Source organism: Acomys russatus, chromosome 8, assembly GCF_903995435.1.
Source record: "Acomys russatus chromosome 8, mAcoRus1.1, whole genome shotgun sequence".
Classification (NCBI taxonomy): Eukaryota; Metazoa; Chordata; class Mammalia; order Rodentia; family Muridae; genus Acomys; species Acomys russatus.
Window position 1 is genome coordinate 47,198,703 of NC_067144.1, and position 1,060,266 is coordinate 48,258,968.

General features: G+C 35.0%; 2 protein-coding genes and 2 pseudogenes across 4 annotated transcripts; 2 read left to right on the top strand and 2 right to left on the bottom strand.

The window, feature by feature from the left end:
• Positions 1–34,937: 34,937 nt before the first annotated feature.
• Positions 34,938–954,054, bottom strand: Cadm2 (cell adhesion molecule 2). Of its 3 annotated transcripts, XM_051150130.1 has the most exons (11): positions 953,467–954,054; positions 321,441–321,467; positions 240,440–240,589; positions 172,200–172,352; positions 169,207–169,344; positions 144,450–144,620; positions 128,795–128,885; positions 112,623–112,801; positions 97,984–98,103; positions 39,064–39,189; positions 34,938–37,596 (listed from the first exon to the last, which is right to left on the bottom strand). In XM_051150130.1, the coding sequence occupies exons 1-11, from the start codon at positions 953,525–953,527 to the stop codon at positions 37,478–37,480; spliced, it is 1,335 nt and encodes a 444-aa protein (XP_051006087.1). In that variant the 5' UTR covers positions 953,528–954,054; the 3' UTR covers positions 34,938–37,477. The 3 variants fall into 3 exon arrangements, with proteins under 3 accessions (XP_051006087.1, XP_051006088.1, XP_051006089.1); XM_051150131.1 differs by lacking the exon at positions 321,441–321,467; XM_051150132.1 differs by lacking the exon at positions 97,984–98,103.
• LOC127193207 (10 kDa heat shock protein, mitochondrial-like) lies at positions 44,929–70,358 on the top strand. The gene is given in 3 exon segments (XM_051150515.1): positions 44,929–45,054; positions 70,024–70,206; positions 70,209–70,358. Coding segments are annotated over 3 exon segments (459 nt in total).
• On the bottom strand, positions 601,185–605,697 carry LOC127193208 (actin-2-like; annotated as a pseudogene).
• A 56,733-nt stretch (positions 954,055–1,010,787) lies between the features above and the next one.
• On the top strand, positions 1,010,788–1,022,392 carry LOC127193002 (meiosis initiator protein-like; annotated as a pseudogene).
• The last annotated feature ends 37,874 nt before the right edge of the window (positions 1,022,393–1,060,266 follow it).

The window sequence follows — 1,060,266 nt, forward strand, 5'->3', positions numbered from 1 at the left end:
TTATATCAAATAATGGAATACAATATACATTTTTTTTAATTTCTTAAGATTATAATTCAAACTCTGCCATGTATCTTCTACTTTCTCTTTCAATCTCTTGTTCTTTGTTTTTTTAATTGTATTTTACACACACACACACACACAGACACACGCACACACACCCCTACTTAAATATATAAATACAGCCTTGTTCAGTCCATATGATGTTTCTTTCTCTCTTATTCCAGCTCCTACATTTATTTATTTATTTAAATTTATTTATTTATTCATTCACTCACTTTACATCCAAATTGCAGACCCCTCCCTTCTTTCCTCAAAGTCTCACCCACCCTCCCTCTCCCCCATACCTACCTCCCCTATCCCTTAGAAAAGGGAATACCCCCCACCTACCTATGCCAGGATGTCAGGTCACATGAGGATGGAGCACATCCTTTTCCACTGTGGCTTCAAAAGGCAGCCCTGCCAGGGAGAAGTGATCGAAAAGCACACAAGAGAGTCCTTATCAGAGACATCCCCTTCTCCCCTTACTAGGGGACCCACATGAAGACCAAGCTGCCCATTGAGTACATATTTGTAGGGGGCCTAGGCCCAGTCCATACATATAGTCCTTGATTTTCATTTCAATCTCCAAAACCCTCCTGGGCCAAGTAGTTGATTCTGTTGGTCTTCTTGTGGAGGTCCTAGTCCTTCCAGGTCCTTCTGTCTCTTGTATGCATGTTTTCAGAACTAACATTCACTGTCGTCCTCATCAAAATTTCCAGGACAGAAAGAGAATCTGATGAACAATTTTGTGCCTACAAATAGGTGAATGAATAAATTTCTAAAAGGAAGCAAATTACTGATATTGACTCAGGAATACATAGAAAATTGAAATAGACTTACAATTGAAGTGTTTTTATTAATATTAACCTTTCTATAACTAAAAGGTTAACCTGAATAGCCTCTTGGGGGTTTCTTTCTAATGTTTTAAGAAGAGCTTTAAGACTGAGGTTTTGGGAGCACTTCCTAAGGCATCGTATGCTATTATTAGTACTTTGGTGCTAAACTAAAAGAAAACAAGTTTACAAACAAATCAACAAACAAGGAAAAATGGTAAGTTCAGAAATTCACATTTCTTGTGAGTTTTATAAAGACAATCTCTCAACAAAGTACTTGGAAATAAATTTAACAACAATCAAAAAGGTTAATGAAAGTAAATCTGATTTCCCCCAAAGTACACTAGTTTGGCTTAATGTATGAAAATTCACAATTACACTACTCCATAGTAAGAGAACAAAGATAAGCATCATATGAATACGTGAATAGTAGAAAAGTTATTGGAGAAAAATCCGGCACATTTTAATAATGAAATCCCTTAACATACTAGAAATGAAAGGAAATATCCTCAGACTTTAAAAGAGCAGCAGTGAAAACCCGTAAGTGCCACTACAATCAATAGTAGACACTGGATGTTCACAATAAGACTATGACCACCAAGGGCAAATTATCATATGCAACATTGTGCTAGAAATTTTAGTCACAGATATTTGACAAGAAAAAAATTAGTACTTCCAGCTTGGAAATATAGAAAGAACATCCGCTTTCTTCACACCATCATTTCCCCAGCACATCTGGTAGGCAGGACAGATTGCAGGCCTATTGCTTTATGGCTAGGTTGGTGTCCATATTTCTTTTTCCATAGCCTGCATTCTTCAACAGCAAAAATACATTAAATTTATTCTAATAGTGTTTTATTTACCTATTAGGTTCTTCTTACTACTAGAATAAATTTAATGTATTTTTCCTGTTGAAGAATGCAGGCTATGGAAAAAGAAATATGGACACCAACCTAGCCATAAAACAATAGACATACAATCTGTCCTGCCTACAAGATGTGCTGGGGAAATGATGGTGCAGGATTTGTGGGAGTTGCCAACCAATGTCTGATTTAGCCTTAGGACCACACTAAGAGAGAGTGTCTAATCTTCACATTTGCCTAGACTGTCAGGAACTGAAGATTGGATAGCCTAGAAACCTTGGTTAGAACCAGATACATTGTCAAAAGAAATAATAATCAATGAAATGATTCTTAATGATATTCTTCTGTACTCATAGATTGGTGCCTTGTCCAATCATCATCAGAGAGGCTTTCGCTAGCAGCAGATTGGAGTGGGTACAGTGACCCACAGCCAGACATTATGTGGCAAACGAGTCTAATTTGGAGGCCTTCCGCAGGTCCCTCCCCTCTGCAGAAGTCAGAGTCAGAGGGGAAAAAGGATACCAGGAGAAAGTAGCCCACTGAATCAACAAAGAAAGGCTCACCTGAGCTCATAGAGTCTGAATCTGCAAGCCCTGGGCTAGTATCTCCTCTGTATATACTGTGGCTATTAGCTTGGTGTTTCTGTGGGACTCCTAACAGTGGGAGCTAATGTATCTTGACTCTTTTGCCTGCTATTGAAATATTTTTATCCTATTAGATTGCCTGATCTTTTTGTATCCTGTTGTGTTGTGTTTGGTTGTTGTCTCTTTTCTGAATGAAAATCGATGGAGGGAGAATGGATCTGAGTGAGAGGGGAGGTGGTGAAAATCTGAGAGGAGTGGCGGGAGGGGAAACTGTAGTTAATATGTATTGTATGAGACAAGAATCAATTAAAAAGAGAGAAATTATATTCAAATGCCATTTTTGTTCTGTTTTGGTTTTAGTATTTTTTGCTTATTAGAAAGGATAGCTACAAAAATTTGAAAACATCACACAAAACATTTTAATTTAAGTAATATGTTAACAAGCATAGTGTAGTACCTAAATATTAAAAAATATAATTTAAACAGTTAAACAATGCCTAATGGAAGGTAAGACAGTGTTTAGAGGTAAATTAACAATGCCACCAGGACTTTGAGAGCAATACAAATTAACTAGACATTTTTATATTGTAAAATTCTTTCTTTTTTTGTACCTAATTTATTTTAATTTCTACTATAATACAAACAGATACAATCATAAGTTTTTCTTTTTTAAAATATGTGTGTGTCAGTATGTAGGATGTTTGTGTGTGTGTGTGTGTGTGTGTGCATTTATGGTGTGAGTATGTGAGTCACTATGCTCATGTGTAAGACAGAGGACAACTTGTAAGATCTGGGGCTTTTCTTCCACCATGTTAATTTCAGATAACAAACTAGGCAGCATTCACCTTTACCTGATGAACCATCTTTCCAGCCTAATTACACATTTTTTCCAGACATGCTGTATGTTTCTACATGAACTATTTAGTTTGTATTACAATTACAGATAAGAAAATATTTCTCAGCTTGATATTTATCACTCTCTATTCCATGTCCGAGACAAAATAACTAAATATGGTCTAAACTTCAAACAAGACTTAGTAAAATAGATAAATCTAATCAATGCATACGTGGTCGAAAAACTTCTTTCTGAGATCTTTGGAAATTCTATATGATATAGAGATTTTTGTATTAATAATAGAGCTTGTGTTAGTCCCTATAAATATACTTATGAACTCATGACACTAATATACATAAAGCTGGAAGTGGCTTTATAGACTATCCTTATTCTTTAAGTAAAGAATAAGCTCTGTTATATAAATAATTATTTGATATTAGTCATTTAAATAAAAACTGCAATGACTGCTTTCTATTTTAATTAAATTGTATATACTAAAAACAAAAGGAATTCCTGAGATATCAGACATACAGGAATGCTGTGATGTTGATAGTATTTCCAGAGATCTCCCCTCCATTAACTAAGGACATTATCAGGCCAGTGGGTTTAGTCAATACAGAGACAAAATTAATGGTTAAGAGTAAAACTCACACACACGGTAAATGATCCTCCTACTTTTTACCCTTTCTTCTTTGCTTCATTCAACATTAATTTTACATAATTAGCTCTTCTCAGTTTTTGACAGTAATTCAAAACTCTAAACTCAGCTAATGTTCAAAATACATCATATATTATTTAAGAAAAGAAGTGTGTAGGATGCATTCCTGTAGACATTAGTCACCAGGGAGAACTCTTTGAAAATTGCATTTAGTGTTTAAGTCTAGACAACATTTGCTTGGACACAACTAAAATTCTTATTGCATCCTCCAGATGCAGTTAACTGCCATTACATGCTTTGTTTTCTAGTATCATTATCTTATTTGAGAATCCACACTGAATCAAACTTTATATCTTATAATGTTTTAAGCATTTCAATGAAATTACACAAAAATATCTAACAGACTGAGCTGGTGGCATTTCTCTTCCCAACAAAATTAATCATTGCCTCCAGGACTAAGCCAGACTTCTCTGAATTCAATTTGACCATGCAGATTTTACAACTCACTTGAACTATTTTGCTGTTGGCAAAGAATCTCTGTGTCTGCCACTGCTGTAAACTTGTGTTTAGAATCTTTTGAACTATGAATATGGACATGATAACAAAAAGATCTTCCTAAGGAGCTAATGGATTTTTCATTAGTGTTTCTCTCACCAGTAATAGGTTATCAGATTTTGTGTAATTTTTACCTGGGGATAGCTATGTTAGGAATATGATTTTTGAAGTTGAAAATAAAAGATCATCATTTTCTCTACAGGAATAGATGAGAGGACAAATTACAAGATACCAGGACTGCTGAGAGTAGCCTAGAGCTACTCTAGAGCCTAGGACAAATATTTTTAAACATTAAACACATCATTATTTTACATATTCTTCTAAAACTTCATACCTGCTTAGGAAAATATTTTCCAACTGGCAATATATACTTTTTAGAAATCTACCTGTCTATCAATCTATCTGTCTATCTATCTATCTATCTATCTATCTATCTATCTATCTATCTATGATCTATCCACTTTGTGAAATTTATAGGATTGGTTCTACAGTCTTGTGTATGCCAGGTATGTATGTTATTACTGAATTAACAGTTTTTCTTTAATTCAGTTATATAAAGGTATCTGGCCTGTGGTAATAAGGTTAGGATATAACAGAGAAGGGTTAAATTTTTATTCTGCTGGACATTCCCTCAATCTTTGATCTATATTTATCCTTGTACATCTTGTAGACAGGGTAAATTTTGGGTCAAACTTTTTGCTGGTGTGTTGGTGCTCCCCTCTCTCCACTAGGAGTACTATCTAGTTAGAGGGCGTTCTCTTCGGTCTCCATGACTCCTGCTACTAGGCGTCTCAGCTAGAATTGTCTCCATTACCTCCAAGAAGCCTACCATGTTTTAGGCATCCAGTTTGTCACAGGGATGCCCCCACTCATGGTTTATCTTTTCTCTGCATGGCCTAACCTGAGATCCATCCTAAGGGACAGTGCCAACCCTGGACACTCTTAAAAATAGTCCTACACTTCCAGACAGAAGCCTAGCATAGCTGTCTTCTGAGAGGCTTTATCCAGCAGAGAACTAAAACTGGTGCTGAGACTCAGCCAAACATTGGGTGAAACATGAAGAGTATAGTGAAAAAGTGGCATGGGGGGCAGTCTGGCATAGAAGGACCTGAAGGTGACAAGATTTCCACAGAGGAACCAACAGGGCCAACTAACCAAGGCCCAGAGGGGCCTGAGGATGCTGAAGCACCAACCAAAGACCATGCATGGACTGGAACTAGGCCTCCAACATAGATTTACCCAATAGGAAGTTCAGGCTTCATGTGGGTCCCTGGTAAGGGGAGCTGGGGATTTCTCTGACATGGACTTTGTTGCCCGCTCTTTGATCCCTTCCCCCTGGCAGGGTTGACTCATCAGATTACAGGGGAAGAGGCTGTGCTCAGTCCTGATGCAACTTGATGAGCTGAGGTGGTTTGGGGAGGAGCTCCCCTTTTCTGAGGAATAGGGGATGAGGGAGGCGTAAAGAGGGAGGAAGAGTAGGGCAGAGAGAAGAAGAAGGAGGGGGCTACAATTGGAATGTAAAGTGTATTAATTATTAATTAATTAAAAAGAAATTTGATTATCTTTCTGTTTGTAGAAAGATATGTTATGAAAATGTATCACAATGTTATGGAAGCTGAGCAGTACCAAAGTCAGTTTGCAAGAACCCACCAGGTAGAGAAGGAGAGATGAGAATGCCAAGGCTGGCTGACTCCAAACCCAAGGAAAGCCAATGTGCATCCAACTCTGAATATCAGGCTTCTAAGTTATTCTTATTAGCAGTCTGAACAGACTTTTTTTCTTAAATATTTGTTCTGGTTAGGTTTTTGCAATATTGTATAAGGATATTACAAATATATTCAATATACCAATTTAAGTGTTGGCTCCATTCAGAAACTGACAGATACACACAGAATGTTGCCTTGGAAACTTTTTGGGAATACTCTTTGTTAAAAAAAAAACCAAAAACAGGTAAACAAATTTGGATGCTACCTAATGAACCACTAATTTATATTATACAGTGATTAGTTTTTAAAATGAATACTTCAGTCTACTGCAATTTCTCACCACTTTCAATTACTGTATTTCATTGTTGAGGATCTAGCCGAAGTCCTGAATGCAGTTAGTGTTCATAAGAGCTTTGTGAATGAGCAATTGGGTTATAAATATTATTTTGTCTTTGACCTAATCATATCTTGCATTGTACATCACTTTAGAGTTACTCAAATTTCTTTAATGCTTTATTTAATCTAAACACACTGGCCCCAATTCTATAAAATCAAAATGAAAACTTAGATATGGTATTTATATATAGCTGGAGTTAGAAAATCAACAACCTGAACATTCCAAAAATTCTTACCACAAATGATTGAGAAATAATGAAAAGAAAAATAAATGATACAAATACATCCTCTCTTAAAGGTTTATATAATTATTGATACTTTTTAGTCTACACATCTTCTTTGTGTCCAACACAATTATCTTGTTCAATAGTTTCAATACAATTGTATCATATAGTTTATGAGTATTCTCAACTTACAAGGAAACTGAACAGTTCAGAAGATCAGTAACATTCACAAGAGTCTATAGCTAAACACTTAGATTCAAGAATTTCACAAAAGGCTCGGTGATCTGCAAAGTGTCCTGCTACTAACCACTGTAAAATGCAGTCAATTATTTGAAACAACCCTAGTAATGTATATACACAATTAAGTATATCATTATGTAGAAACATCTAAAATATTGATCCTGAGTGCAGATATAATTAGCAAAACAAAGATTTTAAGTCAAGCCCAAACTATATTCAGTTATTCTCCTTTGATTCCTACAAGCCTTACCACATTTCACAACCTTTGGTGCATAAAGCAGGCAAATAACCTGTACTCATGGCATACACTTTAATACATAGAGATGCTTACAGAAGCAAGTGTTGAATATTCTGACTTTCCTTCCATATGAAAATATTCCTAAATTACAATAATCCAAAGCTTCCTGTGCTGTGCATTAACTTACATGAAAGAAATGATGTGTATGAAAAGATAGGCAATATTTAAAAGCACCACTTAGCAAGACTAATAAACAAGTAATAGACCTATTACAGTGTTATACATCATAGCATTAAAAGTGGTTGATTTCTGTATATAACCCAGACTTACTGAGACACAATCAGTTAATATGAAAATCACATGCACATTAAAGTTTGGAAAACATTACCAATATCCAATTCTAATTAAGCATTTTTTCTGTTATTATTAACTTGGCTTATGGTTTTCTACATCATTGGCGTTGCTCAAATGAACATGTTTCAAATCTTTGCTCTTTTGTCAGAATCCACCTTTATTAGCTGGAGAACTGTCACATACAATCTCACCTCCAGAGAATTGGCATGCCTTCTGCCTTCTCTCCATGTGTGTGGCTCTTCATGCCCTGTAAATAACAGGAATACTAATTTGGAAAACTGCTAATTCTCAATGCCAAACAGTGGTTATTGTTTTCAACATCTGCACCTACCATACCCTTCCCTCCCTTTTTCACAAGGTCACAATCTTTTTTCCCTCCCTACAATTCTAAAGTCTACGGGAAGGCAACCATGAATTTGATCCTGCTATTTTCCATCTGGCTCCATCTGTATGTCATCTAACTGACTAATACGTATTCCTAGCCAGTATATGTTACTGTTTTATAGACTGTGGTTCCGATACACATGTGCTTCTTCCAAGATTTGATGAATAAATTGCTGTCTTACCAAAAGCTCATTTAGGAAATATATTAAGAAAATCAACACTTATAAATATTTGTCTTGCCAAATTCATGTGGATTTTCCAGTATAAAAGGAAAAAATGTCATGCATTCTTCAAATGGTCTATTTAGTTATTGTGTGCTTAAAAATAAGTTGAAGGAAAATATACAAATGCTATTATGTTTGAAACTTTTTGTGCTATCCATTTAACTGTACCTTGTGTTGACTAAAATTGTGTGTGTTTGTCAGAATTACAAAAGAACGTCCTTCTGTTGGAGATGTTTCTGTAGTTTCCAGTTGTTGGAGGAGTACTATACCAAATAAAATACAATGTCTAACAGAGTTCCAGGTGCAATCTGCCCTGGAAAATATGTGATTTAGTGAGGAATAAAAGTACTGAGACCTCACTTTGAATGCGAATAGTAGAAAGGAAACAAATAAATCACTTCTAAAAGTCTGTTTATATTTCTCTCTCTCTCTCTCTCTCTCTCTCTCTCTCTCTCTCTCTCTCTCTCTCTCTCTGTGTATATATATATATATATATATATATATATATATATATATACATATACATATATATGTATATACTTTTTTTGACAACCCAAGACATCTAGCCTCAGACTCAGATTTTTGTCAAAGCCCACCATCCATCTTTATGAGGATGAATAAAACAAAATCTATGTTACTAACTAATGTAATACAGTTAACCATATTTTTCTTAAATTGTGCTTGTAAAAATATATGAATGAATAGTTTTTCTACATGAAATCATTTGTAGTTTTTGTTAAATGACTGAAAGATTAAGAACAACATACTTTATCATTATCAGTGAATAATAATACTGGTGTTCTCAAAAAAGGCATTGGTAAAATAATAATAGTAGTGAATTCCAGAGCTATGACCTACCATTGAAGGATCCATGGGAGTGTTTCAAAGGAATATAGGGTAAAGACCCAGATCAATTTTTAGGAACAAAATAGTGTGCTTATGCTTTTATACTGTTTATAAAAGAATACTAAAGCTGACTTTGTAGTTAAATTTGTAGAAGAAGAGGTCTTAATAATGAGGAAAACAAATTATTCCCCCCCCTTTTTTAGCTTCCAAACACTTATGAAAGAATAAAAGTGGAATTTTAGTTTACCTTTCAGAAGCATTGAATATTGGAATCGATACGTCAGTATAAAGACAGAACTCCCAATTTAAAAAAAAAGCTAATTTTCTGGTTCCTAATATGTATATGCAGAGCTTGGATCGATCTATCAGTGCATACTCTTTTACCCTGACATTCTTGGTGATCAAATTCAGTGGTAGGACTTCATCGGGTAGCCAGAGGGAGGCATTATGGTCCATGGTGAGAGAACTAACATGACACAACGCCAGGATTTTACACAGGAGATTGGTACCCACCTCTGTTCTTAAGTGCTGTGCTCAAAACTATCACATTGTTTTGTATTATCATATTCCAGGGCCCATCTTCTTCTTTACATATGAAAATGATTTATTTTGAATTTTGAATTTAACATCATTAACTCCAATTCCCCTTTTCCCTCCATCTCCATATACCCTCTTCCTCCCACCCAAATAATGGACCTGCTCAGTTTGCATAATATTACTTTTATGTATGATATTTGAGGGCTGACTCTTTGACTGTAGCCCAGATACTTGTTCACCCATGTTCATTGTTGCTCCATTCACAATAGCCAGGAAACAAAAACAGGCTAAATATCTTTTAACAGATAAATGGATAATAAAAAATGTTATACACATGCAACAGTACTCCACTGAAAAGAATAATTAAATAATAAAATATTCAGAAGAAATCACGGAACTAGAGAAAATCATATCGAATGATGTTAAACAGACCTAGAAAGACATATGTCACATTGTCTCTTCTCTGCAGCCTCTAACTCCAAATCTTCAGACATAAGTGTACAATCTGGAGTAATTTCTGAAAACAGTATATAAAAAAAGAATCATTGGAGCAGGAGAAGAGCAATAGAGAGGGAAATAGCTGGATATAAGTGATTTGAGAATGAAAAGAGAAAATTAGGACCTTTAACTAGGGTCTGCATTAATACAGAAGAAAAGGAAAAGTGGAGGATGTTTGAAAAAGTCATGAATAATATTACTGCTTATCTAAAATTACATATAATACACATAAGTATACGCAAATACACATATACTTATATAGAGTTTTAATACAAATTTTCTCAACCCAAAAAACTAGTCTTTGGGTTTTGTTTTTATAATTTTCACATCATCAAGTTGTATAACAATGTTTTAGTTCTACACTCTCCAATATTAATTGGAGAGTTCTTGTGTCTAATTGGAGCTTACAAAGATTGTAGAAATTAATAGATTTTCCAAGTTACTCCATTCATTACTTTGATTGAGTCTAACCTTTAAGCTGGTTCATTCAATTATGCATCCAGAGTTTAAATTCTTTCTTTGTTTCTTTCATAGCTGAAGAAGACTTTGGCTTCATTAAAATTCTTAAGTTACTCTTACATGCAGATGATTTTGTAACAATATTCAGTATTCTCTGGCTTTGATGCAATAGCCAGATTCTGAACTAAGACTTATTTATTGTACATTAGAGAGTTTAGAATAATTAATTTTCAAATTATACTTGTGTTAGTTAGCCTACACATTTTTTCCTAACAACTGCTATCAAAAATCTGACCTGCTTACTTCTACTTCTACTCTCATTTATATCAGTCTGCTCCTTGTGTTTGACTTCATTGTGAAATGAGATAATTTACATATGAGTTAATTTTTTTCCATCATAGGTAGTACTAATTACCTCCAAAGGGTGATCTGTTTAGTTTCTTTTAGCTTTTGCTTAGCTGAGCTTTCTTGATTTTCCTTTATAAATTTTCTCTGTAACCATTAATTTTATGATACTATTTTCTATTTTAGTAGAAATTTACTTAATTCTGAAAGTTTAAAATAGATTTTCACTATCTTCACTTTGTTTGAGTCCTCATATACTACTATCCTATCTTGTTATGTTAATAAAAACATAAATGCTTATTTAAACTTATTCAATATAGTAAAGTGTATAGACAAGGGTCTCCTATTTTTGCTAGGCCTTTTCTGGGTTATTTCTAGGATGTTCAAAAAATTATTTTCAAATGTCAAGCCAATTTTCACATTTCATTTTCAGTATGTTTGACTGGATATCTCATATATTAATTTAAAGACTTTCTTAACCAATATTTGGTGAAATTTTAGTGTTTAATATACAGAAGATAATAGAATAGAGAGTTAGCATAATGGCCAGATTTAGATCCAGTACATTACATTTTACTCTGTTGTTATTCTCTCAGGAACATCTTCCTATGGCACTAGATAACTAAGTGTGAAATGCCAGAAATTATACAGTGGCTGCAGGTGTGGGCCTGTTCAATTGAAATTCACACACACACACACACACACACACACACACACACACACGCACAGAGAGAGAGAGAGAGACAGAGAGAGAGACAGAGAGAGAGACAGAGACAGAGAGACAGACAGAGAGAGACAGACAGAGAGAGAGTGAGACAGAAAGAGAGACACACACACAGAGACAGAGAGAGACACAGAGACAGAGAGAGATAGAAAGACAGAAAGAGACAGAGAGAGACAGAGATGGGGAGAAAATAGAGACAAATAAGAGATGAAACAGAGACTGAGAGAAACAGAACAATGAAGAGAGAGACAGAAAGATGGAAATAAAGGATCTGTATTGTAAGTATAATGATTTCTCTTCCCCAAATTTGAAAAATTCAGATAGTACTCATAGTTAATAGGAGACAGAACTTCAAACATGATCACAGAGCTTTATTGCAGTTAGAAGATATCTGATCCATTTTTTTTCTGTTTTTGTTTTTTGTTTGTGTGTTTGTTTTTAATGTCCAGTGTTCTAGACTTTAATATTTCTCCCAGAAAACCTGAGAAAAAAATATTAGCTAATTCTCCAATATCTAGTTTCTTTTCATCTTTCCTAACAGAGTTAAATTTGCTATAAAACTACAATATGCTCACTTATAGAATATTCATGTTTCCAGAATGTGTCAGGAAATATGTGAAAACCTGAGCCAGATCTTCAAATGAAATGGAACATATCTAATGGATGTGGCCTAGGATTGAGGCCATTATCTGAAAGTGACCCTTGAGATCGAGATGCCCCTGGTCCCTACTCCTTACTCTTTGCCTCTTCTGCTTCAGAAAGGTAGCCATGTTGCACAAGAGATAGAAAAGAGGAAGGACAGGATGGTGCCTGCTGTGGTGAGGGTTTCCCATGGCTGCTTCTGGCCTTGCTTTCTCTTTGGCTCTGATTTAAAAAAGAAAATTAAAACTTCTTTGCTAAGACCCAGAAGTTGAATATATAAAATGTTAAATGAAACACATAAAATTTAAGAAAGGAAGGAAGATGGAAGGGAGAGAGGAAAAGGAGGGGAGGAGGGAAGGAGAGAGGGAAGGGAAAGACAGAAACAGGAAAATCGTTTTACTTTCTAGAGATCATATTAAAAGTTCCTGAAATTCAGTTTTATTCATTTCGACATTTTACAGTCACATACCTAAACTAAAACATCAGTGAGAGTGGTAGGTCATTTCAACCTTTCGTTCTCAGCTATAAAAACCAAAACTAAAACGAGCTCTCCATGAACCACTAGACTACAATTGAAATAAAAAGATGAAATTTGATGTATTCAAAAGAAGACACTTTCAGGGTGAAAATAAGCATATTTCAGTAAATATGATTAAGTGTAAAAACCAGTCCTTTGGGTAACTGTGTGCGTGTGTGTGTGTGTGTGTGTGTGTGTGTGTGTGTGTGTGTACAATTTTTACTTAACTTTGGTTGATAAATAGTGACAATGGCATGCTATTTTCCAGCCATAGTTGTCATTCTAGTTTGGTGCCATAATGGAATATTTGTATGGTTTCTTGTGTTATCTAACCAAACTGCTATCTACCCAAATGTGAGGTTCCTGCAATCAGCTTCAACACTGTAGTCAGTTTGTTGAGAAGGCACTGTTTTCTGCACTTTGTTCTCGGCCACATGTAACCCTGTTGCATCTAACCAAATCCAATGTACAAGTACAACACATCTGGGGATGTGTGCAGCTTAATGTATTGATGCTTTGCATTTCTTTGTAAAATACAATTTTTTGATTGAATATTTCTTCTTCTTACTTCTGTTTATTGTTGATACGTATTATTTCATCACCTGGGAGAAAATCAGAGATCATTACTACCATCTATAAAACTGAAATCCAATTGCCTTACTCTGTAATGAATAAATATGCAAAACCTCCAGAATTTATTTTAAAAATAAAAAAATAATAAAATTATTGAAGACAAAAATTCTTTAAAATTTTTAGTTTTGTTAAGCCTACCTTACTACTTAATTGTTACTCTTCTGTTTCTGTTTTGTTTACTTTTTATTTATTTATTTATTGAAAACTTTCACAGACACACACACACACATCACAGACACACACACATCACACACACACACATCACAGACACACACACACACATCACACACACACACACACACACACACGCACACAGTGTGTTTTGATTATATTCACCTCTAACTTCGTGATTCCAACTCCTTCCAGAATTTCTATCACAGTTCTCTTCCAATGTCATGTCCTCCTTTTATAATTTTTTTGCATATTTATTCATTTCTAATCCACTGAGTCTAATTGTTCCTGCCCATATACATGTAGTCATGGGTCATCCATCAGCCCCGGGGTCCTACAGTAACCACCCTCTTAAAGGAAAATTTTCATAGCAGACATCAACTGCCAGCATTTTTTCAGCTAGAAGTGCTCTGGGGCCTCTCTCTGTTTCATGGCAAAATCTGAAACTGGTCTGATCTTGTTGAAGTCCTGTGTACATGTACCCACAGGTGGTAGGTGATAATGAGTGCAACACCTGTTTCCCTTGTTCTATGCACAAGACAGCATTTAACAGTACTGTTTTGCCCCAACTTCTAGTTAATATATTTTTTATGCCATATTCTAAGATGTTCACTGAGTTTTTAAAAATATATTTTATTAATTTATTCATATTACATCTAAATTGTTAGCCTATCCCTTGTGTCCTCCCATTTCTCCCTCCCTCCCATTTTCCCCTTACTCCTCTCCCCTAAGACTGTGACTGAGGGGGACCGCCTCCCCCTGGATATGCTCATAGGGTATCAAGTCTCTTCTTGGTAGCCTGCTGTCCTTCCTCTGAGTGCCACCAGGTCTCCCCATCCAGAGGACGTGGTCAAATATGAGGCACCAGAGTTCATGTGTTCACTGATTCTTAAAGGAATTGCGAGTGAATGTCTCATCTACTGCTAAATGTTCAGTCACTTATTTTTGCCAGCTTGAAGAGTAATCCATCTCTTCATTAACCTCTACCTACTGCAATAGGACTCTTGTTTGACTAAGGTTGGGAGAAGCACACACTTATGAAAATAAACAAGTATTTAAAGGCAGTTTGACAATTTGTGCACTTAGAAAAACAAAAATTAATATATTCTCCCCAAGGGGTTATGACTTCGCTAGCCATGTATGTTGGCCTGACCCTTCTGTGAAACAGGCCTCAAACACCTTTAAGCAGCTGGTTACCCCAATAAATACCCTTCCCACTATTTCACTAGTGGACACATCTTGTATGACTAGTTGATATTATAGCATACAAAAGCTTTGCCAGGTAAATCCATTCATTTCTTTTCTCCCCTGCAGTAATTATAGTTACTTTTTGCATTTTGAAAACTAGCTAGAAGTAAGAAACCATCCAAACTCCAAAACAATAGAAAGAAAGATAAGCAAAATCAGGGCTGAAATTAGTAAGAGAAAAATGGAAAAATAATACAAAGGAACTTATGTCACTAGAGAGACGGGCGTTGAAATGTCAAATAAGAGGCTAGTTTATTTAACAGGATGTGCAAGATTGGCATGTCTGTAGCCACGTTAACCAAAAGGATAGCAAAGACCTAAGCTAACAAAACTAGAGGAGACAGAGACATTGCAACAAATACCAGTGAAATTCAGAAAAGTACAAAGACGTATTTTAAAACCTATTCCACTGGATTGGAAAATCCAAAGAGAAACTGGATGCATGTCTAGATGAATACAACATTCCTAGATTAAACACATTGAAGTAAAAATTTTTTTTAAAAAGTCATAACCAACAACGAGATTGGATGATCCAGTAACAAAAGTCTCTCAAAAATAACAAATAACTCAGGAGCAGAAGGATTCACTGCAGAAATCTACCAGCAATTCAAAGAAAGAGGAACAATACTACTTAAGCATTCCCAAAAAATTGTAAAAAGGCTTACTGTGTTTTTGAGGTAGTCTTCCTCTCTGAAACATTTGGGCTGGGCTCCCACTGCCCACGTTGCCCTCATCACTAGAGCCCTCACTCCTACTGGAATAGCCCAGAAAGTCTCACTGGGCTTTTCTAGTCCAAACTCTCAAAGTCCACGTTTTTCCACCAAACACCATGATCAGACTTGTCAGAGCAATCCCCTACTTTTGGTACCAGCTTCTGTCTTAGTTACTGTTTTATTGCTGTGAAGAGACACCATGATCAAGGCAACGCATATAAAAGAGAGCAATTATCTGTGGACACTCTTTCAGAGGCTTAGTCCATTAGCATCATGGCAGGGAGCATAGCCGCATTCTGTCAGGCATACTGCTGCTTAAGAAGTAGCTGACATCTATACATCTTGACCCTCAAGCACACAAGGAGAGAAAGCTGGGAGGAGATAGACTGGGGCAGGGGATGGATGGACAGAGAGAGAGAGAGAGAGAGAGAGAGAGAGAGAGAGAGAGGCATTTGAAATCTCAGAAATCTCAAAACCTACCTCTACAGTGCTCTACAGTGATATAACTTCCTTAACCAGGTTGTACCTCCTAGTTGTGATAATCCAATCAAACAATTCCACTCTCTGGTGACTTAGCATTCAATTCTATGAGCATATGGGGGGGGGCGGTTTGACATGTTCCTCTTAAGCCACCACAAGGTCCTATTTTGTGACCACAACTTGCCTCAAAATTGAAGTAATTCTTCAGACTACCCTCCTCCAGTTGTTGGGATTACAAGCCACGATGCTTGACTTTTAATTTGTGTTTTAAATTTGAGAAAAGTATATACTTATTAGAGAGAGAGAGAGATTTTCACATTGTTAGTTTTATTTTACTATAAACTATGTCCTAAATAATTCCAAAATATTCTGATAAACATATAATCCTGTGTTCTTACCATGGGGTGATTATCTGTCCTATTAAAGTAAATTTGATTACATATGATTCACCAGTCCTGCTCTGTGTTTCTTTAATTTTGTACAAGTTTCAGGGCTATGTCTAAATTTCTCTTTGTTTCAATTAACAAATTATGGGTACTTATATCCCTAGCTTCAAAACATACTATTTTCCTTGACTGTAGACAAATATCACTTTAATTTCCCCTATTGTGATAATTGTCATAATTATTTGTATTTCCATTCTATCAATACATTTTCATTGAAATGTCTTATGTTTGTAATTTATATACCTATATGCTAACCTTGTTTACTTTCTGTTACAGTACAGTTCTTTCTGGTATTCCTGAATGCTTACGTGGTGGCTCCTAACTGAGTAGTTATTCATCACTTATGGCATTGGGCCTCAGATAACAGCTAAAGGAAAAGAAGACAATGTAAAAAAAAAAGTCTCCTTTTTTTTTTTTTTTTGTAGTAGGAAAAATAAAACAATATAGTCATTTGGATTCAGATTTTACTTTTATCATTTTTTTGTTATCTCTAGGTTACAGAGGAACCACTAAAAATCAATCTCATCATGGTGCTCTTGAATATGTAGGCATACATTGATGGAAAATAACCCACGAGAAATGATGAATCTTTAAAAAAGCTTGCTCTGGTTTGCATACTACACAATACAGCTCTATATAAACGATCCACAATAGTCTATAAAAATGGAAAACTTTCAAATGTTAAAACATCAATTAAAAGAAAAACCAAGGGAAGAAGACTTGTAAGTTTTGGTTTGATTTTTCCTTTCTCATGATGATGACCTTACAATCAATTGTGGCCAGTCTGTACCTGCACATTTGGAGATGCACCTGTTTGCCTCTATAATACAAATACATTTTGAATTAATTCTTTCAAAATCTAGAGTTCAGATCTTTTTTCTAGCACCTGTTCAGATTGTATCTGTTGTGTGGTGATGGATCTGTCAAATATTGATTGCCTATGAAATCAAGTCGGGTATGTCCATACACACAATTAAAAGGTTATTTTCCATTATAGTTTAGACAAATATTCTGAATATTTCACCATGCAAATAAAACTCTAAAACTTAATGATGTGACATATTTATTCTGCCTTTAGATCTGGTATCAGATGTGCTGCCTCGTTACAAACAACCCCGATTTTACCGCAGTTTATCAACTAGGGTTGCTGGGAGCCTCTGGTCTGGGAGCATAGGAAACCTCATTGACTCACATGCTACTGCTTGGGCTTAAAAGCATTGTCTGAAATGTGAAGTAGTCAGAACTCCTTGGGAATCTCTCTCTATGTCTATGTGATTTTTTTTTTCCAGCACAGAAGCTTCAAAATAGCTCCAAAGTGCATGTTTCAAGTGAAAGTATCTGGCCCAAATTGTGTGCTTCATGAGGGTCAGATCTGGAATGCACACAGTGCACTAGCATCACATTCTGTGGTCTGGAGAAGTCTGGAGCCAGCCCCATTCCAGAGTCAGAGGAGGAAGCAGCTCACTTTCCCCCATATAGAATCGCTAGAAAGATGCACGGACATCCTCATAACAGTCTTTCCAAATATACCTACTTTGTTCTCATAAAATTGTAGACAAAGCAAATGAAACCAGAGTACTGTACTATAATTACCCATCAAGAAAAGTTGTTTGGGAATAGAGAGCTGCTATTCTTTGTGATTTTTTATTTTAATTTTTTTTTTGATTATTAGTTTTTTAGTTAATTATAATTCCCATTATTTTTCAAACTTGTATACAATTGAACCTCTGTCTCTCTTTATTACTCTGTCAGGCTGTTATTCAGTTTTTATATTAGCAAGCACAATAATTTCAAAAGTGTATGGTACATACTTTGTGATGGATGTCTGCATGTCAGAAATGTGCTTTTGCTATTTTCCTCACCTTTCTGCCACTCCCTTTACTTTCCATCAATTTTTAAGACTCTTCTCAAATCTCGTCATCCTTTTTTCAAATATACTTGTTTGTTGATATTAAAAGTTAAGAATTGTTTTCCCGTACAGAAAAGCATTATACCAACCTAGGTAACCAGTGTAATGTATATTATGGATATATAAAAAGACAGAGTTCACCGATCTCACGTGTTTAATTTGTATTAATTTGTAAGTTTAGTTGGCCATGGGGCTTTCACAATAGTTATGATGTAGGCCATATATATTACTCTAATTTTTCCATTTTTATAATTTTTTGTTTATCTTCCTACTCACTTTATTTCTGAGAACTCATTGGTTACATTTTTAATACTGTAGTTTGTATATTTAATAATTTGCTGTCTAGCATTATGACTTATAACTTCAGTCAAGAGGAACTACAAAAGGCATACTATACATTCAAAGCCTCTTATACATAATCAAAAGGTTTTGATATCTACCCACAAATGTTATCAGCAACTTCATATTTATTTTTGAGTAGTAATGACTGTGCCAATATATTTTGTATGTATTATTGACTTCATGGCTGTAATTTTAAACTTTTGATAACTGATGAAACTGTGCTATTTCCAGGTTTTAATTATATGAATTAACTTGCCTTTCAAATACTCATGTGCTTTAGTATTTCTTCTATTTGGTACAGGTATACTTCTATTGGGCTTTCTGATCCATACACTAAATCAGTCCCTAACTTGGTGAAAAATTGCAATATTTTCAAAAAGGATCCAAATTGACAGTTTTCCTTTATACTGAACATTCTTATCAAAATATAAATGTAATATTACAATTAAATAAATGAAATCATATTTATTGAGAACCATTGTAGTAGTAGTAGGTGTGTGTGTGTGTGTGTGTGTGTGTGTGTGTGTGTGTGTGTGTGTGCAGGTATTTATGTGGATATATGTACATGTATTTGCTGGTATTCTGTTCTGTTTTACATGCATATGAATGTATATGTTAATCCCTGTGAGTGGGGAGACCAGATATTTATGTCGTGTGCATTCCTCAATTGTACACCACATTATATTATTTGAGATTCATTTCAATTTTAATTATGTATGTATGTGTATGTCCATGTGAATGTGGTTGCTGAAGTTGGCCAGAAGAAGGCACTGGATACCTTAGAACTGGGTTACTAGCAGTTGTGAACAGCAAGACCTGAGTCCTGGGAACTGAATTTAGGTTGTCTGTAAGAGCAGAAACTTCCCTTAACTTCTGTGCCATCTCTCAGCCCATCCACCTTGGTTTTGAGACAGCGATTTCACCAAATCTAGAGCCTAACGATTCAATCCGACTGGCTAGCCAGTGATCTCAAAGGATCTAGGAGCATCCTCCCTTCCCCTACACACTACTGCTGAAGTGCCAGAAGTTCATCATAGCACCTCACATTTACACGCGTGCCTGGGATCTGAATTCAGATACTTATGGCTGTGTGACTTCCGGTAGTAATCTTTTATCCACTGCACCTGCATTTCCCTTTCCCTATCCACAGTCCATTCTATTCATTTACTTTAAGGTGATTCTGTTTACTTATGCTGTGATATTTAATAATCTGCTCAAAAGTGGCCTAGAGTCTTGACTTTGCTCACAAGATGCAGGCAGATTCAATGGCCAAACTCTGCCAAGGCAGGCTAAGCAAGTTCTCAATAGTTCATGCCTCACAGATATTGGGCCAGAGGGATGAAGATGATCCTCCAATGTTGCAGAGAGCAAACTGTTATAGGCAGCAAACTGTCTCTGTCATTTTCTCATTTTGGCTAACATGCACTTCTTGTCTAATCAGATAATTAATTTATTCCTTCTCAAGTCTCTCATGGGGTTGAAGACCAGATAGTTAAGTTTTACAATTAAGCTTAGTTGTTTAGGGATTAAGACACTTTTAGGTCTAGATAGGCATTTTAAGTTGATAGAGATGAGATTTGAAAGATATTGATTTACATTCAGAATTTTAGACACACCAACACAGGAAAGATGTTTTCTCTAAGCTTGCCAAATATAAGAGTCAAAACACGATGAATGTAGTGTTAATATAATTCCTGATTGTTTCGTGGTTCTTATTCATGTAGGTATGTTATTGTATATGTGTGCAATAATATAAATGTATATGTAAAAAGGAGAAATAATAATAATAAAGAAAGAAAACTGACTGTAAGATGCTCTAGAATAAGACTGGAGATAGTAGTGCACACTTTCAATCCAAGCCCTCGGGATGCAGAGGCAGATGGATCTCTGTGAGACCAGTCTGGTTTACAGAGTGAATTCCAGGACAGCAGAGCCTACACAGAGAAACCCTACCTTGGGGTTTTGTCTTACCACCTCTCAATTCTCTGACCTCACTCCATCTGTATCTTTCTTTGTCTTCTCAAATACTTCCTTGTTTGTCTTCAGATTCAGCAGAGATCTTATTTCTGAAGCATTGACATGGCAGACCACTCAAACTGAAGAACTTTAGCTCCCCCCTCCCCCATGACTCATTCTTTCTACTTTCTATCTGTTTTAACGCCATGTATTCAGCTGAGCCCTTCAATTACTTACTAGTCAATTAACAATTGATTCCCATCTGGTGATGATTCACACTTGAGGTTTTCAGTACTTGGTAGAGTGAGGTCAGTACATTCCAAGTTGAAAATCAGTTTGCATTACACAGTGTTGAAAAAGAACTTATTATAAATAGCAACATTATATCTGATATATATATATATATATATATATATATATATATATATATATATATATATGAAATCCCTTCAACCCTGCAACCCATTGAAAGAAATACTTTGTCATTTCCCATCCCTGTATATCTGATTGTGATCTCATGAAAATGTGTTTTATTTTATAAATTGTTTATCTTGCCACTAATAGAAAACACCATGAAAGTAAGGCTTACTTTTGAAAAATAATTATTAAGGCATTGTAGATGTACAGGAGGATCTGACAGGTGGGAGATACTCAGTGAGTACTGAAGGAATGGATTATTAATATTCTGTCAATAAAACTACAGAAAGTAGTTTTAAAAAGTCCTTTACCAACCCAAAATATTTATTGATCATCTCTCAAGTTTTTAGATACTTGTAACTTCTGCTTTCCATAAACTCTGTTTATGCTATACCCTTGCAGTAAAATCCATAGTATTTCATGTAAATATTTTCATATTTAAAGAAATTTTCACTTGCTTCCAGTATGCAGCAAAGTGTACTGAGAATTCATGAAAATAACTTTTTACTCAAATGAAAGTAACAGAAAATCCACTGAGGATGGCTGTAGGTTTTGATTAGGAATGAATTTAATAACTAATAGATTATTAGGATGTATGATATGACTGCTGCTCTGGAGGTTAGATTATCTTTATCAAAGGCAGATAAACAGAGTGAGAGAAATTTTGAGCACATGTATTTCTGTATATGTGAGCTTAGTTTATGCTTCCTTTTATCAAATAATTCCCATGTGAAAAAATAAAATGTACAACCTGGTATATTACCAAAAGCCTTTAAGACCTGGTTTGGGGAGGTAGAGGCAAGGAGACACCAGGTTCTAGTCTTTCCTACGCTGCAGAGCAAACCCTTGTCTCTCAAAACTCAGAGCAGGGGCCAGAGAGATGACTCAGTTATGAGAATGCATTGTTCTTGAAGAAGTTCTCAATAGATTTGGTCTCAATACTGTGTCAAAGAGCTCACAAAAACTGCCTATAATCCAGTTTTAATACATCTCATGTCCTCTTTCAACCTCCAAAGGCACCCTAACCTACCTGTACAACCTCACCCTCCAAAATTAGCAATATGTCTTTAAGTCCTCAAACAATAACCTACAAAATGTGTAAAAGCCACAAAACTTTAGAGATTGTCAGGACTACATTTTACTTATTGTAATCCGTAAGCAATGTCACTTCAGACAATTTTTACTAAGTATTTTTCTGCCCTCAAAACTCTTGATATACCTTAATGATACAGATTGTGCCCCCTTCCCCAGGACAAAACACAATGCGTATTAAACAAACTGGCATATGGCCTCTTTATTTCCTCTATTATACTCTCTGTTGCTTTGAAACTTTTTTGTTAAAATGTTATGAAACGTTTGCATTTAATATATAATGACTCATTAATATGTGGCGTTAACATTCTAATAGATCCCATGAAGATGAAGGTAGCAAAAACTAATGAGTAATGAATAAGAAAGTGCAGCCCCTGACTTTTTTATATCCTAAGAAGCAACAGTTCCCCTGTTCTGTACATTAAAATTCAGCATTTGCTTATTAGAAAGAATGAATCCAGAGCTGCTCATTAGTTTTAATTTCCTCAAATACTCCACAAAAAGTATGATTCAACCTCTTCTGCCTGTCAGGAAATCATTGCAGAGACGTGGTCTTCTCTGTTTGCCATTTCCTCAATTTGGAAAGTAACTTTACCTACTCTTTTGCTATATTGTCATTTGTTTTCCAGTATCTTCTGGCTGTTTTTCTTATTTTCTAGAAAAATCATCCAATCACAATTGTTACTGTTGTTGTTGTTGTTGTTACCTCTGCTCTTTCTCTGCTATGTCATTAAGCTTTCTTATCTCTGGCTCCAATATACCAGAAAGCAGAGAAAGAGAGAAACCAAACTACTTCCTTTTCCTATAATCTGAAGGTATGTATGCCCTCAAGTAAGTACCTTAAAACTGATTTCCTATTCCAGTGGTACAGCTCATATCTACGGGAATAGAGTCTCTTTCCTGGTTCTTTTTCTCTTATATGAAAGAATCTAAAAATAAAACAAAACAAAACAAAAAAAGAAATCAATATGGTTTATTGGCATCAAGAAGAGAATGTAAACTGAAGAGGGAAGGCATGCTTGTGCACCTGATACCAAGCAGGATCTACGCGGAGGAAAGATATGGAAAAAGGAAGGAGTGGGAATGATGCTTCTGAGATAGAGGTCACAGCATACGTGGCCATAGTGGATAATATGTGGAAACTGTGGTCCCGAGAAGACAGGGGGGCCTCCAAGATCTGATGGTTTATATCACCTTGGTGTGAAATCTTCTATTCCCTTAACTTGGCTCATGCCTGTCATTCTGGTTTAGGCTAGTCTATCAGATGTGAAGCAGATTTGCTCTTCAATGCAGAAAGAATCTTACTCAGAGGGTGATTCTCAATCTTGCCTGGACAGGAAATGCACATCCAGTCTCCATCATAAAGGTGTTAACTGCCACAGATCACAGCATTTGTGCCAGAGGGTGAGAACAAATTGACACCCCCCCCCCCCCCCCCCCCCCCGTGTCACAAGTGGTACCAGGGAAGCAGGTGGTTGCCTAACACTCCCTCTAAATAGTGGTATGAAATGGATCTTTTGGGGAGGCACACAAACCAAAAGGGCAGATCCCCTATGAATGGGATTAGTGCCCTCATCAACACGCCAGGAGGAGCTCCTGCACCTCTTTCTGCTTTGTGTGAAAACACAGCATGAGATTAGCACATGTGAAGCAGTGTGAGCTCCTATCCCACAGTGAGTGTGCTTAAACTTTGATCTCAACTTTACACTCTGTAGACTGTGAGTAGATAATCTGAACAGATTAAAGCACCTCTCCTCCTCTGGGGTGCCCTTATCTATTTTTTTTTTAAACCCCAGAAGCACAGAGGTTCCAGCTCCTTTTCTCTCTAGACCAGATCCTGTAGGGGGCTTCACAGTGGCATCTTCACACAGCAAATGTGGCCACAAGTGTTGTTGAGAGCAAGCTTGTCATTGAGTCAGTTCTCAACACTATTTGGCCAAGTGAGCAGGGTGTGCTCGGTGTGCCAACTGCACAAGCCAAAGAGGCCCAGCTTAATTCGAGGCAGAGTGTGACAGCAGCTTCCTGAAATTGGTAATGCCCACGTTGTCTCACCACTCTGCTGGGTTTCTCACCTAGCTGTCTGATGCTCTCTCAAAACTTAGAATGAATTATCTTCTTGTGCAAAGAAAACTGTCTTATAGCTTTTTAAATACACTTTACTAGTATTTCACAAGTCATGCCTGTGATAAAACAAATTTAATGTTGAATTCTGTTGCCTGGTATCCTTCCTGATGTTTAGTGCTAGTAGCTGGCTTCAACCTCTGCTGTTTGTTCTCTTCTCTGATTCAGCTGTGATTTTTATATGCATGCAGGGCTAATATCTGTTAGTTCTTTCAAATACCTCCTCTAATATTTCCACCCATGAACATGCTACCCTCAAAGGGCAAGTAGTTTTATTTTTTATCTTTCCTTTTCTTGTATGAGTGTCAACAGAACCTGTTATAATTGGCATTATATATAAAATTTACAAGTTTTCTTCTCTATTCTCTGTATACTTCATAAAGCCTAGATGAGTCAGAGTCTCTACTTAATGTACATTGATTAAACTGCTCTAGAGATAATACTTTAACATTCTTGTTTAAAAAATAAAGGAAAGAAGGTAGCATGACATATTCATGGACTGCAATATTTAAAGAATACTGTATGATATGGTAGAAAAAGAATAGCATGTCTGAATTGAAAGGCAGTGAAAACTACAACAATTCATGCATGTGCTTCTTTCTAAAAATATTAAGAATTATTGAACTGTGTTAGACGGAATGAATGAACTCTTGTTAACATTTCTTTAAAATAGATCCTAATGAGAGCAGTTACTCAACACAGGGTATTTCCAAAGCATGGGAATATGTATTTAAGAGCCAATGTGGAGTTCCAACTGACTCCAACAATCAAGGGAAACAATCATGTTTCCTTACTCTTTGTTGTTTATTTTTAAACTACATTTCATAACTGTTCTATTTTCAGGGATGAGATCCAGGGCCGGAACGTTTTTCATGTTAAGGTATAACCCTAAGTAGAGCCCTATTTATTATTGATGTGTTTATTTTAAAGGCTTATTCCGCAGTATACCATATCTTTCCTTTTTGGTAAAACAAAGTTAAATTTTCATTTAGTTTGTGTGTGTGTGTGTGTGCCAGTGTGTACGTGTATGTGCATGTGTGTGTGTGTGTGTGTGTGTGTGTGTGTGTGTGTGTGTGTGTGTGTGTGTGTGCTTATGTGACGCTTTTGTGTAGAGATCAGAGAATAAGTTTGAGTCTCTTTTTCCCTTGGCCATGTAGTAATGTCTTGTAGATTGTACTTTGGTTGGCACACTTAATGTGGGGTGCTCTTTCTTGCTGAGGTATTTTGCTGACCTGAATCATATTTTTAAGTTTATTATTTTTGTATTGCTATTTTTATTTAACCCTGTCCATAGTGATACACTAAACTGATTTCCTGTTAGAATATTTAGTAATTTCTAACAGATACTTACATGAGCTATATTAAATAGCATTTGACTATTTATTTACATGCCATCTTGATTATCTACTTTTAAAAGAAGAAGTCTATTGCCCATTGCTCATTTTTTAATTGTTTTGTTGCTCATGCTAGGGTTAGAGCACAAAAGAAGAAAATGAAAGTTAAAGTGTCCAAGGTAACTCTTGTCCTGAATCAATACTATCCTTTAGGTGTCTTTTGCTAAATAGAGAAGAGGAGAGATTTACAAAATGGTAACCAATTCAACACCAAGCAAACAAACAAACCAAGAAGAGGAGAGGGAGGAAGAGGAAGCTAGTTGTATCCTACTCTTCATCCACCCAATCCAGGCACTAATGGATGCATGTTTGAATGCAATTTTGAAAACCATAGATTATTATCTTGTCATGCCAGAAAACATACTTTGTGAGATCAAAGGAGAATGAAAATTGACATACTTTCTTCAAAACTCAGAAAAAGTGACCTTTGCTTTCTTGCAGAGTAATTCTCTGATTTCTCTCAACTTTTCATTCTTTGTTGAGATTTTGCTTACTTCCTCTTGTTAGTTAATATTGAATTATTATGGATATAAAGTTACTTACAAAGTAAAGATCTTCACAAAATCCAGGCTCTATTTTTTTTTTTTTTACTTCTGGGAATAGTGTATAATGATACCAACCCTCTCATATTTAAGCAGACTTCACTGAGTGACTCTGTTCGCTAGTCATGAATAGAATACACACTAATGAAAAAGAGATGGTGAGGAGCAGAATAACCCTTGAATGGAATCCCTCAGAATAGACCTTGTTGGCTAATCAGACATCTATTACAAAAGAGGTAAAATTACAACTTTCAAGATGGTCACTTGCAGGCATTAAGTCCATGAACGGAGTCTCAGTTAGACTGTGAGATCCTATGATTATTCCTAATCACTGTTTATGAGATCAACTCAGATGGTAAATACTGGATCATAGACTCAATTAGTGTGTCTTTTTACATGTAGACCTAAAATTTCAGAAGGGCCTATGAGACCCAGTTGAAAAATCACAAGTATTTGAAGCCGGAGCATTAGCTAACAAGCTCAAGATCCTTGGCAACATAGTAATACCTGACTCAAGGTTATAACTACAAAGTAACTTCCGGAGTTATTTTTTTAGTTTAATGTTTTCTAGAAACCCCCTCAGCCCAATCATTTAGTTATCACCTTAAGAAATTATGCTACTTTCAAAATGCCCTGTTATCCTTTCCAAGGACTCATTCAAAATATACCACAGTGGTTTCTTATTCATTCATTAGTGATGACAATTTATAACAGAAGAATAAAAGTTTTAAAAATTGTCACTCTCAATTTCTAGTAATATAGATGAATTCTATGTCTGAAAAACTCTGCTAGGAATATTCTATAAACAACACTGGGTAAAGGAGAATGGCATTATGTGTGCTTCCTGTGGTCAAATTACACAGTACGGAACCTGTGTACTTGAGCTGGTGGATCCATATTTTAACCCTCCATCCCCACTGAATGGCCACCTGACCTTTAACTTAAGTGTGCTCATTACTAAGGTGTGATACTAGCTTCAAGGATCTTTTCAAAAGTATACTCGAATGGGAAAATTACGTTTCTAGTTTGTCTCTGGGAAAGTAATAGATATTTGAGGGAAACAGAAATTAGTACCCAGTGTGGGGATCAAGATGGCAGTCACACACAAAAGAGGCCAAAAAATATGTTTACAGAGCTTGAAGGCTTGATGTGTAGTGCAAAGGTAAAGAAGAGTTTTATTCTGGAGTTCGTGTGAGACTTATGGATTTGTTTCAATTTCATGTAAAATACTACCTGCTTTTTAAGACCTTTAATCAGTTTAGCAGGGAAGCCTACCACCAAAATCTGATTTAAAACACCAGCTGCTTTCTCTTAGTCTTGATGGATTCTGGAGCAGACGTGGTAGTTCCTGTGTTATTTAGTGCTTAGGAACAAGACATTCCTTGAGAGAATGGATTAGAGATATTTTTAATAATATGAACTGCAAAATTGAACATTACATGTTTTTATGTCAAAATCGGAGATCAGAGGATACATTTTGAAGCAAATAAATATTCAGTTGTTCGGCTGTTTAGTAAAAATTGAAGTCTTTAGATGACTACACCCTTGTCTTATGGAGAAAGGCCTGTTGAATCTTGGACACTGTGAGGTCAAGTTTCACAAATGTCTCTTGTCTTATTAGAAAAATGTTAAAATGTATTCCTATTCTTTGGTAAAATGACAAAAATTGGTCCAACTTATCTTTAGATATTTATCATCTTTTTATTTCCTTATATGCCAAAAAACATTCATATTTTGATGCTCTCGATTTGGAGGTGAGAAAGTTACAGTGTTTACTTCTCAGGTTCATTAGTTATGTTTGCAGGTCTTCAGATGATTTTCATACTGTCAGGGTATCATGCTGTTACTAGCAGTGTCTATAGAGCTAACAGTGCCTAGAGTGTTTGCTATTGTAGGCCAACTCTGAGTCACATGACAGGGACTTGTCCTTTGTTTTCCTTTCATCTCTTTCCTCTTCTTTTCTCCTTCCTTTGAGCCTGGAGTCAGTGGGTTCCCTGGACTGTACTTAAAGTCTAGATACACTATCCTCTATATTTAAAATAGGTATGTACCACTCCACATGTCAACATAGTATTTCTGAAATCCTTCATCTGTTATATATATATATATACACACACATATATATATATGTATGTATGTATGTACAAATATATTGTAAATATGAGTTCAGTGAGGGACCCATATTTGGAATAATATAGATATTTACAATATATAAATATAAAATAAGATTTCTGTAATTATGTTCAGGATATATGTGTTCAGGCTTTAAATAGTATCTTTAATCTAATTATGATAATGGCCACAATTTATTACTACAATAAAGTTCTTATTAATATGATCTATTTTAAAAGTTAGCCTAAGAAGCCAGTAGAAAAATGCTAAGTGTATTTAAGATTACATATAATGTTTGAAAGATAAATATATTCTTGCTTCTTAGTTTTCTTAATTATGAGAATTATTTCAATATATACTTTTTTACTACTGAATTTATCTACTTTTACACCCAATATAAGAATATAAAAAATGGGTAACATAACTATTGTTTGTAGAATAATCTTATTGTATTAATGAGTTTGGGAGATCAAAGCATAAAGTAATCTATTCATCTATTTTTGTATATCATGTAGACTAATTTGGCTTATGGAAAGTGTTTTTGTTGGTGGTATTCTTTTATTATTATTATTATTAATTATTTTACATATACAATTATATTATTACACACATATAAAATAAACTGCCTACATCAAAAAGAACCTCTGAACAATCAGGAATTATATTGTTACAGTCTTAGTGTTCTGGCTGTTTGTATTTGTCAACCTTGAAGGAAACATCTTTCCTAACTTGGTGAGTCTAAAATTCTCAATGGAAATCAGTATCTTTCATATCTCATTTCTATCAACTTAAAACATGTATCTAGAGCTAAAAACATCTTAACCCCAGAACGACTAAACTTAGTTATAAAACTAAACAAGCTAGACTTCAACTCCATCAGAGACTTGAGAAGGAATAAAATTAATTATCTGAATAGACAGAAGTGCAACTTCCAACACGAGAAAAATGACAGAGACAAGTTTGCTGGTGAAGTCACCCAAAGTGTGTTTAGGTAAGCTTTTGGTTAAATAATATGCAACCTAAAATAGTATTGAATGGCATTTAACTGTAATTTTAGAATTATGTTTCTAGTTCTAATTTTTCAAGTTTTGAATAATCTAGGAACATGTAAATATCTAAAATTTTACATAGCAATATGGTTAAAATACTTTTCAGAAATTAAAAAGTTCCTAGAATGTTTTGGTTTCAAAGCATGCTCTGTGTGTGTGTGTGTGTCTGTGTGTGTGTGTGTGTGTGTAGTATCTTTGATTTTTTTTTAATGCAGCAAAGTCTGCTCTCATGGAGTTAAGGACAAATATTCATTGTGCGTTGTATTATAAATTATTGGTTGGATTAATAACGACATAAACAACATAATAACTTGAATTAATAATGACATAAAAATTATCAGAATTAAATTTGCCAAAATGGCAAATTATCCATTAGGAATCATGATTGTTACATGCCTTATTGTTTTGGAATACAATGGATGGTTATGCTGGCTATCACAAAACAAAACAAAACAAAACAAAACAAAAAACAAAAACAAAAAACCCCCAACAATTTACAAATATTTCCCTGTAAATGTCATTTCCTTTTGATATGTGAAACCTGAATCATTAATAAAGTTTCAATTTTCCAAATACTGCATGCCTTCTTTTGTTGGAAAAATATAAATGGAAATAATATTACATCTTATTTAATAAAAACAAACCAGATACAGAATCTTGCCTTGTATTTACAGACAAATTTTAATGGAATATTTCATGGTCCAACACAAATATCAGACCCAATGGCACTAATTCTTGTACAGCCTTTGGCTTACCCTGTATAACAAAATCTGTTATTTAAAGTAGACTACAAAATACCTCATGGTAAGTGAACTTCCAAAGACACAAAGAAAATCTTCCATAAATTTAAAAGCTTATCTCAATTCTTATTGTTATAATCTCAGGATGTATATATGGTTAATTGCATTATCTTAGGTAGTTGAAATATGTTGGTTAGAGTGTGGAAATAAAAAGAAATTGTTTTAGATATTTTTGCTTCTGTTCCTAGTCAACATTAGTAAACACAAATAAGTGGATGTAAAATTACTTTACAAAGTTTTGAATGTTGGCAATCTCAAGCAAAATTCTTTACATCAGCGACACTTTTTTAACCTTTAGCCAGCATTTTACAAGGTTCATACATTTCAAGGAGTAATGAATAAATGTTGTATCAGCAAGATAGCATTTAGATTTTACTAGCTCTCATGTTAAAAAAATTTTCCTTTAGAAAATTACAAAATTGTATGTCATTGAGAAAACCTAAAATAGATGAAAATGATATGCAATTGAGAAAATGTGTTTAATATAATGTGTTTGACATAACAGACTGTGTTTCACAACATCTTTTGTAACCTTTCACTGGAGAAAAGAAAGTTTATTTTTCAATGTCTGTGTTCAAGCCTCAAGTACACTTATGACGAAAAAGTTCAGTAATGTTCAACAGATAACTAAAATTCAAATTTTATTTTTTCCATATTTATCAGACATTTTTTTCTGAGGAGACTTTACTGAGAATGGAGTGCAAACGGGAACCCTGTAGGCAATTTTGTAAGTGATGCCACTCAGTACACACTGAATACTTTGTAAGTATATAGGCATATCAACATGCAAGTGTCATGTACGTAATATTACAATATGCATTTTGTTTTGTAAAAATGTTCGTGATAAGAGTAGGTTCAATAACTGTGTTTTATTTCTGTGCCCTGTGTTTCATTTCGGTGCATCTTTATAGCACAGAATATATTTGAATGCTGTCATACGTATACCCTTCCAAAAGATATGGATTTCTTGTCATATAAATAGAACATTTTATTTTGGAGCTACATTACTGGGAACACCTGCATTTCTGGACACTGTTTTCAGAGATAAGTCTTTAAATTTTCTTAACATGGCAAACTTGTTGCAAGGTTATTCACACTGAAATATTTATGATAAGAATGGAGCTTTCTTCAAGAAATATTTATGGTTGAATAAAAAGCTAAACAACAATTCACAAATATTGATGTGAACTGAATGTGAAGAAAAGAGATGCCATTCCAGACAGAGAAGTCCTTGGGTCACCACTCAATTGCATCATTGAAACTACAATACATACAGTGAGCACAGCGAACTAACTTTGTAAAAAGATTAAAATGTTACATATTTATAAGGAGCAATATTACTAGCTTTGAAGAGCTTCTAGATTGCTTTCACTCTACTCGCGACATTCAGCCAACACATCAGAACCACAGAGAAAAGCGAAGAGGAGAAAGCTAACAACTGTTTACATTGTGTACTTGTCTTTAACCGATTAGTGACACTGCTTTCAACTGTTATATTTTATTGCGCGTGACTTTCACTATCAGCAAATATAAAAACATGTCTACTAGGATCATGTACAAGGAAAAGCATCTAAAGAAAGAAAGCATTTGAGGTTTGACAGTACTGTGTGTTCGTGTAATGCTGCATTTTATGCTGCACTTAAAAGTCCGTGTAGGAATTTTTACTGTTTTGACCCTGGATGTGGGAAAAGTGCTTAAGTGCTGAGCCCTGCTAGATTTTTCTTGTGCCCCTGCAGTTGTCACTTATCTTTTAACGTAATATCTTTGAAATATACAACATATTTCCAAGGGGTAGAGTGGTTTCTTTACATCTTTCTTGCATTTGGGCCCATTTTCTCCAAAATAATCACACATATCATATATATAGATATATATATACATTTATATGTATATATACATATATATGGAAAACATGGTAAAAAGTAAAAATATTTATAACAAAACCATATAACATAAAAACATCTTACTTTAATTTTAAGCGTATTTTATAGATTCATCATCATAATTTGATAAATTTATGTAATCTACTTCTAAAGGATAATACGCTCATAAAATGTCATTTAATTTTAACACATTTAAATCACATCATTGAAAGGCTATATCATGCCTAGGCAGAAAAACTGGGTTTTTGAGGCAACACTTTGAAGTATTGGGGTTATTCGTTCATAAGGAGACAGTTTTGATAAACGTAACTTTTGTTCATATAGATAACACTTTTCTAGAAATTACATGGTACACGTGATTTGTACTTAAAATACAACATTGAATTTGAAGAAACTGTTACACTTAAAGAAGGAAATGAAATATCAGATTGGGTTGCAAAATGTTGCCATCAAATCACTTTTAAAAAGGTACAGTTACATAACAGCAAAATATTAACTAGGCATGGAAAGAACTGTCCTCACCAAGTTTCATATTTTACCTATATGCAGCTAATGATAAAGAAGCTAAACAAACGCATATCCATACACCATAGAATACACTACAAGAAGTTGGCTTTTGAGATTTCCCAGGGAGTGGGGAGTGCATTGCTATGAAAGCCCCAAGATAATGCTTCCTGGGATATCTTGTAAATAGTTACTTCCTCTATTTATACTGAAGTATCATAGCCCATGTTAAAAGTGAGAGGTAGAAGAATTATTGTAGGTATGCATGGCAGAGAAATTACCAGCTATATCCAATAACTATTGCATTCAATAGTCATCTCAATACATAAAAATGCTGATGATTTTGTTAACCCATTCATAATACTGTCCCCTTTAACTCTCTTTCAATATTATCTTGCTACTTTCAATCCACTGCCTTTGGAAGGGCATATAGAAGTGCAAAGGGCATGTTTGGGATGTGATGGGGAGAGAAAAGTACAGAAAAGAGAACTTCTTCATTAAAATATGTGACTTTCACTACTTAATATAACCTATGTGCCTTGAATAAATTTGTATTCATAATCAAAGTGCTTCAATCTATTAAAACACATACATTTCAAAGAAAGTTTAAGAATGTCAAACTTGATTAGATATAAATCAAAGATTAAAACCCATGTCATTTTGTTCTCTGCAGTAATGTTAAACACGAAACCAAACAAATTTCCTTTGTCACATCAGTGATTAAGTAAGAAAAATATATATCTTGCTGTTGTTAGTGCTTTAATTCACATGAGAGGTGAGTTAGCAAACTCTTGGATCTTCTTCAAGAGAATTTTAAATCCCTTTGCATTAAGTATCCAGCAATAGAATTAGAGATATTGCACTGAGTATATTTCAATATTGCCAATGTGTATTTCAAAACAAATTATATTATCTACACTAAGATTTCCTCTTTCCCAGAATTCAAAATGCATATTATAATTACATGGGTTTCCAACATCCATACACAGCTAGTACAAGATACATGTACACACACTGTAGTTACCTATATTTTGCATAGTTTTGAGTGTGTACTTTGTGCCACTTAACAAAAAGCATTACTCATCTGTAATTTTCTTTAGGTTTTGCATTTATTTCAGTTGTGACCACTGATTAGGCATTTCATTTTATGTATCCGTCATAGACTACCATTTGCTAAAGAAGATAAAATTGGACATTTTCAAATGTTTTCTGGTACTTAAAAAGTTATGGGCTGGTTACCATACAACATGAAGATTCTTGGTTTTTGCCACAATTGGAAAAAAGGTGTGAAGTCTCATTTTTTAATCTTTTAAATTATACCTATGTCCAAAGGGTGAGGAAGGAAAAACATTTCCAATGTGCCTGTTGGTAACACTTTGCAATAAGTGGCACTAAATCACACAATTACTGCTACGTTACATGGAAGAGCCATTACTGTCAAACAGCTGCTGTACATGTGCCTATATGGAATCTCGATGCTGTTACAGTCATGAGTACGTAATTACAAGTGAGCCTGTCTTTTCATGGAATATTTATATTTTTACAAAACCAACAAACAAAAAAACCCAAGCGAAATAAATGAAGTGTTAGCTTCTTTGCCATAATCAGGAAAGTTGTTTTTCTTTCTCTATTTGTTATTTTAATTGTAGAGTTTCTATGAAAGACTAACATCTTTAACGAGATCATCCAGTTTCTAGATTAAATCCCAATATTAGGTTCCTTAAATTGCTTCTTTCAATTTCTGGTAAAAGAAAACATGTTGGAATCTCTGTCTCTGTGTTTGTGTGAATCTCTCTTCTCTTAAATACATCCACACATTTACACACACACACACACACACACACACACACACACACACACACACACACACACACACCAATATTCCAGTGATGTGTTTTGTCTTTACTATTGCACTCGTAAGCTTTTTCTTTTTTCTTATACTTTTGGTCACCATTCTTCTCAGGACATTCAAAAAGAAAAAGAAGACAAGAAGAAAGTTGGTTAGATATTTCTGATGGAAGACAGTTAATGTACACTGTAAACATTTCTGGCAGAGAGGAACTTTTTGTAATGAATGATGCTCATAGTCTCTGAGGAGTGTGTGCACACACTCTTTCCACTGTGTCCCCTACCTACTTAACTCTCTTAGCAGAGACAGAGAGTGGCTCCATGTGCATACGACTGTGCAAATTTCAGGCTTCTCAGTTGACATGAGTCCAATTTAGAAATCTTTTTTTTTTTATTGTTTGCTGGAATGGAGAATGCCCAGAATTCTTATACCTTATTTCCTTTAGTGAAAAATCAAATAACCATTCAATACAGGAAAGTATAACTCCATCACTTTTTTCCATGACAGAAAATGTCATTCAATTAAAACTACCTACATTTAACTGAAAACCATTTGATTAGAGATCACAAATGTTTTGTCTGCCAGTGATATTCTTTTTACAAATTCTAATGGATTTGTGTATTTCTAGGAAGGGTTAAAAGAGTCAAAAATCTTGAAATGCAAACTTTTTTGGATTTCTAATTTTACAGTGCTATAAATAAGGTTTGTGTTATTTAGGAAACATTTTTAGCAGTTGGAGCCAAGTAGAATATAGACGAAGAAGGATATAAATACAGCATCGATGAAGAGTAGCAATTTTGTAAATGTATCCTGAAATTAGGCTTTAAATAGTAATTGATGATGCAGTTATACAACATACTTAGCAATAAGAACCTTTCCATTTTGTACTAACAGGATGAACTTCTGCTGTGTGGAGTCTTTCTAAAGATTATGCATTGAAAGATATGAGCAGTTTATAGACCTATTCTAGTTTCAATGTGTCTAGAGGCACCTACCTGATTCTCTCAAACTACCATACTATATTAACATATTATTGCATTTTTTTTCACAGATGGTATGGAGTGAACTGTAAAAACAAGCATGCAATCACATCAATGCAGACTTATTTCCTTAAAATGTCATACTGTATATGATTTATTATGTTAACACTCAACCACATCAGATTACTTATGTTCTGAATATTTTGAAAAAGTGCTGCTTGACTGACATCGTCCTTTTTCTTTTGTAAGAAATCAACAAGATAAATGCTACACAATTAAAGAAACTTAAAATGTCTAACATTGTCCTTAAATGTTTGATACTTTTCTGATAAATAATCTAATATACAGCACCCTTGTCTTTCATTTGTTATTAACACAGGATGTTGTATTCAGCCATTCTTGTTTCCCCCCAAATATATTCCAAGGTATTTTTACAACTCTAGGCCACCATGCTGTTAAACAGTACTAGTACAGCTACCATATTATATTTGTGTTCTTCTTAAAGGTGCAATGCTTTTAAATGGGAAAATAATTTTAATTTAGTTGTATTTTCATTTTTTAGCTTCTAATAAATTTAATAAAAATTATTCTATCAATATTATATTTCACTCAAAGAAATAAGACGTTATATTGACTCTGTGTCATATTTAAGATTACAGAAGTTCATAATAGTTCAATACAACAAAATTTCAAAATAATCCAGAGAAAAAGACTTTCACCTTGGAATTAAGAGCATGGCAGGGATTTTCTCTCACTCACTGTTTCATAAGTTTGTACCTCACAGAATGCATAGACAGGAATTTAATATAAAGAATTAGTTCATTTATACAGAAAACATATCTTAAACACTTCCCTTTTGGCAAATCAACATAGTTAAGCAGCCCTGAACCTGCCAAATTAAAATGTGTTTTTTAAAAACCAAACTAAGACTTTATTTTGTAGGTTATTATTCAACTGTGGTTGTGATTTAAAACCTGAGGCTGTGCACTGGTTGTTAGCTTAAAATTTCCTTTCCTTGTAACGTTGTGCTTCCATTTTATAACAAATAAAAATTAACAAGAACTAGAAAAATTTGTTGTTGACAGTGCTAGGACATACAGACAAAAATACTAATACATGTTACCTACTTATAATATCAGTTTAAGTAATATCTAAAGGGATATAATGGACATTAGAAAATGCATACTTATGACTGAATAACCTACAGCCAAAAAAGTTAAATATGTATCAAATAATGTTTAATTGGATTTATTATATGCACTATATACAGATACTAAAATGTCTCAAAATTGTGCCCTACTTCAGTTTTGTTTAGGCAGGTGAATCCTTATGGAGAAAATAAATTATAGATTCAAATAGAGAAATGAATGAAATCTTTATGATTCCCAAAGCAGTTAAATGTTTGTAATAATTTATTGGTAAATGAAGCTACAATAACCTAATGGTAGGATCTATATAATAATATAAGGTGTCATGTCATGATTATAATTCATACACATGGTGCCTGTATCAAACACTAAATTTTAAAATAGCAACTTGATACAGTATTGCCAGTATAATCTCAAACATTCCAGAAACTACACTACAGTGTTTTCAGTTTGTGTTTTCTAGGGCATATGTTTCCACAACATGTTATCTTTGAAGATAGACAGGTAGAAAACATTGTTTGTAAACCTCTAATCTTCGATTAAACTTAAGCACATTAGGTCATCACCTAATTGTGTGAATCGTGAAAACTGTCCAATGCAAACCAATAAAGTCTATGACTTAAAGGAAAACAAATGTAGGGGTGGGGCTCTGCATACGTTTTCTTCAATGTATAAAACAACTCAATATCATGATCCAGTGAAATGATTAACATTGTTAAGGCTGTATATTCAAGCACTGTATGTTAAAAGAGCAATGGTGTAAAATTTAGGCAATAAGAAATGTCCTGCATTATGGATGGTACAGTAATTAAAGAGTGATGCTTTCAACTGCTGATTGTTGGTTTACACTGGCTACTGAAAGCAGTACAGTATGGGTGTTAATAAAAGTAGTAGAAGGTGGTTGGAATGATTTCTGAAAGATGATTGCCAGTTTTCTCCAGCAGTCAGCCTTGTAGGTAAAACTCAGAACTTGTGGCCTGAATTTTAAATGAAATACTCTTTTTTCTCTTCAGCATTGACTTGGCTGCCTTCAGCATTGATAATAGCCGTGTCAGCATCTGGTGCATCTTCAGCGCCCTTAGCTTCATTTGTTAGATACGTTCCTGTGGATATGGGAAGAAGGTGGATGTTAGTTCTGGGAGTCTAACAAAATAACTAGCATTAAGAATACATTACAGCATATATTTTTGTGTATTGGACAATATCCTGGGAAATTATGAGCCACACTCACTCAAATTTCTAAAATTCTATCCTTTTTTTTTTTTCATTTTGAGGAAAGTATTTCAAGTGAAACTGTGCAGCATTTATTTATAGAGAAGAGTGAGGCTGAAATGACTGTGTAATCTTTACTTCTTTAATGACTGATTGATTGACTTATTAATTGATAAGACCTTAAAGAAAATTCAGCTGAACCAATCAGGGTCCTTTATTAAAATGCATGATGTTACTGGAAATTGTAAATATTTACCATTATTTTTCTTGTTTATTCAAATATGAGCTACCAAAACAACCAAAACAAGCTAAAACTAAACATAGAAACCAGTAAGACCAAAGGCACCAAAACAAAACAAAACCGCTCAGATTAAAGTGGAGTATGGTTTGTATTGGCCAAAAACTCATAAGCATAAAAAATGACACTGAGATCTGTCAATAATGTTTACATTTGACTATAACAAAAAATAAAATTTATAACAGGACATTCTCCACACTTAAGTGGAGAGTGGGGTCTGACTTTCACATGAACTCTGGTACCCATATTTGACCATGTGCCCTGGATGGGGAGGCCTGGTGGCACTCAGAGGAAGGATAGCAGGCTACCAAGAAGAGACTTGATACCCTATGAGCATATACAGGGGGAGGGGGTCCCCCTCAGTCACAGTCATAGGGGAGGGGAGTAAGGGGAAAATGGGAGGGAGGGAGGAATAGAGGATACAAGGGATGTGATAACAATTGAGATGTAATATGAATAACTTAGTAAAATATATTTAAAAAAGAAAAAAAATTATTTTGGTTAAAAATTATTTCCTGACTTATAAGGCTACATATATGAACAAAACTTTTAATCAAATACTTAGGAGTTGAACGTTATTTTTACAAATATATTACTTTTCTTTTACTTTTGTTCTCATTCAGTTTTTTTTTTTTTTTTTTTTTTACTCTGAACTAGATTGGTGCAGTAAAATAACGTTTAGACAATGGCTAAAGTTTTCTGAGAGAGCCAGTGCCTAGCAGGAGGAGCCCTCTAGCATGAAACTCTGACTGGAAATGTCTGGTTGATGGTTTGTGGCTTTGTTTATATAAATACATAAATTTTTTTTCCGCTGTAAAAGATAGCATGGCATTTCCCTTAAAGTAGCATTAATAAAATCAATGTTAAATCATTTGATGATGATAACAATGGTTATCACTTCCCCGAATTAACTTAGGACTTTCATCTCCAAATCCGTCTTCCTGTCTGTATCCCTGCCTCCACTCACAGGAAAAATTCATACATCTATAAGATTTTAGAATGAATTAGTATTTGCAAGATTTAAAAGAAACTAAGAAAACTCCCCTTAACCATGACTCACCTTTATGTCTTGCCAGATATCGGCCAAGCAGAAATATGGAGCACAGTGTGACAAATACAACTACAGCCACTATTCCGCCTATGAGGGCATGATCAGGGCCATTCTGGCCAGCCAGAGAATTAGGATCTGCAAGCGAACAAAGATTGCTGCTTCAGTCAGTCTGTTATTTACTCCTTCAACACATATCTGTAAATAGGATGGCTCATTTTGAAATGGCATATTTCTATCTAAATGAAATTGCTTTGATGTATATTATACCAACCATTCAGTCAAAAGTATTGGTTGTGTGACTACAGCAGAAACACTGGAGAGTTCAAGATTGAACACATATGACTTTTACCATTGAGCTTATGTTTTAAGGAAAAGACAGCATGAATAAAATACAAACTTTCAAAGTTCCATGATTTTATTTAGGATTTAGACTTGAAAGCATTTATTTATATGTGAATCCATACATATACACATACACATACACACACGCACACACACACATACATATATACATATATATTTGTATGTTAATACACAATGTAGAAAATTTAAATGTACAAATTTAAAATAAGATTATACCAATGAAAAATTTGAGATTAATATATTACAATTTGATATCTATTATTAAACAAATAATATCTAGAGCTATGAAAATTGATGCATGCTCTAAAATAATCTTACAAGAAATATGACAGAAATATTTTGGAACTCAATTTTTAAAATCCAGATATCCATAACAAATAATCTCATCAGAGGAAACAAGGCGAAGAAAGCAGAAATATTTTGGAGAAGACACTGCATGTTTGATGAAAAACAGTAATATACTTTGGTGACAGGGTTACAACACTATGAACTATTGACAGAAGGTGAAAGATGAATAAACTCCATTGAGAATTGAATGCTCATCATATTTGCAGTTTTCTTTTTTTAAATTTTTTTATTAATTTATTCTTGTTACATCTCAATGTTTATCCCATCCCTTGTATCCTCCCATTCTTCCCTCCCTCCCATTTTCCCATTATTCCCCTCACCTACGACTGTTCCTGAGGGGGATTACCTCCCCTGTATAGGCTCATAGGGTATCAAGTCTCTTCTTGGCAACCTGCTGTCCTTCCTCTGAATGCCACCAGGTCTCCCCCTCCAGGGGCCATGGTCAAATGTGAAGCACCAGAGTACATGAGAAAGTCATATCCCACTCTCCACTCAACTGTAGAGAATGTTCTGACCATTGGCTAGATCTGTATTGTCCTTGGCTGGTGCCTTAGTTTGAGCGGGACCCCTGGGCCCAAATCTGCCTATCATAATGTTCTACTTGTAGGTTTCTAGGACCCTCTGGATCCTTCTACTTTACTATTCTCCCATGCTTCTCTCATTTAGAGTCCCAATAGGATGTCCTCCCCTCTGTCCCAGTTTCCTGGTAAGTGAAGGTTTTCGTGGGACATGCCCCTTGGATATTAGATCTGACAAAGGTCTAATATCCAAAATATATAAAGAACTCAAGAAATTAAACACCACCAAACCAAATAACCCATTTGAGAAATGGGGCTTGGAACTAAACAGAGAATAACCCAATTGAGAAATGGGGCTTGGAACTAAACAAAGAATTCTCAACAGAGGAATATCAAATGGCTGAGAAACACTTAAAGAAATGCTCAACCTCCTTAGTCATCAGGGAAATGGAATCAAAACAACTCTGAGATTCCATCTTACACCCATCAGAATGGCTAAGATAAAAAATTCAAGTGACACCACATGCTGGCGAGGATGTGGGGAGAGAGGAACACTCCTTCATTGCTGGTGGGAATGCAAACTAGTACAGCCACTTTGGAAATCTATCTGGTGCTATCTCAGAAAAATGGGAATAGGGCTTCCTCAAGATCCAGCTATTCCACTCCTTGGAATATACCCAGAATATTTGCAGTTTTCATAAACAATGATTGGAAATGATTACCAAGAACCTTTTATATTCTGATATTAATATGATTTATTGGAAAGAGATAGAACAGTAAACACTCATGATTGAAAATTACCATTGATGAAATTCACATAACAAGGAACAAAACTCAATGAAATTCTGAGTAAGAAAGTACACTAAGGCTTATCTCTACAGAAAGGTCAAATAAGCGAACCAGCCTCTTTCCAACTGTCTTCTTGCAAAGATCCTCATGTGGTGGTTTCTTATACTGTAGAGGCAGGTTGCAGAGCAAGAAGACAGGCAACAAACAAGTTATGGTTGGCACAAATGCTTTCAGAATCTCAAAAAGTGGTTGTAGAGACATGTATCTGACATATTGATTTAGGAGTGTGATATTTAATGGAACCAGTGTCCTGTCTAAGAATTGCATCCAGACAAGAGTAACAGCCGGTGTGTAAAACTTCAAACAACCTCTAGAGCCCTAAAGCAGGTAAAAGGAAGAAATGGAATATAAAAGCTGAGTACTGTGGATGGAGGTCATAGTTTCAATTACCTACTTCTAATGCGATCATGGACTAGGATCTTACAGGTGGAAAACAAAGAGGAAACAGTATCGTCAAAGCCGGAGATCTTCTGACACTAGTCTGACATGCTGTCATGAGTGGCTTCCATTCAGCTCTTATATGTAATCTGCACAAATTTATGAACATAATTTGTTACAAGCACCCTTAGTAGACACAGTGACCTTAGCTCAATTGATGCCATGTTAGAGGTACCATTTTTAGAAAGAAGCATATAGGCCCCAATACCAAGATACTCATTAACCAGTTGCCCCTATTCAGATGCCTGTAGCCATACAGAGCAGATTCATTCTAGGACTGGAGGTTGAGGATATTTACAGATCCCAGAGACAACCTGGCTTGCTTGCATTAGTGGCTTAGCCAAGTGTGCATCTTCTGAATTGTTTGCACTAGAGGACCTACTTCTTTGCATCCTCCTCTTTGTTATATTGAAGGTGTTCATCTACAATGGAGAAGATGACAGGGAGCATCTAAATAGAGATTTCTGTGTTCCCTCCATCCTACCTCCTCAAAGCAAGCCATTCATATTACCATTCTCATGCTGGCATGGGCAGGACTCATGGGTTTCACTGAGTTAGAACTTTAGCCATAGTTATGGTGGATAAAAACCTAAAGGGACTCAGTGCTCAAAAAGAAACACACCTGGGGCATTTAGAGAACTGTGCTTCCCAAGCCTGGTTAGACTCCTTAGTCAGGTTATTTTTGAGAACCTGAGAAAATTTAACCTTTTCTCTTTAAGACAAGGCACTTGCGGGGGCGAGGGGTGGTCTCTGTATGACACTGAGAGAAATTGTTGAGTCTTTGGACTTCCTTCTTAAGAGACAAAGGGGTCTCTTTATAGCACTGGGATAAACATGTTGCTTCCCTGCTCCTTGGTCAGAAATAAGTAAACTTTAGTCATGGGTACGAAAATCTCCATGAAAGGGAAAGGATATCACGAATGTAACAATCTTTCTTCTTCTTGTCCTCCTGGTTAATTCTTCTACTAATGGCCGTGGGTAGGTCCATTATTACTTTTGCTTCTAGCTCTCACTATAATACCCTGATACCCTTCACATCTCCTAGTGGCGCTTGCTGAATTTGATCAGTGTAAGTCTCATGCATCTTGCTTAAAAAGGAAAAACAATAAAAAAGAAAACAGAATCATTCCAGATTTATTCTGGTGCTAAAACAGCTATTGTTCGCATGATGCAAACAGTGAAAAACACAGCTATTCTGAATTATTAAATTATCTTAGAATCAAATTTTCTTTAGAGAGCCTGATGCTTATCCACAACAAAATGCCACATATATTCAACTTCCTTAATGTACAGATGCATACTCCTCATTGTAAAGAACTGAATCTATTCTATAGTTAGTTTTGGAAAAATTGTAGACATGAGGGTTGGAAATATTAGGCAAAAGTAAAGTGCTCTTCTAATGCTTGCTTTCCATGCTTATAGTCCCACAGGCCAAAGTGAGGGAGGACATATGAAAGTTTGTTCTCTATACAATGACAGGAACCAAATGGATCAACTACAGCCAAAAAGAAAACTATGAATTGGCTCATTCCTTTTCAGGTGTTGGTTCTGGGGTCTTCAAAATTAACATGCTGTTTGTTGTCATTATTGTCCATAGGCTGTTTGGCTAATGAGCTCCTATTTGTTATGCTCATTAGGTGGTTGCCATGGTGCCTTATTTACACAAGTGATAGGAATGTGAACTCAGATCTTCCATTTGTACAGGAGGCACTTACTGATTGAAGCATTTTCCTATACCAGTGCACATTTATTTTTTAACTAAATTTTAGCGCCCCCCCCATGCTAGGATTAATTCACTGTATTAGTACATCCTAGACAAGAACTTTAAATCTCCATTTCATCCTTAACTCATCAGATTCCAGAGTTATCCCTCTTCTAGGTTAATTTGTGATCATTAAGAAGATATAATTTAAGTGATTACTGTTTATTTTGCGCATTGTGCATGCAGATATGGGAGTACTTTCATGTCTGTATAGATGCACATGTGAGTGCATAGTGACAGAAAAGCCGTAAAATTGTACATCTTTCCACAATCACATTCTTCTTTGTGTTTTGAAGCTGGATCTCCCACTGAGATCTGCAACTCATAGATTAATAAATTGTCTGACCCATAACCTGTGGTGATCTTCCTGTCTCCACCATCGCCTTTTGGGGATGGCAAGCATATACCACCACAGCCAGTTTCTTTCCATGACATTCAGAGATTTAAGTCACAAATGGCTTAATACTTGCCTGATAGCAACCTCATTGGCCAATGTGTCTCCCTGGCATTCTATTATAAAGTTTGAAAAATAGTTTAAATTTAAATATTCATCACTGCATTTATTTATTCTTGTTTGTTTGTTTGTTTGTTTGGCTTGGTTTTTGAGCCAAGATTTCTCTGTGTGGCCTTGGCTGTCCTTCATTCACTTTGAAGACCAGGTTGGCCTCAAATTCACAGAGAGGTTGTCTCTGCCTCCCGAGTGCTGGGATCAAATGTGTGCACCACCACTGCCTGGACTCATTATTGCATTTATATTATCACTTGGTTTCTTATGAGTTATGTATACCTTATAAATTTTGGGCAAAGTCTTCCACAGCAGTAATAATTATTTTACTCTAATCATCTTTATAATTTATGCAAAACATTATAGCTTTCATCTCATCAAGGAAAGAAATACAGATGTAGCCTGGTACTTTTAATATTCTAATGATAATTTAGAAACAGAGCTTCTCTGCATCTCTATTGGCAAAAATATCTTAAATAATTGACATTCACTATGCATTGTTGGATGTGCTTTCTATTTCACTATTATCTGTTAGAACTAAAAGTCTTTACTTAATTTCTATTCTTAGCAACTAAAAAAAAAAGTGATTGAGGATCAGATAAGTACCATCTGAGCAATTCAGGGATGATGCATGATTTAAATGGCTAAATCCTAGTAAGAATGTCTGATATAGCCTTCCCTTCATCTCTTACTGTCAAAGAAATAAAGGGTGAAGTGTAGCCTGCAGAAGTTCTTTACAGATAGCTAAGTTTACATTATTATTCAAATAAATATACCACCTACCCTAAAAGATCATTATTTATTTTCAAGTGTTAACTCATGACTTTCTGCATGGGAGTAAGTAAACTCCACTAGACTTTACCATGTCATATTATTATTCATTCCCACCTGTCAATACATAGATGGGTGGAAAAATGGACGCTATATGTATAAACTCTTTTACGCTTAGCTTCATTTAGTTAAATGACTTTTTTGTTGATTCTTCATAACATATTCTAAAAGGAAACATACGAAATGACATGTAAGATCACTAAATTCTGATATTTAAGAAAATGTGGATGATAGTATTACACTATATTAGCCCAACATAGATGTTCTCTGAGAGAATTCACGTGGAGGGGACTGGGACAGATGCTATGACTGCAGCAGTATGGAAGAATGGGAGGATGGATGGACCCGTAAGGGTCAGGAGTCAGCTCCACAACGAGACCATCAAGGTGGGTGGATGTGGACTCAGGGGCCACTGCACAATGTAGTGCACCAACCAAGGACACTGCATGCAGTGAACCTAGACCTCCTGTTCAGATGTACCAGGTGGAGAGCTCACTCCCCACATAGAGGGGGTGAAGGGTAAACAGGGCTCATGTCTCTAACACGAACTCTGGAGCCCATGATTTGATCACTTCTCCTCGGTGTGGTGTCCTTGCAGACACAAATGGAGAAGATTCAGGCTCCCTCCCACACACACGAATCCACCCTCCTCTGAGGAGTAGGGGAGGGGAGTAGAGCGGAAAAGTGTGGGGCCGGGAAGATTCAAACCAGGAGGTAGCAATCAGAATGTGATGTGAATAAGTTATTAAAAATTATAAACTTAAAGTAATTAGAATTGAGTTACAGTCTCATGTCTAATGCATTGGGTCAAAAGGGTGTCGGATATAAATCTGATCACTTCTCCTTGGTGGGGAGGCCTGGCAACACACAGAGGAAGTGGAAGCAGTCAATCAGGATGAGACTTGATAGGCTGTGGTCCTATTGTGGAGGAGGAGGTCCCCTTCTGTCAGAGGTCTAGGAGAGGGGAACAGGGAAGAAGAGGGTGTGAGAGTGGGAAAGGGAAGATACAAGCAAGGGGATAACAATTGGGATGTAATCTGAAAATATTATAACAAATTAGAATTAAAAATAAATATAAATAAAATCAATAAACATATTGCTGCTAAAAACATAAAAAGAAGATGTGGGAAGTCAGGCTTCATGAATCACGGCTTCAGACAGAATTAGGTCTAGTGGGCTACCACTTACTGTGGATGGCAACTGAGAAGCATGGTAAACGGCTAAGGAAGGAGTTGAATGGTGTGGAAAGCACTAATAATAGAGGATTATGAGATTGTTGAAAATAACCTGATGGAAATTTGATGAGTTAGGATGCAACAAGAGGGTATTTTTGTTGGGCTTTAAATTGTTCAGGGCTTATATTATAAATGTATGTTTTGTTCAAAGCTGTTGACTCAGATATTCATAGTAATTTTAGACACAAAACCGGGTTAACTATGGAAGAGCTTTAGGAAACTATGTTTGGAAAGTTCACAAGTAATAATGAAATTCAGTTTCTCAGACAGCTCAGATTCTGCCCACTCTGAGCGCAGAACTGACAGAGGTCCTGTGTGGCTTTGAATCCTTCCTCATACTTGCATTTTCAGATGTCTGTCCATCCTCAGCTAGTGTTGCTTCATCCTGTACCACGTTCTCTTTCCTCCATATGCAAATTCCTGATCTAAATTATTACTACAACCATGCTACTTTCAACAAAAATATTTAGTTTAAGAGCTTATCTATCCATAGAGATTAATTTCCATACTTAAAGACGTAAATTTTCAAAATATAAATGTACTATGCATTTATAATATAATCTTAACACTAATACTTCCAAGTACCCAGCAAATGAAGTGGATGGAAGGATAATGTTAAATTGTTACGTTGAATTCCAAGATATATGTACTCGTGTGCTGGAGTACTGGTCTTTTCTGATAAGAAATCATAATAATACTGCCTCTATTTGAACTGGTTCAGAAGTGGGTGTTAAGTAAACAGCACTCATCAGATTTTTCATTCAATTATTGTTCATTATAGTTTGGTTTAACATTAAATTTGCATTTTCCTGTGTACTTATAAGGCTACGTTTCCTCATCTAAAAAGATTTATGCTTCACAAGGAGGCACATCATGTTAAAAAATAAGAGATAATTACAAATTTTTATAGGTAAAATACATTGCTATTTGGTACTATATGGCATTTGTAAAGTCTCTAAGGAAAACAATATAAATCTTTGCCAAAGAGCCACCTATTATATTCTTATTTTTAATACAATTGTGCTTTTTGACAAAGTGCTTAAGCTCAACCTCTAATGAATAAAACATATAAAATATTAATAAATATAAATATAAATAAACTTGTGTACATGGCTTACATATCTTTTTTGATAGATATAGTATATATGAGTCAGGTGTGGTGCCATATGTTTATAACTTTAATAGCTAGGAAGATGAAGCAGGAAGTTTAGCTGGGCTACAAAGAAAGAGCCTGTTTTATAATAAAAAACAAATACAAAAAAGCTATATATGACTTTAAATTTATGAGCTCTATATTAAGACTGTAACATGAAACAGATTTTCACTATTAGACAAAGTAAATCTCAGGATTAGAAAAAAGTAGCCTTCCTTTTTATGATTCTATTATTACAACCTTATTTCCACATCAAGCTCATATGAGACAAAAGTCCAGGGTTAGTCAGTCCTCCATCGCTATTAGAAAAGGACCAAGATAATTAATTTATGAAGAGAAAAGGTTAATTTTGAGCATGCTTTAAATGTTTTAATCCATGGCGCAGCAGACTCATTGCTCTAGGGTGTGGTGCCAGATGGCAGTAACAGAACTAATGGGGTGGAAAGGGAGCCCTTTGCTCACCCTTGCTTCACACTGGAAAAGGGAAGCATGCCTGGGGAGTGCTCCCTAACACCAAACCTACAGACTGACACTTTGAGGCATTCTGTACCAAAAATGTTGCATAGCTATGCGCTTCTCTGTATGAGACCTCCTATCCATAGGGATTTTGATAGTTATAAATTTAACTGCTGTTATTATTATTTTATTGCATTTTAAAGTGCCATGATGCTTAGGTTATATATGATCCAATTTGGTTTCTTTTTAAGCTGATGAAAATCTGAAATGATGTTACTACATTCTATAATAATTTCACATACTCTGGTGTGCATTCTTTCTTATAAGAACTGCACTTTCTTAACATTTTCCCAATGAGTTGTTATTTTAATTATATAACAATTGACTTGGTTAATTTTCACATTTTAAGATGCAATAAAATTATGAGACATGAATAAAATAGATTCTCTATTTGTCCATGAGTATAAAAATTTAAATGAGGCATGTTCCATCAAATAATATTTGTATTTTTAGAAAAATTTTCTAGCATCATTTTTTTCCTTTTACTGCTCATTCTCTCTAGTGAACTCCAGTTGGTTTTTTTTTTTTTTAACTCCTTTAAGGGAGGAAATGTCTCAACTTTGAAGAACTGTGCAGCTCCAGCAAGGACTCTCAACTTTTTGAGTAGTGCAGCCATTAGTGCCAAGAGCTCTTCACAGAATGGCTCAGCCTCTTTAGCACTGTCCTCTAGAAAGGAAGAGAAGAACCTGCCAGAAGATTGCCTGTGTGATAAGGCGACTAGAGTCAAAGAAAGGAATGCATTTCGGATTTCCTAGGTGATTAAGGGAAAACCTTTCGCTGCTAGGAGAAGGTAGATAAACTACCCTTTAAGAACCCGACCCAAGTCTAATTTTCCTGAATTAAATACTAGTACCTTTAAAAATCAGTGACGATCTGAAAAGACATATCACTCAGAATCATAAGGTCCAAGTTCCAGTTTAAATCTGACATTTCTTTTAGTTTCCTTATTAATTAATAGGACATATCCACTCTGTTTTTCCCAAAAGAGTTTTGTTAAAAGATAGTTTACATGAACTTTGCTATAATATAAATGTGTGTGCCCTCTTAAAAGGAACATACTAAATTTTAAACAGTCTTATGATGATTATATTGGGAGGTGGAGAATTTTGGAGATGGCTACATCACCAGGGCTGTTGCTTCATTAATGGAACTATCATCCTTATGAAATCACCCCACAGAACTCTCTTGTTGCTCTAAAATGAAGAACCAGTGAGAATGTCCCAGCTCCGAAACAGAAAGGGCACCATAAGCAATTCTTCCAGCGCCTTCTTTCCAGCACTCCTATCATTCTGGCAAAGCTTCAGCAATGCATTTCTATTTTTTAATAAGACAACCAAAACCAAAATATTATATTGTTATTGGAGTCTGATATCTTCTAGTATAGACATTAGACACTATCTGTATATATATGTGTCTTTTTGTAAATACTCAGTGAATAGGATGGGAAAATAATGATCCTCTTGCCGTTAGGAATTATTGGCATGCCTGTATTTAGTAACACTAACTGGCTTTATTGAGGAAGGACAATACTCATGCTCATCGTATACATTAATAATTCTTTTACTGTTAGAAATTGTTTGACCCTTTCAAAGTAAGTTTATTGTGTTTCCTTTTTTTTTTTTTTTTCTCTAACTAGATCTTTTCTGCCTTTGAGATCAACAGCAGCTTACCCTTTGTATATTACTAGCTTCAGCTTACAAACAAAAAATGAATATAGGCAAACAACCATTGCGAAGGAAGACAAATGACAGATTAATGACACTGGCATATGCCTATTTTGGCAACGTATTCTATGTAAGTTTAAATAGATTAATGAATGTAGTTGTAAGGAAAGTGGTGGTTAAATAAATTGAATGCAATTATTCCAAAACCCATACAATGGGGCACAAAGTACATTTCCGACACTCAACAAAAATACACAAAGGACACAAGAATAATTGTAATTAGAATAAGAAGAAAGTTTTTCAAGTGGATTTTAAAAATAAGGTCGGATTTTATAATGCTTACAAATGATGACAAGAATGTAAACATTTAAAAACAGGAATGTTTTTCAGACCCCACTTTACCCTAATGCTTTATTTTGTGCCAATGGATTTTCACAGATGTGCACTGGCAAAAATGATTGTCTTTTAAAACTAAACCATTGAAATGTAAGAAATGATCATTCATTGGAAAAATATTCATTTTAATATGTGAATAAACTAGAATCAATCATTTAAATAAAATATTATCCTTTGTAAAATCAGTCATCCTTGAAATATGTATTATTAATTCAGAGAAGTAAATTAAATTGTATTAATTAAATGTTTATTTTGATAACAAGTTATATTGACTATATTAAAATTTTCAATAATCATGAATGACTTACTATGAAATGTATTGGCTAAATATATGTATTATTATGAATAAATATATGTATATATAATAATTACATGCATATATCTACTTTACATACCATTATGGGGAAGTAACACATTTTTTATTTGAATTTTTTAAATATAAAAGTCTTAATGTTCCTTAGATAGAAATTAAATTTCTCTCGTTTTGTCCTGACTAGTCTTCTTTATGCTAGCCATCCACCCAATAAGCTATGTGATCTCTTTCTACTTCAATGTATATTTCTATGAAACAGAATAACAATGTATCAGAAGAAAATTGTCCTTAAATCTTATGAGATGTCAGATAAACCCAAGTGTCATTCAACACATGTCCTATAAAATTGATAATGCATATTTAATAGTAATATTATCATTAGCAATGGAAGGGACTCCATTTGGACTGCTCATGCTTCTGTGGGTGATTCTACACACAATCCCACAAGGACAGCCCTGACTCAGCTCTGTGTGCAATTAAAAGAGAGCATGAAGCTGAGAGACAGCTGCTGCAAGTGAGTTTCTAGGGGGAATTAAGAATGGAATCGTGGTAAATGTGATCAAAATTCATTCCATGCATGTACAAAATTCTCAAAGAATGAATGAAATTTGCTAAAAGCATATAATTTCTCACAAGCATTATACAATCTGAAAATTATAAGAGTATAAAAGGTATGGTGATGCATGGAGCAATTAAGGCTGGATTTAGAACCAGACACTGACATTGGACCAGACCTGACAGGATGCATTCCTTGCAGCATACTGAACATTGACATCCTGTTTGGAGAAAGTGGTTGAAAAGAAAGAAGAGGGAATATAGAAATATACAAGGAAGATAGAGCAAAAAAGTAGATTAGTGAATCTGCTCCTAAACTTAATGCCTCAATTATCACTCACTAGATATTTTTAATTCATTGATATATAATTTTGTGTATAGATGAAAAATAAATTCTAGATACAGTGGTATAGAATTCAAAGGTAAGATTAATCTTCACACACATTATATATATATATATAATATATATTTTAATGAGTTATTATAACCATATACTCAATTATAATACAAGGTTTACTTCCAATTCTTTGAAAGGGCTATCAAGCAGTTTAGGAGAAATGTTATACAAATTAAATGTTAGTAGATTAAATCATGGTCATGTCAATCACTAGTCTATTTTTATCCCATGAACATTCATCCTAGGTACAGCAGATAGATATGACTCTATAGAAAGACAAGGTCTTCAAAAACACCAGAGACATGCAGAATATGGCATTTAAAGTGTTTTATTACTTTAAAGATTCATTGACAATGAGACAGGTTAACTCCTGGCAACACCAAGCCTACCTCAAAGAAGATGCTGAGCATCAAAGAACCTCCTTATGGAGATAGCTTCAAATGTGGCAAACTAGCCACTGGGGTAAAAGTCCTCATTTCTACCATAGATAGAATTCTGCCTTAAAAAAGGGCAAGCTGGGATGCAGGCAGAGTCGATGGCCAAACTCTTCCAAAACAGGATAAGCAAGTCCTCAATAGTTCCTGCCTCACGAATATGTCTGTCATATATATTGGGCCAGAAGGCTGAAGAAGATGCCACAATGTTATAGAGAGTCTTGGGTAACTATTCAGGTAGAAAACTGTCCCTGTCATCTTTTCATTTGGAAAGCTACTAACCTGCGCTCCCAGCACACTCCGATAATCAAGTGTACTCCTCAAGGCTCTGAGGGAGTTGAAGACCAGGTAGCTTAGTTTCACAATGAAGCTTAATTGTTAAGGCATTAAGATTTTTTTAGGTCTAGATAGGTGTTCTAAGTTGATAATGATAATATGTGATGGAGATTGATTTACATTCAGAAATTTAGATGCACCAAGATAGGAAAGATGTTTTCTTCAAGGCTGTCAAATACAAATAGCCAAAACACTAAGAATGTAACATTTATATAATTCCTGATTGTGTCATGGTTTGTCTTGTCATATGTAATCTATTGTATATATGTGTAATAATATAAATGTATATGTACAAAAATAAAATAATTTAAAAATTGCTAAAAGGATAGAAACCCATTGTATTCATCAAGCAAATGACTGTAGCTGTACTATATATTTACCAGTTTAATAACCTACCTGGTAGGTATGTTAATAAATAGCAAATGGTTTTGCTGTCATACATGAGGGTACAATTTCTCAAGTTAAAGCTAGAAATTGGCCATGTGCTGTAGTGTCACACATTAGTACTTAGAAGGCAGAGGTAGTAGCATTCAGATTACTCTGAGTTTGAGGTCAAACAATTCTACATAGTGAGTTTTAGGCCAGCCAGCCAGAGTTATACAGGAAGACCATGACTTAAAAAGCAAAACAAAACAAGTTTAAAAAAAAAATCAAGGCTTGAGTTAATCTGGAATAAGCATATTTTTCATGAGAGGAAATTTTGTTAACAGGACAGGCAATGCTTACTGTGCATTAAGCCTAACTCCTTGTCTAGCCAATAACAGAGAAGAAATAATCCAAAGGAGCTTTCCCTCTTCGAATTGTGAGCTCATCCCTGCAGTGTGCTACCTTTGCGGTTTACTGCAGATGTTATAACATAACACCAAATAGCAACTTTGTCTGAATTTCCCCTTATTCACTTCTCTTAAATGCACTATGTGTATTCTCTTAGTATGTTCCATAAATAATTAATTCTAAAATTTCTCATAAAACTGGAATGGATTGGGCCCTAGTACTAATGTACTAGTTTATTCTTCAAAGCCAGTTGTCAGTAAAAGATGGAGATTTAATTTAATGAAAGTGTTTAGAAGTTAGGTCTTTATAAAATGCTGAAGTTTAGATAAGGTCCATAATGAAACATCTCTATGATTGGATGCCAGGAGTTTCGTAAGAAAAAGGACAGAAAACAGACACATCAGGATGCCCATAGGAGCTCATAGTTTTCTGTGACAAAAGGGGAATCAGATGGCATTAGGGTGACCTCATATAGACTTCTACTTCTATAGCTTATACTTCCAGAATAATGAACAAATCAAACTTATATTTGTTATAATGTCAGCCATCCTCAGACATTTATATAATGAAAATGAATTAATGCAACTGAATTAGTAAGAAGTACAAGACCATAAGTTGTTCATCAGTCTATAAAGTAGTATGGAAAAGATGAAAGGGGACATAATTGAATACAGTAATATTTATAACACGAATTCTAAGAAATTTCTGAGTATAAAATTCAAGTCAAACTAATGCTCAGATATATAACATTATTTCCATTATTTAGTTATGTACTATGTTATATATTTAATGTTAGAAGCTATGATAGTTTCAACATTAAAAACTTTATAACTAGACAATTACTCCAGTGACACGGACACTAATTTTAACAACATGTCTACGAAAGAATAGTAAACCCCCAACTGTCTTAACAAATGAAAGTTCATAAGAAATGTACAATAAATAAATAATAACAGTGATTTCCATTAAGTATAAAATAAATTTGTATACTTCATAAATTAATACTGTGTGTCTTTAAAAAAATGTAGTAAGTAAGAACACAGAGGTTAAAGAGATAACCAAAGGGTTAAGAGAGCTGCCTGTTCCCAGCATGCACCTGGAATATCACAGTCTTCTGTAACTCCACTTCCAGAGAATGTAATTCCTCTTTCAGGCCACCCTGTGTTCCAGGCATGCATTTGATGCATGTACATACCCATGCAGAACACGCATAGACATAAAATAAAAACAAAAAGAAAAAAGTATACAAAATGTAATGACTTAACTCTAACAAATTCTTTCCTTGTAGGAAATGGTATTAAATATTGATAAGTCACAGGCATGCCAATACATTAATTCTGCCTTTACAAGTTTATTCAAAGGCAGTATCTACTGTTTTGTTCTACAACACTATTAAACAGCACTAGATATAAATTCCTAATATATATATATATAAAATTTAATATTTCAATTTTAACATTTGTCACACAGCACTTTATAGACCAAATATTGAAATTAAAGGTCATAACTGAATGAGACCATTTAAAATAGAGCAAATGATAATGTTAACTGGCAAAATTAAACTAGCTTTATATCATATTGGTAACTATTTTGCAGGCTGGAAAGCATTTTTGATGTGATACCTAATACCCAAGAGTGTTGCAGATTTTTTTGATGATAAAACCCTTTATATTTATATATGTGAGCAGTACAAATGCAGTTTAGAGAAGAAACTTTGTTCAAGGTGGAGGTTATAAAGTCTACCTCCTTATGGAAATGGCTTCAAATATGACAAACTGGGCAAAATTTCATTGTTCCAGCTACGGACAGAATTCTGTCTAAAAATGGGCAAGCTTGGATGCAGGCAGAGTCGATGGCCAAACTCTGCCAAGACAGTGTAAGCAAGTCCTCAATAGTTCCCGCCTCACAAATATGTCTGTCAGATAGATTGCTCCAGGAGGCTGAAGAGGCTGAAGAAGATGCTCCAACATTATAAAGAGTTTTGGGTGACTGTTCAGGCAGCAAACAGTTTACGACATATTTTTTCACTTTGGAAGCTGTTAACATACACTTCCTGTTTACTCAGAAAATTAATTTTCTTCCTTCTCAAGTGTCTGATGGAGTTGAAGACCAGATTGTTTGGTTTTACAATTAAGCTTAGTTGTGTAGAGGGTAACATGCTCTTAGTTCTGGATAGATGTTATAAGTTGATAGAGATGAGATACGATAGATATTGTTTTATATTCAGAATTTTAGGCTCAGCACGAAGGGAAAGATGTTTCCTTCCAGGTTGCCAAATACAAATGGCCAAAACACAATGAGGGTAACAAATATAATTCCTGACTGTTTTGTGGTTCTTCTTGATGTAGGTAGTTTATTTTATATTTGTGTAATAATGCAAATGTATATGTAAAACATTTTTTAAAAACTAAACATCAATAAGTTGGAATAATTTTGGTAGGGCCAGCAAGATGGCTGTGTAGCTAACTAAATGAATTTACTAAGAAGCTTGATGATCTCAGTTTGACAATCAGAACTCAAGTGAGCCCTGAGTTCTCAAAGTTGTCCTCTGATTTCCACATACGTACTTTGAGTGTAGGCACTCCAGCCATAAAATGACAAAAAATTAAATATTTTTAAAATCACACAAAATTCATTGTATATTTTATCCTTTCACATTTAATATGATTATTCATTCCTGTCTCTGGAATAAATATTTGTCATTTCTATCTTACCATATATTAAAACATAAACAATCAGATTTTCAAAACTCATGCCCCATAAGGTAGCAGGAGAGAACAGACATGGGATTTGTCCTCTGACCTTCAGAGGTACCTTGGGATGTGTATGCCTCCTTGCTCTTCTTTGTTTGTACTATCTCTCTCTCTCTTTCTCTCTCTCTCTCTCTCTCTCTCTCTCTCTCTCTCTCTCTCTCTCTCTCTCTCTCCCTCTCCTCTCTGTTTCTCTCTCAAATACAGACACACTGAAATAAACAAATAAATAAATAAACATATGTAATTGTCAGGTTGTTTTTATGCTCTTGAATTAGCGTTTTGATTTTAACATAATTTAATTTAATGGATATTATTTTAACTAATTAATTTATTATTGTATGTAATAGTGTAAAATCATAAGCAATTCAATTAGGACAATATTAATAGCTATAAATATAATTTTAATCAAGTAATAACATTTAAATTCATTTAAGAATATGTTATTACTTGACTATATCTCAATAAAATTATCTTTTATTTACTTTTGTTTTAATTATTTGTGTATCTGTGTGTGCACTTGTGAGGCTGCTGCCCACAGAGGCCATAGTAGGGAGTCACATGCCTTGGAGGTGGAATTACAGGAGATTGTAACCTTTCCATGACAGTGGCAGAGATGTGTCCTCTGGAAGATCACCATGTACTCTTAATCTGTAAGTCATTTCCCCAGGACCACGGAATGATTTCTTAAGCTCTACTAGGATATAGAAACCTGTTATATTCATTTTCCAGTAAGGCTTAAATTTTTCCTTGAAAATGTCAATATATGTATATATATATATTTTTTTTCAGCTATATAATGATAGGTACATACATATATGTTCATCCCTTTTTATTTAAAATAAAATAGCACTAACATAAGTGATAAATTTAATAGTGTCGTATTCTGGATCTGCAAACATGCATTGAAGGCTTCCCTTCCCTTTCTTCTCCAGCAATCATTCATATGCATTTGTACTGGTCATACTATTTCAATATTTTTATGCATATTATTCTCCTAGTTAGAAAATTTAGAAGAACAGACTTGTCAATATTTCCCTCCTATCACTGACACAGGAAAGTGTATCCATTATTTTGCACAAATGTAAGGGGAGCGGGTCACAATGCCTTGTTGCACGTCAGAAAGTTATGAGCATTTCTTTAAACCTCTATTTTTGTCTGTCAGTTTGGAGATATTGTGGATACAGCTTCCGTTCCACTCCCCTCATTTGCCATGCACGGGAGAGAACATTTCTTCAACAGCATAAATTCTATATTGTGTTCTTTCTCCTCTCACACAAGCTCACTAAGCTTCTGTTTCACCCTCCCATCCTGGAGGAACAAGTGATTTGCAGCAGCACTTTCGCCTAGGCAGTGATAGATGTAAATCCTACCCAGAGGGTCATGACTACAACAGTCTGCAACTGACAAACTCATTTTCTGACTTCTCCTGAGACACTAATAAGGGCTTGAATCAAAGGTCCACAGTAATTACCATGTGTATTTCAGATTAGATAAATGTGATAAAAGCTTCCATCTGGCTGTTGATCAAACATGTGGGGAGATGCTGATTTCCAGTGACATATTGCAATATGTCTATTCTAACAGTCCCTGATGCCGTCTTGTAAATTACTTACATTTGGGATTACTTGGCTTAGGCGGACTGAAATATCACTCACTTCTTAAGTGCTGCCCAGTGGGAATTTGTGAGATGTGGTCTAATCTTATACTTGTTAAGGAAGACATTAGCAAATAATGGAGTCAAGTTTATTTTACTAAATGACAATTGTGCTCAAACTATTTGAAGAAGGCAAACCTAATTTCATATCAGCCAGTAACTTGTTCTTGATGACATAAAACTACATCTAAAGGGACTGGAAATTAAGAGAGCATATAGATGTTTTTTTACATTATACAAAAGTCAATCTTTGATAAATGAAGTCTGGATATTTGTTTAACAACAACAACAACAACAACAAAAAATGCCAACAGTATAACAAGGGCATTGAAAACTTAGAAGTATTTGGTTGAAAATTTCCCAAGTGTTCTATCAGTCACTGCCATTATTACATTTTTAGGACTTAAAGAATAAGTAAGCTTAGTACATGAATTTCTACTTACAATGATAATGAGTATGGTAGAAGACACTGGAGGGAGTGCAGAAGGGGAATAACAAAGGTGAAAGAAACCACTTTGCTCTGCTAAAAAAAAAAAAAAAAAGAAGAAAGAAAAAACAAAAACAAAAACAAAAACAAAACCAGCCCAGCAGTCATTTTCATGCCAACATAAAGTCACCTAAGGCTACCTAGGCTGGGAATTTTGCTCTCTTGGCAGAACTAACACATTTTTAGGTGGGAATATTTTTTTGTCCTGAGTGTTGTCCTGTGCATGCAGGACGCTTAATAGCATCTCCACTTCACTCATGACCTGACAGCATACCAAATCTTTGATAGTGACTCATGAGGCATTACCTTCTCAAAGTGCTAAATCTCTTAGGAAGCCAAATCTTTGCTCATTATAAATCATCCAAATAAATCTTCTTAAATTAATAATAATAAAAAATAGTAATAATATTAATAATAATTGTATGGATTTGAATAACAAAGCTTGTATAACATGATGCGTTAAATATTTTTACTCAAAAGACAGGTAGATACTTCGCGCTGTCTCTCATATGACGAAGCTAGAATTTTATTTATATATGTGAATATAGTAGGAAAGCGACTCTAAGATGGAAAGGAGGGTCTAAAGGGACAGATAGCATAGCAAAGGAGGGGAATGGAATGTGTGTGACAAGAAATCATAAGCAAACAAAATGGGACAAGTAAGAATGGGAGAGGTTGAAAAGCAACAGTAGAGAAAGCAAATAAAGAAAATATTAAGTAGTACATTTGCGTGAAAATATAATGGTAAAACCCAATAGTGTCCATACATGCTAAAATGAATAATTGTAGTTGATAACCATATTAAATTTTAGGAAAATACACTTACAAAGGCCAGATGCAAAAATTTTAAGTACAATGTGTAGTAGTTTAAAAGACAAAAGAAACGTTGCGTTAGCTAGCATGTAAAACAGAGGATACTTCAGAATCCAAGTAGATTCTTAAAAGTTTTTGACATAATACTATGCTCTGTAATAAATATTCCTAACCAAATAGTATTTATTTTGCCTTGCCTAATTTATACTCAGTATTCAACTGAATTCCAGTGAAACAAATTGGACTTTGAACAAGAAAATCAATCCGGATAAATCAGTAAAAGAGTGCTGTTTATAATATAGTATTTGGGTTTAGATTTTTTTTTGCACTTACTTATGTATTTATTCATTATTTATTTTGGCAGTGTGATGAGTACTACAGTGGGCACATGGAAGTCAGAGGACAGCTCCCAGAAGCCATGTCTCTACTTAGGCAATGTGGTTTTGGGGATTAAACTCAGCCTGTGAGACTGTGCCTAGTGCCTTTACCAGCTGAACCATTTCTGCAGCCCAGATTTTTAATGCAACTGACAATAAAACCTCTCTTGCTCTGGATAAAATGAAAATAATAATAGCATTTACTCTACTGGCTTAATGAGTTTAAAGGCCTTAACATGGTTAAATCACATAATTAAAAACAACAGTATCAGTATTGTTAATATTGCTGCATTATGATTGGAGGAAAAACACATGAAATCAAATATTGGTCAAAGCAAGAACAAGCCTACATAGCAAACAACTGCACTTAAATCTAACAAAAGCATAAGCCTAAAAGTATTTATTTTCTGGAAGAAAGTGATAGTTAAGCATAAATTTTAATGTACAAAAATGTACCCTATGTAACAACATAGGGTTTGGGGATTGCTTTAATAGTACCCTCAGTATGTGCTCCAGTAACTATTTTGTAAAGAAGGTGGAGAAATGCATGTCTCTATGAAGAAGAAAGAAACGGGACAATTCTAGGCATTAGCGGCCAATATAATTGAGTAATTATAAGCTTCCAGGAGGACTTTTGGAACAGTAAGTGACTTACATCATCATGAAAACAGCAAGGCCAACTGGCTCCCCTCCCTGCTCTCCCTCACTGCAATGCTGGTTCTATGGAACTTAGTACATTTGCAGCACTTAAGTCCTTGTTCTTGCATTATCTTAAAGAAACCATAGTCTTAAAGACTGAAAACTATGGAAATAAATAAGGAAACAAATAAAAATATAATATTACTATTCTGCTTCCACATTCCTAGTCAAAATGTCCTTTCTAACAAAGACCCTTAAATGCCTGTTACCAGTGGTAGTAAACAACAAAAAAAAAATCATATAGATATAAATATTACGTTTGCAATTTAAGACTCTAAATTTGAAGTTCTAGGTGTCAATTATCCAGCTTTAAACATTGAAACTAACTTCTTGGAATATTATTAATATAAAAATTATTTATTTTGATAGCTGTAATGAAATGTGAAAACACAGAAAGGAAAGGAAAAGAGATTCTACCAAAAGGACTAAGAGGCAATAATAGGAACCCTAATACCCATGATGATGTTTAGAGTACCACTGAGTGGCACTCTAACCATCGAAACAGTTGTCAAAGGGTATGAGAGACTAGTTGATATATGAGAGAACTGTGGATGGAATGTGGGCTCTAGTGCAGCACTGCTTTCACTTTTGCAGGCTAATATGTAGATCCGTCAGAGGCTGCTTGATGGGAAACTGATCCAACTACATATGAATTGGTCTCCCATGAATTCTTCTGAAATGGTGGTTTGGTATATCTTGTGCTGATTGCTACAGGATACATTTAGGGGCAGGAGAAATGAGAAATTAATTTGAGGCTGACAGCAACATGAAACCTAGAAGATCTAGCATTAAAAGTGGTAATTAATGTTTGTGTGTTCGTGTGTGTGTGTGTTAAAGAGAGAGATAAAAACAGAGGGGGAAAGAGAGAGGTAGACAGACAGACAGAGAGATAGAGAGACAGAGACAAAGAGACAGAGAGAAAGAGACAGAGAGACAGAGAGAAAGAGAAAGAGTTTTCAGTAAGATGCCACAAAAATCAGAGAGGTCAGGTTTAAATTCTAGAAACAATATTTGTCAAACAATATCAAAATTGTTCTATATATTTATAGAATATTTGTGCAAATAGGCAGGTTTAGGAGGCTGTAACTAATTCTAAGCATCAAACTAAATGGAGAGAAACAAATCAATTCCAATAAAATCAAGGACTGAACAAGGGTGGCCACTCTTACTCTGCATCTACCAATATAGTACTTGAAGTTCTAGCTAGAGCAATAAGATAATTAAAGTAAATCAAGGGATACAAATTGCAAAGGAAGAAGTCAAAATAGCACAATTTGCAGGTGGTATGAAGGTGTACATAAGTAACCCCCAAAATTCTACCATAGAAATCTTACAGTTGAAAAACACTTTCAACAAAGTGGTTGGACACAAATTTAACTTAAAAAAAATCAGTAGCCATCTTTTATAAAAACAATAAATGGGCTAACAAAAAATTAGGGAAACAATATCCTTCACTATAGCCACAACAAATATAAACTATCACACAGTGAAACACCTGTATGACAAATTAAAATCTCTGAAGAAAGAAATTGAAGAAAATATCAGGAGATGAAAATCTTCCACATTCATGGATAGGTAAGATTAGCAGTAAAAATGGATATCTTACCAAAAACAATCTACATATGCAATGCAATTCCCATCAAAACGCCAACATATTTCTTTAACAAACTTTGAAAGGACAATTCTCACCTTCATATTCAAACAAACAAACAAACAAACGAGGATAGCTAAAACAATCTTATACAATAAAATAACTTCTGGAGGTATCACCATCTCTGATTTCAAGTTGTATTACAGAGCAATAGAAATAAAACTGCATGGTATTCACATAAAAACATACAGGTTGATCAATGGAAATGAATTGAAGGCCAAGAAATAAACCCTCATGCCTATGAACACTTGATTTTTGACAAAGAAGTTAAAACCATGCAACCAACAACAAATGCAGCTGTTCTAACTGGATGTGTGAATATGGAAGAATGTAGTTAGATCCATATCCATTGCCCTGCACAAAACGGAAGTCTCAGTGGATCAGAGACCTCAATATAAAACCGGATTAACTAAATCTAACAGAATAGAAAGTGAGGAACAGCTTTGAACTCAATGGCACAAGAGACAGTTTTCAAACAGAACACCAACAGCTCAGGCTCTAAGATCAACAATTAGAAAATGAGACCTCATGAAATTGAAAGGACACTATCAGTAGGACAAACAGCAGCCTACCAACAGAAAAAAGATCTTCACCAACTTTGCATGCAACAGAAGGTTAATCTCCAAAATATATAATAATGAACTCAGGAAAGTAGGTACCAATCAACCAAATAACCAGAAAATAATCGATGTAAAGTAAATAAATTAATGGAAAAAAATTATGAACCTTGCTTCCCAAGACTTGAACTGAGGGCAGAGTGTGAATATCCTTATATGCCATGCTAAATATTTGTATTTTATTTCATGGTAGCAAACTGATCATAATTGCAACCTAACAAGTCCTGTGTCTACACTGGAAAAAAAAGTAGCTTTGAAGAAATTATTATTAGAGCCATTCAACATTTGCCAAGCTAAGAGATAAAAGGCCTGACATAACACAGTGGCCGGGCATGTGTAAGTTTCAAGGACACACCAGATATCTGAGATAGAAGACAGTGAAGGACATAGGAGATGATGCATTCGTTGAAGCATTTGCTGTACCAGTGTGAAGACTGAGTTGTGAGTTTCAGAACCCTGCTGACTACCATGTAGTCATGACATCTGCCATGTAATTCCAGACTACAAAGACTGAGACAGGGCATTTCTGTAGCAAGATAGGTAGAGAGATTAACCATATTGCCAGCTCTATGATTGACTGAGAGATATGCTTCAGGGAATAAGGAAGAAGTACAAACAGGAAAAATTCACATACCAAGCTCTGGCCTATATTGGCACTCACATATATGCATACCTGAAGACATGCACAGACGCATCCAAACAGAAGCAGACTACACAACACACTACACACACACACACACACACACACACACACACACATCACATCACACATATACTCACAACTACAAAGATGGTTTAAGTTTAGTGAGAGAGGGAAATAAAGAAAATTGTGTCACTACTAATACACCAAATACCATGATCTTAGAAACGTATACATAGCAGAAATTTGTTTTGAAGTATCTGGAGATTATTCTCTGTGATCAAGGAGATGAAAGATTGAGTGTCTGGCAAGTATTTGTTTCCACTTTGAAAATATATACATCTTGTTGTGTGCTGGAGAATCTTCTGGGTATATTCCAGACAGAACATGGAAACAGCCTAAGTGTCCCTCAGTAGAAGATTGGATAAAGAAACTGTGGTACATTTACACTATGGAATACTACTCAGCTATTAAAAACAAGGAATTTCCTATATTTATGGTTGTGAGCCTAGCCTTTAATGGCTGAGCCATCTCCAGGAATTTCCAAAATTTGTGAACAAATGGATTGAACTAGAAATGACCATAATGAGTGAGTTAACCCAGAAGCATAATCAAATGGTATATACTCACTTATATCTGGACAGTAGCCCAAGGGGCATGCCCAATGAAAGTCTTCACTTACCAGGAAAGTGGGACAGAGGGAAGGACATCCTATTGGGACTCTGGGTGGAGAAGCATGGGAGAATGGGGAAATAGAAGGATCCATAGGGTCCTAGAAATCTACAAGAACATATGACAAGTAGATCTGGGCCCAGGGGTCCTGCTCAAACTATGGCACCAAGCAACGACTATACATGCAGTAAACTTCAAATCCCTACCCGGATCTAGCCAATGGACAGGACCTTCTTCACAGATGAGTGGAGAGAGGGGTCTGACTTTCACATGAACTCTGGTGCCCCATATTTGACCACTTCCCCTGGAGGGGGAGACCTGGTGGCACTCAGAGGAGGATAGCAGACTACCAAGAAGAGACTTGATACCCTATGAGCCTATAAAGGGGAACGAGGTCCCCCTTAGTCACAGTCATAGGGGAGGGAAGTAAGGGGAAAATGGGAGGGAGGAAGAAATGGGAGGATACAAGGGATAGGATAACAATTGAGATGTAATATGAATAAATTAATAACATATATTTAAAAAAAGAAAAATATACATCTGAATACATGTACTCATATTGAGTTGAGCTAGTCTCAGAAGACAAATATTATATGCTTTCACTCATTTGTGTTGCTAAACTTTCTCAATATCCCTAAACCCATGTATCAGTAGTATATATTACAATAAATTAGAAGCTAAGGGCATGAATGAGAACTAATAGGAGAGAGTATTTCTATCTAACTCAACAGAAGTTTGTACATTCTTAGAGAAAGGCAAGTATCATTAGTGGAAAGATGCTAACATTCAGCGCTGCAGGTGACTTTGTGTGTTTGATTAGTGAAGTGTCTTTCTGGGGTGCCATAGAAGCCTGTTGTCACCTGAGGACATCATCAGGAAAAAATGTACAGCAACCGAGATGAAGTAAATTGACTGTGAATAAATACATAGGTGGCAGCATAATGCAGAGAACAAGTGAGTTAGAATTTGTAATTGGGGAGGATACTATTATGTTCAAATAAGACATAAAGGCCAATAAATAGATAGAAGTTGATATAGAGTGATCTTTAAAATAGAAAAAAATAAATTTAAAATATTTTCAAAAAATAATGTAATCTGAAGAGAATGAGAAAGGCAGGACTGGTATTAAGGGAATTTGGGGCAAAAAAACGTCTGTTGCTTTGAAAACAGATAGCTCTGCAAAAATTGTTCATCAAGTATTTGCGTAGCTTTATTTCTGTTAGTGTTCTGTCAGATCCTAGGTTGTAACTGTTAAACCAAGTTGCACAGGGATTTCATTTCAGATTGTAGTTCCAAACATTAATTAGTTACAGTACAACTTTTTGATCACACCTGAATTACCTGATAATAAAAAGTTTTATATTATATATACAAGTACAGAGTTGAGGCAGTTGTACCTTGCACTTGTTTCAAGGATATATGAATGATTTTTTACATTAGTTTCTTCAAAGCTGTTAATAATATTGTTACATAATCAATACGCCTGAAATGCATTAAAGTTTTGTGGGCTTTTTGTTGTTGTTGTTGTTGTTGTTCTGTTTAGCTACTGTTCTGATGCTATTGAAAGACAAAGAGCCTCCTTACACTCTGAAAGTCCATTTTTTATTTTACGTAATTGCTTCTTACATGCACATTGTGTAGTCTTAGCTATAACACAAATGTCTTTTAAATAGCAGCTGTCTTTAGTCTTAATATACATGTGATACCTGGCAGACAAATTACAAGCTTTATTCAAACAAACAAACAAACAAACAAACAAACAAACACAATCTGGTTTGAGTGTCCCAATTGGGTTGAAGGGAGAGTTTAGCCTTCCTGGGGTAGTGAGTGAGAACCATAATGTAGTATATCAATATGTTGCCTATTTCATTTCTAGATTTTGATTAGAGTTCAACTAAAAGTTATAGTTGCAATCTAAAGAAAAAAAAAAAAAACCATAGAGGGGTGACCAATCATTTGAATGTAGATCAGGAAAATCAACTGGTTTAAGATACATTAAGTTACTCTGAATTAGCTGAACACTCCTGTCTCTATGTATCAATTATTATTGAAATATCTCCGGCTTTATCCATTTACAAATAGGCCACGATGGTTTTGTGACTTAGGATAATTGATTTAAGTAGTTTCCTAGTTCTAATTATGTATACTTTCATTTATTATTTATATTTACAGTGTCTGTGATTACATTTACACAGCCATAGTTTTATTCCTTCTTGATTATGTACACACATACACACACACACACACACACACACACACACTGTACATATAGCCTTAATATTGAAAATTGTTTTTTAATTGGTTCAGTCTTAATTTTGAATGAAAATGCTCAGTGCAGAATTTTAATTGATAGCAGTACTTGAAAGTCAGGAAAATGAGAACAGCTGCTTAAAATGGGGCTATTGCACTGTCCTGCTTTTTTAAATCTCCAGACAAACACATTCAACCTCATTTTATTGCCTAAATTAAGCAATGATGCAATTTGTTTCAGAGTCCTAACCACATACCTTGATAGGCAAGATACACCAAGATAATTGACTCTACTTATCTTAAGATTCAGGACCCTTATATCCTAAACATACAGTATTTTTGTTATTTAATTGATGGTGGCCTTGGCTTATTTATTTATAAAAAATACCAATCAGAATAACACATGTCTGTAATCCCAGTTGTACTGGATGCTGAGGAGGAACATCACAAGTTCAAGACTAGCTATGGAAAGTTACAAGAATCTGTCGGCTGAAAGGAAAACAAAACAAAACACAAAAATGCTAGTTTTGTAGCTTAGTAATTAAGCTTTTCCACAGTGTAATCAAGGAATGACCTCATTCCACATCTCACTTCCTCAAAATGGCCAACCCTGTAAGGGAGAAAACCTAAAATAATTTGGAAATTTTTAAATCATTTTAAGAACATTTATCCCTACCCATACTTATTATATCCACCTACTTTAAACTTTTTAACGTCACCCTTTGGCAATACCAATGTATTTGTAAAATATTCTTCCTTGATAAAAACACTATTTTAATATAACTTGGGAGATATAAATTAATTATAGTGAAATTAATTATTAATAATATTTAATTAATAATAACATTTAAATATCCTATTGCTTTGTGTGTAGATTTTAAATTAGCATATGTTCATGTGACAATACATTAGTTCACCCAGGAATCCCCACAAATTTCAAGAATTTGTTCTGGGTTTAATGTCAGAATTATAAATAGCTACATAGTGTTTATTATATATATATATATATATATATATATATATATATATATATATATATATATATATATAATTTTTTTTGTCCACTGAAAATGGGATAAGATTGAGTTTCTGAGCTTAGAAAAAGAGTTCAGGCTCTGAAATGACTCCTAGTGACATTTTCTATACTCATAGATCAGTGCCTTGCCCAACTATCATTAGAAAAGCTTCCTCTGGCAGCACAGGGGAAGAAATTCAGAGACCCAGAGCTAGCAATATGCACTGAGTTTTAAAGCTCAGGGAACCCTGTGGCATAGAAGGCAGAAAGAGTATAAGAGTCAGGGTTGCTGGAGGACACCCAGGAATAAATGCCTTCTAAAACACAATAGGACTAAGCACAACAAGGACAGAGGCAGCATTCACTGGACCTGTACAGGTCTGCAACAGTTAGGTCCTAGAGCTGAAAAGAAATGTGAACACAGTCTGGCCCCTAACCTGGAAGTTAGCTCCATTTGACAACAACTTAGAAATAACATGTTCATTTCCTTCCATTGAGTCTCACTGAGGAAACAAATTATTCTTAAGGGCAGGCCACGCGTCCAGCAGTAGATGACCAACAGGAGACAAACTCAGTGGCACCTTAGAGGTTCCTCGTCTCAACGTTTTCTGTCATGGATTTTTCTCTTTTCTTTTTAAACATTCTCTCTTTTTTCTTTCTTTCTTTTTAAACCCTACAGGTATAGAGGGATTTTAATCCAGCAACATGACTACTCTGGCAAAGGATCACATCCAAAGACCTAGGTCTGTGTGATCTGTCTAGAATACAGACAAGTCCTTAGAGCACAGCTTTAATGCCTCTGGCTGGAATACAGACATGCCTTTAGTACACAACTTTAATCCCAAACAAAGGTGTCTACTGAGGAACAGAAAAAAGTGTTGAATCAGAGAAAGATTTAACTGAATTAGAGATAATATATGCCAAACTCTTACTAGAACAAAAAAGAAAGAGAAGAGACTTAAGTGCAGCAGAGAGAGAGAGAGAGAGAGAGAGAGAGAGAGAGAGAGAGAGAGAGAGAGAGAGAAGGGGGAGGACATGAGCAGGCAGTTCATGGAGAGAGTACAGTAGGATTTGAGAGTAAAGTACAGTTTGGTGCAGTTCCCTTGAGTGCAGTTAAATTGCTGCAATTCAGCTTGTGGAGGTCAAAGGCAGTTTTTCCAAGCAGAGCAACTCAGTGAGAAGGAGAGAGAAGCCAGTTTGAATTTGTCGGCTTGCTAGCAATAAACATGGGTCTAGCCAATGGTCAGGACATTCTCCACAGTTATGAGGAGAGCGGGGACTGATCTGACATAAACTCTGGTGCCCCAGATTTCTCCTTGGTGTGGAGGCCTGGTGGCACTCAGAGAAAGAATACGCAGGCTACCAAGATGAGACTTGATAGCCTATGACCATATAGTGGGGGAAGAGGTCCCCCTAGCAGGAGAATAGGGTGAAAGAGGGAGGGAGGGAGGAATGGGAGGATACAGTGATGGGATAACAATTGAGATGTAATCTGAATACGTAAATAAAAAACAAAAAATTTGTCAGCTTGGAGAGGAATTTTTAGGCAAAACAGCTGAGTTGAACCAGCCAGCTATAGTTCAGAAAGAACTATAAAGGGTAAGTTTGTTCAGCAGTAAATTTTAGAGCCTAAAATCATTCTAGGTCTAGGTTAGCAGATGAAAGACGGAAGTTGAAGCCTTCAAGGTGTGGGTTTACAGAAGATGCGATTATATGGGGACTAGAGCTTCCAGGCTTAGGCCTAGGGACAGTTAGATAGAAATGCTCTGGACTCAGTCCAAGCTATGTATTAGCAAAGACTGGGTACAGCTCTCCTCTCATTCCTTCATATGAGGAAATAAAAACGTTTACCTATGGGTTCTGATTTGTAATTTTGTGGGATTCCTGGGTGTGCAAACGAGTAGGCCTCTCTGTCTATATTTGTTTCTTGTGCATTTCCTTTAGTTCATCTATTTCTGTTTGTTTTGTCCTAGTCTGATGTATTTTTTTTTTTTTTTTTTTTTTTTTTTTGAGACAGAAAGGGGACGGATCTGGATGAGAGGTAAAACTAGAGGTAACCGGAAGGAGTAGGACAGGAAATGGTAATCAGGATATATAAATAAAAATCAAATCTATTTTCAATGAAAGAAAAAAAAAGAGTTCGGTTATTGAATTCTCGGTGCACTTATGTGCTTGAATCTGAGCAAGCTGACTAAGCTTTTTGATATTGATATATAACGGCCACTTCACATGACAAGAATAGATGCACCGATGACATGCGACTCTGAAACTATGTGGTAGAACAATTCAATAAATATTACAAGATGAATAAGAATTCACAACTAGCCACAGAGCTCCAGTTGTCTGTTAATAGCCTCAGATGTTTAGCCAGAAATGAGAAAAATAAATAAATAAAGTGGGTCATTGTGTTTGGTGACTGCAAGATTCCAACTCTGTCATTCTTTCTTTTTTCCCTGTAAAGCTACATGAAACTTCAGAGTCAGACAAAAAGTACCATACTATTTTTGGTCCTCAGGTTTAGCTAATTACAATACAAGCTGAATGCTACTTTCATCTGCCATAATTACGAGAAGAGCACAGCCACAAAGGAGTTCAAGGTTTAGCTAGTCAAAACAAGACAACTTTATTAGTAAACCTGCCTGTAACAATTTTGACATTCATGTGTGAACTTTTTTTATTTTTATTTTTTGTCAGGGGTCAGGGGAGAGGGAGGGGAGGAAAAGGAATCTTCTAGAAGCACATAATTGTTTCCGGAGAGTCCAACTTCCAATTATTTTCTTCCTGGTGCTCATTCCTGTTGCCATAGTTTTGAGGTTGCTGACTCACAAAATGCTTTACCCTTTCCTTTCCCAGTACTCCTCTCAAAAGTTATAAGTCTGGGCATCTTCCAAGATCTTCCCTGAAATTCAAATATCTAACAAAGTATAGCTAATAGAATTGTAATCTAGGAGCCAGAAATTTAAATTTATATTCTTAGCTGAAGAAGCATGGATAATTCACTCATCCTTTTAACTGCCATGAACTAAGGATTGAATCAGAAACAATTAGTACAAAAATGTTTCCCAGTCTTCTTACCAATGGCCAGAAAATGAGATAAAATGTTCAATAGCATAATTTGCTATAGTTATATTTAGTCCAACATAAACTCTTGTCTAACACTTATCCTCTTGTCTGTCACCTCTTTTCTCAACTTTGTATCACTTCTTTACCAAATCTATTCTGTTTCCTTTGCTCGCCACAAAAGATAACTTATTCATCTTTCTGACACATTCCCATCTTCTCCTCTTCTCTCTCTGGATTTCCCCAATCTCACACGAATCCACCTTACCTTTCATGTGGATGTTCATCAATTAAATTAAGACATGCTCAAGATGTCTTTACCATTTTTTTTTCATTCACAAAGACCTGCTATAGTTGTAATATTTTTAAAGAACACTCATCCTCAAGGCACCACTCCATGCCCATTATTCAGTAGTTCTCCAGGGTTCTAAAACCATCTCTTTAGTTGGCATTTAAGGCATGTCTAGGGGATGTCTATGCACCTGCTCACTGGCTGTTTTGTCTTCTATTAAACCATAGCATGAAGAATTTACTATATTCTTTGACCTTCTGGCTGTCGTCATAAGCATTCGCAATTCATTATATCTCTAATCATCCATCTGTGTCTAGTGCAGATATACTTTAAGAATGACATCACTCAGTTCTTCATTTCCGCATGTAGAAACAATGCTAGGAAAGGAAATCTGTTAACATACTGTATATTTTGTTAGGCTATGAATGTGCATTAGGTATGATGATCAGGATGACACCAAGTATGATTATTTTAGATAGATCATTTTACAGATGTGATAACTGAGAAGTAATAAAATTATATAACTGTGGTACTAGGAATTGAACCTGAGACCTTGTGCATGCTAGACAGGCACTCTATTCCTAATGGCAGTCTGAGTGCAGAATCTGGTGCTGTGGTGGCAAGTCACGGCTGAACAAGCGTTTAGAAAGTTTCTCCAACTCTTCGACCGAGTGTTGGTTGCAAGGAGTGTGGCCGAAACTGTAACCAAAGGTGGCATTATGCTTCCAGAAAAGTCTCAAGGAAAAGTATTGCAAGGAACAGTAGTGGCTGTGGAATCAGGCTCAAAAAAAAAAAAAAGAGTGGAGAGATTTAACCAGTCAGCGTGAAAGTTGGAGACCAAGTTCTTCCAGAATATAGAGACACCAAAGTAGTTCTAGATGACAAGGATTATTTCTTATTTAGAGACCATGACATCCTTGGAAAGTACGTGGACTGAAGTCGCTGTTGAAATGTGTCACATGACTCTGCCCATTCTGCTGACGCTCTCAACCATTTCATCATGTAAATAATCTCACTTTCTCCCTTTTATAATAAACTGATGATGCCTAAACTGATGACATTTACCATCTCTGAAGTTCAGTTTCATTGTACTGTTAAACATTTCCAAATAAAATAATGTAAATGAAAAAAATTATATAACTGATTGATTCATCTAGACTCATGAAACAGCCATTGTAATTAATATGATGAATAGTAACAGAATAAGACATTTCACATTGTCACTCACACTGTTCATGCATTCACAGAGGCATCTGCACACACATGTTTCTCTGTGCATTTGTACATGCAATTCTTTAGTATATTCAAGTAAGTAAATAAATGATATTTGACAGTTAAATGATAATTTCCCATGAATCAGTGATAAAAAATTATAAACTTTCTAAGACTAACTCCAAGTGGACATCAGGACTCTAGTTCTTTGGAACCTCTATACAATGGTCAATTGTTTTTAAACACTCAAAGAAGTGCAAGTCATAAAACATGATTCTGCTTCTGAAACTGAATTCAATACACACCCTACTAACAAAGGTAAAGACATGCAATTCAAATCTCAGGAATCCACTTCTTCGGGATGCTCCTGAGTGTAGAGATAGACTTAAATTCATTGGTATACTCCTAAAATCTGGACCAGCATTTAACTTAAGTAGTCCCTCCTTTTAAGCATTTTGGAACTGCCTACTTCTTATAAAGAAAAATGCTTTTAAATTTGAAATCTAATTAAATTTGTATATCTAAAAGCTGTCTTAAAATGACTTCCAAGAAACTATGTTTTTAGTTGAAATTCAATATGGCAAAATTATTCAAACATAACTTTTATCCTTACGTTGTTCCCATAAACATGATGAGTCATTTCAGCAGGCTATGACTCATGGAACATTGCAAATAAACTTGAGAATCAATTATGAGGAAATGGATGTTTTGCAGCTGGTGGCAACACTCAAATGGAAACCCAACCTTCCTGTGACTGTACCAATCTAATTAATAGCAGCTAGGCATTGAAACAGGGTATCCTATAATGACTTAGGGTGAACTACACACACACACACACACACACACACACACACACACACACACACACACACACATATATATATATATATATATATATACATATGTATTTAATGTCATCATTTATCTCTAGTGTGGCTTTAGTTTTGTTTGTAACTGTTGCTCTATTTTTGTTTGCAAAAATATTATACCATTGTATTTTTGTGTCTTAAGTGACATGTAGCTCTATGAAGATGCTAGGAATTCAGCAGGTCAAAGTCTATAATGAGTTACCAAAGAAAGCTTTAGTAAAAACTTGTGGAGCAGAGTATGATGTCAAAATGAGAACAAGGTGGCAAGTATATCCTAGAGATTTGTAGGGACATTTACTTAAATAGCATGCTTTAAAAAGAGCAGTTAAGATCTGTAGTAAAGTGAGCAGACAGAAGGTGATGTGGGGAGCTGGAGAGATGGCTCAACGGTTAAGAGCTGACCGTTCTTTAAGAGGTCCTGAGTTCAATTCCCAGCAACCATATGGTGTCTCACAACCATCTAGAATGTGATCTGAAGCATATTGCATACATAATAAATAAATATTCAAAAAAAGAAAAAGTGATGAGGGAGAAACATTGGGCAGAATCTCTCAGTTCTGTCTGAGGCCTTGAGGGATTAGCATCAATGAAAAGGTAATATGTATATCAACAGAAGGATTCTGTCAAACCATCTTATTGTAATAAATTAAGAGTGAAATGTCCCTTTGAATAGGGCTATGAGCTGAGTTTGAGGAGGACTTTAACATGTATACAGTTCCATTGTAAGCCATTTTTTCACACACTGCGTGCGAATGCATATAATTTAAGTTAAAAGCCAAGATGAAACTGTGTCAACATCATAGAGCATACAGACACTACAGTGAAGGCTAAGTCCTGTGTTTCCTAGCTCTCAGGCTGACACCATAAGGTTCACAGTTAGATTCATCCTTGCCTGTTTTAAATAAAGATACAAACACTTATTGAATGGGGGAAAAGTAAGTTCTGGGATGGCACTTGGGTTTTAATCGCAGTGTTGACCTTACTTAACAGAATGTTAACAACCTACTTTATTTCCTGCATCTATTTCCACACAACTAATGCTTATCCCTGATTTCTAAACACAGAGAATAGCATATTCCCAGGTATGGAGTAATTTCTTGTTGAATGGACTGTTGGCATTTGATTAGACCAATCAATGTTAATTTTTTTAACCTGAACATATTCATATAATTCACATAGTACATATTCAGGAGGCGTTTAGAAAATTGAAAACTCCTCAAGCCATGCTAGATTAGATTACGTATTCAGGATAATTCTCCAGTTCCCATATGGACCCCATGTTTGTAAATAATCATTCATTTCTGTGTCTAGTTCCATGATTATTTCAAAGAAATAGAATAATCTTAAAAAGACTAAATGCTTATTATATAACAACCATTCAATATAATCCAGAGGTGTTGATTTAGATGATCAATTACTTCATAAGCATAAGGAAATGTGGAAATGTAAGGTATGCTTGTGGCTTAATATGCAAATTAGATCATTATAGTTCTATAATAGAATATCTGTCTCTGCAATGCAGAAAAGGTTAATGCAGTAAATTATCTGAAGAGAAGATATGAGGCAGTCATGCAGGAGACATAATGAAACAAAATTATCTGAAAAGAAGATTGAGGCAGTCATGCAGTAGATGTAAAGAAGGAAGAAGAACTTCAAGTTCAGATGCCTGTGAGACTGTAATGAAATGTTCTCAGCATCCTTAGAATCTTAAAATCCATAAAAAATATTTATTTTGATTCTAGTCACCCTTTTACCTGAAACAGAAAGGCGCATATGTAAGCTTTTAGTGGAAGTGTTTATTCTAGCCCAACATTATGAAAGCTGTAACAAATAGAACTATTTTTGCATTTTTATTTTGACTTCTACTCATGAAGTTAATTACTTCATCCTCTAAAGTGTCCTTAAGATGCTTTGTCTCAAATAATCTTCTAGAAAGCATCAAATTTCATAAGATTTTTCTGGTATCTAATTTAAGCCATTAAACCATTTTTATTGTTGTTACAGATTTACTATTTCACATCATGAAATAACTGTGAATTTAATGCATTATGGTCAATGAAAAGCATAATTGCCCCTAATTATTCATAGTGTCCTAGTTTGTGAAGACCGCAGACATGAGACACATTATTTGTACTTGAAGATATAATATACTATGAATCACATCTCTGTAAGTGAAAAATGTTTATTTTAATTCCTGGTCACATTGAGAACAATAGTATATAAAAGACAAAGAGGTAGAATTAAATTAATGATGCTCTGAACCAGAAAAAGTGAAAAGTAAAGTTTAGAATATGTTTATTTTTTGTTTTGTTTTGTTATTCGAGACATGGTTTCTCTCTTTTTTATTTTAACTTTGTTAATTTATTCAAATTACAACTCAATTGTTATCCCATCACTTGTATCCTCCTATTCCTCTTTCCTGCCCACTTTCACCCTATTCCTCTCCCTTAGGTCTAAGACTGAGGGGGACCTCCTCCTCCACTATATGGTCATAGGCTATCAAGTCTCATCTTGGTAGCCTGCTTATTCTTTGTTGAGACAAGGTTTCTCTGTGTAGCCTTGGCTGTCCTGGACTCACTTTGTAGACCAGGCTGGCCTTGAACTCACAGCGATCCACCTGCCTCTGCCTCCCAAGTGTTGGGATTAAAGGCGTGTGCCATGTTTTGTTTTATACTGCATAGTTTTGGTTCTGTTTTTTTCTTTGTTTGTTTTGTTTCATTTTGTTTTTTGATGTAGCTTAGGCTTGCCTTGAATTCACTATGTAAATAGATATACACAAACACACCCATAATTGTAGCAATAATAATCAAAGGGAAAAAGTCCACTGATTTGAGACTGTGGAGAGGAATGAGACGGGCTTGGAGAATGGTAGGTAAATGGATCTGGAGGAAAGAGAGAGGGAACGAAAAGGTGAAATCGTTCTATTGTACTAAAAACATTGATTTAAAAAAAAAAAAAAAAAGCATTCATGCCTGTTGAGTGGTCAGCCCTAAGTGGGACATTTATATGAACTCTCCTGCTTAGACACAGGGAAATTCAGAAGGGAAAGGACAGAAGACTGTAAAAGCTGGATGAATTCTGTCTTCTGGATGTTGTGCTCATGAATTTACAGCTGTTGTGGTTACCTACCAACATCAATCCAGTCTGTATTCCCCACAGAGAGGAGAGAGGTTCATGAAACCTCACCCCTAACTTAAGAAATACTGACAATTGACAGTTGCTGGAGGATAGGAATGCATTTATTTTCATCCATGTTTGTGTGGCTGATTGTAGTGCATTTAGACTGTAGTTTGAATGGTGAATCCTCCCCACAGCTTATGCATTGGAATACTTGGTCTTCAGCTGATGGTGCTGTTTGGGAGGCTGTGGAATTTTGAGGACTTGGTGGAGTAAGTGCTTCATAGAATGCTGGCTCTGAAAATTTATAGCCTTCCTGCCTCCCTGCCACTCTCCGTGCTTCGTGTGTTTGTTTGAAGATGTGATGTCTCAACTTCCTGCTCTAGCTGCCTGCTGCCTTGTGTACCACACCTTTGCTGACTTCCCACAGGAATCAAATAAACCCTTCATTAAGTCATTTTTTGATCATCTTAATTCATCATAGCAACAGAATAGTAACTCATATAGAAGTCAGTAATGAAGAGTGGGATACTGCTGAAGAAACTGACTATGGTTTGGTGGTTGTATGTTACACGTTTGTTTACACATGACAATATAACATTAAAATTGAGTCTTTAAAGAACTAAAACTTTCTCCAGTAATTTAACAGTTTTTGTTTAGGAGTATTATATTCTTTAGGATTATATGAGGGATTAAAAAAATCAAGCACTGTACCCCAACAGTTTTAACAACTTCAAAATTTTCACTTCATATTTAAGAAAATTCCCATTGCTTTTCAGTCCCATTGGCTTAGCAAAATATTAGCATTTGTTCAGGAAAAAATAAGGTAAACCTGGCAATACACAATTTGATGTAACAGAACACTTGGATAGGCATTCTTTCTACTAAAGCTCTACTGATATTTCTTTCATTGCCTTGTATGCTGAAGGTTTCATTTAAATATGTGACTTCATGACTCGCAGCTCACAACTGTATGGAACACAGAAGAATTTATTAACATTTAATATGACACTTTCCTTTTTCTGTCCTGTCTCTTGTTCAAGGATGGCCTAATTTGCAATTTGTTTTATCCTCAATATGTGTTCTCTTACTGTGCTATGTACATTTTGGCAAATGCAGGCTAATTCAGCTTTAGTAGATAGAATTAAACATCAATTTGACTGCTGATCTAGGGATGCCATTAAATTTAGTCTGTTCCTGGGCAGCCACATGAACATAAGGAATGTGAGGATGAGGTAGAGTAGAGCAGGGAGAAGAGAGGGATACCTACAAGGTCATTTTAGTCTCAAATTAGTCAGTTCTCAAGAAATGATTCCAATGAGCACAGTAGTCCTCAGGTTACCCTGCTCAAGACTTCAACTGGTGACATTAGCCCCCAATCATGAGTATGAGTTTTACTTCTTCCATGCTGCTTTCTATATTATGGGAAATTCAAGAACAAAATAACCATCCTATTCTCATTTATTAACATCTAACGCAGGACAAATTCAATCTCTCAAAAAGCCAGGCACTACCCAACCTTCACTGAGTTTAGGTGTACTTCCACACTCACTAGTCTCTGACTCCTGCCTCCACGCTATCAATTCTTCCATCAGAAAATCTTGTCAAAAATGTGAAATTTTGGCTGGCTTCTGTTAGGGAAATCATTTAGACAGAACACCACCTCATAATAATCCCTAATGTTTGGGTGCTAGAAAGTATTGTTTAAGAAACTTTGGAACAATGATTGTTAAAATATTTCCCAAGAAATAGCTTATCTTGGCATTGAGCCAAATATTGGATGCTGGACCATGATGGACCCCTGAGTTATTAAAAGCACAATTACTAGTAGAAATTCTGAGGACTGCTAAGTAAGAGTCTGGAAAAATAAGGAGGAGCAGAAGAGGAAGGAGGAGAAGGAGGAGGAGGAGGAGGGGGAAGAAGAGGAAGAGGATAAGAGAGATGAGTTGATAAAACTCTTTGACTTTAAAATTTTAGTCTTCAAATAACACTTGTTTTGTTGCATTAACTCTAGGCTAATATATTTTGTTACAAAAACAAAAGAATAAATATAAACATGAAAATGTTCATTGAAAGACCTTTTATAGACAATTTAAGATTAAACATAACAGTAAGCTATGATATTCCATGAACATCTTAAACATTGAGAAAGAAATAAAAATAATGATATGCTGCTATAAAATACACTAATTTCTGACTTGGAGCCGAAAGTTTTCAAGCCTCTCTGTTCCAGAGGACTCGAGAGCTCAGGCCTTTTAATGTCAGTCTTGAAGTGTTGTATATTAATTTCTAAGAGTAGCATCCATGTTATGGTAATGTATTTTTTAAAAATTAATTATATTTTACTTAGTGTGTGTGTGTGTGTGTGTGTGTGTGTGTGTGTCTGTCTGTCTGTCTGTCTGTCTTTCTCTTTCCCTTTCCCTCTCGTCCATGCCCTCTCTCTGTGGGATGAGACGGGGAAAAGGAAACATGTAGAGGTCCAAAGATTTTTAGAAATAAATTTTGTCTATCTCCCATGTACATGAGCTGCCTTCCGGACCCTTTGTCCCTACTAGGTTGCCTTGTCTAGTCTTAACAGAAGAGCAGGTGCCTAATCTTACTGCAACTAGATATGCCATGGCTGGTTCTTATCCTTAGAGGATGGCCATTTTCTGAAGCGAAACAGAAGAGGCGTGGGTGGGGGCGGGGGACAATGGAGGCAGAGGCTCTGGAAGGAGAAGGAACTGCAGTCAGGATATAAAATATGTAAACAAAAAACAAAACAAAAAAAAAAAGAACAAATGATCAAAGAGATAGTTCTCAACTTCTTGTTTATTTTAACAAAATTAAGTTATAGTTATGCAAATGATTCGGAGAGTTTTCACTGAGACTTTAATCTCGAGTCTTAAACTATGTCTACGCTCAGGTAATAGGACTTGTGTTGCGCTATATATTTTGTATCACATGGATTCCGTGTTTTTGAAGACCTATGATTACAGCTGCAACTTAAGCAAAGTGGTTTCATTTTAAAGCTAACCTGCGTGAAAAGAAGAAAGTGATAACTTTGAACTTGAATCGACTCATAGACTCAGTTTATGGAGGGCAAAACTATATTGCTCCTCACCGACCGAGCCTCATGCAGAGCTTCTGGTTCTATGATGAGGCTCTCCGAGCTGGGGTACAGGACTGTGAGTTACTAAGCAAGGAAGCCTCCTCTGCATAGAAAAGGAAAAGATAATAAAGATACCAAATTAGGAAATCATTGGCTTCATGATTAGTCTAATGAATTGCTAAAATAAGTTATGTAGGAAAAGCCATTACAAAAACTACGTAATCAGCATAGATGTCTTTTAGATTTAAATATATTCCTGAGAGCCTATTATCCCTCCCAGCACTGGAATGGCTGGTTCAATCCAAACACAAATTTAAACCTAGCCTTCTTGGCTACACAAGAAAAACTTGTAAAAAGCATGCATGCTCTCTCTCTCTCTCTCTCTCTCTCTCTCTCTCTCTCTCTCTCTCTCTCTCTCTCTCTCTCTCTCATATATATATGTGTGTGTGTGTGTATTATACATACTGCATATTTCTACATATATATTAAAAATCAAAATGAAACTCTAGGTAAGCCTCAGTGAAGTGTCGAAAAATAATGTACAAAATATTTGTGGAATTTTATAACAATGAAATATGAAGTTTCTCAGAATACTTATAACTTAAGCTTGGTCCTCCACTCTCAGTGCATTTAAAAGTTGTGAGAAAGGCTTCTGAACATGTCTGGTGCCTCCACAAAGAACATGTATTGTTACCTTTCCTAATTTGATTTACTTGCTTTTTAAAAACAGTGTGTATGTGCGTGTGCATGCGTGTGTGTGTGTGTGTGTGTGTGTGTGTGTGACTGTGTGTGTGTGTGTGTGTGCCTGTGTGTGTGCATGTGTGTGGGTGAGGACATTAATGTCAGAGAACAACTTTCAGGAGTTGGTTCTTTCCTGCCACTGTAGGACCTAGGGATCCAGCTGAGATCATTAAGCTTTATGAAGGCTTGGGTAGGAAATGCTTTTAGCTATTAAGCCACACCTCCAATCCAGTTTGATTTTCTATATTTATGTTTGTATTGCATAGATATAAGCAGATTTTAAAAAGAGATTGTGTTTGTGAATTTTAGTTCCAATTTACAACTACCTTTAATATCTTCTATCTATAAAGAGCAATTATAAAAAGCGAATTCAAAGAACTTCGGATTCAAATCTCTAAGGTATATGCTGTTATCCTCCAATGTTTCCAATTAAAAAATTTCATGAAAACTTATTTTGTTTTCTCTATTATTGTTTCTGAATCGTGTAATTTTAATTAGTACAAAATAAGAAATTACAAGATTGTATTTATTTACAGTAGAAAAGAACAGCTGCCACAGATTTTGCAGAGGAAATCATTATAACGGTGTTGCTTCAGACATGATTGGCCTTTCCTCTGCGATCCTGTGTGTGAGAACACAGGTCATGAGTAGGCCACACTCCTTAGGATTTTTGCTTTCATTATTCTAAACTGCTATTATTTGAAAATTCCAGATAGATATAAAACCAAGGCTATTGCAGCAAATTATATTAGTATTTGATTGATACAGCAATATACTTTTAAGTGTAAATTAATCAAGAATAATGGTTTAAGGTGAGTAAGAACAAAATTCTGTTGCAGAACACATGAGCCAGGAAAGACCATATAAAGGTATTTTCTCTTCTAGTTTAAAGTCACCTCAGTTCATTTTGTACATGTTGTTTGTGATGGATTAGTGAATAAAAAATGTAATTGATAGTGAAGATAGCAGGCTACCAAGAAGAGACTTGATGCCCTATGAGCATACACAGGGGGAGGAAGTCCCCTCAGTCACAGTCATAGGGGAGGGGAGTAGGGAGAAAATGGGAGGGAGAAGGAATGGGAGGATACAAGGGATGGGATAACCATTGAGATGTAATATGAATAAATTAATTTAAAAAAAGATGAAAAAATATAAAATTCTTGTGGGAAGTCCATGGCATCAGAATGGCAATTCTATCTGTTCAGAAGTCCACTGAATTGGGGACTGCAAGCATTTAAGAAGCTTCCTTAAACAAACTGTGTGATGCTTTTATTAGTAAGTGAATTAGAATGAAATGAATTCATTTAACTAAGTAATAAAGCCAAAAAAATATAAGAACCTTAAAACTGTGTAGATTGTTTACCATTTCCCCCATTTTGATAACTATTATGCAGCTCTACCTAATTTTAATTCAATGGAGAAATAATTTTAACAAACACTTTGTCATACTAAAAGTAAATTATTATAATATTTAGATATTTTAGGTATGAAATGTTGCTTAAATTCACAAAGTTTACAGCATGTCATCATTATATGGCTTAGTTTTTCTTCAAGCTTAAAAAGTAATATGTTCAAGGCTGAGGCAGAATGAACATTCTGAGTTGCAGGACAATCTGTTTTAAAGGTAACTCCCTGCCAGCTTGGGAGATATAATGGCATGCTTGCTCAATAAACCACCAAAGAACAAGTTTCTGTTGCCGTTTCTCTGTGTTCTTAAAAATGTGGAGAACCATATTTCTTCTTTGAGAAAGACTATTTAAATGTAAGAGTTATCTATTGGAAATGTGCACTTGTGACTGTTGTGATAGTGAGACGTAACAATGAATGTTTTTGAATGCTGAACTCTTTAAGAAACTTTACCAAGTGTCTCATACAGCTGTTTAATTTACCAGATGATTGTAAATCAATTTTCATCAAGTGAATTTTATGATCATTAAGCAGCTTCACAGGTGAGTTTATCAAACATGAATATGAAATTATACTTAGGAACAATAGCAAGTCATTAAATATGTTTAATATAAAAATGAAGTCCCAAATCACAGAAGGTGAATGTAGAGCATCATTGTGCTTTTATAACAAGAGCTTTGTAGTTTTACAAAATATCTTAGATTATTACAATGACAGATGGGATATGATAGATATTGACTTACTATCAGAAATGTAGACTCACAATATAGGAAAGATGTTTCCTTCAAAGTTGTTCAATACAAATAGCCAAAACTCTGTGAATGTAACATTAATAAAATTCCTGATTGTTTCATGATTCTTCTTGCTGTATGTAATTTATTTTATATATGTATAATAATATAAAGGTATATATAAAAATAAAAATTTTAAAAATGACAGAAATGGTTTCTGTTTTTGGTTGGTTGCTGGTTGGGTTCTTTTTAAGACAGTGTTACTGAGGGGGACCTCCTCCCCCTGTATATGCTCATAGGGTATCAGGTCTATTCTTGGTAGCCTGCTATCCTTCCTCTGAGTGCCATAGGGGAGGGGAGTAAGGGGAAAATAGGACGGAGGGAAGAATGGAGGATACAAGGGAGGGGATAACAATTGAGATGTAATATGAATAAATTAATAAAATAAAATTTAAAAAAATAAAAAAAATAAGCTGCAATTCAAACACTAATAAAAAAAAAAGACAGTGTTTCACTGTGTACACTTTACTGTCCTGGACTTGCTTTGTAGACCAGGCTTGCCCGGAACTCATAATCTTTCTCTCAGTGTCTTTTTCTTTTTTAGTCACACATACTCTTCTCCTCTCACTTACCCAGTATGTATTTTTACTTTTCCTGATCTTCTTTGAAACTTTTTAGGTATTGTCATATTTATAATCTTATCCTTATCCAAATGGTAAAGGATAGAAATGACTTTGTTTATATTTACATTCATTTACACACACACACACACACACACACACACACACACACACACACACACACATACATCCTATAGGATTAATAACTGTGTATAACAGAGATTACATGCAATTATTGTATTTAGAAATTTGGATCATCTGTCTTAATACTATCTTTATAGCTCTATTCACTTGTGTCTGAAAATTCCATAATTTCATATTTCTTTTCAGATAAATAAAATTGCACTGTGTACACATACCATAGTTATTCTAACTGTTCTTCCACTGTCTGTTATTTATCTGTCGATTGACATCAAGGCTGTTTTCATTCTCTTACTACTGTGAACAGACAAGGATTGAAAATAGATATGCAAGTACTTCTGTAGTAGAATATTGTTTCATTGGGATTGTGCTTAAGAATATTATACCTGGTTAACACATATTTTTGCTTATTTGCAAAACAATAGATGGTTAAGACACTTTAAAATATGGCTTCTATCTAACAATTGTCAGCAACTTCACAGGTACCACAAAATAACAGCATCATTTCTGTCATGCATCATTTGGAAAATTCTAAAAATTTTGTAAGAAATCTTATAAAAGCCAATACATATTTTAAGTGTGCTATTATGTTAAGTAAGTTGAAAGTTTTACCACATCTAATTTTAATATTACAAAGTTATATTTTACTGGTGTGAAACTAACCTTTTGACATTATGATACAATACTGTCATCTACAAATTTCGTGGGAGAATTGACAAAATGATCCACAAAAATGAACCATGTAATGCTTGAAGTAAATTTAAGTATTGTGTTGGGCCACATTTGTAGCAATTTTTCTAACTTTTGTAAGATTATATTGCAATAAGTGTGAAAATAACTATAATCCTAGATAATAAGTATTCCATAGTCATTCTTTTAATCATTTTATTTTTCTCTAGTCATTTTTATCCAGTCTAAAAGAAATATCCTATGTCCTGGAAACTTCCTTCATGGTGGCTCTCTTTAATGTTCCAGAAAGGTCTATGGAGCTGCTTAAAGAATAAAGGTCATCAACATGACTTTTGTTTGCAGTTTATATTGCATGTAACAAAACTAACATGCAAGGAAAGATGTACCAAATGATGCAATGATGGAATTATTGTTCTGTGATAACTGCTTTCTGATTTTATTTAGGTATCTCCACAAAACATAATTTGTGCCTGGTTAGGCAACCTGGTCAAAAGCCCATTGCTGAAAAGAAAAATTAGGCAGATCTGGTAGGGAATCTGAATCTTCTACTGTTGTTTTGATAAGTAAGCTTATGAAATGCCTATAAATATTTGATATTAATAGCTACTTCCTTCAACTGTGTATGCATTGGACAGTGTTTAATATAGAGCCTCATAACTAGTGGAAGTGCTGAGAAAAGGTCATTTTTGAATCATCATTCATAAATGAGATATCTATAGTCACTTCTATTCTTTACCAAGTCTTAAGAAATATCTTAAAGGAGACCAGAAGAATATAAGAGTTGAACAATGAGAAAGAATACAGGGAAGTGTTACATTCTGGACATGCAATGGTGGTGGCATTCATAAGGTCACTGTAGTTATGGTGAGAAATGTATAAGACCAATGTAGGTTCAGGCCAGTCAACATTACAGTATGACATTCCTGAGGCTTCACTCAAGTCGCAGGAGCTATTAGCAGTTGATGTCTCCACGAGAAGAGATTCATTGGAATGTGGTGACTGACAGGCTGCACATGTTTCAGTGGACATTTCTGCCCATGAAACATACCAGCATTCATTGTACCCTGTACGATTTAGCAATAGCAGCAACAGAAGAAGAAGAAGAAGAAGAAGAAGAAGAAGAAGAAGAAGAAGAAGAAGAAGAAGAAGAAGAAGAAGAAGAAGAAGAAGAACAGATGAAAATTTGAAAGGGAATTATTAGAAAGGTATAAGAAAGTGTAAAAGGGGGCATAGGGTTGGATATGATCAAGATGCATTATATACAGGCATGAAACATGTTTTAAAATTTAAAAGTATTCTATAAAAACAGATCAGTTATGAATTTTAACAAGGTTGGATGATAATGTTTGTTGAAAATAAACTTTTTTTTTTTTTTTTTGGGCCAGGACATCAGCAAGCCTTTATTTATAGGTTTATTTATTGAATTTTTAAAATTAATTTATTCATATTACATCTCAGTGGTTATCCCATCCCTTATATCCTCCCATTCCTCCCTCCCTCCTATTTTCCCCTTACTTCCCTCCCCTATGACTGTGACTGAGGGGGACTTCCTCCCCCTTTATATGCTCATAGGGTATCTAAATTTGGGCCCAGGGGTCCTGCTCAAACTATGGCACCAGCTAAGGACAATACAGGCCGTAAACTTCAAACCCCTACCCAGATCCAGCCAATGGACAGGATCTTCACAGTTGAGTGGAGATTGGGGTATGACTTTCACACATAATCTGGTGCCTCATATTTGACCATGTCCCCTGAATGGGGAGACCTGGTGGCACTCAGAGGAAGGATAGCAGGCTACCAAGACTTTGATTTATCCATAGTAAAATTACTACTCATCTACAAGACTGGAACTCAGTATGGAAATCTGAGAATGGGTCATATGTGCATTGGCATCCCATATGAAACTCAATATTTGTATTTCCCATGAGTGATTTAACAAAGTGTTTAAATGCATACATTTGTGAGAACAAACAACTGGAAAAATAAATACACAAATGGTAGCAACAGAAAAAACAATAGGCATATGACTGGAAAATAATGACATAAAATAAAAACAGACAATAAGCAAGAAAATGAAAAAGTACATTGACGTTAGCTTACAACAATAATTCAGGTTTCACTCATTTTAACTTTAAGGCTTCTTCAATTTAAAGAGACTGAAAGTGTGTAATAATGTTATAGAAATTTTTCAAATCCTTTCGAGTGGCAGAAAGATTGTATCCCAATTGAAATACTCAACTGAAATATTCTGGTCCCTGAAATTGAAGGAAACTCATGAATGGAAATGAGAGGTACATCTTGTTTAATAGAATTCAAGAATTGATGACTATCAAAGGAGTGCCCACAGGGTTGTATACCTCAGAAGGGAAGACAGACCCCAAAAGTTAGTGACAAGAGCCCATGTGTTGAAGTCCAAGACTGGATAAAACAAACAAACAAACAAAAAACCCCAAAAAGAACAAAAGAAGGAAGCAAGCTGAGCACAAACAGCCATCTCTGCTTCCTGACTGAGGTGCGATGTAATCAGCTGACTCCTACTCCTGGTGCTACAGTTTGAGCATTTCTTACCATGATCCCACCCCTACTAAAATGGACTGTGTGTCTATTCTCACTAAGAGCTCAAATGCTCCCCTCCTCATTGCTTTTGTCAAATATTTTGTTACAGTGGGAAGATAAGCAATTTAAAGGAAGAACACAGACTGGAGAGAAGGGTTAGTGGTTTGTAATAGAAACTACTCTTGCAGAGGACCTGAACTCAGTTTTCAGCACAGACTGATGGGGAATGAATTTGGCTTCAGGGGAATTTAACACACTGGCCTCTTTAGACACCTGGGCTCAAGAACACACACCAAGACAGGGACACACATTAATGAACATAAATAAAAATAAAATCAGCCATATAAAATTTAAAAACAAAAATACGAGGTAGGAAAATCAAAAGAGGAAGAGTAATCATTTATTTTAGCTGTAGGCCGAATACAGTTGACTTCAACTGGACAAGACTAAAGGGTAAGGCTTTGTGGTTTAGTTCCTGTCGTACTTAGGGTTAACGCTACTGTGATGAAATGCCATGACCAAAAGCAACCTGGGGAGGACAAGGTTTATTTAGCTTACACTTTCACGCCATTATTCATCATGGCTGGAAGTCAAGATCTGAATTCGGACAGGGAAGGAACTGAGAGTCAGAAGCTGGTGCAGAGGTCACAGGGGAGTGCTGTTTAGTGGCTTGCTCCTCATAACATGTTTAGAACCCAGGACTATTAGCCCAGTGACAGCACCACTTATAAGGGCTGGACTCTCTTATGTGGGAACCCATGTCAAATTCTGCCATGTCAGAAATCCTGTGTTTAGGCTGTTTGCTGTGACCTTCGAGTTGCTGATCTTTACCTCACCAGGAGGTCTTGTGTTCTAGGCTATCCTTGGACTATTTACCTTAGAAAGAAGTAAAGTCTCAACTTGGCACCACCCAGAGGATCTTGGAAGTTCTTACAAGGAACTACTCAGAGATGTAGGAATTTCTACAGGGAGCGATTTAGGCTATTGCATTCTTGCCCGGGGTGAATGAGATAAGAATAGATCTTATTGACCTTGCCCTATATATGTTCCTCCTAGTCGGCAATAAAGTGAATCTTGATCAGAAATTTTCTGACTTTATTTGTTATTTCTCATGTCTCTGTATCCTACTTTCTTTTTTTTTTTAATTTACAGAATTTATTTTTTTTTGTTTTTTTGTTTTCTGTTTTTTATTAATTTATTCTTGTTACATCTCAATGGTTATCCCATCCCTTGTATCCTCCCATTCTTCCCTCCCTCCCATTTTCCCATTATTCCCCTCTCCTATGACTGTTCCTGAGGGGGATTACCTCCCCCTGTATATGCTCAAATGGTATAGACTCACTTATATCTGCATACTAGCCCAAGGGGCATGTCCCATGAAAGCCTTCACTTACCAGGAAACTGGGACAGAGGGGAGGACATCTTATTGGGACTCTAAATGAGAGAAGCATGGGAGAATAGCAAAGTAGAAGAATCCAGAGGGTCCTAGAAACCTACAAGTAGAACATTATGATAGGCAGATTTGGGCCCAGGGGTCCCACTCAAACTAAGGCACCAGCCAAGGACAATACAGGTCTATCCTACTTTCAATCCCCATTTCCACTTTCAGGTGAACCCTGTTTCGATTTTTCCCATGGACTGGGACCCAACACTCTTATATCAATCACTAATTAAGAAAATACTCTTCAGATTCCCTACAACCTGATCTTATCAAGGCCTTTTCTTTTCTTTCTTTCTTGTCTTTTTTTATTAAATATTTCTACTTTTTTACATATACATTTATATTATTACACATATATACAATAAACTACGTACAACAAGAAGAAAAATGAAAAAAATCAGCAATTATATAAATGTTATATTCTTAGTGTTTTGGCTATTTGTATTTGGCAGCTTTGAAGAAAACATCTTTCCTCTCTTAATTTAGGTTTCCTCTTCTCAGATGATTCTAGCCTGTGTCAAAGTGACTATCCAATACAGTTCCCTAAAAGAATCTCATGAGGTAAAATGTTCATGTCCGGGTAACTTCATTTACTATAACTATTAGAAATTAATAGTTTTCCAGTATCATAACAGCAAAAAAATGAGAGAATTAGATTTCATTCTTGGTCTTTCTAAAAACACTCTTAAAATTCTATTCTGGATAAAACATTTGTACATTTCAAAGGTAAAATGCCACAGTCACAATTTATAGCAAATATATAAACTGCAAAAGGAAAAAAGGCAGACCAGTTTTATTTACATGTTTTACTGGGCAATATAACTGAATTAATAGCATGTGCATACTTTAACCTCATCAAAGAAAAATCAGATTGAAAGCTAAGTGCTGTGTTTTAAGATCTTTTAAGAGAAGGACTGCATTTTCTGAAAAGCTATTATTTCAGAACTGAAAATTGTCTATGTGATGTTGAAATTCTCAATGGAAGGAAAATTAAGACATATTTACATAATATTATTAATTTATTGATAATTTTCAGATTCTTTCTCTCCCAGTAGCCAAGATTTAGCAACTATTTACTCCACACAGGCAAATAAAAAAATAAATAAATAAATAAATAAATAAATAAATAAATAAAACAAGAAGCAGGGGCTTCAAGGCTTTGCACTCATACAGCGAGATTTGAACATATCTTAATGATAGTGCTCTTTCTAATCAGTGGACCCTGTAGGCAACAAGATTCATACTATTTTCTCTTGGAAAGTGAACTATGTCAATGACAAAAGTATATTTTCTTGTAAATATCTCTCTGCTTAATAACAAAGCCAGGCTTAAGAATTTTCATCATCACCTTCTTGGACTTCGCAAATATAGGGTGTATAGGGAAAGAGCATGTTTTGCTAAACTATAAATACAGTTACTTACTACCATTATTAGGCAATTACTTGTTTTCTATTATGTACTTATAAAGTTTAGTGTGAAATAAAGTGTAAGAATAAAGGTTGTCATCTTACTGTTTGATGAAAAAATACATAACTTCTGAACATGTCTTTGTTTCGATTCCCAGCAGACTCTGCAACTCCACAGTGCATCACATTTTCCCTATGCTGTCTCTACATTGCTCTACTTAGAATTTTGTGATAGACACAGAAGTCCAGTAAACACAAATGTATTTGAAGGCAGAACCTAGGTCTCATTTGAATCTCACTTATTTCAAAATCCTCATCCAGTTAAGATTCTGAAACAGCTTGTAGCCTCGGACAATTACTGTGCTATTCAAACTGGACAACTTCTAGTTCCAGATCTCTCGGAGCAACTAGAATCACTCCCTTTGGCCATTTTTATGTACTTCTAAAAAACGTTTCACTGTTACTTGTTCATTCTGTACTATTTTTCCAACCTAGGCACTTCTGCTAAAAACAAATAACTTCCAGGCTATTTGACAATGGACAATCAATTGGGATGCTCTTCTCTAGAAACCACCTTTCCTGCTCTAAGCTTTTCTCAGTTGCCTGTAGTTCTTTGTGTAGGGTTGAGCCCTGAAAATGTACATAGGAATAAAATTATATGTACAGAAGAGGTTATAATTAAGTGTATTTGTATATTAGGAATATATGTATCTGAATGAGAATGGCGAGTGGTTTATAGAAGGGGTTGGAGGGAGAAAGGGAAGGGAGAAATATTATGAGGTATATTCCCTCAAATTAAAAACTATTAAGTATTTTTATATTGCAAATTCTTTTCTGTGTTCTCCTCATATATTTAATAGACTATTTTAATCGTATCATAAAAGTAATTATTTATTTATGTAAGAATCAGAATTTTCAGAATTTTTATGTAAGTACCGATGAGACTAAAATTGAATAAACATTATTTCCGTTTTTCAGAAGTCAGAAAAATCTGTCTCTTTGGCCTGTAATCACCTTACACAGACTTCATACCAACTAGCGCAAGAAGCCTTTAATTTTCTGACCACAGAATGCATATCAAAAGCAAATAGGAGCTTATTTGAGATCTAGGGAAATAGGAAACTGCTGTATTACCAAAGCCAAGGAAGTTTAAACTACTACAATTATCTGAGCACTTATTCCAATTCCACAAACTCCCCAAAGTTAATAGATTTTATTAGACCCTTTTCAGAAGTCATGCTTTCTGGCATTCGGATTTATTTGTTGTCCTGCCTAAAAGTATCAGCTGGAGTCAAGGTCATCTTCTACCCCAAAGTTGGTGTAATTAGTAGCAATTCAGTGTTTCACTGAACTTACACTGAGGTTATTAACTGTGTTTCATGCAGAGTGTCAAAGCAACAAGGGCAACACTGCCAATCTCTCCAGCTTCAGAGTCACAGCTTCTAATTTAATTCACCCGTTAGTAAGAAATATGCAGTCTGTGTAGTTTATTAATGACTTGAGAAGTAATTTCAGAGATGTTCTGGAAATATTTATTCATATATGAATCATGCATTTCAAATGTGAAACTATGGATCACATATAAGTCCTTTTAACAGCCTTTATTTAAGAGCAATGTATTTTCTGAAACAATTTTGGCATAATTTTAATTTAACATTTAAATGAATAGGCATATTTACATAATTTGACCTGAACTGAACTTAAGAGAATTGGTTAAGGAATCTTTTGTTTCTAGAAGTTGTATTGCAAGAAATACTTGTACATTACTTGACTGTTTTAAATCAAGAATTTACTACCCTATGAGCAGTTAGGATTTTCATAAACTCATGTCAATGAAAATAAAGAATATTCCTATTAACTTAAAATACATAAATTAGTGTAATAGAAATTGGCTTAAATTGATCTAAGTCAAATAAAGAGGAAGGGTGAAAATAAAATGCCTTAAATCATTTGCTGTCTTACATTAGGCAACTCATAAGAATGCTCTGAGAAAATACAATATAACTTATATGTTCATTGTCCATATAGAATGATTCTGGGAAAAGTATAAACACAGATTTTCCTAATATGTCTTATATGTTGTAAAACCTGGTAAGTATCGAAAATTTTACAACTTTGTGGGAATATGAGTTCACATGAAGCAGAAGTAAATTCTTCATTTTGTTTAGAAATGATTGTGTATATATACATATACATACATACATATATTACACATACATACACACACACACACACACATACACACACACACACACACATCCCTCTTCCACATGAGATTTGCTAAAAAATTACAGCACTTTATGTCAGCCTGCCTTGAATTGCCTGACTCTTTGGCTACTGCCTGATTTCCCCATCTATACCTTCAGCCAGAAGTCCTATTAATCCATATAGTTGCGGCAGTGGTAATGTGGCCTGTGGTGAGACAAAAGAACCTCCAGCCCTAGAACACATGTACTATTTGTTCATTATGAGCAAGACATTAGAATTTATATTAGAGATCTGGTGTTTTTTATTATGAACCATGTTTCATATATCTAACTATAGAAAACCAATTCATATTATAGAAGCTTTTGAAAAGACTGAAGCAACATTACCTTTTTTATTAGACTAAATTTCAAAACCTGTCACATTTTGCCGTAAACATGCTTTTGTGTACAAACTGTCTAGATAAGAAATTATTACTTAATTTTTACAAGTTAAAAAAATTAAAAACCAACATATTGGCAGTTAATTTTTAAAAGCCCGCACAACCATGGAAATTGTGTTTTATTACTACCATAAAGCCCAGAAACATTTTAATAGCTAAACACTCATAATAAAATCTCATAAACAACTTCTTGATTTGCACACTTTGGGACTTAACTGTGTTGAAATGATATATTTTCGACATTCTTAATGCTCTGTTTGAGTGAGTCTGTATGACTAATTCAGAACTGTCATGATCGTAATAGAATCATTCTTTGTTAAGGCTCAAGTCTCTTTTCTCATCTCCTGACAAATGTTCAAGTTTTTATATTCTTTTATTTAAAGCCATCTATTTAAAAGTGGAAAAAGCAAGTACTTATGAGAAAAAGGGAAAATTGATTAAAGGTATATAGAATTCACACACATCTTAGATACAGCATCACGTGTAGGAATGATCAAAACCACAATTAAATAATTGATTTAAGCCTGTTTGAACTGAATAAATGCTTTTGGTTCTAGTTTCAAGTGCACATAAAATTTTCTGTTTATCATACTTTAACTTTTATTTTTAATCTTGAGACAATTGAAAGAATATGCAAATAAGTAATACTCTTTTAGGATATATATTTTAGACAATTAGTGATCATTAAAATCGTCTATATCGGTGGTTCACAGCCTTCCTGGTGCTTGACCCTATAATACAGTTCCTCATGTTGTGATGACCCGCCCCAACATAAACTTATTTTTGTTGCTACTTCATAACTAATTTTGCTACTATTCTGAATTGTAATGCAATAATCTGTGTTTTCTGATGATCTTAGATGATTCCTGTGAAAGAGTCTTTTGTCCCCCAAAAGAATTGTAACCTACAGGTTGAGAATCTCTGGTCTATAGTAACATGGGTAGAATTTGGTAATCCATTTCAAATTCTCTATGCTAGAGCAAACTAAATGCTGAGATAAATTTTATTTTCCAAATACATAGCTCAATTTTTAAAAAAGGAAATGTCACTATGATTGTTTCAGTGTCTTTAGAGAGTAAAATCATTTATTAAAATTTTTAAAAAATTAATTTATTTACTATAATTTATTCACACTTTACTTCTTGATTGTTATCCCCTTGCTCTCATCTTCCCATTCCCAACCTCTCTCCCTTTTCTACCCTATTCCCCTCCCCAAGACCTCCGACAAGGGCGCCCTCCTTCCCCACTGTCTGACCATACACTATCAGGTCTCATCAGGATCGCCTGCATCCCTTCCTCTTTTAAAATTTATTATTGGAAACTGTTCACATTAATGGTTCTCTGCATTCAACTCTACATAGATTAAGAGGAGTTTGTATGCTAAAGTTTTTTTCAACTACAATTTTGAAGTGTGTGATTATGTGTCATTTGAATGGGAATAGCACCCACAGACTTGTATTTTAATACTTGGTCATAGGGAATGGCACTAATAAAGATAGTCTTGTTGGAGCAGGTGTGACCTCCTTGGAGGAAGTCGATTCCTAGGTGTGTGTGCCTCGGGGTCTTTTTTTTTTTTTCTTTTTTTTTATTAATTTATTCTTGTTACATCTCAATGGTTATCCCATCCCTTGTATCCTCCCATTCTTTCCTCCCCCCCCCATTTTCCCATTATTCCCCTCCCCTATCTCCCCTATGACTGTTCCTGAGGGGGATTACTTCCCCCTGTATATGCTCATAGGGTATCAAGTCTCTTCTTGGCAACCTGCTGTCCCTCCTCTGAGTGCCACCAGGTCTCCCCCTCCAGGGGACATGGTCAAATGTGAGGCACCAGAGTACATGAGAAAGTCATATCCCACTCTCCACTCAACTGTGGAGAATGCTCTGACCGTTGACTAGATCTGGGTAGGGGCTTAAAGTTTACCGCCTGTATTGTCCTTGGCTGGTACCTTAGTTTGAGCGGGACCCCTGGGCCTAAATCTGCCTATCATAATGTTCTACTTGTAGGTTTCTAGGACCCTCTGTATCCTTTTATTTTGCTATTCTCCCATGCTTCTCTCATCTAGCATCCCAATAGGATGTCCTCCCCTCTGTCCCAGTTTCCTGGTAAGTGAAGGCTTCCGTGGGACATGCCCCTTGGGCTAGTATGCAGTCTAAGTGTCCATCAGTAGAAGAAGGGATAAAGAAACTGTGATACATATACACTATGGAATACTACTCAGCTATTAAAAACAAGGAATTCCCAAAATTTGTGGATAAATGGATTGAGCTAGAAATGATCATAATGAGTGAGTTAACCCAGAAGCAGAAAGAATCAAATGGTATATACTCACTTATATCTGCCTCGGGGTCTTTTAAGCTCAAGTCTGTCCAGTGTGTCTCAGTTTTCACTTCTGCTGCCTGAGCATCAAGATGTAGTACTCTAAGCTCCTTATCCAGCACCATTTGCCTTCAGACTGCTATGCTTCCTGTCGTGATAGTAATGGACTAAACACCTGAAACTTTAAGGCAGTCTCAAACAATGTTTTTCCTTTATAAGACTTGCCGTGGTCATGGTGTCTCTTTACAGCAATAGAAACCCAAACTAAGACATACATACATACATACATACATACATACATACATACATACACATATATACATATATAAAAACATACATACAAAAAATCTTGTCTGAATATTTTAGTCCCTCCCAAATTCATATGTTCAAAACCTAACTATTACCATGATAGATCTAGAGACAGACACTTGAGAAATCAACAGATGATGAGTTTGAGTCCTTCTTGAAAAAAATATAAGAAATAAACATTGATTATAATACATCTGAGTTACTCTTTTACATTCCATGATAGCATTGCCTCTAACTTTTATATGTTGAAATTTCACATAGCGTTATGTTTTACAAATTTGATATAAATTCTCTAGAGTAGAAATCATAATTATGATGTTTACATTGATTATATAAACAATTTCATTACCAGTCTAGATTTTGAAATATATGACTATTTGAACAGATAACTAGACATAAATGTCTTAATATTGATCAAGTCATCCATATACTTATGGTGCATTTTATAGAAAGAAATATCAATATTTAGAAACATTTGTGTCTTAAATATGAATGGTAAATTATGATATTTATTTAAAATACTCTAGTAAATATATACAATTTATCATAAAAGTTACTTTGTCTAACATCAAACAACAGAATTATTATTAAGTTCAAGTCACCATTAAGTAATGATGCTGCAATTAATGCCTACTAGAAATTTCAATTGAGATGATTAAAATTGAAAAGTAATTCTAGTTTAGCATTTAAATTCTAAAGTGTCTTGTATTAATACATCAGAAAAATATTATTACATGTATAAATTATTATACATATGTTTTGCACATGGACACAAATTGGGTTTGATGGATACCCAATAAAGATAAAATTTTATGCAATAAAAAAAGAAATTTCCAAGGCTATTATAAAGTGAAAAATTTAAATTAAGCATCACTAACATTTTCTTACTTAATATGCCATATATAATGTGTGTATGTATATATTGAAAAATAAAATGGTTTCTTAGGCCAGTGACTTAAAAAATACCAAGAAACTCCAAAAGCAAATTTTAAAATGTGTTATACCAATTATCTTTTGTAATGAAAATGTTTGATCTATAAAACTTTTAGATATTAGTTATATACCACAAATCACTAATGTTTTAAATGTCATGGAAAACTGATATCGGTCAAAAGACACATAGTGATCAAGAACTGGAGAACTTTAATATGCTCTAAAATCATTTCACCTGTTTTTCAAGTTCATAATCAGAGTAGTTTGAAATTAAAAGGTGATTAGTAAATTAAGACTAAAAATTCCAGAAGAATTCAAAATGTAATTGTATTTTTGAAAAAAAAATTTCCCATGTAATGAACTGAACAATTATACACAGATTTCATAATTTTTGAAAATAGCTGATTCTGTTTTTCAAAACTCTACCTTGGCAAACATATTACTACTCCCTTTTGCTCCCTCCAAATTTCCTCACAACCACTTTTTTCTTCTCTTTCAAATTCATGGCGTTTTTTAAAGTAACCGTTGCTTCATATAAATAAATAAAGTATGTATGTATGTATATATACATGCATATATTCCTAAATACATAAATACAGTCTTTCTGGAATCTACATTACATATGGATTCAGAACTGACCTTTGGTATTGGATAATCAGTCACTGTGTAAGACTATTTCTCTGGCTCCTCACATTCCTTATTTGTCTTTAGTTGTGTGCATCTGATGTCACTTGGGCATTCCTCTGTCTACATTAGCATGGCTGTTGCATGTTTAGGCAGTGACACCATGGGGATTTTTACGGTAGCTTCTGATATAACAAAAGAGAAATCATGCCTGGTATCAGGCACATAGGCAGCTACCCAGAGCTCTGAAGCTTGCAGGGTCTTAGAATTTTGTTGAAAGTTGATTCCAGAAAGAAGGTGTGAACTGCAGCCTATGTTAGTATAAAAACAAACTGGGGACCTGAATATATTTTACTAACAGAAAACTAAGTTTGAGTCAATACGGCAGTCACAGTCAAGCCAAGCAAGGCTGTCAACCGAACAGAATAGAATCTAAATGTGTCTTCACATCATAGCCATGTCAGGTAAACGAGACTCTGCCAATCTGCTTGTGTCTTTATATTACTGTCTCTTCTCTGGTTATAAATATAACCAGCAGATATGGCCGAGTGAGACACTTTCAATTTTTTTTTCTGAATATAGGAGACTACTAATATTTTTCTGAAAAATATTGTAATATTAATTCATGTGAACTTTCTTTAAGTTATTGAATTCATAAGGCAGCTCTGAGAAATGTGCTTCTGTTTTGTGTTTTTTGTTCGTTGGTTTGTTTATTTTGATGAAAATGCTCAAACTCAGTTTGGTTCTCCTTTCAATGTCCAAAACCTCTACAAAGAAATCCTACCGCTAAGCCTCAAAGGCACCTCCAGTATTTATTTATTCCTTGTCTTCCAAGCATACTTAAAGAGATTCATTAGTTTTTTAAAAACACTTTTTTTCTGTTATATTATTTGTCTAACAAAAGCTTTTCCTTGTATAAGATGGTTTTTAAGCTTATTACTACAAGAATGTCTTTGACACAAAAGGAGACAAAAAAGTTCCCAAGGTCATGACTTAGATGACTTGGGAATAGTTTATTTTGCTACATTTCATCTTAGCTTGTAATTCAGATACAGCCAAAGTTCTTTTTATTTATTTCAACTTTAATGTATATCATTTCTGGGGTAGAACAATGTGGAATAATATGAATTACGATATTGCATGCAGAGGTATTGTCCATGACTCACTTGCTATAACTTCTTATTCTTGTAAAGATAAATGCTACAATTTATTAAATTCTGTTTACTCCTAATAAAATCATATGTATTCCATTAACTTCATATTACACTGAGAGAAGAGAATTTAGTGATAAGAAGAAATTTTGCAAAACAACTTTATTCTTTCCCTTTGGTTCACAGTTATTGTTAGACAATATGGCCTTCTTGTCAGTTCTGTTAATCACAATATTGAAATATTTCGTATAATTTGAATAACATACTATCCCCAAACATATTTACATAAAAACTTCTCAAATATGATCGGTAGGCAAAACCTCCATATCACAAAACTAACAGAGTAAAACACCCATGCCTGCTTTGCTTACATACTAAATAAATTATCTAATTTTTGTTCCCCAACTATGGACTAGAATGTAAGTAGTATTCGTGACTTGGTTACTTTTCTAATCTCCTGATATTACTTGGAAAGAAAAGAGAAAAATGGGGATTAGGTTCACATTCATGGTGTTCTGTTTTTTAGTACACACAAGATATATAGCACACTCAGTTAAGCAAATATTCCATTTATTATTCAAATCTTCCCACCTTCTAAATGTTTATTTTTATCTTTAAATAGGAAAATAAAAGGGGGCTGTTTTATGTTTGTATAGATGCATGTTGTCTTAATATTTTTTGACTTTTGACATAGTGTTTTAGTTAGAACGTTTCTCTCTTTTGTTTGCTTCTTCCAAATTCTCCCATACTGTTCCTTCCATGCTCTCATTCAACTTTATGGCCTCTGTTTTCACCAACTGTTACTGGATGCATATATGGATGGATTCAGGGCTGACTGGTACTAGACTACCAATTGAAATGCTCTTCCTTGGGAAAGGCCACTTCTCCTGGTCTCAGTTTCCTCAGTTGCCTGTAATTTGGGGGAGGACCACTTCTCCTGGTCCCCATTCTTTCAGTTGCCTGTAATTCTTTATGAAGAGTTGAGGCCTGGTCAGGTTTTTCCCATGTAAACTGGCATGTCCGTTGTTGTCATCCTTGTTCATAATCAGCCAGTTATATTGCTAAGCCGATTAATTCTCATCAACCTGATTATATATGCATTTCTTAATGTTTAAGAGTATATTTGTGTGAGAATAAGGTTAATTCTCTCACTTTTAATATCATAAAATTTTATAAAAACATAAATATATAAATTATAATCTGTAATAATAATGATGGTTATTTAAAACAATGAAAAGTAGAAACTTAGATATCTGTTCTTCTTATGCCTGAAATACTTTTACTTTGCCTCAGCTTTCTGTTCCTTTTTTTTTTTTAACTTAATACAAACATCTGTAAGAAAACCATTAAATCTTGCTTACATAACTTAACAGATACAGATGAAAAAAAATTTCATTCATCAGACACAAATAACCAAGGTATTTCTCAGAAACTCTTATTGCTATTGACAGCAAATTATTTTGTCACCACTCATTGACCTGTCATAATGTAGCTAGCTATAGTAATTAATAATTAACAGTTACCAGATTTGTTTTTTTCTGCTTCAAGAGAAAACAGGTTTCTGAAACTGTTGTGAAAGGCTACAACCCAATTACTTATCAAGAATGAATAAAATTAAAAGGAGAAACATATACTATACCAGAAAATTCATGTAAGGAAAGATATAAAATAGTTAAAAGTAAACCTCCTTGTTACAATTAAATTACCTGTAGAAACATATAATCTCCATGAACATACAGTTAAAATGTTACACGTAATATATTAGTATAGCTCTACAACACAAATGCTTGTAAGTAGGGAAGGTGATGGTTAAATGAGAAAATCTCTCTGCACTTTGTTGTAAATATATAGCATATTTTCTTTCTATAATTCCTGTAATTGTTATTGTTTTGCCTTTGAGTATACTTCAGCTTCTTTAAGTAAGGTTGCTGTCTTTGGTTTGAAATAAAGTACTTATTTGAATACCAATCATAGAGCATTCAAGCCAAGTACAAATTTACATTGGGTCAGAAAACTCTAGAATATTCCATCCTAGAATAGTCTATTAGTGGAGTCACTTTATGAAGACATATACTTTGAGTATTTACGTGAAATTCCAAGTGGTGAACCACACATGACTTCATTTTACAAAAATTCAATACCGTAAAAACTCAAATTTGTTAAGGAATATCAACCCAATAACATTAACGTAGGATATTTACGGCCAAATGCGAACTCCACATTATTGAGCATGTTATTTCTTTACACTTCAAAGCAAACAAAAACCTGTGTCCTAGCTTCACATTTCACGGTTGCTCAATGTAGTAGAGATGCATATTTTTAAAATGGCATCACATAATATTTGGATACTAGTCATAAGTGACACTAAAATAAAATATTACATTTGACTCAGATCCTAAGTTAGTAATTCTACATTATTCTAATTGTTGACCTAGTTACATTTATAATTAATATAATATAAATATGTAAATTGGATCTCATTTTTCTAATCTGAACTACACCCTTCTACACAGCCTACTTACTGGGCTTCTGATGCTAAAACAAAGAAGCATACTGTACCTCTTCTGCTGCTGCTTGATGCAGATGTGCTTGGGCTGGTTGTTATGGCTACAGTGGTTGTTACTGGTGCAGTGGTAAGTGAGGGGATGATAGTAGTGGGAAGCAAAGTGGTGGGAACATCTGGTGAGTGGAAAGAAACAAAATATAAAATAAAATCATATCATGCAAACAAAAGAAAGAGACAAATGATTCAAATTATAAATAGACACATCTTTTTTAGGCTTAATTTTATTTTAAAGCTGAAACAGAATAACAGGTACAAAACAACTGTAACACACAGGTTGTCATTTTCCTTTCACTTCTTTTCCAGGCTCCACAAAAAAAGAAACATCTGGGAGCTATGTTGGAGAATAAGTAAATCACTTGCGATATTTAGAGTGAAATTTAAAATGACAAAATTTCAGTTGCTCTTTGAGTCCTTTGAAAAGTCTCACATGCAGTAGCAAAATACGTATATGTAAAATAAAATGGCATGCTTTGTCAAAAAAGTAAACAAAGAAACAAACACACACAGAAATAAACACAAGTACTTCCATATAATATTAAAGAAGGGTTAACGATAAGTATGTATATGCATGTTAAATGCATTTGTTTTTCCTTTAAGAAAAATTATAGGAAACAGGATGGGAGCAATCTTTAGAAACAAACAAACAAAAGCAGCCAATTGTTATTATTATTGTTATTTTTGCTCCTCCTTTTTTTTTTTTCCACAAACGATGTTAATGTACAATTGAAAGTCTTGCAATCCTTACCCCAAATAGCTGGTAACGCCTTCTAACAAATGTGCAGTACCTAGGAGTCTGTAACAAGTATTGAAGTCAACTAGCATGGTGTGATGTGATGTTCTGACAGGTTTATGACACCAAAGAGTGGTTATTGAATAAGGATTTGAACTTTACATTTCTTTCTCCAATCCATAAATAGTCAAGATGTCATAAACTAGAATTTGGTTCAAATCCAGGGATAACACTGAACAGAAAAAATAGATTTGTTTATTTTGTTAAAACCAGTCGAAAGCATCCAGAGTACCAAAGAGAGACCCTGAGCAATGCTTCCACTGTCGAGTTATGAGAAGCCTCAGGAAAATCCCTGGAGAGAAATTTTGTTCCCAGCAGATAGGCATATAATTTACATAGCCAGGGAATTAGAAACACTTTCTCAATTACCTGTAATTACTGTACTAGGGTTTGATTTTGTAAGTTTGTCATGCAACCTCAGTATATTCCCAATGCTTGACAACTTATTTGGCTGTTGAAAGATTACTTGTCATTCTTTCAGTAAAAGTCTCTGAGTCACACCAAACATTTTTCTAGTGCTTTACTCTGATTAATAGCTCTACCCAATCTGCCAAGTCTACCGCTGAATCCTCCACACTGGGGACGTGAAAACCAGCACGAGATCACTCTCTTATCTTGGGTATTGATGTTTACACCTGTTTTTCAACAGGGAAAATGCTCCCTGGCCAGTCAAATTAAGAAAACAACCTCTGAAAACTCAATGGTGTTACATTAATCACTAGGGAGAATGGGCATTGCCAGGAGAGCAATTTATCACGCTCATAAGGTGGCACTGGCTTGCGGAAGAATTCTGTGAATGGATAAAAATTGTGTACTTGTGCCTATAGGCTTCTTCTTTGTTACTTTTAATCATATGTTCTTATTATTTAGTAAGCATTTAAAGAGATTTTTACATAGGATATAAGTAAATGGAAACATACTGAAAAAATAGTTAACTTTTTATGCATACCTAAAAAGGAAAATAATACACTATTTTTATGAAGATAATTGGCTCAGTTGTGGTCTCAAACACATTTCTGTAAAAATGAAAAATCAACATCTTTTAGTGCCACAATATTTTAAGAACAATGAAATCTGTATTCAAATAAAATATTATTTGGTTTTAATTTTTATTTTTCTCATCTCAGCAATGATAAAAATTCTAGATTTTAAAGGGGGAGCATATATAGGTTCATGTTTGCTAAGTATTTTAATTTTACTTTTTTTATTTTTGGAGACATGATTTCTCTATGTAACCCTGGCTATCCTGAACTCATTTTATAGACCTGGCTGGTCTTGAACTCACAGAGATCTATTTGCCTTTGTCTCCAGAGTGCTGGGATTAAAGGCATGCATCAACATGGTTGGCTCTAATCATTCTTGAATAAACCAACTTAGCCTCTTTCAAGTGTTCAATAAAATAAATATAGAATATTTTTTATTATATACCATTTAATGAACTAGTAACTTAGTACTTACTAATACAATTTATTTTTTAATCCTTATAAACTCTTTTGAAATGTGCAGATGAAAAAGTATACCACTCTCTAGTACCTAGAATGATTCCCAAGTATCTCTCATCATATTATTCCATCCTTCCTCCAAGAATCATGTGTGATGGAGAGTAATTGGATGACATTTGTGTAAAAGAAAGAAAAAAAAGAAAGAAAAGAAAGACAGACAGACATAAAGAAAAGTGGCAAGAAGTAATCTTTCCCAATCATATTACCCATTTTTAATTGTGATTAGACAATGTGCTATGTTTAATTTCCATGACTCTTCACCCTGGCCTTTTATTCATCATTCATCATCAGTTTAAATTATTTCAGCTCTAATTTGGAGTAGTAAAAGTTGAACCTAAAACACTGAGTTCCAAAAGATAATTAAAATAGGTAAAATCAATGATGTAATATTAGGTAGAATTGGAAATATCAGAAAGATTACAAATATTGCATGGAATTTCTGTATCATACGCAAACATTTTATTTGCTCTGATTTCATTCTAATCTTTTCCCACTTGATAATTCATCTTGGGAGGAAGGACTCTTGTTTACTAACCGATATAAATACATGATTCCTTAAGAGAACTAGAAACAAGACCACATATGCCAGGATGATATATTTGTAATAGAAATAAAAGTGTAACCTATTTGTCTCAAAAATACCTTCTACATATTCAAACTGGAAAAAATTGAAGGGAACATTTTAGAACTATAATGAACTTTTTGTATATTTAGTTAAAATGTTACTAATAGAAACAACAATATAATAAAAATATTTACTAATTCATAAGCTACTTATTATTCCAGATTATACTATGTGAATTATAAGACTTAAGGATGACTTGTTAGTTGGACAGATACTGGTTTGAGAGATTGCTCTATGGACAGTTCAAGTTCATTGCACCTGGATGGCTTGATCAGGACCTGAAAAATCAGACATTATGAAATGATTCTGAAAAGCCCTCCCATGTCCAAATATTCTTTCCATGTTTTTATAATATTCAACTTTGCTTTTAAAATGTCTTGCTCCTATAAATGAGTAGCAATATTTGATGAAACTTAGCAAATATCTAAGTGATAATTGTTTATTTTGGCCTTTTAGAAAATTATCACAAAGGCAGGATTACATTTTCTTACAAAAACATGAGCTATAAAGCTATTGATCACTTGCCTTATATTTTAAGACAACGTTTTACCATGTAGCTCTGGCTAGCCTCACTTGCCTGTGAAGACCACTCTGTCTCTGCCTTACAAATGGCACAAACGCAGACAAAACATTTTTGATGTATTTAGAATCAGAGGTATTTTAAAAGCCATTATACCATTATAGCAAGAAATAATCAACTAAGGCATCGACATATAAAACACAGCCATATTTCTCTTTAAGCTCTTATATTTATGATTTTTTTCAAATAATAAGACACCTTTATTCATATACAAATTATTTACACATACACATTATACAATACTAAATATTGGTACAAACTTAATTTATTAATTCTACCAGCTTAGTCTTAAATATTGTTCCTTTAAAAATGTGCTAAAAGCTAACTAAGTCAGTTGGTGAGATAGTTGTGTAAAACAAAAATTATGAAACCACATGGCTTAGCAGGTAAAAGTACCTGATTCCAACACTGCAGTTCTGAGTTTAATACCCAGGACACAGATGGTAGAAAGAAAAAAACAATTCTGGCAAATTGTGCATATGTGTAATGAATGGTATAGGTACACACAGAATATATAAGTAAAACAAAATATATGAATAAAATATGGTAGTATGTTCAGCATTTGTAATTTACAAAAAAATGAAGTATGCTTATTACATTCTTTCAGAAGTTTTACAATAATTAATGGAGAGAATATTTAATAAATATTTAGAAGGTTAAAAATGTACTTAGGAAACTGAACCAAATAAAAGTAATTATATTTTATCTAGCTCTGATAATAGAACTTAATAATAATTACAGAATTATTAAGTTCATCTTTTAATTCAAAGGAGTCACCTCACTTATTTTCTTAGCAAGCAGACATTAGACATACTTTTTTTTTTAATTTGTATTAACACCATATCAGCTGATAGCAGTTTCCAAAATTTTAGTTTTGATTATAAATACAGAAATATAGAACACCAATTTCTCTTAAAACATGATTGACTTTTAAATTTTCTTGTGCCAGCAGGTTAAATGTCATTATATAAAAAAATATAAAATACTGTATATTTCTACATTCTGAAGTGAATAAAACTTGCTCTACAATTTTAGATGGGTTGTTAATAAATCCATTGAATTCCATAAATCATTAAAATTTTAAATACAAACACAATGTACTGAATAATAGTATTCATATATTTCAATACTATAAATATAATATGATATATAGTTTTTTAGGTTTCTATAATTAAACACACATATAATACAGTAAATGCAGAGGTTTATTTCAAAGAAAAATTATAACATGTATGAGTTTGTGTACACATAAGCTATGCATTGTGAGGTATTTAAAAAAATTGTATGTATAAAAAAATTCTAAAGCATTGTAAGAATTTCAGGAAAACTCCTACAAAATGTACAAAAGTACAAGACACTTTTGACGTAAGTGCCAGGTGTTAGTCATGAAGCCAATGTGAGTTAGAAATAAATGTACTCTAATTTCATAGTAATTCTATTACAACCTACTCACATGAAAAACTATTTCAGCTCAGGTATAATAATCTTGTACTAAGGAACTTCTATGTGGAAGAGCATTAGGAAGCTTGTTTTATGGAAAATCTATCAGTCTATTACCACTCCTTCTTGCCTCCAATAACTATGCTAAGAGTGGCATGCCATGCCCCGTTTGTTCTGAGGCAGCCAGAGTGTAGAAGCCCTCTCTAAAGGACCGGAGGGCTTCAGAGTATACACACTTTGTGTCTTTACTTCATTTCCCATCAGGCTAGTTTCAGAATAAAAAACAAAACAAAACAAAAATCCCTCTGGAGTTGAACACACAAAAGGACATCTGCCCCTGCTTCAGGTGCTTTCTCCAAGTTGTAGACACAATTATTTCTACACTCTATGATGCTGTCTTCTTCTCACAGTCACACCCTGCTTCGTAGCATCATTTCTTCTGTGTCTATCTTTCAAGCCTCCTGTCATCATCTCATTTCTGAAGCATTCTCTTATTTTGAAACTAATCCATGGACCTTCTCTGAATCTGCAAACACTCTATATATGTTTCCTATATACTACCGTCCGTTTTGCTCTCCATCATACACAATAAACCACCAGCTTGTACTTACAAAAATGCATGTCTTCGTTAGTCAAAAATACAGTTCAATGCCCTCTTCTCCCAGGGCTAAGACACTGGGCCAAATTTCAAGTCTGGAGAGCACATAGTATTTATCTGGCATTTACCACTCACTGTACTCAAATTTTAAGGAAAACAGATAATTTACTTAATGGTATATTTTTGGAGTTATTTCTGGCTTATATGCTTTATAGATGATAGTAAAAATATTGGTGGATAAGCAATATATCACCTCTTAAGCACAAATATGTAGCCAATATTTAAATCCAATATGTACAAAAGTCCCAGGTTTTGCTCAAAATCGTGTAGAAATTCCCACTAAAGTCTAAACATCTGGAAGATTAGTCTGAATGCAGCTGTCAGCATTTAAAATTTGTTAGAATTCTAATTCATAAATGCCAATGAAAATAATGGGAAACTGTCCCTCCCTTCGCATGTTAATGAAGAAATAAGAAAACATGGGAGCCAGGTCTTGTTACAGGGGCTTATTAGAACACAAGAGATCCTATATAGCACTGTTAGAAGGAAGTCACTTTTGGCAGGCACAGCATACACTAACCTGTAGAGAGGCACAACCCTATTTCTTTCTAGAAAGGAGTTTTTCAGGTTAAAGGTATGCTCTGTTTTCTATAAATGTAGTGCATAATTTCTAACTTGTCAACTTGTTTGGTTTTGTGGCAGTTTCTCTTTTTAAAAATGGCATTTGGGATGGATTTTGGAAACAAGATTAAGTCTAAAGAGCCCCAGAGGCCCAAGCTGCTTGTTTTTCTCCAAAGACTACTGCCCAAATAGGGAGACAACCTGTTATTGCTTAGTCCTCAGTCCATATGCATCTACAATCTTTCTGCTTGATGATCTTAGTAATCAGTTCATTTTAAGAACTATTACTGGATGTTCACATAAAGGGTTAGGATTTTGAAGATAAGAAAATTAGGGTATGAATTTATTATGTTAGAAAGCATTCACATTTCTCTGACTTAACAATAATATTGAATACTTAATTTTGTACTGCTCATTTTCTGGAATTGGGAGAAATGGCAAGAGTTATGTTTACTGGTTTTGGTTTTGTTAAGAGGGCATTTATCTGCCCGCATTATATTCAGCCATGTGTAGCTGCCTATTTAAGTCACAGCATAAAGTGATGACAGCTCCAGACCACTCGGTAAACTGGTGCACATCAGGCTCACAGGACCTCAACTCAGTGGTGTGACACTATGTCTTAGGGGAACTATCAAAACACCATCAGCTTCAAAAATGGGACCCATTTCCAAATTAGATTGGAATAATTCTCTTAGCATCTTTCTAGTTGCTTCCATTCCTTCTCATGCTAAATGGAGTCCTTATACAAAGATATTAACGAAAAGCCACCCCTGAAAATTGGAAAGTGTTGCAACTTTAAACTGTAGGTGGTAGCCATTGGTTCTAAGTAATTACACGAAAAGTTTATGAATAGAGTTCATGTGTTGTTTGAAAGATAGGAATATGCATTTTCCTCTTCAAAACGTATTTATTACATTTCAACCTGACACAAGTAAAGAGAAACTTAAAGCAAGATCAAAAATGCCTTCAGCTTAGATGGCCCTCTGTCATTTAGAATCACATTTAGCACGTCTTTCTTGGGAGCATTTTACCCAAACTAATTCACGTGATTCTATGGGAGCACATTACTGCCATTTCTTAAAAGTTAATGAAGAGATATAAGAAAGAGGCCTAAAAAGCACTGAGAAATTAGCAATTGTTTTTCCATTCTCCAGGCAAAAGAAATGAAGAGGTTTTGTGCACATTATTTGATACAACCATATGTAATCATTTTTATTAAAAATGGAGCATTTGGTTTGGTAATTTCATTTTACATCTGATTATGGATATTGGTAAGTCAAATTGATCTAAAAGAAAGATGTTCTGAAAACTATAAATTCACACTTTTCTATGTAATTGTAAGACATCCTATCCCTGAAGATTTTGGTCTGTGTTTGAAGTGCAATTAAGTCACGTCATGTGGTACCTTATACTGCAAACCATGGTTTGGGTACCTGAAAGGATTAATGTTATAAAATGCTAATATCAATTGATGCTTTTAGGATAGAAAAAAATCACTGTTCTTACTAAGACACCTATATTACAATCCCAAGGTTTAAACCTCTCTTTAATTTTCTTCCTTGAGTGGTGTTTTCCACTTCCTTTTCATTTGCCACCATGGTTGCTCAACACTTGCCACTCTTCATTTCTGACAATGGAGTCCCTACAAATGTTTCCTTAGTTGATTTGAAATCTACAGTGTAGGGTTTCTGTTTTGTTCTGTTTCTGGTGGTGGTGGTGCTGTTGTTTTACATGTTTGTTTGCGCTGGATTTTGTCTGTTTGTTTTGTATTTCTGAGACAGAGTATTGTATTGCTCAGGCTGTCCTGGAATTCGCAAGTACCTGAAGATTATTTGTTATGTTCTTGGATCACAGGTATATAAATCAGTCCCCTTTTTACTTTATTTATTTATTTATTTATTTATTTATATTATTTATTTATCTATGATTCTAAGCACTAAACCCGTGTTTTGTGAATGCTGAGCTAGCTTTCCTCAGCCTTATATTTTATAATTAAAAGTGATTACATTGGTGAAGTGACCATTTCTCATACGTACACGAAACATATTTTAGACAAATTAGTCTGGATAGGTTACCAATTTTGTTATCACATAATAAGTAAGATGTAACTTATTTGATAACTGTTTTCAAATTTATGAATAGTTGAGTTTTGAAAAGAACCTTAAAATCTATAACTAAACTGAATTTTCAGTTTCTTAAACATAGGTAATGTTAGTCAATTCCTCCTTTCACATGCACATGATTTTAGGCTGCTTATTGATAAATGTTTCAATGCCTAGTCCAGAGAGGTCAGTGAAAAGACAAAGACAGCCAGCAACCCTCACATATAAGTAGTGTTCACAGGATTCTGGTGGGAGAAAAGTAGAAATGTGGTAGATATTATGTTTAGATTCTACAATAGTGTATAATATATTTTTATTACATTGGTAGAAATTAAAAGGCAGTAAGCTGCAAAGCATATATTATGTAAAACCCACAGTTTTTGAAAACCAGAGCAAAACATTCTCCCCCAAGGGCCATGGCATACAGCTTAAATTCTCTAACAAATGATCCAATTAAAGGCCATATGTTTGGGTTAAAAAAAAAAAACCCAAAGATGTATATATATAGTTGGAAACCTATAGTCTAGATAGATTTCCACATGAACATACCAGGAACACTTGAGTGCAACTGATTTCATTATTTGTGTTTACATTTTTATAGAATACAAATGGCAAAAAAAGGTTATATAGAAGTAGAACAACTTTATTATTAATGTTGAATTTTTTGAATGCTAGGTTATGAGTAAGTATTTTTTCCTTGGACATTCTGACAATCATCCATCTAGATCTGCAAGAACTTTTACATTAGAGTGATTTATGCATGCGTTTTGTACCCTGACATCTGAAAACTCAATTAACACACTGAATTTTTATCTCAAAAGGATGGAATTCCATTCAACTTTGTAGAGTGATCTGTCCAAAACACACATCACCACACACTTTTAGATGTTCTTAATCAAACACAGTTTTCTCATCTCCACTTGTCTCTGCAGAATTTAGCAGCAAATTCCAACAGCCAGAGGAATGAATTTCCTACAGGCATCAGAGATCTCTCAACTTTTTCATGTCTAGAACTGATGTGATACCTCAAAGATTAACGCGTCATCCGACCAGAGACTGTGTTGGAAGATCTTAGCCAGTATTGCTGAGAACAGCAACAACAGGACCTTCCATTATTAGCATTGTATAGGGATGTCTTGTCTATCCTTTTTATTCTTCACCATGTATTTTCCATTTACGTCTCTAAAGAAAGCTTTTCCAGGAAAAAAATATCTCATAATTAGTACACATCATTAATTTCCCAGTCAGTTAGGTCTGGTTCTATCTGAGAGAACAGGTTGTGGTTGAATCCGTCTTTAATGTTTGCTAGGCTGTGCATCTGTTCTCAACCTGTCTTCTCTTTCATACTCTACACAAAATTCACTCATCATGATTTCTAAGAAGCCTCTCGTCAGGAATACCACTTAAAAAAATAAATGAATGAATGACTGAATACATAACTACATCATCCTTCAATGCCTCTAAATAGTTTCTTTTTTGGTAATTGAAACTATGTGTCAAAAGAGACTCAACCTTCGGCCTAACTAGGATGATGGGCAGCAGAGCCCTTTTCATATTATTGTGCTTGGAGTACTCGTTTACTCACTAGCCACTCTTATTCTTGTTAGGAAATATACAATTTATACTCCCATAGTAGGTATATGCATATGACAGTAATATTTGTTTAGATCTACAGCAAGAGTTTAATCGGATTTTTGAGATTTAAAATTATTATGCTCAATCTTTCTGAAAATAAATTATATCATACAACTATAAATGTATTATTTTGTTAAATTTATCATTAGGTAATAATAAACCTAGGGATTTTATTTATTTTATTTACGTTAGGTATATATTTGAAAGCAGTGATATATAAGAAATATTTCTTGCAGTGAAAAAACGTTTGTTTTCTCTGCCTCGATTTGATTTTCTTCTACATTGAACAAGTCATTTGCTTTTGTCTAGGCACATATTAATATTTATTATTAACAATACATGTTGAGTGAAAATAGCAATTGTAACTGATTTTTAAAGCGAGATAGACATAATTAATACCTTGACACTATTCATTAAACAAAAACATATAGGCATTTATAGTAGAAACTAGCAACAAAGTGTGACAGATCACATATTAGACATATGTGTGCTATTTAAATGTGTTATCACTGATGTAATTGTCTTGCAAACAAACAATGGAAATGTCATTTTATTAGGATTTATTTCAATAAACACCTTCAGAAACAAATAAACTAAAATTTCACAGTGATATTTTAGAACTATTAAATAAACAGCTGCCATACCTTGATTGGGAGAATAAAAATAGAAGAAAATTGCAATTCTATTTTAATATCTGCCATCAAAATAATAATTGTAGAGAATTTTACTTCTGTGATATGTATGTAAAAATTTAAATTCTTATAAAAGAACGTACCTTTTGTAAAGTTAAAGCATGTAAAAGTGTAGAGTGTATAATTTCATTCAAAAGCAGTACAATATAAATTAAGACAATGAAGAGGTTAAATCTTTAATATTTCATTTGTAGAAGAGAATAAGTACACAGAATAAGTTAGACAATGGTAAAAGAAATTTAACTCACATATAAACGTTGCTGTGGTGAATCAAAGGATAAATTTGAATAAGCAAAAGGAATAGCAAGGGAAATTTCTGTAATATTGTGTCTACTTTACCATATGTTTAGCTTTCTCCACTGCAGCGTTGATGTTTGTCTACAATATGTACCTGTCCAAGTTCTGTAGCTTCTGGTAGAGGAAAGAAACGTGTGTGTGTGTGTGTGTGTGTGTGTGTGTGTGTGTGTGTGAATGTTATGTGCAATTGGTGTACTGCAGTTGGATGGTGATCCACGAACCCAGTAGTTGGGAAGAATAAATTATGTAGCCTCTTATAGATTGAAATCTTCTTAGAAAAACAAGACTGTTTATTAAACTTATCCTACTGTATATATCATTAGCTTTTATACCGTTGGATGTTGCAAGAATGATTAGTAAGACTAACTTTTTTGTTCTTTAGGGATGTGTGATATATATGGCATTTAAAAACGATTTGAAGAAATATATTTCTGTGTGATTGTTCAGTAAGCACTAGTGTTAAATCTGTCCATATCTAATTTGGCCAATATACAAGAATTCTGGTGCAATTCGGGGAACATCTGTAAACTAATAGTGTACTAAATATTTCCATTTTAGAAATATGTCATTTATTTAAGACTAACATGTAACTCTAATGTCGCATTTATTTATTTATTTATTTTTTACAATTTTGAGTACTTTATCTACACCCTTACAGAATTTTCTTATCTACAATGCCATCTTTCCTGAATTCTTCCCTATTTTGTATTGACTATTTGATGTAATACCTTCTTGTCCCTATAAACTATTACTGTACTGAATGCAATTTGTTTTGGTTTCACATTATCATTGAGTCTGAATGTACATAGTAAATTATTTATGGATAAGCAGAATGCTATTTTGGTCTGATTTATTGAGATGCAGAGATACCAATGGAATAAAATACTATAATCTGTCAAAACTACAGATATTGATTTCTAAAAAAATAACATAATAATAACAAAAGAAAATCTTCAACATTTCTATAAAGAAGTAAAATACAAGGAAATATGATACAGAAATTAAATAGTATAAATAACTCTGTCTACTAAGTTAATGGCTAATATTTCCATTACTGAAATTATTAATGAAAAGCGTTACTGTCTTCCCTAGCTTATCCTTAACAGTGTAAAGGCTTTGTATGTGTAATATTTCTTCATACAGTTTCTTGTATACTGACTTCCCCTATACTTGTCATTGAAGGCAAGTTTTAAACCAGGAGCTTAAGCTACTATCTATAGTCAAAATTAAAAAATTCAAAGGTGTGATGGAAGCGAGGAGTTGAAGAAAACCTGCAGAACCCAAAACATCAGCACTTATAACAATTAAATGTCATCAAAGGTCAACACACACTATCATTGGCCCCCATGGAATATTATCTAAAAAGACCCTCTCATCTGTGTTGTTGATGGTTCTACAGGTACATGATCCAACCTCCATCAATTTAGGAATCAGTATATGCAGGCATCTGTAGTAGATTCAGACATGAGTTCTGAATCATAAAAACACTTCTGTAATAGAGCTGTGTTAAATCATCGCACCTCATGTAAAAATCAACCTTGGTGTAAAATATAAAATGGTGAAGTTATCATAGATGAACACATGAAGCACTCATTATGATCAAAATTACACTCAAATTTTATCATTCAGTAGGGTTTTGAAACAGCCAAACTATTAACAGAAGAGGGTCACTTTTACATTTATACAACTAGTGAGTGATGAAACATTATACCCAATGTGCAAAGGGAAAAATGCCCTTTATTTTGTAATGAAACCAATTGGAGCCCCCTTTAAACACAGTGCAATATGGTTTCACTGTTTCACAGAGCCTCTCATTACATGTGTCAATAATAGTAGGCAAACTACTTTGAGCTTCACAGCATTTATCTAGCAGCATGAATGGCATTAATCGATGGGGTGCTTTTGATGAATTGGAGTTCAAAAGCAAAGCCAAAAATGACTTCCTAAAAAGTGCTTAGGAAAGTATTTATTAGACATATGCCAGCTGCCAACAACCTAAAGATACCTTGGCTCTTGGCAAAATCATGCTGTTGCCAGCTTACAAACACAGAGGCAAAAATGAATTTTGCCCCACTTGAATTGCTTTAAAGAAACAAGTGACATATTTTCATTATTTTTTTTCAGTCACTTCTCATTCACCTGCCCATAGTTTTCATGGGTATTGCTATCAACACAATTTGTCATGCTATGCAACACGCATGCAAAAGTCTCTCTTCTTTGAGAGGAGTAAGTAAAAATCTTAGAGGAATCAAGTGTACTAGGCTTAAGTTGTGGGCACATGCTGTACACAGATATGTACTCTTGTATATCCCCTGCTTAAATACTGAGAAATTTTGTGTGTGAAACAGGACTCCTTACACTCCATCTGTAATGAAGGTGGCTTGTCCACCCACAGAAATTCACCACATTTAACTCAAGCCTAATTGTTCCAGTTAGATTAGGGATCTTCTCAAGGTTGATGTTTTTATATATAGTCTTCATAATATACTAAAAATGGAACACTGAGCACTATGACTTCCAGCGTGTTTGTGAAAAGTCTATTCATTCTGTGTCTTCACTGTCTTACTATAGCAAGATAACAAGATAAGAAGTGAGATTTTTTATTGATAACAATTTGGAAAATAAAAGAACTATAAATTATTGTATTATTTTCTTAAATTTTATTGTGTTATACCAACAGAATACCTGGAAATATAACAAAAGAATGTTTTTCCCAGAAAGTTAAATCTATTTCAAAGAATTAGAGTTAATTCTTCAAATATTGTGTTTGCTTTTTCATTGAAAGTAATATGCCTCATCCATGTTTTTAGCAGTATTTTATATTTGGATTCAGATGAAAGACAGTAAGCACACTTCTCATGATTCTTAAAGTGCATTGAATTTATTACTGTTTTTTTATACAATAGTAGTTCACTTTTTGCAATACTACAATAGATAAAATAGTATTCTCAGAAAAAAATCTTGGTGACATACATGAGGGAAGAATTAATGACATCTGCTGCTAATTCTTTCACCTTCAGATTCACTATGTATTCTGGAATACAGTCAGAAGTGCCAGAGGCTGTTCTAAAAAGGAAGCTAACTGGATTGAGTACAGTATTTATGCATGGTATGGGAAGGCTTTCCCTTCTAGTCAGACATTAAAGCCATTTTATGAAGAAGCCATGGTGTTGGGAAGTTGAGTAAAACAGTCATTTTTCTGTACTCATATCCATTTCTGCTTTGTTTTTGCATTCAAACCAATTTTGTGTTAAACAAAGTCAAGAGAAAGTAATTTCAAATCATAAGAAATTAATCATCACTATTGCAAACCTTTATTTTTCAATGGCATTTTTATCTTTTGTATGCCAAAGTTCAGTATTTAGAAAGTACAGTATTTAGACAGTACAATGAAGTTAACTTAAGAGAAATGTTTTCCAGTGCTCTGAATTAAACTAAAAGTCAATTATAGTAAATGTAAAGATAATCACTAATATAATGTACTGGTCACTACCAAATATCTAATTGAATTGCTTATATTAAGGCTTTTCACAAAATAATTTTATTTTTATATATGCTTTAATTTTTTTCTTGTTAGTCAGACCCTGAAACATTTTAAATGCACATCTTGAGGCTATCTATACTCATGAGAATTCCTTCTGAAAGAAATAGAAGATCAATTTAACTTATTTTTCTAATGAATTTGACAGGTTTTAATAGCTCTGAAACATTTTCCTCCTTTCACAAGTAATGTTTAGCAAAAGAACTTACCGTGTACAATGAGAACATACTCTGCGCTGCTTTGTCCAATGGTGTTGGTGGCCTCGCATCGATAGGTGCCATTGTCTGTTTTGTTCAGGAATAGAATGTTGAGTTCCCTACCACTCACAACCATTCGATCAGGATCTGGTAATTCGGCACCATCCTTTGTCCACAAAACAGGTTCTGGCCTGATGAATACCAGCATGCAAGTAGAGAGAAAAAGAAGAAACGTTGAGTGTCCTCTGCATGAACTGAAACAAATCCTAGAGCCACCTCTTTATGCCTATGTGATGGCTTTTACAAAGTACAAAACAACCATCAAGCATTAAGGCAGAAGAGTTGGAGGCAAGATCAATATAATTTAATTTTGTTCGACTTAATTAATAAGAGTTGTTTAGGAACACATTTGTCGAGTCTCTGCAGCTGTTACCTCTGTTGCTCTGCTTATGTTGTTTCAGTGTCCAGATGCTGCTGTTAAACACGAGCCTCTCACAGTGTGCCTCACCCCCTCCATTGAGACAGGTTTTCCTCAAATTTACTTGAAATTACATTTTTATGCCACTTGCCTACCACCGTGACATGATGTTTATTGAAGCTATCCTTCACACCCCCAAATGTCTACCACTTTCTCTGCTCTCCTAAAGAATTTGTCTAGAAGTACTTCTTTTAAAAATGGATTCAGAAGACCTGTGAGAAGTCTTACAAGGTAGAGTGCTTGTTATCCAACTCTGACAGTATAAATTCCATGTCTCGAAACATGGTAGAAAGAAAGTAAGTCTTGAAAGTTGTCCCTTTACACACTGTTGGAAAAAACACGTACACACACATACACACACAGACACACACACACACACACACACTATATATATATATATATATATATATATATATATATATATATATTTAACACACACATATATATCTTTACAAAATAAAGTAAAACAATGTATGAGATTTCTTCATTACTGATATCTATGACTATGAGTCACAGTTTACATGAAGTATCTGATACTCTTTAATAATTTCAGAATTGATGAATTTGAAATACATAATTTTCTTTCGCTTCCTGACATTGTGCTCTTGCAGGTATTTTAGTTGGAAGTCCTGCTAAAGCAGTTAGGCTTTGACACCAATTTCTGATGAATGTTCCAGCATTTATTTCAAATACCTGTGTAGTAAAAAATGGCTTTGTTTTACTGAGGTCACCCTATGACATGCTATAAAGAGATACTTTCCATTGGTTAGTGGGGAGCCTCAGAAGGGGCTACTTTGCTACAGAGTGGAGACTTCCTGTCCTCCTTGTCTCTATGAGGGGATGGGTGTTAACGGTTGAGTTGGTAACTAATGTGGAATGATGGCCTATAAGATGTAGCCTCCAAGAACAGTCAAAGAACTGCTATCATGTGGAAAATTTATTAGTGGAAAAACTTCTCTTAGAATCCATGAGTTAGCTACCAAAACCCTACTGACATAAGCAGGATACCCTTGGTCAGGTAACCTCACGACACCTCCACAAAATAATGGTGGCGTTTGACATTCATTCAATTGGTTGTCTGTGGGCTAAAACCATTTGCTCAACATCCCCACCACAAACTACACATGCACATATTTGTTTGCATGCTACAGAGATATCAAGATGGAAATGACACCTTCCTGACACCTAACTTCAAAGCCTCAGAAAATGCTGTGGAGGTTGCTGGGGGACAAATTTATCTGCAGTCTTCTCCAGCTATGACTCCTATAAACTAAAGCAAAAGTACCAGGCAAGATATGTCCATTTGTGGAGTTGTGGCAAATCTGCTTTGAAAATAATATTGCTGCTGAACTGATTGAGGCTTGCTGCACAAGAAGGTATCAAAGCCTTATAGAGTAAGTTTGGTCATACCACATGTGGGCGGTTGAGATCATAGGGTCTAGAACAGTGGCTGAGATAGCCGAATGCTAAGAGCCTTTAATGCGACTCCTCATGTTGTAGTGACCCCTCCCATAGAATTATTTTCTTTTGCTACTTATAACTGTAACTTTGTTACTCTTATAGATCATAATGTAAAGATTGATATGTGGGAAAGCTGACATATGACCTCCAAAGGGATCGTGGCTCACTGGTTAAGAACTGCTACTCTAGAAGGTAACTGAATACTGTCATTTAATTAAATCAAATTACCATCTATTTGTCTTCTAAATGTTTATATTTATACTTATATAAACATATATAGAGAAATGCAATTCTCAGCCCTAATTCAAAATGCTTCTTCCCAGTGAATGACAATGTAGACAGAGGCTTCCTAAGATGCTCAGAATAAGTGATGGAAGAGTGCTAGCTTCCCCCCAAAACCTCAAGTAACATTACAAAAGACTGAGCAGAAAGAGTGTAGGAGAGTGAATCTGAGGGGAAGGACTATAAAATCTCATCTTCCGGGCAAAACATAGCAATTACACTCACAGACACACAGCAGCACAGACACCTGCCCTGGGTCACAGGAACAGATACACTAACAGTCAGCGAAGGAAAGAAGAGGTGCTCTGATGTCCCTTATAGTTCACTGCTGAACAATTTATTGCTTCTTAGTCTCAGGAATAAAGTAGTCACCACCTTGGATGTTCTCTCACAGATGACACTACCAGGATGCAATGCATAGTTCTGATCCAGACTCACACAGATAGCCTCAATCAAACTAAATGCATCACAAAGCAGGACCAAAGTCATGAATCTGGAAAAGGCATTGGTAAGGGATGAAGGGGAGTTACTAGCACCAGCCAAGGACAATATGTGCAGTCATCATCAAAACCCTACCCAGACCTAGCCAAGGGACAGAATATTCTCCACAGTTAAGTGGAGACTGGGGACTGACTTTCACATGAACTCTGGTGCTCCTTATTTGGCCATGTCCCCTTGATGAGGAGGCCCGATGGCACTCGGAGGAAGGATAGAAGACTACCAAGAAGAAACTTGATAACCTAGCATCATATTCAAGGGGAGGAAGTCCCCATCAGTCACAGTCAAAGGGAAGGGGAATGGGGTGAAAGCGGGAGGGACGGAGGAATGGGGGGATGCACGGGATGAGATAGCAATTGAGATGCAATATGAATGATTTTATTTTTCAATAAAAAAAGTCATTAAAAAAAAGAGATGGGAGGGGGATAAGAAAGGGAGTGGATGATAATGGCATAGACTAGCTTTAAACATTATGAAATTGTTGGTATACACACTTAGGCATAATTATATAATATATATATATGAGTGTGTGGGGGTACGTGGGTGTGTGGGTGTGTGGAGGTATGTGTGTACATACATGTAAACAAATAAGGAAGGCTTTTCCCCCAGATTGAGGGACTCCAGTTTGCCTTTTTCCTCTACCCCTTCCAGTGTGCACCCCTTCACTTAGTTGCTCACCTGTACTCTATGCAACAACCTTTGTAACAAAGACACAGCTTGAGTGCCTCTCTGAGGTATTCTAGCAAATTAATTGAACCCAAAGAGGGAGTCATGGCAATACGGGTTCAGACTGTGTTGATCAGAAGGATGGTTTACAGTCGGCTATGTGTAATTGGCCTAAGACATAGTAGCCGATTCCTGGGATTGAACCTTCCTGCTGCGGGATTTGACACTATCTCTAGCTGCACGGAGTCAGAATTGAAGTGAATTACAAGTTTCTTTGCGGATGTCCCTGGGAGGAGGACTGATGGCTGGCAGGGAGAAGCTGGCTGGCACATATATGCTTGTGAGCAGGGTGAGTTACTGCAGCATGTTAGTAGAGAACGGGAAACACTTTGTTGTTTTCCTGTCTCTTCAGAAAAGAGAAAGCAGAGAAATAAAGGAAATTTTATTACCAGAATTTGACCAATGAAATGTCTGAATTATGAAAGAAATTGAAGAGGTCTAAGTATATAAAATGATGGGGAAAATATTATTATCCATATCCAATGATATAGGGAATTTTAACAACATACCTTGTAAAAGAGAACCAAATGCTGATAAGTCTCTACTTGTTCTACTTGCTATTAGAAATCAATAATTTGAATTTTGGAATACCCTGTATAATATTTTTGTGTGCATATCTTCAGCATCCCTGGAAATGGTAAAAATAGGTCAAATGACACTAAGATTTGTATCAGAACTGATAGAGTAGTTTTTATGTTTTTCACAAAGCCATATGAAACCTATAATAAAGATAATGTGGAAATATTTTATTTGAAACCACTAACATTTGTAGTTCTTCCCAAATAAAGCACTTATAAGAACAAGGCAATTCTTTCTTGATGTATAATTTGAGATTGGTAAATGAGATATAATTGTCCATATATCCAAAGTTAACACCGCAAGTCTATTTTATTTTATTAATATTTTATTTAATTTTAATTTATGTCCATTGGTGTGGGAGTGTCAGATCTTGGAGTTACAGACAGTTGTGAGTTGCCATGTGAGTGCTGGGAATTGAACCCAGGTCCTTTGGAAGAGCAGGCAGTGCTTTTAACCACTGAGCCATCTCTCCAGCCCACAGTGCAAGTCTAAATTGTGATGATCTTTTAAAATTGGTTAATATGGTTTCAATTACCTCTTAAGCACATGGTTATATAAATACATCATGAAACTTAGATATGTATTTAAAATAGTATAGAACAAAAATCAAGGGATGTGTTGAAATTTAGGTGCTCAGTCTGTATTTTAATTTTTTTCTAAACAAAACAACTTCATTCTAGTGAATGTAGTAAATGAATAGAAAATAAACGGCAAAACAGAAAAAAAAAACAAAACAAAAGTAAATAAGTAAAACAACCTTTACAAATGTGTTGACACAAAGAGATTGTGACTGAAGTCTGTGTTACATCAAACTAAAATTTTCAGGATCTTATTCTGGGAGATAAGTCTTCAGAGTGATGAAAATGTTCTCACCACAAGATGTTGTTTAATGAAGTGCAGGTTAGAGTTTGTGCACAGATTGTAAACAGCCTACACATGTTTCCAATTAATATTAAAATACTCAACTTAGTACTAGTTATCAAAGAGATGTTTTAAAACAAAGCTTCTCTTTATTATCTGTAATATTATTGTAGGATATTAAAAATGTATTGTTTTCATAAACATGCGATTCATTTTATGAATTAAGCAAAAATGTTTCAGGTTTTAAAATTATTTTGTAAAACTGTGGGAAAATCTCTGGCTAATGCTATTAAGTTTTAGAGAAAATCCTAATGACTATGAAAAGTATGTGGACTGAAGATCAGTTTGAAATTGATAGATGAAGAAAATTTTTAATTTTCCTATGTTCAGAAGATAAGTAACCCGAGAGTGCTGTTACCCACACACTTTCCCGCTGCGTAGACTGAGGCTGCTGCTTAAAGTCCAGTTCCACATTTAGTTGACAAAAAAAAAAAAAAAAAAAAAAAAAAAAGACCAAGAGAGGGGGGAAAGAAAGGGTGTTTGATGAGACACATAGACAAGAGAAACAATAAAAGATGAGGTTGCTTAGTACTTTTAAAATATATAGAAACAAATAAAGAAAAAGTTTTTTTTTAAAAAAAGAAGGTTCTTTCAATGCTGGAACAGATTCAAAGAATCATTTTGACATTTTTCTCTGTTGGAAGTTACAGATGAGATGATAAGCAGGAAATAATCAAAAAATGATTACTTTGAGGGTGTTTCTCAGGTTGATCATCTTAAATGTAAAACATAGTTATTTGGTACTAACGTTCAAATAATATGCTCTCATATAATTTGTAAGTAAAATTCTACATGTATGCAAATTGTTATAAAATATTGCTTGGTGTATTTGGAGTAAATACTCTGTTTCGTACCTTTTTTTTTTTCAGATTTAAGTGCTGTGTTTTTTAATAGTAAACGAAATGTTTTCCATGTGTCTTTTTTATTTCTTTATGTTTAAATATATTTAGACGTGTAGGTGCACAAGCGCACAGTTGCACATAGACATGTGTTCACTGTGTTTGTAAGAGTAAAGAATGGAATGTGGCTAAAATCTGGATGTAAAGTGAATAGATTAATTAATTAAAAAGAACTTAAGACCAAAGTCCAGTTTCCTTTTTCTTGAGCTGGACAACTTTTAAAAATTATTATTATTATTATTATTATTATTATTATTATTATTATTATTATTATTAATTTTGTCACTTTGTTTTTGTTATAGCTGCTTATATTGGTGTTAGATGCAGCATTGCTTTTTTGTATACCTGGTATGTACAGCACAAGTAAGTATGTTGAATGTCATGGCAAGCCTGTCAGCATCAGATGACAGCTTCCTGAAATTAGTTCTTTTTTTTTTTTTCTACATTTGCATGGATTCCAGACTTAAGTGGCAAGCACTTTTACCCACTGAGCATCTCATCAGTTCTCTTTAATTTTTAGAGACAGGGTCTCTGACTAAACTGGGGAGTGCCAATTAACTAGGCTGCGGAGCTAGCAAGCCCAGAAATCTACCTGCCATGCCTGGGGAAACCACACACACACTAATGCATTTTACTTTTCTCCTGGCTACATGATCTAGCTGTCCTGTTCCATCAAAATTCTCCACATAATGCACAGAAATCTCTGAAAGCAGGAAACAAACAAGTCTACTCCCATTATAATAAGAATGACAAGGGTTCTTATACATAGAATTCTTAGAATTCTAAGAATTCTGTTCTCATAGTTTTATTTTTTAGTATAAATGGAAAGAAAAATAGAAAAGTTTGAAATAACCACACAGGCAAGGAACATACTTAAGTAACATCGCCTCGAAATATATATTTTCCATAGCATTTCTAACTTGTTATAACTAGCCCAGAACTAGCTACATAGTGAGCCCATGTCTCAAAAATAAATAAATAAATAAATAAATAAAATAAAATAAAATATAATATAATAAAATGTTTAGTCTCTCCTCCTCTAATCCTCTCCTATTCCTTCCCATCCATCCCAGCTCATCAAGTTGCCTCAGGACTGAGCCTGTTCTCTTCCCCATGTGGCCTGACAAGGCAGTCCCTCCAAAGGGAAGAGATTGTAAAGCTGGCACAAAGAACCCCCATTGCCCTTACTAGAGGACCCACATGAAGCCTGAGCTCCTCATTGGCTATATATGTGTCGGGAACTTAGTTCCAATCTATGCAAGTTCCTTGTTTGATGCTTCAGTCTCAGCAGGCTTCTCTCAGCCCTGGCTAGTTGCCTCTATTGGTCTTCTTGTGTGGATCCTGTCACATCCAGGGCCTTTTCTCGTTCCCCTCACTTTTCCACAAGAGTTCCTACATTTAACCCAATGTTCGGCTGTGAGTCTCAAATTCTGTTTTGATTCACTGCTGGGTGGAGGCTCTCAGAAGACAAATCTGTCAGCCTCCTGTCTGCAAACATAGCAGAGTATCAATAACAGTGTCAGGGGCTGGATCTTTCCTATGGGGTGTGTCTTGGGTTGGCCCAGGCATTGGTTGGACATTCCCTCAATTTCTGCTCTATTTGCTCTGGCTTTATCTCTGCACATCTTCTAGGCAGGGTGAATTTTGGTTGAAGTTTTTGTGGGTAGGTTGGTGTTCTTCTCCCTCGTAGGACACTTGTCTAGTTAGAGGGTGTCCTCTTTAGTCTTTATGGGCCCTGATTCTAGAAGTCTCTACTGGAGTCCCTCTCATAGCCTCCCAGGAGCCTACCATGAGTTAGGTCTCCAGCTTGTTACAGAGATGTCCCTGCCCACAGTTTTCTCTATGTCACTCCCTGTCCTTCCTGACCACACTGTATAATTTGGAATTTTTTTATCTGAATCATTGGTTTATGAAATTGAAACTCTATTCATTCTATCTATACTTGTTTTCCTCACAATCCTTCCAACGAAAAGCTTGACAATGGAATCTCCTACTGAAAAGTCACCTTTAGTAATTCTATGTGATAGAGGCAAAGACATCTTAAAGCAGCTATAAATAAAGTCAGGTTGAAGTGCTGAATTAAAACATGTGTACTGCCTTTAATTTTTAGTGGAAACTCTGATTCCAGCTTATTTACTCATGTAGATATACCCCGACAAATATATTGAAGTTGTATAGCATCTAATAAAAGGAACTGCATTACATTAATGATAATGTTTTGTTGGGATAATAAAATCAAAATCAGACTTCTCATCATATTTAAATTTTAAATAGCAAGTAAGATATCTTATCATATGGTACATGGGTCATATTTTCTAAGACACTTCTTGCCTCTGAGTTCAAAGACTTATGGTTGAAATGGGAAACAAACTATATGCAAAGATCAAGTAGGCTAGATCCTAATGGCATTATTTTAGAGTGACTGAGAAACCCTGGCCCACTTTTCATTGATAACATGGTATTTACTAATTGATTTTTTTAATGTACTGAGCAACAAAGCAATCATACTTTATACTGTATAATTCAAACCAACTTATGCCACAACAAACAAAAGATTATACCTAGAAAAGATAAGGTTCTATGATGCTAAAGGAAAGATAGAATTTTGTACTGAAGTTAAGTTATTCAAAGTTGGGGAAAAAACACTTAAACTGGTCTATTAGTATTTCTAATGTGGGAAAAACAAATTGCCCAGGCCTTATCTCATTTAACATTTCTCTCTTTGATAAGCATAGAATATTAATTTGTAATTAAAAATCCAATAATCTTTGAGTAAAAAGTTATTGCTTCCTACAATATAATTATCTATATTTTTGGCACTAAGCAAAACCTCCTTCTATGTGTTTGCATTAAGCATAAAACCTCCATGATATGTTTAAGAAAGATCATTCTTAAATAAAGAGTTTTCTCAGCTTGTTTTAAAAAAAAAAAGTAAATGTCTGAATTTTTCCTCTGGAACATTTTAAAATTTTATTTATTTTATTTTTTGCATCAAAATACGTGACTTTGAATTTCCTGACTATGCCAGTGTCTCAAGCTGTAGAGAGTGTCAGGACAATATGATGCCAGAGATTACATTTCAGAAATCGGAATGGATTCTCCCTTTAAAAGCCACTTCAGTGCTAGGTTGAAGTGGTAGGGTTCTGTTTTCCAGAGAGAGTTCAGTCCGTTGTTCCTAGCACTACAAACTGATACTAAGTAAATGTGTCAATCTGCTTTCATTTTAATCACTCCCCACTATAAATTCTGCTTGCTTCTTCTCCAATATTAGTGCTGACAGTCATAGGGAAGTTAATAGTCAGGCATGACTCATTTATGTGGTAGCAGGGAATTATATTCTTTATGTATGTAAAGACCAAAGATAATTTAATATGAAATTTAAAACTTTGTGAGTATATTTCAATGAAATTCTTATAAAAGGAATATACTTTTTCTGTATTATTAAACAGATCATCCTTAGTAGCATTCTCTTTTATTTTTACGTTCATAGCCGCTCTATTTGTTTTTTTTTTCTACTTATTTTTTTTTTTATTAATTTATTCTTGTTACATCTCAATGGTTATCCCATCCCTTGTATCCTCCCATTCTTCCCTCCCTCCCCTTTTCCCCTTATTCCCCTCCCCTATGACTGTGACTGAGGGGGATTTCCTCCCCCTGTATATGCTCATAGGATATCAAGTCTCTTCTTGGTAACCTGCTGTGACACTTAGTAGCATTCTTATTCTTTTTTCTAGAACTAAAATTTCTTCAGTTGGAACTTTTTTGTCTGTAATGAGTTAAAATCACTAAAATTTAACATGCTCATCCATAGTGTCCCAACACTCAGATTGACTGTAAATATCATGTTGAATATAATGATTTTCAAATTATTTATGATTTACATTAAAAAAAAAATACTGGGTAACACATCTCCCAGAAAAACTAGCTCTACCTGTGTCTTTAAATTTTTATTACATATCCATTTCCTCCATATCTATACTAAATTTTCTTCTTTATCAATTACTGCTGTGGGTTTTATAAAGAAAGATCAAGTAAAATTTATTTGATAAAATAGTAATGAGCCTCAAAAGGCAATTTGAAATGCATTTCTGATACATGGCAGTGCTCCTGTGTTACCAGACATCCTAATCCTTGCACTGTAAACCAGCTCATATTTTTCCTCTTCCTTTTCTGATGCCATGCCACTCTTCAGGCCTTGCCTGCACACTGAAGTGATGATATATTCAGCTAACCATGAGTCAAGATCTGTGCTGCTCTAATCTGCTGTCTTTGAAAAAAACTGTATCTGCCTCTTTTCTTCATTTGGTCTTGCAAGCATCCCAGGTATGTCTGGCACTCTGCATTTGAAGGAGTTGTAACTCTAGGCCTTCATCAGTCCCTGGACAATCATTCCTACTATATTGGAACCTTTTTTAAATGGTCTTTTTTTCTGAAATTTGTGACATTATTTGCTGTTTGACTTTTTCATTGACTTTAAAAATTATAATGTCTGTCTTTAGGCAGTGAGGTACATACATGTGTGACTCTTGATTCATGCAAGAAGATTTGTTTTACATGTTCTCACTGGATAAAGTTGTTCCCCATAGGATAAAAATTTTTTATATAAGTGAGTATATATCATTTAACTCTTTCTGCTTCTGGGTTAACTCGCTCATTATGATCATTTCTAGTTCAATCCATTTGTCCACAAATTTTGGGAATTCCTTGTTTTTAATAGCTGAGTAGTATTCCATAGTGTAAATGTACCACAGTTTCTTTATCCATTCTTCTACTGAGGGACACTTAGGCTGTTTCCATGTTCTGGCTATTATGAATAAGGCTGGGGAGACCTGGTGACACTCAGAGGAAGGATAGCAGGCTACCAAGAAGAGACTTGATACCCTATGAGCATATACAGAGGGAGGAAGTCCCCCTCAGTCACAGTCATAGGGGAGGGGAGTAAGGGGGAAATGGGAGGGAGGGAGGAATGGGAGGATACAAAGGAGGGGATAACCATTTAGATGTAATATGAATAAATTAATAAAATAAAATGTAAAAATTTTTTATATAAGTTGACTTGAAAAACCTAACCTCTAAAGATATTTTGAATTAATTATGTTCATACAATTTGTTCCCTACATATATTTTTGCAGAAGTGATAGTTAAAATATGTAACAAGCAGTAAATAACATATTTCTCTGTAAATTATACTGGTGAATTCTAGAGGATTATTATCTCCAAATGTATGACACATAATATAGAAAAAGACTGAGAGGAAAAAAATCACATATTAGTTCTGAAAGAAGAAAATAGGCTATTCTTTAACATAGTTGCAATGATTTCTGTTTTCTTTATCATGTAAGAGTAAGAAGATAAGAGTTATTTCTGTTTCTGATATCTTTGCTAAAATTACTACATGGATGATTCTGTTACACGTAAACACACATAAAATCTGTATAATAATGTTTAGGTAAAGATTAAAAATTATACAATCTCACACCTAATGTCTTCACACATGACATATTTTAAACATACAGGCATAAAGGTCTACTTTCTGAGAATGTCATTCATGCATATGATGGTTCCTTTTCCAGGATTATGTCTTAAATATTGAGACATTCTGATTTAGATTTCCAGCTAAACATTTACATAATCCCTCAAAATAATTGGCTTCTTTGCAAGAAAACTGCCTTCCTGGAAAATGATCAAGAAGTGCATATTCTCTGTGGATCTATAGCCATGGTTCTGCAGATTCTGATGGGTTGCACAAGACACTAGAACATTTAATTGAAAATGATTGAGTGCCCAGCACACCACAGATGCCCAGCCTAAATAACAGCCGTGGAGATTACTGAAAGTCAGCTTCATGTTTTACAAACAAAACCAAAACATTCAGCCTCATTTCCAAGATAACCACTTGTGTGCTTCCAGACAGTGAATATGTGATTAAATTTTGAAGCCATGAGATGGAAGCAAAGGACCACATGGGCTGCTGCTGAGAAAGAATAGGATGTGGCTCTACCTTTGTTATGGAAATTTGGAATGAACATCTCTGTATATGAATATTATTTATTATTATTACTATTTTTGTTGCTATTATTATTATTAAATGCTATTAATTGTAGTGACCTAACAGATTTTCTTTGAATTCGATGTTGATTCATTTGTCTCCTAGATGTTTTGAAAATTTCATGAACCATTGTCCTAGAATGTGTTTATTTTGATCAAAATATTACCTTTGAGGGACATATAAGAATCTATGATAATAATTCAATTTTTGTACTTATTATTGCTGTTAACTAACAACTCAATACTTAGTATGTTTTGAGACTTCGGAGTAAAAATTTAGTGAGGTACTTTATAATGACTCCCTTCACCAAAAGATACTTATTGTTCCTGTGGTCATTAGGTACTGAGGTGTTATTTGGGGGGAGAAATTACTCATTCATGCACACACACATATATTCATTACACACACACACACACACACACACACACACACACACACAATCCTTATATAATTAATTTATTAGATACTGATTACATAATTTTAGAGATTAAAAAATACTCATAGAAAAAGAGTGAAACTTGTGTAAAAAGACAGACTATATTGTCACAATGACTGGCCAACACAGCTCAATTAAACATTGACATGGCCTATGAATAGCCCTCTATCTCTCATGTTCTTTAGGAGAGCAGGGGCATACAGGAATTTTCTCTATGTTCTTTTCAATTAGTTATGGATCTAAACTTGTTCTAAGATCAACATTTGTTAATTTTTAAAAAGCAAATTAAATTGAGTGGCTAAGGATATTGTTCAAGACAACTAAGGCCATGGATCTCCATAGATTTATAATATAGGTCCAAGCCTGACCTTCTAGTTCTATACCACCACGAAGACACAGAAGATTTTACCACAAACTTCTACTCTTTACACTAATGGTGATATGGTGTTTAAGTAGAAGGGTTTCTGATTATCAGGAGAAATACAAATGTTAATAAGATGTCTTAAGTATTAGATGGATTGAGTTGAAATTGCTTGGAGAGTAGACTTAGACTTCTACATCAACACCATACCTTCCCCCTTTGGTGAAAAATGTATCACTTTGGATGGTAACTTGCATTCATTAACTCATGTTTTATTTTGCAATTTCTTCTCACTAATTGGATTATGTAACAATTGGCAAATAGCAAATGATTTGTGCTTTTTAAGAAGAGCTCACATTAGACTGAAAAAACTGACTGGTATAGAACTGTTTTGCCTTAACTTTTTTTGTCATTTGAAGACACAATTCTATTATTCCCAAAAAGAAATGCATTCGTGTGTACACATTAGATATCTCTGTTAATTCTTAATCCTATCTATGAAGTATATGTAATTGTACCTTTTCAACCCCTCAGTAGTTGCTCAGTGGCATGTGATCTGTCTTTCTAAAGATTAAAATCTTTCTTCTTACATAGAATAGGATTTTTTTCTGTTCAATTATGCAAACTAGATTTCTTCCAAGGAAAAAAAGAAAAATTTAATCACTAGAAGGTGAAATACTAACCACAACACAAGCATTGTGCTGTATACACTGATAAATTAATCATATCCTGTAATTATTTTTTATAGAATAAATGTCAAATGCACACTTATTCCACTAGAAAAATGTTTCATTGCTTTCTTTTTTTAAAAGTAAATTTGTAATGTTCTAAACATTGGGTTAAAGTGAATGCTGATTCACTTGTCACGGCATGTAGGGCCACCCTGCATCTTCTAAGTTCATGCCTTTAATGTAATATAAAGGGTAGTTTTCTTCGTCTACTTTTATAAATAGAGAATGTGATGTCTAAAAGCTGTCTGGGAATTCAGCCAAAGAGAGAAAAGGGTTGCTGAATCTCTGGGGAGTTGAAAGAGAAGTGGCTGGCACTAGCTTGGTCCTTTAGACAAAAATTAAAACAATAGACATGTACAGTAATCTCTCTTTTAAGGAAAGAATAGAATGCCTCTATAGTAATGTCAAGTGGAACAATTTGGTACTGGCCCAAGTTATGCAGCTGTTGTACAGGAAAATGGCAAAAGGCTCCTGTCCAAAGCAGGCAAATAAGGCATGATTGTTCATAAACAGTCACTGGGGCCCTCACATTTAGAACAAGGAAAACAACATTAGCATTCTGGAGGGCAGGCTACAAACACGAGTCTTATTGCAACATGAGCCATGCTGCAGTTTTATGATTTATACCAAAGATAGTGGTGTCATTTTAACACAAACAATACATGTAATAATGACAAATCACTCGTTCTTTAGGAAATCATATGTGGGTCACACATATGTTCAAAAGAAACAATAAGGACTCGAACATGAATTAGGGATGCTGTTCAGGTTGCATGTAAGATGAAAATAAGTGTTGTCATCTGTTATATATTTCTGATTCTCACTTGCGCATTAGATGTGCATCAGGTAAATAGGAAAGATAATAGAAGTTAACCATCTTGGGAAATAATTGAATGCTAAACCAATAGCGTTGCCTCTCAGTGATGCCAAAATAACAAAGTGGGGAATCAGGTGCAGTAGCTGCAAAGTAATGGAGCGGAACTTTGGTGGTGATTACCAGAATAAATGACACAGTTTCAGACTGCCCAGTGGGAGCATGGGATACCACGTTCCTTTTGGCTCCCACTCTTTCAAATCTGTTTCTTAAAAACATGGTCAGTCTCCCTATTCTGCTTTAATGTATTCCTTACTTTGAAATTGTTTTGAAATGTATTAATTATCTCTTTCCCACTTGTTATGCTGTCTCTTCAGAAGTGAGTGTCCTTCCCGTGAGCAACTCTGTCCTTTCCCCATGATGAACTTCCTGACTCACCCCCTTCCCTTTTCTGCTTGTTCTCTGTGCCCTAGTAAAGACCATTCTCTTTACAGACGGACGTGAGGATTCCCTTTGAGAAAAAGCAAATGGCTTCTCTGCAGTCTTCCCTTGTTCTGTGTCCTTGTCTGCTTCAACTGAAACTGTGTTGACTATGGTATAAAGCATAGATAACTACAAGTTTAATCTTCTTTGAAGAGGTTAATGCCTTCCTTTATTTAAAGTGATACTTTGAAAATGGGGAGGAGTGGGTAGACTTCTAGACAGTCAGGGAGAACAAAGAAAGCACCTGTCTAGATGAAAGAATAAATAAAAAAAGTTGACTCTAGCTTTACTGGTAGTGTCCTAGTATTTAGTGTCCTGGGTGTTTAGAGGAACTAATATAAGAAACACTGGTGATTGAGCTATAATACAAGAGAGTATATTAAAATATATCATGTGTAAAATGATAATAGCATATTTGTATAACTCTGGGACCATAGATAAAAGCAAAATATGACTATTTTAACCCATTATTCATCTATGAATTAATATTCACATATACTACATGAATTGGGATATTACAAAAATATGGGCTATAACTCTGGCTGCAAATGTCAGAATATATATATACACATATACATATGAGATAAAGTGTAATAAGAGAAGCGATCCTGACTAGGATGACAACTGTGACTCTCTCCTGAGCCTGGGTCATTCCTCTTGGACAACTAGGCCTTCATCTCCAGTGTTGAAATCACAGAGTAAATCTGGCTAACAGAGTGGCAGTTTAAATTCAGCAGCTGAAGTAGCAGCAGACTGTGGGTGAAAGTCTTTCAAGATTTGGGCAAGACAGAAGTATGAGTAAATCCTGTCTCACCAAACTTAAGCCTTTGTGAATAGGAAGAAGGGCTTTCATTTCTGAGATTAAATTTTCTTTTCTGTATCATAAACAAATTTTCTTATTTCCCTTTCCTCTTTGCATGCTGCCATCCATCAGCATCCTCTCGGAAAGAGTAGTCAGTATCTTCTGAGAAAGATAGAAATTTGAATTTGTTTAATGCAAGGATGGATATTGTACATCCAAACTTTTTTTCCCCTACATAATAGAAATCCAGAGATTCACTGACACTAACTTGCTGAATCATATCTAAGGGAAGTGATGCATATTTCTTAAAATAACAATCCCATAACTTCCACATTTCATTAGTTCAATAAATAAATTGTCTTGTCCATTGGGAGGAAAATGGCATGGCAGAAGGTACCCAGCAGACTGCTGTATTCCATTTGAGCAAACTTGCATTCACTTCTAAGCATTTCAGACATCATCTTGCCCATTGTGGGGCCATCTGGTTGTGTACCTTATATTTGTTCTCTAAATGTACACACATTCCATGTAGAGAAACCTGAAGGAGAAAACAGTGAACACAAAAGAGCTTCTGTTGTTTGACAAACGCAGTGTCTACAGTTACACCCTGCATTAAAGACTGATGTAAGAAAGGGAAAAGTTTACCATTCATTAAAACACTTACAGTGGTTTTCCTTTAGATTCACAGGTCAAAGTTAAAGCCTGTCCTTCCTGTGGAAAAGGAGTGGATGGGATAATCTTAACTGATGGCGTATCTAGAAAAAATAAGAATGGAAAAATCATTAATCACACATGAAGATATATTTTATAATTGAAACACCTGTGCTCAGCATCTTTTATATTTCTTATAAATACATAAATATGAAAGGCTGCTACTTTTCCATCTGTGCAATTTAACAAAAAATATCTGAATATCTTAGGAGCACCTCTGAAATCTGAATTTAAATGTGACATTGCAAAAAAAGAGTGGTTCAGATGAATATCAAGTATTTCACACAATTGTTTCTTCCACTATTTATAGATGGCTATGAATACTATTATTGTGGACCGAATGCATTCATGTGCATTTGAATAACAACACTTCCATTGTTACAGGACTACCAAGGACTCACAATAAGGAACCCCCAATGAACTCAAGATAAACTGTCTCAGAAGCATTGCAGAATCCTTTTGAAGAGGCAGCCCTGCAGCTCTGAGCACATGCTGCTTTCCTTAAAATACAGTGGACAGAACACATCAAATCGCTACTTATAATAGTCCTGAAAGGTAACATTTGATTTCATATGCTACAATATAATTTTCAAAAAAGTAATTGTTTTTATTATAAAATCAACCATTGTTGAAGCAGATTTAAAAAAAAAAACACACTATGATACCTAAGTTCAAAAATCACATGGTACATGATATCCTTTAATCAAGAGGAAAGTACATATTTCTTAGAGGAAGTGAAAAATACATTTTAAAAAAGAGAGGGACAATATAGGCACTGTAATTTCTGTATAGTCTGTTTAGAACTATGTTGCACAGCTCTTTCCCTCTAATCTATATATACTGTGCAATAAACACAAGAGGTCTGACCTCTCAGACTCAAGTCAATTTTCCCTTCCCCTTAGGCTTACTAGAAGAAAGAACCCATCTGAGGTCATAATAGTGCCTTGTCTTAGAAACAACCTCAGGCAGACACAATCAATTCAGGAAGTTTTTGGTTAGTTATTTTCCTTAAAGACATAGTACTGAAATAATTTATGTTTCAAATACAATCTTTTTCAAGCCTGTAAACAAGACAATACAGGTGAAATAACTAAACATATAAGGCAGGATTAGGGAAAAAGAAATACTTATAATGGCAGCATATGCGAGACAAAGTCAAGAGTAGTGCTGGTTATCTCCCTGCCTAAGTTACAGAGTGATTTCAGGCCTTGGGATGCACGTCAATATTGGAACAACTGCCTAACAATACAAGGTCCTAGATTCAGTTCCTGTCTCAAACATTCTACTGCTGTTTTAAAGGTAATATGATGGTTATAAACAGGCTGCCCATGTGCATCATCATAAACTAGTATACTATAAAATGTCTATGGAGAAGTAATACATTTTTTAAAATATGAAAACTTCATTGTGCTTAACTAATGTAAGAAATTTAAATACAATTTTTAAATTTTAAATAAGAAGCCATTTACAGTATAATTTGTTCAGTGGGAGTATAATTGTAATTTGGTCAACAATCAGGGAAATGTGGACAATTATGTAGTATCATATGTAGTCAAATTGAGGCTTACTGTATTTTGACCTTCAGCATCAACTTTATGAAAGACAAACCCATTTCTAGTTGAAAATAAGGAAAGCAATATAGAGAAAATTATGATTATGGGAAATAAATTTAATTTGTTTGCAAAGAATAATTTTGTGTGTCAGTTTGAGTGTACTCTAAGGCATCCACCAAATTTGGTCTTAATATTATAGAAATTTCTATGACAAGGATTTAGTATTAGAATAACATTTACATTGAAAGACAGAATACAGATCTCCAAAATGTTAATGGGCTTCCACTCAGTTTGATTCTTAAAGAGACTAAAGAGGTAATCCTACCCTAAGCATGAGAAAATTCTCTGAATTTTCTTCTGTCTTCGGACTTGCTAAAATTTGAATCTAGCATGCCCTCCAAAGGTCAGCATTTTAAAGCTTGTTCAACAACCTGTGGTAACATTGGGAGGTGATAGAAACTTTACAAGGCATATATATGTATGTATATATGTATATGTATATGTGTATGTGTATATGTATATATATATATATATATATATATATATATATATATATTAGAAATTTATGTGGCTAGAGAGCACATTAGACACAGCCTCGCCTATCTGGCTATCAAAAGGGGGACAGCATTATAATCATTTGATATAATGTACTACAAATATCTCAGAACTAAAATGGATACAAGTTTTCATAAATTCTAAGACAATGGATTTTGAAGTAGAGAAAATAAGGAACATTTTTGTCCTTAAGCCATTACACCTAGCCATACAATATGTCAATGTCTCTCCAGTCAGTACTGGTTCACTCTGTGTCATCTTGGAGTCATCACCTTTAACAATTTCAGGAACAATTCTCTAAAATAAATCTCTTTTTCCACTTACATATAAGTAATCCTGATTCTCCAAGTGGCTCAGATTCATACACTAAATTGGGAACTCCTACTGAGGGCCTCTACTTTCCCAGTTTTCTGCTAGAAGTTTATAATAACCACCTTGGTTGTCATTATGTTTTCTTTTTTTAAACTCTCTCAATCACATGACTTCAGCAGTCAATATGGGATGTTGTCAGTTCCTTATCTGACAATCCTTCTCTGTTTATCTGCTGCCTTTTTGCTATCTGCTGTGTGCTGCTGGTTTTTACTATTGTTTCTTATCCAGTTAGAGAAAGACACTCATTCAAACTAAAATTACAAACACCATAGATCTTCCTCAAAGCCACACAGAGCAATGGGCAAAGCACAACATGTTTGTAGAACATTTGTCAATTCAGTTTGGAGTTAGGTTGAGTACTGTATCTGAGACAAAATGGAGAGTTAGAGGTATTACTCAGTTAAGAGTTTGGTTGAATGCTGTGTGTGAGACAAAATGGAGAGCTAGAAGTGGCACTTTCCTAGGACTTCTGTCCTATTCAGAATGCAATTCATTTTTAAAAGAAATATTCCTTTGGTATAATTTCAGATGTGTGAATAAATGAGAAAACATATTCTTTATATATTATTTCTTTTATTTTTATTTGAAAACTTTTGTGGTTCATTCATGTAGAATATAATTGTAGTGTTAAAATAGAATCATGAAAAAAGGTTATTAATTTTAAAATAAAAAAATGTAAAGTTGTATTAACTTTTGAAGTAAGAATCCTTTCTGTTCAATTTGATGAAAAAATCAAAATGAAAACATTGATCTAGCACAATGGATTTTTGGTTATAAACAAAGATTTTTCCAGAAACTACCATGAAACCATGTAATGGGCAATCTCAAAGCACAAGCCTTGAAACATTTAGTGGTTCAACAACATCTGTCCATTACTGACAGTTTTGAGACTTAACAAGTGGATCTTTTGAATCAAATCTTTTACTTATGAATTCCTACCTAATTTCTTTTATAGTTAAAAAAAAGATAAAAATTTGACTTTATATACAGGCAACACTTTCCTGTTAGGGATGTTGGTCAAATCACAAAAGAAACTCCTAGTAATGTCAATCCATGTCATATAATATCTTGAATGAACAAAGACAATCTTCAGTGTCCAGCTGGAGTCAGTTGCACTGTTCATGGTCTCCCAGTCTTTAATTAAAATAACATATTTTGATAATGTTATTTGTCAAAAAATTTGCTATGATTATTCACAAAATATTTACTCATATAAAAACATTTACATAGTTCCCAAACCTTAAAGAACATGGTGTTAGTATATTTTTATCAGTTATTTTAAGAGAATTCTAACAATGTTACATAATATTAAGCATTGTAATGTCTTGTTTTCACTTTTCAATTTTATCCCTGGATCTCAGAAGTGATGCTATAGGCTGCTTAGCTTGGCTTTCCGAAAGCATGCTAGGGATATCAAAGATTATTTCTTTCTTAGGTAGAAGTGTGTTATCAAGGTGAATATAATTCCCATGCCTAAATTAAATGTCCTCCTGGTAAATTAACAAGTGTTTGTAATGTTCTCCTTTTTTTCACTTAATGTTTGGGAACATTACTGTGTTATAAGATCAGTTTCTTATTAAAACTATTTTATAATAATAATACAAACCACTGATCAAATCCTCAGTACATAATTCTCCTTTACATAAAGAGTCCATATATAATGATTCCCTGGATCTGTTGGAAAACTCTCAAGGAATGCTGGAGATGCATTTCAGTGGAGAGCACTGGGTCCAATTTCTAGAATCAACAACTACAAACAGCATGCAAGAAACATTCTGTTGTTCACACTGTGCATTGTCATAAAACAAAGACTTGGATGGCATGCTTCACCAGAGTTCCACAGTCAACTCAGTGTCTTCTGATCCTATCTGCTCTCAAAACAAGTGCTTTCCTAAATTGGTATGCCTTTTGTCTCTTAGATTATGCTAGAGATCGACACTTCTGCCATTGATTTGTCTTTTGTTCTGTGTCATTTACTGTTTTAGGAAATCAATTCATTATGCCTATAGTTCTGTTAGAACACAGTTTGAGATGTGCTTTGGTCAAATGTGATTTGTGTGTTCCAAAGCCTATCTGTTGATGTTGATGAATTATATGCACAGCTGTTCATTGTGTGCCATTTTTACTTTCTCCTTGCTTTCTTTCATGTCACTATTTTCTACTGACAGATGAGAAAGGCCTTTTAAACTGTACCTCTTTTCCTCATGAATCAGAAGAGTTCTTGTCCTCAAACTTTAAATGATTTATTTATTTTTATTTTATACATATGTTTATTTTGGCTGTATGCATGTATGCACAGCACACGTGTGTGGCACATGAGTCTTGGAGCCAGAATAGAGCATTGGAACCTCTGTAACTGGAGTTAAAGACAGTTGTGAGCCTCCATATGAAAATGAACACCAGTGGATTTATTGAGGCAACTAGAAATTATTGACTGCACAATTTCTGAAAATGGAATGCTACAAAATAGCATTCAAGGAAGCTATGCATTCAAAGGATCTTATGTCAGACTGACAAGTTAGGACATTCAGCAAGATATAGTAAGAAATCACCCTATATTTTAAAGTGAGCATTAGGCTCAGAACCACGATTCAGGATGTCATGCTTGTAAATGAGAAAAACTGAGGCACATGCTTTTATCATGGGCTGAGTCAAGAGGAAGTTCCAAAGAAAAAGCAACAGAAAATGGTAGAAGTAGAGGACAATGAGTGGATCAATATTTTATTCTTTATAATTTATACTTTTTATAATTATACACCTTGCAGCATATGATTATAAGTACATTTGTCAAAATACTGATAAAAAAACAAAGTTATGATTTGTATTATGTTTTCCCTGAACGGTTATACCAAAAAAAGCAAAATTTAATTTAAAATATAGGCTTAAGCAGTACTATCTTGTACTTATACGATGAAAACATTAAACCCTTTTAGAATCTATCACACATTACAAATGTATGCTTTTGCTATGCTTTCTATGTTATATAAAATCCTGCTATATCAGCATCCTGGGAGTTACTACACCATTAACTCATCAATTATGTATCTTACTATGATTAAAACAACTAATAACAGAATTAGAAGAGGAAAGTACTATGACATCATCAAGAACAGTGGTGCCCAGTACATTTGTGGCTATTTAAATTTAGTGGAAGTCAGCTAACAATAAATTATAAGTACGATTTATAGTCACAAGATACACATTTCAACTTCTGAGTAGTCATACCAGTAGCTAGTTAGTGACTAAAACACATTATCATCATGAAACTGCTGGAGTGACATCAATCACTACTGTTACTTGATACTGATTTGTTTAGAAAATTTTGGATGTGTACTTGTGGCATTTAAAGACATCTTTAAACATGTATTAAATCATATATATCTATATATATTAATATCTCATATTTTCCAGCTTATAAGATGACTGGACATATAAAGCAATCCCCAAAATTTCCAGTTAAAATATAGAGTTTGGAATATACTCTCCATTTAAGTCTACCCCTCGTCTAATGCACACTCTGTGCATCAAACTTGGGCATGTGCCTATTTGCAGGCAGGGCACAAACTGCCAGGTGCTTTATTAAATGTTGACAGACAGGCAATGCTAGACTACACTGCCCCTTTTAAGTCAAGCTGCACATGCAACCCAGAGACTTGCAGCCCTGTGAGTCCAATGGGCAGGATCTGGTGGAGACCCAATCCATCTTCATCTTCTTCCCCTCGAGTTACAAGAAAATGTGTGCAGCTTTCTCCTCCCTGCTTCTGACATCCTTACACAAAGCAGGGAATCGGCCCCAGCACCCACCACCACTATATGTGCCGGACATATGAAGCAAGAGAAAGGAAGCTGCAGTTAAATACCTGGCATATAAGATGACCTTCGACTTTGGTACGGATTTCTCGGGGATAAAATGTTGTCTTATACACCAAAATATACGGTATATAAATCTTCAGTATAACTGAAGTTATTTACTTTAATATTATTTTAGCTAGTATAAACTAGGTGGAAGACTTAGAATCACTCCATGGTTGTGCACAAAACAAAAGTAGTAAGGAAAGCTGCAGCTGGCAGAGGCTTATGCAAGTACAGAGGAAATTTGAGAATGGAGGGGAGATATATTCAAAGGAGCCCACTGTATCACAACCCTAATTAAAAAGAAAAATGAGTGGTAGTAGAACATGTGTACAAACAAAGTAGGGGGAAAATTCTAAAGGTTGAAGGTTAATCAGGGAGTGGAAGGAGTCCAGGGTGATTGGTTGTATATGGGTTAATCAAAACTACGTACATATGAAAAAATCCTTATAGAAACCCGCTGTGTAGTAAGTTAATTGCAAAACACTTAAAATGAATTTAAAATGGAATTACCTTGCATAGGTGGAAAAGTCTCACCCTTAAAGACATGTATTAATAAATGGAAATTGCTGTACATAGCATGATACTGACAGGACTCTAAAGAGCATAAACTACTGTCACTGCCCTTGGGTACCTACTGCAACTGTACGGTAATCTCCATTTGCTGAAGACACCACCAACTTTAGGACGCAAAGAATTGAACCTCAGACAAACTGGAAAACATCCTTCCCATTGGTTAGTTTTACAAGACTGGGAAATGCTATATATGCTGCTACAGGAGAAAAGACCTCAGTGGCCTTCCCTAACACCAGACACTGCTTGCTCTTCCCTTTCTTGGGAAGACATACTTACTGGTATAAAAGCGGGAGCACTGTGAAAGGATAAATAACATTTTTTTTTTATTTGAATTCAAGGCTTGCTCTATAGGATAGAATGTCATGTATTGTACTATAATCTATCAAGAGCTGTTAAGGAGCATGTTATGGGCCCTAATCAGGGTCTCTTATTTTATTTTGCAAATGGTCATGCAATCAAACTACTTTTTAAACATTTCTCCTTGCACACATATAATTTCCCAAATGCCATAAAACTCCCTGAAGAAAGAGAACAAGTACAAAATAAGTGATGGGATTTATTTTACGATATGTTTATTCAGTTTATTGGTAACTGATGTGTAATAGTAATTTTATTATCATCACTAAAGGTAGTCTATATAAGGAAGTCAAAAATCTCTGAACAACTTTCTGTAAACTTAACAATTTCCTAAAAAATAAAGTCTATTAGTTAAAAAAATTATATCAGAACTAATAACAAAACAGTGAATAAAAACAAAACAGTGTGCTGCTAGACATGACATGTTGTTGTCAATAGCAACGGCACATGTTTGTTGTATATTAGAGCTAACCTGAAAGTTCATATGCATTGACTGATGCTGGTAATTTTCCACATTAGGAAATAAATATATTTATGTTTTATTTATGTGTATGACTCTATTGTCTACATGTATGTATATGTACCATGTGCGTGTCTGGACCACTCATAGTTCCAAAATGTGGCTGTATCCCCTAGAACTAGAATTCTGAATGCCAGAGCATCATCATGCAGGGCTGGGAACTGAACTGGGATTCTCTGCACAAAGTTCTTTTATACCCTGAGCCATCTTTCCAGCTTTCTTTTATATTAATTTGTCTATTATAATAGTTTTCTAATTTCTTTTTGTCCTTATCATGACTCTATATGAACAAAATATTTGTGGTATAATACCTTATAATCTACAGATTTACAAGAATTTAAAAATATTTGAATGCAAAATATACTCATTTTCTAAAATTTTTTTATTAATTTATTCTTGTTACATCTCAATGTTTATCCCATCCCCTCCCATTCTTCCCTCCCTCCCATTTTCCCCTTATTTCCCTCCCCTATGACTGTTCCTGAGGGGGATTACCTCCCCCTGTATATGCTCATAGGATATCAAGTCTCTTCTTGGTAACCTGCTGTCCTTCCTCTGAGTGCCACCAGGTCTCCCCCTCCAGGGGACATGGTCAAATGTGAGGCACCAGAGTACGTGAGAAAATCATATCCCACTCTCCACTCAAGTGTGGAGAATGTTCTGCCCATTGGCTAGATCTGGGTAGGGGTTTAAAGTTTACCGCCTATATTGTCCTTGGCTGGTGCCTTAGCTTGAGCAGGACCTCTGGGCCCAAATCTGCCTATCATAATGTTCTACTTGTAGGTTTCTAGGACCCTCTGGATCCTTCTACTTTGCTATTCTCCCATGCTTCTCTCATCATTTTTTTTTAAATAAGACAGCCTATGACTTTAAAGTTGGAATTTAAACACTAAGCAGAATTATCTTTTAATTTGGAAGTTAAGAGGCAAGATGTCAATTATTTGTACTTATCCTTAATTTTTTCCTGATGTTTCTTTTTCCTCTTTTTTCTTAAAAAAAAAAAAAAGTGTTACACAGTAGCTCAGAATGGCATTGAACTTACTATGTAGCCCATACATGTTCTTTTTAAAAATTATTTTATTTATTCACTTTATTTATTTATTTTTTATTTAATTTTATTTTTTTTTATTAATTTATTCTTGTTACATCTCAATGGTTACCCCATCCCTTGTATCCTCCCATTCCTCCCCCCCCCCCGTTTTCCCATTATTCCCCTCCCCTATGACTGTTCCTGAGGAGGATTACCTCCCCCTGTATATTCTCATAGGGTATCAAGTCTCTTCTTGGCTTATATCCTAAACCTAGCCCCCTCCCTCCTCTCCTGTCAGCCCCATCTACCAACTCCTTATATCCATTCTCCTACACCTCAGAAAAGGGGAGCCCCCACACCTACCCATGCCAGTCAGTCGAGTTGATTCAGGACTGGGCCCCCACACTAGTTCTAATCTCAGTACATTTAGCCTTGTACACAGTGAGATCACAGAGACAAACCACCACAGATTCTTGAGCGCTTTTAATTCACTATTGCTGTTAATTTGTTAAAGTTTTTAAATTAATTGAAAAATACATTACATTCTGTATCTTCTACAATATTTGTGCCTTATACAATTTACTAATAATTCTTTCTTTATGTGTTTAATTTACATACTTAAAAATAGTTTGAACCTTTTGAGCAACCCATTTTTCAGTCCTGTTGTGTAATCATCTGTTATTCTGCTTCTCAGTAAAACCCTTGCTTTCTTATTTATTTATTTATTTAGTTATTTACTTACTTACTTACTAATGGCTTTACAGCCTGATCCTAGCCCCCTTTCTTCTCTCCTCCCAGTACCATCTTCACACCCCCTCCTTCCATCCTTCTTTCTCCTCAAAGAAGGGAAGCCCCCTAAGCGTATCAACACTGGCACCTCAAGTCACAGCAGGACTAAGTGCAACCTATTCCACTGGGACCTGATAAGGCAGCTCAATTAGGAAAAACGGATCCAGTGTCAGGCAACAGAGTTGGAGTCAGCCTCTACTCCCATTGTTAGGGGACCCACATGTTGACCACGCTGAACATCTATCACATATGTGTAAGGGGTCTAGGCCTAATCTAAGCATGTTCTTTGGTTGGTGGTTCAGTCTCTGTGAGCACCCTTGGTTCAAATTAGTTGACTCTATAGGTCTTCCTCTGGCGTCCTTGGCCCTTCTGGCTCCCTCTATCCTTCCTCCCACTCTTCCATAGAACTCCCTGAGCTCAGCCTATTATTTGGCTGTAGGTCTCTGTTTCCATCAGCTGCTGGATAAAACCTGTCAGAAGACAGGTATTCTAGGCCGCTGTCTGCAAGCATATAGACATCTTGCATTAGCTGCCATTGCTAACATGATACTTAGCTGCCAGGCAGTCCTCAAAGGAGATGCCAGTTGAGTGAAAGATAGTGTTTTTAAGTGTAAACAGTACATAGACCTGTCTGTCTTATAAGCCTGTAATGTCTGAAACAACCATGTTTCTAAATTATTGGAAATATTGTGGAAGCACAGTTGATAAAATTCATAGGAAATTATTTAAATTAAATTCTTAGTTTCAGAAACCCAGAGGTTTGCACAAGAAGCATTGATGAGGTTGAATTTTCATGAATTTTATTTCCATTTTATTTTGTATTTATGTAGGTTTCTCTATGTATTCTGTGTGGGTGCTCACAGAAGGAGAAGAGGACATTGCATCCCTGTAATTAGGGGGAGCTTTAAGCTGACTGCTTTGGTCACTTGGACTGAGCTCAGGGCCTATGTATGAAAGTCAAGTGGACTTAACCACTAAGATGCCTCTCCAGTCTATGGGTCTTTAAATTTCTTTAGTCTCAAAGAGAGGAGTCAATGGAAAAGCATATTTCTCTTTGCATTTGGAAGTATTTTTGTTCTATACACCAAATACCCACAAGAAACAGAGTATAAATGACGGGGTTGTTAATCCCCAAGCACACAAACATTCATCCCTTCTAAAATAATCAGAACTGTATTTAAATCAATTCACGAGAATAAATGCTGATGTGCATTGCATGGTTGATAAATGTAGCAAAAATTTATAACAGTGAGTTTTGTTTCTCTAGCCCAAGGTAATTCTTTAAATGAGATTTAACAACAACAGAAACACTGCAGTACATTTTACAATGCAAGATTCTAAGAGGAAACGGAATTTCTTTATTATTAATTGTCCAGCTAACTAGTTTGGAAATAAAAGAAGCAAGATGCATACATCAGGAATTGAAACTGACCAATAATTCATTAGAGATATTTCATTTGAAAATGATAACATGTGCTTTTTAAATGAATGTATGCGTGCATTTCCATCCATCACTAAATTAACCGATCTCATTTAAGCACCATGTTGTCCCTAAGCCTGAAGTTCCTTCTTACCTTCCCTTCTCTTCTAAAGTCCTTGCTTTCCCAAACTCTCACCTCCCCTCTTCTCTGGTTCCCTCTCCCCTCAACTGCTCTCCTCATCCTCTTCTCACTCCTCACATCTCTCTTCACTCCTCCGCTCCCCTCATTTCTTCTCTTCCCTTCCCTTCCTTTTACTCACCACTGTTCCATTATCTCTCAGATAAAATTTTGGGCTCAAACGGAGAACCTACTTCATGAGCCATTTTAATGATTATTATTTAACATTTAAATATTAATAGTCTACATTTTTAATCACTTTCTAATTTTTAATAAGTGAAATATCTCACTCAAGCACAAATACAAAATAAATGCTAATGATTATGATTTGCTAGGGAATGTATATCATGGATTTTGAAACACACGCTCAAACATTTTAAAACTTCACACACTTATTTTCATCTAACTCTAAAACGTTTCAGTGCATTCTCTGAAAAAATAACATTACTGCCATTTTCCTATTTTCCTTGTGTTTTTCCCTTTCACTAACAGTTACATTCTAGTGTAATTATGAAAATGCAATGTCATGTGCAGAAAACAGCTGTTCTGTTTTTCTTCTATTCTGTACACTGTGAGGGGTTTTCTGTTGGTGCACATACATTGTTTTTACTGAGCATTGAATAAACTCTAACTCATACAATATTTTCCTAAAAATTAACTCAAATAAAAAGGTTTGTTTCAAAGAGATATGAATAAAGATAGAAAGATAAATAAGCATGTTCGTCTATAAAAAAGTGAATGGCTTTTTATGCTGTTCAGCTGAAAAATATTGTCTTACCTAATTTGTGAAATGTGAAAGTATTTGTGATTGACATGGGTTATAAACCAGTTTGTTCCATTCTTAAATTCTGGTTTAAAGGAGTTCCTTTCATTAAAGTGGTTGTATTTAAATTAATAGTTAATACTTCATAAAAACTAAATGCTGCTTTGATATAATTGATAAGAAATTCTTTAAAAAATGTGCATCATAATAATACAGAGTTGAAACACCTTTATATAACTTATCTTACCATGTATTCTCATTATTTTCTTTGGTGTGTCTGCCCCAGTTTTCTTCAAATCTCCCAACAGGATTTTTGTGTCTCATGTGGTTGTTATTATGTATATTATTTTAAAGTGCATATGTTCTTTTTTCATGCACCAAAGAAAAAACTGATATCTCTTCTAAGGGTTTCTCCATTTGCGACCATTTCTGAGGTCATCCATAATGAGAATACTATTGTACCATTGGAATATCCTGAATTTACTAATCACTCCATCTTGTTCCTTTTTCCAAAACTGTTTTCTATTTTCCTATATTTGAGTCCATAGCAATTTGTACATCATATGTCTTATATATGTACACCTGTGGGGGTGACTATCTCCTGTTTCTAGGTGGAAATATTGACATTTTGGTATTGACCTTGAGAGTTTATGGAGCTTGCATCATTTGATGTCTTTGCTCTAATTTTAGTACTGACTATAGATCTCTCAAATCACTATATGTGTTTCATCTCTCGGGAATGCTCTGTACCCTTAAAGGAACATTTAGCATTACCATCAGCTGCTTTTAATTAAGTCCCTATATTTGAATTTTTAAATAAGTCCATATGTTTCATGCTAAGAAAAATAATTTAAATTGATACAGTTTCTGCCTTCTAGACACTTACATATTAATCTATGATAGAATGAGATGGTGTTTTTAATTCATCAGTCACTCTGAGTGTGAAATATTTCATATAAACCTTTATAAAAGTTAAGGAATTCAGTAATTGTCCTCAGCAAAAATTTTGCAAAGCAATACATTTAATGTGGTACATATTTTTAAAAAATACAAATAAGTTACTAGGAATGTTACAGCTCCATTCTTAATTTCAAAGGATTCAAAAATGACCTTGGCAGTAGATGTTTGCAACTAACAGCTAAGTTCAAATATTTACAACATTCATAATTATTCTTTATAATATGGGCAGTAAAGTTGTTCTGTGACTATGGGATAGAAGAGACCAAGGTCAAGGTCAATGAAAACTGAGGTTACATATGAACCAGAATACTTACCTATTGAAAGCTTAGCCAGGTCAATGTGCTTCATAATAGCAAATTTAGTTGTGTTTTAATATTTCTGTTTTCAAAGTCAAGTCGTTGAAATTCCCATCAGTACATAAAATTCTATTCTTGACAACACCAAATCCTGAGCCTTCTTCCAAATATATAGCATAAAACTGCCTTTCTTTTTTATTTATGTAATGTGTTCCTCTGTGTCTTATTTTATTATTCTTCTGTGTGTATGTATGTGTTTGTGTGTCTGTATGTTTGAAGGAATTGTCACCTGTATGAGATCACAGGGAACCTGGAGGTAGACTTCTGCATATCTCTCAAGTTCACTCTTTTCCTTATTTTTTTTAGAAATATGGTATCTTACTGAACCCGTATTTCCCTGATTAATTTTTTCCTTGTAGATTGCAAGCATGCAATATCAACCTGTGTTTGCTTTCTCTGTACTGGTGGCAGGTGCATGCCGCTGTGCTTGCCTTTCTCATGGATACTGGGGATCCAAATTCACATCCTGAGTTAGTAAATAAATAATTATTATGACTAAGTTTTCATTAATGTTGTTCATCATATATTGGAATTATAGATAAGTAAGTGACAAATAGCATTCCAAATAGTATTCCCTCTCATAGTACAAATAATCTTAAAAATCCTACTATTGTAATGGTGATCCAGGTCCCCAGAAAGTATCAAATTGCTCTATTTCCTGCAAGTTGAATTTCAGTGCTCAAATAAGCAATAGAATAGGATAGTCATTGACATCCAATGAAATCTTTTAAATGTCACAAACTTGACTTAAATTGTCTCCAGCTCATAGGGATTAATTATCTCATTTATAATCAAATCAACACAGGAATTGATTCTCTAGTTTAGACTGTCTAAGCACTTTTAGTGACCTTCAAAAAGTCATTCTGATATAAATGTTGAAACTAGAAAAATTATTCGTATGGTCTTCATGGGTGCTTGTATCACAATCCGCTGCAAGGACAGCAGGAGAGAATCTAGTAAAACTAACTTGATGCAATGCAAATTGCTTAAAAATTGCAATAGTTTCAGATGCATCTCTGGTATTTTCTCCTAATGTTCTTTATTCAGCACGGGTGGGTTCTACTCTGGCCTTCCTGATTGCCTTGATTTTTCTAGTCTTAAATGTAACAGGTGTGCTCCTAATTCAGGGCTTCGTGTCAATCATTCCTCAGTATTACATGTAGGGTAAGCTCATCAAAACAGGGATTTCACCTCTGCTTTCATCTTCCTTCCATCTCATTTGGTACATTTCTCCTGCATAGCAATTGTCATCCATTACCATGTTGCTCCAGATATAATTTACTTTTTTCCCTTTCTCTTACGGATTTAGAATAGTTTTCTTTTTAAGATAGAAGTTTTATTGTGATTATAGTGGTGGTAAAAATTGGAGACAGACACGCTTGTTTTGCTTTTGTTCTTCTGTATTTTTTTCCTAAGTTCAAAACCCTAACCCTTGGCTGTTGTCTAATAAGGACCAAAGCATCATTGACTAATAAATGAAAACAAAATTCAATGAGGCATATTAGAACCATGTGTTAAAAATTCAGCATCTTAAGGTATAATATAATTACACCTCCACACAATTCCTAGCTCATGATTTAATTCCATCCTAGAAAAGGCAACCAAAATTTCACCTTATTATACCAAAGGATCAAATCATGCAACTCAGAATATATGTTTTTATCTTTTCATCCTTTTTAATTTAGCTCATGTATTTCAATGACCTCATCTTCATTTCAGTAACTACGGATCCCTGTGACTTTTGTAAGTAAGAGATTATAAGTCTACTATTTACTAGTAATTGACTTATTTTCCTTGAACCTCACAGTAGCCCGTGGACCTTGAGCACCATGACACTGACTGCACGTCAAGCTGTGTGAGACAATGCCTGAAGCTTCGGCACTGCCACTCCTCTGTGAGCATCACTCAGTTAGCATTGTGACAGCCAACGTAAGTGATAATTACGGATGCAGTAGAAGTGCCCCGTGCATCCAAAGAGACTAAAATATATCAGGTAGAGGATAAAAACAAGGTGAAGCAAGTTTCAAGTAACTAAGCTATTTTGATGTAACTCCACTCATCGGGGCCCACCCTCTCCTCCACATCTGTACATCATGCTACAACGCTCACCATAATTAAGAGGATGAAACTCTGAAATGTCCTTTATTTTCCCTCACTATTTGGACCCACACTCAGATAAAAGACTCTTCCCTCCGAATGTAATTGAGACTATTGGGGATAGGTTTGTGCACGTTTGCTGCAATACCATACAATTAAAAAACTGATTTTTAAATACATATAAAGAAACAAGGTGTAGGCATAAACGGGTTGGGGCTGGGTTTACTTACAGTGTATTTCTAGCACCTGCATGGCTACCTGAGGGGTGGCATTGAGAGACTCGTGGTCTACTCTGCAGATGACCGCAACTCCGTCGTCGCTACGGTCCACTCGGAAATCCAGCGTACTGCTGACGGTGAAGGTCTTTCGGTTAGCGTCCTCCTCTTTCAAATACTTCACATCTGAAAATACAAGTTGGAGAAAACGTCTGTGACATTTTCCATAACCCATCACATTTCACTCACAAGTAATTTAAAAAGCACTTTGAATTGTTGTCAGTTTTAAAGAGCAAACCTGTGAATTTGCTGGTAGAATTTTAAGACCACAATAGAAAGGAATAACACTAGAAGAATGCTTTGGGTGGTGTTCTTGAAAATATATGTTTATGGATGTGTTCAGAATTTGAGACATATACACAAATGTATTTCAGTTTGATAAAAAAAAAATTACAACTCCAAAAATGAATTTTAAATGTTAAGTACAGAAGTAAAAATGAAAAGGTGGGTGTACTATATTTCTTTATCTCTTCTTCCAAACTTACTTAGATAATAATCAAGTCCATGTTTGCCTGTCCTCAGCTTGGAAAGCACCAATTTACATACAGGCAATCTCTCCTTTGGCTTATGTTTACATTTTTCCTAAACTTTATGTAAATTCTCTGAGTTGTAAACACAGTTGGGAAAATCTTGTTCATTAATATATCTTTATGAGTTAGAGTGTGAATTGTTTGTGTACTCCGATTTTCACTTGGATAATACAAGAAAAAATTAAATGTTAAAAAATTATTTAACAGATAAAGGTGATCACCTTTGGATAGAAAGGAAAACATTTGAATACTGAAAAATTTAACATACATTTGCTTTGAAATTTTGTAGAGAAACTGCTCTCCTTTGGTTAAAGAACTCATTTCAGCATAAACGAAAGTATGCCTCTCAAGGTATGAGTTCATTTACTGCTTTTTAAGCTTAGATTTATATTATGTCTGACCCATTGTATAGTGGTCACTTTGGGATTATTTGTTTTGTAATAAAAACAAAGCTTATTGATGTATCCACTTAATTCGTTATTTCTCATGTTTGAAAAAGTTGATAAGAACAGGACATTTTTAACACATTGGGAATTGTGCAATAGGCTAAGGTTAATATGCCACTATAGCATGATCGTATATGTAGTTGAAAGGATAATATGCTCTGTATTCTCACTGACATGAACTCTGGTGCCTTCTGTTTCACCACTTCCCACTGGTGGGAAGGCCTGGTAGCACCCAGAGGAAAGAAAAGCAGGCTATCTTGATGAGACCTGATAGGCTGTGGTCATATGGTGGGGGAAGAGGTCCCCTTCTCTCAGATGTCCACAGCGTGGGAAAAAGGAGAAAGAAGGAGGGAGGGGGAAGAAAGAAGATACAAGTGAGGGGATAAAATTGGGAGGTAATCTGAATAAATTGTTTTTAAAATTAAAAATGAAAAAATGACATTTATGTCTAGTAGAGAAATGTCATTGCATTCTCCCTGAGACCTTTTTTTTTGAAATTTTTTTTATTAATTTATTCTTGTTACATCTCAATCTTTATCCCATCCCTTGTATCCTCCCATTCCTCCCCCCCCCCATTTTCCCATTATTCCCCTCCCCTATGACTGTTCCTGAGGGGGATTACCTCCCCCTATATATTCTCATAGGGTATCAAGTCTCTTCTTGGCTACCTGCTGTCCTTCCTTTGAGTGCCACCAGGTCTTCCCCTCCAGGGGACATGGTCAAATGTGAGGCACCAGAGTACGTGAGAAAGTCGTATCACACTCTCCACTCAACTGTGGAGAATATTCTGACCATTGGCTAGATCTGGGAAGGGGTTTAAAGTTTACCTCCTGTATTGTCCTTGGCTGGTGCCTTAGTTTGAGTGGGACCCCTGGGCCCAAATCTGCCTATCATATTGTTCTACTTGTAGATTTCTAGGACCCTCTGGATCCTTTTATTTTGCTATTCTCCCATGCGTCTCTCATTTAGAGCCCCAATAGGATGCCTTCCCCTCTGTCCCAGTTTCCTGGTAAGTGAAGGCTCTCGTGGGACATGCCCCTTGGGCTAGTATGCAGATATAAGTGAGTATATACCATTTGATTCTTTCTGCTTCTGGGTTAACTCACTCATTATGATCATTTCTAGCTCAATCCATTTATCCACAAATTTCGGAAATTCCTTGTTTTTAATAGCTGAGTAGTATTCCATAGTGTATATGTACCACAGTTTCTTTATCCACTCTTCTACTGAGGGACACTTAGGCTGTCTCCATGTTCTGGCTATTATGAATAAGGCTGCTATGAACATGGTTGAGCAAATTTTCTTGTTGTGTGCTGGAGCATCTTCTGGGTATATTCCAAGGAGTGGAATAGCTGGGTCTTATGTCAACCATTAATAAATTGGACCTCATGAGGCTGAGAAGCTTCTGTAAGGCAGGAGACACTGTCAAGAGAACAAAGCGACAGCCTACAGACTGGGAAAAAAATCTTCACCAACCCTACATCTGACAAAGGTCTAATATCCAAAATATATAAAGAACTCAAGAAATTAAACACCACCAAACCGAATAACCCAATTGAGAAATGGGGCTTGGAACTAAACAGAGAATTCTCAACAGAGGAGTATCAGATGGCTGAGAAACACTTAAAGAAATGCTCAACCTCCTTAGTCATCAGGGAAATGCAAATCAAAACAACTCTGAGATTCCATCTTACACCCATCAGAATGGCTAAGATCAAAAACTCAAGCGACACCACATGCTGGCGAGGATGTGGGGAGAGAGGAACACTCCTTCATTGCTGGTGGGAATGCAAACTAGTACAGCCACTTTGGAAATCTATCTGGTGCTATCTCAGAAAAATGGGAATAGGGCTTTCTCCCTGAGACTTAATCCAGCACGTTGGTCATTTATCTAGCCAGGGGACGACTTCTCATCACGGCAGGTTCACCTTAAGTCATTCTAAAGATATAGACGATACAGTTATTCCTTCTTGAAGTTCTGCTCTACAGTACACATCCTGGGAACCAGGTGGGTAAATTATGTTTGCCCACCATTCCGAGTCTTTATTCAAAATAAAAATTTCTTTTCTTTAACTTCAGTCTCCCCTCTGTCTCTCTGTCTCTCTCTCCGTTACTGTCTCTCTCTGTCTTTCTCTGTTTCTCTCTGTGTGTTTCTCTCTGTGTCTCTGTCTTTCTGTGTCTCTGTCTCTGTCTCTGTCCCTCTCTCTCTCTCTCTCTCTCTCTCTCTCTCTCTCTCTCTCTCTCTCTCTCTCTCTCTCTTCCTCTCTCATACTTGCCAGAGGCGAAGTCAGCCTCTCTGGCACACTTTGGGCTTTATGACAATTTTTCTGATGTTCCTTTCCCTAAACCATCCTGTTGACCCTCCTGTGGCCGCCCAGGTCTCTTGATGATCTCAAGGGCCACAGTTCTGCATCTCTCTCAAACTCCTATCTATGAATCTGTAATAAATATGATCTAAAATGCAGCCTCTGTAGTCTTGTGTTCTGCAAATTTCATTCTTTTAATTCATGAGCAAGAACCCAAAAGACACTGCTGCAGGGTGGTTTTGTTAGTCTCCTAGTTTCAAGTACTTCTAGCTATTGAGAAAAATTCTGCTACTCTCAGAGACACTCTTGTAGTATAACCCATTACTATATATTCAGCAATTAAAATTTAAATATATGAAATATGTTACTAATCATCAACACATTTATTTTGACCACATTTCAACTTTCTGAAAACATTTTACTTGTAAAGTAGCATCAGACTTGATGTACTATGTTTTAATATTTTCTGGGGAAACACGAATATATTTTATTGCTTAATTTCAAAATGAAAACAAAACTAAAAAGTCTGTGTTAGTAAATGATAGGGGTACATAATTGTTACGTGTTTTATTTTTTAAAGTTGTATATGGTTATTATTGTGTTGATATGAAAAAAACTCAAGAGTTTAATCACACACACACACACATACACACACACACACACACACACACTCCAAATTCTTACAGCACGTTGACAGGTGTGGAGAATAAAATTGTATTTAACAGTTTGAAGTGGTACAATTCTGTCTTTTAATTATAAATTCTAGGATACCATGGTAAGTGAATTACTTTTCATAAATGAATCTCATGAATATCATTGCTGCTCTATTGAAATCATTAGTTGATATTTTTACCTTTTAAAATTAATACAATTTCAGTTAAAATATGAGAAAAATTGAAATAGCCAAAACTTTAAATTATATTTTATCAGGATAATCCAGATGTGTACAGATGTATTTGTGGCTACTTAGTTACATTAAAATTTTATGAGGAACTTTTAGTTTTTATTATGTTAGGGAACTTTACATGAATGTCACCTACTTTCTGATTTTATTTTCTACTCTGTCAATCTATGTCCAATGGTTACTTATTCCTATCTATAATTAGTAACAAAGTAAGACAATTTAGACTTCTTAACAATTTTTATAATTATGTAATATAATATTTGAAAAATTACTGGTAAGCATTGTTACTTGCTTTATTTGAATAACAGCTGTATATTTTTGAAATTCTTACCTCTGTTTCATTCAAAATATTACTTACAAAATATTATTAATTCAATATGAATTTTGTAATAAAATTAGAAATAATTGCCTACAGAATAAATTTTAATGATAATCATTCAAATAAAACAGACACTAGTATAATTTATGAATTTTATAATCCTATACATTTATATATAGGGTTAATTCATGTCACAGTATGAATATATATAAGCACTTAGATAAACCAGTCATACCTTTTCCTTTTCAGATGCTTATGTTCTACAAAGAAGATAAAAAATGTATCTTCATCTCTCTCTCTCTCTCTCTCTCTCTCTCTCTCTCTCTCTCTCTCTCACACACACACACACACACACACACACACACACACACACACACACATACACACACACAACACACACAAACACACTTTCTTTCCCTTTTCTGATGGGTGTGTTGCACACACATGAATGTGTTGGTGCAAAAGTCTGCTGAGCTCAAAACAGGGCATTTAGTCTCTTCCTCTATCATTCACAATGTCAGAGTCTTAAACAGGCTTTTTCACTCTTCTGAAAACGTGCTGATTAGCCTACACTGGCTGGCCTGCCAGCCTCACAGTCCACCCCCTCTCCACCCCTCCATGCTGGAGATACAGGCTATACTTCCTGACATTTGAACCGGTATTGACAACTTGACCTCAATTCCTAATGTTTGCAGGTCATGAACCAATCAATATCCATTGTGCCCTCTCTCTAACACCTCAATTTTTTTTTTCAAATAAGTGATAAGGTACAGAGTTATAAAGGCAATGTAAATTTTCTTTCCACTATACAGATTAATTACTTTTCCTAAATGCCATTTTATTTCATATTCTACTTTTAGAGTTTCCATTCCTTTGTCTCAAAATGGAATTTGCACAACAATTACATCCTATTAGAATAGAGATTCTCAACTTCACAGAAGGCAGTGGAGCCAGAAGGTGGTCTGATGGTTCAGAGACAGCATTTTGAAAAGTAAAAGGATAGTGGATACATTGGCCTCACATCTTGTGAAAGAGCCCTTAGACCACTGACTGTGAAATGGTAATATTTTATATTTAGAAAGTAATATCTTCTAACAAGGAGTAAAGACAGGACAGAAGTACAGATGAGAGTCACTTAGAGAGTGTAAACCCAAGGCATTTTATGTTCTGAGTTATATTATCTAGGAAACAAAGCAAAGACTCACTTGGTATACATACATACATACACACACACATACATATATACATACACACACACATGCACACACACATACACACACACACACACAAACACACACACACACACACACACATATATATATATATATATATATAAATGCTATTCACATTACATCATCATTTTATACCCTAGCTAGGCTTTATCTTCCAGCTCCCACCCTCCCTTCCTCTTCTGCCTTATTCCCCTTCCCTAGACTTCTGACAGGGGAGGCTCTCCTCCTCGCTTCTCCACCATCTGACCATAGCCTATCAGGTCTCATCAGAATAGTCTGGCCTCCTTTCTCTGTGTGCCCACCCACCAAGGGCAGGTGATCACATTGCCTGCACCAGAGTTCACATCTGAGGCAGTCCCATCACCACTCCACCACCCCATCCCCACCCTCACCCCTGATGTGGAGAATAAGCTGTCCACTGGTGGCTTCATTTGAATAAGAAGTCTAGATTCTCTGCATACCATGTCCTTGCTTGGTGCGTCAATTTGTGCAGGTCCCCTTGGGTCCAGATCTTGTGTCTTTGAATGCCTTCTTGTGGAGCTCCTGATGCCTCCAGGTCCTACCAATCCCCCCATCCCACCACAAAGACACACAAACACTCACACACACACACACTCTTCCATATGACTTTCAGAGCTCTGCCCAGAGATCTGCTGTGAGTACCAGCATCTGTCTGGATCTAAGGAAATCGTGAAATTTGCAGATAAGTGGTTAGAACTAGTAAAGATCATCCTGAGTGAGGTAACGCAGACCCAGAAAGACACGCATGGTATATACTCACTTATAAGTGGATATAAGCCCAACATAGATGACCTCTGAGAGACTTCACTTGGTGACTTAAACATTCATTTCCCCAATAAAATAGCAGTTTTTCAGAAAAGCTCCACACTCACTTTTCCTTGGCTTACAGTACTAGGCTACCTGCCTCTCTCACTGCATTCTGATCATTAACACTGGACTTTCAGAAAGAAAATCCTCTTGAGGGAAGTTCCTAGCAAAGTAGCCTTGTCTCTACAGTATTTCTAGGACACTCTATGCACTTCTGTATGAACTCTTCTGAATCATTTGTTCACTTCATTTTTGTGGTTTTGATGTCATTCAGAGTGACATGGAAAAGAGATATTTCTACTCTTGTGAAGATATTTCATTTTCCTGAATTCTGAATTAGACCTCCATACCAGGGGAGCACAGGGATAGGACAAGTCTCTTTTTCATCCCACTGAGAAGAAGGCGGTCTTGCATAGCCATTCACGTGGAAAATACTATCTGGCCTACGCTTCAGAGGTTCCAGTTTGGCGTTCTGCGTGATGTAAGACATCCTCTTTTGTTTGGGCCATACATTCTCCAATAATAAACAGGTCAGCAGAGACTCATTTTGAACCTCAGGGTTAGTTATTTTGTAGAAAAATTTTACTGAATTACCTATAGAGTTTTAAGTGTAATTTTTGATGCATCAGATGATAATTTCACTTATAAAATCAAGGGGTGTAATTTGAATGTTTCTCACAGTACAAATATTGCTGGATACCCCGTAAGCAAACTGGGTGTATTATTCCCTTTTGCTATGCAGAAGGAGAAAGTAAAAATTGCTGGAGCCTTGGCTGTAGTGTCAGAACCTAGAAGTCAACATTCTGAAGAGGTTGATGAATATGATCACTGTTAAACATCAGCTGCATAGATCATATTCTCTAAAACTGAATACTTTATTTATCAAATAAACAACTCTACTTTTAAAATTTTTTGACACTTTCATTCATGCATTAATGAATATCCCTCTCTTTCAGCACAATTCCCCTCTCTTGTTCTCCTTCTCCTCCTTGTAATGTCCTTTTACTTCCCAATAAGTCCCTTTTTTATTTTTATGCTGTGTGATCCACTGAGTTTAATTAGATTTTCTTGAGCATGAGTGGGTGAAAGGTTATTTACTTGAGCATGGGCAACTTATTAGTGGCTATACAACTGAAGGAAACGACACCGTTATTAACACAGGCATTAATTGCTAACAGATCTTTGAAAAATAACTAACTGTAAGTAAGACTCACTTAAAATCTGAAACCAAGAATATCAAAATTTGCCTTCTTCTTATGTGAAAGTTAAATAATAAAAAACCATTTACATTTTTATTGTTCAAAGTGCCCTTTCATTTAAAATCTGCTTCAAATCTTCTTCAAACCAAACACAGTGAGACCAAGTCTCCAAGAGCACAATTTCAAAATTAAGCCACTTTCTCTAATGCACTTGGAAAGATCTTGAAAATGAAATCTTCCCCCCAAAAAGCACATTAGCAATGCTTCATATGATCCCATTCTATAAGAAGTAGAGTTAAAAATCTCATCAGATTCAATTTCTACAAGGGGGCCAATAATTGCCCTGATTTATGACATAGTCATAAATGGAATGGACTAGTGTTTGGACCCGAGATTAAATGTTCTTTTGAGCAAGATAGACTTCTGAAACCCAACTCTTAAAAAAAAAAAATCTTCAAATATCAGCATAGAGGAATACATTCCAGAGAGGACTCATGGGGAAGTGATCTTTTTCTTTTAATTTTGAATTACTGCTTCCAATTTATCTTGACCAGTAGAAGGTTTGTACTTTTAGGCTAATTTCTCCTGGTTTCTTATAGCAAATAGTAGTGAATGAAAAGACCCTTGGCTGCCCTTGGTGGTGAGACTATGGAATGATTCAGTGCTCAGTCCTAGATAAGCCATTAACTCTACCCACTTAAAGCTCAGGGAACCTTGCAGGATAGTATACAAATTTATGTAAGTGCCAGGAGGTAGGGAGGAGAGTTGAGAAGTGTGATCTTTTAAGCATGATATTAATTATGAGCCCACAAAGCTATCATTATTGGCACTCAACACCAGTCATACATTCCTACCAGTCAAAACAATATAGAAAGAAGGGGCTCATGTGACTTTCCCACTTGCAGTTGCTCTATGGGCAACTAGCAGATTTCTAGTGAGATGGAAGCATAGTATGTACTTGTGTAGCCACTCTTGGCTCCACTAGGGTCTGATGGTTTTTCCAAATGCTGGATCACACAGATAGCCTTAGTTGAAGTCTATGGATCACTAAATAAAACCAAAAATTAATAAATTCAGGAGAAAGATTCATAAGGAAGAAAGGATCACATACATGGATGGATAAGAGAAAAATAAGAAAATCATGGGGGTGGTAACCAGAATACATAACTTTGTATTAAATTGTTATAAAAATTATAGTAATACTATGAGTGCTATGTGCTCCAGTTACATGAATTTTGGTTTGGAAACCAAGTATGGCTTCATTCAGTATAATCATAGTGTTTAAAATTGAGGACTTAGAAACACTTTTTGCCTATAAACCAGAAAATATTAAATTTTAAAACTCAATTGGCTTAAGCACATGTTAATTAACTAATAATAATTCCTAATTGCTCTGCTGATGTAGTAGATAGAAGTATGTACACCAAAAGGAAAATTACCACCAAAAGCTGGTGGTGATTTGCCTTGGGTAAATGTGAAAATATTCATGTAAGCAATCTGCTGATATTCTCATTATAGATTTCATCTTTTTTTCTAAAACATATATTTTCAGATACATTTTATGCTATTTTATCTAGTACTTGTGCAAATCTTTTTGAGGCAAATATGAGGTATAAGAAAAGTCAGACTCCCTGAGAGATATCACATCTACTTTCAATTCTGGCTTGTGTAAAAACAGTGGCATTTAAATAAACATTGTGGTTTAGGACTCTAGGGGACCACTAAGAACTGTATGGCACAGTTTAGAATATACTGTCAGGAGTAAAGTCATTTTTGACATTTACCAGTTCAACTCTAGTTCACTTTCTGTATGTAATTGATAAGGACAGGAGCTCTGAATTGGGTAGGTAGGTTAGGGCCCAGAAACAGAAAAGCAGTACTTTCAGAATGTCCTAGCTGGATTTCAGGATCATTAGAAAGAAGCTTTTGTGGTTTTTGTTGGAGTTGTTGTTGGTTTATGTTTTTTTTCTAATTTTTTTAATTAATTTATTCTTGTTACATCTCAATGGTTATCCCATCCCTTGTATCCTCCCATTCTTCCCTTACCCCCGCCCATTTTCCCATTATTCTCCTCCCCTATGACTGTTCCTGAGGGGGATTACCTCCCTCTGTATATGCTCATAGGGTATCAAGTCTCTTTTTGGCAACCTGCTGTCCTTCCTCTGAGTGCCACCAGGTCTCCCCCTCCAGGGGACATGGTCAAATGTGAGGCACCAGAGTACGTGAGAAAGTCATATCCCACTCTCCACTCAACTCTGGAGAAAAGGCTGGTTGATCAGTGGTTTCTGTTTTTTTATTTGAATTTTTTAAATTAATTTTAACATGCATTTATATTATTACACCTGACTAAAATAAACTATGTACAGCTAGAAGAACCATGAGACAATCAGGAGTTATATAAATGTTACATTCATAGTGGCTTAGCTATTTGTATTTGTCAAACTTGAAGAAAGCATCTTTCTTATCTTGTTGGGTCTAAATTTCCAAATGAAAATCAATATCTATCATGTTTCATTGCTATCTTAATCTAAAAATATCTTAACCCCTAACCAAGACTAAGCTAATTGGTCTTCAACACCATTCAGAGACTTGAGAAGGGATAAAACCTAAATACCCCTTTCTCTTTGTGCCTTCAGGCATGGCGTATCTAGCATGGTGCCGCTCATGAACCTCATCTGGCTTTGAGGAGTACATGGACCTTATATTAGATGATGCAAAGAGATTCATTTGAAAACAAAATCAAGAAAACAACTGCATCAGATCATGTTAAAAGGAAATAATATTACTATTCTCCAAAGTGTTTCCAACTAGAAGTGTTCATACACTGGAGAAGTTGAGAAAGTAGTTCAGTGTTTTTAAAGCTATCTCCTTCTCCTAGAATAGCCTGAAACGTTGAGTTGTATTGTCTAGTGCCCCTTATCTGGTGATAATAAGTTCTATGATTTTTTTTTTGGTAATAAAGTACCCCTTTCTTTAGAAAACTTCCCATAGGAACAGTGATCTGTATATATTTTATAAGTATAGATCTACGCTATATCTATAAATATAGACAGTAATACTTTTTGATTAAGTTATTTACAATTTATGAAGCTGTTTTCTTCTCAGGTTATTTTTCAGCAATAATTTGTAAATTCAAAGTCCTGAGAAGTGAGTTTGAAATAGGGACAAGTTTTAAGAACAAAGTATTGTATTTAGGGCTTCTTAATCTCTTATATACAAAAGAATACAAAAGAAGTTATAAATATTAAAAGTTATTCTCCAGTGTAAAATGCGTTTCTTTTTACACTACCATGTGTACACTCAATGAATTTAAATTCATATTGCCTGACATGTATAGGAGGGCTGCTTTTTACTGTTTTTTTTTTTTTCTACGAACTTTTCGGTCATAGCTTGTCAGGTTCCATTGTGTTTCACTGTAAGTAGTCAGGATTTCTCCTTTATAAACATCTGACCAAGAACATCTAATCTTACCTGCAAATATTAGCAATGTGAACTAATTAGCTTATTAGTCTCATTCTCTATCATCATACAACTTAATGTCCATTGAAGAACTTGAAAACTTCAAATAAACTAAAACTTAAACTATTCTTGAATACACACTGCCTATCTCTCTGTAGTGGAAGTTTTGGTGTCTTTAAAAACTCTACTATGCTATGTAAACATGTTTTTGTTTTAATCCCTGGTATAGCATATGAGGCATCTTTAGATTGTCTGTCCACAGCAGACTGTTTTCCTCCTGCAGCCTCTGAGAGGGGAGCAGTCCTCGTTAGCTGCAGATAGTTTAGTTGTATGGGCTCTGGAGAACAATAAACCTCAGAGCCTGGAGAGAGAGAAGGGGATCAAAGCACGAAGGCCATTGCTACCCACTGCTGCTCCTGGTTTCTGTTGTTGCAGTTTGATAATAATAATAATTAGTTGGAGATATCCTGTAACAAAACCAAGTCTTGCCTCAAGGAACCCAACAACCCTAATCAACAGGCAGTTGCCTATGAGACCTAAGCCCCACTCTTCCCACTAACTTAATTTCTCTCCTATCTGGTGTTAGGGCATTAGAATGGATTGGGGTGAAGGGAGGTAGAGGTATTAGGAACCACAATAAAGTAGATTAAAAAATATATGCCTACATCTACTCATTGCTGAATAGGCTCTGTATATGCCATATTTGCCATTGCAATGTAAAGGCATGATTCAACAAGAACCAATGATTAAAATAGAAAAGGCCACTAGCTAACAGTTACAGGCTTTGAAAGGAGCTAAATGATCATGAGGTTTCTCAGTTCATGAATTCCTTATATTTGAGGATGATCTTTGTAGTTGTAATTACTTTCTCTTTGCTCTATTCAGTCTGAAGAACCATTTTAATTTCACAAAACTTTTAATCCATTAATGAAGAAGCTCCATATGAAACACTAGCTTTCAGTTGCCACCTCTTCCAAGAAAAGATTACAGATTTTCTGTGCTACTCTTTCTTTGTTAATACAAAGGTTACACATGTAGACTAATTGATATCTTAGGGTACACATCATTTGCCTATATTAGAATATCCTGTCTTTTCAGCTATATTGAAAATAATTGATAACAAATCTTCAAGATGATAAAATAGGGTAGTAAAGTATAACTAATATATTAAAATATATTTTGCAAGTAAATAAAACTTCTATGCATTGGAGCAAATGTATAAGTGACAGATATTTGAAACTTATTTGAAGTATGTGATCATAGAATCCTCTAGTGATAGCATACTTATTGTTAAGCATATGAAAGAGTAATCAACCTACATCTTATCTACCTAATATAAAAGTGAGTAATTTCATTTCCTAAGACTTCTGCAGTGAAATTCAGGTTTTTAAATATGTATAATATTTATAAACATATTAATTACAAAAATGTTTTTTATTTCATCTTATTAAGTTTGATTATTTTACAAAATGTTATATTTTTGAATATTGTATCTTAAATATTTCTGAATAATTTCTGAATGCGTATCACTTAATATTGTAATTAATATTATAATTATTTAATTTTAATTTAATTAATTTATTCAGATTACATCTAAATTACTATCCCCTCACTTGTATCCTCCCATTCCTTCTTCCCTCCATCTTTCACCCTATTACCCTCCCCTAGATCTGTGACAGAAGGGTACCTCCTCCTCCATCATATAGTCAGAGACTATCAATTCTCATCTCCATAGCCTACTTATCCTGATAGCCTGCTTATAATTTCTCTGAGTGCCACCAGCCACCTAACCAAGGGGAAGTGGTCAAATAAGGGACACCATTTGTCATGTCAGAGTCAGTCCCCGCTCTCCACACAACTGTGGAGAATGTCCTGTCCATTGGCTAGATCTGAACAGGGGTTGAATGTTTACTGCAGTGTATTGTCCTTGGTTGGTGTTGTAGCTTGAGCAGACCTCCCTGGGTCCAGATCTGCCAATCATGATGTTCTTCTTGTAGGTATCTAGGAACCTCTGGATCCTTCTATTTCCCCATTCTCCTATACTTCCCTTACTTAAACCACCAATAGGAAGTCTCTGCATCGCATCTATCTCAATCTCCTGGTAAATGAAGATTTTGATGGGACATCCCTTTTGGGCTAGTGTCCAATTATAAGTGAGTATACACCATGTGAGTCTTTCTGGGTCTGGGTTAACTCACTCAGGATGATCATTTCTAGTTCCATCCATTTGCCCACAAATTTCTGGATTTTCTCGTTTTTAATAGCTGAGTAGTATTCCATAGTGAAATGTACAATAATTTCTTTTTCCATTCTTTGACTGAGGGACATTTAGATTGTTTCCAGGTTCTGACTATTACAAATAAGGCTGCTATGAACATTGTTGAGTATATGTCCTTGTTGTATGGTGGAGCATCTTCTGGGTATACTCCAAGGAGTGTAATAGCTGGGTCTTGTGGTATCCCTATTCCCAGTTTTCTGAGAAAGTGCCAGATTGATTTCCAAAGTGGTTGTATAAGTTTGTACTCCCACCAGCAATGAAGGAGCATTCCCCTTTCTCCACATCCTCGCCAGCATGTGCTGTCACTAGAGTGTTTTATTTTAGCCATTCTGGAAGGTGTAAGATGGAATCTCAGAGTCGTTTTGATTTGCATTTCTCTAAAGACTAAGGATATTGAGCATTTCTTTCTTTCTTTTTTAAAATCTATTTATTTATTGTATATAAGTACTTTATCTGCAGAAGAGGGCATCAGATCACATTACAGATGGTTGTGAGCCACCATGTGTTTGCTAGGAATTGAACTCAGGACCTCTGGAAGAGCAGGCAGCACTCTTAACCACTGAGCCATCTCTCCAGCCCCATTGAGCATTTCTTTAAGTGTTTCTCAACCATTTGATATTCCTTTGTTTAGAATTCTCTGTTTAATTCTGAGCCCCATTTCTTAATTGGGTTATTTGATTTGGTGGTGTTTAATTTCTTGAGCTCCTTATATATTTTGGATATTAGACTTTTGTCAGATGTAGGGTTAGTGAAGATCTTTTCCTAGTCTGTAGCCTGTTGCTTTGTTCTGTTGACAGTGTCTTCTGCCTTACAGAAGCTTCTCAGCCTCATGAGGTCCTGTTTATTAATTGTTGACTTTAGAGCCTGGGCTGTTGGATTTCTATTCAGGAAGTTGTCTTCTGTGCCAGGTTTTCCCCCAATTTTTTCTAAAAGATTTAGTCCGTCAGGTTTTATGTTGATCTCTTTAATCCATTTGGACTTGAGTTTTGTGCGTGGTGATATATATGGATCTATTTGCATCTTTCTATATGTATACATCCAGTTAGACCAGCACTAATTTTTGAAGATGTTATCCTTCTTCCAATGAATAGATTTGGCTTCTTTGTAAAAAATCAAATGACTATATGTGTGTGGATTTATTTCTGGGTCTTTAATTTATTCCATTGGTCACCAGCCTGTTGCTTTGACAGTATCATGCTGTTTTAATTACTATTGCTCTATGGCACAGCTTGAGATCAGGAATGGAGATTCCCCTGGAGGAACTTTTATTGTACAGGATTGCTTTAGCTATTCTTGGTTTTTTATCCATATGAAATTGAGAATTGATATTTTAATGTCTTTAAAAAATTGTATAGGTATTTTGATAGGGATTGCATTGAATCTCTAAATTGTCAAGGACCAATTAGGTTTTAACAAAAAATTCCTAGATCCACAAATTAAGTTTATATTGAAACTTAAGTTATGTTTCCCACTTTGATTTTTATTTTTTATCTTTTTCTCTCCCATTTTCTTTTCTTTTCTCTTCTTTCTTTGTTTCTTGAGCGTCCCTAATTTTCCAACTTCCATATAACTTGAATCTTGAGACTTGATAGATGCTTACTATGTACCCTTGAATTAATTAAACTAAGGGGTGTACTTAGCTAGGTAAGGCATGTCTTTCCCTGTGATAAGCTTCTCAGTCTAAGTATGTGAATGATTTGGAAGCAGCTTCTGCATCTTTTTTTGTATGGTAGATATTTTTTATATCTAATTATAATTCTCCTCAAAAACTGAAGATGTCATTAGATAAACTCTAAATAAATGATCATATTGTATTTTAGCATAGTATAAAACCCAGAGATGATTAAATATGGTTATATCTGTAGGTCTAATGTATATAGGTAAATTTTATGTAATACAATTATATTTTCAAATACTTTCCGTCTCTTGTTTTTGGTTAGTACCAATTAATTTCCTCTTATTTTGGGCAACATTCGGCCCATCTTTTATTTTAGTTACCCTCCATTTTTACCCTGTAATAATTGTCAGGTTTCCTCTTTAGACTAAGAGATTCTTGGGTGATTTGAGGGTTATATTTTGGTGTGTGTGTGTGTGTGTGTGTGTTTTATGTGTGCATGGGTGTTTGTACATGTAATTACACAGATAAAGAACTGTTTGGATGCTTGTCCTATCTTCCACCTAATTTAAGTGGCTATCTCTTATTTGCTGTTGGAATGCCAGGCTGGCTACTAGCTGAGTGGACTTTCTTTCAGGGGATTTTCCTGACTTAACTTCCAATGTCACCACAGGATGCTGAGATCTCCCATTTACACCTGTACAGCAAGCTCTTTATTATTTGCCAGGTCTTCTCTTTTGCACCTACATTCTTTTTATTGTCCTTTAATCTCATCAAATGTAAATGTTTTATACCCCCATTAGGTAATTGCAAATTACTTTTTAGTTAATATTTACTTAAAAGTTCATCAATAGTTTGTTTATAGCATGTGCTTTTTAAAAATATTTTATTAGTATTATATGTTATGTATATAGTGTTTTGCATGAATGTTATTTCTATGCACTGCATATATGTGCCTGGTACAAAGAGGCCAGAAGAAATAGCAGACTCCCTGGAACTGTAGCTACTGGGAGCTGTAACTAAAGTCCAAACGGAAGCTAGGATGCTTAATTACTGAGTCATCTCTCCAGCCCTGAGGCATTTGGTTATTAAAAAATTTGCATAAGCAAGAAGCAAAAAGTTAGAAGTTTAACACATTTAAGTGTAAGTTAAAAGGGGGTAAATTAAACTGGCAATATAATTGAGGAGAAATAAGAATATAAAGGCAAACTAAAAATATATAAACGTATAAGTCTATTCAGCTACTGAATCTGTAAAAGCCATACTATTTTTTCTCTATAAAAATTCATGCAAAAGTAGTATCTAAAAATTACCTGCTATTACAAGAAAAAGAAACTGTGAAATAGTTTCAGCATTTATTGATGCAAAAATAATTTAAACTATTAAATTACCAATGTGAGAAATATATAGTTCTTCTATAAAATATCAAAATATTAAAAATGAATAACTAAGCATAAAGGTTTAGATATATTTACAATATGATAAAGTATTAGAAATTATGAGATGACAACACAAAAATCCACTCTATAGACATAAATGTCTATAAAAAAGCTATTGTCATATATTAAAGTAATAAAACATATACGTGAGAAAAAAATCTATGAAATCTTAGAAAGAACTGGTAGAATCAGTTGTCAGTCTGCCTCCATATTATCCTGCATTCAGGGCTGCAGATGTATAGAGCCAACAGCATTGGAATCATCATCTCTCTATTCAAGACTCTATGTAATCTGACTTTTTGGATTATGATAAAATAGGTAGTAGAAAGGCCTTCAGAGACGGAGGTTTTGTCATAGCTGGTGGTTTTAGAGGATTTTGTTCATGATCCCCTGACTCTTCTGCTTTGGCCCTAAAGTCAAAACTGTCATTGCACGGCCGGGCGCGGTGGTGCACGCCTTTAATCCCAGCACTTGGGAGGCAGAAGCAGGTGAATCGCTGTGAGTTCAAGGCCATCCTGGTCTACAAAGTGAGTCTAGGACAGACAAGGCTACACAGAGAAACCTTGTCTCGAAAAACAAAAACAAACAAACAAACAAACAAACAAAAATCTGTCATTGCTAGAAGACCTCTTAGAATAGTCTGTATACCTCAGAAAGTAGACAGTGCCAGGGAGTAGAGACAAGGCTGTTTCTTCCTGAGTATCATGACAATAACATAGTTTTGAGAGACAAGTAACATTATACAGACTGAGCCATCTGTATTTATGTATTTAGAAATGTATGTGCATATACATATATATGTGTGTAACAATGTGGCAACAACTAATGAAAAAAGAAGGCATGAGTATGAAAGAGATGGAGGAGAGAAATATGGGTGGGTTTTTAGAAAGGAAAGGGGAAGGGAAAGTGGTGTAATTATAATATCAAAAAGAAAAAAATAGTTTATAAAAGGAAATTTCTATTTCTATGTTTAAGATGTTTTAGAACTATGAACGCTCACAGTGCACAATAATTTCTAAAAAGACTTAATTTTTGTTATTAACAGAATGCTTAACCTTCAAATTTAGCTGAAATTAAATAGAAAATAGTCTGTCAGAGTAAGCATAAATAGTCAATCAAAGTGGGTACAGATATATCTCTTTAACATTCTCACTCTCATAGTTATTTCTCTTCATTACATGTCTTGGAAACAAGCAAACAGACAGATTTGAAACACAATACTGTTTTATTAAAAGAAATATTTTTCTAAATTTCTCCTAAAAAGGCAAGGCCTTCTGTTGCTTCTAGCTTAGTTGAAGTAACAGGGTCAGATTTTTCTCTCACTTGGAAGCAGGATTTAAGACATTGTATGGATATATGACAGGTTAAAAACAACTGAGCTAGCCAGGCAGTGGTGGCAGGTACCCTTTAATCCCAGCACTTAGGAGACAGAGACAGGCATATCTTTGTGAGTTCTCGGCCAGCATGATCTACAAAGTGAGTTCCAGGACAGCCAGGGCTACAAAAAGAAGCCCTGTCTTGTAAAATCTAAAAAGAAAAATGAAACAAACAAAGAAAAAACAAAAGAAGCTGAGCACCTCAAGTTTGTGATGTGAAAGCTTGGCAGGATGTCACACATGGAAGGAGTCTATATTGAACTAGCTGGAGTGTGAGTTGTAAGTTTTGAAGCTTCTGGGAGTGCCAAGTTACTTTTGCAGGTACCGGATCAAAGAAAGGATCTGTGCAGAAAATAACACATACCTCTAAGACGTCCTGCTAAAAATAGAGTAAGTGTTCATGATTGTATCTGAAGAATAAATTGAGCCTGGGGCAAAGGCCATGGGAAAGATGAGAGGAATATTATTACATGGGGCTTTGAAATGGGATGCTTGGCATCTGTTCCACCAAACAGAATGCAAAACTCACATGAGAGTACTGGGTGCTCAGCAATATTTTATACTAGAAATGAGAAAAAAAATAAAACCTAGAAAACTAGGTTCTATTTCCTAGTTTATCTGACCAAACTAGGAAAATTGAAAGGACTCAGTGAAAGACATTTTCTAAGTTAATTTCCAGAAGAATGTTCAAGATACTTTTCCCTAAACAATAAAATACATTTTAAACGGTTAGTAGAAGAGTGTTTATAATGCTGATTAGTAAGAAAAGGTAAAACTAACAACATATGGAATACGGTCAAAAAAGTGATCAAGAAAAGATGACTGCAGTTGTAGGAGGAAGACTATGAACCGCTAAGAAAGACTCAACCAGTGAGAACTAAGACTGCAACAACACAGGTGACCAAAGAACAAAGTCACTGAAATATGCATGACTACTTCAGCATTGAAATAAAACCCCAACTTAAGTTATATAATTTATGTGAATAATTTTATTGTCTAAGATTATGCAAATGATCTGACAACCTCCAAAGGGTAACTCAGGAATAAAAGAAAAAATTTTGGACTTTAGAAATTAGGACAATCATGTTTTTTTTCCTTGTAAATTTTTTTTTATTAATTTATTCTTGTTACATCTCAATGTTTATCCCATCCCTTGTATCCTCCCATTCCTCCCTCCCCACCCCGTTTTCCCATTATTCTCCTCCCCTATGACTGTTCCTGAGGGGGATTACCTCCCCCTGTATATGCTCATAGGGTATCAAGTCTCTTCTTGGCAACCTGCTGTCCTTCCTCTGAGTGCCACCAGGTCTCCTCTTCCAGGGGACATGGTCAAATGTGAGGCACCAGAGTACATGAGAAAGTCATATCACAATCATTTTTGAAAATAGCTGAGTATCTTCTTAAAAACTGTGAATATATACAGGTCAAACAACATAAAATTAACCAACTATGTTTTAATCTGGGAGTTAAAATGACAATTATTTAATCGTTATATACTAACAGCAAGTGATAAAAGAAATTATTTTCTTTCTTTTCTTTAAAAATCACAATTCCTGGCACACAACTTAATATTTTATTCAAATTAAGATTTTTAGGTAACTGACCTTAAATGACTTATTATATGAAAACTAGTTTGTGAAGTCAATGTGAATATGAATGCATAATCCATCACTTCTCAAAGTTGTTCCTGTGTATAAGTTTGATTAAAATATAAAGAAATAGAGAGAAAAGGAAAGTAATTACATGACCAAAGAATATTGCTAAGATGTAGGTTAAAGCATAGTTCTTAGAAACATTAAAATACTGAAGTGCACTTTGATTTAATTTTAGATAATAGCTCTTTAAAAGCAGATTTAAAAGGTTAGAGAAGAGCAGGGACACCTTCTAAACTGAGGGATCTAGGGACATGACCTTCACTTTTTTAAACACCTGTTAAGATACTGTTATTATTTAGTCCAAGCCTATGGATTTAGTAAATGTATATTAAAGTCATAAAGAAAAAATAGTGATACTTGAAAAATAGCAAGAGTTTGGTTTAGTACGTCTGTGCTGAGGCAAGTAATGCTGGGGAATTAAAATAAAAACTATAGTATGGGTTTATGTTAATCCATACGGTCTAGTAGACACCTTTACAGAACCAAACATTAACATGTCCACTGTTACTTTTCTAACCAATGATGAGTCATATACAAAGAAATATAAAGTAAAATTAGAATGTATTTAGCCATTTTAAAACTTGGCTTCAACAATGTCTTAGATTTGCGTGTTTTACAAAAAAAAGGCAGCTTTAAAAAACTCCTTGGGTGAGCATCTGAAAGGCACTTGTAGTAAAATGAATGCATTTAGATACTGCCAAAGTTCAAGAACATGCTACAAAGCTGAGTTTTGGTGGGCAGGCCGTTCAATTAATTCCATCTCAGATCTTAAGTAAATAAAAATACGAATCACAAAATTACTTCCAAATTCTGTACTTATTATAGGGGCAAATGTCTTTTGTCCAAAAGGTTCAGGAACTTGAGTTTGTAACCTTTGATCATCAGTTTTCCTTTGTTTAAGGTCCTTTGAAATGTGTCTTGTCTTTTGAATCTATTGCTGTGAAAAATCATTCCCTTGATCACGTTAAGGCATTGTTAGTTCATACCTGAAATATATCCAACTCTTCTAGAAGTCACATTCCCTCTCCAAACCCTAAATTCCAGTTTTAAATCTCAGAATACACAGTCTACTAGATGAGTAAAATGGCAAACCTATTTATCTGTAGATCTGTTTCCTCTACTACAGGGCAATAAATTAGCACAAATTCAGTGAGTGAAAACTTGTGGGTTACAAAGCTCAGTCTGGTTTTTCCATTACTAAATCATGGTCTTCACTGATAATTGAAGTTCCCATGTAACCTTGCAGGCCTCTTCAGATTGACTGGTGGTGAGCAGTTCATTTTTTTTCCTGATTCTAAGGTTTCAGTTCTCTTACTGCTGAAGGGATCTCTCTATGGTCCTAGTATTTACTAACAGTTTTCTGGCACATGGCTTCTACAAACTATTTAAACAGCTATTAATTTTCTTCAAGACATATAGGAGAAGATCTTCCCAACTCTATTTCTGTTAAAGACCTTAACTTCTCATGTCAGATCCACTTTTGATAATTTCCCTTCTGTTTGTGCAAAAGGTACCTATGGCTAAGTATGCAAGACTCCTTTTTACCATATAAGGTAAAAGAATTAAGCAGGCACCTCACCTCATATTCAGGATTTCCTCCTACACTTAAGGAGAGGGGGTTACATAAGGATGCTGGGTCCTTGAGGGTTTTCACAAAATTTGCTTAATACGTTAAAGTAAAAGCTAGTTATCCGGAAAGGAAAATCTCAAGATTTGGTAATAAGAAATGCTCAAACTGCAAATTACCATGCGTATAAATAGAATGAAAACTTTAATGCAGCTGCCAGCTCTCAGGGAGCTGAATGATTTAGGAAGGCAATGAACATCCCTTTTTGCAGTAAATGGCAGAGCCTCAGACTTCCTGACTTCCCAGATGATTAAAGGCTGCAGTGAAACACCTGTGGTTTGGATGTAGCGCTGTCCAGAGGCACCAAAAGGATGTGTGAGTCAATGCATGGTGGGCCAGGGAGCCCATCCTTGAATGCTTTTATAAAAATATGGCTCAAACAATACCGTATTGCTTGAACAATACATTCTTCACTCATTAATCTGAAAAAAAAAAAAAAGGAGTTTCCACACTATGTCTGAATCCTGTGCCCTTGCATGCCTCTCCTCACCATACCATATGTAAAATTTCATCATTATTTGAACCATTTGTCATAAATACATAGCTAAATAAAATCCCTTTCCTGCAACTTCTTCTAGCCCTAACCCAAATGATGGATTTATTCAGACCTATTTATTAAAAATATATATCATGCTAAATGCTGGTTTATGAATGAACATGTGAGGGGTTTAGCTTTTCTACATTGCATGACTCTGCTCCCTTCTCTCCCTTCTCACAAACACTGCAGCTTACTTCTGTATTTGTGCCTGTGAGACCCCATGTTTATACCAGCATCTCTCATTTGTGAATGTATTAATGGACCACTGTCTTTTCTGTTTTATGTATAATGTTAATTTAGAGATTCATGCACCTCAACAATCATTAGTTGTTGAATACAAAAATAATAATAAAACGATAAATATATAAAATGAGCTTTGTAATTTTGTTGTACCTGGCAGCAGTTTCTATACATTCAGCCATGTATGTTACTTGCGGCAGCATCAGGGACACAATATCATGCTAGTTTAGTAGATGAGAAGACAAAAATCTCAAAAAATGAAGGATTCTGTACAGATGATTGATATTATGCTGTTCTATGACTGCAGTCCTCTGCGGATAAATGTCATCAAGTAATACTTTCTAGAAAAAATTCACCAAGGAACACAAAAAACAATATCCACATGACAAATAATCTTGGAGAAACATACTTATTTTAGTACACATTCCTCTTCATAGAGAGTAGTCTAATAATAATTATTTCAATAACCATGTCATCTTGAACATCATCAGGTCAAGGGGCTTGACTCCATTATGTGCCAATTCTAACACATGACCTGATCTACCAGGAAGCTGCGGCATGGTAGAAAATGCTTACTGAACTACATTGGATTCTAGTAGCCTCACTTTCCTTTCTGTGTTACACTAAAGCTTATGTGTGTTCAAAGGTGCAAGTAATACTGTGGCAGATTCTGCCAAACAGTAATGCAAGCTGTATATTTCTTTTATCTCTGGAAGGACAAGGCAGTGCAGATAATGATGGAGCACTCCTCACAGTGTGTACTGTTGGCTACAATAACTGTTCTGTAAAGTAGCACTTAGTAAATTCAGAGGCCAGCAAGGAAAATGAATGTTCACTCCGTGCAGACTACTGCACTTACCTTATTTACATGCACACCTATCAAAGTGAAGTTTACACCACTCAGGAAGCTCAGCATCTGCTTGAGAAGACAAACTACCTCCACGCGTGGAAGAGTTATAAACAAACAATTATATATAGATGAATTAACCTGTGAGTGCCAAAGCATTTCTATACATTCTCATTGCATTGGAGAACATAGAAATGAGGGAGGAGCCCTGACTTCAGGATACAGAGTACAATCCATATGCTGATTCTGCATGTTTTGTCACAGAGTTTGTGACTTAGCTGTAATTGAAATCCAGTGTTTTACACAATCAAACGTTTGACATTTTTAAAGATGAACATAACAGTATCATCTACCATCACATCGCATTAGTTTTGTTTGTTATTCAAAGGAGTAGCAAGAATTGTTTAAAACTAATCTATTGCATAAAGAGTAGTGTCTTACTGGGTTTTTGATAAGGTTACAATGTTAAATACAGTCAATCAACATTAACATTCTAATGTGTTACCTCTCTAACTACCATGGGGAGACAGGACAGAATAGCTCTGGAAACATAAGGAAAATACTAACAACTTGCATTCAAAGATCCAGTTCACTGTGTCAGAGTTAGAGAAAGAATCCCAGTTATAAAACAGTTCTCTAGGCTGGAGAGATGTCTCAGCTTTTAAGAGCACTTTCTCCTCTTTCAGAGGACTGAGCTTCAATTCCAATTATACAAAGCAGGCATTCACACCTATCTAAAACTCTAACATCCCTTTCTGGTCTCCATAGGCATCTTAATATGTGTGCTCTACACTTGACACAGTCACATACACACACACACACACACACACACACACACACACACACACACACAAGCACATGGAAATGGACACACACATTAACACAAATATAAATAAAACTGTTTTAAAATGTTTTAAAAGTAATTGACAAATTTAAGGAAGGCTTTCAATTCTAAACCAAGTCTTTCACAGAAAAAGACTATTGTGAAGGTTAAGAATTCGCATCATAGAGCATTGTTGTAAGCTGCAGAAGGAATTTTATACATATCTTGCAGTATAGGGCTTTCCACTAGAAATGCCTAACATAAAAGTGACTGGAACAAATGCTTGTCAGAGTCAGACAACCAGGGAAGGAGAATGAGGGGTTAGCTTAGGAAAGATCTGACTAAGTCCAGAAAAATCTACCAAATGTATCCTAGAGTCAGTAATAAGTGTGTGCTATTAAGCCTGCTGAAATGCAGGATTCAGGGTACATAGCAATTTGAGTGTTTACTTTAGAAAAAGTATCCAATTTCGGTCTTTGGTTTGACATTTCTCTTAGAGAATAGTGAATAAAATGTATTTAGTAGTTAGGCAAAGCTGATGATTAAGGTTAAAATTATTGATAAGATACTATTAGGAGAGTATATGTGAGAAAGTAAGGGAAAAAAGATGACAATAATTTTATAGATTACAATCTTGGTATAATCAGCAAACTCTCATGCTGGGACTGTGTTCTCCCTCCTAAGATTTATGTAATAGGATACAAAGTAAGAACTTAATGTAAAAGTAATTAGAATGGCTGGCATAGCATGTTTTACAGGTGATTATGCCAAGAATTTTACTATTACCATATCACAGGAAACTTGTTTGAATAATCGCCACAGACTGGTGTCCTGTTGTTTTTACTAGTGAATGTGTGCTCTCAAGCCTAAAACTTTCACTGAGCCACCTTGCTGCACCACAATGATGAAGTTGGTACGCTTGGTGAAGTTATGTAACAAGAAATTGGTAAACCTCATTAAATTTATTTGTAATAGTAAGCAAAACTCTTTTTATACAACATTCTAGTTTTCGTACATTTGTGTTGATGTGGGGACTTTTCTGGTGCTTTACCTTTAATCTCCTTGTCATTTTTGAACCATCTTATATCAGCTGCAGGTTTACTGCCAGAAGTCTTACAAGTCAGCTGCATCAGGTCTCCCTCCATGACTGGTGATGAAAATCCACTAATCTGTGGCTTCTCTGGAACACCTGAAATTTAATCAAATAAGGTAAGTGAGTGTCAATCTCCAGGGATAACCTAAACTTCTGTATGATAAGAATAAGCAGTTTCTGATGTGCTAAATAGGTATACACAGCATCCAGAATGAATATTAAAGCATATACACTTTAAAGTAATTTTCACATAAAAAATGTAAAATTTCATCTCCAAAAATAGTCTTTGCAAGCTTTAAAATAGAGCCACTCAAGTAACAGTGTGGCAGTCTAAGAAAATAGACTGTATTGGGAAAATATTCATAAAACATTTGCCTTTTGTCAGCATTATGATTTAACTACACTGGGTCCTTTCATTCTTGATTTTATAATTCTTTTTTAAAATTTTTTTATTAATTTATTCTTGTTACACCTCAATAGTTATCCCATCCCTTGTATCCTCCCATTCCTCCCTCCCTCCCATTTTCCCCTTATTCCCCGTCCCTATGACTGTTCCTGAGGGGGACCTCCTCCCCCTGTATATGCTCATAGGTATCAAGTCTCTTCTTGGTAGCCCAGCTAGAGTTTATAATTCTTAAACTTCAAGAGATATCATTAGATGCCCTGTAACTTATTCAGGAAAATTGGTTTTTGAATAAGAGATTCATATACACTTACATCCATAATGACTTTTGATTCTTTTAAATTAAAATAGAGTATTCATTTCAATATTTTTCACCAGCAATTCAATTGTGTTTGGAGAATCATGTTATCTACCTACTATTTTAATCGCTACTATAATTTTCTATCAAATTATATTAGGCAAATGTTAAATCCTAAAATCATATGTGAGTGATTAAAAAACAGATATCATGTATTTAAAATAGATTTTATTAGCTGGGTATGGTGGCACATGCTTGAAATCCCAATACTCTGGAAGGCAGAGGCAGGTGGATCTCTGTGGGTTTGTAGCCAGCCTGGACTACAAAGTGAGTTCAGAATAGTCAAGGCTACACAGAGAAACCCTGTCTCAAATCCCCTAATCTCTCCTCCAAGGGAAAAAAAAAGAAGGAAAACTAAAAAGAAAGAAAAAGAAAAAATAGATTTTATTATGTTTGTTTGGATAGTGTGTGTGTGTGTGTGTGTGTGTGTGTGTGTGTGTGTACATGTTCATTTGGGAGGCTGAACAAATGTCATAGAAGGTATGTGAAAGTCACAGGAAAACTCATGTACTGGTCCTCGCCCTCTGCCTTCTTTGAGACAGGCTCATTCATGTTCGTAACCACTGTGATGGCTACTCCAGGAAAGCTGGTCCACATGCTTCCAAATAATTCTCCATCACTGCCTCCTATTTCGCTGCTGGAATGCAGGTGTGGATACACACCCCTGTTACCTCGCCAGGCTTTTATGTGTCTGAAGTGTCTGAACTCCCAAATGTTTGAATTCTGGTCATAGAGCTGCTGAAAGATGTGCTTTTCTCGGCTGCTCCCACTCCACAGCCGGAATACCTCATGCTTTCTTTGCTGTATCATTCAATTCTTTTCTTGGATGTTTGTTAAAATATCATGCAGCATTGTTCCATAACCAATGTGCCGTGGAGCTGTCCTTAATGCACTACCTTAACTTAATTTCTGAGAATATTAAGAAGTAAGATTAGAAAGCTCTGCTATGAGAGATACCAAGTAAAATGGCAGAAAAGGATAAAGGAGAGATGAGCCTACCTCTCTAAACTAGCTAGTTGGTCTCTGTGTGCTCACCTCTGTACCCTTTAAGAGAAATCAATGTCATATTGCTGTTTAATAAACTACACTTGGCACTCATTTATTTTTTGCGTCTTGAGTTGGCTCTACAGAACAATGTATTAACCTTAGGCACTTGTTATCTTGGAACATTCCACTTTAGTGGATGTATCTTGTCCTTAACGGCAAACTTGTGAAGATTTTTATGAAATAGTTCCATTGGGACCTGCAATGAAACGTATTTCACATCCCAAGCACAGAACCAATTCGCTAGCTGGATTAACTTTAATATTTCTACCCAAAACGATGTTATGCATTGGCTGTTTTAAATGCAATGCTGTGCCTTTATCTATCTAAAAAGGAAGGCAAGCTAGGGGCAAAAAGGAAAAAAAAATCAATCTTTAAATTTCTCAAACTTGTTCAGTACACAGGTGCGTTTCAATGAACTGCAGCAATTTCAGCTGACTAGGGCACTGTGGAGTCGATGAGCTCTGAGCTGCACCTTTATTTCCTCCGAATCTGTATGAATGCATTGCTTTTTCATGTCACTTTAACCTTTGGAAAAATGGCCTGATACTTAGAGAATAAAAGCACAAGGAAGCTACAAGCTGCATGCACAAGTGACATTACGTACTTCATTTACGAATCTAGAAAATACACATTTTTCTCTTTTTAAATAGAGACACATGGAAATGTCAAGGCCATTTGGATGCATTTAGAGTACAAAAAGAGGTCATTTTTGAAAGCCAGGGGTTATTAGGGGAGGCTTTCATCAGGTGACTTAGATAATAAGATAAAAAAAAACATACTTTGTACAGAAGTTAGTCTTTGTGCTCAATATTGTATCACATTTTTAATGGCTCCATACAATACTGCATATGCATGATTTTGATATGAAATTAATTGGAAGAAAAAAAAACACTTACTATCTAAGATACAAAATGGCACCATGCTTGCTGGCATTCCCTTTAACCTTTGTATCTATTTCCCTTTGTCTGTTTCTAAAATTAAAGCAACTAAGTGATTCTTAAATGTCTTTTTCTGTAAGGTAGCAATAAATTAAATTATATCTATTGATTTGACATTCAATAAATATTTTTTGATTGAACCGTACTGTAGGCATGCCCATCTTTCTGGGAGGGTGATTACACAGTGTTAGTCTCTAGCACTTACCCAGAACGGTGAGATAGGCCTTGGAAGTTTTGACAGGCATTGTAAATAAGGAGCAAGTGTACTGTCCTTCATCAGAGAGAGACACATCACTGACGCTGATGCTTAACTCATGCCAAGAAGCGCGAACCAGCTCGATCCTATTGTCCCTTAAAGCTGGAAAAAGAAAATATTGAAAATGTGAATAATATAACACACAGTAAGTGTATTTAAAAGACAGATTTTTGGGGCACAGTACACTCAATATTTCAATCATTCATTGAGTTTTTGACTCCTAAGATACATTAATATATATATATATATATATATATATATATATACTTCATATTTCAAATATATATATACACATACATACAAATAACCAATTAGGAGAGCTCTTTAATCAATGAAGAAAAAGCTAATTAATTATGTGGTCAATTCTAGTATAATATTTTGAGGGAGGACACGGTTGGTGGTGATGAAAATGGTGTTCATTAACAGTAATTGTATGGAATGACTGCTAGTTGCAAAAATATTATGAGAATGATAGACAAAAACATGTGGAGAACAGAGATTGATAGCACTCTTCCAAGACACCAACAAATAATTTCTGTGTATTGAAAAATAAGACCATCTCATAGAGACACTTATGGAATATCATTTAAACCAGAGCTGGCATTTAGCTAAAAAAAATCTGTGCTTATCTATTGCTAACATTTGCACTAATTGGGTATTGTATTGTGATAATATACTCTGAGGTTAAAATAACTTTTCCACTGGAGCTATTTTTAGACCATCAGCAAGAATATTACAGAATTTTGCACCTTCTCACTCAACTGGGGAGGAAAGTGAAAGTTTACTATGTACTTCATTAAGAACAGCCATAAAATCTATATTCAAGCAAGAAGTACCTAAGAGTTTTCTCACTGACAAGCAGCCCCAGAAAGCATCTAAATCTCTGCTGTGCCTTTTATTTATTCCCACTAGAGACAAAGGAACATCATCAGTAAAACGTGGAATCCCTTGAATCACCATTGCCAAGCTGTCCCACCAAGTGTATATCTGCTCTCTAAAGTGACAAGTATAAGGTAGATATTAGTGTCAACTCATGAGTTACCAAAAAATATCAATTGGACTAGATAGTACAACAAAGTCTCACAAAAGTGGACTCTACTGAGAAGTGTACACAATATATAAATGCAAACCAGCACCTCCCTGTTACCCCTAAGACATGCTGAATCTACCTAGAAGTGATCATTTAAAGACATCAAGCTTTGATGTAGTATACAAGGATTACAGGATGAAGTTCATTAAGTTGTCACTTATTGATATGGTTACTGATTTATTCTGTTGACAGGCTTTAGAATCACCTAGGAGACAAATCTCAGCACATGACTATGAGGGGTTAGATTACACTAGTTGAAACAGGAAGAACTGCATGGACTGTGGGTGGCACCATCCCCTGTGCTGATGGTCTGTATTGATGAAAAGGAGGTGCCAGCTGACCACCTCTCTGAACTCTCACTGAGATTCAGTGTGCCAGCTGCTTTTGTTTCTACTGTCATTGTTTACCTGCTGTGATGTACAATGTTCCCTAGAGTTTTAAATCAAACTCTTTTTTCCTCGAGTTGCTTTAGTCAAGTATTTCCATTAGGACCTAAAGAATATGACACTGGCCATAACAAACACTAGAAAAATCATAATTTTAGTGAAAAGAGTAACCAATGAGCGAACACTGAGAAGAATCAGGTACGTGCACTTTCTGACAAAGATGTTGAAGCAGCCATCATGATTCCAAACACACGATAACAAACAGTTACTAATTATCACCAAACAACTAAGAAAATAGAAACATGAGTTAGAAAACAAAGCTATTAAAAATTCACAATAGCAAGAAAATGAAACCATTCTATATGTCCAGCAACAGATGAATTCTTGCAAAAAAAATCACATAGTACGTATATATATAATCTAAATCTACATAGCAACAACAACAAAAAAATGAAATTATAACATTTGCCGGAAAATGGGCACAATTGCAAATCATTATATTCTAGAATAAGCCACATTAAGATAAGCAATGTTTATGTTTTCTTTCACAGAGATAATATAAATATAAAATTATAAATTTGTGTGTGAGTGCATTTACAGGAGTGTTTGTATGCCCAAAACTTAAAAGAAAATCACCAGAGGGGAAAAGGAGAGGAAGAGCCATTTAAGAAAGTAGAAAACAGGAAGGTTAGTGAAATGCATGAAAATAGGTAAGCAAAATGGAGACCTGACTAGAAAGAAATACTGTACAAAGAACAGCCCATCAGGGTACAATAAGTGAACAAACCATAGTAACACGTATACAAAGATGATGTAATCCACAGTTTCCACCCAAAGATCATCACAGCAACATAGAACATGCAACAACCTGATTGATACTTAGATCTTGGTAGTTATAGATGGGATGTTACAGGGCTACAGGCAAATATTTGACTGCCTTTAGCACCTTGCTATTCATATTATTACCCATATCTGTGAAGCTTTAAAAATGTATAAATTTAATTTGACTTTGAGGTAAGAGCTGATTTTTGTTATTGTCATCAGCAATGAAATGATGAACCTCTTTGCTTTTTATGCTAACCTACACACACACACACACACACACACACACACACACACATTAAACAGAATTTGAAATAAACCAAAGCAAAACCATAGAAAATTTAAACAACACAGATTAAAAGACATGCTTAGTATAAAATACTTTTAAAAGAAAGTAGGTTTACAATTAAAGAATCATAATTCACCGAATCAGCACAACAAACAGAGCATAGATAGGAAGCTAAAGAAAGAAACCAGCATAGTCCTAGTGACCCCGTGGGGTATATCCAACATTGTTGCCACTATGTTTTCTGGAGAAAAGAAAGAAAATGAGGTGGACAAACTAGTGAAAAAGATAACACAAGCCTTTCCCAAATTGGCAAAAAGCACAAAAGTACAGAATCAAAATGCTGAAGAATCTGGAATAGGAAAAATCTACTATCCAACTCAATATACATTAAAATTAAACTTCTAAACTTTAAAAATATTTGGAGGAAAGTGGTAACACTTCATTGTTCCATGTGTACAAGTATAAACCTGCAGACTTAAACTGTGTGCTTGGGTTAACCCCTGAGGTATTGGGAAACAGCTGGCTGAACCTGCACGGGCACAGGCATCCAGAGGATGATAGCTGCTTCCTTCTTGTCTCGCATCTTTATGTGGAATCAGCTGTATCAGGAAGTTTTTTAATTGCTTGAAAATACATTTGCAGTGACAATTTGAAAATATTTTGAGTTTGGAATTTGGTGACAAACTGAATATTTTAACTTATACAATGGTTTCATCAGTTCATTTAGCAAATGTGCTTAGCATTTCAATGCTTTGATTACATTTGCTATATAACATTTTCCTACCTTTGACAAAAGGCAGCAGAAATGTAATGTAAGTTTTGTTCCTTCTTAATAAACTTATAGAACTAATTCTTGACAATGCTGTCTGTTTCTGTTTTGTATTAACTAAAACTAATAATGACACTGTGAGACAGAAGAGAAAAAAATAAATCTGGTATACCACTTCAAAACTGACATGCATGAATACATATCCACTGATAAATGTACAAATACTCAAAAACTAAGATGCTGTTACTATCTGCACCACCATGGCACCTCTCTTACAGGGTCTCACTCTTTAGATCACATGTTATAATCCTCTAGGCTTTTTGGTTGGGAATGTTGATTCACCACCAACCCCTCTTACTTATAATGTAAATTTCTCTGTGAGCGTATTTGATTAGCAATAAATCTGACTAATGGGATCTTTATTATAATACCTGCTTTAAGCAAACCCTCATTCTGTACTGTTTTTTTTTCAAGTCCATAAATTCTATAATGTCACCTACAGCTTACTTTCACACAGCATTTCAAGAGTGCGAGAATAAAGAAAGGCCCACCGTAGTCCAAAGAGAGGTGCACAGCACTCGAGTGGCTTCCCTCTGAGCAGGAAGCTTGTCTCACTATCTCTGCACCCTGAGTCAGAGGAATCTGCGCAGTAGGCATTCAGTGAGTGGCTATTGAATTGACACAGAGAACTAAACTCTGCCTACGTATGATAAGAACAGAGTGAAAAAGAACTGAACTATGAAGGCCTCTTCCGTATCTCTCCACAGGATCCCCATGGGACCACAGCTAAAATAAAATCTCAATTTTCCCTTTAGACACTGATGAACATGAAGAGCTAGAAGCATCATGTTAAGTAGCTTTTTTAACAAGGTTGTAGTGTGCTGAAATGTGCTAATAATGTGAAATATGTGATCTTTTAAAATATTGCCATTTTAAGCACTGTTTCCAAGTGAATACAAACTATGTTAACTAATCAGATATCATAATAATTGTTTAGCCTTTGTGGATAGTAAGTTTGAAATATAAAGTGATAAAAGAATTGTGATACTATTGGTTGAAGTGGATTAAATATTAAAAATATTAAAAATATTAAAAATATTAAAAATACAATCTAAGTTTTTTAGTTTTGTTTTAATAACTCAAATATTTAGTTAAAATATTTAAAATGTTCCCATAAAACAATTACATGAGAACGGGAAATGAACATTGTTATAAAAGAACAAAAATAACTTCAGAGAGATTAAAAAATGAGCTAATAGGTTAAGTAAGGCATTCTCAGGTCATGCCTCATTAACCTTTAGGTGCCTACAACCCACTAGGAATGTGATTAAATGGTTCAGAGCTTCAAGTTCTGGAGAATTTAATCTTAGCTGCAAATAAGCACTGACCAATGAGTAAGAATCTGTTATATAGTACTTGACTTTGGACTAAATTATTTCCCCAATATACCATTAGTCTAAATGGTTCATCAATTATACAAATGCATATTTAGGTTTCATGCTTGGTAAAATCAAATTCTTATGGTATTTAGAAATGGAGAATTTTAGGCCTCCACCAATTGGTAAGAAAGTTACTGGCATATTTAGAAATTTATATATTAAGTCTGTCCATATACCCTTCTTTAATGTTTTTCAATGTCATGGTGTCTTCTTCTCATTAGTTGTTTTATATATAGTCTGCCCACACACATTGTATAGTGTCAGTTTTTAGTACTGGCCAATTGGTTTTGATAACCAAATGGTGTGTTCTTCCCTGGATGAGGCTATTTCTCCCACTCAGCATTCTTTAGTTGCACATAATTCTTTGCTAGAATTGAGGCCCCGTGACTTTTTTCCCTGTCCACTTCAGCTTGTTTACTTTTTTTGTTATGGTCAAAATGCAGAGGATTGAAGCCCATTCCAACTAGATACAAAATCAGCTCTTGCATCTAGAGCTCAGAGATTACTGTGGATGAGAGGGAGGGAGGGAGGGAGGAAAGATTGTAAAAGCCAGAAGCCAAGGGGTTCGCTATGAGATTTTGTCTCCTAGTAATGCAAGAAACTTCACATGTTCACAACTGTCTAAATATGAGCTGAACAGGAACATCAGCGATAGGCATGCTAAAGTGGAGCTGGAACTATGGGGGGAGGAATTTAGGGGATTGCTGGGCGTTGTGATTAAGAAGCCTTTCTCCTATAAGAAGAACAACTAGAAATTAAGAAATGCTGAGAGTGGGAGAAATAGTCTTTCTATGGAAGGGTACAACAACTGATTATCTAATACCAGATGATCTGTCCTTAAAACCTACATATGAGTAACATTATATAGCCTGAGAGGTTTCATTTAGGACTATATGTATATGTATATACAGATATGCATGTAATGGCAATTAATGGAGAAAAAAGATGCTATGCATTTGAAAGAGAGTAAGAAAGGATATATGGGAAGATTGGAGGCAGAAAAAGGAAGGGTCAGATTATTGATCATGTTGTAAGTTAAGGATTGGCATATGAAAGAGTTTCGAGAGATGAAAGGGAAGGAGGAATGATGTAATAACATTGTATATTCAAAATAAATGAAGTAAAAATAATGTTAAAGAAGGAAGCAAATCTACTCACTGACAGTCTTATTGGTGTTTATATTTGTTTACAGATCAACAATGTTGTTCGGTACATTAAAATGTTTCTGTCCTTTGCAGTAGAATAATGGCATTTTGTCTAAAGCACACAGATGAAAGACCAAGCTGGTGAATCCTTTCCTGTTTTGTTCTCTTGCAGCCAGAGAACATAAAACAATCCAAATCAATCTTCTGGAAAATTGGTAAAAAACAACCATTACCTCAGAACTACTATTTGGTATATGACATTTTAGGCCGTGCTGCACCGTTGTTGAAACCATAGTGAATGAAGCTTTGAGTAGAGTGTGAACAAAGCCTTAACAATGAATCTGGGAAGTGTGTACTATTCAAAGGCAGGTTATCAGCAGTGCCATCCGAGATTTTAAACATTAGCCTTTGAGATCACAGGCAGTACACACTCCACTATTTATAATCTCTTATTATGAAACATTTGACAAAAAGAAATGCTAGCAAACACAAAATGTGCTAGACAGAAATAAATCCACGTTGAACAAGGTAGTGTGATTGAAGAATGACTATAAACTCCATGCTACTTTCTACTGTTCAGCCTTCTTGCCTTTGCTAAAAGCCTGCTCCTTTGCCCCTGCCTTCATGACTAGTAACTAAGGAAACCCCTCTACTCTCACACTCAAATTTATAACATTGTAAACACAGTTGCTATAGCACACCCATATCCTTGCAGTAATCTTTCTCTGCAAGATCAGCTTTAAGCTGTCTCTCATATAGCACACAGCCCTAGATCTGAGCAATGTCCACTTTCCATCTCTGCTTTCCCAGACTTGTTTAAAGTAACTTAACGAAATCCATGGGTAAAGTGCTTCTTTGAAAAGATCCATATTATCTTTTTGATGTCCCCAGTCCATGCGTATCTTTCAACTTACTTCATATTGTCCTTTTCTTATGAATCCATCTTTTCTGTCTACTTCAAAGCATACTTGGGACTTCTGTTAGGCTTCTGGAGTTATCATGGCAGTGAGAGGCAAAGTCAGCCTTCTCTGGTCCATTATTTGCATGAGTGCATGCATCTCTTAGAGCTTTATGGAATGATAAACATTGAGCATTTTAGCTGTGTAGGAGAAACTTACAACTGCCCAGAGCAATTAACACAGTTCGCTAAATGTAAATCCCATTCTCTCTATTTAATAAGTGGCTGTATACATAAGTGACAATACTAATGAGTAAATAAGATAGCAGTGTCATATAAGAAATCATCTCATAGTGTAAAATAGCAACAAAAACATCCTCAAGAATAAATGGCATAGTTGCCAGTGGCATTGACCTGGAAACTTCATTTGTAATATATCCTAGTTATGTTTCTATTTTTATGATTTCAGATTTAAAAGAGGTTTGATGCTATTGGATTTTAGGTTTTTAAATCTTTAACTATTTTTACTTACATAATAACAAATATAATCAGAATAAATAAAATAAACCACAAGATTGTATCATCTTATAACCAAATTTTATTAGACTATATTTAAATGTCTCTAAATGGATAACCTTAATTCCATCTCACTAAAAAAATAGAAGAGAACATTAAACATCCTGTTATTCTAACCTATGTTTAGAAGTATTCAAACACATGGATTCAGACATCATAAATATACTCTTCCAAAAGAAATACTGTTTTAGAACCTCTTTCATGACATAATATAGGAAAACAACTTTGCAAAAACAACTTTTTATCTTTGTTGTTTCTTGATTTAACTGTCTAGATCTACTTAAAGGTATCATAGTCATGATTCCATTTTCCATTAAAAATAGATTATTCTCTCATCCCATCCCTCCAATTCTCCTAGCCACCCACCAGCAGGCCTCTCCTCTAAGGCCACACCCTTTCCAGCTTTTTCTGCAGAAAAAAGCAGGCCTCTAAGAGACCACAGAAAACAGAGAAAGAAAAGTTACAGTACAACAAGGCAAAGGCCTTCATATCAAGGGTGGGCAAGGAAACACAATAGGATGAAATGAATCCCAAAAGGAGGAAAAGGACTCAGAGATACACCAACACCCACTGTTAGGAGTCTCACAAAGACACCAAGCTAACACACACAACATAATTACAGAACACCTGCCACAGAGCCATGTAGGGCCCATGCTTGTCGCTTCTGTGAGCTCATGTGAGCCATGTTTAGTTGATTCAGTGGGCCATGTTCTCATACTGAATGAGAATCAGGCTATGTTAAAGGAAACCTGTATATCAACTCAACCAAAAATTCCTCCACCTACAGCCTGTCCTGCCTGCAGGATGGTGCTGGGGTAATGGTTGCAAACCAATGTTTGGTTTAACTCATGGCCGAAGGCCCAAGAGGGCTCCCAAGTCCTACAATGACTGGAAGCAGAGACTAGGTAGGACCAAGACATCAAGACCTAGTGTAGAACCAAACATGACTGGCAAAAATAAACAAAATCAAAAAACAAAACAAAAAAAACCAAACTCTTGCTATTTTGATATGCTCATAGATTGGAGATTGGTCCCATGTTCAGTCTTTATCATAGAACTTTCCTCCTGCAGCAGATGGGAGCTGGTGCAGAGGCCCACTGCCAAACATTAAGAGTCTAAATTAGAAATCTCCATAGTGTCTCTCCCCTCAGAGATAGGGGATCCCCATGGAAGAGGGTTAGAAATGACTGTAAGAGTCAGAGGAGTTATGATTCCTTTTGTTCAAGACAGTTTGATGTGACTCTAAGTAGATGGGACCAAATAATAGAGGTACAATTAAAATATTTACTGATAATAATTCATAAAACATTTTTAAAAGCAATGTTTTACATTTATTTTCAATATTTAGGATGAGATGGATATATTGCTAAATTTTACACAAAGAATTAAAGAGTTTTAGAATATTAGAGATGGCAAGACTTAGAGAATCTTCAAAATTTGTCATATCTGATTTATAGTTTGTGTTTATATTGTCAGTGAAGAGACTGTTGCTCTGCATGAATATGTAATATAACATAGAAAACATATGCTTAAGGCTGTTCTATGAATTAAAAAACTCTATTCCCATTCAAATTAAAAATTCACTTTATATTTTTTAAGTGAAACTCATATCAGCAACTCAAACACTAATTTTTAAGAATTCAAACATTTGAATAACACACTCCAAAGGCACACTAACTTCATACTTAGATTCCAATGACTGATCATAAGACAATACTGGAAATGTTTTATTTCTATAGCAAAACCATCCTATCTCCATATGAGCACAAAGCCTTGCAAGTATGGTAAAGCAAAAATTTTATAATGACGTCTAATCAGAGCTCAGATGTTTCAGAGAGAATCCAGTAGCCTTGCATAGTCTGAACATGAGCACTTCAAAGACTGCATGTGGGTTCAAAGCAAGGAGGTGGTGAATTCATGCAATTCAGCCAGTGAAACTGCCAGAAACACCTGCTTCATTGCATTTTCAATTTCAAATTAATTTGTGAGATGAAGAACGAGGCAGAATGTTGGATGACAAAATCATTTTTGAACAAGTTGAAAATATGGATGTACATTTCTTAATACTTAGGTTTACCAGGCATAGTAGTAGAGACATGGGTATATGCACATTAGCTTCAAAATACAAATATTTTTATGCCAGATGATCTCTTTCTTCAATATTATCTTCTCTTAGTGAAGATAAAATGAACTTCATTTCTTTTAATTGTGTAGTTGTTCATATAAAGTCTTTGTGTCAAAGAGAAAAAATATGTTGTTTGACAGATGACATAAAATACCGTAGGCAGAACAGCAGGCTACCAAGAAGAGACTTGAGACCCTATGAGCATATAAAGGGGGAGGTAATCCCCCCTCAGGAACAGTCATAAGGGAAGGGAATAATGGGAAAATGGGAGGAAGGGAAGAATGGGAGGATACAAGGGATGGATAACTATTGAGATGTAATAAGGATAAAATAATAAAATAAAATTTAAAAATTAAAAACAAACAAACAAAAATACAATAGGCAACTTTACAAAAGTCTGGTCTAAAATGAGACACATTCAATGATCTTCTTATTTCAAACACTGTGCATTTGAAATAAAAAGGGAGAAGTCTACACTAAGAGTGATAAATATCAATAAAAGTATTCGCCACAGATGACAGAGGGAACTACAATTTTGGCATCCTTAGACTTCAAAATATTCTTTAAGCCTTGAAGGTTAAATCACTCATAAGCATGAAATGTCAATTATGATTTATTATGTATGCCAAATACCAATGCTACAATATGTGCAACAACAGTCACATGTGCTGAATAAAGATCATGTTTACCTGCGGCTTTCTCTTAAGATGGATGGCCTACAATTGTATGTCTGTTCTATACTTAATATGAGTAATTTTATTAAGAAATATTGGTGATAGAGAAATCACCAAAGTTAAGTACAAAATTTTATACACTTTTCAGGCTGTATACATAGATGAAATTTTCTTCTATTCTTTACAACTGATTATACATATTTTGTTTGATATATCCTAGGTGTTCATCTTATTCCTATTTTCCTTGAGAAAGCACTTTTCTGCATTTGATACACTTTGAATTTGATAGAAGTCCCTATTGGCCTAAAATCATAGAATAAAAAAAAGATCTGATATTTGTAGAGGACAGTTTGTAAGTGCTTATTTTTTCTAATACCATACAGGATAGTGGTCTTCTTATACACATAAGAAATTGATACACTATGTCTGCTTATATAACCTCCATAAGTAACCATAAAGTATAACTTTCATAGAGCATTCATATCAAAGGGACAAGAAGATTATATGCCATGCTAAAGTAGAAATGCATATAAAACGGTGCTTAGAGAAGAAATCCATCTACTTTCATTGAGGAAGAAAATCAACTAGTAGAGTTTGTTATGTGGAAACTCTGTGGCAGCCCCATTCTGTGAAAGTCTTCACCTGTGTTTGCAACACTAGAAGGAAGGCTCACTTTAGATTCATGTCCTGTATCATTGCATGAATCCCAAACTTTGACATCCTAGAATTTCAATTGTGTATTAAATATTTCAGTTCTGTGATCATTATGGGAGAAGTATAATTTTGAGTTTAATAAAACTTTACAGTTCAGATATATTTATATGGAAGTTGGTAACCTAGGTACATGTTTTAGAGTTAAGAAAGTGGTTTTTTTTCCTCATTTTTTTTACCCGTTCTAAATTCAAGAATATTGCGAAGAAGCAGATGTTTCCTCCATGGACCTAATTGGAGAAAATATGTTTCTATTTTCTATTCCTATTTAATGCATATAATAGTTTTCATTTCCTTCATGATTTTGCCACTGAATGTTCAAAGAATTATTGTGTTTTCTTTACTTTTTTCAAAATTTTGTTACTTGATTTTTTCCTATCATGAGAAAAAGACCAACATCACACACATACACACACACACACACACAGACACTTTTCAAAAAAGAAAAACAACCTTTAAAAAAAAGAAAAAATTGTGAATACTGATTCTAAAAGAAACACTTAAATTCACAGAGAAAGTGATGAATGTCAGGATGGAACTTTAAAATTCACCATTTACAAAATAGAACTTTAAAGCTGATAGGCTACTTTTTATAAGTCATTTGAAACATTTCCTAAACAGTCTTGAGATTTTAAATATTAAATAATAAAATGTTCACTTTGGTTGTAAACTTAATTGTTTTTGAAAAATTCTAATGTACTAAAATCTATACTATTTTTTTAATTTAGTGGATAAAAGGTCTGTAGCATTCAAATTTTAATTATAATATTTAAGCAAAATGAAAACATATTTAGTGAATAAATAGAAGAGGAGGAATTCTTCAAGTATTTTTACCATTAACTTTATGATTATCTAAACATTATTATCTTACATAGTTTTTCAATGTTATTATTATTTTAATTATTAACCACATTCACAATATATTTCATTTAAGTATTATATGAGATTACAAACAATAATTTATATCAATAACAAATGTAATGGGACATATAAAAGAGGACAAAACCCAGGTTGCATTGCATTGATTTGAGCCAGGAACACTGTTGGAATTTAATTTTATAAAAGTCTTTTGAGTGTGAGTATAGTATGGATTTACATTATGATTTTTTGTTTAAGATTCAGAGTTGATGAATTTATGTTCTACTTTCCATTATATTTAGAAGTTCACACAGAACTTCATAGATCAGTGCTTTGTCAAGTTGTTGTATTCCTCATGAAGCAGACATCAGCAGATGCAGGGACCCAAAGCCAGACATTATATATAGAGACAATATAAATTGGAGGTTTCCACCAGTCACTCCCTTGGAAGTTCAGGTATCCCACTGAAGAGGTGACAAAAAGATTATAGGAATCAGAAGGGATGGGGGACACCAGGAAAACATGGTTCCCTGAACCATCTAAGCAGGGATTATATGGGCTCACAGAGACAAGAGAGTCAAGCATGGCATTTACTTGGCTATGTACCAGGTCTTCTAAATATATGTTATGGCTCTTAGAATGATGTTTTTGTGGAACTCGTACAGTGCAAGCGGGTGTATCTCTGACTCTTTTGGGACTCTTTTCCTTCTATTGTGTTGTCTTCTCCAGTCTAGATAAGAGGGCTCTCCCCTTGTCCTATTGTAACTTGTTCTGTCCTGTTTGGCTGCTGTTGTTTGGAAGCCTGCTTTTTTTCTGAAGAGGAAATGGGGAGGGGTGTGGATCTGGGGGGGGTATGGGTGGAGGAGAAGGAGGGGAAACTGTAATCGGGATGTATTGTATAAGAGAGGAATCTACTTTCAATGTAAAATAAAAAAATAAATTAAAAGCGAGAATTTCACATAAAGTTAAATATATGACACAGAATGTAAAATACAGGGCACACTTCGTTTTATTGCACGAAGGATAACAACTCAGCAGTTACCCTGGCTTTCTACTTTGTGTCCAGATTGAAGTGAGATACTGAAAGGAGTACTTCTGAAAGCCAGAGGGAAGCACTGAACTCACACGTCGCTTACTAATTCTCAAGAGAGAAATCCATACTGTGGTGTGTGGACTACTTCAAAGGCTCTTGTACTTGCTGACCCCATAGCTTTCCCTTGACGCTTTGAGACTGGGCTTGTGGGCTTTGAGCTTGGCTTGCCTTTGGTTATATTGGCAGCTTTACAGTTATCCACGTTACACTGTGGAATATGTCCTAGCACCCCCTTAACAGAGCTTTCCTTAAGAGTATGTATTCCTTAAGATAATAAAGGCCTCTTGAAAGGAAAGAATGTAAGATACCCTTCCAATTCAGAGAATAGTAAGACAGGGTATGCCTTGGCAATTGTTTCTTTATGCATTCCATCACAGATTAGGAGCATCAAGCAAATGCTTTCTATAGTTTCCTAAATATACAAAGAATAAAACAATCTTCAAGTCAAGTTACAGGAATCAAATCAAGAGCTTCTTAGAGAGCCAGGTACTACCAGCCACATGTTTCTTGGAGGAACAGTAGACATGCCTTATCAAAGGTCATTACACTAATGAGCTCTCACGTAGATAAAGAAATTACATCAGAACAAGGACAATGATGATGAGGATGACAAGTTACTGTTTACTGGATCAGCAACTATGTGCTATCCACTACATGAAAAATTAATTAACTGCTGTCCTAGACACTTTTACTTTGACAGTAGCTTTTTGAGACAGTAGCTTTCTTTTCTTTTTTTGATTTTTCCTGTGTTGACCAAGGTGTCCTCAACCTCTTAATCAGTTACTGGGACTGCAGATTCATTACAATATACTGTCTATAGATCCTAACATTATTTATTTTCCAGAGATAAAATTTCTAAACAACATACAATTTAGGTAACATTGTAATGTCTCCTGACTCCTACATAGCAGGACACAGACAGGTTTCTGGTAAGCTGTCTATACAACCTACGGCTCCTTAAACATTGATGTTCGAGTTACGTATTACTTAGTAATGACTAATCCTGATAATATTTCTGCAGCAAATATTTAAATGTTCCTTATTACTTGAGGAATAAGGATACAACTTGCCCTATGAATTAAGAAGACCATCCACAAGCAGGATCATGCTTCCTTATGAGCTCATAAATACTTACTGAGAAAATGACCAGCCAGAGAGAGAGAGAGAGAGATGGAGCTGTTTGTGGAAGCAACTGGAGTCTATCATTCAGCCGGCCCCAGAGTGTGTATGTTGTAGTAAGAAAGTTGGCTGTTCAAAGGCAGTAACGTGGCATCTGACATGGATCTGACATGGATCTGATACTGACACCTTACAGGGTGTACAATGAAGTACAGTATTTTTACCTAAACCTTGGGCAGATGCGAGAACAGAAACACATTTGAAAATAATATGCCAAGATGCAGAACTCTGAGTACCCAGAAATATTAGAAGAGTTGAGATCCTACTGAAGATGTAGAGGGACTCATTATTATAATGAGTGTCACATGAGAATTTAACATTTACATGTTATTGAATTGTATAATATAACTAGATAAGATTAATGGGCACATTTGGTATTATTGCTGATTATGGGAAATGTTTCCTTTTTCTCTACTGATAATTACAGGAGGTAGAATCTGGACATTTAGCATGTTTATGAATGTCCTTGATTTTAACCTAGGAAGAGATAAGGGAATTTGGCTACTTATCTCCTCCTAAACACTTGCTTCTAAAGGCTACTGAATAGCAGCCCTGGGACTATTTCAGACACTAATCAGGTCTAGTTAACAGTTTAGGAATGGGATCGCCATTTTCATGGTAGAAATATGCTAAATTTATTTCTCATGTTTACCCTTTCTCTTATTCCAAGCTATTCAAGACATAAAAAAAAAAAATATTAAAACCAGTTAGATTATTCAGTCATTTGGCAAAGAGAACACAGCTCAGAAAGGTAGATTCATCTACCCCATGCTAAAAGGATAGAAAAGATAGTTTTCCCATCTAATGAGGTAATTTATATATAGAACTGGATATATATATGCATATATTTGTGTATGTTTATAAAAGTACACATATAACAAGAGAGAGAAAATACATACAAAGAAAGAGAGAGAGAGAGAGACAGAGAGAGACAGACAGAGACAGAGAGACAGAGAGACAGAGAGACAGAAACACAGAGAAAGAAAACTCATTGCACATCTTAATTTGGCAGAGAGTTCTTGCAACAGCATGCCAACTGACTAGTAGGGTGGTTATATAATTAATTTCAATACTGAGTTTTAAAGGCTGGTAGAGTGTTTCTATTCTGTCTTTCTTATGTTTGGAAGTAGTGGGTGATATAAAATTCCCAATATCAAAACTCCACCAGACCACAAAAGCCAATAAATAAATTAATTAATTAAATAACAGCCCATTCCCTACCACTTCAGAATTTTGGAGTTTAGTGATGACATTAGTGTTAACAAATTGGAATGAGTAGAAAGTAAAATGGGTCCTTTAGTATACTATTTTTGAAAAATAACAGGACATATGCTAAATTATTATAGGATATGCTATAAGAACTAGAATGTTCTTCAAAATTTTTACAATTCAGTACATTGCAAGAAAATATAAACTTTAGTTTTTACTAATGTCATGAAGCAAAAAAAAAAAATACAGCGGTAATATAAAAAAATAAACAATAAAAATGATATGACGACAGACTAAAGATACAAAGGAAGAATTGAACTCCAAACTAAAATGGTTCACAGCCATAAAAATACATTTGTAAATGAAAGTAATGATACAGGTGACCAGCTTGAAATCTCTGCAAGAAAAAAAGAAAAGACAATAGGAACAAGAAAAAGAAATGACTATAACCCAGGAAGAGAAAAAGTACACACCCACTGAGAAAAATAGCACAATGATAACTGCAATTGGAGGCAGACTAGTAGCATAATTTTAACTGTTATAATTAACCTCTATTCCCATTCAGAACATTATTAAATCCCTAAAACAAAAAAGAATTTTAGGAACAAATTTGGAAAAGACAGGTAATAAGGGATAAAAAGTAACAACCAATTTCTTTTTCATCATGATATTGCCAGAAAAAGAAATTATATGGTATTAGAGGCCTCGGGGAGGTGGGGAGCTGTCTTGAGAAAATCATTTAAAAATACTGCAGAAGGAAAATAAAAACAATTACACTGTAAATTACAAAAAAATATTGGCATAGTTGCCTCATTCTAATAAAAGACATTTCAATTTTTATCAAGAATTGCAGGAAAAATAATAATCGTAATATTGCTTATTATAAGGGAAAATACTGCAAATAAATCATTCCGTAATAGAAAGCCTTCATGGAAAAGCCTCATGGAGAGGAAATGGTGCTACCTATTAGCAGAGGAATATAAGGGATTCAGTAGCCTGATCTTTATAATGATATTCGAACAATACAGTGGTTTTGGGAATTAATTTTACACTGGGACTTTCAACCTCTCTGAGTTTTCTAATTCTTATGAATTAAATTACATCGTTTCAATTTTCAAGTGTACAACCTGAGAATATGAAGGCTAAACACGACATGTTATACACTGTTGGTAGATTATACAGATATCAAAATTGGATGGATGCTTGTTGAACACAGAACTATTCCCTTATTTAGGATGAATTTCATCAATACACCTATCACTACTCACAAATGACACTGTAAAATCAGACGATCAGACAGTATGGAAAGAGATGAAATAACAAGAAATATAGTAAGAAACATAAGTAATTTTGATTAAGATATTCTTGATGTTAAAGTGTTCTTATGCCTGCTGCCACGTTGTTATCACTTTTAAGCTCAGATATCAGAGCTATTATGCCACATTACTGGAGAATTATCACCTATAAAGAAAGCCTAATTAAATTTTTAGAAGTATCTCTTTTTGTAGGACTAAAAACTTCAAGTATTTAAATAAAAATACTGTTACTAAAAATTAAATATACATCTTGACTTATATGCTACATAGATGTAGAAATTCTTTGTGTGTTTTAAAAAAACATGAAAAATATTTACCATTCATTTAAAAAGAACCCCTCTACAAAACAAAGATCCTCAACATTCTGTACGATTTGAGAGCATCAGAAAGTCCTTATCTAAAGTGAATGTTATTATGGAATGAGAACATATTTTCATGATCAAGTAATACGCAATCAATATGTAGTTTCTGTATCTATTTATGGGGATTGAAAGTGAAAGTGACTTTAAGCCGCGTCAGTGCATATAGCAAATGTGACAGCCTTGAGAGATGACATAATACTGTCTTGTCTGTGATGATGACACAGAATGGCAAAGGACACAAAGCTGTCAGTCTTGTTGTTTATCTTCTATCTGAGACTAATAAAAGAAGGAATGTGACTGACAGCACATTGACTCTGACACTGTCCTAGACATACAGATGTTACCTTCTACACATATATACATGGATTGTAGCCATGGATCAAATCATATCTTCTCGACATTTTTAAGATTCTGTCATTACTCAAACGAAGAAATAAGGATTTTATAGATTTTTATTGAAGAATATATATTATGTATCTTGAAATAACTAGTTTTGGTGTGATGTTTTATTGCATTGATCTGATTTCACATAGTATATCTGCATTTATATGTGTAGATATATTTATAGACAGAACGTAAGAAATTTCTAGTGAAAATAGGCAAAGGAAAGTAGGTCAAAATTAAGAAAAAAGAAGACAACAATAATACCTATATTAAGAATTTGTTTTCTTAGCATACATTTTTTCCAGGCACAAAATTGATTAATATTCACTCAAAACAGATTATTTATAGAGAAAGCGTGAAGTGTCTGTACTGACTTCTAAGAGTTTCAAATATATTTCAAGATTATATGTAGAGATATAAAAAGTGTAGGTGACAAGTGCAAAGCCACACATGAACAAGTGACTGATAATTCAGTATAAAATTTACAAACCAGTACTGAAGATAGAAAGTAAGTGAATAAACACAAAATGAGAGAACAGACTTATTTTGATAACTTGCAGTAAAGTTAGGCCATTGATTGACTAAGAAAATTGTAAAGATATTAAAGATAAGTTAATTAGTTTCAACAGAAGAAAAAATGTACTTAGTAACAGATTGGTTAGGCTCAGAAGGAAACAGATCATTTCTATATGCACACATATCTTGTTCTCTTTCTATTCTTAATTGTTTTACCTTTTACTCAGCAAAATACATTTTCTGGTACTTCTGAAAAGCCTGTGCACCTTTGATGTTCTGTAATGTTCTGTTTAGAAATCTACCATTTCCTAAATCAATTTATTTCCAAAAACTATCTCCCTCATAGTATTTATACAGAAACATGCTTCATCAGGATGTTCTATTTTTATAGAATTGTTAAGTATAGTTTTCAATTGCAATTTGTCAATGTCTATGATTCATATTTGATTTCTCACATGATTCATATCATTTACACTTTATGGTTCATAAGAGTATATGTGCCGACATCACAGTTTAACTAAAAATAATGTGAAATTACCATTACAAATTATTATTTAACGATAATAACTTTATCCACTGACCTCTGAACATTAATAAATAAATAAAAACTTTACTCAAATGGCCAAATTTTATTTCACTTCACACTCTTCAAATAAATACAAACTCTATCAAGGAAAACACATTTAGATATGACAAGTACTTCAAAAAAGAGGCTATGTTGATATTCTGACACAAAAAATTACTTACACATAATAAATTAAAAATAAATATTACATACACATACTGGCAAGCTGGTCTTTATAATAAAAAAAAATCAGGGAAGAACCCAAGGTGAAGTGGAGTCCATCATAATTGCAGACCTGTCTGCATCTTAACAAAGGGAAAAGACTGAAGTGCTGTTAGACAAAGAGCAGAAAAGAGCAGAACAGGGGTACCAGGTTCCTGAAGTGAGAGCTGGCAGGACAGCTTTCTAACTCCTGAAGAAAGCTAAAAATAAAACTCCTCATGTGAACTGTGATTTCAGATAGCTTACAGATATCTGGTAAAGAGGTCGGACTCAAGATGTCTATTCAGAGCTCTAGGGAACTGGTTCAGCCAGAAAAGTGCTTGCAGATGACCAGAGTGTGGAGTCCCAGGTCCTAGGAACATTTCTATAAAACCTAGTGTTGTGGAGATGGGGACAGTAGCACCTTAGGGGCAATCCAAACTTGTTAATATGGCAGACTTCAGATTAAGTAAAAGAGCCTATTTCTAAAATATGGAGAAGGCTGAAGAAAAGGCTCAGTGGTTAGAAGTAGGTACTGCTCTTGCAGAGCCCTTGTGTTTGGTTCCCAGAACCCATGTTGAAGACCTTACATATACCTGAAACTTCTGCTCCAGTGGTTCTGATCATTGGGGTACCAGACACACATGTTCACATAAACAGAACTAGAAAAAGACATATATAAGGAAAATATTCAATGCCTACCTCTGACTTCTACTCATAACACACACACACACACACACACACACACACACACACACACACACACACAGACACACACAGAGAGAGAGAGAGACAGAGACAGAGACAGAGACAGAGACAGAGACAGAGACAGAGACAGAGACAGAGACAGAGACAGAGACAGAATACATACAATAAAAAGAATTGGCCAAAACCATCTCTAATTGGATCACCATCCCTTGAAATGCTTCCCATAAATGAGATTTTCTACCTGGGAAACTAAAGTTAAAGGACAGTGAGTCAAATACCACTCAACTGTAAGGCATAAGGTATAAGTGACCACAAGATGGAAAAAGCAGTATATGGAATTTAAAAAACAAGGAGGGGGGGGAAGGTGAAGAAGCTGTTAAAAAGATAAAACACACACTACTCACTTAAAAAAAGATAAAAGTAACATTGTATATCAATTAAAGAAAGAATATAAAGGAAATGTATTAAAATGCCTATAATAATGAAGAAATAATTTCCATTAAACCATGAAACTCAAAGCAGTATGGTCAATGATGCTTTCTTGGTAGCTTTCTCCTCCAAACAGCTCATGTGCTCATACACAGCTTTGTCACATTAGGAGAAAAGTTCTAACTTACCACAATTTTCCTTTTACTAATCAGGCAGAAATCAACAAAAGATAGTCCCTGTCTATCTAAAATATTTCCCATTGTCAGCACATCACCCCTTCTAATGTTTTCATTGAGAAATCAGACATTCTCATGTCTCACTTGCTTTTTTAAAAATTTTTTATTAATTTATCCTTGCTACATCTCAATGGTTATCCCATCCTTTGTATCCTCCCATTCTTCCCTCCTTCCCATTTTCCCCTTATTCCCCTCCCCTATGATTGTTCCTGAGGGGAACCTCCTCCCCCTGTATATGCTCATAGGGTATCAAGTCTCTTCTTGGTAACCTGCTGTCCTTCCTCTGAGTGCCACCAGGTCTCCCCCTCCAGGGAACATGGTCAAATATGAGGCACCAGAGTATATGTGAGAATAGCAAAGTAGAAGGATCCAGAGGGTCCTAGAAATCTACAAGTAGAACATTATGATAGGCAGATTTGGGCCCAGGGGTCCCGCTCAAACTAAGGCATCAGCCAAGGACAATACAGGCGGTAAACTTCAATCCCCTACCCAGATCTAGCCAATGGGCAGAACATTCTCCACAGTTGAGTGGAGAGTGGGGTATGACTTTCACTTGCTTTATTGAACATGTTTTCATCTTGTGTTCAGTAACCTCATGTTCAGAATTTCCAATGAGTATGGTATTTTCCAATTATTTCCAATAAATTTGGTATCACATACATGCAGCAATAAATTAGCTGAAATAATCACCTAATACTAAAACTTGGTCTGGTAAATGATCATATAAATTTATCTTGTTTTCTTTTTAAAAACAAATATTGTCATGGTTAGAAGAAACTGGGAATATTACAGCAGTATAATTCAAGAAACAGCGACTCAAAAACTATTTTTAAGATTTAGATACAATTTACTTATGAACAGTATGGCAAATGATTATAATAATCAAATTTGACAGTTTAGTGTACTGCTTGTGTAAGGTTTTGTAAGGCAATATTTATTAGCACTCAGAAATAAATAGTTGTGAAGTGAATATAAAAGAAGTCATCAGCTATCAAAAGTTTAAAGAACAAAATGTTCAGAATCATGAGGAGATTCTTTTGTCTGCCCCAACTGAAAGTAGCTTTGACAAACAAATTATACTTATGAGCTATAATGCTGCAGATGCTTATGCTAATGAATATTACCGTAGTATTACAGTTTATAGCCTATTGAGTTGACAGATCAAGGCAGTGTGAAATGGAGTGAGGTATGCAGGTGAATGTGGTATTTTTTCATGATATATCAGGGCATCATCATTCATTATACTTTCTTCCCTGTTAGTCTAGTTAGTTATGGTATTGTCAGCTTTGAGTTGTCTTCATTTATTTGAATGAATAGGAATTATGAAAAATGCGAACCATTGCCTATATCCCAATATATTTAAAATTAGAATAGGTAAGAGACTGAATATATCTTAATAGTCCATGAATATACACACTAGGTGAATAAAGTACCCATTTACTGAATTTTTTCTGTTATTATTACAAACATACACACACATATGTGTGTGTGTGTGTGTGTGTGTGTAGAAGTAAATCTTTAGTTAAATTGTTGAAAATTTTTAATAATTTTCTAAGAATTTTTATTGTAGCCTGTACATGGATCCTGTCCTACAGAGTTTTAAAAAACTCCTAAACAGACCTTCATTTTAATGTGTATTAGAAAACTCTAACCTGACATGTTGAAAATAAAATTCCTGACCATTATCATCACACTTCTCCAGCAGAAAATTTCCCATCTCACTTTATGTCGAAGCCTTATGCTTCTCTAGTATTAATCCATTTGTTCTTGGCATACAACACTCAACAAATGTTCTGTTTCTTACTACATGTTAGCAACTTAAGCACTTCTCACAAACCCTAATTCTAATAACCTACTTCAAGCTGCAAATACCTTCTACATACATTACAAAGAGTCTGAACACCATGTTATATTTTGTAGCTTAGTTTCAATATAACTCCCAAATCGATCCTGCCCCATCAGAACAAGTCATACACATGTCATTGGACACGTACAGGGCCACTGTGTGGTACCCCAAGTGTTACTCTACATGTGTAGTATTGCTTTGATTCCTTTAAATCTACTGTGTTTCCATATGAAATGGAATTCTCTTTCCACTTGAGTGAACAATTTCCTCAGCAGTTGGATAAGTTATATTCAAATTTTCTTTTTTTAAAATTTTTTTATTAATTTATTCATATTACATCTCAATGTTTATCCCATCCCTTGTTCCTCCTCCCATCCCTTTATCCTCCCTTCTTCCCTCCCCCCCCCCATTTTCTCATTATTCCCCTCCCCTATGACTGTTCCTGAGGGGGATTACCTCCCCCTGTATATGCTCATAGGGTATCAAGTCTCTTCTTGGCAACCTGCTGACCTTCCTTTGAGTGCCACCAGGTCTCCCCCTCCAGGGGACATGGTCAAATTTTCAAATTAATGTTGGTAATGTGGTCATTATTACAATATTAATATTGTTAGTCAGTACATGTTGGAGATCTTTACATCTTCTAGGATCATCTTAGATTGTTTAACTAAATTTTTAAATATTTATATTTATTGATTTCATGTATGTGTTTGTGTTATAACTATGTGAGTGAATCCCATGTGTGTTGATACTCAAGGAAGCCAAAAGAGAACGTACAATCAGTTAATTGGATGTAACTGTCAGATATGGGTGCTGGGAACCAAAATTATGTGCTCTGGAAGAGTTGCAAATTCTCTTAACAACTGTGCTATCTCCCCCTCCATGAATTGTTTTTATTGCTTTATTCGCTACTTGCAATCAGAATATGCCATGTTCATATAAGAATCACTAATCATTTAAAAGTGATTGAATTTGCCTCTACCTTACATTAATACTATTAGAAACTCTTTAAATTTACACTCCTATGAGCATATACAGGGGGAGGTAATCCCCCTCAGGAACAGTCATAGTGGAGGGGAATAAGGGGAAAATGGGAGGGAGGGAAGAATGGGAGGATACAAAGGATGGGATAACAATTGAGATGTAACAAGAATAAATTAATAAAAAAAATTAAAAAAAAGAAAAATTAAAAAAAATTTACACTGCATTCAGCCACTTCTTAGCACTGAAAAAAATAATTCCAGACGTCAATAAGTTCACAATATAACCATCTTAACCAGAACAAAATAGTAAAACATAAGATACCTACCATCTCATTACTTAAAAATTGGTTAACACTCATAAGTTTAAATTTTTTGAATTGCTTTCTTTTTTCATTTGGTTTATTATAATTCATTCAGATTACATTCCAATGTTTTCCCTTTGCTTGTATCTTTCCATTTCCACCCTCCCTTCTTCTTCCATCCTATTTCCCTCTTCTAGACCTCTGACTAAAAGGGACCTCCTCTTTCGCCATATCACCACAGCCCATCAGGTCTCCTCTGGGTAGCCTGTTTCCCCTCTGAGTGCCATCTGGCCTCCCCAGTAAGGAAAAGCTGACAATTTGGGGGCACCAGAGTTCATGTCGGGTCAGGGTCAGTCCTAGTTCTCTCTACAACTGTGGAGAATGAGTTGTTTATTGGCTAGATCTGAACAGGGGATCTAGGTTTATTGCAACAGTTTTTGCAGCCCTTCCTGAGCCCAGATCTGCCTGCCTTGATGGTATCCTGTGGGACTCCTGAATCCTCTGGGTCCTTCCATCCCCATGCCTGCTCCAGCCTAAAGACTGGGAAAGATCTTCACCAAATCAACATCAGACAAACGGCTAATATCCAAAATATAAAAAGAACTCAAGAAATTAAGCACCACTAAACCAAATAGCCCAATTATGAAATAAGGCACAGAGCTAAACAGAGAATTCTCAACAGAGAAATTTCAAATGGCTGAGAAACCCTTAAAGAAATGCTCCTGATGCTTAGTCATTAGTGAAATGCAAATCAAAATCACCTGAGATTCCATTTTACACCAATCAGAATGGCTAAGATAAAAAACTCAAGTGACAGCACATGCTGGCAAAGATGTGGAGAAAGGGGAATATTCCTTCATTGCTGGTGAAAGTGAAAACTTATATGACCACTTTGGAAATCAATCTGGAGCTGCCTCAGAAAATTTGGCATAGTGCTACCTCAAGACCCAGCTATACCACTCCTGGAAATATACCCAAAAGATGCTCCACCATACAACAAGGACATTTGCTCAACTATGTTCATAGCAGCCTTATTTGTAATAGCCAGAATCTGGAAACAATGTAAATGTCCCTCAGTCAAAAACTGGATAAAGAAAGTGGTAAATTTATACAACAGAATACTACTCAGCTATTTAAAAACAACAAAATCTTGACATGTGCAGGCAAATGGACGAAAGTTTTAAAATTTTAATAGGTGTATGTATTAAATGAAATATAAATAACATTTTAAATGAAAATAAAATTTAAAAGAAACAATGACTATGACGAACATGGCATTACTTTGTAAGTTTAAGATGACTGCAGCCAAAGCACAGTAGATCCAGTTCAAAAATTAATGCAAATCAGAACAACACACAGTCAGGCTCTACCAGAAATATTTTGATGTGGTATAAGAACATTAAATCAATAACCCTTCCTCAGCACAGGAACTCGAGAAGCACTGTCCTGAGAGAGTGATATTGCAATCGTAAGAAGGAAGATTAAAAGTGAAAAGGGTGAAACTCTTTGGGAGCTGCATTACTTCCTTGTCTGTTTCAGTGATAAGACATCATGACCAAAGCAACTTTTTAGGAGTTCATTTTGGAATTATGGTTCCGAAGGGATAAGACTCGATCATCATCAAGACAGGAAAGCATAGTGTCAGGCAGGCGTAGAAGCAGGAACAGCTGGGCATTTACATTTATAACTCCAAGATGCAAACAGAGAGAGCAAACGAGATGAAGTATGGCTTTTGAAACATCCAAGTCTACTTCCAGTGACACACTTCCCCCCAGGAAGGCCACATCTCCTAAGCAAACAGCTTCACATAGGAAAGCAGTACCCAAAATTCAAATTTATGGGGACACCTCATATAAACCACCACAGACATGAAGGATGGATACTAAGTGAGAGAATTTGCAGACATTTAATAACATAAGTAAATATGTATGTAATGTAGGGGAAATGAAACACAACTGTACATCTCCAACTGCATCTACATGTAAGAAAAACACACCATACTGAATACAAGGCATGGGTGAGCTTTGTTACAGTAATTGATGCTAATTTCCTTTTCCATTATCTCAATATCTCTAAAACATGTAACAGAAAGTACATATATTATTTCTCACATCTACACTGTATCAAGCTTTGACCCATGGTGTCCCAAGGGGAAGAGGCTTCAGTGGTCTCTGGCATTCTATTTGTAAAGGTGAACTCCTCAGAGTCTGCTAAGATGCATTCACTAGTCCTAAAATCCACAGTATAAACTGTGAACTTATCAGTGCTTTAGCTTTGAGTGAATCAACACAATATTCAACTCATGTACTGCAGGTAATAACAGAACAGTTTATTATCATTGCAAGTGCAAAAGCTGCCATATTTCAGTCATCTGGGATTCCTCAGGGCAGTATGCAAGCAAAACATGTGAATGGAATATATGATGTTGTTCAGTTTTGTCCCCTTTTTCTATTAAGGGCTACATCACAACTATTTTACACACTTATGACAAATAATCCTGCAATGTTTGTTGACCTTAGAAAGCCTTAATACTTCATAATTCACATCCATTCACTTCTTACTCAAATGGGTATTCAGATGTCATCTGACAGTTGGAAAATTTCAAACGTGTACTATAAGAACATTTTTAGAGGTTAGCATCTTTCAAATGATAAAGGACAGTCGATATTTTAACACGTACAAGTCATGCCACTTTAAGAAACACTAGGTTCCACTATTTAGCAGTTAAGTACTGACTTTCAAAATCTAGGATACTTTCACATTAGCCTGTGAGGGTGAGAATAGAAAAATACACAAGACTCTATATTACAATTTCACAACTGAAGTAAGTTTATTTACAGTCAATAAGTTCTCATGTTATTTTCCACTGCTAACACCAAACTGTCAGGGTCTTGAGGAAGAAGATTAGCAGTAGGGTACATGATCTACTGATAATTCTTTGTATTTTATGACATACTACTTACAAATACCAAAATAAATTTAGTGTTGATCTAGTTTTGTTTGGTTCAAAGTTCAAATGAAATTAAAAATGTTATTTGGCTTACTTTTGAAATTATTTCAGCTGACAGTGATAACAATGAAATGTAATTAGAATTAACATATTTTCATAATGAAAAAAATGATATCAAGTGCCTTTCATTAAAAAAAACAAAACGATTTTCTCAGGATCCAAGTATGGCAACGATGTGATAAGAAGTGATATAATATTTTGTCGGTCTTCTTTTGATTACTCCTTGCCTTTACATAAACTCAGCTTATTTACACAGTGAAGTGTACCAGAGAGAAAAGGACTAAAGAAGAGGGGAGTCATATTAGACAGTGAGGTGCTATGTTGCAGCATTTTGCAGAATTTTGCTTATAAAGCTTAGATGTTATAGACACTTCTGCCAGATTCTGCCTATTGTATTAACTCATAGTCATTTATCTTTTGATATATTTATATTGCCCAATCCTTGAGCATTCGGTTTCTGTCCCCTCACATATTGGAAGACAGGAAAATCAGGTGAAGTTAGTTCGTTTCCTGTATGTCCCATTCCTTACCAATGATACCCTTTCCAAATCCCACATAATCAAAGATGGGGCTATATTTTAACAAATGTGTTTTATAGTTAACATTCCTTTATAATAATTGTAAAATATGTGGATTAGCACATGATGATTCAGAGATATAAGTCATCCATAGATTTCCAAACTGAATAAACATTGAATATTAATAAGATGGTAGGTTCCTATGTTATAGTGAAGAAGAGAGATGTTGTTTTCATAATAGTTATTCACCTTAAACTAAAAAATATTTCTGTTTGAAATAAGAGTTAAGTTCATGAAAGATAATTTTCTTTACTATATCCAAATGTTCAATTATTCAAAAACTCTAAAAGGAGAATTTTTGCATAAAATGAGGTTTCATTGCTGTCTCCTAAATAACTTACAAAGTGTATATAATTGAATAAAGCTAATTTTCTGAATAGATAGAATAGTTTTAAACACTTGAGAATGTAAAGAAATAAAAGTATGTTTTGACAAATGTCCTATTCATCCAAAATAGAAGATTATTAAAAGTCTCAGTCTCTCTCTCTCCTCTCTCTCTCTCTCTCTCTCTCTCTCTCTCTCTCTCTCTCTCTCTCTCTCCTCCTCTCCGCTCTCCTCTCTCTCTCTCTCCTCTCCTCTCTCTCTCTCCTTCTCTCTCTCCTCTCTCTCTCTCTCCCTCTCTCTCTCCCTCCTCCCTCCTCTCTCTCTCTCTCTCTCTCTCACACACACACACACACACACACACACACACACACACAGAAATTACTTTGTAACTTAATAAGAAATTTCAAATTCCAAGAGGGAGAGGTAATGATTTGGCATGTAGTGATATGTATATATTTAATATACCTGGCTACTCTGAGGCAAAGACCAAATATTCTCAATGGACAGTTTGGGAAGCAGTTGAGGTAAGGATAGGAACCAAGGACAAATTTTCAAGAAAAAAGTGACAATTTTGTTGTAGTGTAATGCATACATTCTCTGCCTACTGCATTACTTTTTACTAGGCAGTAAGTTAACTGAGTGAGAAAATAAGCAAAGGAATATAACTACAAATATATATAATGAATGATAGATTGTAGGCTGAGGGGGATTGGATATATTGGAGAACAGTAAAATATCCCTCATGGTTTCATGGAGCACAAAGGGTTTTTAATGAGAAATGATTAAAGCTTTCAAGTCCTTGGAAGACATATCCTTTCCCTTGTGTGAAAAAGTATTCAACAACTCAAATGTCTTCAAAGGGAGAGTGTTCTAGAACAATGGATAGAGTTACCAAAATCACATTAATATCATTTACAGAAAAGAGCAATCATGAATGACAAAACTCCCAAGGAGGACAGGTAAACATTTGTTAGAGTTGCCATTAGGGAAATTATTTTCATAAGCACATTTAGAAGGTTAATGTAATATGGTGCTTTTGAAGGAATTTTAGCTTATAGAAGAGCTATAATAAATTTTAAAGGAAATATATTTGCAGTAATTAACATATAATACATATTATGCACAATATATTATATAATATATATCAGGTACTATATTATTTCTTATTTATCATAGCACCATGTATTGTTTTACAGTTGCTTTCATTTTTAATATTCTATTAAAAATTGAATAGATAAATGCCGTTCCATCTCCTCATGTGTATAATTCTATCTATCAATCTATCTATCTATCTATCTATTTATCTATATGTATCAACTATAGATAGATAAAATTTTTTGAATCATGGCATATTCAAACTTAGGTCTCATTGAGAAAGTATTTTACATTTCAAATAATTTACTCTTTTTTGTTTGTTTGTTTACTCTAGCCCATTACTTATTTACAAAAGTGGCGTAAAAAAGATGAAAGGGAAGTAACCATTCATTTCAAGACCATTTTCCAAGCCATTATGGCAATTTAATAAACTATGAGCTTAAGAGAATTATCTAGTTCAAATTTTATAATTTTATAATATTAAGTCTTTAATATATTTGCTGAATTACTTATGCTCTTTCATTCTTGAAAATGTAAAAATAAAAATGTTGAAAATAAATATGTGTCTTGTTCATCATTATTTTATTTTTTGTCTCATTTCCTATTTAATTTTTGTTGCTTCTGCTATTGCTCCCTATAGTCTCTCATGATTCTTTTAATACCCACACAATTGATTGTGTAGGAAATGGAAACTCTTTCCTGCCCTGGATGCTTAATTGCTCTTTTTCAGTTGCACAGTCATCTAGCATGTCTACTTATGGTTTTAATTGCTCCTAATGTGTTAATGAAATGCTGTCAGAGACAGACCATTTTTTTAAAGCCCTGTAATTTTTTTTTTAATTAAAGTTACTGTCTCCAGATGTGGTTTTCAAGGAATTGTAACCTTTTTCTACCTATACACTATATTTGGAATTTATACATTGTAAAATCTTATATAATTTTTAAAATTGAGTTTATATAAATAATGGGTTTCTGAGTCAGAAAAGAATAATCACTGGCATTGTATAGTCATTATTTATTCACACATAGGGCACATGTGCATGTGTCCATGCATGCATGTGCGCACATGTGCACCCACGCGCAAACACATAAGCACACACGCACCCACGCGCGCGCGCGCGCGCGCACACACACACACACACACACACACACACACACAGAAATCATGTAAAAACAACCTATTGATTGGATGCTGGCTACCAAATAGGTTACAAGGAGAGGATACCTCAACAGAAATAAATTGTCTGTAAATACAAGGATAACACAGTGTTTATAGCTCCATCTCAATTACATACAACCTACAATGAAAATTAAGTTCTTTTAGCTGTACCAAATGTCACAAACCACAATTTTATGTAAAAGAGCTTGCCACACGACTGATGCTTTTGTTAGGCCTTAACAAGATCATTTTCTGTATTGGTATTACCTTCCTCATTTGTTATCATTGTACCTAAACTTGTATATTGATGCATTTTTAACATTCTCGATTTTAACTCTTAAAACATTTTTGCAGATGAATTTTGTAAATGTTATTCAAAGCACTATGTCTCTCTTAATATCCATGAATCAATTAGTATTTTTCTAATGTCCATGGACTGTTACACGTTGGAAAAAGAATAGAGGAAAGATTAAAATGAGATCATTGCCTGAAATCTGTTATCAGCCTTTTGAAGAAAGAAAACACAATATACATGTCTCATTGTAGTCTGTAATCCATTTTTCCATTCATTCATGCACGCATGCAAAGAACGTACTCAGTGCCTCTTATGTACTTAGGGCTGTTATGGGAACCATATTTTATTTTCACTAGAGGATAAAGCAGACTGCATAAGAAAAGTATATTTAATAAGTAAGGTAATACAGCAAGCAGTCAGTGCTCTGTGGATAGAGAAAATGAAAATCGAACTTATTGCAGGAGGTCAGAAAAATTACATATAAAGGGAAAGAACAGTCATTTCAAGGCTACTGTGTCTGTGCATGTGAGAGCCAGACTCATGTAGCTATATGAAATTGTCAGGAATTTTAAATGTAGACACCCAAAGTAAATGACTTCCCCCTCACTGAGCTTTGGCTACTCCCAACCCTCTTCTCTGCACACATCTGCTTTCTTCCATTTTTCATTATCTCACCAAGTTGCAACTCCTATGTTTCTATTTGGCTCTAAATAGAAATTCTTGATATCATTTTTTTCATCTCTTGTCAATATAAATTTTATGGAGTCTATCTCCAAAATCTCTTTCAATTCTGCCTAATTCTGTTTATTACTTAGCCTGCCACTGCCATGCTTCGAATTCAGCTGTTATGTGACTCTCTTTCTGATCTCAGTTAAATTTCCTTTTTCAGAGATACAACCCGATTCTGAGACCAACATTGAGTATGATAAAAACTTTGATAGTACCATATTGATTTTTAATATTTCTCATCACTTTGTGCTTAGTGTGAATGTTAAATTTATGAAAGATACAAAATATCTCTGATGATATAACAGATACACATTTCTCATATTTTTTAAAGCAAAATAAAATTTAGTAGTTAAAAACTGTCTAGTTCTGAAGAGGATGCATAAATTATATTATAATCTTGGAAGTGGCTGAACTTTAACCCTCTTTTTTAAATGATTTCACATGAAAAGACAAAGACCAGAACAATTGTAAGCAATGTAGGCAAGATCACTCCTTGCCTTCCTACACTTATTTATGTTAATCATGAAAATCAATTTTAAATTGCCACAACTGTCTGCCAGACTCCAACTGCAATGGGGAGTGCGCAGCTTACTGTTTAATGTCATTGCATTAATTAATCTGAATAGTATTTTGTGTTCATCAAACCTGCCCAAAATGTTTCTGCTTATTCTACAAAATACTGATTATAAAATAGAAAATATCACAGAAAAGGGAGTACTTTGAGGCTTATGCTGAAAGCAGCATATACAAATTACCTGTGCAATAAAGGGATACAATACCCCCCCACACACACACATCTATAAATGCTCTCTTTCCTATGGTTGGTATATGAATTGGCAATATCACCCACAAACTATATTATGTTGAAGGTTTGGTCTCCAGATGGTCCATCCCCAATTATTGAAAGATGATTGGACTATATGGCACCTGATTAGATTATTAGATTGGTCCATGGGTATAATAGTGATTGAATATTATATTGGGAGGAGCTAAAAATATCAGGTCTTTAAGGAAGTAAGTCACTGGGTCCATCCATGTCTTAGAGTGGTACCTTATGCCAGCTCCCTTCTTTCTCTCCATTTTCCAACAACAAAGAGGTAAACAGCATCTAGAACACAATTCTAGTACCAAGGAAATTATTCCTGATTTCACTCATAATGTAACACATCTTGATGAAATTGGAGTGGAATCTGCAACCATGAGCCAAAAGACAGCTTTTCTTTTAAGTTGTTTTTCATGAGTATTTTGATATAGCAATGAAAACCTAATTTCAAAAGTACTCCCAAACCTAACCATCCCTATGGATATCTGGGACAATGCCTAGCATGAATACCTATATCTATTGACTTCTTTCCCTACTCTTTTTAAACTATGGATCTTAGCAATCTCAGTATACATTTATCTTCAGTAATAACATTCACTCTTTCATTTAAAGGAAGCTCTCTATAGCTTTTTTGGGCATATCTCTACCGCCTAAATGTTCTCCTGTTTCTAAGGATACTATCAACGCAAGCAACATTTACTTGAACATCAACTATGTAATTCATCAATCCCTGGAAACTGAGGCTGCTGTCAACGATTAAGTGATGTATAGTCTACAGTGTGGTGGGGCTACTGTGAACAAGGAAATGGTTGGTGCTCTGTGAGGGATGGAGCACACGGTCATGATGTTTCATCATGCCAGCAGAAATGGTACAGAATCTGAAATTAATCAATTGTTTCTTTATGAAGTTGCAAATAATATTATGGACCAAGGTTGACCATATGTATCTCTAACTGCAAAAACAAAGGCATGGATTGAGGAGATTAAGGAGAATCAAAATGTTCTTAATGCCCAAATATTAGTTCACACTAGCATGGAAACTTTAGTGACTAAGGCTAATTTCTAAAGCTTTACAAGAGGCCAGACAAGGAGGAACACTCTGAAAGAAATATTTGAATGCACATCGGTTGCCCAAAACATTACAATAAAGGATACTTTGAATAAACCTTGCAACATTTGAAAACCAGTATATAAAAACTTTCTGTGGACCAAAATAATTCACAGTTAATAGATTCCAAAACAAAGCACAAGATAAACATCCTTGAAGCAACAGAGGAGGGACCAGTTTATGACACAAAAGTTACATTCCAATAGACCAGAAGATAAAGTAGCCATATAGCCAATGTTTGGCTTTACCTTGACACCTTTGTGTTTTATAACTTGCTCTACTGTGACTGACAGGCAGAAGGAAGTGATCCATTCATCCTTCTTAATGCAGATGGCTAGAGCCTCGGACTGTGCCTTTCCTCCCTGTCATCCCCTCCTAATCTGCCTTGTGTGCATTAGACATTCTGTGCTTTATGTTTACTAAGATGAAGAAATCCCTGGGAACCACTGAGGGAATGCACAATAATATATACTACCATTTCTTTCACTTTTATTGGTTTAGTGATATAGGTATCTTGAATTGAAATTGCTTCCTATTAACCAGATATTAATTACTGAATCCTATACTGAAATATCAAGCATCAAACTGCATTCATAAGAGACTGTACAAGATCTGAGATCAGCGTCTGGGAAGTCTGGTCTTTAATGTCTTTCTTTTCTCTTTCTTTCTGTGTATTCTCTTGCAAACAGTATTTGCTAATTTGAGTTATACCTTACTTCAAGACATCTAGATGGAAACAAAGACCAGAAATGTTAACATAATATAAAAGAATCACAAACAAGCCCCCAAACAGTATTTTAGCAGTCTGAAAACTCTACCGTGAATATTTGAAGTAGACGGTTAATACTCACATGTCATGGTCATATTGGTTATAGCAGATACTGTACAAAATTTTGACATATTAACTGTTGCATAAGTTGAAAAACCTTATTTTAATCAAAGTTTGATGTGAATTAAATATTTGTAGTGGTTTAAATTTGGAATAAATGTGCCCTTCTCTGGGGCTTCAAGGATGTTTATCTTTTTTTTTTTTTTTTTTTTTTGTTTAGTACCCATTAACTCTGAAAACATGCTAGTCTGAACTTGTATATTTTATTGTTCAGATTTTTGGTTTCTTTTGTTTTGCTTTGTTTCTGAAACCTGAAAACACCTTGGCAAAGAAAGGGGCATTAAGAATACTTTGTGACTATGAGCATATACAGGGGGAAAAGGTCCCCCTCAGTCACAGTCATGGGGAGGGAGTAAGGGGAAAATGGGAGGGAAGGAGGAAGGAATGGGAGGATACAAGGGATGGGATAACAATTGAGATGTAATATGAATAAATTAATAAAATATATTTAAAAAAATACTTTGTGAGATGGTGCTTACTTCATCTTAAAATTATATTATTATTATTATTATTATTATTATTATTATTATTATTATTATTATTATTTGACGTTACGTCCAGATTGTAATCTCCTAGCTCTTTTTTTCCTGTTCCTACCCTCCTCACCACCCTCACCCCCTATTCTCCTCCTCTAGACCTCTGACTGGTGGGGTCCTCTCCAACCATCTTATTTTATTCTCTTTAGTCTCACTGCTTTTGCAGTGAGAGCTACATATTTTTAACCCTGGTCCAAAATATTATTTGTAACTTCATAAATGAACATGGTTAAGTTTTAAATTCTGTTTCTATGCTTGCATGCCTAATCACAACACAGGGGGGCTGTCTGAAAGGTTTAGAATGATTACTAAGTGTTGGATGAAGTGTGTCACTGGGTGAAGGCTCTGAGAACTCAGAATCCCACCCCATACCCTGGATACCTCCTTTTCTTCCTGTCTAACTGTGGATCGGGATGCAGTTGCTCTCAGCAACCTGTTCAGTACTGTGCAGGTCTGCATGCTACCGAGCTCCCCGCCATAATGAATTTGGATTGAGACTCTAAAAGGGTAAGCAAATCCCCAATTAAATTATTTCCTTTATAAGAGTTTCTTTGATTAGGCTATCTTTCACAGCAATACAACAGTGATTAGGACAATATTTTCTTATTTATTCCTTTGTATTCCTTTTATTTGACATTTTAGATGGGTTATTACTATAGGATCTACAACTATTCAATAAAAAAATATTTCAAAAGAGAAAAAGCTATAATTTTTACAAAAATTATTTTCTTTTGGTGGATGTAAAACAGAAAAATTGACCACCAAATGTAAATAAAAATACATTGATTCTGTGAAGAAAATTAAACAAGGTGACAAATAAGTGTTTTTTTCTGGCTTAAATCAGTTACTAATTCAGTAACATAGCACATTCTAAAATGAAAATGGTTTAATTGGTGGGCTGGCAAAAAACTCATCAGGCAAACACATCTTTTCCAAGTTGGATGACCGGAGTTCCATCCCTGGGAACCACTGAGTAGAATAAGAGACATAATGTCTGCAAGGTGTTGGTAGACCTTCACATTGGTGCCATAGTGTCATAGTGTGCACTGGCACACACAGGTATATGTGTGGGATCACTCATACCACACACACACACACACACACACACACTAGCTAATTAGCTACAGAAATGTAACAGTAAAAAAAGAAACAAAATTAGTGAAAAGAGCTGACTGAGCCAAAAAGTAAGGAAGAAAGCATACTTACATGTCTGAACAGAAAATAATCAATAATCTAAATGTTTACTTCCCAGAGGTTATGGCAGCAAGTGAATTTAAAATATGATACTCTAGTTGTTTGTGGGGTTCTTGGAGCTTTTGATTTTAAGGTCAGTAATGTGAGATTATATATTCCCACACTTCTGTTCAGCTAAATTTCTCACCATTGTCTACTGTTCCAGCAGTACTCTACAGGAAACCCGAAATTCATTTGCAATAAAGGTGAGATATTTTTATTATTGAAAACAGTTTTCTCCCATGGATTTTTAAGTTTCAGTAATACGATCTACTCCTATTCAGAGGAACATTTTTCTAAAGAGACACTTCTGGACTTTAACACTTCAATCTTCATCCACTTACTTTTCTGAAAGCCTCCTGTGTAGCAGTGTGGATGTAATTTCCATACAATCTCAGCAAGTTCCTCTGGACCATTTCAATGAAAACATTGCATTTCCCGAGACTAAGGTTACCAGACTAATAGAAAGGAAATCCACAATCATTTTTTTATGATGCTGTTGTTGTTACTTAAAATGTTTAAAGTACTAATATTAATCTATTCCCCACTTTCTTGATGGAAGTGTGTTTATAAGTATAAGTTAGTATGCTAGAGGGGCAGTTTGTCACAGAGAGGTGCCATGCTATTATTGGTATTATTATTCCTTTTCTCAATGTTATATACAAATTGTTCTGAATACTGCTGCATCAGGATAGACTAATTGTGACTTGGAAAGTCAAAATATTTTTATCCCTAAGATGATGGCACCAGAATTGAGTTCTATCAACCTTGGGGATTTCTTCATAAGCATGAACTCATGTGAACTGGATGTGACCTGTACTCTCACCTCATTTGAGGAGACAATGGCTAAAGTGAAAATATATACATAATTTTTTGTTCTGTTTTAATTTTTGCTTCATTGAAAGCAATGATATATAGGTGAAGCATAAACATAGTATCCCTTTCATGGCCTGTTTCCCGCATTTTTATGCCATATACTTTTGCTATATTCAGTTTAGACAGTATTGCACTGACATGCAGAGTACTGACACAGAACAGGTTCATGTTTTTTGAGTCTATCCCATGTTTATATACTTTTCAGTGACCCAGTAAGTGAAAGGATGTTCACCCTTCTAAAGGAAGAAGTTGAAATTTAAAGCAAAAGAAAATAAGAATTTCAATAAGTTCTATTTTGAACCAATGAGAAACTAGAATCTCTATGAAGGAAGCTTTCTATTCTTTGTCATATGTGCTGGAACTTGGCATCCAATTTATAATGAATTTAGAATGTGGTCACATTACAGAATTTATTGTTTGATTTGAGTCTCACCAAGAAGAGTCTCCTATTATTGGACTTTTCCAACCAATGAACTAGAGATAGAAACTGATATGTGTAGTTCAACATATTTCTACTCCCTCCAGGATTCTGGCTTATAGCCAGGGAACTCAGCATGAGTCTAAGGCATAAGTAAAGATAGATCTCAGTGTATCCCATAACGATTTAAAAGTGTGTTCCTTAATATTTTTTAAACTATTTCTCATTCTGCCTATTTTGTCATATTCCATTAGATATGGATTATAAGTAGCAATAAGGCTAATATTAACTGTTGGTCTACTTCATATATTGACAAGGCCTACACAAAATGTTACTGAATTATTGTATTAACTAGGCTTTGAAAATTCTCATGTAGGTTTGGGAGTTACCTGGTCACTATGATAATGAGTCCAAAATCTCTAGTTGCCGTAATAACAAGCCACTTTGATATAAACACACTTATCTTAAATTTTAAAACAGAACTGATTCTTACAAGAATAGCTCAAACCACTTCATGGAAGAAGCAGCTGGTAGCTGACCTACAGTGCATAGAGAAGAAAGAACAGAAGAATCCCAACTCTAAGAATAGGGTGTAAGTGTAAATCTTACTTTTCAGGGTGTCATTTGAACTCTGACAAACTGTCTCCTCCCACCACCCTGGTTCTTTTCTCCACACTGGCAAAGAGCTTCCAAAATAAAGTACTGGGTTTCAAGTGGCATCTGAATCCTGTTTGGCAGAAATCAATACAAAAGGAAACAAAACTTCCTCAAACTTCCAACATGACATGTAACACACACACACACACTCAGATATTACAATTATATTTAGTATATATATTTTTGAATAATTAGTATGTTAATATTAAGAAAGCAATAAACTGTTCAAATTTAGTGCATACTCTTATTTTGGTCCTAGCCATTGCTGAATAGAATTTATAATTCAGAATGTTCATCAGTTATTACTGCCAGGTATGACTGATCAGAAATGCAACAGCTCACAATGCAACACTTCCTTTTTCATTTGACAGACTTTCATTTCAGGTATGTGTTGTTAACCCTTTAAGCTAAGAGGTAAAAATAAAGCAGAATAGCTAAATTGCTCCAAGGGACATCAAAGTGTGCATAACTCTAAATTCTTACACTCAAACAATAATCTCTTCTTCAGGTGACAAATTCAGTGAGTGCCTTCTACTGCCCATCATCCTGTGACCAAAATAATAATAATAATAATAATAATAATAATAATAATAATAATAATAATAATAATAATAATAATAATAATAAAATTAAAAAATAAAAAATAAAAAAATAAAAAACAACAACAACAAAAACAACCAAACACCTTACTCTAAAGAAACCCCAGAAGCTGATTACCACATTCATTTCTTTCAAACTTTATGGGGCTACTTGTAATTAATGGCCACATGGGAGTGACAAAGAAAGTCCAGTTTCAAAAGCTGTAGGACTTTTCCAGTGATTTGCAACTCTGTCTGAGTATGAGACAGATCACAGGATCTCTATGTAGAATTAGAATTTTTTTAAACAACCTGTAATTCCTGAACAGGTATACACAAACAATGGCTGGATTAAGCTTGCTTCTTCTATTAGTCAGTCTCTCTCTCTCTCTCTCTCTCTCTCTCTCTCTCTCTCTCTCTCTCTCTCTCTCTCTGTCTCGCTCCTCATATATGGATGCCACATAATATTGGTTTTTTTATTTTTAATGAAGACTTATAATATCAACTCTTCCCTGGGACCACATTTGTGAGGTGACGGTGTACTTTGGCTTCAGAGTTCCTCCCCACTGGTATTTTGAGGTTTACCATTAACACTGAGGTGATCCTCAGTTGTACTTCTGAGACTGGAAGGAAAGTCGGTTTAAACATTAATTAATGACAAACTTATGCACAGTTAAAGCTTCCCCTTTTTAAAACTTTTAAGGTTAGTTTATCCGCCTTTAAGCAAATTAAGCAATATATATTACTTTGGAAAAATGAAGATAATAGAATGCTTAGGAAACAAAAAATAAATATTGAAACAAGGTATTTAAAAAATTTTTATTTTATATATGGTAACAATTTATTACTAAATTTAAAATGGATATCTATCATTTTATTTTGTAACAAAAATAGATACCCATGATCAATTTTAGAGCTAAAACCAGTGAATCTACTATTGAGATGATATAATTAAGGCAGTTATAAATAAAATGAGATCTGAGGCAGGAGGGTTGCAACAAGTTTGGGATCAACAAGAGGAATAGAGAAAAACTACCCCAACTCAAGAATAATATTATCTATACAGAGCAAAATGTGTCTCAATATCAAAACTTCAATTGAAATATGATTCCAGACTGTTATATTTCACTTATTTTGCCATGCTTTTCCAAATCCATTTCTTCACAGATACTGCTAGTATGTTTTTTTAGTTTATTTTATTTATTTTTTAAATTTTTAAAATTAATTTATTCTTGTTACAGCTCAATGTTTATTCCCATCCCTTGTATCCTCCCATTCTTCCCTCCCTCCCATTTTCCCATTATTCTCCTCCCCTATGACTGTTCCTGAGGGGGGTTACCTGCCCCTGTATATGCTCATAGGGTATCAAGTCTCTTCTTAGTAACCTGCTGTCCTTCCTCTGAGTGCCACCAGGTCTCCCCCTCCAAGGGACATGGTCAAATATGAGGCACCAGAGTATGTGAGAAAGTCATATTCCATTCTCCACTCAACTGTGGATAAACGCTAGTATGGTTTAAACTCCAAAAAATGCTACATATTTAATCACAGCTTCAGAAATTACCTTTACTATTTCTAATACAAATATAAACAGACACTAATGGTACATAATTATAATTATCCACTTATTTTTGCTATTACAGATAATACTTGTAAAGTGGCTATCCTATGAACACCCATAATTGGTATTCATTCTCATTTTTAAACTGTTATTTAATGCAGAGATCAATGACAGATCATTTTTGTGTATTGTCTACAAGCTTATTAATTTTATACCTATATGTATTAATCTGGAATCATTTGTGAATCACAGATCTGACTCCTACAAAATGTTAAGAGCAAAGGCTGAGTGATATAAACAGAAAATCAGAACTCTAGACTGAGTAACTTAAGGAGATGTTGAATAAAAACACACAGTGCTTCCTCTCAATTTTAATCTGCTCTTCAGTGAAGAAAGAGGATGAGAGAATGTGGCCAGTACCTTCCTAATCTCGGCCAAAAGATAGACATCAGTGCCTGGCCTCTAGGACAGCTTTCTGAAAGTAATTTGGATTTCAGAAGAATTTACGTGAGTAAGGAGAAATTAGTTGACCCAAGAAAGCATAGCTCATTGATTCAAGTCTAGTTTTCCCACAAAGCCGTGACAAAAAATAGCAGGTGTCCTGGTATGAAATGGCAGCATTTTTTAAAAGGAAGGTTGAGGAAAGCAGGCAAATATAGCTTGCATCCAAGCAGAACATTTTATTTTCTCTATCGCTCTGGCTGTGGCTCCTCATCTCCAGAGGCTCACAGCTACAGCCATTTGGGAAGCCACAATGGATCTATTCTATTCAATCCTCTTGTGGGGCTAGGTCATTACACTAGCAGTGAGGGACTTCCCCGAACAGATTTTCCTTCTCCCTCTAATTTGTTTTTCTCTGGAGCAATATGCAGAGGAACTAATCATGAGGGTGCATCGTGAATGTTTTCTTGGTGGAGTTTTTAACCTCTGCTGCAGCTGCTGGATTGTAAAATGTATGCATTAAAGCAATTAAATGTGAAAAAAAAAATGTAAGAGGCATAACATACTAGCAATGTGTGCTTGATAGGGTTTATTACAGAAAATAAACATACATTAAAATTAGCTAGAAGGCAGACAGTATGATTTCACAAACAAGAAGCCATGAAATTTTCGTGACAATAATATGTGGGCATCTTAATAAATGTGTATTAGTGAATTAAGGGAGGGTAGGTATTTGAAAAAAGAAAGGCATTGCCAATTTTATAGCTCCCTGTCTTCATATGAAACAGGGGAAGTTTTTCAATGCAGGAACCCCTGTGACTATATAATATCTTTATAGCTGTGTAGCCATAAATAAAAGTGTTAGTCTAAACAAACATATGTTATTTAAACCTCACTGATGGATTTGAGTTCCTCACAAACCCAGGGCAGTGGTTGGCTACGCTCAGAGCGTGAAGGGGACTGAGTTGTTGACACGGTTCAGCTTCAGAGCTGCACTGGGGTCAAATGATGGAGCATGCTCCTCCCTTCCACATAGGAAGCTTCAGTACCACCAATTACAAAATTACGGATGAGCATAGTCATGAAGGCAGCATTGGGGAAAGAATATGTCCAGGTGAACTTCACTTAGTTTAGCTGTCAAGCTTCATATCTTAGTAGCAAGACATCCAAATTCCATGTTGCTTTGAGCTCGGCTCCTCCTTTCTACTCTCTAGTCATCCTTTAGGTCACTAATGAACCCCCTTCTCTGCAATATCCCTTGTATTTTAGAGAGGAACAGGAAATTGCTTTCAAGACTGAGTAATTACCTGTAAAACTCAATTCTGGCTTTTGTAATTGTCAATATTATTTCTGAAACATTTTGTGTTATCAAGTGAGAATAAAAATATTGAATTTAATCCACTCTGTAATTAAGCATTTACTTTTCTCCAGCTGAAGTCCAATCCCTCTGACATATTCGGTATTCTGTTATCAAGTCACAATGTGAGTTGTAATACTGGCTATTATAAACTAATTCAGCATCCCTGCCATCAAAATGATATCTATCACTAGTAGATAAACTTAGTGCACAGTTGTTTAAAGTTATTCATTATCTTTTCTATGGTGCTAAGAAATCAAAAGTTTTACAGAAAAGGCTTTTATAAGTGTATTCTTTTTAAACTAATTTCATTAGGAAACTATGTCTTCTATTGGCATCTGTGGCTCACTCTTTATTAGTTGCAAAAATCTTCTGTCGTGGTTTTAGTTTGGTCATGCACAAAATGAATATGAAGACTGATATAAAATAAATGAGTTTCTTTATGTGAAAGTGAGTAGCACAGCATTGAACTCTCTCTGTGTCCCTGTCTGTTTCTCTCTCACACACACACAATATAATAAGTGGTTGTGTTTCTAAACTATACTCACATTACTAATTTTTGATGAATAAATCCTATTCATTCATTCAAAAAAAGAAATAGAAAGTTTTAATTCTTAATGTATACTGATTATAGTTCAGCCCACATAGATAAATGTCAGAGTTACTTTTATCATATAAAATTTGTATCAGTCAGTAGTTTATATAATATGCATTGAATTATATCTGGAATTCTATTTTATATAATATAGTGATCATTATCTTTATAATTTCAAGTATAAATAAAACAATAACTATACTGTGTGTCTAACAATTGTGGCTATTTACAAAGCATTTTGGGTAACTTTTCATCTTAAAAATAGTGTGAATCACTGTTTGCTTCACCACAATAATCTGTACTGAGGTCTCACAGAACTCCCTGTAAACAAGTGCAAATATGTGCCACATCATTGAGAACAAGAATTTCAAAGTATTCTCCAAAATTGAGTTGATTGACCAGCTATAGCCTCATTGTTTAAGTAAATCATTTGGTCTCTCTAAAAATAAAATTAATTATTTAATGTATTTTAAATAATCAGAATGAAATATAATTACTTGAAACATGACCATGTTCACCTTGCAAATGAGCAGCATGCAAGAACTAGGATCCAGAATTAGAGGTCTTAGGGGGCCTGGTTAACAGGAAGTTGTAAGTACTGTTTATTCTTACAGAAACAAAGAAAGGGGTGTTGACATTTTCCCCTAAAAATGGGAAGCAAAAGAGAAACAAGCCTCAGAAACTAATTAAACTTGCTACTACAGAAATGAAAGCATTTTTGGTGCAACTTATTAAAGGGAAAATGCTGTGAAATTAACAGTAATCAAAAGCTAATTAAGGTTGCTGCAATAGGAACAGTCAAAGAATACTTGATAACATTTATTGGACTGAAAAGACATGGCTGTCAGAGAAGGACACGTGTGGAATAAAATTCGCATCAATAAAGGAAAAAGGTTGAGAGTGGATGTGATTTTATATTACATGTGAATTAAAAATAAGAATTGCTGGAAGTTTGCTGTGCTTACACAGACTGAGTGATAAAAATTGCAGTGGTCTGGAGTGGTTGGGATGATGCTGATTGATTCAGAGCCTCATAATGTTGTCGGGCTGGTTTTAGCCACCATCCTATCAACAGACCTTCGTTGCTCACATCCATGGTGATAGTGACACGCTGTGTTCAGTAGATAAAATCTTGGTCTATTAACTTAGCAGACCAGTCACTTTCACCGACTCAAAAGCCAGTAATGGCCTAAGATAGTACTGAGGCCTCTAGGAGAGACTTTCCCATCTCTCATCACCATCTCTGATGTACCCACCAATGTATTTGAAATTCACCTTTATTTACGACTTTGTTCTGTTACTATAAAACTCCACCAAATTGTGTCCACGTTTGAGTCTTAGATTTAGGGAACTTGAATTTATGTTTTGGGGTTACATTTACTCCTATATGCTCCATAATAAACCACTCCATTCCTTTGAGGTAAGAGCTGTTTGAAATGCAGAATTTCTAATGCCATCTTGCTTTTAGTTAATGAGAACAGCTACATGAAAAGTAAAAGATTATTATAGTAATGCCATCTCATTGTTCCTCTATTACTATCCACAATTATGTGTAGCTCTCAAGTGGAAATGTTACAATAATTAATATTAATTAAAGGAACTATTTTATAAAATCTGTAAGAACATGTGATATTTACTTAATCTAGGATTCAGAAACTAAGTTCAGTGTTTTTCCTGAGTGAATAACATAAGGACACAGAATCCTGATGTTTTCCTTTTGGTTAAAGCTAGTGACCTTACTGTCCACATATATCATTATAGGATATTGTTGCCTTTTTCTCTTTCACTTTATGCCCCCTTCATCTTCATACTCAATAAAACAGAAAAGTTAAATGGTGTGCTTACATCACGTAGGTAATATGCACTAATTGTGCTCAACAAAGATGGTAGAATGAACCACAGCAGAAAAAGAAAATATCTTAGGGTTAAAACAGGGATGATGATGATGATGATGATGATGATGATGATGATAATAATAATAATAATAATAATAATAATAATAATAATAATAATAATGAGGGTGGTATAGGCCACAAATTGCAGCATGTTTTCATGGCCTAGTATTATGTATTATTAGTTTTTTCACCTGACGTAGGCACAGGGGAGAAAAAGTAAATAGAAAATGAGAATAATAAAAGCAATTCAAAGGGGGTAGGAGACAAAGCTATATAAAATTAGTAATTTATGAATAATGAAGCCACGATTGTCCTTAACGGAATATGAAAAGAGTTACACTATTTCAGAAACGAAGGGAGGTGGAAGCTGTTGGTATAGCAAAGTAGAAAGAGAAAATAAAACCAAACAGAGAGAGACAGAGATATAGATAGAGACAAAGACAGACAGACAGACATACAGGTATAGATAGATGCTCCCCATATAAGTGCTGCAACTTGAATCACGGTGATTAGGACTCAGCAGTGTTAACTATGGTTCTTTAGTCTTTGTTGTGCTTTTGGAAGGAATGGCTGTGGCAGAAGGCCTGGGATACACCTTGGCTCCTCCAGGTCCATACTCATGTGTTCTACCTTGAACACTGGTCAAATGCATTCTTGGGGCCTGCCATTGTAGTTCTGATTTTGTATGTCAGGGTGAGTTTGGGGCATCTGAAATTTTTTTTTATTAATTTATTCTTGTTACATCTCAATGGTTATCCCAACCCTTGTATCCTCCCATTCTTCCCTCCCTCCCATTTTCCCATTATTCCCCTCCCCTATGATTGTTCCTGAGGGGGATTACCTCCCCCTTTATATGCTCATAGGGTATCAAGTCTCTTCTTGGCAACCTGCTGTCCTTCCTCTGAGTGCCACCAGGTCTCCCCCTCCAGGGGACATGGTCAAATGTGAGGCACCAGGGTACGTGAGAAAGACATATCCCACTATCCTCTCAACTGTGGAGAATGTTCTGACCATTGGCTAGATCTGGGTAGGGGTTTAAAATTTACCGCCTGTATTGTCCTTGGCTGGTGCCTTAGTTTGAGCGGGACCCATGGGCCCAAATCTGCCTATCATAATGTTCTACTTGTAGGTTTCTAGGACCCTCTGGATCCTTCTACTTTGCTATTCTCCCATGCTCTCATTTAGAGTCCCAATAGGATGTCCTCCCCTCTGTCCCAGTTTCCTGGTAAGTGAAGGCTTTCGTGGGACATGCCCCCTTGGGCTAGTATGCAGATATAAGTGAAATAAAGGGTATCCAAATGGGAAAGGAGGAAGTCAAATTATCCCTATTTGCAGATGATATGATAGTGTACATAAGTGACCCTCAAAATTCCACCAGAGAACTCCTACAGCTGATAAACACCTTCAGCAAATTAGCTGGATACAAAATTAACTTTAAAAAGTCTGTAGCCTTCCTATACACAAATGACAAGCTTGGAGAGGAAGAAATTAGGAAAACCACACCCTTCACATTAGCCACAAGCATCTGAAATTTTAACAAACACCACAAGTTAACAGTGAGAGCCTTTCAATTCCACTGTGGTCTATGGGCTGTTAAGATTCCTCAAAGGCAAGTATGGTTTACTCACCTCTGTCTCAACTAGGACAATTTAGTCACAGTAATAATCCTTTTACTATTCTATTACTATGGCTAGGCAAAAGTAAATGAAAAAACAAGCCCACAGCAAGTATTTTATGCATTTTAAATGTATTAACATTTTCTCAGAGCTCATAAGAAATAACTTAGTAAAATATTAATGATTTTAATTCTTGGCTAGAATTTCAAACTTACCATGGGCTTTCTCAAATATTACTACAGAATCTAGAATGCAAAGACTATTAAATTAATCTCATGAGCTGAGCTTTGTTTATCTGTAAGGTGTGTGTGTGTGTGTGTGTGTGTGTGTGTGTGTGTGTGTGCAGGTACACATGCATGTGTGTGAATATTTACCTGTAGGTAAGAGTCAATCCAGACATCTTCCTTAGGTGGGATCTGCTGTCTGTTTTTGTGATGGGGATTCTCACAGGACCTGGAACTCAGCAATTAGACTGACAAGGACATGAGGACAGCACCAGGCTTTCCCCAGCTCCTGATCACTGTAATTGCAAGCATGGCTCCCATACCTGGCTTTACTTATTTATGTTTTTAATGTGGGTTCTGGGCACTGGACTCAACTTCTCATCCTTGCAAGGAAAGAATTAAGAGTGAGAGTTTCCTCCCCAGCTCTGCCTGTATTACTTACAGCTGCTACTAAGTCATGGCAGAGGCTGATATGTGATGGCTTGAACAATTCAACACTGATTTTAATCTTCTAATAAGAAATGTTGAGATTTTGGATGCACTTAATTACCAGAAGATATTATTTTTCTGTTACACTTCCTCTAGAATGTGTTTTAACGATAGGCTTGAATAATTTTTATCTAAGTTTGGTACAACTGCTATTGAAAGTTTGTGAAAAATTCATTTTAATTCTGAGAACTTCATTGCTTTTTTTGATTCAGGTAAATTTATTTTAACCAAAACAAAAGGAACAAAAAACTCCACATATTTAAGGGGTACCACATGGTTTAGATAGTGCACATTGTGTAATGCTTACATCAGAGTAAGCCTTTATCATTCTGTTAAATACAAATCTTGCTAAAAAGAATGACTTTCTTCTATGTTTTGGAAGTGCACAGTATATGATCTTCCACCTTCTAGTATGATAAAGCACTAGCCCATGGCTCCCACTTAACTCTAATTTAGTATCTTGTGATCATTGTCTTCTCCTGTGTCTTTCTTGATCCATCAGTTGCTCAAAGAGTGCTGCTTAATAGTATACAGTGTGTCAAGTCCTGTTGAGAAGAATGTGGGATCTTCAAATACTGCATAGAAAGCTTTGCAGAAGTCAGTCGGATCACTGTGATCTAATAGAGTGATGTCCCCACTGTTTCCCTGGTGTTTTCTGTCTGAATGACATGAATTTTGCTGACATGTTAAGTGTTTCCTAGTACATTTTTCTGTCTCTCTGTCTGTCTTTTGGTCTGTCTTTCTGTCTGTCTGTCTGCCTGCCTCTCGTCCCTGCCCCCATCTCTCTCTGTCGCTGTCCTTTTCCCTCCCTTGTACGTCCCCTTCTCTGTCCATTTAGGTCTATAAATATTTCCTTTCTAGAGTTGGGTGCTTGATATCAGGATGCGCTTCTATATTGAAATGTGCTCTTTTACTCTCACTAAATTCGTCAACATGCAATGACCTTCTTTGTCATGTTTCTCTGCTATCAATCAAATGGTTTTGGCTGACTGTAATATTTCTGTTATCACTTTTCTGGGGGAGCAGTCATGTTTCGATGTCTTACTTCTGCTCTTCTTTTAACAAATATGTGTTATCAGAGGTGAAGGAATATTTTTCTTGATGAGCAAACTATTGAATACTTTTTCTGTTGTTATAACATTCAATTACTTTAAATAATTAGAGAAATTAATCTACATTCAAAGTAATAATAAATAGGAAAAGTATTTGTGCTAGTCTGAATAGTAATAGCCCCCACAGACCATGCTTTAGAATGCCTGGTCCAGAGGGAGTTACACTATTAGGAGGTGTGGCATTTTTCGAGGAAGTGTGTCACTGTGGAGATGGGCTTTGAAGTCTTTTATGCCCAGTCTATGCCCAGTGTGACACACAGTCACCTTCTGCTTTCGGATCAAGGTGTAGAACTCTCGGCTACTCTAGCACCACGTTTACCTGCATGTTACCATACTTCCTCATGTGATGGACTAAACCTCAGAAACTGTAAGCCAATCCCAATTAAATGTGGTCCTTTATAAATGTGCCATGGTTATGGATAGTAATACAGCTCCATTTTACCTTTTTTAATAGTTCTTTTGGATTTTTAGCTCACTAAAAGCCGCTCTTTGTGAATAAGTAATTTTTTCAGTCGTGATTTGATTCTTTGCTTTGAGTCTTGGTTTATTCACAATAGATTGTTGGTTTATGAGTATGTTGAGAAATACAAATTCATTAGGTTATAAGAATGTGCTTTAAATGGTAATAATACAAAACAATTGCAAATATTTTAAGTGAAAAGATATAAACAAACTGAGAAGGACTAGAGAAACTACATTCACTCTCCATCTCAGTCCAAAATTTGAAAATGTGTAGTCTCATTTATTATTCTACATTCTTACCTCTGCAGTTATTAACATTACTGCTATTTTAATTATTCAGCCTCTCAGTCTTCACACTGAAGTCACAAGTGGCTTAAGCAGCATGTTTATACTAGGAGAATACTCTGAGTTTCACTATGTATGTTTATATTCTTATACTTTCTTCTTAGACATTAGACATTAGGCATTAGACACTAGGACAGACATTTTGAAGACTGTCACATTTTCTGTAGGACAGGGATGAAAGTGATTCATTCTCTGAAGCTTGGCTTGGGATGTATTTATATCTCTTTTCCTTATCCTGACCAGTTTTGCTGGGCACAGTATTTGGGGTTGGCAGTTTCTGAGCTTCATTACTGAGAAAACATCATGCCACTTCCTCCTGGTTTGTAAGGACTATGTTGAAAAGTCTGCTGTCAGGCTAATTGGTCCCAATTATACTTTATTCGGATCTCTTCTAGGTACCTTGAGAGAGATGGCTCAGCCGTTAAAGGCTAGGCTCACAACCAGAAATTTCTCGTTCTCTTTCATCTTTCTAAGCTGAATTATAATATGCCCTGTGGTAGACCTAGTCAATCTGATGCCTATTGGTCACATTCTTCTGAATTAAAACTTCTGCAAACACCGATGCATGACAATGAGCAGAAAATATGTATGTCCCATGTATAAACCATGGTGGAGAAGTGGGATTAGTGAGATCTACTTCACCCTCACCCTGCCCTTTAGAGAATTGCACCCGCAATGTTGATTTTGTCTGAACTTGGGTGTTGTGCTAGATATGGGATATCTAGCCTCTGTCTCCAGAGGAGATATTTTCTAATACTCATTGAACTGTAGTGGGGCCTATAGCTCTCCAGTGTACTGTTTTTAGTGTGAAATAGGAAGATCAGGCATGGCTATGTCACATGGTGTCCTTAAGTCATCAGAAGGTAGTTGGATATGTTGCTGGCTGTTTAAACTGGTGCATCTCTTAGGATATATTAACTGGAATCATACTCTGCTGTTCTGCCGCTTCCTTTTAAAGTTTAATTCATGTTTCTTCTTTTACCAGTAGGTGTACTTATTTATATATGGCTTCCTTCATGAGAAAACAGGATTAGGGCTATGACTTTAGCCCAGTGGCAAGATAGCAGACTGAAGGTGAACTCTGAAACAAATATAAGAATATCAGATCCTGCGCCCTTTAACCTTTTAAATGGATAAATTATGTCTGTCTGTGTCTGTGTGTGTGCATTCAATTTGAGACTACTTCATTTTTTATACTGTTTATCTCTTCTGGTATTAATGTATGCATTATTTTTAATTATTGTACATTTAGTCTTTATACTGCAATTATGAATGGCTTAGGTACCATTTTATAATAGAATAAACAGAGAGAGAGAGAGAGAGAGAGAGAGAGAGAGAGAGAGAGAGAGAGAGAGAGAGAGACAGAGACAGAGACAGAGACAGAGACAGACAGACAGAGATAGACACAGACACAGAGAAATAGAGACAGAGACAGAGAGCAAGAGACAGACAGAAAGAGAGAAACACACAGAGAGAGAGAGAGAGAGAGAGAGAGAGAGACAGACAGACAGACAGACAGACAGAGAAAGAGAGAGAGGAAGGGAGAGATACAGAGATGGAGGTGATTATCTAAATATATTTGTCATAATGACTATAGTGAAGGGATCACAGTAATATTAAGTCATCATGAAGACAATTTACTGCTGTATAATTATTTCTCCACAATATCTTTGGTAGTTTACTAAGACATATGTTACTAATATTTGGATATATGTTATAATATTGTGACTTATTTTGGGGTTATAATTTGGCAATGAATTCTAATTATATAAAGGTATGTTATGGAAAAATATGTGATGATGAGCCTACAAAATGCCAGAAGAGAACACTTTTATTTTAAATTCCTTTAACATTCTACACTATTCATTTGAGTGTGCATCCCCCTCGTTTTTGTGATTTTGAGACTCAAGGCAGATTCCCCAAATTTTACTACATATATATAAAAGCGTAAGCCATGTTTATTTCATCTTAGCATTTAAAGCAAGAATACTCTTAATCATATCTCAGAACATAAAATGGCCCTTATAATTTAGTCCAGTATGTTCTAAGTTATTGCCGTTGCATAGTTTATTGAACATACAACGTAGAAACTGAGACCTTCAAGTGAAATCAGTTGGCAGTCTCTCCAGTGATGGACAGACTTATTAAGTTCAAATTCTTTATCATTTAGTTAGAAGTCACCTGAAATGAGTTTGCCTAGTACTGAACTATATTTTTTCTCATATATGTGGCTGGCTACTGATGTAAATATATTGATGCTGCTTTGTGTGTAACTAAAATTTAAATGTGTAAATGTTGGACGCAATATTTTGGCCTTGAGTTTCATGTCAGAGAAAGATAGCTTTCATGTGCTTATTCATTTTGATGTGCAGAAGGGATAGTCTTTGAAGTTTCTCCAACCATCGTTGTCAGTGCACAACATAAATTACTCCAATTCAGTTTCTATTGCCCTCTATTCCAGGCCCATTAAGTCTTTCCAAATAGATATCCTTTAGGTCACACACATACAGTGAAATTCAAGGCCCCTTTTAACATGGAGTTAAGCAGTGCCACATACCACTCTCAGACAAACAGACTAATTTCCACATTTTAAAGCAACAAAATTAATCCTGACCTTGACTATTGATTCTTGACAAAAGGGCCTGACCTAACAGGTGTCGATGGGTTTGTCTTTGAGAGTCTCTATCATTGTTAGCTGGCAGCAGAAGGTGGAAGCAACAGAAGCTGAGGCCCCAGGGGCCCACAGTATTTCTTTCATGAGAATAAATGATTATCTATATCAGTAGTAAATGGTCATCGGTACAATCATGACTACTGGACTTTTCTGATTGCTAGGAAACAAAACCAAACCTGCAGCATTGTCACGACCACCACAACTATAAAACCTTTAAAATCTCTTTAAAGAAATAATACAATACCAGGTGTTATCAACATGCTTCAGGCCCTTTGCTCAAGACAACACAAGCGGACAATTCCACTTCAGTTATGACATTTGGACTGTCAGTATGAATAGCACTAAATAAGATACGTTTTTTTCAATGAGTTTTTTTTTTTTTAACACATAGGGAACTTTATAGCTGGGAATTTAATAGAAATACAGTGACTTACAAAAAAAATAAGGGAACAATATAAAGAGACCTAATTAAAGTGAGACATGATGGTTTAAGGGACTTCGACGTGAGAGGAAATGTGAATGCAGAAAAAAATCTTTATACTGACTTTGGTAATAAGTTATTTTTATATGTGATATTTGTTATGAACAAAAGCAAGGTCTCTATAATTCACTTTGGGAATTAAATTGCAGATTTCTTTCCCAGGAAAAGTAATAAATGACAAAGCATGTGGGATACATTAAGAAAGATATCAGTAATGAACAAAGGAACAAAAAAAATCATGATTCTTTCTCATACTATTGACTAACAGGAAAAGCAAATTTTGCTGAGAACTCACACTCAGAAATTTTGTAATTCTGATTAACCTGCAGGTCCACAGTGGCAGGTACAGCTTCTCAAAATTTCCTAAATAAAAAATGCCCCTTTGAGCTCTATTTCCAGGCAGTCTTGATTATTTCCCTTGGCCTTAGAATAAACAGTGATCAACATAATACCAACACGTTTCCAAAACAAACAAAATAGAAACCGTTCCTATTTTTAGTGATTGCGCACAAGTTTCAGATTGTAGAAAGATCAGATTTTAAAACCTATCAAAATACATCTATGGGAATATTTATCACAAATATTTAAGTAAAAATAAAAGATAAGATTTCCTAAACAATGAGTTACATACAGGCAGAGTAAGGTATTTTTAATGCACTTCCATTTGTTAATTGTTCACTAAAAGTTTGACAACCTTTACGAATTAAGGGTCAGCCACCATGTGATTGCTGGGAATTGATCTCAGGACTTCTGGAAAAGCAGCAAGTGTTCTTAATCACAGAGCAATCCTCTTACTGCGTTACCTTCTCCAGCCTTAATATGAGGGGAAATGCCTAATCATTTAAATAATTAATTAATTAATTTACTTTATATCCTCGTCTCAGCTTTACATCTCTCCACACCTCTCAGTCCCTCACTTTAATGTTCCATCCTCCAGTCTTCTCTTTCTCCTCAGGAAAAACAGGAGGTCTCTCAAGGATATCAACCTTGGCAAATCATGCTTTAGTAGGACTGGACACATCTTCCTCTATAGTGGCTAGACAAGGCAGCCTGGTTAGGGGAAAGTGACCCAAAGGCAAGCATCAGAGTGAGATGCAGCCCTTGATTCGCTGTCAGGAGTGCCACATGAAGACCAAGCTGTACAACTGTTTCATATGTGCAGGGTGTCTGGGTCCGTCTTATACATGGTCTCTGTTTGGTGGTTCAGTCCCTGAGAGTCCCTATTAAGTCAGGTTAGTTGATTGGTTAGGGTGTGTGTGTGTGAGTGTGTGTGTGTGTGTGTGTGTGTGTGTGTGTGTGTGTGTGTGTGTGTGTGTGTGGTGTACTTGACCTCTCTGGCTCCTCCAATCTTTCCTCCCCCTCTTCCACAGGACTCCTGAGCTCTTCCTATGCTTGGCTGTAAGGCTCTGCATCTGTTTTCATCAGTTACTGGCTTCCACCGGAAGCCTCTCAGATGACAGTTATGCTAGGCATCCATTGTACAAGTATTGCAGAGCATCTTCAAGAGTGTCAGGGGTGAGCGCTCTACCACCACATGAGTCTTAAGCTGGACCAGTCACTGGTTAGCCTTCCCCTCAATTTCTGTTCCATGTTTATCCCTGTACATCTTATAGGCAGGACAATTTGTAAGTGAAAGGTTTTATTGCTCGGTTAGTGTCCTAATCCCTTCATGGAAGTTTTTTTCTGGGTACAAGAGATGGCTATTTCAGGTTTCACATCCCCCATTGCTATCAAACACTTCTTTAATCCTAATTCTTATCACTTACAGGGACATTCAAACATTAAAGACTATCATAAGAAGTTTCAATAATTATACACTTGCAGATATGATTATAAACATGTTATAAGGTTCTTTTATACTAAATAACTATATGGGTAACTTTAATTTTTTATATAATTAAATTTCAGCTATGTAATTAATTCCAGTTAACATTATCTATGAGTTCGTAACTGTTAAGATTATTTACTTAACTTTTTCTGTGTTATATCTATAGTAATCTCTAAAACTTATGATACATTTCAGGTCTACCACCATGCACCTTTTTCAGTAGCAAATGACTGAAGCAACAGACCCAGATAGTCTTAAAGATATAGACAGTAGCTGATTTGGCAAGTGATTTTAGTGTCTATTGAGTAGACGACCAATACAATACCACCTCAAGAAGAGGCTGATGTAGAATGAAGCTGGGAAATTAAGATTTCATTGTACTTTTTAGAGATGCATTAGGTTAGGCCAGGCATAGTGGCGCACACCTTTAATCCCAGCACTCTGGCGGCAGATGCAGGTGGATCACTGTGAGTTCAATGACAGCCTGGTTTACAAAGTGAGTCTAGGATGGCCAAGGCTATACAGAGAAACCCTGCCTCAAAAAACCAAAATTATATAAAAAAGAAGAAAGATACGAGTTTAGAAGCTAATAAATTGTTTGTTTCTATAAATTTTAATTTTGAGTGACAGTTGATGAAGCTCCATACAAAGGAACCTATTTTACTCGGGTTGAAGAGATTGAGCAAGACATCACATGTGACTCCTCAATGCCATGTATTAGTAATGGCAACACTTGGTAAATACACATTCCAGTATTGTGTTTACAGACCAACATGTTTTCTCCAAAGACGTGTGCAAGAATTAAACAAGTATCAAAGCCTTCTCACGAGGCACTACTGAGCGTTTTCTCACTAGTTGATTCAGCTGCCATAATTCTTTAGGAGGTGTAATGATAAACCACATCTGGAACTTGGCTCTAGAGGACCTAACTGATTATGTGTCGTCTAAAGTTTTAAACATAGAAAAGCACAAAATGAATAGTGATTTACAAGTGGCTAAAAGGATTAGTAAGCAGTTGAACTATTGTCAAGGATATAAGCTTTAAGGTACAAATGAAGTTCTAGGATTTGTGAAAAAAGGTTGACAATGGATGTGATAAATAGTGTAGTCATTACAACCATTACATATAGTGTGTGTGTGTCAAATAATCCTGTTATAGTTCTTCAAAACATGCTACCTTTATTTTTTTTAAATCCATCAGTAACATATGGAGGTTTATTCCTATGATTAAATACATTTTGGAAAAATGCAGTACAGCTTATTTTCTAAACGCTTAAGTTGAAATAAACCACAAGAAAATTGTCCTTTGGAACTCTTTATGTTATAATTTCTCAGAAATTTCCCCTTAGCATTATTTGGCCTGATTTCTACACAATAAAATAATTAAAAAATAAAAATGATAATAATGAATATTTCTACAAAAGCATAATTTTCCTAGCTAAATTTACTGAGACTCACTTGCATATCTATAGTTTAACTTCCTTATCAAATGATGTGATACTAAAGAAATTATATTAATAGTAAAAATCCTGATCCACTATGCAATAAAACACATAAAAATTACTGTATACATAAAAAAGTAAGAAAATGCATATTTTACAAAATGTACCATAATTTGCACATCCTTAAGAATTTTCTCCCATTTTACCACCCAATTCAATATTTGCCAGAGATCACAATTTCTAAGAGAACAGTTGCAGGGCTATCCACTGTCTATAGTCACGCATTTTTATATTATGTTTTCCAAAAATGATTACTCCTTTACTTAACTTTGTGATTTTATTCAATATTAAATGGTCTGAATAAACCTACTCTGAATGCCTTAAGACCCTCACTTTAAGGTCATTCAAAATGGAAGTACTATACTTTTTTTTCAAGTATCCTTGATCAAGTTTCTAGCTCGAATTTATGACCTTCCATTTTAAGGTCAATTTATTTGAGTAACTTAGTGAAATTAAATTTTTCTCCTCATCTTTGCACAATGAAGACTTCAATGGGTCCTAACTACATTTATCATGCAATCAAAATATAACATTGTGCCTATTCTATCTCCCTTTGATGGGTAGTTGTAGTGATATTTGTTCAAAAGTTCTTACAAGTGCCACATAGAACCAGTGCCACTAAATGGGTTAGATAGAGCTCTCCATTAAAAAAAAAAAAAAAAAAAAAAAAAAAAAACAACTTTTAATATTCATTTTGAGGTGGGCTAATAGTCTTTTTCATTAGGCCAGAGGAGCACACACTGAGAATATCTTTCTACCATCTGAGTAATCAATGAGCCAACATGGCTGCAAATCTTTCGCAAATTCCCCTCGGTAACTCAAAGAAAAATGTTTATTCCTCGCCTTCCTTCTTTTCTTTCATTCCTGGCTCTCCATTTTCGAACTATAGGGGGAAACTTTTACTGTGTTAGTCAGAAACAGGAAGCGTTTCACTTCTTAACAATTTGCCTTTTAAAACAATCCTTACAATTTGCATTTTGCTAAGCATGAAAGAATAAATATTATTAAAATGCTTGGAACAAAAAGAATCATGAAATACTACAATCAGGAAAGCCTAATCATTTCATTACCGTTGTCTGAATGACTGAAATGTGAACGTATGATTTGCGGCTATTTTCTCAGAAGCAGAATACAAAGTAATGATTATGTCTAAGAGCAGTTGTTCATTTGTGGTATAGTAGGAGCACTGCACAAAGCAGAGTAAGCTTGCCAATAACTATGAAAATCCAATAATTAACTCATTGGCATTGTACTATGTTCCAAGGAAAGTGATTGATAAGGTGCTTGAAAAAATATAACAAATGAGTCACATACAATGAGAAAGATTTTGATAATCAGTATGAATTTCTGTAAAAATGTGATAATAAAAAGGTCAGTAATTATGCTGTCATGATATGATTACAAAACTAATCTCAGCTATATTATTTTACTTACAAAATATATTACTATAATTGTGGAGCACAGCCATTATTAATTAAAACAGTTCTTAATGGAAATTCATTTTAATACTATACACATTGCTGCACACATACACACACACACACACACATATATATATATATATATACACACACCATTGAATGCAAGCTTTAATAATTGACTTAGTAACTACTGCCTTTATGCAGTGACTTGAAAATTTTACTTCAGGAAATTTCAATAGAATATTGCTGAAGACCCTATAAATAATGATCCTTTAAGATGATTGTGCACACAAGCTTGTTCCGCATCCTGGTTGCAATACACTTACAATTTTCACTACGGGTACTCTATATGGTTTCTTCTATGACATGAATAGTTGACCACAAAGGGAATTTCTCCTAGCAGCCCCTTGCCTGGTGTCATGCTTTCAGGTTCAGACAGACAATAAATGATAGTTTTACTACACTAATAAGGTGATTAGCAGAGGCTGTGAGGTCAAGGTCATATTGCCTAGTCAAACCTCCAAGTACCATGCCCTTGCACGACCTCAGACATTGTAGATTCAAGTCAGTTACTAGGCTACTTTCCTTCAGTATCCGTTTATTCCACCATTGGGACTACGCTGCATTAAAGCTTCTTGAGCTCTCTTAACTAAAATAAACTAGTTCCTCTTTCCCAGGTATATTCTATTGCATGAAAAACTGTCAGATGGGAGTTTAAGAATAAAATGCATAGAAATCTTCCAGCTCTCCCTGAAACTACAGCAAATTGTTCTGCCATTTCTTTAAACCCAATCTCAAAATCCTCCTTCTATCTTGAGTTGATGGGTCTTATTTGTTGGAAGTTATTCCATATGGACTCATTATTGTCTAGTAGTTGTTAGCACCCATCATTGTCTAGTAGTTTGTAACTTTCTTTTGGTAATAACTGTTTATTATAATTGTATATCTGTATTTCGGCTTAAGACTGTCTAGCGTTTCAATTCAAGCACTGACTTTATTTATTCCCTTCACTACAAACTTGGCTTAAAACAAAGTATAATTGCATATTGATTTTCAAAGTTGTTTTTAATCAAATGCCTACCAGCCCATTTCTACTTGCAAATACACAGATTTGCAGCCTTCTTATATTCTGTTATATTGGATATCTCCAAATATCTTATTTTTTGCAATAACAGTATGCAGTATATTTTGCAATGGTAGGATAAAAAGGCAAAAAAATTAAAAAGCTAAAAATAATAGAATTATTTATTATAGAATATCTGTAATTTAAGTGTATTTATTACTGGTATTGTTGACTATCTTATTACCCACTTTCAAAATACTATCCTGGAACATATTACAATACTTATAGGATATGTTAAATTTTATGTTTCCTTATAAAAGATATGCATGAAGAAACCTATGAATCTTGACTTGGTTCCCTTCATACAAAACTGTTCTCTTACATTTATAAGACAAATACTGGAAATGGTACTAACATGAGATTGAGGACAAATTTTGAAAATGTAACAAAATTTGCCTCACTTTATATAAAAGTTTAAAATGAGAAAATTAAGCTTGCTGAAAATGCTTCAATATCTCTTCTTCCACTTTTGTCAATGAACTTATTTGAGACCCCTTTTTCTACTATAACTGCTATTATTATAAGACATAGAAATAATTTATTTCTCATCTTATTTTCTGTCATAAATGCTGCCAATCCAAAGAGCTTGGATAATTTAACAATCAAGAAATAAACACATATGTCACACTAAAATTTAAATTACTATAATATGAACAGTTATTATCTCATAACTTATTAATTGTGATTTCAAAATAATAAAATATTACAAGCTTAATAATTGCTACTCATATTAGTCTTTCTGTGTAGCTTTGCCTTAGCATATGTTATTAATGTAGAGGCTAATAATGAAACATTGTGAATTATTTTAGCATGTCTTTATTTGAATATCAAATAATTCATCCCATTTATATTTATGGACATATTTTGTGCTTCATGGAACAATCTATGTCTCTCAGTGATTCACAGAGTTTTTAAAAAGTTTCAGGGCTGAAGATAAAGCTCAGCAGTTAAGGGCATTGGCTACTGTTCCGGTGGATATCTGTTCAATTCCCAGCACCTACATGACAGCTCGCAACTGTCTGTAACTCAAATCATGGTGTCCCTGACTCCCACACACAGACATAGATGCAGTCCAAACACAAATTCACATTTTAAAAAAGAAGAAATAAAAAGCTTCATGAGTGAGGTTACTATGCCATGTTCATTATCGCAGATCTATAGCTTGGTTCCAGTTCATATAAGGGCAAGAAGGTAAAAGCACTCACTAACACAACATTTGTGTATAAATTACAACTCGCCTTTTACATGAGAAAACAAATAGCTTCTTTCTTTTCAACTTCTTTCTCAGAAGCTGGATTAAGCTGGGTCTTATTTCTGATACATCTCAGGAACACCAACCCTGGAGCAGTATCACATCAAGTGGGCTGGGCCTTTCCTCACCAATCTGTAGTCAAGGAAATTCTCCAAATTCTCTTGGCCAATCTGATTTGAGTGATACTTCAAGAAAAAAATATTTTTTGTCCTCCTCAGGTGACTCTGGACAGTTGACAATATAAACTACATAGAACACTTGTCAAAGCTATTCATTCAAATCTCACTTATTTATTCTTAAGCTCTTTTATCATATGCACTAAATTATTATAGTCAGTTTTTTATTACATAACACTCTTTGCATGCTTAATAATGCAGATGTAACAAGAGCAAATTCAAACCTTGTCTCACACAGTCACTATGCCATTTCATCAAAGGTCCACATCTCCTTTCCTGAAGCATTTTTAATTAAAAAATTTTAATGTAATAATAATTACATTAAATAAAAATTAAGCCAAAAGCTATCCAGTCACACACATTACCTCCTACATTCCTTACCCCCTCAACTTGACATCAGATAGTAAAACTTGCTCTCATTTTATTGTAGATTTATTTACATTCATGAACCCAGGGAGTTCAATCAGTTGTTATCAACTTCCTTACTTTAGCTGTGATCAGAATTAACTTTGTCTTTTACATTTTTTTCCTGGGGGCAGGGTGTACAACTTCCCTCAGAGTCTTTTTGCTTCCGATCTTTCTTTCTTCTTCAATGTTGAGTCTCTCTAAGGCAGTCAGAACTACGTGCTGGTGGCAATGTTAAAAAAGATCCCCTTGGAACCAGCCAAGGACAATACAGGCGGTAAACTTTAAACCCCTACCCAGATCTAGCCCATGGTCAGAACATTCTCCACAGTTGAGTGGAGAGTGGGATATGACTTTCACACATACTCTGGTGCCTCACATTTGACCATGTCCCCTAGAGGGGGAGACCTGGTGGCACTCAGAGGAAGGACAGCAGGTTACCAAGAAGAGACTTGATACCCTATGAGCATATAAAGGGGGAGGAAATCCCCCTCAGGAACAGTCATAGGGGAGGGGAATAATGTGAAAATGGGAGGGAGGGAAGAATGGGAGGATACAAGGGATGGGATAAACTTTGAGATGTAACAAGAATAAATTAATAATAATAAAAAAAAAAAGATCCCCTTGGGGCTGGAGAGATGGCTCAGTGGTTAAGAGTGCTGCCTGCTCTTCCAAAGGTCCTGAGTTCAATTCCCACCAACCACATGGTGCCTCACAACGATTTGTAATGTGATCTGATGCCCTCTTCTGGCCCTGTATACATAATAATAAATACATCTTTTAAAAAAGATCCCCTTACTTCTTGTCTAACAATCTCTACCATATTTGTGTCTTAAAAGAAAATCTCACAGGTCTTCAGTGATTGTCAAAGTTCATCTGCAGTCTATGCAGCACCATTCAATGCCTTCTGCACCTCTTTTTGTGCACTCTGATGTGGACTCAGTAGCTCAACTGTTCTCCAACATGAGTAACCAACATCTATTTTAGAATATATGCTTCCATGCTTGGCTCACAGACAGTCATACTATCAGTCCATTTAACAAGTGGGATGTTTCATACCTACAGCTCTTGCACTTGTGAAATGGAAGCACACAGACCAGGAGTTCAAGGGTATTGCTTGTTATTTAGGAATCTCAAGGCCATCCTAGACTATGTATGATCTTGTCTCAAGCAAGAAGGGGGAATATAGAAATATATACACATGATAGGACAAAAACTAGATCAGTGAACCAACTTCTCAACTTAATGCCTTAATTGTTATTCATAAGATTGTTTATAATACACTGGTATAGAATTTTGTATATAGATGCAAAATAAGTTTAATTTTATGTACATTTGTATAGAATTCAAATTTAAGATTATCTTCATACACATTATATATGTTTCTACCCTAACATGAAGTATTTTACCTATACAACTCAAATATAATACAAGGTTTATTTCCAATACTTTGAAAGTACTATTTCAGGCTGTTTAGGATAAGTAAGTTTTACAAGTTCATTGTTAGTTCATCAAATCGTAGTCATATCAACGACTAGTCCTTTTTTATACAAGAATATACATCCTAGGTATAAACAGATAGATATAATTATATAGAACGATAAGACAAAATAGTTCGAAAAAACCCTCAGAAACCTACAGAATACAGCATCTAAAGATGTTTTTATTATTTTAAAGATTCATTGACAATGAGACAGTTTAATTCCTGCCAACACCCAGCCTACCTCAAAGAAGATGATGAGCATCAAAGAACATCCTAATGGAGATAGCTTCAAATGTGGCAAATAAGCCACTAGGCAAAATATCTTGGTTTCTGCCACAAACAGAATTCTGCCTAAAAACGGGCAAACTTGGATGTAGAATCAATGGCTGAACTCTGCCAAGACAGGGTAAGAAAGTCCTCAATAGTTCCTGCTTCACAAATATGTCTGTCAGATATATTGGGCCATTAGCCTGAACATGATGCTCCAACATTATAGAGAGTTTTGGGTGACTGTTCAGGCAGCCACCTGTCTCTGTCATCTCATTTGGAAAGCTACCTACCTGCACTCTTAGTATACTTAGCTAATAATTTTATTCCTTCTCAAGTGTCTAAAAGGATTGAAGACCAAGTAGCTTAGTTTTATAATGAAGCTTAGTTGTATAGAGGTTAAGATGTTTTTAGGACTAGATAGATATTTTAAGTTGATAATGACAAGATATAATAGATATTGATTCACATTCAGACTTTTAGATGCACCAAGATAAGAAAGATGTTCTCTTCAAGGCTGTCAAATAAAAATAGCCAAAACACTATAAACGGAACATTTATATAACTTGTGATTTTTTTGGTTCTTCTTGATATAGGTAGTTTATTTTATATATGTGTGATAATATAAATATATATGTAAAAATGAGAGAGATTGAAAACACAGTGCAATGCAGGAAACAAAAATTAACAAACACAGAACAAAGAAAAACCCAAGAGTGAACAAAACAAGGAAAAATAATGAGCAAGTTCAAAAGCCCACCAAAAAGAGAAAAAGTCCATTGAATCTCACTATGAGTCTTTTTCATGAGAATTGGTTCTTATGAGCAAACATATCTCATACACACATACACACACACACACACACATGCACACATACTCTCACACACAATTTATATAAATGTATAAATACACTCAAAACTACACACCCTGGAAGGTGAAAAGAGTTCAAATTGCCATATGAGGACGATTCTCATTCAAGCCACCTATGACTCTAGCAGTTGGTTTATTTATGATTTACTTATAGAAAATATAATTTTCAAATAAAACATTTTTTAAAAATTGTAGAAATTTTCAGTGTAAATAAAAACTAACCATAATGTGTTAAATATGTAAAAGTGTGAACAACTCCAAAATGTCCCCAAATGGAAGCATTCAGCTACATACATGTAATGTCCAATTTTAAATACTGATATTGTTATAGTTCAGTATAACACAACACTATGTAAATGTGTTTTCTGATACTGCTGGGCTCAATTCATGCCACCATAAAGACGTAGAGGCCATAATTAAATACTGTACAACTGAACATTTACTGTTTAACACAATTGACTTCATCTTAGTAATAATGGAAGCTTAACGTCTATATTACCTTTCTGAAAAAACAGTGTTTTTTATCAAATTATTTTGCAGTTGTAATTTTTTTTTACTGAAACTTGTTGTTCCTGCTAAAGAAGCATTGCAAGTGAAGGAGTTGTGAACAGAGAGTGCTATTGTCTTAATGGACATATGTGTTTTATATATTGGGCATGTTACTTTCTCTTTATCTTTCTTGTTCTCTGCTTTGAGGGACTAATATATTCAGGAAGCCGCGATGTATACTTTCCCTATGTGCTTATTCCAGCGAAGACACTGACAGGAAATCAGAAGGTGAGAAGAAAGACGTATGATTTGGGTATTTCCATATACTGTTCTCTTCCCACTCTGTTACATAACTGGAAATGAACGGCCTTTGTTTTTTCTTAGGCTCAAAGGTGGAATTCTTTCCTACTGTTGCTAGGAATTTGGTGTTTTCTCATCTTTGGTGATTACCATGATTATATATATAGTTTTAACATTCTATTTACTCCATTCCTAAGTGGAAATCTGATTACTTTTTGTTTAATATATACGTATTTGCTACAAGATGCTTAATTAGTGTAAAGTTATTGTGGTGTGGTAAGGTTGGGGTGTGAGTAGCAGTGAAGAGATCAATGACAAGGAAGGCATCTTTGGGGCAATAGCCTAGATTAAGTTGCTGTTTCTGCTAGAAAAATAAAATGATAAAGACTAAATAAATGAAGGAAAACCATTTAATCTAATCTATAGTAAACATAGAAGTCTGTCACTGTACAACTTAACTCACATAAGGCTACTCTTCAAGGCCTTCAAAGCTTGAAGGGTCTGTTTATGTAAAACATGGAAAGACCTTCTGAATCTATGGACGAGAAGTCAATGAAACAAATTAAAGGTATTGAAGGCTATATAATAGTTATGTAAAGTATTTTGTAAATATAAGGCACCAATTTTAATTGCATGTAACTGTGAACAAAGAGAATAGCTGGGTGTTTTCAAAGAAAGGAAAAGGAAGTTTAATATCATTCTTCTGATACATACTTTGCTTTGCACCTCTTTAATATTTGAAACCTTGTCAAAATGATTGATACCAAGTGCACAGATAGACACTGTGAAGTGTCATTGGTTGATGTAGGGCCATTTAAAATTCATCTTGTTTTTCTTCTCTTTTTACCACTCTCGGTTTAGGAAGTCGCATTCATGTTCTTCCTTTTCCTTTGCTCTCAATATCAATGTCAAGTTATGAGTAGAACAATTGGTCAATTAACACCAGTGACTTGGGGTTTTGCTTTGGGGAGACATTTACTTTCCTGCCTCTAGGAAACTTGTGGAAGCTTTTTTTTTTTTTTTTTTTTGCATGTGCATATGGTTAAAAATGCATGATCATATGTTTACATGCTTACATGTAAATAAGGATCGCCTGTCTGTGCATGCATGTGAAGACACTGAATGTAGTGCCTTCTTACATTACAGAGTCTCCTGGTGAATTCTGAGCTTGTTGATTCAGTGGCTTTGTCCAGGCTTTCCCTTATGTCTGCTTCCCAAATGCTGGAATTTTCAGAAGCCTCCATACATACATGACATTTTATAAGAGTGCTGGAGTTCTATACTCCAGTCGGCATTCTTGCTAGGCAAGCAAAGCCATCTCATCAAAACAAAACAAAACAAACAAACAAAAAAACCCTATAAAATGAAACACACAGAGCAACATAGTTCACATTTTTATATGAGGTTAATTATAAGTACATAGAGATACCGCTGTGGAATGACCACACCATGTGCTCCTAGAGATGCTTGCTAAAGTATTTGTCAATAAGGGAGGATTGAAGTGTTCTTTTCTGAGATTTAAGTGATCAGTTTTCACCACATCAATTGTTTTATCCTTTGCCTGCAAAGAAAAGGAAACTATGATCTAATTGATTTTTTTATTTCTATTGTCAAATACCACACATCATTTCTGCGGAGTTATAATGACCTCTGATACCCAGCTTCTCTGTCTTCCCATATTCACACAGTTCCAACTGGTTACCCACCATTTAGAACAGTGGGGATGATGCCGTCTGTGTCTATTACAGGAGCACGAGTCTAAGACGTAAACGCTACCTGAGTAACATCAGCCAAGCTCTCCCTAAACTCATAAACTTCCGCATTGTCACCTTAATTGTATTTTTTATTTAGCCTTTTTATAATTAAGATTAAATATGATTTTTCCATAAGCCACTTCAAAGGTTAATGTCTTCTTGTCTTCAGTTGTGCATGAAACAGGTAGGAACCTATCAAAAATGCTACTCCAGTTTCCAATCCAAGCACCAGACCACCTGACTTGGAGAGGTGTCAATGATCATCTTCTATTAGTCTGCTGCTGGTATAAATAGCAGTATCAATAGTCATATCTGACGCAATGCCTATTATTTCAACAACGAATATTCATTTGTATAATATTTGATGTCTGTTTTGTGATACCATGCGATTCTTCCTTGCCAGCATTACAGTTATAGTCTACTACCTGGGCCTAGAATTGATTAAGGTCATTCTGCCAGTCACAGGACCAATGTATATCCAGAACCATGTTCCCATAGAGGACCTGTCAGATGTGTAGCATTTGGTGTGTGATTTGTGTACTTAACAGTGTAATTCTAAGCATTTATTTACTCTAAGGGTGTAAGAACAGACATGTGCATGTGGCTACTGAACTGTTCAGACTAGGAGCATGACATTTCCCTTATCACACAATTGTTCTCTATAAAAACTCTTGCAATGTTCCCCTTGCCTTACTGCATGTGCATTTTCAATACAATGGAAGGAGCACCTGCTCCTTAAGGAAGAAGTAGATGGCAAAAGAAAAATCAGTGACAGAACTTGGATGTGATGTTATCTATTTGCAATCCCAGCACAGAGGAGGTAGAATCTGGATGACCAGGAGTTCAAGGTCATCCTCAACCTCACTGGAAACTGCAGATCAACCCAGGCTATATAACACTTTGTTTCAAACAATCAAACAAAAACAGGTAAGAGCACAGGTGCTGGGCCCTTTTTTTAGTTTTTGTTTTTTCTCTAGGTGGACATCACAGTTGCTCTTCGTAGTTGTGGGTTAAAAACTGTGTTCCTTTGTGTTTGAATATCTTGTTTCTATTAATACATGTAGACGTTATTTATTACAATAAACTTGCCAAATGTAGAATAGATCATAATTTTAATAGTAAGTTTCATGTTTACCAATATCTCAATTACTACATGTGCCTCCATAAAGACGTCCTCGCTCTTCACATTCTACAGATACTCTCATCAAAGGATTTCCAGCTTGATTCTCTTTTAGCTGATGATCACATGCCCAATATCAGGCATGCCTTGCTATAGCTCATAACTCTAAGGCAGCAAGACTCCTCCAATTCTATCACACTCTGGGATGCTTGAAGATTTACCTTTTCAAGTAATTGGTGTGCCAATTTCTTATATTTGAGGACCATTACTGCTAGGTATTCATTCAGTGAAGATATCATATAAGAACTGAGTCACTAAGAGGTGAGGAAATAGCCATGTTTGACTGGTATTCGTGGAGGAGTTTCTCTGTATACTTATTTATGTTATAAGTTATGCTATCCAGAAATCTATTGTACAATGAGAGAGATGTAGTGGTGGGGGGATTGGTGGGCTTGGGTTTACAACGTAACTGTAAGCTCTCATTTGATAAAGGAACAGCGAAGCAACTGTATACTTCAAGAATGAATATGATGAGATGCATTAGATATTTTATGACAGTCCAAAGATGCCAGAAAATACAAGTATATATTGTAAATGTACTCTGAGCTATCCTCACTGCGTAATTATCCTCCAGGATAAAAGTTGCCTACTTGCAAACCTTGGCGGATATTGTATTAAAGCTGCTCTATTTACAACAGGAAAAATGCATTAGCTTGAAATACCCAGAATCAATTCCAGTTTTAGATGCTCTGTAAAGGATAATTTATAGAACCACAGAAAGGGAGGCAAGAGCAGTTAATATAGATTCTGTCTTTGTGCCTGAGGATATGACCTCTCAATTGTAGATGTCAACTGTAAGCAAATGCTCCTTCTTCCTGAAGAAGCATGAGGTCCATTAAAGTGGAGCTTCTTACTATAAAACAATGCGGTGAACTAGCAACAATACTAGAGGCACTTAATATTATATTATCAATGGTTGGTGACTGTGGCAAATTCCTCCTTTTGTAGTATTTTGTATATTCAAAAAGCTATTGTCTGAGAGATGGCTAAGTGAATAAAGTGCTTCCTTTCCTTGATATCAGTGCGAACTGAATTTCATGACCAGAAACCACCTAAAAACCCCAATGTAATGGCTCTCTTCTTGGAATCCCTTTGCTGGAGAGGCAGAGACAAGTATGTAACACTGGCTCACTAGACAGTCAGTCTAATCTACTTTGTGTTTTCTGGGCCACTGAGAAAGCATGTCTCAAAATAAGATGATATTGCTCCCGAACAGTGACATTCACTGGAAGCTGTCCTGTGGGCTTCAAACATATTCAAATTTGCACATGAAAGCATACACTCAGGCAAGTCCAAACATACACTATATAATATACATGTTGTAAACATACTACTAAGCAATATTGTATAATTCAATACAATGTTAGAAAAATATTTCTAAATTAATATACTTACCTTTGTTCAAATATGTACACAAAATTAAATGTAAAGTATGATTATATAACAATATAGTTCATAAAGGCATACTATATAAGTAAAGATTTCCTGTAACCCTAATCTCAGGAAGCAGTACTGTGATTAGGAAGGGATGGTGTATGCATAATTCATCACAATTTACAGCTACATTCATTCATTGGTTGTACTGGAATGTACTGGAATGTCTCTATGGAAAGAGGAGATCATTGTCTTCATATATCTGGTGAAAATCCAGTTATATCTTGGTGTAAAGCTATTTCTTAAGACCAGTGTTGCAATTACTAGACATTTGATTAAAGTGGAATACTGTATTGAGTGGGTTTCATTTAGTCTCTTGTTGAAGACCTTGGGAGAAGTCCTCAGGACCTCTGGTGGGGAGGCAGGTCTACTCGGTTGGGGAGGCACAAGCTATGAGGAGACAGTTCCTTGTGTCTATGGCCCCATAGATTGCCAGTAAAAAATTTAAACCTATCTTCTTCCACAACCACATGAGCTAGTTTCTCAAAACTAAGGTAAAAATATCCATTCACTTATCCTATTATTTCTCATCCTTTGGGATTCTCAGATTGGGTTCTTTTGAAAAACAGTACATTCTTAATCACTGAACCATATTTCCAGTCACATTTCAAATAATCTTAACCAACACAATCTGTAATCCCCATCCGTGGCTTTTCACAACGCATGTCTTTGTCTTTTACAATGTAACATGTTTTGACCTTTGTTTATTTGTCATCTACTCTTCTGACCAGGTCTAGGACCAGAGGCTCTTGTTTGTTTTCTCATCAATGCTAGTACAGAGACCATGAATATATTTGAACTTATTTAATTATATAGGTAACCAATGATTCATTATATATTAAAAAGTTTTAAAACCCTGAAAAATTATTTATAGTTGATAACATTAAGGGGAGAAAAAATCCTACTACTATATAATGTATTTTTTAAATAAAATAGTTATCTTTATTACATTTTCCTTGGTCAAATTCTGATAGCTAAAAACTAATTTTAGGTTGTCTTCTTATTATCTATAACCTGTCATATAAATATCAGACATTAAAATTATTTGGAAATGTAATATCTAAAGCATATTTTCTATCTTGATTTTTAAAATTTTTATTTTATTAAATTATTCAGATTTACATCTCAATTGTTATGTCATCCCTCTTTTCCGCTTTCACCCTATTCTTCTCCCCATGCCTGGTAGCACTCAGAGAAAGAATAAGTAGGCTACCAAGATGAAACTTGATAGCCTATGACCATATAGTGGCGAAAGATGTCCCCTTCGGTCATATTTTCTATCTTGTATAATGCAAATTTAATTATAAATATTTCCACATTTTATTACAATTCATGAACTCATTATTTCATCTACCATTATAATAGTGGATGTATAATTAACAGTTTGGTATATTATTATAAGATGTTAGCTTGAGTTGTAGAGTATGGATTGATTTTTTCATTACTAAATATTTAAATCACAATTTGTATTTTATCTAATGAGAAGTTGTAATTAATTTATGGAGTCCAAATTTACCTTCTATCTAGGCACACATGAATAAGGTTTCCTAATAAATTTTTTTAAATATCATTTTATTAATCTTTATTAGATAAAACCTTTCTATAGGTTTTTCTTGCTGATCCAATTGATAAGAATAAACCTATAAAATAAAATTTTCTCTAATGAAAGTATCCTTTAAACATGTAAAATTTAACTCATAAAAATAACAGTATATTATATGACATGAGAAAAATACACACCTCAGAAAAAAAACAGCATCAAAAATGAAAGGATGTGGCATCAAGATGAGTGTGAGAAGGAGGCAGGAATAGAATTCTCAAACAGAATTGAAGCTGTTTATTTTATTAGAAAGTTGACACAGGTTATCTTTGGTGTTTATGACTTGCAAACTAAAGTATTTAATATTTATCATGTTTAAGTACAAGCAGCAGCAGTTTAGTAATCAAAAGGAATAATTTGAATCATCTTAGGAAAATAAAATCATTATAATTAGGATATTTCAGAGCATGTTTAAAACATTTCTGAGAAAATGTATTCACCTTTCTTGTCGTCAAAGTACAGAGTCTGTTGAGCTGGATTTGACCACTGGAGGGAGGTGTTATCATTTTGATCAACTCTGCAGGTCAGAATTGCAGTTCCACCTTCAACAACCGTTACATTCTGAGTTAGTGGAAACTGCCCTTGGCTGCCTAAAAGGAGATTAAAGAAAATTGATTAAATAAAAGTTATAAAAATGATTAACTTCCCAAGACCTACATTGGACATCATGATTTACTCAAAATAAAATTTTTAAACAACAAAATTATATATTACAATATATAGAAAACCAATTTAAAACCATTAAGAAAATCCTACTGGTGTACCATTAAGGCTCATTTTTATTTCATTCTATTTTCTAGGATATGTACCTGTCCTAAGCACACATGAAGATGTACCCCAGTAGTAATACAATAATCTTTTTATTTCCTTGGCCTAGTATTGGCTATATGATGTTTGATGGAAGGTAAGGCTGGCCATGATGTTGCAGGAATTAACCTCTCTTCAACAGCATAAGAAACACATAAGGCACCTGGCAGCTTTCTATAATGAAGAACAAAGCCTGTAATGTATAAAAACTAGAACTTTAGGGTGAATTTATGATAAAGGAAATGAGAAATGAATCCCACTTTACTAGGAAGCCTTATAGAGCTTTTTCTGAAATACAAAATGTTGGCAAAACAATGTGATGGCTCTTTAAAGAATATGCATCCTTTAGAATATTCCTTGAAGGATTTCAAAAGCCTGGTGTGGTGACATACAGCTGTAATTTTGCCTACTCAGGAAACTGAAGAAGGAGCCTGCTGCACTCCAGGAGTTTGAGGCCAGGACTGTTAACAATAGCAACATATTTTCTCCAGATAACAGTAACAACTATACACATCATAAGTGTTTGCATATTCTCACACCGTTGTACCCATGGAGATATTTTTACCTGCCTTGGCCACATTTCTGTAATACTTCTTTCTCTGTAATTAAGAAAACACATCTTCCTAAATTGTTAAATGAATTGTCAATTTAGATAGTGTCTATATGTATTATATTATTAATGCATTCTGTGTAATAAATGTAATGAGGCACTCTTCTAATAATTTAAATAAGGTTCCTGCATGTAGACATGTAATATATACATTGGATTTCTGCATTGATCTGGAGACAAAGTTTGCTCAATCTGATAACACATATGCACAGAGATAAACGTACTAGAGCCAGGTGAAAGTACTATATGTGAGGAAGGTACGTCATTAAGTCAAAAACTATTTACATAGTCAAGGACATTAAGATGGTTTAATCACACCCATGAAACACATTTCCCTTTTCTTCTTTAGTTTGTAATGATTCAATCATTACTCCAAGCACCACTTGAGCCATTGGCATAAAGAAGTTTATTACCAAGAAGTCTGTTGATTGGCACCAGAAGAGAAAAAAAGCCCTGAAGGGGAACATTTCTTTCCAGGCTTAAATGACACAAGCACAGAGGTTCATGACCACATTACATAATTAAGACATTAGGGTATTAAAAATTTTATCAGGAGCTTTACTTTCTCAATGCCAGCCCCTTGAAGTCACCATGACAATTCCCCAGGATACCTCCTTTTAATCTTTAAGTTTAATTTTAAAATTAACATCAGAGTTTGGAATACTTGAGAACCAACAGGAACAAATATGGGTTGTGTCTTGCCCTCAGTTTATAGATGACATCTAGCAGGGAGCACAGATAACTATATATCCTGTAAAGTGGGGTGGGGCAAAACACAAGACACACCCAAGGAACAAGCGTTCAGACACAGAGAGGGAGTACTTGTCCGGGAGTACAGCTCATAAATATGGAGCTCAGCCTGGGTCTAAGGTGCTTTTCTTGGATTCACTATGTAAACTGAGCAATCCTGAAGTGATTCTCCAAGTCTCATCAGGCTCACAACTGCTAATAAATATACATGGTTCAACCCAGATGATGTTTTGACTATCAAAAAGTACATAAATAATACTCTGTCTCTTTAAAGAATTCAAGGGGAAAAGGCAGTGATGCCTGCAACAATTTTATCTACTACATTTGCAAAATAATTCTCCAAACATCCCCATAAGAAAATATTATTCTTCTCATTTCACAGATGGGTAAACTGACACTGGGAGGTTAAGTGATTTTTTTTCTCTTCCCATGGTGAGACAAAGTCAATGATGCATTTGAAGTTTATTTTGAAAGTTCCACATTTGGCTTCTGTTTCCACAGCAGCTTCCGGGTCATAAGAGCTGTGCTACCATTTAGTAAAATGTGACTTGGACAACAAAAGGGGAAAAATCAATAATCTTCTTTACAGTAAATTTATATTGTAAATTCACACAAGAGAAATGTCATTATTTGTTGTATTTATCTCTTCTGTGGTAATAAAAGCAACAATTTAATCGCTATTTCTGCATTTGATTACTGGTTATGAAAAAAAGAAAGAAAGAAAGAGAAGGAAGGAAGGGAGGGGGAGGAAAGGAAGGAAGGAAGGAAGAGAGGGAGGGAGGGAGGGGGAGGAAAGAAAGGAAGGAAGGGAGGGAGGGAGAGGGAGGAAAGGAAGGAAGGAAGGAAGGAAAGACGATGATATCCATGCTGGGTATTTATGTACATAGGCACATCCACATCAGCCCCTTTAAGGGCGGACATAAGAACTGTGTCCTTCCAACATCTTTTTTTTTCAAATTTTTTTTATTAATTTATTCTTGTTTCCTCTCAATGTTTATTCCCATCCCTTGTATCCTCCCATTCTTCCCTCCCTCCCATTTTCCCCTTATTCCCCTCCCCTATGACTGTTCCTGAGAGGGATTACCTCCCCCTGTATATGCTCATAGGGTATCAAGTCTCTTCTTGGCAACCTGCTGTCCTTCCTCTGAGTGCCACCTGGTCTCCCCCTCCAGGGGACATGGTCAAATGTGAGGCACCAGAGTACGTGAGAAAGACATATCCCACTCTCCACTCAACTGTGGCGAATGTTCTGACCATTGGCTAGATCTGGGTAGGGGTTTAAAGTTAACCGCCTGCATTGTCCTTGGCTAGTGCCTTAGTTTGAGCGGGACTCCTGGGCCCAAATCTGCCTATCATAATGTTCTACTTGTAGGTTTCTAGGACCCTCTGGATCCTTCTACTTTGCTATTCTCCCATGTTTCTCTCATTTAGAGTCCCAATAGGATGTCCTCCGGTCTGTCCCAGTTTCCTGGTAAGTGAAGGCTTTCGTGGGACATGCCCCTTGGGCTAGTATGCAGATATAAGTGAGTATATATCATGTGAGTCTTTCTGCTTCTGGGTGAACTCACTCATTATGATCATTTCTAGTTCAATTCATTTGTCCACAAATTTTAGGTATTCCTTGTTTTTAATAGCTGAGTAGTATTCCATAGTGTATATGTACCACAGTTTCTTTATCCATTCTTCTACTGATGGACACTTAGGCTGTTTCCATGTTCTGGCTATTATGAATAAGGCTGCTATGAACATGGTTGAGCAAATTTTCTTGTTGTGTGCTGGAGCATTTTCTGGGTATATTCCAAGGAGTGGAATAGCAGGGTCTTGAGGAAGCCCTATTCCCAGTTTTCTGAGATAGCACCAGATAGATTTCCAATATGGTCACTCCTTCCAACATCTTGCCACATGGTTCCTAACTTTAAAGTAGCATGGGTAGTGACAATTATGGTTTCTTTTAAAGGCCAGTAATGTGAACATGTTTTTTATTTCATCCCATGTGTGGAATATGGGCCTCCTTCTGATTGTCCACAGAAGCTATAATTTGCCTGGTTCCTTCTCAGGCGTGTCATTTTGAAAGCTGAAGACAGTTTGTGTTTTAAATTCTGGGGACACTTGTAGGTATAAGTGCAAAAGCCCTGAGAGGGCCTACAGAGATTGCTGCTCTCACTGCTGCTCCCCCTGTCTGCTGGTTGCTACTTATTTCTGCTGCTGTTGCTAGTTGCTATTTGCTGTTGGCTAGAGATATCCTGATGACAAAGATCAAACTCACCCTAAGGAACTCCATGCTTCTAAAATGCAGGAAATCGTCTAAAGAGATGGACACGCCCTTTCTCGTCTATCTTTTTTCTTTCTTACCTAGTGTCACAGTTTGAAGGAGTTAGCATAGGGAGGTAGGAAAAAGACCCTATATAGTAACCAAAAGCTGGCTACACATATGATTTCAGTTCTCTAAGTCTTACAGCATAAAATTCTTGAAGTAAAATAATTTAGTTTTCCCAATAGAGAGCAAATTCAAGTGGAGAATCAACTAACCCTAAATACCCTAAGGATATGTGGTTTCTGGAATCAATTTAAAAGCCTGTGTGGCAGGCAGTCAAACTTCTTGTAAGGGCTCTGAATTGCCATTTTCTTCTTATAACCAGGAATGAACATTGAGTCACCGTGACTTTCTTCTTTTTTTAACTCTTCATGACTCAACTTTGCCTTTCAATCCTCAGGACATCTTTCCAAAGCAGTTTTCTCAACTGGAAAACTTAGTCTCATGTCAAGGTAGGAATGCACCCTCAGTTATTTATTATGTGCAGATAATGGCGGGCATACTGCTTCCTTGTCTTTCATGGATGGAAGAAGATATGTTTGCTAATGCATCAGGAAGTTAACCACAAACCTGAGAAAAACTTATGGCAAGGAAGGAGAAACCTGGTTCATTCAGTACTGATTTTGATTTCCTCAACACCTGGAAGCAAGCTACTTTTCCAGGCAACGTTTGTTCATAGCTTACTAACTTCTCTCTTTGTACAGAATTCATATTTTTATTTGTATAAGTATCTGCTCACTTCCTTAATTCTAAACTAATTGAGAGTTTGTTAGCCACAAGCCATTCCTTTCATAAAACCAAGTAGGTTGCTCACAGACCCTCATTTCTTATTTCTTATACCTAGACTGCAAACAACAGAACACGAGGTACAGCCTTTTGTCCTTCCTGCCTACAAATCCTGTGGATCCCACAGACCATCACCTCCTAACTTTCACCCCCAACTCGTGGCTGTATCCCATCTTGTAACTCCAGCAGGTACCCTCTACTAACCCAATGCCTACTCCTCTTAGAGAAACAAGTAGACTGAAGGCAGATTCACACCACTCCTACTGGAGAGATGCAATCTGCACAATCTCTCTCTCTCTCTCTCTCTCTCTCTCTCTCTCTCTCTCTCTCTCTCTCTCTCTCTCTCTCTGTGTGTGTGCGTGTGTGTGTGTGTGTGTGTATCTAGAAACCTGCTGTGGACTCCCTTTCCTGGCTGTTACCACCACCAAGGGATCACAAAGACCTTCTCATCCAACTTTCCTTCCCTCAACTCATCCCATTTTCCCAGCCTACAGTTTCCTCCGCCAGAATTCTCAGGAACAGTCCAATTGAGGAGGCCAGGAAAACAGGCAACACACAGGCATCATCCTCTCCAAAAATCCAGAGAGGAAACAGAAACTAAAAAACAAAACCCAAACCTCCTTCATGATAAAAATCCTGGAGCTATACAAAGGACATATGTAAACATAATAAAGATAGTTTGCAGTAAGCCTACAGAAAATATCAAATTAGAGAAATTCAAACCAATTTCATTAAAATCAGGAACAAGGACAGACTATCCACTCTCTACGTATCTATTCAATATAGCACGTGAAAGCTTAACTAGACCAATAAGACAACTGAAAGAGATCAAGGGATACAAATTGGAAAGAAAGAGGTCAAAGTACACTCATATGCAGATGATATGATAGTATATATAAGTGCTCCTAATCATTCTACTAGGGAACTCTTATAGCTGGTAAACACTTTCAGCAAAGTAGCTGGATACAAAGTTAATTCACGAAAATCAATATCGCTCTATCAATGATAAACAGACTGGGAAAGGAATCAAGGAACACCTTTCATAATAGCCTTAAATAATATAAAGTATCTTGAAGTAACTCTAAGTAAGCAAGGGAAAAACTTCAGTGATTAAAAAAAATTGCAAGTATTTAAAGAAAGGAATTGAAGTAGATATCAGAAGATTAAAGGATCCATCATGTTCATGGATCAGTAGGATGAGCAGTAGCAATGAGCATCCTCCCCAAAAAAGTACGTATTCAATGCATCTTTCATCAAAATTTTGGCACAATTCTGTACAGACCTTGAGAGGAGAATCTCAAGTTCATATGGAAAAACAAAACAAAACAAAACAAAACGAAACAAAACAAAAAAGCTAGGATATCTAAAAAGCAATCCTAAACAATAAAAGAACTACTGGAGGTCTCACTATTCCTGACTTCAAGTTGTACTATAGATCTATACTAATTTTAAAAAAGGCATTGTATTGGCAAAAAACAGACACATCTATCAGTAGAATATAATTGAAGACATAAATTCATATAGCAATGGGCATCTTAGGTTTTTTTGTTTTGTTTTGTTTTGTGTTTTAAAGAAGCCAGGCATACACACTGTAAAAACATAGCATCTTTAACAAATGGTGCTTGTCAAATTGGGTGTCTTCATGTAGAAGAATGCAAATAGATATCTATCACCCTGCCCAAAACTCAACTCCAAGTGGATAAAAGACCTCAATATAAAACCAGATACACTGAACCTGGTAGAAGAGAAAGTAGGGAATATCCTTGAACACAGTGGCACAGAAGACAACTTCCTGAACAGGACACCAATAGCCCATGCAGTAAGACCAACAATTAATAAATGGGACTTCATGAAACTGAAAAGCTTCTTTAAGGCAAAAGACAAAATAAAAGTACAAAATGGGAGTATATAGAATGGGAAATGATTTTTATGAATTCCACATCCAATAGATACCTAAGGTCTAAAATATATAAAGAACGTAAGAAACTAGATATCAAAAAACCAAAAAAGCAAATTAAAAATAGCATACAGATCTATACAACATTCTCAACAGAGGAAAATGACACTTGAAGAAATGTTTAACACTCAAAACTTTGAGATTCCATTTTAGACCTGTCTGAATGGCTAAGATCAAAACCACAATTGCTGGATGACGCTGGCAAGGATAAGGAATAAGAGGAACACTCCTGTTTGCTAGTAAAAGTACAAATTTTTATAGCAACTTTAAAAACCAGTATGGCAGTTCCTCAAACATTTGGGTATCAAAATACTTCAAGATACTGCTATCTTTGGCATGTAGCCTTGGGAAACTACATCCTAGCACAAGAAGACTTGCTCAACCATCTTCAGTTAAGCTTTAGACACAGTAGTCAGAAACTGGAAACAACTTACAAGTCCCTCAATAGAAAACTAGAGGTTTCTTCTTAATGTGGTTCATTTTCATAATGAGGTGTTTCTCAGATGCTTTAAAAAATGGCATCAGGAAATTTGCAGTCAAATGGGTATAGTTAGAAAGAAAATCATCTTTAGTCAGGTACCACAGACCTAGCAAGACGAATATGCTATGTAGTCACTTATAAGGGGATATTAACCATTAGGTGAATGATAACCAAGCTGTAGTCCATAGACCCAGAAAGCTTAGGTAACGCAGATGATTGTAAGGGGCATACACACATCTCCTTGGGAGTTCAGGGAGAGACCACTGAAAGAGGAGTGAGCATTTCACTGTAGCATGGAATCCTAGCACAATGGAAACTTCCTGGATATGTGAAGGTGATCCTAATGAGGTCTCAAAGTAATAGAGGATATAGAGTTCTGCATCTCTTGTAGCCAGGTAAGACTTCCAAGGTGGAGATTATGTTGCATTCAATTAGTTGGCCAATGGGGTCCCATGGAAATATCCAATAACCCAGGCTGTTGCTAAGACAAAGGTTGTTCTCTGCAAAGTGAAAGTAGTTTCCCAATGAAGAAAACAATATCCACATTGACTCATTGACATGGAGACGTCAAGCCGTCGCCCATGTGGAGCCCTCATTCTTATGTTCTAGTCTCTTTGGATTGGAAAGGTACTCTGCAGGCTACTGAAAAACAAACGTGGACATCAACCCTATAATCTGAATTGCCAGCAAAATATGCTAGAGCAATAGTGGAAAAGAACTTGTGGCAATAGCCAAAAATGTCTGATTTGACCTAAGGCCCACTTCATGAGAAGTGGCCTGACACTAAGAACGAGAGACTATATAGTCCAGAAACCCAGGGTAAAACTTAACACTACTGGTCTTTAAAAAAAATCAATAAAATGATGTCTAATGATATTATCCTGCTATGTTGATGCATCAGTGCCTTATCCAATCATTATCAGAAAAGATTTGAAAGGCAGTAGATGGGCACAGATTCAGAAACTCACAGCCAGACATTACGTGGGAACAGAATCCAAATTGGAGATCTCCACACAATCCGTCCTCAGGAAGAATCCCAGGGAATCCCGAGGAAGAGAAGGCAGAAAGAGTCTAAGAAGAGATGGAAGACACCAGGAGAACAAGGCCCTCTGAATCAACTAAGCAAGGTTCATACGATCTCACAGAGACAGAAGGAGCAAACACTGGGATTACGTGGGTCCACACCAGGCCCTGTGTATTTATTATATCTGTTAGCTTAGTATTTTATGGGACTTCTGACTGTGAGAATGAGTGGGTCTGAGTCTTTTTTTTTTCTTTTTATTAATTTATTCTTGTTACATCTCAATGTTTATCCCATCCCTTGTATCCTCCCATTCCTCCTTCCCCCCCCCACATTTTCCCATTATTCCCTTTCCCTATGACTGTTCCTGAGGGGGATTACCTCCCCCTGTATATTCTCATAGGGTATCAAGTCTATTCTTGGCAACCTGCTGTCCTTCCTCTGAGTGCCACCAGGTCTCCCCCTCCAGGGGACATGGTCAAATGTGAGGCACCAGAGTATGTGAGAAAGTCATATCACACTCTCCACTCAACTGGAGAATATTCAAAATACCTACACAATTTTTTTTAAAGACATTGAAAGTTCAATTCTGAACTTCATATGGAAAAACAAAAAACCCAGAATAGCTAAAACAATCTTGTACAATAAAAGGTGCTCCGGAGGAATCTCCATACCTGATCTCAAACTGTACTATAAAGCAATAGTAATTAAAACAGCATGGTACTGGCACAGCAACAGGGTCTGACTCTTGTGCTTGCTCTTTGGACTATTTTCCTTCTGTTTGCTGTGTAAAGCTTCAATATGATGGTATTTCTTCACCTTATTGTATTTTATTTTGTCAGGGTTAGTTGTTACTTCTTAGAAGCTTGTTCTTTTCCAATGAGATACAGAAAGGGAGTGGATCTGGAGGTGAGGTGAGGAGGAAGTAGGAGGAATAGAAAGAGGGTAAATTATAATCAGGCTATATTGTATGAGAAAATACTCTAGTTTCATTTTTAAAAGTTTGGTAGCAGGGGGTCTTGCCCGTGAATTGGTTGTCCTCCTTCACACTCTCTGCTTTAAGGGGAAGCTCCCACGGAGATGCTCATCATCCAAAGTGCACACACTTCCTTAGAACACTGACGGCCCTCTGAAGTAGAGCTTGAGAGAGTCAAATGATGTAAATGGAATTCTGGTGTTCTACATTTGTTCATGGTCATATCAAGGTGTAAATGTGTAGATTTCTCCTTCACAAAAAGAAGTGGAAATATAGCACAAATGACATATCGGCAAAATATCATGAGACTTTTTTTTCTGAAACACTATTAGGGATATACGGTTGAGAAGAGGGGTATCAAACACTATTTCATCCTATAATGGAGCAGGAAATAATAGAGATATATTGTATAAATCGTATGCATTAGAAAACAGGACAATAGTATACTCCATTCTTTGTTATGAAATGAGTAGAAGCCATATTTCAGCTCTGTTGGATAGATGGATAACTTTAGTTATGATTTATTTCTTTTTCTCTTCCATCAACATCCATTTTAATTCATTTTCTTTGTTTTCTCACTTCCCCTGTCAAACACTGCCAATAGATCTAGGAAAAGTAAAGGATTTGCTGGCCTATACTCACTGTAATATGGAGGTGGACACTATTCTAGGTGCAGTTGGTATATTAATGATTTAATCTGCTGATGTCATCTTATCTACCATGAAGATTAGGGGACTGGTGCATAGAAACCTTAAAATGTATTACCTTTCATCTAGCCAGAAAGAAGGCAAGAATTTTTGTCTCTTAAACTCTTGTCTTTTAAACACTATTTGCTCATTCAGAAATGGGCTATGAAACAAACTGAATATAAGTGTGCTTCCATAACTGTGATTTTTAAAAGAGTGTAGTTTACAGTCAAGCATTTTGAAGACATATGCCAATACTCACACTTCTTTTTAACAAGTGAAAATGTATTTGAAATTCAGTTTAAGCATAATGTGTATGAACTGGCTCAGTACAGCCTCTGTGATTCCATGGGAGGCAACTCTCACCACCCCCATACTCAGTGACATAAGTTGGTAGCTTGAAATTGACCACAGAGGGAATATTTTTGCCATAGAAATTGGCAAACACTACAGTCCGATGATTTTCCCCACAGAGAAAGTTGTTAAATATTTACAACACACCATTCAAAGTCACCCTTGATGTCTCTGGTTGCAACAACTACATAGGTTTTTAACTTATTTTTTTCCCCTCTGACCAATAATCATTCTAAAAAATTTTTTTGAAACAGGTTCTAACTGCCGCCTACTCCTTGTCATCTAAGGGTGAAGTACTGGACTTTCCTAGACTGTCCAATTTATATCAATCTACCATTTGTGGTTATAAACATTCACTAGCTATACAAATATAAATTGCTTATGGATTGTTAAGAGAGAAACTTAAAGGAATAATTCATATACAGAAATGCTGGCTTCCTTCAAATCTTTGCCTAGCAGACCAAGCAGTATCTCCAGCTCTTTTTTTTTTTTTTTTTTTTACCCTGTGTTTCTGTCTGTTATATAATTAGGGAACCTCAAACATACAGGGTAATCGTTTTCTCTCACTGACTTGAATCAAAGGCTGTCTAGCACTCATAAGTTTTGCCTCTGTATTTACTGTCAAACCACAAAACTACCCAGCACATCATCACACAGGGCAAAAAGAAGCTAAATTAAAATAATGGACACTGTAACTTCCTTGGGAGGCTGTGATGGCTGATGACAACAAAGAAGTAACAAGAAAAGACAGTAGAGGTAAGAGAGATGAGACCTGATAGGCTGTGGCTATATGGTGGGCGAGGAGATCCCTTCTGTCAGAGGTCCAGGGGAGGGGAATAAGACAGAAGAGGGAGGGAGGGTAGTAACAGGAAGATACAAGCAAGGGGATAACATTCCAGATGCAATCTGAATAAATTATAGTTAAAAAGAGTGAGCATAAACAGATAAATTTTTATAAGCCCTGATATTGAAACATGCCAGTAGTTCCACAGACAAATCCATGTTGCCTTCTCTTCAGTGCATGAGTGGAAATGATGGTTTTCTCCATCTCTCATGAGCTAAAGATGAAGGATACGGCACAAAAGAGCACCAGTGTATGCTGTGGACTACTGCTTTATCTCTTAGAGCCATGGGAACCTGAGATAGTCCTAGACAGACAAACAGAGGCTGGGATCTGTCCTGCCAAAAGAGAAGATGTAACAGTTGGTAATTTATAAGGACAAATAATCAAATTCTGTGAGCAAATTAGCAGCAATTTTGAGAAGGCTCTTTAAAGGAAAGATCCAGACATAAAAAATAATAGTGGAAAAGAAAAAATGACAGGAGAATAGGGGACTAAACAGCTTTTTAACAACAGCAACAACAACAACCACAAATTGTGTCAAATTCGGCAGAGTTATACAATGGCATGTAATTTAACCCTTCCATTAGGGGTGTGGTTACATGTCGTTAAAACTGATAAATTTATTGTACAATTATTTAATTCTAAAAGCTGTCCCCTGCCATCTGAATCAAATAGCACACATGATGTTTCAGTTTGTTTAAAATTTTTTTGGTTTTCTTTTCCCTCCAGAATATTATTTAAATGCATAATATATTCCATGCGTTGAGGTTCTTGTTTATTGGTTTCAAAAATCACAAATGCCAAGTGGATGAGTAGATGTGAAATATGCTAATTGTTTTGAATCATAAAGCCAACAAAAAAAGGAAAGAATTGGGCTGCACATTTTAAAATGGTGTACAAGGAAGACCTACGATTGCTCAGATTTTCCCTTTGTGCGATTTCAGCTCTCCTTATCAGTTTCTCTCTCCTCCCTCATTGTTTCTACCTTTTCTTCCCTCTCTTTTTGTCTACCTTTATTATCTCTTCTATCTACTAGTTTGAGGGTATTTAAGTAAAGAATGTGCATGTTACAAAGTTCAAGATCATTCATGTTGCCTAAATTAGAGTCTAAAAATATATCTCAGTGCACCCGCAGCGTGTTATTACTTCCACTAAATTACTAAAGGCATTCCAAACAAATAACCTTCTAATGTGAAAGTTGTGGCTCAGTAGTTGTGTGGACTGAAACACGTATTGAGTACTAAAGCCTATTAGATTGCAAAACACAAATGTCATTAGTGCAGCCTTACAATTCTCAAGAGGATCACAGTGAATGTTCTATCATGTGAGAAGGGAAATTGGAAGAAAAATTAAGACTGATAACTAAGTGCAAATTGGCCCTACTTTTGGAATAACCCTCTGTTCTTTCACATACTTATAATTTGCTATTCATCTTGATTCCTGCCTTCTTTTTTGCTTTCTACTTTGATTTTGGGAAACTCCTAAAATCTATTGGCTATACCAAATAATTTTATTTTTCTTTGCATTTACTTCCTTTTTGTTCTCCTTCTGGATTCTACTTCCCTTTTAGAGTATAACACCTGCTCTCCACCTTCTGTGCCATCCCTCAGCCCAGTCACCGAGGAGCATGGCCATCAGACTAATGCCGCCTGCCAGTTTCCATAGAGACAGGATGCACATTGGAGACCCATGTTCTGCTACAACTGCCAGACCAAAGCCGGGAAGAGACAGAGCTGGCGGGCAGTGGGTCTTGCAAGGCCAGGAAAGGTTGGAAGGGCTTTCTCTTCCTGAGATCGAAGCGGAGCAGTGCCAAACTGGCAGCTTTGGGAGTCACAATCCTGTAGACCAGATCCTAGTTTTGACGGTGGCCATTGTGAGCATCACACTCTGCTAGAAACCCAGGAAGCAAAAGCTCTTGCATACCCAAAGCTTGGCCCTCATCCTTTGTTGGCTACTGGTCTGTAACAAAAGGCTCTTTCAGATTTACAGTGGCACCCGCAGCTCCTGACCCACAGAATCATAATTCTCCTCCAGCACCTCTGCGTCTTTCTCTTTTGCAGAATGTCAGGTGGGTTTTCTAGGTCATTCATAGCAAACCTAAGGACTTAAAGAAAACCATGTCTCCACTTTATCCATGCAACGACTAACTGGGCGATCCAGTAAACTGCATATTATATACTGTCACCTTCTCTATTAGAATATTCCCAGCAAATTTTTTTGTTCTACATAAAATAATTTTTTTTGGCCTGGTTCATTAATTCTATATTATTCAGTATTATCACTAAATACATATATTCTTAATTTTGAAAATTTTAACTTTTAGAGAGTATTTATGGATTCCCAAGGAACTTATTATGTAAATGCTTTATGTTCCTGCATATAGGCATAGTTTTAATGTTGTCTGACTATTTAAAATTTAGTGTTTTTAAGTTATATCTATATAATGTCATTTTTCCTAGTTTTAGTTTATGTTTTTCTGATTATAATCCTGTCCAAGTTCAGAACAAATACAGAATTGACTGCATATTTTATGCTTCTGAGAAATATAAATATATTTTACCATAAAACAAGAGTTGAGCCTTGCTCCTGAGAAATATAAATATATTTTACCATAAAATAAGAGTTGAGCCTAAAAATCTTAGAATCTATTTATTACTTTATTAATTATTATTTTATTAATTTGTGGATGTTTAACTGATTCTCTCAAATGTTTTTGTAGTATCTCTCATACCCAGACTATACTTAATCAAATGCATGCACTTGATTTTTCAAACACAAACTAGGCTGGTAAGTCCTCATATCTAGTTTAGAAAATACTGTTTCATGGAGAACGAACAAGTAACTTCACATACTAGCTGATGAACATCTGAGAACAGACATGTATGACCAGAATCACTGGCTGGTTCACAGTGATGCTCAGTCATGTAACTTAGCCAAAATTAACATGCCAAGTAAGGGGAAACACTCTGGAAGGGAGACGCAGATGGTGAAATTCTGTTCAACTCAGGGTGACTGATAGAGTAGAAGGAGCAAAGTAATTATCTTGTAGAGGGAAAAATGGGTATGTTGTAATCATTTAAAATTTCATTTCCTTGGCAGAAAGTTCAATTAGAATTTAAAAGAGTATTCTGGTGCTCCATATTTGACCAACTTCCCTTGTTGGGGAGGCCTGGTGGCACTCAAAGAGAGAATAAACAGGCTACCAAGATGAGACTTGATAGCCCATGACCATATAATGGGGGAGAAGGTCCCTCTGGGTCATAGACCTAGGTGAGGGGAATAGGGAGAAAGCGGGAGGGAGAGAGGGATGGGAGGATACAAGTGATGGGATAACAATTGAGTTGTAATCTGAATAAATTAACAAAATTTAAAAAAGAGTAGTATGATTGCATACGTATTTGTTTGATAAGGTAAATATGAGAATGTTCATTAATTAAAAATGATAAATAATATTAAATTTAATATATTTCAAATATCAAATACAATGAAAATTGGCATTGCTAGTCATATTTCTAAAAGAAATATGAATTTTGATAGATCAAGAAATAATTCAAATATTCTGAAAATATTAATTAATAATATACAGAAACATAAAATATAATTCAGCAAAAACAATTCATATAATAAGACAAATTATAAGTACAATTATATTAGGCTTTTAATATGGGTTTATTGCTATTTGTTCTTAATTTTAAGTGGGAAACAAAGTCATGCAGCTATAATTATTTGTAGCCTGGGATTCAAGCACTAGTCATTGATTTAATTTATCATCTATATTTAGAAATCATTATTCTGTAGTATTGCCATATAGTTCATACATTTCTGAAAAATATGAGGCAATACTGACATTGATTCTGTACTAATACTGCTTTTATTATTCTCTGTAGAAAATAAATGTAATTGCATTTATGTAATCGATATAGCTATTTATGTTTGAAAGAAGGCTTATGTTTCTGTTTTAACAATATTTCTGTAAATTATGAATTATAGAAAACTTGAAATAATGAAGTATTTATAAATCATATCAAATGTATGTGTTTAATGAATAATTTCAATTTATATCATGCATCTATATTATAAATATAACTTATTGTTTTCTAAATATATATTTCATGTTTTAATAAATATTTTTAAATAAAATATGCTTTAATTACGTGAATTTATTTGGCAAATCCATGATTGATACTAACAGTTTGCTGCTGGCAATTGGTATGATTTGAATGGATTGGCTATAAATGACAGGTGTCTATACAGTACTTAGAATGAAAAAAAGGCAGCAAAATTGAGACGACAAATACTAAAAGGAATACCCAGTTGACAAAAGGGTAACATTTCAACTATTCTCTGATTTCAAGAAAAAGCCAGCAATTTCAAAATAGCTTGAGGGCAAGGATGGTGGAGAGGCAGCAGTATTCCAGCAGCAGCTACAAGTAAAGGGTTGGCCACTGAAGGAACTGAAAGGAAACACACACACACACACACACACACACACACACACACACACACACACACTCACACACACACACACACACACACACACACACACACACACACACACACACACACACACACACTAACAGCAAAAGGAAACAAAACCCACTGAGATTGAATCCTGAGACATCACTGTGAGTGGTCCAAGGTAGGACAGGAAGGAAGGCCAAGCCAGATTACACAGATCTTTTCACATTATGGTGTTCTCATGTTTACTTATGGAGTTAGGTTTATGTAATGCAAAGCTACCAGAAATCAAATGATTCAGTCACACTCCCTGAAAATGGAATAGTTTTTCTGCTTAATATTAACTCTGTATAAAATATTTGAACTGGCACTTGAATCACTACGAAGTTGAGCATAATATTAAGAACTTTGTGGAATTATATCACATAGTTCATTAAAGTTTTTAGAAAGAGGACAGAGGACAGGTCTCTACTGTTGTTTTAATTCATGTGGTAAATGACTTTCTGGCAGATGCTTACCCACGTTTAATTACATGTACTTTTACTAAAACATGACTGTTTCTCATATGCCCATATTCTTTCCTCTTTGGTAGAGAACTGACATTTATTTTCCAATATAAATGCCGTGGCCATTTTTTATTGCTCATTTTTACTTATTTGCAATATTTTTTGGGGGGTGTGCATGTACCACACTTCAATTATGGGTCTAGAATGCAACTTGTAGAAGTTGGTTTTGTCCTCTCACAATGTAGGTGCCAGGGATTGAATTTAGGTCCTGGGGTTTGTTTAAAAAAAAAAAAAAGCTTTAAACAAAAAGGGCAAGCACCTTTTACTGACTGAACCATCTCATCAGTTATTTTTAATGCTACATCAGTTATTAGGGAGAAAGCAAAATAATTATTTTATATTAATTTTTAGTTTAAAAGTGTTTTTTTCCTGAACCTTTCTCTTGGTGGCCAAAACCAATAGCCACTAAGACAAGTAATGTTTTTCTAAAAATACAAAACTAGAAAATAGAAAAAAGAAAAATGCTTTTTGATGTTCTTCTGTATCGTATAAACTCTATAAATATGCTTCGTCCATGAATAATATAGCACAAACAATTTCTAGGAATAGAATTTTAGTCTGCAAGGCAATAACTGGCTTATATAACTAGTATTAAATCTGAGGTATGCATAAAATTATTGATTAAAAATTATTCATTAAAATTTTACATATATTTAGCTTTTCATTCCCTGACATGAACATAATTCTAAACACATGAGCATTGTGTTCAGATGATATCACTTTAATTATTTAAACTGGAGATCAATACGTAGCAACATTTGAATCAACAGAATCTTCCCTGAGGAATAATCTCCCTTTTGAAAAAGTTGTGTAATAACACAGTGGTTAATAGGATGTGTTTTTTGCTGTTTGATCATTTCTGAATGCACAAAGATTTCATTAATGTTGATTTCACCCATCTTGTCCATGTTTACGTGCTTTGATGTACAAGGCCTTTGTAGTGCCATATTAGATCTAGGGGAACAGTGCCCTGCCAGAGCAAGTGCAAACTGCTGGGGGAAATATTAAAATGGAAGTTGATACTTTGTGTAGAGCTGCACAAACAACCAGCTTGAAGAATTATACTTTTAATGATAAGAAAATTGAAAGAAGACCAATATCTGCATTCACAGTTATTACTGCATATTTATTTCGTTAGATAATTATAATAGAACCATATGTTTAAAAGGTAATTAATGTAACAAATTTCACTGAAAATGTAAAATTTTTTGCAGTCATTTGTTACTTCAAATTTAACGACTGAGTTCTAGAGAATGGTAGTAAAATGGAAAACAGACATATTACGTTTGTTTTAAGGCATACTTCTGGCAAACTCTAAGCCTGGAAGGAAAACACTTACAGCCCACGCTTGACTTTACTCTGCTTGCAAAAATACTGACAATATTAGGCCACTTTTACATCAGGGAATGCATAGCTATACTGGATCAAAAATCAGTAGGAGTCACTGTGGTTTAGAGGTACTGTATTAGGTTCACAAATGTTGTTTTTCACACCATTTATTAAAGTGTAAAGTGCCAGAATGATTAGAACTACCCAAACCAGAACACAGATCATTGAACCAGGCTGTATTATATAATACACAAAACATAAAAGCTGAAGGGATGCGAAGTGGGAGGCTTCCTGGAGCTGTTGACTGGCTGATGTAGAGGGTTTGAGTTAATCTAGCACTTCTGGGAGATGAACCAGCCTACTTTGGGCTGATGAAAAACTGCACACATTTAAAAACATTTCAGAGAAGCACAGCAATCTGATTTTTGCAAGATGTTTTTGTGCACTGTGTATTCAAATGCTGAGTTCTGTACCCAAAGATCCAGTTACAGTCCTGACAATTGCATCGTCATTATTATAAAACACCTCCTGTCTCAATGTTGGATAAAAATTCTTCCCCATAAGTTCAGATTAGTTAATAAAACGTTGAATAGGCAGTAACTGGGAGGATAATGTGGGACTTCCATAGGAGAGAGAGAGAGAGAGAGAGAGAGAGAGAGAGAGAGAGAGAGAGAGAGAGAGAGAGAGAGAGAGACAGAGAAAGAGAAGACTGAGACTCAGGGAGAAGACCCTCTCAGAGTTGCCAGCAGGACACTGATGGAGAAGACAGGGCACCACTAAGTTATCAGGTAATAGGCCACATGGCTGGGAAGTAGGCCAGGCCAGTATGGTCATGTTACAATATCTCGGTATCTGCCCACCCATAGTGCCTAATGCTTTTAATAAGTGTAATCATCTCTCTGTATATTTGGGAGCTAGAACACACATAGAAAACACCTTATATTTTATATCTCATGGCTTACTGAAATCCATGGTGAATTGACTTCCTTATGATTTCAAGTGCGTCTAGTGTTAGTTACTCTTGCTGTATTTTTTGGCCATTGCTGTAAGTGTGAAGCCAAGAATTGGGTTAATGTTTTAGCACAATGAGCATTGCAGTTTATATCAGAGAAAAAAAGAGAAAAAAACTGCGAAAGTTGAGTAGCTTTGACAGTGCTGGAGGGTGCTGTGCCAGCTACCAGAGTTGATAAGCAATCTTCAGTCTTACCTAGATGCAAACTTTGTGATCTGCAACATAACTAATGGCCTTGCAAGGCATATTCACTTGTGCAATCAAGGTACAAACATCATAGGTGTCATCAACTACTTTCTGGTTGGATTTAAGGCCTGCTCAATAAGATGAATGCATATTCAGCACCATTATTGTGCCACAGACCTAAGGTTAAGACACATTTTAGTTCCTAGAGGAAAGCCTGTGGCTATTATTCTAAATGTATATGATATTAAATAGACTCCTAATGACTTACCATAGTATTATCCATAGATAATACATATCTCAACCTTCATTAGCAAAGCCTTTATTTGCAATAAATGGTGATTTTTCAGATAGCTTCGTGAGACCAAGTTAGAGAGAACAGGAAATTGGTGAATGCTCAGCCCTGAACAGAACATAAATAGTACATGCCCCACATCATTGCAGAAGAGGAGGCAGAAAAAGTGGAAGAGGCAGAAGTGTTGGATAACTGCAAGGAAACAATGTCCTTCTTCATACAGCAGGGAAGCTGCACATTTCAACTCATAGTGGTTGAAACAACATGTACAAGACTTGCAGAACGTAAAGAAAGGCTGAAAGATGCCACAGAATGGAGAAGTGGCCATAAAGTCTCAGTACTAGGAGAGTCACTGTTGGCCCCTGAGAGCAGCTGAAAGGGCAAGCATTGATTTCTGAAGGGAATAGTCCTGGTAATTGGACCACACTCCAGCATAAGAACACACAACTAAGAATTCCTTAGCAGCAAAACTTGGACTTGCACTTAAAGTCAAATTCACATGGCTTCGTGGGTGGAGAAGTAGTAGACAAAGGGTGATTTGAGTGGATGAAAATGATAAAAAACTTTTGAAATTCTCAAAGACCTAATAAAAATGTATTTGTAAATACAATTCTAATCGAATATACATTTTACTCTTTGTAATTTCCTCCTGTTTATAACTTTCAAAAATGCATGCTAATTATTCTCAAATACCTTTTAGTTGTTTCTAAAAACTTAAGTAAATTACTGAAAAAGATGCATTTTTTTTTCAATTTTAGTAACTGAATGAAGCACTTGGAATGATCTGAAAACGTTCCTAGTATACAGACACTAGCAAAAACATGATAGTCAGGAGACTTTCCCAGGAAATAACCAGACTTTCTGTGTTGAAAATCAATAATTGCCTGTATAGATGACCCCAAGAGTAAAATGCTTAGTATGTGAGCCTAAGTTCCTGAATTCAGATCTATAGCTTGATATGAAAACTGTGCATAGTGCTGTTACACCAGTACAGTGAGGGGCAAGGTCTCACTGACCAGCCAGTCTAGCGAAACAGGAAAACCCTGTCTCAAAAATTAATATGGGATATGTTAGGAGACACATAACAATAACCTCTTCCTTACCCATGTGCATGCAAGGGCAAGAATATGTACAGACACATGCATGCTTCACACATGGATAGAATAGATAGACACATATAATAAATAAAATAAAATAATTAAAGCTCAATAATGATAATATTTGTTAATTCCCTGTGTGTTGCTATAATATCAGATTTCACTATTGAATAATCTGCCAGCTAATATCAAAGCAGTTTACTAAAAGTGAGTAGATTTTTATGGAAATATATCCTAAGTTCCATAAAATCATAAATTACAGAAAATGTATCCTATGGTTCCAATACACATTTCAGAATAAGAGGAACACCAGCTACCTCTTCCAGATAATTTTCCTTCACATAAGTTAATTGTTGGTTAGAGGAGAAATCCTGCTGCAGAAAACACAGAACTTTACGAAACAGAACTTAGACACAGATGTAGAACTTCAATATAAACATAAGCAGCACATTTATGAATTTATGGAAAAGTGGTACATAGATCTGACAACATAAACAATAGATAACTATTGATATTTAAGAGTAATCTTCACAAGCACATTTACAAATGCACAGGATCAACCAATTGGCAGGATGATATAATTGGACAATAAACTGCCATTCATTAGAGCTGGAATTTTGCTATTATTAAGCCCAAAAAGCTTAATATCATGACAGCTGCTTTAAATACAGAATTTTACTAATTTAATGAATGATTTCTAGCATGTAATGTATAACCTTGCTACTTAAAAATTAGATTGTATGGCACTGAAGCACAAGAAATATTGACTCATATGGCAGTGTCGATAAGCATCAAAGATCCCTGCAGACTTGGGCTAGCAAACTGCTTGTGAATCCAGCAGATGTTTCTACTCTCTGGGCCAATGGAAACCTTATGGGCCTTTTTCCCTTCCTCTCCTCCCTGGAGCAAATGTTGACGCAGCAGAAATTTGGATATGTGCCAAATGAGAAACAGAAGGGTCGATGTGAAAGTAGGGTATGCTCTTTTCCATAAATTGTGGTCATCAGTGGTTTGAATTGACTATTAAGGAAGGCATCTTTAATTGTTTATATTTGTGCATTTGCTACTTCATTTACCAAACTAGTGTAATCTGTTTTTTGATAGCACTTATTCAAGCTATCGAAAGCCAACCTTTCAATAGACTAGTTTATTAAAGGTATGAACAGAGAATATAGAAATTGAGTATATAAAATAAGAAAACTTTAATTCTGGCTTTTTTCTCATAAAAAATAAAATGTGCCTAAGCACTCATTTGAAATGACTATCAGACTTCATATACAGTTTGTTAATGAAACAGTATTACATCCAGAATTTTCTTAGTCAAAGAAATATTTTATAATTAAATGTAGTCATCTTCTTTTACTAAATTTATTTGTATTCAGTTGAATTTTAAACATAGTTTTTGAAAAATAAATTTGACTCATTGAATTTGGCTATTCCTTATCTATTCCTCTATTATCTTGCTCTCAATTATAATGATACAATGGAATGTGCCTGATTTTTTACAAGATTTCTGCTAATTGTTATATCCAAGTTCTGTCTGGTAAAATTCTGTGTTATCTGTAGCCAAGATTTTTCCTCTAACCCACAACTAATTTCGGGGTAGGAAAAATATTTGGATGAGGTAGAGGATGTTCCTCTGTCTCTGACAATGGAAACACGGGATACATTTGCTTTTAACAAAGTGCAAATAGGGAAGGAAGGAAATCAAACCAACTTCACCAACTTTGTGCTTGTTAGATCTTCATTTCTTCTGACATTATCTGTTCAACAACTACTATGAGTAAGGCACATTCAGTTCAAAAGAAAAGAAACAGCAATATGTACAAGCTTGCATATGCAAAAGGATCATTGTTAGGAGCTGTTTTAATAACGTTAGTGTTAACCGTGTTCTATAACAATATTAACAGTATTCAATCCATTCCAGAAGCTTCAGTAAGTGTCTGCTAGGCAGAAGCCTGTTTTTCATCTGTTTCCATTATTTTGTTGGAAAGGGCATGTTGTTTGAGCAAAGGAGCAGTGCATAAGTCTCTCAAAATTGCTGACAGTACCAGAAATGTGTTGTGATCATGACAATTGTGAAAGGTGTGGCAAAAAGACCCTCACTCACATACATTTTGAATGCCAACATTTTTGTAGTTTTCCATCCATGTATTCTAATTGCCAGAAACTTAATTGTAAACCTTCAAAGACCACATGGACATGACTGAACTTTTTCAGTTGAAATAGAAATCCTTATCTAGAAAGCCAGGAAGCAAGCTCATGACACAGAATCAAATCAAAGATTTAATAGGTACATGAGTATTCTTAGAAAAGTTCACGTCACTTTCAAGTTGATGTTGATTTTACTTTTCAGTAAAGTATTTTATTCTTGATTATAAAATAATGAGAAAAATATCTCCACAAATAGAAGATCTTGCATTTTGTAGGTTATGTTTCATAAAGGAAACTATGAGGGACTTTCAGAAGAATTATAATTTAGGCAGTAAATAAAATAAAATTATTGAGAGTATGTCCTCAACTAGCTCACGTCTGGTGCATAAATAATAAAAGTACAATACAAGATAAAACAAGAGTACACTATAGAGGGTAAATGACTAATTCACTTTATGTCTAATTATCAGTGTACTAAATATAATTCATATTTAGTTAAGAAAAGTTATTTCATCATCAAGCTAATTCAGAGCTTAAAAGCAGCAAATTGATATGATTCAATGAAGAACAAATAAGGCTGAAAATTGTCAATAACAACCCTGTTAAGAATATTCTGGCAGATGATGGAATAGATGCTGGAATCACTAATTATCATCTGGATACAACAGCAACAGTAGTTTTTGTTACATTGTGCTACTTATCAAATGTTCCCAAATACAGTGGCATATACCATCAAACTTTTTTCATTTCTCCATTCTCCAGCATGCACTTTTGACTGCAGAACAGTCCTGATCTTGTCTATCACCAGTGGACAGTTTTCAGCCATCTAGTTAGTGGATCTTTGTGTTGGTAATGGCTGACCTTCAGCTAGGGTAACAGGTCTTATTGGGCTTGATGTTCAATGCCTGGCCCAAAGATCAAACAGTTTCCCTAGGGGATCTGTCCCTACTTTATATTTGCAGTTGTCCTATTAGCCAACACAAGTCCCATCCACAAGCCAGTCATCAAAAGGAAAGGTACTAGTCATGGGAAAAAATTTAAAAATACAGGAACAAAGTTACACATATTGAATAGGACTCAATTATTTAATTATTAGATAAAGAACAATCAATGTACTCTGAAGCAAAGATATAAAAAAGATTTTTTAAAAGTTTTTGTGTTGCATAATATCAAGTTTATAAAAATTACAAAATATATTCTAGTGAACTAACCAAAGTGTGGTCCAGGAACTCTTTTATGGGTAGATATGTTGAGCAAAAAAGATAATCAAAAGGTAAAATGCAATACACAAACTCTGGTGCCCCATATTTGACCATGTCCCCTTGATGGGGAGGCCTGGTGGTACTCAGAGGAAGGACAGCAGGTTACCAAGAAGAGACTGGATACCTTATGATCATATACAGGGGGAAAAGGTCCCCTCAGTCACAGTCATAGAGGACGGGTAGGGGGAAAGTGGGAGGGAAGGAGGAATGGAAGGCTATAAGGGCTGGGATAACAGTTGAGATGCAATATGAATAAATTATATATATATATAGTACATGGGAAATCATTAGATACGTATTGTATCTGTATTACTTTTGAACTGAGGAATGTATAACTATCAGATGCAGAGATCTTAGTTTAGTTTATTGACTCGTTTTCATAGTAGCTCTCTGACCTGATAATGCTACAGCTCCTCACGAGGCACTTGGTTTCTGTCTAGTCTGTGAGCAATTTTCCCATACATATTTTCTTTGATTTAAAAGCAGGATGGGGACGAATATTGGGAACAAACCCCACATTGTGTGTCACTTCTTGGAAGCACTTTATACTAGGTATGCTAACTTTGTGTCAGCATCCCACAGTACAGTTCTTTTTAAGGAACAGTGTTGAACTCATGGCCACATCTTTATTGTTCTGATGACATCATTAATAAAATAAAAGTACATTAATAAAAAACAAGGTATTACGAGAGTAAAGGAGTTTGTTCATCAGCTCAAGTTGAAGATTTCTATTAAATAGTCTCCATTAATTAATTTCAGCGGGATATATTCCTTCAAAGAATTAACTTAACCTTTACACCAATGTTTCCCCATCTTAAGTTCTGTGGAAAGTGAAGAAGCACCCTTTTTAGGGCATTGTATGGTACGACCTACTCACTTTTACTAGTCCAAACATTACAAGTTGCACTTACTATTTTTTTATCTGAACCAACTCAACAATTATGCAAATCTAACAGAAAAGAAGGAAAAGTAAGGTCTTCATCTTAACATTGATTAATGATCCTACTAATGTGCAATGAATGTTTGGTTTTTGTTGAACATGCAATAGAAAACGTGTCTGTAAGACACATGATTGATACACAGCAATGAGGAGGTAAGCACTGCAGACTAAGGCAAGGCATGATTATTTCTGAGGGTAGCTGTACCAGTTAGAGATCAAATAATAGTTTCCTTGGGACAATATGCTTGTTGTAAACCACACAAAGAAGAATAGATGTATTCTGCAACACAGTCAGCACTTTCAAGCTCTAGGAACTGATAGGGCCTGACAGAAGAGAGAGGCCTGCCTCATAAATGGCAAGCAGGAAGCAGAAGGCAAGAATTCTCAGTCTCTGTTTCTCTCTCCCCTCCCCTTTTATTTCTCTAGGACCCAGCCCATAGGATAGTGCTGCACACATTTAGTGTAAGCCAAGCTCCTAGCCACGGATAATCCTCTCTGAAGATTCTTAAAGACACACCTAGAGGTCTCCCTACTGCTTTCCCATGTTCTTCTCAAATCTGATCATGTTGATAATCAAAGTTAGCTATCTTAGCTCTCCTGCGGTTTAAGGTGCAAGCCTTGTTACATGCATTTGTCACAGTGTTTTTCTTTGTTTCTTGTTGATATCCATCAGGACTTTGTGAGTTATATATGAATAAAATGCATAAAGAACGCATTTTTAGAATGTATGTAAAAGCTTCTGGTTAGATAGTAAGACAAGGGTAAAGAACAATGTTAGAAAGAACCAAAGCAGCCCTAAGAGGAAGAAGAGTGAAAACAAGTAATTGACTGATGCTTTCACTCACAAGAAGAGGATGACTATAAACAGTTCATACATCCCTAAAAGCAATAACTAATTTTTTTTGAACAGTGTACATATACATGAATCAACATTTCTATCAGAAGGAAAAATATAAGGAAAATTAAAATGTCAAAATAATGTTAATGCACTAATAACTGTGCCCTTATTCTTTTCAACCATTTCAAAAACTCTTTGTTACACTTCTTGAAGGCAAAAGGGAAATCAGACATAGTCTATATGAATATATTAGATCGCCTTTCTTTTCTCTCACACACGTATCAGTATAGAATTTCCTTGACAGGTGATGAAGAGAATAATAGCACCTATTAACATATACATCCCTCAGTTATGCATATTAAAATAAGGCAGTGTCACATCCATGAATTCATCTATCAGCTTGAAGTTTGCTTCAGCAAGGTTGGTCATCTTCTCTGATGGTCCAGAGTGGTTTCTACTTCTGAATAAACCTGATGCACTTAAATAGCCTTTCTGTAGTTTACCACTATCAATTTGAGAAAATAACTTACTGAAAATTGAGATAATAAACTTCTACTAAAAGATTTGTGATGTGGGAAATCTCTTTACAAATGGAATTTGCTTGAATTTTGGCATATTGAGAAAATAGCAAAAAAATAATAGCAGAGGGTTATAAGGAAAGATGTAAGAAATGCCAACTAAACATTAGCTAAAGTGTTCAAATATATTCTGGACAAATGGATATATTAGAATGTCATAAGAAAATCTCAGTCTTTCTGTCTCTGTCTCTGCCTCTGTCTCTGTCTGTCTCTATCTCTGTTTATCTGTCTCTCTCTGTCTCTCTGTCTCTCTCTCTCCCTCTCCCTAGTCCCCTCTCTCTTCCTCTCCGTGTGTGTGTGTGTGTGTGTGTGTGTGTGTGTGTGTGTGTGTGTGTGTGTGTGTCTTTCTGTGAGTGTGTCAACAGCCTCTGGTGGGAGTAGGGGATCCTGTCAGTTAAAAAGCAAATATCAGGTCTCTTCTCTGCAGCACCATTGTGTAAATATGTACATTAGCCTCTGATGACAATTTAATTTAATGATTGTGTCCTGTGACATATGGTTTTTGTTAATTATTTAAGATGCTGCAAAAAAAGACTTTTTGAAATGTCAAAAAAGAAAAATTCTACACATCTTTATGAAAATGATAATTCTGAAATATAAAATGATACATTTTCATAAATAAATGAAATAAAAGAAAATATGCATACTCATGAACATTTTGGAAAAGTAACAAATAGTGAATTTTAGATATTTTTTAAAAAGTGCAAGTAGATAATATGTCATTTTATTGATACTAGTGGGAATAAAAACAAGAATGGATTAAGTTATGATTCAAAGATTACATGTAATCAACTCATATCATTCAGTAGAACTTTCTGAATTTCTGACAAACCTAATTTGTTTCTTTAGTCATATAAAACTGAAGCTGTATAAAAGTAAATTTTTTTTTCCCTTTTTGGAATCTTTGTTTATACAATGATAATCATCTGACTGGGAAATAAAAATAATTAAGATTCAATTTTAACATTCAAAAGTTATTAGATATAAAATACTTCATTAAAGACGTGCTACCATCATATCCAGACGTTAAAATTTTCTGGTGCATAAAACAGTCAATTACAATTAAATATCAATAGTAACTTCATGGTATCTATTTTGTTATCAATAATATAAACACAAGCAATAACCTGTAGAACAAATAGCTAGGAAATGACAAGACAGTTAGTTATATTAATCTTATGTTATTTTATATTGAAATATTTTCTAATGTATGCCTAATACTATGTGTTATAGATGACAAACAACATTACAGGCCTAGAGTTCTAAAATTACATTAAAATAAAAATGATAATTTGACTTCAGTCATGTACATTTGAAACATAGACCTCTCCTACCTCCCTGTGCCTCTCTGTCTCTGTCTTTTTCCTCATTTCTCTCTCTCTCCCCCTGCCCCAGATCTTTTCACATTCTCCTTAACATTCGTATATACTAATTTTACACTCTGAATTTGTATGCCTGATGAAAGTCCTCTGTCATTAATGATTAAAGATTCATTTATCAATCATTATATTTTCTGTTCAATATGGGAAATCTAGGTTAAGAATAAAATGTAATTTTTTCTCCCCATTTCCACTTTTTTATTATTTATAACTTTATTTTATGGGATAGACACAATAAAGAAAAAGTATAATTTCACCCTAAAAATACTTGTGTATTTTCATTATACACACAAGAAGGGGATTTAGAGACTTTTAATTGCTGAAATAGAAGCATCTGGCATGGATATTGATATGCGCATTAAAGTAATTTTCTAGATCAGTGAATTCGTGTTAGGAACGGCTTCATATACTAAGTGTATATTTCTTCCTTTTCTCTAAAAAATCTTTTAATAAAAATCATCTACTTTTTATATTACTGAATTATTTTAAAGGTAATTTAGTACCTAATAACATGTAGCCACAAGTGGATTTATCTGAATAGCAACTGTGCGTTGGAGCACGGTTTTCTCATAAAGGAGAGCACAATTTTCTTTGCATGTCAGTGAATACGCTTATTTTATCAGATTGCATGAAACTGAAATAATAGAAGATCAATCTCTCGTGGTCTTGTAAAACACAAATGCAAAGAGTGTGGCACAAAATCTATTTGATAGACTTGAATTTGAACGATACTAAGGTATGTAGCTATCAACAAATATCATTACTAGCAAATACGAAATGCAAATATTCTGAATATTATTGAGAATAATGCAATCATTTGGGAGACATGTACAACATGCTACAACATAGATAGTAAACATGCTGACTATTAATACAAATTTCTTGAATCATATGTCTTCAATATCTGAATTAAATGTCTATACAATATGAATTCCTATATTGATAAGACCTGCAATGATAGGAGTAATATTAAAATGCTATTTACAAACAAAAGCTTGTGAAGCAAGGAGAAATAAAATTTCTTCAATGAAATGTACATAGTTTTAAGATTTGAAAAGCTTTTAAACTTTATAAATCCAGCCATTGGGATATACTTTAAAGATTAAGTTTTAAATTGTTTGATATTAAAAAAGTCTTACTGCTTAATGCAGAATCTAGGTATGGCTGACTAGGTGCATTAAACATTATGTTTCCTGTTGTCACTTTCTTCCACCTCCAATTTATTTACATAACTTAAAAAAATCACTTTCAAATGCTATAGTAAAGATCTTATCTATACTTAATGGGTGGGTATGTGTATATTCAAATGTTAAAATGCATCTAACTATTCCATATTCAATCCCACAAATGGCTATGCATTCATGTTATCTAATCATTGTTCTCCATTATTGAAGCACTCCATCCTACAGGAATCCTTAAACTGGAAGGCAAATACATCAACATAGCTTCAACAAGACCCTGAAACTGACCTAAATTTAGTAGGTCCCTCCATGCCAGAATTTGCAATAAAATCTGAAAGTCCACATTTGAGATAGAAAGAAGCTGAACTTCAAAGAAGATTCTCAGGGGAGAAAAGCTGCAAAGAAGACTCTGAGACCAAAACAACGAGACCAATGAAGGTGCCTAGAAAAGACATTCTTCAACATGTAGAGCTGCCAGCATGCTGCTCAGCTTGCTCCAGGTTTCCGACTCTGGGAGCTGTTGCCTTTTGGGAGTGGGCTTTGCTGATGCAGCTGTTTTGGAGTCATTTGTGTTCTTGTAAGTAACCCCTCATTCATATTTGCATTGGTAACATCCATAAAATTCATTGGCTCACCAAACTTGGTGGTTTCCATACTTGGATTGGTCATAGGTTCCCTATCTGGAGTGAGTATGTGCCTGTTGCATCTCCTCAGGGAAAGTTTTATCATATGAGAAGTATTCACAGTTTCAGACACTAGTATGTTGAGTGTGTAAAAGATTCAGAATGTAATAAGCCATTCTCATTAAATGCCTAGCTTTAGAGAAATAGATGTTTTGGGTTAGAGTTAAATGAAGTATGATTATTAGTGTCAAGCTCCCTTCAGAGAGAAATGTTGCTTTACATAAATGTTAATTTTTTGCCCTTTCTTGTTCTCACAGCTCCTTTCCATTGCTCATCTTAATTTTCATTGAGATGTAGCTAAAAGAAAAAGGGATAGTAATGGAGGGATTATTTATTTTGAAGCCCTGATCCATGAGAAAGCTTCTTATAGCCTTATTTCTTAATGTTTACCAGAATGTTATTTTTTTTTTTTTTTTTTTTTTTTTTTTTTTAGTTGTATTGTTTTTTTTCTTTTTTTTTTTATTAATTTATTCTTGTTACATCTCAATGTTTATCCCATCCCTTGTATCCTCCCATTCCTCCCCCCCCCCACATTTTCCCATTATTCCCCTCCCCTATGACTGTTCCTGAGGGGGATTACGTCCCCCTATATATTCTCATAGGGTATCAAGTCTCTTCTTGGCTACTTGCTGTCCTTCCTCTGAGTGCCACCAGGTCTCCCCCTCCAGGGGACATGGTCAAATGTGAGGCACCAGAGTATGTGAGAAAGTCGTATCACACTCTCCAGAATGTTATTTTAACACAGAATTTTTTTAAATGACAAATTTCTGTTTGTCCACATAGGTCCTTGAAGTTCTTTGAAGAGAAATGCCAACTTTAAGATATTAACAAATGGAAAAATACAAGCCAACCCATTTGAACCAACATGAAGTCTATGTTCAGCCTGTTATAGCAGCTAGGATTGTCTTATGTTAGTCACAATTAAAGATATACAGAAAAAATAGTGAGAAAGAAGCTATACTGAAGAAACTAAGAGTAGAAATGAAAGTACAGACCTACGTGACCCACGTTGCTTAATAACAAAGATTTCACTCAATAAATTTTAAGAAAAATAATTTTTTTTCTCAAGACCAGAACACTATACACATGGAGTATAAATGACATTTTCTGATGATCAATAACATTTTGGACTGTGAAGTTTGCTTTATATATACCTCTACACTCTGAACTCTGAACTTAATCCTTAAATCTGTTTACTGGAGATAGAAATTAATTATATTTCAGAATTCTCTAATCCATTATACTTAAATTATTGACTGTCATAAAGAGAGCAGATAGTTTAGTTTTTACAATTAAGCTAATTGTTTTGGGCTTAAGATGTTTTTAGGTCTAGATAGATGTTCCAAGTTGATAAAGATGAACCATGATAGATATTGATTTGCATTCAGAATTTTAAACACACCAAGATAAGAAAGACGTTTTCTCCAAAGTTGCCAAATACAAATAGCCAAAAACACTATGAATATAACATTTATATAATTCCTGACTGCTTCATGGTTCTTCTTGCTGTATGTAGTTTATTGTATATAGGTTAACTAGTTTACACTAAATGGTTAAATTAGTTTCATAAATGCTTTGGTTGAGAATGAGCCTGTTAACCTCACCTTCATTCTCCACAGTGCATTTCTATCTGCTAACAAAACTGTCTGAGGTGCGCAAACTCTTTTATCTATATGTTTTATACACACACCACAAACTACAATATCATAGTGGCTTATAAAGGCCCAGTGCCTTTTTATAAGACAAAAGAAAATCATGTCTTCATTTGTGACATTATGGGTTCAATATAGAAAGAAATAGGAGCAATACTAGTCACTTTTCTAAACTCTGAGAAAATATTCCTACAAAAGATAAAAATCATTTTCTTGGCTCATTGCAGACTTATCCATCCAGAAAATGTCACATGTCATTTTTGCAAAACAGTGATTTCTGTCACTGTGTCACAATAATTTACCTTGTTCTGCAAGATTCCTTTAAAAAATACCTTATTGCAATTAAAATGTTTTCTTTGCTCATTTTCATTCAAATGTCTTCAGCAATTTTCCAAAATATTCCCATAAAATTTATTCATTATTTAAAATGCATGCATGAAGGTGAACAATGAAAAACAGAGAAAAAATTAAGAACACTATCATATTATATATGTGCATTTTGATTAAACAATTTATGATGCTTTATAAGGAAGTTAGGTTTATCTCCCAGATAGCATAAAAGTAACGAATTTTAAAACTTTCCTTGAAAACCTTTTGTGTTCATTCCAATTTTTATTAGTAAACTTACTTGCTGTTATTGCATTCTTTGGAACACTAAATTTTCATTTCACATCTCGAAGAAAGCCATGGAATGCACTTTGGATTGACCAGTGGATTCAAGAAGTTCAGGAAGTGCTGTGATTCTAACATGAAATTATTTAATGGTACTGAACCTATGAACTGTAGCCTATGCTTCACTGAACAAGAGGTTTGCAGTCTAATTTAGATTGATTAAGTGCTCCCTTCCAGGGCTAACACAGCATTAGTATGAGAATTATTGTTTTTCTTATTCATAAAAATAAGTTGTGTGTCATAATCCATATGAGAAAAAGGTTAACAGAGTCAAAGTGGGACACCTTGTAAATTATATCCATTAAGGGACACATCATAAACGACATCTATCACAGATCATGAAGTCCAAATCATACATCATTACCTAACTCAGTGTGAAGCTGAGGAAATTCAATATCTGTCCTTGACATGCAGCCAATTATTTAGGCATATAGGAAGGTATGCTGGTATTGGAAAAGCATATTTTATTAATATATAATGTATGACATGAGCCTACATAGTTAAATTAATATAATTAAATAGATGTAGTAGATAATATAATACTAAAAACTATATAGTTCCCATTATTTTTTCTACTTAAACCTGCACAGTAGCTGCACACATTTCTAGAATCGCAATCACAAGCCAATCTTAATATTTTTCCTTCCTGTCATATAAAATATTCATATTTGACTGTTAATGTTTCATTATAAATGAATTTTACAGCATTTAGAAAACATTTGAGGCTTTACTCTTGCCTTCTTACATACCCACCTATAGTAAGTCTTTGATCAGTAGTTGATATTAAAAGTTAAGATTTGTTATCTATTAATATAAATAGGAAGACATGGAAAAAGTTGAAATAAGATGATGACATGACAGCCACCATTGGGCAGCTACATACCCTATAGTTGAGAGGAAATCTGGGATTTATGCTGCCACAATCCAGTGGTCAATTCCAAGGCATTCCATTTAACAGGATTGTCAAGTTTTTTTTCACTCTTTTTCAAATGAATTGTACATAAAGCTTTAATGTGGAAGCATATTTTGTTATTACTGTTTTTGAAATGAGTTACCACTATTATATATACTTTCCAACATCAAAATACAAAAAAAGTCACCCACTACATGTTCCTCTTTCTTTTTTATTAAAATCTGTCACTGCACTGAAATACAAATGTCTCACACTATCACCTTTCCATTCTATAGTAAAAAATATACAAAACCAGCAATTATCACCTTCCTCATTAAATATTAACAATTTAATAACAAGTAGAACAAAAAGAGTATAAGATGGATTTTCTTTCTTATTTTGATGTATTTATTTTCTGTGTATAATTGTTTTCCTTACTTGCCTGCATGCCTGGTGCCCACTGATTCAAAAGAAGGTCTCAGATCCTCTTAAGTTTGAGTTATACAAGATTGAAAACCACCATGTGGCTTTCAGAAAACGCACATTTTCTTAAAGAGCCACAAGGGCTATTAACCACTAGGCTATCTCTCCAGTCCTATAGACATATTTCCAAAAGGAATTTAATACATATTTCAGGACTTTCAAGTTTCTAGTTGCATGGAAAATTGTCAATAAATTATAATTTTTCAATTTCCATAAATATTATATAGATACCTAGAATGAATCTTCAATGTAGAAATCAACATAAAAATCTAATATATATGTTGGCTATAATATCAATTAAATATTTGCTCATCAATTAATACACAAGGTTTTCTTTAATGAAGTAGCCCCCAGTTAACAATAACAAAATAACTTTTTGATCCCAAGTGAAACCAGTTAGTTTGTTATTCCAGTTTATAATTCAAGTTCTCATCTTAGGTCCATTTTCAAATGATGATATTTTACTGGTTTAAATGGCACATTAATGAGATCTATGTACTTTAGTTATACAAGATATTTTACAAGCATCCATACAACCTAAAAATCTTATTGATGGGCTTCTCACAAAGGAATGAACAAGGACCTTATTTGAGTAGTTACTTTGGAGGCTTATCCATATAAGACATAGCATAAAAGGAAACTTGCTCCCCTAATTAACAATGAAATGCCTCATAAGCAACTGTATCCAAAAATAAAATTATTTGCTTCCTGGTTTGTGTAAATGTACAAAGACAAAGAAATGTAAAGGATTGGATGCTCTGTGTAAATTTAGGATTTCTAATTATAATTGGCTATAGAATATTTCATCTATCCATAGGTTCAAGGACAGGAGAAAATATCATGAATGGGATTTGTACTGGCCACTGTGTAATTTGCTTTCTAATTATCAACAAAACAAAAAAGCAAGGTCTGAACTGTATAAAACATATTATTTAACAGTTTTACATCTTGGTATATCTTTTTGCTTCACAGGATTTATATATTCACTGAATGCTGCCAAGGCAGCCACTCAGATTCTAGATATATTAGAAATACTATCTCTTTTATTATGTTTCTATTTTAACATATACTTTTATATCATTACACACAAATAAAATAAACTACATGCAGCAAGAAAAACCAGGAAGCAATCAAAAATTATATAAATGTAACATTCATATTGATTTGGCTATTTGTATTTGGTAAACTTAAAGTAAACACCTTTCCTATCTTGTTGGGTCTAAATTTTTGAATGAAGATCAATATCTATCATATCTCATCTCTATTAACTTAAAGATTCTTTGACAACAAGAAAAGTTAACTCCTGGTAACACCCAGCCTGCCTCAAAGAAGATGATGAGCATCAAAGAACCTCCTTCTGGAGTTGGCTTCAAGTGTTGCAAACAAGCCACTGGGCAAAATATTCTCATTTCTGCCACAGACAGAATTCTGCCTAAAAACAGACAAGCTCAGATGCAGGCAGAGTTGATGGCCAAACTCTGCCAAGACAATGTAAGAAAGTCCTCAATAGTTCCGGCCTCGCAGATATGCCTGTCAGATGTATTGGGCTAGAAGGCTGAAGATTATGCTCCAACGTTATAGCATGTTGAGTGATTGTTTAGGCAGTAAACTGTCTCAGTCATTTTTTCTCTTTGAAAGCTGCTAACATGTACTTCTAGTTCACTCAGGTATTTAAGTTTTATTCCTTCTCAAATCTCTGATGGGGTTGAACACAAGATAATTTAGTCTTACAATTAAGCTTAGTAGGTTAGGGGTTAAGATGTTTTTAGATCAAGATAGATGTTTTAAGTTAATAGATATGAGATATGATAGAAATACTATCTTATTGTCTGGTACTGATATTCATTCATCAATAATTTAGGAGTTGTAAGTTTAGGTTTATTGGGTAATATATTTGACAATAATTTGTGAAGTTTGCCTGGGACTATGCTAGTTTGCACCTGCTTCCCTTACAATCTCAAATTGTCTTCTGAGGGCATTATTTTTTTAACCTTTATATCCTACCTAGCGTGTATATGATTTAGATATATTGTGCACCGCACTATATAGGAGCATAGCAATGGGTTACAGCACCCAAAAGAAAATTGTACCATTTTGATGTAAAATACAGATAATTCATTTGGGTATCATCCATCTGATGGTTTTTATACTGCACACATTTAGAATAATATACAAAAGGAAATTGCATACAGGACATTGTGAATTTTGCTAACATACAGAGTTAGCTGCACACTAAATAGAAATCATGATTTGGTTCATGTGCTATACCTGTTACTTGCTCTCTCACTTTGATATAAGAAGCATAAAACTAACTGTAATACTGATAGTGGGTAGAGACCATAAAATCTTAACAGTTTGTCAGGAAAATACAAACAGAATAAAAATTCCTTAATTTATGAATAAAGGAAAAGAAGAAAAGCATAGGAACTACCTTGATATGAACAATTATGAGAGTTTCTTAGTAATATATTCAGTAGGACCCAAGGAACATAGTCTCAATGTAAATGTAAGGAAGGTAAAGTATGAGTAAAAGACACACACACACACAAATGCATGACAATAGAAAATGATGTAAAAGAAAGAGACAGGGAGCCATAAAAATGTAACTGGAAATGAAACATCTCAATTTGATTGGCACACGCATGAGCACATTGTCAGAGCCTGTAGTTAACATGTTTGGGACCCTGGGTTCAAGATGTAGCATGAGCATAAGCCTGAGTGTGTGGGTGCATGTGCTCGCACATCTCTCTCTCTCCCTCTCTCTCTCTCTCTCTCTCTCTCTCTCTCTCTCTCTCTCTCTCTCTCTCTCTCTCTCTCTCTCTCTCTGTCTCTCTCTCTCTCTCTCACACACACACACACACACACACACACACACACACACACACACACACAAACACACACCACACTCATAGCTACACATATTACTTGGAATCAGTTCTACTGATGAGGGAAAAGGTGTTACTCAAAGAAATTTGAAAACCTGTTAAGAACTGAAGATACATCTGGCTTAACATAAGGTGGTGGTATACATGTTTCTAATCTCATCATATGGGAGAATAGGCCAGAGTATTATGAGTTATATATCAACCTGGGCTACATATGATCTCATCACACACACTCACACACACACAAACACTCATAGCACACACACTCACAAAGACACACATACACATGCTAAGCAAAAATACAATTAAAATAATGAGCAAGATATGGATGAATGTAGTAAGTCGTAGTTGAGGCTGAACATTGGAAAATTTCAACATATTTGAGACTCTGATGATTCAATCTAAAAATAGAAAATAAATATATTTTATATGAGGACTTAAAATTGTTATAACCTCATAGATATAGACCATTATAAGCCCCCAGCTTATGACTTAAAAAGGTCTAGAGTTTAAGAATATATTTTAAAACTTTAATAACATCCCAGTAGATCATTCTCAAAAGATGCAAACATTCAGGACTCCTTTTCAACTGTAATTGTCACAGAGCATCAAACTAAATAGCTTTTAACTGAAGAGGCATTCAGTATTCAAGGGCATTATGTCTTTGTCAAGACTTAGGAAGGACATATCCTGCATTCATTGCAAGAACAAAACCCAACATCTGAAATGTAATAAATGTTAAAAATTAAGCTTTCTCAACTTCCTGTCAACACTGAAAATGCTTAATTTTTAGAAAAGAAAAAACAAGGAATCAGTAAAAATCTGATGATTTGAGTTTGATCCCAGGACCCACTGTAAAAAGACAGAATTGATTTTTTAAAATTACTATCACTTTCATATACCGTTGTACCAAGCAGGTGCCACACCGCATATGTGCCTCACTAATACACATATTGTACATTTGCACATCTGCACAAAACTATACACACAACCCTACAAACATTCACACAATTGATAATAATAAATTATAAACAAATTTTTTAAAAAATACAATCAAACAATGACTTAGAAGGCCAGGTATGCAATCTCTGCTAACTGAACCACCTTAATGTACCATTTAACTTCATTGGTGTTAGTTTGTCCACTTGTAAATAGAATGATTATGTTAGGAACTGCCCAACACTGTTGTGAACATAAAAGGAGATAATTATGCTGTAAGCAATCTTATAATGCTTTTGTTACACATATGTGTAGTAATGATTTATCATTTAGGGGTCTTGTGGTAATTACTTTGCAAGGAACAACTGTGCTTTCCACACTCCTTTCTGGTGAATGACCCTGCCCCTGATATTGTGGTATGCATTAATGAATAAAGAATTAAACATTTAGGCATTTCATATGGAACACAGTTCCTTGTTGATTCTTTCAAATGCTAATTTAAAATTTGGCTATGTAACAACAAGTACATCTTCATATGACACATATTACCAGTATTTCTTTGACGTGAAATTTTAGTCACACACACACACACACACACACACACACACACACACACACACACACACACACACATTTGTGTTCATGTTTGCATGTAAGGGTATGGAGACCAGAGGCTGAAGCTGCTGTCTTCATTGATGACACATAACTTAATTCTCACAGAGCCAAAACATCATCCATTGGCTACTGTGTCGTTCGGGCATGTTTTCCCTGTACCTTGTCTACATACTCCTGTGCTGAGGTTCCAGACAGAGGACCATGCCTGCCAGTCTTTTATATTCTGGGTAATGGGATCCAAGCTCTTTTCCTGACATTTCTCTCGCAAGTTTTTTTTTCCATCGGGTCATATTAGCTGAATATTTATGTTCTTAATAGGTTAGTTTTCCAATAGTATATCCTATGAATTGTTGTTTTTCCACTAGAGGAAAAAATGTTTAAAAACCCTAGTATCTGTAAATTTCTTACCATATAATATAAAAATAATACAAGCTTAATAAACAGTTAGGATTAAAAATTTAAATATATTTTCTAATAAAGAAATCTACAATGGATTTAAATTCTAGGTAACATTTTTCTTATTTTATTATTGCCTCCTATTTCTTTCATAAATTATGTAATAAATATACAGTATATAATATAATATATGCAGTATAAATATAACATATACAGTGCAACAAAAGGAGAGAACATTTCATGAAATGGAAAAGAGGTCAAAGTAAGTTGATGTTAAAAGGCAGATACGGTGAGTGTTATTCCCAGGTCATACTCATGAGAAAGGTATGTGTAAGGAAGGAGAGCTCAAATACAGAGCATTTGGCTTGGAAGATTGGGACAGGCAATGACATTTTCCAGGCTGATATCTAGATTATGAAACCATCGGAAGACATAAATGAGGGAAGAATCACAGTAAGTCAATGAGAGTCAAGGATGATTGTGGCAGCTTCAGATTGGCAACTGATTAGAGGAAGGCAGGTTTTATAGCAGGAAGATAAAGGAAGAGTTGTATATCGGTCAAAATGAGAGATGGCCATATCCCAGACCTGCTAAGTACTATAAGAAGTGTTTCCAGGGAGGCACCATTGAATAAAGGGACACCTTTCTCACCCTCAATCAATTGGCAGGATGGCAATAAATCATGCACTTCTACAAATGAATTCCTGGAAGGGAGATTAATGTAAAACTACGTTCCTGTAGGTTAAGAGAAAATGATTTCAAAGCAGTTAGAGCATGGCGAATATGTCAGTAAAATGGCATACATCAGTTAAATAAAATGGCACAGAATAAGTACCACGCAAGTAAAGAAGAATGCACCATAACCCTCCTTTTTATAACCTGTATTATGAATTATTAGTATGTGATGGTAAATAAATGTAGCTGGAATCACATTCTGCAAAATATTTTCTAGCTACAAGCAAGACAGAAGCTCTTGCTTCCAGGGTTTCTCTTCACATGCCAAGGACTCATTCATGTCTCCCTAGTTATCATAAAAAGCATAAAGAAGTAACCTTTCATCTGGACACTCCCAGCCTTGTACTAGGTTCTAAAAGATACTTGAGTGTAATGCCCAAGTGCATGTTCTCATAATGAAATGTAGAATACCCAAAGGGCTGATATATACACATACTCCCAGAAATCAGGAGGTGAGGGCATAAGAATTCCAAGTTCTAGAAAGACCAGATAGTTTCAGGTATGCTCAGATTCTGCCACTAAAAGAGAAGAAATGAGCAAAGAGAAAATAAAACCAATGATCACTTTAGAGATACTCTAGAAAAAATTATCATATAATAAAAACATTATCTGTAATTAAATAAATAAACTCCTTTAACTGTCCATGTGGATACATTTTATAAAACATCATAGTAAAAGAGAGGAGGGAAAATACTAACGCTGATACTTTAATATAATTGATAATAAAAAGTCTTACTATGTACTTACGTATTACATAATAAAGAGTATTCCTATGTGGTATATGTATAATGGTTTAGAATACATATATAATACTCACACTTTAATCACCAAAGTAAAAATACAGTGCTGCTGAGATGATCACCTGCTAAAGGCACTTGCTCTGAAGCTTCACTACTTGAATTCTAAACTCATGACTCACTAAAGGCTAGAAATGACTCCCTCATCTTGTTTTTAGATTTCTGTGAATATGTACGTGCTCTAGTATAGGCACACCTGCACATTCACACACACAAATCAACATATAAAATGTAGCACATTTAAAAGTAAATGTAACAAAAAGTTGAGTAATAGCGAAAAAAGGAGACAATGTAAAGTAGAAGTTGATGAAGAGGAGGGGCAAGAGCACATGCTGAGGGAGAGATAGAGGAGAGAGGGAATGTAGTAAATTACCAAGGGGCTGTGTAAAAAGACTCATATAAGAACAAGGCCAGCAGGCTACCAAGACGAGACTTGATACCCTATGAGCATATACAGGGGGAGGAAATCCCCCTCAGTCACAGTCATAGGGGAGGGGAATAAGGGGAAAATGGGAGGGAGGGAAGAATGGGAGGATACAAGGGATGGGATAACCATTGAGATGTAACAAGAATAAGTTAAAAAAAAAAAAAAAAAAAAAAAAAGAACAAGGCCAGAGGCGCAGATAGCTAGAGGTGGCTTAAAAGGGAATTTTGACATTGACTGTGGGCTTGAGGATAAAAAAGAATCCTCCAACTGCTTTAGAAGAAAATGGAAGTGAACTACAAGGAATATAGAAAGGAAAATAATGAGGACTATTTCAAGTTTATAAAGCTAGTATATCTTTTTTTTTTTTTTTTTTTTTATTAATTTATTCTTGTTACATCTCAATGTTTATCCCATCCCTTGTATCCTCCCATTCCTCCCCCCCCATTTTCCCATTATTCCCCTCCCCTATGACTGTTCCTGAGGGGGATTACGTCCCCCTATATATTCTCATAGGGTATCAAGTCTCTTCTTGGCTACTTGCTGTCCTTCCTCTGAGTGCCACCAGGTCTCCCCCTCCAGGGGACATGGTCAAATGTGAGGCACCAGAGTATGTGAGAAAGTCGTATCACACTCTCCACTCAACTGTGGAGAATATTCTGACCATTGGCTAGATCTGGGAAGGGGTTTAAAGTTTACCTCCTGTATTGTCCTTGGCTGGTGCCTTAGTTTGAGCGGCACCCCTGGGCCCAAATCTGCCTAAAGCTAGTATATCTTAAATGAACAGGAAGCTAGGAGTTTTACAAAAACAGGTAAGGCGAGGATAACCTGGAGACATGAATGGCCTCAAGCAGAAAGAGGGTCTAAGCTGCCTGTTTGCAGGCTTTCCACAGCCTCCCTCCCTTCGTGACGCAGTGGGGATGTCATACTGCAATTTAATATGATTTTCTTCAATCACCTATCACTATATTCCGATTCTTCATGGAGCAAACTTCCATTATGCTTAAATAATGACCTAGCTATCTGCACAGCCACACTCTCCAAAACCACAATAAACCACACCATTCTGGTGTTTCTGCAAAGCTCACTGAATGTGCACATAACTTGTCAGCCTTATTAAAAGCTAAATGGAGGCAAAGGTATTTCTACTTGAAGATCAAGTACTTATCACTCCACATCCACTTTTTAGCTGCACTCCCTGTGTTATTCAGAGAAACCCACCTTGCCAATGCCACAGTCCTTTCCTTAGCGCACCTCCCCATTACACAAGGAAAGGACCTCTTTTCAAAGTCACCTCAATTCCAAAGACCATGGGAAGGTCAACTAATAAGTACATCCCATAACATAATTACTTTTCCATTCAAATCTATGTGTCAGTGTCTTTTGCCTGACACTATTCTCTAAATCTTGGGCAGTTATATTGATTTTTTAAAACTTTTCTGTACAGATCATGCTGTCCTCAACCTCACAGAGAGCCTCCTGCCTTTACCTTCATAATGCTGATATCAAAGGCCTACCCCAAAATGCTCAAAATATATTCAGTATCAAGGTTTTTTCATTTATAATTTTTATTGCATTGTTTTTATGTATTAGTATGTCCACTTCAATTTTTAAAATCCTAGATTTTTGTACCAGCCATATAAACTAAGATCACACTTTTCTACCTTTGTGTCTAGTTTTTCCAACACAAAACTATTGAGGGTGACAAAGTATTTGAGGGCAGATGTTATAACAGTTTCAACTTCCTCTGTGTGGAAAAATGGCACAAGATTTTAACCCATAAAGCAAAGCAAGAACATATATTCACTCAGTACTTTAACTTATTTTGTTTTGTTAACATAAGGTTCTTCTTTTTAATAAGTTTTTGTGTGTAGTAATAGATTTTATGAATAGGATTAAATATTTTTACTTAGGATGTTACTAAAGAAATTTTTTTGCTTACCATCAGTTATGTACCATCTAATTATCTATGATTTATATTATCTATTCTTACTACCATCTATCTATCCTCTATGTCTATCTATCTATCTATCTATATCTATCTATCTATCTATCATCATCATCATCATCACCATCACCATCTATTGTGTATCCTTTTCTGTTATTATATTATATATACTGTCTCAATATTTCCAGATTAAAACAACTTTACATAAAAAGATGTGCCTTTAACAAGTATACACAGATATTTTCATTACTACTTAAATAATGAAGAATTATTTTACATAGCATTTAAGATCAATTTGGTATTATTTGGAATTTTGATAGAAAAAGGTATATGGAATTGATACAGGACATCCTACCTCTTAAGAGGCTCATTAGTTTTAAACTGAAATATAAACTGTGTTTTAGTTCTAGAAAGGGAATTTCTACTTATTTTCATACCCCAAATGAGAGAAAAATTCCAATCACAGTAAGCACAGCTTGGAGAGTTAGTGGGGTCAAGATCCTGCCACAAAATTCTCACTGTGGATCCTAGCAATCTCTTTCTCTCCTGTCTTATAGACTCTAAAAATATTACCAAAGGCAGCAACACTGATAATAAAAAAATATATTGCCAGGAGAAGTTGTGCATGATACAATCCAATTTTCTATTTTTTATGAGGTAGTTATTCTGTCTGATATAGGGAGAAATTAGATACAAATATATATTAACAATTCTTACATACTTTTTACACTGTATAACAGTTTTGTTGAATGTTAATGTATTGAGTGTTTTTATAACACTTTGGGGTTTTCTTTTAGAAATTTGATTACAACTACTATTAATTGCTTTTGATGGAAATACAAAATGAAAATAATATAATATGATTTGAAAGTCTATTCTGATGAAATTCAATGTATATCTTTAAAAATATTCGCATTGTTATAAATGAATCAAAACAACTTTATTATCATTCAGATCATTTCTTTTGCCTCATGTAAATTATGTATTGAGAAGGCACATTTCCTTGTGCTGCTCACACTGCAGAATATCTGTGAATGAAGAGTGACTTCTGAGCGCCTCGTGTTCTTTATGATGAATTATGCAGAAGCTCCATTCCAGAACTATGCTGAGGTGCTTAAAGTTCATGTCTGTGAGTTGTTTGTGACTCATACAGATGTAGTGGGCAAATACTTATTTTTTCTTTTACAGAGAAGCCCACAATTTTGTGTAGAATAATATAAATGCCATTGAATGCACAATCAGGTATATTGAAAAGCTCAAATAAAACAATTTTCTTAGAGACAAAATCAGTATCCTTGTTTCTAAGATACAGATGGAAAAACTCCAGAGTACCTTACTTTGGAAGATATGCCTCAAATTGCATTAACAATAAAGGGATTAGAACAAAACAACTAGCATTAATTTGAACATTTTCACAATGTGTAAATTTTATATTTAGAAAAACACTTATTGTAGAGTGGTGAGAGTTAAGAAAATGTGTATTTTTATAAGCTATAAATTATGGTGGGTGAACGCTTTATAAAACTAAGTTACAAAAATACTCAGAGACCATTACAGACTCTTTCCATATTTTATAGACTGTAAACCACTAGTAATACAAATGTTGCAGTGTCCATTTCATAAATGTGTATATTATTTTTAAGTATATATGTATGGTCTCTGATTTTACTCATCATAAAATGAAAAAGTCTTTCATTCTCAAAGGATGCATTTTAGCAGAACTTGTTTTGGGAGCATCGGTGATATTTAATTCTATTGCTTAAACACTAAGAAATAATTTTAAATGTAACAAAAGTCTCCTTTGCCACCCCAGGAACCAGGTAGCAGACAGAACGCACTTTCTGATGTATGATTATACTGCTACCTATCCTTTACTTCCTTTGATCTCTATCTTAGAACATTAAGCTTCACCTTTTTTATGTCTATGATAGCTAATCTTGGTTGTATACTTGACATCCCTGAGAAGTGAGTAGCTCAGCAGAGAAATTATTTTCATCAAGATAGGTCTGTGATTATATTTATGGAGAATATATCCATTGCTGTCGTTGTTGTTAAAAGATGGAGGAAGCCTAGCTCACCGTGGATGATGCGAGTACTGTTAGGTGGACTTGGTAATCAGAAAGGTCGCTGAACAGAAGCAGGAAACCAGCCAGTCAGCAGTGTTCCCTCTGCGGTCTGTACTTCACTTTGTGCCGCCTAGTCACTGGCTTGGCTTTTTTATCAATGATGGGCTCTAAGCCACAAGTCAAATGCGCCCTACCCTGCAAACGTTAAAGTTCCTTTTAGTCTCGGTGTTTATCACAGCAATAAAAGGAAAACTGGAATAATGTATCAAAATTTTAAGGTTCTTAAAGAAAAATATTCTAGGAAAGCTGGAACAATGAATAAAACAAATACCTAAGAATGAATTACTTTCATCAAGGTTAGAAGATCGGGCCTATTATTTTCAGGGAAAAATATTTCTACAACCAAAAGAAGGGTAAAAGAGCATCAATCATATATTAGAATAATTATTCAAAAATTATGAAATCTGTCTATGTTTAGGTAAAAGTGCAAAGTCTGACAGTAACTGAGAAGCCATCCTAAATTATAATACGACTTACAGGGACAATAGTAATACCTACTCCCAATAAAGTAGATAAAATGTGTAAGTATCAAATCATAAAGCTATTGTTGCCATAATGTTCTTGTGGAATTTGAAGTTTACCCTTGTTCTTTTAAATGTTGATTTCTCCACCCCACTCTCTGTATCATATTGCAATTGGGTGCTTATTCTAAGTGTCTCCTGTCTCAAGTTTGTTTAAACATGTCACCATTTGTTCTCTTGGTTGCCAATAAAACCAAACTAGCCTATGCTGAGCAATGGCAGAGGCTAGGGTGGGACATCCTAACCCAGTGTGGGGAAGAGAAAGAGAGGAAGAGAGGATGGAGCAAGGAGAAGAAGACTAGGAAGCATCAGGAGAAAAGAACCAGACCTAGGATATGAGTAAAACAGCAAGTGTAAAGTAGGAACTCAAAACGGGAGAAATCTATACTAGTATGGAAGTTTAGGATGAAGTAACTACTGCACAGCATTGTGCTGCAGGCTAATTAAACAGATCCTAGTCTTTCTGAGTGGTTATTTGGGTATAATGCTATTAATGAGTAACTGCTATTTTCACTAAAATAATCATTCCATATTAGATACCAATATTCTGTCAACAAGATATGCTATATAAATAAATGATTTGTCTCTTTGTTCTGTCTTCTTCTCTTGTGAAGAATACTGTGCTTAAAGAAATGTTTGTATTTGTTTATCTCTTTTTGAAAATAATTATGTAGTAATAGTCAAGCTTTTGGGGACCCAAATTGAGAGACACTCATATGATATAGACAAGCCCAAGTGAGATTTGTGCAATATTTATCATGGTGCATTTTACTTCTACCTGGGAAATCCCAGTCATATTTAACAATTTTAATCTTAAATTTAGTGAATATTTAAACCCTCATTTCTATTAAAAGCAAAATTTAAAAAGTCATCAATAACAGGCAAACATGAGTTATTACATTGTAAACCTGACAAACATGTAAGTAAATTTACCTCTGTTTTGGAAGTAAATATAATTTCAAGTATTTGAGTGCCAAGTTCATGGCCAAAATAATCCCCTCAATAAGTCTTTTGCTAGGCAAGATGAACATTTAAATTTTTTTCTGGGATGAATGGCCTATGAGGAGAAAAATAAATGCTAGTCATGTTTCTTGTTGAGTTCATAATTACCATCAACAAATATTTTTTTGTGTCTCCTCTGTGCATGGTGTTACGGTTATGATGCTAAGCACCACTGACCACCATCAGGACATCCAATGCTAAATTAAGTTTCTCTGATTTATATTCATTGCTTCATGTGTGCCCAGCCTCATCTGTTCTTACAAGCTGCTGTGCTGTGCTCCTACCAGCAAATTATGTGACAGTACCAACCTGGTGCTAATTTACTGAACTCTGTACTCTGTGCTACCAACAGCAACAACAACAACAAAAATCCCAGTTTATATAGATGCTCCTAATCACTATTGTTTTTGTACTTCCCTTTGTCTCTAAGAGAGCACTGCCAAGGCAATAATATACCCACAGTAATTAAGAGCACATGAAACAAATCAATGGTACACTTTTCCATCTGTTGGTCTGCAGTGCTTTTAAATTATTTGTACACCCTGGTGAGATATATTAAACTTCCATTCATCCTGGGTGAAAGAAATACCACTGCTCAGGAAAAAAAAAAAAGCTACTAAATCATAATTTTCAAAAGGTTACTGAGGAATTTCCAAAGAAATCAGAAGTTTAAATTTGGAAATATCCATCTCACCTTTTGTTCTCTTGCCTCATCCTCCAAACACTCCATTCCCTTTAAAATATATTTACATAATAAAACTGTTGATTTCTAAAACTTATAAATCTATGTTTCCAGTCATCTTGTCCCTGTGCACTCCACCTTCCATGAAAATCTGAGTCATTCCTATTAATTTTTAGCATATAGCCGTAGCTACTCCTTCTCTTCTTCAGTTCACAAAAATCACCTCCCCTAATCTTCTGTGACTCAGAAAAATGATAGCACAAAGGACAGGCCACAAATCATGATTCACCTTGACAAGAGTAAAAGGGGACTGTAAGCAAGACAGGAGACAGGTAAGCAAGAACTAGTCTCCTGAGCATGAGTTCTGCTTACTGACTGTACATAAAAATAAGAATAAAAAAAAGTCTTATTCTTTTCCACATGTTTTTATGGTCAGGAGTTGGACATAATTAAACTCTTAACAATTTTTCTATATGTGTTACAGAACGTGAGAATAAAATGGTCATTTTAAACTTTTTTTAAAAAACATGATTAAATATTTTTAGTCTTTCTTCTTCTTAATCTGGCTTTTGTTATAGGACTGTCAACTATAATCTATAATGAAAAAAAGGGAGTAAGCTCATTTTTGATACTTCAACTTTCTAAAGCATATATAACTGTAGAAAGGTAGAAAGATAGATGAGAGAGAGAGAGAGAGAGAGAGAGGACGAGAGGAGAGGAGGAGAAGAGAGAGAGGAGAGAGAGAGAGAGAGAGGATAGGTTGGTATATAGGCAAGCAGACAGAGACAGACAGACAAGTTGTTTTGGCCAGACCTTTTCTCTCCTGTTTCTTCAGAACCAACAGTATATTGAGTATATTATGGGGGAGGAGAATTTGCAACAGGTAGAGCAGTGACTAGAGTACTGCTTGTGGCCACACTATATGTTTTATAAAACAAGGATTCAAGTCTTCATCTCTCCTCAACTGCAACTGCGTAAAATCTATTGACGATAAATTTAATTTTTGTACAATAATTTTTAAAATTTTTGTTTTTCTCATATAAGGGGTCAGTGTTTGAGTGAGTGCATTAAAGAATAAAATGATGAACAAAGTTGCACCTAGAGGCAAAATTTTATCTTTATTTCTTTCTTATAATCTACCAAGCACATTAGAAATTTTTTTAAGTCTATATATTTATTTATTTATTTATTTTTATTAATTTATTCTTGTTACATCTCAATGTTTATCCCATCCCTTGAATCCTCCCATTCCTCCCCCCCCATTTTCCCATTATTCCCCTCCCCTATGACTGTTCTTGAGGGGGATTACGTCCCCCTATATATTCTCATAGGGTATCAAGTCTCTTCTTGGCTACTTGCTGTCCTTCCTCTGAGTGCCACCAGGTCTCCCCCTCCAGGGGACATGGTCAAATGTGAGGCACCAGAGTATGTAAGAAAGTCGTATCACACTCGCCACTCAACTGTGGAGAATATTCTGACCATTGGCTAGATCTGGGAAGGGGTTTAAAGTTTACCTCCTGTATTGTCCTTGGCTGGTGCCTTAGTTTGAGCGGGACCCCTGGGCCCAAATCTGCCTATCATATTGTTCTACTTGTAGATTTCTAGGACCCTCTGGATCCTTTTATTTGCTGTTCTCCCATGCGTCTCTCATTTAGAGTCCCAATAGGATGCCTTCCCCTCTGTCCCAGTTTCCTGGTAAGTGAAGGTTCATAGCAGCCTTATTCATAATAGCCAGAACATGGAAACAGCCTAAGTGTCCCTCAGTGGAAGAGTGGATAAAGAAACTGTGGTACATATACACTATGGAATACTACTCAGCTATTAAAAACAAGGAATTCCCGAAATTTGTGGATAAATGGATTGAGCTAGAAATGATTATAATGAGTGAGTTAACCCAGAAGCAGAAAGAATCAAATGGTATATATTCACTTATATCTGCATACTAGCACATTAGAAATTTTAAGTTCTTTTTATGGTTGTTTTGAGGCAATAGTGATGTGTAGTCGTCATTGACAAGTAACATTCCTGGCTTGGATGTCGCAGAAAGTGTCCCATGACAGAGTCTAATAAGCATCTTCAAATGTATGTCAATGCTGTCTAAACGAAAAAAACTAGAGCTTATAGATAAGTTATAACATATAATATCACAGTTCTCTTTTCTATTACCAAACAATTTTATGGATATCAAAAATTTTAAAGCAGTTAATATTAAATGTGATTTCCAATTAGAAGGTTGAAATTCACAGGAAAAGCTTCATTTTATACCCCAATAGATTTATCAAATTTTATCAAAACAAGTTACCTTTCTCAATTTTTTTTCAATTAACAACAACAAAAAAAAAACCTACAAAGACAGAACTGATTATCCTTTTTTATCATTACATTAACTATTAGGATATTATAATAACTTAACTTAGAATAAAGGAAATTATTTTTATTTTTCTTTATGACATGGAGCATATGATATCAGCATAGGAGAGCAGTGAAGTGGGAGGGGCACCCTAGAGAGAAACAAACAAAGAGAGAGACAGAAAGAGACAGGAAGAGGAACAAGAGAGGAACAAGAGATCTTTTATTTTTTTATTTTTTTTTATGAATATTTTTTTTTATTAATTTATTCTTGTTACATCTCAATGTTTATCCCATCCCTTGTATCCTCCCATTCCTCCCCCCCTCCCATTTTCCCATTATTCCCCTCCCCTATGACTGTTCCTGAGGGAGATCTTTTATTTTTAAATCAAAGACCTAAGTAAAAAAAAAGTCCTAACTTTGAAAATGAGGGAAAGAATATTTAGTATCATGTTTATCAGTGCAAAGACATTTTAGAGGCAATAATCATAACATTATGGGTTTTTTTTTATTCAAAACAAACAAAACCAGTCAGAAATTCACTAACTATATTGTGGGAGCCAGAAACATTGGGTTTCTTTGGGAGAACCACATTTGCTTGACTTGATGTGGCCATTGCACACATGAGCTCACAGCGGTTGTTATTGTATGAGAAAGAGCTGCACAAGATGAAGCTAGTGCAAATCCAGGATGGACGAGAGAAGAGGTCATAAAGACCCAACCCCTGCTAGGAAGCAATTGTCAGCTGATGCCTGTTAGGGTAAAGAGGTAATTTTGGTCAGAAATGCAGCCCTGGCGTGGCTACCCATGATCCAGTAGATGTTTCTCTATGATGCACATACTGCGGGAAATAGCTCAGTGGATTTAAAAAAGAACACATAACTTTGGGAGAAAAATTGTGGTAGGACCTACAGGAGGCATTGGAACTGAAGAATTTGTTGGTTGTAATATATATATATATATATATATATATATATATATATATATTCATGTATGACATTCTTGGGCAACAAAAAATATACTTAAGAAAACATAATAAATCTTGAAAAATAAGCAAAGGTGCTGAAATATTTATTCTCAGTAATATTTAATGACTAACTTTGACACTTCAGGCTTTACTGTGTTCCTTTAGTGCTCAAGACGTACATTGTGTACAATGCCTTGTTATGTTCTTTTCTTTATAAAAGTAATACTAAAAAGAAACATCACTGACATTCTGGTAGTAGGTATCTACTTCTGCCAGCTGCCAAGCATGAAGATTCATCAGAATCAGAGAATTTTATATAAGTAGAAGAGAGGGTGGTGTGGGAAACCATTAAATTCGTTCTGATTCCTTCTTTGTAAAGGTGCGTGAACATAAGACTCAGCCTCCAAACTCTGAACAGACAATTCCTCTGAAGAACTTATTTCTCTGAAGTAGTAATGTTTCCCAAAATAAACACACCTGGCCTACAAAGGCTGCTTAAACACATACACCCTCACACACACCCACTAGTCCCCTCGCTCACATACATAGAACAAGTGGTTCTGTAGAGATTGAAGGATGCCTCTCTTCCACTTATATAATGCATCCTCAGCACTCAGGAAAAGCCAAGCAGGACTGAGTAACCTAGTTCTGACAGTCAGAGAGAGGTAGAACCATTCAGTCTAGTCAAAATAGTGAGTTTCAGGTGCAGTGAGCTTTCCTGTCTTACAATAAAAGGGGAAATGGAAAACCACAGAAGAAAACAACTCTGCTGACACTGGCTCCCACAAATATGCATAGGCCACATGCTGGTGCACATACACTGAGTATTCCCTTCAAATTAATACAGTTTTAGTAAATAATCTGAGTAAATTACTTTTTGTTAATGAGAGGGAATACATTGCTAAATTTAGCACATCACACACATAAATTTACTTGGATTTTATAAATACTGGTATACATGAAAGAGTAAGAAAACATACAATGATCCTCAGGGCAACCACTGTTTTATGTGATGAGATACCCATGAGAGATAATTATGAACCCATGGAGGGAAGTTGTCACTGTATCCCTTAGTATGTATGCTGGTTATCTCCCTCCAGAGTCTCTTTCCTTTAATTAAGTTGTTCTTAGCTAACCCCACCTAAAACAAGTAGTGGACAATACTTGAGAAATGAGCTTTGAAAAAGACTAGGTTTTAATACATTAACGATACATGAACAGGCTTCCCATGTGTGAATGAGTATGTGTAGATCAACACTGGACATTGTGAAAAGAAAATGGCATCATCTTTTACTAGGATTATACTCAGTACTTTAGGGGTCCTGATATTTGCTTTTTTTTTTTTTTTCTCTTGCAAATGATTCTCTTTCTTTTCTCATTTTAAAATCTGTCTGAAATCATCTACTCACAGTAAATTATTAGACATGCCCCATTCTTCTTGGAGTTCTTTGTATCAATGAGTGTTACCTTATAATGGTCTGATTCTTGCCTCTTCCAATGCAGGGCTGCACTAACTCTGATCTAATAACCACATCATTCAAAAACTTCTTTTTTAACCATATATGACTATGGTATAAACACCATTCATCTGTTGTTTATAGAACAGCTTCAAATATATCTGCAAGCACTGTTGTTTTTGTTTTTATAACAAATTCTGTCATGTTAAAATGTTAAACAATGTCATCAATCATGAGAAGCGCATCAGCCTACCTTTGCAGCTGCATTACAAAAATATCTCAGAAAACATTTTTCACTTGTATATGCTAAGTGAGAAGCAAGTTAACCATGGCTCCTGCATTCTGCTTTGTGTTATTTCAATAGGCTTTGTTTGGAAGCACTTGTTTTTGATAGTTATTTTCGCTATACACCTTAATTCTCCAGTGTTCTCCAGGCTTTTGTTTTCAACGAATGAAGCCTAAATTCTTTATAGAATTATTTTATCATTTTAATTCTAAATTTACATGAAGAATATTTAGAATTTTCATATATATTTAAAAATAGGTAAAGCTACCTTTTCCCCAAAGATGGAATAACTTTATGTTAATGTCTAAGTCTGGTTAGGAGGTATAGGTGCCTCAGTAGGTGGTGACACTGGTGGGTGTTACTCTCCATAAAGACTTCTGTACCTTCACTCTTCCTGGGCATTAATGCCAAAATTATACATTTTTTAAAAATCCACATATAAAGCTACATGTTCATAGATTTTTAAAAAATCTTTGTGTACTGTGTGTGTGTGTGTGTGTGTGTGTGTGTAAATGAGGGTAGAGGAAAATAGATAAATAAAAATCTCTGTGTAGGTTATAGTCTAGCTTTCTGAAGAGCTACATACTATACAGTAAATCCTTCCATTATATTAGCCCTGACAATGTGAGTTACCTAATAGCCATCTTGTTTTCACTCTGTTTAAGTTTTGCAAACTATGTGATGAGGGACATCGCATTGATGTGGTCAAATCTCGCACTTGAAGGTAACTTTCTGTCTAAAAGAAAGACGAAGACTTTCTCTCTGTCTCTCTCTCTCTGTCTCTGTCTGTCTCTCTGTCTGTCTCTCTGTCTGTCTCTCTCTGTCTCTGTCTGTCTCTCTGTCTGTCTCTCTGTCTCTCTCTCTCTGTCTCTGTCTCTCTGTCTCTCTATGTCTCATCTCTCATTCCCCCTCTCTTTCTTAACAAACACACATATCTATCTATCTATCTATCTATCTATCTATCTATCTATCTATCATCTATCTAAATATATAAATATATCATCAATCTATATCTATGAATTTATCAATCTTAATGTATGTGCTTTTTCATCTTCATGTTGAAAGCAAGCGGGTAAGAGACTCTTTTTTTATCAACAACGAGAAAGTTCTCTGTCACTATGACCCTCTTATATGCTCAATATTGCATTGTTGTGTTTTGGTGACCATTAATTTTTTTAAAAAATTATCTTATTCTTGTTAGAACCATGTTTGACACATTGACACCTAAATCATTCTTATAAATATTCGCCATCGATACTAGCCTTTAAGATTGATATTTCACAATTATTGCAACAAGATATATTTACCAAGTAATTTCCTTAGTGCTATGTTTAGTCTAAAACATAGAATTTGATGTGTGAAGCTTGGATGTCAGATATTCTAAATATTCTTTAAGAAACATATTTAGACACCTAACTAAATGGCTCAAAAATTAATATCAATTGTTTTTGTAGAGGACCTAGGTTCAGTTTTCAGCACCCATAAGGTAGCTAACAAGCATAGACAACTCAGTTTACAAGGGATCTGATGCTATCTTCTGATTCTCACTGATATGAAACAAATACCTGGTTCACACCCACACACACACACACACACACACACACACACACACACACACACACAAGCAGGTACCATATTCATAGACATGAAATAAAACAATCATTTTTAATAAAAGAATTTATTTATTTTATAGATTGTGGGTAGCAAATGGATATTCTCAGATTACAGGAGAAAATCACTTATAGTATGCTGGATAAATCAGGCTTATATTATCTCAGATAATTTAAAGTTAATATATTCTCTGCAAATGTGTTAATGTTTCCACTATTGGTTTTTCTGAAATAGGATTCCACTGTTTAAACTATATGTGAGACTTTTGAATAAAACTTTAATAAACTATAAGAATAAAAATGAGATATCATTCATCAACTGATATATTCCACAAACTATAATAATTTTAATTTTTTAATATCAAGATGATAGCAAAATTGCAACAATGTATATCGTTGTGTCAAAAATTTCCTCACAAGGACTCATTTGAAAATTCTGAAAACATCTGAGAGATTGATTTCCTTGAGAAAAAGAAACCCAATTTGCATCTTTCTTGTTTTATATTTTATGCATATATCTTTCCGTTTTCTCACACATGCTTCTTTGAGAATTTTTATGTATTAGGTTTTTATCTTAGATATCCTTAGATACCACATCTACCACCAGGGCTACATCTACCACCAGGGCCACATCTACCACGAGGGTCACAGCCACTGCCCTGTCTCTGCCTGTGTCTCATGGCTTCTTTCAAGCAGAAGCCTCCACGTCCCATTTCCTCTAGCTTAACACACTTTGTCTTTCCTAGTCTCAAGGCTCCTTGATAATTACTTCTCGCAATGATCAGAATGATCTTTCATGCTTATATTAGTTAATATTGAACTATTCCTTTATTTAAGTCTTAAATCCAATGTGTAATCTTCTGAGAAGGTAAGTTATGAATATTTACTTTTCATAAATCAAGTTCTTACTAAACTCCTTGAAGTCTAAAATAAGATAAATGTTATTTCACATGAAGTTATATTTTTGTTCTTTGGGTTTGATCATAGATAGCATAAAGGATCAAAGACTAGAAAGCTAATAGAAAAATAATATTAATAATAATACTGTATCTATTTCTTTGTGTATTATAACAGCAGACATTCCAAATGTTAATGATTCTTTACAATGACTGAGAGACGCATGGGAGAATAGCAAAATAAAAGGATACAGAGGGTCCTAGAAATCTACAAGTAGAACAATATGATAGGCAGATTTGGGCCCAGGGGTCCCACTCAAACTAAGGCACCAGCCAAGGACAATACAGGAGGTAAACTTTAAACCCCTTCCCAGATCTAGCCAATGGTCAGAATATTCTCCACAGTTGAGTGGAGAGTGGTATATGACTTTCTCACGTACTATGGTGCCTCACATTTGACCATGTCCCCTGGAGGGGGAGACCTGGTGGCACTCAGAGGAAGGACAGCAGGTAGCCAAGAAGAGACTTGATACCCTATGAGAATATACAGGGGGACGTAATCCCCCTCAGGAACAGTCATAGGGGAGGGGAATAATGGGAAAATGGGGGGGGGAAGAATGGGAGGATACAAGGGATGGGATAAACATTGAGATGTAACAAGAATAAATTAATAAAAAAAAAAGGAAAAAAATTAAAATAAAAACCACTATAAACAAAAAAAAAAAAGAAAGTTGATCATTTTTAACTTATGTTAATAAAAAGTTCTCAGTGAAGAGCATACTTACTTTTACCACAATAAAAATAAATATTAAAAATTATCTATTTACCTGATTTTCAGTATTCAAGAATTAAGAATTAATATAAACAGACTTACCATAGCACTAATGTGCTCACTCAAAGACTTGTCCAGTGAATTTCATAGTGTTTCAAATATGACAGATATGGAAAGTAAAGGTGATTGTGTTTTCTACCATCTATAAAAATCATAACTATCATAAATTTCCAGTTCATGTTAAAGAAAAGTAGACCAATCAAACTTACAGAAGAGGGCTAACATTAACAAATCAAATAGTAGAGAGGGAAGCACTCAAATTTCCTCAAAGGCTGACCTGAATATCCAAATAAATTCATTCCAAAGGAAAAAGGCATCAAGGGATGTAGTTTGTTTTTAGAAAAAAAAATCATTTGACATTTTCTTCATTGTATAAATATAGGTCAGCTGTGTGTGGTGTCACATAGCCATGGAGCCAAGAAACAGAAGAACTCTTGTTTTCACGGCTAATCTTGACTACACAGCAAATTGCAGACTCTTACGGTCTACACAATGAAACCTGTCTTTGTAAGAATTGTCTTAGATTATACCTAGAGTCCTGTTTTAATACTGCTTGCAATTAATATATAATGCAAGATGATATTATCAATCACAGGAAAAAATTTATCAATTGAATAGTACAGTCTTGCACTCTCCTTTGAGTATTAGAAAACAGTATGTCTGAGCAGACATGTAAAACTAAAACCAAATTATCTACAATACACAAAGTATGCAAACAGTAACAACAACAACATAAAACTAATATAAAGTATATTTCCAACTAAACAAAAATGATCAAAATACAGAGTATTTTCACTTGGATGTGAAGAAAATAGTAGGACCATGAGACATTTGATTTATTGACGAGCTAATTAAATCATGAAGATCTCTGTTCAAAACATTGGAGACTCTAGTTTGTCTTCTACATGTGTAGCCACACAACACAAACACAAAACACATGTATATTTTTAATATCATGGTGTATCTTGGTGTTTTGCATACTTAATGTTTCATAAAAGATGTTGACATACAGATGCAATCTAAATTCTGTTTATTGCAGGGCACATCACACTTATTGAGATGGGTAATTTATAAAATTCTAAAACACAGAATTTAATTATCTTAAGATAAAGGAAAAATAGAAGAGTAACTATCAGAAAAATGTAATTACCATACAAATTATTTTTGTAGAAATGAAACATTTAACAATTGTATTTTCTCTTGGACTAATAAATGTGAAATGAGACAAAAATCTAAATGTGTTTTGACAATCACCTTTACTTAACAAACTTAATAAGATTGCAGTTGTGTTTATATTATTGTTATCAATTTTCTTACAGCATATCATGGGTTGTCTTTACTTTTATACATTGCAAAAAAAAAAAAACCTTTCAAACTTATCTCATTTATTTCACAGACATATCTGAAATAAGAACATAGGGACTGGTATTTGTTCAGATGCTAGTAAAATTCCTAACACCTTGTTAAAATAAAGCAGCATCCATTCAAAGATAATCTCATCTTGTAAAAGTTAAGAGATTGGCTATCTCATGTCACTTAGAGACTGAACAAAGGAAAGATATCTAAGTGGACGATAGGATGAGAACAACTGTGGGACAGGATGAGTAAAATGTGTAAGGAAAGTCTGTCAAATTACACAATACTCAGCCATGTGTAGTGTGTCTAGTACAATCATGCTCTTCTCATTTCCACTGTCCCATTTGCATCTAGGCCTCAGATTTGTTGGACTCTGATTAAAGAGCATTCAGCAGAAGTGGCATTCCTCCACAAACACAAATATCCATCAGAAACCTGGGTAGAAAAGTAAATTGACTAGAAAGAAGACACAAAGGCAGTTTAGGCTGCATTGCTTGTTTGGATATCTATTTGGTAATGCTGCTCTCTTTTTTTCCTCACTGATTGTCTAGGTAAGATAAAATTGATTATAAGACTATAAATGAGTGATACAATGCATTTTCTCTCAATTCTACCAATACTGAGACCTATTAACAGTAGAATACCAAAAAAAAATTTTCATATGTAGAAGAGAATTTTCTTAATTATCTGATAAAGAAAACTAATCAATGCAAAAAAAAAAAAAAAGGTATTGTTTTAGTTGTAGAGCGGTGTAGAGCTCTGAAGTCATTGATAAGGAATTTCATGCACATGCACATTGTAAGTATAAAAAAGATGTTTCAGTTTATAGCAAAATGTTAAAAATTTGGTTTAGATTCCTTTGACTCAAATGCCATTTGAATCACTTTGGAGAGAAAAATAATTTATATAAAATATTTTAAACATACCTATTGTTTTGCTCACTGATATAATGTCATTTCGGTGCCATCCTCCAATACATAGAGTGTCACTATAAGTGCTGGATGGCCTGAAATTCACCATATAGATCATGGTGGTCTCAAACTCACAGAATCTACCTGCATCTTGCTCTGAAGAACAAAAATAAAATGTATTTGCAACTCTGCATGCCTAACATCAATACTTAATCCAACCAAAATAAGAAACAAACAGTAACAACAGAATGAGAGCATGAACTTTATTGTGATAGCAACTGATAATCTGATTTGGTGACAAGATTGAATAAGGTTATATTTTTCATAAATGTATAAAGTTTTGTTACATTTCAACTACTAAAAGTCTATATTATACATTGGAAAGTATTGACTTAAGTCTTTATTCTATTGTTGCAGTGATCCTAGGTCACTCTTTCTTTCTGTGTTCATCAGTTCATACTGCACTTTGTCAATTGTTCTAGTCATCTTAAATCACATTACTAAAAGTATCATTTCCTTATAAGTGAAGAATAATAATGTGTTTATATTATACAAGCATTTAAGATAATGTGAGGTATAATTTTAATGTAATATGAACATCTATCTATTTAAAAATATTTGGTTCATAAATAATATTAACACTATGCACAAATAACACAAAAATTCTATTCACAAAGAATCTGAAAACCTATGATTTACTTTCTTTAAGTGTCACATTTAGGCAACAATTTTCTCATAATTACATATAAAATAAAATTGTATAATAAAGTTTTTGCGGGACTTAAACTATGGTGAATTTTGCACTTAATTTTTGATTGCTTTGTAAAATACCATGATTAATTCATTATAAAAGAAAGGGTTTAATTTGGCTTAGGATTTTATAGGTTAAGGGTACACGTCGGGAGAGCAAAGGGACAGCTGAGAGCTCATATTTTGATCCATAAACAGGAAATATAAGGGAAGAGAGAGAGATAGTGAAAGACAGAGAGACAGAGACAGAGAGAAAGAGAGACAGAGACAGAGAGAGAGAGACAAAGAAAGACAGAGAGAGAGAGAGACAGAGGGAGAGAGAGAGAGAGAGAGAGAGAGAGAGAGAGAGAGAGAGAGAGAGAGAGAGAGAGAGAGAGAGAGAGGGAGGGAGGGGGGAGAGAGAGAGAGAGAGAGAGAGAGAGAGAGAGAGAGAGAGAGAGAGAGAGAGAACTAGAAATCACAGGAGTCTTTTGAAACCTCAGAGTGTGCCCCCAGGGACTCACCTCATCTGACATGGACACACCTCCTAATTCTTCCAGAAAGTTCCATCAACTAGGACCAAGCATTCAAGTATTCATACTTTAAGGGTCATTCTTTAATGTATTCGTTATACTAGATTATTTGTTGAGTTTCACTACTACCAGAGACCGGGGCGGGGGTGATGATGTTCATTCATAACCTTAATTAAATTGTGACTATTTTGAATTTATATGTATCTTTTTGAAGGCTCAGGAAATATAGCCTTGCTGGATAAAAGGATATAACTGGACTTGCAGAGAATTTAGAGATACTGGGCACTTAACATTCTTGTTCTTAGTTTCTGCTTTCCAGTTTGAAATAAGAACTGTAAGAAGCAGCACTTTCTCACACCATACCTGTTGCTCACAACAGTGTCTTTCTGCCACCATGATGGTGACGGATGCATATTTTTCTAGAACCATGAGCCCAAAACAAATCCTTTCTGTTAGAAGTTGCTTTGGTCATAATGCTTATCACAAAATAATAAAATAAGTAATATACATTCCAAATTTGTTTCATGTTAAATGTTTATTTCAACCAAAACATTATTATTGTATATGTATGGAATGCACACGTGTGTGTGTGTGTGTGTGTGTGTGTGTGTGTGTGTGTGTGTTTGTGAGTCCTTACATGTACAGGGAAACCCTCAGGTTTCCTGCTCAATCATTCTCATCCTTTGGTGAAAATGTCTCCCATTGGACCTGCAGCTGGAAAGTCAGTCAACGAGCGCTCCTGATCTTCTTTTCCTTTATCAGCACTTCCCTCTTGGTCAGAGAAGTACATGACCATACCTAGCTTTTTTATAATAAGGTTTCTGAGGTTGTTTAGCTTGGTTTCTCATGTTCTCACTACATCTTATTCCTTGATCTATCTCCGTAGTGCTCCAATTTGTATTATTATGGAGAATATATTAAAACCAATTTGTATAAACTGGTAATAAAAATGCAATTAAACAGAATATTCGATTTAATAAAATGAATATGTAAGACATAGACATTTGTTTTGAAGATTTTGTTAACTCAAATTAATGATTATAAAGCCGGGCATGGTGGTGCATGCCTTTAATCCCAGCACTAAGGAGGAAGAATCAGGCAGCTTACTGTGAGTTTGAGGGCAGCCTGGTCTACAAAGAAAGTCCGGAACAGTCAAGGCTGATACAGAGAAACCCTGTCTCAAACATTAATAAATTAATAATAAAAATGAATTAATGATTATATATGTTTGTTTTGTTCTCAGCATTCTATCAGACAATAATTTCTACCTAAAATATTTTAACATATAAAAGAGGTTGTAAAATGTATTGGGAAGGATAAAGTATTAACTAATCATTGCCTTCTATTAGAAAGATCATTCAAAATTCTTAGGAGATTTCAATTAAGTAATTACAATATGCAGTAAAGAAGTCTGTAGAAATCATAATATTATTATATGAAGGCATCAAAATCATGTGATATTTTGGTGAGCTGTGTCTGGAGGAGATGATAAGATTTTCATTTTTGACTATTCATATGCATTATTCTCTATCATTTGATCCCTCATCCTAAACTCATGGTAATTTTCTTGTACAAAAAATGTATCATAATGTATTTAAAATTGAACTATATTGTGTGTTGAGGAAATAAAATTAAATAACTTTTTTATCTGAGTAGAAAATATTTTTCATAACCAGGTTATGAGCTATCCTATGGTATACTAGGATAAATACATATATTGCATTATACAGACATACATATTGTCTATACTATACATTATGCAACTTTATCATGTAGGATGTTAAGTTGGCTGTAGAGATTACAAAAAAAAAAAAGGATGAGTTATCTAATGTATTGGTGCTTTGTAACTTTTGTAAGCAGAAGCATTCTGGGAATATCTGAAGACCTCGTTATACTTTACCATCAAGCTATATTTGGCCCCTGTTCTTTCTTTCTTACAGTCTTCTCTACCCTAGTTAATAGAAAATGGCATGCCTTTGGGGGATATGTCATTTGGTATAGGCCAAAATCTCAACGAAGTGGTTGACTCTTTTGCTTTTCTGCTTTCAGCCACCACTCTGCAATAAATTTGCATTGGCTACCCATTCACATCAAATGACTTTCATTTCAGCAAATCCACTGAAGCATGTGACTAAAAGTCAAGATAAACACCCCATCCCTATGCTGTGTATGTATGTGTGTGTGTGCATGTGTGTGTGCATGTATGTAAGAAAACAAAAAACAAAATATTTTCCAGCTTCAACCTGCACCTACAACTTTTCTTTTTCAACTTAAAATGTCAGTATGGTGGGAACCTCTGTGATCTTGGGTTCAGCACCTGTTTCTTTTTTATTAGACATTTTAAAAATTTATTTAATCTATTTACAACCTGATCCCAGCCCTTTCTCCTCCCCTCCCAGGCCCACCCTCATGCCTCCTTCATCAGACCCAGAAAGTCAAGTGTGGCATGTACTCACTTGTAAGTAGATATTAGTCATAATGTACAGGATAACCATCCTAAAATCCACAGACCCAAAGCAGCCAAGGAAGCCCCAAGGGAGGAGGCTTTAATCTCACTCAGAAAGAGAAACAAAATAGACATCTGAAGTAGATGGAAGGAGGGAACTGGGTGGATGAGGAGATGGGGATCATGTGTGGAGATAGTTGGGGTTAGTGTGAGATGGAGGTTGACCAGGCTAGAGAATGGAAATCAGGTGTGGGTCATAAAGGAGTCTCCTGGGAGTCAAGGGTGTTGAACCTAGCTGAGACTTATGGCAGTGGGGGATATAGAGCCTGAAGTCTCCATTTAACCAAGTGTGACTTCCAGTGGAGGGAGGAGGACCTCAACCCACCCATTGACATGTCCTCCTAAAAATTTGTCTCACCCACAAGAAGTGTATGGATAAACATGGAACAGAGAGAGAGGAAATGGACAAACAATTACTGGCCCAACTTTAGAATCAACCCATAGGAGAGAGCCAAAACTCTGTTACTATTAATGAAACTCTGAATGCTTGCATACAAGAACCTTGCATAACTGTTTACTGAGAGGCTTCATCCAGCAGCTGATGGAAACAGATGCAGAGACCCACAGCCAAATTGGCCAAGCCCAGGGAGTTTTGTTCAAGAATGGGAAGAATGATTAAGGGAGTCAGAGGGGTCAGGGACACCATAAGAAGACCCAGAGTATCAAGTAACCAATGGGCCAATGGGTGCTCACAGAGACTGAATCCCCAGCCAAAGAGCATACACAGTCTGAACCTAGACTCCCTACACATATGTAGCAGATGAGCAGCTTGGTCACATGTGAGTTCCCTATCAATGGGAGTAGAGGCTCTGTGTTGTCTGTTTGGATCCTATTCCTCTAGGTGAGATGCCTTGTCTTGAGTCAAGGGGATGTACTTATTCCTGCTGCGACTTTAGGTACCAGGGTAGGGAGGTACCTATTGGAGGGCCTCTGCCATTTTGAAAGCTTATCTTTTATCAATAAGCACTCCCTTGCCACCCTAATGCATAGGACTAAAGACAGGGTCTATATGATGCCTGGTCAACCCTAGCAACTGGTCCTGAAGCAATTATCATCTAATCTATTCGTACTTTGATTTTTTTTTTCTCCCTGAGCTACAGGCAGGCAGACGTTTTGCACCTCAATCATTCCAAACCACCTCTTTTCGCTGGATTTTGCACTACCTTGATTCTTTCCCACATCACTTTTCCTCTTTATCATGAAGACTGCTCAAGTGTTACCTTCATTTTTACCTAGTGTCACCTTCTCACTAATGCCTTGTTCATGAAATTCTATTTAAAATATCAATCCTCTCACTTCCTGACTTTACCCAAATCACTTCCTTAAGTTTTTCATTATGTTAATAGCTCTTAGTATATGTATAATCTGCAGAATATGTGCTCATTACTTTGGAGATGTTAATTTCTTTAGTTAATTGTGCACATAAGTTAACAAGAAATATCTGAAGCAGAGCTTGGCAGACAATAGATGACTCCTAATTATTTTCAAGTTAATGAGTCACTCTAGAACCTCATATATTCTAGCATTTTTTACTAACCTTTAAAAGTCATTTATTGTGACTTAAATCATCTCTGTTCTTCATAAACTCATGCAGAAAATTTTCAAATCTCTTTTCAGAATATTTTAATCTACCTGTCTAAAGTGCTTCTACTCTTACCCTGACATTTACTATTCAGTGTGTGAATCCCTGTGTCTGTGTTTGTTGGCATAAGGCTACTAGAATATTCTAGCAAATACAGAAGGAGCTTCTGAATTCCTTTTATACCAAGATCAATAACTGTCTGAATTGGATAGATTAAATTAGCCACAGACCATTTTGGAAGCAGTAGTACAAAGAGAGTTTCTATGAGTCTCGTAGCTCTGTAAAAACTGCTAAAGTTTCAATGAGAGAAATAAAGAAGCTCTAAATGAGAAGGTAAACATTCTGCTTTAAAATGATAGAGACAAACGGCCTTATACAGTGTGCACCTTTTCAGAGATAGGAGAGATCATCTGCATTATGTTTCAGTGTGGCCCAATACAAAGGGTGTGTGCAAAGCATACTGCTTGTAATTCAGCTCCAATATCAAGTTAGCTGCAAATCCCCACTTCTTACTGAATCTAAGCAAATACATTGACATATTCAGAGTGCATCAGATACATTTCAATAATTAATTCTTAACTCAAGGAGAAATCAGGAAATCAGAAGAACGGTAGGCTGAAATATTACCAGTGGGAAAGGAAAAAAATTAAGCAATAGATAGAACCTTTTCAAGCTGAAAACATGTTAGTGGGATACCACTGGGAACAGGAGTGATACTTCATGGTTTTTTTATTATTATTATTTACGTAAAACACGCAGAGAGTAATGTGACATGTTCAGTACATAACTTCTCAGAAATAGGTAGTCTTATACAAAGAAAACTGCAATTTCACTACAGAAAGAACTGAATTAATGACATATTAATATAATGAGAAGCCTGATTCAAATAATACCAAAATATATGTCCTCTTTTAAATAAAACAGATGGTAAAGTGTAGGTGTATGGTAGGCACTGAAGAAGAGTTCTATCCAGGCATGTTGGGACAAACTTGGAATCCTAGCACTCAGGAGTATGAGGTAGGAGGATTCCTGTGTTCAAGGCCACCCTGACCTGAAGAGTAAGTGCCCGCCTAGGTAGGAATACATTGCAAGAATGTATTCAGAAAATATGCCATAGTGAGCACCATCAAGAAGGCTTATGTATCTACCACAGATATGCATTTATGTTCATAAGGAAGACTATTGCAAGTTTGCTAAGTGAATCAATAGAGTTCTATGAGTGAGTAAGTAAAAGTTTAGTATAGAAAAGATAAATTCTGCATAGAATACCTAAGTCATGCAAAAGAATCATTAAAGTAAATTAATATCATCCCAATGGAACTGTTTGTAAAAATAATAGTTCCTGCCTCTCAAATATGTCTGTCAGGTATATTTGGCCAGAGGGTTGAAGAAGATGCTCCAACATTATAGAGAGTTTTGGGTGAGTGTTTGGGTAGAAAACTGTCTCCGTCATCCTCTCATTTGGGAAGCTACTAACCTGCACTCCTGGCATACTCAGGTAATCAAGTTTATTCCTTCCCTGGCCTCTGATAGAGTTGGAAGACTAGGTAGCTCAGTTTTACAATGAAGCTTAGTTGTTTAGGGGTTAAGATGTTTTTAGGTCTAGATAGATGTTTTAAGTTGATAATGACAAGATGTGATGGATATTTATTTACATTCAGAATTTTAGATTCACCAAGATAGGAAAGATGGTTTCTTCAAGGCTGTCAAATACAAATAGGCAAAACACTAAAAATGTATCATTTATATAATTCTTGAATGTGTCATGGTTCTTGTTGCTGTAGGTAGTTTATTGTATATATGTGTAATAATATAAATGTATATAAAAATAAAAAAATAATATATATGTATATATATTTCATGAGTTTTGTGGTTATGCTTTTAATTTGTTTATGAATTCTTACTCTCAGTAATACTATCTTTAAAATAATATGACAAATTATATGATTAATGTCAGTGATAGATCAGTAAAACAAGTTCTATTTAATTCATCATTTATCTTGTGTCTGGTTTTAGTGTGCTTTTAGGTGATAAAAACTGAGGAGTTAGCATCATCTTGATTACTGAAGTCGCTGACCTATGTAGAATATTTTTCGTAGTTAACTTTTGATATCAGGTCTAAGGAAAGGTTAATGTGTGCAGAAAGAGATAGGAGCATGAAATCTATAGCATGTTTTATGAGGCGAAATCCTCTCGCTGAATGTAAAAGCTGGTTGCTGCAGGCAAATGCCTGTAACTTGGCATAAGAACCACACTCCTAATGCTCATCCTAATAAATGTTTATGGCCTCTAGGAAGGAAAAGACAATAAGAGAATAAACAAAGAGACTTATTTTAAATCAGGAAAATGACGATTGATAATCTTATATGCTTCAGTCTAGAACACAAAGTAAAAATCCTGAATGCTTCTAAGAAAATTAAAAGCAGTAGTAGCTCCGCTTCTGTTTATCGAAGGTACTTAATACAGGTGTATCTTAAAGTATTTGACTTCTTCCACGGCAATAATTTACAAAGACATTTGCATAGATTAACACACTCACTAAGTTGTAGACATGTTCAGTGTATATTATGCAAATATTGTATTAATCAATCCTTTTTAATTATTTTTAAATTAAAATTAAAATAAGTTTCATGTCCTTTGGTCTCAATTTAAGTTTTAAGATAATGAAAGGGAAAAAAAAAACAAAAACAGAGTAGCATATATATTTGATTTTAATCTGATATTATATAATATAGCATAGTGATGGTACAGATAGGGAATTTTTTATATGTAGCATAATTTCTTATTTGGCAATGAAATGACAAGAGTCATTCTATTTTTGTTTTTCTCTTGAGGAGAAATAAATCATCTAAGACAGGAACAAGTGACATTGCCCTAATGTACTATGCAATTACACAGAGATCTCTAGAAACAAACAGGTCCACTGTTGGTTAAAGAGAAATCTCACTAATTTGAAATAGAGGACAATACCAAAATATCTTAGATGTACAAGTCAAATGGGTATAGAATTTCAATAATTTCATTGTCAAGGACTCTAAACATTCCTATTTCTGTGCTAAACTAAAGTTCATAGCATTATTTACTTTACTCAAAAGTGTAAAATTAGGATCTCAGTAAGCAAACTGTTTGGAGGTCCTTGGGAACAGAAATCTCATCCACTTAAATAAAGAACAAAGACAACACCTTTCTAGACAAGAAAGACCAATGCGTATGTGGACTGTTGAGCATAATGATGCTATATTGTGTCGCATAGAGCTGAGTTCTGAATGAAGAAACCATTTTAAATGGTAACTTACTCATTCGTATTGATGTGAGGAATCAATCAGAGAGAAGGAAGTTACAGCCAGGGTTCTCTCTCTCTCTCTCTCTCTCTCTCTCTCTCAAAGGTTATTAATTATTCACTTTACATCCTGGTCTTAGCCTTCTCCCTCCTTTCCTCCCTGAGCACTCCCCCTTCCTGTTTCCTCTATCCCATCTCTCCTTCTCCTCAAAGAAGAAGTGCTCCCTAGTCACCCACTCCAGGCTGTCAAGTCGCATCAGGACTGTGAGTGCATCCTCTCTCTTACCCTGTGGCCTGGCTAGGTTGGACCTCCAGGGGTAAGTGATTGAAAATCAGGCATCAGAGTCCATATAAGTGTCACCCCCATCCCCTTTATTAGGGTACCTCTATGAGTACCAAGGTACCCATAGGTTACATCTGTTTATAGGCCTAGGTTCAGTCCATGCATGGTCTTGTTTGGAGCTTTAGTCTCCACAGACGCCTATAGGCCCTGGTTAGTTGGCACTATTGGTCTTCTTGTGGAGCTCCTATCATCAACAAGTCTTTCTATCCTTTTCCCTGCTCTTGCATAGACTCTCTATGACTCACCCAGTGTTTGGTTGTGGGTCTTTGATTGTGTTTCTATCTTCTGCTGGATGGCAAAACTCAGAGGCCTGCTATGACTGGCTACCGTCTTCAAGCATACCAGAGGATCCTTAATAGTGTCAGAAGTTGGCTGTCTCCCATGGGGTGGGTCTTAGGTTGGGCCTGGCATTGGTTGAACATTTCTGCAGTCTCTGCTTTATTTTTGTCCCTGAACATCTTGTAGGCAGAATTAATTTTGGGTCAAAGTTTTTGTAGGTGAGTTGGTGTTCCCCTCCTTCCACTAAGAGTCCTGTTGTAGGTGGTGCAATTGGGTTCTTTGTGAAAGCGAAGAACAGCAAATTGTGTCAGCTGGTATTGTAGGGACATGAAACACTGACTTGAGTGTGAGAATTACTCACGTAATACGAAAACCTGAGTGATCTATTGGTAATCACATCACTGCAGATATACAAGAAGAGGACGGCTAGAGTGTCAGGCCCTTTAAGAGAAACAGGAGGAGGAAAAGAATGATACTGTTTGTTATCAATGTAAAGCAAAAGCTGGTCTCAATAGAAAAAAATGAGCCATTATTGACATTAAATTGAAATAATTGGTCATTTAAGCAAGACTTTGGAACTAACATTGAAAAATGTAAGTTACTTCATCTGCATACTGCTACAAAGAGTTCATTATTCCTTATATTTTACTAGAGCTATCAGGCTGAATTTTATTATGGCCCTCACGGGGCAAAGCAAGCCAGAGGAAAACATATAAATCAGGTTACCCATTGAAGATGAAACTGTTCCATGATGCCAAGTGAATAAAAAAGCCAACTATATTTATAGATATCAAAGTCTAGATACTTGTTTATCGAATTCCTTATACATAAAATGTTATCAACTGAAGTGTACTTGTAATTAATGTCATTCCTTTATGTTATCGAGCTCTGATATCAATTATATTTGTGGACTCCATTTCATGTAAGAATGTAATTTATAATGCATTTGTTTCTGAGGTAAAGCTGGCTGGAGGTGCTTGATCATTTTCCCAGGCTGACTGTTCAATACTGTATCCCGGATCTGTCCTTTGCATAATATTCTCAGCAACTCAAGGGACAACAGTAATTGTGATAAATACAGACTGGAATATGACTTGTCACAGCATTAGATCATAAAGGTCCATATTGTAAAATTCTTGTTTTCATGGCCTCCCTTTGTTGTTTGTAAAATTACCAATAATAGATTAGGCCTCAAAGCTCAGCTGATATTTTTATTCATATTCAAACAATTGTTAAACTTTTTTCAAGTGTTTTATTACTGGATAATGTTTTGATAACAAAATTAGAAGTCCTGTTGTTTTTCAAAAAGCACTATCTAACAATGCATTTATTGAAATAAATTCAACTTGTATTTTATGCAAATTTTCTACAGTTGCAATATATTATTCCCTCACAAGTATTATAATTTAAAATTTTAATTTTATATGATATATATAAATAATTATATATTATATTTTAATATACTTAATATAAAATTTATATTTTCATATATTTTAAATTTTTAATCTTTTTTTGAAATAGATTTTTTCACATAATTTATCCTGCTTGCAGTTTCCCTTCCCTCACTTGTACAAGTTTCTCACTACTGCCCTTCCCACCCAGATCCATTCCCATTTGTCTTATTAGAGAACAAACAGGCTTCTAAGAACAAAGAAAAAACAAAACTAACACATAAATATTGACAAAACAAACAGAAGAGAAATAATCAAAACCATTTAAATTACCTTCTTTTTCTTTTCTCAGTCTTATAGCTAATCTTAGATTGATCGTTTATATTTACACAATCTACTGATGAAGTTAAGGGAGTCAAACAACTTAAAAGAAAAGAAATCATGGTGCACTTATTTAAAGCCCATCCACACAGATGCATTTTAGCATCCATCTCCTTATTCAGCTCTGTTTTAAAACGTCACGTGTGTGTGTGTGTGTGTGTGTGTGTGTGTGTGTGTGTGTGTGTTTATATATATATATATATAACAAAAAGAAGGTTACAGCATCAAAGGAGCATGGTTGGCTGCTCAATGGAATCAGGACAAGTCGAAATTTAATAACACAATATAAGACTAATAATGCAACCTCTACTTGGTTATGCTATAAAAAGTCAGTGGTAGAGGACTCAATGAACAGCCTTGTGGTAATTCTTATTGCCTTGGAGTGACTTTATACAGAAATCATATGTACTGTTTCAGTTAGATTGTTAAATATATATTCATGGTAGGAGCAACATCTAGTTTTTTTTTCCTAAATGAGAGACTGATATGCCTACTAAGGTTTTGAATTAGATTACAAAATATGATATATACAGTCTCTACTTTCAACTGTAATATAGGGTACTTTCAAATATAATAAGTACTTGGTAAATTAAAAGATAAATAATTAAATGAGAGCCAATTATTGTGTCACCAAATGGACTTCCTGTGGTAATTGTTAAATACAATCATTGTGGCATCCATATACCGTTGCCGTTTGTTTTTAATGGACTGCAAATATGTATAGGTCCTTCTGGTTTATTTTGAAGAATGTCTTGAAGATAACATAATTTATTATCTTAAATTTAAATTTTCAAAGCTTTATGTAGTACAATAAAGACAATATAAGAAATATAAAAGGATGGGAAAGGAGAATTATGCTGATGAAACTAACCATGAGAAATTCTCATTAAGGAGATATTTTGATTTACTACTTATGGAGTCACTTTGCAGAAATGACCTTTGTCAACATGACCCAGGGGAAAAGATGAATTAAATAACCTTTGAACACCAAAAAATTCCTAAAACAATTGTTAACTCTCCTAAATGGCTGTAATGAGTTGTATATTTTAATTGTTAAATCAGCTATATTTCAGCTACATCTACATAAATAGCCCTGTTTTGTGAAGGGGAAAAACATTTCATTGATAAAGAATCATGTCATATTTGCTTATTTGAAAGTTTTAGTCCTTCAAAATTCTCAAATTCAGATTCACAGAAGCATTTATCTGTCTCTATGGGAAGTTGTACATATCTTGTCACTCATCCATGTCCCTGTTTGTGAGTTTCCTTTACGTACACGATTGCAAACTTATTATATAGACCATTGTGAATATATATATAATGAGGAGTCTTAAATTCTACTTAGTTAGTCAGCCTTTTGACATGACAGATTCCATGATGAATATGACTCTGGGGTGAAAGATAACCTCACAAAATATTTAATACATTTTAACCTAAACTGTACACTTGCTTCTATATGAATAGCAGACATATAAACTGCACAGCTGACAATGATGGGTAATAAACTTAAAAATTATCCATGTTTTAGTTTATAACACCTATATTTACTTTCGGCTTTCATGTCAGCAAAGTAATCTCCTACTGAATTTTGTGAAGCAAAAGTATAAAGAATACTATCTACTGTTTTCCATATAGAACCTAATTTGTGTGATAATATAGAATTTTAAAATTAGTTTTATGACAAGTCACACTTAGCATACAACCTTTAGTTTGAGAAGTCATGTTTGCAGTGGTACCTTACACATATGAATATATATGTATATATATATATATCATATATACATACATACACCATATACACACATAAATGACACATGTTTATTATTTCAAATATAAAAATCAATAATATATATAATAAATACTTTAGGAACACTTCTTGGCTTTCTGCTCAAATCAAGTGCAGAATTCTTTAGGAAAAGTTATCTCAAAATATTTTCCAAAATATAATTTATATTTTTTCTTTTCTTTCTTTTCCCTTTCATAGTATTACAATGAAAAATTTCGCTATTGCTTTTAAAATAGAAAAAAATCAGGAAATAATGTACATCATGTTGGCTGTTCCCAGCAACAGAAGGTTCAACAATAACCCTACTCTTATAACCCTGACTCTCATTGGGCCCTGCTTACGCCACATAATATCTTTCCTTGAGTGGGCATGGAGGCTTGGAAGGAAAAGTTCAGGAGGCCTCAATGCTGTAGAAAGAACTCCAGTGAACTAAAAACAATATCGGAAATTAGAGAAATAGTCTTCTCAGAGAAGAGTACACCAGTTAGGTCTTCAATATATGTATACATAAATATTTACATATACATGTACAGATACATGTATGCATTCCCAAAGCATAAATATAACTTGCAGTCTCTATAATATTATTTTTATATGTATATATAAATATATATGCATATATGTATCAAACCTTAATGGAAAATGAGGTCTTGAATTTTAAAGTGAGCAAGAAGTATTGTGAGAGTTTTGAGGGAAGAAAAGGAAGAGCGAAATGATATAACCATATTATAAGATAAAACAATAGTTCTCAACCTGTGGGTTGCAACATCTTAAGGAAACAGCTATCTCCAAAATATTTACAATACAATTCATAACAGTAGCAAAATCATGTTTATTAAGTAACAGTGAAAATAATTTCATGCTTGGGAGTGTCAACACAACATGAGGAACTAAGTTAAAGCATCACAGCATTAGGAAGTTGGAAAACCACTGATCTATAAAAACAAAGATATATAGTTGAAAAAAGAAAGAACCATTTTAATCACAGTTTTAAAGGTGTCCATATTTGGAAACTTCTTTTCTGTCACTTTGTCACTATTAAACTATAAGGCTGAATTTCATATTTGGCATGGACATGGCTGACTACATCATGGTGACTGAAAGAAAGAAAAAAGAAAAAAAGTGGCTAGACTACTAATCTTATCTCTCAGAGCTTCCTTCCTTGTACTGTTCTACTGAGTCCTACTCCCTCAAAAATGCATTACCTTTCAAAACTAGCACAGGCTTGTGGCTAATAAATTTGTGCAGTATCTCTGGGGAAATATTTTTTGTAAATATATTTAATTTTAATTATTATAATTTATTCAAATTAAATCACAATGTCATCCTGTTGCTTGTATCTTCCTCTTCCCACCCACCCTCCTCTGCCCTATTCGCTTCCCCTAAACCTTTGACAGAAGGGTACCTCTTCCTCTATTATATGACTACAGCATAACAGGTCTCATCTTGATAGTCGGCTTCTCCTTCTGTGTGCCTGCTGTGCTACTCTACCAAGGGGAAGTGATCGAATCATGGGCACCGTGTTCATGTCAGAAGCAGTACAAGCTCCCCCCACAACCATGGAGAATAACTGTCCATTGACTATATCTGAACCGGGTGTCTAGGTTTATTGTATGTGTTGTCTTCGGTTGGTGCAACAGTTTGTACAGGGCCCCCTGGGACTAAATTCTTCTGTTTTGACGGTTGGCTTGTGGGGCTCTTGAACCCTCTAGGTCTTCCCCTCCACACTCCATTCTTCCACACAACATTCAGCACTCCACCCAGAGTCCAGTTGTGAGTCCCAGCATCTGTTCTATCCCTCCACCGGGTGAAGTCTCTCAGAGGACATCTATATTGGGCAAGTAACTTCTTATAAGTGAGTATATACCTTGTGTATCTTTCTGGGCTTGTGTTACCTCACTCAGGATGATCCTTTCTAGTTTTGTCCATTTGCCTGCAAATTTCAAGATTTCTTTGCTTTTAATAGCTGAGAAGTGTTACATTGTATAAATATGCCACAGTATTTTTAACCACTCTCTGGTTTCCAGATTCTGGCTATTAGGAGTAAAGCCACTATGAATATAATTGAGCAAATGTCCTTATTGTATGGTGGAGCATCTTTCAGGTATATACCCAGGAGTGGTATCTTACACCTACCAAAGTGGCGAATAACGAAAATTAAAGTGACAGTACATGCTGGTGAGGATGTGCAGAAAGGGGAACATTCTCCTCCATTGCTGGTGAGAGTGCAAACTTGTACAACTTTGAAAATCAATATGGCACTTTCTCAAAAACTTGGGAGTAATGCTACAGTAAGACCCAGATATAACACTTCTGGGGAAACATTTTATACTCAACCATAATGTCGTCTTAGTAACACTTTCTTCAATAGTCTTCCAAAAGTTTCACTTGCTAAAATATATGACCCTAGAACTAAATCTCACTGGTTCTTTATGACAGTGTTTCAGGGTTCATAAATATTTTTTTACAGATAATCTGCGATAAGTACTAAACTTCTCCTTAGTCTATCGTCATAATCAGTTTCTCTCAAAAATCCAATAGTGAATTCTCCATTGTGATGTTGCTCACCAAAGACCATCTAACTTAACTGAGGTCATTTGTATTTTTAAGAAATGCTTTCTCTTTTTGCTTTATGGTTCTTTTCTGGTTCCTTGCTAGTGTTTCCCATTTTCTAACTCTATTGGTCCACACAAAAGCTTAGTCATAAACTATTTGGTCTTTTGTCACCATCTGGTTATATGTTTGATAAGCTTTCTATTCTTATTAGTGTGAGATATAAATGGCTATTGTTTAGAATTTATGAAATTTCCATATGCTAGCATGAATGGGGTAAAATGCAATGAGTAAGATTTCAATACAAAGTCACCAAATGAAAGAATGTATCAGCTTTTTTTTTTTATAAGGGTATTTAGTAAGAAAAAGCATGCCTGAAAAGTACTTCATTATTATAAACATCTCCATGTGTTTGAGCCTTTGATATGGACACATCAGTGGCCACATTTTATTCAACACTGAGCCTCAGGCACTTGTCTCAGTAATTCTGCTCCATTTATTTTAGTCTATATAATCTGTTAAGTGTTTTCATGTGTTCTTCTGCACTAATGTAAATCTATAAAGTGAAGAGTATTGATAAGTTTATCTCTACTTTAAAGATGGCTGAAGAAGAGTAAATAAAATATCAAATACTAGAAGCCAGGCAGAACAACATTCTCCATAGATACTAGTGCTTTACAAGGTGCCTTACTAGTGACAAATGTGATGTCTTACAAAATTATTTCCCCTAAAATATATAACCATCACCTTTTTAAATTTAAAGTATAAAGGAGCCTTTATTTTTAGTGTAATTTAACTTTTTAACCTTATAACATTTGTTTTCAAGATGTTGCTAAAACCCGAATAGCTGCTTTAGACTGAGATAACTGTCTCGTTATAGATTTTTTCTCATTATAGATTATTTCTGCTTAGAAACGTATAAATCTCACAAAGCACAGAATTTTAATTACAGACTTTCTAAACCTGCATGCAGCAGCTGTAAAATAAGCAAATACCAACTTTATTAGCATAAGTGAATAAAATGAACCAGCTGAAATTAAACAGCCGCAGATCATGTTTTTTTTTTTTTTTAAGTTGAGGCCTGTTTATGCTCCATCAAAAGGTTTTATAATGGTTTGTTTGTGTTTTACATGAGACTATATCTACAAATGCTCAAACTAACTTATAATTGCTATATAAAGTTGTGTCCTAGTTTGCGACAACAATCCGTTCTTCATCCACCTTACCAGGAAGCTCAGACCTGTATTTGTATTCAAGAAGACAGAAATGATGACGAATTATAGCTCCATTAACTCCTCTAAAATATAATATTGTTTTAGACTTGCAAATGGAATGACTACCTGGAGGGTCCTATCATTCAGGATCCAGACTAATTTGTATTGAACATCATAAACAGTACAGTTACACAACAGAAATAAATAAGAAATGCCGGAGAAGAAATACATATCAAAATCTCCACACAGCAAGAAATAAAAACAAGTGAAATTGAAAGAAGCTGCACTTTAGAATCAACTGGAATTGTCTATTCTTTGACCCTTTGAGTCAACCTACGATTAAATTTTCATGTGTATGCACTGTTGATGCTCTGAGCATAGCATATCACATTATCCGTGCTTGAAGTGTTCCTAGAACATTTCTCATCTAATTCTAAAATTACCTTCTTATTTTCCAACATAATTATCATAAAGTAAATGAATGAAGCATCCAGAAAGTAAAATAAAAACAGATGATAAATAACACAATATATGGAAGAGTTGAAGAGATGGCTCAGTGGTTAAGAGAGCTTTGTTGTTATTCCAGAGAACCAAGATTGATTTTCATCACCCACAGAGCAGCTTAAAAATACATATAAATGCAGTTTAAGTGGTTCTGAGCCCATATCCTCTCCTACTGGGCATCAGGCATGCATGTGGTGCACACATACTTGTACATGGAAAGCGCCCATGCACACAGAGCAAACAAATTACCACCAACAACAAAAGCTGTGTGAAGAATATATTCTCTGCAATTGTTCCATTCACATGCTTGTGCTAAACAACCCATCATCACTTTCAACTTTGCTGCTATTTGAGTAAACATAGACCTACACGGATACTAAATGATATTTAGGAATATTGAAGTGATAATTAGCATTGTCTCATTAGAATTTTCAGAAAATTGGAGCTTAAACTATACAGTTAGCATGTCTTATTTGGCACCTTTGCCCTGTCTTGATCTTCGGTGACATTAATCACATGCCTTAAGTATTTGCTCTTATTTTCACGGTCTGAAAAGAACAATCCACTTATCTCAGTAGGCTTTATAATGTTGATTTAGCAAAAAAAACATGCAAAATGATTAGTGGAAGACCCATATTAAATCCAAGAAGGAATAGTTGTTATAATTATTATTTTTATATTTTTAATCGATGAATTCATTTAGTATTCAATAACAAGTATACATATAGAAATCATTTTATCATTGTGTTTGGTGTTTTTTTTAATAATTATCTTAGAGGAGTAAGATGACCTGGATTGTAGATAAGAAAAAGCATCTTTTAGGAGGTCCTACTGCCATGCCTTCCACCTTGAGCCCTAGGTGAATATAGGTTCTGGAAAGATAAATTGTCTCATCACTCTATAACATGTGTTTTCTGTCTTCACTTGTTTCACTAGTTCAGCCTGATGTGGTATAAATAAATATAATCTTCAAAATTTTTTTGATAAGTAATTTTGATTATGTTAAAACCGTGTAAGAGTTCATTAAAATTAAAATTGGGCATGGCTTCTATAGATGCAGGTAATCCTTTTCTCCCCATTATATTCTTCCTCATTTTATTCCACCAGTAATGAAAACAAGTTAATTTAAATTTTTTGTGTTATTTCAATCACTCTTAATAGCTTTCTTCATATTTTGCCTTGATTTCTAATATTGTTACTAATGGTAATATTTTAAAAATTTAGTTTTTATCAATAATAAGAAAAAGATAAGCTATTTACCTGGTGAATAATTCACACTTTATGTACTAAGTCATCTTCATTTATAATGATGATAATGATAGGAAAGTTATCATGACAATGAAATTCAGCTGATACTCAAAAATAGTTTTTAAGCATGTGTTCAACTGTGATTTCTTATGTGTTTGCCTCCAACAGATGTTCCACTTGAAGAATGACAATATTAATAACAGAAATAAAAAAAAAATGTGTGGTACGATAGCCTCCAGTGTTAATTCCTTTTAGTGGATGACCCAAGATATTTATTGAAACTGACTACTGTGAATTTCTCGGTCACCATACCTTGTGCATTGTAAAAACAGGATTCAACCCATGTCTGTGTTGAAATTAAAGTCTTAACCTGAGAAGCCCCCTTATAACACAAAATAATGTGTTATAAGTGGGCTGTGTTATATTGGTATTCCATCTAAACTAAACCATGCGATCATCAAAGCTATCTCTCAACTTTAATTTCTTATGTCCTATTCAGTTTAGGTTCAAATATTATATATTATATTCAAGCACATATCCATAGACTAACTTTATTAAATTATCCTAAGAATGAATATTCCAAATTAAAGAAAATTTAAATGTTTATTTCACTTTTTTCTTCAAGCAATATATACCTAGATAGTTAAGAGCTCTGCTTTATTTTTTAATTCTTATGCAATTTCAAAATACTTTTGTTAATTTTTATCTGAGCATTTTATCCTAAAATAAAGCTAAGAGTCACAGCATCAATTTTGGCAATACCTAAACACTGATCTGATAGAAACAGCATGAAATCATTACTGTTGCTGCCAAATTCTGAATAGAAAAAAAGAAATGAAATCAGAGACTAAAAATGTATTTGTTGGCTTATTAAAATTAAAAAATTATGAAACAACATTAACTTACATAAGTTTAGTAAAATTCTATACCTCAACAAGAAAGTCAAAATTACTTTACATAAACACATTTCAAGAATAGTGCAGGATGCTGTTTTACTCTAACTTCTTAAGTAGCAATGCATTGATAATCTTATTTAAAATTCAGTATGATATACAAATGCAGAGTTTACTGTACTGAGTTGAGAATTAAGCAGGAAACTAGTTAAAAACAACTCCAGGCAAGCTCAGAGAAATGAATGTTTTGAAGACAGAGAAACTCACATAAAAGCTAGTGTGGGGACAGAATTAGGACAATGTGATAACTAAGTGCCTATGAGGGCTATAGGGGAGGGAAGTGAAAGATGTTTTAAATCATTTAAAAATTGAAAAGTAGGCAGATACTGATGTTTTAGAAGGTGTGGCAAAATTTTGCAAGATAAAATAAAAAAATAGCTTTTAATATTACCATGGAAATATTTAACATGGAGAAGGAAATATCAGGATTGAGAATACAAATTTAATATAATTTATAAACAGTAATTATATTAATTGACATCTATGACTGTAAAGAAGAGAAACCTTAAATAAGTGTCATCTTCAAAACTAATAAAATACATTCGTGTTCTCCCAGTTTCTGACTTTGAAACTTCTTGTTTCAATCATTTGTCTTTTCTTAGATGTGTCTTATTAAACCGGTCCATAAAAAATATGGTCACAAAAAGTAAACTCACAATGGAAAAAAGATAGCATCTTCAACAAATTGTGCTCATCTTACTGGATGGCTACTTGTGGAAAAATGCAAATAGACACTTAGTAGTCACACGGCACAAAACTAAAGTCCAAGTGGATTAAAGACCTCAACCTAAAACCAGGCATACTAAATCTGCTAGAATAAAAAGTGGGGAAGAGCCTTGAACTCATTGGCACAGGAGACAACTTCCTGAGCAGAACACCAACAGCTCAGGATCAAAGATCAGCAACTAATACTTGGGACCTAATGAAAATGAAAGCTTCTTGTGACAGGGGGATCGAGAATCAGGGGTGTCTGCTCAAACTACTGCCCTAACCAAGGACAATACAATAATAAACATTGAACCCCTACTCTGACCTACCCAATGGACAGGACATTCTCCACAGTTATGTGAAAAGTGGGGACTGACTTTGACATGAACTCTAGTGCTCCATATTTGACCACCTCCCCTTTGTGAGGAGGCCTGATGGCACTCAAAGAAAGAATAAGCAGCCTTCCAAGATGAGACTTGATCACCTATGACCATATAGTGGGGGAAGATGTCCCTTTTGATCTTAGACCTAGGCGAAGGGGAATAGGGTGAAAGCAGGAGGAAGGGAAGAATGGGAGGATACAAGTGATGGCATAACAATTGAACTGTAATCTGAATAAACTAATAAAACTAAAATTAAATAAAAAAAAAAAAGAAAATGAAAGCTTCTCTATGGCAAAGGACACGGTCAACAGAACAAAATGACAGCTTACAAACTGAAAAAAGATATCCGCCAAGCTTACATTTGGCTGAGAGCTAATGTCCAAAGTATATAAAGAACTCAAGAAATTAAACACCACCAAACCATATAATTCAATTAAAAATTGGGTATTGAACTTAACAGAGAATTTTCAACACAGGAATACTGAAAGGCCGAGATACACTTTAAAAATTGCTGAACATTCCTACTCATCAGGGAAATACAAATCAAAACGACTCTGAGATCAGTCAGATCAAAACTCTAGTGACAGAACGTGCTGGCAAGGATGTAGGAAAAAGGGAACATTCCTCCATTCCTGTTGGGAGTGCAAACTTGTACAACTACTTTTGAAATCTATCTGGTGCTTTCTCAGAAAATTGGCAATAATTCAACCTCAAGACCACTCCTAAGCATATACCCGAAAGATGCTCCATCATATAACAAGAAATTTACTTATTAAATGAAAACAAATGCTTGCACTGTGCAGACAATTTGAACAGGTTTATTTATTATTATTCTAAAGTTGAACTGTTGAAGAAGAAACTTCACCATTACTGGCTGATACTGTGGCATTTTGTGATTTTAGAGGCAATCAGAGGTAATTGACCTTCTGATTCCCAAGTTTCCATTCCAGCTTCTGGTGGGAAAAAATGCTCAAGACTTCAAGACAGATGTGCATTTACAGAGCGTGTTATTGGTGCTTTGTAGAAGTAAGGCCAATCTGGCTGGACTCTTAGAAGATACCAACCTGTGTACTATTAATGCCAAACGTGCAACAATTATGCCAAAAATATTGAGCTAGCATACCACATACATGGAGAACATGCGTAAGGACAATATGTGCAGTAAATTTCAAACTCCTACCCAGATCTAGCCACTGGCAGGATGTTCTTTCACAGTTGAGTGGAGAGTGGGGACTGACTTTCACACGAACTCTGGTGCCCAATATTTGACCACGTCCCCTGGATGGGGAGGCCTGGTGGCACTCAGAGAAAGGATAGCAGGCTACGAAGAAGAGACTTGGTACCCTATTAGCATATACAGGGGGAGGAAGTCCCCCCCAGTCACAGTCATAAGGAAGGGGAGTAAGGGGAAAATGGGAGGGAAGGAGGAATGGGAGAATATAAAGGATGGGATAACAATTGAGATGTAATATGAATAAATTAATAAAATATATTTTAAAAAAGAGTCCACTATGAGGGGAAATATTTCATTCCCAAAATATTTTCTTCTTCCAGGTATCAGTAGTTCTGAATAATAAGGATTTTTTCCAAGGGGTCAAAAGCTACCTAAGTTTATGATTTTTAATGGAAACAATAGAGGACAAATATTAGGTATTGGTAGTTTTCTATTTTCATTTGTGTGTACATGCTTAACTTAACTTCAAGATAAAAAAACATCAATGTAATCAAAATGTACATCTTTCTTAAACAATGATTACAAGTAAATTTCAATTACCATGAGATAAAAGACATTATAAAAAGTGTTATTTTTGCCATTTACAACATCTTGTAGAGGCAAATAATGGGGACAGAGTAAACTGCATAAAATTCCATGCAGAGTTGCATAGAAGCAGAAAGAGTCAATATAAAGAAAATGGTTAGTGCTGACCAATAAAGAAGAAAGACAGCAAATTATTAAGCTAAGCATAGAAATACACCTGCATTATCCAACTGCAAGGATGCACATTACAATCTACTGTTGTGCTTCTTACCCACGCATTTGTTTTATTTACATGTAGGCTTTCTATCTTTTGCCCTAAAGCTTTAATTATTCTTGAGATTAATCAATCATTATAGAGGCAATTAGTACTATAGAAGTTTGGTAAAGAATTGTAGCAATGATAACTCCTGATCACTCCATTTTCTGTTGTATTACTTTCAAATTCATGTCTCTTTACTTTCTTAAAAGCATGCAGTGTGTGATTCAAAATGACTCTTCTCTGTACTAAAATATTCAGTTCTCATGCCTTCTTCCATAACCTTCATACCTCTCAACTTTAGTTTATCGACTATACTGTCTTTGAACTTTCTGTCCATCTTCAAGAACTACTGCATGTGCCATGCTGTTCAACAGCTCAAGTCATAAAGGAAGAAACTCTAGCCAGCCCGTACCTGTCAAACACGGATCTGGCAGGCCTTGCTCTTCTCCCTAATTCCTTCTGCCTTGCTAAAAACCACTAGATTACAAACTTAAAGATAGTCCCCATTAGCTTCCCTAATTAACACACCTAATAAGTTTAACACCTCATCCTAACCTGAGGCTTCCCCTTTTAGCTTCATAAGTGGTCATTTTCCTCAGGGCCATGCCTGTCTCTTCTCTACTCAGAGACCATCCTTTGAACCATTCCCTGGACAAATACCCCCATACACTCTCTCTTTGTGCCCTTCTCCTTCCTCTTGCTTCTCTGTCCCATGTCTTTGACTCTTAGTCCCTGTTCTTTGTGCCTCTGGTGCAAATAAATCTTTGTGCTGGGTACTTGGTCTTGCAGTGTCCTGAGTTGATATCAACCCTTTCAGTGACCAATGTTACCCATAATTATGTGCTATGCTATGCAATTAATGATGTTACTATAAATTGCTTTTTTTACTCAACCCTAAAACATTTCTGTAACTCTCTGTTATATAAATGCATCATATTTGTAAATCTATAGACATAAACTCATTACCAAGCATCCTTTATTGGCTTGTGAAAGTTTATGGTTGTTATTCACTAATCCACCAGAAGATGAAATAGGTAGCATCATTAATTATTATACCACTTTCATTGGGACAAGAAAGTAGGCTGAATAATGAGGAAGTACAATACAATGATTTGCCTTTCATCTTTACACCCATAGGATTCCATAGACAAGTAAGTCTCCAGAAGAATGGTTGCAGAAATGACTAGAATTTAGGCATAGGAAGAAGCTATGGTGTTACACCTAACTGCTGAACTCGATAATGAGAACATGAATCCAAAGTTCAGATGAACTAGCATTAGGATTTGAGAAATTAAAACTCTTTCATTTGTTTTGTTTTGTTTTTATGTTATGTATATGCATACTTGGAATTGGATGAAAGGCCATTAGGTTATTAGGGAAACATGCTGTCATGGAGCTATATTCCAGCCCATAGAGCATTTTATATATTATAGATTGCTGTGAGAAATATTAAAATAAAATAGATAAATGTAATGTTCATCATCCTCTATGATATTTTTGCTTTTTCAAACTCAGTAATGCTTGAAAATATTAAGCCATTTTTTTCCTTTGAAGGAAACATTTTAGATATTGACTAAATGCAGCTCACCTATGATATTGTATTTCATATATATCTTAGACACAAACATAATGCATCCATAAAATGAAAGAAAAATAATAACTAGAACTCCAGAGTTAAAACTACATAGTTTTTTAGAATATTCAATTTTCACTTAATTCCATGAGGGCACACACTATTTTTCAAAGTTCTATTAATGTTAGTGTGTGGTATATTTCACCTAGTTCCCAATTCAATCAAGGAAGCAAAATTTATCAAATCAAATGTTACTGAACAAAAGCACTTTAACCCATAAAATAATGCACAAAGATGATGTACTCCAACAACCATGCAAACGCAGACATGCATCAGGAACTAAATCTTTAACTAAGGTATTTATGTTTGTAGAAAAGTATGAAAATACACAAAGCAAAAAAGAATACTATCACCAGCACCAGCGATTCCATCATTAAAAGGACAACAGAAGACTAAGCAGAAATAGAAACAACACACATCATGCAGAAGGAACTAAGGCTCACCTTTGACTTTACTTTTTGAAGCAGCCGCTGGTACCAAGGAAAGGTTGCACAAGAAGAAGAAAGAGACACATTAGATGTGAGACAGGCCTCAGGATGGAAAACAGAGATGTGTTTATCATTAGTCCATTTTGTAAAAGACTATATAATATGAAAGAGAAACCTGAATTCATATTTTGTTAGTCTAGGATTAAAATTCTTAAATAATTTTGAGGAAGAATGAGCCTTGTGGAAATTCCAAGCACAAGTTACCAGATTTCTTTTAAGGAAAAACCATCTTTCTTTCTCTATACTTTTTAAATATTATATTTTAATTAATAATAACTTAAGGAACACTCATAAAATGCTTAATTAGATTTAATACTATTTAACAACAAGCAAGCTACTCATCAAATGTAAGATGTGTAATTTGAACACAATCTTTACTCCAGTAATATACCGAACACACTGTTGAACACATTGTAGAACACTTTGGTTGCTTGTCCATGCTTTATAGATGTAGAAACCTGAGATTGTGCAGCAGCTCTAACTATCTTATTAAATAACCATGATGCAAGAACACACCAAATTACTTAATTCTCAGAATGTGTGACTTCTGAAACTAAAATTTGCAACAGAGATTATTACAGAATGTGACAAGTGGTCTAAGTGTCAAGAGTAACTGATCATTTGGGTACTCAACCCCAGTTGTGAAGGTTACATCACAACTGTGTTAAGGTTCAGGAAAATTTTAAAAGAAGGCACAGAATATGAGTCAGAAAGTGAAGTCTCCATGAACGCAAGGAAGTTTCACAGATGGCAACACAACAATATGGCTGCCTAAACAATCTTGAACAAATGTAACAAAATAGATATGCTAAAATTGAGGGAGGAGCCAGAAGGATTAATATCCATAGAATAGAACTATGGGCAGCTAACAACTATGAAGAGTGAAAAAAAAACAAAAAACAAAAACAAAACAAAACACAGTCTTCCACAGGAATGAGGCCAAGAGTTCCATACACTACTATTAATTAGAAAGAGGCCAACATTTGAGGTGGAACAAAGTAGGCAGGGCTCATGGGATAGGGTAGAAGAGAGAAGTGGGAAATAGTGTTTTAATTTCAATGTTGAAAATAGTATCTGAGATGTTGCATTATGGCTATACTCACTCCTGAGTTAAACTGCCAGTGCACATTCTACAGAAAAGCTCAGTACACCTTACATGGTGCTTCTAGTGTCATTCATCCACTCAGCTGGTTGTCTGTATAACTGTGAGACTTGAAAATTCCATTACGTTAGTGAATCCAAAATGGATATTTGAAAGGAAGGTTCATTTGCTGTCTATTAATGATAAAGGAAATAGCCTATTCTCTAATGTGTAAATAGGCAATCTACAGTTCAGGGGCAGATGTTTTCTGAGTTTTAAGATTTATATGTACTACCAAGTATATACTTATGTCAAAGTACTGATATTTTACTTCAATAGGACAAATTTCTAGGTTAATTTTCATAATAAAATAACTAGCAAGGATGCGATCTTAAATTCATAAGCTGGAAAGTTAAGAAGTGTTAACATTTCTTACTATTTGTTTTCAAAAACAAACTGGGGTTTACCTGAGAGGTTGAATTTGAATGCATGTTAAAATTATGAACACAGGAATATTGCCATTTGACTATGGCTTCCTTTATATTTAAAATTAAACACTACTTTATGTCATGCTAAAGTTTCACTCAAATTTCAAATGAAGCATTCCAATATATAAATACATCAATTTGTTTATGAGAAGAAAAAATTTACCTAAAACCCAAAATCATCACTTTGGCATTAATTCCAATAAAATGATATCCCAAACTCACAAATTAGTGAGAAAATAATTAGCATCTACTATGTAATGGTAACAGGCAATTTGGTATAAGATATAATTTTACTAAAATTGAAAAAAATCTATATAAATAGAAATGTTTATAATTATTGGTACAATTAAATTACCAAAATTTCTCCTTACATAAAAGCACAGAGAATTTAATTCTTAAGTTCTTGGGAGAGTACCAAAATAAAATAGAAAACAAATGTCTATTTCAATAGGTGCTCAGGCAGCTAACACTAGACCAGTCTGGTTAGTATAATTGGAAAGAGGCCAGGCTACCATGCTTGTTAGCCCAATTATAATTCTCTGCATTTTCAATAAAAGAAGCCGAGATGACAGCAATACTGTCATAAATGTCATGTTCAATACTTGTAAGATTTTCCACTGTCAGCACAGTCCAATTATAAGTCAATTGTAAAGTGCATGTTGCACACCACCCAAAAGAGACTGAAAATTACCTTAAAATGCAATTTTAGTTGTGCATAGTTAAAATGAAAAGAAAGAATTAAAGGTGTTTTGATCAGAAAAAAGTTTTAGATATGGCATGAAAGTTCCTCACTTCTATTACAAAGTAGCAAGTTATAACAGTCTCATTGCAGCTGTTCACAGTAGTTTTCTTGTAGAGTAGGTATACTATATTTATAAATTAAAATTATAAGAGCAGTGAAAAATGTGCATAGAATTTTAGAAGTCATATGGAAAAAAAAAGAACTTCCTGTATAAGTCCAAAAATAATTAGGATTGAGTATACTAATTGGGGAGGCTAAGCTCCCTTTACTTACAATACAATAATCAAAAAGTTAATATTAAATCATTATGTTAATAATTTGTTTTATTATTTCCATTGAAAATTTTTCCATTTAGCTTGTTCCTTTGACAAGGTGTTATCTAACAATTGTTTAAGTAAATGATGATTCTAAAACAGTCCACTCAAATGGTATTAGAGGCACTATTAAAACGCTAAGGAAAAAGAAGTGGGGAGACCGGAATGCTTCGCATCTTCATACTTGAAATGCTTGACTCTATTTATTGTACTCTTCCAATTATTGTATTGTCATTTGCTGACATGTTTTACTAGTGATATATAGATTTGAAATTTTATTTATTTATTTTTTTGCTGATGTCTGTTCTTTTTTAACATATTTTATTAATTTATTCATATTACATCTCAATGGTTATCCTATCCCTTGTATCCTCCCATTCTTCCCTCCCTCCCATTTTCCCCTTACTCCCCTCCCCTATGACTGTGACTGAGGGGGATTACCTCCCCCTGTATATGCTCATAGGGTATCAAGTCTCTCCTTGGTAGCCTGCTGTCCTTCCTCTGAGTGCCACCAGGTCTGCCCATCATTTATTGTTGTATTCAAATGGCCTGTTAAAGTTATTAAGCTAACATTTAATAAGTGGAAATAGTATGACTTGTGTTCATTCAGAACTCTTGGATAGGAACGATTGATTCTTCTACTCATAGCTAATGAGCATGTTATTGAAATATTTTGGTAGATTTTTTCTTGCATTTTAAATTATCCCTTTCATGTTTAAATTTGCACCATTTCTTAAAAAGGAAGTGTTATATTTAGAGCTTACATTAAAGATACAAACTTGCTGACTCTATTAATATTCCCTTTGTTAGTTGTTTCCCCATCCCCCAATACAACCATATTGGCATAAATTAAATAAAAGCCATTGCCAATTGTAAATCTTGTTCAATATTATGTTTAGAAATGCAATGATAAGATTATACAATAAGTAATGATGATAGTAACATTAATTCTCAGAGAAACACAATAAAAATGAAATTTCAAAGTACTACAAAACTGTGAGAAGAGAAAGGAGATATGATTTGGGGTCTACCATAATACTTTCAATTGCAAATCCATAACCAAACTCCACATGGACTCAGATACATTTTAAATTCACTAGGCATAATATTTTTGAGATATAATTCACAATTTCTAATGTATAGCCAATGACTTTTATTTACATTCATTAATAACAAAACTACAGTAAAACATAATGATGCACACTTATAATCCCTGTACTCAAGAGAATTAGGCTTGCCATAACTTCCACTCTACCCTTAGATATATAGAAAGACATTCTCAATGTTATGAAAAGGACAAGAAAAAAGAAAACTGTATATTTGAGAAAGGCAGTACTACTATATCTAAATTATAAAAAAAGAAAAAAAAAAAAAAAAAAGCAAATACCTTACAGCATTCTCTCAACTCGTTAAAATTCAAATTGTTTTAGATACTTTTCTTTTTCCTTCTTATGCAGTCCCTCTTCTCTCTTATCTAACAAAAAAAAAAAAAAAAAAAAAAAAAAAAAAAAAAAAAAACGATATTTCTATCCTAATCACCTTTAATACAGTGTTTCCTTTTAAAGTTACTATTCAAAATTATCTGAACATTATCTGGACACTAAATTTGTTTTTCTAACACTTATTAAAATCTTAAGACTTCAAAATACAGTAATTTAATAAATTTTACATTTTTTCCTTTTATATGCAATAATTATTTATTCAATTAAATACAGATTAAAGATGAAGCATACATATTTATATGAGAGTGATCAGGTGTGGGATGTGTGTACTCCATATTACCTCTTAATATAGAAAAAGAAAATACTAGGGTAACTCATTGCATAATTTATTTTCTTTTCTTCATGACAATATTTTTTACAAGAAAATATATTAAAATGATGTTGAAATTCTTTTATGAAGAAATATAAACTGGGAGCTGGGCATGATAGTGCATGTCTTTATTCCTATAAAACTATAAAACTATTGTCATTTTCAAATATTTTTAATTCATTTGTATAGAATTCAGCAGATTGATATAGAAATATGGCTATTTTTGATATATTGGTATATAATTTCACATATTGACTATATTTAAGGTTGTTTTTGACACACATAATGTATGTTACTATGGTGGTATGAGATATTGAACTTATTTAACTCATTTACAAATGCAAGGTTTACTTCCAGACCTGTCAAAAGCTTCTATTACAAATTGTTTAGGATAATAAACTTATGCGGGTTAATGGCTCATCAGTCAGACTTATGGTTATGTCAGATACTGGTCTAGTTTATCACAGAAATATACATCTTAGGTTGAACAAATAGTAAGTATCTAGAGACAAGCAACATTTGCTGATTCAGATTTCCTATAGATGATGACAGACAGATAAGATTATATGATATGTAAATAGAGAGACGGTCCTCACTTCGGAGACCTACAGAACACGACTTCTAAAGATGGTGTTCTTGGTTTGTTTGTTTGTTTGTTGTTTTTGTTTGTTTGTGGGTTTATTTTTTTGTAGGGTTTGATTTTGTTTTGGTAACTTAAGGCCTTTCTCATTTGAGACATGTCAGCTCCTGGCAATACCCCCAGCCTATTTCAACAAAAGTTTTGAGCATCATAAAATCTCCTCTTGAGGATGACTTCATTAATGACAATCTATCCACTGGGAAAACATGGCCCTGTTTGCTCTACAGACAATATGTTGTCCAAATTAATGACAATCTATCCACTGGGAAAACATGGCCCTGTTTGCTCTACAGACAATATGTTGTCCAAAATGGACATTACTTAGATGCAGGCTAGAGTTGAGTGACAAGCTCTGCCATGATAGGGTAAGCAAGTCCTTCATATTTCCTACTTCACAATTTTGTATGCCAGCTATACTGGGCTATAAGGCTACTGTTGCTACTCCAATATTATATAGAGAGAATGGGTGACTGACCAGGCAGTAAACTGTCTTTGTCACCTTCATGTTTTGGAAGCTGCTTGCCTTCACTTCCTATCTAAGTAAAAATTTTATTCATTCTCAAGTCTCTGATGTGTTGAAGACCGTCTAGTTATAGTTTTAAAGGTTTGAGTTGTTTAGGATTTAATAAAATGTTTTAAAGTCTAGAAAAAATGCTTTTTAAGTTGATAAACACACAATATGATAGAAAATGATTTAGGTACAAAACTTTAAGAACACACAAATAGGATAGACACCACTTTCTTCATGGTTGCTGGATACAAATGATATAAACATTTTGAAAGTAGCTTTTACATATGGACTTACTAATAGTTTCATAACTCTTCTTACAGTATGTAATTTATTAAAAGTAAATCATCCTTATGCATCAAAAAATACAGGCAAATTTTAACACCAAAATGCTTTAACAAAGAAGTGCACAGGAAATAGTAGAAACAGAGCGGCAACATTCTATAGCCTACTCTGTGTTTTAATTAGACAAGACAGATCTCTTTTTCTAGTTTGTATGATACGAGAGAGAATACCAAACATACTATGCCATCTCACGGAAGAACAGAACACCACAAAAGAATTAGTTATTATTTCATTGTGTGTCAAAATAATCAAACCTGGTATTATGGTTTGATGATAAATAGACAGGAGAGGCTCATATATTTGAACATTTGGCCCCAGCTTGTGTTTGGAGGCTATAGGACATTCAAGGACCTTAGGCATACTTAACAGAAATGATTGGCTAGGAGTAAGCCTTGCTGGTCAGATCTGCTTCTGGTGCTGCCCTAGCTCTCTGCTCCTGGGTACAGAAACGGTGTGGTTAGCATTACCTAACTCCTTCTGCATAGGACCATATGGAAAGCACTGTGCTGCATTTTCCTGAGTCCTCTGAATCACTAGACAAAGTATTCTCACCCCTTAGGTGTGTCTTTTATGCTACAGTTAGGAGAGTGATTATGAAGTCTGAATGGAATAAAGGCTCCAGATTGAATTTCTAATATTTAATAAAACAGGAGGAAGAAATTAGGGCCAGTTAATACAAAGAATAAAACATTGAACACTTATTTTGGCAAGTCATCTACTTGCTCCGTAATTAGTTAGACAATCCTAATTTGAGTGTTGCTCAGAGGAAAAAACTAAATGTCTAGGCATGAATTTTAAAACATCCCCTTTTCAAGCTGTAGAGAGGGCTTGGTGGTTAAGAGCACTTGGTGCTTTTCCAAAGGACCCTGGTTCAATTCCCAGCACCCACATAGCAGATCACAAAAATATAAAATTTTCTCCACAGAGTTACATGTTACACCATATTATTATATATTTATTAGGTTTGTTCTCAGGGGTTCCTTTAAGCTTCATGAATCATCATACTTCTAAGGTTCCCTTTCTCTCATTTTTTAAAAAAATATTTATTAATTTATTATATATAGAGTGTTCTACCTGCATGTACTCTTGCACGCCAGCAGGGGGAACCAGATCTCATTATAGATGGTTGTGAGCCACCATGTGAGTGCTGGGAATTGAACTCAGGACCTTTGGAAGAGCAGCCAGTGCTCTTAACCTCTGAGTCATCTCTCCAGCCCAAGGTTCTCTCTCTTATGTTGTTGTCCACATACCCCTATAGGCTTATGGCTTTTGTTATGGTGCATGTTAAAAAAGTTTTCCAGTCCAAACAGAGTTGCAATTCAAGCCCTCTAACTTCCTATTCACATACTAACATGAACTCCTTGAGAAATGCCAACAGCAATAGGTTCTTTATAAAGAAATTGTGTAATGTCCGAAGAGTCACATTATTAGTGTATTACTAAACCAAGAGCCTATCTTACAAATCTAAATATACAACTTAAGATTTCATTTTATGTTGGTGACTTTATCATCAGTGACTGTTTGATATAAACACTGAGTGAGAGAGAGAGAGAGAGAGAGAGAGAGAGAGAGAGAGAAATTGAAGTACATGAACGTTTCTACATGGAAAAATGCCTATAAACATATTCATGAAAAACAACAACTTTCAAAATCAATGAGAATGCTCAATTTTTATATCTACATATATAATTTCCATATCTCAACTGAATAGCTAAATTAGTTTTTATTTTTCTGATTTATTTTAGAAGAGTGGAAATTTATGCATGTGTGAGGCCTATGACGCTGGTGATGTTACAAAGGTTTGAATGCTCTTTAAAGTACTTTATTGAGCAACTTCAAGCTTATTGAAACTCTGAGTAGAAAAACTTAAAAAACACAAAGAGATATTTGTACTGATCCCTTACCATAAGCATGTGTAACTTCCTGAATCAACATTTGCACTTCAGAATGTAATACATATTGTCATTTATGAATGCATGTTAACACAGTAATAAAAACAATGTCCATAGTTTTTGTTACAGTTCTCATGGCGTACACTCCTCACAGCACACAATTAATATGGGATATGGAAATGGCTAAGCAAGCACTATCTACTAAAATAGATAAACTGTAAAACTTTTTCTACTAACATAGATGAATTGTAAAAGTGTACATTTGACAGTGGAATGCCATTTATCGGTTATACTTCACACTTGAAAGCAAAGGAGACAGAAAAAAATGCATGAGATAAAAACTTCCTCCTCATGAGTATATATGTGTATATATGAATATGTATATATGAACATATTCATATATGTGTGTATAAATATGTACATATTTAGATTGCCTATTTCAATGACCTTGTGCACAAATGAGTTTTCAGAGATTGCAGTATAATATTAATAACTTAGTGCCCTTTTCCAGGAAAAAAATTACATATTCTGTTTTAGTAGTGACAATTATTTTCATTTAGAGAAGCAGAGTGTTTCCTGGTAAAAGTGTAAACTGATTGATGAGTGTTTCCCAATCATTATCATCGGTCATTGAGAGTCTACCTGAAGCTTACAATGAATCTTACAGCATCAGTGCAGGGAAGGTTGTGAGATGAGTTGTGGTAAGAAAGGGAAACGTTTCTAATAAAAAATAAAAACTGACAAACTGCCAGGCATGGTGACACATGTCTTTAATCCCAGCACTCAGGAGGCAGAAGTTGGTAGATTGCTATGAGTTTGAGGCCAGCCTGGTCTACAAAGCCAAAGCAAGTCCAGGATAGCCAAGGCTACCCAGAGAAACTGTGTCTCAAAAAAAAAAAAATAAATAAATAAATAAATAAATAAAAGACAAACAAGAAAACAAGGAGTCACCAGGTGGGAGTGGGTGAGTTATGAAACTGAGGACTAGCTACTGACTGGGCCAATTCTGTTTAGGTAAATAATCCAGCAAGAAACATAAGTCAGTGTTATCTAACTTCTAATTACTAGACAACGGGTTAATTCTGAAGCATCTGTACACATGAGTGACATGGCTAGGAATAAGTTACAGGACTCTCTTTAATCTGCCTCTAAGTGGTTTCAGGTAACCCATTTAAATCCCAAGGCATTAAAAGGTAATCATTTCAAGTATGTTCCTTGGTTGGTGCTTCAGTCTTCATAAGCCCTGCCAGGTCCTGCATAATTGCCTCTGTAGATCTTCTTATGGAGCTACCATCCCCTCTGTGTCTCTCTATGGACCATGGACTGGACCCAGGCCTCCGACACATATGTAGCTCATGAGAAGCTCAGTCATCATGCAGGTCCCCAGGTAAAGCCCAGGTAAAGGGAGCAGGACTGTGTTTGACATGGTCTCTGTTGCCTGCCTTTGGATCACATCCCCCTAGCTGGACTACCTTCCAAGCTATAGGAGAAGAGCATAATTTCAGTCCTAATGCGACTTGATGTGCTTAGGTGGGTCAGTATGGAAGCCTCCTTTTCTGAGGAGTAGGAGAGGTGGGATAGGGGAAAGAGAAGGGAGGGGAGAAGGGGAATAGAGGGGGGAGGGGGCTACAGTTGGGATGCAAAATGATTTATTTAAAGGTAATCATTTTAGCAGACAAGGGAAAGTTCCTCCTTGCATAAGCACATATTCAACTGTTTCCCTTGCCTATGGCCGTTCTTGCCAAGGAAGCCTGAGCAAGCTGAAAAGTAGAATCTAGACTACTGTAGAGCAGCCACAGCTACTGCATTGGGTTGAGTTCTCCAATGCTATTTATCTAATCTCTCTGTGATTTACAGTTCAGTGAGGGTCGTGACCCTCTGAAACTAAGCCACCCACACTGAAACAGCTCAGGAACACAGGTAATTGTGTGTTTCCTAAGATAGGCTAATCTATTAAGCATTTACACACTTATTTATTCTACATTCCTTTCATACTGCAATTGAAAGGTCCATTTAGAAAAGAATTAGAAATTGGATACATTTCCAGTCTGTTCAAGCAAGTTGTCTATTGGTTTCTTTTGTAATCGAAAATAACTTAGGTTTTATAACACAGATGTATGGAATTATTTGAATGCTCAGAAAGTGTCAGAAAAGTAAATCACATCACCAATTCAGTTACAAGTAGGTTAACTACTAAGCTATGGATATTTTGGTGCTAGTGGATAATTCTCTTTTAGGGTATCTCAGTGGCATTGTCTTCCCCTATGTCTTCTAGTTTCTATTTACACCATTATTTGATGTTGATAAAGTTGCTAATAAAATGTGATGTCGTCGTAGTTATCAGTTCCTTTTGTGTTACATAGCACTCGGTAAGTATGGATTACTGTGTCTTGAACTATTTGACATATTACTGCTTATAATATTATCTGTAGGGTATGTATTATATTACAATGGATATGGACAAAATTTCATTAGAAGTATAATATATTAGACAATTAAGGAGTCCGTATAACTACATCTTCTCTATATAATATAGTGATACGAGGAAGGTAACATGATTGGATTTTAAAAAACATACAAATATCAGTTGAAAATACTAGAATTTGATCCTCTAGCCACATGATATATTTTTAATTGGTATGCAAGTGATAGTTTGAGAGATATAAAAATAAATGAATGACCAAAATGATGTAGATTCCTGTGACAAGTACTGTGTTGGTCAACAGAAGTAATTAATATGGTTGGAAGGCACATGTTCCTCTGAGTATTATCTTCTCTACGTGCAACATTATAGCATTATTGTAAATAACCACAGGAAAAAAGCTTCTAAACGCCTATTGCTGACTGGTAAAATGCCAGCAGGGGATATTAATTGGGTCATTCAGAAATAAAGGAGCACAGCCTTCAGAGATTACTTTCAGAAAATCCATTTGATAAAACTAAGTCGCTGTACACCAACTTTTTGGGAAATTTCTTTCAGACTTTATCGCTAGCCAAGGTTGAATGTCTACTTGGGAGAAGTTATTTAAAATAGTGTCCATTATTACAAGCCCATTACAGAACACACAGGAGGTTGCAGAGACAGCTAACAGCTCTTGTAATTACAAATAGCTTGATTATAATGTAATTAACCAGGCCTTAGCATTTACATATGGAAGCAAATTAGGTTGCAAATATCTTGAGTAAGCTTGAAATAGAAGATTTTCATCTTGAGAATGGTGTAAATTATTTGGAATAAAAGCATGCAAAAACAATTATGAGCAAAAAAGAATCATGATTTCCTTGTGAGAACAAATATTACAAATTGTATGTTTATATTATATTCAGATAATTTGAAATCAAAGTTGAAAAGCTATTTGGAATGGCCTTTTAATGAAAGAAAGGGGCAGAACATTATTTGATCAATAGAAGTAAATTATATAGAGACAAATTGTGTGTTCTCAAATTCACAGGACCTCTTGGTGTTCCACACAGGTGAGAAAATTAAATTATATCCTGATGTACAGTGAGTTACTACGATGCTAGTTTCAGGAAATAAAATCATTATATCCATTTTATATGCCACATACTACATATGTTAAGTTCACAACAGAGATAATTTCTCAAGTAAGTATGACATGCAAATATTTCACATCCTCATAAAATACATAAAATTATAGACTATAATTCATTATTAGGTTCTGTTACATTCATTTCTTTTCAGTTTTGTTGCTACTATTAAGCTGCTCCAGTCTACTTTAAGGATGAGTCTGCAAATAAAAGGGCAATTATAATATTATATTTTGCTCTAGTTTTTCAGGCTGCACATGATGGTCACCCTGGATGATCTAGAATCTGCACCCAATGAAATAAGGCCAGAATAACTATTACCTTCAGTAACCAAATAGAAAGTGAATTTCTTAAAATAAGCAAGCTTCTTTTCTGGATGATTTTCCTATCCTAGAGGTAAATGAGTAACTTCTTGTTTCTTTTCTAAGATTCCCATGCCTATGGATGAGCATATAAGAATTCATATGAACTCTGAGTTCAAAAACTGTCGGTTCCAAACTATGCATGCGGGAATTGCGGTGGGAGATCTACTAAGAAAATCTGTTACCCTGGCACTGAGAAGAGGTCCACGGGGTTCTCAAGCATTCCATGATCAGTAAAGAAACAGAACTCCTCTCACACATACCTCCTGCTTTCAAACAGCCATGTATTGTTTCATCAGACTTATGCATCAACAATATATCTAACTAGGGGGAAATGCTATCTGTCCTAATTTTATAGGCACTTTATGTGTACAAATTAAAGTTTCAATGGTGTATATATATATATATACACACACACACACATATATATATATATTTAAGATGAAGAAAAGATAATAATAATTTATCAGAATCTGTAAGTAGTCAAACCTGGACTGAACTACTTAGAGTGTTCACATTTGAATTTTATTCTAAGCCTAAAATTCCATCTGGTATGAATTCAGAGATTCAGAGAATCCTAGAAATACAAGACGTTGCTAAAGATGATTTTGTCCAGCTCCCTTCCCCTCACTGATTATCTAATACCACAGAGGTGAAACTGGAGGGCAGGCAGAGCAATCCACCAGCATATACTGCAACTGCTCATTAATTCCAGTGATTACACTATTACTTAAATGTTCATGTGAACAAATTATAATTGAGCAGCCCCTCCCACTCCTTGAAAGCCAAGTTTGAGCCTGAGTCACCCATTGTGCCAGCCAAAAGACAATGCAAATACAAGAAACGCTTTCTTAGGAATCTAGCAGTGAGCTTTCACAGTGGGTTAATTGAGGAAATGTGGAAATGATTCTGGAATTAATAGCTGTTTGTACTGGATACAGTACAAAAACACTGTTATGTGTAAGGGACACAAGTTGAGAGAGAGAGAGGTATTGAAGTCAATGTAACAGCGTACAGACATGCGTAGCAAAATGCAAGAACGATGATGTGCTTGGAAATACTTAACATTACTGCCATTATCAGAAAATTTATAAGCTAAAAAAGAAAAAATCATAAGCAAATAGGTCAACTGTAAAGCTAGAAAGGCTCTTGCATTTTTTAAAAATTCATTCCTGAGACTGGCAAGCTCATTGGAAACCATGGGTAGGAGAAGTCTTTCTGGACTTAAACTCTGGTGCAAAGGAAAAGTGGAAAGGAACATCCTGGAGCTGGGTTATTGCGATGTGTTTAGCTTGTTCTGCTTGAAGTTGGAATTGCCTCTGCGTATTCGACAGATATGACCCTCCTATTTCTATGCTTCTTGTGTGAACTGTAACCCATGGTATTATATGTTACTTCACCACGCAGCCCACTGCACTCTGAAAGAGATGAAAAAACTGATTCAAGTTCCTAAAAGTGACAAGATAAACTTGCTGGCACAAGCATGTGACACACTTCCTTGGCTGATATGGACTTAACATTTAAAGCAAGTGTTCCTGAGAAGGGAGCACTTACAGCATACACTGAAGTTGGCACACAACTATGATATCTCCTCCTTAAAACCTCATAAGACCTCATCTTCAAAGAGATTTATGAATAATGTGAACTAAATAATTCATGGGCTTGCAGATGCCTGTCCAAATAGCCTCTTCTTTTTCAAGGCATCAGTGTGTAGAACTGTGATCAAAAGCCTTCATCAGTCATGATCGTTGCATTTGTCCTCACTCCAAACAAACCATATTTGCATGTGAATGTTTTTCATTGAAATGAGATATATAATATGCCAGCCAAAGCCCAACTAAAAGGCATTTTATGCCATTTAAATTCAGTCAAATTAAAGGCTGAATGCAACCTAAAAGGTCTACTCTCAGAACAGTAATTTGACATATCATAAATAAGAACTATTTTTTGTTCGCATAGGTTCAGCACTTGTCAGAAAATTGTACACAGTCATATTAACAAAGCGCTGCCTCTTAGGGAGAAATAAACTAAAAGGAAAACCTCATGTGTAAAGCAACAAAACACACAAACAAACACTGTGCTGTGGTTAAAAGTTGACATTTTTCGCTGACATTTACAGAAGCACACAGAAAACATTTTAACCTATTTCAGTGCACAGAGAAATGGTCAAATGTGACTTTTGTTTAATATTTAAAGTACAAATCAGGTTTCCGAACAGGGTGGTTGAGGCTTAGTTCAGAGCGTCATGTGCCTGCTAACCCACCAACTTAATACCTGTTGCAGAAGAGTGAGAATCCAGCACAGGGACAGGACTAGAGGCACTAGATAGACTCTCAAGCACTTGAGAAAACAACATACAGGAGTGAAGACCATTTTGGTTTAGAAATATCATTCATTACTGAGGACTATAAACAGCTTATTATAATTAAATTTTTAGCTCTTATTGATTAAACTTTAGTTGATAACTGCATTTAGCAAAGAGCAAGAATTCTTGAGCTGTATTAAACACCAATAAACAACAATATTTTTTTTTCAATTTAACCACACATTTACTTTTTTTTTCTTTTCTTCTTTTGTTTTTATGAGACAGGATTCTTTCTCCTCATAGTCCTGGCTGTCCTGGAACTTTCTCTGTAGAGCACGTTTTCCTTGAATTCAGAGATGCACCTGCCTATTATTCCAGAGTGCTGAGATTAAATGTATGTGCCTTATATTTGGGACCTTGGTTTCCACTTAGGCCAATCTAATTAGTTTTCTTCAAATTCTTTTTCATGTTTGCATTTTCATGAAAAAAAAAAAAACCAGCAATATAGTTTTCATTCTGAGTAAGAAATGTTTTGATGATGGCTATAAAAACTGTTTGGTGTTGTGTTCATGTCTTCTTTATATACTAGAGTTCAGATGCTTCTAGAAAGAAACATGCACCACACTCTAGTGTCTGACATTAAAACATCTAGATAGAAAATGCCAAAACTCAAATTCTTTTCACAGATTTATAATCTCCAGCTGCTTGAAATGGTAAAGGCAGAGGTCCCTCTCTGGTCGCCTTAGTCTTCTAACAGAAGAAAGGCCCTGAAAAGCTAAAGATTGCTTTGTGTTCTTTCCGTGATGTGAGATAAAAACGCACTCTCAGAATGTGAGAGAGCTAGAGATGTTTCTGATGGATTTGACACGGTATTAAGAATGGGCAGGTGAGAAGAGAAGCTGATTTTACCCAAAATTTAGTTCTTCAAAGTGCATACTACCATAAAGATTTAAAGCACAAAGGATGCTGCTGTGTTATGGAACACATGTTTGCATGCTGAAGATAGTGATAAACTAGTCTGAGCTGGGTGTTTCCAAGAGGTAACATTGAAGGTTTGTGTACCACTTTTGGATGGAATTCATATACAATCTCAAAATGTGCTTTTTCACACAGAAGAAAAATAAGATTTTTCTTTGTGTTTGTAATGTCTTGGTTAAAAATGCCAATGAAGTAAGAAAAAAGTTGTTCAAATCAAATAACATTACTATATAACAGATAATGAACTACATTTTATAGAAATCATCTGTCTGGGTACCTCATATTTGACAACCTCTCCTGGTGGGGAGGCCTGATGGCACTCAAAGAAAGAATAAGCAGGCTACCAAGATGAGACTTGATAGCCTAGGACCATATAGTGGGGGAGGAGGTCCCTTTCTCTCATTCACCTAGGGGAGGAGAAAAGGGTGAAAGCAGGAGGGAAGGAGGGAGGAATGGGAAGATACAAGTGATGAGATAACAATTGAGTTGTAATCTGAATAAATTAAATACATTTAAAAGAAGAAATCATCTGTAGCAACTTTTTTCTGAAGTTTATTTCATAATAAATCATGAGTATGCTTCAATATTTCAAGGATAGTTGCTTATCCTACAAAATATTAATGTTAAAAATGTATGACATCTAGGGATCTCTATGAAGCAAATCAGTTTTGTTTATGAAACAGAAATCTAAAATTTTCCTGAGTTTTTCAAACATTTACTCTCTGATTTTTATCTTTCAGAGGTAACCACTGGTGAAGAATCATAGAGTGTGAAAACCATGAAGAAAATGATATGGAACATAAAATAAGCTAATAAATGATAAAATCATTAAGTGTATCTATGTGTATACATTCAGATACATATGTAAGATGTTAGGTAGATCGGTGACTCTTAAATAAATCTCCATTAAAACGTAGTGAATAGTATAAATAATACAAACATTTCTTCTTTGTTTTTATTTAAAACGAATGCACAACAATAGGTCAAAATATTTTTTATATGTAAGTATAGACATTTGCATGATGACCTAGATTTCTTTGTCTCCCTAAGACACTCCTAAATTGCTTTCTTAGGTACTGGGAAATATATCTGGTTTTTATATTTCAGTTATAGATGTCATCAGCTCTGAAGTGGATGCATTCATATGTAAATGCATTCATATGTAAATGATCATCATAAACAAGTCAATATAGGAAAGATGTAATATGCTGGGAGGGTAGGACAATCCTCATGCAAAGTGACCTGACTTTATAGGAAAACAAGCAAAGGCTTGTCGGAAAAAAAAAAACCACACATCAGTAGGAAAATGAATGCAAATGAGAAGAAGCCGAAGGGTGAGGATACAAGGATGTATATTGCAAGACAACACCATGAGGGCAGATGTAGAGAAATGATTATCAACTTTAGACCCCTGGAGCAACATGAATGAAATCACATCCTTGTGTTCAGGGAAATAAAATAGACAACTTGGATAGAAATAAAGAGAGGCTTTAATTATCTAAAAGTAAATTGGGAGCAACCCATGGTAATACTGAAGTAGGGTTATTACAGAACACAATGTAGAGTTAATTCGGAAATCGGTTTGTTCAAAAACATCAACAGCTGGGTTTAATAATAGACACAATGAATCAGAAAGGAATAAAACCTTGAGATGGAAGATTGTCTGTGCAACTCTAATCATATTATTAGATTTACTGCAGAAAATAAAATGACAAAGAGGAGCTTATTTGTATGAGGACATATGGATTAACACTTTTGAGAAATAAATATGGGGTCATAGTAAGAGGTCATGTACATATTTCATGGAAATTCTCTGTGTTTGTGTCACAATGAACAAATTATATGAATGAGAAGATATTCACTAGTATTAATGAAGAATTAACTGTGAGGGGAGAATTGGTTTTTCCATATTTCTATTACATTCTAATTAGCTCATTTCTTGTTAGGACTTTTGACCGGGAAGTTTTAGGGGTCAGATACTAGGCTTCTCCAGTTGTGAATGAATATTGATTAAACTATGCTCATAAATGGCAGGAGGGTCATTAAAACAATGTCTGGTTAAACGGCCCATCATGCAAAATCCAACAGCACATATATGAAGGCCCTACATATTTGTACTGAAGAGATAACTCTGTATGGAAGTCTGCAAAAGCAGACAAAGAAGCAATGGAAATGCAGGGGAAAAATGTAAGCACTTTTCATTTCACTAATCATTTCTTAAAATTTGTATGTGTTTCTCCTCTTGTCTCCTCTTCTCTGTCTCTTGTCTCTCTCTCTCTGTCTCTCTTTCTGTCTCTCTGTCTCTCTGTCTCTGTCTCTCTTTCTCTCTCTGTCTCTGTCTCTCTGTCTCTCTCTCTCTCTCTGTGTGTGTGTGTGTGTGTGTGCGTGCGTGTGTGTGTGTGTGTGTGTGTGTGTGTGTGTGTGTGTGTGTTCAGGGGCTGTTGTGGAGGTCAGAGGGCCATTGCCGCCTTCTTGTTCAATTAAAAGCCTCTTGTATGCTCCTAAGTATCTTTGGGTAGTTGAGCCTTGAACAACGTGGACTCCTCTCTCTCTGTCTCCCATCTGGATGTTATAGTGTCCGTATCCAGCTTTACATGGGTTTTGAAGATTCACGAAAGGTCCTCATGCTAGCATGAAAATAATTTTACCCACTGAGTCATCTCCTCATATTGTATTTAGTTTTACATGGGAAAAGAAAGGCAAAGATGTCATAGCTTGCCCAAATGAAAACAAAGAAACAAACATTTTGAAAGGTATTTGAAAATGGTAGGATAACTAATGCTAAGGTATAATTCCTATAAGTTCAATTCATATTTCAATAATGTTATATAGGTTTCTCTTCAATCACAAGTCAGAGAGGGATGAGGAAGTGTAAGTGAGAAAGAGGGAATGAAGAAGAGTCCAATGGGGAATTAGTATAAATAAAAGAAATCAATTTTAAAATAAAAGAAAGAACAAACAGGAAATCATCCAGAAAGTTTCTTAGTTACTTTTTGACTATAACAAGCAGTTGTGTGTAAAGATATCAGGAAACAAAGAAAGGATAAAAGTAGGAAATGACTGTGAGGCTAGAGGAGAGTTTTAGAATAAAAAGACAAACAGGTAGGCAGCACAGAGCACTGCACTTAAGATTAAGCCTAAGCTCAGCTAGTGGTAGGGATAGTCAATACATATTGTCTGCTGATGGAGGATAGAAAACTGCCTTCCTTTACACAAGTGAAGGAAGCTTGAGAGATATAGCATTGCACACAAGGAAAACAAATACAAAGAATAAAGGACAAGTGTATTCCAACCAGTTGAACTTACAAAGTCAGGGACTGAAATACAGGGAAAATATTACAAGACATATGTGGGCATGTGGATTTCTATACTAATGGAATGAGTGGAGATACCATATGGAGTTAGTGAATGTGTAAATTCCATGCACTATTATATGCTTATTTGCCTTTCTGTAAGTCTGGACTTATGACTTCATCAGTCAGTATATACAAGAAAAAAAAAATATCACACAATGCCCAAGGCTAGAAACACCATGCAACTCCTCCCTTGAACACAAGGAAGATTTCCCCAGGAACATGCACCTCACATTCTCCTTCTACCTCCCTAGCAGGTTCATGTAATTGATTCCTCAAAACAACATGAATGAAATTTTCTTAAACTATATACACCATCCTTGTACCAAGTGTCTATTAATAGGCAACTTCCATTAATTTCAAATCATTCAGAATTATGAAGAAGTGGTTTTCCAGCACTCATGACCTTGGATCCAATTAAATATTTCTTTCAATACTCTTCACCTAGCCTAGGAGGATCCCCCTTTTCTGAGGAATAGGGGAGTAGGTTAGAGGAAGAGGGACAGAAGGTGAGCCTTTAAGGAAGGGAGGGTGGGAGCCATGATTGGTAGGTAAAGTGAATTAATTAATTAAAAGAAAAACTCTTTACTCTTTGGTACATAGCTCCTATAGACAAAACTACTTATTTGAAGGCTAGAGAGATGTCTCAGTGGTTAGCAGTATTTGATGTTCTTGCAGAGCACCCAGCTGTAATTTACAGCACACAGATGGTGGCTCATAACCATTCATAACTCCCAACCCAGGGTATCTGATACCAATAGACTCTTTCTACATCCCTGATACTAAGTACACACTGTTCACAGGCATGCAGGCAGGCAAAATTCTCTTGGATAAAAATTAAAATAATTTAATTTTTTAATTTTAAGATTGATCAATGATAGTAATGAAATTAATCCACCTTGAAATCACTTTCATTGTGTGCATAATTCATAAAATAGTAAGAATGATGAGGTAAATGGTGATTCCCAATACTAAAATGAATGGTCTGTGAATATATGTAAAACAAGACACATAAAGAGTAACACATTTTCACATATTACTAAACAACAGTACTTAATACACATGTAATCAAAGTGAAGGAAAGAATAGTGTTGAAGGATGGTCTGGTGTATTTTGATGCTAATTACTTCTTCTTGTCTCTGTGACCCACCTTTTAATTAATAAAAAGCCATCCCATCTGGGCAGGGCAGATGACATAGGTCTGGCTAAGTTTCCCTAGAAGGAGAGAGAGGAATCCTGGGAAGAAAAAGGAGAAGAAGAAAGACTGCCACAAGAGGGGGGAGAGGTGCCAAGAGTAGAGAAGAAAGCCACCATGGGTTAGATGGAGGAGAAGCACATGGTAGGCATGGATGGAGAATTCAGCCCAGATGACGAACATTAGCAAGTAATTGAGATTATAGATGGAAGGTAACTTAATAGAAGTTATTAGGAATAGATGGCATGAGATTGGGGCAGGTATTTGATATGGGAAGTAGTTTTGAGGGTTAATGTCTGCTCTGCCCCAGGTTAACTAAGGCTATTTTAAACATAACAAGTGTTGCTATCTGGGCCTACAGATAATACAGATAATTTTAAAACAATAGAATAGTGACTGGGAGAGGATGCATATAGTCCTGCAGTGACTTAATGTACCAGGGGCAGGTTGGTACCATTTGGGACCTCCTCCTTCTCTAAGGAGAAGCAAGTGGAAGAATAGGGTAGGGATGTTTAAGGGATGGTAATTGGAGGAGAGGACGTGGCCTGCATTCAGCATGTAAAGTGAATAAAGAAATAAATTTACAATTAATAATGGTGACTGGATTATTTTAATATTATTGTACATGTACCATAACAAAGTAACTGGTATTAACACATGAGTTTTTCTAACATTATATAATTTTATTACTCTGCCAGTTTAATAACACAAAAAATTATATATAATATATATATATATATATAAAATTTGGAGTCTCTGTATAGATTCATTCTCTGACAAATTATGAATGAATAAATGAATGAATTTATAGGAGATAAACATATTAACCCCTTACAGAACTGATCTAGCTGCAAGGCTCCCCCACTTTGGGGAAGTGATCAACAAGTGAGCACCAGAGTCCATGTCCGAAGTAGCTCCTACTCCCCACATTATGGTACCCACAAGGAGACTGCGCTGTCTATCTACCATATCTGAGCAGAGCATCTAGGTCCTTTCCATGTATGGTCCTTGGTTGGTGCATCAGTCTCTGCAGCACCCCCGTCCTCGGCATGGGTTTATTGGTTCCATTGGTCTCCTTGTGATGCTCCTGGCTCTTCCAAATACTTCTATTCCCTATCTCTTCCATAAGTTTGGATGTGAGTCTCACACCTGCTTGGATCCCCTGTGGAGTGGAGTCTTGCAGAGGACCTCCATGGTAGGCTTCTTTCCTGTTCTTTCTCAACTGTTTCTGGTCCCTATTCTATTTGTCCTAATGATCGATAATTAAACATTCTCCTGAGGGTCTTTGATGACCCCACTTAATTTCCTCTTTAAAACTTGTCTCCAAAATAGTCAACTTAGGCAGGAGGCATTCAATATATGAAGGTCAAAAACAGAATTCAATGTATCAAATCACCAACTTTTTGCTGTCTTGTTATCATCTTAATTCATTCTTGCTGATGATTGTTTTGCTAGTAAGTGTTAAAGAAATCTATCTTTAGTTTGACAAATGCTGATTTTTTTTTCTACGAACCAATACATTTAATGTATAGGGGTTTAAAAACAACTCTAAAATTGCTGGAAGTAACTAAAAACATTCATTCTATTGTGTATTTCTCAAAAATATGAGCGACTCATCTTGGAATGTTTCTTTGCAATTCAGAACAAGTGCAGTGGGAGAGAATGGTGGGAGGTACCCTCTCATCTTGCATTCTCATGTATGCGCAATGCATTTCATCATAGCGAATGTGAATTTTAACTGGTTCAATGTTGTGACAAGACTACAGACTTAATATTTGCTTATAGAATGAAGAAAATCAGTAATAGGATATGCATAACTAAGGAAAAAATAATTTAATTTCTGAATATATATCAAAATTATATTATATATCAATAGGTATTTTTTGTTAATTCTTAGTTAAATGGATGATTTCATCAATGTAAATTTAAATACAAACTGAAAATTTACTTAAAAAAAGGACATTTAAAACTGTAAGTGGATTCAGTTAAAATGGAATTACTGGGGTCTAAAATATTGAAAATCTGTTTTCACAATTGTAACATGCTTAATGGCCTTCAAAATTTTCATCTTTTTCCTACTTGTCTTTGAAAGGGAAAATTTTTAATTAGCATTAAAGCAACCAGAAGAGCAGAGCTCTCTAACTCATAAGTGCAGGTCGGCAGGTATACTAGTCCAAGGTCCCAGATGATAAGTCACAAAGAATGCGGAGCTAGGAGACAAAGGCCTATTGAGTGTTCCAGGGACCAGCTGGCTGTAAAAGATAGGGAGGATACACAAGGGCAAATTCCTGAAGAAACAGGTACCGGACATGGTCGAGTGAGTAATGAGCCAAGACCCCTCATCGGATCTTACGGTGTTTGCTTAATCCCCCTTTGAGGCCTGCACACAATGTTCCAGGTTTGAGTTTAACCAGATGTGTCATTAGCTCAGATAAACATCTACCCTGAGTTCCGAGAAAAACAGGAACTGAGGACTGCTCCCGTGTGATTAAGTCTGACCTTACCCCAGATCTGCCTACGCAATTTGCTGATGTTCAAATGTTTGAAACAACCAATCGTGTGTGGCCACACCAAAACATCCCGCTCCCCCCGACCTTTGTCCATATAAACCACAAGCCCCTGGGCTTCTGGGTTGACCCCTCTGTCTCCTGTGTGAGATACTTGTCGACCTGGAGCTCCACCAATAAACTGCCTCATGTGTTTACAGCAAGACGGGTCATTTGTGTGTCTTTTGGTGACCGCCATCCTGAGTCTTGAGGGAGGGTCTCCCTTCGGGGGTCTTTCATCTTCATAGCCATTTTCTTTTCTTTAGTGGTTAAACATTTCCTTTCAGTACCATAAATTCAAGACGTTATATAACTGATGCATGAAATGAAATCAATTAATACAGCCTCAAGGACCTGCAGAATGAGTCTTCCAAGTTGGTCTGAAAGACAGCCTGCACATAATCTGAAAAACGGAGTCTTGGCCCTGGGCTATACAGAGCCTGAGAGAGATTGCTTGTTCTCCTCCATAGCCCAAGTTCCTCATTCAAGCACTATCCCTAAGAACCTACAGCACATACAAACAGTGAGCTTGTAAGAGGCCATCACTATTCTGCATAAATAGCACAGTCAGCACAGGTTTTGTGAAAACTCAGGCATCAGGATCATGACCCAATGATCCAGGAAACTTTGTCTCTCTTGATAATCAGCTATACAATCTACTCATAGGCTAAAAGAAAGTAGGTAACGTATGGTTTCTGTTTTTATCTTCTATCTAGAAAGTCTTGCTGCACCTGACTAATATACTGTAGTATTGATTTCCACCCTGTTCTTTCTAATTCTATTATCACTGCTTGCATTCTATTCTCTTTTCACTTTCTCTTTTAGTGTAGGTCCTCGGTACCTGTTCATGGGGCTTCCTGACCTTTTGTAACCACCTGTGATGCTAGTCACCCAATTTATTATAATTCACTCATTTCTTAAGTAGTAACATCTGATAATTCGCTAAATAATATATGCTGTTTACATTCCTTGAAATTGTGTACTTTTCGCTCTATATAAAATGTTATTGCGTTCAATCTGTATCTGTCTGGTAGGCATATTTCTGAGGTTCATTTACAAGTCACAAGCCTTCTGATTATATGCATCACTCATCTATCAATCTGAAACCCCAGAAAGCTCTGGTATCACCTTTCCCATGGAACAGAATCATGAAGAAATCCAAACCTTATCAATAGCCTATTGGCTTTCTCCTGCATCATTCTGCCGTGACTTTCAGCATGTGGTTTCAAAGACCTTCCCCCACCACCACCACCTTTTTTTTTTTAAACCTAGATAGAATCAGAAATCTGAATCTGCACTTTCAAAGGTTTTTAGGCTCAGCATTATTTTTATTGTTCTTTATTTCTATTGCATCACACTATTAAACGTGTACTACTTCAGGAGTGACATATTTCATGTGTGCCTTGTGAAAAAAAAAACAGACTTTTTCCTATATTGTCCTTGGTTGCCACCCTTAAAACCCATTTGATTTTATTAGATTTTTCTATCCTTTAATAATTGCCCCATAAATGATCTTCTCGTTTCTACTATCTTTTACGATCAAGTCTATACAGCATGTCTTAGAAATTCCTGAACAACCGCTCTAAACATGTCATAGCCCAGCTATTCCCTTTTATTTTCAATATAAAAATCCAATATTGTTTTTCAATTTACGTTCAGCCTTCTACAACAATTCAATTCATCTATCAATAAACCTTGATAACACTAGCACCTATAAAAATTCTAAACATATTTGTTTTGGAATGCACATACCCAAATGCACAACATATAATTTCAGAATGAATGCATATGTGTGTGCAGCATTTTCTTATGTTTTTTTAACATTTTATTATTTTATCTTCATGGTATTTGAAATTTAACTTCATTAAGATGAAACAACATTATATATATATATATATATATATATATATATATACACAATTTGATCGCTGCCTCCTCTCTCTTTTTCCTCTCATCTATATTCAAAGCTATTAATCATATTTCAAGTAATGTCTCTAGAATATTAGAGAACTAAAATATTTGTTCTTTTTTTCTAGATCCTGTGCCTTCATAAGCTTGGGAAACATCAGTATTGCTGCATATTGATAGTTTTCTCCTTTGTATTACCATATACCAAAGCACTGGATAAGTTTATCACATTTGTTTATCTATGTTTTGATAGACATTTAAGTTTTGTATTATGTGGCAGAAGAGTGTTAAAATTGTAAGCAGTTGTCAAGAAATTTTCCACAGTGGCCATATCCTTTTGTATTATTATTGGTTGATTTTTCTGTGCCCATCAATATTCACTATGATTAACATCTTTTAATTGAGATAATATATTAAAAAATATGTAATAGTATCTTACTGTGGCTTTAACTTCTGCTGGGGGTTTGTCTGGTCCTGTGTATTCTGATGCTAATGACTGGCCCTCAGGATCTGATTGCTGCCCAGAGGAGAACATTCTCACATACTCCTGTCCTTCTTGTGTGAATTTTGCTCTACTTTTTAAAAGTTGATTGTTTAATGAAAAGTGATGAAGCTTTGGACTTGGCAGAGGAGAGAGATGGAGTTTGAGGTTCTCAGACCTGGGGTCAAGGGATGCCAAGGCAGGGGAGAGGGAGGAGACAGTTACAGGAAGAGGAAGAAAAAAAGAAGAGGTCACAATGGGTTAACCATGGAGAGAAGCACATGGCCGGATAGTGATGGTTGGAGGAAACCAGCTTAGATGAAGAACATTAGGAAGTATTTTGGGATAATGGATGGGTCTATTATAAATAGTCCCTATAGGAATAAATGACCTGGTATAGAGGCTGAGAATGATAAGGGTGGCTTAGAGGGTTAAAATCTCCCCAGTCCAGGTAAAATGAGGCTATTCTAAGATACAACAGTATCTGTGTTTCTTATTATGATAGTAGGTTAGATAATATTGCCATAATAATTTTAGGCTAATTTTAATAAACATTACTAGGTATTTTTATATTTTCTACAACATACTTAAATACTAATATTGTAAGACATTTAAATATTTACCTCTTTTGTAATACTCATATTTTCTTTGATGAACTGACTGCTCATTTTCTTTGTATATTTTTAAATAAAGAATCTAGTTTTACCATAGAGTTTTCAATAGTTTCACATGTATACCTGGAGCATATGACACAAATAGCCTATTACTTATAGCTATTTGCTCTTTGTGAAATCAGCCTGAGGAATGAAGTCTAACAAGTTGATGTCTTCAGGTATATTTATTCAGGAAAGTGTGTATAAGAATTTTAATCCAGAAACATGACTGCTCTAGGTCTCTGTCTCTGGAATGTAGACATGCCCTGGATTACAAAATGATCTGGCTAGAATACTGACAAGCTCTTAATACACACCATTAATCTCAAACAATGAAGGTAAGGTTAGTTTATAGATGGAAAGCAGCCATGTTTAAATGTTACGTCTAATTGTGGGACAGACAAATGATGAATCAAAGATTTGACAGTATGGGATACACCCAACTCTTACTAGAACAGACAGGAAAGAGGTGATTTAAGAGAGCTGTGAAGAGAGAATCAGTTGAATCAATAAGAAGTCATTATGGAGCCTTTGGAATGGGGCAGGGTTTATTCAGCTGTGAATCAACTGAGTAAGTTGAGTGGAGCTCAGTCAATGTCAGTACAGTGCAGTGGTGTTGAGTCCATTGGTGCATTCTGTTCAGAAAGGAGACGGTTCTAACAGGACAGTTGTACAGAGACATGTTTTAGAGAGAACAAGCTAGACACAGGTGAAGACAAATGAGCCAGAGAACGAGAAGGACCCAGAATATTTGAATATATTTCAGTAGTTTGTGTTCAAGCAGAACAATCCAGTCAGAAACTGAGAATGAAGCCAGATGGAGTCAGTCAGCTTGGAGAGCAGTTTAAGCCAGAATAGCTGAGTTGAACAAGCCTGCCAGAATTCAGAAATAAACTAGTAAGGGGTGCACTTAGCAGTAAGCCTCCCAGATGACAATTACAAAAGGCAAATAAATTTTACATTTACAAAAGAGAATTATGTTGTCTATATGCCCTCCACATATTAAATCTTATATTTTCACAGAAACCCAATGTTTTCCCTGTTTTTTAATATCAATTATAAGAAACTAAATACATGACTTATTTCTTATGACTCAACCATAATGTTCATATGATTATTTACTTCTTTAATTTTACAGCTAACATCTTTCATGTCCTATATTAATTTTTAAATAAAAAATCCATTATTAGTTGGTGTAAAACTCCATTCCATTTAATATTTCTCATAACTAATTATTTCTTCTTATTGACTAATTATTGTTATTACATATAACTATTATAAAATATTTACAAGTCTAATGGAATTTTATGTTGCCTAATTGTAATCTTGCATGCTATAATCTATAGGTGAGTAACAAAAGTATTGAGTTAAACATTGTGTTGACCTACTCAACAGAATAGTTCATATTTAAAGTTTTGTCATATTATATAATATAAAATGAAGAAAAAATCCTTATAGAGACTAAATATTTTACACAATTACATTAAGTATGATAGACTACAATTTTAGGGCAAAATAATACTGACTCTCTAATATTAAATCTTCTTTAGATACAAACAAGTAATTTCATCAAACATAGTGTCACAAAGTATATAAACTTAGAAGATTACAGCTCAGCATATATATCTAAATATTTAACTTCAAATGGCTTTTTTGAATATCAACCAGTATGTCAAAATTTTATATATATGTTTGTATATGCAGTTATTGAATGTGCATGTGACCGGGATTTAAAATATGACCTTGTACATGGTTGACATGAATTAAAATACAATATGTGTAATGTTAGATAATCCATCATTTTATTACATGTATATTTTGGTACGTATGTATATGTTTGTATATATGCATGTATGTATGTATATATGTATGTGTTTATGTATGCATTATTTTTGGAGGATGAGAAATGGAACCTAAGAGTTCACCAATAAGGCAATCATTCTATGTAAGAACTATATGTATAGCCTATGTTTCATTTCTATTTTGAGATATGTTTTTACTAGATTGCATATGCTGACATTTACTAAGTTCTGTAAACCAGGAACAGTTTGAACCTTTGATCCTTCAGCATCAGGTTACCATGAATCTGGAATTACAGCTTGCTTCATCATACCTGGCTAATAATTGTAAAACCATATGTAAAAGAACTGAGGTAGTAAATGTAGTTTTTCATTTCATTATACACATATTTAGCATTGAAAGGATCTAAAGAGTAATTTAAATAAAAATGGTCTTGGACAAAACTTTGTTTTTTCAGTGTTAGAAATACAACTAATTGATAACAGAAGGAATTGTACCTATATTTAGGCAGCTAGTTCCTGACCTATAGTCAACAGCTGCCTGTATCTGGAAAAAATGTGTATTTATATGGATGGAATTGTACTTGCTGCTGCCTCTAAGCATAAACATTAGTAAGTTTATATTAGAATCTCCATAGCCAAATAAAATCACATGACTATTTAAATTGGGATTCCTATTATACTCATTCTTTAGTTGTAAGTGATTGGGTGTGTTAATAGCACAGTTACTTAAATAATTTTATTAAAATGTCCCTTTTATTAAAGATGATTTTGTAAAGTTTTTGCTTTACTGAATGGAAGATAGACTTCCAGTGGGATCTCTACTCAAGATAAATCATGCATTACCAACCTCTCCCACTTGTATAATCTTTATACTACATTCTCATTCAAAAATAGTTGTAGTGGTAAAAATACTAAATAAAAATATTCTTCTGAAAGTCTTTTCTGGGCTGGATAAATGGCACAGAAGTTAAGAGCACTGTCTGCTCTTCCAGAGGTCCTGAGTTCAATTCCCAGCAACCACATGGTGGCCCACAACCTTCTATAATGTAATCTAATGCCCTCTTCTTGCCTGTGGGTGTACATGCAGGCAGAGTACTGTATACATCAACAAATAAATCTTTGCCTGGTGTGGTGGCACATGCCTTTAATCAAGCACTTGGGAGACAGAGTCAGGTGGATCACTGTGAGTCCAAGGCCAGCCTGGTCTACAGAATGAGACCAGGAGAGCCAAGACTACACAGAGGAACCCTGTCACAATAAATAAACAAACAAATAAATAAATAAATGTATTTCCTGCCTAGATTTGTGATATCATTGAGATAGGAGTTTGACAGTTCAATGAGATGTCCCAATTTAATGTCAGTAGCATCCATTCTTCTGTGTCCTTGATCTCAGGCTTTCAAACATCAATACCCATGAATCAAGTATGTAATGTGTATGGTGATCTAACATTTCCTTTTATTTAAGTTCATTAGAATTTAGAACTCTGTTCAAATGTCTTTAAACCAAACTATTACCCACTTTGGTCTCATTTTTTAAGTACAGGGTTTACCTCCCTACTAAAAAAATAGACTTGTTATCTTTAGGGAAAGAAGCGTAGCATGTACCTAGGATCTGGGGTGTTCACACTTGCACATGCATATTCTTACAGCATAAAATTTAGACTATGATGAAAAGAGCAGCAAAAAGTCAGCAATGCCCAGCTCTACTCATATCACTATAAAGAGAGAGAGAGAGAGAGAGAGAGAGAGAGAGAGAAAGAGAGAGAGAGAGAGAGAGAGAGAGGAATAAAAGAAGTCCCAAACATAAATTTAAGCCAAATTTCTCTGGCATTGGTAAGCTGTATTTGTCAAAGTGAGAGACTTGAACATACTTTACATGGGGAGTGGATGACACTTTATTTTTTTTTTATTAATTTATTCTTTTTTTAATTTTTTTTATTAATTTATTCTTGTTACATCTCAATGTTTATCCCATCCCTTGTATCCTCCCATCCCCCCCCCCATTTTCCCATTATTCCCCTCCCCTATGACTGTTCCTGAGGGGGATTACGTCCCCCTATATATTCTCATAGGGTATCAAGTCTCTTCTTGGCTACTTGCTGTCCTTCCTCTGAGTGCGACCAGGTCTCCCCCTCCAGGGGACATGGTCAAATGTGAGGCACCAGAGTACGTGAGAAAGTCGTATCACACTCTCCCCTCAACTGTGGAGAATATTCTGACCATTGGCTAGATCTGGGAAGGGGTTTAAAGTTTACCTCCTGTATTGTCCTTGGCTGGTGCCTTAGTTTGAGTGGGACCCCTGGGCCCAAATCTGCCTATCATATTGTTCTACTTGTAGATTTCTAGGACCCTCTGGATCCTTTTATTTTGCTATTCTCCCATGCGTCTCTCATTTAGAGTCCCAATAGGATGCCTTCCCCTCTGTCCCAGTTTCCTTATAATATTACACATTAATAGATCACATTTGTGGGCTTCTATTACCTTTCTTCTGCACATTGAATATGACTTCCTGATTTACCAAATGGAAAGAACATGTTATACTATTTAGGTCTGGCATTCTTCCGGAAAATGTATTACTAAGGTTTGATGGGGAGTGGATACCTGGACTGCTTTACAGACACAATATATAAAGGCAAGCCTTGGCTACCTAAGGCTTCACCATTTAATTGACACTAAGGAATAATTATTTAAAAAGACATGTCTGCTGAAAGTCAACTATTGACTGGGTAGGTCAGGAGACACCTCAGAGTAAACTGTTTGATTTGTGACTTATGCTGTGTTCCACTATTTGTTTTCTTTTCCTTCTTCCATTCTTCCTTCCTTCTTTCCTTCCTTCTTTTCTTCCTCCTCCTCCCCTTCCTCCTCCTACTCCTCCTCCTCCCCTTCCTCCTCCTCCTTCTCCCCTTCCTCCTCCTCCTTCTTTTTGTACCTGAGTAACATGAAAATATATAGAAGGGCACATGCCACATTTTTTGTTTTTTGGGTTTTTTGGCATTATTTTTGGTAAATTGAGCATATTGTCACATTAAATACTACTATATGTATCCAGCCAAAAGTATTTGACCTTCAGCATTATAAAGAGTATATCAGTGACACTTTGTAGCACAAACCTATATACATTAATTTGTTTTTCATATAATTATGTAGATCTGAGATGTTATAATATTAAAATCATCCATAAGAAATAAATAGGACAGGATCAATATTTTATGTTTGAAGTTATTAGATTTTTCACTAGGGGTTCTATTTATCAAAAAAGACATGCATAACTCTACTACATTCATTCTTCTTCTACCTGTTAAGATAGAGACAGCATAATAAAAGCAAATCAGACAGCTATAAAGAACAATAGCGTGATGGGGTAATCCGAGTAAACACACTGAGAAGTTTTGATGCTTTTGGATAAAATTATAACACATCAATTCATTATCTCTCCTCTCTTATCTTCTGAGGAAACAAAAAACTAGAACAGCTAAACCTTTACGATGTAAGTCATCATGAAGTGTACTTTCTTGACCTTTCATAGTATTTAGGGAGTTCTTACAGTAGAAATATTTTTATTATCTTTATAATATCTCACTTCACTGCATAAGTTAATATATCATGTGACCCTTTAGTAATAACCCCTTTCCTTACACATAAGAAAGAGAAAGCATTAGCACATGTTAAAAAATGAGATGAGTTTTACTTTTAAACATGTTATTCATGCCTACTAAAGTTCTTTCAACTCAGGTTATATTTATTATTTATTTCCCTTTTATTGTGCTCTGTTGAAAAGACAAAAAGAATGAAAAGAACAGAGAAGTTATTATATCATACTTTGAAACAAGAGTAAAAGTGGTGCCTCATATTTGACCATGTCCCCTGGAGGGGGAGACCTGGTGGCACTCAGAGGAAGGATAGCAGGTTACCAAGAAGAGACTTGATACCCTCTGAGCATATACAGGGGGAGGAAAGCCCCCTCAGGAACAGTCATAGGGGAGGGGAATAAGGGGAAAATGGGAGAGAGGGAAGAATGGGAGGATACAAGGGATGGGATAACCATTGAGATGTAACAAGAATAAATTAATAAAAAATTTTTTAAAAAGTGGACACACAAAACTGCTTTTAGTACTGGGGAAGCCAGGTCCCTCCAGTATTCTATAAAGAATAATAATTTGCATTTTATTTTTAATGAATGTTTAGAGTTAATCATATATAATAAATTTTTATGATATAATTACAATTTTTTTAAATTCAAAATTTTTCTTCTGTTGCAAGATTTCTGTTGTTGTTTTTACTTTTTTGTTTTTCTACACTTCTTTTTTAATTCACCTTTATGGAGTACTCCTGATCATTCGTAGCTCCTGAATTCTTCATGTGTCAAAGTTTAGCTTATGGAAAACCTTCAAATCCTTTCTTATGGAAACGAAAAGATAATCAAAAACAACATGGGAACATTTCAACAAAGCACTTTGTTATATGAGAAAAACAAAGGGAGATAAACAAAGGGAAAGGACATGAGCTTTATATTTAGGAAGGCAAAGAGTTGAGAGATATTTTCAAAATATTTCCCTGTACTTGTCATTAAAACTGCTCATATTAGTGAGTCTTACCGTCTTTTTCTCACATATATTTTACCACTTTAATGTTCTGGGCTTTTATTGCTTATTCCCTCCTGTTGTGACAAGCAGCTGTTGAGGCCGACTATGGCATTTTGCTGTATCATTTAATTTTTCAGCAGAGCTTTATGTAATAAATATGCTGTCAGCCTGTCTATTTGTGTCACTCTGAGGCACGTGAGGAATGAAGCTCTGAGAACAGCAAAGCAAAGTGCACTCATTCCTTCGTGGCTAAAAGCAATGGATCAACAGCTAAATAAAAATGTTTGCCTCTTAGAAAACGAAAAACGCATGTTGAGCCCTTCAGCGTGTTTTTATCACATTCCCTAACAAGATACCACCTGCATAAAATAGATCAGGTGTTTTGCATCAATGAATCAGTTCTGTAGTTATTTTAATGAAAATTATCAACTTATTTTATACTAGAAATTAATTGCTAGATAACTGGTCCAAAGTCATGAACTAAAAACTTAATTGCCAATTTCAGGGGTAAACATATTATATTTGCTTTTTTCCTTCTTTTCCTGATAATAAAATGCGAAATGGATTCATCAGACAAAAGAGCTATTACACCTTTCAAGTTCCTACCATGAAAACTAGAGAAATCAGTTGACTCCACTAGTGTGAGTTTCATCACCTGCAAAATGTAGCAGACACTTTCCAGTGATTTCTAAGGTCACATTCAGCTCAACGAGGCGTGCTTTTGGAAGGTCCTAAATCACACAGTGCCTGTAACTCACACACACATGACTTAAACAGGAAGCAATTCAGCATGCTTATTACATTTTGATAGAAAGAGGGAGAAATGTAACCTTACTCGGAGCAACCAGCAGAGATTAAGCAGGAAGTGCTTTTTGCAATATATCTGCAAAATGATACAGGTCCTCTTGTCTCTCTGTATGAATTGAATGCTGCATAGAGTCAGCCTAATGAGCTGTAGCTCTCACACCTGCCTTTGCATACTACATGCTAACCCCACCTCATGATGCATGTCCCATCTGTGCATTTCATCATTGATGGAAATAGTTTAATAATAGGGATCAGGTAGAGGAAGTACTGTCTACATTTAGGCCCCGATGTGACAAAGTCTATACTTGTACGCAGCGATGCGATTTTCCCTGACAGGCTGAGCGTTTATTTACCGGATCTGTCCAGCATCGAAAAGGGCTCTGTTAACACAAACAAGACTTCGGGTTCTTCTCATTTACTGTCTGATGAAAATCGAAGAACAGTATGCATGTCAATGAAGGCCATGAATTTTTCATGTATTTTCTTCTTTTTCAGTCGTCTAAATACCAACATTCTCTGAAGTGATTACATGGTCGTCTATCAGGAACTTTATCCCCTAGGTGGCAAGAGGCCAAAGGACCATGAGCTTGAACTGACCTTTTGATAAGTTTCATTGTGCCATTTTGCAGACTTAGAGGAAGAAGAGCAAGCTAGCTTCAGAGGGCAAGCCGTTTGTGAATCAAGAGAACAGAGAAAGAGCAAAGTGCTAATTAGAAAGGTATTTTTGAATTCTCCTTAATTTAAATATTGCTTAAGGCAAATCTCAATTGTGAGACTGTGAAAAGGCTCTCTGTGTGCATATACACATATATTGTGTCTTTATTTATAGATTCAGTGTCATTTTTTATTTCAGGGTATATGCATGATTAGTATAATGTTTATGTATTCATCCTGTCACTCAAGTCATTCAGTAATCATTTATGGAACAGACAGAATACCTAGTATATGCTAGGCACAGTAAGAAAAATTGATGACCTCATCTAGGAACATATTAACCTCAGTATATTTAATAGGAGGCCAATTGTGTGTAGGTTAAATTACCACTGGTATGGATATTTTCTTTGACGTAATTTTAAAAACTGTAGAATTTAATCATTTATATTTTTTCTATAAACATAAAAAGAATTCTACCAATTAAAATAGAGGTGAGTCTCTTTATTTAAATTACTAAAAGACATTTAATACTCATTTATTATGCCTAATAAAAAGATAAACTGTCACTGACCAATAGAGTATATCTAATTATGCAATGTAATATAAATATGCAGTTTTCAATGAGTAAATATATGTTTAAGTAATATTCTTATATCTAACAAGACAGTTGAGAATGTATATTCAGAACTATTCTCAATTTTTAATTGTGATTTCTTTCTTTATGATATATTTTAATACCTTATTAATATTTATGTTACATTAAAATTAGTATAAAATAAATATCAACTCAGCATATCAAAATAATCAGAATTCATTATAGAGCAGCATGACTGTTTTACCTATGAGGTAAATAATTTGCAGATACCCAATAGAGAGGAAAATGCAGTGGGCAGCTGAAATTCTTCAGCCAGAATAACAACATCTATGATTTTTATCCAAATTCCAGAGGCGACAACTGTTTTACTAAGAGGGTATATATAAGAAGTGCAGTGCAGCCCTTAGGCAACCTGCAGACACAGCTACAGCCTGACAAACGGCAGAACGCAGGCTAGGATTGAGATTAGAAGCAATCCCTGAATTAATCAGACGTTTTTTTCAAGCCTTCAACCATTCCCCCTAACTGGAATAAGGCATAATAGGATCTAGAAATTGAATTTCCTAAGAAGAAATTCGTAAGTCAAGTTAGCAAGATGTTACTGTGTACCGATTATGTTTCAATATTGTTGAAAGCCATCCATGAGAAAGAAAATAAGTACTGTATGTGTCAAATTCATCTCATGGGAGTCTACATTCTTATTAGAGAGAAAAGACCTATATATGTAAGACAATCAGAGCTCAGCCTCATCTCTCCCTCCACACACTTCCTTTCACTGTGCTCTGTTCCCATTAGCTTTTCTTCTATTCTCAGAAAGCACAATGATAAGGCCCCATGAACACACTTAGCCTTGAGAACTCCTATTTTTCTATTAGATTTCATTGTAAATGCTGTTTTCTCAAGGAAATTTCTAGGCACTTCCATTTAATAGATGATACAATAATCCTTTCAGTTGTACTCTTTTGTACAATCATGTATTTTTTTCCTTCAATTTATCACATTTAATGCCTATGGTTTCAAATCATTTGTTTACTATCTACCGTTGAATTGATGGCAAGAACACTGGAGGACAGAGGCTGTCTGGCTTGTTAGACATTATATCCCTTTACCTTATCTCACCATTTCTCAACATCAGTCCTACAAATGACTCAGTAGATAGCCTTTTACTGTATGCGGTTACACTCTAAAGGAAGGATATTTTCTAGTATTGCTGACATCTGAAACAATGTTGTGAGCTTTGTGACTTACATGTGACAACCATAACTGTCTCCATACACTACTAAATGTTTTTAGGAGGAAAATTTTCCCTTTGTTGAGATCAACAACACTGCATAACATGAGACATTTCAGTATAATGTTTATAAATCTCTAACAATTGTAAATTTGGATAAACATTACTGTCAGGATATATGATATAATGACTGGATTCAATAATAGAGACGAAATATATCAAGATCAAATATCAGTTCAAGAAATTAAACAACAAGAAAGCAAATAATCCAATCAAAACATGGGGATATAGAGCTAAACAGTGATTTCTCAACAGGAATATCAAATGGCCTAGAGACACTTAAAGAAATGCTCAATGTCCTTAGTCATCAGCGAAATGAAAATCAAATCAACTCTGAGATTCTATCTTACACTAGTCAGAATGGCTAATATAAAAAACTTAAGTGTCAGCACATGCTGGTGAGAATGTAGAGAAAGAGGAATGTTCTTCCAATGCTGGTGGGAGTGCAAACTTGTACAACCTCTTTGGAAATCACTGTGATGCTTTCTCAGGAAATTGGGAATAGGGATACCTCAAGACTCAGCTATACCATTCCTGGGAATATACCTGAAAGATGTTCCACCATACAACAAGGACACTTGCTTAACCATGTTCACAGCAGCTTTATTCATAAAAACTAGAATCTGGAAACAACCTAGAAGTCCCTCAACTGAAGAATTGATAAAGAAATTGTGGTACATTTACACAATGGAATACTATTCAGCTACAAAAAAAAAAAATAGAAAGGAAGAAAGAAAGAAAGAAATCTTGAAATTTGCAGGCAAATGAATGGAACTAGAAAAGAGCATCCTGAGTGAGGTAACAAAGGAAGACACACATGGTATATACTCATTTATAAACAGTATTAGCCACATAAAACAGGATAACCACACTACAATACACAGACCTAAAGAAGCTAAATAACAAGGAGGACTCTAGGAGGATGCTTAATTCTCATTCAGAAGGATAAATAGATAAAGGTAGCTGTAGAAGAGAGGAAACAAAATGGGAGTCTACCATAATCATCCTCTGAAAGACTCAACCTAGCAGGGGATCAAAGCAGAGGCTGAGATTCACAGTCAAACTTGGAGCAGAGTTCAGGGAGTCTTATGGAAGAGTTGTAGGATAGAAGGTTCCAGAGGGGACAGGAGCTCCACAAGGAGACCAACAGAGCCAACAGATCTGGCCCCAGGGCATCCTGCAGAGAGTAATGTACCAACCAAGTACTATGCATGCAGAGGACCTCGACCCCCTACTCATATGTAGTCCATAGTCAGCATAGACTCAATGTGGGTCCCAAAATATAGGGATCAGTAGCTGCTTCTAATATGGCCTCTCTTCTGCACTCATTGACCACTTTCCCCTGGTGGGGCAGCCTTGCCTGGCCACAGAGGAAGAAGATGCAGGCAATCCAGATGAGACTTGATAGGCTGGGGTCAGAGGGTAGCCAAGGAGGTCTCCCCATTTCTGGGTACTAGGGGAGGTGGGGGGAGGAAAGAGCCAAGGAGGGTGGGAGAAGAAGTAGAGGAAGGAGGGAGCTACAAAGGGGATACCAAATAAGTAAATTAAAAATAAATAAAAGTGTTTTAATTACATTAAAAAGATCAATTATCAGTCAGAACAAAATTAGCACTTAGTTTCAATTCAAGTATATTGTTCAAATAAAGACTTCAGAACCTGACAGTTTCTAGGTATGTTAGGCAAATCTCTTAGGTAGAAAGGATAAGATCCAGCTAAATCAGTGTAAAATGCCAGTGAAGAAGGCCTTCACTATCTCCTTCAAAATAAATCAATAAAGGAATGCTCCTACTAAACCTGGTGACATCGCACTCGGATTTTCTTGTTACTTGCAGACATGAGATGTATGGACATCACATACAAATCCAGATTTGCCTTCATCTATTCAAATGATCTCATTTAAATATTTTACATTTTAGTATAATAAGGAAAATAAATTAAATATAAAACTATTCAGCTTTCTGGCACCCAGCTATTTACATAGCAATTTTTCTCTTGACTTGTTTATTTTTCTGGTGACTACTTGAAAAACACATTAGATATTTTATACTTAATAATTCATTCATTAGACAAGAAGAATATCAGGTAAATAAGATAACATGTAGAAGTCTATCTGAATCCAAAGCACATATGTAGAGTCTCAAGATACATTATGAAAATATGTTGCTACAATTTATTAATTGCTTTGGGGTTTAAATTCAATTGCTGAGCATTTGAATGTATTCAGTTCTAATATCAGTAAAGAAAAAACTCTACTTCACAATCTCCTGTTCTGAGTAATTGTTAGTAAACCACTAGTTTCTATTCCTTATTGATACATGTTTTAGGTACTGGAGAGTAAGGTATTATTACAACTCTAAAATAAATTCTGGCAAAACCTCACTCTGGAATTTTTATATTTAGTTTTGTATTCCTTCTCCAGACATTAATGTTTTGATGGTAAGGGAACAGCTCTGATTGCAGTGGTGATAGCTGCTTTCCACCCTCATCTACCACCTGGCTTCTGTGCTCTTGTGCTACAGATTATACACACACGTAATCTCTTCTTACCTTACCTCTGTACGCTCCTCTTCTGTTGTGGTTCTTTGCTCAACTCTTCTATCCCTTCCTGTTATTTTTCCTTTGATGAATAATAGCTGTCTTTCCTCTTTCCTTGAATTTTAAATGAGATGTGCTTATTCATGGAAATCTCCTCTGTCATTCTAATTGCAGGTGCTTCATAGATATAGATTTAATTATATGCCTATTTGCATTTATTTGGTGGATTCGTGTGTGTGTGTGTGTGTGTGTGTGTGTGTGTGAGAGAGAGAGAGAGAGAGAGAGAGAGAGAGAGAGAGAGAGAGAGAGAGAGACAGACAGACAGACAGACACAGAAACAGAGATGAAGATACAGACAGGGACACAAAGGTAGAAACAGAGACAGGGAGATATACCTTTTCATTAATTTCTAAAGGTCCCACTGAAATATCTTCATAAAACCAAAACACTTTTCTACTACGGTGGACTGCTGCTTTCTAAGCCTAACAGCTTCCTTCACTCAACTAGGATGACCATAAGACTCAGAATGGCAAATATGCAAAGTTGGTATCTATATTAACTGATGGTTCATTAATGGAAAATAATCTCTGGATCTTTTCATGTATAATTTTTTTGTAAACAACCAAAAAAACAATTTTGGATGACAATCCTTAAATTAATCAAAATATAATTTAATGCCCTCTTCCTCAGAAACCACAGTAGCAACTTAAATCTTGTTCTTTTGCTTACTTTTTCTCCCTTCCTCCCTCTATCTCCCTTTTCTGCTCTCTCTCTCTCTCTCTCTCTCTCTCTCTCTCTCTCTCTCTCTGTGTGTGTGTGTGTGTGTGTGTGTAGCTCAAGCCTTCTTTCCTTTGACCTTTAATTTCACATTCTTTCTACCTCTGATAACCACCTGAAAACAGTCATGAATAAACAGTGGGACAGTCCTCTGCACTCAATGATCCTCTTTAAACTGATGTTTCTTAAGTTACTCCTTTTTCATATGTAATGGAAAAGATTATCTTAGCTTTGGGGGAATTTTTTTTCAGTCCTCTCTTCTCTGTGATCTAGATAAATTGCCAGGCAAGCACATCCTAACCTTGGCAAATTTATCTATGGGAACACTCACATAAGCTTGGAATTAGTATGCCCCTGGAGACTACGCTATTTTTCCTTTTTAATCAAACTTTTAGGTGGATAGTCAATGTCTTGGAATAGAGCAGACAGAATTTGAAAGCAGAATAATATTGACTCACCAAGTACATTATTTCACACTTGACTGAGAAATTGTGACTTAGTGACTAAAATTTTTCGGCTCCTGGAGTGCTACTGAAACTTTCTGTCTCTGTATACAGGCAGAGTGTTCTTTGGTATGGGACTGGATTTGTGGAACATTAGTCCCTATCTGTTACTTCTGAGCCCTTAGGTAAGGAGACAGAAAACTTACATCCATTCACTGACACTTCAGGTTGTCAAAGGCTACCAGTTTACTCCAAGAATTCCTAATCTTAACATGTTTTGATAAACAAGCAGACTCAAAATACTTAGCACAGTTTTTACATGAAGTAAAGGGAAATACTGTAGCAACATAAGGTGCCACAACATTTTTTAATCAGTCTGTTTTTGCTAGACTTTCAGACTGCCACTAGTGCTTACTTGTACAATCTTACAGAATGTAGAGGATTAAATCAAGAATGAGAACCTATAGACTGTAAAAAGAGCACCATAACATTGATTTAACATTTCCCCGTGTTCATAAAAAAATTCTGCTACTACTTCTAAAATGGATATGTAATTGACATAGTTTTGTGTTTATCACATACCTTGAGGTGATTTTAAAAAATCAATCCAGTACAGAACTGGTTTTGAAAAATAATATATTTTTATTATTTACTGAATCCGGGTCTTCACTCATGCTAGCTACATGTTCTACCACCGCGCTATACTTCAAGAGCATAGGATAATATCATAGATTGGTAAAACAATGAGAAATACAAATAAATAGCTTATTATTTCCTTTTGACAATTATTGGTCTTAGTGTGATGTTGCTTTCAGGAACAGAGCTATAGAGGCTAAATGGCTGCTGAAAGGGTAATGTGGTCCTTTACAGGGATGAGTTCTTCTAAGAGGCATCCAAACCTCAGATGGTCTGCACTAAACACGTATACATGTGAACAACACTGAATGCACTTACAGACTTTAGTGTTTATGATTTTTTATTTGTGTGTCTCCTTGTGTGTGTTTCTACAAAAAAAAAAAAAGAGGTTATGAATTGAAGAGTGTAATTGAATCACAGGGGATTTGCAGGGGGAGCAGGGGTGGAATTGATGGAAATACAGAACTCATGAGTGGAGTTTAAAAAAATAAGGAAGAATTAAACAAAGAATACAAGCTTCAGTGTTTAACTAACTAGACTAAAGTCTTATTTTTCTCAAGACACTAGGTAATAATATCATACAATATTTGCCTTTAGCTCAATTTACTAAGATTTACTAAAGTGATCTAGAAGTTCTTTTTCCTGATTTCTTGGCCAGAGTCTCACTATGTGATTCCAGCTGTCTTATGATTCACACCGTAGACTAGACTGGACTCAAACGGAGAGCTCCACTTCCCTCTTCCTCCCTAGTGATAGGATTAAAGGCATGTGCCACCATTACCTGGCTTAGAAGCAAATTTCAAGATCGTGAAGCTCTTCTTATCTATTTTTTCTTCTCTAATTACCCATAGTGATGTCCTTGAGGCTTCTGGTATACCGGCTCATATAGGCCTCCTTTTATGTGTTCACAAAGTGCTTACTGAAGACCTAAACTGGCGAGTACAGTAGTATTTCTCTGAATGCTTGTATGCACAAAAATGCATTTTCTCTACTCTTGAAGCTTGTAGGCTCAATTTTCTTAGCCAACATATTTTATTAACAACTTAGTGACCGAGGATACGTTGCTTATAACCCGACTAACCAAAACAATAGAAAATTAGAATTAATGGACACAATACCAAACCTTAAGGATATCAGTTCGGAGGAGCGATTCTCTGAGCGTGAGCCGCAGGATTTCCTCTGCTGGAACCTGGGGTAACCAGAATCCACAACCTCAACAGAAGCTGGAGCTCTGAAGCCTTCCCTCGAGCCTTTCTCTCTAGGACCATCTTGAAAGTTAGCGATAAACAGCCAAATCTATCCCAAGTCTCCAAAAAGCCCCTGCCGCCAGTTCTGGCTCATTTATATATCTCCTCCCTGAGTCGGTTCACAGGATCTTTTCAGCTGGCAACAATTAAGCTCCTGCATGAGGTGGTTGCTCTTCTAGTGGATTAACTTCACCTGTTCTCTCACAAGACCATTCTGATCCCACACTTGAAATCCTAAAAAACAGGTTTCTCTTTCCTTCAGAAGCTCTCTTTCCAGAATGAGCATTTTGGAAACATTAAGTTAATACAGTAATCTTATAAGACCATGTCAGATAGCCTGACGGGCAGGAGAATAGAAGAGAGTATTAATGAACAGAGAATAATGTACACTGGTAATTGATAATAAGGTAATCAAAGGGTGCCACATTTATGAGATAGATTTGAATGAGAGTAAACAACATAGACTTGAGGGAAAATTTCTAAACATACATCATAGAAAGAGGAAAGCCTATAGGGCTGGTGGACCATTTGATATTCTCAAGATATAAAAAAAGAAAAGCAGGCGTATGTTGGATGAGTGAAGGGATATTGAGAAGTGAAGAGAAACATCATGTCATCATATCACAATGTGAAGAATAGTAGTGCCCAGTGGAAAAGAGACCACGATGTTATTTCTTTGAAGATTTATCTTTGATTTTAATCATTTGCCTGCTACTTGTCACATTTGTGTTTGAAAAAGCCGTGCCTGGCTTGAAAATAGAAGAGTATAGATCTGCCACAAGTGACAATCTATTTGTTAGAAAGTAGGGTCACTGCTCCTCTAGGACGCTCAAACTACAAGAACCACCTATGGAAGAATTATCTATCCTATTTTTTTTTTTTTTTACCACCCTCCATCCCAGAAACACAGTCTGTAAAATAAAGCATCAACTATGCATGCTTTCCATCTGTCTGTGTGGATACATGCTATAGAGTTTATTTGTATTGCTCCAAGTGATGAGAGATTTATTGTACACGGAGAGGCAGAAAAATCCAATTTAATAGAAACACCAAAGGTTCTTCCTTCTAGGGGAGAAGCATTATTCAGCTCCACAAACTGATGTCCTTTGTTCAACAAAATACTTCAATACTTACTTTATCTATGAAAAGCCAAATCTTCCAGCAACTTAACGTAAATGCTGCTACTTGGGCAAAAGGATCACCGAGTGCCACAATAAATCTCCTTTTTTTCTGACCTTCAGCAACTATGAGACAGACTGAGAGAGAAGATCAGTCTGTGAGTGAAGACAGCTCAAAGAACTTAATTTGGAAAGGTCACAGCCAGAAGATAGAAAGAAAAAGAGCAGGGCAGACAGTGCAGCCTAGAATCTAGCCACTCCCTAGTCTGCTAAAAGGAGCAGCTCCCATGCCTTCACATTGTGCTAAACAGTTGCCTTTAAAAATCACATTTGAATTAATTCTTTGAGAATTTCATACAATGCAGTTTGATCAAAGTCATCTATACCCACTCCCACCTCAGCTTCACTGTGATGTCCCTCCAATCTCCTATCCACTTCAAACATGGGTGTCCTCTTTTTTGTTGCTCCTTAATAACACACTGAGTATAATACATGGTGCGAAAATTTTCAGGAAGGTGGAGTCATTCACTGGAGCATGGTCTACTTATGAGGGAATTTTACTTCAGAGATAACTTAGTCTCCTTTTACAAGTCATCAACTGTCAATAGCACTTCAGTCAACTGTGGGCAATCCTGATCCCCTCCCTCCTCTGTACTGGACTATTGACTGGCTTGACTTATTCAGTTCTTAGTAACTGTGTAAGAAATCATAGGTGCTGTGAATTCGGAAGGAATGGCCCTGTCATGTCAGCTGTCTTCTTGTATCCCATATCTGTGCCGCAGAATGAGTACAGCACAGAATTTCAGAGTATACACTTCATTTTGTTTACACAGACATCTCAAATTCACCCCTTCATTGGTATTAATTTATGCCATTAGTAGTTTGCTGTGCAAATAGAGAGATACTGAATTTTATTTGCTTGGATTTGAAGAAAAGATGGATTGCAGAAAAATCAACAACAGCAATTAGAAACAGGGGAAACTGAAAAAAATTCTATAAACAGAAAGAGTGGTAATTTTAAAACCGTGGTTAATGAACCCAAGTGACATTGCTTCATAATAAATGTCTGGGATACTAGAGGTTGCCACAAGCAGGAACACTTAAGGCACATCTCCTACTTGTTAATAAAATAAAAGGATTACAATAGTTACTATATGACTCATTTTTGTTTAGTTATGCTCTGCTGAACAACAAAACAATACAGCTTCATGTTTAATTAGAAAGATAATTCATAGGAGACCGGGAATAAGAGAAAGCATGTGGATAGCTCTGCTTATTTATTGCCCTCTACTCAGGGAAGGTAGATTTTCACTTTTAGGTTATTCCCACTGGGACCACAGGTAAGTTTGGATCATAAAATAGAATTGGGTGAAGCATGATCTCAAAGGGGCCTTAGTGAGAACACAATACAATTATTTCAATTTATTGATGAGGAGACTTAGAAATTGAGTGGACTGAGACCACAGAGCAGTTGCCCAATAAAGAGCAGGATCTTGGACTACTCAGCCCCATGGCAATGCTTCCTTTATACCATACAGTTACTTCACCAAAGAGAAATACAGAAGAGAAAACAACTAGAATTAAGCTATCCATTAAATAATAAAAATAACAAAGATTTTTGCCCAATCTTAAGTTGCTTTGCTAACTTGTGCCTGTACTTCTGTAACAATGAATAATCTTTGTATTTGTTATATTTATCTTCTTTCTTGCCTTAGAGATTGATCGTTGTAATGATGCCTATAAAAAAAGTTTCACCTTTATAAAAAAATAATCTACTTGCATTTGTTGAAACATTGTTTTTGGCCAAGTGTCTCTTTGTTCTTTATGGAGCTCTAAAAGACTTATTCATTTTATGGTTAGATTCTTCCCAGGAGAAATAGCACATCTTTCTTAGTTCTGCAGTTTCTGCATGCCCTTTGACTTGTCAATGCTCTGACTGTAAAATCCATCTAAATCTGTGTTCTTTCTTTCTTTTTTAAATATATTTTATTAATTTATGTATATTATATCTAAATTGTTATCCCATCCCTTGTATCCTCCCATTCCTCCCTCCCTCCCATTTTCCCCTTACTCCTTTCCCGTATGACTGTGACTGAGGGGGACCTCTTCCCCCTATATATGCTCATAGGGTATCAAGTCTCTTCTTTGTAGCCTGCTACCCTTCCTCTGAGTGTCACCAGGTGTTCTTTTTTTCAAAATGGTATGTCTTCACATTCTAGGTGACTATTCTTTATACCCAATACCATTTACAAAAGACCTTTAACCTTTCTATGCTCCTTGATTACATGAAGTGTATCAAGCAATTTTTTACAGCTGTCCTGGCTGAAGGTCTTTATGATGTCAGAGACAATTGTTTTGGCCTTGGGAAAAGAATGTACTCTCCACTGCACGTGATGGCTGTAGAGTCATCTCAGTAAAAATTGAATGAGACCAGATCTTAGATTCCTTTATAAGATCTTAGATTTCTTTATAGTATCAATTATTGAAGAATGAAATTTTTCTCAGCACAAGGAGAATACTAAAATTGCAAGAAAAACAACAAGGAATAAATTTGTTGATAGGAATGAATACAGTAAATCAGTTAAAAGGCTTCAAGATATTTAATAAATGAGACAAAACAGGCAAAGTTTTGCCTACGTTTACAGTTTAACAGATGAAATTGTGTATGGTTTTAAAATATAAAAAGAAAATAGAATTTTATTATCAGAAGTAAAAGCAGAGTTAAGTCTATAACTTTTTAATTCCCCAATAGTTTTTTTTTAATTTTTTATTATTAATTTATTCTTGTTACATCTCAATGGTTATTCCATCCCTTGTATCCTCCCATTCTTCCCTCCCTCCCCTTTTCCCATTATTCCCCTCCCCTATGACTGTTCCTGAGGGGGATTACCTCCCCCTGTATATGCTCATAGGGTATCAAGTCTCTTCTTGGCAACCTGCTATCCTTCCTCTGAGTGCCACCAGGTCTCCCCCTCCAGGGGACATGGTCAAATGTGAGGCACCAGTAGTTTCTTTCTTGAAAAAATATTTGAGTATTATAACAAAGAGAAGAACCAAAAGTAATACCTACAATACAAAAGATATAAATCACATGTTCAGTACATTCTTATTCAAACATAAGTTATAAGCCACTATCTTCATTTTAAAAAGCAGCATTTTAATAAGTTTAAGGCAAACTTATAGCCAATTTCAAGCTATCCCAGTCCTAAATAGAAAGATGTTGTCTCAGAAAGTTAAAAAACAAAATATTTGATTTTTATAGTGTGCATGTACTTCAGAAGCAGGATGGTGCAGGTCTGTAATACACCAATCTTGTCAGTATATATTTATTTAAATAGCCTAGAAATATACATAAGGCCTAATAGAATTTACTAAACAAAAATTCTATATGAAGATACAGTGATACTTTCTTGTTTTCATGATGTTTAATATCTATAACAAGTCTATGGAAAAAGGAACATAAGAATCTCAGCTTATCAGTGAGGAAACAGAGATTCAGAGCACCAAACTTTAGGTTACCTGACTTCAAAAATTCCTCCCAATTCACCACTCTTCTCTGAAATCTTAGCAGGCTTCTAACTTTTGAGGCAAGCGGATTAGCATAATGGGTAATCTGAAAACCACATCCTATCAGTTGTCACATTGCTAATGTGAAAGAAAAACCCAAGAGGAAGATTTGTATTTGGCTAGTGTTTTTTCATGGTGTTTCTGGTTTATTTTATGGGTCTCAGTAGAAACTTTTCAATAAGTAAGAAAAAGAGATGCCTTTCTTTTCTCTTTTATTACAAATGCTGGGTAAAGAGGTCTGTAAGTAGATAGAGACATGGATGCAGGTAGAGAAATAAAAAATAGATGCTTAGAGAGACATGTTGGTATGTAGGTAGATAGATAGATGATAGTTAGATAGACAGACAGACAGACAGATGCATGAGTAGTCTGAATGTAGACTAGATGGGTCCCTAAAGTTGATATATTTTGGAGAGAAACCCACGATAAGCCTCTTACATATCATGTGATCATTCTGTAACATAAAGATAGATGGAAAAACCACTGCTCAACAATTTTAATATTAATATTTAAATACTTATTGAAATTTGTTACCTCTAATAATTTCAAATTGTTAATAAAAGAAGCATTTTCACTGTCATTGCTCAAGATTCATGATTCCATAAGTAGACATGAAGTGGGAGCGTGTTCTTCATAAGAAGAAGGATGGCAATGTTGTAAAAAGTTGAGATGAAAGGTACAATATAACCAAAAGTTTAAAGTGAAATGTATTGCCTCTGCTATTGAGACAATAAGAAATGGTCAGTTCCAAGAAAGACAATTTTTTAAAGACACAAAGTATCATATAAAGGAATGAACTCTCTTGGAAAAAGGATCCTTCTGCTTTCATTAACTATGGGCAGCTAGTAATGTGATGGTAGAGCTCAGAAGCCAGAAGTACGTTTTTTTCTGTTCTTCCTTTCCTTTGAACAGAGGAATTTAAAGCCAGAATTAAACATTATAAATCCATTTTATGTAGTGAATAACATCCAATGTATAATGACAATAAAGATGAAAAGAAACGCAAACCTATCTTTGTAGAATATTGAGTCCAAGACTCACAACACTAAAAATGCTTTTAGTCTTATCAAGAACTATACTTAGCAAAGATATGGTGTAAAATGTATCTTAAGGATTCAGGAATCCCCAGTTCATGCTCATTTCCACTGACAGTTTTTGTAACCACTGAGCATATAGATAAGGCAGAACTCATATGGAAAGTAATAACAAGGTCTTGTTTATTTAATTTTAAATTAATTAATCAGCTTTATGGCATGTGTATGTGTGTTTTACCTACCTGCATATGTACTAGGTGCATGCCAGGTGCCCATGGAAGCCAGAAGAGGGCATCATTTCCCTAGAACTGGAGTTTCAGGGAATGTGAGCCACCACCTGACCTGAATCATGGGAATCAAACCTGTGTCCTCAGGAGGAGAAGCGAGTGCTCTGAATCCCTGGGACATCTACACAATGTATAGGCCTTGTTTATTAATTGTTCACTAACTTCCTACAACATTCTAGACACTCTTTGAGACTTTGCGAATTAAGCTGTAACAAAACAAGGAAAATTCACTATTTCATTGCACTTATACATTCGTTAGCAGAAGAAGAAAATTTGAAAACAATTGGATGAGTATATTAAAGATAAATCATGTCTAATATGTGATAGGAAGAAGTGGAACTTTCACAGGGGATGGAGCTAATTGAAGAATGAAAAGGCAAGCAAGTTAGAAAGCAGTTTGAGTTTTGTAAAACATCAGGCCTAATGAGCTTTAAGCGTGCTAATGGAAACCAGAGTCCTATGAATTTTTATGCTTGCATTGCTTCATGGAATAAGCAGTAAGCTCCTCTGTAGCCCACAGTAAGTATTAAAGCTACTGACATTCCCATTCTTCTACTAAAACTAACTGGGACAGTGAAGCCAACAGAAATGAAGTAAGATTATTACTAAGAGTCAATATCAGGATCCAAGCCTATATATAGCTTATAACATTGAATTTGCATTCCCATGAATAGTATCTTCTATGAATAAACTAAATATCTGGTTGGGATAATTGAATAACCTTAGTACTATTTTCCACAATGCGAACTTCGGGAATAGGAGGGTTCCTAAGCAGAAACAAAAGAAGTAGCCAATTTTGGCATATTTTTTTCAGCTTCAGGAAAGAGATGAGATTTGTGATTTTTCTAGAAATAAAACACTGCTCTAAATTCCACACTATTCGTATTTTACCAGAGAAAGAGGCAACAAAACAGTCACAGTATGCCAGGGCAAGTCATCTAGCTGATGATCAGGGACGAATAGAGGAGGTGGTGTTAAAGATTCTTGGGAAGGTGGGATGCATTGGTGTCCACAAACATTCCCAGATGGTACAACAGTCAGACAGATTCTTAAAGAAAGAAAACAAAGACCTTAAGGCTAAGAACAGCTTGTACAAATGGATTTAAAAAAATAGTTGAAAGGGTGTAAACATGTTCCATCTGGGGCAAGGCTGGAAGCACAGAGCACATAGGAAAGGTAGGGTGGGGACAGCTGGAGAGTTATTTAAAAGTCAGAGGAAGGGGAGTGGCAAGAGCTGTTTTGCACTTATGAAGCAACCATTGCACTCTGTCTGGAGGATGTGTTGGAACAGGAGTGGGAGGTAATACTTAGAGCGAAGAGCCTGTAATTGTTAGTACTCCGGGATGAAGGAGAAACTGCAAAGACATGGAACAGACACATTCTCGATGAGCAGAAAGATCCAGAATCTATTTCAAATTTTATCACAGCATTTTAATCTTGGTATACCCTGTGCTCAAAAAAAAGATTACTTTAATTCTCAAAAAAATTATCAACTAAAAGCAAGAGTAGTACTTACCAAAAATCAATGAATGCATATCACATTCTTCTATCAAATTATTATACAAAAGAGAAAAAATTTCCTTTTGAAGAGTTAACACATAAAAAATTAGGTACACATTTATTCTGACAATCATCTTAAACATCATTAAAGAACTCAAATACATCAAATTATTTGGGAACAAAGATAGATCTAGCTGTATAAGCAAATAAAAAGGTAATAAGCACTTAGTGTGTGTTTTAATACAAGGTACAAATAATAGTGATGCAAAACCCAATAATACATATGTTTATATTTATATTTACTACTTACAGTATTGTTTGGGAGCTGAGATAACTCAGTGGTCAAAGCATTTGACACACAATCATGAAGATCAGATTTTTGTACACTCAGAATAAATAAAAACTCCTGATGGAAGAGGAAGTCAGCCTGTAATTCTAGAGTTTGAAAAATAAAGACAGGATTCCCCAAACCTAGATAGGTTACCAACTAGATGTATCAACAAGATCTGATTTAAACTGAGAGACTATAAATCAATAAATAAGGTGGAGAGTAATTGAGAAAGAGTTCCACATAAAATTCAGGCCTTTATAATATCACACAAAAATGTGTGTGTGAGTGTGTATGTGTGTGTTCAAGTGCACATATGTGCAAGTATCCATATGAATACCCACACACATGCCAACATACATCCATATATGCATGCACACTACACACATAGATACAACAAAAAGAAAAAAGGTTATTGACGGTTTTAATAAACTGAATCTTGGTTTTTGGATTGCCTATAAATACAAAACAAAACAAAACAAAACAAAAAAACCCACTTAAAGGTATTAAAGATGTTAGTGGTGATCACTGTTAGCTTAATTGGATTCAGAAACACCCAAAACTACACAGCTTTTAGGCATCTCTGAGGATGTTTTCAGAGAGGTGTACCTAAGGCAGGGAGATCCACCTTGATTGCGGGTTGGTCAATCCCGTGGGCCACAGTCTCATACATAACAAAAAGGTAAAATGAAGAGAGCAAAAGACCTAAATCCATCTTCTTCTAATCCCTGAGTACAAGCATGCATGTATATATAATAAACTGTTTTCCTTAAACCATTTAGTATATTAACTTTTTTATGTTGCCTTAGTCAGATAGTTTGTCACAGCTATGAGAAAAGTAACTAGTACAAACACTCTACCTAGTTTATTTTCCAAAACTTTCTAGAAAAATTTTTTAATTAAAATTTTATTAATTTGATCTTTACACTTCTTTACTGGTATCTGGGGGAGGGGGGCGGGGGCGGGAAGCCTAAGTGAAGCTACTCTTGGTTTCCCAAGTGCTGAAAATAAGAGAGTTGAGTACTTAACTTTAAACAGTTAAGTATACCACCTACTCAAATGGTCAGGAACTTTGTGGAAGGGCACTGTAAAGACTTTAAAAGTGGACATGAGGGAGGAAGGCTGTGCCATGTTCTAATCTGGCACAACACAGCCATTTGTATCACAATCTCAAAGGAAATAAGGTTGCGTCCGCTGAATCTGCACAAGACTAGGCATGTCATTCGGTCAGCACAGACAAGGAGGCACTCAAGGGTCATCCTTACAACTCGTTGACTATGAGATTCTGGCACATTCTAGGTGAGAGAAAGTCTTTGCCTTTATTTGTGTACCCACAGGTAAGACCATTGTGGAAAGTTTGAATTTCAAAGTCACACATAAACCCCTTTTTAAAAAACCAATGGGTCACAAGGCAGAATATTAAGATATGAACATAAGGAAAGGACTTGTAAAAAGAAGAGGAAGTTGATGGGGGTTGGGGCAGTGATAAAGTTGAACTAAGAGTAATGCAAATGATTTTGAAATACATGCATATGTGTATGAGAAGGTCAGGAAATTTTCTTTTTTAAGATTAAAAATCTTAGAGTGTGTGAGGACAGTACAGGGTTTGATAAGTTGAATAACTATACTGAAAGCAAACTGGCTTCCCCAGAATCAACCCTCTGGAAGCACAGATTGGCGTGACGCATATTAATCTGGACTGGGCTTGCCTCCTTGGTTTCTTTGTCTTTCTGTGCCTACAATTTCATTGAGAGCTAGTAAAAATATTTAAATTAGAAAATACTCATTTAATGTAATACACTCAAAGATGAAAAGTAGTCTTACTCAGGAAGAATTGCCCAGATGTATAAATGGAAACCTGAACTGACACGGACACCGCCAGCTACGGAAAAATGCTAGCAACTGACCATCTGCAGTGCATTGTCAATCAGGCACTTTGAAAGCCAGTAAAAATAAAGGTGGTTCGTGTGTCCATGAGCATTCATTAGATCAGAAGTAATAGTGTTTTTTTGTTTTGTTTTTTTTTCTCTTAGGCTATGGAACTGCAAATTGGCCACCGCCTAGGCAAGAATGAATAACTTAGTTCACAGAAATAGTTAAAGCTACTGCACTCAACACAGGCCTGTACTTTCCCCCAAAGAGTTGAATTCTTAAACTTCATTTAACAACCTTAACCTTCCTTCTGAAGGGTCTGTTTGCTCAGTAAATGAAAGTCAAAATTGTGTGGCTGTGCCTCATGCTTCCTTTTTATTTTTCCTACTTAAAAGGGAGTTTGAATATAGTTTATAATAAGCCAGAGACCGGAAAGAGGAAGGGAAACGTGTGCCATACATGCTGGTCAGTTTCCCCTTTGGAAACATCTGATCTTATTCTGTTTCAAACTCTGCCTGTCCGTGATGTTATTTTTAAACCTTGAAGAAGTAGGAAACTGATTGATCTAAAATGATTTCTAAAAACCTATTTCCCCCTATACTTTGCCCATTATAAGCCATAGGGATCAACCTGCCCCCTGCTGATAAACTCCATAGTTTGAAAACACTAATCAAACAAGATAGTGAAATGATCAAAGCCTAGTAGTCTCATTCCTCCATTCAGTCTAGGACATATCTGTGAACTAAAAGAGAGCAGGAGATTTCAAACCCAGACCAAAAGATCTCTTTTAAAGCATTCTTTTGTACTCGGGAATTTGTTCATTTTATAGCTATTAATAAAAAAAAAAAAAAAAAAAAAAAAAAAAAAAAAAAAAAACAGGAGTGCTAAAAGCTTAAAACATTCCTTTGATCTGGACACGACAAGTTCTTAAACAGGAAGTCTAAAAGGTTGTAGACTGTCTGCTGTTCTCTGAAAATTAGAATAAAAACGCTCCATCACCTCCCTCTTCCCCTCCCGCCTATCTACTACCCTAACATGCTATGCCTTTTTTCCATGCTGGCAAAAAGGACAAATACCAGCAACGAATAGAGTAAGATCTAAAGCTACTCAAATATATTTGAGTAAAAAAAAATATACAGGAATCCCAGAGCTTTTGCTTCTCCAAGAGAAGCAGGTCACATGAGAAAACGCCACTCGAAACATTCATAGGAGACACTTTGGCCAGTTCACATGAATGGGAGGATCTATGAATAGTCATCCCAATGTTTTTTTAATTTATTATTATTCTCCATGGTATCTCAATCCTACACATGGGGGATAATAGTTAGCTCAATGGTACAGTACTTGTCTAGATTATGCGAGGGCCTGGGTTCTGTCCTGAAAAACAAACAGCATACACATACACAGAGACACACATACACACACACACACACACACACACACACACACACATACACACGTACACACACAGACACACACATGGAGGGACACACACAGACATGCACATGTATACATACAGACACACACACATTTAATGGGGGTGAATTGATCATTTAAATTTCAGATAAACCAAAACACCTTTATGAGTAAATGAATTAACTAATAGAAAGTGTAGGGTACATTTTTTTGAGGAGAGCAGATAACCCAGTGAAGACAACCAGAAGCCCAAGTCCAGTAAATGAGTTGTGCCACCCCAGAATGAATAATCCACCATGGGTTTCAGGAGGAAGCTTATTGAAATTACATATTTATAGGACTTAAATATTCACCACCAAGGTTGTAAATAAAAGCCTTCATACAGAGTGGAACAATATAATTCTAGCACTCAAGATATTTAATGAAAATGACAAATTTGATGCTGCCCTGAGCTATATAGGTGGAACCAATCAAAATCTATCAAAAACAAAATAAAATACCCATCCACAACAACCAAATAGATATAACAAAGGAAAGGGAATCAATTCTAACAAAATAATTTGTTCATTTGAATGCTGACCTTTCTAAAATGGAATTCATTTCTTCAAGTTACTAGAGAATTATTTATTTTTATTCAAGGTAGTTTTAGTGACCTTTCTATAGTATAAAATTTGACAATTGTTGATAATTATCAGCACTAAGTCTCCTGTGACTGGTTACATAGGTTCTTAAATTCAATCCCTACTATGTCTCTACATCATAAACACTATTTTTAGCATCTTATTAAAAAAGTAAATCAGAGAGGAGAGATTATATAAGTAAAAATAAGTATTGAGATGCAGGCTTAGATTCCATTTTTGTTTGTGTTGTCTTTAGCCATGTCACCTTGAGAATTCAATGAATAAAAACCATCATTTCTGTAAACAATCAAGACAAAGAAAATCCAGCCATCTACTATTACAGAAATGCATTCACAAAGGATATTTTTAATATTTATATGCAAAGAAATAGAATTTTAAAAGAGCCAAGACTTCAAGAAAAGCAAACCATCAGATACATAGAGGTTTAATGGTACTATAGTATGGACACATTTAGAAACTTGTTCTAAGACAGAATTGGGAATCACATTAAACATACTAATGGGTAGCATTTTAATATATTTAACTATCATAGCATTCAGTTTCAAATCATTTAAAAGGAAAAGAAAAGAAATTATACGCTTTCAGAACAAAAGAATCAGACACTGACACTGGATCAGACCTGACAGGATTCATTCCTCTCAGCATGCTGGACACTGATATCTTGCATCCTTCATGTTCCAGAACCAAACACTTCAATTGTTCCTCATCAGAACAAGACAGCTCCCAGGACACTTTCGGAGAAAGCTTCTAATATTAATTGGTCCAGAATTTCAGACTGTCCTACACAGGACTCTACTTAAGCCTGAAATTTCTCAACATTTAGAAACTGCACCACCAATGTGATTCCTAGCTTGTTTAACCATTTGCCCGATTGTATTTAGCCTTCTACAAAGGTATTATTTGTCCCAAATCAGCCAGAAGAAACCTTAAGAGAAAGACACCCTATTTCCTTTAAGGGGGTTGTATAGGTTTTTGGTTGCTTTCTTGAGCTATAGGGGATTATTATCAATGGGAGTTGGTTACAAGTTATTATTGGTCTTATTTAGAGAGAAAACAATGTTAGACACAGTGATGTCTCTCTTTTCCCTTATCTAACATTATTAGAAAAATCTTAAGCTGATCCACAATTGATGAAAGTTTCCATTTAGCACCATTGTCTATAAGCAGAAGCCATGTGGATATGGGTAGGACCAGACAGAGCACACAGTGCTTGGTTAGAAAGTCATGGTAGTCATCTAAGAATGTCTTCTTAAACATTTGAAAGCTGAAGTAATCTTTTCATAAGTATTATAAAGTTTCAAATAAACTAATGTACTGGAAGATACTGGAAGATATTGGAAAAGATCTAACAGTTTTATTTATGCTAGGTTTACTTTTATTGTTTCTGAAAGACCAAGAAAATCTCATGATGCAACAAAGAAATCAAATATAACACACAATAAAAAAAACCTCAAGGTTACACTGGATTTTATGATTGGCAGATGCAACTTTCGTTTATTAATATGTAAACTACAATGGAGTGTTTGTGAGACAATCCAGTACACCAGTGAGTCAAAATGTATCAGATTTGAACTGATAGCTATGAGAATAGGATGAGTTACAGAACTCTTCAAATATATGGAAAAGCTATATGAAAAAAGATGAGGACAAACTGAGAAAGTAGTTCCTAAGGGGAGGCCTTTGGCCTAGTTCCAACTTCTCAACACGCAAAACTGTTACAAATGCAAACCATTGAACTCCATTTTATAATCTTTGACTAAGAAGTGTAAATAATGTAGCTCTCCATTGGTTTTTAAAAACAAATTCTGATAATATTTATGTCTTACAATAATTTGACAAGATATTGTCTTGGTTTATCAGGAGTAGGGATCTGGGTCTGAATTTATAATTATACTATTAATTGCATAACTTTTTAGTAAATGATTTGTATAAACTAAGCTTCAAGTGTTTCTATTTTTAAAGAATCCTTAGTAGCTTTAATGTAAGAGCAGAAGATTGCATCCCACATGTGAATTATTTATTATAATGTCTAGCATGTAGTGACTTTGTGTACAAACACCAAGGGATTATACTTTTTATTAAGATGTGGAAATGAAAGGTTACCTAGGTTGGTTCTTTACTCTCACTTTATGTTTTCAGAGGAACATTGATACCTTTCACAAAGCAAGCTAATATGGAATATGATATTATAATATTAAGAATCTCTTTAGAATTTTAATGACTCCAAATATCATAACCAGAGAAAGTGACCTCCAGTTAGTCCATTAAGCAATTCATTTCTTGTCCTGATTGCTTTTTTTTTTTTTTCTTTGCTTAACACAGGCTGGTTATGAGGAGAACAAACACTAAAGTGCATTTATAAGAGTGGCCTGTAGGCAAATCTTCTGAAATAATAGTTGATATGAGTGAGCCAAGCTATTGAATTTGGTTTTCTTTTTTATCTAATTGTGACCATGCCTTGGTTCTTCATACTTAATGTCTAGGAATATTTAATTTTTACCATTTTAATTTATGGGGCCCATATTTGAGGGACATTGAACATTTTATAGAGATGTTTGAAATGTTCAAAAACTTAAAGACTGTGAGGCTTTTAAAATTTAAAATGTATTTATATTGAGTTATCAAGATTACTATGAGACCTTGGGGATAAACATGAAGGAAGAGTTAATAATGATGTGTTTGCCTGTCAGATTGACATGGGTTCAGTGGTCTCATTTTTCCTGTCACCTTTACTCAAGCTGTAGTTCTCGGGGCAGAAGTGGAATGGAACTACAAATGAGAAAATGAGGCCATCAAGTTTGACTCAGTCCCAATGTGCCCAATACTGACCTCAAAGGCTTATGAAGGAAGCAGACAACCCCAACATTGTTAAAATGGTACTGTGTGCTTCTCTCTCATTTAGGTCATGGGTACTGTACTCTAGAAATTCCTTGATAAAATAACTTTTATTTGCCTGATATAGTTGTCCTCTTGGAGGCTTACTGCATCCATGTGCCAACCAAGGCCCAGTCTTGGAAGCTTCTAGACTCTCTGCAATCTAATCTAAACCTAGGATGTTTTCAGTCTCTGAGATTTATTGCTGAATAAGCTCATCCTTTCTAGCTCTTTCTGAGCTCTGGCTGGCTAGTTCAACTCAGCTGTACTGGCTCAAACTCCTCTCCTAGCTGATTGATTCAAACTGGTTTCTCTCTGCTTCTGACTGTATTGTTCTGTTTGCCTTTAAGCTAACTCTAAAGATCTGTTCTGCTCTTAGGGCTCCATCTCATTTTCTAGCCCTTTTCTCATTCTGTCTTGACCTATGTGTTGGAGGGTGGTCTGATGTATTTTGATGCTAATTACTGCTTGCTGCCTCTGTGACCAATAAAAGGCCAATCACCTGGGCAGGGCAAAAAAGGAGATGGGTGTGGCTAAGTTTCCCTGGTTTGGACAGAGGGAATCTTGGGAAGGAGAAGAAGAGAGACCTGAGGAGAAGAGAAAGGAAGGAGGTCTTGCCATCATGGATTAGATGGAAGAGAAGCACATGGCCGGCATGGATGGAGATTTGGTCCACATGAAGAACATAAGCAAGTATTTGGGGTTATGGATGAGAGATAGCAGGGATCCCATACCTGCCCCACTATGGAAAGTAGTTTAGGAGATTAATGTCTGCCCTGCCTCAGGTTAACTAAGGCTTTTTCAAAATATAACAGGTGTCTGTGTCTTGATTGACAGATAGTGGGCTATACTGAAATTATCATGATTATAGGCCTGATGATAAACAATTATTAGGCCTACTGATAAAATTTAAAAAACATCAAGTGGAGCCCAACAAGGGAGGCCTAATTTACCGGTAAATTAAAATTATGTCTTGTCATAGTCTGAAGGTGGGGGCAGGGGGTAATATCTCCCAAAGAGTGCTCATGGGCCAGAACATTTTACAGCCACCACTCTTAGCTGCCTGAGTGTTCAACTAATACAGAGCAGGGATGGTGGCAGCTATGTCGCCAGTTGGAGAGGTAGAACTAGGTGGCTGGTAGTCTTCTAAATGGGCCTCGGAAATGGAGTTAATTGCCTAGAAAAATAATAAAATAAAAACTACTATGGTCCATTTCCAAGACACTATGACAGAAGTCTCCTGCTTCTTCTTTGGCTTTGTTTTGATGTTTATGAATTTGTTTGCAATGGGCTTAGTCATAGTTACACTTTTCTTTACCCTCTCTAAAAAGGTTCAGGAAAAAAGTTAACGAGCCAAGAGATGTGAGGCTAAGTTTCTGGCTACGAAAAGGGAAGGAACCAAACTCTTCTCCTTAGAGTTAATAGTGGCTAAAATTCTTTCTTCAACCTCTCTATATAAAACTCTCCCAATAAAAACTGCCTCTGAATTCCACCAAATAATCAGCCAAGAACTCACCTCCACTGTCCTGTCTCTCAATTCACTGACTCTACCAACGCCTGAACAGAATTCAGAGATCTACATGCCTCTGTCTCCTATGTACTCAGGGTTAAAGGTGTGTACCACCACACCTGGACCTAACTTTTCTGTACCTGGAACTTACTCTGTCCCTGAATGGCCTTGATCAGATATCTGCTTGTATCTGTTTCTTGGGATTAAAGGCATGTCTGTATTCCAGCCAGAGTAGCCATGTTGCTGGATTAAAATTTCTCTATAGTACCTAACCTGAGAGAAGCACACAATGAGCAGGTGCTATTAAAGGTACCCTGTTATTCCTTCATCCACTGATCAGCACCACTCTATAATGAAGGTGTTCTTTCACCTAAAGCTACAAAAGTGACATCGCCAATATTTGTGCGGATGAACTTGAGGGCAATTGGTGGTTCACTTCTTACTAATGCTACAATGGTATTTGACAGTAGTGATCTTTCCTTTGTATTTGAAGAATTTATTTTCACTTGGCACTTGGTATATTTGATTTATTATTTTTTTCCAAATGTAGTAGGTGTTCTTGTTTGATGGTTTTGCCTCATCTTAGGAATGCCTAAAGTTGTAGCATAAAAATAATTACAAGAACTTCTTCCAATTTCACAGAAGAATTTTCTTGTTATATCAATTAAAACTATGAAAGCATGTTTAGTAGCATTTTCTATGTAAATGTTTATTCCTTACCTCATCTCCAATGAAATGAGCTTACTGATAGAGATTAAATTCTAGAAGAACTTTTGACAAGGCTTCCTCAATTATCAAGGGACAGAGAATATCTATAGGCAGAGACAGCTTTCTCTCATTACCAGGACACTCAAGGTCCTGAACACTGTTAGAAAATAAGCAAGCAACCACTGCAAGTAGATGCCCTCTAGCACAATGCAGAGCAAGGTCAGTGTACAGATATAGAATTTTAATATTCTTAGATTCACTTATGTATTTATTTATGGTTTTAGACAGGGCTTCACTCTAAAGCACTGGCTGGCCTGTAACTAAACAGAAATCTACCTGTATATTCATTCTAAATGCTGGGATTAGAGACATGTGCCGTATGGATTCTTCAATTCAAACCTAACTCCTCTGAAATAATAGCAAATTCTTCTAACCAGTATGCCATCTCTCCAAAGTCCTAGATGTAGAATTAAAGAGCTACATGATATTACACAGAAAGGTGAGGAACAATAAGGAGCACTCAGAAAAAGCATGTCACTCTTACAAGCCAGCAAAGCCTTGATGTGCATGATATTGGGAATTAGTTCCTTTCCTGTTGTCTTTATTTTACTCATTCTGATTGAACTCTCTCCCACACAGCCCTCCATATAGACCTGCTTGTCTGACTCTATGATGTGTCAGAGTCTCACTTGGCCATATTTGCCCAGTATCTTTACAAAATGAAAGAACATTTGTAATTGAAGGGAGAAAACTGACAACGGATAAAGGCAGATTTCTGTTGCGTCAGGCCAAATTTGAAGGGTGAAATGAAGAACGCTAGTTCTGACCTTAGATATACCAGTATGTTGGATTTTCTATACAGACTAGAAAAGTTGTGTCTTTGTTGAGCAAAAAGGAACCACAGGTCCAACAGTGTGTGAAGTTCACTGGTTAGACTTTATTTACGTGTCATCCATATTAGTATCAACTGGGTTTCTTTTTTTCAAATTCAAACATTTTCCCAACATAACACAATGTTACAAAATAGAGATATTTTGTACTATATCAGTTTCAGAACATAAAATCTAAGCAGCACTTATTTCTGGAGATTATTTTGTCATGTATCATAAGCCAAATAGGTTAGTTCTTCCAGGAAACAGATTAAAATTAAGACTCAAACTCAATGCTTACTCACCTACTCAAACATATTTTGTGGCTCTTTATTCTATGAAATACAGTTATAATGAAAGCATTTTATCAAATTATATTAAGCAATAAATATATGTCATTATTATTAAAATATGAAAAATTAGAAATGTAGTTGTATGGGGAAATAGAAGTCATTGTTGAAATGGCTATTGTATTTTTTAAGTGAAGTGAGTTTCTTATTTATGAAGTTGTTGAAATGTTGTAAATTAAATTAATACTTAAGCTGATAAAGTGTCTAAATTGGAAAGAACATATTTTGTAATGCACTTACTATCTAACTTGTTTTTGTTATTGCTTTAAAAAATAAATGTATTTGAATTGATTTCTATTTACATGAAAGAAGGATATACTATAAAATAGTATGTCTGCCTAGTGTTGTTTAAAATTACATTCTGAGTACAGGGCAAGTGGAATATGCATAAAATAAGTCATGCAAACAACAACTGCATCACTTTATGTGACATCAAATACAACACTGAACCGAAGCCATTATTTTTTGGCAAATGATTCATCTTAATGAATATTACATAAGTATATAAAAACCAAACTAAAAAAAAAAGTACATCGAAAGAAAATATAGCCTAGCACTCTGAAAGCAGAGGGTGGAAAAACTCTGAGTTCAAGGCCAACCTGATTTACAGAGTAAGTTCCATGACAGCTAGGGCTACACGCAGAAACCATGTCTCAAGAAAAACAAACAAAAGCAAAATCATACAAACATCTCAGAAGAATGGAAGAAATGAAAAGTCAAAGAAAATATAATATTACCTTAAAGTATGCTTATATACGTGTGTGTGTGTGTGTGTGTGTGTGTGTAAAATTAAGTTTTTCATCTGACATTGTCATATGATTTCTTTAATTGAATTATTATAAAGGTTCTGTAAGTGTTATTAGAATTCAACAAATATATACTCATACCATACATATTAAGAAAAGTACAGTTTTTGAGATTACAATATAAAACATTATTATTTATATCTTCACTTTTTTCCCTCTTGATCCTGCCATATATCCCTTTGTGCTCTCTTGATATTACACACACACACACACACACACACACACACACACACCACACTTACCTAAATACATAAGTATAATTTGTCAGTCTGTAAAATGTTACTAGGACAGACTTGCTAGTATGGATGGGAAAAGTCAGGAGGCTTCGCGCTACACAACAAACTATAGGCAGTTAGGAATGTAAGAGAGGAGGAGAAACTGTCTTCTCTATAGAAGAGTACCTCACTTGCTTATCCAATACCAAAATGGTTAGCCCTGAAATTATACACAAAACAAGTTTTAGACATGAGTTTGTTTGTGGAATAAGGGTTAATTTAGGGAGTCTGTGGTTTTAAACTCTTATTGCCACTGGCACTCTATATTGAGACAATGTACTGTTACCTTTCTCTCATTAGCATGGCATTAAAAACCTTTCCAGTTCTAAGAAAGGAAAATTAAAAGATAGCTTCAAGAATAAATTTAAATGGCTCCAAAATTGAGGTAAACACTAATTACAACACAGCTGTTCAAAGACAAGAGGACAATTAGAACATCAAAATAGTGTCGACTTAAAGACTATTTTAATAATCACTATGTATTTGAAAATCTAGCCTAACCTGTGTACTGCCAGGTGATAATGGTAAGATATTAAATAGAAAAAAGTGTATTGTATCAATGAAACTAATTGAAAGTGAAGTGATGGAAAATTTTAATTAACTTTATGAACTGTCTTTGTCTCTGTCAATTACCTCAATTACACTATAGAAACATGGGCAAAAATATGTATTCAAGTTCAAACCAGAATAATACGAAATAATTCCATGGTGAGTAAGAGGTAAACCATTGCAATTGTACAAAAATAAAGAATGATACAAAGTAAGTTGATAATAGTTGAAATTAAATGAAGGGAGATATATTTACGCTTACTAGGAGAATCATAGAGGCATACAGAAGTAAGCTCACTAGCATCTTTTGGTAAAATAACATTAATCAACTGAATGGAGAATTAGATTTTTAGTTTTATATTGTTCACTCAACAATAATCATCATACACAATATGTAATAATTAAATTCATACCTATGTGTTGGTCTAGGTATCAATTCTCAAATAAGTGATGTCGCATAATGTCTGACTAAAAATAAAACTCAACATGTTTACAAAATACAATAATATCAAATTTTTGGCCTTTCCTATGATATGTGATAAAAAGAGAGAATGGATTTAAAAGCAACCTTCTAAAATTAATTGGATTAAGTGTATATAAATATTCAAAATAGCAAATATGTCCATTTCACAAATAGTGTTTGAGTTGTTCAAATAGCCTGAGTGTTTAGTTTCTTAGTAGGGCTATTGTAATAGCTAAATATTCATTTATCCTAGTATTTTTATGGTTTCTGCAATGATGTAGGTATGCTCTCATACATTACTAGCATCCAGGAGGCAAGAGGCATGATTCTAGGCATAATCAATGACTCAATAAAAAGCAAGCAGCTAAAAGTTAAAATTTGTGATATCTATTTTTTTCAAAATTACAGAAAGTCCTCAGACTTTGGGTTGTAGACAACATATATCTGATACTCTTCTGGTGAAGTGTTCCATTTTTAAGCAAAATAAGACAATATGAAAATTAATATGTATGTTTGGGCTATTTATTGGGGGTACTTTGAGAGTTTTCTTCCTTATTTCTGCCAACCGTGATCTTATTCAACCACCTCATGAAGAGATGGCACGATACTAGAACATGAATTATTAAATGTATCAAGATTACCATCTGACTTGGTTTATAAAAAAATCCCTGTGATTCAGTACACTTATTGATATTGCTAAGTGAATGAAATGAAAATAGAGACCTAGAGCTGGAGAGATGGCTCAATGGCTAAGAGCACTAGCGACTCTGCCAGAGGTCCTCACTCAGTTTCCAGCAATCACATACTGGCTCACAACCATCTATAAGGTCGTCTGATGACATTTTCTGTCATGCGTGGATACATACAAACAGAGCACTCACGTAAATAAATAAATAAAATTTAAAAGACAACCTTAAAAAAAGACACATGAAACGTGTAGATGAGAGACCTACAAAATATATGATGCAACATTGGCAAAGGATAGAGTTAACATTCCAAAGAAATAGTTTACTTGCTTTTATGCTTCTTATTTTGACAAAAAAAAATGTCTTAGATAGGTCAAAAAAGACTTGCTGGAAATGAATATGAAAGGTGTTATATGAATAGATTAACTATATCCCTCTCTAAATATCTCGCCGTCTTTCAGTCATAGCCCCTCTGCCTGCCGTACTTAGAAATGTGAATGGAACTGTAAGTTTCCAAATGCTTTCCCTATATGATAACCTTTACTTCTTGCATGGCCTCTTTAATGGCATTTATGGTTGCACCAGGTATTCTTAAAAGGTAACTATGTTTATGTGTGTGAATATGGTTCATTAGCCATTAGTTAATATTATGTTGAACATTTGATATATGTGTATGGAAAAAGGAGTAAAATTCATTTCGTCCACTGTTAGTAAATGGTGGTGAACTAAAGGTTAGATATGAATTCAACAACTGTAATCAATTGGCAAATAAATAAACCTGGATTCATTTTTCACATTTCAATTTAATGGTTACTATAATTTACTAGCTACCTAATTATAGTTTAAGAAGTTTCTGAACAAAACTTTTAAAACCATATATATTTATAAAAGTCTTAGTCTTGAATACTCACTAAATAGTTAATTGAGATGGCATCTCCATTAGCAATTTTAAATGGAACTATTTACTCAGTTTCCTACTGAGCAAGTAAGATGTAATGTACACAGCTAAGCAAGATGTAAAGTATGCTGCTGTCGACTTTATATGATTGTTAAACCATGTAAGAAAAGTTCATGACAGTGAAATATCTAAGTGTGACAGAAAATGTGGTTTGAATGAGAGTGGCCCATCTAGGTGCATGCTTTTGAATGTTTGGTTCTAAGTTAATGGCACAGCTTACTCAAGTGTGATTGTGGGTGGATTTGGAAGAGGTGAGTCACCTGAGGAGGGTTTTGAGATTTCAAAAGCTCAAGCCCAGCTTTAAAAAAAAAAAATCAAACTTAGTACCCTCTCCTTTCTCTCTCTCTCTCTCTCTCTCTCTCTCTCTCTCTCTCTCTCTCTCTCTCTCTCTCTCTCTCTCTCCCTCTCTCCTGCAGATCAGAATGTAAAGCTCCCAGCTATGTCCTTTTCCTGCAATGATGATGGACTAACCCTCTGAAACTTTAAACACTCCCACGATTAGGTGCTTTCATTCTTAAAACTTGCTTTAGTCACAGGAATAGAACAATAATAGCTAAGACATTAAATAAAATTTTTATCACAGGTGCTAACGCTGATGACAGAGAACAATATATTAGATCTGGCATAGGAGAAAGTCCTACCTCCAATCAGGAAAATGTAGAGGGGAATAGAACACTGAACTTGATACTCCACATTTTTAAAGCATGAGAGTTGATAGTTCCAACACAATGTAGAAGATATTTCAGGTGCAGTAACATAATAAGAACATTGATCTAATTTGATATTATGATCTGACGTATTTTTTTACTCTCGCCCAAGAATCAACTAATCACAATAAACATTTTCCTTCATTCCTTAACATCACAACATATTTTTGTCAAAACAATTGTGTAATATTTTGTTCATAAAATTAAAAAAAAATCCTGTATGTTGTGAAGGCATTTATTACATTTTATTCATAGCATTTTAATTTTTCATGTACAGGATGGAAATACATACATCTAGTCTTTGTACTAAGGAGACAGAAGCAGGAAAGGGATCACAAGGTTAATGCCAAATGGCCACAAACTTAATTCCATGCAAGCAGACTCAAAGACTTCATTTCAATGATATTTATTATCCTCTCATCAAATATTTAATGTTTGTTTCCAAATCTGGTATGTAGAAAGCATTATTTTTCTTAAAATTACAGATCTCTAAATATCAAATAGAGTTTATTACTTTGCCTCAAATAAAGACAGCTGTTTAAATTAATTTTAAATGCAGCTGTTTCTAACTGCTTCAATAGTTTTGTCATTTCCAAAACTTACGAGAATTTTAAATGTTTTGCTTGAGAAAATCTAAAACATATAAGAAAAGTAGAATTATTCAGTATTAACCAAGAATGTCTCATAATTTCAATTATCAACAAATTAGAATTTTAAAGTATCTAGAAAATGTTGTCTCACAGTATCTTATAAAGGTCTTTCTAGGTGAAAGAGTGAGATGATTTATGCTTTCCACAACTATTTTCCAAGCACAAACATATTATAATCTACCTTAAAAGTTAGAATACTGAAAATATAACCCAAATAAAATACTGAAAATACTTTACAGGAAATAGTCTCTCATTGGTACTATGATGTCTAGGTATCAATGAATGTATTTCATGGTATATGGAAGCTCTGGCCTTTGCCTGGGAAGAGAAGAATAACTAAGCTACCAAAACAGAAAACAAAAACAAAACAAAAAAAGATAAAAACAAAAACCCCATTGTTAGACAATAATAGGTACTGATTTGACACTTTTAAATACGGCAAACTTACACATCTAGATGTAAAAGATACGCCCTCAAAACTTCACAAAGGATGGGATCATATGCGTAAGAAGGACCTTTAGCATTAAAGCAGCTACTGATATCCAGACAATGACAACAATCACTCAGTCACTCATTTCTCATAATCTGGCCCTGCTGGTTAATGACAGTTGGCAGGAGTTACAGGAATGGCTTGGATAATCAGATCCACATCCAACATTGCTTTCCAGTGTAATCTTTTAAGCAAAGGCTTGATATCAGCTACAATATATGCATTCCATAAGGGTAGATTATAGAAGTTCTATTATTGTTAGCTCAGATTTTTGTACCAAGAGTTGCTACGGACACTTTAGGTTCTGTTTCTCAGTACAAGGCTGCACACTTCCCTACAGATGTTAGGCAGTGTTGCCTGTGAACAGGAAAAGTTTGCTTCTTCTATAGCTGTTCCTCACTCTACTACATCTAATTTGCATAGAAATGCAGTGGTTGTGGTAGACTGAATCCAAAGATAGCACATATATGTCAAGTATACCGAGCATGCCTTCTGTTTTAGATAGGGGCTATTTTGGGAAGAGACACCATAACCATGGCAACTCTTATAAAGGAAAATATTTAATGGGTTCTGCTTACAGTTTCTAATATTTATTCCAGTATCATCCAGATGTGCAGGCAGCAGGAAGACTGCCACACTAGGCATGACTTGAGCATTGAAACCTCAAAGCCCACCCTCTAGTGACATACTTCCTCCAACAAATCCACACATAATCCAACAAGGCCACAGCTCCTAATAGTGCTACTCCCTAAGGTCCAATGGGGCCATTTTCTTTCCAAAACCATGCCTTCTATCAACAGACTTTAACCTCAGTCTTTCTGTGTTCTTAATATATAAAAATTTAACTCATAGATTTTAATATCATGAAAGCCATCTACAGAGAGACATTGAAAATATTCTTGAACACAACTGACACAAATGACTAAATACTAGATCTGTTATGTTAGAAACAGTTTTTTTTAAGGTATATTTAGAGAACAATGAGATGAATCAGTCTATAAAAAGATGGCCATACAAACATGAGGGTTTGAAATTGGATCCACAGCACCTGTGTAAAGATCAGGGGAGGTTGGTTAATATATGATTCTAGTATTGGAAAAGTGACATTTGATGCTTGGTAACCAGCCATTCCGGCGAAATTGGTAGGATCCAAGGTTCATTGAGTAGCTCTCCAGAAATAAGATGAAGAACACATGAGGAACACATCTTATATTTAAATAACTCATTAACAAACATGAGTAAACTGAGACACACAAAACTGTATGTACTAGTGTGTACTCGCATAAACACCACACACACAGAGTAAATTCACATGTTGTTTACATAAAGTTCTGGAGTGATTTTCTCTCTCCACAAAGAAAAGTAGAATGATATTGTTTAGCAAGAACTAAGTGTTACAAAAAAACAAAACAATACTGTCAGTTTTTAAAAAAACTTTCAGGAATGGGTCTCCAGGTTGCCCCAACTTAGTGCTGCATCTGGAGTACAGCCAATTCCCCTCCCCCATTATTTAAAAAGCATAAACTATAATTTTAGTAAATCAAGCAAAGAGCTAATCAAGTTTTGATTTGCTAATTACTTCTCAATTTGATTAAAGCTGGCAGCTAATCATCTGTGGAAGTTTAAAGTCAATCTTTCACTCACATTTGCAAATCAAGACTTCCATGTAGAACAAAATTGGAAATATAACACGAAGGTTCTTTGTGTGATAACAAATAATTAATTTCTACTTGTTGTCACAATTTTACCATTAAATGAAAAATTTCAGAAATGCTTCAGCATGCTGAATAATGCATGTGATACTGTTCTATCCTAGAAGACAAACAGCAAGCCAAATTTATAGTTTTGTGAAAGAGCCCACATTAAGCCAAGCTAGAGTACATGCTACATTAAACAAGGACAATATAATTCAGTTCACAATTCCATTTTTATGGTCAACACTAGCTTGCAATGAAAGTATCTGCCAAGAAATAGAACCAAGAATAATGAATGTAATTATTTATTATAATTAAGGCCAACTCTTACAATATATTTAAGTATTATATATATATATATATATATATATATATATATATATATATATATATATATATATATATATATAATACAAAATCTCCTTGAAAAATGTCCTAAGGTAAGAAAAGGTAATTCTGTAACTGTTGAAATTCACTGAGAAAGAACACTGAGATGAAACATTCAGAGAAGAAACTGCGTCTTAATTGTTGGCACAAATTTCGGGAGAAATATCTTTCAAAGTCACTTCCAAATGCTGTATTTAAATGATATCCTAAAGACAGCCCCATCTATCTATGTCATTTTCTGTTCTTTTCAATATAATACAACTTGAACATTGCTAAAAAAAAAAAAGTGCTCTGTTCTAAGCAATGAATCACTTATCTTGGAGATATCTCATTATGTCTGCGTCATTAATAGCATTTCTAAGCAGTGTCTTAACAGGTAAAGTCACATGAAAGTTTGGATGATTATTATATAAGTCAAGGTACCTGAGCAAAAAATGTTAAAATTTCCTGAAATTTTCACCAACATCATTTATCTGTGTTTATTTTCTTCCTTTACCTAATGGCAATGAAAAGCATCCATGATTATCTTATGAAAACTATTGAAAAGTGTGCACCTTCCTCTCTTCAGTAATTTTAGTATTTATGGTTCACTTTCACTTAAATTTAATTCCGATTTTAATATTTATACTAAGCAATTCATCTGGTATGTCAGTTTCTAAGTGTAGCACCAAGCAAGAATCTTGCAGGTCAAATACTGTTGCATAGATTAAAAATCGTATTTTAATTATTTCATATTCTAAGTTTTGTTGCTACAATTTTCTAAATGCCCTAATGAATATCCATTTTATAAATAAATTATTAAAATAATATGAGAAAATGTTGTCTGACTAAATGTAAGGAAATGCTTTCTAACCAGCAGGTCACCTCAAAAGTAGCACAATGCCATTGATGCTGGATAAGGGTGTGAAAGACTTCTTTCTTCCCTTCCATGTATTCATTGTTATTTGATCTCTATGAAGTAGATTGCCAAGTTCTGTTTTGAAGGTAAATTTGACAGCACCCTCCAGTATTCTATTGAATCCAACACCGCATCTCCACCAGGCTTCATAATTAAGGTAGCAAATGGAGACTTCTTCAGCTGATTTCAGATTTGTTAAAAAAAAAAAAATACCCACCTCTTTTTGGAGCTTCTTTCACAGGAAAAATATGCTATTAGGTAACACATTCAGGAAGAAAATCCTGTAGCAATATTTTTATGATTCTTAGAATGAAAAAATTATATATATATATGTATAACATTTAATATACATTTTATCATGTATGCATGTGTATATACACACATATGGATGATTACATGAATGAATAAAGCCATATTTTCTATTTCTAGCCAACTTTTCAGAAGATGAACATCAGCTGTCAATTAAAATTTGAAATATATTACAATACATTAAAATAATATTCCATGAAATTTAATGAAATGGCAGAGGTTCTAATTTAAACTTTAACAAGTTCTAAGCCAAAATTTCATCAATCAAACAAAAATACTAGAGCTGTGAATCTTAGGCTAATTTTGTTATACGTTGAGTCTGTTTGTTCATGTGACTCTTAATTTATAATAATAATAAATATACCAGATATAGGAAAAGCAAAATACATACCATCTAAAAAGAAGCAGAAATGTAGTAGATAGGAACTTGTTAATTACAAGTTTTTTGATAAAAGTTATGCCCAAATCCAAAATCAAACTCCATTCCCCTCCTCACTGAGTTTCTGCTGCAAACTCTCAGCTGATTTCTGCCTCAATCCTTCCTTTAGACTCATTTATCATGTGCGTGTTGTGGGAAATGTTTTTTACTTGGCTTGGCTTTCCATTGCTAGCACAATTCAACCTTCATAGAAAACCATTTTCCTGCTATTGAATATGGACTCCAACATCATCTGTCTTGGGGCTTGCTCCACCATATAGTCCTAAGCTTCTCGTTCTTAAAAGTGTTATATGTTCATATATCCTGTAGACTCCATATTGATGTATGGATTTTCTCAGTTCTTCTCTAGTCCTTATGAGTATATGATTACAATTAATAATCATGTTTAATCCATCTTCTCTATATTATTATTATAAATTTATTCAAATTTCAGTCATCTGTAATTCTCTTATACTAATCCTTTGAAGGTTAAACTTTATGGAAAGATACATGATTCTTAAATCCATGTTACAACAAGGGCTATATTTTGCTAATTGATTTGAAGACTATGATTATTATAGTAGTACATCTAATATTTCATAAATGTTATATGCAATAATATGATCTACTGGCACAGAAATATAAAATAAACTGTTGTACAGTGAAATACACAGTGTGTTGGGAAGACAAAAATGTAGAAGACTTCTATGCATTACAAAGAACTCTCCAAATGATCTCAGAGATGCTAGCATTTAATAGGTGTGCTTTAAACCTCCATTGAACTAATTAATTAAGTTATTAACTGAATGCTAATCTAGTTATCTCACTTTGATGTAATGTCCAAGCTTTTATCTCCTCAAGCCTTCAGATAATAAGTTGTTGGTCTTTAGTCCTATAGATTGTCTTTCAATGTTTAATCTTATGTCCATTTTCTCATGTCCTGTTTGAGGTTACAATTATAATTAGATTTTTGGTATTATTGTTTCTAAGTTTGCTACCCTGTGATCTAATTTCTATAAACTTATTGTCAGTTTCTATAAAATAAGATAAAATGAGAATAAGCCACACAGTGGGTGTGCAATGCCTTTAATCCAATGGCTACACAGAAAAACCTTGTTTTGAAAAACTCCAATGATGATGATGATGATGATGGTGGTGGTGGTATTTAACTCTATTTAAAAAAGTAATAATATTATACCTGAGAAGAAAGATAAACACTTTCAGGGACAAAAACTACATGACTAACTGAAACACTGAAGCCAATTTTAAGAGTTATTTAACAAGATTTCCTCAGATAAGGCCAATTAACTAATCTCAGTAAATAAGGCAGAAATATTCAGTGTAAAAACATTCTGGAACGTATTCTCTGTGGTAAAAAAATGTATCTGTATCTTTGATAAGTAGACATTTAAAACATAATTTCTATGAATGTCTTAAAACTTCTCCTAAACCATGTAAGTTCTGTTAAGGAGGGAAATCCCTCACCTTTTAAACTTCACAATTTTTTTACAAATATCATTCATGTAAAAATACAGGTTACATACTCAATTAACTTCAGTTGAATCTATTTATGCATGTCATTTTGTGATAAAATACTTTAAGAAATAGAGAAATGAAATAAATATTACTTATTTGAAAACTGCTTAAAAGTAGACATCTAGTGTACAGTCATATACTTTCTCTATGCATTTTTTCATTATATTTCAACTATATTTTGTACAATTCAAATACATTTGTAAATTAAATATTGCATTTAAATGAAGTTATTTAGTGAGTATTAAGTAATATTGGTAATGCCCAGCCTAATAACTCTGAGATGTATTAACTATGAGAAAGTTTTCAAATCTTTGATAACTCTTTTTATTTATTTATTTTTTTTATTAATTTATTCTTGTTACATCTCAATGTTTATCCCATCCCTTGTATCCTCCCATTCCTCCCTCCCCCTATTTTCCCATTATTCCCCTCTCCTATGACTGTTCCTGAGGGGGATTACCTCCCCTTATATATTCTCATAGGGTATCAAGTCTCTTCTTGGCTACCTGCTGTTCTTTCTCTGAGTGCCACCAGGTCTCCCCCTCCATGGAGCCAGTGTTTTGCTTTGACGTTCTTTTTTATTATTATTAATTTATTCTTGTTATATCTCAATGGTTATCCCATCCCTTGTATCCTCCCATTCTTCCCTCCCTCCCATTTTCCCCTTATTCCCCTCCCCTATGACTGTTCCTGAGGGGGATTTTCTCCCCCTGTATATGCTCATAGGGTATCAAGTCTCTTCTTGGTAACCTGCTATTTTTCCTCTGAGTGCCACCAGGTCTCTCCCTCCAGAGGACATGGTCAAATGTGAGGCACCAGAGTACGTGAGAAAGTCATACCCCACTCTCCACTCAACTGTGGAGAATGTTCTGTCCATTGGCTAGATCTGGGTAGGGGTTTAAAGTTTACCGCCTGTGTTGTCCTTGGCTGGTGCCTTAGTTAGAGCGGGACCCCTGAGCCCAAATCTGCCTATCCTAATGTTCTTCTTGTAGGTTTCTAGGACCCTCTGGATCCTTCTACTTTGCTATTCTCCCATGCTTCTCTCATCCACACCAGTGAAGCATCAGAGCTTCCAGCCTAGGGAAATTTGACGTTATTTTCATCTAGCGATTTGTGACAGATTTCTCTTTCTGAATGTACTATTTTGTGAGGAAGCATTCTTGAGTGGTATTAAGATCACTGTCTGCAAAATCAGAAGGAACACATTTGAGCCCTATTATTGGGTGTTCTTTGCTAAGTTATTGTCATTTTGATATTTATCGCTCTTCTGAGAAGAGGTAAATTTAACAAGGACATTTCCCTGTCTATGAAAAGGAAATAATACAGTATTCCAAGGCCAAGAAAATAACATCCAAATATGATTTCAATTTTATTAGCTAGAAATATTGCTTGAATGCTACCAAAACTTACATATAATCCATGATTTATTCTCATATGAGAATTCACTTTTGTATTTCAGAATCTACATCATCTTGTGCATTTTACTGATAGGAGAAAAATACAGTTTATCTATTGGTAGGTGATTTACCAAGGAAATATACAAGAAATGACATTGTTTCATGTTAATGTTTGCCTTTGAAGATAATTATTGGTTGTTTTACCTTGTAATAATTCTAAAGGCATATAGCAGACATTTCACCATTACCTTCTGAATGAACTAACACATAGAAATTTATTTTAAGTAACAGACATTCCCAGATTCAATTGAAAATATTTAGTGATAGCACACTACTTAACATACTGTTCATCACTCTATATTCAGATATATATATATATATATATATATATATATATATATATATATAATTTCTAAATGTTTTGCAATTTCTTCATCAAGACACTAACAGGGACTACTTTGAAATACACTCTGGCCACCAAACTTAGATCACTTCCCCTGGCAAGACGGCCTTGCCAGGGTAAGGGGAAGAGGTTACAGGTAGTACAGATGAGACTTGATAGGCTGAGGTCAGATGTAAGGGGAAGAGGGCTCCATTTCTGAGTACTAAGGGAGGGAGGGAGAGAGGATGAGATACCATGAGAGAATGAGGGAGAGAGATACAGACAGGTTGTGAAACTTTTAAACTGCAAAACAAGCAGGTAACTTATATTGCAAATCCCACTATATGGGAATGGCTCTGAGACTCGCTGAGACATGAATGTCTAGGCATAGACAATGCTGCTTGTTGGCTACAGAACCCCTATGAATTACTATTAGATGCCATTATTCATATGGCATCAATGAAGATTTACAGATGTCTTTTTTCCCACTCATACAAAGAGCAAAAAGGAGCCTCAATTGTTCTGTGCATCATGCATACCTTATACACTTATTATTTTAGGACTGTATAATGCTTGTGAGAAATTATATGCTTTCAGAACAAAAGAACCAAACACTGACATTGGATCAGACCTGACAGGATGCATTCCTCTAAGAAAGCTGGACTTTGACATCTTGTATCCCTCATGTTCCAGCACCAAGTGCTTCAATTTCTGTTCCTCATCAAAACAAGACAGTTCCCAGGACACTTTCAAAGAAATCTTCCAATCCCAACTGTCCAGCATTTCCAACTGTCCCATACAGGATTCTAATTAAGCCAAGAATTTCTCAATATTTGTAAACTGGACCACAGATGTGATTCTTAGCTTGTTTAACCATCTCACCAATTTTATTTAGGTCCCTACTAGGTATTATCATCCCAAATTAACTGTAAGAAACCTTAAGAGAACAACGTCCCACTTCCTTTAAGGGGGGTCGGGTAGGTTTTTGATTGCTTTCTTGGACTATAAGGGGTTTTTATCAATGGGCGTTGGCTACAGGTAATTTTTGGTCTTATTTAGAAAGAAAATAAGGTTAGATTCAGCAATGCAGCTCTTTTCCCTTATCTTACATTCTTAGGTTTGGAGATAGGGTCTGAAAATAAAGAAGGGGGAATATAGAAATATATAGGGAAGATAGAACAAAAACTGGATTAGGAATCTACTCCTCAACTTAATGCCTCAATTGTCATTCACAAGATTATTTTTAACTCACTGTTATAGAGTTTTATATACAGATGCAAATAAGTTTAATTCTAGAGACAGTGGTATAGAATTAAAATGTAAATTTATCTTCACACACTATATATGTATATATACATATATACATATATTTCTACTATAATATGAGGTATTATATCCATATAACTCAATTATAATACAATATTTACTTCCAATACTTTGAAAGTGCTATTGCAGGCTGTTTAGGATAAATAAGTTATACAAGTTAATTGTTAGCTGATAAATCATGGTCATGTCAATCACTAGTCTACTTTTATTACAAGAATATACATCCTTGGTGTGGCAGATAAATATGATTCTATAGAAAGATAAGGTAGGATAGTTAGATAAGGTCTTCAAAAACCTCAGAGACATGCAGAATATGGCATTTAAAAATGTTTTTCTTATTTTAAAGATTCACTGACAATGAAGCAGGTGAACTCCTGACAATACCCATCCTACATCAAAGAGGATGATGAACATCAAAGAACCTCCTTGTGGAGAGGGCTTCAAATGTGGCATACAAGCCACTGGACAAAATGTCCTCATTTCTACAACAGACAGAATTCTGTTGAAAAAAGGCAAGCTGGGATGCAGGCAGAGTCGACTGCTAAACTCTTCCAAAACAATTTAGGCAAGTCTTCAATAGTTCCTGTCTCAAAAATGTCTTTCAGATACATTAAGCCAGAAGGTTGAAGAAGATGCTCCAACATAATAGAGAGATTTGGGTGACGATTCAGGTAGCAAACTGTCTCTGTCATCTTCTCATTTGGAAAGCTACTAACCTGTGCTCCTAGCATATTCAGGTAATCAAGTTTATTCCTTCTCAAGTCTCTGATGGAGTTGAAGGCCAAGTAGCTTAGTTTTACAATGATGCTTACTTGTTAAGGGGTTAAGATGTTTTTAGGTCTGAATAGATGTTTTAAATTGATAATGACAAGATGTGATAGAGATTAATTTACATTCAGAATTTTAGAAGCACCAAGATAGGAAAGATGTTTTCTTCAAGGTTGTCAAAAACAAATAGCCAAAACACTAAGAGTGTAATGTTTATATAATATCTGATTATCTCATGGTTCTTCTTGCTATAGGTAGCTTATTTTATATATTTGTAATAATATAAATGTATATGTAAAAATTTAAAAATTTTTAAGATACTAATAAAATTAAAACAACAAAAACAAGTTAGTTTAAATGAAATTATTTGTACTTTTTGGATGTAGTACTTACAATGTAAAGTTAATAAATAAGACTAAAGAACATATCTTAATTTTTAAAAACAATTTACTTATTCTATTTACATCCTGATAGTATACCCCTATCCCTTCCTGCAGGTCCCACCTGACCTCCCTCTTACCCCTTTCCCTATTCCTCAGAAAAAGAGAGTCCCCCTCCCCACCACCAGCTCATTAAGGTCTCTGAGGCTTGGGGAGGTAGCTCTGCCAGGGGGCAGTGGTCAAAAAGCAGGCAACAGAGTCCTAGTGAAAAACAACCTCCGTTCACCTCACTAGGGGACCCAAATGAATTTTGAGTGGCCCATCTGCTAGATCTGTGTTAGGAGGCCTAAGTCCAGTCTATTCATCATTGTTGGTTGGTGCGTCAGTTTCAAATTGGACCGTGGCTAGCTGGCTCTGTTGGTCTTCTTGTGGAGTTCCTGTCTTTTCCAGGTCCTTTTATTCATGCCTCCGACACCACTATCTTTTCCACAAGACTCCTTAAGCTTTTCCGATGTTTGGCTATGACTCTCTGCATCTGCTTGCATCCACTGCTGGGTGCAGCCTCTCTGAGGACACCTATGCTGCTCCTGTCTCCAAGCATAGGAGAGTATTTTATAATATTTTTCAAGCTTGGCACTGGAAGAGTGGCTTTCTAATTACATCTGTGCCATTACTGTGATTGGCCAAGAAACAGTTGTACTTATTTTTGTAAAAATAGCTTTTATACACCCGTGCATACTTTTATTATATGATATCTTAGAGGCAATGTGATAGAACAGATATTGCTATATTTGTATAAAAATTAGGAACATCTGAGGCTATATTCTTGGGACAGTCTCTTCATCCATTACTTTAGCAAAAAAATTGCCCACTGAGTGTGACAGAATCTCCATTATTTTAATCAGAACACTTTAAAATGAAGGAAATACGTGAACTAATTATTAGAATAATATCCAAAGAAAGAGAATTCAACAAAACCCTTAGCTATTTTGTCAACTAGTATAATTTATTCTTAATATGCCATTTTTACTATAGGTAAATTAATTCTCATAAATTAAGTGATTTTATTTTAATACCATTCTTAGTACAGAAACTCTTCCAGATTATAATAGAAGGGCCTGTAATAAAATTTCAATTAAATCATTAATTTTATATATTCATACCTATAATAGCATTTTAATTTTATTTTACATTCACTTGTTTTCTGGGCCAGGATGGGTAATATTCAGCACACTCATCAGAGGTCAGTGTCAAACTTTGACAAGTTAAATTTTTCCTTATAACATGTGAGTTCTTGTGAACAAGATGAGTTGCCAGGCTTTCTTGCAACCACTTTTACCAACTGAGTCCTCTCCTCAGTCTTTATATTTCATAGCTTTTAAAACAGTTGAATCTTGCTTCTTTAAAAGTGAGCATCTTTACTTATATATGCTTATATTTATGATGACTGGTTATATATACATAGAGATTATGGAAGATACATATGTATGGCATATATATACATAAATATATAATTATAGTAGCAATGATGAAAACATATTTAGTTGGTCATAATATTTTCATTTATAGTATGCAGTGGATTTAAAATCTGGCCAAATAATAGGAGCATATAACTTTACTATCTTTCTTTTGTAATTATTTTACAAAATAAAAAAGTTTTGTGTATAGAATGACAAAGATAGTTCCTCCTGAAAATATAAACTGTATTCAGAACTGTGAATAATTATTATATCTGTGATTACATCAAAAATACAGAAAAGAAACAAAATAATTGAAAATCATTTAAGAATACAAAGAATGTTTGTCTTCCATACTTAGACTGTATAGAAATTAAGATCCTCAAATATGACAGACTAGGTCAGTAGCATGATTGTAAACCCAGACTGTTGAGGTGGAGACAAGAAAATCTAAGTGACTCACTAAACCTGTCACAGATACAATCAGCAAGCTCAGGTTTCAGTGAGAAACTCAATTTCAAAAAATAGAAAACAAATAACGAGGAGAGCAATAGGGTGAATGTAGAATGTGGGCATTGGTGACTTGATCCTCATACTAGACAATACAATCAGAAAACAACACGTTCTGATTTTAAGCCCTAAATAGTGTCCATGTATTATCTTCAGCAGGCAGACTAAAATGGGGATATGATAATTACCAAACAAAGTGATAATCTAATGTGAAACTTTCAAGCTATATGAAGTTATAAAACTCTTTTATCATTCATATCCAAACTTATAACAAACAAGTAACCTGATGCTGAAACATGATGCTTAGTCAGAATTTTCTAATCCAAAGAAACAGTGAATTTTAAATGTTTATGCTGTCCCGGTCTTTGAATATTACATAGGTGTTATCAATAGATTTGAAGGATAATATTTACTATGTTGAATTTCTAAAGTTCCACACTGTCTACACATTTCTGTTGGATTAACCTAGCCTTAAAATAAAAACCATACTCAAATTATTCTTTTTTCTGTTAGGTTTTTATTGAAAATGGTATGATAACTCACATTGTATTTCCATATAAACAGCACATTATATTTTCAAGATATGTAATTTTGATCCAGCCTTCTATGAAGATAAAATCTTATTCCTACTGTGATTCTAAACAAATTGAGTGTGAACTTGGGGCCTATTACAAACACTGGAAATTTTCCAAATTACTCACAAAAGCATACCATAATGAGAAAAATGAAATCAAGACATTTACCTCATGGGAATCTCTGAATGGGTATTGTCAGGATGGCAGCCTAAATTTAGCATTTAATAATTCATGCACTATGCCTGACGTTACAAACCATATGGTGACAAGACAGTTTGCCATATATCAAAAACTGGCCAAAATGGCTTAGTGTATTTCAGTTACCATCAACCACTTCCCGTGAGTGACTATGTTCAAAACAGTGCATCAGATGATGTATTATTCGACTCTGGTACTATAGTTCATTTACTTAATGGATTTAAAGAAGAAAAATAAAAACCAAACATAACTAAAGCCACAACATGAATTTTCATGTTGTCCTAAAGAAATCTAAGTTTTTACCACTACTTAGATGCTTGGAAACCACTAATTAAAAAAAAAAAAAACATGGACTCTATAAAGCTGAAATAACATCACTCTTTACAATAAATATTTATATTAATCAACATTTCAGAAAATGTATGAAAATTTGTTAGTTTATGAAAATCATGTATTTTTAATTTACAAAAATTTATTTGTAGTTTACATATATGTATATATTTGTTTATTTTCACCAAATTTAAGTGACTTAGAATTCTATTATCTTAAAACATTTAACTTATTTAATTTAAACCACTATTTACATAACATCTAGATTTTTCTGTGATACTACTAAAATGATTTTGAATTCTATTGTCTTAGAACATTTAAGCTACTTAAGTGCTATTTATATAAAATCGAGATGTTTCTATGGTTTACCTTGTTCCTTGATATAAATTCATAAAATGTTTATTTTAATACTCAAATGAAAATATTTTGTGTTAGGTTTTGGCCACTGGAATCATAATGGCAAGAGTGCTTCTATCACACAAAATTCATTTACATTTCAAAGCACTTTTGCAAGCATCTATGAGGTGCAACTCTCCAGATGATGGAGATGCTACCGTATGAGCTAGGAAGACCCAGATGGGTTTGTGGCATTTCATACTATAAGAGCAAAATTAATCCCATATTTTTTATGTTATGTATATTCTACATTTAATGCCATCATCTCTGAAAAGTTGTCCAACAAGTGATTTCACTACTTCCCGCATTCTGGGAAAGACCAAGCACTGTCATAAACTAAACCTGCCAGCGCTCTCCAGAGACTCCACCAGAACAATTAGATACAATTAGATCCCAATGATCATCTGAAATAAAACAACTTCCCTGGAGATTCAGCCTCCTGGACCCACTTGCCTGAAGGTCCACATTCCTGAGACTCATACCTTTCCCTTGAGATCCAGCCTCCACCCAACTTGCCTGAAGGTTGCCATTCCTGAGACTCACAACCCCTGCTTTTGTTTCTTTTTCGTTAATTCCTTGAGACCCCAATCCCTAATTACAGTATTTCCCTATAAACCCATTACCCTTGAAGCTATCATTCGTCTATCCTACTCTGTCAGGACAGATTGTGATCCGAAGCTCTGAGCCCATAATACAGGACCCTGTGTATATTGCATAGGTATTGAGTCTTGGGGGTCTTTTTTGTGGGTCGTGATCTGAGTAATCTCGGCATGACAATACATGGCTGAAGACAGTCTTTCCGTCTGACACCTGAAGCAAAGAGACTAGGCAATCGTTCGAAAAGAATAATGTTGTTTGTTCAGAGACCAGAAAAAATGAAAATGTTCACTGTGATTTGGAGTTGAGTTCTTTGAATAATGAAAAGGAGATCATGTTGACAAGCCTTTTCTAATTTAAACCACAAGCAAGTAGGAAAGATGTGTTTGGTAAAATAGTGTATCACTTATGCCTCAAAGAGGTGGATACTGAGTTAGGAGTTCTTTCAAGTTGTGGTAGAGAGCTATCAAAGGGCTTTGCAGATATTAAAAGACCTCTGACTTGAGTGGGGAGGTATAAGATAATTAGGATTAAAGATAAAAATTAACACATTAAGAGATCTCAAAGGTGAATCATGTAATTTAGTCTGTTTAGTCTATTATCTGGTTTTTGATCACTTCCTCCTGGTGGGGCTTGCTCTCCAGGCCACAGGGAAAGGGGATGCTCTTAGTCGTGATATGACTTCATGTGTTGGGGCTGGTTGATAGAAACAGCCTCCGCTTTTCTAAGGAGTAGAAGAAGGGGATAGAGAAAGAGGGAAGAGGGTAGGACTGAAAGGAGAGGAGGGAGGTGGCCAACATTGGGATTCTTTTAAAAAGAGTTAACTATTACACATACTGTATCAAGTGAGCTTTTCTAAAGTATGTCTTTTCTTTTCTTTACTTTTTTTTTCTCATGGTGTTAGGTATCCAGTCCTGAACCCAGCACTCACCCACCTAGGTGTTTAGAAACCCTTAAAGTGATGCTTGAAGGACATTTTAGATCTCTACTTAAAGTAGCATTTATAAATTCTTTCTGGGACCATATAAGATTTTCTTGCTTCCTCAGTTATGCGCATTTTCATGAAGGTTATTGGACATCATGTCAGAACTTCAATAATGTCTGTGGCTGAAATTTCAAGATATGCAATTTAAAATGAGATCGAAAGTTCATTTTTATGCATATGAACTTTTGAGAATCATTGTTCCAAGCAGTCGCATCTGCATGATCAGGATGCTAGTGATCACAAGGAGAGCTTCCTGCAGATACATAAATGTGAAGAGAACTACAAGGAGAAACTGGTGTGTGTCATCAGAAAGAAGGTAGGTCAACTCATTTCCACGCTGGGAGGCTTGTGATTAAACACTGTAAAGCATGGGTCAGATAGACATTAACCATCGGTGTTGCTGGGCATCAGAGAAGACGGTGTGGAATAGGTGAGAGAGATTAACCTGGAAATGACACTCGTAAAGGCATGAATTTGCAGAGATTGCAGGAACCAATTTCCAGATTCTCACAAGATCCACACTCCCATAAGTAATAAAGGATAAAATATCACAGGAAAAAAAGTGTGTGTCATGAAACTGGAAAAATATCCAGTTCATTTTAGCCATTTTATTCCATCCTCGGATTAGTTCAGGTGATGAACCAATCTCTAAGAAACTAGGCAGTAGGGACTGAGAAGCATGAATGGGAGGTGCTGACATAAATAACTCACATAAATGCCATAGCTCTTTGGCGAAATAGTTTCTTTTATTGCTCCAGTCGTATGTGTGGAAGCAAAAGAAGCCTAATGAAAAAGAGTTATGTAATAAATATGCTCATTTCTAATGAACTTAGGGATGCAATTACTAGGTCTGCAGTAAGCAGATATCAAATGATGGCTTCTAGAAATGTCCAACATCCTTAGTCATCAGGGAAATACAAATAAAAATGATACCCATTAGAATGGCTAAAATAGCACATGCTGGCAAGGATCTGGAGAAGAGTAACAATCCTCCATTGCTGGTGGGAGTGCAAACTTGTACCGCCACTTTGGAAATCAATCTAGGGCTTTCTCAGAAAATAAGGAATAGTGCAACCTCATGACCCAGCTATCTCACCCCTAGGAATATACCTGAAATATGCTCCATACAACAAAGACATCTGCTTAACTATGTTCATAGCAGGTTTATTTGTAATAGCCAGTATCTAGAAACAACCTAGATGTCCTTCAAGCCAGGAATGGATGAATAAAGTGTGGCACATTAACACAATGTAATACTATTTAGCTATCAAAAACAAGTAAATTTTGAAATTAGCAGGCAAATGGATGGTACTAGAAATGATCATCCTGAGTGAGCTAACCCAGGCCCAGGAAGATACGCATGGTATATACTCACTTGTAAGCGGGTATTGGCACAACATAAATGTCTTCTGAGAGACTCCACTGAGCAGGTAACTCCACTTAGTTGGGGGGTGGAAAGACAGGGCCATGGGTGGAGGTGTTATGAGCTCCATAAGGAGACTACTAACACTGGCAGATCTGGACCCAGGGTTCTTATACAAACTGATGTATACAGAGATCATAGATGCCCTGTTCAGACATAGCAGATGGACAGCTCATTCTCCACTTGGAAAGGGGGTTTGGAGAGCAGGGGACTCTCTGCTCTGAGCCTGAGATTTGTGAGTTGATCACTGCCCTTTGGTGGAGAGGCCCTGAGGGAGCAGAAAGGAAGGGGAAGCAGGCTATCCAGATGAGACCTGAGAGGCTGTGTCAGATCTTCCAGGAGGAGAACCCCACCCCTCAGAGGTCTAGGGGAAGGAAATAGGGTGGAAGAGGGAGTGAGGGTAGAAACAGGATGATAAGAATGAGGGGATTACAATTGAGAATGTAATGTGAATAGAATATAATAACAAAAAAAAAGAAAAGAAAAAGAAAAGAAAAATCAACCTAAGTTCCATGTGTTTAGAAGTTTGCCTAGATAGTACTGTGTATGATCTCTGTGTCTACTTGAAACTATTGTGAAATGTTGAATTCATTGTGAGAGTTTTGTTTGTTTGTTTGATTGGTTGGTTGGTTCATTGGTTTTGGTTTTGTTTGGTTTTGTTTGGTTTGGTAATGAATAAATAATAAAATATTTGTAAGGTATTCAATATACCATCTGTTGTTCAGTGTTCACCACTACTTGGATGGCCACTAATTGTTATGAGTGTATTAAAATAAACCACAAGTTTTATTTGAAAAATTCATACTATTCTGTGTAAACTAGAACATTATTTCAAATAAAAAGTTTCATTATGTCATGACACTAACTAATATACTATTACATTACTTTAGGATATTACAGCAACAATGCAATTATTACATCAAAAATGAAATAACTATTAATGAAAATACTTCTTTTGTACTTACAACTGTGATGACATAAGTTTAACAAAGGTAGAAAAATAATACAAAACAAATACCAACGCTAATTTGGACATATCTTTTAAAGCACTGTGCGGGTTCAGTTATGGCTACCAACGTGAACAGCACAGAACTACTTGAGACAAGAAAGAAGCACAACCAGGTAGCTTAGGTTGCCTTAGAGGATCCTCTTAAATGTTGGCATGCTTATTAGCAGGGTCCAGCACATTGTGAGTGGCATAATCTCTAATCTAGGACCATGAAAGGAAGCTAGCTAAGTATGGGTCTGTGAGTGAGCCATCAAACAGCATTCCTCTATGGGTTTTGCTTCAAGTTCCTGCTTCAGACCCTACTCTGACACCTTCAGTGATCTACTTAACCTGAAAGAACTTTTTCTTCACCTAAATCTTTTTTTGTATAGAAAGGTTGTTCATTGCAAACAATGAAACCTGAATGGGTCTCCTATGAAGCGGTGCCATCCTTTGAACTTTGACTACATCTTGTTACACGATTTACCTGAATGGTTTAAATACAAAGGTATTGATGCATTGAAGCCATAGAAATATCTTATAATGAAAAAATGCAAATATAAATTTTAGGGAAGGGAAAGAGAGACTATAAAAATACTTCCACAATATAGAATTCTGTGATCTGGGAATATAACCTGCGATGGGGTATTAGAACTTAAGCAGCAACCAAGAAGAGACTTGAGACCCTATGAGCATATACAGGGGGAAGAGGTCCCCCTCAGTCACAGTCATAGGGGAGGGGAGTAAGGGGAAATGGGAGGGAGGGAGGAATGGGAGGATACAAGGGATGGGATAATAATTGAGATGTAATACAAATAAATTAATAAAATATATTTTTAAAAAAGAAGTTAAGCTGCAGATCTTCGATAGGTTTTAGGAGTGAAATAGACGCCACTGTGTTTTTTGGCTTAGCAGTAAAACAGAAGTAAAAAGGACATAAAAGCCTTGAGTTTGATTGATGTGCCAACATGATGACTGAACAGGCTTGCGAGTAACAGCTGTAAATAACACCAGGTACTCCTGAAGCTGAGGCACCTTCCGCAAAGGCAGAATTATTGCGTAATTATATCCACTTTTCTAAGTTACAAACTATTCCCTGGCAGGGATCCACTTCTTCATTCATTACAATTCAATATAATTTGAGCTGCTAAGGTAAAGTGTCTCCCGGCAGGAGGCTGCAAATGAATCCTGCTGATGCTTTTATTACTACTGATTCATACTGTTCGGCCATACACACTCAAACTACTCCAGTGCTTGGGGAAGTGTTAGGAAGTGGTTATTTTGAAATAGAGCAGAGGACCTCATCAGGATGAGAAAGCAGAATAGAGCAAGAGTCCCACAAACGTGATGTATTTTTGCTGTGCAGTTAACAGATTTGATTGTTCACAGTTGTCCCATTTTCTAACCTGCTCATATTGTCACTGAAAATTCTAAAATCCACTGTAAACTAAAATGAGAAATGGACTGTTTGTGGCTTGACATTTTTTTATGTATATTCTACTGTTTGAAAATTTATAATGTGTTTTGCTTTCTTTGGGTATTGAGTTGAGTTTTTATACCATCTTTTGTTTTATATATCTGAGACAATATAACAGAATGTATGACATTTAGTCTATAAAAAGTCATAGTAATTTTTATTTCAGAGTTTTTGAAGAAGTTACATCTAATACATTGGAAAATTTAGCTGGCCATTTCATAGCTTCATGGTACAAAATACACTAGTGGTTAAATCATTGTAATTGACATAGTAGGTTTTTTTGATGGTTAGTGAATTTATGTTTTTATCTAGCAGTACATTATTTCACTGTATTTATATATAAATAGTCTTCAGTATAAGAATGTACATGTTCCCACATGTAGTTTGTGTATGTTTAATAATAAGCACATATATATACACATATATACATATTTGTGTGTATCAGCACATACATATCAACATAAATATTGCAAACACACACCTATGTATAAAGCCATTCATATCTCACATTTACATGTGCACAAACAAACATAGTCAGAATCATAAAGGACAGAAATAGAACTTACATAATTGCACATTAGTAATCATGGCTTTGTATCCTTTTATTGAACATGAGATGTTTTTAAGGTGAAAGACTTCTTGAAAGCTTTAAGAATGACAAGGCCAGGATCTGAAAGCAATTGTCATTATTTTAAAATGAAGCCATAGCCAATAATGGCTTTCTGAATATAAGATGTCTATACACAAAATATTTAGTAAAAAGCCTTAATGTCAATTTATTTCATTGCTATTGTTTCCAAGATCTAAAAAGATATAGCAAAGCTTTTACTAATGCTAATGAAACAATTTTAATAAAACTCTTAAATGCACTTCAAAAAAAAAAAAAAAAAACGTGAGTTTTACTCCAGGGTCTCTGAAAACCATTTGAGTGACCAGAGCCTTTCACTATGACAGTTAAATATTCATTGACCATAATGGGTTTCATTGCTGCCCTGTGTGATTGAAGCCAAGCTACACAGTGACACACTCTGCCAGCAGGCAATTTCAGTTCCCCTTTATGTACACCTAGCTGCTTTTAAGAAAAGTGTAGTAGCATTAACCACAGAATCCACAGTGCTAAAGGTTGGAAGGAAAGTATTCATTGTAATAATTAGAACCCCTACAGTTTACACATTTGGAGGTAATAATTGATATTTTTCAATTATACACTAAACCACCTGCTGTCAATAGTGACTGACAGGCTAATTACAGTTTTATTGACAGTATTTTTAAATTAGGTAAGACATTGGAAAGTACACCTAGAAATAGCTTCCATTACTTTGTAAGAATGACAAGACACAAGTCAGTCATGGATGTCTTCATTTTTTTGAGAAAAAAGAAAGATAATTACCCTTCATGGGTGAGACATTTGATTTATTCTACTGAGATTCATTCCATTTCATTGTAAATTAAACTGTTTAATTTAATATTTCCAGCACTACCTGCAGCTGAACAGACATCAGTGATGACTAACAGGAAGTTGATGGATCAGCTATATTTATATTAAATGGGATGTTTGTAATTACTGTCATGAGGTGAGCTGTCACATTGACATTATTTAATCCTTTTTTCTTCTTTATGACCTTTCAGCTTAACTACAAAGCACAGTACAATCCCAAACCTCAAATGTTTTGCACTGTGAAAATAATAGTCCATTATTCAGACTTTGTTGTAAGTCTATTAACAATAAGTGATTAAGTTCTAAGTGTCTTAGAGTCTACCAAGACACATTCATGTTAATATTAATATTCATAGTCATAATTTTGCCTTATGGTTTAAAATGTAATTTTAAGGCTAATGTCATATATATGTGTATATGAATAATAAAAAAGAAAAACTAAAGGCTATTCATACCACCATATTTACCAGTTCTCGGTTTGCAAAATGCCCCAGCCAGACACAATTCTTGCAGAGATTTCGTAGGAGCTCAGAGGCTCCCTAGAGTTAAAATGCCCTGACCAGCTGCTGGCTGCTGCTGGAGGAGAGTAACTTTTCTCTTCGGGTTAGCCATCAGTAAGTTGTCTATGCTCCAGAGTCTTCTCCATGAATATACGGAAGCACTTAGTGTACTAATTATAAGGTTGCTATCTAGCAAGTGGATTTTTGATAAAGTATTCTTTACCAGAATAAACATACCATTTTCTCTTCCTATAAGGCATAATTCAAATAGGTCTGTCAATCACCAGCACATGAAAATGCACCTCAGAAAAACTGTCTCATATACATTAGAAACAATGATAGTGTTTTGACTACAGTGGTTCCTTTGTCCACACTTATTCTTCCAGACTCTTAGTGCTATTATGAATTGAGTCTGTCATACACACTATACTCTATGTGTCGTCTGAATTTTACAGCCAAAATGAGATCCCAGTATCAGATTAACTTAATATACACATAGTCCCACATATTACCAAGAAGAGACTTGATACCCTATGAGCGTATAAAGGGAGAGGAAATCCCCCTCATCATAGTCACAGGGGAGGGGAGTAAGGGGAAAATGGGAGGAGGGAGGAATGGTAGGATACAAGGGATGGGATAACCATTGAGATATAATAAACTTAATAAAAAAAGATGGAAAAATATTCGTATGATTTGCTTACGTGTTTTCTAGTCCTCCATGAGAACATATTTGTTCTATCTATTCATTCTTATTTCAGACTACATTAAAAATAAGGGGCATATGAGAAATTTGCTCATAGCCACAGGGAAAAAAGCACACCTTGACCAATCCAAGAAGAATTATGGACAGCACAGATATTTATGAATGAAAAACAAATGTATGTCTCATGAAAGGCATTGGGCAAAATAAATATGAATTAATTTAATTTAAATACTGAAAATTAGCTAGGACTTTTGACTGGTAGATATGATGCTCCCTGTAAAGTAACCAAAAACTGTATGAACTATCCTTTTATAATTACCCCCACCCCACACACAATTCTAGTAACATCATGAGTAGATGTTGTTACTTTTTTAGAAAATAATTTTATAAAACAAAGAGTAATATTTGAAAAGATAACTGTTTTAAGCAATGATATGAAATTTGTGCGCAAAATATAGAAATAGTAATTTATCCATCAATAGCTAAAAAATAAACAAATATGTTTTATACATTTGTTATTTAAATTATTCAAGGACTCCGTTGTCATATGACTTTGCATAATAAAAGCTTAGAAAGGCCATATTACGACTTGCTTTTCTTCTGTATTTTGAAATACTGTATTTTATTCTATTCATGTGTTGTCGGTGGTTTCCTGTGATAATCCTTCATTAGTTATAATGTTTACAGAATATCTCAAATTTTCAGCATCTACATTATAAAATGAAATAAAATTTTGGCTGCTCACCCAGCAGTAAATTTTTTTTCATGAATTTATCACATAGTTTACAATTTAATCTTATTTTTAAAATCAATTCCTATATTTGAGACTATTTCTCTTAAAGAATGAATAAGGAAAATAAAACAGAAATAAAAGATTTAAATAGAGAGCAATGTCGTCAAATATTAAAATAAAATGATCCTCCTTTTCACTCATTACAATATGTAACATTAGAATTACCAGTTTCTCTCTCTCTCTCTCTCTCTCTCTCTCTCTCTCTCTCTCTCTCTCTCTCTCTTTCTCTCTCTCTCTCTCTCTCCTCCCCTCTCTCTCTCCCTCTTCCTCCTTTTCTCTCTTCTATATCCTTGTCTTCCTATTTTCCTCTCTCTATGTGTTTGCCCATGCATACAATGAGGAACATGTGGAAATCAGAAAACTACTTACTGGAGTCCATTCTTTTACTATGTGGGTCACAAGAATCATACTTAAGTCTTTACTCCTGGCCACAGAGAATCATTTTACTACTTTATAGTACATATGGTTGGTTCCATCTTAATTAATAACCTAAATATCCCTGCACTATATTTTTGTATGTATGTTTTTCCTGTTAATGTCTCTACCTGATTCTGTTGTGGTGATTCAGCTTTTGATACATTGGATATAGTGCAGGTCTTATACTAGCTCACAGACCTTTCAAAGCCATTACTATTATTATTGTATAAAGGTTCTTTTGACCATAAAAATAACTCTTATTTTACCCGAATGTTTTTTTTTAATGAGTTAGGGTGTTAGATACTAAAACCTATTTTGAGTTTGTTATTAAGACTGCAATTGTTGACTCATTTATTGTTGGTTTTTAGTTACTTGATTGAACACCCACTGAGTTTTTAGACAAATGGGCAAGTATTTTCTTGTGTGTTACATATAATCGGGTGCACAGAGAGAATAGTATATATATTGTTTAAAGATTAAATGCAGGAAAGTCTTTGTACACAGTGGTAAATTATTATAAAATACAAAAATAAAGCAAGTCTTTCTTCAGCTATTTAGCTTAACTGAAGAGAAGACAGTGAAAGTTTACCAATCTTTTTATATATTTTAATTTTTAGGGGAGGGGAATAGGGTGGAAGTGGGAGGATGGGAGGAATGGGAGGAAACAAGTGATGGGATAACAATTGAGTTGTAACCTGAATAAATTAATTAAATAAAAAAAAACAAGTCAAGAATATAAGAAAATCAAGACAAAAATTGCACATATACTCAAACTGATATTTAAAAATAAAGACGACTCTTAATTAAAAAAGAAAAAAATAGTTCACAATGTACTGATATGTTTTTAGAAAGCATATAATGCCTACATGTTGTGGCTCAAACTTTGAGTCTCAGCACTTGGAAAACAGAGGCAGGAGGTCTCTGTGAATTTGATGCCAGCTTGATCTACAATACAAGTTCCCGGTCAGCCAGGTATACACAGTGAAGCCCTGTATCAAAATAAAACAGAATTTGCTTTGGAAATCAGAATGGATTTAACTAATTTGGATGTTAATAACATCGCTATTTAATTTCCTTAATTTGGAGGACAAAAATTGTTCTAATCAGCTTCTATCCCACTGCTTATCTTTTAATCAGATCTGGTATACATCATTTTTAAGTGTTTATCCAATATCACCAAACTTTACAATTATATTAGTTCTCTAATCAGTGTCTGACAAACCACATTGAATGCAAAAACTCTTCTTGTGTAAAGTATTTTATACACTCAACGAGGATTCAATCTTTGTTTTCAGTCCATATAGTCTGTCTTTTTCAGACAGTCTGCATAGAACCTTCTCCATAAAATTATCTCATTACTTTATTTCTTGATATACCTTGAGTCAATGCTTTCTGGGCATATCTATTGAGAAGTTGCCTCTCTTTACATGATCTGAGAAGTAGCAGGCAGCCTGTGTATCTGCTGAGCTGGATAAAGAACTTCTCTGATGCTATCTGCGATATTCGGAAATCTCCAGATTTCCATCTACAGAGTAACATATGGGAATTACAGAATTACCGTTACCACTAAATCCATTGTGTTTAAAAGAATTCTCCTTCACCTAAGAAATTATCAACATTATTTCAGTCCTCAAAAAGTAAAGAGTTAGAGAGAGAGAGAGAAAAAAAAAAAAAGAAACTTTGGTTGCTAGAAAAATATTGTTAGCAATTATATTTAGAATACATATAAATAATACTTTGTTGAACTTGAACCGAAATTTATTTTGTTCAACAAAGTGTTGTTGAACTTGATTCCAGCTTCAACATAACGTATATGTGTGTAGTTTTATTGTAATTTGTTATGCCATGTTTGATAGATATCTCTGGAAGGCTTGTTCTTTTCTAAAGGAAAATGGAGGAGGAGGTGATCTGAGTAAGAGGAGAGGAGGAGGCAGCACTGGGAGGAGAGGAGTATAGGGAAACTGCAGTAAAGATGTAATATATGGGTGAAGAATAAATAGATGGTAGATAGACAGATAAATGAGAGATAGATTAAAGATAGATAGATAAACAGATAGACAGATGATACATAGATAGATAGATAAATAGATAGATAGATAGATAGATAGATAAACAGATAGACAGATGATACATAGATAGATAGATAGATAGATAGATAGATAGATAGATAGATACATAGACAGATAGATAAACAGATAGACAGATGATACATAGATAGATAGATAGATAGATAGATAGATACATAGATAGATAGATAAACAGATAGACAGATGATACATAGATAGATAGATAGATAAACAGATAGACAGATGACACATAAATAGATAGATAGAAAGATAGATAGATAGATAATAGTAAAAAAAAACAGGTGTCTTCTATGATATAAACAGAAGTCAATGTAGATGTGAAGAATGCCTAGCATTAATAGGTACAAGCACCAATAAAGGAACTAGTATATGTATCAATAATAAACCACTTTATGTGAAAGTGGTAGAATATAAACAAAATATTTTTTACATTTAACTACCCTTTATATTGGAGCACTGAAAAGCTTAAATTTAATTGAATTGATTACATTATTCAAAGAATAATTGCTTCTCTGTGTGTATGAAATATGTATGTGTATAGATGCACAAATACACATATACATATATGGAGAGAGGTGCACAGAACTGTATGTTTATTATAAAATTTCAGGATAAGGGAACAGATAAGGTGAAATAATATATAATATCAAATAAGCAATACTTTTAGAAGTTAGGGTATTTGTGTTTTTAAAGAATCATAAAACAAAGTTATTTCTAAGCCTTTTTTAGTCAACACTTGTTTAACATATATGCTGATATACTGAGACTTTCTTCAGTTTTCTAATATGAATTGTTTATATATTTTGTTTTGTTACTTTTGATATTTGATTATTATAATAATTTTACAAAAAATCTTATACATGTCCATATGCATACATATATATACATATTTTCAATAAATACACATTTTACTAAAATAAAAATAATTACTCAATTTTTATTAATTATGAATCCAGTTAATCTTCATAAATTATTGCTGTAAAATTTCAGAAAGGAAACAGTGAATATTTTAGCTATAATATTTTGTAGCTTAGTAATTATTCTAACATTTGAATTATATTGCATTAGATTATATATTACTTAGTCAGAAAATTAAATATTATTTTTTTATTTAAAAAATATTCCTATGTTCTCCAAAAGTTTTTATTGATTGCTTAGAATTTTCTTATTAATAATAAACATACACAGATCTAAGTACAAACATAACTAACACTATACTGAACCTTAATAAAACCTGTCACTAAAACCCTAAACAAGAGAATAAAATATTTTCTCTTAAAGAGTAGCATTAATGCATTCCGTAGCCAGCAAGAAACATTGTCTATGCCTAAACATTCATGTTTGACATAAAAAGAAAATGAAAAAAGCATTGATAGGGCATTTGCTCTGGAGTAAAAAAATTTAAAAGGTGAAACTTAAAAAAAAAGAAAAAGATTAATCAATTGTAGAAAAAACTAAATAGAAGACTGCTCTGTGTCTATTGTATTTCAAAGTATAATGCATAGAAAACCAATGCTCTGAGATTCTCGAAATTTCCTCAGAAGAGGGGATAAGATGAGAGCCATATACAAGCTGTGTGACTACATGGCTTGCCTAAGCTCAGAGCCCATGGACAAATGCCTACCTACATGGGTATATAATACAATTACGTCACTGTTCTTGTTGATTTTAAAGGTTACCAGGTTTGTTTTGTTTGTTTCTTTTGTTTTTGCTACTATCTTTGTTTTTTAAAAAACAAAAGTGATACAGATATTTCTAGTTTGTAACAAAAAACTTTGCTATAATACTCCTTGGCATACCACTATATAACCATATATAGCCATATAACCTATGAAAATCACCATTTGAAATATTATTATTAATATAATAATACTAAATGTTGATTTTACCTTAAAAAAGTCAGTAACATTAAGTGTGGTGGCACACACCTGTATTCCCAGCATTCAAGGAAACAGAGGCAGGTGGATCACTATAAGTGCAGGGCCAGTCTTGCCTATGATGGAAGTACAGGACAGCCAAGGTTACACAGAGAAATTCTGTCTCAAACTAAAAAAAAAGGGACAAAATATCAACATAGAGTCACTTGGTAATAAAAACTATCAACTTGCTTAACTCAAAATTTTCTCACGAATATTTGTAAACTTATTATGTTTTAGAAAAATAGGAAAAGGCATTTGTGCAAATGCATCATCTTCACAATTAGTTTGGTTTTTCTTTTACAAAGTCAAAATAGGTAGAAAGCACCTGTCTGAATATGTATGTACATATGTGAAATAGGAACTATAAGCTTCCTATCAATTCAATTTTCTCTTTAAACAAATTTGTGAATGAAACCAGCACCAATTATTTATTAAGATAGGCTTTAATTGTTAAACATAAATCATAATGCACACATACACTTTTGGATAAGAAGTTTGAATAAACTCTTTGACTTTCTCAATACTTAATATTCTCTTTGTGTTCTCACATTCGATTTATCAATGCATCTGTATGCATTACAAAAGAACTTTCGCATCATGAATCCATGTAACTACCTTATTCCTCCGTGTGTTTATATCCTTTTTCTATTCACACCGTGAAATCTATCATTAAGCCGCAACCAACCTGTGAAATCTATCATCCGCTCTCTGTAATTTATAGGAAAAGACACTACGATCAATTAAGATTGTATTTAAACATATAATCAACGGGATCACTACTCACAGTGCAAATTAAGAATCTAGAGTCTTAAAAATGATAAACTTACATTTGAATTTTAAACACTGTTTCTAAACTTAAACTTATTTTGCATCTATATACAATATTCTATACCAGTGACACTATATATATATATATATATATATATACACTCTAATATGAGATACTATACTCCTATAACTCAATTATAATACAAGGGTTATTTCCAATACTTTGATAAACCATTTTACATTTTATTACTCAACTTGACACCATTAAGTTAAATGTAGGAGCTGATCCCACCCTGAACCTTCAGGTCATCTCTGAGGTATTGACTGAAGGGTGTCCAGCCTTTCTGCAATGAAACATTACTTCATTCCAAGCTATTTATATAAAATATAATGCTTTGCAAACATTAATATTCAAAAACATTATTTTATTATGAAATAAGGGTTTAATCAGACAACCTGTAGGAAGAATTCAGATCTACCCACACTATTTGAAAATGGACAGACACTAAAAACATCAAAATGTTAGCTTCTCGATAGCAGCTGGAAGGTAGCTCTACACTGGAACAGTTTAAATTATTGATCCCATTATTAGTTTAGGATTAGAAAATCTTTCAAATTAATTCATAGCTATTACCAGTCAGTTTTCTAAAACTCGTATATTTTCTAAGGGTTTCTTTGTAATCCTTTATTCTTTTTTTTTTTTTTTTTTTTTTTTTTTGACTTCCTTCATTTGTTAACACAGATTTTCATTGGCCACCCCTATAATCACAGCGTCTATTTCTGTAAGGTCGTTGTGATCCCACAAGTATCTTTGATCTTAATACCTGGTTCAGTCAACAAACACATAATTTAATCTTGCACTTAAGCGATCCGAGTCACAGTCTTGTGTTCTGAAGTGACTCGCCTGAGCAAGAAGTTTAGACGTGTGAAAACAGTGTGTTGTGAGGAAGTGTGCATAGAGGAGGGAGAAAAATGGGGAGCTATTAAAAGACACATCTGTGTGCCTCACAGCACTGTGCCTAAAATCTGTGCAAGGAATGAAAGGAAGAGGCTGGTTCAATCCTGCTAGATAGGCACAGTGAAACTCCTTTCTTTTTCTTTTACTTTTCTTTTTTTTTAAATGAGGAAGTGTAAGAACAAAGAGGGATGAAAGGCTAGATTGTATTCTAGTCTTCCCTCTGCCGCTCACTATCTGTATAATTTAACTCTATTTATTCTGCTCATCCACCAAGCGACAGAATTGGATAATAAGTGCTCTGAAACTCCTTTTAGTATTAAACCTTGCTCATGGAATGGTTACACTGTCTTCAGAAGTGACATAAGTCCTTAATAGTACTTATACCTCATTTAAAAGACACTTCTCATTTAATCCTATGAATATTTGTTCCGTTGATTAATTTTTGAGAATATAAACATGAATATGTGCTACTGGAAAGACCAGAGGAATTTGCATCTCTGGGTTTTCATGAAGTCCTTCAGCTGTACTTTTGTTATGCTCCTTACAATTTCTTCTACTTATATGTGCCAGGGGCTCTTTAATTTCATCCTTGGGCTGTATACACATATTACTGGTATTTTTAGAAGCACTTTATGAGTTCAAAATCTATTCCCTGTGTCCTCATCAATTTGAAATTACCATTTTAAGGCTGATTAAATAAGGATTAGTGCCAATGTTCTACTTATTAGGCTGTGTCTTCAACTGGAACTGATGATGTAGTATTTGTCAATAACTACTCCGCAGCCTTAAATTCTACAAAATGAAACCTTTGCATCAGAGTCTATCTCTCTGAAAATTTTGAGGCCAGCTTCTATGAACAGAAATGTCATCTATCATGTGATGATATAGGTGAAAAGTGGCACGTATCACAGCTGTGTGATCACTACCGGGAAGATGACGTAGGTCCGCCTAAGTATCCTATCTGTATCTATAAGTGATAGATTGAATGTCCTTTGATTTAGAATGATGATGGATTACCTTAGGAAGATATGTAAGAATTGTAGAATCTGTGCGGAAATTAGTTAACATCACAGCAAAACTGACGCTAGCATTGATCTTTTGCCATGGTATGAAATTGATCCATGGAGATGGAAAAATATCTAACAAACTTTCTGAAAGTATAAATGATCAGATCTGAGTACTTTGTCCAATGGTATCTAGATTTTGTTTTTTTTTTTTTTTAAAGATAAGAACAAAATGTATGTTACTCTCTGGTGTCATAAACATAAACATCTGCAAATATTTCAGAGGATTAAAGTAATAGAACACGCCCAGAATAAAAATTTGAAAATCTACATTGTCTGTTACTGTGGTTCAAAAATGAAGAGGCTATAAGAGTGAAGAAATTGAACCATTTTGTAAATTCTTTCTTTCTTTCTCTTTCTTCTTTTTTTTGTTTTTGTTTGTTTGTTTGTTTTGTTTTGTTTGTTTGTTTGTTTTGGATTTTCCAGACAGGGTTTCTCTATGTACCTTGGTTGTGGTTGTCCTGGCCTTTCTTTGAAGACCAAGCTGACCTTGAACTCATAGAGATCCAGAGCCTCTGCTTTCCAAGTGTTGAGATCAAAGACATGCACCATCATACCTGGCTATAAATATACTTCAATATAGGGACAAACATGGTTTGATATGAGATCTGGTCAGATCAAGCCTCAGAACTTCAAGAGAGCCATTTAGACAACCTCTAGTGTTGACCTCCACTGTTGACATTGCCATCAGTTGAGCCTGTTTTCCTGAATAATTGTGAGTCCTGAGTGGAATAATGTTTCAAGATTACTTGCAAACACTATGTAAATTTAGTTTATGCATATTATACAATGTTTATCATTTCTTCCTTGTCTGTATTGATTAGAAAGTGGCATAAAATAACTGAAGGCTGAAAAACTAGACCAATAACAACAAAAATCTCAGTTTAAGTTTCTGAATTCTTTATATTTAAATACAAATTTTATTTGGGGTAATATTTTCTAAATCTCAATCTTTTTAAAATTAAAATCTCAAAGAGAAATAAGAACAAAGGGATAGTTTAAAAATAATTTTAGTATCATAGTTATTTAATATGTTGACTAAATTTCTATAAATTATGTTGCATATAAGAAGCTTAGTTCATTTTTGAATGTACTGATAAATTTGGAAGAGCATACTGGAAAAATATTGAAATATTTTCAAGTATCTATTTAGGTATGTTGTTGAAAATTCAATTGTTGGGGGTTGGAAAAACAAACAAAGAAACTTAAAAAAAAAAACACCACAATAACAACACATAGTAAAACCAAATTAAGAGGAAACACAGAGAGTAATAATAAAAATATAATAAAAATATAATTGATCTGCTTGGAAATAGGTGCTGAGCCAGGACAAAGAGGTCACTGGCTAATGTTGCACAGCTCCTTTCCCCTAAGCAAAACATTTAGTTCAGTAAGAGCAGAAGAGCTCCTAAGAGAATTATCCACGAATGCTGACAGACTCCTGTGAGCTGACATCTGAGTTTGTTTTTACCCCGATGAAACAGAACTGTTTATATCTGAGAACTGAGGATGGAAAAATATATAAGATTTTCCCTAAAATGTTTTGTGTGCAAAGAAATGTTGTGACACAAATGCAGAAGGGCTGGTAATAGTCACTATAACTTCCATAATCGCATATCTATGCAAGTGTCCATTTTACACACTTTACAGTAGGATTCACTGGGCACAGCTTCAGCATGATAATAGAAGTCTAACAGACTCTTGAACTCTCTCATGTATGCAGGGGTTCAAAATATATCTGAGATCCGTAAGTACAAGGCATTGAAGTAGGTGCTAAGGACACACTCATCAATGAAAAAAAATCTTGACTTTTCATGTTAACTCATTCACCTTCTAGTAGGGAATAGGATAAGAGTCACATATTTAAAGAACATGACTACTTTTGTACTAGGCACTAAAACCCGGTGGGTAAAGCTGGTGGGTAAAGGGGAATTTTCTTCAGCTTTGCCTGTGTAAAGCAGTCCAAGCAAATAGTAAGACCAAAAACAAGCAAATACTATAAAGTTGAGACCAGCAATCTAGATGAATCAGAATTGAATAGTTTCTCTGGAACAAAGAAATAGAAATGTAGAGGGGAAAAAAAAAAGAGTATTGTCAAAGGTCAAATGTAAATTTTACTAAAGATATAAACTGACTGAACACCTCTGCCAGAATTAATTACAAAATGTCACCTCTAAAAGTGCATTTGCTGATCTTGATGCTGCTGCTGCTGACACATCTACCAGCATACTTTTTGAATTCTCCTTTTGAAATCAGATTAATTTGCTTAAGAGGACTCAAATCTGAACATTCTATTACACATATCCTGTTATAAATTGTATGTATACAGGCACCAAGCTAAAAAGGATAGGTTGAAATAATGGAAAATTCTAGAGAAAATAAAAAGTTTAAGAAAAAATACGTGCCTCATTTGTTAAAGAGTATGATGGGATTTAATATTAGCTATTGGAGGTGGACTTTCATCACTTATCACTAAAGAAGGACTAATGGTTTCTATCATCCTTTGTACTTCTCCCTTGATCAAAATTCTGTTTCAAAATAAAGTTTTCATGGTATAACTCCATTTAGCAAAAGCTAGACAATTCAAAATCTTTTTGTCCTAAATAATATTCTTGTATTTCCTAGGGTAATTTGTCACAGAATTTTATAGTAGTCATGCAGATAATTAAGTTCTGAATCAGATTTTAACAGCAGGGAGTGTAAGAGCATAGATTAAAAGGGTTTTAAATAACTACATTTTATTTGAATCTGCAACTGCACACCCTTAAACAAATTTACCTTTGTAGCATTAACAGACTGGCAGTGACTCATTTCAATAAGAAAAAAAAATCAAAATTGAAAGCCTTTAATCACAAGTGCTATTAATTCAATGTGAAAGTTTGAATTACAATAGTAGGCACCGAATAGAACATGTTTGAATTTGTTTCCTGCTGGCATTTTTAATTTGAGTAGCTTTGAATTTCTTCTGGACACACTCAAATTTTAGCTGACAATGCATCAATTTTATGTCACACTTCTGCTTAAACAAATTTAAATACACAAATAGAAGACATGAGGATAATGATGAAAGAAAATAGAAATGGAAAACTTGAAACAAGTAAGGAGAAAATATAAAATAACAAACAAGAGGCTCATGAAAATCACTGTGTCAAATACAAAGTAAATACATGACTACAAGGAGAATTCTAAGAGAGAAATAGTGAAAAAATATACAAAAAGATAAATCGTAGTCATAGAATGAAAGACAATGTAAGAGTTATAACAACTTTGAAGCAGAGAAGAACGGTGACTATTTCATTGTCTAACTGTTTGTATTACATAGTGACTGTAAGGAAATTTATAAGTGAAATTATCTTTGTCTCCCTTCAAGACAAGGTATCATGTGGCTCAGGAGGCCTCAGATTCAAATATACTAGAGTGACATGAAAGTTATTACCCACCTGCCGCTACCTCCCAAGATCTAAGATTGTATGTGCTACCATTCCTCACCATGAAGTAGAATGATTCAAATTATGAAAATAGAATGATTTAATACATAATAAGTCATATGCTATTTAAGTCATAGTTCTGAGCAAGAGTAGAATGAACTAAATGTCTTGTAATTATAAAGGAAGGAGCTGTCATATGACGTCTCCACAGTTAAGGGGACATACTGTATGGCCAGAAGACCAGAGTTCAGGTCCTATCACCTACCTTGAGCTTACAACTTCGTGCAATTCCAAGTCCAAGTGATAATATGTCTCTGTTTTCTTAGAGTGCTTCCTCACACATGTATAATACATACTCTCACACAGAAAAACATACATGTTCATAATTTATAAAAGAATGTGTGGGCAGTTTGGAGGCTTGGAGAGATGGCTCATCGGTTAAAGCCATTTACTGTTTTGTGTGGAGTGGAAGAATCCTCGAATAAACATGGAAGGAGTGGAAGAAGTTCTGGGGAAATGTAAATCATTGACAGCAACCCCACAGCCTCAGACAGACTCTCAGGGCCTTCGCCATGTCCTGTGTGGAAAGGTTGACAGAGTGGACAAGAAGCACGGCCCTCAGCTTCCCCTCCTGGAATTTGTCATCCTAAGACTGTTTTCTTCTAGACACCTCCTACTGAGACTTAGACACACCCCCTCCTTGTGCTATCCATAACAAACCTGCGGAGGTTATGGTTTCCTACAAGTTGTTGCATAGCAGTAGGCATCTCAATCAGAGAGTGTATAGCCCACTCAACTCCAATTTTGCTGTATGTGTGTCTGTATGTTGGTCCCTTCATTCCTTCACCTATTCTGTCAAGATTCCTGTATCAAACCATTCTGTAATAATTGTTCCTGTCTCAGAGGACCCAAGTTCAGCTTCCCACACTCACATTGGGCTTTTTACAGCTTTCCGTTTTTAATTTTATTAATTTATTCAGATTACAACTCAGTTGTTATCCCATCACTTGTATCCTCCTGTTCCTCCCTCCCTCCTGCTTTCACCCTCTTCCCCTCCCCTAGGTCTAAGACCTAGGGGGACCTCCTCCCTCACTTCATGGTCATAGGCTATCAAGTCTTATCTTGGTAGCTTGCTTATTTTTTCCTTGAGTGCCATCAGGCCTCCCCACCGAGGGGAGGTGGTCTGATACATTTTTACAGCTTTCTTTAACTCTCATAGGATCCAAGACTCTCTTTTCATTCCTGTAGGTGAGCATGTATGTGGGCACATGTGCGTGTGCATAGACACACACACACACCCAGAGAGAGAGAGAGAGAGAGAGAGAGAGAGAGAGAGAGAGAGAGAGAGAGAGAGAGAAACAAATATTTTAAAATAAAAAGTAAAAAGAATGAGTTATTTTTAATATCCAAAATATAAATACCCATCAATAAAGACAAAACACATGTGAAGATCATAAAAGCTATTTTGAAATAGTTTGCATAGAAACACACCCATATACAGCTCAGTGCCTCAAATTAAATAAACACATGCACAAATATATAACTACGAGCAGGAAGGTAGAAGAAGGAACAGTGTAGGTTCCTATAAAAAGAGTTTTGGACAAAGTATAAAATGCAGAGGGAGGCTTGGACAATGTACAAAAATTCAGTTTTATTGCCAACAATCTGAGACTTTGTATTAGGTGGTTGAACACTCCATAAAATGATAGGTTAGAATCTGATCATCCTTAAGCTCCATTTTAGGTTCAAAGACTGTCATTCCAAGTGTAATATAAAGTTATAATTCTGACCTTAAAATACAGCCATTTCCTAACGGTGGCCTCTCTTCTCTAATTGCTAACCTTTGCTCTGAAACCATGTAATGTGTATATCAGGTAGTTCTAAGAGGAAGGAATGTGAAAACTAAAAGAAAGTGAAACAAGGAGGTTACATTGTCAAAAGGTGGATTACAAAGCAGGTATCTTTGTTAAACTAGTATAGCAGAATGGAAAGGCCACTGCTATTGTGAGATATACAACAGAAAAGTGGAAGACTCTAGTTCTCTATCGTTCAACTCAGTAATTGATATAGGAATTCAATGTTACTCTTAAGGACAGGGAATTATTTACTCTGTCAAAACTAGCAAAGATATTGGATAATTCTTTTTATATTATTGAGGGCCTAGCTCCATATGATAACATCATTGATAAAATCCATATACATAAATATTTGTATTTTTTTTTTTTGGTTTGTTTTCTGAGACAGAGTTTCTCTGTGTAGCCTTGATTATCCTGGATTTGCTTTGTAGACCAGGCTGGTATATGAATCGGCTGTATACAAGACTAGTAAAGATTTATTCTTTTGTATCAATACCAAAACATTGAGTATTGAACATTTTGAATAAAAGTGAATATTTTTTGAGTGATGACTGAGCAGATTCTAACAGCTTTTAATTGTCAGAAAACACAGACACAGAGCATTTTCCTCCATCAAGACTATTTTGAACTTTTTATGAAACGGATTTTTGTCTCTGCAGGAAGACACTAGGAAATCTATTTTTGTAAAAGGAAATATTAATAGAACTATTAATGAAAAGAGAATACAGAAATAAGAATGGGATAAACATGATAACATTATGAACATTCGGGACTTCAGATTTCATTGTATGAGAAGAAAATGAGAAAATGCTGATTTTCCATGCTCCTGTAAGTCTTGAATTCTTTGCTATGGTGTTTGACAAGATGAGATGTGTGAGTTTTTCATTTAGATAAAATCCAATCTAAAATCTGAAAGTATATATGGTGATCAGGTGGATAGCTGTTTTGTTGTGTATGATTTTTTTTGCTATTTAGGACAGAAAGATTTCAATGGAAGAAAAAATATTAGCAAGGGATATCAACCAGTGTTCAGCCTTGTTTTCTAGATGAATAAAGTTACAAGGAACCGTCCTGGAGAGACTCAAGATATGCTGCCATTTATGCAAGAAATAACAAAAATAATATTATAAAAACAAACAAATAAACATAAAAATGCATCACTAATTTATCTTCCTAAGTAACCCATCTCTTCAAGTATTTTATGGTACATGTTTAGAGTTCATCTATTCTCACACACATTACTTTCCAAAGCATATGCCCCAAAGACAGACGGCAATAAGGAATATAAACTTATTAGATGACATATTATTTAAGTTTTTGGCAGATAGTGATTATGTGTATACTGTTATTATCAAAGAGAAGAAAAAAGTATCTAATCACTCTTGCTGTTTTTATGTTATTTAATTGAAGTCCAATAAATCTTTCTGATGGCTTCACATATGAAGACACACGTTTGACAAATAAAGGTCTTTCATTATGATTTAAAATAGCACATTCTAACAGCTTGATTGAGTACCTAGAGCTGTATCTTCACTCCAAGAGTTGAAACTAATAATTAATTTTAAAAGCATAGATTTCTAGCTCTTGTAGGTATGAAAACATTTTAATTGCTTTGATAATTTGTTTCCCACTATCTTGCAATCTCTGCAGAATAGAAAACTAAAATAACGGCATTACATACACAATGCACACAGACAAGATGCAGGAAAAAACTGATTAACAAAGAGAAGGGTGAGTGCATTATATGCAGATTTGTACTTATAAATAATGGTTGAGATTTGTATCTACCTCTGGCAGGTGTATCAATGCATAGTTATTTCAAGCTGTATAGTATGACTGTAGTTTTAGGTTAACTTAGGTGAATTTTTTATTTTATCTAACATTTCTAGTGTCATATGTGTTTGAGAAATTTACAAGCTTTCAATATTGAATTGTTTCTTGTATAAGGTAAGTTTTAATCTCTTATAAATTTTGTGGTTTTATATATATTATTTTTATTTAATTATAAGTTATTTTTCTTATCTATCCTCTCAAAATATCATCAAAATATCTGATATAACATGAAAATACTAGACAATAGAAGGCCACAATTAATAGATAAAAGACATTTTTCTTCATGTATTCAACATTTAAGTTAATAATATGAAAACTACATTATTCCTATTTCATAATATGTATTATAACCAACATTATTACTATTACTTATGTGTGTGTGAGAGAGAGAGAGAGACAGACATACACAGAGACAGAAGCAGAGTCTTGTTTTCCAGAGGCGTAACTAGAACTTAACTGCAGAGCACAAGCTACCCTCAAGTGCAGGATGCTCTTGTTTGAGCGTCTCTGAACCTGCATTACTGTGCTATCCCTATACTTGGTGAGCATTTGCCTTGTGGATGGACTAAGTTTTATTCAATGGCTAAAATGTTTCAGAAAGACAGAGTTCTAGAGGTCTGCTGTATACCATAGAGGATTCAGATGTTGTTAGTCTCCCAAATATTTCTATGCTGGGAACTAGATGCTCAAAGCAAGAAGATGTCAGGAGTGTTCACAAGAAGGAATGTGTTGCCTTTATGTTATGGCTCTCATGGCCCTACTTTAGTGACTGTAGCAATGGGTTGCTAAACAGTGGGCTTAGTGTCATCTGTTTGCTTGCTTTTTTCCCCAAAGGAAGTCTAATGTTCATTCCTATTAATACACAGGCACACACACACACAACAACAACAACAACATGAAGAAAATAATGTACTCATTGATGAATATATTTATTACTTGTGACATTATTATGAATTAAGGTAAACTCCAAACCCACCTATTTTTATATATTAAATACAATGAATAGACTAACCATATCTCGATTACTCTAATTATAATAATTCATCTTTTCAGCAATAATTTTGAAAATATATCTATTTTCATATACATTACACATTTCATATATATACATATATTACTGAAAACTATTATTGATATTAGAAGAATTATCAAAAAATAAATATATCATTGATTGTACTAATGTAACTGAAAATATTTCATGATGGATTTTATTTTTTCTTTAGTAATACATTCAGATTAAGGCAGAATAATATAATGCATAAAACAAACAGAAACATTTAGTCTCAAGTGGCAGAGTGGTGCAAACTTTAATTCTCACACTAGAGATCTCTGCGATTTAAATCAACCCTGGTCTAAATAATGAAGTCCAGTCTACCTAGGGCTTTACATTGAGACACTGTCTCAAAACAAAAAGTATTCATAATTGGATCTTGTTGTCAAAAATTTAAATGAATAAAATAGTAAGATAAAGTACATACTTAAGGCCACAAAAAAACACAGCCATAGTCACACCAAAATCGCATACTTATTTTTCGGATGAATAAATGAATATACTGAAGGCGAAAATATCAAGTAATTATCCCAAGGGAAATCATAAAGCAAATCCTCTAAAAACCAGCAACGTTTATATTAGGACAAGAAGATAATGCAAGCAATACTAGGCATGCTGTTTTCACATCCAGTGCTGTGGAGAGGAAACACACAAATTGCTTTACTAGTCAATATTTGCTTAATAAGTCACATAACTCTCTCCAAAGAATGAAAAAATAGTTAGATGCTTCTAGAAAAAAATTGCAAATCTTAAAAATCTCATTGGTAGATATACACATACATTTATGAATATTACAGAAGGAAGACTGGCAAAACATTGCGCTTAAATTTCTTGTTTTGCTTTAACATATATTACATGATATATGCTTGTCATTAGATTCCAACATGGCAATTTGAACCCAGGATGTGGAGGTTAAGGAGGATGATCCTTATATTGCACAGCTCCTGTCACTTAATGCACAGAAGCTTTTTCTTTCAGCTACTTTGCCCAACATTACCAACTCCTCATGAGCCATTTGTCCAAATACCACAGAGAACACGAAAAGATAAAGGACTCTCAGATAATCACATGACCCTGGAAGTAATTGAAGGATCAAACATAATACGTAAGCCATGAAAGGTTGTTCATCTCTGTAATTCCACCCATTGTGTGGCTGAGGCCAATCTGAATTGCCAATCTGTATTATAATACAGAATGAAAATTTTATTTCAAACAGTATTACTAGTAATAATGTAATAATGATAATAATATAATTTCAAACCTAGTTCGAGGTGTTTGCATACTTTACTAGTATAACCATTACCTTCAACTGAATGAAATGTATTCCTCAAAATAACTTTCAAATAGGAGAGTAAAATACCATTTAAATGGGGAGATTGGGGAGAAGGAACAGAGGGCTTGCAGAGAGACAAGAAACCGTGGGTGTGGGCATCTCTATGACAAGCTGGTGACCTAAGACATGCTAGGCTCCCGGGAGAGCAGGGATTGACTCTAGCTGAGACTCCTAGTAGCAGGGGTCATGGAGACTGACGAGGCCACCTCTAATGAGACTGGACTCTTAGTGGAGGAAGGGGAACACTAAGCCATGCACAAAAACGTCTGCTCAAAATAGACTATGTCTACAAATGTGTATGGATAAAAATAGAGCAGAGATTGAGGGAATGTCCAGCCAATTTGACCAAGCAGATACCCACCCCATTGGAGAAAGCCAAGCCCTGACACTATTGATAGTCTCCAATGCTTGCAAATGGGAACCTAGCAAAACTGTCCTCTGAGAAGCTACACCCAGCAGCGGATCAAAGCAGAAACAGCTGTAGAGACTCACAGACAAGCTTTAGGCTGACCACAGGGAGCCTGTGGAAGAGTAGGGGGAAGGGTAGAAGGACCTCGAGGTGACAGGAGCTCCACAAGAAAACCAAAGGAACCCATTACCCAGGTTCCGCAAGGGATGGCGGTGGTGCTTACAGAGACTGAAGCACCAACCAAGGACCAAAAAGGAGGGCACCTAGGCCCCCTACACAGATGTAGCTAATAAGCGTCTTGATCTTCATGTGGGTTACCTAGTAAGGTAAGTGGGGCTGTCTCTGACATGGACTCTGTTGCCTGCTTTTGAATCATTTCCCCTTGGTGTGCTGCCTTTACAGGACACAGGGAAAATGGATGTTCTCGGCCTTAATGCGATTAGTGTGTTCCGGTGGGTTGAGCGGGCACCCCTTTTCTGAGGAGTAGGAGAGTGGGGAGAAGGGGAAGAGGGAGGCATGACAGGACTGAGAGTAGAGGCAGGAGAGGACTCTAATCAGGATGCAAAGTGAATAAATAAATAAATTAAATAAGTAATTTTAAAAAGAAAAATTTAAATAGTACAAATAATGGTGAATCCTAAGACACTCCATATCCACTTGAAACTTCTCACTTAATTCAAACCCTATGATTTCAGCTTTCAGCTGCAACGACTGGTGCTCTGTTCTGGCCCAAAACAATTTTGGTAAGCACTTCTGCAGCCGTTCCTACTTCTATTCATATTATAGCTAGCAGAATAAATGCATGTAGAAAGGCCTTGGCGATCCTTCGGAGACGGACTTGTTAAATGTAACCTGAAAACAGACTTGAAATGTTCCCCTTTCAGATTTATTTTCCCAGGGTCCTAATAAATGAGAGCTGGGCTGCCATCCAGGTTTCCAAGCCACTAGAGCCTGATTGTTTTCTATTTGTTTCAGTGTTTAAAGCCAACAAAAGCTGCATTAGAACTGACGGTGCCAAGTAGGAGGAAGCATACTTTAGGCATAGCTAATGTACAAACCCACAGCCCCAGGTTATAATATTTCAAACACAACAGTGTTCACCAACAACCTTCTTTGTCACAACATTTAATGAACAAAATACTTCAATGGCCCGTGTTTATAAAATCACAATATATATAACTAATAACAGAAATATCACGATAATGTTATACATTCCATTTTATTTCTAGTTGTATTTACCTTGTTAGACACCCATGCTCTTTAAGTAGAGCAAAAAGAGCCACTGTTTAAATGCATTGTCTTACATATTCTTTCTTTATTTCAATAAAATATACATACACAAAAGATTTCATTACCTTGTTATTTTCAAAAGTGTTCCTAATGTAGTCACTCACATCCCACCTGGCTACATATGGGCCAATGAAACCCAACAGCTCTCTAAAACATGAAATAAGTGACTATATATTTATAGTGTCTTTGGTATTTTAAATAAAATAATTAAATTATTATTGATAAAAATCGTATACCTTTTTTTGCTATCTAATGTTTTCTTAGATAAACTTATTATATCCTAACATGTGACAATTATTTTTTATTGGTTTTTTTTTTTTTTTTTTTTTTGAGATATGTTCTCTATATGTTTTCCTCTCTTTCCTGGAACTCTGAGCAATCCATCTACCTCTGCCTCCCATGTGAGCTTAAAGGAACTCACCATCATCTCTGGCCTGAAATTACTACTTTTAAGACAAATAAAGGGTCTGTAAAATACAAGCAGGATTTGTGTAACTATTGAAATATTTTCCCATTAATAATGCACATATTCCAAAGAGTTTACATTTTAAAGTAAAAAGCTAAAAAGTCTGACTTAATTATTATTTTGAGAATTTACATAAATAAATATGTAAGAAGTGAGAGCAGAGGTACAAATCACATCCTTGGGTTGTTTAACATTAATCTGCTTTGCACTTCTTCTCTGTACTGTATTGAGTTGATACAACTCCAGTGTTAATCATCAATTAACCTATATTAATCTGTCTAATGATTAACAGAAATAATCCCCTTTGTGTTTCAGTAGTTTTGCACCCCCGTGCTCATGGAAGGAAATGGGCGACAATGAGAAACGTTTCAAGTATTAGGGAAGAGTCCTTGACCTAGTTAACAGATAATATAAATTCTCTCATTTTATCCCCTCTGTTTAGCATTCTAAAGCAGAAGTCCAATGTATTTTTTGTATAAGGTCTCTGTGTGAACATAAAACATTTAAAAAGCCTCCAAGATACCATATATTTTAGGAAATAATAATATAGTTCTTTAATCACGGCAGCACCGATGTCTTTACTTAAGTGCAGCTGTTTGTTCTGTTTATAGATAATGCCTCTTACATTTGTATGTGCAGATCCTTTACAATTCTTGGCACATACAACAATTCTAAACAAATACTTTAAAATCTACAAGTATTTCTCATGAAGGTTACAACCACAGGCTTATAAAGGTGGCAATGCACATTACAGATATCAGAATCTTAATTGACAGCATTAGTACTCAAAAGCTGTCCTAGTTAGACTTTTTTCTTTGTTTCCTTTATTTCCATACAAATAATATTTTGTTCTTAAGACATACATTGGTGCACAGAAAGACGAGTGAACAGTGCAAGATCATGCTCAAGTGAAGTGGGAAAAATAAGGTACAACACTAAGAGTCAAAAGCTAACTAAATAATAGTAAAATACCTCAAATTAGACAGAAGACAGGGACTCCGATGTCATTTTGGAAACAAGGGCTCATAGAATTCATGTTAAGGCAATTTCTATAGCTGTTGTCTTGCTTAAACTCACTCTTAAGCAACTATCACTATCAGTAGTATACATGTGCACTCTCTCTCTCTCTCTCTCTCTCTCTCTCTCTCTCTCTCTCTCTCTCTCTGTCTGTCTGTCTCAAAAAAAAAAAATCAAAACCTTTTAGAGAGCATAATTTCTACAGACAAGTTTTCACCCAATATCTGACTCTGTTCTTCCATCCTCCTTGGTAACACTGATGGTCTAAATGCAAGCCCTGAAGGATTTGATGTTCTACATCTGGGCTGATATGATCATCAAACTGTTGCCTGAGTTAGACTTTCCTCTTAGGATTGGATATGAGCCTGTGTTTAGAAGGATTCGTGGTTCAATGTAGGAAATTGATTATACTATAGATCAACCACACCAAAATGTGCCACATCTCTGCAATTTTCTCTCAAATATCACCAGCTAATAATACTATAGTTTACTAATACTCTGTCTATATAATTATGCTAAGCATGTCATGAATCGCATAATGGATTTTCTCTACAAAATGTTAATGCATAGCCATTACATGAATACTTTAACACTATAAATGACATTTAATTTTTAGTAACTTTATATATTTGGAGGGAAGGTCATGAGGTTCTCAGAAGACAAGTGATGGAAGTAGAGTCTCTTCTTTCAAAATGTAGGAATCCATGGGGAGGACTCAAAGCCTTGGGATCAGCAGTACAAATACCTTTACATGTAGAGCTTTATTCTTGATCCATTAAAAGGGTATTCCTTGGCTTGGATGTGGTAGCAACACCCCACCAATGTTGTTTCAGAGGCAGGGAGCAATTTCTATGGATCCAAGACCAGCTTGGTCTGCATAGAACGATCAAGAATACGGGTAATCAAATAGCAAAACTTCATAGCAATCAATAGGTTGCTATCCACAAGATGAGAGCAAGGCCCCATTGCTGAAGACAGCATACATACAACCCACTGGGCATAGAGATAAAGCTAGTGCCCTCATAGAACCTTCACTCCTATGTTCTAGTGCCTTTGACATGGCAAGGTACTTTGCAGACTGCAAAAAGAGAAAAGTGAATTCCATCCCAACCACAAAGCCTTTTATCCATAATCTCTCTGTCTACAAATTGCGCCAGGGCAATGATGGAAAAAACCTTGGGCGAGTAATCAGCGAATGCCTACTCCACTATATGGAAACAATATCTGACACTGCTTTGGTGAGCAACAACCAGAGTTTAGATAGACCAGAGACCTAGGGTAAAACCAAATATTAATGTTCTAAAAGAAGAACGATAAAAATGATTTTTTAATAACATCCTGCCATCCTCACAGATCAATGCATTAGTTATCCATCATCTGAGAGACTTTCCCCCTGTAGTACATAGGAACAAGTATAGAGACCACAGTCACAAATTATGGAGGGAGAGAAAGAGACTTTGGAACACCTCTGAACAAGATGTTTCCATGAAATCCTTCCACTCAGAGCACAGGGTACCCTGAAGAAGAGGAAGCAAAAGTACTAGAGTCATAGAGGAAACAGGGAGCACCAGAGAAGGCGTCTCCCTAAAGTAACTGGGCAAAGCTCATATGGCCTCGCAGAGACTGAAGCAGCAAAGCACAGGGCCTGCACTGGTCTGCACCAGGTTCTCTGATTGTGTGCTATTGCTTTCAGTTTCGAATTTCTGTGTCTCCTGGATGTATGAACAAATGGATCTCTGATTTTTTTTTTTCATATTAAACAAAGTTTATTTTATTTATTTATTTTTTTATTAATTTATTCTTGTTACATCTCAATGTTTATCCCATCCCTTGTATCCTCCATTCCTCCCCCCACCCCCATTTTCCCATTATTCCCCTCCCCTATGACTGTTCCTGAGGGGGATTACCTCCCCCTGTATATTCTCATAGGGTATCAAGTCTCTTCTTGGCTACCTGCTGTCCTTCCTCTGAGTGCCACCAGGTCTCCCCCTTCAGGGGACATGGTCAAATGTGAGGCACCAGAGTATGTGAGAAAGTCATATCCCACTCTCCACTCAACTGTGGAGAATTTTCTGACCATTGGCTAGATCTGGGAAGGGATTTAAAGCTTACCTCCGTAGAAGAGTGGATAAAGAAACTGTGGTACATATACACTATGGAATACTACTCAGCTATTAAAAACAAGGAATTCCCGAAATTTGTGGATAAATGGATTGAGCTAGAAATGATCATAATGAGTGAGTTAACCCAGAAGCAAAAAGAATCAAATGGTGTATACTCACTTATATCTGCATACTAGCCCAAGGGGCATGTCCCACGAAAGCCTTCACTTACCAGGAAACTGGGACAGAGGGGAGGGCATCCTATTGGGACTCTAAATGAGAGACGCATGGGAGAATAGCAAAATAAAAGGATACAGAGGGTCCTAGAAACCTACAAGTAGAACAATATGATAGGCAGATTTGGGCCCAGGGGTCCCGCTCAAACTAAGGCACCATCCAAGGACAATACAGGAGGTAAACTTTAAACCCCTTCCAAGATCTAGCCAATGGTCAGAATATTCTCCACAGTTGAGTGGAGAGTGTGATATGACTTTCTCACGTACTCTGGTGCCTCACATTTGACCATGTCCCCTGGAGGGGGAGACCTGGTGGCACTCAGAGGAAGGACAGCAGGTAGCCAAGAAGAGACTTGATACCCTATGAGAATATACAGGGGGAGGTAATCCCCCTCAGGAACAGTCATAGGGGAGGGGAATAATGGGAAAATGGGGGTGGGGGGAGGAATGGGAGGATACAAGGGATGGGATAAACATTGAGATGTAACCAGAATAAATTAATAAAAAAAAAAAAGATAAAAAAAAATTACCTTCCACTTGTATTTTCTCGGGAAGTAAGTGTATTTCCTAGATATTTTTGCTGTGCCTTTCCTGTATGCAGATGGTACACATCTGAAGGAGCTCCATTCTAGCTTAAGAGATCCCAGGATACTCTCAACAATGATCCTCTCCTGGTGAAAAGTTTGCTTGCCACTGACTTCCCTGCTGCATTATTAAACACGAAGGAGCGATTCCCTTAGTCCCAACCATCTGCTGTTCCCCTACTAAAAATGAAAACATCCCCCTTGTGTTTACAAATGTTGCTACAAAAGCTTCACAAATTATAAAGATGGTTGTGAAATTTCCGTATATACCACAAGATCAAAACAAAATTCTAGTCACATAAATCTGGAAAAAATAAACCAAGTTTTTATTGCCTGATCAACCCAACTGCGCTTTAATATAAAGCAATTCTATTTAAACTAAAGTCCCAGAATGTACATTATTTCAGTATCTCAAGCATAATGTTCGCATTTTAAATATACCTTACTTTTTCAGACTTCTAAAAGTAGGTACTGGAAGAAAACGGATAATCTTCAACTCTTTTTAATTTTTACAGATATGTAAAGTACAAAAAAAATTAGCATTAGATTAGCTTTACTTTCATTGGGATTAAAGTCAAAAGCAACACATTGGCTTTCACAGAGAAACAGCACAACCAAAACCTCTAAAACTGGAAATCAGAGGCAAATATCTCTCCTTAGATGGTTAGTTTTCAATAAAAAATGATAATAAAGGCATCCAGAGCACGGGTCGTATCACCAGACACAGCGCAATTGTGTCCCCACTAGAAATACCTCTGTTTAAAGGCTGAAAATACCAAGCAACATGAACAACCAGATAAAATACTAAATATTTTATTTTGTAAGATGGCACACATAGCATAAAATTTCTTCCTAAGACTCTCTACACTATGAGGATGCTTTGATTTTTCAATTTCTTTATTGTTGAAGATAATTATTTTAGCTTTCCAGGACACTGCAGGTTTTTTTTTTTTGTTTGTTTGTTTGTTTGTTTTGCAGACCATTTTTTTCAAATGGTACATTTCTTTTCTATTTCACAAATAACTTCTTATCACCTGAACTCCAGATCCTTGTCACCTGTTAATTCTCAATGCTTTTTTCCAAAATTATTGTCCCCAGAAGCACTTGTTCATTCTATAAAAGCTTATGTTCTTACATAAAATGCAACTTGTATAACTTACTCTTTTGTTGTTAGAATCCTTGGTAATGAAAAGTATGTTTTCTTTATATGAGACTTTCTCTGCTATTTTCTTCAACTTACTCTTATATTCTGTGTGTTTATTTTTCTCGTCCATTTACCTGTCTGGGTGATGTTCTTGCTTTCAATCTAAAGTTCTGAATTATTTAGGGAATGGGTTTCTGTGGTCAACTCGGGAAAGCATTCACCTTCTTAGTTCCTCACACCTGTTGCCTTAAGACTTTCATCAGTTTAATATATAGTGATGCTGGACCTTAATGTGGTCATTGTGCATATGCCAAACAATAATTCTATGCAATAATAACTAACAAAGAAAATTCCCCTGGATGTCCTCCCAGCCATCTCTTGGTCTTGTTTTCAGTGGATCTGGTGAACTCTATAGAATGATATTCTTAAATATGATTGGCTATAATATAATGGCTTCTTATCCTATTTCTTCTCATCTAAACAAAATATGGAGCTTGTAAGTTATTTTCAAATGTATCTTTCATGACTCTATCTGAGAGTAGACTCTAAGTCACCTTTGCTTGTCACACTCTTAGCTGTGAAAACGTTCATAGGTCCTAGTTCTCTGTCTGGGGGCAACATAACAACTACTGGGATTTCCCCTTCTTTAGTTTTAGAAAACACAGTTGGTACAGTTAATGAGTAGAGCTGTCTTCTGTCAGTGTGGGCCCATTTCACTTATTCCTGCAGTAAACATACTTTGGATAATTTATTCTCACTTATTTAGGTTCACTGTCATTTATGTTATTCTGAAGTCTCAGCATCCAGTTTGATTAACTTTGCCCCCATATACCTCATGATCATAATTGTTCTTTTTATAATAGGAGCATTTAAAAAAACCATTTAGAGTTTTATAATAAAGTATTTGCCTATCAGTTTACTGGTTACCACTTTGTGCATTTTTATTTTTAGGTCTGTATACTTAGTTGCTGTTGTATTTAAACACTGCTCTTGATCAGTGATATATTAACATATAAGGTATCCCTGGTAACTGTAACTTTGGTACATGTGATTAAGCTCACGTAACATTTGGAAATCCCATGCCAGGAGTGAAATTTTTGTTAAGTGTGGGTCCTAAACCTAGTCTACACAGAGATAATAGATCTTGCATGTGTTCTGCCATTATTTTCCAGAGCAAGCAAAACTGATCAACTTAGACTTTAGACCTAAATAATACATGGTTAAAATTTAGAAACATATGAGAATATATAGGGGGACGTAATCCCCCTCAGGAACAGTCATAGGGGAGGGGAATAATGGAAAAATGGGGGGGGGGGAGGAATGGGAGGATACAAGGGATGGGATAAACATTGAGATGTAACAAGAATAAATTAATTAAAAAAATAAATAAATAAATATACAAAAAAAATTTAGAAACACACACGTGGCTAGAGAAGTAGATGACATGAGAGTATATAGATGAGGCTCCAACTCCGACTTCTGTGAAGTTAGTCAAACAAATGGGTCTGTAGTAAATCCGAAGGTTCATTAAATAGTGTCAACTCTTCTTTCCAAATATGCTTCTCTCCTTTAACTTACCTTCTATCCACCACCACCTTCAAAATCTTGATGGACTGAAATAGTTTTTTAGAAAGATAAGATGAAATGAATATATTTTCTTTGCCAGTAAAGCTATCAGAGCATCAGGAAATGTTAAATGGACCGAAGAGAGGTTCCTCAGATTCTAGAACTCATACTGTGTAGGTAGTGGTCCCCCCATCATTCCTGCTTCTGTAGTTGAATTGAATTGGTTCTCTGTGCAGGCGACACATTTGAACAAATGCTAGTATTCAGACTGATGTTGTAATTGACATTTTCTTAGTTACCTTAAATGTACCTAAAAACAAAACTTGTAACTTCCTGTTTTGTTTGAAGCATAGAATTAGGCTCTCCAACTTGCTAAGTAGGGCTGCACAAAAAAAAAAAAAAAAAAAAAAAAAAAAAAAGGCAAGCTGTAGCTAAGGATGATGCAGGAATACTCAGATGAAAGCAGACAATTCTGCAGCAGATTGCCTAACATATTGGCAGTTCTCAAATCACATCTCAAATCAAATGAAATAAGTTTCAGAAAGTTATTTAGCATGAAGAATACATTATTAAATTCAGCATATAAAATGTTAATGCAGATCCACCGGCTTTACTGAAGCTTGCCTGCATTCCTCCCTCTTGCAATATTGGAATCATAAACTTAACTGTCAGTGTGGGATGCTCATTCTTTCTCCAATCAACTGGAAGGCATGCTTTTTAGACATCATTTCTGCATCCTTAACCATACTGGGGTCAACCTCCAGCTCTGCCAAATAAATACTGGAGTCTTAGAATAAGTTTTCTATGAATCATCAATAATAATCCTGCTTTTATTTCTGTTGTTTAGATTTGCATTTTCTTTAAAAATAATTTTGTGAGAATTATTATTGGTGATGGATTCATCATTTTCTGTGATTCTTTTTTTGTGTGTGTGTAGTGTTATCACTACTCTTAACATGTGGTCCACTCAGATAGTTTTACTATAACACTATTTCCTCTTGATATTGTGAATATTTCCCAGAAGTAGTACTTGGTGAACATAAAATAATATCACAGAGTAGAGACATTTGGTAATAGGCTGGCTTAAAGGATGATCAAAGTTCTACACACCTGAGATCAAGGAGTTTACTATTTAGTGTACTCATCAAGAAAATATGTACACATACATACACACACACACACACACACACACACATGCACACACTCATGCGTGCGCACACACAGGTGGTCATGCTCAATCTACCAGATGATGCAGCTTTTACGTTCTGTCCAGTAGTTATGCATTTAGGACAAGAAGAAAATTCTAATAGCCAGATGATAATGTAATTCTTGTTTTTACAGTAATTTTGTAGTAATACATAAGTTTTCCGGAATACACATTAATTTTTATAACAATGGAATTATATCAGTTGTCCTACTGATAGCTTGACTTTGGAATTTTGCTTTACTTATTTTTTAGTGCATTCATTTTGTGTGTGTGTGTGTGTGTGTTCAGTGCATGTTGACAATACATATTTTATGTGTATATATGTGTGTGCAAGTGCATATGCATCTACACGCACATGGGAAGTAATCCAACGTTGACATTAGGTGTGTTTCTTGATCCATCTCCACCTAGATATTGACACAGGGTGTCTCACTTGAACTCAAGTGCACTGACTTGGCTAGTTATATATTTACCTTGTTGCAAAGATCCACTGTTTGTTTCTTCCTGCACTGGCATTACATGTACGTTGCTAAGGACATCCACTTTATACTGCCTATGGGTGCTGAGTATCTGACACCATAACCTCATGTTGCATATCAAGAACTTTAGCCATAGGGCCATCTCATGAGGCCTTGGCTTTAGTTTATGTCAAACATTCTAACTTTTCACAGACATGTGCCTCTGGCACATTCTATTGACTGCTTATTTTCCAAAAAAAATATTAGTCACTGCATTTGGAAAAAAAATCTCTTCACTCTTAAAAGTATCTCAATAAAACAGATGTTATTCTGTCATTGTGGCTATTATAAAACTAGAAGGAAGGTTGCGGACATAAAATCTGAGTGCTCATTTGTATAATAAATGATTCCCTTTGTTACTCTTTTTTTTATTTAGTATAATTTATTTATCTTATATCCCAAGTGCTAGCTCCTTGCTTGTGTCTTCCCTTTCCCACCCTCCCTCCCTCTCCTGCCCTATTCCGCTCCCCTAGGACTCTCACAGGGGGGTTTCTCCTCCCCCACTTTCTGACCACAGCCTAACAGGTCTCATCTGGATAGAGTGCATCCCCTTCTTCTGAGGGCTCCCACGGCCTCCCTCCAAGCGGAAATGATAAAATCTCACATCAGAGGCAGTCCCTCTTAGGAGAATGAGCTGTCCATTCACAAGTTCAGAAGAGGGGGTCTAGGTTCCCTGCGTGCCTTGTGCTTGGTTGGTGTAATAGTTTGTGTAGGCCCCCTGGGTCCAGAGCCGCCAGCCTTAATAGCCTCCTTATAGGGCTCCTGAACCCTCTGAGTCCTTCCATCACTCCATTCTTCCACACAATTCTCAGTGCTCTGCCCAGAGTCAGCTGTGAGTCCCAGAACAATTAAGAGTAACAAAGATTTGATAGAAATAGGAAATGACTTTTTGTTATTCTTTATTGTCCAGGCTATTTCCATATACTAAGCATTCATGTGGCAAGTACATTGCCTTTCATGAGGCCATTCTCAGGATTGTCCTAAAGTTGAAAGTAAAGTTCTGAGCCATGATAAAGGAAGAATTAGTTCCGAAAATATCTCTCCAATAACATATTTTATAATGAAGCAAAATGTTTATCCAACATGGATACTTATAATTAAAACAATATCATATTGAATATTTAATATTTAATGACTAAAATTATGGTTCCAAGTTTCCTTGTAATCCTTTAGCTTTAAAGTATGCAGATTTTAATTAATCGTATGTGTATGTTCAGTTTTATGATAAAAGCACATCTAAAAATGATTATCTGTATTGCCACAAGGTGGATATGTGTATGTGTGTGCATCTACTTAGTGTATGAATCTCCTTTTTCTCTCTAACTCATGAATGTATGTGATTATTATATAAAACATTACATTTGTAAGTTCCTTTTATTTTACCTTCATACATTTACATTTACCCTAAGAGAAAAAGAGGCAAAATTTTTCCCAAAGAAAATTTGTGTGCTGTGGGTTATCTGTGTGATTTTGTTTATTTTCTGTTTTCCATTTTTTATGCTAGGCTTTTGCAATGAATTGCAAAAATTTGGTTTACCCAGGATAAACGGGGAATAATTCACCCCACGAAGACTGTGAAACTGCTTTGTCTCAGCAGGCTCCACTGTGAAAGCCCAGCGTGAGGCAGGGAGATGCAAGACAGGCCACTCTGTAGCAGACTGCTGCTGTCCATTTTAAACGTTCATGAAATACTATGAGTAGCTGAAAGGTGAAAAAGCTGGACAAATGTGAACAGCATGAACATCAACTAACTTTAATTAGCAGTGCCTTCCCAGTAAAGACAGTCATATGTAGGACTGCAGAACGAGTCCCGTAAAAGGAAGTTTAGCTGGTTTTAACATCATTTTTAGATATGATTCATTAGGCAGTATCATATCTACAAAACAAGTGGTAACATTTGTATTACCATGGGTAAAGTTTTGCTGAGCTCTTATACATGCATTATCTCATTTGATCTTAACAACAGCACTGCGGGATAAATGAGGCATTTATTTCCCCCCATATTATAAGATCATAAGGCTCAGCTGGGTTAAGCGACTTATCCAACATGATAATTAAGACTGAGGATCCAAACTCATGCTTGGAACTCCCAATCTTTCTAATACTTCATTTCTAATGTCATTTTAGAAATAATTTTCATTCCATTTCAAGATATTCTACACCCTAGATTTTGCTAACTGTATAAAACAATTATGTTTGATTTGTAAGCCTTTTCTCAAGTTCATTCTCTAATAAAGATTAAAGGAGGTTGATTAAGAGATTTAGAGTTCCCACAAGGGCATAGCTGAGAGGCAACTCCAATTTTGAATGTCAAAAATAATGACACAAAAATACAGATTACAAAAAAAAAAAAAAACAAAATACAGATTACAGAATCTGGCTGTCATGTTAGGGACTTCCCAGGTCGAAGTTTTCACAAAGTTAGGCAGTCATTGTCTTCCAGACTCTATCACATTCAAAATAAAGAGAAGAAATTGCTTAGTGTGCAAAGTGCTTGCCATTGAGGCAGGAGGTTCAGAGCTCAAGTTCACAAGCTAAAGTAAAGGCAGGTATGGTAGCAAGAGTGTGTAGTCACAGAGTCCCAGTGGTGACATGAAAAAGAAAGTCAGGATAACCTCTGGGACTCTAACACTAGAAAGCATGAGGCACACAGCTACATACAGCAGGGAGACCTACGTCAGCAAAACAGAAGGAAGGGATCAACACAAGGGTGTCTTCTGATCTCCAAATGGGTGCCAAGAGACACCTGGGAATGTATACACATAGTCATTCAACCACATTGTGTACCTATGAATAAAATGAAACTAAAAAATATCCTACCCTCCCAAAAACACATCACATTTCTGGTGTCTGCTTACTCTTTCTTTTTGCCCTTTGCTTCTCTCTTCAAATCACACTCGTGTGAGTATGCATTACAAAAGGAAAGCTTGCCATTTTCACTTCATATACTGTCAAGTATTGTCAGATGGTAATGGCATCAATACCATGTCTTTAGAAAACTTGGAAAATCCTCTATCTCATCCTCTTTTGATATCAGGTACTCTAACATTGATAGTAGTAATGAGCCAATGAAGTTAAACAGTTGAGCTCTTAAATTACTTCACACAAGTGCACGTAAATGATTGGTGAGTTTTATTTACATGTCATTTGTATTCCTGGTGGCACTCAGAGGAAGGATAGCAGGTTGCCAAGAAGAGACTTGATACCCTATGAGCATATACAGGGGGAGGTAATTCCCCTCAGGAACAGTCATAGGGGAGGGGAGTAAGGGGAAAATGGGAGGGAGGGAAGAATGGGAGGATACAAGGGATGGGATAACCATTGAGATGTAACAAGAATCGATTAATAAAATTTTTTTTAATGTACAATTTAGTATAAAAAGGATCTCAAATATATACAAGGTGGATGAATTAATCAAATACTGGAGTATAGGAAATGCCAGTGTTATAGTACGTGTATTGTCTAGGTTGTTTTCCTGACACTTTAATTTGCTTTAAACATGAGGCTAGATAAAACTCACCCCTACCATTGCCAAGAACATGAGACTAGATAGCCACTGACCTAAAGCAAAGGCCATATTACTGTTTTGATGGAAGGAAGAAGCAACCAAATGACTCCTAACCACATCATGCTTTGTTTGTAGTCCAATATTATGCTCAGCCATCATCAGAGAAACTTCCTTCTGCAAGTAGAGGAGAAGTAACATAGAGATGCATAACTGGACAATGTGCATTGAGAGACTTGAAATACTCAGTCCACAAGAGAATGAATTCATCACATCTCTTCACTCACTGCTCAGGGAAATATGAAGTGGAGGAGACAGAAAGAGCCAGAAGAGATTGAGAGCACAATCTTCCAGACATAACAGGACAGAAGCACATATTAACTTGCAAAGACTATATAAGTTTGCACAGGGCCTGCACAGATTCAAGACAGTTAGTGTCCCAGCACGGTGACGGGGGAACTGGACATGGTCTCCCATTCCTAAGCAAGAAGCTCCTTACAACTGCCAAGTGCTTGCAAGGGAACTTAGTTTTCGCCTATGGAGTCTAACTAGATATAAAAAAAACCATACATAAGGGCAAGCCCCATGCCAAGCATTATTGGATGGTCAACACAAAACAAACCAAATAGTATTTTTGGAGAATTTTTGTCTCATATTACTATATTTTGGCATTTGTTTGTTTATTTGTATTTTACCTTACTGTTCTTCTTGTATAATATGATTTCTAAGTTTGTGTTTTTATGGAGTATGTGTGTGTCTGTTACTCATGTATTTTTGAATTCCAATTTACTTCTTCTTATTGACCTTTTTGTTTTATGAAGAAAGAGAAAGAAGTGAAAATGAAATAGGAAGATATGAGGGAGGGGAAAGCATGATCAGAATATATTTCATGAAAAATATTATTTTCAGTATAAAGATGAAACTATTAACACTAATGCAACAATCAAGTATGGTAGTGCATGCCTTTATATTTAAGCAGTCAGGTGGCAGAAACTGGTGGACATCTGTGCATTAAAGGCCATGTTGGCCTACTTAGCAAGATTCAGGCCAGCCAAAGTAACATAATGAGACCTTGTGTGTGTGTGTGTGTGTGTGTGTGTGTGTGTGTGTGTGTGTGTGTGTGTGTGTGTGTGTGCATGCGTGCATGTAATGTAGATGATTATTTGGCTGAATTTATCCCAAACATAAATAGTTATTGAACTATTAAAATCACATATATGTAAAATTCAATTATATGGTGGATAAAATTATCAATATGGACCAAGAAAGTATATATGAGATGTTGAAGATCTCTACATGAGTCTTCTCTTATCCACAGGAACATGTACTTTTAAAAATGGGGAAAGCCGATGCATTGGAAAATGTGTGAATCTTTCAAATTTCATTTTATTTTAATACATTGTTGTAAAATTATATAGTTATATGATATACTGTAATTATATGAACCCTTCCCATCTTATTAGTCTGTATCTCAATAACTCTATTCTAAAAGGAAGTACTTTCTCTTAATATTCATGTAAATATGTAAGTTTTAAGTGAGTCTTTATATATAATAATGATTAGAAATTCTGATACCTATTGATATATGACTCTTTGCAAGAATTACAGTTGTTCCTCTATGTGTCATTGAAAAGTTTATTTCTCACATTTAATAATTATCCACAAAAATAAATACTTTCCTCTATAATCCAAAGATTATAAGACTTAGAAGATTTAAGGCTTGAAACTTTAATTTCAGTCAACTATAATGATTCAGAAGTATGACCCTTGCACAAGTTTTACTTTCTCTAAGCTTTAATCTTTATTGTTTTTATAATAGTAATCCTTAAAATATGCAAAGGCAATTTAATCTTCTCCCCCATAGTTGGTCACTAGCTACCCCGTTAGTGGAAAAGTCACTGCGTACAAATGTTCTCATCCTCGAAATGTTCAATTCTGCACAATAGTGTCTAGTTTTTGCAAGCTGAGTATTATTACATTTTAAGAGTTCATTTAAAATCTAATAAAAAAGTCTCCAATTCTGGTTCTGAAAGACCACATTATACAGTTTGACAAAATGAGTCAATGAAGACTATTAAATCAGTGGAGTCCCAGATTTTCTCAGACACACTTGCTATGATCTTGCATCAGCTACGTTGCTGCACTAGAGATACACATGACTAAGAAACTGACAGGAAGCCAATATGGAAGTAATCATTCATGCCAACCTTACATTTTTTTCAAGTCAATACAATTATAAATAGAACCCATAAGTTTTTATTCAACATTTCCTTGGCTCTTCCCTAAACATGTTTTCAGTCATCATGATTACTGTAACTTTATAGGTAAGGAAAGATGTGTTCAAGAAAGATAGAAAAACGGTCCATCAATAGACTCCAGAAAGGATGTAAAAAGTTTGAAAATCGACAAACTGTAGTTTGCTACTAAATTCCCAGAATATGCCCCAAGTCTTTTCATGAAAGATAGTTGATGAGCCTACTATAAATACTTTTTAATGACCTGAATTGTGGCTCCCCAATTTGTGTGGAAAATTTTGATGGTCCTTGAAGAGATGAACTTGAACTGTAAGGTTAGATGGGTAACATGCTTTCAAGATGATTCAGGATCCTTAACACTAGTGGAAACAGGGATTTCATTAACTCATCCTGTGCTGTGTGAGGCCACTGTTGTTTACAAAGCAGGACAAGAGTCCAGTCAATCCATTTTCTTCACATAAAAAAGTGAAAAAAAGCTGACTGTAAGAAAGAGAATTTCTTTTAGTATAGCATTGATATGAGCTATCTGAGATGATGCACATTTATTGGTAGTGCTGCAAATCACTTGAAGTATTCACTGTTAACAAAGGAGACTAATTAATCAGCTATCGTTTGCTCGAACAACTTTTTTAAATTGTATCTGAATCAATTAGGTATAATTTCAGGCCCATTATGACTTTTCATGCTTTGTTCTACCTTATGGGTTTGGTGTTTTTCGTTTTGTTTTTCTCCAAGAATAGTGAATAATTGTATAGGAAAACCTCAGAATTAAATAACATGATTTAAAATGTACTACAATAGACTGTACATCTATAGCCCTAGCTTATAAACCGTGTCAGAACACACAATACTATTTTTATTTGCATCCTTTTTTCTTGCCTTGTGTGAGTTTTTTGAGTAATTTTAACTATACCAGGAGCATGACATGCTGACCTAGCTATGTTCCAGTAAGCAAGTACAGTCATCTCTAGGCCAGCTCCTTCAAGTGTAGCAGTTTTCAATTTCAATACCTTACTAAGTTAAAAACAATCTAACATAGGGTTGTTTTGTTCAGTTTTACAAAGAAAAAGAGAAAAAAAGGGGGGCACTGTTCTTAATGATTTGTTACCTTGCTTGCTTTTTCCTCCAAACATTTCTTTCATTTTTCTACTTTATAAATTTGTAACCATTCAGTAGTACCTGGTTTTTGATGCACTTAGACTTCCTCAGGTTTTAGTCTAGTACTTAGTTGTCTACTGCTAACATGGCAGAAAAGAATGATTCACTTTATTCTTTGAATTGTACTTTGAAATCAGTGTCCTGCCTATAAGGTACGTTAAGTATGAGCACAGATCCAGTTTCTAGAAACAAAGTTCTTTGTTGCTTATAGTTGGTTTAAAATATGAAACAATGTTTGGAAATGTTTTTAAAAACATTCAAATATAAATATTAATTACCTCTAAAACAGTCTTATAAATATAAATTCACATGAATGGAAATGGTTTTACAAAATAGATTTTTCTTAAAAATGTGAAAAGATATTGTATCTGAAATATCCAACTAATGATAATTTATGTTCAATAATCTCAGCAATAAATTAAAATTAAACAAAAATAAACAAGAACAAATAAGAGCCAAACTGGACTTTTAATAAGTGTAAATTCTATGTGCACACAAATGTATATCTTAGAACACTGAAATGGCTAGAGAAATAAAAATAATACGGAATATATTCTGAGAATTTATGCTTTGACACACCTTATTTTAAGATGTCCCCCATTCTGAGGACTAGGGGAGTGAGATAGAGGGAATGAGGGAGAAGGCTTCAACTGGGTTCCAAAGAATTCAATCTGCAGAACAAGCAAGTAACTTATATTTCTAATCCCACAACATAGGAATAGGTCTGAGACTGGCTGAGACATGAATTTCTATGGATAGACAGGGCTTCATTTTGGTTACAGAATCCCTGTGATTCATTATTAGATGCCATTCTTCATATGGCACAAAGGAAGATTTGCTTACAGATGTCTTTCTTCTCCTCATACAAAGAGCAGAGAACCTGCCTTAATTTTTCTGTGCACCAAGCACTCCTTATGCATTTATAATTTTAGGACTGTATAATGCTTGTGAAAATTTATGTTTTCAGAACAAAGGAACTGGACACTAATGCTGGATCAGACCTGACAGGATTCATTCCTCTCCGCATGCTGGACACTGGCATCCTGCATCCTTCATGTTCCAGCACAAAGTGCTTCGGATGCTGTTCCTCAGCAGAAAAAGAGAGCTCCTAGGACAGCTTCAAAGAAAGCTTCTGATCCCAATTGATCCGGCAATTCCAACTGTTCCTCACAGGACTTTTTATAGCCTGGAATTTCTCAACATTTAGAAACTGGACAACAAATGCTATTCCTAGCTTGTTTAACCATTTTCTCAAATTTTATTTGGTTACCTACAAAGGTATTATTAATCCTAAGTCACCAAAAGAGTAATTGCCCATTTCCCTTAAGGGAATTGGGTAGGTGTTTGGTTGCTTTCTTGAGGTATAGATGTTTATTTTCATTGGCAGATGGTTATAAGTTATTATTGGTCTTATTCAGAGAAAAAACAAAGTTGGACTCAGGGATGTCTTTTTTTTCTTTATCTTTCTTTCTTAAATTTGGAGATAGGGGTAGAAAAGAAAGAAGGCGGAATATAGAAATATATAGGGATGATAGGACAAAAAGTAAATGAGTGAATCTACTCCTCAGTCGAATGCCTCAATTGTCACTCACAAAGTTAGTTTCAATTCACTGGTATAGATTTTTATGTATTGATGTAAAATAAGTTTAATTGTGATACATTGGTATAGAATTCAAACTTAAGGTTATTTTTCACATACATCATATATTTATATACTTTACTCTAATAGGAAGTATTGTATACCCATACAACTCAACTACAAGATTTATTTCCAATACATTGAAAGTGCTATTGCAGGCTGCTTAGGATAATTAAGTAATACAAGTTAATTGTTAGTTGTTAAAATCACGGTCATGTCAATTACTAGTCTATTTCTATTGCAAAAATATACATCCTAGGTTTAACAGATAGATATGATTCTATAGACAGATAGGGTAAATAGTTAGATAAGGTCTTCAAAAACCTCAGAGACCTACAGAATATGGCATTTAAAGATAATTGTATTATTTTAAAGATTCTTTGACAATAAGACAGGTCAACTCCTGGCAACACTCAGCCTACCTCAAAGAAGATGATGAGCAGCAATGAACCTCCTTATGGAGATGGATTCAAATCTGGCAAACCAGCCACTGGGGAAAATGTCATTGTTTCTGTCACAGACAGAATTCTGGCTAAAAATGGGAAAACTTGGATGCAAGCAGAATTGACAGCCAAATCCTGCCAAAACAGGGTAAGCAAGTCCTCAATAGTTCCTGACTCCCAAATATGTCTGTGAGCTATATTGGGCGAGAAGGCTGAAGATGGTGCTCCAACATAATAGAGAGTTATGGGTGACTGTTCAGGAAGCAAACTGACTTTGTCATTTGGGAAGCGGCTAACCTGCACTCCTTGTATACTCAAATAATTAATTTATCCCTTCTCGAGTCATTGATGTGTTTGAAGACCAGATAGTTTAGTTTTACAACTAAGCTTAGATGTTTAAGGGTTAACATGGTTTTAGTTTTAGATAGATGTTTTAAGTTGATAAAGATGAGTTATGATAGATATTGATTTACATTCAGAATTTAGATGCACCAAAATAGTAAAGTTTTTTCAAGGTTGCCAAATACAAATAGCCAAAAAACTAGGAATGTGACATTTATATAATTCCTGATTGTTTCATGGTTCTTCTTCCTGTAGGTATTTTATTGTATATATGTGTAACAATGTAAATGTATATAGAAAAAATAAAAAAAGATGCTTCATGCATACGAAATTTATTCTTATGATACAGATATTGTATACTCAAGAACAATTTTAAATTTTGGAGAATATTTAGCAAAATGTTGCTACTGGATTCATTCTATCTCATACTTTGACAAAAAATGTGAATGTATTAATGAAATAAACTATAAATATCTCTTGACAAATTCCCATTTATCAAATGTCTTATATTTGATACTAAGATAGATAGCAAAAATAGGTCAATATTTAGGTCAATTATACCAAGACCCTCCCTGGAATAAATCACATCTATGTTTGAAAAAGGAAATTTGATTAGTAATTTATGCAATGCTAATTAGTTTCTAGCCACAAGCCACCTTTTACCACCCACATCAACCTCTCATTCCAGTACCTTTGGGTTAGTTCCAATCATATTCTGAAAGTTGTTTAAACTACAACTTCCTTAGGGAATAATTTTCAAACCACTCTTCCAACTGCCACCCACAGTTTTCCACAGACCAAGATGGACCAAAAAAGACTGTTCGTTCACTATTTTCTTCAGTAGAATAACGAAAGTATTTAGCACAAGTGACACGTTATTCTCCTATATCAATAGTGGGGGCAACTGAAACTTAATTGTGGGTTGTTATTTTAAACCATGACTTAAAAGTAGCTTGCCAATAATCAAATAGATTCTAAATCATCACAAGTATGAATTATATGAGTGATTTTATTTTAAAACAAGTGATATAAGTGTAAAACGCTATGAAACAGACTTCCTGGCATCTCTAAAACTGTAGTGTATAGACACTGATTATTATTTAGTTTGGTGAAAGTATTTGCCTATCTGGAAGCTTTATAAACATTCTAGATCATGAATCTCTTACCTGTATGTTACAGATAAATATTCTACAACACAAATTTTATTAACATGTTTCCATGTATATAAATTTGTGTTTATGTGTATCTTAATAGTAATAATGAGTCTATATTCTTTAAGAAAAGGTCATCTGTTATTTTAAACATCTTTGGTAAGAAATGGTTTATATTAGCTGTGTCCATGTGTAAATTTTAGGAAGTTGATTTTATCATTATTCCATGAAAATCTAAAGTTTAATTATCCAGAATAAATCAATGGCTAGTCTGTTACATATTAACAAACCTGACACTCACCATTAAGTAGTAAGAAATCATGGAACAAATGAACTAAATTTCAGACACAAGAGTCTGACATTCTTGTTTAGGCTGAGGTTGCTTTGAAAAAACACTACCAAGAAAGCCATTTATAGGGCATAGAAAGAATATCAGAACCTAAACTAAAACAGTATCTGGATATGCAATAGAATTAGGGGAAGAATGGAAGAGATGTAAGGACAAAGTTATGGGTCAGTGGAGGACTAGACTTTGAATGCTAAAAGAAAAGATTAGGGAAAAAACAAATGAAGAGAACTATCATTACTGGCATATAGATTTTTTTAAAGAATTGTAAAAGCTATGAATAAGTTCATCACCCAAATTTAGTTGCTTACAATTCCTTAAATATCATGTGGATGAATTTCTTTTGATATGGCCCATCCAAAAGTACCTTAATGAATTTACTTGTTTATTGTTTGTTTGTTTGTATGTGTGGTACATGCATGTTTTTCATGTGTGTGAACTCACACGTGAGCACACATGAATGTGTGTGTGTGTGTGTGTGTGTGTGTGTGTGTGTGTGTGTGTGTGTGTATGATATTCCTGAAGCTGTGATAAGAGGTCTTTGGTCATTCTCCATCTCATTCAATGAGTGAGGGTCTCTCACTGTTAACCCTGTTCTTTTTCATACTGCAAGTCTAGGCAGTCAGTTTACTTGAGGGATCGTATGTTTCATCCTTCAGACTCCATCTCAGTGCTAGAATTACAGGCTGGCTACTATATAAAAATAATAAAAGGCCACACTTTTGTGTAGGTTGAAATGAGAATTCTAGTCCTTGTGGCGAGTAGTTTATCTGCAGATCCAACTCTCTTTAATTTATTTGTAAGGAGAAAATAAAATAAGACTAAGATTCTCTTGATACTTTTTTATCAACTGTAGATTTCAGTAAGCCAGATTGTACTTTAATACTTATAAAACTGTGGTTCTTAATTTGAAATGCTTCACACTTAGTTAATTTTTAAGAGTTTCAAAACTCTGTTAAATTCTAAATACAAATAAATAGATTGAAAATGCGTGAATGTCTCCACTACACAATCACAGATGGGAAGGCATAAAGCTGTTATCAATAGCAACAGAAATTAGAAACTAGCAGAAATAATGTTAAATAAAGATGGCATATAACTGAATATTTAATTTGATGTGATTGAATTTAAATTCATATTATGCAATAGATTAAGAATACAATCACCACTTCCTTCTTTATCAGTTCAGGAGAGTAATATCACTTTGCACAATCAAATTCCACTGCAGAGTATCACGATGCTATTTCATGAAGACTATCCTGAGAAAGTGATGCTGATGAATAAATTACCCATTCAAATACTTGAGCTGCATATAAATTTACCTTCTGGAAGTGCTATACAAATAGGAACTCCAGAGTCTTGATCTATTTGGAGTATTAAAAAGGAAAAGGAAGGAAGAAAGAGCTTTACTTCTGCCCCCTTCTTAACCTCACTTAACTCCCTTTATAATATGCCTCCACCATTATAAGATTGAAAACCTATTTCAAAGGAAACCCAAACGCCTAACTTGAATTTGAGATTACAAACGATCTATTCATTGCCATGGCACAGAGTAAGTGGTGATTATGGTACCATCTGACTTATCACTTAAAATATCCTCTAGTGTTCTTATTGATGTTTTTAAGCTTTGATATAATTAAAAGTACATGTGCTATCTCAGTGCTGTTCCAAACATGAAATCTAAGCAAGTGGAAAGTGGGGAGAAATGAATAGAGAAGGTTGATTTGTTCCTATCACGCCTGAAAAGGATATTTCAGTTAAACTAAAGACTTGAATGTGGAAGAATTAAGCAGAACATGTGATTCTATACAGAATATTCATGGATTCCTGACAAGTGTCCATTAGTGATCAGGTCTCACACAGGATTCAATGAAAGAATGAGTACTGGATACATGGTGTGGTTTGAATGTAAAATGTTAACCACAGGCTCAGCAGGCAGTGCTGTACGGGAAGGTTCTGAATCCTGTAGAAGGTGGGACTTCCCTAGAAGAAGAGGGTCACTGTGAGTGGATCTTGTGGCTTTATAGCCTGACCACAGTTCCTGTTCCTTCTCTGTGCTCTGACTGCAAGGCATGTGAGTGGCTGGTGAGTTCCTGATGGAGTCACCTTTCTCTCTCATCCCATGATGGAAATTATGCCCTCAGACTATAAGGCCTAGTAGACTCTTTTTTTTTTTTTCCTTTCCCGAAGTTGCTTCTGTCAAGTATTTTGCCATAGCAGTGCCAAAATTAACAAAGACAGTATGTGATTATTAAAATAAATTGAAATTTTATTTAAAAATAGTATCCACATATTATAGTGCTAAATTTAAGGTATTTTAAAAATTCAACTTTTAAAGGTATCTGAAATACTTCACATTATAAGTAGTTTATGAAGGGTTAATCAAATACTCAGATTAGGTATATTTTATTTTATTACAAACCATATTGGTGATAAAGACAAGTATCTTCCCTAGTTATTTTACCTAACAAGATTTTGTCTTTGTGAACAATTTTGTTTAACTAAAATAGTTTCCAATATTTTCCTTTCAGTGGTGTCTCACATTGCTGACTCTTGAGGAATACAAATCATCTATTTTACAAAAGAGCGGGGGTTATTTTCCATATGAAGAGAGAGGTGTCATCTCCTTTAATACTATGTGCCAGCTGGAGTTAATAGTTTTCTGAGAGTTGAAGAAACCTTTTAAAATCAGAGGCACTCAAAATGTTGATATATGCAGAAAATAAATAACATTGGAAGAAAAAAATGAGCCAAATTAGGGTTGGTAATTCCTCAATGAAAACCTGGGGGGGGGGGTTGGTAAATTTCAAAGTGGTAATGCCACTCAAATTTTTTTTAAGAGTTTTACTTGACCAAAAGAAAATTAATTCCTGGTTGTGTGTTATATGTCTTGGTGCCTTGGTGTGTGAGTGTGTGTGTGTGTGTGTGTGTGTGTGTGTGTGTGTGTGTGTGTGTTTGTTTCACATAACGTGATTTTAAGGTGACATTCGGAAGAACTTCTTTAAACTCCTCTTTGAAAATGTGTCACATTGGGGAGAGCAACAGGACATTAAAGAGGTTTTCACAGTTGATTCTGCCCAGTAATTGGCAAATTATTTTTTGTTCCCAAATCAGTTTGTCCTGTATATAGGAGCTGCACTTTTTCTCAGGTTTGAGGACTGTATGCCTGCAGTTCTGAGGTCCACACACTAGATGACAGCCTTGCCTGCTTCATGACACAGATAATTATAAACCAGTTGAGATATTTTCTCTCTAAAAGAACAAATAACTGCTGAACAAATTATGTATGTGCTCGCATAAGTGGCCGCAGTAAAATATAGCTCTCAATTTTAAAAACCGACAGTGTAAGAAGTTTTGCTACTTGCTTTCACATGATTTATTATCAATATAATCACACAAAGCCATATTAGCAAATGCTGATTTTTGTGTAGATGTTTCCCATGGATTATATTAAAGCCGCAAAGCTAAAGGCACTTGGCATGAACACTAGAAATGAGAGACTGAAGTTAGAGATGTTCACAGCTCTTTGTATTTTGACCTCTGGCTATATTTGGGTGTCATTTAAAACCTGAATACCATGCTCTGTTGAGCAATTAGCAGTACCCAGCTTCAGCCATGGATTGTCATTGTAGAAATAGGATTGAAATTGTCTGGCTTGGCATAAGTTACCACTTCCTTTGAATAGAAAGTGTAAACTATGGACAATTTACCAGGACCCATGAGAATAAAAGGGAATAAATCTCACATTTGCAAATGTGTCTTCTAAGTAATTTCTGTCACATATTACTCCAAGTTGGGTATTTTTTGTCCATTTGTTTAATCTGGCTAGAGTTGAACATGTCTATGCCTCCAAAGAAGATAAGTAAGTAGGTCTTTAAACACTAGTAATGTCCTAATAAGAAAAGAGATTGTTGATCACTGCATGGTTCACTCATGGAACAATTTTCTGAGATCAGTTCCTAAAAACACTACAGGAAGACCTCTTCATGATTATATACCACTTATCAGAACTGGAAAGCCATAATGCACTTGAAGGCACATGGGCTAAAACGATGAAAATATACTGTGTGGTTTAGGCAAAATATAATTCCAGGCTAAAATTCTTACTAGCAGCTAAGAGCCAAAATTTTACTTAGCAGCATTTCAACTAAAGATGGATGCATTAGTTAGACACAGAGATGAACTGTGTTGCTGAAGCAAACTCCCCTGTTTATGACTAAGCATTGTGTCACAACGCTGAGCATCATGGTTCAATTTCTGTTCTCCACTAGTATAAGATATAAGGGCTGTCCAGTCCTAACACACTTGCCCATACTTGGAAGAAAAATGGAGTCAGTTTCTAGGCAAGGTTTCCCCTGAACAAAAGGAAATCTTTTTTTTTTTTTTTTTGGCCTAGGATATTAGGAAAAATGATAAACAGAGGGATGAGTGGAGAAATGTATGGGAGTTTTTGATGTATACTGTGTAGTGGATATACTCTTAAATAATCCATCATAATCATGGGTAGCTGAGAATTGTAGAAAAGGCTTAAACAGGTAAGTGGTTTCCATGTATATTTGTACAATAAAATTAATTTGTACCAATGATGTGGTAGTTATGTGGAAAACTTGTCCTTATCAGTAGCTATGGCATAAATGGATGGCAACCAATATAAAGCTATTATTAAATATGAGTAGGCACAGATACTCTAAATTTAGTAAGTCAAGCGACAATGTAAGACTGACTTAGAGAATGTCTTGAGCTATTGAAAATGTAGTTTATCTTAAGTATCTAAACTCTGAGCATTAATCTGAGGACTTCATTTTATAATAAATAACAAACCAAAGAAACATTACTACCCAAGATCAAACCTGGATTAATATTCAATATATTTCTAGTCTGATGGCTCTCATTATATTACAATGGTCACAGATAATATAAATTCAGCCATTAAAATCACAGATGTTAGCTGGTCATGGTTATAAATATCCACAATCTTAGCATTCTGAAAGCTGCAGAAGGAAAGTTCCAAATTTGAAAATTATCTTGGTTCTAAAGGGAGAGGTTTTCTCAAAAGAAGTTTTTAAGAACATTAAGCTACATTTATATATTACATTGTCATGGACATTTAGATATTTGTATCAGCCATTGTTGCTTTGGGGTATAGGTGATAACTTTTGCATTTCTGCAGTGAGATATTTTCTGTTAAAACATTTTACTGAGATTAGATATTTAAATTAGTGGAATAGTATTTGAAAAAGTCCTGAGTTCAACTCTAAGCATCAGAAAAATAAATAAATATAATAAAATATTTCCTTAACAGAAATCATTCTACTTTATCTATACTCACAAAATGTAGCTATACTTAAATAGAAGTATGCTTGTTTACATAACTTTAAATGCTTTTAAATTCTTATTTTACTGGACACTTCAAAAATGAATATAAAATATAAAATATAAAAATTTTAAATAATGTTCTCAAAACCAGGCTCGATTTCAGTTGTATCACTAACACATACTGTGAAATTGCTTATTTTTCCAGTGTACAGTAGAAATGATCTGTGGTTCATTGAACCTGTACTCTGATTTAGCCAATGGGCAAGATATTCTCCACAGTTATGTGGAGAGCAGGGACTGATACTGACATCAATTCTGGTGCCCCATATTTGACCAACTCTCCTTCGTTGGGAGGGCTGGTGGCACTCAGAAAGAATAAGCAGGCTACCATGATGAGACCTGATAGCCTATGCCCATATAGTGGGGGAGAAAGTCCCTTTCGGTCATAGACCTAGGGGAGGGGAATAGGATGAAAGAGGGAGGGAGGGAGGAACGGGAGGATACAAGTAATGGGAGAGCAATTGAGTTGTAGTTTGAATAAATAAATTAAATAAAAAATAAATAAAAATAAATGTCATTGCACTCAAGGGACAGTAAGTCCAATAAGACAGATTACTATGATATTCTGGGGCTGGGGTACCATGGGACAAGGAGTAGGTGGTCCAGAGCAGAGGTGGGTTCATTTCCTGTCCAAACCTAGAAATTTCAGTAGGATTGCAATAGGATTGAGGTACAATCCTTCCCCTGCACCAGGACTGCATGTCCCGGAGCATGTGGACTGTTGGCCTTCACCTCTGCCAACCTTGAGGTAGCCATGCAGCCTGGTGGCCAGGTTTGAGGATAAATGCCCTTTCTTCCTATAAGGTCACATCCAGCAAGCACCAGACATTCCTCTTTATGCAAATAAGACATTCCTAGCACCTTGGCCCCAGGGAATGATGCACACTTGCCCTGAAAGCTTCTACCCACTCCCCAATGGCTTAAATAATCTTTATCCCCCCCCCCAATTAAAAGAGCTGCTTGCCTCCTGAGAAGTCTGTTTCTGGTTGGTCTCCATTACCCCAACCATTCCTACCTTGCTTTCTCTCTCAGGCACAGGTCATGCTGTTAGGTCAACATGATATGAGCTCATCACCACCATTTTGCCACAAAAGGATGAAAAAAAACCAATCAAAACTGATATAAGAATTTTATGTGCTAAGGTTGTTTATCCATAAACGTGCAACATAGAAATATGGACAAAGAATCAACAATAATTAAATACAAAGCTTTTAACAATTTCAAGGTAATTGCCTTGAAGTTTTAAAATTCATCTATTCTTTGTCTCTAAAACAAATAGCAATTCCACAGATAAGGGATCCACAAACTTTCAGCCTACAAGAAAACAGCTAGAAGAAATACAAATCACAATTTCATAAATGTCACACTGTAAGGCTATGATTCTATTTTAAGACTCAAGTGAAAAAAAATGAGGTAAGTTATTTATAAAGAATAAAAACACCTTGAAAAAAACATCCTGAAAAATATTTATTAGTTTGTTCTTATTGTGTAGGTTTGAGTCTAAATGGAGAATTTTATGTCTCATAAAGAATTTTGGTCCTAATTAGTTTACAGAATGATCCAAATACACTCAGATAACAGAGGACTAGTATAGTAGGTGAAGAAGAAAGAGCCTGGGGAGTCTCAGCAGCATCTTTATACATAAGCCCACACATTACCCTGTTTCCATAGCTTATAAGGATAAATATAATAACACTAATCATTCTGCTACTAATCATTAGTATTTTTCTGCGTGATAACAAAACAGTACTCTGGTACACTTACAGTCTTATGTAACTTTAACTCCCTTAACATGCAGCCACATTAGTACTCCATTACACATCTGGTTTGACTCACCTACCAGCTTTAGAATATTTTTCCTAGAAGATGACGTGGCAGATGAATTACCAAGGACTTTAAGAGCATATAAATCTATACGTTTGGGCCTCAACTAGTTGATAATAATGTGCATTATATTTTTATCACTGTATGGAACATAAGATCTGATTGACGAAGACTGACGAAGATTTGTAAACACTAAAGATTATTTTAGGACAAAAAACTGACATCCATCAGATGTAACAAATACATTTAAAATAAAAGGTGGCTTTGTGCTCTAAAATGGTATCATTTTTGTAATTAGTAATTGAAATAATTTATGAAGTATAATTACTCTGAAGGTGCTACGTTTCTTTGACAGAAATATTAGCAAATGTCACATGGTAGTGTTTCTCCTATGTAAACAGAAGCCTCGGGAGACAAATATGAAACTGCGTTCATGAAAGATGGCACACTCTAAATGTCAGTCTCCTAAAATAATCTAAAGACTTCTTTAGATAGTTAATACAAATAGCCTAAAATGGGCTTTAAATTTTCTTTCAAGGTATTGTTTTCTTACTCAGATCACCAAGTTGCTGGATTCATGAACAATCTATGAAGGCTACCACCTCTGAGAGCAGTTGTAAACATTGCAGTCCATGAGCATAAACAGGAAAACTCCGTGACATATGATCAGATTGGCCTAATGCCATCTACAATTAGTTATGCCATAAGACAGCTAATTGTTTTACCTGTAATGGCTAACTAGCTCTTACAAATTTCAGAGTTACCACCAATTTGTAAATATTCAATGCACACTATGTGAAGATCTAAGGCATAGGCCTTGTCTATTTACAGAACTTTTGAGGGTTTTTCCTATGTGGTAAGACACTACACTTAAATCAATTATTTATCTGATATTGAGTTCACAAGTATCAAATTCTAGATTTGAAAGTATTCCTTAAGTGAGTTGTTATTGTATTTTGTTTTATTTTGGTATGGCTATGGTGTAGTATAAATATGTTTTCAAATGTGTGCAAGCAAACTTTATTTGAAACAACAGGTGTCTGAATTACTTTAAATGTATATTTTTTAAAGCTACTTTATTGAATCTGAAGTTAATGAATTCAATTAGAATAGTTAGAGAAACATTTGAATACTCGTTACACCACCCTCACAATGATGAGAGTTTAGGTGTGCTCCATCAGTCCGTTTTTCACATGAATGCTTGGGATAAAATTCAGATCCTCATGATTGTGTACCCAACACGTATTACCCACTGAAGCACCTTGAAGACCAGAATAGTTATATTTTAGTACTCAAAGGTCATTTTTATTTATTATTTATGAACTTATACTGAACACAACTCATTTTCTTAACAATATGACTGCCTAAACAAGACCTGCATGGATGGCCAACAACAATTTATCTGTCAACATGGATGGGGAAAGTTTCACAAGGTCCACACCACTAAATGAGGAACTATAGGTAATCTACAGGTGATAGAGTAGGAGATAAATTTTCTCCAAGAAAAACTCATGTAAAAGTTATACAATCTCAAGTGATTACCCCCAAAATATATACATAGGAGTAGGGCTTAATAAATTGAATAGGTATTAAATAGATCTTAGAAAGATAGATTTCAAATGGATAGATGATCAGTAGGTAGGTAAATAGATAGATAGGTAGATAGATGATAGATAGAATGATTGAACATGGAAATGTATATCAATGAAATAATAATTACAGACAAAACTTATTTGAAAACAAGAAGGACCATAGGAGGAGTTGAAAAAGGTTAATTATGGCAATACATTAATCATGTATGAGATTTACAAAAAAAAAAACATTATCAATTAAAAAGAAGTTAAGAGGACGTTGATAAATTTTCTTGGATAAATTTAATATTTGAATATCTACAATAAATCTATAATTCATCTAATAATAATTTCTCTGTGAACTGAAAACACATTATGAGGAATTGGAAAGATACCGTTTGTTGTAGACTCCTGGCTCATTATATATAGTTATGTCATTCACCATGAAGGCTGTCCTTTGGGTTAGAGTAACCACTGATGCAAAACACCGTAGCTCCTCAGCTTCATTTTCTCTTACTAGCTGCCACCTGTGTAAATCAGGAATACTCTGTACTTTTTCACTTTTAGTACTGTGTTCTAATGACTGTTTCTGTCTTCTGTGGCTCCATAGTAGGCAAAGAAACTGACTCACAGCTTTGAAATCATATAACTACTTTTAAATTCCAGAAGAGTAAGAAATATCATTAATATTTTTGTTGATATGTACACATTTGGGCTTTTCTTTAAGACTTCTTTAAGAAGTCATGAGAACCTACAAAATACATGAAGAGAAAGGAAAGTAGAATTTATATCTAATATATTCCTTTTTATTGATCCTATGTTGCTTCTTTTCTTATTTTATATTAAGCTGGACAGAAACTAGTGGTTTGCAACTTACCTGAAATATGTATTGCACAGTAACTCAAATACAATATGGATCAGGTACTATAAATGTTAGCCTGAGTTAGTTCCTTCTGTTTTTATTTCAATGATTTAATTCTGTGGTTCCTTACCTTAAATACTTTCATCTTTTAACATAGTTATCGTTATATGTAGCTTTCAAAAACTTGCTTATTCCTAAAACTTTTGTCTTACAATAAATACACATGGAATAAACACTTATATCCTTGAATGTGAAACAGTGATGTCTCTATTATTTATATGTTCATTTAAAAAAATTGAGCAGTATCAATGAATTTGTTCATTACTATTACCCAGTTTAATTCCACTTGCTTTTTTTGCTGTCAGATTTATTTCAGTTATGAATAAATTTAACTTAGTACTGTCATCTAAATCCCCAATAATTTTATGTTTTAAATCAATTATTAACTTCACTTGGTAGGTGACTTTAACCTCCAAGTACTGCAATACTATTTAATAATTTTCTCATAGGGAATTTTATTGTCTCATGTGATATTATAGCATCTCTCTCAATTTATTAATGGAGCATAGTAAAAATGAAGCAATTAAAATTTTTATTAAAATTAATGAATAAATTTTTAACTTTTGTTATCAGTAATATTACTAGGTGTGAAGGGAATCAGAGGACAACTTTGAGGAGCAGGGTTGTCTCTTAGCATCAGGAGAAGTCCAGGAATGATTGCTAGAGCCACAAGACAACATGTCCACTCACAAATCTACCTCGCTGTTTCTAGTACAGTAAATAGTACAGTGTGAAACTATAGCCACATCTCCAGAAAAGTTAGTAAATAAAGGATATACACTCTTTGTTTATAACAACTTTCTTAGAATGGGCACAATAAATTACAAACTAGATCCTTCTATTCTGAAAGTACTACCAAGGAATGGGGAAAAAATGGAGACAATGACGTCTTTACATTTAACAAGTTTCCACGTGAGTGATTTAGGGAAACAGTAAATGATATAATGAAATCAAGCCTAAGCAATATTTCATGGTCACAGTTTCTCCTTCTTAGCTTGGCTTCCAATTACTAATAACAATGAAAATGTAATGTCTTTTCATTTAAAGTAGATACTACAGTAGTGATTTTATATCTCACCATCTTGAGAAGGTTTGTAAGATCTCTAACAAGGTTATTTTGATTCCATATTCCCTTCAAATAAGCTCATAATAGATAGATCTATGGTTTGTGGGCATGTGTCTGCTTCAACTGTCATTATGACACACTTTAAAGGACATATGTTTAGTCTTCTAAATTTCTCTCTCTCTCTCTCTCTCTCTCTCTCTCTCTCTCTCTCTCTCTCTCTCTCTCTCTCTCTCTCTCTCTCTCTCTCTCTCTCTTGCCTATAACCTACATCAGTTTTAAAACAGCTCTTTTATAATTCCTTTGTAAAACTACTTTTTTCCTTAAAAGGAGGGAGAAGGGTTCTTCCTTGTTGCTTCCTGCTTGATTTTAATTATTTTAATTTGTAAGACTGGCATAGATTAGCAAAGTATTTAGTAAATTAGAGTTTTAAATAACCTTATGCTCTAAATGCCTGACATTATTCACTTTAAAAATTTTTAGTACATAGTAAAATGCTTGTCTCAAAGAGACAGGTGTATTGTATTTTAAGAACTGTATGAACAAGTTAATTTTTTCACTGATCTGTTTCCAAAACCTGTATATGAATACATATGTTCATTTATATAACAGTGAAAAACACAGATGTAGTTTCTGCTCTGGGCAGCAAAAATATATGCTCACCTGAGTAAGAAGAGTAATTATTTCTCTTGATTTGACCATATTTTAAGAAATTAGAATTCTTTAATTCAATAAATTGTTAAATTAGGCAATATAGTTTGTGAAACAAGTTCTTTCATTTCATTCCAAATAATCTAAAACCTCCTATTGAACTTCAAATTACCATGTATTAAACATGGAAGAAATTGACAATGAAGAACTTGGTATTTTTATTTAACATTTTTGTATATTGCCATATTTGAAAAAAGAAGTCACAGAAAAGAAATATTTGGTTATTAAATGTAATGTAGTATAGTCACACATGAGTCTATCGAGCATGGATTGGCCTGAACATAATTAATATCAAATATACCACCGAAAAAAATACAATGGGAATCTATACTGCATAACACTCCTTTAGTTAACTGTATTGTTTCTCTGTTTTAGAAATAGTTTATCACCAAGCACAAAACCAGAAAAAAGACATACATCTAGGAAAGCAACCATTAGTGTAGAATTTAAGAGAAATACTTATTCACATGAGTATGGACAGATACTAATGCAATAAGAGCTAACTGCATAGGTAATCTTAAGAAATGTGCCAATATATTAATTCCTTCTTTATTTTTGCTGGGGTCAAGAGTAACTGCCATGTTATTTTCTACTTTAGGCATATGAGTGTTTTTCCTTATGTATATATGTGAGCCATGTGCATGCATGGGATGAAGGAAATTATGTACTTATACTATAAACTCAAAAAAGGAGACATTATTATAAAAATAAATTAACACATTACCTGAAAGCCCACCTGAACTGCTCTGTGATATGGGCATTGTTGTAAGATGAAAATGGAAAGGAGTAGACAGAATGTCTCAGTGAGTAGAAGGAGAGGCAAAGGTGCTGCCGCTTGCCCTGCTCAGCATTTGCATGGTTATCTTTGTTTTCCATTTCAAGCTTGCCTCCTCCTCCTCCTTCCTTCCTTCCAGCTCCTTCTTAAGCCTGACTGCCTCTCCAATGGTGGTGCCAGCTCCCATGGCCACGGTGGCTGTATTTGGCAGTAGGAATGTGAGAAGCAAGCCAAGTGTTGGAATCTGTGTTCTTTCTCTTTCATTCATTCATTGCTTTCTTCTGTGTTTTTTAAAGCAACTTCAGGCACTTCAGCAAATTCTTTGGCACTTTCTATCTTGCTTGGATTGCCATCAATAATGGTGTTAACATGGTGACCACTGCCAGAAACTCGAGTTCCATGGCCTTGGAAGCCTGGCAGGTCAACCAGCTGGGCCTGCTGCTGCTGCTGTAGAATCAGGCTGTTGATAAAACCATAATCTCTTCATGGTTCACTAGTTTAGCTATGAAAAATACCCGAGGCAAAAAGGAATAATTTGTGGCAAGAGTAAAAGGTAACTCTAGGCCCAATTCTTGCTGCCTAGAGTTCTCCATTCTTTTAACCCACAAACATTCCGTTTTCTGCACTTCAGAACTTGACTGGGCTGTGTTAAATCTTGAAACTAAAACTATGGCTCAAGAAACTGGTCTTTCAGGAGACATGGTCAAATATGAGGCACCAGAGTATGTGGGAAAGTCAGACTCCACTCTTCACTCAACTGTGGAGAATATCCTGTCCATTGGCTAGATTTAGGTAGCGGTTTGAAGTTTACAGCCTTTATTTAGGCTCCACTTTAATCTCCACCTTTGATCCCACCTCTGCCTTCTTCTTTGCCTTCATACCTCATCTGGTACGATTTGGGCTATGGTGTTAGTTAGGTCCAGAGGTGGAATGAGGGTATTGGAAACAATTGTGGGTTCTTACAGGAGAGACATGCTGTAGAGAAATCCCCTGAATGGGGAGACCTGGGGACACTCAGAGGAAGGATAGCAGGTTACCAAGAAGAGACTTGATACCCTATGAGCATATACAGGGGGAGGAACTCCCCCTCAGTCACAGTCATAGGGGAGGGGAGTAAGGGAAAAATGCAAGGGAGGGAGGAATAGGAGGATAGAAGGGAGGGGATAACCATTGAGATGTAATATGAATAAATTAATAAAAAAGTTTAAAAAACATTAAAAAAAAAGAAACTGGTCTTTCTTTTGCTTTACTACCAACTTTATTATATTAACTTATTTAGGAGAACCTATTGAAGTTATTGTGCCATAATTTATTTGAGATAGTAAGGTCTAAACAACTCAGGGTCTCCTTTTTCTTGAATGACATATATAAATTAATATCACAAATATATGGCAATCAAAACAAAATATGGCAATCACCAAATAGAATCCCTTAAGGTTCTACAAAATCCAGTTTCTCAAACTGAAGGATGATAAATAAAGTTTGATTTGTGACTTGGGGGTTGTGGTCTAGGAAACAGTTTTAAGTTTTATTTTTTGAAGTTATGTGTAATTTGAATGTTTTATCCTCGCAATACAAAAATATCAGCTAAGCACATATTTGATATATACCTGATTGTCATTCCACATCCCATGGTAACCTGAGTTCAACTTCGGGAGGGCTGAACCATGCTCTGTTTGCTCCCAGATGCGAACAGGAGCACCTGGAGTTCAATGGTCCAGTTTCTCTCTCAAGGACAGCTTAGAGTGCTTAGGGCAAGGCCTGTGCACTAAGCAAGGCTCCCAGTCTCATGGGCAGAGGTAGAAATGAATTTTCCACTGGGCATTTCAGTTAACTCTTTTAAATTGAGATTGCTGGTGTCAAGGGGAGTTTCAAAAGCCCATGATGATATCAAACTGTTATAGCCTTTTGTTAATCTGGTGTGCTAAGCATGGCAGAGGAAGAGGGTAGATGCCTAAAACCCGCCAGAAGCCAGGTCCAATGAGATACAGGCCAGGCAGTGCTTTAAGCAGCGACTCTTCCCCAGACTAAATGATGAGACCCTGATGGTTGTGATGGAGGGTGGGGGGGGGGGGCGGGGAGTGAGAGAGCAAGCCAGCCAACCTTTTATTCATGAATCAGGGATTTATAAACCTTGGGCAGTTGGGAGGGGTTTTTGAGTGTGAATGTGACTAGTTCTTCATAACTAGAGTTAACAGGGATATTTAATGTACATGTAACAAAACAACCCTGTCATAAGAAAGAAAAGCCATACTTCATTATTCTGTTGGTGGAGGAGAATCACCAGGTACAGTGAAAACGTCATTGGATGAAAGCCAAGGCACCAAGACATCTTATTAGCTGGGTTGGGTATCTCCAGGAATCCCCAGGTGCTTGCTGAACAGATGTCATATCAGAAAAAGGATCCACCTGCAGACTACCCTAAGGGCTCTGTGAAGCTCCTTGGGAGATGTAGGGTTCCCTAGTTCAGGCAAGGGGGGGGGACCCTGGTGAGAAAGGAAGTCTGTCATTTTCATGTAGAGCTCAGGAAACACCAGACTTTGACCTAACAGGAGGGTCCCACACACGTGCTCATTACACCTCATGTCCACAGGTTCAGTTTGCTACTCTGTGTTCAATTAGTAACTTAAGGAAACTGTTGCTCATGTCACCCTAAAATATAGACTGTGTTCTGATAAACTACATAGAGAAAGGAGTAATCAGGGCTTGAATAAGAAAGGCAGAGTATATCTCAGATCTTCTTTTTCTCAACATTTATTGCAGTTGGCATGGTGGTAGATGCCGTTAATCTCAGTAAATGGGAGGCAGAGGAAGGCAGGAGTCTGCAAGTTTAAATCCAGCCTGGTTAATATAACATGTTCCAGGACAGCAAAGGATATATCATAAGATCCTGTCTCAAAAAGAATAATGATACTATAAAAAGGGAAAATATTTATTAATTTCACATATAAAGCCCTTACTTAGGAACTTAGAAAAAACCACATATGTGTGTATTTATGTGTCATAGACATACTTAAAACAATGCATAAATATACATACTTAAAAGTATGTATTAATTCAAGATATGTTAGTGAATTTAAATATATAATAAATGACACATCAGATATAAATAGAAAGTAAGATCCAGATACTTTCAGAAAACAGTATGATGCTATGTGAAAAGTATCCAAATACCCTGTAAGCATAAACAGAAGTATTACAACCCAAACAAAGACAATTCACCCCACTCTCCTCTGTATAAATGCATACATATGCATATTTTCTTGGCCTTTTTAAGTGTGTTTGGCTTGATATATGTCTAAGAAAGTCTGTATTTGGCAAAAGTTTTATATACAAGATATTTGGTTTATTTTAATAATATTAAAAATTAAAGAGCATGTCTCTCCATGATTGTTTTGGTGCCTGTAAAACTTACAAATTAAAGAGATGTTTTAAACATATGCATGGGGTTAAGATGCCATCTGTACCCTGCATGAAGCCTCATACATACTAAATATTGGGATCACTTTTCAATCAACACTTCTCCAAGCTGAAGAGTAGAAAAAGATTCTAACTTGGGTAATAAAAGCTCAGTTATTTTTATCATGTAGCTGCTAGATTATAATGCACAAATATTCATACATTAGCATAGAAGATAACTAAAAACATTACTTTATGAAACTTCTGGCATGATTGAACCTATGAATTTAATTTTTTAGTATTCTGAATTAACTCATTATGCACATTATAAATATTCTCTGGATGCAAAACTCAATATCATAACATTAGCACACTAGATTGATAATTAGAAAGGCACCATGAAAAAGTTCATTTTACATCATAAAATTAATATAATTACTATTTTCTCCTCTGTTTTTCTAAAATACAAGTACTTATCCTAGCCATATTTTGATAGAAACTATTTACTTGATCCATCATTCACTTAAGACACAATGGAAATACTGAAGCTATAGAGCCAGCCTTCTTCCTTAATACGTTTTTATATTTATGATAATAATTAATTCTAGGAAATGTGAATCACTTTAGTACTGTACAGGTGCAACTTGCTATATGATAAGAATAAAGCACAAAAACTTATTTCTCTCCTTAATTTTCTTTTTCAGCCTCTCTCTCACACACACATTCAGAAAACATCCACTCCGACACACAGAAATGGGAATTGTTTGTGGTTTGTACACCTAAGGTGAGGAAGAAAATAGGGACACCTAAAAAAGAGAGAACCTGACCATTTCCCTTATAATTCAGATGTTTTGTATCAAGACAGTCACTTTGTTTACAAACATAGGCTCAAGTCCATAGACTTAAACATAAAATTGACATTAGTTACAACTTCTACTTCTATCACCATCACAATTATGGAATATGCCATTAAGAGGGATCAAATCCAAGCCACGTCACATGAGGCATAAGACAGAGGAACGAAATACCTGAAACTGTTAGAGTGAGAATTAATTGCTTATTTCATTTAAAAATGGTAAAATTCAATTTTTCTTACACTAGTTTTGTGTATCAATATGTTCAGCAGAAAAGTATGTTACAACAAGAAGCTTGTATTACACATGTGTTATTAGTCTGGGCTCCTAATACACAATAGATACCTCAGGTTTAAAAAAGGGAAATTCATGTTTATTTTCTTCATATCCACCTTTATAATGAAATAAGAAGGCAAACAGGAAATCCATTTTATTTTATCCTTATAAATCAAAACATTTTGATTAATAAAAATATATTTAATTATCTTTGCCTCTTTTAGGAATTTTGTTCTGAACAGGAACAATGCTTTAAAATGATAAACTGAAAAGGATAAACATCTACTAAATATTTTTATGATTTTGAAATTATTATAGTTTTATATTTCAATGGATGTTAGTTTATTCTGTCACTGTTTTTTGTTCTCGTGCCTTTTATCTCTGGTATTGATGTTTTATATTTGCGAACATCGCCTATAACTTTCATTTTGAATAGCGTATCTAAGAGGTGTCTTTTTTACTTCATGCATTTGGGATACACGTCATTCCTCTGCACCAGAACACTGGAATGGCCCTTACGTGAAATACAGCAGAAACCGTGTGAAAATTCCCCATATATTTAAACCATCTAAAAATTTTATTATAACATTGAATACAATATAAAGGTTATTTGGATAGATCCAGTTGTGTATTGCTTCAGAAATAAAGACAAGAAAGAAAATATGTACAAGTTTAGGGTAGAACATTTTTCCTTTAATATTTTGGATACTAGTTTGGCTGAATCGGTGGATGCAACCTTGAATATATGAACTGTGTCATTTTTTGTATCTCTGTATAACATGAATGCTTTTAAATTCCACATGTTAGGATGCCATATGTATTTTTTATATTTATGAGCTGAAATATCAGATTTTAATGTGAACTTCCACTTGGCAACCAGTTTTCTAAAGCAAGGAACTCACTTTGTGAACCATAGTGGTCTGTAACTGATTAAAGGTGTATTCAATCACATCTGATCTATCTACTCCTGTAGAAAAAATATTTCTGTTGATTTTTACTACTCATACTGTCCTTTATTCACGTTTTGTTCTGCCACCACAAGGTTACTAGAAAGTGACATAAAAATGCCATTAAAATAATAAGGCAAATAATTCAGAATAAATGGTTTTGGAGTCCTGCTTGAATACCTTTCAAATTTGTTCATGAATAAAGAGCCTTATTTTATTTGACTAAATATATTGTCAAAATCCAAAACATTTATTCACATTGACACTGTGAATTGTTTTCTGCGTTCAATAATTTTGATGCCTGTCCTGATTTGTAAGCCGCTATAGCTAGCTGTATACAGCTAGCTGCCTAAGCATTCGCAGGATGTTATGAGCTTTGTAATGATCAGGGAATGATTCTCTGTACTGTCACACTTAATGAGAGACTATAAAGCTTTTCGGAGACCTATGATTGTATAATGAATCATTTCTCTTCTAACCTAGAGCAAACAGTGGTCTCTATTTCTCTCACTCTCTCTCTGAATTGATAAATAATACAGTATATTTTATAAATAAGTCTGGAGTCCCTTTGATTCTAAAACTAATTTTCAGTGATTTCACTGTAAGATAAAAAGAACTTCACAATTTACTGATATTTTATATCTCTTTTAATTTATTCTAGGACATTCTGAATAGTAACCTTGTCTCAGGTGAATTTAAAAGTTCTATGAATATTTGAAAGTGAAAAATATTTCTTACTAACCTTAAGTCACTAAGTATGACATCATAACCTATGTGACTATATCTACAATGCATCCAGGTAACATATTTAAGTTATATTTTTCTGTACACTCGATTTTAGTTCTATGTACTTAAAAGAAACACATTGAAATAGAAACCATAATATGATCTACAAACAGACATGTGAATTTGTAAGTGCATTTTTGTGTATACATATTTAGACAGTTTTGTAATATATATGTATATATATATATATATACATATATACAGTTATATTGACAAAGGGATTGCACTTTTATTCTTGTGTGACTGTTTATGTTGATGTGTATATATCCCAGCATGATGGAATACGTTTGTCACCATGTGCATGTAGAAGTCCTATATAGAACAGCCTGGAGAGCCAGGTCCTGTCTTCCACATTGTTTCTTGTTCACTGCTATCCATGGAAAAATGGATAGGCTTCATACCTCCTCTTATGCCATGGGGATGCCAAACTATAAGATGCTTTACCTGGGTTCTGGAGATCTGAACTCAGTCATTATTTGTGCATGGCAAGTGCACTACCCACTGAACCATTCCACCAGCCAGTTGAATTAAACTTTAATGCCACTGTATTAAACTTGTCTGAAGTGAAACTTTAGAGAGACGGTTTGAAAGGTCTCTCAAATCAAATGGGAACCCAAGGGCATATTTAAAAGAAAATTATAAAGTATTTCTATGTTTCATATAATGTAATATTTTTTTCTCCTAGGAAACATATTGAACAATTCAAAAGACAGAGGCAGAATTAGGGTACAAGTCAATTCCATATTTCACAGTAAATTCATTTCGTTCTTACTTTTATTCACATCACTCCACAACATTATTGCTTTGGACTTTATGTTTCTGTTAAATCAGTTGAAATACTGATACCTATTCATCTTCCATTTTTGTCAGTATCCTAATATATCTAATCTAAATCACATACAGAAGTATCTCATTTCTGGTAGGAAACTCTTACTTTGCTTTGTAAATACCAAGAAACCAGGGTACGATGGAAGCACCATGTAGAATTTTAAATTGTTGTGAAGCATCAAATGTACTGACAATTATCTAAGACAGGTGGCACACACTAAGTGTAGGATAAGACGTTTATAATTATTTTTAGCATACAACACTAGTACAATTAGTATAATTGTTACACTGTAGTGACTTTCACTGCCTCTAAATTTTAATGTATGTGTAAAAACAGTGGAAGCAATTGCACACATAAACTTTAAAATCATAGCTCCAGGTTCCATGTTGAATAATAGCAACCGTAATGATAGTTTGAAAGACAAATAGAGAAAAATTAAATTCTCTACAGTTTAAAGCAGATTAGATTTTTTTTAAAAAGTCCTCATTTGCCCCTTTATTCAGATGCATATTTTAGCAATCATATGACAGTTCTCATCCTGCACTTCCATATGTAATGATAATTTTTTAAAAATATAAATAAAGCTCTTCCAAACTGTGTTAAGTTCCTTTCATTCATTTTTGGTATATTTGATTTTCCCATATGCTAAGTTCTACTAAAATATGTCAAGTGGCATATTAGGTCACAGAGAAGAACAACGCATAAGAGTAGGCAGCATCCACCAAATTGGATGCTATGCTAAGATACACTGTAGTCTTCCTTGTCACATAGAACTAATACTCTTGAGTTGTTTGACTAAAACATCGGAGCAGATAATTTTTTAAGCTTTTGATCCACATTGTGTTGAGGAACTATTCATTAAGTTAGTACCTGACTAGGTGGATGTAGTTGGGCTTATAAATGATAACAAACATCCGTTAGATAGACAGTCCCTCAAGTCAGTCTTACAAACACATGAGTTAGGGATACAGTGTTTAAAGGCAGGAAAACAATTAGTTACTTGTAAAATCTGAACACAAACTTAGGGAGGATTAGCCTTTTCTTCACAGTGCTCTCCACTATGTAGACCAATTGTCTACGCCAGTGATTCCCAAACTGGATGATGGATCCTCATTACCCAGAGAAATTGTAGAAACAGATTGTAGGGGTTTCACACACAAATATCTGAAGCACCCTGTCTGAAATGGGGAGGGAGATGTCTGTTTCTGCAAACTCCTCTTGCTTCCATGCTAATATTTCCCAGACTACTCTTGGGGAATCACAGATTTCACATAACGTAAATTTGGCATTGTGTCTTTCTTCAATATGTATGTGAGACAATTACCCACCATTTCTTATTAGATCAGTAAAAGTCTGATATAATTTTCTCTCAATAGCCAAATTTACATATTCCCTATAAAATAAACTACTGTCTTTCACTTAGCACATACCTAGCATGAGAATGCATGTCTGTTGTTTTTGACTATCTCTTTTCATCCTCTTATGGCTCAAGAAAAGATCTTCAAGATTCTTCAAGGGTACACAAATAAAAAGAATTATTATGTATTTTGTTTTCTCTCTCACTGAGTATCTAAGTACATCAGATGCTGATTATGATTTTTTATTTTAATTTATTAGAATTTATTCAGATTTCATCCAGATTGTTATCCTCTCCCATGTATCTTTTGGTTCCCACCCTCCTTCCCTCTTCTGCCCTATTCCCCTCCCCTAGACCTCTGACAGAAGGAGACCTCCTTCCCCACTATATGACCACAGCCCTTCAGGTCTCATTGGGATAGCCTGCTTCCCCTTCCTCTGTGTGCCCGACAGCCTCCACACCAAGGAGAGGTGATCAAGTCAGGGGCACCAAAGTTTATGTCAGAAGCCGTCCCTGTTCTCCTCACAATGGTGAAGATTGAGCTGTCCATTGGCTATATCTGAACAGGGGGTCTAATTAACTGCATGCGTTTTCCTTGGTTCATATGACAGTTTGTGCAGGACCCCCTAGGTCCAGATCCTCCGGTCTAGATCCTCTCCTGAACCCTCTGTGTCCTTGCATTCCCCTGTTGTTCCATACCACTCTCAGCACTCAACCTGAAGCCCAGCATTGAGTTCCAGCATCTGTACCAATCCCCTGCAGGGAGGAGTCTTTCAGACAACATAATTGTTGAGATAATATCCTCTAATAAGTGAGTATATACCATGCATGTCTTTCTGGGTCTGGGTTGCTTCACTTGAGATGACCTTTTCTAGCTGCATCCATTTGCCTGCAAATTTCAAAGTTTCCTTGTTTTTAATAGCTGAGTAATATTCCACAGTGAAAATGCACCACAGTTTCTTTATCTATTCTTCAGTTGAGGAACATCTAGGTTGTTTCCAGATTCTGTTTAATAAGAATAAAGCAATGATGAACATAGTTGAGCAAATTTCCTTGTTGTATGTTGGAGCATCTTCCAGGTATATGCCCAGGAGAGGTATGGTTGGGTCTTGTGGAAGCACTATTTTCATTTTTCTGAGAAAGTGCCAGATTGTTTTCGAAAGTGGTTTTAAAAGTTTGCACTCTCACCAGCAATGGAGGAGTGTTCCCCTTTCTCCACTTGATGCTGATTCCGATTTGTTAATGTGCATCTTGCATCTGCTCTTTTATGGGAAATTGCATTGCAAAACACTGGTTGGTGATTATATGCACATAACTATCGTTCTTATACCTTCTGCATGCAATTGTTTTTAAATAGAATAAAAGTTAACTGTGTATCATGAATGTGTATCCAATTTACTGTTTTTCACATTGGCTCTTATGCTTGTATTAGTCTTCTGTGGTTCTATCTTAGTATTACTTGGCATCCATCATCAATTTATCCCACTACTGTTAACTCTGAAGATTTCGCTGCCCATCCCTGTGTAATTTTATTCCTACATCAAAAAATGCATTCCACAGATGTGAGTATGTTATTAAAAATACATAAGAGATGATATTATTGACCCCCTCGGCTCTCCCACTTAGAGATTGCATATTTATTGATTATGCTTATTTGATTTATATGACCAGCATTTTGTCGAGGTATTTATCCAATTAATTTATAGGCTCCTCTTATGCAGAACTACAAGGAATGGCTTTCTCAGCCTTAAGTGTGCAGTATGCTTTCATTACTTTTATCTCCCACATTAGGAGATATGCCAAGGAAGGTTATTACAATGTATGACGTGACCTACTTTTAATAAATGCACATTTGCCTCTTACTTTATTAGACACCTTTCTCCTCAGTGCTCACATTTGGACTCTCTTAATTATATGCTCAGCCAAAGACTCTTAATACATGAAGGCAATTTAGGAAGCAAGGAAGCAAAGCTCCATCGACATTTCAAGATACAAAAATAAAGACAAAGGAGCAAAAAATAGGACTGCAATTCGAGAAGAATGTGTCTTCCTGTAACCTTCAGCCTTAGAGTCTTCTGTAATATCCTAGGTTATTTCAAATGTGGGCCTTCAAATTACGTCCTACATATTCCAGACAACCAAGACAGTCACTGTCTGCTTTGCCTTATTATTCTGATTGTTTAATGTATTACAAATGGGAACACTGGGTGTCTAGATTTTTTTCCCCTCAACCCCTCTAAATAATGAATTAAACTGTTGAAAAGACTCACTGCTGCAAATTTCACCTTCATATTGGTCAGGCTGGCTCAGGTTTATCCTTAGGCAGAGCCACAGGCTACCCGTTTCCTATTAGTTAAGTATCTTAGACAATAGCATCTTACCTCCAAGGCCCTAACATGAAATGGCTCAAACCCAATGAAGCCAATGGAATCTTCAGAGCTTCAGGATAACTGTGAATAGTAAATGGGCTTTCTGAGGAAGCTGACAGTAAGTTGAAATCTAAATCATACGATTTTTACAAAGTGGTATTTGGTTATTAACAGTGATGCAGAGGCCTGAGGCCTGCAGGCTTATATAACCCAGACAGACAGACAGACAGACAGACAGACAGACAGACAGACACACACACACACACACATAATACAGTTCCAATGAAGTCAATATTGAAATAATATTATTTTAAAATCTCATCCTTAAAGCTGAGAAATGCACATTATCAATCTTTTGTAAGCTTGAAAATAAACTAAAATCCTACAGAAGGTGTCTAAAATGAAAATCCAACTTTTATCCTATTAGTGTATAGAACAACAGGGAACTGTCCTCTGTCGGTTTTCCCAAAAGAGGGGCAGATCCATGCAATCGGATGCTCCCCTATCTTTGCAATATCAGGGCATTATCAGTAACAGTGCAATGCAGTTTCAGAGACTAGAACAGATCAGCATTTACGGTGAGTGAGTGGCAGTACCCTTCGGGCAGGCCATGGAGTGATAGCAAAGACTGCAGGGAAGGGATTTTCGAGCACCGTGTTCACTCTAGTCTATGGTTAGACAAAGGGTTCATTTTTTTCCGGCACCGTCTTAATCTTCCCAAGCAGCACTGGAGGCTTTCTCTGTACTTGTCTGCACTCTGTGTCCTGTGTGCTGTTCTGTGAAACAAAGATAAGCTGTTTGGTTTCACTTAAGAAGAATGCATGAAGCTTGAGCAAGCACACACCTACCAGAATCTAAGAGTTTACTCTTGAATATTTGTAAAAGCACAAAAGGCAAACAAATGGAATTATGCCAATTCCCCGTGGGAAACAAACAAACACAACCACTAGAAACTCCAGGGATTTAGCTCCTTAGCAAAGCAATCATTTAGAGGATATGAAGAGAGCTCATGTGGATTAATTTATCCACATCGTGCACCCCTTATCTCTTAGCATGTTTAAACTTATTAAGCAACACCTCATAAAAAATGATAGTGAATTATAATATTTGGCATGCCTGGCAAGCATGGTCTTAAAAACGCTATGAAGAGCATCATTTTTTCACTCATTATGCTCTGTCCATTTTCAAAGATAGAGAAACGAAGTTTAGAAAAGTAAATTAGGTATTTCCGTTAACATAGTATTGGGGACTAGTATACAATTCACAATTCAGGTATGACAGAAAACATCTGGTTGATTCACAAACAGAATAAAAGTACTATGTATTTCAATTTCCATATTATATGGTGACCTTTCGCCTAAGATTTAAATATCCTAGTTTTTGCTACAGAAAGGAGTTGGGTATCTGATGTTATTGGTCTAGCTAGTATGATTTGAGAGTCAGCTCAGTGAATGAATGTTTCATGGTCTCCATAGTGATGATTTTGTTGAGGAGTTTAATATGTACCACAATGAACTCTCCGAATCTCATTGGCTATGAATAATTTCTTCCATACAGGCACATACTGCACAACACAATGGTTAAAGTGTTCATCCAACTTGTCCTTTGATCCTTTTATCCTGCTCAATGTTTTGTTAGTTCTGACAGAATTTTCCACAGTGCGTTTGGTCATATTGACAGCCCCCTACCTCTAGCTCTACCCCAAACTCAACTCTTCCTATTTTTACATGTAACTTTATGTTCTTCTTTGCCTTTTCAGCCATCACATCAACTTTGTGTTGCCCATATATATTCAGGGATGCTTGACCTTCCTCTCCACCATGGACAACCTACCAGTGGCAATGCTTCTTAAAGAAACTTACTTCCGCTGTCCAAGAAACTGTAACAGCTGCCATAAACACTCCTGGGATTATGGTTGGCAGGAAAGGACACAAACAGTCACCAATTCCCTTCTTGTCTTAAAGTCAAAGCACCTACATCCTCTGAGTGGGTTAACTCTGAAGGGGCAGATTAGTCCACCATTCCTGACTTCCAGCTCAGCTTCCTTTCTACAATGTCAGTGTGCTTTCGATGATAAAAATAAAGGAATGCTCACTGGATTATTACACGTTGCAAGTGGATTTCCACTATGTAATTACGGCTTAGCCTCTGATTTAATTATTTGGATAATTCACTTCATATTTTCTCAGTTAATTGCTGCCATCCATTGCACTGTATAATTCAAACAATCATAAATAGCAGCTTGAATTTTATGAAATCTCCATGCCAAAATTTTCTAAGTGCTTAGCACTAAACAAATATTTGCAAAGAACTACCCATTTGTCAGATATTACATTACAGATCTGCTATCACCAGCTTGAAGAAAGGGCATTTGTCAAATGGAGTTTTGCCCTGATACAGCTAAACACAGTTCCAATGAGCTAAGTAATTTTTATCTACATATATTCATAAAGTAAAATACATTCAACACATGCTTGTTTCTTAGTTGTTTGGCTACTTCTAAACTTGAAAATGAAAAGAAAATTTAATTTTGTATTGTACATTTTAATCATCAAAAGTTTGCAAAATAAAATGAATAAATACTGTATATAGATAATGTCAATTATGTACAAATGTTTTAATCATGCTATTTAACAGATTTCATTCTGCTAATTATGAAGAGTCTTGACTTATACATATTAGGATACTTTTCTACTTAATATTCCTTGAATTACATACAATTCCTTCAACATCTGTTGGCCACAGTTACCTTTTTCTTTTAACTGTGCACAGATCTATGCTTCACACTTACAAAGGACAGTTATAATGCCCAAATAATGTCACTAAAGCTGGTCTCATCTTAATATTCCAATATCTATGGAATTTCAGGTGATATCTGCAATTCTTTATCTGACTTTGCTCTTGTATTTGGCTGTCATTTGTGTTTAATTTTATGTTCTTTTTTATTTCTATGAAAAAGTCCTACTCATGAATGTTATTTTCCCTTATAAATATCCTTAGGATATGTTATTCCCTGGTCACCTCTAAACATAAAGGAATGGGAGACAGAGCATGACAGGAGAAAAAAAAAATCTTCCTTTGTTACCTCTATTCATTTAAATGGTTAATTTTAAGTGTGTGTGTGTGTGTGTGTGTGTGTGTGTGTGTACTGATTTGTGCCCATGTGTGTGGGTACCCATAGATGCCAGAAGAGGACATTCGATCCCTTTGAGCTGGAGTTAGGGTGATGTGATCTATTACAAATGGGTTTCAGGACCTGAAATCAGGTCCTCTGCATGAAGAGTACAGTGAGTGATACTAACCACTGAGCTATCTATCACATCCCATCTGTCATTAAAGGAAAGAAATTGAAGTGTCATGACTAGAGGGGTTAATTTTTTTAATTTGCATTTCCATTTAAATAAAATCAATAAAACAATTCAAAATGTAAACATTCTAGCCAAACCTCAATATCTCTGTCAGGGATTAATTGCCCTAAAAATGGAAGAATTGTCAAGATTGAAAAACAATGGGCACCTGAGAATTGCTCAACAGGGGGCTACAGTTTTGAAGAACATGCTCATCAGATCATCTCCCTAGGTATGAAAAAATCTATACCTCTGGGACATGAGCATAAAGGTAGAACAGCAGTACTATTTAGTACATCCTCAAGAGCCATTGATGCTGGTAGGTGGTTCACATTACCATGTTAGGAAAATCTATAGTCTAATACCTTTTAATTTAAAGAAAGCAAATACCTCTCCTAGGAAGTATGAGTTGCTCCCAGAACTGAGAACGCATGAAAAGTAATTCTCAGTCTAAAATTATGGATTGAAAGAGATTTTTCTTTTAAAAAAAGAAAAGGAAATAAAGAGAAAATGAAAGAAAAACACGGGGGTAGATGGTCGTAAGGGCCAAGTGGGGTCACATGAGTCGACAATACTTTCTCATGGATACTGCCCAAATAAGTAAAACCTCCTACCTGCACCTAATCCTGAAGGACTCCCAAAGCCAGAGCTTAGATATCCTGACAGTCATGACCAAACTTGATTAGTGTCCCTAATCAGCAGGAAGTAGTCTAATGATCATGTTACCCCCTTTCTGACATCTGATTTTGTTTAGTGATAGCTTTTCTTTCCTATCTATCCTGTTTTCTCTCATATCTAGTGTTAAGGGGTTGGAGAGATTTAAAAAATAGGGTTGGATAATGGTGAAGGGAAAAAGAACACAAAGTAGTAAAAGTCTGGCTACACTGCCCTCACTACTGTTGATGATGAACTCTTTTATGAAGCTGTGAGTGAAATAAACTCTTTCCTCTCCAAAAAAAACAAGAAAAAAGAAAGAAAGAAAAGAAGGGTTGTAGTATTTGCTCATCTAAGGTGATAGATATTAAAGTAAAGCTTCAGTTAGTCGTCAAACATTTATTTCTATATTTATTTAATTAGCAATTTCAAACATACATATGTAATGTATTTGCCATTATTTGCCCCACTTACCCTTGCCTATCAATTTTTTGCTCTTACTGAATCCCCTCTGCTTCTGAAATAGTGCCTCTACTACTTTTATGGTGATCTGTTCTCTGGGCTTTGTTTCTCTTACATGATTCACATAATTTAATTAGAATTTCTTACAAGGGTATAGGTAGCGAAATATTCACTAAAGAAGAGGCAACTTGTCAGTGACTGTAATTGTTCAGAAAAAGACCCACCCCACCATCACCTTCTCAACAACCATTATCAGCCAATAGCTCCACAGGGAAGCACTCTTGAATCCCTCCCTCATCCATTAATGGAATGTTAAAGGACCACATATTGTGTAGATCTTATGCAGGTAACCCAGATACTGTTAGTTTCTGGGTGCAATGTCCATGTCATGTGCAGAAATCATTTCACAGTACCCCTCTCTATCCTCCAGTGGGAATGACATAAAAACCTTTTACCTCCTCCTCCTCTTCCTTCTCTTCCCCTTCCTCATTTTCTTCCCCTTCCTCATTTTCTTTTTCTTCTTTTTCTTTTTCTTCTTCTTCTTCTTCTTCTTCTTCTTCTTCTTCTTCTTCTTCTTCTTCTTCTTCTTCTTCTTCTTCTTCTTCTTCAAAGAGTTGAGTGTTAGGTAAGAAAGTAGCCTTGGAAATACGCTCTTACAGAGAATCTCAGACACAGTTCTTTTTTTTTTTAATTTTATTAATTTATTCATATTACATCTCAATGGGTATCCCATCGCTTGTAACCTCCCATTCCTCCTTCCCTCCCATTTTCCCCTTACTCCCCTCCCCTATGACTGTGACTGAGGCGGACTTCCTCCCCCTGTATATGGTCATAGGGTATCAAGTCTATTCTTGGCAGGCTATCAGACACAGTTTTTATTTGTAACTGAAGCATGGTCCAGAGATAACAGTGGTTGTATATAGTGAATGGATGGAACAGTCTTGAAAACTAGTACATTTCACAAAACTTAAGGAAAATGAGAAAAATCAGTGTCTAATGAATATATCAGAGGCTTGAATTTGAGATTATGTACACCTAAACATACATTCTTGGTAGCCTGCTATCCTTCCTCTGAGTGCCACCAGGTCTCCCCATCCAGGGGATGTGGTCAAATATGAGGCACCAGAGTACGTGTGAAAGTCAGACCCCCACTCTCCACTCAACTGTGGAGAATGTCCTGTCCATTGGCTAGATCTGGGTAGGGGTTTGAAGTTTACGGCCTGTATTGTCCTTGGCTGGTGCCATAGTTTGAGCAGGACCCCTGGGCCCAAATCTGCCTATCATAATGTTCTTCTTGTAGGTTTCTAGGACCCTCTGGATCCTTCTACTTTGCTTTTCTCCCATGCTTCTCTCATCTAGAGTCCCAGTAGGATGTCCTCCCCTCTGCTCCACTTTTCTATATTACAGTGTTGTTGAAATTTATTGTTATTCTGCTTGGAATACACTTACATCTCTATCGTTACTCAAGTATGTTCAACACAATAGTAGATCTAAATAATTTGACATTTCCTATAGCCGTAGTACCTAGAAACCAAAGATGCCACATTAACTATTGGTTTGTGCTATAGAACACTTGACTTCCTTCAGGCATGCTATCTTTCCTGACTTTGAATCAGCAGTTCTGATTGTCCTCAGGAGATATTCACAAGATTGGAAGTGTTGATTTCCCTCCTAGGGGATGGACAATCAGGATACATGATATCTTACCCTAAGGATATATAGGAGGATAACAAATGTTGATTCAGTGGTATAGCTGCTTGTCAACTGCCTTATTTCCGTTATTAACTTTAACTCAACCCATTGTTTCATCAAGATATACTTGACTGAAATTTTTTTCTTTGGTAAACCATTGAACATTCTATCTGGGTTAAACGGGAATAGACTTTCCAGAAAAAAAAAAACATAATAAAATATCAAGAAGGGATAACTTTATAAAAATGAACAGTTTTTTATATGCTACCAAAGAACATATCATCACACTTCTTCTGTGTGACACTCTCTGCACTAATACAAATCAGTAGGAAAGTAAGATTTATTGAAAGTAGAAGAAAAGATCCTTGTGGAGGCTTTGATTAAAATCAAGTCTGGGCAAAACCTGGATGACTCAAGAAAGTAAAAGAAACTGTGGTACATTTGCACTATGGAATATTACTCAGCTATTAAAAACACAGAAACCTTGAAATTTGCAGGCAAATGGATAGAACTAGAAATGATCACCCTTAGTGAGGTAACCCAGACCCAGAAAGATGTACATGGTATACACTTACTTATAATTGGATACTAGCCCAAGATAGATGTCCTTTGAGAGTCTTCACTCACTAAATCAGAAGGCTTAAGATGCCCATGGATTTAGGAGACAGTGTACTTGTTTATGTATATTTTATAATCTGCTCTATTTTGTCCAGATGAACATTCATGTCACTTATATTCACTGAGAATGAATTGTCTAACGAAGTACAATTGTTGCAGATCTCTAAATACTTTACCTTAACACAAACTAAAAACACACCAAAAATAAAGCTGAGGGATTTAATTATCTACAAAATATATTTTAAGTATTTTGTATTGATTGGACCTTTACAATGGGGTAGCTATAGAGTGTATTCTTTAACAGCCACAAAATTTTAAATATTGTCAAGAGTTAAGTAACACTTTAATGTGGAATATATGTCTCTGTTGATGTTAGGTTTAATGAGTCTAATTTTTAAACATTGTATTCATTTAAAATATTTTAACTGGTTTCAGTGGCTTCTAGTACCAATATTTATTAGAGCTCAAAATTATAACAGTAATAAAAGGGAATTTCTCCTTTTCTTTGACTATGAGTACCTGAAGTCAATTCTATTAGCTAACTTGATAAATTTTAATATAAACAAAGCAAGGACTAGTGCAGACATTATATATTTGCAATGCTATTTTTGTTAGATTGATGGATTAAATTGAATCTCCATGTTGTGTCAAACTAATATACAGAAGTTTTAATGTGGAAGGTAACTCTGTTTGGACACACTGATAATTAGGAAAACTAGGGTCACTATAGAAAGGCAATTTGTTCAGGATTTCAATCACACCATCACTTAGGACACTGACAAATTCAATGTCAGCATGCAATACCAACAAAATTCTGTAACCTACTATAAACAGATCAATCAATGAATATAATTAAGGTTGAATATTAATCAGAGTAGGTCCTTATTCAAAAGAATTACCATCCTTAGACAGAAGTAAAAGAATATAAGTGTTGTGATAGGCTGGCTAGCGACAAGCCCAGAATAAAGGTCCCTAGAGATGCTTCAAATACCTGCACCTTGGTCTTGGATTTGTGAGAAATAAAGTGCTTGGATTTGTGAGAAACAAAGTTTTTCATATTATTTTTTTATCATATCCAGCATAAGACTAGCGTGCCAACTCTAATGAATGGTTTGTAAAAAATACAGACTTAATAAGTATTTGATAACTTCAGAATAGTATACTAAGGATGGTAAATAGCACTCAGCCTTACAACAAGTAAGAAGATCAAATTTGGAATGGCAGAGAAGGAGCCAGAAATAATGTCTCGAATCAAAATGCTATGCCATAAAATTCAGTAAAGTTGTTATTCCTAACACGAAGGTTGAGGATGGAGTCATGAATGTAAGCTGGCAACATAGTTAACTAGGTTTACAATCAGGTTGTTTGAAATGTTTTCAGTTTTCCATGAAAAAAAAAAATGAACCCACAAGAATAATAGTGGAGTGTTGCAGGAGTTTCTGTAGGCTCTCTGTTCGACAAAGGTCTATAGAGTAATTTATACGTGGAGGAAGAAGAGGGGGAGGAAAAGGAGGAAGAGGAGGAGGAGGAAGAAGAAGAGGATGAGAAGGAGGCAGTGGGGGAGGAGGAGAAAGAGGAGGCCAAAGGGGAGGAGGAAGAGGAGGAGGAAACGGGGAGGAGGAAGAGGAATATGAAGAAGAAGAGGAAGAGGAGGAGAGGGAGGAGGAGGAAGAAGAGCTTTACAGTTCTTTGGAATTTAAAAAGATTCAGGGGCTACTGATTGATTACACTACACTTAGTTGTTCTGGTGACTCATATCTTGATAACTTGGGTAAAACTGTATGAAATCCTGAGAAACTTTACTTGGATTTATCACGGTGTGAAAAATATGGCAACATGAAGTTTGCTGGTAAGATTTCCATTAAAACATGCTTAATTGGAAGATACAGATGTCCTGATTAACATCCTTTGGGTCTATTACATTTTGATCACATCTATTCCATTAATCGGGGATGAATAGTGCCGTCCCATTTCCATTCTAACTTTAGACTTTTATATTGATCCTTGTGTCTGCATAACACTCCCATGCTGAAGTTACAAAAAGAACTCTAACTTAAGATTCCTAAAGTATAAATTTTGATTTTTATTAAAGTTACTGTTATTTATTTAAATTCACCTATGTTGGAAATTATACATACATATCCTATCTGAAGAATCCAAATCATAGCCTATCTTTGAGTTCTCTCTCTTGTGCAATAATAAGAAAAGCTTTAATAAAGGAACATTGTGACAAAACAGCTGTTATTGACAAGAGCTTGAACTATTCATGGAGATTTGATTAAATTTTAATGGAGGAACTCTCCAACAAGAGAACTGTAGAAAAATATATTAAAAGAAAATAATTTTTAAGAAGTCATAGTATAAAACACATAACCTTGTTTAGGGCAAGGACTTCAATAGCTAGAAATTGTAAAAGGTGTTTTAAATAATTCAAAAGAACTTTAGAATGTTCTAGAAATTTCAAGTGTTTCATGTGTTTTGAAAATATTTAATGGAAATAGAATAGGAAGTCATTTTTACTTTAGTATCATATTAAAATAGTCTACACTACTGATAAAATTAGAATTTGAGTCTTTGAATACATGTGCATATGTGTCTTTTTATTATTAACTCATATTGATCTATTTAATTCTTACGCAGGATCACATAGTAAAGGTATGACATTGTATATATTGAAAAATGAGAAGTCTCTCATAAATACTTTTATGAACTAATCTTGGGCTTCTGAGATGACAGAGCAAATAAAGGTGCATGTTGATAAGCCTGATTATCTGCGTTTGATTATCCAAACCACATGACGGCAAGTGAACTTACTCTTGCAAGTTGCTCTTTGATTACCACATGTACACTGTATCACAGGTATGCTAACAGGAATCCATACACACACACACATAAACTCACATGCACACACACACACACTTAAAGCGGAACAAATTAACTAATCATATTAAAAATGCAACCCTTATAATTTTGACTTCTATTGTTATAATTGTATGGACTCCTATATGTTAACTACATTGAAGAAGTTGAGTTGTGAATCAAAAGCAATATTAAATTCAGATTTCTCTGTAAGACAGACTTCTCTGAAGTAGGCAACATAACTCAGAATTTACTGTTGTATTAAGAAGATTTTTCACTTTGAAAATACTTCCAATCTTAAAAACCATACATTTCAAATGCTTATATCTCTTCTACACAATGTTATATATAGTTCTACAGAATAATGTATTCAGCTCATGACATTACATCTTTAAAGGTCAGTGGAGCTGATTAAGCACTTGTTCCTGCATTCTAGCCATCACCCCTCTCTCTTCCCACATCAGACTTAAATGGCAGAAGCCTAAGAACATCCAATGGGATAAAATCTTCCACTGTAACAGTGAATGTGGAGTGATTTCCACACCGCAGTTTTTTTGTTTTTTGTTTTGTTTTGTTTTGTTTTGTTTTTGTAAGCATACTGGAAATTACATCAACAATTTTACTGACAACAGTAATCTTGATAAAACAGTCATATAACCCACTATCTGATCTTGACCTCCAACTTTTTAATTTTAATTTTAGTATCTACTGGCACATCATGAATTCTGTATTTTCTCTCGTGAGATTAAAAAAAAAAACATAAACAAAGAAGGCTTTTTCTCTTTCAGTGAGGGAGGTAGGTAAGCCAAGAAAGGGTACAGCTAAAGCTGCGTCTCGGCACGTTTTGCCCTTCACAAGGAGCAATCACACCTTAACCTGTACCGTGGCTCTAACAAGATTGTCATTTCAAAGAGATTTCAGCAAGTTATGGGATCAAAACAGAACCTTGATCACAAAAGTGATTTAGATACTAAAAATAAAGTGGGTCACTGGTTCATTAGGAAAGTCACAATGTGTGTCAGAGTTCTCATTTAGAATTTTCTTGTATTTTCTTGTATTTTCTCGAAATTCTAAGTCACATCACCATCATGTGATTTATGACAACACATGGAGAAATACTTAAGAATTATTGTTAAACATATTACATACCTAGATTTTCATTCACAATACAATGTAACTTGAATAATATTTATAATATATAAACACATATCAAGTATTTTCATATATATTCATATTTAATACCAGTTCTAATAGTCTATAATTACTGGCAAATTAATAAATTCCCTTAATCTATTTTTTCAGTTATAGAATATAAACTTATCTGTGATAAGCCTAAAGTATGATAGCATAAATTTTCTGGTAATAATTAGCATCTACTTCATGGCAACTGGTAATATTTTACATAGAATTAGAAAGAAAATTATTAAGACAACTCATAGCCTATATTTCTAAATATTATTCTCAAAGTATTTATATTTTTAATAATTCTGACATGTAAAAATGTGAATGCTAATGTAATACTTTTTACATGGGAAGAAAAATTGTCTCATTATATGAACACATAGGTCACCTAGGGAGATGTTACTGCACACAGATCCTCAAGTACGACACTAACACACGGGCACTCACACATAAGCACCACCTTTCTCACACAGTCATACGCTGAATCTCACACACAGGCAGTCACTTGCAGGTGTTACTTCACTTACATACTCAGATTTATGCCCTCAGACACAGGCCATCAAAGACAGGAACTCACACATAAGCACCATCTCACACAAGTAAGCACACACAGGTACTTACCTGAAGGTAGTTACACATAAACATTACCTCACACAGGCAGTCTATGTCACCATGTCACAAAGGCACTAACTAGCTCACGCTTACTCACACAAACATTTGTACACAAGCCCTCACAAGTAGACACTGTCTCATAGAAGGAGGCATGCATGTTTGTATTCACACCAACACCCATTATACTTGAGTAACATATGTAATATATATTATCCGATACACCTTACATTTTTAATAGAATCGGTTGTCCCCTTATTACTGGAATAACAAGTTCAATTCTACTAATTTCTCAAAGAAGGTATTTGGATAATGCTAACCTATTCCTTAGTTGACTACTCTACACGTGCCAAATTTGTAAAACTTAAAATATTGTTATGACCATGGCATTATTGATTTCAGCATGCCAAAATATTAGAACAGATACAACTCTGTTTAATTTAAAGCACATACTAACCCTTGAGAAATTATTACTGATTCAAAGAATTAAACATAAATTTTGATACTGAAAACAACACTTAGAAATGTAAAAAAGTTATTTACATAATACTTTACATAACAAACTCCTTATGAGAAATGAGAATATTAAAATTTCAAAAGTACTCTCACAGCAAGTGGTAGGTGAGGCATGAAGATAAATCAAATCCTATTTTTTGCCATGCTGTGAAAAGACTGCTGGCTTTTAATCATCCTGATGTGCCATATGTAAATTCCATCAAAAAAGAAGTTTGGTAAATGTTATATTACAAAACCACAGGGAATGTGGCTATTTATAAACATCAATTAAAAGATATACTGTAGTCAAAACTCATCAATAATAGTCAACTAATCTAGTTATACATATCTCTCATATTTACTAAACAACTTCCCTATTTTTATATGACGGTAATAAAATCTCCCAATAAACAGATGCCTGCCTCTGTCTTGAGGTTTATGCAAGGTCACTGGACAGCTTCTTAGAGAAAATACAACCAAGGGTTCCCATTAAGCAGTACAGTGAGAATGTCATGGCAGTGAGAGCCACCTCCTCATAAGTTGTGCAAAACAGAGAAACAAACACCAATAAAAACACAAAATGCTCTATAAAAAAACATACCAGTTAACCAGGCAGTGACAGTGCATGCCTTTAATCCAAGTACTGGGGAGGTAGAGGCAGGCTAATCTCTGTGAGTTCAAGGCCAGCCGGGATACAGAGTGAGTTCCGGCATAGCCAAAGCTACACTACACACAAAGATAACCTGTGTCAGAAAAAAGGTACAAGTTATAATTACTGCAAAACCCATTGTTGAATATGAATACCAGTAAAAAAAAAAAAGAAAGAAATTTTTCATTGCTTAAGTATTATCAAAGCAAATATCATGGTTTGTTTTACTAATTAATCTTATTAGTTTTTTTGTTCTTATTTTGGTATTTTTGTTTTTCTGTTTGACTGTCCTTTTCCTGAGGAGTCTCGGGTGTATAATATTATTTTCATTATATTAACATTTTTTACTAATCTTTTCAATTTTCATAAGCTTTTATCATTTATCTTCAAATTATTGTGTCATTGCTAACAGTTCATCTTTTAACTTTGAAACATAAGTGTTTCTTTTCTTTGTGTTTCTTTTTGTCCAAGTTCTCTTGGACTGCCTAAAGGCTAGTGATTCCCTTCCCACTCATACCTCTCTCACATGCCACTATTTCTTAAGGCCTTGTTGGGACAGACAAAATCCCCAAGTATTTCTCTGGAGGAAGGAAACCAATGTGGGTAATGGATATCACAGGAGGATACAACCTGAAATGACTATACAGCGAGCACTGGAGTCTGACAGGCACCTGGTCTTCAGTCTCTCTCTGTTCCTGGGTTGAATTTCTTTGACTTTACCATGCTAATTTCCCTTCTGTGCCTTCAGGAATAAATTCTCACTTTCAGTTGCATGCTGCACAGTTTCCTTCCCCTTAAGCTCAGAGTCACTGGACAGAAGGAACGGAAGCTGCTTTGAAAAGAGGAACTATGGCATCCTACCAGGGACACAGACAACACCAAACATCACAGGAGTAGACAGCATAGTTATCTTTATCATTCTGCATGACCAGAGGCAATGACAAGAGGAAACAAACTCCTCCAAAGGGGTGGCATCATGCTAGATACAAGGACTTACTACAAAAGATGCTTGTGAAGCTATGATTTATTTATGGTGAACCTCAGCATTTCAAAAAGAAATCGCCTAATTCAAAATATCAAATTATTGCGCAGCTCATAGGAAATTGAAATCTACATTCCCAGGTGGTTAATTTAGATGAACAGTTTTATTGTAAAGAGTTCATTATTTAGTGCCCAGGAAGGGTTTGGAGGCAGAAAACCCACTCTATGTCTCTAAATGCTCAGTATTCATGTCTGCATGAAATGGGTCCTGTCATATCTGTCACTTGAGAAGGAGAAATTTAATGATTCAGGTCTTTGTAATGTTTGTTATTTTGTTATGGCTGGTGTGTAGATTGAATGGCAGGTGACATTTCAGAAGATCAAATTAAAGTAAGAACTTAATCAAATTAACATATCGCTTTTCTAAAGTATAATGAGCCATTTGCATATAAAGTAAATCGAGGCTGTAAATGTATAGTGAATTTTAGAACACTGAGAAGAGCAGTGACCAGAATTGGTTATATATTATCATAAGCAAGCAGGAAGAGGAGACTGTCGATATTCTCAACTTTAAGTTGAGTTATGAAACACTTTGACCGGAAGGTCATCCTCAGGGATGGTAATATTTAACCTAAACAATAAAGGTAACTGCTTATGACAAAAATTTTCTTACATGGATCAAAAAAGGGGACCTAAGGCTATCATCCTGCAAAGAAAGCCCAAGGCCAGAGACAGGAGCCTTGAAACACATGTACCTGAAGTAATGATTACTTGAAAAATTAAATAATGAGAAACAAAGGTCAAGGTGCACTTGCTTTAATAGCTATAAAAAGTCTTATGGGGAATATTTTTGATTTGTGATACAAGAGATTCTATCTGTAATCTACCTATCTATCTATCTATCATCTATCTATCTATGTATCTATTATCTATGTAGTATATGTTTTCCTATCATGTACCTGTCTCTATTATCTCTATTATGTCTACTGCTATCATCTTCTACCTATTTCTATGCACTTATGTATCTCCGATCTCTCTCTCTCTATCATCTATCTATCCATCCATCTACCTATGTACCTACCTACCTACTTATCTACATCTCTCTGTAGTCCATCTACATCTATCTATCATCTATCAATATTTATTATATATCATCTATTTGATTATCTGTCATCTAACATCTATGTCTCTCTCTCTTATATATCTGGCATCTATCTACCTGTATATCATTTGTATATCTGGCAATCATTTATCTATATTCCAAACAATTAAGATTTCTTAGAAAGTTATGTTTATCTTTAGTATAAGTACTAAAATGTGCACTTACAGATTGAAGCAGTCATAGAGAATTGACTTACATTCAGAAATTTAGATGCACCAAGATAGGAAAGATGTCTTCTTCAAGACTGTCAAATACAAATAGCCAAAACACTAAGAATGTAACATCTATAGAATTCCTGGTTGTGTCACAGTTCTTCTTGCCATAGGTAATCTATTGTATATATGTGTGATAATATAAATGTATATGTACAAAAATAAAATAGTTTTAAAAATTAAAAAAAAAAGAGCATGGCTGCATTCCAGGACATCATTATGCCCAATAGCAGGCAGTATGATGAATCTGAGCCAAAAATATTTTCTTGACACATGTTCAATAATAGTATTGTCCTATACTGTCTTTGATAACAAAGTTACTCTGTACATGTACCTGTGGCTTCTATGGATTTAAAGCTGGACAAGTTTTCTGTCAAATGTGTGTTAAATATGTTTTATTGAACTAAGTTAAATTTAAATTTATCATTACCCTATTCGACAGTGAATATAATGGTGGCTCATATGACAGCATGTAGGAAATGACAAGAGATATAGGAAACACTACTATCCCATGAGACAGATTGCATTTAAGGAATCAGACATCACAGATTTCAACAAATAATGTTAAGTAAAATAAATTCAGAATATTCCTAAGTGGATAGTGAACTTTTTTCTGAAGACAAAAAGGGAAATATCAACATATGGTGCATATCTGAGTAAATATGGAGATTTCATATTTTCAGGGGTTGAACAGCAGTATGTCATTCTGCATGTTAGCTTCTCTGACAGTGACATTTCTAAAATGATAGGCTTAGAATATTTTACAATAGTAACGAGATATTTGAAGAGATAGTCCCAGCCTTTGTGTAGAAAGATTTCCTACTGAATTTGAATTTAAAGACTTATTCTAAATAAAATTTTAAAAAGTGTATTGACCAGGATTTAGGCTCACTTTAGGCATCCAGATGGCCTCTGCAGTATGTGCCTCTTCATCTGGCTAAAGTTCAAACTCTCCTTCTGCTTCCTGTACTTACAGCTAAGCTAGCCCCTGATTACAGCTAATGACCCTCCTCTGTAATGAGTCCTTACTGCACTATTCTTAGTCTCTCTGCTGCCTTGACTCACAGGCTTTACTTGAAGAAATGCACTTACCAGAATGACTTAAAATATTCTCCTTTTTTTTTTCCTTAGGGAAATTGTAGGAAGTTTGCTTAATGACAGTAGCCTTTTGAATAAAATCTTTGTAAGACAAATTTTCTTGACGAAAATCTCAGAAAATCTATATTCTCCTGGAGTCAGACTTGCAAAAAGTGGTTTAAAATATTAGTTCTCATTTAGGTGCAAAGGGTGGGATTTTATTAAAAAAAAAAAAAAAATATATATATATATATATATATATATATATATATATATATATATATATATATATATATATATATATCCTTTATCAGGCTTATCTACTGTGTACTAGTGTCTGCATCAGAACAACATACCTCCTTTCTCTGATGTCATAGAGCAGGAACTGTATTCAGTCTGCTGTCATGACAGAAACTGCATGGGTGGGTCATTCAGATTAGCCATCAGCCATAAGGCTAGGCTGTGAGACTAAATGATCTGTCCATTCCAGTTTCTCCCACTATTAACCACAAAATGATGGTGCTTTTGTCTGCTTGCTTGCTTTTGCTTTCTTACTGTGCTGTCTTTACATAAATAAAGATTCATGCATATGAGAAGTTAAGGTTGCATAGGGTTAATCAGAAACTGTTCAAACCTTGTGTTTTGCAAAGGTACTTCAAGTTATTTTAACAGAAAATTATCTCTGAAGTTCATCTAACCTAAAGATAGCAAAAATGATGGATTTGTTTCTTTGGATGTCTGGAATGGCACACAGGTACCTAGGAAGCTATTCTCTTTTTCTTAATCTCATAAACTTCAGTCCAACACATAGCAAGTAAATCTGAACAAGGAAAATATTTACTACAGTTTTACCATCAAAATACTCCTGGCTTCCCTGCCTGTACCTTGCCTATTTTTACTCTTGTCATTTATAAAATATTAAAACATAATCATGAACTATTTAAAGAGCGATGAAATTATGATAATTACAAGCAATAGATGACTGATTTCTGAGGAGACCAGTTATGTTGCTTCATTCATATATGTTTTTCAGAGCTCCCCTATATTATATTCCTTTTTTGTAAATTATGCATAGCTTGGGTGTGGTCATGGTAGGAGAGTGAGAGTGAGGGTAGACATTATCATAGAAATATCATTATGCTTGAATATAACTTGAATAACCTTGTGACAAGAGGAGACCTTTGAAACAGACTGGAGAATCCAAACACAAAAATACAGAAGAAGAAAACAATAACATCAAAAACTGAAATAAAATAAAACAAAACAAAAACCAACCAAACAACCAAAAACTCCAAAGATCAAAACAGAGAAGCTGAAGCAAATAAAATCAACATGCCAAAAAAGTACCAACACACACACACACACACACACACACACACACACACACACACACACACATTTTAGAGTCCATATTATGCAATCTTGGGGTGCGGGCCTCTCTGGAGTATAGTTAATTTATCCAAAGATTCACCATTGGAAAATGTTTATATTCCCTTTCCTAGAAAGTATTGCAAATAGCTAGTTGGTTAAGGGAAGAATCCCATGTCCACTTCCTCTCAATGCTGAGATAGGTCTGGTTTGAATGTTTGCTTGTCTTTTACATGTTATCCCAGTCTCTCTGAGGGATTTGGGAAAGACTATGACCAAAAATGATGTAAGAATAAAAAAAAATTAAATAAGTGTAAATGCACAGTAGGAAAAGTGGCACGCATATTCTTGTAACTGGTAAAGAGTTACTTAAAATAAAAGAATCCCCCTGAGTGAAATAGCAGAGCTAATACACACTAATTTACAGCTTATTAATCTCTTTCCTTTATGCTGTGGAGCCGCTGTTGTTCCTCGAGTGGTGAATCTTCCTAAGATTGCAAAAAAGCCACTGTCTCCAAATAGCTTCTCCGCATTCTGCCAAAACGAGAAGCGGCCACCAAAGAAGCCTAATTACACTTTACTGGGGTACCATCAGAACCAGTGGGAAAATATTTATAACCACTCCACAGTTTACTAAAATCGGGAAATTAACACCATATCTAGTGACTTGCTTGCTGGGGTGGAGAGGAACAGAAATGAATCAAAGCAGCAACTATATAGAAGAAGCCGGAAGGCCTACTCTTCAAGGCTATTATGGTTTTGGTGGAAGGAAAATTCCAGACAGGAGGTTTCCCATATGAACATTGGTCCCAAGGCATCAGTGAAGAGAAACAGTGACAAGAGATGCTGTATGGTGTGAGAACGATGACCCAACAGCCTCATATGCTGAAGGCTTCCTCTTCAGCTCGGGGGACTTCTGAGAAGTGACTGGACGGTGAAGCTGTCGCAATAATAAATATATTAATCCTTTAAGAAATCCAAGTCTGAGAAGAGACAAGAGAGCCTAGAGAGAAGAAAGGACAGTGTTTAATTCACTCAGTGCATAATCACTGAGGAGCTAGGAAGACTAAAGAAAGTCGGTCACTAACAATGCAGCACTAAAAGATTTCTTACTTCTGTCGCTTTTCATTTTCTATTTTTGCTTCCTAGACACTATCGCTATCTCGTTTTTTCTGTCTTTAGATCCATGCCAAGCTATGTTGCCTCACCTCTGAATCAACAGCAAAGGTGCCTGGTGATCATGGTTTAAAACCTCTGAAATTGTGATTTGAAAGTATCTTCCTGATTTTAGATAGTTAATATCATAGATTTTGTAACAACAATGGTCACACACACACACACACACACACACACACACACACACACACACACACACAATCCTGTTTAGAAAATAAGGATTGTCCCATAGATTTTGACCATGACACCAGAAAGAGGTCATAAGAGTAGAACAAGAGATCTTGAGCACAGGTGGGGGTAAGGAGGTTACATGTGACATGGCAGCAGAAGGAAGGCTACTGTGACGTAGTAGAAAGGAGGGAGCACTAAAGTAAGGAAAGGTATGCAAGAACAAAACACGGTGCCACATTGAAACCTCATTCTTTGTATGTGGAAAAATACTGTTTGTTAACTTAAAAATAAAGGAAAGAAAGAGAAAGGAATGAAGTAGGGAGGGAAGGAAGGAAGGAAGATCAGAAGGTATAGTGTATGCAACTTTGGTTCTGATGAAGATGCTCATTTTATGTTCATGGTATAAATAATTAAGTTTCGAACATACAAATGAATCCTATTGAGGTCACATAGTATTGTGTTGTTTCAGTTTCATTTTTAACGCAAGTCAATTTATTTATGATTTTACGTCTTATTTTCTAACATGGTATATTTACATTTATTAGGTGCCCATTTGTTAATAATCATACATTACATGCCTGGGAAATACTATGCTTTGCCAAAGTCGTATATGTTATAATAAGTAAGAAATACATCATCCATGACAGATGAGATAAAAACAAATCAATATATAAGAAAATACAATCAGATTTGCCTCTACATATTTGATTAGATGAGGAGAAGTCAAAAGTAGAATACTTAATAGTTTAAAAATATGCAGGATATTTTAAATAAAAGATGATAGCTTTAAGAATTAACATTGATGCAGGAGTCTGAAGAACAATCAACCATCATAGTGGGTCATAGGATGAACACTTACACATAATGACCTTGAGGTTAACAAGTGTTCCAAGGAGTCTGGAAGGTCAGACAGTGACCTCCATATGAGGCTACAATGCTAATCCAGAGAGCAAGAAGGGTCTGATATTAAATCACTCAATACCTAGTCATTGAAAAGCTTGAAACAAAACATACACACACACACACACACACACGAGTTAACACTTCTACGAAGCAAGTCTCACACTTGTGAACATCAAGATGAAAGAGCAGCCCTGTCTTATAAAAGCTAGAAATTAGCAACAACATTTGCTGAGTAAATATGCAGCTCTAAACCCAGCCTGACTGCTGTCTTTGTTATAGGCCAGCAAATTTGCTTCATATTATGTGTGGAGTCCTCCTCTAAGCATATCTAAAATCATTGGAAAATATACTAAAGACTTCTGCTTTATTGGCAAGAAATGCAAAGGTTATGCAATGTATCAATTCTACTCGGGGATTTGCTGAAGCAGGGACCATCTTAGACACCTAATTCAAAGCCTAGGTTTGTAATTACTAAGCAAGTAATAAAGGGAAATAAATAAAATTGTATGCATGTGTAATTGTGGAATGTTGTAGTTTGACTAAATCAAACCAAATTGGGATAAGTAAAAGTTTTCTTTGCCTTACAGTTTATGTCACAGTTGATTGTCTACAGAAGTGAGGGTAGAAATTTAAGGCAGGAACTAGAAGGTTCAAACACCACGGCATGGAGGAGTGATGCTTACCACCTTGTTTTCTGTAGCTTGCTTAGTAGCTTAACTTACAGCAATCAGGCCCACCTGCCTAGAACTTGCACCGCCTACTAAGGTTTGGTGTCTCTTACATCAGTTATCAACTAAGAAAACGCCTCAAGGAAATGGTCTCGGGGCAGTCATGGAGGCAACACCTCAATTATGGCTCCCTCTTTCCAGATGTGTATAGCTCTATCGCCTCCACAGAAAATGAACCAGCACAAGTCTACACTGACACTTGCACCTGTGAACCTAGAACTGAACTCTCACACACACACAAAAGAAAACTATTTTCTACCACTTAAGGTAACTGTAATGACTGCTAGCACACAGCTGGAGTCATTTCCTGAGGGAGAAATAAGTAAGGAGAAATGGGGTGGATCCCTGAGATATTGGCAGGTGGAAAATATATAAGCCACCAAGATAAGACAGAGGGATTTCTGTGAGCTTGTAGACTTGTGGCAAGTGTCCTGTGACAGAGTGACGATAACAAATATAATAATAATAATAATAATAATAATAATAATAATAATAATAATAATAATAATAATACAAGGACAGAGACTGAGAAATCCAGCCTTAAAGATCACAGATGAGAAATGGACTGCTTAAAACATTTTTGGCAAAGAAATATTAAGAAATATTTGACAAGAAGGGAGATCAACCCAAAATAGGCTATGGGAAAAGGTCACACGGAAAGAGCAGAGAAGGATACTCTTCGGGAAGGAAAAAGTGTAATCCAGGCTATCATGAGGAAAGCACTGCTATTGTAAAACATTCTAAAATACTACCACAAGAATGTAGCTCTCAACTTTCAGGCTGGTGACAGTATTTGTCAGGACTTTGCAATACTGCTTTTTGACAGTGTCGACATGAAGCGGGTGTGACGAAAAATTACGTTATATCATAAAGGTGACCACAAATGATGGTAGCTGTTTTTCTTGAGAGTCATATTTTGATATTTCTTCAGCAACATGGAAATGTTTTGGTAGTTCCAGTCTAAAACATTGTCTTAAATGAGAACAGTGTGATATGTATTTTCTATATAAGATTAACTAAACTCAGATTGCAATTTAAATCTATGCTGTGCTATAGGATACAAAGACAACAACTTAAGGTTAAGATTGCACAACACTCGGTACATGCAGCAATGCAGGGTATTTGAAAGTCCTAATATTAACTACTTCTCCCTAAAACTAAAAAAAAAAAAAAAAATTTAAACCTAAAATAAACACAGTGATTGCTATCTTTAAGAAAAAAGGCAAAGACTGTAAAAAACAAAAACAAACAAACAAACAAAAAACAGAACAAACATTGAGATCCTGTGGAAGATGCATATTCATTTTGTGAACACAGGCTCAGTTTCTTTAGCAACAAAGGAATGTAGTAAAACCATTAACAGCTTAACACGGTAATTTACAATTGAGTTGGAATCTCTATATACCTGGAATTTTGTACTATGTGAGGAAAGTCATTTTAATGAAGCATAAGGCATGCATAACAAAGGGTTTAGTTTGAGAAAAACAGTGAGTCTCCTCTCATTACAAGGTCTTTTTTTTAAATTTTTTTATTAATTTATTCTTGTTACATCTCAATGGTTCTCCCATCCCTGTATCAGTCCAGTCTAAAGAGAAATACTAGAACTCTTTCTCAGTATATCACAAGAAAACCTGCTCATGCAGTGTTATAGGCATGAGTCCCTATTTTCACCCAGTTCATCTGATTCCATGTTTGGGATTTTCTCGCAGTGTCTCATCGCCACACAGCATGGCATCTTTTAATAAAAAAGAGTCTTCCTAACAAAATATAATCTTCCATAAGTCCTATCAAAGATGGTAAGCTTTGAAGAAATAGCCCCACCCTGACTCTGTCTCTCACTGTCTCTCCCTACATGCACATACACTGATATACAGTCATACCCAACCTCTTTGTCTCTGTCTCTCTTTGATTTTCTGTATCTGTCTCTTTGTCTGTCTGTCTCCCCTCTTCTCTCTCTCATATCTTTCCCTGACATTGAAAAGTTCTGTTAGAAATATGAAAAGAACCCCTGTTTACAGGGAACACTGCTCTATCCTAAATTCATTCTAGAAGGGCAAACAGTAATAAAAGGGACAAGATTTATCTTTCCATGGAAACAAGTAAAATACAAGAAGTGCCAGCTGCAGAACATTGTTTACTAGGTAATAAAGGACAGTGAGCGTGAGAAGCAGAAGACAAATGAGGGCAGCCCTAAAATAATGCTGTCTTAAAGGCAGGGCTAGGGGACTGGGGAGAAGCCTAGTTTGTTCCAAGGAGTTTACAGACATCAGGACAGAATGCCTGGGAAAGAGGTAATTGTATTTCAGAGCTTAACAAACACCATGGAATATGAGGTTAATAAATATGTAAAGGAATTTTTTTTTGTCAATACTAGTTCAAAGAGAAGAGAAAAGTGAAATTATGCAGTGTGAGGCTCTTTTCTCAACGTCAAATAACAAGTGTAGAGTAAGTGACAAACATAACCTGTTCAAAGCTATTGAAGGTAAAGGGTTAACTGCGTATACATATATGTATGTATTCATAACTGTATAATTAAACAGGCTGAGTACAGTTTTGCTGTTGTATGCAAATGTATCCAGAAGGTTCAGTAGGGAGGGGCTGAGGAGATGCTTCAGAGAATATTTATTTTTAAAACATATCTATATAAAGATTAAACATATATTTTAAAATGCTCAAATGTCACATATTGTCTTAACTATAAATAACAGTTCAAAAATTCAGAATTTATCAACGTTATGTATATATATTAACTGTTGGAATTGTTCAAGTAAATGAGACATTCAACAAAGTCTTATTAAGAGTGAGGGGAAATGGAAAACACATGAACAGATACAAAACACATTTTGATTCTTGATGTTATAGCCAGAAGATTTTGGGATTAAAGGAAATTAAAGAAATTCTGTTCTTGAGATGTATTTATTTCATTTACATTTATTTTTACATTTTGCCTATATTTCTTTTAACTCTTGAAAATAGCAGTTCCATAGTACATTGTGACTATTTAGAGAGCAGTTTTCCTACTATCTTCTTGTATATCTAAAAGTTTTAGGATTCAGAAAGAGAAAATATGTTGTTTGATATGAATATTAATGTAGGATACTAATTATTGTATTTTAAAATCACTAATAACCTAGCAGACTGTAATGATAAACAATTATTTTGAAAGCAAATAATGATATTTTTTCTATATCTCTTTTTATCTGTTTACTAAACTAGCCACATTGCCTTGTCTCATAGAAAAGACCCAAATGGACATTTTTTTTAATATTTATCTATTATTGTTATGTATTGAGTGTTCTTACTGCATGTACACCTGTAGGCCAGATCACATTACAGATGGTTGTGAGCCACCATGTGGTTGGTGGGAATTGAACTCAAGACCTTTGGAAGAGCAGACAGCACTCTTAACCCCTGAGCCATCTCTCCAGCCCCAGACAATTTTTAATACATAGTCAAACTGCATCAATTTTTATTGTATGACATTTCATATGTGGCTAATATACAACTTTTCTTTGTAAGATAGTCAAATAAATCAATATGTTAGTAGCAATAACAGCATTTATAATTCCCCTAAAAATATACAAGTACTACACAGAGTAAAGTGACTTTACAGTAGCAGAACACAGGTCTTATACTCATGGACCCTTCAATGACATAGTCTACAGAAGATCAGGGACTGCTTAGTCACATAATCCAGGTCATAGAATGCTCATGAGTGCTACTGAATGTGTGATCTCAATGAACACCCATTATCCATCTGCAAGCTTAAAACACTTAATCACCTGTTAATACAATTACATTTGATTTCCTTTCCATAATGAGGATGACAAGTTCATGTTGTCTAAACATTAAAACTGTGGCAATTTGTAATTAGATGAACACAGGGGCAAAAGTGTTGTATGTTATTTTTAGAGTACAGAAATGGGCATTTGCAGTCCCTCATAACACAGAGCTGATATGATTTTGGCACAGAACAAACCATTTAAGTCTAAAGAAAGCATGGTGTATTCAGATTGTTCCACTGATCAAACAAGGTAGAGAAAATCATCCTAAGTTAATTCAGACCGATCTAGCTTTATCTTTCTCTATAACCTAAATTTGTTTGGTTACACATATTATTTGCAACAACATGCTAAGTACACTCGAGTTGCAGCTTTAATGTCTAGGTCATAGCTTTCATAGATGACTACCATCAAGTCATAAAAGATCCTGTGAATAGGAAACTAGCAGCAATGGCACAAGTAAGACTTCATTACCAACTCTATCTAAAGAGTGTACATTGTGTACATTGATCCATTCTAATAATATTAGTTTTGCTTCTATATGCAAAGACCCATTTGTCTTTGGGATGATCTCTACAGAAAATGAAGACAATGTTCCTTCGGTGAGAGTGATAAATGGACTATTGTAATAAAGATATACTTTGTCATATTGATTAGTCATGTCTTTCTTTGCTTCACAAAACCCCTCAGAATCTTGATGACAGAAAAAGGAAAGAATCATTGCTTACCAAAATAAAGGGATAAAATTGAGAAGGAAAAAAAGTTAATTTCAAGCTTCAAAGAAGATACTATAGGTAATGGAGGTTAAAATAGAATTGAAACTATAAAAGCAATTAAAGTTGCCCCTTTAAGGAACAATGCATGAAAGATCATGATAACCTCAAATTGCTCATATTTGCATAGCAAAGGTCACTAGACATCACTGAATTGTTAACACAGAAGAAGAGATTCCCTTGAGGAAGTATATATCTCTCCTAGACATCCTGGCTTTTCTGTAATTGCAGTATATTTTATCATTAATAATATTAAATAATTTTATAACCATTTAAAGACATGTGTGTTTAATTAATTTTCATTGATGATTTCTGTTGAAAAAATCTTTAATTAGAACAGTCTTATATGAGGTGTGTGTTTCCTCAAATTTGCACAAAATCTCACTGTGTACCCATTAAGCCAAGCAACAGTGTGATCAATCCCAATTATGTTGTTTTGTGTGTATGTCTCTGTGTGTGTGTGTGTGTGTGTGTGTGTGTGTGTGTGTGGCAGCACATTACCCTATGTGAATAGGGACTAAAATAAACAGTGGTATCTCGCTATTTTTCTCATTCCAACTCTTTGTACACTATGACAGGTTTGAAATGCAATGGCAGAAGTAAGAAAGAACAGCCTGAGAATGTACATTGTGTTTTCATTAATTCTCCAAAAGCATTAAAAGAAAGAACAGCTAATTGAAAAAATCTGACTCTAGATAGCCTGCAAATGAAAGAACTCTATGTCCATTTACGGAGCAAGTGATTCAAAGAGTTTGCTCATTGTCATCCTTATAAAAGTTAATGATGTTTGACCCAGTCTACAGACATTTGTTTGAACGAAGGCATATACAACTGTTAATTGTAATTCCTCTACCTAAATAGCAATAGTATTCATCTGCTAAGGTTACATGTCCAGGAGAGTAAATCAAATTGCATGTGGAATTTCGAGAAAGAACATCTGCTTGGGGTACATCAAACAACAACAGATGCTGCTAAATCAAATAGCTATTAATCTTAGACTCATAATATCATTGTTGGTGCTCACTTGCAAAGTCTGGCTGCAAATGGGCAAAGCACAAGTAGCTCCCACTCTACTAGACTTGAATTAAGTAAAGCAGCAGTGAGCTAGTAGCCAAATAACATTTAATGCCAAGGTATTCACTGTATTCTTCAGGAGAAAACATCAGGTGACAATAAAAGAAGCTGATGCATAAGGAGGTGACGCGTCGTTTGTTATAACTGGGATTTTACTCATTTTAATTTTTTTTGTGAAAGAGAGCCTAATGAGCCTTTTCATCTTCAGGGTATTTTGTTAGATAATTTCATGCATGAAACTTGGTACTAGCTATGTCTTAAAATTATCAAGAGAGAATTAAGTTAAACCCTCAATTTTAGTTAAACATAAATATGACAATGAAAATTTAAAATATGACTTATCAGATTTGGCATTTTAGCCAAAAAATTTAAAATTTCTCTTTAGCGGCTCTCTTTGGTGTTTTTTACATATGGATAATAAATTCAAGTTATTTAACTTTTATTTCATATTTATGATCACTCTGTGAAATGTACGCCATTCTTATTATGAACAGGAGGCACAATGAAAATTATGAAAATTTTACTTAAGACATACAATCTGATATGAATCACAACTGGTCACACACACACACACACACACACACACACACACACAAACACAAATGACATAGTCATGGATTTAGACCAAGTTTACAGGACAGCGACCATCACCTCTCATAGAACAAGGCCCATATCCAATCAGGAAGTGAGTGATTGCCTACCCCATAGGGTAGCACAAGAATTAAGCCCATATTTGCCTATTGAGTATTATAGTTCATAGATTGCCCAACTAATTCATTTAGACCTGAATGGTTTTAGTCCACACCATCCTGCATAGGCACCATGCAGCACCATGACAGCTACCAACCAGTGAAAAGCTTCTAACCTGTGTCCAAGTTAATTATTCTACACCTTTTTATAAGTTTGTAGTTTTTTGGAAGCCTTTGTGGCCTTCCAGACCAAGAACTCCAGTGTACGTGTCACACACATACAGTATGAAATATTTTGTTTAATGATTCATCCTGTCTAGAAACTGTGAGATCAATTCATACAGGATTTTGCCTTCAAACTCTCTTTCATGCTTTTAAATTGTGTTACCTAATAGTAGGCTACTGAGATTTTCCTCATTCCATCTTTGCTTTCTTAGCTCCTCTTCCAAATTCCTCTTTCCCCTTCATGCTCCAAAGCTCTTCCTATTCCAAACTTTTCCAACCCCAACATAGTCTTCACCACCCTCTTTAACTTTTGAGGTATCGTCTCTCATGCCTTAAAGCACTCCCTACCTCACCCTGCACTATCCCCTTTCTAGTTTTCTGTAGTCCCAAAGTACTTTAAGGAAGGCATACAAAACCTAATCTCTATGGAAGGATCAAGATATTAAAAGGCATGCAGCATTCTTCTTTGTAGGACTGAATTATTTAACTCAGGTTGTATTTTTTTTTTTTCTGATTTCACCACTTTAGTGCACCTTACTGGTTGGGTTAAACTGATAATATAGTTCCTAAATATATGTATTTATACTAATATATAAAGGCCAGTCTCATCCTTAAGCCAAGAATCCACTCCTACTTGTGAATGGAAGTAAATTCAAATATTTTTGGCTGCAGAAAATCTTGAGAATAGAAGATAGCTGAAGGCTTGGCCCAAGACAAAGCACATTTACTGTTCTCTTAAGAATCCATGAACATTACCAAATAGGGAATGAAAGGAGGTATGACACAAGGACGAGGGGAGGATGTGAAACACATCATCTTCTAAGCATGGCATGGCCATGGCACTCATGGGCTCAGAGCTGATGTTCATGCTGGCACTGGGCCCAAGGAAGTCAGGCCATATTACCTGTCAACTCGGTTAGGAAAAAAGGACTCATGGAGGACATACTGATGATCTTTTTGTAACAGAAAGATTCTGGGAGGGTAGGAGTTGTGGCACACACAGGTGAGTTCACCAGGTCCCAATATTTCAATTATCGAACCATACATATACTCTCACTAAAGTCTGTGGGCCATTTAACAACATTAAACTAATAAATAGGGAAAGATATTTACAGGGAGAAAGAATCTGTTATAGGAATGAGCTATTTGGCATTGAAGGAGCAAAGAATACATAGTGGCTATTTATGAAATTGTGTATAAAAATGCATATTAAAATGCATAATTCCCCATGAATCTTTGAGTCTTTCATCTGATACACTGCTAAGTTGTGGACACCTAATATTAAATAAAGGTTAGTAATAACATAAAACTAACATAAAGTTTACAGAAATTTCAAATCTAAAGCTTTGTTCACAAATAAGGGAGACTAGATGTCATTTGTCTTTCTTAGTCAAACCAGATAGATGTTGTTAAGTTTTTTTTAATTTTTTTTCCCACAGAGTGATAACTAAAAATATTAAGGTCCTTGCTAATTCCTGCTAAAATTCCTATTCATGCTGACAGAAGTAGACTGCATTCAGCAAACTGAGCATTCACTCTAAATTTAAAGCAGAACAGTAACAATAAAACACTTGCTTTAACAGAAACCCAGTGTCTCTCAACGTGAAAGAAAGTTAAACATACAAACAGCCGGTACAGTGACTGAAAGTAAACATCTTCCCCCATCTTTCTGACATGCTGTAAAAACTTAGGCATACCACATATACCCATAATTTAAATCTAAAATTATTATCAATTTTAGAAAAGTAAACTACCCCTTTTAACAAAATTATCTTAAAATGAAAGAAAAATTTAACTCCTTACACATTAATGACAAGGTTCAAGTGCTGGGAGGAAAAAGAATGCCTTCAACATGTCAGTTAGAACATTATTTACTTTCATAGAATTATAAATGATGATGAAAGTTATTCTTCTAATTAAAATGCTTTGTGCTTTTTTTGAGATGCTGAGTTTCCAACCACCCTTTTGCAAAGATCCTTAAGATATGTAAGGTGCTTAACCTGCAGTTTGTTGCCTTTGTTCCAAATTGATATGATTTGTTTATGAAAAGTTTGCCTAAAATTTTCCTAAAATACCTAAATATTACACACACTGCTGAGAACATGTGTTCTGTCAGAAATACGATTACATTGGCCATTTTTCTAAGTGTGGACATACCAACAGCATAGTTAACAATGAATTTGATTTATTGTGGGAAAAAGCAATATTAGAAAGTTTATTACAATTTTTTAATTTAAATAAATGTTTAAAGACCAGTCATATTTCTTCTAAGAATATGATTAATTCTTTCCCTGAGAGGCTTATTTTTTATATGTTGATAAGTAATCTTTAGAATGATAAATAATACCAATTAATATTACTCAAATTTCTTCTTCGTGGTGTCTATATGCTCTTCAGAAACTCAATCCTTTATATGTAATTTATGCAAGTAAATATGTTCACATTTGAAACTCATATTCTTTGTTATATTTCACTCTATGTCCAAAATGTGCTTCAAAATATAACTTGCATATTGATAACAAAACATTTGTATATTTAAAACATATGTTGATAGAATAGAGTTTAGAATGGGTGGTGGCCTAAGAATGCAGTGTTATAAAAAAATTTGTAAAGGTAAATGAGAGACAAGAGTTTCAAGTATTATGAGATTTGAGTCTCAGCAGCACAAAAGAACAAGAAACTCAGTTTTGAAAAAAGAAAGCAAAACATCTGATTTGTTTTAGCAATTTTCCTATACTTTAATTATAATTCCTTAAAATACTTGTGATATATACTATAACACTTTTTTTTTTTTTGTTTTACCTTGATGCAGTCTGATTTTACCGGAATGACTAATGTTCTTACCTAAAAGAAAAAGAACAAGACAAAGAAAGCATGATGTTAGTTTCAAAGAGATACCATTTTAAAGCTTGCAATGGACAAAATAAGACAGATGGGCACAAGCCATAGCTGTCTTTCTAAGTTCTGTTTTCCTATGATATGACCAAGTGAAATAGGGCAAGCTGTTTGCAAAACCACGTAGGCAAAACAATCTTTCTATGTATATTTTTATTAAGTGGAAGATGGTTATTTTACTCAATTCTTTCCTACCATTAGCATAAAATCAATTACATATAAAGTACCGGCAAAATGTTTGATGGAATTGTACTAATTCTTCAAAGATCTAAACATCACCTTACATGCCAGAGTCAATGAACATTATAAATGCAGCAGCCTGGAGACCTGGTAATGCAGGTCTGCTTAGACCAAGGATAGTACCCAAGTGTCTGAAACTATGACCTGAGTCATCTGGGTATCTTTACACATAGGCATCCGACTAGTTTTATTTTATGTTAGAATAGTAAAATGTACAGCAGACTAATTAAATTATTGGCATCTTATTACACACTCAATATACTGAAAATGCAACTTTTCTTTTTCCCATTCACCTCCACATTGGAGAAAGCAGCTGCAATAGTTATGACAACTTGAACCTGTTGGTGTTGTGTACTTTTTTGTTGCTGTTCTTAACTGTTTTCTGGTGTTTGAGTTTGAACTCTACTCTAGAATTATATAAGCCCCATACATAGATGGAAGCACATGTCACATATGGTATCTGAAGTATGAGGCTAGACATTCCAAATCCAATAGGAAGTATCAGGATACAGACCTCAATGTGCTATAAGTGGGGCACTACATTGGTAAAGTCTGTTATTATTTGATTCATGAAAAATTCCATTGTTTATTATTAGGCACTCCTTCATGTTTTATACCTAGTATAGTTCATGAGCACGTATCCCTTAGAGTCTATGTATTGCCAATGTTAGTTTATAGTTCCATGCCTACTCCCAGATCCCTCTCTCTCTCTCTCTCTCTCCCTCTCTCCCTGCCCCCCTCTCTCTCTCCCTCTCTCTCTCCCTCCCCCCCTCTGTGTGTGTGTGTGTATGTGTGTGTGTGAAAGAGAGAGAGAGACAGAAAGACAGACACAGAGAGACAAACAGACAGAAATTCATAAGCAAAAGTCTAATAAGACAAACTCTACAAAAATACCATTGAATGTCTTTCATATGGTTCATCGGTGCTTGGTAGTGGGTTCTACCTACAGAGAAGTATAGTGAAGATGCTCAGGAAGACTCCATCATTGGAGAATGCTAGTTTTCCCCTTAGTAGTAGGTGTCCATTGCTTAGCTTCCTAGTTAGATGTGGAAGGTGGTGTCCATTTCTCCCTCTCAACACTGTGAACCTGCTCAGGCTTTCTGCATGCTATCATAGTCTGAGTGAATTTTATCTGCATCAGCCTTAGTGTGTCTGGAGAGAAGTGTACACATATAGAAGAAATCAAATACAATTATGGAGAATAAATATGTAAATAATTGGATAATCACTTAAAATAATGAAAAACTATTAGTGAAACTGATGTCCGATAAAACCTCAAATAGCTGTGTGTGGAATGTACAGGATGCATTGTTTTGTTTGGATGATTGCTTGTGATGCTTTTACTTGGCCTAGCTCAAAAAAATCACTAAACTTTTTAAAAATTAAAACTGGAAGAAAGCAAGAGTGTTTTGTAGTTCAATAAACTGGAACGCTACATCAATAGGACATTAAGGAGCAATTTTGGGCAATTTTGGGCATGTAACACAACAATTCTACACTGCTATTTACCAATAAAACTGTAATTCATTTTACATAATGTCTCTTTGGAGAGGTAGAATTTCTAATTGGAATATGCTGATTTTCTAATTAACATGGTTAAGGCAGATCTGCACAATTTAGGTGAATTTCAGTTTATTTGAGTTGTATGTCTTCTACATGCACACAAACGGAAAAACATCTTTTACTTTGTAACCTTTTTAAGAGTCTTACAAAGGGGGAAATCTCAGGTACACAGTGCTTATACAAAGGAGATTTATGAGCAGTTTATTGTTATTTGCTACATTGGTTTTTACCTGTATTATCCTTCTCAATCAACTCAAATGTGCTTATAAGTATTTATGCTCATTCTTTGTTGCCTCATATATATATTTGAAATAATCTGGGCATTGAGCCCAGATTGCTTCATATCTTTGTCGTTGTTTATTTGTAGACTGTCCTAGATTCTTGTGAGGGGGCACATTGTAAGTTATTGCCATAATTATAGAGAGATTGGCACACTGTGACTTCACCACAAGAAAATTCTTCTATTCTTTTATAATAAACTGACTACCATATATTTGGCGTCCTTCATTATAAGGATAAAGTATTTTAATTTCAGCTTTGCTTGAATATCTAAACTATGTTCAGGACAAGACATCATTTCAAACTGTGTCAGTCTATGACCAAAATCAGATATCTATTTAAAGATATGCTTCCGCTCATTTTCAGTTTGCTTATTAATGCCTGACATTCCACGATGTGATTGTGTAAAATAAGATCTTGCTAATAAACCATCACTTTTAATACGGGATATACTTTCAGTACCCTGGTTAAAGAAAACCATAATTAAATCAAAATTATATGCTTGAGCTTCAATACTAAACAATGATTGCAACTTGAATATATTAAAGATGCCAGATTTGTTGAATGTTTACCTAAGACTGGGCATGTACTCCTCAGTACAACAGAATACCAGGTTTCTCACCAGTCCTCCTGGTGCTAATTGGACTGCGATAGTGAAATCATGAGAGATGATGTCTCCAGAGTGCTGGGTCCTGGCTCTTAGGGAAAGTTTGGGTCAACCCTGTGTATCTATGTATAGTCTCTTTCATTAGTGTTTGTTTACATAAATCCCTCACTTATACAAACTAATTCCTCAATGCTTTCATGTATAAGATTAAGATTTGGGGTGAGGTAATGGCTGGGGAGAAAGTTTAGGTGTCTTCAGCCTATATTAAACATCTAGACTACTGAACTGAAATTACTTCTTAACTATATGATAAGCCCATTGACTTATGTTGTGCCTCTCTCTTTTGTCAATAAGACTTACAGTCTCAGGTGAGGATTTAGCAGCAGTATCCCAGCTTCAATCAATCCCTATTGTTTTACTTTCTCTTTTTAATTCTTCTCTTTGGAAATCTTCTCTGTAACTCTAATTAAGGCTTGTAAGGCCAACCTCTTGCCTCTCAAGTCCAATTACAGTGGGTGTTTAGAAACTGATTTTTGTAGAAAAGCACTGACCCTTCACTTTTGCCCACAAAGTAACCTAAGGAGAAAGCAGGAGGTAAACTTTAAACCCCTTCCCAGATCTAGCCAATGGTCAGAATATTCTCCACAGTTGAGTGGCGAGTGTGATACGACTTTCTCACATACTCTGGTGCCTCACATTTGACCATGTCCCCTGGAGGGGGAGACCTGGTGGCACTCAGAGGAAGGACAGCAAGTAGCCAAGAAGAGACTTGATATCCTATGAGAATATATAGGGGGACGTAATCCCCCTCAGGAACAGTCATAGGGGAGGGGAATAATGGGAAAATGGGGGGGGGGAGGAATGGGAGGATACAAGGGATGGGATAAACATTGAGATGTAACAAGAATAAATTAATAAAAAAAAAAAAAAAAAAAAAAAAAAAAAAAAAGCCAAAAAAAAAAAAAAAAAAAAAAAAGAAACTGATTTTTGTAGAAAAGCACTGACCCTTCACTTTTGCCCACAAAGTAACCTAAGGAGAAAGCCATTATTTTGTATCTATGTCCTTCACTTTAGGGCACATGCCTGCTCTACACTGCAGGTAGACACGATAATTATGCAAATAGAATCTGATTAAAATGCATGATGTTTAGCCTACATTATCCCATACCTGAATGCACTAACATTAAAGTGACTATGGCTTCCTGCTGTTATAATTTCCCACCAATGTCCTCTTCCAAATACCCTAAAGATGCCTGAAAGTATACTGTAATTGTCCTAGACCTGCAGTCACTTTAATTCTAGTAATGGCAAAACCTCAAGGACAGATCACTCCATGACAACATGTCCACCAATTAGGAGAAGTCAGGGCATAGGAATCATGGCATTACTGACCTCAGCAGCTAGGTATTTACAAAAACAAAGCAAAAGTAACCAACCAAACAAACGAAAAGTTCTAATAGAATGTACCTTTATCATCATAGTATATTTTGTAAACCTCCAAAAGTGAAACACTGGGAATAATACAGCCTCATGGAAGCCCACTTCTTAGGTGGCCTTGAGACTAGCTCTGTGATTTCAATGATTTCAATGATTGTCCTAAATCTACTAAAGGTGATATAATAAAATAATCTCAAAATAACTTTCATAATGAGGCATGTTAGGCAATGCAAGAGTCTTATCTAAGTCAAGTTTCAGCTAATGTCTACAACTCTAAAAGAACAGTGGTTAGCAGTAACTCGACTTTTAAAAGATACACAAACAGTTTATTAGTAATTGGTGCAGTGGGGATCTTACAGTAGGAACAGCTCAGTCATTCCTGAGTCTGCTGTACTTGTTCACTTCCTTATTATGTTGAAATTATGAAGATCATGATAGATGTAAATCTGTACATAAGATATTGGTGAAGAATAAAAAGAACTAAATTCTTCTCTCACTAACCTAATCATTGTGGAAGGAGAAAGAAATATAAAAATCAATTATGTTGTCAAGATTCATGGTTGAAGAGAGTGAAATAACAGCTTTCTTACATGGACATTGACACATCATTGGGGTTTTAATTAATTTTTGGATATAAAATATTCTTCACAACAAAGTTAGTATTTCTCCTGTTGCACTTAAAGAGTAGATGCAGATCTTATTCAGAACAATAATAACTAAGTTTCAACCATACCTGTTCAGCATGGTTCAAATAAAATCTTAGAAAGGCATCCTCTTGGTTTTCCTTTGCACATTTATAGTCCTACTGTGAGTTATATATTTAAAATCTTACAAACATTTTGTGATAATTTGTTGTGTGGTAAAGTGTTTTAAGTCACACATTTTCAATGTTTTTCTTATGCTTATACTGTTGTGTTACAAAATTATATTTTGCTACTTAATTATATATTGGTGATTTTATGTTCATTAAGATACATATTTTAGGGCTTACTGTCCCATGGAATCAAATCAAAGACGCAGAAATAAACTCACACCATGATGGGTACTTGATTTTAGACAAAGAAGGCAAATCTACACAATGGAAAATGGATACCATCTTCAACGATGGTGCTAGTCTAACTGGGAATGTTGAAAAATGCAAGAAGATCCACATTTATCACCACACACAAAACTCAAGTTCCAATAGATTTAAGACCTCAATATAAATGGACTAAGAAACTATGGTACATTTACACGATGGAATACTACTCAGCTATTAAAAACAAGAAATTCCCGAAATTTGTGGACAAATGGACTAATCTAGAAATTATTATAATGAGTGAGTTCACCCAGAAGCAAAAAGAGACAAATGGTATATACTCACTTATATCAAAACACTAGTCCAAGGGATACGTACCATGAAAAACTTTACTTACCAAGAAAGTGGGTCAGAGGAGAGGATATCCTATTGAGACTTTAGGCGAGAGTAACATGGAAGAATAAGGAAATAGTAGGGCCCAAAGGTCCTGGAAACCTACCAGAAGAACTTTATGACAGGCAGATCTGGGTCCTAGGGTCCTCCTCAAACTAAGGCACCAGCCAAGGAGAATATAGGCATTAAACTTCGAACCCCTACCAAGACCTAGCCAACGATCATGATATTCTTCACCGTTGAGTGGAGAGTGAGATCCGACTCTCACACGAACTCTGGTGCCCCTTTTCTGACCATGTCCCCTGGATGGGGAGGCCTGGCTGCACTCAGAGGAAGGATAGCAAGTTACCAAGAAGAGACTCGATATTCTAAGAGCATATATAGGGGGAGGAGGTCTCCCTCAATCACAGACATAGGGGAGGGAAGAAGGGGGGAAGTGGGAGGGAGGGAAGAATGGGAGGAAACAGGGGAAGGGCTAACAATCGAGATGTAATATGAATAAAATAATAAAATGATAAAAAAAACAGATACTGTTAGAAGAAAAAGTGGGGAAGAGACTTGAACTCATCAGCACAGAAGACAACTTCCTGAACAGAACACCAACAGTTCAGGCTCTAAGATCAACAGATAATAAATGGGACCTCATGAAACAGGAAAGCTTCTGTAGGGTGGGCAAAGGACCCTGTCAACAGAACAAAGTGACAGCCTGAATTGGGAAAAGATTGTCACCAACCTTATATCTGACAAAGGGCTAATATATAAAGTATATAAAGAACTCAAGAAATTAAACACCACCAAACCAAATAACCCAATTAAGACATGGGATTCGGAGCTAAACAGGGAATTCTCAACAGAGAAATATCAAATGGCTGAGAAACACTTAAAGAAATGCTCTGCCACTCAATCTTACACCTTTCAGAATGGCTAAGATCAAAAACTGAAGTGACAGCACATGCTGGCCTGTATGTGGACAAAGGGGAACACTCTGTCATTGCTGGTGGGAGTGCAAACTTTTAAGTGGATATTATCCCCACATGGATGTCTTCTGAGAGTCTACACTCAGCTGGGAATCTGGACAGATTCTGGGACTCACCATGGGACTCCTGGTGAGAGGGGTATAGAACAATGGGAAGATAAAAGGATACAGAGCATCCAGGAGGCCTGCACAAACTGCTGTACCAACCTTAGTACACCTGGACCCGCCTTCCAAATTTAGCCAATGAACAGCTAATTCTCCATGGTTGGGGGAGAGCAGGACTGCCTCTGTCATGAACTCTGGTATCCCCTATTTGACCACTTCCACTTGATGGGAAGGCCTGGTGAGACTCAAAGGAAGAGGAATCAGACCCTCTTGATGAGACCTGATAGGATATGATCATATGGTGGGGAGGAGATCCCTTTCTGTCACAGTCTAGGGCAGGGGAAAAGGATGAAAAAGGGAGAGAGGAATGAGAATATACAAGTGAAGGGAAAATAATTGGGATGTAATCTGAATAAATTATTTAAATAATTTTAAAAGATACATATTTTAGGGTACTAGTTATTGAAACATATACCAATAGTTAATCATTCATGCTGTGTCAATTAATATATAATGAACATTGACCCAAAAACACACCAAAGAATACTGTAGATTGTTGTTGTTGTTGTAGTTCTACAAACTAAAATACAAATGTTTAAATCTTTTCCTTCAAAGACCCTGCTATGTTATTTCACATTTGCAGATGTGCTGTGTTGACACTGTATTGTAGAAAGCATCAGGAATGAACCTGGGAAGCTACTGCTGAGCATACTGCTCCAACTTACATTCTAAATAGTTGTCAAACTTATTCACATCACCAGGCCTGTCCAACCCTGCATATTCCATTTAATCTTCCCTGAATTTGACTTTTTACTGACTTCAAAAGTTACACACTAAAGAGCAGCTCAACTAAGCAGAACATGCAAGTACACTAAAAAAAAAAAAGAAGCACTTGAGTCCAAGAAAACTTGTTCATTTGTCAGATTTAGTTCTTCTCTGACTACTTTAGATCCCTATGCTCAAAATAATTGGTACAGGACAGCACTGGTCATGAAAAATGGAAGTGTGGTTATTTCACATTTCTGCAGAGATGCTCCAAGTTCCATAACTATTGCAATAAACAAACCATTCACCATAGATGAAAAATGATGGAGCAATTAAATTTTATAAAAAAGGGAATAGAAAGAGGTATGTGAGCGAAAAAACTGAACTATAGAGGTGAAATTACACATTTAAAATAGTATATTTATATATCCATATATCTAAATTTATATCTACATATCAATTAATATTGTGACAACCACCTTTAAGCCTAAACTTTAGTAACTGAGGCAAAAAATCACTAATTCAAGGCTTTATTTCACAGAGAAATTCTATATAACATCAAAATACAAACAAAACAAAAGTAAATACAACAAAATAATAACAACAAATACCGAAAACATTTCATTAATATTTAGTTAGATTTAAGAAACCTTGTTAGGACAATTAGTTCATACACTGCTGATATGTCACTAGTTACATTGTTTTTTTTTCTTTTGCTTTTGTTTTTGTTTGGTTGGTTTGGTTTACTTGAGTCTGGGCTTTGTATAGGCCTGCCTATGCTGAAACTAGCCAGGAGACAAGACTGGCATTGAACTCACAAAGGTTTGTTGGACTCTGCCTCTTGAGTGCTGGGAAATAAAGGTGTATGACCCCACCTCATGTCAATAGTTACATTCTTTATGTTATAGATTATTTGTTTCTTTGATGTTTTTCTCTTCTGACTTGTAGAGCTCAGACAATAATAAGCATATGTAATATAATATAACAATATAATATAATAATATGTTTTAAGATATTCTATATAAAGAGAGATACATAATCAATTTTTTATTTTTTAACTTGATCTCCAATATCTCCTTTATACTTGATACATAGCTTCATATCTTATACGACATGCTATGAAAAGTGATGACAGAAAAAGCAAGGAAAACAAAACATATAAATTATCTATAATCATGATGATTATTCCTCTATGACAGAGGTTTTCTAATTTGACCAGATGCCCTAAACTGATAAAAAAAAAAAAAAAAAAAAAACATCTGGAAACAAACAATCCAGGAAAACATCAGCACACACTCACTGATTGTCAGTTAATAGTCTGATTAAAATCACTCCTTTGACGGTTTCAAAACCTTATCATGGAACCTTATCATGGTTGTTTCCTTTCCTGTTTGTGTTAATCATTGATTCTTGTCTTTATAACTTCGCCAGAACCTTTACTTATAGCCTATATTTGAGAAACATTCATTATAAATAAGTATAACTATACACATTAAAATCAATTCTGTTCTAACAGAAAATGTTATGCTCTACCACACGTAGTAAAATTCAGAAGTGTTCATAGTTATTCATTTTATTTCACATGTACCTCATAATATTTCAAAGGTAAGCTTGAGTAAGCTGACCTGCTTGCAGTGAAGCTGTCATATACAGATGACTCTATACTTTACACAGCTAGACGTATAACACATCTTATCATGCAAGAGTGGTAGGACATCAGAAAAAATTTTGAGTAACTCTGGCTATCCAAGTAGGTACATTGAGAATTACACACAGTGGTTATAGATATGCACAAATTAATATAACACCTAATGATGAAGTAAAAAATAAATCATTGAGATTAGGATATATCCACAGGAAAATATGTGGCACCATAATGATCTTGTTAGCATTATATTCATGTTACACAAATAAAAATATGCCTCATAAAATATATAACCTCCAGGTCTTAAGTGATAAATAGTGACCCAAAACATTAGCACTCAATGGAGCCTTATTTCAAACTTTGAAACAAAAAAGACTTATTTATAACTTATGATAAGTAGTGGAATTCAAATTTTCACAATTATTATGGCAGTTACTTTGACTTCTAAGTACATTTTTAAATTGAAGTAATGTTCCAAAACTAAAGAGATAATATAATATAGAACTCTGATTTCTAAATAATGATTTCTTTAAACAAGCTCAGATGTTGTACTATTTGGTGGTTTAAGTCTATAACAAACCTTCAACATTTCTTCATTCCACTGACTTCCAGTGTCATTTTTATATAAAAATATGTAAATATGGAGAGCTGTTTATACCAGCAATAAAATTATATATGAGTAGCAACTCCATTATGAAAACTGCCACTGATGCTATATCTGAGAATCTTTTGTGAGATACATAACAGGTGGAACTTAAAAGAACAGCTAAAATGATTTCCCTTTGATCTGTATTGCGTTTCTTTTAAAAAGTCACTGAAATAAACTTAAAAAAAAAAAAAAAAGGTTATATATTGAGGGAACAGCGATTGCTTTCTGTTGACATAAACAGTAATTGATAAGGTTCCCTTGAATACGTTTAAATAAATACTGATGTATTACACTTAGGATTACTAGTTACTTTCCATTTCCTTTCAACTTTTGCCTCTGGACAAGCTCAACTATTCCCAGGAAGAAAGACTGATCAAGTACATTTGTCATGTGAAGCACGGTAATAAGGTGATTCATCATAGTCTGTCAGAGTTTTACTCAGGAAAGAATGCTGCTTTTTTAGCTTCACTTAAAAATCTGCTGTCACTCCTTCTGAAAATTTGGTAGACATTTTGGACATGTTTAAAAGCCCTTCTAAAGTGATAGTGGCAGATAATTAAGTTTTCAGCTATTGAAGCTTTTTACTCTTTCCTGTATATATTTTTCTATGATATATATGACACCAGGAATCTATCTGAATAGTGTACTGTGACTCCCTCACAGAATACAGTCCTCTATTCTATTCCCCTTTTCAACTTTGGAGTGGCTAAGGTCCAAAGTCACTCAAAACGACAAGCTAAGCTTTTATCAAAAGTCTAAGTGAGCAATTTTGTTTTCTTCAGAAGCCCCAAAGTCCATAATGTTCTGAACTTTATTTCCTAGCATGACAGGATATGGTATTTACAATGAAACAAGTTAGAGGAAGGATTTCTGGAAAAAAGTCTATTAACTCTGTGTTTATAGTATTTCCATTTCAGTAAAGGACCTTGACACTCTCTTTGCCTAGGCAGTCAATCACTCCATGTGTGTTCTTTACTTGAAACCACTTGCATCATTTATCACTAGTATACTTTACCACATTATAAATCCTATGTTGCCATCTGCCCATTATATTTTTCATAATATTCCTGGATATTACAAACTTTAATTTAAACATTTTTCTTAATTTTCTGACTTAGGGTCCTCCTCTGTATACTAGGAAGCCCTAGTATTATCCATATAATCTGTCTTAATCTTATGGAATAGATACTAGTGTCTCATTCATCCAGTGCCGTGATTTATAGGTATATCCACAAACGTTACCTATAATTTGATAACTTTATGAAAACGTGCTTCATATACACAAAGAGGTACTATTCAAATGTAAATAATAATAAAGTAAATCAAATTACAGGAAAATGAATGGACCCAGAAAAGGATATATTGAGTGACATTACCCACACCAAGAAAGAAAATTGTCTTGTGTTCTTTCACCTCACCCTGTCCTAGCTCCAAAGCTCAAGATACAACGGAAATAATTACAGAAATCAGGAAAGTAAAAATGGAGACACAGTTGCATCTGCAGTGCGACAAGAGTGGGGGAGTACGCCTGAGAGGAAAATAGCAGGTCCAAGTGATGTGAACTGGGAAGCAGAATAACAGAAGGGTACTTCAACTGGGGTTAGGAGTGTGGTGAGTACAGAGGGAGAAGGATGGGCGGGAGATGAATACCCTCGACAACTCAAAGATGCTTAATATATATTTGTTAAACTTTTACTCTCTAAGTACATGTTGATTCTAGAATTATGAACCCAGAGCTGAAGATCATTAGCAATGTGTATATAAATATACCCTAGCTTCTGTCACTATGGGAAAACTTAAATTTGTAGGTGAAAGCATATATCTACTCAACTTATTTTCACTTTAGTTTTATAAGTCCCCCAAAACACTGACTTAAGGTGGACTGAGTCAGAGCTCATAAGCAAAATACAAAATAAAAATTCTATGAAGCTTTGTGCACTTTTTTTTGGTAATCTAGAAGTGTATGACCTTGTGTCATGTAGTTCTGCTAAAATCTATATTATATAACAGCTATGCCTTTAAAGTATTCATATTCAGTATTTATTTATAATAAATCTCTAGCTGTGGAAGAATAGCATTTTCCTGATTCTAAGTCACTTGACTAGACCCTTTTTTCAACTTAGGCCAATTGCTGAAGTTTATTCAGTCTTTTAAGTTTCATTAATTCAGTAGCTTAGGTCCTTTTCATTTTTGCCCTATGCTATTTGACTTGTTTTTCTTCCACAAAAGAAGTCACAATTTGGTTAAAGATAAAATAATAGATGGCTCTTCAAAAATGCTGGGAGACATTTATTAGCAAAGAAATTGACAACAATAGAACCTCAACAAAGACACAGAGTGTTTCTTATTCATTTGATTTAAAAGAAAGCCCATATTTATCAGAACGAGTCATATATGCAAGCACTGAAAATGAGTTGGTAGTTTGTTATCTTCTGTTTGTATACACACATATGCATGTGCATGCATGCGCACACACCCAAATGTAACAATAATATCAAAGAAAATGAGGCTATCAATTTGAGTGTGGGGAGCTGGGTAACAAAGTAAGGGTTGGAGGAGGAGCCCTAGAAATGATTGCTGGGCTGAAGGTAAGGTATTTTCAGTTTAATTAGAATGTATAAGCTCTTTAAAGAAAACAAAGACATGATGATAGTTGAGAGCTAAAGGTCAAATTGTCATTGTCTGTCAGTTTGATATTGTCTGTGTGAGTTTTGTTGTTCAGATTCTGTGTTTTTAAGTATGTGGTATACGTGAAAATGAGCATGAATGATCACTGTTGTAGAACTGTGAGTTTTGTGTGTATGTATGTGTGTGTATGTGTGTGTGTATGTATGTGTGTGTATGTGTGTGTATGTATGTGTGTGCATGTGTGTGTATGTGTGTATGTGTGTATGTATGTGTGTGTATGTGTGTATGTATGTGTGTGTGTATGTATGTGTGTGTATGTGTGTGTATGTATGTGTGTGCATGTGTGTGTATGTGTGTATGTGTGTGTGTATGTATGTGTGTGTATGTGTGTATGTATGTGTGTGTATGGGTGTGTATGTGTGTGTGTATGTGTGTGTGTAGACAAATAGAAGAGAGTTAACTTGATTAGCTGTACATTTATTTATTGGATTCCTAAATTGCCAGTTACTACAAGGACCCAATGAACCTGGAGCTCACTAACTTGTTTCCTTTAGCTACGCACGTTTCCTTTGTCTCTGCCTCCCAAATTCAGGGATCCAAAAGTGCCACCACATCTATCTGGTTTTGCCTTAGTGCCAGGAATCAGAATTCTGGGCCTCCTGCTGGACAACTGAACCAGTGCTCTAACCCACTGTTGATGTTGTAAGGAAATTAGTTTACAAAGACACAATTAACAAATAATGAGGATATATTATATACAAAAGTATGTATAAATATAGAGTACAGATAGATAATTGATGATAGATTTGAAAATATTGTAGACAAATAGAAGATAGTTGATTTTTTTTCCTAGTATCTAAAATGACCTTAATAACATAATATTTAACTATGGAAGTAATTCTGTTGTAATTCATGCTGTAATGCATGAAAAATTTGAGGTTTCAATTATTAATTAGCATAATTATATTTATATATAAGAAGTAATATTTAATACCAATATTCTTTTAGCTTTATTTTATGTGTGTGCATGTGTTATGTATTTCTTCCTATTCACCTTCATGTGTGTGTGTGTGTGTATGTTGTTAAACAAATTGTGTGTAGGTGCCACAAATGAACCTGAAGCACATCAACTTAGACTAGCCAAAGAGCTACAAGGATCCACTTGTGTCCTGCCCCATAGACACACACACACACACACACACTCACACACACACACACACTTCTGCCATTACAGATGTTAACAAACAAGACCAAATTTGTGTGGTTACTGGGAATCCAAATCAGGCACTCTTGTGTGCACAGCAAACTCCCCACATGCTGGGTCATCAACCTTCTATTTAGTTTTCTTTTTTGCTCTCCTATCTATTCTACAACTCTCTGATATTCTGTCTCGCCTCTAAACCACATTAAGCATTTATGTAGAACAGTGCATGTTTAGTAATCACCCTTGTTCTTCATTGTAACGTCATTTTTTAATTCAACAAGTAACAATGAATCATTATTTTTGAAAGCTTTTAACAATTACAAAAGATTTTAAAACCCTGGTTTTGCAGTCTTAACATTTCTAAAATTAAATATTCAAAATCTATTGTGTGTATTCACATTTTCTATTTGAATGAGACCTCTTTGTTTCAACATAAAGTCATGGACACCTATCATGATTTTCATGTACCAGAGGAGGTTAGGAAAAAAAATTAGCGAGATGCTTTGAATTCTACTACACACCTAAGGGTAGTTCACACTCATTTTTGTGAATTTTTGATGCTCTGATGAAATGTATTATATTGCTATCTCTCCATAAAGTTTATAAGTACTTTACACATGATTTGCTATGTGGTAATACTGTTTCTTATATTCACCAAAATTGTGCTCTGTGTACTTACTGTGTATTAACTGAAATAATAAAACTATTGCATAGACTCACTTTTGCTTAGTTACAAGGAAAAACTAAACTACAAAAAAATAAAAAGAATTTAATGAAAATAACACAGAAGTATCTAAAATAAGACACAATTCTCTAGACCACCTGTCCTACTCTTAAAAAGCACAATTAAACTGAATGACACATAATTCTCAAGAATTACAATTGGCCAACAACTTTCAGTCATATTTACTCTTGAATGTTTTGAACACACAAAAAATGAATACAAAATGAAGACCATAAACATACTTTGTTTGAAACTCTCAAACAACTAATGAAAGTGAAAGAAAGAAAAAAATTGGAAGTGGGCTCAGTGGGCAGCTTATGCATGGCAGGAGCTCATCCTGAACCATTGATATGTCTATTACAAGTCCTGTTTACATGTTGATAAGGCTTGTGCTCCTCTGAGAACTGTTTTGTTCTGTGCTGGGTAAAACTGTGCTGTCTTAAAACTGAAGACAATATTGTTTAGCAGCTTCTGGTGATATGTTGTAATAACCAAATGACACTTCAAGATGTATATGTAATATTTGTTGTTTAATAAATGTCATTTTATTATGACTCAAAACTTTAGACTATAAGTTAATTTTAGAAGTAAATGGGATAATTCATGGATTTATAATGATAATATTTTTCTATTCTTATTAGTTACATTAATAATATTAAAATAATTTATTGTGGCTTCCCTGCAAAAAAAACAAGAATTTTGTGGATTTTTTCCACATTTATTTCCAATTAAAAGTATAAAGGAAATGTATCTAAATCTATTTTATGATTTAGAAAGAATTAACTAAAATTTATGTTTTTCAGAACTTATACATTAATATCTTATATGCCCATAAGAGAAATTCTCTACTGCTTTTAGCAGATGATCTATAAGCAAATAACACATTAAGATGAGCATCGAGGATAAAATAAATGCAAAATATTATTAATTATGAATAATTTATTTCATAAAATAATAAGTGATAAAATGAAGCTATCACTTCAATTACTTGATTTTTTCACTTCTTTGTCTATGAGATAAAATAAGAATGAAAATGGGACTATTTTCCAAGTGATAATTTTATAATAGTGTATAGAATATGTTTTTAAAATATTCTAGTCCTATTGACAAGAGGAAGACAAATACGTTTTCCATTGTTTCGTAAGAGAAAAAATGGTGAGGTTTTTTTTCTGATTTCATGGATATCTTTATGCATAAAATTAATCTGCAATTTGTTTTTGATAAACATTGAATTCCTGGCCGAGAATCATTGTTTCAGGGTAATATGAAAAATAATGGAGAAAAAGCATGCATTTTTTTTTGTTGTTGTTGTTAGATTAAGTAGAATGAACAAATCTTTAATTCTAGCACATTCCTTTTTTTCTTGAATATCTTTGCACTACTTCATATTGTTCTTTTAACCAAGCGAATCACAAATATAAATCCTTCCTTATAAAGACTCATAAATCTTAGCACATTTGAACATACATTATTTATGTGTTTCTGTTATGTTAAATTATTTGCCTACCTGGTCTTGAACAACCTGTAGATCATCAAGCAGGGGACAAATGAGTTTCACAGGGAGGAGACAGGGAACTTAGTGGACCTGATAAATCAAGTCTCAGTGCTTAAGCTAAAGCCAATCATTGGTCACCCTTAGATTTACTGATTAGGAGACATGCCACTATATACAACGCAGAAGTAAAAGAAAGTTTCCAAAAGCATGTGAAAAAATACACGTTTATGCAGTAATTTATCCACGCACCACAAGAAAATAGCATTCTTCAAAAAGTCTATATGGCGCCTAATGATTTCCTTCTTTTACTTCATCTTCTGGCTGGTTGGCACTGTCATCAGCAAGGTGACATCAGCAGAACTACAACGGGATTATGGCAATGCATATTCCCTAGGGCTACCATTTACACTATAAATTATGAATGTATTATTTTGCTGCCACTTTGGATTTTGAAGTGCTTATGTTAATTAAGACCCAGAAAAGCACACATACAACACAATCATTTTTAATTAAGATTAAAATAATTCAGTATGTCAATACAGTTCTCAAAGGGAGTGATGACATAATGTGTCTCTTCACTTTCATGTCTGTGTAATACAGCCATATCTTCTGCTTATTTTTTGTTTCTTACACTTCCTGTATAAACTACAGAGTCACTTTGTGACTGAATTTATTCTTGAGGCAATTGGTGCAAACAATGCAACTGCTTTTACTTAAATAGATTAAGAAGGTATTATATATGATTCAGCAATTAAGGGATTGTGTTTATATTTTGAATAAACCATTACTTTGCTGATAAAATTAATCTTCTTCTATGAAATTAACATAACATAAAATAAGACAATTAATTTCTAAACATATAATAAAAACAAATACATGTGGATAGGATCATTCAAATGACTCAAATGGTACTATAATTTTTCTTTTAACTTAAAATTAAGAAGCAGAAAGATAACATAATTTTCCTTTTCAAATAAAACCCAACTAATTTTTCTTCCTCTTCCTTTTCCTCTTCCTCTTCTTCTTCCTCCTCTTCCTCTTGTTCTTGTTATTCTTCTTCTTGTTCTTGTTCTTCTTGTTGTTGTTTTTGTTGTTGTTGTTGTGGTTGTCGTCTTCTTCTTCTTCTTCTCTTCTTCTTCTTCTTCTTCTTCTTCTTCTTCTTCTTCTTCTTCTTCTTCTTCTTCTTCCTCTTCTCCTTCTTCATATTACTCTGTCACCTTGACTAGTCCACTAACCAAGCTGACCTCACATTCATAGCGATTTGCCTGACTTTGCACACAAGTATTGGGATTAAATGCATGCACTATCTTTTAATTTTTAATGGAACTGATTATTACATCTAAATGTTTAAAGATTACTGAAGAGCACACATTCCTGAGGACAGGTGAGCAGCTCAGTCTGCTTGGGGAACACTGTGGCTGAATCATTTAGAACAGATTGGCAAATTTGATGCTGTTCTAGCTCCAGTAGAATAAAAAGACAGGAAGTCAGAAGTGAAAGCACAGTGAAAATGGTTTCTTTGACAATTGTTTCATTTTTATTGACAACTTTACACCTGGGCTTTGTTCTGTGGTGGGGGAAAAAGTTCTGTCTTTAACATGAAACAAAGCTCTTCCAGGAAAATTGCACGGGAATGTGCAGCTCCAGAAACACACGTGTTTCAGTGAGCACTGCAAGGAATTTAAGGTCATTCATATTACATTCTTAGTCACTTTCTGGAAGGTATTGCTTATACTTAACTCAAGCCAACTAGAAATAACCTAAAGGTACTTGAATATACTATGAAATTACATATATAATGAAAGAGCACTTCAAGTTTTAAGTGATAGTCACTAGGAATTTCTTTGAAAAGCCTAAAGTTTCATACAGTCTTTTCATCTTCACTGGATGCAAATGACTCTCAAATGATACTACAATAATTTATGTTTATGAATGTGATCAAGCATTTGCAAGAACACATGTTGCTGTAGCTAGTAACAATCAGAATAAAACAAAACAGAACAATGAGCTGGCTCTTTTTTTGGCTGGATTTGTTTTGATTGGTGGCCCTACGGCCATCTCATGTGCCATAATCTATATTATATATAAATATATAAAACTTGTGACAAAATACCTAGAGAACTAATTCTACTATTCTGAGATTTTAATCTTTTTTTATTAGCCACTCTATCTTTTCCAGTTTCTTACTTTATTGTTATGTACATTTAATCAATATAAACATTCCTTCGTGGTATACTAATGTAAAGTTCTCCCTACAACTGAATATTGACACCATCTATTACCAAAGTGCAATATTCACTGAGGAATATTATCTTAATATACTCTAATGTTTATACAATAACATTCAGACTATTTTATTTTTAATGCAATTACCATTTGTATGCCAAGAAGGAATCCTTATCAATAAAAACAATAAAATTTCTATAACAGAAAGGGAAATTAAGATGCTGTTGAAATGCAGTTTTTAATAAGGTGATATTTCCTGGATTGAGATTTACTATTTATTTGTCTTAATTATATTTGTGAAACATATGGGATCTTGTTTGTAAAATGTAAGAAAGGTTTTGTTTGGTTTTTGTGTTTGTTTTAAAAGCATTTCTTTACAAATCAAAGTGCACAGAGTAAAGATGAAACAAGACCCACTGAAAGTGCAGCTCTCCCGGCCTTCTGACCAGTCACCTGGTGCGTTTGCAGATGACTACTATGAAATTTTGCATCAGCCTCCTGTAAATCTGAGAAACAAGATCAGTAACCTCAGTTGGTATGGTGCCAAGAAAAGATGAAGCAAAGGAGAATACATAATTATAATTTTCACACAATTTAAATAAACTTCCTGAAATGTTTTCCAGTGTAACGTCACATCACAAGTTATTTGTGCCTTGCACCCTCTCATGATGTGAGCTTGCATTACCTGCTGAGTTTTATTTTTATTTTTAATTCTACAAGGCATATTAATCTCTCTTAAGTCAGAAGTTCTAATATATGAAAAAAATTAAATTAAGAATATTAAGTCCCTCCTCCTTTAGCATTGTTATTACATTGTATTTTTTCAACATTTAAATTAAATGTTTTGTTTTCACTAAATCTAAACAGCACTTATTTACCTGTCCTGTTAAGAATCTTGACCTTCCTGGGCATGGTGGCACATGCCTTTAATCCAGCACTGGGGAGGGGAGGCAGAGGCAGAGGCATTGGATTACTGTGAGTTTAAGGCCAAGCTGATCTACAACGCAAGTCCAGGACAGCCAAGGCTACACAGAGAAACCCTGCTTTGAAAAACAAAAACACAAAACAAAAAACCAAAATACAACAACAAAAAATCTTGGCCTTACCTCTCACCTGTCTCATGTGGTAAGGATATTCTAACTCTACACTTTCATTTATTTGTTTGATACCTGACAAGGGTCTTCCACGATCATTGTAAAAAGAGCAAAATATTACAATTTGAAGTACCCTCATCCTTTGCAAAGGGCACTTGGCAAGTTCCAGAGACCTGAGTGAAGTGGTGTGGTTCCACACCGTTACCATTTAGAGAGTAAGGATCTTGGACTTAGAGTGCTTACAAAACAACCCGTGTACTTGAGGGAATTTTCAGAGAAAGAAAAATGATATTTCAATCGTATTATCTAAAATTGTATATTTAGTGACGGTGGTGATGGAAGTAAAGCATGCATGCTCATATGGGACCTGAAAATGAATATATAGCATTTAGTGTGTGGACGGACACTTAAATTGTACTGAGTTCTATTTTGGTCTTTCTCAAAACTAAAAGTTGTTTTTGTTTTTCTTTTACCCTAGAAAATGTAAAGCACATGTTCTTGTTTTAAGCCAGTGAAAGGCACTTCTCCTTACAAATAAATCATCTGGAAAGCCCATTGACACCCTGGTCAGAAACAAGAGCATGTCATTCAAATAGACTTGACTATTTGTTAAGCAGATTACTGAGTTAAAGAAATACTTGGGTAACTGACTTCTTAAATTCACATTAAGTGAAACCCATTTAATGTTTATTTTTTTTTTTTTTTTAGGTTGAAAACATAGTCCCAAAAGGAAAATATCTTCCTAATTGAATTGGAGTGATTTGATCTTCAGCCTTTTGCTTTATAGATGATACTGGACTTATGGCTCCAGACAAACACTATAGATTAATTTAGTTCAGTTTTGTCTTCTGTGTAAGAAAAATAATGACACATATGTTTGTATAAATTAAATAAAGTAATATGAAATTATATTAAAAGCAAATTAAACTTGGAAAGTAAGATATGAATATTTAACTGATTTATTTAAATTGTTTCATGTATGCCATCTGCCTTAAATTATGAGTGAGAGTAGTGCGCATACTATGTATATCACTGGTAAATATAAACTATGTGGATTTTACAGTTATGTTCTTACAAAAAAGTCTTGGCATTATCCTTTTAAATAAAATCTCTATCAGGTTGGAATTTTTTCATTTCTCTTATCTATATTTCTATTATATCTACACTTGGAAAATTAATTTTTAGAGACTTATTACTCAACATCTTTGTTTTTCTTCTAAGTTAGTATAGTGAAGATGTATTAATTAATGCCTAAAATTCACTAGGCGACACTAAAGTGGTTTAAATTAAAACAATGTTCATTTATTTTTATGTTAGTACTAAAATAAAACATTTAGTACCCCACCATAATCTTTAAGTTAATGGATATTGTTGCTGTGTTCAAATTAAACTTGGGCTCTTTATATGCTACAATTTATCTGCATCTGCAAACATTGACTTTTGAGAGACTGTCTAGATGGCTTGATATAATTTTGAACTTGCCAGGTAAACTAGGCTGGCCTAAAAATCTTACACCTCAGCTGGGCAGGACAGTGGGGGTGCCTTCTTTAATCCTGGCACTCAGGAGGTGCTGGCGTGAGGGGGACGTAATGCCCTTCAGGAACAGTCATAGGGGAGGGGAATAATGGGAAAATGGGGGGGGGGGAGGAATGGGAGAATACAAGGGATGGGATAAACATTGAGATGTAACAAGAATAAATTAATAAAAAAAAAGAGAAAAAAAAAAAAAAAAAAGAATTCCAGGAGAGCCAGAGCTACAAGGAGAAACTTTGTATCAAACTAAACAAACAAAAAGTATCAGATCAAATGATTCCATGAGGAAGAGTGATGGGGTTTCCAGAATTATGCCGTCAGATCTATTTTCCTAAAACTGAATTTGCAAAATTAAACTACTCTATTGTCATGATAGCAGTCAAAAGGCAAAGACCACAAAAACACGTGAATCCCCTTGATTCAGGATTTTCTTCTTTCCTTTGGTCGGACCACATAGGGACAAAAATTAATTTTTACTTGTTCATTCACAGTAAGACAAACTATCAATTAATTGCTCTGTTTTCCTGAAAACACAGGTGTCTGGCTCTAAGTTTCACATTAGAAATTTATATGAAACTTTATGTAAAATGAAATTTGTGTTCATTTTCCTTAAAATTGTGGTTGAATTTTTATTTAAAAATGATAGTGGTGAGGTAGTCTTATTTTCATTATAACCCACTGAAAGTTAGAAATAAATAAGAACAACATCCTCAAAATGTTGAGTAAGTTTAGTAGTGACTCATTAGAAGCCATGACCCTTTGGTTATTAAATTACACCTTACAGATATGATGTGACTTTAAGCTCAGTGCAGCTGGAGGAAATCATGCAGTAGTGTCACTTGCATGGAAATCACGGTCATTTCAGTCTATTCATTGTTCTCCGGATGGGCTTTCTATAATTCCACTCAGACAACCCCAAGAGCAGGTAGGAACTGTCAAGCAAAACAAAATGTGGCTACTCTAAATAGAAACATCTAGCTATGGTTCCATAGTCTCCCTTCAAATTTGTATTTTATACTTAAAATATGACTAAAGTAATCTTCATGTAATAATTACAGAGAAGGAACTAGTGCATAGATTTGATCAAAATATTTTATGTATTTGTATGAAATTCTTAAGCAGTATGAACAAAAATAGTTATTTCTGGCATCTGTAGTATAAAATTTTCATATTTGGGGCACTCACTCGTTGGTAGGTGAGTAGTTTGTTCCTGATTTATAGTCAATATAAATTTGAAGATGCCAATGATTATGTCTCTGTCTTGGGTTTAGAAGACACAGACATGGTTGACCTTTCATGCCCTAAATAGCATAAAATAACTTTAACTAGTACAGGAAAATGACATTTAATTATTTATTATTTCTTGAAAATTTTCCATCCACTTTATTCTAGTATAGATTTGCTTTTTATTATGTGAGGGTAGAGAAATGGCTCCCTGAATGGTTCTGCCTTCTGAAGGTACTACATGTATATGGCTTACAAATATTTATGCCGGCTGCACACTCATGCATGTAAAATAAAAATAAATAATTTTTAAATGTTTATGGATGAGATTCTGGGTAACACCTTTTAAAATGATTTTTAACTTGTGAAGTTAAAGAAATGCTGTATGCAGTTGAGACTTGAGGAGAGGAATTTGGAGAGAGAAGAACAGAACTTTTATATTAAACGAAGAAGGCGACTAAATGGATTCCATGAAGTTTAGCATTGATGACTGAAAAAACACAACTACATAAACTTCAGCATTGATAACTAAGAAACATAAATAATGTCATATGTCGGACAGCTTGTGTTAAGTATGAATGGCTGAGGCTCTGACATCACCTTCCTTTCATCCTTTAATACATACATTGTACATATATAATGTGGCATGTATTCACACAAGTTTCCAATTTTGTTTCTCTTGCCACTTCTGATATAAGGAGGAATTGACTTGTTCAGATACAGTCCAGGAAAAGTGAGAGGATCTCTCCAATAATTTTGGAAGCTAAAGCTTGGTGCATATAGGGGAAATACACCTCAGGTAAAAAAAAAAAATGTAAACTGGGGTTGGCAAAATGGTTGTAATTACTAAATGTTACCATTTCCTGACTATTTAGATAACAGTAGAAAAGGTTACACTGCATACACTAAGTATTTATATATTTTTGCCTCCAGAGTTAAGCATGCCTCCTGAGGTGAAACTTTACACTTCTTTTTTCTTGTAACAACTCTTATAGAAGGGAAAAATAAATCAGAAAGAATGAAAATTTAGAGGTTTTATTTAATGTAATAAATAGTTAATTTCACGTTAGAAAATTTTGGTTATGTTGACAGACGTTATGTATGAGGAATTAAGTATGCATTCGTCAATGTGAACTCACAGACCTCAGGGAAAAAATATATAATATAAGATAGTGCTATATGCAATTATTAAAATATCTATAGCCATCTGTAGATGCAGCATTTTGGAGGTTATGGTTTATTCCTATGGATATGATATTTTAGCCAGTTGTCAATTCTCTGTTGCTGTTCTGTAAGGAATATTCTGAAATCTATGTTGAGTTATGTGTGGTGAACCCAAAAGAATTGAAGTTAAAAATGCTTTATGCAAATCCAAAATGTTATAAAGTCTAAATATCATTCTTTATAGTGCATAATAATTTATTTTCAAAATAAAGGAAAACAATTCTGATTTTTATAATATCTGACATTTAGAAAATTATACAGTTGAATAGAGGGTAGTATATAATTGAGGTATCCATCTCTACCTGTGTTGCTGAATCTGTGTTGAAATACTAGTACTCCTTAAATAGTTACTTAACACTGACACAATTTTTATTGCTAAAAGGCTATATAGAGAAACATTGGATAATAATTTAATTTAGACTTTTTAGACTGTTATAACTTATTATGTGTTGTTTTGGAGTATTCTATCTTTTAAAGCTTATATAACTTTAATGTGCAGGCTTACTTTAAAACGTCTTACTATTTGTACATTATGGTCATTCAACTATTATAATATATAAAATCTATATATTATATATGTATACTTACACTACATTGGAAAAATATATGAATATCAATGAGTTTCCATCTCCATAAGTTAACCAGAAATAAAATGTCATTTATGTGACTATTAGATTAAATTTTATTTTATTTATTTATGTATATGCTTGTTATGTGTGTGTGAGTGTGTGTGGGTGGGTGTGTATGCCTTCATATGTATGCTCAAGTATGTGGAAGTCAGAGCACAATATTAAATGTCAGCCTCAAAAATATTATCTTCTCTTTTGAAATGAGACCTCTCATTTGCCAGAAGTTCACAAATGAATCGTGTGAAGCTGACTAGAGACCCTACAGGAACATCTTGTTTCTAGCTCTACTCCACCTATGGCATTTTCACAGAGTTCTGGAGATCCACCTGAGGGCTCTATGCTTGCAAAGCAAATATTTCCTGACTGAGCTCTGTTTCCAGGCCTACATTTGATTTTTAAAGTAATGTTTTACAAAGCTACTCACAAGACCAATAAAAGCAATGAAATAAAGATTGACAGTAATTCTGGCGAAATTGAATTGTAAATAACTGATATGAAATTATTGTCAATATTTTGGTAAATTTCATGGTTATACAGAGACAAAGATGAAGTTTACACAGGATTTGTGTGGGAAATGGGATTTTTAAGTATAATACTAAACATAGAACTTAGGAAGAGGTAGTACTTCTTGTGATTTATCTTGACCCTTTAATTGAGTTTTTAACTATTAAATCTTCTTGTTGCTGAGAGCCCTTTGCAAGATAAACTTTAACATAAAAATAGACACCTGAATAGATTCATTGGCAACTGTTAAGTTTTCAAGGAGCAAAATATTGTAAAATTATTTTGTAATACCTTAATATGAAGTTCCTCATGTCATTCAAAAGTCATATTTAGGTCAATAAAATCTATGGATATTCTTGCACCCTCCCTCAGGCCCTTCTTCTTACTTAACATATGGTTACCCTGTACTATATGGATAATATCAGTTTATAAGTGAGTACATACCATATGTGTCTTTCTGAGTCTGGTTCTTAAGTTAATATTTACATTAACATCAGATACAGTCTCAGTGCCAAGATTACTGTCATGTGAGGTACAGTAGGAGGTATTCCAGTATATCTGGTATGGAACCCATTTGCAGGATCTGCCTCAAACCCACCAGGAGAATAGATGATTTTTGCCTGATACTGTCTATAAAATGGTGTTATTGCAATGGGAAATTCTTTACACCATTGACTGAATTTGAAACTACGCTAGAACACTAGGGATGGAATAGATATTTTTAATGTATGTATTTTAGTGAAAGAAAAAGTACAAAGAAATTCTAGGGCTCTGATGTTTTAAATACAAAATGTATGGAACCTGACAAAAACTTATAAATAAACTTAGTAGTTCAATTTCCTAAGAAATTAGATGCCAGAAATCTAAATAAGATAATTGTAACTTGCTTTAATGACTTAAAAATAGTAATTCTGAGAGTCTGTTCTGAAAAGAATAATGATATTATGTCAAATAATAATATTATTAGTTTCTAATATGATATATTACTGCTTTTATGTTCAGTGTCATCACATAATATTGTATATATATACACACACATACACTTCAAAATAGTCTTAAAAGCTTTGGCACTGAAGTTTTAATAATAATGTTTATTTTATTGATACTAAATTATATAATAGAATTATAAATATCAGAATATATCACAGAATTATAACTATTTTAGTATGGATAAATATTTCTGATTACTAAAGAATATGTATACTAAGGATGGGGATGTGGATATTCAAGATGAAATCTTGAATCTGGTTATCCAACATCCAAGTCATCTCCCATTAATGGCAGCATGCTCCTTTACTTTCAGCATTAGATATAAGACAGAAAAGGGCTGAGTGCCTCTTTGGTCAGCTAGCTTAACCAACTTGGGTGCAACGGTTTCAGAAACATAACCTGTCTTAAATTAAAGCACTTACAGCTACAGTAATGACTGACATGGCAGTGTATCCGCACTGGCCTATATCATCACCAGCATTTAAGCAATAACCAATTAGTTTCTGATTTAATTTAGACCACATGCCACAAGACAGAACTCATTAAAAACACATATAATAGGTCCTCAAACCTGTGGCTTTAGAGATCATAGACACCAGTGGAGAATTCTGCTAAATGGACATTGTATTAAAATGACCTCTGATAACTAGTTGCTATGTCCACAGATTAGTACTCATCTCATATTCATCAAAGAACTCCCATCAGCAGTAAAGTATGTTTAACACAGGGATTCATAACTGTTCAACACACAGACAGTAAGAGACTACAAAATATTCAGTACTAAAAGGTGCAGTGACATTAAAAGCCCAACCCTAGCCGAGAGTCACTTTTCTTCAAGGATGTGATTCCTGAAAGAATATTTGAATACTCTAATAGATATCCCTACACACTGGCAGTGCTGAGTGGAGACTGGGTAAAGACAAAACAAAATTGATACAAAACACAAAACAATTACACATTAGACTGATAGGCAATATTTAGAGGTACACAGGGAGGAATTATCGCAGAAAAAGTGAAGAGTTGACAACCAAACAACATGTGTACATATAGGTGGAAAATGATGGAGGAAAACACTGAGCATTAACTCTCACCGCCAAATTCATACTCAGCCATGTAAGTGAGAACATATCCCACACATATGCTTACACATGCAAATTTAAAGTTAGCAAAAAGTGAGCTAATTTGAAAAATAATAAATAAAAATGCATAAAGTACTATCAGCATACATTTAAAAATAATGTCCTGTATAATCTATGCATGTACATATCTATATAATATGGCCTAACTTATTTGTGAAAAAATTATAAAAATGTCCACACAAATTTATAAATCATTACATTTATTAATTTTCATGAATCAAATACATACAAATTCTTAAACTTTATTATGTTTTCATTTTTAAGATGTTTGTTGTTTATTTATATTTTTTGACATTATTGAGACAGAGCTCTACCCTGAAGCTCATGATCATCTGGAAATTACTAAGTAGCCAGATTGGCACTGAACCATTGGCAATATTTTTGCTTTTATCACTGAAATAGTGGGATGACAGTGTCAGTCACTAAACAAGCTCTAGTGTTTATTACTTTTTAAATTTTTTAAAAATATATTCAATTAACATGACAGTTGTAGCCCCCTCCCTTGTCTCTTCCCAGTCCCACCCTCAATCCATTATTCCCTGTACCCCTCCCCTAGTCCTCAGAAAATGGGTCCTCCTTCCTCATCAATTACCACACTACAGGAATTTGAGGCTAATCTTGAATATACCAGATTAGGTTGTCTATTCAACACCCTATCTCAATTTTTAAAAAAGTTACAAAGAACTCTACCTAAATACAAAAAGTAAGCATGAATATCTCTGATAGTTAATTCAAATTATATATTTTCTGTATAAAAAAATTAGAGTACATGGATTAGGATCACATTCTATGAGGGCGGCAAGCTGGCTCTGTGTTTAAAGTGTGTGCTATGCAAGCATAAAGATGCCTAGTAGCTACTTAAATAACTCTAGGGCACTGGATTTCAAACCATTCACTGAGGAGGTAGAGACAATGAGAATCTGGGAGCCCGCTGGCCAGGCACTTTATCCAAATCAGTATCGTTCAAACTCAGGCCACTCAAACCTCCCCTTTTAAAAGTTAGATGGAGAGGCCATGGAATGTACACATTTACACATCGACAAAAATAACACACAAACACACACACACACACACACACACACACACACACACACACACACACACACATCAAAACAAAGAAAAAAAGAATGTGTGACTTACAATGACTTGTGCTTATAAGTTTATTGTAGGAACCAGGCCGACTGGGCTGCAGCTTCCACGTCTGTGTTTATCTTGGTTAGCTAGTCATGTTTACTGCTCTGAGAACGCGCCCCTCCCTTCCTTGAGACTTTTCCTCCTGTGTGCGATTAGCTCTTGAGGGATTTCACCTGGGAGGAGGATTGCTGTTTGGCTGCCTATAAGAAGGCTCTTTGGAACTCTGGAGGAAGATAATAAACCACTGCCATGGCTGCTGCTATGACTGCTGCTCTCTTAGCATGAAGGACCCGCTGTGTTACCGTGTGTGTGCGCGCATGAGTTAAATCCGCAGTCCCTCGCCCTCAACTAAGTACCACGGTGGCGCGGGCGCCACAGTTTATAACTGTACATATTAACTTACAGAGGAAGACTTTATTAGCATGAAACATAAACCGATCTCTGAGTCTATTTGAAAGTTCCAGTCTAAACTTGGAATCTGGAATCTTTAAACAGATATTAATATAAAAACAGGGTTTTTTTGCAGTTGTCTAGTCATGTCTGGAATATTCTACCCATGAATATAACCAGCCATGTCATTCCCCACCATGAGCTAGAAATCTAGAATCTGCCCCCCCATGGATCATGGTCTTTAAAATCAATTTAGAGAAGAGAGTAAAAATGATCTTAACTATTCCATTATTTCTTATCATCCTTAACAAACTATGGAATTTTTGTAGGCCATCCAGAGCCTAGATGTAAACTGTAACATAAGCCCAAGGTGTTTAATTAAACATTAACCGAGAACTTCAAAGTACCTGATTTTCATCTTTCAGTCAAGTAGGGAGTTTGTGCTATGGGATTTCCTGGTAGGAGGTCTGTAAAATATTTCCCATATGCACTGAGAAGCTACAGGTTCAGAAATTGGTGAATACTAAATAGATACTAAGAAAAAAAGAAATAAATTGAATTTCAGTAAACGTTTTTAAAGTCATCTCCCTCAATATATCATAATGTGGAAAATACTAGTGAAATTTTGTGGGCAGCAAAGTCAAGAAAACCACAAAATATAATACTCATTAATTTCTATTTATTAGCTCGTCCTTTTTTAATTCTTTGTGGCTTCTTTGTAGATTCCCACACCTCACAAGTCACAAAACACTGATGATGTCATTGGGGTTTCCTGTGATTACTTACACATTAAGTGTAAAACAGGGGAGCAGAAAGGGAGTTTGAAAGTGAAGAAAAGTGAAGAAAAATAAGTTTTTGTTGGCTGCCATCTTATGCTGGCAGAAATTCTAATATGGTTTAGATATGCTTGAAAGAATGTGGAATTTTGCTGGGAGATGCTCCTGATTCCACAGTGGACTTTGTTACTGTGGTATTGACAGCTCTTCCAAAACTGCACACCCACCCATGCCCTTGTTTATGAGTGGAAATCACAAAAACTTTACCAAGTTGTAACCAAATGAAAATGCCCTTTCAGGAGTATTAATAAGCCAAATCAGATATTTATGTTCATTTCATAGGCATATGGCTACTATATTGTATCTGACTGTGGAAGTTATAAAAAGAAAAATATTCTCACTGAAAATAATGATGAGTTTTGTTATATATTTGTATATATGCACATATACATATCAACATACATATATATTAAAAATGACATATATGCTTAAATGACATAAAGTCTAGGAAGTGACTTAAAGCTCTTACTTTTAGTTTTCTCATTTTTGTATTAATTTCCACAAACAACTGCTGTTCTAGCTTTGCTTATCATGCATTTTTATGGTATTCAACAAATGATCTTTAGGAAAGGTCCCAGGAAGTTATTCCTCTCTGCAACACAAAAACACTTTTTTCAAGGAGATCCACACACAAAGTAGTATGCATTACAGGATACAGCTCAACATCTCAATCTCCTAGGATAATTTAAAGTCCAATATTTATCTTACAAACATGTCATATGGGAAAGTTATCCTTGCACATTCTCCACATGCATTTACTGTTTAAATATTTGGTCACACTACCTAGTCAGTATTATCATGCCACCATTTTGCTTCAAATAAATGAAGACATGTAAATATAAGGGAGAGACTGCCTTGCACGCTAGCAAGTTAGAAGAGGCAGAGTGTGGATATGAACACACAACCCATGTCCTGACCCTGTGTTATACAATTCTCTGTAGATCATAAATGGAAATTTAGTAACAAATACACTGGGGCATAGAAACAAATGACACATGAAATGTACAGGAAATTTTACAAAGGAGCAGCAGAGAAATTTTATCTACAGTCTCTTTGTAATGTTTTGGAACATCATAGGTCTTCAGATGGTGATTTAGCATCTACTCATATTGAAAGGAGCAGTTTGGGTGAAATTGCATTGTATTGTATTCATTCCACAGGATGAATTCAAATACAAAGATTTTTAGTTAACATAAAATACACAAATGCTATCTAAGGTATGTATCCTGAACAGAAACATTTATATGGTGAGCTAATATATGAAGACTCTCGACCAAACAATGAAATGGTTACTTAACTTGTATTTGTTTTCCTTTGCCACTGGACTGTAGTCTGATATTTGGGAGCTAGATGTAAAATAAAATATATCATCTCAATGGCCAGAAGCTAAGATCCTGAGAATAATTGAGGTTAGTTACTGGCAAATATAAGCTTTTAATCTGTGTAATTAGGACAATTAATATTATAGAGTGAACTTTAACAACCCTTTGCTTCCAAGTGACCCTAAGCTAGAACCTGACATTTCAGATATAAGGTATCAAAGATCAATTCAAAGGAGGAATCCTGATGAAAGTACATTCAGCTGTCATGACATTACATCACTTTTCACAGCAGAAAAAAAGCTGGGTTTGAATCCTTGCTCAATAGAGTCTTGGTTTATAGCTTAATAAAAGTCATTTAAGTTCTCTGAATCTATTATTTTTATATTCATTTACTGGAAAGATCAGGGCCCTGGTCATAGCTCAGTGGCAAAAAGCTTGCTTAGTATATGAGATCTTGGGTTCAATACATGGTGTTGAAAAAAAATTATCAGAAGGAAAACACTGCCTTTGAAAGGTTAGGCAGGCCTGGTGACCTGTGATATCAATTACTCAGAAGATTGAAGTGGGGAAATGGCAGCTTCTGGCCTGCATAGACTACAAAGCCAGCTGGTATCAAACAAAAAGAATACAGAAAATAAATGAAACAGAAAGTTATGGACCAAGCTTGGTAGTACAGATTTTACTCCTACATTATGTACTCAATAGCCAAACATAGGCTGCTATCAGGATTTTATAACAAATTTAAATAGTGAAAGTACAGATTAGCCTATAGGTAGTCAAAGGGGTGAGTTTTCCTGAATCACACAGGTTATGGGAACATTTTCTGATGCTTATCTTTGTGTTAAGAGGTTTTAAAGTAAATAGTTATCTTTTCCATTTTTCAGAGGGGATAAGAAGCCTTAATAAGAAAGTAACCTAAGGATTAAAAAATGGATAAAAAATCACAGCATAGAGCATGACTCATAGGGTGTCTTTAATAACTTCAACCATGACACCATGCCAATTTCTACAGTCCGTTCCTTGCAGCAATGTACAATTTTTTCCCTTATTCCCTTCCTGATGTTTGACCCATCTGTCTCTCCAGATTTAAATTTATCATAGTCCAATATAAGTTTCAACTGGTGGAAAACTAGAATTTTCAATAAAACATTTCGTGGCTCATGCTTTATTAAAGCTGTTTCTACAATTACCTTCTCTAGCTTGCTCTGCAGCCTGGAAGTTTGGAAGTCCCTATCAATGGAGAAGTTTACTTCACATCTGTTTGATCCAGTTGAACAATTGTGACTTCCTGCAACATAACTATATCATCACTAATAGTGTGTGAGTTTTCAGTAAAGAAAATGCCATGCTCCTATTTTCAGAGATTGGATGGAGACAACTCAGGGTTCTAAAAAAAATGGCAAGGATTCATCCTCTCTGAAAATGTCAGGAAGAAATGCAGCTTATGGTGCTTTGTTGTTAGGGCTGTTGAAGTGTGTTTGTTTTGGGGTTTTGCTGAAATTTTGAAAAATTTAACATCTTTTTTCAGTCTGTCAATAGATACCAAAATAAAGAACATCCAATCATATAAAATGTTTGTCTTTAGAATGTCACATACAATTTAGAAAAAAGGATATTTGTGAGTGTGAGTGTCCCAGTTTTCCAGAATCTAGAATCTCCCAGGAGATAGACATCTGGGATTGCCTTTCTAGTGGATGATCTTGGTTAAATTAACTGAGGTGTGAAGGCTTACCCTCTGTTTGTAGTACCATGCTTTGAGAAGAGGAGCATGAACCATTAATGAGTGGACAAAGCAAGCCAAGTGTTAGCATCATAATCCATCACTCTTTGCTCACTGTGGACCTTATTTACTAATTGCTAAACAATTCTACTGTTCTCACTTCAATTATGATGGTTTGCACCTTGAACTGAGTGAACAAATGAATTTGTTCTCTTGTAAGAGTTTTTGTTCTTGCATTTTATCACAGCAACAGAGTGGGAATGTGAGACTTCACATAAAACACATCTACATAATTGACATGGTCATTAAATGATTCTGGTATAATGAATTGAGCTTTCATTTGATATTGTTCCTATTTAGAATTACTCAAAATTCTTATTATAAATCTTATATTGGTGTTAAACATAATACTTGTAAATACTCTCTCTCTCTCTCTCTCTCTCTCTCTCTCTCTCTCTCTCTCTCTCTCTCTCTCTCTCTCTCTCCCCCCCCCACTCTTTCAAAAAGAACCAGAAAAAGCTCTTATATCCAAATGAGACTGTTTGTTGATAATTTCATACAACTATGCGAGTTTGAAAAAAATCTACATTTTAATATTTGAACTACAAGAAGCACATGTAATTAAAGTGGCTTATGAGGCTCAGACATCTGGAATTCCTGTTAAACTAGTTAGTGTCATAACATGTGACATCCGGATTGGAAACCTAGTCCAGTGTTCTCTCATCAGCCCCATGGAGGTCATGAGGAAAAGCAAGCACAAGACAGAGGTCAGTAAAAAAACTGCTAAAGTTTAAAATTGTCACACATAGATATGTGTTACACAAAGACTCTGGATTAAATCCGTGTAGGTGCTGACATTACAATATACTTACGAATGAGCAATAGAATCTGGCTTTATCTTTTTCCAGAATGTAAGTATCATTAGAGCAGGAAAAGTTAAACATACATGGCCGAGCTCTCCTCTCTTCTGCAATGCATGAAACTCTATCTCTATTAAATGTAAACTATCTGAGCTACAGTTTTTAGTACTTAGTTCTATTTTTATAACTTACCATATTCTCTATATTCATCACTATGAAATCTCCACTCTCCTGAATATATATGAATGTTGTTAATTCATTGAAGTGAAAGGGTATTAACATTAAATTATCTATAGACAACTAATTCCCTGATATAAAACAAAAGAAAATAAGAGACCAGTTAACCACTGATGGGAAATTTTTCAAAGTTTAGTAGTCATTATGAAAAAAGAGACATACTTTTTCTTTTCTTTTTTCATTTTTTTGTTATTAATTTATTCATATTACATCTCAATTGTTAGCCCATCCCTTGAATCCTCCCATTCCTCCCTCCCTCCCGCTTCCCCCCCCCCATTCCCCTCCCCTGTCTGTGACTGAGGGGGGCCTCCTCCCCTTGTATATGCTCATAGGGTATCGGGTCTCTTCTTGGTAACCTATTATTCTTCCTCTGAGTGCCACCAGGCGTCCCCATCCAAGGGACATGGTCAAATATGGGGCACCAGAGTTTGTGTGAAAGTCAGATCTCCTTCTCCACTTAACAGTGGAGAATGTCCTGTCCATCGGCTAGTCTAGGTAAGGGTTCGAAGTTTACTGCCTACATTTTCCTTGGCTGGTGCCATAGTTTGAGGAGGACCCCAGGGCCCAGACCCACCTGTAGTTTTCCACGACCCTCAGGATCCTTCTATTTCCTCATTCTCCCAGGCTTCTCAGACCTAAAGTCTCAATAGGATGTCCTCTCCTCTGACCCACTTTCCTGGTAGGTAAAGTTTTTCATAGGGACGTACCCCTTGGACTAGTGTCTCGATATAAGTGAGTATATACCATTTAACTCTTTTTGCTTCTGGGTGAACTCACTCATTATGATAATTTCTAGTTCAATCCATTTGTCCACAAATTTCAGAAATTCCTTGTTTTTAATAGCTGAGTAGTATTCCATAGTGTAAATGTACCACAGTTTCTTTATCCATTCTTCTACTGAGGGACACATAGGCTGTTTCCATGTTCTGGCTATTATGAATAAGGCGGCTATGAACATGGTTGAGCATATGTCCCTGTTGTGTGGTAGTACAGAACTCAAGAATTAAACACCACCAAACCAAATAACCCAATAGAGAAATGGGGCTCAGAACTAAACAGAGAATTCTCAACAGAGGAGTATCAAATGGCTGAGAAACACTTAAAGAAATGCTCGACCTCCTTAGTCATCAGAGAAATGCAAATCAAAATGACACTGAGATTCCATCTTACACCCATCAGAATGGCTAAGATCAATAACTCAAATGACACCACATGCTGGCGAGGATGTGGAGAAAGAGGAACACTCCTTCATTGCTGGTGGAATGCAAACTAGTACAACCACTTTGAAAATCTATCTGGCGCTTTCTCAGAAAAATGGGAATAGGGCTTCCTCAAGACCCAGCTATTCCACTCCTTGGAATACACCCAGGAGGCATACTTTTTCAGCAGTAGGTTAGTCTTTCCTCTTGCAACTTTAGAAACACGCATTAATGGATATGTCCAAAGGCAAAAGTCTTAACTAATCAAATTACTAATCTGCTATCCATGGTAATTTTCTTCAAAACATGGCAGCTAAAATCTGAGCCTTAGTAAATAGGTTTTCTATGTTTATTTTAATATGACAAAAGTGAAGAAATAATTACTTATCAAAAGATAATGCCATCTCATAAAAATGTGCTTGCTTACAAACCACAGCAATTACAAAAATATATTCATACTCCTAAGGTATTTTTGGTGTATTTAAAACAGATAATAAGTAAGCATAGTGATAACTTTTTGGGTCAAAACAGCATAGTCAGTTTATTCTAAGATGCAGAAAACAAAACGGCATTCTGCTGCTTTGAATCTAAATTATTTACAGGATATTCATTGAAGATAACAGTCTATGCTGTATATCAAAACTGATTATTAAAAATGAAAGGGCAGATTTCAGCAAGCTGAGTGTCTTGTGAAACTGGCTCCACTCTCCTATCTTTATAGTGTACTGACAAAGACCTGACCTTGGCTTGAGATAGGCAGTGTGCATGTGCATGACAAACTCCTAAAAGGCATGATAGCAAATTAAATAGAGGCAGACTTCATTTTCTGCTCTCTTCAGTGTGTTCTTCTCTATTTTCCTTTGTTACTCTCCTGTTTACTTTGTCAAAAAAATATCAATTTAAGTGGAAAAAGTTTTTTTCTTTTCAATGTAAGTATTGTGGACAAAAATAGATGAGGCAGGAGAGTTAAACTCTATTATATAGAGTTTAATACTGTGAAAATGTTCACCTGTATATGTATTGCTAGAAGAAAATCAATATTTAAATCGTGTTAATGTATATCTTCTAGAGTCTGACAAGATTTATAAAGAAACTCTCTATTGTAACAGTCGTCAAAATTTGCATGTCAGCATACCTGTACAACTTTACCTGATAGATGCAATTTATTTATCAGTTTGTCAGTTCTGCTGAAGCAGATGGCTTTTTGAAGAGAAAACAGGCATTTCAATGGAATGGTGAATAATTTGAATTTGTGTGCAATTAGATTAAAACAAAAACTACACTGCAGGCAAGGTACTTTGGTGATGCATTCTTTTGTCTTATATAATAGTAGGCAAGAACTATGTGTTTCGCCGCTTCTCTTTTTATCTTTAAGTACTTGTATATTATTAATATGCTACATTATAATTTGAATATTTTATTTTTCCAGTTATCAGCAAAATAAAGTCTATCATTTGGTTGTAATTAAAATAATGAATTATAATAATTTATTAGAAATAATACACACCTAGAAACAGTGTCTGGCTATTAAATTTTCCTTCATAGTCATAAATTCCCTTCATTTTAGGTGACCTGATAAATATATTACACTTCTTCTAAAATATTTATAAATACCTTGTAAGATTTTCTTTACTAGTAGAGTTGTTTTATTTTCAGTATCCAATGAGTTACAATACAAATTCAATGTCGGAGTAACAAAATCGTAAGTTTATTTTTATCATAATGACTACTTTCCAAGGATATATATCCTAAGTCAGTATAAAAATGCAGCCCTTTCCATGATGTTAGCAAGGAAGGGAAGAGTAAAGAGTAATCTTCGCCAGCTTTCTTCACCTCCTGTTTCTGTAGTTCAAGATATTCTTGGTAAATGAATTATTCCTTTATAGTAATGTGTGTGTGTGTGTGTGTGTGTGTGTGTGTGTGTGTGTGTGTGTGTGTGTGTGTCTTCTTTAATTCTTTCCTCCAATATTGTAGTGTCACAGATTCGAAATAGATTTTAGGTCATAGTTTAAGTCAGTACCACACTTTACAGAAGAGGGTAGCACATGCTCTTATTTCTTAGTTGTATTTACATAGGTGAAACGACTCTTAGCTAAGTACCTGGAAATCATTCTTTGAAATTCATCCATATTCCAACACAAAAATTAGAACTTTTCAAATAATTTGAAGTTTTCCTTGAGGCTATATGTCCTCACAAGATCTGTATTTTTGCAGAATCCCAAAAAACCCATGTTGCATTTTCCCAGTGTCCATAGTTTATTCTTTTTCATTTGCCACCCTGTTAAAATTATTTTCTCAACCTTTACATGGATTTGACTGCATCTTTTGTTTTCTGCATTTGAAATTACAGTGTTGGACATAAGCATATTCCGGAACTCCTAAAGCCACGTTTTTAAAGAGTAAATGTTTCTAGGAGACATAAATCTTGTGTCTGAGGAGAGGACAGAAGAAAAAAAGAGTGTTTATGATCTGAGAGGCAGAGAATTACATAGAAACAGCCCAGAAAATACGATTACAAAACACCATCTCTAAAGTTTGCACACAGGAGGAACTGTCACCATTACAAATGGTGTGACAGGGACTTGTCTAGTCAGAACATCCACAAACTCACATCATCTCCTCTAACAAAAACAAAATCTATCCTCACTATCATCACCATCACCATTACTATCAGCACTACCACCACAAACACACACACACACACACACACACACACACACACACACACACACACACACACAAAGTCTAAAAAAGTCCAAAGAGAACAGCAAATAACTAAAGGTTTATTCTCTAGAAAAGTTGAACTAGGTCATTTAAGAGAGTTGTGAAAGGGTAGAACCCTGCTAAAGTACACAAATGTTTTGATGTTCAAGTGTGGAGTTCAATGTTTTAGTAAACCATCCAATATAGTCTCATTTTATTTTTATATGTGTTGCTGGGTGATAACTAGTTATATTATTTTATGTTTTTAATATATTTTAATAATTTATTCATATTACATCTCAATGTTAGCCCATTCTTGTATCTTTCCATTCTTTCTTCCCTCCCATTTAGGGGAAGGGAGTAAGGGGAAAATAGTTATATTATTTTAAAACTCAGAAAAGTGTATGTAGGGAAGCCATTAGTTACTTCTTTGTGTTTGGAAACAATGAGAGCATCGGCCAATACATGAACTGTTAAAAGACATTAGTATATATTAATCCATCTTCTCATCACTAATGGCTGAAACATGAACTATTTAACTTTCCAGTGAAAAATATAGGACAGAGAGAAAATATGGTTTCCATAAATAGGAGTGGTCTATATTTTAACCAGGACAATTAGATGCATAACCTTTATGCTGCACACTTATCCATATGTTTTCTCACAAAAATGTTGCTGGAATCACATCAAACATGAAACTAGATATGAAATAAATACTGATAATTAATTGATTTCATTGTATGATTAAAAGTCTGTTCAGAAGTAGAAGATGGATAATTAATTGTATGTCAAACTGTCCTTCATCACTAATTTATTACTCTTAAAGTTGTTATTAGAGAAAAACCTGCAGTTAGAGCTTGGTCTGGTGGACTAGGCATATAATGTACAGTCTGTGAACAATTCGCAGGTTTGAGACACTGAAAACAAATCAAAACAAAACTGCAATTGTGATTCTTCTCTGTATGTTAGGCAAATACACTTACTTATACATTTTACATAAAAATTAGCTATATAGTGTTTTAATAAATATGTGTATGTTTATAATATGTAAATTGTGTATACATAGTGAATTCAAAAGTCATAATCTCATGTATTGAAAATATTAATGAAATGATATTATTAATGTGAAAAAGTCATGTTAATATCTTACCACCATATAAAATCTATTTTAACTATAGAAATCTAATTTGAAATATATAAGGTGAACTTTGAAAAAAGTCATCTCTCATACAAACTTGAACAAAAGAAATGACAAAAAATATCAAAGACACTAATTAGTGTGCCAACTGTGTCTTGGTTTTCCTCCAATATTATTAATGTTTAATGCCTTGAACATCTTTTTTGATGAAATCAATATATCTTAAACTTTGGCTTCTGTAAAAGTAATAACTTTGAATGTTATATTTCATGTATTAATAAAATAGTCTCTCTATAGTGAGAGAACTATCTGTTGATGAGATCTGTATCTTGAGCTCTGTAATCCTGGAGTATTATCAAATTATATTTACCATTTTGTATTACATGTTTTATTCTGAAACCATAGAAAATTTGTTTTTTAAAAATACTTCTTAAATACTCATAATAAGGTAATTGGGGAAATGGATCAGTTTATCATTTTCAGAATCATATTTTCATTGCATTACTTTACAATCATACCAAATGTGTTTTCTGCAATGTACTTTGGGCTCTAAAATCATTTGAAACTCTAATGAAGAATTTCTTTGCACCCCCTCCATCCAATGAAATAGTGCAGTAGCTGTATTTGTCAACCAGTGCTCAAGACTTTAGAGTTTTAGTGGTGTTTCACCAAAATTTTAAGTTTAGTAAAGCTGACAAACCAAAGGTCAGTTGTCCCTGGCTTTTGAAATCCAAATATGCTTCCTGGATACTGTTCGTGGAGGGATTTCCAAACCCATGAGCCATTTTGGGTAGCTTCCAGAAAAAAAAAAACTCGTTGTAACACCTTCTTAACTGTGAGTTACTAATCACTATGCAGAAGATTGCTTTGCCTAATTAAAGTACTGGTGCAGTGATGAAGACAAAGAATACAGAGCAGGGCTGCAAGCTAATCTACAACCAAAACACACAAGCAACTTATCAGCAGTGAGGGCATATTTTATCGACAGCTGTGTCCAATAAGGGAGAGTTATGCAGTAAATATTTAATATTAATGCATTTCTGCCATGATTGTTACCTTCTTCATTATCTCTTGGTGTGCCTAGTAAAATAATGAATACAGTCACTCATCAAAGTCCCATTCGAAGCAGCAGAAGCTTTAAAGAATAACATCCATTTTCAGTGGAAATGCAAGTCCTTGTAGTAACCAGCAATTTAGAAATCCAATAAAATAAATGTATAGTTAATCAAGTTAACTATTCTGTTTATTGGTTGATTCTATAATGAGTATATGAAATATACACAATATTAATTACGTATATATGAACAACAGACAGAATTGATATAATAATTATCATTTTGTGTAAGAAATTGATGGTTAAACAGTACAAAAGGAAATTTAGCATCATCATACAAATGGCTCAAACACACTGTGATAGAAGGTTTCAATGTTCCAATACAGTTATTCTGTGCCTGCTAATATAATAATATTATCAAGATACAGGGTACCTGTATCAAAAGAAGTGATGCAAAGAAGAGAGAAAGAAAGAGTGTGAGAAGAGCAATAGTATCTTAAATTTCATGTTCTATATATCAACATAAACAGAGCATAGTAAGTACCAATAAAGGTAATTCATGTGTTTCAGAATAGATAACATGTTACCAATTCCAGATTATACAAACAGAAAATAAAGAACACTTAAATTATGCTATAGAGTTTACTCACAATCTTTTTAATTTAGATTGATAATTTTTCTACTATTATGAGTTTCAATGTAAATACCTGTTTTCTGATGGCTTTAGGTGTCCCCTCTGAAAGTATCATTTGACAACAAAAATGGTTGAAACCCACAGGTTATGAACCCCTGAAATATATATATATATATGTATGTATATATATATATATATATATATATATATATATATATATATACATATATATATAATCTGTAATTTTGTGTCTTTTATATTTGCTTTTTAGTAATCTAATAATATGTAATAAATTGAAGAACAGGAAGAAAACTAGCCAGATGGATTGAGACAGTTCATGAAAGAACATGATGTGGATGGCTTAGACAAAATGTATAATGGTTTGTATTTATTTAAGCATCATAATAAAATACATTAAATTATAAGTTAATTTTAAAAACTAATTATAATGGGAAAGCATTTTAATTTTGCCAAAAGAAGTGATGTGGAGTTTAATTTTGAATGGCAAAATGTATAATTGGTATGAAAAAATGTGGATTTGTCTCCCTGTTTATCTCTCACTTCCTTGAGCTTTATATGTACGCCCTACCTACATGTTTGGTCATCGGAAATATAATAATGAACACACTGTATCATGGAGAAGTGCCCTTTAGATGACAAATACCCTTGAAGAAATACAAAATGTTCTGTAATTAATTTCTACACTATTGTTGTATATGTGGAAAGTCATTACATACCTACTTTGAATAGTTCTGTAATGTAAAGATTACCAAGTACTCATATTGTTTTACTTTTTAGACTATGAAGCTTGGCAAATAATTTCCAGACCTATATGTAATAAAGTCTTTTGAAACACTTTCACTCATCTCTCTTGTTTTCCTTTACTACTGAACAGAATTTATTTAAATCTCAGCAAACAGACATAGTTTTATAGTTCTAAGAATTGCCCAATAATCGTACAGTTTTATTTTCATTCCTAGAGCACTGATTGCAGACCAGTAGTTCACGGTATGCACTCTGGTACCCAAGGTTGGATCACTTCCCCTTCGCAGGGCAGCCTTGGGTACCAGAAGAAGGGGATGCAGACTATGTTGATGAGCCCTGACAGGCTGTGGCCAGACATGGGGGAGAAGAATCCCCACTTCCCAAAAGTCAGAGGACCATGGGAGGGGAATAGGGCAGAAGAGAGAGAGAATAACAGTTAGGATGTAATGTGAATAAATAATAATAATACTAAATCTTAATATGTTCCTCAAATATTGTCTATCCTTCCAAAATTGTTCTTTTCACAGCACACTGCATATAAAAAGCAGAGCCCAATACACAGAAAAAGGGACTGTAGAACCTCTACTTGGTCCAATTTCATATTACTTGCTAAACACCTTTTATAGGCAAGATGCAGACCTGCATACATAAATTACATGGAAATGTGGACCCCTTTAGCTTTTTCAGTTATAATATATATAGTTATCTACCTATTATGTTCATGTATTATATGGTGTGTAGGATTTAGTGGATTTTTTATGTTGATATTATTTTGATTCATTTTAGTTCTTTGAGAATTTCAAGTTACTTAAAATATGTTTTGACAATATCCATTCCCCACTCTATGTTTTCTTATATTCATACCCACCCAGCATATTACATTTAACACTTCTCAACCAATTTGTGCTGTCCAAATATTCCTGAATGCTTGACCCTCCACTGGAGTGTGAACAACCTATCAGGTTGTTCTTTTTGTTTTGTTTTTACTATATATTTTTTAACATATACATTTATATTATTGAAAATAAAAAGAAACTACATATAGCAGGAATAACCACATAACAATCAGGAATTATATAAATGTTACCTTCATAGTCATTTGGCTATTCGTATTTGGAAAACTTGAAGTAAACTTTTTCCTATTTTGCTGCGTCTAAAATTCTGAAAACAATTCGTATCTATTATATCTCATCTCTATCAACTCACAACATCTATCTAGAGCTAAAAACATCTTAATACCTAACTGACTAAGTTTAATTGTAAGACTAAAGGATCTGGTCTTCAACCCCATCAAAGACACCTGAGTGAACTGCAAGTGCATGTTAGCATCTTCCAAAATGGAAAAATGACAGAGACAGTTTACTGCCTCAACAGTCACCCAAAACTCTCTATAACATTGCAGCATGATCTTCAGCCTTCTGGCCCAATATAAATGACTGACATATTTGTGAGGCAGGAACAATTAAGGACTTGCTTACTTTGTCATGGCAGAGTTTGGCTGTCAACTCTTAGAGAAACCCATCTCTCCCTTTCCCAGCAGCTAACAATTGCTTTTAGATCTACAGCTGGGAATAGGATTCTGTGTTCAATTCTCCCCATGCTGAGCTTGGATATGGATTGTCTCTGCACAGCATTTGTGCTTGCTGTTGCAATTCCTGTAAGGTCATGTGTGTAGCCTCCCTGCTGAGTCCAGATCTTTCTTTTTTAATTTCTAGTGGTGATGATGTAAAACATCATAGTTCTATATCTTTTAGAACTTCAGTTCTCTGAAACAGAAATTGTCTGATAGAATTTGGTTGCTCTTTCACTGGAGTTATTTTCTTTACTCTTGCTGTTCATTATAACATCCCTAGAGTGGTGCATATTCCCAAGTGGCTACCCATGTAGCATGTTTAATAACACTTGAATAAATCTAGCTTTATTCTTCTATATTATTTGACTTCAAATTCTAAGTATGCTTAGAAGTTGTTTTTGCATGAGAAGCCACCCTCAAAGGACTGTGGGTTTTTTTTTCCACTCTCTACATATGTTTGTACTGTTAAGCTGCTTCCTCACTGCACCAATTCCATCCCATTTTGAATATACATGTATTGGGAGTGTCATTTTAGAAACGGAATTTGAAATATATGATTACATCCACACCCACTAATCACTGCAGTCCACTGTCTTGATGAATTGCTGCTAAGTAGGTAGCTTCATAGATTATTGCTGTACCTACTCATTCATCCACTACTTCCACCAGCTTAAGCATTGAAGTCCTATTCACGACACCCACTGTCCCTTCAAACTGGCTTTTATTTGTTTGTTTGTTTGTTCGCTTGTCTTACGGTATTGTTATTGTTTTTTTTTTTGGTTTTGTTTTGTTTTACTGGCAACTCTGACAACTTTAAGACAAAAGGTAACTTTGATTTTAATAAGCCTAAAATATTCCACGCATCCCATGGGCAATGGCTAATCCTGATTAGCAAATTAACTTGATCTGAATTCAACTAAGAGATGTACTTCTGGTTGAGTCTGTAATGCTTTTTCCTGGAAGATTAACAGAAAGCAAAAGTCACCTTCCTTAGTGGGATGAGTCTTCTACAGAGGCCCATATGCTAGGAGGACTGAATGGAAGGTTTCTATCTGCTTGCCTCCCCCCCTTTTTTTTTTTTTAACTTTCAATTTTTTATTAATTCATTCATATTATATCTCAATAGTTATCCCATCCCTTGTATCCTCCCATTCCTCCCTCCCTCCCACTTTCCCCCTACTCCCCTCCCCTATGACTGTGACTGAAGGGGACCTCCTCCCCCTGTATATGCTCATAGGGTATCAAGTCTCTTCTTGGTAGCCTCCTATCCTTCCTCTGAGTGCCACCAGGCCTCCCCATCCCAGGGACGTGGTCAAATATGGGGCACCAGAGTTTGTGTGAAAGTCAGTCCCCACTCTCCACTCAACTGTGGAGACTGTCCTGTCCATTAGCTAGATCTGGGTAGGGGTTCGATGATTACTGCACGTATAGTCCTCGGCTGGTGCCTCCACTTCTTACTGGAGAATGCATCTAGTTTATTGCCACTATTCTCCCTGCTGCTGCTGCTGCTGTCATGGTTGTACTGACATAAGCACCTAGCATATTAAGGTAGACCATAAAATAATCTTAGGCAATCTGTCAGGCCACCTGCACCTCATTGGGCCTGCTGAGTCATCCAAACTGGGAGATGGAGTAGTTACTTTGTCTTTGGTCTCTGTTGTGTCAAATTAGTCATTGCTGGCTGCTCCAAACATACCGCGTTAACCCATCTAGTAAATTCCTTTTTCATAGGTGGTTGTTACATGGTTGTTATATTTTTATCCTCATAAAGGGGCTGTGACTTATTTACCAAGTTGTGAACAGAATAGGCATGAACTGATTATCATTACAAGGGATTTGTACCTAGTACGTGGATCTATAACCAACAACACCCAAATCTTCCTCTACAAATGGAATACATCTGAGATAGGCTCTGTGTATCCCCAAATCCTGCCAAAGGTCACTGTAGGAGCTCCAGCCACCCTCCAGGGCAACAATCTGCTCATGCATATGCTTTGTGCTTACCTGATTTACTTTTGACTCTGTGACTACCACTTTCCTCATCTAAACTTTGATCCATATTTCTATATTAGGGATGGTTCTTGTAAAATCCAAACTGAGCTACTGTTGAAAGTCAGAGTACTTGCATGTGAAAGTATTTCAGTAATCCTTTTATTCCTCTCAATTTAACTATTATATGACATAAATATTTCTTTATTAATAAATGTCATTTTCATAAGTTAATCAATACATCTTAAGGAATTTCATACACTGATCCTCCCACACACACAAAACCACAACCCATTTCTCATATTGTATGATATTATTACATATGCTTAAATGTCCTAATGTAACTGTTACGATTCTTAGATGTAGTTCAGTTTATAGGTATTATGAACCTGAAATAATATTACAATTTACAAATTAGATATTTTAAGTTATCAACAATCACCTTAAATCTGCAGTATTGTGAAATCTTTTTATGATATAATTTTGTTTATAGCCATCAATATCAGCAACATTTCTGAACTATTTCTAAATATTCAAGTAGGTGATGATTTGGTATAAAAGTTTTAATGAATACAAAAGATTAGAGTTGTAAACGCTAAGATTGTTGTTTGGATAATTTTCTAATCGTGCCATACTAAATGATACATTACATCACTGAGCAGTCAGTTATGAATATTCAAATCCTCCATCATGTGTCATGGAGTTCAGGGATTTTAAATTTCACTAATTTTAAGTTGCTACAATGCTTCATCAATATGAGACTCCATATCTTATTGTCAACAAAGGGGTGTTAGTGAGAATTTATGTGGCTCCCGTGTCTGGGAGAAACTTTCACCTCAACATATGTACTGTGACATTGTTTTTCACATAAAATTCAGTGAATTCTAGAAAACCATTGAAACTGGCAGTTCTTCACAGTCCTGGCTATGGGAGGCCAATTCTCTGCTGGATCAAAGTAAAGTTAGTTCCAAGAGAGAAACCGAAAGGAAAGTAAAAGCAATTTTTCTCTTTTTCCCCCCATGAGCTTCTGAAATTCACATTTTCCATGAGTGGCTGAAAACATTTTCTATCAACAGTTAAAATCCAATGAAGAAATACTGTTAGAAAGAGAACCTAAAGAAAATGGCAAAAATTCTCTTTAATAATAAATAAGAGAGATTCTCTATCATTTTATTAGTGCATATCTTTCTATAGCCATTATCTGTCATCACCTAACTATCTGGATGCTCAGTGTTTGTCTTTGTAAATGAAGACTAAGGGTTGCTATCAGAAAAACTACTTGTCTTACATGAACTAAGGTGCCTCGCATGGGTGTGCAGTAGACAAGCCACTGCTGGTGATTTCTAGCTGGAGACTGTGAACAGAGATGAACACTAGCCCCCACATCTACTAACAGCCTCTCCACGCATATTGTAATACATGTGATATCTATATTCTTATGCTAAAAATAGTTTCACATAGTATATTTTCCACACCCAAATCGTGCTCTGCTTATTTAATATTGGGATAATTTGGAAAATCTCCTCCTAGAATTAACCTTTGATAAAATTATAACCCTTAAATGACAGAAACATATAAAATTGGGCAAGATAAATTTAGTCTGAAATTACGGAAAGCCTTCATTAAGCCTTAATATATGCTGTCAGCTTTGAACTAAATAATAGATGAGATTTTAACATAATCAGAAGAAAACCACTGCTACCTGCCTCTGCTGCTGTCACAATGAAATTGACAAGATAATTTTGAAAATAAGGCCTCCTCGAAGTCACTTCATGGATCTGACAAGCACAGGGTATTTAGAATTATATCTATTCATACAGAAAATGATTTATCCAGAAGGATGTAAGATAGTTGAGGAAAGATCAAAAGGACTCTGCATCACTTGATTTATCAAATGAACACAGTCACATCATCTCCAAGCAATTCTGAGTTTACAGAAATATCAATTCACGTGTGTTGGCCTCCAAAGAAGTGTCATGGCTCCAGACAACTTTCAAATAATCAACAGAGACATGACCTATGTGTATTACACTGAGGTAACTGTACACATTTGATTCTTTAAGTTCATCCATATATATATATATATATATATATATATATATATATGACTCACATTATAACTAGTAATCGAAGCATTTGGTTAGTTCCTACACAGTTGAGAAAATTTTTGTAATAAAACTTTTATATTATAACATTTGTAAATATACATTAGTGCAAACTTAAATTCAGTACAAAAATATTCTAACTTGACACAAGGTTAAATATAAAGTACACAAACACTGCTTTTCTTTCAGGTGAATATAAAACATCTAAAAGAGAGAAATAACTTGAGACTTTAAACTCAGTGGGGGGGAAATAGTTATTAAACTAAAAGTTACTTAGCTGTATATTATACATATAATTTGATTCATAAGTATTATTTGACTACTTGTATGTTATGTCAATCACAGTTTTCTTTCAAATTCAGAATTAAATAGAAATGCATTTCATCTCTCACTTGACAACAAATAGGGTGCTTGTTAATATCAGCTCATGACTACACACAAGGAACGAGAACGTTTTGTAGACAGTTGGTCATTTATATGAAGCACAGACTAGCGAAGAAAGCAAAAGGTTTCTGTGTAACAACTTATCACCAAACTATTATAATGCACTCAGGATGATGAAAAACATTCTTTTTCATTAAAACCTTTCATTAAATCTCGTGAACACTCTAAATTTGAAATAGCATGGACTATGAGCTGATGAAGCTAATAACGTGCTTGTATAGGCTGTGCCGCTTCAACACAGGAGTGATCGTATCATTTCTATTCTTCTTCCAACATCCTAAAATGGGACAGGAAGAGACACAGCAGGGAGACGCTCATGAACTCACCTGAAAGCTGAGTACAACAGACAGGTCACAGTTTTGAATGGCCACCTTTGAAGTGTCTTTACTTCTGTATTACAAATCATGTCATATTCAGAAAGTTTAAACGCTGAGGATCTATTGAGCACTCTCCCTGATCTTCAAGAAGCTTGAATTTCCAAAGAGACACATAGATTTTTTTTTTGTCCTTTTCATTATATATCTCCAAGCAAAAAGTTCAAGATGGAGAGAAAAAAAAAAAAAAAAAAAAAAAAAAAAGAAAAGAAAAGAAAGAAAGCTTTAGGAGCTTGATGTGAAGGGATTGGTTTCGTATTGAAATGGCAAAGAAAATAATGGTGCTTGAAAATGAAACTATAACAATACTTCTAAGGATCTATGTATAAATAAAAGAAAAGAGATCATTAGCTCAGCATAATTATTTATTTATAAATATATAAAAGGCTTAAATAAGTAGGTCTCATTACTCATTAAAACTTTCAGAGTTTCTTATCTTTAACAAGCTTTTTATTAGGGGGGAAAGTAAAATTGTAACCTTAGGTTCACACACTGCATCTTGGAAAAATGTATATTATTGAGAAAAGCAATAATGTCATAGAGATATTTCAACTTGTGTCAGATACTGTGTCCCCAATAGCTCTATGAGCTATTAACATGCCATATAAAAATTTGAAAACAGACCAAATACACAATTTATTATAGTTAATGTTTTGCATACACTTTAGTAATATTATATGTCAACAGCTTAGTAGATTAGCAGCTATTTTATAAAAATTAAAATGTATGGAATAACTTTGAAATCTTTATTTTACATCTACTAATTGGTGTAGTAAAGCCATATCTTGCTTTTAAGCAAAGTGTTTTTCTTTTCAGTTTAACTTCACACACACACACACACACACACACACACACACACACACACACCACAGCCACAGTAAGTATATTTTATATCACTGGCAAGTACATATTTATTTGTATGCATTTGGATATAATTTAAATTAGTAGAAGTCACTTGTAATAAATAAAATGAAGAAATTGAAATGAAACTGAAATGTGTATATCCACTGGTCTACTACTGTGGACCTCAGCTTATTCTCTTTACACCGTTACTCAGCAGAAAATTCTTGAACAAATATAAGAGAGAGGTAATACTCTCTACCAACCAAATCCAGTGTTAGCAAAAGAAGAGAGAGTATTCCTAATCAGTTTCACTGTGCAGTTGGGGCTATTGGGAGGACCAGGTTAAGAGAGTATGCAATGGAATGAAGGAACGATGAGGAAATATTTCAGCCACATAACACAAAGAACGTGTTTCACAAGCACAGTATATGGGCTACAAAGACCGCAATAGTTTTAAAGAAAATAACAAAGTTATAGAAAAAAAATATCACTTTTCTATGAACTTGAACCATCAAAAAAAACAAAACTGTTTTTTTGTAAATGATTATCGTACATACCCATAATGTCAAAATTTATTAGATGGAGGCAGGAATATTAGGAAATTCAAATCGTTAAGCCTCCCTGGGTTATTGTGACCCTGCCTCAAAATAAATATCAAATAACAGTAACATAAGAAAACATATCATCTTAGCATTGAAATTTGTTACTGTTAGTATTCTAAAAGCTTGTGTTAAAAATAATCAAAAAAGCCCGAAAACATCTAAGAAATTTCTCATAATCTTTGTCTGGGCAGTTATAGAAAAAACCTGAAAAGATAAAAGGGCAAAATTTTTTTCCAAGTCAGACATGAGGATCCCAGGAATCCCCACAAATGCACAGAAATGTGCATAGCTACTAGAGCTTTCAGAATTCAATTTAAAAATAATTCTCTCTCTCTCTCTCTCTCTCTCTCTCTCTCTCTCTCTCTCTCTCTCTCTCTTTCTCTCTCTCTGTCTGTCTATCTGTCTGTATATATCTGTCTCTCTCTCTTCCTCTCTCGCTCTCTTGCTTTTGCATTCTCATTTTTAGATCCCATGTATTGAAATAGCTAGTGAGCATAAAGTTAAAAGTGATTTTTTTGTGCCATAAACACAAGATGGTTGAAGTTAGCATGATTCCGGCTCCAAAAAAAATCCCAACAAAGAACCATCATGGAATAAACTCTGGGAATACTTAGCAGGTGGCTGTAAAACTAAGTTTCAAGTAAATTATGTTGAGTAGTTGAGCTACACAATAGGATATGCCTCAAGAAATATTTTAATGGAATTGTCATGGTATTAGTGTAGAGTTAGATACATGGTCTTGTCAGATTACTAAAGGTGTCGCAGTCCTGTGGGAGAAAGTTGCTAAGTTAAATTCACATGAGGCTGGTTAATAAGCAGGTTTGTCAATATTTCAAATTATATTGGAGGGATATTCTAGGGCTTGCCAACTGGGACAAATCTTTGACAAGGGCATATCCCCTGCTGGGTAGGGAGGTTCTCAGAGGAGACAAAGTTATAGATTAGATGTTTCTCTTGAGATAACAGAATTAGAACAAAGGGAGTTAATGCTCTTAAGGGATCACTGTATCAGACTCTAGTAACCTGATTAATTGCCCTTCCTAACAGCTCTGCTGATGTTTCTATCCAAATAATTGGGCCAAGGTACTTTGGACTCATTGGACTTGACTCCAGCAGAGATCCTCCCGACTCCAAGATCTCAACTTGTCTCGACAGATATATTCAGTCGATTAGAATGACGAAACACCCTAAAGATTTTGTGAGCTAGTTGGTAGAATAAATGTGTCAAATGGGGACATGTATATATTGTTATATATACAGATATAACAATTAAGGTGAACTAGCATATGTTAGCAGTGTAAAACATAATGTACCATAAAGTACAGACCAAAGAAAGTAGGAATTAGTATTTGTTTTGTGCCGTTAGGATAACCAGAGTGGGAGCTAAGGCAGGCTCACACAATTTGAGACCTGGAAATTTAAATTCTTTCTTTTTAAGCTATCTCTTGATAAATTATCTGATACATTTATTTCATTGGAGCTAAAATTTCTTACCAAAATGCACAATCATATGAAAAACTAGTACAATTTTCAACCAAAGTGGATAATAGGCATTAATAGAGGGGGACAAGAAAAAAATGTTAAGCGAAAGAATTACAGATGGTTTTCAGGTGCTTCTTGCTCTTTTTTGCCTTAATATGATACGCACTCATCTCATTGTTGGTTAGACTTGCTGACTTGAGTCTGAAATCTTACAGAGATTATCCAGCAAAGGGTAATATTACAGTTTCTGGGTTGACAGAGCAAGGGAGCAACCCTCTTTTATCTGTTAAACTCTTGTACTCCCTCGCTTCCTGGACTGGTGAGTGTGGGCCATCTTGCTGAAACAGCAAAAAATGCTCCTTTGATCTTAATTGCAAGTCAGTTGAGGGAGGAGGGGCTGATGAACTCTGCACCTCCTGCTCAATTTTGCTGTGAACCTAAAATTGATCCCCAGAAGTTTGTTGATTTAAAAAGTCAAATACGATTCGAAAGTGAATGCAAAAGATAAAGGGAGAACAGCTTTTTCTCTGCCAGAACCCAACCTGATTTTTTTTTTGTCAAAGAGCTGCAATTCACCTCAAAAAGGAGCATATGTCTTCTGCTTTCTGACTTTTTCCTCTAGAAGTGAACTTTTGTACTTTGACTGTCCAAATATCACCTCACAGGACTGCTTGTCTGTTTGCCTTAAACATAGTATGCATAGCAAACGTGAATGAAGCATAGGGAAAAGAGCAATCTTAAAATAGACACTCCATTCATTCTCGAGAATGAGAATGACTGGTGTGTGACTGATGCCTGTAAACGCGCACACACAGTGACTGGCCAAGTCAACTGCAGCATGCCCGATTTTGTCTGACCAGCCTTAGTTTCCTCTGATCTGTTGCTGTGATTGTGATTGTTTACGTTAAGACAATTAGGGCAGTTAAATAAGTATAAAACTTCACAGTTGGAATTTAAGGTCATTCGAATACAAACCTTAGAAAGTTGGAGGACTGCCCATAATCTTTGAATCACTTTTTTTTCTTCTAAAACCTTAGCTGCATCTTGAAATGCAGGGCAGCATGAAAAATAGCTTTGGAAGCCTTTTAATTACAAATCAATAAGCATGTCTGAGTGCAAGATCAATTATTAATTTATGTAAGCTGAAAAAATTGGTATATTTTAGGATGGTGGTTTCTGCTTTCAGAAAAATCCATGATTTTGGAAAAGATATTACACAGATAACATTTTTTCACAACTATACTAATATTTTACTCTGTTGAGAAGTGATAACTATGTCAAGAATCTCACAGTTAGTTGAAAAGCCTTAGCTCATAGATCTAAAATGTGAACAGTAAATCAGAAAAAGAAAAACAGTAACTTATAAGGTAGAAATACTACCAGCTGGTTTGCCAGAGGTTAAATGTTAATATATGACAGAAAACAGTTAAGGCAAAACAGGTAAAAAAAAAAATATTTTCCACTGTATCTAACATGTTCTCATACAAAATCTAAAAATGATGTGTTTTTGCTTAAGCAAATTTCTCTACACTAGATTAGCCTTTTTTCTCTTGCACATATAAGATAGAAATAAAGGCAGGAAATGATGCAGAAATAAAGGGCCATACTCAGTGGGCATGCAAACAAGCATCAAAGAGGAGAACAGTGCTGGCAAACATCCATTCACACTTTGTGTAAGTGGCACCAACACACCAAACCGCATGCAGAGTTCAATAAGACTTGCTTTTTAATCTCTCTTCAAAAGGCAAAGTCATGAATGACAATCAAATATGAATAAACTGAAAACGAATCAGCAATAAAACAAGTGATACACAATTATCAGTTGTAATTTTACATAACATGAGAAGTAACATGCAAATTGAAGATAATGCAGTTTTAGTCAAAATAACTGCCTTAAGTATATTTCGTTTCAGCATCTGATTAATTCACACTAGATTAATATCTTTGAGAACCTGTATTTGTTAAAAGCCTTGTTCCTAGACATTGTTGCTCTGTTGGTTTGACATAGAGCAGTTCTTATTTTTCCTCCCTCTTGCTAACAGAAGAATGAAGACAGAAAATGGATTCACTCCAACTCTAATTTCATGAGTATAGTGAAAACAAGGGCAAATACAAACAGCTAAACGATGTAATTTGAGCAGAAGTATTTTGTCAAGAGGAGGAGAAGATAAATTTCCATTTTTTGATTCAGGACAATGTCAGGAGAGGCAGAATGCTTGGTATTTTACATAGCCAGTTTGTTCCAAAAGAAAAAAAAAAATCCTGTTTGTCTGATAGTTCACATTCCTTTTTAGTTCAGTAGATTCTAAAACTCATAGGAAGACTAGAATAGAATTCATCCTGGCCAATCCCTGTCACCCAGCACTTAGATATAAAGGTAGGGCATTTGCCTTAATTCAAGGTGAGCGCTTTCTATATAGTGCGTTCCAGGCTGACCAGAGCTACACAGCGAACTCTAGCTCAGATAAGCAAGCAGAAGCAAAAAATACAGATAACAAACAAACAAAATGTGGTGGAAAGTACTTTAAAACCTCTCCTACACAAAGATGGAAAATAAGATAGATCTTTTGTGTATATCCTGGAATAGAATAAAACAATTCATGTCCATATGACCTTTTCTAAGTCTCTGCTTTCTAGCTCAGATAGTGTACAGAGAACCACAGTAGAATAATGCACTGTGTTATAGATTAAGTTACTCTCACTGTTTGTTCTGCACCGGCATTTTCTGTCACGCAAAACTCTCTACCCACACGCAGAGGAGTGATGTGACATAGAATAATAGAAGCACATGCTTAGTGATTCTGGATGCAGTAGGAAGCATGGAGACTATCATCTCCAGAGTATGGTGTATTTAGTAGATCGGGTCCCTGCCCTGGATGAGAGTTGGTCAGTGGGAAAGACAGAGTAGTAAAACTACATGGCCACAAGATAACTGAAAGTCAATGTGAAAAGAGAGATGGGACACAACATGAGAGAAAAACAAACACAAAAACAAAACAGAAACAGAAGGATATTAGACCTTTGTCAGATGTAGGGTGGGTGAAGATCTTTTCCCAGTCTGTAGGCTGTCCCTTTGTTCTGTTGACAGTGTCCCCTGCCTTACAGAAGCTTGTCAGCCTCCAGAAAATGCTCCACCACACAAGGACATAACCTCAACCATGTTCATAGCAGCCTTATTCATAATAGCTAGAACCTGGAAACAGCCTAAATGTCCCTCAGTAGAAGAATGGATAAAGAAACTGTGGTGCATTTATACTATGGAATACTACTCAGCTATTAAAAACAAGAAAATCCCGAAATTTGTGGACAAATGGATGGGACTAGAAATGATCATAATGAGTAAGTTAACACAGAAACAGAAAGAGTCAAATGGTATATACTCACTTATAATTGGGCACTAGCCCAAAAGGCACATCCCATGAAAGTCTTCCCTTACCAGGAGATTGGGATATATGTGAGGACATCCTACGGAGACTCTAGGTAAGAGAAATACAGGAGATGGAGAAATAGAAGGACCCAGAGGGTCCTCAAAACCTACAAGAAGAATATTGTGATGCATGCATTGGGGCCCAGGAGTTTCTGTTCAAACTATTGCACTAACCAAGGAAAATACAATAGTAAACATCTAACCCCTACTCTCATGTACCCAAGGGACAGGACATTCTCCACAGAAATGTGGAGAGTGGGGACTAACTTTGACATTAGCTCTGGTGCTCCATATTTGACCACCTCCACTTGGTGGGGAGGCCTGGTGGCACTCAAAAAAAAAAAAAAAAAAAAAGAATAAGCAGTCTACTAAGATGAGACTTGATAGCCTATGACCATATAGTGGGGGAGGAAGTCCTCCTCGGCCATAAACATAGGGGAGGGGAATAGGGTGAAAGCGGGAAGGAAGGAGGAATGGGAAGATACAAGTGATGGGATGGCGATTGAGTCGTAATCTGAATAAATTAATAAAATTAAAATAAAGAAATTTAAAAAAATAAAAAAGGAGGGAGAAGGAGAAAGGACCAGGAGGTGGCAGAAGCCTCACAAGAAGACACAGAGCGCCAACTAACCAGGGACCAGAGCCTGCCAAGATTGAAGCACCAACCAAGGAAAAGGTATGGACACTACAAAGATATAGCTGAGGGCCAGCTTAGGATTCTTGTGAGTCCCTAGTAAGGGGAGTTGGGGATCTTTCTGACATGGACTCTCTTACCAACTTTTCAATCACTCTCCCCCTGGAAAGACTGTGTTGCTAGGCCACAGAGGGCAGAGGGCACACTCAGTACTGACATGACTTGATGAGCTTGAGGTGGGTGGGTGGAAATGGGGGCTCCCCTCTTCTGAGGAACAGGGGAGAGGGATTTGGGCGATGAAGGATGGGGATGGAAGGTGAGAGGGATGGGGCTATGACCAGGATGTAGAGTGAATAAACAAATATTTTTTTAAAAAATTAAAATAGCATTGTTGTTAGCTTTTACTAGAAGCTTAATATATTGCTCTTATTTATCATCATTATCATCATTATACCTAGTACTAGTGGTAGGGTTACATGTAAGTATCTGATGTATTCTATTCTATGTATAACCTAGCAATTTTTGAATGGGTTTTAGCCCTTCAAAGTAGAACAATGTGAATTATAAGATATTAGAAATAAATGAAACAGAAAGGAAATCCATAAAAATAGTTAATTTAGCACACAGTTATTCCTGCATACCTTGAAAACCCAAGGGGAAAAGGTAAAAAAGAAATCTTATAAAGTTAACATAGCTATCATTCACCCAGACACACTGCTGTTTTCTTAATATGCAAGGAACATTGGGTGATATTTTTTCACAATGCCTTAATTAGGCTTACAAAAGATTTATGAATATCTTTCATGTTAGTCTCTTTATGTAGCCATTTTTACTCATATATGAAGGTTTTAATAGCTAATTGTTACATGATATAATACTGTGTGGTCTAGAAATCTAGCTTTCTATTTAGTTAAGTAGGTATAGAGGTTAGAGCTCAGGCACTGTCTAGGAATGGCTGCCAAATAGACTATCAATCTCACATATCAATTGTCTCAATGAAGCTGTCGAGATAATGGACGTTCAAAATGGTGTCTGCTGATACCAGACAACACTGGCTTTTTGTTATAAGACGTTTAAAATCGCAGTCAGCCAATATCAGCACAGGCATGCTCAGATGCTGTCACGGAAATCCAAAATCCCTCCTTAAAAAGCCGTGTCTGATCTTCCTAATGATGGAAAATTAAAGACACCGAATTCTGCACCATTGAACATGGAATTAAGGTCATCTGATACAGTTTTCTGACTTGTTGCTGTGCAATCACTAGTTTTTGTTCCACAGACTCTAATGATGTTGGCCAGGAAGGGCAGGGTAGTTTAGTGACTGAAAGCTACCATGAAGCAAAACTTCCTTAGAGAACGGGTAACAGATTTTAAATGTATACACAAGCACGTTGACACACTCTCTCTCTCTCTCTCTCTCTCTCTCTCTCTCTCTCTCTCTCTCTCTCTCTCGCACACACACACACACACACACACACACACACACACACGCACACACACACACAAACACACACACACTATTTTAGGCCCCATCAATAGCAATCATGAAATTGTTTGAGGCTTATGGGCTTTGTGTGGCTGCTGGCTTTTGTCCAGTGCTTAAAAGAGAACTCAGTCATTAATAGAGTCCCCTTCTGCTGAGAGGAGCCTTTGTGAAGCTTCCAGTTGCAACTACAGGATCCTGTGATATTAAGTAAAAGTTACAATGGACAGACTATAAAAGAGCATCCATATGCCACAGACACTATGAATTGTGTTAAATTAGTTTCTGTTGGAAGTCTTTCTTTGCATATTTTTACCCATGCTATCAAGTCCATCCAGGCCTTGGGCTTATGTTCTTTAAACTGAGACATTTTTCTACTTATCAACTTAAAAATTCTTTACTGGGAAAATTATGACAGCACATTCTTTGAAGACATCAGTAGGGTGATTGTAACAGAATATTGTTTGATCACAATATAAAACATGTTTTTGTCACTTAATTACTCTTGATATGAAAGATGAAGGTAATAAATGTGACAAAATAATAATTAGCACAATTAGCAACATGTCTTGAGTTACTTAGCAGTGTTTCCCTAAACACCCTTTACTTCTGAATTCAAAGGGAATTTTAAAGCTTTGAATTTTTGTTTTCTTGTGGCTTTAACTTTTAAGGTGTTTTTCCCCTAACATAATTTAATGTAGATTATCCTTAGGTAAAAATCTGCCTTTGGGAAGACATAGTCTGCATTTTTGAGTTTTCATTATCAGTATTATCAAGATTATAGGTATTTGGAAGATACTATTTGAGGAGAGCATGATATATGCACAGAGCAAACTTATTTTGATTAGAAATCTGTACTGCATAATCTGAAAAAAAACAATGCTAAGCCTGAAACCATCAGAGACAAGCCACTGAGTCCTGAGCACTGGAGCCACAACATATAGAAATGGTTTCTAACATGTGATTCTGTAGTTACATGTGTTTGCCAGTATTATGTATACTTCTATATACTTGTAATGTTTTCTTAGTGATGATTATATTCACTACATCCGAAACACACAAAGGTCAAAACCATTGCCTGCTGAACACAACGCATTAATAAGGAAAATTGGTCCACACATGTGGTGCATGTTTGCCTGTGACTTTATGGTAATGTTTCGAAAGAAGAACTTCCTGTATCTCAGCTGCAACTATATAGACTGTTCTCAGGTGAAGTATCTGACTAGATGTTTTTAACTCAAAGTTATATTTGTGCCTAGATGCTTGCATGATTGGACATTTTAATTATAGGCATTGCTTTTGTGATAAAGCATTCAGTTCATTTAAAGATGACATTACAGTCCTCCACAGTGACAGTAGCTGTAGCTGCTCATGTTTTCTAACAAAACCCTTCAACTTTCACAAACCCTTTCATGGAATTATCTGTTTGTTTTGTAGGATTCTGACAGCAGGAAGAAGTAACCATTAGTCTTTCATTTTTCAAACAAACATCATTTTTAGCATTATTTTATAGTGATTTCTATCCATCTTTTGTTCTTTTGCTTTAAAATGTTCAATATTATATATTTGAGTGACAACATTTAATCTGTAGGTATTGGTATTTTTCAGTTTTCATTGGTAAAACTGTTTCTGAATATAATATTATAATAAAATAAGGAAAATAGAAAAAAACAAAATTAGCAGTGCAAACATTCTATGTAAAAAATTATGACAGTTTCACTGCTTATATTCTGGAATCACTTTGTCATGTAAGATCAAATTATTAAACTTCAACTAAGTTCACTCATATACTTCCAATAACTTTTAACGTTATACATCCAATGTGTAATTAGTGTAAAGAGTCAGAAAATATCATTTACAGCATTTTACATTATTTTAAGTTATACATTAACACTTTGTGTGGCTTTATTGTCATGTTTAACTAAGGTAAACCACAAAAAGTGGAGTTGGAACATAGAACAGAGCTCAGGTTTAGATTGTCTGCCAATGGTGAACTGAAAATATTGAGTTAAATTATTCTGGAGTCACATTTTTACCCAAGAATGGTGATTTTTATGCAAACATAGAAATCTTGCCTTGAAGATGCATTAATTGAAATAGCATATATATATATATATATATATATATATATATATATATATATATATATATAGAGAGAGAGAGAGAGAGAGAGAGAGAATTAACATGAAAATAAAATCCATGTTTGTAAAGTGCAAATTAAATATGACCCATATATAATGTACAGCAAATATTGTGTTGAGTTCAGAAGAAATTGAGTACTCCGAACAAAACACAAGACAATGTTACTATGTAGATATTATATCTAATGTCTCAAAATGTAACATGTTCTAAAAGAAAAAAAAATACTCATTGCTTTACCCATAGGTCAATGTATCCTTGAGCACTTTTCTGAGACACTGCTATTTACAGGAACCATGACTCACAACTGCCAAAGTGCAGAAATTAAGAAACTGAAAATTATTTATCCCTAAGGTATTTTATGTACCTCATCACTGCTCTAAAGATTCTGGGATCATTGGAAAAGAATGGAAAGACCTCTGAGCCAGATGCAGTAGATAACTGCCAGGAAACATCTTCAAGATACGTCAAAGCAGCTGTATGCATGAACTAAATCATTGTGACAGCCTGCAGGAACCCTGCACATGACCATATCAGCTAAAACCCAACTGTTAGCTATTGGAAGATGGAAGAGTATTTTTTAAAAGAGTATATCATCTGGTAAGTTGAACACATTATAATGAAAGACCACATATTCAAGAATATTTGTGTACAACAAGTTGGTCTTGGTGAGTAAAAAAAGGAAATTGTTGTAAATATAAACAAGTTTGGATAGATCTGGGAGGAACTGGGCTATGAGAATAAGCAGAAAACACTATAAAACTTGAGATTGAGGTACATGTTTTCCTTACACATAATAATTGATTTAATTTATCTACTTACTAACATTTCAAATGTTTCACAGTATAAAGCTCAAAGTTAGCCATGTGATCTTTTGCAAACAATGACCTTATCAAAATCTGTGAACCACTAGATAATTTAAAACAGTAAGATTTATTTTTGGCTTAGTTTTCCTTTCAAATTACTAATTTAACACAAACCTAAGCATCTTTGAAATCTCAATGTCTTTAGATGTGCCCACAAGAATATTCGACTTTGTTTCAGAAAAGTAAACAGGCTTTCACTGCATTGTTTCCAGAAAAAAATATAATTGCTTTATCAATTTCCCAAATGGTCATTGTTTAAAGAATAAAAGCACAATAAATTATATCTAACGTAAAAAGACAACTACCAAAATTGGAACAAACCAGATTTTTCCATCTGAGGATTTTCTCCTAGATTGATGTTTGAGGACATTTCTGTAGAACCTTAAGGAACCAATATTTAAAAGCCTGTTTCAAATACCAAAGACCAATGGTTTGAAACAATTATTCATCTCTGTTTATAAAACTGCTTTGAACAACAACAGTGAATTAAAGGCATTAGACACATGAGAAAAATCAATGCATTAAAACAAATAGATAAAAATAAACCAAGCTTCTGGGTGAACTCACTCATTATGAAGAAGAGACTTGATATTCTGAGAGCATATATAGGGGGAGGAGGTCTCCCTCGGTCACGGACATAGGGGAGGGGAGAAGGGGAGAAATGGGAGGGAGGTAAGAATGGGAGGAAACAGGGGAAGGGCTAACAATAGAGATGTAATATGAATAAATTAATAAAAATAAATAAATAAACCAAGCATATGAGCAGCACTGATGTGACTTTGTAGCCCTTCGAGGACTTCAGTGGGATGAAAGGTCATCTGACATGTTCTGAGACTTTGAATTTTAATATTTTTTCGTAAGCATTACATTTTTACCAATGGTTTGTGTAGTGTTCTAAGAATCACAGAAATCAGAACTAGAGGTACACTGTGAAACTGCCACCTGGTAAGATAATGCTTTATATTACTAAGCAACGAAGTCGATGTGAAAGGGTGCAGAATGTAAATGAAATTTCAAGTTGAAAATGAAGGAAGCATGGCTCTCTATTTAAAGCCGAACTCATATAGACTTGCCGGCACAGAACTACTGAAGCATTTCACTCAGAAATTGAGTGCTTTGGACTGCATATAAGTACTTTAAAACTCTTCTAAATAAATGCTTCCCTGTCATCCAGTTCAAGGGATGGATCCCTGGTGAAATGACACTTCACATTAATGGCTAAATTATTGTCCACTGTTAATGTGTTCCCAAGTATAAAATGAACTTAAAGATTCTTAGAATAACATTGTTAGGTAATAATTTAAACATAATGTCACTTTAAAGACCTCAACTCTGTGCATAGAATGAAAATATAACAAACTCTAATAATTCATTCACTTAGTTAATTTGCATAAGCCCACACTGTAGAAGACGCTGCACTAGGATCTCTGAATTTTACACAAATGAGGTATTCTAAGTAAGAGGTGCTGCAGCATCACTCTGATGACTGAAAATCAGCTGTAACTTCGGGGGTGAAAAACAATAGGAATCGGGGAATTCTCTCTAAAACACCCATGCAAAGGCACACAAAAATTGACTTACTGTCATTGTTTTTTCAAAAAGTACTCATTCATAATTAGGTAATTTGGGCATTATACAACTTAGTTATTGTGTATTAACAACCCTAATTCAGGTGATTAACAAAATAAAAAAAATCTGTCATTGAGTCATTGGCTAGAGACATGCATCAATATTTCCTGCATATAATAGTTAATCTTGATTTCCAACTGGCAGTCATTAGGAGACAGTTTCTAGTGGGATAACTGAGGTGGGAAGACTCATCATCTTTATGGATCACTCGATTCTATTAACTAAGAGCCCAAAGCTGAGAGCAAGCATTCATCTCTCCTGCTTCATTATGGAGGGTTCAATTTGATCAGTTGCCACACAATTCTGCTAAGATGCTTCCGCAGCGATGATGGCATACTTTATCTTCAAATTGTGAGCCAAAATAAATTTGTCCTCCCTCAAATTGCTTTTACGGATTACTTTTGTCAGAGCAAGGAGGAATGTAACTTATGTACTAGTGTGTAAGAAATTTGATTTCCAGAACCCATTTAAAAAGTGGCCCAAGGGTCACATGCTAGTTATTCCATGACGGGGTAGACACTGCAGAAACCGTGTGTCCTGCTTCATAGGAAGCCTAGACAATGTGTGAGGCCAATGAGAAATTCTGTTAAAATAAAAATAGATAGTACTAAAAAGGACGAACACTAGAAGTTGACCTCTGGTCTTCAAACATGCCAAGACATGTATATTCACAGACATATATGGATATACATGTGAATATATAAATGCATATATCTTTATAAAGGTATGTATTCATGCATCTATATACATGTACTCACACAAGTAAATGTGAAGACTTCTAAAACTTTATATTTTAACTGAAAAAAAAATGTATGATATCTTCAATATCATTTCTAAAGTAAGAGGCATTATTTCCAGTTGCAGAGATAGGTCAACCAAACATTCTATTTTGAGGTATAATCAAAGTTTTCTTGTTACTTTTTATGTTGTTATGTTTTTTCAATAAGTTGTTCAGGATAGCCCTCCTCTTGAAATATTTCTCCTTCAGCAGTAGATGGAGTTAAAAGTACATAACAATGGGCATAAACGTGCAATCACGTTTTTATAAAGAATAAATTTCTCTGAACTGCGTTATGCTAAATGTATGCTATGGAAAACCAAGTAAGTTAAAAGATTCCTTTTTCCTTGGTGTGAGTGTGTAGTGTGTGTGTTTGTGTGTGTGTGTAAATACACTAAAATCATTATCTATTCTAGAACATATTTTCTATATTGACCTATTACTTTACTGTATTTTTATTTCATATATTACATTTTCTCAATTTATTTCTAATTGTCCTGTTTGTCCACTTTTAGTCAACATTCTATATTAATTGCTAATGTCTTTAGTAAACCTAAAGCTAATATGAAATACCTATTTTTGCAACTTGAGACTTAAACTCACATGTGTATGTTTATGTTTTATGTAGACATATGTAAATGGTTTCTTAGTGTTTTTATACAAGGGTCAATTAAAACCACTTTTCCCTGTGTTCCACTAAGTAGACATATTTTTTCATTACATGATAGATATAACAGGCTAATTATGCATGGAAATGATTTTATATATTACTCCACATGTTCTGCTATGTCCCTTATACAATGGCGTCCACATCTGCAGAGCTGTAGTGTGTGCTTGCTATGTTATCCGTCACTGGTTTTACGTTGCAGTTTCATTGAACAGAAAGACTAATCCTCTATATTTTTCCTGGGAACCAGGGTAACAGCTCACTTATTTTGATGGGAACAACATTTCAGTCTTGTTCTATTTACCATTTCCTAACAATGAATTCCCATCTCTTTATCTGACATCCACAAGACAAGTATTCATTTGAAAATTAATCCAGGAGAACGAATTTGCATCAGATGTGAGGCTCCTGGAAGTACTACTCAGATCACTGGCCTGGGACAAATATGCCTGCTGTCAATCTCAATGCCAGCCAGATGGAATAATATAGGGATCTACTTGTATACATTTGTGTTTTTCTTCTTATATTTGTGAAATGAAATATCTATAAACTTGCTGGTTATGTTTCCTTAGTCCTGTAATATTCTTGGTACGTAGGGTATTTTAGGCATCAAGATGTTGTTTTTTATACATCCTTTAATGTAAATGTAGTATTTCATCAACATTTCTTTTATAACTTTGATTCTGGAAACAAGAAGCCTATTATAATACTCCATTATATGCTGAGTAAGGATTGGAACTCAGAGAGACTGATATTGTATTGGAGATATTTAAGAAGATGTGTGCTAAAAAGACTTTACAATCACATTGGGCAAACAGTGCTTTTTCTGACACTAATAAGTCATATATATATACACAGCTTGACATAATAAAAGAAAAATTTTCTGTCAATCTATGGAGTATTTCACTGGGAAAAGCTACCTTTCGCCTTTTGTCTTTTCTCATCATATAAATGTTAAAAATCAATTGTATCTATCCTAAAATATTTGTACTGCTTTAGGTAATTATTTTCCTTAATAGCACTTGGTAATACTGATGACAATTTATAAATGAATGTAAAAAGTGTATGCTAGTATGTTGTAAAAGGACATGGTATTGCAGAATTTGTTTCTATCAATAAATTTATCAATAAAATTAGTAGAGCATACAATTTATACTAATCAATGGCTTTCATTATTTTGTTTTGATATGTTAAAATATTTCATTTTAATCATGTCTACATTCTCTTATAGCTAATGTGGCCTCCCCTGGTGTTTCCTTCCCTAATGACTAGGAGTCTTGAGTACTTGGTCCACACTTACATTTCTATAAAAGAGATAAAATAAGCCTCTGCACAGGAAGGGACTGACAGCTCTGACAAGACAACAAACCCATTTAAACTCAGGAATGACCAAGTGCCATATATCTGGACATTCGCACATAGACCTCAGGCAGACATTGACTCTACTTCAATGGGACAATCTTAGATGTGGCTGTGCTGTGAGTAATGTCACATTGAGATAATATCGACTTTTTAAATTATGTATCTAAAGTCATAGTGTCAAAAAATAAATAAAATAAAATCATAATGTTATTCAAACAGGATACTTTCTCTCCTGTGGTTGTGCTTTTATGTTGGTCATAACCACTACCATCTTGAGACAGAGCAGTTTAGATGATCTGGATAAATTCTCACCACAGCATGATAATTGACCTCCACTCACAAGCTTAGGGGGGCCTCCTAAAACTCAGGAATGCTATAGGATACCTTTGGTAATTATTCAAGCCTGAGTCTTTGGTAAATTTATAACCATTCAGCATGGGAAGGTTTCAAAGTGGGAGGGCTTTCTAAGTGAGATGAAACTACCTGTGAGTTCATAGTACTCCAGTTAACAACAACACCAATAACTGCAAATACTCAATGCCTCATTGGTTAAAACACACACACACACACACACACACACACACACACACATACACACATACACACATACACACACACACATATACACACACACATACACACACACATACACACACACACAGACACACACACACACATACACACACACACATACACACACAGACACACACACAGACACACACACACACATACACACATACACACACACATACACACCCACACATACACACACACACATACACACACACACAGACACATACACACACACACATACACACATACACACACACAGACACACACACACACACACACACACACACACACACACACACACAGACACACACACACAGACACACACACAGACACATACACACACACACATATACACACATATACACACACACACAGACACACACACACACAGACACACACACACACACTGAAATGAGTTAAATCCTTCCTTTGGCCTGACTTTGTCTTCTCTATTGGGAATGAATACCTGTTTTTCATGTATACCTAGTAAAATTCAGCTAATGCTACTACATTATCAACAAGTAAAATATTTATATCATGATGTATAACAATGGCAATTATGTATTATAACATACATAGATATGTTTTCTAGACTAGTGCACAATTTAATGGGCAGCTTGTATTTTGTGTTATTTCATTTGGTCATCTTCTATTCTAAATGATGCGTAAAACAGAAAAGTTCACATCTTGTCTTAACTAATAATTAATATGAATCATCACATTGTGACAGGTATTAGCATAACTAGTTACTGCATTTAGACTTGATCAGACTTTACCAAGATGCTCAAAAATTCACCCTGTCTCTTTTAAAATAAATAATGTTTTAATTTCTCAAAACATTTGAAACAGAATCCTTCACTTCAGCAGAACAGCTTTTGATGTTCTGATGAATATCATTTGCTTACAGCACAGGGGCATGTAGGCAATAAAAAAACTGTGTGAGCATGTTTATAAAACATTAAGCATTTCCCCCTGGTCCTCACTTGAGGTATAGATCAAATGCAATCTTTAATAACAAGATGAATTAAATGAGGGATAACGATGGCTTTACCATGCTTCATATAGGCTACAAAAACCTCTGCTTATATATACACAGGGGCCAATATTTTATTATTCGGCTCAGCACAGTCATATTTTTAAAACTCCACTAGAAACCAGTTAAATATAAAGCTCGGTAAGTGGATATATTGAAAGAAAACAAACAAACTAAAAACCAAGCACTATGTGTAGAATTATTACAGACAGCTTTCACCTACAATATCTAAAATCCAAATTGAAAGAACAGCCTTTAAACTCCTCTCACGTGTCTCACCTATGGCATTTGATGTCATTCAATTTGATTTTAGAATAATGTAATTTTTAAAAATTTAAACACTAGTCCTAAATATTTCATTCATTTTATTGAATCCTAAATCTACAACTTTAGCATCAAAATGACAATTTGAAAAACCAAGTCAACATAAGAAAAAAATTATTTTATAAGAATTCTCAACTCCACATAGAAAAAAACAAAAATAGCTCAAACAATCATGTACAAAAAAAAAAAATAAATAAAATAAAAAAAAAAAAAAAAAAAAAAAAAAAAAAGGTCTTCTGGGGGAATCTCCATGCCTTATCTCAAGCTGTACTGTAGAGCAACAGTAATAAAAACAGCCTGGTACTGGCATAGAAGTAAGCTGGTTAAACAATTGAGTGGAAATAAATCACACACCTATGGATATTTGCTTATTGACAAAGAATCCAAAACCATAAAACGGAAAAAAAGACAGCCTCTTCAACAAATTGGATGTCTAGGTGTAGAAAAATTCAAATAGATCTATATTTGTTATCCTGCACAAAACTGAAGTCCAAGTGGATTAAAGGCCTCAGCATAAACCAGACACAGTAAGTCTATTAGACGAAAAAGTGTGGAAGAACTTTGAACTCATTGGCACAGGAGACGACTTCTTGAACAGAGTGCCTATAGCTCAGGCACCAAGTCAACAATAAATAAATGGGACCTCATGAAACTAAAGTGTTTCTGAAAGGCAAAGGAAAGAGTCAACAGAACAAAAAAACAGTGTACAGACTGGGAAAGGATCTTTACGAACCCTACATCTGACAAAGGGCTAATATCCAAAATGTATAAAGAACTCAAGAAACTAAACACCACCAAACCAAATAACCCAATTAAAAAATAGGTCACATAGATAAACAAAGAATTCTCAGAAGAGGAATATTGAAAACTAGTAACACTTAAAGAAATGCTCAATGTCCTGAGTTATCAGGGAAGTGTGAATCAAAATGATTCTGATAGTCCATCTAACATCTATCAGAATGGCTAAAATAAAAAACTCAAATGACAGTATATGCTGGCAAGGATGTGGAGAAAGGGTACACTCCTCCATTGTTAACCCAGAAGCAGAAAGAATCAAATGGTATATACTCACTTATATCTGCATACTAGCCCAAGGGGCATGTCCCACGAAAGCCTTCACTTACCAGGAAACTGGGACAGAGGGGAAGGCATCCTATTGGGACTCTAAATGAGAGACACATGGGAGAACAGCAAAATAAAAGGATCCAGAGGGTCCTAGAAATCTACAAGTAGAACAATATGATAGGCAGATTTGGGCCCAGGGGTCCTGCTCAAACTAAGGCACCAGCCAAGGACAATACAGGAGGTAAACTTTAAACCCCTTCCCAGATCTAGCCAATGGTCAGAATATTCTCCACAGTTGAGTGGAGAGTGTGATACGACTATCTCACGTACTCTGGTGCCTCACATTTGACCATGTCCCCTAAGGGGGAGACCTGGTGGCACTCAGAGGAAGGACAGCAAGTAGCCAAGAAGAGACTTGATACCCTATGAGAATATATAGGGGGAGGTAACCCCCCTCAGGAACAGTCATAGGGGAGGGGAATAATGGGAAAATGGGGGGGGGGTGGAATGGGAGGATACAAGGGATGGGATAAACATTGAGATGTAACAAGAATAAATTAATAAAAAAATTGAAAAAAAAATAATAATTAATTACTTTGATTCATAACAATGTTTTACATTAAATAAGGAAACCTTGTATTTTACATTTTTAAGTAGGGAAGTGACTATGAGTTTTAACTTTAAATATTATAAATACTTTATTTAATCTATAACTGACTGTTCTGACTAGTAAATTTCTGCCTTTAAATCTTGCTCCCCCCCAAAAGAACTAACAAAACAAACAAATGAAAAAACAAAGCTAAAACAAAATGATTCCCTTTAACCGTAGCTGAATAGTAAGCCCCTATATTTGATTTGAAAGGGTAAAGCAAATAAATAAATAAATAATAATAAATAAAAAAGGAAGAAAGACTTTCAAAGTGAAAATGCAATTACTACTTTTAAGTTTATATTTTATGTGCACAATTATCCATTAAGATTTTAGAAAATGGCTCCTAATTAATGACATATGGGCTGATAAATTTTTGAAGTAAATATATAACCTTCAGGGGTTTTGTAGCTTAATAAGTTTAAATTATTAATAAATATTTTTTGGTCAATAATTTAATAGTTTCATATTTTTATATGTAAGTTAAGAGTAGAAATTATTATGTCAGTCATAAGGTGAAAATAAATAATTTGTTGATAGCTACAGTTTCAACCTCAGACCACCTCATTATTAAATTGCATGTGAATAAACTTGGTTGTGTGATGCATGGTTGGAAAACTCTGATCTTTTGAATATTATTTTGAGAATAAGTGTGTATATACATATATTAAATTTATGCATAATTACAGTTGAAATATAAATAATAGAAAGAAAACAAAGAGAAACAAAATAAGAGCATGAAATGGATCTATGGAGAGAGAGAGAGAGAGAGAGAGAGAGAGAGAGAAGAGAAGAGTAGGAAGAGATCATTCTAAATCTTTTTTTTAAGACTTATTTATTATTTATAAAGTATTCTGCCTGCATGTATGCCTGCAGGCCAAAAGAGGGCACCATATCTCATTATAGATGGTTGCAAGCCACCATGTGGTTGCTGGGAATTGAACTCGGGATCTCTGGAAAAACAGACATTGCTCTTAACCTCTGAGCCAGATCTCCACCCCAAAATCTTTTTTAAAAAATCACAATTCAGGAAGAATAAAACAAGTATTCAAAATAGTCTCAAATTCTCTGGGTAAAACAATCCAAACCTAAACAAAACACATAGATATTTATTTTTTAAATTTCACTCCTGTTTTCTGACACCATTTCAAATCAATCTCTATTCTTTGGCTATCTCAATCTGTTACACGTCAAAATCTGCATGTTCAATTAGTGAAGTAAAAGCATATGATTTACTCATAGTTTAGTCTAGTGTAGGCTTGAAACTACTGAGATAATGAGGTTTATGACTTTGTTCCTATTGAACTACGAGTTATCTCTCATTACTTGAAATCAAAGTGACGTTCAAAAGTCATCTTTAACCCTACTATGGATTTGAAATACTCCATTTTCCCACTGAATATTATTTACATTGCTTAACATAATAAGATCCCAGCTAAATATACCCTCTACCAAAGAATATCTAACATATGTACAATAATGTATACAATTGCATTTTCAGGACCTTTTGAGAGTTTACACAAAAAAGACCCCAAATCCAGACACAGATTACTATTGTTACAAAGTTGTACATGATGTGCTTCTATTCTTTATTATAACAAAACAAGTTTTTGAAAACTTTAAAAACAACAGGCAAAAATGACATATTGCATAAAGATCTAAGATGAAAAATAACTGCTGAGTTGCTGATGCTTATTTTTAAATAGTTAAAATAAGAACTCAAAAGAAGAACTTTAAAATTCGCATATGTAAATGATTTCCAAACAGACATAACTGTCTAGTTATCAACAGTCCTGTATGCAAGTCAATTTTATATCCACTATGTATCATCTCCAGCACTCGGTGGGGAGAAAATGCCGCCAGACAGGATGCAAACCTCAGCAAGATGGTTAAGACCCCGCTTAGCTATTAAATGGGTCACGTTAACATGAACAAGTACTTTTAGCACTCAGCGATCCTGGCTCAGCAATTTTATTTTTGTTATTAGTTGATGCCAATTTAAGTGAAACGTCTAGCATCTCAGAGGATAGTATAAAAATTATATTTCAAAGTATATTTAACTTTCAATACTATCATACATATAGAGAACACATTTTCTCTTGGTAAAGAAAGACAAAACAAGAGGCATGGAACCCAGCAAAAGAGAGTGATAACCCCTACCCAGATCTAGCCAATGGTCAGAATATTCTCCACTGTTGAGTGGAGAGTGGGATATGACTTTCTCACGTACTCTGGTGCCTCACATTTGACCATGTCCCCTGGAGGGGGAGACCTGGTGGCACTCAGAGGAAGGACAGCAGGTAGCCAAGAAGAGACTTGATACCCTATGAGAATATATAGGGGGAGGTAATTCCCCTCAGGAACAGTCATAGGGGAGGGGAATAATGGAAAAATGGGGGCGGGGAAGAATGGGAGGATACAAGGGATGGGATAAACATTGAGATGTAACAAGAATAAATTAATAAAAAAAATTTAAAAAAAAAGAGAGTGATATACAATCTGGGCACTGAATAATTTTCATAAAAAATGGAGGTTTTCAAACTTAGGTAGTATATTTGTTTTTTCATATTTTATTCTTACATTTCTCATGTGTATAATATAACAAGTACTAAAATTAAGAAATCTTGTTGAATATTACTTCTAAATGATGAGTACACATATAAATATGCTATGATACTGAATTCTTGAAAATGCTCCTCACTGGGACACAGATTTTTTAATAATAGCCAATAAGAAAATTTGCCACTTAAGTGATTTGTAATTTAGGGGAAAAAAGTTTAAAAAGATTAAGCAAGTTTTTTAAATTTTTATTAATTTATTCATATTACATCTCAATGGTTATCCCCTCCCTTGTATCCTCCCATTTTCCCCTTACTCCCCTACGACTGTGACTGAAGGAGACCTCCTCCCCCTGTATATGCTCATAGGATATCAAGTCTCTTCTTGGTAGCCTGCTTAAGAGAAGTTTTCTAAGTAAGTTATTATTATTGTTGGTAAAAATTAAGCTAGTCACACACTGATTATTTTCTGCTAAATCAAGAGAAGACATCAATATTTTAAGAAAATACATGAATATAAACTCTTTATAAGAAATAGTAATTTAGCAATAGACAATTAAGTGAATAATGCCTAGAAGTTATGTCTCTCGACTATAGCATTAAAGGAAAAATATGCCACAGTTAGAGAAGATACTAAGAATTTTCAGAATTGTGATTCAGGTAAAATTAGGAATGAAAACATTATAAAAATTATAAAAATTGTTTCATACCACTGTTCATATTACCTACATGTATGAAGGTTATGGCCACATTTGGAGACATAAGTGATGAACTCAGTTCCCAGCTACTGCCTTGACACTAGCAGGAGAATAAATTTGAGTCTTTTCAAGTTGTAACCTCTAAGTGCCGTGATCTTTGTGAGCTGTGATTCTAGGCACCATTTCCTGGTGAAATTCTCTTTTGCTTCATCAAAAAAATGAAATTCTGAGAGTAGTTAAATAAGTAACCCTAAAGTACTGCTCTGAGAGAAACTGATTGGTAGTCTAGCCCTATTTTTATGTAACCTATAATTGGAGAAAACAATTCCATTCAGGGTCAAGGGGGCAATATGCAAATCAGAATTCATCTTCACAATGGAGTTTTGTGATTTCTTTCAGTGTAACCTATCTTTATTTGCAAGTTCTTCACTTGACAGAGAGTTCAGTAACCTCACTTCTCCAGTGCTCTTTCAAAGGTCTAAGAGAAAAGGTTGCTTTCAAGGCAGGTAGTAACAAGTAAGCAATTTCAGTTGTCCTCTAATGAGGCAATTCATAACAGTTTTCCTAACTGTGATATGTCTCCAGCCAGAAGGGAAAAAGCAATCTTTCAGCCTGTTCTAAGGAGAAGAAGCATAGTCTTTCAAATGCATACACACAAATACCTACAAACATACACACACGCACACACACACACACACACACAGAGAGAGAGAGAGAGAGAGAGAGAGATTCCAAGGGCACACACACTCATTCCTTTCTCTTAAAGAAATACAGTTTATGTTTTTAATCTCAGCCATTCTAAGGGTTTAAGATGGAATCTAAGAGTCATCTTGATTTGTATTTCACTGATGCTTTTTGGCCATTCGATATTCTTCTGTTGAGAATTCCCTGTATAGCACTGTATCCCATTTTTAAAAATGAGATTATTGCCCTTGGTGGGGCAGCATTGCAGATATACAAGGGAAAGGGAATGCAAGCCATCCTAATCGGACCTGATGGACAGGCTGTATCAAATGGTGGAGGAGGAGGGCCCCTTCTGTTTGAGGACTAGGCGATGGGCAGAGAGTGGCAACTGGAAGATATAACTAAGGAGGTAACATTTGGGATGTAATATGAACAAATTGTAAAAAAAGAAAAAAGAAAAAAAAGAAAAGAAGTGTATGAAGCTATATTAAATAAAAAAATTCCTATATGCCATTTATGTTATCTAGACTTTGGCTCTGTGTGAACCTCGAGATTTACAGTTGTCTTATGTTTTATAAATATATATATATGTATATATATATATACATATATATATATTATAGTTAGTTAAAAAACCATTGTGTAAAGGAAGCGTATATTCAGATAAAAATGTGCAGCTTTACATATATATATTCCTTATGATAAATATAAAAATGAAACTTATTCTAACTTACTAGAACAAAATATATTGCCTTGACTATTTACTGAATATGTTTATACTGTTTTTTCATTATTTTGGTCTCTCACAGAAATAGCAAATACTATGACTGGTACTAATGATCATTTTTTCATCTCATGTCAAGTGATGTTGGGGAGTAGGAATTTTGTCACTGGATGTAAATGAAAGAAAAAAACAGAATATTATAATAGCCATCTCAGAAGTCAATGTGTTTTTAATATTATAAATTGTGAACTTATTAATTGCTATGAAAAATGATTTCTAAAGATATATGTTAGGGTCATTTCAAAGCCCTGGAGTCAGTATCAGAGGACTGTGCTTTGTTATTTGTATTTCAACACACATGATAGACATTGCTTCGGATAGCCTAAAACTTAGCCATCTACTCTGCCATCATCACCCAGGGAATGCAGTCTGCCTAGAGCTCACCTGTCCCTTCAATGAATTGTAATAACAAGCTCTACTTGCAAACATAATACCAAGGCCTCTTAGAACAGGGATTGACTATTGATTTCATCTAATCACCATTATCCCATAACTTGTGAATAGGGAATACACTTCAATTTTCATTTTACATAGATGAAGTAAGTGTTACTCTTGTAGAAGTCAATCTTGACTCTTTTCCAAAGTGAAACCCTTCAGTCAATATTTCCAAGTCACTTCCCTTGTCTGTTACAATTCCTGCTATCTCCATCAGCACAGCTCACTGAATAGTAACTTCTTTGGCTTTACTTATAGCATTAGCTAGGAAGGAAGATCCGTTGTTCTGGTTCAGTAAATAAGTACAAGAGTTTAAAATGTTTTGAGATACAGAAAACAGGAATTATTATATGACGCAGAGTAATCCCTTTAGTGGGAACACATCCAAAGTCAATGATATCAGAGCCTTGAAAAGATAGCTGCTCACTCACAATCACTGTGGCTGGGAAACAGAAAGGCCTAAGTGTCTACCAGTTGATAAATGGATAAAGAACATGCTATGGATACACACAACAAAACATTGTTCAGCCACAAAAGAATGAAACCCTATCATTTGTGACAACATGAATGAAAACTGGAGTTCATTGTATGAAATCTGCCAGCCACAGAGTGACAAGTAGCAGCATGTGATTCTATTTTGTTTGCCTGGAATAGACGTTAACAACTGGGGAGGTCATGGCAGAGAGCCAAAGGGAAGAAAAGTTGATGAATAGGTACAAGGTTAATAAGATGGAAGCAAGAAATCCAGGTGTGCTATTGAACAACCTATGACTACAGACAACAATGGCATCCGACACATTCCAAATATACATGAAGGAAATGATTTTCAAAGTTTTACCGCAGCTAAGTGATAAAATATTTGAAAAGTTAGATATGTTTAACCCTATTTATACATTACAAAAATGTGCACATCTATCAAAACATCACAGTTCTCCATAAATATGTAAAATTTGACATGGCTTTGTTGGACCAATTAAAATTAACACAATTAAAAAAAAATCTGTCAGATGGCAGAATGAATCTGAAATTTCTATCGTTGAATTTAGAGTCAATTACCAGTACTTGCGACAAATGCTTACACGCTTCTACTCGTCAACAATCGCTTTTTCAAGTTCAGGAGATTCCCAGTCTCTTAGTTACCTTTTTCTCCCAAGACAAATAGGAAAGAACATGGGGAAAGAGAGTGTTGGGTGACTGTTCAGGCAGTAAACTGTCTCAGTCAACCTTTGCTGCCAGTTTACTCATGCATGTAAGTTTTATTCCTACTCGAGTCTCTGAGGGGGTTTGAAGACCAGATATTTTAGTTTTACAATCAAGTTTAGTTGGCTGGGGGATAAGATTTTTTTAGATCAAGATAAAGGATTTAAATTGATAGACATGAGTTATGATAGATAATGATTTTCATTCAGAAATTTAGACCCAACAAGACAGGAAAGATTTTTACTTCAAGTTTGACAAATACAAATAGCCAAATCCCTATGAATGGAACACTTATATAACTCATGATTATCTAATGGTTCTCTCTGTTGTATGTAGTTTGCTTTATTCACATGTAATAAAATAAATGTATATGTTAAAAAGAAAGTGGATGGAACAAGGAAACCAAGAAAGAAGTTTATATATTTTATGTTTAGGTAAGAGGAATCGTGCTCAAAAGTGTTATCATGTATTTTCCCCTCTCATAAATATTTAAATATTCAGCAACCAACATTTGACCCAGACAACCCCAATTTCATGAAAAAACTCCGACCTTCGTCTAAGGAACTGTTATAATGTTATCCTGGTTTAGCCATTCAGTTGCTGGGGGAGGGAAGGGTAATCAATTAATCCCTTCATTTCTCAGAGCTCTCTCTGATTGATAGAAATGGCTCTAGCATGTGGCTCATATTTTCCAGTAGACATGCATATTTACCAACACTAATTGCACAGCAATCTTGTTACAATGACATCACATGCATACCTCTGAAAAGACATACCCGGGTCTTAATATCACAATTGTACAGAGTAGAAATTTCAGACCCAGTTGTGCAACACTACAGTGACGTGAAAGGACATCCTATTTATTGATAGTAGTTGAAATTACTTTTAATCACTTATAAAATACATTTTATAATATTACTAAAAATAAGCATATCCTATCTTTCATGTATCTAACCTCATGCTAGGTTGCACATTCTTTCTTTGTTTATATACACAAAATTCAGGTTTTACTCATGGATATACTGCTTTTTAAATATGTCTTATTGTAATAAAGTTGCTTTTAACCATTCCGATTGCTTTCTCCAAGCCCTTCAATGTATTCCCTTCTTGTCCCCCCCATACACACACACACACACACACACACAAACCACACACACATATAACCCCCAGATATACATATAAATTCCCCAATATATTAATATAAGAATACAATCTGCTCAGGACATATAATGTTACCTGTACATACATGTTTTGGGGACTGATCATTTGCTATTGAATAACCTGGAGAATATGACTTCTGTTCTTAACATTCTATAAATCCTTCTAGTTCTTTGCCTAACATGGAGGGCTCAGTGCCTTACCCTTCCATGTTATCAAGGCCATTCATGTAGAGGTCATTCATGTACAGCTCATGTTTTATCAGTCATAATGATACTCTATGAGTGTAGCTTCTAATATTGATAGAAGAAACAATTTTACAGCAAACGCTCTGTTCCTCTAACTTTTCCAGTATTTCCAGCCCATCGCCCACAATGACCCTGAGCTTTAGGTATAGTTGTACTGCTGTTAATCAGTTGGGATTGGGCTCATAGTGTTTTTCTGAAATCGTGTCTCCCTTTGCAAAAAGAAGTTTTCTTGATGAGGGGTGAGAACTACAATTTTCTGTCGGTATAAGAACAATATCTAAAACACCATTAGAAATTATGCAGGTTCAGTAAAATGGTTGTTAAATGCTTCAAAATCCATGGCTTCATTAGCTCTTGGTCATTGGCTATATTTTCAGTACCATGTGTATTGCCTTGTACTTTTGTAGCACTTATGACCAATTGGTGATCTCTTGGTTACTGCTCATATATGAGTGCCAATAAGGTTATTCTACCATGCTGGTTGTTGTGGTTCGTTTGTGTTAGTGCTGGTTTGGACTCTCGGTTACTTCTCTCCTTTGAAAGTTTGTAAGATGCTTCTGGTACTATGAAACTTATCCTCAGGGTAACATTTTAGGTTGTAAATGGAAAAAGTGGATTAAAAGGATTAAAGAGGTCTACCAAAGTTTATACTAAGTATAAATATGATGTCTTATGCTTAATTATATAATAACAATGCTGTATTTTGTTCCTTGTGTATATAAATTTTTTAATGAGGCAAATAGTGTGTTCATGTCTTTGTCCAAATCCTGAACCTGGCAATAGATCACACACAAACCTCCTATTGCTTTTGGAAGAATAGAGTTTTATGCTTTTTTGCAAGTTTTAGAACATTGTATTTTATAATATTTTATAGTTTATTTAATCATACAGTAGGCCATGATAAGGCTAATTTTGTATTGTAAATGATCATATGAGCTTACAAATATCATGTGACTTCTCTAATTTGATAACAAATCCAAAGCAAGAACATGACATTCAGGACACTGTCTCCAACTTCTGGTCACAGATATGAGATCTCATAATAAATCAATGTCCTCCATATCAAAAGTAGACATCTAATGAATTCCCCAAAAAAGTTCTTTCAAATTTTAAATGGTACTTTACTACTAAATGAAAGCCAATCTAGGACGTTAACCCTCCCCATTGCATGTTTTTCTCTCAGTTATATTTGAAGTATACTTTAGAGAAATTACGTACTGTTGATAACCTTGAATTTTCTTTTCAATTCAGTAAGTAATAAAATTGCCTGGATTAAGCTATATGCTTGTTCATAATATCTTCATTAACTTAAAAAACCTGGAGAAGAAGAAGAGGAGGAAGAAGAAGAAGAAGAAGAAGAAGAAGAAGAAGAAGAAGAAGAAGAAGAAGAAGAAGAAGAAGAAGAAGAAGAAGAAGAAGAAGAAGAAGGAAAATGTTAGGGAAGAACTCATTAGAACTAAAGAAAATCAGTGAAGAACAGAGACTTGCCTTTAGTTAGTGTTTTTTCTTTTCTTTTCAAGGCAGAGTTTCTCCATGTAGCCTTGGCTTTCCTAGACTGGCTTTGTAGGCCAGGCTGACCTCAAACTCACAGCGACCCACGTGACTCTGCCACCTGAGTGCTAGGATTAAAGGCATGCACCACTATGCCTGGCTAGTTAGTTTTTTGTAATACCCATTTCTTTAGTAAGATTGATGTATACATTTTCACTTTGTATTATACCATGTATGGCACCATTGTTTAGCTATAATAGCTAAATAAATATTTGAACAATGTTTTCATTATTTATTTTTACCAGGTTACTTCTGTTTTTTATTTCTATTTAGGTATGAATGATCTAAAAATGCATGGCAAATATGAATTTTATAGCTCATTGAATGAGAGCACTCAATGTCTTATATTAACAAAATTACCATATTAATGACAATACATTTTGTACAAGATAATCTAGGAATTACTTATTGAAAACAGTAAGATTGGGTACAGGCATACTGTGGATAAGGCTAGTACTAAATCTATCCAAAATCTGAGGAAAAATGGTGACAAACTCACTGTGATTTTGAAGGTTTATTACCAATATTGCAATACAACTGAACCCATAGAAGAACAAAGCAGAAAACAAAAGTTTCCACATTATATCTCTCAGAGCTGAAAAGTGATGTTTTCTTTAAATTTAGAATTCATCAGAGAAAAACGTTCCTAACTTCTAGAAGGAAGTTGTTTTAAATAGCCTTCATGTGGAGGTTTAAACTGATGCAAAATGAAGACATTTTTTGCATGAAATTGATTGTTTGTTGGGGATAATGGTGGGCTATTATGACTTCCATAAACTGCGGAAAGATAGAAGCACTTTCCAAGGATGATTTGACAATACAGCTACTGAATCCCAAATGAAGGATTTCAGACAGACAATACCTGCACCATCGTTACTTACTAGTGTATCAAGAGCTCAGAAATTGAAGATTCTTAAACTGAACATCTTTATAAAATACATTATATATGATGTTGACAATTGCAATGTAAAATGGATTGTTCAGTAAGATGCTATCTTTTATGCTTTATAAAATGTATATTGTAGGGTTTTGATAATGAACACCTAAAATCTAGTAAAGAAATATGAAAACAGACATGGGAGGTTTGCTACTTGTTTATTTCTTTCCTGGTCAAACCATAGTAACACATGCAATTCATGCAACCAGTATATGCCACCCAGGGGTTAAAGATTTGGAATAGTCCTTAGATCAGACATTTAGTCAGTTGGGTGTCATTTTTGATACATTAATGAGCACATATGTGGATACCCCATGCACCATTTTTCACTTTAGAAATAATTGAGAAAACCTGGTGTGATTTTTTTTCAAACAAGTCCTTTACTTGCTTGGTTAGAATAATTCCTAAATATTTTATATTACTTGTAGCTAACGTGAATGGTGTAGTTTTCCTAATTTCTTCCTCTGCATGATTGTCATTTGTATATAGGAAGGCTACTGACTTTTTTGAGTTAATTTTGTATCCAGCCAATTTGCTGAAGGTGTTTATCACCTGTAGGAGTTCGCTGGTGGAATTTTATGAGTCACCTATGTACACTATCATATCATCTGCAAATAGGGATAATTTGACTTCCTCCTTTCCCTTTGGGATCCCCTTGACCTCCTTTTGTTGTCCTATTACTATCTCTAGAACTTCCAGTACTATATTGAAAAGATATGGAGAGAGTGGGCAGCCTTGCCTTGTTCCCGATTCCAGAAGACTTTCCTTGAGTATCTCACCATTTAATTTGATTTTGGCTATTGGCTTGCTGTATATAGCCTTTATTATGTTGAGGTAAGTGTCAAAACTCTGAAGGAAGAGATTGAAGATGACATCAGAAGATGGAATGATCTTCTTTGCTCATGGATTGGGAGAATTAACATAGTAAAAATGGACATCTTACCAAAAGCAATTTACAGATTCAATGTAGTCCCTATTAAAATACCTACACAATTTTTTAAGGACATTGAAAGTTCAATTTTCAACTTCATATGGAAAAACAAAAATCCTAGAGTAGCTAAAACACTCTTGTACAATAAAAGATCCTGGAGGAATCTCCTACCTGATCTCAAGCTGTACTATAAAGCAACAGTAATTCAAACAGCATGGTACTGGCACAGCAATAGACTGGTTGATCTGTGGAATTGAATCAAAGACCCAAAAATGTACCCACACACATATGGTCACTTGGTTTTTAACAAAGGGGCCAAATCTATCCAATGGAAAAAGGATATCATCTTCAACAAATGATGCTGGTCTAACTGGATGTTTACATGTAAAAAATTCAATTAGATCAATATTTGTTACCATGCATGAAATTCAAGTCCAAGTGCATCAAAGACATCAACATAAAACCAGAGACACTAAACTGGTTAGAAGAAAAAGTGGAGAAGACCCTGGAACACATTGGCACAGGAGACAAATTCTTGAACAGAACACCAACAGCCCAGGCCTTAAGGTCAACAATTAATAAATGGGACCTCATGAGGCTGAGAAGCTTCTGTAAGGCAGGAGACAAAGTCAACAGAACAAAGCAACAGCCTACAGATTGGGAAAAGATCTTCACCAACCCTACAACTGACAAAGGTCTAATATCCAAACATGTACAGAACTCAAGAAATTATATACCACCATACCAAATAACCCAATTGAGAAATGGGGCTCAGAACTAAACAGAGAATTCTCAACAGAGGAATATCAAATGGCTGAGAAACACTTTAAAAAATACTCAATGTCTTTATTATCAGGGAAATGCAAATCTAAACAACTCTGAGATTCCATCTTAAACCCATTAGAATGGCTAAGATCAAAAATTCAAGTGACACCACATGCTGGGGAGGATGTGGAGAAAGAGGAACACTCCTTCATTGGTGGTAGGAATGCAAACTAGTACAATCACTTTGGAAATCTATCTGGCACTATCTCAGAAAACTGGGAATAGGGCTTCCTCAAGACCCAGCTATTCCACTCATTGGAATATACCCAGAAGATGCTCCAGCACACAACAAAAACATTTGCTCAACCATGTTCATAGCAGCCTTATTCATAATAGCAGAACCTGGAAACAGCCTAAGTGTCCATCAGTAGAAGAATGGATAAAGAAACTGTGGTACATTTATACTATGGAATACTACTCAGCTATTAAAAACAAGGAATTCCCCGACATTGTTGACAAATGGATAGAACTAGAAACGATCATAATGAGTGAGTTAACCCAGAAGCAGAAAGAGTCAAATGGTATATATTCACTTATATCTGGACATTAGCCCAAGGGACATGTCCCATGAAAGTTTTCACTTACCAGGAAAGTTGGACAGAGGGGAAGACTTCCTATTGGGACTCTAGGTGCAAGAAGCAAGAGAGAATGGGGAAATAGGAGGATCCAGAGGGTCCTAGACACCTACAAGTAGAATATTATGATGGGCAGATCTGGGCCCAAGGGTCCTGCTCAAACTATGGCACCAGCCAAGCACAATCTGTGCAGTAAACTTTGAACCCCTACCCAGATCTACCCAATGGACAGGACATTCTCCACAGTTGAGTGGAGAATGGGAACTGACTTTCACAAGAACTCTGGTGCCCCACATTTTTCCACATACCCTGGATGGCAAGGCCTGGTGGCGCTCAGAGGAAGGATAGCAGGCTACCAAGAAAAGACCTGATACCCTATGAGCATATACAGGGGGAGGAGGTTCCCGTCAGTCACAGTCATTGGGGAGGGGAGTAAGGGAAAAATGGGAGGGAGGGAGGAGTGGGAGGATACAAAGGATGGAATAACAATTTAGATGTAATATGAATAAATTAATAAAATATATTTTAAAATAGGAAACCTCGTGGGGTATTACAATTTTCACTGACATGGTCGATTAAAATGTTTAAACAATGTTGTGAATAAAGCTATGAAGTCCATCACAACTGAAAGCATGATCTCCAGCTCTTTTTTTATAAACCTTGCATAATTATAAACTTCTCTCTGGGAGTTATATTTATGTCCTTGTTGGGTAGGTAGTTCTGGATCTTTTCCCAGCCATCCTTGGTTCTGAAGTAATTTACTAAAAAGTCCTAATTCACTGAACTCATAAAAGATAACCTGATACCAAGATCTCTTCGCTGCCTTGTGCCTGTACCTAGTAATTTTTGCAAACTCAAAATTGTGCGTAAGAACAATATAGAAACATTTTATTGCTTTAGCTCTGCATGCTAGTCATTGCTCTCCCCAAGAGGGAGTCATTAAGTCTAGTAATTTATAGCTGGACTTTCTTTTTTGACCTCTGTATCTCTTTGTCTTAGAATTAATTTTTTGTGCATGCATGATAGACAAGGTGGAGCAAAGGATTGAGTGTCAGATTAGAAATGTGCTAAGTACTGTTTGGAATTAATAGGTAAATGTATTGTAACCTCTTGCCTTTATTTCTTAATTATATGCATATTACCTCTCGTTTTGAAACATGTAAGTTGAAATGGCTATTACTAATGGATCCATAAGTTGATTTATTATGCATCCTATTTCTGAAAATATGACATAAGCAATATTATAGAGAAGCAACAATATAATAACACATGCATATTCTCTAAATTAATCTCTGGTCCAAATTTTATTACTTATTAAAATATATAAATTGGCAGTAACATTTAAGTGACACACACACACATACACACACAAAAAAACAATTTAAATAGTATAAAAAACAGGAAATCCAACCAACTTATTATGTATAGAAAAATATATTCATTTCCAGTTTAAAGGAGAAGCTATACATTTTAGTATATTTACCAATTTAACATTTCCATTGTATCTAGCCATTTTATCATAATTGGATTTTAGAGGATACACTACCATTCTTTTGAACAGGAGACAAGGTGTCAAAATGCATTCACAAAGCCACGTATAGCCCAACAAAGGACATTGTGCTAGGACCATGTGACAAAAATTTTAGACCCTTTCTCAGCAATGTCCTCACACACGCTAATTAAGAATCTTAGCTCCTAATATACTGATCTCTTCTAAGAATGAAGTATAATAGAATGCCTCACTATGCTTTCACATATGTGTTGACTTATTTTCATATGATTAGAAACCTGCCGTTCTTGTACTCTTTTCTTTTACCTTAAAATAACAAAGAACTTCAGAGTGAGAATACTAAAGAGAAAAAAAAAATTAATGCACTTTTACTTGAAGAATAAGAACATAACCAATGTTTGAAAGAAGTGGCTTAATATTTAATGTACTTAAGCTTAAACCAGGCCTGGATTTCTTTACTTGAAAATTTAATGCAAATGTTGAAAAGAATTATGTTAGCTTACTATTTAAATTTCACTACATTTATACCCATTTGGATGTGATTAGATTCTTTTTAGTTTCTGAAAAATAATTTCATTGGGCCCATATTATCAAACTCTACTATCAAATATGATTTGATCAGTAACTCTCTGCCAGCTTGTCATTCAAAGTAATACTGAGATCTATTTTTCTGTACCAATGCAAAACCAGAGTAAGTAACTAATTGTGGAGAACACTCACAGAGCATGTCTGGCAAATGTGCCTTAGTCTAAGCAGTTACATTACAGATTACCTTGAGCATCACTTTCTAAAATTCTTGGCCTGAGAGGCATTGAGGACATTGTAATTGTTTCCAGATTTTGGAATAATTAAATACATATAATGTGAAAATTACTTCATTGTATTCATTCACCAGGTTTGGTGGCACACACTTTCAATCCTAGCACTGGTGAGGCAGAGGCAGGCAGGTAGCCTGAAGCCAGCCAGGTCTACAAAGTGAATCCAGGACTGCCAAGATTACACAGAGAAACCTTGTCTCAAAAACAAAACAAAACAAAACAAAATCCATATAGCTCAGAGGTGGACACAGTATTTTCAGCATACATGTGTTTTGAATGTTACTCATCACAGCAGATCCTGTGTAGAATTTTCCACTTCTAGTATCATAATAGTTTTCTAAAATTAAAGTTTATAAACCATTTTAGGTTTTAGATATTTGTTGTTGTTGTTGGCATGGGGGTTGGTTGGTTTGTTTTGATGCAAGACCTCACTACGTTGCTCTCCATGTCTGAGAACTCTCTATGTACAGCAGGCTTATTTAAACCCAAAGCTATGCCTGCTTCTGTTTCCCAAGTGTTGTGGTTAAAGGCATACCCCATTACACTCAGCTAGACTTCAGATTTTTCATTTGAGATTTTCTATCTGCATTTTATCCCAACTATTTACAAAGGAGCTTGAGACAAAATAAATAAAGTATCCATATATTTTTACAATTACTATATATGAAAATATTTGTGTCTCATATAAGAGGCGAATGATTAAGCTGCATCTGATATCATAGAATGACAACTAACATATAATAAATGGTACAAATAATCTAAGACTCATATGTATTGGTTTATAAATATACATGTAATTTTAAAAGATTTTAAATACACTTGTTTCTACTGCATAAACAGTCAAGTAATCTTGTTAGTCTAAATGTAGGAGTGATATATAACATGTTTTATATATTTGCACAAAAACTTACATATACTTAAATTTTCAGCATCTTATAAGGGGGAAATATATGAGTCAAAACTTTTTCCTGTCACAAGTAAGTGATAAGAAAACTTACTAGATTTTATGTTTGTTTTTTCTGCTTTCTGTTTTCTGTAATATGATACCAAGAAAAAAGTCAGAAAACAGATGAAACAATTCTTTGTTTCAATACTTAACACCTCCATGAGTTAGAAAGAAAGAAAATCGCATGCTGTGTTTATTCATTTGATTGTCATCCTTTTCTTTTTTGCATTGTAAGCTGTTCAGCTCAGCTTAACATATACAAAATTCTACATGAAGTAATTATTCACTTGTAAGCAATACCCAAGTAAGTACAGTAAATGAAGCAAAACACCATAATAATAACAATTCTCAATTTCTCCAATTCCAAATATATTGAATGACACATGAAAAGGAAAAGCTGCAAGACCATCAGTAATAGGTAATTAGTTTGCATGTACATCTCTAAGACATATGGCAAACTTAGTACGAATGAATAACTTTTAGTAATCAATATGCAACCTGAGACAGAATGTAAGAGAATAAGTGTTTTCCTTCCTGCTTGAGCTTGGAAAAGATGATTATTTTGCATGAATTAATTTCTACATGTTAAATAATTAATATGAAGAGATGACAACCATAATTTAAATTAGCTCCTAAATATTGCCTACCCTCTTAAAAATAGAAACACTTGTGTAGATAAATACACCAAGGCAACAAGCAATAACTGATGAGCATTTTTAATAGCTAATGCTCCATTTTTCTTAATTTCTGCCCAAGCCATGTTTCAAGACAAGAAATTATTATTCTAAGGCATACTCTGAAGAGCTTAAAAGACAACTTAGCACAATAATATTATTATTAATATACTGATAGTCCTAAAATAATTGCCATGATTTTCTAAGTTCTAAGATAGTTGAAAGTATATATTAAAGGTATGTGAATTAAAAATATCACTTTTCAAGGCTTCAGAGACACTGAAAAATATATTCCATGTTTTCCGATTATGGAATTATTTATTGTGTACTTTGTTATATACTTTAAAGCTTCTTGAAAGACCAAATAGATCTGTAATTCTTTATGTGATTACCACCTAGAAGCAGCAAACTCCAGAATAGTAAGAGTAAAGGGGAATTGATAAAGTCAGCTAATCTGAAAGACATGGATAGATTTTTTTAGCACTCTATCTTATACCACCCTGTCTAGATATAACTAGGTTTTATTAGTTGTCTCACAGGGTCTAATACCATCATTTTAAAGCAAACTAGATGAAAAACGCAAATAAGAACCAAATGCCTACCTTAAGTTTTAAATATTTAAGTATGTGCTAGCATGTACTCAGTTTGGGTTTCAAGAGCTAGGAAAATAGTAGCTTAGGAAACAGAGCGATGAAAGAGCAAACAGGAATGTGTTAAAAGGCATAACTTCTCCCATCCAATTACTAACTAGCCGCGACCCTATTTAGCTTCCGAAAATAGACCAGATCGGGCATGTTCAGGGTGGTACAGGCAAATGGATGGAACAAGAAATGATCATACTGAGTGAGTTAACCCAGACCCAGAAATACTCACATGTTATACACTCACTTATAATTGGACACTGGCCCAATAGAGATGTCCCATGAAAGTCTTCACTTACTAGGAGATTGGGATAGATGCCAAGACTTCCTATTGAGACTCTTGGTGACAGAAGTATGGGATAATGGGCAAATAGAAGGTCCAAAGGGTCCTAGAAACCTTCAAGAATGTCATGACTTGCGGATCTGGACCTAGGTGGGTCTGCTCAAATTACTGTACCAAACAAGGGCAATGCATGCAGTAAACATTGAACCCCTATTCAGATCTAACCAATAGACAGGATATTCTCCACAGTTCTGTGAAGAGCAGAGACCGACTCTGACATAAACTCTGGTTCCCATTATTTGACCATTTCCCTTTTGTCAGGAGGCCTTGTGGACTCAGAGAAAGGATAAGCAGGCTACCAGGATAAGACTTGATAGGCTGTGACCATATGGTGGGGGAGGAGGTCCCCTTCTGTCACAGAGTTAGGGGAAGGGAATAGGATAAAAGATGGAAGGAGGGAATGGGAACCAGATGATACAAATGAGGGGATAACAATTGAGATGTAATCTGAATAAATTAATTTAATAAAAATAAAATAAAAATGGTATAACATAAACAGAAACTTGGTAAGTGAACTGCATGCTGAATTTGCTCTACTCTATTAAAAGACACACATACAGATTTTAGCTCTTTGCAGAAGTAAAACCTTAGGGTGGAAATTTCTGGGTATATGGGAGCATTTTGGTAAAAACATACATCTTAGAAATCTGATCTTAGAATATCACTCATATTATGAAAGTAAAGACATACTGTAACTTATGGTTTGCCTGGACTTTTATAAGTAAAATAATAAGAAAAGATAAATTTTCAGCACAAATATCTTGAAATATAAAACAAGATGCTTATAAGCATCCTCTAAAACATCTTACTTTTTACATTATGAATGATATTGGCATTACTATGATGTTGCTTAATCTAGCGTGAAATGTCACAATAAATAATATATTATACACTACTCCCTACAATTTTGCAGTAATTAAATATTCTTGCTTCTTAATCCCTAAGAGAAAATATGTTTGATGTTGACAACATAAATTGTACCACATAAGTTTTGATCTTATTTCAAATCAGTCTTTATTGTATTTGTTTATAAAACATAAGTTTAAAAATAATGCATTTGACTAAAGTTTTATTTGCAGTATATGGTCTATAATCAGAAGTGCATTTTTAGTGTGTGGATTTGTGTCATTCACCCATTCATGTTAAATGTCTAGGAGAGATCAGGGATACAAGTCACATACCTAAACATAGTAAAGGCAATATACAGAAAGCCTATGACCATCATCAAAATAAATGGAGAGAAGTTAAACCAATCGATGACATCAGGGCCACAAAGAGGCTGTCCTCTCTCCACATTTCTTCAATAGAGTACTTGGAGTCCTAGCTTGAGCAATAAGACTACTAAAGGAGATCAAACAAATTCAACTTGGAAAGGAAAAAGTCAACGTATCACTATTTGCAGATGATAGGATACTACACATAAGTGACCCCAAGGATTCTACCAAAGAACTCCTACAGAGGATAAATTCCTTCAACAAAGTGGCTGGACCCAAAATCAATTCAAAATAATCAGTAGCCCTCCTTTATACAAAACAAACAGGCTGAGAAAGAAAGTAGGAAAACTACACCCTTCACAATAGCCACAAAAATCATCAAGTATCTGTGTAACTCTAACCAAGCCAGTGAAAGGCCTGTATGAAAAAACTTCAAGTCTCTGAAGAAAGAATTTAAGAAGATATCAGAAGATGGAAAGATCTCCCATAATCACAGATTGGTAGGAATAGTATAATAAAAATGGTCATCTTACCAACAGTTATCTAAGGTTCTATGCAATTCCCATGAAAATGATAACATAATTCTTTACAGATCTTGAAAGAACAATTATCAATTTCATTTGGAAAAACAAAAAACCCTGAATAGTTAAGACAATCCTATATAATAAAAGATCTTCTGGAGGTTTCTCCATGCCTGATCTCAAGCTGAAGTATAGAGAATATACTACAGTATATTACTAGAGTAATAAAAACTGCATGGTACTAACATAGAAACAGACAGGTGGATCAACAGAATAGAAATGAAAATATAGAAATAAACCTACACACCTATGGTCACTTGATTTTTGACAAAGAAGCCAAAACCATACAATGGAAAAAAAGATAGCTTCTTGAAAAACTAAAAATGGTGCTGGTCAAATGGATGTTTACTTGTAGAAAAAAAATGCAAATAAAGCCTTCTTTACCTCCCTGCGTACAACTCAAGTCCAAATGGAATAAAGACCTCAACATAAAACTGGATACATTAGTTTGAGTGGGACCCCTGGGCCCAAATCTGCCTATCATATTGCTCTACTTTTAGGTTTCTAGGACCCTCTGTATCCTTTTATTTTGCTATTCTCCCATGCGTCTCTCATTTAGAGTCCCAATAGGATGCCTTCCCCTCTGTCCCAGTTTCCTGGTAAGTGAAGGCTTTCGTGGGACATGCCCCTTGGGCTAGTATGCAGATATAAGTGAGTATATACCATTTGAGTCTTTCTGCTTCTGGGTTAACTCACTCATTAAGGCACCAGCCAAGGACAATACAGGAGGTAAACTTTAAACCCCTTCCCAGATCTAGCCAATGGTCAGAATATTCTCCACAGTTGAGTGGAGAGTGTGATATGACTTTCTCACGTACTATGGTGCCTCACATTTGACCATGTCCCCTGGAGGGGGAGACCTGGTGGCACTCAGAGGAAGGACAGCAGGTAGCCAAGAAGAGACTTGATACCCTATGAGAATATATAGGGGGAGGTGATCCCCCTCAGGAACAGTCATAGGGGAGGGGAATAATGGGAAAATGGGGGGGGGGAAGGAATGGGAGGATACAAGGGATGGGATAAACATTGAGATGTAAGAAGAATAAATTAATAAAAAAAAAAGAAAAAAAACTGGATACATTAAATATGTTAGAAGAAAAAGTGGGGAAGAGCCTTGAACTCATCAGCAGAGAATACAACTTCCTGAACAGAACACCAACAGCTTAGGCGCTATGATCAACAATTAATAAATGGGAAATCGTGAATCAGAAAAGCTTCGGTAGGTCAACAGACACTGTCAAAAGAACGTAATGACAGCCTACAGACTGAGAAAAGATCTTCACCAACCCTATATCTGACACAGGGATAACATCCAAAAGAGAACTCAAGAAATTAAACACCACCAAACGAAATAATCCAATTTAAAAAAGGATACAGAGCTAAACAGAGAATTCTCAATAGAAGAATATAAAATGGCTGTGAAACACTTAAAGAAACACTCAGTGTTATTAGTCATAAAGTAAATGCACATCACAATGAATCTGAGATTCCATCTTACACCTATCAGAAGGCTAAGATAAAAAAATTCAAGTGACAACACGTGTTGATGAGGAAGGGTAACATTCCATTGGTAGTGGAAGTGCAAACATGTACAACCACTTTGGAAATCAACCGGGCACTTTCTCAGAAAATTAGCAATAGTTCTACCTCAAGTCCCAGGCACACCACTGCTGGGCATTTACCTGAAAGTTGTTGAATCATACAACAAGGACATTTGCTCAACTATGTTCATAGCAGCTTTATTGTAATAGCCAGAATCTGGAAACAACCTAGATGTCCTTCAACAGAAGAATGGATAAAGAAACTGTGGTACATTTACATAATGGTACACTATTCAGCTATTAAAAACAAGGAGATATTGAATTTTTCAAGTAAATAGATGGAACTAAAAATGATCATCCTGAGTGAGGTAACCCAGACCCAGAAAGACACACATGGTATATACTCTCTTATAAGCAGATATTATCCATATAATACAGGATATGCATCATATAATCCATCCACAGACCTAATGAAGCCAAATAACAAGTAAAACCCTAAGGAGAGTGCTTAATTCTCACTCAGAAGGGCAAATAGAACAGACACCCAAAGCAATGAAGGCAAGTAACTAGAAGAGAGCCTATCACAGAGGTCCTCGGAAAGACTCCACCCAGTAGAGGATCCAAGCAGATGTTGAGACTCACAACCAAACTTTGGGGTGTAGCACAGGAAGTCTTGTGTAAGAGTTGGGGAACAGAGGAACCTGGTGGGGTCAGGAACCCCACAAAGAGACAGAAGGAGGGGTTGCTGCAGAGAATGATGAACAACCAAAAGATCATGCATGGTGAGGAACATGACCCTCGGCTCAGTGTAGTCGATAGGCAGCACAGCCTCCTTGTGGGTTCCATAATATGGGGAATAGGACTGCTTCTTCCATTGACTCTGGTCCCCACGTGTTGATCACCTCCCCTTGGCAGGGCAGTCTTGCAAAACCACCGAGGGAGCGGATACACACAATCCAGATGAGACTTGATAAGCTGAGGTCAGATATTAAAGGAGAAGAGCTCCCCTTTCTGAGGAGCAGAGGAGGGAGGGTGTTTGATGGAAGAAGGGTTAGATTGGGAAGGGATACAATAGGGATTTAAGGTGAACAAATTATATATACATATATATATATATATATATATATATATATATATATATATGCCCATCTACTAAATTAAAAAGCAACACAAACTAAAATTATTTGAATATCTACAAAGGATTATTTTTACCAACCACTTTGTTTTGTCAATCATTTATAGAAAATAGCTTACTTGATAGATTATTATTCAGTAGTTTTACTATTTCCTAAGCTGTTGTTTTAGAAGAATTTTTCCTCTTCTATAAAAATCACTTAGAATTATTATTATAGAAATGAAAATAAATTATGAAGACCTTTTAGTCTTCAGTCAAAATTTTTGAATGGAGGCTGCTAGAGATACATTGAAGCAAAATCCTTGATAATTCTCACATGTGATTAAATCAGAGACTAACACTATTAGACTATATTTGTAAAGTATGCCTGGATAAGAGAAAACCAGAACTTACAATGCTGTTGTTAAAGCATATTTAAATACAGTGTAACATGAGATATACGCAAATGTTATATTGCATACACAAAGCCATCAATCATTCAAAGTGATGTTTCTTTAAATAATTTTTAGATCAGAATGGCCTGCTCAAACTGTTTGAAAAGGATTTAGAAATTTGAGTTAATTTTAGACTTGCAACAATCATTTCTTATTTAAAAAAATCTAATGCAAGAATTATCATAATTCTTGAGTTTGAAAAAAACAAAACAATTAGATAGCTTTTCAGGAAAGAGGAACAGCTGTAGTATCTGAATCAAATAATCTACCTTTAAGGGCAATAGCATCTGCACTCTGGTTTTCCCTCAATAATGCACAGATACAAGGAAGGAAATTTCAGAAATTCATGAGAAATGGCAGGCAATGTAAAGTTAAGTTTGAATAAAAATGTAAAAACCTTGAGGTGGTTGCAAAAATACTTAAGGGAACTGGTAAAGTGCTTATTAGAATTATCAGGTTAAAAAATTCCATGATAAGAATGTAAATCAAAGTTGCCTCTCAGTTGCTTGGCCAGCAGAAAGAGCTGAAATTGGGGTTTTGAAAAGTCCTCCTCTAGCTGAATGTGTGTGTGTGTGTGTGTGTGTGTGTGTGTGTGTGTGTGTGTGTGTGTGTGTCTGTGTGTGTCTGTGTGTGTCTGTGTGAATTCAACTTGCTCATGTTGCAGAGAATAGGAATGAAAGAAGCAAGAAGAAAGGAGATCCACAGGCAACAATTTGTACTGTGAATCTGTAACAAGCACCTGACCCTAACAACTTAGCGTGAGGGAGTGGTTTGGGGTTATAGTTTCCACACCTTCCACCCCATTATGTTAGAGACCTGTAGAGAACACTTTGTGATCAGACTACACAGACCTAGAAGCATTTATAAAGGCCAGCAAGCAAACTAAAATAGTTGTCAAGGTTTACATCTCGTCTATGCCACGATCCTTTGTGAGACACCTCAGATCCATATCCAGACACCTCTTGTCTCCTCCTCCCATATGAGAGATTTACACATTCTCAAGATCAACTTCACTTATTTATTTATTGACCTTTGGGAGAGAATATTGGTGTTGGAGAATATTTTGTTCTGGTGCTTATTAACTAGGGGATCCTTACAAAGAGGATGTCTTAAAAACATGAATGGTCAGCTTTAAATATTCATGCATTAATACCACTAATAAATTTACTTTTTACCTGAGCAATCTCCTCAGGATTGCATTTCTACACTAACAAACACTCAGAATACGGAATCTTCTGCCATTGTTTTCATTACTATTGTTCGTTTTGTTTTCCCACGACATTATCTTTGACTTATAGAAAGTAAGGCAAACATATTCACTTCTAAGTCTTTCTATCTAAAGTATTGATATACCAAAGAGTAACTCACTGGTACTTCTAAGCAATTAATATACATTTTTGTGCTCAGGGAATGATGTTTTAAATACATATTTAAAAATCAATCAGTATTCAGAAAAGAAAACCCAACAAACAATCTCCACGGTTTTCTGAAACCTGTCGCTATCTTTCCTGAAACTGTACACAATTATTGACTGATGTACTTTGAGGATTGTTACTTGAAGTTTTTCATTGCCTTTTCTTAGATCTATTATCTTAATTGTGATTTTGAGAGTATTTCCCAGAGCCCAGTGATTTTGCAGCAAGGTACTTCTTACCTATATTAAATCTATCTTTATGCTCCTATTAAAGGCTATACTCACTAGTTTTATTTCACTTTGACATAAGCTAGAATTATTTGAGAAGAGAGACCTCAATTGAAATTCCACCTACAAAATTAGCCTGTAAGCAATTCTGCGGGATAATTTTTTTGTAATACTTGATTGATGTGGGAAAATCCAGTCCATCCTGAGTGTTAGCACTACTGGGCTGGTGGTTGGGTGCTATAAGATCTCTGGTTGAGTACATATGAGAGTAAACCAGTAAGTAGTGTTCCTGAATGGCTTCTGCTCCAGCTCCTGCCTTCAGGATATTGACCTGAGTTGCTGTTCTTGTTTACCTTAGTGATAAACTTAGAAACTGTAAGATAAAATAAACTCTTTCCTCCCAAGACGCTTGTAGTCACAATGCTTTGTCAAAGCAACAGAAACCCTAAGACCGAGAGTATAAGTAGACTTATCTATCTTTTTATCTTAATGTTTAATAAATGGCTTTATTAAAGTGGTGTATTTAGATAAGTCACCTCAGTTTTGAAATCAATAGTAAGTGTTTGTGTGCTAGTGATAAAATTTACCTTACAGCTTTAAAAAAAATCTATTCTTATAAAATCTCTAATTCTAATATTCTATAGTTCAATTATGCAAGGCTGAAAAGTTGCATGTTAAAAACATATACCACTCTTGTAAGGCACCTGAGTTCCTAACTAAACTAAAAATGAATGTATTGTCACTATCATTTTTATTTTCAGATACCTGACACTACAACCAACATAGGCATTAGAATAAGATTCATCAAAGTACATTGAAAGAGAGTTATAATTTATTAATAGTAATACTTTTAATAATAATAATTGACTATATTACATATACCATATTTTCTGGTGTATAAGATGACTTTTTAAAACCCACCCCACTCGAAAAATCCATGCCAACATCTAGGGTCATCTTATACACCAGGTACTTACCGGAAGCTTCCTTTATATGTCCAGCATATAGAGTAGAGGGTGTCACAGCTGATTCCCTCTTCTGTGCAGGAAGTATGAAGCATGGAGAAGCAAGCTGCACAAATCTTGTGCCTCCAGGAGGAGAAAGTGAGCATGGATTGGCTCCTCACCAGAACCATTTGACTCAGAGGGCTGCACTCCTTCCTGTTGAGTGTGGAGCATTCCTTAAAGGGGCAGTGTAGGCTGGCACTGGCTATCTGCCAGAATTTAATATAGAAACTGCCTGCTCTGTGCCCTGCCTGCAAATAGACACATGCCCAAGTCTACTGCACAAGGCGTGCATTGGAAGAGGGTTAGTCTCATATTGCAAGCATATTCCAAACTCTATATTTTAATTGGAAAAGTTGGGAGACATCTTATATACCCAGTCATCTTATACTCCAGAAATATAGTATTTTTATAATAATCCATTCCAGAAATAAGAAAATGAAGACCCAATATAAATTATGTGAATAAGCCAGAGTGCATCACTAAACCATACAGAAATCTCATTTTCAGTGATTACTCTCATTCTAAATCCACATAGGTTTTCTGGAATCTCTTGCAGGAAGTAGTTGAATATATATGATTCATAAAATATGATTGTGGTGCTGCAAATCTGGCACCTGAGACACTTGGGAGAGTTTACTGCATGTAGTCCATGATCAGCTTGTATTGGTCAGAGCTGGTGCATCTTTAGTTACAGAAACAGAAATGTGATACGTAGGGGGACTTTTCTTCACTCAGGGGCCTGGAGGCTACTAATTTCTGAACACAATACTTGGATTTGACCTATATTTTTCTGGTTATGCCATTCAGTACAGAAGTCCAGAGCATTTTGTTTTCTTATATATTTAAGCCTATGCTTCAATCCAATGAGCACTTTTTTTCTGTAAAGAATGATCATCCCATTATAATTGGTTATGTTATAATTAAAAACATCAATTAGCATGCTAAAGTTTGCTTAACCGTTATATGTCATAACAAAATTTGTGAGTTCTATAAAAATAACTGAAATCTCATCTCTATGAACATTCAGTCAAGTATGTAATGCATTTGAAGTTTTCTGGGATTTTTTTTAACAGGAGAGTTCATGAATTCTTCTGCAGAAGACTACAAATTCATCTTTTTCAAGTTTTAAGTTAGTGTCCTAATCCTTTATAAACTAATAAGAGCTCCAGAGTAAATGCTTTTCTAAAATATATTACTTTTTTTTTTTTTTTACTGTAAACCTCCATTAATACATCAGTTTACAACAACATGACTTCTTCATACCAAGCCAAAATTTATATGACCTCCAATAACACATTTTTAAAGTTAGAATGCATTGCTACACTTCAGGGTTCCTTTATCAAAGGACTGCTTGAACACTTGTTTTACTTGAAAATGACACCTTTGTATCTTCTGAATGAGCCTCATTTTTTTTAATCAGGCCTTTGTTCTACCTAACCTTGCCTATCATTAGAAACGTGTGTGTGTGTGTTTGTGTGTGTGTGTGTGTGTATGTGTGATGTGTTATCTGAGGTCACTTTTCTTAGAAATCATTCTCATTTTCTACCTAATTTTTCAGACCCATAGTGAAGAACCAGTATGCATCCATCTTAGGTTGTAAGGCCATCTTATATTAAGGACAAACTGCTCATTCCTGTCCATGATTAAACCTCTGCTTCTTATGAATTGGGCTATGCCCCACCTGTAAACATAGTTATACATTTTTTTGTACTGTCAGTTTTAGGAAAGGCAAACGTGTCTTTGTTTCAAAAGGTTGTTTAGGACTGGAGAGATGGCTCACAGGTTTAGAGCACTGACTGCTCTTCCAGAGGTCCTGAGTTCAATTCCCAACAACCACATGGTGGCTCACACTCATCTATAATGGGATCTGATGCCCTCTTCTGGCCTGCAGGTGTATATTCAGGCGAGTACTATATACATAATAAATAAATAAATAAATAAATAAATAAATAAATAAATCTTTTTTTTTAAAGTTGTGTATAATCATTTTACAACTGCAACCTTGTTTCAAAAGTTTATATGACCACCTGTGACTACCTTGTTATGACTACCTGTTATTATGACCATCTTGCTATCTTCACCTTTCCACCATGTCTTGTTAAAGAACTTGGTAGGACTAACTTCTTATGCTTATGTTCTGTTCCTGTAAAGTCACCTATTTTGCCCACCAAATTCCCTATTTGAAAACCATCTACCCCTGATCTGCAAAAGCCTTGTCTTTCTCACATATAACCATACATTCCATTACTGACATCTCAAACCCCATTCATTCCTATACACAGGATACCGGCCCCTAAGTAAGGAACGGCCCATGTACACAAATAACAAAAACTTGCTTTAATAAGTTGTTTGCTCTACTTAATTTCGGCATGGTGATTTGGATCAGTAATCATTCTTTTGCCATCTTTCAGATTAACATCGAATCCTATTTCTTTTGTGTAGTTATTTTTTTTAATATCATTTACAGAGTTTGAATTTTATTTTACTTTAGTATCTCTAAGATAGCTTTTTCCTCTTCTTCATTCGGAATAACACATTGTTTTGTGCTTTAGATTTCTTTCTGTTGCTTTGTTAATACAGTGGCCAGAAGTAGCTTGTGGCACAAAGTGGTTATTTTTGTGAGGTACAGAATGAGCGACTTATATTATCTTCGTTTGCTTACTGCAAAGGGGGCATGGGGATGTCCACTGACACTTACCTGCAGGGTATATCCATGTATTAAAGTACATGGCCATTCTTATCTTCCTCTACCATGATAGCTCCTGAGTTCCCCCCACCCCACTCTGCCATGTGAGGCCACCTGCTCTTTGTGAGGCTTTCCCTCACCTGGCTCCTCTCTTTGCTTCTAGGGGACAACCCTGGCCATGACCAGTCTGCTCCCCTTTCTGCTGTCCCATCCCAGTAGTAGTTATGTTTGTTTCTGGAAATCCCCTCCCCCTCCCTCTTTCTCACTTCTATAATAAAGAGATTTTACAGTTTTTCCCAGCTGTGGTTCAGTCATTCTGGTTGTTTTGCTGTGTCCTTGATTGTAATTATATCTTACAGGTTAGAATCCAGCTTCCAGGAAAGTTAGAAAAGAACTTAAGACAGCGACTTGGAGGCAGAAACTGAAGCAATGGCCATAGAGGAACATTGTTTATGTGCTTGCCTCTTCTGCCTTTCTCAGCTATCCGCTTTATATGAAACAGACAGGACCTCCTGTCCAGGATGTGGTATTACCAATACTTGTCTGTGCCTTTCCAAAGTAATCATTACAAAAAAGCCCCCGGGATGTGCTGAGAGGCATTTCTTCAGCTGAAGAGGCTGCTTTTTAAGTCATAGTTCATTTTCAGTTAAAAAAGAAATAACAAGCACAGTTGCCTATTGCTTTTTGTGTGCAAGTGACTTTAAGCATTTTAAATTGTTTTTGATGATTCAACCTTTAAATGAATGTATTTCTATTTTTTTTAATCTAATTCTTTCTATTTCAATGCTAAGGTAATTAAGGTAAAAATGTGAATTTTTGAAGGGTGTCTAAGAGTACTACATATATAAATTTTCTAACAACAGCAAATGTGAAATGAGCTATGGGTAAAATAAGATGTCATCATATATTGCTTTGCCAAAATAAAAAGAAAAATTAGGTGTAAAATAGAAATGGGATCAAATTATATGTAATGCTCCGCAGTGCTCTAAACTAAAAGTTTCCCCAATGCTAATAATCAGATTTGGTTAGCGTGACCCTGGCAAAAGCATAAATAAACATTCTTTTAAAATCAGACGGTGAGCATTTCAGTGTACAAACTGTGGAGGATGACGCGTATGAATGAACACGTTTATGTACTTCATCATTTTAACAGGGGTTTGAAAGCAGAAAGTGTATTGCAATAGCTGTGCTTTTTCCTTCATCCATTGGATCAAATGTGGTACTGTGTGTTCCTTCTTGTCTTTCTCCTTTTATGCTTCAAGCAGTGATGAATGAACCAGGGAAGGTACAAAGAGAAGGAACTATTCAACTGGAAAGAGAAAGGAGTTGCTGCAAAGAACACTCCTGGGGAATGTCAGGAATTTGTATGAAAATCTACTAAGAAATAAAATAAAACCCTGATATCCCGACAATATAAGGGACTTCTTCAGCTACTGCAAGTGATCAGGAAAGGAGGGAGGTTTCCTATGTCCAAGGTTTCCCTTACTTGTTCCAAGTCTTCCTTCCTGCTATGTAGTCCATTGCTTTTTCACTTTTGATCCTGCTAATGAGCTCTCCACCCCCCCCCCACCACCAACATCACGCAACCCAGCATGTGCACCTCCCTTACTGGCCTCAACCCACAGCAGCACCCTCTCCTCCTCCAGCCCCATCGGTCTCCCCTTCTCCCTCTGCAACAATAGGCTGCTATAACCATTCAACCTTGACACCCAGTTTCACACCACCAGCAGCCTTTAGTCCAGTGGACACTCGATTAGCGCCACAATGGGACCCAATCTCAATTTTCCCTTTACAGGAGGTTTCCAGAGTGGAAAGCCAGGTCAAGGTACACGTCCCCTTTTCCCAAAAAGAAGAAAACTGGCATCATATACCTCTAACTACTCTACTTTTATTAAAGAATTTCAGTATGCTACCAAATCTGATAATCTCACCTTCTATGATTTTATATATATATATGTATGTATGTGTATATATATATACATACATATCCCAGGAGCCCAGGATGTATATATATCCACCAAACTAAGGCAACACAACCAGTAGGATAGGGCTGAGGTGGTCCCTGACAGGAATCCCCAATGGGAGCACGATATCCCAGGGAGCATTCTAGCTGGAGATCAACTTAAAACCTGTCTCTGTGAGGCTGACTTTAAACCAGTAAACTATGAGAAGTTCCAAGAGGTCAATCAGAACACACATGAAAACCTACTTCACTTCCAAGAATGCCTCACAAAGGCCCTCTTACTGCATACCAACCCAGAGCCCCAAAACCGAAAGGGTACAACTCCTCATGACCTATTCTTTTCTCAAAGTCTCACTGACATTGGGGCCTAAGTGCTTGAGGAGAGGACCCCAAATGCCACAGGCAGAAGTCTCAGTGCTGTCTTCTGAGGTGTACCACAAGAGAAATGAAAAGGCCGTGAATTAAAAGTAGCAAACGCTGGCCACGGTCATCCAGGAGCAAGTGCCCAGGCTCCTTTGCAACAAAAGGCTTATTGACCACTGGGTCCCTGCTTCAAGTGTGGTCAGGAGGATCACCTGGCCTGAGCCTGACCTAACCCCCACAGGCCACCGCTCCCATGCCCAAAGTGCCATCAAGAAGGATACTGGGTTGTTTCCTGCCTCATAGCACAGGGGACATCAGACCCAAGTGGCCCTCCAGCTGACCACTTAGGCCTGGCCACAGGAGACTGAAGGAGCCTAGTCTCCCTTGGCCCAACCACTGTAATCTCCAACAGACAGCTCTGCATGGTCATTAGGGTATCAGGGCAACCCAGTTCCTTCCTCCTGGACACTGGGGCCACTGGCTCAATTCTGATGAAATTTTGGTGACCAACATATCTTTCTTGTTTCCCTATTCTGAGGTAGACAGACAATCTTACCAACCTTAACAGACCCCAACACTCAATTGCATTTCCAAGGCTGTTTCTCTCAGTCATTCTTTCCTGATGGTGTCGCCTTGACCCCATCCCCTTATTTGGAAGGGGTCTTCTAGCAAAAGTGGGAGCTGCTATTTCCTTTGTTTCTCCATTCAAAGGACCCCAAGCTTACCAGCATTTTCTTTCCTATTTCTACTAGCCATCTACCCTACTGGTTCCAACACGTGATTTTCGTTGCCGGTATCCCAAGTGGACTCCCATGTCTGGGGTACCTAAAACCCCTCTAATGCCAAAAAGTATTCCTTCATCATTATCAAATTACAGCACCCTACCAGGTATGTCACCCAAGTCCTAAACTCACTCTCAATCCAGAGCCTCAGGGACTTCAGCCTAACCATCTCTGACCTCCTAAGAAAAATATTACTTCACCTCACATCTTTCCCCATTGAACACCCATATACTTGCAGTTAGAAAGCCAATGGGACTTACCACCTCGTCTCTGGCTAGTCAGTTCCACAGTAGTCCTGGTGCACTGTCATAGCTGAACCTTCTCTTACTCCCTTCCATTAAGTCCTCAGGGACCTCCCATTTCTCAGTCCTAGACCTTAAAGATACCTTCTGCTCTATTCCCGTCCACATCACTTCTCTACTCAACTCACCTGGACTACTCTACCCCAGGAGTTCTGAGACAGTCACCTACTTAGCTAGGCCCTGGCCTCTGCTCTACTCTCTTTGTCTCCCCAAAAACCTAAACTTAAAACAGTATGTGGACAACCTTCCCCTTGGTAATTTTCCTGTACAATTTAGTCAAACTAACATTTCTGCTCTACTAAGTCTCTTGCCTATCCAATGCTAGATAATCTCACAGTCTGAAGTCCAATGGTTCACTCCTCAGGACATGGACTTGAGCAAACCATTACCCAAACCAACAATGCCTTTAGCATGGATAGGAAACACCTAATCCAGTCCTTTGTGGCCTCCTTTACCAAAGAGGAGGTTTTATCATTCCTAGAAATAACAGACTAGTTAATTTCTTAGATTCCCTCCTTTTTTACCATCTAGATGAAGCAGCTATTGATGCTTCACATGAGCCCCTTCCAACATACAATCTTAAGCCCCTTCAGAAGCTCCAACAGGCCCTCCTTCAGGTCCCACCCCAATGCACCCCAGGCCTCACCTGTCCCTTCTTCCTCTATGTAACAGAAAATGAGATTTGCTCTCTGGGTCTTAGCCCTCAGACTGGGACTTTCCTTTGCATACATGGCATACCTTAAAAAAATTAGACCTTATCACTCAAGGATGGGAACCCTGCACATGAAGTTTAGCAGCTGCTGAGCTCCTCATTCATAACTCCAGAAAATTAAGGTTTAGGACACTTAACACTATCTTCTCCTCTCACAATGTCTCCCATCTCTCAATTTGTAAAGGCTTACAAACTCTATCTATCTTTTTGGTTCTTCCTTTCCAGGTAGCACTAGTAAAAAGACACCATGCTTCCTGTTGACTCAGATAATTAATTTTATTCCTTCTCAAGTCTCTGATGAGGTTGAAGACCAGATAGTTTACTTTCACAATTAAGGTTAGTTGTTTAGGGGTTAAAATGTTTCTACATCTAAATAGAAGTTTTTAGGTTGATAGAGATGAGATATGATAGATAATGATTTACATTCAGAATTGTAGACTCACCAAAATGGAAAAGATGTTTTCTTCAAGATTGCCAAATACACTAAACGTAACATTTATATAATTCCTAATTGTTTCATGGTTCTTCTTGCTGTATGTAGTGTTTGTATATATGTGTAATACTACAAATGTATTTGTAAAAGTAAAAAAATTAAATATTACAAAATCAAGTTACAAAAAAAGAACACCATACTTATTTTTTATTCACACCCACCCCTCAACATCTGGAATGTTCTAGCACAACCAAATACAGCCCACTCACCATCTCATTCTTGACTTGAAACCTTAAAGAAACTACTGCTCCATCCCTCTCACATACAGGAAAGCACATTGCCTCAAGCCATCTATACCTGGCACACAGACAGCAGCTCCTTATACAAGGGGACCTGGATAGCTATGCCATAGAGTCCCTTCATGATAATTACTGTAACCCCCACAGCCATTAAGCTTGATTCACCTATCCCACCTCCAGCCCTTTACTCTTCTACCTCAAGATAACATCCCTTCCTAGATATCAAGCCAACAGGACACCAAGATCAACCACCTTGTTCCCAGCCCCAGAAGAATGAGGCTTCACCCTGGGAGCTTTGCTTGACTCTACTGGACTGAACATAGATTTTTCCTCCATCTTCTCTTGCCTGCTTCTGTCCGGGATAACTCTTAGACCTGGAAGTTCCAGGTTCAAGAAATCCTCTCATAAAGACAATCCCTCTGAATAGGGTTGGAAAATTGTTCCATAGCAGACTATCAGGAGCAAATTAAAATTTCCATAACCCTCATATGCACTCTCCTCTCTGTTTATTGACCTTCTCCACTTCCTCTATGACCAGCAGAAGGCTATTACAAAGAGTGGTCAGAGAGATATGGTAGTTGCCCGTAATGGTTTTCCCATTACGAATTGTCATATGTGCCTCCTCATTTCTACTTCCTCCCCTATCAAGAGAATAGAGGACCTCTATCTCTATATCATAGACCCATAGCATCCCAGGTGTAGAATAGGCATTGTGGGTAAGCTCAACCACTGGTGTCCTGTGAGCACTAATAAGATGCAGAGAAAATATATTCCCATTACTTAACCCTTACATGGTCAGAAGCTCTTTAACATGCCCTCTTCTAAATAGCACAAAACTGCTTCAGACTCTGACCTCAGCCAATTGGCTCCTAATTGGCTCCTAAATGTCATTCACCCTGTCTGCTTTGGGGATTGCAGGCTGTGTGACCCTCCTGGGACTTTCTCATCAGTGTCTCTCACAGTTTCTCCTCTTTACTTACCTCACCATTCACTAAATGCCCCAAGGCCAGAGCTGCTTCAACTTCTCACCTTTTTCATATCACCTTCTTTGGCATGGCAAACTGCTTTGGCGTCATATTCCTTAGACTCAGACATAATTTTAACCCTTAACCCCTCAACTGTATTATTACAGCGTCCCAGAAAAAAAGTTATTATCCCAGACTACGTTACTACATTGTATTTTCCCCTAAAAATGTTCCAATAACTCTGTAAACATCCATGTTTCTGTTTCACATTTCAATCATAATTATAGACTAAGGGATAAGATGGAGTCTGGATATAGGCTTCATTTAAATATTTAATACAGAGTTGAAATTTGATGAATTTAAGACAATAGGAATTTATGCCTGAGGACCAAGTACTCTGAAGAAATTTGGCAACAATTTGGTTTTACCCAAAGTCAGTAGTAAAGAGCATAAACTGAAATCAGGATAGAATAATTAATGCATGTGAGAAATGTATGCTTTCTTTACAGAAAACCTTATGCAATATAATTTCCCATATATTTGCATATGTGTATGTGATGATGTAGAGAGAATTTATATATATGAAAGTGATAGATAATAAATAGATGATAGAATGACGGAGCAGTTGATACAGAACATTAAAGATTATAAACTCTACTTGGAAATCATGACAAAACTTTTAAATTCCTATTGGAATGTTAGTTTGCTTATTATTTTTGAGAAAAGTCAACATTGGGCAAGGAAAAATTGTTTCTTGAATTTTGCTTAATAATTTGAATCAATGAAAGTCTCATAAAATATTAAGAACTTTTTAAGTTTGAGCCATTGGAAGGCAAGTTATCTTTCGACCACTAGGGGGCAACATGGATGGTTAGATCTCAGAAGCAATGTAGGGTTAATAAAGACCATTGTAATAAAATTAGATAATAAGGCAAACCTTTAGGAAATTTTGGGAAGAGGAAAATAACATGATTATCTGTATTTGTATTGCCAATACATAATACTAGGTTTATCCATTAAAATGTTACTGTATAATTGATGAAATTGGGGTAAGTAAGTAATGAATTTGGGAGTAAACAAGTAAACATGCAATAAATAAGTAAAATAAGTTAAGAGCTTTGAGTGGAACATGAATTCTGACTGAACACACAGTGGGACTATATGCAAAGTTTACAGCTAACAGTAGCCAGCGTTCAAGTGTCCTGAGTATTATGCTATCAGCCACTGGGAATGGTTTCATTGATACTAACAGCTCACCTAATTTCACCTTCAAAATGGCTGCCTTCTGTTGCTCTGTCATTGCCCACAGAAGATACTGCAACAGACATCCAGCACATCTTATATGTCCTTTGGATGTATACTGGTGCAACAGTCCAAGGCCTATCTGAACAACCATCCAATTTCAGCCTTCTAAAGTTTTTCAAAACTCTTGTCACCCACTTTACAAGAATTACATTGTCTATTTTTGAACAACTAGGTATTTTGGAAATAATAAATGGTAAAAGAATTCATAACACAATTAAGTAACAGAAGTTAAGCTAAAGAGATACATTTGCCTTTGTTTTGTTTATATATGGCATGGGTGTGTTAGTGAATATTGTACGCTTGTACAACTTGTACGTGCTCCTGGGTATACTTGTGTATGTAAGCATGTAAAGTGACAGGTCAACTCTCGGTACCTTCTACCTTTAATGAGTCAGAGTTTCTCACAGGCTCACAATTTGCCAAATAGACTCTGTTGGTCACCAAATAGCTGGATGTACCTGCCTGTCTCTGTATTCTCTGCTCTGGAATCACAAACACATACCTCCACATCTGTTCATTTACAGATAATTTCTGGGGCTTAATTTTAGGTCCCATTGCTTGTATGGAAGGCACATTATTGATTTAGCTCTCTTCATGCCCACATGACTTTAAGGAGAGAAAAATGCACAGGATGACTTCCTGGATTTGTGTCTGCTCAGGTTATTTACGGTGAAGGCTGTTGCAAGCCTACTTTCTTCCAGGATTCCTGAGCCTTCATAGCTTCTTCTTTCTTAGGGATAAGGCCTCTGGTCGGAGAGATCTCCTGTTCCTCACAGTTTTCTCTCTTCTGTCACATTTTTCGATGTTAAAGCCAAAGTTTTACCCAAAGGCATTAGTTAAAAGCTTAAATACCTAATGCTGACTTTAAGATCAAGCTACAGTAAATGACAAATTTGCAATATCAAATGAATCTTCTCCATAGAAGTGTGTCCCTGTTCCATCTAAGTGCTATTGGAAGAAGATGGTACTCCTCAGATATAGAAAAAGAGACCTTGCATCCTTTGCCCCTGGGTCTTCTTATCTCCAACATATGCCTACAAATGTAACACCAAGCCTGGTGATCATCCAGGTCATGAACAGAGTAATGATACTGCAGGGTGGCCACCATGCTTTCAGCTAGAATTGTCACCTATTTCTGTATCTAAGACTGTAGCTGAGACTCTGAGCCCCTTGTCTGTACATAAGACTGTTTCAGCCTTGGGGACTCAACTCTAGTATCATCACCTATAAGATTAAAAGGACTATGATCTGAGAGCACACTGCAGGACCTGAAGGATTTTAAAGTTCATTAAGGTTGGATATGGTGATTCTGACCATGTTTTGTAATAGAGAAAGAAATGGTCAAATTCCCAAAGTGGTAATTGTTTTTGGTTGGTTTGTTTGTTTGTTTGTTATTTCAAAAGAAAACTATATTTAAAAGTCTGGAATATGTTTCAGAAAGTAAAGCATTTTATTATTTAAGAAATAATTCACAAGAGAATATAAAAGATTTTATCAAGGAAGACAAGAGAAATTCAGTTGAAGATACCCGAGCAGGTGGCACAGTAGAAAATTGGAATAGAACCCAGGCCTGTTCTGTAAAAGGGGAAAAAGGAGGTGGCCTTTGTTCCAAGGAATTCTTCTACCTGAATATAGTCAACATGCTTTAGAATAGAAAGTGAAGTGCATTTGCTTAGGGCTAACACTTGACTCAGAGAAAGAAATAGAGGTATTTTTATTTGGCTGCTTTTATTTGTTATTGTTTTAAGATTGTGATGAAAAACACATATGGTAATATTTAGCATTTTAACTCCTTGTTTTAGAATTTGTTATGTATATCTTGACAATTTCATATATGTGCAAAATAATTTGAACATATACACACATATGCCCCAGTAACCTTTCTTATCATCTTCCCGTTCCTAACAAGGCCTCTCTCTCTCTCTGTCTCTGTCTCTGTCTCTGTCTCTCTGTGTCTATGTCTGTCTCTGTGTCTGTCTCTGTCTCTCTCTCTCTCTCTTTCTCTCTCTCCTTCGCATGTGCATGCACTCTCACTCTCTGTCTCTTTTTATCCTTCTTTCTTCCTCCTCTTGCTATATTTGGGTAAAGATGTGAAGGACATAAACTTTACTGGCTTTGAAATGTATGATGACTTATTTACATAAAACTGTTAGACAACTAGATAAACAAAAGATCATATTTACAGTACAACTTCATAATCTTCAAATAATTGTTATCCCTAATAATAACACTTACAATAGAAAGGGGGAAGATGTAGTGAAATGTACATTAAAGCATATTTATCTGGCTTTATTTTAAATGTGTAGTAAAGCCTTTGTGTCTGGCTTTGAGTGAAATCTTTCAGTAGGACTTTACTATGTTTCGTCAAAAGCAGAGGTTGCGATATTGTTTTGAGACTGTCTGAACCCTGAAGGAATGTTGTTTCTCTAGAAAATTGGCTCTTGATGCTACTTGAGGGCTTGCAGCTGCACCTACCCTGGTCCTAAGACACCCTGTGTGAAACTGGAGTCCTTACTTTTGATTGTGGCTAGCCATGGCCAAAAAGGGACTGAGAATTTAGGATTTCTTAGCTCTCATGGGCATCAATGGCAGGAAAACTTTGGCTGTTGGAACCTTTCCCAGTCCCAATTAACCTTGTGTAATGTTTGAATAAAGTAACTGGAGTTAGCTAGTTGGTGTCAGTCTTTCCCAGGAAGGCGGAATCCTCTGCTCCTTCAGAAAATGAATCCTCGGCATCTTTGTGAGCTTATCTACTATGGCACCTAAGACCTACATCAGCAATACCCTACATCTGTGCTTCCCCTATATGTTGCATGTTTTATCCACCATGAGCTCTATTTATCTGGAATGAACTACAGACTGTTGGTGTTGGATATTGACAAAACATTTACATTTTAACCTGAACGTTTAAGAATTGCCTTAAATCTTTGATTTATAACATCTGCAATATAGGGTTTAAGCATCATATTGATTAGTATAACATTTTGGGAATATTAACATTGATAAAAATCTCTCTATCCAAAATGGAAAATTATCAATTGAGTACTCTGAACTTTATACGTAATCTCGTTATTCTACTGAAAAAAATCATGAATGTATAAAACTGATATATTTCTACTTTAATTTTTAAACTGTTAATTACTGTTCATATGTATAAGTGTTTATGTGTGCACATGTGTGCATGTGAGATTTTTAAGCCAGGATAAACATTTCCATGATGCAAAATTAGAGACCAAAAAGACAGATTATGTGTGCTGGTTGCTTCTTTTACCATGGACTCTGGGACATGAATTTAGATTATCAGGATTAGGATCAGGTACACCAAATCTCCGAGCCACTGCATCAGCCCTTCGTACACTTCTGTTGAATATCTCATTGCGGCTATGTAGAATAATTTAAGGTGATCATCATCGTCATGTGTATTTATAAGGTGAAAGCAAATAAGTTACCAATTTTGAATTGTTGTATACCTTTAAAATTTTCTATTTAAATATGTATTAAAATCAATCTATTTGATATAGTCATTTTATATTACAGTCAATTATTTTTTCAAAGCAAAATGTAATCAACTTTTCATGCCTTTCTAAATCTATACATGTATCTCATTATATTCAGTTATTTTGGTAATTTCAAATTCAGCACGAAAAGACAATGAAAAGAAAATGATCATACCCTATTGTCTTTTCCCGGAATTGTCAAAGAAATGTGTCATACAGGGAATGTTCGAATCTCTTAGCGGACAACTTCAGGAAAGAAATGGTGTGACAATTAGGATAGGAAAATGGTAGCTAGAGACTGTATTTCAGTATTAGGACAAGATCTTATTTTCATAATTACAAACTTTTTGCTGCAGAAAGCATCTACAAATTCTTAAGTGGAATAAGAAATTGAACAAGAGCAATGCCTTACAATAGTTTTTTTTCCTTCTAACTATGTGGCAAGTGTTACCCTGACTATTTAACGTAGGGTTCCTCATACGCTAGGTCAGCACTCTACAGCTCAGAAGTATCCTCAGTCTTTCAGTGCCTTCCCCACAGTTCTATACCTCCCTCAGACACACACAAAGAAATAGCTTATTGACGTAGGGATAAACTACAATAGGTAAATGAAGGTGTACAAAGAATACAAAAATAGTGAGCAAACCAAGGACATTACTAAAATTAGTTCAGTTGCCTATATCTGGATTACTTAATTTTAAGTCAGGACTGACTGTTTAAAAAATTAAACACAAAATGAAACCTGTATTTTCAAGGTAGATGATAATTTTTAAATTGTCATAGTGTAAGATATTAGATATCATAATACAACAAATCTTAAGAGTTACTTCTTAAATTAATTCTCAATTTACATTATTTCTCAATATAAAAGAATGTGCTTAGAAAAACTTGATTCTCTTAATAACACAATTTTGACAAAAATAATTGGAAGAAAAAATTGATTTGGAGAAAAATATTCTAATAATGGGTTAATAAAAACAACTCATTCTTTAAAATATTAGAGACATTAGTAATAGTGTTAATATTTACTGTGGTTCTTCGTTTTCTTTTACCAATGACTAAATTACTTTTATTTCTTAATTTTTCTTGCACAATTACACATTTCTTGAGCCTATTTTTTTTTATTTCACAGTAGAAAATCAAAACTTGTCATTTCTTAACAAATTGAGAATGAATTTATAGGTGTAAATGAAAATTTTCCCAACACAAAGCAAGAAACAACACCACGGTGGAGAGGAAAAACCAAAACAGAAACTAGGTCCCAAGACTTGGTCTTTCCTACCTTGTAAGATGGAGAGACAGAAGAGATCAGTGGGCCATGAACTTTCCCTAGCTTGGGAAACCCTGGAGTACTTAGCTGTTGGTTAACAGACTGCACAGATCACTCTATGAGGCTCATCCTGATCTAGAAGGCTGGGAATGTCTCTTCTATGGCATGTTCTCAGCCACCAAGTGACCAGCTTACATGGGTACATGCGCAGTATAAACGTATACTACTTGAACAGTCAACTTGTGTTCAATGTAAAAACTCAACAATAAGTTTAATCGACCCATTGCTGATTATCAGACACAGGAGTCAAGGGAAATTTATGTTCTAAGTCTTCCAGTTGCGTGAGGCTTGCATGAGGTGTGTACATTCGCCCGGGCAAACAGTTACTTTGGAATCAGCTCATGTCACTGATGCTTGACACCTGTCCATTCCACCTAAGGGCATTTGAAAGAGAAGATGGAGTGCCTGACGCATCATACTCCTGCCTGCTGATCTACATCTGCTGGAAGGAGGAGATTGAGTCCAAGATAAAGACACCAGTCCATCCTGAGCACCTGCACTCAAATGGAGCTGTAGCACATGCAGGCACAGGTAGGGTGATCTCCGAGTTCGAGGCCAGCATGGTCTAAAAACTGAGTCCAGGACAGCCAAAGCTACATAGAGGAACCCTGTCTCAAAAACAAAACAAAACAAAGGAAGTGGTGATCTTAATCTTCATTTTACTGCATGCCAGGATGTGGTCTCCTCCTGCATCCTCTCAGCAATGCCTGGTTACAAGGTGGTGTCATCAGACAGCACTGCCTTGGAATGCAGGTCCTTTCTGGTGTCCACATCACACTTCATGATGGAGTTGAAGGTGGTCTCCTGTATGCCACTGGACTCCAAGGTCAGGAGAGAGAGCCAGAAGAGCACCTCTGGACATGGGAATTGCTCATTGACATTGGTGATCACCTGCCAATCAGGCTGATTGTAGCTCTTCTCCAAGGAGGATTGGGATGCAGCAGTGGCCATTTCTTGCTTAACATACAGGGCAAACCAACAGAAGTTTTCCTAAATGCCATGTATGATCACTTGTTCAGCAGTAGTGGGAAAACTGTCACTTGACTCTATCAAGATCAACATGGGATAGTCTGTCAGGTCCCAGACAGCCAGGTCCAGACATAAGATGACATGTGGAAGTGTGTGAGCCTTGTATATAAGCACTGTATGTGCAACGCTATTGCACAGTGCATGCCATTGGGGCTGAAGAAGTGTACAGAGTTAGGATTTACCTGAATGGCCACACACAGAGCATGGTGCCATAGGCTTCACACATTCGCTGCTCCATCTTCTCTCTGTTAGTCTGGGGCTCAAGGTAGCATTATTCAGATGCTCTGGGTGCACTTCAGTGCCAAACAACTCATCTGACAAAGTGGGATATCGTCTCTATGTGATTTCAGTTAAAGACAATGCCTTGCTTGATTGGAGACTTCCGGGTCAGGATACTTCTCTTGCTCTTGACCTCATTGCCTTTTTAGGAGTCTCTCTGGTTCCTGTTTACCATGATGCTCTGGTGTTGGGGGTACCAAAAAATAGAGAGGAACATGGTAATGGAATATTTTCTCCAGCAAATCCAGCTTTGAATATGCCAGAGTTACTGTCAATGACAAGCAGGGCCATTTTACTCTCCCATTTTACTCAGTGGACCACAGGGGAACTGAGGAAAGAATAGATGACACAGCCAGACTTGGTGGCACATGCCAATAATCCCAGGACTTAGGGCAGTAGAGGCAGGTAGGCAGATCTCTGTGAGTACAAGGGCAGCATGGTTTACAAAGTAAGTCTAAGAAAGCCAAACTACACAGACAAACTCTGTCTCAAAAAGCAAAAACAAAACAAAACAAAACCAAAAAGAACAAACAAAAACAAAAACAAACAAAAAACCTAACCAATCACCAAACAAACAAAAGATAACGACAAAGACATACTGAGCATACGTGCACCAATCTTTTATATTGGTATTGAAAGACTTCATTAACAAGACCACTGGAAAGATGAGATCTATATTTTCTGATTTTTACCAATTAATTATTTCCTATAATGTTAATGTTTCTATTTATTTACATAAATTTTCTTTTGTGCTTTCTACCTAGGCGAATATACAACATTTGTCATCACTGAACTGATATTTTCTGGTAATGTATGCCTCTGAAGACATTTTGATCCTTTGTTAAGCCTCAATGATCATTTCCACATGGCTAACTATCAAATTCTATCACTCACCTGTAATCTGTGATTCACTACAACTTTTTCCCACTGCTAATATGTACTTGGGAATTCATAACTAGTTATGCTACATTGATGAAAAACTCACTTATCTATGTGAAACTCACCATGCTTCTCCCAGTCGCCTTTGCTTTAGAGTCTCTTCATACTTGCACACAGAATATCAAGTTCTATATATCCAAATTCAGTGCATCACTTTTTGACTAATCTCTTTTTCTTTTCCTTTTTAAATATATTTTATTAATTTATTCATATTACATCTCAATTGTTATCCTATCCCTTGTGTCCTCCTATGCTTCCCTCCCTCCCATTTCCCCTTACTCCCCTCCCCTATGACTGACTGAAAGGGACCTCTTCCCCCTATATATGCTCATAGGGTATCAAGTCTCTTCTTGGTAGCCTACTATCCTTCCTCTGAGTGCAAACTAGTACAGCCACTTTGGAAATCTATCTGGCGCTATCTCAAAAAACTGGGAATAGGGCTTCCTCAAGACCCAGCTATTCCACTCCTTGGAATATACCCAGAAGATGCTCCAGCACACAACAAGAAGATGTGTTCAACCATGTTCATAGCAGCCTTATTCATAATAGCCAGAACATGGAAACAGCCTAAGTTTCCCTCAGTAGAAGAATGGATAAAGAAACTGTGGTACATTTACACTATAGAATACTACGCAGTTATTAAAAACAAGCATTTTCCAAAATTTGCGGACAAATGAATAGAACTAGAAATGATCATGAGTGAGTTAACCAAGAAGCAGAAAGAGTCAAATGGTATATACTCACTTATCTCTGGACACTAGCCCAAGAGGCATGTCCCAAGAAAGTCTTTACTTATCAGGAAAGTGGGACAGAGGGGAGGACATCCTATTGGGACTCTAGGAGAGAGAAGCATGGGAGAGTGGGGAAATAGAAGGATCCAGAGAGTCCTAGAAACCTACAAGAATAACATTATGACAGGCAGATCTGGGCCGAGGCGTCCTGCTCAAACTATGGCACCAGCCAAGGACAATACATTCAGTAAACCTTGAACCACTACCCAGATCTAGCCAATGGACAGGACATTATCCACACTTGAGTGGAGAGTGGGGACTGATTTTCACAGGCCTGGTAATCTCTTTTTCTTAGTCACATATCTGCTAACTGTATTTAAAACACTCCATTGTAGTTTAACTGTCATGTTATGGTTCCCCTACCATTGCCAACTCCAACTTAACCAGAGGGCTTCCATTTACTTACTCTTGTTCCTGCATCTCCCCACCTCAATTGAATTTATCCTCTATGTGCCTGGCATTGGATTGCTCAGAACATTCAGCTTTGCAACAAGATACAAGGATGATAACAAAATTAAAACTCTAATAACTGATAAGAATAAATATGAAAGGGTTTATCTGGATGAGAAAAATTTCACCTATAAAAACTCAGGTAAATGAATCCTGGCTCAGAGAAAACCACATTTTGCCCTATTTATTTTGTGAAATATCACAGGATTCAGATTAACTTTCAGTTTGTTAAGCGTCCCTGAAAATGAAACTGGCACACACAAAGGTTAATATAACTATTATGCCCAGGAGCATAACTTTGTTCTTATCAGAATATATCCAGATATTATCTTAACTTTGGAGGATATATTTTAGAAATCTAATTATAATTGATGATCACCATGAGATGTGGCATTAGAATCTGAATGATGTAAGTATTGCCTCAAAGAAACACAGAGTACTCAGAATGACAGCTGAAATATTTAAAGCTATCTGAAGAAGAAAATTACATTTATCTGATAAAATTGAGAGAACATACTATTATATTGGCAATATTTTTGTGACAATATGGGATAAATTTTGTTAGCAATTTTAAGTGTTTCTGTAGCCTGTGTCACACAATTATATGGCTATGTTGATAGAAAAGTTTCCAGCAAAAGTCTATTGGGGACAGTAATTCAATTATAGCAGATGGGAGGACATGCATTGGCATGAGGGAACAGGATTTCTGCAATCACTTTCTTCAATTTCAGCTAATGAGATTTATCCTTCATACAATATCATTTCCTCTTAGGTTAAAATAGAATCTTTCAAGGCACACCTAACTAGCTCACTCCCTAAACACATATCAGTTTTTAAAGTGTCCAAAATGCTGGTGTCTTTGTTTTTCTTTTCTAAACTCTTTAAGAACAAAACACTATATTCTAAGTGTTTCCTTTTTCTTCCTTCTTTTTAAGTCTCCTTCAAATTTCCCAATTTGTAATTCCCACTACAAACACTGAAAATGTGATGGGAAGCTGGTAAACACTTTTGTCACTTGCAAGTATACGCACAGAGAGGGCTGTTTGTGTTCTCAGATTCACAGCTCAGGGAATTCTTTGCATGGAGGTGCATTTGACATAACCTCTTAGGTGTTTTGATCATCCCTACGAAATCAGCTATTCTAATATTGAGGAGGATGAAAAACTCCTCCTCCTGACTGTGGTTTCTGAAGGATCTGGTTCTGGCATTTCACATTCTCAGGCAAAGAATAAAATAAATGTAGAACTGACACCAAGAGTATGTACAAGTTCTTATGAAAACAAAGGTTAAAGTGTGGGCTCTAAAGTAGTTCTTATGTGCATCTTTGACTTGCCATGTCTGGAGTACTTATTCCACATGCTATTTGCAAATGAGACTTGAAAAGTCTTCTGCATTCTTCACCACTTATCTCATTTTGTACAATTTGAGTTAAAATTTTGTGTTTATGTTTAGTCTTTTCTAGTAAGGTCCATGCACACATAACTTCTTTCTGATTATCCAGTACCAAATTGTCAGTCTAAAAATATACATACAGGTGACATTATACAGAATTACATGATTATACTTAAGATTATATAAGCATATATATATCAGATATGCATATAATAATAATATAGAAAGCATAAATTCAAATGAAAGAACTTTAGTAGGGTTTAGAAAGGAAAGGAGAAATGATTTACTTATAATCTCCATAGAGTTATTAGATCTCCATAGAAATCACAATTAATTACAAAAATATTTTTTACTTTTCACAAAGAAAAACATTACTACTATTTCCTTTCATATCTTACTTAAAAAATTTTTGGTGTCACCTCATTTTATATTTTACCTTTCAACTGACATTAGTTGAGCTTTTTTATGACTGACAATATCTAAAATTACATAAACATTAGAAAGAAAGTTCTTGTCTAGAAACTTTTAATCTTCTTGGAAGGAAAAACAAATGACTAGCAAACTTATCAGAGTCTATGTATTTCAGAGAAGGCAGTTAAAAACATGTACAGAATACTTCTTACTGCATATTTAATCAGGCCATTTTGTTCAAAAGTAGATGTCTGGAGAGCTTTCTAAATATCTTTCTTTTATACTTCTTTACATCACATGAAAACAATGCTAGGTAAATGTTCTAAGTATATAGCACTAACTATGAACATATAAGTGTCATTTGTGTGATATCTACAACTTAGTTGTGAGATGAGGCCACTGTTGTACAAAGGTATTGTTAGCAAAAGAAAAGATTCTTCAAAGTGTCTTTTAGTTGGTTGAGAAATAGAGATATTTACAAGGTTAAGATTGTACATAGCTTATATTAAGGCTCAGGAAAAATTGAAATAGACAAGTCTTAGGAAGGTCACAAATCTGATAAGGACCAGGAAGTTGCTAAACCCTCAAAAGGCAGATCCTCCTAAGGGATGTATAAGCATTAAATGCTGGGGAGAAGAATCGTCCAAGTTTAAGAAACCGGAATGTTGTTCAGGGACCTCCAGGAATGAGACTTTTGTGTGATAGCACTCAGCTAACATGGGGTTTTTGTTGAGTCACATTTACTCCTGTAAGTATCTCTACAATTCTTTTTTATTTAATACCAATAGAATTATTAGTTCATTAATATAGTGTGGATGGCATCGGTTTTGTGTTGTTTTGTTTTGTTTTTTATCACAGCTTTCTCTTCAAGATGAATGGATGCTTGTTCCTCTCTACCCAGGTAAACTCACACACAAGGATAAGAAGGAATAGGCATGGAACATCTTTAAATTTATATATCTAGTTCTGACCTATTAGATTTGGGATACAGTAGAAGAATCACAGAGAAGACAAATAATTTGAGATTGTACCGCGCTTCCAGGAAACCAAGATGACAAATGGATAGTGTGATGAAACCACTAAAAGCGTTGTGATTTTCTCACAAAAAATCTCAAACAGAAAAATCATACTGCTAGAGTGGTAGCTCATTGATATTCAGTTGGTTAAATGACTTAAGAATATTAAACTTAAGATTAGTGAGTTGGCTCAGTGGTTAATGACCTTGCCATGTAAATATATGAACCCGACTTCAGCTTCTCAGAGCCCATGTAAAGCCAGGCAGAATAGCAGTGTCCATAATCGCAGTGTTCCTGTGGGCAGATGGACAGAGGAAACTGGAGACATCCCAGAAATTCTCTGGCAACTACCTTGGCACATGCAGCACAAAGAACAACAAAAAGATTGTCAAGGTAAGAGCAAGGGCAGACACCTGAAATTGCCTTCCACTATCCACACGTGTGCCAATTACAGGCATGTACCTCTTTTCACACACAAGTACCCTTCTCTCTCTCTCTCTCTCTCTCTCTCCCCACACACACACACACACACACACACACACACACACACACACAGATAGTGAGGTGACAGGAGAGTGGTATTTTTTAAAAAGACATTGACAAAGCAAGTTATCATTGTAAATGGCATGTTTGTTGTTTTGTAGTGAACAGAAATGCTATATTTAAACATTATCTTTCATATTTTCAGAGTATATCATGACATTATCATGTATATTTGTCACAGGACAAAATCAAAATGAATGAATATATAAATCCAACGCTAGATCCATTCTGCGGTAACATACTACCTAGAATTCTTTTGTCACTTTATATAGACTTAATTTTATATTCAACTCATTGTTTCAATTGTGATTTCTTGGTTGGGTGCTGGCTCATTCTTTTCCTCTGCAAGAATTTATAAAGCATGCATATGTTTTTAACATTTACTTGCCCTTTTATTCACTACTCTCTCCAGAAAAAGTCATTAAATAGGAAGTACAGAAATAACATGAATTGCAGTTATTGTCAAAGTAGTCTGCAAATATCAAATGAGTAGTCAGTGCTGCATGTCTGGCCTTGAAATTCTGAAGACAACCTTTTGTTTTTCTATTTGATTGCACATACATGACAAAACATCTAGCATAAATTACAAAGGGAATATTTTTCTGGGATATGGTAAGAATGATCAGAAAATAAATTTAAATACTGTAAAACTTCTGGTAACAAAAAGCCTTCAGGACAAAGTGCTTTGGTTGGGAATACGTTAGAGTATAAATACAGAAAATGTATATGGAGCGTTGAACTGTGGATACTGGTTAAACTCTCATATATAGTAAAGAACTTTAGTATATAGAAGCCACTAGCTTGTTGTCTGACAGTTTATGTGCCCTGTCTCTTAAATGTCTTGTAACTCCAAGGTCTTAGGTTTCACTAATCATTTCTGCAGATAGCAGCTTCCTAGAGATGTGAATATCATTATGTATTGTCCAATTGTGCTAGACACTGCACATGGTATACTGTATGTATATTATTTATGACTTTAGTTATTGATGCAGTGATATATTCCACTAGTGCCTATTCACTTCTGATTAAATAGCACGTCACAAAGCAAAATGTGTGCCCAAAAGTTATCATCTAGAATTATTCTAGAGTGAACAACACAGATGTATACACATAAGTGACACATTGCATGTTGAGTAAGGATTTAACAGTTTAACTTTCATCATGAAAGTCAATCTGTGGATATTTCTTTTATTACTACCAAGTGTGTGAGGGAATGGTGAGATGGCTTTACCAGTAAATAAACTTCCTTCACAAGCCTAGTCACTTGGATTTGATTCTCTAAAATTCTTTAAAGGTTTAAAGAAAAAGCTAACTACACAGAATTAAAATCAGTTCTTTTAAAAGTGTGCTATTTTATGCATGTAAACACACACACACATATTGTACGTGCATATCATGTACACTCAGACAAACATACAGGCACATACGCAGATTCATAGGTGATAGACAGACAGACAGACAGACAGACACTACTTGAGAACATTCAGCAATGTCCTAGGAAGTGTGTCAGCTCGTCAAGTTTACACCTTCCATTTCCTAGCTTTTCCTGAGTCATGCTTAAGTGCTTTCCTTAAGTATACATCTTGCTTATGTAGAAAGAAACTTACTACAAAATATTTTCTAACTCTCATTAGATGCATAGAAAAAAATGTTGCATTTGCCATCTCAAAAATAAGACTAAATGAACACATATGATTTTTTTGTTTTTAATGATGGAAGTTTGGTGCTTTTCAATTTGATTTGATTGGTATTTCTCCCTTTTCCTTCTTAATTGACAAGAATTTCTGGTTATTCTAAGGAGAGACTAACTAAAATGTCAATCACTCTGGCAACTGATATTTCCGGTATCAGTCATTGAATACCCTGTAGATTAACATCTTCCCTGAACTTCCAGAAAAAGATCAAAATAAGAACTACTGCTCATTGGCTAGACAGTCATAGGAGAGTGGAGTAAAGGGAAAATGGGAGGGAGGGAGGAATGGGAGGATGCAAGAGATGGGATAACAATTGAAATGTAATATGAATAAATTAATAAAATATATTTTAAAAAATAACTACTGCTATCCTAAATGTTGCCCAGGTATGTATTACTGCTATCCAAGTGTACAGATATGCCACTCCAAGCCTAATTATGTAAAAAGTTTATAATGCAAAGTCAAAAACATTTTGGAAAGAATTCAGAAGCTTGCTCCTGTTTGTAGATTGTATGTTAAGTAAATTAGAATGCAGTGTACAAAGTAGTACCAAACATTTTGAAAGCATGATCATAAACTTGAGAAATCCTCTAAGTTCTCTCTCCTATGTTAATCTAATCTTAAGAATGTTTACTTGTAGATATCTAGGACCCTCTGTATCCTTTTATTTTGCTGTTCTCCCATGCGTCTCTCATTTAGAGTCCCAATAGGATGCCTTCCCCTCTGTCCCAGTTTCCTGGTAAGTGAAGGCTTTTGTGGGACATGCCCCTTGGGCTAGTATGCAGATATAAGTGAGTATATACCATTTGATTCTTTCTGCTTCTGGGTTAATCCACTCATTATGATCATTTCTAGTTCAATCCATTTATCCACAAATTTCGGAAATTCCTTGTTTTTAATAGCTGAGTAGTATTCCACAGTGTATATGTACCACAGTTTCTTTATCCACTCTTCTACTGAGGGACACTTAGGCTGTTTCCATGTTCTGGCTATTATGAATAAGGCTGCTATGAACATGGTTGAGCAAATTTTCTTGTTGTGTGCTGGAGCATCTTCTGGGTATATTCCAAGGAGTGGAATAGCTGGGTCTTGAGGAAGCCCTATTCCCATTTTTCTGAGATAGCACCAGATAGATTTCCAAAGTGGCTGTACTAGTTTGCATTCCCACCAGCAATGAAGGAGTGTTCCTCTCTCCCCACATCCTCGCCAGCATGTGGTGTCACTTGAATTTAAGTAGAACAATATGATAGGCAGATTTGGGCCCAGGGGTCCCGCTCAAACTAAGGCACCAGCCAAGGACAATACAGGAGGTAAACTTTAAACCCCTTCCCAGATCTAGCCAATGGTCAGAATATTCTCCACAGTTGAGCGGAGAATGTGATACGACTTTCTCACGTACTCTGGTGCCTCACATTTGACCATGTCCCCTGGAGGGGGAGACCTGGTGGCACTCAGAGGAAGGACAGCAAGTAGCCAAGAAGAGACTTGATACCCTATGAGAATATATAGGGGGACGTAATCCCCCTCAGGAACAGTCATAGGGGAGGGGAATAATGGGAAAATGGGGCGGGGGAGGAATGGGAGGATACAAGGGATGGGATAAACATTGAGATGTAACAAGAATAAATTAATAAAAAAATAATGTAAAAAAAATAAAAATAAAAAATAAATAAAACTGAAAAAAAAAAAAAAGAATGTTTAGATTTGTGTGTTTAGCGTGGCATGTCTGTACAGGTCAAGGAGCTAGAAAGGGCCCACAGTAGGTGAAAGAATAAAAGACCTTTAAATTGGGCGATGATTATGAAAAATACATGATATGAAAGGAGTAGAGTAGATACTAGGTGTAAAGGCATTTATCATGGTTGGAAGCAAGAGATGAAAAAGAAGGGTATGTAAGAAATTAAGGAATGTGCTAATGGTCAAGTAAGGATGCAGGAAAACATTTTATTGAAACCCATTATATTATAAGCTCATTTAAACGTATATAATCCTAAAAGAGAGGAGCTGGAATTGACTACCCTGAGTGGGTAGACAGTACTCCCCTGGGAAGACATGTGCTATTAAATGGAAATCCCAATGGCAGCTGTAAGATACAACTCCATGAGTTATTCACCCAGTAGACCCTAGAATCCCCAAAATACAACTCAGTTAATTCCATTGTTCTAAGTTACCAACCATAATTAGATGGTAAGACCCTGATGCTGAGAAACAAAATGAAGCAAACATATGTTGGTTGCAGCTCATGGAGACATCAAGCTAGACTGACCTTGAAAGTTCTTCCTCACAGGCTAGCCTTGGGTATGGCCTCATTTCATACCCTCATCTAAGGAATTAAATCAACATTTATACTGGTTTTTGCTACCTGGCATGCACCAAGTTAGAGATGCAATAAAATTAACATGTAGCTTTCTTTCAGAAAAAAAAAAATGATTTATACTATAGTTAATCCAAAAGGACTAACTTCATACTCCGTTTTCCCCATGTCAACATTGCTTTAATATAAGCATCAATACAGATAGTATCTATTTTTCATAAAATGTGTGTATATATGTGACAAATTTTATCTATTACACCTGATAGAAAAAAATTTCAAAATAACATACCTAATTTTAACTCAGATTTAGAATAATTTTCAATTTATGTAATCTTAGGACATCTAGATATCAAGGTTTTTCTCTGAATAAATATGATAAATATCTGTAACATTTTAAAGTATTTATTTCTTGAAATATATTTCCAGTTATATAAAAATATCAACATTTTATGTAACTAAGAAAACAAATTCTTTCTCCACTAGACAAAAAGAAAAAAGAAAGCCACTCAAATAAACAGCTCTTAACAAAGTGAACCTGTGCCCCCCAAATCAATTCTCTCATGTGCTGTTATTCATTTGAAAGATTTTACTACATCATATTCCAGACTCATAAAACACAGTTGAACAAGTTACTTACAAAAAACATGTCCATGATTAAGTTATATTTATTTCCATAAAGTCACAGGACATGAACTTTAAAAGTTATCAAGTGGGTCACACCACTGGGTCTCTCTTCTGATAGTTAATGTAGGCGCACTTCCTGCTGAGCATTCTCATCATTCATGTATACAAAGTACATTTAGTTTTGGGAAATTCAGTATCATTGCTTTTTTTTTTTTTTTTTTTTTTTTTTTCAGTTTTAGTGCTCACCGAGCTAGAAAGTACCTGAAAATTGATGTAAAGAATACAGGAAATATTAGTATGCACCTGCTATCAGCCTTCTTTTTTCCTTAAGGTAATTATTAATAACATTTATAACATATAATGTAAGACTTCTGTTTCTGAGAGGTTAGAACAGAAGAGAGGGCCTATGTGATGGAAAAATCACAGCAGATGTATGCACATCTACATGCATGTGTATTTTACAAATGATTATTCAGAATAATACAAACTTTCCAGTCAAATAAAGTGAGAAAATGTTAACCACACCCATTATTAAAAATGCATACCTGTGCTGTATACTATTACATGCTACAGTAGATCTGGGCCGTTAGGCTCATACATAGGAGAAAAACAAACACTCACAAGAGATGACATTTTCCTATTCTCATGGAAATATTTCAGACATCATATAAAGCATATGCAGTATGGGAGGTAAAAGAACTTTTTTATAGAATATTTGAAACCATGCACTAGTATTACTTCCTGAAAACCAGGTGTATTCATCATATCACACTGATGGTTTCCATATAATTTTATGAGGCAATGTAGTTCCTTACAGGGTTTTTCAGTGAAGCAGTCTTAAAAAAAAAAAAAAAATAACAACATCAACAACACACATAGAAATAACTACTCATTAAAGAAGTGATAGTCATAAAATTTCTGTTACATTAATTACACAAAAACACAGTTAAGATTAGAAATGACTTGAATGAGAAAAGAGAAACATGAAAAAAAATCTCCTAAGTAATTTGTATAGTGATGTATATATGCAAAGTAAAAACTATTTACAGTCTTAAAATTTTAAATTTATAATATACTTAAGTATATAAAAGTTTCAATAATAGTTAACATGAGAAGATATTTAATTAATTATGGACAGAACAATAAAAATTTTAGTAGTCATTAAATACAAATTATTAAATAGTTAACATTGATTATGAATAAATGCTTGTGTGTGTGTATAATATATATACATATAAAATTTGTCTGATAAATGTATCCTTTATATAGCATATTTACATGTATGACATAGCAGAAGAGAAACATTAAGGAGCATCTGTGAAGAAAGTAATGAAATACATTGTAACTGGAGTAGAAATATTAAGCTGCAACTCTACAGTGGAGATATGTGTCAGGAATGTACAAGATACAAGTGGGCAAGGGACATGAATTAACCATATCTTAGCATTTGTGGAAACACCATAAGTTTTACTTAGTATAATAATTTAAAATTTAAAATTAAACTATTAATAAATATTTAGAGAAGAAAAACTTTATATTTTTATGAAATGAAGGATAAACTCAAAATTGAAATTAAATTCTAGATGTTATTCTGAATTTTGTGGTTAATATTCTAATTCAAAATTATATCAATTATACTAATTCAGTAAACTGCATATTTATATGAAGTTAAAAAGAATAAAGATTTATAAATTTTATTGTGCTTAAAAATAAATATATATGCATATATATTTCATAAATATGTATAATATATGTGAAAAATCTATAATTGCCTTTCACATCTTAATGATGTCAAGCAAACAGGTCTTTATTCTCAATCTTTACCCCATGATTATTTTGTAAATTTTGTTCCCCCCTTTTTTTACATATGTAATATTTATCCCTTTTAAATTTAAATACTTCTGATAGTTATAGCCAGTATTTATTATTCTATGTTAATTTTCATATTATAGCAGACACTTTATATAAAATGGGCCAAAGTTTTAACTCTATTTTTTGGAAAGGAATTGAACACCTTGTTTGTCATTGAACTTATTTTCTAGAAGTATTCACTCAGCCGTTACTGACTTCTGCAAACAGATTGAAAAATAGAAATGTTTGCCAAAGCTTTCTTGCATAGAACGTGCATTTTTCAAAAGATGTCAGAGAATAGGATGGGTGGCAGTAAAGGATGAAAGCTGGAAAGCTGAAAGCGGCCTCAACTCCAGTTACAGAGTAAAAGCCAATGTTTTTGTCTTTATAGAGTAACTGTTGCCAGTAGAACACAAAATGAATTTAATGGAGCCCCCGAAACATAACAACTTGAATAAAATGCATTTTTGTTGATGAAAAAAGAAAACAATCTTGTGGGTCACAGTGTTTTGATCCTGTGAATTCAGAGCTCTTTGAAGGCTATTATATTGATTTATGGAGTGTCTTGTTATTATGAAAGCCTATTCCCTTCACTATGAGGCTTTTCTCTCGCAAAAAGAAATGAGATTATCCAGCTGATATCATTAAAGTAAGAGCAAAATTGCATTAAAATGCAATGTTTGAGAGTTGAACATGAAAGTCAAAGATTTTGCCTCCCTCATGTAAATTTTCAAGCCTAGAAAACATTTTAAGTGAATTCAGATCAACATTCAAGAGGAAATGGAACACCTGACTTCTACTATCAAAGTCTATTTTCCTTAGCAGTTTACAAAAATTTAAAACACTTATTTTTACATTAATCTAAAATCAACAGTATAGAACAAACAGCATTCCATTTAAGAACAGCATTACTTCAAAAATAAATTTTAGATGGATGTAGTGCTAACTAGGGTGATTAATTTTACCATATATTTTTGCTAAAAACTTAACTTTCTTCAAACACTTTAACAACCTTTATAAAATATGGCGCACATACATGATTTTACAATGCCACTTTGTTTCTACACTTTGTATATTCAAATCACGTATTTTTGGCTGTTAAAATATAAGTGATTTATACTGTTTGGTACCACACTTATACTTTCATCTTCTGTTTTATTATTATATTATATCATATTCATTGATAATAGATTTAAAATATCTAACTGTTGAACCAGTAAAATAAATTAATCTAAGTAAAAAAGCAGATTGGGCTCACTCATATTAAAATATTTAAAAACTCTTCAAAGGAGGAATTTGCTATAAGTGTATCCTAAGCGGATACTGATACTCTGATGCTCAGGTTAGTAAAGGAGACAACACTAGAGAAAATTAGAAGTTAATGTCATCAATGAACATAGATTAAAAAATCCTCTATCAAGTATAAGAAAACTGAAGGATTTAAAAGATAATTTACCATGAATACCTGGGTTCCACATCAGAATAAAACAATACACAACATATTTAGATTTATAAGTGTGATAAAATTCTACATGTAAACCAATAGATTGCAATAGTAAGTCTATAGCCTAACATATGTATTCAGCTGATTTTCTATAAAGTTTTGATGACTAGCTCTAGAAAACTTAATATGGCATCAGCGTGAATGAAAACAAACACCTCTGGGTATCAGAAGAAATCAGAATAAAAAATTATATATAAAGCATAAAACTTGGAAAGAACCTGAAAAAAATTAATGAAATACTTGAAGAAAACCTCCAAAGCGAAAGAACAAATGATGAATAAAGTTTCTTCAAACTGTCTCCATAATAAAGGGAATGACAGAGAAAAGAGAATCTACAGTGAGATAAAATTCATGCTAATTGTGCTTCCAACATTTAGCTGTTAAGTAGAACGCAGCAGCAAACCAACAAAGTAGAAACTAATCACTTGGTGAAATATGGGACTGACCTAAGGAGATATGTCTCAAAAAACACACAAACAATAAAATATATGTGGAGGAAAAGGTCAGTAAAAATCAGTGGAAATGTTGACCAAACACAAAATCATACCATGACCATTGTCTTAAAAAATAACTAAAAGAAGTAAATATCGGTACATGTGTGGTATAAAATAGTAGGTAATCATTATGGAAAATGTGTCAAAATGTCTCAAAAAGTAAAAGTGAACTACACTGTGAATATATATCCAAATGAAATTAATAAACACCTCCATTGAAAAATGTGCTTCCCTGTTGTTATAACCCCCATGATCATAGAACTGGGAAGGGGTATTTGACTTATGTTTCCATGTTACAGTCTGTCATTAACTTAAGCCAATGTAGGAAGTCAGGATAGGGACCTGGAGGCCAGAAACTGAAGCACAGACCATGGAAGAATTCTGCTTATTGCCTTATTCCAAGGTTGAAGTCCAACTCACATGTTTATACAACCTGAGGTCTCCTACCCACAGTGGCCTGGGACCTCCTACATCAATAAGCAGTCAGAAAAAAATGCCTAGAGACTCCTTTATATCCAATTTGATGGAGGTTTCATATTCTCCTACTGTCAAGTTGACAACCACAATCAACCATCACAATCCCTATGCTGAATACATCTGCATCCCATCCAGTCAAGAAATGAAAAAGAATTAAGTGACAGTCATGGTAAATGAATAAATAATACTTTATGTCTTTGAAAAGGACTAAGTCCTGCCGATTAAAACAACTTGTATAGAACTGGAGGTCACTGTATTAAGTGAAATGATCATAACAAAATGAAAGATGAGCAGCACTTCGTGCTATTGGTTTTGGAATATGAACACGTCTGAATAGAAGTTGCAAGAAAATCATGGTAGTTATCAGATTCAAGGGGGAAGCATGTCACAGGAGAATAGGAAATATGAGAGAGCTTGATAATAAATACAAATTAAAGTTAGAATCAGGAAGTTATAATGAGAACTTCATAGCCAAACACAGTCATCTTCTGGATCCCTAAAAGCCATTTTATCATGTAAGTGTTTAGGAGTCCCATGCTATGACAACCAAAATCAAGTGTGCTACATACTTCAAAAACCTATAGATTGGGACTTTGAAAGTTTTAAGAATAAATAAATGGTAAACATTTGAAAACATGGATATCTGTGCTTTATATGTTTACCTACTACTTAGCAGAGAGTAATATTCTAGTGCCAGTAAATTCAATGATAAAGAAAGTGGCTCTTGATTGGCCTTAGTGCATCTTGCTGTCTTACACACAGCAAACACAGTAAATAAGTTGGAGACTACAAGGCATTACACAGAACCCTAAGCTAAGCTTTATTACCAGACATAGATGGTAGACAATTAACAATAATTTTCAATTTTGCAATTTTCAACGAGCAGGAAATGTCATCCCTAAAGTTGAAGTAGGACATGACACACAAACCTTTAAGGAAGCTAAGAATGAAAGCTGTTGAGGGATGCCTTCTCTCAGAAGAAGAAAGGGGAATGGAGGGACTGGTCAAGAGGGCTGGATTGGTAGGAGAGGAGGAAGGGAGTTGGGATCAGCCAGTAAAGTGTTTAAATAAATAAAATTAAAAGAAAATTATTGAGGAGACAACTTGCATATTAGATGGAGAAAAGAAGGTAGTATTAGAAGGAGGAGGGAAGGGCAGGGCTAATACAGAGAAATAGAAATCTGAGTTTCAAATTGAATAGGAAGGAGTTCAGATTCCATTTTCAGAGAAATAAAAATCATCCAAATATTTACAGGAATGTTTAAAATTATTATTATTTTTTAACTTACAAAATGTTGTCCTGTGTGAGCAAATGTTAGGTATAAAACCACAGGATCATTTCATGAAAATAATGACTTCAGCAAAGATTCTGAAGTACAATGTATCTCATTTTTCTGTGTTTCCTTTTACTGAGAGGAGATTGTTTTGAATAAAATACCCTGATTACGGTCCCCAGCCCTGTACTAGTGCCAGTTCTCCTCATGTCCTCTCCTACCTGGATCTACTCCCTCTCTGTCTGTCACTAGAAAATAACTAAGTTTCTAAGGGACAATAATAAAATAAAATATACTACATAAAATAAACCAAAAAACTAACACAGTGGAGTTAAAGAAGAAAAAAAAATAGGAGAAACAGAGCCCAAGAGAAGACAACTGAATCAGAGACCCACTATATAGCGCTTTCAGGAATCCCACAGAAAACATTAGGCTGGAAATCATACACGGACTGAGGACCTGGAGTAGACTTACTCAAGCCCTGCACATGATGCTCGGTCTGATTTATGTAAGCTTTGTCCATGATCATTTCTGAGGCCTTGTTTCCTTGGTGTCCTTCATCCCCTCTGTCTCATTCCACTTTCACCTCCACAGAGTTCCCTGAGCCCTAATGGGAGGGATTTGATGGAGAGATCCCAGGTAGGATTAATGAGTGTTCTAAGGACTTGCATTCACTGCATTGTCTACCTGTGGGTCTATTATCTTTGCCATCTACTGCATGAGGGAACTGCATATGCTGGGCAAGGCATAGTATGCTATATTAACTGTTCTTTTTAGCAGTTCCCATATGTTCTAAATAAAACAACGTCCCTCCACACCAAAAGCAGCTTACATTTTTATTCATATACACAAATAAATCTGACCTCAAATTTTGTGTTCATATTTTGACTATGTTTGGCAATATCACCTGGATTCTAATTTTTCAAAATAAAAATGTATGGAAGAAATAATTAACTCACTTCATCTGTCCTCCATCATTGGAATTGTCATGTTTCAAATTTCCAGTAACTTATAATTTAAAATTAAATATGCATTTGTAGGTACCTTAAGTTCATTATTTGGTTTAAGATTTAGATAAAGTGAGTCATAATGCAGTACGGATTTTCGAGCACAAGAATGGGATAAACTGAATTCCAATTCGTGTTTTCATTGGCCACTTTGACGTTAAATATAAAGCAATGGTTTTCCCAAGGAGGTCCAGTATTAGAATATGAGGGTGATTTTAATTAGTCTCCATCAGCAGGATAAGTTTACCTGTGCAATCGTTTATGTGAAATGCATATAAATCCTGGAGCATCATTCATGAATTTAAATCAGAATGCTCATCAAGGAAACGTTGGCAAGGTGAAAGATAAAAGCCAGGGAAGGTCCTTCCCAGCCTGTGTTACTAATGATAAAGAGTATTAGCTGCTTCTGTAGACACTAATGCTGCTATCTTGGGAACACAGGCAGCTACCCCGAGAACCCTACAGCTTCACTAATCACACTTTTGTTTGTCACAAAGTACAAAACAAATTCTCAACAAGAAAGCAATAAATATTAGCATTTATGAACAAAAGAAGGTCACATAAATATGTAAAGATCTCTAAATTAAATATTTGGTACATTCCTCATTAAATACTCTGTTCACTATAAAATGTTATTATAGCTCAGCACAAAAACAGACAGCGTAGTAGAAAATGTGGAGAAACATGAGTGGGATCTGTCAGAGAGCGTCTCTTGTCTAAAGATATAAACTCAACCAATTTCTTAACACTGCAAAATATTTATTTGAACAAAGGAAGTTTTTCGAAAGGAAATTAGTATTTCCAAATGGAATAATAAAATAGCTTAAATTTAAAATCTTGTTTTGCAATATTATATTTTAATTGTAAATATGTTCAGGAAATTCTATTGCTTATAATTTGGCATGAAATTTTTCATTATTTAGTAAATTTTAAGACATGTCCCACAAAATTGATAAAAATGTGAAGAAATTTCTATGCCTTATATGGTAAGTAGTGAATGTATGTTTAAAAAAAATCACAAAGATTCCATATCTATTTCCTTAAGGAAACATAGTATATAAATTCAAAATAAAGTATACTTTGCTAAATCTTAGAAATTATCTTGAACCCTGGGTAATTTTCATTTACTTTTCAACTCTGTAAGAGCTGTTACATTTCAAAAGCCTTCAGTAATTTCTATTATGTTCATGGCCTCATTTTCTTGTTAGAGTTTTCCTTTTTAGATAACATTCCAAACTTGTTTTTACTGAAATTTCCTTTTTCTATTGCAATTTCCAGTCAGATTAATAAAATAATGTTTCAAGATTTTCAAATTAATCAACCAATGTGTTAGCTCTGCTACTAAGTTTACAAAGCCTTGTCTTGTGGTCCCTGCTGTGAGATCCTTTAAAAATACTGCATGGAGACTTACTTTACTGCATCCCAGTGGGAACATTGTTAGTAGCGCTATCTTAAATCTCAAGAGCAGCTAGATAGCATACATATAATTTAATTAGTAGACATGTTTGACCAATGAGACCATGTCCTTTAAGGCTGTAAATCTCTATGAGGAAAAGGACCCAGACCTGAAGTCTGATACTTACTTTGAGTAATATCTGTTTTGTTTCTCATATAAACTGTAACACTAGTACCTACTTAATAAAGTTGTTTTGCAGAGTAAATTATGTAATATATGAGATGATTAGAAAAAAAGCCAAATACATTATGTATTCAGTGATTGGCTTATTATATTTAAGTGGGTCACTTTAGGAGTACTTATTGAAAGATATAAAATAACAAGAAAATTTATGAGCACATTTATTCAACTATTGTAAATATAGCATATAAATGTCATATAATTAGTTGCCCAGGAAATAGGATACTGAATATTTTATAGTGCAGAGGGTTAATATTCTAAATTACACGGACAAAAATTAAGAACCACCTTTTGGTGTTTACTTTACTGAAGGTACAATGTTCAGTACATTTAATTTGAATAATCAAGAAAATAGTTCACTGAATATCTGACTCTAAATGCTTGATTTTCCCATTATTATCACCTTTTGTCTTTCTAATAGACTACACTATATTATATTTATTATAAACTTTGATTATAATTTCATAAGTTTTGTTGCAAAACCCACTTCTATCACAGGGAGTGATATAAGGTTAGCACAAAAATCTGTTCCTCTGAACTTGAATGCTTATCTTGGAAATGTGAAATTGATAGACCTTATTTTCTGGCATACAAAATGACTTTTTGACCCCAAAATCCGTGCCAAAATCTGGGTCATTTTATAAGCCAAGTTGAGTACCAGGAGGAGACCTTGTGTGTGGATTGGCTCTCCACCAGAACCCACCCATTCGACCTTGAGGGCTTTGGAGTGTGTCTTAAAGGGGCAGTGTAGACTGACACTGGCTGTGGAGCAAGCCTTAAAGGGACCATGCAGGCTAACACTGCCTATCTGATGCCATTTTATAAAGCTCTTGGCTGTCTGTGCCCTGTCTGCAAATGGACACATGCCAGAGTGCTGCACATGGTGTGCGTTGGAAAACAGTTAGTTTTACACGGGGAATAAATTCCAAACTCTATATTTTAGCTGGAAAAGTTGGAAGTCATATTATACGCTGTAAAATATGGTGTGTGAAAGACTTATGATGGACACTGTCTTGATTGTGCAGATACTTTCCCAGAATCCTTAATAGATTGACACTGTCTGTTCCCCAGATAGGAGAGAGAAAAGAAAGTTAACGCCAAAAGACTGATTAGTGTTCATCAAAATAGCTTCTGTGTGTCATACACACTACACACACACACACACATACACACACACACACACACACACACACACACACACACACACACACACCTTATAAAGAATTAAGTGAACTTTTTCTTCAGGTCCCAGGCACTGGAGGAGCCATGAATTACCGTAGAGACACGGCCAAGTCCAAGAAGCACAGTACATACAACCAGTCCTGCCAGTAGCACAGAAATGGCAGCAAGAAATCCCGTCACAAAGATATAAATATCTTAAGGAGGTTGATGCCAAGTTCCTGAGTAACATGTGCTTTCCCAAGAAGCACAAGAAGAACCTGAAGAAACTGCAGGCAATGAGTGTATATTCAGAGTCTAAGGCCTTTAAGGCCAAAATGCTAGAGGGTCCCAGGAACAAATTCAGCTGGCTTGTTTTCATCACTCATCCCAAGCTTGGGAAGAGGATTTGAACCTACATAGCCAAGGGTGGCAGGCTCTGCCAACCAGAGTCCAAGGTTCAAACCAAAGCAGAAACCACAACTCCAGCTAAGGCCCAAGCTTCATCCTTAGCTCAGTCTCCCAAAGGTGCCCAGGCCCCTGTGAAGATCCCATAGAAAAGGCTTCTGCCAATGTGAAGACAGATGGACTGGTGTGACACACCTACCTACACACTACTTACAAATGACCAGTGTCCTATACTTTTTTTTTAATAAATTAACCCGAGTCAGGATCTGCTGAAGAAGGAGGAGGAAGAAGAGGAGAAGGAGGAGGAGGAGGAGGAGGAGGAGGAGGAGGAGGAGGAGGAGGAGGAGGAGGAGGAGAAGAAGAGGAGGATGATGAGAAGAAGAAGAAGAAGAAGAAGAAGAAGAAGAAGAAGAAGAAGAAGAAGAAGAAGAAGAAGAAGAAGAAGAAGAAGAAGAAGAAGAAGAAGAAGAAGAAGAAAATATGCAAGCACTTGGGTGTCATTTTGCATCATTTATTTCTGGAAAATATTAGTTATTTGTATTTTTTTATTGCTGCTGTTCTTGTGGTTTTGGTTTCCTTGAGACAGGGTTTCTCTGTGGAGCTATGGCTGTCCTGGACTTACTCTGTAGACTCATCTGGCCTTGAACTCACAGAAATTCACCTGTCTCTGCCTCCTGAGTGATTAGACTTGTGTGCCAACATGCCCAGCCACTTATTTGCAGTTAGGGCTCTAACATAATGCGTTCTCTTCCTGAAGAATAAAGATCTTTAAAAATCCTGCCATCTTTCAATTAAATTTCAAATCATGATATAAAGGAATCAAAACCACTAACTTAAAACGTGACTTAAAAAGTGGAAAAGTATGTATGATAAGAATAAATGACCACTTTTTAGGATACTACTTCTTTTTGGTAAATCCTATTATCACAAAGAATAAATATATGTCATTGATATTGACAGTTTCAGAGAAATGAGTAGAAAATTTTATATTTGTGATTATCATTTATATGATGTATGGTTTTGTATTTGTAAAATGTGTGAGGAGCAATACAGATGTAAGCTTACCATCCTTAGGGGCCTGTCCCCAGTTTGTACATGGGTCTCATCTATCCGATGACCACTATCAAGAAATATAGTTTCTTATCCTATTATCACAGAAAAAAAAATCAAACTCCACTTTAGGAAATTATTTGAAATCATTAGTAATCCACACATTGCTAGCACAATCCTTTCTAGTTATTGTTGTGTCTAATATCTGAAATGCCAAGTCCAACACTATACTTTTTGCTCTTCTATATAACAATTCTTGGAAATAAAAATCGGATCATCAGAAGCTGGTGGTCTGTGAAGGACCCAGTGTGTCTCTATCACCACTGTTAGTGATCAACAACCCAGAGGCTTGGAAGCAAAAGTTATATGTACTCAGGCGTTCCCATCACATATGAAATTCAGTCGATAATGTCTTTAATAATTGTAGTAAAAGAATTGAAGAGGTATCTTTGCCAAATAGCTGGAAAAAGGTACATGAATTAATTTCACAATAGGGTTTTACATTAGAAAATGCATTAGAGTTTTTGTTTCAATTATTTCTTCAATCTTGTCTTGTAAATATCCCTCAAGATACAAATTTATTGATCCCATAGTATGTTCTAAGAAATTGCTTGGGAACAAATGATATAATTGCAAATATGTATAGCCACTGTTGTGGGACCACATAGAAAATTATGAAGTAGACTATTACAGTATTGTGTGAATACTATGGCGCACATAGAAAGGTTGGTTTCACCTATTACTGTTAAAAGTATGTTGATGTGTCAAATTCTAGAACCTGGAGAAAGCATTTTATTTATATTGAAGCTCTTCTTTGCATTACCTTAGTGTAACATGGTTGGCAATGAATATTTATGAACTTAAAATAATAAAATATTTATTATAATTGATTGGTAGAAATAAATGTTGACTTCCAGTAAATTTAAGGTTTATATATTTTTAATTTAAATTTTTAACACATTTTGCAGTTTATTACATGAGGGTACAAGATAATCCAAAATACTCTTAATTTTGACTTTTATATCAAATAATCCAGTTGAGAACATAAATTTATGGCCTATTTATTTCCTGTGGCATTCAATGCTTGCTTTCAGAAATTAATTGAAAATGCATATAAGACAAGCCAGTAACATAGTTATCTATAATATTTTAGCTACTTTAAATTATTTATCCTTATTTTATATGTATGAGTGAATTGGTAATAGGTTCACCATGTGCTTGCCCACAGAGGCCACAACAGAGTGTCTGTTCACCAGAACAGAAGGTACCGAAGGTTGTAGGCTACCTGGAGGATGCTGGGAACCTAACATGTATCAGCAAGTTTTCTGGAATGACGAAGTATAGCTCAGACCCACTCTGCAATATTTTTTAAATAATGGTTCAATGTCCATTTCCAATAAGATCACTAGTGAAAATATAAAACTATAATATTCTATACAGCAATTATTACATGTATTTATTTAATTAAAATTCTAAATTTGTATTATAATAAAAATAATGGTAAGATGCACCATTGATATAGAATAACAGTGTTAATGCTAATTCTTCAGCATATATTTATAAAGTAGGGCAAAATATTGATACTGAAATTAGTATTTTCTTTTTTATTTTATTTTATTACACATGTATAAAACAAACTACACACAGCAGGAAGAACCATGTGACAATCATGAGTTATTTAAATGTCACATTCATAGTGATTTGGCTATTTGTGTTTGTCATACTTAAAGTGAACATCTTTCCTGTCTTGTTGGTTCTAAATTTCTGAAAGAAATTCAAGATCTTTTTAGATCAAGATAAAAGATTTAGGTTAATAGAGATGAGATATGATAGATACTGAATTTCATTTTGAAATTAGTTTCTAATATAACCCATCAGAAGAGCATTAAAAGTAAAATTCTACCATTAAGTTTGTTTTTTAATTTTGCATGACTTAATTTTTATATAAGAAATTAAAGTCTCATTTATACAATACGGTGTTTTCCGCCACTTTCAAGGTTAACATTTTTCAAACTAAAGCCTTAGATACTTTTTTTTTTCCATGATTACAAATGAAAAATCATCACAGATAACAAGCTCAACAAAACAGCATTCTGACTGTGTTGTCATATTTATTATGAAACGCTCGGTTCGCTGCATTTTGGCATTTTATACAACTGGTTCTGACATTGATTAACAGAGTTTGGGCCTCTGCAGTTTCACCCAGGAGAAATAAAACCCCAGAATCTCTGCAGGTGTGTAATGGGCCAGAGACTTACAATCTGTTCTGCAAAGTCAGACTTCAAAGACTTGAAAAACTCCAAAAGTTGGCAATGCCTCTATCAACACAAATAGAGTTTTTTTTTCTTTTTTTTTTCTTTTTTTTCTTTCTTTCTTTCTTTCTTTCTTTCTTTCTTTCTTTCTTTTTTTTAAGATTTCAAAGGGCACTGAGTGGCTAATTGTGAAGATTTCATCTCCAATTTGACTTATGTGCGGGCCTTTCAGAAACCACCACTTCTCGCCACACATCTCCATACAGCAGATGTACTGACAGCAACTCTGTGAAGCAGTAGAGTACGCACTACGTATTTACTTGTACTGCCAAGGAGACTTCGCTTGTACCTGCTACTTAACCGAAGCTGGGGAGCTGATGTGGAGTGCCAAGGTAATTACCAAATGACAATCAGGTGTCAGCTAGTCGCTCTGGCAGCCCCAGGACAAGGGACCATAATTGCTTCAATGATTGCTTGATGCGAACCTAATATAAAACTTACCCAAGTAGGGTCAGAAAACACACGATCATTTCAATTATAGGAATGTTCCTTTTCCCGTGAGGTGTTCACAGAGAAGGTTCAATATTTCTATTTCATGTTTCAATGTGAGTTTTTACATTTTTGTAGTTACTTGCGTCTCCCTGCTTGCTTGAATATCGTGCAAATGATTACATTTTTTTGCAATCACACACTTACCAACTTTTCAATGTTATCTACTTCCACAAATAAGCCTTCCGAAAAAGCCAACCACCAAAAAGAAATATCTTCTAAAATAGTGTGTTCTGCATGACATCACTGGTGGGTGGGTTTGTTTCTTTAATCTTTAATTCTTTTCATAATTTTTAATAAAAGTATCCAGTAACCTCTGTCAACCATTGTCATTAATAACAGATATCAAATAAATTGAATAATGGGCCAATATTTTTAGTGAACTTAAAATCCAATGGCTTTTATTGCCACATATTTTGTCTGGTGTATAGCTTCTCACTATTTTAAGTACATTTGGTGAAAATTGCTAGGGTCACAGATGCACACATTAACTGTATCAGTCAGGATAGCAAGAGAAAAGCCGTTTTCCACTGCAGTAAATTGCAGCCTTCATTCTGGTATTCCTCTTCATTTCATTAGTCTGCTGTAAAAATGGAAGTAATTATAACAAACAAAAAAATCAATGAAGAAAATATAGAAACAATATGACTCTTAAGTATAGTAACAAGCCTTATGATTTTAAAGTGTGTGCTTCAGAATATAAATAATTAGAATATCATGTCATAAAATGTTTTTAAAGTGTGAGTAAAAGACTTATGCTTGTATAAAACTGTGCCACAACTGGCCAATGCCAGTGGATACAAATTTATTTATAACTAATTTCTCAAAGCTTGTTGCTAAGGGAAGCACGGTACAATCCACACACAGCCGAAGAAGCACTGAGGTTTGCTCAGCATCTTAGTTTCCTGACCAAAGTTGCTGCATTCCTTTGCCAGGATGCTTTAGCAAGTTTCAATCAATAATATTAACTTGAAGCGGGTGGTGACCTGACTGAACTTGAACCCACTCTGACATTTTATAACAAAGATTGTAGGCTATAATAATTCACTGTTTAATGAAAGGAGTAGGTTGTTTTAGGTTGTACAAAAGCCATCATTTATATGGTGCTGTTAATTTTAGGGGTGATGTGCTTTAATCTCCCATTCCTCTTGCTGTTCTGTGACAGAAGCGTTGAAACCCTGTGAAGGTTACAAACAATGTTCGCTAATAATGGCCCCTCATGTCCTTGTAGGTTTCACTTTGATAGATATCCATAGTGTTTTCCCATGACATAATTCTACGGAGGAAAACCACATCATGAAAACAGCCAGTACCTTCACCTTCAAATGTAGTTAGTATAGTTTATAAGAGAAATGTCTACTAAAAAATTAAGTGAATACATATTTTCCCCATTGTGTGTTGATCATTTTGTACTTCCAGATTTCATTGGTGAAAGAGAAATGTGCTTACAGAACAAAAAGAACTTATTATACTAGAATTTTATATATTGTGTGTGGCCTTAACAGCCACCTTTCTGTCATAAACAGTGATATATTCATAAAGAAAAAAATCTCATACTTTCTCTAATATGCCATTTTTAACATAATGCTTTAGCATAGGGGATGTGCAGGATGGAGATGAGTGAACAGCCCTGGACTGTGGGCAGGGTACAGTTGTTGACACTGAGAGAAGATGAAGAGAAGTGACCGGAGTGGGCATGGAAACAACAGCAGAGACTGCTGGAGAACATGCACCGCAAGCACCAGGTCTGAGCATCCACCTCGTTCTCCATGAAGCCACAAAGCACAAGGTATGGACCTCCAGTCAAAGTGGCCCGAGAAGTCAGTGCTGGCACTGAGATTCAGCTCCAGTGGAACTAAGGTCCCCTGGGAGAGTGAGATGTTGGTCGAGGGATTTCAAAGTTGAGTATGTGGTTAGGGTTTAGACTTTTGAGGACCCAGTAGTCAATGCAAATTCATGCTCCTGTGACAACAACTGTCAGTTTGAATGTGACTCTACAATCCCAGTTCTCATCATGAAGCCCCACGCTCAGTCCTATTAATACTTAGACAGCATGGCACCACCTCAGCAGCTACATTTGATAAAAACCAAGTTTCACTATGAGTCCTCATCGCTGAACCTCATGCAGACATACTCTAGGAAGAGTCAAAGGAAACAACAGACTCAAAGAAATCAAATTGAAACTGAAGGAGAAACCAACTCCAAGAAAGTCATAAATATTACAAAAACACACAAAGAATATGATATATCCTCTATTTGTGGAATATCCTCTACCCATAACAAAATCAAACCCCTAAAACAGTATCCAAAATTAATTGCAAAGTGGAAATGTCTGAGAAACAGTTTATAGTCTTATGTTTTACAAAGAATAATCAAAGAATGAAACAGATGCATGTATTAAGTCTATCCAAGACCTCAAAAAACCATCTTCAAACTGAATGAAACAGTAAATTTGGCACTGTTTTGGAGGAGGAAGTCCAAAATACTGAGGAAAATAGAATAAAAGAATTAAAATATTGAGAAAGAACTGGACATAAATTCCTAAACCATTTTAGCTTAATTAAAACTCCATGTTTTAATATTTATTTTGTTAGAAAGCTTAGAGTTCATTTTAAGAACCCTTTCAATATTTCTATCATTATTTATTACTGCAATTATAAGCATACAATGATATAGAATTAATGCATCAAAGGTACAACATATGAAATCTCTTAAACATTTGTGCCATTCACCAGTTGGATAGATTCCTAGTGACACAGAGTTTTCCTATTAGTAGAAACCAATGTATTTAAATGTTCTTACTTTATGTAAACATTAGGCTGCCCTTTCCAATGCTGTTCTGAAGCAGTTGGCATTCCAACACAAAGAATTTCTTGGAGTGCTTGAGGTTTTTAATTCTGTTGTAGCTGGATATAAAATGCTATCAAATAAATCCACAGGTGTTTTAATCAGAAGCTGCTCTTTTGTATGCATTTTATTTTGTTTCTATGGACTTGTGCAGAGATATAGAAATAACTTTAATGATACCACTGACAGCTGTTTGTTTCAGAAAATTAAACAAACTAGTTATCATTCTCAATACAAGGCATTAAAAAGCCACCTCACATAAAATTGTATGTAAGCAGGATTTAGATTGGAAATGGTGTATTGATTACAGGAACACATTCTTTCCATAATAATATTTTGTGCCCATCTTTCCTACTGGTTCATAGCCTGGGGACTTCATGAACAGAGGTCTAGAAAAGGCTCTAGTACAAACTGAAGGAGTGAGGCAGAAATCTGCAGCTGTAACTCCCTAGCTAAATATGAAATGTACCCAGAATACCATGTCAGTATAAACGATTTAATGAGTGAATGCAGCAGGCTCACTAGTGATTTAGAAAGACTCATTCCATTACAAAGTTACAATCATAGATACAGGTATTAACTGTGACATGCCTGTATGTTTCCCATTCTGCATGATAATATTATCCTCTCAGAGGTAGTACTAATATAATATTAGCTAATTCTTACAGAAAACATTCAAAAGATGTGGAGGAAAACATAGCCAAACACATGCAGCAACAGCCAAACCACAAATGGTTTAAGCAAATGTGATGAAGTTGAATTTTTTTATTTGTTTAAAAAAATGAGAAAGCAAACGTCTTCCTCCTCCCAACAGCAGTTTATTATGTAAAGGACTTTAATGTGATTTATAAGTGAACATATAGAGAAGTTATCGAGGAGAGTCTTTCATTAGGTTTTTTCAAAAGTAGCTGCTAAATGTGTGCATGTCACTTTAATGAAAAGAGTGATGAGAGTTGATTTCTAAATGGCCTACAGATGTGTTTATATAGCACCTGCCTATCTCCGTTGAGCATATTGTTTCATTTCATTCCAGGTACTTCAAGTGGGGAAAGTGTGCAACTCTGGTCACAGATATTTTTGTATTCATATGAAGAAATCAAGTCATTTACTCAAAAGGAAGATGTGTTTGATAAGCAAATTTTGAGGACTACCCTAAAAGAGAGAAATGGGACTTTCCCCACTCACATAGAAAAGTAGAATGACTTAGAGACACTCCACCTGCTTCAGCTAACAGGCAGATCTACACTAGGAACATCTGGTCTTATGAAGGTGAGATGGAATTACTGCAGGGAAAACGTAACGTTTTTGATATGCCTAATCTCATAGGCAAAGTCCTGCAATTCTCTGGATGTTCAAACAAAAGTTGTCTTCTCTTAACTGTATCTGAAAAGCCTACCCAAGGCTTTTGCTACCCCAAATCATATCCAGAGCTCTTTACCTACCCGAGACTCAAGAAACAGCAAAAAGTTGTAAGAAGATTTCTACAGCTGTAAGGTGAGAACAAAATGCTCTCTTCTAGGTGTGACTTGGCTAATTTAATCATGAACACAAAATAGCTATATCTGCCTATTCGTGATGTGACAACACAATTAAGAAAGTCTGAATAAGGCTAGGAAAAATTGTGTCTTATCAGTTAGTTAGAATAAGTTGCCAAAATTACATTTTAAAAAAAAGTAAAAAAAAAAATACTTAAAGGTCTTGTACAAATATTTGAAATTAAGATCATCTACCTTAAACATATAGTGTCTGTAGTTTTGGTATTTTAATTCATGTTGTAGAGGTAATATTCCCAAGAACAGCTTGCTTGGGAGTAGCTTCTCAGAAAATCACAATAGTAAGCCTTTGCTCCACTAATATGCACAAAATGCTTTTGAAAAACAGTTCTATTAGACACAAGATTTTTAATTTAAAACTGCAAAAAAGAAAAGAACGGGGCCTTACCAACTCACCCCAGTTTTGACTTCTTCCATGTATGTTGTATGCTTTGGGTCTGTTTGGTAACTAGGCATATTCCCTTTGCTGTCCAGGAGAGAGAGAGAGAGAGAGAGAGAGAGAGAGAGAGAGAGAGAGAGAGAGAGAGAGAGAGACAGACAGACACAGAGAGAGAGAGAGAGACAGAGACAGAGACAGAGAGACAGACAGAGACAGAGACAGACAGAGAGAGACAGAGAGAAGGAGAAAAGTAGGCTTACATTGCTCATGTCTTTTTTTCTCTTTCCTGTCTCCATACCTTCTTCCTTACTGCTGTACAAATATTTAACTGTATATTAAAATCATTTCTAAATACACCTTAACTTTAATTATGAAAAAGAGACATGATTCATGAAAGAGGATGAAAACCTAATTGCTTTTAAGAATATTTTATATTTCTTTTTTGGAGACAGGGTTTCTCTGTGTAGCCTTGGCTGTACTGGACTTTGTGGACCAGGCCTGCCTTGAACTCACAGAGATCCACATGCCTCTGCCTCTGCCTCTGCCTCCTTAAGTGCTGGGATTACAAGCACATGCCACTGTGCCTGGCTTTAAAAATATCTTACCTGGGTTGGAGAGATGGCTCACGTTTTAAGAGCACTGTCTGCTCTTCCAGAGGTCCTAAGTTCAATTCCCAGCAACCACACGGTGCCTGACAACCATCTATACTGTGATCTGGTGCCAACTTCCAGTGAGAATGAAGATAGAGCTCCCATGTTGTGTCAACACATGTACATACACGAATATATATCCTTTTTTTTTTGTGGTATGTAACATTTATCTTGATTGAAAGCATAAGTACAAAATTCCCCAGCTTTAATTGTCTATTTTAACTGTATTGAGTTCAGTGATATATGTAAACTCTAGGTATGGTTAATCATTTTTTTTACATTTTTTATTATAATTTATGTACATTATATCTCAATTGTAATCTCCTCGCTCTTATATCCTATTTCCACCCTCCCTCTCTCTTTTGCCCTATCTCCCTAATCTGGACCTCTGACAGGTAGGGTCCTCCTCCCCCACCATCTGACCACAGCCTATGAGGCCTCATCTGGATAGAGTGCATCCCCTTCCTCTGTGTTCCCACAGAGCCTCTCTGCCAAGAGGTAGTGATTAAATCATGCTCATCGGAGTTCATGTCAGTAGCAGTTCCCCACAAAGTTTTGTTAATTTATTAATTTAATCATTTTACAGCCTGATCACAGCCCCTTTGCCCTCCATCCTTCCTCCTGGTCCAACTCTAAAGACATAATCTATTTTCTTTACATTTTTCACTCTTTTCTTCTGGACACGTCATACTTATTTACCAACTTAGAGCTACATTTTGAAGGTAGCTTATTGGACACAGACACTATTCCATAAGAAGACGGGCCATGTAGGGTTAAATATTATTCTGTTTTAGTTCTGTCTTACCTAATCTTAATTAGGTAAGAACAGTGTACAAATTATCCTGTGTATACTGGCTAGACTTATGCCAACTTAACAGAAGGCACACTCATGGAGAGGCAGGAGAAAATGTAGTCCTAGCTGCAGACAAGCCTGTATAGCATTTTCTTAATTGATGATTTATTGGGGGAGGTCCCAGCCAATTGTGGATTGTGGACCTGGGTCTTTAAGAAAGCTGGATGAGCAAATCATAAGGAGCAAGTGAACTAACAGTGCCACTCCTCCCACATCAGCTCCTGCCTCTAGGTTCCAGTCCTATTTGAGTTCCTGCTCTGACCCCTTTGATGATGAACTGTGACATGGAAGTGTAAAGCAAGCCAACCCTTGCTCCGCACTTGCTCTGGTCATAGTGTTTCATCACAGTAATAGTAACCATGACTAAGACAGTGCGTTTCCCATGCTTTTTCAGGAATACAGCTAATTCCTACAGAATTTTGTTCTGTCCAGTTTTAAAAGAAAAATCACAGAGTCATAACCTGTTCAAAGACTGTACTCAAAACGCATTTGTGCCAAGTTTTGTTATCCAAGAAATTGTGTCTCTAATTAATATAACAATATAGGGACAGGATCTCTGCCTTTTTTTGTCCCACACCTTCCCCACATCTGAGTATATCTTGATAGCCTTTAAAATTCGTCTTTCCACCTTTAGAGATAAATTGTAAAGCTCTCCTGAGAATGCTTTCCAGTGGGCTCAAATTACTCTGCAAAGCTCAACTGAAGGATCATAAGAATAGACAGAGATTAATCAATTTCTCTTAGAAAAGCTGCCTTCTTGTCCCAGGGAAATATGCTCATTTGCATGGTTGAAGTGGAGCATACTGAGTTCTTTGCCTCCTCTACCCTTCTCAGCCAAGCCTAACGCCCATGAATCACTGGCAGGGTAATGAGGCTGTAAAAGATGTCCTGGTGGGAAGCCTGTGCCAGGTCCCTTAGGAATCATGAGACAACGATTTATATTTGTTTGAGTTTACACAAAACTATCGTCACATTATAAAGTGCTTCATAAAAGACCAATTGCTGCTACCAAGTTGTTGATTTTGCACAATTTTATATTAAGTATAGAATAACACACACAAGCTTCTTTCTTATTTAGAGCTCCAGTGGTTTTCACTGAAATCAATGTTTGGTTAACCAGGCACTAAAAAGTCTTAGTGTTATTATTTGTTTCTGGACCACATGTATATTATATTGTTAATTTAAAACTAACAGCAGTGTGCAGTGAATATGTCATCATAATGAGTAGTTCTTGCAGATGCTACAATAAACAGCTTGTCTAAGATTGGTCCTCTGTATCTCCCAATTTTTTAAAATCAATTTTATTGGCTGTGCAATTTATTTCTTTTGGTCAATCACTCTTTAAATTGGCTAGTCTAATGCATCATAGCAAATAATTTCCAGAAGTCAGTAGGCAAAAGAAAATGCATATTCAGCTCACAGACTTTTAATTGACCCCCTCACATCTACTGATGGCACCCCTAAGCAATCTATTTTGTTGGTCGTTCTTCATTTAACTAAACTCTGAATTCACACATCACTTATAAAACTGATCATCATAGTTCAAGGTTGTTTTAGCTATTTCAAAAAGGTTTATTTAGAAGCCTACTGTAGTGGGACTTAGTTTGACCAACCATTTCTTAGAATTAAACTGGAGGAAAGCACTCTTCGAAGAGTGTGCACCAATAGCCTTCACTGCATTTTCATTATCTGCAGATATTTCTGTTTCTCCTTATATATGGAAGGGTTGATATTATCATCTAGTGGGTTAAGGGCTAGAATCTTTGTGTTATCTAATGAACAGTGTTGTCTCCTTAACAAAGAAGGATACTTTCAGAATATTACTAATTTAAAAGTTAAGATAACGTGGTCTATTTTGTCTTATAAAAGTTCATTTGAAAGACACATAACCTGGCTATAAAATTGTGTGTGTGTGTGTGTGTGTGTGTGTGTGTGTGTGTGTGTGTGTGTGTGTGTGAATCCAGAGAAGTCCGAGTCCACTCTCTGTCATAATCACATGTTCTCCTTTTTTCTTTTTGCTACAAATTGCAGCCTCTATCCATTTTGCCTCTGTGCAATTACTCTCTGCCTGATGTGACTCATTCCCTTAGGCACTTCTATGAACTTCTCTGTAGTCAAGGCTTTAACAAATGCAGTCTAAGCCGGGCGTGGTGACGCACACCTTTAATCCCAGCACTCGGGAGGCAGAGGCAGACAGATCGCTGTGAGTTCGAGGCCAGCCTGGTCTACAAAGTGAGTCCAGGATGGCCAAGGTTACACAGAGAAACCCTGTCTCGAAAAACCAAAAAAAAAAAAAACAAAAAAACAAAAAAAAAAACCAAACCAAAACAACAACAACAACAACAAAATAAATGCAGTCTACACTCTGTTGTCACTGACAATTTACTAAACTTTTCTCAAGATAAAAAAGGCAGACCAGTTGCTTTACTGTCCTATTTGCTATGTTCAGTTATTAGAATGTACTTTTATAGAATTAATGACGAAAATAAAATGCAGGTGAACTGTAAGATGAACATGGACAAAGGGTCATGTTTGGTACATATCAGGTATGTGACACTGCAACATTTGTTAAGATGTATAAATTAACTAATCCTTAATCAGATGATAATTACATAGAATGTTTCTATTTATACTACTAGTTTATGATAGATATGTTATAAGATGCATGAATTGGGTCTTATTTAAGAAATGGTCTCAGTGAGAGAAAAATATTTCAGTGAGAGGAATTAAGAAATCATTAGGTAGGAAAATACAATTTTGAAAGTAAGGTTTAATGATTTGAGATATATATTCCATGATGCTTCATGCAGATGTGAATGTACTTTGGGTTCAATATATAGTATTTTGAATGATGAATATAAATTTTGTAAAATTTCACATGATAGCCAAGCATTCTCACTATATACCTTGATAAAAAACACTGTAACATGATTAAATATCTCACCTTGTTTTCCCTTCTAAAGAAAAAATTTATTTCCCTTGTTTCCTGAGCTAGAATATAAAATTTGTACCTACAGTTGTCATTACACTAGACCATAGGAATATTTTTTAAATGATTGATTCATAATTTTTCCCTAAAATTATGTTAGCATGTAAAAGATAAAATTAATAATTAAAATTTAGTTAGTGAAAAGTATATCTGGTGTGTGTGTGTGTGTGTGTGTGTGTGTGTGTGTAGACCTCAATGCCGATAATACATCTGATTAAATTAAAAGATGAATATTCTCACTCTTTCAAAACATGTAACATTCATGTGTAATTCAAATGTTTGAAAATTTATTATAAAAAAAGGGCAAATAATTATCTAATCCTTCAAGTATTTCAAGTGTATTGATTTTAGAAATGAGGACTTAAAACTATTGAGTGGAACAGAAGACAAAACAAGATATCTAATGAATATGTGTTTACTATATAACCAATGTGGTTACTATACAACCAAGAAGAGATGAGTGGCACTTAGGACAAAAGTATCTAAGAGGAAATTGACAAGCAACCCTAAATAATGTCTTTATAATAAAAAGATCTCACTGAAAACAAAAACACAGAAACAAAATTTTAACAAGAGAAAACCTTAAGTATTCATTGAACTGAAAAATCAATACAACACGAATCCCTGTGTCTCTTAAGCCATGTGTGCCTAATTTTGAAAAAGCAGGTAGAAAGTTGGAAAGGTAAAAGATGGGGATAAAAGAAACAGAACATCATAGCACGGATTGTAATGTTCATGAGATTTCCCACACGGTAATTTTGGGGTATCTATAATCTTTAGTGAATTGTCTAGTACAATGGGATACTGATGTGCTCTTCTCAGTTGTAAAAGCTACTGACTTCAGCTTTCCTCAGGGAAGTTTTATCTTTGTTGTTTCCTCAATAGCATATTTTTGCTCACATTAATTCTAAGTTATAAAACAAAAGCAAGGAATAATCTGACACTATTACACAGAAGCAGTGCAAATGCCCTAAACCATTTTATTATAAGATCCCAAAGAACAGAATATTTCTTAGTATTTTGAATAAAAAATAAATATGTGCATAGCATATAGAGATAAATGAAATTCAGGGTTGGTTTCAAGAAAGAAATAATTCAGTGTAGACTGGCTTGCGAAGTTTCTATTTAAGGATATTCTAGCGTTAAACATAAGTCTCTCCAATGCTTAGATATGTATGCATCATTGTGTCTGACTATTTGAGGAAAAAATTTACAATCCATTAGTAACTCAAACAATATGTATGTTGTACATACTGACAATGAATCCTTATTAAATAAGCTAATGGAGAACAGGAATGTCACTCAATCATCTGAGAAAGTGAATTTCCTTATAAAACATAAAATTAAGAATATCATGTATTGTTCTAGATATTGTGTGAACAAATTTTGATATTTTACTCTCTGTTTCTTCATTATAATATGTAGATCAAATTTTAGAAAGTGAAAGAACTGTGTCAAGTAAACATCCAAGAACAAACAAAAACCAAACTTCCTCCCTCCAACATAGGAATGAGTGAAGGTATCTAAAGCCTAAATTTGAATATAAATCCAATTTTCCATGACTTTTTTTGTGATCATCATGCTAGAAATTGGTTGACTGTCCACCACAATAATATCAATATTAACTAGTCAATTTGTTTAATCACAGTTATTTTCCTGTGTATTAAGCTGGCAAGACAGAACACCTTACTTGAATGTAAAATGCTTATGTTTCATAAGTCCTTATTTCATCTGATTTTATTTATGATACTTTTATTTTCCTGTAAGTCTGGTTTTCATTTCCTCAGAAGGGAGGATAAAATGATAGCCATATTCAATTTTTATGAATACATGGCTTGGGCCAAGCCCAAAGTTTCTATCTAGCTATTCCTAGGCCTAGCCTCTGTACAATCTATTCTTCTGGAAACCTGGGCCTAGAAGGCTTCAGCTTCCAGCCTTTATTTGGTATCCTAGGCCTAGAATATTTACAGCTTCCAAGACATACTGTTGAATAAGCTAACCCTTTCTATTTCCTTCTGAATTCTAGCTGGCTGGTTCGACTCAGCTGTTCTGTTCTCAAACTCCTCTCCAAGCTTGATCAAATTGGCTTCTCTTGGGTTCTCATTTAATTTCTCTTCTTCGAAAAACTGCCTCTGAGCTACACAGACTGGAATGCATTGAACTGCCTTATGTTGTAAATTGGTTTGGTATATTTTGATGCTAATTACTTGCCTAAGAGCCTAAACTTGTTGACCAATAAAAGGCCATCACACCTGTGCAGGGCAAATGGGATAGGCATGGCTAAGGTTCCAGGGCTTGGGGAGACAGAGAATCTAGGGAGGAGGAGAAACTGCAGGGAAGAGAGGAGGAGAAGGCTGCAGGATGGGTTAGGTGGAAGAGAAGCACATGACCAACATGGATGGAGATTTGGCCCAGATGATGATAATTAGCAAGTGTTTGGGATTATGGATGGAAAGTAGGTTGATAGAAATCACTAGCAGCAAATGGCATGGGATTGGGATACCTGCCCTACTGTGGGAAGTAGTTTAGGGGATTAATATCTGCCTGCCCCAGCTTGACTAAGGCTATGTTAAAAATATAACAGGTGTCTGTCTCTTGATTGATTGCTATCGGATTAGAAAATACTGCTATGATAATAATTATTATTATTAGGCTTAATGATAATTAAATGCAATGCAACAGTGTGCACTGTACTTAACCAGACTGTACTGAAGTGGGCTGTACTGCCATGACAAATTCTACTGTTCCTGCACTGTACTCCCCCCATCCCCTCTCAGCACTAATCTTAAGTAGCCTCTCTTCTATATCCTCATCAGGGTTGTGAATATCGTATCTCTGACTCATTCTATGAGACCTTCCTCTGACTCATGGACTATAGGGGTTACTCTATTCCAGCCAGAGGGATTACAGGCACACATTCCAGCCAGATCACACAGACCTTGGTCTCTGAATGTGACCCCTTGCCACATCAGCTTCGTTGCTGGATTAAAATTCCTCTACATATTACCATGTTATGTTTTAGATATAACAAAATAAGATGTCTTCTTAAAGTAAATTGAATTTTTTAATAATTTATGTTTTAATAAATGTTAAACCCTACCCAAAATTGTGGGTCATATGCACTATGCACATTTGTTTCAGTGTACAAAATATCACAATCTTATATCTACTTTATAGGTAAAAGTATCTAAGGAATAATCAAAGAAAACATTATATTATGGCTAATCAGTACTACTAATGACTGTTCATAACTTTCAGAATTATTAGTCATCTGTATTTGTACATAAAACATTTGTGTTTGTGTGTGTGTGTGCATGCATGGGTGTGTGCATCTCAAACAGGAATTTAATTCTTTATAATTATTTCAGGAACAAATATAAGGAAGTCAGTTATACCAGGTTGGTCAAACCTGTCCCCCTAAAGTTCTTATGTAGTTTCCCTTAAAGAAAGAATTCCAGTGTGGGAACTCTATTATAAAACTTACTTTAAAATAGTACTACCCAAAGAAAGCCAGGCAAAGACCATGAAACCTTCATCTACTTTGGAAATGTTTTTCCAAATAGCACGACTCTGTGTCCTTCAAGCAGCTGAGCAAGTCCCTCACTCCCTGAGCCTGAGCTGTAAACTTTACATATGTGAGTTGAGTAAGGTCCCCAGGTCTTATGCCAGCAGCCTTTTGGAGCATCTGTGCTCACTGATCAAATGGAGCAGGTGGTTAAATATTCAAGGTCACTTGGGGGACAAGGTTTATTGTAGTTCCTGGAACTGTGGATTAGGGGTAAAAACCAAGAGAAAACACTTCATTCAGTTACCCTACTGAACAATTTAAAGAAGCTACAGCAATTTTCTTTAATTATATATTGCTTCTGATTTCAATGGGACACATTGATGTTCCCATTAGACTGGACACAATAACTTTTACTTTCAAAAATATGAGTCAATATTCTATTTTTATATATTTTTATTTTCTGGAGAATTTCCCCTTAAAACCATAAATAATACATGCTAAATCATCAAGGATGATCTTAGTGTAATGATGCTCTGTTTAGAAATATTTCACTGGAGCAAGCTTCTGTAATAGGCTTCAACAAGTATTCAACAGACTTAAGACTTATTTATCAAATGTTCATGCATCTATCCCAGTGAAAAAGCTAAGTGACAAACTTTAAAATGTAGAATCCTTCTCCCAAAATCAAGTGCTTGGTACAGTAGAGTGGAGTCTTGCCTTTTTAATCTTTTGGAGAAGAATTGTTGTTCTGGAAAATATTTTGTTAGATCTACTAGTCTTCCAACATTCCAACACCAAATCACTTCAACTAATCTTTCTCTCTCTCTCTCTCTCTCTCTCTCTCTCTCTCTCTCTCCTCTCTCAATCTCTCTCTCTCTCTCTCTCTCTCTCTCTCTCTCTCTGTCTCTCTCTCCTCCTCTCTCTCTCTCTCTCTCTCTCTCTCTCTCTCTCTCTCTCTCTCTCTCTCTCTCTCTCTCTCTCCCTCTCTCACATTGTTCCTTGTATCATGGAAGAATATCAATACATCTTTTATCAGGCAGATCAGGCAGGTGACTTTTGGATGAATTATCTGTTGCACTGACCTTTCACTATTTTAACAGGTCAAACTTCCATTTTTTTCTCAGATTTGGTAGAATTGTCCATATAATTTAGAAATATAAAGTAAATATTAGGAAAATACATAAAGTATCTTTAACTTCCCTAATTTGGGAGAAAAATTACAAGGCAATGTACTTTTTATTTTCTGAAAGAAAGACAATTAATTTCTAAGTTTCCTTGACAAGAGTTATTAATAATTTGAACTTAGATTACAATTCAAAAGTGTGTTATCAATAATCATCTGCTCTTTTGGCATCTGGTATATTTGGTCTCCACAGATATACTTCCTCATTTTTGGTGCCAATTTCATTTCCTTTTGTGTCCATCTACTGCAATCCAACACTATAGCCTTCATGATTCTTATACCTCGGTAAGGACAAAGTACTCTTTTTAGAGCCTTATGTTCTAGACAGATAGCTTCTATGTTTTCCTATTAAACTAAGTCGTTTGTCATGCTAGACTCTGTCTTACAATGAAAACAATGTACGCAGTTCATTGGCAGATGTTTGAACTTGTGTTTTACCACTTTGTTTGGTAATGCAACAACTTCTGTACTAACACCTACTTTTCTGAATCCCTCTGGCACACTGTATATTAGTTTTCAAAATATTTTTGGACTTTTAAATGCATTTAAATTCATCTACATTGTTCTCTGTTGTTTATTTTCAAGTTCTAACTTTTGTTCAAAAATTACAGCTAAGAAGAAGAATTACATATTCCTAATTATTCTTTAGAATTATGGTTTAGCATTTTTAGGTAAGGTATATTATTGATTTATACATAGTTATTCATTCATACTGCTTTAATCATAGTGTTTCTTGGAAAATATTTTTATAAGATGATAAACTAATAAACTAGAAATGGAGATTAAAAAAACACTATAGCTCAGTGGTTGCATAGCATGACCAAGGTCTTCGGTTCAGTCCCAAGCACCATAAAGACACACAAAAAAGAAGGCCAATAGCAAATATATAAAAGCAGTAACAAGAGTAACAACATTAAAAATGCAGCTAGAATAATAAATATTCATTGTCATAGATGACTTGGAGTGAGTCCTGTTGCAAGATGATAGAGACATTGAAATCTCAACCATCAAAGTTTATAGCTTTCTAGATCAATTCTATGAGTTTTGAGTTCTTCACTTAAGATAATTTGAAAGTACAGGGACTATTTAACCACTATTCACAGGATAAATTTTAAAGTTCTATCAATGAGAGCAAATGAGAGGATTCATTTCCAAAGAGACTGTCCTTCCATTCTCCCACTACTTACTCTTCCATAAAACTCAGTGCTCTGCCCAGAGTCTGGCTGCAAGTCCCTGTATCTGTCTGGAGCCTGCACTGGGTTTAAGTATATACATAAATAAAATGTTATTGAATTACTAAAAAATGTTCCAGTGATAGTTGTTTCTACTGTGCCATTAGTCTGTATGGCCATTAAATATACTTCTTCATATGAAGCTTGTGCCTGTTCAATAGTATGCCATTATGTGGGATGACTCAGAATGGGTCAACATGAAAAAAAAAAAAAAAAAAAAAAAAAAAAAAAAAAGAAAAAGAAAAAGAAAAACAAACATTACCAAGAACTATAACATTCTAAAATATTTGGTTATAAATTAGAATTGAAGAAAATTATTTATCCTTCAGTGACTGAGCTTTTCACTATATATCCTTCTTGAATGAGAATATAATGTTAATTACTTAATGGAATAAATTTTAGGTCAGGTTTTAAGTTAAAACTAAGTCAACTTTAAGTTATAACACAAATCCTCTATTTCACAAGTAGAAGTATTCAATTCTTTTTTAATAAAGCACTATATTTTTAAGCACTGTAATCAGAAAGAACTAAGTAATTTGCAAAATTTAAATCAGTTTATTATAACCTAATGTGCATTATACATTATATTTTTTATCTTTACAATTACTAAATGTAGCAATAAACAGTGACAAGGTAATAGCAAAGTAAAAAGAAATTATGTATATTTCAGACAATTTTGGAAAAATGTCAAAAGCAATATAGAAAATTGTTCTTAAGCAACCTGGTTCAAAACTTGAGATTTTACACAGAAATCTAAGTTCTGTCTACTACCTCCAAAGTGAGAGCTGGGTTTTACAGTGATGGAATATTAAATAGGAGGTCAATGGCTTTAGCAATCATTTACTATTTTTTCCTTTTAGTTAAAGAACAGAATGCCTGTTGAAATGCATTTAGTTGTCAATCACAGTGACTGTACCACAACAGGTGAAATTGTAAAATAGATCATAGATTGGGAAGAAACCTTGTTTGCACAGAATACTGAATATATATATATATATATATAGTTTTTGTCTAGAGAAATTTATTTATTGATTGGTTTTATTGGGTTGGAAATATTTGCAATTTTCTATTGAAATTTTTTTGTTAATTTTTTTTTTATTTTTCCAAATTTTTAATTTCAGGTAAATCAGTTTTTTGTTTTTAGTTAATTTCTTAATTTAATTTAATTTTCATTAAATTTTGAAAACATATATCACAGAAATGCAGTGAGGATTCCACTGGTGTTGTTTTATTACTCTCTATGCTTAGACCACTTCGGTGATTGCTTGAGTACCACATTCTGTTTATTTATACTTTGTTTCTAATGCAATGGAATTTTGAGAGAAATAAATCAGTTACAACTAAAGCATATTAAAGTAGTAAACATTTGTTTGAATGTCCATTATAAATAATGGAATGCTTTGAATGGTCATTTAGTATCAGCACATGGAAGCTGATCCTTCCTAGAATGTTACAAATTTTGCTAAGTTTTACAGGCATTTTGCAGAGATTATCAATAAAGTATATGCTCATGGTCAATTTGGTGACTCACTGAAGTGTGTTGTGTTGTCATCATAGCTGTTAGATAGTCATCATAAAAGTCTGTTCGCCCATGAAAGCTGTCTTTTATACTAGGGTACAAGTACTTTGCTGAGTCCTTTCTGAGGTACCTTTCAAATGAGCTGGTGGTACCTGCTGAGATGCAAACTACCATGAATTAAATCTTCTCACTTCAGCCCACCTAAATTACCCCAAGTCCCCATGTGGGTGTTTAGATGTTGTTGAGAGAGATCATTAGTACTAATGATGTGAGAATGTTTTTGTAGATAGCTCTTGCTTTTAATGACCCAACTACCAGAGGCAGTTTGGTAACTTGCAAATCTGGTAGAGGGTAGATTGGCATTTGCTCCAGGTGAGATGGGATCAAGGTAGTGACAAAGCAAGCTTATACACAAAAGCATTTTGCTACCCTAGCAGAAAAATCAAAGGAACCAGTCCTTTAAATTCTCTTTTTTCCCATCTTTTTAAAATTGATTTATTCATATAACATCTCAATGGTTATCCCATCCCTTGTATCCTCCCATTCTTCCCTCCCTCTCATTTTCCCCTTACTTTCCTCCCCTATGACTGTGACTAAGGGGACTTCCTCCCCCTTTATATGCTCATAGGGAATCAAGTCTCTTCTTGGTAACCTGCTATCCTTCCTCTGAGTGCCACCAGGTCTCCCCTTCCAGGGGACATGGTCAAATGTAAGGCACCAGAGTAAATTCTTTACATGTGGCTTAAAAGCAAATATTAGGTATCACTACTGAAATATATAAAATTGGTCAATTTTATTCATAAAGAGAATGAAGTTCATAGTGTATTATTTAGGTATCTTCATATTTTATGTTGCATATTGGAATATTCCTTTTGATGAAATACATAATTAGAAAGATATACAGGCAAGATTTTTAGGCTAAGGATGCTAGGTAGTGTAGGTGACTCATTATCAGACACATTTGTCTCAAATAATGAGCTCAAACTTATCTGAACACAAGATTGCATTTTACATATTAATGATGAGACTTTAAGCAATGATTTTCTTAATGAGAGCTACTGACCCAATCAACTGTGTGAATTTATCTTGTAATCGGGGGCTTCAATATTGGAAGGCCAAGGGGAAATGATTTTTTACTAGAGATTGAAAAACTGCAGCGAGAGCAGGAAAACATGTTTCTTCAATAACAAAAATATTTAAAATCATTAACCTAATTAACATTTTCACCTGGTCTTCATTTAGTGTGCAAACAGGCAGTTGATGACAATAATTACTCAACTACAAACTAAGTGGTCAATTAGATACACGATTACCCAATTGGCTTGCACAGAACTGAATTTTATCACTAAAAAGTTGTCCCTACACATCTTATATGGAACAAAGATGAGAAATTGAGCCTGTAACCAAACTACATAATGTATGCTCATTTACCAATTTTTTCCATAATGTCTTCTTATAAATATTCCCCCATTCACAATGTCCATTTATTTTCATTATTGGGAGTATTAAAATAGTTATAATGTCTATCAGAAATATAATATGCCATAACTATTCCATATATATATTATTCCATCTATGTTGTTTTAAATACTTCATTATGTTTGAGTTCTCTGTTGTGCATAGCATTTATCTTGTGTGCAATGCATAGATTCAATTCACAGGAATCTCATGTTATGAAGTAAGAGAGAAATACAGAGTAAGCATGTATCATTTGATACATGTAAGTTTATATTATTCCAGGACACTTAAGAAGAATTTAAAGTGTTTAAATGACCACTTCCTTATAAAGTCTTAAATATTTGGAATATATATGATAAAAACATAGTAATAATTAACTAACAATGTATACATACTTATTGGTGCATTTCTGGTTAGCAAGCATTTTGTGAAACAATGGAAATTAAAAATGCCTTCACTAGGAAGTTTGGGGTTAAACCCTCTTCAAAATTCAGCTTGAAAACTAGCAATAATTCTTTAATTATTCTTTCCAGCAAGTTTGATTTCTTTTTTTTATTTTTATAATAGAAAAACCCAGACTGTTGTAACTCAGCTTATAAGACTTCAGAGTGCATATTTTATATTAGATTTTAATTACTTCGAAAGTGTGACTTTCAGTTTAATAAGTTATGTATGCCCCACTCCTATTTTTGTGATACAGAAAGATGAAATAATATACTTAAATATGATAAAAAATAGCTTTGGAGACTCTGGTGCCATGATAACTGAGTATCGTAATTTTCTATCTCCCATATGTGTCACACCATTACTGAAATAGGTCATGCCTTGCCATTTTCTAAGTTTTCCATCAAATTGATGCTTTTCTCTGAAATTCGTTTAATTGGCTCTGATCTCCTTAAGGATACCCCTCTAGAACATGCCATATTTAAATCTGAGTGTTTCATTCTCCCTGTGTCACAGACAAAAGGTTATTAATTTTAAAAGTTTGCTACTTTCTCATCTACATTTAAAAGATTGTTTATTTGGTTTTCATTATCAGTATAGGTGTGCACATTGGTGTGAGTCTGTGCACCAGTGGTTGTAAGGGTGAGCAGAGATCAAAAGTAGAAATTAGATCCCATAAAGCTCAAGTTAAAACTAACAACTTGGCTGCTGGGAAGTAAACAGTGGTTGTCTGCAAATGTCATATTGCTAGTGCCATAAACTCAAGTTTATAAAAAAAAAAGTAAAGAATAATAGCTTGAGGATATCTAAGTTGAATTTCAAATGTAATCAATTGGTTTTCAGTTTAGAGGAAAGGGCATGCTGCTGATCAGTGCAGACCAGGAAACAAAGATTTCTTTGAACTAGTCAGAAGGTTGGTTTAATTCTACTTTCTCATTTTAAAGGCAAAACAAGCAAACAAAACTTCCAAGATTCTTCTTGGAGAAATGAAGCTTTACCTCTAAGTTAAAATTTAATACTTATCTTAATGAGTTGTTTCAATTCTATATTTATTTTCAAGTATGTATTTTACTCTCTACCCTTGAGGTGTGATATCTATTATACGAAAAAACACTTTAGTTAGGATCAATTTCTTCTTGTTCTTGTTCTTGTTCTTGTTCTTGTTCTTGTTCTTGTTCTTGTTCTTGTTCTTGTTCTTGTTCTTGTTCTTGTTCTTCTTCTTCTTCTTCTTCTTCTTCTTCTTCTTCTTCTTCTTCTTCTTCTTCTTCTTCTTCTCCCTCCTTCCTTCCTTCCTTCCTTCCTTCAGGTTTCCTGCCAAAAATTTTTTGAATGGAGGTCTGTACACAGGCAAACCTGACTGCAGAAACCAAGACACCACGTGCTCTCCCCACTCCCTTCCTTCCAGGATGGAGTGAGAGAGGAAGCCTTGAGAGCAGAGGACAAGAGGGGAGTATAGCTGGAGGGCAGGAGGGCAGATTGGATGGTGTGAATCGACGTTTTCTTTAAGGAAAAAAGAATATAACAATCTATTTACACCCAAAGCCAGGGAAGGGAAGATGTTGGCTGTGCTGGTTCTATTTATAAGGGACATGGGACACAGGGGAAAGAGTAGTAGCCTGGAGGAAGGCATGGGACCAAGGTGGTAGGAGGTCTTCATACTCCCACATGCCCTGTCCTTCCTTTTCTTCCCTCCCCACAATCAGTTAAATTTTTCTTTAAAAAGCCCACCACACTGGTGAGGCTGGTGAGGGAGCCTAGACACTGGGGTAGTTCATTTACCTCTGCCCTCTAGTATAGTTCCAGCCAGGGCAGGATCTTGAGGGGCTATGTCCGCCATCCCAGCCCCACCCTGGAGTTCCCAGATGGACATGGAGGGGTCGATGTGGAGCCCTCAGGAAGAATTAGCAAAGGTAGGTGCGGCTTTGAGTGCCTGCCTGTCTTGGCCAATCCGAGTCTCAGTTACAGACTGTGAGGACTAGCTGAGAGCAGCAGGGCAGGCTGGGGACCTCAAGTGAGGATGAAGGAGAAAGGTGTTGAGAGATGGCTGGATGGAGGCTTCAACTTCAATCCTGTTGAACTCTCCACCCAACTTCCAAATCTTATACATATTAGAAGATAACATTCAATGAGAAACATATACATTCAGACATTTAAAAAATAATTTGGATTCTTTAAATACATGTTTAATATATATGTTCAAAAGAGGCACTTGCAATATATGCTCAAGTATGAATGGAGCAATTAGGAAATGAGGCCTGAGGAAATAAATCAGTGTTTACAAGTTCCTGATAGGCCTTCCGAGGAGGAAGTTCCATTTTCATAAACTATGTGGTTTTTCACAATACCTGTAACACCATCTCCATGAGATATGACACTTCAAGCATCCAGGGACATATGTAGTAATATATACACACATATACATAATTATAACTAATAAATATTTAAATTAATGACTCTGAAGTCATTTGATAAAATGTAACTTTAAACTTGTTATTTTATGATCATGGTTTTGTGGCCATTGCTAACTGCTTTTTATCAAAGCAAAAGTAAATATACTTAGTGCCCTCTATTATTTATTATTTTAAAACTTTTAGTAAGATAGTAAAGGAAGCTTGTGTGTTTTTAATACAGTGACATCTCAAATCATAAAGCACTTTATAAAGCACATTTGGTTGAATTGCCATTGTATCATTGTGAAACAAATTCAACTGACCATAAACCTGGACATTGACATTTGCACCCTGTTCTTTTTATTAATTTACTTTTTGCCTCCAAGCAATACCATACTGCCTTGGTTATAGTAGAGACTTATTTCTAGAAGTGTTAGCTTTCTAAACTTCTCCTTTATTCAAAATGGTTTTTTTATTGCTTTGTGCAGTTACTACTAATTTTTGAATTCAGTCAGTTCATCTTCAAAGAGAAAAATTGCTAGAATTCTAACTGTGATTACATTTTATGTTTAACTGGTTTGGAGAACATTCATATTTCAATAAGTTTGCATCATTTCTTCACTAAGCTAATTTATTTAATTAGATCTTCTTTATTCTCATCAATGTTTTGTACCTTTCCTTGCATAATTTTCGCATGTTTTGGAGTCATTCTCAACATCATTTGTAAAATTTAATGCTTTTTCTGGGTACCATGGGATTCCTGTGGACTGGGGTGGGTGGAGTGGGGACTGACTTTGACATGAACTCTGGTGCTCCATATTTGACCACCTCCCCTTGGTGGGGAGGCCTGGTGGCACCCAAAGGAAGAATAAGCATGCTACCAAGATGAGACTTGGTAGCCTATGACCATATAGTGGGGGAGGAGGTCCCCCTCTGCCATAGACCTAGGAGAGGGGAATAGGGCAAAAGCAGGAGGGAGAGAGAAATGAGAGGATACAAGTGATAGAATAACAATTGAGTTGTAATATGAATAAATTAATAAAATTAAAATAAAGAAATTAAGGGTAGAGAACAGAAAAAATTAATTCTTTTATTATCAATGTTTATTTTCTATTTATTACTATTAATAAATAGAAGTGTCTAGGTGGGGAGAATTGATGTTTTACAGAAGTAACAAAAATTCACCACTAAAAGGCAGCTGGGAACACAGAAATAAATTGTCACACATGTATGAACACAAGAAACAAGGATGCAATTTTATTTCTTTCTAAGTTCTTTATCTGCCTTCCAGATAGTTCTTCAGTACTTTTTTTTTCTTTCTTAAATAACGCTCTGATCCTATGTTCTAATCTCCACCTTTTCAGAAATCATTTTTATTTGATTAGGAATCAATTTATTGACTTCAACTTAACTGTCTCTTTTTTATGTAAATATCATACTTTCAAAAAATTATATTCCTAATCAATGATTTGTGTGTGTGTGTGTGTGTGTGTGTATGTGTATTTGTGTATATGTGAAAAGGAACACAAATAGACCTGCAATATGAGGTATATTTTTCATAGAGTTCATATGAGTGTACATTTGTGAAAATACAGTTCTATTACTCAGTTAACTAATATTAATACAAATGGCAATGCAGAAGAGTCTCTTTTGTTGACTTATCCTTTCATGGTTCCATTTAGTCTACTTATTAACCATTTGATTATAAAGTTTTTAACCAAGTTATAATATTGTTTTGAAGTTATGGCTTCTCAAATTTATTTGTTTTTGGTTTGTCTGCTTGCTTGCTTGATTTTTGAGACAAGGTTTCTCTGTGTAGCTCTGGATCTCCTGGAACTCTATGTAGACAAGGCTGGCCTCTCTAACTCAAAGGGACCCACTTTTCTCTGCTTACCTGAGTGCTGGGATTATATGTATGTGCCAATGTGCCCAGCTGGGCATCTCATATTTAAACCTTTCTAATTTCCTAATTTGTGACACTTGAGAACATCTCAGTGATTTGGAAGCAAAAGCCTATCAGAGTCTGGTCTTCCCGTTGCATCTAGTGCAGTTGGAAATGGAGCAAGGACTCAAGTGTTGTGGGTCTGATGCAGCCTTGGACGAAAGCCTGGAAAGCAAGAGGAAGATATGTGGATCCCAGGACAGATTTTAGTTTGAAATCCATCTCATAAAAGAAAGAAAAAAACTTTGGGTATTCCTTGTTTTTAATAGCTGAGTAGTATTCCATAGTGTATATGTACCACAGTTTCTTTACCCATTCTTCTACTGAGGGACACATAGGCTGTTTCCATGTTCTGGCTATTATGAATAAGGCTGCTATGAACATGGTTGAGCAAATTTTCTTGTTGTGTGCTGGAGCATCTTCTGGGTATATTCCAAGGAGTGGAATAGCTGGGTCTTGAGGAAGCCCTATTCCCATTTTTCTGAGATAGCACCAGATAGATTTCCAAAGTGGCTGTACTAGTTTGCATTCCCACCAGCAATGAAGGAGTGTTCCTCTCTCCCCACACCCTTGCCTGGAGCGGGAGATCTGGTGGCACTCAGAGGAAGGATAGCAGGTTACCAAAAAGAGACTTGATACCCTATGAGCATATACAGGGAGAGGAAATCCCCCTCAGGAACAGTCATAGGAGAGGGGAATAAGGGGAAAATGGAAGGGAGGGAAGAATGGGAGGATACAAGGGATGGGATAACCATTGAGATGTAACAAGAATAAATTAATAAAAAATTTAAGAAAAAAAGAAAGAAACATATTTTAAGTAAAGTAAAATTAGAGTGATACTCTCTTTTTATCTACTTCTCATAAAATTAATATATTTTGTTACCACACATATCTGAAACTCTTTTACTATTTAAAATACTTTAGAGTTTCTTGCATTTGGTTTTCTGCACTTTAATGTTCATGATTATTTTGGCTTGTAAGATATTCAGAAAGTTATGAAACTGTGTTCAAGTTAGACACAGTTAAGAGACTTCAAATTAACCTAAAGTATAAGAGGTGAGAATGATATTATTACCCATGCACTGGGTAGCCATAGGATCTTTATCTTAGTTTGAAAACTTGTCAGAAATGGCAGGGTGGACAATGCTTTGTATTAGAGGATGATGAAGGAAGTTGTCTCACTGAAAATACTCACCATACAGATGCACGTAGCTAGACTTGAAGATACTTGGTAACTTGGTCCTTTGTCCAAAGTTTATCAACCAAGCCAAATGAGAATGGAAGGTCAGAGGGGCCCAGAACAAGGCAGGATTATTTGCCATATTGCCCACCTTCACCTGCCTCCCCTAGAAATACTATTTATTTACTCAGAGATATAGAAATTTAGATCAAAATAACAATATGTAGTAGGAGATACAAAAAAGATGCTGAATAAAAATCTACAAATGTGAATTATTATTTTCTTCAGTAAAGAATGTTAATGATTAAGTGAAAACTCTGATCATCGGCAGTGACTTTAAGCTTAACATATAGAGTGACATATATGCAATTACTATGTAAATTAAGATGGTGTATTTATCTGCCAACTACTTAATATATATGTAGTTTATCTATCCATCTATTCTGGGACGTTTTAGAATAACAAGACTCATTTCTTTTTATTTTACAAATTAGTAGATCTTAACATTCTAGAAGCCTAGAATATTAAGCCACGATTCAACAAGTCTTCATCCAAACCCATGTACAATTTTAAGTGAAGAGACCGTTTTTTTCTGTGACAGAAGTTAGAAATGACACAATAAAATAATAGATATTTAAAAATACCAGATATTTAGATATCAACCAGAATATGTAGTTTCTGAAGAAACCAACTTATGTCTTTGTATAAGCTTAATCATTCTTTGTCATTGGTACTGAATTTTCATCAGGAGTTGTGTTTCTATCACTAAGCCTACAAAAACTACCACCCACTGAACATAAAATGTGATATGAGTCATAGTGAGAATATGTAGTTTGAATATTAAAATCTCAGTCCATTGATGCACAGATTTATAGCCACATTTTTTAATCATGCAGGGATTTTTTATATGACTCTCTGGGCACGAAATTTTCCTTTAAGTATTTATGAGTTAAAGAAATTAATATTTATACATGTATTTCAATTTGGCCAATTTTGAGTCAATAAGATGAAAAATAAGTGGTTTGTTATAATTATTTTGATTTGGGATATTGCTATCTTTGTTAATTACTTTACAAAACAAGATTTTTTTGTTTTTTTAATATTTCAACAATTCTTTGATTTCTGTGACTTAACTGGAAATAAACTCAATTTACTTGAAGAGAAATTTATGATACTTTCTAATAAAAAACAAATATTATAAGGTGCCAATGTCTGTGACTCTTCTCAGTCAGCATTTCTGAGAAATTTGTTGTGTTCTCACCTATATAACCATTCTAAAGTAGAAATATAAAGAGGATTTTCGTTTTCTTCTTTTCAACTCCTAAACTTATTATTTTCTTCAGGGCTACAATAGAGTCTGTATAGTCACTTAAACAAACAGGAAAAATGAAAACAAGGACTGTTTATTCAATGTTAAAAGCATCTTCCTCTTTGAAACCTCTTTGTTATGTTACTTCATCCTTACAAAAAGTTGTTTAAAATGGAGGAGATGAAGGAAGACATAGAGGTCAAGAGGGAACTTTATCATGTCTTCCTAAGCTTTGGCCAGAACAATAATAAATTTTTACTATGCTTAGAGTGCATAGCCTATGTTTTCATAAATCGATTTCCTTATGTTTCACAATAAATAAAAATGTGAGGATTTGCTTTTGAGAGCTAGATGTAGGTGCATATAGAAAGGCTTTCTGTTCTTTTTTCTGATGCTGAGGTTTTTTTGATGTTGATGTGTGCAACAAGAAATCATTAAAAAAACTAAAATAAATTTTAAAGAAATTATTTTAATAATGAAAGTTTACTGGTTGTATAACAAGGGGGAGCTTGCTGAGAACTAACTAAAGTACTGTATGTAGCCCAGCATATTTATTTATAAAAAATCATAACTTTTGGTATGACTCTGAGTGATACCCTATCCAAAGAGAGACTCACTATTAATTTGGTGGTTTAGAAAAGTTATTTTCTTGCTTTTTGAAAGCTACAAGTAGAAGGCCATGAGAGAAGAGAAAAATTCTCAGTGTAACTGAGGACACTTATTGAATGTATACCACTCACAAGGCATTATGTTTAGCACACTTAAGCTATGTAATTCAGAACAAATTCCGAGAGGTGCTATCACTTTTCAATGAAGAGAAACTTGAAAAAGATGAGAGTTTATCAGATTTCCATAGCAGAAGGGCAAATATATTATAACCATTCAAACACTGCATCTACCGGCTTCAGAGCTCACACAGTCCTACCATTGTACATTGGACACAAAGTAGCTGGTGTTGCAAGTCTTTTCTAAGTAAGGAAAATTAGGCGAGCATAAAAATTTCTTGGCTCTGAGGCTTAATTGCATGCAGATGCTGGTTCCAATCTGATCTGGAGCAGGGAGAAATGGCTTTGAAGAGTCAGCAGGAAGACCCCCCTGAGTTCAAGTAAGCACACAATTCCAGTCATCTTGGAAACAGATACAAAATCACTTTACAATAGTAATCTATTCTTCTTGTGCTCCACATATTGATCAAATACTTTGTGAGCATTAATTTATGTTCTATAACCATGATAGCAGCAGAGATCCAATAGCCTACGTCTTTGGTTTTCTGGGACAGAAAGGCAGTGAGTGCAGATACAAAGAAGTGTATAATTCCTTGTGAGAACAATGGAGTCAGTAGGATTGATCATCTTGTTTATGGTACCTACTATGTTCATAATTTTACTTATTCCATATGACTTTATTGTATAACTATCATTATTTTTCAATTGCTATGCATACATTATTTTAAAGAGAACCAAAATCTGGCCTCAGATTTGTAATTCAGAAAAAATAATGACTCTTTTAGAAATACCAATTGGTAGAATAAGATAATAGAAAGAAGAGAACAGTGTTAAAATTTTTTTAGGTATGTGATAAGATATTTTTTTTCCATAGAATACAGCAAGTGTAATGATTGAAATATTTAAGGAGAAAAATGTAAAAGATTTTATGGACAGTTTAGAAATACCCATGAATCACAAACAAAGTTACATAATATTGGGATGTGGGTGAAAGATGGAAAGAGAGTGTTTTATTGGAAATATATCCCTAAAGTTCTTGTGATGTGTACAGGTAGGACTATAAAATAGGCTGTGTGACACAAGGCTATGTAGGATCGACATGTTGAGTACTTGGTAATGACAGCTATGACACAATGTCACGGAACACTAACAAAGCAGAGGAAAATGCTACCCACATGTGGTCAGAGGAAGAAGGGAACATCTGGCCAAAGAGTTGAAATGACAGACTTTAAAGAAAAATTCATAGATACGTTTTAAAAAATGCAACCAATAATACTCATATAACCAAGTATATGGAGATTACATTTGTGTTCAGCCAGCTGATAATTTCTAAATTTTGGGGAGCAGTTTAAAAAGACAGATTGCATCAGATTTCAGATTTATGAACAAATATCAAAGAAAAATGTCGCTTTGGAAAATTAGCATGGGATGATAATGAAGGGGATCGAAGGGGGTAAAATAGATTTGCCAAAGTTTCCAAAGCGTATTTATGAATAGCTCCTATCCATGGACTTAGAGACGTCACTACAAAGCGAGACGTCGCATGGGACAATGACAACAGCTGGCCTGTTCACTTTGACTATTACTGGTTTCCCTAGCATTAGGAGCACTAAGTCAAGCTAAGAAGTGGCTCTGGCCTTTCTTTTTGTCCAGATTAGTCCTGTTGAACATTTTTGAATTACTAGTTGTGCCTCAGATAGCTCGGCTCAATTTAGGCTTAACCTGGCTTTCATAACACATAAACAACCCAAATGATTATTCAGGGAGAGAGAATTCTTAAATAGCATTCCCTGAAGACTGAAATTTCTTCAGAAAGGAAATGAATTAAAGAAACAAAACAAAGCAGCATTCTTTTAAAATTGAATATACCATATGCAGGACAGAAACCAACACAATATCTTCTCCCATTGGCTTTACATGGTTGTCTATTTACACTTCCAGGATGGACATTTCTACTAACAATTTCCTGAGCCCAGTGACAATTCACAGGCAGGGGATTGTGGCATTATGAGCAAATACTTTGTGTCATCAGGCTGCCAACAGGTAAAAATGAAACACTTTTCACCAAAGGTGTAGATTCCTTGTGAGAAGCATTACAGTCTGTGAATTAAATAGCATTCCTCTGCATAAACATGTGTTCAACTCAGGAGCACAGAATCCATGCCTTGAATTTCTCATGGAAAGAGGCAGCTATGATTAAAGATGACACCAGCTACAATGACAGCTTGACATAAAAAGAACAAGGCATGCTACTTTAGACAAATAACTCTGGAGGGCAGGCAACACTGGATAAACTAGAGAGTAGCGTCTCTTATAGCATGTCGAATATACTGTGTATTGTTTCGAAGACTGTGTAAAATCAAGCTTCTTCTACAGTTGGACTATTAGCTGCATTGAAATGTGTCTTTGATACTTACATAATTTGATTTCATATATTTGTAACTTCAGTATCATTTTATAGTAGAGATAATGTGTTATAAATTTCTCTACAGTGATACAGTAGGGGAACATTGTTATCATGAATAGGCAAAATGACCTTATTGTATTTAATTTTTAAATTATATGTTTATAAAAAAAGAGAAGGTGCTATATATTTGAAAGAGATTTCGGAGTGTAAGGAATGGGCTGGAGCCAAGAAAGGAGGAGAGAGATGTTGTAATTTTATTTAATTAAATAAAAATTAAATTAAAAATACAAATTTTGGATTAAAAGCTACTTAGCATTTATAGAAAATTAAACACTGAGGATTTTAGGTTTATTTAGTTCTTATTCCCCTATCATGGACCTCCATGGCCTTCTTTTCCTCTTAATTCTGAAAGCAACATTACTTATTCATATAAGAACTGATCAAAGCCTCATATGTAACACAGTTCATATTAGAAAAAAGAGACCTTCATAATCATAAGTCCAATTCATAAAATGTTAACAGGTCCAATCCATATTATTTCCAGTATTTTCTGCCAAACATGAAAGATGAAAACTGAGACATTATACTGAAAGTTATCTAAATTTCCCCTCTCTCCATGATATTGGGTAAAGATAAAACATGAATGTACTTTCAACAATACAATTTTTATCTAGCCTGACTTAGTTAAATAATCTTTCATTTAAAAGGCATTTTTTTCCTCATCGCACAATTTAAGCAGGGAATCCCTAAGTCAGACTGATAACCTAGCAAATAAAGATTGAATTGGAAGACAAAAAGAAACAGAAATGAATGCCAGCATAGGAAACATTATTTCCCTCTTATTCATTTTAGAGATATAGATCATGATAACTGGTATCTAAATAATTGTGGTACAAATCCTGGAAAGAATGAATTAAAAATACATGAGCTAGACCCCAAAAGGAAGTTACTGAAAACACAACAAATGCTTCATCAGCACTAAAGCAAGCTTCATTACTGAGGGACTGCTGACATGGGAAAAGATCAGACATTAATACTTAAAGGGAAGCATGTCAATATATTTTATATTTTTTTTTGTCTCTATCTAAATGCATGTGGAACTCTGAGACTGGAGGGAGCAAAGTAAAATCTGTTGGCCTGTTATGCATCTGCTTCCTTGTCCAGGCTGTCTCCCTGAACCAAGCTGACGTCGGGGACCAACTGCCCGCAGCTACAGCAACATTTCTATGGCGACTGCCTGCAGAGAATACTTCATCCTCAGCTTCTGGTCCTGGGAGCTGCACAGGGTGGACGAGATGTCAGTCAGTTTCAAAACCCAGGGAATATGGTAGAAAAAGCAAGGGTATTCTCTTTGTTCATTCATATGAAAAAATAATTCATTTGGGGTTTTGTTATTTGACTGATGACTACGTATTTTACTCTTTGTTCTGTTGGTTTGCTACGGTTGTTGCTGTGGGGGTGTTGAGGAAACAGTTCATGGAATCCAATCCATGAATTTGCATATACCAGGCAGGTGTTCTGCAACTGGTCCACAGTGGCAGTTGTGTTCAATATTTGAGCAAGTATGCAAGGTCAGGCATCATCAAGTGAGGCACTATTGATATGAGAGTACAGATGATAACAATTTTTCCAGATACCTTGTACACTTTTCAGGATTTAAAGCTGGATCATAAGCTAAACCTACTGGATGCAGCAGTGCAGTTAGCTCCTGTTTTTAAATAAACAATGCTTTAGAACTGGTGTGGGATAAATGATGAAACAGATCTAAAAATTCCATTTGTGAAATAATGGGGGATATTATTTATTTGTTATCAGATGTTAACATAATATCTGCCATAATATTATGGTTTAAGGGCAATTTTTCTTTTTCTAATAATTTTTAAGAGGACAATTGATTTTAAAGCAAGATAAAATAAATACGTGACATTAATCTTTTAAAGTTCTTAGCACTGTAAGGCAAACTTTTGGAAAAACAATCAGAGTATAAACATGGTACATAACATAGGTGCCAACAAGCTGTAAAATTAAGAAGTAAATCCCATTATTCATTTTGGTGAATGAAATAGGACAAACAATCTCACCACTAGAAACAGAATTTTGATTTTGATTTTTACCTGGAAAGAGAAATGTATAAATGGTGTCCTTGATTGCTAATAGTATGAAAGATTCTATACTGATTATCAAACTCAAAATTACTTCCTTATGTTTAGCATTTCCTGACAGGTGACATAAAGTTATAAAATTCTTACAAGAGTTTATTTTTATTTTAATCCTTAAGCTATATTTACAGTTGAAGTGAACCATTGAAGATTGTGAAGATAATACTTTGGTTTCCTATTTATCTATTTAGATAGGTAGTTAGGCAGTTAGTTTTGCTGCTCAGGGCATGATTTTTCTGTCTAGACCTGGTGGCTGCCCTGAAACTTTCTCTGTAGCCTAGGCTGGCCCCAATTACAGAGATCCCTCTGCCTCTGACTCCCAAGTGTTGTGACTAAAATCACAACCACCATCAGGCTTAATGCTTTGAATTTTTTAAAAATGCACTTGTTTGTTTTACATGTATGACAACTTTGGCTTCATGCATGCATTCCCACCATCTGCATGCAACACTCAGGGAGGCCTGCTGCAGATCCCCTACAGCTAGAGATAGGGATGGTTGTGAGCTACCATGTGGGTTCTGGGAACTAAACCCAGTTTCCCAGCAAGAGAAGCAAGTGTCCTTAACCACCATGAGATCTTTCCAGTCTGCCTTTTACTATTAATGGGAAAACCCCACCAGTTTAAATATTATTTCTTTTGTAATTAATCCACTTTATGTTTTTATATGTGATTGCTTTCACTTTTTTTTCTGTGAGTGGAAGGAAACAAGATGTGAAACACCAGTAACAGAGGTAGTGGATACAGTTGGGAATGAAAAATTTATTGTACATTTTTGTTTTAAAATATAACTCTTGTTTCATTTCTTTCACCATTTTTAAACTTTTACATTATTATTCTGTTTTATATTACTATTCTGTTATCATATATTAATTTTCTGCCAGTTATTCCTTAAGTTTGGATGGCTGGACTCATGGGTTAGAAGTTGTCTCATACTTGCTCTGCCTCATGAGTGAGGTCATGCTCTGTAGAAAGGGTGCTCTGAAAGGTACCTGCACTGTTTATCTTCTGTAAAGTGAAGAGCAGTGTCCTTTCTTGGTTCCTGTGGCTTTGGCATGCACATCATCCAGCAAGTAGAGAAAAGGTCCTTGACAGTTTCCAGCCACACAAAACATGAGGGTAAAGTTATATAGTCTTCTTAAAATTCACTCATTTTGATCCTACATGTTTGAGTGGTTTGACTGTTGTTATCCATGTGACCATGGACATGCCTTAGTGCCCAAAGAGGTCAATTGAAGATATCACGTCTGGGACTGGAGATATGAACAGTTGTGAACATCCATGTGGGTGATGAGAATTTAATCTGAATTCAAGTTCATAATTGCTGGACTATCTTGCCAGCCCCTAAATTTCTATTCTTTAGTAATTATCAAATGCCAGATATATTAGGTATGTACTTTTCTTCATATAGTCACATAGTTTATATAGATTGTTCTTTCTCCTATATTTATTTATTTATTCGTTCATTTATTTACTTTTCCTCAGGCATTGAAGCCTAGCTTTAACTCATGAGAACCATGAAATTACCCATTGAGAAACACTACAAGATATTTTTTATGTTTTTATTATTAAATCTGTGTTTAATATTTTCCTGCATGTGAGTTTAAAGGCCTTTGTTTACAAAGATTTTCCAGGTCCTGAATATGTTTCTTTGTTCTTGTTTATGTATTAGCTTTCAATACTTAGATTTAACATTCTCTAAAAGTGTGGAAACCATACAAATACCTGATGAAGATTTTATTACTGCCTTCCAAGAAACATTTTATTCGCAAATTAAAAAAAAATCAAAAATAAACAACAGATGAAAACACCATTAATAATAAAACTAAGAAACATAGGGAAATTGGCAAGCTTGTTCATGACAGTAGGGTATTCCTTCTTCTCTCATGATAGACCTAGTGATTTTCCAAGGACACTTGGTTTAATTTATAAATTTCCATTTTATCTATGCATTTCATGATTTCTGAAAAATTTGCTATTATTTTATTGGACTAACATCAAAGCAGCATGTATGTGGACTATACATCCACATACATAGGTAAAAGATCCAGCTCTCAATGGTTTTTGTTTTTGCTCTATTTTCCCATGTAAATATTTATTTTAATGTCTTTTTCTATTGTATTAATCTGCTTATGTTATAGTTCCTCTGGGTTTTTTAACATTGTGAATAGATTCTATTCTTATACAATATATCCAGACCACAATTTCCCATCCCTTCACTTCTCCCAGCTACTCCCACCTAACCTCTCCACAAATTCATTCCTCCTTTATATCCTCTTCAGAAAAGGCCCGGCCTTCAAAAGACTACAGTCAACCAGAACAAAAACAACGTATTTTAAGACAAGGCTAAAGCCTTATGTTGAGGCTGAACAAGGCCACCCAGTTGGAAGAAAGGTGTTCCAAGGGCAGGCAAAAGAGTCAAAGATACACCTACTCCCGCTGTTAGGAGTCTCATGAAACAACTGTTTTATAAGAGTATTGGGATTGGCACCTTGTGTGCTTTAATAAATATCTACATCACTGTAATATCTCATCCTTCTATGTTCCTACGCATGACTTTAAACCATTATATTTTTGGCACACATAAAAAATTAAACGCGACAAATAATAAGGACCTGTACTTCATTATTCATAAGGTCAAAGATACTTTACAGATCCCAAAAGTTATATGTGGATTCATTTGACCATTGAATGTTAGAAGTGTATTCAGAAATATTACACACACACACACACACACACACAAACACACACACACCATAGCATCAGACAGGTTCACTAAAGCTAGAGAAACCTACACTGAACATAATACTATGTGCTCATTTTTAATAATGATCTCAGCCAAGCCCTCCTCTCAGCCACATATTAGAGTCGCTTACACCTCTACTTGCTTACATTTATTTGGTAATACTTCATAAATCAATCACCACACAGCATATATTTCCAGAAATGACACATTCTATGAATACTGATTTGCAGGTAATTTAATTTTAAATCTCTAAGATACTTAGGTTAGCAAAGAAAGGCTTTGAATATTTTTTTAATGTACAGGTATGGGATATGTAGAGAAGACAAAGAAAATGATGTGTAAGGCGATGACTCAGAATGAGGAGGGAAAGACTGGTGGTGGCAGGCTTTGAACAGAAGGTTAATAATAAATTATCATAGATTTGAGAATAACTAAATTGTTTTAGAATTATAAAAAATGTACTAGATAATATTCTATACTATTACTCCTTTCTTGGTAATAATGGCTAAATATCTCTGATTATAATCACAATACTGCAAGTGTTTATCTTTCCAGTGTTGTAAGGATATATGTATGTCTAATTTTCTCCATTAAACAATGTGCTAATGTGCTGTACGCGATGAGCCTACAAATCAAGGTCCCTCACGTTCTCACAGGGGCCACCACCTGCCTCATGTGTCCACTGGTCGCTCCAAGTGATTCGTACAGTTTCACACACCCTGCGGCCACCTTCTTCCTGAATTTCTCTGTTGGAGGTGAATTCTCCTACCATAAAGTAAAACAGCAGTCATAAAATATTTCATCCCATCATACTTTAGTGTGACTTCATCTCTACAAACATTGCTTGTCAAGATCCTGTTCACCCATAAGGTCATAGATAGGTCATTCAGTTAAAATTGCAGTCCAAGGGGGAACATAGAGTGGTTTTATAGCCATAAAAAAAACTGGAATCGCATAATGTCCTCAAATTTAGTAGAAGCAGAAGAGGAATGACTAAAGATCCAGACAATGTACGTATGTGCTCTTTCATTCCTTGTTACCAGCGTCAAAACTGTAGCCCCACAACATTGTTGTTTGGTACTACAAGAGAGAGAACATTTATTTGCACATATGATTTTGTTATCAGGAAAATATGAATTGCAATAACCTACTTCTGTACAATTTATGATAGGCTTCAATGAATTTTTGTCCTGTGCAATTCTCAGTGAACTTTAGAGCATAGTTTAAATGTAAAGACCAACGGCACTTACTATGAGGAAAATTTTACTGAAAAAATATTGTAAATCATCCTTAAGAGACATCAGTAAAGGAATAGAGTTGAAAATATACATAAATATTAGTTGAATTTAAATGGGAATTTATCAGCAATTTATACTTAATATCTTATTTGTTCCATATAGTTGAAACTTTCAGGTTGGCCAGTTATTGCATTTTTTGGATAGTCTGTCAGAATTGTGTGTGTATTTTTTAAGTTTAAGTTTTTTAAGAGTATGTGTTTCATGTGAATCTATGTATGTGTACTATGTTTGCAAAGTTCATGATTTGAGAACAGTCACCTAAGTTTAGGGTTATGGATGGTTATCAAGAGCCAAATTCCTATGCTTCACAAAAGCAAAAAGTGCTCTTTACTGCTGAGCCATCTCTCCAGCAATAAGAATGGACATTTATTTTAATGTAACCATAAAATGACAATTTAGATTAACAAAGGCAATCAGCTGCTAGTAATTGAAAATGGTGGTAGTATAGGAAAAATTATGTTTTTTAGAAATGAATAGAAAATTGCAATGGCCTAAACCTGTCTACAAGCTGTAAGAAAATTATAACTAATATCACTTATAGTCATAAAATCTTATAAAATATTATATCTTCCATGAGAAAGAGAGTGATAACTAGAGAGTGCCAAGGAACCCACTAACTACAGTGATTTATGAAGACCAAATTCCATCTGGAATGTTGTTTGTTTGTTTGCTTGGTTTTGAGATAGTGCCTTACTATGTTCCCCTTGCTGGCCTAGGACACACTATGTAGGCCATGCAGGCCTTAAACTCTGAGAGCGCCAAAGGGCTCTGCTCTCCAATGCTGGGATTAAAGGCATTCGGCCCTTTTCCCATCAGGTCCATCTTTTGTTAATGTGAGCCATAAATGTACATAGAACCATGGAGACATAAATGCAGACTCTAAGGTGGCTGCTATTTCACCTATAGTTTACTTCTTCCTTGTGTATTCCATGTTAGAAATGCCATATCTTTCACTCAAGAGCAGAAAACGTATGTATATTACCATCATAATGATACATCTGGCCAAAAGAAGGGGACTAAGGATTTGGTATCCACAGAAAATCTATTCCCTTCCTCCTTTAAGAGAAGAAACAGCTGGTGTTGTGGCACATAAATTTAACCCCAGCACTCAGGAGGTAGAGTCAGGGAGAATTATGTGAGTTCAAAGCCAGGTCTAAATAGTAAAGTTCAAGAGGGTCAGGTTTAAGTAGAGAGACATTCTCTCAAAACAAACAAACAAGATGCAAAATGGAGAAAACAATGACAAAATAATAATAATCGAGTGTCAGCAAGAACTCTGCCGAGAAGCGTTATAGCATCACTCCATTCGCTGTGTCAACGGGTGGAGGAAGAGACCTAAAGACCTTACAAATTGTCCTCTGACTGCATACATGCAGCTGTGGCACATGTGTGGGAGTCCCACAACACAAAATAAATGAATAACTACTTAAAACTGAAAAAATAATCTGATTGGGGAAAGAAATAAAAACTACACTAATACTTATGGCAGCTAAACAGAAAAGTATTTCAAAAATTTCAGTACTTAAAAAAAAAAATCGCATAATGATGTTTTACGTAAATGACCAAGATGAAACACAATGTTCATAACCAAGTTTTCTTCACATCATCACTGTGACTGGCAGTTGCCGTTGCCTTCCCTTCCTGCATTTCCATCAAATTTTAGAAATGCTAGAATCTTCACAGAGGGCTGCTTGCCTAGAGAGAAAGCGAGGCTTTCCTCATTAGCACACGGTTGTGATCCACAGGGTAGCCAGCATTTGATTATTAATGTGAGCTGTTTAGGCCATTAGCTGTCACCTGTTTCAAAACCTTGCATGATGCTGTTTAGCTTTGGACTCTCTTTCCTGCTGTCAAATTTAGTAAAATGTGCCTCGGGGATCAGATATCATAAGGGGAAATACACAGTCAGAACAATTTCATAAATCTTCCTCCTGTAGGAATCCTGGTTGAAAACCAAATTAATTCTTAATACATACTATTTAGTACTAGTTTCATAGCTCTTGAAACCTTAGGATAGAGACAATATTTATTAATAATGTCCTGAGGTTTTAGAGCCAGTGTGTACTCTTATAATTCATTTTATCTCCACTAATACAGCAATTGCTATAAATTGATCTATTTCCCACGATGTTTGAGGTTCCTGTCAAGGTTCTGATATTATTTAAATCTTTGATAATTATGTTAATTCAAGCTCCTCTTAGATATTCATAGTATTAACAAAATTTAAACTTTGGAAATTGTTCATGTGCTGGGTTAACCTGAACCTCAGCCTGAATATTATAATTAGAGAATGATGTCTTTAAAAATGCATTCCTTTGGATAATTCAACAAAAGTAGAACAGTAAAGAGAAGTCATTTTTAATGGTATCCACTTTTAACCCATTTTTTCAGAAAGTAAAAATGAAAAACGAAAGGGCTTCCAGAATAAAGCTTTTTAGTCTAGTGTATTATGACACTGAATGCAAAGTAATTCAGTTTTAAGCTTCATTGCTAACTTATATTTACCACATAGGTCAGTGAATATGCATTAGCTGAATTTAAATATGAAATGATCTTGCCTTTAATTAATTAAAATGGCTTTGTACGACTTTTAAAACAACTACTATTATTAAGTCATGAGCCACTAAAATTTAGAAAAATGATTATTTGTTTATAAAGTAGTTAAACAAAGTACAAGATGAAGAAGAGGAGGAGGAGGGAGTGGTAGAGGAGGAGTAAGAGGTTGGGGAGGAAGAGGAGGAGGAACTAGGCAGTCGTGGCACATGCCTATAATCCCAGTACTTGGGAGGCCGAGGCAGGCAGATCTCTGAGAGTTTGAGGCCAAACTATTCTACAAAGCGAGCTCCAGGACACCCAAGGCTACACTGAAGAAATTTGTCCTGAAACTAATGAGGACAAAAAGTTTCCAGGGAAGACCATGACTCTTGACAACTGAAGGTAGCATTCTACCTTATGAAGCATGAATGAGGAGAGGAATGTATGAATGATGAGCAGAGCGACATTTGTACAGCACGGTTTCAAGCAATAGAACCCAAGAACTCCACTGTCCTATAGTTACAGTTACCTCACTACAGCCTCCCTTTGTGAAGTAGCCTATGATCTCAAGCCCTATGCCACAAGCACATTGTGAAACTTTTACTACTTTTAACATGCACAGCTGTTCACTGCGGGGGGATTTATGGTGGCATCAAATTGGTGAAAATCATTTAAACCTTAAATACCTCCTGGGTATCAAAACCACAGGTTATCATGAATTTTATATCTCATTATAGCAAGAGGTTCGTAGTGATTTGTATTTTTTAGAAGTAGGGGCCAAATATGACTGTAAATCCAAACCTTGAAACAGGAGCATTAATCAAGCAATTGTAAATACAAAAATATACACACTGTTAACTTCAAGGGTAAGTGAATGGGGTTAAAAGGCAAAGTGCTCTGTTTAAAATTAGGATGTATCTGACTTTTAGCATTGTTTTATATTATTCTTATTCAGGGTATCTAATTGTATGCATCTATTTTTATATATACTTTTTGTAGAATGTTAGTAGACATTATGTATACATTTATTAATTATAAACTTGATGGGATTGGAAACTGAAATATAAATGACTGGGAAGCTGGAATAGTTATTTTCTTTGAGACACTCCTGCCTCCTGGAAGTTCTAGCAGGCATCTGGTTCTATTTGCTCATGTTATATGCCTCTAGCATAGTTGTGAGATTACTTTTCTCATGATCTCAAGAGTCTCCCTTCATTATAATAATAATAACTCAAGTGTGATACAGAACATATATTCTTTTGTAAGCTAGTAGGAACCCTGCTGGCTCACTCTGTCATCTCATTGTAGAGAACACAGGTTCTAAGAAGTATGTGGTGATATCATCAGCTCTAAGTCACTCTCTGTGTTTGGAAGGATGGTTCTCAGGCTCACAGCGATGCTTAAGGGAAACGAAACCTGGTGAATTTCTTGGTGATTTTTGTTGACAAAATGAGCACCAAGAAGCAAAGGATGCTTATAATCTAGTGTTCTGTGTTGTTTTTAGTCCTGCTGGGTTTTTTGTTTTGTGTTGTTTTACTTTGTTTTTGTTTTTGGTTTTGGTTTTTGGTTTTTGGTGTTTCGAGCCAGGGTTGCTCTGTATAGACTTATCTATTCTGGACTCCCTTTGTAGACCAGGCTGGCCTTGAACTCACAGTAATCCACCTGCCTCTGCCTCCGGAGAGCTGGGATTAAAGGCGTGCTACACCAACCTGGTTAGTCCTGTATCTTATACTTGTTCCAGGTTTGCAATCTTGCTCCAAGTTTACAAAATTTTATGTAAATGTGTGACTGTTTCTTTGGTGTAAAGTAATGCAATAATAACTATTAATGTCAGAGTCTTCCATTTATAAATTTGACCTTGATTATAGAGATGAATTTGGCATGAAAATGATGTGTATAACAATATATGCTGGAATACTTGCAACTTGTTAAGCCTAACACCCATCCCTCTATGTGTCTTCTAAAACTCTGTGCAGTCCAAATAACTGTCAAAGGCCTGCTTCTTCCTTACCTCTGATTTCCATGTGTGAGTAGACAGAAACTATAAGCCCTTCTGCACTCCATAAAGTCCATGATCAGAAATTTTATTATCAGTGCAACTATCCCTACCCCAAGCTAACTTTTATACTCAAACTTTTTTTTTTTTTTAACTAGGATGCATTATGAGTTTAAAGAGGAAAGGCAGAGTGAATTCATCAGCCTTGTTCTTTACTGGTGGAGACTGAAGACCAGCTAAGAGCAATCTCTAGAACTATACATGTTGAAAGAAATCTATTCACTATTATAGTGCTTCCTGCTTCCCTAAAGATGAGATACTTTAAAACAAGAGAGTAGATACAGCAAAATCATTCAAGTTAACACCAAAAAGAATTGATGGCAAGAGTCTTTGTTTAGGAGACATTAAACACTGGAATGGACGGTATCTTAAATAGTGATTTTAAGATAAAGAAAATTTGCATTATTCATATAGCCATTTCTTACATTGACCTTTGATAAGAAGCCAAGGGCATGATGCCATATCATCATTCTGTGAAGGTATCTCTGAAGGAGGCCATATAAAAATCTTCTGGAAAGTACCTTTCTGATGACCTCACTTAATACAGGGAAGGAGTTTAGAAAGTTTAGAAAAGAAATGAAGTTCTTGGAGAGACTCGATTCTTACTGATTTTTTGACTGAGTTGTTCATTAGGTTTATGAAAAGTGAGATTTTTCTCAGTGTTCACATGTCTTTTCAGTGCTTTACCCTGAGTAAACACATAAAGAATAGCAATAGCATAGAGAACATTAACAAGCATTTGTCTTTTGATACCTCTACTAAAAAGTTTCAGACTTAATTGAAGCCTCCCTGCAATTATATGATGTAGGTGTATATCATGTTATTTACCTAAGGAAACAAATGAAACATACAGAGCTAAACTAAGTTCCATGTGTTCATATGTACTACCTACACTTTGGAATGTAAAGAACTCATGCCCCCATATCTGCACCATTTTGTGCCTATTAAGTCATGTGAGAAAGTTAACTTCAGTAGTAAAAAAAACTAATATACTTTCTATTAAACCTATACTGTCATGTAAGAACATTTAGAGAGCGATGTGATATTCAAAAGTAGGCTGAGTCTATTTAACAACTAGATTTAAAAAAGGACTTTAGAGTCCATGCTTATAAATTATGATAGATGGAATCTGGCCTAGAAGACTGTGACTAGAGAATCGTTACAACTATTTCTAGACACAAAATGATAAACTAAACAACTTCTAATACTCTTTTAATCTTTGAGCCCAAGTACTTCATATCAGAGCCTGCTGTACTTTGCCAACCATGCTGCTAAATGAATACAAACAGAATGCTTCTGCCTTCTCATAATTTTTGAGAATACCCTAACACTAAAATAGTAATGAAGAATGGTTTGGAGATAACTTCCTGTTTAACTTTATTCAAAAGATAATTATGAATACAGGTAATCTATGAATTAAGACAGTTTACTAAGTTATACAGTAGACAGTGTAGCATGCATGTGGTGTTGGGGGACACAGAGCACAGGGTGAGAAGCCAGATTAATGACGTTGCAAAATTAAGACTAATGAGTTTATAAAATGGAGAAGAAATATATGTTACATTGAAATTTTCACATAAGTATTTATACATGTATTAGTCAATGAAAATTTTAATGGCAGGGTTTTGAATCACAGATAAAACTCAACTCTAATGAAAAAATAAAAAATACTATATTTTTAGTAGAAAATATTTAAACTAGTGTTTCTCTAGACGTGTTTTATTTTTGTGAGTTGCAAAATGCATGCAAAATCATGATAGGAAGTCATTTTTCACATGACGACAAAATAAAGCAACTACATGGCCTTGTAAACTATTATATTACAAAGCGCTATCTCCACAAGAAGCAAGTATTGATTTTTTTTCCCCACATAATAATGACAATTATTCTGTAGATCAGGGTGGAATGCATAGAGACACTTGAATAAGTGTAATCCAGGGTCGTGCATTTACTGTGTGACTATAAATCAGGAACCATGAATTTCATTGGCATTTGCTTCAGTATAAAGCCACTTTGATATCCCCTCTTAAAGTGACCGAAATTTCTGGATATCTACATTTTCTGAATTTGTTTAAGTTCTTAAAATTTTAGAAAACAAAGCATACAACCATTTTCCATATAAAGGTTATTCAATATTTGTTAGAATCACAAAATCTTTTTTGCTATATATTTAAAATCTCCATGTGATATGTGATTGACTATTATCAATAAAAGTATACAAAATATTGATATTGTAATCTGAAATTCAAGATCAGGTCAATGTGTCTAGAGGGATAAAAGAGTAATTACAACATTGAGAGAGGATACCATGTGTGACAGCATAAGGGTGCTGATCATGGAGTCTGGACTGCACAATATACTTAGTTATCAGCATCTGTGAGTGAATTAAGCTGAGTGTTTAGGCTGTGAAATTATATTGTTTATAAAATCAAGTTTAATTATTTGGTGTGTAACATATTCATAGCAAAGAAGCATTACTTTTGGTCCCTGAAATCTATGTAGGTTTAAACAAAGATAATTTTGACCAGTTGCAGCTTCTAAGGTACAGTTGAGCATCAGAAAAAAGCAAGGGTTCAATGCTATTCATTTTAATAACCCTTTTAACAGTTTATCTTCAATGTGAAACAAAATTACTATCGATAAATGAGAAACAACTTTACCATCAATGAACCTAATTATGTATCAAAATCTAATAAAAATATTCTATATCACAACTTTTCAAAGTACTTAGTGCAAGCATTTATACTTATCTATGATAATACAATTTGAAATGTTAATATTGACCTATGTAATTTACTTGTATTCAATAGTTGATCAAAGTAAGATGTATACAGAAAGCACCTGGATTCAGAAACGTGCATGTACTACAATTCTGTTTCTGACCAGTGAACTGACCAAGCATGAGCTGATGTTGTAATGATAGGCTTAGGTTTTAACATGAATATGTTTTATTATTTTTCATACAATGTGTTTTTGTCATATTATTTTCCTTTCTCCCAACTCCTAATCTTACCTGTATACCTACCTACCAACTTTATGTTCTCTGTCTCTTTCTCTCTGACTCTGTCTCTTACTGTCTCTCTCTTTCTATCTCAATACTATAAAAACACAAAAAAAGGTCAAAATAAACAAGAAACATTAGGGGAAACAACCAAAACCAAAATAGAGTAAAACACAATACGCACAAAATAATCATGGAGTAGGTTATGTGCTAGCCAACTACCCCTGGGTATTGGCTTCCTGTATAGGGTGGTTGCTGCAATAGTGTCATACTCACCTTTCTTCCACTGGAGAAGACAGATTTTCCCTTTTCCAGTGGATGTGAACTGAAAATAGCTTTTATTTAGTGTTGAACCTGAGTCCACTTTGATCTTTCAGTGTTGGGACCCCTTGTGGGAATGACTTGTGCATGCAGTCGCAGTCTATGTGAAAGGACACTACATCTTACCACTGTGACACATGCTCATTTATGGTCACTGCTAATCAATTCTTAACAGCAAGAAATTGGAAGTAGACAAGATATCCATCAACTGATGAACAGACAATGAAATGTGGTCCATTTACGCAACTGCATATTATTCAGTTATTAAACATGAAAATTAAAAAAATTAAAGTAAAATGGGTATGTTTTAAAGCCAGACTGAAATACATGCAACCATATAAGGATAATTTTTATTGAAATACAGAATTTGGGTTAAATATGATGTGAATTGATATGAAAATCTGTAACTTGAACACCTGTAATATAATCAGTGATCAAAGAAAACACTTGGTTGCCTGTGGATAATTCATCAAAGAACTCTTTCTTCTTAGATAACATGATGGAATCTACTGAGAGCTTTTGGTTTCAACACCTTTGTGTGATATATGGTCACATTTTGGGCATCTTGAAGATGAGGCTTTGTATAACGTGTTTGGTATGATCAGCAAGAGGCTTCTATGGTGGATTGATAGTCACTGCTAAATCCTACAACAGCTTATGTAGTGCTTATATGTCAAAAGGCAAAGAACAAGTGATACAGCTACTTGGACAAGTTAGATTGGCACACTTTAAATAGATGCTAAATAACAGGTTTAAATAAAGTATGTAAATGTGAATAAACTGTCAGAGGCTATAATAATAGCTCATTTGGTGCTTGGGAACCATGGGGACCTAATTCTGATCCCCAGACACACAATCCTGTAGTGCCAGTTCCAAGAGGCAAAGGCAGCATGGTGTCTTGGGCTTGATGGCCATCTAGACTAGGTTAACAGGAGTGCTTCACAGCAAAAAGCAAGTCTATCTCTAAAGAAGTGAAGGGTTTTACAGAAAATGACAGCACTTCTATACTGCCTGAGTTCTTACTTAGAAAGAATGGGATATTTAATATCAATGTATTTTGCAATTAACTTTAATAAGCATGATGGTTGGTAGCTGGCAATTATTTGCTGATGACTGAAGTCCTGTTTTTATTATAATTTAGGTACTTAATTCTTCAAGATTATTTATTAAATCTCATATTTGACAAGACATTCCTTCTATTAATTTTCTACTTAACATTATCAGAACATAAAAGGTTTTATTACAGGATCTATTTTTATATGATTCATTCAAATCAAGATTTTATGTAAACTAAAAGAAGGTTGTATGAAAAATTTCCTTTTCAATTAAAAAAAAAAAACAGAAATGATGATTTCCAAGTTCAGATTAGGAGGACCTTAGAAAGTGGGTGGGATTAGAAAAGCCACAGTTGCTCCCCTAAAAGGAGACTTTGTCTTCAGAATTAGGTAGGTGAGTAGTATTTCATAACAGAGATTTCATCTGGAAAGGATTTTTGTTTTCATTTATGAGCTGTGTAAGGCTATGTGCACATCAGTGCAGTTGTCCTTTGAGGACAAGGATGTGGGAATCCTGGAAGCTGCAGGTAGTTATGAGATCTCTAGCATGGGTGTAAGGAAACCATACTCAAGTTCTCTGCAAGAGTCGCGTGCTCTCCCAAAACTAGGCCATCATGGAAGTCCTTGCAAAGTCATTCTAAAGTTCATTTAGACAATTAATGCATCAATCACAAAAATATTGGAAATATGGTTAAAACCTGATGTACAAACTAGAGAACATACTACTTATAAACTTAAAGCATAACAAAGTTAAAATGCTTTGTATACTCCCAATTGCAATGGTAAAATTATTTCTTATTATGTATAATAAATTGTGTTACTTTTAAAAACATTATTCCCTTCATTCAGTTAAGCATTTGTCACCTGTTTTAGACAATGTATGTTTTAAATAGCCATAAAGTGCCACAACTAAAAGATTCTGTCTTTCAAGGACTTATAGTATAATTAAGAAGTCACAGTATATAGAAGAAAGCCTCATAGTAAGACTTGTATATGTGAACTGACAAACAAGTGGGAAAGGTAATGCATTCTATAGAAAAAAAAATGAGTTTGTAGTAAGGATAAATTTGAAATATGCCACTGCCATTAACTTAAAATTTTTCTATCATAATAAAGTTAAGACAGTGGCCCATCAAAAAAAAAAAAAAAATGCCACTTAGTATTAACATGAACCCTACCCTTCTATACCAAGCCCTCTTGTGGACAGTATTGCTAAGTGAATTTCCAACAAGATGTTTTATGTATGACAATGTCAGTAACAATGTCAGAACATTAAAAGTAGAGACCAGCTCTGTCAGTTAATATTTTACTATATTAAATGTCATTAGTTAAAATTTAAAATGACTTATGTTTTACACAGTTAAGAAGGTAGAGTCTTAGTTTGGGGATCTTTCTAAGCAACTAAAATGATTTTCTCTGAAATTCTGAATTAGTGTCTGAAACTCAAAAAAATCAAGATCATCTTTTATCTTTCCAGGCCAGGAAAGGCACAAGGTGAAAACATCAATCTCCTTCTTCCAGCTCCATTATTTTAGTGCCAGCAACCAAAGTATTTGTATTTTGGGAATCGGTCTTACTTAAAAGCAAGGAGATATTAATATACATCTACACCTAACTTTAAAGTTAGGTCTTCAAGTGAAATGTTTCTTAATTGTGTGAAAGATTTATTAAGGTGTCCTTAAAAAATGAAATGTAAGGATCCTAGGAATATTTTTAAATTAACGGTTAAGTTTTGTCAGTGGCAATTATGATGACCTATCCCTCAGGTACTAATGTCTGAGCATCTGAAGATGTCTGTGATACTGTGTTGGGAGGTGTTCACTCACATAGCTACTCTTAGTTTGTGACTCCATATGCTAAGTGATTAGTTATCTTAGTTATTAGATTCTGCCCCTCATTTCGTATGCCAGTGGCAATGCACAGAAAGCACAAGCCTAATGATTTCGAGCAAAGTAAAGAATAAAAACCATATATCAAACTGTGCTGCCCTAGCAATTATGCATAGAACACAGAAGGTATTCATTGGACTTGCAGTTGTACAGTTCGCTTAATACCAAGAGAAAGTCAAATGCTCTCTGTTCTTAAGGGTTATTCTAGATTACATACAGTATGACCTAAAGTTTACAGGCAGAAAGGAGTTTACATTGGTTTCTTATTCAAATGTTAGAGATTTTTCACAACCAATTTATGTAGGTACAAGCTTCTTAAAATGTCCTTTGGGCACATCTGTCCTCCCAATTTCATCAGCTCAGCTGAATATAATACCCGTGTCCCCAGGTAAAAGTCATGATGCAATTCCATCAGACAGTTGGTGTACTTTGCGCAGTGTGGGTGTGAGAGCTAATTTTGTCCTTAGATTCTGAAACTTCATTAACAGTCTTAACACATTCGCTGAAGCTTTCGAAACCTCTCAGGCTTTAACACTTACACTACCGCAGAGCTATGGAGAAAGAAAAACTGAAATGTTTCCTTGTGTAGAGAGAACATTTCCGATTGACAGCATGTACGACTCCGGTGTACACTTCAACGTCTGAGTTCTAAAACGTCATGCTGCGGAAGCCTTTGAGCAACGCACAATTGCTGCCATGAGAAACATACTTTTACATGTATACAAACACACAGAAGGATTTTTCAGAATTCAGCGAATAACAGACAAGGGTACGCTTGATTATAGAGTTAGCCACAGCTACTGAAGAACGAGGTGGCCTTTTCCCTTTTTAGTTCACTTCATAAACCTCTATGTTCCACCTGACTCGTTATTAAATTTAACTTGACATGTTTCAATGGTTAATCTAACATAAAGCTGTCTTGATTTGAACATTCATCACAGACAGGCTTGGTGGTACACATGTGTTCTCTCAGCTTCAGATGAGGCTATCCTGGTCTGCTCAGTGAAATCTTCTATAAGTTTTAAATTATAAATGTGTTACAGATGTAGTTCTGTGGTATAACACTCTCCTAGCAAGCAGAGGACACTGAGAAGAATTTTAGTGCCTCTTTAGAAATCGAGTGATCAGAAACCACAATCTCACATATTAATCCTTAATCCAATATCTATATTGACTTATTATATAGAGTCTAAAGAAAAATATTATTTTCTTAACACCTAATAAATGAACACATGCTTTTAAAGATATACATCCACAGATGTAGGGTAATGGTATTGAAGAAAGCATTGGTATACATGATAATCTTTCCATACATATCCTTAAAATATTTCATAAGTGTAGAGCCAATACACCTATTCTAATTTTGGGTTGCAGGTTTTAAAATCACAGCAGGTGATTAATGAGCAAGTAAATAAATGAGAAATTGAAAATGTAAATATTTCATTGGAATTTAAAATAAACAAGTTCACATTTATACATGTTGAGCAGTTGTTGTCTTCTTAGAAAACACATCAAAATGTAATATGTAGTCATTACTAAATCATTCCTTTTTTGAGATTATAACAATTATATCATTACCTTCTCCTTTTCATCCATACAAACAGAATCATATGTCACTCCATTTTCTCTTTCAAATGCACAGCCTCCTTTTCATTAATTGCTGTTTCATATATAGATAGAATCACTTTTATGGACAAGTTTGTGAAAGTAAGACTATGTTGGGTATTTTTGGCACTAGTCTGAAAATCTGGAAAACAGAATTGCCACTAATATTGGAAAATGAGCGATGTGATTTCTGATGTATCTCTAGACAAAATACCCTGAAGAGAAAAAACCATGATTTTAAACTTTAACAGAATATAATGACTGTCAGAAGACCAGAATAAAGACTGATCAGAACATGGAACAGATACCTCCCTTCATTTTGTGCTATACAACTTCTATGTAAGTAATTAAGTTGTATGCATGAAAATAACACATAATACAATATCCTGTTAAGTCATAAGACAGCACCATACCTGATTTCCAAAAGAAACATTTAAGAAATATGTAAAAAGAAATAATGAAATATTTCTTAACTCATTTCAAATAAAGGTAGGCATTTAAAAATTTGATACCAAGGGGCTACATGTAACTTTCATTTGAGGTTTAAGCAGAAATTTAGTTGAAACTCTACTATTTGGGAGGTTGTTTTCAATAATGTACCAACATACTAGAAATGTAGCATATATGAGAGTCATCCCAGCCCTGCAGGCCACTGTGGAGTATACATGCAGCGCGTAATTTTATACAGTGTTCTAGAGACAGACACCATGTTTGATATAAAGTATATTAAACTCAGACAACGGAAAAATACTAAAACCAAAGCAGACTCTGCTATATTATGTAATACGGTAGGAAAAAAACAGATAAAACCTCAAAATGCTGCAGTCGTGATCATCTAAGTTTTCACTTGAAAATGGGTTTAATTGACTATCACTCATGGTAGACAGATATACAGGAAGTATACATGCATTTAAAACAACAGCAAATCCATCTTAAAGGGAAATGTAAGATTAAAAAACAACTTTCAATCTTTCTCAAACTATTTGTAAAGATGATATTCATGGTTGAAAATATATGACTTGTGCTTTTTGAATGATTTGGCAGAGAAGGTAGCAAACTAACTTTTAGTTGCGGTTGTTTCAGTTATAGGAATGTCACATACAAAGAAATGGCTATTTGCTCTTCTGTCTCTCATAATGACCTCGGTCTCATGAACTATTGCTCCCATTAGCTCCTGGAACAATCATAAGTAAATAGTGCAGACAAGACAAAGCATGAGACAATTGCTCTGGATTTGCAGGCCTCCAACACCTACGACACCTACATTAGAAGGGAAACTGGTAGCTCTGCCCTGTAATAGAGAACCCACTACAAGAGAGCCACATACACAAGTGCGTTTCAAGTCAAATATTGACAACCTTGATCTGTATCGCATTATGTAAATCGCTCTTAGATATACCCATTATTGAGTATCTCAGTAGTCAATATGTTAGTAATTGCATACATTAACCTCACAAAACAGAAAGCAGATGAAGAATCCCCCTTTACTTTGGAACTAGATTTATGCATATAATTGGCATTTCTGTGTGATAGCATCTGATCTAAAAACAACACAAAGCAATACATTCTGGAAGTAATAATTAGATTATATTTGTTCCTGGCCTATTTATATACTTATTCCTTAACTCATACACAATGTAATTCATCTCTAAGAAATGGAGTTTATAAATGGCTTTTATATATACTGTATAGTAATTAGTTTTTCTATGAAGTAATATAAAATTCCATTGCTTTCCAAATTCTTTTTAAGGTGATTTTTCTTTGTTTCTTTAGATACAGAGAAAGGGAGATAGGAATGGATTTAAAATGAGTAAGTGATGCATAAAAATTATAATAATGTGCCAAAGAAATATTACAATACTATACTAGATTTTCTAGGAGATAAAACTGGAAGAATTTTCTCACTTTTCATTAAAGTGGGAATATTTACTCTAAAACATTAAAAAATAATCCAAACACTGTTGATATACTCATCATTTACATACAGTTCTGATCTTGGATTTGAAATAAAGTAGATGGAAATGTCTTTTTTAGACATGCATTTCATCAAAGACCATATATTATTAATCTTTTTCAACAGTAGCCAATCAAAGATTTTTTATTTATACACAACTATTCAATCAAGTTTCAAAATTATTTTTTGACTATGCCCACTTACTTGGTTGTGTGATTCTTGGCTAAATGCTACTATATTTGTTTGTTTCACCTACTGAATATAAGATGGGGGAATTCAGTCCTTGATTTTAAGTGGCTCAAAGAAAGTGTCTCTGTCCTTTTGAATTGGAATCTTGTACCTCTGTACAAATCATCACCATATGAAATGTTGCTGTAACAATGAATCAGTATTTAGCATGCAAAGCAGTAGTTTACAAAGAGGGGCGAAACATGCTCATATGTGGTAGGGAAGTCATGTATGAATTCCGTTTGGGAGAAGTATTTAATTTTCATGAAAAGAAACAAATAGTAAGCTGTTCCCCCTGGAAACTGTGTACTACAAAGAAGACACAGAGCATGCTATAGGGGTTTGATACAATGATGTAAAAGAGAAAAAGAATACAAGCCTGTGTGTGGTGCAGGTGAGAGCGCAGTGAGTAGTTCCAGGAGAAGTGATCTCTCAAGGACCAGAAAAGAAGACAATTATGACCAGTACCTTCTTCAGCCATCACCAGAGAAACGTCCTCTTGCAGGAGATGGGAATGCATGCAGAGACCTCAAGTCAGACTTTATAGAGTGAGAAACTTTGCAACACTTAGCCCTAAATGTATTGTCTCCATCAAATATGTCTCCTCAAGGCACAGGGAACCTCACTGATGAGGAGGTTGAAATAATGTAAAAGCCACAGGAGGACACCAAATAAACAAGTCACTCTAAATCAACATGAGCAAAGCTTAAAGAACTCTTTGAAGCAGCAAGCACAGGGCCTGCATGGGTCTACACCAGGTCCTCTGCATTAAAATTATTGTTTTCAGTTTAGAGTATTTTTTGTGATTTTATTAATTATTATTATTTATATAGAAATACCCAATTTTCTTCTGTCCAAAGGCAGAAATGCTGCATTTTTTTTGGTTAAACACTAATGGATCAAGGCTAGAGTGCTAGAGTCATGTTTCTGAACGCCAGGGAGGTGGTAGTAAAAGAGCTGATCCTGCCGCCTGTGGATGGCAGCAATGGGTGGTCTAGCCAGAGTAGTGCTAGAGAGCTGCCCTAGGTGGTGCAGATAAGGGAAAACCAGCAGGCTAATGAACTCAGCTACTACCCAGACACAGATTCGGGGCTTTGACTTGGTCCACCCGAAAATGTACATCCACTGTGAACTGTGGAGTAGTGTGAAAGGGCCAGTCCTGAGGTCCAGCTGATCCAAAGCTGCAGGATCTCCATGACACAGGGAAACAACAGGATGATCTGGTGGAGTCCCAGTGAGCATCCAATATTGATGTTGTCACAGAAGCCAGTGACCACTATTCATTCCAACGACTCATTGCAGTGGACATTTACAAGTGAAGATGTGTGGACAGATACTGTGAGAAACACTGTAACGTAGTACATCTTCCATGACAAGATGTTTTCTATGATTTGTTTTGTTTTAGTGTGTGTGTGTGTGTGTGTGTGTGTGTGTGTGTGTGTGTGTGTGTGTGTGTGTTTTTGGGGGAGTTGCAAGGGTATAGGGAAGATACAAGGGGATAAGGAGATGAGTAAGATGGGATGCATGATGTAAAACTCAAAAAGAATAAAAGCTTTTAAAAAGTGGCTGAAATAATTGGCTGAAAACATGTTATTGTCCAGGTATAGAATACCTATATATTGGAAGATGTTAATTCTTAGGATTTTATACTTATTAAGTTTGGGATACGCATTGTGTTTTACAAATGATTCAGTGTACAACAGAATTCAAGTTCAGCTGTTCTTTAAGACACTGTTACTAAGGAATTAGCAGTACCTAAAATGTCATTAACTCATACTATTGACATATTGATTTGAAGTTTTATCTTTGTGTGTGAGACAAATATTATGTTTACTATTGCTTATGGTGATTGGCCAATTTGATTCCACCTTCCAGGAACTTCATGACCTTAAAATACTTAATATATTTGATCTGCCCTTCATATTAGTTATTATTTACACATACATAAATTGTGACATCTTATACAAAATTGCATCCTGATCTTTAGCTAGTCACTTCACCAAGCTTTATAAAGTGTCCCCTGGACCTAGAACTTTCTAGAAATATACTTTGGTTAATTTATTTCACTTCTCTCATTTGTTGATCTTTAAAGTAACATGGCTTTATTGTCTTTGTGACAGAGCTGAATGGGTTATTAAAAGCAAATTACTTTGAACAACATTAGAACTGAATGGTTATTTAAAGGTTGAAGGCTTTAGAATGTTGGGGTGAAAAGCAATTTCAGAGTTGTGTATGTTTATATGTCCACGGTACCCTTAACTCTCAGAGGCCACTTTCATTTTGTGCATAATTCTTTAAACCTCAGACTATAATTAGAGAAAGAAAGAAAATAAGCTCCATATTGTAGTGGAATTATAGCTTCTTTGTGAGTGAATTGTACAGAAATAAGGGGAGGGGAAATTGGCAGTCAACAAATCAATTTAGACTATGTCCAGAGTTAACCGAGATCATACACAATAAGGAAGGTTCATGTTGGGGCTCGACTGGCTGTCTACCCTAACAAATTAATGAGATAATTGGCGTTTCTTATCTTAACAGTTTATTGTTAGCTAAGAATCCAGTTCTAGACTCAAGTGCCACACAGTATTGAAAGCCTAAAGTGAATTGGAAACAAAATGTGCAGTAGTTTTCCCCTTCATTAACCCCTTGACATTCCTGTCGCTAACCTCATTTAAAAAAGAAATGCCATAGAGATTTGGTATAATTAAAAGGAAATGCAGTCTATGTGTAGCGTAGAGACAGAATGCTATCCTATGAATGGAAGTTGGATTACACCTATTGTCTTAACACTCTTAAGTAACATGTAAACATATGCATATACTTTTAGTGCAATCTTTGCTTTGCTGCTGTTAAAATAATAATAACAGGCATTTCAGGATATGAAATAAACACTCCAAAGAGATAAAAAGAAGTCATGAAATTTTCTATATGAGCAGATGCTTATCTGATAGGATGTTCACATCATCATTATTTACAGATATGACCCCTGTTTACAACTTCAACTATGCCACTTTGATTGACGAAAATGAAATTTCTTCACACAGCTCTAAAAGCACTATAAGGACTCAACAGGTTATACTCAGGAATATATATGTATATGAAAATGCGGATGTCGTTGAGAAAAATAAAAAAGGAGGCCATGAAGGAGAGTAACCCAATAGAGAAAAGGGAAGAGAAAACTGTTGTAATTAAAATACAATTTCAAAAATAAGCAAGCAAAATTTGGTCTGTATTCATCTCTTGAGGTGCCAGTATATGAAGAGGTTTGTTTAAATACTGAATGTAAGTTCTAGAATGGAATTAAGCTATGACCCTGAAAACATTAATGGTCAAGGTTGTCAGTTTAATCCATCTCTGGGAAATTAACTGGAACAGAAAAGAATAAAATATAAAGCAGAGTCCTAGGGGAAATAAAACTGACTCTAATTATGGTATCTTCAAAGAAATATCCACCTAAGCTACCACGGTGTATTAGAACATTTGCATTAGAACATTATCTTTGATTTTCGCATGTGTGCATACATGTCAGGTACAGACTGGCTGGCTTCCCATTCTCTCCGTGCAATTACTTGAAATATGCATGTAATTGAATATATTACAAATTCTGCAGATGTAACTTATAAGCCAAGCATGAAAAATACATTTCCCTAATTTTAAGATATTAGTCAATATGTCCAAAATAATTATAATATTATCAAGTTTAAAAGTGCTTACCCTCTTTTTACACAATTTATTTGTGCGGTGCTCAGTACAGCACCACCGTAAAACAAAACAAACTAACGTAAGTCAGGAATGAAAAAGACAGAAATCACAGTACATTGTAAAAGCTGGAAATATTCATGGTTACTGATTGTCCTGTGCAGAAGGCATTGGCACTTCTGCACGTAACCCAGCAGTGTCTTATCTCACAGTGCATCTCCAAGGTGGAAAATAAAACCCATTACTTCTGAGTACTTGACCTGTGATTTAAAGGCTAATGACTCTATAATTTTTCTTATTATATACATTTAATTTCATAATGTAGCATTTCATGAAGCCAAGTATTGCATTATTAATTGTGAAATGCTTAGTTCTGAAGATCCCAATAGGTAATGATGGTAAATAGGCAAAAGGATGAGGCTCATGCTATTTTGATAGACAATCTGTATTATGGCTTTGTTACTGATATTGTTTTATTTCTTTGTTATGAACCATTAATAAATCCTGGGATTACAGGCATACACTACCCTTCCTGATTTATGAGTATCTGGGGATAAAACATGCAATTCTAGGTGCAAAAATCAAAGCCTCAAGTTTGCTAGGCAAGTAATTTACCACCTGAGCTATAATCCATACTGCAGCTAAAAGCTTTGATTGATTCATTTATGTTTTAGGATACTATCTTTGTGAATGGAACGGGGAAAACCATTAGAATGCTGAAATTTCACGAGTGTATGAGTTAACAAAGTAAATAATTCATTTCTAGATGAAGATAAATGTTGAACAATGTATAATATTAATACACCCACATAAAACTACTGAAAAAATATAACTTTCTATCCATAATTAAGATCCAGTTTGAATTTCCTATTCAGATAGAAACGGTATTGTTTTGTGGAACTGTCATTATCAGATGATTTGTAAAGGACAGAGTAAACAAAATCATATTGTATAAGCAATTTACAGTTTTGAATTTCTCTAAGGGTTAGATGGCAAAAATGCAATAATTATTTGCAACAGCAATTTAATTAACACCTTGTTGATTTAATTACATTTTCACCTAATTTTTTCTTTAGTGTTTTGCCACCTTTTCCACTGAAAGAAAGATTATATTACATCTGAATTTATGTAATTAAAGTATATATTTCTACTATGCAAAATATACAATGAATATTGAATCTTAGCAGTCCGATTAAAAGTGTATTTTGTACAATAAGGTTTCTAAGAATATATTCATATCTTTCTGAACTATTTGATCAGAACAAATTTCCAGGGAATAAAACTGCCAATGTGAAATGACTGAACTATAAACTGAGAAATCATAAAATATGTATATTGCTATCTTTAATGAAAAATTAATACAGATAATATACCTCATGTCTAGCTTGGAACCCATTGCAAAATAAAAATTAATTTGTATTCATATAGTAAGGTTTCAAAAATAGGTTAATTAGTAGTAATTAAGTCAATTACATATTAGCAATAAAATGACAGATTTGAAGATAGAACTAAAGTGCTTTCTAGCTTTACAGGAATTTCAGTTTTTTATTAGATGAGTAGTTATTTAATACTGAATACATGTATGGGTTTATATTGCAATAACTGGTCAGTTATTTAGCCTATTACAATTGCCTCTTCAAAGCACAATATAATATCATCACAACTGTTGGTACAATGTTTTTCAATTTTTTTCTGTAGAACCTTGCTAATTTTTAATTATATATTCCATTTCACAGTTTGTTTTAGGACCTTTAATTGTATTGGTATAAAATTATGTATAGGAGATTTTTTTTTCTGCAAAATAGAATAATATACAATACAATTTGGTGTTTCATTTTCATTGCAGCTAAAGCTTAGTAAATTAAAAAGTCCCCATTTCTAAAATTTTACTTTCTGTTTGTTTTTGAGACAAGAGCTCTCTGTTGTGTGGCTCTGGTTGTCCTTGAACTTGCTACGTAGATCTGTCTAGCCTCAGACTCACAAAGATCCACCTGCCTCTGCCCTCCAAGTGCTTGAGTTAAGTGTGTGTGCCAGCATGCCTAGTCTGAATTTCGGATATTTAAAACAACTATAATATATGTCATATATATATATGTGTGTATATACATATGTATATATATTATATGGTTTGTGTGTGTGTGTGTGCATGCACACACAAACCCACATCTTAAATGTAGTTTCTTCTACAAAGTACAGGCTCTCGTGACAAGTATGATGATTTCATCTAGATTATAATTGACTGTCTTCCAAGTGTTCTCTACCCCTCATTCTATTTTGTTTTAAATGGACATAGCCCTCCCTGTCAGGCAATGCGCTGTAGATATATTCAGATGAGCCTGAGGCGCATGCATCACACACATCGCTATACACTTTCTTCATTCTCCGATGAGTCACAGCATTGGCAAGAGAATTCCACCAAAAGGCACAGATAAATGTCTTCATTCAATCAAACATTTGCATGTCCATGTAAAATAGCACTTTACCATCTAAAGGACTAAAGATACAATGACAAACTATAGTATTGCAAAATTATGTTTCAACGTATTTCATTAAATGAATTTAACTCTGTTACAACTACTTAAAATAGCACAGGAAATGACCATAATATATGCAACATTCTTACATTTGTAGAATTAGATGGTACAGACTATGCTTCTACTATAAGAGAAGCACATACATGAAAATATAGCATAAATGGATAAAAAGTAATGTTTGATTTTATAATTATTATTAATATTAATAAATGCAATAAAAATAGTAAGTAAAATCACACTAAAGTTAATTCTTTCAATAGAAAAATATTAACAAATTAATAATATAAATCATTACTATTGGATAACCGCAATGAAGATAATTTTCCATATATATAGACTTTATATAGTTTTTTGTAAGCAATGCATTTCACATATATGTGAAAATGTACCATTCTATGTCATAAAAGCCTGTAAAACACACACACACACCGTGTGTGTGTGTGTATAATACACATAATTCTCTCTATATACTTATATATGTGTGTTGTCAAAATGGTGTATGTTTAAAACATTTAAATTTATAGGCTCAGTAATCTAAAAATGTGCAGCAAAACCAAAAGACATTTCTTATTTTTAATTACCTTCCTGTCAAGAACACATTTTAATATAGAGTATGTCGGAAAACTCAAAAGGATTTACTGTGAAATTCTCCTAAATTCTATCTGAGCATAATGAGATGCTAGAAGGTTAAATATGTTTAGGCAGAAGTATTTTAATGATTATAAGCTTTAGTTTATGTGATGATGTTGAATTTTGTAAATGGTAAATTTTTTCTGAACTTTTAAAATGAAAATCTTAATATGTATGTTAGTTATACATATTTAAAGTTCATTTTCATATGCAGGCTTCAACTCAGATTTCACATATATCATGATTTGTGGACTGGTTAGACTACAGGACGTATTTATTTAGTTGAAGATGCTTTACTTTATGTAGGACTTATTTGATTATGTTCTACTTTCCTTCAGAGAACTGTCAGCTCATGGGAGATACATACAGAATGACAAACCATTTACTGTGTGAAAGGAGCAAACAGGTGTAAAGCTGTGTCTAATAGGTCTTTCCCTTCATTTTCACAGTCTGGTAGTTATCTTTCTGTACTGTCTTGACCTGATTATTCATGACTTTTTACACAATGAAAGTAAGATTTTAGACATGTGGTCTTTGCCAGGAAGCCTCTGCAGTCCTTCAACAAGTCTCAGAAGTCCTGGATGTGTGTTTGTTTACCTTTTTTCTCATTGTTAAATTAATCTTACAGTAAAGTGCTCATTAAAATTACCATTTTAAAATATTGCTGTGATAATTTCATGTTCTCCCTTAAGTTTTTTTCTTATTTTAGAACTTGTGTTTGACTATTTAAATTTATTTCCTTGTTGAAATATACTGTATTTTCATGGTAACAATTATATATCTAGTACTTTAAAACTATTTGCTCATGCTGTTTTTGTATAAGTCATATGTTTTTAACAAGTATTAATACAGAGAATGTTTATGAGAAATTACAAAATTAGAGCCAGGTATAAGAATGCATGTCCGCAGCCTTCCAACTAAGAATAGGAAGCAGAAGAATTCTCGCAAGTTGAAACCAGTCTGGGATTTAAACTCTTTAACTAGAATCCTTGCACCTGACCCTCTATTCCATGACAAATCATTTACAGGGCAAACAGAGCAAATAGGTGCTATCCATGCCTAATAAACCTCCCTTATTTAAAATCTCAGAGAGAAACCCCGAAATACTTAGTTTGAAGCCATTCTAGTAAGTCATGTATTAAGTGCATTTTTGTAGGCTTTAAGGATTGTGGTCTTTCCAAGTCTTTGAACTTTAAATCTTGTTTATGGAAGTTTTGTAGAGGCCCTTTGGACCACACTGCTTTTCTTTGCACTATGCTTTTTAAACTTACTACATTTCTTTTCATGTGGTTTCTACTAACTGTGTATTCTCACTATTATAAGGTTCATGTTATCATGAACACCCTTGAGACCTATAGAAACTGTATCTTAATGTTCGGTAGAGATTTTTCTTCTTTTCTGAATCCAATTCTGAAAACATGAGTATATTTAAAGTAGAAGAGTGTTATTTCACTAGTTATTGACGTAAACTTTTACATTTTTTCATATAATGGATATTTCAAATTTGTTATTATATTGTCAGTTGACTTAAGGTAAAACCTTTCTAATGTAACTGATACCATAAAAATGATGTGTTGGGGCTCTGCATTTTTCTTCCCACCACAGACATAAACATTCCAATTCAAGAGTATCACACAGGTCAACTCATTTTATGGACAATCTATAAGCTAGGAAAAAGCATTCTGGCAATAATAAACCCAGATGTGTTGAGGCTATCAGGAAAAGGAGCACACACTTATGCCTTAACCCCATCTCTCGTCTCCCTGCTCAGCACGATGCAACCAAAAAGAAACCTTGAACTTCCTTCTTCCACCGAAGAACTGAGGAACTGGACTATTCATGCAGCATCAGGTCAGAAAATACGGATCTTTAACAAATGACTGGTACCATAGTTTCATCAGAACCCCTGGGCCCAAATCTGCCCGTCATAATGTTCTCTTTGTAAGTTTCTAGGACCCTCTGGATCCATCTATTTCTCCGTTCTCCCACACTTCTCTCACCAAGACTCCCAATACGTGCAGTAAACTTCACACCCAGAACCAGATCTAACCAATGGACAGGACAGTCTCTACAGTTGAGTACTGAGTGGGGACTGACTTTCATACAAACTCTGGTGCACCATATTTGACCACGTCCCTTAATGGGGAGACCTGGTGGCACTCAGAGGAAGGATAGCAGGTTACCAAGAAGAGACTTGATATCCTATGAGCATATATACAGGGGGAGGAGGTCCCCCCATTCACAGTCATAGAAGAGGGGAGTAAGGGGAAAATGGGCGGGAGGGAGGAATGGGAGGATACAAGGGATGGGATAACAGTTGAGATGTAATATGAATGAATTAATTTTTAAAAAGATATAAAAAAGAGAAAAGAGAGAAAAAGAAAAACAGCGGCATCTTCGGGAATCACCGAGCAAATAGCGATGCTTAGCATTTACCACCTAGCAGAAACCTGCAGATCAAGAGGTAGATAATCCACGCGTCAGCGCGTCTCCTGGGAATAGACCACTACACCATGTCTCCAATGTTTGCGTGCTTAATTGGGTTTCCAAATAACTATTTCTGTCTAACCCAACTCAAAATACTATGCAGGAAAAGCAGATTCTAGTTATCAATTGCCCAAGACCTAAGAGCCAAGAGGTGGTTTCATGTATCATTTTGAAACAACTTTCCCCCATACAGTTAAACGACGATTGAAAGGCAACATTTTCTCAATGCCGCTTCCACATTCAGGGGGAAAATGTTGGGAAACACGGATTTTTTACTTTCCAAACACACCGTAGTCTCATCTGACTTAGAACACCAAGAGGATCAGCAACTTATAAACTCCTGGATACAACAGAGCCGTGATAACTGAGTCGGAGTCTCACAAAGGATTCACAAACCTCTCTCATCTCTCAGAACGTTATAATTTTCTTCTCCTGTATGAGGAGAATCTAGGAAGATGAAGGAAGTGACAGACCTGTGCCGTGTGGCGGCTCCCGCATGGTGAGTTAATGAAGAACGAGGGAAATGTTAGCTACAATGAGGCAGAGTATCCTCCGAGAATGTTCCTAATGAAATAGAACAATGAAATGTATTGTTGTGCACTTTTTAGTTGCTATCAGAAGACGATTTGGGGGTAAGGACATATTAAAAATCACCAATTAGACTCCATGGAGCTGAGAAATTTAGTAACTGAACTAAAAGTCTGACAAAAGGTGCTCAGTAACAGACAGGTCAAATATAAGAAAGGTTGAGTGCATTACAAATTTCACTGGGTTGTGTTTAGTATAAAAGGTAAAAAAAAAAAAAAAAAAAAAAAAAAAAAAAAAAACCATGAATGAAGTAAAGGAGACAATAATTTAGAAGAACTTATCATTTGGGGAACCTCAGTAGGAAGATAGATATGAAAAGAAAAATGTTTAAATTAAAAATATAATTAAAAAAAAAACTTTTCAATTCTGGGGCTCTGGAACCTAAAACATCTCAAGTAAGTTGTTTCCAAAGTTTTTTTCATTACATATCATTTTCATGTTGTTACATCTCTAATTTGTCATTTTGAAGACAACAAAAGAAGAGCAATGTGTCAGATACAAGAGATTTGCTGAAGGGACTTTCTCAAGTGGAAAAAAAACAGACAATGAACAGAGACATAATAGTGCAGAAAACATCCTGTGGCCTGCTAAAAGAAACTTTGTGCACAAATCCTATATTACTCTAATTGGAGAAGGAAAGTCACTTTTTATTCCAGCAATTTTTTTTTAAAGAAAAGGGTGTTATATGTACAATAACTATAAAAGAAAATATATAATGAATTAATAAGAGATACAACATATGCTGTTAGAAACAGAGTGAGAGAAAAGCAAAATATTGAGAATTTTGTCTTAAAATACATTGGCTTAACTTCAAATATACTGCTTGAATTGTAGTGTTTGGTTTTAACTTGTTAAAAATAGTGTAAAATTTCAATATTTCTAAACAAGAGTTAAGCATTTTCAAAGTATAAAGATTAAGATGGAATTGCCTTGAAAGGTGATTTATACAGTAATATGCTGCCTTGATTTTTCATTTTAAACACATGAAACACATAATAATATCCTTGGTATGTGAAGAGATAGTTTCCGTAATTTTCTGGGAGCAGCTCATCTGATGCTATGCAAAGGTTACCAATACAACAAGATTATCCATATGTCTATGATCTTTTAACAATGTTATTGGGATAATGATTTAAATAACTGAGAACTTACTGAGTACATTCTGTTTTAATAATTTTCCATAAGGAAACCCACAATAAGCAGAACTTTCACTATTGCCTGCTAGATAACCTATTTGTCTATATTAACTTACTTACAAATTAGATGGATTTAGAAATTTTGATGTTTTCTGTAAGTCTAAGAAACTATTTGCAATCTTTGAAAATTTAAAAGTACATGTAAGTACCTCATTATGGGCTGGGCCTGAAGGCACTGTGGGCTAAGGCACATACCACTCAACCTGATCATCTGAGTTTGAACCTGGAAACCATATGACAGAGGAAGAAAGTTCACTATCTTTCAATGGTAACACTTACATTTCTGTACTTGTAAAAGTATGCACTTTCTCATGCTTCTTTTCTCTGTAAGTCCCGTTCTGTTTTTTTTTTTTTTTCTGCAAGTATTGTGTCCCTCTACATCTATTCATAGGATTCATACCTTGTACTATGCTTATTTCAGAATCTGTCCACTACATTTTCTTAACTTATTTTCAAAGCTGATGCTGCACTGCTTCCCAAGCCATTCTAAAGAGTTGAGTGACGTTGGCTCCCTCATTATAACTCGACAAATAAAAGAGACAGTCCACACACAATGCTTCTGTGAATGTCATTCTTTCTTTGATATTTCTATTAAAAAGCACTCTTGTCTTTTTCACTCCAATGATCAACCTTAAAGCACACCGTTTTGGGACATCTCAGCATTTACTTATACTTTTGTTAATTTACTCCACAATTGGTGTTCCAAGTATTATTAATTTAGTACTGTCCAAAAATGACAAGATTTAAAAGAACAAATGAATATGTTATGTCTACAAAAACCCTATTACAAATAGACAAGAGGTAACAACAAGACAAGTGTCTACAACATAAAATTGAGAAGTCGCAGGGTCAATGGTTAAAACTTCTGAATTTCAGGAAGCAGTAACAGTGTCTGGATGAACAATGGCAGAAGTGTGATAGAGCCATTAAGCCATACCATAGTGGATTCAAAGTGTTATTTTAAGTATAATCTTAAACTGTGACTTCAAGTTACATTGAAATGCATATGTGTAAGATCAGAAAGTGCTGAAGGTAGATAGTGGTATTACATGCTATGTAAAGTCATTAGGTAATGGGTGCTTCATGTATAATAAAGAAAGAAGCAAAACCCAACTGTACATCAACATGAAAGTAATTATCTATGAGTACATTTGAGGGTAGATGTAGTTTTCTATTATTATGTTTGTTTCTAGGAAAGAGCTGAGAAAGTAAGCTACATTGCATTTAGTTTATCGTATAGCATTAACACCTTTTTGTTTTGTTTTATTAAAAATAAATATCTTGTTACATACTTTTGAATATAGTGATGTGTTTTGATCAAATGACAAAAATGTTAGGTCAAGGGTCACTACCTAACAAAGAAATTTTAAATTATTCTGAAATACAAATAATAGCTCTCATTCTTATATAATACTGTAGCGCACACATAATGACCCTGAGGCTTATTTCTTTTACATTAAATGTTATTTGTCAAAAAAGCGTCTGCCCTGTACTTGAGAGTGAAAAGGAAAAATAGCTTTCAAACTGTGAAATTAGGGTCAATTTTATGATAATTTATTTTTGTAATGTACCCTGGATTTCACTATAATAAAACAGAAGATATTATAATCATGACTTCACTCTCAAAGAAACTACTGAGCATGTAAAGATAACAGAAAACATTTGATAAACATGCAAAAATAAACCATCTTAGTGATAAAAGCAGAACAATGGAAAAATATAAGTAAATTTCCAATCAAGACATATAAATGCAGAGGCCTCAATTATTGCAAAACCCATCAATTTCATCAGAAAAATAAATAAATATAACATATATTTTTGGTTTAAGTATTCCTGTGTTGAGGCTGTTTTTGAACTGAAAAATTTTCAGTTTCAAATCTTTTTGAGTTTCTTTGATGTCACCCTTGACTATTTTTATAATTGAAGACATTATAGTTTTGACATTAATTTTTAAGAATCATCAATTTACTTTAATAGTATTAATAGTTCTCTGCTAAACGGAAGGCAAAGTGAGGGTGTGTGTGTGTGTGTGTGTGTGTGTAGTTTTTTCACAATTTTATCTACAAAGGCTGGACTATAGCAAGGACTGGTGAGTGATTCTTACAAGAATAAATGAATAAGGGAGACCAAGAGAAACTGGTTTAATCAAAGAGATACACTTCTCAACTAGTAAACTGCTCTACATCTCTGATTATGAACATAACTGTGAAGAGTAATCACATGACGGGGCTTTTATTCTCTTGTTTCCCTTTACTACTGTGGCAGCAAAGAGACAAAATGTCATTTGTATCACACCATAATTATGAATCTAATATAAATTTAAGGTTCTCCATTTAATATCAGCCTTTCAACCTTTTTCTAAAGTTTGAGAGGGAAAAACATTCTCATAGAAAGCTTTTTGAATAGAAACATATAAGCAGCTGGCTTTTTTCTTAACAATAACATGATTTTAAATATTTTTTAGCATAGAAGTAGATGTGATTTAAAATGGTATATAATAACATACTTCTTTTTCATCAAGAAAAATGTGCACAAGTTGTATAAATTCTTTACTAGCAAGATGATTTTATGTATGATTGCTTTTTCACATTATATTTTCTCCTCATTTAAAAAAGTTTTATTGTTAAGAGAGAAAGCTATTTACCTTGTTCTGCTTTTTGGTACACGGGGAAGAACATGAGGCTTTGACTTAGATCCATCGTGTTTATTCCTGACACTACAGCTTCTGTCTAACTACTTAGCTCCTTCACTGAAACATACTTCTTTTATCTGAAAAAATGTGGGCCTAATGGTAAAACTTTCTCAATGTTAGTCTGGAGACCAGATGACTTAGAAACTGTTCTTGAGTGTTGGTTAAACTTTATCAGATATTGGGATATTGTTTATCCAGAGATATGAGAACAAATGTGAAATAAAAAGACATGTGTTTTTTGATAATGTTTAGGGGCTTTCTTTAATTGACTAAAGTGAATTTCCTTGTCTTTAGAGAAAAATAAATACACTGTACTGCAGGATAATCAGTAGAATGTGGTAATTTTCTATTTTTTTTATTTACTCTCAAATTTTTTATGTATTCTTTATGTTTGGTGAAAGAGAACTTTGAGAACTGTATGTTAACTTCCCAGATTTTATTCATTCATTTAACTTTTATTTTAGATGTATCAAGCCTCAGATTCTAAGAAGGACTTAATTTTAAAAAATAAAAAACAAACAACAAATAACAACAACAAAATAAGCTGTCCCAGGTGACATCTTGGTCTGATATAGAAGGAGAGATGGTTTTTATGCAAATTGAAGAAACACAGTTACATTTTTCAGTGACTCTAACTTTGCTTCCATGACAAAGAAAATAGATTGAAAGATCCTAAATTTGACTTCAGTTTTACCTTCAAAATTTATGACTGAATAATACTATATAACTTTTTAATTTCATGCTCTCACCAACTGTTGACTCATACTTTTTTGTCTGAAAATTTACTAAATCATTTTGATGTTACACTCTCATATAAGTTTTGTCATTGACCAGCACACTAAAATTCATACTGTTCTCTAAAGATTAATATTTTAAATCCCTAGGTAAAACTGAATGTAATATTTTCATACAACAGAATAATGTACACACTTTTGATGAAAAGAAATATTCAAATCTGAACATTAATTCATTTGGAATTATTTTTCCATTCAGAAAGCTTTTCCTTTTCTTCTAAGACAAACTATTAACCATTCATCCCTTCAGACATGGTGACTTTTAACGTGACACTGCTAGGTTCTAAAACTTCATATGGTGTTTTAATCAGAGTGATTGTGTAACATGAAACATTCAAGGGTAAAGGCAATTAACCTTCCCAGCTTAAAATGGAAAATTGAAAAACATAAATGAGAGTTGGAATACAGAGGTCAGATATAGCAATAATCAATTTCATTACTTTTTTTCTTTTTTTTTCTGTGTATGCTCACTTGGTTGTTATTTAAATTTTTTCGTAAGTTTAAAATTGGAGCAGGAGAAAAGAGAATGTCTCAGTGCTTAGACATGTTTTTCTTTAGTGATGTTTACAATTCCATGTGGAAGGAGTTGCCAACAATATTCGTTTGTTAATTCATTCCAGTTAATAGTGACCTTTGGGTGCTCAGGCCACAGAAGCAGAGCAGTGCCTTGTTTAGCCACCATCTGAGAAGTTCCATACAGACACTATGCAGTGAATAAAAGACCCTGGAACACTCAGACCTAAATGGGGCATCCCTATCAATTCTTTCCCCTCAAGGTTAAGAAACCCAGCAGAACTAGGGGCAAAACACTGCGAAAGCCAGAGGGCATGAGGGACAATAAGAAACAACACACTCTAAATCAGCCTGACTTGTGCACATAGGAAAGCATGGAGAGTGAGGCAGCATGCCCAAGACTTGCCTGGCTCTGCACCCATGTTTTCCAATTATAATGAAGGATTCAGTTTTACTCAGTTTGCTTTTTATTAAAGTTAATAAAAATGAATACTGTTGAATTAGTTAAATTCTACTGAAAAAATTTGAATGTAAATATATTTCAAATTCAATAAACATGTGTATTCATAGAGGTGAATGCATTGTATTAAGATGTTCCAAACTGTCACCTGCTTTTTACATGTCTCCCTGTTGATTGGTAAACCATCCTTGGCCCTTTTTCTTTTTGCAAGTAACCAAATCATTCCTAGATTCAGATCAATTATTACTTTGGGGGTAGTAAGCAGTATCATAATCCAGATACAATGGTTTTCTCAGGGAAGCTTTTGCTAAGACTGCAAACAGAGTCATATAAACGCCTATTATTTATTATAACTTTCAAAGTACCAAGGACGTGTATAGTTCACCTAACCCTGGCATATAGAACTATCTTGTAGGAATATTACCATCTTCATTTCAATAAATGAAATGTACAAATAAATGAAGGAAGAAAAGTGTCAGTATTACATGCTTCTTAGTAAATTTAAAATTACAAAAGTAAAATAAAAATTTTATTGCAAAGAAAGGATGTGAAACACTGAATATAAATCACTACCAAATTTAACTTACCTTGACATGATTAATGAATTCTGTTTGTCATCATATCAATTAGCCTTCAGGCTCCATGGGGAGCTGGTTCAAGACTCCACAGTGAAAGAAAAGTTCACAGGTGCCCTTGTCCTCTATATGAAATGCTGCTGGTATTTGCAAACACGCTCATAGCTTTATCTATATTGCCTATGTGCTACCTATAACACAGTGTATAATGCGTTGTTTCAAGAACATTGAATGACCAAGTATCTGTCCAGATTAAGCCTTTGAAATTATTTTCAACAAAGTCACTTTAATCTACATCTGAAGTGTGGAAGGAAAACTATGTTTGCCTATGCTGCATATGAACCCTCAGGTTATACTATGACAATTAGGAATTCATTTAACTCTAATTCTTAATCCAATGGCAGACACTCAGCTCTGAAATCATGTATACAAAGAAACCTTAAGTAGATTCTGCAGGCAGTATTGATATATTTCAGGTTATATATATGACAAAAATAATCCTTTAAAAGCCTGTGAATTTAATTCTAAGTAAGGGAGTTTGATGAGGAAGACATGAGGAAGGTTAGATGGATAAAAGTTAAGGGGGAAATAATGTTATTGTAGTTTAAATAAAGTGCCTTTAAAAAAAAAAGTAACAGTGTTCTTTTTTTTTTTACCCTCTCCCACAAGGTTCCCCGAGCTCCTAGAGAAGATAAAGAGAGCCAATTTGGGCTCTCTGTATGTCTAATGTCTGACTGTGAGTCTCTGCATCTGTTTTCATCAGCTTTCAGACAAAGTCTGTCTGGTGACGTTTAGGCTGGGCACTTATCTATGTGTATAGCACAATTTCGTTAAGAATCATTCTATTGTTTTATTCCATACTAGGTCTTTTGGCTGCGCTGTCTCCAGTTCTTGGTCATCCTTTCAAAGTCCAGCCTGGAAGCAGAGGAGGAAGAACTGTAGGAGCCAGAGGGATCAAAGACACCAGGAGAACAGGGCTCACAGAGATTGAAGCATCAATCACTGAGCCTGCATGGTACTCTGCAAATATCTTATAGTTGTTAACTTGATTTTATTTTGTTACTCCTAATTGTGGAAGTGGGGGTATTTCTTACTCTTTTGCCAGCCCTTGAGATCCTTTTCCTACCTTCTTCAGCTCTGATATGAGGGTGGGTGCCCTGTCTTATTGTAACTGGTTGCTCCTTGTTCAATTGCTATCCCTACATGCGTGCTCTTTTCTAAGGGAACCAGAGGAGGAGAAGGAGGTATGTGGGAGAGGAATGGTGGGGAAGGTTGAAAAACTGCAGTCTGAATATATGCTTGAGAGGGGAAAAATAATTATGTACTACCTTCTATTCTTTAACCAGTCTAGTAGAAATATATTTCTGCTTTCATAGAAATCATATTGTAATTGGTTGAAACAAGGTGTGGAGAAACTGTATTAAGAAAAATAAGCCAAAAATATTGCATGAGAGAGTATAAGTGGACCAAATAAATAAGTAATTATGGTTCATTTAGCTGTGTTAGCCCCATATGGCTTCTCTGGGAAGGTTACTCAATAACTAAGATCTAAAGGATATGAAGAAGTAAAAGAGACAACAGAGGAGACAAGGACATTCAAAACCGAAGCAAGATTCTACTTTTCTTATTCCACAAGAGTGAACAGGGTTGGCTGTGAACAGAGATGCTGATTTCCCACTGTGACAAGCCCTGGACACCTTCCAAAAGCCACTAAAAGAAGTTCACATATTTGGGTTTTTTTTTTTTTTTTTTGTATTATAACATTATTTTATTTTATTTTATTTTTTATCATTAATTTATTCTTGTTACTTCTCAATGGTTATCCCATCCCTTGTGTCCTCCCATTCTTCCCTCTCTCCCATTTCCCCTTATTCCCCTCCCCTATGACTGTTCCTGAGGGGGACTTCCTCCCCCTGTATATGCTCATAGGGTATCAAGTCTCCTCTTGGTAACCTGCTGTCCTTCCTCTGAGTGCCACCAAGTCTCCCTCTCCAGACGAGGATGTGGGGAGAGAGGAACACTCCTTCATTGCTGGTAGGAATGCAAACTAGTACAACCACTTTGGAAATCTATCTGGTGCTATCTCAGAAAAATGGAAATAGGGCTTCCTCAAGACCCAGCTATTCCACTCCTTGGAATATACCCAGAAGATGCTCCAGCACACAACAAGAACATTTGCTCAACCATGTTCATAGCAGCCTTATTCATAATAGCCAGAACATGGAAACAGCCTAAGTGTCCCTCAGTAGAAGAATGGATAAAGAAGTTCACATATTTCACTGAACATTATTCATTGGTATAATCCTTAGATATGAGGCAAGTACAAAAATCCTTTGATGAAGATGACTTTATTATTGTTTAAAGCTACTTTACTGATAATTATTCAAATACCATAGATTGGTGTTTTAGTATAAGGAGACACATTTGTATAATATTTAAATCATTTTGAGACATGAAAGCTTGCATCTTTCTATAGATTTGTTTTTGTTAGGTCTTTGACTAGGTCGCACAGTTAGAACCCCATATTTATTACTTGGTGAGGATATATTCTCCATAAATTAGAGAATTCTTCAGCATTATTGCAGTGGTATTGCTGGTTACTAATGACCAGAAACTAGTTCCATTTTAAACAAATGCTCAAGCTTTATGTTGAGCAGCAATATCAAGTCATTGATCCGTCATTGGCTTTTCCTTTATTTACTCTTCAAAAATGACTCAGCACTGCTGTACTATTAGAGCTATAGAATTGCAGATTCCCCAAGAGAATGCCATGGAAACAGATCATTAATTACAATTCAATATTAAATATCTGATACCTGCTCTTATATTTCTATCTTAATAAAATTTTATCGAAGTGTTTTTGAGACATGTACAGAGACCATTAACCTGGGAGTCTTGGCTACACGATAAGTGTTTAGAATAATATCCTCAAAGTTCTCCTAGATCCTGAAAAGATTAATCATTAAGGGAATCTTTACAGAATTAAGAAACATTTACTTTGATATTGCTTGTATATGGTTTATATCAGAGTAATACCCAATAATTAAATATATGAGGCCTAATTGTTAAACATTACTTTCCGTTAGATTTCTTCATAAAGAATGAAATTATTATCTAAAACCTTGTTGGAAATTGTATATAAAATTTATATTAATGTAGTTATAAACTAATATTTTATTTATTAAAACACTTATAAATTCATTTAATTGTATTTACAGTTCAGAAATCTAGTGAACATATTGTCTTCACGTTTAAAAAGCTTAATTTTAAGACTGCAAAAATTCATTAGAAAAAAATATATAATTTTTTATGGATATTCATCCACATACCCCATTCCTATTGTTTGAAGACCACCTCCCCACCCTCAGCCAAGTAGCAAACACAGCCTGGTAAGGAATTGAAATATTTATGCATTCAGAAAGTCTGCTTACTATTTTCCATTATAAGACTATTTTCTTTCAAACCTTAGGGCATAGAAAACAAGTTACTGTGTGAAAAGTTGACAATTTTGGCTCTATTAAGGTAGAAACAGCTACCTCTGAACGTGTGAATGAATAATAAAGTCTCTTCAGACTTAATACTGGAGGGCAGAGAAAAGAGGCTGGGAAAACATATATTTATTATATGATACAAAGAAAGTAGTTTGGCAAAACTGAAAGCTATGAATAAGAATTATTTTTCCCATTTAAAGTTTCAAAGTGTTCTACATAATACACTATAATTTGGAATCTTCTCCTGGTATCGGAGTTTAAAGTGCTTCAATAGGAAAAGTTCACAAATCTCATTTGTAAGTAAAACTAACATTGCTTGAAAGTAACAAAAAGAAGTAAATAGCTCAAATAAGAAAATATAAATAATTTTTTTGAAATTATTTAGCCAGTTTAAAATTAAAACTTTGTAATAATAATAATAATAATATATTAATTTAAAGTTAATGTGGATTAACCTAGCTTAGGTATGTGTCTAAAAATGAAATCAATTAATTTTTTTATGTGCCAGCCAGTAGTTTCTCAGTACTCAATGTTTCTCCGAAGGTTTTACATATGTAGCTTTAACTAATTTGCACTGATGAAGATCCCTATAACACACAGAGTTTAAATACCATTTCAGAAGATCCTTAGCCAAATCAGGGTTCAATCTATTCTCATTAGATACAGAAAATAAATTCTAAAGGCTCACTTTGACTAATCACACAATTTTAGGAATGTAGCTAATTTATTATATAAAATATAGATGATATTTAAATACCAAATTATATTATGTAAAATGCTACTTTTAAAATAATCATAGAAATGTGCAGATTCCTAACACTGGGTTATATATGCCAAATATAGCCATGGTTGAAAGATTGTTGGTTTGGCATTGGGTGAATCTTTCCAATTTAGGTGTCATAACAATACCAGGGGACATAAAATAGGCTAAACTGGGTGTGTTGAGAACTTCAAAGTTCTGCAAACATTTATCAAGTCTGATATATCATGTTGATAGCTTTATATGAAAATATAAGAAAATAAATGCAACAAGAAAAAATTATAAAAGTGCTATTAAAATAAATTGATTATGTAGACTTTAAAATATATACTACCATACCAAACGCATGAAAACAAATTCAATGTGTTTTCAATATTAATAAATATATGACACTTGAATAATTATATAATATAGATTTTTTAAACTTAAAATTTTTGTTTGTACAGTAAGGATATGTATATACACCATAAATGTAGATACTAGAGCAAAACGTTCAGGCTTAGATTTTTCTTCCACTATTGATTGAGTGAATGATCTCAGGTCAATAGGTTGGTGTTTCAAGTGCCTGAACCTACTGAGCTACTTGCCAACCCTAGAGAGATGATTTGTACAGAAACAGTTGTAGTTGTTTAAAAACTATTTTGTTTTCCCTCAAGACCATGTTTCTCACAATGCTGAAGTATCTTGTTCAAAAATAAAAATACTAGACCCACTTAAATGAATGCTATTATGGCAAATAGACTAGAATGTTTAATAGACTGTGAATAAAAGAGAATATATATTAATCTTTACTTGGAACTACTACATTAAAAATGTCTGCAAAGCCTTAATAGTGGACATAAGGAAAGCTGTTGTTGCCATGGAGTGGGTTGGTAAGAACCTTTCCATGTAATCAAGAGGTTGTGTATTCAATGCCATGAGAAGCCCTGAAGGTATCATATATCTAGCAACAAGCTGATGGTTTAAAAATAATTGTTGAAATTGCGTAGTTCTTAAATGAGCTGTCAAGCAAAACAAATAAAAAATTTAGAAAACTCCCAAAGGAGAAGAACCTGAAGGTTAACAGCAAACTAGAGTCCAAAACTTAGTTCAGTAAAAATTATTTTCAATGAAGTGAGGGATTATTTCATGTTTTTGATACTTTATAAGTACAAGATTTTCAACACATTGATGTACACTGTACAAGGCAGTAATATTTAATTTGTAATGTGACTGACTAAACAACGTTAGTTACACTAGAGGAAATTGTAGGAGGAGTGCAGTCCAGGTGGGAACAGTCTCATTCATTTTTTTTTCTCTGTGTTCGGAGTGTGGGAAACAATGTATACAATTTACATGTGAGCATCAGATCTGGAGTGGGAGTTCAAAAGCAACATCTACAAGGTAGGCAAGGATAGAGTGGAAACTTAAAACACAATAAAAACTCACCTGTTTCCTCCAACTGTGAGTAAAATATGAGCCAGATACTATGATCATTTCCGTGATTTAATTTTTTTTATAATAAATATTTTAGAGAATATGCAGAACTCCATAAAGCCCATCTTCTCCATATTTTACTTAAAATGAAGTAAGTTAAACATGATAAGAATAAAAGAAAATTAAGGACATGTTACTACAAATGAATTCTAGATAAGAATGAAATAAATATGCATTAGAATGATTTTAAATATTCACAGTATAACTTTCCGTTTCAGTTTTATCAGAGAAAGTAGTACATATCGACAAAGAGACATTTCATTCAATATTTTTAATCACTCCTGAAAAAAGGATACATTCTAGAAGATTATAAATGCTCAAACTATTAACTAAAATACAAAATGTCCTAATTTCTACCACAGACAGAATTCTGCCTAAAAAAAGGTCTAGCTTATAAACAGGTAGAGTGGACAGTCAAATTCTGCCAAGACAGGGTAAACATGTCCTCAATAGTTCCTGCTTCACAAGTATATCTTTCAGATATATTGCGCCAGAAAGCTGAAGATGATGCTCCAACATTATAGAGAGTTTTGGGTGACACTCAGGTCATCTTCTCATTTAGAAAGATGCTAACTTGTACCCCCTGTATACTCAGGTATTTAATTAATTTTATTCCTTCTCAAGTCTCTGATGGGGTTGAAGACTAGAAAGTTTAGTTTTACAATGAAGCTTAGGTTTACGGGATGTTTTTTAGGTCTAGATAGATGTGTTAATTAGAAAATGATGAGATATAAGTGATATTGAATTACAGAATTTTAGACATATTAAGACAGGAGAGATGTTTTTTCAAGGCTACCAAATACAAAAAGCCAAAACACTAAGAATGTAACTTTTATATAATTACTAATTGTTTCATGGTCCTTTTTGTTGTAGGTAATTTATTGTATACATGGTTAACAATATAAATGAATATGTAAAAATAAAAATATTTTAAAAATATATTACAATTGCTATTACAGAAGAGAATATAAATTTGCTGGTACTGTTTTTAGAAAAGACTATGATAGGATTTTTCAACATGTGTGCATCATTTAGAGGAATTTAAATATGGTATCTCTATGTAAATATGGCTAACTAGGCAGGAAGATTTCAAAGCATATTTCTTCAACATGAAATAACTACTACCACTAATCATTAAAAAAAAAGGAAAACAGCAAGAAAAGAAAATACTTTATATGAGATATCTTTTGTGTGGTAGATTTTAAAGGACTTCTACATTAATGATAATTGGAGATTATTATGCCTAACTTTGTAAATAGCTTCATATGGTTTCATTAATTATATAATTGAATAAACAGTGGCAACTTTGTCTATGTATGTGTATATATGGCCCTATGTGTACATATAAAAGTAGAAGTGTGTGTGTGTTTGTGTGGGTGTGTGGGTGTGTGTGTGTGCGTGTGCGTGTGTGTGCGTGTGTGTGTATGAACACATGCATGAAAAAAAGCTAATTTGTTGTCCCTCAGAATCCACCCACCTTGTTTTTCTTTTAAGATATGGCTCCTTACTGGCCTGGGATAGGATCACTATACAGTAAGACCCCGAAGGCTGTCTGCCTGTATTCTTAGCTCTTTGACACAAGGGTGCCCTGCCACCCTCATATAAGTAATGATACTCTGCATTAACATGTTTATACAAGACATTTTAATTTTACAGTATTTAATCTGTGCAGATATTTTAATTTTAACCTTAGCAAAAATGGCTGCGCAGTTTTTTTTTTTTTTTTTACATAAACCACAAATATGCCATTAAAATTTGGAGTTTAGAGCAGTGGTTAGAGGCCAAATTTTATTTTAGAATTCCTTGATCATCATTGTATTTCATTCTAAGGCCAGCAATTTCCAATGATATTCTTAGGAAGTTATTCCTGTGCTTCAAATTTAACATCATTGTAGATGGTTAATATTTGTAATTCATAATTTTGTGCTTGCTTATTTGAGTATTTCGTGTAGCTCAAGCTTATCTTGGACTCCCCATGTAGTTGAGGCTGGACATGAACTTCAGTTGTACCTGTTGCTTGCTGCCTTAAAATACTGATGTAGAATGATGCAGCCTGTTTGCAAGGCACTTTGTATATTATAGAAGTATTGTAATGAGTTTTATTACTAATCATGGCTCTATTATAAAAATTTCAACTATATCATGAATTCATCCCCATGGAGTAAACAAAATTTAATTCCATTGAACAGTTATTTATGTTAATTTGATGTCTACAGTCCTCAGAATATTTAATCAGTAATTTGACAAATATCAGAAAAGCCTGTCATTATGAGTCTAGACTGTTGGATGCCAAAACCAAAACTCAGTGTCTTCTCAGCTATTGATAGAAAATTATAATATCTAGATAAATTATATTGGAAGCTGAAAGTATATTAGATATTCAGTGTGTCATTTAGATGGATAAGGAATCATAAACAATCAATAGTTCAAGAGAGTTATCACATCCAAGTTGATTCGGAAATAAAGTGATCAGAAATGTCACTGAAATAAAGCAAAGAAAATCTGGAATAATATAATAGGTAGAAAAAGAAGTAAGACACATTATTCTTCGTAAAAATGAAACAAGACATCTCATCAAAACTAGTTTTTCAGCATAGTTCACTCAACAGCGCAAGTAATCATTCTCTTGTCAAATACTGAAAATGGATTGCAAACTCACTGATTAGAGATCTCCTCATGGATTCGACTCCCACAAACATGGAGCCAAGAGGCTTAGGAAGAAATTCCTTACTAATAATAGCATAAAAACTATAATTTGCTGATGTCTTACTTTGCAAATAATTCATATATTCCAGCAGGTTTAAGATCATAACTATTACTGTGTTCCCTAGGCTGATAGATAAGGGAAAAGGAAGAAATAAAAGTAATGCCCTAGAAATTGTGCATAACCTTGAGGTGTGCTGTACTAGGCCTAGTCTATTTTGAAATGTGGAATGCACAAGTGGATGTCAAAGGCTGGAACCCACAGGACCATGGGTCCATCCACCCATGGAAGCACTAAGATATTATACCACAGAAACCACAATTACTTAAAAAAAAAAAAAAAAAAAAAAAAAAAAAAAAAAAAAGGGCCCAAGCTATCAGCACATCAAAAACTTGATTGTATTTCTTTTTAAATTTTTTCTAAGAAAAAGAAATGTCATAAGCGTTGGTATGCTCTTTACCTAAACCGGAAACTTTTCTATAAATTACAAAAGGCCAATAACATCAAAACATATGAAAGAGACTTATTTGGGGAGGAATTTTCTTATCCTGTGTCAGTACTCAATATAACAATTTTTACCTGGATAATTTGTTTCTGTTCATGAACACAAAGAAAAAAGTAAGAGTAGAAAGATGGGGTAGAATTGCACACATTTATGCAAAACTAATTTGTCAAATCATATTGCACATTTATTGAGAAAATCACACTGTTTGTCATATTGCCCTGACAAAGTGAACATGTTTCATTTAAGAGAGAAAAATATTTAAAATGCATTGAGGCAAAAGGACTTTTGAAAAGACAAGTGAACAAGAAAGGAGTTTTTCCTCTTCTTGTCTGAATAACATTCAAGTGGCTTTAAGAAGTCACGTCTTTTCAATAGATGACTAACCTTTTTGATTGTGTCTGCAGTAGGGAACCCTGGGACAATGAGTTCAGAATGAGCCAAGTTCTCAAAACACAATTACATGTTATTATTTTGCCAATCCTGTGTTAAACCCATAATCAGATTGGAAATCTATAGTCAGCGGCAATGGAGCACTGAAGGCGATTGTCCGTATCATTCAAGCCAAAGAAACACTTTGATTTGAAATTCTGTATCTAAATGATTGAGGCCACTGTACTCCTTTGGTGTGAGTGATTTGGATAATTGTCTCAATTCTCCATTTCATCTTGCTTGTATAAATTCTCCAAAGCAAACACACAAGCTCCCATATAACACAACTCAATGAAAATATGTACATATTTTATGGCATATAAAATTTCTAAGTGTTTAAGGGAAAATAAAATTGGGAGACTACTGGCAGCATCATTTACATGTTCTGAATATCTCGTTACAAAACACAAATTACAGTATGCAGGCTCACACGTGTTCAATAAATTGTGTTTCGGTGAAGTTATTTGTCACTAAACTATTACTGAAATGACATAATTCTTATTCTTGGATCAGCACAAACAATTAGGAGTAAAATCAAAATATTTCAAGTTAATCATGAAACAAAAGCTAGATTCACTGAGGGAATACTCCTGTTACTACACTTTGCACAACTAAAAAGAATCAAGAGGGGACAACGCTCTCTATCCCTGTCCTGCATCTCACTTGCGACTTAACTCTTCTGGTCACCACATGGTTTTGCTATGCGTTAGTAGTAAGCAGAAGCTAAAGCAATTCCCCAAAGTTGATCACTGTGCTTGTTCATTCCCCCTTTGTAAGACCAACGTTCCTATCTACACCACAAGCGCCAAGGCAATCAATGCTGATGAATGACTAGCAATGGCTTCTTTATTCAGGTCCTCACAGAGAAGAAAGTTTCCATTATCTCTGCAGCATCTTCACTCTATCACTTTGACAGGGCCAGGCATTTCCACACTCCACTGCTTTTGCTTTGGAACAGTGTTCTGTGTATCTCTCTGTTTCTAATATGAAAGAAAAATGAAAAATAATAAAGTCTGGAGAAAACCTCTTGTTGGCACACATAAACTGCCATCTCTCATTCTTCTTTTAATTTTTGCTCCAACTTGCACAGAGTATAAACCTTTGGAACAAAGTGGCCAAAGGAACTTTCAAAGCTGGGGGAGCTCAGATTTTAAAGTGGTTAAGTGAAACAGTGTTTTACTATAGAGAGAAAAATAAAAGCCAAAGGCACTATTTTTGAGCCCTTTAAATCATTTTGTGTAGGCTATGTTTATTTACGCTACAATGGCATATCTGATGACATTCTCTCTACCACTTCTGGCTTTGTGCTGCAAACTAGAGGGTAAAATTTCATCCCCTATATGCATACATTGACTAAGGAAAGCTTAGTTTAACTCCTTTCATCTTTCTCTATCCTTTTTTAGAGTATTGTCTCTCTCTCTCTATGGAACAGTAAAACTTGCCAGGAAGAGAGAAATTGTAAACTGGCCTGCTTTTGGTAGCCAGTCAGTATGTCTTGAGGAAGAAAGCTTCTGAGAAAGTTTTTTTAAGTACCAGAAAGAAATGTCTTTGAACAACAGCAGCAGCGGTATCAGAAGCAACAACCAAATCAAGAAAAGCCCTGAACATTACTATGATATTAATAACCTGCAAAGGTCATTTATGCTTCCTCTGTCAGGCTTTTAGAATGCTGTCAGCTTTCCAGTACAAGTACAACACATTCTAAGGACAAGGCGTCTCCAGCATCTTCATGTCATTAGTTATCTGTACCTCACAGTACAGGGATACCTAGGCTCCACGTGGGTCTTTGTACCCCTGAGAGCGACCTTCAGGGTTTTTAAAAACTCATTCCTCAGAAATAAAGTCCTGCATTTACCATGTCCTATTCCTTGTACATACTTACGTACATTTAGAATAAGTGCATCTATGAAATTAAATTATCTTAAATGAGTAGAATCTCCTATTTTTAAGGACAAAGGGCAGAATAAATTAATGACTGTGAATTCTATATCCTACAGTAAATATTTCATTTGTTACATAGTGTAAACTACCCATAGTCTGTCACTTTATTCTATGTTCATTTTTATCATAACAATCCAGTATATCAAACCTGAAAACATAACAGAATTGAAAAAGAATGGTAACACCTATTAGAGGGGAAAAATACTGTTTAATTTTTCTTTTCTTTTTTCCTTCTTAGCATATTTCAGTCTGCAGAGATACACAAGCATGGTAGCATTTAATTATCACAGTAAAGTAAATATTTTAATTATATATTATATTTAATTATCTATTATATAATATAACATATATAGTATATTGTACAAATGGTTAGTTATACATTAATTAATATATATAATATATGAGGCAAAATTAAATTTTTGGTTAATGCTGAAAAATTACAAGAACTGTTAAGAAACTGTATATGGAAATTTCCGATGATTAAAACACAGCTGTGCCATTGACTGGTTGCATGAACTCTGAGAAATTCTTCAATTTTTCCAAGTAACAGTATATAATTGGTTGTATTGAGCACTTAGAGGAGCTAGAAAAAATACATTTTAATATACGTGAGATTGTTAGAACCATCTCTGACATATGGTAAACCTCCCACGAATGTGGGATATATGAAATGCATTTCAGATAATATTTTATAAGTCCTGACACAAATGTATCTCTTTAAATTTGCCTAAGGATGTAAATGGCAGAGGGAAAATCAAAAGCAAACCACAGAAAATAAACAAAGCAAGATTTAACAATGTGGTAAAAAGCCACTTATGTCAGTTCAATATCAGAAAAGGGATAGAGCAGGAAAAAATGGTTACCAAGTATGGAAGAGTGACAAATATGTCATTAAGCTGAGTATATTTGTAACAAAACAACAATGTAGCAAACAATCTACCAAACATTGGTGTTAACCAAACATCCTTTTTCTAAGAACTAAAAGAATTTGGAAATAATGAGATTCCTGGAAGAAAGAAGATAAAAATCACTGAGAGAGTGCAGAAGATCCACAGCTTTTCCTTTGGCAGAAGAACTATTTCATAAAACTTTGGAAAAAGTCAATATCTAAAAATTCATTTTGTATTTGTTTTGATTTGGCCTTTGGCCTGAGATCTGCAGCACTGCTAGAGTAGGCACTCAGGGTTTCCAAACATGCATTGACTCTGGCAGATTGATAGTCCTCATAAACCCTTTATATAGCTCATAAATGCAGACTTTCAATCCTACAGGTTCTGATGATCAGGAGGCTTTATTTTATCTTTCCCACAGAAGGAAATGACACTTCCCTTGTAAGAGGGTACTGGTGTGAATGACAGAGCAATGGTACAAAAACACAAGAGAGAAATTCAAATGAAAATCCATCTGAGAGAGAAACCGTGCAGTAGAGGGGGCCCATAGGAGAAGAGAAAGCTGCTAAATAGGAGCTGCAGTAGAGGAAGGGCTCACGGTGGGAACTTAGCAGATCTGGAATGCTGAGCTAGAAAGCTGAGCAAAGAAATCAAATTGCAGTCCAAATTGAAATGAAGACACGTTGCAAACATTTTAGGTTTAGAGTTCCTTTTGATAATGCACATCTGTTCTCAGAACAGTCTAGGTATTTTAACATGACAAGCTGGTATGGCTCAGAAAAATAAGTTAATTCAAAAAATATTTTCAATTAATTACATTAAAAGGTGATTTTTTTCTAGAATGTTTATTGTTTATAATGAAAAACTGATACAGCATGGCTCTTCCCCTGTTCAGGGAAGTTGGATTAACAGGACAGAAATACCAGGTTATGGCAACTCATTCTTCTAAACCCAGAACCCAGGAGGTTAAGAGAGGAGGAATGTCACAGTTGAGGCGATACTGCATTACCTAGTGAGCTTCTGGTCAGCGTGAATGGTGGTATGAGACTCCATCCTACAGTATTTACTTACTTAATTACTTACTTATTTGCTATTAATTAAAGGAAAAAAAGCAACAACTATACGGTAAGAGTCAAAGGCAAAAAAGTTAAATATTGAAATGTAAGCAGATCTACTAAATTTAATATAAGAGAAAGAAGAGAATAATCTTGAATGCATTGGTACAGGAGACAACTTCCTGAACAGAACACCAATAGTTCAGGCACTAAGATCAACAAGTAATAAATGAGACCTCTTGAGACCTCATGAAACTGAAATGCTTCCTTAAGGCAAAGGACACCATCAATAGGACAAAACAGCAGCCTACAGAATGGGAAAATTTTTCACTAACCCGACGTCTAACAGAAGAAAAATACAAAATATATGAAGAACTCAAGAAATTAGAAACCAACAAACCAAATAACACAATGAAAAAAAATTGGCACAGAGCTAAACCGAATTCTCAACAGAGGAATATATAACGCCTGAGAAGCACATAAATAGATGTTCACAGTCCTTAGTCACAGGGACATGCAAGTCAAAATAACGCTGAGACTACATCTTACACAAATCAGAATGGCTAAGATCAAATACTCAAGTGGCAGCACATGCTGGCAAGGATGTGGAAAAGAGGAAAACTACTCCATTGCTGGTGGGAGTGCAAACATGCACAACCACTTTGGAAATCAATTTGGAGGTTTCTCGGAAAATTGGGATAGTTCTACAAGACCCAGCTATACCATTTCTGGACATATACCTGAAAGATGCTTCACCATATAACAAGGACATTTGCTCAACTATCTTCATAGTGGCTTTATTCGTAGTAGACAGAAACTGGAAACAATCTAAATGTCGCTCAATGAAGAATGGATAGAGAAAATGTGGTACATTTACAGAATGGAATACTACCCAGCTATTAAAAATAAGTCAAATGGATGGAAGTAGAAAACATCATCTTATGTGATGCAATCCAGACCCAGAAAGACTCACATAGTATAAACTCTCTTGTAAGTGGATATGAGCTTAAAGCACAGGATAACCATAACACAATCCATAGTCACAAAGAAGCGCAAAAGCAAGGGGGGCCCAAGAGAGAATGCTTGAATCTCACTCCGAAGGAAAATAAAATAGACATTGTGTGTGGATAAAGGGAAGGAAATGATTCAGAGAGGGCAGTGGGAATGGAACAAGAGGCACAAGGGAAAATCCTGGAATCACTGAGTGTGATCATAGCCAAGATTCCCAGCAACATGGGATATGGAAGCTGAAACAGCCACTTCCTCTAACTAGGCAAGACTTGTAATGGAAGGGACACCAACCAACCAAAATAATCTTCAACCTAAAATGTGACCTGTCTATAAGATGTGCAAGGATAAAGAAGGAGCAGAAACTGAGGTAATGACCAGTGATTGATGGGCCCACCTTGAGACCCATCCTATGAGAGAGAGACAGTTCCTAACACAAATAACCATATTCTGCTATATTTGAAGACAGGAGCCTACCACAACTGTTCACTGAGAAGCTTTACCCAGTAACTGATGGAAACAGATACAGACTCACAGCCAAACATTAGGCTGAGTTCAGAAATCTAGTGGATGAAGAGGAGGGAAGATTGAAGGAGCCAGAGAGCGAAAGGATAGTACAAAAAAAAAAAATTCCTACAGAATCAACTAACCTGGGCCCTTTGGGTATCACAGAGACTGAACCACCAATCAAAGAGCATGCATTGGATGGACATGGCCCCCTACACATGTGTAACAGATGTGCAGCTTGGTCTTCATGTGGGTTCCTTAACAACTGGAGCAGCAGTTGTCTCTGACTCTTCTTCCTGCCTTTGTTTCCTGCCTTTGATCCCTTTCTCCTAACTGGACTGATGTTTAGCCTCAATAGGAGAAGATGTGAATAGTCCTATTGCATTTTGATATCTCAAGGCAAGTTAATACACTTCTGATGCCTCTCCTTCTCTGAGGAGAAAAGGAGGGAGTGGGTATGTGGGTGTGTGGGTGTGGAGAGTGAGAGAGAGACAGACAGACAGAGAGAGAGACAGACAGACAGAGAGAGACAGAGAGAGAGAGAGAGAGAGAAGAGAGAGAGGGAGAGAGAGAGAGAGAGAGAGAATGGAAAAGCTCTGCCTGGGATGAAAAGTAAATAAATTAATGAATTAATAAAAAAATGAAAATGTAAGAAATTATCTTTGCTGCCAGAAAAATTAATTATTTCCACGTGAGTCCAAGAAGTTAAGATGAAGCCTAGCTTTGTGTGAGATTTGGGTGGTGAAATGTTGTCTGTATGGCATCTTCATGCCAGATAATTCCCAAGAACTGTATTTTGTCCAGTTCTCAAAAGGTTTCTGTGCGACGTGATCAGTATTTCACAGAAGTGGTTGTAAAGTGGAACTAAGCTGAATCGCCTAGCTGTGAAGGGCTGGACCAGGAACTTCAGAACTTTCATGCTCAGCTTTCAGTTATTCACTACCCAGAGAAATGGTCAACAGTGTCAGGGAAGCTGAAAGCCTAATCTGGTCTAGCTGAGTCATGCTGTGCCTAACCTTTCAATGAATGAAGCCCCCTCCTAAGAGTGCAAAATTATGTATTGGGATAATGACAATAGTGTTTGTTCTGAGCTTGGGAAGTTTCACACTGGACTGTATTTTAAATGTCATGCTAAATATACCATATACGAAGAAGGAAGAGCGTGAGGAGGCAACAGTGACTGCCACCTTCCCATTTAAAAAGAAAATTCCACCTTACTGTTATCTACTAGTTACGATGAAAAACATGAAATTTTGTTGTGGCTAATATATAGTTTATGTTGTTACCAATAAGTAAGAGGCTCTGATGATTAGTTGTACTATTGTTCCCTCTAATGTCTAAGATAACATGATTGTTAGAAAGATCCCTTCACCCTTTAAATATTTGCTTTCAGTCAGGGAGGCTGTCTGCATGAAATTATGTCAGGTACTGGCTGTGACTCTTGGAGAATATGGCCAATGGGAAGCACTGGTGGAAAATAGGAAGGAAGGACAGACAGAGGAGAAAGAGAGAGACAGAGAGAGAGAGAGAGAGAGAGAGAGAGAGAGAGAGAGAGAGAGAGAGAGAGAGAGAGAGAGAGAGAGAGAGAGAGAGAGGAGAGAGAGAGAGAGAAGAGAGAAGAGAGAAGAGAGAAAGGAAAGGACATTCACTTTCTCAGCTAGTTGCATAGCCATCAATTGTAATTCAGAACTCAGGTCTGACAGCTCTCCCCAGTTCCTCTGTTTGTGTTCTATATACTTCCCTGTCCTTCTTCCTTTTAACAAAAGAATGCTCTGAGACTCTATTGTTGCTAACTTTTGTGCCACTCTTTGCCTGTCTCATCACAGCATTTTCATATTTGTAAGTAAATTACTGTACCCTTAAATGAATTCTTTCATTGTTTCTGTTCCTTAGCACACAGCTCCTAAAGAAAAAAATTAAATCTTAGAAGTGATGGATATTTTTTTGTATTATAATGAGACAACAGGTAACTAGAGACCATTAGATAATTTCAAGTGGGGACCAGTCATTGTACATGACAAACCAGTCCAAGGTAGTTTGGGAGTTAAACAGTGTTCTCTAACTCCAAGGACAATAGACAGGCAGGAGGAAGGATGATCTAATTATGAGTCAAGAATGATAATTAACCATGCCTAACTAACAGAGTTTCTATAAAAACCCATAGAACAAGGTGCAGACATCTTTTTATTAACTGAACACCAGACGGACTCAGCGCTTCCATGTAGTGCTGTACTCTTCCTCACACCTTATCATTATTTTTTAACTCTGCCTTTTGGGTGTTTATAGTAGCTTTACCCAAAATAGACAAAATTAAATAAAGTATATCTATATGTCTTAATTTTCTTTCTATGGCTGTGATAAAATGCCACATTCAAAATCAACTTGGGGGTTTCTTGGACTCTCTGGGTCCTTCTACGTTGCCATTCTCCCATGCTTCTCTCATCTAGAGTCCCAATAGGATGTCCTCCCCTCTGTCCCAGTTTCCTGGTAAGTGAAGATTTTCATGGGACATGCCCCTTGGGCTAGTATGCAGATATAAGTGAGTATATTCCATTTGACTCTTTCTGCTTCTGGGTTAACTCACTCATTATGATCATTTCTAGTTCAATCCATTTGTCCTACAAGAAGAACATTATGATAGGCAGATTTGGGCCCAGGGGTCCCGCTCAAACTATGGCTCCAGCCAAGGACAATACAGGCTGTAAACTTCAAACCCTTACCCTGATATAGCCAATGGACAGGACATTCTCCACAGCTGAGTGGAGAGTGGAGAGTGGGGGTATGACTTTCACATGTACTCTGGTGCCTCATATTTGACCACATCCCCTGGATTGGGAGACCTGGTGGCACTCAGAGGAAGGATAGCAGGCTACCAAGAAGAGACTTGATACCCTATGAGCATATACAGGGGGAGGAAGTCCCCTTCTGTCACAGTCATAGGGGAGGGGACTAAGGGGAAAATGGGAGGGAAGAATGGGAGGATACAAGGGATGGGATAACCATTGAGATGTAATAAGAATAATTTAATAAAAATAAACAAAAACAAAAACAAAATCAACTTGGGAAAGAAAGTATTTATTTTCTCTTACAGCTCTCAGGTCACAGACCATCACTGTGGAAATCAGAGCAGGAAGTCAACCAGGAATCTAGAGGCAGGACTAAAAGAGGTCACGAATAAATGCTTACAAACCTGCTTCTTGTGGGTTGGTCATTTTACTTCCTTATATACCACAGAACCACCTGCCAAAGGATGACACAGCCCATATTGGCTAGATTCCTTCGCATCAGCAATTAATCAAGAAAACGCCCCCACAGACTTCCCTACTGGGCATTTTGATGGAGACGTTTTCTCATTTGGGATTCCCCTTTCATATATCTCTCATGTTCTTCAAATTAGCCACACACAAAAAGGACACCATAATATGGAGAACTAAAGCTTTAACGGGACATAGAGGATGATTTTGGAAATCCAGTGCAGTCTGAAGTAGGCATAGCCTAGAATGTGCCAGCGGACATTTCTAGAGCTTTACCACTGTCTTTGAGCATTCTAACAAAAACATGATAATTGAATTATAGCACACTCAGTTATTGTCCACAGTATAGCTGATAGTAGAATTATTAAGAATATAGTGAGATTCTTATCAAATTACATATTTGTATTGTCCTATTTATTATATCTGGTTCAGGACAGAATGATGGCTTGTTCAGCTTCTTCATTCTATGTTTCTGTTTCTAGAAACTTTGGAATAGTCAGCTTAGGAATTGAGTCATGTATGTGAGTCAAAGCAAAAAAGAAAATGGTACGTATTGGGGGCATGAAAAGTTTTACAGAAGAATCATGGAACTTTAGAATGTCATCAACTCAATACAGCGGAAAGACATAATAGAGAAGATGCCTCCAGAAAAAGCAACAAACAATAAAAGATAAGAGAAAAGTGACGAATCTACAAAAAAGATACTTGCTGCCACTTTTAAGGGAATCAGGAGCAATGATGTGGTGTGGTGAAAAGAAGGGAAAGAAAGTTCCTCTCATCAAGAAACTAAGCCACAAAAGCGGCTTCTGAGAGCTTAAAGCTCAGTGAGTAGAAAATGCACATTTGTCCTCCCAAAGGCTGATCATAATCACACAATAACTTTGATTTCTAAGAGAGTAGCATGTATGCACACATCTGCATACATTTCCCGGGTAATCATGCACCTATTGTATATGTACCGATAGGGATCATTGTAGCAGGTAACTGTGCTAAGTGAACACTAACATTCTGCTAGAAATATGCAAAGCCAAGTAGCTTGAAAAGTAGCATCCATTTCAGAATATGTATCTAGGTTTTTGGGTTGGTTGATTGCTTGTTTTTGTTTGTTTGTTTATTATTGTTTTGTTTTTTATTTGTTTTTATTTTCTATCAGGATCTTACCATGTAGTTCTAGCTACCGTAAAAATCTGTATAGATCATGTTGGCCTCAAACTCATAGAAATTGATCTGCCTCTGATGACTAGGAGCACATTTCCTACGTAACCAACCTCAATTGGTTATTTGATTAGCTATAATCTGTAATAAATGTAAGTATCTTACTGTCTTAAAAAGTAAAAAAAAAAAAATATTTTCATGCCCTGAGTAACAAAAAATTTTAGAACATTTAGTTTTAATATTCTTAGCCTCATATAGATTTTTTTATAATAACAAGGTCATTAATTTAGGATTATGTTCTGTCTTTATCAGCAGTCTGACTGAATAACCACACCATGGTTAGCAAAAGATGGAGTACTAGTGAGATAAATAAAACAGAGTGAGATCAGTAAAGTCCTTAACAAGAGTAAAGACTACTTAATGGTTTGCATGGAGAGTAGTGCTTCTTTATGCGTTGAATTTGATAATGCTGTGTCCCGAATCTGACGTGCTTGTGATGCTGCATTATGATGCGGAGTGCCTGGGATTTAACATGACACATGCTTCTTATGCAGTGCGACCAATCAGTACTATGAAAAGACACAAGTATTCAAGGGAAGCAGAGGACATCTTTCATTTTGAGCAGATAATTCTTTGACCTCCCCAGAGAATACCTTAATGAAAAAGCCCCTTGAAGACTTCCACTATGTGTTTTAGATTCTTAATAGTTTCTGTGTGAAATAATTAGAATGACTTAAAAATATCACATACAAATGTAGCATGTTGGTAATATATAGTAACTAAAATAGACTATCCATTAAAATGTTTCAAACTGTAATATTATGCCACAGAATATATATCAATAAAATTTTAAATTTTTTCAATATTACTTTAGCTTTATCAACTATGTATAAGTTAATATTTATTTATTTATAAAAACTTAGATTAATAACAAGTATTGGGCAGTCAACATGAAGGTGTTATTCACTTGCTTTGAGGTAAAAATTTAATTGATAGGCTAACTTGAAATAACAGAAAATCCTGGTTTTATGTTTCAAATGTGAAGTGAAATTTGGTAACATCATATGAGTCTCACTAATAATATCAGAATGCATTTATCCACTGTATATATTTTAAAATTAGTCTACAAACAATATTATTCCATAGGCTTTTATTTAAAATTGTCTTTTAAAAACATCAATGCTTTTATTCTATTTATATAGAGAAGTTAAAATACTGCTTTCCACTGAAAAAGTAGTAGTAAGGATTTTCTTACTTGCTTTTGAAGTAAAAGCTGAAGTAAACAAAATAATGCATTTAATCAAAACACACCTAATAAAGCTTTGTAATTATATAGTGGTTTAAGGTTTTTGTTAATGCACACACATTCTATTTACCAATGATTCTTTGGTAACTTATTATTTTTAAAGAATTAATCTGATGTTCAAAACCTAAAAATTATACAAACTGTTGAGATGTATGTGACATATTGGTATATGTTTATATATTGTAATAATTTGACCCGGTTAAAGATACTTACTTTCTCACATCATGGACAGTTTGGTGTCACTGCTTTTGCACGGTGGGTGATTAACAGTGAAAGAAAGTTTTTACAGAACACCGCCAATGACTTTGTTTTAATATAAAGGAATAATGAAGGGTGAGTATGGTTACAGAAAATCTGTACCATAAAATTTGATCCATGAGTCATGTTTATTTTATTAACATGAATAATGAAATATAACAAAATAAAAAGCTATTGAATTTGAACCATTCAGATATAGCAAATTTATTTCATGTGTGCTATTTCATGTGACTGCTGATGAGATTTTTATAGAATTTATTAAAATTTAATGAGAAACTTTCACAAAGATTCCTCTTACAAAGTTAGCTATTCTGAATCATTTGTAAGTAATCTAAATGAGTACTGCAGTTAATAACTCTGAATATACTAATCAAGATTGTCTACTCAATGCATTAATAATTTTCAATTATGTTTAGGAGCACTTATTGAGGGACAGAGCTATAGATGTCAGAGAAATTCATTAAATGCATTTAAATTACATAGATTTAAAAAAATATGATGTAGAGTTATTAAAATTTTATCCTTAGTTACAGAGAGTCTAAAGGAAGCTCTTTTGGTTTCACATGTGTTTTACATTTTCCAACTAAAGGGTGTATGATATTGTGGTAACATCAATGAATATTGATTTTTCTACAATTCTGAGAGAATTAGCATTTACTCATATATGTATTGATGTTGCTACATCTGAACTCATGAAAGACATCAGAAATATGAAGTGCTTTAATTTTTGTGTTTTTCCCCCTAAGAGTTCAAAACTGTTTAGTAGTTTTAGAAAAAAAAAAAGTTCCAAGTGAACAGTTAATATTTTTTAAAGTTTAATTTATTTTTATTGTATGTGTGTGACCATTTCCTGTCTGGGTCAACGTTCTAGGGTGGTGGTGAGACACCATGACCACAGCAACTCTTACAAAGGAAAACATTTAACTGGGACTGGCATACAGGTTCATTATGGAGGTGCATAGGTAGACATGATGCTGGAGAAGGGGCTGAGATTGGCAAGCAGAAGACATGGAGTAGATGGTGGACCTGGTTTGAGCAATGGAAACATCAAAGCACATATCTAGTGACACACTTCCTCCATCAAGGACATACCTTCTCCTACCTCCTACAAGGCCACAGCTCCTGATAGTGCCTCTCCTTGTGAGGCCAGGGAGGCCATTTTTATTCAAACCACCACATTTGCCTTTATGCGTTTATGTGCAGTATGCACTTTTCATGAACAGCTTTTTGATAAAACTAGAATGGACTACCTATTAAATACCTATGTTTTGTCGGCCTCAATTATAAAATACATGACATACTATATAACTAGAATTACAAACATTTGATAAAGTCCCTAAATATCAGAGTGTATTTTATGCGAGAAATAGCTTTATATGAGATTTGGTTACATAAATTAAATTAAGTATGAAAAAGTTTTAAAATAAAATTACATACGTACACTTATAACACTACCATGTTTTTTCTAATTATGACATCAAGAAAATTTGAATTATATTATTAGAAAAATTAATTAGGTAAAATAATAATTATTTCAGTCGAGGCTAAAAGTTAGCCAGTGTATCAATATATTTATTCCATGTAATTTATTGTGCATATAATATTTACAACATGTAAAGGAGGTTGCCTGATTTCATTGTTGATTCGTCCCACTTAAATTAGGGTTATTTAACTATTCATTCACTGAAAATAAAAAGGAAGATTTTCTAAGTAAATCAAAATGGTGCCCTTTGAATCATGTAGCTCAATGGACCATGATCTGATGTAATACTTTATTTACAACCAAAGTACTGAGTCAAATTATCCTATACCTTTAATTTTTGTATTGACTCATTTTTAATTTATATGTGCTCATTTATGCTGCATTTGTATTTGAAGATACCACTAAACAAGCCTATTTCTATAACTGCCATGTTCACAAGAGACAGGAGAAATAATTATTTATGTGTGGCTTAAATATAGTTGAGTGAATAAATATGAGTAAACATGAAATAACAACTCCCATCCTCCCATCTGTATAATCAAGAAGATGATAACAAATTTTTTATTTGTTTAAGGCAAAGTTGTTTTAAATATTTAAATAGTAGAAACACAATTTTTCTTGGCTTTTTTTTTTTTTTTCAAGACAAGATTTTTCTGTGTAATAACTCTGGCTGTCCTGGAACTCTTTGCAGACCAAGCTGGGCTCAAATTCACAGACATCCACCTGCCTCTACCTGCTGAGTACTGGGATTAAAGGCATGTGCCACCACACCTGGCTAGAAACACAATCTTACAATATTGTATTTGTTTTCAATGTAATAACATTAATTCATGAAAACATATTTATAAAATAAAAATGGATTACAAACACGGGTTTTTCAAATGTTAAAAGAAATGAATGTTGACTGTATTTTATAAATCTAAGGACTAAAAACTATATATATTATCAACTATATTCAGTAGTAATCTACACAAATTTTAAAGATAAAAACCTAGTATCACTATTATATCTACTCTCATTTAAATAGTAATTAGTATATAGCATCTTTTGACTGAACTAAGGTAATTTATTCCACATTTTCATTACATCTTTTGATAAAGATTTAAGTAAAATTGTTAAACCAGTATGAACAGTTTTTTTAATCTCTATTTTTTAATGTATTTTATTACTTTATTCATATTATATCTCAATTGTTATCCCAGTTCTTGTATCCTCCCATTCCTCCCTCCCTCCCATTTTTCCCTCACTCCCTCCCCCTATGGCTGTGACTGAGGGGGACCTCCTCCCCCTGTATGTACTCATAGGGTATCAAGTCTCTTTTTGGTAGCCTGCTTTGCTTCTTCTGAGTGCTACTAAGCCTCTCCATCCAGGGGACATGGTCATGGGGCACCAGAGTTCATGTGAAAGTTAGTCCCCACTCTCCACTCAACTGTGGAGACTGTCCTGTCCATTGGCTAGATCTGTGTAGGGGTTTGAATTTTACTGCAAGAGTAATTAAAACAGCATGGTACTGGCACAGCAACAGGCTAGTTGATTAGTAGAATCGAAATGAAGACCCAGAGATGAATCCACACACATTTGGTCACTTGATTTTTGAAAAAGAAGCATAGCATCTTCAACAAATGGTGCTGGTCTAACTGAATGTCTATGTGTAAAAAAATGCAATTGGACTCATATTTGTCACCATTCACAAAACTCAAATCCAAGTGGATCAAACATAAAACCAGAGATACTAAGTCGGTTAGAAGAAAAAGTGGGGAAGGCCCTGGAACATATTGGCACAGGAGACAACTTCCTGAACAGAACACCAACATCCCAGGCCTTAAGGTCAACAATCAATAAATGGGACCTCATGAGGCTGAGAAGATTCTGTAAGGCAGGAGACACTGTCAAGAGAACAAAGCGACAGCCTACAGACTGGGAAAAGATCTTCACTAACCATACCTCTGACAAAGGTCTAATATCCAAAATATTTAAAGAACATTTTTATAGAATATTGCCTTTTTAAATGAGAGTGATCAAAGAGTAAACATAATTCATAAATTTCATAGCTAGAGTTAATTCCTAAATTAATATGAATTGTAATATCATTCTGATATTACTAGCCTAATACATTTAGAAATACTCATTTTTTTGTAAAACATTAGTCTATACTAAAATATTCAAAAATATACAATACTTTATTAATGTTTTATAAATCCAATCATTTGTCAAACTTAGAGGCAAACACCAGTTGGACATTTTATTACTTTTCTAATACAAGTATGTAATAATTCGTGGTATAGGACCCAGAAATCTTTCTACTTAGTCTTCCATAGGTGATACTCCATCAAAAACAGAGAATAAAACTATTTCAATATTTCTGAAAAAACACATAAATATGTAACCACCTTATAGTATAATAAAACTTGCTTGCCAGGGTATTATTATGGAAGTGGGGTAAAGTCATAAACATTTATGTGCCTATATAGCTTAAAATAATTATGGTAAGTGAATTTTCTTCTTTAAGTTTATATTTTGTTTAGCCATCTTCAGAATGTTAAAATCTATCACTAGCTTTTTCTATTACAAATTGATTTCTGTGGGTAGTGATTTGTTATTTATGTTTTTAGCCATAACGATCATTTCATAGTATTTAATATTATATACAACACTGTAATTATAAAATCATTCTAATTATTAATATAATAGTGATTAATCCATGATAGTAATCAATTACTAGATTTGACTAAAGTTCAATGTATCATAAAAAGATCAAAATATGTTACACTGATTTTTTTCAATAAGTCAATACAGTTATAAAACACCCATTTAAATAAACCCAAAGGAAAGCTGTTGCAGTACATTAGCTCCCTCACATAAACAAAACCATAAACAGCAAAGAAATTTTAGAAGTCTGAAGATTATTTTGAGTGAAAGTCACCTATTCAGTTTTTTTCCGAGCCTAAAAGCTAGTGAGTTAAGACTTCAAACTCTCTTCACAAATTGTCTTTAGAAAATTAAAACATCCCGTTCAATCACTATAACTTTAGTTGTTATTAAGTATGTTTATGAACATACTTAGTGTTTTAAATGTTATCTATTGGTTATTAATAATAACTTCAAAAGAATAGGTTTTCGTCTCTTTGGAGACCATTTCTTCATACCAAATATGCTGTAGCTGGGGACCATGAAGTGTAACAATGCACTTTTTATTTCTTTTATTCACTGAGAATGTCAGTATTAATAATATCATGTATGAATATTTTTCCAAAGTCTTAACAGACATAATCACACACCAAATCTACTTGTGGTATTAAGCTTCTACATACATTTGTGGTGTTTGTCTAGGAATGCCTAAACATGGGAAGTAGGAAACCCGAATTTGATTTCCTTGTCTCAACTTGCTAGTCAGGGGTAGCGTGGAATATGCTGCTACAAGTCATCATCATTCAAGCAAAGTTATAACATCTCTCTATTTGACCCATTAGGTTTTGAGTACTGTACAGTTTAAGCTAACAGCACACTTAGTTTTATACAAGTGTAGTGATTTATGTAATAGCTATCATATTTATAAATAGTAATCTATAGACGTAAGGTATTTGTATGACATCATGTCTGCGGGAGAAAACTAGATAAGAAGTGACTGGGTAGTAAATATTATCGATTGGTGTATGAAGTGGTCAATTTGAATAAGAGACTTCCTATGGGCACACTCGTAGTAAAGGGAAAAGTTGGCTAGGATATGTGGTAGATGTAAATATCCTTTTGTTTTCATCCCAGGCTGGGCATTTGGTCATGCCATCTTTTTCTATAGTTTGCCTATTTTTCACTCCACATCAAGCTGCTCCTAGAGAAAGCCTCAAGGTTCCGGGTTCTAGCGGCCGCTCTGGGTTTTGGCTACGGCAGTTGCAGTCACCTTTGCTGAATTGCTATTTGCTGTTTAATGGGTCTGCTGGAATGCGGCCAGAGGAATTGCTCCCAGGAACTGAGTCTAAGAAGGTCTGTTTCTCCTGTTCCCATTAACCTTGTTTCGCTCCTATCTGGGATAGGTGTGTTGGAAGGGAGGTAGAAGCATTAAAGAACCCCAAATAAAGTAGGCTTGAACAAGTTTGAAGCCTACAGGTGGTGCCCAATGTGGGGTTTTTAGATTGATTGTCTACTAAGTGATTTATCTGAGGCCAGATCCAAAGCCACATTGCCTTCAGTAACGTGTATTAAATCATCAGTACTTTGTTTCTGACTTCCTGCAAGCTTGTTATATCCCTGCACGGCTCCATGAACTTTTGATGCCACAATCCCTGGGCGAGTAGGGAAGCCAGAAGGAGCAGAGACCAGTTCAAGGTAAGAGTACTAAAAAGAAAGACTCAATTTCATGAAATATGGTTAATGTTGAACAAACTGTGCTGCCAGAAGAGCAGCCTCAGGTCAAGAGATCACTACCATTAATTTCCCCATAACAGCTAAAAGTCCCAGAGCTCAAAATGGCTGATGTGCTATGTCTGAGAATTATGGTAAGTTCCACCAGAGAAACAAAGGAGTCATTTATGGCAATACTATCTTATCAGAAAGTTATAAAAAACCAAGTCAAAGAAGGGCCATTTTATAAAACAGAAACTGTGAACTGTTGTGGAAGTTTTGGTTTATATGTAAACATGTTTTCTTTTAATCCACGGTGTGGGCTGTGGGATGCTCCAGTTTGTCCATAGCTGCTAATTGGCTCCTGAGAGGGCATGAGATCTTTGTCAGCTGTGGACTACCTCATGCGAGGCTGTGGTCTTTGCCAGTGGGGATAAAAGCCAGACTCAAAATTAGACTGGGGTCTCTGAGAAAGAAGACTGCTCATGCGCCGCCCCCCTTACACACTGCTTCTCGTTGTGTTTCATGCAGTATGACAATAAGAAGTTGGCAATATAATGAAAAAGGACTGGACCTGCTCCAAGGAACTTCACGACCCTACACAGCTAAGGACAACTACACCCTCACCCCCCACTAAACTTCCTTTCCCCCTGCCTGGTGTTGGGGTGTTGGTAGGAATTGTGGTGGAGTAGGGAGAAAGAGATTTAAGGAACCACAAAATAAAAATAGTTGGTTAAAAGTACTCCAACAAGGATAGCCTATGATGAGATGTCCACTGGCTGGTGCTCTTTCAATACAAGTGTTTCAGTAATATTGCTTTTTCTTGACTTCCACAAAGTACTGACCCTGGTTTATGAAAGGCACACTGGGATTTTCTTTTCTTTGAGGGTTCACATGGCAACTTCAATTTTGTGGCCGAGATTTCCCCAGGTTCTTAGCAGATTGTCTGTTTTCCTGGCAAGTATCCTGATTGGAAATAATCATGTGGAAAGCTATTATATGACATGAAAGTACTACTTCATTCCAGGTATCATTTTTGTCTTTTGTAAAAAAAAAAGATGAAATAATAGGCACTTATCCAGTTCAATTTTTTGGGTGGAGAGAATAAAATTCATCATGATCTGTTACCTTCCATCAAATTCTAAGTCATGGCCACACTTTAGAAAGAATGAGCAAAGCTTCATAATATTTTCCTATAGTTTTCCAGATTATAGCAAATTAATGCTTTGGTTGCAGGGCTATGATAAGGGTTGGAATGGAAGATTTATTCAACAAATAGATATAATAGAATCTATGACCTAAAAAATGCCCAACATCCCCAGGGGCCTATAAAAGCAGTACTTACTGATGGCAGCTTCCAGTGGAAAAGAATTGAATTGTGTCTGCAGATTTGCACTTAGGATATCACTCTAAATCACAGCTTAGAAAATAGTAAATAATGGCTAATGAAAAATAATAGTTAAATTGTACAAACAGAAAGAAATTGCTGTAGAAACACTCTTTTTTCAGCACATTTCTTTCTTTCCTTTTTGTGAAACTGATAAAAAGGCTTGAAACAATTGAACTGGAATATTAAATAATATTATTTAAGGTGAAGCTTTCAATGGTACATAATAGTAAGACTTGCTGACTTCATTTAAAGAGGTTGAGCTAGATGTAGTTTAGTTAATGATTTCTTTAAAATCTTTTTCTGAATTTTGGACTAACGTTTTCACTTGCTTAATTTCAAAGGCACAAGAGGTATACTGGCCTGTAGTCAAGGACACAACCGTGGTATGTTGAGATTTTTTTCCACACTATTTATACACTAGAGATTGATGAATCTTCAATATGCTTAACCATGCACTAGCCCTTTATATATAATATGAAATTTAGACATAAATGTAATTTTTTATTTGCCTGAACAAAGACACAGGTTACAAGTTTTGAGTATAGAAATAATTTTCAATTTAGGATATGAAATTGGAAGATATTGTTATGTAATAGTCTTTTAATGAGATATTTCAGAATTAGCCACACTATTAGATGGAGATTTAAACAATCAATTTCATAGTGTTTTTTGTACATAGTTAATGATTAAATATTTAAATAATATTTTTAAATGAATTAATATAATATAGTATAATATATTTTTGTTTTTATTCTTATTGTAATATTAAGTAACCCAAGAAAAATTATCCTGAATCTTATATTTTAATTCTAATAGAAATAGAGGAGTTGACTTTTTCCAATGTTCATTATAAGCAAGACACATTCAGATCCATGTTTCCCTTAGTTGAGGGAGCATTAGTTCTGGCTGAACACTCTTATTTCCCCGTCCATCTGGACAACATAATGATCAAGATCTCCTTCAACATCAAATGAGACAATGCATGGAAAATCACATTGAAGAACATAAAATCCTTCAGATATGCAAAGTATTATTACTTTCAAACAAATAATTAATGCCTTCTGTAATATAGAAGTGCCACTTGACAATACTAATGTGTGATAATAGGGTTTTGGAAATGACCCTTTAATCAGCTGGGTACAAACTTTGGTGATAAGTAATACAGCTTAAATCACTCTTTTTTTCTTGATGAAAACTTAAGATAATTTATTGGAACAAGGTACAAGTTAAAAAGATATACATTATCTGCATTTTTCATTGTAATTTGAATAAATTAAACTGCTGTGAGAGTTCGTCTTACTCCAGTCAGAATGGTCAATTAATAATATGCATTACAACTTTCTGGGAAGGATATAGAATAAGAGGGGTGCTCATTCTTTGCTAGTATGAATGGAAACATGTACAGCCACTCTACATATCTTTGTGTAAATTGCTCAGAAAACTGGGGACTAGATTTACCTCAAGCTACAGCTATAATACTCCGAGTATATGCCCAAAGGACACATCATCATACCACAGAGACCCTTGCTCAAACACATTCATTGCTGCTCTATTCATAAGACATAGAAATTGGACAGAAATGGATAAATATAAGTGGTATATTTACACAGTGCTATATTACTCAGGTTTAAAAAATATATACCCACGAATTTCACAGATAAATAGATGGACTTATAAAAAGAAATCTTCCTAAGTGAGGTAACCCAGATCCAAAAAGAGAAGTATGGGATATAATCATTTATATGTTGCCATAATACAGAAGAATCTCAATGATATTTACAAAGTAAAGGTATTGAGTGATACCAATATTTCAAAAGTCCATGAATTCTCCAAAATAACATGAAAATCAAATGGTACTGATTTTAATTTCCCTAAGGTATTTTTATTAACATACTTTTAGGGTCTATAAAGCAACTTTTGCTTTTAATTCAATAAATTGTTGTCCTTCATAAAGACACTTGACTATAATTACATAAGCATCTGATTTCTCAGTTGAATATAAATAATGGCAAATTTGAATTTCTAAATGTTTAACGGCTCAGCCCAGATGGGCTATTTTTCAGGTTGTCTTGGTGGGCACATGGGCACTATACTGCTTGCAGTTATGTCATCTTTCTTAGGGTTCATGAAGGGAAAAGTCAGAGAGGGAGATGAGACTCGTGTGTGTGCATGTGTTGTATCGTTAATAATATTTTTGAGAAACTGTATATATATTAGTTGTTTATAAAATGAATTTTGTTTTTTGCAAACACATAAACATATATAAAACACAATTTCAAAGTCAGCTTTATCATTAAAAAAGTCCAGAGCGTCATTATTACAGTGCATTTCAAGTAATATATCTATTCAAATGTTATTGTTATGTATCAAATAATATACTTCGATTTAAGTGTAACTGTATTATCATGGGGATATGATAGCCAAAATTATTATTACTCATTGAACTTTTGACCAAATACTCATTTAAACCAATTCTTTTACTTTACCCAGTGAAAAACAGTAATATAACCTTTGATAGTATAAGCCAATCTTTTGGCCTACTTGTATTTTTTTAATTTTGTAAATTTTCCACATTCTTCCATTTATCCTTCAAATTTTCTTTTAAAAACACATGCTCATTGTATAATTATAGTCCTCAAACTATTTCCTGTCAACAAGCAAGAACGTGCTGTGAAATCACATCCTTCTGGTACATTTATTTGCTCTACAGACAGTGTAGAGTCAGCCTCTTGGCTAATCGACTTTGCAGTACTCTCGATTTTTCAGTTACTAGACTTCACATACCTTGTCCAGAGGTCATACTTTTGGTTTATTGTGCCTAATAAAAGTTTATTGCAGCTCCTCTGCCAATGTCAAGAACAGGTAAAATCTATTAGTTATAAAATTAAACACACGATTGCCTAGATCTCAATCTCAAATAATAAACAAAGATTGATTTTAGCACATGATTTACTTCTCTATGGATTCAAAATTTATGCTACATCCTTTGGTTCAGATATTTGAATCACAATTGGCTATGAATAGGCATTCTGCTAACACTGGGATGTGACAAATTACAAAATTGTACCAATGCTCCCTTGTTTTTAGACTGTTTTCTACTAAGTGAGGAATGGAATAAAATGCTGAATGAACACAACACTGATGAGTAAGTTCTATTGTGAGAGTAAACATAAAGGATAATGTCCTGTGGAATCTGTCTTCAAGAATTCATATCATGTTAACTACCTCTGAACCAGAAGGTCAACTGGTATTAACCTAATTAAATAGTTTATGGCTAGAATTTTCAAAGTTAATATATAATACAAATTTGCAATAATATCAATAGTATCCATGACCTTTAAGATGATGTTTACCTCTTAAAATAAACACATAACTTTAGATAAAATAGATAACATAAAGATAGCATTTTATGGAAAATTATTTTTCTGATTAAAAAACTTTGACGAATGAATCTAAACCTAGAGACAGTCCATCAACAAAATTCTATGTATGCCAACACAGTCAAGTTAAAAAAAAACAGTAAAGTTATTAAGGAATCATCCAAGATGTCAATCATCATTTGACACTAAATTCTAGTGACATGACAATGCTCATCTCATTTAATATGAATACTCTCTTTGAATAATAAACCAGAAAAGAATAAAGAAAAAGACAAGAAGACTTCTGTGGCAATGTAAGAAAACCAATCTGTGTACACTAAAAGAGTATTTTCCCTGGAATCCATTATTCAAGTAATATAATATATCAATATTACAGTCAAATGTTAAAGGCCGTATGAGTTTAATACATTATATTTTATACTTAAAAATTACTTTTATAACATTGTTTTCACATAGAAAGAGGTAACTATTTGCATTTTTGAAGATTATGACTCAAAATTCTGTTAACATTTTTACATCAAGTAAGAATTAACTTAAAAATAACACATGAAACAAAAGAACTCTTTTGTCAGTTAAACAGATATTTTAATAAACCTAAAAACTCTTATCTAATTAAACTACATTCAGAAGTAGCTAAATGTCTTCATTTGTTATCTTACTGACTAGTTTTATGCAACATACAAAAGCTGTAGCCATCTGAGTGCAGGAACCCTTGATTGCGATGCTGCCTCCATATCTGGATGCAGGAAAGCCTGAAGGGCATTATTTGAAATAGGTAATGACATGGGAGAGGCTCGTCCATTGTGCATGGGGCCAATGCTGGGCTTGTGGTTCTGGGCTCTAAAAGAAGACAGGCTCAGCAAACCTTGAAGAACAAGCCAGTAATCAGCACCTTTCCATGCCTCTGCATCAGCTCTGGCCTCCAGGTTCCTACCATGAATTCCTTGAGTAGTGGAATAGGATGTGCAGGGTAAATGAAACAAAGAAATTCCTCCCCTGTTTGCTTTGGTAGTGGTATTTATCACACCAGTAGAAAGCGTAATCAAAACAATATATATCTAAGTTATAAGTTGGATGAAATTTAATATTTTTGAAAATATTTTTATTTAAAAAAATCCAAATTATAATTACTGCGTAGTAGTCCATATTTAATGTAATTGTGTTGTTTTCGACCTTAAACTCAATGTCTCAATGTTAATAAAATTGACATAATTAAAATTGTATCTCCTTGAATAGTTTCCACAGAACCTAGCTAAAATAATATTCATTGACAATAGCTGTATCACATTAAATCCTTACTGTATGAAACTCAATTTATGAATTAAAGTATGAAGGACACACATTTGAGTACTTATAAATTCAGAAAGAGACAATTAAAAATTAACAAATATGAAAAAATTCTTAGTGCTTTTGTGTCTAAGATCAAATCACTTTAAAATATATATCAGAAAGGGTTTTTTTATTTGTAATTTGTCTTTATTCAGAGTACTGCCTTCTGAAGTAGGTTAGGTTACATTTTTTTCCCTTTTATACCTCCTCCAGTGTTGTATTATTCAGTTATAAGAGCTATATACATTTTCCACAATTTTTTTAAATTTTATTTTATTTATTTGTTCATATTACATCTCAATGGTTATCGCTTCCCTTGTATCCTCCCATTCCTCCCTCCCTCCCATTTTTCCCCTTGTTCCCCTCCCCTATGACTGTGACTGACGGCAGGCTACCAAGAAGAGACTTGATACCCTATGAGCATCTACAGGGGGAAAAAGTCCCCCTCAGCCACAGTCATATCAGAAAGTTTTAATGATAGAATGTTATAGGTGGCTAGTTTGTATCTTTGCAAATCCATCATTCAACTTGCTACTTTACACAATTTTCTTTTATTTTTCCTTTACTTACCCACAGGACATTAATAAAGGAGCATATAATACTTATATCCATGATTTCTGCTTTTTTATGATCAGTTACTCACCTATAAAGACAAAAAGAGAGAGGGAAGTATACTGTTAATTAAAAAAATTATCTAGTGCCTCATGCTCTCTGCATCAACAGCATCATGATATCACGTATTCTCCCATGTTATCTGTAGTTTGATAAGATTATTTATACAACAAACTAAATTACATTAAAGTACTTCTTTGTTTTATTATTTCAGATAAATTTATTTTCTGTGTAAATTTACTACAAAAATATCAGCAGTAAAATTCTATCTTAGTACCTGAGAAAAATATTTTAAAATTATATGTACATTGCATTATAAAGTATTTTATTTAATAACTTCAATAAAACTAATGTCAGAGTCAGGCATTTGTTCCCTGTCATCTGTACTGTTGATACGGCTGGTTGACTTTTCCCTTTGGGCTCTTAACTACATTCAAAGAATTCAGAGAAAAGACAGGTAATCCCAAGGGAACCAAGAACTCCACTTTTTCTGCCTCTGGGAGATGAACCAGTAGAAGTTGCTAGTAGTAGAAGTTGCTTCAGTGGTCTGAAACCACAGCTCTCTTTCTAGCCCATTTCCAACGTATTTTTTTTCTTGCTATAAACAAGTATTAGAGTCATAAGACTGACTTAGAGGGAAAAATAGAAAAGTTGACATGAAAATAAAAGCTTTGAAAATTAAAAAAGTTTAACTCAACATGTGCTTGTAACATTAAGATTGCAAGGGGATAAAATGTAGTTTAATGATGGACTTAATTGTCTAACATGGATGGGTCTCTATGAAGATGTTGTTGCTATAATTAGCAGTGTTAACTTCAAAGTGTCATAAATAGATGAATTATTGAAAACAGGTGAGCGTTGAATGCTCAGATATTAGCTGGACCTCTAAAGCCCCATGTCTGAGCCTCAAGTCACATTGGGGAAGAGTAGACAGAAATAATTTTTAAAATGGAGCACAGGAAGGAGTGTGGTGGAAAGCTAAGTCTATGGCATGACCTCTGCTCTCATGAGCACACAGCAGCTGTGACTACCTGCACAAAATCTATACAAAAACGTAAGTGTAGGATGGTCATTGGCTCAGCAGGACAAAGGTACTTTCCCACAAACCACACCTCATGGTGAAAAAAGAGAACAGACCCTTGCAAGTTTTCCTAAGACCCCCAAAGATACTTGAATAGGCCACTTTGACCTCAACATAAATACCTTTTAGAAAATGTAATAAAACACAAGATTGCACATAAGAGGTACCAAGTTACACATTAGTCTTTGCCATTCTATGAAGATTTATTAGCAGTTCCCAATAGCTAGAGAGGAAGGAGAGACTTTTCCTTCAGCAATGTTGCCAGTGCTGCTTCTATGCCAGCAAACCAATCATCACACATGCTAGTAAACAATTCAATAAATGCACTGGATCACTAAAGGAAGATGTGAAAATAAGTTAAGGGTGAGATAAAAAGTAAAAGAAGATCAAAAAACATGAGAAGAGGACCATAGAGGAATCCATAGCTAAACATAAAACATTATATATGTGCATAAAATAGCATAAGGAAACCTATTAAGGAAGCCATAAATACATACATGTATACACATGTATACAAACACACACACACACACACACACACGTACCACGAGAGATTAATAGCTTCATACTTAACAATCAAACATGTTCTAAAGAAGAATTATCCAGAACAAGATCATTTCTTCTACTGTAGAAACTAAGATAATATAAATATAGATGATTTGATTTACAATAAGAGAGACACTGAATACAAAATAGAGTTGGAGAGTAGTGTCACATGTGTGTGATCAGGGCCACACAAGGAGATGAAGCAATAGAACCATAAAGCACAGCCTGACTTGAAAGCTGAGTTAGATCTGAAAACAAAATCAAAATCAAAAAAATAAAAGTATTCACTTTTGAGATATAGTAAATCAGATGAAAATATTTTATAATCACAGTTGCTGTTAATTATCATATTGTTACATGTTATTGTAAAATAAATCTAAAATAAATACAAATATATGGAATTAATAGTATACTATTCTATAGTTTTCTAAATAGCCACACATATTTTTGCACACAAAGTTTTAAAAAAACTAATATAAATCTTGCTTCTCATATCTATCAGTTATGGGCGGTTCCCAAGTCTACCTTTTTGTTTAAGAATAATCAAATATCTGTCACATAATAGCTGCAAATATTACGCAGACTGCTTAATTTCTCCCAATTTCCCCTCTATGCTCAATATGTAATAGTTAATTCAGCTGGTAATGAGACGGAAAAGTAAAGCCCAGCAGTGGAGGGAGCTCTAGAAGCACCTGCTCTGCTAAGCTTTTTAAGCAGAAATCTATTCGTTTCATAACTGGATAAAAACTTAATTTGAGTGAGTCAACAATTTCACACTTTCTAAGCATAAGGTGAATACTAAGTAAAACCAGTAATCTAACATCCTCACATAGGTCACTTTTATTACCCATAATGGAACAATGAGATAAACCTGCACTTTGAAATTCAAGTACTTGATTACTTGCACTAATGGAGTGAATAAGAACCATACATAATCATAGACAGTGTCATTTCTGTTTAACAATGGATTATGTTTTGTGTTCTCATTCTTTCATGATTGATAATGTAAAAACGTGCATCCATCCAAATAATTGAACTATCATACTTAAAACGAATATGCAAGCCTTGAAGCTTGTATCCTAAACTTTGCCTAAGATCTTCACACTACGCATCCTGAAGTAAGCAAGTTCTATAGCTTTTTTTTTCAGATGAAGTATTTATTCATTTTACATCAATAAAATTTGTATTATGTGCATTGTATATACATACCATTTTGAAAATCACATCTGGGCTCAGGTATGAAAGATTCATCATTAAACTTGCCTTTCATAATCACTTCTAATGACTGTTCAATTGATTACCTTCAGTTCTAATGACTGATCAATTGATTACATACAATTAAAATTAATGGTCCTCAATATACCAGAGAGGTCATAGTGTCCTAACACCTAACTATTTTTCTAATATGTGTCATATCACAGATTAGTTTACAGATTAACTTCTAGAGAGAAAGAACACATCTTTAAGCTACAGTGGTAGTGTGTGTAACAGTTGCAACATTTAGCTGTAGAACTAACTTTAAATCTGAGTCACAATATCCTCTATGCAGAATATCTACTCAATAGATACTATTATAATAATTTTTTTTAATTATTAATTTATTCTTGTTACATCTCAATGTTTATCCCATCTCTTGTATCCTCCCATTCCTCCCCCCCCCATTTTCCCATTATTCCCCTCCCCTATGACTGTTCCTGAGGGGGATTACGTCCCCCTGTATATTCTCATAGGGTATCAAGTCTCTTCTTGGCTACTTGCTGTCCTTCCTCTGAGTGCCACCAGGTCTCCCCCTCCAGGGGACATGGTCAAATGTGAGGCACCAGAGTACGTGAGAAAGTCGTATCACACTCTCCACTCAACTGTGGAGAATATTCTGACCATTGGCTAGATCTGGGAAGGGGTTTAAAGTTTACCTCCTGTATTGTCCTTGGCTGGTGCCTTAGTTTGAGCGGGACCCCTGGGCCCAAATCTGCCTATCATATTGTTCTACTTGTAGATTTCTAGGACCATCTGTATCCTTTTATTTTGCTATTCTCCCATGCGTCTCTCATTTAGAGTCCCAATAGGTAGCAGCCTTATTCATAATAGCCAGAACATGGAAACAGCCTAAGTGTCCCTCAGTAGAAGAGTGGATAAAGAAACTGTGGTACATATACACTATGGAATACTACTCAGCTATTAAAAACAAGGAATTCCAGAAATTTGTGGATAAATGGATTGAGCTAGAAATGATCATAATGAGTGAGTTAACCCAGAAGCAGAAAGAATCAAATGGTATATACTCACTTATATCTGCATACTAGCCCAAGGGGCATGTCCCACGAAAGCCTTCACTTACCAGGAAACTGGGACAGAGGGGAAGGCATCCTATTGGGACTCTAAATGTAATAATTTTTAAATCATTCCATATTAAGTTATTTTCTTTTCCACTAGAAAGAGTTGTTCTTTGAACTTTATCTATGTACAATGACTACTTAATGCATTATCTGAATTCTGGATTAAACAACACAAATTTTGTTTTATTGTCTTACCACTTACTGAATTTTCTGAAATCCAGACTTATAAGAATATAAGGCCGGGATCTTGTACTTTCATACTAATAGAACATAAAGGAGTACACTTTAAAAGAGTCCTTAAAAGAAATTATGTAAGACCTGGTTATATCTCTTTGAAAGGTCTGTGAGGAAAATGCTTCTTATGATGATTGCAATAAACACTTGAGAAATAGCTGTTTATATGTACAGACTATATTTAAGTTTAGGGTGTAATTTGAACTTGAAAAACGGGACATGAAAAGGCACTCAACATTTTTCCTGTTTCTGCATACCCTATTAAATCCTCGCAATATCTGATAAATGTGCTAAACTTAAAGATAAGCTTTAATTTTACAGTTGTCAAATAAGTTATATATGACCCACAATTTACAAATAACTTAAATAAGGCAAGAATAAAGAAGATTTTTGCACTCAGATTGTCTAGTTTCTACATGTAGCAAACCCATAGTAGATACATGTGAAAAAAAATTTATTAATGAAAAACATGTCAGTCAGAGAAACTGAAGGCAAGAGAAGTGAGTGATGAGGCTGTGAGGCAGATTTTTCTTAGAATAAAAAGAGGAAAAGGAAAAAAATGTCTTTGAAAAAGTGGTGCATTCTGAGACTTCTACAGGGTCACTGGTATTTCAATCCAGTGTTACTGATAAAGAGTAAACAGATCTTTAATAGATCACCTGCCACTATCAGGTGGTGGCTTAAGTAACACTGAGTAATTGGCCTCCAATTTATCCCCAGCTTTGGACACAGGGAACACAGAAATCACAAGCATGGGCTGACAGACGTGACAGTGTTAAAAGCCAGTAACAAGCATAACGTGTAGCTTAACTGGTCTTCAAATAAAATATATTCAATTAATTTAAGTAAAATATAAAAATAAGTCAATAACCAGCAGTCTGATCCTACCATACCACCAGTTCATTACTAGCTTTGATTTCTAAACTTGTTTTAAGCATTCACACATTCACCAAATCATTGACTACCTTGATAGCCTTTCTATTTTATATTCAAACGTTTTTAGGTAGTCATAGAATTTTAGACTTCAAGATGTATCTAATGATCAAACAATTCAATCCTGTCTCCCGGGATAATACAGGTTAGAAGGGATTTCATGCCTTGCTTGCATCATTTACAGCATTAGTGAGCCTCCAAAGCATTCATGTGCCCTACTTGATAATTGCCAACATTCCACCATAATACCCCCATTTTCCCTTCCATTTGGCTCTATTTTCCCTATACTGTTTTTACAAATATATTTGTCTTATCCTAGTCACAATTGTATAAATCTAGTATCTATGTAGATACACATTACATCCTTACCTCACCAATTTTGATTTTCATAGAATTCTCACATATTTTTAGGTCATCTTAATTTGTTCCATGATTTGCTTTTTTTTTTTTAACTACAATCCCAAATGTATGAAGTGGATGAAGGAAATTTGGCACAGTGGAAATTATATTTCTGTGTTTTCATTTTATGTCTTATGTCCATTCCTACTAATTTTGGGAAACATAAGTCTCATTGGTTTAACTTTAACTATACATTAAATGCACATGTAGTATGCTAAGATTAATTTTTCCTAACTTCTGTCACTTCAGTAGAATCTTACAATGCTATGTATAAAGATAGCCTAAACCAACTTGGACTTAACTGGCAATTCTGTACAATCAGTCTGGAAGATTTGTAATTTGGAATAATTGGATCATTGAAACTTCTGAGGTAATTCTTTTTTGTCTCACAAAAATGTTTTATTTCTTAAATTCACAGAACATTTAAATAGCACAATCTACAGTGATGTTCTAAGCAAATTATGTATAACAATCTTGAATCCGTTATTCCCCAGAAAGGTGATTTATCCCAGGCATTAGTCATCCAAAAATGACAGTCTAATTTCAAATGGTGACAATTTTCATAGAAGTTTTTCTATTATTGAATTTCCTAGTAACTTTACACATTGATCTAGGTTCTTATCCAATTACTGTCAACTTTGAATATCATTTGCAGGACAATGAGATCAACATGTTAAAGCAATCAAGCTCCTTCTAAATTTGAAATATTTGCTAACTCTGATCTGAATTGTAAGATGTTCTTACACTTCATTCTTCTGTTCATTTGTCCTATGCGTATGTCCCAGTTTTTTTCTTAGTACATTGATTGAATGACTCAGAAATAGTTAACATGTTCTCATGTGTAGTCTTAAACTTAGGACTACTGGATTCTTTTTGTAGAAGTGAAGGGTCTCTGAAAGCTACTAGGTAAGAAAAGAAAAATCATCAACAGATTTACCCAACCGTCAACACTAGAAGCTAAAATAATAATTTTCCTGGAAAGAAATGTCCACTTTGTCATAATGACACTGATTTTGGTATTGATTATGCTCTTTCTGTTTGGAAAACAATACTTCTCTGTCAAGAAATGTGTGCCTGGTTAATTGATCAAAAATCTATGACAAACTAGGTCATAGACCATAAAGTATAAACTAGTATTATGATTTAGTAAATAGACATAATACTAAATGTCCCCCTTCCCCCTTACTTTTTCACCTTTATATTCACTGGTTAAGCCATCCTTCTACTTTCACTGGAAGGTTCTTTTGAAGTAGATGACATTTAATACAGAGACCAGAGTTGTTCAACACTCAGAAGACAAGGAACTGCAAGCTCATTCTAAAAGGGACCTCTATAACTCAGCCTCCCCCCCCCCCATGACTAAGGAACATCACAAAGTGGGTCAGGAGGAGAATAATGTTAGGACCAGAGGGAAGATATAGCTAAAGAGTAGAGTGGATATGACAGCACATCAACACATATAAACTCATAGTATATTGTAAACTAAGGTTATTGATGAAGGAAAAGTGGAGGTTTGTATTTTTTTTTTTCAGAGATGGGCATTGGAGAAGCTACACATTCTGAAACGTATGATACCATACTCTTGCACATAGGGAACAGCACTAAATAGCCTTAGGGAGAGAAAAGAGAAACGAAGTGAGTAAGAAGCAAGCCCCGTGGAAGGGGAGAAACAACACGCATTAAGTGTGGAAGGAGAAACATGGGGAGGAACTCAAGGAAATGGAGTGTGGGTGAATTTGATCCAAACATACATTACTTGCATGTATAAATTGTTCCATAAAATATTTTATATAACTTCTGTATTCTTTAGCATAGCTGCTGAGTAATAACACACACACACACACACACACACACACACACACACACACACACACCGCAAACTTACAAAGACTTAAGTGTTCAACCAGTCAGACATCAAGAACCTTCCAAGGATGTGAACTATATTTAAAGTCAAACATAAAGATTGAGATTTCATTTTCTATTTAAATGTGCTGGCATTGGCAGACTTTGTCTCGCTTACACAGTGGCATAGAATGCTGCATAGGTTGGACTCTGTATATGTCCTGAGGAAACATGTCACAAAATTCCCTCAATATTTTATGTTACATTAGAGGCCACTTCATGAGTGTCATCCTCAAAATTGGAGTTAATTGACACTTTTCTCAGTTGAAATCCCAAGTACTAAACCCACCTAGAGATTGCCCGAGGGTCCTGGGTTTCGTCTTTTAAAAATACTAGTGTTTGCTTAGAAAACCTACATGGATTTGCAGTTTATTTGAGAATTGGGAGAACAGGTGCATGCATTAAAATAAATAACTATAAACTAAACTAAACTGTTAACAAGCCTATTACAGCGTTAACTTTATCAGTCCCTAACATAGAGTTTTTAATCTTTGAAGCTAGTTATGGTATTTCCTATGCAGACCTGCTTATTCAAAATTCCATAATCCTTAAGATAAATTTAAAAGAATCTGTGTGCCCCAAGTTGTAATAGTTACATTACCATAATATCATTTCTCTCCCTCCATTATACTCCCATCTACTAAAATGTTTTTGGCCAATATGCTCTTTCTTCAGCTGTCAAATATATAATGTTCTCAAATGGGAAATAGTTCCTTTATAGAGGTGAGGTTGTGAAATAGTAGTTGTTTTGGTATCATGCAGGTTATAAGAATATTTCTTTAAAAATCAATATCAAGGTCACTATGTAGCATATAACCAATTTTATTCACATTTTGACTAATGACTACAATTTTCTTTCACAGTAGCATAACAAGAAAATTTAGTAGCTTTTAAGGCTTATTCACTGTATCAGCTCCCTTTGAAATATATGTTGAAAGATGATACCAGGGTTTTCATGGAAAAATAATGTATATTGAGGCAGAGTTGATGGCTACTTTTAAAGTGACAGTTACCTAAAATTACTATTAGTACCTCTGTGACAAAGCAAGTGCCCTTCTGTTTAGCTGAACCATTTAGAAGTAAGCGTGTGAGGTTGTGACAAGGTAGTGTATTTTTGGAACCTGTTTCCTAAGGCACTGCATTCTATAGTGGCTGTAATTTTCAACTCACTTAATTGTTACTGAAATATAAGATATTAAAAATCCTATTATAAAATCTCTGATTATGAAATAATATCTTTCCTCAAGGTCAGTACATTTGTTGTTTAAAATTGGAATGCTCATCATTACTGTTTTCTTTTTGTAATTTCCATGCTATATAAATGTGCTTGACATTTCTATGACATTTGACTAAATGTTTAAGATCTACATAAAGCAATCTTATATTTCACACAAAAAAAATAAAAAAAACTCAAAACACAATTCCTTCTCAATTAAAAAAAAACATTTGGTGTGCATAAGTCTGAATTATGAAATAAAGTAGACTCAGTTTCTTTCACACATAGAAAAATTTAACTACAGTTTTGTTATGGAAGATAATATATATAAATTTATGACTGATTTGGAAATAAACTAAAATAGAATAACATTCTATGGTCACTATGTTCTAATTGTATTTTTAAATTTTTCAGTTATGCTTGCCATGGTCTTTAAATATCAGGTAAGTTAATCTTGAAAAAATACCTAGAAATATTATATTTGTAAGGACACAGATAACTAACTGACCACAGATGGTTTCCCAAATGTTTTTAATACTTGTCCAATGCTTTAAACACCTGCAACACATCACGTTGCTACTAATGACTCTGATATTAATAGAGAAAGACAATTTGTTTCCAATCACAAGGCAGTTCCCACAGATGTAATATGAAAAGAGGGTGAAAATACATTAATAATTTCAGATCAAAGACTTCATGGATTCAATTATAGTAAGTAGACCCTATATAAAATATGCACATATTATTTAGTGTACATATAGGTAAGATATGCTTAAAATGAAGTTATATTTCATTTGCTTATAACTGACTTTTATGAATTTACACTGCAATACACACTCTATCACATTACTATTTTAAATTTAAATATTTCACTACACTGAAAAATTCCTATGGTAATTGTATGAATTTGTACAAATAAGCATCACTGAAATATTACTTCTATAGTATTGTAACATTTGCAATTTATCTTTATGTTTGGGTATCAAATGAAGAGAGCAGAAAAGCTAACTGAAGGGATTCTGTTACTGTTTTTGAAGCCATCCTTTACATTTTGTATAATTATAATGTTAAGATCAGCTTACTAATATATATATGTACATATATGCATATATTACTATTATACATTATATTATTCAAATAAAAAAGATAATCTATTAATTTCTATTAATATATTTCATAGAAAAAGTAGAACTTTAAGGACAGAAAATCACATACAAAATTGTGGTTTGGATAAATGATTATTATAATGATTTCTATTAATTTTTTCTAAACAATAACCCTCTTGTGAAAATATCAATTACTGTTGAACACCCCGTAAAATTAGCTCTATACTGCAGAGTGGTATAAAAAGATAGGAATTCACTATTTCAATGGCAAGAGTTACATAGTATAAGTTCAGTAACTCTTCTGGAAGAACAAATCTGTAGTTTAACAAACTTTGTGGTCAAGAAGTTAACTGAGACAAAAATAATTAAATGTTATATTAAACAATTAGTATTGTATTGCTTGGTGGATTTTGCTTTTGTAAACATTCTACCAGTCTTTGAAGTAAAAGTGTAATCTACATTCTATCCTCAAACAAGTCTTTATCTAGTATTTACTTCTCCATTAAAAAATAATTTTGGAAGAGTGTTGTGATTACAGATTCACCTATTTAATTTGTATTGTTGTCCTTAAAATGCAGAGTTCATCAATAGAAATACCATATGAGTTCAGAAAATAATATTCAGTTTTTTCATGGTCATAGGACATAAAAAACACAATTTCTTCTCATTTACCAATCAAGCTCCATGTAATCATTTAAAGTTTATAATGACAAGATGTGATGGAGATTGATTTACATTCAGAATTTTAGATGCAACAAGATAGGAAAGATGTTTTCTCCAAGGCTGTCAAATACAAATAGTCAAAACACTAAGTATGTAATATTTATATAATTCCTGATTGTGTCATGGTTCTTCTTGCTATAGGTTGTTTATTGTATATATGTGTAATAATATAAATGCATAAGTAAAAATTAAAAATGTTTAATTAATAAAAAATAAAGGAAAGAAAGAGAGAAACAAACAAACAAAAAATTTATATGGATATGCTAGGTGGTGGTCACTTGTAACATAATCCTAGCCCCTGGGAGGCCGAGAGAGGTGAATCTCTGTCAGTTCCAGGCCAGGATGGGATAGCTAGTGCTGCACAGTGAGGCTGTGTTTTGTAAAACCAGAAAATAAAAAATATAGTGGTGGTTGTATGGATTGCCTTAAAAACACTGGCAAGTTTGGATCTAAAATGATTCACAGGTATATTCATTAGAGTAACAAGATATAATTCCCCATTAAAAAATTAATTTCGGAAGAGTCTCATGACTCCAGATTCACCTGCTGTATTTTTCTATTGTTATCTTTTAAATGCAGACAACAATAACTAGAAGCTATATTAGTTGAGAAAAACAATATTCAGCTTTTCATGGTATCCTGGCATAACAATACTTTCTTTCCAACTCACTTCAGAAACTCACTAGGACATGCATCCTTCTTAAGAGACACAGAATCATCTAAGGCCATTCATGAAAAAGATATACAATAAATGTTTTTCTGAAAAGCTTCTATACCTAAATTCATGTATAAGGTTGAATTGGGTTCTCATTATTTCTATATATTTTCTCAATAATGAATTATAGTTTCTTGTTTTTCTACCTTTTGTATGAAAATATATATACATGATACATTCATCCATATATATATATACACACACACATATATATACATATATGTTGAGAGGGAGAAGGTCAATAGATATAGATATAGAGAGAGAATGTTGATATATAGATATAAATCAAAATGACTTTATTTATTTGACCCATTAACATAGAAGTATACAATTTTTAGTTAATAAAACCAGAAAGGACTAAACAGATAAAGAGTTTAGTTTTTATAGATTCTCTGCAGATATATATATATGTATATATATGTAGATTATATAAATATATAGAGATAGAAATGATATACATAAAACATTTCTTTAGGGAACTTGTTTGTTAGACAGGGATGTATGTAGCTGGAAAGTAAATGAACTGAGAGAAAAATAGACTAAACACAGCAAGAGTTTCCACTTGAAGGGCACAGCCTGACTCATTAAAGGTCTGACTCCTAGAGATGTTGGTGTGCGTGCATGCATTCGGGTATGTGTGGGGGTGTGTATGTTTGTTTGTATGCTTGGTTTTAATCAGAGATGAATTAGTTGTGTTATTTAACATATGAATTAATGAACACAAAAGGATAATTTTATGCTATTTGTTGGAAAGTTGTACTAGAATTTTAGCCACATGTCACGGTAACATTCCTGGGCATATGAAACTCAGCTGAGTGGCATGGTCATATCAATCACTATAAAGCAGTATGTGCCTCTTGCGACCTGCTGCTTTAAAGCCTCCATTTTATCCATGTAACATTTTCCCATCTACTCTCCAATGTCTATTTCTATTTTGCCTCCAGATTTCCTGAAGTTCCAAGGGTTAATACATGAAAAATATTGAAGATCTAGAAATAATGATGCAATTTTCTGAATTGCTTATCCCTCTGTAAATTATGTTGTATTAACTGTGGTTCTTTACAGTTAAGTCTAAGAAATTTAGCAAATTCCTACAATGGTCTAATGAGTTGTTTGTTCAGTTTTACATTAGTTGGGAGTTAAGTGAGTCTGAAGAAATATACGTCAAGAAAGTAGGTTTTATTTTCTAGATATTTGGGGACTCTGGTATGTAAGATGAGTAATACTAGTAAGTGTGCATGTGTGTGTGTGTGTGTGTGTGTGAGAGAGAGAGAGAGAGAGAGAGAGAGAGAGAGAGAGAGAGAGAGAGAGAGAGAGAGAGAGAGAGAGAGAGAGAGAGAGAGAGAGAATATAAGCTCTTTTTTGCCACACGAGGGAAGTGAAACTACAGCATTTTAAAATTAGCCTATAGTTTCATTCCAAACTGGGTTTTAAAAGGATTCTCTGAAGGTATATATTTAAACTTATAAATAGAGATTCTTTTTCATCCTAGAAAATAAATTGAACCTTTTAAGAATCTTAGTTACTTACTTTATGCATGGATAGATGAAATGTTTTCCTCATGGATTTTTATTGGGAAAAGTAAATGCACACTTATACTTAGTATTTGCCTGCCTAAGTGTCCTGAAAAAATGCATTTTGGAGCTGTGCACTTGAGAAGCCTAGCATTGTATATATTAAGTGAGGCCTGCTCTTTTCTGAAAAGAAAATAGAGAAGGAGTTACTCTAGGTAAGAAGGATGCTGGCAGGGGAGGAGAGAGGTAAGGTAGGAAGGATGCTGGGAGAGGAGGAGGGGGGGATAACAGTGAGAAAATAATCTATTTTCAGTGAAAAGTAAAGGGTAAAGAAGGGTGGATACTACACACATATTTTTAGTATCTTGTAAGAAAATATTGCTTGTTGTATTTTGGTAGAAAAAAATGCAAGCATCATATTTTCTTTAAACACATTTGAGCAAAGCTGTGTGCATGCACACAGTCCCTAAAATGAAAGTGGTTGCAGTTCTTTTCCGTGTTTACAACATTTGAAAAGCGTAATCTTTTTAATATGTTCAAGATTCAAAGATGGCTTTAAAATTCAGGATATCAATATGTCGCGCAGGTTGAGGAGGTGTGGGGATGCATTCCTGAGTGTTCTCTCTGATTGGGAACATCATTTCTTGTCTGGAGTGACATCAGGTGACACCCGTGGATGTTATTTTTAAATCGTTGGATGTGCTTGTTGTTTCAACTGTACCAGCACCTGGTGAAACCTGCAGCTGAGAGGATTCTGCAATTTCAAAATAAGTGATTCAGAGATTATTTTTAATTTCAATTTCAAATGCTATAATCACCTGTATTTAATATTAGCCATATTTAGACAAGCTGCCTGTCTCCAAATAAATGCTTCCTCTGTATCTCTGTCATTCTTCGAGTCAACATTTTAACTGCTTTCTTCAATGTCGATTCACAGCTTTCCATGGATGGGCTCTCATTAAAACACTCACAAACCAATTATTTATGTATAACTACTAATTATAAAATCAGAAAAACTCTCACCCCTGACTGCTTATCTTTTTCCCCAGGGTCACCTTGTGAGTAAAACTTTCCTTTTTTTTTTTTTTTTTTTTTCTTTTCCTTTTGATTTGTTGTGTGTTTTCTCTCTGAGTACACATTTTTTGGTAAGTTTTACTTGTGGCCATATACCTTACACTTTTGCTATTTTTCTGTGATAATCTAACTATTGTACTCTTATTAAAATATTTCTATTGCTGGGTAGTGGTGGCGCATGCCTTTAATGCCAGCACTTGGGAGGCAGAGGCAGGCGCATCGCTGTGAGTTCAAAGCTAGCCTAGTTAAAAAAGTGATTGCAGGACAGCCAAGGTTACACAGAGAAACCTTGTCTCGTAGAAACAAAAGAAATTTCTATTAACATCATTTAAGGGGAAGCTAATACAAAGAATCTCTAGAATAATAAAATTAAATTCAATTTTACAAGATCTATGAAATTACCTATAACCTGGAAAGCATACCTCACAGACAGAAAACTCTAAACACTCACTGCAGTCCTATGTAAAAGGACTTCTGTGATATAAAAATATTTGAAGTTTTTGAATGACATTTGAATCATTCAAATAATTAAATATAAACAATATGAAATTTCTTACTTGCCAGACAACACCAAGAAAGAGAAATTGAATAAGAATACTCCTTATACAACTTTATAGTCTGGTGGGAGAATTGTATGGATTTATAGCTGTATTACAGGTCCATGGTTTTTTGTTGTTTTTTTTTTTTTTTTGACAACATAAATAATATCAGTAAAGAGGAAAGTTACTATATTATGAATTATCCCTTAATTGTAAAATAGCCATTTCAAGAGATAATATGTATTAATCTCTCAACTTATGTTTATAGTAAGTTCAGCATGTGACTATCAAATAAGCATCAATTTCCAAATGACTTATCTGTATTTAATGTCATTATCTTACTTCTTAAGGTTAATTCATAAAGTTAATATATGTGTGTTTGTTTTAAGGTTTGTGCTTCATAAGACTTCAGATGCTCATGTGTGAATTTGTACTGTTTTGTACTGACACTTTCGGAGTCCAGAAGAGGTAGCGGGTTCTCTTAGAGGTGGAGATACAAGTAATTGTTTCATTCATTCAATAGTTAATATATTAAAAGAACTAAGCTATAGGAAAGTATACCACATATTATCAAAGGAGATAATATGTAAACTAACATATTTTCAATTTTTAGAAGGAAAACGTGAATTTTGAAGACGTTTCACCAACTTTTAACAGGATGAATAAAGACACCTTTATCAGCTTATTTATTTATAACTTAAATTATTTCAGTGTTATTTGATTCTATATTTGACAAGGTTAATTTAGATTTTAGGGTTGATAAATCTGTTTTGACAGTTGAGGAAAAGGATATTATTAAGAAATAGTAAGTAATACCATGTATTACACCAAAATAAAAGTTTCTGAACCACAAACCATCACCAGAACTTAAAATAAATACTGTTTGACTTAAAATCCAGTCACCCAAAACTCTCTATAATGCCCCAGCATCGTCTCCATCATTCTGTCCCAGTATATCTGACAGACATATTTGTGAGGCAGGAACTATAGAGGACTTGCTTATCCTATCTTGGAAGAGTTTGGCTGCAAACTCTGCCTGTATCCAAGCTTGCCCTTTTTTAGGCAGAATTCCGTCAGTGGTCAAAATGAGGACATTTTACCCAGAGGCTTGTTTGCCACATTTGAAGCTATCTCTATAAGGAGGTTCTTTGATGCTCATCATCCTTTTTGAGGTAGGCTGGGTGTTGCCAGGAGTTAATCTGTCTTATTGTCAAAGAATCTTTAAAATAATAAAAAATCTTTAAATGCCATATTCTACATGTCGTTGAGGTTTTTAAAGGCCTTATATAACTATTTCTCCTATCTATCTATAGATTAATATATATGCCTAGAATATACACATAGGATATATTCTTGTGATAAAAATATACTAGTAATTGACATGTCCATGATTTGTCAGCTAACAGTTACCTTGTATTTCTTATATCTTAAGCAGCTTGCAAGAGCACTTTCAATGTATTGGTAGTAAACCTTGTACTATAATTGAGTTGTATGGGCACAATACCTCATATTAAAGTATATTAGAGTAGCAATATATATATTATGTGAAGAATAATCTTAAATTTGAACTCTATACCAATACTGTCTGTGTCATTTTCTCATTTTGGAAGCTGATAACCTGCACTTCCTGTCCACTCAGAATATTAATTTTATTCCTTCTCAAGTCTCTGATGGGGCTGAAGACCAGATAGTTTAGTTTTACAATTAAGCTTAGTCGTTTAGGGATTAAGATGTTTTTAGGTCTAGATAGATATTTTAAGTTGACAATGAGGAGATATGAAAAAGATGAATTTACATTTATAATTTTAGGTGCACCAAGATAGGAAAATGTTTTCTTCTAGGTTGCCAAATACAAGTAACCAAAACACTACGAACTATATATATATATATATTCCTGATTGTTTCATGTTCTTCTTGCTGGAAGTAGTTTATTGTATATATGTGTAACAATATATGTGTATATGTTAAAAAAGAAAATTAATAAAAAATAAATTAAAAATTAAACAAACAACAACAAAAAATTGACATAAAATCCAAAATCATTCTGAGTACAGAACACAAAATGATGTTACAGGGTTTTATTTACAATATTTTCAGCTCTATTATTTTTCCTGTGGTTGCTGCTGCTATCATTGTTTTGTTTGCTTGCTGCTCTTTGCTCTAGACTTTTATTTTGTTTTCTTGTTTATTAATTTGAGTAATGATGCAGAGAAAATGGTACTTCATGAAGATAAGTAGTCATAAGTGACAGAAAGAACAAAAGTTTTAGAGAAACATCATATGCATATTATGAGGACATGAAACTGATATCAAAATCTAGAGCTCAAGCGATGTAATATGGAAAATAAACATAATATCCTTATATTTCATGGAATTTATAAATATATAGTAATGCAAACATGAATATTTTATTGGATTTCATTAACATAAACTTTTTATGTAGTCTTTGATTAATTCAATTGCCATTGCATCCAAGTTATTAAGCCATTATCTTTATAAAGGAACTTGATTTCTCATTCTAGCATGAGAAAATATTGTAATTTTAGTATGTTGTTTAATATTTTAATTTATCAGTACATCAATAAAAATTAATACAACTCTCTTTGTAATTCAACTGGATAAATATAAACAGAAAAAAAAACTTAGGTTAAGTCTTGTAGATTTTCTATATTTGTTTTTCTCCATAATATTCTTTTTGGAATTTAGTGTATAAAGTATCATGCAATATACATAAACACTTGTAAGCCAGATACTTATATGCTTGTTATCACATACCTGAGCTAATAATTGTATGGTTTTCCTCACAATGGCTTATTGAGAGTGAGAGGGAGAATACTTACTATATATCATTGGGATAACACCAGAGTTGCTAATGAAAACAGGAAACCAGATGTAGAAAAGCAAATGCAAAACATCAAAAAAAATAAAGAAATGATAATAGCATATTAATTATGTTGCTCACAGTTTATAGATGTGAATATTGACTACTATTATCAGTTAAATATATATTAATGTATATTAAATATGGTATTAGGATAGGACATATAAAATATAAATCATAACTTTAAATTAACTTATTTTCTTATGATTCTCAATGTTAAGTTAGTTAGTTATTATTGTAGATTGCCACTTAGAGCTGCAGTTCAATATAATGTTGATTGAGGAATATTGTTTCAACAAAAAAATGCTGTTCAAGTAAGGTAAGAGTTAAAGAAAATTCAATTACAGTATCTACAAATACAGAAAGAAGACATAATTACACCAAGATAAGACTTCAAGCTGATAATGTGAGGCATACTTCAGGTTACAGGAGGTATATTAGGCATGGAAAGCAGAGTCCTCAGCAGATTAGAATTTTAATTCATAACACATTATGCTTATGGTTAAGAGAAGCAATATAAATCATGAAAGACAAAAATACTATGATTGGAAATAAATAGACATGATTCTTAAATAACATAAAATAAAAGATATATAATTCACTTATGCTGACACGAGTAATTCACAATGTGTATATTGACCCTTAAAATGTAAGATTCTCCAAGTAACATGTACAGCTTGTGTATAAAAGGAATAGAAACACAAGCCAAGTGAACTAGAGCATGTCTGCAATATTGTCCCAGGAATTGATCATGTGAAAAGAAAAGCCTGATTTGAGCATTTACTTGTTGATATGTAAGTGGAAACTGAATAAATTTTGCTATGATAGTGTCCTCTGACTGCTTACTTTGTTTTTCCTGTGTATGTGTGACCCTGTTGCAGGATATTTGATAATACTGTAAACCCTGAAATTGTGCTGTTTAATGAAAAAAACAAAACTGTTTCCAGTGGTGGTGCTGCTCACCACTAGCACACGCTTTTAGTACAAGAGCTTTCTGACTGAATGGAATTAAATAAAGTCAACCAAAACAAACCAAAACAAAAATAGTAATAATAAAGTCATCCATACACCAAGAGGGGGTGCAAGCAACTGGTTGACAGGGCATGAATGTAGGCCAAAACATAGATAAGACATCAGAAAGGAGAGAGAGAGAGAGAGAGAGAGAGAGAGAGAGAGAGAGAGAGAGAGAGAGAGAGAGAGAGAGAGAGAGAGAGAGAGAGAGAGAGAGAGAGATGCACAGTAAGAGGAAGGTAGTGACATTGAGTTCCAGGTGGTTTTGTTTTCATTTGTTAGTTAGAGTTAGTTAGTTTGTTTGTTTTTTGAGCCAGTGTGAGTACAGAGACTATTGGATCTGTTGCCAGAGGTGGAAGGTCGTCTGAGTGCTTTCTCTGCTTCTATGAGCTAGCAGGCTTTCTTTCAACCCTGCCTCACCCTCCTAAAAAGCACCTTGATAAAGAGAAAGAGGGAATAATATAAGATGAGAGACATTGTATTACAGAAAGAAAAAAAAAACCTACTGAATTAGATCAACGTGTAAACTTTAAAGATGTTTTAAGGTTAGAATGGAACTTGGGGAATATGTTATGTTGGAAAAGATATTTTGCCTATATTTCCATAGGTGATGGAAGACTATGGGTTCCATTAAAATTGATAAAAATCCAAAGAAAGAACAGGCAAGAAAACCTCGATGCTCTATGGACATTTGATAAAGGACAGCAGTTATTTAGGATCATCATAATAATGGCTTTTCATGAGGATGTTTGGACTGTTAAGGTGGTGGGATTGATAATTGTTTCCACTGTAAAAGTTAAACTGTGTACAATTTTTAGCATAAACAGAAAAGTGGAAGATGTAGAGGAATTTTAATTAAGAACATAGCTGGCCTGGGAAGGGATCACATCCAAAGACTTTCTAGGCCTGTGGGATCCTGCTGGAATACACATACATTCTTAAGCCCAGGAGACAGAGGCAAGCAGGTCTCTGTTCAAGGCTAAGCTGATATAGAGCTAGTCTCAGGTAAGGATAAGCTTCGGTCCATTCATGGTGGTACTCAGAAGAAAGGCATGCAGACCTCTGTGTTCTAATCAATTCTGTTCAGACAGTTTGCCTAAGAGTGAGCTAAGAGGCAGTGCAATAGAGCTGAGTTCCTGGCAGTTCAGTTCATGGAATTCAGAGGAAGGTTTTGCTGTTGTTGTGTTGTGGTTTTGTTTTGTTTTGTTTTGTTTTTTTAACAAGGAGAGTTTTAGAGAGATGCTGAAGAGAGAATATTCTAGAGACAAGTGAAGACAGAATGAGCCATAGAACGAGAATGAGCCAGAAGAATAGAACAGATAGCTAGAGTTAGTTTGAAGCCAAGCAGAAAAATTCAATGCGCAACTGAAAGAAGCTATATTGAAGCAGTCATCTTGGAGAGGATTTTGAGGCAGAACAGCTGATTTGAATCAGCCATCAAGAGTTCAGAAAGAACCAAAATCTTATGCTGCAGTAAGTCTCAAAGGCTGAAAATATTCTAGGCCTAAATTAGTAGGCCTAGGTTAGCAGATGGAGGCTGAATGCCTCTGAAATAACAATTGATTCAGGTGAATAAAAGTTATAATTACATGAACCTGGGTCTATATAAGTGTATATACAGACAGAGAAGAACACGGGAAATCCCATAAGCAAGAGTTACAAGTGGTTATGTGTGCTGGGTACCTAACTTGGGTTCTTTCAAATAGTAACCGGTGTTCTTAATCTCCAATCTATTTCTCCAGCTCAAGTCTGTGCTTATAGTTGTATTGTCAAACAAAGTAACAGAAAGTATACAATTAAAGGTTTGCTAAATGCCTTGATATGTTGCTTTCTCCACACATTAATTGGATCAAAATTGTGACTCCCTACTGAAATAGTTTTACTTTTCCATTCCTCTATCTCTGTTCAGAAACAAACTCCATATCTGCTTTGTTTTTCTTTCAGAAATCAACAACCAAAACTGCCCTATGTATATCACAGAAAAGAAATATGCTCTATCCTTTTTCTCTTAAAGACTTAAAGACAAAAGAAAACAAAAGTCCTACTACCACCATAAAAAGTCTCTAGGGGTCACTGTAAATTTTAACAGATAATGGTAGTCTTAAACTAGAGATTGTTGGGCTGCATAGATGGCTCAGAGGTTAAGAGCACTGACTGGTCTTCCAGAGGTCTTGGGTTAAATTCCAGCAACTGCATGGTGGCCCACAACCATCTATAATGTGATCTGATGCATACTGTATACATATAAATAAATCTTTAAAAAATAGAGAATGTTTTCTCTAGGCTAAACAAAATATCACTTTTCATTACAATCTATAAAATAATGGTTTACTGTATAGGTTTTCTTTTTACAATTATAGCAACAGAAAATAGTAAATAATGGAAGATAATTATGTCAAGAAGGCCTCTGCCTAAAACCTACCCAGGCATATCAGGAGATATAGGCATCTTATGCTTCTGAAACTCTGATATAATTAAGATAGCCATTTTTTAGCAGCGATACGCAGGATATTGGAAACAATATACTTATTTAAATGGATTTTTTACAAATAATAAATTTTAGCCATTGAGGTTTTCTAATTATAATGTTTGTCTGTTTTCACATCATGGCCTTCTGTGGTTTCTATTAGCCATCATCAACCAAAGAAAACCATCAAGTCCTTTGGGATAAAACTCAGGAGGATGCTTTGTTTTCATTTCTAGAATAAATAAACTGATAACTTAACCTGTAATCTATATACTTTTGGCTGGGTCAAATACTACAATTAAGTTATGTTTTGGATAAGTTCTGACATTTTAAGCATCTCACTGGTTACAGTGAGATAGATACTCAACTCTATTTTGAGATATAACTCATCAAAATTGATGGAACAGATCCAATACATCAGTAGCCACTGCTTTTTCAAAAACTGAATACACTTATCAGGCTAACTAAAAACTATAATTTATATTTAGTTTTGTTAACATGGAAGAAAAGCTTGTCTGTTTTGTTTGCCCATAATAGTTAATGCAGGCATCCACCTCATATTTTTAGAACTCAATTTAAATCATGTTCAATAACAACATGTTTAAATTGAAGGCAAGCTGTCATAAGGCAAGCTGAAGGTTGGAAAGAGTAGGCAATTAAAAATCTTCAGAACATTTACCAATGTGAATATTCAGAAATTATAAATCATTAATCATAAGTAAACCACCTTCTCGGGACATTATAACACAGAATAAAGATTTCCAATGTACATAATTATTAGTCTCAGATTTAAATTTCATCCTCGGAAAAGTGAATAAGCAAGGTGACTTTGTTGAAAGCATGATCTTAATTTCATAAATAAAAATAAGGGGTTTCCCCTCTTATCCAAGTATTACAATAGCTATATTTAAACTGCAATTGATTCATCATACCAAGATTGTATTGCATTTCATTCTTTTGGGCATTTAGTAACTCACTGTTATAGAGTAGCAACAAATAACTTTTTCAAACATATTTTAAATTCATATTTATTATCACAAATAGAAAATAAAATATATTTATTAACCTCAGAGTTTTAGGTCAACATACAAGCTGCCACTGATAAATGTTGATCAATGAATTTCATTAATACAGAATTCAACATTTTTTCCTGAAAATTCTGTATAAACTTGTGACCACAGAGGTAGAGAAAAGTTGGTTATTTTTCATCATTAGCCATCTATTCTTCATTTTTGAGACAGTATCTCTATCTGGGACATGTGGTTCAAAGATTAGTCCAAGCAGGTTTTCTAGTGAGACCTTGCAATCCCCAGTTCTGGGATTATATGCAACACTAGGCTCATCCTTTCATATGGGTGCTGCTGTTTGGCCTTAACAAGCACTTTATTGATTGAGTCATTTTCCCAGCACCTTAGTCTGAATTTTGAGAGCTAAACATCTTATCTCAATTCTATTGATGCTTTTTTAACCAATTAAAATTCTATGTGTATTTGCTGATTTGTGTGGTTTGTACCTATTATAAGAATGCTTTATTACATTTTCATTGTGAAATTAAAGATAACACTGCAGGGTGTAAATTAGAGATACACAAATCATTAAAATATAGAAAAACAAGCCAGATGAGTTGGTACATGCCTGTGATCCCAGCACTCTGAGAGACAGAGGCTGGCAGATCTCTATGAGTTCAAAGCCAGCCTTGTCTACAAAGCAAGTCCAGGACAGCCAAGGTCACACAGAGAAACCCTTTCTCAAACAAACAAATAAGAAAAAGCAAAATAAGAACAACCACAATTTTTCTTGTTCATAATATGTAATGAGCAATTTCTACATCTACAACCTCAGCTTGCAGGCCAGCATTGTTCTCTCACGAATTACAGAAGCCTAATGTTGTGGTCCTGAGAGCTATGGTCACTGGCTGTGTCAGACCCTCACTGGTGAGGTCAGGGCTAACCTGGGGCAAATAAAAGCTTTCACATCACCAAGTCTTACTCTTGAGACTCAGAGAACTTCTGTCTTCCATTCAAGGCAAAAGATAAAAAATCTCGAAGTGGAGGAATATAACTTTTACTAATAATATTAAATGCCGACATCAATGTCTTTAACTAGAATTTATAATGACTGAATAACAATCGCATTTTATGTAGCAACTCGATTCTTACATACACTCACTGTTTTTCTTTACAGGTGATACATATCTTAATAATTTATGTTTCTTCCTGACACGGAGTGAACAAGAGCATTGCAATATGCGCAACTATGGAGCACCAGTGACACTAAGTACAGACTCAAATATTCTTTCACTGTTTCTCATAGCTAAGATTCTATCAGGGTAAATAATAGTACTTGTACAAAATTCGGGTTCAGGATATGTCCCAATCAAAACAATATTTTTCTTGATGTTTGGGATTCCATTTCAGATAACATGCAAAAGAATTTGAAGAATATGTAATATGACGTCTCTTGATACAACCGTATTACATACGGCCCTTTCCAATCTGTGATTCCTTCCTAGCAAGCATAATGACCCTAATAACTATCACCAATTCCTAAAGTCATACATTTTGGTTATAGTCTTTAATGCCCTTGTTGTTTCCAATTCACCTCCTGTCATTTTTGTTCCAGTGCTTATTTTCTCAGGTGTCCGTTTGGTTCACTGTTTGATTGTGACCTCTCTAAGTTCACATTTTAAAAGATTACAAACAAGCATGTCAGTTTTGACAGGTGCTAGGGACCTATAATAGATGGGAACTGCAGGAGGTCCAGGGGTGAAGGAGGTACCATGGAAAGAACTATGGCACACTATTTACCCTCATGCTTCCTTCATTTGCTCCTACCTATGTTCCATATAATGCTCAGCGGTTAGCTTCCCTAACCAAAATAAAAGCAATCGAACCACATGGTTATCCAAATGTGTAAGAGAATAGCTCTTTACTTTTCGGGTAACTTTTTTATGGGTGAATCTAGATATCATCTAATTCTATGCCACCATTTTTCCTTTATGGATAGTGTTACTACAAATAGACATCTAAACTGCTTCAGCCATTCGTTATTTATTCTGACTACTTAGATCAACAGTTTCTACTATTACAACTGCTCTGAAAAGTAGTCATTAGTCCATATATTCTTATTAGTTTATGGGGCTTACGTTAGTCTTACAATTCATCAATTTGCCTTCTATGCTCTCTTCCAAAGGTATTCTGACAAAAATGCCCTCTTAAATAAAATTTCTCTTTAATTTCCCAATGTTGCCCAATGTGTTCAATACTGTCTCTTTAGTCAACAAATCTCTGCATATTCTATTTCTTCACTTGAGCTATATCTTGAAAATTAGTCCCTAATATTCTGATGTACAAATCAACCACGGTATTCACTTGTTCCAAGCATGTTTAAGCATACAATGGCCTTCTTTGTAACCCTACTATCCTTTTGACAGCTTACTTTCCATATTTATTTTTCAAAGATACTTGTTTCAGGTCTCTCCTAACAATGCTATATGGGAGAAATCTCATTGTAACCTTATAAAATGTTCACATTTCCAAAGTGTCATAATTTTAGGCAAATTTAATTATTATCTGTCCTTCCAACTAGGTTTTAAGTTTCAACGGTCAAACCGAACCTTCTTTTGACTTCTTTGGGACCTCCAAACCAGCATTTAAAACATTTTAAGCAATTAGTGCCTGGTTGGTTGAATACATCCAATGCATAAGATTGTGTTGTGTCCTCGGAGAGCTCAGATGTTTCTTGTTGAACAGAGAGTAGTATATTTTGAGAACTAGGCTTAACATGGTTAGATATTAAGTCCATAAAAATAATATATGAAATTTAAAATGCAACCAACTTAGGAAAGAATAAATTATAGCAGGAGAGAAAGTACAGAAAGAGGTGATGGAGTGGCATCCATTGAACAGTTACTGTCCACCTGTGAATGACAATGTTATATCAGGAAATTCCATCATGGTAGGAAAACTACATTTTAAATATATTTAAATCATGAGTGGCAAGAATGATTTAACCATAAGAATCTTTGATAATTTTCATGAGAATTTTGCTACTGAAAATCAAGTGATAAGAGTATAAATATAGGCCTCTGGAGAAGGAGAAACAGTTACCACATCCTTGATCTGATTTTTGAAAGAATCTATTTTAAAAACAAATCTACACATTAATCAGAATGAGTGGTCCTCAGTCTGTGGATTGTGTCCCTTTGGGAGTCAAATGTTTCCTTCACAGGGGTCATCTAAGGCCATTGTAAAACACAGATATTTACATTATGATTCATAACATTATCAAAATTAAAGTTATGGAGTAGAATAAAAATAATTTTATAGGTCAAGATAACCACAACATGAGGAACTGTATTAAAGTGCTACAGCATTAGGATAGTTAAGACCCACTGATCTAAGGGATTCCTACAGAAAAGTGCCTGATTAGTGTCAAAAATACCCTGTATCTGAAGGCTTGCTTTGCCATAAGAGGAGATACTTGGAAACAGAGCCACACTTTATACTATGACTTTCAAAAGGATTTCTAGAATCTCTGAGTCTACTATCACCTAAGGCATGACAGGTTGAAACTTTATACATCTGGAAAGCACCTGCTGCTCTTCCATCATCCGTGAAGCTTCCGGCCAAATATTTTCAAATTTTTCATCAATTATAAGAGGTATGTACATTGTTTTCTATTGCCTTACACTGTAGGCCAAGTGTGTTCTGATGACGATGCTAGAGTAAGTACCTGCACTATCTCTACCACCAAGCATCAACCAGGAGTAAGCTAAATACGTTCCTCACACATAAAAAAAAAAACCTCTTTTGATTCTTTGTGATTTCCACATCATGCACCCCAATCCCACTCATTTACCTGTCCCCTCATATCTGACCTCTACTCTTGCTACTTCATTCCCAAAGATAACAATAAAAAAAGTAACTACACCAATCAAAAGATAAATAAATTAACAAAAAAAAAAAATGAAAACCCAAAACAAATAAACAAACCTCATCTTGCAACGGAAGCTGTGGTGTGTCACGGTTTGTCACATAGTACACAGCTTTACTTTTAAATATTCATTGCAGTGAGTCATTAATTTGGTGCGAGGACTCTGGATTCTTCTACATTATTAATACTGGGTCCTCACTGGGACTCCTCACACATATAATCAGCCTCATGTCATCTTGGTCTTCTGTCTGTGTGAGAAAATCTGAATTCCCCTTTCCTTCAACAATCTTTTTTTGTGTGTGTGTTTTACAATAATCTTTCCATTTTCATTTATGAGAACACATACTTTAAACTCTTTACATGTTCTCACACATTTTAACGTCTTTGGACTTCTTTTCCCCTAAGCTTCTTGCTATCATGCAAGACATGTTGTAAGGTCTTAGCACATGTCTGACATGCACCGTTCTACCGTCAAGATCACTAAGAGATTCATTTATGAATACCCAGGTATATAAATGAAGAAAGCAGAGATAATCAAAAAATTTAAGTGCCTGCCCAATATTAGATATAGAAATCCAGTATTGAGCAAAAAAGGAATGAGTGCTGTGATTACTAAATAATGAATAAGAAAAGATCTTTTTACATTTTAAATGTAGGAAGAACCATTAGAATTTCCCAGCAAAGAAACCACTTCAGGTCCTGAAAATTAAATTGTGTCTTCATAATTACAGCATTTCAGTGCACTGCACAATGGTTGTGATAGGTCAAACATTGCTGTCCTGTGTAGACAATGTGGTGCCTTCTTTTTCTGTTTCAATCATTATCAGTTTTAACAAATATATAGCTTTAAATGAAAAAATGCTAGTGTGCTCCCACTGCACATTCAAATGCAGATCTCACATAAGAAGCATAAAGTGACTTTTCAAAACTTAGCATTGTAGAAATCAAAGGGGGAGTTGAAGTAGTTCAAAATATTCATGTCCAGGAAATTTAAAAATATTGAATCCCACTGACTGGTATTTGACCAAATTAAAACATTATTGCTGTTGGACTTCCTAAGTTTAGTCATGACTTATCCCTCAGCTGGTTGATATGACACGTGCTGACTCGCTCACTCAGTTATTGTGTCTACACCTAAATGAGTGTGCTGTGGAAATCACAAAGGCCTTCCATGTTTTCTGAAGATGACTAAAGAGCCATAACGATAGCTCAGTCATCACCCACTTCAAAGAAAACCAGGTTGCACATCTCAAATTTTCACATTCTGAAGTTTGGATAAATCACAAAAAATTATTTGTATTCAGTGTTTATAGTTGAAAATAATAACAATATCATGTTTTTCCCAATCTCTGTACTGAAGATAAAATGTTAGCAAAATATTTAGAAAGTTTTCTGGTTCAAAATCAAAATTTGCTGTACTTTCATTAAATATTGTTACTACTTTTATGGATAATGTATATTAAATATAATGGTGTATCTATTAATATTGATGAGTCAAGATTAAAATAATGATAGACAGTAACAAGGAAGACTTGCTTGAGTTTGTGTTTAAGAGAAATAATAAACAATTATAAATGGAAGTGACATCAGTAATTAATACTTTTACAAATATAATTATTAACATCCCAGGATTATTTGCTCAGAGGATATTCATAAAGTATTTTGGAATTGTATATCACTCATCTAACTGATAACACTAACATACACATTTAATATTTTAAACCTTTTTGAAGTTTAAAAACATTTACACATTCTGATTCTTCTAATATCAATATTTTGATTCTTTTTAAAGATGACAGTAAGCCAACACTATGGATTTTGTGTGTAGTTGACTAATTAATTGGTGCAATTTCAAATCTCATTGAATTTATTAGGAAACCTTTATGAGAACAATAATTCCTAGTTCATCAAGGGAAATTAAAGCTCATGGAAGATGTTAAGAAATAATAATCACTGGAAGCGAGACGTGGAGAGCAGCCTTGTGTTGAGCATATTCCCCTGGTATACACTGAGATTCAGACTTGACATGTACTAAGTAGCTCAATAGACTCCTATCACTTCTTGTTTCTCGCCATCTCTAAAAATGTCCTGATCAAAGTTATCATCTTCCATTCAAACCTCGGCAGGTATTAATTTTCTGAGTGCGGGGAATATAATAATGCCATGGGTAAATTTTACTTATTAATTTTGTCAATTCATTTTAAGTATAGCTGCCATAAAGCCTTGCCATTTGAAAGCACTGCTTCTCCTCCTACAAGGGCAAGCATATCCATTTCACAAATATTAGCTACTAAGTTTTATGTTAAATAGATGTGGTTATAAAAGTTTCATAACACAGTAAATTAGATATTGTGAAGAGGACAAATTTGAGGTTATTATATGGTAGACTGACATAGTGCAAAGCAGAAAAAAATATGACTAGGTTTAAAAAAGAAGAAACATATCCCAGGGAGAGCTAGTGGTAGGTAGTTTTCTTTAAAACTAACCACAGTGGTCTTTGCTCCTTTAAGTCTTGTATCTTTTTTGCAGTATTTTCTTTTTGGTTGTGTTCTGAACTCAAGGCTTGTTTGAAGAAGAAGAAAAAAAAAAACCAGACTACATCAAAGTAATTTAATATCGCTTCTGAAATTGGGTTGGACATACTTTGTGCCTCTTTCTTCCTTGTTGTTCTCACAGGGATCAGTGGCCTCCTATTTCCAGCCACCCAGTTAGGCTCTCAGATGGGAAAGCGCCAATGCTATTTCTAGACAGAGAAGGTCTGAGGGTGGCAACTGCGATTGACTCAGCTTTGAAGTGGAGCCTAGATGGTGGCAGAAGACATGTTCTGGTACAGCCTTGTTAGACCCTCTGAACCACAAGACCCTCTGAGAACATGTCAGGTTTCCTATAGTGAGCTATATTGTGAAGTATGATGTCCTTCTTGTTTCAGACAGATCATAATTTATCTTCTGCAGCCAATTTTTTTTCAAGCCTATTAGGACAGTTAGATTCTATATAATAGTTAAGTGATGCCTATTATGTTTTATACATTGGTTATTTTCAAAGGTAATTGTATGTTCATAATTCAATGCCTTGTTTTAATAAGCATCATAATATAATTTTCTATGGCAATGAGCTATGGTGAACTGTGAAACTGTTTCATTGTGTAACCTTCCCAACAAGCAAATACGAGGTCTGGACTCCATATTGCTATAACCCTGTAAGATGTACATGGTATGTTTTTCTTCTGTCTGTGTGTTAAGGCATCCTATTGGGACTCTAAATGAGAGACGCATGGGAGAACAGCAAAATAAAAGGATCCAGAGGGTCCTAGAAATCTACAAGTAGAACAATATGATAGGCAGATTTGGGCCCAGGGGTCCCGCTCAAACTAAGGCACCAGCCAAGGACAATACAGGAGGTAAACTTTAAACCCCTTCCCAGATCTAGCCAATGGTCAGAATATTCTCCACAGTTGAGTGGAGAGTGTGATACGACTTTCTCACATACTCTGGTGCCTCACATTTGACCATGTCCCCTGGAGGGGGAGACCTGGTGGCACTCAGAGGAAGGACAGCAAGTAGCCAAGAAGAGACTTGATACCCTATGAGAATATATAGGGGGACGTAATCCCCCTCAGGAACAGTCATAGTGGAGGGGAATAATGGGAAAACGGGGGGGGGGGAGGAATGGGAGGATACAAGGGATGGGATAAACATTGAGATGTAACAAGAATAAATTAATAAAAATAAAAAATAAAAAATAAAAATAAAAAAAAAAAAATAAAGTTCTCATGAAACTGTCAAAAAAAAAAAAAAAAAAAAAAAAAAAAAAAGATGTACATGGTAACATGTAGTCCAAAGAATCCTATGTCAGCATGGACACAGAGTGGGAAAAATCTTGGGAAGTTCATAGGCCACACCATTGCTCTCTACAGCAACAAATAAGAGCCCCTAGCCCAAACAAAGTGGAAGGAGATGACAAAAAGTGGAGGCTGTATTCTGCCCTTCACACCTATGCTATGCCATTTGCTCACTTGCATTCCCACACATGAGCGCTCTCTCTCTCTCTCTCTCTCTCTCTCTCTCTCTCTCTCTCTCTCTCTCTCTCTCTCTCTCTCTCTCCCTCCCTCCCTCCCTTCCTCCCTCCCTCCCTCTCTCTCTCTCTCTCTCTCTGCCTCTCTCCCACTCGCTCTCCTTCTCTGAAGATTTACATTCAGTTAATTGAGTCATTTCTCTGAATCCCTGCTTTATTTTAGCTTTCCCTCTGTTATAAAAATGAGTTGATTAATTTTATGTCTCTTTCTACTCCTCATGTACAAATCACCATTTCAACTTAACATGTGGTAGGCTGATAAAAAGAAAACTTTTGAAAATGGTTAGAGTAGGATATCTCTTTTTCAAGGCGTTGACTAGCAACTCCCCCCATCCTATGATGCCTATGTACAAGAAATCTTATATGTATGGCATTATAATCTTAAGGTTACAGCAGTGGTATATATATATTGTAGTAACCAACAACCCTCTGTTGCGCCTCACTCGGCCAGCAAGAAAGACGCGACCACCAGTTCTTCTCCAAGCAGTTTATTCAAGCTCTTCGTGTAAGCAACTCCCCTGAATCACACCCGCCACCCACTAATAAAGCATACTGTCATCCAATCAACTCACACTACCTCTCGCATCCTCATTGGTCCATGATGGCGGAACTACCGCAGGCAATGGGCTATGTCCTAATAAGGACTTGTTTGTTCTCTACAGAGGCAGCTCTGGCGGTGTGCCAGGCGCCATCTTAGGGTGCAGTCCGTGGGGGCTCTCCACGCCCTCTAATTGAACTGAAGACTCAATCAATAAGAGAGAATCCATGCCTGTCACTAGAAGCATGTGTGTCCTCAGAGAAGAGCCAACCACTTACATCCATTAAGCCATCATCATTTCTACGCATATCCTAAATATCTTTTCTTAAACTGACAGATAAGTACTTTTCTTACCCCGAAGCAAACAAATTTCTCCTTGCAACAGAGACCATTACTGGAAAACATAACCTATCAAATGAAGGATTATGGAGCACACTCCCAAGTGGCACATCTACAATCCAATTCTTGCACCTAAGGCTCGAGGCTCATTTGTGGAAAGGGGCATCGAAAAATTGTAGGAGTCAAAGAAACAGGGATTTAGGTATGATATTTAAGTCTCTTGCAAATATCAAAACTTGGTTCTTTTTAAGTAATTTATACAAATTACATCTCAACTGTTATCCCTTCGATTATATCTTCCTGTTCCCCCCTCTGTCCCTCTTTCACCCTATTCCCCTCGCCTAGGTCTGTGACAGAAGGGGACCTCCTCCCCAACTACATGATCACAGCCTATCAGGTGTCATCGTGGTAGCCTGCTTACTCTCACACATGTAAGAGTCTTGTCAACATGGCTGCCTAAACTTGACCTGAGCAAGAATACCAACATAAATGTTAACGAGGAAGAGGAAGAAGTCAAGAGGCGTCAACCATAGACATATAAATATAAGCAGCTAAGGAAAAATAATGAGGGGTAAAAAGTCCTGTTAAAGAAAAGCACTTCGCTTTGCCTTCCAATACCAAATGAGCAGCCCTGAAGATGAGCGTAAACAAGTAACAATATAGGAATTGAGCAGATTATATTCATGTGTTCAGGATTATATATGTACATGTTAAAACACACACAAACATATAACAACTCACATACAACAACAATAATTATGATAATAAATAAAAAGGAAAAGGTCAATAATTTGAGAGAGCTGGGAGAAATTTTTCTTGGTTGGTTTTGAAAGAAGATAGGTGGAATAGGTATGATTATAATAAAAATATTTAAAAGCCAAAAAATATCTTCATTTCAGGTCAGGTGAAATAAGAACTATGAAATGTCCTTTGATATAGTTTCATTTACAGATAAGTTTATAAGTTGTGATTAGTATAAATATATGAAATATTAATACATTACATTCTGCACAACTAGATGAAAACTTCAGAAACTTGACATCTGCTCTTCATTTGCAAAGTTTTTGATAAAAGAATTCAAGATGTTTTCCTTCTGAGAAAAAGACACATTCATATATAATCCTGCCATAATATTCCTGTTCAAATTAAGATGAACAGAATCACAAAAATATTCATGAATTATAAAAATATTGCCATAAAAACTACAAAACTATGCAATTAATAGCTAAATATAAAATAAAGATATTTTAGTCAAAAATATTCAGAACATATTTATAAGTTTTTTCATGTGTAATTTTAATTTTTTAATGTAATAATTTACATTATCTATATGGTATTACAAATTAAAATATTAGAGCATAAAAGCTTATTTGCTAGAAATACGTAAGTTTTCTGTTCACTTAGATATGTGTGTTCAAAAAAGGCATGTCTAGTACCTTCAAAAAAAGATATGTATAAATAAATATGATTCAAATAAAAACAAGGAGCAAGGAACCTGTCAAATAATGACAGTTGAAAAATTCATGTTGAAAATAGTTTAGAGTTAACTGTCTTTCATTGGTTTCTGTCACAGAAATCAAATCATGACAATCATCAATTAATATTATCATAAAATATTTAATATGTAATTGATATTTCTAGCATTAAAATGCTAAGCATTGACATGTTTTGATAGTACATGTTTGAAGTTGTTTAATGTAAGTTATTATCAACTTTAACTTTCATGATTTTAGCTGTATATATATTCAAACAAATCAATTCCTAGTTAAAACATGATATACAAGGCACTCACTCAGTCCTAAATAAAATGTCTTCATTAAAACCCTCCCATTACAGCTCAGACAACCATGAGGAAGAAGCAGAAAGCTTGTAAGCGCCTAAGGGGAAGGATGCTATCTAGAAAAGTGTCTTCCAGACACAAAAGAACTACTGCATATAGGAAGTAACAGAGACTGTGGCTGTATGCCCAGGTCCTGCACAGGTACAAGCCGCATGGGATCCTAGCACTGGGTGGATAAAGAGGACAGGAGCTCCCATCCTCATCATGAATATATCTTAAAACGACATCTACTTCTAAAGGAAAAATTAGTTTTCTTCAGTGGAGTCTTAAGAGATATTTATGGTGTGTGTGTGTGTGTGTGTGTGTGTGTGTGTGTGTGTGTGTGTGTGTGTTTGTGTTTCATTATTTCTGAATTTTTAATTTTTGTTTTTTTCCTTGTTATTGCTGTTTATTTGTTTGTCTGCCTATTTTCTAAAGAGTGAGAAAAAGAAAAGGTGTGTTGTTGAGTGGGTGACGAGACTGGAAGATCCTGGTATGGGTTGGCAAAGGAGAATCCATGACCAAAATATATTGTAAGGAAGATATTTTAGTTTTCTTCTTTTTTATTTTATTGTAAACAGGTTCCTTTTTCATACAATATAATCTGATTATAGTTTCCCACCTTGTACTTTCCCTAGTTACTCCCCACCTCCCCTTCCCCCTGGATCAACTCCTTTTTTGTCTCTCATTGAAAAGAACAGGCTTCTAAAGGATAACAAACATGACAAAATAAAATATATGATGAAACACAATCCATAATATCAATGTTGAATACATCAAGCCAACAGGAGGAGTCCCAAGAGGAGGCACAAGAGTCGGAGACCCACTTGGTCTCACAGCTAAGAGTCCCATAAATATACTAAGCTGAATGTTGCAGACCCGTGTAGGCCCTGTGCTTGTTGCTTCATTCTCTGTGAGACCATATGTGACTTGCTTCACTGATTCCAAGGGCTTTGCTCTCCTCCTTTCCCGGGCTTTCTGCTTCATACAATCTCCATAGGATTCCTTGAAGTGAATGGGGAGGAATTTGGTGGAGAGCTGTCATTATACCCCCTCTCCCACACTTCTAGGATAACCAAGAACAAGAGAGTAGATTTTCTCAGAGGCCTAGGGTAAACCCATACAACCACAGGGAAAAGGGGGGAAAAGCAAGAAAAATGATTCCTAAAGAAATCCTGCTATAATCAAAACTCAGTGCTTATTCAGCCATTATTAGAGCAGATTTCTCTAGCAGCAGATGGGAACAGATGCAGAGATCCACAGGCCGATATTGAGAAGATTACTAATAAGATCTAATGTTTTCCCTCAAGCCCACCAATTTAATAGTTTAGTGGAGAAGTTTCTAAAAGTTAAGAAGGAACTTTAAGTGTATATAATTTTTGTACATTTCAACATGCAGAAAATACCATATTACTGAAAATTCTTTAAAATTATTAGAATTAGCATTTATACCGGAGGCCTGTACCAATGAGAAAGTCTCTTTGAATCTCAGCTTGCTAAACCAGGCAGTGGAGCAACTCTGTAACAGACAACTTTAGAAAGGTAGCTATGGGTTAATTTTCTGTTGAGTGATGATTTGACACCTATGAGGATCATTGTTTTAAACCATTAGTTATATATTCCAGAATACTGTTTTTACATATAAAATAATATTTGATAATAATAATCATAGTGGTTCACATTTAGCACCTAAAGGGTAACTGTGTTTTCAAAGGGAATTTGGGTTATTTTATTAAAGTCATGAAGAAAAATTCCTGAAGTGGCTGTTTAGTAAATGATAACACAAACGTGATTGGCTAAGTTTTCAAAGCAAGTTAGAATATTGAAATATAAGTATCAACATACTCCAAGTAAAGCTGCCTCTTCTTTTTAATCTGTGTATAAATATATAGAATTTAGTAAAGGTTCATGTTTTTAATTTGTCAGTCAGCCTAGCCAGACTTGCTTAGCCAGAAGCAACTTTGTCTCTCAGGAAACACTGTAATTTTGGAAGCTATTTTGTCTAGATTGTTAGCATCACCTGCTCTGCGCAGGACAGGGACATTGCCAAACTTTCTAAGATGCATCACAGACTTTCAGAACAACGGGATACCTAGGCACACTTTTTAGTCATAATTCACAGAATCATGCTGACTTCTAAATTTCTAACCATCACTGTATGACGTAGAGTATAAATTGTAATAAACACACTATGATACTTCTTTTAAAGAATATATTTCTGTATTCCATTATAACTACTTGAAAATTACAAATCTTTGTATCATGAAAAAAGATATTTGTATTTTTTTTTCAGTTCAAATAATTCTGCAATTTAACTCTTCTTTATGGCCCACAATATTTTCAAAAAAATCATCACAATAGGTTCTCGCCAATCACTCTTTCTTAATTGTTGGGACCTTCTACCTACTATCCACTTACTACATACTTCTCAGATCATGCCAAGTTACAATAGTATCTCCTTCTAAAAGCTTTGAGATATTTTGTGGTAAAAGAATAATCAATTGCTTACTCAACTCAATTCAACTAATATTTATTAAACATCCACTTAGTCTTCTTTTATCTCTCCTCATGGGCTGCTATCTTTAAGAGCAGCTGAAGAAGCAAAACAACTCCCATTTATTAGAGACTTTTATTTTAAAGATGCTTAAGTGCAGTTCACAGCTCTTCAATTGCTCTTACCAAACCCTCAGAGGCTCCATTGCAGCGGAAATTCATGTTCTATCACACATGAGCGAGGCTAATGCATTCACTCTTTATTTTGTCAAGGAAATACAAACATCATATTGATAGGATGGATGTATACTGAGTGTCTCTAATTATGAATCACTATACACTACTTATATAGGCTCATTTATATATTTATATGGTTGTGTGGATTTACTTTTATGATGGCATATATCCATGTATTCATAGTGCACGTTTGTAAGATGAATAAGATTATGTGATTTGTTTTCTTTTAGTTGTTTAATGGATTAAAAGAAAGAAAAAAGTCTACTCAGTGATTTGAGACATAGGCTTGCTGTTCCAAAGAACTGGGGAGGGGCATAGCTTCCTTTCATTTTCATAATTAGCAGAAAGAGTAGTTAGAAGACTATCTTAAATAAATGTTTCATATTTGGATCATTACATGGTTCATTATTTCTAAAAGCATCAGTCATTCCACTTCAGAGAAATATAAACTGTATAGATATTTATCCCTGCATAAGAAAGAGAAAAAAGAGACAGAAACAGAGAGAAAGAGACAGAGACAGAGATAGAGAACCCCAGGCCCTAGCTACAGAGACTGTGGTGGAGAATGTTTATCTTGATGTATTCTGTCTTTAATATATATCCCAAACATAAACAGTGTTATTTTATTATCACGTATTACTTTTAAGATGGCATATATCATTATATTTCTCATGTGCATATGATGCACTATGGACATATTTACATCCTCTGTTATATTTCATGACACCTTTTTTCCTACCTTTACAACTCTAATAATCCTCCACAAATTAGGATCTATTATTGTCTTACACAATACATTCAGCAACTACACAAAAATAACTTTTCTATTTTTTTTTAAGAACAGGAATTTATGTTCTACCAATTCTGATTTAAGGTAGCCTTTCACAATGCTTCTCCCTCTTCTGTCACTGTGCATAGTTATTTTATGTTGCATTTTCACACTGTATTATTTTATCTACACCTCAAACCTCCTTTGAAAAATAGTTACCTAGGGTATGAGAGTACTTTTCTGAGGTAGGGAGTATGCCATATTCAATTTATCATTTACTGTGCCCCAAACCATGATTTTTACAAAGCAGAAATGCAGAAAGTATATAAAGAAACTAAAAGTGATAAACACAATGAACTACAACACCTTGTAGGTTTTCAACCAATAAGAAAATAGTATCTTTGTAATTTCTCAGACCTGAATGTAATCAAAAGTAAGAAGAGCATTAGAATTAGAATATACATTCTCTTAATTTTTTCTGTCTGCCCTGCATTTCCAATCAGAGAAGGTATCAGGATGATACTGCTAGGATAACCTAGAGCCAGAAACAGGGAAGCCTAGAGACTGATGATAATGGGACTCTAGGTGAGAGAAGTATGGGATAATGGGGAAATAGAAGGATCCAGAGGGTCCTAGAAACCTACAAGAAGAACATCATGTCAGGCGGATCTGGGCCTGCTCAAATTATTGCACCTACCAAGGAAAATACATGCAGTAAACACTGAACCCCTACTCAGATGTAGCCAATAAACAAGACATTCTCCACAGTTATGTGGAGAGCAGGACTGACTCTAACATGACCTCTGTTGCCCAATATTTGACCACTTCCCCTTGTTGGGGAGGCCTGGTGGCACTCAGAAAAAGAATAGGCAGGCTACCAAGATGAGACTTGACAGGATGTGACCATAGGGTGCAGGAGGAGGTCCCCTTCTGTCATAGACCTGGGGGAGGGGAATAGGGTGAAAGAGGGAGGGAAGGAGGAATGGGAGGAGACAAGCAAGGCAATAAAAATTTAGATGTAATCCGAAATAATTAATTTAAAAAATCCCTAAAAACTACAGTTATTTACAAATGATTTTCTGCTATACTCATTGATCAGTGCCTTATTTAGTCATCACCACAGAAAGTTCCTCTTGCAGCAATTGAGAACAGATGCAGAGATCCAGAGAAAGATAATATATAAAGAGAAGATGGTCCTTGAGCACACAGATTTAAATGGGGTGTCTCGATCAAATCCCTCCCAACAGAGCTCAGATAACCAGAAGCAGGGGCAACAGAGTATAAAAGCCAAAAGGAACAGAGGACCATAGGAAAACAAGGTGCTGTAAATCACTCATATGAACTCTCAGGAACTGATTCAGCGGGAGCAGGGCCGGCAGGGGTCCGAACCAGTTCCTTTGTGTATATGTTATAGCTTTCAGGTAGTGTTTTTTTATGTTTTTTAAAATGTATTAATTTATTCATTTTACTTTTCAAAAGTTAGCCTATCCCTTGTATCCGCCCTCCCACTTTCCCCCTACTCCTCTCCCCTATGTCTGTGGCTGAGGGGGACCTCCTCCCCCTGTATATGCTCATAGGGTATCAAGTCTCTTCTTGGTGACCCGTTATCCTTCCTCTGAGTGCCACCAGGACTGTCCATCCAGGGGACGTGGTCAGAAAAGAGGCACCAGAGTTTGTATGAAAGTCAGACCTCCCTCTCTACTCAACGGTGGAGAATGTCCTGTCTATCGGCTATGTCTGGGTAGGGGTTCAAAGTTTACTGCTTATATTTTCCTTGGCTGGTGCCGCCAAGTGTGTCAATGACTGTATCTCTGATTCTTGGTGCTCTTTTTCTTCTTTGGGTTGCCTTGGCAAGCCTCGATATGATGGCTTTTATTTTGTCATGTTTGGTTGTAATCTCTTAGAAGCCTGTTATTTTTTCTAATGAGAGAAAGAAAGCAAGTAGACCCAGAGGGGAGTGGAGGTGGAAAAGAACTGGCAAAGTAGACAGAGAAAAAAAACTGTAGTCAGGATATATAGAGGTGACCTTCACTCGCATTGTACTAAAGTGCATCTCTGCTTATTCAATTTTTCATTGCTGGACTGGCAGTGAGCTATATGCTAACAGAGTCTGGAACTGTCAATACTGTGACCTATTACCAGCCTCCTGATTTTTAAATCCTAAAGTAACTTATAAACAGAGAAAGGGAATCTAGAAAGAAAAAGGGATGAATTTTCTCCAGGAAACAGGAGAGGAAGCTGAGTGACTTGACTATTTGCCTGGAAGGTATAGCTAGCCACATGATGTGGTTGGGTTAATGTAGATGATCTAGATGACAGTCTGCCCAGCTAAACCCCAAGGTTTACATTACTAAAGGTCTTAGTGTCTTTATTTTTATGTACTTGATTAAAGCATCACATTGTGTCACAGGCAGAACTTACTGAAGGCAGTGGATGAGTCTCATGAGCAACCGTACGGTAAATATCTCTTGTAGGAAAATTGTTGTCATCTGGTTTCTCCTATCACTGGAGTACATAATGTACTGAGATAGGAAATGTTGTATGTTGTTGTGCTGTCTTTAAATGCACTTGGAGCATCATTTTCTGATCATGTTTTCTTATACCACTTCAGGACTACAATTTCTAACATAAAAAACAGCAACAGGATCTATTATTATCCATGTTGGTATTGGTACTCATTTGCAACATACATATTTACTGGTGAATTTTCCTTGCTATTAAAAAACAGTATTCTATGGTTTGGTAAATGAATCAAAAAGACAAACCCATACTTGTTAGTTTTTAGCTTCTACATCCTAAATTCTTACTCCATGTCCTTGATTAACTCTTAGAGAGCTGAGGATTATTTTGAGAATGTCGTATTGTTTATTTGCATCATCTGAAAAACAGTATTCAGAGTGCATATTGTGTAAATTATAATTATTCACAGCATAATTTTAGAGCCATCTTCATGCAGCAATTTACATAATTTAATTGTATTATTTTGATTTTTGCATGGGGTGAATTATATAGGTTAGCCATAAAACCCTAAAATTAAAATGAAATAACTTCAATTATAACTGCAATATAGGACTTGCATTAGAAAATGTTTTTATAAATAATTTTAGGTAAAAGAGAAAGATGTAAAGATATTTTAGAGAGCTCTTTGTATTCTCTATACAGTTTTCTATGTTAGACCTTTATGTAATAGTAACACGGTTATCAAGATTGTTTATCCCGGGATTAAAGGTAATATAAAATGTTTAATTGCCCTATTTTGATTCTTTGTGTTTGTGTTTTGTTTGTTTGTTTGGTTGGTTGATTGGTTTTGGTTTTGGTTTTGGTTTTTTTGGTTTTTGAAGAAAGTTTTTTTCTGTCTACCTGTGGATGTCCTGGATTCACTTTGTAGACCAGGCGGACCCTAGATTCACACAGATCCACCTGATTCTGCTTCCTTGAGTGCTGGGATTAAATGTGTGTACTAGTAACTTTTTTAAAATGTAGATTTGTAACCAAGCTTGGACTTAATTTTTCTGTTTAATAGTATACTTTATGTCTTTGAAGAATTCATAATAATTTCACATGAAATACATGGTGATAATGGCATATTACACACTCTATAAGAAAATATTTATCAGAAAAATGTAATAATACTAAATATCTGTTTTATTTTATTTATTGCCTTAGTAATGTTGACTAGCACATCCCCATAGATGGATGTCCTATAGAATTATTGTAAGACATTAGAGTTAATTTTTTATTTTTATTAATTTTATTTTATGTATATGAAATTTTTGCTTGCATGTATGTATATGCACCACATGTATGCTGATATTTGTGAATGCAAGTGGAGTGTTTCTGATACCAGGAGGTAGAGCCATGAATGGGAATGAATAATTATGTAGGTGCAGCACATCCAACCCAAGTCCTGTGCTTGAGCCAGAAATGATTTAAAAGGTGAGCCCTATTTCCAACCTGCTCTGTAGAAATATTATGCAGTGAAACAAAATCTTTGTCTTATTTCTGACATACATGAGATTCTTCATAAGTATGTGTGGGGTTTCAAAAGTTCTAAAGTACTAAAATAATCTCCAATGATTAAAGAACTGTGAAGCCAAATTAAATATATGTTTATACATAAATACACATACATATATTAACAGGGCTATTTTATTGAAAATATACCCAAAATTTAAGGCTTTCTTGAGTGCATTAAATAAGTATCTTTTCTATTTTTCTTTAATATTTGATACCAATTTATATGCCCATTTGATAGACTCTAAGAAATAATTTTGAGAATACAGACTTAAAAATAGTTAATCATCTAGTATTTCCCAGGAGTATTAATTTATTAACAAAAATGTCTAGATAACAACTAGACTTCAGAATCTCTGTAACATTAGAAAATTGAGTTCAGAGAGACTACATGGAAAGCATTTTCTGCTAAAAAGTCACGTTAAGAATATTTCACATAATGCAAAGCCAAGATGATATATGCCATATTTGTTTGCATGTGTCTTCTATGGAATATTTGAGCTACCATTTAGAAAGAGTAGAGTGCTAATATGAATCATCTCATTTTTTGTGGTCCTTAGGATCAATTAAAAATTGTTAGATAATCTGAATGAGAAAGTGAAGAACAAAGTGAAATTTTCCAATATCCTCATATGTACAGAGACCGTGTTAGACACTTCCCTCATATTAAGCATTTTGTGTCTTGAAGATGCACCCTACTATACCAACAACCAAGAGAGAATCTTCAACACTGACAAAGTCATACTGGTCTTCATATATTTTCGTGAGGGTCAAATTGTCATATATAACTAATTACTCATGAGTTTGTTTTTAATACTGTGTTATTCAAAAACATTTTGCTATATTTTATTCTTATCATTAATTTATGTTACCTAATATAAATGGTCAAACATACAATACAGTAGCTTTGTGGAAGTAAGGTTATGCAAGCCTTCATTATCCATAAGAGAACAATCAGAAGTCAGTTGGGTGGCTGAAGTTTCAATAAATGGAAGGGTGTTCACAGTTTCTCATAACTGAAGAGTGATACGCTAGTAAACAAAGTAATTTAAATAATTGAAAATAATACTATATATTTTAAATTAACCCATTTAGAAATTAGTTTATTGAGGAAGACATTTTTCAATATATGTATCTCTAGATTGAAACATAAGTCCATTAACTTCTACATGTAAATTTCTGCTGCCTTATTTCAGTAGCCTTAGATTTTATTATACATGAATCCCGTTTTCAAAAATTCTAGCACTAAATAATTTGGAATCAAGAAAAATTATGACAAACCTTGACACCATTAATGATGCACTGCTATGTTTACAGACAGCCTAACTAAGCTGTCCTCTGAGAGGCCCCACCCAGCAGCTGACCAATCAGATGTTGAGACTCACAGACAAACAGTAGGCAGAGCTGGGGAGTCCTGAGGGGAAGGTCTTATAGAAGTACCCAGAGGAGACAAGAACGCCACAGAAGACCAGCAGATTCAACTATCTAAACTCCTGGGAATTTACAGAAACAACAATCAAAGAACATGCATGGACTGGTCCCACGTCCCCTACACATATGTAACCAATGGCCAGTTTGATCTTCTTTTTGTTTGTTTGTTTTAATTTTAATTTTATTAATTTATTCAGATTACAACTTAATTGTTATCCCAACACTTGCATCTTCCTGTGCCTTCCTCCCTCCTGCTTTCACCCTATCCCCTCCCCTAGGTCAATGACCGAGGGGGACAGCCTCCCTCACTATATGGTCATAGGCTATCTAGTCTCTTCTTGGTAGCCTGCTTATTCTTTCTTTGAGTGCCACCAAGCCTCCCCCTTCGTGGGGAGGTGGTAAAATATGAAGCACCAGAGTTCATGTCAAAGTTAGTCTCTGCTCTTCACATAACTGTGAAGAATGTCCTGTCTACTGGTTAGACCGGTGTAAGGGTTCGATGTTTACTATTCTATTGTCCTTGGTTAATGCAAATAGTTTGAGCAGACCACCCTGGGGTCTGATCCACCCATCATGATGTTCTTCTTGTAGGTTTCTAGGACCCTCTAGGTCCCTCTATTTCCCCATCTTCAATATTTCTCTTACCTAGAGTCTCAGTACTGAAAGAACAATTCTCAGCTTCATATGGAAAGACAAAAAATGCAAAATACCAAAAACAATCCTATACAATAAAACATCCTCAGGAGAAATTTCCATACCTTAACTCAAGCTGTACTATAGAGCCACAGTAATTAAAACAGCATGGTACTGGCACAGCAATAGGCTGGTTAATCAATGGATTCGAATTGAAGGCACAGAAATGAATCCACACACGTATGGTCACTTGATTTTTGACAAAGAAGCCAAATCTATTCAATGGTAAAAGGACAGCATATTCAACAAATGGTGCTGGTCTAACTGGATGTCTACATGTAGAAAAATGTGATTGAACCCATATTTATCACCATGTACAGTTTGATCTTCATATGGGTCTTCTAGTATATTGGGCAGGTGTTGTCGATGATATCAACTCTGTTGCCTGCTTTCAGTCTTTTTGTTTTAGAGGGACTGCCTTGCCTGGCCTCAGTGGATGAGGATGAGCTCAGTTCTGATGCTAATTGATGTGCTGGTTGGATTGGGGAGGGGAGGAAGGAAGACTCCCTTTTTCTGAGGACAAGGAGAGAAAAGATAGGGGAAAGAGGGGGGGGAGCTGGTCCATAGTAATGGTCTGTATGCATTTCTAAAATATGTAGTTTAGAACAGAATTAATCAGTATATTAGTATTTTCAAAATTATTCTACAGTGTCTCAAACAGTGCACAGGAATTCTTTATTAGTTTAAAAATAATATTTATGTGTATGTATTTTGAAAATACAGGAAGTTTATATGCACTTTACATATTCTGTTCAATTGTGCTTTCAAGGTAAACATTCCTAACGTATCTATAAAATATGCATTTGAATTATTTTTATATTTAATTATTAGTATATATAGAGAGAGCATCTATTTTTTGCCCCTTTATACCTTGTATAATGTATAAGCTTGTGGTTAACATTCTTATATTCTTCAAGTTAGGTTTAAAATTAGTTACCTATTTCTATGTGTTAGTATGAATTCTCTGTTTACTCTTTTTATCTGTGGAATACCTCATTCTCTATATCATTAGCTATTATTTCACTAACTTATTTCCAGGAAGAGCATATTGTTTTCAAAAATAAGTTACTCAAAAAATAAAATGTCATGTTAAGTTGAATATGTAAACAACAGATGAACTCATTTTATACTGATAGTTATGGTACTTATTATTTCTTAGGAAGATCTAAGTGAACTTACTTCTGCAAAATATAGACTATGCGTCCTTTCATTATCAGTGCACTGGTAGGACACCCTCAGCCAAAGTTCAATTTGCAACAGTGTTGTCTTTTAACTTGGTTAATGGCCAGCTAGCCCATTAATATACATACCACACTTATTTTTAACATCAAAGATAGCTGTTAAGTTTTGCTTCCCTATGTGGAGTGGCATCTCATGACTTCATATTCATTTAGACTCAGAAACTTAAATCCTGCCAATTCTAGTGTTATATGCGTATCTAAAGTAGAAAATAATTTCCCCAGCATTATCTTTTGTAATAGTTTCATCAAACAGATATCAAAAGCCTACAGAGCATTAGTCAGGGACAGGGTGATTAGCTTCTCTCTTTATGGATGGGTAATTAATATAAAAAGGACGGAAAAATCCTTAATCCCATTACACTTGATCCATCATTTAGAGATGCGTTTGACTCTTCAAGGTAAAATCTGCATCTGAATTTCCCCAAAGCAATCAAGTAGTCAGTTTCACAAAATTATAAACCCCACAGCAAACTGCACAGTGCTGATAGATAAAAAAAATGAAATAAAAAGTGTGCTTTCTGACATTCCTCTAAGAGAAGCTCAGTGAAGGAAAATGTTTCAAATATATCACTTTTTAAATTATACCTAATAGAATTGGCCTAATTTTGCTTTAGTAGATTCAGTCTGAAAATAAGTGCAATACCTGTGTAGCAGGAAAAAAAAAATCCAAGAAAGCTAGGTAAATTGCTATAGGTCATATGCCCAAGCTCCTGGGGTGCTGAGCCCAAAGAGGAGGATGGAGCATGACAAAAGACAAAATAATTTGCGGTTTATTGAAGAAGTGGAAACAGTCATTTTAGAGATGCTCAGGGCATCATTTCTAAACCCATTAAGTAGTAAGATGGTGCCCTACATTGGCCTGCAGTGCTAGATATTATTGATTTCTCCTTCTAACCATAATGTTCCATAATCATAATAGTAAGGCATGACTCAGAGCAACTCTTGTATTTGTAACTGTTGATGTTTTTGACGTATGGAATATATACTTCCAAAGGATCACATTTACTTCATTTCCTCATGGGCCTTCTTACTGCATTAATTCACTGTTCCATATAAATGATGATTATCTCTCTTTGTGGTCCAATAGTCTCAACACAAATTTTCCAACTTGAAATATTTGAAAGGTCTATTTTAGGGAAACACAAACAAAAGTAACTTAACAGAGAAAAAGAAGTTTATTTTTGCTCACAGGTCAAAGTATAGTTCACCAAGGTCTGGTATTCAGTAAAGCAAGTGCATGAAGCAGACTGCATCCAAGGACCAAAACTGAGCAGGTCTTCCTAGCTCACTTAATGTAATCAAGATAACCCCCAGCAAAGAAAAACAGAGGCTTGTTTCTCCTCAAGCTGATTCCAGGTATCAACTGATAATGAAATTAGTCATTAAATACATAAAATAATATTAAAAAACCAATTTGTTGTTAAACCATCACCACCATTTTTACCCATCTGAAAGCGAAATAGTGTCCCAACAGTTGTTGTCCATTCTCCTTTTTCCAGCTTCTGAGAATCATCTTTATATTAGCTTTTATTTTGCAGTTTATCTGTATTGCAAGTGTCAACGCTTCATTATTTTCTAAGGATGACCAAGAACAAGCAGGATATTTTTCTATCTTTTTGTCATCATTACTATATGGCAGCAAATATTAATGAAATATTTTTCATTCATTGTTGGCATATATATATATATATATATATATATATATATATATATATATATGAACTTTTTGTTTCTACAGTAACTGCATATTTAATATTCTCATAGTAGCATAACATTTCCATGGTGCATATACCAGTTTTTTCATATTTTTACCAACACTATCAAATTTAGAAATTACCACAAGAACTTGTAAACATTCCTTAAACATAAATTTATTAAATTCATATTATTAAATAAAGACTGATGAAAATGTGAAGCAACCGAGTGGCATCTGTATTCTCATGTTCATGCACAGTGAGGTCACTCCCATGTCTTCACTGGGGCACATTGATTAAAAACGCTGTTAAGCATAGAGTCAGCAGGTGATACTAAAATGTTGCATGTGAGCAACAAGAAATAGTGACCTTAGGAAATAAGAAGTTTCAGTTTCTGGGTATTGTTAGAAAGTCTGTGAGTATTTAAATAAGAAATTCAATACACAAATCTGACAGTTAACATGCTCCTGTACTCTTTACACTCTTAGAGATTATGTTAGAATATGTGTAATATCTGAAAGTCTATTTATGGCAACACCAAGCCTAAGTCAAAGAGGATGATGAGCATCAAAGAACCTCCTTATGGAGGTGGATTCAAATGTGGCAAAGAAGCCACTGGGCAAAATGTCCTCCTTTGTACCACAGACAGATTCTGCCTGAAAAAGGGCAAGCTTGGATACAGGCAGAATTGATGGCCAAATTCTGCCAAGACAGGGGAAGCAAGTCCTCAATAGTTCCTGCCTCACAAAGATGTCTCTCAGATACATTGTGCTAGATGGCTGAAGAAGATGCTCCAATGTTATAGAGAGTTTTGGGTGACTATACAGGTAACAAACTGTCTCTGTCATCCTATCATTTGGAAAGCTACTAACCTGTACTTCTTGTATACTCAGGTAATCAAGTTTATTCCTTCTCAAGTCTCTGATAGAGTTGAAGACCAGGTAACTTAGTTTTTGTTTTGTTTTGTTTTGTTTTGTTTTTACAATGAAGGGGTTAAGATGTTTTTTAGGTATAGATACATATTTTAATTTGATAATGACAAGATGCGATGGAGACTGATTTACATTCAGAATTTTACATGCAACAAGTTAGAAAAGATGTTTTCTTCAAGGCTGTCAAATAAAAACAGCCAAAACACTAAGAATGTAACATTATATAATGACCTGGTTGTGTCATGGTTCTTCTTGCTGTAGGTAGTTTATTGTATATATGTGCAATAATATAAATTCATATATAAAAATGTTTAATTAATAAAAAAGAACAAATTTAAAGCTATGATCTGGGATATAAAAAGAAGATTGTATCTTAAAGAACTGATTATGTATGTTATCAGGATGTAAAATAATGATGGCTGTCAGCAACACAAAGTATGTTACATGGATGCTATGTACAAAAGAGCCAGGCATGACTGGAAGTGAAAGAATGGAAACAGAACTGCATCATAGCTACAGCCTCAAAAGCTGAATTGTTCATATTTCTGAAGGGCTCAAATGTCTCGTGTCCTCATGCTTCTAAGGGCATCCTTTAAATACATGTAATAATATAAATGTATATGTTAAAATGTAAATTAAATTATTTAGAAGAAAAAAGAAAAATGCACTTAAAATGTTTTTATTTTATTAATTTATTCATATTACATCTCAATGGTTATCCCATCCCTTGTTTCCTCCCATTCTTCCCTCTCTCCCATTCTCCCCTTACTGCCTTCCCCTATGACTGTGACTGAGGGGGATTTCCTCCCCCTGTATATGCCCAGATCTAGCCAATGGACAGGACATTCTCCACAGTTGAGGGGAGAGTGGGGTCAGACTTTCACACGTACTCTGGTGCCTCATATTTGATCACGTCCCCTGGATGGGGAGACCTGGTGGCACTCAGAGGAAGGACAGCAGGCTACCAAGAAGAGACTTAAAAATGCACTTTTAATAAATATTTACTTTGAAGATCTCAAAGCAATGCAAGGAAGAATATTAGAGTGATGCTGACACACCTCTGTTCAGTGCAGCACTGGACAAAGTGTCCAGGTTATATAATAACCTAGATTTTAAAAAATGTGAAAAATGTATAGGACATGATTTTATTTTCCCATAAACAAATTATAGCTATTCAATTTGTAATCAATATACATTATTTCAGAAAATAACTCCAGAATACCACCCTTGTTCACTTCACATATGATTAAACTATCCTTGCACAGTGTATATGTCAGTCCTTCTAATCCTCAGTTTTACTGAGACCACTCTGCCAATCACTGTCTTCTCACACTCAGATTCTGAATACCACCCACCCCATCTCCATCATGTACCTCACCTGAGAGCGCACTGGCTGAGAGAAATCATTGCTGGTGAATTTAAATATGCAATGATCTTGACTGGACTATAGCTAAGTAGTCAAGTGTATGTTTAGGTTTCAGGGGGCTGTAGCTTCACTCACCATTACCCCCAAAGGAAAAGCATTACATTTTATCCAAATAATTACATAGAAATGCCTCCTTTAGATGCTTCATTTCTTAAGGGAATTATTCCATTCCATTGTTTTTGTATCTCTCATATTGCTTCCTTATTAATTTCCGGCAAGTGATTAAATGTATATCTTGAATTTAATTTGACTCTGCTTTTATGATGCAGAAACAAAAGTAATCAATGTTAAAAAGATAGGCAGAAGTCTAAGCTGAATAGTATCCATGGGTTCCAGGAACAGGAAGTAGGCCTCACCCAGGAGTGTAATCTGACAGCCTCATCATTAGAGAATATTCTTCCTACATAACCTAATTTGTTTTGATGGTAGGCAATGCACTACAAGCGCAGTACAAATATAAAAACTCAATGTGACAACAACATGAGACTAGTTTTCGTGCTCATATATTTGACTGTGTATTTTATTTAGATTTCTACAAATTGTATTAGAGAGGTAAATGGTGAATGTTGTCAGATTTTAAATGGACATTTATGATTCACTTTCATAATCATACACTGTTTTGGCATGTGAATTTAGATAAATTATAAGAATGCAGAGATGTAAGTTAATTGAACATATACTATTTATTTGGAGCTACTGTTGATTAGGTTATATTGAACCACAAAGTTTCTGTGTTATTTTATTGTTAGTATATTACCAATGATTGAGTAAAAGCTCCATATTTGTGTCTTAAATCATTTCAAAGATAAGGTTTTTGCTGCATATTTGTAAAATGGTAATTTTATTTATTATTTGACCATTTCATATTTGTACTCTTTTTTGCTTTACAAGTCCCCTGTGATTACTCTTTCTCCCTCTCCTTATCTCATCTTCCCCCTCCCCTTCAATGCCCTGTGTGCATTAGAGAGAGGATAGGAGACCTTAACTTGTGTTTCTTGCATGAGCATTCAATAGGAGTGGATACTGGGGTTTGGGCAACTTACCTGAGGCCACATTACTGAAGACTGATTTAACCAAGAACAAACCTGTAATCCTAGTGCTACAAATAGTAAGCAGGGGGATTAATGTGAGTTTGAGTCTATCCTGGTACAGAATGAATTTTAAACTAGCAAGTCTCAAAATTTTTTTAATCTCTATAAATATTATAAATAAATAAATATAGGTAGATTTAATAAAATTTAATTATATTAGAATGAACAATTATCTATAAAAACTGAGATAATTAAACTGAAGTTCAAAGTTGCATTTATTATTAAAAAGTATACAATCCTTTTGTGTCTCATCAATAAACAGAGTGTTTGGTGGTGTTTCCTTTAAGAAAAGTCATTTAAGGACAGCACATATTTATATAGATATAGTAATTGAAGAGATGGCTTAGCTGTTAGGACCACAAAGCATACTATATTTCATAGATAGATAGATACTTGACTAGCTGTTACTACACTGTAGAAACTACTCACAGAAAATTACTACTTGTTTCCCTATAGAGTAAAGAAAATTATTCAACAAATATATGTGACCCAAAAAACAAATTTGATAAAATAATGGTCTTTGTAAGTTTAGATTTTTAATATTTTTGCTTTTAAATATTATTAAAATATAATAAATTTTTAAAAAATTATACCACAACTTTCTCCAATGTCTCTACTCACCTACTATTCCCTTGCTTGTTTCAGAAATAAATATTGATAGCTTACAGAAATTAAACGAACTTAATTTCCAGGTTTTTGATACTACGAAGAAATGATGATGAGGAGGAGGAAGAGGATTATGTTGAGATTTATACTTCAAAGCTCAACACAGTGTTCAAATCTACCTATTTAGGAGCATAAATGAGTTTTGTGATGAATCCCACCTTAATCAGGTTATTGGCTTAGAGATGGCTGAATGAGGCTAAGTGTTTTTCTCTGTATGCTCACCTGGGCCAGCATCAGCCAACTTAAGGTAGACTGAACATACAAACCCTCAAAATTCAGCACTGAAGAAAATAGCATGAGTAATTTTATAGATATGTTAAAAACAGATGTTACCACCTCCCACCATAGTCACTGAAGTTATTACAATGATTTACCCAGGAGACATCTAATTTTCTGTAGCACGGCTTGGTTTAGAAAAACCCAGTATGAATTGATTTCAAATGTAATTCTAGGTAAATAATTTGAACCACTTTCAGAGCTTTTGGATGGATGCCAATTAGGAAGGACAGGCAAGCTGAAAAAATTTGTCATTTTAATTTTAAGATAGTGGATCGTACATTATTATTTCTGACAGTAGCTTGTTGCCTAGTTTTCTATTCAAGGCATTTAATTTTCAACAATAACAATTCACAGAAAAAATATATAATTTTGAATTTTCCATGGCAAGAAAAAGTAGTTTTCCACAGTTTCAGTAAAGATACAGTTCTAGTGCTCTCGTGACCTTGCTCAGTACACTTTGTAAATGTGCTTGGAACCTTAAGAAATCTCTAATGATCTGAATTTAAAATTTTTGGATGGATTTTATAGAAAACCAGAAAAATAAAAATATTAGTAAATTTTGCTTCCTACAGGGAAATTATACGTTATGATTTTTATGTAAAGTGGAAAAAACTTGCTAGGATTTTCAACATTTATATCTATATGTGTACATATACAAGTATCTATATATTTGCATATATAAAATTAATTTAAAGTTTACATACTTAACTCATCAATGGAAATAAAATAAGTTATGAATAGGACCTCAAAATAAATCATATAAATAAATGTAAATGTATGGTTCCCACGTCTAAAGAAACAGCAGTTAAGTGAAACAAATACCAAAATTTGACAGTGAAGAAAGACTTTCAAACAGTGCTGTACTGTTTTATTTCTTGCAAATATATCACATTTCTACTTTATTTTACAGGAATGACAGTGGAGTTTTTCTTTTCTGCAGCTTGTATTCCAAAGAGAAATACCAAGAAACTATGAATGTGTTTATTTTTATGAAAGGAATATCTAAGATTAATCTATGGCATATTCATGAAATGTTAAATAAGCATCTATATCTTTGAGGATACTGAATATTATATTGTCCAGAAAATAAAAAAGTTGGCTTTGGCATGAATGTCACAAATGCAAACTTTAGATTGAAATTTAGGCAAAAAACAAAACATTGGTTGGGCATATACAAACACAACCACACAACCACATATACGATTGTATCTTGATTTATATAAAAACTGGGTTTTAAACTGTATAAAATATTTTCTCCAAATACTATTTAGGTAAAGATAACTGAAATACAAAGTATTCAATAATTGTATATTTGCCTAAATAGCATAAAGATATATGTGAAAAACTCTGACAGTTTTGAAAGCCATATACAGCATAACGTTAGAGGGAAAAGAGTTATATAACCATTGCAGTTAGCATCATCAGCGCTAGGGTACACTATGGAAAGGTTTGCCTCTGTTGTTCCTCATGTCTGATTGGCTTTAATCAACAGCTGATGACCACTGTCTGGGCATGAAGTAGAAGGCAGGAGTTCCTGGTAAAGAGAACGGTATAATGGAAAAAATATAAGAAGAGAAGATTCAGTTATCAGAGGCAAAGGGGGAAGGGTGTGAACTGGAGTAGACAGGTAGACTGGGTTGTGCAGAACATAGCTTAGTTGGGTGAGAGAAGCTGGGAAGTAAGTCCAATACGAAATGTGTACTGTGCACAACTCCCCTAAAGAGGAGTCTCTGTTCTATCTTTGAGCAGGTGTAAAACACCAAACTGACAAAAGTTTACAAATTAAATTAACCTTATAACTCAATTTCTATTTGTTTTACAAACAAGTCTCCAAATAAATGATAAAAGAAAGATGATTTTAACACATAGAACCAGATAGATTTTGTGGGCTATGCATTCATTTTCATATGCTCATATAAGAACGACACAGAACTATATAGACAAAGTAAATAAATTATGCTAAAATATCTTGCATTACTTGCCATAAAAACCTAGAAGTTAAAACGAAGAAGGTCGTCTTAGGGTCCATTGTGTTACAAAAAATATTTAAACACTAACATGGATACAAGCGGACAAAGAACGGCTTCATTTGGCAAGATTTACAAATTCCTAAAATTACAAGAAATTGAGGATTTGAAATGTGAATTTAAACCTTCTAGGCCCAAGTCAAAATGTAAATTTTGACTCTTGCTCTCTTGGTTTCCATGGACAAAGTCCTCCTTGGGTATATTGTACCAAGAGAAAAGATGATTCAACAGAAATGAGCATTTCATGGCTTATGAGTTTGCAAATGCTAATATACATCTTACTGTTTGTCTAAGTCCATTGAGTATATTACATGAATAGATAAATAATTACTGCTTACTAATTCAATTTTAATAAGAGGAAAACATTTTATCACTTTCATTCTCAATAAATTATTTCAAATAACATTCAGACATTTTGTAGACTAGTCCCTAATATTTTCTTTAAGTAAAAGAAGGAATTTTTTCTTTCTGTATCTTCAGGGATATTTTAAATCAGAAACTCACTGCATTTATTCCTTCCCTAAAACGTATTAAAACGAATGGATCTTTAAATATTTAGAAGTTTTTCATTTTTACTATTTGAAATTTGTCACTATGAAGAAATGAATATTAAAATTGTAGACCCCTAAGCACACATTACACCAGTATGAAAAAGCATCTATTTCCTTCTTACAAATTTATCAAGTGATGCCCAAAGCAGAACAGCATTAAAAGTAATTTCTAACATAACTTAAGACATACTTAAGTTCATTCTGAAGTTCTTTAATTCTAAGCTAATTAACCTAAGAACTGTGCCATAAAATTGTGAATATAATTACCAGTTTTATAGAAAACAGTTTTATGTGTTTGTTCTTGTTTGTTTGTATTTTAAACATGGCCTTGTGTAAACCTGGTAACCTGGTCCACTGTAGAGCACATAGGCCGGAAACGTGCAGGGATCTACTTCATTGTCCACTAGAATGTCACAATCTCCTGATAAACATAGTCTTGCTTTACAGAATGAAGTCATCTTATAAAAGTTGTGGGATAATTAAACAGCTATCACTTCAGTGCATTTCATACATGAATGTGTAGTATAACTTATTAACTCAGGTAATATACACTAGCAATTAATTTCTGTGATTGAAACATAGCTGTAATGCTCCGATTAGCTATATTTAAAACAAAAGTATAGTTCTCTTATTATTAATTTATTATATATCTATTGACAACTTCAGGATTTTGGGCACTTGTAATAAAATGGCAAACTATAAGTGGTTGCTCAGGGGCTGTGATGGCACAAGCTTTTAATTCCATCATTGGGAGCAAAGGCAGGCAGATCTCTGTGAGTTCAAATACAGCCTGGTCTATATAGTGAGTTCCAGAACAGCCAAGGCTACACAAAGAAGCCTTGTCTTGACAAACAAAACAACAACAAAATAGTGGTTGCTCACACTAAAGATTACTCATTTATAATATGTGTACATATATGTATCTGTATGTGTATGCTTTAACTATTTAAATAAAAATGGAGAAGATTATAAATACCACAATTGTTCCTCTAACAAAGTTTTCATTTTCCCATTTTAAGTGAATGTGCCTTCAGATGCTGACTCTGGATTGTATATGGAAAGTATTAGAGAGAAAGAAGATAAAAAACCAACGAAATCCAAATATAAAATAAACTTCCTACCATTCCTTTTGCATTTGTATTGTTGAAAAGTAAAATGGTACAAAAATAAGACTCAATTTTAAACAATAACATTGGCAGGCAAGTCTTAAAAATATATAAATATTCTAGGTTAGTATGTAAGAATATTGTCATCTACCATACATCTATTTTTATCTATGTACCTTTTTTATATCTGTTTACTTATCTATAATATATTTCAGATATCATCTATCTAATTACCCATCTCTGTATCGTTTACCTATCATTTCAATATTTATCATCTGCCATTTATCACTAGTCACACGATCATCCACCTAAGTATTCTATAATCTATCATATTTCTACCTATCTATCAATATACCAACAATTTCGCTGTCATCTCTCTGTCATTTATAGGGCTGTGTATGTGATAGCATTTTTGGATGATAAATTTACTAACCTATCACTTGTGACACAAATTGTGACATGTATCTATAGACCAGACTATAGAAGTGCCTAACATTGCAGGATGTACTTTTGAACCCTTGCCTATTAAATGTGAAATACGTAGCACTTAAAACATGCCTAAATTATATAATAAGCTCAGTTTTAAGTTTCACCAAACACTCTTAAGTCATTACACTTTCATGCCTGTGCCAATAACCTGAATCACCCCATGCTTCTTGTTTTCTCTTTCAGAGAAAAAAGTTGAACATGATTTTCCACCTCTATCTATCTATCTATCTATCTATCTATCTATCTATCTATCTATCTATTATACAGTAAAAACAAAGTTGTTGGCATCAGGATCTTTGCCACTTAACTAGACTTTTGGTGCCATTTCAGCTGTATGCTTTGTGAGTGAAAATGTTTGTAATATCACTGGACCATAGTGACCCTGAAACAGAGAAACAAACCTCTGGTCTCCACACGTAGGATAAAAAGCAACAACTAGGAATGAGCTGTTACACACACACACACACACACACACACACACACACACACACACTCACACACACACACACACACACCACATTTACCAACTTACTTCTTAAAATAAAACTAGTCAATAACTTTTACACTTATAAAGTGAATACTCAAAACTGGAATAATCAGATATTTATTTTTGAAAATGCAACCAATAAGTTCTGTGACAAAATGTTTTTTTGTTCACTTAAGTGATAATTATTAGAAAAATATAGCACACCATTTTAGAACAGATGTGATGTTTCATCTATATTATATTTAACAAACCAAAGATTTAAAAAATGGTTTTATCAAGATGCACATCTATCTGGCTGCTTTATGAGCTTAATTTGTTTAGTCCCCAGAACCAGACAACTGGGTGCATGTCAAAAATATGGTACAGATTATTCAATTAGTTTGTATTTCAATTCAGAAGCAGAAATAATATTTATTTCCTCCATGTCCCCTAAGATATGAAGCTCTTAAATTATTAAGTTCCTTGGCTAATTATACAATCCCCAGAGTCTTAGACCTACATGAGAAAACTAATTATTACATAAGTGTCAACTCAATGAAATTTATTTTATTAGATTTGTATAAGCTTAGACACAGTATCAATTAATGTACTTCTTAAGTTTATTTGTTTTTTTATGAAAACAAATTAATTTATATAGACAATATATTTTGATATACACATACACTATATAAGCATAGAATTGGATTAATTAACATATTTACTGCCTTTAATGCTTTTTCCTTGGGGATAGAACTTTCAGACTTATTTTTTTCTAGCTATTTTGAAATGTACAGAACTTTAAACTATGTTGAAATTGAATGACAAATTTAAAATATACAGTATTGTTATTTTTTTGTAAATTAAAAGAATCTTTATGTTCCTCCTTTGTAAATATAGACTTCAAAGTACTCATGAACTTACCCACAGTTTTTTACTTACTTTTAAAACCTTTACAATTACTACTTGCATCTCAACCATTATGAGATCTACATTTTAATACATTATATTTTTAAAATTGAATATTTTCAATAAGCTGATTATGTTTAACTATATCAGAATGTAGGCTACATCCACTATATCAGAAAGAATAAACAAAAGACTGCTTGCCTGAGTGACACATAAGACTTTAAACTTTTAGTTTATGTTACATTGAAATGGAAACTTGGGATTACATGAAAGTAAAATAATTGTAATTTGTGTATGAGAAACACATGATGGTTCTGCTAAGCTCAGCTTAGGCGTTCTTCTTAGTATTATGCTAATGAGGTTCTTAGGTTAGAAGTTAATGTATCTGTGATATGTGCGAGGTTCCCTATATTCAGTTGCATCCGTTTGATTAGGGATTCGGATTACAGGAGACCAAAACTCCTCATGTAATTATGGTGGCTTACTGAGAATGAGAATGCCTCATAAAATCAGAACGGAACACATGATTAGTTGAGCCTTAATATGTTTTTGCAAAGGAAGATGGTTGCCAGACCCTGAACCATGCTCTCTAGAATTTTATCCTCTAAAAAATGAGCTAAATTGATGTCTTATTTTCACCCTAAGATACTCAGATATAGTAATGATAAACCATTACAAGCCATATCAAATGGAATATGGGAATATAGAGGAGTATGCAATTAAAATGTTCCTATTCTGTGAGAAAGTATAGAAAGAATGCATGCTCTGTGGAACAGGATGAAACACCTGAAGCACTGCAGCTTGTGAAAGAGATTGCGAGTTTGAGGCCAGCTTTGGCTAAAGGTAAGTATATGCCTAAAAACAACAGTACACGATATGAATAGAAAGACATCATAAATAGGTAACACGGTACAGAATTTTTACCATGAAGCTCAAATTGAGCTTTAGTGTTTTTCTCACTACACTGAGATAGGGTATTGTATCATGAAATGTAGTATAAGCTTAATATTTCTCAACAGCAAATGTATTTGTCTTGCATTTTTGTCATAATCATGAAGGAGTACTAGGTAAACAAAGCTAAGTTTTCACCAGTGATAAGATTTGACAAAATAAAAGGAGAAATACTTGAAGAAAGATCTAAATATATTGCATTTTAAAACACGAATGAGAAATAAAAGTCCATAAGTGTCATATGGACTTTGTCACCTAACCCATAATCACACTGGATCATGGCTAGAGCAATGCATGGGTACAGGAATCCCAATGCCGAGTTTGGAGGGCTTTTCCTATAACTGAGAAGTCTCTGTGGCACTTCAAAAATCAAAACCAGCATGAATTTTATGATAAAGTGGAAGCTGAGTATAACACACCCATTTGGTCTTCAGCACATAGACATGTCCAAGTAGATAGTTATTGGGCTCATGGAAGTCAGAGCACACTCCAAATGTGAAACTCGGTATGCAGAAGGACACACTGTCCTTTCCTATACTGTTGCGGGCATACCTACATTACCTTTTAAAATGGTCCTCTGGTATTTGATTGACACTCTATAGTGGAATGAATTTTAGCAAACAAACCAATTTGAAACCCAAACTCGGAATTAAGGAGGGCAATTTCTCTTGTCATTCCCCTATGGCTTTTATAACTTAATAAGAAGAATATTTGATTTTCAAATGGAAAAAATCACTGCCTACTCATGAAAACTGCTATGTGAATTTAAATGATTATTGTATTGCTAACACCTACATTTTTAATGGTTTTTAAAAGTGCAGTTGTTTCTTTCTCTATGAGCTTGGCAGTGCCCTTTGTATACCATCTGTCTGTAGGCAAGTAGCCCAGATATTCACCACTCCCTCCCTCAAATGCCCTTTATTCTTTGGAAAGGGCCCTTATGAAAACCCCTTTAGTGCTCCTGGGCCACTACTTACTATGGTAAATACAGACAAAAAGGTCCTGTCATCCTATAAAACCTTTCAGTTTCTGAAAGCTAAAATTTAATTCCCTGTGCAAATTCAAATATAACTCAAGAATAGAACGGCTTCTCTGTGTAGTTGATAGGATTATGACAAAAGGGTAGAAGAATTGATTTTCAACTGAAGTGAGAAATTAAGTTAACCTTAACCTTCACTCAGATATACACGCCGGTGTACAGAAAAGACCATGTTAGCTTCTTTATAGTTATCAAAAAATTCAACTGACCAATATCCACTTTTAAGTCATTGAAAGTAAAGGAGAAAAGCAGTGTGCCATTGAGAGAATTGTAATTCTTTGATAAAGTCGGCTCAAGAATTGATTGGCTACTTTAACATACTGGAACTAACATTAATAATATCCAGATGCAGGTAATTTTAATAAGGTGGTGCAAAGGGATTTATAAGAAGAAAACACATCTATCTATAAGTCCACTGTTTACACACTCTCATGTGCGTTATTTTTAAATGACAATGTTAAGTATTGCATTATCTGGAATGTGAACAACTATTTTCATTAAGTAGGCTTATCAGGTGCTCCAACGTATTTAACTGAAGGACACCTGCAAGAAACATTTTTGAGGCTTCTCTGATACAAAAAAGAAGAGGATGCCTACAAGAACACAAAACTTTCTGTCTAGCGCATGACTCATCGGCCAAGCTTTGGAAATAATGATACGTCAGAACTGTGATCTTTCTGTGGTAAGGATATACCCTTGCAAATAGTTGCATATCTTTGCTGTAGTGGTTAGACTCTGTTGTGTCAGGAATGCTGGAATAATCATCTACAAAGTTGAAGCCCTAGGATGGGCACACACACCAGTACATAAGAATTCCATGCTGTTGAGTAAGGTAAAGAGAACTACTCAGACAATGGCCTTGACACAGGTGGCTGTAGGGTAGGTAAAAGAACTTTTAATTTTAAGAGTATTAATATATTTTAATTCGCATATCATGTTATTCTAAGGCACACTGGTATGTATCTTTTTTAAACATTAGGCATGTGGCCAACAGTTAAGATGTATATTTTCTACCTGCTACCTGGAGAAAAATATGCATATTCAAATTATGCATAGCATAATGCCGAAGGTTGGAAATTTTTAAATTAGGTACGTAAAAATCTGTTTATTCATCACTTTCTTCAGTTGTGAGATAAACAAAGAGCTTCTTTATCTCTGTAAGTTGAATGGGAAATTGTCTAGTTACTGGTTAGTAGTATAGAAATCTCTGCTATCGGCTGGTTTTGAAATTATTATTTTCTGAAGGATTAGCTGATTGTGTAGTTTATAGAATCAACTTATGTTGGAATCATTTTTAGCTAATGTTTCTGTAAATTTGAATTTCTATTTACATGTGATGATAGTCATCAAATGACTTTGCAATATGAGGTGGTATAGTTCTTACACTGAGCAATAAAGTTGTAAACAATGCCATGTCTATCATATAGGTTGATAATTTTGAGATTTGATAATTGTTCAATAGCAGTGTCATTTTACCCTTATATGTATCTTAATCTATACTTTGTGATTAATATAAAACATATTAATAAGCCATTTCCAAAATTCAAATAATTGGATACTCACTATATATCTCAAATGAAGTTCTTATTATTTAATACCAAGAACAAATTTATATAAATATAGATGTTGAAGTGACATATATATTTAATTCAACTACTTTCTCACTTTGGCAAATGCATAATTATTTTGGGAAGCTGCAAAAAATTACAAATGTGGCATAATAAGAAGATTATTTTGCACATCTGTAATCTGCTTTAGGAGTGAGGTAAGGGGCCAAGAGTTAGAGGTCAGCCTGAGCTTTATAGTTAAAAGGAAAAGGAAAATTGTCAAAAGGGGAGAACACTGACAAATGTAAATAGAGGTCAGTCTTCTAAAGAGAATATTAACATAATATTCAGAATTACTGCACACCCTAAATGTTTAGAAGGCTATAGTTTTCCAAGGGATATTCCTTTTATCTCTTGATAGTCAGAAGAATTTAACTTCAAAGAGCTCTTTTATTAAAAAAATAAATGTCGTGGTTCTCACTTGCACTACTGCATATATTTGTCACAGAGTCACCAGTCTTCTCAACCCCTAATGGTATTTATTATTGCTTGTACACTTAACATTTAATGTGGCTCTTAGGCATGTTTCCTGTATTCTCAACACACTGTCTTATTCAAGCTCAATTCCTTTTTTCAAAATCTTCCTATTCTTTTTTTGCAGGATGGTATAGGAAAAATAACAAGCCACAAATCAAACCTTTGTGAGTATAAATTATGGTGTCACAAAATACACCTGCTTTTCCATCCTCCATAAAATAATGTGTTGAATTCAGTGTTTGTGTTTTTATGTGTCTTTAAGGCAGAAAAAGATCCCACATAAGCTATTTGTAAAATACTACATTCTCTACATAAGGGATATTTTGAACAGCTGAAATGTTACATCTCAGTTTATTTAGATATTTTATTAGATAATGTCCCCAAACAAAAGAAAGCTAATATATAAAAAGTACTTTTAAAGCATTTGCATGTGTTTGTACATTCTATGCTTTCTTTACCTTTGCAAGAAACAAACATGTTACTAATGATGTTTAGTAAGCGTAGGTGAGCTATCAGCAAGGGTCATCACAAAAATGTGCTTGTTTCTACCCCAATGTAAAGCATTGAGACACTATAATATAATTACTAATAGTTTTAGAAAAGATCGTACATAAACCCTATCTGGTAATTAAGAAATATTAGCACATGGATATCAAGTCCAGTCATAACATAGTACATACAGTTCAAAACATTTCTACCCTGCAACTCAGAGAAATTCAAATATAAATAAATATTAATCTCATTTGGATGAGGAAACTGAATCACAGGGGTTAAAATATTATTTAAAGTCTTAAAGTTAAACTAACAAATTTATAATTTAAACTAGAATTCATTTTTGCATTACTATACTTAATGTTTAATATCTAGTCAGAATAATTTTGCCTTCTTTAATCCTTCTCCAGATTTGTGCACAAAGTGTCTAGTGGCCTAACTCAAAGAACAATTTAAATATCACTGTAAACTAGATTTATCAGCAGCACATTTTATACCATATTTTAGAGAACATGGAGGGAAGGACGAAGGGAGGGGAAAAAGAGAGGGAGGAAGCAGGAGAGGGAGAGAGAGAAAGTCATGCTGACTACTATACGTGGATTAATATGTCAAAATCAATTTAAATTACTTCATTCCACAGTTTGTTCTTGCCCACATTGTGACACACAATGAGTGAATTCTCTAGTTCTTCAATCCAAAGTATGATAGACCAAGCTAATACACAAGGACATTTGCTCAACTATGTTCACAGTGGCTTTATTCATAATAGCCAGAATCTGGAAAAAACAAAAAAAAAAAACAAAACAAAAAAAACAAACGACTAGATTTCCCTCAACCAAAAAATGGATAAATAAACCGTGGAACATTTACACAATGGAATGCTACTCAGCATTCCTGAAATTTGCATGCTAGAAAAAAATTCATCCAGAATGAGGTAGCCCAGTCACAGAGTAACCAGTCTTCTCAACCTCTAGAAGAACACACGTATGGTATATACTAACTTATAAGCAAATATTAGCCAAATAATAATGGATAACCACACTACCTTACACAGACCTAAGGAAACTAAATAATAGCAAGGGCCCTAGTTAGAATGCTTAATTCTCATTCATAAGGGCAAATATAATAGACACCAGAAGCAGTTGAAGAGAAGGAACAGGAAGTGAGCCTACCATAGAGGTCCTCTGAAAGACTCCACCCAACATGGGATGAAGGCAGAAGCTAAGACTCACAGCAAAACTCCAGGGTCGAGCACAGGGAATCTTAAGGAAGAGGTCCAGAATAGAGAGAGATGGACAGTTCAGGAGCTCCACAAGGAGACCAATGGAGCCAACAAATCCAGGCACAGGAGGGAAGTGCTGCAGAGATTGATGCACCAACCAAAGACCATGCATGGTGTGGACCTAGACCCTCTGCTTAGATGTAGTAGATAGACAGCACAGTCTCCTTGTGAGTCTCATAATTTGGGGAGTAAAGACTACTTCCAACATGGACTCTGGTCTCCACACATTGATCACTTCCTCCTGGTAGAGTAGCCTTGCTACAGCCCAGAGAAAGAGGATATAGGTAGTCCAGATGACACTTGATAGGCTGAGGTCATATGTTAGGGGAGGAGGGCTCCCCTTTCTGAGGACTAGGAAAGGTACAGAGAGGATTTGTAGGAGGGATGTGGGACTGGGAGGTGATGAGGGAGGGGGATACAATCATGATGTAAATTGAATTTTTTAATTAAAAAATATATAATGTACACTTTGGTCTGTTAATTTTTCGTGACTCATTTTGATACAAACTTCTTTATAATCATGAAAGAAAATGTATTTAAAAGCTCACTGTTCTTCTCCAAATGGAATTGTACAAAGTAAAAGTTGGTATGAAGGTCTATACCATAATAATGGAAGACATCACACAAAGAATTGAAAACCTTTACTTAAAAAATATTGGATATGCTACAGAGAAGCAGAGAGACACAAATGAATGAATTATATACACATTGTTGTACTTCTGGGTGCAATTTTATGAAAGTTTGGCTTTGAAAAGCAGCTAATGAAACTTCAGAAAATACCATTCATCGGAATTTGAAATGATTAATAATGATATTTTGCACATAGTTGTGATATAATCATTTATTGAAATGAACTAAAATTTTATAACTTTTGCATATCCTCGAGATATACTGATTTTAGAGTTGGGCTTTGTTATCTAATGGCTTTATGCATACTCAGTAAATCAAACTGACATTCCATCCTGCATATACCTTACATTGATAAATGTCACTGTGATGTTTAATATATTGCTGCCTTTCATGGTATGATGTTATCTCCTTTGTAAATATCTCTATGCATTTTTGTTTTAATCTGTCTTATAACTTTGTGTATGTGTGGTATGTGAGCATGTTAGTGATTGTGTGTATGTGTGTGTGTATTTATATGTTTGTGTATGTGTAGCTATGTAAAGACCAGATATTGACATCTTGTGTCTTCCATATCTCTAGTACACACGTTGAGCTAAATTCCCTACTTAAAGTCAAAGTGTACTGTTTACCCATCCTAGCTAGCCAGCTTTCTCGAACATATTCCATCTCTTCCTTCCAAGCTCTGCAATCACTGGCAGTTTTCCACAACTACACACACTTCAGATAAGAAATGGGTTTTCAGAATTGGGTTCTCATACTATCATGACCACAGCTTTACCCATTAAGCCATCTTCCTCACCTTTATCTCCTAACCATATTTGCGTTTTACTGCCTGAAATTGATTTTTCAACCTCTTTAAAACACAGAGCCTTGAAAACAGCACTTGTTTAGTGGTACAGTTTAGCTTTTGACCAGTCCTAAACAGGACTCTATACTCTGGTATAGAATGAAATATAGAGGGAGAAGTGGTAAGAGACGCACTCTAAAGTCAACATGAGCTACACAACAAATCTAAAAAATATTGCAATATTGAATGGAGTAGATCATCATATTTTTCATTCAAAGCTGATATTGACAGGAAGATAAAATAATTGTCCGTTGAATTTTGCCTGTGTTTGTATTTATGCATGTATGAGGTGTGTGTGTGTGTGTGTGTGTGTGTGTGTGTGTGTGTGTGTGTGTGTAAACTACAGCACATAGATACATAGATGATAGTAGGAAGTACGCTGGAAGGATTGTCTAGAAAGAAGTAAATGAATTGACATGTTGAAGCATCGGATATATTTTTAGTGCTGAGAATGAAAAGGAAACTTAAAACAATAAGAATACAGGCAGAAACAAACAAGAATCCAAAAGAGAGATGCCAAAACCAGTTTCTAGCATAGCAGAAGGACCCTCACAGGAAAAGTTTTCCAGGACAGCATTAGAAAGAACCAAAGAGATCACAAAACCAACCTCATGTGCTATTAAGATTCTAATTATTCTGAATGTAAATCAGTATCTATCATATCTCATCTCTATCAACTTAAAACATCTATCTAGACCTAAAGACATCTTAACCCCTAAACAACTAAGCTTAATTATAAAACTAAACTATCTGGTCTTCAAGCTCATCAGAGACTTGAGAAGAAATAAAATTGATTACCTAAGTATATAGGAAGTGCAGCTTAATAGCTTCCCAAATGAGAAGATGACAGACACAGTTTTCTGCCTGAACATCACCCAAAGCTCTTTATGACATTGGAGCATCATCTTCAGCCTTCTGGCCCAGTAAATCTACAGACATATTTGTGAGGCAAGAACTATTGAGGACTTGCTTACCCTGTCTTGACAGAGTTTGCCCATCGACTCTGCCTGCATCCAAACTTATCCATTTTTAGGCAGAATTCTGTCTATGGTAGAAATGAGGACATTTTGCCCACACCAAGACAGAAAAGATGTTTCCTTCAAGGCCATCAAATACAAATAACCAAAACATTTATATAATTCCTGATTGTTTTATGGTTCTTCTTGCTATAGGTAGTTTGTTGTATATATGTGTGATAACATAAACATATACATAAAAAATAAAATATGTTTAATAAAAAAGGAAAAAAAAGATTCTAATTATTCGTTTGTTGTTCAATATTTTTGTGTGCTGAGCCATAGAGCTATCTTACATGTTATCAGAAACAAGAGCTACACTATTAGAGATTACATTTAAGGTGGTATCAGTAGAAGACTAGGTATAAGCTACGAAATTACTGAATCGGAACAGAAATACTAAATTATAACTTTTAGATCATTGGAGTTAGTTAAAAGTGAGCTTCAGATCTTTCTTGAATTTATGAATAGTTTAAGGGTTGATTTCCCTTAATATAAAAATATTTGTCAGAGCCAAGCAATTAAAAACTATTCAATACCTGTTTGTAAATAGAAAGCAAGGTCATTGAATTTATTTTCACAAAGACAGTATATGATAAGAAAACAACTTGGCCAGGCAAGGTGCCACATGCCTTTAATTCCAGCATTGGGAGGCAGAAACAGGTGGATCTCTGTGAGTTCAAGGCAGGCCTGGTCTACAAAGAGAGTTCAGGACAGCCAGGGTTCTGTGTAACAGAGGAACCCTGTCTTGAAAAACCAATAAGAAAAAAGAAAGAAAGAAAAAAAGAAAGAGAGAAAGGAAGGAAGGAAGGAAGGAAGGAAGAAAGGAAGGAAGGACAACAACCAAAACTGTTGCTTAGTATTTTCAGCTCTTGCCTATTGTTTTAACCATTAGGCAGATGCCTTGACTCCAATATGTAAATAAAATATATATTTCATTTTCTTTGTTTTCTGAGAGCATTTTCAAGTGCTTTTTGATATATTATCAAAGGAGATAATGATACAATTTAGAAAAATACTTTCATGGCTCACAACACAAACTTTGCTTTTGAACCTCAGGGAATATGACTAACTGGTAGACAACTTATTCATTGAAGTTGCTATCCTGATATACAGTGATGCTGAGAGACAGAACAGGATGTCTCTCTGATGGTTAATGTGGCTGAAATTAACAGATTGACTCTGCCATGCCCTATTCATTTTCCATGAAGAGTCTTGGTTAAAAGGTGCATAGCTTGTGATTCTCCATTTTTCAAGGATGAAAAGTAGATCATTACCTAAATTTGATGCAATTTATACTCATTTTGCATCTCTGGGAATAATTAGTTCATTTTCTTCTTCAAAATACTGGTAAAGCTATAAGCTTTTAAACTATTTCAATGAAGCAGTAATTTAAAAACACCCATGGCATTTATGTACACACTACAAGCAATAGGTACCATTGGGTTATTCAGACACATTTACATGCTGAAAACTCTGCCAGACCCAAATCGTATTGGACATATTCCATTGTTCATTCATATTTTCACAACACTCAAATTTAAGCATCCTTGGTACAGTGAGCTGGGCACTTCAAATATTATATATTCAAATCAGATGCCCATAAAAATGTTAACAGTATCGTAGTAAGGTGAGTAGCTGTGTAGCTAATGTCACAGTCTTAAAAGTAACAGCTTATTTGTAATGTGAGGTAATGATGGATGCTTGCCAAAAAAAAAAAACCCTCCATTGTAACTAAATAAAATTGTGTGACTCTCTGATTATCTACGGCCAAGAACATAATACAAAAAATGTGGAGTATCATGAGCTGTGTCCTAACATTAGCTTTAGAAACCTTACCTCTGCTACAACCAGCACATATCCTTTGCTCTGAATGGAGAGGCTCATGGAAGATTTTCAGGAATCTGACAAGTGCTGAACTAGAACGAAAGACAACTTCTATGCACTACTGGGCAGGCCATTATGGACAGCAAATACATCAACATTGGTTTAGCCATTAGTATTTCAAAAGGCTGATGGTTTACTGATGGCAACTAACCTCATCATTAAAGAGAAGAAGCAGGTGGCAACAGGAGTAGAAAACAAGGTGCAATTAAGTCTGAAAACGTGCTAATTTGCCAAGAAAAGTACACAAGTTGCAAACAATCCTATAAAATTGTGGGTGTATGCCAAATTCTTAGACTGCTCAATATTTCCTTTCAATTATATTTCTAAAGAGGAATCTGGGATAGTAAAGATTTAGAAGGATTATAGATTTTATTGAAGTGTTTGGAAAATAATAATGATGATATTTGAAGTAGAATTTTTAATAAGGTTTACTGCAAAGGAACATTTGCATTAAGACATTTTGGTGAACTTTTATCAGTGAGTTTTAATAAAGTATTTTTGTCACTATTAGCAATGAATTGATTACCATTGCTGCTCCTCCCTTGCTAGGGACAGAGCAAATGATTTTTAATGCTTCTTATATGCTGCATCCCATACAAAGCAATTTGCATGTGTGCTAAATGATTAATTCCTACCAATGGTTTCCATCTGGAGTGAAGTGGTATTACCCTTATATAGCATATTAAGAAATAGAGGTTTATTGACATTTTTTGTGTCCTTTGCCCAGAATTATGGAGGCAATGACGAACCTAATTGAAATAACTTTGTAAAAACTTTGAACATTTTGTGTATGTATGTGAGATGGTCCATATTTGAGTATAGTCTATGTAAGGCACAGAGTGCCTGTGGAGGTCACAGGGCAAACCTAGGTGTTGGCCTTCACCTTCCTCTGTGCTTAAAACATGGTCTCTTATTTTGCTGACATATAGGCCATCTAGTCAGCTACACCTGTTTTGACATTTCATCTTACTGTAGGAATATTGGGCTTACTATTATGAGCTAACAAGCCATGGCTCTATGTGTATTTGGGGGAGTCAAACTCTGGCCCTAACCCTTGTACAGCAAACACATTTACTCACTGAGCCACACAGGCCATAAACTTGAGGGCTTAACTCTACTATTCTGAACCAGAAATTGCTGCTTTCTAACTCAAGATAGTTGCTCGGTCCTTGTCAACAGTATGTTTCAGCATGTTAAATAAAGCAATCTGTTCTTACATGAATTGCAGGGCTTCCAAGAAATTGAAACCGGCACAGAATAGTGACACACTGAATGCTATTAAACATGTGTTTAGTTGGTTCTAACACAAATATCCCTTTGCTGCCATGAACTGTGGTGGAATGAAAAAGCCTGTGAGGACTGTGCCTTAAAATGTATTTGTGAGTCAGTTTCAGCGGGGACCAGCTTTCTCAGGGGCAGAGTCTAGACAAGTCCCTGGGTTCCACACCCCTAAGGAGTGAGAACAGCTAATTTAGATAACTAAAGTCTATAATTAGCTAATTAAGAGCAAGACTGAGAATCCTGTCAGGTTCAAGACAAGCTGTGATATGCTGACACACCACTGTGAAGGCAGCCATGATTTTAAAAATCATAATACCAGGAGTAACTTGTTGGCTCTAAGTCCACATTTTACCTGCTAAATGACTTTTCATTCACTGGGTGTGTGTGAACAAGTTGCTTAACCTCTTAAGACACCCAACCCTGGTCTTCGAACTGCAGATGATAATGCTGGATCAATGTGGAATTAAGTGAGATAAGGGTGGCAAAGCACAGGGAGTCTTCGCAGAGGTCTTACTAGTGATGAGAGGATTTACCAGGACATTTTTAAGAAGTTGCTGAGAATTCAGGGCTGTTTAAATACTGTGCTTGTCTATACTGTTCCTGTAATGCATTCCACTCCTGCTCGCCTGCTTTGCCGGTCCTGTGACTACCACTGCCCCCTTGGCTTCCCTATGACCTACTAAGCATATTGAGTAACTACCAATGTGTTTTCTGGTTCTTTGATCTCAAAAGTATTGGTGACTCAGAGATCAGCTGAATCGGGTTAATATTCATGTTGTATATGTATAATTTCTTGTTCTTGTTCTTTCTGAGTCTTACAGTTGTATGCAACTGTATGCAACTGAAGCAATAGCAAGCCATCCCCTGGAGTCAACCAGTAGGGAAGAGTGAAACTGTATGAGCCTCTATCAGTTGATGCGTGACTGAAGACGGACCCATTGGAGGTAACTGCAGTGGCTATGAAATCATGATTGCACAGGTTGTGTCATTCCCCCGGAATATAGCATCTAGCAGCATCCCTCCTTGACAATAGTGGCATCATTACTACATCTGTTCGCAACATTTTTAAGTTCTGTATCCTTTATTCATCTTTCAGTGTCAGCTTCATAGAACTTTGTTCAACATGCATTCAGTTGTTGTCATGTGCAGAACTGTAACCTGCCGTGTTACTTCAATAAAGTAAATAATTTCATTTAATAAAGTTCAGATTGTACACTTGAGATATGACAATATAAATTCAGAAATATTAATTCATTTAGAAATCTTTGGCCAAACTAAAATATTTGAAAGGTTTATGAATTAGAATATATTTTGATGTAGCCTATGAGTGGTCATACTAAATCCTTAAGAAGAAGAATAAATATTTACAAAATATATTAAAATACCAATAAAATTGCTCTTCTAAGCCAGGCACAGTGGTACATGGCTGTAAGCTCAGTACTCTGGGAGGCAGAGGCAGGCAGAACTCTATAAGTCTGAGCCCAGTTTGTTCTACAAAGTGAGTCCAGGACAGCAAAGGCTGTACAGATTAACCATGTCTCAAATGGAATAATAATGTCTCAACAACGATAAAATTAAGAATCTCAAGAGTTTAAAAAACTGAAATATCCATAAGGTGGTTTATTTGTAACTATGTAATAAAAAGTACCTCAAATTTCTCAGTTTCAGAAACTTACAAATCCCAATTCTCATTTCTTTGAGCATATAGTCTAAAAGACACTCACCTTATTAAAAGGAACTGGCTTCGCTGTTTTAAGGGATGTTTTAATGCTGGACAATACCCTCAGGACAACAGAATCAAAACAAATCCTAAAATATCCCGGGTAGATTATGTTAATTATTCATGTTAATAAGTTGTGATATGATAACGGATCCCATAGATGAGTTATGAGAGAAAAGAAATATTTTATTTTTTTAATTGCTCTTACTTAATACTGGGAACTGTCTTATTTGCATATTTTGAAAACATGCAAAATGTTGCATACAAAATATTTGTAAAATACACAAAATGTGGCAGCATGCCAACACATTAATATTATTAGTATTCGAGGAAACTCTTACAATGAACAAAGTGCCAAAAGATAACATATTGGCATAAAAAATTTGGTGGCCTATTGGACGTTTGTCTGATTTATTTTGACGGTAATTACTGCTTGCTGTCTCTGCCTCACCTGTACTTTGCCTAAAAGCCTATTTGACCAATAAAACACCACCACTTCCATGCAAGGCAAATGGAATAGGTGTGGCTAAGGTTCCTGGGCTTGGAGAGACAGAGAGAATCTTGGGAAAAAAGAGAGCTGAGTAGTATTCCATAGTGTAAATGTACCGCAGTTTCTTTACTCAGCTATTAAAAACAAGGAATTCCCGAATTTTGTGGACAAATGCATTGAACTAGAAATGACCATAATGAGTGAGTTAACCCAGAAGCAGAAAGTGTCAAATGGTATATACTCACTTATATCTGGACACTAGCCCAAGGGTATGTCCTATGAAAGTCTTCACTTACCAGGAAAGTGAGACAGAGAGGAGGACATCCTATTGGGACTCTAGGTGAGAGGAGCATGGGAGAATGCAGAAATAGAAGGATCCAGAGGGTCCTAGTAACCTACAAGACGAACATTATGATGGGCGGATCTGGGCCCAGGGATCCCACTCAAACTATGGCACCAGCCAAGGACAATACATGCAGTAAACTTCGAACCCCTACCCAGATCTAGCGAATGAACAGGACATTCTCCACAGTTGAGTGGAGAGTGGGGTCTGACTTTCACATGTACTCTGGTACCCCATATTGGACTATGTCCCCTGGATGGGGAGGCCTGGTGGCACTCAGAGGAAGGATAGCAGGTTACCAAGAAGAGACTTGATACCCTATGAGCATATACAGGGGAGGAAATCCCCCTCAGTCACAGTCATAGGGGAGGAGGGTAAGGGGGAAATGGGAGGGATGGAGGAATGGGAGAATACAAGAGATGGGATAAGATTGAGATGTAATATGAATAAATTAATAAAATATATTTTTAAAGAAAGAGACCTGAGGAGAAGAGAGGAGAAGGAGAAGGAGGCTGTACCATCACGGGTTAGGTGAAGGAGAAATACATGGCCGGCATTTGGCCCAGATGAAGAACATTAACAAGTATATGGGATTATGAATGGTAGGTGGCTTCATAGAAATTATTAGAACTAGTTAGCATTCCCCCAAACAGCACTTGCCTTCATTCAGAAATAGTCAGTTCGTGATCAAAATTCAGAATCTTCTGATGCCTAATTTAAACAGTATTGTTATTGATGATTTTTAAAGTGCATTTGCAGTGGAAAGTTTTATGAAATAATCCTGTGTTTTGAAAGAATATTTATGCATGTGTCGGTGACACTAGAAGGTAGAAAACTAGAGAGACTCATGAGATGTGGAAAAGAGGCTTTAATGGAAGGTGTCATCAAGCAGTTGAAATTTCACGGTTTGAAGTTTAATGGTAGTTTTATTTTAATTAGCAAAACATATGGATATATTGATAATATCTAAGTATAACTACCTCTGTTACAATTAAAAGAAAAGAAGTGACATTAGGGAATCAGCTCAGAGAGTAGATTGTGAGTGCCTGGTATTGAATAAAGACTGGAAAGCAAACAGCCTGCTATGCCAAATCACATTGGCTATTTACAAAAAGAAAATTCAAAGTATTCCTCAAGATTAATTTCATATTTTGTCTGGTTGAAAATAAGTGTTATTTAATAAACATCTTAATAACATCTCCTTATTTAACTGATGAATTATCATGCCACCATAGTTAGTTTTTACTAACACATTATCTCTTTGTGGACTTATAGACTGCTTGATAGATCCATTATTATTACACTTCTCATATTTCCAGTGTATTTCAAAGCTAACTGTGTATAAAGGACTATGTGCACAAGCAGAATCTGACCACTCAAGCCCAGGTCATTGCCTGCCCACCAGACACCACTTACTTATGACACTATGCTTAACAAACCATGAGACCTGTCAGTAATTCTGAGAATATGGTCTCTCTAAACCACTGCTTTGTAACTACCGTAGACCCTAGTACTCAATTTTTTTGCTAGATAACATAGAACATTTTGCTGTTATATTTGAGGATCACGTGCTATTAAAGCTTTTCCAAAGACAAACAAGGAAATAAAATTAAGAATCTTGTCAATTTACTAAAACCTGGATAACATTTATTTTTGCTGAAATGTTATTTTTTTTCTTTTTTTTTTCTTTTTTAAATTATTATTAATTTATTCTTGTTACATCTCAATGGTTATCCCATCCCTTGTATCCACCCATTCTTCCCTCCCTCCCATTTTCCCCTTATTCCCGTCCCCTATGAGTGTTCCTGAGGGGGATTACCTCCCCCTGTATATGCTCATAGGGTATCAAGTCTCTTCTTGGTAACCTGCTGTCCTTCCTCTGAGTGCTCCCAGGTCTCCCCCTCCAGGGGACATGGTGAAACGTTAAATAAAATTTCAATGTGCTTTATAATCATGTTGAAAAATAGTTATATAATGATTAAACCATTAATATTTCCACCAATTATCATTTCAGAAATACATTCTCATTAAAACCTGAACCTTCCTCCTCCCAGACAGAGGTTTATATTTGCAGCCTTAATCTGATGGCCTAAAGAGACCAAAGGCCTCTCACTGCACTGAACCTAATAAACAAGATGGGGTTTCAGGCTGTAGCAGTAGGTAGCTATAGCAGTCAGAAAATTCCACCTAAATCCAGTGTTTGTTTATGCATCTATGCCTCTGTCCATTCTCCTGTCCCAAGTTACTCCGTCATCACCAAGGCTCTTGGATCCCGAGCCACAAGATGGTCAGCCAAGGTTAACCCTGATGGGCCAAGTAGTCCTAATAACAACATCAAACAAGAACATCTTCCACAGACATTCCCAGAGCCCAATCCTATGGAGGCAATTTCTCTCCTGAGGTCCCCTCTTCCCAAGAGACTCTGGATTGTGACAGGTTGACTGCAACTAGCCAGCATAGTGATAAAGTGCACTTGTATTTTTATATTGAGATATTAATAGTCAAGTTAGTAAGCTAGTTAACAAGGAGAAATCTGCCTACATCACTTTCTTGTTTTACATAATATTTGCTTTCTTAGTTCATGGGTATTTTGAGGGCTGTTTACGTATTTTTAAATATAAATTTGCAATCCAAATGAATAATGTCCTTGCACAGAAAGTTTAAGGTAGGCCATTATTTAGTGGAATAAGAAATAAGAGCCCTAGTTTGAGTGGGACCCCTGGGCCCAAATCTGCTTATCGTATTGTTCTACTTAGACACCAGCCAAGGACAATACAGGAGGTAAACTTTAAACCCCTTCCCAGATCTAGCCAATGGTCAGAATATTCTCCACAGTTGAGTGGAGAGTGTGATATGACTTTCTCACGTACTCTGGTGCCTCACATTTGACCATGTCCCCTGGAGGGGGAGACCTGGTGGCACTCAGAGGAAGGACAGCAGGTTGCCAAGAAGAGACTTGATACCCTATGAGAATATACAGGGGGAGGTAATCCCCCTCAGGAACAGTCATAGGGGAGGGGAATAATGGGAAAATGGGGGGGGGGGAGGAATAGGAGAATACAAGGGTTGGGATAAACATTGAGATGTAACAAGAATAAATTAATTAAAAAAAAGAATAATAATTTTATTTAAATAAAAAAATTAAAAAAATAAATAAAAAAGAAATAAGAGCCCTGAATTTCGTTGGACTCACTAAATATATTCATATGTTCTCACATTCTAATTTAAAGCAAAAGTTTCCAAGAATTAAGACAAATTTCTACTTCTTAAAACATTCACTCAGCTTACTGTTTATAATTTTGATACATAAACTTATGTAAATCAGGTTCCACTGTTGCTAGATAAAATAATGACAAATTATTATTAAACATTAATATGGTGATATAACAGGTTTTCTCTTAAATTGGGTAACAATCCATAAAAAATGGCTAACAATTTCCACAGGTTATTAAAGGTAAGTGAGAAGATGAGGGGGGAAAGTATGCTTATAAAAACAATTGACTTTGTGAATTCATAATGAATTTATCACCCCCTAAGTTATTAAGCATGAAATAAATTATTTTTGTCTAAAGACTCCATATGACCAATTGCTTATACAGCAGCACTTAATCTCTTTAACTTGAAAACTTTGTAGAAATACTGCATAATAAATCACTGTGTTGTATCTAACTTCATCAATATTAGATTGAATAAATTTACATTTTACTTAGGAATTGACCTTAATTAGAGATTTTGGATATTCTGTTAAAGTTCTTTGAAGATGCCATTTGTTCTGTTTACACAATTTTTTTGGGACCAGATAATTCATAACTGTGACAATAAATTTGTTTGTTTTTTGAACAAAGATAAAATAGTGGTAAAACTGAAGAAACTAATACTTATCTTTTTAAAATAAACTTTAAGTACTTTTATTTATATTTTATCTAAAGTATATGAGACATATTTTATTTATTATCATGTCACCCGAGGCATGTCAGGAATCAGTTATTTGAAAAAGTGTGAGTAATTTTGCTTAATATGGTAATTTGGCTTGATATAAATACATATTGTAATAATACATTGATGTGATTGTGTACTCTTTTAAGTATATTTCCTGGCTACTTCTTCATTTTGACAGAGTCATGAACAAATATGTATACAGTTAAAAGACTATCAGTGTAAAACATCAGTCATAACAGAATTGGTCTCCAAATAAGTTTGTTCTCTTCTTAACCCACTGAGCATTAGAATAGATAATAAGTGAATAAACAGATGTTTCTGAAGGGTAACTTACTTCCTATATCAACTGTCATTTGTGTTCTAGTTAATCTGTTTTCTGGTAACAATTTGTATAAAAAATAAGAATACTGTGAAGTGATGTTTAAGCTTTTGCTTTCATTTTTATAGTAGTAACACATTTTCTTCTACTGCACCTCCATGACAAAGTTATTTTATCCTTAAGGTGTTTATTAATTGACCTCCAGTTCTTAAATCTTCATAGAAACTATTCCAAATTAGCTACAAAGAAAACTGGAAGAATACAGTGGTATACATTTCTGAGCTGCAAGTGATCTATCTAAACAATGCCATCTGCTTCTGGCTAGTCACGAGGTTTCTAAGAATACTCTAAGACCATTAAGACCCAAATTAAATCTACTTTGCTTACATCCCTTATTAACTAAGACTGCTAAGCTTGTGAGATGCACTAAATGATGCAGATATTCTAGGGAACATCATTAAATATTAACTGTACATAGAGGAATCTACATGCATAGCTTTTAAATCCAAGCATTAGATGTAACTTCTGGAGATCCTAATTATCATCTTTTATAAATGAACTTGGCTGAAACCTTTCCTTAATCATGTGGCAGGATTCATAAAACAAAAAATAAGAGATAAAACTCTGGGCAATTTAGAAGGTCTGTAGTCCTAGACAGCAGAATTCTAGGGGGGAAATGGTACTTATTTTTAAATAATGTGGAATCTGCTTCTAACTCTGATATTTAATAGTACTATCAAGAATATAGGCAAGATTTTATATTAAAAATCAATGATTGGCATCAGAAGTTCCTCTAATAATGGAATATCCTCTACCTGTATATACTTAAATCAACAACCACTTATAATAGTTTATACTTAGAAATGAGATTTGAGAGAAAAGCGAAATTTTTGTACCATCCAGTTGTAACTAATTAAATACAAATTTAAATGCTCATAATCAATTAGCCACCCTCTTTTGACTTTACAATATAGCTAAACACAGTAATCATATTTGTCTTCTAATATTATTGTAGAGCGATAAGAGACAAGACCCCCCAAAAATATCTAAAACTGAATACAAGAGATTATATATGTGTGTGTATTAATTATGTGCATATACATATATATTTGTGCATACTATTCATGTTTTTGTGTAATTATATATACATATATAACTTTGTGTAGCTCTATATATAAATAAACCCTATCTATCACTACCCATACTCCACCAAAGATATTTTACAGACAACTTCCTCTTATTTTAAGTAAAACTCTTGCAAACAAATTCATGAAATAAAAAATAATAATAATTCTGTTTAGTAGTTCCTTTGATCACTGACTTATCAAAGTAGATCCATTTCTTTAGAAAACAATCATATTACATGGGAAAAACATTATTTTGTAGCTATTACTCTTTGCAGAAATTGTTATATTGAATTTTCAACATAAAGAGAAACAAATGATGTTAAACACACTGTGACCACTAAAGGTTATAATATACTCAAATATTTACAAATATAAATTTAAGAACACCAATAAAATGAGGAATTTTATCAAGTAAAATGGATACAACCTTTAATTTATTGACAAAAACACTTTTTCCTTTAGATATTAAATATATTTATTCTCTATTTTATTTCAAGAGAGTACAATGAAGCTTTTGACAAATAAATGCATCAATACACACAGTTCAGGATCAGTTGACTTGATTTCAATTTCTTCTCAATCTAATTTTTTTCTTTTAGAAGAAAAAAAAGCTTTATGATCTTCAATAATTTTTTATAATAAAATCAATTTGATGAGCATTTATTGATTAAAACAGATTTCCATCATTGCCAGACATTGAGTCATGTAAGCACACCTGGGTCTTTCTTCAAAAATTATCCTTACCTTACAAACACACTAATAAAAAATTGTATTTATTGTGTAAAATGTACTAGTAGAGGCACATAACAAAAATCGAACAATACTCAGTTTGCTGGGGGCATAATGGATGCCTCTCCCAAACAACAAATATGGTCCCTGTTAAGTTTTCAGTGGAAAGCAGAAAGATATTGTAACTTTCCTCATTGCCAAATGATGGTAAGTGGTTTGTAATTACTCAAGGCCAGGGAGGGATTATGAATGAGTACCACCTCTCATTCCTCCCTAGGCTTTATTACCCTGTGGGACTAACAGATCAGAAAGGCATCTTTTTTTTTTTTTTTTTACTTCTTCTTCTTCCTTTCTCTCATTTCCTTGAAAATGAGGCCTGAAGACATAATCAAGCAGAACAACAGGTGTTCCCTTGTCTCAAGTGGAGTATTTGCATTTCCAAGTACCTCTGAATTCGAGGGGACACTTTTTCCAGGGGCTTAAACACCTTCCCAGAAATATCACTTTGGAATTTGCTTCACAGTATGTTTCAGTAGAATTGTCTCTTTATTACCATAAAAATTTGTCAAGAGACTGTTCCCAGCTGAGATTTCCGGAGAAGCAGGGCCATCCATATTACACAGATAGGTGGCTGCACCAGGGAGCCTCTTAACCCAAATGCATCAAGCTTAAGTAAATAATCAAACAAACTTAGGCTCTCAGAGAAAATGATAGTAAAAATGAAAAATTAAGGCAATTGAACAGAACACTGTTGCTATGAATTGGTTTGTTTTATATGATAATGAATATTCTGATTGTGTCAAGAAAGCTTTAAACACTTAACAACAAAACAGTTTTAGTTCTATTTTGGTTTGTTGGTCAGCTGGTTGTCTGCCTTTTAGGCCTTCTCTCTCTGCTGCCTTGTCGGGACTTGAACTTTTTATTCTCCTGCCTCCTGAATCCTGATACTGCCCATGCGCACCACCATTCTCTACTAAACAAATCGCCTAGATCTACAAGAACGGCCAACGTTATTTTCATCCATGTAAAGAAATGCCATCATTATAATGTTTCAACATTTCAAATAAAGAGAGTAATATGGACTACATACTTTTCTGTTGTTATGAATTTTCAAACAATATATTTCAATGTATAATATCAAGTTGATATGCTTAATACTTTCATGGGCATATAATAATAGGGAAATTCAAATCAAAATACTTTAGTAAATAATCTTTGAAACTAATAATTTATAGAAACAAGAGAAAGCTGTATAAATTAAAATATAAACATTTCCAAAAAAGGTATTGGGTCTTTTTAGGGAAGAAAGATGCAAGCATTCCCAAAATGTGACTCCTGCTATGGACACAAAGATGAGATACAAAGTGACATAGAAAAGAAACGAAACAAATTTGGGATGAGATTTGTATCCATTCAAAGCTATATAGAGAGCCATTAGAAGAAGCCAAATTAAGCATTATGCCAGAATGTAAAAATAACTTTCTTACAAATATAAAATATAGCCACTAAGTTCACATAAAGAAGGAAAATTACTGTTTTTAATGTTTTAAAGCATTATCATTATTATTTTTTAAAGATGCTTAGCTAAAATTCTCTTCTTGACCGGTTGCTAAATTTTATGCTAAGGAAATTAATTTATTTAAAAGATACATAGTGACAAAAGTATCCTAATCACTATTAGCTCTCTACAAACATACTTTCAGTGGAAAATAATTCATTAGTTACATTATGTTTGTCAGTTTTAATCAAATACAATGCCATGCTATAATCTGACAAACATAATTCAGACAAATGTATTTTTTAAAGGCACCCCGAGGCTTAGTGTGACATTCCAGGCTGTAGTACCTCCTCTCTTTTACACTAATCTATAATTGATGACTTATGACATTACCATTTTCAAGCCATTAGTTACACAATAACAATGTTAATTGAGTTTTAATTAAGTTAACCATATTCAGACTTAGGGGTAATTTGGATTTCTTTCCCAGGATGATGAAATTTATTCAGTTTCTTTTCATTTATATCTATTTTAAAGTATTTTTCTTATTTTCAAAAATGTAATTGTGACCTCATATTTGCAATAATTTCTGAAAGAGAAACATAAAATCTGTATACCTTTAGCTATGTGCTACTAAAAATGTTCATATTATAAGATACATGAGAAAATAACACCAAAGCAACAGTATACATTTTTTTGATGAAAATTATTTTATTTTTCTGGGTCTGAGCTACCTCACTCAGGATGATCCTTTCTAATCCCATTAATTTGCATACACATTTCATGATTTCCTTATTTTTAACCACTTACTAATATTCTGTTAGGTAAATGTACCATGTTTTCTTTATCTATTCTTTGGTTAAGGAACATCTAGTTTATTTCCAGTGTCTGGTTATTTTGAATAAGGAGGCTATGAGCATAGTTGAGCAAATGTGGTATGGAAAAGTATTTTTTGGATATATGCCCAGAAGTGGTATAGCTCGGTCTTGAGGTAGTACTATTGGCAATTTTCTGAGAAATTGATTTCTAAAGTGGTTGTATACGTTGCACTCCCACCAGCAATAAGTGGATATTAGCCATACATTACAGGATAACCATACTACAATGAACCCAAAGATCTAAGTAACAAGCAGGACTCAAGGGAGGCCCTTCTTAATTCTCACTCAAATGGGAAAAAAGATTACACAGCAGAAGTGGATGTAGAGAGGGAACTGAGTAGGAGGGTGTGGGGAGGAAAAAAAGGAGAGGAAATCAGATATGGGAGGAGAGGGGAGGAGAGGGGAGAAGGCTTAGACAGAAAAGGGAAACAGAGGGTGGAGCATCTCTGAAGCAAGCTGGAGACCTGCAATAGTGTAGGCTACCAGGAGGATATATGAATTTCTCTAGCTAAGCCTCCTAGTAGAGGTGACATGGAAACTGAGGAGGCCACTTTCTAGTCAGACAGGATTTATAGTGGTGGAAGGGGAAGATCAATCCACCTACAAAATATTTGACCCAAATTTATCCTGCCTACAAGACATACAGATATAAAGGAAGAGTACATTGAGGGGGTGTCGAAACAGTGCCTCGCCTTACAGGAGACCCCCCTCATGGGAAAGAGCCAATCCCTGACACCATTATCCATACTCTGCTTTTTTTTTAGCCTAGCTTAACCATCCTCTGAGACTCCCAAGTCCCCAACTCCAATGCTGAGACTTACAGTCAAGCCTAAGGCAAAGAGCTCAGAGCATCCTGTGGAAGAGTACGTGGGGAAAATAAGAAGACCCAGAGAGAACATGAATGCCACAAGAAAACCAACACAGTCAACTAAGGAAGATTCATGAGGTCATAGAGATGGGACCAGCAACCAAAGAGTATGCATGGACTGGACCTAGACTCCCTATATATAAGGAACTGATGGGCAATTTGATCTTCATGTGGGACCCCTAGAATTTGAATGGGACTCTCTTGCCTGCTTTAGATCACTTTCCTCTAACACTGCTGCCTTCCCTGGCCTCAGAGGATGAGGGTGAGCTCAGTCCTAATGTGACTTGATGTGCTGGTGAAGGTTGGTGGTGGTGGGGTCCCCCTTTTCTGAGGAGAAGGGAAGGGGGATGGGAGAATGCTGTGGGAAGTAGAGAACAGGAGGAGAGGGGGAGGTGGCGGTGATCAGGGTGTAAAGTGAATATATAAATTAAAAATAAATATATAAATTATTTTTGATTAATTTTATTTAATTTTAAGACCCATATTAAGATTTTTTTGTATGTCTGCTTGTAAGTCAGATGTCAACCGTTAGTTGCCTAGTGACCATCCACATTCCTTTTAAAGCCATAGGGTCTCTCTGTTAAGCCCCAAAAGCACTCTAGGCTGACTAGCGGGCCAGCCACAGGGATTTATGAGTCCCACCTACCCAGCATATACCACCACATCCAGCTTTTACATGGGTTTCCAATACAAAGCTAAATTCATTATGTTTGCATGCTTTCCTATCTAATCTCTCTTCCCACCTCCGTAGATTATTAGTGATAATGAAAATTAATATACCTCTGGTATCAGAAACTTGAAATTTAAATCTACATGTTTGGAAATAAAATAAAAATCTCTATAAAATAACACATATATGTGTTCTGAAGTAAAGGTTTGCCAGTGGATTGGTTCCTATAGGTCACACACATGAAATCTCAACCTCTCTCGTTCTTTCAACCATTCTATCATGCAACAATAACCTTAACATATCCTGGCTTAAAGCCACCTACTCTCATACTCCCCATACCTCTTGTTTAAGGTGATGTCTGTGCCTCCCACATTAGTCTTCCCTCAGGGCAGGTGCTGTAGCTCCCACTGTGCTTACAACTGCTATCTGTGCTCGCAGCACACTCATGCCCATTTGATGTGATCTCTATCCTCTAGGCAAGGTCCCTACCACAGACTCAATATGAAAGAGAAGATTTTCCAAATATGATCTAGTTAAGGCAGCGAGCTGGAGAGACAGCTAGGTGGTTAAGAGGTAAGGAGGTAAGGAGGTAAGGAGGTAAGATCCTCCAGAAGATCTGTATTCAGTTCCCAGCACCAATGCAGGCTAGTTCACAAGCCTGTAATTCCAGTTCCAGGATAATAAATACTCTTTTCTCACCTCCACTCTCATCCAGAAAACACACAGACACAGACACACACACACAGACACACACACACACACACACACACACATTCACATACACACAGACACACACACACAGACACACACACACACACATTTACATACACACAGACACACACACACAGACACACACACACAGACACACACACACAGACACACACACACACACACACACACATTCACATACAAAGTAAAAATGACATTCTTTAAGAACAATGTCCACCAGGGTCAATAAGAAGCAGTTCATTACCATGTGAAAAACATTAACCATCTAGACGTTTAGAATGCAAAATAGCATTATTTAACGTGATATGTTAAATACATGAAGTATTATTACACTAGAGCCTTAAAAACAAGAAAAAAATTCAGAAAATAAAAGACCAGGACAGATAACTACAACCTAAAAACTTACAAAGTTGTAGAACCCAGGTCCACGGGATATATCTACAAAACAATGCCCACACCTAAGCATCAGGGAACATTGCAAAAGAGGAGATGGAAAAATTATAAAATCCAGAAGATCTGAGAGTTTGCTTTGAGATATGGTCTCCTAGTAATGTCCAAAGTTTGCCCAGACTGCCCAAACATAACCTAAACAAGGCCATCAACAACAGATATGGCAAAGTCATAAGGGGAATCTCATAAAGCTTCAGCTTTACAAAAAGGACTCCAAAGTAAGAACTGTTGAGAGTGAGAGAAATAATCTTTCACAGGGAACAATACATGTGTCAGTTATCCAATATCAAATGGTCCACCCTGAAAACATACATACATGTCATTAACGCTGTACAAACAGAGCAGGTTATATTCAGGAATGTACATGAATATACATATATGCACGAAACAAAATAATTTCATTCCATTAATTAATATAATTATTATTAATTAATGGGAAAAGAGCCATAAATTTGAATGAGATCAAGGATGGTCTGGGAAGGAAAAGGAAAGGGAAAATGATGAAATTACACTATAATTTCAAAATATAAGAGAAAAAAGTTTATCATGTGGAAGGCATCCAACATTTTCAAGAGCACACAACAGTTACATACTCAGGTTCAGATTCAATCTTGTCCCTGATGCAGAATCTAGACTAAAGCAAACATCTTGTTCCAAGTTGAGAGAATCACCTACATGGAGGATAGGCAAAGAAACACATATACTGCGTTCATGCCTATTCTGCCAGCTCATACTTGCTTCATAAATAATAGATATGCATTAAAAACATTAATGAACTTTCTACCTTTAATGTCCTAAAATAATTCAGACCTTCGAACAAAATTATCAAGGCAACAGTGATCATTCTAATTAGCAATTCATCTGCTGCTCTCAAGGGTCATTTTTAAATTCTGCTCATTAACTGAAAGCATTTTCCTCCTCAGATTGACTGTCCTTTACCAGCAAGGTAGATGAGACCTTGTAGGGTACAAGAAAATAGGACATCATTTAAAAAGCCATTCAAGTAGTTAAAGATAGAGTAGAACTCTATCAGAAGCAAATTGGCTATTAATTCATCATTGGCTATTCTGCCACTTGAAGTTTTAAACATTCTAGGTAGACACAAAAGAAATAACCGTTTAAGAGTGGCTAAGTACTTGCAGAATGATTAAAAACAGTCAAAAGGTTTTGTGTAGAATGTTCCATGGATCTCATCATGTAAATATGTCACAGGTGAATACTTCTGTAGATGATTCAAGATCTAGATGCCCTGATCCATTTCTAACTAAGCATAGAACATGGTGATACAAGAAGCACGGTGTGTCTTTATATGTCAAGCTGTATATTAACCAGCAATAACTTTAATCCTGGCCTCATAAATCAGAGAACAGAGTCTTTGAAAGGTTAAACTATTTGTCTGGGATCACACAGTTAATAGGTGGGAGAGCAGGTTTGGAAACACAAATTTATCTCGCAGGAGCTCTTTTGCTCCCTGAACTACTTAGGCCAATTATCGACAAAAAGAACTACAGATCCACAGTCCAAGTGCCAATTCATCATACTGTACACAGGTTATGTTCAGAAGGAAGACTTCAGGAGTATTGCCTGGCCTGGCTGATTCCTGTTTCAGTATTCCATGTCTGGAATCCATCTTTGAAGACAGTATGCATTAATTTCTCTAGTGCACAAAGGCAGAAGGACCAGAGAACCTGTTACTTATAGCTCAGAGAAGCTTAACATTTCCTGATTAACAACCAACTCTTGTCAGATTTTGCATCTTTTTCTTCTAGAAGGGTACAACCTGCATGTTCCGTACATCTGCCAATCAGTCCAGTGCTGTGCCCCCTCCATGGTCATGAACCACTGTCCTCCTCTCCTTACACTCTAAGCTCATAGTGATAACTGTGGAAGTACCTGAGGGATTTTTTTTCTCCAAAAACATACTACTTTCTTTGTCCATGTCAAGCTTAATTATTTAGCAGCTTGCTTGAAACAGAAACAGTTCCAAATATTTGAGATTGAACTCTGATCCCTTTTCATATCATCACATATTACTTATCACATTTGAAAGTCTGAATGTCTGAACGAGATATATAGCGAAGTAGGTAATGACTTAAGAAGGATATATATTTAAAATTATAAAATCTACTGCCTTCCCCTATTGTAATCCCCACAGTAGCAAGAACACAAGATTGACTTCACTCAAAATAAGTTGTAGAGCATAACTGTGCTAACAAAATAACTCAGCTTTAACCATATGAAGAAGTTTATGAATTGAACTGCTTTAGTATTATATTAAACAGCTTTTCTGCTACTGTAATAAACTCAATAACCAAAAGCCCCTTATTGAGGAATGGTTTTACTTAATGTAACAACTTACAATCGATCAACAATTGGTCCAAGCAGCGACTCAATAGCAATGACAATAAAGGCAAATAAAAAAAATATGCATTATATGTATAATTTTCTAGAAAATTAGAAAACTGTGATTGATATTTATAAGTAATAGTTAAATGATGCCTAGCTTACCCTCCTTTGTTAGTTCTAAAAAGCCACACCAGACCACATGGGACATTCAGGAAACTTTCTAAAAATAAAAAACTCTTTTGAGATATTTCTTCTTCTTTTGCCTTCCTATGACATCCTTCTGCTCTTCGTGTTACCAAAATAATGAGCTGTGTAATTAGCACCCATACCTCAGTCCAGATGACTGTATTTTTTTCCAAAGAGGCATATGTTCGCCTTCTAAACTAAACAACATAGAAAAGTCTTTGGATAATCCTAACTATGTCTTCATTTTATGCTCCATCATCACCACCTTTTGACTTGTTGACTTATAAAGCGCTTTGTAAAGGAGTCTTTGTCCATAATTACATTGCTTCCTATCACCATTTAATTAACAGATGCCTTCTCTGAGAGCCTTTCTCTTTGATTTTAGAGGCAGAATTATTACTTGAATAAGGGAATGTCAATTGTAAATTACCTGCAGACACAGCAGGTTAAGAAATGAGGCTTTTGTGTTTCTTGACTTGACTCAGATATATGCTATGTTACAATGCGGTAAAAGAAAAGAAAGAACAAAGCAAGTACAGGTCAAATCTCTTTCAACACTTCTTTCTGTCCCACAGAATAACATCTCTTTTATGGACCAGCTTAAAAAACAAGATAATAAGGGATGTAATAGACAACGGTCTCATGCAATTTTTCTTTCCAGTTTTTCCATTAAAGTATCCTTTCCCCCAAACTCTTTTCTCTACATGCTATAAAGAATGGCTTCATCTGATAAAACCACATTAAGCTACTTGTCAGTAGGTATCTTGATTTTTTTTCAGCCTCTCTTAGACAAAATATTAATGGAAGTCTGTCCCTCTCTTTTACTGTATGGTTAGGTAAACAAGGAGGTCTAGAGTATCTATTGTCACACAGAATTGTTATTTCAAGAAAAAACTGAAACTTAAATTATCAATTAATGAAAAAAGTATTTTATAAGAATATAATAGTCATGTTACAAGATATATGCATATAGGCAAAAATATGCTCTTCAAGTTGTTTGATTATACAAGCATGAATGGTAAACCATGTACCCAATCATATTACTGTATTGCAAATTGTATTTATTTGAAGATTATACGTATGTTTAAAGAAATTTTATATATCACCTAGTATTTTTCTGCAAATCATAGTTATGACAAGAAAAAATTAAATGATGCTATTGTGCTCAGAGTGGCACTCCAACTGCAGTTATTCTTTTCACATAGTCACATTAGGAGTCATAAATTGCCTCAGTGAATTTATGGCCACAGATATTAAACAGAAGTCCTTGTAATCTTTACTTTTTTCTCTATGATTTTCACCCTCAATTCAGGACTCACACAGTGTGGATACTAATTTTTTATGTAATGGGACTTAAATGCTTTATGGCTCAAGTTTTAATGTGTGTAATAATTGCATCTGTATCACTCTCATTTGCTCTGTAAATTTTTTTAATTAGAAGAAATTTTATAGAGGCATTTGAATATTGAGGCTAAAAAGTCATCCACAATATTTCTGTCAAATTTGAGAAATAACATTTGGCGTATAGAATAACTTAAAGAATTATTCGTTCACATGGAAGTATAGGGACTTCAGGGATTTTTTTGTTGTTGTTATTTAAAAAAATGATTTGCATAAATTTCTCCTTTTTCCAGGTTCTTCAGTGAATAGCAGTCCAAAGGTCAAGTATGTCTCTCCATACTATTAAAATTATTTTAAACAAATAATATTAAATAAGGCGTCTCATAATTCTATATGTATGTGTACATATATGCATATATATATCACAGCTGATATAATACACTAAAGAGTGACTATACAACTTCATTATTTGACTATTTATATTTTTGTACATTTGTATATAGAAATCATAAATATAGATGTCGTAGAAAAACTTGAGAGAATTGGTCCTCACCTGACACTGTGTTAAGTTTCTGGGATCAAATTCAGGCTGTCTTTTTTTTTTTAACGTATACATTTATTTTATTACACATGAATAAAACAAACAACATACAGCAGGGAGTGGGCTGTCTTAAGAATACTAATAATGCAGTATAGTGGCACAAACCTTTAATGCCAGCACTCAGGGAAGCAGAGGCTGATGGATCTCTGTAAGTTAGAAGCGAGTTTGGTCTACATAGTGTGTTCCAGAATAGCCAGAGATACAGAGGGAGACCTTGTCTCAAAACAAAACAAAAACAACAACAAAAGAACACCAACGAAAAGGCAAGGCTTAAATCATACTTTCTTGGTTCTGACTTAATTTCTTTCAGGTACATAGCTTATCATTGCTCTTTTTCTCTGTGTATGTGTGCAAATGGTTGTGTACAATATCATTTCCTTTAAAACTATATTATTTACTTTTGGATTCAAAGAATTACTTTTCCACCTCAATTTACATTATCCCAATCTTACTTTTAAATTGTTTGGTTTTTATTGTGACAAAATGAATGATACAGAGTTTACTCACTTGGTCATTTCTAAATGTACAGTTTAATGACGTTAAGCCCATTAATGATTGTCCAATCACTCCCACTATCATTTCTCCTACATTTCTGGTTGTGAGCCTTGTCTTTAATGGATGAGCCATCTCTCTAGCCTCACGATTCATTTCTGAAACCTTGCATCCCTAATTAAAATTCTTTACCTGCCTTCTGAACCTTCATAAGAGTCTGCATTCTGACTAAATAAATTACACTCCACTAGGTACTTTATATGAAAAGCATCATGCATTTGTGTTTTTGCATTCACCTTATTTTGCTTAGCACAATATATTTAAGATCTTCTATGTGGTAGTAGGTGTTGAGTTATAATTCTAATTTAGACTAAATTTCAGTTTTTCAAGTTTGTTCTTTTAACAAACCCTTGATGGATATTTAGGTTCTTTACTCATTATTGTTAATTTCATAATGCTCCCATTATATGAGAGTGTAAATATGTTTCTGACTCCCTATTTGCTATTGTCCTGAATATATCCTCAGAAATAGAACATAATTTCCTAGGAATTGTGATTCTGCTTTCCAGTGAGATTAGGCTATTTTTAGCTTGTTTTAGTGAGCAAGGTTCAGGGGTTTGAATTTCTCTTCAACATTCCTAACAGTGTCTGTTAACTTATAATAGTAATCTTCAAGGCATAAGAAAGTAGCGCATTGTGAATTTTATCTCCAAATTGTTATATTTGTTTATATTTCATTCATTCACTCATTCATTCATTCATTTTTTCATACTAGGAATTTCTTTGTTGACAAGGGTGATTTTGATACAATTACCAGGCAGCCAGCACAGCCCTCAAACTTAGATCCTCCTCCCTGAGAGACCAGAGTTCTGTCACCATATGCACTGCTGTTCACTGCGCTGCTGGGTATGAATATACTTAATAATTAGTAAAGTTGGACATGTTTTATATGTGTATTGACAGATCAAATCTTTTCATTCTTTGCTTTTATACGAAAATATCACAAACAATCCTATACATCAGTAACATTTTATTGAAGTGTATTTAATGCGTGGCATGGAGGGGCATGATTGCATTTCCAGTTACGTAGTCGAATGATATAAGAGCTTGTTTGAGATCAGTACCTCATGTCAAGACAGGACCATATCAAGAGATACTGTTTCTTAAAAAACAAAACAAAACAAACTAACAAACAAAAAACAAAAAAAACGGAAACAAATAAGAAAAATTAGATGACTGATAATACGATAAAATATATCTTAAATTTGTCAGTTAATATCTCTCTGTATTATTGAACAAACTATTACTATAAAATTCTGTAATTTTTTAATATTTAGTTCATATCTCACTTCTTTGAGTTATTTTATCTTTCTACTTTTACTCTTCTTTTTTCTCTTCCAAGTATTTGTGCCTTATATAACTAAGCTCATTTTGTTTGTCAATAAGTTTTATCCATTTTTGGAAATCTATCTGTTGAATGTTATGTTTAGAAGGTGACCTTCATTTTGCCCTTCCTACCGGTCTTGGTAACTTAGATTCTCTTTTGCTAACTATTAGTCACTGCTATGTTTCTTGGCCAATGTCATCTTCTGGTTGACCCATTTTTATAATGACCAGTGCTTGGGTATATGTGTAGCTAGCTCCTCTGTAGAACTGACTTCTACCATCTTAATCTTAAACTGTACAGAGTATAGAAGGTAGGAAGCATATTTGTTATGCCATATTTACTCAGGGAAGAAGTAAGTTTATTTATTCTGCATCTTTCCAACTTTCTTATTTAAAGCTCTGTTTCCTGGTGAATATATAGCTCTCCACCGTTACCCAACAATAGAATATGCTTAGCCTCCTGGTATCTCTATTTGGGTTTCTTTTTTGAAAATGCATCTTACATCACCTCATATTTATATGATATGTGAACTCAGTCTTGATAACTTAGTACAAATATTTACTTTAGCTTTTTTCTTGCATCTCTTTTTTTAAAACTAAAAGGAATTATCATTGGATGTATAAGAAAAATCTATCAAAATTAAACTATAACCTTAGTTATTAGAAGGCCCTTCATAGTCTCTTAACTGAAAACAAGAATTTTAATGTGTGACAGTCCCAATGCCAAGTCAAGAATTGTCACGTTAACTACTAAAACAACTTCAGGTTCTGAAGCTGTACTCTTGTGTTCAGTGAGCTTATGCTCATGATGCTAATTTTTTTTGCTATACGTTACACTTGTGCCTGCTCCTCAACCAAACACTCCTTTGAGAACAGAAAAAACACCAGTTCCCCACAGTTTCTTGATTTTATACCACAAGAGAGATGCAGAGATCTCCCAAAGGAGAAGGAAAAGCTGACCTTGATTTCCATTATGATTTTGTACTTGACTATGAGAGTTTTTTGATAGGGTATGTGAGCAGGTAACTGGAGTAGATTATTAAATGACTTAACGATGTGTGGGCTAAACGTATTACTTTGGATTCCCCAGCAAAATTCAAACTTTTAATATTATAAAATTTTGATTGATCTAAACTTCAAATATTTAATTCTTAATTTAGTAACCAAGTACACCAGAAACTATTAAAAATTGTCACATTGTTTGACCTGGAAGCCTGGTAAGGAGGCTCTGAAAATAAAGCATCTTAACCCGGAGATAATAAGTGGATATCAGTGCTGACTTAGGCGCCCAATATATCAAACAGAAGAACGGAAAACAGAAGACTTAAAAGTATCAGAATTTCAAATGCTTTGCTGGCTTCTGCATAATAATATGATGTTAAGAATGAAGAATATAATTCCATAAGTCCTCTGCTGTGGTACCCAGTTAGTCTTCAAATTAACACAAACTTAGGTGAATTCAGGGAGACGGAATATTCACAACCTTCCATTGTGACTTTCAAACAATGTTTATAATGTGCTCAAGGTTTTGTATATCACCAAATTGACAAATATATTATTTCAACTATAATTTATGCTTTATATAACAACAAGTTTTTTAGATACCAGAAAATTAGGTCCCCAGCAACTTAAACTATTTCTTACTAATATTCAAATTCAAATATAGGAATACAAATTTTCTAAGCTGTAATCTTACAATTCTGAAAAAAAATTTAAGCTATTTTTAAAGTATATTTTATTAATTTATTCATATTATATTTCAATAGTCATGCCATCCCTTGTACCCTCACATTCCTCCCTCCCTCCCACTTTCCCCTTACTCCCCTCCCCTATGACTGTGACTGAGGGGGACCTCCTCCCCCTGTATGTGCTCATAGGGTATCAAGTCTCTTCTTGGTAACCTGCTGTCCTTCCTCTGAGTGCCACGAGGCCTCCCCATCCAGGGGACGTGGTCAAATATGGGGAACCAGAGTTTGTGTGAAAGTCAGACCCCACTCTCCACTCAACTGTGGAGAATGTCCTGTCCATTGGCTAGATCTTGGTAGGGGTCCGAAGTTTACTGCACGTATTGTCCTTGGCTGGGGCCATAGTTGAGCACGACCCCTCCAGAGGGTCCTAGAAACCTACAAGAAGAACACTATAATGGGAAGATCTGGGCCCAGAGGTCCTGCTCAACTATGACATTTAAGCTATTTTTAAAAGTATGAACTTTTCATAGGATTGGATTTACAAACATAATTCACAAATTGCAATTAATTTTTTTATAATTTAATAGGATATTATATTTAAAGTGAAACATATTATTAGAATATGTTAAGAAAATCTAGGTTCAAAATGAAACATACTGAATTTTAAGAAACTAAAATCATTTATATTTTCAATATATGACATATAATATATATATATGTCCGTCATACCCTGACAGAGCAGTACACTATGACAAAAGAACCAGACACAATAGCATGAAATAACATTTTATGAGCAGCACTGAAAAACAAGTATATAAAACAGCATTTAACTGGTTATTAATCTTGATGAAAGTTCTACGTCTGAACATTTTCTTAAGATTTGTTTAGCAGTTAGAATTAATTGTGTTTCAGAGACCATTATAATAACCTTGTTTGAATACTAACAATTTGCACTAGATAAGATTGAATAAGGTAATTTCTAAATATTCAAATTATAGCACTTAAAATGCTGACCTTATAAATAAGCCTAATTAGGGGTTCTCTATATTTCTTTATCTTTGGTGAGTCTTACATATAAAATTTATGCACCTTCACATAGTATAGGTATTTCCTTTACCTTGGCATTTTTAGGGAAAGTACCTAAAATGGTGAAGTAATATATAATATGATATAGATTCTTTATGTGATTATTGTAATGATTAAAGAATGTGTGTTGCAGACAAACTAAGAATGACCCCACATTTTTAATTTACTTCCTAACCTGTCACACTCAGAAAAATAAATAATTCCCTATTTTGGCTCTTTTGTTTTAATATAGTTAAGACAAATATGGTATATTTTTAATATTTTTAATGTTTAACAAGTAGACAGAAAGGAGAGCTATTAGAAAGAAGAACATACAATTATATTAATTATTGCAAACTTGAATGAGTGGCTTGCCCTGTTTAACATGTAACTTATGACTGATCAGTTATGTAGACAAGCAGAACCTAATTAGACATGCATAACAAATGGAATTTAAAGAGGCAACAAAATCATACCAGGACTATAGCTACTTTAAAAGAACATTTGCATCCTGAGGTGGAAAAAATGTGTTACAAGAAAACCATGAATATACTACTGGAATTTGTTTTTTAATAATGGAGCAGTGTTTTACCCTGGGTATAATATACAACAGAGAGCTTAAAAGAGAAAATACAATAGTCACTAAACTCAAGACCAGAACAGAATAGTTCAGGCTTCCTGACTCAGCATGAAATCAGAAAGGAATTGGACAAAATAAGAAAAACAGTATGGAATAAATAAAATTCAATTTTGAGTCTCAAGGATAAGAACTGGTACACAGGTGTTAATGTAAACTCACCATTGTTCTGGCTTGTTTAGTCAAATATTCTCAACCTACTAAAAGCTGCAGTGTTGGGTGAGAGTTTTGAAGCCTGGGCTGAGAAGCAGCAAGCCACACAGAGCAGCTTCTATGTATCAGTAAGGCAGAAGGCTGTGAAATGTTGGTTTGGGGAAGTGGAAAGAGATCACCTGGAGCTGGGGAGGCAGTGGAGAGCAACTGGCAAACTATTGTCTTTATAACTTATTTCATGATTTCTTCCTGAATCTATTTTAAGAGCAGTGAAGGCAAATAGATAGGGCACAAATGTGTATTTTATTTTAATTTTATTAATTTATTCAGATTACAACTGAATTGTTATCCCATCACTTGTATCCTCCTGACCCCTTTCTGCCTCCCACTTTTACCCTACTCCCCTCCCCTAGGTCTAAGACAAAGAGGGTCCTGGAAACAAGGGTGTGTTGTTAAGTATAAATTGGCTAAAGTATGAAAAGAAACCTGAATAATGATAGTGGAGTGAGAGAAAGAATATACAAAATTCATTGAAACTAGGCTTGCTAGAAAGAAATATTATCAGGGAATATAAGGGAGACAAAAGAGGTTGACACAAATTTAAGGGTAACGTTAGACTTGTGATATGGCTGAGTTTTATTTTATAAACGCCACTGCAGAATAAAAATGAAAAATAAATGGATTGCCTGGGCATAGATGAACAAGCTGGAATTTAATACAGTAATGTTACCTTATTTTTTATGATAAGGAAAGCAGTACTACTTTGACCTGAACACAGTAGGAATGGCAATTGGAAATAACTTAAATAAAACAGGATCATAACTTAATATTTGTTATATTTCACAATATTATGGAGCTATTAAAAGCATGAATGAGATTTAGCCTACAGGGAAAACTACTCCAGAATTCTTACATAATCGCACTGTACTGTTCTAGCCAGACTGTATGCAAGTGCTGTGTCAGTATCTAACAGTCCGCATACTTTGATGTTTGAAAAGGAAAAGAATTAAGAAAATCCACTGAGAGTCAGGCCATAGGTGATGCTGAATGGATGGCCACATAGTTAAGAGCACATTGTGCTTTTCCAGAGTATTCAAGCTCAATTCCTTGCACTTTGGTTATGCGGTTACCAGTTACCTGTAGTCTTACTCCTTGGGGACCAATGCTCCTTTCTGGCTTCACTTATACTCAGATATATATTCACACACAGGTATATGTGTAGACATAATTTTCAGTAATACAATAAATATTAAACAATTGTACTCTGTGAGTTTCTTAAGAAAATAAAATAAAAGAATAAAACAAAAGCTTGGATTAGGAGATAGACTTCTCAGGAAGACTGAGCGACAATGGGAGAGACTGAGGAGATGAAAGAGGGTTTATTTGCTTGTGACTAGCACTCAATATATAATATTTTCATGTAAGACAACATTATCCCACCTGAAAACTCCATGCCAAAGATTTGGGGCGTCATCTTATACACTGGGTACTTACCTGCAGCTTGCCTCATATGTCCAGTGCATATGGTGTGGGAGAGGGTGCAGTAGACGATTTCCTGCTCTTTGCAGGGAGAAGGAAGAATGAAGGAGCAAGTTGCACACATCTTCCTGTACCTCCAGGGGGAGAACATAAGCATGGACTGGCTCTGCATCAGAACCTGCCCATTCTAATCTAGGGTTGCACAAGTCTTGCAAGTCTTTCAGTTGAGTGTGGAACACGCCTTAACGGAGCAGTGTAGGATGCCACTGTGTGTCTGCTGGCATTTAATAAAGTGCCTTGTTGTCTTTGCCCTGCCTACAAATAGACACATGCCAGAGTCTGCTGCATACGGTGTGCGTTGGAAGAGGGCTAGTTTTATATGGTGAGTATATTCCAAATTCTATTTTAACTGGAAAAGTGGGGGGGCTTTGTATATGCCCAGTCATCTTATAGGCCAGAAATATGGTACATGTGTAAAGGTCAAAAAATAAGACAATTGTGTGCACACCACCTTGTTTATGCTAAAAAATGAAGGCTACAGTAATTAACTATATTTGAGTCAAAACGGATATAAATTCCTAGTACAACTGAGAATCAATGGTATTAAATTCTTACTTTTTAATCTTTCAATTTAACTTAATGTCCTAATTACAAACAAATATTGGAGGAAATGTCAAATATACAATATTTAGATGTACACTTTTTAAAAAGATAAACTATTGTCTACCTTGGAAAAGATGAAAATATAATATGAATAACCTTTGCATGTATTATAATTCATAAAATTATATCCTGTTGTAAGACCAAGAGTATATAATTTTAAATGCTTAATATTTATTTTTAAATTTTATTTTATGAACAAAATAGCTATATTTTATCTATTTTATCTGTTCTAACAAAAATTTCAAAATAATACTTTTAATAATCAATGCACTTCATTTTAAAAAATGGCAGAAATTAGCTAAGCATAAGTCCATGGGATTCAATGAAAAGTATTTAAATTTTTAAACATAGATAAAGCTGGTTTTGACCTTTATGTGATTCTAATGTTCTTCTGCATAGTCAACAAAGGGCTAGATTACAGATGTGCAAATCTATGCCACCATCTTTCACTCAAAGATTAGAAATCCTTATAAACAGGACACTACGATGTTTTATATCACTGATTATAATTATTTTAAAAATGAATTTCTATATATTTAACATTATGTAAAATTTACATTTATATTTTATGTATTTATTTCGCGAAGTGACTAATAAGTTAACAATTGTGTCAGGTTGCTGTTAGGTGTCAGATTTGCTAGAAATGTCACAAGAAAAATATCACATGTGATCTCTCACTTGTCGTCAGAGTTATATTCTTAAAACAATAAAAAAATTAATAGAAAATAATGATAATTGACTGCAATGGACTTTATAATATTCTCAATCTTTTCTTGATTAATATTACATTGTGTTCTAAAATATTGTTCAGTAACATATAGTTCCATTTATTTCTAAACAAATATTTGTAGTTTCCTCATTTTCTTAATAAGTACACAAAATTAAACTTTCTCTATTCATAAAAATAGCATTCACAAGCATATCTATTCAGAAAGTGTCAAATGTCCTTCCAAGTATAAGACAAGTGAGAGATACCTATGCTACTCCTGAGAAATATCCTATCAGTATTAAGTGTGAGGTGCACTGAGGCATGAAGTCTAGACAGAGTGAGACGCCTGTAAGTATGTAATGGATGTGTCTGTGAGTATACAGAAGTTAATTCACAAATTTTAAATATCAAGTAACTTTCTACTTGGCAAATAAAATTTTTCTACTTCAGCCACTTGTATTAGTCTACAGATAAGTGTCGATTTTTCATAATTATACATAATACCTTATCAATCTTAATCTCAGGTTTTAAATTTAGTGAATGAAATAAGTATGTGCAGAATGAGCATACAATGTAGGTTTAAACTTATAAATACAACTAACCAAAATAGTAATTTATCATAAGGTGATCATAAATGAGAATGTAATCTGTGAGGAGCATTTTTATTTTCCTTGGTAAATGTTTGAGATTATAATTATACTTTCTCTTTTCCTCACTTTAAATCCTCCCATATACATTACTCTCCTTCAAATTCATGACCTCCTTTTCCACTAAGTACTGTTTCTCTCTCTCTCTCTCTCTCTCTCTCTCTCTCTCTCTCTCTCTCTCTCTCTCTCTCTCTCTCTCTCTGTGTGTGTGTGTGTGTGTGTGTGTGTGTGTGTGCGCACACACATCCTAAATATAAACTGATTAGTTCCTAATGCTACCTGTATGTATTTTTCATGGCAAATCATTCTGCATTGGACAACTAACAGGCATGCTCTTTCCTGGGGAATACTACATTTAAAAATAACTACTTCTCTGTGGCAGAAATGAGGATTATTTGTTTGTTTGTCTTTTGTTTTTTTGGTTTTTGAGACAGGGTTTCTCTGTGTAGCCTTGACTGTCCTGGACTCGCTTTGTAGACTAGGCTGGTCAAGGATAGTTTGTTCAGTGACTGGTATGCCACATTTGAAGCCAACTCCATAAGGAGGTTCTTTGATGTTTATCATCTTCTTTGAGGGAGGCTGGGTGTTGCCAGGAGTTAACTTGTCTTGTTGTCAAAGAATCTTTGGAATAATACAAACATTTTTAGTGCCGTATTCTGTAGGTCTCTGAGACTTTTGAATACCTTATTGAACTATTTTTCATGATAAATCTATAGAATCATATCTATATATTAGACTTAGAATATATATTCTTTTAATAAAATTAAAATAGTATTTGACATGACCATGAGTAGCATCAGTATACAAAATTCAGTATTATTGAATTAAAAATAACCTTATTTGTAAATAGCAATTAAGGCCTTGAGATGAGGACTAGATTCAATAATCTAACTTTTGTTCTATCCTCCCTCTATATATATTTCTATATCCCCCTTTCTTTCTTTTCAGCTTCTGTCTGCTTACCTCCAAAACAAAGATAAAAGAAAAGAGATATGTCCCTGAGTTCAACCTAGTTTCCTCTCTGTATAAGACCAATAATAACTTACAACCAACTCCAATGATTGGCAAGTTTAGATATAGGCAAAGTCAATGGCTGAACTGTGCCAAGACAGGGTAAGTAAATCTCCCATAGTTCCAGTCTGCAAATATGTCTGTCAGATACAATGGGCCAGAAAGCTGAACATAATGCCCCAATGTTATAGAGAGTGTTGGGTGACTATTCAGGAAGTAAATAGTCTCAGTCATTTTTTCATTTTGGAACCTGCTAACCAACCCCCCCCCTTTTTTTTAAATTTTTTAAAATTTGTTCAGTCAGGTATTTAGGTTTTATCCCTTCTCAAATCTCTGTTAGGGCTGAAGACCAGCTAGTTTAGTCTTGGAATCAAGTTTAGTAGGATAGGGGTTAAGATGTTTTTAGATCAAGATAATTGTTTTAAGTTAATAGCGATGAGATATGATAGATATTGATCTTCATTCATAAATTTAGACCCAACAAGATAGGAAAGATATTTACTTCAAGTTTGCCAAATACAAATAGCCAAATCACTATGAATGTACCATTTATATAATTCCTGATTGTCTCATGGTTCTTCCTGCTGTATGTAGTTTATTTTAATCATTTGTAATAATAAAAATGTGTATGTTAAAAACACAATAAAAATAACTATTTCTCATAAAATCCACAATTCTTATCCAGATTAATAAAATGATTTACTGTCTTAGAACTCATAAATACCTGTAGGTAACCTAACATCTAATGTCCTAATTGTGAAGCACATATAATGCTGAGAAGACAGTTCAGCAGCTGAAATCTCCTGCACATAGTACACAGACAAACATTCAGCTAAAACGCAGACACAAAATAAAAATAAAATTAATATTGGAAAAATTGTGAGGTTTTTATTATGTATCTATTATTAACAATGAATCTTTGATTTTTAAATAGTCAATGTTTATTTTTCTATGAAATCTTTAAATAGTATATTTAACAGTAACTCTTTTATTGTGGAATCATATTTGGACTATTGAACTAAGCAAATACAGACTAGCCTTCAACACTTCAGACTCTGATTGTACATATATTTAAGGTAGTTAAGTACGTATATTAAAATGAAATGTTCGCCGATAGCTCATTGAATAAGAACCAGTGAGTCATAAATTTTTAATAGTTGTAGAAACCCATTAAATTAGTATTTATTGCATTCCATTCTGATATAGTAGAATTCTTATAAGACTATATATTATGCTTATAGAAAATTAAGAGAAAATGTACATTAAATAATGTTTCTCTTATTTCTAAATTTACTATGTAAAACTATGAGTATAAAGTCATATCATCTATTCCTTTCTTTAGATTTGAAAGAAGGTTTAAATGCTGAACTAACAGCAATAAAATGGGCAGTGTTCTAGGTGGTGGGTTAGGGAGAAAATGTTAGGATCTCTTATTTTGTGTTTCATATGTTGCTCACCTTACTTTGTATATGGTGATTATAACATTTTAGATTGAAAATTACTCAGGTGGATAAAGTTCCATATGGGAGGGGGAAAATGCAAGGAATTTAATTATTTCATTGTAGATTTTCTTCCTGTTTGCTCCAGAACACAGTGTGATGATCTTCAAGCAAACAAAGTCAATGAATGTTACCAAAGTAGTGCTGTAAGATCTCCTGCTGTGATAGTTCCTGATGGCCTAAGAACAAGAATCTTTTCTTAAGGGCGGAAATCATTTTTGCAAATGTTAGCCATTTCCTTTTACCCATATATGTTTTTTAAGGAAGGGTTTGTTTAAATTCCCTGAAGTATAATTTATATACTACAAAATAGAAAGCTTTACTATTGAAGTCTAGATAGGAATGTAATCATGTATATTCCTTAAATTGTTTGGAAAATAAAATATATAGTCTAATAACTTTGGGTCTCTGTAGATTAAAAATAAGGCATCATGGATAAAGAGGCAAAAGTACAAGAATTAGACGATTTTATGTTTATTTCTTTCACTCTGCTATCAACTTGACAGAACAGATAATGAAGAGATGACAATGTGCTAGTGGTGGAAGAAGTGATTATGATGAGTGAAAACATGTCAAGACTCATCAACAGCACTTTAAGATTCAACTAAGACAGTGCAAAGACACCAGCACAACCTTAACATCTCCAGGCAGTCCTGACTACTCGAAGGACAAAATGTGAAAGCAATAGCCCAAAAGTTAGATAGTCCAAATTTTCTGATGATAAGGAAAGAACAGCAGGGTAAATATGAAGGGAATTTAAAGTAGTCAAGTGTCTATTAGAAATAATGGATGTGTTAACATTATACAGACATTACAGAGTACACAGCTGTTTAGGCAATTAACACTCTTCTGTCTTCTGCCAGAAATCCTACTACCCTCTGATTCAAATGAGCATAGAGATCCTTTGCCAGCTTCCATCCCACATATTGTATGTACTGATGGTGGGGTTGAGGTGTTAAACGAATACTGGACGTCTTTGAAATCTGGTAAATCAACAGCCCTAGCCTCATTCACCAGGGATTCCAGGCTGAGGCTGAGATACTTTGGGCTTTATACACCATGGCAAACACAAGAAGTTTGCTTATTTTGGAAGGCAAAATTAAACAAATTGATCAAATTTTTAAAATATGAGTTTTCAAATAATTTCTCAATTCAAATGAGCATTAAGATCCTAGGAATACTAATAATACTTTATGTGCATTGTTGGTTACATACCTAATACATTTTAAAGAAAATGCAATAAAAATATTTAAAAGTAGAAAGACGATGCCTTATATAGTTCATTATTCTTTTATGTATGTCTTGCAATAAACCATAACAATATTGATTTCTGTCGCATTTCACTTCTGTTGTAGACATGCAGCTATGAGCTTCAATGGTTACATATATTTATGTTACTATAAAATAAGTATTTTTAATACAGTTGGCCAGAAATCAAAGTTTAATTTATTTACATGATAGAAAGATAGCTGAAGGTAGGTATTAACACATTTACTCAAATTCATTAAAACTTTTACCTGATTTTCACGTATATGCATAAATATTATATAATTTCATAGAATGGACTTGAGTGAATGTATGTATACACAGCATGTGTACACCCAGATACATATATGTTTATTAAAATTAGGACGGGATATACAGGCACACTCATGATCTTGCAATTCAGCAGTTTATCAGATAGGCTGAAAACCATGAATAAATTTAGGACTTCATTTTAATGGACTTGACAGACATCACATTTGTTTCAGTATATTTTAATTTCATTATAAATGGAAACCTATTATTCCAGTGCACAAATGGTGATATCACTTACATTCATTAGAGAAATCATCCTGGATGCACCTGTCCTCCCACCTAGCATTGCTGACTGCCTTAGCTTCAGTCATTTGCCTGATAGCACTCCCACAGTAAGTGTCTCTTTCCCATCTTTGCTCCAAAAATCAGCTTCTCTCCTAGCACTTACCCTCTTCAGGAAAAAAAAAATGCTTTGGAAAAAACAGAAGCTAACACTCTCTTGCTTTCAGAAAAATGAGCACAGTATATATAGTAGTAAATGTAATATTTGACATGCTGGATATTTCATTTTAATAGAATTTGTAATAACCATCACATGAATACTTTTGAACTAGAATTTAGAAATATTATTTTATGGAAACAGTCAAACTTTTATAAATCATATCCTTTTTTATATGCATAGCTTTTCCTAATCGCCTGTGACATTTTTTGTTTTTTGGTTTTTTTGGGTTTTTTGAGACAGGGTCTCTCTGGTAGCCTTGGCTGTCCTGGACTCACTTTGTAGACCAGGCTGGCCTCGAACTCACAGTAATCTACCTGTCTCTGCCTCCCTAGTGGTGGGATTAAAGGTATGCCCAGTTTTTGGTGACTTTTTTTCCCTCCTCTACCTTGTGATATTGTTTTAACTACTAAGATTATAAGTAAACCCTCACAAAATGTAATATTTGGTGAAGATTCTTTTTCTTCTGTAAGCGTTCTTTATCTAGACATTATGAAAAATCAGTTTTTTGTCAACATCAGCTAAATATCAAATATCCCTCGTGTCTGAGTGTTTCAAATTTTTAATGATCAATAAAACACATAAATTAAGCAAAGAGTGCATAATTTACATGTCTATATAAGGCTGCTTTATCAAACTCGAAGTCAAGAATATATATATTTGCAATTTCTTGAGGTAAACTAAAATAAGGTTGAATGATTATTATCATTTAGAAATGATACATCATTGAACTAGACAAAAATATTCTGATAAACAACCATGACACAGATTCCAGAGAAAGTTCTAAGCTCAGCAAGAAGGACTGTGAAGGGAATGAAATTCAAATTGTTTAGCACAGCTACATTTCATTGTCACAAAGGAGATGCTTTTCAATATATGAAGATAAACCCGCTAAAGGCAGAAAAGAAGAGTGAGCAAGAACAACTCATGCTGCCCTCATTTTCTGTTTTCTTTGGAGGATTAAAAATTCAAACCCAAACCTTGTTTTCAGCCCCAGAGAGAGTCTGGAAGCCTAAAAGTAAATAGTTGGGCTCTAATTAAAGCAAAACATGCTCCAGTTAAAGGTAAAAATGGTTTCCATCCTTAGACTTGAAATATTTTCTAATAACAGAAATGGAAATAGTTTTGACCAGGTCTAATCTCCTAATTTAAGTTTAATTAAATTTATTGAAAGCCATTTATGTGAGTCAAAAGTTCAGCTGATCACTGAACTTTGGGTCTCAACTGCTAAACTTGGACACAATCTGGGAGAAAACAGGCTCTGAGGAAAGAATTTAAATGACTTGGATGTGAGGAATGAGGCATTGTCTCTAGTTTTTTAAATGCTCAAATTACTTCATTGTGGTGCTGTTGCAAAATACCAAAGAGAGGAAAATAGGGCAATTTTCCGTAGAAGCGAGAGAGGTCTCTAATTTCTCGAGGAGAGAAATTAGCTCTTAAAAAATCATGGAAATCCATGCTTCGAGAACTAAGGTGATTTTCGGATTCTAAGAGTCTGTACCATCAGGTTCCTTTGGATGGTAAACAATCTCCACCACCTCTATTGCCAGATTACCCAGAAAGACGATCTGAGTGTTGCTGTATAAATCTGCCCATTAATAATTACTCTGTGTAATTACAGAGAAAACATTCAGTTTTATGGCTGCTACTTCAGGTAGTCAAGAGCTCTATATTTTAAATCACCTTTTAAAGTGATCACCAGCAGATTCCATCTCATGACAAGTTTCCCTAGTTGGCTTACACCTCTCCCGTGCTTACAAAACACATCTCCTAATGACGGCTTTGGGATTAAGATGCTATGGAAGCCCAAGTTTAATGCAGTTGAGAGTACCAATTAAAATACCTCTAATCATGAAATCGTCATTGGAGAGAATAATTATCTGTCAATTTTATCTCTTAATAGACACATGGCTCTATGCAATGGAGGACTAGCTGCCGTTTGAAAGATAATTTGAAGTCCAATCAGCATGCCTTCATTTTGTTTAATAATTCATTATGTGCCTTCTTAAGTACATTTGATTCTACATGTGTCTTGGCTGGAATCTCATGACCCCTTTTTGTTTGTTTTCTGATTTTTAAAAACCCAAATAAAGACACATTTCTGACTACTTACATGAATTCACTACCTAGCTAGGAGGCCCATAAATTCTACCCTTACTATTCTATAGATGAGAACATGACATTAGGTGCTGAAACAAATACAGGAAAAGTTCAGGCCAACAATCTAGTATTTTTTTAAAGCACATTTTAGAGTTTCCAAATATTTACATAGCATTTTTAAATCATCAGTGGCAGTATGTTTAACCCTATTCAACACTGTTTATATCAGCTTTGAAGTTTATACAGTTAATATATTAAAGGATATTTGAATCAAACATTTCTTCAGTCATTCATTCCTTGGATGGATATGTCTCAGCTAATTAGGGGCGGGGGTATTGTGTCATTTCTTGGTGGGGAAGGAATGTGCCAGGAACTAATATAAAATAAGAAGTACACAGAATTCTTTGAGGAATCTGTTAGGATAAAATATCAGGTAGTAAGACATGACTATGCTAAAGAAGCCAGAAATGTTTATCCATTTATCTGCTCCTCAGTAGAACACCTTTCTTTTTCATATTCTTCTGTTGTTTCACAGAATGATCACCACTCAATAAACACATTTTGCTGAGAACCATGGTGTGCAGTGGAGATAGAAAAAGAAATGCAGCACACTTTCTGCAGTCAAAGAGGAATAAACAGCAAGTAAAACACAGTAACACGGACACACGGAGCTGTTTAGAACAACACCGACATGCAGACCTGGTTAGAACTGTCAAGGAGACTCTGACAAAGCTGCAGAGGGTTTCTCAGCCATTTGATACTCCTCTGTTGAGAATTCTCTGTTTAGTTCCAAGCCCCATTTCTCAATTGGGTTATTCGGTTTGGTGGTGTTTAATTTCTTGAGTTCTTTATATATTTTGGATATTAGACCTTTGTCAGATGTAGGGTTGGTGAAGATTTTTTCCCAGTCTGTAGGCTGTCGCTTTGTTCTCTTGACAGTGTCTCCTGCCTTACAGAAGCTTCTCAGCCTCATGAGGTCCCATTTATTAATGGTTGACATTAAGGCCTGGGCCATTGGTGTTCTGTTCAGGAAGTTGTCTCCTGTGCCAATATGTTCCAGGCTCTTTCCCACTTTTTCTTCTAAGTGAGTTAGTGTCTCTGGTTTTATGTTGAGGTCTTTAATCCACTTGGATTTGAGTTTTGTGCAAGGTGACAAATATGGGTCCATCATCAGGGAAATGCAAATCAAAACAACTCTGAGATTCCATCTTACACCCATCAGAATGGCTAAGATCAAAAATTCAAGTGACACCACATGCTGGCGAGGATGTGGGGAGAGAGGAACACTCCTTCATTGCTGGTGGGAATGCAAACTAGTACAGCCACTTTGGAAATCTATCTGGTGCTATCTCAGAAAAATGGGAATAGGGCTTCCTCAAGACCCAGCTATTCCACTCCTTGGAATATACCCAGAAGATGCTCCAGCACACAACAAGAAAATTTGCTCAACCATGTTCATAGCAGCCTTATTCATAATAGCCAGAACATGGAAACAGCCTAAGTGTCCCTCAGTAGAAGAGTGGATAAAGAAACTGTGGTACATATACACTATGGAATACTACTCAGCTATTAAAAACAAGGAATTCCCGAAATTTGTGGATAAATGGATTGAGCTAGAAATGATCATAATGAGTGAGTTAACCCAGAAGCAGAAAGAATCAAATGGTATATACTCACTTATATCTGCATACTAGCCCAAGGGGCATGTCCCACGAAAGCCTTCACTTACCAGGAAATTGGGACAGAGGGGAAGGAATCCTATTGGGACTCTAAATGAGAGACGCATGGGAGAACAGCAAAATAAAAGGATCCAGAGGGTCCTAGAAATCTACAAGTAGAACAATATGATAGGCAGATTTGGGCCCAGGGGTCCCGCTCAAACTAAGGCACCAGCCAAGGACAATACAGGAGGTAAACTTTAAACCCCTTCCCAGATCTAGCCAATGGTCAGAATATTCTCCACAGTTGAGTGGAGAGTGTGATACGACTTTCTCACATACTCTGGTGCCTCACATTTGACCATGTCCCCTGGAGGGGGAGACCTGGTGGCACTCAGAGGAAGGACAGCAAGTAGCCAAGAAGAGACTTGATACCCTATGAGAATATATAGGGGGACGTAATCCCCCTCAGGAACAGTCATAGGGGAGGGGAATAATGGGAAAATGGGGGGGGGAGGAATGGGAGGATACAAGGGATGGGATAAACATTGAGATGTAACAAGAATAAATTAAAAAAAAAAAAAAAAAAAAAAAAAAAAGCTGCAGAGGGGACCGAAGCCCTCTGTGTTTGGCTTCTTTATACACTGAAGATGTGTAAGGAAAATGAGAGGACATCATTCAGTTTCATAAACGTTGTTCTTTGATGGTATCGATTATCATGAAATGATTCACGAAGTATGTGAAGAATTCCATATACCAAAGAGATGCAAAAACATTGTTCAGAAATGCTAGAGATTAATTAGTTCTGCATCAAAACATTGTGTTTGAGAACCCTATTCTTCACACATTCCTCTACTTCTCAAACTAAGTACTGTGGCAAAAATCCAATATATTCTAATTTTTTAACCAAATAGACACTCCCAACATTTGTTTGATAGTCTATCAGATAATTCCCTAAAATATATACAAAGCTCACATAACTTTTGAATCAGAATAACTCTGCCTGCCTGAAAATATATAAATAGAATAGTGTGAATATGTCTGTATGTCACATTAGATTTGTTTACAATATGCCAAACTCTTCTACATGTAAGATAAAGAGTCTACAATTAAATAGAAAGCATTTCCTATTCAATTCCCATCATATACAATGTCCTAAAATGTGACTCCTGGCATCATGTCACTGAAGCCTTTGAGACAGCAACCTCCCCTTAACCTTTCTCTTAATTGAAATTTGTGGTTGTAAGGGTCATCTTTTAGATCTTACAAAGGGATTACCTTTTCTCCTGTCATCAGGAGTCTTTGACCTTTCTGTTTCCTCACTAAAGAAACTGCTCTAGAATGCCAAATGTATCTTATATTCTACATGTATATGTTGTAATAAATCTTTCTTTAAACTAGTATGCCATTCCTTTGTTGTTTTTGAAATGTGCTACATTTTTATGAATCTCAAAAAATTGGATAATCATTTGCAGTTTCTTCAAGTACAGATGACAATTTACTACACATCAAAATTAGTACAAAGTACAACGTTTTAATAAAATGTAATTTTAGATATTCTCTGATAAAGTGATGATTCCACATATTTTAATAGAAATATATCTTTAATGACCTGATACTTAGTTAAGGGAAAGGAGTGCATATTTGAAACTAAACATTATGCAATGACTTCTTCAATAACACCATGGATCATCCTGATCTCCAATTAAGGAAAAACAAAACAAAACTGAGACCAAGAAATAAATGGATTTGAATTCATTCTTTGAGAACAGCTTCTGGAATTCTCTGAGGTGGAAAAATACGGGTGCTTGGAAATGTAGAATGCATAGTGCCTTTGATGAAAAAATATGTATAATGTATGTAACAAACTTCAGATTTTGGCATTGAGTTACTTTTGAAACAAAAGTATTTTCCTATTTAATAGTGTTTTCTCTTTTTTAATATTTATTTTAAAACAGATAAACCTTAGTTATGGCTACCAGTATTATCTTTAGAAAGAAGAATGTTTTGAAAATCTTTATTGATTTAAAAGAATTTCCAATCTGTACATTTCCTTCTGCTTTCTCACCCACTTCCCCATTACAATCTGACCTCCAGTTTCCAGAAATTTTACTCTAAGTATTACAGGTGGGTTGTTGTGTGCTGTCTATGCATATTTGGGGGAAGAAGTGCAAACCCTACCAAATGACTATGGGGCTACAGGTTAAGAGGTTAACTGTTAGATTACTGAATATACCTTCTAACCCACTGTTCATATAACACTGTATCTCCTGCATTTAGCTCTTGCTAAAAGTAAAAAAAAAACACATGTATTTGAAAAGCTCTAATGAGTCAAAGGAATTAAATAGTTATTTGGGGTTAAGAGAAGTAGAGAATTTTAAAGAAAAAGAAGTTGGATTATAACATGTATTTCCTGAAACATATTACTAATATAACATAGGCGAGGGGAATAGGGTGAAAGCGGGAGGGAGGGAAGAACAGGAGGATACAAGGGATGGTATAACAATTGTGATGTAATATGAATTAATTAATTTTAAAAAAGGAAATAAGATATGAATTTCAATTTTTACTAGGTTTTCAGTTAATAAATTATATAATAATCTATTTCATATTATCTATTAACATGTAGCTTAATAAAATAAAATATGTAGCATTTAACATCTCAAATAGTAATAATGTCTTTATATATTTTAAAGTAAACATCATCATCAAAAGATAAATATAGAAATAAAATGTAGAACAGGCACAGTGGGTTAGGAAGATAATGGACAAGGGGTACAGAGTTTCATTTAAGGCATTACGTTTGTAGGTCTATGGTGTAACTTGATGAGTAAAGTTAATCAGGTGACATGAACATGACCTAAAAATTGCAAAGAATAGATCCGATAATCAATAATTGTATACAAAAAAGAATGTTAATTAGGTAGCTTCAATCATTTTACGTTGAGAAATCACAGAAACATACTGACAGATATATGGTGAGTACATGTTCTTCTATTACACTTCATCTTTTGTGACTAAAGAGTTTGTCACTAAAGAGTTTGCCTACTGAGTCCAGATCTCTAGGAACCATTGAAAACAAAGGCAGAACAACCACTTTGGAAATCACTCTGGTGCTTTCTCAGAAGACTGGGAATAGTGCTACCTCAAGACCCAGCTGTACAAATCTGGGGCATACACCTGAAAGATGCTCCACCACACAGCAAGCACATTTGCTCAACTATGTTCATAGCAGCATTCTGGGTAATAGCCAGAATCTAGAGAAGACCTAGATATCCCTCAACTGAAGAAAGGATAATGAAACTGGAGTACATTTACACAATAGAATACTACTCAGCTATTAAAAACAAGGATATCAGGATATCTTTAAATATGAAGGTAAATGGATGGAACTAGAAGCTATCATCCCGAGTAGGTAACCTAGACCCAGAAGACACACATGGTATATATTCACTTATAAGTGGATATTAGCCCAATATAGATGCTCTCTGAGAGATTCCATGCAGCAAGAGATAGGGATAGCTGCTAGAACTCACTGTTAGACTTGAGGAGCTGAGAGTGGTATGGAAGAATGGGGGGATGGAAGGACCAAGAGGGTACAGGAGCCCCAAAAGGAGACTATCAGGGCCAGTGTATCTGGACCCAGGGGAGCCTACACAACTGTTGCACCAACCACGTATGCAGGAAATCTAGATCCTCTGTTAAGATCATGGCAAAGGACAGCGCATTCTCCACAGTTGTGGGGAGAGCAGGGACGGCCTCTGACATGAACTCTGGTACCCCTGATTTGATCACTTCCCATTTGTGGTGAGGCCCTGTGACACACAGAGGAAGGGGAAGCAGGTTATCTGGATAAGACCTGATAGGCTATGGTCATATAGTGGGAAAAGAGGTGCCCTGCTGACAGGGGTCTAGGGGAGGGGAATAAGGCAGAAGAGGGAGGCATGGTGGGAATGGAAAGATACAAGAGAGGAGAGAATAATCATGATGTAATCTGAATAAATTAAAATATGTTAAAATTTAAAAGGAAAGAAGGGAAGAACAGCTTCTGTCTATAACTCCAGTGCAGGTTTAAAAGGCCCAGATATCAGGATCACTGGTACTTGCAGGCCAGCCATACTTGCATGTCCTAGGTTCTGAGATAGAAGCTGACTAAAATAGTAAGGTGGAAAACTACTGAGGACATGCTGGACATTGTCCTCTGGTGTCCATGATCGAGCATGCGTGCATGCCTACATGCTTACTTGCACACGCCTACAAAAATATATGAAGAACACTACTAAGTGGGATAACATTAGGCAAAGTAGAAGGATCCAGAGGGTCATAGAAACCTACTAGAAGAACATTATGATAGGCAGATTTGGGCCCAGGGGTCCCACTCAAACTATGGAACCAGCCAAGGACAACATAGGCAGTAAACTTCAAACCCATACCCAGATCTAGTCAATGGACAGGACATTCTCCACAGTTGAGTGGAGACTGGGGTCTGACTTTCACACGTACTCTGATGCCTCATATTTTACCACATCCCCTGGATGGGGAGACCTGGTGGCACTCAGAGGAAGGATAGCAGGGTACCAAGAAGAGACTTGATACCCTATGAGCATATACAGGGGGAGGAAATCCCCCTCAGTCACAGTCATAGGGGAGGGGAGTAAGGGGAAAATGGGAGGGAGGGAGGAATAGGAGGATACAAGGGATGGGATACCCATTGAGATGTAATATGAATAAATTAATAAAATAAAATTAAAAAAAATAAAAATTAAAAAGGCAATTCAGTTGAAAACTAAAACACTAAAAAAAGAAACATTCTCTCTGCATATTCTCAAAAATGGAATACATGTATGTCTATGGCTGTTTGTGTTTGAATGCAGATATATAATACACAGCCTCCAAGATGCACTCCATACTGCCCCCTGTCTCTCTCTCATTCATGCTACCCATGCACACAAGGTTTTCTATTAAAAGTGGAGTACACAAATCATATGTGTAACTAGAAATTTTCTTCGAGTCCTAATTTAAAACACAAAATGACACTTCCAATGATTTTTCATTAGCATATTCTATTTCACCTATTATAGCATCTTATCGGTCCTTAACACAGTCAATTCAGGAGTCTTGAATTAGACACTTCACTTTCTTGTTTCATGGAAGCCATCAGATTCTGACTTTGGAAGGCCACAGTGTAGTGGCTTGTGGCTGGTGACTGCTGTGTCACAGAGCTCTGAATTATAGGCTCAAAACATGAGGTTCTTTGGCTGTAGTTTAAATAAATTGTTTAAGAGGCTAGTTGGATAATGAAGGGAAATAAAAATCAGTGGCAGCCATGAGTCTCAATGGGGACAAAAGCAGCTCCATTTTCGAGAAACAAAACAAAACATAATTTTCTTTCTGGCTAAAGGCAAGTGTTAATATAAGCATTTTCAATATCCTAAGTAGAAAACAGAAAGAAATAAACTCTGGTACACATAAGAAAGACCTCAGTGAATTCTTTCGCAGTGTGAATGCTCAGAAAACCAAAAGTACAGCTTTGCTATTAGCATTTACTTTGTAACAAGAAAAGCCTGAGGAAGTCAGAAAGCGTAGCAGCTCCGCAGACCAGTGGCGGAAAGAATGACGCCTTTCACATCATGCAGTACATTTCCAAACTGAAAACTGTGAATCGGTGAGAGTGGAGAACAGCAGGGCAGATAATAATTGGGGACTTCGTTGCATGCTAATGACTAAGTCAGTGCAACAGCAAAAGTATTTAAGGAAGGCAGAAACTCAATCGATCATTATAGGTTTATTTTTAACAGGCTAGTTCTTTTCATAGGACTCTAAATGGAATTCTAACATAGTTCTCTGTTTCCACGGAACACATGCTGTGCCACTGTGTGTCAGCGAAGCACATATACCCATGAAAGTTAGTGTTTACATGTTTTTATTGTCTTCATTAACAGTTCACTTACAGTATTGAGGATCAAACGAGAAATATAAAGGAAGGAAACAATGAAATTTCTCAAAAAACCTTTTTTCTCCTGGATATAAATGCTGAACAAGAACCACAACAACACAAAAATTACATTTTGATTCTTTTTTAGGACTGGTTTTCAGTTTCTCCAAATAGCTATGCTGGACGACACTACGTAGGAAAGTCTAATAAAAGAGGTCCTTAACTGTCTATTTCCCTCTTTAAAATGATTTGATTTATTTATTACCTAAATGATTGAGGTGAACATGTACCAGGACAAGCATGTGACAGGTGGGACAACTTCTAGGGGTCTCTCTCTTCTCTTGGAATTTAGGAACCAAATGTCAGATCCTCAGGTTTGACAACAGGAACCTTACATGGCTGAAGCATCTGCCTGACCCAAATAATTGTCTTTTCTTTTTAAAGGATTTGAGCTCAGACAGAGAAATTAGTTCAGAAGTTAAGAGCATCTGTTACTCTTGCAGAGGACCTGGGCTCAACTCTCAGCACCCATATGATGGCTAACTCACTTTCTAACACCAATACCAGAGTTTCTGAACCCTCTTTTAGCAATCCTGGGCTCAAGGCCTGCAAAGGGTGCCCATACATATGTGAAGGCAAAGCACAGACATACATAAAATAATAAGCTAGGTAAATATAAAATTTCTTTCAATATGTAATGATGTGATATTTCAATTTGCAGCATCATACAGAGGAAATGAAAAACATAGGGTTCCGAAGTCAATGACCTTACGGATGGTCCTCCCCAAAGTTTGGAAGAAAAAGATTAGATAGGGAAAAAATGGCACTAATAGAATTCATTTATTTATGTTATGTTCCTGGTTCAGCGTGAGATACCCTGAAGGCAAAGAGAAAAAAGAAAGATGAGAGTCTCATTTCCATTCTTGTTCAAGAAGCATTTCCAAGTTCCTTCTTTGCCTTACCAAGGTTGAGAATTTATGTTTATAGTCCACATGTTTGACAAATAAACATTAATAGTTGAATGATAGATACTATGTTGTATATATACAATATCTATATGTGATTTATATTATATATGTACATATATATTAGAAAAGAACATATATATATATATATATATATACATATATATACTGTTTTCTGAGAAAAATATTTTCATTCCAGGGTCATGGAAACACATGCAGTCAAAATATAACAATTACAGCACTTTTGATGTTATAAAATTATAGTTTCTTATCCAAAGCACTTGTTTGAACAGACTTAAAAGAAACTGTTTAGAATGTATGCAGTAGGTTGGATCCTTTTGAATAGCTAGAGTGAGACTTAGCGAGAGGAAGAGAAATGCTCTCTCTGTTGCAAGACTGCTACGCACATGCCTATAATAACATATTCTTTTTCTCTCATGTGTTCTTTCCTGACTATTCTTTTGATGTGTACTGTTGTTCATGATTTTACTGAAAAAAATTACTGCACCTGCGGGTACAGTGTCTGTGAGAAAGCTATATAATCACCTCAGTGTCCATATATCTGAATACCATTGTTATAAACTCAAGCACCTAAACACCGTGCTCTGGAGTCACCTCCATTGTTGGAGGTCAGTAAACAATCTGAGTTTCAGAAAAGTTCACCGATTTATACCATTAACTGAGAGGAAAAATAATCATGGAAAGCTAAGGGCTTTGCATTTTTCAATCTGTAGTCACTGTTCTAAAGAAAGACCACGGCCTTTACAACTATGAAGTAACTCTGTCCCTCATAAAGAGCAGCCTTATGTACAAGTATTACAAAATAACAGGCCGTGCTCGCTGAGTACAAAGAAAATCTTTCAAATTCTTTAGAAATTGGTCATGAAATATAATTGCTTCTGCAAGAACATATCACATGGGTTTAAATAAGATGTTTAGCAAAGTATGTTACTCTTGCTGAGCGTCATTATTTTCCTATTTCATATATCACAAGGCTTCTACTGTGCTTAAGATTCTCAAGAGTAACCTAATGAAGTCCCATGGCTTACATCATCATGAGTTAAATATCTGACTGCAGACAAAAGACTTGGTTGTGACCTCCATTTTTACTATTTTTATTGGACAAAAATTGATGAAAGAATTGAACTTCCCTATTTCTTTATGCTCTGTTAAATGTGTCTAATCTCTGAATCTGTGGGAAAACCTTGAGATAAATATGTAACTTTTTATGATATATTTTCATTTCATAACCGCCCTGCTTCAGCAGGCCAATGCCTTACAAAGGTGCAGGTGACAGCTGAAATATATTTTGCTATGTACTTGCTTCTTTTTGTCTTATTTTAGAAATATTTTAAAATATATTTTCTAGTTACATCCAGAAGAAACATTTGCAATGCAGACAGTGGTGTGTTCTGACATAGACTCTAGTGCTCAATCCTTGATCACTTCTCCCTGGCAGTGTGGTCTTGCCAGGCCACAGAAGAGGATATAGTCATTCCAGATGTGACTTGATAGGCTGAGGTCAGATGGTAGGGGAGAAGGGTGCTCCCTTTCTGAGGGATTGAGGGAGAGTAGGTGGGACTGGGAAGTAATGAGGGAGGGGCCTACAATCAGAAAGTAGAGTGAAGAATTAAAAATAAAGGGGAAAAGAAGAGTCAAGAGGCATGTATTGAAATTTCTAAATGTTGCCACACTTCTGTCTTTGTATAATTTGGTAGGTATGGCCTCAACAACTGTAGCACAGGCTAAGCTATGACAAAGTGTCTCACCCAAATGAATAGACACACTTGATTATACATTCAGTTTTCAGGTGTTAAAACACATCTATAATTACACACACACACACACACACACACACACAATATCTATTTGGGATATCACTAAGTCAAAATTACATTAAACTTATATTTATTTTTGGTTTTTAGACTTTACAACAAAATAAAAAAGTGGCAGGAGGATATATCCATTTCTCACTGTCCTTCCTCGTTAGATGCATAATCTAAACTGTCTCTACCATAATAATGACTGTAATTTAGAGTGTATGGCTTATATAGTCACTGTAAGACTACTATTTGGAAAGACAAGCCTTTACTTTGCAAATGTCTATAACCTCAGAAATTTTAGCTAAATGTAGTATTCCTATTCTTTTTCTGTGATTTTAGTTGTAACAGAAAAACTGGAGATAGCAGATACTATTTTTTTTTTTTTGTTATGGGGATGATTATTCTAAGATCTTTTGATTTAGACTTCTGTAATTATATAACATTTTATTCTACCAGTGTATCTGCTTTATGTCTATCATGTTAATTTTAACTATGAATTTGCATATATAAACATTTGTTAATTGTACTCTAAGACATAAAATATAGGCTCTAAAATTTTTAGGAACCATTCAACAACTAAGTAAATTCAGAAAAATATATCTAAGTGAAAGAAAACATGCCTTTAAATATACAAGGCTTAAGGAAAATTTAAGTTTCATTTATGATCAAAAAAGAATGTTTGTTGCACATGAAGTAGTGTAGTGTATACTAAAGTACCCTATCTTATTGAAATATTGAATATAAAATATTTTCATGTAAATTTTCACTATTTCAGGAAATAGTAACACTTAGAAAAGATCTATTATCACTAACATTTTCTTGTGGATAATAAAAATGAAATTACAACATAAAATAAAACTTTAATCCAGCTCAATTGCAGTTGTGCATTTTCTAAATATCTTAATACAATGTAACAATTAAATAAAAGCGTGTTTTTGTAAAAATCAAGACTCTTTAGAAGAGACCATTGTCTTTTTGTATAGGTGGTTATAACTTAAGTTGTTAACATTTCTTTGTTATGCTAGACATCCTAAAAGTGAAGAGTCCAGTAAGTATATTTTTTAACTCCAATGGCAAAAATGAAATGAAAGAAATCCTTTTGACAAGAAAGAAAAACATAGGGTTGAAAATAGCAATAGGTGATGACCTGCATACACTTGAATTTGCCCAGAGGGAAAATGGCTATATCTTCCTCTAGTATATTGCAAAAGGCTCACTTTAAGAGCAAAAGAAATAATGGGACCCCTTTGAGAGAACATCTATTTACCAGGCTCTTTGGATGAAAGTTAGGAAACTAAAAGTGAACAAGATTTTCTTGGCTTTCAACAGATAAAGAATCTACATGTTCTTTGTTTTATTCATTCCTGAAAGCGTTGCCCCAGTGATCTAACTCTACAAAGCATCCTTACCCTTACAGCTACATGGAAATGCACTCGGTATAAGCATTCCACAGTGCCGTTAATTAACACGTGAGCATCTTTGCTTCTTTCATAACTCTGAAAGGATAATGTGTGATCCTAAGTCACAGTAACAACCTTGCTGCAGGAGGAAAAATAGAGCCTATTTGTATTAATGACATGTAGTTCAATAAGATTTGTTTTCTAAGATATCCAACTGCATGAAGGGTTTGCTATTTGTTGACTGCTAAATATGGATTTTCTGGGTTATTTTTCCCTTTCTTCAAGACAACTTGTAAAAATAGGATCATTGAAAGAAAGCTACTGGCACAAAGAGCTAAAAGTGCTCAGAGCATCTCTACTGGGCCTTTATCCTTTACTAAATAGCTTTATCGAACTAAAACAATTGGAAGTACAAGTTTGAACAATATTTACAGACAATTTCTATTTCAGATGTAAATATCCTGTACCTGTATTCAAATTTTGAACATTATCAATGGGTCAAGAAGTTGTAAAGATGAATTATATTTTTCTTGGAAAAGTTTGTGTACAACAATGCAAAATATATTATATAATATCTGTAGATATGTGATGCTTTCTAGAGCAAAATTATTTTTCTAATTTTGTTAATATACCATTTATTAGATACTAAATCATTTGTTACAACTTATTGAGCTAGTAGTTCATGGGGAAGATAACTAAAAAATGCAACTAATCTAAACTTTTTTTTCCAATGACTTTATTTAAAAATTGAGTTAGACACATGCAGTTGGTCAGTGGTGGTTACTTCCTGAGTTCTTTGGGGCCGTAGATCTGTGGTTGCTTGAGTATACTATATTAAATCAATATTTGCATATTATTATTCATGTTCACCTGTATCCCTTCAAACATTTCTCAATTCCATAATACAAGCAATATTACATTCTGAGTAAATAATTCTTATGGTTCCTGGTTCCATACATAGTACAGGAAAACACAGTTTGTTTATACTTAGCAAATACCTACTTTTCTGAAGTCTAAATTTGTAATTGAATTAAATTTATTTTCTTTTATCTCTCTGTGTGTATATGTGTGTGTGCATGCACGCTCATGAACATGACCCAGCTTTTTCAAACATATCATGCATGTAAAGGTCAGAGAATAACTTTCTAGGTTCCAAGAATCAAAAGAATCCAAATCATCTCCTCAATCATGAGTAGCCAGTCTAGCTTTTTGGTTGTTTCTTTTTTTTTTTTTTTTTTTTTTTTTTCTATTCTTTTCCTGAAAAGCCATCTTGCATGCCTTGGTTTACCTGTTGTGGTGTATTTCCTTGTACTTCATTTATTTCCATTTGGAGAATCCATTTTAAATGTTTAAGCTGAAAGCATATGTATGTATATACATATGTATGTATTTATGTATGTGGATATTTAAATATATATACATAAATATATAAATACAAAAAATTGCTTGATCATTTGGGTTTTGCGATATTGTTTTAAAAGGTTTTACAGCCATGTAATCCATATTGGCTGAACAAATTAGTAGACAAATTCGTAATATAAGCTGATTTGTAAAATATTCATCACGTTGTCCACTCATGATGTTAGACAGCGCTGCATATGTAAGCTAATAAGCACCAAACAACCTGTACAGCATCATGATAGTTCAGAGAGAATAAAAAAAAAAAGAAGGAGATCTAGATGAAAACTCTGGACTTCAAATACAAGATATGACCATAAGAAAAATTTTTTTTAACAATTTACCAAATACTAGTGTTTTCACCCTTTCCAATAAATTCTTTTCAAACACAAGGAAATGCTTTATCATAGAAGAATGTGTCAAACGATACTAAGCTATTAATCACTGAGCATTGAACCAGACGCAATAAACAACATCCTCCTGAGGGGCTTCTGAATCTATTTATTGTTCTGAAGGGTCTGCTAAGGAATCAATGCAGAAACAACAATAAGTGGCTTACTCTTGCTTTCAAGTCACATGAGATGTCTCGAGAGGACATATAGAATATTTGAAGAAATCACTAGTAAACGTTACACCATTTTCCTAGGCTTTTCCTTTCCAGTTTTGTACTCCAATGGTTAAAAACTCTGTGACAGGCATATATTTCAAAACCTTTATTTTAATTATTTCTTTGGTAGGGATTTTATTCTGTGGTTGAGGCTAGCTTGGACCTCACTGTGTGTTCCTGGCTGGTCAAGTGTTCTGAGGCTACAAGTGTGAGACAGCACACCTGGCTGGCTTCTTTTAACACAAAAATTATATCATTTTTTTTCTGTTGTGCAGTAATTGAACATCGCATTTTACCTCTTTTGTAACTATTGTAACTATTATTGAGATAATTAAAGTCTGTTTTAGCAATTTTATATTAAATTACATTTCTGTATGTCTCTGTGATATTATTAATGAAATGTGTGGAAAATTGAAGTTGATGTTAAAAAAGGGTTCTGAATATTTAATAAAATGCAATTAAAGTTGGACATCATTTTGAAAAAGGTAGTTTACTACACCCAAGAGAAATAATTACTGCTCTGGGGCTTAAACATGACTATAAACACTTGAGATTCAGTATACATCACAAATGTATAAAAAACAAAATTTCCTGTGTTATGATATATTCCCTTACAACAACACATATTATTACTTTACATAGTAGATACATAAAGAATAAAATATTATGATTTTTTAAATTAGATTGCAGAACTAAAACGGAACTCCCTTCAAAACAGAAAATATTCAATTGCCTTGAGAATTGTCTTGGAAACATTCTTTCCTATCTAATGCACACATAATTTCCTATAGAGGAAAGATGAATTCCAGTGTGTCTTGAGAAAGATGATCCTTGGCCTAAAGTTATATTCCACTGAAATAAACCATAGTGCTGAAAGTACCATAAGTTGAAAATTGAATGATTTTTTTTTAAAAAAAGCAGTATGGTACTTAAAGTACCATACATCAAAGATGGTCATATAGGCCACTGTATAACTGTAGCCTATTTTTCCCTATTGAAGGTTTGCCTTGGATAGACACTACCCATTATCTGCAAAGAATATTTCATTTCACATATTGGTAATATAGCAAAAGACCAAAATGTAGAATACGAATTATGTTTTAATGCGTGATTATTTTCATCTTTCCAGATGTCAAAATATTTCAAGGCAACTATTATATGTTTTTATTTATCTTCCTGTAAGCATCATGTTTTTCAAACCAATAAGCTTCATTAATTAATTAGGTATGACTTTTCTCCTTTTCTAACCACTACACTATCTTTTGCTTAAAGATTATACTGCTAGCATATTGTCAGTGCACACAGGACAGCTTGTGAGTACATATTACAAGGAAAAGGAACATAAAATTGGACATCATAAGTCTGAATGTAGTTTTACATATATGTGGAGTATATTGTTCATGTATGAGTTAGGGATATAAAACCATGAAATAAAATTACAATTATCAGACTAGAAGTTGAGTCTAGACGCTCCCTCATAAATTTTGAATATTCTTATAATCTTTCAAATTAGAGAAATAATAAAACAACAAGTTCACAAGTAATCTGGAATGTTAAGTACATGTAACACACTATTATACATACTTGGGCACATCCCTAAAGTGAACTTTTGCTTTTTCATGTGTTCTTCTTTTAATCTTTGGACTGCTGTAAAAATTTGTGCATTTAAAAAAGAATTTTCCACAGTCATATTCCACAGCATAACTAACCTTCTGTTCATTCAAAGGATTTTAGGGTATCTCATGATGGACCAGAAGTTCACAGGCTTGATGACTGAATGAACCTTTTGGTAAAAGACTTCACACCTGTGGTCCTACAACATGAACTCCCTCAGCTCCAGGAGTGCCCAATTTACAGTCTTACGTACTGCCTGGGCTGCTCCCTCTCATTTATTTGTTCACTGTTTCTTCATTATAGATCCTGCTTTTATGGTGAGTCCTGGAGTGAAGAACCTTGTAAATTTGCACAGCATCAGACAGCTGACTGAGCTCCGCTAAATTGCACTTTTTGGGCAGGAGATTGATTTGTTAAAACTTTTTTGTAAGACTTTTTCACTCAGAGGAAGGACAGCAGGCTACCAAGAAGAGACTTGATACCCTATGAGCATATAACGGGGGAGGAGGTCCCCCTCAGTCACAGGCATAGGGGAGAGGAGTAAGGGGAAAATGGGGGGAGCAGGGAGGAATGGGAGGATACAAGGGATGGGATAGCAATTGAGATGTAATATGAATAAATTAATAAAATATATTAAAAATATTTAAACACTTTTTTCTCTAAAGAGTAGGTTTGTAAAAATTGAAAGGAATTTATAAATACTAGCTTAATTTTCCCATGATACAGACAGGATATCTTCAATACTACCTACATGACTTGCTTTCTCTTTTTGCAGGGTGACAGAGATAAGAACATAAATTCAGTTTAAAAGCCTCATCTTCAGTCTCTCTCAGGGTTTTTCCTTCTCTGATAGATGTTTAATACTGTAGATAGCTTCCTGATTTACACCAAATGATTGTGCAATAGTTCCCTGTCTACAGACTCATTTATGTGTTACAGATTTTTCCTTCAAATTTCGAGATCTGAGGCTGAAAAGATGGCTCAGCCATTAGGAACATGTACCGCTTTTGCTACTCCCTAAAACTCAAGTTCTAGGGGCTCCCAACACCCTCTTCTGACATCCATGGACACTGGGTGCCCTTGGATAATTCCATACACACATACACACACACACACACACACACACACACACACACACACACACACACACACCAGACACACATACCACTCACCACACACACACATCAGAAATACACTAACACATGTAGATACACACAAATACCACACCACAAACACATAAGCCACATACCACATGCACACACATGTGCACCATGAAATTAAAACTAGGAAGGTTAAAATCCAAAGTATAATAAAAAAAATAAATAAATAAATAAATAAATAAATTTCATATTAAATAAAAACAGTAAATGTAAGTTACATATGCCCTAAATTAATAATATTTGTCTGCTTGATATATTCAGTGAATAAAGTTGATGTTAAGTAGTCTGAGAAATAATATGAATTAACTAATTATTATACTTGAAAGTAAAAATTTTCAGAAGAAAAATGAGAGGAGGTTTCAGGATAAATGTAGAGTTGGTGGCGTGATTTTTCAATATCAAGGTTGGGATAAGTCACGCTAACAAGGCGAAATTTAAATAATAACTTTGGATACTTGAAGGAGTGTGACAATGACTGATGTCCATATTGAAAGAAAAGAAAGAAAAAGATAAAGAACCATATATATTAATCTCTATTCAGAAATTTAGACCCAACAAGATAGGAAAGATGTTTACTTCAAGTTTGCCAAATACAAATGGCCAAATCACTATGAATGTAACATTTATATAATTCCTGATGGTCTTCTGGTTCTTCCTGATATATGTAGTTTATTTTACTCATGTGTAATAATATAAATCATAAAAAAGAAAGATAATTTTAAAATCCACTACAAAAACAACCAAACAACAACAACAAAACAAACAAAGAACCATGATTGGAGAGTCTGTGCAGGGCTTACTGAGGAGTGAGACAGCCAATGGGGCTGGAGAAAAGTGAGGAACAGATGAGAGAAACAAACTGAGGTGATTAAACAAAATTATGTTGTGCAATATGGCAACGTATCTTCAGATAGCATTGAAACCATGGAAATACAACTGAGGAAGTTTTAGTTACACCTTGAGATGTGTGCAAATGTTATAGGGCATTTGTACTTTTTTATTCAATTAGGGGAAATTTTAGAATAAAAGTTGGTAACATTGTTAATTTTATGAAATATAAGAAAAGATCAATTATTCCTTATGAGGATATCTACATTTTAAACTGGGGGTAGTTAGAACTGTGAAAAGGGTTTGCAAATTGAAAATATGCATAGAGGAATCTTACAAAAATATATTTGAGTGTTATATACATTAAAACATATTAAAGTACAAAATTTAATTAATTCTTTTTAAATTAACTACTATAATATGCTTTATTTCAGTTTTCTTTCCTTGTAGTTTGGCTGCTGTGCCATTTGCAATGATGATAAAATTTTTGTTGATGTTAGAGAGAGAATTATTCATTTAAGGATTTTCTTTTTTTTTTTTTTCTTTTTTTTTTATTAATTTATTCTTGTTACATCTCAATGTTTATCCCATCCCTTGTATCCTCCCATTCCCCCCCCCCATTTTCCCATTATTCCCCTCCCCTATGACTGTTCTTGAGGGGGATTACGTCCCCCTATATATTCTCATAGGGTATCAAGTCTCTTCTTGGATTTTCAATGATAGATCAATAAGAAAGATTGCAGTTTTATTTCTTAAAAAATTAGAAATAGAGTTGTTTAGATTGTGTGTGTGTGTGAACATGCATACACATTCCTATTTGCTTATGTACACCCATGAGTGTGGAGTATGTGCACATATATATGCAGATGCACATATCTGTGCACATGCATGCTAAAAATCATAGGAGGAATTAATGTTTTCTCATCTGTTACTCTTCACCTTAGAGCCATGTGACTGATTCTCTTACTGAGCCTAGAGCCAGACTGACAGCCAGCAAGCCTCAGTGATGCTCTTGTTTGTAATAAGCATTTAAACACATACATTTATATTATTACACATATATATGATAAACTACCTACAGCAAGAAGAACCATGACACAATCAGGAATTATGTAAATGTTACACTCTTAGTGTTTCAGCTATATGTTTTTGACAGGCTTGAAGAAAGTTTCTTTCCTAACTTGATGCATCTAAAATTCTGAATGTAAGTCAATCTCAATAACATCTTGTCCTTATCAACTTAAAACAACTTTCTAGACCTAAAATCGTCTTAACCCCTAAGCAACTAAGTTTCATTGTAAAACTAAGCTACCTGGTCTTCAACCCTATCAGAGACTTGAGAAAGAATAAACTTGATTTCCTGAGTATGCTGGGAGTGCTACTAACCCAGCGATGCTCTTATAGATCCTTCCCTACTCAACTACCACACTGGAATCATCAGATAAAATTATCAAAATGGCTTAATGATAGAAAGCAGAGAGGGTAAATGTTAAAGTACAATTTTATTTGTACACATAGAGGGCTTGTCAGTTCCAAGACCTACAAGCCATATGGTAATTCAATATGAACTTTCACAATTAATCCCAAATAAAGCACATGCCACTCTGTGATTATAGGACAGTCATTCTTACAAGATTTAAAAAGAGAAATAAATCCCTCTGTGTAAATGAGAAATAATTAAAATATCCTTATAGAAATTTTAAAAATGAATAATTTTGAATTTTTACACTGTCCTAGAGAAGAAAAATGAAAACAGACCGGCTAAAAACTGTATTTTGGTTTAATACAAAAAGCTCCCATTAGTGTTAATGGGAGTTAAACACATAAATCCATTGTGCATCAATAGAAGAGCGGAAGCTGTAATCTATAAAATGAAGGAATTAAATCATTATGAGTAATTCTTTGGCACACAAACTCCTCTAAGTTCTATCAAGTATATAGTCTGACTTTTTGAAATGGCACTTAAAAAGGTTTTACACCCTAATTGAACAGCCATTGACTGGGCTTATTTTTCACTTAGATCTCTCCTAATATCTGAGATGGAGAGTTTTAAAAATAGGATCCTGGATGGTAAAAGCAGTAATTTCTCATCAGGGAATATTTAATAAGTGAAAGCTATTAGACAACTAGAGGACAAAAAATAGATTAATCTTTCAAAGACATATCACTTTGGTGTTATAAATCATTCAGTTTTCAGGAGGGGTTTTCAAATCCTGAAAATATGGTTTCATACTTAAAATCACTCTACATAAAAATATTTTATTTTTATAATAAGACTATTTGGAAATTAAAATAAAAATTTCATGTTATTAAATGTGGATAATAAGTTACTTATTTCAAATTGTTATATTTTAATAATGATACTGTAATATTCTTATAATAGCTTACAGTTATACTTTATGGATTTCTATAAGGTTGATATCATAAAAAAGAAAACAGAATCCTATGTGTTCACACTATGATATGTGAAAATAAACAAGCAGAAAATTCTTATACACACAGAGTGATCTTTGCTAATTAAATATGTCTTTGCCAACCTAAATGATTTGCTAACAGTCTTCCAGAGGATACATAATCCCCAAAATAAGGAAGTCTCAACTCTGTTGCTTTCATTTTCTGTAAAACTTGAAATGATCTCTGGACACTTGGAAAAAGATTGCTTTGCTCTGATATATATTTTGGAATATTTGTTAAATAGAATTTTATTTTGATTTTTTTCTAGTTTGTTCAGAATTTCAATTCAATTATTTTGTCATATGCTGAAAAAAATTTTGCTCACATATTCACCACACTTTGAGGTTAGAGGGCATGTCTTATAGATGAAAATAAAAAGTAACTACCAGTAGTTCAAATCATTACACTGTATAATGAAAACTATTTGTACTATATTTACATGTTAGTATTTAACATATAACCGACTAGTAAAAATGTTTCAGAAAAAAATTTTGGTATTTTTTTTTAATTTATTCTTGTTACATCTCAATGTTTATCCCATCCCTTGTATCCTCCCATTCTTCCCTCCCTCCCATTTCTCCATTATTCCCTTCCCCTATGACTGTTCCTGAGGGGGATTACCTCCCCCTGTATATGCTCATAGGTATCAAGTCTTTTCTTGGCAACCTCTGTCCTTCCTCTGAGTGCCACCAGGTCTCCCCCTCCAGGGGACATGGTCTAATGTGAGGCACCAGAGTACGTGAGAAAGACATTTCCCACTCTCCACTCCACTGTGGAGAATGTTCTGCCCATTGGCTAGATCTGGGTAGGGGTTTAAAGTTTACTGCCTGTATTGTCCTTGGCTGGTGCCTTAGTTTGAGCGGGACCCCTAGGCCAAAATCTGCCTATCATAATGTTCTACTTGTAGGTTTCTAGAACCCTCTGGATCCTTCTACTTTGCTATTCTCCCATGCTTCTCTCATTTAGAGTCGCAATAGGATGTTATAACAAAATAAAAGTATGAAATTATTAAATTTAACCTAAAGTAACTGAAAAAACTGAAAGTTCTGGCAACACATAATGCTTATAAAATACTATAGATACTCTCAAGTTAATATGATCATACTAGTTTCTCATGACACACAAACTCTTAGTAAAATAAAATAACTGTGATAATAGTTATGGCATGTCTGGTCATTTAGAAAACTTATTTGTGTGGTTTTTCATTTACATGTAGTTTTACTCTCAGGCTATAAGACATTAATTTGTCACAAGTATTATATATGATTTATATGTGTGAATATCTATCTATAATATACCTGTTATTTCTCTGTTACACCACTTACTTGTAGATAGAAAAACAAGGTAGGGTTGAAAAGATGGCTCAATGGGTAAGGCTCTTTTCATCAAGAATATTTGACTAGGTTTTGATTCCTCAAAAACTGTGTAAAAACTGTGTATGTTTACACTGATTAAGCTGTAAACCTAGTGCGTTAGTGGTTAGGGAGTAAGGAATCTCTGAACGAAGCCTGCTTCAACACTAAGGCACACAGACATTGAGGAAGATATTGAATATTAGTCTTCAGCATATATATGCACATGGGCGCATGTGTACATATTAATGCACACAGAAATACACCCAAGGTTTATGAAGAAAATACCAAGAATATTATAATTGCTAAGAACAACTGAAAAACAAAAACACATATTTTCATTCATAGGTAGTTTTCCAGTTTTTTTCCCCTAGGAATTATCAGTAGAGAAAATGGTTTGTTTATGCTATAAACTGTATCTTTACTTCTGTGCACAAACCCATTTGAAATTATGAATCCCATACAATGTTTGATATTCAATATGCTACATTATCAGTGTATTTGGGGGCAAAATATTTATTTGGGGGAATATATTACTTTTATAAGTGCAATAAGGTACATGTCACATGAAACCATGTCGCAAATGAATAATACAACCCAATAAGTATAGCCAGGAGAATAGGATTAAAACTTAAAGAGTGAACTTTACATCTATAGTATCAGCCCCCACCCCCCTTTTCCATTATTTTGCCCCACAGGGAATGTGCAAGTTTTGCCTACAGTAATTTAGAAGCACTGTTTCTGAAATAGAGGGGAAAGGCATCAATGGCCATAATTGAACCATTCACTCTGCTTTCCTTTGAGAGCATATTTGATTGGCATAATATAAAAATAGAATACACATTTAGAAATAGAGTTAAAACTGTACTTCAGATGAGGACTAAATGGTTCCTGCGACTGATGAGACAAAGTCTGTACTACTGCAAATCACTGACTTGAGTCCAGCTTACAGTAAAGTGACTAACTCATCACTATAAAAATATCTTCAGAAAATGGTATGCTGGAGACCAAGTCTCCAAGAAAAAAAACTGTTATCTAATGCATATGCATGCGTATGCGTGTGTGTGTGTGTGTGTGTGTGTGTGTGTGTGTGTGTGTGTCTGTGCATATAAAAAACCTACTACATGAAACATCTGCTCTATATACATTGTATCATTGGTATTCAAAATATATTTAATGTAATTCTTGAAAGAAATTTATTTTGTCCTGAGACCTTTGAGAAATGGTTGATTCTCTGATAGTAGCAATTTCAGGAAAGATTTTGAAGATGATGAATCTTCACTCTGGCTTTGGCAATAGACTTTATTTCTTTGGTGTTTAGATCCAACTTTGCCTTTGCAAGCTTGAAAACCCTGTCGGGCAACATGGATGGATCCAACGTATTAAAGTGCCAGGTTTGTCTGTCTATATAGGACAGCCTTTTTGTGGTGCTCCCTGTTTCCTTTGGATTCAGTGGTGTTAGAGTTCAGAATCTTCTTAGTGGTCATAATAAATGTCTGAATGTTGGGGACATGGCAATCACAGGGACAGGAGTCTAAATATGATTCTACTTTTGTTCACAGAGGGAATCTGTAAATAGATAATCAGTCACATGCCTCCATTGTTAAGTTGAAATAAAAATATTATAGTTGAAGCCATGCTCAATAACTAGAGAAAAGAACAATTCTTTGGTATTCAATATTCAAAAATATTGATTAAGAAATCAAAGAATATGGCTAATCTCCACTTATAAGTGAGTCTATACCATGCATGTCCTTCTGGGTCTGAGTTACTTCACTCATGATGATCTTTTCCAGCTCTATCAATTTGCCTGAAAACTTCATGATTGCCTTGTTTTTGACAGCTGAATAGTAAGTATTCCATTGTGTAGATGTATGTACCATAGTTTCCTTATCCATTCTTTGGTTGAGAAACATGTAGGTTGTTTCCAGTTTCTGACTATTATGAATAAAGGTGCTACAAACATAACTGAGCAAGTGTCCTTGTTGTATGGTGGAGTATCTTTTGGGTATATGCCCAGGAGTGGTATAGCTGGGTCTTGAGGTAGAGCTGTTGCCAATTTTATGAGAAGGTGCCAGATTGCTTTCCAAAGAAAATATGTAACAAGGAGGACCAAAGGGAAGATATCTAATTCTCTTCAGAAGGACAAACAGAAGAGACACTGGAAGCTGTTGAAGAGAAGAAACAGGGCAGGAGCCTACATTAGAGGTCCTCTGAAAGACTCCACCCAGTGGGAGATGCTGACACTCTCAGCCAAACTTTGAGCAAAGCACAGGGAGTCCTATAGAAAAGTGGGGGCATAGAAGAACCTGGAGGGGACAAGAAGACCAACAGAGCCAACAAATCGGGGCACCGAAAGAGGATGATGCATGGAAAGGACCTAGGTCCCCAACTCAGATGTAGCCAATGGGCAGCTCAGTCTCCATTTGCATCCCCTATTATGAGAAGCAGGGGCTGTCTCTGCCATGGAATCTGTTGACTACACCTTAATTGTTTCTCCCTGGCCAGGTGCCTTTTATCAAACCACAGAGGAAGAGGATGCAGGCAGTCCTGATGAGACCTGATGGGCTGGGGTAAATGGGTAAGGGGAGAAGGGTTCCCCCACTTTGAAGACTACAGGAGGGTAAGAGGAAGGAAGGGTGGGACCCAGAGGAGACAAGGAAGGAGGCTACAATTGGGATGTAAAGTGAATATATTTTTAAAAATAAATTAAATTTCAAAAAAAGAAATTAAAGAAAATGTTTTATTTCCTTGGGATTTTATGATTGTTTTGTTTGCTTATAAGATGAGTTGAGTCATTTTCCGATTCACATCACTACAACCTAAGAAGGAAGGAAAGGAGAAAGCAAGAGAAGGAGAAAGAGAGGGAGGAGGTTAAGGACGAAGATAGAAGAGGGTAAGAGAGGGAGAGAGGGAAAGAGAGAGAAGAAGAAGAAAGAAGAAGAAGAAGAAGAAGAAGAAGAAGAAGAAGAAGAAGAAGAAGAAGAAAAGACCACAACCAACAACAAGAAGACAAATGAAGCATATATACAGTTTAAACAGAATTGGCAAGAAGATCATTTAATAAATAAATAGACTTATCTGTGAACACCATCCTGCTATGTAGTCAAAGATGGCCCACATTCATTTTATTTACTTTCAATCACATTAAATATGACACTAATTAAATTTAAGATAGAAATCACAGAAATTTTCCATTTTCATAATCAAAGGTAGTCTAAATTATTTGTGTCCAATGTTTACCTAGAACTGTTTTCCCACATGGAGATGAATTAATTGGTACAAGTACCAAAAAGAGATGACAAGTGAGAATGGGAGCATGCTGAAGAAAAACAAAACAAAGAAAACTATCCTGTGACTGGTCATTCACAATTATAGAAGTAATAAAAGCTACCTGAAGCAGCCTGTTGTGTTCAGTAGCTCACCCTATTTACATGCTTGTTGAGGTAAGCTAAAAGGACGAATACATTCTATAAATTCACAACGAAAATTGGGAGGTTCCCAATCAAAACAATTAATATTCAATATAGACACACACACACACACACACACACACACACTCACTCACTCGTTTCTATAGATGTATGTTTAAATTTAATGAGTTTATAATTAAATGACTCTCTGTCCTTCTTTCAATTCCTTCCATATATAACTCACTCGTAAATTGATGCTCTCTGTTCTATAACTTTTTACATAATATGCATAAATATATAACTACAACTAGCTGAGTGCATTTAGTATAGCTTGCTTGTGTATGATTTGTGGACTATCTGGCCACTTTGTTAACCAACCAGGGTTGTTCATTCCTAGGATAGGTCAATTCTGCCCATCTGGAGTCAGTAATTGAATGTGGGGTTTGTTTTCCTAAGGCTGGGATCCTGTTAGATTTCCCACTTCTGTATGAGCATGTCTGTTAGTATTGTTATTTGGTAAGTCTTGCTTAAGTAGCTATATTTGTGAAACTTTCTCATCATTTCTAGGACTCACGCTCCTTGTTTTACTCTTTACTGTGGATGCAGTATAACTACGTTAAGCTCCTGACGCTGTGACTTCCAGGAAACAACAGACAATACCTGAACTATGAGGTAAAATAAATGCATCTTTTTTTCTTTTTTATTATTAATTTATTCAAATTACATCTCAGTTGTTAGCCCATCCCTTGTATCCTCCCATTTCTCCCTCCCTCCCACTTCCAGCCCTATTTTCCTCCCCTATGTCTGTGACTGAGGGGGACCTCCTCCCCCTGTATATGCTCATAGCGTATCAAGTCTCTTCTTGGTGACCTATTATCCTTCCTCTGAGTGCCACCAGGCCTCCCCATCCAAGGGACACGGTCAAATATGGGACACCAGAGTTTGTGTGAAAGTCAGATCTCCTTCTTCATTTAACAGTGGAGAATGTCCTGTCCATCGGCTAGTATGGGTAGGGGTTCAAAGTTTACTGCCTATATTTTCCTTGGCTGGTGCCATAGTTTGAGGAGGACCCCAGGGCCCAGACCCACCTGTAGTTTTCCAGGACTCTCTGGATCCTTCTATTTCCTCATTCTCCCAGGCTTCTCACACCTAAAGTCTCAGTAGGATGTCCTCCCCTCTGACCCACTTTCCTGTTGGTAAAGTTTTTCATGGGGACGTACTCCTTGGACTAGTGTCTCGATATAAGTGAGTATATACCATTTAACTCTTTTTGCTTCTGGGTGAACTCACTCATAAATGGGACTTCATGAGGCTGAGAAGCTTCTGTAAGGCAGGAGACACTGTCAAGAGAACAAAGCAACAGCCTACAAACTGGGAAAAGATCTTCACCAACCCTACACCTGACAAAGGTCTAATATCCAAAATATATAAAGAATTCAAGAAATTAAACACCACCAAACCAAATAACCAAATTGAGAAATGGGGCTTGGAACTAAACAGAGAATTCTCAACAGAGGAATATCAAATGGCTGAGAAACACTTAAAGAAATGCTCAACCTCCTTAGTCATCAGGGAAATGCAAATCAAAACAACTCTGAAATTCCATCTTACACCCATCAGAATGGCTAAGATCAAAAATTCAAGCGACACCACATGCTGGCGAGGATGTGGAGAGAGAGGAACACTCCTTCATTGCTGGTGGGAATGCAAACTAGTACAGCCACTTTGGAAATCTATCTGGCGCTATCTCAGAAAAATGGGAATAGGGCTTCCTCAAGACCCAGCTATTCCACTCCTTGGAATATACCCAGAAGATGCTCCAGCACACAACAAGAAAATTTGCTCAACCATGTTCATAGCAGCCTTATTCATAATAGCCAGAACATGGAAACAGTCTAAGTGTGGATTAATAGAAGAATGGATAAAGAAACTATTAAAAACAAGGAATTTCCGAAATTTGTGGACAAATGGATTGAACTAGAAATAAATGCATCTTTTTAAAAGTTACTCTTCTCAGGAAAGATTACAACAGGAAAAGAAACTAAGAGAGTGACAATTTCCAAATGACAGTGAAACTTTTATACAGTACTGACTATCACAAAAACTACTACTTTAGCGTTTGCTAATTCTAGAAAATTTAAAGGAACTAGATAGGCTAAATTTAAATTTTTATTTTGTATTTAAATTATGTGCTTTTGTTTGCACAGAAGTGAAAGTGCCCAGCAGGCCAGAAGAAAGCCGCCAGAACTCTTGAGGCTGGAGTTACAGATTGTGGCCTCAGACTTCAGTGCTTGGAACCAAATTCGGGTCCTAGGACAAAGAAGTCCCTCCTCTTAACCACAAGGCCATCTTTTCAGTTCCACGAGATAAAATTTAAAGATAAACTAGTGCTCTAATGTAAAAATGGAGTACTTCAAACCAAATGATTTTTAAACAAGCATATATATCAACACAAAGCAAATGATTAATGCATAATCTTACATATGTTGGTCCTGCTGATAAAGAACATTGAGCGCTAAAATTAATCAGTTCCATAATAGTGCACAATCTTAGGAGAATCAGAGAAAACAAGAAGAGAGCTGTCATAAAAGTGAGCAGCTATTTGAGCATGGTGATGTAAGCCAGGAATCCTGAGAAGTGGGGTGGCAGAAAGGGGAGGGTTTTGAGTTAAAGGTCACCCTGAATTATATTACTTTAGCTATACTCTATTTCAAGAAATACAAAACAAAACAATACAAAAAATGAAATTGCTAATATGCAAAACAGCTTTCATGGTTAAGGATAAAAGTAAGTTATGGGAGTTCATAGCACACTTGCAAAGGTGATTTACCTTAAAAATATATAGTAGTTTTAAAATAAATAAACCAATGCAATTAGGATCAATTTGGTTAAGAAGAGAAATTAAGCTATAGTACTGAAGTACAGTTAATATTATCTCCGAAGTTACTGAAAGGGCTGTTCACCATCCAATGCAGCAGAATATTCTTATGACCAAAAAGTGTAAATTACAGGCTTTTCACTGAAGAACAGCAGTATAAAGCGTCCTCATTTTGTTGTACGAAGTATTCTTCTGTAGTTTAAATAAGTGGGTGTAGATAATCTTATGGAACCTATTAATCACATATGAAATTTCAAGAAGTTATTGCTTGTAATAAAAATGTTATAAAATGATGTATTAATTTGTTTTAATTAAACTCTTTTATATTTACCACTTTTAAAGAAATGACTTACCAGTACATTGGTTGCTTGCCCAACCATGTTAGTGAAGCAGATGGGCAGAAACTATTAAGTAAAAATTAGATGTGGTTATGGCTGAGCTCTGCCACAATTTGTATTTAGTAAAATAAACCTCTTGTGCAAAAACTCATTGTGATTATTATAAATCTTTGAAGTTGTTATTCTCAAAGGATACCAGACATTTTTTTCTCTGTATTATCATGGTTTCCAGTATAGTTGCCTTTAGTTTTCTGAGTTAAATATATTTAATTTCTCTTACTTCAAGTAAACTAATTAGCAGGATAAAAAAGCAAATCCTTTAATAAAAATATATGTAACAAATCTGTGAAGTGGAACAAATGGCGATTTTTAATTTCTGGATTACATATGAGATACCACAGAAGATAAAAAGGAATAGAAAAGCAAGCTGATCATAGGTGATGTGAGATAGGAAATTATGCTGTATCGCCTCTCAATTGCTCAAATAGTTGCTGGAATGCACCTAAATGGACTTCAATGAAGTTTAAGCACTGATCCTCATTGCTCCTTATTTTTCAACCCTTAAGATCAATATACTGCAATAAAATAGGTGAATATTAAGTTATTATTAACTTTTAAAAGTTGAAACTATAGCTGGGCATGGTGGCACACACCTTTAGTCCCAGAACTCAGGGAGGCAGAGGTAGGCAGATCTCTGTGAGTTTGTGGCCAGCCTTGTCTACAAAGCGAATTCTTACACAGAGAATTTCTTCCTAAACACACACACACACACACACACACACACACACACACACACACACACACACACACACACCAAAATAATATTGAAATTCTTTTTTTTTCTTTTTTCTTTTTTTTTTAATTTATTCTTGTTACATCTCAATGTTTATCACATCCCTTGTATCCCCCCATTCCTCCCCCCCCCCATTTTCCCATTATTCCCCTCCTCTATGACTGTTCCTGAGGGGGATTACCTTCCCCTATATATTCTCATAGGGTATCAAGTCTCTTCTTGGCTACCTGCTGTCCTTCCTCTGAGTGCCACCAGGTCTCCCCCTCCAGGGGACATGGTCAAATGTGAGGCACCATAGTATGTGAGAAAGTCATATCACACTCTCCACTCAACTGTGGAGAATATTCTGACCATTGGCTAGATCTGAGAAGGGGTTTAAAGTCTACCTTCTGTATTGTCCTTGGCTGGTGCCTTAGTTTGAGCAGGACCCCTGGGCCCAAATCTGCCTATCATATTGTTCTACTTGTAGATTTCTAGGACCCTCTGTATCCTTTTATTTTGCTATTCTCCCATGCGTCTCTCATTTAGAGTCCCAATAGGATGCCTTCTTGAAGTTATAATTGTATGTATTATCTGGGACAGAGTTCTGTGTCTTCTTCTGTATTAACCACCATAAAGTTTGATGCTAAGCAAATAAATCCTTTGAGAAGATGGTAAAAATTAATTACACACATCCATGTTATATAGTAATAGTCCTGTGATTTTAAGTAGTTGGAAAACCTTCACATCAATTTTACAAAGATTTAAGATCAGTTTTAAAACATTCAACATTTTTGTAAATCAGGAATCCAAATCTATGTTGAAACATTTTTTCAATAAACAGAAAGACCAAATGCTATTTACGATCTTGATATAGTTTTTAACCATAATAATGAACCATGGAAGTATAGAACATGAAGGTACACTTAAGATATTTATTCCGTCTATTTACTGAATAAATTAGGAGTCTAAGAACCAGAAAGAATAATGATTTTCAAAGATTAAAAAGTTAATCATTGTTACACATTGATTATTCCAAGAACTAATTAAAGTAACTTTAAATTGAAAATGACAAAACATCCTACCATGTTTTGAAATGAAACAATTTAACCCAGCACTGAGTATTTTTAGGAATTTTAATATGAAGACAGCTTGAATTAATTCAATAGATTTATGTAAATTAAAGTTAAACTAACCAAATTCAATGCAAATAGCTCAAGCAAAATTAGGAGATAAGCTCATTTCAAATGGTAGCCATCATCATCGTATTTATTTTTGTGATATAATAAAAGATTAGATTGACTCACAGATCAAACTGTCCAAATTAGTACACCTTTACTTACCTTCAAATAAGGAATTATGTGATATAGTTTTGTTTTGAAAACAAAAAACTCTTCTTCTATGTTGTAGAGATATTATAATATGCTGTGCAAAGATGGGTATTCTTTTAAGAACACTAAGTTGCTAGCATGCAGTGCATGAAGCCCCACACTGAATAGGAACAGTATACACTGTTAAGTTCTTAGAAGGCAATCTTATTTAAAAAGGCAAACTTGTAATTCACCTTTCTAGGAGGGCAGCCATAATCTCTTACTGAATCACCCAGCAAAGAATGAAGTAGCTATTTTAATGAGCTATACTCTGAGCAATGAGCAATCAAATACCTGTCATACACATTAGCTTGAAATTCTTCCTACAATTTACCATTTCTCTAAAGTTTCTGACGCAGAAATCTGTTCTTTGAGATGAACTGTCGTTCCTCCTTATACACAAAATAAAAATGAAAGGACACACGATTAAGAAAAATGGTGACTATGATCCAAAGATATGAAAATATATAGCATTATCTGGCAACTACAAATCATAGTTCTGGGCATAACATCAGAAAGCCTGCTTTATTCTTTTGTATACTGAAGATTTCACTTTTCTTTTCTAAACACAAATCAAAAAAATCCTATCATGAAAATAATAGATGGCCACAAAGGAAAAGTACATTATTTGATCAGTTAGAGGCAAGAACAGAAGGTGAAAAAGAATGTCTGTTTGTGAATCATGTAATTCATTTGCTTTAAAAATGTCCTAAAAATATTTTTGTTTAAAGAATATTTTTATTTCTTAATCTGTATTACTATAAAACATCTTTTCAACGATAAGTGGCAGTGGCACTATTAGACCAACGATGTGCGACACTGGAAACAACGCTTTGCACTTGATACAGATTTGCTTCCTAGAGCAAGGTTAACAAAGGCATGCAAGTCCCAGGGAATTCCTTCGACAAAAGAAGCAACTGTACCCAAAACAATTGACGGGATTATGTCTACTACCCAAAGCAATCAGTTTTCCTTCAATATCTTGTCATTTCTCAGCACAGCATGAGATGAAGAAAGGAAGCAATGTCTTGAAGAATGAAGTGTGGAAACCTACTGTGGAGGGGACCTGAAAGGAACTAAATATATTTGTGGCAGAATTAATTCCAACACCCAGGAGGAAGCTGCTAATGCGTTAGAGTGAGCTGTCATGTGAAACGGGGAAATTTTTTCCATGCATTTTCTAATGAGTTTTAATACACCCCCAGTATTTATTTTAAGACATTGTGCTTGTCAAGGTAGAACTTCTGTTCTCATTTTCAGATAATTGACTAGTTGCGGGGGGAAGCTTTACTTCATTTCAAAATATTAATAAAATAGTCCACTTGAAATATCATTCCCTTTATCCTAAAGGCACCTCATTAATTTCTTTTTTAAAGAGGACTAAAATAAGGAAGGCCAGTGCAAGACAGTGGCATATTAAACCCCTTGCTTTCATTCTCCTCTTTATTTCACATTTATAAGCATTTCTTGTTCTATGATCCAAATATTGGGTGATTCAAGGGATACAAGCTTCATAGTCAATGAGATTTAGCCAGCACTCATGTCCTGTGCCTATGACATTTAGCACATGACATCAGCTCAATGTTTGTTAAATCTACTCTGTTGCTGAAGATTTTACTTAAGCTTTGTAAAAAGTTTGTCTTTGGATCATTAGAGACTATATTCAGGAAACACGTATCCAGACTTTAATTTAACTCAAACTGTCTAAAATAATCTAAATTATTAGTTAAGGGGATTCAGTATAATTGAATTTCCATCAAAAGCTTAATAAATGTTATTAAAATATATATGTATTTTCCTTGACTTGGTGTCATTAGTTTACTCTAGAAGGCAAAAATAAATGTTTTAAAGTGTTTGCTAATTAATAGTGTGACCATATAAGAAAAATTTAAAGTATTTTTTGATAGTACAATGCTAAATTCAATTGTAGATTATGACTGAAAATATACTGAAAAGTTAGATAAGGTCAATAAGATATTTTCAAAAATCCTTTTACTATTCATTTTTCATATATTCATTTACCAGATTTAAATCTTGAATTTCACTGTTGTGTATATACTAAGAACACTGCAATATGATTGTAAATAGTCAATTACTATCTAATCAATTTAGAGCAATTAAAATGATTATTATGCTTAAATAATACCTATGAATGTACTATATTACTCACATTCAATTTTAAAATCCTTCTACAATCAACATCTGTCTAATTATTACTAGGTATGAAATATTTCTGAAATTTTATCTCATAGTAACCCTTATTAGTTTTCAATTTAAAATTATGTTCAAAATTGAAAGGATATAAAAGAATGCAACCTGGTGAAAATTTTAAACTTAGAATTCTTCTCATTAGATTTTTGCTATCAAAATAAATAAATATATCAGAATATATCATTAACTAAAAGCCCTTTAAAAAACAGTTTTTAAATTGTAAAAAATTGGAAGATGAGCCAGTTCAATTTGAATTATATAAAATACTTTTAACTAATAAGAAAAAATTAAATTAAAATTAAAGCATACTACTTCTCACAAACAATTAATTATTAATATATATACAATTTTAAAAATTATGATGTGTGGTTAACAACTGTTGCTACTAATATATGAAATTTCATGAAAATATATTATTCATATTATTTTAAATTGCCTTATAGTTGCTTTTTATTTAATTTTACCAGGACCAATTTCACCTTAATCATTTTCTTAATTTCCAGAGTCAGAACACTTTTGAAAAATGTTTAGTATCTATGCATGCAAGAAAGTCTCAGTTAAATTCTTTCTTTGTCCTTTTACCTCCAGATAATTTTATTGCTACACCAAAGGCTCAGGGTATATTTCTGAGTGGAGACAGAAAGATTGTAAAGACCAGAAATTCAGAGATTTGCTGTGAGATTGCATCTGTTAGTAAAAATCCTTATCAATATAACTGCATAAAAATAACTTGAACAATCACAGCAACACCAGACAGACTATTATTGATGGAGAAATGACTATGAGGCCTCAACCCTACACAAAAACTAGGGACAACTAAGAAATATTGAGCATGGAAAAAGAGTGTTACTCAGGAACAGAGCACCAATTAATTATGTAACAGCAAAAGATCAGTTCTGAAAACATACATGCAAGCAACCATTGGACAGGTTGAACATGTAGTATTTAGAAATGCATGTATATATGCATATTAAACATACACATGTGACATTTAATGACGATAATTGCCATGAATTTCAGAGAGAGCAATGAGGAGTTCATGGGAGGATTTGAGGGGGAAAAAACAGGAGTGAGATAATGACGTAATTATGCAATAATCTAAAAAACTAAAAAGCAATACTTAGAAAAAATTCAAGGTTTGGAACCCACACAAATGATAGGTCCTCTGCAATGGAAAGACATGCCTTCGCAATACATCCTACTCCTCATTCTGCAGAAGCTGAGGTGGCTTAGTTATTTCACTTAAAGGGCAGTTATGAGAATAAATTGCTATAGAACAACCACCTTATTCTCCTTGGTCTTCCAGTCAAAATGTTCTATACATTATGTTCTATATCTACTAATGCTATGATGCAGAACCAGTGAAGTGCACATACAACACTCTCAAACTAAGGCTAATAACCACATTTTGTGATTTTACAATCTCAGTTACCAAAGTAAGAAAGCAACTGAAGTAACCGATCATTAATTCTATTGCTCATATACTCCTGTACAACAGGATGATCCAGTGATTTTATCTCGGTTAACTCACATTACATCACTACAGAGCTATTAGGTTAAAATATATGCTAAGTTGTTTTGTGTCAAACAAGTTTTCATAAGAGGTAGGATTGAGTATTATGACTACATATGCCTGTGTCTGAAGGTCGTATCCTTATTTTTTCATATCTGTAAAACATTATAAAATTATAGTATCTAGAATTAAGTATGAATAAAGCATTTCTTTTGCTCACTACTCATACCTTTGTAATTAAAAACAGATGTGGCAGTTTTAATACTACTGTCCCCAACACCCTCATGTATTTAAAGGCTTGGTCCCTGTTTGATGTTGATGGTTGGTAAGTTGAGGGGTATGGCCTGGTGGGAGGAAGGATGACATTATAGGTAAGCTTTTTTTTAATTCTTATTTATTTATTTTTAAGAGTATACATAGATATTTTTATTTTATTTTTTAAATTTTATTTTATTAATTTATTCAGATTAAAACTAAATTGTTATCCCATCCCTTGTATCCTCCCATTCCTTCCTCCCTCCTGCTTTCACCCTGTTCTCCTCCCATAGGTCTAAGACCGAGGGGGACCTCCACCTCCAATTATATGGTCATAGACTATCAAGTCTCATCTTGGCAGCTTGCTTATTCTTTCTATGAGTGACATCAGGCCTCCTCACCAAGGGGAGGTGGTCAAATATGGAGCACCAGAGTTCATGTCAGAGTCAGTCCCTCTGGTGCTTTCTCTGAAAACTGGGAATAGGTCTTCCTCAAAACACAGTTATTCCACTCCTTGGAATATACCCAGAAAATGCTCGATCACACAACAAGGACATATGCTCAACCGTGTTCATAGCAGCCTTATTCATAATATCCAGAATCTGGAAACAGCCTAAATGTCTCTCAGTTGAAGAATGGATAAAGAAATTGTGGTACATTTACACTATGGAATACAACTCAGCTATTAAAAACAAGGAAATCCCAAAATTCATGAACAAATGGATGGGACTAGAAATTATCATAATGAGTGAGATAACCCAGAAGCAGAAAGACTCACATGGTGTATACTCACTTATAATTGGGCACTAGCCCAAAAGGCATGTGTCACAAAAGTCTTCACTTACCAGGAGATTGCGACAGATGTGAGGCCATCCTACTGAGACTCTAGATAAGGGAAATATAGGAGATGGGGAAATAGAAGGACCCAGAGGGTCCTAGAAACCTACAAGAAGAGGTTCATGATGAGTGGATCGAGGCCCAGGGCGTCTGCTCAAACTATTGCACTAACCTAGATGTAAGCTTTGACAGTTGTTCGACTCATATCATTCCTTTTTGTTGTCTCTTCTTGCTGTGCTTTAGGAAACATGTGAGACCAAGGCTTCCTACTGCCATTCTTCCTGCCTTCTGCCATGCTGTCCCTGCTATTATTAATTACCTGAAAAACCTTAGGCCCAATAAACTCTTTCTTCTATAAGTTGCCTTGGTAATGAAGTTTTATTTACAACAACAGAAAAAATAACATGTCAGAGATACGATCTAATTCAAACTACTCCCTATCTTTAAAGCTAAGAATCTGAGACACATTCTAGCATACATAAATTTTCGTTTAATTACTCATTTATAGTGAAATATAGAAAGAAGATTATGAAACCTCACTCTTCCATTCATCCACTCCAAGAGCTCTGTCGTCTTATAAGGTGCTGCATTTGATTTCCAGATCACCCTATTTAAAAGTAAACTCAAAAGAAAAGCACTTCTGTGGATATTTATGGGAGATAGTGCTAGACATAAGCTCAGGAATAATCAATTAAGGAATAATTCATTTTCTCAAAATATTATCTTAGATATTCAGTTCTTAGGTTCAGGTTTGGCATAGTTTTAGTGTTTACTAACATGGAGGTAAAGGGCCCCAATCCGCGCTTCTGTTACCAAAACTGATTAAATCATTTCATTTCAAAGAACAATTCAATAAAAATAAATACTCAAATCCAACCAAGTAGAGTGATAGTCTCACGTCTATCATGTGTGTTACATAGAGCTCTAGACAATGCGCAATCCAATCTAATAACTAAGGGGCAGAGTTAGAACAGTGCCCAGTTATCAAGCATCCAAAGAATGCCAGAATCACTCAAAGAAGTTTGGACTATAGAAGTCACACTGCTAAATAAAAATATCATACTAACCTTGTATCCATTAACATTCATTATAAGTCCCTTTATCTTTTTCTCCAACAGAGAAATATAGAACTTTCAGTAGGAGGCAAAAACCTATCTCAAGTGCAAGAAGTTTCACCATTGTGCGACAATGCACACAGCATGGTACGAAGCAAAGAATTCAGGACATGCATCAGACTCTTAAAATCTGTCATAAAAGCTCAATAATGGACACACTGGCAAAATATGCATATAAAATATGTAAGAGAATCCTCAGTTGAATTTCAAATGAAAGCACTTAGTGCATGCAAGCTTTTAATAAATCCTACTTGATGAAACCCACTTTCTAATAATGTGGAGGATGATGGGGAAAAAGTAAGGCGTGCATGCAATTTCATTTTATTAACTTGATATGTATGAAAACAGATTTTTCATGACTTAGGAAAGAAAGTTTCTGAGGGCTTTATTGGAATAAAAAGCATGCCATGTGAATAGCTCTGTGTCCTTGATCTACGTGCAGTGATTAAGCCCCAAAGGATATTGTCCCATTAGGTTTTATAGTTCTGTGAACAGTCAGTTGAACTCTCAGTTTTAAGAGTATACAGTCCTTTTTCATTTATAGGAACCTTCGGCTGTTCCACTTGCTTTCAAGTTCATTACTTCAAGTAGAAATGCATTGACAGAAAATGAACAGAATGATTGTACTATGAGGTCATGGCGGAAGTACAGTGACAGGCCCCATCAAACTCAGTAGTTGAAAACACTTCCAGTGCATTAGGGACAAAATGAAAACCCTTTCAGCACTTGGTGTTAAGTACATTAAACATTCTCTTTATAGGCCCCTTCCTTCCACTGCTTGCTGAGGTATTTGTAGTCATTGTTCACAGCACTGAAGCCTCTCAGATACTTAATAAATATTTCTTTCTCGCTGTCTGAACAGACTTGAGGCTGTTTGCTCAACTGCATGAAGCATCACCTCGAAGAGCTTGTTTTTGTTGTTGTTGTTGTTGTTTTCCTGTTTTTAAGCAAGTGTCATTTCTCATCAGGAGTTGTTGTACATCCTTTCTTAGTGAAAATCCACATCTGCATATTTGGTTGTCAACTAGCTATGAGAGGTCTTCTGTCTGGTTCTACTATTAACCATCAAGGATTTCAAAACATGACTTAGGAACAAAGGATCCCATCTCTATTGTTCACATAAGAACAGCCAATTCTAATAACTTTGTAACTGGTTATACAAAGTCTAGATCATCACCCATTTATTCTGTTACATAATTGATGAGACTAACCTGCTTAAGGAGACTCTGGCTCTCCGTCCCAATGCCCTTGCTTATTCCTAGCTTCATGTGCAATTAAGTGCAAAATATCTAAGCTCTTAAACCATCTCCTAATCCCTCAATCATATCTTGAGGATTATTTCTCAGTTTATTGAAGACACAATCTAACTATGAGCCTTAGTTTTCCTCTACCATTTTCAGCAACCATTTCAATAATTAGAAGGCTTCTTGTGTTTTTGACTATTCAGATAACAGACATATATCTTGCCAATTTAAATACCAAATTTCTATTATCTACCCATAAAAAATTTCCTGATCTCTAGTTTGATAACTTCTTATACCTCAGGGCATAATTCCCAACTTCCTTTGTAGAGTCAAGATTTTTAGAGCCCCAGTTGGCTCCTATCCCTATGTGATGGGAAATGATACTGAATTTCTGGTTATCCTACTCTATCTCCCAATGCTTATTATGCAACACCAACTCAGCCATTATTTCTAAATAAAGTGTGATTACTACATGTCCCTTACATATGCATGGATATTGATAATACTGATGACTAATAAACATAACTATTTATCTTACTGTAGATGGCAATTGTGATAACCAGACAAAGCATTTTGATATTTATTTAGCTCGCTCTTTTAACAGAAGAAACATCACAGAAGGTTCATTGCAATCATGAGGGCTACAGGAATCTGTTCTGTTAAAATAAGAAATTCAATTAACTAAAAACATTTCCATCTGAGCAGAGACCTCAGAATTTGATTGGCTCTACCAACTCAGCATGAGGGTGGCAGCCATTCCAGATGGTAAAGACATATTTATAAAAAGTTTTACATAGTCAGAGAAGCTCAGCGTAAGGAAGGACATTTAAGTTCATTGACTTTAAGCCAATATTTGAATCATTTCTTTTTCAAACAATTAAATGATCTCAAACTACACTGAGTTTTCTCCTCACCCTGGAAACTTCCACTTGTGAAACTGGCCTAACTATTTGTGCTACTTCACTATAAAACCTTTCACACTAGTATTTATCTTCAGGATCAGAAAGCTGGGTATTTTTCCTTCACAAGGTGCCAGTCTTTTCACACTAAGGGGAGTTGTTTATTAATATTGTTGTTGTTGCTGTGTTTCAGAGCCAAATGCACTTTTCTAAGTGGTGCCAAGGACTCTTACTGTAGCAATTTAGTGAAATTAGAACAAAAAAGAAAAATTGTCACCACTTATAATGCAGAAACACTTCATTTTCATGTCCTAAAAATGTAATTATATGGTTTCAGTAATCTAAAAACATTGCTGTATATACTTAACATAAACATTTTGCATATCTAAACTAATTGAAATACATGGTTAAAAGTAGAATGACTTTTAAATTACAAGTTATGTGAATTAGAAATTCAAAAGAATGATTGAAAAAAATCCATATTTGTTTACTTCAAGGGCCAAACTGCCTTATATTAAAAAAAGAACTCTGTCGTTTCCAGTTACGAATTGATTTCCGATTAGAATGAAGTAGAACTGCATTGCAACATTTTATAAAAATTAGTGCTCCAGTGAGGTGTATTTTCAAAGAGAGAACGGATTTGAGTAGCTAGAATCAACAATCTTCCCTGGGAGAGATTCAGAATTATCCAATTTAATTTTCTCAAACAAATATTTACTGAACCGCTGTATAGATTCCACAGTAGACTGTTATTTTTAAAATATAATAAGGATTTATATCAGTGGCAAAACTTTATTTAAGTCAGTCATTGTTGAACCAAGAGGGGGAGATGGGAGTTGGGAACATGCTATAGTCCCATCCATGTTGCTGAAGATTTCAATTCATATAAAAGGTCCTCACAGTCTGGGCAGGAGGAGTCTTTCCAAACCTATTAAATTCCATATACTTTCCAAAAGTGTAAATCTCATTGTACACATCTCCTTTCAATGGTATACAGTTTGGTGGTGGGGAAATCTGAGTTAGCATTGAGTTCCTCCTCTTGTATTAAACAGCAGGTCCTTAGCATGGGGCATGCTATGCAGTTACACCGAAGTTCCAATTACATTCAATCTTATAGAAAAGTTAGCCTCCCAGACTGAACTTTACTTTGGTATGGCAAGTAGATGGTATAATTAGAAAAAAAGACTTTCATTAAAATGTTTCAAGAACTGTGTGCTCCATCTATCTCACAGAAATAATATGTCCTTGCCTCTCCTTATCATCTTAAAAAAGATATCAAAGTAAAGCAAATATTTAGTACAATGAAAAAGAAACTATAATTGTAAAAAAACATTGAAGTTTGTCTCAGGGATAAGTAAAAAGAAAGGGTTGGAAAGATATAGAGGGCACAGCAGTCTACTGTAAGTTCCGGGGAGATTCAGAACTAACTATGGAGAAAGTTGTGTGTCTATAAGATACTTCAAGAAGTCCACGGTAGTGACATTACTGTGTGTGGCTTTTCTAAGTAGATGTCAAATCAACGCTAACATGTTCCTTCGACAATATGAGGTTCAGAGACTTCCTGACCATGTGTACTTTTGAAATAATGACATATAATCTTGATAAAGATGGAGATTCTGTATATCAGTTTCATATTTTAAAACATGACAGTGCTTTATTCCACCCAAGTTGCCAAGATGCATGTACTTTAAGACAAAATTTCATATACTTGCAAGCTACAGTTAGATGGAGAAAATCTCTGTTCTGACACATATCAGTGAAGAGTCTCAATAAACATATTGAATAAAATGCTTCTAGCCATGGTTTAAAAAAAGGAAAAGAAAAGAATGGTGGGGGACATTAACACCTGTTCTGCCTTAATTTTCCAAACCATATTTAGAGTCACTTAATGACCCCAATTTCATACACAGAGGAACTTGCACAAAGTTTCTGAATGTCAGGGCATGTCCACTGACAGCTGAAAGAAGTCTTCAAGCCATTTTGAATCCCAGAAGTCTGGCAAGACTCCATATAAGCTTTGGAAGGGATTGTTGCTTTGAACATAATGTGAACAGCCTGACAAGTTTTTCCTCATGGATGGAGTAAATTCTGATCATCTTGTGTACTCCCTACCCCACATCTAAACAAACACAAGAGAGGAGCACTCCTTTGTCACCTTGTACAGGTGCACCTGCAAATCATTACCCTGGAGATATCAAAGTGTCCACTCATTTCTCATCAGACAGCCATTATATTTGAGAGTTGTATTTTTAGAAGAATTTGAAAGAAGACTCAAGTAGGAAGGAAAATTAAACATAGTTTCCCAAATTTGAGTACCTCATCACTAAGTTGAAGTGTGTGGATGCATGGATACATTGTGAAACCATCTTGTGTAATTGCGTTGAAAAACTGTGATTAGCTAGATAAACAAATTCTAGAAATGTATTTGGTAGATACACATCTTTTTTTTTAATATTCTGACTAGTCATTTAATTTCTGGACTATTCTTTACTTTCTTTCCTTTATTTCAACAATTGTGAAATTCTCATACTACCATCTTTCCCTCTTATTAATGCTTGTTTATAGATTTTAAAAGACTAAAACATTATAAAAAGCACTCTGGATATTATTGCTCATCCATTTGACTAATTCACAGGGAAAAATCTTATAGTACCTGTCTTTCATTTAGTTAGTTTTTGAAGTTATTTTTAATTTTTCACTTGTGACTTTGCTGGTATGTATGTATGTATGTATGTATGTATGTATGTATGTATCAATAAGCTGCATTTCCAGCATGATATTAATGTATTTTTCATGTAATTGTTTTATATTTCATTTGCTTGTAGATCAGATATTCTCAAACTATGTTCAACATGAAAGATTGGATTTTTGAGTAAATATTTTCGAAATTTGTGTTTTGTCATTTCTGTTTCAAATTAGATAACATGATTACCTCAAGGCTCTTAGAATAATAGTTATCTTTAAACTAATCTATTTTTTAAATAAAACATATAGAATAGAATGCAGGTGTTTTTCTGTGATGTAAGAGAAAAATAAAATAAAAGGAAAAAGTTGAAGCATATATTATTCTCTGAAAACTCTGTAGTTCTTTTTATGAATAATTTATTTAACTTTAGAAAATGTATTTAAGAGACTTGATACCCTATGAGCATATACAGGGGGAGGTAATCCCCCTCAGAAACAGTCATAGGGGAGGGGAATAAGGGGAAAAGGGGAGGGAGGGAAGAATGGGAGGACACAAGGGATGGGATAACCATTGAGATGTAACAAGAATAAATTAATAATAAAAAATTTAAAAAAGAAAATGTATTTAAAACAATTTGAATTCAATACTTCATTTTCACTTAAGGACAGCAAGTTGAGTAAACTTGATATATTATTATCAAATATCTGGTACCCAAATACTGTGGTTTCTGATTATGATAACCCATGATATTCCACTCTACTGTTGAAAAATGATTATAAAAGAGCATTGTAAGCATCAGTAATACATGATGTTTATTATACACATTAGAAGCTGATGAATTTTTTCTCACTTTGGAATGAGATTTTAAAATAGAAGATGACTCTAAGTTAAGAAGTTAAGGTGGAAAAGCAAATTTATGTTATGGAAACACCCTGTAACTACTTTTTTTTTAACAACTTGAGTACAGTAGGAGAAAAACTCATAATACATCATTGAAAAGTGTGCTACCGAAAAAGCTGGATGGAAATTTAATTATCTAGCTCACTTTCACCATATCATTAGTGTTCTGGAACAACTGAACACCACATCATCAAGGTGTTAATATGTATTTATAAAAGCTGTTTTCTCCAATCTAAATATAGATTCTATATAGAATCCCAAAGAACAACTCAGATCACAAGGAAGCAAACACAGCAAATGCAGCCTGTGTGCATTCAATCCCCATATCACTTCTCTTGCGATTACTCAAAGAATAATTTGCACTCATCACTTTCCCCTTTAGACTCTGGAAAGCTGAGTTATGGCTGCAGCTTCATAGAAAGGTTATCAAGAAGGTCTGAGATAAGATCAGTTTAACGCCAAGCTCAGGAAGCTAGGTGCCCACTATCCTCATCAAAATGGTTCACTGTACTACTCACAGGTAACCAGCTTTCCTTCTAAATTGACTTTACCCTATCCCTTCATTCTCATTAGGACCACATGGATCTCTCCCTTCTTCTCTAGTTATCCGTAAGAGTTCTGAACTTCATCATATTCAACCCCCAGTCACTTTATGTCCTTTGTCTCTGAAAACTCTCCCTTACTGATATTATTTTAATCCAATATAAAGTAATTACTGTTGGATCTGATTTTTTTTTTTTTGCTTTATAGAGCACATTTTGGGGCACATTTCTGGCTAGCTAAGCTACCTCAAATACAACTCCTTATCTTGCTATGGTATCTCAGGTAAAACCTCAATGGATGCTCCTTCCTCATTCCATATGTAAGCGCTCACAATTATGTACCCTAAGTTTGATGAATAATGCTGCATTTTCTGATCCATATTTACTACAGTTGACAAAGTCCACGTCCTTATAAAGTTGGGATATAGCTCCTTGGCAGAAGGCTTACTTACCTCACTTCCTTAGGCACTAAAATGTAATTGTCATATCAGTTAAATTGATTTAGTTTCTTAAGCTCTATTTTCCATATGTTTATATTTCCTTACTGAATAATATTTTTGCTATTGCAGAAATGATAATTTTACCTTCACTCCCATAGAACAAACTCTTTACAGTGGAAATTATATTTCTAAGAATTTTGGCCTTACTGAGTTTCATATTTCTTTCAAATTCCTTACCTAAAAACTTTATCAACCATACATATACTCATAAAAATCTGCCATAAAATACTTATGAGACTCATACACTATGCCTGGAATTGTTATATAATCACAGTGAAATAAAATAAAAATCTATTTTTTCCAAAAACTCTCAATTCGTTAGTTAAGTAACACAAGGTTCAGCATACTGAATTCTGAGAATGTTCAAAGTATCTGTAACATAAGTGTCCATGTTACAAAATACAAAGAAAGATTTTATATTGGGCATTATACAGCTTTTATTGTCCATATTTTTGTAATAATATTTACAACCCTCTTTTTCATCAATTATGACTCATCTTTTGAATATTGTTCAGTTCAATTTCATCAACTACATGAACAAAATCCTCTTACCACCACAGTATTGTAAATTTCCTCATTTGTATAATAAAAACTGTTTCTTTATGTATTCTTTAGCTGCTAACATGCTACTTCTGAGCTATTTGTCAGAATTGTATATCATATTTTTGATAATTCAAAGATGGTAATGACTGATTATATGAAGGTTATTTTATAGCAATGAAATGTTAAAATATTAAAATATTAAATTTTAATATTTTTCCCACTTAATATTTATATGATAAAATATTGTTATTGTTTTAAAATAATTACAATATTTAATTTTTTAACAAGATACTCTTAAAAATATTTTATATATGCTCTGGCCAGTTAATGAGCCTTAGTTTTCTAGTTAGTCAAAGGAAAGTCATATGTTACAACATATATGAAATGCAAGTATATAATTTGAATAAAATTCTAGTGCAATTCCTAGAATTCATTTTCAATAAGTTGTATTGTTTATTTTTAAAATTGCTTTTCCATTGAAGTTCTTAATAGAGATTTCTTTTTCTTAAACCTGAACCCCTTGGGAAAAATCTATACACATCTAGGCAAATGTTGATATAATCATTGGCAAATTCATGTTAGGACTCTTAGAATATTCTGCTAATTTTCTTGAAAAGCTTCAGTACATTGTACCACAATTATCAAAGCTATCATTAGGATCTGAATTGTGGTTTTCATTCCGTAACATTGGACAGAAAGTAGCATATTCTAGAAACACCGCTGTTTGCTTATCTGTATACCAAAACTGATAGTTCTCAAAAACCAGAAGTGTGATGAGAGAGGATTCAGAGGAGACACCATCATTACAACAGAGCAAATTCTGTCGGGGCCTTTGGTGACCTACAAAGAGAGTCGCAACCAAAAAACAACGTAACAGAATCTTAAATAGATTTTATTGTAGAAGGGTTACGACATACAAAAACACAAAATATAAAACATGACAATATGCTACCTAATAAGTGTTGCTCATCCTGTTATTCATTACACATCACCCAATAAATTAATACAGTTGATCCACATTATAAAAAGAACTTTGGAGAACACATGTCTTTTTGTTCTCAGGCTACCTTAAGCTACTGTTAGTACTTAATAAAATGCATTTGCTGTCTATTAGTAAGGTGCAGACATCATAGGGAAATACTCATCCTAACCACAATGTATGCTACTGTTACTAAAATTTTATCCAATCCTTCCAACACATTTTAGAAAATTTCCACAACCTAGAGAATCACCAAGATAAAATACAACAGCAAAAATTCTTGGTTAAATTCATATTTTCTGTAATGTCTAAGCATTTGTAATTATCGGATACATGGGGATTTAAAGGTATTATTTTTAAAATTGTGGTCCTTCACAAATGTATCCATTGATTTGATTTATTAGTTTGAAGATATACCAAGTTTGTATTCTTTTACTAACTAGAGGGTAAAAATATAATTATAACTGTGTGTAGGCAGCTAACACACTGTGCGTTACATTTTAGAAGACATAATCAACCAAAAAGACCAATAGTTATAATTGACCCCACGAGTTTTTTGCATCTTGTTTGATTTAAAGCCTAGGGCCACAATGAACTAAAGGCTAAATCTTTTCAAACATTAGATACCATCGTAATTTATGAGAACCTGTGAAATCTAACTAAGGATAAGTGAAGTTCTGGTTCAGTGAGTCTTTGTGTGAATTTTGGAACAATGTAACATAAGGATATCCTATGATTATTTTACACACATCGATACCAGAGCTTTCTCGAACAATCATGACAGACGGTTTAGTGGCAATCATTAAATTTTTAAAAAATAATTAGACCTCTCAGGAATGAGATTTGTGAAGATTGCTTGTTAGTTTCCTAATGCAGAAACTACGACTCATGATAAGCAGGCAGATAACACACTTAATTAACACAACCACCTGTCTTGGCTTCTTCTATCCTTCTATCCTTCAATCTTTAGGGACAATCAAGCAGAAAGAAAGACAGTATCATATTTTTCTTAGATGTTTTTTTTAGAAATTCGGCTGAACAGACCAATTACACAGGAGATTATAGACCCACGAACTTGATTTTAATTATATGAGCATTTTCTAGCACATCATGTCAAAAAGAAAATGTTCATTTTTGTGAAACTAAAAACATATCTTCTTGCATCTGATGAGACCTAGACATCTCCTTAGAAATTGCCTCTGAAACATGTATTACATGTAATTTATTCTGCCACTATTCTTAATTTGGATATAAATTTATAAAAAATAAAGAGGTGTAAGCAACCCAACCTCTCTACATATACATGCATTTCTTTATAAAATATACTCACGTACTACAGTATTCATCCATCAAGATCACTTTAATGTATAACATCTTCTGAATTCCGATGTGGTGAAGATAAATGAAAATAAGAACTCTAATAGTTTTTTATCGCAGCAGAACAGATTGTCCACAACCTACATTGCAGAGCATGGCATACATGTACCCAGGAGCAGACAACAGAGTGGGACACGTGTGTGTGTGTGTGTGTGTGTGTGTGTGTGTGTGTGTGTGTGTGTAAACAAGCTAGAAAAAAACCTGGCCCTATGCTGAAAAGTTCTGTAAGTAGAGAATTTGATTCTTTTTCAAAAATAAGATGAATAATATAAAAAATATTTTCCATAAAGTTGCTAGGTTATGTCTTCACGTGTTTTTACAAATCCTAGGACAAATAATACTCATCTCATGCAAATAACATACCCTGCTATGATATTTCTGACAGCATATCATGCATAAAAATAAGGCAGATACGAAAATACCTACACAAATGACACAAGAAATACTAAGTATTTTAAGAAACAGCCACCAAGTAATCCACTTTAGCAATGAGAGAGATTGGGGTATATGGCTTTTTAAGAATTAAATTCCATGCATAGCACAGAAGCAACTTGGCATTTCAGAAAGCACCGGGTTTTGTAAGCACTAAGCACTGTAATGAATTAAAGGATATTTTTTGTATGGGTCCACTTTAGAAAGGTTTTGAAACATCAGTTTGAGCGGTTACTTTATCTTATGCAAATTCATTCAGTAGCTGGTTTTCTTTCACAAAATAGAGATACTAAAACTTGCTAATTTAAAAAAATGGAATATTCTTATCATTGATGCCAAGTATCTTCCTAAGAATTTCACTGATATTCTTGGCAACTGCTTTTCTTGGAACCTTCCCTGTCTGATTGGTAAGTCTTTCCTAAAAGGTAAAATAGTATGTAATATCATAGCTCAGAAAAGATTTGGCAGAAACTATAAAAAAGAAAAATATCTTAGATTGAAAATGTCCTCAATGTGGAGAGGTCACAATTTTAGAAAGTGGATCTGCCAACCCCTGTAATTTCTTCTGGAATGTATCCCTTCGTAATGGGGACAGGACAAATCCTTCCAACTAACTTGAAATCCTTTGCCAAAACTGTGTTTCATCACTCAGTGCTCTAATGGGCAAAGAGAAAGCCTTAGCTCCCTTAGGGTTATGTTGTAGGTCTCATATTCCCATAGCATTCCTTTAATGATTAATTTCACTAATCCCTGTATAGAGCCCTGAAGTCAGCTGAATTTTGACCAGATGCTACTAGGAGGAAACACCACTGTCCTCATCACAGTCCTTTCAACACAGAAGAAACCTGTGGATCTCTTTACCTTGGGTAAGAGGTGCATACTATTTTACAGATTGAAACAGATAAGCAGAGCTGTGAAGCAACAAGACATTACAACAGAACATGGTAACGGATGGGACTAAAACCTGACCAGGCTCTCGTGGTGAATATTTAAGGTAAAGTGGCAAAGTCCTAAACTCCTGGGGATTGGCTTGGGGAAGACCTCTCTATGCAAATTGTTTAGAAGCTGAGGTATACAGAATGGCAGAAAGTGAAGAAGGAAATACCCTTCTCATTTGTGTATGGAATAGGACTCTTTACGAGCTCACAATAGTAAGAGTTCGGTAATACATATAAGTAGTCAAAACACATAGCACATATACATGTAATAAGCAAAATATTATTTTTTAAAAGGAAAAAAGGTAAATTTCACTTGGATAGTGAGATGAAAAGAGTGGTTTGGCATACTAAATGGCGCCTGCAGCTGCCACAAGGACACCTCTAACCAACAAAGTGATGGGTGGAAAGCTACCTCTGAAAGGAGCTAGTCATCACTGAACAAAATTAAAGCATTTAAGAGGTGATAAAAGAAGTACAGTATAGAGAAGAGACCCTTTATGGACCACTCAGAACTAATGTGGCAAGACTGCGTCTGGAGTAATAGTGGCAAAACCCAAACAGTGTGCTAGAGGGCCTCTTCGAGACTTAAAACTTGAAAAATAGCTCATCAAAAAAGCAAATGAAACAGATGAAAGAGAGATGCAGGAAAAAAAATACCTGGGAGATTATCCTCCACAAGTATGTTTTGTACATTTATACCCTTCAAGAATGTATACTGGATAGGAGACTGCACAGAACAGGGTCCTTACAGTAGCAAGATGTGGGTGGTACAAAGGCAATGGCCACTGTATCAGCAATCAGAACATGACACTTGACCCGGAACTGAGCCTTTGGGGATGGTATAAAGGACATAAGTTCCTCAAAATGAGGAAATGAGGTAGTGCATGGTGCCTCATCTTTTTTACTATACATGACATTTTTTTCTTGTGATGAAACAATAAATTTGATGAAATCTTTAATGGCATATTGACCCTTACTAATGCTTTACTTTGGTAGAATCCCACCACCAAATAGGACTTGTTTTGAGCAAAAGCTGTGAATTTTAAGACATTTATCCACCTTCTCTAAAAAGTTTTACTACATAGAGTAGGCTATTAACCCACGCATATCTTACAAATTGAAAAAATTCTGGAAGAACAACAACAACAAAACACAACAACAACAACAATAAATAAAGTGCTTTAATGGGGGTTTCATACATCATGGAAAAACAGCTGCTCACTCATGAAGCCATAAGATGTTTGAATGAGTAAAGATCCCAGTGTCAGAGGTAGATTGACTTCCTACATGTTTTTTAGGCAGGGTTGTCTTTGAGGCCCTACAAAACATAGAGACTATTGCCACCATTATTGGATGGGTACCATAGATGGATGGTTAATGTCCTGATGCAGTAAGTGGCACACATGTTGACTGACTATGCACTTGGAGAAATCAGGCTGACTTTAAAGTGAAAGCGCTGCCCCTGCTGCTTGGTGGTGTAGTGCTAGCACCAACACTGCTGGTGCATAGTTATCACAACCCTGCTTTATAGGATACCAAATTGTTAGAAACAATTAGCTTGCTGCTGAAATGGTATCATACTTATTAAAAGAATACTCTACTGCTTCCTGGCACGATCTATACTATGGCTCATAAGACTGTGTTCACACTTGGTACTATAAACTAGGGCAAAAATCTGTTGTAGCAAAGACATAGGCTATAGTAGGAGGGCCATTGTTGCTATTTTGTTGATCTTATCTTGTATGTTAATCAAAATACTCACTGATAACTACTGTAGTCAGCCTTGACAGTGGAAGAGAACTCCTTTTTGCAATATGTAATGGTTATTACAGAAACTTACAAGCAGTGAAGCAATTAAGCATAAGTTACTATCTGCCCCAAGGAGGAACACTCCACTGTTTATCCAATACAAAATGATCATCTCTGAAAATATTCATACAAGTAGCATTACACCTACTGATTGGGTCGAACTTATATTATTGTAAATATATACACATATAGGAATATGTATGTAGTACTATTTAATAAAAATAGAAGCTGTGACTTTGCAAAGGAGCAAGGAGTTGTATGTGGGTGCTTATGAATAATGAAGAAGCCCTGCTATAGTTCACAGTGATGCTAATTTGTTGCATTGGAGTCAATTTTTAGGTAATGAAGTTGCTTTAAGTTATCCATGCTGGTGACATAACCTATAATAAAACCTTATGTTCAGCAATTTAAATTTGGGCAGAATATATTCTTTGGTTTAATATCTTATGGGGCGAATAGATGCTTGACCATATTTATTAGAAAATGTCATACCACAGAAGTGTAAACATGAAATCTGTCTTCCTCTTTCCATTAAGATAAGTACTGAGATTTAGGGAATGGATGGCTTATTAAGTTATTAATGCACAAGGCATCTGACTATATACTAGAACCCTAGAATAATTATGTGACATATTTTCAAATGTCATCCTCTCTATATTATAGGCAGTAAGAGACTACTATTTTTAAATTTCACTAATGATAGATATGCAGAAAAATGAAACCTTTTAAATAGATAATTAGTTATATATTTCAGAATATCAAAACATGAATCAAAATTTTGAGACAAATATAAGAACATCCAAGATCTCAATGTTTAAAAAGGAGAACCTGGAGTTAACTTTGTGTTCCCTGAACAATCATTTCAATTGAGGGAGGGGGAAAGGAGCAAGAGGAACAGAGTTTTGTTTATCTATATTGTTTATATATAAGTGTTAGTAAAACCAATATTTCAGGTTTAAGATCAATGACACTTTCCTTCTTGGGACAAAACTAGCTTGAAAAATTTACTCAGAACAAAAGCATGAAATGAATGTATGAACATTTTCTTGTCACCATTTGTTATCCTGATTTGTGATCCACACATTTCTGAGTATGCATATATGAGAGTGGGTATAAAATAGTCACTAAAAATTATTTTTGGCCTCTGATGAAGAGTTATTGATAGAGTAATGTAGCATAATTATATGTTGAAAGATGCACACTGATATTTAAAACTCATTGCCTTTCAATATTATGCATGTGTGAAACACATCTTTTTCTTCCTTGGTACCTATTTCTGCAAAGAAAATAAAATAAGCAACGTGACAACTGTCAGTTATTCTAAGACTTTTCCGCCTTTAAATACTGACATTTTCCATCACTTTTACAATTAGTTTATGGACCTGGCTGAAAAGTCACTGCCTGTCTGCCACATACATGAAAGTACAAAATAGTAACACCATATTCTTCCTGCCAAAGATGACAAACCTCCCAAAGGGATAATTTCTCTCTGGGGATAAAGCCACACAGGGCTCAGAATAGGATCACTTTTAAATTCTTCTGAGCCTGAATGCCAATTATGCATGAAATTGTTCAGGAACTACTATAGATGCCTAAATCCTCGTTCTTTGAGGTTCAAAACTAGAGCACTGATACCTGGAAGATGAAACAAGACAGACTAAATCACACACAGTCAGAAAGGAGTAAGATTTTTAAAGTCAACAATATAGAAAATAGGATATGATAAATGCATTCCTTCATTCTCTTTGTTTTCCATTTTGAACAATTTTCTCCCATCCTCCATCTCTCCTCACCACTTGTCACACACAGACATATGATGGCAAACTCAAAGGAGAACAAACTCTTTATTGTATGAATAAAAATAATCTGAATAAACATAGATATGGACCTAAAATTACATCCTGATAAAGACTTTGAGATTTGAGAAAAAAGCAAAAGGATGAAATATAAGGCAGATTTAAGTTGCTAAGCAACTTGGCATTCACATGAAATCAGATATAGCAATTTGCTTTGGCAAGACTATGTAATAAGTTTAAAGAAACAAAACCAGTTATTAGTTTTAGCTACTAAGTAATTAAAGGAAGAAGAATTAAAAGATTGAACTGAATTAAGTCAGTGTTTAACATATAAAAATACAACCAATTTGTCTCAGAGGCCTGAGGGTCCAAAATGATATTTAATTACATGACAAAAGATGACTGTCAATTTGACAAAAGCAAAACTAGATTAAAACATGATACTATATTTAAATCTGATTTTGTGCAGTGAGATTTGACATAATGCCAAACCTTTGTAAAATTATTTTTTACACCAATAATAAAATGTTCATGCAGCAAAGTCACTCTGCACATTGATTCTGATTTATATATTTTCCCTTCTAGATAGAGGTATCATGTCTCAACAGTTATTAAAATGCTAAATATGGTAAAATATGATTTTTTTCCATAAAAACTAAATATGCATACTTTTATTAAGTGTTGAATTCTGCTTGTGTTACTGCCATCAGCTACCATAATCAAAAAGCAAAAATGAAGAACAGCTATTCCAACTCCTATAGTCAGCTCCCTTACAACAGCAAACCATAAGAGGGATCCACCTACAGTGGGTTTGAATGAGGTCTAGCAATGAGCTTCGTGGCTTTTCTTCACTCAAAGGGATATTAAACAAAGAAAATAGGAGTTACTGTCAATGATATTTTCCAACTACAATCTCCATTAGTGAATCTCTCTACCCAAGAAGTTTTAGGTGACACAGTGGCAGAGTAAGGATAGATTTCCTGATTTAAACAAAACAAAACAAAAAACAAGCTACCTAATTCAAAGTACAGAGGACTTGTTATGAAAAAGAGATGTTCCAGCCTGGCATGATGGCATATGCCTTCAATCCCAGCATTGGAGATCTCTGTGAGCTTGAGGAAAGTTTGGTCTACAAAGCAAGTGTAGGACAGCCAAGACTATGTAGAGAAACCATATCTTGAAAAAGCCAGGAGATAGATAGATAGATAGATAGATAGATAGATAGATAGATAGATAGACAGACAGATGGAGATATTACTAGCCCTTTAAGCATGGGGTGAAAGTGATATCACTCTGACCCTTATGGATGGAGCAGTTCTTTTCACCTGACATCATTAAAGATGGAACATACCTTTGAAGTGGCCTCATTCATTGCAATTTGTCTTTGTAAGTTTTTTTCAAGAAAGACACTGCTGATGCCACTAAAATGATAAAGTACAGATCAAGAGGAAAAAGGAAAAGGCAGACACTTAAATTTGTATAATGGTAGACTGTTAAATTACTGATGAAATGAGTTTGTTTGCCTTAAATATACTATTGATATAAACATGTATAGAATCCATGGATCATCTTGTAAAAGCACCAACTGTTTGAGACTTATAGACTATGAAGTATTAGGTAGGGAAAATGTACGAAAGTAGTTCATTCACTAATAATCTATTTCAACTCAAAGTATATCATCTTTACTATCAGTACTACTACTACTATTAATATTATTAGTGTGTGTCTGTGTGTGCATGTGTGTTTGATTTGTATAAGCTGAAGCATGTTCATGCCATGTTACCCATTTGATAAACAGAAAAGTACCAGTTAAGTTCTCTCTTTGCACCTTTAGATGGTTTCCGAGCATTGAACCACAGTGTTTTCTTGTGTGGCAAGCTTCTTTAAAAACTAAAGCATCTCATTGGACTGACTAGTATATAAAAAGTCAAACAGAAACATTTCATTACTTGCCACTGTGTGCTTTCTTTATTGTTAGAAATGTACTGTGAAATTATTCAAGTATTTCATTGATATGATGTTGGTTTTTAGTTTTCCCTTTCCCAGCAGTATGTTTGTATATAATTATTTGTTTTGTGGAAAAGAGTGGAAACAAGTTTGAATATACAAAAATGTAAGAGCTTTAGAGAGAAACTTCAACTTTGGACAACTTTGGTATAGACCTCTCCATTCACTTCACGGTAGATTAACAAAGATCTAAGTGGAGAAATGTTATTAAATTTCCATTTGAGTATAGAAAATCCTCTGCTGACACATCATGTCTCTTTTAATCTCTGTATATAATCATGCATTCCAGAGAACTCATAAAATTATTTCTTTGTGCAGAAATATTATTGAATTCAAAGTTTGAGATTTGCTGAGAGTTTACTGTATATCAGACAGTCATATTACTTATTTCCATTAAAATAAACACATATGATGTTTAAGTGACTCGATGACACTTTCTTGTTAGTACAGATAAATATTAGTTTTATTTCAGGAGTGCACAAACAGCCCTAGGCAATTCTTCTAATCCCTGACGTATGTCTTCCATCAACATCACAGGCACAAGGGATCTAACTGAGACTAATACATATTCTTAGATTCCACATAGGACCTGCAGAGCTCATGTGTTATAAAGGGCACACCTAATGATTTCTAAGAACAATATTAATAAATATATACTTAAATGGACCAAAACATAGTAGTATTAAGACACTAAAGGAGACAAACTATCTATGCAATTAATGCTGCGTTCAAGGATAACCAAGGCCCACACAGCCTATAGTTCCCAGTCTTATGTATGAACACTCTTAACATCTGAAGAAAGAGCATCAAAAACATGTGCCTCAGATTTCACAAATTAAAACTTCTGACCAGTCATTGTTTCCCCTCTTTTGGTTCCTTTTCACTCATATTTACTATTTGTGGCCAGAAATTTAGCTAAGTTGTTATACCTTCATAAGATGTGACTATGTGGACCTGCTACTTAAAGCGCTAAGTGAAGATCTGACTAAGATTTTCTAACTTTAGTACTTATTATTTAGCAGCCTGTGGTGTTTTTGTTTGTTTGTTTGTTTGTTTACATTTTCCTCCTCAAGGAACTGTAGCCATCTCATCTTTCATGTGTAATAACAGTGTTTTCAACTTTTGAGGCCATCATTGAAGATTGATCCAGAAAATATCTTCAAATTTAAGAGTTGTGAGTATCTCATAAGGATGAGAAACACTGACCTATTAAAGGGGATTGCAAGTAAAGAACAGAGGGAACAAAGGCGAGAAAGAGACCGGAGAGAGCACAGTGGAATCACTCCTGTATATGCTGAGACTGTGTGTGTCGTCTGTTTTAAGATGTTCAGCTCCAAGGCTCACAGGCAAGGCTCTGTCCTAAGGCATATATGATGCAATATGATAAAAGAAAAACAGTTTTTTTTTTTTCAAAAAGCCTTCTCAGTAAGGAGAAAAGAGCTACCACACAGTCTGACCGGATGATATTCTCTAAGAGCAACATAGAAGGAGACTCCCACCCTCTAGGCTACTATAGAGATCATTTGAAAGGGTGACAAAGGATCCTTGCACCTCCTGCAGCACTTGAATAGGAATGAAAAAACATTTTTGTACAAAGCAACTAAGAGCAGAAATAGAAAAGGCAGCAGTAATATAGAGATGGCGCTCTCTAATCTAGGCCTAGGGCTTGTGCTTTTAAGAGTGAACTTGGGGCCACTCCTTGTGAAGTCGTTAGCATCCTCGCAGCTTAGGTACACTCGCATTCATCTGGCAAATCTATGTGCCCACTCTCTGAAGTGGAAAAATGTGAATCAAAAGACCAGGAACAGGGACATACAAGAGGCTGGCTAACAGAAGCCATTCATATAGTACACTGAACTCGTGTCTCCAGCCAGCTCTCCATTGACAATAATGCAGAGCCAAGCCTCAATGCAGGCCCCACACGGTGTTTTTACCAAAAACACCTTCATGGGTCCTACGGTGGAAATAGTTACTCGTAAGTTATTTGTTCTAATTTCAATCACTCTTAAATTAATATTATGAAAATCATAACTGAACAAAGTGAGAAGATCTAAGTATCCTTTAAGTCAATATCCTTGCTATCCCAATTTGGTATAAAATTTGGTAGAAGTCTCTTTTACAACCTTCATACTTTTAAGTAGCTCGAACACGCTGATGTCACACTTCCGCTCCTTGCAAAAGAACAGGATACTTACAATAATTCCTTTTCAATTACCTTCTCATCTCAAACACTTTTCTGAGCAACAATTTAGTTCACATAGGTAGGCCTCTATTTTAAATTCTAGTGCTTTTTCCCCCAAGATTTTTCTGGGAAAGTGACTGTCTTATCCTGGAGCTATCAATAATGCTCCTGAGCCATAGAAGGAAAGACACAAAAAAAAAAACCAGATTACACAACAAACCAAAATAAGCATTGCAAAAGAGCAACATGAATAGCACAAAGGATTCTTGCCTTCCCATGGTAGCTGCAGTGCTCCTCTTTTGTAGGATTTCTAAACTACGGACACATCCTCCTCAAAGGTAAGGAAATAGATAATGCAGCACATAGGATGCCCAAAGCTCTTTCCAGCTTGTATGTAGTGAAATTGTATAAATAGCACATTAGACATTCCATAATTTTTGGCTGCTTAAAGCAACAAACATTTATTTCCTGAAATGAATAATTGGAGAAAACTACTTAAAGAGGAGATGGTATAAATGTAATGACTTAGATATATTAGAGAAATGACAGCACATACAAAAGAACATAGATATAAGCAGCGATGCTTTTTGGTTAAAAACAAAACAAAACAAAACAAAAATAACCAAAAACAAAAACAAAAACAAAGAGAATTCAGAAACGAGTTTAATTAAAAACAATCTCCTTTTTTTTTTTAATATTTAAACTAAGCAGCAATTTGTTTGTTTTGTTCTGTGTTTATTTTTAACTTTATTCTTCTTTCATAAATTATATCCAGACTACCGTTTCTCCTCCCCACAACCTGCTCTCTCCATCCTCTACCTCCCTTCAGAAGTGAGCAAGGTAGAAGCCTAGTGCAATGGAAACCCCATCGAATCTATGAGGTAGCCCTACCAAAGACTCCCAGTAATGAGGGACAAGAAGCCTGAAACTGGGCAAGGCCTCAAGTGGAGGACTGGGAGACCAGCTCAATCACAAAACATTACATCTACAGTTTGCTCTGCCTGCAGGGTGTGGTGAGAAGGGGAGCCTTGAATCATCACAGAGTCATCCAACAACAGATGGGAGCAGGAACATTGTACTACAATTGAACATTAGGTGGCGCTCAGGAGTCCTGAGGAAGGACGGGAGGAACCAGAGGGGGCAGGGACACACCAGGAGAAGAGGGCGAACATAATCAGTTAACCTGGACTTACACTTACGAGGGTTGCAGAGATCAAGGAGCCTATGGCGGCACACCTAAGTTCTCTGTATATATGTTGTGGCAGAGTAACGACTTCTTATTTCTTACTGCTCAGCACAGCTCCTTTTTTGATGCAGACATGTTGGATCTTTTTTGTCCCTACAGCAAGTAACATGTGTTTGAAAAAGTCTAATTGTTCTCAATAGTTCTCAAATTGTTGTTTAACATTTTCTAACTCTCTTGTCCCACTACCACACAGGACCACTTTCTATGCGTCTTGTCACCTATAATCTCATCTGCTCCAAATTTTATCACTCATTATAATTCCACCATGACATCTTAAATATTCAATGTTAAATATTTTTCATACCACAGGCAGAATATTGCTTTCTCTCAGATATATTTCAGTAATCTAGCAACTTTATTATTAGTGCCAAAAATTCTTCATAGTGGTATTTAGTTATAGCTGCCTATGAGAATTTCAAAAAAAATAGTATAAACCCAAAGAATTACCTAAAAATAAATTTAAATTTTCAATCAGTGTGCTTTTTGGGAGTAAAGTATCAATAACAGAAGTGTGAAAAGAAATGTGTGGTCTGAGTAGAAAACCACTGCTTAATTAGTGTTAGGTTTAGAATATAGTGTCCTTATGAAGAGTTAGGCTCACATTTTTTCAAAAATATGATTTTATCACTTGAAATAATTATGACATTAAATATACATAGATTTTTCATTTGGCATGTGTAAAAACAAAATCAAATAGTATGCATCTTCAAGTAAATAGAGAAGTTTCCTGATTCTTCTTAACCTTTATATAAAACTTGAAAATCTATTAAAAACATGTATTCTAAGAATATATATTAATAACTCCTGGAATAAGATAAACAAAAAAGAAGGTACCATTTATTAATAAAAAGAGATGTTATTCTCTCATTATTGTTAATACAAAGTTGATGGGATGTCTTGAATTAAATTGGCACAAAGGAAGACCAATTTAGTCCAGTAGACAATTTAGTACATTCCATTATGTGCCAAGTTGTGCTAGGTAAGGATGCTTACTTATCAAGGAAATAAAGAATGAAATCATGTGAAAAAAAGTACCCTGAGACAGAGGGTAGTCCATATCAACAATTTTACTAAAAGATACTCTAATACTCTTCTCAGATGCTAGTTCAGGTGAATAAAAGGAGAAACATGCAAATATTGCATTGCAATGAATAAACTAATGGCATACTATAAAGCAAATATAGCAGATAAAATAAGATGCTAAAATCAAAACCAATTATATAGTATAGACCTATAATATTTTTGTTTTAAAGTAAAGCCCATTATATTGTATATTCTGCAGTAGTTGCAAGATTATCTCTTTTGAGTCTAATTGTCTCTACATAATATTCTCTGTCTGTGCACACTGAGATCACTGAAAAAATAAAGGTTGCTTATTTAGAATAGCTACAATGCCCTTTGCCCATGTGCTCCCCTCAATTGTCTGTCAACCTTATGTTATTTGATTATGTTATTTCCTAGTAATATTCTCCAATTTATGGATCTCCAAATATAAAACCAGAACTTTGAGTATGGAGCCATCTAGAAAGTGTTTTCAATCTAATATAGTCAAACATAGCTATTTATTTATTACCACTCCAAATAAATACATCTTGACAAATTTTGACATGTAGCTGGCCATACATTTTCATTATTAGAAAAATCAGATGTAGTAGAAAGCTGAATGTCATACAAATGAATGTTAATTATACACAATGCACAAGTATCCAATACGCATGAAGTAATGATACCGATGGACCATATAAAGCACACTGCATCTTTTCTGAAAAGATTAGCATAAGATTATACAAAGGAAATATTCTCAGACTTGTCTTGAAAAGATTTTATATGAACTTTTTTTTTAAACATTATTCTCATCTTTATTATTCAACATGAGCATGTTTTAACAGACAGGTTTCATGTGTGTGACTGCAACATCAAAAGCAATACAGTGTCTTTTCAACAAATGCTTCATCCATGCTGATTTCACTTTCAAATAATTATGTGTAGCAGCGTGGAACAGTGTTTCCTTCTACATACTGACCAGTGTGGCATTGAAAGCTATAAGTAACACTGAAAATGGATTAGCTATCTAATAACAAAACTTAAAGTAGAAAGTAAGCATTAGAATTGGTAAATATAAGTTTAGTTCCACAGCTTGAGAAGAAAAGACAGTGTGTGTTTGTGGAATTATGTGTTGAAACTTAAACATCTCTCAAGGTGTAACCTATCATTCAAGACCAGCAAGTTGCTCTGAAGAGCTGAACGCATACATAAAATAAAGCCATAGTGAATATCTTTTCAAAATATCTTTGTTACATGTTGTATTTTCTTTTTTCCAAAAACATAATTTTCATCACACATTAAAGTAATTTCATAACACTTTTGGATTTTTTTAGCGAGAACATGATATAATAACATGACTTAAGCAATACAAGAGGGTCATATTTTATGAAAAGCAGAAATTTTTTTAATCTTATGAATGCGTTCATTGGTCCAGTGAAATTCAGGTTCTATTCATCTCTTAACCTGCTCTACTGTATCCAAGTTTGCCATGTTAGCTCAAGCCTTGCTTGTCTCTCACGTATTAGTATATTTTCAATATAAACCCTAGAAACACTGAAAAATAAGACATGAGTTCTGGGCATTAATTACTCACATCTGTAAGTAGAACAGTTGCTGCATCTATCAACCAAGTGCACACAAACTGTCCACAAATACTTTCTATAGGACATTGCTTCTGAGTCAACCACCAAACACTTTCACTCTTCACCGTAAGACTGCACATCATAGCTATACTTTTTCCTATCCACTATGCTTCCTTTATATCATGTCTACACTTCTCTAAATAAAATCTTTTTGATAGCATACTCAAACTAAACTCGTTAGGGATATTGTCTGTTTTTTCACTGATCTGTGCTTTACAGAATGAAGAGATGTAAGCTTATATTGTTCACAGTCCACTTTATTTAGGATTCTTAAACACTTCTACCTTTCTTCTAACCCACCGACCAGAGGTAATGAAGAAAGAAGATTAATAGGAAAATTGGGTTTGTGGATATGCTTAGAAGTAGTTCCTTGAGGTGACTCCAATCTTCATTGTCAGGATACCTGCCGTCCAGTCCATTAGCAAACACCACACAGCAGCATAAATCAATACTGGTGACATGAACCAGCAGAAACAGCAAGGCTTTGCCAAATTGGCAAGAGCCAGCAGAAGCAGCCAGAAGCAGATACTATTGGGCAGAATACCACAAGTTCTCTGGCCCATTTCTCTCTACAAAGTGAAGACTAAAGAAAACCAGAAAAGTGTTGCATTGTGCAGCAATGCAAAAGCATCGTCTTGCTGCCAGTGGGAATCTACTTATATTCTCTCTAAACATCATGCACTCTCTCACTTGCCTGGTTTCAGAAAAGCGCTATATGCCCTCTCACAAGACAGCTTCCAGCAAAACATTACATGGCACACCGAGTTTTAAAAGAAACAAGAAACTTCCACTTTATAGAAACATGTATATGTTTAGGGTGAAAATATCTTAGCGAATGATGAAAATATTTAGGATGTAGAGGAGTTCATGAGCTAAGACTAAAGACATACATGAGAAGGATATATATTTGCAATAATTGAGGTTCTATTCCTGAGCCGGCAAGGAAGGACATAAAGAAATATGTATACACAGCTAATAGAAATGAATAAGATGAAAAAAGGAACAACAACAACAACAAAAAAAGAAGTCACAGAAAGTCACATTTGAATGGTTTTATTTATTTGACCAAATAGGAATGTTGTCCCTCATGAGAGAAGATATGATAGGCTAAATATTTACAGAAAATAAGAATAATTGTTATTAACAATAGGAAATGAAGACTAGTACTAACAAGGATAAAGATAAAATATCAGTCTACGATACAATTTATCCATAGAAAAAATATTCTGGTTTACATAGCTTGTCATTTCTCCAACAGATTCTACAAATATTTTCACAATTTAGCTAATTTAGCTACTAGGACAGGAGAGAGAGAGAGAGAGAGAGAGAGAGAGAGAGAGAGAGAGAGAGAGAGAAGGAGAGAGAGACAGAAACAAAGAAAATAGAAATTTCCAGTGGGAGAGAATTATTCTGCATACAATATAAGAGGCTTAGCAAAAGAACTTAGGGTATCAGAGATTGAGTGATAAGGACAGGAGGAAGACATGAATAGCTTAAGTGTGCTAAGAACTGAGACAAGAGAAGCAATTATCTAAAGGCTGAGGAGCACAGTGGAAGTATGCGTCTTGGAGCTCAGTATATTAAATTCAGAAGGTAGTAAGATGACTCAGTGACAAGTTAGAACACTTACTTTGCAAATATGAGGACCTAATCCAGAGTTCTCAACATCCAAGTAAAATCAAGCATGGCTAATATTAAAAGCCAAACTTTTGGGTTGAATATTGGCATATGCTAAGTGTGTACTGGCTAGCTTGCCAGAATGAAACATCTGTAAGATTCTACATCAATGAAAGAACGTGACTTAAGACAATAAGGTAGAGAATGGTAGAGGAAAATGCCCAGGGTCCTTTGATAGGTTTTGAATGAGATCACACTGTAATAAACACTTTACACACATGCACCACAGTACAAAGTGGGACAGTGATTAAGAGGTAAGAAAGAGACAGAGACAGAATGAGAGAGGGAGATTAAAAACAGAGCAGTATAAATGAGGCTGTCTTTTGCCAATGTGTACAGTATGTTTAAGTCACCGAAGATTAACAACTTGGAATCTAGTTTGTTGAAATACCTTAGTTCTTTGGAAATAAGAACTCAATTTTGGGAAGTAAAGAAGCAGCATTCATACATCAGCTGTTCAGGGCAAGAAAAAAAAAACTGTTTAAAGGAAGATAAGGAATAAAGATACTATTTATAAGAATTAGCTTTAATCGTCATTTTTCAAGTGCAGATTCACTCCGAGAGAAATAGAAGCTTTTCAAAGGAGAGATTGTTCTAAGTGAGATGGGAACCCTGAGAACAGATCAAAAGTGTCTAAAGCTGAATGGAACTATAATACTCAAAAGAAAATGCCTAAATCAAATTTGAGCAATGCGTAGCATTCCCTGTTACAGTGGTAATGAGCTCCCTGCCCATTGTTTTGATGGAGGCAATCACCACCTTAACAGCCTTAGCTACTTCTGATCTACGCTTCCTTCCAGATGAAAAGGCTTATCACACACTCCTAGGTCACTGAACTTTAGCAAAGTAAATCAAAATGAAGCTAAGAAAACACAGCCTCTGTTTTTATCAAGTAGATCACATTTTGAAGAGTCTTTGGAACCAGACCCTTAGCCCATATCAGGAAACATCTACCACCAGAACACAGAACAGCAAGTGCGGTTTTTACACTCAGAAGTTTATTTAGACTAGTAAAATGCTAAGCATGAAAAGCTTAGTTAATAAGTAGAACAAAATTTCTTGCTATGAAGGTTCTAAATCACTGAAACGACTCTTTTCTATGCTATGCCAAATGTATTTTAAACAAGAAAAATAAGAAAGATTCATGATTTTATTTAAAATACTTAAAATAATAGTTAAGACAGGAAATGAATTCTATGCTTCAAATTTGGTTAAACTACTGAAGTTTATGAATGCCCAGATTATTGTCTAAAATCTTTAAATAATGCTTAAGAAATCAATCAAAGCCACAATACAGGGGTTGTAGCGTGTTCACATTGCTGCGTATCAGTAAAATTTTATGTGAACAAGTCTGATTATCATAATAAGCTATGCATATTCTAAGGATTTTGAAATGATTTTGCACTTTTTAAATAAGCTCTTATGAAAAACATATCAGCAGCAGAATGGAAATTAATGATAGAAGGATAATTTTAACTTATTACTGGACTTCTTGCAGTTTTATTCTATTAGAAAATCTCAGATCTGTTCACAGGTAGATGGAATTCTAACCTGTTTCCCAACTAAATGTAACAATGTGTGTGATGCTGATTACCACTGGATTGCTACTTTTTCATATCAACATACATTTGTATATTCTCTCCAGTATTAGGGGTGCCCAAAAATAATATTTACTCTTCATGGGTTTTAATGTAGAAGGATCGAGAGGGTCCTAGAAACCTACAAGAAGAACATTATGATAGGCAGATTTGGGCACAGGGGTCCCACACAAACTAAGGCACCAGCCAAGGACAATACAGGCGGTAAACTTTAAACCCCTACCCAGATCTAGTCAATGGACAGGACATTCTCCACAGTTGAATGGAGAGTGGGGTATGACTTTCACAGGTACTCTGGTGCCTCATATTTGACCACGTCCCCTGGATGGGGAGACCTGGTGGCACTCAGAGGAAGGATAGCAGGCTACCAAGAAGAGACTTGATACCCTATGAGCATATACAGGGGGTGGAAATCCACCTCAGTCACAGTCATAGGGGAGGGGAGTAAGGGGAAAATTGGAGGGAGGGAGGAATGGGAGGATACAAAGGATGGGATAACCATTGAGATGTACTAAGAATAAATTAACAAAATAAAATTTAAAAAGATACATTTATATTTGAAGTTATTTATTGTTACTGTTATAATTAAATAAACTAAAATTTTAGGTGCACAGTTTTTATACAATTTCTGTAGTAATAGTTTTGGTGTCACATGTCTTTTCAAAAATATTGAGATTGATGAGTAAAAATATTTCCATCATCAGAGAAGTTTGAAGAGAAGGTTACAATGATCTATGTATGACCACTGGAAAGAACAAAGTGCTACTTTGCACTATCCAAATGAGAATATCCAACTGAGACTATGCCATTGAGTTTTTAAAAAGAACTCTATACAAAGAACTAACATATAACTACAAATCCCAGTGTGTTTCACTAGATTGGTCCCTTTTAAAATGCTGTATTAGGCTAATAATATAACAACAAAAGGCTTTGAAAGTGGAAAATGCACTCTGTATGTTCATATATAAATAGGACAATTTTATAAAAAGGATCTTAAGGGAGATAATTTTATGATTTATATTAAAATGAATGTTGAATATGATTTGGGCAAAATATCATTGGACATTATGAAACTCTGCAGCTAACATACTATCAAGCCATGGCTAATTTATTATGCTTACTATTCTTATATATAAAAATGTACTGAAAGTTCCATTAAAGGATTAAGTCAAAACATTTTATGGAAAGCTCTCTGTATGTAAAGTCTCTGGTTTAAGGTAATTTAGTTCAAAATATTAAACTATTATTCTGATATTCTGATTTTCCAATAAAAATAAATTGATTGTTAAAATAATTTACTTTGTTCATTTTTACACTTTAAAATACTAAACTACAACACACTATGACTGTTATTAAAGAACAGTTATATATTTATAATACGAAAATAATTCTGTTGACATTTCTTTTCCTCTGCCTACTTCCTTTTTAAACAAGAGCTGATGATAGCACAATGAAAGTGTCACAAGAATAAATATCAAGGCTCCAAGTACAAGAGGGTGCATTAAGGGAAAGGCACCCTGCAAAATCCTTGATGTCTCAAGTGCTTTATTTTCTCATTAATATTGCTGAAAAGCAGTAGTATATTTTTTAAAATGTCCACAAGCTGGCCATGGTGGTGCTCACCTTTAATCCTAGCACTCGGGAGGCAGAGTTAGGTGGAGCTGTGAGTTCGAAGCCAGCCCAGTCTACAAAGAAAGTCTCAGACAGACATAGCTATATAGAGAAACCCTGTCTCAAAAAGCAAAACAAAACAAAACCCCCAACAAACAAACAAACAAAAACAATGCCAACAAAGCCTCAGCACTTTACAAAGAACTACAGGCCACGGAAGAAAACTGGGACCAGGAGAGGTGGTCTCTCCCAGGGAAAATTACAACAATTGGCTGTTCAATGGCCAAAAGGTCAGGCTGGGAAAAATACATACAAGTAAAATTATAGAGACTGAAATGTTATATTGAGGAACATATAGGGTATATATATATATATATATATATATATATATATATATATATATATATGTGTGTGTGTATAATATATAATAATTACATATATTATGTAGTAATAACTAGTGAAGGAAAGAAAGGGGCTGTGAATCTGAAGGACAGTGGGGAGAGGCGAAGAAGCCAGTTTGGAGAAAAGAAAGGGAGAAATGTAACTCTCCTATAACCTCAAAAATAGAACAATAAAATATAAAAGTGATTTTTAAAAGTAGAGAGTTGCTTCCAAGATTTTTTATAGAGTACTCACATTTATTGAAAATAGCATCAAATATCTCCATTTTCAGCTAAGGAGGGTGATGCAGGAACTATAGTTCTATTCCTATCACGATTTCAACCTGATATAAAAAGCAGTTATTTGAAAAGAGTTGCCAGCTATGACAATAAGAAACTTATTGCTCCTTTCCCCTCAGGCAACTTCTTTATTCAATTAATGATGTTTTGGAGAACTGTTACAGTTTTTGGTACATTGCCTTTCAGGGTGTACAGAAGGCATGCTTCTCCCAGGCATGTTGTTTTCCATTTCTCTTACAGTTTAAATTGCTATAATGAATCACAGTGTTTCACAGTACATACATAAAAGAAAATTACCATCATTGAAAAAAACTACAAGGAGGATTAAATTCAATATTTGATAAACTATCAAGCAGAAGAGTAAATTAAATACTGGGAAACTTGCTTTTTTAGGTTCACTGAAATGGTCCCAATGAGGTTGAAATTTGCTCTATTTTTTGCACAAATTTGCAAAAGTACATTAATATTTAAACAATACATTAAGGTTCTACAATTCACCAAGTGCCTATAAAATATTTTATAAATAACTATCCATCTAAGCAAATCAACATGCGATGTTCCTTTTATACAATCGACAGTAGTGGAAAATATTTAAACTAATTACACAAAATTCGCAAGAAATTTTAATGAGCTATAAAATACTTGAATAGAAAGCAGTTAAACTATTCACTATCAAATTAATACTCTTCAAGACCTGAGACTGACATAAAACGCATGTCCCTACAGTTTATTTAATGCTCATTTACTCACTGCCCTGACCTCAAAGCACTTCATTGGCTTCGGAGTGCTGTCTGAACAGGGAAATAAAGGTGGATGAGACCTGTGGCCTGAAGAACTTTCTATCTTTGAGCCAAGTCACTTTACTTTTATGGACCTATTATTTTCACCCAGTAATGGAGACTTGAGTTTGCCTTTCTGGATTTCTAGAAACACTGCATTTTTTGTTTGTTTGTTTTTATAAAACATGATATAGTTAAAGTGCTTAGAATTGGTAAATTCATTTGACAGGAGACTTACCTCTTAGGCATGGAACAAACACTGTTAGAAACAGAATCCTGTAGTTTTTACAGAAATGAATTCTTAAAGTGGTTGAATTGGTATGTATGGCAATGTTTTATAAATCATACTTGAGAAGGTTGAGTGTGCAGTTTAACCATTCAGTGCAAGTTAAAAAAAAAACTGCTTTTCTAGAACCAGAAGTCATTTGATTATTTTCCAAAGCTAAAGTTTTGAAAATATTATCTGTATTTAATAAAATATAGTTGTCTTAATAAGATATATTACATTATCCTATCAGCTTGGGTTCCCAACTGCTATCTTAGTCATTATCTTTTCATGTTTGTCAATAAAAATCCATTTCATTCAACAAGTTTGTATTTGAGGCAACCAATTTCTTGATTATAACTGCTTCAAGATGTCCTAAAGAAACTCCCAGGGACCGCAGGAACACAGTTGCAAGTAAGATAACAAAGAGCACTAACTAAAAATAATTTAACCGACTCAAGTGGAATGTGGGATAACTTTATTTCACTTGGACAGAAATTACTTCATGGTTTTACAGGTCACTGCATCTCTGTACTTTGAAAAGAATAACTGGACAGGAAATATTAAAAGGTGTAATTACTTTTATTTGGGCTCATGATAAAGAAAAAGTTTTCATTAATTTAAGAACTGAATTAAGTAGTTGTTTTAAGTTTGAATGGTATTTACTAATATCTATATTAAATATAGAATGAAACAGGAACATTCAAGTGTGCACTAAATTATACTGATATATTAATAAATTCACTGGATTCCATAGCTCCTGGCAACTGAGGATCACACATCTAACAATATATAAATCATCTGATTAAACCTATCATATAAAAAAACCTATCATATAGTGATACATTTTATGATCAATTTAATAAATATTTATCTTAATATCTATTCCTAAGAACTTTCAAACATAGATGGTCTAATTCAGTGATTTATTTCTTCTAAAGTAATGGCTAATTTCTCTCTCTCTCTCTCTCTCTCTCTCTCTCTCTCTCTCTCTCTCTCTCTCTCTCTCTCTCTCGCTCTCGCTCTGTGTGTGTGTGTGTCTGTCTGTCTGTCTCTCCACATATACACATGTACATATATGTCTACGTATGTAAATCAATAAAAAAGTAAGACTACTTTAGTATACTGTTGTTCCTTCTTGTGCTTTATTACACATCTAAATGTAATCACCATCTCAAAATAATTTTACAATTCTATCTGTACAGGTATATACAAATATATGTAAAATAGTTTAATTTTGACCAGAGAGTCCAGCACATGGGTATTTATATATAATCTGTTATCATTTAGTACTCAACCATAAATTTCTATATTTTTGTAGATTCTTAAACATATGATAAAAGATAATGTTTAAAGAGATGACTACCAGCCGGGCTGTGGTGGCGCATGCCTTTAATCCCAGCGCTTGGGAGGCAGAGGCAGGTGGGTCAATGTGAGTTTGAGGCCAGCCTGGTCTACAAAGTGAGTCAAGGATAGCCAAGGATACACAGAGAAACCCTGTCTCAAAAAACAACAACAAAGAGATGACTTCCAAGCCAAATAGATTTGAGTGTTGAGTCTCACCTCTTATAGCCAATATTTACATAATATTAAGCAACAGAACTTAAATTCCATGTTTCCTTTGAACACTTATTATTCAAGAAATATAATATGATTCATATTTAAAAGCATATGAAAACAGAATGAGAGGTAGCAGAGGCCAGTGTTTAGTTCCCAGTGTGTAACATAAAAAGGAGTTATCATTATGATTTGAATTTGTCTTTTGATACAGACAAATAATCAGATATTTGTGGCTCATAAAAAATGTCTTTACTCTTTGCCAAAAAGTACTCAAAAAACTATGTTATAGACTCCTAAAAATGTAAGAATAATGAAAACTGGTTTAAAATATGGATATATTTTTGTTATCTTCACATTTACCATGCTCAAAATATAATTCAGCAATGCTTATTATTTTCATGAGAGTATCTGAAAATATTTCTTGACTACTATAGAACGCTCTGACTGGTGTTTCTGTGAACAAGAATCTTCCAAGGATTGTAAAAACATTGCTAGGTATAAGAATGATTAAGTGTGACAGAGAGAATTTTACTATTCATATCTTAGCCTTCCACTTTTATAATACTAATTGTAGGGGATAATGATAAACCATAGATAAATAAAAAGACATAGAATTTAATATAAACATTCTTCTAGAACCATCACTTAATCTATGTTGAGTATCAATCTACACTGTGCCTTGCAAGTTTCAAGCTGTAAAATGTTATTTTACCTAGTAACAGATGCTTCATATTCTTGATTTGAAAAAATAGTGGTTTGATTTTTAGAACTTCCAGTAAAAGGAAAGAAAACGAGGTTGACTTCTCTTTTCTCCTCAATGACCCAAGAGACTAGGAATCCAATCTATACAAGTAGTAATAAACCTACTGGGAAAACTGATGGGGAAAGCACAAGAAAACCTAAAATTGGTGCAATCACTAAGGCCATGTTTCTGGAAGAGAAGAAAAAGAAAAATTGCCCAAGAAGTCACAAATAAAAAGCATGCTTTATAAGATAGAAGACCTATTAGCCCAGAACCCATTCCTACTGAGGTAATAAGGAAGGGTGATTGGCAGCAGAGCCTATCTGAAACAGGAACAAAAGAAAGGAAACAACAAGAATCTTAGCAGCAGAAACAACAGCCCAGGCCTTAAGATCAACAATTAATAAATGGGACCTCATGAGGCTGAGAAGCTTCTGTAAGGCAGGAGACACTCTCAAAAGAACAAAGCTACAGCCTAAAGACTGGGAAATAATCTTCACCAACCCTGTATCTGACAAAGGTCGAATATCCAAACTTTATAAAGAACTCAAGAAATTAATCACCACCAAACCAAATAACCACATTGAGAAATGGGGCTTGGAACTAAACAGAGAATTCTCAACAGAGGAATATCAAATGGCTGAGACACACTTAAAGAAATGCTCAACATCTCTAGTCATCAGAGAAATGCAAATCAAAACAACTCTGAGATTCCATCTTACACCCATCAGAATGGCTAAAATCAAACATTCAAGTGCCAACACATGCTGGCGAGGATGTGGAGAGAGAGGAACACTCCTTCATTGCTGGTGGGAATGCAAACTAGTACAGCCACTTTGGAAATCTATCTGGTGCTATCTCAGAAAACTGGGAATAGGGCTTCCTCAAGACCCAGCTATTCCACTCCTTGGAATATACCTGGAAGATGCTCCAGCACACAACAAGAAAATTTGCTCAACCATGTTCATAGCAGCCTTATTCATAATAGCCAGAACATGGAAACAGCCTAAGTGTCCCTCAGTAGAAGAATGGATACAGAAACTGTGGTACATTTACAGAAACAAAATCTAAGTAAAATCTTTGGTATACTATTGTCCTTACAATCTTATCTGAATCCATATTAGTATCCAGCAGTTCAGTAATCCTCTTTCATGACTCATGATTTCAGGACAGCCCAAAACTGTCTTCAGTAAATAAATTCATTTTGCTTAGATTAAGAATTATTCTTTTAAAAATTAAGTAACTGAAAAGACTTTTTATAGAGATTAAAATGTTAATTCCATGGAAGGGATTAAAATATAAATTTTAGGTGATATACATGCTTATAATATATAATTGAAGGGCTTTAGATTTTGAACTGCTTTTATATAATAAGAGAAGAATGTAACAGTTTGAGTATTTCTGAATGCCCTGATTAAAATAATATTAAGAGCTTCTTTAGGGAAATATTCAGAGATCTTCTCGTGGTATTCCAGCTGATTCTTGGTGCATCCACTGACTCCTGCCAATCAGGTTGAACCTTGCATTTTTTTCTGAATTGTGCCACAGCTACAGATTCACATGACTATTTGGTGTTGGCTGTTGGACTTGACTGATGGTATCTAGACAACGCAGAGTGGTATTGGCCCAAGGTACTACATCTAAACAGGTCCAAAATCTATTTTTCCTATTAAAATTTTTTTCTCCTCTTAGTAGTTAAAGGAAGTTGAAGTTTGTAAGAATCCAAAATAAAGTAGGTGTAGAAAATCTAAGCCTACATACATGTTCCAACATGCATGCCAAAAACACTTACTAAAGAATTAAAAATAATGAAAATTTAAAGACAGTGCTACTCAGAAAACTTGCATATCTGGAATTTTGAATACTGAATATTACACGCAATAATGTGAACAACATTAAGGTGATGACATTATTTTGGTACTGTTCTCATGGTCTTAAACTAACTATCCTCTCTCAATTTATTCTGTGGCATTTGTAAGCTCTTTTTCCTAAAGACATTTTGTTGTTCTTGTGTCATTTTCCTTCTCCCCCTCAGTGAATTAAGGGCATGAAAGGAAACAACATTATGAAAATGCATCAGTCGTCGTATGAGCACCTATGGTGACTAAGGTGTGCTATGCTGCTCTAAAATAGACAACATTAGTAGACATACAAAGTGGATGTTGAAAATTCCAAGAGATCTCAGCTATACAATGACTCGTAACCATTAAAATATGTTCAGAGTGGAATAGTCTTCTCCAAGGAAGAGTGCACCAACTGGTGATCCAATACTAACTGGTCATTCCTAGAAACATATATATGAGTAGCATTATACAGACTGAACAAGTTATATTTAGGAATATATATATATATATACATATATATATATATATATATATTCACAAAATATAAATGAATAAAGAGGGCTTTGAGAAAGGAGGGGGAGAAATGATTTCATTATATTATGGTCTTAAAAAACCATAATCCATCAGCTATTACACCAGTACTCACATTGAATTCTTAAATATCAAAAAGTTAGTTAAAGTTTAATGAATATAACACATGCTTAACTATTGAAAGGAGAAAAATCTAGGTTTATTTCTGTCAGACTTAATCTATGGTGTTTACTCCCTTCTACAACTGTTTTTCTTGATAAATTTCAATATGATTCTAAAAATATCACCTACACCTGCCTGCTTGTGTTTTTTATTACCCATAAGCAATTACCAACTAAATTTGCAATATGTGTTGATAGTAGCTCTCTTCTTAGAGTTCCAACAAAAACTGAGGATACATCTCATTTAAATCACTGCACAATGTAAAGACGGTCCAATTAGCAAAGTAATTGAACTCGTTCCAGTTAAGTATTAAAAAATAATAATAAACAAAACTTATATTTCAAAGCACAGTGTTTTATCACATGTTATATTTTTATTTAGAGGACAATTACAGAGGTATGCATTGAAGCTATATTGTTCTGTCCTTACATCCTTGCATAAAACACGTGTTAAGTATGTGTTTGCTTGTGTACACATTTGTATGTATACATATTGTTCATGCCTAACGTATCACATGAGATCAATGATATGAAGATAACAGCCTAGCATTTGCACCTTTAAACATTTTGCCTACTTTCTATCACAATGTGATTTTGGACAAGATACTCAATATTCCTCTACCTCAAGTTAAACACTATGACTGGAACATTCTACTTACTTTCAAGAAAGTAGAATATCACTCTTAGTGAAAATTTATAATTGCCATGTTTTACTCTTGGCCATATATTATTGTCCAAATTTATATAGGAACAGTGATTTCTATCATTTCCTATTTTTAAGAGTAATTTCCTTTTTTTTTTTTGGTTGTTGAGACAGGGTTTCTCTGTGTAGTCTTGACTGTCCTGGACTCCCTTTGTAGACCAGGCTGGCCTCGAACTCACAGCGATCTGCCTGCCTCTGCCTCCCGAGTTCTGGGATTAAAGGCGTGCGCCACCACGCCCGGCCTAAGAGTAATTTCAAGTTTGAATTATACCACTTGGATAATATTTTGAGTTAGTTTTCCTAGACTGGTTTCCCTAATAAGATGACAAATACGTATTCATTAGGCAGTCATTCCAGACTGTGAATCAGTAACTGACAATGCTATATTGACCAAGTCTCCTGTGTTGCTAAAGACTGAGAAGATTCCCAAGATGTATTTTTTGATGACAAATGAGGACTTTCATGTGTGCCCAAAAGCCAGGTACTTTGTGGTAAATGCCAAATTTTATTTTCATTCTTGTCCCTAACCACATTTTAACCACAAACTGAATGTCTAGCATATTTTACTCTAGCAGGTTCCTGTAACATGCCCTGCTTAGTAGCATCATCTGTAAGCCAAGTAATAAAATATCCTCACAAATTTTCCAACATTCTTCTCCTCTACTACTGATAAGCATGGACAATATGACTCCTAAATGTACAATATCATTTAAAGAGCTGGAGGTTGCCTGATGTCCCAAAAACTGCAGAGGAAAAGGATTTCTATATCTCTCCAGATGGAGAAATAAGTGAAAATTAACTTCATCACATTAAATCATTGATATATAGGAGTTGTTCATTGCACCAATTAACACATCTTAATTAAAATAAAAATATATAACTTTAAAAAATAGCAGAGGAAGCAAATGTAATCTGTGGCTTGTGAAAACCTGAACACCACACATGAGACCTACAAAGGGGTACAACACCATGAGACATAGTTGCTGCAAAAAAAAGCAAGTTAGACATGCAAAACTTAACATTTCTCATAAGTTTATAGCTAGCTTCCACTAAACATTAGAGGAGTAACATTTCCTTCATTTTGAGGGGGTCCTTTACTTTACTAATGAACACATAATGCATGCTAAACTTACTAAGTTTAACATACAATGTTAAACATCCATGCACATACACCAATGTATATTTCTTCTTCAGACTCTCACTCATACGTGTATGCCACACACAAACACACTGATTGCAGTGCAAAGCAACAAAGGTAGGATGATTAGGAAGTACTTTAAATAATAGTGCCTGCTAACTAAGTAGAAATTTATTGCAGAATAGTGAAAACTGATAGTGATTAAGTATTCTAGAACATTCATGAGCATACATAAAGTAGTTCTATTAAGATCTTTCACTGATGAAGCATGGGGAATGTACTTATCTGTGGGTATTAGGACAAATATTTAGAATATTAAGGATCATGCCATTTTAATGAAGTGGTAGTTATCAATTCTCCACCAAGATCCAGAACTTCACTAGCTCCGGGTAATTGGATAGCTTTCCAGTACAAGAAATGATTTCCATTGTGTTGCATTAAGTTCATTAAGGGAGCTGTTTGTTACTACCGAGTTATGTGTGTTACTACAAAACCCTTAGGTTATTTGTACCATGCTGATAATGATTTTTGTTCATAGGCATCATAATTAAGAAGGAATGTGAGCTGCTTCTCTCCTTTGGAATCTTGCATGGTGCTGTAAAAGCTAGTTCAAACATAGGGTATCTTGGCCCTTTGTATGAATACATGATGTCTCCAGCAAAAATGATCTGACTTTCACCTCTTGGAGGCAACCAAGATCATTACCAACTAACTGCAATGTTTGTGGCATCTTTTGGACAACTCTGACCAAAAGAGGACTTGTTCTAGTGTCTCCTGTTGCTTTTTTTTTTTTTTTTTTTTTTTTCTTAGATTGTCTATGGCTATTAGAAAGCATTATCAGCCAAGATGGGAAATATTCAGCAATGGAGGTCAGTACAGGAAACTACAATCAGTCAAAATCAGAGTTGTGGAGCTCAGTCCCATCTGATATATCTATAATTTTAAGCACCTAAGGTTCTGACATCATTGTGGAAGAAGGGGAATAACTATTTTAAGAGTCAGAGGAAGAGCAAGTTTGCTGTGAGATTGTGTTCCCTGGGGATTTCTGGAAACTACGCACATACTAACATGCACATTACATACACATACACACTAACATAACCGACTGAACCTGAGCTAAGCAAGAATGCCTAAATTAGACATTTTAAAATGGATGACGGAAAGTTCCAAAGACTCAGCTTCACACAAGGAACTACCAAAAACTAATGAATGCTGAGAACAAGAGAAGTCTTCCCAGAGAGGAGCATATCAATTTATTATCTAATACTTAATACTCACGCCAGAAAAAATATGCAGACAAGTAACGTAATGTAGACTGACTAGGTTGTATTTGCGTAACAACAGTTAATTAAAAAAAACGACCATCCATTTGAAAAAAAAAAACCAAGGATGGAAATGTAGAAGAGTTTAGTATTAGTATTATAATTTCAAATATTTTTATTTATTTATTTTTAAAAGAATTATGTTATAAGGCCAAATTGCATGCTACCATTCTGGAAAATTACACATCTTTGCAAATGAAAGAGAAATGTAATTAAGCAATATGTTTTCCTTAAAAACAAACAAACAAACAAACAAAAAACAACAAATCTTTCATATTTTTCAGATTCTTTGTCTTAAGTGGAAATCTTTGCATTTGCTAATTATAGTTGTCTGTTTATTATTGAACTTAAATTCAGTTTACAGTAACACAAGCCTCACATAATCTAATACTTTCTCTGATGATGGGGAAAAGCTTGAAAATTAACAAGTTTATTTTATAAAGAATTTTATTATACTTGTGACTTTTTTGAAAAAAAATGTTATAGTGGTAATAATAAATTTTAAAATCGAGACAGGAGAGAAAAGCCATATGAAAACCTGTTTGGCAGGATGTTATAAAAATGAAACAAGAAAAATATAGAACTGAGTCTTGGTGTTGAAAAACTAACATTTAACAAAATTACATCCTGATAAAAGTTATTTTTTCCTATAGCTGAAATGAGAATTTAACTTGGGAAACATTTATTTAAGCATAAGGATAAAAGAGAAAAAAGTTACAATACAGTGCCTCATCCGATCATAACTCTAGCCTCATATATTCAAGATAGGAATAATGTCAAATATGTTTCTCCCATATTTGGAAACAGCAAAAAGATATTCACATTTTTACTTTAAAATTTTCTTTCTATACTGTCCCTATCTAGCACATTTTCTCTTCTTTCGTTGCTCCAGAGAGTCATAAATTTCAATTTACTCACCAGAAATTACTTTTTTATATTTATATATTCTTAAGTCTTCATCAGATCTTCCCAACCCATTACTTGTATTTTCAAATTAAGTCTATACTGTCCTCTTTACTTCTTCCATTTTTAAAACCATCAATCTTATAAAATTCAATTTAGAAATTTCTAATCACCAGATTCCTCTAAAGTTCTCTGATTCTTATATTAAGTCAGGTATGTTACAAATAATTCTTTATCCTAAATCCAAGTCTGGATAGTCCTTGAAGATATTGCATTAAAATCTCTCCATGCAGTCTCCTCTCTTTTCTACTTTTATCCCTATTTATCCTTCCTCTTCCTCAATTCTCAATTGTTGATTTTGTTTTTATGTCTCAGTTTCCTTAGTGAGCCTATTGGTAGGCACTTATTTGATATTCATGTGTGTGAGGTTAATCACACAGGGATCATGTTGCTATCTTCCAGTTGTTCCAGATGTATTCCCAATTCTTCTACATGTATGCAGTAACTCTTCAAAAAACAATTTAGCATAGTTCTTTCTCTGCAAAACACATGTGGCATCTTGTGAGGTGGCAATCTATTCGTCATCTTTGTATTCTTCAACAATTGAGCATAATTTGTACTTTCCAAAAATGTATTTGTGCAAATTAAGTTACTCAAAACAAAGCCTAATTTTACAAATGCTTATTATATAAATAAAAATAGCTATGTGAATATAGACTGGACTATAAGAAACGGTAACGCGTTTAGATATAAAATCATGAAGCAAATATGTACTGGGGAAGTACGAATGATGATTTAATGACAAAGTTAGGTAAATAATTGTCAGAATTACCTTTTTCTACTTGCTTCATAGCACACTTTGTGTATACCAAGAGGCATGCACACTAATGCCACCTACAGGGTGATGGACTTTTAAAGTAGAAAGAAATTAGCTATCACATTGAAAACTTCTCTACCCGGTGCATTAAACGTATTTTATCATTGTGTTGCTGAAGAACCTACAAGATGAACATTATGAGAGTTGAAAAGTTGTGAGCACATTTATAAAGGTTACATCCCGTATATCTAAAACTAAGTACTCCTGTGCACTATAACCCCTTAGTATCTTAAGAATGTGATTCCATTTGCTCTAGTGTTTCTCAAAATAAGAATGTACAGTGTCCCTCAGCTCTGCCTAATGCTAGGATGTGAACTTGGGGAGTACTGCGGAATCGTGTGTGGGGGATGGTAGAAGGACCTGGGAAGAATAAGAACACTACAAGAAGATCAATAAAGTAAATAGAGACCCATGGGACACCACAAAGAGCATGGGTGAACTGGACCTAGACACCCCTATACATATGTAACTGATGGTGAGCTTGATCTTCATGAGGGTGCCCTGGTAAGCTGAGTGGGTGCTGTCTATGACATGGACTCTGTTGCTCACTTCAGATCACTTTGCTCTAAAGGGGCTGACTTGCGTAGCCCCATTGGATGAGGCCAGTTCTGATGCAAATAGATGTGCTGGCATGGGTTAGCTGGGAGGGGCTAATCTTTTTCTGAGGAGAAGGGGACGGGGGAAAGAATATGAAGGAGGGGCCAGGAGAAGAGGATGGGGATTTGATCAGGATGTAAAATGAATAAGTAAATTTAAAAAAAGAAGAATATGTGGTTATGTGGCGTGTTTCAAGGTTAGACAATGATATGAAATATGAAAATTACAAAAACTGGCATTGAAGGAGATAAGTCTGGGTCCTAACTAAAAATAAAGTAAACTATCATTCTCAGGTCTTTTTTGCTTTTGTAAACTCAGTATGTGTATTTGGTACCAGGCAAAAGGAGACTATAGAATTATATCTGCACAATGTTGTGTGCCTTCTTCTCCTTCCACAGGAATGGTTAGTTGAGCTTATAAGGTTTTAAAAATTGATTATTAATAAATATATTTAAAGCTGCATTGTGAATAGATCACTGAAGCAAGACTTAATATTTTTTAAATTTTTGTTGAGAAAGCCGGTAATCTTAGCACTCTGGGAGTGAAAGGTGGACAAGTTTCTGTTAATTCAAGGCCAGTCTGGTCTACAAAATGAGCCCAGGACAGCCAAGTCTACACAGAGGAACCCTGTCTCTAGAACGAGGAGGAGAAGGAGGAGGAGGAAGAGGAGGAGGTGGAGGAGGTGGAGGAGGAGAGGAGAAAGAAGAGGAGGAAGAAGAAGAAGAAGAAGAAGAAGAAGAAGAAGAAGAAGAAGAAGAAGAAGAAGAAGAAGAAGAAGAAGAAGAAGAAGAAGAAGAAGAAGAAGAAGCCGCTACAGACGGGAAAGGGAGAGAGGAGAGGAGGAGGAGGAGGGGAAGGTGGAAGAAAAACAGTAATGGGAATTTTGATTTATTTGTAGTCATGCATATTTCTGGATATCTCAAGAAGTTTGTTACTGTTAGCAAAACAACAGGAACTAAAATAAATGCGTATGATTCATCACCTTACAATAATACGTGTTATCCCTGAGCATCGCAGATAATTAGTCACCTTATCTATTCAATGAGACTTTTATGCTGTAATTTTATTAATCATATTTATTAAGGTCAGTGTCAGGTGACTTACAATTTAAATAATATAAACTCCAAAAATTTTGCTAGCTATAATATTACTTCCATTTACAAAAAAAAGGAACATTTTCATTGGAAGACAGTCAAATATTTTTGTTTACTTTCATATTTTATGCATACATAAAAACTGTCTAAAGAATTCCATATTGTCGTATTACTAAAACCAGTATGAAATATTTAAGTATGCACAATTTTCATGTTACCTCATAATTTAGTAGATAAATTAAACAGATTTCTTGTTTGTTGTAGAAAAAAGACATATTGTAATATATGTACGTTAAATTATATATAATATTTTATATTAGAGAAAATAAAATTCTTAAATGGCACTATACTTGTTAAAAATTTATGATGATCAAATGAATATTTAGAAATAAATGTTAAGCTATATTGGAAATGTAGGACTTATGAAACATTTAAATGTCAAAAAAGGCAGTAAACAAAATCTACTTATCAAGGATTGAACATGTTATACCAGTCTGGAAAAAATAGCAGAAATTCATTTAAAGAAACACACTGTTAGTTGAAGAAGCAAAGTCTAAAAAACTCAGGGGATACATTTGTCTTTAAAAATTGACTGTAGCAAAGATACAGGTGCCCTTATTAAATATTTTAATGATTTGCAAAATATCTTTTAAAATGTCAAGAAAATGAGCAATTGTTCTTTGTGCTTTAATAGACAAGTGAAGCTACTTTGTATAGTCGAAACCCAGACTTAAACCAATGACACAACCAGTGTAATCATTTTCCATGTGTATACCCTTACAGGAAAAGCATGCTCAAGAACACATGAGAGTTTCATTTTTCAAACTTTCCTTTTTCTCTTCGGATATCAAGATGACTGTTAACTTCTACTGACTCTTTGGTAAACAAGTGTAATATTCACATTTTTTGTTTTATTGCATATATTTGATTTAAAAATGATTCACAAAATTATATGGCTTATGCAGAATTAATGTCTTTGCTTTTGTTGTAAATCTAAAGAATTATTCTTTTAACATATGTGACTTTTTCACTAAATAAATTTACTAGGATTCTTTAATTTGTACTGCAGTTTATCTAGAAAAACAATAGATCTGTGGTTGTTGTTGTTAAAACATTACTTAGGAGAGCTCTATCATGGGGGACTTCGCATGACACTTAAGTAAAAATTAATAAATAAAAATGCAATACTAGCATGAAATAACCTCTAAAAGAAGCCTGTTGCAATTGATAACTATTGGGAAAATAAAATCTGTATTCTCCAATACATTGTCACCGACTATGGCAAGCATACCCTAGAGAAGGCGCAATGCTCCGGAGGCATTGCTCAACAGAAAAGAGACTTCATGGGTTTTCTCTTGATTGGTTTGGGGCTTTTTGTTTGCTTTCTTTTACTTTGGTTGTTCTGATTTTCTTTTCTTTATTTATTTTCCTCTCTTTTATTTGTGAGAAAGCAAAATAAACCTTAAATTGTGTGTAGGGAGTTGCCAAGGATCTGGGAAGAGAGGAAGAGAAGGACATGATAAAAATGTATTCTATGCAAAAATTATCAATAAAAGATAACCATCAAAATGCATTGTTTGAACAAAACATAACACTAAGTGGCACGGGAAAAACAGAGGACTGCATAAGTTTATATACTTTAGAAAGTATGGCATATAAGTCAACTAGAATTGAAAATATACTTAGGACTAAAATCAGAATGTCAAAATTTTTCATAGGCAAGATGATTTGGGAAAATTATTTTTAAAAGTATTTCCTCAATATCTTCTAGGATATTTTAAGCAGCACATTAAGAAAGAAGAAAATGTCACTTATCCAAGACATATGTGATAATCCTTAAGCACATGATATAGGAGGTGAGAAGTGAGAAGGAATTTTAAGTGAAACTCGGGCAAAATGCTTTGATGCACAGTAATGGCTGTGTTTTATCTTAAAGGCACATTGATGAAAAGAGTTAATAGTATTCTAGGGTGTCCAGAATCAATAGTTACAAAATTATTTTCTTTAGCTGCACTCTCAGTGACAGATTGTGGAATACTGAGAGTGGATGGGCTCTGAGTCCTAAGCATGAATAACAATGGAGTTTAACTTATGACCAATCTGTTAATTTTATAGGGTTGGTACTTGAGCACAATACTACATATGTTTTGGATATTCACGAATCATGCATGCATGTTACTGTCTGATTAGATCTCAATTTTATTGCTGTCTCTTATCTATTTTTATTATCTTCATGATTCACAATTTGTTTTGGGGTGGCCGAAATTCAATGTAGTTGTTATGTCATGATATACTGGGATTATGTTCTCTATTGATAAAATTTCTATGCATTACTTAACTTTCTAAATTTTACATAATTTCTAAAATTTACATAAATTTCTATTTGTAGATATCTTTCAACTAAAATTATTCTTGTCCCATCCCTCTTTTAGCATTATAGTGACAGTTATTCAAACCCAAGCTTGAAGAGGCACTCCTGTATGTTCAGCAATTGGGATCACTGTTTTGTTTGCCTGTTTCGCCTGTGTATATACCCTTTCTTTTTCTTCTGTCGGAGACATCTGTCCCTTTCTACTCCTCCCCCAACTCGACCTTCTAATTTTCAGCTGTGTAATGAAAGTAGGCGTATATGTAAAAAAAAAAAAAAATTCTTTTACGTTTAATTTAAAAAGAAAAAAATAAAGTAGGCCTTAAAAGTTTTTGATGAGGCTTAAAAACTGTCATGCAACAAGACACCAAGAATAAATAGCCCCAGTTTTTATTTTAACAATAAGTACCCCAAGAATTGACATGAAGGAATGAAATTTATACAGACAATGCAAGATAATTCAGAATCTAAATTAAAAACTGGGTAAATATATATCATCAATAAATGAGATTATATAACAGGAAGTAAACTTGAAAGGTTGACCTGAATACTTAAGTTTAGGAAACAATGGGAAAATAAAAGGCACTTCATATCACATATACTCAAGTCATAGAAAAGGTCACATACAGACAGCCAGTAGTTAATTGAGGAATCCCTATCACATTCTATTGTCTGAAAACCATCAAAAGTCATTGGTTGGTACCATGAGTTTTCATAACAGAGTGTTCCAGCAGCAATCTTTAAATGACTGGCCTAACTGATGTCAGAAGCTATGATTCTAGCCAGATTCTGTTCATTCAATCAGAAGCAATTAGCTTTCTGAATTATCAAAACCTACACTGAAATTGTCTCCATTTCACATTTCTGTTATCTCTACTGACAAAACTACCTGCAGGAGTGATTCCAAATCTTTCCTTTCCCCACCTCCCTTCCTAAAGTGTTTTCTGAACACGAAACCCCACCTCACTCTGCCTTTGTTAATACCTGTCATCAGTGTCTAGTTAATGGATGGCAAGTGTATTAGGAATCTTTAGGAGGCCCCAATATGAACTTAGGAATCCTTGGGAGACCCCAGTATTGTATGACTCAAAATAGAAATGTAACTTGTGGTCTAATGACAGAAATATGCTAACAGACAGCATTGCTTTCTCTGTTGGTTTTGAACTCTTAAACACAATACTTTGTTTTGTGGAGCTTGTTGATCTCTGTACATTCATCTCAGAATGCATTAACAATGCCAATTTCTGGACAGATAAATCAAAACCACATCTTTTGAATAATAAACTTATATTTGGGCTGATTTCTTTGTGTTACTATAAATGGTTGCTTTTCAAATATTAATTATTGAAGCCTCCTTCAACGGGAAAAATAATCTCAATCATTTGTTTACACATCATTGTTTATGTAAAATAGACTAACAGAGTAGAAGTATTACACAAGTCCAAGAATATCTCTGTTTTATAATTCTGAAATAATTTCTGTATCTCCCCATATAGAGAAAGGTTACTGTCAAGTGAATTAAAAAGTGAGTAGGTAAATTAAAATACTATAGCATATTCATTCTGTAAATTGGCAAAATGGCATCCTTTGGGAGTATGGCTTTGACATTTGTTGTTAAGGTAATGGATTTTGGTTTATTTTTCATATTTTTTATATCATATGTATAGACATAATTTAATATTATGATAAGATTCTTCAAAATAGAACATAACACTCTAATACACAGGTTGTAGTAACTCTACAATAAGTAAATATTAATACTCATTTTCATTAAGCTTTTTAAAATTTGAATAAAATGTATTGAGCAACAACTGTTAGAACATAAGATATCCAGTACGGATACCAGGTCATATGAATGAAATAAGGAAAAATTAAAAGGTGATATAAGTCCTTTTTAAATTTTAGCCTCTAAATAATATTAATAATAGGTTCTCTTTGAAAAGCTATCAATACTGACCTTGAAATTCAGCAGCAAAAATGAAAAGGTAATCTCCCAATGTGTGTGTGTGTGTGTGTGTGTGTGTGTGTGTGTGTGTGTATGTATGTTTAACATTCAGTAAATGTTATTGTTACAAATATTAATTGAATAGGGTAACCAAGACAAAAAACACTCGCGTCTTTCTCTCTTTATCCATAACCAAAAATCCTAATCCAGAAAATATATTCTGTAATGTTAGGCTAAAAGTAATTTCAATTTTTCTTTACACTAGGACACCTCAAATGTTTAATTGTAATTCCAAGTAAAATATTCTCAATGTTCTATTTGTTTCTTTTCTCACCTGCCACTGAGAGAAAAGGAGCTCTTTTGATGTTTTCCTGCAGGTTTCCAGAAAATCTGACAGTGAATGTGATCTAAGGTTGTGTGGCTCAAAGAGTCAATGTAGTTTCCAAAGTGTTTTCCCCACTGGGCACACACAAAATATGCCCTTTGATTCTAATCTTCAGCCTCCTTCTCAAAGGCCTGTCTCTGTTCATAACTCTTTTGGACTCAGACTCTGGTTTAAGTTTGTTTTCTAGCCAAGGGTATTCCTGAGTGCTGCTTGCACCACTGATCTCCTGTACAGTTCGACTGCACAGCTATCAGGCTATGCCGCATTGTTTATGTCTGCACTTCAATAATGTCTTAAAAGCATTTCCTTGCCTATAACTGTTCACAATTACTTCTCCTGGCCACCCATCTGTACGCTCTAGTAGGAGAACATATTATTTCCTTTTTATTAATAGAACTGCAATTAGAATTAATATTAGGCTCCTACTCAGTTAAAATCCCATAAGAAGTTTAATGGTAAAATCATAATTGAATCCCATTTTAAGTTGAGGAATTAAAATTTTCTTTGCTAAATCACTCAGAGTGGGTAATTGAAAAATAAAGCTTACAACGCCATTAGAAAGACATGAAAATAACAAAACTCCCCACATCTATGAACTAATGCAATTCAGCCAAATGAAAGCCAGACCTGTTTAAAAACATAATCAAAAGAGGAGTAAAAACATCTCACACTATTAAATCAAATTTCATTTATATTTTACAGTTATTAGTTTTATTTCTAGTTAAAAATAATAAAATGTTTAATCCCATCCCTTGAGTAAGCATTTGCAGACTGACCATCATGTAGTTGGCTCATCAGCATAAATGCTCAAATGCCATCATTATTAATTTTCCAGGATGTTCTTGATTGCTACATTTATAGTTCAAACTGCCTGTACCTATTACAATATGAGAAATAGAATATAGACTTAATGTGTCTTGTGAATATATTAATTAAATTAGTTCTGAAAAGGATCAAATGAAATGTCTGTGTTCAATATATCAAGAAATTCTACCCTGTTTCCAGTGGTTTACCTGATTTAAGTTTCTGACAATAATGTGCAGGTATTCCTCTTTCTTCACTGCTCCACTGGCATTTGATACCCTTGTGTTTTTCTATAAGAGTTTGTAAAAGCATTTCTAACATTGTGGTTTTCACTTGCATTGCATTGCATTGAGTCACAATATTGGACATGTTTTATATATCTACTGTCTATTTGTATGTCCTCTATCAAAAAATTCAACATGTATTATGGTCATTTGATATTTTCAGTAAAATTGCTTAATGTGTTTCTATTTTCAACAACCAACATATGAAATTAACAGAATGCATATGCAGATATTTTATGCCATTAATACATAATGCAGACATTGTATGGTATTGATGGGTGAAGCATCTCTTGTATACTTTGCATACATGGTAGACTTTTTTATTCTTTAAAATGAAATATGTGTGTGTACATGCATGTGTGTTTGTGTTCACACACATTATATATATAATGGCATGCATTAAGCTGGAGAAAATGACGTATGTTAAGGAGTACTAGGCACAGAATGAAAACTCCTACAGATCACTCACCTACTAAGATGATCTCAAAAGAGAATACAGTGAAAATAGAAGTGTGGGTAGTTATTGAAGCTATTGTATTGAATTTTCACCAATAGATATATTATTACAGATATATATACTAAATATATTTCTTTATATATAAGGTATAGATAAATATAAAGATACAAAAAGCCCAGGCTTGAGAGATGACTCGGAGGTTAAGAGCACTGACTGCCCTTGTGAGGTCCTGAGTTCAATTCCCAGCACCCGGTGGCTCACAACGATCTATAAAGTGATCTGAAGCCATCTTCTGGTGTGCAGGTATACATGCAGGTAGAATACTGTATACATAATAAATAAATAATTTTTTTTTAAGATACAAAAATCAGTAATCAGATGAGTGATTTGTGAGAAGGGTTCTCAGAAAAAAAGAAAGGAGAATTCAGACTGGCTAGTAATGATGGTAAAGTTTCTTTTGGATGTGTTGAAATGATCCAAAAGTGATTATGGTAATACTGCCTATTTCTGTGAGCATGCTGAGAGCTACTGGATGATGTATTTTCATATTTCTAAATTTAATTAAAATATAATTACATAATTTCCTCCATTCCTCTGAATGATATATTTTAAAAGGAGCAGTTGTATGACTCATAGATTAAATCTCAATGAAGCTGTTTGTAATTAAATAAAGCATACTAGATGTTTTCCTTCTTATCAGTACTTGTAGTGAAGTCAAAGGCCCATAAATGTCCAATGAATGTTATGAGATAAATGTACCTTGCAATTCCAATTCTACAAGAGATATTCCATGAAGAAAGCTACAGTCAGTGGCCCACTGCCCTCTTTTATGAATATAGTTTAATGGGAATACAGAAGTACCCACCATTTTATTTCACATACTATTATATGTGAAATATATCTAACTGTAATAGTTGGGTTGAATAAAGCTAAGAATCTTAAAATACAATCATTTAATTGTCATTAGCACAGCCATGTCAATTCCAAAATCCTAGAGTGCCAGCTATTCATCAGATGTTCTGCTATGATTAATCATCAAGTTCACCATACTTACCCATCCAGATATGTGTTGGAGAGGTCTTAAGTTTACCGCCAGCCATAAAATGCTGTTTCTCATGTTACTTGGTTAAGACCTCTTGTGAATTTTAATCCTCAGTCCTCAAGTTGGATAAACTCACACATCAAATGTTCTTTGGTTTCTGTGATGCTTAAGGCTGATTATCAAGTGAACAGGATCTTGATTCAACTAAGAGATGAGGCCTGAGGAAACCTGTGAGTGAACGTCTATATTAGCTTAATTGAGTGGGAAGATCCACTTTAGCTATGTAGGGTAAGGATTCTGTGTCCTGGAGTCCTAGACCAAATACTTGGAGTAAGTGTAAGTGAGCTGAACAATGACATTCTTTCCCTATGCTTCCTGACAGCTGATGCAAACTGACCAGTTGCCTCAAGCTCTACTTGCTATGATTTCTACACTAAGACACACTACATTCTGGGATTGTTAGTCAGAGGAAACCACAGCGATTTAATATACTATCCTATGTAATCCTTCACATCATTTCCAAATAGGGGTGTGAAAGACAAACTTGATCATTGGTGTCTGACCATCACTTAAAATTCCTGAGCAATATCACTATCCCTTGAGATAAAAGAAGACTGCTTTAACAAGGATCGAAATGATCCTCATGAGACAGATCAAGTCCTGAGAAATTTCAAGGGGATACCCAGATTTCACTTTGGCTTGAGGGATGTCAAGTACTTTGTTCATATTCTCAACTTTTTCCTAGGTAAAAAATTACTATGTCGAAGTATCAGCTATGATGCTGAGCCATTCATATGTCCTGAATTATGCCATGTGTGCCCCTGCCTGAAAACTCTTCTTTCTTTGTCTCTACCACAGCATTAAGACCTTTGACTGGAATTACCTACTCACTCTTCTTCACAATTTCTATTATCTATCTAACAAGATTTTCTTACATTCTTCTTCTAAATCCTGAAGTTTTAATAGTTTGAAATTTTCAAAAAATATTAAGATATTAAATAGAAAGGAAAGAACAGCTTTAAAAAGAAATGCATTTTCTTTCTTCCTTTCTCTTTCTTTTCTCTCTTTCTTTCTTTCTTTCTTTCTTTCTTTCTTTCTTCCTTTCTTTCTTTCTTTGTTGCACAGCTTCTCTCTTTATCCTTGGCTGTCCTGGACTTGCTTTTTAGATAAGCTGGCCTTGATCTCACAGACATCTGCTTGCCTCTGCCTTCTGAATGCTAGGACTACAGGTGTGCACCACTGATCCCAGCTTTAAAAAAATCTGATTCATAATTATTATCAACCAATAATTGTTTATATAAGTACTGGGCGTTTGGACACGAAATTGTAGAAAACCATCAATGGGAACTCAATTACTTCTTAAAACTACATCATGACAGCTAAAAATAAAATAAAATAAATCTTTACAGGAAAATCTTCATAGTATGTCTAGAGAGTTTTACATAAGCACCTAAATTCCCAACTACTTTCCAAGGCAAATACTTAAAATTTTCTTTCAGTTATATCTTGTATCCAAATTTTCTACAGTAAGAAGTTATTTTTTTTTCATGAAATGCACGAAAGACTTCTTTGGAAGTCCTTTATTATTGCATAATACCCTGCAAAAATGTGTACAACATAGCAGAAAACTCAGAATATTTCCCCTAAGAAGTCACATTTTAACAGACTGGTAATAATGAAACGTGCTAACTCTCACTGCCTAACAGATTGCAACAAAAGACTGCTTCCGAAAATAGATTCCATTTCTGTCTGATCCTTATCTTTCACCAAGTAGAGTGAATGTTGTCTCCTAACCATGTAACATCGTAATGCATTCAGCTACAATTCTATTATTTTCGCCATATTATGACTAGTCCTCAAATGTTTAATACCATAGGGAAAATCCCTCGTCTTTGCAAACTCCAACAATGTAAATATCATTGCAGCACAATGCAGTATTTGTTTCCTTTCAGAAACAAAGTTGGGTTTGTTATGTTTAGATATCATGTAATCTCATACTAAGTAACTGAGAACAGAAGAAAACTGGGTGTTATGAAGACCTGAGAACTTGAGTATTATTTTTAGTCTTTGCCCTAAACTAGACAACATTGCTCCTCCATCTTGGGGGAAGTGGGAATAAGGTTATCTTAACGATGATGACACCCTTCTCCAGAAAACTAAATAAAAAACATTTTGAGACATTCTGCCCATCTTCCAACTATGACATATCCACTGCCCATGTAAAGAGAGATGGGGGAAGGGAGGGAGGGTGGGAGAGAGAGAGAGAGAGAGAGAGAGAAAGAGGCAGGTGCTCTCTGGAACATGGTATCTCTCTTCTTAAAACAGATCTGAGAGCTGGACAGCCCAAGATACCTCTGGATGCCTCTGAATGCCTCTGCAATAAGTTTGCTCCTGACCATGAGAGACAGAAAGTGAAACTGACTCTAATTCTCATCTTTGTAACAGTAATTCTAACAAGAATAGGAGATTTTTCTTCCCTGTCACTCATCAACAGAAATGCATATACTGATGCACAGCAGGAGATGCAACCTCGAGAAACACCTCAAGGCCTAACAGCAAGACATCACAAGGACATAGAAGAGTGCCCAGGAAAGGACAGAAAACATATGCATAAAAGGCAAAAGAAAGGTGGCAATATACACTGACAGAATATATGTTTTTTGTTTTTTGTTTTGTTTTGTTTTGTTATTTTTGTACAAATAAAACCATCAGGACAACAGTCCATGCTTAAGTGGCAAGTTACAATTAACATGAAAATTAAATAACGAAGTGTAAAGAATTCCTGAGTCTTGGGACCTAATCAACTGTGCTAGTGCAGAAAAAAGGGTGAAAATGTAAGGATTTATTCAGGAAAAAAAATTGTTAATTATAGAAGTGATTGAAATATTTGGCTAGAGTTAAAGTAAAAGACTTAGAAGTTTTAACCCGTTAGGGACATCCTTCATCTGTTGGTCACATATTTGAAGCCATTTGACTACTGAAAATCTAGGCATGCATAAGTTGGGATATTCAAGTGTTCCTTCCTAAACAGATTTTCTCAAATACAGAGTTCAGAGGCTTCAGGTACTAACATATTAAGGTTATTTATGCCTCTTCCTTCCATAAAGCTTTGAGAATCAATAGTGCCTCCTCACAGAATAGGCTGTCTGCAGAGATGAGAAAGGAGGCACTGAGTCTACAGGTGTATTTCTATGAGTAAACAAGGAGAGGAACTCATCTTCCCCACCCATGGACTGTTTGTTATTATCTTAAAATGAAGTTGTAGAAAAGGTAATTTCCTGTATATGATGTGCTATGTTATGCTGAGAGAGCGGGGAGAGGATGCAGAAAGACAGAAGATGGCAGAGAAGAGAAATATAACATGTAAGATAGAAATAAAACTACAATGTGTCCAAATCTTACATTTTTAAATCATAGGGCTATAGGAGACTGATTTATAAGAAGGTGAAAACATACCTACTGAAATATAATAACTCAATGACTAAACTCCTCAAGTAAGACAAGAGCAAGAGACATTCAAACAGCCAGTTACAATCCATAGTTATAACTACAGTTTCATATGTGTGTATACATATCATATATGTATGTATATGTAGATCTAATGTATATAACATATATGCCACACATATAAACATGCAAACGCACACATTCAATCAGAGATGATGGCTTCAAAAAGACACTGGAACAACAGGAGAAGACCAACAATAATCAAGAGGGAATTTGTTTCAGCAGATTGACAAGAACTGTGTACTAAAAATTATATTGAATTGTGACAGAATTCAATTTTTTGTGATTTGAAAGTGTTCTTTTTGCCTTGATTTGTATTTAAAATATATATGAAATTTTGTGAAAATGAAGATCCATATTATGATAATATTTCATTTTAAAACTATTATATTGGAAACTTCCAAATTACTAGAACTTTTTATCATATATGTAAAGAAAGGGACTTCTGCTCTGTAGCTTTAAAATACAAAATATAAGCAAGTGACCAAGCTGTGCTAAAGCAATCAAACAGTATGGTCGTATACTGTGAAATGTTTCTACCATGGTAATACTAAAAATTATTTGTTGTCAACTCCAGAAATATGTTATAGAAAAGTCCTACATGCCATATAATTTTACACTAAACTGGTACGCAAATCTCTTTTAACTTAAACATTTATGATTCCATCTCAGAATGCAGAGAAAGCTCTTAGAATCAACATTAATTCCAACACATTTTAAAAATCATGTTTATTTACCATATGAGTCCAGGTCCAGCAAAGTGTGGTGGTGGTGCACACCTATAATCCCTGCACTGGGGAGGCAGAAGCAGGCAGATCTCTGTGAGCTTGAGGCTACATTTGTCCACAAAGTGAGCTCCTTGATAACCAGGGCTCTACAGAGAATCCCTGTCTCGAAACAAAACAAAACAAAAACAAAAACAACAAAAGAGTCCAGCTTCATTCTTCCTATACACTCTGTTTCACAATTTGTCTACTTTCTCAAGTTCATTAGGAAGCCGAAAATCAGTGCATGCAAGGATGTCATGTTCATTTTGGCCACATACGAAGTGATAAAACTTTTAAGTAGCCAGATGCATACCTTCCTGGCTTTGGTCCAATCTAGCACTGTTCATCTTCCTGTGTGTCCCTCATGCTACAAACAAGTGTTCTCTAGCTTTTAACATGGTCCGTATATTATGCAGACTAGTTTGCTCTTTAATATATTTCCACAAGCATCGTGTCAAAGTCAAGTCCTGTACACTGTCCTCAAGGGGTGATGTGCCCTGGGGGAAAAACTGTATATTATGGCAACTCTATTCAAGATAAGTATTTCTCATGTTGGACATGAGTTCATTGCTACTAAATTAACAACAAATAACAAAAAAAAAATTTATCTGAAGTAGATATATGCATAAATCAGGATTACATATTGACTGATTCACAAAAGTGTTGTGACTTTTTGTATACAGGAAAGTAGCTCTGCGATGTCAATATTCAAGTCGCTGCTACAGACACTACCTAGAACATAGCAAGAATTGATTGTACTGCACCACAGAACGCTAATGATGCCGCACGCCTAAAACTATCTAAAGCTGTTCACAATTAGGAAGGGACAGATCTAACTTAAAATTAGCTTCATGAGTAGAACCCTTTGGGCACAGTGTTCTTACGAGGAGCATTCCCTATGAAACACTCAACATGCAGTCATACTTAAGGAAGTGTTCTGGTTCTGAGAAGGAAAACATCTTGTCTTCCTCCCGATACACTTAGAACTCTCAACTTCTTATATTCACATCAATAAGTGAAAATAGCTGGGGAAATATCTGGAGATAGCGTGTCTTTGTGTGTGTTCGCTACTGTGTAGTGGAATACATAACTAGCAGTCAACCAGGTGGCTAGTTATCAGTGCCAAGCTGAAAACAGCAAGTCTGAGCCCCTGGCTGTATGCCCCCATCACAGATGAAAACATGCCCTGCTCTGTGTCTGTTCCTGGAAACCTCTAAGCCAAACTTTGTTCAACGCTGTTACACAGCCTAAGAAATGCGAAGGGCTGTTAAATGATTGTTAACACTAGTCCCAATAGTCAAAATTGTTGTAAATGTTTACTGTGCAGCAAGCAAGGGGAGTCCACACACTTGCTCAATTATAAACAACACTAACATTCCACATTGAATTTTGTTCAGTACTTATATAGTTTTAAGATACTGTCTTCTAAATTTTTCACTTATCATTAAACACTTGGCATCTACTTCTATATGACAGGCATTAAAATGGAAATCTGAAAGGCTTAAAATTGGGTGGGAATCATTGGGCTCAGAAGTCACACTTTTGACACGACAGCCGATAGCAGAAGCATTCTTTTAAAATATTAAACTCGAAGTAGCATTTTTAAAATATATATGCAAAATTGTCTTTAAGCTTACAGGGCCACTAAAATGGAAAGATGACTCTTGGGAAATTATTCTAAGAGACTAATTATCACAAATCATCTCCATTTAGTCACTTAAGCCTCACTTAAAAAAAAAAAAAAAGGAAAGAAAGAAACGCTTTCTCAGGTACAGTAGAAATGAGCATTCATGGAGAAAAACAGAAAAACGTGACATGGTTAGATTTCATTTTTGTTGTGAATACCAAGTGTCAACTCTTCATATCATGAACAAAGAAAAGAAGACAGGGCCCCTTTGCAAAAGCACCAAGCCCAACAAATCAAGTAAAATGTTTGCTTTCAATTTTACATGGGAAAAAATTAATTCCACTGTCAAGTAACACGAGGTTCATCAGAGTGACAACCAAGGAAATGAGCTGCAGAACAGACTTCCCTTAATTGTCCACAGCAGCTTTCTCATGCTGGGAGGGCCACTTTCTCTAGCCACTGCTCAGGGATTATCAGTACCAATGAAAACAAAGCAAGAATCATTCATTTTATATTATCATAGAAAGACATGGTGGTGGTGTTAGCCACCTCATATTTAATGGTAACAGGTATGGGGGGGGTTGTTTTCACATCAATTGGTATTGCTAAAGGTATCTGATACTATTATGTAATAATTAATTTGATAGAAACTAAAACCATAGAATGTGATAATTTACATAAAATTTATTTCATGTAACTCTCAAAATGATATATAACTTGTGAATAACACCAAAAATCACATGTAAATAGAGAAAAATTTTACGCTTGAAGTTTTTTAAGCTCATCATAGTGAATGATTTCTCTAATAATCAGGAGGAAGGGGTAACAGTTTACATAGTGCATTTTTAAGGAGGGGAACGAATATGATCAAAATATAAAAATTAAATAAGAAATATTTCTAAAGGAAAAATACTTGTTACTTTCAAAGTACATTCTACAAGGAACAGACAATAATTTGTAATCAAATAATAAATAAACTAGTGGGAAAATTAGGCAAAAATTATCACATGCATCAATCCCTTACTACAGAGATTGAAGATTTCTCAACATCATTTGAATCTCAGGATGAAAAAGAGAATGACACCCTTTAATTGTGCAAATTCTCAACATGGGCACATCAGTCTGAATTTCCTTACAAGATGTCAAAATCCATCCCAGGAGACAGTGAAGCAATTTGAAGTTTTATTGAGCAAACACCCTGCATATAGCATCTTCTAAATACTGTGAAAAAAAAGTGAATTTGTAAATGTTGTGTCTTTGATTCCAGGGCAAATTCTGGAGCATAGTTATGAGGTAGCGTTTGTGCTGTGATCCAAAGATGTTTATGGAAACTGCTCTCATTATCTGGGGGATGTGGCAGTATTGCCACACAGTTATTACCGTTTCCAGTATTTTTCAAAATGGGCATCTTCTAAACATTTTCTTGAAGCTAATTGTTCTCTCTTTTCTTTCCCTCTCAATTAATGTAGTGTTTTCATAAGGAAGTTCTGAGTATCACAGCTTTCATCAAAGGTATTGAGTGAGGCTGATCCAAAGGATTTTGCTAAAGTATTTTTCATGTTGAAGATTTTGTCTGTTATCCTAATGAACAAGACACTAAATATTAGACAAATTGGCCATAATCTAAAATCGTCTGACCAAAGGAAATGAAAGACTGGCATATAAGGCAAACAAACTGCAAAAGCATCACTCATATAAAAATAGAAAATTCACAGTACCAATTTATCAATAAAGAGACAGAACGAGTAACCTAGCTTTTAAGATAAATAAAATCTTAAGGCAATCTAAAACTAGATAAAATATGGGAGTTTTTTAAAAACTGTTTTCATAATCAGCTTATAGAAATTGCAGAATAGCCGATGACTTTGCAAAACTACACTAAATACTTCTTATGCAACTGAGGTGTGTGCAAGATGATGGACTGCTTATGAGAAACAGGTACGCTATTTATGGACCTCATTATTTACCATCATCGCCTAAGGGTGTTCATCAGTGAGCCAATTTAACTTACTATCAAAAATAAAGCATTTACCACTTTTCCCCAAAAATAAATTCTACATCTCCTATGTACACTGATTTGGCTAGCTAGCTAGCGATTCACAAAGTCTTAAGGACCCACCTCTCGGCACATGTCCAGTGATAGGTGGGTAAATATGCAAATATTATCACACTAGTCTCTGAATATGTTTTCAGGATCAACCTCAGGTCCTCAAGCTTGTATGACAAGTACTGTAATGAGTGATTGATCGCCTCAGCTCAAGATATAGAAACTTTTTCGGGGAAATGAATATTTGCAGAAAAACCAACCTATGTATTTTAACTGTTTAAAAACAGACTTAAATATACCCCCAAATAATGAGTGTTAACACAATTTACTAAATATTTCTTTATGTATGTTCTATTCTAGTAACATTAAGTGATGAAATTCAACGTTATTGAATGGAATTCTGAGATCTGAGGTGTGCCCTCTCCACCACCACCACCCACCCCTGCCCCAAGGAGCAAGCACTGACAACAACAAAAAGGAATAATCTCTATATTTTAAATATCCTGTTTTTGGAAGGACATGGAAATCTTGAATCAAATTAAGCTTTTGAATGTGTCTCCTAATGAATAATCACATATGAATCATGTCTATCTCAATCGTTTGCAAATATTGAGGTTTGCTACAAATGTAGTCATAAATGTATTTGGTAAAATATCAGTTAGAACCATAATGAATTAAATTAATCTATCACAACACATAAAATATTGATACTTGAAATAAGAGAACTTCACATTTTGGTGAAAAAAATATTTATTAGGATGTATTTATGCTGATCTTGGAAGGCACAAATCAACCATGGAGAGCTAGAAGTGAGAAAGCAATGCCTGTGCCAAATTCCTTCAGAAATGTTACACACTCTCACACCATGTACATGACAAGCCTGAGGCCATCTGAATTATGTGAGCATACACACATGCACACATACACACACACACACGCACGCGCGCGCATCTAGGAACTTATCCAACAACTGGCACATCCGACTCGCAAATTCTGGACTCTCATAAGGATGAAAAGATGTCCAGCAGGTCCAGAGTTTACACTAATTTGCAAGCTTTTGAACAGTACAACAATTTCAAAGAATAGGCACTATTTGGTGGGTGTATCATTAATGAAATATGATTTTATCAGAAGAAAAGGAATTGTAACCTTAATTTTGTTGCTTTTGTGTTAAAATCCCTACCGTAACATTAATACTTATTGTCAGGTGAAGATGCAGTTAGAGATAATGGCAGGAAACAGGGGTCACAGTGCATTCTTTGTTCTGATCCCAAAAGACACAAAGCACGGATTGAGCTAAATAAAGAATTCAAGCTTCTTTTAAAATTTTTTTTTTTTTTTTTTAAAGAGGAAAAAATGACAACTTGAATCACTCAGTGTGGTTCTGCCAATGCCTTTTAGATTGTCACCTTAGGGTATTGTGCTTTCTGTGGCAAATCCATACCTTTATACTGGTGATATACCACTGACCAGCAGACTAACCCTTCAGAGCTCACCCTTAGCAGTCACACCTGGCATGGGAAGTTGCTTCATATTACCTGGTACTGCACCTTACAGCCAGTCCCACATGAGGCTATGTTTTCACCCTTTTATTTCTTTTCCTTGCCTAACAATATCCTCCCATACTATCCCAATGGCCAGTTAGTTGACCTCTATTCTTAGATATTGTCCTCAGCATCAAAATGCTACCCCTATCCCTCGGGGGAATTCTTTTTCCCATAAGCAATTTTTGTTGAGAGAATTGAAATTATTAGGTCCTTGTGCTCAGGATTGACAGTACACAATAGCTAATTGAAGTGTGGGGGCTGACTTTAATTTAATAAACATAAAATGTATCTGAAAAGTGTTTCTGCTACAGCCTGTCTTCTTGCATATATTCCAATATCCCCCTATTGTTGTCAGGGCAATGCATGTGTTTTTTAACTAACTTCTAAGTATATGTAGCACGAGAGATGTCGAGAGTTTAGCTACTATTAGTGTGAAACTAAAATACGGAGTATTAGCATAATGTAGTAATCAAAGAGATTTTTAATTTTAAAAAAATTAAAGACACATCACACCATAGCCCTTGCTGACCTTGAACTCACTACATGGGGCAGACTGGCTTGCAACTCAGAGATCTCTTTATGTAAGCCTCCTGAGTACTAAGAATAAAGGCATGAACAACATGTTGGTTACTATTCCAGGGTGTCCATACATGAACACATCATTAATTCCCATATCCTTGTCAGCATCTTGCATTGTACAAGTCACACACACAGCATAAAAATAAATAAGTAAATATAAAAGAGAACTTTGAAAATCTCTGTGGAGACCTAAATAGGCCATGAAGATATAAAGAGGCAGATTGGAAAATAGTGTAGAAATGAAGCAAACAACCTGACAGCTTAGACATTATCTTGAATGGCTCAGTCTTACTTCATCAGGACAGTGAAACTAGAAAACTTCAGGGTGGCTTTAGTGAAGTAAAGTCAGAAAGCTGTAACTCATTCAATTCGTACATGTATCATTCATTTTTCACCATTTTTCAGATACAACAATCAAAAGCTGAATGACTCATTCCCTACTGAAATAACACCACCTAGATAGTTTTCGTTATTTGTAATTTGACATCAAGGAGAGCAGGACTGTGAAGGTCATTTTAAACTGATGCACAAATTATGTCTGCTTTTACCTTTTCCTTCTTTTGGGGGAGGCTTTCCTATTTGAATATACATTGTAGAATGAAAAATATTCAAGGAAAATGGGACTAAGTGTAAGTTACAAACCATCTTGATTCCTATAAAGAGATTTCCTTTACTAATCATTTTGATTGAACATATATTGAAAAATTAGAAGCTGCGATCTCTGTGAGTTCAAGGGCAGCCTGGTCTACAAAGTGAGTTCAGGACAGCAAGGTTAGACAGCAAAACTCTGTCTCAAAAAAATTAAAGTTATGACAACTATTTTTATTTCCTAGGATAAATAATTTAAATAAATGAATCAGGAACTGGAGCTTCTTTATACTCCTACAAGAAAACAATGATATTTTCTCAAGCAATACTTCAAAAATAAATCAATTAAAATTAGAAATTGACTTTTTAATGCGGTAAATATTTTTAAATCAATATTTCATACTTTAACACAGACTACCACAATATAGTAATGAGCAAGATGGTTTAGTTACTTTGAATTGCATCAAACATTGTTTGCAAAGTTCTATAAAGTTACCTTAGGTCAACGGATGAAATAATAACATTACATATATTACGTCAGTAAAATATTTTGGTAAATATAGACATTTTGGAAATTAGACATTGTTTTTATAGTACATTCTATACATCATTAATGTACGTTGTCTTTAAAATTATAGAGGTATTCATTTACATGAAATGTTTTAATTAAAAGACAGAAATATATTCTTGAAATCCATACTTTCTTATGTCTAATTCTATGTAGTGATAACATTAAATATTAAATGCTTCTTACAGTAGAATATTGTCAGCATATACAATACTCAATGAATTAAGCAGAACAGTCAAGTATTCACCTATTGTCCTCATGATAATCTATAACACTTTTGTTCTGTATTTATTTCTTCTGTTCTAATACCCAAGTGTTCTTCAGTGTTGATAGTGCTTTTATTCACATTCTTATTTAATAAGATGAACGTAGGGTAATTTTATGTGTTGAGGGAGGGAATAATTATAATTTGGCATTTTGTGACAAAGTTATTCATTAAAAAATCAATTAATTCTGTCATTAACACTACAAACTGTATCTATACTTCTGCTAATTTCATTTTTACAGCTTTAAAGCTGTGAAACCAGGATGTACACACAAATCTGTACAATTGTATAAATTACATACAATGTAATAAACATATACTTCAAGTTACTAAGAGTTTAATTGAAACTAAAATTTGTAAACAGGCAAAGAAAAAACATTTTAAAATAATGTACAGTATATAAGAAGGCATATTTTATAAAATGTAAACATATAAGTAAATAGAACAGTAAATGAATTTATATTCTATTGGAATGGACAGTAAAATTATAGCAGTTTAGCCATTTATAACAACATAGTGTTCCCCATTATAAACAAAAAAAACAGCCTCCCAATTGTTTGCAGAATATAATAATTTTAATTACTAGAGTTAATGGCTTATCCATTCAAATAACTACATAGTTTTAAATGCCAATCTGATAAATTGGGAGGGGGGCTACTAATGAAGGTTTAAGGTCAATTACAATGAAAAAAATCCCTAATGACAAGAAGAAAAATTAAAATCAAGGTGAGAAATCAATCTTGTATCAAATTATTAATCACAAATAGTTTGTACAAGTCTGCTCTTCAACAGAGGTATGATTAAATTCTAAACCCATAAGAGATTGATATACTTACTAATTTTTCATACAAAGAAACTGATTTCAGGACATATTCTTTTTGCGAAACAGACCTGGAACTTGAGACCCGCTACCAACTGCTTAAGTGATTTTCTGCACTTCCTTTCTGCTCACACTAGCAAAGATAATACTTAACATATTTCCGATGTCCAGTACTCTGTACAGTACATAATAACAACAAAATAGTAGGTAATTGATATAATATTTCCGAATTATACTTGAAGAAATACAGAAAAGATCTCTTAGTTGAATGTACTCTCTATAAACTATCCAAGATACCAAAAGACCAAGTACTTAATTGGAACCTGATGATCAGAAATGAGCTGATATATAAAAAAAAAGAGAAATTTTAGAGAACACTAGATGTCCATTGAGCGTTTTAAAGCAAAGGAACAAAAGACAAACACTATGATAATCATATATAATTCTGTGCATGTTAGCAAAGTACAAATAGAACTATATTTATTGAGCATCAAATTTGTTGTTGGCAACTGATATACCCTAAATATTTACTGTAGATGTGAAATGTAATTCAAGCTATAGATCAGGCAGTGAATGAAAACCAGCAAATCTCTCTTCAAGAACAAGTGAATAGAGAAGCACGCTACTGAGCAGATGTTACAAAAAATAATGCAAAAAAACATTGAATCAAGCCCAGGATCACCACTTTCGTGCTGTGAAGAGAAAGGAAACAGAAACCATAGGTAAAAGGCACACTACAGAAGCTTCTGTGTATCAAAAAGAGTCTATACCTGGGATGCAGGGATGTCCTTTAGGGAAAGGGAATGGTCCCCTCTGTGCCTCCCAGACACTCCCAGACTGAAAGCACAAAAGTAGCATATAGCTTGGCTCTATGGGGAAAGTGGTCAGAGTGGATGGGGGATGTAGGGGAGTGTAACTAAAGCAACCCAGTCATGTTCTTTTCACGTTTTTGTTTTGGTTTTATTTTTCCCCAAGTCTGTGGCCACAGTTCCAAATGTGTCTTCCCTGGTGGCCATTCTCCTCTTTCAACCCTAAGTAAGGGCTGTGTTCAGTACATCTCTGACAGCCCGCACAACCCTGCAGGGGGAGAACCTGGCTCATTTATCCTTATCAGTTCCACCAATTAGGAAAACAGATGCATCCCAGAATAGTTGTGGTACATTAGGAGACAGGAAGGCACTGCATGGTCTAGGGAGTCTGGGAGACAGCTGGGGTAGGCATAAACAAATACAGTTGCTGACAGCTTAGGAAGCTCTTTATATGCCATAACTTTTAGTAAACATACATTAATAATCACAATTAATACAATAGCTATTAAAATGTAAAGTTTTGAGGTTATTTGCACTCATGTCACGCCATCAATGGCAGACTTAACAAGTTTCTGTATTTGATATATTACTATAGAAGATAAATGAAACATTTACTTTGTTTATAGAGAAAGCTACCCTATAAAGAGAAAGCATATCAGAGGGTGTGTAATATGTTTATAGTACTAATATACTCAGAGTTATACAGTAATAGGAATTCAGGGTGAGAGGAAAAGTCTTTACTAGAGTTGGATTTGAACTTAATGTCCCCTTTTCAGTCACCAAGAGAAATGAGTGGATAGCAGAAAATATACCTGGCCATAAGACTTCCTTGTGAAACCCCTCTGAACTTTTCAGTGAAGGCTAAAGGGAAAAGTCACCTCAAGGAGGGCATCTGGTGAGACAGCCTGGTGACACAATCTGTATGCTGTAGCCAAAACCCGAGAGGCTTGCTGTCTCATAATAAAACAGTTGTGAAACAAAGAAAAGAACAAATAATAGCGTAATCTCATAGCTGTAATTTAAAATCCCCATGATATCACCTAAATAACAATATAACTAAAATTATGTCTAGTCACTGTTCAAATTTTCATATTAGCATGTAAATACTGATAGATGAACAATATATCTGGTTATATTCTTGTGATCATATTAAAAGCTTTGATCAGCTTTTTTTTATTCATATTTTACATGGGTGAAATTTTTTAAATCCACCCTCTAGTGTCTGTTATCGTAGTTTGAGAACAGTGCAGCTGCTTCTTCCCTTGATGTGCATGCAGTAGGACCCCGTCAGTGCTCCTCTCTGGACACGCACTGGAGAACTGCATCTCCTTCAGCTGAAACAGACGAAGGGCCAGATACACCGCTACTGCACGCAGAGGCATATGGTCCTTACAAATTACGTCTGCCAGCTAGATGCATGAAGTGTCAGTGACAAAATTAATGACAAGAGTAAGAACTAAAAAAAGAAAAAAAAATCTAATCACTTATCAAGTCAGGTCACACGCCTGATAAATTTTGAATAACAATCTGTTGCATGAAAGTTATTATCAAGTTCCCTTCAAATGCAGCGACTATTTCACCCTATTAAATGATTTATCATCCCTCACTTCCCTTTAGTGATTCCTTAATCTCCATGTTAATCAACCTGATTTTCGTGAACCCTGATGACTTCTCCAATATTAGGCAATGTCGTCTGATGGAGTTCATTCAGACATTTTTTTAAATATATGCTTACTCAGCAGCTACTAGCTGTGTCAAAGGAGAGCTATATTCCACTAATGGGGTCAGCCAAGCCAGGGACCACTTTAAAAATATGAAATCATAGTCTGAATTTAAAGTGGTCAATATGGATAAGATCATTTCTTTGGTTAGATTAGAATATTTTAATTGCATGTAAGGTACTTCACTTACTGATGCATTAACTGAAGCACAGCCATTTTGACTCACTAGCAATTATCAGGTCAGCAACGCTACTCAAATAACTGCTTTTATTAGAGTGAAAAATAGCATAAAATACTTTGCTTTTAGTGACATTATGGCTCATTTCCTATACATCTCGAACTGTGGGGAATATATAAAATATTGTAAATGGAGTATGTATAATCACGTAGTATCAAAGAGGGAAGCATTGATGGATGTGCATTTTTCTCTACCCATCTTAATTATTATTAATGAGCCATGATTAAAAATTAATCTCTAGAGTGGTTGAAATCTCTCTGAAAAAGAACAAACTATTACTCGTTATATTAACTCTATGAGCTTAGCTGCATAGTTAGTTGTATTCTAAAAATCTAGTGTCTAAATATTGATGTACCTAAAACATACCTGGTTATAGTTTAAATTTTTTTACTGTCGTTTAGATATTTATAAAACAAAGTATAGCTGGTGAAATTTGAAATATTATCTATAACATTAATAAAATACATTTGATTAACATTTTATTTGCATTTCTGGAGTTTAATTAGAGACTAAAATACCTGCTATCCAGAATGATGTATTAGGAATGTGTTAATTGTGAATAGTAAACTACAAGCATGACAAAGTTTGTAAGGTAATAAAATAATATTACTGACAATATATTAAAATGTTAGGCTATATATACCTATAAAAATTCACAACTCAGTATCTAAGTACAAGAGTTACACAGTTAAAATTAGAAGCAATGAAATTTAGAACCATAATTCTTCAGCTGATGGTATGAACACTTTAAGGAAACACTACAAATATTTCTTTTGGTATTGTTCTATTTCTTTTGGTAGCTAAAAAGAAATTGATTGACCACCTATTTTATTTCCTCATAGAGAATTCTTTCTCAAAAACATTTGTGCACTAAATACGGCTTACTTTCAATATTACCTTGTTTGCATTTTGGCACGCCTGGCATATGGACAAATAGAGAGTCATAAGATGTATGTCGATTTGAAAGAGCAGCAGCTCCACTGGAAGTGGGATTCACAGTGAGTGGGTACCATTCACTAACCAGTGTCTGCAGTTAGGGGAACAAAGACAATGTCCTTTATATCAAGCTAAAATACTTTGTGATTTAATTGGTGTACAAAAGACTGGCCCTAAAGAGAGCTTTCATAGGAAAACAACCCACTCTTTTGTTTTTAAGAATAGACACTTAGAGTGTTGGGGGTCAGAAGGAAATGAGGACAGACTGCTGAAAGAGACCATGATCCCTGAAGGATGCAACAGAGCAGGGAGCGGGCAGGTTGTGGCACAGTGTGAAAAGACAGCAGTACAAGCAAGCTGTAGATTGACTTAATGCAAAGGGATCTGAGACAGAGCAGGTAAGACCATCAAGTATTTCCTTACACTGGAGATTTGGGTAGCTAAGATGGCACACACACAGCTAGGGAGCTCCAGAAACACAAGGGAACTAGGGGGCAAATAACATAGACAAGATCTCAGCCTCTGTGTATGGGATACTCATGAAAGTCTACTTTAGTTCAAAGATAGACAAAAATAAATTTAAAGTAAGGCATTATACCAGGGGAAAGAGCTCAGGCTGGGTATCCTCACAAATCAGCATTGGTCTCCTAGTTTTTGCTTCTGCCTTACTCGAGACCAGTGTACACTTTAAGTATGTGTAAACACCCCTTTCTTTTTTTTAATCCCACATGTTTAACATTAATTGTAAAACTAAATGAAAGAAATTATAGGACTGTGTGTGTATACTTCAAAACTATGTGAGAGAGAGCAAAGCCCCAAACTCTTTGCAGGCATCTGTGTGGTTCTGGTACAATGGTGTCTGGATAATATGCTGTTAAAATATAGAGAAAAGATCTTTAGTTTTACATGCAATAAAACCTAAAAGTTTACAGAAAATTTTTGCTAAAATTTTAAGAATTTTCTAGCTACTTATTGAACTTCCTTATACATGTCAAAAACCATTTTCCCAATACGCAGGCTATACTGTTCTCATGTGGAAAGCCACCTACCTCATTTGGTGCTTATGCTCCTGTCACAGATGGGAAATCTGTCGTTAAACATGTGGGCTTTCTTTTCCTGTTTTTACTGTTTGTTTGTTTTGTTGTTTCATGGTTTTCACTTGCTTTTGTTTTGGCTTGTTTGTTTTTCTTTTTCTTTTTCTTTTGTTTTTTTTTGTTTGTTTGTTTTTGTTTTTTTGTTTGTTTTTGTTTTTGTTTTTTTGTTTTTTCCAAGACAGGGTGTATCGGTGTAGTCTTGGCTGTCCTGTAACTCTCTATAGATCAGGCAGGCCTCCAAGGCACAGAGATCTGCCAGCCTCAGCCTCCCAAGTGCTGGAGTTAAAAGCAAGGCATGTACCACCACTGGTCTGTCATGTATTTGTTTTAAAATGTCTGAGAAAACTAAGCTCTTGGGTTAAAAGACTGGTGGCTTTTATGAAAGAGAATGTGACATGAGCTGAGGAGATGTCGCTTTTTCTGTCAGAGAGTAATTTACCACCACCATCTCCTGGAAGCATCCATTCAGTATGCTCCTCTTGGGGGAATCTGTATTTTAGTTTCCTTTAAGTATTCTTCAAAAGTAAATATGCACATACAAAATTGTTATTGCTGTATTATAGCAAGTGTAGATAAGTCACAACTGGAAAAATGAGAAAAAAAAGTCAAAAATCATTTTAAAATATTAGGAACTTTATCTATGAACTAAAGGTTTGAAGCCATCATTTTCAGAGAACTATAATGAATTATCTGAATGTTTAAATAGGCAACATATTTTTCTCAGTCCATCTTTACACAGCTAAAAATCATTTATTATATTCAAACCCCACTTATGTTTTGCAATAATGAAGAATAAAAACTGCAGTGCAATGCAAAGGATAATGTTTGACAGAAAGCTCTTCTGGCTGCCATGTCTCAGTTGACAAGTTAAAAACCAAAATAATATGGATTAAATGCCTTTACATCCTAGCAGGTGTCTAGCCATCAATAACGTTCACTGAAGGCCATTGTGTGTTGAGCACTTCTCTTCATTTCCCGATTCCCTGTCTGGCTTTAGGCACAAAGAACGTGGAGGTAGACAATGATTGGTGACACCTCTGAGAACTTTGCACAGGAAAAAAAAAAACACACACACACACAAAGCTTTCAAAGAAATGTGCCACAATTATTTCATCAGTAGCCTCTTAAGTTATTTGATTTCTCATATAATTTGTTTTGTTAAAAACTGCTATTCAGGAAATTAGAACATAATAATAATATTCAAAATAAATAATGACAATAAAACATGCACTAAAATGTTTTTATAAAAAGCACACACATAGGGAACCTCTAAGAGGAGAAACAAATGACTTTCACTGTTGTTGTTGTTTTTATTTGGGGCATGAGAATTACAGATTAGAAGATACAATATTTAATATATTCACTGAAAAATTAAGAAATTGATAAATGACAGCTCACTAACAATTTTAGTGGTCTTTAATTGAATGGAAATTTATATGCAAAGAAAATGCCAAGGTGTTAATATTCAAATAGAAAAATATCACCATCTTAATTTCAACAGAGATAAAATTTTAAAAGTTTCATTAACTGTTTACAAGACATTTCAAGAATGTAGCCTTTGTAATTATTATCAATGTTTCAGTTATTACCATTTTGTATTTGTCATGTGTTAAAGACTAAATAAATTGTCAAATTAGTCATTGTAGGAAAGGAAAGTAAAATCTATTTTTCTCTTAAACAAAATTTATATCTTCAGAATAATATTCTTAAAGCCTATCTCAAATTCTGATAAATTCATTGATACAAACACATGTATAATAATAATAAAGAGGTTGTTTACACATATCAAACTCTATTTTAGTCACATTTTAATTCAAAATATTTTAAAAATGTGAGCTTGAATGTATGACTAGAACCACAAAATTTCATTTATCCTAAAAATCTGGCCAAGGTCATATTCTATGACCTTCATCCTCTGAAGAATCCTAAAATGAGCTAGTATTTCCCTGAAAAAAAATGTCCTTCCAGTGTGATATGAGAAGGACAAGCAAGTCCAAACACTACTCCAGTGCTGCAGAAACAATGTGCTATCTACGATATGTGCAAAGCATATCAGCTACAACATTCCAGGCTGGCCATGTGAAGAATCAATTTACTATTTATATGACACATGATGGTAGTGGTGGTGTGTGTAGCTTACATAAAACAGGAGTGTAAGGAAGCATTAGCAAAGATTTCCCTACTGCTTAACTAGTGCCTTCCACTAAATGATAATTGTCCTTGATGTGGCCAACGCAGGGCTGCAGATGTTTCTAATCCTTAGCAGCACGGCTGTTGTACTTTTGTACAACTGCTCTCTACCTTTGGTGACGTCAGATCTCATTTTATTCCTAAAATTCATCTGTATCAAAGTCAGATGACTCCAGGAGTAGGGTTAATACTTTCAACAATGAGATAGTATGGATAGAGTAGCATATAGTTTGTTTCAAAAAGGAAAAGGTTTAAAAGAAAGAAAGAAAGAAAGAAAAAAGGAAGGGTAAGAGGAAGGAAAAGAAAGATGAAGAGATTTTTTTCTAACATCAAATGCAGACACACTCCCCATCATGCCCTCATAGCTGTAGGATGTCAATATGCAAGTGACTTAGCTTTTTCTGCCAGTATCTAATCTTTTTTTCTAACAACAACATACTACATTAAGATTCCTCCCCTTCATCTTACTTCTTTCTTTAGCGTGTTGATTGCAAACAACTTTTAAATTACAGAATAAAGTGTTTATATTTTTGCTATGATTATTTCCAGGGTAGACAAATCTCTTGTATTGGGTTAGTTTTTGTTTTTACTTCTAGAATATTCTATTAAAAACATACACCACATCACTGAACAATCTGCATCCAAAATTTGTTTTAAATAGAAAACAAATTGAGTGTACATCATATTTACCTTGATAACTACATACCTCGTAAGAAAGATAACCATAGTTTCCATTTGTCAGGTAAAGCACCTTTACATCAGAAAGGAAAAACCACTTCTAACTACTACAAAGAAATGTATTAGCGAAGGCCAGGCATGCTGGATTCTATCCGGACATCCCAGCACTGCCTTTTTGCACTCATAGTCTCTGGTTTCGCTTCTCCAAATACGGAACACAGTTTTATGTAAAGCAGAAGCTTTGCATGACTTATCATTATTATTTAACCAGAAACTCTCCAAATGAGGAAGATAGGATGCCAAAGGGGAAGAAATTCTTACCATGTTCCTTTCCAAAACATGACTAAGTAGATTATTTAACATTGACATACACAGTTTATGTTTTCTGTTCCTAACAAATTGATTTGAAACCCACTAATAGTGTAAGTGAGGTGATCAACACCCTGACTTGCATTTCCCAATTCTGTCTTCTCTATAGCAATTGCAAAATCCACAGGCTAAATAGCAACGAGTGGGGATGGGGGGAGGGAATAAAAGAGCATTGCCTGCAGCTGCAGCTGACTTTCTGGCAGAGTGGAAAGCCACTGTGTTGGCAGCTGAGCCTGGCATCTGGGTTGCTGGTGAATTAGGCTGAGGACTGACCTCCCTCGTCCACAAGCACTCCACATTTGCCTTGCTCCATAATGAATTCAGATTTACTGTTTTCTACAATTATGATTAGAGTTATGAAATCTTCTCCAAATTAATCAATAAAGCCTTCATTTAATGACACACTCTTAATGGAAATAATAAGCATCTGACTTGTTTAAGAAAAAAAAACACTTGGTTAAAGTGGAAATCTGGATTGCTTACAAACTGCACAGTTTTGTAAGGAGATACATTATGATTTAAAGCCACGGGGTTCCCTTATTTTATCTTGAAGAGAGTTCACCTTTAAGTTATTAAATAAAAGCATAAAGCCATCTCTTTTAGACACCAAGAAACGCCTTATACTACTTTAGTATGTAATAATCTATTCTGGAAATAATTCCTTAATTAAAACATAAAGGGCTGTTGAAATAATTTAAGAATATTGTCTTTGTTTTGAGTCTTAATAAATTGAAATTCAGTTACGGAATATTCTTTAAAATAATCTTCCCTTACTGGAATCTCTTTCTTGAACAAACCAGTTTCCCTTTCCAAAACTTAAACTTATATCCTGATAATCTAGATATTTTATCCGGTGAGAATTCCTTCAAGGATAAGCCTGTATCACACTCTTTTTATAAAGAATAGAATAAAAATACAGAAATGCAAAAAGTATATACATTTACACACATACTATAAACAAGAAATTGAATAAAATATTTGATTTATATAATATTGTAAAAGTAAGATTGTTAAATATTTATCTCACATATGTACAAAACTTAAGACATATGTACAAAGCTTAAAACATTTAAAATATTTTATTTTATTCTAAGAATCTAATCAATATTATGTATACATATGTATGTGCCATAATTTCATAATAACTTTGTTTAATTAAAACTTTTCACTTAGTGGCAACGACATAATCATACCCTAACCTTCGCCAAGCACTTCCATTTATTTTGATTTAGCTGCTTCAATGGAGTCGGTCTTCAAGCTGAAAAGGATGTTTGGAGAGGATCCAAACCTAACACCCTCGGAGCACCTGACCCCTAGAGATCATCCCTGTGATGGAGACTGCATCAGCAAAGTCATAATCGGCACATTCACTCTCGATGCTTTGTACGTGTACTTTTCATTTTCACTGCTCAGCCTCTAAAATAAGACTTAAATAGAGATGAAATGAGATCACGTCTAAACCCAAACTGTTGTGGCATTCATTTTAAACTTTTATCCAACTGTGCAAAAACATTTCTTTTATAGACTTTCCCACATATCCCATTATGAGCCTTGATTTAACTTTTCCCTACTTAATTCAGTCTCAATTTCTTTTATAAAGAATGCATGTGTGAGCAAACACACACCCACACACACACATGCTAAACTGCTAACAATGACAAACTCAACAAAAGCAAGAAAATGTTCTGATCCTTCAGTAAATAAACACCTTAACTCTAGCTTTCCCTTGTTTAAAATGATAAGCAAAGGTGGTATCATGTTCTACTTCAACCCCAGTGAGCACCATGACAAATATTCTAAAAGAACAGACTCTTCTGATGGAACATGAGTCACTACAACTTCTAATATTGTAACCAACAGTAGGAAATGCTACTTAGGGCCCCTGAAATACTATGAATTTGACTGATAGCTATTATATGCAGTTTCTCAATACATATTTTTTCCTAAAAACTAAACAAGACAAAAATAATAATAAAAAAAGAAAATCAACCCAGCCACCAAAGCTCTCAAAAAAACATGCAGAAAATGTTCTTAAACTTAAAATGTAGAGATCTTTGAAACATACAGTTCTTGCTTGATAACAAGTCTAGAAATAGCTGGAAAATTACAAATTAGAAAAATAATAATGCATATCTATAATTTCTGATAAGGATTCCAATGCAACAACAAGAAGAAGGATATTTTAAAGGAACACATCTCTTCACGTTTAGATCACGTAAAGATGGCCTACTCATTTTTTTTTTAACTTTTCCTTTAAAAATTGTATGTGTATGGGTATTTTGCCTATATGTATGTCTATGCACCATGTGCATGCAGTAGCCAGAATAGGGTGTTAGGTCCCTTGGAATTGGAGTTATAGATGTTTGTTAGCCAGCATGCGAGCCCTGGGACTCAAATCTTGGTCCCATGAAAAGGCAGCCAACTCTCCTAACCACTGATACAGTCTCTTCAGTAGCAATCCTCCTCATTTATTAGTTTGTAACACATATCACATTCAATCTATACAATATACAAACTTAAATGACTAGAGAATTCTCCCCCACTTCCCTCCCTCTCAGTCCACCTCACCACCTTCCCCGCTCCCTCCCTCCCTTCCCTTTTTTCTTTCTTTTTCAATTACTTTGTCTTTCAACAATCATTGCTTATACTTTTGGATATGGAAGGCTGCTTCCCCAAATGACATAGGATTTCTTAATTGCTACCAGGCTGTTTTCCCCTTTGAAATGCCTGGCAAGTGACACATTAGGAAGTAAATGCAGAGACTGTTTTTGTAAGGTTTGTTTTGTTTGGTTGTCTTTATCTTGTGGAAACAAATCAGTGAAATGAAACTATTTTCCTGCCTTTAACAACAGTTCTGTTTAGATGGGTATTTCTAGCTACACATCTTAACATGTGTAGCTATTTGGAGAAGCTGGCCATCTGTCAAGCCCTGTCAGAGTAAGAGTCTCTATAGATTCACATGGAAACAATATTAGGACCTGCTTACCATGTACCTTCATTTGGAGACCACTTAGGTCCCGATACAATCAAAAGCAACTAGTAAAAAAAAAAAAAGACTTAAAAAGTGTCCACGCTTACGTACACTGCATGTAAGTGTATGAAGTGTGTATCACTTTCTGTGATAGTTAACCATGGCTTCATTTCAGGTGTGCTTGGTAGGTTCACTTATAATTCCATGTTGATGGTCATAATGTTCTTTGTTAGCCATGATCTTCTGTTACCATTAGGTACCAGGCATTGGAAATGAGTGAGTAACCCAAATTTGTATTGATTTCTAGCAAAATAGTTTTCATCATTAACACTGATGGTACAATGTCAGTGGACATTAAGTCCACTAGATATTGATCTGCGGGTTAGGGATATAAATTAGACATCAAATTTTACTATGAGAAATTTGTATCATGATAAAAAAAAATACATTAAAAGTATCTATGTCCATCCTATGATATTCTTGCTTTTATCCTCTTAATTACCTTCAGTCTTTTCTCTATCTAGATCACCAGCTTTGCTGTTTCTGATCTCAAAGAAATTCAGAAAATGTCTACTTATTGTTAGTTTGGCTTTTGTTGTTTTTTTGTCTACCTTTTAAAGAGAAAACACCTTTAGATCCATGAGACATAAATCTTTTATCATCGATGAAACAAAGAAAGATGAAAAGAAGCCTTTGCAGAAGTTTCTGTTGAAACTTGGGAAAACTAACATGACATGCCAGGGCCATCTGCTTTTTGCCATTGATCATCCATACTCAATGGTTATGCCATATTGTCAAAGATTATCTATCATGAAAAATAATTATGTGGCATGCTTCTTCTTATTTTAATAAAAGGTCTCCTGAAAAAAATAAGACTGATCATAAGAAATGATAAAAAAATGCATCAAACATTTAAAATCTATATTGGTATATATTAATTAAATACACTGAGCTTCATTTTGGCCTTCCCATGCAGGTATATAATATGTATCATATCTGCCGCCACCTCATTGTCATAACTTATCTCTAGCCCATTCTTATTGGTCTTCTTTTTCCTCCAAAGTATTCTCTGTAATGTTTTCATGGCTCCTGAGTTTTGCCATGGTATGTTTGCTATAGCCTTACTTTTTCTCATCTCATTTTACCCCCAAATTATAATCAATCATCAGATAATTCATAATACTTATAACACTTAAGAAAACAAACGAATAAAAAAATCTCCATCTTAGAATAAAAAGTAATTTTCAATATATTCACTAAAAAAATATTCTTCCAATTATATGGATTTACAAATAATGTGCACTGGCCCTTGCATTAATCTTATGAAGCTTTCTACAAGATAAATTTAGTATCTATTGCATTATAGTCTCTAGACAATAGTATCTCTGAGAAAATTCATCTCCCAAACTATGAGTCAACATTCTGATATTAAGTATATTTTACTTTTGCTTTTTATTTTTTACTTCATTTGTGGGGATTATAATATAAAAATTTCAATTTCCCCTTTATTTTCCTGTCTTCAAACCCTTCACTTATCTCTCCTTGCATTCTCAGTTTCATAAGTATTTTAATTTGAAAAATATATAAATATCTTTAAAGTTTCCATTGTACATTTTATCACCTAATAATTATATTTAAAACCTAGAAATTATTTTGATACAAAAAGTATTAACCCAAAAAAATTTTAAACATTTTATATTAAAATTATATTATATTTATTCACTGCTGGTTTTGGCAATATATCATAGGCAATATCTAACCCTTTCTATTTCAATATTCATACTATAGAAAAATTTGGAGTTTTATGAATAAATAATCTAGTTTCTGAAGTTTCCCTAATCCAGACTCTTCAAATATTTCCTTTAAAAATATCAAACAGACATAGGTCTAGAGGTTTGATAGACAGTTACTCTTGTTATATTAGAAGATGCTCATCTCACAAATTATCTTTCTATATCATAAAATGGAAGCACAGATAGCCATCTTGAAATTCTACAAAGTGATTCTGTGTTCCACTGGTAAATGACTTAGAAGACAGAATGGAACACAAAGGATCTTCTACATGACACATGCTGTTTCTTATAGTATTCTGAATGGCTTTGTGGTTTTAAAGACAACAAGAATGCTAATATCAAAAGAAAAAAAATAAAGTGGTCCCGCTCTGTGGAAATGATTCGAAATGAAAGCACACGGAAAGACTTCAGAGAACACCATCATCTCACAACCAGAGATTCCTTATTAAATGAATTTGATGATAAAATTTTCAAAAATAAAATTACCACATCATTGGCTTTTTGCTTGTTTGTTTGGTTTGTATTTGCTTTTTTTGTTTTATTTTGTTTTGTTTTTTGTTTTTTGTTTTTTTTTTGAGACTGGGTTTCTCTGTGTAGCCTTGGCTGCCCTGGACTCACTTTGTAGACCAGGCTGGCCTCGAACTCACAGAGATCTGACTGCCTCTGCCTCCCTGAGTGCTGGGATTATAGGAGTGTGCCACTGTGTGCCCGGCTATCTTTGGAATTTCGTAATTTGTACTTAATTTATAATTTCTTATGAAAAACAGGATATCTTTCAACAGAAAAATTATAATACACTCTAAATTTTTTCTTCATTCTTGAAGTATTGTAGTATCACAAAGAAGGTATAATTCATAACTAGAAAATACACATCAGGGTTAAGATCAATCTCTCTCTCTCTCTCTCTCTCTCTCTCACACACACACACACACACACACACATACACGCACATACTCACACATTGAGTTTATGTACTGTGAGCATTTTAAATTAAATAGTATATAAATCCATACAAAATGTCATCACTTTAGATTCCAATGTAAATAATGCTATGGGTTTTGACAAATAAAAAGCCAAGTACAAGATTTTCAAAAGACATAGATACATAAGACATGGGTGATTTCAAATTTTAATATAACTTAAATATGAAAGGCATGGGAAAATACTAACATGATATCTTCCTGCTTAAGAAGAATGTCTTTCTGTTGCAAAATACTTCTGAAAACAAAGACGTAAAAGGCATGCACTTTTTCATTTAGTAGAGAAGACCATCAACAGCAGAGCAAAGCTGTGTCTTTCTTTTTTTTTTATTAATTTTATTAATTTATTCATATTATATCTCGATTGTTAGCCCTTCCCCTGTTTCCTTCCATTCTTCCCTCCCTCCCACTTCTCCCCTTCTCCCCGCCTCTATGTCTGTGATTGAGGGAGACCTCCTCCCCCTATATATGCTCTTAGAATATCAAGTCTCTTCTTGGTAACCTGCTATCCTTCCTCTGAGTGCCACCAGGTCTCCCCATCCAGGGGACGTGGTCAGAAAAGGGGCACCAGAGTTCGTGTAAGAGTCAGATAATGGGAAAAGAGCTGTGTCTTTCTTAACACTTACTGCTCCAGTGTTTCACAAACCTAGAGCAGGACCAAGGCAGCCAGGAGGCTAGAAGATGACAGAACAGCACCACCTAGGCCCCTCTATAAAAGTCTCCAAGAACGCATCTCTCGCTCTGTAAAACTGAACACACATTCAAAGTAAATCGTTTGGTATGAAACTACACTCCAGAAAATTATCACCCTCAACACAGCATTTACTTAAATTGCTTTAATTTAAAAGTTTCTTATGAAATAAAAAAGAAAGTAAAATTAAAGATAATGGGCAAGCTGAAGTTTTTCTAACTGTGCATTACACTCTGTTGTATGTAATCCAAATAAATAAGTCCCTAAATATATACTAGGCCACTACCATTATAACTTCTCAAGTGTATAGCAAGAAAAATAGAAGTGTGACTTTATCTATTACATATATATTGTCTGTACCAAGCTTAGCACTAGCAAGTAAAAAATAATACTGAGAAATAACATATACTGTTAGAACTACGATGTCATTCCTCTTTTCAAGTTATTGAAAGAAGTTGTCAAATTGTTGAAAGTAACAATATTTCAATAATATTTATAGTTTTCATTTGTGGTTATACATTTTCTTCTCAATATTTTAAATTATTAGGAAAATGTATTTTTGAAGTTATTAAATGGCATGTGTGTGCCTTTCCTAGCTTTGTTCTCTAAGTGGTCCAGATTTCAGTTAAATTCGGAGCTGACTCTGCAGGAAAGTAGGTTTCAAGAATGCTGTTTCATCAGCAAGCTCAAAAATCCATGTTGTAACAGTGCAGGTTGTAATCAGGCACAACATTTCATAATGTAAGCAAGAACCGAGGTCATATATGTGTATACACACACACACACACGTATAAAATGTGACACAGCACAAAGGGCATTGTTTCTAGATAAGGCTTTTTAAAAATGTTTTCCCTGAGGCACGGCAGCTCTTTAAAGGACAGTGGCTGGTACCATCAGAATTGCTCAAGCAGAATTCTAGCTCTGAAAAACTAAATATTGCTCCTTGTTCCATAGATCCCTCCTCCCCCACCCATTTTCCCTCCTTTGACCTGGTCATCTACTGTTCTGGCCTGCTGGGCCTTTATGAAATTAAATGAATCATCCTCTTGAACAAATCATTCAGAATGGAGCTTGCTTGAATATTTCTTGTTCACTTGTCAGCTTCTTTCAAGTTGTGTTAATAAAAAAAAAAAAAAGGAAAGAAAGAAACTGGCATCATAGTGAGAATGTTTTCAGGATAAAGGGCTGGGAGAAACGAGAGCCCTTTGATCCAGCCTTAAGTAGAGAAATGTTAAAAGCCCAGTGAATTTTATACCATTGTTGTTAAGTCAGTGATTTTGTCACTTGGTTGATATGTCCACATTCGGTTCCTGTTGAAAAGATACGGCAATAGGAAGAGAACTTTTATTTTCAATTCTTGAGAAACGAACATGTTATATCCCTTGATATTTTATTATGTTTTCCCATAGACTAGAGGCTCCATAAGGACAGAGAATGTTTCAACCTTTTTCAACCATATGCCCTGGATTTAAACAGCCGATGAATAAATTGTGCTTAAGAAAAGCAAAGGTTAGTAAAACTTTTTATAATTTTTATACTACATAAACTTTTGAGTCAGTTGAAACGGATACTAACCTCAAAATTACAAGTTGAACTCAGTTTAATTCTAACAAGAAGAATGACTAACAGGTACAGAAGCCTTAACTTTAAAAACTGTGCACAGGTATGTGTTGGCATGAATGTATGTGCACTGTGTGCATGCCTGATGCCCAAGGAAAACACGAGAGATGTGTAGTCTAAGGGAGTGGAGTTACAGAAGGTGGTCAGATGCTAAGTGGGTCCTGGGAAGGAGTCGCAAGTCCTCTGCCAGAGCAGCACTTACTAAGATACTCAGCTGAGCTGTCTCTGGAACTAAAATTCTTAACTTTGGGAATGAGCTACACATACCACTTAATAAGAAGCATGTTTAATTTAACCACAGGCTGGGGTCTACAGAATTAATTGACAAAATGTACAACAAACAATGAAAAGATCCAAAACTTATATAGACACTCGTATCTGAGCAAAATGCTTAATCACAGAATAAAGAAGGAGAGACAAATAAGAAGGGTTTTTTTTTCCTTTTCTTTCATCTCCCCAACCCCTCCCCCACCTCCTTTTTGAAAATGCAGATTAGTGTTATGCTGACTGTACTACAGAGGGACTTTAAGTGGAATGGAAGATCCACCTCACCATCACTACAATCATGCGTCAGGGACTAGTCATTTCAACCTCTAGGTCTACACAGACAAAAACAAAGCTGCAATTCTGAATGAAGGCCTCTAAGATAGTGCGATGAGAGCCGAATCCTACAAAGACATCTTAATGTGTTTCTGCTTCTGGGAAGTCTCAGAATTCTAAGTCTTAGTACAATGATACCTTTCTTCTGCAAAATAAACAATTCTCGCTGCAAATCTGAAGACACATAGCAGGCCACCCACACTTGCACTTCATGGAAGCTGCTGTTCAGCAAAAGCTGCAGCGTCTGTGGACGTCAAGGATGAGCCTTAGGTATTGCAGCCTCACTCCTCCCTCACCAGTCATAATGACACCAAAACCACTGGCTGAGGAGGTCCTTGCAGGCAAACTGTCTTAGAAGACAGTAAAGCCACTATTAAACTCAAAGAGATTAGTGTCTTTGGTCTGCCCACATGCATTAAACATATTGTTTACTGCAGGCACACTTATGCTAGGACAATACCCTTCAGGATTGTCTGTTATGGATAACTGAGAGCTTATCTAAGGATGACCAAATATTTTGGTAAAATAAGGCAAATTTCAAAATTAAACTCACTTATGATCTCTCTAAGACCTCCAAGGCCTATAAACTTCTTATGTGTTAATGCTTCCATCTTAACTATTACATGTAAGTGAATTAAATGAATGATAGGAAGCCTATAACATCATTAATGTTACCGAACCTATAGAATAACTATAGTAAAAATAATAAACAATCAGACAGGAAATTATCTGACAAGGATTTACTTAGTCAACGTCTCTCCGTAAGGACACCAATTCTACGGCAACATCATCCAGGCCTCTGGTAAACACTAAGTTAGCTTAGGTAATAACAGTTCCAAACACTGAGTCATGAAACAGTCGGGACTCTAGAAGCCACCAGGGAAACTGAATTTTTAAATGCAAAGGAAGAAGAAAATGCCTTTGAAGGAAAGCTGCATTTAACTGGTGCTTTCAGGAAAAAACAATCTTAAAACACTTTGCATTGAAATGGAGTCACTGCAGAGTTACAGCCCTTCTCTCTGTCTTGAGAGGTCTCCTTGGCTATATTTAAAATTTGCTTCCAAAAGCAGTTAATATCCCCATCATGCCTTTCCTCTGCTGTTGAAATATTAAAAGCAAAACCAAGCAGACGCATCACAACTAACATAGGTCTCCACCTGAAGAAGCATGACTAAGCATTTAAAAACAACAACAGTGTTTTTGCCCAGTTCTGAGAAGCAGCTCTGCAGACTGAGAACGCACCCTAAGTCTCCCCTGCTTTAGCGACTAATCGGAGAATGCCTACTTGGTAGCTTGGCAATAACAAAAGCAGGTCAGTGTATTCATAATCTCTTGGATCAAGGTCAGTTTTTAATTCCTCCTTGTTGGTACATTTATCTGGAAATGACAGCTATTAGAAGGAGCCGGATAAGGAGACGTGCTTGTGTTTAAACAGAGGCATCATCAGGAATACTTTAGAAACTGGAAATTGAAATCTATAGAAAGTAAAAAAAAAATGTATTTACCCCAAAGAAGTCAGAAAGACTCAGCTTGAGAGAAATGCTCCCAGTACAAATCTGAGCTGACTGCCAGGCCTGAGAGCAATGTGAGTCTACAGTTCAGTTGAGTACATCAGTGTCTACAATTCTTTCCTGTTCTGAGCATCTCTTTTTGATTGTCTTGTCTATTATATACAAATAAAAAGTCACACAAAATATTTATTCTATTTACATGACTATGTTGACATATTGGCAGTTATAAATACAAAAATATCTGGATCCTATTAAAGAATTGTCACAATTAAATGAATTGAAAGACAGTTAATCAATCAATGAAATGCAATAATTTTTAAAAAGATACAGAACAACCAAGATGAACTTGGATTAGAAAGAAGCCTGCAGTGTGTACCTTGCACTCGGAACATTTACGGATCCTAGAGGAGACCTAAGTACATGACCATCAAAAGGCTCTAAACAAACTGTGAAAGGGTTAAATAGATCATACACTGGACACAATAAAAGGCTTAGCACTTTCAAGAACTAGAAAGACATAAATGCTCATAATAATCATTAAAGGGCAAATGGCATTCCTTGGGTATTAAAACAAACATGTCTGACAAACCCTATAGGTACTGGGTACTGCCAGTAGCTCGGCTGTAAATGGCTTTAAAGTATGCAAGTATAAAACAATGAGACTTTTTTATTTAAATAATTAATATGTCCACTTATAAAAGGTTTTCACTGTCCAAGTATAAATTTTAAAAAGTCATAATTACAGCTTAAACCAGTATTACTTATGGCATATGAAAAGCACGGGAATGCATATAAGTAAAAGAACACAATTAATATAAAGCATTTGAGTATCAGGTAATGCAAGCAATCTGTATTTAAGAATGATAGCATGCACTAAGCAAGTAATTCTAATGTTCCATCCACAGATAACATCTCTTTAAAAAAGGATATTTAAAAAATTTAAAACCCTCTCTTCTCTCATTAAATGCTCCCAGTATTCCACTTGCTTGCAAATAAAACCCAGAAAATATCATGTCTCAATTTTGGCATTGCACTGACATTTGACAGGCCATAAAGACTGCAGGCAATTAATGCTATCTAAAAATCTATAGCCTCACACGATAACCAGCAAAACATCAGGACCCCACCACAGCAAAATGTGTTAACGGGCTAGTTAGGGAACAGATTATTGATATAGGAACAATTTCTGACTCTTCTTGTCAGTAGAAAGAGTAAAATGAACAGTCCCTTATTCTGTGTAAAGGATGCACATTTCTACTTATTAATTTATTTCATTCCTAAAGAAAAGAACTATTTAGAAATAACAAATACTTTATTATGTCTCACAATGGTGAATTTAATTCTTCCTTGGCAGAGACGCTAGCAAATACAGAATGGGAGTAACTGCTTGCTATATTGATGCCACAGAATTGCCTCCAGAGACACTCCCCTCTGAATACCACCTACACATTCATGTGACAGTGAACTTACAGCTAGACCCCTGTTCTATCCCATATGATCCCTGAAAAGGCTTTGAAATGAGGCCACGTGCATAATTAAGGCACACTGAACATCACAGTACATGTAACAAACTAGAGTATTATGAATCCTCAGGGAAACCTCATAGAACTAATGTATTTTCTAAAGAAAGCTTCACATGAGTAAAGGGAGACTCAAATGCTAATTAGATCTTCTCAGAGAAAGCTATAGAAAAGTTGTTGCTTGCATTCTGCAGTTGAGCACAGAATGGAACATTTGTATACAGGAGACTGGATGAAAAAGAAAGGGGGCTTGATATAAAAGCCCTTCAATAGATGATTTACACAATTTGTGAGAAAATAAACTAAGCAAAGCTAAAAAAAATAACAATGGGCAAATTCTCATCTTTCCAAAAGGGTTAAGTATGAGAACTGATTTCCTATTAGAAAAGGATTATGTAATAACAGAGGGAAATACTCAGCCCAGCATATGCTAATTTAGTCAGCTTTGCCAGGCATTGCTGTGTGTTTTTGGCTGGCTGACTCACATTCTTTTCCTCCTTTTTTTCCCAATTTTTATTAGTAGACAAAAGAGATGGAACACTCAAAAAATACAATAATAACTGCAAAACATTGAGGTCTGCCCTTCGGTGGTTGAGAAATTCCATTACTTCTATGTCTTCAGAAACTATCATTTTACAAAAAGCTCTATTCCTTAACTAGTCACCACCCTTCATTAATTTCTTTTAATGTGCATTATTCCAGGTTAGTAGGATAGTAATGAAAAGGGGTCATTATATTCCTGGAGAGCACAAAGCAAGCTGAGTTACTATTCAAACTTCAAAAAATAAAATAGAAAGCAGTAGTAGTTAAGTTTTGTTTCAACTTAAGCTTATATGTACAAATTAAAAAACAGAGGACATGGGAACCATAAAACTGAACATGAAGTAAAGGTCCCAGAGACATTTCCTACAAGAGGAAGGATAAAGGGCAAGCTAAAATAAAAGATGGAATTATGAAGAAAGTACAAGTATATTTTGTACACTGAATAGTGAAGGCTTTGGTGTTTAAAAGAACACTATCAAGGCACCTACATTTTTAATTGTAAACAACTTCATTCCAGAAGCTAAAAATACTTCATTGCAAGATAAATTAATTGGCTTTATAAGTTACACAGAATCAATTAAGTACCACGTATTCAGCACTCACATCTTTCTCAGGAATGATGGTTTCCTTTCTGCACCCAGGGATAAGGAGTGCAGCACTATTACAGGCTAACCATTGTAACATATATAACTTTATTAGGGATTCAATTCGACCTCTGAAAGGTCTTTTATTTCTCTATAACATGAAATTATTGGCACTGCTTGATCACTTTCCCTTAAGATTTTTGTGTTCCTAGAAGCAAAGGAACACTTATTTTTATTATTTAAACCATCCCTATCTATGACTAGACACAGTCTTCCTCTGAAGCATTGAGGTGGGTGGCAAATAATTTAAATATTAAAGTGGACTCTATTTGCTCACTCAGCAAGAGTGATTCCCAATGTTGGATAACGACTGTCTTAATATTTACTTCAGACCTCTAAAGTATACTGTGAATAATGAATGGCCAGCTCGATCTAAGGAAGATCTGATAACTTCATCTTCCATCTAGTCAGCAGCCATGATGTGCTCTCTCAAATGTACAAAAGATTCAGAATAAATTCTCAATCCTATTGAATTGCTTCACAGTTTAAATCGTGGTTGTTTTTAGTGGAAGAATTCATTCTTGTCACGGTTGAAGAAAACATTTTTTAAAGAGAAGAAGAAGATAAAGCCTAAGGAGAAAGCAAGCTCATTCTTTCCTCATAAGCCCCATTATTATCACAGATTGCAAAAAAATCTAAAAAGTTTGATCTTTGTTCGTAAAGGTCATGGTGTATTTTTAGTCTCAACATGCACGAGTATACATGACTAAGTAACTGAGGAATATTTCCCTTCTCAATACTTAATTCACTTATTTTGGCATTATTTCACTCATACTTAATTAAGAAGAATATTTACTTGTATAATATTTAAAGAGAATACCTTTTCTAAGAGGAAAATAATTTGTTGTCTCTTTAAGGAGACCCACCAAACACATTAAGAAGTGCTTGAGGGCTCACTTCTTGGATAAAAATCAATATGCACAGTATGTCAAGTGTTTTTGTTCTGTAGCAAATGGAATTCGAGCAGAATTGCGTTCCTGACTGTTATCTGATAGGCTTTCATGGAGTGCCAAAAATAATGGTAGCTGCACAGCTATTGCTATCCTTAGGAATTCATTTGATGACTTTTCATACAGAAATCCAACACTCTGTAATGAGGATCATAAAAGCATATGCCATTTGTCAACACCAGTACACCTGAACATAGATTAAAAGGTTACTTCCTGTTTGTCCAAACAATGAAAAACAACAATAACAAGGAAACAAACAACACCATCCTGTGTAGTATAGGAAATACTGAACAAGACTGAGGCTAAGAGCATATCCTTAGAACATCTCCAGACAGTGAGTCTATTTATTACAGGTGAAGCATGGGGCTCCTGGTTAAACTCTGCTGTTCATCTCCATTAAATTGACCACAAGCCTGATAGTTTACAAGAAAAGCAAATGCTCACCAGCACTTAATGAAAATGTACATAATCTCACTAGCGGGGATTTATGAATCTTTGATTAAAATCTGTTTTCTTTTCTGTTTTGCCACAGGATGGTGTGATTGTACACTCTTTGAATTAATTCTGGTTTTAAAGGGTTAAAACATTGTTTGTGTCTACCATAAGCTAGAAAAACACTTCCCACTTCTCTCTCCTACCACATGACTGCTTTCCTGCCTTTGCCTGCTGCTGCTGAACACTAAAACCTAAGATGTCATTTGCATCATCACACAGCAGGGGGCTTCAGAGCCTCCAGCTCCAGGCTTGTCCTTACTACCTCTTCACAGGAGGAATTTAGGGAACATGCCTTTTTGGTACTTCAAGAACTATACTCCAAAATTCTTGACATTTTCAAATAAAATGTTGGCAATGAACTTGTCCTTTAAAACATATTATGTTAAACCAGTAAATTTAAAATATGCCTTTCATTTTTTTTTCATAGAATGAGTTTATGACCTAAGTTATAAATTATCTGGGACTCTTAACGTTGGGAAATCAAAATAAATGGGTGGGGGAAAGATGTTGAGAATAATTAGACTGAACTCATAGAAAGGTGCATATGCCTGTATATAACAATAGCTATATACATTTAAGTTTTCACTAAGATATAACTGTTTTAGAAACAAATATAGGCTTACAAAATATCAAAACGTTTTCATGTATGTTACAAAGTATGAATGCTGCTACATTATGAGGCAAAGATACTACCAGGGCTGATTGGAAAACACGCATTGTTCAATGACGTTTGATTTATTATATACTTACTAAACTAAGGTTGGAAATGGCAGAGAAATGTACATTGTATTTGCCCTTGGGGAGATCATATTTATTTTTACCACTAGGTTCCTAGAGCTATAAATAGAGTAAGTTAGAAAGATAGCTACCAATTTGGCAAAAGTCTTCTACTTTCTCTGGAGAAATTTGCTACTTGGGTTTGTGAATGTTGTCAACAATCTTCAACCTACCTTTTTCTTCTTCCTACTCAATCACCAGTATAGAAGCATTGACTTTGTCAAGCTATTTAATAAAGTGAAATGCACTGAAATAAGAACTCTCTGAATAAATATTTCAGGACACATGTCAGAAAGATAAAAGCAAAACAAAACACAGAAACAACACACACACACACACACACACACACACACACACACACACACACACACTACCATTTTGGCTGAAATCTATGTCACGGTATTTATTTATCCTCAGGTCCTTTGAGCCAGAGTATCCTACTGGCTCCCTATTTTAAAGGGAAAAGTAATGTCAGGCAAAGTTCATTCCATGCCAATTTAAAATATATAATTAGGATGTCATCGAACAAAATTTTCACTTACATTTTACTCTTTAAGTGATTTTTTTTTCTTTAAGAAAAACATACAATCTCACTGTTTCAATGGGGGCGGGGCGAACAGTTTTGAAGTGTCAGATCCACGGTGGAGGACACAGGGACCAGTAACCTTGGCTGCTCCTTAGTTATGCCATATTACACCAGCCAACAGTATAGCAGCTGCAGAAGCAGAAAAAAGGCACTAAGACAATCTTCCTCATCTTGAGACAGTCAAGAAACCCAGAATCCTTTACAGAGAAATTTTTGTTTTAAACTACTGTTCCTTCTCGTGTTAGCTGCTTCACCCAGTCAGACTGTGGCTTGCACCCAAAGATACTTCTTTTCAAAGTGTCTTTTCTCAACAAAGGGAGGAGCCCTAAGAAACGGGCTTGACAGGACTTAAGTTATTTGGGTACATGTAAAAGAGAGAAGAGATTTGGAAAGCATTCATGTGATGGCAAATGTATTTCACATATGGTGCATTTTTGATAAAATACATGATGAAGTTCATGACATAAACATGTACAAAGTAATAAAGTATCGAGTAATAGATATATTTACCTGATTGTTAATCTGAAGGTGTTTATTAGTAACTATAGCAAATTATGAATTGGAATATCTCAGTACAAAAACTAGTAAGGCCCTTGTATTTGTAAGACTAGTTGAGAGAGAGAGAGAAAGGGAGGGGGGGGAGAGAGAATGAAAATTCAGAAAATTAGATGTCTCCACACATGTCTATTCTGTTACATTTTGCTTTATATCTTCTTCCTTCCCAGGCTCATCTTCCATGTGCACAGGACCCTCCACATCTCAGCAGTGCCCCCTCAGGCATGGGCAGTGATGTGGTTTTAGAAAAGACTGAGCAGCATCTATTTCATGGCCCATATAAGAGGTCTTAGTTACAGGTGTTAAGTGTGTGCCTGTGTATTCTCATTTCACTTTCCTCTTTCTTTCCCTTTCCTTGATATGGAATAATAAGAAAACAGTGGTATCTTAAAGCTGAATCCCCCCCCCCCCTTTTTTTTTCTTTATTTTTGTATTTCCCAACTGATATTTTGGTCTGAAACAAATATTGATTAGAACATATTTATTTTCTATCTATTATTTTTGTAAGGACCCATTGGGTACAAACTCCTAAAGTGATACTGAAAAGACCTAGGACAGCCATCCCCTGTAACTACCTTCCCTTCATTTAACATGGTTTCATTCTGACCATTGGGTTATCCTTCCTCATATTAAGGAATGAAAACGTAACTTTATTTTGATACAATGTAAACAACAAATAGTAACAGTATAAAGCACAGAGTTAAAACTCTGAAACACACAGAAGATATATTTTTTAAAGTGTTTTTTTGTGTGATGCATACTGTAAAAATATAAAGATAATATTTTAAGGAGTACATAAATTGATTAGCAGTAAGTGACAAACGCCACCACAGTGCTACTAAAGCCAGAATATAAGGAGCTACAGATTTACTGATTGTAGCATTTGCCTAGTCATAACTAGTAGGAGACAGGGCAGACTCCTCCTAGCCCAAATCAGCTGTTCACTAGATCCCCTAACACCCTTTCTTCCCTGTCCACAGAAAGACCTGTGAAGTGTTTAATCTGTGTTAAGAAAATGAAGCCTGCATTTTCCCCAGTCTAACCAACACCTAATCAAACAGTAGGCTGGTGAGAGAAACATAAATCAGAACCCGAAAGCAATTTTTATGGCCAAGAGGAACAAAAGGCAGGCATGAGCAATTTGCTTGAGGAAGAAATGACAACATCCACAAAGTATGATATGTTTGTAGGATCCAGTGTTTGATAAATGTGAGGCAGCCATAGACAAGAGAAGACAATTCACATGTGCTTGCACCCTCTGCCCCCCCCCCCTTTCTCTTCTTTGTAATCCTCTTTAGTATAGACTAAGATGTTCATGAGTATTCAGGCATCATGGAACTGGTGCTCATTCCCCTGGTTGCTGTAGAGGATGAATAGTTATTTATTTATTTATTTATTTATTTACTTGAACCTGAGCTGCTGCTGCTGGCTGCAGTAGTGAATTTTCCTTGCCATACTCACACCCTTCCCAGCCCATCTTCCCCAGTATCCTAGTCTGTTGGAAAAAGCAGCTCTCTCTTAGTCATTGGTTTACATACTCAATAAAAAGACCCATGCCTGTGATGGAATCTCTCCTTTCTGGGTTAAGAAGGAGTAAATCCTTCCCAAGGATGAACAATTTCTCCTCTCTCTCTCTCTCTCTCTTTCTCTCTCTCTCTCTCCTCTCTCTCCCTCCATCCCTCTCCTGTACACACAGAGGGGAGAAGGGGGGAGGGAGAGAGAGAGAGAGAGAGAGAGAGAGAGAGAGAGAGAGAGAGAGAGAGAGAGAGAGAGAGAGAGAGAGAGAGAGAGAAGAGAACGCGCAAGCACAAACAGTTACTCTCAGTGCACTGAATAGACAATTCACTGGGAAATGTTGAAGGAAGCCAGGAGGCGACCCTCAAGCGCAGTGCACGGCCCACATGCTCTATAATAAATAATCTCTTCGCACCAGCCAGTCGCATGTGCGATGGCCAGACAGTGAAGCCGCGCCGGATTTTCATCGCAATCACCAAATTAACTGATTTCCCCAGATCTCTCTTCCCCTAACTGGTGCATACAGGCGCCAGCACGCCGCGATGAGCGCGCGTGCTCCCTCTCTCTCTCTCTCTCTCTCTCTCTCTCTCTCTCTCTCTCTCTCACACACACACACACACACACACACACACACACACACACACACACACGCAGGCACGCACAGAGAGAGGGTGGAAAAAAACAAAAACAGCTGAGAAATCCAAGTTACTGAGAGGTGAACTAGGGACTCTAAGGATGTTTTCTAGGCAGGATTAGAAATCCAAGTAAAGCATCAGCCACCTGGGTTACTAGTAAGAGGGTGGGGGTGTGAGCATCAGGAAACGGGACCGGAGGTGTGAGCAGGGAAAATGCACTATCTGCTTTCTTAGTGACTCTGGTAGATTACATTTTAAATTTATGTCCCACGTAAAACACAGTTTCCACTACATTTCAGGAAACATCTATACAAGGTTATTTAATTGATTCAGTAATATTCTGGCCATCATTTCATTCACATTCATAAATATGCATAAATAAACTACTGTCTTAATCTATACCCCCAGAAGACGGCAGGAAAAAGGCTGCATTCCAAGAACTTGCTGAAAGATGGTTCATTGACCTCATTTAAATCCTGAAAAATAAAATACCATTTGGGTTTTGATCGCCCGTGGGTCTATGTGTGTCTTACTTTCACATTCCGTTTACCCAGAGACAAATAAATTTGATCAACTTATCTTTCTTACAAATACTAAATGGATGACAGAAAGGTTGGAGTTGGGCATAGAGAGAGAGAGAGAGAGAGTCACCCAGCCTTGAAAAAAAAAATTATCGACCACCGTCTCGCATTCATCCTTCTCATATCTCTCATTCAAGCTGCATCCCTGTACTACTCTTCAAAGCAACAATCTTCTGCCTTTTGGTTCCTGAACATGCACACGCCGCCTCTGCCTTCTCCACCACCCTGAAGTGCCTTCTCCCATACACTCTAACTACATTGCCATTTATTTCAAAATTGGCATCGTCCATCCCTTCCGTGCATCCCACCCCTCAATCCTCCAAAAGAGAAGGTCTGGAGCGAAATGAAGCCGGTCCGCTACCCGCTTTTCATCCAGACCAGTGATTTGCATAATAACTGTTTTGTGTGGTTTCCTCCACTGCAGTCGCAGGGTTTTTACACTTCACGTGAAAGGGTGATATTAATTACGGAAAGAAGCGGCAGACAGAGGATAGACAGGTAGAGATTCTGAGAGAAAATCCAAAGCAGTGAAGTAACTGCCAGGGAACACACATTTCTTGCTTAAAAAAAGAAAAAAGAAAAAAAAACCAAAGAACCCGTACAGACTGGATAATAAAAAGTCGATGTGTTGATAAAGTGGATTTATGTCCTTTAAACTGCCCCTTCGCGCTCCCTTTTTAATTTCTTGTTTCATTCATATTCTCTCTCTCTCTCTCTCTCTCTCTCTCTCTCTCTCTCTCTCTCTCTCTCTCCCTCCCTCCCTCCCTCTCTCCCTCCTTTTTCCGCTCGCTCACTCTCCTCTCTCTCTAGCCCAGACCCAGACAGAGTCCCCCTTCTCTTCTTAGGTGAATGACACGTCTCACAACCCCCACCCCCCACCCCGGGGATGTTATTGCAATGCACACGGTGCCGCCGCTGCTGCTGTTCTTGCGGTCGCGGGAGCTCGCTTCCAAGGCTCTCACACACTTTTTAAAGACACATGGATGAGATGGTAGTGGGAAGAAGAGGGCGACCCTAAAAGGGGAGGAGGTTAAAGAGATGACAAGAGGTGGAGAGGGTCGCTTAAGAGCATGATGTGGGAGGTGGCTGGCGAGGGTGGGTGGGGGAATGTAATGTTGAGACAGGCACAAGTTGCCAACCACCCTGGGTGGGAGGGGGATGCTGGCGGGGATCGAGTTGGGTGGAATGAAGGCAGCTCAGGTGAATGAAAAGGCAAAAGGTGCCGCGTAAGGAGCAGCCTGCCGCCAGAGCTGGGCTGAGCCAGCGCTGGAGAACCAACTCGCTGGTGCAAACTGCCACTGCCCCCTGCAGCACCAGGGCGGAGGGGGAGGAGTGGAAACCGCCGGGCACTGGGGGATTGCCAGGGGAGAGTGGAAATACGGGGTGGAATAGAGAGGATGGGGAATGGGCGTGAAGTGAAGCTACCCACAGCGGGGCGGGGATTACCTTGTAACAGGAGCCCGCAGACACTGTAGAAGCGGAGAACTGCGCTGCGTTTCCAAATCATGGTCCCTTCTCTAAGGGTCTGGGGGAGGATCGAGGGGACAAGAAGATGCTGGTTGAGCAAAGCACACAGTGCAAGAGCTCCGCTGGTGTCCTCCTCCCGGCTCCCGCAGGACCCACGATCCCCTGCTGCTGTGTTCGAACCCGCGCAGAAGCCGGTTGCCGGCAGTAGAAGAGGCAGTGGCAGAGCACCCGCAGAATGGGGTTTCGGTGGACTAAATAGTTTCTGCTGCTGCTGCTGGTGGTGGTGGTGGTGGTGCAGCCCCGACACCCGATCTGCTGGGCACCGGTTTGGAGCTTGCCTTCCGTTCAGAGCTTGTGGCAAGTCCCAGAGCCCGCCCGGAGTCTGCTCAAGCAGGTGATGCAAAGATGCTGGGGTGTCGGGGAAGGTGCAGGCGAGGGCTGCAAGGAGTGGGTAGGTCACGGAAGGGAGGGGTGAGGGACAGGGGCAGCAAGCTAGCAGCACCGCCGGTCGCGCTTCAGAGTCAGAGTCCTGGGAGGAGAGGCGGCAGCAGTGGTAGCAGCGCTTGGTAGCGGTGGCAGTGGCGGCGGCGGCTCTCAGATGCTCCGGCTGCAGCAGCAGCAGTGGCGGCGGCGGCGGCGGCGACGGCGGCGGCGGCGGCGGAGGCGGAGGCGGCGGCTGTAGCTCTAGCGAGCACCAGACACAAGGGCAAGCTCAGCGCGGCGAAGGCCCCGCCCCTACCCTGGCCAGGGATAGGCACCGCCCCCTGACCAATGGAAATACACCCACCCACCAGGCCAGGCCAATAGCAGCGAAGGGTGGGAGGAGACAAGCGCCGGGAAAAACAAACAGGCTTCTCAAGGACCCTTCGGGCAGGAAGCTCTGAAGCCCCCTTTCACGCACTCGGGGCGGGTATCTCCTCCTTAGAGGTGTCCACGTGCTAACTTGATGGGAAGACAGCCCTCCTCAGAAACAGGTGCTGAGCTCTGAAGAAGGATTCGGCCAATCGCCACCGCGAGGGGGCGGGGTTAGCTGAATTTTCACCCCCACCCCACTCCACCCCACACCCCTAGGTACTGGAATCTGTGGTGCCAGAGCTTGGTCCTGGGTGCGAAGTTCTTCTGCGCATTTGGACTCTTAGAACAGATGGTGGCTGCACCTGCCCACTCACCAGCTGCAGTAGCAATCTTTAACGCTCCCAGCCGCAAAAGGGAGAGATTGCTGAGGGCGTGGGAGAGGCTAAGTATAGGGCGCTGAACACCTACCTGCCGGCAAGAACTTGTGGATGAGAAGACTTAGAAGTGAAGGGAGATCACGTTGTTGTTGTTTTCCTTAAGGAATTTTACATATTCCTCATCCACTTCACCGCCACTGCGTAGTTCTTTGAGCGACTTAATAGGTACCGAGATCAGAAAGAACTGGGTTCAAATCCCATAGCTGACACTTTTTGTTTCACACTACTTTGTCATGGTTTACTTAAATGTTTATTTCTGAAGGCTTCTCAATTGCAAAACAAAGATAATACTAATGTTTTTTCTTAACCATTGTTAGGATAAAAAGAAAACGCAAAGATGTAAGTGCGGACCACAAGGTAGTCTAGTAGTGAAGAGCAATTTTTCCAATTGAAAATAACAGTAAATTTCAGCAAACTTCATTTAAAATTCCAACAATAGTCTTTTTAAAAAAAAAAGGAAATGTATTTCATTCAACGAAGTGACATAAAATGGTCAGGAAGAACCACTTATTACAAGCCAATACCAAAAATTTGGCCTTTAGAAGATGAAGCTTAAATGAGCAAGACAAATTAAATGCAAGTTTTTTTCTAAGTGAGCTTAAAACGTAGTTTTTTTTCCCCCCTACAACCAGTTTTTAATGGAACCAAATTAACAGATGATGTGGGAGTATAGGAGTGTTGAGTCAGTCACAATGTAAATAGGTTGGCTAGGTTTGATACCTCCACACAATAGAAGCTTGCAATCAAAAACACAGGCAAAGATGCGAGGCAAGACCCTTGTGGATCCCCTTCACTCTTTCTTTCTCAAGACTACTTCCTTTGTGGAAACCTTTTATAAGCCCACCCTTTCCTTTTAGCTAATGACCTCTTCATATCTCTGCCCACCTCTCTCTGCAGGTTCTCAAAATTGAGGTGTGGCATGTTCATAATAAAACTGCAAGCCGCCTCTGAAAGAAAGAAGGCGTGAGAATAACTTCATCGTTGTTGAAAATCCCATGGTGATGCTATCACTTAGAGGGTTGTGAGCACCGGAAGCCAAAGTCTTAACACTATAGTCCTTTCTTCTGTCTGGCATCAGAAAGACTATAATAAGTAGGAATGTCAAAGAAGGACGGTCTGATTTGATAGTCAGCATTACTGAGTTCCAGTTTGCACCCTTTGGCGTCTTCTGTCCTTAAGCATCCAAAGTAGTGGACTTTTATAATTTCTAAGGCTACGTTGAGAAGAGGGAAAAAACATTAAACTTGTTATGTTTAAGAAAACAGCCCAGTTGAGCAAGAATATGCCAGCACTGGTGACTGGTAATACGGAACATAACATGTTTGATTCTCGTTGGAAAACACAACAGCGAGACCCCTATCCTGAAGTGGTCTGTAGAACTGGTGTTTAACATGTGATGCTGGGAACTGAGAATTGCAGAATCTTAGATGGTAAACAAAAGTCAATGAACCCTTATCTTCATGGAAACCATTCTGTATCAGTTTTGGAAGCATTGAGAACTGGCATTATTCTTCCAGGGAGAATTTCACCATTCTAATAAAATGGAAGACATCAGACCTTCAGGGACTTAGTGTGTATTATTATTTTAAGAAACTTCAGAGTACATTTCTTAAAATAACGCAAAAACATCACTTCTTGTAGAGTACAGAGGAAAACACCCAATTTAATTAAAGAAAACATTAAAAGTTTGATTCATGAGTCAAAGACTACACTAGCACCAACTTACTGAATATAGGGACAGGAGTGTGTCTGTACTTACTACAGCCTTACAGTGAAAAACAGCCAAATCATAACCACTGAAAATTTGGTAGTTAATATCATTTTCATGTGCCAAATTATAGATGTGGTCCATTTTCAAAGCAGTGTAGTCTTAGATGCCATTAATCAATTAATTTTTAAAAATATCAAACATGAGCTGGGGATTGCTCAGCAGTTAAGAGCAATTGCTGATCTTCCAAAGGAGCAAAATTCCATTTCCAGTACCCACATGAAACATGACAGCTTGTGACTGTCTGTAACTTCAATTCCAAGAGGTCTGTTACACTATTCTGGCCTATGCCAGTAAGGTAAAAGACACACACACACACACACACACACACACACACACACACACACAGTGCACAAACAAGTCAAACAACTATATACATAAAGTGTTTTAAAATTAAAATATCAAATAATTCAATAGATATATATATTTCAGTACTTTAGAGAAAGTCCTCTCACCTGTTACTGATTTGTAATAGCATGAATCCATTACAACTATAGAATATAATTAATTTTTTCAAACATATACTACCTTTTTTTGCATGTAAGGCTATTATCGACATATATCATCAGTGTGACAGCAAACATACAAATTAGCTGACTTGTTCTCATTCATCAGACAATGACCATATTTTACAAATTTCTAAAAGATGACATCTATCCACGTGTCCCTACCCTAGTTGAAAAAATTTTAATTATGAAAGCTGCTTAAGAAAATTTATTTTTTTTTATAGTGAAAGCTTCTGGTTTCTTATATTTTATGAAAAAAATACCTCAAGTTTCAATACAATATTTTAAAAACAATTAAAAGTATAAAGCAATGATTGAAAAGTGAGCCATTCTGTTTGTCCCAGGACTGTTTATGAAACAAAGTTCTCAATATTTCCCTGTGATGGATTAATGAGCCTGTTAATTTATATCATCTCAGAATGATATGTGAGTTCTTTCACTTCTCAGTTGTACCATGGACATTATAAATCTCTTAACACAGTCATCACAGCAGAAGCTACGCTTACTTGTAGTTTGTCAATATTTCCCCAGAAAGAATTAGGAACTATCATGATTGTAATGTTTATGCTATTATTTCCTTCTGGGAACAAAGTAAACAGATTACAAATTTAATTGTAAAAGCTATTCAAAAACACATCAGAAAAGCTGCTATGCAGCCTCACTCTTGTCTCAATGTAAAAATTTCTTGAGAGTTAACATAGGTAAAATTTTTATGTTTCCCCTTTGAAATGTTGGATGTATGTGAAATATTTAAGCATTTAAGATATACAAAAATTACAGATTCCCAGGGCTCAAAAATTTAAAAATCCATGCTAAACTGTCTCTCCTAACAAATTAACTGATAGTAAATTGACCTATAAAAAGGAACTTCGTGGCCTGATGAAAATGTAGACCATTGTGGAAGAAATTAGCTCATTGAATACTGGAAGCATTGACTGCTATTCTCCCTGCTCTCTGGCTTGTCACATATGATGTTAGCCACCAATGTTGCAGAGCAGCAAAGAATTTATGACTATAGTATGTACTAGATAGATCATAGTGTTCATAGTACGGCGTATGCTATTAATACACTTTATATTTATATACATACACTAAGCTGAGCATGATTAATATTTTTACAATCTTTCATTCTAACATATGCAATCACAATAGAATGAAAAAGCCTTTGTGTTGCCTTTCAGCATAAGATCCATCTCTACAGTTATTGAATTGAAGTGAATTAAGGTATGTATCCATCCTTACCTTTTTAAAGCTATTCAATATGGACAATAATTTCCCCCTAAATTCTTCACCAGATAAGAAAGTACTCACCCTAGTTTATATAGTAGTATATGAACCTGGCACTTAAAAAGCATAACTATGTAAAACAGAAATTTTATAAATGACCACAGACAAATGGAAACATCCTGAAGATGACATTCTCAACCGTTAAATTTAATTAAAATTACCTTTATTGTTTTATTTAAAAATCTAATAAAATAAAAACAATTTCTCCACATCCACATAAACCAGTTTCATAACTAGTATATGTAGTCTGAGAATGCAGTTTTCTTCACCAGAACTGCTCTTACTTGACTACCACAGTGGCGACTAGAGATAGAACTCAGAGATTAGGACTGTACACTGCTCTTGCAGAAGACTGGAGATCAATTTCCAGTACCCGCATTATGTGGCTTAACACTCCAACTCCAGCTGCAGAGAGATCCAAAGTCTCTGATCTTTGAGAACCATAACACACACACACACACACACACACACACACACACACACACACACACACACACACTAAATGTATAAATACAACCTTCCCAGTCCATATAATGTTACTTGTATGTATATTATTTCAGAGTTGACCACTTCTTATTGAATAATCATTTTGGGAGCTCTTCCCTGGGGAGCATTATTTCTCCCACTCAGCATTCCTTAATTGCCAGTAGCTCTCTGTTTAGGGTTGAGGTCCTATGAGACTTGGGACCTGCTCAACAAGAAAGAAGTAATGCCTGGTATGGGAAACCTAGCCAACTACCTGGCCTATCTTAATTACAATTTCTACTGCTGTGACAAAACACCATGACCAAATGCTTTTCTGGAGGAAAAGGTTTAATTCAGCTTACACCTACTGATGAAAGTGAGGGCAGGAACTAAAACGCGTCAAAACCTGGACCCAAGAGCTGATTCAGAGGCCATGGAGGAGTGCTGTTTACTGGCTGGCTCTCCATGGCTTGCTCATTCCAAATTCTTATGCTATCCAAGACCACCTGCCTAGAGAGAGCACCACTGATAACAGGCTGAGCCCTCTCACATTAATCCTCAATCAAGAAAATGTCCCACAGATATGCCTACAGGCCAATCCTCTGGAGACATTTTCTTAATTATGATTTATTAATTAAGAGCTTTCCTTCAAAATTAGCCCAGTTTGGGTCATGTTGAGATAAAACAATCCAGAACACAGGACTACTGAAATCAGGGATCTTGAAGAAGAACCTACAGCCACCACTTTTACTAAATCAACTTCATTCCTAATTATATTCTAAATACTTATCCTTTACCTACAGGTAAGTGAAGGGGTTACCTCATGGATGGTGATGGTTGTTGCTGTTGTTGTGTTGTGCTTTGTTTCATTTTTGACACAAATGAATGAATAGGGAAAGGAGATGAATCCGGAAGAGCTGTGGGACTAGAGTGAATATGATCAAATACATTGTAATAGATTCTCAAAGGGGGCGGAGAAAGCCTGGGAAGCAGTAATGTTTGGGAATAAGGGAGCTCCATTGTAAGTATAAGAGGGTGGGTCTGGAGTTCCAAGAGCCAGGAGCAAGCTCGGTGAACCAAACAAATCTAATGCTATAGTTAAGAAAGCCTGGGAGGCTTTGCCCTTCCAACCTGGTCTTGTTCGGATCAACCCTCAGCTATAAAAGTAATCTCCACCTGGGCAAGTGACATGGGGCTTTTTCACTGAATCTATGAATTCAAAACCTGGTCTTCTTCAAAAATTGCTTTTTTAACGGAAGAGTAGAAATGCTTTATCAAATATATGAGAATTCCTTAGCTAGGGACTTGACAGATGCAATGAAACATCAGAAACTGAAACTATACCATTGTTTTTCAAGGGTCACAAGGCTATGGTTGGCATTCTTGCACAAAACTTAACACCTTTAAGCAACCAATTTCTTAGGATGCATCCACATTGGAAATATATTAGATATTCTGTAGGCTATTAAGTAGGAATGACTACAGTAAGAAATCCACATACCATTTTCTATGTATACCAATTAAAAGGTGTAAACTATAAATAACATACATTTAAAACTATAAGTAAAAATAGTGTATAATGACAATATAGTAAGGTGATGTGACTGATATTTATTTAAAGATGCAAGTAGTGGATTTCTGTTATTTTCCACCTAATGGTTTTGAGCTAAAGTTGACTGTGGCTCCCTATGGCTGTAGAATGTAGAATAAGACGGGAACAACTTATAAACTCTCTAAAGAATAAGACTAATATAATACCAAGAAAACTTTCATTGGTAATGCAAATATTCTGCATTGTGTATATGTGATCAAACAATCCTTACTAGTTAAGACTGTTAATTCGAAATTTAAATTTTTATTATTATGAGAAAATGTCATAGTTTGAATTAATTAATTAACTTAAACTACTTAAATTGACAGTTAAGTAGTCACTTACTATTAGTGACTGCCTAGCTTGTAACATAGGCTTCTTTTTAAAGCCTTATATGTACTATCATGATTTTCATATCTTTGCAGATACATTTTCAATTATTCTCTCTACATTTAATAATTTCTAATACTCTAAATCAAAATGTTTTATTCATTTTCACCTTTTTTTTTATTTGATGATGCCTAGTATGTGTTCAAGGTCCACCTGATCTACACAGTGAGATCCAGGGCATCCAAAGCTACACAGAGAAACTCTATTTCAAAAACAAAAATAAAATCAACCAACCCCCCCCCCAAAAAAAAAGTAAAAAGAAAACTGTCAAGTTCATTTAGTCCAGTTTATAAACCTTTGAGTGTAAAACCATCCCTGGAACTTGGTCAACTTCCCAAGAATTGCAGAGAATAGAGTCTTTCCAGCAGCTGCCAATTGATAAGAATCTCTCAGCTGGGAGTGGAACTTCATGGCCACTCCCTTACTCCGTGTTGGGATTAGATTCAGTTATGATTGATATGAGTTCATATATACAACTACCCTGTTAGGTCCTGAAAACACAGTTTTATTGTAGTCATCCACTGCCTCTGGGTCTTTCTGCCTCTCTGGCTTCTCTTTGGCCCATGACATTGTAAACTTTTTGTATTGGGACCCCTTTTTAACCTAAAAATAGTTCTCTAAATCTAGGTAGATACGCGTATACATTGGTATTCAAATCACTAACTTACTCCTAATAGCATATAAGTAAATATATTTAAATCAGCTTTGTTATAGATATAAAATTTTATCATTTGTTAAGGATGAAAATAAATTCTAAGGGTTGTACTTGTTTGTTTTTTGAATAAAGAATTAAATATCGGTTGAATATTTGATACTGCAAGATGTAAAATATATTCAACATTTCTTCAAGTTGGATGATATTTTGGTTTTATGATCATCAATAATGAGAATGCTGCTTTACATAAATACATAGAACAAAATGTCAGAAGTATGGTGAGAATGTTTCATAAAATGTTACATAAAATGTTCTGTCCTAACCAAAGCCAAGGTGGGGGTGGGGGGGGATTAGGCTCACCTAGTCTGTGGAATAAGGGAGGGAGAAGAGGAAAGAGGGAGGGCGGGTGTTACTGGGAGGAGAGAAGACAGAAACTATGACCAGGATGTTAAGTGAATAAATCAACAAGTTAATTTTTAAAATCTTAACAATTCAAACAGTAGTTTTAAAAATCAAACAATTCTAGCACAACACAGTAAAAAAAAAAAAAAAAGCTCATTTCATAGTTATAGATTATGGAATAAGGGCAAAGTAACACTTAAAGTACATGTTTTCCATGTGGTTCATGTTATCAGAAAAGTAAGAAATTTTTTATGTGCAGTGAAATATTGTGCTTTGTCGTGTTGAATCTGAGCCCTCATGTTTTGGGCTCTGTGTGTTGGCGTTGCATGATGTGAAGGCGTGTGTAGTACCAAGTGTACAAAATGTGTGTTCAGAGCAAAGGTGTCAGAGAAGTCATATGATGCAACATATGGCAGCACCGACAGAAATGCTTTGAATTCATCACACATTGATTTTTGTATTAGCAGTAGAATAGTACATGTATAGAAAAGCTGATTTTCTCCATGATCCCTTCCTTGTTACATGATCAGTAACTTTAATTTAAGAAGTAGCCTTGACTATGGGCTAGTGATATAACCAACACTCATCAGGTATTCATCCTTTGGTTGTGGTTGACACAAATAAAAATAAAAATTAGCTTAAATAAAGTATTAAACTGCTACTGTCTTGTTTAATTTTAATGTCTAGAGATGCAAGTGAAGAGGGGACAAACCCACATTAGATTACATAAAATTTAGCTGGGTTCTCCCCACAGTTAGATCTCAGTGAAAGAAAGGGGAGGATGGACAAGCAACTTACTGCTTCCTTTTCTCTCATTTACGTTGAATTCTAAAAACTAAAGAAGAACTGCATCTTCACAGCTTGGTCAGTCGTCCTCAAGAGCTACTGAAGGTGTAACTTTTAATTAAATCTTCATACTAGATGTGGTATGAATAATTTCTAGAAAAAGATTCTGGGCAGACAAAATGAATCAGTTGTTGACTATCAACTACAATAATATAACAGAATGTGATACAAAGGACATTTATCTTAACAATAATGTCAACCGATTACTCATACTCCTTAGAAAAAAGAGGTACATAATAATCTTCAGCACTTCACATGACACGCTAATGAGGGCTCATTAAATAGATGGAGAACAAATAATCATACTGCAGTATAAAGTTACTAGCACATTTTTGAAAAGGATTATCTCCAGGTGTTTATAAAACCAAAGGATTTTTTATCTACTTTGTATGATAGCTCATAATCCTATGCATCTCACTGTCAATCAGCTCTTGAAAATCATCAACAATTAAACACTGATTTCTAGCTTTTTAATCCTATAGTGCAAACATAGTTTCTAGGCCTTGATTACTGCATATACACCATAATATCTCCCTTTGTGTTTGCCCCAACAATTGTCTCCCTTAAATTTCTTATACTTTTATTACTACTTTTCTAATTTTTCAGGGAATTTTTAAGTACTTCTAAGGGCAGAGAAAGAATGGCATCACAGTGAATTTGCTCCTGTTATGTTTACCTAAATATTTATTAGACATATACATGAAGACAAGTAATCCAAAATGCAATCATGAACACCACTTTGCTTAGGATCTGGATAGAAGCTTATTTCCAAGCATTCCCCATGTTTGAAATTGCTTACTAAGACAATCCCCAACTTAGGATGACTAAAGTAGATTATATACTTACTAAGCTTTATAGGTTACTGTAGAGCGACCATCATGATTTTAGGAACTCAAAAAAGAATTAAAGCAATTTGAAAACTGAAATTTGGGGGGATGCAATAACTACAAATGGATTATGTGCTTAAGATAAAAACGTAAGATCTTCATGTTGAATACATTTTACATATGGATGCCTAGTTAGCTTCTTGCTGAACCAAAAACTAGATTTTGAGCATCTTGGACTTTCTGTGTAGAGACAGTTTGTGATGCAAGACATTCTAAAGTCACACTTGCATTTTTATTTTGTTTTCGTTTCTCTTCTTGTGTTGTTGGGTGGAATGGATGCATACATACATATGCACATACATGTCCAGCCATCCTCATAGAGTGAAATAATGCTTCAATTTAAAAGAGACAAAGCTTCTTCAAAAAAAAAAAAAATGTTTGTAGTATAGCAAGTCTGCCTGGAATTGGAAAGATGATTTGTAAGCTAAATCAACAATTGAGAAAATTTCTAAAATCATTCAGTCTGCAATGTTTCACTTTGAGTTGCTATGATCAAATTTCTCAGCAAGGGTCAAGAAAAGAATAATATTATGAATATTTCTACTAGTTGATTGTAAATTATACATTTGTTTCCCATAAGTACTTATGAGAAAGGTGAAGGAAAGTAAGTTATTATGAGACTTTATTACATAACACTTTATGTCACCCACATAATCCCCAATCCTATAAAATTTATCTAAGATAGGTAACATTATTAATTATTTTATTAACAAAACATCTCAACTAAAACATTTAAACAAATTGCATAGCCTGTGAAGGAAATAAATACAAGAAAGTTTTGCTTTAAACTTTGAGCATCTCCATTGTTTTCTTTTCATCATGCACAAGCAAGGAGAGATATAAGGTTACTACTATAACAGAATAAACTTCGTTCCATGTAGTCAGCCACAATTTAAAAGTCCTTCTGGCATGTAAATTAGTGATGAAGATGAAGAAGAAGATGATGATGATGATAATGGCGATAATGACATAAGAGAAGTTTCTGGAACACCAGGATATTTTGACTCCACATTTATTAAAAAGTCTGTGTATATATATATTCCATAAGTGAAAACTGGTGCTATTTTGGAAGATTTCTCAGATGTCTCTCAAGATTTTTTTTAAGAAAAAATTTCCACAGGTCTTTCATGCAAAAGGTTTCTGTACTTAAAACATATTTACAGAAATGGCATTATCAAATATCATTTGAAAATGTCAGTGCCTTTCCTTAGGCACACAAGGCTTCTATATTTTTCATTTTCCCACTTGTCCTCCTATTATTTCTATAGTTCATATTATCCTTACAACTCATAAACTAGGTTCCATGCTTTCATTACTGGCCTGCATTCCAAGTACCCAAGAGGTATTTCACTCCTAACATATCTTCTACTTTGCATCACTTGAAAAGGCAAGAACATAAAAAAGTTCTTGTTCCTGGGGAGTTTCTGGAATATCATTTTTCAATAATTTTTTTTAAAAAATGCTTTTGTTTTAAGTAATTAAATTAACAACTTTCAGATAACGTAGTCAATCTTAACATTCTGATTTCACACTTATAGAAAATTATTCTATGAATATGGTCAGCTATATCCATTTGAGTATGAATAAAAGTAGTGTGAATGTACCTAAAACTATATGTATTAGTTTATATAATTTAATAGCCTAATATTTTTCACATGTCTGCACATTTGTGCTAGACACTGATCACACCATTCTCTCTATACTGAGATAGAGTGATGTAAATGAGAATGAATTTTGCTCTAAGCTACTATGTGTTTTGGAAGAAACAGCCTATAGCTAAAATTGCTTTTTTTTTTTTTTTGCTGGTTTTATGAATTGGAGGAACCATAAATTATGGTTGATTTTCAAAAAATCTAAATTTAACAATGGTTTACATTGTATAAGCTATACTTATACTTATGATTCTAATAAATAATAATTTAAACACCACCTGTATTCTGAATTTTTTGATATATTACAAATAAGACATTAACTTTGGAAATAAATCATTTGTTAGTAAATGTTATTGCTATGAGGCTTAGACTTGCATAGATACACACACACACACACACACACACACACACACACACACACACACACACACACCTATTTTAAGATTCAGCCCTTCCAGAAATGAACCTGAACAATGGTGAGGAGAAACACTTTGGCTCATATTAGACATGTGGCTTTCAAGCAGATGAGATCTCTTTGTATTCTTGCTAGCACTTCATTCACAACATGCAAACAGAGAAGAAAATAATGTCAAAAATACCATCCTGGGGCTGGGATGGCTTAGTGGATAAAAGTTGAGTGGTCTATAAGCCTATGAAACTGAATTTGCATCTCTGATACCCATTTAAAAATCTAGGCCTATAATGGATGCACCTGCAATCCCAGGCCTATGGGGACAAAGACATAAGGAACCCGCCCTCTTGCTGCCTGGAAGCCTAGCCCCAGGTTAAGGGAGAGGCAATGTTTCAGGGACATAATTCAGAGTGACGCAGCAGGACACAGGATGTCTTCCTCGGGCTTCTACATGCTCAGGGGGCATGTACACCCATACACATGTGAACAGGCAACCATACACTAAATACAAGACCACAAATGCGCACACACAGGAAACAAACAAAAAGAATATCATCAGTAAGATCACCATCAAGACATTTCTGCATGCCCCCATTAGATAAACGCTAAGGCTTCCTGGTACAGTAGAATCCTTTACAGGTAGAAATCTTCAGGCATAGGGAGTATATTCTCTCTACTATCTCTGGCCCTGAATGCCACAGAAATTTATTATTTTTGTTTCATTTTGATGTATTTTTTCCAAACAGTGAGTATTACAACCTAGTGTGCAGGCAAATTGGTTTCAAGCTAAATTTCTTTGGGAAGAAAATTCACTGTCACTCTAGGCATTTCTGTTTCTACCTTCACAATGCAGGGATCTCAACCCCAACAATTAAAATGACCTCCTTGTCCTGGGACTACTTCAGGATGCAAACGTCAAAGTACAGTGTCCTTGTCGTAAGCTTCACTGTGTAAATACTTCTGATCCATAATGAAAAGAGCCTACAGAGTCCAAGTACAAAATATGTAAAGACACTGCAAAAAAAAAAAAAAATCATCAAAAAGATACACTCGTAATCAAGTAAAATCTGCCATCAATAATGAGCTTTCAAAAGAGAGTTAAATTAACAAAGACTAAATACTTTCACTAATTCAAATCCTGAAATGTCTTAAAACAGAGATGTTGACGTCGAAAATAAATTTGTCTCAATTATTTTGATAATATATTTATAATGTATAATGCTTCGTTGTCCAACTACATTATCGGAGTAGCCTGCAATGATTCTCAATGCCAAAATTTGTTCATTCAATAGCTACTAGAACTTTCCTTTATAGGAATGGGCAGGGTTCTAGAGTTATGCTTGCTTAAAGTCATGAATATCGTTTTCATCCTATTGTGTTTAGAAGGGTTGTTTGGTAGTCTGACATTTCATGACATAGGATTCAAGCTTAACTTAGTTAGAAGCTATCTAGCACATACGGATCAGTTTATCCCATTGTTCTCTCAACTTGAATTTGATGCTGAAAGGACCAGAAGAAAGGATTACTGCTAAATCTGCCAAATGTTGACTCCAGGGGCCACCATTTTTATACTCCAAAACCAAACACTATCCTATGTATTAGGAAATCTTTTCTCATTTTTATCCTTCAACTTGGAGTGAGCTATAAGGATCATTGGCAATGGAAGCTGACGTTTCTAAGCTAAGCTTCTGAGTAGACTAAGAGGCAACATTCTACAGAGCAAGTTTATCCATAATTAATATTACAAGGTTTAGTTTTGTTTCGTTGTTACTGTGTTTTCTGTGCTGCTGGAATTACTAGAATGTTGGTCCTTGTTTTATTTCCCTCAGCATTAATTTTATTGTATAAACAGAGTCTTCTAGAAGAGTCAGGTGAAATCAGAAGTCTACCCATTATTGCATTTTAAACTACAGAAATTAGGATTTAAAGCAGACTTTTCTTGATATTGCTATCACCAGCATAGCATATCTGCAGTTTTACATTAACAAAGGTTCTGCCATCCTGTGCCTAAGTGCCCTGTGAAGACACTCTTTTCTCAGTAATTCTGTGTTTGCCTCAGCTGTGTCTGCTTCCTAAGGCCTTTAGGATCTGCCAGCATCCACCAAGGCATCTGCTAAGCCTTTGAATGCCAGAATATATACTCTAAGTGTAGCACAAGATTAAGATGCACTAGCCAGCATCCTGAAGTCCCCTAAATTTGGCCAAGGCTCTCCTTGCTTTTTGCAGAATCCCATGAAGTCTCTGCGTTTGCTTGTGCTAATCCTGCCTCGTAGCTGTCATCTGCCAAGACAGCCTGTATGCTGAAGCCTCATGCCCAGTGTACAGAAGCTAAAAGCCAAGAGCATCCCTGCAAATACCCGATAGACTCAATATGAGCTGTACACACTGAGGTCAAATGCTGTGGAGCACAAAGCTCAAACGGTGTCTTTACCTGGCACCCCCTCCCCCCACAAAATAACCCTCTTGACTGTATATCTGCCTCAAACTCTCACTTTATTTTTGTGTCATAGTGCCTTAAGGATGCATCAATTTGGAAGGAGTGAGAGTATCTCAGGAATTCTGTTCTTCATCAGCTTGGGGTTTAAACAAATGGAGAAATATATTACTCACTTAAGAAAAGAATGATAACCTGTTTAGAGGAAACTACAGAGTAGCTTGAAGTATATGTGTGTTCATTCAGATGAGGGTATGATGCTCAGTATATGGAAAAATAGCGCTTTTGCCATATGTCTATCCAAAAATGAACAAAAGGAATGAATTGCAAATAGACGATTGAACGCTCTCAAATTACTCTCCCCAAATTCCACTAGGGTAAAGCGAGTCCAGGGATTGAAGATACCAGGATCAACTCTACTATCAGACTCCCCATCAAGAAATAGATACCAAGCTCCAAAAGCACACTACTCTAACAACAAAATAAATGTAATTTTTTCTGTAATGAAGATATGTTCCCACTCAGAGTACTATGCCGTACGTAGTAGTCATTTCCCAAGTTAGCTACTGGTACTTATTTTAAGTAGAATCATACAGAAAGCATGATGTTGTAACAAAAAGTTTCAGAGAAAAATAAGGTCATGTACAAAAATCTTCCTGTGAAATATACAACATACTGTAAAATGGCTTTTGATGACATTTTTTTCTTGCAGTGGCTCTAACATGGGAGTAAGGAATGTTCTAAGTTTCTATCAACTGTTTCTGGTGCTTGTATTTCAGAGGTGCTTCTCTTATGACAGAAATGTGGTCTTGATAAGGTAAGAGCAGGAAGCCCTGCCTCAAGATACATCAGGTGAGAAATTTGGGGTGACCCACATCACACAAGGAATATTAGGTATAAAGTTAAGCCAGGAAAGATGATTATACAGATTTAAGTATCTGGATAAATACAAAATATACTCACCATGTCCTCTGTGGTTTTCTCTCCAAAGATTCTTTAATTGAAGCCTTCCCCCAACAGTGTCATAGTGAATGACTGTTACATACAATTTATATATGTTCGAGTTTCCTAATAATTCATAGATTGAGATCTACACTTCCAAATGACAGTACTTGGAAATAGGACATTCAGAGGCCTAGGTCACAATCTTGGAGCCTACTCAAATAGTATTTTATGGATAAAACCACAGAGAGCTCTGTCACTTCTTCTGCAGTGTGAGCACACAGTAAGAAAGCATCACATACAAAGTAAAATGGCCCTTGTCCACAAACAATGCATGCTAATTTTTTGGCTTGGATGTCCCAGCTTCTAAAACGTGAGAAATAAATGCCTGTTTTGTTTTTTTTTTGTTTTTTGTTTTTTGTTTTTGTTTTTTTGTAAAACAACTGGCTTAAAACATTTTGTTATAAAAGCCTGGGTAGATAAGGGAAGGAAAGAAAGGAAACAGAGAATCATGCTACCTTAATGTAACAAAATGAATGCTTCCAACACTTGTCCTCTTGGTTAAGACAGTAAAAGATAGTTTTAAATATCTGCTGGTAATGTCATAGATAAATCAGAAAAGGTACTTGCTACAGATATCCAGTACTTTTGTACTTGCTATCACTTCCTGTTCATTTTTTACCACACTGGGGTAATCTGCATCTAGTAATTCTCTCTATAGTGAGCAAAACTTAGGTAAACCACATTAGGTAAACTACCTGTCCTGTCACTTGGGCAATCAAGTCCAAGAAATGGGAATGCTATGAATGTAACAGACCCTTTCACTAAATTATGTTTTATAGCAATGTATTTTTTTGTAATGGAAAATTTAATAAGGCCATAAAAAGAATATTCCTTCAGATTCTTTCAAGAGAGCAATTTTATAGCTGTCATTATATATAACAAACCTTGAAGAAGTTTTAAAAGTTTGTGTGGTCATATCCCAAGTCCCCTGGAGGGGGAGACCTGGTGGCACTCAGAGGAAGGACAGCAGGTTACCAAGAAGAGACTTGATACCCTATGAGCATATACAGGGGGAGGTAATCCCCCTCAGGAACAGTCATAGGGGAGGGAAATAATGGGAAAATGGGAGGGAGGGAAGAATGGGAGGATACAAGGGATGGGATAACCATTGAGATGTAACAAGAATAAATTATTAAAAAAAAAAAAGTTTGTGTGGTATTTCTAGGTTCATTGCAAGTAATATGGGTATTTTCTCTTTAAATAAAAGCAGACACTACATCAAACGATTTGTATTTTAAAACTCTTCCTTAAATATAGCATTTTATAATGACTTGATAAAATTATTTTCTGTACATTCACACTAACATCATCAATTACAATCATTTTTCCTGTATGAAGGTCCAAGCTTAGTTTCATGAATCTGTCTTGCAAAATTTGCCCAGAACATAGGGGTAAAACCATAGAGCTGAGGAGGATAGATAGCTCGGTTGGAGTGTATAGACAAATCAAGATGGAAGTAAACTGGAAGTGTCTTCCCTTCTGGCTTATGTTCACAGTGCTGAAAGGTGCTATGCAAGCTGCTGGTGAGGAGAGTTCATCAGCGGTTCCCCAGCTGTAGACCATATGCACTACAGTAGCCATATGCTCTTCAGGCAACACGGTCCTACTGGTACAGCAGTGGCAGGACAACCTCAGCAAGAGTAGCCACTTTACAACTGTATTTCAGGCCCACTTTTTGCAATGTGCTACACACCTTATACTATAAACCTAGCAAAACCTAAGGCTAGGGAGGATATGAATTTGGGTGGAAACACACTATTGTGGTCTTTCCAAATAGCCTTCTACATAATTATGCTTATATGCAGTCTTTGGAAGAGATGTTCCTTTTTGCATAGAGTAAAACACTTAATCCTGAGTGCCAAGAATAAATGTCTAATAAATGCACTTAGCGTTAAGTCTGTATCACCCCCTCCCCCAAGTTCCAGAGACCAGCAGAAAAAACAAAGGAGAAGGAATTTGGGAGTTAGAAGATGGGTAAGAATGACATGAAATGCTGCAATCCCGGTATGACGTCGGTGTTGCAATCTTGAAGACATAGCGACTATGAATACCAGAGCAAGACCGATCCCTCCAAATTAAAAAAAGGATAGAGGAAATGCCATGCAACTCGCCCCTCCTGAGCAGCTAACAACTGATGTGGTTTCTGGAGGAGGCATGTCAGTTCCTCTAATGCTATAACCCTTGAGGTTATGTACCAGGGAGTGCAAAGGAGAAGCATACCAGAGAGTACTGGCCTCTAGATTTTATCATGGCACATTATATATGTACATTATAAATGTGTGTTATATATACATATATGTGTGTGTCAAAATAATAAAGAAAAACATCTTACTAGACAAAGAATGTTTCTACCTTACTACAAAGAGTTATTAGGTACAATTGGTAATTAGCAAATTAATCATACAAAATTCTAAACATAGCCTCAAATGTATATTGACTGTATTTTTTTGGTTAAAGTCATATGGATAGTTTAATACCAGGAACACACCTCTCAGTTTCCTTTGAATTCAGGGCATATGCAAAACAACTGATAGTGTATGAGTAAAGGTAAGTAGAATACAGCATAATATCCGCTGTGATTGAGCGCTTTGTGTTTACTTTATATTAAATTAGAATGAGCAGAAACACTCTTGCTTGTGTTTTGTAAGTTAAAGCATATGTTGACTATGGGTAAATGAAATCAATCTCAATTATAACTCTGCTCATTTTCAATGTATCAGAACTTGCACAAAATATCCTTGTGCACCTGTGTGTGTGAACATTCTCCACAGTTGAGTGGAGAGTGGGATATGACTTTCTCACGTACTCTGGTGCCTCACATTTGACCATGCCCCCTGGAGGGGGAGACCTGGTGACACTCAGAGGGAGGACAGCAGGTTACCAAGAACAGATTTGATACCCTATGAGCATATACAGGGGGAGGTAATCCCCCTCAGGAACAGTTATAGGGGAGGGGAATAGGGGAAAATGGGAGGGAGGGAAGAATGGGAGGATACAAGGGATGGGATAACCATTGAGATGTAACAAGAATCAATTAATAATAAATAAATAAATAAATAAATAAATAAATAAATAAATAAATAAATACATCTGCTCCCTTCACCACCTTATTTACACAAAATACCTTTAATGGGGAAAGCCGTTCCACTTGAATGGCAACATTTTCCAAAAATACAAACTACTTTACTGAACCTTGAATGTATTTCACAATGTTTTCATGTTAAACTTCCTAAACTTATGTTGACATTCATTTCTATATGGATTCCATTAAGCCTTAACTTTTGTTTAAAAGAATCTAGATTAGGATAAAAGTGTTCTTTAAATTGTTAATCTTTAATCATCATTATGCTCATTTCAAAGTTGCAACATTTTGGTACAAATAGCTTTTTAGAGAGGTTTGCCGTTTTGTAATTTGTTTTATCAGAAATTCCTTCAACTCTTATTTTGTCAATTATTCTCTTTGAAATTAAAGAACTATATAATTGCACCTTCATTTCTTAAAAATAGCACTTAACACTTCTGTAACAATTTTCAAACATTTCCTCCATTCCTATTCAGTACTGTGTTAATGTTACCTAAGCTTAAGTCATTATTTTTCTCTTTGCCTCTTTCAGTGGTACATGCAACCAATTCTACTTCTTACATATGAGGCACACTCTACTTTTTCTTCCCCTTCGGAAGTAAAGAGTAGGTCTCTCATCCTGGTGAGGTGGCCTACACCTGTAATTCAAGTACTTAGGGATGCAGAGGGAGGATTTCTGGGAAAGCCTAGTCTGCAAAGCTTTCCAGGACCACCAAGACTACACAGAGAATCCCTGTCTCAAAACAAAACAAAAAAAAAAAAAAAAAAAAAAAAAAAAAAAAAAAGGTTTTCCTTCTCTTTGTCTTTCTCTGTCTCTGTCTCTCTTTCTGTTTCTGACTGTCTCTCTGTCTCTGGCCCTGTCATCTCTGTCTCTCTCTGTCTCTGTCTCTGTCTCTGTCTCTCTCTCTCTCTCTCTCTCTCTCTCTCTCTCTCTGTCTCTCTTCCCCCCCCTCTCTCTCTCTCTGTCTCTCTTCCCCTCTCTCTCTCTCTCTCTCTCTCTCTATCTCTCTCTCTCTCTTTCCCTCTCTGTGTATGTGAATTGTGTATTATTTAGGTTTTACCTTACTAGCCGAGCATTTCTAAACTTTATTGGCCCCAATAAAAAAATATACTCTAGTGGTTTTCAAATGCTTCTGCCACCATACTATCATTCACCTCATCTTCTCTCTGGCATACCAATACCTTTTCAGAACTCTTTCCTTAATTATTGCCTTATTTCCTTCAGAGTTAAAGTACCTAAAACCCCAGAATTTAATTTGTATTATCAGAAAATAACCATAAATTATATGTGCTAAAGTATTACCTAAAGTAAAACTTATGTGGATTCTGGAAAACTATTGCAATTTTGAAAATACTATCCAAAACTGCACGCTAGGAATAATATTCTACTTATTATAAACATCATGACTTTTGCGCTATCTGTTAAATACTTGATTAATTCATGTTATATTTCCTGCTACTATCAGAGGATTTATAAAGTTCAAATCTTTCTTGTTTGTTAGTCTTGACCATATATGTCTACAATATATCTCTGGAAATTTATATTAAAGAAACTTTGCCTTTACCTTTTCTCTGCTGCCAGGTCATATTAAAAGTTCAGATGAGATGTGCATTGTTTCCTTTTCTTCAACTCAGGTTCCTTTTTGTCACCACTAGTTTCCTGATTATCATAGCCAAAGTAACCCTTCCCCTAACATTCTTTTAAATTATTTCTGCTTCACATGCCAAATACCCAGAAAAATCTACTTTATTATATTTATCAATTTCATATAGGTAGTCTTCTTGACAGGCAAAATGTATCCACAGTAAGTCTTTGTGGCAGACTATGTCTGTGATGCACTGTGCAGCAGAATGAGGTGCTATACGATTTTCACTCTATGTCTCCTCCAGTTAGAGAAGAACATGATCCTTTACATATTCTGTGCCTGTAACTTTCAGTTGTTTTGACTCACATGGATCTAAGTGTTATGATGTTATTGAGTTCCACATAAGAAAGTCTTCCTCAGCAACTCTGATAGGTGGCCCCCAAACTGTCCAAAATTCAGTAGGAATTGGAATGTTTTACGAGACTCAGAAGTCTTCATACTCAAAGACAAGATTTATTCCAAGAATAAAAACCTCATCAAAGGATGGAATGAAATATGAGGAAACTGCTTACAAGGAGCCACTAGTTCTATGGAAACATATTTGTACTGTATGCACTAAGTTATGCAGTAACAGTCAGTAAAGTGGTGCATTTTCTTCTATGACCTAGGACCTTGGACCTTTAATGTCTATTCATTTAGATGGAATTTAGTCCCCGATCATAAATCAGTTTCTTCAGTCTCAGAAACTCCATCCAAAAAATAAATCTTGATAAAACAGTATTCTATTACCTAACTTCCATGCATAGAACCCCCTTCAATGTAACTTTGGTGAAAAATAGAAAAAAAATTAATGTCTTCATCTCTTATTTGTGCTGAAAGCACCAAAATCATTTTTTAAATATGATACTAATTCTTGAAAATTGACAGTTTGCTTAGTTTATTTGTCACCGAATATGCTACTTTATGACTTACTTTATTTGCATATACTGAAACATTAACATTGCTCTTAAACTGATAGAGTTTATTATTATTTATTTTCATATTTTAATTTATTTTTGCAAAGATATATAATTTATATTAACATAATTACATTTCTCCTTTTGATTTCTACCCTACCTACTATCCCATATTCCAATATCCTGTTCGCCATAAAAATTTTGACCTAATTTTTCACTATTGCTATTGCAAGCAAATATGCATACATATTTATATGAACATTTTTCTAATCATAACCTAGACAGTCTGTATAACATTATTTGTATGTATATTTTAAGGGATGACCATTTGGCAATGGTCAAGTAATTGGTGTGGTCTTTCCTGAGTAAGGCCACACCTCCCAACTCAACTTCTCTCAACTGCCTACAGTTAGTTCTTTGAGTAGAATTGAGGTCCAGTAGGCTACACTTTGGCATGCTTACTGGTGTCTTCATTTTTCCTTTCAAATTTAATTCACACAGTATATTATGATTATTTGTTTTCAGATATTAAAAAAATTCTTTGATCTTTGGGAGTAATTCCAGTTGTTCAATATCTATAAACCTTGCCTGTTTCTCAACTGATTTTCTAATACTTTATTAAAGCTGCTTATGGGTAGACTAATAAGTAATATTAGCCTCAGTTTTCTTGTAATTTTTTGTCTTGTTTCAGATTCTGAGGGACAGTTGATGTATAGAAAGGATTAGAAAGATATTTCCTGTTCTATATTTTGGACAATAATATGAAGATTTGATATTGTATCACCTTTAAGTATTTGGTAGAATTTTGGTATGCAGGCTCTAGCCCTGGGTAGCTTTTAGTGTGTGCATGTTTTATCACAAACTGCTTACTTTATTTGTTATTGGTACTTTGGATTGTCTATTCTTACTTCAGCTAGTTATTTTTCATAATATTACTCCTGTAATGTATCCATTTTTCTACATTCACTAATATTCTGCCAAAATATTCTGTAGTATTCCTTTATAATTGACATTACACACATGGACAAGTACATAAACACACACACACACACACACACACATATATATATATATGTATATATATATATATATATATATATAGAGAGAGAGAGAGAGAGAGAGAGAGACAGACAGACAGACAGACAGACAGACAAACAGACACACAGGGACAGAAGGACAGAGACAGACAGACAGACAGAGGGGAGGAGGAAGAGAGAAGAATGGCAGTGTCTACACTTTCCATTTTTATTTTTGTAAGTTGAGTCTTGATACTTTTTCCTTGTTAACCCGATTAATAATTTTTCATCTTTTTGTTATTTAAAAAAGCTACAGTTGTTTTTTTTAATTTACTTTATCAAACTTTACTGATTAAACTTTTACTATTCGTTCTACTTGATTTCCATTTACTATAGTTTTCTTTTTTCTAGAGTTCAAAAAGTACAGTTGTAGTTTTGTTTTGTTTTTCATGAAATAACCAATTCAGGTACCCAACAATTCATATTCTGAGGGCATCCTGAGGGTTACACAAAGTCATGCAAGCAAAGTACACTTGAGTTCAAGTTGTAAACAGTCACAAGGGCAAGGCCACATAAGTTGAAGCTGCAGATGTCCTGAGAACACTTGTGCTTGGAGTCATCATTCTGACTAACAGTGGGTAAGATGATGAGCAAAGTCCACTCGCACTTACTGTATCAAGTAGGGGCATGTCAACACATTCCAGAACGAAATCCATGTTATGGAGAAACGGAGTTTACAAGATATGCTTTTGTCGTGTTTAATTAAAGTTTCACAAGCTCTTGAAAATCTTCACACAGATTCATTCATGGATTGTGTTCCAACATCTCCCCCCACCCCCCAACACCACTGTTTTTTTTTTTTTTAACTCATTTTGTCCAGAGTGGTTTTGTGTCAAAATGCTGTTAATAAATCTAACTGTTGTCTGATGCAGGAGTATCCTATAAGTAAGAAATTACAGACAGAATGAATCTTGCTGCCACTGTTTAACATCAAAACTCACATTCGCTCACAAATCTTGTTAGTGGTTTTTCATCTGTTCCCATGTGTAATTTTTGTAAATAGTCAATGGACTATTATTCAAGGAACATATCTTCCATGTATTCCAAAAATAGATCCCATGAGTACCCAAAGCAATTATCGTGCTACCATGTTGCATGATTTTTTCCTGTTTCACTCTATCATCTAGACTAGAGAACAAGGTAATATTTATAATTTTCATAAGAAGTAGTGCCATAACAGGATATAAATTACACCCACTATTATTGGTTACATTATTATATTTCTCAGGAAAGTCCAGGGACTAAAAAAAAAAAAAAAAAAAAAGACCGATGTGATTAGTAATTTGGTGTCAGGTAACATATAAGTACATATTTGCCTTCTAAGAGAAATACAAATTTTATGATGTCCTCTGTAAATAGTAAATGATTAAAATTAAAAGAAAATTACATGCAGCCCATTCTTTATGTGAGTTGTGTGCTATTACTATTAGTTTTTTGAGTTGAAGTATTTATATCTGTAAATTTCTCATCAAAAGACATTTCAGCTATAATTTCATCCCCTTCCCTGTGTCCTGGGATTTTACATGCTTTCAAATACTTTAGTAAATTCTTATTTGACTTAATTGCCTCCATAATAATTAAACTTTATGTTTACTGTTCAAATTTGACTTCATAGTAAGTGAACCAAATTTGTTTTTCTATTTCAATGTGATCAAAAATCACTTGAATTTGTGGATTTTTTCCTGATTATAAATTTGTTTTTATCTTTGAGGATGGTCCTTGAGTATTTGCTAAGGTAAAATTTTTATTGAATCTTCAGTGTTCTATGGATATATTACAGATGTCTATTTTATTGTTCAAATAGATCATTGTCTAGCATATCTTCTCCTAAGTTTATTTACTAAGTCTTGAAAGTAAACTATGGAAGTTCCTGCCTATCGTGGAATGGTCTTTTCCCATCGTTTCTTCAGTGTTTGCCTCATGAGTATTGGAGATACATAAATGTTATAATTATTATATGACATGATGAATTGACATTATTAATCATTCAAAAATTCCCTAGTCACATTTTTGTTTGGAAATTCATTTTTATACCCATGTATTCTACTTTTCAAGACACTCCATTTTTATTGATGTATATTTCTGCTTATGTGATACATTTCCTATCAGTTTTCTCTCACCTTTGTTCTTTCTTTGAGAGTAAAATATGTATTCAACAGGCAACCTACATAAGTTCTTGTTTTTAAGTCTAGTCTGACAATCCCTGCCTTTCCAATAAGTTGTTTGATTCAGTCATTTCAGTGTCCATGTAGCCAAATTCATATTTCTGTTTTTCTTTCATTGACTATCTTATTTCTATTCGTTTTTATAATTTAAGTTCGAATTTAAATTTGTTTAACGTTTTCAACATTTTTAGCTTTCAAAAATATTTTTATCTTAAGACTTGGTGAACAGAAAACTCTATATATGTATATTTTTATTTATTAGAATTTGATCCAAATTTATTCTCATGATATTCCTATGAGAAATAACAAATTTACCACTCAAAACCATTTCTTTTCTGCCAGTTTTATGATATTATCATCACATATGTCTCTTCCATAAATCTTATAAACACAATAGTATATTATACTGGTGTGCCTTGGAGATATTACAGGTTTGATTCTACACCACAGCAATAAAGTAGATATTACAATTAAAAAGCCACACAATTCTTTTTGTTTATACAATGCGTATAAAGTTTTTAGTTATATTCTAACACAGTTTATTAAGTATTCATCAGTATTATGTTCAAATATCTTCACACCTTATTTATAATTTTTCTTCATTTGTAAAGATAGCAATCACTCTCTATGCCTCAGTGTTGACTATTGACTAATGAGGGTTGGTGGTAGCTAGACAGTTGTGTAGTGACAATGACAATTTCACCTTTCTATTAGATTTTCTTTTATATTTCTTTATATCTTAAAATGTTTTGGGATCATTTTTTATTTTGTAGCTCACCTTCCTTCTGCTTAAACATTTTTCTTATATTAATGAACGCACATATGAATCTGCCTAGAAATTGCAACAATGAAGTCAGTCTTATTGAAAAATTTCTCTGCATCATGTGTTGTATTCTTGGGAGCATTTTATTTATCTGCTGTAAAACATCTTTCAGCAGTGGATAAAATCATTTCAATCTGATGCTCCTTTAATTTTATGTAATAGTATAAATCTTTATTGTACCACAGTTACAAGGAGTAGATTATATATCAAGAAACTATTTCTTTTCCTTACCCATGAGATACACCTTTTTATCATTAAAGTTATATCATGATGTCATAATAATCCAGTCTTTAAGATTCAGGGTTCTCTAGAGAAATGTAACTGATAGAATGAATGAATATAAATATATATGATTTATTAGAGTGACTTAAGGGCTGTGGTTCAAGTAGTCCGACATTGGGATGTCTCCTGATGGAAAGTCAAAAAGTCTGGTAGCTGTTCAGCCTATGTGCCTGGATGTATCAGAAGTACCACTCTGGTCCTGCAGTTCTAGAAACCTACTGCTCTTTAGTCTCTTTTGGAATCCTGAGTTGTACAAACTGCTTCATATGAGATGGCCAACTTTCAGCCTATCTTGTTTATGATATCCCCACTGAACTTAAACACCATTAGTTTTTGAATGAATATGAGAGGTGAATATATTGTCCGTGAACTTTAAAATTTATTGGATGATAATTATTTAGACTAATTTCAATATGTTTAAGACTCAGGGAATATGGAAGGCAACGATAAAGAGACAGAATAGGGAATGCTAATTCATGGGGAGGTAAGTCAGAAAGTCAGAAAATTCTCATTAAATTTTTCTCTCCTATGTCAGTATGGTGTTTTCTGTCTTAGAAAAGTAATAGTACCATCAAAGAATTTGGTGACATATTATCATAAAAGTTGCAATAATAATTTAAGAAGTTAAAATATTGTAAAAAATTATTAAAGCATAAGCTGGCAATAGTAGTGTACGTCTTTAATCCCAGAACCCAGGAGGCAGAGGCAGGTTGTCTATAAGTTTGAGGCCATCCTGGTCTCCAGAGTGAGTTCCAGGACAACCAGGACTGTTACACAATGAAACCCTTCCTCAAAGGAGAAAAAAAACCTACCAAAACAAAAGAACACAATATTGGAAAATAGTGAAGACAGATTTGAGTTATGTAGCCTTAGCCTATATCATTACTTTATTAATCAAACCCCAAACAAAAGCAAAACAATATGTATGAAGTAAAATAAGGTACAGTAATAAAATGGAGTAAGATTGAAATTTAATTAGTATAATTATGAGGTAAGCCTCTGAGAGGTGAAAGTGAGTTTCTTACTTTGAACTTCCTCTTTACTGTGTCTGTTGCTCAGTCTTTCCTGGACTGGCACTATGGGTAGTTTGTGTAAACTAAGACAGGAACTATCAAAGCCATACCTAAAGGCACATTCTTTTTTGGTATGTATTGTCTTAAGTTTTTATATGATATATTTTTATAATACTCTTTTACCTCTCTCAACTCCTAGTATATCCACACCTCACCTTCCTCCCTACCTTACATAATAGTCTTTATATCTCTTTCAAAAAAGAAACAAAAATCCCAACAAACAAATAAAAAACCAACGGCCAATAAAAGCAGCAAACACACACACACATCGAGACACACACAGAGACACAGACATAGACACAGAGACACACAGAGACACACTGAGACACACACACACACACACACACACACACACACACACACACACACACACTGGCAGCAGCAACACCACCGCCAACAAATGGAGTCCAAATGGCATTGGTCATCTATTCCCAGACCAGGGGCCTGACCTCTAGTATAGTTGGTATACAAAGTTGCACTCCATTGGACAAAAATATATTTTTTGTCCCAGAAATTACCAATTACAATTGGTTCTTGGAATGCATTTATGCACATGAGTGCGTACATGCATTATTTAAACATGGGTGCACTGGTTATGTATCTAAATGGAAGCATACTAGCTATATCCTTCTTTCATGGTGACATTTTTTATACGATATATATAAATCCCATCCAAGTGTTTGCAGGAGCTATATAATTGTAAATGTATTATTAAATTTTTAGAAGTAGAAAATAACACCACCAAAACAAATATCTTCTTTGATAGGGATGGGGCTTTGTGCCCACATTCCCTCTTCTGTGTGGGATTTTGTTTGCCTTAAACTTGTTTTGTGCTTCATATCAGAGACTCTGTAAGTTTAAAAGCACATCATTAATGAATCTGGATGACATTTTCCCCTTGACATCTTTCACCATCTCTAACTCTTAGAAAGTTAAAATCATTTCACCTCCTACTCTGCATAGATCCCTGAACCTTATAGGAATGAGTTTGATGAAAAAATAAAAAAATAAAATAAATATCTGCTTTATGGATGAGTGCCCCAAAGTCTCTCACTGTTCATTGTCCAATTTGTGTTAACTACCATCTACTGCACAAGGAAGCTTCTCTGATGATGGTTGAGTAATATAGAATTATCAGTATAACAAGATGACACTAGGAATCATTTTATTGCTATATTCACTAAGCAGAATGGTAGTAGGTTTTTACCCTAGATCCAATAGCTATCTTGGCTCAGATTTTTTACTAATTTAGCAGTGACAGGGTTACATAATATGTGTTCCGTATGATGGGTGTGTCTAATATGCAATTTTTTTTCTCCATTGACTTATTTGTTTTATTTAGTATAAAGTTCTTCAAATCATGTTCTTTTTTTTTCTTTTTTATTAATTTATTCTTGTTACATCTCAATGTTTATCCCATCCCTTGTATCCTCCCATTCCTCCCCCCCCATTTTCCCATTATTCCCCTCCCCTATGACTGTTCCTGAGGGGGATCACCTCCCCCTATATATTCTCATAGGGTATCAAGTCTCTTCTTGGCTACCTGCTGCAATTTTTAAAAAATGATCATTACACTATTTGTGTCATTATTGTACTAGTAGATTTTGCAGGCAGTTCACTAGTGTATGGTTATCACAAGGCACATAATGGTGAAATACTGATGTCCACTCATCTCCTGCAGTAGCATGCATAGAACATTCCATCACCACGAGCACTTGTCAGTTGTTATGACCTTCCTAATGTGGCACTAGTTCAATCATATGAGTAAGTGATGTCTTCAGCAATGTCAGTTGGTAGAGGGTTACTGGTATCACCAGCAATAGTGATTAGTGTTGGGCAGGGTGCTCTATAAGACCTCTTTAGCAGATGACTCACCAAGATGCAGTCCATTCATCGTATTGGGGACTGTACTTGTTAGTATAAGATGTCTATTTGGGGCATTCTCTTGCACTTATATAGGAACTCCCTTTAAATTCCTTTCATATATGTTTGTATTTCAGGACATTCCATGGCAGTAGGTTTCCATATAGCTTTTCAAAGGCTCTTAGCCTTGGTTGCCCTTCCCCATAATCTCTATTTTATCCTCCATTCCTCTCCCCATTTAATTCTGTCTAGTTTCCCCTTTATCGCTGCTTGTTTGTTTGAGACAGGGTTTCTCTGTATAGCTCTGGCTGCTAAGAAGCTATTTACGTAGACCAGGCTCATCTTGAACTCAGAGATCTGCCTGCCCACTGCCTTCCTAGAGCTGTGATTAAAAGGACTACAACCTTGTTCCTTTTATCTCTTAATAACACTACATTTTTCCCTTTTCTTGGAAGATACCCTACTCACATACTGGTTTCTTACTAGCTACCTAATCTTTATGGCTATTGTAAATGAAATGCACCCATTTCTAAAGACTTTCACACGAACTCTGGTGACCCATATTTGACCACATCCCCTGGATGGGGAGGCCTGGTGGCAATCAGAGGAAGGATAGCAGGCTACCTAGAAGAGACTTGATACCCTATGAGCATATAAAGGGGGAGGAGGTCCCCCTCAGTCACAGTCATAGGGGAGGGGAGTAAGGGGGAAATGGGAGGGAGGGAGAAATGGGAGGATACAAGGGATGGGATAACAACTAAGATGTAATATGAATAAATTAATAAAAAATATTTTTAAAAAATAAAAGAGAAAGAAATACCACCCATTAATAAGAAAGAAATGATCATAATGAGTGAGGTAACCCAGAATAAGAAAGACTTACATGGTATATACTCACTTATAATTGGGCACAAGCCCAAGAGGCATGTCCCATGAACGTCTTCATTTACTAGGATATTGGGATAGATGTGAGGACATCCTACCAAGACTCTAGGTAAGAGAAATATAGGAGATGCAGAAATAGAAGGACCCAGTAGGTCCTAGAAACCTATAAGAAGAACACCGTGATTGGTGGATCTGGGCTCAGGGGGATCTGCCCAAACTATTGCACTAACAAAGGACAATACAAGTAGTAAACATTGAACCCCTACTCTGATCTACCCAATGCACAGGACATTCTTCACTGTTATGTGGAGAGAAGGGACTGACTCTGGCATGAACTCTGGTGCTCATATTTGATCACTTCCCCTTGGTAGGGAGGCCTGATGACAGTCAAAGAAAGAATAAGCAGGCTACCAAGATGAGACTTGATAGCCTATGACCATATAGTGGGGAGGAGGTCCCCCTCGGTCTTAGACCTAAGGGAGGGGAATAAGGTGAAAGCAGGATGGAGGGAGGAATGGAGGATACAAGTGATGGGATAACAACTGAGCTTTAATCTGAATAAACTAATAAAATAAAATAAAAAATAAAAATTGGAATAAAAAGAAAGACATCAAAAAGTTTGTCTTTCTCAGTCTGGGAAATCTCACTCAGAAAAGTTTGTTCTAATTCCATCCATTCACTTGAAACTTTTATAATTTTGATTTTCTTGACAGCTGAATAATATTGCATTGATTAAATGTTCCAGATTTCATAACCTATCCAGTAGTTGATAGACATCTAGTCCATATGCAGTCGCATAGTCAGCGAGAGTAAGATTTACAGAGAAACTCAAAGAAAGATTTGGAAAAAAAATACAGCTTGGCTAGAAAGACACTTTATGCAAAGTTATAGCTAAAGAGAGTGAAGTCAATAAACCAAGTGTTTTTCACAGGAGCTGAAGGTGGAAATCAGGAATGAGCAGCAAAACTACAGTCATCATAAAATTGAGATGTGGAAATGAAAACTTGTTTCAAAGACTTTCCACAGAAGACAATTTTGAACAAAGTCTCTGTGACCTTCATGTCCACAACTCCCCACGGGATCATTGGTCCTAGATTTGGCAAAGATCTTGGAGACTGCTGCAGCTGTTCAAACCAGCAAGCACTGAGGGCAGACCTCAGTGATATCTGCACAAAGCTGTTTCTGTTGGCATGTGGCATTATGAAGAATGATACTGATAATTGAAGGGAAGGCCTGGAAGTTTAGGCTAAGAGTGGAATCCCAAAATGCACCCTCTGACTTAGTGGTGTGTGGAAATGAGAAAGTGAAGACAAGGCTGCAATGTACATCATAGGAAGATGAAGTTGTTTGAAACATGGAGTGGTTGTTGAGTGAAGCTGTAGCAACATGAAAACTTTGCCCATGAGTTAGGCTGCATGAAATGCTAGATCACAGAGATAGAACTGCTCATACGCGGTGCCAGCAGCCCAATAGAACTAGTTTGGTCATGATGCTAAGCAGAGATTTAGGATTTAGTGTTTGCATTAAATTAGTATTTTATATTTCTTTGTCTCAGTCCATCGTTTTTATTTTTTTCTTACTCCTTTCTTTCGAATGGGAATATTTATATTTTGTCATCATAGCTAAAAATACATAAATGTATTTTGAACTTTTATAGAAGAATCACAAATATGTTACTTTGAGACTTGGAGATTTCTGGTTTGGAGGTTTGAGTAATGATGGAGAATTGAGAAATTATGGCTGGATGAAAGGTCAATGGCATTTTTGTATTGTAAAGCAGATACAAATATTTCTGTGTTTTGAAAAGAACTTTATACTTTTAATATTGGATTATTTTCAAAGGATCATATGTTTCAAGCTTGTTCCCCAGAATGGTGTTATTGTGGAAACACGACACAGTGCAGTCTAATGGGAAGCCAGTTTTCCTAGAGGCTCACTCTTAAAGTGGACCTTGAGTACTTCTCTTTCTCTTTTCTGTTCCAGCCATGAGAAAATTGCTTAGCTGTGACATTTCTTTCTACCATGCTGTTGTTCCACAGACTTGGAGTAAGAAGACCAGTCACTCAAGGACTGACATGTTCAAAACTAAGTCAAAATAATCCCCTTTGTCTCTATATATTTTTATCTCATATATTTGCTACAATAATAAATATCTGATTGATGACATTTACAGAATAAAATATTAATATATGACAAAAGAAAATAAATATATATAAACATAATCAAGGAGAACTATGTATAAAGTTTATTTTAAAAACTTCACATGAACAAATGTGAAAAGTATGTTTAACATTAAATCCATATGGCTTTTTCAAGTAAAATTAAGAACTGGTAGTATTTTAAAGATCAGCAGAGGATGACATTTCTCATTAGTCCTCAAGGATATCATATTATCCAATTTTCTAGCTCAATGTGGACTGAAAGGATGATGTAGTTGGAAAGGGACCTAAATACAGTGTAGAGCGAGGAACCAATGAAAATAGTGAGGTCCTCTCAGAAATCACTAAGGATGTAATCCAAGTGCACATGGAAAGAGCTCACTCATGATAGGACAATTTGTTGTCCTACATATTTTAGCAGCCAAAGTATTTCAGATACCACACACTAAATATGTTTAGTTTGCTATGCACAGCCAGAAATCTAACATTTTGGGTTTTCCCCCTCTGGTGACTTATTTCATTTATTCCAAAGTTTTGATAAAAGTATGAAGTGACATTAAAACATCTTTTTAGCAAAAGTTTCATCAGGTCTATTGTTAGCACCTGAAAAATTCTTTCATGTTTTTCTGGAGGCAAGCATTGTTTATTTGTCCGATACTCTTGAGATTTCTGTGCATATCTGTGGAGAGAAGATAGTCTGACACATGTTTATTTTAGTGCATAGATCTCTGGAGACATGTTTGGCCATGTAAAGAGTTCATGATTTCTTCCAAGGTCTTAGCATCCCTTAGTTATTTCTATTTCTTCAGTATAGATTTCCCCATGTGATAATTAAACTTGTAAACCTGATGGAACTTAACATCATAATGGAAACTAACCTGTTGGCATGCCTAAGACAGAGGGTCTAGACTCTAACAAATATGGGAAGATCTACCCTAAATGTAAACAGTAACATTCCTTTGGATGAGGCTCCAAATTAAATCAAATGGGTAAAGAGAGCTGAACAACAGCATCCATTGCTTCTGACTCAGACTTTTTACACAATGTGGTGTTTAGTACTGTTATCATATCTTTCCTGCCATAATGGACTATACCTTAAATATTCTAGCGAGAATAAGCCTTTCGCTTTGTAAGGTGGCGCTGTTACTAGCAAGAGATAAGTAGCTAACCCCTCACCTTCTGTAGCCCACATGTTTTTTCTGCCACAAAGATAGTTAAGAATATGCCATCTTTGTGTAGCCAAGATCTGTGAAGCTTTGTGGGAGAACAGTGCACACTGCTCCTGGCTTCACTGATCCTACTCCTTATTAAATGCAAGAGTGCGAAGGAGGGCAGGGATAGGACTCTGTGACCTAGATGAAATTAGATGTTATTAACTTGACTATCTCAGATGGATGTGGTTTTAGAAACGTGCAATTTGCAGTTGTACTACAATGCTGTGGGGACAAGGGGGCTCCCACGTAATCTTTGTAGTGATATAAATAGATGTGTAGCCAAGTTAGCAATACACAAGGAGCACCATGAAACAGCCCAATTTTAGCTTGGTTTGAATCATGCTTTTCAGTACAGGTGACGCTGCCTTCTATAGTTTTAGGTTAAATATGATTGATTATAATGTTAATTTTTGTTTTTATCTATAGTGAGATTGTATTTTTCTGTGTGTTTTAAGTCTGTACATATTACTCATTTTGGAAAAGCATGTCCATTTTAAAATTCGATCTGTTTATATGTTTTCTTTCTTTTTGCCTCTGAACATAACACTAATAAATGGCCAACTATATATCTCTGAACCAGTCCTTTAGTCACCAACTATTAATGAATAAGTACAAAAAAAAAAAAAAAAAAAACCAGGTAGTGTTTTAAACAACAGGAATAAAGTAGCAAGCTATAAATAAAAGAAAATAAAATGGGAACACAGCCTATATAGAGCTGTTAATAACCTAGTTTATATTAAACTATTGAAAAAGTTTATATTCTAAATAATTAAAACAAAACCATGCTTCCATGCTTTTCTACCATTTGTTCTTTTTTTTTAATAACTGTGTATAACTAATTTTCCTCCCTGCACATACTTGTTCACAGTTTTTTACTTCATGATAATAGCTTAAGTACTTATTAAATAATTAATTTTAAAGAGACTGTATTAGGGCAAATATTTTCAATACATCAATTCATCATTAATATATAGCCTGAATCTGGTAAATTTGGAGTAAATGCTTCAGTTATCTGAAATATACTTACTTTATCTACAATAGAGACGGTCTGCCTTACAATCCATGGAAATGAAGACAGCCAAGAAATATTTTCTGTTACTCATTAAAGCCAAAGTATAAGAAATTATGTTTAAGAAAATATATAGCTCCTCCTCTACTTTCTACCCAACTCCAATGTGATATAAACTACTGTGTACATATTTGTGCTTCTCTGTATATGCACACACATATATTTATAGGTATATATACATAGAACATTTTATATTATGTGTGTACACATGCATGCAATATATTTTACATTATGTATACATACATTCATACAATATATTTTATAATATATGTATACACACACATATATATATATACACACATTTATATATAATTTAGTAACGGTAGGAAGATATGCCTCTGCACACATGTACTCAAATTTGGTTTCTATTTCAAACCTAGACTTCATATATGTTATACCATTGGCTCCTACTAAAATTTTTACTAACTTCACAACAATCATCTTAGTTTGATTCCTTTGAAGCATTTCAAAATTTCAATTCTACCTGTAGACTACTGGAAAGTACATTAAAAGTTTAAGGAATGCAATAGGCATACCTGAATATAATGAAGGCAATTTAAAGCAATCCTATAGCCACCAACAAATTAAATGGAGAGAAAATCAAAACAATTCTACTAAAAATCGGGAACAAGACAGAGTTGTCAGTCCTCTGAATATCTATACAATATACTACTTAAAATTTTAAGTAGAGCAAAAGGACTACTGGAGGAGATAAAGGGGATAGAAACTGGAAAGGAAGAAGTCAAAGTATGATTACTTACACATGATAGAATAGTGGTCCTTAAACTTTTACTACTGAACTCCTAAAGCTGATGAATACTTTAAATGAAGTTTCTGGATATAAGATTAAATTTAAGAAAACCAGTATTCCTCCTATATATAAACTACAAAAGTATAGAGAAATAAATCAGGAAAGCAAAACCTTTTAAAATAACCTCAATTAACATAAAATATCTTGTATTAACTCTAACCAAACCTGTCAAAGATTTGTGTGATATAACCTTCAAGTCTTTTGAGAAAGAAACTGAAGAAGATGAAAAGATCTCCCATGCTCATGGATGGGTAAGTTTAACATAGTAAAAATGACCCTTATCAAAATCAACTACAGATTCACTGCACACCTCCATCAAAATTCCAACACAATTGTTTATGGATTTTGAAATGATAAATTTCAACTTCCTAGGAAACTACAAACAAAAACCTGAGAACAGCTAAAATAATTCTACACAATTAAAAAAAGTGGTGGAAGATCTCACCATCCCTTATTTTAAGTTGTACTAGAAAGCTATAGAAATGATGTTAATAATAATAAAGCCAACAACATGAGATTGGCATAAAAACAGATAGTTAATTAATAGAATTTAATCAAAGACCCAGACATTAATCCACACACATTTGGACACGTGATTCTTTTTTTATAATGAGGATGAAAATACTGGACATTGGCAAGTGAGAAGAATGCAAACAGATGCATATGTATCATCCTGTACAAAAACCAAGTCTAAATTAATAAGAGACCTGAAGAAACCCAGATATACTGAACCTGATAAGAGAGAAAGTAGTAAGTAGCTTTGAATGTACTGTCACAAGAGAGGACTTGTTTAACAGAGCACTGATGGAACAGCCACTAATAAAAAATTAATAAATGAGACCTTATGAAACTTAAAAATTTTTGTAAAGCAAAGCATACAATCAACTGGAAAAGAGGTAAAATAAAGAATAAGGAAAGATTTTTATCAATGGCACATCTGCTAGAGGACTAATATTCAACATATTCAAAGAACTCAATAAACTATATGTTAAAAAACAAAATAACCTAATTAAAAAGAGGGGACAAGTCTAAATAAAGAGTGCTCAATCTCAAACGGCTGAGAAACACTTACAGAAATGTTAAATATTTTTAGTCATCAGGGAAATGCAAGTAAAAACAACTTCAAGAGTCTACCTTACTTGTAGATTTCTAGGACCCTCTGTATCCTTTTATTTTGCTATTCTCCCATGCGTCTCTCATTTAGAGTCCCAATAGGATGCCTTCCCCTCTGTCCCAGTTTCCTGGTAAGTGAAGGCTTTCGTGGCACCAGCCAAGGACAATACAGGAGGTAAACTTTAAACCCCTTCCCAGATCTAGCCAATGGTCAGAATATTCTTCACAGTTGAGTGGAGAGTGTGATATGACTTTCTCACGTACTCTGGTGCCTCACATTTGACCATGTCCCCTGGAGGGGGAGACCTAGTGGCACTCAGAGAAAGGACAGCAGGTAGCCAAGAAGAGACTTGATACCCAATGAGAATATATAGGGGGAGGTAATCCCCCTCAGGAACAGTCATAGGGGAGGGGAATAATGGGAAAATGGGGGGGGGAGGGAGGAATGGGAGGATACAAGGGATGGGATAAACATTGAGATGTAACAAGAATAAATTAATAAAAAAAAAAAAGAGAGTCTATCTTACATCATCAGAATGGCTAAAGTCAATAGCACGAGTGACAACTCATGCTGTACAGGATGGGGGGCAAAGGAAACTCCTTCATTGCTTGTGGAAGTGCTTGTACAGTCATTATACAACTCAATATGGTTGTTCCTCAGAAAGTTGGAAATGAATCTACCTCAAGACCCAGCTATAAGTACTCATGTGCATGCACCAAAGGCTGTTCTGTCCTACCACAAGGATACTTGCTCAACCGTGTTCATTGTGACTTTATTTATAAAAGCCAGAGACTAAAAACAAGCTAGGCACCTCTCAATAGAAGAATGGATGAAAATTATGCAATGATGTGTTACTCAGCAGCTAAAATAAATTAACATTGCGTCACCTATCTAGTTATCCAGCCTTCTCTTACCTCTGCCCAATCCTTCAGCCTCATCCCGATCACTGCAACAGATCACCACGTGCATTCTCCATTATCACCTGCCCACACTTCCTATGGATCCCACAGACAATCCCTTCCTAAACTCTCTGTTGCCAATTATGGATTTATCGCAGCCCTCAACTCCTGCAGGCACTTCCTGATCAACCATTGGCCATGCCTGTCGAAAATCTAGATCAGCTGCCTGCTTCTTCTTTTTACTCTGTTGTTAAATGGCATCATGAAAATTTCAGGGATATAGTTAGAATTAGATAAAAATCATCTTGAGTGAGGAAATGAGGACCTGAAAGACAAATATAATATGTATTCCACTATAATGGGATATTGGTCATTAAGTAAATGATAAACAAGCTACTATCCATAGACACAGAGGGGTTAGGTAAAGAGGGAAGGAGAAATGGAATAAATTTTAAGGGTAGGCCTGGGTGGAAACAGAAGCAGAAGGGATCATGTGGGAGGTGAGATGGGATGGACAAGAGAGTACAGGGAAATACAACTGAAATTGAGGGACATTTAAGGAGTGGTATAGAAACATAGCTCAGTGGAAACTTCCCAAAATTTATGAAGGCTGATCTACTGAGGATTCTCAGGAATGTGAAATATGGAGCATCAACTGGCCATCTTTTGTACTCAGGCAAGGCTTTCAGTGGAGGGACTGGATTGCTTCCAATTGAGTTGTTAGCCAAGGGGATCACATAGAAATCCTCAGACCATCTGGGCTGTTGTTAAGACAAAGGTTTCGTCTCTACAACCTGACAGCATGGTACCACTGCTGAGAATAGCATCCACACAACTCACTGGACATGGGTAAGTTGAATTGGTGCCTACACAGAACCTTATACCTATGTGAAGACTTTTTGTTTGGGAAGGTACTCTGCAGGCTACCAAAAGTGAAATGTGTACAGCAACCCAGCCACAGAACCTCTGACATACAATCTGTACTGTTTGCAAAATATGCTTCAGAAACTGAGGAACAGAACTTGTGGGAATAGCTAACCAATGTCTGATTTGACTTAAGGCCGACCCCATGAGTAGGGACCCATACTTTACTCTGCTTGGGTAATCAAAAATCAGAGACTAGAAAACCTAGAGGAATAGTATAAAACCAAAATGTCGAGTTTTTAAAAAAATCAATAAAATGATTCCTGAAGATATTGTGGTATACTCATAGAGAGGACCTTATCACCCAGTCATCATCTTCGTTTCATCCGGCAGCAGGTGGAAAGATGCAGAAACAAACAGCCAAACATTATGTGGAAAGAAAGTCCAAATTAGAGGTCTCCATCGAATCCTTCTACTCAGAGCTCAGGGAATCTGCAGAAGTGGAAGCACAAAGGTTGTAAGAGTCTGAGAGGACAGAGAACACCAGGAGAGCAAAGCCCTCGGAATCAACAAAGCAAGGTGTGTATGAACTCACAGACATTAAAGCAGCAAACACAGGGCCCCCAAATATCTACACCAGATGGTCTGCATATATATTACAGCTATTAGCTTAGTATTTTTATGCGACTTCCGAGTTTGAGAACTAGTGTGTTTCTGACTTTATTGCCTGATCTTGGGACTCTTTTTCTTATGTTGGGTTATCGTTTCCAACTTTGGAATGAAAGTTTTTGTTTCATCTTATATTTTATTTTGTCATGTTTTGTTGATATCTCTTTGAAGGCTTTCCTTTATAATGGGAAACAGAGAGTAAATCTTGAAGGGAGGGAAGATGGAAAGAGACTGGAAAGAGTGGGGGAGAGGAAACTTTAATCAAGATTTATTATATGAGAAAATAATCTATCTTCAATAAAAGAAAAAAGGGAGAAAACCCTAATTTCCATTTTAAACGTCAGAATGAATTAGTTGTCTGTTATTTAAATGTTATCAAAAGTTAGGACTTTGTACTATCGCTGGTATATTTGTTTAAATCTTTATCTAAATCTTAGTTTATGAATTATTTTTTGTGTGTAAAATATTGTTGGTTATGTTCTTCAAACATATTTTCTTGTAATGTGTATTCTTGGGTTATTTTTCTTTTTCATTCTCTTTATATTTATGTTTCAGTTGTATTTTAAAAGCAACAAGGACATATGCCTGAGATTACAGTGGCCACATATGCTATAATATTGTTTTTTAATATATTTTGATAATTAATTTTTAGAACTTGTATTTCTGTTGACTGTAAGAACCATATAGATGTTTGTGTATAAGTCCATGTGTGTGTTTATGTGTATATACATATGCTTATATATGCACATATGTATATATGCACATATATGCATGAAGAAGATAATATATACCATATATATCATTATTAATATATTTCTGCAATACTTTAATAAGAATTTAATTATTTTATATGTAAATTATTTTGTCTTAATAAGACCCTTTTACTAAATCTCTGACTCTTTTGTCACTGATAATATAGAATAAAACAAAACTCTTTAAACATTCTGAGTGGTATGGAATTTAGCACAGGAAATTAAATGCTTACGGATTTCTTTAAAGGGCTGAAGACTAAAGGTCATTGAAAGCACAAATAGATCTGAGGTTTGTTGGTAGCTTTCAGGGAATTATGTAGTTTCTATTTCCAACCCTGCTCAAAAAGCACAGGAAGCCACTGCTGCTGATCACTGCAGTGCTAGCTGTAACTCCAAAATGAGTGATTCTTAAGGGAAATGGCCAGTGGATACCAATATTTCAATCCATCCACATCTGTGCTTCTGTTAGCCATTGCAGTAGAGAGAGGAACAGCTGTGACTTAAAGCCTTACTGTTTTAAAAAGTAACTTACATTATTATAATCTACACGAAGTACAGTCACAAAGCATATTGAGAAGTATATCTTCTAGCCACCAACTTCAACCTGATGGGAGGTAATAGGAGAGGGTGAGGATGTCACCAGGTACCAACTGTCAGAAGTTGCTCTGATGTATTTTGATGATAATTATTGCTTGCTGTCTCTGTGCCTCACCTGTACCTTGCCTAAGAGCCTAGCCTTTTTGACCAATAAAAGATCATCACATTTGGGCAGGGCAAATGGGCTAGAAGTGGCTAAGATTCCAGGACTGGGGGAGACAGAGGGAATCTTGGGAGGAAGAGAGACAGGAAGAGAGAAGAGGAGGGTTAGGTAGAGGAGAAGCACATAGTCGGCCAGAATAGAGACTTGGCCCAGATAGCAAGTATTTGGGATTATGGATAGGAGGTAGCTTTATCAAAATTATTAGAAGCAGATGTCATGGGATTGCAGCAGGTATGGGATAGCTGCCTCACTATGGGAAGTAGTTTAGAAGATTACTATCTGCCCTGCCCCAGGTTAACTAAGGCTATTTTAAAACATAGCAAGTGTCTGTGTCTTGATTGACTGCTAGCAGGTTAGAAAATACTTCCATAATAATAATTATAGGCCTAAAAATAAATATTTTTAGGCCATAATGATAAATTATCCACAACAACCATTGATAAGTCTTGTACACTTCTTAATTTTGGCTTCTCAGGACCAATTCAGAGCCTACTCACGGTCCCAAACAATTGAGGGAGCATCAGGCTTTATACCAACAACACAATATGCTCAGCTTCAATGTTTTTTCATCATTCTTAGAGATTACTCAATCACTATATACAGCACTCAGGCACTTATTTATTTGGTTGTTAAATCATAAATCTTCCTTACCAATACGTTTTACATGAAATTATGTCAGAAAGGTAAACATAATAGTTAAGATGAAAAATGATGAGGAAATGTGCATATTTCTATAAGAACATGCCTCACTTAACATATCAATAGCATTTATTTATTTAAAATTGAATAATATTGACTTCTACTGTGGTCAGAATTCAGAACAATAGGCTGGAGTATGGAGACAAGATGAGGAGGTGCTATTGGGAAGCTGTGTGAACTTTGAGAACACTGGAAAACTGAGGTTCCAGGTACTGATGTGGGCTTCTGCTGATGTTGTGGGTAGGTGTATGCCATTCTTTGTTTTTATTTTATATTTGCTACTTTTACTACTAACGGATAAAATTCTCAAAGTAGTTTTAATTTGCATAACTTTGACGGCTGGAGATGTTATTATAAAAATAATACAAAAATATATCAATATCAATCTCTTTTGAAGGCACTTAGTGCTATGAACTTTTCTTTTTGTACTGCTTTCATTGTGTCCCTTAGGTTTAGGTATGTTGTGTCTTCATTTCATTGAATTCTAGGAAGTCTTTAATTTTTTATTTTATTTCATCATTTTAATTTCAGTTGTTGTTGAAGAGAGAATCATTCAGTTTTCATGTGTGTATATTTGTTATTTCTATTGTAGTTGAAGTTCAGCTTTAGTCCATGGTGGTCTGATAGGATGCAAGTGATTATTTCAATCTTGTATCTGTTAAGGCTTACTTTGTGAAGCACTAACTGCCTTCACAAAGAGATTGGGAATACCTCATGCAGGCAACTTAGCAACACATCTGGAAGTCTTAAGGGAAAAGGAGAAGCAGAAACACCCAAGAGTAGGTGACTGGAAATAATCTAATTCAGGGCTGAAATCAATAAATTAGAAACAAATATAACAATTCAAAGAATCAATGGAACCAAGAGCTGGTTCATTGAGAATGTCAACAAGATAAACAAACCCTTAGCCAAAATAACTGAAAGGCAGAGAGACACTATCCAAATCAACAAAATCAGAAATGAAAAGGGAGACATAACAACAGACACATAGGAAATTCAAAGAAGGGCAACTAGAAGAGACACCAGAACCTTACCACAGAAGTCCCTTGAAATACTCCATCCAGCAGAAGATCCAAGCAGATCCTGAGACTCATAGTCAAACTTTGGAGCAGAGTGCACTGTGACTTAAGGAAGAGTTGGGGAATAGAAGGAACTGAAGGCTAAGGGGCTCTATCGGAAGAACAACAGAGCCAACAATTCTGGGCCCAGAGGGACCTGGAGAGGGGCTGATGCACCAACCAAGGACCATGCATGGAAAGGACCTAGTCTCCCTGCTTATATGTGGTTGACAGGCAGTATAGTCTCCATATAAGACCCATAGTGTGAGGAGTAGGGGCTGCCTCTGACTTGAATCTTGTTGCTCCCTCATTGATCATTTCTCCCTTGCTGGGAAGCCATGCTAGCTCAAAGAGGAAGAGGATTCATGCAATCCTGATGAGACTTGATTAGCCAGGGACAGAGGGTAGGGTAGGAGGGCTTCCCCTTTCCGAGAACTAGATGAAATGGGGAGAAGGTAAGAGAGTGTGAAGGTGTGGTTGGGAGGCTACAATCAGGATGTAAAGTGAGTAAATTATAAAAGAAGATGATGCTCCAACGCTATACAGAATTTTGGGTGACTGCACAGGCAGCAAACTGTCTCTCTCATCTGCCCAGCTGCACTCCCTGTATACTCAGATAATTAATTTTATTCCTGCTCAAGTCTGTGATGGGGTTGAAGACCAGACAGTTTAGTTTTACAATGATGCTTAGTTGTTTTGGGGTTAAGATATTTTTAGGTCTAGATAGATGTTTTAAGTTGATAATAATGATATATGATAGATTATGATTTACATTCAGAGTTTTAGATGCACCAAGATAGGAAAGATGTTTTCTTCAAGGCTGCCAAATACAAATAACCAAAACACTATAAATGTAACATTTATATAATTCATGATTGTTTTGTAGTTCTTCTTGCTGTAGGTAGTTTATTGTATATACATGAAATGATATAAATGTATATGTAAACATTTAATAAAAATTGTAAAAAAAAATACAAATATAAAACAAAAGAAAAACAAAAAAGGTAGTCTTGAGCCAAGCACACCAATCCCAAACTCAAAATCTGTTACACCAGTGTGGAGCTGAAGTTAATTTAGGATATTAGAGACTAAAATCTACAGTGTCTTAAAAAATGCCTGTAAGATTTCTAAGCAATCTCTTGTGAAACTCAAGACAAATTATAATAAATCATAAACTAATAAAGCGTTCCACAAATTCATCGAACTACCTCAAACCTTTTGATATTTAAGTTTAGAATTTCAGGAGTGAACACTGAGGTACATATTATTCTACTGGCATGTACAAGACTGTTCATACTTACTAAGTGGCAGGGCTGTGACAACTGCAAACACAACCATGCCATTATAAAGATGATTTGCTTATTATTTGAATGTTTGAAACATTTTATGCTTTATCAGAAGATGTATAATGTATGCAATGTTTTAAAATAATTTTCAATTTTGTTCTTACATTGAGTAGATTGTGTCTTATTCATTCCTGCATATTTAATATAATGGTATATTCAATGCTTTATATATGAGAGGAACACAATATTGTTCCTTATAGACTCATTTATTTTTATAAAATAAATGTCATTATCATTGTTCTTTAAGAAAATTCATATATTTTTGCTAACATCAATATTTAATTAAAGTTAAAAAGCCTTACAAAAGTCTATATATTTTTACCCATTTTTCTCCTTGCAAACAATTCTTATCAGTAATTCATCATAAGAATTATTTTCCTATATCAATTTTATTGTAATTGTGGATATCCTTCTAACTGTAGTTAAGAAATTAATAGAACAATCTTCTTCTTAACTGTTTGAAGTTACTACTGTAATTGAAACTATCAAAAGAAACTCCTCTTAGGCTGAAAACTAAACCTCTGTTGTGTTTTCAGTCCAAGTTTACCAGTCTGTCTCTACTTTCATGGAGGGTTTTGATTTATGATGCTCACTATAAGGGTTCAGACAATAAGTTAATGCTGATCCCTTTTGCATTCTTTGCTGTGCATGTAATAGTTTGTCTCCTACTGTCATTTCTTTTTTCCCATGATATTCTAATGTAACAAAACTATTCATACACACACACACACACACACACACACACTGGGAGAGAGAGAGAGAGAGAGAGAGAGAGAGAGAGAGAGAGAGAGATGAGAGGAGAGAGAGGAGAGAGAGAGAGAGAGAGAGAGAGAGAGAGAGAGAGAGAGAGAGAGAGAGAGAGAGACAGACAGACAGACAGACAGAGACAGACAGAGAGAGAGATGAAACAGAGGCAGAGAGAGACACAAACACAGAGGAAAAAGGTATTGATCAAGAAGACACAAACCCCATATAATACTCACTATGAGTATTAAGACAATAATTCATTTTCTGTAGTCTGGCACATATTAAAAGAGTTTGAAGTGACTGGTGCTTCCTGTAAGGTTTTGTTTTGTTCTTGTGTTTTAAATTATTAAACATCTAGCAAGTTTATAGATTCTTGATACATTGCATGAAAGGTATGGGAATTTATGCTAACCTCATTGAAGCTCTGTTTTCTTCTTTTTAATATATAGAATAATAAGATGTTTCTTAAGTCATCACTCCATGAGATTGATGTATTTTAATCAGTGCCTATACAGTGTAAGCACTTAACATATATAATGTATTTGCTATTATCATGAGTTTGTGAGAAATTAAAACTGAAGAATATATAAAAACTTTCATGATGATGTATTTTCTTTTTAAAAAGTCTATTTTCAATGACTTTCCTCTTAGAATTCACAAAGACAAAAAAAGACACTTGGAGAGAATAGATTGGTAGATAAATGTTAATATGACTGTTTAGATTCCTCTGCAGAAATAATCCATATGTCCATTTCACTTATGAGCTCAGGAATATGACTTATTTAGTGTCATATGATTTACCACAATGTATTCAGGAAATGCAAACCATTTCTTTAATAAAGACAATTTAATATGAATTAATCATTACACTTATTGGAGATAAAGGGATTAGTTAAAAACCAAAGGACATTGTCGTGTAAATAGCTGTGTAAGTTTAGAACTCAAAACAGCAAGGTGTTGCTATTATTAAACACAGACATAAGAGGGAGGGGACCTTTGTGAATGTAGGGCTTATACTCCTGAAACGCTGCTTATGGAACTTATAAGTCCTGCAGAGATGCAGAACTCAAATACAGACCTTGAGGAAGGAACATTCTGCCTGATATTGGTCATTTGGGAGTCCAAAAGGACTCTGCCACAAGGTGGAAACAGAATCCTGCCGAGGAGTTTTGGCCTGGCTCTAGGTGCTTTTGCCTCTAAAGAGGTTCAGAAGGCTTGTTTAAAGCATTTCAGAAAGCTGAAAGCTAGACTGAAACATTCTTTCCAGGACAAGCAATGTTTGCTGTAATTCTATTCATACAGAAGAGAAGTCTCTCCATACTTTAGAATTTCAATTACATTTTTATTCTTGTAGAACTTTCTTATTCTGAGGATTTTGGGAATCCTCAGATTTTAACTGTCCTTTACAGAGGGCTCTCTGTCTCCCAGTAGATGGAGTAGATGACATTCAGTCTCTATGTATAACCACCAACTAAAATTCATGTTTCTCACTCAGTGTAAAAGCTGGAAAAAGTTGGAAAAGTGTGAAATATTGGCTTCTGGGCATGACCTGTCTGTTGCACTCTTGAATACACAGCACCAGACAGGGCCCATTAACATCCTGTCATGATGAAGGGGGAAAATAATTCCTGGGCCTCAGCCCTTTCTGATGAAATATACACAATTAATTGTTAACAGGTGTGAGAGAACTTCTCAAACCTAACATGCTTGTCCATACATAGAGGACCTGAGATTTCAGATATCTTTCCATTTCAGACTTTTCCTCATGGCTTCTGAATGCAAGGCCAAGAACCCATTGATAACTGTTCCTTACAGTACTGATTCTCAAATTTGTGTGTTACTCAGGAGGAACTTATTGATAATAAGTGTATACAGAGGTAGGTAGGTAAGTAGGTAACTGGATAGGTAGAAATTAAAATCCACGAGGACGGAAATTTTTATTTTCTAAGTTAACAATGTGTCTCCGTCTACTAAAATTTTGCCTGAGAAATGACTAACCACTGAAACAGTCATTACATGAATACATTGAGTATAAATTTCAGCTTATTCTAATTTCAGCAAATTCTAGTAAAAATCTTCCAAAATTTCTACCTGAAAGTTTGAGTATGAATGTACCATAAACCACAATATAGTCTTTAATTAAGAAACATCTGATTTCTCATTTGTCCTTTCATAACTGCCGTGTGATTTGTAATTTTATTCCTGATTGAAATAAACTGACTTTAAATATTTATGTTTTATTTTATGATGCTTTTATTAGCATATATCAATTTTATATAATAATGGGTTTCATCGGGGACTATTTCATACAGATGAGTAACACGGCTCAATCTTATGCACATGACTCCCCTTGTTAGTCTCTCTTATCTCTCTTCCACTTTACTTCTCATCTCAACTGGCACCCTTCTCCTTTTAAAAGTTTGTTTGTTTTGTGACTTAATAAGTTTCATTAATGATGTTTTCATGATTATTGGTAATAGTTTGTTTATAAGAGCATATCACCTTACCATAGATTTTATCAATGGAGGGGGAATTGTCTCTCTCATCCCCATGAACAATTAATTATGGACATTTCTTCAGGAATAGTTGAGGCCTGTGAGTTTCCCCTCTTTCATCACAGAATGATAATGGGCCTGTCTTGTGCCCTTCAAAGGTGTGTGAATTCAAGAAGCAACAGCTATGTCATACCCCAACTTCTTCTGCCTTCTACATTCTCTCTAACCCCTTTTCTTAAATATTCCTTGAGGCTTCAAAAGTTGAACACATGACATGTCTACCAACCAATAACACCCACATGAAAATAGACTGTAAGATACAATCAGTTATGCCTTTTCAATACAAACGCTGTGAATCATGTGTGCAAAAAGAGATAGTAAATTTAGCTATTTAAGTACTACCTAAATCAATTGATATTTTATCATTTAGTATTTATTCCATGTTTTTCGCTAGTGAGTTTGATAAAAATTCTTTGGCAAAAAAAAGATAGTGTTAAGAGTGAGTGGCAGAGGTTAGAGGTGAAAAGTGAAGCTGTACAGAAGGATGGAATCACACCACGCAACAGATCCACTTAAGAAGCTTAATAAGGAGATACAGAAACCATCTCTGGAGATGCAAGTTTGAGAGAGATAGAGACAGACAGAGAGAGAGAGAGAGAGAGAGAGAGAGAGAGAGAGAGAGGGATAGAGGGAGGAAAAGAGTAGAGAGAGGTAGAGAGATAGAGATATAGAGAGATGGAGAGGTAGAGAAAGATAAAAAATAAAAGCAGTAAGAGGTAGAGAGAGAGTGCGCCACATGGAGGGTGTCTTTTATATGGCCCAGGGCAGGGCCACGCCCCTGTGGCAGGTAAAGCAGTGACATCACAGGTAGGCAGACTGAAAGAATCCTAACTGTGATTTTGGACATTTTAATTAATATCTATCACAGATTTCTCTACCTGCATAATGAAGATTATAATAATTGTTCTATTTTATTAGTTTGTTTTGATAGTTAAACTACTAGAGCCTCTCTGCCTCTCTGCACAGAGATTATGGTGTAGCCCTCAGCTAACTCTGCAGCACCAAGCTCTCCTTCATGATGATACTGGACTAAGCCTCTGAAACTATCTGGGAAAGCATCTAGAAGAACAATGTCAGTGAAACATAAGAGTCTCACAGTAATCACCTTGTGGATTATAGAAACCATTAATTTGTTGAGTAAAAATCTCAGTGACAAGGGTAGGCTACCTGCCTATAAGTTTGTATACTCCTACAGCCCAAACAGTGGGGAGCCATGCTAAATTCTGCCATGTTAAAAATCCCATGCTTGGCTGGTGCCATAGTTTGAGCAGGACCCCTGGGCCCAGATCTGCCCATCATAATGTTCTACTTGTAGGTTTCTAGAACCCTCTAGATCCTTCTATTTCCCCATTCTCCCTTGCTTCTCTCACCTAGAGTCCCAATAGGAAGTCTTCCCCTCTGCCCCACTTTCCTGGTAAGTGAAGACTTTCATGGGACATGTCCCTTCGGCTAGTGTTCAGATATAAGTGAGTATATACCAATTGACTCTTTCTGCTTCTGGGTTAACTCATTCATTATGATCATTTCTAATTCAATCCATTTGTCCACAAATTTCAGGAATTCCTTGTTTTTAATAGCTGAGTAGTATTCCATAGTGTAACCCTACCCAGATCTAGCCAATGGACAGGATATTTTCCACAGTTGAGTAGAGAGTGGGGACTGACTTTCACATGAACTCTGGTGCCCCATATTTGACCATGTCCCCTGGATGGGGAGGCCTGGTGGCACTCAGAAGAAGGATAACAAGCTACCAAGAAGAGACTTGATACTCTATGAGCATATACATGGGGAGGAGGTCCCCCTCAGTCACAGTCATAGGGGAGGGGAGTAAGGGGAAATGGGAGGGAGGGAGGAATGGGAGGATACAAGGGATGGGATAACAATTGAGATGTAATATGAATGAATTAATAAAATATATTTTAAAAAAGAAACACACACACACTAAATTAATTAATTAATTAATTAATTAATTAATTAAAAAAAAAGAAATCTCACCCTTAATCTGCACTCTATGAACTTGGAGTTGCTGACCCTTGCTGAAGGAGGTCTTGTGTTCTAGGTTAACTTTGGATTATCTGCCCAGAGAAATAGGGAAGTTCTTACAGGGAACTACCCAGAGAAATAAGGAAGTTCTTACAGGGAACCACCTAGAAGATTAAGGAGGTTCTTACAGGGAGCTATTCAGGTGATTGTATTCTTGCCTGGGGTCTAGGGAGAGTGGGATAAGAATAGATCCTGATGACCTTGCTATATAAAGTCTTACTTGTCCGCATTAAAGCGAGTCTTGATCAGAAATTTCCAGAGTTAACTCATTATATCTCACGTGTCTCTGTCCCCCATTTTCAATTCCCACTCCCTCTTTCAGGGGAACCCTGGTGCGATTTGTCCTACAGGCCATTGCCACAGCTGTTGGTACATGCCAGAATTAAATGGTGAGTGTCTATGGTTAAAGACATCTCATGTTTTGGATACAGGCCACTGAAAAATTGACAAATAGGACTTACAAGTGGCAGGAAACAAATAAAACTCACACTATCCAAGAAGGTCAGAAAGTCACAAGACACATGAAATACATACTATGCTTGTATAAGTGCTGAACAATTGCTGGGGAAAGGAGGCTCTCCAGTTACCTGCTTGCCAATTGGGTAGGGGATACAGCTGTGCAGCTTTTCTGAGTAGTCATCTATACTGAGGTGGGCTTTTTGGGATACAACTGTCTTTGCGATACCCATAGTAACCCAAATCAACTTGGTTCATCAAGAATAAAAAATAAAATAAAATAAAATACAACAATAAACTCAATTACAACAATAGTGTTACTGACTAAAGACAAATGTTTAAAATACCAATTTTACTATACAAGGGAAATGCTCTACATAACTCAAGGTGAGTTTTGATACCTTCTTATATTTTATTTTCTATTTCATTCTTTTATTATTTTATTTTATATGCATGTGTATTATGTGTGTTTTCTCTGGATGTGTATATCTGTGCATTATTTGCAGGCTTGGTGCATGGAGAGTCCATAACAGGACAGCAGATCCCTGGAACTGGATGTATAGGTGTGTGTGAGCCACCATATGCATGCTGGCAACTGAAACCAGAACCTCTGGAAGAACAAGGAAATCTCTTAACTGATTAGCCATCAATCCAGAGGCAAGGTTTTATCATTTTAATGTTAGGTTCATTTCCATTACAAAAAGTGTAAAAACTTCTTGTAAGAAAGTAAAGCTTGGATTACTAGGTATTTTCTCTGTGAGTTTAGAGTAAAAGTCTCATTTGATAGTATGTGTGTATTGTGGTTTTTATTTTGGCAATCCATAGGAGAGCCAACAGGCCTGTATGTGCTCTAAAAGCATTCTAATATTAAATTTGACTCCAAGGTTTCATAGCAAACTCTTGCATCCTTTCTTTTTTGTGTACAAAATATCTCAATATAAATGAGAAATAATGGCCATGGGGTAAAAGGATCTTGACAAATCTTTGTTCTGGGGAGACTTAGAATTACATTTATACAAAACAGGTATCAGAAACCCTGATTTGGATGGAATGTGAGTTCCTATTAACCTGTCTACATTTCAAGTTTGTTTCCTTCTGTCTATTGTTACTTTGTTTGTTAATACAAAGGCAGGTTCCTGGTGCTCAGAGTGATGGCTTCTTTTCATCAGAAGCAGTTCTTTCTTTTATGGGTCTCTGTGAAATCTACTATTATTGGCTTTTACCTGCCTCAGATTTAAGAAACCTAGCCTAATCATGTATATTTCAGTCTTCATAATATGTCAATCAAATTAAAAACTAAACTCAGTTACACAATAAATAGTGCTATTTATTAAAAAGTTGGAAACAAGCAAGAATACATTAATGCTGATGGGATGTGGCTACAATTCATGGAGCTTAATGTCTTCTTTCTCAGACTGGTTTTAAAGGAAGAGATGCAGAACGGATGAGATCAATATGATCCTGGTGATTGCGAGGCTTGAGTAAGAAAGCCTTCATAGGCTCCGGTGTCTGACTGATCCCCAGTTGGTGACACAGTCTGGATAGGTTTGGAAGATGTGCCATTGCTGGGAGAACTATTTTTACTGGATTCAGAATCTTAGGTCCAATAGCTATGGTCACTATCACTTCTTTCTCTCTGTTTCTTGCTTATAGTTTGAGATGTGGTCTCTCAACTACTCGTGCCAGCATACCTGCTGCCTGCAGCCCGTATTCTTTCCTGTGATGGCCTCATATACCCCTGGAGGCATGAGTCCAAATGAACTTCCTTCTGTATGTTACTTTGGTTATAGTGTTTCATCACAGCAATAGAAAAATAACCAGAATAGTAGCTAACTTTATTTTTTCAGTTAACTAAATACACAGTGTTGATAGTACCACAGGAGTACAGTGTTAAATTAGTACTGAAAATAATAAAAGTTTGCATTTCCCGCCCTTATAGCCCATGTGAATCCTTTTAGGAAACATTTCTCTTTGATAGTCTTGCAAAAAAAAAAATCGTCTTAAGTAATGAGTAAATTATGCAAGTCTTTTTTTTTTTTTCAAGAAAAGTAGTTATTTATCCCCTCTCTACTAGGAATGCTCTGTGTGTATTTGCAGTAGAGCACTAAGCAGATCAGCTTATAAGAGTCCAGCTTTCTCTACTGTTTTGAGCTTCCCATCACTGTTTATTATGACATGAAGACTCAGGGCATCATTTGCCATAGCCTAGAAAAGGGTGAATTCTTGTGTTATTAATGAAAGAGCCACATGACTTGGATATACTGCAGAAATACTATTAATACACTCTAATAAAATTGGTATTTGTCTTAGACACAAATGTAAATAGAGCTAAGAATGAGGAAATTACATCAAATTAGAAGTTAGGAAGTAATTACACAATGCAGGATAGCAAACCAAGCCAAGTGTAAGAGTGAACGGCAATAGAAAGATAATTTGGGCTCCACTGAGGTAGATGGCTCACTAGTTGAAGGTGATGGTCACCAAATCAAACCCACATTACGGAAGTAGAAAACTGACTCCTTCCAGTTGTTCTGTGGTCTCCATATGCATGCTGTGGCACATTTCTGCACACCAACATACCCACAAATAAAAAATAAAATAAATAACTATTCTTTAAAAAAAAAAAAAAAAGAATCACTTAAACACAACTGAAAATGTTTAGAGATCACTGCATAAAGATAAAAGAATATGTCATCCATATACTGAAACCTCAACACAAATTATGCAGCAAATAAACAGTAAAGTTTTTCATAGTATCTGGTCTCATTGTAGCTTATTATGCCTTATTTGGTTCATGTCCTAGAGAAGCATGCTCTTTTTTTTGCGAGGAGATGAAGGGTAGCTGGGTCTGGGAGAAAGGGGAGATGGGGTGGAGAAACTGGGAGGAGGAGGGCAGGGAAGGAAAACTGCAGTTGGCATATAATATATGAGGAAAGAATAAATGAAAAGGAAAAGAAAGATTTTTAACAAAGTTGACAATAATGAAAAAATCAAGAATTAAGATGTAGATTGTTCTTTTGCTACAGAATCCACTTTAATATTTTCAAACCACTATAATCCTGTTGTAGATACCTTAATCTGGATCTGTTCAATTCATATCAATTTATATCAGTTTAATTACTTATGTTAGCTAAAGTCAACATTCACAAATCATTTCTAGTCCAATTTGCAAACACTGCCTAATCTTTCTTTGCTCTAACTGCTACTTGAGGTCTCTTGTGAGTGCAAATATTAGAGTAATATTGCTGGTGTCACAAGGCACTTAAAAACAAGAAAAGCCCTTTAGCTCACCAAAAATTTCCAAGGCCAAGTGAGAAATTAAATCTGAATAGATATTTCTACCATTCATAGCTAAACACCCATGGATGAGCTGAAGAATGCAGGTCAGGTTAATATCAATTCACTTTGAAAAATAAAAAAGTGTAGCCATCAAAGTAATACAGCATCAACGAATTGTCTGTGCAAGGAAAAGGACCGGCTATACATCAAGCGCAGGAGACAGCAGACACAACGTCCAGTGTCTCTCTGGTTCCTCATCACCAGCAAAGTCTTCTCTGGCTAATAGATTCCTTACTCAGACACAAGGAAGCAGTGGTCCAGTTGAAAAATATTAAAGATGTCTTTATCCTGGACTAGACATGCAAAACATATATAATTGGATTGATGAAATTTGTTTGATGGTATCTATATTTAGTTAGCTTGAAATTATTAGAGACCCTGAGGAATAAATCTATCCACTTGTAAAATCAAATTTTCTATGAGGTCATTCCAGACCTCAAGTTATTATTCACACACACACACACACACACACACACACACACAACACTGTTGTATATTACTAATTATTACTGAATAGTTCCACTTAGAAAATCAATACTTGAATTCATATTTTCTGTCTATTACCCTTTAGTGTTCTCATCATGCAGCGACACTTTGTTAAGTTTGAAAATGTAACAGATTCCATAGAAGAAACTCTTTTTTTCCTTTTAATGCTACAAGGCAACTAATAGCAACTGTTGTGTTTCCTAAGGCCCAAATTGCCTTCACATCACTTATGATTCAGGAACGTGAGACTCTGAACATCCATTTTCCCTATTAAAGTGTTTTGTGTTCTCGTGGGATGCTTAAATCACCTGGCTTGGTTCTATTCTGTTTCTCATTTAATCACAGAAACAAATGTGTTTGTCTATTTTCAAAACCATTTTACTTTCACTAAGACTCTGTATAGTGCCTCTAATGAATACTCCATATCATATGATTACTCCAGTGTGTATTTGGGTACTTTCACTCTTGTTGGTGCATATGGAAGCCAGAAAGTGTCAACAAGATATTGTCCTGAGTTATTTCCCTACCATATTTTAATGAAATTGGTTCTATCACAAAACCTAAAGCTTATAAACATGGTGAGAGGCTGAGCACTTGGGGAATAGTAGTAGCATATCTCCACAAAGCAGGCAATCATAACCTGTATTCCTATGTGAGTTCTGGGTTAGTAACACTATCTCTTTCATAACCATGCTTTTGGCAGCTAGTTCTTCCGCCTATACATATTATGCACTCATCTTCCCTCCAAGCACCGCACCTAGCAACTTTAGAACCTCCATGCCCCACCTCTAGCATCTGGCTACAGATAGTCTCATCTCTGAACAACAATGTAACAATCAAATTTAAACAGTTTCTATTCAAATTTATTCCTGAAGTGTGTGAGTTTGTAGACTATTAGAGCTGATCAAGCTTGAACTGGTTTTGAGTGCACATTCAGTAAAATAAAACTGTGCCCTCTAGTAACTTTTAAAAAAAATCATCTTAAGCCTATGCATAATTGGGCATGTACAATTAAAATCAGATGCATTTTGGGGGGGGGGTGAGAAAAGTCTTACTAGGAAAAATGACTATATGACCTATTCTGTTGATCAAAATAGAGAACCATTCCCAAACTGTGTTCATTAGTAAGCAATTCCTTCTTCCTTTAGGTGCCATAGAGAGAAAGCTCAGGTTGTAGACTGCATATCTTAGGACCTGCTGTAGATCTTTGCAGTATAAATCTCTATAATCTGCAATATGCCTTTGTGCTGAATAAAGCTATCTTGCTTTTCTTGCACTTCCATATGAGTTCTTATTTTTAATTCTGTGGGTAAGAAGCTAAGTACCTGGAAAGATGTGGCCTGTACCTTGGCCACTAATATCTGCTATCATTGGTTGTTTTACAGGAGTGTTGGAGGATCTGAAGCTCGCTTCTGATATTTGTTAACTAAGCCCTTTTCCCCTCCTGAGCCTTGATCCTGCCTCTTAATTTTCAAAATTTTAATTTCTAGAGTTACACAATTATCAAAAAGTTGAATAGGTTACTCCCCTCTGCCTTAGCTTCAGCTGTCAAATTTAACACAAACAAGAGTAATATGAAGGAATCTGATTTTATGGATTATCAGGATCAGATTGGTCTGTGACCAGTGCTTTGAGAAAATGTGTAGATATGGGCGGGTGCAGCACATGAAGGTCAGCACTATCCCTCGATAGGTGGACCTGGCTTATGCAAGAATTCTAGCAGGTAAGAGGCAAGACACAAATCAGAAAGGCTTCCTTTTGTGGTTTTTTTGTTTCAGTTTCCACTTGAGTTCCTGCCCTGAGTTCCTACAACAGTGAATTTCAATCTGGAGGCGTGACACAGATAAACCGTGGCTTCCGTGATCTGGAGGCATGACACAGACAAACTGTGGCTTCCATGATCTGGATGCGTGACACAGATAAACCATGGCTTCCGTGATCTGGAGGCATGACACAGACAAACCGTTGCTTCTGGTCAAGGTATTTATCCAAGTGACAGAAATCAAAATCAAAAGAAAATCTACTAGTTAACGATGTACACAATGCATAATGGTATAGATTGAATTATTTTGCATGTTAGTTTATTGCTGTTCAAATCCTGGCTTGATATCAGTCTACTTAAAACACTTTCCACTTTTATTGATTTGGCATTTACCATTAATATGGAATGACATTTGATTATTCACAATGTTTTCGAATGTGTTCTTTGTTATAGAATCTAGTAGCTTTTAAATGGGATCATACCATGATCAGTTGATGGAATTAACATAAATTGTAATCTAGTTCCAGTAAATGAGCATCCAATACTCTGTGCTACTTTTCCCAGCACTTGCTTCAGAAATGTGAAATCAAATCACAGAAGTCTAGCAAAAAACAAACAAACAAACAAACAAACAAAACAACAACAACAAAAAACCCAAACAAATGAACAATCCCAGTACTCAGGAGGCAGAGGCAAGTGGATCACTGTGAGTTCAAGGCCAGCCTGGTCTACAGAGTGAGTCCAGAACAGCCAATGCTACACAGAGAAATCCTGTCTCGAAAAAAAAAAAAAAAAAAAAAAAAAACACAAGCAAAATAAAAAAACAAACAAACAAAAACAAAACAAAAAATTCTTAGCAGTCGGCACAAGAATTTCTTTAAATCACCTGTGTTTGTTTTAGGCAAGTATTCCCCAAATGTTAAAATTTTATAAACCTTTACATTTCTTTCATAGATTCTTATCTTTTATATTGATATTTACATAACATTCAGTAAACTGACTCTTTTTTAATTACGGTAATTTTTATTTGAAGGCAAACTTTTAATTGCCAGAAATGGAATTAAAGAATCAAAAACAGTTTTTAAAATTAAGTTTTTATTGCATTCATTTCCCTTCTAGAGCTCTTATACGAGGCTTGTTTCATTTTGGTTAGGAAATGTATTAAGTAACATTAGAAAATATAAAGGCCATAATGACTGCCACCTAGTACTTTCAGTTTGACTTTGGGAGAAACATTGAAATAGATTTCTTCTTATGTGTTTCAGTCCTGATTAATGTTATAGATATTTACCTCTCATTTTTCTCTTTAATATTTAAAAATGTATTTCTTTTGTAGACAAAGTATTGCTTGCAGGATCTGGAGAATATTAAATACCTGAAATATCCTTTAATTTTGCCATGAGGAAGAGTGAGCCTCCCTGGACGTATTGAGCAATAAGATTGAAGTGCTAGTGTCTCATCAGCTATTCAGTCTGCATTCCCCAAAACTTTGCTACAAAATTCAGACTAGTTGTAAACAAAAATAAACCTGTGTGAGAAATATGTACCAAGTTCCCCGAAAGAGTTCTTATTCTTTGGAAAAACAATTGCTTTTAGATGCATGTGAGGTAACTCTCAAAGTAAAAGAGATTAGAGAAAGCAATACTACAACAGTGACCACATTAAAATTCTGAGTTACTGTGAGTTTAAAAGAATATTAAGAAGACACTAGGCTTTCCATAAGTAGTTGAATGAATACATCCAACATATTACACATTTTAAAAAGATGTGTTAGATTACAGTTCAGTTAAAATATTTTTTCTTGTTTTATATTTATTCAGTTTTTGGTGTTAGGTTTCAGATCCAGTGATTTGCATGAGCACATAGCTATGGTGCTCTGTTGATTGGAGTCTTTTTAGGGGGTTGTTTACTTAAGTCATGGTCTTGAAGTGTTGGATGCCTTAGAGCTTGTTGCTTAGCTGAGGCTGGCGTTGAACTCAACAGCTTACCTGTCCCATTGTCCTGGGTGCTGTGATTTAGGGAGTATGTTAGCATGCCTGAACTTGCCCTATTTTTGCTTTTATAATAGTTAACATTTTATGACTCAGTCAAGGTTCATTGGTTGAAAGAAATTACATTTACCCCAGAGAAGGCATTAGAAAAAGAAAAATGACATTAGTGTAGGTATATAATTGAATAGCATAATTATAGGGAATTTAAACAAATTTAGTTTACAATTAATAAATATCTCCTTCTTAGAAGATTTTCCTTCAAAATTATTTTATGAATTAAAAGATTTTATGTCTCCAAGTAATACACTGATCTTTTATGTTTTAGGCATATTAACAATTTGTTATGTATATGATTAAGCAAATGTTATAAAACCTCTACTCCAGGGATGTAGATTTAGACAAAATTTAATTGTGTTCTATGTTTACTTAGCTTATTATGTTTGCATATATCTTAGAATACCTTCAAGTGCAGTACTGTTAAATATCAGCTTACCTCATAGTGTTGCCCCACTCTATATAGCATATTTGTTTTGTTAGCTTATCTTGCATTTTGCTAATTATTTGCAAAGATCACATAAACGTGCTCGGATTGGAATCTTCTCCCAGTTGACGTGACTTGGAAATATTTAAAACATGAAAGCAATTTATTTGTTCAGAAAATAATGGCTTACAAGCTTTAATTATTTTTAGTTTGCACATAGTAGAAACCCTTATATTCTTAGCTAATAGCTGAAATCAGTTTGTGTCCTGGTCTGTTGGAATTGGGGAAACAAATATAGTTTTCTATGTAAATTGAATGTGATCATGTAATCTGATCATTTATTTAGCTGCAATTTTAAAGGCTAGTGTACTTGAGCTTTTATATTTGTATGTATTTATATGTTTGACTACAAATAAATATAACACTATATCAATATTTTTCATGATAATATCTTAAGAATGTCTATAAGCACTGTGACCATAAACACAAACAAAAAGTGGGATTTTTTTATTCCAAAATAAACAGGGAAGCTTAGTATATTAAGTAAATAAATCATTCACTCTAAATACTTTCATCTCATTACATTGTTCACTTTGAATCAAATAACTAACATGCCATGATGTTTTGATCGTTTTTCAGTCCGTGAATTACCTAGCATGTGCTGGCTTCCTGCCTCCACCTACTGAGTACTGAGCACACCACCATGCCTGGCCCTCTAAGAGGTAAGACATCTATTAAAGGTATGGTGCCTGGATGAGCTACTTTCAAATGGAAAAAATGCAAAAAACGAGAGAAATTTGGGGGTTTATAATATTTACTTTTTAATTTTTTACTATGTTCTAGAACTGATATTTTACAAGTAATTATGAGAAAGAATTTTAGATCTACAACATGAGGCATCACATTCAGTTCTTTTTTTTTTTTTTTTCTGAGTAACTACAAATAATACTAACAACATCTGTAAACCACATTTGTATTAACTATAAAGTCAAGAAAAATAAACCAAGCTGATGCAGTTACTGCCAGCATTAAATGAATAGTCCATGCAAGCTATCTTGGCACAGCACAGGCCCTCAACAAATGGTAGCTCATATTATTGTGACACCTCTTGCGATTCATTTCTTTCAAATATCTACTTTCTCCCTCTGGGAGTTCAAACTGTTTTATGAATCTTTCATTACTGTTGGAAACACGTTCTGAGTTTCATGCAACTAAAGTGTCCAAGTCCATTAGCCAAACATTTTAATTGCTTTTCTTTTCAACTGAATCTTATGTTGAACATCACGCTTTTCAGTAAACAGCAAAGAGTATGTGTAGAAAAGAAAGAAAAAAAAAAAAAAAGAAAGAAAGAAAGAAAGAAAACCAGTTTTCTTGTAGTATTATAGGCTCATTGGCTGGGGCCTTGAAAATCACAATGGTAAAATACAAGATCGAGAGAAAGACTGGAGTCGATTAACCTGTGCCCCTTGCTTCCATGTGGGAGAACTCAGTGATGAGTAATTAGACTGGTGGCTAGCCCCTTAATATAAATAGCTTCTTGCACAGAGTAAATAGTCATAGAGAAAGTGATAGAACAAAGAAAGAGGACTTTGATGTTTTGCCACGCAAAGTTGTGGGATATACATAACATCAGGTGACACCAGTTAGTAAGGTTTGCATGGCTCCTGTTGGCTATCTCTGGGTGATTAAGATCCAGAGCTGTACCTGGTCTTTTGTCCATCTGAGTACAGGGAACAGTGGGGAAACACTATACAAGTGCTTCTTTCTGCCTTTCAACAAAGGAGGAGGAGATGGAATTTATTTTTCTTTCTGCTACTTCTTCTGATTTGACTTTAGCTGAAAATTACCCTTATGTTGAGGCAATGTATTTAAGAGCAACATATTCTGCTTCCATTTGCACATTTGCACACAGATAAACAGAAATAACTTGTGTTTATTTAAAAATACACATTCTAGGATAGATACAATGCTCCATAAGCATTAAATATTTAGTAAGTACTAAGCAAATGCATGTTTGAATCTTTCTGTTTATCTTTCACTGTTAGCCCATAACATAGGAAGAGAAAAGTCATGAATTATACTTAAAATGGACTTTGGGTGAACAAGAATGAAATCTTGCTATTGCTTGGATAAGATTTGAATTATTCGCTAACGGTTTGTAAGTTATAATGCAGATGTTAAGGAAGTGCTAACACTCTGAATATTGTTTTTCTAGATGGAGCATTTGGGGTAGGGTTTGAATTAAATAAATTAATCAAAATACCCCTCATGGCTGACTAGTAGTGGTTTTACAAGAACAAAAAGATAGTAAAGGGTTTCCATGTCCCCTGGAGGGGGAGACCTGGTGGCACTCAGAAGAAGGACAGCAGGTTACCAAGAAGAGACTTGATACCCTATGAGCATATACAGGGGGAGGTAATCCCCCTCAGGAACAGTCATGGGGGGGGGAGAATAAGGGAAAAATAGGAGGGAGGGAAGAATGGGAGGATACAAGGGATGGGATAACCATTGAGATATAACAAGAATAAATTAACAAAAAAATTTTAAAAAGTAGCTTAAACTCTTCAATTATAGTTTAGTTTTACAATTAAGCTTAGTTGTTTAGGGGCTAAGATGTTTATTGGTCTAGATAGATGTTTTAAATTGATAGAGATTAGATATGACAGATAATAATTTACATTCAGAATTTTAGACTTACCAAAATAGCAAATATGTTTTCTTCAAGGTTGCCAAACACAAATAGCCAAAACATTATGAATGTAACATTTATATAATTCCTGATTGTTTCATGGTTCCTGCTGTATGTAGTTTATTTTTCATATGTGTAATAATATAAACATATATGTAAAAAAATAAAATATTAAAAAAAAAAGATAGTAAGCGTGTACTCTCTTGACATTTGGTGACCACAAATGTTTTTATACTCTGTGTATAAGAACAAAAAGTTGCCCCTGAAGCTCGGAATAAGGAGTTAAGTAAACTGTTTTTTAAGGAAGTGTCCTGGTCTCAGTAGCCTCACTACAGTATTGATAATAACAAAGCATGAATTCTTATAGACTGTATGTGTTTTCAACAAGCCCACACAAGTTCAGGCAACACTGCATCCGAGAGAGGTGAACTTTAAGCTTAGATGAAGAGTACTCAAAATTATGTTAAAAATTCCAAAAGAGTACTATATATAGAAATGAAAATTGCTTTAACATGCTATGACATATTTTGGAAATGGAAAGTAAATAGGACATCAAAATATTAATAATTAATTCAGATTATATTAATAGTTAATTAATATAAATAATTAAATTTATCTTAATATATTACATATATTATAAATATAAAAATATCATATATATAAAACCAAAAAATAAAATAAACATAAAGAGACTATAAAAAATGCATATGTAATCATCTTGAAAAATTTAGTTCATATAAAAGTACGTAAATGTGAGCCAGGCATGGTGGTCCATGCCTGTAATTCTAGCACATGGGGAAGCAGAGGCAAGTGGAACTCTGTGAGTTCAAGATCAACCTGATCCACAAAGCAAGTCCAGGATAGCCAAGGTTACACAGAGAAAACTTGTCTTGATAAAACATAAAGCCAAAAACAGATACATTTGTTTATTTTTGCACATATTGAAAATATATCATTTGAGTCTTTCTGCTTCTGGGTTAACTCACTCCTTATGATCGTTTCTAGCACAATCCATTTATCCACAAATTTCAGGAATTCCTTGTTTTTAATAGCTGACTGGTATTCCATAGTGTATATGTACCACAGTTTCTTTATCCATTCTTCTACTGATGGACACTTAGACTGTTTCCATGTTCTGGCTATTATGAATAAGGCTGCTATGAACATGGTTGAGCAAATTTTCTTGTTGTGTGCTGGAGCATCTTCCGGGTATATTCCAAGGAGTGGAATAGCTGGGTGTTGAGGAAGCCCTATTCCCATTTTTCTGAGATAGCACCAGGTAGATTTCCAAAGTGGCTGTACTAGTTTGCAATTCCCACCAGCAATGAAGGAGTGTTCCTCTCTTCCCACATCCTCGCCAGCATGTGGTGTCGCTTGAATTTTTGATCTTAGCCATTCTGATGGGTGTAAGATGAAATCTCAGAGTGGTTTTGATTTGCATTTCCCTGATGACTAAGGAGCTTGAACATTTAAGTGTTTCTCAGCCATTTGATAATCCTCTGTTGAGAATTCTCTGTTTAGTTCCAAGCCCCATTTCTCAATTGGGTTATTTGGTTTGGTAGTGTTTAATTTTTTGAGTTCTTTATATATTTTGGGTATTAGACCTTTGTCAGATGTAGGGTTGGTGAAGAATATACTCACTTATATCTGCATACTAGCCCAAGGGGCGTGTCCCATGAAAGCCTTCACTTACCAGGAAACTGGGACAGAGGGGAGGACATCCTATTGGGACTCTAGAAGAGAGAAGCATGGGAGAATAGCAAAGTAGAAGGATCCAGAGGGTCCTAGAAACCTACAAGTAGAACATTATGATAGGCAGATTTGTGCCCAGGGGTCCTGCTCAAACTAAGGCACCAGCCAAGGACAATACAGGCAGTAAACTTTAAACCCCTACCCAGATCTAGCCAATGGTCAGAACATTCTCCACAGTTGAGTGGAGAGTGGGATATGACTTACTCATGTACTCTGGTGCCTCACATTTGGCCATGTCCCCTGGAGGGGGAGACCTGGTGACACTCAGAGGAAGGACAGCAGGTTACCAAGAAGAGACTTGATACCCTATGAGCATATACAGAGGGAGGTAATCCCCCTCAGTCACAGTCATAGGGGAGGGGAATAAGGGGGAAATGGGAGGGAGGGAAGAATGGGAGGCTACAAGGGATGGGATAACCATTGAGATGTAACAAGAATAAATTAACAAAAAAAATTTAAAAAAAGAAAATATATCATCAATTGTCAATATTATTTCCTTCTGGGTTATATCATAAACAGATAATAAAAAATAAGGATATGATTTTTACCATGGCAATTATACTTTGTACACTACTTTATTTTTTATTAGTCTCATAAAATATTCTATACCTATATCCTTGGCAGCCTAAATAATTTGTCACTTATTATATTTTGAGTATGCTTGGCTTGGTTGATGTTCAAATGATATATGCTGTGATGAGTTGAGCTTTTTTTCAAATAAGATATTTTCCTACATGCTGAATGTCACTTTTTATTCTTAGATGAAGAATTTTTTTCTACCCAATTTGATGCCTGAAATCAGAAGAATGAATACTTTACTATGAAAGCATATTTTAGCTCTGCTTTTATTGAAACAGAAAATATACTATTAACTAATGCAGGTGACATGGCTAAGTGTAGGAATAGGAGATTATATATATAGCCTGCTTACTTTAATATCAAGGTTACAGGGCAGATCTGGCATCAGTTAAAAAAAAAAGTATACTTCATACAGTGAAGAAAATGATAAATGGTCTAAAAACAAATATTTTTGATGTTTATAAATATATTAAACTTTCAATACACATGATAGAAGTAAGTAAACACAGGCAGATAATATATATTTCTATAGATTACTACAATGTAATCTCTGGGAGAAGTAAAGTAATGGTGTAAGTGCTGAATTATTGTATTGTTTTCTAAAGATAAAGAAGTCCAGTATGTCATTTGATATCTCCACTACATGTATTGTTTGATGTGTTTAGTGCTTATAAGGAAAAACATTGGGAGGTTTTCAACTTTGGCACCACACATCTCTCTTATAGTAAGTGTTTTAATCTTCTTGAGATATCGATTGAATGATGTTTGTCATTTTTTCTTTAGCATATCATTAATTATGAAATCAGTCTTAGCCCAATTTTTGCCAGCTTCATTTATTTATTTTGTGTTCCTTGGTGGCATATTGTTCTAGTGCTCAAATTTGCATTCCTTTGCTTCTGTTCTGTTTGCAATTAAATATAAAGCAAGAACAATAGAGACACCCTGCAGGTTTCAGGCAATTTGTGTTATTTTCCCACTGTGTTGTTATTAGTATTGATTAAGGATTAAAAGAATGATGTATTCATTTAAACAGCAACCTGAGTTTTAATATTATACAATGTATTCACTAGAATTATAAAATGTTTGTTCATATCAATGTCATTGTTTTTATTTTAAGAAGTCTTGCAAAATTAATTTTTCCTGATGGAACTTGGAAAAAATTTTTTTTACTGAAGCTACATTATAGCACGATGAACTCCTCCCCTCAGAGCGTGTCCCTATCAGAAGGGCCATCGGATGTGTCCGCAAATACAGACTAGACTATTTGGGCCATATTATTGTGCAACTTTAGGAAAGACATGAAGGTTAAACTTTCTGCCACCTAACATAGTAAGTCAAGTTATTGGGGCTCATATAAATGTCTCAAAAAACAACAATGTCACACATGTCGGGATTCATAATATGAGAAGAAATTGCTAACTTCACCAAAGAAGACAAACAGGTGCTCAAAAGTAGAACATCATGTCACCAGTGATGCAGAACAAGCACTTTTCATTAAAATCTGGTGTCAATGGCTTCTGTAAACCTATCAAACATACAAGAGAAATAGAGAGGCTCATTATTCATGGCATAGGCACAAATTTTTCAAAAGCCCTTTGGGCACATAGGGGTGCTAAGACCCAAAGAACAAATAGAAGACTTCTTTGATTTTGAGTTCCATTGACCCAGTTTTGCTCATCTTTTGGCTATGGATCAGCAGTCAAGAGGAAGGAGGTCATCTGCAATAGAAAATGACGGGTGCATTGAAATTTCTGCCTAAGACTATTGCAGTAGGGAGAATGACTGCAGCTCACTCCTCTGAACAGGACGCTCAGTGGGATGTGATCAGTGGTTACCCTGTGAAATCATGATTCCATGAGTATACGATCCCTGAGAAAAGTAGAACGTTGATTAGAGACTATGACTTTAAAAAAAAATACTATTTCCAAGCTTTTAGAAAACCAAGTGAAGATTAGAAATGTTCTAGGTGGCCAGGAGTGAAGTACCTCGATAAGTGTTATTGAGATACCTGGAACTGAGCACACTGGAGTTACATAAAGAGAATCTGGATTTTGTACATAACTCAAAGTCAGCTGCTCCCTGGAATGCTTTGCCTACAAGGAAAGAGCAGTGAATGACGCTATTGCTGTCTTAGCTGCTGTTCTGGTGTTGTGGAAAGACAGTGTGGTCAAGACAGCTCTTAGAAAAGAAAACATTTAATCAGGGGCGTGCTTACAACGTTTAAGTGTTAGTCCATCCTCATCATGTGGGAAGCAGACAGATGCGGAGGTGAAACAGCAGCTGAGAGCTTTGCATGCTGATCTGCAGTCAGCCTGCAAAGCGGAAGACACTGGACCCAGTGTGTGCTTTGGAAACTTCAAGTCTCCCCAGGGGCACACTTCATCCAAAAAGGCTAGTCCTACTTCAACTAGGCCATATCCCCTAGTGCTTCCCAGATATTTCTACCTATGAGCCTGTGAGGACCACAATTGTTCAATGTAGCACAATCCTGTGCTTCTTAAAATTCTCTCTCTCATTCATATACGTAATGTAGGTAATGATAATGTAAGTAATGGAGAAAAGATATGTGCCATATATTAAGCAAGCTACAATTGGGACTCTTGATGCCCATGCACTTCTCAGCAAATTTTGCAGTATATAATAATTAATAAGGTGATATCTCCCATTCTATTGTCCTTCTGTCTCTGTGGAACCAGGATGTGTGACATAGAAGCCGGAGGAGTATCAGAAGTCCAGAATTTTCTCCTTTACACACTGAGTGTGATGGTAGCTTCATCTGTGTGAGAACCTGTCTAAAATACACAAACATAGAAATGAAGTAATACTGCTTAATAAGAAAATTGATCAGATATATGCACACCAGTAACGTTATAATGAGGCAGTCTTTTTAGGAAATTTATTTCAAAAGTTACAGAAATAAGAGGAACAAATATCTCTAGATAACTTCTAGAAGTAGAATTTATAAAGATATCATTATAGTTTTTTTTGTAAAAATAAATGCTATTGCACTCTCCATAATAACTAAACACCTGTATTAAAATATTTTAGTCGACTTTAAAAATATAAATTTAAGTGAACCTTTACATTGAGCATTCAAAATCATTTCAATATTATTTACCATTCATCCTCCTACACAGAGCACCAGATGAGCCATTTGAAGTCAAACCAAAATATTACACTAGTCCTGAAAAGTACTCATGGTTCAAAGGATAACTGGAAAATAGACACAAGTACAAGAGAAATAGGGAGATATTATTATAATCGTAAATAACGTGGAGTAGCAGCACATGAAAGGAGAGATCAGTTCTTCGTGTCAAAAGAAGCTTCAAAGAAATCACCGGATTCTGAAGAGAATGAAAGCGTTTTTGCAGCACTGTGTTGACAAGGAAGCTGGGGGGACAAGAACAAACAAATAATGAGCCAGAAGCAGGGTTAGGGAGAACCTTCAGAAGTCAGATTTAATTTTTATTTTCCAATTTGCTGGCCAAATCACAGTGTAAGTGATACTTTGAAAGCATAATTAGCTCAATCTCATCCCTCTGGCCTACGCCACTCAGTCGCTTTCTATTCCCTTTCTAGATGTGAAACTCTATATTTTGTGTGCCTCCTACTGTATCTACAACCTCTTGCACAGCGCCTGTTCTCCTCGCTACTAGCGGCTGAACTGAATTGTCCCTTTTCAGTTTCTAGGAAGTGCTAAATATACCCTCCTTTCTCATTGCATTTTGGTTTCTTGTCCTTCATATCACAAGTTAAAGTCACTTCCATAAACACATTCTCAGGACACACTAAATATCTAAACATCCACGACTATCAGTTGCAATACAAATTAACTTTCATTCTAAAAGGACAAAAATATGTGATTATTTTACTAAATATAATTTTATTACAATATCATTTATTATTATATTTTAAAATTAATTTTTCCTGTAAAACATTCTAAATGTTTAATTAAAGAGTTCTGGATAGATAGATGAGCAATTTTTTTAGAGTATATAAAAGAGAAAAACTAGGCTGGGCGCAGTGCATGCCTTTAATCTCAGCACTTGGACGGCAGAGATAGGTGGATCATTATGTGTTTGAGGCCAGCCTGGTGTACAAAGTGAGTCAAGGACAGCCAAGGCTATGGAGAGAAACCCTGTCTAAAAAAGGAAAACACATTCACACAAAACAAACAAGCAAAAAACCAAAAAGAAAAAGAAAAAGAGAGAATTTTGCACCTGTCAAAAAACTTTCTTTTAATATTTGTGGAAATAAATTTAAAAGAAAGACAATATTAAAATATCTCATTTAAGTGATATTTATTTATATAAGGTATTATTTACATAGGTAGAAGGGGATATGAAGAAAGTATATTTCTGAAGAGACAGTATTAGTTTTGATTTGAGATAAATAAGCCAAAAATAAGCCTTGAAAATTGAGGACAAACAAACAAACAAATTAAACATCTCACATAAAGACAAGATAAAAGCCATTCATGTCACAAGATTTGTAACTATCATCTTCTAGGAGACTGTGAAGAAAGACTTAAATAAAGTTGTATTGTTTCATCATGTTTAAACATCACTATGGTTACTTACAGTTTTCCTAATGTATATTCCAAAATAAAAATAATTTTTGGTGTAAGAGAACAGGTACTATACAAACGTGTAAGACATAATGCAACTATACATACTTTTAAAACATAGGAGGGACAGCTCTAATTTTGGTTTTCTGTTGGTTACTTTTAATACGGTTGTGACCAAACACCTAGTGGAAGCAACATAAGAAAGGAGAGGTTTCTTTAACTCTCGGTATCCAGAGGTCCACACCATTGTGCTGTGGAAAGTGGTGATTGCAGTGGTACAACCTGTGGTCTGAGGAGATTGTGGCGTGGCCTCTGCACATCCTGTTGTATCGGAAAAATTGTAGGTTTAGGTCGGAAGTGTAAGGAGCTGTAACTTTTGAGGTCTGTCTTCAAATACACACATCTGTAGCCTAGACCCTAGCCTTAAATATCACATCATCTCCTCAGAACAGGTGCAAAGCATCAGTTTGTGATGTTGTTTGTTTTGTCGTGTGTGTGTGTGTGTGTGTGTGTGTGTGTGTGTGTGTGTGGTGTTAGAGATTGTTTTTAATTCCCCGCCCCTGTGCTTTCTCCCCTGACTTGTTGTAAAAGCAAGGACAACTCGGTGGCTCTTAACACATACATGTATTTATCATCATCCACCAATTATCACTCAAAGTCACCAGTGCTGCGGAGAAAAGAGCTTGCTTGAAGTTTAAGATAATCATTTAGAAAATTACCATAAGCTAATATTTGATACACAAAGCAAGGAAGCTATTAACAAGTAACGTGGTCCTACAAGAAGGTTACACCTGAAAAATATAAGAGGGCCGTATTTCCAAAGAGAAGATAAACCAAGAATCAAAAATAATAATAATTTAGGCTATCAAATATATTCTAGATCCATATAATTCAAAACAATTTTAAAATTATGGAAAACCAAGCATAAAACATCTTTTTGATGTTGACTCTTACAGCTATAAAAAACATACACAGGATTCCTCGCTCCTCCCGCGCCTCGAGGGACAGGCTGCCTGCATCTCTGGGACCAGCACAAGCCACTGGGACCCGAGCCAAGCCAGAAGTCGAGCCTTTATTGCCATTTTGCGCATTTTGAGGTGTTGGGTTCCTGCAGATACTAGGGTTTCCCAGATCAGCTCAGAGCTAATTCTTTGAGCCTTAATGACAGGAAGGATGAGAAAAACCACAGGAAGAAGCTTCGAGTTCTGGTTTTGCTGATCCCTGCGACTATGAAGACCGGAAACAAGAAGCACACCAAGAAGGCGATCCTGCTGCGTGTCTTGCACTACATCCAGTAATGTCCAGAGAAGCGTTGATGTGGCCAAGGCCTTTCGCAAGCTCCATGTCTGCAATGGCAAAGGCAGATTTGTGAGGCTGGGTCGGAATCTAACTGCTGATGAGACCCGGCTGAGACACTCCACCCCCTTCAGTTTCAGAAGTCACAGCCTTGGGGCACTGGTTCCAAACTTGAGAGTTTACCCTTATCAATTCTTTACCCAATTCTGGCCCTATAAGCCTCGCTGCTCTCTATCTCTTGACCAGTCTGAAAATGTGGTCAACACATACCCAGGCCTAGAAGAAGAAAATGGGGAAGGTACCATCTATCCAAGACCCTCAGCCCTAGCACCCGCCCCACAACTGCACAGTCCTTGTCTGGAGGTGATGGACAAGGGGGCCAGCTGGTGTTCCTGGACATGGCTCAGAACATCATTGCCAATGACGTCACAAATGATTATACTGTAGCAACCTAGGACGGGGAGCTGGACAACGAGGCTCAGGACAGGACTCAGAAGTCCTATCTCTTCACCAGGGCACAGCCCTGTCTCAGTCAGAAGCTATTCTTATGCATTTCCGGTGAGGAGACAAAGAAGACCTCTGGCTGCCTGCGTGGACCTCTGAGGACAGCCCAAATTGGAGCCCACTGGCCTTCAAGTCTTATCAGATCAATACCTGGCGTGTGACGAACCGCCTGAGTGAGGTCTTAGGACTTAGCTCTTCACTCTTCAGCTCCCCAAGCAAAATCCTGGCCAGATCAGGTCCTGGAAGATGGCACCTTTTCTCTGACTGAAGGTCTCTTGGAGTCTTCACCGGCTGCATGTGAACTGGAAAGGCCCCCAGAGAAGGACGCACTCTCTGAAGACCGCACAGGCCTGCCTAACTTCCAGTTCTCAGTCTCACTGGACCACTGCTCGCTGTCGCTGAGAACATGAACGTGCTGTCCAATGGCAGCTCCAGTTCAGACAGAAGGAGCAAGCTAACCCTCAGGACTTGCAGACCTCCAGTGACGAGGACAAAGTATACACACGGACACCGACCCAGAGGTCTTCTGGCCTGCTGGTAGCTGGGAAGAAGATCAAGAAGATCCAGGCAAGCCAGGGTTCTGTGAAGCCCAAGGACCGCAAAAAAGAAGTGTGTGGATGGCTTCATCATGTTCTGCAGGATGAACCGGAAGCAGTACATCCAAGCTGTCCTGGAACAGCATCCACAGCTGCCACCAAGGAGCTGGCTCAACTATGGCAAGGCATGACTCTGGAGGAGAGGAGACCATATTGCACAAAGGCACCCAGGTTGAGCTGCCAGCACAAGCTCATAGTGAAGTGGGAGCACTCCAGCAGTGAGGACGACGATGAGGAGACCCCTAAGTCCTTCTACCAGCTGCTGACTAAGAAGGTCCAAGTGTCTTTGGGTATGACCTCGCTGGCCACCTCTCACTGCCAGTGAGAGGGGTAACCTCTGCTGGGCTCTACTGTCTGTTTAGCTTCCAGATCCTCTGACATTTGTTTCCCCTGCACCTCAGCATCCTGTGCTGTGGGCCCCCTGCCCAGTCACCCACCCCCAGCTCTGGCTTGGGTACTGCCCCTTCCTTCTGCCTTTCACACCTCTGTTCTTATAGGGTGGGAGCCCTAGATGAAATGCAGAACTTACCTCTGTCCCCAGGATCCCATGGATTCCACCCTGTTGGTGTTCTCTGCATCCGTCTCTGCTCTATGTATGGACTATTTATTGTCTTAAAATGAAGTGGAACCTCTTACCAGCTGGGAGAGAAGGGATGCTCTGTCCAGGACCCTTGGGCATGGATGAGATTTCAACATAACAAATCCAGAAGGCCTATGCTGTTGCACTTTGAAAGCCCTCCAGAGTCCACAGGTCTGAAGTGAACCCTTCTACCAGAAATCCAGTCTTAGGATGTGGTGACCCATGTTTCTAATTCTAGCTTTCAGGAAGATGGGATTTGAGACCAGTCTGGCCTATAGAGCACATGGGCTTTATCTCTTATTCTCTTTGAGGCCAGTTGTTCAGCAGGTAACCTGTACCCCGCATGGATCTGTTGTCTGTTAGGTTGGCTTTAATTGAAATGGAAGCATAACATGTTCTAGAAAAATAAAAATTAGCAATACAAACTAGAAAAATAAAAACAGAAATTTGGAGTGAGAGTAAAATGTTAATGGTTTTATTTAAAAGTAAGGTGTATATTTTAGGTACAAGAATAGTTGCAGTTTCTAAGAAAAAGAGTTTTCTTTTTCTTTCATTTTTCCTTTTTTTATGATATGGAGCTTCACGAAGTCCATACTGTCCTTCAAAATATGTCGCTGACTATAAACGTGACCTTCTGAATTCTCTGTCTCTCCCAGCCAAGAACTGGGATTATATAAATGTATCACATTTTTAAATATTCTTCTCTTATGTATGAACCTCAATTAGTGCACATAAAGAAAAATTATAATAAGCGAGTCTCCCTCATGAAATCATTAAGGTAATGATTGTCAGGGAAGACATAAAATTATTTCAATTCCTTGCATAAAAGTGTAGTAGGTAGTTCTTGTTCTCTACAATTTAATAACTCTTCTCAACCAATTTTAGGATTTAAATAAGTGGAGATCCAAGATGGGGTTGCCTAACACACACCTTGTTTGAGCAGCAGGTCAGCAGTGAACATTCAGCAACCCAAGGATTGATCTGAGACCCATACAACAACAGCACCAGTAACCCACAGGAGATCCAGGCTATGAAGAAAATACAATCTGAGGTAATACAGGAAATGGAAACCAGAGAGATGAGGACAGGATCTACAGTCATAAGTGTGACCAACTGAGAGATGGAACCAAGAGATGGAACAAAGAATATTGGAAATAGAAGATATGACCAAAGAAATGGATACAGCAGTCAAGGAAAATTCTAAATATAAAAGGCTCTTGATACAGAATATTCACGAAATCTGAGACACTATGAAAAGACCAAACCTAAGAATCACAGGGATAGAAGAAGAAGAAGCCCCCCAACTTCAAGGCCCAGAAAATATTTTCAACAAAATCCTGGAAGACAACTTTCCTAGCCTAAAGAAAGAAATGTCTATAAATATACAAGAAGCTTACAGAACCCCAAAGAGATTGGACCAGAAAAGAAAATCCCCCCCATAATAGTCAAAACACTAAATGTACAGAACAAAGAAATAATATTAAAAGCTGCAAAAGAAAAAGGCCAAGTCACATATAAAGGCAAACCAATCAGAATTGCACCTGACTTATCAACAGAAGCTATAAAAGCCAGAGGAGCCTGGGCAGATGTCATGCAGACACTAAGAAACCACAGATGCCAACTCAGACTACTATATCCAGCAAAGCTCTCAATCACCACAGATGGAGAAAACAAGATATTTCATGACAAAACCTAGTTCAAATAGTATCTCACCACAAATTCAGCTCTATGGAAGATACTAGAAGGAAAACTTCAACCCAAGGAGGGTAATTTTCCTCAGGGAAACAAAGGAAATAAATAACCCCACACCCACCAAAAAAAAAAAAAAAAAAAGGAAGAAAGGAAGCTCCCACACACTCCACAACTATCAACATCAAAATAATAGGAACCATTAACCACTGGTCATTAGTATCACTCAACATCAATGGCCTCAACTCCCCAAAGAAGAGACACAGGCTAACAGAATGGATGCATATAAGAAACACACCTCACCAAAAAAGATATATATTACCTTAGAACAAAGGGCTGGCAAAAGATGTTCCAAGTGAATGGAACAAAGATACATGCTGGAGTAGCCATTCTAGTATCTAATAAAATAGACTTTCAACCAAAACTAATAAAAAGAGATGGGGAAAGACACTTCATACTCATCAAAGGAAAAATACACCACGACGATGTCTCAATTCTGAAAATCTAAGCCCCAAATATAGGATCAACCACATTCATAAATATTACTAAAGCTTAAATCATATATCAAATTGCACACTTTAATAGGTGGAGACTTCAACACTCCACTCTCACAATAGATAGATCATCGCAGGAGAAACAGTGAAATGAATAGACATCATGATCCAAATGGACCTAACTGATATTTACAGAACTTTTCACTCAAATGCAAAGGAATTTACCTTTTTCTCTGCACCTCACAGAACCTTCTCTAAAACTGACCATATAATTGGTCACTAAGAAAACCTCAACAGATACAAAAAGATCGAAATAATTTCTTGCATCCCATCAGACCACCATGGCTTAAAACTGGATCTCAATAACAACAAAAACAACCAAAAGCCTACAAACTCATGGAAACTGAACAACTCCCTACTCAATGATATCTCAGTAAGGAATGAAATAAAAAAGAAATAAAAAAACTTTCTAGAATTCAATGAATCTGAAGGCACAGCATACCCAAACTTATGGGACACAATGAAAGCAGTGTTAAGAGGAAAATTCGTAGCACTTCGTGCCTTTATTAAGAAATTGGAGAGATTCCATATTACCAACTTAACAACACACCTGAAAGCCCTAGAACAAAAAGAAACAGGCTCACCTAAGAGGAGTAGAAATCATCAAACTCAAGGTTAAAATCAATAAAATAGGAACAAAGAAAACAATTCAAAGAATTAACAGAACCAAGAGCTGGTGTTTTGTTATTTTTGTTGTTTGTTTGTTTTTGTTTTTTGTTTTTTGACAAAATCAACAAGGTAGACAAACCCTTAGCCAAACTAATAAAAATGTCCACCTTACCAAAGGCAATCTATAGATTCAATGTAATTCCCATCAAATTCTAAGACAATTCTTTACAGACCTTGAAATATCAATTTTCTACTTCATAAGGAAAAACAAAAAACCAAGAATAGCTGAAACAATCTTGTACAATAAAAGATCTGGGGAAATCTCGATCCTGGATCTCAAGCTATAGTATAGAGCAACAGTAATAAAAACAGCATTGTACTGACATGGAAATAGGCTGATTGTCCAGTGGAATCAAATAGAAGACTCAGCAATAAAATCATACATCTATGGGCATTTGACTTAAGACAAAGAAGCCAAATCAATACAATGGAAAAAAGATAGCATCTTTAATGAATGGTGTTGGTCTAACTGAATGGCTACTTGTAAAAAAAAAATTTAAATAGACCCATATTTATCACTGCGCACAATACTAAAGTCCAAATGGATTAAAGACCTCAACTTAAAACAAGATACACTAAATATGCTAGAAGAAAAGGTGGGGTAGAGCCCTGAACTCAGTGGCACAGGAGGCAACTTCCTGAACAGAACAGCAACAGCTCAGGCTCTTAGGTCAACAATTAATAAATGTGAACTCATGAAGCTGAAAAGCTTCTGTGAAGCAAAGGAAATAGTCAACAGAACAACATGACATCCTAGAGTGGAAAAGATCTTCACCAATCCTCCATCTGACAAAGGACTAATTTCCAAAATATATAAATAACTCAAGAAATTAAACACTCTCAAACCAAATAACCCAATTAAGAAACGGAGCTCAGAATTTAGCAGAGAATTCCCAGCAGAGGAATATTGCATGGCTGAGAAACTCTTAAAGAACTGCTCAATGTCTTTGTGATCAGAGAAATGAAAATCAAAACGACTCTGAGATTCCATCTTATATTCATCAGAATGGCTAAGAAAAAAAACTCAAATGATAGCACATGCTGGCGAGATTGTGGAGAAAAGGGAACATTACTTCATTGCTGGTGGCAGTGCAAACTTGTACAATCACTTTGGAAATAAATCTGGCACTTTCTCTGAAAACTGGGAATAGGGCTACTTCAAGACCCAGCTATTTCACTCCTTGGAACATACCCAAAAGATGCTCCACTACAAAACAAGAACATATGCTCAACCATGTTCATACCAGCCTTATTCATAATAGTCAGAATCTGGAAACAACCTACATGTCCCTCAGACAAAGAATCGATAAACTGTGATACATTTACACTGAATACTACTCAGCTATTAACAGCAAGGAAATTCTGAAATTAGCGGGAAATAGATGGAACTAGAAATGATCATCCTGAGTGTGGTAACTCAGACCCAGAAAGACACACATAGCATATTCTCACTCATAAGCAGATGGTAGCCGCTTAATTCAGGTTATCCACATTATAATACAGAGATTGATATACCAACTAAGGTCCATGTGGGATGTGGACCTAGACCTCCTGTTCAAATGTAGTGGATAGGCAGCACAGTCTCCTTGTGGGTGCCACAATATGGGGAGTAGGGACTACTTCTGACATGGATTTGGGCTTCCTAATGTTAGTCACTTCTGCCCTGACAGGGTGGCCTTGCCAGGCCACAGAGGAAGAGGTTACAGGTAGTACAGAGGACACTGGATAAGCTGAGGTCAAACATTAGGTGAGGAGGGCTTCCCTTGCTAAGGACTGTGGGAGGGAGAGAAAGGGGATGAGGGAGGTGGGATCAGGAGGTGATGAGGGAGGGGCCTTCATTCAGGACTTAAAGAATTCAAACTGTAGAACAAGCTGGTAACTAATATTGCTAATCCCACTACATGGAAATAGCTCGGAGCCTGGCTGAGATACAAAGGTCTATGTATAGACAAGGCTTCATGTTGGTCACAGATTCTCTGTGATTTATTAGAGGCCACTCTTAGTATGGCATGAAGAAAGATTTGCAGCTGTCTCACTTCTGCTCATACAATGAGCAGAGAACCAGCCTTAATTGCTCTCTACATCCTGCATACCTCAAATGTTAGAACCTCATATGCATATCTCAGTGTTAGAACTGTATGGTGATTTTGAGAAATTATGTTTTCAGAACAAAAGAACTAGACACTGACACTGGATCAGACCTGACATGATTCACTCCTCTCAACAAGCTGGATGCTGACTTCGTGCATTCTCCATGTTTCAGGCCCAGGTGCCTCAGTAGCTGTTACCCATCAGAACAGGACAACTTCCAGGACAACATTATAGAAAGCTTCTGATCCCAATTGGCCCAGCATTTCATACTGTTCCACACAGGACTACTATTAAGCCTGGAATTTTGCAACATTTGGAAAATGGACCCCAAATGCTATCCCTAGCTTACTTAACCATTTTTCCCATCTTTTTTTTTTGACTGGGGGACCACCTTCAAAGGCAGTATTTGCCCTAAATCAGCCTGAATAAACCTTAAGAGAATGATGTCCTATTTCCTCTAAGGGGTGTTGGGTAGGTTTCTATTTACTCTCTTGGTCAATAGATACTTATTTTCATGGGGAGTTGGTTATAAGTATTAGTGGCCTTTTACAGAGTGGAAACTAGGTTTGACTCAGGGACATATCTCTTTTCCATTATCTTTCTTTTGTAGGTAAAGTGATAGCTGAAAAGAAAGAAAGAGGGATATAGAAAGATAGAAGAAGAATAGAACAAAAGGTAGATTATTGAGTCTACTCATCTCAAGGCCTTAATTGATACTCACAAATAAGGTTATTTTTTAATACAATGGTATTGAATTTTATATATTGAAACAAATCATACTCATGTAAAAAACTACTCTAATTTTATCACAAGAATATATATTCTAGGTCTAATAGATATGTTTCTATAGATATATAAGGTAAAATAGTAAATAAGGTATTCAAAAGGCTCAGAGGCCTACAGAATATGTCCTTTAAAGATATTTTTTATTATTCTAAAGATTCTTTGACAACAAGAAAAGTTGACTCATGGCAACAACAAGCCTACCTCAAAAAAAGATTAGGAGCATCAAAGAACCTCCTTTGGAGTTGGCTTCAAATGTAGCAAACAAGGCACTGGGCAAAATGTCCTCATTTCTGCCACAGACAGAATTCTACCTAAAAAAATGTTTAGATGCAGGCGGACTCAACATCCAAAATGCCAAGACAGGGTAAGCAAGTTCTCAATAGTTCCTGCCCATTGTGTCAGAAGGCTGAAGACAATGCTCCAACTTTATAGAGAGTGTTGGGTGACTGTTCAGGCAGTAAATGGTCTTAGGTAATTTTTCATTTTGGAAGCAGCTAATCTGCACTTCTGATTCACTCAGGTATTTAAGTTTTGTTTCTTCTCAAATCTCTGATGGGGTTGAAGACCAGAAAGTTTAGTCTTTCAATTAAGCTTAGTAGATTAGGGATTAAGATGTTTTTAGATCAAGATAATAGAGATGAGATATGATAGATATTGATCTTCATTCAGAAATTTAGACCCAACAAAGAAGGCAAGATGTTTACTTCAAATTTGCTAAATACAAATAGCCAAATCACTATAGAAGTAATATTTATATAATTCCTGATTTCTCATGGTTCTTCCTGCTGTATGTAGTTTATTTTATTCATGTGTAATTATATAAATGTATATGTTAAAAAGAAACAAACTTTTTGAAAAAGGAAAAAAAGATTTAAATAAGTAAATAAAGCAAAAGAAAAACCCACAAGTTCACAATGGAGAAAAAAATATTATTTTAATTAAATACAATGACCAAAAATTAAATATATAGACATCAGTTGTATCTGAATACGATTTAGAAACAATCAAGAATTCCACCTGGGATGTGATGCTGGCAATACGTTGAGTGCCTTGATTTCATACTGTACTTTCAGAGTAGAGAACAAGCAGATAGGCTATTGTAATAATATCTGAGACCACAACTCAAGAAGCAGTATTCGTTTTTAACAGTGAATCAATTTTAGAAAAAGATTAAACTATTAGTGTTACAGCAGAGAGTAAAGAAAATTACCAAATGTAATATGAACACCTATTATGTGTCGTTGGAGTACTATATACGATAAGATATTTTTACATAATTTGAAATACAGAATTAGCTATATGTGCTGGTATCAAACAATATTGTGTTTCAAAAGTTGCTATTACATTTATGTGATACATCATCAATTGATATCCATGTTCCTTTCTTTGAATATGTGCCGATTTATAAGCATTTTGACCAATGGAACACAAAACAATGAGAGTATGTGACTTCCAAAGTTAGGCCTCGAATGCCATGGCAATGTTGGGCTACTCATTCATAAGCAGAACTCCAACTATCTGAGACATTGAAGGTGGAAAGGACATGAATAGAAAGTTCAGTCAAGTATGTAGAGAACACATGCTTGAGAAAGAATCCATCACTGGATTACCAATGTCTAATTATACATAAGGAACATGTTACTTTGCCTAACAGAGTAAAAATTTACTTTATGAGGTAAATATAGATTTTTAAAATACAGACAGATGGCAGAAACAATTAGATGGTTAAATTTTCATGTGGTTGATCTTATAATGGTGACAAAAATGATTTTACTTGTGGCAAATACAAAATAATATATGTAACATTTACAAGCTAAGGAAATACTAATTATAAGTATCAAATTTGTGCATATAGGATTCATTCTACCATATTCTAGTTTTTATTTGTTTTATGAAAGAATTGCATTTTTGAAAGTCCCACAGAGAACAGATTAAAATTAATTTTCATTAAGAATGAAAGTGGAATTTAGGAAGACTATGGCTCCTTCAAATTGTAATCCAAATCCTAGAAGAAAGAAAGAATTAACATAGGATTTGAAAGAAGTTTAAAGATATACTTGAGAAGAATTAAAGGTAGAGCACAAACTGGGAGATCAAAGTAAACCTTAAAAGATATGATAAAATCCCTTTGTTCTATAATTCTGTGTTTTATGTGGACATATCTCCTACTAGTTTTAGAAGTCATGTTGGGCAAGAACATTATCTTTTCCAATGTATTTCTAATGACTAGCATGCTACTTGCTACATTTAGGGCACTCAGAGACATCATATAAAGGGAAAGGAATCTGAGTTGGTGTTTTAAGAAAAGCTGCACACGAATAATCACTCCAACACTGAGTATATAAAGATTATTAATGAATAAGTTTCTATGTTCTGGCCTTGGGACTGTTCTGTGTGTCATATTGTAATTCATGTAATTCATATCGTGCATTTTATAGCTGAACATTGTGTAGACAAAGACATTAAAATAAATCTATAGCTATTTCCATTTAAAACAAATACAAATGTATATAAGCACATGAATTTTCAACATATTAAAACTGATATGAGGAAATGTTACAGAAAGAGAAAAATTTCTAAAGATAAACCTGAAAGGCCTCCTCCTCTGTATACCATAAGGGACTTTATGCATGTGAATTCACACACACACACACACACACACACACACACACACACACACACACACAAGCACACAGACATTAAAACATCTCTGCAAATGAAAAACTGTTATTTTGCTGTGAGAGATATATTTTGCAAAGCATCTCATGTGTAGCACATGAAATATGCTACACATTGTCTGAAATATGACAAGAATTACACAACAACAGTCATATTAGTATTACTTCCATGAAATAAAGACAGGATCATTCAGTTCATACGTGGCTAGAGTTCAAGGTTTGCTTATCACTAAAACACTTGCCAATAATTAAAATGTTCAGCCTGTCTGTACTACCTGATTGAAGCATACTAATTTAGAGACATTCACAGTTGTGACAATAAAAAAAAAATCCCTGAAATTGGGTTGGAGAATTGATAATGTTTTTATACACAGAAATATAGAGGTTGCATAAGGGAATGTGCAAGATGTTAGCTCTTCTGAACTTGGTATGATAATAGCTGAAATTAATTTCTCGAAACTAAGAAATTTGGCAGAGGTATTTGGAGGTTAAGAATAACCCTAAGAGAAAAAGAAGAAATTAAAAAATATAAGAGCGATGATCATGGGTAGAGAATCCCTGTGCACCTTTCCAGATGTCACAAAGTGGTAGCTCATGTTTAAAATGATATAAAAATAATTCTCCTGGGTAGGAATCAAGCCAAGAGCTTTAAAGAACAAAATAGCTACAGAAATGTTTAAAGGAATACAGAGGCTGAGAAACCCCACTGAAGACTTGGAAGTTGAAATTCACTCAGAAATATGGGGTCTATAAAGACCACATGAAGAAAAAAGAAAGACAGGCAATGATAAAAATACATTTCACAGATATCTAAGGTATGTGGAAAAATAGGAGGACTGGTCAGTAAAATGTCACAGGAGAGTTTGACACAAGAAAACAACAGCAACAGCCAAACAGTGGTGATGCCTTTGTTCCCTAGATGATAGCGGGGGTCTTTATAAAAGAACTTTGTTTTGTATGTCAGTGCAGGTACAGAGTACCTGCAAAAGATTACAGACATGATTTATTGGTTAGGATCATAGTAAGAGGTCAAGAATAGAAGGATCACAATGAATTATTGTAGTCAAACACATTTTAATATATTATTGACTAAAATATTTGAAGATGCTCATCACTGAACTCCTCAACTAGGAGTTTTGTTTTTAAGATGTTTATAAAGAGTTGGATACCAGCATAACTGCATAATGACTTCTGGACTTTTTAAAGCATGACGTAAGGCACAGTGGGTACCACAGTAGAATAAGAAATCCCGAGGCTTTGGGACATTGAAGTAATATCAAGGTTTAAGGGGAAAGTAAATATATATATATATATATATACACATATATATGTTACTTATATGTTATTTCAATGAAGCAAGTGTTTGATCAGTAGAACAATAACAATACCAACAGTTTTTCTTTGAGACCATCTGTCTGAGCACTGTGGAAATATGTGGAGACATTTCCCTACAGCACTGTAAACAGCCTGCACTCAGTAGTAGTGGGAACTCATGATGCCAGAAACACTAGTTCAACTTGTTTGCCTAGCTGTTGTAGATCTGTGTAGTCTGACCACTCTTAAGAAGAGATTTCTGGGAAAGAAAAAAAAAATCAGAGACCAGATTCTAATGCACATTGTGAGTTGCATTTCATGCAGACGCTGCTGCCTAATTGACTAATGTATTTCAATTCTTCTTTGGGGATTTAGAAAATTAAAGCTAACACTTTGATACGGTTTGAATGGCAGTGAATTACAAGACTTTAGACCACAGTCCACATAAGCTCCTCCCCCACTAGGTCCTACCCAACTATTCCAAGCACTGGGACAGGATCTTGTGGAAATGATTCCAAAGATAATACAACTGTCTTTGATTACCTCTGATATTTTCCAACATGGGAAAACTAGTCATTAGAGAAGGAACTAGAAGGCACTTGAGCCACAACTAGGTAGATGTCTGTTTTTCTGAGGTTAAGGACCAGGGATTACCCTCAAACTATTATCTTCCTTAAAATACAATTCTTCATTGCCGGTGTGATGTACATCTTGTCTCCTACCAATACGTGGCTTTTTTGCCTTTAGTTCTGAGGAATTGTGGCCCAAACTATTGTCTGTCCTTGGGGCCCTTTTGTTTCCCCTGAAAACAGCAACTGTGTATGTTAATTTCCTTGTGCATTTGCTCCCCTCTCCTTGTGTAATGTTTGAAAACTTGTACTCTTGATTGGTTTCCCATTTTGTGTGGATCCATTGTACATACTCATTCATGCCCTTTTCCCTGTTTTTTATGTTTGTCTGTTTATTGCCCAGAAGAGTGAGTGAGTGAGTCCAACACACTTCTGCGTTTAAAGTGAACTGTAACCTAACCATAGTTCAAGGAACAGACTTCAGACTCTTCCACATATATGAAAGGAAAAAGATTGGAATGTTTTACTGAAAACTTAAAAAAAAAAAAAAGAAAGGTACAAATTATTTTTTTAAAAAAATATGAAATAGACAACCATAGAGATAGTGTTAAAAAAAAGAAAGATATTTTTTCTCACAGAAATATTATTGGAGACTGATATATAATATAGACATTTCTAATTTTAAAGATGAAGATATTTTAAGTTTTTAAATAATATATCTAATGGAAGTTGTAGAACTGAGTCAAGATAAAGGCATCTTTTAGGAAAGACACAAGCTTCTGGCTGACTGCTAGATAAAAGTCTTCTCAAAAAATTAGCTGAGAAAAGAACAGGAAATAGAAATTGGCCAGTCAGTTTTAGTGACAGTAACCAAAGTGGTTTTTTTTTCTTTTTTTCTTTCTTTCTTTCTTTCTTTCTTTCTTTCTTTCTTTCTTTCTCTTTTTTTTTGTTTCTTTTTGTTCTTTTTTTTCTTTCTTTCTCTTTTTTGTTTTTTGTTTGTTTGTTTTGTTATTTTCAAGACGGGGTTTCTCTGTGTAACCTTGGCTGTCCTGGACTCTTGCTTTGTAAACCAGGCTGGCCTCAAACTCACAGAGATCTGTCTGCCTTTGCTTCCCCAATGCTGGGATTACATGTGTACACCACTGTGCCCATCTGTTACCAAAGATTTTGTCCTTAACAAAAAGCTGTAAATGTCCTTGGTTTGGTTCCTCTAAGAACATATAATTATATAATTATAAGAACTTACTCTCCACTTGTCCATAAAATGTATTTTTTGACTTTGAATGACAAAAGGTTCGAAGTCTCTTGCATGGAATGACTTTGGTGAAGATGAATGATTTTTAGGGGCCTGGACCTCTGAGCTATGAATAATCAAAAGCAAGAAAGCTCCTGTCACTGACAAGGACTTCTGATCTCAGACTCCTTCAATATAAACTATCTGAACAGCTTGGGTTGTAAAAATGTTAGTAAAAATAATGTATTTTGCCTACAGCAATCATCTGCATACATAAGTTGGTATTCTGTTTATGTGTATATTTGATCATGTCTGGACCTAAGGTTTTATTTACCTGAAACTTGCTCTATACCATGCTGGATTGCACTCAGAGATCTGCTTGCCTCTGTCTCCTGGGATCAAAGATATGTCTCAACACATGTATTCTACACAGACCTAGAAGTCCTTTTGATTTGATCCCTTTCCAAAGTAGCCATGTTCTGTATTAAAATTTCTCTACAATGATTTTAGAATAATTGGTGTCAATGTAGTGTGTGTGTGTGTGTGTGTCAGAGAGAGAGAGAGAGAGAGAGAGAGAGAGAGAGAGAGAGGAGAGAGAGAGAGAGAAAAAAAAAAGAAGAAGAAGAAGAAGAAGAAGAAGAAGAAGAAGAAGAAGAAGAAGAAGAAAAAGGAGAGAGAGGAGAGAGAGAGACTGGGAGAGGGAGAGAAACTGAGAGAGGGAGAGAAAAAAAGAAACAGAGACAGAGAGACAGATAGGCAGAGAGACCAATAGAAAAGAAGGCGGACATGAGGAGAGATGTATACAATAAAAACTTGCTCATATACGGAAAGGCAAGCTATGTAGGACACTTCCCTTTCTTCCTTCCCTCCCTCCTTCCTTTTTTTTCTTTTTCTTTGTTTTTCTGAAAATATGTTCTTCTTTCATACAATACATTCTGACTAAAGTTTCCCCCTGTCCTCCCCTCATCCCCAGATCCACCCTCCCACCTTCTTCTATCAGAAACGAGCAGGCCTCCAAAAGACAAAAATATAACAAAATAAAATATGGTAAGACAAGGCAAAAACCCTCACATCGAGGCTGGTCAAGGGAAACTAACAAGAGGAAGAGTCCGAAGAGCAGACAAAGAGTCAAAGACACCTCTGCTACCACCATAAGGGTCCCTCAAAAACAGCAAGCTAACAGCCATAACATATACATGGAGGACATGGTGTAAACCTTTGCTATTGTATTTTCATTCTTTTCAAGTATCAAATTACTTTTATATGTCATTGATACCTTTCCAGATTTGAAGATAAAGAAGCTAGGCACATATGCAAGTCCTTGTTCCTTACAGAGCAGCTGGCTTGTACTGTGTCCAGGAAGTGAACATGCACATCTGTGAGTGCTTAATAGCCTGTTTTGCCCTTGACATTGCCATCATCCCATGTTGAAAAATTTGTTATTTGAGGAACCATTTAAGCTTACACCAGAAAGTCTCCAAATTTATACACATTTATGCCTTCCACAAAGCAAAAGAAGTCAGTTTTGCCTTGCCACAGTATTCAATCCAGAAATCATCATAAAACAAAGTCTTATGACTTTGTTTCTGTAAAGATGATTCATTGTAATTTTGAGCCTAGCCTTTATTATTTTATTTCTCTTTATATGGAAAAATAAATATTTGTAGTGATCTTCTGCCTTCAGCTTTTCTATTTAGTGGGGAGAGTGGCCAGACAAGTGTGTAAGCATATTGGTCAATCTAGCTTGATTGCTTTCCTCAAGCAATGGGCAATTTTAATTTCCTTTCACATTTATAGTCATCATATTTGAGAAAGGGCAAAATAGGTTAATGAAATCATTATAATTTCATTCAAATGATATATATTTTAACAGCTCAATTAAGGAAAAGGATACCAGGGCACCACATTTCAGTTTGCCTTCTAGAAATCATGGCACTATAATACCTGTAAAGACTTTGAATGCATTCCACAAACTAAAATTATTCTGAAGACTTTATAATGAAGCATACCTATAAAGAAAATATACTATAAAATAGATATTTTGTTTTATCTTGCCAGTGTGTTTAATCATGTTCTTGTTCATAACTTTTCACCTTTTTAAGTTAACATATAAGTTATTAGATGTCCTCCTGGCATTTCTGAACAGTGTTTTTTCTTACATTTTCTCTCAACTCGTCTCTTCTACTTCCATTCCTGTCTGTCCCTTGTATCTTAATTTTACATTTTCTTTCATGCCAAATGCTTTTTATTTATTTTGTGTGTCTTCCAATGGAAGTTTATATGCATCACATGATTGCAAGTGGCTGCTGAGGCTGAAAGAAGGCATCAGATATTCTGAAACTGGAGTTACAGACAAGTGTGAGTAACCTGATGTGACTACTTGGAACAAATCCTGGTCTTCTTCAAGAACAGTGGATGACTTTAAGTCTCCAGCCATCTTGTGCTCTTTGTGAGGTAATTAACAAAGCTCTTATTAAAGAACAGTTGGGAGTTAGACTCAGTTAGAATTTTGCCTCTGCTGCTTACTAGATACCTAACTTTTATACATAATTGATCCAATTTATATACCCTTGCCTTCAATGGCAAGATGGACATGTAAATGTTATTATCCCCACCATGATGAGGGAACGAGTAGGCAATATACAGACACAGTAACTGATAAATAGATGCTTCAGATATAATGTCTCTGATGTTTTATTACTGTTATCACTATTATTTCTTTTTCATAGCCTTTGTGGTACAGAACTTTCTTAACTGAAGACATTTCTCTCCTCTCAATGCTTCAGTATCCATGCATAAAAAAATAGAATGAAAAGACACTATTCTAGTATTGGCTATGAGTGCTAATTAACATTATCTTATATATACTATCAACTTTTATTTAAAGAAGGACTAATGGGTATTGTTGCTTCTAAGAAGACATGATAGAGGATGTCTAGCTAGTGCTAGTTTAGATGAGAGAAAAGAATCATTACTTCTACAGTACAGTAAGTGTGTTTTATTCAGATAATTTCTTAAATTTTGCCTAACAACATCATTAAGAAGTCTGAAGCACTTTTGCTTTTCTCTCAAGATCTCTATTCTGGCTTGTAAATTCTAGCTAGTAAAAAAAAGTTCAATTTGCAGAATGATTGTCCTCAACCTTATTCAAATCTAATCAACCACTAGGATACCTCTTGTTCTGTGGAACTTTTTTCAACTTTCTAGAGGACTGAGCAAGTTCTTCACACCATAAACTTTTATGGAATTGTACAGAACAAGACGATTCCTAAAGAGTAGTTTGGCTCTGCACTTTCCCCTAGAATACTAAAGGTCTCCCTGGTTGTGGCAAAAAGGAGTGTTCTCTTCAGCCAGGTCACATAGTGAGTATCTGTCAGTTTAGCTCCAGGAAATAAAATGAGTAGTTGTTATAAAAGTTACTGCCCTTCTCTGTGGTATCTTACATACTCTTAAAATAGATAAATGATAGATAGATAGATCGGTAGATAGATAGATAGATAGATAGATAGATAGATAGGTAGATACGTAGTTGATAAATGATTGATTGATAGATAGTAGAAAGATAGATGCAACTTAATTTATAGACTTATGATAGAACATTGGAATGTTAGAATAGTCTCAGATCCAAAACAAATTTTTATATGAAATCATCATATTTGGAGGCTGAGGTGATACTTACCAGCGTAAGAAACGGTACTGCTCTTTTGATGGACCTGACTTCAGTTCCTAGCACCCTTCTTAGAGGGACCATGATGACATTCAAAACCTATACCAAAGACAGTAGAATGCAGAGGTAAAGCTTTATGTAGGCACCAGTTCATCTTCTCTGTGTTCAATCAGTTGTGCAGGTATTATTTTCAGCAATAGGTCATTTCTGTCACCTTACTTATAGCAAGTGATAATTTTGGAAAGAGCCTGGTTATTTGGGGAGTTACCGCTAGACTCTTTTGAACAACTCAATAAGTGAAACCCAACTCGAGCACAGGAAGATTGATTTGGTGACAAGAGATTTTCAGTTGGGCCTCTGTCTTTCCCATTACTTGGCAATAGCATTGAGATTGCCTTCCTAAATGTCTATATTTTAGAAAGCTTCCTCTGTATTAGATTTCCATATTGTCTCTCAAATGGCCCTCAGTGCTAGCTTTCCCTGCATTCCTTCTCTCATTCCTCTCTTCCCTTCCCCTTCCTCACTTCACAGTTGGTCCTCCCATTTCATTCCCACCTTGTATCCATTTATAACTACCTATTCTATTTTACTTTCCTAGGGAGATAAATCTGACCTCATGGCGATTGATCTCTTTGATGTATGTAGTCGTGGTTTCAGTATATGAGCTTTTTATTGAGAATTTTACATCTATTTTTGTAAGGTAAATTCATAATTCCTTTTCTTGGGTCTTTACATTGTTTGAGTAGCAGAGTATCTATGACCTTGTAAAATACACTGATCAAAATCTCTTCTGTTTCTATTTTGAGGAATAATTTGAAGAGTATTGGTATTAACATTTCTTTGAAAAGCTGATTGAATTCTAGGCTAAAACAATCTCATCCTGATGCTTTTCCTTGGTACACTTTTAATTACTGTTTCTATCTCACAAGGGATTATATGTCTACTAAGATCTTGTTTCAATTTAAGTAAGTTGGATGTATCAAAGAATATTCATTATGCTTACATTTTTCTATTTGGTTAAGTACAAGTTTTTAAGGTATGTTTTTCTGATTCTCTGGACTTCCTCAGTGTCTTCTTTCTCCACATTTTCACCTTTAATTTTGTTAATTTGAATCTTTTCTGTTTGCCTTTTAGTTAACTTGCCTAAGGTTCTGTCAATTTTAACGATCTTCTCAAAGGACCACCTGTTTGTTTCATTGATTTTTTGTTTTACTTTTTGTTTCTGTTTTATTGATTTCAGCCCTGCATTTGATTATTTCTGGCTGTCTGTTCCTTTTGAGTGTGATTTCTTCTTTTTGTTCTTGAAATTTCAGGTGTGCTGTTAAGTTGATAGAATGAGATCTCTCCAATTATTTTTATGTAGGCACTAACTCTACGACCTTGCCTCTCAGATCCACCTTCACTGTGCCCCATAAATTGGGATATGTTTTGTATTCACTTACATTCAATTCTAGGACGTCCTTAATTTTTCTTAATTTCTGTCTTGACCTACATTTCATTCAGTAAATAATTGTCCCATTTCTGACTTTGGAAGCCTTCTGTTGTTGTTGATATCCAGTTTTAATCTGGTGTGGTCAGATAAGGCACAGGGTATTAGTTCAATTTTTAAAAAAAATTTTAATCTGTCAATGATTGCATTGTATCCAAGTACATGGTGAATTTTGAAGTAAATTTCATGACCTGCTGAAAAGAAGATATTTACTTTATTGTTTGAGTGAATGGTCTGTTAAACATTTGCTAAGTCCATTTGCTTTGTGATGTCAGGTAGCTCCAGGAGTGTTCTGTTTCATGTTTCTATCTGGATGACCTGTTTGTTGGTAAGAGTGGAGTATTGAATTCTCCCATTATCAGTATGTGATGGGCAAGATGCAATATAAACTGTAGTAATGTTTCTTTTATGAATTTGGTTGCCCTTTTGTTTGGGCTACAGAAACTGATGCACCAACCAAGGACCAAGCATGGTGAGAACCTTGACCCACTGCTCAGATGTAATCAACAGGCAGCACAGTCTCCTTATGGGTCCCATAATATGAAGAGTAGAGGCTACCTCTGACATGTACTCTGGTACCCACTCCTTGATCATTTCCCCCTGGGGAGGGGTAGCCTTGCCAGGCCACAGAGAAAGAGGATACAGGTAGTGCAGATGAGACTTGATAGGGTGAGGTAAGATGATAGGGGAAGAGGGCTGTCCCTTTCTGATGACTAGGGGAAGGGGGAGGGGGATAAGTGAGGGAGGGTGAGACTGGGAAGAGATGAGGGGGGGAACTACAATTGGAATATGAAATGGACAAATTAAAAAATTGTCAAAAGGACATAAAAATTGAAGAATCTAAAATGGAGACTATTCTTAATTCAACAAATAATTTTTTAAAACTAAGAATATGGAAATCACACTGAAGTCATTGTGCAATAAGATTTTATATGTATCTACATTTTTATAAAAATCAGTCTTCAAATATCAAATATTGATTATTACATGAAATGATAGACATTTTATATGCTGCTTGCAGGTAGGATTGCAAATTGGTATAGACACAAAGTACTTGGCATTATCTGTAAATGTTGATGACATAAATGTTCAGGAACCAAAAAGCCTGACACTCATTTTTTATAAGAGAGAATGTACGCATATGTATTTCAAAAAGCATAAATATCTTCATGGGAAAATGTTTTGTAACTGATATTAACATATTTCTGCTTGTTACTATGTGTATTTTTCTAAAGATACACATAGGGCTTAATGTTTGTGTGTAGGTGTATTTCTATGAGTTTTTCTGAATAATATGGATTCATGAGGTACTATTATGCAAACTATTTTGAATCTGCAAAGAATTGGAAGAAAATAAATTTCCATCAGTTTCAGAATACATGGATAAATACTTGTATTATATTAATGCAGGAAAACATAAATAAAGGAGCTTCAACTACTTAGAAATTTCAGTTAAACTAAAATACATAAGCTAGGTACATGTAATTTTGCTATGTTTTGATATCTTTTAGAACTATGTAAAATAAATGCTGGATTGTCTAAAGCCTCAAATTATCTAACTATTTTCTAAATCATATTAAAACTAAATTTAAATCTGTCGTATTTTTTCATTTTGGAAGCTGCTAACCTGCACTTCCTGTTTACTGAGGTAATTAATTTTATTCCTTCTCAAGTCTCTCATGTGGGTGAAGACCAGATAGTTTTAAAATTAAGTTTAGTTGTTTAGGAGTTAAGAAGATACTTTTAGGTCTAGATAGATGTTCTTAGGTTGATAGATACGAGCTTTTATAGACATTGATTTAGGTTCAAAACTTTAGACTCATGCCGGGTGTGGTGGCGCATGCCTTTAATCCCAGCACTCGGGAGGCAGAGGCAGGCGGATTGCTGTGAGTTCGAGGCCAGCCTGATCTACAAAGTGAATCCAGGATGGCCAAGGCTACATAGAGAAACCCTGTCTTGAAAAACCAAAAAAAAAAAAAAAAAAAAAAACCAAACCAAAAAAACACTTTAGACTCACCAAGAAAGAATAGATAATATTCTCTTCATGGTTGCCAAATACATTTCAATAAGATATTATCAAATAAGTCATACCTATTGGATTTATCATTTTTCATAATTATTCTCACTGTATATTTAAGAAATGGCCTTTTTATTTAGATGGAAAAGGGGACTTCTTGGAGGTTGGTCTGATGTATTTTGATGCTAATTACTACTTGCTGTCTCTGTGTCCCACCTTGTACCTTGCCTAAAAGCCTAACCTGTTTGACCAGTATAAGGCCATTACACCTGGGCAGTGCAAATGGGGTAGGCATGGCTAAGGTCCTAGGCATCGGAGAGGCAGAGAGAAACTTGGAAGGAGGGAGACCAGAGGAGAAGAGAGAGAAGAGAAGAAGAAGAAGAAGAAGAAGAAGAAGAAGAAGAAGAAGAAGAAGAAGAAGAAGAAGAAGAAGAAGAAGAAGAGAAGAAAAGAAGACAGAAAGAAGAAGAAGAAGAAGAAGAAGAAGAAGAAGAAGAAGAAGAAGAAGAAGAAGAAGAAGAAGAAGAAGAAGGCAGCACCCTAGATTAGGTGAAGAAGAAGCACATGGCCAGCATGGATGAAGACTTTTCCAAGACGATGATGATTAGCAAGTATTTGGGAGCATGGAAGGGAAGTAGCTCTATAGAAACTATTAGAAGCAGATGGCACGGGATTGAGGCAAATATCCTATGCCTGCCCCACTATGGGAAGTAGTTTAGGGGATTGATATCTGCCCTGCCCCAGGTTAATTAAGGCTATTTCAAAATATAACAAGTGTCTGTGTCTTGATCAATTGATAGAGTGCATTAGAAAAACATCGCCATAATAATAAATGGGCCTGATAATAAACATTATTACGTCATACTGATAAATTAGCGGCAATACTTTACATTATTCCTTATTTTTAAATAAATGCACCTCATAAGGTTTTAACCTTTAAAGTTAAATTTTTATAATAAAATTGTGCAAAAATATCATTTCTGAAAGTATATCCTATTTTAAACAGTCAAGAAAACTTTTAAAAATATTATATAATGCAGCTAACATATGTTTAATCCATACAAGACATAGGGATTTTTTTGACTGACTGTTATAAATGTTATATGAACAGAGCAGGCCTGGGTAGAATATTCCTTCAATGGCAGGACTGGAGAAGTCAGGCTAGATGATGGCTCCCAGTTGGACACCAGTCTGAACTAGAGGGTGAGACCCTATCTAAAGCAGGCAAATAGGGAAACAAAACTGCTGAGTGCCTTTAAAGGCCTTTTAAATTACATCGTTTAAAAGGAAAGTGGCCTTCTCTTCAGATCTCCAATGAAGAAATATAAACATTGGCATATTAACTGTAGAAATCTGATTAAAGTGCCTTGAGGACATTCTGGTTCTTTCCATGTAAATGTTTCTATGGCAGAGATTCGCCATAATGTCTATAGAACTTCACAGTAGCCCTCAAGCTTTAACGTTTCCAATGTGGCTGATATGGGTGAAATGGCTCAGCAGGAAATACATATGTCAACTGATCCTGGAACGTGAATTCTATCTATTGGTTCCATATAAACCTGGAGAGAGGGAACTCACAAAATTCCTAACTCCCAACATGTTCACTGTGGCTTATGTGACTGTCCACATCACTTAAACATACATACATACATACAGACAGACATACTTACAGACCGACAGACAAACTGACAGGTATTTAAGCTTGTCAAACATGGACTAAGGATTTAAAACACTTGCTTCTGAAGACATTATTCCTTTTAGCATCCTGAATTTTTGCTTAGTCTAGGACAGAGCTGCTATGCGTCCAAGGAGCCAGAAGTCAGTAAAAACTCATCACTAAAAGTCATGTGACTTCAAAATACACTCAAGTTTATTAAATTAAAATGAAATTTATTCAATAATTAAATAACTTAAATTTAATTAAAATATACACATAAAAATTTGGCTTTCATGTTTCATTTCTTAAAATAATTTCATGCTTAATGTATGATTTGATTGTTTCCCATGTCATTAAGCAAATCTAAGCAAATGAAAATATGGCTATATTGTATTCCATTACTTATATAGACTTTGCCTACGCTGTGTATATACTCTTTTGACAAGAATAGAATGTTTTATTTTCTTGAACACATGCAGGGCCAGGGAGAGATGACACAATTGTTAAGAGCACTGTTGCTCTTCTAGAGGACCTCAGTTTGATTCTTAGCACTCATGTGGCAGATAACCACCATCTGCAACTCTAGTTTTAGGGATCAGATGCGATTTCCCACCCTCCATGGGCATCATGCACACTGGTGGTATACAGACATACTTACAGACAAAACACCAATAAATACTGGATTAAATCAAAATGTAAAAATATACACTTGAGAAATATTTCATAATTATTCACTGAGAGTAGCACCAATCTCCTTTATAGACATTCTTTCTTTCACAACATCAATACACACAAAATGTCGACCCTATTTTCTTTCCAATCTTGCTTCATTAATGACAATGCTATGTAGAGATATTATCTTCTATACATTACAGGGAAGGTAGACCCAGAAATCACAAAAATATGATTCCATAAACAAGACTTGTAGACAAAGAATACCAGTTGGCATACTAATTTGGATGTGGCAAATTCTGCATGATCCCATGTCTACATGAAGAACTACAGGCAATTAATGGTTGCCGAGAGAGAGCATCAGCATTCTCTAGGGATGAGCCCCATAATGAGTTATCCAATCACCAGTGACAAGTGCTAAATACATACATACACAATCAAAAATAAATTATCAGACTGTCTCCATATAGACATATATGCACATATTTGTGGATGTGCACACACAGGTGTGTGTGTTTGTGTGTGTATTTATGTGTCACAATACTCATTAAAGAAGAGAAGGTCACAAATTTAAAAAGGTGTTAGGGAGACATGGAAGGAGCTGGAGAGAGGAGAAGGTCAAAATATTGTAAGTAAAGTACTTATGTATAAAATTCTCAAAGAAAAAGACGGTAATGGTGTATGAGCTTTTATTACCTTCAGTGAAGATTTGCGCAGGCTCATCCTATCTGAGGGTGACTGAATTTCTCATTTTGTTGTGAACTTCCACAGTGATTATATAACTAGGTAATAAAACAACATAGTAGTAGTAGCCTTATGCACAGTATGTTAATTCAAGTTTTCTAAGAAAAACTAGCAAAATGTTACTAAACACAAAAGGACTTTATTGGGTTAATTCCAGACCGTGAATAATGAGGAGGGAGCTAGTTAAGCCTGAAAATATCTTCAGAAGATGATATAAAGCTGATTCCACTGTAGGAAAGAAAGAGAAAAGTCAGAGTTTTGGAAGCTCCCCTTCCTTCAGTCATACTGTGAAAGGAACATTTGGGCAAACCATCAGGGAGTCCTTGAGCCTAAGCCAGGCAACAATGGGCACACATTTTTCCCAAATAATGCTTTTTTCTAAATCCTTGTTTGGTATGGTGCAGACTGTTATAGGGCCAAAGAGTCAGAAGCCAGGAGACTAGGGCAGTAAAAGTCTATCATGTTGAAAGTTTGCTGATTAAAATTGAGACACTTCATTCTTTTCTTGAGAATGGGGCTAAAAATAGCCAACATTTAAAAAGCAACATTTGCTTTCGAATGCTTCCTAAGAAGCACCATCTTATGTCCTCAGAAGGTATACCTATCATCTCAAAGAGTAGATTGTCTGCAATGTTCCACATGGTGACCTTCACAGACTGTAGCTGATTCAGCTACTGTCTACTGGAGGGGAGGAGCCAAACTTTAGTAAGTACCTTGCCTGAAGCTACAAATGGTATTGTTCTGCTTTCTGATTTAGTATGGATGTGAAGAGACACTACAATCAGAACAACATGAGAAAGGAAAGGAAATATTTACAGGTGCTTGCATACAGCTCAGAGGGTAAGTCATGAGCATTATGGTGGGGAGCATGGTGGTTGGTAGGTATGCTGCTAGGGCACTAGCTAAGAGCTTACATTCTGGTTCACAAGTTGATGGCTGGGCCAGAGAAACTGGGCTTTTGAAAACTCAAACATATGCCAGCATGATGATATACTCCCACAAAACAAAACCTTCCAATCCTTCCTACCTTTTCCACTAGCTGGGAGCCAAGCATTCACACATATGAGCCTGTGGGGTCCAGTTTCATTGAAACCATCATACTTATGAACTATGTTTTAATGGAAAGAGGGAGTTGGGAGTTGACTTTATTTTTACTGGTACTTCATTAACAGGTGCAGAATATGGGTATTTATTGGCAGTTTCTCTTCTCAAACTTCTCATTTACTTCTTCTACATGTTCAATTTTCTTATCCCTAAATCAGCATAATTACATTTTTCTTCTCATCTTCATTACTGTGTGCTAAAAAAATCTAGAGAAAATTATTAAAAATAAAATAATGTTGACAATATAAAACACTGGATAAACGTAAGTTTACTCTTTATTTTCATCAGCATAACTTGAGAGACTCGTTTTAGAAACATTGACACAATTGAATAGTTCCAAAGGAATAGGAATAAATGACTTCTCATGGAAAGGCTTCTAAAAAATAAACAAAAATCAGTTTTACATTTAAAAGATAGTTCAAAGAAACATTCTTATTACTCCTGGTGGTGGTTTGGAAAAGACATGTCTCCTCATCATTTTGGACTTTAAAACACTTGGTCCCCATCTGGCAACACTCTCAGAAGGTTTAGGAAGAATACCTCTGCTGGAGTAAACATTTCACAGTGGAACCTAATTTACAGTTAAAAGCCTCACATCATTTCTAGGTTTCTTGTTTTGCAACATGAAGTTTATTGGGTGAGCTACTGGTTCCTGTTATTTGCTGTTGTCCATGCCTTCCCACCAAGATCAACTTTTGTTCCTGTGGAAAATTATGCCAATATAAACTCTTCCATGAGTTGCTCTTTTGATCATGCTGTTTTACCATGGCAGCAGAAAATTAACTAATAAAATGATCCAACTGACTATACATGGAGTTTGCATGCATAGATCATGAGATTCAACAAAATTCAACAAATATTAAAAAGCCACCAGTTAATTTGAACAGAAAAAAAAGTTTTCATTAACAATAGACAAAATACTTGCTGACAGAATGAAGCACCCTACCTACTGCTGTATCATATACATAAATATATCTGATAAGATCAAATTGATATGTTGGGAAAGCAATTCTGTTATAAAACATCAAGGTGTGCACTTTCTGTAAATTAGGCAAGGGAAAACTATAAGTTACGAATGTCCAAATTATAAAAGCTTTGTACTTGCCCATTATTCTTATTATCTTTTATACGTAAAACATTGCTTCTGATGTTGAGCTGACTCCACACTACTGAGTTTAGATCAGATTTGTAGAAATCCATTTTCTCTGATATAGAATGAGGTAGGACCTCACTCCCTTGTAACATGACCATTTTGCCAAGAAAACCTCTTTGAGATACTACCATTATCAGGTTTTACAATCAATGCAATACTTATTGAAAGAAGAGGCACTTGAACACATATTCACAATGGAGAAATCTTTATTCAAATTACTTAATACATAGTGTTAAGACTAAATGTGGCACTGAATTCTCTACATACAGACTGAATTGTATGCTATTATCTGTATGCCTTTCCTGTTGTGTTTTTCCCCAGGGGAACATTTACCTATTCTGCATTCTGTCTTGGTTACTTTCTTGACCTTTTCTTGCTTTCATTTCACTCCTTTTGACTTACAAATCCCTTTCAATCTATAGCAAATGCAATGGATAAATGGCACAATTTTAACTGCTCACCTCTTTATCTTAAATATACTCTTTCTGCAAACTGCTGGTAGTGTTTATAGCCGTACACCAATATCCTGCTTTTCATGAAAGATAATGGTCAGTTCTGATAATTTTAATCTTCTTCCATTGAAAACAGACAAAAACTACTTCAGTTTTTTAATAAATCTAAGAAATTTCTGTGACAAGAAAGTATGTACAGACTTCTAAGATAGTAAAATCTCATTTATATAAAAGTGTAATGAGACAGTATCAAGTTAATTTATATTGCTGAAGACAATTGAAACAATCAAGCAATTAAATATTAAGTTCTTTTTGATTAAAAAAAAAAGCTGTCTACAATCCTACTAAATATGTCCTTTGAGGCATCATTGACCTAGATGTTGACTAAAATAATAAAATAATTTCTTTATAAAAATATCTGTCTTAAAGATAATGATGAAAGAACTTAAGAAAAACAATGCAATATCAACAAAAACAACTACCTAGCATAGAAATATGTGTACCAACAAATCTCTGTATTAGTTGATTCTGGAAGATCCCACTGAATCAAGGAAGCTACCCAACTGGTGCTTGCTCACTGAGAGGCAATTGAAATCATAGGCAGTTGTGGATATATGCAGCCATCTGCTCTGCTTCTATTGAGAATGTATGAATTTATGAATGTGCTATTGCTTGTTCTTGTTGCTGTTGTTTGGTTTTGTTTTTTATACTTCTAAAACTTGTGGAGCTTTTATTCCACTTTTAAAACCCTTGTGTTTAGAGTACTGTGGGGAAAATATCATAGTAAGGAGATAACATTGCAAGTAGAAACAAATCTGCTGGATGGCAAAGTTCATGTTCTCTCACTTTACAGACTATCCAACCTTTAACAGGGTTGTATTCAGCTAATATCAAACTGAGGATATATTTCATTCAGTTTGCCCCAAGAGAAAAATGAGGCATCCGAAAAGCACATAAAATTAATGAAAATCCACTTGTTAATACTCCATAAGTGATAAAAATCTTACATTCACAATAAGGACTGCATTTATAACAGTGTCCAATATCTTGGTTTCTCTGACTCAGAGTCTCCTGTAATATTAACATGCCATTATTATTAGGCTTGACTGCCTGCTGTGAGCCACTGCAAAGCACACGGAAGGGTTTCACTACAGGCAAATGCAAACACTGAGATTTTAATGACTGCGAGTAAATTTTAACTTAAAAATAAACAACAGACTTAATAGAGGCTTAATTACTGTCAGATGCACTGTTTTAAAGGAATAGAATTCATCTCCATACCTGTCATGAAAATGTTTTTTCTCTTGAAGGAAATTCTTATTTGTCTTTTAAATTATAAGAACTGTCAAGCAAATAGGTACCACTCTGTTTAATTATTGACTGCTTTCCTTTAGATATAAGACTTCTCTCAAAGCTGAGATAAAATTAGACCCTCAAACTACAAAAGCATATTATGAAAACAGACTCTTCGCTGTCACACACTCTCATATGTTTAGCTTCTTCTGACACTTAAGTTAAAAGATTGATTGAGTTAGAACTTGGTTTTCTTTTTTGCTTGATTTTTTTTTTTTTTTTTGGTATTTGTCTTATTGCTAATCTAGTTAGCATACTTTTTTTTAGAACTGCAACTGTTAGATATTTATTGATTACAATTTCATATTGATGTGCCTTGAGCACATCTACAAAGGCAGAAGCATATGAAATGGCATAAACACCTTGTTTACTTCACACATTAAAGTTCCATCTATCCATCAGCTATCATCTACTTAAAATAAATACTAATTGGCAAGAAAGGCTCAGTTTGGCAGGAGAGAAAACTTTCGCAGTCACTTCTTTTAGTCTCATTAGTTTACACACAGGGAAAATAAACCAAGGGTGCTTAACAAAAGGCTTCTAAAGTAACTACAGCTAAGTCAAATGAGTCATGACTCTGAGGATAAGATGTCTCTACATTTCTATCCACCCAATGATCTCTCCAATTCAAATAAGAGGTTTGTCAACATTTGTGCATATACTCCATTTGTTGTAACTATATACAACAAAATATTCAGGGAAATATCTTGCTCCTGTTAAAGTCTGTCTTATACAAGACTCTTTTTCCAAAATTGATGAAGTTCAATTCATAGCACTCTATATTCTTATAAATATTATCTATGTTCCCACTCTTCAACCCTATTGATAAAAGCATTCATAAGTTTCTGAATAAGGTTAGGCAGGTGAGTGGTTATGCTTTTATGAATGCAATAATTTTGTATCCTCATTATTTTTTTATTCTTAATTAATTAATTAATTTTATTTACTTGTTATTTAATTTTAGTGTTTGTTCCAGCAAACCTACAAGGAACAAAGGGAGAATTTTCTTTCAGTCAAAATTCCATGACTTGATTCAGATCAGTCTTATGGAAGCCTAGTCAAGAGTACACACAGCTGAACACGGAAAGCAAAAGAGTATTGTTGCAGTTAGGCTCCCGACATGGATCCTTGGACTTTAGCTGAGTAGATGAGGAAGAAACTCTGATTGTCATCTTTTCATTCCCAAATTCAGTTAAATCAGAGAACATCACTTGGTTCATTTGGACTAGTCTTAAGACACACTGACTTGGTAGATGTTAACAAGAATACTCATTGCTTGCCTACTTTCCTCTTTGAAATACCACTTTTAGCTTTGATGTTTATTTGTGTTGTCTTGTAACGGACAGCACAGAATGGAACATTGGTGGAAAGCCCTCATAGATCCACTATTCAAAGAAATTCAGCACTGTGGTGGGCTTCTCTGTAAGATGGGAATCTCTATAGACAAATCCTTGCTGCAAGTCACAGGTGCAAAAATCACAGATCATCCTTACCTTGTAAGTTCTTGAGACCTTTGCTGTTGTCCATGTGAGAAAACTATTTCTCGGTCTTAACCAACCAAGCGATACAAGTGTTGCCTTGGATCCAGTATGTTATATGAAGGAACAGAGATTTGGTTGTTGTTGTTGTTTTGTATTTGTTTGTTTGTTTGAGGCAGTATCTCAAATTTTCTTTCTTTTTTTTTTCATTTTAAATCCTTCAACTGAGATTACAGGTGTGTGCCTCCACATCCAAATAAGATTTTGTTGTTGTTTTTAAATTTTTATTTATTCATTTTATATGCCTTGATGTTTTGCCTACATATATGTATGTGTGACTGTGTCAGATCTTGGAGGTGCAGATGGTTGTGACTCATGTCAGTGTGGGTCCTGGGAATTTGAACCGTGGTCCACTGGAAGAGCATTCAGTGCTCATAGTGGCTGAGCCATCTCCACAGCCCCCATGATTTAAACATGGGACTTTAAAGAAGATACTCTTTGTCCAATTGTGTCAAGCTGGCAGAAGAATTTGTCTTTAAGGAACCCGGCCGGGTGGGGGGGAGGCGGCTACATAGCATCACAGATTATTTTAAAATCAGAAACACTTTCAAGTGTTTGTCTATCCATATATGCCTGTGCCAACATAAGCCCAGAGATGCTGGAGAAACATCATTTCAGAAAACATCATTCCTAATGTCCCGTGGTAATGTGTCTTCAGTTTTCTTAAATCTATTTCTAAGAGTAAATTGGTGAACCATGACAGATACCTCTTTTGCACCCTCTTTAGGAGTGCATCCCTCTTTTGTACTCTAATCTTGGAAAAGCTCACCTATTAGCCCTTTGATGGAAAAGTAGAATTTGAATAGGTATGTTTTCCATCTCAGATCCTAACGTTAGTGGTCAGAACACTTGTCTTTTGAATTACAAAGATTTTTCCCACTAAGAGAATAAAATGTTGAAACTCTCCTCTGAAAGGGGTCTCTTATTGGTACCTATAAAAAGACAAAAAAGGAAAGTAATGAATAGCTTTAAAAAGACTCTTTTGATAGATTGGAGGATGAAAATCAGATGTAGAAGAAATGGAAATCTTTCAAATCATAAGATCTTTTGGATCTTCTGGGGCCCTCACTTCCAACTTCCATTCCTGAATCTAGCTCCCCTAGAATTGTTTTAGAATTATTTAGAAACACATTCATTAGGGTTAGTCTAAATCAGAAAAAAAAATGAGTTTACTAACACTGTTACAGTCGGGGTACCCTTTTGAAATTCTCACTTCATATTACAGACAGCTTTCAATATGCTCCTGTCCCAACTGCTACTCTGCCTCTGTCAATCTGTGGCAACCTGAAAGCCAACCATAGTATAGGTCTCTTGAGTATATGGACAAACAGAATTGTGTGGTAGGGCTACTAAAATTTTTATATTTTATTTTCTCTCAGTATTTATTGAGGGTGAGTCCAGGTCTCTGAAAGTCTGCATTCTTCTTCTGTTTCTGTATACCTAGTTAACTTCACAAGGCCGCACTTCTTTTGCCCTCCTGCATTGTGTTTTTGAGACACTTGTTACAGTATTCTGGAAGGAAAAGAGGAAGCCTTCAGAATGTACAGAGAATATGAAGAATGGAATGAAAGCGAATTGTTCAAGGGGCACAGTCATGTGAAGGAACCAATGCTTCAGAGCCATGGGTATTTGGCAATGTGTCTTCTCCCACCCTGTTCCAAGTGCAAATGGTAGCAGTGAGTGGAATTACAGGTGTTTACTAATGATTTGAACAGTTTGTGTGGCAACTAGCAACTGCAGTTTTTTTCCTCCTGAACATTATAGCCAGAGACTATTCTCCCACAGACACCTCCTATGAAGACTACGTTCCCCCAGTCACTGTGATGTAAATAATAAACACTGATCTTCATCAGTGTGGACAGAGCCCAGCTGGTGCTAGTTTTCCTATGTGTGTGTTTCTGTGTCTTTGCTTTCTTCATTCTCTCACCACGCTCAGTTAGTGTTCAGGAACAAGCTCCACAGGGTACTGGAGTAAGCCTTTGATTTAAAACTTTGTTTTATCCTTAGAGTGTCAGCATTATTTTACTTAACTTTCTTTTTACTAAAATGGGACCATATACTTTATAAATACCACAGAGTATTGTGCCACTGGAAGCTCTCTTTGCCTTGTGCTTTTCACAGGAGATGTTTGATATGTGTTTTATGGGACAAGGCAGTATCAAGGATAAAAGAGCAGGTCTCTCACCATTGCTGCTGTGGATATTGTAATCTCTAGAGAAAGCGAGATGTGCTCCTACCACTATTACTAATAGTGGCTAGGGTACAAGACCAGATGCTCACAGCGCCACACCTTCCAAATTAACCTTTTCGTACCAACCTCAAAAATTCAGGCACTCATTTAAAGAAAGAAAAGTAATTCATCTAAAGGCCTTTGACAGCTGATCGAACCAGATGCAGTGACCCACAGGCAAACATGGGGTGGGATGTAGAAAGTCTTGTGGAAGAGTCAGGGGTAGGATAGAAAGACTCAGAGGAGAAGGAGCTCCACAAGAAGATCAAAAGAAGCTTATGGCCTGTATTGTCCTCGGCTGGTGCCATCGATTGAGCGGGACCCCTGGGCCCAAATCTGCCTATCAAAATTTTCTTCTTGTAGGTTTCTAGGATCCACTGGATCCTTCAACTTTGCCATTCTCCCATGCTTCTCTCATCTAGAGTCACAATAGGATGTCCTCTCTGCTGCCAGTTTCCTGGTTAGTGAAGACTTTCATGGGACATGCCCCTTGGGCTAGTATGCAGAAATAAGTGAGTATATACCATTTAACTCTTTCTGCTTCTGGGTTAACTCACTCATTATGATCATTTCTAGTTCAATCCATTTGTCCACAAATTTTGGGAATTCCTTGTTCTGCTGTCTATCAAGATCCCCTTGTCTTCAGCAAGTCAGTCCTGCATGGATTTGTTATATTACAGGCACTTTCCAAGGAAGTAAACCCCAAACTGAAAGAAAAAAAAAAAGATCAAAAGAGTCAGCTAACCAGGGCCCAGAGGAGCCTGTGAAGACCGAAGCACCAACCAAGGTACATACAGGGACTGGATCTAGACTTCCTATACAGAAGTAACTGATGAGCAGCTTGGTCCTCATATGGGTCTCCTAAGATGGGGAATGGGCCAGCTCTGACATGGACTCTGTTGCCTGCTTTTCAATCACTTTCCCTGGTGGGGCTACCTTACCAGGCCAAATGGGAAGAGGATGTGCTCAATCCTGACAAAAGCTGATATGCTGGGGTGGGTGGGTGGGTGTGTGGGTACAGGCTCCTCTTCTCTAAGGAGTGGAGTAGGGGAGATGGGGGAAACAGGGTGGGAAGGTGGGATCAGGAGGAGAGGAGGGAGGGGGGCTATGACTGGGATGCAAAATGAATAGTTAAAGAAAGAAAGAAAGAAAGAAAGAAAGAAAGAAAGAAGCCTTTTGATAATTATCAGGATGTAATCCTTATTTTTTAGAAATCCATCTAACTGGAAGCTGTAGTTAAATATTTATTATCTAGCCTTACATATATAACCACATATGTTTAATTTATATGTGGATATGTATGTAAATATATGTGTATATATGTTTCTAGCATCACACACACACCCACCACACACACACACACACACACACACACACACACTTTCTTGTCTCATTTGGCTCTTGTAAAGTCAGCTGGTACTTTTTCTTAAATCCCTGTTAACCAAACCCTCAATGATCTTGTAGGGAACACTTAAAGTCTACTTCTGTTGATTGCTTTAAGACACGACCTTCTATTTGCTCCTGATCATTTCCCCTTCGTCTGGTCACCAGTGGATGCCAAATATTGACAGATACAAGAGACTTCTGGCCAGTATATAATGGGTTTGCATGAGACTGAGAAGGACAAGCAGACTACTGAAGAAAAGAGAAAGACATAATGACCTTTCACACATATTTTTTAAATTTTCCATTAAGTTTTTATTATAGTATACATGGATAAATGAACAATTTCAAAATGTCCAGTTTGTAGCACTTGCACAGTGAATATACAATTCAAATTGAGACATGGAATGCTGCCTCCAACATTATGTTATATAATTCAACATATGTTATGCTATATAAATGAATCCTATATAAATGAAAACATGCTATTTTCTTCACTGCTTTTCTTCCTTCATTGAAAATTATGTATAAGTTTTATTCATGTAACTGAATGTTCATTTTAATTCTATATTGGATTTCATCTTATTTATTTTATTATTGGCCAACATTTGAATATATTAAGATTCTTAACTGTTATAAATGGTGGGGTTATCCATATTGTTGTATAAATTTTTGTGCATAATAAAATCACTTGCATATATTCAGAAATAAAACTGCTTAGCCATAGGCTATACTCCGTTTTGATGAATTATGCCCACATCACATCAATTAATAGTATGGAAGGCTTCTCTAACAGTACAGACTGCACTATATCCCAGCAACACACTTATCCCAGGTTCTCATTTGAACTGTGCTCTGTCTGCCTTTAAGCATTATTATAATGGTATGTGGAAAAGTATTCTCATACATTTAACTTTCATTTCTCCATGGACTAAGCATGTTAAATACCCTTTTATTCCTTGCATATATGTGTTTGAGTGTGTATGTTTGTGTGAATATATTACACGTATACATATATTCATAATTTGTTATCTAATAACACAGGTTATAACAGTATCTCATTCTCTTCTGTACTTTTAAACCTTGTTTCAGATATTGCTTTCAAGTTTGGAATATGTAAAACTGTTACTCAGAAACAACTAACTTTTACAGAGACCTCAAAAGGCCATATAAACATCATTTTAGATATATTTCATCATAAATATATAGTTACATAGTTCAATTTATTATAATAAAGTACCAGATATAACATTATGAGCCACAACAACACACCAAGAACAAGAAATAGGGCAACAGGTTCACGAGCTCTTCACTGTCCAGTGTATACTCTACCAACTTAAAGTTACAATCTGTCCTAGTCTGTTGAGAACATTGCTAAAAGTCAGAAGTGAGCAACATTTTAACTGTGAAGACTCCAAATTCCTTCATCAGGTGTTTAGAACATGAGTTTTCTCTTAGAGTTCACTTATATATCCAGTGTCTTAGCTTGCTCTCTCTTTTATAGTGATTTTGCTTAAAAAAAACAAACAAAAAACAATACCGACAACAACAAAAACTTTTTCTTTCATTTCCTTTCCACCAGCTGCTTCATATATCTGCATTTTCCGGGTTTGGATGTTTCTACAGCCCGTTGTTGAAGGAGAGATAAACATGTTTTTTATTTAGATCACAAGTGGGGATGAGAAAAGACTTGTGAGAGAGCAGGTGATGTTTATCCCCTTAGTTGAACCACCATGTGGGGGAGATTGGTTGTTAACCAGCTGAAAAACATCCTTGAACAAATTCTGAGAGGAGGTATAAAAATGAGACAAAAACAAGAAGCAGGGCCATTGGAGACTGGGGATAGCTTTGGTTGTTCATGGATCCACTTTGAGACGCTCCTTGAGAGAATCACTCGAGGAAAGGCTTGGGGCTCCAGGCTCCGGCTGAGGTTCCAGGTTCTGGTTGCTCCAGGTTCCAGCAGAAGAAATCCAGCTGATTACATCAGGAGAACCGTTCCTTGGAACTGATATCCTTACGGTTTCATTATTGTATTCTTTAATCCTCTTTTCCTATTGTTTTGGTTAGTTTGGTTATAAGTGAGGTTAATAGGTTTGTAATAAAATATATTTATAAAGAAAAGTGAGCCTGCACATTGTTCATAATTTTACTACGTTAACTTAATTCCTTCATAAGAGGGATTCTTTTCTCAGACACTTGTACTAACTGCTTCAATAACATCTCCTCAATCATATAAGATATAGACCTATAGTCTAAAATGGCTCACTAGATATATTCTATGTGGATGCCTGTAGAAGGTTTTAGTTTCATGGCTCTCTAGTTTAAAGTTATCTTCCTTTCTAAATTGCTATTTCTTCCTTCCTTCTCCTTTAAGTTAATGAAATCACTATGCAGTAAGTCACCCAAGCTAGGAAACCTCATTATGATGCTCACCTCATCCATTTATCTCATCTCTCACAATCAATCAGTCAGCACATCTTGTTAATTCCACCTCCTGCATATCTTTAAGATCTGTCTTCTACTTTTCATTCTCAGAGCTACCTCTGTGGTTTATAGGTTCATCATCTTTTTTTCCCGTTGGGGTAACCATGGCTTCCTAACTAATTTCTCTGACCACTCTGGCAGGCTCAAAAATATTTTGCTCTTCCATGGATCTTTTGCATGGCTACACATGTGCGCTTCTATAACATAAATCACACCTATTTCCTTTTGCTTTACAATCTGCAGAATTAAAGAAATGTTGTATAAGGTCTGACATAGGATGAGCCTGAAGTCAAAACAATTATATTTTCTAAGGGAAAAAAATGGGCACATCTTATCCTACAAAAAAAAAAAAAAAAAAAAAAAAAGAAACCAATAAAAAGCATTTATTAATTTTGTGGATTAGATTTTTTATTTTTTAAAAAATCAGTCATTTAATTTTAGGTTATTCAAGGATGCAAATGTCTATACTGTCCAGTTTCATTTCCTTTTGATCAAAGTTATCATGTACTTTTTCTTGGCATGCATACATTTACACACATATCTATAATTTATGTTATGTAAATGTATATGCATATGTATATACTGCTTAAGCAACAATCTAAGAGAAACAATATTTAAAAATTCATAAAAATTTATGAATTCATTAAAAGGAGCCTAAGCTATCTAATTAGAATGAAATTTTTAGAAAGAAAGAACTCTTGGGGTGCACTGAAAAAATCCTGAAAATTGTTTGTAATCAGCACTTTTCCCCTTAATGAATAGGGCAATGAGTTGATATTAAAATGTGCATTTATAAATAGGAGTCTGCAGGCATGTGACATTACGCACCTGCCCGATAGCTTTAAATTGCAAATGGAAGTTTTTTCTTGTCATTTTCTACTTTGTATATATTTATAGCAATTGATCAAATTGTTTATCATATGTGATAAAACTTCTATTTCTTTCTGTTATTTAAAATCTGGAGCACTTTATGAAACAGCAAAGAATAGCCTAACTTTTGATATTAATATGCCTTATCAAGTAAAAAATTAATGGTAGATTGTAATCTAATATTCACTCTACTGTATCTATATCAGAATAATTTAATTCTAAAAATGTATCTAAATGGTAAGAAGTTTGTTTTAATAACTTATTTTCTTCCTTAAATGTTCTTTAAAAATTCTTGGTTTCTGATTTACACATTTTGAGTGGGTACAAAGGCAACCTCAAGAATATAGCTTTGACAAGAACACTGAATGCTAATTTAATCCACAGTCGTGTCAGTTTGCCATAATTTTCCTCTACCAAAGAATGAGTAAGAATTAAGAATTTAAAAACCTCTATGTTTGATGACTGTTACATCTTCTTTGTGTGCAGCCCTAATTCTTTAAGTACACTGCAACAGGAAGCTCTGTTGAGCTTCGAAGTATATCTTTGGAACTAATTTCACATGTAAAACATTCCAGAACAAGAACTTCTTAGAGTACAAAGCAACAAAAATTAGAGCAGATAATTTGATGATTTCTTGGTTTGGAGATGGACATGCAACTTAAAATAACCTCCTTCTTCAGTGTAATGATTATGATATAACCTGAAATCAATGTTGCTTATTACTATAAGCAATGCACAATGGCCTTTGAGAAAATAAAGGAACTAAAGAGGGAGTGTAAAAGTAACTTTATTCAGCTATTTAAATGTCATCTTGGAGGCTTACTGCCTCTTTCAACTTGTCTCTGTGAAACTCTTGTGGTAAAATAGTCTCTTCTTCCTCTGTACTGCTCTTTCAAGTAGCTTCCTTTTCCTTTCTGTTCTCCTGAGATTTGGGCATATTCTATTCTGTCAACTCTTTCTCTAATTTGTCTCTCTGTCTTTCCTTAATTAGATGTCACTCTATAGGACAGTTGTACAGAGACAGGATGCAGAAAGAGAACAAGCTAGACACAAGTGAAGACAGAACGAGCCAAAGAAAGAGCCACAAGATTAGAACAGATTGCCAAGGTTAGTATGAGGCCAAGCAGAGCAATTCATTCAGAAGCAAGGGACTTCAGTTCGAATCAGTCAGCTTGGAGAGGATTTTTGAGTAAGAACAGCTGAGTTGAACTGGTCAGCCAGAGTTCAGAAGAAAGCAGAAATGGTAAAATTACTCAAGAGTAAGTCTCAGAGGCTGAAAACATTGTAGGCCTAGAGCTTTCAGGACTAGACCTAGGTTAGCAGATAGAAGCAGAAAGCCTCAGAGACAACAATTATATCTGGTGAATAAAAGATACTTTTATAAGGGAGTATGTGCTTCTTTCATTTAATATTTTTATAGATGTTACTTAGCTACCTAGAGGATTTTCTTAGATGTAAGAGAGGAGTGAATGATGTTATAAATAGTAAAATGACCAACATCCATATCTTCCTCCTTTTTAAGAATGTAGCTCATCAAAGTTATCAGGATTATAAACAGACATTAGTAATACACATGCTTTAACCCCAAACACCTTGAAGAACAAGGTACACGTAGTTGGAGCAAAATATACTATGCTTTTTGAAATAACTTGCAACTTCAAATTTTTAATTATTATTTATGCTTCAAGTTAATGTTGTACATGAAAAAAGTTGTGCTTAATATTCCAAATCCAGAAAGGGATGGTATGTGTTGAATATCATGGTTCTGCCTAACTTGATTCTCAGGTGGAGTTCATGTTTATTAGATATGTATAACATGACCAATGCCAACAATCTAAGCAGAGCTTGGCGCATTTCCAGAACACATAATGAATAATGACCATGAGTTGACAAAAATGACAACCATGTCATACAATTCACTAAAGATGCAGTACAGAATAACTCTTAAAATTTATTAAAAAAAAAAACATTGTGCTCATTAATAAAGAGGAATATGGAAACAAAACACTAATTATGAAGTTTTATATGCCAAAAATTGACCAAGTTAACTTATTCCATATTTCTCTGAGAGCACTGACTGATGTGAATTCTCTTGTTGTACTCACTTGGTGATGAGCTTATTGTAACTAATGTATGTGCCTGTGTTATAGCTAGCACCGCCCCTGCCATTTTTCTACCTTAGAACTCTTGCACATATAAATTAAGACACACATAAAAAGGATAACATCCATAACGTTGCACCAATAAAATGTGTTATGTGTTCAACTATTCAGAAATGGAATACCAGTAGGTAAGATCTTAGTATAGTGGTTACCATACACCAGAGAAAATGAAAATTCTAATACTTATACATCAAAACAAATGAATTTCAATACAAACTGTCAGTCTCCACAGTAATAGGCTTCTGAATGATAGTTAGACTTACATTTATAATTTATTTTCCTTTTAACATGGCATGCAATGTTTCTCAGTCTACTCATTACATGTTGCAGATTTTTAAACTGATACTAATATTAACGGATGATCTCATGCAGGGTGCTAATAGCAACCTATTTGGAGGAATTTTCCCATGAAATCTGTTTAGAGTTCTGTTTCAACACCCATAATTTTTTCTTTCATTGAAGCAAATGCTGCCATCTCAGACTTGTACTGTTCCTAGCTTCAACATCACCCCTAAGTAAATTAATAAAAGAGAGAATATGATGTCTTTGGAAAGGCTAAATATTGCCAATACTGATAAAATAATTGGCAAAAAATATTACTATTGGAGTTTATAATGTTGTCAACAAAGAAATATCAGCAAGATCGACAACACTGACATTAATGGAGGGTCTAACAGTGGTGATAGAAGTAATAAACTGTGAAAACAATATTACCAATGACCACTCTTACAGGATTAACTGCTTAAAAATGGGTACAGTGAGAAAGCAAGATGATTCTATTGCTAAAGACACATGACGCTAACTTGAGCAATCTAAATTTGATTTTCAGGACCCACATGGAGGAAAGAGAACCAAGAATCATTAGTTGTTTCTTACATCCATAGGCTTACACATACCTATACGCATATACATATCTGAGAATATAAGAAAATATTAGCTTTGAGCACATCCTTAATGATCCCTTTTTTGATGCTATTGAAGTAGCATCAGATACTGGAGAGCCTTCTCATAGTAATAATAAGGGATATATATTTAAATAACTTTACTTTATCAGCACATA

Excerpts from the sequence above, each read along its gene's own strand:
- Cadm2 (XM_051150130.1), bottom strand. The coding sequence starts at position 953,527 with ATGATTTGGAAACGCAGCGCAGTTCTCCGCTTCTACAGTGTCTGCGGG. Across the intron at positions 112,802-128,794 it reads GAATCTAAAGGAAAACCACT|GCCAGAACCTGTTTTGTGGA; the intron begins GTAAGTGTTTTA and ends GGTATTCATCAG. Across the intron at positions 39,190-97,983 it reads ATCAAGCAGCAGCAGAAGAG|ATCCTAATTCTCTGGCTGGC; the intron begins GTACAGTATGCT and ends GTTCGCTTGCAG.